At 38.0% G+C, this 1,153,433-nt stretch overlaps 2 protein-coding genes, 1 long non-coding RNA gene, 1 other non-coding gene and 1 pseudogene across 4 annotated transcripts; 4 read left to right on the forward strand and 1 right to left on the reverse strand.

The window, feature by feature from the left end:
* The first annotated feature begins 122,414 nt into the window (after window positions 1-122,414).
* On the forward strand, window positions 122,415-716,720 carry THSD7B (thrombospondin type 1 domain containing 7B). The gene is made up of 26 exons (XM_059927090.1): window positions 122,415-123,277; window positions 152,591-152,839; window positions 165,218-165,387; window positions 215,312-215,467; window positions 229,844-230,041; window positions 298,059-298,250; window positions 299,872-300,106; window positions 310,180-310,295; window positions 337,970-338,099; window positions 342,432-342,535; window positions 451,881-452,075; window positions 465,042-465,305; window positions 505,723-505,898; window positions 610,416-610,549; window positions 617,440-617,590; window positions 672,060-672,201; window positions 673,607-673,722; window positions 675,842-675,959; window positions 691,721-691,866; window positions 697,051-697,210; window positions 698,338-698,511; window positions 698,612-698,707; window positions 701,010-701,092; window positions 703,671-703,863; window positions 707,175-707,262; window positions 715,824-716,720. The coding sequence occupies exons 1-26, from the start codon at window positions 122,415-122,417 to the stop codon at window positions 715,903-715,905; spliced, it is 4,731 nt and encodes a 1,576-aa protein (XP_059783073.1). The 3' UTR covers window positions 715,906-716,720.
* TRNAG-CCC (transfer RNA glycine (anticodon CCC)) lies at window positions 392,797-392,869 on the reverse strand. Its single transcript has one exon. It is a non-coding gene; the product is annotated as a tRNA-Gly (tRNA).
* Window positions 716,721-740,947: 24,227 nt separating the features above from the next.
* Window positions 740,948-741,932, forward strand: LOC132368419 (large ribosomal subunit protein uL4-like; annotated as a pseudogene).
* A 98,837-nt stretch (window positions 741,933-840,769) lies between these two features.
* Window positions 840,770-844,954, forward strand: LOC132368470 (uncharacterized). Its single transcript, XR_009504092.1, has 3 exons — window positions 840,770-840,858; window positions 844,369-844,413; window positions 844,917-844,954. It is a non-coding gene; the product is annotated as an uncharacterized LOC132368470 (long non-coding RNA).
* Window positions 844,955-1,018,605: 173,651 nt separating this feature from the next.
* HNMT (histamine N-methyltransferase) lies at window positions 1,018,606-1,055,223 on the forward strand. Its single transcript, XM_059927121.1, has 6 exons — window positions 1,018,606-1,019,282; window positions 1,026,616-1,026,668; window positions 1,042,343-1,042,450; window positions 1,043,501-1,043,631; window positions 1,047,135-1,047,228; window positions 1,054,518-1,055,223. The coding sequence occupies exons 1-6, from the start codon at window positions 1,019,146-1,019,148 to the stop codon at window positions 1,054,871-1,054,873; spliced, it is 879 nt and encodes a 292-aa protein (XP_059783104.1). The 5' UTR covers window positions 1,018,606-1,019,145; the 3' UTR covers window positions 1,054,874-1,055,223.
* Window positions 1,055,224-1,153,433: the final 98,210 nt, after the last annotated feature.

The raw sequence follows: 1,153,433 nt of genomic DNA on the forward strand, positions 1-1,153,433 counted from the left end.
TCTATATTTCTGTTTTTGTGCCAGTACCAAACTGTCTTGATTATTGTAGCTTTGTAATATAGTCTGAAGTCAGGGAGCCTGATTCCCCCAGCTCCATTTTTCGTTCTCAAGATTGCTTTGGCTATTCGGGGTCTTTTGTGTTTCCATACAAATTGTCAAAAAATCTAGAAACAATAAATGCTGGAGAGGGTGTGGAGGAAAGGGAACGCTCTTGCACTGTTGGTGGGAATGTAAATTGATACAGCCACTATGGAGAACAGTATGGAGGTTCCTTAAAAAACTACAAATAGAACTACCATACGATCCAGCAATCCCACTACTGGGCATATACCCTGAGAAAACCATAGTTCAAAAAGAGTCATGTACCAAAATGTTCACTGCAGCTCTATTTACAATAGCCAGGACATGGAAGCAACCTAAATGTCCATCAACAGATGAATGGATAAAGAAGATGTGGCACATATATACAATGGAATATTACTCAGCCATTAAAAGAAATGAAATGGAGGTATTTGTAATGAGGTGGATGGAGTTAGAGTCTGTCATACAGAGTGAAGTAAGTCAGAAAGAGAAAAACAAATACAGTATGCTAACACATATATACGGAATCTAAGGGAAAAAAAAGCCATGAAGAACCTAGTGGCAAGACGGGAATAAAGACACAGACCTACTAGAGAATGGACTTGAGGATATGGGGAGGGGGTGGGGTGAGATGTGACAGGGTGAGAGAGTGTCATGGACATGTATACACTACCAAATGTAAAATAGATAGCTAGTGGGAAGCAGCCGCATAGCACAGGGAGATCAGCTCGATGCTTTGTGACCACCTAGAGGGGTGGGATAGGGAGGGTGGGAGGGAGGGAGATGCAAGAGGGAAGAGATATGGGAACATATGTATATGTATAACTGATTAACTTTGTTATAAAGCAGAAGCTAACACACCATTGTAAGGCAATTATACTTCAATAAAGATGTTTAAAAAAAAAACAAAAAACAAAAACCATTGTTGGTTCTTGAACTTGAAAGTTATCTGAAAAGACAGTGGTGGGAAGATGAATCTAGAAGTGGTACCCAGCTAGAAAACCACTGCAGTCATTCAGGCGGATAGAATTATTTAAGGAGTGAATAGTGAGTAATTAGTTTAAAAATGAAAGAGTATATTAATACTAGAAAATGAGGAATCCAAGATGCCAACATGGTCTCCGTATAGACCAGCATCTATGTCTGCTCAGGCGGCCCACCCAGCCTCTGTCGGCTGAGACCTCCTGCCCCTTAAGTCCTGCTCAAGCTGGTTCAATATATTAGTGCATTCCCTGGGGTAGGGTAATTTGTCTAGCCATGAATATTTAACCCATTGTGGGCCAATAAGAGTGCTTTCCCAGATTTTTTTCAGATTATTCTAGTTAGGAAAAGTCCTATTTCTCTCCGGCCATGAAACCATAAAGATATAAGACCAGATCTGTCTGCCAGTATTGTTACAGCTTCATGGGAGAGCAAATCTGAGAAAGTGAAGCCAATGCAGAAAGATGTAGTGAGAAGATCAATAATTAAGGGGTTGGAGGGAAATACGTGTGTGTGTGTTTGCGTGTATGCATGTGTATAAGTATGTGTGCACATGTACATGCAAACATTAGTACAGCCCTAGGAATATAAGCCTTACAAGCCACATTTTAAAAAAAGTTGAAGTATAGTTGATTTACAATGTTGTATTAGTTTCAGGTGCTTACAGCCACATTTTGCAGATGAGGAAATCATTGTTCAGAAAACCTAGCTGTTTGGTCAAGGTTAAATAGCTACTTACATGATAGATTGAGAATTGAAGCCTAAGTTTAGTTCCAAACCATCGCACCTTTTTCTTTATGAGACTGCCTATCGTCATGGTGGCGGAGAGTCTGTTCGAACTAAATACTAATTAATTGCACTTTCCTGGTCTTTCTTTTATGCTTCTAGGGTGTATTCACAGCAAACACAGTCAGTGTAGTTCTGCTCTGTGCTGTAGGAAGGTGATATTTTCTTCTCCACATCCACGTGATTCTCGGTGGTATGAAACATGGAAAGCTTTTCTGTCTAGAAAAAGTGTCACAAAGAGTGTTGAGTCAAACACTAGCCAATAAAAATCTATATTATTCATATCATAGTCTATAAAATATTCCATGTTAATAACAAGAAAAGCAGAGTGTGTTGCTGCCCAAAACAAAAAGCAGAAAAATTAAACTAAGGCTAGCTTTTAATGTATAACACTTATAGTATATAGGTATTTTTAGTTAAAAGGTTTTACTAGGTGCGGGAAACAGTAGTGGAGTTTTCAAATGACATTTTAGACACTTTTCAAATTATTTAATGACAGTAATAATTCTGATTTTTTTTTCAATTACACTTAATGTAGATTTACTGGTTCTAAGATGTTTAAACATTACATTTGATGTAGAGAGTACTAATTCTGATGTTTATTTCAATTACATTTGTAACTTTTTTCTTGATATAGTTATATCCCATTTATGTCTCTTTGGTATAATTTTCTAAAGTCCTACCACCAGAAGTAATACACTTATTAGTGATGATTTACCTGAACCCTAAACTCATTAATCCATTTTTAGCTCATAATGGAGATCAAAGAGTGAGAGAGAAAGAAGGGTAAGGAGAAAGGTAGAAAGTTATTTTCCTAAAGAATTTACTAAAAGTTGGAAGAGATATAGAAGGTGAAGAAATGGATACTTGGATATGTGAATGAATCTGAACATTGATTCCTTGAGGTGGAATTTCTTGGAAGATATAGAAACAGTGAAGTACAATGTGAATACTTGGAGTTGGGGGAGAAACAAGGTGGTAAGTGAGCAAGAGGGGTCAGTAGTTCCCCTTTCTGGCCACCAGGGGGTGGTAATGTCCCAGAGAAGCTTGGAGGACACCACAGGCAGTAGGGCTGACTGGGGTGTAGATAAAGCGTTGGTGGCACTGCGAATGATTAAAAGGGAAAAGTAATATTTGTGAATCTGGTTTCTGTCACTCAGGGAGTATCTTAATAGCAGATTTTATTCAGGGGGTAATTACTTCATTTATAGCTAGCCTATTTTCTTTATTTCTGTTTAGCACTCAACTACTTCATTGTTTCTTTAATACATTTTTTTTGACCAAGATAGACTTTATTTTTTTTCCCATGCCTTGTTTTTTTTAATTGAAGTATAGTTGACATACAATGTTATGTTAGCACAGTGATTCATATATATACATATATATATATATATGTATATATATTCTTTTTCAGATTTTTTTCCATTATAGATTACTACAAAATATTGAGTATAGTTCCCTGTGCTCTATGGTAGGTCCTTATTGCTTATCTATTTTATGTATAGTAGTGTGTATATGTTAATCCCAAACTCCTAATTTATCCCTCCCCCTGTTTTATACATTCTTAAATAGGTTAGACTCAGAAAACAAAAAAGCTAAATTCAGATCTATTGTGACTGCTACCTAGTAGTTGTCGTAAAAAAATTCTTAATTTGTGAAGAGACTCCTGGAATTTTTATTATTGATAGGTGTTAATTACATGAGTCTCATTTCTATAATCAATATCTTTCTCTCTGTCTCTCCCCTTTTTTCTCTGCTTCCCGTACCCATCCCCACCCCCAGTCATTTAGCATTATTATAGAAATGGAGTGTCTACTCTTCTTTCATATTCTAATGCTGAATTGTATTAACCCAATTGGTAGTGGACCTAATTGATCAAATTTTAAACCAATTCCTAATCTTTTCTACTGACCTCAAGTGGCAAGTAAATAAGAAACAGGTATAAAACTACATGGATCTTCCAAATCCATAGCTATTTAGGTTATGCTGTTAACTGAGGTTCCCAAACTAGAGGTGTATTAATTTTCCCCTCTTTGGAGATACATCAGTTCACAAATTTAGACAGTTTGTCAGGTAGCCTTTCTCTACAAGCCAGTCCATGCAAAAGGCATTAGTCTAATTAATTAGGGGCTATTAAATCCACAAATTTGCATACAAAGTTAGAAAAATCAATATCTTATTAGTTTCAAAACCTTTTATCTAGCTCCTTTGAATTTTTTTTTAGTAACTTTTTGTAGTAAAAATTTCAATTTAAAGCTTTCCAAAAATTGGTGATCAATAATTGTTTTCTAGTCACTGAGAAATTCATTAACCTCTATACTTACTGCATTGCCACATATCTGTATTGAACTCTCTTCTGATCACCACATTATTCTTGGCTGAAAACACATTAGCTATAAAATCATAAAATGAGAAACATAACATTTATAAAGACTTTGTTTAGGTATAGTAGTTAATGGATTGTGCAGAACTCTGGAACACTCTCTCATTTCCAGTAAAAATAAATTTATATCTTTCATTGTTTTACACTTAAACATGGATAACTTCACTGCTTTATCTTCGCATAAACAAATTATTGCCAAATGAACTTGTACACCCACAGAATTTTTATTTGTCTGGCAAGATGCAGGAATCTTAGCATCTTCTGTAGATGAAGATAGACAACAGTTGTATATGTACTGGGGAAAATTCATTTTTAATAAAAAGAGATTATTGGTCAGCATTAACTTTAGAAAATAAATATAGTGTAGCAAAAAGAAATTAGGCATACCTAAGCCATTTTAGTATTTTAACATGTAATTTCCCTTTTTTTTTTTCTGGGTGCATGTTAAATTATAATCATTTTAGCCTAGCTCAAAATTTCTACCAGTCCATTCTATAAAAACGCTAAATCATATGTATTTTGATTTTTATTCTTAAAGTACATGATAATTTTAGCTAGTGAATAGACAGGCTAATACTTACAATTCATTATTTCTAGAACTTTCAAGAAACTTAAAATTAAGATGAATGTAAAAGATGTTTATATTCTTTCAAGATAAAATTGCAGTATTTATGCAGACTATGAGAATAGGCTCATATGTCAAGACAATTAGGGGTTCATTTTCAGACTTATATCATCCAAAGATTTTTGAGAAGTGATTCAGATGTAAAACTACCTTCTTGTCTATGTTCTAACTTCAGCTAATGTTTGTACTTATGCACAATTTTACTCTTTCTCCCTTTGGAACTTTTCTTCATAGGCTTTGTGTCAGATGGGCCTTCTTGAACTGCCTCCTAGTGGTTGGGAAAATTATCATACTTTTCCGAGCCTCAACTTTTTCATCTACATGATGGGGGTCCTTAAACCTGTATCATGGCATCGTGGTGAGCATCTGATGAGGAGAATCTATAGAAAGTGTTTAGCACATACTAATAACGATGTAGTTAAGGTATTTTTATTGTGTCACTTTTGTTCTTTTTAATGTAGGGGATAGAGCTAGATGGAATATATTGAATATATCCTAGGATCCACCGATCACTAGCCACTTTAAGCTATTTGTATAGCAAAAGAATGAATAAATTTAGGGACACATGTTTGTAACTTGATGGAAAAATCCCATGGGCTAAAAGCAAACTATTGAGATACACTGTGAACTCAGTGTCATTTCTCCAATATGAGAAAATCAGATGTAACTAATATAATTTGCTCTTCCCAAAGCTGTGATGAATGCTAGCCAAGTCCATACTTTGGAATAAATAAGAACATGGGGAAGAGAAGGAAGGTTATACTCTGTGAAGATTGTCAGGGAGTAGAGTTAAGGAACACTGATGGTCACACATTTTTTGGTATATGCAGATATATTTGTTAGATTTTGGAATAATTATATAAGAGATAACTTTGAAGATGCTTTAATGACAGTGATTGTCAAGACCATCTTCCCTCCCCTTTTTTAAAACAGCTTTATTGAGATAGCATTCTTGTACCATAATACTTGACCATTTATAATATTTGTTATGCAATTGTATTCTAGTTTTAAAGTTTTTGTCACTCCCCAAAAGAAGCTCCATATCTATTAGCAGCCATTCCCTATACTACCCAGCCTGTTATAGGCAACCACTAATCTATTTCCTTTCTTTCCTCAGTTTTGAGCCTTTCTCTTGCATTTCCTCTGATTAGAATTTCTACTCCAGCCCCTCTGGTTTACTCCCGTTCGCCAGTAAATGGTTTTTGCTTTGCCATTTCTGTCTTTTTGTCCCATCATCTTGTTCCCGCACCTTGCTAAACCCTGTCCCTCTCTTTTCTACCTGTGGAGACCCAATTAATCCTAGTTCACATCTCATCTCCTTTGTAAAACCTTTGCTGACATCTCAGGGTGAATTGAATTATGTCCTCTCTGAGCTTGGATTGCTCCATTTGGCAGGCATATTTTATACAGTTTTGTGCCAAACCTTCTGCAGTCTTAAACTGAAATCTTATTTAATCGTTTGTATATTGGCATTATTTTCCCAAATTAATTACTGGATGCTTGATCTGTAAGTATCCAACAGAGTATTTAATGGTTCCTTGTATGGAGTTGATATTCAATAAATGTTTGTTGATTTTTATCTCAAAGCACAAATTAATGTTAACTATCATCTCTATTCACTCATCTGCTTGGCACAGTTGCCCAAATTAGTCTTTGAGTCCTCTACATTTTGTTATGACGAAAGAGATCTGCTTCTTGGACCCATGGTGGATACTTCTTGTCTAGAAAAAGCTATGACCTCACTAGCAATTGAAGAGATCTTGAGTTTAGCTATTAAAGAAATAGTTGAGTCGGGTACTCGCTTGATTTTGTGATTGAGTAAATAAAATACTTGCCATAGTTAAGAGATAGCCTTAGGTAGGTGCATCCCATATGGGTAGGGTTTGTATCAAGACATTCTCCACTCCTATCCAACTTGATGCAGTTTGAGTTGGGGTAAAGGAAAAATACAAGGGTATTGCTAGAAGTGAAAGAAGTTCCCCCAAAAGTATGAGGTACAGGAAGGGGTGAGAAGTCCAACTCCATTAGACTTGAGCTGTGCTTTGGAATCTGCATTTTGCCTCCACTGAAAGGATGCTGATGAGGATGGATGGTCTGGGGATAACCGGAGAGACAGTGCTAGGAGAGAATGAAGCACCCATCGTTTCTAAAGAGCTGCATGTGGGATTTTAAGAGGAGCCGGTCTTGAAAAGAAGGAAAATAAGCCTGAGTCACTGAATATCCAAGAATGCTAAGGCAGGATTGGAGAAGGAAGGGAAATATGCTGAACCAAGAACTGAGGAGCTGAAGGAAGATAAAGGCATAGTTCAGTTCAAGTTTATGCTTCAGTGGCGAAAGGCAGTCAGAAATGTCTTCTTTTCGTCCATTTAAAACACTTACCTAAATGAGAAGGAAATCGAAAAAAGAGGGGATATGTGTATACATTCACTTACCTTTGCTGTACAGTAGAAACTAACACAACATTGTAAAGCAACTATACTCCAATAAAAATTAATTAAAAAGAAAACAATACCTTTTCTTTCTGTTCAACTTGAAACAAACCAAAGAAAAACCCCACTTAAACCTTAATATTTGTACTGGCTTTACCCCATTTCCCCTCACATACAATATTTTAATTTATTCCATATGTATATTATACCCACACACATACATATTTTTCATGTGTTTGGCTTTTATTCAAGCACTTGTAGTGTGTAGGATCTGAAATAGATGTTCTTTTCCTTTAGTTTGGAGTCACAGATAATGTTCTCTGCTTTTGTTACAGCAGGGATTAGACTGTATTGAAACACATTTTCCCTTTCTGTTCCACGGCGCATCACTGGGAGGGTTGTTATTTGATGCTGCAATGAGTGGACAGAGCTTTTGAAAAGAAAAAATGAAAGGAAGACCCAAACTGATGAAGCCCTCATTGTGTCCGTGTCTGTAATAGAGTAATTTGATGAATAAACCAATCTGACTTTGTGTGGCATAACAGAGGTGGTTGCCAAAATAGAATTTTTGTTCTCACGCAGACTCTAATTACTAGAGAATTAATGGGAGGAAAAGGAAACTAATACAACCCACAGTGCTATAGAAATCAAGATACATCTATGTGCCTTGACCATAACAATGAAAAGGATCTTACATAACTTCTTAGCTATTCCTTGATTCACTACCGGCCACTCGTCCACCTGGCCATGCAAAACTAGATTCCCTGGCATCTTTCCTGAGTTGCTTCCTTTCAGCAGGTTTCAATAAAAATGAATTTCTTATCCCTTTCATTGGCTTCATAATTTGTCTGGTTATCTGAGCTTGCATTCCTATAGCTGCAAGTTGCCTTGACTCAGTTCCCTCGTTTGTCTCCCAAGTCCAATTCATTTCCATGTTAGTTTAAAAATTTCTTCAGATTACCTTTGCATTCCTATTGCTGCCACCCTAGCAGCAGCCTCCAGATTTTTCTCCATTGTGTGTATATGTTCTTTATCAATCAGTTCTAGCATGGAAAATATTCGATTCATCTTCCCCAGACAGTTACTCATTTGTTATCATGCTACTGGGATTTTTAACTATTCCCCCCCACCCCCATTACTTATAGTTAAGCATCCCCTTCACTTTCACCTGGCATGCTGGCCTTTACGACTTTATTACCTTTTGCCCTGTGATTTTCTAATACCATTCTTGCCAAGTTGGATCTTTCCTATTACCATGAATGTGGTGTACACTTTCCTTATCACCAGCTATTTCTTGAGCCTTAGCTCATCTCTGTCTCTTCCATGAAGCCTTCCTTTCTCTCTGACCAACAGCAATGATCTTTTTTCTTTACGGAACCATCATAGCATATTCTCTCTCTATTATAACATTAATATAATGTAGATGCCTCTCACCATCTCACATCTGGACCGTTTGTTCCCCTTCATTTTGTTTCACAGACACAAATTTTACCCCTAACTCTGTTCAGCCCTCTTGTGAAGGGGCAGCATTTATTAAAGGGATCTCCAGACAAGAGAATTTAAATTATATAGTACTACCTCCCCACTACCCCCACTGACTGCCACTGCCATCTCATCCCAGAGTACTCAATGGTGACCCAGAGCTTTTGTTTTTGTGCAAAAAGGGATTGCATATAGTAATGTGTATAGCTACTATCCTAGCCAGGAAATCCTTCCTTGTGTATAATAAATGGGGTCTGAAAAACTAACCCTGAAATAGGTCTTTTTTATATAATCTTAATATCTGTGATCGTATACAGCTGAGAGAAAGTCTTTCTTCAACCAGGGAAAATATTGGAAGCTTTTTTGTTTTCTATTTATTGTTGTGTTTTCAGCTATTACCACATTGAAAGGCAAAATTGGAGAGGTGAGAAATGGCACAGATGTGATGGGTAGTTAGAAATATTTGGTTAATTGAGACTGTTGAAGAATTATTGAGATTATTTTTCTTCTCATGATATGTAGTCTCTGATATATTAAATAATTCTTTCACCTTTAAAAAAAATTCCTTAAGCACACGGGTAAGGGAATCATATTTCAAATGATTTTTCAAATTTGTTGGAATGCCTTCATAAACAATGCTACCTTTTATAACAAAGAAAAATACATCAAATGCCCGTCAGGGGTTGTTTCCATTTAAGTTACTCTGTTATAGGTATGACTTCCTGGAGGAGAGACAGGTTAAATCTAAGGATTTGTGATAACAGCCCACCCTGATCAGAGATTATCCAATTTGCAGATTATTTTGGTTTTTCTCTTTCTCTTCTGTTTGTCTTGTCCCTGGTCCATCTCCCATTAGATGAAGGAACAAAAGAAGGGAAATCCTACTTTCATCATTGATTCTAAGATGCATATACATATGTATCAGACTGAACTATCAAACTGAACTTCTGTAATCTGTTAATTTGCATAAATCATGAAGGATTTCTATAGATCACTTTTTATACGATTGTGGCTCTGCATGTAATAATTGATTCATTTTTCTCTGTCATTTTTTATGTCTTGGAAACTTGGCACCCCAATTTAGACCATTCACAAATGTGTCTCTCCCTGCCATGTTCCAACTTGCATGGGGATGTCCTGCAGGCACGTCACACTGATGTATCCCAAATGGGCTCTTGTCACCTCTGCCCCACACCTGAGAGTCCTGCCTTTGTGAATGATGACACCATCAGCTCTCTGTTGATATGAACATCTTCCTCTTCCTTGTAAACTAAGTCTTATCAGTATTGTAGTAAAATCTAAGAAAGCACAGGTAGTAACTTCCAGAGCTACATGATAGTGTTTTACTAGAGAGGATGGTTTGATAGTGTTGGTGGGTTTTTGAATTCAAATATTTTAGATAGGGTAGTTGCCAGTATCATCATTGTTCCTTGATGGTCAGAAAAAAGAACTATCACAATTTCAACCTAAATCGTAAATCAGCTTCTCTCTGCCATTGCAATGCAGGTAACTTATCGTCAAGATTTAAAAAAAAAAAAAAAATCTAATACGTTTTAAATAAAGAGGGGCCAGGAAAAAAAAAGCACTTATAATGAACTCATTTAAATCCCATTAACTAAATATATTTCAGTGGATCATGATATGGAAATAATTTTGGGATTTAAATTGTTCTTCTTCAGATTAATTGTTTTAATGAGGTTTTCCTGCACTTGAATATGAGTAATGTACTGTAGCTTCCATTTCTCAATTTCCATAAAAAAACGTAAATGCACTGAGAGACATAGTCCGGGCAGAAGATTTTCTTATTTGAGAGTATTGTTTCCTTGTTAGTTATTGACTCTCCTTTCCTAGAAATCTCTGAGATGATTTAAATGCAGGCTTGTTCAGTGGCAAAGGATTAATCTTTGGAGGATTTTGCATCTGAGTAAGACAGTAAATCATCTAAGAGACCCAAATCCGTTTTAATATTTTTCCTCTTTGTGAATTACCATGTCAAATGCATGATTTACTGGCACCTCTAAAGAGGTTCTCAAAGAATCTAAAATTCTGCATGAATTTTATGTTGAATATAAATAACAAAAAGATGTTATTCTTTTGTTGTCTTGATCATGTTCTCTCGAATCAAATACTATGCAGACTTTGAGCCCATTTCACCTTTGACCTTGTACATCCTATGAAGTTTGACTCTCTAGAGATACCCGTGTAGAACATTAAGATAGTGGGTTACCTTCTCCCTTGTGTATATCTCAAATTTGCTATTAGTGGGAATAAAAAATTCATAAACCACTTAGAATTACAGTTTCATATGGATTCTTCCAAAGCAAATGTTTATGATAATTTATAACTTTAACCAAACCACATTAGATAAATCATATCATTTGGCTAAAGGTATACATTCCTTAGGAAAAAAAGGCCAAGGTAAATAAATTAATATGTGATATTGTGTTGGTAACATGGCAAGAGACTTTATTAATTACTGATCCAATAAGAAGTGGCAGAACATTACAAAAATAAAGGAGAAGTATATAGAGAAAAAACAGTAATATAAACATGGTTAAAATCTTTCACTTACAGTTTTTAACTTGTACTTTGAGAAAAAAGGAATGGATAGTCTAAGGCCATTTGTAAGGATGAAAATTCGCTCTTAGATTAATTTTGTAGGAAAGACAAACTTCTTTATTAGACTTAAAGGCTAAATAACTCTTTTAAAACCCTGCTGCTTAATCCGATTACTGGTTTCAAAGAACACATTAAGTTATTTTAAAGAACAACTATTTTCAGTTTTGGCAAATTCTCTCCATATTAGGTTACGGTATTTACTACCCAAGTAATAAGGGACTCAAGCAGAGAAGCAGTAAGAAAGAATTGTATATCCTTATACTTAAGCTTTTCTGGTACATGTAGAGATTATTTCTAGAGTTATTTTGTTATTATGCCACTTATGCACAAATGTATGCAATTCATTAGTGAGGGATCACATGGGTCAGGTTTAAATGGAGCATCATAGCGGAAGAGAAATGACCCCCAGAGCCACTCCACCATTTTCATGCATCAGCCAAACATCACTTTCCTCATAAATTGATCTCCTCAATCCTAAAACACAAATAAGTGTCTATTCTGAAAGCACCAATAATTCCTACTCCTTAAATAGCTTTTTTATTCTCCTCTGAGAATTTCATGGACATTACCTTGTTTACTATGCTCACTCTTTACTAAGGGACTGAGAGTTGTCAAAATTGTCCACGTTGCCAGAGCTGGAATGGAAGAGATGTAAGATATTTGCTTAGCGACAAATGTGTCAGAAATACAGCCTCACCCAGTCGTCTAAACAGTGATACATTTCAGGATTTTATTCTAGAATCGTATTGTTGGGAAGGAGAGAGTTAGATGGTTCATTCAGTTATTCACTCAAAAATTGCTTAGTGGATTATTTATTGACACAGCCAAGTAAGTGCTGGGAAAATAAGCATGATCCCTGCAGTCACTGAGTTTGCAATAGAGTAATCACGTATTTTTAAGAAATCATTACTCCATTCATTATGAAGTCTTGATTGTGAAATGTGCTCCAAAAGAGAAAAATGGGCTACTGAAGGAGTTTAATGGGTATGGGAGACGAATCTGCGCTGGGAGTCAGGAAAGTTCCCTGAAGAGGTCATATTTCAACTGAGATTTAAAGAAATCCATCAAAATGTAGCCAGGTGAAAAAAGGTAAAGTGTTTTGCAAATCTTCCTTGGTCTTCTCATCTCATAGTGATTTTCCTCTTCAGTTGAACTATTGACCAGTTAGTGTCTCTGCCTTGTTTTTAAGACATCACATAAAAGCTTTCCTATTCTTTGTCTTATATTTTTTTCTCTTGCCTCTTCTACTAGACTGTAAAGGAATGCATTTCTGGGTTCTCAGCCTTTAGCCACAGTATCCAGATTTTTTTGTTTTTCATTGAGCATTTGCATATGGTTGTCTGTAGTAATTTCTTTTTGTGTTTGAATAGGCTCTAGAGTTAAACCATTTTGTTTTTTATCAATAGATTGTAATCTTGCTTTCTTAGTTGTTATTATCCTTCAAGTCCACATATTCGTATTGATTTTTATCAGAGGGACCCTGGAAGACTATTTTGGAGAGTGAAGGGAGGACCAGTCACCCTAATGGTATGGAAATGAGGATGGCCCACTGGTGAACCTGAGTCCCAAATTGGGTAACTCTGACCTTTTTTGTAACCAAAGACTTAGTGATAGAATTGTGTGCAATTTAAGGTGAATTTCAAATAGCTAGAATAAATTGGGTCACCTTGATAGAGCTGATGTATAAAAGGAAATTTCGAAGAACTATTGTTTGCTCTGATCTTTAACTGAGTAAGTTTTAGCCTATAACAGCCAACTGTAACTTAATTTAGAAAATCACCTAGCTAAATTAGCCTCACTCCAGAAAGGAATTGGATTTGATACGACTAACATAATCTACTCTGTATAGATTCTTCCTATGTGTTAATAATAGCTTCCCATGCTCCTTAAAAAGGAAGCTCTCAGAGAAACAGATATGCCACCTCCAGAAATCCACTCACAGAATCAGTCTTCAGAGTTCCTCTAAAGCTGTAGTTGCCTGACATTTTTTTTTTTTTTTTTTGGTATCAATTAGTTTTAGGATGTGAGGTTTTTTTTTTAATCAAATTTTTTTAGATTTTAAATTCTACAGAAATTTCTTAGAGTGTTGTATATGAAGGATGTGAATATAAAAGAAGGACAAAAGTGAGGGCATTTCATCTGTAGAAAAGAAGAATATAAAAACTACATGTTTTCTTGCACATAAAAAAGTTAAGGTTCTTACTCTCAGGCAGTAGAAATTTAATAAAAAAAAAAAAAATCAGGCATGGAGTAAGATTAAATTCACCTAAATTTTTTAAATACATAAGGGGGCCAGCTGCATGAATTCTGAGCTAAACCTTTGATCTCAAAGGTACTTTGCAAAGCAGATATGACTGGTTTTTAACTGCATGTCAGCAAAATCAATCCTTTGGCATCATACACTGCCAGTTTGGCCCTGAGTGAGAATGGAACTTATGCTGGCTAAAATGGAAAATGTGGTTATATGGTTTGCAAATCTGAAAGAGATCTCTCGGCTCTTTGCGCCTGGAAACATTGCAAGTTTGCCTATTGGTCTCACTGATAGCAGTCTACCTCTGTGTTTTATCTGGCAAAGTGTTCTCCTGTGGTGAGTGTACTGTAAGATTTTAATTAGACTTAACATAGTAGCCATTTGAGGTTTAGGCCCATCCAACATCCATTGCCCCTTCCTCTGGTTACAGTAGCTCAAGTTCCCACTGCCTCCCTCAGGTTGTATTCAGGAAGGGCTTCCCTCCTGAATCCAGAGGGGAGCATGTGAGTTGGTCTGGCCAATCAGTGTCATTTAGTTCCTATGTTGGTTCATTTAGTTATTCCCAGACCTTGGGCTGGTGTTGCCACAAAGAGACATGCTTTTTCAACCAGGAATTGATTCCGAGAGGTCTTGTGAAGCCAGCATGGAGGAGAGCAGAGCTGAGAGATGGAGAGGAACTAGGTTCTTATGGTACCCTATGAACCCAGAATCCTGCTGTGGCTATTATAGACTTTTCAGTTACTTGAGCCAATACAATCTATTTTACCTTGACTGGTTCAGTTATCATTATTATTAATATTTTCTTCCGGAAGCTTTAGCAGAGTCCTGATAAATAGTTTCGTGGGTCTGACTAAAGCATTTCATTTTCTTTATTGTTATATTGCAAAGAGCCTCCTGAGTTTTGTGTTTTGTATTTGGATTAAAACACTCTACATCTGAGTTAATGTGGTCATGTACATTTCAGTATTTCACATGATGCCATAGCTCATCACCTGTGGGTAAAGTGTGAAAAACTTAAGCTGAATGATAGTTCAAAGCTAGAGGGACTCTTGACAAATTGAAAGGCTGTACTCAAATTGTGAGAATTAAAGCTGCCATATTAACCAATACTAGTTGCTAACAGTGTGCCTTAGGGCTGTTAATGGTTTAAATCTGGTCAGTATTTTTCTCAGCATCTTGAAATTAGCCATTAATAGAGATATTTATGAGTTGGACACAGAGCTGAAAGTGATGATTAATATTTTGCATACCTAAATCAGGATATGCAAAGGTCTCCAATAAGTAGAATAATTATTTTATGTAACAAGGTGAAATTTAACAGAGTTCTAATTTTTTACAATGGTACACAGTGGTAAGATTTGTCACGCTTGTTTTTCTTATTAATTACAGCATTTTTAATGCATTTACCAAAACAAATTAATATTTCTTTCCATCTGAATTAATTTACTTTGTGGAAACAAGTTCAAATGCAGAAGTAATGAATGAGGAGATGGAAGAAAGATATTTTCGAGTTTATCAAAATGCAAATACTGGAAGCTCCATTTTTAAAAACTAAAAGCAAAAGTAGCTCTAAGAATTTCTTTAGGTAAAGATCTAGAGTTATGTCCTTCAAATAAGCTGCAGACTGCATGAGCACAGGATAAAGATGTTTGGTTTATCAGCAGCACTATGAAAATAATTCAGTGGTTTTAGTTGATTGCAAGAACAATATGATTTAACAGTTTGGTGTACTGGCCAAAATAGTTAATTTGGACACCTTGATCCAGATATATATATTGGTTTCACTCAGTAGGGAGGTAATGGTCACCTTTCATTCTGGGATTGTTATCCCACATCTGAGGAATCAGGTGGCTGTTTTTGGCTTTGTGCTTGACAGAGATTGACGAAAGTGTAGGGCTCAGAGGAAACGGAGAACAAAGGAGAGAGGATCTGTCAGTATTCTGAGGAAATTGGAGATGTTTGCCTTAGAGGAATGAAGACTCAGGTGACATAATTGTCATTAAATATTCTAATGGCATTTATGTGGGAGAGTGAGTCAGTATATTCTGGGCAAGCATTGGAGAGCAAAGCTGGGCCTAATATCTTAGAGGTAGGTTTCTTAGCAGTCTCCTAGTCAGAACTGCCCCAAAGTGGGCTGAATTTCCTCCAGAGTGGTTTTCAGACAGACAAGCCTCAAGGTGGCGAGGAGGTGGTGGGGAGGGACAGTGCAGCTGACTTTTAGGATTCCCTCCATCCTGGGATTCTGGTACATTCTGTCAGACGTGGAATTGGTTTCAAGTGGTATCAGGGGCAGAGGTGCAAGGAAACCTAAGAGATTAGACACTATCTCGGCATCCTTAGCACATCTGAGAGTCAGGAGCTACTTTGATACAAGACAGTTTCAACTCATTTGCTTCAGTCATGATGACATCATCATTTCCCGCTGCTTTGTCTGATGGTCCAGCTTTCTTCCCAGACTAATAGTTGAGGTTGCTCAGGAAAGCAGAAACTGAGACAGGTAAGCTCCTACTCTCTCCTTGGAACAGCAGCTCAGCACTTTTCAGTCCAATTCACAGCATTTGTCGAAGTGAATTATTGAACTGCATTGTCATGTCCTGTCTCTTCTTGTCATGGAACTTCTCATTCTCTGGATTTACTGCATCACTTTGCTCCTAAGCACAGGTTTTGGAGAAACCCACTACTTCCCGAATCCTCTTGAAATTCCCTGGTTGTCAGAACACTCATTTCATGCACTTTTTCGAATAACACCTTTTATCTCATCAGAGGAATCATCTTGAGTTTCCTTGTTGGTGTTTCAGCAGGGTGGGCTGAACTTCAAGTCACTTAAAGCCATTACTGCTCCTCGGCCAAAGGTTTTTCGACCTGAAATCTGGGTGACCAGAAATAGAACACACATATAAAAAGAGGGAGGTGCTCCTGCTTCTATCAATCCTCCCATATATATATAGTGCGGAGATCGTCAGGGATGCTTCTGTGCTTGAAATAATTCTGACATTTATCTCCAACTGGAGTTGAGGACTGACAAGAAAAAGAAACTCTGGAGGGAGACTTCAGAGACAGGAATCAGATATTAAGTTTCTGGAAAGGACTAGGACACTGGACTGGAGTAAACATTACCTGATTCAGAATTTAAATCGCCCAGATTTAGAACTCAGAGCTGAAATGCTCACCCTTCCGAGCTAGTGAGTTCTAGGTGGTGTTTGCGGTGATACTGCAGCAGATGGATGACCCATGTCTCAGAGGCTCAGAGGAGGGAGTTCAGGGGATTGGGAGCCAGACTGGAATGGTCTCTAAGGTCTCTTTCAAATGTAAGTTTCCATGGATTGTCCATCCTTGCTGGTAACAAAAGGAAGGCTTTGGGATGGGAATGTCTTTAGTCTTTCCATGAGCTTCTTCAGCTTCTCTCCGTTCTTAGAAATGGATATTTCACTGTCCTTTCTGATAAGCGCCTTCAAAGAGCAGCTTTAGTGCACAGCCCCTAATGCCAGAGCTTCCCTAGCCAACACATCTCCTGTCTTGTTTGTATGGAGAAATTTTGGAGCTGCCACTGTTACTTACAGCCCAACAAACAAAAGAATGGAGGGTGAAACGTGGGCTTCCTGGGCAGTGGGGGACAATGACTTGCTTGAAAATATGAGTCCAGTAGTTCTGGAAAGTTCCCAGGTACAAATTAAGATTTCTGCTTCTGATGGAAAGCTGTCATATTGACTTATAGGTGTTATTGGTATTTAGGCATATATTTTTCAATGTTAATAGTTAAACTAAGAGGGAATGCCCAGAATGGATCATTCCTGGCAGGACTTGTACCGTTTACTATGGAGGCCTTCCAGCATATGTATGTCCAACTGAAACCAGGAGGCATTTATTACTGTGGATTTATTGATTCTTTAGCTTTATATTTAAGGAAGACAAATGATCACAGAGGAGGGAAGTCCACGTGGGCTATTCATGAACAGGGCATTGTGGTAAGCTCCATTTTCTATAATAATGGAAGAGCATAGAAGCCTTAGATGACTTCCAGTTACTTACTGTGTCAGCAAGGGAATTGAGAACTAAAGGAAATGAATTTGAGAACTTGAAAAGATTTCTTAGATTTTGTAATCTTTGTATCTGTGGTAGGCAGAATAATGGCCTCTTGGCCCACCTAGAACCTGGCACATGTTATGTTACGTAGCAAATGGAATTAAAGTTGTAGATGGTACTAAGGTTCCTAATCAGTTGAACTTGAGATGGAGAGATTATCCTGGGTTTTCTGGATGGGCCTGATGTAATCACCAGGGTCTTTATGTGTGAAAGAGAAGCAGAAGAGTGAGTATCAGAGTGATGCCCCATGAGAAGGGCTAGACTGGCCATTGCTGGCTTTGAAGATGGAAGGAGGCTGTGACCAAAGAACACAGGCAGCCTCTAGAAGTTGCAAAAGGCAAGGACATGGATTCTTCTCTAGAGCCTCCAGAAGGAGCATCGCGCCGAGGACACCTTGATTGTTAGCCCAGTGAGACCCATTTTAGACTTCTGGCCTCCAGAATTGTAAGATAATAAATTTGCGTTATCTTAAGCCACCAAGTTGTGATAATTTGTTACAGCAGCAATAGGAAACAAATACACCATCTATATTGTTAAAACCTATTGTGTGTTTCTTCACAGTAGATGGCAATCAAAATCCTAAAAGTTGAATAAGCCCTTGCCTTTAGAAGCAGCAGATTTGTGGAGAGTTGGGATGGCTCTACCCTACTCCACAGTGAGTCTTGAATGAAAAGGACAAGGGCAGCACCTCCAAAGTAGTGCCCGTCATGTCAGCCACTGAAGACACAGCAAAGAGGGTCTCTGGGGGTGGTTGAATAGAAGAAAGGGAGGAGATAGGGGTTGCTCTGGGCTAGAGAAACTTCCCTAAGACTTCACTATAGAAATACTCAGAAGACATTTGAGGAAAAATTCTCAGTAAAATGATGTTACGGGACTGTACATTTTTGCTGAGAAATTTAATAAAGATAAGTGGTCTATTACTTTTCTTATGGAAATAAGTTTGTGGGGGTATTTTTTGCCATTTGTGAAACATACATACATGAGAAAGAATATATAGAGAGAACTGAATCACTTTACTGTACAGCAGAAATTAACAAAACATTGTAAATCACCTATACTTCAATCAAACTAAGAAACATACATACAGTTTGAACAAAGGAACTTAAAAACTAATACTTCAATTTTGACCATAAAATGTTTATTTTGAAGCCCCGTTTTTTGTTGTTGTTGTGTTTATTTGTTGTTTGTTTCAACAACGGATCAAAGTAGAAGTTCTGATGGAATGGCAAACAGAGATTATGTTACTGCTTTTGAATATTATATTCCAGAAATGGAGGCAAGAGTTCAAAACAATGCTCTTTGGCACAAGAATTACATAATTAAAGCTATGTAACAGGGATGAATGTATGAATTTTTACCATTGCTTTCCTGTCCCTATGCTTCATGGAAAAGTTTGGATTGGCCTATATGGCCTGCATGCTCTCTTACATCTTTCCCACCCCACCCCTCCATTTATTTTGTCTATCACAATAATTAGTAGGGAAGAATAAGAGAAGGAAAGGTAGACAATTTGTTGGAAAGGCTCAGGATTTGCTCAAGAGAAGTAGAAAGGAACGAAGACAACAGAAAAGGGAAATTAAGATGAAAGAGCAGAGCTGGTGCCAACCGAGTGTCACAGAAGTTTTGGTTGGGAGAGTTGTGAATAAATTGTGGTGGAAAGTTTCAAGGGTATCCCTGGGTGAGACAGTTAGTGAACAGAATTAGGACATGGTGTTTGTATGTTATGAATTGGATCTTCTCAAGTGTTCTTTGAGAGGTCTGAATAAATTATTCCTTTTGATTACTAGACTTTATGTATGTGTGGGTTAATGTACTAAAATGGTGAGACTAGGCCACAGGGAGCTCTGCTCTTTATTTAGGTTACAACTGTATGCATCACTATGTTATCATTTGGTAGAAAACATTGCTAGTTATGGTGGTTAAACCCAACCCTTCATCCACTCTACAGTTATACCTGTGCAACTGAACATAGCTGGGAAAGAATCCACAATTTTGTTGCTCAGTGTTCTCACTTAAAATTCCATACCCCGAAATTCCCATTGGCATTCAATAATGCCTAAGAATTCTATACATCTCCTTAGTAGATTCACTTTCTCACGCTCAAGACAACTGTTTCATATCTTCTTTTTTTTTCATATCTTCTTAAATCTTCAGCAGACTCAATTCTCCTTTTACTAAGAAAGGAATCAGAAGAGAATTGCCTCATCTTTGGTCAACTTGCATCCAGGCTAGACCTCGCTGCCTTTCCCAGTGGGGTAATTGTTTCTCCTTCTGGCTAGGGTGCCGTTCCTAACTGTGTGCACCAGAATCTGCCCTCTCTTGACTTTGCAAGGGTATCACTTTATTAACTACGTCTCTTCTTTTACATTATTAAACTTTTTCTTCTTTACTTGAACATTCTCATCCTTATACAAATATTCTATAACATCTCCCATCTCCAAACAAGACAAAAACAAAAACATCTCCCTAGCTATCATCTCCTTTCTCTTCTCTATATAGCAAACCTCCTTAGGAGGGTTGTTTATACTTCCTGTGTTTACCTCCTCCCTATCCATTAATACTTTTACCCATTCCAGCCTGGTATTTTTTTACACTGCTCATTTGAAATTGCCCTTGTTTAGGTCATCTTCCAAAATCCTAGTGTCCATTCTCTGTCCTTATGTTACCTGGCCTTTCATGTAACACAGTTACTACATCTTCGTCTTGATACACTTTCTCAAGTTAGTTTTCAGGACATCCTCTGTACAGGCACTGTTCTAGGCCCGGGAGTGATAAACACTAGACATGAATCCCTGCTCTCATGGAGTTGATATCAGATGAGATGGAAATAAACAAATATAAGTAAGTAACATGCATGGTGATAAGTGCTGTGATGAAAACAGAGCATGGGGATGGAAAAGGAGTGCTGAAGGGATACAGTTTCAAATAGGAGGATTAGGGAAGGTCTCACTCAGAAGATGGCATTTGGGCAAAGATCTGAGGGAGATGAAGAAGCAGCCATGAGGGAAGTGCTCTGGGTAGCGGGGACCAGTGCAGAGCTCTCCCCTCTCAGTATGGCTTCTATCCACTTCACGTCAATGAAACTGCTTTCCTGAAGTTCACCAATGACTTTCTGATTGTCAGTGGCATTTTAAAGGTCCCTTCTCTGTCCATTTCTCCTTGACATCTCTGTTGTATTTGTCTGTATTAGTCTTCCTTCAATCACTTATTTTCCTGTCCAGTTGAGATAAGCTGTTTTTGGTTTTTTGTTTTTTTGCTTTTGACTTTTGTCTTTTATTTTCTTGGAACATATCTTAAAAATTTTTTTATTGTGATAAGAACACTTAACGTGAAATCTGCTCCCTTAATGGTTTTTTTTTTAAGATTTATTTATTATTTATTTTATTTATTTTTGGCTGTGTCAGGTCTTAGTTGTGGCACATGGGATCTTCACTGAGGCATGTGGGATCATTCATTTTGGTGCGTGGGCTTCTCTCTAGTTGTGGCGTGCGGGTTTTCTCTTCTCTAGCTGTGGCGCGCAGGCTCCAGGGCACGTAGGCTCTGTAGTTTGCAGCACGTGGGCTCTACTTGAGACGCATGAGGTCAGTAGTTGTGGAGCGCGGGCTTAGCTGCCCCGTGACATGTGAGATCTTAATTCCCCGACCAAGGATTGATCCCACATCCCCTGCATTGTAAGGTGGTTTTCTTTACCACTGGACCACCAGGGAAGTCCCCCTTAATGGGTTTTTAAGTGTAAATATAGTACTGTTAACTCTAGGCACAGTGTTGTACAGCAGATTTCTAGAAACTGTTTAGCTTGCATAATTAAAACTTTATACCTGTGGTTGCTGGGGAGTAGGACTGGGGGGAGTGAGGAGTTGCTAATCATGGTAATTTTTAAATTTTTTTTTCTTCTCACTTGTTAAATTTGTGAATTTCTTTTACTTTCTTCTTATAATGCTTTTTCTGCCTTCTTAACTCAAAGTTCCTTTTATGATATACCACATGTGGTTGGTACTTAATACATGATTTTTCAATAAGTTCATTAGAGATCTTTTTACTTCTCTAGATTCAGCTTTCACTTTTCTGTGCATACATCTTGATTCTTCTGCTGAGCTAGCTTTTTTTCCTGAGTAGATGCTTTAATTTTCCAAGACCAGATTGGGCTCTTTTTGCTTGATTAATCAGCTTCTGTCTCATTATCTTTCCAGTGCTTAAAATTGAGCTCTTGTCCCTCTCCAGAATCTCCCCATCCTGCCTACCTTCTTTTTCACAGTGGTCTCAAGGATCTTGCTGTCTAGACTTCAAACCTCAGAGGTGGCTTTAGCTTTTGTCTCTCCCCCCTCATCAGTTGTATATTAATTCTTCCTAAACAACATTTCTTGAGACAGTTCCTTCACTTTCATTTTTAGCTCCAGTCTTTATATCTTTTTGTCTTGACTACTGCAGTACCATGATCTCTGACCTGTGTCCTTTATCTTCTGTTTGTTTTCTTATCTCCTCTTCAGCTAATGAAAAAAATCTGGCTCCATTCTACCATTCTCATGTTGTCTTTGCCATTCCTCTAATTCTTCCCAGACTGGTCTGTTTAGCATCCTCTGAATATATTATTTAGTGCCATCTCTGTCTAGAAAGACTTTTTTCTTCTTTCTAAGCTCTATTCATCTTCCAAGACACAGATCAAAAAAAGACTAGTTGTAAATGATTTCCTTTCTCTCTCCTATGTATGTATGTATGTATGTATGTATCTATCTATCTATCTATCTATCCAAACATCCATACTTCCTCCTCCACTACTAAAGTCTCTATCACTCATCATCTCTGTAACTCATTTATCCTTGCCTTTTATTTAGGCGCCATTCCCATTATACATGTCCCATGTCCTTGGCTAATGTATAAGCTTCCTGGGGAAGAAAATGATGCTTATGTTTTATTTGTCCTTTGCAGTTCTCAGCATGGTACCTTGTAAGTGGGAGTTACTCAAAAAAACATTTCTTGGCTGGCTTGAAAGAAATGATTGCAATATAATTATATTCTAAATGAGTATTTCAAGCGTATTGGGTATCTCTACAGTGTCACAGAGAGGGGGCTAAACTCAAAATGTCTAAGCAGGGATTTCCCTGGTGACACAGTGGTTAAGAATCCGCCTGCCAGTGCAGGGGACGCGGGTTCAAGCCCTGGTCTGGGAGGATCCCACATGCCGCGGAGCAGCTAAGCCTGTGTGCCACAACTGCTGAGCCTGTACTCCAGAGCCCGTGAGCCACAACTATTGAGCCCACGTGCCACAACTACTGAAGCCCGCATGCCTAGAGCCCATGCTCCCCCAACAAGAGAAACCACCACAATGAGAAACCCACGTACCATGAATAAGAGTAGTCCCTGCTTACCACAACTAGAGAAAGCCCGCACACAGGAACAAAGACCCAATGCAGCCAAAAATAAATGAATGAATGAATGAATGAATTTATTTAAAAAACAAAACTGCCCAAGCAGTTCCTGTCATCTTCACCACCTTTCTCCTGTTGAGTGTACTTTCTCACCTTACTTTATTGCCTTTCTGTACTAAATGGTGTATTTATCCTACTAGTCACCTGAATAACATCTTGAAGATATCTTCATTTCTTCTATTTCTCCTTGTTATTGTATCTAATCATTCACCAAATCCTATTACTTCTACCTCTATTGTGATAACTCTCAGTCCCATTCCTTCCCCCTCTTCTGTCATTGTTCAAGACCTCAGGTCTTCTCCTTAGTTGTTACAATAACCCATCTCTCTACTTTTGATTTTTTCTTTCTCCCAGTCTTTTGCCTTATTCATGTATTCAGAATCTGTATGTATTTATTTTATTTTTTGTTGGTTGATATTCTTAGAGAAAATACATGTAAATGTAAGTTCATAGAATAATTGTGAAATGAGCCATGATACAGCAACCCAGGCCAAGAAGTAGTGTATTTCCTGTACCCCCATGTGCTCATCCTCATCCGCCAGAGGGAAGCATTTTCCCTGATGTTTGTAATAATATGTCCATTTCTCTTCTCTAGAGTTACCACTGATGGATGGATGCTTCCCTAAAGAAAATAACTCAGTTTTAAACTTATGTAAATTAGAGTACATTGTATGTGGATCTTCTGTGATTTGCTTCTTTCATTCCTCTCTGAGATTCATCCACATAGTGCCATATCGCTGCATGTTTTTATTGCTATATCATTCTATTGAATGAATATTCTACAATTTGTTTTTTCATTCTATTATTAATGAGCATTTAGGTTGTTTCCATTTTTTACCATTGCAAATAGTGCTGCTCGGAACATTTTATAAACATATCATAATACGGATGTGCATGAGTTTCTGTGGAATTTGCATTTGGGGTGGATTTGCTGGGCATGTATATCTTTTTTTGTTTTTCTTTTCCATTATGGCTTATTACAAGATATTGAATATAGTTCCCAGTGTTATATAGTAGGGTCTTGTTGTTTATCGATTTTATACATAGTAGTTTGCATCTGCTAATCCCAAACTCCTAATACATCCCCCACCCCCTTTCCCCTCTGGTCACCATAAGTTTGTTTTTCATATCTGTGAGTCTGTTTCTGTTTTTTAAATAAGTTCATTTGTATCCTCTTTTAGATTCCACATATAAGTGATATCATATGATATTTGTCTTTCTCTGACTTACTTTACTTAGTATGATAATCTCTGTGTCCATCCATGTTGCTGCAAATGGCATTATTTCATTCTTTTTTATAGCGGAGGAATATTCCATTGTGTGTGTGTGTGTGTGTATACTTCTTCTTTTTCCATTCATCTGAGAATGAACATTTAGGTTGCTTCCATGTGTTGGCTATTGTAAATAGTGCTGCTCTGAACATTGGGCTGTATGTATCTTTTTGAATTAGAGTTCTCTTTGGATACATAGGCATGTATATCTTTAATCTACTATTAATGACAAGCTTTTTTACAAAGTAAGGAAACCAGTTCACATTTGTTTTAGCATCACATAGGTATCTGTATTATTCCATACCCTAATGATATGTAGTATAATCAGGCTTTAAAAACTTTTTATTTTTATTTGTGTGTATGTATGTGTGTGAATGTATATGTGTTTAAAGTCTTCTCTTTGTAGTTTTAATTTACATTTTTGTGATTACTGGTAAAGTTGAGGATCTTTTCATGTTTATTGTCCATTTGGATTTTCTTTTTGTTAAATACCTATTCAAGTCTTTTTGCCCACTTATCTATTTTGTTTTCTGTTGATTTCTTACTGATTTGTAAGGGACTCCTTATATGTCCCCGGGTTAAGCCCTCTGTTGGCTATAGATAATGCAAATGTATTTTCCTGCTATACATTTTAATTTCTCTGTGTTGTCTTTTACAAACAGAAGTTCTTAAATTTAATGTAGACAAAGTTATCAGTCATTTATAGTTAGCACATTTAGAATCTTGTTTAAGAAATCCTTTCGTATGTTGAGCTTATGCAGATATTTCACATATTATTTTCTGGAAACTTTTAATATTCAGTTCTTTATTCCATCTTTGGTTCGTGTTTAAGCTGTTAAGTTGAAGGAAATAACCTTTTAACTCTTTTTGGTTTGCCCTCTAGTTTCTTTCTCCTGTCATCTATCTCACATTTTGTAACCAGACTTATGGTTTCTAAAACAATAGCTTGTGTGGTTTAAATATGAAAAGTACATGACATGTTACTCTACACACATGAGAATTAACTTCAAAAGTCTAGCTCATTCTCAAAACCTTTCCAGGTCCTTTGAGTGAGATATGTCTGCTCTACTCTTCCACTGCTTCATTTTGTCTCTCAGCACTGGTTAGGGAACACCTCTATTGCCGGATTTACCTCTCTGGAATACCACAAAACAGATCTTGTTTTAAAGTTAGTTATACTTCTCAAAGTCTTCCAAAATATAACAGAGGGAGGAACACTCTCAAACTCATTCTATGAGGCCACCATCACCCTAATACCAAAACCAGACAAAGATGTCACAAAGAAAGAAAACTACAGGCCAGTATCACTGATGAACATAGATGCAAAAATCCTCAACAAAATACTAGCAAACAAAATACAACAGCACATTAAAAGGATCATACACCATCATCAAGTGGGGTTTATCCCAGGAATGCAAGGATTCTTCAATATACGCAAATCAATCAATGTGATTCACCATATTAACAAGTTGAAGGAGAAAAACTGTATGATCATCTCAATAGATGCAGAAAAAGCTTTCAAAAAAATTCAACACCCATTTATGATAACCCTCCAGAAAGTAGGCATAGAGGGAAGTTATCTCAACATAATAAAGTCCATATATGACAAACCCACAGCCAACATCATTCTCAATGGTGAAAAACTGAAACCATTTCCTCTAAGATCAGGAACAAGACAAGGTTGTCCACTATCACCACTATTATTCAACATAGTTTTGGAAGTTTTAGCCACAGCAATCAGAGAAGAAAAAGAAATAAAAGGAATCCAAATTGAAAAAGAAGTAAAGCTGTCACTGTTTGCAAATGACATGATACTATACATAGAAAATCCTAAAGACTATACCAGAAAACTACTAGAGCTAATCAATGAATTTGGTTGAGTAGCAGGATACAAAATTAATGCACAGAAATCTCTGGCATTCCTATACACTAATGATGAAAAATCTGAAAGAGAAATTAAGGAAACACTCCCAATTACCATTGCAACAAAAAGAATAAAATACCTAGGAACAAACCTGCCTAAGGAGACAAAAGACCTTTATGCAGAAAACTATAAGACACTGATGAAAGAAATTAAAGGTGATACAAACAGATGGAGAGGTATACCATGTTCTTGGACTGGAAAAATCATCATTGTGAAAATGACTACACTACCCAGAGCAATCTACAGATTCAATGCAATCGCTATCAAACTACCAATGGCATTTTTCACTGAACTAGAACAAAAAATTTCACAATTTGTATGGAAACACAAAAGACCGCGAATAGCCAAAGCAATCTTGAGAAAGAAAAATGGAGCTGGAGGAATCAGGCTCCCGGACTTCAGACTATACTACCAAGCTACAGTAATCAAGACAGTATAGTACTGGCACAAAAACAGACATATAGATCAATGGAACAGGATAGAAAACCCAGAGATAAACCCATGCACATATGGTCACCTTATCTTTGATAAAGGAGGCAAGAATATACAATGGAGAAAAGACAACCTCTTCAATAAGTGGTGTTGGGAAAACTGGACAGCTACATGTAAAAGAATGAAATTAGAACTCCCTAACACCATACACAAAAATAAACTCAAATGGATTAAAGACCTAAATGTAAGGCCAGACACTTTAGTTTCCTCTAAAACTCTTAGAGGAAAACATAGGCAGAGCACTCTATGACATAAATCACAGCAAGATCCTTTTTGACTCACCTCCTAGAGAAACGGAAATAAAAACAAAACTAAACAAATGGGGCCTAATGAAACTTAAAAGCTTTTGCACAGCAAAGGAAACCATAAACAAGATGAAAAGACAATCCTCAGAATGGGAGAAAATATTTGCAAATGAAGCAGCTGACCAAGGTTTAATCTCCAAAATTTACAAGCAGCTCATGCAGCTCAATATCAAAAAAACAAACAACCCAATCCAAAAATGGGCAGAAGACCTAAATAGACATTTCTCCAAAGAAGATATACAGATTGTCACCAAACACATGAAAGGATGCTCAAAATCACTAATCATTAGAGAAGTGCAAATCAAAAATACAATGAGGTATCACCTCACACCAATCAGATGGCCATCATCAAAAAATCTACAAACAATAAATGCTGAAGAGGGTGTGGAGAGAAGGGAACCCTCTCGCACTGTCGGTGGGAATGTAAATTGATATAGCCACTATGGAGAACAGTATGGAGGTTCCTTAAAAAACTAAAAATAGAACTACCATACGACCCAGCAATCCCACTACTGGGCATATACCCTAAGAAAACCATAATTCAAAAAGAGTCATGTACCACAATGTTCACTGTAGCTCTTTTTACAATAGCCAGGACATAGAAGCAACCTAAGTGTCCATCGACAGATGAATGGATAAAGAAGATGTGGCACATATATACAATGGAATATTACTCAGCCATAAAAAGAAATGAAATTGAGATATTTATAGTGAGGTGGATAGACCTAGAGTCTGTCATACAGAGTGATGTAAGTCAGAAAGAGAAAAACAAATACCGTATGCTAACACACATGTATGGAATCTAAAAAAATATATATATATTGGTCATGAAGAAACTAGGGGAAGGACTGGAATAAAGATGTAAACCTACTAGAGAATGGATCTGAGGACATGGGGAGGGGGAAGGGTAAGCTGGGACAAATTGAGAGAGTGGCATGGACATATATACACTACCAAATGTAAAATAGATAGCTAGTGGGACGCAGCTGTATAGCACAGGGAGATCAGCTCGGTGCTTTGTGACCACCTAGAGGGGTGGGATAGGGAGGGTGGGAGGGAGGGAGACGCAAGAGGGAAGAGATATGGGGATATATGTATATGTATAGCTGATGCAATTATACTCCAATAAAGATGTTAAAATAAATAAATAAATTAATTAATTAATTAGTTAAGTTAGTTAGTTAGTTATGCTAGTGTCTCCCTCCAGTAGATTGCAAACTGTTTTGGAGCAAATGTTTAAATCTTAATAATTTTTTAATTTTAGAGCACATCAAACATTATGCTTTACATATTGTAGAATCTCAAAAATATTTTTTTGAATTTATTTCATCAATTCATCCTGTTTCTTTTTCTTTCTTAACATGAGTTTATAAAAATTATATAGTTATAAGAGTAATTTTTTGCAAAAATATTTTGTGAAAATAGTGAAAGTATAAAGGAAGGAATAAACGGAGACTTCCAAATGACTTCCTCATTTGCTGTGCTGTTGTTCCCAGAACACATCAGGCAGGACATAAAGGATTTTTCTTTATAAAAAACTGGATAAACTTATGGGAGAGTCCTAGAAATACCAATATTTGGGGAACCAAGTCCCCCCTAACAAAAAGCTACCACCTAATCTCCTTAAGTGAAGCCCACTGGTTGACAAGCTTCCAATCAGCTTTTCAGTATTTCGTGTGCAATATTATTGAATATCCAAGGATCACCATACATGTGAGGGAAATCTGCAATGTGAAAGTCATAAACTAGAACAGGAAGACAATCACACATCCACAATAGGAACTGGAAGGAAGTAGAGGCAATGCAGGACACAAAATATTTTTTTAAATTAATAACTTGAGAGAAATAGGAGAACATATTGAATCCATGACACAAGATCAGGACACTTTAAAAAAAAACTCAGAATATCAGTTTGCTTTAGGAAATTAAAAAGAAAATACAGTAAAGAAAAAAAAAATCAGATAGTGATGTCACCAACATGGCGTTCCTGACTTTGTTCCCCTCATAAGTACAACTAACAGCTATTTAAGAAGAAGATCCCACTGGGAGAATCCTAGTATACGGAGGTAGCATATTCTAGGTGCAACTGTACCACAGGGACCAAGAGAGGCTGCATTAGAAGAATAAGGGAAGCAGCTATACATTGGCCCATTGCCCCTCCCCCAGGCCAGCACAGCGCTACCTGGAGAGGTCTCCCCTGAGTTTCTGGTTCCTCCAGTGGGAAAGGAGAACCCAAAAAGGACAACCAGAGACTCCCAGCATTGTAGGTTGCTTTGTGGGAGCCCCTACTCTGATCTCGCCCCTCAGGGAAATCTGAGGAAGTCAACTACTGAGAATCTGATGATGATGGAGAAGGAAGGAAGGGCTTGCAATAGTCAGCACATGAATCTTGGCAAATGAGTTTATCCCTGCAGTACCCAAGTAGTCATCCCAACCAGTGGTTTGCTCATCTGCAGAACCAAGTGGGTGGTGCACTCTGACCAGGGATCTTGATGGGGTGTAGATTTGCCTTATTTGGATCCTCAAATGAGTTATTTTGGTGGCCCTAGGCCTGGTTTGTCCATGCCCAGGCAAGGAACAAGGAGCTGAGTCACAGCCCCATCTGCTGTGGGGAATGTCTCCTGACCACATCTAACCAGAGGGCCTGGTGGAAACACCTGAAAGCTGTGTAGCCCACTAATCCTTGAGCCGAGAAGTGAGCAGATGGAGCTGATTGCCCCCAGAGCAAAGGCAGTACTGGGCAGAGAGTTCCCCTGCTATGCATAAGCAGGGATTTATTCATAGCCACGGCTGAGGGTAGCTCCTGGCCCCTTCCAACAGCAGAACCTGTTGGGAAATTGAGAGTTACCTAGAGTGGCTCATCCCCTTCCCACCCAGGCAGGGGAGCTGAGATATAGCCCCACTCAGTGTGGCTCCTGCCCCCCCTGCCATGTGACCATAAGGGCTGGCAAGAATATCTGGAATCTCTGTGGTCAGTGCTGCTTGAGCTGAGAGAAGGGCAGGCAGAACTGATAGTTTGCAGAGCAAAGCCAATGGTCCTGTTCAGCTAGGGAACTTGGGGTGCAGGTTGGCTTGATTTAAGGCACAAACAAAGGGCTTTACCAGCTTTGGTGCTGCTTCGCTCACTGTGCCCAGACAAGAAAACTAATCCATAGCCCTGCTCATTGCTGAATACAGTCTCCAGTCTTCCCGACCAGGGGACCTAATCAGAGCACATGGGAAGCTATGTAGCCCATCTAACAGCCCTGCTTACAGTGACACTTGAACAGAAAGCACAGCTTGTGGCTTTGTGTGTCTGGAGAGGAAAACTGATGGCCTCACCTGACCAGGGAATTCAGTGCACATTTTTGCCTGAATAAGGCCCCCAAACAATGAACCATGTAGGACCTAGGTCCTATCCTGTTGCCCTGACAGGGAGGGAAGCTAATTCATAGCCCCATCTACTGCTGAATATAGTACCCAGTCCTGACCATCTAGTAAGTTTGACCAGAGAATTCTGGCAACTGTGGAGCCCATCCTCACTTTGGTAGGGAACCAGACCAGCAGTCCTATCCAACTATTCTTAACCAGTGGCACACCCCCCATCCCTGACCACAGAGCTTGAACAGTTGCCTCACCCCAAAATAGATCACAGCAGTAGGCCCCATCTGCCCATGGACATTACCAGTAGACACACCCAGAAACCCAACTGAGCTAACTGGTGAAGATCTGTCTTTGCCAAAACAAACCTGCAAAGTTTGGAAGAGGAACCTTATTATACAAATGCACAGATACAAATGTAAGGAATAAAGGAACACAAAAAAAGCAGGTTAATATGATACCACCAAAGGAAACTAATAAAGCCCTAATAACTGTTCTTAAAGAAAAAGCAATCTACCAACATTCATACAAGGGATTCAGAATAATTCTCTTGAAGTTTAGTGAACTACAAGAACACTCAGACAGACAACTAAACAAAATTAGGAAAGTAATGCATGAACAAACAAGTTCAACAAAGCAATAGAAACCATAAAAAAAGAATGCAGAAGTCCTAGAGTTGAAAATAATGGAACTGAATAATGCAATAAGAGTTTCAAAAGAAGACTTCACCATGCAGTAGAAAGAATCAGTGACCCAGAGGATAGGATATGAGAAATTTTCCAGTAAAAGAGCAAAAAGAAAAAAAGAATGAGAAAGTGAAGAAATCTTATGACACCTATGGGACACAATGAAAAGAAATAATATTCACATTTTTGGAATTCCAGAAAGAGAAGAGAAAGTGATAGATAGTATATTTAAAGCAATAATGGCTGAGAACTTCCTGAACCTGGGTAGAGAAGTGAACATACAGATCTGTGAGGCCTCAAAGACCTCAAACAGATTGAACTTGAATAGAGCTCCACTGAGAAATATAAAATTAAATTGTCAAAAGTCAAGGACAAAGAAAGAATTTTAAAAGCAGAAAGAGAAAGGAGAGAAGTTACATACAAAGGAACCCCCATGAGACTGTCAGTGAATTTCTCAACAGAAACATTTCAATCTAGGAGAGAATGGGATGACATACTCAAGATATTGAAAGACAACTACTGTCAACCAAAAATACTATACCTGACAAAGCTGTCCTTCAGAAATAGGAGGAATACAGACTCCCAAACAAGTAAAAGCTGAGGGAGCTCATTACCACTAGCTTTACAAGAAATGCTAAAGGGAGTTATTTGAATGGAAGTAAATGGATACTAATTAACATCATAAAAACATAAAAAGATAGCCTAAAACTCACTGCTAATGGTAAATACATAGTCAAAATTAGATTCTGTAATTTGATAATTGTGGTGCATAATTCACTTACAACTCTAGTTTAAAAGGTAAAAATATATTTACAAATAATATGGCCAATAAGGGATTAATATCCAACATATATAAATATCTCATATGACTCAACATCAAAAAAACAAACAACCTGATTAAAAAATGGGTAGGAGAACTGAAGAGACATTTTTCCAAAGAGGAAATGTAGATGGCCAACAGGCAGGTGAAATAACATTCAACATCACTGATCATCAGGGAAATGCAAATCAAAACCACAATGAGATATCACCTCATGACTGTCAGAATGACTATTATGAAAAAGTCTACCAATAACAAATGTCGGCAGGATGTGAAGAAAAGGGAACCCTTCTACCCTATTGGTGGGAATGTAAATTGGTACAGCCACTGTGAAAAACAGAATAGATGTTTCTCAAAAAACTAAAAATAGAACTACCATGTGACCAAACAATTCTATTCCTGGGTATATATTTTAAAAAAAAAGAAAACCAAAAACACTAATTTGAAAAGATATACATACTTCAGTGTTTATAACAGCATTATTTACAATTGCCAAGATATGGAAGCAACCAATTTACAATTGCCAAGATATGTTCATCAACAGTTGAATGGATAAAGAAGATGTGGTGTATATATATATATATATATATATATATATATATATACACACACACATACACACACCACACACACACACACACACACACACACACACACAATGGAATACTACTCAGCCATAAAAAAGAATAAAATTTTGCCATTTGCAGCAACATGAATGGACTTGGAGGGCATTATGCTAAGTGAAATAAGTCAGAGAAAGAAAAATGCTGTATGATACCGCTTATAGGTGGAATCTAAAAAAAAAAATACAACAAACTAGTGAATATAACAAAAAAGCAGATTCAGAGATATAGAGAATGAACTAGTGGTTACCAGTTGGGGGGGAAGGGCAATATAGGGGTTGGAGAGTGGGAGGCACAAACCATTGGGTATAAGATAGGCTATAAGTATGTATTGTAAAACAAGAAGAATGTAGCAAATATTTTATAATAACTCGAAATGGAGTGTAACCTTTAAAAGTTGTATTTAAAAAGTTAAAAAAAAGAACCATAGCCACAATAATCTGTTATTAGTTACACAATATCAAAATATGTAAATTATAATGGCAGTAGCCTAAATTGTGACGGGGTGGAGAAGTAAAAGTGTGAAGTTTAGGAATTATGTTGAAATTAAGCTGTTACCAGCTTAAAATAGGGTGTTATAATTTTAACATATTTTATCTAAGCTTGATGGTAACCACAAGGGAAAAACCTGTAGCAATTACACAAAAGAAAATTATAAAGAAGTTAAAGCATGCTGATACCAAAACATATAAAAAAGAGAGCAGGATAAGAAACAGGGAACAATAGATCTACCAAACAACCAGAAAACAATTAACAAAAGGGCAAGATTAAGTCTTTACCTATCAATAATTATCAATAGTTTAATTGTAAATGGATTAAATTATCTAATCAAAAGACATAGAATGGCTGAATGGATTATAAAAACTAATATCAAATGATATGCTGCCAACAAGAGACTCACTTCAGCCTTAAAGACACACATAGACTTAGATTGAAGGGATGGAGAAAGTTATTTCAAGTAAATGGTAAGCCTAAATAAGCAGGGGTAGCTATATTTATATCAGAGAAAATAGATTTTAAACTAAAAATGGTATAAAAGAGAGAATGAAGGTCATTACATAATGACAGATCTATCAAGGAGATAGAACAGTTTTACATATTTATGTGCCCAGCATTGGAGTACCTAAATATATAAAGCAAATATCAAGAGATAAAAAGAGAAATAAACAGTAGCACAATAACAGTTGAGGATTTTGATACCCCACTCTCAACAATGGATAGATTATCCAGACTGAGAATTAATAAGGAAACAGCATATTTGAACAATAATATAAACAGAATGGACCTAACTGACATGTGCAGAACATTCTATTTAATAATAGGGGAATACACACTCTTCTCTAAGTGATCTATCTTAGAAGTGATCTTCTAAGATAGATCATATGTTAGGCCACAAAACAAGTCTTAGCAAATTCAAGAAGACTGAAATCATTCCAAGTATCTTCTCTGACCACAGTGATTTAAAACTAGAGATCAATAACAGGAGGAAAACTGGAAAACTTCACAAATACATGGAAATTAAACAACACTCTCCTCAACAATGAATGGATCAAAGAAGAAATTAAATGGAAAATTAAAAAGTTTCTTGAGACAAATGAAAATGGAAGCACAAAGAGAACAGAAAAACAAAAGATTAGTCAAACTAAGAGTTGGTTCTTTGATAAGATAAACAAAATTGAAAACACCCTAGCTAGACTAACCAAGACATAAAGGAGAGTAACCCAATCAACAAAATTATAAACAAAAAAGGAGACATTATAACTGATACCATAGAAATACAAAGGATCCCAAGAGGCTACTATGAACAACTATATGCCAAAAAACTGGACAACCTAGTAGAAATGGAAAAATTCTTAGAAACATACAACTTAACAAGAATGAATCAGGAAGGAAGAAATAGAAAATCTGAATAGACCAATTACTAGTAAGGAGAGTGAATCCATAATCAAAAATCTCCCAAAAAAGAAAAGCCCAGGACTAGATGGCTTAACTAGTAAATTTTACCAAATATTTAAAGAAGAATTAACACTAATCCTTCTCAAACTCTTTCAAAAAATCAAGAGGAGGGAACAATCCCAAACTCATTTTACAAGGTTGACATTATCCTGATACCAAAACCAGAAAATGATACTACTAGAAAAGGAAACTACAAGCCACCTTCCCTGATGAATATAGAAGCAAAAGTTCTCAGTAAAATACTAGCAAACCAAATTCAGCAGCACATTGAAAGGACTGTTCACCATGATAAAGTGGGATGCAAACAATCGTTCAAACATACCCAAATTAATCAGTGTGATACATCACGCTAATAGAATGAAAGAAAAGAATCATGTTATCTCAACAGACACAGAAAAAGCACTTGACAAAATGTAACATCCATTCATGATAAAAACTCTTAACAAATTAGGCATAGAAGGAACATATCTCAACATAAGAAAGACCTAAATGACAAGCTGTTAGCTAATGTCATACTCAATGGTGAAAGGTTGAAAGCTTTTCTTCTAAGATCAGGAACAAGACAAAGGTGCCCACTCTGACCACTCCTATTCAACATTGTAGTGGAAGTCCTAGTTAGAGCCATCAGGGATGAAAAAGAAATAAAAGTATCAGAATTTGAAAGGAACAAGTAAGATTGTCTCTATTTGCAGATTACCTGATTTTATATATAGAAAATTCTAAAGACTCAACAAAAAAACTTTTTTTTAAAAATAAATCTCTTGGCTTCAATGTTACATTGTTTTTTTTAAATTTATTTATTTTATTATTTTTGGCTGTGTTGGGTCTTTGCTGCTGCACATGAGCTTTCTCTAGTTGTGGTGAGTGGGGGCTACTCTTTGTTGTGGTACACGGGCTTCTCATTGCGGTGGCTTCTCTTGTTTTGGAGCACGGGTTCTAGGCACGCAGCCTTCAGTAGTTGTGGCTTGTGGGCTCGGTCGTTGTGGCTCACAGGCTCTAGAATGCAGGCTCTGTAGTTGTGGCACATGGGCTTAGTTGCTCCATGGTATGTGGGATCTTCCTAGACCAGGGCTCAGACCCATGTCCCCTGCATTGGCAGGCAGATTCTTAACCACTGTGCCACTAGGGAAGCCCAACAAAAAAACTTTTAAAATCTATCACTGAATTCAATAAAGTTGAAGGATACAAAATTAACATATAAAATCAGTAGCATTTCTATTTACTCACAACAAATTTTCTGAAAAAGAAATAAAGGAATTAATCCCATTTACAATAGCATCAAGAACAATAAAATACTTAGAGATAAATTTAACCAAGGAGGTGAAAGTTGTCTATTTTAAAAACAATAACACTCTGATGAAAAAAATTGAAGAAGATGCAAATAAATGGAAATGTGTCCCATGTTCATGGATTAAAAGAATTGATATTGTTAAAATGTCAATACTTCCAAAAGCTGTCTGTGGACTTAATGCAATCCTTATCAAGATTCCAATGGCACTTTTTTACAGAAGTAAAAAAAAAAAAAGCAGTACTAAAATTTATATGGAACCACAAAAGACCTTGAGTAGCCAAAGAAGTCCTGAGAAAGAACAAAGCAGAAGGCATCACACTTTCTGATTTCAAGCTATACTATAAAGCTATAGTCATTAAAACAGTATGGTTCTACTTAAAAACTGACAGGAAGACCAATGGAACAGAAGCAAGAGCCCAGAAATAAACCTAAGTATATACAGTTAATGAATATTTGACAAGGGAGCCAAGAATACTCAATGGAGAAAAGACAGTCTCTTCAATAAATGGTGCTGGAATAATTGGATATTCACATGTAAAAGAATGAAATTAGACCCATATCTTATACCACTCACAAAAATTAACTCAAAATGGATTAAAGACTTAATGTAAAACATGAAAACATAAAACTCCTAGAAGAAAGCATAGGGAAAAACTCCTTGCTGAGTCTTGGTAATGATTTTTTAGATATGATACAAGCAATAAAATACAAAATAAACAAGTGGGACTACATCAAACTAAAAAGCTTCTGTACAGCAAAAGAAACCATCAACAAAGTGAAAAGACTACCTATGGAATGGGAAAAATATTTGCAAACCTTATATCTGATAAGGGGTTAATATTCAAAAAATAATAAGAACTTATATAACTCAATAGCAATAACAGCAAATAACCTGATTTTAAAAATGGGCAAGGACCTGAATAGACATTTTCCCAAAGAAGATACATGAAAGGCCAACAGGTAGATGAAAAGATGCTCAGCATCACTGCTCATTAGGGAAATGCAAATTAAAACCACAATGAGCTGTCACCTCACTCTTGTTAGAATGAGCATCGTGAAAAAGAAAGGGGATAACAAATGCTGGCATGGATGTGAGAAGATGGAACCCTTGTACACTCTTGGTGGGATTTCCATAGTGGTACAACCACTATAGAAAAGCAGTATAGAGGATCCTCAATAAATTAAAAATAGAACTATCATATGATCCAGCAATTCTAATTCTGGATATATATCCAAAGGAAATAGAAATGCTAACTCAGATTTATCTGCACCCCCATGTACATAGCAGCATTACTTTACTTTATTTATTTATTTTATTTTATTTTTGGCTGTGTTGGGTCTTCGGTTCATGCGAGGGCTTTTCTCTAGTTGAGGCAAGTGGGGGCCACTCTTCATCGCGGTGCAGGGACCGCTCTTCATCGCGGTGCGCGGGCCTTTCACTATCGCGGCCCCTCCCGTCGCGGGGCACAGGCTCCAGACGCGCAGGCTCAGTAGTTGTGGCTCACGGGCCCAGCTGCTCCGTGGCATGTGGGATCTTCCCAGGCCAGGGCTCGAACCCGTGTCCCCTGCATTAGCAGGCAGATTCTCAACCACTGCGCCACCAGGGAAGCCCCAAGCAGCATTACTTTAAATAGCCAAGACATGAAAACAACCAAAGTATCTTTCCATGGATAAATGAATAAAGAAGTTGTGGTGTATGTATATGTACATATATATATGAATATTATTCAGCTATATAAAATGAGGAAATCCTACCATTTGCAACAACATGGAAGGACCTTAAAGGCATTATGCTAACTGAAATTAGACAGAGAAATACAAATACCCTATGATCTCTCTTATATGTGAAATCCAAAAAAAAATACCAAGAACCAAAACACAGAAAAAGAGATCAGACTTGTTGTTACCAGAGGTGGAGGGGAGGGAGGGGAAATTAGAGGAAGGCAGTCAAAAGGCACAAATGTCCAGTTATAAGATAAATAAGTACTAGGGATGTAATGTACAACATGATGATTATAGTTAACACGGCTGAATGATATATTGGAAAATTGTTAAGAGAGTAAATTCCGAGGGTCCTAATCACAAGGAGAAGATTTTTTTCTTTCTTCTTTCTTTTCTTTTTATTGTATACGAGATGATAGATGTTAGCTGAACCTATCGTGGTAATCATTTCACAATATATGTAAAGCAACTCATCATCCTGTATGCCTAACTTATACAGTGATGTATGTCAGTTATTTCTCACTAAAACTGGAAAAAGACAAAAACAAACAAAAAAATCAAATAAAATCTTAGAAGATAAAGTTGAAGCATGTTCGGAACCAAATAAAACAACACAAAAAGAAAGAAAAGGAAAAGTGTAAGAAAGAGTTAAAACAAAAGGAAAATATAAAACCATTAGAAATTCAACTTTAGAGGTCTAACACTTGACACATAATAATTTCAGAAATACAGAACTTAAAAAAGAAGTGATAAAATAATGATGTAACACAAGAAATTTCCCAGAATCGAATTATATCAGTAACTAGATTGAAAGGTCCTATCAAGGTCCAGCTCAGTAAGTTAAATGAAGCAAACCTACTCCAAAGTACAAATAATGAAATACCGAATATCAGAAATAAAACATCCTAAAATTTTTTGGAGAAAAAGAATGAAAAAAAGCTTATATACTGAGAACTGAGAATAAAATTACTTTGGGTTTCAGGCTAGTAAGATTGGAAGCTATAATGTAATATATTAAAGCTTTTAAAATTCTAGCCAGATAATTATACTTAAATGTAGAATAAAGAGACTTTCATACTTCCATATTTCAAAAATTAACTTTTTTCAAGAAGCTACTTAATGATGCATTCCAACAAAACAGTGGAGTAATCCATGAAAGCAGAAACTACTGGAATATTCTCTACCTAAATGAAGAGAAAAACACAAGAACCATGTACAGAATATCTAAAACAAGAAGGAGTAAGACAGAGGGAATTTCCAGTAAGTCTGTGATGGGAAGTTACAGAACTATGGCTCGCAGGCCTAAAAAGTAGCTGGTTTAGTTTGTAGCTGGAGAAAGGAGAACACAAGGAGGGAGCTCCTTAATTAAAAATGCATTGATAGATTATTAGGTATATTTATGGAGACTGTCTTGCTTTTCTCAGTACAATCCTGATTTATACCTATTGCTCTGGCATCATTATTGATAATTCATACTTTCACCCTCAGAAGTGTCCCAGGTAGGATATTAAATTACATGGTCACACCAGACATGTTCTTTCATGGGAGAAATTATTTTGAATGACTTATGTATGGTGTAACAAGAAAAAGCTACAGGCACAAAACTAAGCAAATGAAAAATGTGACACATTTTAAATTCCAAGAAAACTATTGCATAGAAAAGCAAATGTAATCATTATTTATCACTGTACACAACAGTCCAGAAACAGAAAGAGGATCATCCCTGCTGAAATCTCTTTCTTAGGATCTAGGAAACCTTTCCCAGTAACTCCCCAGAACCTTCCCATCAAGTCACTATGACAGGATTAGTTATATGTCTGCACCTGAAACCCTATCACTGTCAAGGAGAATGGACCACCATGATGGGCTTAGAGTCTTAGACCAAGGGGAAATGTTGGATAGGTAACCAGCATAATGCTGAACTTGGCTGGGATAGGAAGTGTTCAGAAGTAGTGACAGCTATGTTTTTATCTACTATGGACGTTAGTACATGATGTCCAATTTGATGAATTAAGATATAGAAGTATAAGTATATTATTTAGAAATCTGGTGATCAGTATCAGCAGTAAAAATAATTTCAAAGCAGTTACTCTGGGAAACAGGCAGAGAGAGTAGCAACAGGGTTTTTTGGGTATTTTTTTAATACTTCATTATGTCTTTCAGTGTTATTTGGTGTTTTAAACAATGCACATGCATTTGATAAAATGCTATTTTAAAAAGTAAAGTAATAAAAGATCTAATACCATAATTTTAAGTAACAGCATAACCTTCCATTACATAGTTTCCCATAACATTAATCAGCCCCCTATTGAAAAGTATTTAGGTTGTTGAAAACTTTTGCTATTGCAAATCATGAAGGGATCATGAAGCATGAGACTTAGTTCCTTTAAAATAAAATACTTTAGACATACTTATAGACATTAAATAAACCTGGGTTTGAGGCAAGTTACTACTAGGGAGGAAGTCCTAAAGGGTTAAAATTGTGGGTCTCAAGTGCTGCAGCATATTTGAATCGCCTGCAGAGATTTTATAATATCTCACTACTTGGGCTGCACCCCAGAACAACTGCATCAGAACTTCTTTTGGGAGTGAGGCAGCTTCATAGACATGGGTTTATTTTGAAAATTCTTCCAGTGATATAGTTAATATGCAAGTGTGAAAAGCACTGAATTCAGGGAGATCATTACCCTCCCCCTCCAAAAAAATCATGATTTAAAAACATTTAATATGTCATTGGTGTAAATTTAATCAAGATTATAAATTATGTAATTTCTTACACCCATTACTTTCCTCTTCATATCTTCTCTCATCTCCAGTCTTGCCTTCCCTGTCACTCACAATCTGAACCCCATGCCTCAAGGCAAGGAATCTTAGGAAGTTCAAAAGTTATAACAGGGGCATATGGCTTCTTTCTTCTTTCCTTACTTTATATTGTAACCAGTCTTCTCATTTTTCTAGAGGAGCAGACCCTGTCCTGTCTGTACTGGCCATTCAGAATTCTATGTGCTTCCTTAAGCGACCTAACTCTTTCAAATGTGGGATTAATGTCTTGTCCATTTTTATACCCCTCACATTTGGTTTCTTTCAATATGAATGGGTCTTGCATTTCCATGTGGAATACTTAGTTTCTACTTTTACATCCTATTTTGGCAAATAGATTGAATTTAAAGATTAAATAGCTTTGTTTTTATTTATTCTTCTTTATAAACGCTTCTTTATAATGGTGTTTTTAAAAATCGGTATTTGTCATTACAGAACAAACACAATTCATCATTTTTAAAAATTATTTGTGAAAACGGATTTCCAAGTCTTCAACATATTCATTCTATTATTGTACCAGTAGAAAAGTGTTTTCAGTTTACTTTTCTGTTCAAAACCAAACTTGACGAATACAGTGTGCACTGCTATACCATCTGTAGCAAGCTGTTGTAATTGCCCATCTGTTTCAAATTGCTGGTTTTTTTAGCACATTATTGCATCTGGTGTTTTCCATAATTAGGTTCATTAGAGTAACACCCTTGAGTTTTAATATTTAGGGTAATATTTTTGAACTCTGGCATTCTGGGGGTAAAAGTTAGTATGTGGGGTTTTGATGAAAGCAGATGTTTTATTCCTTAGTGACTTGTACTGGTTAGGGAAACAATATTTTAAAATTAAAGCATTGTGAGATAATGCTCTGTATAGAGACAAATTTCAAAAGGATTTTATCTTTAATGAAAGTTAGACAAAATGGAAGTTCTTAAGTAATGATTCAGATTATGCTCTTTTTCTCATTATGGTTTATGTAAGAGTTTAATGAATGTTCATCTGAACTTATAACATTTATTTTTATCCTGCTATTGAAAATTATTTGCTCCTTGCATTGTGTATTGTTATTTCTGTAATATTTGGGTATTCTTAGGATTCAAAAATACTTTTATATGGTTTGTGTCAAAACATACCATTTTACTTTTATAAAAAGTTTTATACTTTACATTTTATATTGAAATATATATAAAAGGGTGAATTTAACTTTCTTAGGTAAAATTTAGTGATTAAGGAACTAGAGATACTGAAGTTTATTTCGAATAAAGATTTCATTGTTGATCTTAAAATAAAAGAATTAAGGGAGACCATTCTCCTGTGATGCTTTGTATAAGGGGTGATACAGGATATCATAGTTTTAGAATTATGGTTTTTTAGAAATCAATTTTATGGGTTTTTTTTCTAGGTATGTTTTGAAAATATGCACAATCACCTGGCAACACTGGGTAGAATGTTTCATTTGGTGAATAGTAATAATGATAATAATAATATAAACATCTGTTGGACGTTTTTCACATTGCCAGAAACTGTGAAGGATGAACCTGCCTCATTTCTTTTAACCTCACCAAAACAAATAATAATAATAACCTCTTAAATAGGCATTGCTATTATATTTCATTTACATGAGTGAACAGAGGCTTAGAGGTTATGGAATTTTTCCAAATCCACACAGGGTCTTGTGGCAGACATAAGTTTGAAACAAATTGTGTGCCTCATTTGGTCTTATACATTAAACAGTTGTTCTTTCAAAATACATTATATAGTATGTCAATCAGGTTCCATTCAAGAAATAGAAAATACTGTAGGCATTTAAAACAGAATGACTTTAGTATAGGTGTTGGGAAACTGAGAGAGTATCAAGCAGACAAAGCTATAACCCAGAAACTGGTAACTGTAACTGTAGAACGTAGCTATCACTCCTTTGTCTGGGATAACAAAGGGAAGAGGCAATGCTATGAGAACCTACATAGCTTAAGGAGTGGCCACCATGGAGCCAGGACTGGTAACTCTGAGAAGCACCATCCAGCAGGCTAAGACCTTTGGGAGAGTTCTGCAAGGCTGGTCTTTGTCCTTCAGGTGTGCCGTGGGGCTGCTGCTTAGATGCCAAAGGGAGGGAAAGTTAGAGCTGTCCACTGCTGCTGGAAGAGTACTGACAGGAATTGGAAACAAAACCTTAGCTCTCCTTTTCTCCTTCCCATCTTTCTCATCTTCCATCAGAGTCTCCTAGTGACAGAAGCTAAACAGAAGGCAGCTGTCAAGGGAATCTGAGAAATGTATGTAGTTCTGAGGCTTCCAGCCCCAGGATCACAAAGCAGAGCACAGAAGATGTGGGCTTGGGTAGAGATAATTGGTAAATAAATGGAACTTATATTCTGAGGTTTAAAAGACCATATTTCCAGGTTATCCCTGAGTAGACAGCTTATCACTTTATTTAGTCTTGAGATTAAAAATGTTAATTACTGAGCAGTTGATCAGATTGTTGCACGATGTGTGTGACTTGTCAGGATGGTCAAAATAACGGTATTTATACAGCTTGCTAATCAAGCAAAATGGCACAGACAGTGATCGAATTGCTTAAGAGTTGGCTACTATTGCCAAATGCCTGAATTGTTTGGGAAGTGATCGATTTGTCTGTCATAATTCAATATTTTAAAAGACTGTTTTGTTTCATATAATTTATCTATATCATTCAGATTAATTTGTTTGCATTGCCCAATATCACTATTTGTTGTATTTATGAATGTGTGTGGGTAGGTGTGCCAAAATAAAAAAATAATGTTACATAGGAATATGAGTGCATAATCTAAAAAGGTCTAATTAGTGTTAACCTACCTTTAAAAAAATACGTTCAAAGAAACAAAAGAATTTTAAATAATTGTGTATGTTTTTAAAATGTTTCCCAAACTTGTCTAAGATGGGTAATTACCTCAGCTAGTATATATGCTCTGTTGTCTTCATAGTTAGTTCCGTGAAAGATAGCTGTGTACTTTTAAACTTGGTATACTCAAAACAAGGAGAGAATGAATAAATGAATTCTAGTCCTATTAGATGTGAAGTGGATGTGATTAAGTATATTTTTCTTTAAATATTATCTTCCTACTGGGGATACATACATACTTAGAATGTTAAAGTATCTATTTAGAGAAAAATCATGGTATATTAGACCACTTTTTGGATGAAATCATAGAATGAGCTTCCAAAATAATTTTTATATTAAAACTTAAAGTATCAATTTTCTTCTTATAACCCCCAAAGGAGATTTTGTATATGGAAAAAATTAATACTAAACTGAAAAATAAACTTAGCAGATTTTATTTGCCATATCTATTACAACAAAGAAGTCTCTTTAACATAAATCCAAATTGTTGATTTTTAAATAACCTTCTCTGTAGTGCATCTTATGAAATGACTTCTAGAGACTTGATCAAGGGTCTGGGCAAAATTTCTTCCTGTGGGAGGACTGCCAGGTGTTTTTTAGTGTTGTTCAAAGACACCAGTGCACGCCAGCTCTAAACAGAAATGAGAGCAAGGTGTTTGTCTGCAAACAAGTGCTAAAACCACACAGGACAAGAAGATGCTCTACTGGTGAACTTAATCTTAAACATGGTGACAGGTGCAGGAGCTGAGGGTTCTAGTTTTACCCACCCAGCACAGGATGCTGAGAAGAAGAGAAAGAGCTGAGTATTGGGCAAGAAGAAGGCAGTGCTTTCTGTCGATATGGGTCCCGCCGTGTGTACTTACTTAGCGGTGAGGATCCACCTTACACCTTAGATATGGCATTTATAATTTAAATCATCTACATGAGTTTTTTCTTTTTGTGCAATACATTTCCTCTTCTTTGTCAACTTACCTGAAAAATCTTACCTGACTTACTCTTCCTCTGATCTTTGCCCACTCAAGTTTGCAGGCCACCTGAGCCTCACATGGCGTCTTGTGATGATGATTTGTTTACTAACTCTCTTTCTTATTGGCCAGTGAGCTCCATGACATTGAAGACTTTGTCTTACTCATTTGTTGTTGGCGCCTATCACAATGCCTGGCTCTGACGGAGCTCTCAAGAGCTGTTATGCTGGGCGCACTGGGTGAGGTTTTGGGATACCAAGATGAATGTGACTCCATTGTGTTCTCAAGGAGATCACGACCTAGTTAGGGGATAGACACACCAACCACTGAGTGTCACATAGTGTGAACTCTTTGTCTAAAAGATTTCACTTATATGTGGAATCTAAAAAAAATGATACAAAACTACAATGAGGTATCACCTCACACTGGTCAGAATGGCCATCATCAAAAAATCTACAAACAACAAATGCTGGAGAGCGTTTGGAGAAAAGGGAACCCTCTTGCACTGTTAGTGGGAATGTAAATTGATACAGCCACTATGGAGAACAGTATGGAGGTTCCTTAAAAAACTAAAAATAGAACTACCATATGATCCAGCAATCCCACTGCTGGGCATATACCCTGAGAAAACCATAATTCAAAAAGAATCATGTACCACAATGTTCATTGCAGCTCTATTTACAATAGCCAGGACATAGAAGCAACCTAAGTGTCCATCGAGAGATGAATGGATAAAGAAGATGTGGCACATATATACAATGGAATATTACTCAGCCATAAAAAGAAACAAAATTGAGTTATTTATAGTGAGGTGGATGGACCTAGAGTCTGTCATACAGAGCGAAGTAAGTCAGAAAGAGAAAGACAAATACCGTATGCTAACACATATATATGGAATCTAAAAAAGAAAAAAAAATGATCATGGAGAACCTAGGGGCAGGACAGGAATAAAGATGCAGAGGCAGAGAATGGACTTGAGGACACAGGGAGGGGGAAGGGTAAGCTGGGACAAAGTGAGGGAGTGGCATGGACATATATACACTACCAAATGTAAAATAGATAGCTAGTGGGAAGCAGCTGCATAGCACAGGGAGATCAGCTCAGTGCTTTGTGACCACCTAGAGGGGTGGGATAGGGAGGGTGGGAGGGAGACGCAAGAGGGAGAGGGTATGGAGATATATGTATACATACAGTTGATTCACTTTGTTATACAGCAGAAACTAACACACCATTGTAAAGCAATTATACTCCAATAAAGATGTTTAAAAAAATGATACAAAGGAACTTATTTACAAAACAGAAATAGACTCACAGACATAGAAAACAAATTTATGGTTACCAAAGGGGGAAGGGGAGAGGGATTAACAGATACACACTACTGTATATAAAATAGATAACCAACAAGGACCTACTGTATAGCACAGGGAGCTGTATTCAGTATCATGTAATAACCTATAATGGAAAAGTATCTGAAAAAAAATATGTATATATATAAATCACTTTGCTGTACACCTGAAACATTGTAAATCAACTATACTTCGATTTTAAAAAACAAAAGCTATGTCAAATATATGTCCTGTGTTAGATGGAAGAAATAGCATGATGCACGTGATGTGGTAAATATAACGTGATAAGTCCCTCCTTTCAGGAACCTGGTGTTTGCTAACCTGGACTTCATGAGTGTGCTTAGTACATAGTGCAGCCAAGTAGAATGGAAAGTCTCTGGACAATCCAAACACTTCACATCAATGAAGATTCATTGGGCACTGAGTGTGCAAGCTGATGTATTTTGCAAGATGCAGAGTGTAAGCATAGCTTCTGCCCTTAAGGTAGTTATCCTCAGACAGGAAAATAGGATATGAAAGCCTTGAAAGTAAGCTTTTTTTTTAAAGAAAAGACTCCATAAACACTAACAAGAAGGTCTGTGACGAATTATCAGCTGGACAATAAGTATGATGTATGAAGTCCATATTCTTCCACTTCAATAGGTATTATCTGCCCATCGCATCCTACAGAATGATCTAGCTGAAAAAGATGTGGAATGAGCAGGTATGTAGACACAAATAACACAGGCTTCTAAATGTAGAGGTAGTTGGAATGCTTCTCCTGGATTTCCTAAGGAAATGTCAGCAGCACTGGTGTTGTTCAGAGTCAGTTCAGTGTATGTTATCTGAGAACATGAATCACGGGGTAGGTAACCATTCCTGCCAACGCAACAAGAGTACCTTTGTAAACCGTCATCCCAGAAAGTTTATTTCTGTCACTTTGTCAGCTTTCACTGGTAAGAAAGTATTATTCTAAAGACTGCTTATAATTTTGGAAATAGGTCTAATGCTGTTTTGACAAACTAAAGATTCGTCTAGTGGGTTTGGGGAGTAACTTGGTGCCATCCCAGAGTCCAGAGGTATTGGTGACGGCAAAAGTGTTGACTGTGTTATTTAGCACCCCGCCCCTCACCGAATTCACCACCTACTTGTGACAGCATCATGGTGTTGTCTTACTACCTGTCATCAATACAGAAAGGTAGTTATCAATACCTCCATTTCTCCAATGAGAACATTTAGATTCACAGTGGTTCAAGTCACATTTCAGTATGAACCATATCTATAGATCTGTCCCATCTGGCATTCAGAATATATGCTAGAGAGCAATTAAATGAGAGCCCTTCTTTTGATTTTGCAAAGTCATTTAGCCAGAGCAGGTGGTTATGATTGCTACAGAATCAAAGATTGGTGTGTCCTTTTTGGGACAGTAAGCTGGTGGGAACCACCAGAGCTATTCATTTATTTATTACCTGATGAAAGGGCTACTTTTAAAAATGTAAAAAATATAGAGTGAAAACTGAATCAAAGGGTAGCTGTAAATGGATTGGGAAATAAGAAATGAGCATGTGAGGATGGCTTTAAATGAGAAATGATGACCTCATCTTCACTACATGGAGAGAAGAATGAGGCAGCCGTGGAGATTGGAAACATCAAGTTGGGAAGGGGATACCAAGAAAGGTGTGGAAGCTCATTATTTCCACCAGCCTTTCATCGCACAACGCAGGCTTCTGACTTTAACTCCAGACTGGTGTCATTTTAACTCGGTTTGGATTGTTCCCTGAACATTTCACATAATCTAGTAATTGTGTCCTTTTGGATTTGATCATGAATGTGTGCAAGATTTTACTTTCTGTTTGCCAAAAAGTGTTAAAGTAGAAATAACACATTATTTTTGGAGTGGAAACTACCTCTTCTGGCAATCTGATCAAGTGACTAATCTAAGTGGTCCTTAGATTCAGATGAGAGAAGAAACGAGAAGAAAAATCATTTTTACATGGAGTAGAAATATTGTCCCCCTTGAAACTGAAAGCCAGGGGAACTCAGCTGATTAAGACCAAAGATTTAATTTAAAAACAACAGCAACAAAACTTTATTGAGATCTAATTTACATTCCATAAAATTCACCCATTTTTAAGCATTCAATTTAATAATTCTTGGCAAATGTACTGCATTGCCCAGCTGTCATGAAAATCCAGTTTTAGAACACATCCACCACCCCAATAAGATCCCTGGTGCCCTTTTTTAGTTAATCCCCTTTTCCATTCAGTTATAGGCAACCACTAATGTACTTTAGATTTCTATAGATTTGACACAGGCTTTACTTTAAGGAGAACAAGATAGACCAGGAAGACTTTAGGTTGGATTTTGTTGTCTCTGGCCTCAGAGGTGAGGTAGGGATGCTAGCTATGAGCTCAGGTATTGCAGTCTGAATTTTGTAAGTCTTTTGATTTTTACCTGTTGTACAAGAAATGGCCTTGGGCAGTGGAAGAAACAATACTTAATCTGAATTTGTGAGGAAAAATTCACAAGCCCAAATGTGGAAATCCATGAGAGGTTTCTCAAGGTTATAGACAAGTTTCCCTGGAAAATGGAAATATTTTCAGAGTTCTCTCACCTGTAGCCACACCAAGGACATTCTTTGCTGGAAGCTTCCCACACATGGAGCCAGGTTACTCCGTGTCAGTGGAGGCCAATCTTCCCCAAAATCACCTGAGGTCACACTCTGGCCAGAGAAAGGACTAAACCATCTCAAACTACTTTTTAAAGAAGCTTCTCAACTCTCTCTGGCAGATTTGGAAACAAGGATGCCCTATGCTTTATTTTCCATTCAAAGTCTGTTCCACTCCTGCTCTATTCAAAATCAAGCCTGCCAAATCTCCAAGAAGGCTTTAATACCCCAGTAACTCTCCCTTCTCGTATTCACCCATTGAACAAGAATTTGTCATTGTGAGCATTGTTCTGTTCTGGATGATAGACAGAATAAGAATAAGAAAAAAACTTTTCCCAGAAGTTTCCCAAAAGTTTATGTTTTAGTAAGGGGAGAGAAATAATAAACAAATAAATAAGGTAAATTCAGACAGAGGTCGATGATAGAAAGTAATCAAAGCAGGGTGTTAGAGGAGGTATGATTGGTGATGCACGATGGCAGGGCTAATATAAATAGGGGATCAGGAGAAAGCTTCTACGAGGAAATGGACATTTTAGGTAAGACTGGAGTCACACAGGGAGCCAGCCAAGAGAAGCTTTGCCAGATGGGCATTCCAAGCAGAGAGCATAGTGATTGCCAGAAGTAGAAGGGCATGAGCGTGGTGTGTTTGAAAGACCAAAGCAAGATTGGTGTGGCTGCAACTTGAGAAGGGAGAGAGTGATCCAAAATGAGATCCAAGAGGCTGGGACCCATGGCATTTGGAATTTATTCTAAGTTAAATAGGAAGCCATGGGGCAGAGGGAAGAGGGGTAGTGATGTGATCTGATTAATAACACTTAATCCAGATTACACTAAGGGCTGGGTGTAAAATGGAATCTATGTCTCATGTGAGGAAGCTGGGAGATCCATTTGGAGGTGTTAATGGCAGTGACTTTTATTAGGATCATAATGCCTTCTGGTAGTTTCACATGTTGATTCTTTACATGATGCTTTCTCTCTTCATTCTTTGTGCATCCGTTAGTGACATATCTTCTGCTTTATTTCCTTTTTTTTTTTTTAAATAGTCTTCATGGAATTGGCTAACTTACAGTGAGGACGACTTTGAATCATTGAGTCAGAAATGTTCTTAGAGATAATATAGTGCAAGCTCCTTTTTCTGAAATTGAGGCAGCTGAGGTCAAGAGGAAAATCAGTGACTTGTCTGAGTTTATACATCTAAATAATGATGGAGCCAAGAGTAGAACTCAGGACTCCAGGTATGTCATTGATTGCTCCTTCCCCTAAGGTCTAGCCTGGTTTCTATGCTCAAAAAATATACTCATTTTAGTATTCTGTGATGTGAGGGTCAGATGGATGGGTCAGTGGAAAAAAGAGGCCTGAGCTAATAGGACAAGCTGGCAGAGTTGATCATTGTGCCAACCCAAGGTGATCAAAATGCCTGAGCAAGGTTGGCGGAGAGTCAGCAAATCGACAGGACTTTAAAAGGTCAGAGTGATGATGAAGACAGCAGATGGACAGAACGGTTGGGGGCAAACGCCAGGCAGGGAGCAGATAAACCTGAGCCTGTCTGAGGGCATTACAGGACAGTCAGCAGATGGGCTGCATCGGAGCGTGGGGTGCGAGGCACTGTCATTGACACTAATTACTCGTGATGGAGGTGCTTTGCAAAACATGGGGGGAATGGTCTTATTTCATAGGACATTTCCTGTGACCGTGGACAAGTTCGCAACAGCTTTTTACGGTAAATGCACTCGATTGAGGAATCAGGGAGGTATTTGCAGTTTGCCCTTCCCCTTCTCCTTCCCTGTTTGAGATGGAGAGATACCGTTTAAGGCCTGCCACAGTGCCCAGCTGATGGCATTTCTTTTGAGGATTGCGCATTTTCACAAATTAAAATTCCGTTAAAGGTAAAATACTCAGAAGTGAAACAAAGCATAACCCAACAGATGAGATGATTTTTGTAACACGAATTGGCAGGTAAAAGAGGAGATTCAGACGTGGAAAAGACACCAAAACTGTCACAGCGTCTCTGTTGGCACAGTTGGATACCAAAAAAAAATAAAAAAGAAAGATGGTTATCTGTTAAATATAATGAGTCTGAACAATTATGAGATTCAATAGAAAGGCTATACTTTTTACCTCGTCAGAAAGTACTAGATATATAATTTAGCATTTTAACTCAAGAGATTTTTTTTTTTTTGAGCAGTTCTAATGGGCCAAGTGTGGTGTTGGGTTCTGGTGAGGCAAACAAATTAAAATTTTATCCTCATTGTCTCTCTTGCCCAACACACCAATATATAATTTTATTTCAGACTTAGAAAAAATCATTTAGTTGATTGATACAGCAATAAAAATTCATTTTAGATCAACCGAGATAAAAAGCTTGACTCAAGTGTCTGTTTCACAATAATCTTCCTTCTCAAGTTACCAAGACCTTACTTAAATGACTGAAGTATGGCACATAAAATTTGTTCCCTAGCAAAACTTTCACTGACGGAAGGCTGTAACGGATCTGAAGGCATTTCCATCTTAAAGTGTCATTTTGATTCTGTGGAAATCATGGGAACCGATTTACTTGTTTCTTGGTAGTCTAGTTATTTCTGATGTACATGTTTTATTATGGGTTCTTCCAGCAGCAGATCCAGAGATCAGGATTGAGGAAATGTAATTTACTTGGGAAGTGCAGGAAAAGCCTATGGGGAGTGAGGAAGTGATGCAGGAAAAGGAAGGCAACCAATAAAGGTGAGCTATTAAACCAACGTTGCAATGGATGTCCGGAAAACGATGCAAAACATACAATACATCGAGTCTCAAGACATTGATTGAAGACTGCCCTGCCCCGGGGGTATTAACTCCTTGGCACTTCTGGCCTGCCATGAAGTAGCACATCTGGGCAACCCACCTTTCCATCATTCCAGAAACAGAGGTCAGCCACTGGCAATTGGCAGTCAGCCTACTCCCAGCACACAGAATGGTCCCAGGAAAACGCAGCGGCCATTGACAGCCCCTACTACAACTGGTTGGTCCAATTTTAGATTATCTGAAAAACTGAGGAGTAGAACAAAGTTAAATCCTAAAATATTGGCTCTCTTTTTAAGCCATTACTTCTGTCTTTTCCCCTTATCTATAGTCTAATCAAGAGATTTGAATTCCTTCATCTTTCTATTTATGCTCTCTCCCTGGAAGAAATACTCCGAGACAATCAGGCAGTGGGCAAAATGAGAAGAAACAAAGCTACTTGAATGATTCATAAACTGGAGAAGCAGACCATGCATAATCAAGGGTTGTCAGAATAGGCCTCTGCAACTAAGAGGATGCTTTAGATATTTCAGCTGAATATAAGAACAAATCAACTAGTGCTTGTGTCACTGTCATAATGTCACACATGTAGTAGGTATCTCCATTTGAATATGACACTTTTAGGCAATATAAAAAGCAAGTCAAACCAATGTGCTCCTTTCCCCCTGGAGTCTAAAATCTGAATAAGACACTTACACCCTGAAATGGATATAAAAGCATAGTCCAGGGTGCACAAAAGCAAGCGCCCATAATGGCCATGAGGGTAAAGTGAGTGAGAAAGCGAGCCAGGCATAATATGACAGATAGTAGGTAACACTTATCCTCATGGTCAAGAATATAATGTGAGTGGTGGCATCTTTTGTAAAATGAAGAACTTGAGCTCTGTCTAAAGCGGACAGGTTGCCATGTGGAGATGTGGTCCCAGTGGTTATGGATCAACTGAACTTTCCATAGTAGGTGTATGGATGCTCATGTGACATTGTTGAAAGTTTTAAATGAGTAGGTAATTCATAAACATTTAAAACACTATGTAGCTCAAATAAAACACATTTTCTGACCAAATTCAGCATGCAGGCCAAATTTAGCTGGAGGCCTCTGATGCAGAGAGAAGTATGAGTACCAGATGACTTCCACTGCTGAATGTGGAAGAGGTGTGTATGTGTGTGTGTGTGTGTGTGTGTTTGTATAAGACAGACAGAGAGAGGGAGGGAGGGCGGGAGGGAAGGGAGAGAGAATCATCTTTGTGCTCGTGATGAATATATATATATATATATATATATATATATATATATATATATATATTTCTATATGTGTATAAATATATGCATACATATTATTGAAAACAATGAACTAAGTATATTTTCTGAGAGGATGAGTAGGGAGGATATAAAGATAACTATTTTCCATATACTCCTGCCATTTCAATCATGTTTCCACTTCAAGGCCAACTCTGCCATTGCCACATCACTGACTCCTTGCCTTTATCAGAAAAGATTTTTGCAAGAGTGGTTTCTTGGTGTGTAGGCAGATTTGGAGGGAAATCCATAACTTGATAGGTCTGGCATAAGGTAAGAGGTTTATACTGCTTATTTTGTGAGAGAGAAGAAGGCATGGAGAGGTTTGTAAGGACTTTGGATTGTAGCTTGAGAATAGAAACAGCATATATTGAGAGTTCCTGGGTGCTGAGTCCTGAGATAGATATTTTCCCTTTGTTATCTCATTTGCTTCCAACAGCTATCTCGTATGGTGTTAAGGAACCATTTTGGAAAAGGGAAAATACACCCCTCTATTTATAGCTGTACACAAAGACCTAGAATTTAAACAACTTGCTCCAGATTATAGAAATAATACACATTAAGCACCAAGGCTCATATACAGATCATACTCCTTAAAGTATGTATGCAGCCCTATACATATGATTTTCTAAGCAGCCAAAATTGTTTACATTTTCCAGAAAGTAGGGAACTAGGCATTAATTTGTATTTATGTGTGATATTCCTGTTTGCAATATAGGTTGATAAACGTTGCTCGATTTGGGGACTTTCGGTAGAGCTTGTACTTTTCATGGTGCCTGACCTAACCTGACTGCATTATTCCCATGACCCATTTGCCTCTTGGAGTCTTTCCAACGGGTTAGGTAGATTTTTCAGAGCAATGTGTTAAGCTGTCAAAAGACATCTCGAGCATTTCAAAACTTGCCCCTGCAGTAGAGGGGGAGGGTCGGTTCTCCCTAACCCAGAACTTCATGGCTGAGGATGGCTGTCTCAGAGCAAACTGTGACCAGAGGTGGGAAATGGATGTTTGCCAGTGGCTGTTGAATGTGACGTGTCACCAAAGCAGCAAAAGCTGGGAGGGAGTTGGAGGTGGAGAAGGGGAGATGGATAGATTGTAAGTAGTAAAGCCAAAATCACAGAGAGAAGCAGGAACCAGCATCCCTGAGAAATGGAGAGAGTAACAATGCTTCCTCATCTCTTCCTCCTCTGAGATCAAGCTCTTCGTCTTGTGTATATTTCTGTTCTGTTTTCCTAATTCTTCCAATAAATACCTATTCTTTTAAAAGATTGATTGATTGATTGATTGATTGCTATGTTGGGTCTTCGTTTCTGTGCGAGGGCTTTCTCCAGTTACGGCAAGCGGGGGCCTCTCTTCATCGCGGTGCGCGGGCCTCTCACTATCGCGGCCTCTCTTGTTGCGGAGCACAGGCTCCAGACGCGCAGGCTCAGTAGTTGTGGCTCATGGGCCTAGTTGCTCCGCGGCATGTGGGATCTTCCCAGACCAGGGCTCGAACCCGTGTCCCCTGCATTGGCGGGCAGATTCTCAACCACTGCGCCACCAGGGAAGCCCCAATAAATACCTATTTTTAATTCATACTAGTCTTGAGTATTTTTCTGTTTCTTGAAATGGAATGACCCCATTTAAGGGGGCATTTTTTGGGGAAGTGTGGTGTGAATCAATATGGAAGCCATCGTTTTCCCCTTGCTTGGGAAAAGAAGATGATTGGCAAATAATGACTTCTCCTGACTTCATCATCTTAAGGACCCCAAATCTCAAGCATCTCACTAAGAAAGGAAGGTGGTTGTTACCTGCTTTTGTATTTCTCATTTTAGTGAGGAAATTGAAGGAAGAAAAAAACTGGTTGAAGGTAGAATTCTACAAGCCATATTGAGTCAATTTTTTTTTTTCAGCCTTCATCTTAGATCTACCAACTGATTTTTCTCCTGAAGGTTTTAAGGAATCAGCTTTGTTTGTTTTCTCCATTTCATGTAACATTTTGTATCTTTGAACAGCAACGTATAATTTTAAAATGTGATAGTGTTATTTTATGTTACACTAATTTTTAATGTATTGAAATTTTTAATGTATGAAACACCTCTGCAGAGATGCTGCTGGAGCATCTGTTTTCCCTGATCTGTCTGTGCACAAGATTAGCAGACAGGAAACAGTTACTTCATAATTCAATAGGTAATTGGAAATGACATTGAGACTATTTTAATTACTAACAAATGAATCAGGCTGTGTTTTTAACATGTGATTTAGAAACACACTAAGACCACAGATTGGTTCTTTTAGTAACGTAATTTCATCATTAATCAGTCAGTATTCATGGGCCACCTTTGGAAAGAGTGTGTCAGATGTCAAAACAAATACATCTAACAAATGTATAGAAGTGTAAATAAATGATTGAGAGAGCTGTCTTTTAACTTTACTAATGATATACTGTACTCTCTCTGATGTTAGACTGAATTGGAAACATTTATGATTAAACTTTCACAGACTAGAGTGATAGGGGAGTGGGTTATCTTTGTTGAATGCATTTTCTAAGTAGTAATGGAAATTATTTTTTCTTAAATACTTATTGTTGAAAATCTATAATAGTATTCTATTCTTCATCCTGAGAAAAATAGTCTAGTAATGTAATCGGTAACTCTGGATTCAAAATCTTCTTCCAGTACCACCAATGAGTCATAATAAGCATCAGGGATTATTATAAAGTTGAGGAGTAAAATGGATTGTGCTGAATCTGTAATAAGCTGAGAATATTCCTGGTGTGGGAGTCTGCTTCTCTTTTCTTCCTCCTCATCTCTTCTCTCTTATCTCCTCCTTATCCCACTTTTTCTCCTCTTCTTTAGTAAAAATCCTACTTACAAAATTGTTTTATTGACATTTCCTTTATTCTTGTAAAGCTAGAGTACAAATATAAGACAAAATCCCCATGCTTGAACAATTTGTTTAATTGGGGCTTAAAGGATAAAATATACAAGTTATGGGCTTGATTTTGAGTGTGTGTTGTCATATCCTAGACTCAATGGGGATAATAGTTTGAAAATATAAAACCAATGTAGTTTTTTTATTGCCTCCATCCATTGGTTTTCTGCTCCAGCCACTTTAGAAAATAGGAAGCAGGTGGCAGAGGATGTGATGAAGCCCTTGAATCTATGAGAGTAGAATACCAGAGGAGAAGTAGTAGTAGAAACAAGTGATCTGATACTATGTCCTTGTTTCCCCCTTCCACTCACAGCAAAATAAAAATGCTTAGTCACAGAGAGGGTCTGAGTTAGTGACTCCTTGCCTAACCTGGTTGCTTTATTTCCTAGAAGTAATTCGGATGTTCCCTGGTGACCTTTTGGGGATGAGGGAGGAGGCTGAGCTCAAAGCCTGGTACGTACCCTCCAGGCTGCAGGATACATAGCTTAAGCCAACAGTTGAGCTGCAGGACATGCTTAGACATAACGGGTTCCCTTGCAAGAGCAAGGGGTGAAGTGGGTGGAGAAGTGTCCTGGACTGAACTAAGAAAAAAAGCCAGGAATTCAGCAGTCACATCTTAGCAGACAACTTTGCAAGTACTCAGGGTGGAGTAGCCTAGGCGAAGACACTGACCAAAGACCCACGCAAAAATCAAGTACCTCATTTAATCACCATGGCATCACCTAAGCTTCCTGCTTCCCTTAAGATGCCATTTTGGGAAGAGGATGCATTAGAAACCCTAAAGCCCTGCAATTTATCCATAAAAGACAGAGTTCACCACCTAAAATAATCTTATAAACAGAAAGTGACTAAAAGACCTACATGGTCGCCTTTAAAACGTCATATTGGGACTTCCCTGGTGGTCCAGTGGTTAAGACTCCGCTCTTCCACTGCAGGGGGCTGGGGTTCGATCCCTGGTCAGGGAACTAAGATCCCGCATGCCTCGCGGCGCGGCCAAAAACAAAAAAAAAGTCGTATTTTCCTGCTGCCTTAACATCCCTGCAAACAGACTGTGAGCACCCCAGCCAGGTGATCAGGTGCCCCAGTGTGATAAGGTGGCCCCTTGCCACAAGTTCTTCTTCTTACCCTCCTCTGACTTTGATGTAGTGACATTCAAACACGCCAGCGTGGACCCGCCTGACTCCTGATCAAGCCACTTGCTCACAGGTCCTCACACTCTCTGCTGCCCACCACCTTGGTGCTCCCCCCGGGTGGTCCCCTCATGGCCTGATATGACTGTCTCTGTGGGACCTGTGAATATAGTAGGCTTTGTTTTTCCCTGAGCCTCTTCTCTATCTCCTCTTATGGCCGCACCTGACTGATCATCTCATAAAAAAATATAAAACAAGGCAGAAAAAGGAAAGAAAAGATGAAGACACCTTTATTAGAAAATTTAAGTTTTTTTTTTTTTTCTCCTTGCTTTTTATGGAGTAGGAATATGTTTTCCTGTAACATCTGAGTGTGACATGTATAAATTTCAACCCATGACTCCCAGTGAAATATCTAAGAATCTTTTCTCTGCATCCCATCTGTAGGAGGAAAGGGAGAAGCACTCCTAATGGCAGAGGCTGGAAGATCTTTGGAAAGCTGTGTTGAGGAATTTGACTTTAAACATAAAGCTTTTTTATGTAGCAAGTTCTGTGGAGTGTTGGATTACATGAACACCCTTTTGAGAGTGAGACAGTCTTTGCTGGCTAGAGTAGAGAATGGCCTTCTGGCATCCATGTACAAACCTGCTTTCATTTACTACATAGGAGACTTTGTGGTTCCTTTCAGGAGGATGGGACGTTTGGGTTTCAAGTTCTCAAGTTCTGAGTCTAAAGTTGTTGCGAGAAGCAAAAACATATGTGACAACTTTGAGAAGCTTAAAAGCACACTTGTTGGTGGGTAGAAAAGGAATTAGTGGCATTCCTTCTCATCATCATGTATTTTATGTTCCTTGAAATAATTCCCATTACACAAGCATATGCATGCCTGCTTTCCTTTCGTCCAGAGCTTAAGCATGGGGGAAGATTTGTTTCAAGACTCTCCTTCCTGTTGAAGTCTTAGCCACACATCCCATCCCTTCCTTCTTTTCAGTATCTGTTTTCTGCATTTTTTATTTAGGGACTCGTTATATTTTGCCTCAAGAATTGTCAGTAGTATTATGAGAGTTTACTGTTTCCTCAGGAAAGATTATAAGCCCCATAAAGACAGCACCCATGTCTTACGATGTCAGCCTACCCTTCTGGGCACAAAGGAGATTGACTAGATCTTGGTAACTAAAGCTAAAGCCACACGACTATCCCAAATAAACAACACAATCTTTTAGAAATTCCTGGTGAACCCTTTTAATCAGCTCTACTAAGTCGTGTGTAATAAAAGGCTGAGCGTGATGAACTTGTGTGTTGACTAAAAAAAGGAGAACTAGGAAGGTTCTGGCTGAAAGTGTGGAGGATGATAGATGAAGTCAGAGATTTTGTTACCTGTTGAATCGTGGTGGTTTTGATTTATCCTTTGGGCACATCATTATGAACTTGGCTGAACATACCCTAGAAATGCTAACAAATTATGACAGCAGGTAAGGGATCAGTTAATTCTCCAAGTCTAAAATCTGTTCCCCTCTCCTCCTAGCATATGATTTTGGCATCTGCCTCAGCAGCAAGCTGCTATGAATCTGCAGTGTTGTGAGGGGAAACTCACAATATTTAAGAAATATGAGCATACTGTTTAGATTACATATTTCGAATATTGCACCTCCCCCTTAATGTCTGACTAAAGCCCAGCTGGGAAGTAATTTTGGTTCAGTGGAAGTTGTATGCCAATTTGTATTTTTCAAGTTTTGCTTCAAGGCTCAGTCAAGAGAATCCATCGTGAGCTAACGTGCTCACTTTGGCACTTTTGGGGAATGGTCGGAGAACAGTTGGAGTTCCAAATCTAATTGTGTGACATATTCCAGACTTTTTAGGGTGGATTCCAATTCCATTGGAGAAATTTCATTAGAGAGTTCTATGTTAAGACAGATTCTATTGACTGTCTTTTCAGAAATTGCAACTGGAATGTCTCATTGCAGATATTTCTTTCTCTCTGGAGGGCTTTGCAACCATTTCATGAGGCAGAAAAAGGAATCTTACAGAGTTAGGATGTAATGGACAAGAGGAATACAGTTGACCCTCTTGCTCCCGAAGCTTGCAAAGCAGAAATGTTTACTAAGGTTCCATCACCTTTACTTTTTCCCTTAAGCTTAACTTTTCAAACCTTATGGAGACTGTAATTGAATTTTGTTACGTGATCTAGAAATTGTGGAACTCCTGTCTCTCAGAATTTAGCTTGGGAGCTGTGTTGACATCATAGAACCTGCAGTGTCTCAGAAAGTCTTTTAATGCTTAATCTCATTGAGAGGTAGCATATTTTAACTTGCTTCACAATTGTAGCTGCTGTCTTTAGTACTTAAGAAGGAGGCTCGATCCTGTGAGGTTTGATTATTAACTCTGTTACTATGTTCCTAGTGTACTTATTAAACTGGTAATGCACCATAATTTATTTTTATTTTTTATTTTGGAAGCATTGTTATAGGTTAATTGGCTCTATATTTTACAAGTTTGCATAACTAATACCAATAAAAAATCTGTTGATATTGTTCTTCTGGGATTCTGATTGCATTGAGGAATGACTGGTCCTAGTTAAGTTTTCTAGTCTGTGCTAATTACAAGACTTTACATAAAAATGTGAAATTGTGTAAAGTAAATGCACTTTTGATCATTAATTAGAGATCTACCAGGCGTACCTTTGCCGATGTTTTTATTTTATTTTTTAATTTTTAGTTACGAGAAGGAAACCTCAAGCCATTGCGTTTTGAGTGGTTCCCATAGTAGTTACAGAAACGATGTGGTTAATTATAAATGTGAGTGATGTTCCCTTATTTTACTCCTCATGAGAACTAAACTGTCCTCAGCTGTTTCTCATCCACCCTCCTGGTAGTAATATTATGTTTACATTACAGAATAAAAACGGGAGGCTGAAGGGTTTTTTAAAATTTATTTATTTATGGTTGTGTTAGGTCTTCGTTTCTGTGCGAGGGCTTTCTCTAGTTGAGGCAAGCGGGGGCCACTCTTCATCGCGGTGCGCGGGCCTTTCACTGTGGGGGCCTCTCTTGTTGCGGGGCACAGGCTCCAGATGCGCAGGCTCAGTAGTTGTGGCACACGGGCTTAGTTGCTCCGCGGCATGTGTGATCTTCCCAGACCAGAGCTCGAACCCGTGTCCCCTGCATTGGCAGGCAGATTCTCAACCACTGCGCCACCAGGGAAGCCCGAGGTTGGAGGTTTTAAGAGCATGTGTTCTATTAGATTGCCTCATTTAACTTTCATGCACTGCAGTCCTTTTCACGTTTGACATTTCCCTGATTTCTTTTTAATGCCGTGGTTTCATTTGGACTCTCCTGTGTGAGGTGGTAATGATACTGCTACCTGTTCTTCCCTGGTGTGGTGACAACTGATGAAGAGTACAGTTTTGCCCTCAGCACCTGACTTTTTAATAGTCTTGCTTACTAGGAGTGTTGAATTTCATATGTAAATGAGAATAGGGTAAGCAGACTAGAATCACAATTTCTGGCCACATACGTCTTTTTCTCTCCTTCCACAGGAAGCACTGAATGAGATGGTGCCTTTAAAACACAGCATGGTTCCTGGTTCATGGAAGGGTTCAATAAGTGTTAGCTAAGATAATAATTATTGTTTGGATTGCATTGCAGTTGCTATTTCTGGAAGTCCAATTTTAGACCAATGAATTGCTTTTGAGCTCAGGAGGAAGAAAGTATTTCATCAGAATTCTCCAACAATTTCACTCCCTCTTCCACACTTGTGCTGCTTGGAGATGCTTCGAGTTTGGCAGTTAAAATGTTTGCAGAAGCCAAACTCTCTTGGCTGCTTCAACGACCCTGAAATGCCCATTTTGATGCAGCACTAAAGGCTGCAATTCAGAAATAATGCTCAAATCTTTGACCATTTATCTACCTTCTAACTTGAATCCACTTTTGCTAAACTACCTGCTCATTCATTTTCTCACACCTACTTACTTTTCTCTCCTATTTATCAACCCAACAGCTATTTTTCTACTTTGCTGACTTTTAATTGCACCTCAATTTCTTTCCTCCCTTTGTTCAAACATTTTTTTTTGCCTTTAAAAATATTTTTCTTATTCGTCAGATACTCTCTTCATTATTTTATACCTATGTATTTTCTGAGGTTGCCCTGTCTTCACTCAAGCTTCTGGTCTCTAAGACCCTCCCTTTTTTCGCCCATCTCATTACTGTTATTTCTGAGTCCACATGGCAGCCAACCAGGTATGAGTTTTGCCTTTCACGTATGATTCTCATTTCTAGCTTTGGGATTTTGTACATAACTTTTCCTTTGCCTGCAATTTCCTCTTTGGCGCTTTATCAATAATCCAATCCCCCCGCACACACAACTGCCTTCTTTAAGTTTCTCCTCAGAATTGCTTTTTTTCAAGAATTTTTTACATCTCGATTATGGGGTATGCCTCCTCAGTGAACTGGAATCATAGACTATTCTAAGTATCTTTGAGATCATGCAGTCAAATCTTCTCATTTTATAGGTGAGAGAACTGTGGTCTAGAGTGGCTTACTTGGGCTGTCCCAGATCATGAGAACCATCCGTGTCAGAACAGGACCTGGGTACCTCTAAATTCCATGCCCTTTCCTTGCACCTGCTCTATCTCAGCACACACAGACCCATCATACATGTGCCTTTTCCCCCTCTCAGTTATTCTGTAAATTCTTGGAAATCAGGAACTATACCTCTTTGCTTTTTGTCTTCCATCATCCTCCATAATATCTAACCCAAATTGAATTCTCTAGAAGGGTTCACTAAATGTTGGTAAATATTCCTAAATGTTGTCTGGATCACTCTACCAGTTTTATTCTCTGTTTTCTGCCTTAATTTCCATATATTTGATTCCATATCCTTGTTCCCATTTCTTTTCATTTTTTCCCCCTCTTTTTTTTAGCCTTAGTTCCTTCCCCCCTCCCACATTCTCATTACTTTTAAAATTATAGTTATCTGATTCATACTAACTTTCTATTTTGTGCTCAGATATTTTTTCTTATATTTCTTATATCATAACTAGATTTCAGTTAGAAGATAAAAGGTAGGTAGTTAATGGCTCTTTTTTTAGCAGGTGGGCAGCAAAAACCAATAGCAGAGTGTCGAGTATTGTTGATGTCATTAAGCTTTATTTATTTATATGGAGTATGAATAAATTAACCCTCTGTGTCTAACTCAAGTCTTTTATCTAGCTGACTGCAGTTCCTTCATGAACTTTTGATGTGTTTGACATTTTTCACTGGGAAATCTATTTATTGGTTTGTGAATCAGTTAACAACTATATGGTATTGTGCCTAACGGAAGGAGTTGAACTAGATGCTGTTTTTCTGTGTTGATGAGCTGGAAGCATCCAGACATTACTTTTTATAAATGCATAACATACAAAACTCAAAGATGTAATTTGATTGTCTTGGAGTCCTGCTCTTTTAAAACAATATTGAAAAAGGAAGGTTGAAAGTTTTGCTAAGGAAAGTGGGAAGACCATTCCAGGAATGAGAAAAAGCGTGATTTACTGCTTTGGAGGTCTGGAGAGAGGGAGCAGGTTACTGTGTTTTCCTGCCTTTAACAGAAATCAAAGAGTGGATTAAAGAGAAAATAGGGTCTAAGAATAGAAGAGTTGCTCAAATTCTTGAAGCCAGTGACCCAAAATCTCCTATTTGGTATCAAAAGGAAATATAAGGCAAGACATGGCAACTGTTGGGATGCAAACTCATTAAACGAAAGTGTCTTTTCCTTTGAAGGACTGGAAAGGCTCTGACTTTCACATGAATTTCTTTAAAGTATTGGGTTAGTCAAAAAGTTCGTTTGGGTTTTTCTGTAAGATCTTATGGAAAAACCCAAAAGAACTTTCTGGCCAACCCAGTACCTTCTCTGGACGACCTTCTTCACATAGAAAGACTCCTTATAAGCCCCTGTTTAATCTGTACCTACTCTGCGTTAGGCCTTCCTTTGCGTTTATCAGCTCATCAGTCATCATGGCTAATTCAGGGTGGAGTGTTATCAGTTCCATCTTATAGACAAGGGAAAAGAGTCACAAAGAGTCAAGCAGTATGTCCATAGTTGACCAATGCATGTGGTAAAACTAAGATTCAACTCTGACATTTCTCTGACTTTACAGCATTAAATATTTTTTCTAGGCTACATTACTTCTTGATGTTAAACATATCGTATAAATTGTATGAACTCTAGTCACAAAACCCTACCTGGTCTGTTCTTTTCCACTGATGCCTAAAAAAACGCCCTTCCCCTCCCCACCCTCACCAGTGCCTCCTTAATGTAATGGTACATTTGGTGCAGTTACAACTCTGCCTTCATGTTTTGGTTGTGAAAAAATGGGAAGTCTCTGAAAAATCAACATTAATTGATAATTATGGAGGGAATTATTTTTCCATCAGTCAAAAGAAAACATGTCATCATGTTGAGGGTTCAAAGATGGCTTTGTGTAAAATTAGAAGTGTGCACGTTTACACGTTCATAGATTGGGCTGCTGACCTTCATCCACCTTTATCCTCCTTCCCCTGATCCGATACACACACACACACACACACACACACACACACACATATACTCATCATTGTAGAAGAATCGCTGTAAGGTCATGTGACTATAGCTCTTTATTCTGTAAATCACATTATTCTTAAGGGAACGATTGTTTACTGATGGTTTGTGGAGGTTACTAAAGTCTTTCAAAGTACCACCTATGATGGATTTAAAAAAAAAGACAGTGAAATACAAAGGAACAGGCTTTCCCCATGAAGGGGAAAATTGCATGTCTGACTCAGATAATTTGTCTTTCTGGAAAATTATGGCTCTGTACCAAACTATAAAGAAATCTGCTTTTAAAATCCCAACAGCCTTCTTTTGGAGAAGTATTGTGATGATGTTGATACAATTTCAAATTCTGTTTAAAATAATCAGCCAACTACATGGCCATTTTATTGAACCCAGCTATTTGAGTAAAATTTCCTATTTCCTTGTGAATACTTACTCTCAAGAGTATACAGTCTTCATTTTGTTAGGTTTTTATAATGATTTGAAATATATTCATGAATTCACTGAATTTTTTTGTAAAATGTATTCTAACTTTCTTAGATCACTTCTAAATATCTGTAAATAATTAAATCATCATATTCTTTTTTTGAGGTTGGATATAATATAAAAGTACCGTTTCCTCATGCATGAGTGCATTTTATAACTCTTCTTAACTTTTATAAAATACTTTTACAAAACAAACAGTCTTATTAAACAAATACATGTTACTGCTCAGAAAATCCTCTGAAATATGTGTATTATATATCAGAAGAAACTCTTTTGCCAATACCTTAAAGCACTATTTGATACAGACCAGGAGAGCTGGAATGTTTTCAGGCTTTTTAAATGAAAACAGGGTTTTAGTACTTGGCCAACTTATTTTACCAGTCATTTTCCTCTTGAGCCAGCAAATGTTTATGAACAAGTCAGCTGGTGGAGTTGAAAGGTTCTGAAGCCTGCCAAAGCATGTCAGTTGTTTTATGTTTGAATTCCCCAAGGGAAAGAAAAGTAGGGTATGAGCCAGAAAATATCATCTGCTATCTTCTCTCCCCAGGGCAGTAGCTCTGCTTGGCCATCAGTGAAGCTGCCCATCCTTTACTTTGTAGTCACCTTGTGACTTTTTACATCAGTTGAGCTGTGAGATGTTAGAATGCTTGGAGACCAGGCTGCGTGTGCTGGCATGATTGTAGGAAGAAATTGAGATATCTGAGCCGAAGTAATTGTACACCTGTACTGTTGGCAACTCTGTGTCTTAATGATTTCTGCAGTTGCCAAGTTTCATGAATTTCAAGTTAGCCAATTAATTTGGCTTCTAGTGTAGAGAAAAATGAACCCGTAATCTAAGCTTTTCGTTGTACAAAGAGGAAGAAATAGCTTATTTTTCTAGATTCTTTTGTATATGTTTCAAGTAGCACAGTTGTGTTATATTGTTAACTGAAGTTTGTTTCACCTTCAAAAGATTTTTTTGGTCTCTGCCTTAGAATTACACTAAATCGAATAAAGTATTGATTACATAATTTTGGGTGTTACAAGAGTGGGGAGAGAACTCATTTGAGATTTTATGTGTGTGTGTGTGTGTGTGTACACATTTACAATAAATCATAGAATTTACATCTTTTTCAAATTGTTAAGAAGAAAGACCTGAGCTAATAACAACATTGAATAGAGAACCATTTTCACACCTTTAAATACAAAAGCAATGAGAACTGTCTCAAAAAATGTGCCATGTGAGTTGTTCTAAGGAATGAATATGGGCTGTTTGTGTGAAGCATATGCATTTGACTGTGACATGGCCTGGAATTTGTGTAATGAAAGTTAAAGAACGCTTCTTGTCGTCTTCATCCTACTGGTTTGTTTGACATGTCCCTGCTATACATCCTGTCTGCCCTCTGCCGCTAATGCTGAAAGAGAAAATGTAATCAACTCTCTCAAGTCCTTTTAGACATCAGCAGGACGTAACTAAATAATTAAATTTTTATCTCAGCCCAGGTTCACCCTGTAGCAAATATGAATTAATTAAATATCATGTGTCTCATTTCATATTTATTGACCATTTTACATTTTTCAAATTCCAAGTCATCTAGTCTTCAGTGTTCTCTATAGTTCTATAGTTATCAGATATTTCTCATCATAGATTTGAATATTTTTGAACCTGCACTCACAGCCGCTATGAAACTGTGATGTCAAAGACTATAATGTAAATAATTTAAAGAGAATTTTCCATGATAAAAATGTAAATTTTACTCAAATCCATGTTGTACAAAACATTTTCTTCCTAGCTGTGTAGATGAGAAGCACTTTAATCTTAGTGTCCTCTTAGTTTTGAAGGTATTACATTTAAATCTATTAGGGTAACTTAAAAAATTTTTCTATGTCACATCATTGCATACGACTGATAGTGAAAATTTGCACGCAGACAGACATTCCTGAGTGTGAATGTGTAGGCTGTCTCAGTTCTAAGATGGTAAGCATTCCTGTTATAAAAAGGGGCAGTAGTGAAAAAAGCTGTAGTTGTCAGACATATGTCACTTAGAGGGAAAGTCACTTTGTGGGCAGCGTAAATGAGGTTTGAGAAAATTTAGACGACTAAAAGGTATACTAATTATCACAGGAATGTTTAAATTACACTATGAAGCATTTTAGCAATTAGGTTTCCTGTGGATTTGAATCACAGTAACATCCAAAAAAGACAGATGCCCGCCTAATGGAGAAATGGAAGCAGTGGCTCTCTAGCAAAGATTAGAGGTGCCTCATTTAATATGTTTCTATATCAGAGAATAAACAACTCATGAAAAAAATACAAGTTGATGGAAGATGGCTCGTAAAATTTGCATCAGTGAGAGAGAAAGGAAGTCTGTAACCTGGTCAGACCTTGAATTCTACACTCAGACCATTAATTGTTGCAGAGGTACAACCTAGTTAGATAAGAATTACAAAGACATTCTTGTGCCATTTTGGTGGTAACATAAAAAAGCAGAAATTAAGGCAAACACTGCAGTAATGTTCCTATAGGGATCATATTGCCAATGAAAAAGTTAGACAAAGAACTCTATATGATGAATTCATTAGGCCAGAAGTCTTTTTATTTAACTATGAATCACCTAAATACCACTTTAAATCCAGGTCAATTGATGTTATCACTAGTTCTTTAAATGTCTGTGAAACAGATATCCATTGTAAAATATGGAGTGATATGTGGACTACTTTTCTGAGCATAACTGATGTTAGTTGGCTTGGTTTCAGCAGTACTTACTTAGAGGATTCAGCTATCCAGGTAAGTTTTATATGATGTCAAGTCTGAGGCTTAATGGTTTCCTCTTTAATCCATTCTATTAGCAAAGGCATGAATAAGTATTGTATTATCAGAAAAAGACTGTATCCTAGATTGGACTGGATCAGGAAAATACCCTTTGGCCAAAATTTCTATTTGCAACCCAGAGTGGAAAGCCCTTTCTAAATTCTATACCTTTTGCAGGGCACTGTTAAATGATGTCATGATAGAGGAGTGGGTGGAAACGCGTCTTAATGAGAATGTCCTTTTGACAGTGAGTTGAACGTGTAGAAACACATTATTTTAAGAAGCCCATTTTGGAAAAAAAAATTTAAATAAAAAGTAAGATGGAAATCAACTTTAAGGGAAAACTATGGAACAAATTACTCAGCCCTTAGGGCACATTGCGTCTTTAGATGTCAATTTGTAAAATGTCTCTGTTAGCTGTTAATAAAACTGAATTTATGACCCATTGGAGAATCAAAAGTGCTTGGTGTATTTCTTTAGTTCATCAGATGAAGTATGGTCTCTTGGCATAAGATTAAATTTGAGTGTACTCTTTTGTTTGCTGTGATTGCTTTCTGTGTGTGTGTGTGTGTGTGTGTGTGTGTGTGTGTGTGTGTGTGTGTGTCTGTTCAAAGTAAAAAGATAGAACTCAAATCTTCTACAAAAGCTTATCTTATACAATTTGTAGAACATTTTGTTTCACTTAAATGAGGAGTGCCATAGTAAAGATATTGTTGTTTGTGAAGGTAATAGTGATAGTTCATACCTTATACCTGTTTTTAACCACTGGAGATATAAGTGACCTTAAAGTGGTCTCCTTTCATTCATTCATTTTTGAACTAAGTCCTTTGTTCCATATCATGTGAAAACTACAGTGTAATTTCTGTTATTTGAAACATCAGTGTGGTCTCTTCTTAAAGGTTGACATTAAAATGCTTCTGACAGTCTCTAAACCTGAAATGCCACATGGGGCTTTTTCATTCTGCAGACAGTGAAGGATCAGAATAAGTTAAAAATCATTGGGAGTAACTTCCTTAAGATTTGATGTGATATCTGGCACCAGAATTTAAGACCCAGATTAATTATGACATAGGAACAATGTTGAGTATCTGAGAGCAAGGGTAGAGAACCATGATTTCCTCTTGTGACTCTCAGGAGTGTGGATATAGGTACTGCTTCTCTAGTGCTTCTAAGGCATCTTAGGTATTGTCTGTTATGGGGCTTAGTGTGTTGGGTTGGCATTATTTGCATGCCTTGAGTCCTTGAGTGTGGGGATTCTTTCTTTTGATCTTTAAGGTCTACATCAGGGTTTCTCAAGCTTGGTACTGTTGGCACTTTGATCCAGATCATTCTTTGATGCAGGGCTGTTTTCATGCATTGTAGATTGTTTAGCACCATATCTGGCCTCTACTGACTAGGTGCCAGCATGCCCCGCCTACCAGTCACGACAATCAAAAATGTCTCCAGATGAGGACCAGCTCATGTGCCATGAGCTGGCACATGGTTGACATTTAGTAAATATTTTCTGAAGCAATAAGTGCAATTATTGACACATCATAAAACGATAACATCTCTACCGGTGAATGCAGAAGTTTGTTCTGGGTTTGAATGGCTCTGAAAATATTATTTAGTCATGTCAAGAGTGGAAAGGCAGCTCCAATTTTCCAACCCCAATTCTGTTATCTAACTCTCAGTAAATTTGGGTGACTTTCCCTATTGCCCCCCACTGCCCTCCCATTCCCTCAAGTCTCTGCTTGAGGACTTGTAGCTGTGCAATGCCGGCAGACTGCTGACAGCGAGTCATGTCACTGTGTAGACATCTCCAGCTCATTTTGACTTGAGAAGTAGTGGAATACATTACAATCAGATACAGAGCCATGCATACACATCCTCACAGCCAGCAGAGGTGGAAGAAGCTAGATATTGGCAGAGCGAAGATAGTGCTCCTACTTCAGTTATAGTAACACTGTATGAATCTTCATATCTAAGGGGTCAGTATATAGTTATAAGAATCTCATCTTCACCTTTCAACTACATGACTTGGGATAATTCTGCTAAGTTCTCTGACCTGCTGTTTTCTCACTGATAAAATTAAAAGAATAGTAGGATCTACCTCCTCTGACCCTGTTTTGGGTCTCTGCTATGCGATTCCCTCTTACTCTCAACATTCCGTATTGGAATACTCATCACTTGGTTATAATTATTTTTTCTTTTGCTTGCACTCTTGCTGGCCTGTAAGGTATGTAAGGGGCGGGCTCAGATCTCTCTCATTCACCAGAGTTTGGGTCACAGTGCCAGTGCATGTTTTTCCTGAAATAAAGGCATGAAAGTGCTTTGTAATAGCATATGCTATAAAAATGTTAGTAATTGTCATTTATTCATTCAATAGATGTTTAATGAGCACCTGCTTTTCAAAGCCAAGTTGGGGCACTCTCTAGATCCAGAAATACATATAGCAGGGAATAGATGAAAGTGCCTGCCTTCATGGAGCTTGCATTCTAGTGGGTCATGCAGTCAACAAGAACTGAAACCTCTGTTAATCATCTCTCTACTTACCTACCTAACTGCTTACCTATCTCCCTAACTTCTGATAGTTGTAAATGGGTAAGTGCTATGAAAAAAATATAGCAAGATGAGATGAGAGCGATGGAGGGACCTGTTTTACAGAGAATGGCAAGGGAAGGATTCTCAGGATGTAATTAACATTGTAATTTTTATCATTATCATAATTAATATTATCATCAAGGTGATGTTATTAGTCTTTCATTAGGAGAACTTGTACTTTGATTCATCTTCCTAATAGTGATGCTGAAATATTCATGTTCTCTGACCTGGTTCCCCTTGAGACCAGCAGTAGGAAATGGGGTTGGGGGTAGATCTTACCACTTTGAAATGGAGATTTTGAGCACAGAGTGAATCAAACTTGTGGCCTTAATCAGCCAGTCTGCCTAGGATGCCCTCTATACAAAGCTTTACCTCTAAATTTAGAAGTAAATTTATATACTATTTCTTTCCTAACCACTGCTCCCCCCCCCATTATTTTTCTCTCTGTTGGTATGAAGAAGGCAACTTCAGTGAGCCACTTCAAATCCTTTTTAATCTCTTCTTCTAGCAAGGTTTCTCAACCTTGGCACTCTTGACGTTTGGAGCCAGATAATTCTTTGCTGTGGGTGGCTGTTGGGTATATTCTAGGATGTTCAGCAGTATCACTGACTTGTACCCACTAGAGCCCTCTCTCTAGTTGTAACAATCAAAAATGTCTGCGGACATTGCCAAATGTCCCCTGAGGACCAGAGTCAGCCTCAGCTGAAAACTGCTCCCTTTTAGGAACCTTCTCAGTCTTTCCAACTGTTGTATATAGTGCCTCCTGTATACAACAGTTGGAGGCACTATATACAAGGGCTTTTGCTGCCCCACTTGTGTTTGCTTGTGCAGCACCACAGGCTCCTTTCTCTTCTCCCATCATTTGAATCCTGCCCATCCTTTAAGACTCAGCTAGAACTTGACCTCCTGCGTAAAGCCTCCTCTATGCACTGTAGCCTGTTCCCCCTCTTCTACTTGCGAATTCCTATTCTGAAGCTTGTTTATTTGATCATTCCCATCTTCGTCCATTAGCTGAGCCCACTGTTGTTTATTGAAAGGTTTACATCTTTTAATCTCAACTAGATTATGAATTCTTTGAAAGGACCATGGCTTAGTCACCTGTGCATCTTCATGAGCATCTAGAAAAAACCTCCACCAACAACCCCATCTTTAACCTGGAGAAGTGATAGATAACATCACTGGTATTGTCTTTATAACAATCAAGCATTTTGGAAAATTATTTTTTGTAAAACTAACATCTAATGCCAGTGGAGGTTCAGTAACTGATATTGGAGGGACTGAGCTTATAGAACTACTTGTTCTGAAGGAAGATGTTAACCCAGGGTGATCTAGAGTTTGGAGAGTCAGACACTGTAAGTAATGGTCTTCCACCTCAGCAGCAAGGCTCCACCTAATTTAGCTCTTTATGCAAAAGATGGTTACATAACCATTTAGGACCCTGAAGTAGATCATTATTGGTAACAAGGTAATAAGGTCCTTTGAGGGGAATATATGGAAAGGGTCATCCATTCAGGTAAATCGCACATGTGTCTTTCCAGAAGTTGGTGGTTTGGATTAACTTTTCAAGGGAAGGTGCATAGGTGTCACTGGAAGAAAAGCCTGCACATTCAGTTCTTTCTCTGTCTGAACACAGCTTGTTATTCAGAGTGTATCACTTTGTTCAGTAAATTCAGTACTCATGTGGCATTCAGGTAATTACTGAACATTGGCAAACCAAATTCAAGGTCTTTGTAATGACATTTGAGAGGTGTAGGACAACCACGGCTTTCTAACATCACCTGCTAGCACTTCATGTCTCCTGATGTGTTTCTTCCACTTATGTCGTGATTGATAGCCATCCCTCTGCTTTCAGGTGCACATTTCACAGACTGTGTAGGGATTTCTGAAACACAGCCCTATCTCAGACTTCTCATAAATAAATTCTTTTAAATTGTCAAGTGAATCGTATTATTTCCAAATATAACAACTGGATATAAACTGTCTGTGGTCTAGACTTACCTGTGAAATGCCCACATGGTGAAGAAGGCCATACCCACTCAGATTCATTTTAGCCATTCAGGATCCTTCTGTACAAAACAAATATTTACTAAATTCATTATGAGGGTACAGTAAGGGGCTAGGTTATAACATATGGATTATTTTATGTGCTAGCTGATCCACATGGAACAATTAAATAAATCCTAACCACAGCCTTTTGTGAGGTTTCCCTTTAGAGGATCCCCCTTTGGGGTACTTGTCATTTCACAGAACCTTCTTTAAGATCTTTCCCCAGCCCAACTCTCCACCTCCCTCTGAGAGGGCTCTGGGGGCCAGGCTGGTGTGTGTGTGACTTGCTGCCCCTAGCACAGAGCTGGGCACTCAGGTGCTCTCCTGGGAATTAGAAATTACGATTCACAGAAACTAGTCAACCTCTTCTAGTAACTATAAATGTTAACCCGGGGGTCATGGAGAGCCACAGTTCATCAGGTTCCTGTTGGGGAAGCAGAGGATGTAGAGGAGAAAGTAAAGCAGTGGTCAGGAATCAGAGCCTTTGAAAGCATAATTGCTTTCCACCAGCTTTCTGGTTTCTGCTTCCCGTCCCTGGGGAGACCTGACTGCATGTCCTGCCAGCAGGTTCCGTGTCATCATCCTCATTCTGAAAACAGTCATCTTCTTTTGCTTGGGCTGGTTGACTGGGTTTCTGCCAGCCGCAGAGCCTTGAAAGAAATTATTTCCTCTGTTTTCCTAATAAGAAAAGTGAAGCTCAAAGAACCTAGTAACTCACCCAGAGCCGTGCAGCTCGGATGTGGCTGAGGCAGGATTCAAGCCCTGTGCTCAGTATTCACGTGTCACTGCAACTACTTTCGTGGTCCTGGTTTCCATCAGCACAGGTTAGTGTGGCTGCAAATAATTTTGCAGGATAGATGTGCTGTGAGTGGTCTTGGGATCGGACAGTTGAAAGATGGTGGTCCTTACTGTGGTGCTGCTGTGCCTGCATCCAGCTGGACCCTTTGCTTAGGATATGTCTCCACTCCTGCAGGCCAGGATTGACAGCTCTCTTTGCTGTTTTTCCACAACATTTTAGAGCCATGCCTGCTTACTTAAAGCCATTCATTCCCTCAGCTTAGGGTGTTCAAGGATTTTCAGCCCTGGAGTACTTTTATTGGGTCCATAAAAATGTAAATGCCTGTCTTAGTCTGCTCAGACTGCTATAACAAAATACCCATAGACTGGGTGGCTTAAACAACAGGCATTTATTCCTTAGAGCTCTGGAGGCTGGGAAGTCTGAGATCAAGGAGCCAGTGTGTTTGAGTTCTGATGAGGGCCAGCTTCCTGGCTGGTGAATGGCTGCCTTCTGGCTATATCCTCACATGGCAGGGGGGATGGGAGGTGTGGGGAAAGGGTGAGAGAGACAGAGCCAGAGAGAGGGAGAGAGAGAGAGAAAATGCTCACTGGTCTCTTCCTTTAAGGTCACTAATCCCATCATGAAGTCCCCATCCTTATGACCTCATCTAACCCTAATTCCCTCCCCAAATCCCTCTTCCTAATATTATCACATTGAGGATTAGGGTTTCAGCATAGGAATTTTAGGGAGGTCACAAACATTCAGTTCATATCAGTACCTGGGACTGGAAATGTTCTCTATCCAGTAAAGGAGAGTATATTCCCTAATTAATTTCCATTTAACACCCTCATTAATTTACAGGAAAACATACCACACAAATACTTATACACTGCCACCACATCCAGCTCTTTGATGCTTTGCCCAGGCTTCTCTGGTCCCCCTTTACTGCTCCCCATCCAGGCTGCTTAGCATCTGCCTCTCCCTCATCTGCTCCCTCAGGGCTTTACCTGATTTTCATGGTCATGACAACAAGGGCTGCCCTGACCCAACCGGGAACTGCCCTGGTCAGTTCATCACAGTCATTCAGAGACGTTGGCCCCCCATGATCAGACCTCTGCCCCCCTCAGACCTCATCTCAAGCCATTTTCTCCTTGCTTTCTGTGCTGTAGTCTAACTAGATAGCTTCTATTTCCTTACCTACATCATGCTCTTACTTCTTGTCTCTGGAGCTTTGACCACACCGTTCTCTCAGCCTGGAGCGCTTCACCTGCCTAACTCCTCACATTTCCAGGCTCAGTTTTATCTGCACTCCCTCAGAGAGGCCTTTTCTGAGTCCTGGGCTTGATTCTGTTCCCTTGAATGCACTTTTATCTCCTACTTCATCTTTTAAAGTATCTGTTTCCCTTATTAAACTATGAACTCCCGCGGGCAGTGACCATATCTCTTGCTCACTCTTGTATACCCAGCATCTATCACAGATAGGAGTACAGCGTCATAATGGTGATAACTGAAGTAGAGGATGTCAGTCTCATTCTAAGAACCAGGTATCCAAGAAATGTGGCCTTTATTTATTGCTACGAGTCAACATTTTTTTAAAAGTATTTATTTACTTATTTATGGCTGTGTTGGGTCTTCGTTTCTGTGCGAGGGCTTTCTCTAGTTGTGGCAAACGGGGGCCACTCTACATCGCAGTGCGCGGGCCTCTCACTATCGCGGCGTCTCTTATTGCGGAGCACAGGCTCCAGACGCGCAGGCTCAGTAATTGTGGCTCACGGGTCCAGCTGCTCCGCGGCATGTGGGATCTTCCCAGACCAGGGCTCGAACCCGTGTCCCCTGCATTGGCGGGCAGATTCTCAACCACTGCGCCACCAAGGAAGCCCCAAGTCAACATATTTTTTAACTCTGATTTACTCTGGTGGACTATTAGGAAATTCAACTTGATTAGACTTGGTTGTGCCATAACACTGGAAATTTTCTAGTTATCCCTTATCTCTAATGTGTCCGCAGAGGTTACTGATGAGACATCCATTGTTTCTGCAGCTTTCTGGTGCTTTAGTGTCATGAATGGCACTGGAAATCATTGGTGAGGATGGATACCTCAAGGCTTTCCAAGCCCACCTCCCTTGACATACCACATTTCATATGAAATTCCATATGAACTTCGTTCTTCCTTTGTCATGCCATATTTCATTCCTTGAAGGTAATTTTTGCCTCCCTGGGTACAGTCAGTGTCATAATAGCTGAGCCCTTATTATTCTAGAATCCAAGACCTTTCTTGTACCATTACTCGTACTTTAAAGTTTCTTTCTAATTTCAGGAAACCTCTCTTTGCCTCCTGCTTCTCTGACTCTTTATCTCTTCCCTAACACCAGCCACTCTCTTTTTCTTTCCAAAGTAGATTTCGGTGTCCTATAAAGTTCAGAATCTAAACTAGTAGCACAACAATCAGTTCCCCTTCCCTTGAGATCAGGGAGGGCTTAATCATCAAAACCTCCTGGCAAATGAAGAGAAGTGGAAATATTTGTGTTCCTTTCTTCTAGCACAGCAGTGAATGGTGAAGCAAAGGAATTAAATCTGCATAATAAAGGAGCCCAAGTGTTCATATTCTGCTACTGTAGCGTTTGTTGAATGCTTACTATGTGTCAGACACTCTGCTAAATGCTTTACGTAGAAAATCACATGTCATCCTCACAAGAACGCTTTGAGGTAGGTAATAATCTCATATGTGAGGATACAGGCTCAGAAAGGTTGAGTCATGTCCTAAAGTCACTGAAGAGGATTCCTGCTCAGCCAGACATACCTCAGAGCCTGCAATATTACCTCTGCTGCTCTTTCCCTTCCAAAGACTGATAAGGATTTGTTGAATGAAGAATTAGATAAAAGAGACCCTTGAGAGCTTTCCTAACCAACTAATAATAAAAATGAATTTTTACCAGCAGCTTTTTGCAAGCAGGTAGCCCTATTTTTATTTTCTAAAGTAAAAGAATAACAACAAATATGAGAGTTTCAGGGTATAGAAGAATATAGTATCCAGTAGACTTTGGGAGACATTTTTGACAAATGTCACCTGTCACCATCTCTCTCAAACTACATCTTTTAGAGAGCTTCAATTTTGACCTCTGTTTTGAATGATGGTGCATATACTCTTACTCACCTCCATGCTAAGTTGGACAAACATTGACATCTGAGTGTGAAACGCTGTCACTACTCCACCCACCTTTCTGGGAAAACTGATCTGCAAGGCTCCTGGCAGGGAGAATGGCCATAGCTATTTCTCTCTTTATATCTGTTGATTCTCATGGGAATCACCAATGTTTATTTCATTAAGACAACTCTCTGTACTTACACAAGGAGACATCCTCTGAGAATATTAAGTGGTATATGAAGAGTGTCTAGACATGTTAATGTACCTTAATGTTGTCCTGCCATGTGAATTAGACCACAGTTCTATAGACAGGCTTCTTAAATTGGAAACCACTGGTGTTTCATATCAGCCTCTGTATTAATCAAAGACAGAGTGTAAATACTTTTGCAGTTGCTCCTAAATCTTGAGATTGATATGAAAGATAGTGCATGTTTACAATCCTTTCCCCAAGATGCTTGGGGCCAGATGTTTTTCAAAATACAGATGTTTTGAAAATGTAATAGAGTGCATGTACACTTTATGTTACAACCCCCTCACCCAGTGCACTGTATCAACCAACCAGCATGATGTTTCCACAGCAGAATATGACTATTCACTTCAGGTGGCACTTTCCATTATTACCGCCAAATTCGAAGATCAGGTGTGGCCCTCAAATGAGTTGCAAAATCATTTATTTTCACAGCTTTCTGTACTGTTAGCATTTGGATGAGAGATTGTGGACTTGTAGTATGTATCCACTGTTATTAACCAGAGAGAAAACCAAAAAAATGTAATAGTAACTTGAGGCAAAACTGGAGTTGAAAGAGAAGGCTCTGTGTGTTTTCTGTCTGTCTGTCTCTTTTTGTAAGAAAAAATTAATTATTAGCGGGGATGGAACCAATTTGGGGAAGAGCTTAGAAGAGAGACACATACCTTTGAGAGAACAGGAGGGCCAGGATGGCCAACTGTTATGCAGAAGGAGGAGAGTGTGGGCAAACGGCTGGCTTGTATGATGTGAACCGAGGCAGGACATGGAGGTCAGCTCTGGTACCCTCGTCCTCCGTTATCACAGGGGCCTGGTGTTATCTCAGTGTTAGAGGGGCAACCTTTGGGCTGGAAGGGGCAGATGCTGATGTGTGAAACAGACTGTCAAGTGGAAGAGCAGAGCAGAGGAGGCAGCTGAAGTGTAGATTCCTGGTTCTTAAACTTTTGACTTCAGGGCATCCCTTATGTTCTGTCAATTGTACAGGCCTTATTAGTCCCTCGGGTGTTGTGGGCCCTTCTCCACTCCATGCGATACGACGTCTTACCCCGTAAGATGCTTATGTGGCTTTTTCACTTCTAGTTTGAAAAGCTGCAGAAAACCATTTTTCACTTCTAAATATCTCATCAGAAAGGTATATCCAATTCCTTTTTCTTTAAATCCTGAGAAGTGGATTAAAAATTAATGCTGCATTTTAGCTTGCACCATTATAAATATATTTCCAAAGTTTCTGGTGTATGAGACTCAACAAGAGAAATTATTAACATCTATGAGGCCAAAGAGATTTTCTGTCTTACTTTCATCTTAACTTTCTTTGGAGTAGATTCACCCCTTTCTTCAGTCAAGAACTCTGATCTTTTTCAACATCTTTAGATGTAGATCTCTGTTGCTGTGCATTGAGAAAGTGAGTCTTCAGAGTTCTCTCTTTTTTTTAAAAACAGAAATCTGTCCTTAAACTGTAAGGAAAATGCATTATAAATGCATTTTATTTCACTTTAGAATAAAATATTATTAAAATCAAATTATAGCACACAGATAAAATTTTAAGCTTTGGAAAAATTTCAAAAAATATTTTAAAATACTGTAAAATAAGGCAACACAGTATACTTACCTCTTATTGTGTTTCCATGTAGGCAGAAGAACATTTTTAAGATTTCAAAACAATGATTTATTGGTAGGTAATGAGGTTACAAAGATGATAGCAGGTAGAACCAAAGAAACGTTATAAGAGCACAGTAGTAGTACTGAAAACAAGCTGAGTTCATCTCTGGAAATGCGTATAGCTATACTCTAAACATTGAAAAATTTTGGAAACACACAAGGATGCATAAGCACTCATTTATGCTCTTAGGGTGATGCTGTCATCAAATAAAATATAGCTTCTAGAAGACTCCATTGTATACTTAAAAGTGCAGGTTACAAAGTTGCAGGGAATTCATGTTGCACTGTGCAAGAGACTTAGCCTATAGAGCAAGAAAGCAAATAAAATAGTATTTATTATTTTAGTAAGCTCAAACATGTACTATTTGGATAAGTGAGATGGCTCAATATTTACCATTATTGCTAAATAATGCAATAATTAGTATTAAAAATTAACGTAACATAAATTAACATAAGTATGACGTTATTGTTATCTGACTTTCCATTTTTTCTTTCCAATATGTTTTTCTATTCGATTCTCTTTTTGTTTGTCCTGTTTGTGAATGATTGACAGTTTTCTCTTATTGTGTACAATACTGAATGCAGACTCTTTCCTCTGCAAACTTACTGCTTTTTCTGTTCCCAATACTTTGCCTTCCCATAAGCTCAGTGGACTAAAGATTTTAGTCACAAGCTCTATTCTTCTCTCTACTTCTGCCCTGTCCCTGCCCCCCTCCAGCAAGCAGCTAAATATTTTAATACTTTTTATGAAATAACTCTCAAATATATTCTCATTACAGTTTCAATTCCCTCACTGTATCCCCCATCGAACACCTTCCAGTCCATCCTCCAGCCACCCCCAGCGTGACATCTCCGGGGGCCATTCCCGACACTTGTCACCTCCTGCCATTCTAACCAGTGCCCAATCCTCTGTGCTGCGTGCCATCCTGCCCACACCTCTGTCCAGGAGTTACCCTGTTTTTCTCTAATTGTTGACTTATTTGATTCTTTCCACCATTGAACTGAAAACTCATCTTTATGTCTCCAATTTCAGCACAATACTTGGTACTCGATATATACTTGATGAATAAATGAAAGGGATGCCTATGTGTTCTGATCACCTTCTGCTGAAAAATCCTTTTTTGTGGCTCTGTTACCCACAGAATACCTTCCAGCTCCTGTGCGTGACAAAGCAAGCCCTTATAACCTGTCCTTGACAGTGTTTTTCTAGCATGCTGCTGAATTATTTTGTAACCCTCTGTGGACTTTTCTAATTCTTTGCCTTTGCACATGCATTTTCTCGGTGTAGACTATATTGCCCTGCATCTTCCCACCCCCATGCCATGCATTTGACCAGCTCCTTTCCACCTGGTTAACTTTCATATATCTTGCAAACCCGCCGTAAATGACATATTTCTGTGAAGCCTTATAATTCTTTGTACGTTTCTTCACCAAATGCACTTATATGATTGTATTGTGAACATCATCAATTTATTATTTGTTGTGTCCTTAGAGCCTAGCTCAGGGCCTGGTGTCTATCAGATGCTCTGTAAATATGGTTTGATTAAATGACTGTGTCCTGAGTTAATGGAATAGTACAGGGATAAAAGTATAGGTTTTTGGAGACAGAAAAACAGATTTAGTTTGAATACTGGTTCTGATTGTCACCTGCTGTGTGACCTGAGGCTAGCTACTTAATAGCTCACATCCTCAGTTTACCTGTCTGGAAAATGGTAATAATTCACACCCAGTAAGTGTATGAGGATTAAGTTGGGCAGTATGAAAATGCCAGCCACAGAACTGGGAACAGATAGTTGCCCAATGAAATGCTGCTGTTATTATTAGCAATGGAAATCTTGCAGAAGGCAAGATCATTTACAGTGAGGTTGTAGTTCTAGGAAGTGTGGTTTTACCTGGACTTTAAGGGAGGAATGAGACCCTAATAAAAGTAAATGGGTTAAAAAAAAGTAAATGGGATTTATGTCAAGTCTTACTTGAAAAGATACATGCATTTCAACGTTCATAGCAACACTCTTCACAATGACCAAGACATGGAAGCAACCTAAGTGTCCATCGATGGATGAATGAATAACAATGTGGTATATTTATACAATGGAATATTACTCAGCCATAGAAAAGAATGAAATAATGCCATTTGCAGCAACATGGATGGAACTAGAGATTATGATACTAAGTAAGTCAGACAGAGAAAGGCAAATATCATGTATCACTTACATGTGGAATCTAAAAAAAGATGCAACTGAACTCATTTACAAAATAGCAGTAGATTCACAGACACAAAAAACAAACTTATGGTTACCAAAGGGGAAAGGGCGGGGAGGGATAAAATAGGAGTTTGGGGTTAACACATACACACTACTGTATATAAAATAGATAACCAACAAGGACCTACTGTATAGCACAGGGAACTCCACTCAATATTTTGTAATAACCTATAAGGGAAAAGCATCTGAAAAAGAATAGATTTATACATATGTGTGTGTATATATATGTGTGTGTATATATATGTGTATATATATATATATATAGGAATTACTTTGCTGTATATCTGAAACTAACACAACATTGTAAATCGGAAATCAACTATACTTCAATTTAAAAAAAATAAAGACAAAAAAAAATTTTTTTTTAAAGTAAAGGGAACTGGTGTAGGCAGAGGGACAGCCTGAGCAAAGTTACAGGGGTCAACCAGGCAGGATTTTGAAGGAAGGAAGCAAGTAAACCAATATGAGTGGAGGGTAGAGGCACATAAAGCCAGCAGGCAGAAAGGTCCACATGGTGGGGGATCTTGCTCAATAGAATGAGGGTCTGTTGACTTCTTTCCGGAACTGATCAGCTGCTGCAATCCCTTTAGACCATTGTTCCTGGTGATTTTCTCGCAGTGTGATCTGTTACTATCCATTTAAAAGGCACGTGCGTCACCCAAGGCCCCACCATTGGGAACACACATAAGCAGAACAGCACATGAAGCTGTGCCAGGCTCCCCATTATTTCCTGGAGAATCTAACCACAGTGGTCGCCAAGGAGAGCAGAGCCCCTGAACCCTGCACATCCCTCTCTAGTGGTCCATTAACAGAGACCATTCCCCCTGTTTCCCATGGCCCTTCTGCGTGGTGGGCAGCCAGTGCTTGGAGGAGTCACAATTTCACTTCATCTTCCAATGTCATCTGTCAGCTTGTCAAAGACAGGGACCTTCTGAGCTGAGTGTCAGCTTCTTGTAAACGTGTGTCATTAGCGCTTATCACGCTAAACTCCATTGTTGATGCAGAAATAGGGGTTGGTGGGGAAAGCTGTAATCTAAAATAATTCACTTTTATTTATCTTATTCATTTTTTTCAAACATGTGAGTTTAAGGAGGAAAGGCACATCTTGTCTAGGAGACAACATCCTGTTAGCTGGCTGAGGAACTGTCTAGAGAACAATGCCTCTCTATAAGCAGTTTGTCACAACTGGTTAGTTTTTTAATACTATGGAGGTTTCATTATCTCTTTTGGAACTGCAGAGTATTTAGAGCAGAAATGTGTGTTTCTTTGTAGGCAGCGTGCTTTCTGGGAGTAGTATTGTGTGGCCCTTTTCCTCTCTAATGCCTAAAGTTTGGCTCTGTTTTTAGCCATTCTAGCCCAAAAAGAGGATCTAGAGTCACCCTGTGTAATACTTCGGCCACTAGCTACATGTGTGGCTATTGTGTACTTGAAATGTGGCAAGAGTGACTAAAGATTGAATTTTTTTAAGTTTAATTAATTTTTTAAATTTAAAAAATGATATTTGAGTTATTGAAAGATTTTCAGTTATTGCAGAGCCTCGGTTATGTGAATCTACTTTTATTAAATTTAAACTTTTTATTTTGTAGATTTACATGCAAGTGTAAGAAATAGGACAGAGAAATCCCGTCTCCTTTACCCAGTTTCTCCAATGATAACATCTTGCAAAATTGTAGCTCCAGATCCATAAGCAGGATATTGACAGTGATGTGGATTCAGAGCACTTCCGTCCCCACAGGGGTCCCTCATGTGTCCTTTTATACTTTTCTAGTCACACCCACATCTCTCCACACCTCCCCCAGCCCTGACCCTGGCAACCACTAATCTGTTCTTCATTTCTATAATTTTGTCATGCCAAGGATACTATAGAAATGGAATCATATACTAAGCGTCTTTTCGAGCCTGGGTTCTTTCACTTAATTCCTTTGAGAGTTACCCATATTGTTCCATGTTTCAATAGTTAGCTCCTTTTTATTGATAAGTTCATGGTTTGGTTGCGTCACTGTTTGCATAACCATTGACCTGCTGAAACACATCTGCAGTTTTTCCAGTTTCAGGCTATTATGACTAAAGCTATCACAAACATTTGCATACTGGTTTTTGTGTGAATATGTTTTTATTTAACTGGGATAAATACCCAGGAGTGCAAGGCCATATCGTGGTGTAGGTGCATGTTAGTTTTATAAGAAATTGCCAAATTGTTTTCAGGGTCACCGTACCATTTTGCATTTCTACCAGCATTGTATGAGTGAGCCAGTTTCTCTGCATCTTGGCCAGCATTTAGTGTTGTCACTATTTTTTGTTTTATCCATTCTGCTAGGGGTGTAGTGTGAATCTACTTTTTCAACTGTAAATTTTATGAAATCTCCATAGAGATCAAGTATTTGTAAGGAAAATTGAGCATCCAAAATGAAATGTGCTTAAGTATACAATCTACCCTGGATTTTGTAGACTCACTACTAAAAATAATGTAAAATATCTCAACAGTTTTTTATATTAATAACATGTTGAAACGATTATAGGATACATTGGCTTAGATAAGGTATATTTTTTGTAATTGATTTAACCTGTTTCTTTTTTGGAATGTGGCTACTAGAAAATGTAAAATTACGAGGTAGCTTACACCATGTTTTTACTGGACAATGCTGGTCTAGACTAATTGGATCACAGAGCCCACCTGGGCCTCTCGATAGAAGGCCTTGTTTTATTTATTGCAGGAGTCAGCAGACATGTTCTGTGAAAGGCCAGCAGGTAAATATTTTAGACACTGTGTGTCATGAAGTTACATAAGCTTTATGTTCTCAGAGACCACGTGGTGGGAACCAGTGCTGTATTGGGAGCTGCCGTTCAGGTTTGGGACTACAGAGAGAACGGCTGTCCTGTGGGACCAGACTCTGGAAGAAGTCCAGTAGCTGCCAGAGTTTCCCCCTGCCTTTTGCATCTCTAGTCTTCTACAGATGCCTTACAGTGGGTGGTCCTACATCGGGAAGGGAATCTGTGAAATGTGGTACCCCACAATGCACAGCAGAGCCTGGGAAGTGTGGGGAAGGCACCTCAGAGCAATGCCTTTTCAGTCCGCAGATTAAACCTAAATTTAAAGGGAAGTAAGGAGCTTTGAGCTAGCCTGGTGGCCAAGAACAGCATTTTGTGCAGCATATTTCCTTCCTCTGCGTGCGCTGTTTTTTAGTAGTTTTACTCTTTAATCCCTCAGGGAAGATGGTTAGTCAAGAAAGAATAAGATAAAAGGCCCAGGGACAAAGTCTTCAGATGGAATTATCAGTTCTGTCAGTAAATCATCAGGAGCATGGGAGATGTGACGGCAGTGATGGAATGTGAGCTGGCATTTTTTAAGCTGGAGGCAGTTTTTCCCTCTGGGTAGGAGCCACCCATGTAATATGAGATTGGAAAATAGGAAAACAGAATTTCACTCCAAATCCAACTAATGGACAAGACACTTTCTTTTTTTCTCTCTTCCAGTTTTTTTTTTTTTTTTCCTTCTTCTTTTACTACCTGAAATAAGGTAAAATCTCAATTTTGCTTCAATCTGTTCCTGAGTTCCAAGAACTGGGTTTGAAAGTGCAAAGGCAAAGGCCATTGAGGACATGTTCATTCATCTTTGAAATGACATCCATCCATTGAAAATTCCCGTCTTTTGTCCCCATTGTATCCTGTATGGATGTTTTCCAGACATCAGTAACATTCACTTATTTGTCTTTGTTTTAAGAGAGAAACTCCTTTCCCTTCTCTCTGTATTTCTGTGTAGGTAGCATTCCTGAACTCCTGATCTATTGCCTCACTCTCTTCTCAGGACAGACTTTACTGACTGGAGGTGGATTTGGGGGGATAATCTAAGTACGTGTGGCTCAGGCCCTTCTGGGCTTGTTTCTCAGAAAGCATGCATTGACGATGTGTTCCAGGTTCTGAGTTTATGGACTTCCCTACAGTGTTGGCATGCTTTTGTTCAGAGCTGCCTGTGACAGGGAAGGAAGTGGGGCTTAGAATTAGTAAGGGTACTTAGTTGAGGGTCTAAATTTGTATTCTCTAATCAGCATCATCCTTTATACAAGTGATATTTAGATCTCCATACAGTTGCTCCCTGGATTTTTTTCTCAGTCGATTTCAAATTTAGGAGAAGGGAGATGTGATATATTTATTTAAAACCTCCAAAAGTAAGCAGCCCTCTCTTATTATAATTAGGGTGACCTGAAAGCAAAAAAAGCATGTATTAGAATACTTGTATTCAAAGTTGATATTTAATACATAACCTGTGTCAGGCACTCTGATAAAAATACACACACAATTTCTAGTTTTCTCATACCTAATCAACTGAATATTCCCTCAGTTTTTCACATCTCAGTAAAGAACACCACCATCCACTTAGCTTTTCAGGTCAAAAATATAAGTATCATTGGCTTTTCATTTTTTCTTCATCCATAATATCCAATCTATAGATATTTTCTTCACCCACAATATCCATAGTCAAGCTATTTCAGCTCTAGCTTCAAGATATAGCCCAACCTGCTACATCGCACCATCAACACCACCACCCTTTCAGAAGCCACCATCCCCCCAGGCCTAGTCCTGCAGTAGCCTCCTGTCTGATCTCATCCTTCCATCTTGCCTCCCTAAAGCCATTCTCCATGCAGCCAGAAGGATGAACTACATCATTTATGTCATCCTTTAGCTTAAAACCTTCCAAAAGTTTCCTGTTAGACTTAAAATCTATCTAATCTTCTCACCAAGCCAGTAAGACCCAAATACCAGCTAGCCCTGTCTCACTCCCTTTTCTCTCTATGTGTCTTCCACACTGGCCATTTTGTTCCTCCTTAAAAACCATAAAATTGGTTTTAACCTTAAAAGTTTTATGTGGTATAATTTTTGCCCCAAATGCTTGTCCCGTAGATATTGCCAGACTATTCCTTTTTCAACTAAAATGTAACTTCTTCAGAGAGACCTTCTCTAACCTTTGTGTTTCAGTAAGTCACGCCAACTAATTGGGATATAGTTCTATCCATCATACTGTTTTGTTTTGTTTTGTTCTGTTTTGTTTTGTTTTTTCCTAGAACATCACTCTTTGGAATCTTATGTGTGGATGGTGAATTATTTAGGGTAGGCTAAGTGGTAGTAACAAAGAGATCCCCCAATAATATCCTAGTTCTAACGCTACAGAAGTTAGTTTATTGCTCGTGTAATAGTTGAAGGTAAGTATTCCTGTTTGGCTGACCATTCTCCTTCCTGTGAGGCTTCAGGGACCCAGATGCCTCTCATCTTGTAGCTCTGCTAATTCTCCCAAGCCTGAAGTCAGCAGAAGGAGAAAATGAGTGTGTGGGAAGCATGCTCACTTCCTAAAATGGTTGGCCCAGAACTGGCCCATATCACTTGTGTTCAGATTATTTTGGTGATAACTAGTCACATGGCCTTACTTGCAAGGCTGTGGAGGTGATAACTAGTCACATGGCCTTACCTACTTGCAAGGCGGTGGAGGTGATGGCATTGAGTTCCTAACTGGCAAGCTGCTCACCACCAAAAAATATACTACAGAAGGAGAGAAGCAGATTTTGTTGGCAATTTGACATGTCTGCCACATCTGCTCCTCTGAACATAAATTTCTTTGCATGGCCTTTTTTTTTTTCCTTCTTTCCACCTAGAGCATAACTCATGTCCTCTCCAAGCCAGGCAACCCAAAGCCCCCTTTCAGATACTATATCCATCTCGACATCCAGAATCTCTGAGTCATGCTCAGTTCTTTCCATCAGGTCCTGATATGGTTCCTCATGTTCTGATGACTTAATTGAAAGATGAGCTATTATTCTCCCACCCCTAAATAAATGGTAGAACAAGGACAATGTATGTACACCACAAGTCCCATTCAGTAAAGGGAAGATTGAGAAGCACACAGAGTCAATAGTCCAGAACAATGACAGAATCTTTGGGACAGGGATTTTGAAGACTCTGCTTTTCCAGTGAAGGAAGTTACCTGGTTAGAACCTAGATTGCATTTAGGAGGAACTCCCTTCTCCATTGTTCTCTGTGGTTCTTTGCTTTGCCTTCTCAGAAGCTCTTCCTTGCTCAGTTTCTTCCCTGGTCACATCTGCAGTGAGCTTTGGGAGTTGGTCTTCCTTAGAGTCGGTGCAATTTTTGCAACTTGCTTCTTGCTCATGGGTGACCTTTGGGAGACCAAGGATTGCTTTAAGGATTTGAGAGTCCAAGGCTTTTTAAAGGCCAGACTCATGGTTTCTTTGGCAATAAAGTTCCCTCAAAACTTACTAGCCTTTAAATCTGTTTGCTTTTGATCAGCGTTGTATGTCTGTTTCCCTATCCATGGTTTTTTCCTATATATGTTTTTTGAAACTGCTTTGGTTCTTTGCTTCCTCAAACCCATGCCTCTCACCCTTGGCCTTATGGCAGCCTCCTGAAACAATATGTATACGTTGGAAAGCAATACTCATAATCATATTTTTGTTTCTAGTGGAGTCTATTTGTTTAAATTAGAATTTTTAATAAGCGTTTGTCCTTGTTTTTTATTTTCATCTCCTCATATTTATGGTCATTGACCATTTGTCTCTCCATCCCAGCAAGTCCCTTAGTTTCGGTTTACTAAGCAGTCACCTTTCCCCTGAGCTTATTAGTTTTTTATAGTACATTGGAAAAAGCAGTAACTATAACCCAATACAAACTAATACTCAGAAGTAATGCTCCTAGGAGCTGTAGGCCAAGTAGATGCTTGGTCAGCCTTCCCAGCTGTCGTAGGCAACAGTGTTCTCAAGTATTTTGTAACTGTGTATTGTGGATCTTCATATTTCTAGCCTCTGATACCTGTTCCATGCCACTCAGTGCTTGGCCATTAAATCAATGCCACATATTTAGGTTATTTTCATGGCAGCACCCAAATCAAAGCACCACGTTCTATATTGTTTAGGATGGTGCTAGCTGCTTTAACAAACAGACCTCGCATTATAATGTAATGTAATGTAATAGATGGCTATTATCACTCACAGAGCAGTCCAGGATATGTCTTCCTGGTTGGCAAGCATCTTTCCTCCAAGTAGTGACTTAGAAACTCAGGCAGATTCCCTGTGAAAGCTCCTTTATTTCTCAGGACTTCATTATCATTACTGTCTTCATTCAAATCACAGAACAAAAAAGTGAAGTGGGGATTGCACCCCATACCTGATTCCTTGAAGCCTTTGTTGAAAAGGAACACAAGTCTCTTTAGCTCACATTCAATTGGCAAGAAATAGTCACACGGCCGTATCTATATGCAAGAGGAGCTGAGATGTTAATCCTGGCTGAACAACTGCTTCCCGGTGACAAACCCGTTCTATGAAAGAGGAAATAAATGTTTTGGTGGACTTTCAGCCATCTTTGCCACATACATGCCTATGCTTAAGTTTCTGTCTATCTTGATTAAAGTGTAAGCTCTAGAAGCCCAGGGACTTTCTGTTTGTTTATTGGTATATTCCCAGGATACAGAGCAATGTCTTGATTAGAGTAGGTACTCAATAAATATTTGTAGAAGGAATGACTGTGATTTACAAATTGGACTCTGGGGTTCATAATCCTGACTCTGGCATTTATTGTAAACTCAAGATAGTTGCTTCAGTTTTCCCTTCATCAAAGAGTAAAATCATACTGGCTACCTCATAAAGTGAGGGTCAGACTAGATAAGGTATATATATATATATATATCACTCAGCATCATTCCCAGCACACAGTAAGCATTTAGTAAGTATTAGGTAATATTATTATTATTCCTGTTATTATGTATACATCTATCCCAAGTACCATATCTTGAAAATTTGAGGATAACTGGACAGCATTTCACTAGAATTAAATAGAATTAAGTATTAAGTAGAATTAAAACAGAGTCCATTATTAAAATGATTGTTTTTGGACCTAAGCAGGAGTTTGATGTTAAAACAGTTCATTGTTTTGGATTCAAAAATTTCTAGTATTGTATTCTAATCTGAAGCAAATTGAGAGCCTTCAACAGGAGCATATATTAACCGTACAGTACTTAAATTGTCACGCTGATAAAATTATATAACCAGTGGCACCCATGCATGTGTCACTTTATAGTATTTAGGTAGTCATGCTGATAGAATTATAAAACAAATGGCAGGGATCCCCGTTATCCTTTAACGGGGTGTGGAGGAAATGGCTTGTAGATAAAATTTCATGGGAAATTTAAATTATTAAGTTACCCCACAAATCAGCTGCCTTAAGAAAAGATACCGTGTAAAGAGGGAAGTGATCATTTTGGTTCCAGAATACTGATATTATATTATCTTTGCCACCCTTTATGCAACATATTCAGGAAATGAGAAAACATCCAAACTTTCAATTATTCAGTAAGTGTTTAGCACTTAACATCTACATCCAATCACTGTGCTTGACATTGGGCTTACAGTGATGAGCTAAAGTGGTCTATAAACCTAGTCTAGAAGGTCTGTAAAACTTGTCATAATTTGGCAAAATCTACATCTCCTGAGGATAGCTCAAAAAGTAAAATTGAGGAAGAATGAATTTTCCCTAGTTACACGATGGCAAAACAGAATCTTCTGATATTTTTGATCTCTCCATCATCCTTCTAGAGTCATTATCATGTTCTGTTCCTCTGTGTTATGTGAACCAAGAGGTCCATCAAAATGTTACTTAGTATAAAACAGTTTATTGTGGGATTTCTTGGTGCCCTTAATATGCTAACCTGCATTGCTAATCTCCAAGAGAGGCGGTCTGTCACTATGTTGAGATTCACAAAGATATTTGATCATGGTATCCTGTTTATTTAGAACTCCTCATAGGACTAGTGTGCCATGGAGCACAGACTTGTAGAGACTGATTTATTATAACTTTTAGGCAGCCTGTTGCTGGCTGAAAGATGATATTAGCTAAGGTGGGAAGGGTTGTGCCTTAATTCAACTCATATTGGTCAAATATTTGTGCTCTGTATAAGACTGTGCTACACCCCCATGGGGCATATGTTAGCATATGAGAAGCAGATCCTGCCCTTAAGGGTTTAGTGTATCAAGATAACTGTGTATGTGTGCATGTACGTGTGTGTGTGTGTGTGTGTGTGCAGGGTGGCATGAGTGTATGCATGTAGAGAAGGGTTGGTGGTATAAACACAAATACACAAATATCTGTATTTCACCTTTTGCAATGGGACATGCAGGATACTTAGAGAAAGGAGATCTCACAGCTTGCTGAAGAGCTTAGGAAAACATATTTTAATATGCACGTGGGTGTTGGGATCATTCCTTTGGAACTCTTCATCATTAGTATTAGATTAGATATGAAATATTATATTAGGTTTAACCAGAATATGTCAAGAATATGTTATTCAAGATAGCATGGCCTACTGATTAAGAGTCTGGGCTGTGAATCAGAAAGTTGTGCATGTAAATCTGATCTCTGCAATTCAGGAGCTGGGTGACCTTGAAGAGATACTTTAACTGTGCTAGGTCCCAGCTTCCCACATGGGGATGATTGGTGTGTTGTGAACATTTAGTGATAACATATTTTAAGCACTTGACACAAAGTAAGTTTTCCATAAACACTAGGTTGTAGTTCTTGTCATTACTATTATTATATTAATTTTAAATATTCATGCCCCTACTACGGGCATACCATAAAAAACTAGCATGAAATTTTAAAGCAGCAAAAAATATTTACATACCATTACCGCTTCTCTATGGAAAGTGGTCTCAGAGTAGTCTCTTATTTTTACTGAAACCCTTGCATTTTGTCACACCTTGCCCTAGAGGCAGTATGACAGGGATGACACTAGACTGTAATCTCCGTGAGGGCAGGGACATGTAAGTTTTGTTCACCAGCATATTCCCAGTGACTAGCACAACACCTAGCTTGTAGTAGTACCTCATTTAATGTATTCACAAAGGAGAATAATACAATATATTTCTTAAATATATTTGCTTTAAAATTACCTGTCATCACATCACATTCTCTTACCCGTATATTACATTATTGACCAACCGTTGCATGTTTTTTAATGAGCTGGGATAGGGTCTCAGAAACCTTCTTAACACAGCATTCCAGGAGCACCCTGATGAGTTGAGACATGAGGATAAAAAAGTATCTTTTGTTGTGTGTTGATATTTGACTGCAGGTCTCTTGTTTGACACTTAGATCCCTGACTCAGACTTGTTGGTCTCTTTAAAGACATCACATTTCCTCAAGGACAGGAGCTGTCTTAGTCATCCCTGTATAGATTAGTGTCTAACACTGTACCAGACACATAATAGGTGCTCAGGAAGTATTTTTTGAGTCTATAAGTGTTGCCGAGTCCAAACTCATTCTGCTTGCTACACGACAGGCTAATAAATTGGGAGATGAGTTGTTGGGACAAGGAATAATGACTTCGTTCGGAAAGCCAGCAGACCGAGAAGATGGCAGACTCGTGTCCCCCAAAACTGTCTTAACCCAGTCAGAATTCAGGCTTCTTTTGTACTAAAAAAGGGGAGGAGGGTGGTTGGTTCTTGCAAACTTCTTGGTGCAGAAATCCTTTGTTCTTGCAGCTGCCCGTGTAAGTCAGGTCACCATGTTGCTCTAAACCTCCAACAAGACAAATGTTATTCTCTGTTCTGCCATTTTTTATCTCTGTATGAGTGGACTCTTAAAGGTCAGAGCCCTGAGAAAAGGTTATCTTGTATATTTCAGGCTACAGGCAACATTCTTTTACAAAAGGTGCAGAGCCAGCATGACTAAGCACAGACCACAGAGCAGAAAGGTTAAAGAAAAAGAAACAGATCCAACATGGAGTCAGATTTGCTCTTCCCTATTACATAAGGGATTGAGTAGTTCCCAGCTGGTGACTTAACTCATAATATTTTCTGTCTATCCCAGGTCTTCCCCCAAAGGAAAAAGGCATCTCCAGCAGATGCTCACCAATGGCCCACTTCTCTTAGAGTAGCCTCATGACTCCCCTAGAATATATGAGGATACTTAGTCAAATCAGCTTTTCACAAATTTGGCACAAAAGTTCCTCCAGGCAGGCCCTGGTTGGCATGGAGTCCAGATAATAAAGTGTTCTTTGTATCATATGATGTGTTTCTGAAAATTTGCTTGAAAGGTAGATTTTTCAAAAAGTTAGATTAGAGTTTAAATGCATATTGGAGCCATGTAACAGATCATTTACAAAGCATGAAAATATCATATAATATGTCTAGTACCCTCTAATTTGTCATTTTTATAATTCTGATTTTCATGTCTAGCAAAATTGAGATTATATGGCACCTCATGAATAAACCACACTGGATAATTGGAGTTATTAAGAGGTTTTGGATTTTTTCCCTTTATGTATTTTTCATGGCCATTTCAGATGGAAATATCTCTAAAATGTGTTCATGTGTCTTTGCCTTATTCAACAGAGGATCAGGGTAGAATTTAATATTTTTTCTAGTGGTTCAAGTTCATCATTATGGAACAGATAATATTTGCTGAAATTCAGTTAACATTAGCTAGTTATTACTTGGTAACAAACACCCCCAAATCCAGTGGCCTAAACCAATAATTTTATTATTTGTATCCGCAGATCAGCTAGGTGGTTCTTCTTATCTGAGTTGGACCCAGCTGATCTGGACTGGACTTGCTCTTGCCTCTCTAGTCAGTGGGAGGGTCTGCTAGAAGCTGGCTGACCTAAGATAGTCATAACTGGTACAATTCATTTCTGCTCCATGTGATGTCTCATCCACCAGCAGGCCAGTCCAGGCTTGTTTACATGGCAGTGGCAGGAGTGCTCAGGAAGCAGGGGTCCACAAGGCCTCTTGAGACCTCTGTCAGAACGGACATAATCACTGCCATTACATTCTTTTGACCAAAGTAAGTCACGAGGTTAGCTCAGTTTCAGGGGGTGAAGAAGTAAATGCCACATATTGATGGAATTGCTGCAGAGTCATATTGAATAAGGTATAGATATAGGGAGGGTTGAAAATGTGGGGGGCTTTCTTGCAAACAACCTACTATAGCATCATCAAGAAAGCGTGAACTCAAAAACTTCAGCTCCTGATGCTAATTGGCCTCAGAACAGTGTGAACTTTGAGCTCTATTATTGGCTGTTTTTGGGGAGTAGTGGGTCTCTTTTCTTATCATTAGGATATCTGTGTTATCTTTGCTGTTGATGTGCCTGCTTCTCAAAGCCATTTAAATATATTCCTCTCTTTTCTAATTTTACTTTTTTTTTTAAATCAAAGCTAGATTTATTTATTTTTAAAAATTTTTATTGCAGTATAGTTGCTTTACAATCTTGTGTTAGTTTCTACTGTACAGCAAGGTGAATCAGCTATAAATATTCATATATCCCCTCTTTTTTGGATTTCCTTCCCAATTAGGTCACCAGAGAGCACTGAGTAGAGTTCCCTGTGCTATACAGTAGGTTCTGCTTAGTTATCTATTTTATACATAGTATCAATAGTGTATATATGTCAATCCCAATCTCCCAATTCATCCCCCCCGCCTTGATATCCATACGTTTGTTCTCTACATCTGTTACTCTATTTCTGCTTTGTAAATAAGATCGTCTATACTATTTTTTCAGATTCCACATATGTGTTAATATATGATATTTGCCTGTTTTTACCTAAAAGCTCTTATCTCGTTGTTTTTTTTTTTAAACATCTTTATTGGAGTATAATTGCATCACACTGTTGTGTTAGTTTCTGCTGTATAACAAAGTGAATCAGCTATATGCATACATATATACCCATATCCCCCGCCCTTGCGTCTCCCTACCCCCCTCCATATCCCACCCCTCTAGGTGGTCACAAAGCACCGAGCTGATCTCCCTGTGCTATGCAGCTGCTTCCCACTAGCCATCTATTTTACATATGGTAGTGTATATATGTCCATGCTACTCTCTCACTTCATCCAAGCTTACAGTTCCCCCTCCCTGTATCCTCAAGTCCATTCTCTAGATCTGCATCTTTATTCCTGTCCTACCACTAGGTTCATCAGAACCATTTTTTTTTTTAGGTTCCATATATATGTGTTAGCATACAGTATTTGTTTTTCTCTTTCTGACTTACTTCACTCTGTATGTCAGACTCTAGGTCCATCCACCTCACTACAAATATCTCAATTTCATTTCTTTTTATGGCTGAGTAATATTCCATTGTATATATGTGCCACATCTTCTTTATCCATTCATTTGTCAGTGGACGCTTAGGTTGCTTCCAAGTCCTGGCTATTGTAAATAGTGCTGCAATGAACATTGTGGTACATGACTCTTTTTGAATTATGGTTTCCTCAGGGTTTATGCCCAGTAGTGGGATTGCTGGGTCGTATAGTAGTTCTATTTTTAGTTTTTTAAGGAACCTCCATACTGTTCTCCATAGTGGCTGTATCAATTTACATTCCCACCAACAGTGTAAGAGGGTGCCCTTTTCTTCACACCCTCGCCAGCATGCATTGTTTGTAGATTTTTGGACGATGGCCATTCTGACCAGTGTGAGGTGATATCTCATTGTGGTTTTGACTTGCATTTCTCTAATGATTAGTGATGTTGAGCATCCTTTCATGTGTTTGCTGGCAATCTGCATATCTTCTTTGGAGAAATGTCTATTTATGTCTTCTTCGCAATTTGGATTGGGTTGTTTGTTTTTTTTGATATTGAGCTGCATGAGCTGCTTATATATTTTGGAGATTAATCCTTTGTCAGTTGCTTCATTTGCAAATATTTTCTCCCATGCTGAGGGTTGTCTTTTTGTCTTGTTTATGGTTTCCTTTGCTGTGCAAAAGCTTTTAAGTTTCATTAGGTCCCATTTGTTTATTTTTGTTTTTATTTCCATTCCTCTAGGAGGTGGGTCAAAAAGGATCTTGCTGTGATTTATGTCATAGAATGTTCTGCCTATGTTTTACTCTAAGACTCTTACAGTGTCTGGCCTTACATTTAAGTCTTTAATCCATTTTTTATTTAAACATCTTTATTGGAGTATAACTGCTTTACAATGGTGCGTTAGCTTCCACTTTATAACAAAGTGAATCGGCTATAAATATACATACATCCCCATATCTCCTCCCTCTTGCATCTCCCGCCCACCCTCCCTATCCCACCCCTCTAGGTGGTCACAAAGCACCGAGCTGATCTCCCTGTGCTATGCAGCTGCTTCCCACTAACTACCTATTTTACATTTGTTAGTGTATATATGTCCATACCACTCTCTCACTTTGTCCCAGCTTACCCTTCCCCCTCCCGTGTCCTCAAGTCCATTCTCTACGACTGCTTCTTTATTCCTGTCCTGCTACTAGATTCTTCAGAACTTTTTCATTTTTTTAAGATTCCATATATATGTGTTAGCATACAGTATTTGTTTTTCTCTTTCTGACTTACTTCACTCTGTATGACAGACTCCAGGTCGATCCACCTCATGACAAATAACTCAATTTCATTTCATTTTATTGCTGAGTAATATTCCATTGTATATATGTACCACATCATCTTTATCCATTCATCTGTCGATGGACACTTGGGTTGTTCCCATGTCCTGCCTATTGTAAATAGAGCTGCAATGAACATTGTGGTACATGACTCTTTTTGAATTATGGGTTTCTCAGGGTATATGCCCAGTAGTGGGTTTGCTGGGTTGTATGGTAGTTCTAGTTTTAGTTTTTTAAGGAACCTCCATACTACTCTCCATAGTGACTGTATCAAATTACATTCCCACCAACAGTGCAAGAGGGTTCCCTTTTCTCCACACCCTCTCCAGCATTTGTTGTTTGTAGATTTTTTGATCATGGCCATTCTTACTGGTGTGAGGTGATATCTCATTGTGGTTTTGATTTGCATTTCTCTAATGATTAGTGATGTTGAGCATCCTTTCATGTGTTTGTTGGCAATCTGTATACCTTCTTTGGAGAAATGTCTATTTATATGTTCTGCATATTTTTGGATTGGGTTGTTTGTTTTTTTCATATTGAGCTGCATGAGCTACTTGTATATTTTGGAGATTAATTCTTTGTCAGTTGCTTCATTTGCAAATATTTTCTCCCATTCTGAGGATTGTCTTTTCGTCTTGTTTATGGTTTCCTTTGCTGTGCAAAAGCTTTTAAGTTTGATTAGGTCCCAATTGTTTATTTTTGTTTTTATTTCCATTTCTCTAGGAGGTGGGTCAAAAAGTATCTTGCTGTGATTTATGTCATAGAGTGGTCTGCCTTGTTTACCTCTAAGAGTTTTATAGTGTCCGGTCTTACATTTAGGTCTCTAATCCATTTTGAGTTTATTTTTGTGTATGGTGTTAGGGAGTGTTCTAATTTCATTCTTTTACATGTAGCTGTCCAGTTTTCTGAGCACCACTTATTGAAGAGGCTGTCTTTTCCCCATTGTATATTTTTGCCTCCTTTATCAAAGATAAGGTGACCATATGTGTATAGGTTTATTTCTGGGCTTTCTATCCTGTTCCATTGATCTATATTTCTGTTTTTGTGCCAGTACTATACTGTCTTGATTACTGTAGAGTGGTAGTATAGTCTGAGGTCAGGGAGCCTGATTCCTCCAGCTCCGTTTTTCTTTCTCAAGATTGCTTTGGCTATGCGGGGTCTTTTGTGTTTCCATACAAATTGTAAAATTTTTTGTCCTAGTTCTGTGAAAAATGCCATTGGTAGTTTGATAGGGATTGCATTGAATCTCTAGATTGCTTTGCATAGTATAGTCATCTTTATAATGATGATTTTTCCAGTCCAAGAACATGGTATATCTCTCCATCTGTTGATATCATCTTTAATTTCTTTCATCAGTGTCTTATCGTTTTCTGCATACAGGTCTTTTATCTCCTTAGGTATGTTTGTTCCTAGGTATTTTATTCTTTTTGTTGCAATTGGGAGTGTTGTAAATGGGAGTGTTCCCTTAATTTCTGTTTCAGAACTTTCATCATTAGTGTATAGGAATGCAAGAGATTTCTGTGCATTAATTTTGTATCCTGCTACTTTCCCAAATTCATTGATTAGCTCTAGTAGTTTTCTGGGAGCATCTTTAGGATTCTCTATGTATAGTATCATGTCATCTGCAAACAGTGACAGTTTTACTTCTTCTTTTCCGATTTGGATTCCTTTTGTTTCTTTTTCTTCTCTGATTGTTGTGGCTAAAACTTCCAAAACTACGTTGAATAATAGTGGTGAGAGTGGGCAACTTTGTCATGTTCCTGATCTTAGAGGAAATGGTTTCAGTTTTTCACCATTGAGGACGATGTTGGCTGTGGGTTTGTCATATATGGCCTTTATTATGTTGAGGTAGGCTCTCTCAATTCTTACTTTCTGGAGGGTTTTTATCATAAATGGGTGTTGAATTTTGTTGAAAGCTTTTTCTGCATCTTTTGAGATTATCATATGGTCTTTATCCTTCAGTTTGTTAATATGGTGTATCACATTGATTAATTTGCCTATATTGAAGAATTCTTGCATCCCTGTGATAAATCCCACTTCATCATGGTGTATGATCCTTTTAATGTGCTGTTGGATTCTGTTTGCTAGTATTTTGTTGAGGATTTTTGCATCTATGTTCATCAGAGGTTTTGGCCTATAGTTTTCTTTTTTTGTGAGTTCTTTGTCTGGTTTTAGTATCAGGATGATGGCGGCCTTGTAGAATGAGTTTGGGAGTGTTCCTCCCTCTGCTATATTTTGGAAGAGTTTGAGAAGGATAGGTGTTAGCTCTTCTGTAAGTGTTTTATAGAATTCGCCTGTGAAGCCATCTGGTCCTGGGCTTTTGTTTGTTGAAAGATTTTTAATCACAGTTTCAATTTCAGTGCTTGTGATTGGTCTGTTTATATTTTCTATTTCTTCCTTGTTCAGTCTTGGAAGGTTGTACTTTTCTAAGAGTTTGTCCATTTTTCCAGGTGGTCCATTTTATTGGCATAGAGTTGCCTGTAGTAGTCTCTCATGATCTTTTGTATTTCTGCAGTGTCGGTTGTTACTTCTCCTTTTTCATTTCTAATTCTGTTGATTTGAGTCTTCTCTTCCTTTTTCTTGATGAGTCTGTCTAATGGTTTATCAATTTTGTCTGTCTTCTCAAAGAACCAGCTTTTAGTTTTATTGATCTTTGTTATTGTTTCCTTCATTTCTTTTTCATTTATTTCTGACATGATCTTTATGATTTCTTTCCTTCTGCTAACTTTGGGGGTTTTTTTGTTCTTCTTTCTCTAATTGCTTTAACTGTAAGGTTAGGTTGTTTATTTGAGTTTTCTTGTTTCTTGAGGTAGGATTGTATTGGTATAAACTTCCCTCTTAGACCTGCTTTTCCTGCATCCCGTAGATTTTGGGTCGTCATGTTCTCATTGTCATTTGTTTCTAGGTATTTTCTGATTTTCTCTTTGATTTCTTCAGTGATCTCTTGGTTATTTAGTGGCATATTGTTTAGACTCCATGTGTTTGTATTTTTTTACAGTTTTTTTTCCTGTAATCAATATCTAGTCTCATAGCGTTGTGGTCAGAGAAGATACTTGGTATGATTTCAGTTTTCTTAAATTTACTAAGGCTTGATTTGTGACCCAAGATATGATTTATAGTGGAGACTATTCCATGAGCACTTGAGAAGAAAGTGTATTCTGTTGTTTTTGGATGGAATGTCCTATAAATATCAATTAAGTCCATCTGGTCTAACGTGTCATTTAAAGCTTGTGTTTCCGTATTTATTTTCATTTTGGATGATCTGTCCATTGGTGAAAGTGGGGTATTAAAGTCCCCTACTATTATTGTGTTACTGTCGATTTACCCTTTTATGGCTGTTAGCATTTGCCTTATGTATTGAGGTGCTCCTATGTTGGGTGCGTAAATATTTACAATTGTTATATCTTCTTCTTGGATTGATCCCTTGATCATTATGTAGTGTCCTCCTTCGTCTGTTGTAATAGTCTTTATTTTAAAGTCTATTTTGTCTGATATGAAAATTGCTACTCCAGCTTTCTTTTGATTTCCATTTGCATGGAATATCTTTTTCCATCCCCTCACTTTCAGTCTGTATGTGTCCCTAGGTCTGAAGTGGATCTCTTGTAGACAGCATATATACGGGTCTTGCTTTTGTATCCGTTCAGCCAGTCTGTGTCTTTTGGTTGGAACATTTAATTCATTTACATTTAAGGTAATTATTGATATGTATGTTCCTATTACCATTTTCTTAATTGTTTTGGGTTTATTTTTGTAGGTCTTTTCCTTCTCTTCTGTTTCCTGCCTAGAGAAGTTCCTTTAGCATTTGTTGTAAAGCTGGTTTGGTGGTGCTGAATTCTCTTAGCTTTTGCTTGTCTGTAAAGATTTTAATTTCTCCGTCAAATATGAATGAGATCCTTGCTGGGTTAGAGTAATCTTGGTTGTAGGTTTTTCCCTTTCATCACTTTAAATATGTCCTGCCACTCCATTCTGGCTTGCAGAGCTTCTGCTGAAAGATCAGCCATTAACCTTATGGGGATTCCCTTGTATGTTATTTGTTGCTTTTCTCTTGCTGCTTTTAATATTTTTTCTTTGTATTTAATTTTTGAAAATTTGATTAATATGTGTCTTAGCATGTTTCTTCTGGGATTTATCCTGTATTGTACTTTCTGTGCTTCCTGGACTTGATTGACTATTTCCTTTCCCATATTAGGGAAGTTTTCAACTATAATCTCTTCAAATATTTTCTCAGTCACTTTTTTTTTTCTTTTCTTGTTCTGGGACACCTATAATTCGAATGTTGGTGCATTTAATATTGTCCCAGAGGACTCTGAGACTTTCCTCAATTGTTTTCATTTTTTTTTCTTTATTCTGCTCTGCAGCAGTTATTTCCATTATTTTATCTTCCATGTCACTTATGCATTCTTTTGCCTCAGTTATTCTGCTATTGATTCCTTCTAGAGTATTTTTAATTTAATTTATTGTGCTTTTCATCGTTTGTTTGCTCTTTAGTTCTTCTATGTCCTTGTTAAACGTTTCTTGCATATTCTCCATTCTGTTTCCAAGATTTTGGATCATCTTTACTATCATTACTCTGAATTCTTTTTCAGGCAGACTGCATATTTCCTCTTCATTTGTTTGGTCTGGTGGGTTTTTACCTTGCTTCTTCTTCTGTTGCATATTTCTCTGTCTTCTCACTTTGTTTTACTTACTATGTTTGGGGTCTGCTTTTCTCAGGCTGCAGGCTCATAGTTCCCTTTATTTTTGGTGTCTCACCCGAGTGGGTGAGGTTGGTTCAGTGGCTTGTGTAGGCTTCCTGGTGGAGGGGACTGGTGCCTGTGTTCTGGTTGATGGGGGTGGATCTTGTCCTTCTCTTGGGCAAGGCCGCTTCCGGTGGTGTGTTTTGGGGTGTCTGTGAACTTAGTATGACTTTAGACAGCCTCTCTGCATATGGGTGGAGTAGTGTTCCTGTCTTGCTAGTTGTTTGGCATAGGGTTTCCTTCTCTGGGGCTTGCTGGCCGTTGGGTGGTGCTGGGTGTTAGTGTTGAGACAGAGATCTCTGTGATAGCTCTCACTGATTGACATTATGTGGGGCCCAGAGGTTTCTGGATGTCCAATTCCTGGACTCGGCTCTCCCACCTCAGAGGCCCAGGCCCAATACCCAGCCAGAGCACCAAGAGCCTGCCAGCCACACAGCTCTGAAGAAAAGGAAGAAAAAAAAGAACGAACAGTTAGAACCCCAAACCCAATGGTGAAAGCAAAACTAAACAGACAAAATCACAGAGTGAAACATACACATAGAGACTAATAAAAAGGGAAAAAAGAAAACAACAAAAAAACGAACAGACTGAACCCTAGGAGAAATGATAAAAGCCAAACTAAACAGACAATATCACATAATGAAACATACTCATACAAACACACAAAAAGAGATAAAAGGAAAAAAGTAATAAAATAAAAAATAGAATAAAATAAAGGAAGAGAGCAACCAAACCAATAAACAAATCCACCAGTGATAACAAGCACTAAAAACTAAACTAACGTAAACATAAAACCAAAAACAAATCAGATGCAGAAAGCAAACCCCAAGTTTACAGTTGCTCCCAAAGTCATCTGCCTCAATTTTGGGAACATTTGTTGTCTATTCAGGTATTCCCAAGATGCTGGGTTTATCAAGTTGATTGTGGGGTTTTAATCTGTTGCTCCTGAGGCTGCACGGAGAAATTTCCCTTTCTCTTCTTGGTTTGCACAACTCCTGGTGTTCAGCTTTGGATTTGGCCCTGCCTCTGCGTGTAGGCTGCCCTCAGGCATCTGTTCCCCGCCAAGATAGGAGGGTGTTAAAGCAGCAGCTGATTAACGCTCTCTTGCTCACTCGGACCGGGGAGAGGGAGGGGTACGGTCGTCATAATTGGAATGCAGGGTGAGCCTCTGGCAGCAGAGGCTGGCCTGACGTTGCAACATCCTGAGGCATGCCATGTGTTCTCCCAGGGAATTTGTCCTTGGAACACGGGACCCTGGCAGTGGTGTGCTCCACAGGCTCCTGGGGGGGTATGGGTAGTGACCTGCACTTGCACACAGGATTCTTGGTGGCAACAATTGCAGCGTTAGTGGTTCATGCCTTTTCCTGGGGTCCGACCTGATAGCTGCACCTTGCGCCCATCTCTGGAGCTCTCTTAGGCAGTGTTCTGCCTTCTGTGGGCACATGGAGCAGGAATCCCCTCTCCTCGTGCACCTCAAAGCAATGGTCTCTTGCCTCTCTGTCAAGTCCAGACTTTTTCCTGGACTCCCTCCTGGCAAGCTGTGGTGCACTAGCCCTCTTCAGGCTGTCTTCACTCAGCCAACTCCAGTCCTCTCCCTGGAGTCTGACTTCTGAAGCCCTAGCCTCAGCTCCCGGCCCACACCCGCCCTGGCGGGTGAGCAGACAAGCATCTGAGGTTGGTGGGTGCTGGTCAGCACTGATCCTCTTTGTGGGAATCTCACTGCTTTGCCCTCTGCACGCCTGTTGCTGCACTGTTCTCCATGGCTCTGAAGCTTCCCCCCTACCTACCTCCCATCCCCTCCAGTAAGGGGCTCCCCCCAGCCTACCTCCTGTCCCCGCCAGTGAAGGGGCTCCCTAGTATATGGAAACTTTTCCTCCTTCACAGCTCCCTTTCAGAGGTTCAGGTCCCATCCCTATTCTTTTGTCTTTGTTTTTTCTTTTGCCCTACCCAGGTACATTGGGATTTTCTTGCCTTCTGGGAAGTCTGAGGTCTTCTGCCAGCGTTCAGGAGTTGTTCCACATGTAGATGTGTTTTTGATGTATTTGTGGGGAGGAAGGTGATCTCCACGTCTTACTCCTCTGCCATCTTGAAGGTCTCTCTTGCTCTTATCTCGTTTACATATACTTTAAAATTTCATCATATTAAGTTATTTTTCATGCTGACAAATTTGCAACAGATATAACAAGATTTCATTTAACTTCTCTCAAACTTAGGTACAGTGAAAGTGTTATACTTAATGTTGATGACTCTAAAGACATGTCTATGTTAATTAGATCAACAAACAAATATTAATACCAGGTGTTAATTTAATACTGAATATTTCCCAGTTCACGTGAATCTGAAACTCATTTAGCTTAATTTAGCTTTGACTCACTTGCTTATAATCCCATTGACCAATGTGGGTTAGGGATACGTGTAAAGTGAATTCTCAGAAAGATTTGTGGTAGGAGGAGCACTCCTGTTTGTAATACATTTTCACTACTTGGAAGCTTAGTTCTTTGCTGCTAGAAGATGTTGTTGAGAGGTGTGTTTTCAGATTGTAAGGGTGAAATCCTAGATAAGAGAAAAGGTACTATGTTGTTTTGTTTCCCATAAATGAAAACACTTCACATATTTCACAGTAAGTTCCAAGAGGGAGCTCAGGGATGGTGTTCCTAGTTTTTCCACACCATTCTATCCCCAGGTCCTAGCACATTGTCTAAAGCTCATTGTATTAGAATGAATGAATAAAGGCATGAATGATTAAGAGTATTTCTAAACCTAGGTAGATTTGTGAAAATCCCCAGTGCTCTTTATGTTCTAAAAAAAGGTGGTGCAGGTGTACTTCCTTGCCTCTGAGGGTATTGCAAGGATTAACTAATGTCAGGAAAGGCCTTTGATATGCCTAGATGAAGGGTGTCCCATAACTATAATGTTTTATTGTTATAATACCATCAAATGCTTTTTGGGACATATAGCCTACATATTTTCCATAAAATTAGTCCATAAATCACACACAAAATGTATCAAATCCAAAAGCAAGAACTTTGACCTTAGAATTGCTGCAGCAGTGGTTTGATGATATACTACTTACTACATCAGCAGTACTCTGAAGTACATAAAATGTGCTTCCATATACTCAAAATGTACAAACACTTAAAACAAATGACTAGCTGCCTTCAGAAAAAAAAGTTAAATGATTCAGAGGTTTTTTTTCATGTGGAATTTAAGTATTTTTAAGTCTATCCAGAATGCTGCAATTTTTAGTTATTTTCACCAATTCACATGAAATACTCACTATTCACTTAAAAATGTTTGATAGAAATACCTTATGATATCTTTTTTTAAAAAGGTGATATTTATTTCCTGATGTTCCTGCTTAATAGCTGTATACAAATGTCCACAGAGTTTTTAATGAAGTGTCAGCACACATCATCTTTTGGTTACACCTTTGTTTTATGTCACCAACGTGGTAAATATTATATTTGCAATTTTTTTCAGAGAAATACTCATTTCTCCTTCTCAGTTATACTATCCAACTCATGAGACACTGTGAGTGATGGAAATGTATTATCATTACCAATGTTGCCAAAGAGTGCTTATTCACTTCATTGTACTTGAAGGAACTATTACAACTCTCTGACTATGGTTTTCACAAACATAAGAAGACATACCTGTCACGGTAGACTTTTGCTTAAATAAGGTTATTTTGAAATACCTCCAACTGCTGAATAGTGTCTGTAGAAGAACATCATTCTGTAAGTATTAAATCAGAATGGTGTGTGCATTCCATTCCCAGAGGGACTTAGCAAAGGACTGGAATATCATTGAAGGGTATCTCTATCACGGATGCAATACATTTAACTATTTGTGTAGTGTAATACCAACCAGCAGGTTTAGAGGGACAATTACTCATCCCTACTGGATTCCTCATCTGTCTCACAGTGGCTGGACTGAACTTTTCTCTCTGCTTCTCTCCACTTGATTGAAAAGGTCAAGACCCTTTAGAATGAAGTGCCCACATCATTCCCATTTTCCACATCCATCTTTGAGAAGCAAGTGTAGTTATCACACTCAACTGTCCACGAGACATCCCGTTTTCTGAGTAAAATAATTTTCTGATTCAAGGTTTCTAAAGTCTTTGTACATTAGTTGGAGCTAAGTTTTCTTTCCCTGTGGAATTCTAAGCAATCTTAGGGCAGAAATGACCTCTTATGTACCAATTTTTGATTTTTCTGGTATAATTTTGTTACCTATGTTTTCTGCATAGCATTTTCTTAATACTGAATTGAATTAAGTTTGTATATGTGAGTACTATGAATAGTACTGTCATACTACAGTAGTAACTAGTATTACAGTGCTATTTATACTACTTAAGTACTACCATAATACTATTTATAGCATATAATACTGAATTGAATATTTTATATAGGTGGGTACTGTTTCAACTCTTAAAATATTTTATGCTTATATATTAAAATAATCTAAATATAAATGGACACTAGATTCTTTTACTTGGACTATGAAGGGCCATATAAAAATGGAGCTCATGTATTTTGAACTGAATACACACATACACACACACACATATACATATAGTTGGCCCTTGTTATCTGAGGTTCTACATCTGTAGATTCAACCAACCTTGGACTGAAAATATTTGAAAAAAATTCCAGAAAGTTCCAAAAAGCAAAACTTGATTTTGCCACATGCTGGCAACCATTTACATAGCATTTACATTGTATTAGGTATTATAAATAATCTAGAGATGATTTAAAGTATACAAGAGGATGTGCATAAGTTATATGCAAATATTACACCATTTTATATAAGGGACTTGAGCATCCATAGATTTTGGTATCCACAGGGAATCTGGAACCCATCCGCTGTGGATAGCGAGGGACAATTGTATAGATATATTATATATATATGCTATGAACATTGTACTCTTGTGCTAAAGGAACGGACCTTTATGAATCTAGTTTGTTTTTCCATGTAACTATAGTCTGCTGTTTTCATTTTTCACATTCTGTGTCTAAGAGAAAGTCTTGTTTTTATTTCCCAACAAGTCTTGACCTGGGGGGCCTGAAATAAAGATTTTGCTTTTTTCCCTCCTCTCTTCATCTCTTAAGAAGATAAATATGGGTTTATCTGGCTGAAGTACTTTCTGCACTAACAAGTTTTATCTAAGGATTGCTTTTTCCTTCATGCTCACATGTTTCCAGTTGTGTGACAAGGTAGTATAAACAGTGCAATTTGTATTAGCTGCATTCTTAAAGTATGGAAAAGGGTATTCAGAGAACATTAAAAATAACTTTAGGGATGTTAAGGAGGATGTTTTAAATCAGGTATAATGTATAAAGCAGAATCCGCATTGGTCATATCACCTATGAGAAGGATAATCACAAATGTTCTTATTTATGTGTTAAGATTTTCATCTTATTTAATGCTTAAGAAAAATAAAAATGTTTTGTTGGTCTCTTCCTTTGGAGAATCACTCAGGATTTTTTTTTTTAACCTTGTAAAATTTTAACACAAGATGGAACTCTGACCCATAGTTTTTCATTTCACTCTACATTTGGGGCTCAAAATGTTTATATAGTTATCACCCAGTTTGGAATTTAAGGGGCTGTGTGTCTTTAAAAATGTCTTTTCTTAAGAATGTTTCATGAGTTTTGAAGTTCTAGGAGTGGAAGATGATTGAAATATTTGACATTTTCTCTATGAGATTTTTAAGCATCATGTTAAAACCTCCTCATTCAAAATCACTACAGGGACGGGGTTGAAAGCTAAAGGGTCAAGTTCAAGCGCACCTGATGAAAAGGAATCATTCCTCTGTGCTGGGCAGCAGGTCTTGACTCCCCGCTCATGGACAGTTCCCACTGCTGATTACCCTGGCCCCTTTCCTTGGAAAAGAGCCACCGCTGCCTTTGGCCGCTAACAGGCACTATTGCCAGGTCCATTTCCACAGTCTCTTTGTCATAGAGTAAATGGGGCAGTTGGGTTACGTTTGACTAGTATTCAATTTGTTGAGGAAGTTGGATTATTTTTAATTTGTGTGTCTCTGGGGAAGATACAATTAATCTTTTAGAGCTTGTGGATAGGCAGAGTACATTTAATGAGGGGGAAAGAATCACACCACCTGTGGCGAGGGCCCTGCAGAAGAGGGTTGAGGGCAGGGTTTCGCTCCACAACTGCAATTTTGTACCTTTTACCTATGCTCTGCATAGCAGGCCGCCCTGGAGAGCTGGCTGTCCACTCAACTGGGAAGTCTGCAAAATCTGGTGTGCTTTTTATGTAGGATACAAAGGTGAGATTAAGTTACCTGCCCTCAGTCACATAGCTAGAAAGTGGAGGAGCTGCAGTTCAGATCCAGTCTGTTTGATTCCCAAGTCCGGGTTGTTTTCTAGAGCAGAGGAGGAGGAGGGTAAAGTGGACCTTAATAAAGTAGCACTGAAGTATATGGGGAGGGTGGTTCTGAAAATTTGTTTATTGAAAGTTAATAAAAATGGAGGAGCGGTGAAATATGCGATCATATAAACATTCTGGCTTTGGGCAGCCAGAAGTTGAACTTGCAATGCTGAATACACATCAGTGGCACTTCTATTCTTCTTCTTTAAAAATACCCATTTTATAGATGTGGAAGACAGGGGTGGAGTTCAGGCTCTTGGCTCACTCTCCTGGATTGCCCCCTTAGTACTGCCCGGGTCCCGCACAGGTAATGTAGCTTCTTTGTAGAATGGACGAGTCACCCACTTCCCAGGATTTTTATTAGGAATGAATGATATAGTGTAGATCAGCAATTTTCAATCGGGGCAGTTTTGCTCCCAAGGGTACATTTGGCAACGTTTGGGGACATCTGTGACTGTCACAACTGGGGGTGGAGGGGTGCTAGTGCCATTTAATGCGTGGAGGCCAAGGATGCTTCTAACCATCTTAAAACGCACAGGACGACCCTCCACAACAAAGAATTATCTGACCCCAAGTGTCAAATGGCAAACTTGGGATCAACACTTGTGTAGGACAAGCACCTGGTAACAGACAGCACCTCCCGCAGGGACCTGTTGTTCATTCAGGGCTCACTTTGTGCCAGGCACTGCATTAGTAGCTTTACGTACTTTGTCTCTGTTCTCACGCGCCTACAGGTTGCAATGATTGAAGGTTGAGGCCAAAAGCACTGCTCAAGGTCACAGAGTGCTGAACAGCAAAATCAAGATTTGGACTAAAGTCTGTATAGCTATGAAGCACTTCCCACAAACCTGTTTCTTCCTAGTTTAAAGTAGTTGAGGTCCTTGACTCTTCACTTTAGATTTTTAGAAGAATAAATTAATGTAAGCATTTAAGCCTAGCTTGTTGGGGTGCTGTGAACAGAGCCCCGCCTACTCTACTGTGTTTCTGTCCTTTTATCAGGTCCAGGTGGTCAGGGAAGGTGCTGATTTCCTGGCCAGGCTTCCAGACCACAGACAAAATGTTCACATCTGCAGTCTGCAGTCACCCCTGTAGTAGAGCAAAAGATTTGGCCACATTGTGAGTGATGCTCTACCTTCATTGTTTTTTGTGATTGTCACAAGAAAGAAGCATGTCAAAGAGGAGTCGGGGTGTTTCACTCCCAAAGGGACTGTTCTATGAGAATTACAAAGGCTGGACAGTGCTGAAAATGTGTTCCAGTAGAAAGGCATACAGGAGCTATTGGGTCACCAGCCTCCCCCCACCCTAGACTAAGTATGAAAGCTAATTTTGATTCTTCCCTTCCCCTAAGTGAACAAAGAGGTCACGTGATCTCTTTTTGGGACCTAGTAGATCCCTTGCCCAACATATCCCATGGTTTATGTTGTCCAGCTAGAAAAAGGTAGAGGACAGGGATTCATGCTGAGACTACATCTGTCTTGAACAGAGTAAGAAAAAAAAAAAGCCTCAAATAAATCTTAATGTGGATTAGGAAGTGTGGACTTCAATTACTTCCAAGTGGTATAGGCTTTTGATAATGTGTTTCATCAGGATAGGAATTACGAGGTGCTCAGACTAATTCTCTGAAATCACAAGGGGGATAAAGAGTTCTAATAGCATATTACAGTAAGCCAGTGCCCAGGGAGTAGAATTGTATGGTCCACATTAAATTGCCCCATCTAGACCATGAATTAAGTATTGATTTTTGGAGAACAAGGATATAACAGAGTATAGTTTACTCTAAAATGACAATGAATGTAAATTAATCATTTTGGGCATGATTCAGAAATACCTATGTTTCATCAGTTTCTGTGTGGTCTCTGTATGGAGAGAGAACTAAAGTTTCTCACATGTTGAATATCAGTACTCTGATGTTTGTATTCATAAGCACAGAATTTTAACTAAGGGGGATAGTTACCCATTTGTTTGTGTAGAGGGAAGAGAAGCAGAAAAAGACTTCTTGAGGTTATTGGTGGTGGGATGGGCTTGGGAGTTATAGATAAGCAGGACTGTCTCTAATTGAGGTGATACATATTAGGGGTGGGTATTGAGATGTACTAATGAAATATACTAAGAGCTTAACAGATTAAGCGGGCAATATACATATGTGCATGTGTGTGTATGTATATATATATTTACACATACACACAAACATACATACTATATCTATGGTTATACAACATGTTATATTTATATATTTTGTATAGTACATAATATATGTAATGAAATATATAAAATATAGCATGCATAAGAAATTGAATTGGCTAAAATGTATATAATGTATTAATATATTAATATCATAAGTACTATATATTTAATATAATAAAATGCTAATATAATTATATAAATATGTATAAACCAATCCTGCTTATTGTGTATTATTGCAGAATACTGGATTCACGTAATACTCCTAGCATGGCATACAGAGTCAGTAAGTTGTGTTCTAAACTTGGAATCGATGATTACATTGCTATAATTCACTAATGCATGACCTGTAAAGTACACCTTGTCATATCCTGAAGTAAAACCCAGCATAGCACAAGCTATGTTTGAAATGATATAGAAAATCTAAACCTAGATGATGGATACTGTATGCTAGATCCTTTTATTGGGCTGTAAATTAGTGACATGTTCAATGATTGCTCTGAATTGGTTTGTGCCTTTCCAGCATTAAGCCTTGTCACTATTCCCTATGCTTTGGTCTTGTGTCTTAGACTTTTTAAATCACTCAACTAATGCCTAACAAATCTGCAGTCTCTGCTGTGTGATTTACATCTGTCTCCTTCTTTGTAGACAGGTGGCAGATCTTAGACTTCTGATGTGTTCTTTGCTATGTGTTTTTGTGTGTTCATATCCTGGGAGGGAGGTAAGTGCTAGTCTTTGAATAGGAAGTTGCATTTCAACCTTTATGTAGGATATGGATCCTGAAATTAAAATTATAAAAGTGTTTTTATTTCATGTTATCTCAACTTGTTAAGGTTATAAAATATGATCAACTACCTCATCTAACAAGAGCAAAACATCACACATACAAAATATTTTCTTTTTGTTTGTCTCGGAAAAGAGTGAGGAAGGCAAAGAAATTTGTGAACATTACACGCTAGGGATAAATTCTTGGGGATTCGCCATGTATATTAAAAGCTCTTACATACACGGGAGGAGTCCTACAAAAAAGAAAACCTTAAGTTTGGTTTAACTCTGCATTGTTCCCAAATTTATTTAATAACAGAGCCTGTCCCTGCCTACTGATCTCAGAGGATGCCGTCGTTCCACTGAAAACATTTTAGGAATCCCTGAATGATGGTGTGTGATCTTCGGTGGGAATCTGATGATACAGGAAAGGCAAGGAGGCAGCACAGTACTTACTTGTCCCCAGGAACGGTTAAAATCCAGTGTTTTTTTTTTTTTTTTTTCTCAATCATCTGTGTAAATACTAATAGTAAGTCTATCAAGTGATTATTACCTTATAATAATTATTATTTTCATTATGTGAATGTAAACTACCCCTATATCTCAAATGACATTTCTTCAATTCACTTTCAGTGTAAGTTGAATTCCCACAAAGCACTCTGGGAAATTCCAATCATGCTTGAGTGGAGAGGTGGAGGGGCTAAAAGGAGTTGACACAGGCTGCAGGCCACGGCCCTGTGCTCACCCAGTTAGAATAGGGTCATGAGGATGGATTTTCTCAGTGCGCTATTGAGCGAAGGGCTTGAATGTCCTGTGGGGCTGTCAGCCCTTGTGCTGGTGGGGGATGTATTTATTATGACTTCTCTGATTCCCTTTAATTATTATATATGGTGCTGATTATTATACTGGGTACCCATCTCAGCTAAAAACTTTGGGTGCACCACTATGTGGACCGAGTAGATCATGAACCCAGGTAGGCCTTCTTCAGTTCATGCCGATCCATGGCCACTTATAGGAATGTCTGATGCGCCCTAGCTCTTGAAAACTCAGGCTGCCAGTTTCGCCAGCAGCAACCTTCACCTCAAAGGGATGTTTTCTTGAGGTCCCACCTTCTTCCAAGGAGGACAATGTCTGTTCCAGAATTTCTTGTTTAATATTTGTGCAGCCAAGTCTTCAAGTTCTTTGTACTGATTTTATACCAGCTCAGAAATGAATCAGCTTTATCTGCTCTTTGGTGATTGATTCTCATTTTGTTCCTCAGTCTCATTTTGCCTAGAATTAAGCATTGGCCTCAGAAGGGGTAATGGGGGGGGGGGGGGGTGGGGGGTCTCCAGTTGGGCACCACCAGTGACCAGTCCTGGCGGGCATTACGCTTTACCTCTCTACCCTCCTGCTTCTGCCTTACTGACTATATGCATTTTTATGGCATTATATTTCTACTTTCTTTCAAGATTTCTCTAGAATAAATTAGTGAAACACTCCCCCAAAATTTAGGTGTGCAAGAAATATACTATTTTTCATTCATCTTTAGCTTAGTTTGATTGTTTTGAACCCTTCTACCAACAGGGTCCTTTCTCTTTTGTCTGGGAGATCAACCTATTCCTCAGCCATCACTTCATACTGGTCACCACTTAGAAGGCCCTTATTCCTGATAGGTGGGCTGGGAAATCTCTCTAGAACATCTGTGCTGCACCTGGTCCTTTGTGCTGCTTCCCCACTGTGCTGAGCCCTGGATCTCTAGGAGGTGCCCAGTGGCCTTGGCCTGCTCTGCCTGGACACCCACGGCTGCCATTTCCTTTCTGGGGAAGCAAAATACAGGCTCTCTCTATCTCTCTCTCACTAACATCAGTATCTCCATTCTTATCAGTTTTGTTCCAGGCAGGAGAAGGGTCAGGGGAAGCTTTTATTTTTGAGCCAGGAGGCACGTGCCAGGGGAAGGGAAACCTTTCTTCAGGAACATCCCAGAGAACCTTAATGGACTGGACTTCTGGCAACACAAAAGCCAGAGGCTAGTTGGGCTACGTTCATTTTCAAAGATATTTTCCTTCTAATAAATCTCTGTGTTTCTGTCGACGAAACATACCCTTTAAACGTGGTTCTCCCATCCCTCAACCCCATATGAATGTGGGTACTGGGTCTCTGACCTAAACTTTACCCTTCAGAATAATGGTACCACTCAAAGCCCCACTAGGATGTGAACATGAAGATATTCCCACAGAATCTTCAAGGTTCCAGCTGGGAACCTAATCCTGGCCGGATTCTCAGGTTTCTCTCTGCTTCTGAGGCTTCCTCTTCAGGCTGAGGAGTGGTCCAAGTTAACAGTCTTAACGCGGGCCTTCCAGACCCTTCCCTTCTTAGGTGTTTTCCTGGGCGCATGAGAATGTTATCATGTCAACAAACTCTGAAAAGGTCATATTCGCTCTCTTTTTATTCCTTCTGCCGGTTTTCCTGAAAATATCCAGGGAACTTAGGGCATCCAGAAGTTCTTCTTAAATTAGCCTATTTTGCAAGGCTGCTTTGAGGACTGTGTGACATGATTGTTATAAAGTGTTGGGCATAGCGTCTGCCACACTGCTATTGCTGTTATTTTAACAAGCCTGTGACCACCGTGATAATTCTGCCTCCTGCCGCTTTTTAGGATGTGAGTCGTAGGCTGGGATGGTAAGATCTGATATGTAATTCTTGTTTATTTGAATCCTCTAAGAAAAAAAAGACAGTAGCATCTTGTTCAGTGATGTTCCTGAAGCAATTAGTGTATTCTGACTAGAGCGATGACTAAGATCAAAGGTATTTCTGTAGACATGTGTATTTCAGTACATTTAGCATATGCCAACCACCCTAAGAAGACTGGACACTCCATCCCTGAGTGCACGGCCTTTATGGAGCCTGACAATAAGGAGTCCAGAGAGTTGCAACAAAGAGTAATGGGTATCACAAGTGGAGTTTTGTCAAAACCAGTATTTAAGAATTCCATTGGGCATTATGTTGGAAGTTTCTTCTTTTAAGCATAAGCTGAGGAAACACAGAGGAGACTGTTTAACTTTTCCCTCATTTGGGTAAAACCATCAACCCATTGGTGTGATGAGTTTTCAGCGGTGACATTACTGCTAATTATATGAAGACGTGATGTGATTCTGCTTCCTACTCTGCTGTTTGTTCTAGCTTCAATAATGTGTGGCATTGATGGGATGCTTACCATGTGCCAGGCTCTGGGTTAGTGCTGCGAATAGAGTGGTGAACAGGTCTGGCACATTTCTGCCATCACGGAGTTTAGGATCAAGTGAGAGAGACAAGTATTAAACAATGAACCATACCGTTGGATTTGCAATTGCAAGAGTGATGAATGCTATGTGTAAGAGTAAGGTACAGTCAGAGAATAGGAAAGAGTTCCCTAAGAAGGTGAAGAGTGAGTAGAAATTGAGTTGGGCTGTAGGGAGTGGAGCATGGGATTTGGCTTAAAAGACAGTACATGTGGTTGCCCAGGTTTGGGAGGGAGCTTGGAGCATCGGAGGAATTGAAAGAGGACCAACATCATGGGAGAGCAGTGAGTGAATGTGGGTGACTTAGGCGATCGGGATACTAAGGGGAAAGGATGGGGCCATATCAGGCAGGCACTTGTATGCCACATTAAGAATTTGGTTTTATTTATTCCGAGAGGAATAGGGAGCTGCCAATGGGCTTTGAGCATGGAAATGATATATAGACAACACACTGCACCAAAAGTGGTACAGATTTGAATTATTAAAAGATACATATCTGTAATAAGGAGAAAGTATTGGTGGCAGGGAGTGGGGTGAGGCACTGGATTCTGAAGGCCAGACAGGAAGCTACTCCTCTTATTCACGTAAGAAAAGATGATAACTTTGCCGAGGGTGGTAACAGTAAGGATGAAGAAACATGGACAGATTGGATTGATGTTGAGGAGATAAAGCTGATGAGTAATTGATTGGGTTTGATCTTTGTAAAGCCTTTGTAGAATCTTCAGTATAATTATTAGACTATACAGCATAAAGAGAAGTTTCCAGTTGTTTCTAGATAGAAAAAAATACTGTGATTATGCCATGGTACTGTAGTTTCTGAAATATTTTTTCAAATGCAGTTACTTGGAAATTATTTTCCAGATGACAAGGGTAGAGCTCGAATAGTCTTAAAATTACTGGTTCAAAACAGAAATAGTTATTCCTTTGAAAAAAATTAGATGCACTAGATGTTCTGTCCACCCAAATGCAGCATACGTTTTGTTCTCTCTCACTCATCAGCCAGATGAAGATCTGCTTCTAGAAAGAGAGATTATATGTTAAGAAGCAGATAGACTCCATGGAACCATTAGAACATTGAAGTTACTGAGTAAGAATATTATCTCAAGTGTGCTCTGGCGTAATTTTCATCCTAGGCAAAATTAACTCTTGAGTTGCTTAATGGTAAATAAAATGTTTGGATGCCATCCAGCCCTTTTGCTTTATGTATTTTTAAAGCCTGTGTGTATAGTGCCAACATTGCTGCCTTTCCTGTGAACCTCTAATAGACAACAGTAAGCAAGGCCTCCTTTGTCAAGCCCAACACATATTGATTATTCACTGTGGAAATAATGATTCTTGTCTTTTGGGCAGAGACACAGCCTAAAAATTTCAGCATCCCAAGCACCTGCTCCACTTTGCTGTCTTTGTGGTATAAAGCAAACAGATTTCTGGTCCCCCCTGAAGGGTCATCACTGCCTAGTGGTTAACAAGGAAAGGGAGAAAGTCCTTCAGACAAACACTGGGTGGCATTCACTCCGTGTCTGGCTTACTCTTCCCTGCCTTTCCTGCTGAACCAATAAAAAACAGCTGAATAAATGATTTTCTTCTGCTTCTCCAGGGAATCGAGAGGGCTTAGCTGGAGCGTTTGTTGTAAGTAAAGTCAAAGTTGAGTGGAGCCATATTTATAGGATGGGAACACCCCATCAATATCCCTTGACAGGTATCAGAACCCCAGGAGTTCTGGGGCCATCAGGGAGCCAGGCCATTGAGCTGGGACTGAGGCAGCGCTGAGGGGCTTTAGGCAGGAGAGGAAGGGCAGGACCCCGAGCTCCTCACACCAGCTGCACTCAGGACAGATCCCCTCCTAAATATATTTTACCCAATGGGCATTGCAAGGCTTCATTTGCTCAAGAGATATGGCTTCTAAATTGCAATTATTGTGGGAAAGATTTGGCATCGATAGAAGTGGAGAGTTCAGTGTCAGGGCACCCGAGCAGTTTACCTTGAGAAAGCTCTTTGACCCCAGGCTTTCATGATTTCATCTAGCAAAGCACAACAATATCAATAATATGCATATGGTTTGGGGAAGATAGTAGGTACTTCAAAAATGACAGCTGTTACTATTATTGCTATATTTATTCTGGGACAACCATTCTTATTGGTGCCTGAAGCTTTCTTTGTGCGCTGAACCCCTGAGCCTTGCTGGATGTACCTGAACAGTAGCTTTGTCTGTGTTCTCAAACATGCAGAGGCAGGAAGGATCCCATTTCACATAATCAATTGTGAAGGGCCCCTGGGAACAGCTGTCTGCTCCTAGGTGCTAATCTAGGAGACTAAATTCCCTCGGCGTTCACGGGCAGTTCGTTGCTTGTACAATGTGTGTTTTTATGTAATTTCCATTTGTTTGTTCTCTTTTTCCTCCCTCCCCTCCCCTACACCTTGGATTACAACCATTGACGGAGCCCTTTTTCTTCCCTTACATTTGTAGAGTGTTATAATGGAAGCCAGTGTGATATACTGGAAAGATCACTGGATTGGGCCTCTGGAAGGCAATTGTCAACTCCATTTCTGCTCCAAATGACTGTGTGACCTTGAGCAAGTCCTTGAATTTGTCGGGACTTCATTTTCCTCCTCCAAAAACTGTGGGCTGTAAGATTTCCTTCCCATTCCCACAATCTAGCTGGTTAGCAGGCTGTAGATTTGAGTAATCTGAAAAGACCCCACTATGTGTCAAGATGCAATGAGGTATATGAGGTTTGAGATGCCCTTTTAGGATTCAGAATTTTTAGAAACCAGAAATATTGATAAATAGTTTATAAAAAGTGGTTTTCTGTCTCTGTGGTGTTTGCATTAGCCATTCAGATATATTTCTAATCTGCTCTGCTGTCAGGCTTCTTTTAATGGATGTTCTAGCCACTGGCAACTAATAATTTATAATCATAAATGATAAGTGACAGAGGCATCTGTCCACAATGATGAAATAGACTTAGAACATGCTGTTAGGTGTCAAACAAAACACAATCATGCAAAAAGAGCTTGGGGTGTTAGCAGCAGTACGTATGCTTACTGGAAGTATAAATATTCAGTCCAGATACTCTGTGGTGGTCTTGAACTTGGAATCATGGACTGTCTTCAAAAGTGTATTTTTATACTTATGAAAATAATGTTTGGTATCTCGTAACTGTGGCTGTTAAATTTTTCTGAAGATAATTGTTAGAACTCTTTAGCACACTTATTTTTCAGGCCACAAATATGTATCTTGAAAATAGTTTTAGTATTAATATAGGATTTTTTTTGATTACTGTAAAAAGTGCAATGGAATTTTTTAAATGCTATTCTTTTTGATGCGATAGTAAGTGGGACAGTTTCCTTGATTTCTCTTTCTGATCTTTCATTGTTAGTGTATAGGAATGCAAGAGATTTCTGTTTATTAATTTTGTATTCTGCAACTTTACCAAATTCATTGATGAGCTCTAGTAGAGTTCTGGTAGCATCTTTAGGGTTTTCTATGTATAGTATTATGTCATCTGCAAACAGTGGCAGTTTTACTTCTTCTTTTCCAATTTTTATTCCTTTTATTTCTTTTCCTTCTCTGATTGCATGGCTAGGACTTTCACATTTATGTTGAATAATAGTGGCGAGAGCAGACATGCTTGTCTTGTTCCTGATCTTAGAGGAAATGCTTTCAGTTTTTCACCATTGACAATGATGTTTGCTGTGGGTTTGTCATATATGGCCTTTATTATGTTGAGGTAGGTTCCCTCTATGCCCACTTTCTGGAGAGTTTTCATCATAAATGGGTGTTGAATTTTGTCAAAAGCTTTTTCTGCATCTATTGAGATGATCATATGGTTTTTATTCTTCAGTTTGTTAATATGGTGTACCACATTGACTGATTTGCGTATACTGAAGAATCCTTGCATCCCTGGGATAAATCCCACTTGATCATGGTGTATAATCCTTTTAATGTGTTGTTGGATTCGGTTTGCTAGTTTTTTGTTGGGGATTTTTGCGTCTATGTTCATCAGTGACATTGGCCTGTAATTTTCTTTTTTTGTGATGTCTTTGTCTGGTTTTGGTATCAGGGTGATAGTGGCCTCATAGAATGAGCTTGGGAGTGTTCCTTCCTCTGCAATTTTTGGGAAGAGTTTCAGAAGGGTAGGTGTTAACTCTTCTCTAAATATTTGATAGAATTCACCTGTGAAGCCATCTGGTCCTGGACTTTTGTTTGTTGGAAGATTTTTAATCACAGTTTCAATTTCAGTGCTTGTGATTGGTCTGTTCATATTTTCCATTTCTTCCTGGTTCAGTCTTGGAAGGCTGTACCTTTCTAAGATTTTGTCCATTTCTTCTAGGTTGTCCATTTTATTGGCATATAGTTGCCTGTAGTAGTCTCTTATGATCCTTTGTATTTCTGTGGTGTACATTGTAACTTCTTTCTCAATTCTAATTTTATTGATTTGAGTCCTCTGCCTTTTTTTCTTGATGAGTCTGGCTACAGGATTATCGATTTTATCTTCTCTAAGAGAACCAGCTTTTAGTTTCATTGATCTTTGCTATTGTTTTCTTTCTCTATTTCATTTATTTCTGCTCTTATCTTTTTGATTTCTTTCCTTCTACTAACTTTGGGTTTTGTTTGTTCTTCGTTCTCTAGTTGCTTTAGGTGTAAGGTTAGGTTGTTTGAGATTTTTCTTGTTTCTTGAGGTAAGGTTGTATTGCTTAAACTTCCCTCTTAGAACTGCTTTTACTGCATCCCATAGGTTTCGGATCGTCATGTTTTCATTGTTATTTGTCTCTAGGTATTTTTTGATTTCCTCTTTGATTTCTTCAGTGATCCGTTGGTTATTTAGTAACATATTGTTAAGCCTCCATGTGTTTGTTGTTTTTACAACAGAGGAATTAAAGAAGATGTGGTACATTTGTACAATGGAATATTACTCAGCCATAAAAAAGAATGAAATAATGCCATTTGCAACAACATGGATGGACCTAGAGATTGTTATACTGAGTGAAGTATCTCAGACAGATAAAGACAAATATCATATGATATTGCTTATATGTGGAATCTAGAAAAAGGGTACAAATGAATTTATCTGCAAAACAGAGATAGACTTACAGATGTAGAAAACAAACTTACCAGGGGGTAAGGGGGGAAGAGGGATAAATTGGAAGATTGGGATTGACATATACACACTATTACATATAAAATAGATAACTAATAAGGACCTACCATATAGCACAGGGAACTCTGCTCAGTACTCTGTAATAGCCTATATGGGAAAAGAATCTAAAAAAGAGTGGATATATGTATTTGTATAACTGATTCACTTTGTTGTACACCTGAAACTAATACAAGATTATAAATCAACCATACTCCAATAAAATATTTTAAAAAATAAAATAAAAAAGAAATAAATGAAATGCATTAGGGTTTAAATTCCTTCCCATTAAAATTTTTTTTCTGTTTCTCCATTTTTCATGTTGTGTGTCTGTTTCTATCAGAGGCATAACTCACAAATGGATATATCTAATAAGAAGGTTTGCTCTGAGAGGTTAGAAAGTGTTGGGTGGCTTTATACATCCCCTGCTAGTGGACATTATTAATTATCATGATAGATTTTGAAACGTAGACTCAGCAACTATCATCTCTTCTGACATTCATCAGTGTACCTGCCTCCAGTGGTCCCTCTCAACTTCTGGTTTGCTGCTTTCTATCTAATGAGCTCTGGGAAACCAAATTAAGATTGTTAATAATGTGAACAAACTAAGTGTAGCTAGGTCTGAGGGAGCGGCCAGATGTCCTCTTCATGAACATGTTGGCATTATATTTAGTGCACAGTTCTCGTGACACGTGTTTAATGTCTCATTCATTTTTATATTCCCAGAGTCTAACACACTACTTATCAAGTAGCAGGTAAAAAATAATGATTGTTTCACTGAATGAATGCTCGCTGGCCGGTTTTGTTTTCATCCCTTGGGTTCTTTGATGTATTTTCGAAAGTGTGATTTCCTAGATAATTGTCCACTGTGTAATGGAGATATTACTTTAATTCCTCCATGATCAGTGTGAAAGCTTTTTGAGACGTGAAAATTATGACAGAAATTTCAAGCCATTTCTTGGAGGTGAGTCATCTTACAAGTAGATCAGCGCTGTTTTATGTCACATTTTATAATGCTGAGGCTTCTGAGTGCTTTGGCATAGTAATTATCCACCAGTAATTTGTTTAGGGCTCTAACGCTCGGGTTTGTCATTCATGTCATTCCTCAATACTCTTGCCCAAGTTAAATATAAAGCAATGTCAGGGTAATAAAAGCTGTGGTTGAAAAAAAAATGAACAATAAAACAAACATCTCTTCCTATTGCATGAATGGTATTAAATCAGGGTTGCTGCCTCAAACAGTGGCAAGTACTGTGTGAAAGCTCCTGGGAATATGTTTATTCCCCGTTCTCTGGAATACTCTTTTTTTCTTTGTGGCAGGCTTCTTACTGATTACTACACCTAAAATTCAGGCATCCAGCGAGCTGCCTTACCTGTGATGATTTAGTTCGGGTGATACATTCATCTAAACTACTCCACTTAAGGATAACTTAATTAAGAGAATACAATTTGCCAGCACTCTTCTGCTTCTAGAGGAATAGTACATTAGAGCATTCACAGATTTGCACTTTCTGCAAAAACAGAGGCAAAAAAAAGAGGAATCACACAGTTTTAAAGGTGAATATAACCTGAGAATTCACCGATGCTACCCTTCCGTGTCCAAAATATTTACTAAACCAAAATGTTAACGTGTTAATTAAAACTGATGTGACTTTAAATACTTCACAGTTTATTCCAGAGTAGCTGTGCTTATCTCATAGAAAGGATAGTGAGTTGCAGGTGGATGGTGTTTTTACATAATCTTTGTGCACATAAACAAGTATAAAATTACTATTCCTATTACACCATTGAAATGTTTTCAAGTGTTAATTTAAAGCCCCATTACGTATATAATTAAACTTTTAATCCTTTAATTGTTCTAAATTTTGTTTTTCTTTTTTTTTGTTTTAAATTTTTATTTTATATTGGAGTATAGTTGATTTACAATGTTGTGTTAGTTTCAAGTGTACAGCAAAGGGATTCAGTTATACATATACATATATCTATTCTTTTTCAGATTCTTTTCCCATATAGGTTATTACAGAGTATTGAGTAGAGTTCCCTGTGCTATACAGTAGTCCTTGTTGTTTGTGTATTTTACATATAGTTGTATATGTCAATCCCAACCTCCTAATTTATTCCTCCCCCTACCCCCCTTACCCCTTTGGTAACCATAAGTTTGCTTTCTAAGTCTGTGAGTCTGTTTCTGTTTTGTAAATAAGTTCATTTGTATCATCTTTTAGATTCCACATATAATTGATATCATATGATATTTGTCTTTCTCTGTCTGACTTACTTCACTTAGTATGATAATCTCTAGGTCCATCTGTGTTGCTGCAAATGGCATTATTTCATTCTTTCTTATGGCTGAGTAGTATTCCATTGCATATATGTACCACATCTTCTTTATCCATTCATCTGTTGATGGACATTTAGGCTGTTTCCGTATCTTGGCTATTGTAAACAGTGCTGCAATGAACATTGGGGTGCATGTATCTTTTCGAAGTATGGATTTCTCTGTATATATGCCCAGCAATGGGATTGCTGGATCATATATGGTAGCTCTGTTTTTAGTTTCTTAAGGAACCTTCAAACTCAAGATTGATTAAAGACCTAAATGTAAGACTGGATACTATAAAACTCTTAGAGGAAAACATAAGCTGAACACTTTTTAACATAAATCACAGCAATATCTTTTAGGGTCCATCTCCTAGAGTAATGAAAATTTTGTTTTATTTGTATTACTTGAGGCTTATTTCCAGTTAAGTATAAAATGATTGCTGTTTACACATAGGTTTCTTATTTGTTTCTTTAGGTTATTTATCTCAGATATATATTCTGAATATAACCATATGTTTTATATATATGTCAAACTTAAAAGTGATATTCTTTTTCTCCATGCAGCTGCTCAAAATTTTAATTGGCTCTTCTATTTCTGAACTTGGACAAGGGATTTAAGATTTTTCAAACTGCAGGTCACATTTTATTACTTCAATATGCATGTTTTTTGAAATGGCAAAATCCCTCAGGGCTATGTGATTTTCACTAGTGAGTGTGTGTGTGTGTGTGTGTGTGTGTGTGTGTTTAAAGTTCATATCCAAGCACAACTGAATAAATCCTGGAACACATTTTCTCTCCATGCCTGAGAAATGCAAATTGTTATAGGTCAGTTGCTGAGAGGTCTTGTCTGTATCTTGGACGTCTTGTTTGCAATTTGTTTTTCATTCATTGCAAGCATACCCAATTCACTTTACGTTTGCCTGTTATTCACATGTTTTTCAGTTGTCTGCAGAGTTTGCTTTAACGTGCGGAAAAACTATTCTCCCTTGACTGTGCCTTCCTAAATGCACTGACTAATATTTATAAACACACATGTGTCTTACTATGCAAGAGCTGCTGCCCTACATTTCTAGGGTCAAGAAGGGGAAATCATGGTGCACACACCACCTTGATGACTTGTTCTACTCATATCCAAAGGAATATTAACAAACAAATAGGAGAGATCATAGCTAAGCGAACAAGCGGATCTGCCTTATGATCATAGGATCACACATACCAATGCGCACCCTAGAAAAGACGCTTTTCAAATGCAGGCCAAGAGCCCATGCTTGGGGTCCCACAGATCTGGAGTCCCATTCTAGCCTAGCATGCACTAGCTGTGTAACCTTGGGTGTGCATTGTAACTTCTGAGTTTCATTTTCCACAACTGATAAAATGAGCAAACTAGCCCCACCTCATGGGATTGTTATAAGGAAGGAAGGAAGGAAGGAAGGAAGGAAGGGAGGCACCTGTGAAATCACCATTGGTGTACTATAAACCAGCTGGCTCTCTGTTTTAAAAAAAAAAAGCCCTGATGTGACTTGATTTGTAATGTGGTATAAATACTCCCACCATGGCTGATTTTAAATCATGAATGATTTAACAACCACCTGGTAAGGTTCCTGAATATTTAACAGTCCCCTGGTAGCAGCCAAGCCCAGCACACCACTGCTAGCCTTTAACAAATGGTAGTAATTATTTCTTAATAGTTATATTTTGTCTTGCATTGATCTAGAAAAAAATTTGGCTGTTTGGTGAAATTCTGTATAGATGGAGATATGAAAGCTGAGGGAAGAATAGTAATTTATACAGTTTAAAATATTAATGATTTCAAATAAAAAAGAGCTACCTTAACAATTTTGAAAGTAGGCGAAAACTTAGAAGAAGAATATTAATAATAAGAAAATGTGCTAATCAGATGTTTTAAAAGTAAGAATAAGGATCACTTTGTAAGATGTTCTAGATTGATTAAATATAATGTTAGCTTTTCAAGATTGGTTAGAAGGGGCTCCACGTTCTTGGTCTTATATTCTTTAATTTATGTGAACAAATCCTAAGTAGAGAGTTGCATGTATTTGATAGCTAAACAGAGAGAAACTGACAGCCTATATTTTAAAATGCAGTGCTTTACAAAAAAGCTTTGTTTTCATTTTAACCAATAACTGTTTTGTTTCATTCAAGACTGATTTTATTTTATTTTTTTTATTGAAGTATAGTTGATTTACAGTGTGTTAGTTTCAGGTGTACAGCAAAGTGGTTCAGTTATATATATATATATATATAAACTGAATATATATTCTTTATATACATATTCTTTTTCAGATTCTTTTCCCTTATAGATTATTATAAAATATTGAGCCCAGTGCCCCGTGCTGTACAGTCGGTCCTTACTGGTTATCTATTTTATATATACTAGTGTGTATATGTTAATCCCAAACTCCTAGATAAGTCAAGACTGATTTTAGATTTTTAAAGTTTGCTGCAGCCATGTATTTTTTGAAATAGTCCTTTACTGAGTAACCTGGTTTTGTTTTTGGTGATAATAAACATTTGCATGCGTGGTCTGAGATTCCGGACAAGGAATGGCATACTGGACCTGAAACCTGCTCCAGAACATCTAGACATGTGGAGCCTGCAAATAGCTGTCATGTAACAGTGAACATCTCATTTTGCAGAGTACTAAACTGTGGGTGATGGAAGAGGAAATCATCAGAATTAAGGATGGTTGATTGAATCATCCTGTGCTGAAAGCTGAACTTTCCATGTGTACTTACTGTACCCTGAGCAGGCAGTGCTGGGATAACTCACCTAGGGAAGAGTGTGGGCAAACCCAGCGGCATTTTGGTGACTATAGGCTGACTTAATCCAGTAAAACTCCTCTGTCCATTTCATCAAGAGGAGACTCTAGCCGTGGGCACTGAAGGGAGACAGAAATCATCGGCACTGTACCTAACATGGTATTGCCTAGAACAGCAGATTTGCACACCCAGAACAGGGCTGGGAGGAAGAACCAGGAGGACTGTGTACATTAGAACCCCAAAACTGTTGTCCTGCTAAAGTGAGAGATCCTCATTGCAGCATGTGGCCGCAAGTGCAAATACCTGTTTCTCTGGGGAGGCACGTCTCTTCCTAAATGCACGTGCCTGTGTGCACATTTATTGCTCCTAGAAATGTACTGGATGTGCATGAAAATACATTCCAGGAAGTAATTAAGTGGCATTTGGGGTTTGATCAGATTTGGGGAAGGAAAGAAAGACTGCACCTTCTTTCTCTCGCCTGTGTAAATTAAAATGTTTTTCGAGGTGTGAAATGCCTTTATGATGATCACAAACCTAGTAAAGGGGAAAACGTAACATGGTTAAGCTGGTACACTTTTTTCAGGCTCATATTACATTTTTAGGTAAAGCAAAAGAGAGGAAACTTTTTTTTTTTTTTCCATTGACACAAAATGTGATTACTTGCTGTCCTCGTGGAAAGATAGATGATCAGCCTTCTGGATGAGGCCAGCTGGTATGTCTATAGATTAGATGCAAAAAAAAAAAAAAAAAAAATCAGTGGGTAGCTCTTTCATCTGTCCATTTTTTGAACCCTCTCTCACAAAGCTAATTCATTAATGAAAAGATTTGGCATATTACAAGCTAACATTGGAAGCTTTACCCAACAGGTATATTTCAAGGATTGTCGGGGCAGAATTTCCAGAGACTATTCAGTACTGCTGCTTCTTTTATTAACTTACCTTCCCCCCCCCCATCCCCCCCCCCCCCGTATCAGATTTTTCGTTTTCACGCAATGCACTCTGCAAGCAAAAACCAGAACTGAGGAGAGCTATTTAGAAAATGAAAATATATTTAGGATGCTTAGCAAGCTATTTTTAAAAATGTATTTCTCTTCTGAGCTACTTAAGGTGTGAGCTGAAGGATTGGAAACATGAAAAATCCTAGTTTATTAAAATCCTGGATTTAGGGCTTTTCTTTTAGATGAAACTCTGCCTAACGAGAAAGTATTAATATTGAGTTAGGTATATAGGCTTTGGAACATAATAATTATAACGAGACCAATCATTTATTAAATGTGTATTGTCTACTTCCCATCACATTATGTCACTGATCCTCAGAACATCTTTACAAGTCAGTGCTTTTATTATCTTCTCCCTTATGTAGGAAACTAAGGCTTAGAAAGTTGAAGTAATTCATCCAAGTTGATACTGCTGTAAGAGACGGATTGGGATTTCAAGAAGGGCCAACTGATGTAGAATCCACATTTTTAGCCACTCAATTATATTTTCCATCATAATAATTTCACACTGGTTGTGTCCGGAGGTGTGCAGATTGACCCGTTTTTGTGTGGATGGTGGTGTGGAATCTTGGAGTAACTGACACCCTTGTCTTTCTGCCTGCAGGCCCCTGGGGAAGGTGTACAGGAGACTGTGGGCCAGGAGGAATCCAGAGTCGTGCCCTTTGGTGTTTCCATTTTGAAGGGTGGACGAGTCACCTGTCTAACTGTGATGAGAACAATAGGCCTCCGAAGGAAAGAAGCTGCTTCCGAGTCTGTGACTGGCACAGAGACCTCTTCCAGTGGGAGGTTTCTGACTGGCACCACTGTGTGCTTGTTCCTCCCGCCCTGGGGCAAGCCAGACCTCGGGCTACAGAGTGCGTGACAGCCCAGCATGGGCTGCAGCGCCGGACGGTGCGTTGTGTTCAGAAGCTGAACAGAACCGTGGCTGTGAATGAGATATGTGAACACTTTGCCCCTCAGCCCCCCACGGAACAAGCTTGTCTCATCCCTTGCCCGCGGGATTGTGTGGTCTCTGAGTTCTCACAGTGGTCCAGGTGTAGCAGGGGATGTGGGAAGCAGTTACAGCATAGAACTCGCTCAGCCATTGCCCCCCCTCTCTATGGAGGCTTGCAGTGTCCCAACCTGACTGAGTCAAGAGCCTGTGATGCTCCCATTTCCTGTCCTCTTGGGGCAGAGGAATATATGTTTAGCCTTAAAGTTGGACCGTGGAGTAAATGTCGACTGCCTCTTCTCAAAGAACTCAACCTAAGTAGAAGAACCGTTCTGGATTTTAACTCTGATTCGAAGGAGCTGGTCACCTTTAGACATCAAAGTTACAAGACACATCACCATTCCAAGTCCTGCGACATAGAGATAGGTTATCAAACCCGCCAGGTTTGGTGTACAAGAAGTGACGGAAAAAATGCTATGTTAAGGTAGGAGGCCTTCAGTGTTTATATCTTTGATTCACTTAAATATTTTACAGTGTAATTTTATAAGATTTCTTTATGATTTTCTACAACAGGAAAATTGTAATCAGGTTTGCGATTTGAGTTTTTACAAGTTTCATTTGAGAAGTTTTCAGTTTCAAGTGTATTTTAGAGTCTAGGCCAGCAATGCTCTGAACTCTGGTGTAATTAGTGTAGTAGTGCAACCATATAGGATAAGTCATCTATTTTCACATATCTATTTTATCAATATGTCAGTTAAAAAAATAGGTCTTGTGCCGTAACTATCCATCAACAAATGAATTGATAAAGAAGGTGTGGTATGTATATATATAATGGAATATAGCTCAGCCATAAAAAAGAATGAAATTCTGCCATTTGTAGCAACGTGGATGGATTCAGAGGGCATCATGCTAAATGAGATAAGTCAGACAAAAACAAATACCATATGATATCACTTATATGTGGAATCTAAAAAATACAACAAACTAGTGAATAAAGCAAAAAAGAAGCAGACACATACATATGGGAGGTAAACTAGTGGTTACCAGTGGGGGAGAAGGAAGGGGTAGGGGCAATATAGGAGTAGGGGAAAAACAGGGTTATTATGGGATTATATGAAATCATATGTGTAAAATTTTTGAAAATTGTAAAGCACTATAGAATTTAAAGAATCTTTCATTCCATAAAAAATTGATCTTTTGTTACTACAGTAATAAAAGACTAAACCATTTATTATAATGATAAAAATTCAAGTTCACTCTCAAATTTGGGATATAAATTATGTAAATATTTATTGTTCTTCATGTTTATGTTTTCTAAAATTGTTTTTGGTTTATTTACTTTGTTTCAGTGATTAAGCAGGTTCTTTTACATCTGAATTATAGATATTTTATAGTAGTGATAATACCAATAAGTTAATCCAAGAATGTTTTCTTTGGCATTGATTTGATAAAAATATTAACTTGCGCAGCAATAATTAGAATTATAAACCTATAGAGGGAATGGACTAAAACTTTTAAAAACAATAGTTTAGGCTTCAAAATTATTTGTAATTGTTTTACTTTACATGGTCGTATCTTGATGTAAATCATAGAAATATGTTAAAAGTAGTATCTGTTTACTTTTCTCCTGGAAGGTCTTAAATGAAATCACTGATATATTACCAAATTTCTTCCAAATTAAGATGCCTTTCAGTAGTACTGGAATTACCAAACAATGAAATACTCATTGCTAGAATTAATCATTAGCATCAGTTACTGTTTTCTTAGGATCCACAGCTGGCTCAAAGGACTACCTCTGCTATTTCAGAACAAAGCAATGTGATGATTGTGTTTTTTTTTTTTTTTTCCCCTTCGACTTCACAAATGAGCATATTTTATCTTTGATGCTTCTTTCTGATTTATGCGATGTAACTTGGCAAGTGCATTGAAGAGTGATTTTCTGCCTTTCATTGACTGCCTCTGTGAAGCCCCAAAGATTAAGCAGATGATTTGGGTGATTATTGTTTGAATACGTATGTGTGATTCTGTACAAACATTGTTTCTTAATATCCTATATTGGATATCACACAGAATGTTTTCAGTCTATAGTTTACTGGTTTTTTTTTTTACCATGTTCTATTTTTTATCAATAAATTAATAGACTTTATTTTTTAGAGTGATTTTAGATTTACAGAAAAATTGAACAGCAGATCTAGAGCTCCCATGTATCTCCTCATCACTCCCTCTCCACACATACACAATTTCATACACACATCTTGCATTAGTACAAGTTGTGTAATACATTTGATACAATGGATGAGCCGATACTGATACATTACTGTAGCCCATAGTTTACATTAGAGTTCATGTTTTGTGTTGTACATTCAGTGGGTTTGGACAAATGTATAATGGCATGTATCCACCTGTACTATATCATACACAATAGTTTCACTGCCCTAAGAATCTCCTGTGCTGCCTCTACTGATCCCACCTTTCCTCTCCCCAAACCCCTGGAAACCAATGATCATTTTACTGTCACTTCCAAGTTTCGGCAATTATAAATAAAGCTGCTGTAAACATTCAGGTGCAAATTTTTATGTGAATGTAATTTTCAACTGATTTGCCTAAATACCAGTGGGCACTATTCCTGGATATTATGATAAATTTATGTTCAGTTTTGTCAGAAATTCCAAAGTCTCTTCAAAAGTGGCTTTATCATGAGAATTCCTTCTGCTTCACCCCCTGGCCAACATTTGGTGTTATCAGTGTTTTGCATTTTAGCTATTTTAACAGGTGTGCAGTAGTACCTTGTTCTAATTTGCAGTTCCTTAATAACATATGATGTTTAGCATCTTTTCATAGGCTTATTTTCCATCTTTCTGTCTTCCTTGGTGAGGTGTCTATTCAGATCTTTTGTCTATTTTTTTTTTATTTTTTTTTATTATTGAATTTAGAGTTCTTTATATATTTTGGATACCAGTCCTTAATCAGATATGTATTTCAAAAATATTTTCTTCTAGTCCTTGACCTGTCTTTTCATTCTCTTAACAGTGTCTTTCACAGAGAAGTAGTTTTTTAACTACTAGAGCTAATCAATGAATTTGGTAAGGTAGCAGGATACAAAATTAATGCACAGAAATCTCTTGCATTCCTATACACTAATGATGAAAAATCTGAAAGTGAAATTAAGAAAACACTCCCATTTACCATTGCAATAAAAAGAATAATATATCTAAGAATATACCTACCTAAGGAGACAAAAGACCTGTATGCAGAAAATTATGAGACACTGATGAAAGAAATTAAAGATGATACAAATAGATGGAGAGATATACCATGTTCTTGGATTGGAAGAATCAACATTGTGAAAATGACTCTACTACCCAAAGCAATCTACAGATTCAATGCAATCCCTATCAAACTACCAATGGCATTTTTCACAGAACTAGAACAAAAAATTTCGCAATTTGTATGGAAACACAAAAGACCCCGAATAGCCAAAACAATCTTGAGAACGAAAAAAGGAGCTGGAGGAATCAGGCTCCCTGACTTCAGACTATACTACAAAGCCACAGTAATCAAGACAGTATGGTACTGGCACAAAAACAGAAATATAGATCAATGGAACAGGATAGAAAGCCCAGAGATAAACCCACGCATGTTCCAGCACCATTTGTTAAAAAGACTGTCTTTTCTTCATCGAATCGCCTTTGCTTCTTTGTTGAAGATCAGTTCACTTTATTTGTGTGGATCTACTTCTGGGCCCTGTATCTTTATTCCATTCTTCTATTTATCTATTCTTTGCCAATAACACACTGTCTTAAATACTGAAGCTTTATAGTCTTGAAGTTGAATAGTGTCAGTCCTCTGAATTTCTTTGTATTTAATATTGTCTTGAGTGGTCTGGAACTTTTGTCTTTCTATATAAACTTTAGAATCAGTTTGTGGATATTTACAGAATAATTTGCCAGGATTTTGACTGGAAATGCTTATAATGTATAAACAATTTGGGAAGAACTAACATCTTGATTATATTGAGTCTTTCTATTCAGGTACATGGAATATTTCTCCATATATTTAAAACTTCTTTGATTTATTTCATCAGAGTTTTGTACTTTTTCTCATATAGGTCTTGTATATATTTTGTTAGACTGACACTTAAGGATTTTACATATTATTGGTGCTAATATAAATGTATTGTGTTTTTATTTTCAAATTCTAATTATTCATTGTTGTTATACAAGAAAGCAGTTGAGTTTTGTATATTAACCTTGTATCCTACAACCTTGTTATAATTTCTTATTTGTTCCAGGAGGGTTTTTTTTTTTCTTTTTGGTTATTATTGCTCTTGTTGATTCTTTGGAATTATCTATGTAGACAAGCATATAATTTGCAGAAAAGACAGTTTTATATCTTTCCAGTAAGTACACCTTTTATTTCCTTTTCTTGCCTTATTGCATTATCTAGGACTTCCAGTATGCTGTCCAGTAGGAGTAGTGAGAAGGAACATTATTGCCTTACTCCTGATCTTAGCAGGACAGCATCTGGTTTCTCACCATTAAGTATGATGCTAACTGTAGGTTTCTGTAGATATTCTTTATCAAGTTGAAGAAGTCCTCCTCTATTCCCAGTTTGCTGAGAATTTTTATCAACATAGGTGTTGGTTTTTGTCAAGTGCTTTTTCTGCATACATAGGTATGATTATATTATTTTTTTTACATAGTCTAATAGGATAGATTACATTAATTGATTGTCAAATATTGAACCCTCTTTGCATACCTGGAATAAATTATACTTGGCTATATGATATGTATAGCCAAGTATACTGTTGGGTATTATTTGCTAATATTTTTTTATACATTGTTGGATATTATTTGCTAATAGTTTCTTGAGAATTTTTGCATACATGTTCCTGAGAGATATTGGACTTAGTCTTCTTTTTTCATAAGGTCTTTGTCTAGGTTTAGTGTTAGGATAATGCTGGCCTCATATACTGAGTTGGGAAATATGTCCTCTGCTTTGATTTTTAGAAATAGATTGTCAAGAATTGATATTATTTTTTCCTTGAATTTTTGGTAGAATTCAACCCATCTGGGCCTGATGTTTTCTGCTTTGGTAGGTTATTAATTATTGATTAAATTTCTTTAACAGATAATAGATCTATTCAGATTATAGATTTCTTCTTGGGTGAGTTTTAGGAGATTGTGTCTTTTAAGGACTTGGTCCATTCATCTAAGTTAACAAATTTGTGGGTATAGGCTTGTTCATAATATTATTTTATTATCCTTGGGGTCCATGGGGATCATTAGTGGTAGTGATGACCTCTCTTTCATTACTGATATTAGTGCTTTGTGTTTTCTCCCTCTCTCCCTGTCCCTCTCCCTCTCTCTCTCTCTCTCTCTCCCTCTCTCTCTATATATCTATATCTATACCTATATCTATATCTATATATATCTTTTTCTCTCTCCCACTCTCTCTCTCTCTCCTCCCTCTCCCACCTCCCTCCTTTTCCTTAGTTAACCTGTCTAGAGGCCTATCGACTTTACTGAACTTTTCAAAGAACCAGCTTTTGGTTTCAGTTATTTTCTCTATTGATTTTCTGTTTCTAATTTTATTGCTTTCAAGTCTAATTTTCATTGGGCTTACTTTGGATTTAATTCGATCTTCTTCTAGTATTCTATGGTGGAAGTTTAGGTTACTGATTTTAGATAATTCTTCTTTTCGAATATGTGAATTCAGTGCTGTAAATTTCCCTCTAAGCACTGCTTTTACTGCATCCCACAAATTTTAATAAGTTCCATTTTCATTCTGATTTAATTCAAAGTGTTTCATTTCTTTTGAGTTTTCTTCTTTGCCTATGTATTGTTTAGAAATGTTCTATTTAATCCTCTAGTATTTGGGGGTTCCCCAGCCATCTTTCTGTTTTTGATTTGTAGCTTAATTCCATTGTGTCTTGAGAGCATATTTTGTATAATTTCTGTTCTTTTAGGTTTGTTAAGGTGTGTTTTACAGCCCAGAAATGTGGTCTGTCTTGGTGAATGTTCTGTATAATCTTGAGAAGAATGTGTATTCTGCTATTGTTGGATGAAGTATTCTATAAATGTCAATGATATTCAGTTGATTGGTGCTGCTGTTCAGTTCAACTATGTTCTTACTGACTTTCTGCCTACTGTATCTGTCCATTACTGATAGAGGGGTGTTGAAGTCTCCAACTCTAATAGCAGATTCATCTATTCTTTTTTTGCAGTTCTATCAGTTTTTGCCTCACATATTTTGATGCTGTATTGATAGGTGCTTGCATATCAAGGATTGCTATGTCTTACTGGAAAATTAACCCCTTTATGGTTATGTAATGCCTCTCTTTATTCCTGATAATTTTCCTTGCTCTTACATCTGCTTTGTCTGGAATTAATATAACTATTCCAGGGTACTTTGATTACTGATAATATGATATATTTTTCTCTATGCCTTTACATTTAATCTGTCTGCATCTTTATACTTAAAGTAAGTTTCTTATACATAACAGTTGGATTGTGTTTATTTATCCACCCTGACAGTCTGACAGTCTCAGTCCTTTAATTGCTATATTTATATCATTGACATTTAAAATGATTATTGCTATATTTGGATTAATATCTACCATATTTATTATTTTTTTGTTCACTGCCCTTGTTCTTTGTTCCACTTTTTTATTTCCTCTGTTTTTCCGTTTCTCTAATTTTAATTGACCATTTCATATTATGCCATTTGTCTCCTCTTTTAGCATATCAGTTATTTTTTTTTTTTTTTTACCTTTCTCAGTAGTTGCCCTAGAGTCTGCAATGTAAATTTACAACTAATCCAAGTGACTTTCAGATAACACTATACCACGTCACACATAGTGCAAGTACCTTATAAATAGAGTATTCCCCATCCCTTTTTCCCATCCCTTAAGACACTGTTGTCATTAATTTCACTTACCCATAACCTATAACCACCAAATACATTGTTATTATAATTTTGAACAAATTATCTATTAATTATGAATAAGAAAAATAAAATATTTTATTTTACCTTCATGTATTCCTTTTCAAACAGTCCTTCTTTATGTAGATCCAAGTTTCTGAGTGTCAACACAAATAATCAGTAAACAATCTATAATAAGAAACAGAAGAGAGTTTTTTATTCAAGCCAAGCTGAGGACTATAACCCGGGAGACACATATTCAAGAAGTACTTGAAATGTGCTCCACCAGACTACAAAATGGAGGTAAAACCACAAAGTTACATAGTTGTTTGTTAAGAATTAGGATTGGAGCTGTCAAGAACTAAGGGTGCTTGATAAGCAAGGGTTATTTGGGGTCCAAAAATGGTTGCATATTTTACAAGGGGAGACCTTGAGACCATAAGGTTGCAACTGGCAGCTGCTAGCAGATGTTGTTTTGAAAATGGTTGGTGGTGTCCTTGAGTTTGATACACTTCAGAAAATTCAAGTTCTCAGTGATGCAGGAACATGTCTGAAACCATATCCGTAGTAGCCACCTGGTTCCATTTTGGATGCCTGAACCATAGTTACTCCATTTTTCTTTTTAAATGATCTTAAATATGCCATCATGAGCTATATTATTTTCTTTTCTCTGAAGAACTTCTTTTAACATTTCTTGCAAGGCAGGTCTCTTGGTGACAAATTCCCTCAGTTTTTGTTTCAGAAAGTCTTTGTTTCTCAACTTTTGAAAGATAATTCCACTAGATAGCAAATTTAGGTAGGAGGTATTTTTTTCTTTCAACACTCCACTCATTTTGCTGGAATGGTTTCTGAAAAAAAAATCTGATGATAGCACAACATTGCAAAGCAATTATACTCCAATAAAGATGTTAAAAAAAAATCTGATGTAATTTTATCCTTGTTTCTCTCTAGGTAAGATGTTTCTCCACCTTCCATCCTCACCTCCAGCTTCTTTCAAGATTTTTCTTTGTGTTTAATTCCCTGCAGTTTGAATATAGTATACCCAGTGTTGATTTTTTTTTTTTTAAATATCTTTATCCTATGCCTGGTGTTCCCTGAGTATCCTGGATGTGTGATTTGGTTGTTTGTCATTAATTTTGGAAAAGTTTCACTCATGATTACTGCAAGCAGTTCTTCTGTTCCTTTCTCTCTTTTTTTTTTTTTTTTCCTTCTGGTATTCCCATTACATGCCTGTGAAACCATTTGTAATTGTCCTTTAGTTCTTGGATATTCTGCTATATCTTTTTCATTCTTCTTTTTTCCTTATATTTTAGTTTTAGAGGTTTCTTTTGATGTTTTTTCAAGCTCAGTGATTCTTTCTTTGGCTCTGTCCAGTCTATTGAGGGACATTCTTCATTTTTGTTTCAGTGTTTTTGATTTCTATCATTTCCTTTTGATTCTCTCATAGAATTTCACTCTCTACGCTCATAATACCCATCTTTGGTTGCATATTGTCTATTTTTTACATTAGAGAGCCTTCAGCATATTAATCATAGTTGTCTTAAATTCCCAGAGTGATAATGCCAAAATTTGTGCTATATCTGAGTCTGAATTGGATGCTTCCCACGTCTTTTCAAACTCCGTATTTTGTCTTTTAGTATGCCTTGTAATCTTTTGTTGAAAGCTGGATATGTTGTATTGGGTATAAGGAATGGAGATAAATAGGCTTTTAGTGTGAGGTTTTGGTATCTAGCTAGGAGTTAGGCTATGTTTGCTACTGCTATAGGTGTTAAAGGCTAAAATTTTCCTCTGATGTCCTTGTTTTTATTTTCCTTTTCCTTCCTTTTTTGGGGGGGATTACTTAGAGAATTCTTCCTAAATAAAGTCTGGGACATACAGTTATTTCTGTTTTAATCTCCTTTTATTGTGCAAGAGACTTACTGATGATATGTCAAATTTTGAGGAGAGGGGAAGTGTTTTGTAGTCCTGTGACTAGGTCTCAATTTTTTATTGAACCTGTGCCCCTGCGATAAGGTCTTCACAAATACTTCTCAGTTCGTCCTCCCCACTTAGGTAAAACAGGAAGGCTAGAGGGGGCTGGAGTTGAGTATTTTCCTCCCCCCGAGGTCCATTAGGCTCTGGTAAAATCCCAGTTGATTAGGCTTTGTTAAAATAGTTTCCTTTGAGGGCAGACCTTTTAAAGAATTCTCTGGGTGTATTTCAAAATGGCTAGGTTTTCCTTCCCCTGCTGGAAGCACGAAGAGATGTTTGTCTTCACTGTGATAACCTGGTAGGACTTCTGGAGGTGAAACTCGTGAAAATGTGGAATCTTTAACAGGACTGCCCCCCGTCCCCCAGAGTTTTTAACTAAAAAGCTTGTCCATACTGAACCACCAGTAATTCGTCAATTTCAGTTCAAGTTTTCCTACCCTGCCACTGGCTCCAGTGGCAGTTTCTGCTCCTGGGCTGCTCCTCCAATAGTAATTTGTGATACTCTTTATCTACCTTTGTCTCTCCAATTTCTGGAGCAGTTATCTGCCCTATGACTACAATTCTCTGATGGATCTAAGAAACGTTGTTGATTTTCAGTTTGTCCAGTCTTGTTGTGAGGACTGAAGTGATACCTTCCAAGCTGCTTACATGCTGAAATGGGAGCCAGAAGTCACCCTGTTCTCTTTTGAGTACTAGGCAGCATGTCGAGCTAAAGCAACTTTTTAAAACCATTATCCCATGAAATCGATACTATTCATTCCATTCAGCCATCAAAGAATTATAAAATGACTCACCAACTAGGGAAATACGGTGTTACTAGAGTTACTAGGAAAATGTGGTGTTCAGTGGGGACATTTCTGTTCCTCTACCTTCCACTGCAATAAACAGAAACATTATCCTTGACAACTGTGTGGTTGAGTTGTTGACAATATTGTCTTATTTCTATCAAACCTGATGAACTATGTGAACATAGTCCACAGGATTTTTCTAAAAAGGCTCAAATCCAACTCTAAAAAGTATACATTTTTCTTTTTGTGGGTCTTATTCATTCAAGAAAACATTGTCATTTTTGTGTAACTGTTGACTTCTAGGATGAGCTTTGTTTCCCTTAATAGGTAAAAATTATCCTCAAGTACAGATTCCTTTTACTCTGTACTTGTATGCACCTTTAGATTGCTTTCCTTTTGGTGGACTCTGTGATACTGTAGGGACAAATGTCATTTTGCTTCCTCTGTTTTGATTATGGCAATGGCTGGTTGTCCTAGCATTTAGAATAGGAGGACCTCATCTTTATTTCCATGATGCAAGCTCCTGCTTGTGCCTTGCTGGAAAGTCACTTTCTTCATCTAGGACACCACAGAGCTTTAATTGATGCCCTGTAGTAGCTCTCTCATTGATTACTGTAACGTTTGATAATCACCTCAAGCAATTTTCCCTTCACAGTTCTATTTGCAATGTGGTAGGCAGTTTGTATTACTCTTGGTGCCACCCTGCTCCCTCATCATTGATTTGCCTCTTGGGTTTAAAGATCTATTAATTGTCTCATTGCATATCCTATTTTTTCTTTTATTTTGACAGGACTTTCTCTGAGGTTCCATTATTACATTTTAAAATAGCTGTCCTACAGCCATTCTTTTTCTCAGATAATGAGTGATGCTGTTATTGAACTTTTAACGTGCCTTAACTTAATGAAATGAAGTTTTTTGTTTTGTTTCACTGTTTCTTTTTTTTTTTTAAAGTAGGAGGACATCTGAGTTAGGAATTCTGAGCTGTAGACTAGGCAATCTGTTTATATGAGTAGGAAAATGATTCCTATTTATTGTTTGGATGAATAAAATTCAGACGAATGGACTTTACTTTTAATATAGGGGAACATGGACAATCTTTTAAGCACTGTGACCATTTGGTACATGTTAAACATACCTTAAATTCTCAGACCACTATAGTTGAATGCTCTGTGATTTCCCGTGAAAGGAAATCCTGAAAGATAGTAAATTTTAAGACCATAAAAGAAGCATCATTCCTAAAGCTCAAATATCATTATTACTTTGTTTGCTTTTTATCTCTACCGCTGTAGTAGATTTGGAAAGAAATTTTCTATTCTTATAACTCCCCAGACATAAACACATGCAGACCCCAAACAAAAACGTTATTTTCATATGTTGTTCTTTGAAAACAGTAGAGAATATTTTGTTGCTTTTGTTGTGTTGGTGGGAATGGGAATAGAGGACTTTTTGTTCTTTTTTCCAGTTTTCCTTAAGTTTTAGATTTTTTTCCCTCGTCATCTTTATTGATTTAATTAAAAAATATATTTTATATATATTTTAATTAAAAATATATATAATTTTAGCATGTTTCTAAAGCCAAATGTATACATAAAGTTAAATTCAGAGAAGTGTTACTCCGCCCTCAATACTTTCATCCTATGTCTTCTACCTCTTGTAGATAATGCACTTTCTTGTTTTCTAGTTTATCATCCTTGTGTTTCTTTATACTTTCTCTTCTTTCTTACACAAAGGAGAGCATACTATCTAATCTCTTCGGCATTTTTTTAAACTTAATATTATTTCCTGGAAATTGCTCCACATAAGTTATTAAAGGTCTTCTTCATTTTTTTACATTTGCATAGTACTTTGCTGACTCTACACCATAGCTTATTTGAACAAACTCCTATGCTTGGCCATCTTGGTAGTTTCCAGTATTTTTCAATTACAAATGATTCTTCAGTAAATAAACCCTGGATCATATATTTTGATATTGTTGCAGGTATATCTTCAGGATAAATTCCTAGAAGTGTGATTGCTGGGTAAAAAGATAAATACATACAAGTTTTGTCAGATATTGCCAAATTCTTCTTCGTGGGAGTGATGCCATCTTACATTTCTATCAACAAATTTGTAAAAAGAGTGTATTGTCAAGCTTTTGAAATTTTTAACCATCTGAAATATGAGAAATGGTATCATAATTGCATTTCTCTTAATATGTGTGAATTTGAACATTTGCCCATGTATTCAGGGGCCTATTTCTAGATCATTTTGCTAATTTCCTGTTTGTGTTGTTTGCCTATATTTCTATTGGAAGTTTTGTCTCGGCTCTCATTTCCCAGTCTTTGTAGCTAGGGATATTAGCCTTGTATCTGGGATATGTGTTCTCACATTGTCTCTTAGTTGGCAATTTGGGTTTTGACTTTGCTTATGGTAATATTTATTATGCAAAAGTTTAAAAAAAATTTCTTAATAGTCATATTGGTCTCTCTATTTAATTTGTTGCATTTGGAAATTTAGTCATGTTCTTTTACACATCCAGTTTAAATATAACATGGTTTCTCCTAGTGTGTGCCTAATTTTGTTTTTATATTTGAATCTTTGATCAATTTACACTGTGTTCTTATATATGGTGTGGGGAATGGATCTAATTTTATCTTTTCCCAAAAGTATTTCCAGTGTTCCAGTGCCATTTATTAAAAAAGCTCTCTCTTTGACCCTGTAATTGAGGTACCATCTTTATCATGTATTAGATATCTATATATAGTTGGGTCTCTTACTGGACTTCTTTTCTGTTTGTCTATTTATAAGCCAGTCCCTCACTATTGTAATTAGAGGGGCTTTGCTAACATAATTTAATACCTGATTGGGTAGTCCTTTCTTATAACTATTCTTTTTCTGTATTTCCTAGCTTACTTGAAAGATAATCATTCCTTATAAAATGTATGATCAGTTTGTCTAGCTCAATAAAACTAGCTCATTGGAATTTTTCTTGTGATTATATTACATTTATAAATTAACATAGGAAGAACTAACATTTTTTAATAATATATGTCCCTTTATTTTTTAATACTGAAATATATTTGATATATAACATTATATTAGTTTCAGGTATACAATATAATGATTCAATATCTGTGTATATTGCAAAATAATCACAATAAGTTTAGTTAACATCCATCACTGTACATTGTTACAGAAATATTTTTTCTTGTGATGGGAAGTTTTAAGATCTACTCTCTTAGCAACTTTCAAATAGTACAGTATTATTATTAACTATAATCACCATGCTGTACATTATATCCCCATTCTTATTTATTTTAAAACTGGATGTTTATACCTTCCTTCACCCATTTCTCCCCTCACTTTCCACCTCTGGTAACCACCAATCTGTTCTCTGTATCTATGAGTTTGGTTTTTTGTTTTGTTTTGTTTTAGAGTCCACATATATGTGAGATCATATGGTATTTGTCTTTCTCTGACTTATTTTACTTAGCATATTGCCTTCAAGGACCACCCATATTGTTGCAAATGGCAAGATTTCATTCTTTTTATGACTGAATAATATTCCATTATATATATGTAACATATTATATTATACATAAAATATAAAATATAGATAGATCAATACACAGAAGTAGAATTGCTGGATTATATGATAGTCCTACTTTTAATTTTTTGAGAAACCTCCCTACTGCTTTCCATAGTGACTGCACCAAATTTACATTCCCACCAAAAGTGCACAAAAGTTCACTTTTCTCCACATCCTTGACAACATTTGTTATTCTCTGTCTTTTTGATGACAGCCATTCTGACAGGTGTGAGGTGATATCTTATTGTGGTTTTGATTTGCATTTCTCTAATGATTACTGATGTTGAGTGGCTTTTCATGTACATGTTGGCATGTACCTGTTGTCCATCTATATGCCTTCTTTGGAAAAATACCTATTCAGATTTTCTGCCTATTTTTTATTTGGATTGCTTGTTTTTTTGCTATTGAGTTGCATGTGTTCTTTATATATTTTGGCTATTAACCCCTTATTAGATACATGGTTTGTAAATATTGTTTCCCATTCAGTAGGTTGCCTTTTCATTTTGTTGATGGTTTACTTTTCTGTGCAGAAGCTTTTTAGTTTGATGTAGTCCAACTTGTTTATTTTTGTTTTTGGTGTCAAATCCAAAAGTCATGGTCAAGACTTATGTCAACTCCTATGTTTTTTTTTTCCCTAGGAGTTTTATGGTTTCAAGTTTTACATTCAAATCCTTAGTTCATTTTGAGTTAATTTTTGTATATGGTGTAAGAAAGTGGTCCTTTTTCACTCTTTTGCAAGCTGCTGTCCAGTTTTCCCACCACCATTTATTGAAGAGACTGTCCTTTCCCCACTGTATATTCTTGGCTCCTTTGTTGTAAATTAATTGACCATATAGATGTAATTTTATTTCTGAGCTCTCTCTTTTTATAATATAGGTGGAGGTTTATTTCTGTGCTCTCCATTCTGTTCCATTGATCCGTGCATCGGTTTTTCTGCAAGTACCATACCGTTTTGCTTACAATATTTGGGTAATGTAGTTAGAAATCAGGAAACATGATACCTCCAACTTTGTTCTTCTTTCTCAGGATTGCTTTGGCTATTTGGAGTCCTTTGTGGTTTCATATAAATTTTAGGATAGTTTGTTCTATTTCTGTGAAAAATACAGTTGGAATTTTGATAGAGATTGAATTGAATCTATAGATTGTTTTGGGTGGTATGGACTTTTTAAAAGTATTAATTCTTCTAGTCCATGAGCATGGAATATTTTTCCATTTATTTATGTCTTCTTCAATTTCTTTTATTAATGTCTAATAGTACATTATACAGGTCTTTCACCTCCTTGGTTAAAATTTTTCCTAGGTATTTTATTCTTGTTTATGCAATTGTAAATGGGATTTGCTCTCTTAATTTAATTTCTGATAGTACAAAGAACTAACATTTGATGTTGAAAGATCATAATTAAAAGCAAGGGATATCTTTTCATTTGTATCAAATCGATTTTTTTAAAGATTTATTTTTTATTTTTTTAGTTTTATTTTTTGGCTGCATCGGGTCTTAGTTGCGGCATGAGGGATCTTCATTGAGGCATGTGGGATCTTTCGTTGTGGCACACGGGCTTCTCTCTAGTTGTGGCGTGTGGGTTTTGTCTTCTCTAGTTGTGGCGTGAGTTCCAGAGCGTGTGGACTCTGTAGTTTGCAGCATGCAGGCTCTCTAGTTGAGGCGTGTGAGCTCAATAGCTGTGGCACACGGGCTTAGTCGCCCTGTGGCATGTGGGATCTTAGTTCCCTGACCAGGGATCAAACCCGCATCCCTTCTATTGGAAGGCGGATGCTTTACCACTGGGCCACGAGGGAAGTCCCTCAAATCTATTTTTGTGTCTATTAGTGTTTTATAGTTTTGTTTATAGGGATTTTGAACAACTCTTAAGTTTTTTTTTAAGTATTTTATATTTTTGTTGCTACTGTAGATGTTTTGTCATCTGTTGAATTCACTAAGTAGTTAACAGAAAATGCTATTGATTTATATATACTAATTTTATAGTTTGTAGCTTGCTGAATTCTTTTATTATTTGAGTCTTTTTTATCATTTATTTTCTAGTCAGTTTCAAATATAATATCATGTTATAATTAAACACAGAGAGTTTTAGATCTTCTGTTCTAATATCATGACTCTCATTGTTTTCTCTAGTCTAGTGTATTGAATTCAGAAAAATATTAAATAGTAGTGAAGACAGTGAGCATTCTTCCCTTTTTCAAATCTCATTGAGAATGCCTCCAGAATTTCCCCATTAAGTAAGATTCTGGTTTTAAGATTGAGATATCTGTTAGTTTTTATTACTGCTATAACAAATTATCACAAACTTAGTGGCTTAAAACAACAGCTTTATTATTTCACAGTTCTGGAGGTCAGAAGTCTGGAATGGATCTCACTGGAATAAAATTAAGTTCTCAGCAGGCTGCTTTATTCTGGAGGCTCTAGTGGAGAATCTGGTTGCTTGCCTTTTCCAGCTTCTAGAGACTGCTTGTGTTCTCTGGCTGGCAGTGTAGTTTCTTCAGACCTTGTCTGAAAGATTTCCCTGACCCACAGTGTCTTGTACAGCTTTCTCACTTATCAGGAACCTGGAGATTACACTGGGGCCGCCAAGATAATCCAGGGTCATTTTCCCTTTTGAAGAATCTTAATTTAATCACATATGCAAAATACCTTTAGGTTCTGAGAATTAAAGTATGGACCTTTTGGGGGAGTGGTATTCTCCCTGTCCCAAGTGTGTGTGTGTGTGTGTGTGTGTGTGTGCATGCGCGTGTGTGTGTGTGTGTCTGTGTGTGTGTAATTAATCATATTCAGGCTGTATCCATCCATTCCTGTTTTTGTCAAGAGTTTGTGTTAGGAATTAATATTGAATTCTGTCAAAGGCTTTTTGAGTGTCATTGCAGATGATCATATTATATTTTTCTTTGAACCTATTGATATGGTGAATTATATCAATATATTTTTGAATACTGAACCATTTTTTCATTTGTAATATATTACTCCAGTTTGTCATTTTCTTTCTTTCTTTCTCTTTTTGCTCTTTTTAATCTCATTGAGATATTATTATACTTTCTTTATAAAAATGATGTGGAAGTTTTCCTTGATTTTCTATGTTCTAAACAATTAATATAGCTTTGGGACCATCTGGTCACTAGAAGTTTGGTAGAATTCCTTTGTGAATCCAGCTGGACCTGATGATTTGTTGTGAGGTATTTCTTTGAAAACTTTCTCTGTTTTTTTCTATGGCGACTAATCTGTTCATACTAGGAATAATTTTGATAGACTATATTCTTAAGAGAAATGACTCATTCCTCCAGATGTTCAAATTTATTTATATTGGTTGGTGTATATCCTGTACAAAGAGTTATTTATCCTGTGTCATTTTTTATTTTTATGTATGTGTACTTTCTCTCTTCAGTTTTTTTTTTAATAAATTTATTTATTTATTTATATTTTTATTTTCGGCTGTGTTGGGTCTTCGTTTCTGTGCGAGGGCTTTCTCCAGTTGCGGCGAGTGGGGGCCACTCTTCATCGTGGTGCACGGGCCTCTCACTGTCGCGGCCTCACCCCTTGTGGAGCACAGGCTCCAGACACGCAGGCTCAGTAGTTGTGGCTCACGGGCCTAGTTGCTCCATGGCATATGGGATTTTCCCAGACCAGGGCTCGAACCCGTGTCCCCTGCATTGGCAGGCAGATTCCCAACCACTGCACCACCAGGGAAGCCCCTCTCTTCAGTTTTGTTTAAAATAATGGTTTGTTTATTTGGTTGACCAAAAAAACCCCACAAAAACCAGGATTTTACTTTATTGTTTTTATGTTATCTACATTATTTACTTCTTTATGTTTACTTTGTGTTTATTTTAGTTCTTTTTCTAGGTTTTTAGATAAGGTGTTTAATTAATTTATCTTTATTCATATTGACATGCATGTTTAGGGTTATCGATTTTCCTCTGATATCTGCTTTAAATGGATCCCATCGATTCTGAACATGTAGTGTTTTTATTTATCATCATTTTATTTTAAAATTTTTATAGATACTTTTTGTTTTTCCTCTTTCACCCAAGATGTGTTTGATGCAGGATATTTTAATTTCCAGATAGGAAAGGCTTTTTGTTTTGTTTTTGTTTATTTTTAATTTCTAGTTATTTGCATTGTAAGCAGATTGCTGTTTATAATACTTCTACATTATAGAACCTACTGATGTTTTCTTTGTGTTATAATCTGTTATCAGTCTTTATGAATGCTCTATGTTCAATTAAGAAGAAGGTATATTCTCTGTTACCGGTGTGAATTGTTTGATGTATTTGTACTTACTGATTATACCTTGTAGGTTTTTTATATCTTTCCTTATATTTTGTCTGCCAAGCCTGACTTATATTGAAAATGGTTGTTAAATTCTCCTATTATTAGTGTGTTTCTTTTTCTCCTGTATCTTCTATATTTTTTCTATACATGGCTGTTGGTATAATTTGGTGCTATATCTTCATTGTAGAATATAGCTTTTTAGCATTATAAAGTATCCTTATTTGCTTCTTCTAATCTTTTTGACTAATTTTACTTTGCCTGATATTAGGATTACAACATGTGCATTATTACTGTTTTCAATTTCCTGAAAAATATTTTTCTATCCCTCTATATTTAGCCTTTTTAATCATCACACTTTAGGTATGTCTCATATTCAGCATCAGTGTGGAGTTGGGTTTTGCTTCCTGAGTCAATGTAAACATTAAATTTCTTATAATAAATGAATTAAGTTTATTCACATTTGTGGACTTGACTTATGTTTCATCTCATTTTGTCATATTATCTTAGATTGAGTTGTGGTATATATAATATCATATTTGCTGTGTTTTTGGTGTATAGCTTTTACTTTTAAATATTTTTTGGTGCATTCTAATTTTAGGGTTTATCTTTGTATTAAAACTTTTTATAGTGCTCTTCACTCCCATTTTTCTAATCTAATTTATTATAATGTGTTATATCAGTTTTAAATGACTCCCAACTAAGGGCTTTAATTTTATTTAATTTAATTTTACCTTTTTTCTCTCTCTTATCCTTTCATCTTTTAGGTGAATTCTTTCTACTTGTCAGAACATGTAGTGTTTATATATTATTCTACCCATGATCCCACTCTCATTGTAGTCTTAGCTTTACAGTTATATATATGAAATGTTTAAAGTCAGTTCTTTTGCCACAGTTTTACAAGTTGTCTTTGGTTGGATGAAGCTCAACATCCAGTAGATTCCTATGTAAAGTCACAGTGTACAGTATTTCCTGAATTTGGTAGACTAAAAACTATCTGAAGAACTGCTTAGCAGGATATAATATTCTTAGTTCACATTTTCTCTTTACTTTTCTTGAAAATTGCTACTCCAGTGTAGCCTTGATTTACATGTTGTTTTTGAGAAGTCTGTTGCCAGTTAATTTTTTGGTAGTTATAAGTTATTTCATCTTTTTGCCTGAAAACCTGATAGTTTATCTTTAAAGTTTAATGGTTTTACTAGTATGTGTCTTGGAGTTGATTGTTCTGGGTCAGATTTCCAGGGTACCTGATGGGTCCTTTAAATGTATTGATTCCAATCTTCTTTTATTTTTGGAAAGGTTTTTTGGGGGGTTATATTTGTAAACATTAGCTTTTTCCAGTGTACTGACTTCTTTTTTCCCAAGTATATCTAATATGTGTGTTGGACATCTCTGCCTATGTTCCTACTTTCTCTGACACATTTTACTTCCTTGTTTCATCTTATTTCTCTTTGTTTTTTCCCCCCTACTTTCCTTCAGTACCCTATATTATGTTTTCATTTGAATTTGTTCTTTCTTGGGCATCTTGTAATTCGGTATTCATTTTTAAATGATTTTTTTCCTTCTGTGTTCTTCCTGAGTTCAGTGAATTCTCATTTTGTGTCTTCTAGTTTTAAATCCATTGTGGTCTTAGTTTTTGTATTTCTGATTCAAGTTAGGTTGTTTTTTTTTAATATCTTTCAATGTTTATTTGAGGATATTTACTGCAGTTTCGCGTGTTGAATGACAGTATTTTTCTATCAGTACTTTGTTTCTGGTTGTTTAGAGGAAATTTCTTACCAGCAGAAAATCTTTCACACTTTCTGATTTTTTTGTTGTAGCTTTGAATGGATGTAGTCTGCTTTATTTCTGTTTTCATTCATTTCTTGAACACAGTTCCTATTTCAAAAACGTCCTCTTCTGTGAGTACTGCCATCTTTTGTGACGTGTCATTTATGGACCTTATTTCTTGTAGTGGTGGTGGGGAACGATTGGTGTGCCTTTTTTTTTTTTTTAATGTGGACCATTTTTTTAAAGTCTTTATTGAATTTGTTACAATATTGCTTGTTTTATGTATTGGTTTTCTGGCCGCAAGGCATGTGGGATCTTAGCTCCCTGACCAGGGATCAAACACACACCCTCTGCATTGGAAGGAGAAGTCTTAACCACTGGACCGCCAGGGAAGTCCCAGATGTGTCTTATTTCACCTTTGTTTGTATAGGATTCTTAATTTCCTCCACTATTTCCTTCCTTTCCTTCACTGTGTCATCTCTATAGACTACCAGCCATCCCCTCTATATATGATTATCCTCCAAAGGTATGCTTCTCCAAGACTGCCACTTCCAGTCCTGCACACTTTCAAGGCCCTCCTCTGTATGTGTGCTAGGACTACCAATTTCTGACGTGTATTGTGTGTTTTGAAGTTTGGTGAACTTACTTTTTCTGGAAAAGATTTGTCTGTGATTCATCTAAGTGTTTAACTCCTCTGTAGTCTTTTTTTTTTTTTTAATTGAAGTATAGTTGATTTACAATGTTGTGTTAGTTTTAGGTGTATGGAAAAGTGATTCAGTTATACACATGTATATATTTTTTTCAGATTCTTTTCCTTTATAGGTTATTATAAAATACTGAGTATAGTTCCCTGTGCTATATCCTTGTTGTTTATCTATTTTATATATAGTAGTGTGTACCTGTTAATCCCAAATTCCTAATTTATCCCTCCCCGCCCCTTTCCCCTTTGGTAACTATAAGTTGTTTTCTGTGCCTGTGGGTGTATTTCTGTATTGTATATAAGCTCATTTGTATCCTTTTAATTTAGATTCCACATATAAGTAATATCATATGATATTTGTCTTTCTCTGTCTGGCTTACTTCACTTAATATGATAATTTCTGTAGTAATTTTTATCAGACTCTTTTAGGATGCCTCTCCTCTACTTTCCACACCCAGTAAATTGCATCTGAAGGAGGTCAGTGGGTAGTCTGCTAGGATGTTTTTCTACTTACTTGTGATCTGAAGGGGTGTATGTGTGTGTGTGTGTGTGTGTGTGTGTGTGTGTGTGTGTGTTCTCTTTATCCAGTAATGGTGAACACAAGGGTAATGTGTGGTTTGTTTTACTCATTATTTTTAGGGAGGTAATGGTGGTAGGAGAAATTCAGAGTCAGGCAACTGTCAATGTTCTCCAAACCTGAAAGTCAAGATAGGCTTTTTTTTTTTTAATGCAACTTTCAGGTCTTATAAATTTGAGTCTCTAACAAGAAGAGCTCTCACATGGATTAACTGTATACATAATTTTGGCCTAAAAGACAGAGAAATTTAATTTTAGTCTTAGCCATTCTGTATTTTTTTTGCTGTGTGCCCATTAGAAAGTCACATAACATTTTTGAGCATCAGTGTACGTCTCTATAAATTGAAGGTAGCAGATAAGACCTTCAAATGTTTGCTGATATTGCTTTCATCTCTAAGCATTCACAAATATGTATCAACATATCATTCTTAGTACTCTAAGAAATTTGGAGAAGCTAGAATCCCTTTTATTCTGAGACTTATACTGCATTTTAAATCCCTATTGAATAATGTTTTCTGGTAACAGGAAATGAGCACAATACTAAAAGCATTCCATTTTGATATAATATCACTCTCAAGGATATTTCTTCTCAAGAATGTAATATGTCAGTATATCTGTGCTCTTATCTCTTTATCCATAGAAAAATCTCTCTATCCTACAGAAGCAATTGAACAGCATATTTAAAGTATAATTTCATATTGCTATTTTAGCTTTAGTGCATGATTTTAGTTTTATTATCTATTGAACAATTTAAAATGGTATAAATCAAAATAAGACATTAAGAGGCATTTTATTTTATTTTTTTAATATTTATTTATTTTCTTTATTTTTTTGGCTGTGTCGGGTCTTAGTTGTGGCATGTGGGATCTTTCATTGTGGTGCACGGTCTCTTTGCTGCAGCACTCGGTCTTCTCTCTAGTTATGGCATGCGGGCTCCAGAACACGTGGGCTCTATAGTTTGTGGCACGCGGGCTCTCTAGATGAGGTGCACGGGCTCAGTAGTTGCGGCATGCGGGCTTAGTTGCCCCGCGGCGTGTGGGATCCTCATTCCATGACCAGGGATTGAACCTGCATCTGCTGCATTGGAAGGCGGATATACTATTGGACCACCAGGGTAGTCCCAAGGGGCATTTTAATAGCTCAGTTTTATTTTATTGAGAATTAGAAGGAAAAAGTTTGTGTATCTCAATCAGAGGCCCCCATTAGTTATAAATTCTAACCTAATATAAATATTTTTTGTCAAATAAGACATAAATTACCTCAGGCTACTTTGTCCACGAAGGGAGTTTAGAAAAGGAAACTCATAATCCTCCAGCTAAAATTTCTCAGTAATCCTTAATATTTTTCTTGGTAATTTTAAATTATTTATTAAATTTTCAAAATTGTCTTCCAGAAAAAAATTTTAAAACTCACCTTTTTTTAAATGTCTTCACTTGCTGAATCATACATATAGTAGGCAGCTTACTTTTAGTCTTGTTTCTAAAGCAGCGAGGGATTTCACATAAACCTTGGTATGTGCATGTTTTCCTTTTTCAAGATATTATTCTTTTTTTTCTCAGATATTCCTATTAGGTTGACTTATGGCAGAAAAATGCTACCGCTTTGCAGTCAAAATCATTTAAATAAATAGCATATATTATATCTGATTTCCCAAATCTATTCTCTTTTAAGCCTATCTAGGTTCTGGTTCTTTTCTCTTCATTTCACCATTCACGTTTTATTCCCTGGTGTTATTTTCATGGTGTGATCTTGGAATCTTTCTCTAAGTTAGAATATGTAAGCTCTAGAAGCAACAGTTCCCTTGTTATTATGCTATAATTTGGGTAAGCTACTACCATATGGATAGCAGTATTTTTGCTAAATAGTTGGAATAACTGTACTTTTGAATGACCCACAGTTTTATAAAGGTTGCTAAAGTACTTTCTTAGTTAGTTGCAATTTTACTTCTATAAAAATAACTTTTTAACTGTAAAGCACATTTTGCAAGTACTAAATTCTATAAACAAATATTACATAATTTAGAACAAGTATAATGGAAATGAAAATTCTTTCACTATTCAAAACTTTACTCATCCATTTTTAATTACTTCTAACCAGTATTTTTTTTCCATGCGTAGGGCAGATTTAGCTCTGTAGGAATTTGTTTATTTATAGATTAGATCATTATGTGCTTTCACAAAGCTTTTTGTCAAAGAACTTTTTAGGTTTCTGGTTAAAGAAGGCAACTGAACATAATCATTTATTACTGCTGTATTCTGGAACCCCACTTAAATAACAGTAAAGGAATAAAAAAGGCATGAACTCTCAAGGACAAATATAATAGAAAGGACATAATAGCTAAAAAGAAATGTCAATGAATTTTGGGAGCTGGAAAGTAGATGAGTGAGTGGTAGTTTACCTAGCAGAGTAGAAAAAGCTGAATGCTCCCCTTCAGTTGGAAGATCTGCAAGAAGCAAATCAGTTTACATGACACAGCTGTACCAGACACAAACCCATTTGCCTATCACATTTTTGCCTCTTTCACAGCACATAGAAAGATATTTCACTGTCCTCTTTGCACTTATATTGGAGCCATTTGACTGAGATCTGACCGATGCAATGTGGACAGAAGTAACATAAGCCATATCTAGGGTAAAATCATAAATCACTTTGGGCCATCCTCCTGCTCTCTCTACCTTTCTACCTAATGGTGAACTTGGAAGCCATGTATTCTAGATGGTGAATTTTTAAGATGGATACAAACTGGGTCCTTAAGTCGTCAGGTAGAAAAGAGCCTTCTAAGAGGGCTGAATAACCTGCATCAAAGTCTTTGTGAAGGGAAAATGAACACTTATTTTGTTAAACCATTGAGATTTCAGGGTTTATTTGTTACCATAGTATAGCCTATTCTGTTCTAGTACAAGATTCTTGGAAGGTTTAAGAATTATAGCTAGTAGTAAGCAACTCTGATGAAAAATGTGTTCAGTGTGCCTAAAAATTACTCCCTTACCTGCAGAACATAGTGTGTGAAACATCATCCTGTGAACATGCAGTTAGTGAAAATCCGTCCATAGTTTGTGAGAGTGTCCTGACAGCTCTTTCTCCAATCAGTTTTCATAAAGCTGACAGCCAGCTCTATACACATAGTGCAAGAGATAGGAGAATTCTTATCTTAGGAAAAAGGTGAACTAAAGAATAAAGATAGATGGAGACCAACATTTGAGGGTCTCCAATAAAATGGTCTGAGTTCCGCATAATCAGCCAACAGAAATGTTTACTATTTGATGAGACCCACCTGTGATCAAAGAGCTTCCAATCTGTGCTTGTGGTACTTCATTCATTCTAATCCATAAGAGCAAAGGATCATGAAAGTTAAAAAAAGGTTACATTTAATATTGTCAAAGATATTAAATATTCATTCATGAAATAAAAGCAGGGTAATATTAAAAATAAATATGTAGGAAATAAGAAAGAAATATTGGACATTAAAAATTTGCAAAATATGTTTGCAAAATAATAAGTTTGAAGATAATTTTGAGGAAATCTCTTTGAAAGAAAAGAATACTGAAAATAGGGGGAAAAAATCAGAATTGTATAGGTTAAACAAGAAGGACAAATGTGTTTAATGTTGATGTTTCCAAAATAGGAGATCCTTCCTATAAAATGCAGTACGTGAAAATATATATCAAATTGACCGATGAGCTAAATATCAAATTGGAAATATAAAGCTTTTCTAGAAGAAAAAATATGAGAGCACAACTTATGACATTGGGATAGGGGAAAAAAATCTTGTTTGTGGTACAAAAAGCACAAACTGTAAAGGGAAAGACTGAAAAACAAACTAAAATGTTATGTACCACAAAAAGACACTATAAACAAAATTAAAAGTAAAATTATGGGAAAAGTTATTTGTAGCATATAGAGAAAACAACAGGTTACTATAAAGAATCTGTATTTCTCTCTATATATCTATTTACTGTCATCATCATCTGTTTGTGTGTACTTATGAAATTCAATATGAAAAAGGCAGCCGAGTGGAAAGATAGATGTATTAGTTTCCTACAGGTTCTGTAACAAATTACAGCAAACTAAGAGGCTTAAAATAATGCAAATGTATTATCTTATAGTTTAGGAGGTCAGAAGCCTAAAAGTTAAGAAATCTTGAAATGAAAACATTATTCTGTGTGTTTGTTTGTTTTTTTCTTTTCTTGAAGGTTCTAGGGGGGAATCCATTTTCTTGCATTTTTCAGTTTCTAGAGGCTGCCCACATTCCTTGGGTCATGTATTATCCCAGCCTCTGGTTCTGTTATCATATCTACTTCTCTGTCTGTGGCCCCTTTGCCTCCCTCTTAGACAGACCCTGATAATTACACTGGGCCCACCTGAATAATCCAGGATCATCTCTTCCTCTCAAAATCCTTAACAGTCATATCTGCAAAGTTGATGTTGGCACGTAAGGTAACATATTCACAGCTTTCAGGGATTAGGATGTGGACATTTTTGGGGCACCATTAGTCCACCTACCATAATGGATAAACAATATGAATGATTAATTCATAGGATAGGAAATCTGAGTAATCACTAACGATATGAGAAAAATATGAATAAAGCTCAGTGGTTACCTGAAAAACCAAGTGCACTTCCTCAATATTTTGGAAAAAATAAGTCTGATAAAACCAAGAATTTTGAGCATTTAGGAAAGGGAAAATACCACAATACCTATTATATTTGTTTACATGACCATTTATGGTCTAACTCCAGGCAAAAATACTCAGGAAATCTCTCACACATGTGTAACAACATAGAGACATGTAAAAGAAGGTTTAATACATAATCCTGTGGAATCATAAGAAATTAAGCACAACCAAAAGGTGTACTAATGGGAAAATGAATACATAAATTGCTCTGTATTCACACGGGGATATTACTCACTAATAAAAATGAATGTAGGGCTTCCCTGGTGGTGCAATGATTGGGAGTCTGCCTGCCAATGCAGGGGACACGGGTTCGAGCCCTGGTCTGGGAAGATCCACATGCTGTGGAGCAACTAGGCCCGTGAGCCACAACTGCTGAGCCTGCGCGTCTGGAGCCTGTGCTCCGCAACGGGAGAGGCCGTGACAGTGAGAGGCCCGCGCACCGCAATGAAGAGTGGCCCCCAATCTCCGCAACTGGAGAAAGCCCTCGCACAGAAACAAAGACCCAACACAGCCAAAAATAAATAAATAAATAAATAAATTTATTTTTTTAAAAAATGAATGTACATTATCTGCATTTATCAACGTGGATAGATCTAGAAGTCATAATATTAAGTGAGGAAAATAATTTCCACAGTAATATGTATAACAAAATAATATTTAAGTAAAACTTGTAAAAACATGCAAGACAATGAATGCTATTTGGGAAGATGTACATATTTAGTTAAAGTATAAAAATGTGGTGGAGCATAATAAAAATCAATTCCAGGATAGTGGCTGTGTCTGGGGAATTGAGATGGAACTGGGATTGCAAAAGACACAGGGAATTCACCTGAATTTATAATTTTTTATTTATTTAATGAAATCTGAAGTAAATGTTAGCCTTTGCTAGTAAAGTATGGGAGGGTTTATTACATTACTCTACTTTTCTGAATGTTTGAGATATTTAATACTATTTTAAAGTGGTAATTGAAGTGTTAATGAAATGAGGATATTTTTCTGTTGATTTTTATCTTTTAAGAGCTATGTCCTTATTTTGTATGTAAAGAGATTTCCTTACATTTCCAGAGGAAGTAACAATAACTAGAGTTATTTTTTCTTTTGCCGTGTCTCTTTTTTTTTTTTTTTAAACATCTTTATTGGAGTATAATTGCTTTACAATGGTGTGTTAGTTTCTGCTTTATAACAAAGTGAATCAGTTATACACAGAGTTATTTTTGGTTTCAAAGATTTCCTTTACAGTTGAATACTTGTGAAGTAATTTACAAATGACAACCTACTCTATAAATCTCAAGGAGATTTAATTACCATAGCTTCTCTTTTTTTTAAAGATAAATCAACACTATATGTCTGTTTTATTAAAAAGGCATACCACCTTCTGTGGAAAGATTGAGTCCCAATTCTGTGTATAGGCAGGAATGTTTGTTTTGGACTTTAGTTTATAAGGTGATTCTACTTGAACTGAAAGGTACCGTAACTCTGGGGAGCTAAGTAGATCACATTTTATTATTCTTTTTTTTTTTTTTTTCCTGCAAATAATGAAACTAAGTAGCCATGAGACTAAGATCATGCTAATGTATTGTGATGCAAATTTCAGGACACATATATCTGATTCACCATTTAGTGCTTATTCCACTATTTCGGTAAAAAGAAATCTCAGTGATCACATTAGACCAGGGCCCTATGTCATACCTTTTATTATTATTATTTTTTTAACCAAGGAGGCAAGTTAATAAAAATAACTTTAAAAATAAGTAAATATGTAGTCAGTGGAACATATGCCCTTCCTAATTCCAAGAATTAGGAGCCCTTTTCAAAATTACAAAAGCCTTGATTAATCCCTGCAACTCCATGCAAGTACTTGTACTGTTGGAGTCTTACCCCTTCTTCTGGTCCAATAGGAAAAGTCAGTTTGGGAAAGATGAGAGTGACAGCTAGGAAATGGTAAGAACCAAACCACTACTTCTGTAGACAGAGAACTGTATAGTATGGGATCTTCTTTAGGAAAGGAAGAAGAAAATCCTTCTGAGAAATTAAAACTCCTTATCTAAAAACATACACAAATTAAAAACTTTATTAAAGTTCTGTTTTCGTTTGCCAGGGCTACCTTAACAAAGTACCACAGACTGTAACTTAAACAATAGAAATTAACTTTGTCACAGTTCTGGAGGCTGGGTCAAGTGTCAGCAGGGTTGGTTTATTCTAAGGCCTCTCTTTGCTCGTAGATCATTGTCTTCTCTCCAAGTCTTCTCATACTCTTCCTCTGTGTGTGTCTGTGTCCTAATCTCTTCTTATAAGGAGACCAGTCATACTGGATTAGGAGCCACCCTAGTGACCACATTTAAAAGACTATCTTCACGTACAGATACATTCTGAAGTACTGGACGTTAGGACTTTGACATATGAATTTGAGAGGGGCATAACTCAGCCAATAATAATTTCTGAAATGTCAAAACTGAGAAACTTGTTGATTAACAGCTTTCTGTTATATCATAAACCAAAAATAGGTGGGCCTTCCCTCTTTCCTCCACATTGTACAGTGATGATACATTATGATTTATGTGGGGCATTTTCAAGAGAGGTTCTTCCTATTTTGTCTTGATCCCAGGACCCCCAAATATCTAATTGGAGTGAGTGATGGTAATGAGGTATTCATTGCTTTTTTCATTTTGAAGAGGATAATATGATCTGAATAGACCTTTTTTTTTTTTTTTTTCTGAATAGACTTTTAAAAAATATTGGACCAAAGGTTTATCTTATATCATTGTGAAATTTGAAAGCCATACTAATTTGAAAGCCATACTAATCCTACATCATCCTATTCATGATGAATATCTATATGGAAATCTCACTATATTTTACTCATCACTGTGGCCAAATATGAACATATTTCATTCTCCCCTGCACACTGTCTACTATAATCCATTTCTGCTGGTGGCTCCCTTAATCTACATACTTTCCCAAGTCAGAAATTTGGAAATATTTTAATACTTCTCTCTTTTTAAACACATACAAAGGAACTATTGCCAAACCCTGTGTATTATTCCACCAAGTTTCATAGGCTCAATTTTGGAAGTCAGTGTTTGAACACTGACCCTTTCTTTGATTTACATTCCTGTCAAAATTATCCTTTTCTTCCCCAAAGTAATGGATGCCTTTGACTGAATAAGGGAAACACTAACAACGACAAAGTGAAAAAAAGAAAAAAATGCCAATAATACTTAAAATATTGTCTCCCTACATGAGTCTGATTTTCTCCCTTTAAAATTATTTAATGCTCAATTAAATCCAAATTCCTTAGCCTTTCCAGAAATCCCTTTTGAAGAACTACATACCTAATATTTATCCACATTCCTCTTTGAACTTTATGTGTCATAAATGGATACATTTATGACAATTGACACGTTGGCTTTTACTTTCCCGCATTGGTGTGCTTGTGAATATTTGACCACCAGTTTTGGGGGTTGAAAGGGTCAGGGTAAGGTAAAGGGACTTGATTTATGGCATTTGCTAGTTTCTATAGTGTAAATACTTCCACCATGGCTAATTTTAAGCTACTTACATGAAATCAACAGGCTTGCAAAATTCCTGAAAATTTTACAGTTGGTCCTTGTTAAACAGTGAATCCTTGTGTGTCCTTGGACAAATTTTATCTCAGGGCTTCAAATATGCTACTTCCTTGAGTTAAAATAGTCTTCTTTCCGTGCCTGAGAAGTTCCCATTAATCTTTTAAAATGCAGCTCAGATGTCCTTCTGTCTTAGAACCCGCCTCACCCCTACCCCCAGCTTTCCCAGGTGGTCTGTCACTGCCTCATCAGTTTTTCTCCTCATCATTGTAAGTGCTTTTATGTTGAATTCATCACATTATCATGTTATCTTATCTTTTTTATTTATCTGTTTTCCAATTACATTGTTAGTATTTGAAAGCACTTCAGTTTTGCAGATGAGGAAATTGATGCACAGAGCCTAACAGTATGGAGAAACATAATACCACATTTATTTATTTTTTAATTGCTCAGTATTTAAAAGAATGGACAGAATAATACTCGAAAGCTTACATTTACCTTTCTTTGACCTTAGACAAATGATTTAGCCTTCCTGACCTTAAGTATTGTCATATACAAATGGACATAATAATATGTATACTCACGAGACTGTTGTAAGAAAGTACCTGTGAAGTACAGGACAGTGTGTGACACCTAGGAACCACTGAACGAAGGGTAAATATAGGCTGTGTCAGAGGTGAAAGCACATGAGAAGAACCTCCATTATTTCTGATGATGCTTTGGACAAGGTACAATGTGGACTCACCTTACACATGTGTCTTGCGAGAGTGAAATAACTTCACAGTTTCAGACGAAATAGAGCGTTCATTCTTAAAATGTATGTCCTTCAATATCTTATCATGATGCCTCTAACATTTAAAAAAAATTCTCTTACTTGAACGCTATCCCAGATTTCAGGTTTTTTCTTTTCATCCAGAATAGGCACTTCATAATGTTGGTTGTACCCATTTAGTCTACGGCCTACTGTTTTCTGTTTCTATTCCTTCAGCCTTTGCATGCAAGATTCCTTGCCTGTGACCATCCAGTCCTGCATCATGCCGAAAGACTGTGAAACCACCGAGTGGTCCTCCTGGAGCCCCTGCTCCAAGACGTGCCGTTCAGGGAGCCTCTCGCCAGGATTTAGAAGCAGGAGCCGGAACGTGAAGCACGTTGCTGTTGGAGGTGGAGAGGATTGCCCTGAACTTCTTGAGAAAGAGGCCTGCATCGTTGAAGGAGAACTTTTGCACTCATGTCCCAGGTATTGTGTATTCTTTGGCATGAGTGTTCAGTTGTTTATATAATCTCATTTTATGTGGTATAGAGATGTTAACAATAACTGTAGCTGTGACTTATTACTCAGTGCAGAGTTTCATATTAGGCAGTAAAGCCTAGGGGGGTAAGAGCATGGGCTGTGCTGATTGCCTGGGCTCCAATCCTATTTCTAATTATGTGATTGTTATGACTTTCTAACTTATGTGAATTTTGGCAAGTGACTTAAATCTAGTGCCTCAGTTTACTTTTCTACTAGCAGTACTTACTTCATCCAGCACCAGCCACATCATAAATGCTTAATAACCATTAGTTATCATTACCTGACATGTCACACCTATTTTTTGACAACCTAAGAAGCCATTCATAAGCATCTTCATTTTGCAAATAAGGCCATTGATGCTCAGAGAGATTAAATAACTTCTGAGGTTACATAGTTAATGAGTGACAGCCACCTGATTCTAAGGGTGCTCTTTCTCTGAAAGTCACTGCTGCTCTGGGCATTGTCTCTATTACAGAGTCCCTAGGGAACCAGAGAAGGGTGAGAAAAGGGTTGACATAAATTAGTAGCTGAATTTAATATCTTGATATTGGTTATATTTTGCCTGATTGTGTAGCCCTTGGTGAAGACCTCCAGTGCATTTTCCTCTGGTTGTTGGCTCACAGTGGGCTCAGTCTGATAATGACAGAAATCACTGGGGCTGGCTGCTTAGAAGTCTGTTGGGGATGAATTTGTAATAATTCCTGCTGGACAGCTGCCCTGAACTATATCTTAAATCTGTAGCTATTTTAGATAGAACTTTTCTATAGTTTCTTATAGCCTCTGAGATTTGAGATCACTCCCTCGGTGAAAAATAAAATGAGGCAAAAAATAACTTCTTGTAGAAATTAATCATCTGGGGATATGTAAAGGGTAAGTGGGTTACAAACTCAGCTGGTGTTGTTGATGGGTCTGGTTATTCCTTAAACCTGAAATAAAGCATGTATGGGTGGGGCAGAGGTTGAGGTTGGGGGTAGGTATAGAGGAGCAAATTCCTGTTTACACATTCATAGTCAAGTCACTTCCTCCACCTCACCATTGAAATCAGGGTCGATTCAACATACTCCTTACATATTGATTGTTCATTTTTTACTAAAATGACTCCTTAGATTTACATCACTTCTTGCCTGAAACGCGGAGAAAGCAGATGTAGTTCATGATCCTTGACAGATTAAACTGTTGTCACAGAATCCTCCCTAATTGTATTGAGTTTGTGTCCAATCTTTCAAGACACTAATATGGGGCAAAACATGGGATTGGAAAGAAAACCTGAGGTCTCTGTCCCTTTTGAACTTGGATAGGCTTTGGGTTAGAATTGCATCGCCATCACACTTAAAGTGTGTGTCCTTGGACAAGCTATACAACTTCTCTAAGACATTCCCCTCTTCAATAAAAGTGTCTAATTATACTGCCTGTGTTGAAGGTTGAACAGCTACAGACTAGCACTGTCCGTCCCAGCGCTCAGCACATGAGGCACTACACGAATACTGACTCGTATTGTTGCTCTTTGCAGGTGGGTTTTGGTTTCATTTCTTTCAGCGAGAGAATCTCTCCTTTCCTTGGAAGGCATACTGTAGTAATTTAATGGAGTAGAAAGTTATTTCTTCTGGGTGATTTGGAGACTTTTTTTTCCCTGTGGAGGCCTTATTTAGGAGGGTTCTCAATGTTAGGCTGCTAGGAATAGAATCTGGGTTTAATGATGACCTTGACCTTGGCGCCTTTTTTCTTCATTCCTTTCACAGAATGGCATGACCTCTTCCTGATATTTTTAATAGTTTTTTGATTTATAGACATCTCCCTATTTTTTTTTTCTTCTCTTTTCTTTGTTAATAACTATTATGATTCTCTTGGAATCATCAGAGTGGTGCCTCCTTGATGATGTTGAGAAAGTTGAGTTGGATAACCTTTTGTTAAAGAACGACTACCTTTTATTGAGATCTACTGTTGGCCAATAACTATATCAGAGATTTTATAAAGATTATTTAGAATAACATAGAATGTATTATCCAAATAGAACATTTTTGAGAGTAAAAGGGATGTAAATCGGTACTGTTCGGATTCAAATTGAAGTCCACTTGCCTTCAAGGTCAGTGCTCTTTCCAATACATCACACTGACCCTAATGATAATATGGTGAAGACACACACCCAGATAAGGTTATAGACACACATACACATGTATTCATATATATCATTTTTTTCCAACAAAATACCATGGAATGGTAATACTTCAAGATGTACCCAAGATTAATTTCTGTATTGAGTTTCATTTGATTGAACCTTAACATCTGAAAACAGAGCCTGACAAAGTTCATTGGAGATGAACCTGGGCCTCTAGTTCTGCTGTTTGGAAATGTTACTGAGTATGACATTTTCTAAAAATCTCAGATAGTGAATTTGTAGGAAATAGGAGTCTTTGAAAATTCACTGAAATACCAACCAGTGTTTCCTAGGGAGAATAATGTGTTAACTAATGATTCCACTTTGTGGTGGAAAAGAGCCTGTATAAATAATAGCAACAAAATTAACATTGGCTGACATTCTTATTTGTCTGAAATCCGAGCTGTGGCCTCTACCACAGGAAACCATAAAGGCCATGTGCTAACTTTTGTTTCTACTTGGACACCAGTGATTAAAATTCATTGTGAACAAGGGAAATGGAAACAAAATTCTCTTAGGGAAAAAAAATGTCTATTTTTCCTTTCCCAGAATTCATGAGCACTTCATATGCATCAAGCAATTTAATTCACCATCCTTCTCCCCAGCAGGGAAATGTCCTCTCTTAGAACGCGGTTTGGCTTTTACCCTTCCACCATATTTGCTATAGGAGATGTGTTCCTTTTCTCAATAGATATACTCTGAGCTCTTCCTATGGGCCAAGCAGTACGTTAAGTGTTTCCGATACCTCAGAGAACACATTAGACAAAGTTCCCTCCCCCTTGTGGGACCTAAATTTTAGTGAAGATATACCAAATAAATAAAATAAATAAAATAAACTCTACACTTTGTGTACAAGATATGGAAAAAATGAAGCATTGGAGCAGGGTAAAGATAGAGGCTTCTGGGGTGCTGTGATGGGGGGTCAGCTCAGGTTACAGAATTAAAGAGAGTGTCCTTAGAGAAGCCTCATTTGAACTAGCAGGATCTGGGGGGAGGACTTGAAGGAAGTGAGGAAATTAGCCTTTCAGGTAATTAGAGGAAGAATATTCCAAGAAGAGATAAGCTAGAGATGTGCTCTGGTTCCTGCATGTTCATAATGCTCACAACGGTTTTTAGTTGCATAGCTTGGGGGCTACTCATCTCACCAGCTGGACTCCACTGCTCAGCATTTTCACTATGAACACTATGTGTGCCAATCCCTAAGGCATGATTCCACGAAAGGAATTGTGACCATGAGGAGCCCCTTCTCGAAGAGCTCCCTGAGACTGAACACTTTGGAAACTCCTCAGGGCAGCTAGCATAAGTTAACCTGAAAGGAGACAGAGGCCAGCCTATGTTAAGCTAACTTGGGAAATTTTGGAACTACAGTTGATCCTTGAACAGCAGGGGTTTGAACTGCACAGGTACTCTTAGAGGCGGATAGTTTTGAATAGTAAATGCTACAGCACCACATGATCTGAGGTTGGTTGAATCCATAGATGCAGAACCATGGATGCAAAGGGTGACTATCAGTTATAGCAGATTTTCTGAATGCATGGAGGATTATCGCCCCTAACCCCACATTGTTCAAGGGTCAACTGTATAAGGGAGTTAGTATTGTGTAGCCATAAGCTCATCTCAAAAGTATGCTATTTTTGACCAAGATATATATAGATTCCATGAAACCCCTTTCTTCAGTGTTATACAGTCTACTTGAAATTTTGTGCTCCCCCCCTCTAACAAAACACTAAGAACTCACGCTGTACATTATGGGGTTGGGATAGAAATGAGAAAGATGGGACAAATCTGCTTGTCACTGGCTACCTTTTCTCTTGGTGTGTTTATCTCTTATCATTGTCATCATGGCTTTGGGCATTATGTTACTCTCTGCCTCAAAACACTGAAAGATATGTGTTTTATAAGATGCCTTGGCACTTGGGCTCTTTCTTTTGTCCTAATTAACATCTAAAGTATTAGATCCTACATCTCAACTAAGAGGGAGGTGAAAAGCATTCTAAGACCATAAATGATAAGGTGGCCCTGTTTACTGGATAGCATAAGGAAAGGCAGAGGACACAGATAGCTGAGACATAACCTGATGCTGGAACAGCTATGACTCCAGATCCTTCGTGCTTAAGCAGAGAGCCTGTTTTGGCTGAAGACACTGTAACACACAAGAATACTGAAAAATGTCAACATCTTTCTTGGAAGCGACATCTCAGATGACCTACCTGCAACTTCCACCACCTCACCAGGAGGCTTTCACACCAAAATGGCTGTTCTACTTCTTAAATGATCATTTAAAGTTTAAAATTGAATATAAGACAGTGCTGTTATAAAGACCAACATAGAGTAAAACTTTAAAGACAATCTCAAGGCAGAAGCTGCATGGCTGATAGTATTACATAGACTGTGTGATATTACTGTACAGAAAAGCCAATTTCCTAAACATTGCTTCAGCACTCCAGTCTGACACTGAATAGATGGGGTCTCATAATTTGTCCCTCCTTATCTCTGATATGTATGAGTTTATTATGGGTGAACTAGAGATTCTCCGCAAAAGGTCTGTCTGTGCAGACTCATACTGAGAGATCTATCGGGGTCTCCTGCATCCCACTTCGATGTGCTTCTAAAACAACCCCCTGTGACCAGCCTGTTTTTTCCTACCATCTCTTTAAGGCACTGAACCCGATTTTAGATTTTCTAAAATCTAAAATTTTCTCAAGTTTTCCTTGAGAAAACTCTGGGGATTAGTTGATGGATTTTTTAGATGAGTGTTGAAGCCAGGAATGGTGCCAGCAGAAGGGATGGTGAGTAAAACTTGGCTTGGTAGTTGGCTTCCTCTGCCCACTGGAATGAAGTGAGTGCTGGAACAGGGTTGACATGTCTTGAAGAGATGTTTGTTCAACACCTGCTTCAGACTGTCACTGTTCTAATTGCTGGAGAATTCAGGAAATTTTAGTCTGTGTTCACTTAGTTTATTCATCTTCAGAATCCTGTGTAATATACTCATTAAAAACTAGAGCATCTTGAACCTGATAACCATGTTCTTTAAGAGTGTTTCACAGTTAGTAATGTTCCCGCACATCATTCCAAACATATGTATCTGGATTTTTTGTTAATGCATTTTTCTCCTCTACTTTAGAGTGAGTAGCACCTATAGAAGTGCCTGGCTCAGAGTAAATGCTCAGCAGACAATGGATGAATCATTAACTGTGGGGCAGATCCAGAGCAATATTGTGCACAGGGTACTTTATTCCAGGCTGATACTTATTATATGATGTGTGTGAAGGATTCAAAGTCATTTCTTACAAAGAGCATCTAAAATTGGCATCATCAAGGAGATTACATAAGGATGCCTACCCAGGGAAGAAATAAACACACAGAGCTTGATGTGACTTGGTCCCCAGTGGCTGCCTTGCTTTTGCTAAGTGTGTCTGGTTTTCCAGATAAGAAGTTTCTGTCTTCATTGGTTATAAGAGTAGCTTCGAGAAGGGTTAGTAATGAGATCAATCTGAATATGTAAGTTTGCCTTCTGGAAAAGAATGGTACACACGTCACCTACCATCTCTAATGTATCTTTTCAGTTGATTGTCTACCACAGCACCTAACATCCTGCACATAATAGAAGCTCAGTAAATGGTTGTTAAATGAATTAATGGGTTCTTTAAGGAAGCTTTTTTTTAAAATTGTTTTAATTAAGCAGCTCTTTGCAGGACTTGAGGAGTAAAGGAGTCATGACCTGGAGCCCTCAGGAGAATCTGTTTCAGGAAAGAAATGACAGTTTCAAAGAATCTATAAATTGTTTCAGCAGAAGGAGACTGATGCCTTTTTACTGAGTCCAGCTTTTACGGGTGCATACTGTTTCATGAGTTCCCGTTGTGCCACTTTCAGCTCTCCTGGATGGAAGATTTGTTCCCCTGTTAGTGTAAGAAAGTTAACGTACTACTAAGTGCTGTGCATAGTGATAGAAATCTATTAATAATACATATGTGGAGTTTGGCTAGCAAAGCCATCTGCCAAAGAGCAAAGAGCTTTGCACTTCAGAATAGCTTTCCATAATCAATAGTCCCACTCTATTCAATAAAAGATTACTAGAGCATAAGATGTATAAAGCGTGATTGTCTCCCTTTATTTTGGTCATCTGTTCAGGAAAAAATGACAAGTTCATTCTTTTCTAAATGAATTTACAACTTTAAAAGGACAACAGATATTATCATAAATTAGTCTTGCTGCAGTACACTAATTTTTAACATACACGCATTTAATTTGAATACCTTGCACTAGGGTTTCAATTCCAAGAGTGTTTGCAAATCTATATGTGCTTAGTCAAAACAGGACCATTCACTAATGCAATTATTCTTTGTCTGTCATCATTAAATCACTTAAGATTCTGTTCCATGTTGTTTTGCTTTAAATCTAAGCCTTTAGAAGAAGGAGAGAAGAAATTCACATTTTGTAAGCAATTCTAAGCGTTCTGAAAGTGACAAAGCATGCATTCTAAAGGGCAGGGGTTGCTATAAAACTCTGATGGTCCTGCCATCCTAGTGCTATTAGAATCATTTTATGTCACCTTAGTAGGATGGAAGTCTTTTAAAAATAGTCACTAAATGTGCATACTTTTCTAATTTTGGCTTTGCTAATTTAGGATATCTCTATTCCTTGCTTCAGAACAATGCATTCATTCCTTATTCCTTCTGCCCTCCTCCCATCAATTTGGAGAATGGTTTGAGTACAGGATTCCTTGGGTTAGACAACATCACTCTCAGGAAGACAAGCTGGCTACTTGGGCGATTGAATTTCTGGCCCTCGAGTAGCTTTTCCTAATCCAGAATTTGTCTCCTCTGTCTCTTCATGAGAATATGTATTCCCACCATTAGAAATTTCTTTCTTTGGCTTAATCTTGGTTTCTTCTTTTAAATTGCGTATACCTTTTTAGAATGATAAAATATTTAATATTAACTTTTAATATGTATCTTGTGAATACATTTATTGATCATTTCCTAAGAATAGACTTAAATTATGGGGTACATATGAAGGAATCAGGCCAATGTGTTCCAGGTGTGGGAGAAAGCTTCAGAAAGCAGATTCTAGAAGGTAAATGAAGAAAAACTGAATTTCACAGTTATAATACATGGTTGCCCTGATGTCTGAGTTCTTGTCCCCTTTCCTGGGCTGTCTCAGGTAAGAATTCAGTGCCAAGCAATTGTGCTGCTAGTACTTGGGACAAAAGCAATTTGGAATCATTCTTCACTTCTCTCTTTATCTCCCATCCACATCTAATCCATTAGAAGGCTGTCTCCACCTTCACAGTGTATCCAGAATCTGATCACTTCTCATCACATTCACTGTGACTGCCCCAGTTAAAGCCCTACCATCATGTCTCCTGGACTGGCAAAGGCCTCCAAATTTGTCTCCCTTCTTCCACTCCCTTATAGTCTATTCTTTAATCAGTGGCCAGGATGATCCTTAAAAATTTAAATCTCATCATGATATGATTGCCTTCTTCAAAACTTGGCAGTGATTTCCTAGCACATTTGGAGTTACACTCACAGCCCTTGCTCAGCCCACCAGGCTCTCTGTAGCCTGGACCCTGACTGTCTCTCACTCCCTCTCCCTCCTGCCTTGAGCTGCCTATCCCAACCACACTGGCCCCTGTGCTTTCCTAGAAAGTGCCAAGCACTGTCCTTCCCTGGGACCTTTGAACATGCTCTTCTTTCTGCCTAGAATTCTCCTTGTCCACCTTTTCTTATGCCCACCGTTTCATTTTATTCTGGATTCTGAAGACTTTCCTGGTCATGGCACTGAAATAGCTCTCCTCCTCCATCTCTCTCTGATGGACATGTTACTGATGCCGTGTTATGTATTGGTTCATTTCTGTCTGTCTGCCCCACTAGAAGGTCATCTTCCCAAGGTCAGGGGCTTTGTCCTGCTCACTGCTATGCATTTCTATTGTTAGAAATCATACCTGGCACACAGTTGGAGCTCAAGAATTAGTTCTTGAAAGAAAGGAGGAATGAACACATGGTTGAGTAAATGATTTGCTTACTCTTGGGCAGGCTTATTTTTGTTCCTAGGGAGCTAGGGAGTCCTGCTTTTTAGTTCCTTCTGCCATCCATCTCTCATACATACCTTTACATTAACTGAGATATTCTTTCACAAGTGTTTCCCCTGTGTATTCAGTATATGAGTGGCTGACAGTATTCTCTCTCACTAATGGTGGGGACATTGGAGTCATTTTTACATGAACAGATGATGGCAGGTTTACCTAACATTCACAGTGACCAGGGAGCAAAATGGAGAATTTGACTTCAGGGCCTTGAAAAATCATTACTCTTCAAAAAAAGTGTCATTGCACCATTTGGTGGAAATTTGAATTTTTACAATTAGAGATTCCTTTATTTGGTTTATATTTTGTTTCTCTTTTTAACTTGTACTTATCTCCTTCAAGTGCTAAAATCTGACCCTATGTGACCACAGTGTTCAAATTATAAAATGATTGGCTGTATGATATTCTCAAACTGTCTTTGTGTTTGAGACTGGAAGGAATATTATACTGGCAGTGTAAAATATTACTGGTCAGTTGTCAGTGACAGTATCATTGTCATCAACTGATGATATTTTTTTTGCTTCAGCCCAGAAAGCAATTCCTCAGACCAAGACCAACATTTATTTGTCCTCATCATGGCTGGGCAGGTAGCTACCTGTCATCTACAGACTTGCTTTTTATATCCGCAGACCAAGTTTCATGAGTTTACCATTCACCATTTTAATCTACCAGAGAATCCTTTCATTAAGAAGATGTGCTTTAGAATCAGATATACTTGTCTTTGCATCTTGCTCTTTCACTTACTTAATCATGTGACCTTGGAAAATGTCTTATTCTTTATGCCAATTCTCCCATCTGTAAAAGAGGAAATGATACTTTTTTCATAGGCTTGTTGGCAGGATTACATGAAGTCATGCACCTAGATTTGTTAGTGCAGTGCCTGGTAATGAGTAAGCATGCAGAACATTTTGGATGTTATTATTACTTGGGGGATTTGTCATGATACCCTAGAAGCCTGAATAAATGAGTGCTTTGTCTATCCTGTTCAGCTGGGGTGTGTGACAAGACAAAGGGATCCTAGGTCACGTTCGTAAGGGGCTGTGAGGAAGGATCAACTAATTGTTTTCATGTCATGGCTGTTTACTTGAGGCATTTCTACAATTGGTTTCAAAATGCTGCTCACCCACAAAAGGCAGGACGCTGCCCTTTGAAATGCCCACTGTTTCTCTCCTAAGTAGAAGGACAAAGTGAGGCTGGGTTGAAAGGCATCAGAGTTGGGAGAGAGAGGGTGGAAAGGCCTGATCTTTGACGTGGACTTAGCTATTAAAGAGAATGCCCCCGGCAGTCAGGAAGCCAAGTTGTCCGGAGGCTGGGGGACTATCCCTGTAACAACTACTAAAGGAGATAGCAAGCAACGTTTAGCTGAGCGGTCTCCTTTGATTTCTTATTCTGTCAGATCCTAGAGACACTTTCCCAGGTTGGTGGAATTCAGACTGTTCAGTTTTCATGGCTTCTGGTGATTTGTGATTAAACATAGATAGTGCATTTGAAAAAAATAAAGAAAAAAAAGGCAGACTATGAAAGGACCTGCATTTTAAAAAGGAATTTAGAAGCCATTCACTGGTGTGTTTTTTCCTTTGCCTCTTTCTGGGTTAGTATTTTCTCTGAGGTAGTAAACAATAGCAGTAGTGATAAATGTCTTCTGTATCTTTAGAGAATTCATTGTTTGCCAATGAATAGAATTTGGGTGTTTGTTTTTGGTTAGTAAGCCACCAACAGGGTTTTTGTTCTATATAAGACTATCTATCTATCTATCTATCTATCTATCTCTCTCTCTCTCTCTATATATATATATATATAGTCATTAAATTTTCCTTTTCATTTTTCTCCATAATGACTTCCAAAATTCCTCCATTGCTAATGCTTATAGGGTCATGATAAATTAATTGAAAAAGCAATTTATACAGCATGGCCTATTCCTTTCAAACAAGTGAACAAATTACTGTGACTTGCTATAATTCTAAACTCTGTAAGTTTCTTTAATGCTCTTTGCTGAACTTTGGTTCTTGGAAGTTAGACCATGGCATTCCTGGATCCTTAATATTAGGACTTTGGATGAAATCAATTAAGTTCTTATAAGTACAGTGTTAGGGGTGTGTGTGTGTGTGTGTGTGTGTGTGTTTTCTGTGTCAGCAGGGGACAAAAGGCAGGTGTAGCAGGACACAAGAGAAAAGGGGATTAACATTTATTGAACATTTATTATACTCCTTGATTCACATTTGGTATTATTATCCCTATTTTACAAAATAGAACTCAGTGAAAGTCACATGACTAGTAAGTGGCAAGACTCAGATTCAAACCAGGTCGGTTTGACTCGAAAGCATGCTTGCTGTCTATACCGCACTGCCCCTTTTTGCCTACCTTATGTGCTCACTGTATCACAGGAGCCTTGGAGTCAGGGCTATATCTGACCTCCTTAATAGACAGAGAGCTCTTCTTTTACGGAATCATTGGAGGAAGAGGGTTTGAAATGAGAATGTGATAACCATCCAATAACCCACCCCTACCTCACTGTGCCTTCCCCGGGAGCCCAGAGACAAGAGAGCTACCAGTACCCTGAGACTCAGAGACACAAGAGACAAGCCTTCTGCCTGGGTCACCATGAAGCCAAGGGTGACAACTCTGTCTAGTGAGGAGAAAGGGCTTTGGAGCATCACCTCTGGAGAATGGCCGTCTCTGGGAAGACCTGGACTTTTCTCGATCTCATGTCCAGGAATTAGAAACATATTATTGTCTATATTCCCCTAGTAATAAAGAGGACCTGAACTCTACATTTCAGACTCTTGCCCAGCCCGGTGACTGATTTTCACTTGGAAAACCCTGTGAAGATCAAGTAGTGAGGCAGAGGGAGAAGAATTATTACAACAAACCCCACAGGATTGTCCAAATTCTTTTTCTACAGTGGGCTTTTCACAAGACTGATGATCCTCAGCTTTCAAGCTTTTTAAAATTATGACACTCATCATGAGAGGCTTTGCTCACTCTTAGGTTTCTTAGAGATTTGCTTCTTGATTTTGCTGTCTGTTACTTGATTTCATTTTTCCTCTGGTTTCTGTAAGTCCAGGGCCTTGGTGACACATGTTTATTTTTATTGCTACTTTTTCTTTTAAACAATCACATAACTGAGAAAACTTTCCTTAAATCTGAAATGGTACAGCGGATATGAGAATGTTCTTAGGTTTGGTTTACTGTTCAGAAGCTAATGAGTCTTCTGGTATTTATGGGAATGCTGTAGGGTTATGTTAATGCTGTGGGCTTGAGGAATGCTGTAATAAGCCACAAAAGGAAATTCTGTCTGAAATCATTCTCCAGGTATGAGTGTAGTGTTGTTATGGTTGTTGTGTTTTCTGTAAGTTATGTACAAACTTCGCTGTGTTTTTTCCTTTTATTTGTGTGTGTGCATGTGTGTGTCTATCAGTGTGTATCTCAACCAGTTGTAAACCAGGAAGACATATTCTAAATCAGTATAACCATGGCATGTCTGTATATGTAAAAAAAAAAGTACTTGTCAATTAAATATAGTGGCACATTGTGAACTCATTTTTAATATGTATACCTTTATCTTAGTGGAGTCAAACTGATAGAAATACCTATATCAAGAAAGTTGAAATATTGGAGGTAATCTCTGTCCGTTTAAACTAATATGTTCAGACATTCATACACTGGCCTACTAATTAAAAAAAAGGCCAACTTTCACACAAAGTCATCTAGAGGTTTGTAAAATGAAACCCCGTGACAAGTTTATCTGCTCTGAATTAGGCTCATTTGGTTTCCAGCTCCTTCCCTTGATTCTGTACTCTCTTAGAGCTTTAAAGCTGAGATATATCTACTGTTTATCCATATTTCCTTCCTTCTCTCCTCTGGGCCTGTGCTATAAGCAAGATAGGCTGCTGTGTTTTTTCTGTAGGAAATAAAAGGGATTTAGTATTCAAAGCTGGTAAACGTCTTTATCCATAGATAGAGACTTGGTACTAGAAAGAGAGATGATTACGTACATTTGATGTCGATGACTTAAGTTTCCTGTAGAATTTTGTATTTTCCTTACTTCTTCTTCTTCTTTTAAACAAATCAAACCAAACAGGTATTCCTGGAGGACCTCTGAATGGAAAGAATGCCAAGTCTCTCTCCTCCTCGAGCAGCAGGACCCTCACTGGCATGTGACAGGACCCGTTTGTGGAGGTGGGATCCAGACCCGGGAGGTGTACTGTGCCCAGAGCACACCAGCATCCACGGCACAGAGGGCCAAGGAAGGTAGGCAGCCAGTTCTGGGGACAGATTCTGCTGCTGATTGGAAGGGAAATCAACACCAACACCATCTTCTCATATTCTCCTTGATATAATGGACCATCAGCATTCACAAATTTAATGTTTTGTTGACTCTTTACAAGCCATCCTTAAGTTCTGTTACTTGAAGTAGTTTGGAATAGTCAAAATAGTACTGCTAATAATATCAGTCTCAAAGGATCGTTGTGAAAATTAAATGAGAAAATATACCTAAGATCTGTAGTAGAAATGACTGCTACAGGCTAAGGGGCTGGTACGCTGGAGTGAGTCAGGTGGCGAAGAGTTAGTAGCATTCTTTTTTTTTTTTTTCTATAAGAGAAGTTTTTTGTGAATTTGTGAGTGTGGAAAATTCTACAGACATATCACTTTCAGATATCAAGGATGCATTCATTTATTGCCAGGTTTTAAATAATATGAGACTAAGAAGGAGGAAAAGGAGGAGGAAAAACAACTTTCTCCATGGTATGCACTCTATTAGGCTTGTATAATACAATCCATTTGTTTCAGAGTTTAGGATAGTGATAACATATAAGTACTGAAAAACTGGCCCAGATTTATTTAAGTCAATGGATTGAAAAGCTAAGAGTGTGCAGTAATGCTTCCACTCTAGAAAAATATATGGCCTGTTCCAGGCACATTGGGGAACCCAACAGTGCCCTCTGTAGAAGTGGTCAAGGTGAGAATGTTTCCTTGAGTGTGCATGTACATTCTCTGCTGTAGGACTTGGTTAGAGAGAGAAGATGTGAGATTTCTTATTGTGGAAATAAATCCATTTCATCCTGTAAACCTTTTCATACCAGGTGCCTTTTTTGTGTGTGTGACATGGCCTCTCATCATTTCAGAGGCCATGACCATAGCCTTGGATGATTCAGCTCATGACTCATAGAAGGATCATCTTTACAGACACCTTAGCATTTGCTTCAACAATTGAAGTTACAGTGTCAAATTTATAGGGCTAGAGTTATTTAAAAATTAGTAGTTATATTTTCTTCCTTCTCTAATGTCACCTTTGGAAAGTGACAATTTACACACTTTCTCTTCCAGCATACAACATGCCTGTGCTTACTCCTCTGAATTTGGAAGAACGAATTTAGATAAAAAGCTTTAGATTATTCTTTCAGACCTTGGTGATCTTTCTATTCTACTTTCTCCTTCTTCCCTTTTACTGTTGTCTACAGTACTAGGATCTTCAGGGGTCAACACATATATAAGAATTTTGTAGAATTGATATATTATGATCTATTTTCAGCTTCAACATTTAATCTTCTATCGACATCTTCATCTTCCTAAAGTTTCTTTAGTAAAAATAGCTTTCTTATCGATCACCTATTTCTTAAGTTTCTTCAACCTTAATCTTTCCAGCTTTCTTAATGGAAACATGCTGGGCAGGAAGTTTGTAATTAGGAGGAAAGTGGAAGGATGGTGTTCTAACATTGGAAGTCGTATGCTACATGTTGGGGGATGTTAAATAGAGGAGGGGTGTTAAGTGCAGATTTAGCAGCCTATTAAGCCCTGGTACAGTGTGCTTCAAGCATCTAAAAAAGAGGAAAAAAATCTTAGGCCAAGGCATACTTCCAGATTAATACTTTGGTTCACATGGAAACAGAAAGCCCTTAGAAAGCCTAAGCCTGGTAACCCAGTTCTCGGGGGGGGCACTTAGATGTGGGGACAAGATACATACACATGGATGTGTGTAATGCAACAATGTACTCTTGTAGAAATTTGAATACAGTAGTCAAACTATTGCTGCATTGGAAAATACAGAACAGCCACATTGCGTTAAAGGCATGGTAAAGATTACTACTTATCTTTGTAATCATTACAAAGGTTTGATTTTGCTCTTGTTTGGAAGTGAACCAGAAAGGTTATATAGCCATTACTTTACTTTCTTATAAATGCTTTAATTTCCCGCTGTTATTATTTATGGATATACCTTGACAAATCTGGCAACAGGAAAATTTCTTCTTGGCTCAAGTCAAATTGTTCAAGAGAACAATTGAATTGCAATTATAAGGGACCAAAGAGTGTTTACCCAATTAAAGAGGCAGAGTTTAAATATTTCTAACCTTTCTGCTAATGCAGTAACAAAGGCCAAAATTGATGACATCTTTTGCATTTCAGTTTTTATAAAGATCTGCTTTTTTGTTTTGGGTGTTTTAAATTATTATGTTAGATTTGGAAGGGAGAGGGGATTTTAATAGCATTGATTTTGGAAACTCTTTTCTCAGTCATAATTGACTTTTCTACAAGATTAAGTGTTCCTTTGGCTCCAGGATACTCTGTTCACTCTCTGAAGTGGAATTGCTTGACTTTTCTTCCTTGAAAATCCCACCATCCACTGTGAATTAATTATTCTGCATTCCAAGAACCTCATCTTAGAGGAACCCACAATCTTAGAGAAAAAATAAGGTTCATTTCCATGGATCTCTCATGAAATAAAATGTAATAGAATATCTAGATACCAGAATAAAAACAACAACAGCAACAACAACAACAAAACAGAACAGAGTGCTAGTTCTCTCCCAAGGGCCTCAGAGTCTCCTGCTGGATGCTGAGGCTGAATTGGGACTTCCGTGCAGTTCTGTTGCCAACTTATTCTTGTTGATAGCCAGTTCTCCATTTGACCTCAATTCAGGGTGTTTGTCGGAATAGTATAATAACACCTATGGCATATTTACCTGGTTCTGCTGTTCATTGTCCATGTGGTGTTTTAACTGCAGCCAAAATAATGCTATAATCATCAATGTGAGAAGTGTTACTAGTAATAGTAGACAGGCCAATAGATTGTGAATGAAAATGTAGCAGAGTATTTATGATTTTGTTTACCGGTTATTGTTGTAGAGAGAATTGTATTTCTCTTTTATAGTTCAGAAGCACCAGCAGGAATGATGCTCACCTATAAATCTAAAAGCTTGGATTTGGTGAGACCATTTTCTTCTTGCCCTTTTGTCAGGTGAAATTAAAACCACTCAGCCTGCATTCAAGGGATATTTCTCAGATGGTAAAACATTGAAAGAAGGGATGCACTTTCAAAAATCTAATAAAGACAGGGAAAAATTTATTCCATTCATGACAATGTGGCCTAGAGATTGGCATATCAACAAATGTGGGATGAAATGGCTTAGAGATGCAGTGTATTTATAAGGTGAAGAAAACAAAACAAAACAAAAACCTAAAAACTAAATAAAAAATTGAGAAAAGATATTGGTGTGGTGGCAGTTAAACACCATGTTTTAAATTCAGTATTTGGCATTGAATGGACACAGCTACTTTAGAATGCACACAATTTAGCTTGGAATTGTTAATTGTGTTAGTTAACCACTCCATACCAGTAAGATAGTTCTTGAAAGTCCTATGTCTCTATAATGCTGGGCCCAGAGTTGGCATTAAGACAGTACATGATAAGATAAGGGAACATGTCCTAGTTTTAAATATGTTGGTTCGGTGAGTAAAAAGTGGGTGACCATCACACATGCCTTTTTTTTTTTTCAAAAATAATTTGTTATGTGCTAGCTATATTTTAGGGTCTGTCCTAGACACTGGAATTGTAAAGATGCCTCATTAATTTACAGTCTTTTAATTGTGAAAACAATTGTACTAACAATTATGCTATAATGTCTTAGGTAATGTATCTTCAGTAGTGTCTTACATTTTATATATATACATGTATATATATGTATGTTTGTAATATATAGGCCATATATATATGTATAACATAGTTAAAACCATTTAATGATGCCTGAGAGTAATCTTCATAATGGAGATAATGCTTCAAGAGAGTTTGGAGGATCAACATGAAAGCATGTTCTAAGTGGAGACAGGGAGAACATATGGAAATAAACGGAGATGTTTATATTCAGTGGTGGCATGTGAAGTGGTAAGAGAGGAGCACAGGAAATAAGGAAGTTAAATAACATTTAAAAACTAGTCTCTAAGAAGGAAATAAGGAAGTTAAATAACATTTAAAAGCTAATCTCTAAGAAGGATGTTACATAATGATTAAAGGATCAATCCAAGAAGAATATGTAACAATTATAAATGTATATGCAGGCAACATAGGACCACCTGAATACATAAAGCAAACATTAACAGACATAAAGGGAGAAATTGACAGTAACACAATAACAGTAAGGAACTTATAAACATCCCAATTACATCAATGGACAGATCATCCAGACAGAAAATCAGTAAGGGAACACAGGCCTTAAATAACACATTAGACCAATGGACTTACTAGTTATTAATAGATATACACAGCATTCAATCCAAAAGCAGCAGAATAAACATTCTTTTCAAGTGCACATGGAGCACTTTCCAGGATAGATCACATGCTAGGCCATAAAACAAGTCTCATTAAATTAAAGAACATTGAAAGCATATCAAGCATCTTTTCTGACTGCAAAGCTATGACTCTATAAATCACCAACAAGAAAAAAAATTCAAAAAACATAAACACATGGAAGCTAAACAATATGCTACTAAACAGCCACTGAAGTAATCAAAGAAGAAATTAAAAATACCTGGAAACAAATGAAAACAAACAAACAAACAAAAAACCCAATGACCCGAAATCTATGGGACACAGCAAAAGCAGTTCTTAGAGGGAAGTTTGTGACAATACAAGCCTACCTCAGGAAATAAAAATCTCAAATGAACAACCTAACCTTATACCTAAAAGAACTAGAAAAAGAAGGAAAAACAAAACCCAAAGTTAGTAGCAGGAGAGAAATTATAAATATCAGAACAGAAATAAATGAAATAGAGACTAAAAAAAGAACAATATAAAGATAAATGAAACTAAGAGCTGGTTCTTTGAAAAGATAAACAAAATTGATAAACCCTTATCCAGCTTTATCAAGACAAAAAAGGAGATGACCCAAATCAATAAATCAAAAAGGAAAAAGGAGAAAATGAAACTGACACCACAGGAATACAAAAGATCATAAGTGATTACTCTGAACAACTATGTCAATAAAATAGACAACCTAGAAGAAGTGGACAAATCCCTAGAAATGTACAATCCCCCAAGACTGAACCAGGAAGAAATAGAAGATATGAACAGATCAATTACCAGTAATGAAATTGAATCAGTAATTTAAAAAAATCCCTACAAACAAAAGTCCAGGACCAGATGGCTTCACAGGTATATTCTGCCAAACACTTAGAGAAGAGTTAACACTCATCCTTCTCAAAATACTCTAAAAAATTCAGAAGGAAGTAATGCTTCTGAACTCATTCTGTGAGACCAACATCACCCTGATACCAAAACCAAAGACACTACAAAAAAAAAAAAAAAATTATGGGCCAGTATACTGATGAACATAGATGCACATATCCTCAACAAAATTTTAGCAGTTGAATTCAACAATACATTAACCACATTTGTGTTTCAATATCCACAAATCAATTAATGTGATAAACTACATTAATAGCTCAAAGAATAAAAATCAAGATTATCTCAATAGATGCAGAAAAAGCTTTTGAAAAAATTCAGCATCCATTTATGATAAAAATTCTCCACAAAGTAGATACAGAAGGAGCATAATAAAGGCCATATATGATAAGCCCACAGCTAACATCATGCTCAGTGGTATGAAAGCATTTCATCTAAGATCAGGAACAAGACAAAGATGCCCACTCTCAACAGTTTTATTCAACATAATATTTGAAGTCCTAGCCACAGCAATCAGACAAGCAAAAGGAATAAAAGGAATCCAAATTGGAAAGGAAGAAGTAAACCTATAACTGTTTGCAGTTGATGTGATATTATACATAGAAAATCCTAAGGATAACTTAAAAAAAATCTCTGGAGTTCATCAATGAGTTCAGTAAATTTGTAGTATTCAAAATTAATATACAGAAATCTGTTGCATTTCTATAACCTAACAACAAACTATTGGAAAGAGAAATTAACCAAATAACCCCATTTACGATCACATCAAAAATAATAAAATACCTAGGAATAAACCTAACTAAGGAGGTAAAAGAACTGTACTTGCAAAATTATAAGACACTAATGAAAGAAACTGAAGACCACACAAACAGATGGAAAGATGCTTTGTGCTCATGGATTGGAAGAATTAATATTGTTGAAATGACCATACTACTCAAGGCAATCTACACATTCAGTGCAATCCCTATTAAAATACTAGTGGCATTTTTCACAGAGGTAGAACAAATAATTTAAAAATTTACATGGAAACACAAAAGAATAGCCAAATAATCTTAAGAAAGAAGAACAGAACTGGAGATATCACACTCCCTGAATTCAGACTACAAAGATACAGACTACAAAGATACAGTCATCAAAACATAGTATTGGCACAGAAACAGACACATAGATCAATGGAACAGAATTGAGAGCCCAGAAGTAAACCCACACACTTATGGTAAATTAATCTACGACAAAGGAGGCAAGAATATACATTGGAGAAAGGTCAATATCTTCAATAAGTGGTGCTGGGAAAACTGGACAGCTACATATAAAAGAATGAAATTAGAACATTCTCTAACACCATATTCAAAAATAAACTCAAAAGGGATTAAAGACCTAAATGTAAGACTGGAAACCATAAAACTCTGAGAAGAAAATATAGGCAGAACACTCTTTGACATAAATCATAGCAATATTTTTTTGGGGTCTGTCTTCTAAGGCAAAAAATTTAAAAAAGCAAAAATAAACAAATGGGATCTAATTAAAAGCTTTTGCACAGCAAAGGAAACCATCAATGAAACAAAAAGACAGTGTACTGAATGGGAGAAAATATCTGCAAATGATGTGACCAGTAAGGGGTTAATACCCAAAATATACAAACAACTCATACAACACAGTATCAAAAAAACAAACAACCCAGTTGAAAAGGCAGAAGATCTGAATAGACGTTTTTCAAAGAAGACATACAGATGGCCAACAGGCACATGGAAAGATGCTCAACATCATTAATCATCAGAGAAATGCAAATCAAAACCACAATGAGATATCACCTCATACCTGTCAGAATGAACATAGTCAAAAAGACCACAAATAACAAATATTGACTAGGATGTAGAGAAAAGGAGACCCTCGTACACTCTTGGTGGGAATGTAAATTGGTGCAGCCTCTGTGGAAAACAGTATTGAGGTTTCTCAAAAAAATAAAAATAGAACTACCATATGATCCAGCAATTTCACTCCTGGGTATATATCTGAAGAAAACAAAAACATTAATTCGAAAACATACATGAATTCCAATGTTCATAGTGCAGTATTTATAATAGTCAATGTATGGAAGCAACCAAAACATCCATCAATTACATGAGTGGATAAAGAATATGTGATATATACATATATACAATGGAATACTACTCAGCCATAAAAAAGAATGAAATTTTTCCATTTGCAATAACACAGATGGATTTGGAGGGTATTATGCTTAGTGAAATAAGTCAGACAGAGAAAGACAAATACTGCATGATGTTATACATGGAATCTAAACTATAAAACAAATGGATGAATATAACAAAACATAGGCTCACAGATATAGAGAACAAACTAGTGTTTAACAGTGGGGAGAGAGTAAGGGGGAGGGGCAATATAGGGGTAAAGGATTAAAAAGTACAAGTGTCAGTGTGCTAAGAGAATTCTCGTGAATGGTCATGTCCTATTTGCAAACTTATTTTGCAAAAACTTATACAAGAACTTTTTGAGATATGAAGTAAACTAATTTACCTTATGAACAGATGAACAGATTTCTTAAAGGGCGATTGAAGGAGGTATTCCACCATCATGTGAGGGTCTAGAAATGTCCTTTACCTGTCTTTAGAAATTGGTTTAAAAGTCAATAAACTCATTTGGGTGTGAGAATAAAGTGTCAGGAAAATAACATGCTTACAAATTCGCTTAGTGTCAACACTTAGAGGAGAAATGAGACTGCTTCAATGGGGTTACAGCATTTTCTCTTGTTTTATAGTAACAGAGAATCACAGATAACTGGATGAAGTAATCTTTGCTAATTAATAGCAGGATATTGGATGGCAGTTCACATGAGACCAAGAGATAGAAGACTATTGGCCTGTAATATTTCTACCTTGGAAACATACTCAATTATTAGGAATATATAGAGTATATATGAATATAGTTCAAACATTCTCTCCAAAAGTGTGAAAGCTGATAAAAGTTTAAAAGGAAAGGAACATTAAATACTTAGAGGGAATTAGGTCACCTGGTGTCTAAACTGAGATTAGTTTCTAGTGGTTCTGTTTTATTGCATTTGTATCTCAGTTTAGTGATTTTTTAAATCAAGTGTAACAGACTTATCTTAGTATGATATAGCAAATGTTTACTGAATTACTGTACTTAGTGAAAATATTGAAGAGTGCCTGCTTTAAGCATTCATTAGATTATCAGCCTGTTCTTGACATTAAATTTTTTTTTTTTAGTTTATTTATCTCAGGGTTTAATTCACATGATTGAAATAAGAGCGGTAGAGAGCTTCCCTTGACAAATGATAGAGGCAGGATATTTGAGGAGAAAGTCTACCATTGAGTAGAAGTTACTCCTTGGGGGGAAGAATAAGCTTGTGGAAAAATGGGCCTTTTTTACAACATGTGAGCCCTGCTTAATTTGACCTCCTAAAAAGGAAGAACACATGTTCTTTTTTGTTTAATATGTTATATATTTATTCAGAATTAGCACAACTGAATTGATAATTCAGTACAGTGTACTACTGAAACCAGAGTATGTGGCATCACAGAGGAGGGGGATCGTCAAGGACATAGAACTAGATGTGAGTTTGGATTTTTCCAGTGGTTTTACCAGTAATAGTTTAGCTTTTCTAATCCTAAAATTGTGCTAAGACCATACTCCTGTAACAGCACATCACTTTTTGCCTGATATCTGGCCATTCTTATCGTCTTTGTTACTCATTAAGCTGTAAAGCCCTTGAAAGACATGCTGGGGTCCTTCTTTATATTTCCAAGTGCCAACATCTATCATGTAAAGGGCAAATTTTTAATGCTATGGAATTCAAAATGGAAAGCTCTTCAAGTGAGAGTGAAATACTGAGTTTTGTTAATTTTTTTTTTTTTTTTTTTTTTTTTTTTTTTTGCTTTTTGGGTAACACAGAGGAAGAAATTGTTTTACTGTTGACAAAACCAAAATGATCTCCTATGTGGAGATCAGCATTCCATGCCAAGGCCAGGTGGTCCAGAGGCCCTGGAATGAAATCATATTAAATAGAAGATATGAAGATCATGAAGTGATGGAAATGGTCCATCACTTGCAGAAAGATTGAGGAGGAAGGTAAAGGAGAGAAAACAAAGACAGTCACTGGGCCAGCTTGGACTGAAACTGTGGCTTTACCAAGTGGTCTTGGCTCAATACACTAGGTAGTTGATTTTTGAATAATTTTTAGAGTTAAATATTGCCCCCTTTGTTGTTCACCAGAGAAAAGAGATCATAGAAACCATGAATGATTTCAAATTATTTATGTCTATCAGTTTTTGATCTTTAACAGTCTAGGAGGGGAGATGAGACAAACAAATAAGTACAGAAATAAGTGCCTTAAGAGAAAATAGGAATTTTAGGGAAGGGGAGGCTAAACCAGTGAGATGTGAGGGCGATAGGGTATGTTTGTTAAGAAGAAAGCTTTTACATGGGCCTTAGCAGAAGGGCATGCTTTAGACAGGGGCTCATATGAAGGGGACAGAATCCCAGGTGAAGCAAACCATGTGAGTAAAGACACAGAAGTGGAAAGTCATAGAACATATTTAGAGTAAAACCAGTAATCAAGTTGGAAATGGATATGGAATGGATGAAGGTAAGGGCCATGGATTTAGGGTAGAGACAGAATTCTAGGCTATGGTCTTTGGCCTTATAATGGTCATGAGATGCTAGAACTTGAAGTATTACCCTCTCTATCCCTGTGCAACACTCTGAGCTCCAACAATACTAAACATTTTTTTTTTTTTTTAACATTCTAGACCTTGGGAGCTAGTCTCTGTCTGACCACTGACCATGATCCTAAGGTTTCCCTCATTCCCCTTCACCCTCATGAACTTCTCCCTAGCTCTGACCTATCACCTGGATAACCTCTACTTCTTAGAAATTGTTTCCTCTGGGAATCCTTTGAGATGACATAGGCTTTCTGCTCCCCAGTCACGTTATTTCACTGCATTGTGATTGCACTGCTTGTGTGTGCTGTTAACCAGGCTACCGTGCAAGGTCTGTGATGTTGGGGACCTCATCTGTGTTGTTCACTGTTATTTTCCCAGCACTTAGCACAGTATCTGGTAAATAAAAGATGCTTGAACTGAATTCAAGCTTTGCCCCTTCTCATGTTTCTTTTACCACCTTTGTCTTTCTTTCTCTTGGCCAATGCTCTACAAGGACGTGGTACTCAGTACATTTTTAGACTTGGATAAAACAGCATATTGTAGTGCCTGGGATCTGGCTTCCTGAGTAGCAGTTGAGGGGCCGGTAGTTCAACCTGGGAGATACCACCTGAAAGGGTAGGAGACTTAGCTCCTTGAGGAGTGAAACGTCACCCAAGGGAAACGTGATTTAGGAGGGAGCCAGGCTATTCCCAGTGCACATGTATATTATTCCAATATCTTCTTTTTAATCCTTCCAGAGAAATCCGGTTTTCCAAATACACAAATCTGGCCTATATACCTTTGTGTTTTATTGTATCGGGCTGGCCAAAAAGTTCATTCGGGTATTTCCATAAGATGGTACCAAAAACCCGAACGAACTTTTTGGCCAACCCAATAAAATGGTAGCCAGCAAAACACATTGCATAGCATTGCTTCATATTTTCCTTGCTTTACTCCTGGTGTTTCGCCTCTCACTGCCTCCTTGCCTTGCAACTTGCAAAGAAAGTGTTTTTTTTTTTTTTGGCTGTGCCCTGTGGCATGCGGGATCTTAGTTCCCCGACCAGGGATTGAACCCATGCACCCTGCAGTGGAAGCACCTAGTCCTATCCACTGGACTGCCAGGGAATTCCCAGATAAAATATTAACACCTTAATTCACATCATAAGCTCTACTTTCTAGAGGGCTCAGAGACAACAAAACTCAATGAGTATGGGCTTCCTTGGTGGCGCAGTGGTTGAGAGTCTGCCTGCTAAGGCAGGGGACACGGGTTCGAGCCCTGGTCTGGGAAGATCCCACATGCCGCGGAGCAGCTGGGCCCGTGAGCCACAATTGCTGAGCCTGCGCGTCTGGAGCCTGTGCTCCGCAACAAGAAAGGCCGCGACAGTGGGAGGCCCGCGCACCGCGATGAGGAGTGGCCCCCGCTTGCCACGGCTGGAGGAAGCCCTCGCACAGAGGCGAAGACCCAACACAGCCATAAATAAATAAATAGATACTCCAGCATCTACCTTTAAAAAAAAAAAAAAACTCAATGAGTATGTATTGAAAGAAAGAATGAGAGATGCTATTTTTAAGGATTTATTATAATAATCTAGTTGAGACATAGTATGAGCCTGAAGGATGGTGGCAGCTGTAAAAGCTCTTCTTTTTCTCTTTCATTTTCCTTCTCTTTTTTTCCTCCCTCAACCTCATTTTCCTTCCTCTTCTTTTATGTATCATCCAATTTTTTTTTTCATTTCTTCCTGTTCCTCATCCTTTCCCTCTTCTTTTCATCTGGCATAAATCTTGAGAACAACAACATTTTCAGTACCTGTGGTCGACTTCACAGCAGTCAGTACATCGTCCAGCAAAAGGAGGAAGAGCTCAGTAGGTATTTCTTGAATAAATGAATACAAACCCCTGCATCTGGTCTTACCATTCAGTTTCAGGCGTTTCTTTTCACATTGGATCAGCTCTTCTCTTCTTTGCAATCGTCACATACACCTGCACTTCATTAATGAACAGTTAAGTTCTTTTCAGAGTCGAAGATTGCATTTGGAAAAAAACTGCTGAGACTAGTGCATTTACAATCTTTAGTTGGGTGTCTCACTAAACTTCATTTTGTCAGCTGGATTAGATTTTTCTCGAACACGGGGCCAAGAGGTAATGAGGTTCCTCTTGGCAGTGCAATTTCTGAAACAAAGTTATCCCTTCCAAATCTATTTCTCCAGCCTTGCTGAATATGTGAATGCAAGTAGGACCTAGAAGAAATATCCACTTATTGTCCAGCTCTTCCTGCAGGAAAGTTTCACAACTTTCTCACCAATTTATTTTAGTCATTAGCATTTTTCCATGCTCTAATTTGAACTTCACACCAGGTTCTGTCCTCAGGAGGGAAGAGTCACTTAGTAAGATCTCTGTGTGTTTAAGAATGGTTAAATTACTCTTTGTGTCTTCTGGCCATTTTCTCAATAATGGAGAGAAGAATCAATTTCCATGTCAAGGAACTTCCCTGGTGGAGCAGTAGTTAAGAATTTGCTTGCCAAGGCAGGGGACACGGATTCAATCCCTGGTCTGGGAAGATCCTACATGCCGCGGAGCAACTAAGCCTAGGCACCACAACTACTGAGCCCTCAAGCCACAACTACTGAAGCCCACATGCCTGGAGTCTGTGCTCCGCCACAAGAGAAGCCAGTGCAATGAGAAGTCTGTGCACCGCAACAAAGAGTGGCCCCCGCTCGCCGCAACTCGAGAGAGCCTGTGTGCAGCAACGAAGACCCAATGCAGCCATAAATAAATAAATAGATAAATAAATAAATAAATAAATAAATAAATAAATAAATAAAAGACCCTTTGCTTTAAAAAAAAAAATTTCCATGTCAAGAGAAAAGCTGAAAAAGCAGCTGAATTGTGATACCCCTTCTAATTTTAAGATTCTCTGTGACTCCATGTGGAATATAATTGTAGTTCATTTTATTCTTTCAAGGCCTGCTTTTCTAAGACTTTGATTTTATTTCAAACTGTTGATGAAATGTACCTGAGTTGTCCCAATTCTTTTAGGCTTGAAGCTCAGTACTGAACCCAGACATTTCTTTTTGAATAAGCTATAGCATTTTAAATGCAGTGTTCCCACATTGTACTTTTCATTGTCCTGCTCAACCCCATATCAGATTCTTTCCCAGGGTTCCAAACTTCAGGATATTGTCTCTCCTGCTGCCAAATGTTCATGCTAAAAACCTGGGCAATATCCTTGGCATTTCACTGTCATTCACCTCTTTGCCCACACTCAGTCTGTCACCAAATTTTGTTAGTTCTGTTATTGAACCAACACTTGGATCCGCTCGCCCACATGTGGTAAAGCCAATCTACTGATGCTGGGTTGTGGTGAAGGAAAGTGCAGCGTCTATTGTAAGGCGCTGTACAGGGTATCTGGGACAGCTAGCGCTCAAAAAGTCTGAACTCCTCTATGGCTTTCGGCAAAGCATTTTTAAAGACAAGGTGAGCAAGGGGAGTCCCAGGGCATGTGATCAGCTTGTGCATAATTCTCTGATTGGTTGATGGTGAGGTAACAGGGCAGTGACACAGGGGTTAACGGTATCAATCCTCAGGTGCCAGTAGGTCTGGGGACTATGTGCTCATGGTCATCAAGTAGTTAATTTCTTCCATTCAGTGGGGTTTTAGCATCTGTAAAGCAACTCAGGAAACATGCATCAGATACTGTTATCTAGATACTGCATAGAGGAGCCAAAGCAGAGGGCAAGGGGGACGGGACTGTTCTGGGAAGGCCCACAGGGTCCTGCGTGGTTACAACTCTACTATTTGTTTGTTTGTTTGTTTATTCTATTTATTTCTATCTCCCTTCTAGTGTTATTTCTCATTTGAACTACTGTAATAGTTTCCTGACTTATTTCCCTCCTTCTACTCTTAACCCCATATAGATAGAGTGGGGCGTATTTAATGTGGTTTAGCACGTGGTCTCTGCAGACACGCTACCTCTGTCCACATTCTCACTCTGTCACTTACAAGCTGTGTGGGGATGATGATCATTCCTAGCTCATAGAGTGCCTTGAGGACTAAATGAACACACGCCCTTACACATCACTTAGAACAGAGCCTTATACAATAAGCACTGAATAACTACGAGCTATTATTATTTTTCTTTTCCACACTCCAGCTGAAGCAACTTTACAAGAAAGCTTATCTGAGTCTATTGCTCCCATGCAAAATGACTTCAGTGACTCCCTCTGAATTAAAACTTCATAACATCTCTCACATAGCCATGTACGATCTGGCCCTGGCATACCTCTCCAGCCTCAATTGGCTGCACCCTCCCTTCCACTCATTCTTTTCCAGCCACATGGTGTGGCATTGAGCAAGTTAGTTGACCTTTCTGTGCTTGAGTTTCCATCTTGCGGCTAGAGGCTAGCATCGCGTAGTCACCTAGGCAGCAAAGAGCAGGAGAATCATGGACCCAGATCTTAAACATCTTGATTCAGAGATGATACTCTTGCACAGTACATTTAAGAGACTAGTCACTGTGTCCCTGTTTCAATGAAGACGAGTGAGGGAAGGGGGAATCCCCTGGCTAAGCAGCCATTTTCTAGCAATGGCTGTACACTTTGGAAGAGAAACAGATCTCTGAGGGGCAGCTCACTGTCTCTGCCACAGGTATTCTTTTCTATTAATTAATTACCCCTGTATTAATTTCCTATTGATGCTGTAATAAACGTAATGACTTAAGACAACACAAATTGATTATCTAACAGTTCTGGAGGCCGAAGTGTGAAATGGGTCTCACTGGGCTAAAATCAAGATGTGAACAGAGCTGTGTTTCTTCTGGAGACTCTAAGGGACAATCCATCCCTCACTTTTCCCAGCTTCAGGAGGACCCCTTATTTCTTGGCTCATGACTCCTTCCTCTGTCTTCAGAGCTACCTGGCAACATCTTCAGATGTCTTTCTATGACCCTTACTCCTCCCTCATCCACTTATAAGGATCCTTGTGATCTCATTGGTCCCACCTGGATAATCTAGAATAATCTCTCCATCTCAAAGTCAGTTGATGAGGAATCTCAATTCTACACCAACTTAATTCCCCTTTGCCATGTAACATAATGTATCACAGGTAGTAGGGAGTAAGATTTAGACATTATTCTGCCTACTCAAACCCTTTCTCTACTGAGAAATAAACCAATACTTGGGGTTTACTAAAATTAAACAAGAGGGTGGGTGGTCCTTGTGAATATATGGGTATATAGTATGATGTTAGGGGGTACAGAGGTCCAGTTAGCTTCTAATTAAGAATTTAGGCACTGAAGTTGGGATTGCCATGTTTGAGCACCAGCTCCCCTGTTTCCTACCTATATCATGTTGGACAGGTCACATAGCCTCTCTAAGCCTTCAGTCTTCTCCTCTGTAAGATGGAAATAATACAGGACTTCCCTGGTGGTCCGGTGGTTAAGACTCTGTGCTTCCAATGCAGGGGGTGACGGTTCGATCCCTGGTCAGGAAACTAAGACCCCACGTGCCGTGCGGTGCAGCTAAAAATAAATACATGAATAAAAATAAAATAAAATGGAGATGACAGTGGAGCTGTCAGGAGAAAATGAGATGATCCATACTTAAAGGAGAAAAAAATCATAGCCCAGTACCTGATATATACTGAGCACTCAATAAGTACAAAGTGTTATTATTACTGTCTTTTTCAGACAGTAAAAGCTTTGCTTTCTTGCGTATTCACGCATTTATCGGGGCCCTGCCGTTGGTGACACAGTGTATCAAATATTAGAGATGGAGGGATGCACAAATCAACCTTGACTATCAGGAGGTCAAAGCCAATTTGGAGAAACATAAAAATGAATTATGTAGGTATAATATAAAGAATATTATATTCCAGGTATGTAAAAAGTATTTTTCAAATGCAAGATTAAAAAGCAAGCAACCCAGAAGAGGAAAGGAGTACGTCTTTTAAAGTTTCTATTAAAATGCAAATAGTTCAGCTTCTTCATCTGTAGAATGAGGAAATTAGAATATGATCCAACAGCAAAGTTTCTTTCACTAGTAAGATTATGTGATCAGTTCTCTCTGGGAAGAGCGTGACTCAGGCACTGGCCAGATACTTCACTGCCCTGCATCTGGTATGATGTGTATAGGAAAGGTCACTCCTTAAGCTCCGTGTCAGTTAATATCTTCTTGAGATTAGTCGGTCACCAAGAACATGGCACTAATCTGTGAGTTCTCTACGAGTGCCTTCAGAATCGACTGCTAACAGATTTGGTACTTCCCTAGAAATTGGGAGTTGGGTATGTAAACATCCCATTCAAAGCAGCCCAGTTGACTTTAATGGATGAAGTCCACAGACCATGACTTAAGCATTCTGTTGCAACAGTTTGACACAGAAAAAGCAGTAGATGTGCGAGTTTTGGAATGGTATAATAAATAGAACATATAACAAAAGTTTTGACATTTTCAAAATGTTCCCCAGGGCTGTTCAGTTACTTAATTGAAATGACCAGTTGTAAAATGACTCTCCAGGATTTCTTAGTATGTAAACAGAGAATTGAAAGACAAACAGTTCTAAAGAAATTGTGCAAAGTCATTGTAGCAAGAGCTATTAGTAAGCTCAAATGTGAATAGCTGACACACACATCTCAAGAGGAGTAAAGGGTCTCAGATATTATTCTACTTGCCAGAAAACATGTTTGCCTGCAACCTTTTCATAGATAGTGGCAGAAGACATCAGACCCCTTGGTCAGAGACAAAGGGCATTTGTTACAGCCATGTCAGTTGCCAGAATGTCATCATTGGTACTGGTTTCTGGAGCCCCAGTTCCCATAGTGCAACACACGGGGGCCTGTGATGCCTGCACGCATAGTGAGTTGTGTAAGGGGAGAGAGACACTGAGCCTTAGAGACCCCAGTCCTTCATAATGGGCTGGAAGCAAACCTGTACAACCTTTGCCCTAGAGGGTGACTTTATCCTTCTCTTCCAAGGCTATTCGCTCTATAAACATACTTTAAAAAATAGTCTGGAACAAAATCTGTCATTATCTCTGATCACAAGATATGCAGAAATATGACAGATCCATGGAGAAACTCTCCCTACAAAACAACACACATGCATACACATTGGTTAATATATCTCTTACAACGAAAAATGTAACAAATTGTATATAGTGAGTGATCTGCTGGTTTTCCGATTATAATCAAGACCTAGTATCTCCACTATATGAAACCATAGAATGCCCCATGCTCTCCAAAATCTTTGATTAGCTAAAAGCAACCTCATTTTACAGTATCCTATCTTGCGGTGTTAGTTCATAAAAGGCAATTATTACAGTAAAAGAACACACACAATCAACAGATACTTCTATTTAGAAAATGTCCTCTCTATTTTGAAAATTACAGCATCCAGACTTCTGGGAAATGTGTTCTATTTCCCTGAATCAAACAGAAACTGTAAAAGTATTGGGCTATTGATGTGCACCTTTATCCAGCAAGCTCTAAGAAGAATTTATTAAGGGTAGAGAAACAAATATGTAACAGATAGATTGGCTTCTCCTGCAGAAGTTTTTGAGATGTGAAATTTTAAATGATTCTGCCAAATTGTTGGTTGGTAGAGCTAATATTTTGGAAATTCTACTCCAGACAATGAAAGGTTTGTACATATAACTTGCCACCTATTAATCTCAAGGTAACAAACTTTTAAAAAAATAAAACATTTTATTGTGGGCATTTTCAGATGTACACAAAATTGAGATAATAGTTATTACACTTCGATAAAATGGAATTATGTGGAAAGAAATACTGAACTGAGAATGAAGTAAATAGAATTCTAATTCTGTCTGTACCACTGATGATGATACTTAGCCTTAGGCAGATGGGTTACTCCATTCTGGCTTCAATTTATCCTTTTATAAATTAAAGATGATAGAATGTATTCATTCTCACCTCATAGGTATATTAAATACTAGTGGGAAATAGAAATGAAAAAAATTAGTTACATTCTGAAGAAAATTTGTTTATATGTAATTATCTTTTTCTAGTTACCTGTATAGTCTCCTTTCCCTGAAATAGAATTGATTGGAGACACTACAGGTACATCATTTCCCCAAAATTCTACACCTGCAATTTCCTTTTTTCTAGTTAGGATGTACTGTGAAATTGGTCAGACTCATTTCGTATTCTTTAGACTGGATAAAGCTTGAAACCACATTTATCATTTTTAAGACTGATAACTTCATTTAAATAAACTATGTAGTTATTTGTTGATTTAAGAGTACTTTTCCACATTTATGTGTTTAGGCTATGAGAAACTATTATTTGAAACAAGAGTTAAAGAAATGGAATCTTGGAACTAATTGAGAGGAAAATTAGGTAACATTTAAGCAGTAATTATCAACAGACCTGCTGATATGAATTGTCTATGGTACTTGTCAAATGTATATGTTTCTCGGCTCCTCCCCTGACATTCTGCTTCAGTGGGTCTAGTGTGGGTCTAGAAATTTGTAAATTTTTAAAGTGATAAAACAGGTGATTCTTTTTTTTTTTTTTAAATGATCAGGGTTTTTTTTTTTTTTTAATTATTAATTTATTTATTTATTTTTGGCTGTGTTGGGTCTTTGTCTCTGTGCGAGGGCCTTCCCCAGCTGCGGCGAGCGGGGGCCACTCTTCATCGCGGTGCGCGGGCCTCTCACTATCGCGGCCTCTCCTGTTGCGGAGCACAGGCTCCAGACGCGCAGGCTCAGTAGTTGTGGCTCACGGGCCCAGTTGCTCCGCAGCATGTGGGATCTTCCCAGACCAGGGCCCGAACCCGCGTCCCCTGCATTGGCAGGCAGACTCTCAACCACTGCGCCACCAGGGAAGCCCAAACAGGTGATTCTTATACAAGAGGAAGGTTAGGGAACATTAACACAATTTAATATTTTTATCCTAAATATGCAAATTGAGACCTGCAGTAGTTGAACTTGCCTGATCCTCAGCGTTGGTTTGTTGCAGACCTAAGGGTAAGCCCAGTGCCTTAGACTTCTATTCATTGCCCACTTTCTTCACCTATTACCCTGGCCTAAAAGTTAATGTGCTTACAAAATATGCACCATCTATACTAACTTACATTGATTTTTTTCTTCATACGCACTAGTCTAATACTTTCTTTCCAGCTAAATTTGGCAACTATTCAAGTTCTAGGGGCTGGAAAGCAGCCCCAGGAATTACAGAGCTCCTATAAAAACTTGTTCCAATGATAACTTTAGATGTCGAGGCTCAGTGTGGAGTTTGCAGCTTTAGCATCAAAGCTTTTAATGACTTGCTAACTCTAATTTTTTTTTTTTTTTTTAATTGTTTTTTAGCTAGGATTTTATGGGTTTCTGTTTCCTGGTTATTCTTACATCTTATAGAAGCTACATGGCTTTTCTTTATGACCCTGCAGAAAACTTCTATTATGATAATACTGTGTCAAAGATCCTTGAAAATCTGTAACCTGTTATAAAGACGAAGATGATTATTTTTGTACTCAGTTTCCAAATGGCTCGAGGTAGGCTTAAAGCTTAAAAGACATGCTGGCTATATACCAGGCATCAGTCTATGAATCTTAATTTAGTCAGACTTTCTCTGGCTTTCTCTTTTATCCTTAGTAGGGGGGGGGGAACCTTATACAGTATAATTTAGACCCTGTTGTCACAAGTAAATGTGTTTTTTTCTTCTTTTTATGTCAGAAAGAAGGCTTCTTTATTTTTTTTTATAGGCAGATATTCATTTTTAATTATTATTTATTTATTTATTTATTTTTGGCTGTGTTGGGTCTTCGTTTCTGAGAAAGAAGGCTTCTTAAAGGAGCTTTATTTTCTTTTTCTTCCCGTCTTATTTTGAACATTATATAATACTTTAAAACTCAGCTTTCCACAGCAGTTTCCTCATTCCATTTATAATTACAAACATTTTTTACCTATCTGTTGACCATTTTTATCATGGGATGGGGAACTTATGAAATAGATCTGTTTCTGAGTGCCTCATGATCATTTCCAAATGAGAATATGGATGAGCATTTTGGGGAAAATGTAGGACGTGAAAGAACTTTTTATTCAAGTGTACTTGATATTTGGTGTTAGAGGACATACCGGAATATGTTTTGATGTTTATCCAGAGGATTGTTGAGGCCGGGGGGTGAGGGGGGTGGAGAAAAGGAGGTCCTTCATAATTCAAGTAAGAGCCACCTTGGGAGGGGGTAGCATTGGAGAGATAGAGGAGAGAGCAAGGGGCTGGGGGATGGAACTGACAGGTGGGTGAGGCCCATAACTAACTGTGGATATGGGCAGGTGAGGTTGATTTCAAGGGCCTGGATGAGACAGTCACTGAAAAGACACATGTTGCACGGCTAATTCCTTCACGTATTTTAACAGTATATGTAGCCTTACCCTACTTGCTCAAAGGGTTGCCCTGTATCATCATTTATAATCTCCATAATTGCTAGACTCCCCACTCCTTCCTCAAACCCACCTCCGTTTTCAGAGAAGCCAGGTACACATCTGTCCTTGGAAATGTTTCCTTTTAATTGGAGAGTATTGGAATAGACCAGGAAACTTTATTACTTGTGTTCATGTAACATAGTAGCAATACATTTATTAACTGCCTAATATTAAGTGACTGTCTCTCAGCTCTAGACTAACCCTTCTCTCTTTATGTAGGTGAAGGCTAGAAGTCGAAGTATAACCTTAGCAGTGTGGTCGTGACCATTCCTGTTATCTTTACTAACTGAGATAGTGGAATCATAGTGTTTGCAGTTTGCAAGGGGCTGGATTGATTGTCTGGTGCAGACCTTTCTCTGACACGGTGATTTCCTTTTGAAGCGTCCCTCAGTGTGGTTTGAGATTGCATGCTAGTGATAACTAATTTATTACCATATAAAGTTCCAATTATTGCATAGACTTCTCTTATGTTGAATTGCTTCTTGTTAATTTCCATCTATTTCTCCCAGCTCTGCGCTTAGGAGCTACCTAAAATTGATCTATTTTACGTATGAAAACCCTTCAAAATTTAAAGCTAGCCACACTACACTCCCTACATTTTTTCTATCTATACCAAACATCCCCGTCTTCAACTTTATCTTCAAGGGTCATATTTTCATATTCTTTCATCATAAAGGATGCTTAATGAACTCTAATCATTTCATAATGAAGTATGATTTCCTTTCTGTGTGGTTACTTGTCTCTTTAAAAATAAGCCTTTGAATTTGGCCTGGGATTATTATCCCACTGAATACCCTGTGAAATCCACCCGCTTTCCCTGTTCAGAATTGGTTTGTTTTCTCCCTCCACTTCCATGTCTAAAATTTCTTATGTAGTAAGGCCCTAAATAATTTACCTTAAAGCAGCCTAAAGGGACAGAGTTCCCTGGGTGAAGGTGGGGAGTATAGGAATTTTAAAGGGTCGTCTAGTTATGTGGAGTCTGAAAAAAGAAGTTGGGCAGATGGGGCCCCAGTTTCTTTCTCTAACAGAGTAAAAAGGGATTCCCCTCCCTGCCATGCAGACAATATAGAAGGCTAACTGGTTTTCCCTCTGGAATAGTGCTTCTCAGATGTTAATGAACATGCAAATTACCTGGCGATCTTTTAAAATGCAGATCGTGAGTCAGTAGGTCTGGGCTGGGATTGGGATCCTGCGTTTCTAAGCTCCCAGGAGATGCCTATGCTTTTGCTCCATGGACCACACTTAGAACAGCACTATCCAGGAGAAATCTAATGTGAGTCACAAATATGAGTCACACAGTAATTTTTCTAGGAGTCACATTAAAAAATTCAAAAAGAAAAAAAGTCCAAAGAAATAGGTGAAATTAATTTTAGTAATATACTTTATCTAGCTTAACATATCTAAAACATTATTATTTCAACATGCAATCAGTATAACAATAACTGAGATATTTTTTAATTATTATTAAATTATTTTTTGTATTAAATGTTGTATATATTTTGTACTTATGGCACATCTCTTGGATTAGCCACATTCCAAGTGCTCATTAACTACACGTGGCTATGTGGCTTCTGGGTACCACATTGGATCGTACTGCTCAAGGTATAGAGAGTTGGATATCTCAGAACCTGGGAATAATACAAATAACTAGTATTTGTTGATGCTTGCTTTGTACATGACACTGCTATGAGACGTAAGTGCTATATAAATGCTTTAGATGAGTCATTATTATTCCCCATTATACCCATAAGAAAGAAGGCTCTACGCTGGCAGTAACTAGCCTAAAGTCACAACGGCAGGGCCAGGATTTGATCTAGAGTCTGACTCTGGAGCTTGTGTTCTTAACCACTGCTCCAGGGCAGGGGGCCCTCTGAGGGAAGCAGGTCCTCAAGGAATGGGTGCAGTGGGCCTGGCGTTTGGGAAGGAAAGGCCAGGCAAGATGGTTCCCTGTGATGGGGTGTGGCCACTATCTGACACAGAGGTGCAAATTGCTTTTTATGGATGGATGTAGTTTCCCTGTGGTATCCTTAAGCCTTTGGTGGTGTTGCTTAACTTACAGGTTAGTAACAGAGGCCGCCTGTTGACTGTGCCTGTGGGGATTAAGGTTGCTGGGGAAGTAGTGGGGAGTTTGGACCTACACCTGCAGTGGTGCAACCAAGACCACAGAGGCACCTGGGTCAACTGGCCCAGCGGTCCAGAGGGGAAATGGGATCTGCCCCAGGAAGTGATCTTGCCCTCTGGGGGAATCCTCAGACCCATTCCCAGGGCCAGGCCTTCCACAGCTATGTGGGGTGAGGACTTGGATGATTTGGTTTGCATACCAAAGGGAAACAGCAAACCTGCGGGGCCCTTCCCTCCCATCTCAGCAGTGGTTGAGGCATTGGTTATATAAGTTCCATCTATACCGGGCTGTAATTTACCTGGAGCAGGAGGTTAATTTTATTTTGAGAAGCTACAGAATCTCTTTGTCTACTTTAGATTTTTGATCCCTTCTTAACCAAGATGTTTCTACCTTTTCCACCTGGAGACAAGGATTTCAGTAATAACAGCAACAGTGCTAATTTGAAAGGTGCACTACTGCATGGTGCCTAAAAGGGCAGGCTCTGGACTCAGAATGTTGTGTTCAGACTCAGCCCGTGTCCCCTGCAAGCTGTGTGACCTAGACAAAGTCACTTATTACCCTCTAGGAACTTGTTTTCTCCAAGCCTAAAATAAGACCAATTAATAATAGCTCTGGTTACACAGGGCTGTTATAAGCATCATATAAAACAGTAAACATAAAATGCTTATTAGCTCAGTACCTGGCACTGAGAAAAGTAAATGTTAACTCTTACACTATCATTGCTGTTCTTCCCCTTATGTCTCATTATTCTATTTGCCAAGCTGAAAAGTCATCCAGTCCTTTTTTTTTTTTACCATAAAACTTTTAAAGTGCCCCTTGCCCTCTTTTGCATTCTTTAGCATTTTTACAGGCCCAATTTATTCCAAGCTTTAGCCCTTATAACATTATTATAATGCCATGCTAAAGTCACTAACATATGGTCTTGGGTGTGTTTCCTTCTTTTTTAATTTGTGCAAACCTTTACAATGTGTGCTCATCGGAGAGTTCCATGCAGCCCCACAAGCCCCCTTGGAGCTTTATTCTGTCACATCCTCTATGGTGTTCTTGTAATTTGGAGGGTCAGAATTCCTTTCAGGGTGAGTCTACACCTTAAAATGTATTCCATCTTATGAGATTTAGCCCACGGCTTTTGGAACTTGCATTTCTGAATTCTGGGTGCAAGTCTAGCTCAGCTCCTGCATCTGTCACAAACTCTTAAGGAACTTGAAGGGAAACCAGGGTGCAGCAGGACCATCCATGGCTGGTTCCCAACTGACCCATCTCCGTCTTGGAACAAGGCTCAGTCTCTGAACGCAGTCTCCAAATAGAGCTCCAATGAAACAATGATTTAATGAGAAATAGATGTTTTCCTGAAGATTCGAAGGAAGAAAAAAATGAAGAGACATATCCTACATCATACTCTTCAACTCAGTAGCATTTCTCATTGGGCCATTAGGCACAGTGTTCTGCCTCAATTTTATCCTCCAAATTCTTATTCTCTGGTGGCGTCTTTATCTTTTTTCTTCGTTAAACTCATACCCTCCTTCTCCTCCTCTTTCTCCTTCTCCTTCTTCTCCTTCTTTAGGACAACTCACTTCTTTTTATGTTAACCATACTACATTTAGCCAATCAAAAGTTTGAGGGTTAGAAAAATAGTGTCTATAGACTGCCACTAAATAGGACTGTAGGGGACAGAATCTTAGTTAATCCCATTCAGATTGCTTTCTGCCAGTGCTCTTGTCATGTCTACACTGCCAAAGATAGCCTCTCATTTGTCAGACTTTGTTCTGGGATAGCAGCTCCTTTCCCTACTTTCTTTACAACTTCCACTATGAATGTACTGTCAATAGATTTTTCTAGAAGTTCTGCTTTTGGTTGAATGAGATTTTCATAAAATATTTGCACAGTTAAAATTCTCATTTTACCTTAATATACCTCTGTGATTTTTAATTGTTTTATTTTCCATGCATACATTTTACATACAGTAAAGTGTTCAGATCATAAGTGTATGTTTTAATGAATGCATCTCTAGGTACCAGCATTTCCATTACCCCAGAAAGTTCCCTTCTGCCCCTTCCCAGTGTCAACTGAAAAAAACAAATGCACAACCTAAAAGTTGAGAGTTATGTTTTATTCCACAGACATTCTGAGGACTTCAAGCCCGGGTCACAGCATCTCAGATAACACTGAGAAACTGTTCTGAAGAGGCAAGCCAGGATATGTAGGAGTTTTTGCAACGAAAGAGTAGGTAGTCAGAACATCAAAAGATTACTGTTAATAAAAGAAAACCAGATATCTCAAGTTAAGGAATTTATCGCTTTTCCATGTATGAGAAGATACAAGAGTCTGGGCTCACTGAACTCATTCCTTTGGTATACACCTCAGCTGTATGGGGTCAGTATCCTGTGCCTTCTCATCCTGAGTCTCCTCAGGGTGCACCATAGGGGTGGCTGCAGCAGTTGACTGCTAGATGGGAGGCCTCCTGTTTCTATCCTGAGTTCCCTCAGGGCTCACCGTTGGGCCGGCTGTAATGTGGTGGCTTGATGGCTGCAGCATCCTTTGTTTACTGATACGGCAGGTGGCATTTTAGTTCATACCAGTCAGTCCCGTTTCACTTCCAAGCCCAACCACCTCCAGAAGCAACCATTCATCTGTCTATAACTTGCATTTAGTTTTGTTTATACAGTGCTACGCTTTTATATAAATGGAATCATATATCATGTACCTTTCTGTGTTGCTGTTCACTCCTCATGATATGTCTGAATTTCATCCATGTTATCCTCATACTGTAGAGTAATATTCCATTGAATGAATATAGCACAGTTTATCCGTTCTCCTGTTGATTGACATCAGGATTGTTTTTCACCATTGTTTATAAAGCCACCATAAAGATTCTTGTACAAGGCTTTTTTGTGAACAAATTCTTTCATTTCTCTTGGGTAATACCCAGGAATGGACTTGCTGGGCAATAGGGTAGGTATAATTTTATTTAAAAAAAAAAAACTCTCCAAATCGTTTTTGTTTTTTTTGTTTTTTCCAAATAGATTATACTATTTTACACCCCTGTCAGCTGTGTGTAAATACGAGGTTCTGATTGCTTTATATCTTTACCAACATTTGATGTTTTCAGTCTTTTTACTTTTGACTATTTTGATGGGTGGATATCTCCCTCTGGTTTTAATTTGCATTTCCTGGTGACTAATGATGTTGACTGATTTTTCATGTTCTCATTATATATCTTCTTTTGTAAGTTGGACTCTTTTACCGGTTGGAGAAGGGTTGTGATGGATTTTCTGTCTAGAATAACAATGTCCATGTCCTTTAGCAGACTGGCTAGGTTCCCCATCCTCTCCAAAGGTTACTTTTCTTCCTTCATCTCTTTTTTGTGCCTCCCCTGAGCTACACGCCATATGTTTAGATTCATTGATTTCCACCAGGTGAGCATAGCTGTGACATTTAGTGAGAAAATGCATGTGAAACCACTATATTCTGTCAGTTTTACAAATATGAATTATTTTCCTACCTCCTTTTTAATATAAAATTGGGGTTTTTTAGGAGATAATTGTGTGTGATTCTCTAGTTGAATGCTCTAACCTAGCAAGTCATGGTGTTACTTACCGTACCCTATTTACCTCATCTTGTTATAATTTTAGTTCATTCTGTATGGTGGTATTACTGTATTATTTTAAACTCTTCTGAGGTATTTACTCCTGTGTATTACTGAGCATATCTTCCACTGCTGTTTTTTTCTATCCTATTCAACCTTCTGTCCTCCATCTATTCCACTTTACAGCTTTACATTGTTCTTTTTCTTTCTTTCCTTTCATTTTCAGCTTGAAGCATACCCTATAATTATTCATGGAGAGTCAACCACTGTGTTAATATTCAGCGCCCACCGTATGGACATGTTGTTGTTTGAGGGTAGGGTATGTGTGTAGAATTATTTTCAAGCAATGTTAACTAGACTGCAGTTAGTCTCCTAGCAGATCATCTGAGAAATTCTGCTAATTTTTATGTTGGAAAAGCTAATAATGAGAGGATCTGCTATTCTAGATCTAAGGGAACACATTTTTGAGGCAATTTGGATATAGTATTGAACCAGTGTGATACAGAGATGAATCCACCCACAGAACAGTGCTGCAGTGGGACCCCCAGCAGAGCCAGGAGATGGCCCAATCACAGTAGGCACCTAGTATTAAGAAGGTTAAGGAACTATCTATTTGCAGGCATTTAAATTCCAGTTATGGAATCCTGAATGCTCCATGCCAAGCCCTGGAGTAGTTTGCCAGCCAATAAGCCATGATTTGGGGTGGTGAATAAAAGGAGAGATAGACATTCCTTCCTACTATCCTTTGATTGATGTAGATATTGCATTTGCCTTCATGATCCCTTGCGGGATGCTCTTGGAAGCCCTCCATAGTAGAAATATTCTTGCTGAAATTCTGCCATTAGCAATTTATTCCTTTGGCTTATGAACTGTGTTTAAACAAGTCTCTTCATTGAAAGGCTAACACATTGTGCCAAATACCGTATGACATTATTTGTCAAGCGTACTTTAATCTGAAGTAGCTTAATGAGATGACATTCCATTTAATTTTTACTTGTTCTCATCAGATTTTATTTATAAAATAAATGCATTAATACAAAAATGTATATAGGAAATATATAGCACAAAAAGTTAAAACATTTCCCTCAAGCCTGCTCCAGTAATCTTAGTGATGGTTATTGTAAATGAATTGGCACAAATACTTCCTGGTCTAATTTTGTATGTATAGAACACACCCACACAAACACACACAAACACAGGTATATCTAAATGTGCATTCAGATCTATTTTTTTCCTTATCACATAAAAGAATTATACCTGGCATAATTCTCTACAACTTGCCTTTTGTCACTTGATTTTGCCATGATAGTAAATATATAGAGATCCCTCATAGTAACAATTGCATAATATTCATGGTGCAATCTTAGTTAATTTAACCATTTTCCATTAGAAGGGCATTTAAGCCTTTTCTTGTGATAACAAATAGTGTTTAGAAAAACATCTAGCCATACATCTAGCTTTCTTGAAATGTGAAATGTCAATATTTTAATAAGATTCCTAGAAGAGGAGTTGTTGGATTTGGGGATTTCAAATTTTATAAATCCTGCCAAAATTCCTTCTAAAACTGCTGTGCCATTTAAAATTCATTAACAATGTCCAAGCATGCCAGTTTCTTCAAATTCTTGCCAGTACTAAATGTTTTCATTTGTTTTTAATTTTTGCCAACTGGATAAGAGAGAATTGCAGTCTTGCCATTTAAAGTTCATCTCCGTGATCATTAGAGAGAATTTATTTATTCAACAAATATTTATTAATTATCCACTATATGTAGGAACTGTTTTAGACACTTGGAATATAGCTGTAAACAAAGTAGTCAAAGTCCTTTTTGTGATATTTATATTCTGATGGGAAGAGAGAGATAATGGATAATTTGGCAAAAAAATACATATCAGAGGGTGATAGATGCTATGAAGAAAAATAAAGCCGACTATGAAAAAAGAAAATTATGAATACATGGGTAAGACTATGTATTTCTTTAAATAGGGATGTCAGAAAAATTCTTTCTCAAGAGGTGATATTTGAGCAGAGACTGAAGTAAAAGAAGGGAGTGAGACTAGCTCTCACGAAAAAGTGTTCCAGGCAGAAGAAAAAAGTGCAAAGCTCTATGGTAGCCATGTACTTGGAATGTTCCCTGATGTAGCAAAGAGCCTCTCACACAGAGGAGTGTGAATCAGGGGAGACAGGCAGGAGGTGAGTCTGGGCCCAGGGCCAGATGATGCAGAGACAAGCCGGCCAAGACAAGTGTCTGGGATTTAGTCACTTGAGATGAGATGCCAGGTTTCTCTGAGTGGTATCGCAGCCCAGTGGTGCGTGGTAAGCCTGCAGCAGGCAATAAATAAAACATGCATCTTCTGTAGAGAACTTATAAGCAATGATAAACCCAATCAGAAAACACAGAGAACAGATTAATAGATGCCAGGTGAGTTAGTGATAGGAGGGGGTGGGTGTGGCTATAAAGGGATCACACGGAGATCCTTGTGGCGATGGAGCCGTTCTGTATCTTGATTGTGGTGCAGGTTATGTGAATCTACACAGGTGATAAAATTACAAAGAACTACACACATACACACACCCACACACTAACTGAGTGTACATAAAACTGTAGATTGTACCAATGTCCATTTCCTGGTTTTGATATTTTATTCCAATTATGCAAGAAGTTACCATGTAGGAAACTTGGTGAAAGGTATACAGGACGTCCATGCACATTTAATTTATTATTATTTTCTGTTAACTTCCTGTGAATTTATAATTACTTCAAAATTTAAAGTAAAATAAAATGTATAACCATGAACATATGATTCTTAACCATATGAGTGATAAAATACTCTTCCCATGGGGCAGACTACTCCCCCCCACCAACTCTTGGTGCTCACTGTTTACAGCCTACAACTTATGTTTAATGTTCTTTGTTTAAACCTTTGTCTGCTAAGAGCTTGGGTAGTGGATACAGTGAACTTAGGTTTTAATATAGTTCAAGATATAGATATAGCTAGAGGTTTATTTAAACGACTATAAAGTTTCTATCATATAGTTGTTTTACATATGAGGCACCATACTTTGATAAACAATGTGCTAACAATATTTTTTATTAGCAGGGAGAGAATTGTTACAAAATGTAGTAAGTAGCTTTAAAAAATAAACATAATGGAAGACTAAGAAATTAAAGGCAGTATGTGAAACTTTGTTATGCAGTCTTATAAATTCTTAGAGTTTTTTATTTGATGTTCTTAAATTATCTAGGCAATAACCGTATATAAATGATAATGTTTATCTCTTTTCATTTAATATTTATAACACTTGTGTCTTTTAAAATTTTATTGCATTGGTTAGGAAATCTCATACAGTGGTATGTCATTGCATGTTAGCTGGTATCCCTGCCTTGTTTCTGACTTAAATATCTAGAGTTTTTCACTTCTAAATATGATTTGGTTGTGATTTATGTTAGATGGCATTTATTAAGTAAGGGAGTTTGTTTATTTTGGGGGGGGATTTGTATATTTGATTATTCATGGCTATGGAATTTATATGTAAACAAATTTATATATAAATAAATTTTTATATAAATAATATAAATAATTTATATATTATATCATATATATTATACCATATTATACCATGTATTATATCATTATATATACATATATATTTACTGAAATGAGTTTTATTTTTTTTTAACATCTTTATTGGAGTATAATTGCTTTACAATGGTGTGTTAGTTTCTGTTTTATAACAAAGTGAATCAGTTATACATATACATATGTTCCCATATCTCTTCCCTCTTGCATCTCCCTCCCTCCCGCCCTCCCTATCCCACACCTCTAGGTGGTCACAAAGCACAGAGCTGATCTCCCTGTGCTATGCGGTTGCTTCCTACTAGATATCTATTTTACTTTGGTAGTGTATATATGTCCATGCCACTCTCTCTCTTTGTCACAGCTTACCCTTCCCCCTCCCCATATCCTCAAGTCCATTCTCTAGTAGGTCTGTGTCTTTATTCCTGTCTTGCCACTAGGTTCTTCATGACCTTTTTTTTTTTTTTTCCCTTAGATTCCATATATATGTGTTAGCATACTGTATTTGTTTTTCTCTTTCTGACTTACTTCACTCTGTATGACAGACTCTAACTCCATCCACCTCACTACAAATAACTCCATTTCGTTTCTTTTTATGGCTGAGTAATATTCCATTGTATATATGTGCCACATCTTCTTTATCCATTCATCCAACGGTGGACACTTAGGTTGCTTCCATGTCCTGGCTATTGTAAATAGAGCTGCAATGAACATTTTGGTACATGACTCTTTTTGAATTATGGTTTTCTCAGGGTATATGCCCAGTAGTGGGATGCTGGGTCGTATGGTAGTTCTATTTTTAGCTTTTTAAGGAACCTCCATACTGTTCTCCATAGTGGCTGTATCCATTTACATTCCCACCAACAGTACAAGAGTGTTCCCTTTTCTCCACACCCTCTCCAGCATTTATTGTTTCTCGATTTTTTGATGATGGCCATTCTGACCGGTGTGAGATGATATCTCATTGTAGTTTTGATTTGCATTTCTCTAATGATTAGTGATGTTGAGCATTCTTTCATGTGTTTTTTGGCAATCTGTATATCTTCTTTGGAGAAATGTCTGTTTAGGTCTTCTGCCCATTTTTGGATTGGGTTGTTTGTTTTTTTGTTATTGAGCTGCATGAGCTGCTTGTAAACCTTGGAGATTAATCCTTTGCCAGTTGCTTCATTTGCAAATAGTTTCTCCCATTCTGAGGGTTGTCTTTTGGTCTTGTTTATGGTTTCCTTTGCTGTGCAAAAGCTTTTAAGTTTCATTAGGTCCCATTTGTTTATTTGTGTTCTTATTTCCATTTCTCTAGGAGGTGGGTCAAAAAGGACCTTGCTGTGATTGATGTCATAGAGTGTTCTGCCTATGTTTTCTTCTAAGAGTTTGATGGTGTCTGGCCTTACATTTAGGTCTTTAATCCATTTTGAGTTTATTTTTGTGTGTGGTGTTAAGGAGTGTTCTAATTTCATACTTTTACATGTACCTGTCCAGTTTTCCCAGCACCACTTATTGAAGAGGCTGTCTTTTCTCCACTGTATATGCTTGCCTCCTTTATCAAAGCTAAGGTGATCTTATGTGCGTGGGTTTATCTCTGGGCTTTCTATCCTGTTCCATTGATCTATATTTCTGTTTTTGTGCCAGTACCAAACTGTCTTGATTACTGTAGCTTTGTAGTATAGTCTGAAGTCAGGGAGCCTGATTCCCCCAGCTCCATTTTTCGTTCTCAAGATTGCTTTGGCTATTCGGGGTCTTTTGTGTTTCCATACAAATTGTGAAATGTTTTGTTCTAGTTCTGTGAAAAATGCCAGTGGTAGTTTGATAGGGATTGCATTGAATCTGTAGATTGCTTTGGGTAGTAGAGGTATTTTCACAAGGTTGATTCTTCCAATCCAAGAACATGGTATATCTCTCCATCTATTTGTATCATCTTTAATTTCTTTCATCAGTGTCTTATAATTTTCTGCATACAGGTCTTTTGTCTCCTTAGGTAGGTTTATTCCTAGGTATTTTATTATTTTTGTTGCAGTGGTAAATGGGAGTATTTTCTTAATTTCACTTTCAGATTTTTCATCATTAGTGTATAGGAATGCAAGAGATTTCTGTGCATTAATTTTGTATCCTGCTCCTTTCCCAAATTCATTGATTAGCTCTAGTAGTTTTCTGGGAGCATCTTTAGGATTCTCTATGTATAGTATCATGTCATCTGCAAACAGTGACAGCTTTACTTCTTCTTTTCCGATTTGGATTCCTTTTATTTCTTTTTCTTCTCTGATTGCTGTGGCTAACACTTCCAAAACTGTGTTGAATAATAGTGGTGAGAGTGGGCAACCTTGTCTTGTTCCTGATCTTAGAGGAAATGGTTTCAGTTTTTCACCATTGAGGACAATGTTGGCTGTGGGTTTGTCATATACGGCCTTTATTATGTTGAGGAAAGTTCCCTCTATGCCTACTTTCTGCAGGGCTTTTATCATAAATGGGTGTTGAATTTTGTCGAAAGCTTTCTCTGTATCTGTTGAGATGATCATATGGTTTTTCTCCTTCAATTTGTTAATATGGTGTATCACATTGATTGATTTGCATATATTGAAGAATCCTTGCATTACTGGAATAAACCCCACTTGATCATGATGTATGATCCTTTTAATGTGGTGTTGGATTCTGTTTGCTAGTATTTTGTTGAGGATTTTTGCATCTATGTTCATCAGTGATACTGGCCTGTAGTTTTCTTTCTTTGTGACATCTTTGTCTGGTTTTGGTATCAAGGTGATGGTGGCCTCGTAGGATGAGTTGGGGAGTTTTCCTCCCCCTGCAATATTTTGGAAGAGTTTGAGAAATATAGGTGTTAGCTCTTCTCTAAATGTTTGATAGAATTTGCCTGTGAAGCCATCTGGTCCTGGGCTTTTGCTTGTTGGAAGATTTTTAATCACAGTTTCAATTTCAGTGCTTGTGATTGGTCTGTTCATATTTTCTATTTCTTCCTGGTTCAGTCTCGGCAGGTTGTGCATTTCTACGAAACTGTCCATTTCTTCCAGGTTGTCCATTTTATTGGCATAGAGTTGCTTGTAGTAATCTCTCATGATCGTTTGTATTTCTGCAGTGTCAGTGGTTACTTCTCCTTTTTCATTTCTAATTCTATTGATTTGAGTCTTCTCCCTTTTTCTCTTGATGAATCTGGCTAATGGTTTATCAAGTTTGTTTATCTTCTCAAAGAACCAGCTTTTCGTTTTATTGATCTTTGCTATTTTTTCCTTCATTTCTTTTTCATTTATTTCTGACCTGATCTTTATGATTTCTTTCCTTCTGCTGGTTTTGGGGTTTTTTTGTTCTTCTTTCTCTAATTGCTTTAGGTACAAGCTTAGGTTGTTTATTCGAGATGCTTCCTGTTTCTTGAGGTAGGCTTGTATTGCTATAAACTTCCCTCTTAGAACTGCTTTTGCTGCATCCCATAGGTTTTGGGTCGTCGTGTCTCCATTGTCATTTGTTTCTAGGTATTTTTTGATTTCCCCTTTGATTTCTTCAGTGATCACTTTGTTATTAAGTAGTGTATTGTGTAGCCTCCATGTGTTTGTATTTTTTTACAGATCTTTTCCTGTAATTGATATCTAGTCTCATAGCATTGTGGTCAGAAAAGATACTTGATATGATTTCAGTTTTCTTAGATTTACCAAGGCTTGATTTGTGACCCAAGATATGATCTATCCTGGAGAATGTTCCATGAGCACTTGAGAAAAATGTGTATTCTGTTGCTTTTGGGTGGAATGTCCTATAAATATCAATTAAGTCCATCTTGTTTAATGTATCATTTAAAGCTTGTGTTTCCTTATTTATTTTCATTTACGATGATCTGTCCATTGTTGAAAGTGGAGTGTTAAAGTCCCCTAGTATGATTGTGTTACCGTCGATTTCCCCTTTTATGGCTGTTAGTATTTGCCTTATGTATTGAGGTGCTCCTATGTTGGGTGCATAAATATTTACAATTGTTTTGTTTTCTTCTTGGATTGATCCCTTGATCATTATATAGTGTCCTTCTTTGTCTCTTGTAATGGTCTTTATTTTAAAGTCTATTTTGTCTGATATGAAAATTGCTACTCCAGCTTTCTTTTGATTTCCATTTGCATGGAATATCTTTTTCCATCCCCTCACTTTCAGTCTGTACGTGTCCCTAGGTCTGAAGTGGATCTCTTGTAGACAGCATATATACAGGTCTTGTTTACGTATCCATTCAGCCAGTCTATGTCTTCTGGTTGGAGCATTTAATCCATTTACATTTAAGGTAATAATTGATATGTATGTTCCTATTCCCATTTTCTTAATTGTTTTGGGTTTGTTTTTGTAGGTCTTTTCCTTCTCTTGTGTTTCCTGCCTAGAGAAGTTCCTTTAGCATTTGTTGTAAAGCTGGTTGGGTGGTGCTGAATTCTCTTAACTTTTGCTTGTCTGTAAAGGTTTTAATTTCTCCAGTGAATCTGAAAGAGATCCTTGCTGGGTAGAGTAATCTTGGTTGTAGGTTTTTCCCTTTCATCACTTTAAATACATCCTGCCACTACCTTCTGGCTTGCAGAGTTTCTGCTGAAAGATCAGCTGTTAACCTTATGGGGATTCCTTTGTGTGTTATTTGTTGATTTTCCCTTGCTGCTTTTAATATGTTTTCTTTATATTTAATTTTTGATAGTTTGATTAGTATGTGTCTTGGCGTGTTTCTCCTTGGATTTATCCTGTATGGGACTCTCTGTGCTTCCAGGACTTGATTAACTATTTCCTTTCCCATATTAGGGAAGTTTTCAACTATAATCTCTTCAAATATTTTCTCAGTCCCTTTCTTTTTCTCTTCTTCTGGGACCCCTATAATTCGAATGTTGGTGCGTTTAATGTTGTCCCAGAGGTCTCTGAGACTGTCCTCATTTCTTTTCATTCTTTTTTCTTTATTCTGCTCTGCAATAGTTACTTCCACTATTTTATCTTCCAGGTCACTTACCCGTTCTTCTGCCAGAGTTATTCTGTTATTGATCCCTTCTAGAGTATTTTTAATTTCATTTATTTTGTTTTTCATTGTTGCTTGGTTCCTCTTTAGTTCTTCTAGGTCCTTGTTAAATGTTTCTTGCATTTTGTCTATTATATTTCCAAGATTTTGGATCATCTTTACTATCATTATTCTGAATTCTTTTTCAGGTAGATTGCCTATTTCATTCCTCTTCATTTGTTAGGTCTGGTGTGTTTTTATCTTGCTCCTTCATCTGCTGTGTGTTTTTCTGTCTTCTCATTTTGCTTATCTTACTGTGTTTGGGGTCTCCTTTTCACAGGCTGCAGGTTCGTAGTTCCTGTTGTTTTTGGTATCTGTCCCCGGTGGGTAAGGTTGATTCAGTGGGTTGTGTAGGCTTCCTGGTGGAGGGGAGTAGTGCCTGTGTTCTGGTGGTTGAGGCTGGATCTTGTCTTTCTGGTGGGCACGTCCACATCTGGTGGTGTGTTTTGGGGTGTCTGTGGCCTTATTATGATTTTACACAGCCTCCCTGCTAATGGATGGGGCTGTTGTGTTCCTCTCTTGCTAGTTGTTTGGCATAGGGTGTCCAGCACTGTAGCTTGCTGGTCATTGAGTGAAGCTGGGTCTTGGTGTTGAGATGGAGATCTCTGAGAGATTTTCACCGTTTGGTATTACGTGGAGCTGGGAGGTTTCTTGTGGACCAGTGTCCTGAAGTTGGCTCTCCCACCTCAGAGGCACAGCCCTGATGCCTGGCTGGAGCACCAAGAGCCTTTCATTCACACGGCTCAGAATAAAAGGGAGAAAAAATAGAAAAAAAGAAAGAAAGGATAAAATAAAATATAATAAAGTAAGATAAAATTAAATAAAGCTATTAAAATAAAAAATAAGAAAAAAATTATTAAGAAAAAAATTTTTTTAATTTTTTAAAATAAATTTTTTAATTTTTTAAAGTAAAAAATAAGAAAAAAATTATTAAGAAAAAACTTATTAGGGCTTCCCTGGTGGCGCAGTGGTTGAGAATCTGCCTGCCAATACAGGAGACATGGGTTCGAGCCCTGGTCTGGGAAGATCCCACATGCTGCAGAGCAACTGGGCCCGTAAGCCACAATTACTGAGCCTGCGCGTCTGGAGCCTGTGTTCCACAACAAGAGAGGCCGCAACAGTGAGAGGTCTGCGCACCGCGATGAAGAGTGGCCCCCGCTCGCCGCAGGGGAGAAAGCCCTGGCACAGAAACGAAGACCCAACACAGCCAAAAATAAATAAATTAATTAATTAATTAAAAAACAAAAACAAAAATAAAACGTACCGATGACTGAGCCGCACCCCGCAGCAATGAAATCTGAATGTCTACAGATAGGACTCAGTCCAGACAGTATACTTTAAAAAAAAAAAAAAAACAAAAACTTTTTAAGAAAAAAATTTTTTTTAATTTTTTAAAATAAAAAATAAGAAAAAAATTATTAAGAAAAAATTTATTAAGGAAAAAATTTTTTAAATTTTTTAAAATAAAAAATAAGAAAATTATTAAGAAAAAAAAATTTTAAGTAAAAAAAATAAAATAAAATAAAACGGACAGACCGAACCCTAGGACAAATGGTGAAAGCAAAGCTATACAGACAAAATCTCACCCAGAAGCATACACATACACACTCACAATAAGAGGAAAAGGGGAAAAAATAATATATCCTGCTCCCAAAGTCCACTTCCTCAATTTGGGATGATTCGTTGTGTATTCAGGTATTCAACTGATGCAGGTACATCAAGTTGTTTGTGGAGCTTTAATCTGCTGCTTCTGAGGCTGCTGGGAGAAATTTCCCTTTCTCTTCTTTGTTCTTACAGCTCCTGGGGATCAGTTTTGGATTTGGACCCGCCTCTGCGTGTAGGTCGCCTGAGGGCATCTGTTCTTCGCTCAGACAGGACGGGGTTAAAGGAGCAGCTGCTTTGGGGGCTCTGGCTCACTCAGGCTGGGGGGAGGGAGGGGTACGGAGGCGGGGCGAGCCTGCGGCAGCAGAGGCCAGCGTGACGCAGCCTGCGGCGCGCCGTGCATTCTCCTGGGGAAGTTGTTCCTGGATCACGGGATGCTGGCAGTGGCGGGCTGCACAGGCTCCCAGGAGGGGCGGTGTGGATAGTGACCTGTGCTCGCACACAGGCTTCTTGGTGGCGGCAGCAGCAGCCTTAGCGTCTCATGCCCGTCTCTGGGGGGTCCGCGCTGATAGCCGCGGCTCACGCCCATCTCTGGAGCTCGTTTAGGCGGCGCTCTGAATCCCCTCTCTTCGCGCACCAGGAAACAAAGAGGCAAGAAAAAGTCTCTTGCCTCTTCGGCAGCTCTAGACCTTTTCCCGGCCTCCCTCCCGGCTAGCTGTGGCGCACTAGCCCCTTCAGGCTGTGTTCACGCCGCCAACCCCAGTCCTCTCCCTGGGACCCTGGGATCTGACCTCCGAAGCCGGAGCCTCAGCTCCCAGCCCCGCCCGCCCCGGCGGGTGAGCAGACAAGCCTCTCGGGCTGGTGAGTGCAGGTCGGCACCGATCCTCTGTGCGGGAATCTCTCCGCTTTGCCCTCCGCACCCCTGTTGCTGTACTCTCCTCTGTGGCTCCGAAGCTTCCCCCCTCCGCCACCCGCAGTCTTTGCCCGCGAAGGGCCTTCCTAGAGTGTGGAAACCTTTCCTCCTTCACAGCTCCCTCCCACTGGTGCGGGTCCCGTCCCTATTCTTTTGTCTTTGTTATTTCTTTTTTCTTTTGTCCTACCCAGGTACGTGGGGAGTTTCTTGCCTTTTGGGAGGTCTGACGTCTTCTGCCAGCATTTAGTGGGTGTTTTATAGGAGCAGTTCCACGTGTAGATGTATTTCTGATGTATTTGTGGGGAGGAAGGTGATCTCCGTGTCTTACTCTTCCGCCATCTTCTCCTCCTTCCCCTGAAATGAGTTTTTGAGTCTCCTCCCTGAAGTGTTCATGTAGTAAGTTAAATTAACAGATATACCAATGTTGAACCATCTTTGCATTTTTAGGGAAAAACATTCACTCTTTTAATTTTCAAATTCTTTTAATGTTTTAATGTGCTGCTGAATTAAATTTGCAGCTTCTTTTAATATTTTAATGCATTGCTGGGTAAAATTCACAGTACCATGGACATAGTAGAAAAAAGAATATTTGGGGATGATTATCATTTGGATTTTTGCATATTCATTTGTAAGTACAATTTCATTTTATAAGACTTTTTTTTCCCTCTGATGTCCTCGAGCATCAGGTTACAACATGCAAAATGGGACCAGTTATATGGTGAGAGTGGAAATTTAATATGGAGTGTAGAGAGTAACTTCAGAGTGTTGAGAAGCCCAGGCTTGCATCCCACCAAGATGTGTATAATTGGCCAAAAGGCAGCAGGAGGTTCCTACATACCTGGAACCTTAAAAAATGAGACACCAGGAAAAAAAAAAAAAAAGGAGAGGGCCTGGCAGACCAACTTGACAATTGTGCTCAGGTTATTGCACCTTTTTCAGAATTTCTCATTCTGTCCCTGATTTTTTTTCTTCTGGCAATACCTACCTTATGTACAACAGGTACTAGGCACATGGATGCCTAATTACATACCTGTTTTGTAATAGTCCCTAGTTTTTCTGTGTAAATCTAGTTCATCTGCTCAAATTATAAGGTCAGTAAGATACGGGATTATGCAGTCTCTTCTCTGGCACTTTGTAGCAATGCCTAGAAAAAGGGGTAGGTGTTCATAACTGTTTTGCCTTGAAGAATCAGGCTGGGAGATGGGAAGGGGGATTTAGTGGTTCTCCATTTTATTGCAATTTCAGCTCAGTTGGCATGTCTTATTTGACAGTGATTTGTGTTAAGTAGGTACTTTCTGCTTCCAGAATATTTCCTTTTGTGATGAATATAGTCTCCTTTTAACATGACACTGCTTATTGCTAAGAGGTTACAAAAGGTGAGTGGCCTAATGTGGACACTTGCACACTGCTTCTATTTAAATTTTTGGACTTTGGAGTCATTAACAAATAAATGTAACATTCTGACTTTTGATGCTGTCTCTATTAACCTCATTCTTTGTTCCACTAGCCATGTTTCACTCCATGTCTTAGTATCTTTTTTCTAAAATCTACACTGGCTAATCTCAGACCCTAAGAATCTGTTACTGATTAGTTCTTCCATCTACTGTGTTTTTAATGGTGTGGACTCATATTTCTTTTCTTGATCAGTCACCTGAATTTATTTTTTTAAGCTATGTGTGTTTTAGGTTTTTTTTTAAAATATCTCTGATGATTTTCTATTTTTTTTCAAAGTTTTTGATTACAAAACAACTCATGGTAATTTATGAACATGAGGCTTCCTTCTAATTTGCAGGGGGAACTTTTAAACCAACCTGATTCTATAGATAACTTCTTATTCTTTAAGTTGGTACATAAGCAGGGTCATAGGCAGCATAAACTGCATTATTGTGTGAATTAGAAAAAGTCTTCCCCTCTGGGTAGAAGTATTAGAAAGAGATACCGTCTGGGCATAAACCACAGAGTGTAGTTTGGCAGGAGGAACACAGGCTGGATTTCAGCTCCTACTTGACCCCTTGGTTGACTCAACCTGTATAACCCTATATAGAACCCTGTAAATCAGGATTCTTTGGGTACCTTCATACTCTTTCAGATGTTCATCAAATATTTGCTACTAATTCCTTTTAATTTAATATCTGGGTTAGAATTGAAATTCATATAACCACATTCATTCATTGGTATATTTATTCAAAATTTGTTGCACGCCAACTGTCTGCTTGTCAGTGTTGGAAGGGCTGGAATTACAGTGGTGAGCAGATCAGATAGAATGGCTGTTCTTGTGGAATCTGTTGCTGCACTTGGCAGTCAGTGTTAAGTAGAGAGGACAAAGTTGGTTATTGTCTGGTGGCCTGGAAGATGTGGTCCTGTCTTTGTTCTCACGATAAGAAATATGTCGGAGAGCAGGAATGGTAGTGTTAGGAGTCTGTGTCCTGTTTGGATTCTGTTTGGCCAGAATGGATGCAAGATGATTCTGGATGGGTAACACTTTTGTCCTCAGTTGAGGTGACTCATTATTCTCTGTAATGCCGCATAGGAAGCTCCTGAAGGCTGACTTTCGTGTCAAGTTGCCTATTCTACTTTAAAGATCTCTAGCTGCCAAAGGTCTGAAACTTTTCTGAGCAACCATGCTTACTGTTCTTTCAGGGTCCCCTCCACCAAAAAAATAGTCATGATAAACATGTCTTACCTTTGAACTTCACCAGATTGAACAAAACAGTATTTGTTAGAGAGCCTCAATTAAGATATACAAACATTAAAAAAAAAAAATTGTTGCGTGCAGCTGTATCTCATTTTATGATATAAACAAAATCTGTATTACTTTGGAAAATTCAGTTCACCCTCCCTTTTAAAAATACGTAGGAACACTTTCAGAATTAATGTTTATTTGTATTTAAATAACCTATGAGTACATCCATACTGCTTTTAATATAAAATCATCTAACTGTGTTTTTAAATTAAATAATTGTTATCTCATTATTTTTGTTGCTTTTTCTCTCAAATTAAGACTTCATAGAAAGCAACTGTAATATTTTAAAACATAAATCACTGTCTTTTTGATATTATAACCTGTTTTGCTCTGATGATATATTTAAATGTGCAAAAAATTGGAGTATGCAACTTCTCAAGACAGCTTTTTAATAACTTGACTATTGTCTATAAACAAAAAAAAAATTTGTAAAATTCTATGGCATTTCAACTGTTTTAAATGTCTGTACTCTCTGTATGCATCAGAATTCTACCAGAGAATAGCATATTGTATTGGTTAATGTATTATCTCCTGATTATTGCAAAAAAAAAAAAAAAAATCAGCATGTAGATTCCAACTTCAAGCAAAACACAGGTATTGAGAAGCACTGTAGTCAAATTAAAAAGATAGATTCCAACCTACAGCCATGAAAATGTGCACTGAATTCAATAATTTCAGAGCCTTGAGCTGGAAGAGTCTAACATGGTGAAGAAAAGGGAAAACCAGAATCACACTGGCTGGGTTCAGGTCCTGCCTCTGCTTTTGCTAATTATGGAAGCTGGGGCAGAAGTTTAAAATTTCAATTGTCTCACTGGAAACTGGAGATACTAGTAGTACTTGTCTCATAGAATATTTTGCTAATTGAACCAGAATATACTTGTAGACTGCTTAGCCTACAAACTTAAGGTCAGTATGTGGTCTAGTCCATGCATTACCCAAGGGGATGACATTGCCCCCAAGGGGACAAAAAAAGGTTCTTGGGGTGAAAAAAATCTTACACTTTTTGCATATAAAGTGTATGTATATAAAACTTACTTACACACAGTATATTTGTGGTGTGAAAATGTTATAGGGAAAAAAGGGAAAGTAAGGGAAAAAATGTTTACAAATGCTCTTTGGGGAGGAGATAACATAACAAAGGTGAGAAGCATTGGATAGTCTCTTTATTTTACAGAAGATCAATTGCTAAACAATTTGCCCAATTTACACAGGTGGTGGTAGACTTTCAGTTTAATGGATTTTGATGATAGTATTGATATTTGGCCAATTGGCTTTTCAAAATCATACTCCATAAATTATTCAGAACATTGACTCCCTGACGTGCTAATCATAAAGATTTTCGAAGATATAAGTCCTTACTGTACTCTCTGCTACCCCCTTCCCAATCCTGACCCAGTTCTTCTGAGTTGGGTCTACCTTAGACCCCACTGGTTTATCCAAGTGGGAAGCTACTACTTTATAATATTGGCCTTGACATAGTGAAGAGCTATAGAAAGTAGGACTTGTAATGTATGAATAGACCTGGGAGGAAAAGAACTTTCATCCAGTTTTGCAATGCAGGGGTTTTGGTTTGTAATTTTTGTGTTACTTCTAAAAATGTATAATACAATTTCTCATACAAAAGAATGAACTATTCTGCATTTAAAAATGTTTTAGGTGGTGTCTCATTCCTTTCACTACTTAGGAACCTGGTGAATCCCATGAGCCTTCCTTTGAAGTCAGATTAACTTGTTCAGTCTAAAACAATTTGCAAATTTAAAGCAGTGTTTGCTAACAAGGCTATCAGGTACAGTGAGCCCTTTTCTTTCCCTTCCTTTAAAAACAAGATGGTGTGCATATTTGTTTTAGAGAGCAATAGTTCTTTCTTGGCTCTCTAAAATAATCACATATTTCCCCTTTTGTTTTATGGCCCCTTAGGAATGGCTTTAAGCTCTGGAGTTTGTGATGTTCTTGGAGGACTGTGTCACCTCAGAGAGCATGGATTTCCCCTTCTTGTTACCATTATTTAAAATTTCCATTGAGTTATTCCTGGGTTGAAACATCCACCTTCTATATCCACCTAAATCAGACCTTCTAAATCAGGTGAAGGCCTTTCTTGCCAATGGAGTAACAGGGCATCCTGTGACCAGTACTGAAGTCTGGGAGACCTAGGTCTGCTTTCTTATGCCACCTTCTGACCTTTCTTACCAGATCTTCCTGTTCCCTGTCCCTGCTCTCTGACACATTCCTATCTCAACCACGTTGTTTTTTTGTTTTTTTTTTTTTTTGTATTTTTAATATATCCTTTTTCTTTCCAATTCTTGCCCAATGGACTTAGGGACGTTTTACGGTCACCTCTGTTTTTCCTCAGTTGATGGGTTGAATATGGTTGATAAGGAAAAAGAACTGGGCTAGTGATGCTATGTGTACCCAGTGGAGGGTGAGCTTTACAGCCCTCCTTCTCCAAGTTCCAAGCTGCCTTAATGGCTTCTTTGGTCATCCTTTGCTCTTTAAGAAAATCTAGGGGTGGGCTGCTTATTGTGAACTCATTGTAATAACTTAAGAATGACTTTAATCTTAAATTTTATTTTTTATAAATGTATTTATTTATTTTTATTTTATTTTTGGCTGCATTGGGTCTTCGTTGCTGCACGCAGGCTTTCTCTAGTTGCAGTGAGTGGGGGCTACTCTTTGTTGTGGTGCACAGACTTCTCTTTGCTGTGGCTTCTCTTGTTGCGGAGCATGGGCTCTAGGTGTGCAGGCTTCAGTAGTTGTGGCACGTGGGCTCAATAGTTGTGGCTCACGGGCTCTAGAGGACAGGCTCCGTAGTTGTGGCGCATGGGCTTAGTTGCTCCCTGGCATATGGGACCTTCCCGGACCAGGGCTCAAACCCGTGTCCCCTGCATTGGCAGGCAGATTCTTAACCACTGCGCCACCAGGGAAGTCCCTCTAATCTTAAATTTTAAGATGAAAATAGTCATTATAATTTAGTTTCATTCTCTCCATCAAACCTTTAGTAATCATTTTAAGTACCTTTTAGAATCACATCAAAGACACCCACCTTGCTCCTCATTTTCCTCTAAAACACCTACCTTTCCTGAGGTTTGGCCTTTAATACTGATATTTTTAAACCTATTTTTTTCATTTTATTTCTCTTTAAGAATTTTTCAGAAGAGGACATAGTGTTCACTTATTCATTTTCCTAATTAAATAGTCTGAGAAATGATCAGAAAGAAATTCTCAAAAGAAGATGTGGTACGTATATACAATGGAATATTAGCCATAAAAAAAGAATAAAATAATGCCATTTGGAGCGACATGGATGGATCTAGTGATTGTCATACTGATTGAAGTAAGTCAGAGAAAGACAAATATCATATGATATCACTTATATGTGGAATCTAAAAAAATGGTACAAATGAACTTATTTACAAAACAGAAACAGAATCACAGATGTAGAAAGCAAACTTATGGTTACCAAGGGGGAAAGGGTGGGGGGAGGGATAAACTGGGAGATTGGGATTGACATGTACACACTACTATATATAAAATAGATAACTAATAAGAACCTACTGTATAGCACAGGGAACTCTACTCAGTACTCTGTAATGACTATATGGGAAAAGAATCTATAAAAGAGTGAAGATATATATGTGTGTGTGTTTAACTGATTCACTTTGCTGTACAGCAGAAACTAACATGACATTCTAAATCAAATATACTCCCATATAATTAATTAAAAAAGAGGAACAGAGGAGAGAATATATCATAAAGAAATATATGAATATAGGGCTGAAGGCTACTGTGTTTCTCCCCTAATTTTGTAATTGTTGGATATTGATCTAATTACTTTCTAAAACTGAACACATACTTCATTTATTTTGTCCATTTTTATTCTGAATATTGTTTTCCATCTTTACTTATCATGTTGTTACTCTGTAGCATTAGGAAAATCACTAGTTGGTAGGTATTTTCTAATTCACTATGTGAAATGGATGAAATTTGGAAAATTTTTTGACATGTGGCCAAATTTCACATAATTCCTGCAATTAGAAATAATTATTTTTAGATACTATATTTATGGTACATATATACACATCCTCCTGCCAAACTGTATTGCACAGTACTTTGCCAAGAGAGTCACAACATGGCTAAAATTAAGCTTTATTAGATATAATAGGATGAGATGTGATTTAATTCTTTAAGCTGCCTGTAAGTGCTAGAAGACATATTTGCTTTTATTCTAACCACTAAGTTAAAAGAATGATGCATTATTTTGCAAATCCCAGTGGCAAAAGGCATTTGAAATAATACATGAAGCTTCTTGAAGGAAAATAGCTTTCTGGTTAAAACTGTAATATTATTTATCTTTCCCCTTCAACTGTTTGACTCCTTCAGTTTGTAGAAGCCTATTTATTTTAGCAGTTAGGTGGATTGAATTTCTGCCAAGTCAGTATGCTCCCTAAATGAACATGTCAGAGGCAATACTGTTTCTCAAAAACCATTTAGAAAGCAGCATTTTTACGTAAGTAGGCTCTTTCATTATTTTTGAATTAACTCTGAGCAAATGCTGTTTATATTATGATTTCCTGGACACCCTGTGGAACGAGGGGGTTCTGAGTTTTGAGTGAGAATTCCCTTTGGGTTTGACAGGGCCTGCGTTTGATTTGGAAAATTGAAGTGAATATAACTTTTTGGTCTAAGTTCTTTGTGAAGGCTGATGTCTTTCTGCAAATCAAATATCTTATGTAAAATCAACTGAAGATAGAATGCAGGGGTACTCAGGTACCCCTAAGATAGAAAGCAGACAAAATCATCCGGGTTTTAAGAGTTCCCAGGAAGTAGCATCACCTTTACTTTCTTTTCATCTCTACCTCCCTGAAAGTACTGGAAAAAAATCAATATGTTTGACTAATTTCTTGCCCATGAACAAGATCTTTCTTTCTGTTCTGAGGGAAAGCTGAGTTCCATTATGCCATGGCAGAATTACCTGATACACTTGCTAAATTTTTAAAGACTCATTTGATGTTTCCTCTGATAATAGACATATTAAAAAATAAGAAAATGCCATTGGCTCCTGTGATAACATTTTTTACTCTAAGCAAACATAACTCATTTTTTAAATAAAATACAGAGGGTACCTAGTTATTAATTATAATTAACTAATGATGATGATGATGCAATTTCCATTTAATTTCTTTTTGAGGCATTAAATGGCATTGAAATTTAGATCTTACAAAATGGCCAGCAGTAGGCGTGGGGGGGTAATATACTCTTATTGAATCTTTGTCAACTTATTTCTGTGTTGATTCAAATTAGTTTGGATCAGAGCTTAATTTAGTTTCAAAGAAGGAAATGTGAAGGCGCTCATTTTTCTTTACAGTGGTGGTCACATGCTAATGATCACAACAGGCATTTTTCTTCTTAATTACAAATCATTTCGATTGAATTTGTATGTTCATCTAAAATCACTTTGTCCTTAAGGAAAATCGTGAACTATGCACATTTCTAGAATTAAGAACAGTTTTTTCTTTAACATTAAATATATCAACTCCAGCATATTCCCACCCCCTTTGTTAATTAGCATTCTGTTCATGGAGTAATTCATTATTTAAGGTGACTTTGCAATCATTAGTAGCAGACTTGCACATTTCTTGTAAGGCAGGTCAATTTAATAATTTCTTATTGCAAATGAAAAATTCCAGGTTAGGCACTGAAATATTCAAAGCATTAATGACTACTGCATATGTACAATCACTTATCAGACTGTAATATATTCCCTAGCTTTAGAAAACTACTGCTATGTAGTGATCTCAGTTGATCTGAGTTAAAAGTTACTTTGTCTCTTTAACACTTTGTGGCCATGAGAGGTCTTTATAGGGACTAACACTGTAGCCTACAAAACCTAAATAGCCTAGAAAACCTTGGGTAATTGCTTACCTAGTCAGGCAATTGGTCAACACAGGAATGGCAGAGGGTGTCAAGGCGACATGGTCTAAGGCAGCTGGAGAAAGTTGGACCAGCATAGACCTTCACTGAATAGGTACACTGATTGCAGCAGGGATCCATTGCATTAGAGCAGACAGTTATTAGCAAATAGAAATAAAGTTGTTTCAGTCAGTATATCTAGAGAAAGGATTTCAGGTGACTAGAAAAGCAGCTCCTCTTCCCACAAACATCATGGCTGGAGTTTGGTCAAGAAGAATTGAGGGCTCAGTAGAGAGTAAACTACCCAGAACATCCAATTTGAGGTGGTTCAGGTATGCTCCCCTACCCCGCCCAGCTCCCAGGATAATTTTATTACATCATGAACAGCTCCAAATAAAAGAACAGTTGTTTAAAGTGGAGCACATTTTGGTCTCACTACCTCCTGCTTCGTCAGGGAGGTGTGGGATGGAGCTTGAAGGAGTATTGAAGTGACAATAAAGTAGGAGAGGAATTTGGATTTTGTTTAAAGGGTTAAACAGCCTGTAACCTTCATGAATGTCTTGGATCTGTCATGTCACTCGTTGCCTCCATTGTGGTCACTGTGATTCATAAACAAAATATGCTTGGTACGAATGACCTCATCTGTTCTGTCTGATGCCTTCATTCCATGGAAGGAAAACCAGGAGGAACAGGTGGAGGTGAGTCAGCCACCAGGGACAAGGCTCGGGTCTTGCTCTGCCTTGGACTGGCTGAGTGAACTTGGAGAAACCACCTAAGGTCTTTGGAGTTCAGTTTTTCAGTAAAATTGGTGAATTAAACTAAATTAGCTCTAAAGCTCCCCTTCTAGCTCTAAGAGTCAATAGGCGTAGCCATATCCTGTGTTCACTTTTCTTGGGGAGTTGACTACCTAAGTGGTCTGAAGCTGGTAAGTGCTTCATGACTTACTCATGATTTATTTCTAGAACAAATGTATCCCAGGGGGCTGAAATAGAGAAAAGTTGACCCAAGCCCATTGATTCAATGCCTAAATGAAGTATCTTAGACATGTCCCTGAGACTGGAAGAATTTATTGACATGGATTAAGATCTACTGTCTTTCAAAGCAGCAGGTGCTGAAGAGGCATGAGTGCTCTGACAAATGGCCTCACTTCCACCCCTGGGCCTCCAATTATGTCGCTTAGTAGCCTCCAGGGAAATCCCCCCATTCCTCACCAGCACACCATGTCTCTCCCTTATTTCATATCTTAGTACCATTAGCCCTAATGTCCAACAGTCAATTGATTGACAGTTAAGTATTTATCAAAGGGGACCTTAGGGGACTTAACCCCTCACCTCCCAATAATCATCAACAGCTCTCCAAAAATAAACCAAATAAACATAATATCTGTAAAAACATTGTCCTTGACAAATGCAGCTTCAGGACAAGTTCCCCAGTCTCTTTCCAACTGCACTAGCAACCCTAAGGCTTAACTGCCTTCTGGACAGTTAAGCCATTCTGGCGCTTCTAACGAGATTTAGTTCAGACCTGCTGTGAGCCTAGGTATTGTGCTGGTGGATTGACCAGTTTCAACTGCAGGGTCCAACCTCAAATTCCGAGATTGTGGCAGCAAGTGTCTGCTGGGTCTTGGAGCTGAGACGTTTGGGGTACCTTCTCAGCATTGATCATCAGACACTTAAGTTCTGTCTGGTGTTACAGGGAGACAGCCATGGCAAGGGAAAGAGAAGCAGCAATTGTGGCTTTCTAGTCTTATTGTTGAGGCTCATGGACTCATGAATGCTTAGTACCAACTCACATTGAAAAAGAGGCACATTGAGGACAAGTGACCTTGTCTGTTTCACTACTAATCTAGCTTCAGCACCTAACACAGTGTTAACTCATGGTAAGTACTTAACAATGTAGGTTGAATGACCGATGATGAGGCCACATAGAGCAGTGGTTCACAGCACAGATTCTGGAACCAGACCACCTTGTTCCAAATCCTGGCTCCACTGCTTGCTAATTGGGAATGTGAGCAAGTGAGTAAACTGTGTCTCAGTTTCCCCATTTTAAAGTAGGAATAATAATAGTATATATCTCAAAGTTATGCAGGATAAATGAATAGATGTTTATAGACAGTGCCTGGCATGCACTATAAATGTTTATTAAACAGCTGGAGTAATCAGTTTACATGCCCCCACTTCCTTTTCCATCATTACTTAGGTTTTGTTTTTGGAACTAAAGTTTGAGTTTGTGAGAACACATGCTAACCAAGCATGGGCCTGGACCGAAACACACTTCTGCCTTAAGACCTCTGGCTGTGCAGCTTTCTATTATACAATGCTCTAAAGCATCTCTTTCCATCAATCTTGTTAAAATGCTACTTGACTTACCCTTCTTGACTGAGAGTTCCTTGAAAGCAGACACCATCCAATAGGGCCTGATTTAAACGGGTACTCAGTGGTTTTGGAATGAATGCATGATGTACTCAGTGAATGGCTGCTTGTGGGTCTTTTACTGACTCCTGGGGAAGGAATTGCAAACCCCTCCGCCATCTCACAGGTTCTTCTTTACCCGTGGTCCGTCAGTGTCATATGCACATCCACAGTCCTGGTCACTCCAACCTCCCCACCCAGCTGTTGCTATCTTCAGCACAATCTCTGATCATCACCTCTCCTCAGCCTTCCCAGGAAACCCCTTTACTTTCCCCCAATATCTGCTCTGTCTTCCCTTGACTGTCTCTTCCACATGGCTTGCACGCTTTGACATTTACGTTAGCAATCTTGCTTTGTTCCTGTCTTTTATTTTAAGTCAGGTCAAATCCTTTTGGTAAACTGTAAAAGAATTAGTTGCAAACAAACCATTATTATCATTTCCTTTGCAACCTTTTGTTTTTCCCATTCACCCTCATAAACACCTCAAGCCACTCCACTTCTTTCCCTGATGGTTAAAACATCTTCATGACAGTATTTTTTTCATTTTGCTCTTGCTTTGTTTTACATTCAAAGTTCTGCTGGTCACAGCCGTGATTTATTTCGATCTGCATCTGATTTAATTCACATCTTATGTAAAGAGTGAGGAAGCAAAGTAGATGGGGTGATTTACCGCCCTATTGTCTCATACCAGTCTCCATCTTTGAAGCACTTCTGATCTGCTTAATGGATGGAAGTGACATATAGGAAATATTTCGACCATAGGACAAGACAACCCATAAGATAAAACCGTCTGATCTTAAACCATTGGCTCACAAACTCTGAATTGCTCCCAAACCCGCTTAGTGTGGGATCACTCTGTGCAAGTGTAGTCAGGCATTTGGCTGTTCTTTTATTGGGTCATTTTGGGGTATTGCTATCCTAGCTCCTATTATGTTATAATCTCCATGAGAATCAGGAGCCCATCTTCTTCTTCATCTGTGTATTTTCATGATTCTCAGCATGGGTCTGCATAGAGAGGACACTTGATGAGCACCACTGATGGACAGATGATTACTGCCTCCTGCCTTGACCCAGTTCTGGGCATTCTCCGGGCACAGGTGCATACCAGGAAGAGCTGGAAGGTTCCTAGCTGGCATTTCCTGTGGCTCCGCAGACACTCCTTTTGCCTCTGGGTAGGCTTTCTAATGAAACTGACTTCCAGGGGCCAATTCTCCCACCGCAGATCCTGATTTTTCTTCTTCTTCTAAAAACCATTTTTCCTCCGTGTCTTCGAGAGGTCCACCCCTCAGGAGAGTAATAGCAGTAGATTGTTTATGCTAAACACCCCACCTCAGGGTTCAATTTTGAATTTTCCACAACAAGCCAGTCATTTGTATAGTCGAGATAGACTCATCTTGGAACTTCACAAAGCCACTTAATTTTTTTAAACTTCATAACTCTAGATAATTTGTATCTAGGTTTCCAGTCCTCTCTTGGATTCCCAGGGAATACTCTGTCAAACAGGAAACTCAAATGCATGCCCTTTGTCACTGTCTTTTCTTGCCTTTCCTCACCCCAAATGCTAATAATGTGGAGCTAAGTAGTACATATTGGAAGAGTGTTGATATTTTGTTTGCATATGATCTGTTTAACCATAAAGCTGATGTGAGCAAGGCAGGCACACAAATAAAGATGGGAAAAATTCTAAGGATGTTCAGAGAATGTGACTCAGGCCTTTTTTTTTTTTTTTCCATCCATGCAGTCTCTAGACCCGTGGAAAAGACATTATGTTTGGGACCTGCCCCTTCAGCTTCTCAGCTCTGCAATATCCCTTGCTCTACAGACTGTATAGTATCTTCCTGGTCAGCCTGGGGCTTGTGCGTCCATGAAAACTGCCACGATCCTCAGGGAAGAAAAGGTGAGTGCCTTGTTTGTGTGTGCTTCATTTCCTTCCAGTGCACACTATGTATTCTGGTCACTAAATAGCCTCTTAAGTCTGCTCAGGACAATATTTGTTTGTAAAATGTAGATAACCAGCTCAAGTCTGACAGCATTCAGTTATTAAGGAAACATTGGAGACATTTCTGTGGACAAAGAATCCTACCTTTGTTGACCTTCCAATTAGGCTCGTAGCTGGTGAAGTGACTATTACTGAAAAATGGTATAATTTAACCCTGCAAGATATTTGGTCCTGACCAAAATGTCCATAAGACATTTGTTCCACACCAAAACGTCCTTCATATTTGGTCCTGTCCAAAACATCCATGAGCATATTTATCCCATGGCACATGATTTGATTAGGACCAAATTTCAAGGAGCTTTTGCCATGCACCAAATGTCTTATGGACATTTTGGACCGGATCAAATATCTGCTAACCATAAATTAATGATTTTTTTTACATGTAATGGTTATACTGTAGAAATTAGATATGATTTCTGTAATCATATCAAGAAACAACGGTTTTGCATATCTATTTATTATTTTCAGATTCCCAAAGGCTGAATCATATGCTGAATTTGATGTTATAGTTCAAATTTTCATGAGGGGCATTTATGTGTGTTGTTTTCTTTTGATGTTGTCCTCAGGCTTAAAGCAAAATCTTCAACCTTTGTGTGCTTGTTTAAATTTGTAACACTATGACACTAGATATCAATTACAGGAAAAAAACTGTAAAAAATACAAATACATGGAGGCTAAATAATACACTACTAAATAACCAAGAGATCACTGAAGAAATCAAAGAGGAAATCAAAAAATACCTAGAAACAAATGGCAATGAAAACACGATGGCCCAAAACCTATGGGATGCAGCAAAAGCTGTTCTAAGAGGGAAGTTTATAGCAATACAATCCTACCTTAAGAAACAAGAAAAATCTCAAATAAACAACCTAACCTTACACCTAAAGCAATTAGAGAAGGAAAAACCAAAAAAAACCCCAAAGTTAGGAGAAGGAAAGAAATCATAAAAATCAGATCAGAAACAAATGAAAAAGAAATGAAGGAAACCATAGCTAAGATCAATAAAACTAAAAGCTGGTTCTTAGAGAAAATAAACAAAATTGATAAACCATTAGCCAGACTCATCAAGAAGAAAAGAGAGAAGACTCATATCAATAGAATTTGAAATGAAAAAGGAGAAGTAACCACTGACACTGCAGAAATACAAAGGATCATGAGAGATTACTATAAGCAACTATATGCCAATAAAATGGACAACCTGGAAGAAATGGACAAATTCTTAGAAAAGCACAACCTTCTGAGACTGAACCAGGAAGAAATAGAAAATATAAACAGACCAATCACAAGCACTGAAATTGAAACTGTGATTAAAAATCTTTCAACAAACAAAAGCCCAGGACCAGATGGCTTCACAGGTGAATTCTATCAAACATTTAGAGAAGAGCTAACACCTATCCTTCTCAAACTCTTCCAAAATATAGCAGAGGGAGGAACACTCCCAAACTCATTCTACAAGGCCGCCATCACCCTGATACCAAAACCAGACAAAGATGTCACAAAGAAAGAAAACTATAGGCCAATATCACTGATGAACATAGATGCAAAAATCCTCAACAAAATACTAGCAAACAGAATCCAACAGCACATTAAAAGGATCATACACCATGATCAACTGGGGTTTATCCCAGGAATGCAAGGATACTTTGATATATGCAAATCAATCAATGTGATACACCATATTAACAAACTGAAGGATAAAAACCTTATGATAATCTCAAAAGATGCAGAAAAAGCTTTCAACAAAATTCAACACCCATTTATGATAAAAACCCTCCAGAAAGTAGGCATTGAGGGAGCCTACCTCAACATAATAAAGGCCATATATGACAAACACACATCCAACATCTTTCTCAATGGTGAAAAACTGAAACCATTTCCTCTAAGATCAGGAACAAGACAAGGTTGCCCACTCTTACCACTATTATTCAACATAGTTTTGGAAGTTTTAGCCACAACAATCAGAGAAGAAAAAGAAACAAAAGGAATCCAAATCGGAAAAGAAGAAGTAAAGCTGTCACTGTTTGCAGATGACATGATACTATACATAGAGAATCCTAAAGATGCTCCCAGAAAACTACTAGAGCTAATCAATGAATTTGGTAAAGTAGCAGGATACAAAATTAATGCAGAAATCTCTTGCATTCCTATACACTAATGATGAAAGTTCTGAAACAGAAATTAAGGAAACACTTCCATTTACCATTGCAACAAAAAGAATAAAATACCTAGGAATAAACCTACCTAGGGAGACAAAAGACCTGTATGCAGAAAACTATAAGACACTGATGAAAGAAATTAAAGATGATACCAACAGATGGAGAGATATACCATGTTCTTGGATTGGAAGAATCAACATTGTGAAACTGACTATACTACCCAAAGCAATCTACAGATTCAATGCAATCCCTATCAAACTAGCAATGGCATTTTTTCCCAGAACTAGAACAAAACATTTCACAATTTGTATGGAAACACAAAAGACAAATAGCCCGAATAGCCAAAGCAATCTTGAGAAAGAAAAACGGAGCTGGAGGAATCAGACTCCCTGACTTCAGACTATACTACCAAGCTACAGTAATCAAGACAGTATGGTAGTGGCACAAAAACAGAAATATAGATCAATGGAACAGGATAGAAAGCCCAGAGATAAACCCACACACATAAGGTCACCTTATCTTTGATAAAGGAGGCAAGAATATACAAGGGGGAAAAGACAGCCTCTTCACAAAATGGTGCTGGGAAAACTGGACAGCTACATGTAAAGATGTATCCCTAACACCATTCACAAAAATAAACTCAAAATGCATTAAAGACCTAAATGTAAGGCCAGACATTATAAAACTCTTAGAGGAAAACATAGGCAGAACACTCTATGACATAAATTACAGCAAGATCCTCTTTGACCCACCTCCTAGAGAAATGGAAATAAAAACAAAAATAAACAAATGGGACCTAATGAAACTTCAAAGCTTTTGCACAGCAAGGGAAACCATAAACAAGACAAAAAGACAACCCTCAGAATGGGAGAAAATATTTGCAAATGAAGCAACTAACAAAGGATTAATCTCCAAAATATTCAAGCAGCTCGTGGAGCTCAATATCAAAACAACAAACAACCCAATCCAAAAATGGGCAGAAGACCTAAATAGACATTTCTTCAAAGAAGATATGCAGATTGCCAACAAACACATGAAAGGATGCTCAACATCACTAATCATTAGAGAAATGCAAATCAAATCTACAGTGAGGTATCACCTCACACCAGTCAGAATGGCCATGATCAAAAAATCTACCAACAATAAATGCTGGAGAGGGTGTGGAGAAAAGGGAACCCTCTTGCACTGTTGGTGGGAATGTAAATTGATACAGCCACTATGGAGAACAGCATGGACGTTCCTTAAAAAACTAAAAATACAACTACCATACTACCCAACAATCCCACTACTGGGCATATACCCTGAGGAAACCATAACCCAAAAAGAGTCATGTACCACAATGTTCATTGCAGCACTATTTACAATAACCAAGACATGGAAACCACCTAAGTGTCCATCAACAGATGAATGGATAAAGAAGATGTGGCACATATATACAATGGAATATTACTCAGCCATAGAAAGAAACAAAATGAGTTATTTGTAGTGAGGTGGATGGACCTAGAGTCTGTCATACAGAGTGAAGTAAGTCAGAAGGAGAAAAACAAATACCATATGCTAACATATATATGGAATCTAAAAAAAAAAGCTTCTGAAGAACCTAGGGGGTAGGACAGGAATAAAGATGCAGACGTAGAGAATGGACTTGAGGACATAGGGAAGGGGAAGGGTAAGCTCGGACGAAGTGAGAGAGTAGCACTGACATGTATACACTACCAAATGTAAAATAAATAGCTAGTGGGAAGCAGCCGCATAGCACAGGGAGATCATCTTGGTGCTTTGTGTACACCTAGAGGGGTGGGATAGGGAGGGTGGGAGAGAGATGTAAGAGGGAGGAGATGTGGGGATATAGGTATATGTATAGCTGATTCACTTTGTTATACCACAGAAACTAACACAACATTGTAAAGCAATTATACTCCAATAAAGATATTAATAAAAACCCCACAAAACTCTTCAGTGGCCAAGAGACAGATACGATGGATAAAATAAAGAAATTTAAATAATCCAAAAAATATATATTTAAAAAAAAGAGAAGAAAAGAAGCCCTTGATGGGAGCTGTAGTGAAAAAGAAAAAAAAAAAAAAAAAAAAAAAATATATATATATATATATGTATATATACACACTCCAGAAAAGATGTTAAAAAAAAAATCTGTAGGTCTGAGCAGTCCTGTTTTCTTTGGTTTGCTGTTATATACACATCTGCATCTTCAAATGTACATTTTTAGTGGCATCTTGACTTCTCTTTTATTGATCCTTCAGTTTTTATTGATACTGTGTTCCTTAATGGCAGTGCTAAAAGGAAATATTCATTTTACTAAGAGAAATGAGATCCAAGGATGTTCCACAAGTTAGGTTGTGTTTGCTAAGCACTAATCCCTCCAGTTATCCCACGCAAAAGAAGACCACATGGCCAAGTGCTTGATGCTACAATACTGATGCTCTCAGCTTAATTCTACCTCCATTTGAAAACTCATATTTCAGAACTCCCCAGAGAGCTCACAGGCACACATGGGCACACCCAGGTTCACACACCCATGTCCCTTGGCTTTTCTCTTTATTCTGTCTCTTTTGTTCTAAGGTAGAAGAAGAGTATGTGTATTGCGTCTAGGACAGAAAGACTAAATTTAAGTCTTTTGTCAAACAATAGAAATCTGAATCTCAGTAGAATATGGGGGTCTATTGGAAAGCTCATGCTGCTCCTGTATTAGACATGTAACCAGAATGCCCCCCAAACCTCTTCAGCTTATAGGTACAAATAATTTCCCATTAATTCTAACACTCACGATTTGTTGTCTTGTGGTCCACACGTGTATAACTGGACTATGCAAGTCTCTTGTAGTTGTATGTGAGGCTCCCCAGGGTGACTTACCTGTTATTAGAACCAGTCCTCTTATGTTTGATGTGTGTGTCTCTGTTTTAAGGTCTCTGTCTAGATCATTTGAGGCTGGACTTAGGCTCCCGCAGCCACTGTGGCCATGCCTGTCCCTGCTGGCACAATGTTACTGCATTGAGTGTTGCCTTCCTTTGCTTTCAAAGCTGGAGAACCCACACCAGGCCAAGTGGGCCCTATATTCACTGGGACACTTTTGGTTATAAGTGACAGAAGCCCAATTCCAACTGGTATAAGCCAAAATAAGGGAACTTATTAGCTCATCTAGCTAAAAATAGAAGGGAAGGTAGGGTGGCATCCCAAAGTATCAAGAGGTCAACAGAGCACAGTTTCATTCTTTATCTTCCTCTTTATAGTCTTCTGTTTCTACAATCTTCTATTCTTTTCTCTTTCTATTTATAATCTATTTCTCCATCTCTTGCTTCTACTTTTCCCTTTATTAGGTTCAGTTTAAGGCAGGTTCTCTCCATGGAGCAAAGACCACCATTAATTTTCTTTCTTTTCTTTTTTTTAACCACTAAACATTTATTGTAGATTTAGTTTTGGTTAACATATGCCTTTTAGTGTTTATTCGTGTCCTTGACAGATGGATAACAAGGCAACAACAAAATTCTGTAACTATTTGAGACACTGATTTGAAACATCTATTTCTTAGAATTTGTTAACAAAAATTCAAGTGTTAGATGTTGTTCTAAATCCCTTCAGTGATATAAATAATTGTCTTCTATTGCTTAAGAGGCAGTATTACATTCGAACCTTATTTTATGCAGTTGATGTTTGATTTAAAACAAAACAAAAAATTAGACAGCCCTATATCATCCTAATTATCTAAGCTCAATTTGTAAAATCTATTTATGATTTTACTGGGGCAGATTGTAAAAGTCTCTCAATTTCATAAAATCTTTCAGAGGTCCGTTAACATCAACATGGTCTGCAGATCACAAATTAGAGAATAAAGATAAAAATTTTGTTTCCTTGATTCTTAGATCCATTCTTTTCACACATTTTGGTTTCTAGATCTAATTGTGTCACAAAATCAATAAGCACATTTTATGTGGAGGGTTTTTTTCTCTAGAACATTGTAATAAAATCAACATAACATCTTATAAAGGGTAATATCTTATTTTTATGGTTAATTAATTTTTATCATCTTTATTGAGATATAACTGACATATAACATTGTGTAATTTTAAGGTACACAACATGATGATTTGATATATAATCATATATATATGATTACTGCAGTGAGGTTAGTTAACATATCCATCACCTCACAGAGTTACTTTTTTTTGTGGTAAGGACTTTTAATATTTTTCTCTCTCTGTACCCTTGTGTTCATTGCCACATTATTCACAATAGTCAACATATGGAACCAGACAAAATGCCCAAAGACGGATTAATGCATAAAGAAAATGTTATATATATATATATGTATATATCTCACATATATATCATATTTATATCACATATATAGAAAGTATATATATGAATATTTTTTGGCCATAAGAAAAGAAGGAAATCCTGCCATTTGTGACAATATTGAGGAAGCTTGAGGGCATTATACAAAGTGGAATAACTCAGAGAGAGACAAATACTGTATAATCTCAATTTTATGTAGATTCTAAAAAACCCAAGCTCATAGTAATAGAGAGTAGAATGGTGGTTGCCAGGGGCTAGGTGGTGGGAAGAATGGGGAGATGTTGATCAAAGTGTACAAACTTCCAGTTGCAAGGTGAATAAGTTCTTAGGATCTAATGTACAGCATCTAATGTATAGCATGGTTAACAATACTGTGTTTATACTTAAAAGTTGCTAAGAGATTAAATCTTCAAAATTCTCACCACACATACACACATAAGGTAATTTTTATTGTCGATGGTAAATAAAGTAGCAAGAAGTGTCTTCCTTAATAATTTCAGGAAGAGTCCTGGAATTGAGTCTTACTGGCTGCTTTGTGTCATGTGTTCCTCTCTGACCCAGACGCGCGGGATGTGGGGCTGAACCAGCCAGGTCCTAGGCATGCGGCCACCACTGGAGGGACAACTCCATCCAAGCCTCACAAGCTGAGAGTGGGGCAGGAGCAACTCCCTTAAGGAAATATGAGGTCCTGATCCTGCAAGAAGATAGAAGCAATGCAGGGGTCAAATGTAATAGATGTTTATTAAATGCTTTGTCCCCTTTGTTCTGGCCCATAGAGTCTCTGTAACAATTCAGAAAATGAAAATGCTCCTTTTTCCCAATTCTGTGTTGCAGTTTTGGCCACTTGAGCCAAATTTTCACAAAACCCTCTGTGAAAAACTGCACTTTCAACTTTTATTTCTGTCTTCCTCTTCCATGTAACTCAGAACAGGTCCATGGAACTCATCTGGGAAACTCACAACATTCTGACCCTTTCATTCACCCCATTTTCCCAAGATGCTTTTATGCCAAACTACTTCATCATTGGCTTCTCTCCCCCTCTTGCGTAAGTCAACTCTGACAAAGGCACCCTGGTGCATCGTTCATTAGACTTCACCTGTTGTGGGTTAAATTGTGTCCTCCAAAAAGATATGTTCAATACTAACCCCTTGGACATGTGAATATGCCCTTATTTGGAAATAGGGTTATTGTGAATGTAATCAGCTTGAGATGAGGTCATATTGGATTGGGCTAGGCCCTATTCTAATGACTGATATCCTTATCCAAAGAGGAAAATCTGCACACAGAGCTACACACAGAGGAGAGTGCCTTATGAAGATACAAAGACACAGAAGACAAGGAGTAGGCCATGTGAAGACAGAGGCAGACATTAGAGTGAGGCTTCTATAGGCCAATAACTACTAGAAGCTAGGAGACAGGCATGAAAACAGTCCTTCCCTAGAGCATTCAGAGGGCGCATGGCTCTACTGACACCTTGATTTGGGGCTTCTAGCCTCCAGAATTATGAGGCAGATTTCTGTATTTACGTTACTCAGTTTGTGGTACTTTGTTTTGGTCACCCAAGGAAACTAATATACTGCCTAACTTTGTATCAGCATTTAGTTTCAGCAAGGATCCAACACTTCCTAAAATGTCAAAACTAAAGTGTGGAGAAGTAAAGAAATTATCCTAAATCACATAGTGATTTAATAATGGCCAGGCCAGCACTAAGAACTTGCATTCCTGTCTTCTCAGTCCACTGTTCCTTCTAACACTGGCTTCCTTAATGATTTCCTCCATAAGTCTGAAGAAGTTTGGATCAAGGCACAAGTCCAACACTGAGGTTAGCAGAGAAGCCCTCTGCCCATTGGCCAGTGGGAACCATTATCCATGAGAGCGAATCACTGAGCTGATGTAGGGGATATGGCGTGAGGCGTGGGATTCACCTTAGCTCCAGTGCATCATCTTTGGAGAGAGAGCAAAATTGGATTGCAGTTGTATGAGAAGGGTAGGGTATTCCAAGAACAGCTTGAGAGCACCAGGTATCTGGGATGTGTGTTTTTTGCCTTCAACAATAAATTTTTCAAAGAAAAGCTTAGCCTTTGGGGCTTGAAGGAAAGGGTAGAGACAGTAGAACTTCTTTATCTGAAGGTGGTAGTTTTACCAGCCACCTGCTGAGTTTAGGGGCATGTTGGGATTGATGAGAATTACTGAGGCTAAGTGACCTGCCCTAGGAACTAAGTAATCACAGACGGGACAGAGTATAAGCTGCAGTGATTGTTATTCAGGTCTGGGAGTTTGCAGTTTTATAAATGTCTCCCTAGAGTAGAGAGAATTTTTATTTGTAAGGTCTTACTAAAACCTGCCAGGACCACCTGCCTATCATCCCTCTTGGGAAGAATAAAAAATAGAGTTCTCCCTCCAGGGAAATGATTCTGTGCCTACAAGGAGTCCAAGCGTGTTATGATGAGGCTAAGTCATCTTGTTATTTCCATTGACTCGTGAGCATGAGTTCCAGGATCGTCTCAATCTAGGTCTGTCCCATGGTCCTACCGCGGGTTCTGCCAGAGTCTCTGATTGGCACAAACTAAATGTAGTTGAGAATTCCACGGAGGCTGGAGTACACTGGTTAATGCATTAAACATCACACAACTCTGGGATATGACTGAACTGTTTAGTTTCATATTTGAATTGCCTACCCTAAAGAAATGCAGTGAACCTCCTAGCAGAAATCTAGGATAGTCATATTTTCCTAGATACTTTATACTCCTCTTTATGTATGGATGGTGGAGGATTTGAGGAGGAAAAACAGCAAACCACCACGGCAAGAAATAAATGTGTAAAGTTGGAGGTAATTACTTTTTCGCCTCACTCGTCTTTTTCCCAGTCACGTGTTATTGCTTTGGTATGGTCCCTTTTGTTCACATTTTTAAAAATATAGTAGAAGAGGACGGGAAAGCATGAAATGTTTTATTATCTAATAGAAGAAATTAGTTACTGTAGAAATTATCTTCATGTGGCTGTTATTTTTAGGCAGACACCCTTCAATCAGGAATCATCTGAGGTTTGTGGCCATCAGCCATTCAAAGTACATTAGAAAATCCACCGTTGTACACAGCCTTTGCTCCTTCCATCAGGTCTGTGACAGGCAGACAAGGGGATGGGTGTTCGGCAGGTCGGTACTTGTCAAGTGAAGCTAGGACACCTTTCAGAGGAATTTAAATTGGATCAGGTTTTATCATTCATTGCTTTATATTTGATACTCTCCCAGAGAGTTATAATTAGAGATATATGAAAGAGAAATAACCTGAAAAACTTGCTGATGGATGAACTCTACCCATAGATATAGTGCATTTTAAAAAATTCTTTTTGATACATAGATTTATATGACATCCTTGTCCCTTTTCAGATATATTCTAGAAAGGCAACCTTGCCTACAGAAGTTGTTCTTAAGAGAAATTTGATGGAGGCTTCCCGATATGGCATTACAATAGGTAACTGCTTGTGTGTTAGGACTTCAGGGAATCCTACCCTCCCTCAGTATAGTATCCCTTACCCCTACCCCCATTATAGCACCTAAAGGTCTAAAAATCCCCATAGGAAAAGACATTGTGAAACTGAGAAGCCATGGCCATCTATGAACATAGTCTTTTATGCTCCAAAACAAATCAGTTTAGATGACACACTAAAGTAGGAAGATACTGCCATGTTTTAGATCTTATATAACAAGGATGGGGAAAATTTCCATTTTCATCCATGCCTGCTAGAAAGATCCACCATGAATGAGAAGTCTATGAAATAATTTTGCTTTGTCACAGATCATATGTAAGGCAGGTTTTTTTCTTTTTCCTTTTTTCCATGCCTGTGTGTGCTGGGGCTGGTGTGGGCTACGCCTCCTCCTCATCCTGAGCATTGAGGGTTCTCATGTTCATGATCTTCTGCTTCTTTTTTCTGTATTCATAAGAAGGTGTCAACTTAGAACAATACTATAAGATGCTACCTTTGCAGGAATGGTTGTTGATTTCTAAAGAGCTAGAATCAAAGATTCAATCTGCTCAGGTTCTTTGACTCAGAGTTGTTAACCAGCGTCCAAGGCTGCAGAGGTGAGGAGCAAATGGAATGCTTCAAGAGAGAATAAGCTTCTGTTATCCTTGATCAACCTGCTGGATGTTTCTTCAAGCCTGTCCCAACAGTCAGTGTAGAGACAAGTGTTGGCATTGGTGGCTTTGTAGAAGCTCACGTGGACACTTTTGGGCCACTAGCATGTGAAGATATAGGTCCTTAGACCTGGATTGACCCTCCTGAGCCTCCTTTAATTTTTCTATGGCCTCAGTTAAAAAACATTGACCTCTCTTCTGCCACTGGCACTTCTTTCCTTTGCTTTCCCCAACCCACGAATCATTCTTTTTTAATTATCCTCAGTAGAATATGCACTAAAATAGTAGAATATATACTAAATCCTTGGGTTCATAGAGAAAAACCGTGCAAATATAGTTTCACTGAAGGTGAACTGAATCTGTGGTCAGGAAGTGATTATTAGAACTCCTTCTTGCTACTCAGGACCTAAAGTCCTGATGTGTAATCTGCACAGCTTTATTTTAAGGAAATGATCCACTGTACCTGTCAGATTCACTGTTCTCAGTGGGGCTAGAACACGTCATACACAAGAGCTGAATTGAATTCTTTCTTGTGAAGAGGTAACAACTCAGGAAGACCTCAGCTGAATTTCATACACATCCATTTTTGTAATTGAAGTATAGTTGATTTACAATACTTTGTTTCAGGTGTACAGCACAGTTATATGTATATATGCAGTTATATATATGTATGTATATGTATGCATATATGTATACATATGTACATATATGCATGTATATGTGTATATGTGTGTGTGTGTATATTCTTCAGATTCTGTTCCCTTATAGGTATTACAAAATATTGAGTATAGTTCCCTGTGCTATACAGTAGTTCCTTGTTGGTTATCTATTTTATATATAGTAGTGTGTATATGTTAATACCAACCTCCTAATTTATCCCTCATACATATCCATTTAATCAGTTATGTGCCTTAGGAGAAGTAATAAGTTATCATCTAGTCTTAGTTTTCACGTATGTAAAATGAGAATAGTAACTTACGAAATTGTTTAGGGGATTTATTAATTTGGGGTAATAGAAGTAAAGTGGCTATCACAGTCGTGGTATAGGGTAGATGCTTAGTTAATATATGTGCTTTTTGACTTGTTGGACTGTATGCTCTGGGAAGAATAGATTTATGTTTTCTGTTCCTCCTGTGGCTTACCACAGTATATTATAGTGATCTACATATGGCAGTTAATGTTTACTGAATGGTACTGTCTGATTAGTATGGAATTCAGTGAATGAAGGTAAATGATTGGCTGGGCCCAGCCACTGTGGACTTGGCAGTTGCGTACCTCTCAGAACAGAAGTACCCAGAGGAAGCCTGATGTCTATTGCAGCCATGAACACCAATGTGTGATTAAAGTTAAGCGCTAACAAGAGAATCCAAGGTTTTTGTTTATGCTGAGCTTGTGCTTTGATGTGATCCTAGCTAGAGTCAGGACAAGGGCAGCACAAATGAGTGACTGAAAGAATTTATTGACTGAGGAGACGTAATCTACAGATTTATGGCGAGATGGATGCAACTTGATTTATAGAGGAAAACTGCACCTGCCCCTCACTGGTGTTAAGCTCTAGGTAATAGGACACCCAGCATCCCTCCGTAAAGACTGCTAAGTTTCTGAGCCGGTTGTCAAACATTGTAAATCATGGAGACCCATGCCGTGTCTTGCTCAAAGATATAAACTAAACAAGCACAAGCATAAGACAATAAATAAGCAGCATATGGACATTACATGTAAGCATAGAGGTCATCCAAGTTGTGTGGCAATGAGGGCTCAGAGGTCATTGTAGTTTGATGGCCATCAAGTGTAGTTTAGAGCTCTGTATGTTTCCTGCCGCTCTTCTCAAGGTGGCGGGGGAAGGGAGCTGAACTTTCCTGCAGGTTTTATTTTGACTAATTAATGACATAGACTTGGAGGTATGAAGCGCAGCAGAAGCCATCTATTGTTTTAATTGCCTCTGACCTTAATATTTTCAATGCCACGAGGATATGTTCTCTGACTGGCCAAATGATGCCTTCCCACAGGTGATCAATCCATAAAGTAAGAATCTGTCTTTTAAAAGGAGCTCATGGGTTAACCCTGAACCAAAAAAAAAAAAACCCGATAAAGCCCTTACAACTTTGTATCTAAAATACTTGCCCAGCCCTGCAGCATTCTAAGGGAGCTCAGCTCCATCTTGTGGCCTAAAACCACGTGTCCATTTGTTGCATCCTTCTTGGCTACTTAAGAGGAGCCAGTCTTTTGCCAACTACACCTTGAGCCTTGTATTCTTTTTGTCTCACTACTATTTGTGGGGAAATAGGCATGGCCCTGGCAAACTGAGAGGGGTACACCTGGCTTTGTTACCTCTCATGCTCCCAAACTTATCTCTTTCCCTTCCTCTTGTGGGAAGAGTGGTGGGGTACCACAGTCTTCTGCTGTGAATTCCGTGTTCTCATGATATCTTCCTAAAAGTCTCTTATTTATTTATTTATTTTTACCTGTCCCAAGGAATAAATGGTCATTTCTTAAGATGCTATTATGTAATAAGATTGGTTTCGTTAAAAAAAAAAAAAAAAAGAATTAAAGGAATTAAATCCGTTGACTGAATTTGGAGAATTAAAGGATGGACGGTAAAATATGAGACCCATGGAAGGTAGGCCTAGTTTTTAGAAGTGATATGTCCTGAGGGCCAGAGATGGAAAACTCACAAACAAAAGGGTTGCATCTCGTTCTCAGTCACTTTTTAAAGCTTACGTGGCTTTTTAAAATGTAAATTAATTCCCATCATTTAAAAATAGAGAGATGTCATATAAAAAACAAACATAACTTGGATTTCTGGCTTCTTAGTCAAAATTGGAAGATTTGACAACATAGGGTTCACATTTCCTTGTGGTAACAGTTAATGGAAACTCAATAATAGTCAAACACTTTAAAGCAAGCACACATCTTCTGTTTTACCACAGACTGTACCACTCCCTACAGTCTTGTGGTCGACCCATATCCCTCAGTTTGTACCTGCTTGACTCCTGTGACATTGAGTTTGTGACTCTGTAGGCTTGTAGCATGTAAGACCCATTCACGTCCTTATTATGGTATGTTGGGCCTAGTCCCACGGTACATTTTTAAAAACTGAGTAATTGTCCAGGGACCCATGTCTAGCCAGGGTGGGGAGTGCAGCCCAAAGATGTCCTGTCTTCACAGAGCAGGCTGACCTGGAAATCTCAGGAGAGTGATACAGGGAGATCTCAGGGCCTGAAACAATGACCTGGGATATGTCAAAGCATAGATGTAGTTCCGCTTAATACAGAGTAACAAGAATGTCAAAAACAACAACAAAAAGAAAATGGGGATTTATCTATGTTTAGGCTAGTTCTGTGAGTCTTCATTTATTTGTTCTGGTTTACTGATACCATTGGGCATATGCTATTTATTACTCCATTTGATTATGCCTGGCCCCTCTAACTCCTAAGTTGTAAACTCTTAGAAGACAGATTTTCTGTTCCAGTTCTTTTCCCTTTTGTCTTTCCTTTCCTCTTCTCATCTCCCCATTTCCCATAAAATAAAACACATAAAAATAATACATGCTTTAGAGTTAGCTGTAGGTACACAAATAAAAGTGTCATCAGTTTCCTAGCTGCTGCTGCTTTTCCTTTGCTGGATCAGGATGGAATCCCATGAACCTTTTATTCTTTCTCATTTAGGATTTAGAATGAGACAGCGCCACGTGCTCATGGAGTCCACAGGGCCTGCAGGGTACTGCCCTCACTTGGTTGAATCTGTTCCTTGTGAGGATCCAGTGTGTTATCAGTGGCTGACATCTGAAGGGATCTGTATCCCTGATCATGGCAAGTGTGGCCCTGGACATCGCATCCTGAAGGCTGTCTGCCAGAATGAGCAAGGTATGACTCAAAGAAACACGAGGATTGTTAAGTAATATCTGCCAGATAACACGTCACCACTCTCAGGCCATCTTCCCCAGGGAGAGAAACACAGTCTCTCCTGTTCTGGAATATTCATGTTTAAGTCAAGTGACCTACTGCTGCAAAGTAAGCTGCTTTGACTTAATACAGGGCCAAGTACTCCATGACAAAAGAACACTGTCTGATTATACCTAAATGTAATACAGTGAACCCAGAGCATTCTCTGGAGTTTTTAATTCATTAAGACAAACAGAATACAGAAATTGGCTGGAGAGTCTTCAGCTTATCAGTACAAAACAAGTTTGATTTGCCTTTATTGATGTTGATATGTAACATGCTTTTATATATTATTAACAAATACTGCCTTGTAAAGATTCCAGGGCTGCAGCTCCCTCCGAGTTAAAAAGAAAACAAAAAGTACTAAGCTGTATCTTTTCAATTATATAACATTAGATTAGAATCAGTTCTAGACATAATGCTTACACTTCTAAAGAACCATTTTAAAATATAAGTTGTCAAGATTTACAAAACTATTAAGAGTGGTGTCTTTCCTTCATCACCAAGCTTCTGGTGTGATGGTTGTGTGAAATGAAGGGTGATTTAGAAAATATGTAAGTCACATGGAGATGAGAAAAGTGACATTTAAATAGAGTTAAAAAAAATTCGGTCTTTTGGAAGAGTATCGAGTATGTCTATTAATCAGTTCTGCCATGAGAAGTCATGATTTATAATGTTCTTGGTGTGTGGAGTGAAATGTTTTGACTTATGGAGTAAAGAAATCTATAGAACAGAAGGAAATTTCAAAGTGGATTCAGAATGGATATTAGCATCCACACAGGGTTGACATTCAGCAATGCATTTCCTGTTCCCTTCCTTCCTCTCTCCCCTTCTCTCTCCCCTTCTCTCTCTCTCTCTCTCCCCACCCCATCTCTCTCATTCCCCAACCCCCCATCACTTCCTTCTTTCTTTCCTTCTTCCCTCTTCTTTTTATCCCTCCCTCTCTCCCTCCATCCATTGTTCCTTCATTTTTTTCAATCACTACCTTACTTAGACAAATATACATTTTATCAGGTGATGTAATTGATTACCTCATGAAGCCAGGTAGTTGTTTAATTAAGTAGGGCCACACCAGATTGTATTAGCTACAGTCCTTTTTGACTAAAATAGTTAACACAGTGGCTTCTAATATTACTGAATAATTTTTGAATTGTGGTGACATGTGTGAAATTTATTACCAGCAGCCCATAAGATCACTTTTTGAATTCAAGAAAAGTAGTACAGATGTTTAAAACCTGGGCTCTAGTGTCAGACAGGTTGGAATTTCCAGTCTGCTACTCTTCTGCTAGATAATCTCAGGAAAATTATTTAACTGTGGAGGCATCCTTTCCTTCAGCTATAAAGTGGGGATAATAAAACCTACCTCTCACTCTCAACTTGTGAGAATTAAATTACTTACATAAAAGTGATTAGTGAAGTGTCTAGCACATAACCATTCAAAATAAGCTATGAGCTTATTTAGTTGTAATGCACATTTATTACTGTTCTCTGTCCTGGGGGATTTGTGCAAAGAGCATTCTTTAAAAAAACGAAATAAATGAAATGAAAATAATAATGAAGATTAGAATAACCATATTAGTTCGTCTTCCCAACCTCCAGCTGTGGAAACAAAATCATTTGTTTGGTTGAGACCCAATGACAAATGACTGTAAGGCTTTGTCATCTCATAGCAGGAACTGGAGACTTTACAAGGCTGTCATACTATGGCCACAGGGCCAGGAACTTCTTTCACAATGTGTACTGTCCCTTCTACAGTCTTGCAGAGTGTGAGATTCTGATTTATAGTTAGAAATATAGATTTGGTCCGTGTTCTGGCACACAGCTTCTAAAACCACTGGAATTTCCTGAGGAGTAAGAACAGTGGGAGCAGGTTTCGTTAAAATGTTTGGTCTCTGGGCCTCTGTTCCTGAAATCACTTCCATAAAGGTGAAATTGGTGTCTTGTTATTCACATCAAGCCCCTTTCTACCACAACTGGGTTTATATGAATGAGATGACTTTTGGAAAGTACCTAAAGGTGGGGCTGGTTGCACAGGAATGAACTGTGAATAGAGGGCTGGAACTTTCAATCCTACCCCCTGATATCGGGGGAGGGGGAGGGACGGGAGGCCGAATCAACCATTAATGGCTAGTGAGTTAATCAATCATGCCTACGTAATGAAGCCTCCATAAAAACCCAAAGGACATTGCTCAGAGAGCGTCCAGTTTGGTGAATGCATGGAGATTTGGGAAGAGCAGCACAGGAGGCTCCTTGCCCTTTCCCATACCTTGCCCTGTGCATGTTTTCCATCGGATTGTTCCCGAGTTTTATCCTATTATAATAAACTGGTTATCTAGTAAGCAAAGTGGATTTCCTGAGTTCTGTGAGCCTCTCTAGCAAATTAATGAAAGTCAAGAAGGGGGTCATGGGAACTTCTGATTTATAGCCAGTTGGTCAGAACTACAGGTGACAACTTGGACTTGTGACTGGCATCCTGAGTTGGAGGAGGTCATTGGAACCCCCAATTTGTAGCCAGTTGGTCAGAAGCACAGGTAACCAGGGCTGGAGATTGGTGTCTTAAGGGGAGGGCAGCCTTATGGGACTGAGCCCTTTACCTGTGGAATAGGATGCTATCTCCAGATAGATAGTGTCAGAATTGAGTTGAATAGTAGGATAATCAGCTGGTATTGGAGAATTCACTTAGTGTAGGGTGGGGAAATAACCCCCCCACACACACATACGCACACATTGTGATTGAACATAGAACACTTTTTTACAGAGCTGTCAACTCTACCATTTTATAGAAATTCTATAGTTTTATTGCTATTCATGTGAAATAACTAATTTTCAGCATTGACCTACCCTCTCAATTTTTATGGCATAAGTAGGAATTACTACTGGTTCAGATCAGTTTCATGAAGTCTTTGTGGGTTTGTGGATAACAGCCACAGCTGTGGTTACAAGAACATACTGGCCTCCTGATGCCTGAAGCAGTCTTTTGTCCAGTGAAAAATTGAAAATGTGATCTGGTTGCACTTTTTGAAATTCAGCTTCTATGAGGCTGTGGATGATTGATGATCAAAGTTTGCCAGAAAATGCTCCCGTTTGACCCTCTACATATCATCATAGCATTTCCTTAGTTATAGGAATTGACAGAACTGTTGACACATTTAAATGCTTGGTGAGAAAAAAAGGACTGAGATCTATTTAATGAATCTCCTGTGATTTTTCCTTGTAACTTTTGATACTTTGCTTTTCATCACTCTGAGTTTATTAATTGTTTCATAGGCCTTTTATTTCAGAGTTTATTCATCCGTAAATGGATGAGACCAAAAGAAATAAATGTTTTTTGATTAAAAAATCAAACAAACTCATATTAGATCTAATTGGACTTGAGGCTTGCTATAATTTCCAAGGTTACTTGCTATGTCCTTTATTTAAAGGCTTGTCCATATTGACTCACTCCAGGTATCCCTTATGCCAAAAGGAACATTATCCTTGCAAAATGTCTACAACCCATTCAGATAGCGGAGCCAAGAGATTCTCGCATAGCTGTGATCAAGATTCTGTATGACTCTTTTTTTTTTTTTCCACACACACACACTGTATTTTATTTTTACAAGAGATAAATAGACTGACACCAAGCATTGTAAATGGATGACCACAACAAAAGCAACAATGATTGCAATTACCAAACACGAAACACACTCATACTATGGAGATTCTGTATGACTCTTTTTAAAAAAAAAAAAATTATTTATTTTCTTTATTTTTTTGGCTGCGTCAGGTCTTAGTTGCAGCATGCGGGATCTTTCGTTGTGGCCCATAGGCTTCTCTCTAGTTGTGGCATGCAGGTTTTCTCCCTCTAGTTGTAACATGTGGGCTCCAAGGCACATGGGCTCTGTAGTTGTGGCACGTGGGCTCCAGAGCATGTGGGCTCTGTAGTTTGCAGCATGTGGGCTCTCTAGTTGAGGTGCGCAAGCTCAGTAGTTGTGGCATGAGGGCTTAGTTGCCCCACGGCATGTGAGATCTTGGTTCCTTGACCGGGGATCAAGCCTGCATCCCCTGAATTGCAAGGTGGATTCTTTTACCACTGGACCACCGGGGAAGTCTGAAGATTCTGTGGGACTCTTGACAGTGTCTTGTTGAGCATAACTCCTGCCACTGGAAAGATATGTTTCTCTTCCTCAGAAGCTCCTTTATACCACTAGCTTGGGAACTTAAAAATTACACAATCTATGCCACATTGAAGCTAGGAAGTAACTGGAAATAGCAGTTTTGATATACGTAAATCTTGTGGGTTAGTTTAAGAATGTGATCTACTTCGGACTACTTAAAATTCAAGTAGTCATCTATGAATTTCTACAGCTATCTCTGTAGATATATAGTACTTTGACCCATTCTCTATTTGATTTATTAGTGATACTCTTCAATCAGTCTCACTAAAGTTGCTATTTCTCACCCAGCCTGTGATTGTAGCAAATAATCTGTTAGTAATGTTTATTTTCATTAAGAAAATTGTATTATAGATTACATGAATGAGTATTCTGATTTGGAATCTGATTTCCAGTACTTTGATTGGTGAATTAGCTTTGATTCCTCTCTTCTGCACATCTAATCATTAGTATGGGTCAAAAGAAGTCTACTAAGCATAGAGTACATATAGGTTTTTCTTGTCTCATTGACAAGTAGGTTTCCTACATTTCAAAGGGGGCATTTGAGTTTCTATAGAATTTTTTTTTTTGAGGAAAAAAACTTTATTTTTAAATTTTTTTAAAACATCTTTATTAGAGTATAATTGCTTTACAATGCTATGTTAGTTTCTGCTTTATAACAAAGTCAATCAGCTATACATATACATATATCACCATATCTCCTCCCTCTAGCCTCTCCCTCCCACCCTCCCTATCCCACCCCTCTAGGTGGTCACAAATCACCGAGCTGATCTCCCCGTGCTATGTGACTGCTTCCCACTAGCCATCTATTTTACATTTGGTAGTGTATATTAGTCCATGCCACTCTCTCACTTTGTCCCAGCTTACCCTTCCCCCTCCCCGTGTCCTCAAGTCCATTCTGTACATCTGCGTCTTTATTCCTGTCCTGCCCCTAGGTTCTTCATAACCATTTTTTTTTTTTGATTCCATACATATGTGTTAGCATACGGTATTTGTTTTCCTCTTTCTGACTTACTTCGCTTTGTATGACAGACTCTAGGTCCATCCACCTCACTACAAATAACTCAATTTCATTTCTTTTTATGGCTGAGTAATATTCCATTGTATATATGTGCCACATCTTCTTTATCTATTCATCTGTTGATGGACACTTAGGTTGCTTCCATGTCCTGGCTATTGTAAATAGAGCTGCAGTGAACATTGTGGTACATGACTCTTTTTGAATTATGGTTTTCTCAGGGTATATGCCCAGTAGTGGGATTGCTGGGTCATATGGTAGTTCTATTTTTAATTTTTTAAGGAACCTCCCTACGGTTCTCCATAGTGACTGTATCAATTTACATTCCCACCAACAGTGCAAGAGTGTTCCCTTTTCTCCACACCCTCTCCAACTCTACAGAAGTTTAAAAATATTTTGTTCTAGTTCTGCAAAAACTGCCATTGGTAATTTGATAGAGATTGCATTGAATCTTTAGATTGCCTTGGGTGGTATGGTCATTTTAACAATATTGATTCTTCTAATCCTAGAGATTATCATAATAAGTGAAGTAAGTCAAACAGAGAAAGACAAATATCATATGATATCACTTATATGTGAAATCTAAAAAAAAATGATACAAAAGAACTTACTAATGAAACAGAAATAAACTCACAGACAGAGAAAACAAATTTATGGTTACTAAAGGGGAAAGGGGAGGGAGGGAGGGAGGGATAAATTAGGAGTTTGGGATTAACAGATAACACTACTATATATAAAATAGATAAACAACAAGGTCCTACTGTATAGCACATTCAGTTACATACATACATATATGTGTAACTGAATCACTTTGCTGTACACTGGAAACTAACACAACATATTAAATCAATTATACTTCAGTAAAAAGGGGGGCATTTGAAAGTAAATGGAGTGTGATCCAAACTGCATGCTGACATATTTTTCCCTTAGATTTTCAAGTTAATTCACTGTTTTCAACTTTGTTTCTCTGACATGTAAATGGTTCATTGTTGCTAGGTTTCACTGGCAATTGATGAAGGTTTAGCATCAGGTGACATCTTCCCAGAGCAGGTTGGGAAGATCCCCATAATGCCAGGGCAGTGGACAGCATTCCCAGTGGCTGGCAGGTGACCACTGTTTATCATTGTTCATGTCTCCAGGATGCAAAGTGGGTAGACACCGCAGAGTCATTGGATAAACACCAGACTGCCCACTGGTGTGGTCGGACCCTGAGTACATGCCACACATTTTGCTCCATAAGTTACCAAATAAGCTGTCTTTAAAAAGTGTCTGTATATTTCATCAAGCATCTTTATTCAGAGATAATGCAGTGTACATTCTGCACTTGTAGAAAGCTAATACCCATGCTGGAGAAGAGTCTAATACATCAGAAAGAACAAGGTTCACATGCTGACAGGTACAAGGAGTTAAGAGTTCTCTGGTACCTCTTCACCACTCCCTTGCACGCAAGGTTTATTATTTTCACAGTTCCACTGTGAAAATATTTCACAGTGCATTTAATATTATATTATTTTCACAGTTCCACTGTGAAAATATTTCACAGTGCATTTAATATTAATATTAAAAAACCAAATATTAAGGAAATATTTTCCTTAAGTGGTATATATATTTGCACCAAAAGCATGAGGAATGATTTTCCATCATTAAGGGGGACTTAGCTTTTCCTTTTAGAGGCATTTTTTTTTTGAGTTCTTGCTTTGTATCATTAACCTTGAGCAATCCAAAAATGTGATCTTTAACTTTAGCTAAAATGGCATTTGTTTGCAATCCTTAACACCATGAGTGCCTTTTCTGGGATGAATTTAATTGGTAGAAAGCATGCTAGAATAATCATTTACCTGAGCTGGATTAAAATGTTTAAACATGTTTTTAAGTCTGTGATTGGAGTTGGAAGTTTTGTTTTGTTTATTTTTATCTTTAAATCTCAAGAAATGTTCTTGGGCTGACCTGTGAGAATAAGGTCAGACTCCATTCATATGGGAAATTGTCGATTGGAATATTTAGTGATTCACCAGAACAATAAATAGAACCCCTGTTGTGTTTTCAACTCATTATTTTTTAAACCTTTTGATCATGTTGTATCTCATGTTGGTCAATGAGTACTGCTTTACTTCTCTGTATATATTTTTCTTTTTTTAACAAGACTTTCTAACTACTGTTTCAGCACAGTATTTATTTTCTTGTATTTTAGGAAGAACAAGGGATAGGTTATTCGTCAGGTATTTGATGTATTAACCATTCAAGTATATTCCTGCAATAAATCAACCTATTTAAGAGACACCACACAATGAGAGCCATGATAGAGAATACAGTGCCTCTAAATTAAATTTCAAATATGGGTCTTCTAAAAGTTTTGAACAATGGCAGCTTCGTTCAAATAAGTATACAGTTTATTAAGATGTGCATTTTGGAAGCAATAATAGTAACTGGGATTTTATTTTTAAAAAAGTAACTGTCATTTTCTTCTTAATCTCTTAATTTTTTGTTTCTATTTTTAGTTAAAAAAACACAACAAAACACTTAACCTTTGCATAAGGTTTGGGAATCTTTGCCCTATGCTGCCAGGTGTTCAGAGGAATTCAAAAGAGAGGAGAATGAACATGGACATGCATTTTATATTAGCAATGTAAATTCAGAGAAATGGCTTTTTAGAGTACTCAGACTTAGCAAGTACTACTGTGTCCTGCCCAGATCCTATTGGCAATTTACCATTTCTGTGCATGCCAGCCAGAAATTCAGCTGACACCACCTGCATCTCTTTGCCTAAGGAATTCCTCCAGTCACTGGTGCCTTCTTTGCCCATATATGCAGTCAGAAGTGCCAGGGAGTTAATAATGCCAGGGAGCAACCTTCATGCAATGATTGAGAGTTGATGTATAAATACTAACTCCCTTGCCCCTCACATGGAATAACTTTGAGGTATATATTCTATGCTGTGTCATAGAGTTCCCAGTGAGATGAAACGCCACTTACTGATGGTCTGATTTTTTAAATTATACACACTTTATCAGCCTCCTTCCCTTTCCTGTCTCATTCCCCTACTCTTGCACTGGTTCCCTGGCATTATTCCCCAATAAATACAATAAATACGTGCCCATAAATCTTTATCACAGAGTTTGGTTATGGTACATCTCAAACTAAGACAAGGATGCTTGGAAAGATACTTCGTGGATCCACTATTGTAGGAGATACAGGATTCAATTCAAATCATACCATAGTGATGATGACATTTAAAAATCACCTTACAAGGAAGAGATGATACAGTCTCTCATGAGATTTCATTCAATATTTTGAGCAACTCTATTTATCAATTGTTGGGTAATATCTGAAGGGCTTCAATATACTTCTTCTTTCCTCCCTTTGAAAGCATAAAAAAGCAAAAAACAAAACAAAACAAAAAAACACTGTTGAATCCTATTTCTTTCCCAGTTAGGCAATGCTAGTAACTTATAGCATCCTCCTGAGTCTTGTTTTCCAACAGTCGAGTCATTTTATGACTCTCAAGGGAGGACTAGGTTATTCATATTTTCATTTTGTGGTGATTCCAGAGGGTATTGGAACGTTTCTGAATAACAACGAGACAATCAGACTTTTTCGGACGTTGACAGACTTATTTGTGTTGAGGGGACATGTGGCTTTATCTCCTCTTTCCTAGATCAGTGGTTCTAAAATGATGGTGTGTATCAGAATCACTCAGAGAGGTTATAAAAGCACAAAAGTCTGCCACCCACCCCGCACTCCAGAGTTTCTGACTCAGTACATCTGAGATGGGGCTCAAGACCTGATATTTCTAACAAGTTCCCAAGGGATGCTGACGTTGCTGGTCCAGGGACCATAGTTTGCGAAACACTGTTCCAGGCAGAAGGGGGCCTATGGGCAGCCTCATCACGTTAGTACATAACGGAGGTAGGCTAGAACAGTGAGAGGCATATCTTACACTTCATCATAATCAGCAGTGGTATTGATTCTCATCTGTCGTTTCTTCTTTCCTGCCGGGGAAATTATTCTTGAAATCCATGAGATAGATTACTGTCTTTCCAGAAGGAAGCAGTGAGTAAATATTCTTTTATTTCTTTATTGTTACCTAGATGGATTACTAGAAGATCAAATAGTGGAAAGCAATAGTGTACTCTTGCAGAAACAGAAGACAAATAATGTGTGAGATGAGTTATTTAGGCTTAGAGGAGAGAATTTTCATTTTCAGCAAGCTATCTTTCTCCGACCACCAACTGATAGCAGTTTGGTGTCAGTGTCCTTACCGAAGGAAGTGTGGTGATGACAAATACGTTGTATTAAATTTTGAAATGAACCTGACATTGCAGTTGAAAGTGCCAGTAAGATCAGGCTGCTATTCACACTACAGGAATCAGACTGTAAAGGAGAGTAAATTTGAGAGTTCCTGTAGCCAAGTTCGTCATTCCCTTTCATTTAGATGTCTTGCAGTGAAATTAAAGGTGAAACTTTAATAATGGTTGGCAATGAGGGGATCCAAAAGAGAAAAATAGACTCATTCTAATCAGACTTTTCCCTTCCATGTTTGACGGGAAGGTGGGGAGTAGATGTAAGCTGGTGAATCAATTTAAATGCTAACGAGAGAGGAACTGCAATGTAGTTTTAAATATGTTTACTGTATGTTGTATGTCGATAAACAGGTATTGTATTTTAAATTATATCCTCTTTCCACTCTGTTACCTACCTAGACATGGCAAGATAGCTTTTGTCTCTTTTCTCTTTTGCTGAGATACCTAAAGAAATGACTGTATTCACATCACTACCCAGCAATATTCCACAATCAGACTAAATATAGTCTGATTTCTCCAGATTTATAATACTTAGAAATAGCTTAGAGTAAATTGCTTCCTGAGTGTGCCTAAGTCTCTCATAGAAAGACTGTCTCCTTTTTCTGTCTCTTCTGAAATTCTCACTAGGCAGTCTACTTTCTGTTCCCATTCCTTATGATTCAAACAGCAAAATAAATCTTAAATTGTACTGATACTTCAAAATGTAGTTCACATGATTAAATGGTCATCCCGACCTTTCAGTGGGAATTAGTGTGAGATTGTCACCCTTCCCATTACTTTCAACTTTCTGGACATGCTCTGAGTTTCCCTATTCCATTGTGTATTCCACTAGTATTACTAACAGGGATTAGTTATAACATTAGTTACAGGGATATAATTTTGCTTTCTCATTCTGAAATGCATTTTAAAGTGGTGTATGGCTGTTTCAGATGGCCTTTGACTGGTTACTCCTGACATACCATCTCTCTACTTTCTCCTCTATGTAGACATAGGAAAAGTAAAGAACATGGATTAAAACACACTTCTAGTATGATGGAGTAATTTCCACTGATAAGATAGCCAATATGACTCAATTAGTAAATGCAATCAGAGGATAACCTGTGCTGTACCCATTTGAGTGTTTTCAGGAAAATATAATGAAGCAAAATTCTCCTGGATAGGCTAATCCACCCCACACAAAACCAATTAGAAGAACATTTTACTTAAGAACGCTTTGTATTTCTAAATTAAAATAATTTATACATATACTTTAACTGATTGATGATTCAAAATTAAGAATTCATAGTGTATAACCCTTTGTGCTGTGTTGTTCACTCCATACTTAGTGAGTTGTATGCACTTAGTGAGTTGTATGCTATGCCCAAAGAATTACATAATTTTCCATGGAGAGATATCTAAGAAGTAGAAATTTAAAAATGTTTAGAGAAATCATACATTTTGTATCAAAGAAACATAAACTAAAGAAAAAAATAGTTTGAAAGTTAATTTAGGAATATCTTAAGACCATGATACTTCTCTTACTCCATTGGTAGATTTCAGTCAACAAGAAGCATCTAGGAAATCCATAGCTCACCGTAAGTGCTGCCTCTATCTGTAACCTCCATGGTAATTTGCCTCCACAGTCATGATCATGTTATTCCCCTGTCTGAGATGCTCATCCACTTCTTCTTCTTTTGGCTAATTCTTACTCATCCTTTAACAACTTCAATTGATGTCTTACAGGAAACCATCTCTCCACCCCCACTCCACCTCTTTAAGCTGGTCTAGAACCTCAAGTGAATATTATAGTTACCATCTACCTCAGATTCTTGTCACAGTCAATTATGATAATTCCATTTCCTTTATAGATGATTGGTTCAGAAATGTGTCAATTTAAATCTGTTTGGACCAATGAGATGTGAGAAGAGGGACATGACTAAGGCAAGGTATTTCACTTGCTGCCACGATCCATTGTATGGTCTGGCTTCAGGATGAAGGCACTGCTGCGTACAGTAGGTTAGAGATGTAAAGACACTCTGAGTCCTGGAAGACATTGTTGAGCTGCTGAATCAACAGTCTGAGCCCTGGCTGTAATGTTAGTCAATAGATTTCCTTATTATAAAGCCAGTTTCTATCAGAGTTTGTATCAGCTGTTGCAGAAATCATCCTACTTGATGGGGTGACTGTCTTCTGTGTTCTCGTTAACACTTTGTGATTCAGTTATCAATGTCTTTACTACATTATATTGAAATTATCTGCTCACTTATCTGTTTTTCCCATTTGATTCTTAACTTCTCAAGGGCAGAGACCTTGACTTGTTCCTTGTGTTATTCTTGGCATGATGCCAGAGTGTCTGGCATATTAGAATGTACTCAATAAATATTTATAGAACTTAGTTACTTCAGTTGATTTGCACAGCAGCCCAATTGGGAATTATAATTATTATTTCAATTTTATTGATAAGGATGTTTTAGCCCAGAGATGTTGATAGCCCAGTGTCACTCAACCAGTCAGTTCTAACACCAGAATTTTGAATTCCAGACCTAGGACTCCTAACCAGTAGTTGTTCTACCGTATCAGTGTCAGCAAATACATATCACATGTACCAACAACACTGATGTTGCCATGTCTCAGACCCACCCAATAATTTTCATTGGTTAAGATGTTATTTTTTGTTAAGTGAGGCTTGGGCTGAAATTCATTCTCAAGGCAGCAGTAGAGGCAACCACTGCCCGCTGACTGGTGTAGGTCCACAACATGAAACCCATTTCTATATGCACACTAAGCATATTGGCTCTCTCCCCTGGTGTGAGCTAACAGCAAGAGAGAGATCACTGGATGCAATGAAAACATAAAGCCGACACACATTTCCTGTTTTCATCTGGCACAAATTGTCTTGGAATTCGATATATAGGACTTAGTTATCTGGTTTTCCCTGGTAACTTTAGTTCTAATCCTGATTGTATTCAGACAGCTAAGCAGCGTAGAATTTATTCATCAGACTAGACTGAGAGTACAGAGAGAAACAGATTCTCTGAAAAAGGAGATATGCGAAACCATAAAGGAGAAAGTAGAAGACAGCTCTCTTCGGGGACAGCCAGCTTTTCACTGCTTCCTAGTAGAGGAATTACACAGAGAGGCAGTAACAGAACCACTAATAACATGGTGTCATGAAGTTTTAGGGAGTTTGGTAAAAAGTAAACAATTTCTACACACAAAAGTGGTTTTTCAGGTTACGTCAACATTTATTAAAATATACTTTAATCGTGATTCATTGAGAAGAGGATATAATTTCTCTATGACATATTGTTCCAAAAAGAAATAGGTAGAAATGAAAAGATGACAAATTTTGGCTAAACAGCTGAATACGTGTCCCACAGGTATCTAGCAATGGTGATTAGAATAACAGGTTCACTGTCACTGAAGACATTTACACAGAGGCTGGAGACCTCCTCTCAGGGTTACTGTGGTGGGAATCTCCACACTATTCTGCAAGAGAGGGTTGCTCTGTGGATCTTTCATTACTATCTTGGACAGGAGAGTTCTGCATTATTCTTAATTTTCCTGTACTTGAGGATAATTAGCATCTCTATTTCTCCCCATAAAATGCCAGTTGTATTCTCTAACCATTGTGTCAGCCCATATCAGGCCTCACATATTTCCAGTCACCCCCAGGAGAATTTCTCCTGATGGAAGACTACAGACAAGGAGATGCCCAGAGGCCTTCCAAAGTCACCAAGAAAAGGTTATGCTTGATTAAATAATGAATTTTAATTAATTCATCGATTATAAATACTTAACAAAAATTAAGACAAGGAATGTTGCAGTATGTTTTGAATGAATTGCAATTCAAAGCACCTGCTAAAATAAGATCATGCTGCAAGTTAAAATTTTAGATTTCAGGTAAATAGGAATTTCACTTATCTAGAAGGGCCAGTTTCCTGATATGTAAATAAGGTTCCTCATGTTATAGGATGTTCCAGGAGGGTGAGAGAATGATGTGAGGGGAAGTGTTCTTCCTGTTTAGAAGAATAGTAAGGCAAGTGGGAGTGTGTTTATCGAGAGAGGTAGAACCCTGAACTTCAGGAGCACAATCTCAGAATCATTTCCATCCAATACTTCTCACAAATGCAGCCGAGAGAAACAATATTAGTCCAGATATTCTGAAATCTTTCCCTGAATTAAGTCAGAGAAGAGGAGAGCTATGTGCCTGGAGCATATAATATTGATAACCTACAAATTGTTTTTACAGAATCGCTGACATCAGTTGCCCATAGTGTGTCAGGTTATAAGACTCTTTCCCACAAAACTCATTGTCATTTCCTCAAAAGCTATGAGAGTTAGGTCCTTTAAATTATATGTATCAGCGTCCTGTATGAGGATCCCTAGAAGAAGTGCTGGCTGGTCCTAGATACAGCATGCTTGCCATGTCCTGATCATACGGTCGGCTTTAGTTGAATGTACTCAGAAAACTGTACTGTTGACCCAACACCCATATTGCCTCCCTCCTGATTCACTTCATGTTTGCTCTCTTATTTTCTGCCTTTCTTCCCTGCCATTTGAATGTCGTCCTGTATCCTGGGTATCATCCTCATTTCCCCACTGGCTAGATATGTGACCTTGAGCAAGTTACCAATCTCCTTGGCATCTCCATTTTCTCATGTGCAGTAGAAATTACAATGGGACGTACATCATAGGGTTGATGTAGTTATTGATTTGATCTATGTCAAGTTCCAAGACAGTTTCTGGCATGTGGTTACTGCTACAAAAATGTTAGCTATCCTTTTTATTACAATTATTATCTTGTATTTTGTGTAAGCAAACTGCCTTAAATACTTTATAGAATGAATTGGTAGCGTAAGGTAATGGAAATGATAATTGACTTGAGGCAAATGATTGCTCTCTGAGGCCTAGTATCCAGACTCATGGGAATAGGATGCTATTTTGTGAGATTTTTTATTTTATTTTTTGCTTGTTATTTTGAACAAATTTTAGACTTATGGAAAAATTGAGGCGTTGCAAAAACAGTACAAAGAGTTCCCTTATATCTGTCACCCACTTCCCCCATTGTTAACATCTCACATGACCATAGTTCTATTATTAAAAACCAATAATTAACTGGTACAATATAGCTGGTTTTGGGGACTAAATAAAATAATAAAAAGGCTTAATGGAGGATCTGGCAGCTATTTTGAGTTTTCTAGAAGTGGATCTTGTCTGCAAAAGTAGGGTGTCTGGTAATCTTCAATTTAGATGTTTGAAATTAAAAATGACGATGTAAAAGATATAGAACTTTTAAACTGGAAGGTATATGCTTAGCTGAAGCTTCAGGCTTAGATCGTATTCTTGAAAAGAATTATTTTTGTTTTTTAAATTAATTAAAGAAAATGCCTTGGTAACAGCACAATTTACTATAAAATCCTGTCATATTCCTGTGGTAATAGGGAGGAAACTTAGTGGCCTCAAGCTCTGATAGTAAACTGAGCCAAGTGACGTGTGATCAGCCATAATTATACCCAGGTCAAAACAGGGGACCTAGGCATTGATGGATCTGGATCTTTACATGCAACAGGAAAGAGCATCTGTGGAAAATCAATATCTTTGTTGTTGAAAAATGACTCATTGTCATTTCTAATAGTTTACTTTGGGCTGATTTCATTTTTAGAGTTCAAATTTGTTTTTGGTATTCAATAAGGATGAAAAATGCATATGTTTTCCCGCAGTTTTGATTAAAGATAATGGCACCTTCCATTTATAGAGTACTTTGCACTTTACAAAACCCTTTCTTTCACTTACATTATTTCATTTCACCCTTCAGGACAGCCCTGTGTGGTAGTCAGGAATTAGTGGCTTACCCTCATTTTACAACAGAGGAGATTGAAGACAAGAGAGGTTAAGTAACTTGTCTGAGGTCACTAAGCATAACGCTTGTGCTGCCTTCTTACTCCTGAACTGGTATGTTTCCAAGGTCTGGCTACTGAATCCTGGGATTCTATACAGGAAAACAGTTGAGACAGCTATTACTAAATAATGAAATGTACATGAGACATTGACTAATATTTATATCCCTTATGTAATCTAGGGGAAATGTTTACAAATCCACATCTCTATATCCATCTATGTCTATATCACCTATATCTGTATCTATATCTATACTTAGCTACATCTAAAATCCTGATTCCCTAGACCATATTTTTGGGAAGAGGAGGAAAAAGAATTAGGGAGCCAGAGGTAAGGAAAAATAATAGTGTCCACTGTTCTAGAAATCTATTCATAAGGCATAGATGGGCCAAAACTAATTTGAAATATGGTTGGAGGTGATGATAGGTTTTTGGGGATATGAGGCTTCATTTCACTCACCCCAAGTGAAATTATTGGGAAGAGTTCTGTACTCTCTCTTTAATTATATATACTTATTTATAGTCACAGATGACCACCTTTTAGCTTTCTGTTTTATTTCATCATTTCCCCAATGACTAACGTACTACAACAAATAGTGTAGAATTACATTCTGGAGAACAAAAAGGACCTGCTTGATCAAATGTTAGAATATCCCCTCAAAGGAACCCCAGGAATGGCAAATGCCAACTCAGAAAAGAATAAACTCCCCATAATACAATCAACATATTAAAAATGAAACGAAACCAACGCTTGTTAAGGAAAAAAATCTGTGGGGACTTTCTAGCCACAGAGTTAGCCGTGAAGTTTTATCCCTGGTGCTTTATAAAAACTCTGCTCAGAAAAACCAAGTGGCTTAAGAGATAGGGAAGCCCAGCCGACACTCTCTTTATCCTATGCCGTAATCTGATTCTTTCACTAACGGATGACATTTGAAGGCATTTTTGTGTCTGCGAAAACGTAGTCCATTGCCTAATCTTTCATACTGAGTAGCTACTGCTCTTCCAAACTGCTTTGTGAAGAGAGAGGCAGGCATCGGGGAATGGCGGGTTGTCTTCTCAAGGGTTAGGATGGACGGTGGGTGTGTGAACCAACCAGAGTGTGGATGCATGTCAGGAAGGGATGAAGTGTCTATTGCTCAGGAGATCTGTGCACTGTACACAGTGACCCACCAAACAGACCGTGTGTGCCAGTTTTACACAAAGCTCAAGGAGAGCAGCACTACCTTTTTATGGTTTAGAGGGCAGGGAGTGTTTTGGAATCTAAATTACTTGATTTTGTCTGAAGTTCTGCTCTGAAAGGGTATCATGCAAACCATTATATATAGGACGGATAAACAACAAGGTCCTACTGTATAGCACAGGGAACTAGATTCATTATCCTGTAATAAACCATCATGGAAAATAATATGAAAAGGAGTATATATATATGAATCACTTTCCTGTACAGTAAAATCAACTATACATCAATAAAATAAATTTTTTAAAAATGAAAGGGTGTTAATAATCTTGAATAAATGTGACAGGCCAGTGCACAGCTTAGCAGGCATATTCCTCATCCCTCAGTTTTTGAGAGGCTAGAAGTCCAAGATTTGGAGATGTGTTTTGGGAGGCCTGAAATAAATGCCAGAGTAACAACCCACACTGCTACCACCCCAGACCAAGCATGAGAATCCTGAGAGAGGGGTCTGAGCTGAGAAGTATATTATTATTTATTTTGCATGAAATAATATCTTGTGCTGATCAGAGTAGAATGTTCAACCGGCATTTCCTTTGATGTATGTTTCTCTATATGGTTCAATGTTTTTCAATTTAGGTAATTGATTTTAACTATATTTAATTTTCTTTCAATGGTACCCTCCATCCACACCCTTTCCTAACAGTGTATTTATTTAAGATCTAAGGGTTTTATGCCCAATTTAAAAAAGCAATTTGTTTGCTTTCCGTGAGAATCACCACAGGATAAAGATACCAGCTCCAGACACTGCAAAGTAGGTCTTATTGCTCATCCTGTAGCTTTAAAACTTAGTACAGTACCTGACACATGTTAGGCACTCAGGATTTGTTTGACGAGTTAAAGGAATGCTAGATTGGCACATAGAGATCATAAGATTTATGAACTGAAAGACTCTAAGACATTGAACTCAATCCTGCCATTATATTGAGATCCAAAAAAGCTTGATTTTTCAAAGAGGTGGTAGAGTTGATATTGGAATCCAGTCACCTAGCAGCCTGCCAAGTCCTCTTTCTCCCACTCCATTTATCAACAAATGGATATTCCATTTCTCAAAGCAGAGCTACTTTGATGTTCCTGATTTTATGAGTTGGGGCATCGTGGGTAGATATTATATCTGGAAATCTAACTTATCCCTTTCACAGAGTATTTTCCAAATTATGTACCATGGGACATTAGTTTCAGGGTTTTCCAATGAGCGAGCTGGAAAAATAAATTTTCTGATTAAATAAAAGTGGAAAATGCTGCACAGGTTATCTGTCTTATGGACACTCATAAGGCACGTTGCCATAGAAAGGGTTCCAAGAAGAACACCTTTGAAGAAACCTACTTAATTGTGTTTCCTTGGGAGTTTCCTAAAATTGTTGGAGCATTGAACACTTTATTTGTTATGTGCATACTGACACTTTGTAGAACAGTGTTCCCAGGGATGGCATATTGGGGACTGCTGGCATCTAACTTCCAGGGCTGACCAAGTTACCCAGTGCTCTGCAGTCCTTTGGAGCAGCCTGTTTTCTGTTCTGCTGTTTTTTGCAGTGTGATAATCTGAAGGCAGAACTGAACTGTTTTCCCTGAAAGATACTAGTCACACCCAAGCATTTGGGAGTAGGAAGGACAGAAGAAGGGTTTTGCATGGAGTGACCGTCCACCCTGATTTGCTCAGTAAACCCAGTTTATTCCATTGTCCTTCCATAATCACAAATCTCACCCATTTTCAGTCTTCTAAGTGTTCTGGTTTGGACACATAGTAATATTCCCAAGCTCAGCCCCACCACATTAGTCACCGTTTCTCTTCAACTCATTCTCTCCTTTGGCAGCCTGTTCCCATCTCATCTTCCTCTTTGACCTTCCTCCACAACATGTTCAGTTCTCGCTGCTTCCCCTATTGCTACTGTATTATGCAGAGTCACCTGCTAGCCTTGTGAAATCTGGGGGCCAGCTCTCTTCACCAGAAGGGAGGTTCTCAAAATTCTTGACATGGAATCTGGTTTCTCCCCACCTAAGAATTTTCATGTTTGTTGCTAAGAACCTTTAAGGGAAGTAATCAGAAAATTAAAACCAACAAGATGACTGTACATAAATGGGCCATGTAACATAGTCTCCAGCAGAGGTCCTGTGCTGTCCTTACCCATCATGGTGTCCACTATAGGCCCTGCCCTTTCTCATGGCGCCTGCAGGTTCAAGTCTGCTCCGTCCACAGGAGCCTCCTGATTCCTCACTTAGGTCTTCTGGTCAATCGACTCCCTTTCTCTACTGGTCATGGTACCTTTCTCTGCATTGCAGGTAGAGCCTGCTCTGACTATGTTACCTTAATTGACTACTTCCTTATTTCTTCCCCTACTTCTCCTATTTCTGTGTAGTTATTACTACACAGCTTTACACTTAATTGCTCAACTGTACATTTTAATCTGAGCTTCTTTCCTATAATACATACTCCTCGAAAATAGAGACTGTCTTAATGATTCTAAATTGCCTGCCTTGCCTCGCATATGGTAAGGCTCAAATGAATCAGGGAGTTTCAACTATAGAAGGTGTTTTAGACATCATCTCATTCAGCTCTTAAACATTTCCAGCAACTTGCATGAGGACACCTATGTGTGGAAGGTCAATCCAGGTTGCCAGGAAAATTTGTTGCTTCATAAGAGGGGAGTAGCCCACAATTAAGACTGTGAAGGTCTGGATGGTTGAAGCCTTGTTCTGACTTTGGCTGACTAGGGAATTTGCCCTTTTTTGTGTCTTCAGTATTTCCCGTCATCAGTAGCATGGAGTGGTTTCATGAAATCTGCAGGCTCGAGGTGAGGGTTACGTGAGACAGTGTCCATGTCATATGTTATTCAGAATCTGTGACATATCAGGCATTTAATATATTACAGTTCATATCAATTGTTGTATTACCAGTTTCCAATTCTTCTGTGTTTAAATTGCTTAAAGAACTGGAGCAAGTTACCTGAGTTGGGGCAGCATATGATGAGGCATCAACATCAGAACATCTGCTCCCAGCTGTCTCCAAGGAGGGTGAGGAGTGTGGGGTTGCCATGGTGACAAAGATTCTGCCAGACCCTCCTGCAGCAAGGGAGCTTGCTCTTTTTCTGAACCCATTGACTTTGATGACACTTGGCAAAAGTCTCCTTGGGTGTTTGTGGCCCCGATTTGATTTTTGTACTGCATGGCTTTTCTGGTTATCCTTTCCTGGGCTTTCATGAGTCAGAGTGACAACTTCAGCACTAAATACTGGACAAGGCTCTCCAGGGCCAGTTAAAGCACGTGTGCATATCTACCACTTGAATTCATAGAGGAAAAGAGTTGCCGTTCGCAGTGTCAGGAAATCACATTTCTGAAAATGGTCGGCTTTTTTTCAGGGCTTTTAGGGGATTGCACCTTTTCCCTCCCATGGAGAGTCAATGGGCACATGCCCCATCTGCTGTCACTGGTCCTCTGGGAGACGGCTGCCCGCTGTTAGCTGGCAGTGAATTGCTATATGTCTCCTCGGGGCAGACCGCTTATCGAGGTGCTAAGCCAGGGTTGAGAGCTGCTACATTTCACAGCCGCTCCGCTCCTGAGAGGGGATCATGCAAGCCAAGCTGCCCACTGCAGTGCGCTACTGACCTTACAAAAGGTCTTGGGGACCAGGAGGGGCTACTCTCTTAATGAGGGTTTGCTCAGCCTGCAGAGATGCTGGTGATAACCTTGACAGATGAAATCAGTCTTCTCGAGAATGGGAAGCAGGTTTAAAAGCACGTATTTTGCCACCCTAGTGCCCTTCGCTACTGGCTTGGCAAGTATTTATTCAATAAAAGCCATTGTCCATTAGCAGCAGGATTTATGATTTCCTCCTCAACTTCATCCTCTCCACATTAGTTTGTTATTACAAAATATCATTGTGGTTTTTTAGAGTCCAGATATGATTAATTTTCAAATATTTACATGAGTTCTCTCATTATCACTTGTTTTTTCATTGTTCCTTTGTTGCAGCCTCAAGGCTCAGCTGGGAACTAAGTCTGCGGCTTAGGTTGGGATGAGGACTTGCCTCTGCTTTCATCCAGCCTAGCACAGAAGTAGGGAACCTTGTGCTTGTCCTACTTCTGCTGTTTTTTTACTAGGTGTCTGTGCGTGTTTAGTAAACTACGTGGGGTTCCCCAAACTTAGGCTTCTTCTTGCCTTTGGGATTTTATTCACACCACTGCATCTTCCTGGAGTGTGTTCTCTGCCACACCCCTGTCACTGCCCTCCCACCATCACTCAATCCCTCATCTCAGCTTAGGTGTTGTCTCCGGTGAGATGCTGTCTCTGGTGCCCCATTTGGTTGGGGACCCCCATTTATTCCTCCCATTGCAGCGTGGGTACAGTCTTACAGCCCTAGTTCTGCAGATATGGATTATAGTATATATACTGAATAACGTCCTGCCACTGTGTTATGAGCACTTTATGTATCATTTATATGGTTTTCTACATCATTTTTTGATAGCTTCATTGTATATGATAGGAGAAATGTACCATGATTTATTTAAGACTCACCTATTGTTGGATATTTGGGATGTTTCCATTTTGGGCTTATTATAAACAGTGCTGAGATGAATATGTGTATAACTGAATGTTTGTGCTTTCCTTAGGATGAGTTGTTAGAGGAAGAATTACTGCTGTTACCACTTGTGTTTTGTGAGTTTTTATCTCCTGTGTTGTTATTGGGATTGGAGAGTTGACCTCAGAGTGGGAGAAAATAAGGAGGTGGGGAGAGACCTGTGACTGCGTAAGTTTATTCCAGTTTGATCACAGGCACATCACAAAGAATATGCTATTATACAGCATGTGTTTATTCAACAGAACATGGTGAGGGCATGTATATGAGTTCTGGGATTTGGGAAGATTTGTAAAATAGTCACTAAGCATTTTATAGTGAAGGAGGTGAACAAGATGCATTCAGAAATGGTATAAGCAGGGAAAAACTCATAAGGGAAGAGTAGTTAAAAGTGCTGTTGGTATCAATCACAAATATCTTTTCTGACCACAGTGATTGGGGTTAGAGGAGCTTTCTGGATAAGGTGGCATTGGAAATCAGACTCAAAGCATTGGCGTGATATACTGGAAGAGAGAACTGGGAGATGGACAGAAAATTCTAAGTAGAAAGAATCGTGAAAGCAAAGCTTGGAAGCAGAAAATCAATTGGCATTTTTCCAGAATAGTGCGAGTTTCCAATTGCCATATGAATAAGAAAAATCCGTGCTTATTTTCTAAACTCCTGTCAGTTGCACACCACCTTTATGCTTCTTGCTATAACTGCATGCTTTATTCATGTCATATATATTTTGAATCTAAAAAGTCTTGTTAATTAAATAACTGTATAAAAAAGAAAACTATTTCTCCTTAAAAGGAAACCTTAACCTTGTTCACCTTAACCTTTGGAAAACCTGGGACAAAGGAAGGGGAGCCATAGGAAATGCTTAATGAGGTTTTTATATTAAGCTAAGTTATTGGACATGTTATTTTGAAGTCTGATCTTGATGTGTTTTTCCATAACCTACAAAGGAAAACGTGTCAGTGTGTGTGTATGTATGTGATTGTACGTGTGCTTATATGCGTTTGCTTGGCTGATATTCAGAGGGTGTGTACTCGTTGTGGAAACATTAAAGTAGTTTAGCACCCTTGGTAAATGGTTGCTCATCCACCTACTCCTAGATGGATGGGGTACTAAACCCCTCCACAGCCCAGCCCTTCTGCAAAGACTTACCAGACTTCTCCACAGTCCAGCAACCTGGGGAGTACCATGCCACACCAGTGGTTGTGTGTGTATGTGTGTGTGTGTGTGTGTGTGTGTGCCTGTGTACGTGCACACCCCTGAGTGTTAATGTATATGTATAAGCTGGGTTGTATGTGACTGTATGTTAGCTTATTTTGGAGAGGACTGTGAAGATGGAAACAAGAAGTGACAGGACAAATCTGATTGATAAGAAAGCCTCTCGAGGCAGTAGACCCAGATTTTGAAGGGAAAGAATGCTGCAGTTGCTTTTGGCACTAATGGGTCCTACCTTGTTGATATCCCCAATAATAAGCGTGCCATTGGACTTTCTGTAAACAGAAAGAGCAGAATCTTATAAAATTAAGGATTTGTTTTTTAAGGGATGCTAGTTATATAAACTGGGTTATGAAAGCCAGAAGCCCTAGGATAGGGGATGCACACAAAACTTCTGACCTGCATGTCTTGAAGCATCAGTCTTCTCTTAGACCTAGATGGCAAATCATAGAAATAAACTTGTGCATCCTAGATAATACTCTAGACTCTGTACTTTTTAGCTCCTTATCTCTTTAGCTCTTTGACACTGGATGAGAGTGTGAATTTTCAGTTTCAGCTTTCTTATCTGGAAATTGAGTTGACAGTCTAATCTCACAGTATTCCTGTAAATTAAATGAGGTACTAGCCAAGTCAATGCAGGCCACGTAAAAATCGATATTCCCGACCTCTCCTCCGAAAATAGTAGGGAATAGTGAGAGTAACAAATAAAACTACACACAATTCACTACGTAAGTATAACTAGAAGACAGAGAAGAACCAAACTTACAATTACATCAAGTAGGCAAATTACCACCAAATAGAGTGGGCTGTCTCCAGCACCCCTGCCTTCAGGGAGTACAAGAGTATCTGAGGTTGGGGAGAGAGGGGTGCACTGTAGGAAAGGGAGAACAGGCGAGCCAACAGCAGACCTAAAATTGACCTAAAGTCACCACAAGAAAGAAAAAAAATCACCCTACATATGAAAATATTTAAAAAATGCACTCCAGTTCAGAGCTCTCACTTTTGGGAAGAGACTTAAAAGTGCATGTCTGATCTGAGCAGGCGGTCCTGGAAAGATAATACTCCTCAGGGAGAAAGAAGTATGTTCGTATTTTTATTTGGATTGCATTAACTTTATAAATTAACCTAGGGAGAAGTTCCATCTTTAATGTTGATTCTTCCTATCAGAGAGCGAGGGTGTCTTTACCTATGCTCAAGTCAACCTTTGTGTTTTTCAGGACTGTTTTAATATTTTCCTTACATAGGTTTTGTAAATTTCATATTAAAGTGATTCCTAAATATTTCATCCTTTTGTTGCTATTGTAAATGGTGTATTTTCCTCTCTTTGTGTCTTCTAATTAAGTATTATTTGTGTAACTGAAGACTATTGATTTATGTTAATTTTATAGCTTGCTATTTATTAACTTCTTTTGCTATTTGGGTTAATTTTACCATTGATTCTCCAGGGTTTTCCAAATACATAACTATATCTGTACAAAAATATTATTTTACTTTATTTTAGTTCAGGTTTTATCCAAGTGATTAATTTCTGTTGTCTAAATTCATTGATTAATACATGATGAATAGTGATAGAGACAGTGAGAAATTTTGCTTTTACCTGATCTTAGTAGAGATATATTTAGTGTCTCCCAATTAAGAAAGATGCTGGCTTTAGGACTACAGTAAATATATTTTAAGAATGTACCCATCAGTTTCTATTTTCTTATATATTTTTTAATTGGGAATGCATGTGGAATTTTGTCAAATGGTGTGTTATATAAATTAGGAATAATGTTGAACCAACCTTGCTTTCCTTGGGTAAGTCCCGCTTGGCCATGGTATATTATTTTCTTGGTATGATATTATTAATAATAATCATATCATTATAATTGTGTTCACTAATATTTTATTTAGAATATTTACATTAACCTTTAGGCATATTTAGGCATATTTTATATTCTTTATTATTTTAAATAGTCTTTATTAGGTTAAGTTATCAATGCTCTTTTCTTTAACAGTGTATAGTATAGAGCATGAGGGCTGTCTGGTTTTTGAAGGTTGAAAGAATTCCTTTGTGAAACTCTGTGGGCCTGGTGTGGTGTGGTTCTATGATCACGTTCTCTGTTTATTCTAGGAAAATTCATCTGTTTCAGCTTTCTATATTTAATGAAGTGAATATTGGTAAATGGTGTTTCTCTAGGAAATTATCCATTTCATTTGATTTTCAAATTTATTTGCATGAAAGTTAAAGTAGAAGTAGTTTCTTGTGGTGTTTTTTAAATCTCTTCTGATTGAAGTTATTTTTTCCTTGTCATTGCTTATTTTGTATATCATAGCTAAAAGGTCAACACTCCTTCTATATAATGAATTCTTCTAAAAATGAGGGGAAAAGGTAAGAACATCAATATAAAATTTTGAAAAAGCATGATAGACAATTCACAAAAAACACATATATTAATGACCTTTATACTTATAAGAATACACCTTCACTCATGAAGGTGCAACTGAAAACTACACTGAGATGTGATATCTCATTTATCAGATTGTCATGTGTTAAAAAAATTATAACACAATCTGTTGGTAAAACTGTGGGGAAACAGGCATTTCTACATATTGCTGGTTGGAATAAAAATTAGTATTGACCCTTATGAAGTGAAATTTGGAAATACCAATTGAAATTATATATGCTTTTATATTTTGGTTTGGCATTCCCACTTACAGATAGATATTTACCCAGAAAATGCACCTCCCACAGTACCAAAAAAAAAAAAAAAAAAAAATCACAAGGTCATTCATTGTGGCATTGTTTGTGATTGAAAAATTCTGGTAAAGATCAAAATGCCCATACATAGGAGAGGTGTTGAATGGACAATGGTGAATAAACTAAGATATATCCACATACTGAAGTCATATGCAGCTGTAAACAAAGAATGAGAAAGGTTTCATGAACTGATGTAGACTAATTTCTAGGACATATTGTTAAATTAAAGATACAGAGTACAAAAAAATTACTGTACTATGCCACCTTTTGTGTAAGAAACATAGAAAAGAAACCCAGAGATTAAGATTGTTTACCTACAGTGTGTGAGTAGGAATTGAGTGGAAAGGATAGAAGGAATGGGGATGGTGGTGGTAGATACAGAATGACACTTTTGTGAATACATCTTTTTTACAGACCTGATTTTTAGAACCATGTCAATGTTTCACATATTAAAAATAGAAAAATAATAAAAAAGAAATAAAGTTCATAAGACTAAGGGGGAGGTGGCGTTAAAGCAAAAACAAATTGAAATAAATGAACTGAACTCTGTTTAAAATGAATAAACATAGTCACAATGAAGTGGAGTGGGGGGAGGGGGGAGAAGAACTAACTCAAGTAACTTTCAAACAGAGTATTTGGATCATATGCTTTTGATCAAAAGACAAAAAAAAAAAAAACAAAAAGAAAACTAAATAACTCTAAAGACATATTGAACTCTAATTGTCTAATAAAAAGTTTTCTTTGCAGAGGTATGGTTTAGCAATTCCGAAACTACTTTTTATTCATTCTGTGAACCAGGTTTTGCACTGTTGGAGAAATGAGTTTCAAACCTGGAAAGGGGAAATCATGGAATGAACCCTGGTTTTGGTTTAGAATTGACAATATCACTATGAAATTATGGCCTTCACTATGTGATAAATGATAGATAGATAGATAAGTAGATACATAGATAGGTATAGATAGATAAAAATGTGATAGAGACTTTCGGCTTCAATTCTAACATGTAAAGATCTTGAAAGTCTTTGCTTCCATATTTAAAACAAGGACAAGCTGGAAAAACTGAAAATTAACTAGTTTTTTGGACCCGTTAGAGAACTAAGGTTTCAGCAAAATGTCATTCTAACATCTGGAGAGACAGGTGCATCCACAGAAATACAGCACCTGAGATCTGTGTATATTGAGCAGAAACAGCTGGAACTGTAAACAAATAGGAACACATAAATAGTAATTTTCACTAATTATTAGAGGTGGAATGTGGGCTAATGAGCAACTCCTAGGAGCTTCAGTCTTGAGGGCTGGGCCCACACTTTTATGGGCTCTCCCTTCAGGAATCCCATCAGGTTCTTATGTTGAAGATATCAGAGGATCCCCTTCTGGCACTGGCAGGGGGAGAGGAAGAGTAACAATTGTGAAATATGCCAAGTTTCCTCCATCACAAACGCCTACTCTTCCTGAGAAAGAACTTTATCAGAGCTCAAGCCTAAAGCTTTATCCTAGCCAGGAGAAGGGAATTCTTCCCTCCTCCAGCCCTCCTCTCATTTAAGTGGGGGTGGGATAAGTCAACAGAGAGAATTCATTAAGAATGCGGGAGCCAGAGAACAGAATAGGGGCAGAAAAAGGTATAGTATCGTAGAAACACTGTTAAAGTCACAGTCCCAAGACACAGGACCACTAAAAGACTGAGGTTTAATCATGAGATTGTAGAATGCTCCTCCTTTCTTGGACCTTAGCACCCACCACCAGGGCTCCATTATAATGACAGTAGATTACAGCTGAAAATGCTGCAAAGCACAGACCCCCTCCAAGCAGGAATATATAAGCAAGCCAAAGTCAAGAGGGAAGACAAAAACAAGGTCACTAAAGAATTTGGAAGCCTTTGATGTTTATACTTAGAAGCAAAATTAAACACAGCTCACCTTTTATTCAGATTAACATAAATCCGCACAATAAAGTTCTGTTTACCTCAGTTCTTACCACCTGGTACAGCATGTCAACTTTCAACAAAAAATCACAAGACATGCCAAACGCAAGAAAAAAAAACACACTCTGAAAAGAAAATGCAATCATTAGAACCAGACTCACATAGGACACAGATGTTGGAATTATTGAGAGGGAACTTAAAATAATAATTAAAATGTTAAGGGCTCTAGTGGAACAAGTAGCAACATGCAAAAATAGATGGGTAATATAAGAAACAATCAAAGGATGTGCTAGAAATAAAAATTACTGTAACAGAAAGAATGAGTCCTTTGATGGTTCCATCCATAGACTGGACACAGTGAGGAAAGAATCAGTTAGCTGGAATACAGATCAATAGAAAGGTCCCAAAATGAAATGAAAAGAGAATGAAAAAGGTAGAATAGAACATGCAAGATCCATGGGACAATCTCAAAAGGTATAACATGATGTAATTGACAGATAGAGAAGAAGGGGAAAATGGAGCAGTTTAGGAAGCTCAAGAATAGGATAAATACCAAAAACAGCATCAAAAACACCTAGGTATATCTTACTGAAACTGCAGAAAACCAAAGATAAAGATAAAATCTTCAGGCAAGCCATAAAGAAAATTATTTTTTTAAAAAGAATTTAGGATCCTAGGATGGAATTCATACTGTGACAAAATAATCCATCTGTGTTAAACTGTATGAAATTACTTCACTGAAGAGTGTGTGCAGTTACCTAAGTAACTTTGGAAATGACTGGAAAGTATAAGAGTAAGGGCAAAAGGAACTATACATAAGCAACTCCAGGTGATTAGATTGTTTCCCACATGGAGGGGTGTACGTTAACAACTCTGAAACCATTATACATGTATACTGGAATTGAAGAATTAAATAAGTAGATGGTGGATGATGGGAGCCAGGTTTCTCACTGTTGGAATGGAAGGTTGCACATAAAGAAGAGAAAAAGGCTAGAATGATCCACGTGGTAATAGGTTTGAGACATCAGGATGAATTCAGTTTTGCTTAATGTAGCTACAGATGGATATGTACAGAAATATATAGAGATATGTCTGTCTACATGGGTTGCTCTATATAAACATACATTTCCTTACTCTGTCAGCTGAAAGGGCTTAGAAGCAATGACATCACAGGAGCAATAAGCACACCTAGAACCCAGACACTGGTTTCTAATACCATTCTCCAATAAAGGGAACCAGCGATTCTTGGAGAAAAGAAGAATAATAAGACCTAAGACTGCGGTGTAATGAGCCTGGAGCATCTTGTAATGCAAAAAAAAAAAAAAAAAAAAAAAAAAAATGAGGATGTGCTAAACATTTGTTACACACACGCATGCGTGCACATATACACACACAATGATGTGGGTATGTCAAAGGGACACAGACGTACCTGAAATGGCTCCCAGTGGCCAAAGCTGCAACAATTTGAGCAAGAAAATAAAGTAGTGTGCATTATAACCCAAAATATAAAATAAATATCCGTTAGTCTATACTGATATAAATAAAGAATTGAAGAGATCGATCAATAGACAGGGAAGAAGAAACGAATTTCACATGTAGAAGAATTCCAAATAATTTATCTAGATACTCCACCTCAAGTGGGTATAGTATAACTTCCCAACCTTTACGTGTGGCTGCACATGTGGATTTTCTTCCAGATTGTACTATGGGGGGAAAATAATAACTTTTCAGTGGAGAAGCCAGACAAACATTACTTTCAGTTCTTCCACCAAGAGGCCATGGTTAACAACAGTGTTAAATCATCTTGACAGTATATGCCCTTGGTATGAGGTAATCAGAATGAACTCTATCTCTGTCTTCTCTGCCAAGATCCATAACCTCTGTCCAACCATGAAAAAAAATCAGAAAATCCCCAACTGAAAAATATTCTATAACATACCGGACTGATACTCATCAAAACTGTCAAGGTCATCAAAAAGACAGAAAAGGTGAAAAACTGTCATAGCCAACAGGCACTAAAGGAGACATAATGACTAAATGTAATGTGGTACCTTGGATGGGATTCTGGATCACAAAAAGTCATTAGATAAAAAATAAGGAAATCTGGAAAAGTATGGAATTTACTAAATAGTAAGGTATCGATATTTGTTCATTAAGTTGTGATAAATATATCATACCAATGTAAGATGTAAATAATATGGGAAGTGGGATGTGGAATATATGGGAACTCTTTGTACTAAATATATTCACAACTTTTCTATAAATATAAAATGTTTATTTAAAAGCTGGAAAAAGCACTGTATATAAAGGAATGCATGCATGTATATATATGTGTGCATGTGTATATGTATGTGTCTCTATGTAAACAGACATTGATTTTTCAACTTTTCCTCAAGAGGGTCTAGAAGCAGTGATACCTCAGTAGCAATGAATACTCCTAGATACCAGATTTTGGTTTCTAACTGTCATTCTCCACTAAAATGACCCTGGGCTCCTTGGAAAAACAACTGATTCTGGAATTGGGTTAGGAAAAGGATAAGATGAGACTGGAACATCTTCTTGTGCAAAGGTAAGAAAATACTCAAAGAATGGTAAGGTTACTGCAAAAGAATGCAGGGGCCATTTTGAAGTGGTTCCTACTAGACAAGTCTTGGACGATTGGAACTTCAAATAAATTATAGTTAAGTATTAGAATCTATTGGATGAAGTATAAATTTGCTTTGATTGATTGAATGAATGAATGAATGAGAAAGGAAAGCTCTTCCTTGCAGAAAAGAGCTAACTAATAAATACACGATGAATGATGGAATTCGAAAATCACATTTGAAACCATCATAATAATAATTTAGTCAGGCAAGAATATCGATGGATGTTGAGACTAGTGGATGAATATTTGAGAAGGCACAGGATATTTACATAATCTGAAGGTCTATGCCCACAAAATACATTTTAATTACAAAGGGTAAAATGGTAACTTTACACATGAAAAGAACTGGCAGATATCACTTTAAACAGTCAAATATCAGCAGTAATGAGGCTAATGGGCAGCGTGCCCCTCCTGTTATGATACCCTAGGAAGAACTCAGCGTCACTTCTGTGGTATCCCTGCCTGCCAAAACTGTGTACCCTGAATCTAATCCTGAGGGATTATCTAATGGAATCAAGAAGAAACTTGGGACAAACACAAATTTAAAGCATTCTGCAAAATAACCTCAGAAAGGTTAGTAATGAAATACAGAAAAAGACTGAGGAATTCTTTCAGATTAAAGGAGAAAAAGAGTCATAATAACTGAATGCAAAATATGGTATGAATTTGGATTTGCATTATTGGTATAGGTAGCAAAATCTCAAAAAGGCCTGGAAATTAGATGAGGATATTATTTTCTGTGTTAAGTTACGTTGTTTATGAAATGCAGAAGAGAGAGAGGGAGGAAGGAAGAGGTTGGAAATGCAGAGAGAGAGAGAAGAAGAATCCAGTTTAGTGTATAGTAAAATATAACTTTCAGGCAGCCTTGTTGAATGGTTTGCAGCAATACTTTGGTTTATTTTTGTAACTTTTATGTAAGTCTGTGCCTTAGTCCATTCAGGCTGCTATAACAGAATACTACAGACAGACTGGGAAGTCCAAGATCAAGGCACCAGCAGATTGGGGGTCTGCTGAGGGCTGGCTTCCTAGTTCATAAACAGCCATTTTCTCGCTGTCTATGACATGCAAGAAGGGGCCAGGGAGCTCTTTCATAAGAGTGCTAATCCCATTCATAAGGGTTCCACCCTCATGACCTAGTCACCTCCCCAAAGCCCCACCTTCAGATACCATCACACTGGGGATTGGGCTTTAACACATGAGTTTGGGGGCACAGTCTGTAGTAGTATGAAATCATGTAAAAATTTAAAATAAAATAAAGATTAAATGAACTCAAAAAGACACATGCACCCCAATGTTAATTGCAGTACTATTTACAGTAGCCAGGTCGTGGAAGCAACCTAAATGCCCATTGACAGACAAATGGATAAAGATGTGGTACATACATATAATGAAATATTACTTACTCATAAAACGGAATGAAATTGGGTCATTTGTAGAGACGTGAATGGACCTAGAGACTGTCATACAGAGTGAAGTAAGTCAGAAAGAGAAAAATATCGTGTACTAACACATATATATGGAATCTAGAAAAATGGTACAGATGAACCTGTTTGCAAGGCAGAAATAGAGACACAGATGTAGAGAACAAACATATGGACACCAGGGGAGGGAAAGAGGGGGTGGGATGAACTGGGAGATTGGGATTGACATATATACACTAACTAATGAGAATCTGCTGTATAGCACAGGGAACTCCACTTCGCTGTACATTGGAAACTAACACAACATTGTAAAACAACTATACCCCAATTAAAAAATAAAAAAGATTAACTGACCAAAATATGTGTCAGTTAAAAAGCATTTGGCAGGGTAAACAGAGATACCAGACTATATACAGAGAGAAATTTGGACATTATGAAAAGGGGAGCTATTGAAGGTTTGAGTAGGCAATGTCCGAGTAAGTCATTTTATGAAGATGAATTGGGGATGCATAGAGCACAGTTGGCAGCTCAGAAATGCCCTAGTCAGGAGGGGCAGGAGGAATCTTTGTTCTCAGCTACAGGGTGCATAGGAACATCCCTGAAACAGCCTCAGCATTACCTTGCCATAATCTTAGGGCATTGACATTTTTTCAGAGAGTTTAGTACACACTGTTTGTAAAAGCTGAGAATGCATGATTCCCTTCAGTGTAGGAGGTTCCCATTATATTAATGAGAGTAAGATCATATCTACAGGGTCATTGATAGTCCACTGAGTCCTGTATCAAATCAAATGACCTGGGCCATTTCCTTTGCAACACACACTCAGGCAAGCGTGTAGGCACATGCATGGGGTGGGTGTGAGGGAGGAGGGGTCGGGTAGTGGGTAAGTTCAGTTTTTATGTCCAAGGACTACCACGTACATCCTTCGTGCCTCTGTTTATACTCCATCTTTCTGCTTGCCTGCTCTTCAATTATTTAGTTCCTACTTTTCCTTACTTCTTTACCAAAGGGGAAAAAGCAAAGCAGAAATACTAATGAGTCTATATGGTCATTTATCAGAAATTCTTCAGAGGCGTTATGGGTACAGAAATCAACGGGATGAGTGGATTTCTCTCATCCTCATTTGTTTTCCTCCTTCTGGGATTCCTCTCCGCTGCCTGTCGCTCTCCCCTGATTCTGAAAGGAGGATATGAGAAGTGATATTTTCTCCTTGTAATCTTTCAGTGGTGTAACCTGTATCAACATCCCTAAACCTCTGAAGGGAGGCTTGGACACTTGGAGAGGGATGACTTCCATTTAACTAAAATCTGCTCACTGAGAGTAAAGGGAAAAATTTACATTTCCTCTGCAGTTCCTCCCAAGCTTTTTAGAAGCTACACTTACAAGACCATTCTGCTGCCGTTGCTACTACTGCTACCGCTTAACCTTCTGAGGAAAAGAGACTCAGGGTCTCCTCTGCTGGCCTGCAACATTTGAGGGACGGTGTGCCCCCTTTCCCTCCACTGTGTATGTGCTCTTTGGTAAAAATGTATTTAGAAAAAGGCTGAAGGGAGGGGCTTTTGCATATAATGGGAACACATATCTTGATTAACTCCTGGTTTCCGTGGACTCTCATTAAATGGTTATATCTCTCAAAACAAACTTTTACTCTGAGATAGATTGGTAACTGAGCAGTTAGACATGAAAAATCTTTTGGAAGGCATTTTTGTTTTCTAGATGAAGAATTTAAATTACTTTACTGTTTTGTTTTACCCTTATTATTTGAATATTAGGATACCTCTGGAGGGGATATCTATGGTTTCACTTAAGAATCTTGAGTAGGGGAATTTGAATGTCCTAGGTTTGCATTATTTATTTGAAATGAGCAATGGGAAGAATGAATGATTCTAAGGCCCTTCACCATTCCAGTAGGGGGCAGAGGTGAGTTATGCAGCATCCCCAGCACAGTCTTGTGTGACCTGCAGTGTGATTGGCTGAGTAACGTCTGTACCCTGCCATTCTGCAAGTGAGCTATATTCCAGAACCTTCTATGTCTAGCTCTTCACTGGCAATGGTGAACATGCTTTAAGAACAATGCTTTTCTCAGGCTTTCATTTTCATTTCTCTTTCTGCCCTAGAAAATATATAGAAAGAGAATATGATGTGCCTAATCTTTTAGAATTTTAAGAATATGCAATATACAGATTTATGCACATTATAAATACTTTAAACATAAGACTGTATATAACATTGAAAATGCATGTTGCCCTTATCAAAGCCCCTTCCCCAATCACCCCCTCCCTCTAGTCCCAATGATTGATAAGACTTGGCATATTAACTTAATCTTTTAAAAAAATATTTCCATATACACACCTATAAACATATGTTTATATTTGTCATGGATTAAAATGCAGACTTATTGGCTAATTCCTTTTAGTTGATCTCTAAGGATCCTAAATATTTGGCTTCAGTGGTGAGCATTCCAAAAGGATTGTGAAATCTAATTCCAGTCCTCATTTCATGCAGTGAAGGAAAAAAGAATCATTCTGTGATGAATATCCCTAAAAGAATTTTGAGAATAAACATACCACATTGCATCTTTGCTTTTGATAAGTGAGGGTAATTTGTTTCCCTATCTCAGATTTTTGAAAACTCCTCTTTATGTTCTGCTTAACTAAAGGAAATATGCAAATATGAGAATCTTGCATTACACTTTTGAACCTTACTTGGAAATAGGTTTTATACAGAAAATGAGAAATATGAACCTAGTGTAAAATATTTTCCAATGACCAGGTGTCTAGAGTGCTTAATGAGAAAACAATGCTGGTGGCCATATATTTCTAGAGACATAACCGATATTTGGGAAGAAATAGCCTCAGAATCTGACCTGATTGGTGCAGAATCTTCACATAATTACCCTCTTTTACTTCTACAAGGAACATTGGAAACCTGAATATTTTTTTAATTTTTAATGATTTTCCCTTTACTCAAATCGTTACATCTGTACCACTGCATTCTCCCTTAGATATTTCAGACATTTATATCTTTTCTCTGTAATGGCTATAAAATATTCAAGATCATGGAAGTGCCTTTTTCATCTTGTATATTCCTGTATATATTCCTGTATATATTCCTGTATATATACTTTACTCAGTCCCACCCTGATTTGGGTGTGACATGTATATGTGCTTGAAGAATTAGTGAGGGAACTAAATCATCAGTTTTAATTTATATTTCCATTTGAACCTATGCTATTGTGGCATAATATACATAAAATTTTTGTAGAAACTTTAAATTGAGTGTTCAAGTTGGTTTAGACTACTCTTCACAGTTTTATTCTTTCTTGGTTTTTTAGGAACTGATTTTTTTAAATGAGTTTATCCTATTTATTTTTAAAGTAAATTTTTATAAACTATAATATATATATGGAAATCAGTATAAATTGCTCTTCCCTGTATGAAGTCTTAAAATATAATCCCATATCTACACAGTACTCATATTAAGAAACAGAACATTCCTAAGGCCCCAGAATACCTCTTTATGCCCCATCTCAGTTATATACACTCTCCAAGGTAACTAATATTTTGACTTTAACATCATACTCTAGTTTTGCCTGTTTTTGAACTTTATGCAGAAATAACATATTTTCAGTCCACATTGTGTTTGTAAGATTCATCCATGTTGAATATTACTGACAAATATACACATAGTTTATTGTCTTTCATTACTAAAAAGCATTCTATCCTTTGGCTGTGATAGATTTATTTATCCATTCTGTGTCGACAGTCATTTCTATGAGTGACTTTGTTCCATTAAAAGATCAGTGCAGAATTGTTATGTCATATGGTGTTCATATATATTCACTTTTAGTCAAAGCTGCCTGACAGTTTTCCAATGTGGCTGTACCACTTGGGACCCCAGCGTCAGTGGAGAATGCTAAGTTCTACACACCTGTGTCACTTTTGGTGCCATTGGTTTTTTCCTTTTAGCCACTTAGGTGGGAGAGTAGTTGTGTCTCATGTGTGGTTTAATTTGTATTAAATGCAAAAGATGACTTTTCATATCTTTGTCAGCCACTTGTATACCTATTCTGTGAAATTCCTTTTCAGGTCTTTGTCTATTTTCCCAGTGGTCACTCTACCTTTTTCATGTTGATCTCTAAGAGTACTTGGTTATCAACATATTCTGAATATGGGTTCTTTGTTTCACACAATCGTTTACTCCATTGTGTACTGTGCAATTTCACATTCATCACAGTGTCTTCTGAAGAGAACTTTTTCATTTCCATGTAACAAATTTATTACAATTTTCTTTTAATGATTCTGCTTTTCCGAATGAGCTCATGTATGATTTTCTTTTTATTATCTTCCTTGGGTTTATGGTAGGCCGAGCAGTGCTTCCCAGAAGGATACCTGCATCAAATCCCTGGAACCTGTGAATGTTACTTTATTTGGAAAAAAAGATGTTTTCAGATATGATTAAGTTTAAGGATCTTTAGATGAAGAGATAATCCTGGATTATCTCAGGTGAGCCCTAAATGTCATTCCAAGTATCCTTATAAGACAGAAGAGAAGACACTGGAGAAAACACAGAGAAAAGGCGAAGTAAAAAGACAGAAGCAGGTTCTTTTGTGACTGTAAGCCAGGGACTGGGAAAAGCTGCCTACCGGTCGCTAGAAAAATAAAGGAACAAATTCTCCCCTACAGCTTCTGTAGAGAGATCAGCACCACTGATACCTTGATTTTGGACTTCCAGGCTTCAGAACCACGAGAGACTAGATCTCTGTTGTCTTAAGCACCAAGTTTATAGTCACTTGTTACAGCAGCCCTAGGAAACTAATACAGGCTTCATAGGGCTTCTTATGTTTATGACTGCATGAATTTAGCCCAGGTTCACTCCAAGAATTGTCAAATGGGCTAAAGGCAGAGATTGCAGATTCTAGTCTAGTCCTTGTGCTTCCATCTTTTTGGAATCCTGACCTGCAGATTTCTCTATGACGCAGCAGTTCTATGGCAATCACTCAATGGATTGATAGACAGATAGACAAACAGTATTTTATTTGACTTTTCTAGTTTGTTCTCTGTGTGATTGTTGGTGTGTATTGAGCTATTCCATCATAGCCCAGAACAGAAGTCTTATGTAAACTTTTTTAAAAATTGGAACTCTTCCCACTTTTTTCCTGAATTTACTTTGTTCTCTAGAAAGAAAAATAGCTGTTCCTAATTCTTGAATAAGGTATTCCCTGATCTAAGGTAACAAGCAGTGAATAGAACAAGAACTCCTGTCTTCCTTATTGGTATTAGTATTTTAAATGCCTGAAATAAAGCTGTTTCTTGATTTCTTCTTGCCTGGATAGGAAAATAATAATTACATTCAATTTTCTGACATTGGTATGAGTGTAAGGGAGTAAAGACGATCATTCAAATTTTAATAAGGTACATTTCTCTGGTTCTCAGTAGTGGAATGGAAAATAAATAGTATCTAATTTTATTTGTTAATAAATAATTTAATTACTTTACAAGTGTACTGGACCTTGATCATGCTTCCCGTTATAGCCCAATACTCCATCTTTCTTTTGTATTGAGAGATGAGATGAGGGAAGAACTAAAAGATTTTTAATTAATTTGTTAGTAATTAAAAGTGTAATTTATTAGTAGGTATACATATTGCTTAAGACATTTAAGAACTGATATGGCTGATAATAACACTGGGAACTTTAATTTTTTTTTTTAAACTGGAGTATATTTGATTTACAGTGTTAGTTTCTGCTCTACAGCAAAGTGAGTCAGTTATACATAGATATATATCCACTCTTTTTAAGGTTCTTTTCCCATATAGGTCATTATAGAGAATTGAATAGAGTTCCCTGTGCTATTCAGTAGGTCTTATTAGTTATCTATTCTATATATAGTAGTGTGTATATGTCAATCCCAATCTCCCAATTCATCCCTCCCCTCCCCTTTCCCCCTTGGTAACCACAAGTTTGTTTTCTACATCTGTGACTCAACTTCTGTTTTATAAATAGGTTCATTTGTACCATTTTTTAGATTCCACATATAAGTGATATCATATGATACTTGTCTTTCTCTGTCTGACTTACTTCAGTCAGTATGACAATCTCTAGGTCCATCCATGTCACTGAAAATGGCATTATTTCATTCTTTTTTGTGGCTGTGTAATATTCCGTTGTATATATGTCCCACATCTTCTTTATCCATTCCTCTGTTGATGGGCATTTAGGTTGCTTCCTCACCCTGGCTATTGTAAATAGTGCTTCAGTGAATATTGGGGTGCATGTATCCTTTCGAATTATGGTTTTCTCAGGGTATATGCCCAGTAGTGGGATTGCTGGGTCATATGGTAGTTCTATTTTTAGTTTTTTAAGGAATCTCCATTCTGTTCTCCATAATGGCTGTACTAATTTACATTCCCACCAACAGTGTAGGAGGGTTCCCTTTTCTAAACACCCTCTCCAGCATTTATTGTTTGTAGATTTTTTTTTGATGATAGCCATTCTAACTGGTATCAAAACTACAACCAAAACTGTAATCAAAACTACAATGAGGTATCATCTAACTGGTATGAGATGATACCTCATTGTAGTTTTGATTTGCATTTCTCTAATAATTAGTGATGTTGAGCATCTTTTCATGTGCTTCTTCATCATCTGTATGCCTTCTTGACACTGGGAACTTTAAATCATATCAACAAGGAGTAAGGTGTGTGTGTGTGTGTGTGTGTGTGTGCGTGTGTTAAAAAGTAGGGTCTTTGAACTTCAGACAGTAGAGTCCAGTGGGAGCATGGAGGCCGTTAAATGAGAAATAGAAGTGTGTAAAAGAAAGATTACCATAGACAATGGTAGACAAGGGAAAAGGAACAATTTAGAGCAAGGGAATTAACATCAAATGTTTTTTCTGAGTATTGATGTGATGATAATTGGAATAGAATGACAGATAAGAGGTGTGCTGTTGAGTCCTCTGAGGTTTCTAAGTAAAAGACAGTCTGTTACATGGCACCTGGGATGGGCACCATGAAAGTAACATTCCAATCTGTTAAAGTTGCAACTTTTTTTTCAAAGAAAAGTCCATTTTTAAAAAGTTGCTTTACTGTTTCCCTAAATAAACTTAAGATATGAATACACCCAAATTCTAATGAAGAGACAAAGAGAGACATTGGCTCTCCCGCTTATTTACTTGACTTCCAGTAGAAAATGCCTGATAATGGTCAGGAGGCCCATGGTGCATCTTATTTTCCCTTGGTGCTGTGTTCTTCAGATTTCCATATTTTTTTGTGCTACAATATCAGCTGTGAATTTTTATTAGCAACCTTTTGCATGTCAGCTGCTCTAGTGTTCAGTTGTCTATGTGTGATTGAGATCTGAGGTAAAAGAGAAATTATAATTGACGTTCTACAGTTGATTTTTTTTCAAAGGAAACCATTTCAAAAATGAGACTTTCTTTTAGAAATACATATACAATTTTTATTTGTATACACATACATTTATTTAGTATAAATGTGGCTTTGTTCAGGCATATTACCTACATGAAGTATATCAGGAAATCAAGAATCAACTGAAAATCTTAAGAAATTATACTTGAAAAGTGTGTTATGATATGTAGCAGTTTTCATAGTTCATGATGTAGTGATTTTATAGAGAATTGTAGCAGATTTACTAAAAAGAAAAAAATCACTAAAACATTGGTATTTGTAAGACTGTGAAATGATTAACAAAAACTGGAGTCAAGGGGCATCGCTAATGCATGACAAAAATCATCATCATCACGGAATACTGGATCTGAATATAATGCCCAATTACTCTATAAGAAGCGAGAAGGTCAGGGTACACCACAAGTGGATGATCTAAAATAGGGTCTTTGCTCTGCTACTGTCATCAGTTTCTTTGTTGTCTCTGCGTAAACCAGGTTCAGATCCCCCTATGGTCCAAATCCCAATGGAAGGAAGATGGCAGGATGCCACAGGGTACCATTTTTCTAATGCCAGTTTTATTGCTGAATAGAGTGTTGACAGTGGAAAAACCATAAGTTTTTGAGAGAAGATTCCTGGGATTTGTAAAAGTTGTCATCAGGCATCTAAAAATCTGCCATGTAGAACATGTGTTAAACTTGTTCTATTTGGTCTCGATGGGACTCCAGAGAATCACAAAGATTCTTCTACCACAAATGAATGGAATTTGTAAGAAATCTTTTCAGTCAATATCAGGAAGATTTTAAGTTTATTGCCACTGGAAAAATTCAAGTAATGATGGACAACTTACTGAAAATTTTCTCAGGAAATTCAAGAAATTGGATAGTTAAACCCAGTCCTTTGATGCTTATTCTGTTTTTTAATTATGTAATTTTTAGATCTTGTTTGGTTATAGTACAATAGAGGCAAATGCTGTTTCTCACTGTTATCTCTGAGTTCAGTAGATATGAAACCTCTACAGCATTATGGTTTTGGATGACTTTTACCATCACTCTCAACTCCGGAAGTTCTTTATATCCAACTTTGTTCCTTTTTGCAAAAACGCAGACGGATAGAAATGGTTCCATATTTTCAGGTTCTAGGGTCCTGGAGAGCGCTACTTTTGAATTTAAATATTTTTACTTTTAACATTATGTGCATCTTAAATCCCAGGGAAGTGATTCTGCAACAGCTGTACATTTATTTTATAGTAGTTTGCATTAATTCAGACCCTATTTGCTCTTCTAATACATAATTTATCCTTGTGTTAAGAATAATGTCAGCAGCAGATTGTTGTCAGCACATTTGTCCACATTAATAGCATCTACTAACTTATTTCCTTATATTACTGAGTTCATTTACAATACAAATCTGTGCCTCTTCTTTTTTTTTTTTTAAGATGTTTTTGATGTGGACAATTTTTAAAGTCTTTATTGAATTTGTTACAATATTGCTTCTGTTTTATGTTTTGGTGTTTTGGCTGTGAGCCATCTGGGATCTTAGCTTCCTGACCAGGGATCGAACCCACACCCTCTGCATTGGAAGGCGAAGTCTTAACCACTGGACCACCAGGGAGGTCCCAAATCTGTGCCTCTTCTGACAAAGAAAGTAGTTTATATTTTCAGCAAAGAGTCTCCTATTGCTTTTTTTCCATCTGCATGTCTTTCATATTTCCTTTTTTTTAAAAGGGGGCAGATTGGGGAGGGTGATTTTGGAGGCAGGGTATTTTATTTTTAGTGGGTGATTCTTAAGGAGGTGTTGAATACTCTATATTTACCTTACAACTGCCGTCTCATTTAATTCTTGACACTCCCTGGGAGTAGGAGGCCCCATTAAGTTCTGAGAATCAGGACACTGTGGTTATGGGAGGTTAGATGACTTGCCTAAGGACATGCATCTAATACCTGGGCAAACAGGGAAATGGTCTTTGCATTCAACAATAAAATTAATGAAGGAGATAGGATAAGCATAAATGAAAGTATTTAAAGCCCCAACGACACAGTCCTATGTAGCCAGTTGCCACTCACAGGTTCTCATCCCTGGTTGCACATTTGAATTACCTGCTGAGCTTTTAAAAAATATCAGTGCGCTGCATCCTCGAACACACTGATTTACTTGAATTTGGTTTGAACCCTAGCATCAATATATATTTTAAAAATTCCCAGGTGATTCTAATATGCAAACAGGGCTGAGAATCACTGTTCTCTATTGAAGATTTGAACAGGGCTCATGTTTGGAACAAAATAAACTCTTGGAGAGTTCTGTGCAGGAGGCATTCTGGGTAGGGGGAAGAGGTATGTTTTGTGGTAATGTATCAGAGTAAGGGCAGGGATACATTTTGTTTAACTTTATAAGGCAGTCACTATTCACGGGCACATTGTTTGCAGAGACCCAGTACTTGAAGTTGAATGGGAGAAGAGTAATAGATGCAATTTCATGGTTGGAGCTGTGAATACAAATTAATATATTGAGAGAAATAAAAGCAATTAGATAAACAAGGATTTGATCTAATTAGAGCAGAAGTGTCTACTGTTCACAGCAGGGGTGGGAGTGGATCAGGTGATGCTTGAGGAAAGTTATCACTGTTTTTCTAGAAAGGAAAGTTTAGAGGGAAAGAGGATGCTGATATTAGAAAGAAAGAGATATTTAAATAGATAATTTAGGATAGTATCAGAAGGAATGAAGAGGGAAAGCAAGGTGTAAGAGAGGAGGAAGATGATGGTAATGCATCTACTAGTGGGGTACCTACTGTGTTTTGGTGCTTTCCTATGTTAACAACTAAACCAAGTAGAGTTTATAATCAACATTTTTTTTTTTTTTTTTTACTACAAATGAGGAAGTTGAGCTCAGCAAATTGAAATTATTTGCTCAAGAAGATTAGAAATGGATCATGTTATTGCTCAAATCTAGGTCTTTCTGGTCCAAAGCTTGGCTCATTTTACTCCATCACTTTTCTACCAAACCCCACTGCCCTAGAATGGATACATATTATAAAGAACCCTCAGTTAATCAAGGTCTATTGAATGAATGCATATGAGGCAGCAGGCTGTGACAAGTTTCTACACAGTGTTTGGCTCTTCATCTTTCGGCCACCAGAGCAGGAGGCAAATCATTTACAAGAAGAAAAACATCAACAAATCATGCAACGTGAAAACAGGTGGAAAGAGAAAAAAAGACAAATGAAGTGAGCAGTAGGATGGGCAGCCATTGTGGCTTTAGACGTTATGAGATGGCATTGAATTGAATATTATATAGACAGTGGTGGGTGGGGACTCAAGAAGCCGGGGATGGGACAAGCACACAAGGACAGAAAGCTGGGCTATGTGCCTTCCTCCTGGAGTTCAGTGAGCTCCTGTTCATTCAATCCTCAGTCCCTTTGCCACCACTTCGGTGAAGCCTTCTCTGACCTCGGCATGTGTGATCGATCATGACTTCCTATGTGCCATCCTTGCTGTTCTCAAATACCTCTAACACTGATCAAATAGGTCTTTACCTACATAGCTGACTCCAGTAGAGTCGGATCCTCGTGAAGGCGGGAATAAGGCTTTAATTCTTCTTGAATCCGTAACTCTGGCACAGGAAGTTTTCCCTCATAAAAAATAAATGGATAAGAAAAAATACATGTGTGAGTGAATGGACGGAGTTTAATCTCTTCACTAGTGGCTATTACTAGTTCCCACATTGTGCCTGATTTGTGGTCAGACACAGTTAAGAGGTACAGCGGTAATTAAATTATTTCTAATGCATTTGTGACTACATTGCTCACCTGGAAGTAATATAATTACTGCTATACCTTTTAACTGTTTTAAAACTCTGGTCATATCTGGAAACTTACTTGTTTAACATTTAAATGTAAGAACAGGAACTTGGTACTGCTGGATTCTGCAAATGATTAAATCCCTACAATAATGCCCCAATAATTATTTAATGTACCGGCAATTCTAACTACATGGAGGTAGAGAGCAAGTTACCAAATATTATCTGAATTTAAGAAACCTGAGAGTTACAGTTACTTGGTGTGTGTTATGGTCTGAATTGTGTCCCCTCAAAACTCATATGTTGAAGTCCGAACCCTCAGGACCTCAGAATGTGACTCTATTTGGAGCCAGGACCTTCAAAGAAGTGATTAAGTTAAAATGAGGCAGTTAGAGTTAGGGCCCTAATCTAACGTGACCAGAATCCATATATGAAGAGGAAATTCAGATGCACAGAGTGGCACCAGAGAGGTGCATACACAGAGGAAGGACCATGGGAGGACACAGCAAAGAGGCCGCCATTCTCCAGCCGAGGAGAGAGGCCTCGGAAGAAACTCAAACTGCTGACACCTTGACTTGGACTTCCAGCCTCCAGAACTGTGAGAAAATGCATTTGTGTTGTTTAAAGCCACCCAGGCTGTGCTATTTTGTTATGGCAGCCCGAGCCAACTAAGACAGCATGCTGTTTATTTTTCCTCAGTGATGCTGCGTCATCTAAGTTCCTCATAGTCGATCAAGCTTCCACTTTTTGACATTTAAGCTGTTACCACTAAGTAATCAATAAGCATAAGTAGCTCATGCCTAAGCATGTAGGCATACAATATTAACAAGTTCTGCCACATGTAGTTGGAAGGCATTTGCATAATTGGTACAGAGATATATGAGGAAATGAAGCACTCTATAAAGTGATGTTAAAATATATGCATTTATTTTAAATTACCTACTGAAGCGGATTAAACTATTTGCTGTTATAGTCAGGTAGGAACCTCTATTTTTTTCTTTTCAAGTTTAAACATTGAAAACATTCAAAGAGAAATCTCTTTCTAAAATACCTATAAGTCATTGCCAAACTTTATAAACTATGAGTGGGGGAATTTTATAAGACATTACTAGGCTGACTTAGTTTGATGCACAGCGCTACATTTACACAGCATTTAACCTAGAGATGAGAGGTATATCAAAGACTATGGTAATAAACATTAACTTCTTCTGAAAGTGTTTAATGTTTCTCTTGTACAGTTTTTATGTTCACTTTTGCATTATGTCATTTAATGAGATTATATTCTAGTTACAGTTTTAAAATAGTTATTTCAGAAGATAGAACTTAGCCTTTTAGGTACATCAGGCTTTGGGATGTCATACAGCTTTTGAACTCTTTAACTATCTTTCATTTATTTTGAAGTGTTTTTAGAATAATTCGTTTGGGAGAAAAAAGAGAATTTATTCATATTACAGTTGTTTCTTTCAAACTTTGATCCTGTTGATTGCAGGAATATTAGCTATTCTTTCTTAGCTGTATTTTTTGGCTTTTTTTTTTCTTTTTTTGTCTGGAGTCCAGCAGCTTGTGAAGGTGAACATTCACTGAGAACCTATTTTATGGCAATGGACTTCCCAGGCATTTAATGTTTCAAAGGTAGCAAGTGATCTCAAATATCCTTCACATCCACTTAGGAGGTGAGATTTGCATAAACAGAAATAGATACTGGCCATGAGAAAGTGTATTTTATGGCCCAACTGTTTGATATTTTTGTTCATAAAATTTGACATTGAACAATGGGACATAGCCCATATAAAACTATTAACCCATCTTGCCTGTCTGTGACTTCACCCAGACTCTACCCATCCTACGTTCACAACACATACAGAGACACATACACGCATACTAGGTTATGCCATAATTGTGGCCTTAATGTCTCCAACTCAAGGTTTTCTCAATAAAGCCAGCATTTTATATAAAAAATAATGCAAAACACTAAATTACTTGGGAAGCATATGTACATTATGTAATTTTTATTTCAAACCGTGTATTTTAATATTATAATTACTTATCTTAATTATTTAGATGAACTTTTAGCATAGAATTTATAAATGATATTAGTAGAAAGACGTTTGAGATATGGCTCTACCATGCGTTAGCTGACTTGGTGCAACCCAGTTAATCCTCTTTTACCTCAGATTCCTTGTGAAAATAAGACTAGTACTAAGATCTCTACTAATACCTATGGTGATGATTATATAACTCACAATGTGGGAAATTAACTAATAGACAGTTAAGTGCTCCATGAATTTATTTTTTGTTGTTATTGTTATTTTTGTCATTGAAATAATGGTTATTATTTCAAGAGTTTTTCATGGAATTTACATGAGTACCTGCCTATTATCAGATAACAAAAAGAAAATCGAGGATTGAAAAGCAGCCTTAAGGCATCCAAATTGGAAAAGAAAAAGTAAAACTGTCTCTTTTTGCAGATGACATGCTCTTATAGGTAGAAAATCCTAAAGACTCTACCAAAAAAAAAAAAAAATTCTTAGGAATAACACACAAAATCAGTAAAGTTTCAGGACACAAAATCAACGTACAAAAGTCAGTTCTATTCCTATACACTAACAATGAACTATCTGAAAAAGAAATAAAGAAAACAATTTTGTTTAGGCAACATTAAAAACAATAAAATACTTAGGAATAAATTTAACCAAGGAGGAGAAAGATCTATACACTGAAACTATAAGACATTGATGGGGACTTCCCTGGTGGTGTGGTGGTTAAGAATCTGCCTGCCAATACAGGGGGCATGGGTTTGATCCCTGGTCTGGGAAGATCCCACATGCCTCAGAGCAACTAAGCCCATGTGCCACAACTACTGAGCCCACATGCCGCAACTACTGAAGCCCACACACTCTAGGGCCTGTGCTCCACAACAAGAGAAGCCACCGCAATGAGAAGCCCCTGCACCGCAACGAAGAGTAGCCCCCACTTGCTGCAACTAGAGAAAGCCCATGCACAGCCAACGAAGATCCAATGCAGCCAAAAATAAAATGAAAATTTAAAAACAAACAAACAAACAAAAATGAAATATGTATTAAGACATTGATGAAAGAAATGTAAAGGTATCCTGTGTTTGTGTATCAGAAGAGTTAATATTATTAAAATGTCCATACTACCCAAAGCCACCTATAGATTTAATGTAATCCCTAGCAAAATTTCACTGGAAAAACGATCCTAAAATTTGTATGGAACCAAACAAGACCTCATATAGCCAAAGCAATCTTGAGAAACAACAATGATGAAGTCATCACACTTCCTGATTTCAAACTATATTACAAAGCTCTAATAATCAAAACAGTATGATAGTGGCATGAAAACAGACACATAGAACAAGGGAACAGAATTGAGAGCCAAGAAATAAGCCCATATATGGTCAACTAGTATTTGACAAGAAACCCAAGAAGGCTCAGTGAGGAAAAGAGTCTTTTCAATAAATGGTGTTGGGAAAACTGGATATTCACACATGACAGAAGGAAACAGGATCCTTATCTTATACCACTCACAAAAAGTTACCCAACGTGGATTAAGGACTTAAAAGTAAGACCTGAAACTATAAAACTAGAAGAAAACATAGGGAAGAAGCTCTTTGACATGGGTCTTAGCAGTGATTTTTTGAATATCACACAAAAAGCACAAGCAGCAAAAGCAAAAATCAACAAGTGAGAGACTACAAGAAACTAAAAAGTTTCTGCCCAGCAAAAGAAACAGTCAACAAAATGAAAAGGCAACATATGGAATGGGATAAAATATTTGCAAGCCTTATATCTGACAAGAGGTTAATATCCAAGATATATTAGAAATTCACACAACTCAATAGCAAAAACAAACAAACAAACAAAAATCAAATAGCCCAACTGAAAAATGGGTAAAGAACTTAAATAGACATTTTTCCAAAGAAGACATACAAATGGCCAACAGATACGTGAAAAGATGCTCAACTTCACTAATTATCAGGGAAATGTAAATTAAAACCACAAGGACATATCACCCCACACCTGATAAAATGGCTAACATCTAAAAGTCAAGAGATAACAAGTATCAGTGAGGATGTGGAGAAATGGGAACCCTGTCCACTGTTGGTGGGAATGTAAATTGGTACAGCCAATATTAAAAAGCAGAATGAAGACTTCTCAAAAAATTAGAAGTAGAACTACCATAAGATCCCTCTTCTGGGTATATATCCAAAAGAAATGAAACTACTATCTCAAAGAGATATCTGCACTCCCATGTTCATTGCAGCATTACTCACAATAGTTGAGACATGGAAACAACCTGTCTATTTACAGAGAAAGAAAATGTGGTATATTCATACAATGGAATATTATTTTAACCACAAAAGGAAGGAAATCCTGCCATCTGTGACAACACTGATGGATTTTGAGGTTATTATGCTAAGCAAAATAAGAGAAAGACAAATACAGTATGATTTCGCTTATATGTGGATTCTAGAAAAACCAAACACGTAGTAGCATAGAGTAGAATGGTGGTTGACAGGGGCTAGAAGGTGGGAGAAGTGAGGAGATGTTGGTCAAAGGGTACAAACTTTCAGTTATAACATGAATAAGTTCTGGTGACTTAATGTGCAGCATGGTGACTACAGTTAACAACACTCTATTGTATATTTTCAAGTTGCTAAGAGAGTCAGTCTTTATTTTGTTAATTATTTTTATTGGAGTAGAGTTGATTGACAATGCTGTGTCCGTTTCTGCTGTGCAGCACAGTGACTCAGCCATAGATTCGCATATATCCCCTCTCTTCTAGACTCCATTCCCATAGAGGTCATTACAGAGCACCGAATAGGCCTTCCTGTGCTATACAGCAAGCTCTTGTCAGTTATCTTCTGTGTGTCGTAGCGTGTATGATAGTAAGTCTTACATGTTCTTACCACCACCAAACAGAAAAAAATGGTGATTATATAAGCTGAAGGATGTGTTAACTAACCATATTGTGGTGATCGCTTTGTAGTATACATGAGTATCAAATCATCCCATTGTACACCTTAAACTAACACAATGTTTATCTCGATTATACCTCAATAAAGGTGGGGGGAAAAATAAATCAGTCTTTCCTGTTAGGCCTACATTCATTCGTTGAAGACATATTTATTAAGTTCATATTCTGTGCTAGGTTCAATGGTGGGAGTGAAGATACCATGCTGAGAAAAATAGGAATAGACTCATCTTGGAGCTTAATAAAGGAAAGGGGCATTCTAACATTAATCCAAGCATTTAAAAAACATCACACAAATGTAAAACCACAATAGTATTTGTAATGATGCTTTCTAATATGTGCTTGAAAGTCAACAATTTTGTTAAATATTTCTTTTATTACATATCTTTAAAAGCTATATTTTGTATAAAACTGCGTCACTTTTGGATTTTGGATTTACTACCCTTTGATTCTGGTCAGTTTGTACCTTTTGTTTGTTTTTGGCAGATACCATAGTTTTGTAGATGTCTTTTTCTGGATTCATTTGTCATGAACGAACTTTTGGTTTTATTTTCAAAGGCTGTGTCTCCACTAGCATTTCAGAGCCATTGAAATGGTACTGAATCAGCTATTCATGTGAGAAGTATAAAAAGCCTTCAGAAGGAAACTCTTTACCCATATTTGGAAAGATTTGAGAATGCTTGAAAATTATTCAGAGCTAATTTGATTTGTCAAGAAATTTTGTCAAACTGGGTAATTGAAAATGTGCCCAAGAGAAATAGTATGTAGTATAATTTTAAGGCAAATTAAAACATGGTCTGAATTGAGGCCAGTGGCTTTGAAAGTGGACGGTATTGAGAGCTGATACGGTAATACCAGGTGCTTTAAGGCAGACCCCATCGTTAAGTTGGCATTTTCTTTACTACACAAAGAGTGTCATTTTTGTCCTGTGACTTTTAGTTCAGAAACTATGTAGCTGAAGGCAATCTCTAGTCAGTCATGAACATAAAGCATTTTTACGATGAGTTCTGAGTATGTTTAATATGTAAAATGATACACTAAGTCTTGAGGACAGCTCCAGGGACAAAACTAAAATGCTATGAAGAGAAGGCCTGGGAAAGAAGAGCAAATTATATAAAATTATGACTTAAGAATCAAAATAAGAACTAGAATACTTTTCTTGATAGTTGGTACCTGAATAAAGTTTCAAGGACAGGAATGTAGTTCAACTTAGGCCCGGATTTATGGAATCTGCCTAAACAGAAATTGTCCTAAATTCTATAAGCTAATATCTGTATGCTAAAAGAAAGTTACAGGGAAACCTTATCAGATATGTAGTGTCTTTGAAAACTTGCATTTGAAGACGGCTGTGAGTTATTTCAAAATACACTGAGAAATATTAGCATACGTGGGGCTGACAAAGATTCTCTCCTGGACCAAACTTCAGTCAAACTCCTCTGAACCCTCCCCTCAACTAGGCCACACCTTGGGCTTTCGTCTCTGTCCTTGTAGTGTCCAGTTTTAGAAGAATCCTGCTAAGTCAGGTTAGAGAGAAGCCCCAACCTTGATATCTGATCACCCTCAATACCTGACCAAATTCCTCATCTTTTATCACCCCCAGGTGATATCTGATCATTCTGGCCAGGCTTCAGCAAGAATCCTCTTAGGTCATTTTAGCAAGGATTACACCACCCTCTTAGTAATTTTCCATCCACCAACTCACTGCTCTGCTCATTGGCTATAAATCCCCACTTTTCCTTATTGTGTTCAGAATTGAGCCCAGTTCTCTACTGAGGTCTCTTTTCCCCAGTTGCAAGATTCCTGAATAGAATCTGTTTTTACCTGTTTGACTATCGTCCATCTCTGGTTTTTCTTTGACAGAGCACATAATCTCTGTCAAAATTTTCTGTGACTACTTTTAAAATTTATATTCCAATGATATATATAGATGCAGATAGATAGGTATCAGTTATCAGATACTGTATATATCTGACACATCTTCAGTATATCTGGTATTACATAACACCAACTCTCTCCACTCAAATTTTTTTACTAAATTAGCAGATAATTATATATATATAATTATAATATAACATAGGGTATAATATATGGTACATATAATATATAATACCTTTGATCTTAGTTGATACTATTTGTCTAACCTATATAATATAAAGGTAATATATGATACAATATTTTTAGGTTATAACATTAAGTTAATATTAGCTTATATATAGTATATAATATAATATACTTTATAGTATACCATAATACAATTAATAGTATGATATGGCATATATAATAGCAGATGATCACATGTAATAGCATGGTATGGCATATATGGTAACAGATGATCTATTGATTATCTATGTGATTATCTGCCATTATATATGCCATATCATACTACTAATTATTATACATAACATATATCATTATCTACTAATGCTGAAACAAAATTCAAGTGGACAAGCGGAGAGTTGCCCCCTTCATCCCCAGTATTCTCCTTAGCCAAATTGAGCTGATAAAACCAATACCGACAAACTCATTTTGGAATCTTGATCTTGATCCTGGAAATCTCAGCCAGTCTTAGGACCTGGAATTGTTCCCATTCTCATTTAAACCACCAGCCACCAGGTGATGACAAGTGGCAGGCGGGACTGGATCACAGTCAGATCCAGGAACACCCAGCTGACTACTCAGGCTCATCCCAGGCATTCCTTTAACCTCACAAAAATGCAATTCTATATTTTATGCAATTAAAATTTTTATTGCATTAGGGTGGAGTTTTAATATACTGAAGTCATGAATTAAAGTTCTGTTTATGTTTTAATGTGTATAAAATTAAATTTTGCGCTGTTTAAAATTAAATAAGATTGCCTTTTTAACCTCTAAAAGTATGCACAAAAGTCTCCTCTTCTTTTCAAATAAAGAAGGAAAAGTTAAAGACCAAAGTTAAACCAAAGACCTCAGCCAGTTTTATTTGCTCACACTTGCCATCAAAGTATAGTGTCTCAATTAAACAAATGTTATACAAACATAGCTTTAAAAAAAAAGTCATTCTCGTTGTGTGTAGTTATTATGATTGACGTAAATGTGGATGTGTCAGATATACATGTAAGGAAACGCCTGTATATTATATATTATAATACATATGCCCTTTAGATTATGACATAAACCTTTGTTTTTAATAGGATGACTATATTTTACTTCCTAGAATATATGGAGAATCAAGTTAACATAATAGAGAAAGAGGAAAGAATACTGACAATAATCTAACAAAGAAAACTAGAAGACTTTTAAAAATGTTTCCTTTGTAGTAAAATTCAGAGTCTCATGTAAGAATAAGAATAAGAATAATGGTAATAATGTTGAACTTTATTATGAGAATTTGCATGCCAGTATGTTTCAAGTGGGAGAAAAAGAAATAAACTAGTAAGTTGAAAGCTCTGATTCTAGATGATAACCTATCCCATAGACTTTATGTATTAATGGTAGTATATGTGCTTTTCCTATATAAGCCATTTTTCTTTTTGGGAAATAAGAAACACTTAACATTGTTACTATGTCTATTTATATACTTTTTATCTGGATTTTCCTTCTGTTTACCATCTTTCCTGTGTTTAGCATATAAGGTTGCTGACATTAAGGACTAGGGAACAGATGGAAATGGACCTATTAAAATAAGAATATGAACTCTAATAAGCATCTCTAGCATGGTTTATAATGAATATTCAAGTTTTAAAAGTCATGCCTTTGGTAGAAGGTAAAGAGAGATGTAAGCATTTTAACAGAGACTGTTCTCAACTTCTTCTACAGGCACCACAGATTCTGAGGCAGGTTATACAAATTCTTAAAACCAGTAGTCAAAGTCCTTATAGAGAGAGGAGTCGTTTGGAATAAAGCGTTTGTTTTCTGTAATGTACGGAGGAGAATGGTGGCCTGGAGAGCGCCATATGCCTTCAGCAGAAGGAGATATATAGATTAGGAAATTAGGACAGTACAGTAAGTTTTAAAATGTTGACCTAATAAAGATGACCACCTAGAAGTAGTTTTAACTTTCTTGCAAGATTTTGTTTCAGTTCTAGACCTTGCAAGAGGGTAGGAGACATACTTGCTTTGGAAGGATTGTGTCAGGACATTGGCCACATTTGTTGTCTTCTTTAATCTCTTGATCTTTGTGAATTAGTTCTTCTTTTGAACAAGTGGAAATGTTATTTCTGAGTTTTGTTTGAAAAGTTCTTCTCTAAGGTGCTGAAAGTAATTTATGAGGATAAGGGTCTACGAAATCATGGCTTCCTTAACTAGGTTTTTAGATTAAGCTGTGAGATAGGCCCAGGAGTACATAAAGATAGTGAAATTCTATTTGCAGTTTCAGTATTTTATGAAATTAGCAAAGCTTTATTGTATTTTCTGCCTGGGCACTCAGTTGAATAAAAGGCATAATAAATAAGAATTCAAAGGCAGAACTTTGTTGAGGGGGAAAATAAGTTAGAAACAGTAATGCAATCATGCTCTTATATATTTTATGGATTTCATGCATTCTGTGTTTGAAAGTTTGTCAAGATATGCTTGGGTATTAAAATATAGATTAACATTGAAAGTTTTATATTTTTCTCCATTTACATACTTATTCCTTTGCACACTTAAGTATAACAACTTCTGCCAAAATCAGTTGTCAGGATATCCTCTTCCATGATAGTAACTGAATAATGAAGAGAATTGAAGAGCATTTTCTAAGTTAGAGAAACAATATTTCTTTCTCTAATTTGGGGGTTTTGTATTTTGAGGCAAATTATCACACATATTCCTCTTCCATTTACACATCTCAGTTTGGAAGAGTGGGTCAGAATTATTTCCTACAGGCTTGAGATTTCAGGTAAAGCAATTAATGAGGGAAACAGAATAGATTTCCCTTTCTATGTTGCTGAAATTTCATATGTATGACATTACTGGAACCTCTGTCAAGCCTGATGGTAAACAATGTACAATTACTTCTGAGTTGAACACAAGTGCCCCGTGGTACCCAGATGTCCAAGGATGGGTTTGATATGCCTAGCGAAGATCTCGTAAGTCAGCCAGGCTTATGCTTGCTGTATAAAACAGACTGGTGGTTAAGCTTTCACAGTTTGTGAAATTTCACCGGGAAAGAAAATGTGGTTTCCTGAACTTTGGCTGATCTGCGCAAACTAGATTGGAAAATCACAGGACGCCAGGTCTGTAAGCAGAGTAACGCATCAGGTGCTCAGGCGGCCAATGCCAGTGTTCCTATTTTAAGGATGCTCAGTAGCACTGAGGTACCTCCCCTGATTGCCTCGGAGCAAGTTTGCTCCTGTATCTTCTGAGAGGTATATATAATGGGAATTTGACTCTTTTTTGAATATTCTGCTATCTTCCCCCTTGGCACTTTCAGTTATTTTTGATTACCTAAATGCAACCCCTGTTGCAAACTTTTCCTTTTGACACGTTCCTCTTGCCAGTCAGCATTGCTTCTCAGCATCTCCCCCTGAGGAAATGTATGCTAATGGAGTATTACCCCAAACAAAATAAAAACCATGGATAGGTAAACCCACTGCCTAAGCAAGCAAACTGACAGATCAGGTGGTGCCTTGCATATCTTTGCATAAATGCCTTTTGGTGTATTCATTATTTTCTACATCCTTCCTAACTCCTCTCCTGTGCTAGAATAGTCTTTCACACGTTCGCTTATATCTACAATGAATTTACGCAAAATCTAAAGGCATTAATAAAGGTTTGTAGACATATGTCATCATCATTGTCATGATCATCACCATCACCACCAAGACATACTGAACACTTACTGTGCACCTGTTACTTTAATCGTAACTCATTTAATTATCACATAACTCTGTGATGTACTGGTAGGAATCGTTATTCGTGTATTTAGATACGGAAGCCAATATAGAGAATTGAAATAACTTACCCAGTGACGCCCCACTATTAAGGACAGGCTAGAATTCAAACCCAGGCCTTTCTGCTTCTAAATCAATGTTTTTACTCATAACAGTAGCACCTTGATCAGGTATATTTGTGTTGGTACATTCCTATGCATTTAAAAATTTCCTCAGTTTGTGCTACCCCTATGGGTGCCAGAAATGTCTCAGACTCTAAAACATCTGTTCAGCTTAATTACACTTTAGTTCAATTAGCATTTATTGAATATTTATTATGAACGAGGTACTGTTCTAGGCACTGGGCATTCAGAAATACAGAAGACACATCGTTTTCTCTGGCCAAGCAATCAGTGTAATGGGCTAAAGGCTTAAGACATTATGCAACCTTAAATTTATTAAGCAGACGTTTCTTTCCATTTATTACGTCTCAGGAAAAAGTGCCTATTTACAAATAACCTAGTAAGTGCTATGTTAACTGCCTGGAAGGATTAGAAAATTATTCTTCTAACCAGTGTCCAGTTAGAATAAGATAAATAATCTGAAATATCTAGTGTTCTTAAATTGCTTCCAAAGAAACCATGCCTTGCAGGCAGTAAATGTCAACATAATTATTAATGATGTAATTAAGGATTTGACCTCTTAAGTAAAGCAGACATCCAATAAAATAATATTTATTTCATGAAATAAGGACATATTTCTCCTTGGGCTCAGTGCAGAAGAAAAAGGAGTACACAGATTTCAAATGTCTGTATTTATCTTTTATTACTCCGAGCGTACAGCTTGAATCAAATGTTACAATTACTCTGATGAAGTATCGAGGCAAATTTGGCAATGGTATAAAAGTGAGGTTTGAAATATTTGCTTGACTTTGCACCTTGTATTTTGAAGTCTCTCAGCATACATTTTATTTTAATATTTTAAACTTTACTTAAGTTTATTTATTGATTTTTTGGGGGCTACTTGAGATTGGCTGGAAAAACGGCAGTGCCAATTGAATTATCATTATAATTGTAGATCAGTTTGGGGAAGATAGACAAATAGAGATAAGGTTTATTCTACTTTAGAATTCATTCAATTGCTGGAAGACATCAATATCAGTCTTAAGACAATACTAGTGAGGTATAGTAGGTAAAAATTATTATAGTGGAAATCGATATATTCTTGGACCTCATACCAACCATATAATTAATCTAGGTGAAAACATTTTTCTTTATTACACATACAGATTTCCACCTGACATCAGCTTGACTTGAATAAGAACTTTAATAAACCTTCAGTGTTCATTCTTTCACCATCCTGTTTTTCTAATTATTACCTACCTAATTTTCATTTGGAGATTTAATTTTTTTCATCTGTCTCGTTTATAAAAGACCAAACTAAGTTTTTAAAAGCTATTTGTTTTCTGTTTTGATCTCAAATTCTGCTGGATGATGAAACATATTCTGAGAATCAGTTTATGTGTTCTCTGGTCTGTGGTACTGTAATCCTGTATCTGAAATAAGTTTGTGAAACAAATTGTAAAAGTAGTATCCAATCATGATTTTAGAGTCTTAATTAGTTTGTAACATTTCAATAAGAAAATGATATTCGAGCATGATTCTCCACTAGTTCAACACTGCAAACCTTCAATGTAGATTTGTGGTTTGGTGTTTTTATTATACTTCTTTAATGTGGTACAAAAAGTAATCATTAGACCCCTGCCATGTTCTGCAAAATTGCATAAGAACAGTTTAATAGCCAGGGGATCAGGCATAGAAACAAGGTATCAACAACACTTTTAAAAGGAAATAGTATGGTTGTCCCCTGAGAATTACACAATCAGGGTTATCTGACTGCTTTAAAAAGTTCTGCTTTTGTAGAATTCTTCCCCAGTACAAAAATCCTTAGAAGATGCTGGTGAGCTCTACATATTCTTCGTGGATCTCAAATGGTGCAGGGTCTGAAGGGAAGAACTGGCAATATTATAGTTCCCACAGTTGCAGGCATGTGATTTAGACAGAAACGAAGAGGATGTACCAACTCAAGAAAAAAGCAAGCTTATTTTCTTGTGCTTTGTTCAAAGACAAGCTTCCCAGAGGCTTGAGCTTAAAAAATTGTTGGGATGAAAATAGTTTGCCATGGTCTGTAACTTTCAGTACCTTACTACCACAGTCATATAACTGTAATATTAACTACTATGTTGCAGACTCCCATCTTAGGACTTTACATATATCAACTGATTGTATCTTTACAATAACCCAGGAGAATAGGAGTGCTAGGAAAAAGGTACTCTTTTCAGCACAGTCCCCTATGAAATAGAACTCCTCATTGTACAGCAGTTAAGTATTAGGAAATAAGTGTCAGAGGTAGGATTGGAACCCAGGCAGTCTGACTCCAGAATCCGTTATGCTGTACTATCTCTCAGTTAATGTTGGGGTTAGAAATCTGACCTACTTCCCAGTTAGTGCCTGACATCCGCATATGGATTCATCACAGGCATCTCACTGCATACTCCACTGGAGTTGGGGTGCATACTACAAAAGCATAAGCTACAGCTCATACCTTAAATAGACTAAATATCTTTCCCTTCTCATTCATTCCTTCAGCCAAAATTTGTTGAGCTCTACTACGTACCAGACATCGTGCCAGATGTTTGATGCAGTTTTATAAAAGACAAAGTCCCATCTTCATAGATTGTGCATCATACTGCTTGGATACTACATAAGGGTTTTACCCAGAAGCTAATTATCATTGCATCACACATATTGTCAGTATGTTATAATGCTGGACTCTCAGCTGTTACATCAGTAAATAATTTCCATGGAAAAACTAGGCTTTCACACCATATTTGAAAAACTTGCGTTAGCATTAGATACTAGGATGCACTAGTTAGAGAGGTCACTATATCCAAAATTATGAAATTTTAGGTCCTAATATGTAAGTTTCAACTCATTGTTTGCAGCAGACAATCCACTTTCTGTTCCTTCCTGCAAATTTGTCTTTTAAAAAGCAAACTGGATATGGCATCAAAGCACAGCCCATAAAGAAAAAGTTGACAAATGGGACTTAAGTTAAAAGTTTAGTTAAAAATGAAAAACTTTGCTTTGCAAGAGATACTCTTAAGAAAATGAAAAGAAGAACCACAGACTGTGAGCAAATATTTGCATATCGCAAGTCTGATGGAGAACTTGTATCCAGAATATATACAGAACTCTCAAAACAATAATATGAAAACCAACAACCTGTCTTAGCTCTGGCTTCTGTAACAAAATACCATAGACTGGGTGACTTAAAAGCTGACATTTATTTCGAACAGTCCTTGAAGTCCAAAATCAAGGTTGATGTCAGACAGATTGATGGCTGGTGAGGGCCTGCTTCTTGGCTTGTAGACAGCCGCTTTCTCGCTGTGTGCCCTTTCTTCATTTTCTCATAAGGACACTAATCTTCTAATGAGAGTCCCACTCTCATGACCTCATCGAAAACTAATCACCTCCCAAAGTCCCCACCTCCAAATACCATCACATCGGGGGTTGGAGCTTCAATATATGAATTTTGGAGTGATACAAATATTCAATCCGTAACCCAATCCAATTTAAAAAATGAGTCAAAGATTTGAATAGACACTTCACCAATGAAGATGTAGAAAGGGCATATAAGGACATAAAAGGATGTTCAACATCATTAGTGATGAGGAAAATGCAAACCAAATTTACAGTGCATTACCACTATACTGCTATAAGAATGATGAAAATTAAACAAGCAATGAAGAAGTTGTCATGTCAAGTGCTGGTAAGGAGGCAGAGCAACCAGAAAGTCCATACATTGTTGATCAAATGAAAAACGGTATGGCCACTTTGGAAAACAGTTTGACGGTGTCTTATAAAATCTACACTTACATATGACCCGACAATTATCCTCCTAACCATTTACCCAAAAGAAATGGAAATTTGTATTTACACAAGACCCTGTATATCAGCTTTATTCATAATCACCAAACTGTGGAAACAACCCAAATGTCCTTCAGCTGAATAGATAAACAAAACATGCTATATCCATGCAATGGAATACTACTTAGCAACAAAAAAGAGTGAATTATTCTTCACACATGCAGCAGTGTGGATGCATCCATCTCAAATGTACTTTGCTACAAAAGCTACAGGCTGTGTGATTCCGTTTTTATGACATTCTGGGGGACAAAAGCAAAACTATAGGGACAGAGAACAGATCAGCGTTTCCTGGGCATTAAGATCGGGGGCAGGGGTTGACACCAAAGGGACATCACAAGGAAATTTTTGTGGTGATAGAATTGTTTTGTCTCTTGGTTTTGGTAGTGGATGAAAGGTTCTATGCATTTTGTCAAAACCCATAGCACTGTATAGCACAAAGAGTGAATTTTATTGTATATAAATTTTAAAACGAAGGGTGATGATAAATAATGGAAAAAAAGCAAACTGGCAGTATTTTTCATGCATGGACACTAATGACGTTCACATTCCTCGACTTCGTTTTTCCATTTCTAGAAATTTATTCTTAGGAAAGCAGTCAATGATACAGTGAAGAATGTTCTTTGCAGTATTACTTATCACAGAGAAATTGAAAACATCTTAATTGTGCAGTTAAAGTGAGGTAGTTAAATAAATCATAATATATTTCCCACTTATAGGCATTAAACTTATGTTCCTGTAGGTTAATTACAGAGAGAAATGATCATGCTTTACTGATATGTCAGTTTACTCTGTTGACTTCCCCAGTTTAACTTAAAAATATTGATTTTCAAACATTTGAAAACTTTTAGACAACTTGAAGTGCTTTCTAAAAGTATACCACATATTCAAGCTGGTCCACATCCTTTTTCTTAATATCTGGATATATAGCTAGACAAGTAGATAGATGAAATGAGTAATATTATTTCTGCCTTTATAATCGTTTCAGTTCCTCTTATTTCTCTAGCTAAGACAAAATTGGGATGGAGAAGAAAGATAGTATCTTTGACTCAAATCATTTTCCTACTTGGAATGTCCTTTAGCCCCATTTTCACCAGTAATTAAAAGCTACATTATATATAAATGGTGCTTTGCAATTTCCAAAGTATTATTTTACATTAGCCTCTTTGATCTATCATCAGACCTGATAATATAATCAAGGATGATAGCAGTGCCCCACCTCCTACTTACACAAGGCATCTGAAGCCTAAAAATGCTTAACCATTTTCTAGGGTCACATTTTGGTAAGTATTCAAGGCAGAACTGAAATCCAGATGTCACAACTCCTCATCAAATATTCTGCCCTTTATAATGTGCTGTTTATTTACTCCAAGATTTTCCCTTTTGAAGAAGCATGTCTTGCACTACTAAGGGCATTTATTCCATTACTGTCATTCTGCATTCATCTTTTAAAAAATTATACAGAGTCTCTCTATAAAATTCTCATGAGAAGCAGGGTTTCCACACTAAGCAGATGTCCTCAAATTTTGTTTTGAGATATATCAGTGTGCTTTTCTTTTGGTGTCTGCTTCTGTGCCTTCTTGGACAGGACCTCCCCACCCTATCACCACCCCACCCTGGTGCAACCTCACCAAATTTCTGAGCTACCTACTGTGTCCAAAAAAGTTAAGATTATTATATCTCAAATGCAAACAGACAGAACAAATCTGTGCCCAAAAATGAAATCTTGAAGCTCTTTTCGGAGACAATAATCCTGAAAAACAGGCTTTTGTATGCAAGAGCCAGGCATATGAAAGAAAAGTGTTTTGTAAATTCCAAAGAGCTCCCTCCAGATATCAAGATGAGAGGCCAGAAGACTCAGAATACAGATTTAGCATAAGCCAGAATCCTGCATTGGCCCGTTTTCTGGATCAGAAAGGAGGAATCCAGGGAGGATGTCGAGAAGAGGTACATGGACATGAGGGTCCTTGGCCCCATCTCATTCTGCACATGAAACGTTGGGCTGAGGAAATGAAAACTATGGACGTTTCAGATAGGTTAAAGGGAAAGCAAAAGCAGAGGGGCCGGTGCCTCATTCCCAGGCTTGAGACCGTAGGAAGCGCCTCTGCACACAGGGTTCCTTGCATCCCAACATAAAGTGATGTGTTGCTGTAGTGAAGCAGTGATGTGGTGTGTTGAGGCACAGAGTGGGTGTAAGCCAGCTGCTCATCACCCTCCCAACCTGGTCTCCCCAGTTTATTTATAACCTCGGGGTGATCTTGAAGTCATGCCCCACTGTGGGAAGTGGAGGTGTTGACTGCCCCAGGAAACTGGGACTAGCTTGGAGTCAGGCCTAGGTGAGTATAAAGTGTGTGGATTAGAAAATCAGAAGCTGTGACAGGGACCCTAGAAATTAGCAGAGGATACAGATGCACCTTCAAGGACTAGGTAATGATACACAAAGACCAAGTTGATGGAAATAGCTCAGTAGCGAACCAGCTGAATTCAAGGGAGAATGTGCAACTTTGAAACAGACATTCCTCTTACACTCAGCTGCCACCCACAGAGAAGGGACGAAAGGAGAGGGAGAAACGTTGAGAAACTGAGACTGAGTTAACTTTGAAAAGATTTAGTTTGATCATGAGGTGCTGAGTTACTTTAAATGGATATATTTCTGTTCCCCACTTCCTTCCCCAACTCCCATCTGGCCCTGGCTACCAACCAGAAATTAGGGCTTGTGAGCAAATTGATGTCATTGTTAGAAAAAAAAAATTTTTTTTTCAAGGTCCCATTTTGGTAGGTGTCAAAAACAGAACTACTTAGTTATTTTTTTGTAAACCTAAGTGTTTAATTTTCGGACCTTTCCCACACACATAAAATAGTGGTTACTTCCCCCTGGAATGTGTGACTGAGACCAAGAAAATGTGACATTTCCCCACTGAGACATTTTATTAGATTTTACCTGGATTTTTTTTTTTTTTTTGAGCAATTGTAGTTTGCTCCTAAATCATACACTGTTTCTGCTGTTTTGCATCTTCTCTCACCCTGAGTAACACACAGGATTCATGAGCTAAAGGTGTTGGGATGCTTTACACTTGACTGATTCTCTGCTAGATCGGGTTTTGTGTAGCCGGGTGTATATATTGTCCTGACAGTGAGTAGAAACAATGCATGTCAATAAAGCATTGTATTTAAGAAACGGACTCTAGAGCCACGTTGCCCAGGTCCAAATTCAAGCTCCAGCATTTCACTTGTGTTTGGCTTTGGGCAGGTAATTTTAATTTACCTAAGACTTAATATTCTCGTATGTATAATGAACATAATGGTAATTCTTACCTCATAGTTTTGTTGTGACGTCTAAATGAGTTGATACATGTAATTCACTTAGAGTAATCACTAACATCTATTATGTACAATATACATGTTTACTATTATTGATGCTTTTTTGTTTACTATTGTTGATGTTTAAATGAGTTAATAAATAGGTGTAAAATGTAAATTATGCTGGGTACATTCTAAGTGATCAAGGTGTGAGCTGCTATTATATTCTTGTATGCTGAGGAACTTCGTATAGCTGGTCAGTTAGGCTTCTGAACAAACAACTCACCTGCCATTAGGTGCAATTTCAGCTAACTTCTGGCTTTTGTAAACATCTTTACCTTGGAAATACTGTTTTCTTATTTTTAACTGTTATTATTGCTTTCCTAAAGTCTTTTCCTTTTAACGTTTGTTTGAATTTTCCACTATGTTTATTTTAGCCTTTGCACTTATGTTCTCTCTTGTTTTTCCTTTTATCAACTATTAGAGTTTTGTTGTTTTTCACTTTGTGAGCATCTTTACATCATTATATTTTTTGCTTGTGTTTGTGTCATTTATCTACTCATACATTGTACTGTTTTTGCTGAATGTCCATACCTGTTCCTATTTGGTCTTGCGTTCTATCTTAATCTTCCATCTCTCCATTCTGAACTCTTCTTCATCTGCTTATCTTTTCTATTTTTGAAAAGTATTGCCCTATTCTGCCTCATCTTATGATGCAGCTCCTAGATAATCAAGGAACTGCTCACTCCTTTCGGCCTATTTTTTCCAATACTAAATTTACTGGCTAGCTGCCAATGAATTGTATAGAATCCCTTCTTTGTGGTTTGGCATCAGCTAAAAGTAATGTAATGAGAAAGACATATGTGAGATATGAACCAGGATGCAATATAGCAAAAGAGTTAAGAATATAGCTTGTAATGTCTAACAGGTATGTTTTCTAGTTCTAGCTCAGACATGTACAAGCCATGTGACTCTTGAGCAAGTATTTTTAACCTCTCTGTACCTTAGGTGTGACCATAGTACCTAACTAATGATGTCAATATGGATATTCAGTAGACAATATGGTTTGCTCAGAGTATAGCCCACTCTGTGCTTTCCCAAACATCACATGTTGATGCCATTTTGTTATTGCAGTTGTTGTTTCTGTTATTATAAATATGATAATACTTAACATCAGATTTTTAAAATTTGCCTTCCTATATGTGCAAACTAGATAGACAAATACACTTCAAATGGTAAAATCAGCAAGCAGAAACATTAATTGAATTGTTGACATTGCATAGTTGCACATGACTTCTGTTTAGCCCTTAGCTTTCTTTCATATTTTATTGGTTTGAAATATAAACATTTCCTTAGCTGATTAGGGCCCCTAGTCCAGAAGTGGCCAGAAACTACTTGCATTTAGGGAGATATTTAAATTTAAAAAATGGAATTAAGTGCATATGAATTCCAGTAAATTTGCTATGTACCATCCGTTGACATCTTACTCAGCTGTCGGCAGGTGTTGAATCAACGTTTATTGACATTCTTTTCTGAGATTTAAATAGGACATAAAATTTTATGACATGTATTTCTGATAACTGCTTCATTATTTTCCATAGAGAGTGTAATAACACACAAGAGAAATATCGACAAAGTACCCATATTGCATTATTTTTGGAAGATAAGGTAGTTTGAAGTGTGTATAATGATAAGATGCTGGTCTACTTTAAAAATATGACTGTAGATTTGTGGGTATCTGGGTTTCTCTTTCTATTTTGTCTATAACTTTTCTAATTTTGGACACTTACAGTATAGGTTAGAAAACTAAGAATTATAGCTGTTTCTTCTATCATTACAAAAGAGAGATGGTAGCTCATAATACTAAATTCTAGTTCCTTAGGATTATAAAACAAAGAAAGCCACAGGATAAAGTATATAGCATAGGTATGGTTTAAACATTAGGTTGATGTGGAAAGCCCAAAATCTGAAAGCTACATTGGTGTTAAATTTACATGGTTGCTTGACCAGTAGCCAAAGAGAGTCTGTCATGAGCTATTTATACTTTAAGTACCGTATACATTTGAACCAGAAAAAGAAGCATTTTTTAGGGAATCCTGAGTTTATTCATATGTTCAAGAAGGTTTCTCTCAGGTGGACCTAGAGGTTATCATACTAAGTGAAGTAAGTCAGACAGAGAAAGAGAGATGTCATATGATATCAGTTATATTTGGAATCTAAAAAAAAAATGATACAAATGAACTTAGTTACAAAACAGAAATAGACTCATAGACATAGAAAACACACTTATGGTTACCAAAAGGGAAGAGGCAGAGGGAGGGATAAATTAGGAGTTTGGTATTAACAGATACACACTACTATATATAAAATAGATAACAAGGACCTACTGTTTAGTACAGGGAGCTATATTCAGTATCTTGTAATAACCTATAATGGAAAAGAATCTGGAAAAGAATATATATATATATATAATTGAATCACTTTGCTGTACCTGAAACTTCCACAACATTGTTAATAAACTATACTTAAAAAAAAAAGAAAAGAATCTTTCTTTCTCTCATCTAAGAACTGTTGTTTTTAGCCAGGAATTGGCAAGCATGAGAACAGTAGTATGAACTAGGGCCAGGCCCTAGTCTGGTCATCTATGCCAGGGTCTCCAGAATCACAGACAAACAAAACTGAGTGATGAATATGACCCTGGAATTCCATCCCTAGGTATATATATATAAATAATTGAACTCAGGGACTCAAACAAGTATGAGTTTGGATGAATGGATAAACAAATCTTGGTATATATATACAGTGGAACATTATTCCATCATAAAATGGAATGAAGTAGTGATATATACTACAACATTCATGAGCCTCCAGAATATTATGCTAAGTGAAAGAACCCAGATGCAAAAAATCACAACTTATATGATTCCACTGACATAAACTATTCAGAATAGATAAATCTGTAGAGATAGAACAGTAATTGTTGGCTGTCAGGGTCTGAGGGAGGAAGTAATGGGGAGAAACTGCTTAATGGGTAAAGGGTTTTACTTTGGAGTAATGAAACGTTTTGAAACTAGATAGAGGTGGTAGTTGCCAAAACATCGTGATTTACTAAATGCCGCTGAAGTGTTTACTCTAAAATGGTTAACTTTGGACTTCCCTGACGGTCCAGTGGTTAGGACTCCGCACTTCCACTGCGGGGGGCACGGGTTCGATCTCTGGTCGGGGAACTAAGATCCCGCATGCCTCGCGGCCAAAAAATAATAATAATAAAAATAAAAAATAAAATGTTTAATTTTATGTAATGTGGATTTCACCATATTAAATTATTAAAAAATCGTGAGTGACAAGGTTGGAGCAGCACCATATCCCATATTTTCAGAATCACAATTGGTTTAAGTAAGTCTACTCTGTGAGGAGAGAATGTGGAGTTTGTCATTATTGATCCCAGGGAGTGTGGTAAGAACTGGGAGTAATCTTAGAGTCTTCTTGAAAGATGAATTCAATTTCCCTCTTAAATATACTCAATTTTTTGTAATATTAGATTATAAGAGCTTGTGAAAATCACTTTTAATGACTAAGTTTCTGTCCCAGGTGCTGCTTTATTTTCCACACTTGCCTGAGATTTCAGTTGGTCTCATTGATCCATCCATGAAAATGAAAACAAGAAAGTATAAATGCTCTTCTTTTGAAATGAGTTCTCTCTGTGCAATAGGAAGATCATTATTACCAATGTAGATGGGCAGATGAGGTTATGCAGGCTTAAGGGCTTTATTTTTGGCTCTTAAATGGTTTAGATGAGCCACATATAAATAAAATGATCTGGATAATTATAAGCAGTCTTTATATATTATGTGAACTCGTCTGTGAAGTTGTTGGTGGTTATTTGTACCCATATATGCACAGTAAAGCAAGTGCTTTCCATGGTTATGGAATAAGTATCTAGAGTTTTTAGATCAAGAATGCTGTTGGGTTTTGGCGGTGTACATCTTTGCAAACAACATTTTTTTTTCTTTCTTTCCTTCCTTCCTTCCTTCCTTCCTTCCTTTCTTTCTTTCTCTGTGTTGGGTCTTCGTTGCTGCACGCGGGCTTTCTCTAGTTGCGGCGAGCGGGGCTGCTCTTCGTTGCGGTGCGTGGGCTCCTCATTGCAGTGACTTCTCTTGTTGTGGAACACGGGCTCTAGGTGCGCAGGCTTCAGTAGTTGCAGCACGCAGGCTCAGTGGTTGTGGCTTGCAGGCTCTAGAGCGCAGGCTCAGTAGTTGTGGCGCACGGGCTTAGTTGCTCCGCGGCATGTGGGATCTTCCCGGACCAGGGCCCGAACCCGTGTCCCCTGCATTGGCAGGTGGATTCTTAACCGCTGCGCCACCAGGGAAGCCCCAAACAACATTATTTAAAAGGTTTTAAAGGTTCCTCTATATTGAGTCCTCCCTCTGTTGTTGGACACCCTGCTGTGTTTGTTGTATAAGTGATTTATAATCCCTAGACTATCTCTGAAAAGTAGGTGTTATTATTTCATTATTGCAGATGAGATAACTGAGATTCAAAGAAGTTAAGTGTTATGCTCAAGAGGATAAGTGGTGCTGGGCTTCACCTTCAGATACTTAACTGTGTCTGGCTAGGCCACCTGTGACTAGGATCCCATCGTGCAGCTTTTCTTTGGCAAGATTTCTTATAAAATAGCTCACACAAGAATTGAAGAGCCTGCCCATGACTATTAGCTTGGCTTCGCTAAAGAATAACTTATCTGATTGCTCACATTTCCAAATTAGTCCATATCGACAAGCTATCAAAGTGTTGGTGGGAGTATGAACATTTCACTGCACTGTGGAAATGGGTATATCAGTTTATGGGAAAGCTTAGGTTTTAAAAAGCATCCCAGCACCAGAAGTGGATACTAAGGGTGCTGAATGATGGATGACTGGGGAGGAAGTTAAATTTAGGTAACGGGAAACCTGAGCGTTTGGGAATTGAAGGAAGGCGGAAATAGAACAAAATTGGTGTGTCCGTCTAAGTTATTCAGAATTTGATGTCAAACAACTCTTCCAACATGGGCTTTCTCTTCTCCTCAGGCAGCTTCAGGATTAACAGTCTTCCACATACCTTGTATTCTCCCATCACTATACCTTTGTTGACAGTTGCATTGACTGGCATGCCCTCCCTGATTGCCACCAATTCTCACCCTGTCTCTTTCTCCTTGCTGTAAGCCTTCTGTTCTCAGACTAGTTCCCCAGAGGTCCTTCTCTTCCCTAAATCACTACAGCATTCTTTATTTAAAACACACATTTGCAACTTGACATTTACTTTTGGACTAGGTTTTATCTTTATGTATTTATAGCTCATCTCTGTTACTGATCATGAGTTCTAGGCGGATAAATCGTAGTATCTTCACTTATATTTATGCCATTATATGCCTTGGACATGGTATATGCTCATCAAATAGTAGTTGATAATTTTGTAACTCTTGAAGGCAGGGTTTTCTCAAAATATGTTAATAAAAATACCATTTCTGGGAGAGGTGCTCCCTAAAAAAGGATGGCCGTTGGTCAAATAAGACTGAAAAATACTACATACCATTTCCATTGAAGGAAGTTTACATGGCAATTGGCATTTTCAACACACACTACTCTCCAGTGGTGAGACCAATTTTACTCTTTTAATCTAGGACGTCTCAGCTTCCCCCCCACTGTTTAAAGGAAGAGCTCTTCAAATATCTCTTATTCATCAAAATGTTATTTGCAAGACACTGCTTTAAAGTGTTTTTCTGTAAAAAAATTATCCTCATAATATTCACAGATGTGGAAATTGAATTTTGATTAGATGTAGTTTGTATGTTTAGTTTGACCTGCCTACTTCTGTACTTGGGAAAGCACTCCCCCTAAGCTGTATTGGGGGGGTGTGTGTGTGTGTGTGTGCGTGCGCGTGCGCATCCGTGCACATCCGTGTGCATGTTTGCATGTACTATACAGTGCGGACTCAACCTGAAAATAGATTGAGACTGAAAAGAGTGATTGGAACTGGTCTTTCAGCTCGATTATCTGCTAGAATCTCCATTACTTCTCATAATATGCTTGAAAAGTTTTATTTGTACCTCAAGGGCAGTGAGCCTGGCCTCATTTACAAATATGAGTGCAGATCTTAGGAGGGCACTAGCTTCTCCTCCAGGCAGTCTTGCTCACTGTCAGCTTGTTTTATTTACTTCCTCTGAAAAGGAATATCCATCTCTTGGAATTAGACACAATATGTCTAATGGGGAAACCAGAATTTCTGGAGTCAGAAAGTTTTCATTTGCTTCCCAACTCAGGCCTGTGTGACCCTGAGCAAGTTTTCCTTCCAGAGCCACTGACTCCTCATCTATAAAAGAAGATGAGTCAACCCTGTCTATAAGAGCATCTTATAAGGACAGTGCCTGGCACAAGGGAGATACTGCATAAATATTAGTTATTTTTTGTGTCAGACAGATTATGACAGGAGAATTCCATGGACATAAAGTCACAAAGACAAAACTACCTGTCTCCTAGAGTTGCCATTCCGCATTTCATGTTGTTGCTTCAAACCATAAATGGTTTTACTATTCTTCATGCCTTCTGTATTTATGAGGTGACTGTGAATGGGGGGGGGGCATAGTAAGAGTTGAATTGTTAGCTATAAAGAAAAACATTTGAATTCTAAAAATGGTGAATAAGTAACCTAAAAGAGAGCTTAGAAAAAATTCATTGTAATCATTTGAGATATGGAAAAGCAACTTAGAAATGAGCCCCTTTGTCTTGTCTGTTAATTGATAATTGTAAAACTCCATCCCCCATTATCATATATACATATGTGTGTGTGTGTGTGTGTGTGTGTGTGTGTGTATGTATTTTGGTTGCACTAATTCATCACATCATTCAAAGAGGGAATAGATTAGGGAAAATTTTGGACTTGCTTTCAACTTTTATCTCAACACATTATATAATTTTAGCCACAGATTCATTTCCATTGTGCACATTTACCACTGTGCACAAACAGAATAAAAGTATCACTGTGTGGTAATCTCGCTTAAGGTAACATATTTGGAGGTGAAAGCACCCAACAAAAAATTAGACTGATAATTTGCAGGGGCTGCTGAATAGATTGCTCGACATAAATTGTGTTTTTCAGGCCAAAAGACTCCTCTGACTCCCATTTTGTAGAAATACATGTACCTGTTACACATGGTTGTCCATAGCATGTCAATCCTGTCTGTCTCCAGCCATCCATGGCTAAATTGTTCCTGAAGGAAGCCCACTTGTACCTGGGAAGGATGACAAATGGCAGTTTTGATGCTGTATCTACCTTTCCAAATGCCAAATTATCTCTTGACAGTTTTTCTTGAAATAAATATTATGAATGGCTGAAAAAAAATCAGGTTTTTGCATGTTATTGGTTTAGAGACACCAGTGAAGTGAAGTCTTCTAAGCTAAACTGAAGTAATAGAGGAAGCAATGAACCTAAATGTTCCTGGGACTGGCCTCGATTTTACATTAATCGACATCTGTCTTGCTCTGGTTGACTACAGGAGAAGATGTGTCAGGGACTCTCTGCCCAGCATCTCCTCCTCCTGAGCAGATGGTGTGTGAAATTCCCTGCCGGATGGATTGTGTGCTGAGCGAGTGGACAGAGTGGTCGTCCTGCTCCCAGTCTTGTTCAAATAAAAACTCCGATGGGAAACAGACCAGGTCAAGGACTATCCTGGCGTTGGCTGGAGAAGGTGAGTAATAGGAAAGGTTTCTGTTCCCTAAATCCAAATGAACAGTTTGCTTTCCATGCACGCCTTTTCTCTCTAATCCTCTAGTTTATCTATGCTGGGTTCCCATATGTGTATGACTTGTTTTAGCCCATACTATGTACAGGCCATGGCAATCAGGTGGACGTCAGTTTTCATTATACTTTTTTAGGGAAGGAAACAAGGCTTGGTTGATACACATCCAGCTTCAGATTGCTCATGCAGTTGGGAACATAATTGGAATATGTCTGGTAAAACGAGTTCTAAATTAGGAATCAAGAGACATGGCTTCTTGACTGGGAGCTGCCACTAACATTGGCAGACTACCTGATCTGTATGTCCTCATTTCCTGCTCTGTCAGGCTGGCATGTGGTGAGAGGGGAAAAGATGAAGGCTGTGAAAACGGCTTTCAAGAAGCTAAAAGGTGCTATGGGGATATAAACGGGTGACTTCAGAACAAATTAGAGAAGCAGCTGTTCCTGTCATTTAAAGCAATGGTCTCTGTCCCCAGACACATATGTCATTTCATTTCTTTCAGGCCCTCCCTTGGCTTCGTCTGCCGACAGCTCAGCTGGGGCAGCAGAGCAATATGGCCACTGGCTTTGAGGGACTCCTTTTTAGACAAGATTCTGTCTGTGGTCCTAAGAAATGGGGCCAGGGTCAAGAGGAATGAAAATTTTCATATTCTTAAAGTGCAGTGGCCTCCCCCTCTTGTCTGTTATATTTCTGGAAGGAGAAAAAAGTCAATATAATGGGGAAAAAAATAACAAGAGTAACAAAACTAAGGTCACAAGTCTTCCCGAGCATTTGGCCCACTGAATAAAACATTGTAGTGTGGGAGAGTAGGAATAAAATCAATACTTTAGATAAATACCAGTTTTGACATGGATATAAAATTGTGAAAGAAAAGATAGTAATGAAATCTGATTGTCTGACTCACCCAAGAGTGTAAGGCTGCACATCTGTCTGGTCTCCCTGCCAGTGTATAACACATTGTCAGATATTATTTCAGAGTTTAAGGATGGGCTATCTCCTGCCAAAATTTAAGAGAGATTTCTGGATTTCTCAAACTGCAGTAAAATGCACTGCTTGAGGGAGGATGGATGTCTTAAAGTGGTTCTCTGAGAAAAATAATACTGTCTTAGGAAAGAGAGACCATATGTAGGTAATGTGTGTGTCTGAGTATTTGTGTTTGATCTTATATCACTTCACGGTCATGGGCTATTATATCTAACTGACTAATTTATGTAGGCATAATCATACTAAAATAAAAGCAGATTTCTTTGGAGTTTATCTCAGAGATACATGATGCAGAGGTGAGCGGTAGAATCAACTGATTTTTAAAATCTAATTGGCATACCGTTACCTGTTATTGAGGAGAGAAGGGTGCAATGTATTGTCCTCAGGATAAAAGAACCATGACCATAGTAGCATCAGAAGCGGGGTGCGGTGGCCCAGGCCTTTGGAAGATTGTATCAAAATGCTGTCTTTCTAGACCATTAAAACAGTAAAAACAACAAAAAATAAGAATGACAGTAACAACAGCAGCAGCAACATGGTAATAACAGCAACAACTCTGTATTCTTTTTTATTTTGATTTTTGCAGGTGGAAAACCATGCCCCCCTAGTCAGGCCCTCCAAGAATATCGTTCGTGCAATGACCATTCCTGTATGCAACTCTACTGGGAGACATCAGCTTGGGGCCCCTGTTCCGAAGACACATTGGTAACTGCCCTTAATGCAACCATTGGCTGGAATGGAGAAGCTACGTGTGGTGTGGGCATTCAGATGCGGAGGGTCTTCTGTGTCAAGAGTCACGTGGGACAAGTGATGACAAAAAGGTATTATCAATAACTAATTGTAAGTGCATAGGACTATTGCATAGTTGAGTATTTTTCGTCAGAAACATTTTTCATGCACTGAATATGTCTCAGTCTGTGCTAGAGTAAGAGATTTTTGTTTTGTTTTGTTTTATTTGACTCTTAAAGACTAAAAAAAGTGCCTCAACCAAAGGTAGACACTTTTTTGTTATGTATGCATTAATTAATGGAGAACAGTAAATATAACGCCCACAAATATTGAATCTGCTTGAGTAATCAAACTTTCTAGAGCTGATATCAATATTTTGGGCTCTTTTTCAATCACATAAAGACTAGGTCCACAACAAGGTAGGTCATGCACTTTGAAAATATGGGGCCATGTTATACTGTTCTTTAGATCTCATTGACCTTGTCTGCAGTGAGCAATAAATCCATATAGACATTTTGAATAGACTAATCCATGCCCTCAAGTAGGTTTACAATCTCATACCTGCTATACTCTGCACATGGAGATGTAAATTTTTAAAAAACTGTAGGAGAATTTGGACATGAGGACTAGTATATAGATACCTAAAAGGGTCAGGAACAATTGCAAGTGATGGAGGAAAAAGAGTAATTGACTGGTGAACTCAGCTGTGGGAGTTTCTTCTCTAGAACAAATGAGAAGACATAACTCTTCCTCGAGTCCATGCAGGAAGGCTCATGGAAAAGAAAATGTAAGGCACCTAAGTTATATACAGAGACTGGGTAACTGGCCTGTCCAGAGAGATTTCCAAGTGGCCATGTTTGAACTAGTTCCCTTCGAGTGATGAAAGACCCCTACTCCAGCCACAGTAGTAGTGGGTCACCAGGATGGGCTGGTGCAAGCTTTGGTCTAGTGTCACAAACTAGGCAACTTAGAGCTGTTTCCCAGGAATCTTTAAGTTGGGAAAATGAAACCCTCTCTTCTTTCTCTCCATGATGTTCTAAGTATATGGGTGGAGAGTTGCCATAGCCACGGTCATGCCTGGTGGAAAAAGCAGGAGGAGAGAGTAAAGCCCATGCTCAGAAAGAGGCAGAAACTGAAGCAGAACAAATCCTGGCAGCATCAAGCCCTGGTCCCAGCCCCCCTAAGTGCACTCCTGCCTTTCCTGGCAACATAGGCAACTACATTTGCTCTTCTGCCTAATTCAGTCCAATTTGTGTTGCTGTCATGGGCAACTCAAACACCTGATTAATTTCATCTTGGGGGCCCCATGATGACGGGCTCTGGGCCTTATCCACACTGCCATGGAAGCCACTTCAGCTGTGTGTAAGGAAAGTCATAGAAGCTCAGTTAAGGAAACGAACTGCTAACGGCAGATAGAGGGCAGACTGGCCAGATACTGCTGGTTTTGGAGCATGTGATGAGCAGGTGGCTATGAAAATGCAAGGGAAGATGCCTATGACTTGAAGTGAAGCACAGTCAGTATAAGACTTCCTCTTTTTCTCCTCCTGAATGTGGCTTCCAGAGGGCTGGGGCTGGATGGCCTTCATTGTTGCCACTGCAGATTTTAGAACAGTATCTGGCATGTAGCTCTTGTCCATAAACGTTTTTAGAAGTCATGAATTAATTAGACCTGTGTGTAGGAAAGTAAAAGGGTTTGACAGGGAATGGATATGAATTGCAGAAGTTTGAGAAGCTGACATTTATCCTTTGCTTTAAGAAAAAATATTTTATCTACCATGATAAAGTTTGGCAAAGGGGACTGCCTTGAAGAGTAATGAACAGATCATACATATGACCTTCTGCTCTTATTAACTCATAACTGTTATTTCTGCTTTAGCATCCAACTCTAAATTGCTTGTGATCTTTTTGGAGCATCAATTTATATCACTTGTGTGTTTCAGCTTACCTGGTATCCATAATACCATGTGGACCGATTGGGTCAATGGGTGATATAGCCAAACATGGACCATAATGTTTGCATATCACTTGGATCAGGTGATAATCTAATTCATGGGGTTATGGTACAATCCTAAAAGGCTTATAAAGATATTATGCAGACAAGAGAACTCCTTTTATCTTGAGAAGGACTGCAGCCCTGATAATGCTCATTTTTATGATGTAAATTTTTAACTGCTTAAAAAGAGATGCATGAAATATTAGCTTGAATATACAAATAGAAATAAATATAGCTTAGGTATAGGAATGAATGCTATGTGAAACGCAGCAAATTATTATTCTTTAGAATGATGAGAAAATTTAGCATTCCTGAAGTCTGATCTTCTCCCTTCCACAAAACTTTCACCTCTGAACCACAACAGGAAAAATCCACTTGATATGAATGTAATTTGTTTTTTTCTTAGTAAAGAAGCATTAGAATTGAGGCTGACAGCCACCAAATACATTATCATCACACTTTAAAGGCTATTTGGACATGAGGGGATGGGTTATGTGTTCAAATAGCCCTCTACTTCCTCGTCTAGCCTCATGATTATATTGAATGACAATTTTTTATTAAAGTCTCTGAGCCCATCAGCTTATACTAATGTTAACTTAATGATATTTTGTGACCAGAAAAACCACAGGGCCAAAAGTTTATAGTTTAAAGCATAATTCACAAATGCATATGCTTTTATTTGATAATCTACATAAGTAAGACTAAAATATTATTACAGTGAATAACCTCCAGTTTTACTCGGTTTTCCAACATAGAAAAATGAATTGCACAGATGTTTTCCCTAACACACACACACACACACACACACACACACACACACACAGAAACACATTACTGATTACTTTTTGCACTTTTAATGAGGCTGCAGACTTAACCTAGTTTGAATTCTTACTGTATGTCTCCAAACGATCCTGCTAAACAAGAGGAGCCTGCATTGACTTAAGTAAAGTTAATTAAAATTCTTGAGGTTAATGAGATTAATTGAGCTAAGAAAATAATACCTAGGGTCCAGTGAAGCACATAGTGAAATAGTGAGATTATCAGCAAGAGAAAGTATCCTTTGCCTTGCCCTTTCAGAAAAATATGCTTTTGCTCTTTTTTATGTGAAAGCTATTGCAGTGGAAAAAATTTCCCTGCCATTTGTGAAATCCTTGGGGTGAGGGTAATGGCAATAGAAAGAGGAAAGAAAAAGAAAATATCCTAAAGAAAGAGTGGCCTTCAGAGTAGAAGAAAGAAGCATGTCTCCATGGATTGGATGGGCTATTGTAATATGTTTTATCTCTAAATCCACTGCACTGGGATGCACAGAATTCCTTGCAAGTTCTGGCTTCCCAGGGTTGGTGTTCTGGTTTCCATGTAATTGTATAGGTTAGAATGTTACCATAGCATGAGTAATAGAACTGATCATATCAGAAAATAAGGACTAGCTAGGGCACAACTCAGACAGAAGTGAGAGCTTGTTGGGATATTTGAGGGATTTTGTTTGGTTTTGTTTCACTACCCAATGTTTATTTTTTCAGTTGCAATGTGCAAAAAATAATAATAAAGATTTAAATCACACAACTCAAAGCCATCCAAAGGTCCTGTAAAACACTTTCTGCCTTTCATGGGAGGACGCTGGGCATTTGGTGAGATATAGTAATGGCGAGCTCCGTTTACACATTTAATGTTTAAAAAGTTGGCAGGTTGAGATAGTCCCTCAGTCCCTGGATTGGAGGACTGCTCCCAGATATGGAGCACAGTGTCTGCCTCATGATTATGGACACATAACTGAGAAATGGCAGATCTTTGTAGCTCAGTTTGATGCATTTCAGCACAGGAACTAAAACCGACAGGGTGACCAAGAGGCAGTCGTTATGAAATACTCCAGTGAAAGTCCAGGAAAATATATATATTTAGATGAAGTGTATTCACCCTTTTACCAAGAGTACTGCCAATCTAGAATCAGAGTGTTGCATGAGAGCAGGAAGTATAAATTATGACAAAAGGCAAGAAGCCATACTGTGTTTACTCACTAAAACATGAATCCATATGTTACCCTGGTTTTAAGGCTTCAATTTTGTTTTGAAAATGGCTGGATAAATTTGCCTAATATTCCCAGAGATTTGTCTTCAGGCTCCACCAGCATAGAATACTTGTCAATCATTCACTTACCATTACTAAATACTTACACAGCATTAAGATCTGGTATTTTTAAGATATGATATGAGATGGAATTCTACCATCAAGGCATTCAAAATTAGTGTATGTATAACGCATGCCCATGTGCATGCACACACACACAAACACGCACACACACACACACACACAGAGAAAACCAGCAACGCAGAGGATATCAAAAGCTTTTTTTTTTTTTAAGTCAGTGACGATAAACAATACAGAAAATAAACATTATAGTGTTTAGAATTGGAGGACACATAAGTTGCTAATGGTCAAGGAGAGTATTTTTGGAGATTAAGAGTAAATTTATGAAAATTAGAAATGTGATGATCCGAACCAAGATGGCGGAGTAGAAGGACGTGTTCTCACTTCCTCTTCTGAGAACACCAGAATCACAACTAGCTGCTGGCCAATCATCAACAGGAAGACAGTGGAACTCACCAAAGAAGATACCCCACATCCAAAGACAAAGGAGAAGCCACAATGAGACGGTAGGAGGGGTGCAATCACAGTAAAATCAAATCCCATAACTGCTGGGTGGGTGACTCACAGACTGGAGAACACTTATACCACAGAAGTCCACCCACTGGAGTGAAGGTTCTGAGCCCCACGTCAGGCTTCCCAACCTGGGGTCCAGCAATGGGAGGAGGAATTCCCGGAGAATCAGACTTTAAAGGCTGGTGGGATTTGACTGCAGGACTTCGACAGGACTGGGGGAAACAGAGACTCCACTCTTGGAGGGCACACACAAAGTAGTGTGCACATCGGGACCCAGGGGAAGGAGCAGTGACCCGAAAGAAGACTGAACCAGACCTACTTGCTAGTGTTGGAGGGTCTCCTGCAGAGGTGGGGGTGGCTGTGGTTCACCATAGGGACAAGGACACTGGCAGCAGAAGTTCTGGGAAGTACTCCTTGACATGAGCCCTCCCAGAGTCTGCCATTAGCCCCACCAAAGAGACCAGGTAGGCTTCAGTGTTGGGTTGCCTCAGGCCAAACAACCAACAGGGAGGGAACCCAGCCCCACCCATCAGCAGTCAAGGGGATTAAAGTTTTACTGAGCTCTGCCCACCAGAGCAACACCCAGCTCTACCCACCACCAGTCCCTCCCATCAGGAAGCTTGCACAAGCCTCTTAGATAGCCTCATCCACCAGAGGGCAGACAGCAGAAGCAAGAAGAACTACAATCCAGCAGCCTGTGGAACAAAAACCACATTCACAGAAAGATAGACAAGATGAAAAGGCAGAGGGCTATGTACCAGATGAAGGAACAAGATAAAACCCCAGAAAAACAACTAAATGAAGTGGAGGTAGGCAACCTTCCAGAAAAAGAATTCAGAATAATGATAGTGAAGATGATCCAGGACCTCGGATGAACAATGGAGGCAGAGATCGAGAAGATGCAAGAAATGATTAACAAAGACCTAGAAGAATTAAAGAACAAACAAACAGAGATGAACAATAAAGTAACTGAAATGAAAACTACACTAGAAGGAATCAATGGCAGAATAGCTGAGGCAGAAGAATGGATAAGTGACCTGGAAGACAGAATGGTGGAACTCACTGCTGTGGAACAGAATAAAGAAAAAAGAATGAAAAGAAATGAAGACAGCCTAAGAGACCTCTGGGACAACAATGAGGTATCACCTCACACCAGTTAGAATGGGCATCATGAGAAAATCTACAAACAGCAAATGCTGGAGAGGGTGAGGAGAAAAGGGAACCCTCTTGCACTGTTGGTGGGAATGTAAATTGATACAGCCACTATGGAGAACAGTATGGAGGTTCCTTAAAAAACTAAAAATAGAATTACCATATGATTCAGCAATGCCACTACTGGGCATATACCCAAAGAAAACCACAATTCTAAAAGACACATGCACCCAAATGTTCATTGCAGCACTATTTACAATAGCCAGGTCATGGAAGCAACCTAAATGCCCATCGACAGACGAATGGATAAAGAAGTTGTGGTACATATATACAATGGAATATTACTCAGCCATAAAAAGGAACAAAATTGGGTCATTTGTTGAGACGTGGATGGATCTAGAGACTGTCATACAGAGTGAAGTATGTCAGAAAGAGAAAAACAAATATCGTATATTAACTCATGTATGTGAAACCTAGAAAAATGGTACAGATGAACCAGTTTGCAGGGCAGAAGTTGAGACACAGATGTAGAGAACAAACGTATGGACACCAAGGGGGGACAGCCGCAGGGGCGTGAGGATGGTGGTAGGATGAATTGGGCGATTGGGATTGACGTGTATACACTGATGTGTATACAATTAATGACTAATAAGAACCTGCTGTATAAAAAAATAAATAAAATTCAAAAATTAAAAAAAAACCCAAAAAATCTCAGATAAGAGGTTGGGGTAAATGACTTTTCAAACCAGTTTTAACCCTACAGTTCTGATTCTCATTTTTTAATTTATCTTTTATTGGTATCTACATTATCTCAAGAGTATAGATAGGACTATATACAAAAAATAAATGTAATTTTGAAAGGTTGCATGCAAATATGTTTTAATTGAATCATAAAAAAAAAAAGAAAGAAAAAAAAAAGAAATGTGATGATCCTGGGAGGGGTAGACAGCAAGTAAATAGAAGGGAGGAGGAAGTTGAACCTCTAAGGGAAAGGTCAACATTATTGGGAAAAGAAATGAACAAAAAGACAGTTTCACTCCTAAGAGAATATTTGACACCTATCAGACCAGGAATCACATTTCAGGAAAGCCCTCAGTTCATGGCCTCTATAAAAGCAGTGTAACCTGAGCTTGACCTTTGCCATTGAGGGTATGACACTGTTTCTCACTTGTGGACCTAGAAGAAGAACACAGATAGAGAAAGGGCACCATGTCACGAGGAGTTGACATTATGCCCAGTGAATATTTATTGTAAGTGCTGTTAATAAAGTATAAATTGAAAAGTAGGCAATATCAGTTCCCCGAAAGAGATTAACACCACACACACACAAAAATAAAAACAAAACCAGGAGACACAAGAACCCTTTGGGAGGTGTTGGATATGTCTGTTACCTTGATTGTGGAGATGGTATCGCAGGTGTTTGCATATGTCCAAACTCATCAAATTATGCACATTAAATAAGTGCAGTTCTTTCTGTATCAATTATACCTCAATAAAGTTATATCTAAAACATTTTTTAAAAAGAGATGAACACCTACTGCTAATTGAAGTGAACAAAGTCCCTGCAGAATAAGCCACCCTCCCAGAAAGCCTGAAGCCAAACCAGCACCACAAGAATTTCTGAGCTATTTGTGGATGTCTGAGTGAGTGTGTCCTGGCTGGGTCCCTGCACCCCCAAGCCCTGCTGCCCCGCTGAGCACACAGGAAAATGACATTCCTCATGTTGTACTTTCACTTCCAGCTAGATACCAGGAGAGATTGGAGAGGAGATAGAATAAATAGCAGTTCAATTTAATTTTAGGAGCTTTCAGGTTACGAATAAAGGACTTGGGAATGAGTTTAGTGTTTTTTGCTAGTTCTACTAAAGTATGACATAAATCTTCCTTACCAGAATATCTTGTTTAAATGATGCTATATTCTCTAAAGACACTCTTTTTTTTTTTTTTCTATTTTTAGGTTCATTGCATTGATCTGTTTGATAGACAGTTTTTTGTGTGTATTAAGGGTGATTAATAATAATGCCACTAATAATTAGTTTATTGATAATAATTTATTAACTTACTAATTTTAATTTATTTAATTAATTATAATGAATTCTTTTTCTGTGAGTATATACATTTCTGTTTTAATTTATCTTAATTAAAGTATTAATATGCTCCATAGCAGAAGTAAAGTAACACAGAGGGACTGATGGTGGAAAGCAACGAATCCCCCACCTCCTGTTCCACTTAGCGTCCCATGTCCCAAACACAACCCCTTTTTAATAGTTTCTATGTTTCTTTTCTTCCTCTCTCTCTCTCTTTATTTTGACTGGGTAAGCCTTCACATCATTCATAAGTTATAACAAAATACAAGGAGACATATAATGTACAACAACGAATAGCCTTGCATCCACCCCTGCTCCCATCCATCCCTTCCCTACCTCCCGTCCTGCCACTGGCAACCACTTTATTACTTTCTTATCTACCTCCATTGTGTCTTTATGTCAAGACATTCAAGCACCAGTCTATATCCTTGTCCTCCCTCCCTTTCTGATGTTTACCTCCTAACTCTGAACATCATTCATATATCTCTTCATTTATCAATGTCAAATGTCCATTTACACTAGCTCCTCTACTGACTTGACTCCCCTCACATTGTTGGGGTTCCGTTGGTTGGCTGCATTAACATTTTTGATTAATATACTGAGAACTGTATTTCTTATTTCATGTCTATTTATTGGCTCTCTGACCACCTGCTCTGTTGGATGAGGACGTCCAAGCCGCCACTCTCTCTCCCTCCCCTTCCAACTCCCATCCTTTGCCCACTGTGCCTTCACCTTACAGTGGCAAGAATAAGATTGTGCACTTTCTGTTCACAGTCAAATTCCATGTTTTGCTTATGTATTCCTTCTAAAGTTTTAAAACTAAGAATGGGTTTTCATTTTTGTAATTATGTAAATTGACAAGATCTGAGCTCAGTCAGATTCTCCTTTTTTATTACGTGCCCTCCTTTTCTTCCTCTCCTCCCCCAGCCATTATTAGTCTCCTCTCTTACTTTTTCTTGGTGTTTAACAATTGGGCAGTCTTTGTGTTTGCATGTTGGTCATTTTGTATACAGCTGGTAGACTTTTCACTTTGAATCGTCAGCCTTTCATCAGCTCTGTGGTATTTTAATCCATGATTTCCGTATTTATTTTATCTCCTCCATTTTCTATTCTCTTCTACCGGAAAGTCTCAATTGTGTGAACTTGCTAGGCCGGGGTTTTTTCTATCATTATTTTTCTCAAGTGTTCTGACTCCATGTGACTTCGGATCCATTACTTATTCTTTCAGCACCTCAGTTTATTGTCTGAAAATGAAGATTATAATGCCTTTCACTGCGGTCCTTAGGAATAAATGAAAGAATGTGGGAAAAGCACTTCACTCACCACTGACTATCCAATACCAAAGTTCATGCTATCAGGCTTTATACACACTGCATCTCTGTGCTTTATAAGAAATTTATAGGAAACAGAATTTAAAAATGCAAATATAAGTTGCAGAGTGCTTTCCTGTTTTTCCTCTTAGCATATCACTGTTTTATAAGATAATAAATGTAGATTTTAGCTCCCTGTACTCATAAAAATAAGCAGACAAGCATGCAAATAAAAACAAAAACTTGCTTGCCATTTTCTGAGACTTTAGTTCTTCCAAGTGATTATGAATCCATTGACTATGTTCCTCCCAAGTCTGAACATTACATTATCAGCAAAATAGCAGAATTGAAATGTTTCTCTTGTTAATGCTTGTTAGTGTGTTTGTTATTTGCAAACAAACATACTATTCTCATGTCTTGCTTATTCTAACTCATCAATTTACATGTTCTAAAAAGACACCTGCCAATTACTTCAATATTCTAAAATCATGTTAATTATCAAATATGGATAGTATTTTCAGTGGTCTTCACTGTTTTTCGTTTCCCAGTATATCCATATGTTGCCTTGTACAATATCACTGAATTGATGTATTACCCTGGATAAAACACTTTTCAAAAAATATATCAGATTTGTCCACTCTGAAAAAAATCAAATGTTATTTGAATTCATGCAGTGGGGAGAAACTCACTTAGCATTTGTCTTTCGTTGGTTTCAGCGATTGTTATTCCTTTCCTGGTCTAGTGAAAAGTATTTTGGTCTCTGGATCAAGAGAGACAAAGTCTGTTTCGTGCTCTGCCTCTGGCTCTGAGCCCTTGGGCAAGTAGCTTCTCCTCTTGGGTCTTTCTTCCCACGTCTGTAAAAGGAACAACAGGGTCTCAGTGTTTTCAGTTCTGAAATCCTATGGTTCTAGACTAAACCACTTACTTTCTCCAGGAAATATTGATCTGGTCTCTTCACGTTGGCAGATGTCCGGAATCTACTCGGCCGGAAACAGTACGCCCTTGCCTGCTCCCGTGCAAAAAAGACTGTCTTGTGACCGCCTTCAGTGAGTGGACGCCCTGCCCAAGGCTGTGCCAACCAGGTAGGTGGATGCTATTTTCTTAGTGTTTTCTTTCCTTCCTGATCTCCTGAATGCCTCTCCCACTGCTAAATAAGCGAGAGATGGTGGTACGGGGGCTCCCTTCTTTTCCATTTGCATGTCACCCCGGGAGCAAAGTTTGTAACATTTGTAAATGAAGTCTTGGATTTCCAGATCCATTAAGATTTGGCAGGGAAAACATATTCAGCTATTACATGCCATTATTTTACAGGTGTGCGTTGTAGGGGTCCTCATCTTCTATTAACCCTGTTGTGGCATTCTGAACAGCCATTCAAACGTGGTTCCTTATAAAGCATGAATACCATCACAGTTCCTTTGTGGCTCCTGTGTGCTTAAGCCTGACTCCAGGCATCTTCATTAGAATGTAGGGCCTTAAGCACTCTATGTACATCACTGATAAATATAAGCCTATGGAAGAAGAGGGGCCAGTACATTAAAAAGTGTTGAACAGGTACAGACATTGGCAATATATGATTTCTATTTCTTTACTCTTAACGGTGATGCTTTATACATCTGGCTGTATTTGGAGTGCTGTGATCCAGGATACTTAATAGCTAAGTCCTAATAAACACGCGGGAGAACCTTTGTAAAATTACTGCCTTTCTTAGAACAGGTCTTTTCCCCTACACTTATTTCAGTTCCCTGCTGGAGCTAGTCCATGTGGAGATCCAAAAACTCCTAGTCCCAAAGCTCCGTTCTGGCCTAAGACCTAAACTTAATAACTTGGTCCATTTCCCCTAGTCTGACACCCTAGCCTTGGTCCTATGGATCATACCACTGCCATAGCAAGAAAAGGCACATGCAGGAAAAGGAAGGATGGAAGAATATTGACCCTAGTGCTCAAAGTAAAATGAGTCTCATCCACACCTCCCTGGCCTTGTCTTGGCTGTCACATTCTCTCAAGCAGGGCCTGGCTCTCACTGTATCTCTGCACTAGCCTCCTGCAAGAAGGGAGAGGGAAGCATGCAGTTCTGCGAAGAGACAACCTGCCACAAAGACTGAGATTATTAACACTTTTCCTTGGAAAATTCCAGCCCTGTGCCTCTAGGATCCCCCAGTTGCTCTTTGACTCACACATCTTCGTGGTGGTGACATGACAATATAGCCAATATTGACACAGATCTGCCTGCCACTTCAAACCACCTCTCAGTGATTGGCAAGGGGGTTGTGACAGCTCTTGGAGATTATCATCATCGGTATCTTATATTTCAGTGATGGGGCACCTGCATAAGGTTTTCTAACTGTGCCATTTCAACTGTCCTTTGTCAGTGTTAACCGAGTAGCATCCCGTAAACTTTGCTTATGAATAGAATCAGAACTAAATGTGTTGAATACAAAAGAGCTTTGAAAATACAGTGGAATATTTATCTGATCTTTTGAGGGGTGGAAATAGCAATCTCTTCCAGAGACGCTCCAAAACTTATTTTCTTAAATGAAAATTCAAAGTAATTGATCTGGATAAACAGGGTTTGTAGAGTAGCCAGGGGAATGTCATTTCCAGACAGAGTAGGACAGAAAAACTATGATCTCTATTCTGAACCATTTGAAAGGTAGCATTTAGGAGGTTGGCTTTTGAAATTTTAATAGTAATGTACCTGCAAAACATTCAAGCTCTTAAAGATAAACATTGGGAAAATGCAAGAAGATAAAATAATCTATGATGATGGAGGTTTATTGAAGTTCAGCTATTTCTTTTAGTTTCGTCCTCATAAGAGGTTAGCATAATTCTTCTGTTAAATGGTTTTAAGAAAGGAAAAGGCTGAATTAAAAAGAATACCCTACTGGCAGCCAGATATTTGTGTTAGAGCTGTCAAGGTCCCCTGACACTTAAGGAGGCATATTAGTTCTGTTGAGCCCATATGCCCCAGTGGCCAGAGGTTACTTCAGCTACTGCTATTGCATGCATTCTGTATTCGAGAAAACTCTCTCTGCTGCATGAGCATCTTCTCCTAGTGCTGCCTAAGGATGGAGGAATCATAGGGCATGTGAAATAATTGCTCTTCCAGCAATTTTAGATTTTACTCCAACTTCCAGGGATTCAACTAGTTATTTAAATGGTTGGCATTGTAATGAAAATAGTTTTAAGCCTCTGTGGTCTCTTTTTACCTCCAATTTTTTAAGCCTAGATAATTCTTTTCACAGCCTGGCAGCCAGCAGACCTGGAGGACCATTGATTCAATTTTCAGATTTCTTCCAGCTTTCCGCTTCAATACTGTTTACCCTCGTGTTTAGTTTATACTTTGGGACCAATATTTTTTTAAATAACTATGGGTTAATTAGGGGAGGCGATGATAGGGAAGAGATTATAGGAGGAAATGGTACCGCTAAATCTATGGTTCTCAAACTTTATTGATTCTGAATCACCTGGAAGCATTATTAAAATGCAGATTTTCAGCTCCATAACTAGATATTCTGACTCAATAACTATGGGATGTTTCCAAAAATTTGTGTTGTAAGAAGCTGCCACTGAATGGTAATGTATTTCCTCCCTTAAGATAAAAAAGGATCATAGATCCATGAACAAGTGCTACTTGAACTCTGGGCATACAGCCTGTTTTTCAGCTTCTTGAATGCATCATATTTTTCCCGGCTCAAGCATGGTAGAGTATGATGGCTAAGAACAGAGGTGCTGGAGCCAGATGGCCAGGATTTTGAGTCCCAAGGTTTGCTCTGTGACAGTGGCTGCATTACTTAATCTCTCTGTGCCTCAGTTTCCTCATCTGTGAAACAGGGTTAATAACCACACCTACATATAAGGAAAGTACTTAGAGCCCTCAGTGCCTTGTGTCGGGTAGGCATGGGGCAGGCAATTCTATCGTCATTCCAAGCCTTTGCGCCTGCCCTGTTTGGTGCTGGAGCTGTGTTCAGCTGCGCTTCCTTCTTGGTCCTCCGACCTCTAGATCAGCAGGGACCTGCTATAGCAGCCTTTCCCCAGGAACGTTGTGTTCATCTCCTAGACCGCAGTAGACCCTCCCCATGCACCTCACTAACTAGGTCATCCCACAGCATCCTCCACATCCCCTCATGGCACTTGCATACTTATCCTTCCTTGTTAACGTTGCCTTTGCTAGAGTGTACGTCCACAAGTGCAGGGACCACTTCTGTCATCTTCACCACTAGATCCTATAAACCCAGCATAGTAAAGGGTATAGTTGTCACTCAATTAATATTTTTTGAATGGACAGATGTCCTGTGAAGAGAGAGAAGAGTGTGGTTTTGAATCCAGGCAGTAGATTCTCTGTCCTCGAGAACGTCCTTCAAAAGATACTTTGGGAAATAGTGTTTTAAAGCAGTACTTTTCAAACTTAAATGCTTATTACAAGTCCCTGGGGGATCTAATTAAAATGTAAGTTCTAATTCAGTAGACCTGGACAGGATCAGGAATTAGACCTTTCTACAAGCTCCAAGGTGATAACCTGTATGTTGATTACAGAGCTCCAGGTAGAGGTGGGGTTAGACATTTTTGAGCAAGGCAATGACATGGTCAAAGTTATAAAGTGAAAAGAGTGGACTAGGGACAGAACAACAGGTGGGGACACAGGTAGATTGGGGTCTGGGGTGGAGTGAACCTAAACTGAGAGGTCAAGAGAAGGATGGGCCTGAGTAGGTGGCAACCTCCACTAATGAGGATGGGGGAACTCTTTGGCACCTGTGGTTTCAGGTTGAGTCATCAAAGTTGAGAAGAGCTTATACTCCTAGTCCCTAAATTTGGCTGCACAATGGAATCACCTAGAGATTTCTTAAATATCCCAATGCATGGGTCCTACTCCAAGATATTACGATTTAATAGGTTTTTGGTATGACCAGGGAATCACTTGATTATGTGAATCCAAAACCAAATCCATTCTAAACCTCTCAGAAAGCCAAGGTGGTTTCCCAGGGGCAGAGTGTACCAGGAGTGATTTGTGTGTTAGTAATGGGTGAGTTGTATTAGGTTTTATTTGGTTCTGGCTGTGTTCATGATCTAAAAATCCTTACAACTTAAAAGTATTCTCAAGCCATGAACAATCTCTAGCTAGTAGCTAGCCTTGCTTCCTGTCTTCTTATTCCTGTTCATCTGAGTCTGTCCTTAAAGGATTAATGGTGGTCCCACATTCTTCGAAGCAAATCAAATAACTATCAAGCTGTGGCGCTCTTGTGGACTCTCCAAATTTTAAGTCCCAGTAAAAAAATTAGCCAAATGATCAAGAACCATTCTTTGGTGATGTTCTTACTAATTCCTCTATTCTTCCTTCAGCCTATAAAGCAAATACCTGCATAAATACTCAATACCGTTTGCCTAATAATAGCTACAGTTTGTTCATTGTAGAGGTAGCCCCATAGACTTTTTTCAATACACAGATGTCTCACCTCATCCATTAGAATCTCTTCACGTTGAAGGGACCTTTGCAGTATTAAAACTCACCATAAGTGACTCTTATATGTGGACAAGGATGAGACACACTCATTTAGTGCTTTATCCTTTCAGGGTATCTTCAAATACATTTATCAATTATCATTGATAATTGTTTGCCTGGGTAGTATTGGAAATTAATTATCTTGGCCACTGATCTCATAACTATCACATTTAATGTTTTTACTTTAAAGTCACAAATCAGTACTGATTTTCTAAGATTTCTCTCAAGCTACCTTTAAAGGAGCTCACTTTATAATTTCAACGTTTAATAATACAAATTTCAGACATCTACATAAATTAATATAATGCTAATATAAAATATTACTGATTAAAAAATGCACTCTTATGCAGCCATCACTAAGTAAAAATTACCGTCAGCTCATGGCCACCTTGTTTTGCTTGTTTTACTTGTTTTACTGTTATCCCCCTTCTTACTGCCAGTGGCTAATTTTGTAATGATTCCCAGATGTGTATATCACTTCCATGGAAGGGAAAAGTATGTAAGAGGTAAAGTTATTAGACACTTCAGTAGATAAAATGTGGCATATTCAAAATAGGTCTTTCTGTAAATTCCTAGAAACCATGGAGCTAATGATTAATTATTTGTCAGTCTTAATAATTTAAGGCTGAGGGAGCTCCTTTAACTTTGATCTCTAAGGGGCATGCTGGCGAGCAGTATCATGGTAATAGGAAGGCGGAAGGCAAACTACTGCTGGGAATTGTTAGGCAACTTTATTTGGTGGGATCCTTTGCTCCTGCATCAAACCTCCTGGAGTTACGTCTTGAGTTTCCAGTGTCAAAGACAGTAATGATTTTTTAATGTCCAGGTGGTGTACTATATAGTTGTTAAGAATATGGCACCTCAAGTTAGACTTCCTTGGTTCAAGTCTGATCTTTGCTGTACAAGTCACATTAGACTCACTTTAAACTTTGTTGTGTTTCAGTTTTCTCCTTTCTAAAATGAGATAATATTGGCACCCAATTCATAGGATTAAATGAGAATAGGACACATGGCAGAAATTTTGATGATGATGATGATGATGATGTGAGTTCCTTAAGATTTGGAAACTTGTCTTTTATTTCGTTGCTATCCTGCATTATCTAGTCGTCCATGTGCTGGTATAATGCAGTTGTTTCCATGTCTGTATTTTTCTTAGATTATAAAACCTAGAAGGCACATGATGGGTGTTTAGTAACTGTTGTTGAATGAATGATTAAATGAACTCCATATCTTTCCTACTACCAGTTCTAATTCCTAAAGATTTTGCTTCCATTGAGATGAAATCAAAGCATTAACAGATTGTTCAGTGCATCCAGGCCCATTAGGGGAAAAGGTATTGGTCATTCAGAATGTCAAATAGGTCAAAAATCACCTTTCTCCCACTCAAAGGCATACTAGCATCAGCCTCTCTCTTTACTTACTCCTTTCAAGTGCATATGGTCCCCTCCTTCCCCCCTAAGACCCATCATCTATACTTTTCTCCACCTGGGAAACAGAGGATAGAGTACTAATTTATACCCAAAGAATGAAGAGTCGGGACTTCCCTGGTGGCGTAGTGGTTAAGAATCTGCCTGCCAGTGCAGGGGACACGGATTCGAGCCCTGGTCCAGGAAGATCCCACATGCCATGGAGCAACTAAGCCCCTGCGCCACAACTATTGAGCCTGCACTCTAGAGCCCGCGAGCCACAACTACTGAGCCCGCATACCACAGCTACTGAAGCCTGCATGCCTAGAGCCTGTGCTCCGCAACAAGAGAAGCCACCGTAATGAGAAGCCCGCGCACCGCGACTAAGAGTAGCCCCTGCTCGCCACAACTAGAGAAAGCCCGCGTGCAGCAATGAAGACCCAATGCAGCCAAAAATAAATTAATTAATTTATTTTTAAAAAATCCTAGGAATTGTTTAAAAAAAAAAATGAATGAAGAGTCTATTGTGTTTGAGTAATGAAGATTTGGGGCCTGGAACACCAGCCCCCAAAGTAGTGTTGAAGGCAATATAATCATCTAATGACTTTCCTTGAGAAAGTGACTTAATCTAAATCTAAGTTAAAACCTCTATAAATTTTGGATGTTTTCTATTCCCAAGTGTTTCTGAAAAACTAAATAAAATAAGATGTGTATCTTACATATACATCCCAAGCCACAACCCAATACACAGAGTATAGGTGCCTTTGTTTTTACAGGCTCCATTGGGGAGGATGTGCCCCCCTTTAGTCTGTAATTTAAAGCCTAGAGATCACTACACAGCCCCAGTACTCAATAAATATTCCTGAAAATTTAGTAAGAGAAATGACAAACACTTGGGCTTGTAGAAATTACAGTTCTCAACCAAGGAGTTCTGCTGAATAAAATTTATAAAGGCACTTTCCCTCCATTCACACATAGGAAAAAGAGAGATAGATTAAATTCTCTTAATTTCTTTTAATTTTTTTCCTCCCATGTTTTTTTGTTTGTTTGTTTTGGTTTTATTTCCCCTTAAAATGTGACACCTTCCGCCTATCTCTTTTAAAACCCAGGGACTTCCCTGGCGGTCCAGTGGTTAGGACTCCGCGCTTCCACTGCAGGGGGCCTCGGGTTTGATCCCTGGTTGGGGAGCTAAGACCCGCATGCCACGCCGCATTGCAAGGCCAAAAAATAAAATAAAAGGAAACAGAAAACAAAACCAAAACCCCACAGTATGCAGTGGATTCGATTTGGCCAAAAAATCAGATTTGGCAAAAAAAAAAACGTTTTTAGAACAGGAGCCCTATGACCACCCGGATATGGAAGAACACCACTGGGTTATGAGGGGAGCTGCTACCCAGAGGGCGGGGCTCTTAACTGGCGTTACCTACACCCCGCACTCAGAGCGAACGTTAGTCCGCTTAATAGCTGACCGGGCCGCCTTCTCAGTCCACACTCTTCCTCCTACCCTCTAGTCCCCCTTCTTTCTGGACCAGAGATTGCTGTATATTTACAGGGACCTGGAGTTCACAGTATCGCCAGCTGGGAATTTTCGTTGCTTCCTCCGATGGCCCCAGGCGGTAGATCTAGAGCCAGGGTTGGAATCCAGATTTCTCTGACCTGAGGGACTGCCTGTTGTCATCCCACAACAAGCCCTGTTTTCACAGAGGCACAGCTCACCTTGCTTGTTTACTAGCAATTCGAGGATTCAGAGCCAGGTACCCTCACACCTGAGGCACAGGCTCTGTACAGCACGGATCTGTCACACAGAGCTTTCACGTGTGCTCTCTCATTGACCATCAGGGCAGTTTCGCCATAAAGGAACAGCTGTTCTGTTAGTCCTATTCCACAAAAGAAGCAACGCGATCTTCAAGAGAAGCCCTCCTGGCCACCTCGTCCAACAGGAGCAAAGACCAGGTCCAAATACCCAGTTTAAATTAAACTTGCTACACTGCTTTGCCTGGTGAGCCTGTAAAGTTACAGGGGAAAAAAAGCCAGGCAAGTTCAAACTCTTATTGCTAAAAGCCTGTAACTTCTACTTTGCTTCATATCACTGCCTCTTCCTATCAAAGTGATAATAGCTGTAATTTATTGACATACATTGTCCTATTTGTTACCTCATCTCTATATGGAAAGGACTATTACGACCCCATCTTACATAGGAGGACACAGAGGCTTAGCTATGGGTCCCAAGATTGCAAAATGAATAAATGGCAAAAGCACGAGGAATCCTAGGCTCTTAACCACTCATTGGGTAGCAGATATTTGCTGAACAATCACTGTGTTCTAGGCGCTGTGCTAAGTACTGTAAGTATAGGTGTAAAGTGGTGAGGAAAACACACACAGCCCTCGGCTGTGGTGAGTGCTGTCTAGTGACGGAAGATGGAGGCATTGAATATATAATTGCCTAAATGAATATGCAGTTGGAAAATATAGTATGTGCTCTGCAGAAATTCAAGGAGCTATGAGAAAAGGTAGTAAGGAAAATCAGAATTCCACTCTGCCTAGAGTATCTTTCTCCTCATCTCTACTCATTGCCTGTCTTACTAGATGTAAAGCCCTACCTTCTCCAGAGAACTTGTCCCGATCCTCCTGCTGGAAATAACCACTTCTCACTCCTGAGTCTCATAACGCTGTCTGAATGGCTTGCATTCTCGCTCTTGGTAAACATGTTTTGGGTCCCACTGAAGAAACACGAAGTCCTGGAGAGCTAAACCCTTTTCGGTTTTCATTCCCAAAATGCCTCATAATAAACTTAAAACAGAATAGAATTCAGTATATCTGTGACAAATAAATGGATGCTAGTTAGAACTTACTTGCTTAAGCAAACTTAACAGACTGCTAAAAGAAAAGGTGATCTGCCTTTACAACTGAATATCTTTTGTAACACGTGATGATGGTGGCAATAGAAGATGTGGGATTTCGGGAATCAAATCTGTCTCCGGTTTCCTGGCAAATGTAGTTAAAGTGGAAACACATTCCATCCCTTGTATTCATTCATTCATTCACTCACTCATTCATTCAGTCATTCTTTTGTGCAGTCAGTCTGTTCTTTTGGTTATTAATATTTCAGTGAAGTCGTATGAGTATCTTAAGGGAAGCAAAGGCTATTTGATTGCTAATTCCTACAAGTAATTTCCTACTGGAACTCCACATTTTAACTGAGGTCATCAACTGAGGCAGTGTGTCTATAGGAAGTGCATTAAAGTCATAGAGTCTTTTTAATATATGACTGAAGGGTATAACGTTGAAATGCAGAATTATGGTCTTGTGCAGTCTTTCAGTGGCCTAGATTGATTCAGGGGTAAAACTTAGAATAGTTTGAACAGGTTTCTAAAAGTGTGGCCCATGGAATTCTAGCTCAGAATTACCTGGGATGCTTGTTAAAACCCTAAGAGATTCTGATTTTGAAGTCAGGATTGGGGCCTCCAAATCTGCATTTTTAAACAAACTGCCTTAGTCATTCTAAGAAACATTAACCTTTGAGGACCACTGACCTATAGAAACATTTAATTTGACTATGAGCCAATGGATTCTTTAAAAAAGGTGTAACTTCCCTCTACAATATTGTTGTAATCAAGTCTATTTTGGTTTTCAAGAATCAAAGGTTTTTCTATGAAGCTTTCAAATCTACAGTAAGTGAAAAGAGGCTTATTGGGAAGTTAGAACAGGAAATCTCACAGATGTCCAAAAATAAGAAAAAGAAAATTTATGGACATATAAGAACTAGAAATGCAAACAGGAGCTGAGGGTTCTCTCTTCAGCTGTCAGAATCAGTGTGATTCTTCCATCTCTGCTTCTCTGTGTACACCTGCTGTCCTGCCCCTTCTAACAGGCTTCCTTTGAATCTCTACCCTCATAAGTAGCAGTTATAGAGCCCAAGAATGGCTCTGTAGTCCTTACTCTACAAAACACCAGGGAAGTCAAGAACCCAGCACCGTAGAAACTTCCTTCCCTTCAGGGTCTTTATTCAGCTTACCAAGTAAGAGAGTCTGATGGCCCAGTTCGTATCAGATTGGTCCTTCAATCACGCAGCAGCCCGTGGATTCATCAGCCCCCCTCAGGTCAGGAGGCATCTGGAAGGGGAAGGGGACACTGGTGCTGGAAGGCAGCAGGAACTGATAGGGACACTGATTGTTCACCGCTGAGACCAGACTCTCCAGGACACCCGTGCTCAGCCCTTTGGGAGAGAACTCAGAACCTGACTCCCTTCACTTCCTTAGGTTTCTGTCCCTCCCTCTCAGTGCTGAACTATAGACAGAGGAGTGGCAGAACCTGGCAGCCTGCTTCCACCACAAACATCATCCTCTTTTCACTTCAGAGCTTCAGCTCAGGAACAGAGCTGTCGTAAATTAAGTAGAAATCTAGAAAAGGAAAATGAAGCTCCAGGGGATATAAATGCAGTCGAATGACAGCTTCATGTAGAACAGAAACTGGGAGGAGCGAGAAGGCACTCACCCTGGGCGTGATCTGAGCCAGAAATTTTACTTCAAACAAACAAAATATGGAGTCTCCGTGGACTTGAATTCATATCAAAATACGTATGCTACTGTTCCTATCCATAGTCTATCGTAAACAGTATTGTCTTGGCTGTCTTAAAAAAAAAAGCTAACATACCAAACAAAATCAAATCAATAAAAAAGCAAACAAAAGAATCGAATGTAGATTTGATGCATGAGGTTCTGTCTTTTACACCTGGAATCCACTGTTATGCCTTCTAGTTTGCATCTAAAAGTTGCTTTCAAACACTATTTCTCTTCATTCAACAGTCAAGCTACATTACCATAAATAAATCCTGTGGCTCACATGGATGTTCATAACGATTTATTGTCAGCAAAAGTCTGTTTCCTTGAATGTGAATGCTCTTTGTTGTCAAAATGTTTTTACTTCCGGCTGGTTTCTTTCTCATATCTCTAGGATTCTCTTCAGACAGTACAATGCAACACAATGTAATCCTTATTTCCCTATAGAGGTGAATGAGTTGCCTTTCAGAAATCAAGGTACCCATTCTAATTAGAAGTTTATTTTTAGACTTTCAGTGTACGTTCTACAAAGAAATAGAATAAATTAGTTTTGCTTTAGCTGGAGTGTTACTTTCAGTTTATTAAATAGTTTTCTACAATTAAAAAGAATGAATTAATTATTTTTCACTTCCTTGGCTTTGGTCCAATTTTAATATGACTTTCAATGAAAGGGTGGTTTCAGGAGGTTTTGACTCATTGGTTTTTGACTCATGGTGGTAGATTTATGAATGATTTAATTTGTATTACTAAAACAAAGCCTAGAGTTAGAGGTAGAGTTAAATGTTGTGATCTTAATATGTCAACTTGGAACAACAGATTTTTTTTTTTTTAACTTTCCCCTCATTTCTGTCACCTCTAACGGGATCAGCTGTTGTTGTTGTTGGTTTTTTTTAATATTTATTTATTTATTTATGGCTGTGTTGGGTCTTCGTTTCTGTGCGAGGGCTTTCTCTAGTTGTGGCAAGCGGGGGCCACTCTTCATCGCGGTGCGCGGGTCCCTCACTATCGCGGCCTCTCTTGTTGCGGAGCACAGGCTCCAGACGCGCAGGCTCAGTAGTTGTGGCTCACGGGCCTAGTCGCTCCACGGCATGTGGGATCTTCCCAGACCAGGGCTCGAACCCGTGTCCCCTGCATTGGCAGGCAGATTCTCAACCACTGCGCCACCAGGGAAGCCCGGAACTACAGATTTTATAAGTCAGCTCGCTTCCTAGGGTTGTCTTATCCTATGTGAAGAGGCTACCTCAGCAATAGTTGCTCAGTTGAGAATACCCACGTTGTCCTCTGATTCATACTTTGCCTTCCTTGGGTAAGTTGTAGGATTTGTGAGTACTCAAGCTCAAGCCATAAAAATTGTTAATTTTATAAACAGAAGATACTTAGTGGTGTGTATGTGTGTGTGTGCACGTATGTGTGAGGAGAAAATGAGAGAGAGGGAGAAAGAGAGAGAGACACGCTTTCTTCTAGCAGGACAATAATAGGAGTTTAGTAAATATATATTGTATTACATTGCATGGAACATGAAATAACATTTTACGTGACCAGCAAGCTCACATGGGATGTTAGACTTTGAGGGGGGTCTATCTTTTCTCACCTATTTTCCCCCTCCCAAATTCAGTAACAATTGAGTTCGTCAAAGCAGAGGGAGATCAAAATATTAGCTCATTCTCAACCCTAGAATTAGACAGACTTAACTACCAGATCACAGCCCCTGTTGGACACCTAAAAACTTGAATGAGCCTGGCTAAAAACAGATCAGAATATGTGCATCTTCCGAGCAGATGTATCCCGAAGAAAGAGAAGGTGAGAGAAAGAAGAGCCATCATCTGTACACTTCTTTCTCCCAAAGTCATGATTTAGGGGCCACTTGTTCTTCCCAAAGGAGACATAAGTACGGGAGGTGGAGAGAGTCCAGGGACAATGAGGGCTGTAGAAGTGGATCTCCCCTCACATGGTCGAAATCATCAGGAGGCTCCACCCTCACCGTCTCTTGCTAATAAAAGACTTTGTGAACTCAGGCCCTACCTTCCACTGTTTAAATTCCTTTGGTTATACTCGCCTCCTTTCTTTTTTAAAAAAAAATTTTTTTTGGCCGTGCCGTACAGCTTGTTGGATCTTAGTTCCTCAACTAGGGATTGAACCCGGACCCTCAGCAGTGAAAGCATGGAGTCCTAACCACTGGACCACCAGGGAATTCCCTGGCCTCCTTTCTGACCAAGCTTGTTCTATCTTGTTCAGACTTTCCTTTGCTATTCCTTCTTCCTAAAGTGTTCTTCTCCCAGCCTTTAGCATGGGTGCCTTTTGATCAACGCTTTGTTTTCAGTTCAAATGCCATATCTCAGAGAGTCTTTGTCTGACTACCTTAGAAATCACCTTCTTCCCCTTCTCTTTCTTGTTCATCACCCCATGTTAGTTTCCTCACTGCACTGCCCAGTCTCCCAGCTAGAACATAAGCTCTATGTCTTGTTCACTGTTTAGAAGCACATAAGCTCTTTGTCTTGTTCACTGTTTAGAAACACTGAAATGCTGCCACAAAGTAAGTGCCTAAAGGGTTATTGAATGAGTGATAATGGATGAAGGTATCATTCATTCAGGGAAGCTTTGCATAGGGCTGACTATACCAAGTTTTGTGCCAACTGCTAGTAGCATTAAGATGAATAAGATGAGGTTACTTTAATCGGGGGGCTTTTTATTAGGGGATTCAAGTATGTAAACATATTCTTTTATAACAACAATGAGCACAGGGTATTAAGTAGCCAGGAGGGGAGTGTCTTGCTTTAGCTAAGTGGTTAGAGGAGACAAGATTTGGTAGATCAGGAGTTTCCAGGTAAACATGGACTGCAAGTATCTTAAAGATAGAAGAGGGGATGTGTGTGAAGAGGCTTGGCAGCACGAAAATCCATTTTAATTAAATGAGTTACAGGTAGCTTGTGATGCTTGAGTTGCATAGTTCATATGGAAGAATGATAAGAAATAGGGCTAGAGAGGCATGCAGGAGCCAGCTCATGAAGAGATTTGTGCCTTTCTAAGAAATATGGACATTACCTGGAATTCTGATAGACAAGTTAAATTTTAAGCATGGGTGTGATAAAATCAGACTTGTGCTTTAGGGAAAAAAAAAATAGTACAGAAAATAATGAAGTTAAACAGCATTGGAAACCATTGGGAAAAGTATGAGGCTATTCAATTATCTGGCCAAGAAATGAGGAGAATCTGTTTTCTTGAATAAAAATAAAATGTGTAAGTAAGCGTATAAATTTCCATAACTCAACATTGTTTAATAGCATGTCTTCATGACCGGGTGTGTACTGAGTTCTTCGCCCATCCTGTGGAGTTCACGTAACTGGATTATTATGTAAATCCTTTCTGGCTCAAGATATTTCAGTGCTAAGAGAGAAACACACAGTAAGCAACTGTCAACTCCAGGATGGAACCAAACCCTTCCTAGTCACCTCTCGGAGTATATACTTCCAAGGAGTAAAATGAGCCCAAAGACAAAGAGGTTCTCACTAATTCACCACATTACCATCATCTGTTCTTATCAGGGACCAGCAATATAATTTGCAGGGCCCAATGCAAAATGAAAATGTGGGTGCCTTGCTCAAAAATTACTAACGCTTTTTAGCTGCAGGAGAGCATTAAACCAAGAGCCCCACTGAGCCTGTGTGAACCCGCACAGATCATATGCCCATGATGCTGGTCCTGGTCCTCATTGGCTTCCTCTAGGGGCCAAGGATCCTAACTGACTTGGAGTTCTGATTCCTGGGAACAGTTGTCGTATCCCTAGGCTATGACATTAACCCAGATTACTGGATTACCGTTGTATTGGATTGCAATTCTTGCAGGCGGCTGAGAATGTTTAAGGAGCAGAGGGATTTGGAACAAAGTGGGGGAGGGTGACAGCAAAGCAAAGCAGGTAAGAGCACAGGCTCTGGACCCAGACTGCTTGGGTTTCACGTCTTCTCTATCACTTTACTGGCACCTTGGACAAGGTACCAAACCTCTCAGTGCCTCCATTCTCTGACCTGAAAAATGGGAATGATGAGAGTAACTGTGGTTTAGGATTGTTATGAGGATTGAGTTGATTCATGTAAAACATTTGGCAAGTGAATGAAACATGGTAAGTGCTTGGGTCTTTTTTCTTATTATTTTGGAGATTGTATTCTGGAGAGTGACACTTACTTGGTTCCGTGTAATGCAAATATTACCATTCAGGGTATGGTTTGTCATTCAGTGAGCAGAAATACTCAATTTCAACGTAGTTAAATTTACCAATCATTTACTTTATGATCTTCATTTTTGTGTTTTAAGATATTTTTTCCTATCCCAAAGACATAAAGTTTTTCCCTATCTTTACCTTTGGAAAATTTTACATATGTCTGTAATAATTCATTTTATGTATGATATTAGATAAGAATCCAATTTCTTTTTCCATGTGGAGGCACTGACCTTTTCTGTCTTCCCTTTACACCCCAGTATACCCAATGATCTAGCCACTCTTGTCTCCCTTGCTCTTTCTGGAATTTGACTCTGGGCCTTTGCAAATATTATTGACTCCGCCTAGACTTCTCTTTCCTTACAAATTATACAGATGACTCCCCCAACCTCCTTCATGTTCCAGCTCGAATATTCCCTTTTCATTGAGGCTTGTAAGTTTAAAATTACCCACAACACACACACACATCCCCTAGCACTCCCTTCTACGTTTTGCTTTGTTCTGTTTTGTTTTTGGTTTTTTGCACATCATTTAATTGCCATATGAAACACTAAATATTTGACACTTATTTTTTATTTGTCTCCCTCCACTAGAATGTAAAGTCTATGAGTACAGGAATAATGTTTTTCTTTTGCTGTATTCTCAATTTCTAGAACAGTATCTCCTCCCTAGAGGATTTCAGTATTCCTCTTCCAGAATAATCCAGAACACCTTATGAGCAGTTATGTCTTATGTATTCTTCTTCCAGATAGAATAGTGAAAATTCCAGCTCCACACGTATATTAATTGTAGGCATCTGATTAGCAAATCTCTGGGTAGCTTCTTGTTTTTCTATTCCTTCTAGAATCAAGGCCAAGACAGACAAGCACCCCACTTTTTCTCTCTGTCAAAACAGGTGATTTCCTAGTCCACACACTAAGGGATTCAGGCTTTGTGTGTGTGTGTGTGTGTGTGTGTATGTAGGGGAGAATACTCTGGCCACAGGCTTTGTCTCTTGTTCCCTGATTTATGACATCCATTAAAAACCAGGCTCTTATTATCAGCAATAGAGAAATTTTCCCAAAAGCCAGTACTCCAAAATTTTTCCTTAATGTCCAATTTTTAAACAATGCATTTATAAATTATTTTTAAATCATTTCAAAGAGAATTGCAAAGGAAACAAAAAGAAAAGGAGGAGGCTCCTATAGGACATATCAGCCAATTGTAACCCAGTTAACAACTGGACCCAAATTGCAGCTCAATGACATTTGGGTGTTTATAAGTATTTTAGGGTAATTGGTATTAATATTTCTATGTATGATAGTGTTCCTATGGTTTTATTTTAAAAAGAGCCCTTATCTTTTATAAATCTATCCTGAAATATTTACAGATGAAATTATATGATGTCAGAATGTTCTTTGAAATAATTTGGGTGTGAATGAGTGGGTAGGGGTATAGATGAAACAAGCCTGGCATGTAATTATTGCAGCTGATGGATGGATACATTGGGTGTATTTAATATGTTTGAAAATTTCCAAAATTTAAAAAGATAAACATTTTCAAATGAGTTAAAAAACAAACTTCTCCAGCAATCCATATTTTTCTACGCCAGCAGAGTTTCTCCAGACATGTTCTCTGCCTCATGGGTAGAAACTAATATCTCCAACTTCCCTTTTAAGAAAATAAATATTTGGTCGATGTTTATATGTTCATGCAGACATGACCGTCACTCATTCATCCTTTTATTTATTCAGCAATCATTCATTAGTTGTCTACCACGTTTTACATGCTACAACAAGACCTGGGGAGGCTTACTGTTTGGAGGCAGAAAGAGACAAGAAGACAATAGGATGCAACGTGGATTTTGTAGAAGCAGGGAAGGAAGCATGGCGGGGGGGCCCCTTGGCTGAGGGTTGGGTGGGAAAGACTTGAAAGAGATGATTCTCTGTTGGGTCTCAAAGGAAGCTGAGGGGTTATTTAGATGAAGAGGGAGAAGAAATGCACTTACCCTGTCCTCCACACTAACCTGTCTACCAATTAACAATTTTATGTACTTACCGGATGCCAAACGCTGAACTAATGACCTTACATCCATCCCTTTATCTAATTCTTCTTCAAAGTCCCAAAGAAGGTATTCTAATTATTTCCCTTTGAGACACCAGGAGATAAGTAATTTTCCCAAGTTCACAAACGTGGGATTCTAGATTCCCTGATTCTAAAGTTAGTGTTGTTATTCCATCAACACTAAGCCAAAAAAGGAATTTCGAAACCTAGTGACTTTAGGTTGACGCTGCAAAACAAAACAGCAAGATGGGTGATAGCATGTACCTCATGCATAAAAGGGATAATTAGTGCTAATATTTATAGTTGAATGAAAAACTTTATTTCAGTCGGTTTGCCTCCACACTAATTTTTCTTTAACTTGTCCTACCACGATTCCCAAACCAAAAAGTTTAATATCATAACTGATATTAATGTGTGATTGACTCCCCACAGGTTACATTCAGGTAAATTAGTTTTTACATGTAGACACGTCCTGGAAAGGGTGTTGCAAAAAGTTGCAGAAACCAGGATTTATGTGGTTGAGCCATCATGAGCGGTGGTGCATTTACAACATAGCAGACTCTATCCATACAGCAAATGGCCAAGTGACACATTTCACTCTTGTAAAAAGTTTGGAGGATCTGAGGCGCTGAAGTTTCTATCTCAGAAGCCTCTGAAGTTTGTGCCCCTGAGTTGTGTCCTTACTGTGCTATGAAACATGAGCTTGACCTGGAAACCCTTCTGCCCTTTAGCTGTCAGCACAATACTGGGCATGAATATCATCCTTTCATGCCCATGAAAGCGTAAAGCATTAACGGGATAGGGCAGCATGTATTTATCTAAAAGGATTTTCCTAATATGTAATTCTGGATCCATGCCTAATAATGATGACAGCATCTTGAGCTTGTATCTTAGGTGACATCTGTGCCCCCCAGAAGCCTGCCTGTATGCGGTGCAATGTGGCGTTGCAGTGGAGTTCAGTCTTAATGCTGACGGAGTGGGACACATTTGGGAGCCCTGTGGCAGGCAGCCTCTAGACATTTCATCTGCTAAAATGAAAAGGGGTCAGGTTGCGGGGAAAATAAATCCCTGTCATTCCCTCACACACTGGCAAGAAGAAAAGACAAGTGCCACCGTCATTATAGTGTTGTTAACCCTCCTCCTTTACAGCACACATTTCCAATTATACCCATTATGACATACTTAGCTAGAGGGCAGATTGCATTTTTTAAATGTGCTGAGAGCAGTAATGATTTAGCTGGTGCTCATTTGTTTTCTATTGCTTGGTTAAGCATGCTGCATTATCTTTCCTATTTTACATATTGGATGAATATGAGATGCTAGCTCTCAATGAGCTAAATCAATGGTTCTCTGCCCTGGAGATTTTTTAAATAGATGGTTGCTTGGGCTCCACCCATGAGATATTCTGATTTAAATGGTTTGGATTGAGGGGCATTAGGAGTCTATAAAAGCACCCTTTCAGATTCTAATATGCAGCCAGGGTTAAGGACCACATGGACTAAGTTGACAGCTAGATTAACTGTGTAAGAGTTAGTTTCGATATTTAGAGAGAGGAAGGGCCAGTCACTATTTGTAAGGTTAGCTCTCCAAATTGGAGATGTTTTAAGTGCATTGGTGGTTGAGGATAGGAAGTAGAGGACACTGGAGATAGTCCCTAGAAATTAGAACTATTGCCTAGGCTTCCGTGAGTGCCTGCCTTAGAAGGAAAATGTTTACTCGCCTTGACTGTCATCCTGATGGTTTATGCAGATATAAACATGAGCTGCTCTTTTTGAAATCTGTGTTAAAGGCTTGCATTAAGCTTAGTGGCCATATATACGTGTATGTGTGTGTGTGTGTGTGTGTGTGTGTGTGTGTGTATATATATATATATAATTTACAAAATGCTTTAAATCTCATTCAATTAGGCATTCCTAACCACTATCCTGTGAGTTGGCTCAACAGTATTACCCACATAGGACAAGCAAGAAAATTGAAGCTCTAAAAGGTTAAGTGCAGTGCCCAAGGTCATACAGCAATTTGGTAATGAGCTGGGCTTAGAAATCAGAGCCTTGGAGGACTTGTCTATTTCCAGAGCCATTGAATTTGGCTTCTGTTGCACAGTGAATGATGATTATGAAAATTTAAGAATATAGAATACATTTTTTCAGGCAACATTTCAAAATGAAAGATGTATATGAGTATCCTGGAGCCTTTTTTTTTTTAACATTCCTGGGAAGTTTAGCAGAAAAGCTTTGCAATTTTGTTTAATTTCATCCATATATAGACAGGCTCAGTGTTCATTTTGAAGTACTTGGAGGTCTCAGCTGGGAGGGAATTCTGGGGAAGGAGGCTGCTCTTGGTGTATTTGCTGTGTATATAGAAGACCAAGATGGATAGGAAGGAGGTAGATGAAGACTTCCTATTCATAGTTCTTCTAGGGCATTGCATTTTCACCACTTCAGCCCTCCATTCCTCCTTGAGCAAAGAGAGAACATATCAGATTGATGGCCTTTGGATAGTAAATACAAAGTTTATACTATCATTTCTGAATGTTTATAAAACTATAGAGAACTTCTACATTATTATGCATACATCATGTTTCACTTCTGCTTCACTGGGGAGATTTTTTTTTTCCACATCTTTATTGGAGTATAATTGCTTTATAATGTTGTGTTAGTTTCTGCCATACAATAAAGTGAATCAGCTATATGTATACATATATCCCCATATCCCCTCCCTCTTGCATCTCCCTCCCACCCTCCCTATCCCACCCCTCTAGGTTGTCACAAAGCATCGAGTTGCTCTCCCTGTGCTATGCGGCTGCTTCCCACCGGCCATCCATTCTACATTTGGTAGTGTATACATGTCCATGCCACTCTCTCACTTCATCCCAGCTTCCACTTACCCCCTGTGTCCTCAAGTTGGTTCTCTACGTCTGCGACTTTATTCCTGCCCTGCCACTAGGTTCATCAGTACCTCTTTTTTAGTTTCCATATATGTGCGTTAGCATACGGTATTTGTTTTTCTCTTTCTGACTTACTTCACTCTGTATGACAGACTCTAGGTCCATCCACCTCACTACAAATAACTCAATTTCATTTCTTTTTATGGCTGAGTAATATTCCATTGTATATATGTGCCACATCTTCTTTATCCATTCATCTGTAGATGGACACTTAGGTTGCTTCCATTTCCTGGCTATTGTAGATAATGCTGCAGTAATCATTGTGGTACATGACTCTTTTTGAATTATGGTTTTCTCTGGGTATATGCCCAGTAGTGGGATTGCTGGGTCGTATGGTAGTTCTATTTGTAGTTTTTTAAGGAACCTCCATACTGTTCTCCATAGTGGCTGTATCAGTTTACATTCCCACCAACACTGCAGGAGGCTTCCCCTGGGGAGATTTAATAATGCATGTATGTATATATCAGTATAACACACAGCACCGACGTGTGTCTCCTCCATATATAGCAGATACCTGATAAATATTTATCAGTGATGACAACACTGTATGTGGTAAGTGTTTCCTTCTGAGAACTCAGAAGTCACAGTATTTCTCCAAATTTAAGTGGGAGATAGTTGGGTTGGTGAATCCTAGTTTGGTACTTTTTCTAAAAAGGAAATCAGCTCTGAATCTCAAAAATGGTTGTGAATAAGCTAGAAAGGGGTATTCTCTTGTGTATAATGAATCAGTAGATAGAATCTACTTTTTAGGGGATTTGATGTTCAAGAAATTCGGGCTGCCTAACATCCTACTTTAATCTCTGTCTGTAGAATCGACTTCTTAATGACCATTTGGAATTTTTGCCAAGTGAAACTTGTTTTCCCCTCATATTCTTGCACAGTTTGATTCAATGCCAGTTCTCTTTAGTTACATAGCATCTATGTGTGATGTTTCTATCATAACAACACATATCGTAGCTCTAGTCGATGATTTTGAGGTAAGCCTTATACTCTACTTTCCCTTTAGTTTTTAATTTAATGATTCATAAGCAAGTGTGTTTGGGGCACAAAACAGTTTTCTTGGGCTGCATGAACTGCTATCTCAAGTAGAATTCTGTGGCAAGAAGCAATAAGGTCCAATGATCAGATTGAATTGATAATTTTAAGAACAGCAGTGCAGTCTGCTTTTTCCACACGTTTGAAATGCAACCCTTTGGTGCAGTGAGAAGCAAAATGTGCTTGTTCCTTGCATTCGTATGGGAGTGATGGTCTTTTTCTGAGTGATCATGTAATTTTTTATACAAAACGAGGCCTTTCTGAAAGTGAGTAGATGAGCTATTAATATTTAAGTCAGGATAACAGGCATTCACTAGGACTACCCTGAGCAACCAGGATGTTTGATCACCCTACCCGTCCCTCTCCAGTGTCATCAGAAGGTGGCTGGTGCTAACTGCCTTGCAGCTGGAGCTTAATTTACCAGAAACGCGGAAGGATTTCCAGCCACTCATGGTCTACCTTTCGATGCTCAGAACATGAATGCGACCCAGAACTGAACAGAAGACCATTTTTTCACATCTTTCTTTTAATTAGAAAGAGCCTCAACTATTGAAGCTTTTCTCCTACTATTTTTCCAAACCTTTCTTCTCACCTTCTCTCATGAACTTTTACTATGCTGGAAAAGCCTCCCTGTACCACACAGCGTGGACATGCTTTACATGCAGTATCTCATTTAATCCTCAAAGAAATCATATGAAATAAAAACTTATATTTGGCCTGTTTTATAGCCAAGGAAGCTGAGGCTTAGCGTGTTTAAAGGAATTGTCTGCAATCTAATAGGCACTAGAGTTGTAACTCCACCCCAGGAAGTATTTAACGTGTGGTTGTTTACATGATATGGATCTTAAAATATCACTGGTGCCATCCTTTTGCTTCAAGATCGATTGATTAGAGAGGAATGATCAACAGAATTTTGGTTTTGTTTGTTTAATGGTGAACAGGATGTGTAAGTGGGGAGGAGAAAAGAGGGTCAGGTGGGAATCGAGAGTTACAAGGTGATAAGCCTGGAAGGATATTGGTGCCTAGAAGCAGAATGGGTTACTGAAATCCTATTAGTAATTAGAGACAATTGTAATTAGACCTATTAGTAATTGAGACAATTGAGAAACAAGGGAAAGCCAGAGAGGTCATTTTTTATAAACGTACCATCAGAATTGTGCAGATTGGTGTTGGAATAACTTCTGTGCATTGCTGTTACCTATCCGTCCTGTATCTACTTTGCACATCCTCTTGCCTTTAGGAGAATCTCCAGCCCTGCCTTCCTGTCAGCCGGTGCCTATGCTCACTGTGCTCTGCCATGCTCTACGTGCTCCCTACTCGCACGTTTCAAATCAGTTGGAAATTTAGGGGTTCAGTTCTTTACTTCAAATCATTGACTGAAAAAAAAAAAAATCATTGACTGAATAACCCTGGTATCAGGGCTCAACACCCATGACTTTTCAATTCAGTGTAATGTGTTCCAGCTTACCTGGCTGCGAATACCCAGAGGTACGCTTTATGCACCGTTTCCTCCACCTTGGCTACCATCTTTCTGGGAAAGACTTCACAGAGAATCTATAAATATCCCTCGGTGTTTGTAGCCCACTTATATATTTCCTTTATGAAATATGGCTCTTGATCTTTAAGTTGCCATCTTTTCTAAATGTTACTTCGTTTGATTGTAATTAATAACTTAAGTTTAATTATGCCTGATGACTTATTAACGATAAAATATGCATAAATTAAAATTGAATGTAGACTAGTTGTTTATTAGCCGTAATCATGCTTGAGCGGCTGTGTATGTTTGCGAACAGGCACTTCAGTTTATTGTTATTTTTCATGATGAGGTTGAAAGCATCACTCACAAAGCCCTACAAACATTGCTTTTATTGATACTTGAAGCCTTCTGCCAACAGGGTACTGTTGAAGAATCGATTAGAAAATAAAAGGTATCCCTTGGGAGTAACAAAGAACCTGCGATGTGAACTTCTACATGGAATGCCCCTTTCTTTCTCTTCATCTTACTATAAAGTCTCTTTTATAGAAAAATCATGGGTTTTGATGTCTATTTAGCTGAGGTTTTAATCCTAGGTAGGTGATTTTGTGGAAATTATTTACCTCTTCTACCCTCCATTTTCATATCTGCAAAATGGGTATCGTGACAATAATAATGATAATAATAAAAACAACAATAGTAATAATACCAACCTCATAAAGTGTTGTAATAATAGAATGAGAGAGTATATGCAAAATGCCTAGAAGTGGATCTGATATAGATTAAGGTGATAATTCCAGGAAATTTCTAATACTTTTTAGATACACATGTAATACAAATGTTTTCCACCTGCAAAGCCACGGTCTTTGCCTCTCTGTATTACTTCCCAGAAATCATTTTCTTCTTGTGCATTCAAAGGAAAGGGAGACATTGACATCGCTTCCTGAGAGCTTTTGCTTGGCCTTTTGCTCATCCTCTCTTGTCTGCTTCAAACCATGATGTTGGGTGCTATCAGGGGCATCCACTTCCTTTCTTGCTAATTAACTCTCAGATTTCTGGAATGATTGTCCTACTTTGATACAAAACTGCTGCCCTCATGCTGGCTTCAAAATACAGGTGTGAGAAGGGACTTCCCTGGTGGTCCTGGTGGACATCCCTAGTGGTTAAGAATCCACACTTCCAATTCGCGGGGCATGGATTCGATCCCTGGTCGGGGAACTGTGATGCCACGTGCCATGCAGTGCAGCCAAAAAATTAAAACAACAATACAGATGTGAGAAGACTATATTGGCTGCTTCATCCCAAGTGTAGATGCTGTGTGCCCTTGAGTTTCCTATGACACCTGCTAAACCATGTCTGTTCTGTGTAACCAACTCTGCTATAGGTTTGGTCATAATTTGAGGCACTTTACATCATAGGGAGGGGAAAAATCCCTTTAAAACTGAATACTGAATATGACCATTCCAATGTTCAAGGCAAAAGAAACACACACACGTCCACTTAGAAGGAGAAACTCTTAACAGGTGTCTCCCAGATCCTGGTGGCATTTCCCTTACATCAGGATCCTCCCTTGTTTCTCTCTCTCTCTTCAAAGACATATAAATATTTCTTAATTTCTGTACAGTGCCAATCAGTTTTCTCTTTAAAAAACCTGAGCTCAATTCTAAAAGTTTGTTTTGCCCATAGAACCCACCCTTCTTAGCCTTCACCTGAACATCTACAGGGCATGATAATCAATGCAACTATTTTTCCCAAACTGTGAATTATTTGATCTGGAATTACACCATAAAGTAGAATACCTCTATGTGTGAGTGTTCACTGTGTGGTGTGTGTGTGTGTGTGTGTGTGTGTGTGTGTGTGTGTCTGCATGCCCTGTGAAGGGAGAGGCATTGATCCATGCTCTCTCTCAATGTGGCATAAAATCAACCCTTTAATTTTTCCTATTGTCTTCAATCTTTATTTCCGGTCTCCTAAGATAACACTTGGACAAAACACACACACACACACACATTCATGTACAGATCCTAGGGTAAACAATAATTATCAGAGTAAGTACAGTGTAATTGGAATTAATTGACAGTGGCGGAAGAGACTTTTTCTTTTTCCTAAAGGCACAGTTATTTATCTGGATTGTCCCCACCCAAATGAAGATAGCTTGTATTAATATATTATTATACAGAACTGTTTTAATTACACTTTTTTTTTCTTCTTAAGCTTGTTTTTCCATACTCCTCACTGGGCTTTAACTACATTAAAAAGGGGCCAATTATACCATTCCTCTCTGTCAAATAGTAGCAACTCTCCTTTGACTTTATAAGCATGTCCTGGCAGGAAACAAGTGGCCCACTCATATGGGGTAACTGGGGAAAATTCAATGAAGGAACTGTTTACAAAGGAGTGGACAGGGTTAATGTAAACTGACAGTACCTGGCTAGGGAAAGGTGGGAGCCTGAAAGTTGATACAGGTAGGAGCAGTTAGAAGAACTCAGAGAAAGTAGCTGCAGGAGAGCACCACTCCACAGGAACTGTGGCTTTGTGAGTTCATTCAGAGGATGAAATCTGGAGGAATAAATACCCTGATCTTTCTCTCTCTCTCTCTCTCTCTCTCTCTCTCTTTCTCTTTCTCCTTCTCCCTCCTTTTATCAACTTTTTTCCTTCCATAGTGTGCCCCAAATCACTTAGGGCCAAAGCCAACCAGAAGCCAATGCACAAGGTGGCCACTAATACATACCTTCTATAGTCAGATCTCTCGGTACAAAGCAGGTTAAAGAAGAGCCAAAAAAATGCAGTAGATGGAAAAGACCCCATGCATCTCCTTAACTCAGTTCAGGATCATGAAATGTACAATGTGTTGGTCTCCCCTTCTCATAATCTCTTAAAGTGGTAGAAATGAATTTAAAAAGCCCCAGTTCCTTGTCAAAAACAGAAGGAGAGGACCACCAGTGGGTGAGAGATCTAAACTCATTTATCAAAGATTCAGTGGACAGAGACTGAAGAGCAGAGAAACTGGCGATGCAGCACAGGAAGCCAGGACCTCACTTAGCAGGAAGTGGGTGGCAGTAGACGAGGAAGCTCGTCTACCCAGGAAGACTCTTTAGAACCCTGGTGGCTGATCTGATGGAGGACGGGAATGAGGAGTGGGATGGAAAAAAATACAGGTTATTTAAAGCCTTTAAACAACTGGGAGAGGCATAAAAATAGCGATACAATTATAAAAAATTGAAAGATGGTGCAGAGTAAATACTCATCAGTTATAGCAGAAGATCAATAGATGATGTCTAAAGTTAATAAAATGAGAAGCGATGGCATGAACATATTATTTATAGATTTGGAGGTAACTACAGAATAACTCAATACAGAAAGAGTTCAGAGTGTTCTGGGAGGAGGAAGACAGGGAATGGGTTATAGGTCAGTTGCTTCTCACTATAGTAAGTCTTTTTGTGCTACAATTTTTTAGAAACCATGTGAATATATAATATTAATAAAAGCTCCTTTTTTGTCCTTTTGTTTTGCTCCACTTAGTGTACTGGCTTTCCAGAAAGTTTCTTCTTTATATGGTTATGTCCATTATCTGTCTTTTTTTTTTTTTTTTTTTTTTTTGGTAAAAGTCTCCTAGGTTCTTTTTTTTTTTTAATTTATTTTTATTTATTTTTGGCTGCGTTGGGTCTTTGTTGCTGCGCGCGGGCTTTCTCTAGTTGCGGCGAGCAGGGGCTACTCTTCGTTCCGGTGCTCAGGCTTCTCATTGCGGTGGCTTCTCTTGTGGAGCACAGGCTCTAGGCACACGGGCTTCAGTAGTTGTGGCTCACGGGCTTAGTTGCTGCTTGGCATGTGGGATCTTCCCAGACCAGGGATCAAACCTGTGTCCCCTAGGCAGATTCTTAACCACTGTGCCACCAGGGAAGTCCCCATTATCTGTCTTAAACCTAAAAATTTATTCAGTTTTCTCCTATGCTTCCCCTTCTCTCCATTCTTTATAACCCTCTCTGTGCTTCTCCCCCAGCCCCTAGAAGCACTGGCCCTTAAGCCCTACACACATACACACACACACACACACACACACACACACACACACATCTTCCTCCTGAATGCAATTATGTGTCTTTCTCTGTAAAGTCCATGCACCCTTATAGCTTAGTGCCTTTTCTCAAACTGTTCCCTTGACCTGAAATGGCTTCAGGCTTTAAAATTTTTTTTTCTTTTTTTAATTGAAATATGGTTGTGTTAATTTCTGCTGTACCGCAAAGTGATTCGGTTGTACATATATATATACATTCTTTTTTTTTAATATATTCTTTTCCATTATGGTTTATCACAGAATATTGAATATAGTTCCCTATGCTATACAGTAGGGCCTTGTTTATCCATTCTATATATAAGAGTTTACATCTGTCAATCCCAAACTCCCAATCCTTCCCTCCCCCCAGTCCCCCCTTAGTAACCACAAATCTGTTCTCTATGTCTGTGAGTTTGTTTCTGTTTCATAGATAGGTTCATTTGTGTCATATTTTATATTCCACATAAAGTGACATCATATGGTATTTGTCTTTCTCTTCCTGAAAAATAAATTTTTTTCTACTTAGCCCTCAAGTGCCAGAATAAAATCTGCCTTCTCCAAGGAGCTGCCTTAGATTTCCAGAGTTAAAAATGAGTACATTTTCTTCTATACTCTCCTGACACTGTACCACTGGGTGAAGCTTTTTACTCTACAACGTCTCACAGCTAGTTGCGTATCTATCTGCCCCCCTCTTCTTTCTGTTTAATTGTAAGTTCAAGAATTTGTATCTGCATATCAAGTGCAATATCTTACACATGGTAATTGAAATAGCTGCTAAACAGCATCATTGATTTTGGTAGTTGCTGTTGACCAGAAGGCATCTAAAGATCATGAAATGAATGCCCTCACATGTTAAAGTGAACGTCAGCTGTCTTTTTATCAAGGCACCTCTTACCACTTCTGCAGCTCAGCAGAATCAGCAGCAAGGCATATGTCTATGTTTCGTTCTGTCATAATTTTAGTGCCTCTTCTCTAAATTCCAGTTATACACATATTATCTCAGGTTATGAGGAATAAGAAATCAAATAAACTAATACCTATAAATAAATATGCTACTAATGTATTAATTTTAATAAGAGTATTTGCAGAGTAAAAAGTAGCCTAAAGAAGGAAGTGCCCCCCCCGAGGGAGTGAATCACTAATAGTAAAATATTAGCCCCCTGAACTGTTGTTCTGTGGTTAAAGAGCATTTCTGGAGTTTCTCAGATTATGCCGTAGAACTTTTATGCCAAGCGTAATATGGATTCTGATTAATTTAAAATATATTAAGACAGCGGGAAACAGTCTTCGCATATTAGAACATATAGATTTGAAATTACAATTATTAAGTGTGATGTGTCTTCCTCATAGAAGTAAGATTGTGTATTAATCCCTGGTCTTTGCTTGTTATTCTCATTTCCCAAGTAGTCTTTCCACAGGTTCTTATTTCTTCTCTTCTTTTTTTCTTTTTTCAGTTGCTCCCTAACCCTGGACTTTTTTCTGCATCCACATTAAAGGGCACTATAATTTTATTTTTCCTTTACTTCAGGAAATGCCACAATAAAACAGTCTCGATACAGGATTATCATCCGAGAAGCAGCCAACGGAGGTCAAGAATGCCCAGATACGTTATTTGAAGAGCGAGAGTGTGAAGCTGTGTCATTGTGCCCCATGTATCGGTAATTAATTACCTTTTAAAATAATCATTAGACCTTAGAATAAGTCATGACCTATTTCCTTTCATATAATATATGATTATTGTATGAAATACTTGTAGTGAGAAATACAAAGAGGTAGCATTGTTTATCTTCAAATATCTCACTGGTTTCCCCTCTTATCTGGAATATATTTTGAAAGAGTAAAGAATATGAAAGTCTAATTAACAGGAAAAAAAAGAAACAACCCTGTTTTGATTGTAACTGAGCTGCTAGAGCTCTGCCACCCAGGCAATCAATTTTCAGGATCAGGATCCAGAGAGATTCAGGAGGAGGTCCTTACTTGGAAACACACGCACACTCACAACTTACCTCATTCTGTTGTTCTCATCCTAAAGGCTTTAATCAAGAACTAAGAACAAATGTGTACTTCTATAATAATTGTGTATTTTAGTTCAAAAATGGTTCTGGTTCGCAATTTTTGTCATATACACATTTTAAGAAATCTTAGAAAAAAGTTTAACCTATGGAGAAATTGTTTTTAGAAAAAGAAAATGAGTACCTTTTAAACTCTATATGTTACCTATATGTGCCCCTTTGGCAAGTTGGTGATTATTATTTATAAAAACAATACCTGAGGTTTGTGTGTTTAGTCATAAACTTCCATTCTTTTAACATTGGATTGAAACACTGCTTTAAAGTACTTCTGGATTAAATTCAATCACTGTTGAGTTTTACTTATTTGTGAAAACAAGACCATGGTCTTAAAAATTGTGCTGTTATCAGCACACATAAAAATGCCTTTAGCAAAAACGTCTAGTGTTTCTCCTGATTATTTGAGAAACTGTATCTTAAAGCTATGGGATTCAAGGGCTAATTTACTCAGAAAAATAGGTTTTGTTTTTGTTTTGGCCACGCGGCCTGCGGGATCCCAGTTCCCGGACCAGGGATTGAACCTGGGCCCTCGGCGGTGAGACCGCAGAGTCCTAACCGCTGGACCACCAGGGAATTCCCCTTGTTTTGTTTTTTAAGAAGACCTCCCACTCGTTAAAGTTTAGGATGTCATTGAAGAAGTCCAAATTATGATCAACTGCATCATGCTTTCCTCCCATTGTTTCCATCCGATGACCAGTTTGGGGAGGATGTGAATAAACACTGGAACAAGCCCAGACTACCAGTTTTTGCTCATCATCCACAGGGCCATTGTGGGAACACTGTCAATATCCCTCCTTTTGTGCCACGTATAAATATGGAGACTTCTGAGCTCAGCAAGAAGAGCGCTCAGGGAAGGTAGCCAATTGAAAAAATTAGCCAAATCAAATAGTTTAGACATTTTATGAACCCAGTGCTATTATGATCAGAGAAAATCCTGGAAACTGGATTTAGTGGGCTCTCCTTCCTATTGTCCACTCTCTTTACTCTCGTGTTGCACTTCAATTTAGTCACTCATGTTTGAACTAGTTTCCATCAGTGACCTCCTGCCATTTTCCCCAGAAATCAGTTCCACTGTACATGGATGGGATGATTGTATCATGTCTCCTGATGCGTCGTTTAACGTGTGTCCAAGTTACCAGCATGAGTCTATGCCCTTTAGTCAAACATCCTTGAATTTTGAGCAATATGTTTCCAATTTAGATTTTGCTTTCCCTTCATTGGTTTGTTAGGGAGGCAAGTTAATGTAGACCTTTATCATTTTCTTCTGATTCTTCTTTTTTTAATTCCATTAAGGTGAGACATTCTCACGTTTACCAAATTAAAACAGAATCAAAATGCCTATAGAAATTTTTCTGTAAGTTTGAGCATTTCCCACCATGTTAAGTTAGTAAGTGTTGGAGAGGGGAAATTTCCCCCTCTACGCTTCTTGAGTTCTTGTGGCTGGCCTAATAATACAGTTGACATGAGACAGATTAGCAGGAGAAAATGAAACAAATTTTAATTCATATGCATGGAGGTCCCATAGAAATTGTACCTTAGAAGTGGCCAAAGCGGGCAGCTTTTATACTTTTTAGACAGAGCAACAATAAATCTGTGAAGAATTGACAGGACGAAGAAACGTAGGTTTTGGGTGCTCAATCCGTGAAAGAGTTTGGGCTTGGGGTAGTAAGTTTAAATAGTAACAAGGTTTGTTTATATAGCCCCGAATTCCCTATCTCTGGTGATAAGGGTGTCCTTCCACCTCCAGATGTAGGGAGGGCACATTTCCCAGGAGAGATTTATTTCCTGCTTTCAGGGAGACAGAAAGGAGGGTCAGAGTGTCCTTCTTACATTAACCATTTTTAAAGTAACTTTAATTCAAAATAATCAATATGCAATTGAGGCACATTTTGGAGTGGCCGACAGTATAAGCAAAAGGGAAGACAGCACGGGCGATGTGCCCCCGTATAGCATTGGCAGTGGGGTGTCCCCAGGAGTCTGTGGCTGAGCATGGAGGGCTGTAGGACTGACAGCTGGCCTGCCCTGCCCTGACGAGTGCGATCGCAGACATGTCACTTAACATCTCTGAGCCCAGGCTTATCCTTCTGAAACTAAGAGTCTAGCAAGAGAGTCCTGGACATGTCTTCCTTTTACTTAGCATGCTAAGCTAGATTGAATTCCTTGGTCTCACTTTAGAAAGTCTTTTGTGAACTTGAGGGATCTGAGTGAATGACATGTCCTAGTTGAAAAGCTAAATTAAACCCCCTGCCATTTCAGTTGCTGTGTTTTGGAACTATGCTTAATGCGTCTATGCATCTACAAAGTAAATTTCTACTACTTAAAAGTAATAGGTGATTTCTTTAAATGTGACAGGTTTTTCTATTTACCTGTTTCCTGATTTCTGCCTAGCTCTTCAGTTATTCTCATTATGGAGCCCACTTGAATGAGTTCAGTGATATGTATTTTTTACTTTTACATTTTAATGTACTTTGCTTGATTCTGAAAGATGGTCTGTTATCTATCCCTTAACACCACCACTGCCTCACTTACCTCCAATTGTTCAAGACACCTGAGACTCACTTAGTCTAGATGGGGGAAGAGGTGGTGGTGAGTGCAGAGATTAAAGCCGGGCTATGTTAAGTGATCTCCGCACGCTATATGAATCTAGGTTCACATGACTAAGAGAATCCTTTGAAGTGAATTTTCCTGAGCAAAGAAATTCTGCTCCATGTTCTGATATACATTATTTTTTCTTTTGCTGAGACTTCTTTTTTATTGTGGTAAAATCACATAACATAAAACTTTACATCTTAAACTTTTTTTTTTTTTTGCTAAATTCACTTTTTTTTTATTGAAGTATAGTTGATTTATAGTGTTTTGCCAATCCATAATGGAAAAGAATATTTAAAAAAAAGAATTTCTATATGTGTAAAACTGAGTAACTTTGCTGTACAGCAGAGATTGCCATCTTAAACATTTTTAACTATACAGTGCAGTAGCATTAATTGCATGCACATTGATGTGCAACAGATCTCTGAATTGTTTCATCTTGCAAAACTGTTAATAGTTTTACTTCATGTTTCTGTTTCATTTTTTGACGTAGCATCTCTTATCAGAGGTATTGGCCCATGTGAAAAAGGGTAAAAAATATACCCAGTGAAAGAGGAGAATCTGTGGTTACATTTAGAGTTTGGGTTTTCTGGAATATTCTGAAGACACAGGTTTAAGGGCTTAAATCATAGTCTGTCCTATGGGTCATAAAAGTAGAGTTTTGATCACCTTAAAAGAAACACACACTGGAAAGCCAGAAGGATTCCTTAGATACTGTTTCCTCTGTGGAGAAGAAATATTGGTAATTCCTCAGAGACAGATCCATTCCTCTTCCCTGAGAGGAACTATCACATAAGATAAGTCCCCATGGCCCCCCACCTCCCTTTTACTCTATAACCTATGGAGACATTTGAGCTACGCCAAAGTCCTAGGAAACACCTTGTGAAAAATTTGAAGCAGAAGATCAAGTGTGAAAGCTTGCACCCAAAATTTTCAGGTGTTCAAACCTTGATTCTCTAATGCTCCAATGGGACATAGGGATTTTCTCTCTTTTATTTTCTTTTACTGTTTTTCTTTAAACAATTTTTAGTTCATAAAGAGCTAAGCTGTCTAGATTTGTTCTATGCTTCTAATGCTTTTTATGGCCACTTTGTGTGCAAAATGTCCACATTTTAAAAAGTGGAATTATTGCATTAACCATGGATCTAGGGCAGAGGGACTGTTGCCATCCCTAGTGTGTGCCAGAGCTCCCTTTTATGACATTGGTTTCAAATCCATTTTTATTGCATTACTACCTTTATGTTTTTGGATTTCAAATTCACCTATTTCAAATATTTCTTTTGTATGTTTGTCATGGTGAAATTTCTAGTCTGCTATTCTTTGTCATCACAGGTGGAGGCCACAGAAATGGAGCCCCTGTATCTTAGTGCCAGAGTCTGTCAGGCAGGGAATAATGGGCACCAGTGAAACCTGCGGAAAGGGGGTGCAAACAAGAGGTAAGGGAATTTTAAAACAGTTTTTCTATTCAAATGCAATTCAAAATTATGTTGCTCTTATAAACTCTTGCCTATTTTTATATTTGAATAAGTTGTGATCTTATTGGATTGGATTATTTATATTTATTACTGTTTGAGTTTAAGTTTGGCATTAGTTAATGCTGATATTTTAACCATAACTAGCTAGTGCACCTAAGGACTAATGCAATGTAAGCAAATATCTGTTCTCAGCCATTAGCATACGCCAGTGCTGATGTCCAAATGCATGTTGGATATTAGTCAAGGAGTGAAGGATGTGTCAAGATTGGACCCGGTAGTACATATTGTACTTTTTAGGTGCTCATTAAATATTTGTTGAATGAATTAACTAATCATAATAATCATGACTTAAACCTGGTTGTTATATACATACTTAGAGTATGTTTTATATGTAATATACATAGAAAGGAACCATTAAAATTTCTGGAAGATGCTGTGAATAGGCTTCTGGATCTGAGTAAAAGTGCCTTTTATCATCAATGTCTAGAAGGTGTGGCATTTTGAAATCTCTGAAAACCACTCAGAAACTCGTCAGATTGCTCACTGTTTTGTTTCATTCATAAGCTAGATGCCAATGATATGAGGTTTGATAAAAAGTGCTTTATTCTTTTTTTTTTTAATTCTTTTTTTTTAATTAGTAAAAGTTTACTGTGCACACACCAAAAAGACAGTTTGCAACCAGGGAGCACTTAGACCAAAGTGCGGAATGAGAAGAAGTGCTTTATTCTTAAAAATCTGACCACTCTGTTACTAAAGGGATGTATGTAGCAAAATCGGACCTTGTAGGACCAACTGCATATCGCTTGTCTCATAATTCAACTAAAAGGCATATTGAGAATTGTTTTTCTTCCTGTTGGATAGGTTATTGTATTAATCAGGATCAGTCATCCCAGGCAGCACAGTAACTCCCTTCTTTGTTGATTCACAGGCATAAGAAGCCCAATGTGGGTGGGTGGCAGTTTTAACTTCTAGTTCAATGGAATCATTGCTGTGTTTTTAGTGGAAACATTCCTCCCTTTGGAAGTAAGGGCTTATAGGGTAGCAGAGCATAAGATTGCAGAGGAAAAGAAAGCACAAATTTTACTAGTGGATCACTATGGGTAATAATAGGTTGTGCCATTCTCATTCCCACCCTTGACTCCTGGGCCTGTGAATCCTGGCTATGGGAGGGAAAACACCATATATTGGATGCTTCTGGAAAACTTTTTCCCAACCCTGCTAGGTATTGCCACCTAATTGGTACTATAAATGAGTCTTCAAAAGACCTTTTCACCATTTTATCAAGCCAGCTGCTTCAGGATGGCAGGGAACATGGTAAGACCATGAATTCAACGAGCATGGGCCCATTGCCACACGTCACTTGCTGTGAAGTGAGTTCCTTTATCAGAAGCAATGTTGTGTGGAATACCATGACCATGGACAAGGCATTATGTAAGTCCATGGATGGTAGGAAATTTTGCTAGAAGCATCGTGTGCAGGAAAGGCAAATCCTTATCCTATTTGAGTAAGTACCTTTTCTGGTAAGAACAGAACACGACACCTTCATGATGGAAGTAGCCCAATGTAATCAACCTGCCACTGTGTAGTTGGCTGATCGCCACGAGGAATGGCGCCATATTGGGGACTCAGCATTGGCCCCTGCTGCTGGCCGATTGGGCACTCAGATGTGGTTGTAGCCAGGTCTCCCTTGGTAAATGGAAGTCCACGATGCTGAGCCCATGCATAACCTTCCTTCCTACCACCATGGCCACTTTGTGCATGAGCTTATTGGACAATGGCAGGGGTAGCTGAGGACAGAGACTGACTGGTATCCACAGAATGGGTCATACTATCCACTTGATTATTAAAATCCTCCTCAATTCAGGTCACATTTTAGGGAGCATTCACATGGGACCCAAATATGTTCACATTTTTGGCCATTCAGAAAAGTCTTTCCATGTACCACTTCCCTAAATTTCCTTGTCACCAGTTTTCCAATCATGTTCCTTCTAAGCCCCTGACCATCCAGCAAAATCATTGGCCGCAGCCTGTGGGTCTGTACATAATCCCACATCTGGCCATTTCTCCTTCTAAGCAAAGTGAACAACCAGGTTTACTGCTTGAAGTTCTATGCACTGGTAAGGCTTCCCTTCCCCTCTGTGTTTCAGGGATATCTCAGAAAAGGGCTCTAGTGTTGCAGCTGTCCATTTAGGGGTTGTGCCCACATATCATGCAGAACCATCCGTACACCAGGCCCAAGTCTTCTTTTCCTCTGTCAACTGATTGTGGGAAACTCCCTAAGAGGACATATGTGCAGGCTGGGAGAGAGAAGGTAGTTTAGCAGGAGTGGGGACCATGGGCAGTTGGGCTACTTCTTCATGTAACTTATAGTGCCTTCAGGGCCTACTTGGGTTCAGTCACACATATACCACATCCATTTGATGATGGAGTGCTGCCGTGTACGCCCTACCTTGTGGCTTGATGGGTCAGATAATATCCAGTGTGCATGGTAACTCTGGTGGCCCGTGGCTAAGCATTCAGCCTCTACTAAGGCTGTAGCTGTTCCTCAAATGGAGTAAAGCTACCCGCAGAGGATGGCAGGGCTTTGCTCCACAATCCTAAGGACCTAAACTGCGATTCACCTACAGGAACCTGGAAGGGCTCCAGGCGGCATCCCTGTCTGCCACTGACGCTTCAAGCACCATTGAATCTGCTGGATTCAGTGGCCCAAGTGGCAGAGCAGTCTGGAGCTGTTACAGAGCCTTTGCTTTTCTGGATCCCACTCAAAACTAGCACCTTTTCAGATCCCCTGGCAAATGGGCTACAGTAAATACACACCCAAATGACGACGTTGCCTGGAATCCGAAGAGGCACGATAGATGTTGTGTCTTTATTTTGGTTGTAGGAGGGGCCAGACGTAACAACCTATCTTTTCCTTAGAAGGGATATCTCAACATGCCTCACACCACTGGACCTTTAGACATTTCACTGGGGTCGAAGGCTACTGAATTTTCTCAATTTTTTTATTTCCCACTCTCTGACATGAAGATGTCTTACCAATGAGTCCAGAGTAGTTGTTTCTTCTTGCTCACTAGGTCCCATCAAGATAGTCACCAATGTAAAGGCCAGTGTGATATGTTATTGAAGGAAAAGTGATCATATCCCTTCAAACTAATATATGAAATAGGGCTAGAAGTTGATAGGCCCCCAAGGAAGGACAGTGAGAGTATATTGCTGGCCTTGCCAGATTAGAGCAGACTGCTTCTGGTCATCTTTATTTTCTCCAAGTACATTAATATTTGGAATCAGGGCTCCAGCATATGAATTTTAGGGGTTAGAATTCAGTCCATAATAGTTACACCTTGGAAATGATGTCCCTGTGGGAACATTTGCAGATGTAAATTTGATTTGCAAGGTAGTTTGATTCAGGGCTGCTAGGAGGCTATACAGTGATTCTGTAATTTACAAGAAGGGGCCACTTCCTGAAAACATTTTACTTCCATATGTCAGAAAATTATAATAATATAATCTTGTTATTACAAGACTTGTGCTTGCTTTCTTCTGCAAAGTTGCTATAAAATATCTAGATCAGCAAAATCTACATAAATAGTCTTTTAAAAATGGTACCTTTGTGCAGGGCACAACTTAACTCTATATGTTGACCTGGACTTTGATGCTCTGTGATACTAGAGTATCATTATGGTTTGTTTTCACTGCAAAGCCATTTAGTACATTCTGCAGAGACATTGCTCCTAAACTATGTGGAATCTTATCCTATAACGGTAAATTATTCTATCTGTCTTAGAAGTATTTTAAATGGATTCTAGCTGGAGGCCAGATAGTCCTTTAAAGTAGGCAAGGTAGATACCTGAGTTTTCCCCAAGTTAGACTCCACCATTAGAGAATTCCTTGTGTTTACTTGTTGGGAAATTTACACTTTTAAAGCAGTAGGATGGGTCTCCAATTTTAAGACAGTGGAGCCAAGATATTTCTACTCCCATCTTTTCTCTAAAATTACTTCAAAACCAGCAAGGGAAACATGAAAGAGTAACAAAAAAGTAACCTTCAGTGAGATCCCCTTTATAAAATTGTTCCTAAAAACAAGAAGCGCAATAAGCTCACCTTCAAGTAAATTAGGGCCGTCTGTAACCTCAGTCATATTGTATGATGTAGAAAGTGGATGGAGATATAGGGAAAGTACTTTGCAGAGCAGGATTATACCTAAGTGTTGGCGCAGTTGAAGGTGTGGAGGCTGAAGAGAAACAAGATGATTTGGCCTGGACAACTCTGGAAAGGCACCACCTCTGCAAAAGGAAGTGGGCAAGGCTGTGTGTGTGCACGTGTGAGCGTACGCATGTGTAGGGGATGGGAGAAGAATCAGGAGCTTTTGAGAGTCTGACTAAAGAGCAGTGAACACTCTCCACACCCAGCCCTTCACCTTGCAGAGTCAGGAAATGCCCATAGTTCATAGCTATGTAGCTCATTTTTGTTCAAATAGTCAGCTCCGACCTATTGCTAATTTTGTGGGAGCCTGGAGGTTTATTCCCTGTGGATGTTAGAACCAGAGAGGTCGTGGACTTAGGACAACAGGCAGGGGAGGGTGGAGGCAAGGGGCTATACTGAAGTCAGGAGGATCAAAGGAAAGTCTGAAGAAGGAATTAGGAGACCCTCAGTCCCTTCCTCCCCTGCTTTGGCATTCTGGTCAGGCAGCTTTTACACCCTTCAGTCCCATGGAAGCCCGATCAAGCTGGAAACACTTTCCATTTAAATTTCTATTTCAGGATTTTTTAAATCACAGAGGGAGGCATAAATTCAGGCCAGTTTGAGATTATAAATTCTCACAAGAGATTTTGGTCCTCTCACTACCCAGTGTTAAATTGTAGATATGTAAGTGGTCTTGCCAAGACATGTTACTTGGCAAGTCTATTTCCAGTCTACCCTTATACTGAAGGCCAGCCTTTGTGGTCATCACTTCTAGTATGGGGTATTTTATGAGGTTCTCCATAACAGTTCTTGAAGTCATGAAAGTGGAAACTTTCTCCAAAAGTCATGAAAGTGGAAACTTTCTCCAAAAGTCATGAAAGTGGAAACTTTCTCCAAAAGGTTCTCCAAAATTTAATAGAACCCCTGAGGATAAAGGTTGTCCCTCTTGCTTACCTTGCATCCCAAGCTTTTACTTTGTTTTGTGCTTTATGGGTTCCTTTCCTGTGGGCCAGCCCAGCAATCCATTTAGAAGATATATATTTTATCCAGTGTTTTTTTTTTTTCTTTTTCATTAGAAAGGCCTTTTATGATTTCTAAGCCATTAAACTGCCCCAAACAGAAGTGCTCCTTGTTTTATCTCATTGTGTTTATATTGCTGACCTGGTTAATTGACTTGTAGTAAGAATACATTTATATAATACTTTAATACTTTTCTAATCAAAAAAGAAGAAAAAGAAAAGAACACAGAAGGGCAGATAGAATTACAGCTGTCACTAAGCATTTATACCATCTTCAAGGAAATGGGAATTTGGGTTCCATTGTCCTAGCTGTCCAATCCTTCAGGGAGAGCTGGGTATTCTCTCTGCACAGCTTCTTGTGCTTTATCTGAATTAAGAAGGGATGATAGCTCAGCTTCTATGGCAAATGAAAATATAAGAGGAGGAAACTTAAATATTGCAACATACTTTGATGTATCTGCCCTTCATAGGGTAGAATATCAGTACTAAAACAAGAAAAAGTGAGGATGCTGGGGGAGTGAATTTGTCTACGGATACGATCTGATTCTTGTTTGGCTACTCACAGTGACTACTTTAAAACTGGCTTAATGGACTTGCCAGTATTTTTCTTTAGGATAGTGCTTTCCTCTCATTCAAAAGTTTATGCGTATACCCTATCATAGCAGAGAGACTTGACATCTATGACACTAAAATGGATACAGAGTAGGTGCCGGAGATCAAAATTGTGTTGCCTTAGATATCCTTGACTTCCATGAAGTACCTGCATTCTTTTCTTGGTTTGTTCTCACTGAACAATGTTTATGTGGACCAAAGGAGGAAGATCTCAAATCTTCTGTCAAATCTTTTTGTTCTTCCTCAAATTGGTTTTTGTTACTGTGAGAGGCATAGGCTTCTTCCACAATAGTTTTGATGGAATCTGTGTGTTTCTTTTCATTCAAAGGATCTCTTTATTTTTTAAATTGAGTTGTAATTAACATACAATATTGTATGTCTCAGGTGTACAACATAGTGATTTGATATTTTTATTCACTATGAAGTGATCACAGCAATAAGACCAGTTACCATCCATCACCATACAAAGTTGTTACAATATTATTGACTATATTCCCTATGTGTACATTACATCCCCATGACTTATTTATTTTATAGCTGGTAGTCTGTACCTCTTAATCAAGGGATCTCTTTAAAAGGTGCTCTTCCAGAAAAAAAAAAAAATTGGGCAAAGTCATCCACTTTCAGAATAAGTTCTGGATTACTTTTATTTTTAAAAGGCAGGGAGTTAGAAATAGGAAGAAGTTAACTTTACAGGTATCCTTGCATTTTAAGAGTCTGGATGATTGGAATTTTTATTCTCCACTTGGAGGCCGTCATAGTCATTTAACCTTATAAGTTGCACAAGTTTATTTTCTATCATATTCATCTACATAGATCACAGCAAGAAGTCATTTCAGTGGATTCAGAGAGGAAAACAAACATACAGGATTCAACTATGACTGAACAATAGTCTAAGACAAAGACAGTCACTGTCATCTCCATATCTGGTGAGGGAGGGAGAGGGGAAAGGTAACTTCTTCCATTTGCTTCAAGATTTGAACAAAAATGAGCTACATAGCTATGAACTGTGGGCATTTCCAGGAGAATAAGAAGTAACTCTAGCTACCTCCAGAACTCCGTCCATAGATGTAACTGTTTCTTTCTTTTTTTAAATAATTTTTTATTTATTTATTTATTTATTTTTGGCTGCGTTGGGTGTTCATTGCAGGCCGCGGGCTTTCTCTAGTTGCAGCGAGCAGGGGCTACTCTTCGTTGCGGTGCATGGGCTTCTCACTGTGGTGGCTTCTCTTGTTGCAGAGCATGGGTTCTAGGCGTGCAGGCTTCAGTAGTTGTGGCTCGCAGTCTCTAGAGCACAGGCCCAGTAGTTGTGGCACACGGGCTTAGTTGCTCTGCGCATGTGGGATCTTCCCGGACCAGGGCTCGAACCCGTGTATGCCGCCTTGGCAGGCGGATTCTTACCCACTCTGCCACCAGGGAAGCCCTGTAACTGTTTCTTAAATGGGCAAATATATTTGGTGATATCTTTCCAGTCTATTTCAAGAAGGGAGTGCATGACACCACTTGTGACCCCAAATCAGCGTACTAGGGTTTACAATCTAGGCAATGAGAAACGCTATTTTCAGTAACTTTCATGGTTTCATTTTTGATAACTGAGTGCTCACCTCATAGGAAAAATGATCAGACCCCATTATTTGTATGAAGTATCATTCTTGGAGGGATTTCTAACCAGTTCTGACTTCAACATTAGAAGAACCAATTGGAGGACATAATGTTCTTTGCTAATTTATCTTGTTAATCAGTCCCTGATACCAAAATGATTCATTATAAATATTTTAAGGAACTTTAAAAAATCTCTTCTAAATATAATTTTTTAAAGTGTGAAAATAAAAGAAAGATCAGGTTAGAGTGTAGAAATTAAATTAACAATGTAGGGCAACTCTCTAAGTGAAAATATCCTTGGATTTTAACAAAAGAATAGGTTTTATAATACCATAGTCATTGGTTTAGAGAGTAAAGTGTGGGACTTATAGCACAGATTGCATTTTAATAAGTGAATAATGATTCTGAGAGTTATTTTTCATCTCCTTTGCATGTTTTAGGGTAGGATTAGCTTCGTGGCTTTCATGGTTGCTGCAGGTAAAATATGTACATTTTTCAAAAATTGGCAATAAATTAGAAATAAATATTAAAGGAAGTGAGTGACCTAAGGCATGATGCTTTAGTAACATAATGTGAACTAAGATTCAGAGATGTTGTCTCATGCCAGCCTCTCTGTTTTTAACATAGTAAGTTATAATGCAAAGCACAGAGTAACTCCTCTGTCCGCCTCCCCGCTACCCACATCACCAGCAGGTATTTCCCTGATGAAATGAGGAGTGGGGATGGGAAGGGGGTATTTTTGTTGTTGTTGTTGTTTGAGGAATGCAGTTATTTGCTAAACTAGGAGCAATAATTTTCTCTTCTGACTGCATGGCTCTTAGTTACAGAACTATCTTCCCCTTCAGGAATGTTAATATGAATTTCAAAGTCTACTGCAAACTGTGTAAATGTAATAAGATTATCCTTCTCTTGTTCAGAACCAGAGTTCAGTATCTTCAGATAGATGTGAATCTCCTGACTTCCCTTAGCTCTCAGGTTACTAAGGTCAAGGTATTCATTTCTGTTTGGCCCAGGGGCAATCTTAGGATTGTATCAAAAGGAGGTTATGTTTTTACATTTTAATTTGCATTTCTAAAGAAAACAGAAACTTCAACATTCCTCTAGTAGCAGCAAGAGGTGAAGGAGCCCCCCACTTTAGAGAGGCCCTAAAAATGAACAGAGGAGCATCAAAATTCAGACAAACCTTTGCTCTGGATTTTAATATAGTTGACCCTTGAACAACATGGGTTTGAACTGCATGGGGCCACTTATATGCAGATATTTTTCAGTAAGTATGCAGGTGGCCCTCCATTTCTATGAGTTTTATATCCAAGGATTCAACCAACTGCGTATCAAATTTCAGTCCATGGTTGGTTGAATACACAGATTAGGCATTGGTTTAACCAGTGGATATAGAGGGCCGATTGTACTATGCCATTTTATATAGGGGACTTGAGCATCCATGGACTTTGGTATCCGAATGGGGGTCCTGTAACCAAAGCCTTTCATACACCAAGGGCTGACTGTAGATTCAGAAGTTGCAAAACAGGTGATATTTTTAGGCCAACCATGTTTTGAAGGATTCACATAGTGGGACACAAAGCAATCCTTTAACCCAGACACATGAAGAATGAGAATTAAAAATCTATTATAGTCAATTAACCTCAGTACATTTATAAGATGATTAACCTCTTAATAAGATATTGAAAGTAGGAACTGAAAGTAGGAAGACTGGGTTGGGAGTCACCAAGGCTTTGTAATTACACTGCAAAGGGTTTTGAAAGCCTGTATCACAGTAGCGACTTTGGGAATGGATTAGAAGGAATATGCATAAAAGGCATTTTATGGAAAAATCAGAATGTTTAGCTACATTTATATACAGAGTAAAGGATAGTGAAGAATTTGAAAGGTTCAGTGGTTTTAGGTCAATGAAAATGGACAATATTGTCACAAAAAAATTGATATAATTGACATAAATAACCAACATAAAAATGGGAAGAGAGAGAGAGAGATACAATATTTGAGTATTGTTAAAAAATTCAACCTAGTAAATTTGAGAATCTAATTGGCTTTGTTAGGTGATTCATGAATCGGGTAGCATCCCATCTAGCAATTAGAAGGATGCTCCAAGGGGTTGTACAAAATGGAAGGTTTATATAGGAAGAAGGATGGGGTAAGGGAGCTATTAACAAAAGAAAAGAAAGGATTTTGAAGCCAGGACTTCCTTTATTGTGGGGAGGGTGGTGATGTTAGGGTTGATCATGCATATTTCCCCTTCTTCCTCAGGGGTTGCAGAGGGCCTATATGGCAAAGTACCTCACTGGTGCAGACCAGCAAATTCTAGACTGGTACATTTCTGGAGAAGGTTGAACTGCAATTAGGTTAGGTGTTAAATCTAGGTTTGCTATCAAGTTTGCACATGTAACACCATTTTGGGCCTGTGTTTTTCCTCTTTAACAATTACCCCCTTTTGATCAGACTATCAGCCTAACTGAGAAATATGATCAAAATTTAAGACGTTAGCATTACTCTCAGCTATTGCTTTGCAGCTTTACTGATCTTTGGTGGGATAATCATAGGTCATGATGTTTTTGCTAAACCCTGGTGATATTCACAGGCCACAACTTCAGATCCACAATTTTTTTTTTCTTTTTTTAAAAATTTTATTGGAGTATAGTTGATTTACAATGTTGTGTTAGTTTCAGGTATACAGAATAGTGATTCAGTTATACATATACATATATTCATTCTTTTTCAGATTCATTTTTCATATAGGTTATTAGGAAATATTGAGTATAGTTCCCTGTGCTATATAGTAGGTCCTTGTTGGTTATCTCTTTTATATGTGGTAGTGTGTGTATGTTAATCCTGAGCTCCTAATTTATCCCTCCCTGCCATGTTTCCCCTTTTATACCACATCTTCTTTATCCATTCATCTGTTGATGGACACTTAGATTGTTTCCATATCTGGGCTATTGTAAATAATGCTGCTATAAACATTGGGGTGCATATATCTTTTCTTTCTTTTTTTTTTGCATTCAGTCTTTTTTTTAATCGAAGTATAGTTGATTTACAATGTTGTGTTAATTTCTGTTGTACAGCACAGTGATTCAGTTATACATATATATACATTCTTTTTCATATTCTTCTCCATTATGCTTTATCACAGAATATTGAATATAGTTCCCTGTGCTATACAGTAGGACATTGTTTTTTTGTTTTTTTTGTTTTTTTTTTAATTAATTAATTTATTTATTTTTATGGCTGTGTTGGGTCTTCGTTTCTGTGTGAGGGCTTTCTCTAGTTGTGGCAAGCGGGGGCCACTCTTCATCGTGGTGCGCGGGCCTCTCACTGTCGCAGCCTCTCTTGTTGTGGAGCACAGGCTCCAGACATGCAGGCTCAGCAGCTGTGGCTCACGGGCCTAGTCGCTCCGCGGCATGTGGGATCTTCCCAGACCAGGGCTCGAACCCGTGTCCCCTGCATTGGCAGGCAGATTCTCAACCACTGCGCCACCAGGGAAGCCCCATGTTTTTTTTTTTATTAGTTATCTATTTTATATATATTAGTGTATATATGTCAATCCAAATCTCCCAATTCAAACCACTACAGCCCCCTCCCGCTTTCCCCCCTTGGTGTCCATATATTTGTTCTCTACATCTGTGACTCTATTTCTACCTTGCAAACCGGTTCATCTGTACCATTTTTCTAGATTCCACATATATGCATTAATATACGATGTTTATTTTTCTCTTTCTGACTTACTTCACTCTGTATGACAGACTCTAGGTCCATCCACCTCACTACAAATAACTCAATTTCATTCCTTTTTACGGCTGAGTAATATTCCATTGTATATATGTGCCACATCTTCTTTATCCATTCATCTGTCGATGGACACTTAGGTTGCTTCCATGTCCTGGCTATTGTAAATAGTGCTGCAATGATCATTGTGGTAAATGACTCTTTCTGAATTATGGTTTTCTCTGGGTATATGCCCAGTAGTGGGATTGCTGGGTCATGTGGTAATTCTACTTTTAGTGTTTTAAGGAATCTCCATACTGTTTTCCATAGTGGCTGTATCAATTTACATTCCCACCAACAGTGCAAGAGGGTTCCCTTTTCTCGACACCCTCTCCAGCATTTGCTGTTTGTAGATTTTCTCATGATGCCCATTCTAACCAGTGTGAGGTGATACCTCATTGTAGTTTTGATTTGCATTTCTCTAATAGTTAGTGATGTTGAGCAGCTTTTCATGTGCCTCTTGCCCATCTGTATGTCTTCTTTGGAGACATGTTTATTTAGGTCTTCTGCCCATTTTGTGATTGGGTTGTTTGTTTTTTTAATATTGAGCTGCATGAGGTGTTTATATATTTTGGAGATTAATCCTTTGTCCGTTAATTGGTTTGCAAATATTTTCTCCCATTCTGAGGGTTGTCTTTTCATCTTGTTTGTAGTTTCCTTTGCTGTGCAAAAGCTTTTGAGTTTCATTAAGTCCCATTTGTTTATTTTTGTTTTTATTTCTATTACTCTAGGAGGTGGGTCAAAAAAGATCTTGCTGTGATTTATGTTGAAGAGTGTTCTTCCTATGTTTTCCTCTAAGAGTTTTATAGTGGTGGGTCTTACTTTTGGGTCTTTAATCCATTTTGAATTTATTTTTGTGTATGGTGTTAGGGAGTGTTCTAATTTCATTCTTTTACATGTAGCTGTCCAGTTTTCCCAGCACCACTCATTGAAGAGACTGTCTTTTCTCCGTTGTATATCCTTGCCTCCTTTATTAGTTGACCATAGGTGCGTGGGTTTATCTCTGGGCTTTCTATCTTGTTCCATTGATCTATATTTCTGTTTTTGTGCCAGTACCATATAGTCTTGATGACTGTAGCCTTGTAGTGTAGTCTGAAGTCAGGGAGTCTGATTCCTCCAGCTCCATTTTTCTTTCTCAAGATTGCTTTGGCTATTCAGGGTCTTTTGTGTCTCCATACAAATTTTAAGATTTTTTGTTCTAGTTCTGTAAAAAATGCCATTGGTAATTTGATAGGGATTGCATTGAATCTGTAGATTGCTTTGGGTAGTGTAGTCATTTTCACAATATTGATTCTTCCAATCCAAGAATATGGTATTTCTCTCCATCTGTTTGTGTCATCTTTGATTTCTTTCATCAGTGTCTTATAGTTTTCTGAGTACAGTTCTTTTACCTCCTTAGGTAGGTTTATTCCTAGGTATTTTATTCTTTTTGTTGCAGTGGTGAATGGGATTGTTTCCTTAATTTCTCTTTCTGATCTTTCATTGTTAGTGTATAGGAATGCAAGAGATTTCTGTGCATTAATTTTGTATCCTGCAACTTTACCAAATTCAGAGATTAGCCCTAGTAGTTTTCTGGTGGCATCTTTAGGATTCTCTATGTATAGTATCATGTCATCTGCAAACAGTAGCATTTTACTTCATCTTTTCCAATTTGTATTCCTTTTATTTCTTTTTCTTCTCTGACTGCCGTGGCTAGGACTTCCAAAACTATGTTGAATAATAGTGGCGAGAGCGAACATCCTTGTCTTGTTCCTGATCTCAGAGGAAATGCTTTCAGTTTTTCACCATGGAGAATGATGTTTGCTGTGGGTTTGTTGTATATGGCCTTCATTATGTTGAGGTAGGTTCTCTCTATGCCCACTTTCTGGAGAGTTTTTATCATAAATTGGTGTTGAATTTTGTCCAAAGTTTTTTCTGCATCTATTGTGATGATCATATGGTTTTTATTCAGATCCACAATTTTTTTTTTTTATTAATTAATTTATTTTTGGCTGTGTTGGGTCTTCGTTTCTGTGCGAAGGCTTCCTCTAGTTGCGGCAAGCGGGAACCACTCTTCATCATGGTGCGCGGGCCTCTCACTATCACGGCCTCTCTTGTTGCGGAGCACAGGCTCCAGACGCGCAGGCTCAGTAGTTGTGGCTCATGGGCCTAGTTGCTCCGCGGCATGTGGGATCTTCCCAGACCAGGGCTCGAACCCGTGTCCCCTGCATTGGCAGGCAGATTCTCAACCACTGCGCCACCAGGGAAGCCCCTAGATCCACAGTTTTTAAGTTGGTCATTCTCGTTGCTTCTTTTCTGATGTTCTCCTCTTAGGGAGATCATTTTCCTACTGGTCAGTGGCTGCAAACCAGCATCTGAAACTTTTGAGAGGATACAATGCACCAGGGAGACTACTATGGTAATTATAAGCAGGATAATTCCCAGTGTTTGGAGTGTACTTCAGAGCCATGGTCCCCAACATCTAAATCAATCAAAGAAAGACCCTGTTGAAGGAGTCACCCTTTTAAGCCAAGTGGCTTACTCATTGATTTTACATAACTGAGTTTCAACTTCCCCAGAAGTGTCAATCCAGGTACAGCAAGTACAGTGCAGCACAGACACCTCCTTGCTCAGCCAGAAGGTAATCAAGAGCTATCCTATTATCATAAACAAGCTTGTGAGAGTCCAAGGGTTTTTGTTGAACAGCTAGTATATTTGTAAAGGATTCTGCAATGTCTCCAAGAGTTAAGGAAATGTTCCTGATCATATTCTCATTTGTATTAACTCCTAACCACGGAAGTGGGGCCCTGCCAAAGGAAGCAGTTCTTGAAGCATGAATGCCTCCTGGTAGGTCCTTTCTGGAACCATTAGGGACACAGTTAGATAGCCTAAGAGGCATAGCCCAGCTTGGAGCCAGCCATCTAGGCATTCATAGGCCCAAGGAGAATGATAGCCACCATAGACAAACACAAGACCTGTCAGGGCACAACCCATTCCTGTTAGGAGGTACGATGAATGGATTCATTCACAGGGACTGCTTTGTTTACCCATTCGAGCCAGGGGTCAGTCAGGTTTTTAGCACATATGAAAAGACAGTATCCTAGCCTGCAATAAAGAGGCATCCTAAATTCTAGAGGTTACCTCCCCCACCCCCTTAGCAATGCCTGGAAGATAGAAATGACAGCATTATCTTCCCGGGCCAAAGACAGAATGAAGGAAAGAAAGAAAAGAAGAAAGGGTTTCATGTTTAGCTAAAGGAGGATGTCTTGATCTAGCATCTTGAGTGGAAGCAATCTACCTACATTCATGTCAGCTACTTCTCTACTCCTCAGTTTGATTCAGTGGTCTCCAGCATTTGTATAGGACCAGGTGTCAGATGGAGTCTTCCTGAACTGTGAGATGTGTATCAATACTTTCTAGTTTTGCAGCAATGTCAGTGGTCAGGAGTACTTGGTGAGGTCCTTTCCTTCAAGGTACTTGGTGGGGCTCTAGGTCTGCCTTTGTTCTTAGTGATTCCAGATCAGAAGTGCAGGAGAAAATTGGAAACATTAGTTTGGTGAGTCATAGCCAGATATTTGAGGCAACTAAAAGAATTCAAGATCCAAGTTTGCAGGTATCTAACAAAACCTCACAGATAGTTAACAGGACTAGAATCTAATATCTACAAAGCTGCAAACATAATTTTTCTCTCTACAATTACCCCCAATTTTCACCAAATATAATCACATTAAAATTAATTTGTTTATATATGATTTGGCCTAGTTATTTATGTAAGTGAAGCAAGAATGATGATTGACCATATAAATTATTTTTTAAGACACCTTTGCTGAAACCTTGTAAGCAGAGTACCAGGTTCATTTTTTCCAAGCAGTTGCTTGAAGCTGTCTGGTCATATCTGAGTCTATGATCATCTCTCTCAAATATGACATTGCAGTCAAAGCCATGGTGATAGAGCCACTGTTTCCAATTGCATCCTGTTACTAGGAGAACAGATTCTTACTGAACTTATGCAGACAAATATATTGTCATGAAAAGAAGAATATTCACTGAGCGTTTCTGAATTCTGGAGGGATCAGGTAAGGAGAAAAAGAAAATGTTTCATCTTTGTTCACAAAGGTATATTTTACCAAGTTGCTGTAAGCCATAGATAGCTTAAGAGAAAAGGTCTCCTTAAATCTGGAGAAACAGAACATTAGAGCATCCTCCTTAGTTTATATAGTTCCATGTAAATAATACTTGTTCTGCTTGAATCCAGTTTTTCCATTTGTTCTCTCAATCTTGCCTGGTGATTGAGGGTGATAGGGACAGTGATAATTCCAAGAAGTTTGCAAGGTTTTCATTAAGAGGGGTATGATTTGCCCAGTGAAGGGATGTCTCGATCACTGAAGATTGTGGAAGGCGTACCTCAAGTGGGAAGCATTTTCTAACAGTTTCTTTGCCACTGTGAGGGCTCCAGCCTTGTGAGAGGGGATGGCTTCAACCCTTCTGGAAAACATGCATACAATAAGAACACACTGACAACTCATACTAAGTGGCAGTTGAAAACAGTCACACTGTAGGTGTTCCAAGGGTCCAGAGGAAGGAGGGCTAAGGCCTCTAAGGATGAAAATAGTTTTGCGTAAGTGCACTATGATGGGTGAAGAAATGCAAAGCCCTAAATTGGGGTTTGCCAGAGAGCCAGGAATAACCAAGCAGCTGTCTTGGGTTTTCTTCCCGTGGCCCCAGCTGTCTGTCTCATTTACAGCCGTTGTTTACCCATCTTGATTTCTCTGCTTCAGGAGCAGGCTGTTGCCATGTCACAAGGACATCAGGACGGCAGAAGTCTGGCAATGAGAGGTTATTTTTTGCAGAAGTGGAATGGACTTTATCCACATGTGCCACAATCTTTATAGATCCTGTTGTTGCTGCCTTTATTTGAAAGTTAGCTAGGGTACTTCCCTGATTCTCAGGTTCAGTCCTCTTAGTGTGAGCACCAATTTTGATGACTGGCAACAGTTTATGCCAGGACATATCAGATTTCCAGGAATTTCACATTTTCCTAAACGGACACAACATCACAACTTCTCATTTGACAATGTTTCCCATGTACTTTAACATATCAAGTAGACTAATTAGCTTAACACATCTTTTGGAATGTTCCAGGGATTCTCTGGAAAAATCCCAAAGTTTCTTCCAGGTCATAAAGACTTTATTTTTAGAATTTGCTTTGGGGAAGTTTGTCAAAGATATCAAAAGGTTTGGACATTTGACTAAACAGGATCACAGATAGATATGAAACAGTAGTTACCTATTTAGCAGTTGAAAGAAAATTAAGTTCTAGTTTTGCATAAGTACACTGTTGATATTAAAGCTTTTTGCATAAGTACACTGTTGTTTTGCATAAGTACACTGTTGATATTAAAGCTTAATTAAAAGCCCCTTATAATAACAATTTAATTTTTGCCTGATTACACAAGGAAAAATTCTCTTTCTCTCTTCAGCCTTTTATATACTTTTACTTTGTCCTTTATGTGCAGATGTTCTAGTTTAAACAAAATTACTCTCATTTCCCAAAACACAAATGCATCTTTATTTCTCATCCTTTTCCTTAGTTAAAAACACATCCTACTTTTCTTGCATAAGGAGATGTTTCCTTCTTTTGTTTTTAGTAGCTTTAATTACATTAGAATTCTTAACCCTTAGAAACTTTAATTTCTAGTGAGAATTTAGGAAGTAAAGAATCATGGACTTTCTCTTAAACTATCACTTTTTTATATTGACAAAATAATAAATGCTTTTTATAATCTCTAGAGACATCTAAATTTCTTACCATGGCACTAAACGTGTTTACTAATAGAACCAAATTTATCTTTAGTATTTCTGTATAAGAAGCCCAAAGTAGATAAACCTGTGCTCATTAATGTTTCAGTATTTTTTTTCTTATTTGGAAATTCCCTAGATACTCAATGAATTCTCATCATTTAACTTAGCAAAACTCTAAGTTAACAAAAAGCATTTTTTAATTACATATACTGTAAAATATAATTGTTGCTAAAAAGTTTTCCAATATCTCTTATCCCAATTACATCTGAGTCATTTGATCCCCCAAATTAGGTTTAGATTACCTACGAAAACTTCATCATACTGAGTTATTTTTCTTGCTGACAAATTTGTAAGCCTAGGTAGAATAAAAGTATTATATTTAATGCTGATAACTCTAAAGACATGTCTGTTTTAGTAAACCAACAAAGGTAAACTGGCTTTTATTTACTAAGGGTGATCTTAGATCGCATGAAGTTGAAATAATCATTTGGGTTAGTTTCTATATTTCTGATGAGAGTTTTAAAATAGTCCTTCCAAATGCTTGACTTTCAACCCGGTTAAATAGAACTTCATTACAAATTAAATTTGGTAATACCATCTAGAGGTAGAAAAATACCACCTATCTGCAACATACATATATATGGACATACAGACAGACACATAGACCCAGAGACCTTATAGTTTCTAATATCTGTTGAGAAGATTTGTGAGACTTCTCTTTGGCCCAATTTCCAAATGCTTCCTTTTTTCCCTTCTGGTGAGAAACATTTGCGTTTCAAAGAATGGTTCTTAAATCCTAGAGAAGATGGAGGTAGAAAATCTATATCCCAAAGGCACAGAGAATGTATTCAAGATTCCTCCAACACGGAGTTTTGGAGGCCATATTTGTAGGACATTTCTGTTTCTAAGGTCCCAATAGCTACAAGTATCTGGAGATAAATAGGGGAGGTTTTGGAATTGGCAAAAAGGCTGACACACTCAATTCATGTATTATTGGAATATTTCTTTCCATCTGAGTACATTTACCTTAGAAGAAGGCCAAAAAAAAAAAAAAAAAAATTCTTGGCAGGTACTGTTAATCAGCCATGATCAAAGTTCAGTCAGACTGGTGGCCTCCCAATTTATTTTTCATCTTTTTATTTATTCATGAACTTTAGGAAGTAATCCATTTACAAAAACTTTTGAGGATCCTTGCTAGGTTTAAGAAATTAACTGTGACCCTTAGATTGGCCTTTGATCTAAGAGTAAAAGGTATTGAAATAGGATCTCCTGTAGTCTCAGGTGGTCTTATTTTAAAATGTATAGTACCCAAATAAAGGAGGATAGAGGGGAGCCATTGAAATGATGTCAGTCTTACCATCTTTTGTTTTAGGCACTTTTTATTTCTTATTTTTCATTAGCCTTTTGCAGTTAATCTTTCAGTGAAGCCATTATGGAATTTTGAAAACTTTTGGAGGCTTCTGCATAATCCTTGTTTTTTTTCTTTCCCCATAATCCTTGCTTTTAAGTGCACTTTTTAAATGATTTTATCTATTTGGAATGTTCCCCCATAATGGCCATTTTAATTCTGGGTGGTTTTTTTTAATTTTAATTTTTTTTAGCTGTGTATTCTTTTCTTTATTTACTTTTTAAAATTAATTTTTGTTGGAGTATAGTTGCTTTACGATGTTCTAGGTGGTTTTTAGTAAAACTTTGCCGTTTTTAAAAATATATTCAGCTCCTGGGATTGTAGGAGTTTTTTGTTGTTTTTGTTTTGTTTTGTTTTGTTTTGCTTTTTGCCACACCACACAGCATGTGTGATCTTAGTTCCACAGTTCCCAGACCAGGGATTGATCAAACCCATGCCCCCTGCAGCGGAAGTACGGAGTCTTAACAACTGGACCGCCAGGGAAATCCCAGAACTGTAGTTCTTAAACATAAAATAAGCAGGTGTGTTGGAAAATGACATGCTCCACCCTTTGGGTAAAAAAGATCCTATTTCTTTTAGGTTTCTCAGAGCCTTTGGATTTCTCAGAGCCACACTAATCAGCTTCCAGTAACTTCCAATATTCCCATTAGTAATTATCCTTTATTTAATATCTACCTGAGGACTTCCCTGATGGCGCAGTGGTTAAAAATTCGCCTGTCAATGCAGAGGACATGGGTGCGAGCCCTGGTCTGGGAAGATCCCACATGCTGTGGAGCATCTAAGGCCGAGCACCACAACTACTGAGCCTGCGCTCCAGAGCCCACGGGCCACAACTACTGAGCCCACGTGCCACAACTACCAAGCCCACATGCCACAACTACTGAAGCCTGCACCTAGAGCCTATGCTCCGCAGTGAGAGAAGCCAACGCAATGAGAAGCCCGTGCACCGCAATGAAGAGTAGCCCCTGCTCGCCGCAACTAGAGAAAGCCTGTGCTCAGCAATGAAGACCCAACACAGCCAAAACTAAATTAAATAAATAAATAAATTTATTTTAAAAAACCCAAATCTACCTAGGCTTCCCACTGGACTTAGTCCAGCTAATGTCGGACCCAGTCTGGTTCTTAAGTCAGGCCTAGTCTGATCGCAGACACAGTCCTCTTCTTAAATTAGACTCAGTCTGACTCTAAAGTAACCATCACCAGTTCCTGTGGAACTTTGGACTGAGGAAAACCCGGCAGATCTCAAAGAATGGGGACCATGGACTGATTCCACCCAAATGGAGAACTGCAGCTGCCACCAACAGTTCCCAGCACAGAATCTGGGGAAGGATTTCAAGCAGAGAACTGCTGACTAAGCTATCAGCCATCCCCAATGTGGCATCCAGAGGCAGAGCTAAGGCCTAGGGTTTTCCACCCAGGGAATTATATTCTGAAAAGCCAATTAAATCAGGAACTTGAAAGCAAAAATGTGGAGTTCAACCAAGAGGAACTCACCAACAGCCCTTGGAAAAGGCGAGAAAGACAGTGAACTCAAAAGGATCACAGGGCACCACGCCTATGTTTCTCCTTGTCCCCAAATGCCATCAAAAGTTCACTTCGGATCCCTTTGCTGCCACCAATCTGTTAAAAAACAAAACTCAACTGAGTAAATTTGAATATTTAATTAGCTTTCTTAGATGATTCTTGAATCGAGTGGCATCCCATCTAGCAATTAGGAGGACACTCTGAAGGGTTGTACAAAATGGAAGGTTTATGTGGGAAGAAAGGTGGGGCAAGGGAGCTATACACAAAAGAAAAGAAAGAATGATTTTTAGGCCAGGCCATCTTCTTTTGTGGGGGAAGGGAATGGCAAAGGCTTCATCATGTGGATTGCCTCTTCTTCCACGAAGCAGTGGAGAGGGCCCACAGGACAGATTACCTCATGGGTGCTGACTAGAAGATACCAGACTAGCTGACTAAGATTACATTTCTGGGGAAGGTTGAAACTGCATCTAAGTTAGCTATTAAATCTAGGTTTGGTATCATGGGCTTTAGCATAAGTGATGCCATTTTGGGCCTGTGGTTCTTCTTCAATATACAAGAATAATCATTTCTAGAAAAGTAACATATATTTTGAAATCATCTGCTTAAAAGTTGTAGTTGATGCCAGCTTTTCCTGGGAGAAAGCACAGAGAAAGAGTAGAGACCAAAGACCTAGAGGCAATCTGGTGTCATGAAAACAATGTTCCTTCACTTTGGAATGTGAAGGACCCTGACTCAAATCATGGTTATGCCACTCACTATTTGTATGGGTTTGGTCAAACTACTTAACCCATCGGAGCCTCAATTTTCCCATCTACAATGCGAATAACGATTTAAGTTTCTTGCTGTTTTTACCAGTGTTTATAGTTGCTGAGGATGTGCTAATCTCCTTTCCTTTTGCAAAGCTTGGAATATAGGAATATTTAGAAACCAGGTAGAATGTAAATATTGCAAAATAGGGTTCATTAAAGTAAATAGGTGGAAATGAGTATAGAGAGCCATTGATTACATTAAAAAGAGTTCTGTGACTGATCAAATGATCTTCCTCTTGGCAATTCTCAGTGTAGAATTAACATACTGAAGGCTCTTCAAAGGACTGCAGTGAAGAGATCTATTACTTTTTTCTTTAAGCAGATAGTTTTCCCAAACCCATTTGTCCGCAGAGTCTATTTTTCACAAAGTACCAACTAACACCTTACTGTTATTGAGAAACGTGGGTATATTATCATAAAAGTCACAGAATGGAAATTTTCAAAAAATATGTATGTGGTGTTGCCAAATGTTTTAGAAATAGTTGTGTAAATAAAGATGGAAGAAATGATTCACCAATTAAGGGGTTATAGCTGAATATTCAGAGTCTAGTCTTAGCCAAGTAATTGTAGATTAAAAAAATCAGTTTCGAGACCAAGGACTGAAAGAAAACAGATACTGAGTAGGTGACTTTACAGAATATTTGCCAAGGAAAGGAAGGAAAGAAGTAACATTGTAGCTCAGGGTTCAAAGAATGAAGATAAGGCCACCTTGTAAAAATATGAAGAACAGATAGAAGTAGGTAGTGGGGGAAATATATTGAAGCTGTTAAGAGAAGGAGAAAATACTAGAGTGAGCAAGATTCTAGAGACAGCGGGGGATGTACCTGAATGCAGAGGTAAATTTAGGAGTGGAAAGAACAAAGGCCTTTCTCCTTTCTTCTAAACTCTAAAGGAAAATATCAGAACACAGATGCAGGGGCAGTGAAGAGGAAAGAGGAAAGATGAAAGAGCTTTTATAAACAGCTCAATGTCCACAGAAACCCCTTTCCCAGTAGTCACGGATAATCTTTTAATTTTAAATCCAGTAATCTTTTCTTAAAGCACAAAGGCTCTACCTTTCTTTATGAGACTCCTCACCTCTACTCTCGTGTCCCATTTTCTCCTGGAGCATCTCCACCTCTCTTGAGTACTTATATCCCAGTCTTCGAGCTTGGCTTCTCTTCCTTCACCCAAACTTTACATGGCACATTCTTCATAGTTCTCCTCTTGCTTTTATCGTCTCCGTCCATAATGTCTCCCCAGATAACCCAAATTCTTCCCAGGACTTAAGCTCTTGAGATGATCACTACATGTTTATTTCAAGTAAAATATCTCCCTTAACGAGATGAGAATTTTCACCTCCTCAGCATTCATCACCATATAGACTGTCTACTGCTATAGAAATATTTTGGAAACATTGTTTCCAAAAATGAATCTACTGTCTACCTACAGAAACTGGATTTTTCTTCCTGGTTTTCCAGTCTCAAGTAGTTGCATCTTCCACCATTCATTAATAGAGTGTCAGCCATCAAATCCCATCAGTTCCATCTTCATAAGGCCTGCATAGTCTTTTCTCTCTTTTCTAGACCACTGTTAATGTCTTCTTGGGTATCATAGTAACCTCCCATGTGTTCTCTTTGTTTCCAGGCACGTTTCTTACAAATGCATTCTCAAGTTCCAAAGCCAAGGCCATCTGTGTACAGTAACTCATCTGATCTTAACACTCACCCAAACATCCTCCTAACCTCATGTTCTGTTTCACTTGTCGCACTGTTGTCTCTCAGAGTCCCCACCACATAGCCATTGCCTAGGTACCACCATGATCCACAAGGCACTCATCAATTTCAAATTTCCCTTCCTCCACTTGTTGAGATCCTGTACTTCCTCCTGGTCCCATCTCAGATATTAGCTCCTTCTCCAGATAATTCCGTTCTTCCAGTTACAAGTAAGCACTTGTCAGTGTACACTCCCTACTTATCCATACTTTATGTTTTGTAATTATATCATACCCTGAATGTCCCCCTTATTATATCTTTTAGCTTCCAAAATGCAGAGAATGTACTGTATTCACCTTCATATCACCGATGCTCCCAAATATCCCCATACTATATACATAGTAGTTGCTCAATATATGTTTGCTCAATAATTATTACTCTGTGTACTAGAATAGGAAGTTCAGAACTCTGGCCAAATATGATGAATAAAGGTATCTGTAATGCATGTATAGTTTTATTCTATAAAGGGAGAAACAGAAATTATGACATTAAAATTACTATTATAAAATACTTTATCTATGCTAGATCAAGTAATGGAAAAAGGAACTTATGAGAGTTTAGCCTCCTAGAGAGTAGAGGCTGTATCAGCTTTACTCTATAGTGTGTATATTTTGCAAATTGCTTCGAAAGTGTATTTCTAGTGAAGGATTCCAAGGTGATGATAGAATACCATACAAGCTGATTCTCTGATGTCAGCTTCATGAACTGAACTTGTATAGTTATCAGGTAGGTGTCTTTCCATGAATGCATGTGAACGTGGGAGGGTTTTGTCCCTTACCTATAGCAGAGTGGACAAAAGATGTTGCTTCAATTTCTACAAAATAGTCGTTTTCCACCATCAGTGAATCTTCTCCCCGTGGGACATTTGCCAACATCTGGAGACATTTTTCATGGTCATGACTGGGGAGCATGAGGTACAACTGATGTATGTAGCTCTGGCATACCAGTAGTGCTGAGGTCAAGAAATCCTGCTTCTAGCACCAGAAGTGTAGTGTTACCTTCACTTCCTCATGATTAAACACATCTAATTTAAAAATACCTTTCATTTAAAGGACTAATCAGAATGCTTCACATATAAATAATATTTCTTACAACTTGAGCTCATTATTAATAATTGGTTAATTGCATGCATATCTGTAAATTCATTACAAATGCATTTTAAGCTGGAGTCGTGCAAAATTCTTTTTTTTTAAATTTTTAATTTAATTTATTTTTTTATACAGCAGGTTCTTATTAGTCATCAATTTTATACACATCAGTGTATACATGTCAACCCCAATCGCCCAATTCATCCCACCACCAACCCCCCTGCCACCTTCCCCCCTTGGTGTCCGTATGCTTGTTCTCTACATCTGTGTCTCTATTTCTGCCTTGCAAACTGGTTCATCTGTACCATTTTGCTAGGTTCCACATATATGCGTTAATATACGATATTTGTTGTTCTCTTTCTGACATACTTCACTCTGTACCACAGTCTCTAGATCCATCCACGTCTCTGCAAATGACCCAATTTCGTTCCTTTTTATGGCTGAGTAATATTCCATTGTATATATGTACCACTTCTTCTTTATCCATTCGTCTGTCGATGGGCATTTAGGTTGCTTCCATGACCTGGCTATTGTAAATAGTGCTGCAATGAACATTGGGGTGCATGTGTCTTTTTGAGTTATGGTTTTCTCTGGGCATATGCCCAGTAGTGGGATTGCTGGGTCATATGGTAATTCTATTTTTAGTTTTTTAAGGAACCTCCATACTGTTCTCCATAGTGGCTGTATCAATTTACATTCCCACCAGCAGTGCAAGAGGGTTCCCTTTTCTCCACACCCTCTCCAGCATTTGCTGTTTGTAGATTTTCTGATGATGCCCATTCTAACTGGTGGGAGGTGATACCTCATTTCAGTTTTGATTTGCATTTCTCTAATAATTAGTGATGTTGAGCAGCTTTCCATGTGCTTCTTGCCCATCTGTATGTCTTCTTTGGAGAAATGTCTGTTTAGGTCTTCCACCCATTTTTTTGATCGGGTTGTTTGTTATTTTAACACAGAATTTTCCCTGGATTGTTTGTCTACTCTCTTTTGTTTGCTCAAGCTCTTTACCTTTCTCTTCAGGATGGGAGATTCTCTTCTTCCACAGCATCCTTCTTTTAGGTTCATTTAGTGCTAGTTGTAATTGTTGGTTTATTTATCTGTCTCCTAGCAGTGGGCCAAATTGTGCTTTATTCATCTCTGTATCCCCTGTACATCATGTCTGGAACATTCTAGGTATCCAATAAATATCTAGAAAATTGATAATTTGTTGCTTATCTTTTCTTACTGTCATGGAATTCTAACTAATACTGACATTTTACTTTCTGTTATAGAAAGAGTTTCAAAACTACAGCTCATACCCATATTAACTAATTATTAATATACTACTTTCATGTTTCCTTCCCCCCCCCCCCTTCTTCTTCTCCTAGCATCACTGCTGATATTTTCTCACTCCTCTCAGTTGTAGTTTCTTAGGTGACCTTCTAATTGTCTCCATTTTCTGCACATTTTCTCATCAGAGTCACTAAAGAAAAACAACAAAGTCTGTACCAATTAAAACACTAGCACAGCCAGCAATATCATAACAACAAATGCTAAAGAAATAATGTAAATAAATGGCACAAACTGTCAATTGAATAAATACTTATGTTTCTGTTTTATTTAGTTTATAATACTGTATTAGAATGACAGATTCTTTGCCATTTTCTCTAAAATATATTTAATATACACATACAGTACACCTGTCTTCTTTTTCCCTCTGTATCTATTCCCTTTATATGATTCCCTTGGGGATTTTGAACTTTGCTATGTATCATGTTCCCACCCCTCAAACAGAGCACAAATGCCAAACAGACAATGAAAAACATTATCAGTATTAAATAGAACATCTTACCGTAGTGAAATGAAAAAGTCCTTTTAGTTTGTAGAATTTCCAGGCTTCTGCATCTTTAAATGGTCAGGTTCTTGGTGACTGATTTGTTTCCATTAATATCTGGAGTCCCAAAATACGTTAGCTTCTGTTGGCCAAACTAGATTAAGCTATGTAAATCCATGTCCTTTGTGACCTGACCTCTTTCACTCACTGAGGATTGAGTTCTTCCTTTGATTTTTTTTTTTTTTTGGTGATACATGTTTTATGGCTACCAGTAAGTCATGGTATAGCATGTTAACCCAGAACATCAAAAATCAAATACCATTATTCTCCTGTTGTAAGTGGATCAGAATTCTTTGGAGGAAAAATCCATTTGGGTTGAAAATGACTTGTTTCTTCATATACTCCATATAACAAATTTCTTCCAAACATTCTTTATTGACCCATGAGCTCCTAGACTTATGAAGGGAATTCATGCCATATTATTTGCAAATTTATTGTCATTTATGTTTAACTAGAAGTTTTTACTGATTTTCTTCAGTTTTACCCTTATTACACTTAAAGATTATCTTTCTTTCTTTCACTTATTTCTTAAAAATTATCTGGTGTTACTTTCTTGGTTGCAGGACTCAGTCTGCTACCCAGCTAACTCAGAACTTTCTATGAAATAGAGATATTCCACAATCTGAGGCTCTAACATGTGAGTTAATAAGGCAGCATTCATGGAGCTGTTGGTGCTAGGTAATTATCTCTTAGGAATGCTGTAGAAGGGATTCCTTGTCCCTTTCAGATTTTGCGATTGGGAGCAATGTAGCTGCCATAGACTCTAAACCTATGATGCCAGAGAGGATTTAAAATCATTTTGTGTAGCTCATACTTAGCAATGATTAACACCAATACTGCAATTGAATGCTAAATGACAGTTTTGACAAGCAAATACTCTGCACATACACGGACAGATAAATTGAAGGTATTTTGAAGAACCTCCCTAATTCCCTAACCATCATGATCGTTGGCAATAAATGCATAGAAGCAGGACCTGTCAGGTGCAGAATAAAGCTCCTATCCCCCGGGCCTCCTTTTGGTTTGGTTACCAAACCAAAAACTTCGCTGGGGAAACAAAACCATATAGATAGACGGAAACAGAGACAGAGAGAAAAATAGAGAGAATGAGAAAGAGAAAGAGAGAGAGAGAGAGAGAAATTGATTGGTTATAAGGAATTAACTCTCATAATTATGGAGGCTGAAAAGCCATGATCTGCAGTGGGCAACCTGGAGACCCAGAAGAAACCATGGTGTAAATTTCCATGTGAATGTCAGCAGCTTGAGACCCAGGAAGAACCAGAAAGAAACAATGTTCTAGCTCAAACAATCAGGTAGGAGAAATTCCCACTTAGTCTTTTTGTTTTATTCAGGCTTTCAACTGATGGGGTGAAGTGTATTCACACCAGGGGGGCAATCTGCTTTACTCAGTCTACCAGTACAAATGTCAGTCTCATCGAGAAACACCTTCACATACACACCCAGAGTAATGTTTGACCAAATATCGGGGCACCTGAGGCCCAGTCAAGTTGACACACAGAATTAACCTTCACCAGTAGCTGGTCCTTAGGGGCAAGCTCCTGTTATTGCCAAAATCAAGTTCGGCTGCTCACAGCTCAAAAGCCAATAATTCGAGAGGCAAGTGTCAATAGAAAAGAAATGTGCTTTAATCAGAAAAGCTGGCAATCTGGGGAGAAGGTGGACTTATGTCCTGAGACCAACTCCGAAAATTCTTCTCAGCCATGACAGTTTTTAAAGGGGAAAAAGGGGGAAGAATCTCAGTGAATCACTGAGGCATGAGGTTGGGTTCTGCATCAGTCTCCATTGCATGCAGGCTGGCTGACTCTCTCTTCAGATGTTATCTTGCCGCGTGATCTGCCTGCAGGATTACTAAGGGGGCTGTTGGGAGTAGAGAGCTAGTCATTCTTCAGCTACTTAATTCTTCATTCTTCTTTTTATCTAGGGAATCAACAGGTTAATTAGGTTCTTTCAAGGTTAGAGGGGAACAGAAATAGGCAAAGGGGCAAGGGGCAAAAGAGCTGCTTTCACAGTGACTAGGAATTCGTGGATGTTGTGACTTCCTTGCTCGTTTCCTGGGCTATTCTAATGCACTCAGCTGCTCCTGCCCCTCCCCCCCCAAACACACACACACAATCAAAAAAACAACCTATCTTCTTCAAATCTACTTCCCTATAATTGACATAGCACATTACTTGGCTCATGTTTACTGCTTTGCCTTTTCTGTTTTTGTCTCCAGTGAATGATTTTATTATTATTATTTGAATGCTGAGATTTGTGCACTTTTGTTTAGATTTGTTGTCTTTTCCAAAGAATTATAGATGTGAGCATTGGAGGGGATCTCAGAAAATACCTGGTAGGGTGACCCCACTGTTGTACCATCCTTTCCCAAGCCTTTCCACATATTTTATAGCTAAACATACTGAGTTCAACTTGGTCATATTTGAAATTCTTTGAAAGCGACAAATTCCAGAAATACTCAGATATTTAAAAGGGAATAAATTTATCACCAAAAGGTGTTTCCATAAATATGGCAATTTAAATATTTAAAGCCAAGTTCCATCATGACTCATTACATGACCTTGAAGTTGGTATTGTACATCATTTTCTCCTCTCCTACTCTTGGACTGAATCCAAAGTGCCTAACTTCTATATCGCAGACAATATTCTAGTGCAATTTTACTAAACTAATTTGTTGTAGTCTTTATTTAAACATGTATAAATATATGATGAGCTACAAGAGCTATTGATTTTATTTTGTGCTATTGAAAGGTTGCATTTAGATTTTCCGGATCAAGAAATGTCAGAAGGCAAGGTTACAAAACAGCAAAATTTTAGTGCAACTATCAGCCACTTTATTAAGATATAGAAAGATTTTGGGAAACATCTTTGATTGAAAAACAGCATTACACTCTCAATACACTTTTAGAGATATCTAAACTTCTATGCTTAACTGGCTATTAAACATAAACATTTTAGATATTTTTAACTTTGAATTGTTGCTATTATATCATGGGTTTTTCTCTATTCAGTATAGGAAATTGATTTGGCCCCAGTGAATGATAGATATGATCTTTAAACTTTCTCTATAGATTTGTTATATTGTTGAGAAATTGTCTTTACCATAAAACATGATATTATATGCGGTCTTTTATATCTGTTCTCTCAATTGGGCAATAAAGTATTAAACAATGTTCCTTACAGGAGCATTGCTATGTCTCTCTGTTATGTGCTTGATGAAAGATATTTTGTCTACTTTATGGAATGAATAGGAGTAGTTAAAGGTTGATTATGATTTCTCAGAAGTCTGTTTCATGGATGAAATTGTTCCTCTACATTTTATGTGCTAAGGGAAATCACATATGAATCTCATACTTAGTATTTATAAATTTAATTATATTTTTATTGCTTCTTTTTCCTACCCGCCCCTGCCTTCTTCATGTTTCCAAACCAAAAGAAAAAAAAAAAAAAACATTCCAGCCAAAATACCCATAATGATTATTGCAATATCATTTAAAGGATATAATGACCAACTTAACCTGGGCAAGTTATTGTGTAATTATACAAGGTTATGAATATTTAGAAGCTTGCCTTCCCTCCTTCCTTTCTTTGAATAATAATGGTATTTTATGCCATCTGCATTTCATCTATCTTTTTAGTGACACAACTTGGTCTAGAATTATAGGATAAGTAAGTTTGTGTGTGTATGTGTATGTGTGCATCCGCGTGTGTACGTGCGCATGCCTGTCCAACTGCTGTTCATTAGGACGTTTCCATGTGGAAAATGAAATTTCAAAATTTATTAACAATTCTATGTGGAACAGAAGGAATAAGTTGTCCTCAACATGTAATATATACTGCCTGAAAATCTAGAGATGGGAAATTTATAAGAATTCATGAGAGGATAGCAGTAACTGAAGGCACAATCTGGAAAAAGGAAAAGTGAAATCAGTCAAGAAAAAACATTCATACTTATGATGATGGTTGATTTGATACTGGAATATGGCAAAAGTAAGAGATGATGGAACAAATGTGTATGGGAAGAAAAATTGAAAAGGCTTTTGCAGTGACTAAGGAGAGTAGAAGACAAGCAAGCCAGTGAGGACAGAGACAGCAGAGACTATCTGGGAAAAAAGCATCGAAGCTCTACAAACCACACTGGAGGGAGTGTGGAGAATAGAGTATAGGTAGCGGTGCTAGATTTGAAGTGCTTTATTGCAATTCTCATCACTGACAAAAGAATTAAAGTCTTTTTATAATTGTAATTTATAACCTTTCTTATAATTCATAAAACAATATAAAAACTTCCCTCCCACTGGCTCTTTACAGAAATTACTACACCCGGCATTGCATCACAGCTGGCCCATTAATGTTTATTATGGGCATTAACCCAACTGCCCTCAGCTTCCTTTGGAACTGCTGCTCTTGCTTTTCCCTTCCTGACTCTCAAGTAACTGGCTCTGGACCCCAGTTGTCAATACTTAACTTGTGATTCTTTCAGACATTATTGTTTATTAATTCATTGACTTATTTATTATTTTATTTATTAATATATATTTACACCTACTGTATCATGAGCACCAGTTCTAGATGCTGGAATATAATAATAAGCAAAATAAAAATCTCTTACCTCCTGGAACTTATTTATCATGAAGAGAAATCGATTGTCAGCAAAATAAAGGAATGGTATGTGTGTTGCATGGTGATAAGTGCTGGAGAAATATGAATCAGGAAAGAGGGATAATGAACGCAGAAGAAAAATGATGTAATTTTAAATATGTTGATCAGGGAAGCTTTTGCTAAGGAAGTGGTATTTGAGCAAAGATTTGGAGGGGACGGAGTGAATGATGCTTATATCAGGGAAATACAAAAGTCCAGAGATAGTAAAGAACCTGTTGCATTCAAGGAACAGCTAAAGACAGTGAAGGTTGAGCAGAAAAGCTAGGAGGAGAAAAGGGAGTGAGGAGGCCAGAAAGTTGAAGGAGAGGGAACCAATTGTGAACAGCTTTATAAGGACTTTTGATTTTTATTCTGAGTGAAATGGGCAGCCATTGAAGGCATCATGCAGAAGACTGATATGATCTGAGTTACATGTCTGTTGAGTGGATAATAAACTATAAGTGGAAGGATCCAAGCAAGAATCCAATTAGGAGGCTACTAGAATGATATGAGGAATGGGGGTGATGATTTTGACCGAGACACAATGGTTAGAGGTATGAAATGGTCAAATGGTCAGATTTTGAATATGTTTTGAAAGCAGGGTTGTTGGGGGTTTGTAAAAAGGATTGGATAAATGTTACGAGAGAAAGGTTATCCAAGGATGACTAGAGATACAGTTTTGAGAGTCATGAGCACATAGTTGATATTTAAACCATGGGACTAGATGAGATCACCTGGGGATTCCATGTAGCTGGGGAAGAGTCCAAGGACTGAGCCAAGGCTAAGAGATTAGGGAAATGAGGAGTAACCAGTAAAGGAGACAGGAAACGAGACCAGGGGTATAGGAGAAAACCAGGAGAGTGTAGAGTCTTGAGCACGAAGAGAAGGCATATTTTAGGAGGAGGAAGGATTGACTGGCTAAATGTTGCTGAAAGAAGAAGTAAGGTGGGTTGGAGAATTGTCCATAAAATGTAGCATTGTGGAGGTCCTTGTTGATCTTGACAGGAAAAGTTACACAGAGGTGTGGAGAGGACTGCAAGAGCATGATTACAGGGGGTCAAGAGATAGCTAGAGACAGTGACCGGGAAAATAAAGTAAAATGAAAACCTTGTACCAACTTTTGATGTGCTGGAAATGAAGATGGGGCTTTGTTCATTGATTTTGTTTCTAATATTGGAAACATAATAGATGAAGGGAATGATTCAGTGGAGAGAGAAACTCAGGAGGGGCAAAGAGAAGAGAATTGCTGGAAGGATGTCCTTAAATAAAGCCAAGAAGGGATGAGTTTTACTTTTTTATTCTTTTATGTATTAAAAAATGAAGTTATGGCCATTAAAAAAGAAAAGAAAAACAATACATTATAAATGCAATCCTTACCCTTCATTCCTCCAACCACAATTTTACCTCTCAAATAAACTCAAAAGTAATTAGTGGTGTGTATCTCTCCAGAAATGTATGTGCAAATAGCCACACACACAGCGAGGCACTTTAAAAATACAAGTTCATACTGTGTAACAACCTTTGCAATTTTATTTAATTGAGAAACATTAATAAGTTGGAGTTATTGTAATCTTACTTGTGTGTTTCTTAGTGGTCATATGTTTATTTTCAGTAATAATACTTAGTCAATTGTATCCTAAAAATTAGAATGTGCCACTGATGTCTAAACAGCAAACTATATCTTCCTAAATTTTAAAAATTAATTAACTAATTCAAGAAATATCTATCAAGAACTCTGTGCTAGGCATTATTTTAGAAAATGCAAATGCAATAACTTCGATGCAGGTAGAAGGCTTGCCTCTGAAACTTACATTTATTTTAAAAACAAGAAAACATTTTCAGATATAAATCTATTTTTAGAAATAGTAATAAGGAAAGGTTAACTTAAAGGCAAAATTCTTAAAAGTGATACAAGATTTTTAAAGAAAAAGAAGTAGTACATCGTTAGAAATTATTATAATAATACTTATAAATTATATAAAATGATAAATCACATAACTTCATATTCTCAGTAGGCCCACAAATCTCTGCAGTTTCTTCACTGGTATGTGTATGATGTTTTTTTTTCTAGAAAATTCTGGTATGTGCTGTTAATTGCTTCAAGTCACACCACATTTAACTTATTTCATCTCTGAACCATGGCTCTCCTCAGGACTTTTTTTCCCCTAAAATTTCCTTTTCTGTTTGTTTACGTGTTTAAAAAAAGATGTTATGAATTTTTCTTAGCAACTGTGTATCATAACTGTGCTCTCCAGATTTTGATTATACAGTCTACTTAATGGTGAATACCGTCTTCTTGAGCACATATCTGTGGAACTTTCTGGACCTATTACATGATTATAAAACTAAAGCTTGAACTTAGATTTAGTTCTACTTCTTTTTTCTTGGATTTTTAAAAAATGTATTTATTTTTGTCTGCTTTGGGTCTTCATTGCTGTGCGTGGGCTTTCTCTAGTTGCAGCGAGCAGGGGCTACTCTTCGTTGAGGTGTGCAGGCTTCTCATTGTGGTGGCTTCTCTTGTTGCGGAGCACGGGCTCTAGGCACATGGGCTTCAGTAGTTGTGGTGTGTGGGCTCAGTAGTTGTGGCTCACGGGCTCTAGAGTGCAGACTCAGTAGTTGCAGCGCACGGGCTTAGTTGCTCTGCAGCATGTGGGATCTTCCCGGACCAGGGATCGAACCCGTGACCCCTGCATTGGCAGGCGGATTCTTAACCACTGTGCCACCAGGGAAGTCGCTTTTCTCTTGGATTTATATTTAATTTTGCTTGGCTTACTTTTTGGGAGTCCTGAGGTGGTAAATTTTCTGAGATCTTATGTGTTCAAAAATGATTTTATTTTCCCCTCAAACTGAAGTGACAGTTTGACTGAGTACAAGATTTCTGGCTTTGAAATAGTTTTTCCCATGTTGCAGGTCAGAAATCTTATGCCAATCAGACATTCACTGTATCAGTCTGGGATCAACCAGAAAAGCAGAACCAGTAGGGGATGTGGATTTATTAAGGGACTTGGTTTACAGAACTGTGGAAACTAGTTAAGCAGGTCTCTGTAGAATCTGATACTGAAGCTTGAAGTCTACAGGCTATGCACTCAGGAAGAAGAAATCACGAGTAGCCTAAACTCATCAGCACTGTTTGGAGGATGAACTGAAACTCTGGTCTGTCTCTGACCTTAGTCATGAGGGTATCCTGCAGAAGCTAGGTTTTTTTGTTTTTGTTTGTTTGTTTGTTGTCAGGGTTAAACACACAACCTAGCCCAGGAGTGGGAGAAGCTAAAAGAGGACCCAGAAAGTAGAACAGTTGTAGGATTAGCTGCTGCTTCATGCCAAGAAAGCAAGTCAGCAGATTAGCAACAATACATAAGAGGTACGAAATGGCTACAGCTTCTTTTCCTCCTTCCAAATCCCTAAAAATCTCCCTTATGGGTCAGTGTAACCTGAAATATACCAGTAAGGGTTTTCTGTGAAAAGGAACCAAGTTTCTGGGAAACTAGCCAAGTTGACATGATTCAAAACTATCACAGGCCTTTTTAGGTAGCCTGTTTTTGTGTCCTTTTATGCTTTTTTTTTTCCAAACTTTTTTTTTTTTTTTTACCCTGGACTTCTAAAATTTTACCAGAACTTGCCAATGTGTTTGTCATCACCATTATCTTTATTCTCATCCTCATCTATATTACTTATTGTTATAATAAGATATTGTTATTGTAGTCTTTCTCTATCGTTAGTAGGCAAAATTTGAAGATTTACATGTCTCTGTAGTAAAGAATTCTATTTTATGGTGTCAATCATTTCTATTCTTTTTTCTATGATATCTTTAGACTGATGAATAACTTCTATCTCTACCTTCTATAGCTTAATTTTTCTCTTATTATCTATCTCTTTCTTTTTCCCCTTGAATTAAAAAAAAAAATTATTGTCCAGATTTCTGGTATGGTTTTCAGCCATGTCTATTCTATTTTTAACATTGTTAACATTATTGTTTGTAAATATCAATCATGTTATTTTTTTTAATTCATTTTTTTCTTATTTTCTGATTGCTTCTTTTTTCAAAAAGTATAAGAAAGACGTAGCTAGATAGATTAGATAGATAGATAGATACATACATACATAGATACATAGATAGATAGATGATACATAGAACATAACAATATTTTCAAGTACCAGCCTTTTAAAATAAATGATGCAAGGTCCTTTTAAATCTTTGAGAAGAGGATTGTTTTAAATTCTCTTCTGTAATGTGCATTATCTCTGTTCGTCTTGGCCTTTAAGCCTTGGTTTTCCTCATATGTCTTGGGATTCTTCGTTGTTCATTTATATTTGCTTTGAAGGACTAGTTTGAAACATGGGCTTCTGCAGCAGCTTTACAAATTGGCATATTCCCTTGGAAGAGAAGGATTATTTGGGGATTAGCCCTTCTTTCATGTTTAACAACACATACAGTTTTTTAATGGAAGAAGAGGTCAAGTTGACTTTTTGCTACTAATAACCTTTGTTGCTGGTGCTCCCAGCAGACCTGGGAGAGGCTCCTTTTTTAGCCCTCCTAGCAGAGACCACCTTCAGTCAAGGTAACTTCCAGAACCCCACTACGACAGGGAGCATGAGGTGACCATAAGCATGTAAAGAACAAAAGAGACACTAAACTTTCCAGGAATGTGTGATAACAAGTCAGGAATAAGAGGAAGCTCTGAGTCAGTAGCAATTACTACTTCATCCTGAACTCAAAGGTGGTGTTCACTTACCTCCTGATGACATAATGTTAGAGAAATCATGAGAATGCTCTGGATAAACTGCAGTGTTATTTATCAAAGTGTGGACATGGGAAGCTCAAATGCCAAATGTGAAACGTGTCCCTAAAAATCCTATCAGCCTTCCATTCCTAGGAGACCATCCAGATATCTTTATGAAAGGTAAAAAACAATGGTCATATACCACTGAAAATTACTATTCTGTGTGCAGTTTGGACACTGTTAGGCTTCAATTGGATTTATGTTGCATAAACATCAATTAAATTCTTCTCAGAATGAATTGTAGGACTAGCATGTATTGTAGGATTTCTCATTCTTGGCTTTGGTGCCTTTGTCAGTCAGAGGACTCCAAAATCTGACCAGCAGGGATATCCCTCTCTGGGGACTTTTTCTGTTGACAGAGGAAGTCTTAGAGCTCATGCACAGAAGCAGCTATCACCTGCCAGCAGGAGGTACGAATTCTTCTGTGAGGTAGGGATGCAAGTAGGGCAATATTTCCTGTCATACAAGCTCTTTATCATTCTGTCCCGGCTGTCTCATCTCATAAGCATTTGTGATGCACCACAGGGGAAAATATGGAGGCTCCCCATTATCCTTTCCTCCAGGTGTTCAATTAACACCTTCTTGTTTCTTCCACTTACCCCTACAACGTTGCACACATCACACTCACACAAACTCAAGCCACAACTCCAGCTGTGATGGAGATGGCCCTGCTCTATTTGAGCTTCAAGCAGAAAAGATCACTGGGAGGAAAAGACCAAGCCTTTTCAAACAGTGTGTGATGATTCATTTTAATGGCTGTGAGTTTCCTGACCAGGTTCCAGAGCAGGTTATTTTCTCTTTAAGCTTCTTTCATCTGTGAATAGAGGTCCAGCAAAACCAATTTTCTACTTTGAAGTTAGGTACGGGCTTTCTAAGTGATGGAGTACCATTAGATATCACATGCCACATTTCAGAAGACCTATTTTAGATTTCATTCAGAATCATTACGTGTATTTGATGTATCCTAGCCCTAAATTGTCCATTAGCACACATTAACACATAGTTGTCAAGTTACAGGTTTCAGACAAACCACTTTTTTTTTTTTTTGGTTGTTTTATGTAGTTATATAATTTTCTTAGTTTCCAAAATAAAATTTACTTTATCATGATAAAAATGTTATATATATTTGAAAAAAACTCCCCTTGTTTCACAGAATTCTGTAGGAAAATAATATCATAAAAATCACCAGAAATCTCACCAGCCTAAGGAAACCACTATTTACATTTTAGTTAGCAACATTCCAAACAACTTTTTATACATATATATGTGGAAACATACCTGCTTTTTTCCTTCTTAATACTTCCTAATACAAATAGACCTTTCTAAGAGTCCCTTTATTATTGATACAAAGCTACTGATTACATGAATGTTCCATTTTGTGGTAACCAACCTATGACTGACAGATGTGAAGGTGTTTATTAGAAATAGAACTCACGACAACTTTGTCCACTTTTAACTTTAGAATTTACCTCTAGAAGTGCTGAGTGAGAGAACATGTATCTTTAAAATTTCACTAAATATTTCCAAATTGGCTTCTAGAAATGTTGTATCATTTTATTCTCTTCACATAGAAACATAGGACTGTGCCTGTTCTTCACTCCTTTAGCTAATGCTAGATCTAGTCAAGATTTTTAGTATTTGTCAATCAAAATGGATAAGTGATAACTTGTTTTTCTACTTTATTTCTTTGATTGCTAGTATTTCTTAGTCAATTATATTCCTTTGTAAACACTGCCTCTCAAATGTTTTCGTCTATTTTTATACTAGCTTTTTGTCTTTCCCTATGTCAACTGAAAAAATGCAAAACCCAAAGGTTGAGAATTATGTTTTATTTGGCAGATTTTTGAGGACTCAAGCCCAGGAGGCAGCCTCTCAGATAGCTATGAAAGATTATAGTTGAAAACTTCCCTAACGTGGGAAAGGAAATAGCCACCCAAATCCAGGAAGTGAAGAGACTCCCAGGCAGGATAAACCCAAGGAGAAACACACTGAGACACATAGTAATCAAATTGACAAAAATTAAAGACAAAGAAAAATTATTGAAAGCAACAAGGGAAAAATGACAAATAACATACAAGGGAACTCCCATAAGGTTAACAGCTGATTTCTCAGCAGAAACTCTACAACCCAGAAGGGGATGAAATGATATATTTAAAGTGATGAAAGGGAAGAACGTACAACCAAGATTACTCTACCCAGCAAGGATCTCATTCAGATTCAACAGAGAAATCAAAAGCTTTACAGACGAACGAAAGCTAAGAGAATTCACCACCACCAAACCAGCTCTACAACAAATGCTAAAGGAACTTCTCTAAGTGGGAAACACAAGAGAAGAAAAGGACTTACAAAAGCAACCCAAAACAATGAAGAAAATGGTAATAGGAACATACACATCGATAATTACCTTAAACGTGAATGGATTAAATGCTCCAACTGAAAGACACAGGCTTGCTGAATGGAAACAAAAACAAGACCCATATATATGCTGTCTACAAGAGACCCACTTTAGACCTAGGGACACATACAGACTGAAAGTGAGGGGATGGAAAAAGATATACCATGCAAATGGAAATCAAAAGAAAGCTGGAGTAGCAATACTCATATCAGATAAAATAGACTTTAAAATAAAGAATGTTACAAGAGACAAGGAAGGACACTACATAATGATCAAGGGATCAATCCAAGAAGAAGATATAACGGTTATAAATATATATGCACCCAACATAGGAGCACCTCAATACATAAGGCAAATGCTAACAGCTCTAAAAGAGGAAATGGACAGTAACACAATAATAGTGGGGGACTTTAACACCTCACTTACACCAATGGACAGATTATCCAAACAGAAAATTAATAAGGAAACACAAGATTTAAATGACACAATAGACCAGATAGATTTAATTGATATTTATAGGACATTCCATCCAAAAACAGCAGATTACACTTTCTTCTCAAGTGCACACAGAACATTCTCTAGGATAGATCACATCTTGGGTCACAAATCAAGGCTCAGTAAATTTAAGAAAATTGAAATCATATCAAGCATCTTTTCTGACCACAATGCTATGAGACTAGAAATCAGTTACAGGGGAAAAAACATAAAAACCACAAACACATGGAGGCTAAACAATACGTTACTAAATAACCAAGAGATCACTGAAGAAATAAAAGAGGAAATCAAAAAATACCTAGAGACAAATGACAATGAAAACACGATGGCCCAAAACCTATGGGATGCAGCAAAAGCAGTTCTAAGAGGGAAGTTTATAGCAATACAATCCTACCTCAAGAAACAAGGAAAATTCTCAAATAAACAATCTAACCTTACACATAAAGGAACTAGAGAAAGAATAACAAACAAAACCCAAAGTTAGTAGAAGGAAAGAAATCATAAAGATCAGAGCAGAAATAAATGAAATAGAAACAAAGGAAACAATAGCAAAGATCAGTAAAACTAAAAGCTGGTTCTTTGAGAAGATAAACAAAATCGATAACCCATTAGCCAGACTCATCAAGAAAAAGAGGGAGAGGACTCAACTCAGTAAAATTAGAAATGAAAAAGGAGAAGTTACAACAGACACCGCAGAAATACAGAGCATCCTAAGAGACTATGACAAGTAACTCTATGCCAAAAAAATGGACAACCTGGAAGAAATGGACAAATTCTTAGAAAGGTATAACCTTCCAAGACTGAACCAGGAAGCAATAGAAAATATGAACAGACCAATCACAAGCACTGAAATTGAAACTGTGATTAAAAATCTTCCAACAAACAAAAGTCCAAGACCAGATGGCTTCACAGGTGAATTCTATCAACCATTTAGAGAAGAGCTAACTCCCATCCTTTTCAAATTCTTGCAAGAAATTGCAGAGGAGGGAACACTCCCAAACTCATTCTATGAGGCCACCATCACCCTGTTACCAAAACCAGACAAAAATACTACCAAAAAAGAAAATTACAGACCAATATCACTGATGAATATAGATGCAAAAATCCTCAACAAAATACTAGCCAACAGAAACCAACAACACATTAAAAGGATCATACACCATGATCAAGTGGGATTTATCCCAGGGATGAAAGGATTCTTCAATATAGGCAAAACAATCAATGTGTTATACCATATTAACAAACTGAAGAATAAAAACCATATGATCATATCAGTAGATGCAGGAAAAGCTTTTGACAAAATTCAACACCCATTTATGATAAAAACTCTCCAGAAAGTGGGCATAGAGGGAACCTACCTCAACATAATAAAGGCCATATACGACAAACCCTCAGCAAACATCATTCTCAATGGTGAGAAACTGAAAGCATTTCCTCTAAGATCAGGCACAAGACAAGGTTATCCACTCTCACCACTATTATTCAACATAGTTTTGGAAGTCCTAGCCATGGCAATCAGAGAAGAAAAAGAAATAAAAGGAATCCAAATTGGAAAAGAAGAAGTAAAACTGTCACTGTTTGCAGATAACATGATACTATACATAGAGAATCCTAAGGATGCCACCAGAAAACTACTAGAGCTAATCAATGAATTTGGTAAAGTTGCAGGATACAAAATTAATGCACAGAAATCTCTTGCATTCCTATACACTAATGATGAAAAATCTGAAAGAGAAATTAAGGAAACACTCCCATTTACCACTGCAACAAAAACAGTAAAATACCTAGGAATAAACTTACCTAAGGAGAGAAAAGACCTGTTTGCAGAAAACTATAAGACACTGATGAAAGAAATTAAAGATGATACCAACAGATGGCGAGATACACCATGTTCTTCTACTGGAAGACTCAGCATTATGAAAATGACTATACTACCCAAAGCATTCCACAGATTCAAGGCAATCCCTATGAAATTTCCAATGGCATTTTTTACAGAACTAGAACAACAAATCTTAAAACTTGTATGGAGACACAAAAGACCCCGAATAGCCAAAGCAGTCTAGAGGGATAAAAACGGAGCTGGAGGAATCAGACTTCCTGACTTCAGACTATACTACAAAGCTACAGTAATCAAGACAATATGGTACTGGCACAAAAACAGAAACATAGATCAATGAAACAGGATAGAAAGCCCAGAGATAAACCCACGCACCTATGCTCAACTAATCTATGACAAAGGAGGCAAGGATATACAATGGAGAAAAGACAGTCTCTTCAATAAGTGGTGCTGGGAAAACTGGACAGCTACATGTAAAAGAAATTAGAACACTCCCTAACACCATACACAAAAATGAACTCAAAATGGATTAAAGACCTAAATGTAAGACTGGACACTATAAAAGTCTTAGAGGAAAACTTAGGAAGAACACTCTTTGACATAAATCACAGCAAGATCTTTTTTGATCCACCTCCTAGAGAAATGGAAATAAAAACAAAAATAAACAAATGGGACCTAATGAAACTTAAATGCTTTTGCAAAACAAAGGAAACTACAAACAAGACGAAAGGACAGCCCTCAGAATGGGAGAAAATATTTGCAAACGAATCAACGGACAAAGGATTAATCTCCAAAGTATATAAACAGCTCACTCAGCTCAATATTAAAGAAACAAACAACCCAATACAAAAATGGGCAGAAGACCTAAATAGACATTTCTGCAAAGAAGACATACAGATGGCCAAGAAGCATATGAAAGCTGCTCAACATCACTAATTATTAGAGAAATGCAAATCAAAACTACAATGAGGTATGACCTCACACCCGTTAGAATGGGCATCATCAGAAAATCTACAAACAATAAATGCTGGAGAGGTTGTGGAGAAAAGAGAACCCTCTTGCACTGCTGGTGGGAATGTAAATTGATACTGCCACTATGGAGAATAGTATGGAGGTTCCTTTAAAAACTAAAAATAGAATTACCATATGACCCAGCAATCCCTCTACTGGGCATATACCCACAGAAAACCGTAGTTCAAAAAGAGTCATGTACCAAAATGTTCATTGCAGCTCTATTTACAATAGCCAGGTCATGGAAGCAACCTAAATGCCCATCGACAGATGAATGAATAAAGAAGATGTGGTACATATATACAATGGAATATTACTCAACCTTAAAAAGGAACGAAATTGGGTCATTTGTAGAGATGTGGATGGATCTAGAGACTGTTATACAGAGTGAAGTAAGTCAGAAAGAGAAAAAAAATATCGTATATCAACACATATATGTGGAACCTAGAAAAATGGTACAGATGAACCGGTTTGCAGGGCAGAAATAGAGACACAGATGTAAAGAAGAAACGTATAGACACCAAGGGGGGAAAGCGGCAGGGGGGTGGGGTGGTGGTGGGATGAATTGGTAGATTGGGATTGACATGTATACACTGATGTGTATAAAATGGATGACTAATGAAAACCTGCTCTATAAGAAAATAAAAGTAAATTTAAAAAAACATAGTATCTGTGGAGCACAATAAAGTGAAATGCAATATAATGAGGTATGCCTGCCTGTAATTAAATTTCATAAATATATATGTAATAAGTTTACATATAAAATAAATTATGTGTGTATAATAGGCATGTGTGTATGTATATATAAATATATATGTGTGTATGTCTATCTATCTATCTGTCTATGTCAGGATGGGCCAGAAATGCTTAAAAAAATATTTAAAAAAATTAAAAGTATTGATCCTAGGTTACATGTAGTATTTCCTGATTAAGTTCTAAATAATCAATGTTAATTACATCCTCTAGTTATATCATATTTTTTAATCTTTTATAAACTTCATTAGTTGAGATTGTTTTACTTATCATAACAGAAAATATAGCAAACTATGCTAATTATAAAAAAGGAATTTATTGTCTCACATAGTTGAAAACTAGAATCTAGATCTTGTGTCAAGCATGAGTGAATTTGAGGAATCAAATGATGTCATCAGGACTTGAGTTTTCTCTTACGTTCTCTGGCTGCCCCAAGCCATGAGGAAGTACCTCTCTGGTTCAGACTTAATAAACATAGGACAGTGAGAACTTTGCCTTTCCAAAGAATGCAGCAAATTGAGGTTTAATGCCCTGATTTGGGGTCATGTCTTCAAACCAATCACCATTACTTTCCTATGCCAGCCCTAAGACTGGTACCCACCCCAGGAGGTGTGAGATGGGGTTGAGTATCACAAACACATTTACTAAAAGCTAGTCCCCTTCCAAGGAAAAAGCAGGCTGCTGACAGAATAGGATGGAGGGGAGTGTACACTGGGTGACAGTAACTTTGGAAAGCCATGATCCTACATCATTTCTCTATCCCTTTCTGATGGAAGCAGGATAGAATTTGGAATCTAATTATGTGAATTTGAATTTTGTCTCTACAGTTAGTAGCTGTGTAACCTTGATTTTAACCTTCTAACCCCCCTGTCCCTCAGTTTGCCCATCTCTAAAATGGGAAGAGTTTCTCTCAAAGGGTGTTATGAATATTGAATTGCATCAAATTTGGAAAGGTGTCATGTGCAGCAAACCTAGGAATAAGACTCATTAAGCAGGATTTTGGAATGGAAGTTGCCTATCTGTCTTACTCTTTCTGACCCCAAAACCTTTACTCTGTTAGAGTGTAATACCTCCTACAAGGTATCTCTCTCTACTCTATAATCAAATGAAGAACAGAGTGTTCTTAAACTTCGGGCTTTTTGAAGCAAAAAAAACAAAAACAAACAAAAAAACGCTCTGTTAAAGTGACTATTCTGTATGTGTATATTTCTTTGTTTTTTTGAATTTTTGAATTTGATTTTATTTTTTTATAAAGCTGGTTCTTATTAGTTGTGTATGTGTATATTTCTGTGAAGCACCTGTAGTGTTTCCTGAGAGCCAGCTCATTCTCACTAAGGTACTGAGCGTAGTGTGTCTCACATTGGGTTTTGGAAACGTTCCTTTCTGTACTCTTCTTCCATGTCTTTGGGAGTGCTGTTAGGTCTCCTTCATTTTATTGCAAATGACCTGTTTCGTGATGTCCGCCTCCAGCTTCAAGGTTCTTACTACTCTCTTCAGAGGGGTGCTAGTCTTGTTTTTCTCATATACAGAGTACTTATTCACTGTGCACTCGTTCAAAGCTTAGGGAATGAGTGCTCATCTGTTCATTTCCCTGGAAGGTTTTTCTTGCCTCCAGTGTTCTCTGCCGGCTGCTGACTTCCTTTTCCATATGATAATGAACACGGCTGCATGTTGCTACCTACAGCTATAACTCTCACCTGAGGACGATGTATCTATGTTCACCTGCCACTTTGTCTGTGATGGCCACAGAGGAACGCTTTAGAATGCTCTTGACTGAAAGAATTACTTCTCATTAGGAATCCCTCAGTGACACTTTCTGTATCTTAGTATCTGCATGCCCAAGTCTCTTTAATCTGGGTCATTTCTGTTTAATCGCTTCATGTTCAATATTGTGTGGACTGCAAAAGCACTTTATAAAGTATAAAGCACTACAAAGATGTCATCATTACTCTTACTTCCATTTTTTCAACTTATTTAATGGTTTGGATTTTTCATCAGACACTATGGTGGAGACTTCTAGTTGTCTACACAGTTTTAATTCTCTCCTTTTCCCCTAATAACAGATTTTGACGTTTTTAGTGGTTCCCAGCTTTAAAAAAAATCATTGCTTCCCAGGCTTCCTCAAGGAAGCTTCAAAGCTAGAGTTAGCAAGTAAATGATAAGCAGAAATTACTGGATAAGGCTTCTGGGAAATACTCTTAAATGGGGCTGACTCAGCTTGCCACTCAGCTTGTTCTGGCCTGGCTCGTGGATGAGACTGTTGGAGCTCCAGCTGCCATCTTGTGCCCTTGAGGTTGGTAGGCATGTACCAAGGATTATAGAGCACAAAGACAGAAAGAGCCTAGGGGAGCTGCTCTAGCAATCTTGGACCACTTATCACTGGATTCGTTTTATACGAGAGAATAAAATTGGAAGAGAATTTAATGTGTTCAAATCACGGTAGCTGGATTTCTGTTATTTGCAGCTGAATATAATTCCTAACTGATAGACTCCCATATAGACTTTCCCTTTTTGTTTGTTCTTGTCATATGCATATGATCTCATACAAGTCTAAAGATATCATAATTATGTTACATTGTAGCCCATCATATATTCTGATATCATATATTTTTCTATATGTATCGGTGTATTTTGTTACATAGTACAGTGCTGTTAAATATTTTTAGCTTACTGTACAATACTTACAGTAGGAAAAAATGTGCCCTTTTTCTCCAAAAAGAATCATCCAAGTTTATTGGAAAGTATAACTATTTTAAAATCACGTAACTTCAGTAGTGTTTATCAGTCTTTGATTAAGGAAAAAACATTAGATGAAGAATTTGTCCTTCATTTTGAGTTCATCTCTATATATTTAGGCCATTGGTTTAGAGCATTGTGTCTCTTAGAGGCTAAATTCTGTGCAGTGTAGAAAAGGAAAAGTTTCTTAATTGTCCTTGAGTAGCCTCGACCTAAATGGTAAGTAACACATTTATTGACGAGGATAAATCTAGAACAAGTATCTTTTGAATGAATGGATTAATTAATAATTGAGTTTGTGTTCTTTGTACTTTGTATATAAAGATACGCATACGCATTCTGAGCTATTATAGGAGAAGTATTTTGTTTGTGCTACTGAATCCATGTATTCTTATCTGATCATAAGGTGTGAGAAAGGGGTGAGATACTGAATAAAATTGACACCCCAGATGGGAAAGATACCCATATTCCTAGCTTCTTCAGTCTGGCACGTCAACAACTGAGCCAACCAAATACAGACACCTTAAGAGTGAAGCAGTATGGCAATGCATAAAGTGGATTCTTCTGGAGTGAAGTGTATGTGAAGTGGTTGGCAATAGGAAAATCCAGCCCACAAGGGCATTCAAATCTTCACTCTGGGATGGTGGACCTCACTTTCAGCAACCACCAAGAAATACAAATATACCGACCACATAGTCCAGGCTGAATTTCATGGAGTATAAATTCTTGTCCAATCTAAGCACATCTGTTCATAATAATTAACTCCTGTGCCTTTTGAGCAGAAAAGCAGGATCAGCTATACAGTGAGATGCATTGGCTTTATTTCTGTTTGTCATAATGATTCACTGAGACATTATGGAGAAGCAGATGCTTTTTCTGCACTCCAAGCTTCTGCATTTTGGCTGCCTATGCGTTGCCATTACACCTCATATGTTGAATTAAGCAGGGTTTTGAGGTTGTAGAGCATTAAGGTTGTCAAGTGTTAATACCACAGTGGAAATATAATTTTGAAACTTTAAAAAGTCATTTGCTCATTCCAAAACTCAGTTCCCTTTTCCTCCCTGGTGTGGCATCATAATTTCAACCCTAATCTTGATTTTGAGTAGATGCTTTTATAAAGTTGCAAATCACTGGACTGGGAGTTCCTGTGAAAACGTTAATTCCAGTCCCAGATCGACAACATTCTCTTGTCAAAGGCAGGTGATAGCACTTTCCCAGTAGAGATGTTATGATGATTAATATGCAATTATAGGAGGAGAGCATGTAGCAGGGAGCCTGGCATGTAGTAATAATAATAACTAATTAAAGTGACTTTTCAGCTCTAACTATATGGATTGTTGTATTTAGTACTCAGGAAATCCTATTAGGTGGGTACTATTTTTGTACCCACTCTATGTTTGAGGAAACTAAACCTCAGAGAAGTTAACTTTGCCAGGCTCATTCCTTAAGAAAGTGTGGAAGCGGGATTCAATCTCGTGCAGTTTTACTCCAGAGCTGGCATCCTGAACTGTGCTCTTTTTCACTTCATGAGTGTTAGCTGATAAATCTTTGACTAAAGCTGATAAAAAAATCACTTAGACCTTGAGTTGAGATGTCATCAGACATTACCCATAGTCTTAGGAATGGTTGTGATAAATTTAGATGGATATAAGAAATTTCCAAGAATAGCCTCTGATCCATTCTGATTTCCAGACTTGGAACATCTCTGTATGTCACAGCGCTTCACCTTGTTGTCTTGAAGGTACAAAAACCTACTCTTAACTGGTGTGGGAGTTGGACACAGAGAAGAGGATGTTTCGTTACCTCTATCACAAACACATCAATAATATTGGCTGACACTCAACTTTTGTAGAGGAGATTCATTCCAAAGCTCCTGCTGAAAGGGCAGCCCTTACACAACCACTGTTGTTACAATTTGGCTCCACGTTCCCAGCTCCTGGATAAAGCTCATTGACCTAAGCCAGTTAACGCATAATTATACATATAGTTTAGTGGAATCTCAAGGAATGTGATGATAAAGAAGCCGAAAAGGCCATGATGGCTCATGTTCAATATGAAATTTTGAATGGGAAAAACTGTGTGTGAGCAGAAACCATGGGATTAAAATAATCTACAAAATAGAAGAGCAAATCAATCAGTCAATCAATCAATAAAACAGAGCAGAGGTGACAGAGAGAGTAGACTGGAACAAATATTAAGGTAGAGGCAGAGATGTCATAATAGAAACACCGTCCAGACCATGAGCAAGGGAATAAGTGGCTTAACCTTCTAGTTGCTGTGGACCCTAGTGTCTCTCTCACACTGGGAGCTTGGTGTTCAAAGTGTCCGCTTGTCTTCCCATGAAGTCTTCCTCTTTTATTGCCTGACAGAATAACCTGCCAGCATTCTCCCACTCTCCATTGAAATACTGTAAATACCTCTCATTTTCAATCAAAACAATGAAAGCGTCTTTTCTTTACTGACTATGCTGGAAGGTAGTGTGTGGCATTAAGGAAAGAATTTTGGCTGCACAGAGCTCTGGGCTGGAATCTCTTCTCTGACACTTATTAGCTATTGAGGGAGTGAAGGAAGCTGTTTTGATGAAGTAGTAGTGACTAAGTGAGTGTTTCATCTCTTGCTTATATGAATGAATTTGACTGGAAACTTGATGACAAATTGGTCTCCAAGCCACATTGGAAACAAACTGCAGTGAATTCGTAATTTTTAAAGATATTAATTCCATAAATTTCACAGATGAATATTCATCATTTGACATAAGAAAATTTAGGAAGATGAATGAGATTCTTTTTGACAAGAATAAAGGGTCCAGTCCTGGCAAAGCAAAACGCTGCGGTATTGTCAGCAGTAATGCCTTTCATTTATTTCCATGTTTTCCCTAGGTCATAATCATTTTGCAAGTGAATTTTAAATAGGAAAATACATCACTCTCTGAGACTCACAGCAGTGAGTGATCCAAAGAGATATCATCATTTTAGACTTAGGTTATCTTTTCCCCTGTTGTCAAAACTCTTAGGGATATAATGTGTTTCAGAAGTAACAGTGAGAGGTTACACTGGGAAGTTGACACATAGTGCTATTTTTCTTTTACTTGTCACACTGTTTTGCAATTTGTAATTACTTCTTTGTGTCCTAAACACCCTAAGGCAGAGATCAAACCCTTTAACATCTATAGCCCTGAAGCCTTGAGTAGCTGGACACACAATTGGTGCTCAATAAATATTTGTACATTTAATGGACAAAAATATAAACTAATGATGTTATATCTCATCCTTAATGCGTTATGTGTGCATGGTTGTATTTACAATGCTAGAATTAATATTCCTGTGGAGAAAAATGTGGTCAGCCAATAATTAATGAAATCTATCATGTTTATTCCATTCAATGAGAAATTACTAAATATTTTAGAACCCACTCATTCATTGCTTTGAATTTTATTAGACACCTTTTGAAATGACAAAAAAAGAAAATCACCTCTATGGTTCCTACCCTCAAAATGGTTATAGTTAATAAGGAACTAAATGACATGATTTCTAACAGACATACTTTTTGGAGGGATTGCTACTTACTCATTGATTCTTAAAGCAAAGTTTTTCTCCCTTTGTTAAGAGTGGACAATTTAAGAAAACAAATGTGTATTCCTGTAGAAAAATAAAAATTCAAAAATTATTGTTTTGTATAAACCAAGGGAAATACTAATAAAATCAACAGTATGAAAACAGAAGGGGATTAGTTCAAAGAAAGAACCAAGAAGACAAATTAAAATGGAGTCAGAGCAAAATCAAAACTCCATATGACTGACCCTTTTCTGAGGAGCTTTCTGCCAGGAGGAAGAAAGCCTCAGACCTGAGTCAACTTGATCAATACAGGCCTCTTCCTTATGAAGAGAGGTCAACCAATTCCATTTCATAGTTAACTGCATCAACTGGTTGTTTGGTTTTTATTATATGATATGACAGATTTACTCAAGTTCAGTGGTTTTTATTTCTAATCCAGTCTGCAATTTTGCCATAGGTTTTGGCATTAAGTGGGGAGGTCTGTTAGGGATTTTATTGCTGTAGAAAGAAGTAGTCACTAGACAAGCAGTTGCAGGTTAATGAGAAATCATCTCTGATTTCTAGCTGTCTTCCCTACCTCCTCTTTTTTAAAAAAATGCTGGTCTTAGACAGGAAGTCCACATCTGGAGCAGGAAGAAGGAAATCTCTAAACTGAAGAGAAAGCAAGCAGTTAACCTGTACTTTGGCTTGCTTTTCATTCATGGCTTTTTTTTTTTTTTTTAATTTCTCTCTTTTTTTTTGGAAAAGAAGCAAGGACAGGAGCAAAATCAGGTTGAAAATCCCTGTGCCCAACAAAATGATTTTTCAGAAGGAAACCTGGTGATGGGGTTTACCGGACCTGCACTAGTTTTTTTTCATGCATTAGTTGCCTGATGATGGTGGAATTACATATCCTTCATCAGTTTCATGATCTTTAAAATGAGGAGACACAATTTCAGATGATTGCTTCAGAGCTTAGTGAGATTATCTGCAAAAAAAATTTAGTGCAGTGTCTGACACTGAACACATGTTAGCTAAGCTTAATATCTGTAGAATGGGAATAATACCTATTTCTTAGATTTGATAAAATGCGACGCAGTAACTGTATTTGGAAGGGTGTTTTTGGCTGCCAACTCTCTTCAAATTCTCCTACTACCCAGATGTCAAGATTTGTGTCTGCTGCATTTTTTTTCTGATTGTCTTGACTCTGTTCATTTCAGCCTTCATTTACTGGCTTCTACGTGCTATACAATTCTAGACTTAACATCTGCATGTTGCCACGACATCCAAAGGAGAGGAAACATATCTCTCCAGTGTCCTCTCTTAAGTGAGAGGGAACATTTTCCCTAGAAGCCCTTGGAAGTTTCCTCATGTATCACTGACTTGCTTTGGGTTGCAAGCCCATTCCAGAACCAATCTTATTAATAAGGGAATATCAAGAACGGATTTGCCTGAGTTCTTGATCCAATCAGTAGTTCCAGAAGTATTACATTTAGAGTCTTCAAGCCTAGCTTTGGCACTGGTGAGGGCCTTAACTTCTATTGAGGCACATGATCATAGTGGTGGGGAGTATATCCTCAAAGGAAAATTAGGGTTCCATCAGGAAGGGAAGGGGAAGAGTGAATATGTAATGCATAAACATCAAACAGCATTTCAACAATATGTGAACATGCTTCATCTTTGCCAGGCATGTAGTTGCTCAGTGTACACTTAACCAGTGAAACTTCATAGCAGATCATACAAGGCCACTTAGATTCCTAAAAGTGGTAGGCAAATGATTGACAGGGAACAGTACTCTATTATTATTTTTTTTAATCACGATATCCACCCAAAATCATGCCTGCAGGTTCTCCCATACTGCCCTTCTTAGTAAGAAAAATTGTCAGTCCAAGGCATTGATTTCAGGCCTATCAAATGCAGGCTGTTTGGAAATATCAAAATAAATAGAAGACACTGGAATGAACTTTCTTTGGAAACAAAATGCTTGATGAAACTAGATGTACACAGGTGAAAATGACTTGAGTCTTCACAAAATAGCAAGTAAACCAGCACAAATCAATATAAGGATGTCACAATAATGCACCCCCCGCCCTTGATATATGCAGTTGAAAAATAGTAGTTTCACAGGCTGTTTGTCAACTTGTTAACTTGTATGTCTATATGTGTCCTTTTTCTTTGTAAACACTAGACTTTCTGAGAGTGTAAGCTGGAGAACAGATTCCTACACACAGCAGGTATGCTGAAGTGTGTTTTGTGATAAATGTTCACGTATGAATATAACAAGTGCATAAAATCTCTCTGTGGGTCAATGCTAGAACACTTAAGTTGTTGATTCTTTCCTGGAAAACACATTTATCCACACATTTAGTGGTTTTATTTCTACTTGACTAAGTCATCCTTCCTTCCTTTAGTGGCTAGTAAGTTATTTGTCATTTCCAAATGAAAGCTGAGTGTACTTTTTGCAGGATTTGCCTGTCTCCTACTGAGGTTCCTGTTTTATTTTATGTATGTATGTATGTATTTTAATGTTTGCTCTTACTTTACCTTTCTTTCTTTGTATTTTTGGCTGCACCAGGCGGCATGTGGGACTTAGTTCCCTGACCAGGGATCGAACCTGTGCCCCCTGCATTGGGAGTGCAGAGTCTTAACCACTGGACCACCAGGGAAGTCTGAGGTCCCTGTTTTAAAGAGCGGGCAAGCATTAGAGAGAGCTGGGCAATCTAGCCAGGCAAGGGTCTGGCCAGGCCAGGCCACTGCCAAGCCTGAGACATTCAGTGACACATGCTGAATATTGCGGACCTCATTTTTTTAAAATTAATTTTATAGAAGTATAGTTGCTTTACAGTGTTGTGTTAATTTCTGCTATACAGCAAAGTGATTCAGTTATACATACTTTTTCATACTCTCTTCCAGTATGGTTTATCACAGGATATTGAATATAGTTCCCTGTGCTACACAGCAGGACCTTGTTGTGTATCCAAGTGGACCTCCTTATTGATCTTGCCCAAGAGTGTTGGTCCCTACCAACTAGCCAGTGGATTCAGGATTTAACTGGTTAGTTTTGATTTGTTAATATTAGAAGTACTTCATTACAGTGTTTTTTTTTTTTTTCTTTTTAACTTATCATATGATACCAAGGAGTGGAAACTCACATTGTCTTACTATGATTAGTTAATCTGACCTCTGGCTGATGCTTTTCCAATAATGCCTTTCTCCTCTTCCTTCTATTGACTCTCTCTCCTCCTTCTTCATTTTCTCTTCTTCTTCACAACCTCTAGTCTCCTCCATTTCTCCTTCCCTTCTACCTGCCCTCTTCTCTTCTTACGTTTCTTTACTCCCTTTGTACTTCCTCCCTCCATCCCCTTCCTTTCTCCTCTACCTTTCTTCCTCATTAAATATTTATGCAAGCTTATTGTAGATAGATCAATAAACATGAGTGAGACCATGATTTATAGCGTGTAATTTTAAGTGAGCTCTGACTTTGAAATACGTAGAGCTCAATATAGTGAAAAGATGTTTTCCAGCAACAGTTTAAGAATTGTTAGATTGAAAATAATTCGAATTTCTAGTCCTAAACATGTATTTCTTTATAGCACAATAGCTAAACGGCATTATTTATTTTAAACAAAAGCTGTCAAATTTTACAGATGTGGCCTTCGGAGTTTCCCCGATTATTCTTCAGGGACCTTTTTGTGAAAGGTAGGCTGACATTTTGAAAAGCACATAGTCCAAGTTGACATTTTTCCTCAGCTGGATGAATTTTCAAGACAACACTAAGGCAAAAAATTACAAAGTTCTTGCAATGTCTTTCCTGTATTCATACGGAGATTCTTGCTTTCTAATTAGCTATTTAGAAATAATTGGCATTTTTCACTTCTTCCTCTTTATAAGTGGGACATGCTTCTGTAAGATTTGACATCTTATTCTTAGAAAAACATGTATGGATCTAATCAATTAGATAAAGAAAACACATAATTTTAGAAAATACATTTGAAAAAATATCTAATTTTTTTCACTGAATTTATTTTACCCCATAAGAGTTTTTCTACTAAAAATTAGACAGAAAAATGTTCATGAACAAATACAGTAGGCAGTTTCCAGTAGCAACAGGTTGTCCTCTTACTCTAAGGCTTGATTGTATTGAATTTCATGGAGAACACTTCTGAAATTTCATAAAAAACAATTAAATGTTAAACAGGACACTGTTAATTATCCCATTTAAAAAAAATTATCCCATTATTTTTATTTTACTATGACAAACAAAACCAAAATCTTTTTTATTATCAATCTAAAATGTGAATCAAGAAAACAGAAAAGATACAAATGAACTTATTTACAAAACAGAAATAGACCCACAGACATAGAAAACAAACTTTTGCTTACCAAAGGGGAAAGGGGGGGGGAGGGATATATTAGGAGTTTGGGATTAACATATACACACTACTATATATAAAATAAATAACAATAAGGACCTCCTTTATAGCACAGGGAACTATACTCAATATTTTATAATAACCTATAAGGGAAAGGAATGTGAAAAAGAACATATATATATAACTGAATCACTGTGCTGTACACCTGAAACAAACACAACATTGTAAATCAAGTATACTTCAATAAGAAAAAAGAAAGAAAACGTAGTAGCAGAATATATACTAGTAGTGATTATATTTCTTCCTTTGAAAGGAGGCATTAGAAAGTTACTGCCCAGGGATGCCTGAGTAGTTTTCCTGTTCTCCAACATACCTTCCCAAATCCTCTTCACACAGAAAGGTTTAGTGAGCCGTAGAATGAGTTAGGTGTTCACATAATCATATGTATCCAAGAACTAAAAGAAACCAAGGGCATCAATTCACCATAAGTTGCCCAGAGAAATATTGGGAGGGTCTGTGCGGTTGAGGAAACAGTTACACAAGTGGAGAAGAAGGTAGAAGGAAGAAGCCCATGCTGGCAGTTCAGGGGTCATCCGGGACATCTCTCCCCCTTCACCTCCAGCCCAGCACCAAGTTCTCACACATCTACCTTCTAAGAGCTCCCTGTCTCCACCACCACTACCCTAGTTCAGAGTAGCATTTCAATCCATGCTCTCCTCTGCTGCCCAGGTGGTGTCTTAAATGATACCATATGCTTGCCTAAAACCTTTCAGTGATTTTTCCTTTACTCTTAGGACAAAGGCACAATCCTTACCCTGGTTGACAAAGGAGTGAATGTCATTGCTCTTTTCCAGGCCTGAAAACGCTTTCCTCCCTCAGACTCCGTGCCCTAGCCACACCAGTCCCCTCTCAGATCCTAGAACAGATACTGCTCTCTTCCACCTCCAGTCCTTTGCAGACCTCTCCCTTCTTCCTGAGATCCTCTCCTCAGCTGGTGAGAACTTCTCTGTCCCCTAGACTGCTAACATCTTTCTATGATGCCTCATGTCTTCTAACACTTACTACAAAGCACTTACTTTGGTCAACTTAACATAATTATTCATAGACTCAGTTTCCAACAGGGCTAATAATGTGACACATGGTGATTGTAAAGACTAAATTAGATAATGTCTCAATAAAATTATTGCCAGGAATGTTATGCCATTACTATTATGCATTGCTATTATATTTAGCTCTATGTTAATATTGCATTAATCAACATTCTAATTTCCCTTAAGGGCAATTTATAGCAAGCTAGCCAAATTGCACGGTTAGTATGATGCTAAAAATGCAGTCTTTTATTGGTATTTCTTTGAAGTTCTTTTGAGCCATCAGACATTAGGAATTGAACATTATTTCTGGATCTCTTTTCTTTAGTTGCCTATGCTATAAAAATTCTAGGTTATGGATTTTGTCTACTTTTTTCTAGTTGTCTGTGCTATAAAATTTTGGATTTTGTTTACATCTGGATCTCTTTTAACTGGCTTTCTTTCGTCATTGGAATGTCTCTGTAGTGTCTTTCTTCAGCATGTAACCACTCAGAGTATCATGAATGTTGGCATAACAAGCATGCAATGGAGAGCCAATATTGAAAGAAAAAAATAATAATGATAAAATGACAACCTTTTCAGAGTGCAATTTCCTAAAATGGATAAGAAACAAAAATCTTTAATACTAATACATTTATTTTCCAGTTGCAACTTCTTGAAATTCAGGAAAATTTAGGGAAGATATGTAAAAATAGTAGTACTTTAATCAGTACATTCTGAGAATTTTCAGGGATGCTCACCTGACTAAAATAAATCTTGTATTTTCTTGTTTCTGAGCAGTTCTACATGACTAAATAGTTTCTGTACCTAATCCATCAATCAGTCACTCTGGATTATGTTACTCAACCTGTACCTGGACTGTGCCAGACACCATGGAAGACATAAAAGACATATAGCTCTTGCACATAAAGAAGATATTGCCTAGTTGGGAAAATAAGATCTGCATGTGGATTAAAAAGAGAGCCAGAAAGAAGATGAAATCCAAAATTTTATAGCATAGACAACTAGATAACAGAGAATCCCAAGGAATCTCCTTTTAACCTTTGGTAAGAAAGGTGGCTTTCCTTGAATAGCTAAAGGTACTTCATTTCCTTCTGATTTCCCAGGTACTTTCTCTATACTTCCTCTCCTTAATTCTGCACTTTGGACCACTTATCATCCTTTATTATCCCGGGTCCCCTAGTCTCCCTGGTATCCTTCCGTATCATCCCTGGTTTCCTTCTTTTGCACGATTCCAGTGTCACAGTAGCCTGTATCAGGACATGCCTAGTGATGATGGTGTGAGGCAGCGAAGAGAGGGTAGGATGGAAAAGCTCTCTCTCAATATGATTTTTCTTAATCCATACCTCAACCCATTCTTCAGTATGGATCTGAACTAGGAGTCAGCAAACTTTTTCTGTGAAGCTCCAGAGGGTAGATATTTTTGGTTTTGTGGACCATATGATGTCTCTCATAACTACTCAACTTTGCTATTAAACAAAGAAACAACCGTAGGTGATATGTGGACATATGGGTGTGGCTGCAATCCAGTCAAACTTTATTTCTTCTTTTTTTAAAAATTTTATTGAAGCGTAGTTGATTTACAGTGTTTTGCTAATTTCTGCTTTCCAGCAAAGTGATTCAGTTATATGTATATATATATATATACTTTTTCATATTTTTTCCAGTATAGTTTATTACAAGATATTGAATATAGTTCCCTGTGCTATATAGTAGGACCTTGTTGTTTATTTACAAACAGGCAGCAGTCCAAATCTGACTCATAGTTCATTCTACACCATCCCTTTTCTACCTCAATGCTAGTGGCCAAAGAAGGAGGAGAGAAAGCCAGAAGAACATTTGATACATTTTATTCCACCATCTTTCCTTCCCTGCTCAGCTTATCCAGCCCGGCATCAGCTCCACTAGAGCTAGGATGTGGATGGGGAGAGAGAAGGGAAGTGATGGGAGGGGGAGGATAAACCCTGCCTGTCTTTTTCTCCACACTCTGATTCCACATCCAAGCCCTTCTGTCATACCCCACGTCTTGTGCCAAATTCTTCCTGACTCTTCAGCCCAGTATTAACACCTCAGCATGCCTCCGACAAATGCTTCCATACCCCCATCCCACCGGGCCCTCTCTCCTGTGACCTCTGCCCCAGCAGGACATCTGCCAAGGACTGACCCAGCAGGACATCTGCCAAGGACATGTACCCCTGGCCTCCCAAAGACATGTACTTCTGAGTGTGTTTTTCCCATATAGATTATGTTATAGAAGACAGTTGAATATGCTTAGAATTGGGTTAACTAGATTTATATAATGTATCCCAGGAAAATTTTCTTTATATAGGCAAATACAGTAGTTATTTGGAGATTCAAATTGAGTTAATCATAACATTTGAACTTTTAGAATACGACCATTCATAAATTAGAAACTACCTCTTCGTCCTATTTAAGCCAAGAATTGCTTAGTGTTGGGATTTTTTGAGTGCTCACAGATAAGGTAACCAGAGCACTGGCTGTGAGCCATAGATGGCCAAGGGCGGAGTGCTCTCCACAGGTTCTGGAAACAGTCTCTGATCTTCATCCTTCTGCTGTTTCCATAAAGTGTTCATAGAACAACACAGAACAGATTAGCAGCTGATACAGCAATTCTTGCTTATTTTCTTTCTCTCCTCTTGGAAGGAGTTTTATTTTAGCCTTTCTTTTATCCTCCCCTCTTGGAAAGAGTTTTCTCTCATCCACATTGAATTTTCCTGCCAAAGGGGGTAACCCATCCTCACAGCCTCTAAATAAATCGGCAACAGTTGGTGATAATATTAGTTTTGGAAGAGAAATAATGCTTGACATGTATGACATTGGTTGGACAGATTAGAACCAGATTAAGGACAGAGGGGGTGGTAAGGTGATTTTGAGTAGGTATTGCCCTTCAGTGCACTTTGTATAAATAGGCCAAATGCTGGTCTTGAAGATAACAAAAGCCTAAGAAAGGCCAGCATATTGATTTTAGGTGATTTTACCTGCACAGAGAATGGTGATTAGGATTCAGCTGTAACACCTTCAGAGGAAACTTTCTTGGGTTTTAAGTGAAGAATATTGCCCTGTCAAGCTTGAAATGAAGTGTTTGTTTTTCTTTTCTTTTTAACTTTTTAGTAGTTTGTTTCTTTCTGCTGCTTTATTTTTATTTATATATTTTCTTGATCTACTTGGGACTTCATTCTGGTGGTAAGATATTCCACTAGTGAACCGTTAATGAATATTATTTAATAGCCTTAATTTTCAAAGAACACAGATGCTTACTAATTAGAGGAGTATAAAAAAAGTATAAAGTATTAAGGTTTGTTGGTCATTAAAAGTTAAGTGTTGCTTTCTTGAGACAGTAGAAGAAAGTTCTCAATTATCAATACTAATGTGTCAGGGGAGCAGTTGATCATGAGGATTAGATCATCCAAAATATTCAAGGTGACTTTCAATATTTGGGGACTATTAATAACTTAATATTTATGTCTGATGTTAAGAAAACTGTCTACCAAGTCTGAAGTATAAAGAGCTGAAGCAGGAAAAGCTAGTAAGTGATCTGCCTCCTTCCCACCCTCTACTTTTATAATCTGTGGAAGCTCTTATGGAACTGGATGATGGCCTCTGTCTGACTCCACTTCAACCCACGAAAGTTTTGTTTTCATCTTTCAACTCTTGGTTCAACCTGCTATGGCCAGTGGGGCAGGGTTTTGCAGTATTCAATTGCCAGCCAAGGATCTACCCTGTGCATCAGAAAATTATTTACAAAGATGGTGTTAGAGAGCCCACACCTCCTTCCCTTCCATGTCCACCTCCAGAATGGGTTGCATATCAAACCAAAATCAAGACGTGTAAAACTGTCAGCAGATCAATTATAGTTGCGAGATGACAGCTCTTATCATGGTCTTCTTCTCTGTGCTGGGAACCTGAAATGCAGCAATGAGACCACAGGACAGGCAATTAAGTTATGAAACTGTGTTTTTGGACAGAAGTCCACACAATTGTGTTTGTCAACCTTGAGTAACAGACCAACTTTTTTTTGAACTGTTTATTAAAACATTACATACACTAAAGTTCTCCATTATTTTTTTTAAATGTCTTTTAAAATAACCATTTAAATGTTTCTTCTTCAAGGATAAAATGAAGCAACTTTGAGATCACACCCAATCTTCCTCCACTGTAATCCTGTGATGTATTGATATTTACTTTCCATTTAAGATAATTTTGACTTACAAAAAAGTTGCAAAGTAACACATGGATTTTTTGTATGCCAACTTTCCCTGCTGTTAACATCTTACATGATAACAGTAGTAATATAGTTATCTAAACCAGGAAAGTAGTCTAGATGTAATACTATTAGGAATCTTCAGACCTTACTCAAATTTCACCACTTATCCCATGACTTTCTTTTTTTTGGTTTGTTTTTGTTTTTCTGCTTTAAGAGTCAATCCCGGATTCCACATTGCATTTCGTTTTCATGAATCTTTCATTTCCCACCATCTGAGATAGTTCGCCAGTCTTTCTGGTGACACTGACAATTGTGAAGATCATCATTTATTTTTACAGTGTGTTTCCCGGATTGGGTTTGTCTGATTTTTTTCTCGTGCCTAGATTGAGGTTATACGTTTTTGTCAGGAATAGCATGAAAGGTACATGTTATCAGCATGTCTTATTATAGATTCATTTTGAGCACTTTGCTAATGTGGTATCTGGCAAGTTTCTCCACTGTAACGTAACTATTTTTTCTCTGTGATAGTGTTTTTGTGGAAAGTTACTTTGAGGCTATACAAATATCCTGTTTCTCATCATTCTTTTGCCTGTGGATTTTAGCAGCCATCAATGATTCTTATCAGCAAAAATTATAATTGTAATATTTGTCAAGTGGTAATTTTCTATCATTCTAACTATACTTATTCATTTGAATAACACTGGCAGGAAAATTGTTTCTTCTTCCCCATCAATTTAATTATTCAATTATTTATGACAGTATGGACTCAGGGATAGTTATTTTAGTCAGTGAGTTATAATCCATTACTATCATTATTTTGTTGTTCAAATCGTTCCAAATTTGGCCATTGGGAGTTCATTCAAGTTGGCTCCTCATATTAACATTTTTCTAAAGAGGAAAAAAAATATGGACACCATTCTGCTTATTTAATGCTGTGTAACAAACCCAAAACTCAGTGGCTCAAAACGACATTATATTATTGTTTTTTGTGCTTCTGGGGATAGACTGAGTTAGGTGTTTTTCACTTGGGACCCCTCAAATAGTTGCAGTCAAACAACTGCTAAGACTGCTGAAGGCCTCTGTCCTTACATGTTTGAAGCCTGGCCAAGAATTTGGAAAACATGGGGGCTTATCAGGTACTTCTTTCTCCATGTCGTTCCTTCACATGGCTAGTTAGGCTTCCTCATATTATGGCAGTCTCAAAATAGTTGGACATCTTACATGGTAGATAGTTTCTGCCAGAGCAAATGTCCCAAGGGATTCAAGTGGAAGCTACAAGACTCTGGAAAACCTAGCTTCAGAAGTCATACATCATTTACTTCTGCTGTATTCTATTGATGAGAGCAGTTATAGGCCAGTGGATTCAAGTTTGGGAAGTTGGAGGCCTGGCCTCCTCCTCGCAGTGGGGGAATGGCCTGCACAAAACGGAGAGAAGAAATTGATGATGACATCTTAGAGACTAACCGCTATACATACCTAGTTTTGATTTAAATTAGCTTAATTTTAACGTCATTTTTATGTTTAAATACATAAAACTAAGAAATATTCTTTATGCTTACAGGGCTCATGAATTGTAAAGTGATACAAGTTAAATGCAAGGAAAAATTCCCATGTATTTTTGATTAACAATATTAATTTAACATGATAGTTGATGTAATTTAACATGACAGTTGATGTTGCCTCACTGAAACCACACTTCTGCTTAGGATGTGGTCCTGAGTGCTGCAGAGACGGAGGTTTTGAATCTGACACACCAAAACCTCATCGTTTAATTAATTACAAAGCCTCTAGGTATACTGCGCATCATGAGGTCACTTACTGATGGAGAGAGATGAATGGGGTCGAGGACAGAAAAAATAGTAAAGCTCATGTCTGTGGATGTGAATTATTCTTTAGAGATTTTATTAAGGTCCCTTAGCATCAGGAATTTATTCTTTTTGTGATTCTGTAACTGACGAGTTGTATGTAGTCACAGGTAACATATATAACAAATACAGGTCTCCACTGTCAAGGAACTTACAACCTATTTCTCCGTAACGTAAGGAAGTACCAGCCTGAACTTTCTCTTAAGATCTGACAAAGAACAGACTTTTTTTTTTTTTTTTTTCTGAATAAAAATTTTTTTAAGACAAATTAAGGACTGACCTCTGGTCCTTGTCTTCCAAGAACGGTGTCATCAGTCAGAGCCCTGTGCCATTAACAATGCAGTCCTGCTGCTCAAGCAGATAAGCACAACTGTTCCTGTCACATGGCGGGCGTCCAGCGCATCCGGAAATCACTGGAGCAGGTGTGATTGTGGTAGATGCAAAAACAACTAGAGAAGAGCAAATGAGCACGAGTTCCTTAATGCTCTACTGAGTGCTGGGAAAGAAGGAAAAATAAAAATAGCCAGAGAAAGTCTTTCTTGCCGTACTTGTGAATATGGGAAGGGATAAAGCAGAGGGAAAGCACAGGGCTGTGAAGGGAGGGATTGGGAACTGGGGTTATTAAAGTGGATGCCCTCATTTCTAAACTGAATTATAAAAAGAAAGAAAGACTCTCCACTTGTGGTTTGAGGTTTGGGGGAAATTTATTAGGCAGTTATTGTTAATAAATTGGTCTCTCAGTGAGAGGAATAAAGGCAAGTGCTTTGAGCCAAGTGATTATTGTGATGTGACTCTAGGAGAAGGGGCCAAGGTGTGGAGGAAGCAGCATGTAATGTTTTCTAGGCACAGGCCACTCTGAAAATATGGAAAGATGTGCCTCAGAAAGGAGAGAAATAGTTTAGGAAAATAATGGGGCTTTTTTCTATATCAGATAGACCTGAGGCTATCCCAGTTTCTCTACTTACCAACCAGGTGGTATTTGGCAGGTCGCTGAATCTTCTGATACCCTAGTTTTCTTTTCTCTAGGGTGATGATTTAGTGATTACGTCATAGGATTCTTTTGACATGGAAAATGCAAAATGTTTAGCCTCTCTGTCCCTAGATACCAAATGCCACCTCGTCATTATGACAGCCACAATGCTCCTCAGTTTTAAATTCTACCTAGAGGAGCACTGTTAACCCCCAGTTGAAAACCTCTGGACTAGACTAGATATTTATTTCTTTCATAAGAAGGGATATATTTCCAGATGTTAAGCTGAGCACATACTATAGTGCACAACTCCCACACTTAATCCTTAGAAATGATAGAAAAAGTAATTTAACTAAAGCATAACTTCTTTCTTTTGCAATACATTGACTCGTTGGTGGACCAGAAATTGCTAAAATGGAAGATTAGATAGATGATGAAAGCAATGGTCTCAGATACACATGTTCAGCTTTGGAGGTGCCTAATAAATAGTGGTCCTCTTTGCTCCTTGAGTTCTGAATCAGTTGAGAAAAAAGTCAATGGGCTAAGACTCGAAATTAAATATTTCGCTTGTTAAGCTGATATTGGAGAATGTGTCTTAGGAACAAATGAGTTTCTGTATATGAGAATGAAACAGATGTACCAGCCAGTTGTGGCAACACTGGACTGAGGCAGACCTTCCTACACTGAGAAATGTGGTTGATGCCCTCATAGCATCCATAGTATGTCTGAGCGGAGAGGACCCCATGATTTCCACAGGCAGAGCCATTTTGGGGTGAGAAGGAAAAGGAAGGCACTGGGTTTGGTTTGCCCACATTATTCCAAATACCTCAGTCAATTTCCTCCCCTCTAGGAGAGGGATATTGAAAAGGAAGGGACAGACCAAGAGTGTTAGAGCTAGCGAAGCTTCCTTCATGTGGAGGAAAGATCACAAGTTGGGAAGAATCATTTTTCTCTAATGATTACATAAGAATTAACTGTCGCAAAGGCAAGAGGGCACCATGCCTGGAATGAGTGTATATAAAGAGCATGAGGGTGGTCCAAGGGCAAATGAAAGAATGGGTAGTTATCATTAACAGAAGAGAAACGGGTGGACCCTTGCATATCTCCCTACTCCAGCCTGGGTCGAACAGCAGTGGTGGGGAGACTTGTTATAAGATGGAGCCTGATACGTGGTAGCTTATATGGGAAAGACAAGTTGGTGATATCCAAGTGGAATAGGGAGTATCCCATGCAGAGACTGACCCCAGGGTCTTCTCTGACTACATATTCAGCCCCCCACTCCCTCCTTCTGAAAACAAACGTGAATACAAACCAAAGAAGTCATTTCTTGCCTTTCCTAACCTCCACCCTCAGATAGGCAGTATGTACTGATACATCCAGTTGTCTTATAGAAAACTATAAACTAATCCAAATAGCTATTAGTCTTCAAACATTTAAGGAGAGACACCATCACTAAAGCAAGGAAGAAAACTGAATGAATGGAAGAATCTCCTACAAAAAAAGAGTTGATTGAGGAAGCACATGTAGAATAAAGCAGATTGTGATTATTGGTTTTTTTGGTTCAGCATTCTGGCTACACAAAGATAATGGAACAACATCTTAGAGAACTAAGGGAAAACAACTTGCCACCTAGAATGTCATGCCAAGCCCCACTATTCTATTCATGTGAGAAGAGAAAATAAAACTTTTAAAAACCTCTCTGAGGAAAAGTAAAGATGGGTCTCAGAAATAAGAAAAATAATTTAGGAAAATAATGAAATATAAGAATCAATGCTACCTAAGTACTTAAGGATATGTGCAATCAAGATTAGAGATAAAAATTTAAAGGGGGGGAGAGTGAGAGAGAGAGAGAGAGAATATGAATGAATGAAGGAAGGAATGAATGAATGAATAGGGGGTCCAAGAAGTAGTGACTGTGACCAAGAAGATCAATTAAACAAAGACAAGGGAACGCAGCAGTGCATCAGGCCTAGAGAGCAGTTAACCTAGATTAGAGCAGGAGGAAGACGGGGACATGCAGATATCATGGACTTGACAGCCTGTGAGATTAGGAACTAAAACTGGGATGTAAGCAACTCAGCTGATGCAAAATAAATAAATAAATGATAAAAGGAAAAAGTAAGAAACAGTATAAGAAATCTAAACAAGATATATTCCTTTTTTTTTTTAAATTTAGTGAACACCTGTGTCCCACCCCCCTCTGATGAAGTGTCTGGGATGCTTAGCGTGGTGGGGAGAATGGGGCAGAGAACTTGCCCCTTTGTTTCTGTGTAAGGCTGAGGTCCAGTCAGCTGCTTCTCGGCCTCGTGTACCTTCCGTTACCCTTTACCTTTGTTTTGACGGCCTCTTTTTTTACTGTGGTAAAAAACACATAACATAAAATTTGCACCTTAACCATTTTTAAGTGCACAGTATAGAAGCGTTAACTATATGTATATTGTCGTACGGCTGATCTCTAGAACTTTTTCTTCCTGCCAATCTGAAACGCTATACCCATTCAAAATTCAAAAAGAACTCCTCCCATCCGCTCCCCTCAGCCCCTGGCAACCACCATTCTACTTTCTGTTCCCATATTTGACTACTTTAGAAATCTCACTGAAGTGGAATCATGTAACGTTTGTCTTTTTGTGACTGACTTATTTCACTTAGCATAATGTCCTCAAAGTTCATTCATCTTACAGCATGTGACAGGATTTCCTTCTTTTTTTAAGGCTGAATAATATTGTGTGTATATACCACATTTTCTTTGTTCATCTGCCGATGAACATTTAGGTTGTTTCTACAGCGTGGCTATTGTGAATAATTCTACAGTGAAAGTAGGTATGAAAAAATTTCTTCAAGATCCTATTTTCAATTCTTTTGGATATATATTTTCAATTCTTTGGGATTGCTGGATCATATGGTAATTCTATTTTTAACTTTCTGAGGAATCATCATACTGTTTTCCACAGTAGCTGTACCATTTTACATCCCTACCAAGAGTACACAAGGGTTCTGGTTTCTCTACAACCTCACCAACCTTGTTTTCACTTTATGTTTTTCGGCTTTTTTGTTTTGTTTTTCTGATAGTGGCCATCCTAATGGGTGTGAGGCAAATCTCTTTGTAGTTTTTTGTGTGAATTTCCCTGACCACTAGTGATGTTGAACATCTTTTGATATTCTTGTTGGCCATTTATACATCTTCTTTAGAGAAATGGCTCTTCAAGTCCTTCACCCATTTTTAATCAAGTGATTTGTTGTTGAGTTGTAGGAGATTCATTTTCAAAAAAAAAAAAAAGGTGGCATTACTTGGAGAATCTAGACCACAGTTTCACAGTAGCTGCACTTAAACTGGACCATTAATCATTTTGTTTGTGCTAATTCAGCATTGTGGAAAAGTCTAGATGGAGGCATTTGATCCATCTTAAAGGCTCTCATGTGAAGAAAGATACTGTGAAGAACCAAGTGCAACATTTCATGGATATCCAATTGCTGTAGACACTCAACAAAAGATATGATTAAAATGTCACCAATAGGCGATCTGGATTCAGGTTATACAAAGTGGTGTCAAAAGCCAAGCATGATTTAGTAGCTAAAAAGCAGTTGTTTGCCACTGAATGCCTAGTGACAATATCCATAACTGCAAGGCCAGATGTTCAGACTCATGCTTTTTCTTGACATTTTCTCTAGTTTTTGATTTCCTGAGTGCTGTTAATCATATGCCCTCGATACGCCATGTTCAATCCGTTTTGTTAGCCTTTTATCATTTTAAACAGTTACAGATTATGTATCCATGGAGTATGCTAGAAATGCCCTTATGTTGCACCAGCCTATGCTTTATGAGATAAACAAATGAGTAATTCAAGCTTTGTAGCGAGTACGTTTGTTGCATAAGAACCCAGTCATAATTTTTGAGGTGTCTGCCAATGCACATTAAATCAAAGTGTCTATCTGAAACAGTGGTCGTATTTCACGAGCTGGGTAGAATAGTTCGTTATCCTATCTCTACGAATGCCTTTTTTTTTCTTTTTTTTTCCTTTTTACCTTTCCAGTTTTACTTAGGGAGTGGTGCAGCACAAAAGTTTAACTTAAGGTCAAAGTCAAGGCACTGGAATCTAAATGCTGTGTTTTTCATTCCTATTGTCTTTAAAGTTTAGAAATTTGTGCATGTAAATAGAATATCCCTGGCTACAAAATATTGTTCTTTACTTTTCTTGAGGTTTTAAAAAGTGATAATAAATCTGAAAGTTTTGAAAAATCAATAACAGTATAAAATAATTATGAAATAATAGTTTTCTGGCCATCTAAAACGGTGATTTCCTGAATGTGAATATGTTTGCCTGTGTGTGTGTGTGTAACTATATTGCGTGTGTGTAACTATTTCCACAGTCTATTATACATTTAGATAAGGCTGGTGATACATTTTGTCCTGTGGCAAAGCCCTCTATGATCAAAATGGAAAATGGCTTCAGAAGTAGCCATTCAAATCTATTGCTTTGGGAAATCATGTATGAGCAATCACGGGAATCTTCAAATCAAACTAACTCTTGTTTCCTATGGAGACATTATTTTGTGATTTTTCTCTAACAGCATTTTTACCCATTTGTCATTTCTTTATGGAACAAAATGACCATGAAAAGGAATATTATTAATTTGTGATGCTGATTGCATTCCATTTCAGCTGATTAAACCCAGCTGGGACACTACCCCAATGCTGTTTGTAAGAATCATGCCTGGCGTGTGCAGAGTTCATGAAAATCCTTAGCAATTTGTTAAATAATGTGCCAGGTGATAGCAATAGACTTGTAATATTTTAGAGAGGTCTATCTTTAATTCATGAATCTTTCAATTGCCTTAAAAACTTATGCCATGGAGGCAACATTGTCTGACCCACTTATAGTTATTGCATACTCTGCTTCCAGATACAGTTTCAAAGTAGGCTATTGCCATTGCCTGCTGTGTTCAACATTTTATTGAGACCATTTTTCTTTGACTCTTGAATACCCAGGTAGTTACTTGTGATAGTTATTTCAAATCTCTATTCTCTCATTTTAAAAATGAGCCCATGCTTTTTCAAAATCTTGCTCACTGATCAGCCAACAAGAATTAAAATATGCTAAAGGTATAACATCAAAAAAAACACCAGAGATTAGGAGAGAGAAATGTCTTTTTAAAAGTATCTATCTTCTCTGCTAACTCTGAGATAAATCATAAGGTGTGGCAATTGTTAATTAATTTTTACTAGACTAAGTTTCTCATGCTTCTACTATGGCACACACAGTTAGGGGCTGGAAAGAGTGATATTGCTATCAAAGGTCACTAAAAAGGTCTCTTAAATATTAGATGTTTCTTATTCATTATTTACAAAAAGAAGTACTATTTGATAGCCTGCTATGTACCAAGGTACCAGGGATAGAATGGAGAACAGGACACATGCAGTGTTACCCTTGTGGGTCTTTTACTGATGTGATTATGTATTAAACAAATATATTTTTTTTTTTCCTTTTTTTAACATATTTATTTTTTAACATCTTTATTGGAGTATAATTGCTTTACAATGGTGTTAGTTTCTGCTTTATAACAAAGTGAATCAGCTATACATATACATATATCCCCATATCCCCTCCCTCTTGCGTCTCCCTCCCATCCTCCCTATCCCACCCCTCTAGGTGGTCACAAAGCACTGAGCTGATCTCCCTCTAACAAATATATTTTTAGCAATTATTATTCTGTGTTATAAATGAAACGTTCAGAGTAAAATGAGTGAGTTTAATAATGTTGAGACTGGATAAAGGGAACTTGATTGGTCGAGGAGACAGGATATTTCCAACAAAGGGAATGTTATGTATTAATTTGTATGTAAAGACGTTGCTCAGTTCATTTGGAATAATTGAAATAGAACTATGGTGACTATAGCTGGAAATAGAGTTAGAGTGTTTGAAGTAAAGCTACATCAGTGGGAAGGGAAGGGGGATCATACAGAAGCACGTAAGCCACAGTAATGTACTTAGGCTTTGTGATGAAAGCAATGAAACCAATGTAGAGTGTTGGGCTCAAGAGTGGCATGATTAGATTTCTGTTTTAAAAAGACTACTCTGGCAGCAATGTGGAGAATGAGTTGGGAGGAAGGAAGACTAGAGGGAGAGAGGCCAGGTAAGAAGCTATTTTCATAATCCAGTAAAGACAGGAGAGTGGCTTTGATTATCAAGATGCCAGGGAGATGGAGAGAAAAGGATGTGCTGAAGAGATATTTAAAAAGTAGAATACCCAAGATTAATGGAATAGGGGAGTAAAAAGGAGAGAAGGATTCAGGACAACACTCAGGTTTCCAGCTTGAGCAAGAACAGCATTGATGGTGATGGCCACTAGTGAATTAACCTTTAGAGTGGAGCAAGATGCAGAGAAGATCATTAATAGAACTTTGAACATGTCGTGTTTGCATAGCCTGAAAAAATACCCCAGAGGAGATGCCTGGTAGATAGCTAGGGCTAAATGGAAAGGTCTGAGCTGCAGATTCAAACCTGGTAGTCAGTGGTGTCACTACTGGTAATTGAATCCTTGGGATTGGATGTGATCTGCTAGTCTAAAAGAGAGAGAGAGAGAGAGAGTATATTAAGTGAGAAGAGGTGAAAGCTCAAGACCAAGCCCTGAGGAACTCCAGCATTTAAAGGGCAAGTGGCAGACATCGTATGAGTTTAGTTGCCACTTAATAACTTAAGTAACTAGCAAGGTATGCTTAACATTGAACATCAAAGTCATATATTTGATATTTTTTTGTTTTTTTTCTTTTCTGTATTGAAGTATAGTTGATTTACAATATTGTGTTAGTTTCAGGTGTACAGCACAGTGATTCAATTATATATATATTTTCAGATTATTTTCCCTTATAGGTTATTATAAAATATTGAGTAGAGTTCCTTGTGCTATACAGTAGGTCCTTGTTGCTTATCTACTTTATATATAGTCGTGTATATATGTTAATACCAAACTCGTAATTTATCCCTCCCCCCTTTCCCCTTTGGTAACCATAAGTTTGTTTTTGTGATGTATATATTTTAACTGCCATCCAGTGAAGTACTGTCTTTTCAGCAGGACACATACAATATTTCTGAGACTTCAGGCAAGTCATGGCCTCTAAAGCTTCAGTTTATTTGTTGGTAAAATTAAAGGCTACCCAGCTGTGCATAAGCAGAGTAGATTATCACTTTAGCAGACATTTTTACTAGGGATGATTTCCAGCTAAATAGAAAACAGTTCTGATAGAATGAGGCATCAAATGAGTGAGTCTTGATTGAGGTTAGGAAATAGACAAAATGTAGAAGATTAACAGCATGGGATTCTAGGTGACATGCAGCATAAGGTCACTGAACACAAGGGAGGTAGAGGGAAGACCCAGATGTAGCTAAGACAACCAGGAGATGGGAAAGAGTGGAGATAAATGTTGCCAACTGCAAGTTTATTTTAAGGATGGCCCTTTAATAATACTGATAGCTTTCTTTTAATCCTCCCTAAAAACCGCAAAGCACCAAAGAGTTGCATTATTTATTCTATCTTCAAAGCAGCACTTTACCTAAAAAGAGAGGGGAAAAAAAGCATTTTATATAATTATAAGGGAAAGATGGATTCTGAATGTTAGTCAGGACAAAACAGCCTCTGCTCTCTTTTCTCATCTGCCTGCCTGATCCAAATGAAGTTAATGGACAGATGAATCATATGAGATGAACCATAGTTGCTTCTGAAAGTCTACGTGTTTGAATGTGTCTCTTTTTAAGGAGGGACAAAAACTTTTTTCCCTTCCCACTCAAAGACAGTTTGGTTTTGTTGGGACTTCAGGAACCTGAGCTGGTTCGTGCGTTGAATAACTTAATCCTCTCAGCCTTAGAGACTCTTTTAACCAGTCTTGTTTTTAAAGTCATTGTCTCATGGTTTATGGGGTTTACCTAGAGTGGGATTGACAGGATTCAAAATTCCTGCCATGACTGCAGACCTCATTTGAGGCAAATGTCCACCAGTGGGTCCTGACATGTAAATTGCTGAGTATGTGTCATGTGTCTCTGACCCTCTGCCCACAACTCATGGAAGCAGATCTCGGCATCCTAGTCGAAGCCAACTAAAGCAGTGCTTCTCAAACTAGCCTAAAGGTTAAGCTCTTTGTGGCAATGGTTTAAAATGTTCAGAGCAGTAAAAAGTGTTCAAGACAAAAATAAGGTCTTGTCTTTAAAAGAGATTCCTTAAACAATTCAATAGAGTTAAACAGGTTTTTTTTTTTACTGTAACATTTTAGAGCCTTCAATATATAAGTCCGTATTGTGAGTTTCCAACAGGTAGACTTGGTATGAATTTTCTCTAGCTCTTTTGAAGGCAGAATAAACTCTGATTAACATCTCCTAGAATCATTGTCCCCCGGAATACAATAGAAATGTTGAGTTATCCATAAAAAGGACTAGGTACCTATTAATTGGCCTAGGTCTGGAATTCTGTCCAATTTAGATGTTCTGTGTTAGTCAGTGACTAATGTCAGACTCTCATTTCTGGAAAGACAGAGATGCAGAGTTGGAAGGAAGTCAGGAGTATGTGGAGATGCGGATAGTTAGAAGAATGGTCAGAAAAAACTGAGTGATAACAGTGGAATGCTAACTTAGGGAGACACAGACAACCTCATCTGAGAGTTTAGCAGTTCGTGTCAGTTACCCGAGTTACTGTTAGATGGTTCCTGTTGCTGTCGGCATCTGGTTGGTGGTGAAGCTTTGTCCTAATTCTCCGCAAGGCCAAGTGTTTGGCTATGAACAGTGAGTGGTCTGTGCATCTCAGCCTCCCTGTGTATCCTTCACTGCCCTAACCAACCAGACTCCTTTTCCTAGAAAGCTGGAGTGTGTCCAGAGCAGGAGGTGACTCTGTATTGTGTCCTGGACAAGGGCCTGGATTTCCCCCAAAGAATCACAGGAGTGACGAGTCTATTCTTCCAGACTTCCTAGAGCCATTGTAGATGAGGTAGTTTGTCTTCAGGCCTGGCACACTTTACCAGCGAGAATCCATCTAGATTCATCCTCTTCATTTTTCTAGATAAAGGCTTGTAAATAAATACATATGAATACATATACATATATCCATTCACAACTATAATATAAAATAAAAATTTTAAAAAAGAATCACGTGAGACTAAAAATATGAAAAAAATACATATGAATAGAAGGGATCTTATATACTTACTTCTGCCAAATAAAATAGAGGCTTCAACCACATAGAAGCCTTCCTTCAGACTTTTCAGAATCCTTATTTTACATACTGCAGGAGATTCCACATATGGTTGCAAAAGAGGTAGAGTATATTTTGGAAGAATTAGTAGGCTGTAGCTACAAGAAAAAAAATACAACATATTTAAATCAATTTCTGCGTCACTTTTTGTTAGAGAAGGGCAATCTTCTAGCCATATGGTCTGCTTTTCCAGCCCCCCAACTGGGTCTGATGTCTGATCTTTCTTCTCTGTCTCAGACTAATCGTGTTTGTAACTACATGGCTGGTCCTAAAGGCAAAGCTAGTATTTCTTTCCCTTCCACTTCCAGACAACTATGTGCATCTCTCCACTGAAATATTTCGTTACATTGTTATTATAGTTATTTGTTTATATATTTTTCTTTCCCATGAGATGATGAGCTTCTTAAGGGCTGGTGTAGTGTCTTACTTGCCTTTGCCATTCCCACGGCTTCATAGATCTTGGATGTTGAATGCATGAATATAATTAATACAGTCAGAAAAGAACTCCTTACTCTGGATATCTTAATTCTGATAAATGTGTAATGCATGGCACGTTACGTTTGAAAAATCTCTCTTTTAAGAGGAAAAGGAAATTGATTAAATACCCTATAGGTAGACTGTTGGGAAGAACCAATAACTTATAATCATATTCATAGTTTGACCAAATGGATGGATTTTTCTTTAATACTCATATATTCAAATCCTCTGCTCAGCAATATAAAAATCACATATTGTTACATTTAGATTCTTTCTGTTATAGATTTTACTATAATTAATTAGTTTTATACTTTTCTCCTTTTAAATAACATAGGGTACATCTGGCAGATAGGAAATAGCCTCAAGTTAGGAGTTTTGCATCAGGTTTTATCAACGCTTGGAACTGAGTTGTTTGGCAGTTGCCTTTATGGTTATATATTCTATTATGAAATCTATGGTAATCTTGCATATTTTTTGGTAGCTGTGAAATTTAGAATCAAGGTGGAACTATTTTTGTTCAAAAAACAGCTCATAAACTCAGTCCTATTTTGATTGATGTTTGAATTTCAGGTCCCTCTGGGTATCTGAGCAGTCATTTTTTCTGTGTCTTGATCATCTAATCAAAAGGGAATATTCTAAATGCATTTTCATTTTGCCTGAAATTAACAGTGAGGTTTCAAGCAGATGTTATGAGAGACTGGAAATAACTGTTAAATAAAAAGAATAGCAAGGGACTACTGCAGTCTAGCAAGGAAATGGTAAAGTAAACAACCAAATAAAAAAAAATTTAGTAAGCACTCACTGTAAGTATCTTTAATAGATTTATTTGGAATGATTCGAGTTTTTGATGGTTTGTGAAAGGAGTAATCATGAATGAATTTCAGACCTCAAATATTTATGTTTTTTTAAGAAGAACCACAAACTTTAAAGCTTTTTAAGTGCCTCATGTTCTTAGGGTAGGTTTTATTTTTGCTGGAGCCAAAGCAATAAAAATAAACCAGTTGCCATCAGCTCTAACATTGAAACGTGGATGGTCATTTAAATACCGCAAGGCCCAAAGATCAGAATGATCCATGAAAGTTGTGTTACAAAAAAAGTAATATTGTGTGATTGATATTTATTTTACATGAACTGAATGACACACTCATAAGCAGGAAGATTTACATAAGAATAAAGGATTTCTTTTGTAAGGATATATATATATATATATTTTTTAAAACATCTTTATTGAAGTATAATTGCCTTACAATGGTGTGTTAGCTTCTGCTTTATAACAAAGTGAATCAGTTATACACATACAATATGTTCCCATATCTCTTCCCTCTTGCATCTCCCTCCCTCCCAACCTCCCCATCCCACCCCTCTACGTGGTCACAAAGCACCGAGCTGATCTCCCTGTGCTATGTGGCTGCTTCCCACTAGCTATCTATTTTACATTTGGTAGTGTATATATGTCCATGACACTCTCTTACCCTGTCACATCTCACCCCACCCCCTCCCCATATCCTCAAGTCCATTCTCTAGTAGGTCTGTGTCTTTATTCCCGTCTTGCCACTAGGTTCTTCATGGCCTTTTTTTTTTTTTTCCTTAGACTCCGTATATATGTGTTAGCATACTGTATTTCTTTTTCTCTTTCTGACTTACTTCACTCTGTATGACAGACTCTAACTCCATCCACCTCATTACAAATACCTCCATTTCATTTCTTTTTATGGCTGAGTAATATTCCATTGTATATATGTGCCACATCTTCTTTATCCATTCATCTGTTGATGGACATTTAGGTTGCTTCCATGTCCTGGCTATTGTAAATAGAGCTGCAATGAACATTTTGGTACATGACTCTTTTTGAACTATGGTTTTCTCAGGGTATATGCCCAGTAGAGGGATTGCTGGGTCGTATGGTAGTTCTATTTGTAGTTTTTTAAGGAACCTCCATACCGTTCTCAATAGTGGCTGTATCAATTTACATTCCCACCAACAGTGCAAGAGTGTTCCCTTTCCTCCACACCCTCTCCAGCATTTATTGTTTCTCGATTTTTTGATGATGGCCATTCTGATCGGTGTGAGATGATATCTCATTGTAGTTTTGATTTGCATTTCTCTAATGATTAATGATGTTGAGCATTCTTTCATGTGTCTGTTGGCAATCTGTATATCTTCTTTGGAGAAATGTCTATTTAGGTCTTCTGCCCATTTTTGGATTGGGTTGTTCGTTTTTTTGTTATTGAGCTGCATGAGCTGCTTGTAGATCTTGGAGATTAATCCTTTGTCAGTTGCTTCATTTGCAAATATTTTCTCCCATTCTGAGGGTTGTCTTTTGGTCTTGTTTATGGTTTCCTTTGCTGTGCAAAAGCTTTTAAGTTTCATTAGGTCCCACTTGTTTATTTGTGTTCTTATTTCCATTTCTCTGGGAGCTGGGTCAAAAAGAATCTTGCTGTGATGTATGTCATAGAGTGTTCTGCCTATGTTTTCCTCTAAGTGTTTGATAGTGTCTGGCCTTACACTTAGGTCTTTAATCCATTTTGAGTTTATTTTTGTGCATGGTGTCAGGGAGTGTTCTAATTTCATACTTTTACATGTATCTGTCCAATTTTCCCAGCACCACTTATTGAAGAGGCTGTCTTTTCTCCACTGTATATGCTTGCCTCCTTTATCAAAGATAAGGTGACCATATGTGTGTGGGTTTATCTCTGGGCTTTCTTTCCTGTTCCATTGATCTATATTTCTGTTTTTGTGCCAGTACCAAACTGTCTTGATTACTGTAGCTTTGTAATATAGTCTGAAGTCAGGGAGCCTGATTCCCCCAGCTCCATTTTTCGTTCTCAAGATTGCTTTGGCTATTCGGGGTCTTTTGTGTTTCCATACAAATTGTGAAATGTTTTGTTCTAGTTCTGTGAAAAATGCCAGTGGTAGTTTGATAGGGATTGCATTGAATCTGTAGATTGCTTTGGGTAGTAGAGTCATTTTCACAATGTTGATTCTTCCAATCCAGGAACATGGTATATCTCTCCATCTATTTGTATCATCTTTAATTTCTTTCATCAGTGTCTTATAATTTTCTGCATACAGGTCTTTTGTCTCCTTAGGTAGGTTTATTCCTAGATATTTTATTCTTTTTGTTGCAGTGGTAAACGGGAGTGTTTTCTTAATTTCACTCTCAGATTTTTCGTCATTAGTGTATAGAAATGCAAGAGATTTCTGTGCATTAATTTTGTATCCTGCTACTTTACCAAATTCATTGATTAGCTCTAGGAGTTTTCTGGTAGCATCTTTAGGATTCTCTATGTATAGTATCATGTCATCTGCAAATAGTGACAGCTTTACTTCTTCTTTTCCGATTTGGATTCCTTTTATTTCTTTGTCTTCTCTGATTGCTGTGGCTAACACTTCCAAAACTATGTTGAATAATAGTGGTGAGAGTGGGCAACCTTGTCTTATTCCTGATCTTAGTGGAAATGGTTTCAGTTTTTCACCATTGAGGACAATGTTGGCTGTGGGTTTGTCATATATGGCCTTTATTATGTTGAGGAAAGTTCCCTCCATGCCTACTTTCTGCAGGGCTTTTATCATAAATGGGTGTTGAATTTTGTCGAAAGCTTTCTCTGCATCTATTGAGATGATCATATGGTTTTTCTCCTTCAATTTGTTAATATGGTGTATCACATTGATTGATTTGCGTATATTGAAGAATCCTTGCATTCCTGGGATAAACCCCACTTGATCATGGTGTATGATCCTTTTAATGTGCTGTTGGATTCTGTTTGCGAGTATTTTGTTGAGGATTTTTGCATCTATGTTCATCAGTGATATTGGCCTGTAGTTTTCTTTCTTTGTGACATCTTTGTCTGGTTTTGGTATCAGGGTGATGGTGGCCTCGTAGAATGAGTTTGGGAGTGTTCCTCCCTCTGCAATATTTTGGAAGAGTTTGAGAAGGATAGGTGTTAGCTCTTCTCTAAATGTTTGATAGAATTCACCTGTGAAGCCATCTGGTCCTGGGCTTTTGTTTGTTGGAAGGTTTTTAATCACAGTTTCAATTTCAGTGCTTGTGATTGGTCTGTTCATATTTTCTATTTCTTCCTGGTTCAGTCTTGGCAGTTTGTGCATTTCTACGAATCTGTCCATTTCTTCCAGGTTGTCCATTTTATTGGCATAGAGTTGCTTGTAGTAATCTCTCATGATTGTTTGTATTTCTGCAGTGTCAGTGGTTACTTCTCCTTTTTCATTTCTAATTCTATTGATCTGAGTCTTCTCCCTTTTTCTCTTGATGAGTCTGGCTAATGGTTTATCAATTTTGTTTATCTTCTCAAAGAACCAGCTTTTAGTTTCATTGATTTTTGCTATTGTTTCCTTCATTTCTTTTTCATTTATTTCTGACCTGATCTTTATGATTTCTTTCCTTCTTCTGGTTTTGGGGTTTTTTTGTTCTTCTTTCTCTAATTGCTTTAGGTGCAAGGTTAGGTTGTTTATTCGAGATGTTTCCTGTTTCTTGAGGTAGGCTTGTATTGCTATAAACTTCCCTCTTAGCACTGCTTTTGCTGCGTCCCATAGGTTTTGGGTCATCATATCTCCATTGTCATTTGTTTCTAGGTATTTTTTGATTTCCCCTTTGATTTCTTCAGTAATCACTTCGTTATTAAGTAGTGTATTGTGTAGCCTCCATGTGTTTGTATTTTTTACAGATATTTTCCTGTAATTGATATCTAGTCTCATAGCGTTGTGGTCGGAAAAGATACTTGATACGATTTCAATTTTCTTAAATTTACCAAGGCTTGATTTGTGACCCAAGATATGATCTATCCTGGAGAATGTTCCATGCGCACTTGAGAAAAATGTGTATTCTGTTGTTTTGGGGTGGAATGTCCTATAAATATCAATTAAGTCCATCTTGTTTAATGTATCATTTAAAGCTTGTGTTTCCTTATTTATTTTCATTTTGGATGATCTGTCCATTGGTGAAAGTGGGGTGTTAAAGTCCCCTACTATGATTGTGTTACTGTCGATTTCCCCTTTTATGGCTGTTAGTATTTGCCTTATGTATTGAGGTGCTCCTATGTTGGGTGCATAAATATTTACAATTGTTATACCTTCCTCTTGGATCGATCCCTTGATCATTATATAGTGTCCTTCTTTGTCTCTTGTAATAGTCTTTATTTTAAAGTCTATTTTGTCTGATATGAGAATTGCTACTCCAGCTTTCTTTTGATTTCCATTTGCATGGAATATCTTTTTCCATCCCCTCACTTTCAGTCTGTATGTGTCTCTAGGTCTGAAGTGGGTCTCTTGTAGACAGCATATATATGGGTCTTGTTTTTGTATCCATTCAGCCAGCCTGTGTCTTTTGGTGGGCGCATTTAATCCATTTACATTCAAGGTAATTATCGATATGTATGTTCCTATTCCCATTTTCTTAAATGCTTTGGGTTTGTTATTGTAGGTGTTTTCCTTCTCTTGTGTTTCTTGCCTAGAGAAGTTCCTTTAGCATTTGTTGTAAAGCTGGTTTGGTGGTGCTGAACTCTCTCAGCGTTTGCTTGTCTGTAAAGGTTTTAATTTCTCCATCACATCTGAATGAGATCCTTGCTGGGTAGAGTAATCTTGGTTGTAGGTTTTTCTCCTTCATCACTTTAAGTATATCCTGCCACTCCCTTCTGGCTTGCAGAGTTTCTGCTGAAAGATCAGATGTTAACCTTATGGGGATTCCCTTGTGTGTTATTTGTTTTTTTTCCCTTGCTGCCTTTAATATGTTTTCCTTATATTTAATTTTTGACAGTTTGATTAATATGTGTCTTGGCGTGTTTCTCCTTGGATTTATCCTGTATGGGACTCTCTGTGCTTCCAGGACTTGATTAACTATTTCCTTTCCCATATTAGGGAAGTTTTCAACTATAATCTCTTCAAATATTTTCTCAGTCCCTTTCTTTTTCTCTTCTTCTTCTGGGACCCCTATAATTCGAATGTTGGTGCATTTAATGTTGTCCCAGAGGTCTCTGAGACTGTCCTCAGTTCTTTTCATTCTTTTTTCTTTATCCTGCTCTGCAGTAGTTGTTTCCACCATTTTATCTTCCAGGTCACTTATCCTTTCTTCTGCCTCAGTTATTCTGCTATTGATCCCATCTAGAGTATTTTTAATTTCATTTATTGTGTTTTTCATCATTGCTTGGTTCCTCTTTAGTTCTTCTATGTCCTTGTTAAATGTTTCTTGCATTTTGTCTATTCTATTTCCCAGATTTTGGATCATCCTTACTATCATTATTCTGAATTCTTTTTCAGGTAGACTACCTATTTCCTCTTCATTTGTTAAGTCTGGTGTGTTTTGACCCTGCTCCTTCATCTGCTGTGTGTTTTTCTGTCGTCTCATTTTGCTTATCTTACTGTGTTTGGGGTCTCCTTTTCACAGGCTGCAGGTTTGTAGTCCCCGTTGTTTTTGGTATCTGTCCCCAGTGGCTAAGGTTGGTTCAGTGGGTTGCGTAGGCTTCCTGGTGGAGGGAACTAGTGCCTGAGCTCTGGTGGATGAGGCTGGATCTTGTCTTTCTGGTGGGCACGTCCACGTCTGGTGGTGTATTTTGGGGTGTCTGTGGCCTTATTATGATTTTAGGCAGCCTCTCTGCTAATGGATGGGGCTGTGTTCCTGTCTTGCTAGTTGTTTGGCATAGGGTGTCCAGCACTGTAGCTTGCTGGTCATTGAGTGAAGCTGGGTCTTGATGTTGAGATGGAGATCTCTGAGAGATTTTTGCCGTTTGGTATTACGTGGAGCTGGGAGGTCTCTTGTGGACCAGTGTCCTGAAGTTGGCTCTCCCACCTCAGAGGCACGGCCCTGATGCCTGGCTGGAGCACCAAGAGCCTTTCGTCCACACAGCTCAGAGTAAAAGGGAGAAAAAATAGAAAGAAAGAGGCTATAATATAATGAAGTAAAATAAAGCTATTATAAAGCAAAGCTATACAGACAAAATCTCACCCAGAAGCATATACATATACACTCACAAAAAAAAGGAAAAGGGGAAAAATTAATATATCCTGCTCAGAAAGTCCACCTCCTGAATTTGGGATGATTCGTTGTCTATTCAGGTATTCAACAGATGCAGGCACATCAAGTTGTTTGTGGAGTTTTAATCCGCTGCTTCTGAGGCTGCTGGGAGAGATTTCCCCTTCTCTTCTCTGTTCGCACAGCTCCTGGGGTTCAGCTTTGGATTTGGACCCGCCTCTGCGTGTAGGTCGCCTGAGGGCGTCTATTCCCCACCCAGACAGGACGGGGTTAAAGGAGCAGCTGCTTCGGGGGCTCTGGCTCACCCAGGCCGCGGGGAGGGAGGGGTACAGAGGAGGCGGGGCGAGCCTGCGGCGGCAGAGGCCGGCGTGACGTTGCACCAGCCTGAGGTGTGCAGTGCGTTCTCCCGGGGAAGTTGTCCCCGGATCACGGGACCCTGGCAGTGGCGGGCTGCACAGGCTACCGGGAGGGGCGGTGTGGAGAGTGACCTGTGCTCACACACAGGCTTTTGGAGGCGGCAGCAGCAGCCCCAGCGTCTCACGCCTGTCTCTGGGGTCCGCGCTGATAGCCGCGGCTCGCGCCCGTCTCTGGAGTTCGTTTAGGCGGCGCTCTGAATCCCCTCTCCTTGTGCGCCGTGAAACAAAGAGGCAAGAAAAAGTCTCTTGCCTCTTCGGCAGCTGCAGACCTTTTCCCGGTCTCCCTCCCAGCCAGCTGTGGTGCGCTAACCCCTTCAGGCTGTGTTCACGCCGCCAGCCCCAGTCCTTTCCCTGCGATCCGACCGAAGCCGAGCCTGGTGGGCAGACAAGCCTCTCGGGCTGCTGAGTGCTGCTCGGCGCCGATCCTCTGTGCGGGAGTCTCTCCGCCTTGCCCTCCGCACCCCTGTTGCTGCGCTCTCCTCCGTGGCTCCGAAGCTTCCCCCCTCTGCCACCCGCAGTCTCTGCCCGCGAAGGGGCTTCCTAGTGCGTGGAAATCTTTCCTCCTTCACAGCTCCCTCCCACTGGTGCAGGTCCTGTCCCTATTCTTTTGTCTCTGTTATTTCTTTTTTCTTTTGCCCTACCCAAGTACGGGGGGAGTTTCTTGCCTTTTTGGATGTCAGACGTTTTCTGCCAGCGTTCAGTGGGTGTTCTGTAGGAGCAGTTCCACGTGTAGATGTATTTCTACTGTATCTGTGGGAAGGAAGGTGATCTCCGCGTTTTACTCTTCCGCCGTCTTCTCTCCTCCCCCTGTAAGGATATATTTTAACACCAATATATTCTTCTAAAAGTAAAATCTTCTCAAGACAAGATGAAAAGTGTAAGAAATATCAGTTCACTATCAAGAAAAATAAATATATGTTTGCTCAGACACAGGTATCTGGGAAGGGAGTAGAAGTATGGTTAAGGTTAAGACATACTAATAGACAATTCCCAATTCATGAATGCTTTTTGAAAATCAGCATGGACTTTCCAAAGAGTTGCAAATATAGTCACATGATTAATTTTTTAATTAATTGGTCCCCTACAAAGGCAGAATGACCAGTGGTTCAGAGCCCAGGCTCTGGAGTCAGACTTCCAGGCCTTGAGTCCCAGCTCTGCACCATAACAGTACCTTGGAAATTTAAATAACTTTTTTGTTGCCTCTATTTTCTTCTCTATAAAATGGAAATGATAATAGAGTCCAACTGTAGTGTTTAGAATAGTACCTGGCACATGGTAAGCACTCTGTAAAATTAACGCTATGCTCTTTGCCCATCTGTTTTATCTTATTCTTTCCTGAAAATTATAGAGGTGGTAGTCTGTCATGCACATCCAAACAGGGAAAGAATGGGCATCCGTGAAGTCCACTGCACGCATGGCTTCTCAGTGATGCAGGGACTTGCTGTTGAAGACTAGTCTACTGTGGTGATCCTGTCATGTTAATCCTCACTGAGTATCGCTGGGCCACCGGGGTTCTTAGTGTGAAGACAGTTCTGCAGTCCCTAGGCTGAATTCTGACCCAAGGGAGCACTGTAGTGGGTTACCAGTTTTGCATATCTTTATGCTCAATACTTTTATTTCTCACACATATCCGCATCTGAGGGCTATATCTGGCCTACGGTGTCCATTCAGGACTGAGTACATGATCCAGCAATTCATGGTTTAAAACTTCCCCTCTTATCTCTATAGGAATCAACCTTAGAGGTTAGACACCTTACCTCCTAAATCCTCAAACAGCAATCATCTGATGACATTTCTTTATGATCCTGAACAACAAGGCTTCCCTTCCAAAGGAAAGCTATTTTCAAGTTCAAAAAGGTATCAGTAGTAGAGTATTACATTAATAGCTCCTAGTGAGTCTTATAGCCTAATAATCTATGTCCTTGGTATAGTCCCCTCCAACATTGATTCTGTGCTTATGCATGTGACTTGCTGTGGCTAATAGGATATATGTAAAGATGACAGAAGCATAGATTTTGTAAGAGCTTGCCCATTGGGACTTGCCCTCTTAGATATCTACCATCATCACTTGAGGAAGTCTTGTATTCCTTCAGGGTGCAAAATCACATGGAAAAGAAGCCCAGCTCTCCCATTTGTGACAGCTCAGCTCACCCTCTAGCTGACCCTCCAGCTGAAAGCAGTCCCATGAGTGAGCCCAGGCAAAACCAGGAGAATTCCCATGCAACCCACAGTTGTGAGCCATTGTTTTGGGGTAGTTTGTATGCAGAAATAGGTAATGGATACAGTGTCAATGCCTACTATTCAAGCTACAGTACTTTCAAATACTTCTCTCCCTAGTGAAGACACACACACACATACACACTTTTATTCTGGGGTAGCAGACATTGTTAAAATTGTCTTGCAAATATATTATGTGTTTTTAAGAAATGTGTTTTTTAATTATACTGGTCAAAACATATTATTGACATTATACGTACATGATTCACTAAACGTAATAAGATTTAGTAAATGCCCAGGAAAAGATTTTACTGAGTATTAAGAAAAGTAACCCTTAAAAAAAATGTGAAGAGAAAAAAAAAATGATATTTAAAAAATTGACACTTAAACATTGTTTAATGTGCTTATACTTCAAACATATCTATTTCCCCATTTAGAAGCAAATGACCACATGCTGTGAAGCTTGGTGGCCATAGGTATAAATCTTGGAAGTTCCATTTACTAGGTTTTGATTTGGGGGAAAATAATAGACTTTTCTGAGCTTTAGTCTGTTTGCCTACAAGCCGAACACTGTATTATCTAAAGGATTGTTGCACGTAATAGACAGCGATTTCCTAAGGCATGTAGCAAAATGTTGAGCCCTTGTCTGCTACAAACAATTATATGCCAAAATAAATGGACAACCTAGAAAAAATATGAAATTCTTAGAAATGTACAATCTCCCAAAACTGAGCCAGGAAGAAATCAAAACTATGAACAGACCAATTACCAGTAATGACATTGAATCAGTAATTAAAAAAAAAACTCCCAACAAACAAAAGTCCAAGACCAGAAGACTTCACAGATGAATCCTTCCAAACATATAGAGATGAGTTAACACCTATCCTCAAACTATTCCAAAAAAATTGCAAAGCAAAGAATGGTTCCAAACTCATTTTACAAGGTCAGTGTCACCCTGATACCCAAACCAGAATAAGATATCACACACACAGAAAAAATTAGAGGCCAATATCATTGATTAGCATAGATGCAAAAATCCTCAACAGAATATTAGCAAGCCGAATTAAACAGTACATCAAAAGACTCATACACTATGATCAAGTGGGATTTATCTCAGGAATACAAGAATTTTTCAGTAGCTGCAAATCAATCAATGTGATACACCACATTAACAAATTGAAGGATTAAAAACCATATGATCATCTCAGTAGATGAAGAAAAAGCTTTTGACACAGTTCAATATCCATCTGTGATAAAAATTCTCCAGAAATTGGGCATAGAGGGAACATACTTCAACATAAGAAAGGCCATATATGACAACCCACAGTTAACATCATACTCAACAGTGAAAAGCTGAAAGTGTTTCCTCTAAGCTCAGGAACAAGACAAGAATGCCCACTCTTGCCACTTTTATTTAAAGTAGTGTTGGAAATCCTAGCCACAGCAATCAGAGAAGAAAAAGAAATAAAAACAATCCAAATTGGAAAAGAAGAAGTAAAACTGTCACTGTTTGCAAATGACATGATACTATACATAGAAAATCCTGAAGACACCACCAGAAAACCACTGCAGCCCATCAATTAATTTGGTAAACTTGCAGGATACAAAATTAATATACAGAAATCTGATGCATTTCTATACGCTAACAACAAATTATCAGAAAGAGAAATTAAGGAAATATTCCCATTTACAATCAAAATAAAAGACCTAGGAATAAACCCACCAAAGGAAGTAAAAGACCTATAAATCCAAAAACTATAAGACATTGATGAAAGGAATTGAAGACAACACAAATGGAAAGATATAGCGTGTTCATGGATTGGAAGAATTAATATTGTTAAAATGATCATACTACCCAAGCAATCCCCAGATTCAGTGCAATCCCTATCAAAATACCCAGGGCATTTTTCACAAAACTAGAACAGATAATTTTAAAATTTGTATGGATACACAAAGGACCCCAAATAGCCAACAGAATCTTCAGAATGAAGAACAGAGCTGGGGGAATCATGCTCCCTGACTTCAGACTATACTACAAAGTTACAGTAATCAAAACAGTATGGTACTGGCACAAAAACAGACACATCTATCAATGGAACAGAATAGAGAGACCAGAAATAAACCCACACACATAGTCAATTAATCCAAACAAAGGAGGCGAGAATATACAATGGAAACAAGACAGCCTCTTCCATAAGTGGTACTGGGAAAACTGGACAGCTACATGTAAAATAATGAAATTAGAACATTCTCTAACACCATATACAAAAGTAAACTCAAAATGGATTAAAGATCTAAAGGTAAAACCAGAAACCATGAAACTCCTAGAAGAAAACATAGGCAGAACACTCTTTGACATAAATTGTAGCAATATTTTTTTTTTGGATATATGCCTCCTAAAGAAAAGGAAATAGAAGCAAAAATAAATAAATGGGACCTAATTAAACTTAAAAGCTTTTACACAGCAAAGGAAACCATTGACAAAACAAAAAGACAGTGTACTGAATGGTAGAAAATATCTGCAAATGATATGATCAATAGGGTTAATATCCAAAATATACAAACAGCTTATACAACTCAACATCAAAAAAACAAACAACATGATTGAAAAATGGGCAGAAGACTGTAATAGACATTTTTCCAAAGAAGATATACAGAAGGCCAACAGGCACATGACAAGATGCTCAACCTCATTAATCATCAAAGAAATGCAAATCATAACCACAGTGAGCTATCACCTCACACCTGTCAGAATGGCTATCATTAAAAGGACCACAAATAACAAATGTTGGCGAGGATGTAGAGAAAAGGGAACCCTTGACACTGTTGGTGGGAATGTTAATTGGTGCAGCCACTATTGAAAACAGTATGGAAGTTTCTCAAAAAACTGAAAATATAACTACCATATGACTCAGCAATTCCACTACTGGGTGTTTATCAAAAAAAAAAAAAAAAAAAAAAACCCAAAAAACAAAATACCTCAAAAACATTAATTCAAAAAGATACTTGCACCCCAATATTCATAGCAGCATTATTTACCATTTCCAAGATATGGAAGCAACCGAAGTGTTCATCAATAGATGAATGGATAAAGAAGAAGTGGTGTATATATATGGTATGTATATATATATATTACCTCTTCCACTTGTATACACACACACACACAGACACACACAATGGAATACTACTCAGTCATTACAAAGAATGAAATTTTGCATTTTCAGCAACTTTGATGGACTTGGACGTATTATGCTAAGTGAAATAGGTTAGAAAAAAAACAAATACTGTATAACATCACTTATATGTGGAATCTAAAAAAAATGAAACACACTAGTGAATATAAGAAAAAAGAAACAGAGAGTAGCACTGACATATACACACTACCAAATGTAAAATAGTTAGCTAGTGGGAAGCAGCTGCATAGCACAGGGAGATCAGCTCGGTGCTTTGTGACCACCTTGAGGGGTGGGATAGGGAGCGGGGAGGGAGACACAAGAGGGAGGAGATATGGGGATATATGTATGCATATAGCTGATTCACTTTGTTATACAGCAAAAACTAACACAGCATTGTAAAGCAATTATACTCCAATAAAGATGTTAAAAAGAAAAAGAAACAGACTCACAGATATAGAGAACAAACTAGTGGTTTCCAGTCAGGAGAGGGAATGAGGGAAGGACAAACTACTATGTAAAAAAATAATAAGCTACAAGGACATATAGTACAACACAGGAAATATAGCCAATATTTGATAACCATGAATACAGTATAAACTTTAAAAATTATGAATCACTATGTTGTACACCTGAAACTTATTTAATATTGTATATCAATTATTCCTCAAAAAAAAAAAAAATACTGGGCCTTCAATGTCTTAGTAGTTGTTTAGTAAGTTCTCTCTTCTTCCTATTTCCATTTGCTAGTGTTGAGGACATCTGGACATACTTTAAATGAAACCACTGGAAATAATTCCTGTTTGAAAACTATATTTGGAGAAAATGGATATTCTAATGTTTCTCTCTTTTGAGCACTAGTGCAGCTCCAATGCTGCTACCCCACTCTCTAATCTTTCATCTCCATATGTCAAGACATTGATCAACAGTGCTATAGGATGAGACAGATAATAGTGATGAAAGTGCAGTTGCCCCTGTAGTAACTGTTGGAAGAGCTATAATGATAATTCACTCTGCAGCTCACTCTATTCACACCTGTTAGAATATTTCAGATGGTGAGGTTTTAGCCTTTGCTTCAAATACTTCCTTAGAAGTGTGCATTTTAATCTTACCACTTTTTCACATTTCAGAGCAGAGTATTTCTCCATTTATTCTCTTGTGCCTTTGCCCTGATACTTTCTTTTTCTTAATGTTTTTTTGTTTGTTTGTTTGTTTTCCTGGCGTAAGTGAACGTTTGTGCCCTCGGGCACCAATCCTGAGATGCCGCCTATTTCAAATATCAGAGAACAAGTAAAGCAAGCTTCTTGTGCAGGGTAGAAGTCTCTTTAGTCAGTTTTTTTTAACCTAAAAGGAATTCTGAGATTCCTACTAAAATTTCCTCAAGGACATGTTCCCTGAAAAGACACATCTTTTAAATTGCTAGCCAAGATTCTAATGAGAACCTTATTTCTCTTTCTCTTATATTATGAAATGGTTCAAATAGACCTAACCTTTCAATCTCATGTAATAGCATCTGCGATAGTATTTTTGGTCACAATTAAGGTCTGATTTAATTTGCAGTCAGTAAATGATTTTGATGTAAACTTAGTACAGCTACAAAAAAAAAATGTTTATTTGAGTGGATATAACTATGCTAAATTAATTTGAAAAATATCTTAAACAGTGCCAAACATGTTATTGGTTTATGAAAGATAACATCCCAGGAAACAAAGGGAATATGTTCTGGAGAGCAGCTCTCGGATGAGCAGCCCTGCTGGCAGCTTTAGTGACTTTCAGCATTCTGCTTGTGGTGTCACTTGTCACCACATAGAGGTTTGAGGGAAGCGAGAGCCATCAGGAGTTGCTTGTAGACCCATTGAGAACAGAAGCCATATGTTATACTTTGGATACCTTCGGTGCCAAATGCAGTATCTCGAATTTAGAAGGTGCTTAGTACATATTTATTCAGCGGGTGACTATTTCAACGAGGTTTTGGTAACTTTTTTCAGACATCTTAACATGATCAGCTTTCATAAACCATTTATATCAATGTCTTTGGGTTGTAAATTCATGGATTTGTGGGTTCTCTGGGTGCCTGCAGCTATTTTCAAAGAAGGTTTTTACTTACAGACATTTATCACATATCCTAAAACACATATTCCTTTGCTGAAAGTAGACAAAACAAATTCCACGGATTCCCATTACCTGTAGAGACCAAAGCCCTTAATAGGGCATCCAGGGCCTTCCACGGTTTTGCGTGTACTTACTTTTATAGTCTTATTTCCTACACAAACTTAAGGTTTTAGTCAGAGGAGGGCTAATTAGCCATGCCATTCCTTCTCTGTAGGATCTCCTTCTTCCCCATGTTATCAGGCAAAATTGTATGCATCCTTCCTGGTCCTCGGAAGGGAATTCCTCCAGGCATTTCAGCCACAACTCTGTCCAAAGATGGGGGGACCCGCAGAGGGGGATGGGCTGGGACTTTGACAGGTTGTATTTAAAAGAGAGACCTGATGGGGCTTAGCACCAGGATAGAGAAAAAAGCTGCTTTATGTAAAAATGGCATGCGAGTTAAATGAAGGCAAAGGGGAGTCAGTGTCAAGGCATCAGAGCAGAGGAAAAAGAGGGGAAATCTAGAGGAATTACGTGGAAGTTTAAACTCTGTCACAACCAAGGAAGGCCACCAAGAGGCGGGTGGGTGCTTTCAAGATAGGTTCTCATTGAAGGTGGGCAGTAGGACAGAGGTGCAGCATGCTACAACAGGCCTCTGGCCTTTATCCGGTCTGGATTTACTCCAGACCTACCATTTAAAGAGGAATGATAACCTATGGGCTATTGTAACCTTGGACACTTGGAAGAATATTCAGTCCCCTCTGGGGATCCATGAACTCCTAGGAAAACAAGCCATATGCCAGGTACTCTTTTGAGTTGTATCTGTGATATGTCTCTCCTGCTCTACTGTAAGGTCCTGTGTAGACTGTGTTTGTTCTATATTTATCTTTCTATCCTCCCCACAACCCTCAGACTCCACAATCACAAACACATACAAGCCCCCAAGACAGTTGGCATTCAAACTATTTTTATTGAAATAATGAATAAATTAATGAATAGGTGATTCACTTGTAATATAGGACTCTTAACATGAAGTCCAGTAGGAAGTATAAAAGCAGGCTTAAAATATGTCTAGCAGGGCTACGTGAAGTGAGTAACTGCAAATATTTTAGGCTTAGATAATGCTAAAATTACCCTGCTCAACAAGGACATGTTGAATTCTGTGAACTTGTTTGAAGTTCACATGAATATAGCAATGTCCTCAGAAACATTACCTCCTAACATGTGAAACGTGGAATTGTAAGGCTGCAGAAAATGTGGATCTGTGGCTGACTCTGTTGGACATGAGGTCTAGCATTTCTGAGCCTCAGTTTCCTCTTCTCTGAATGGAGATACTTCCCTGCCTTATCTGTTTCCCAGAATTTGGGGAGGGATCGAATAAAATAATACCTGTGGACATTTCTTGGTAAACTATCACATCATACAAATGTTACATTTCACTTTTACTGATATACACATTTACAGTGAGAGTTCAAGGGCCTATTACCTAGGGAATGAGTCTTTGATTTTTTGCCTTTTTCAGGTCTTTGCAAGATTTGAAAGAAAGTCCTATCAATGCCTAGTTTTATCTTGCTGATTGTATATCAGTAGGACATTTTGAAGGGAAGAAATATCACAAGGGGATGTAGCACACAGGTTGTGTTGGAAAGGGAAACTTTTTTCACCACTAATAATAATAATTCTTTAATATTTCATGGGGAATTATATAATGTAATTAGACTAAAAAGCAGACATTTTAATAGATTTACTTACTCTATTACAATAATAGAATATAGAATTTCCATAATTATTTTTACTTTTTATGTTATTTCCTTTGATATAACCTGTATTATATTTTCCTACCAAAAGAACTTTAAATTCTTTCTGAAGTCAATAGTAACAGAACTCAAAGTAAGAATAGAGTATGAGAATTTTTGTTTTCCCTCTTTGCTACCAAAATGATGATATTTCATCTTCAAAGTTACTGTGTACTATTTCAGAATTAATCCATCTGGATGGATGAATAGATAAAATTTTGTAAAAATGACTTTTTTTTTTCCTTTTTGCTTGATATTTTTCCCTCATATCCATGCTTCAGGTAATCAGATTATTTGCTAGCCTCATATCCTTGTGCTATGGTTAACTGATATATCCCTTAGGCAGGCTGTGTAGAAAAAAAACAGATAGATTATCAAGAGATCTAGATCCTAGACCCATTTTTCGTTTTAATTACTTGTCTCAGCTTGGGCAGTCACCTTACATATCTGAACTTTATATTCCCCATGTATAAAAGAAGAAGATCAGCAGTAACCAGGGTCACAAGCGTAAATCAAGTTAACACAAATGTGTTATTAGGGCGGGACAATGCAATTGACAATGACGGGGCTTGTGTAAAATTACAGAGTTATCACCCCTAAGGTATATTTTTAGGTTTTTTTTTTTGTTTTGTTTTTTTTTTTAAGAAGAGAAAGGTAATTTTAAATTTATTTATTTATTTATTTATTTATTTATTTATTTATTTTTGGCTGTGTTGGGTCTTCGTTTCTGTGCGAGGGCTTTCTCTAGTTGTGGCAAGTGGGGGGCCACTCTTCATCGCGGTGCGCGGGCCTCTCACCATCGCGGCCTCTGTTGTTGCGGAGCACAGGCTCCAGGCGCTCAGGCTCAGTAGTTGTGGCTCACGGGCCCAGTTGCTCCGTGGCATGTGGAATCTTCCCAGACCAGGGCTCGAACCCGTGTCCCCTGCATTGGCAGGCGGACTCTCAACCACTGCGCCACCAGGGAAGCCCTAGGTATTTTTTAATTACCTAAAATTACCTTTAATTCAAAAGGCCACCAATTTTTAATCTTTGGTATGAGTCATCTCTGAATACCTTTCCAGCTTTAAAATTCTGTAATATTTATAACCTGTATTAGTCACCTCAGGCTGTCATAACAAAATGCCACAGACTGGGTGGCTTAAACAATAGAAATTTATCTTCTCACAGTTCTGGAGACTGGAAGTACAAGATCAGGATGCCAGTAGGATCAGGGTCTGGTGAGAAGTCTCTTTCTGGCGTGCCTTCTACCTGTGTCCTCACATGGTCTTTCCTGGTTGTGGACATGTAGAGAGATATCTCTCTCTTTCTTCCTTTTCTTTTAAAGCCGTTAATTCTATCATGAGAATGCATCCTTATGACCTAATCTAAACCCAGTTATCCGCCAAAGACCTCATCACCAAATACCATCATATTGGGGGTTAGGTCTTCATGTTGAATTTTAGGGAACACAAATATTCAGTCTATAACATAACCCTTTTAGTGTGTCTGCCTGAAAATATTGGAAAGGGTTGGTTATGTAGTTAAAGGTTCTAAAGGACTCAAGGCCATTTTCCTTTGATGGTGGATGATTGAGAAGGAAGAAAAGCTTTCCTATATCTGAAGATTATGCAGAGTATGTGAGCTCATTGTTTTCTTTCTCTGTTAATGAAAGAAAAAGGAACTATCTCCCAAAATTAAAGAGGGATGAATTTAGGATATATAAAATAAAAATTATCTGAAAGTTAACCAAATCTCCAGATTACAAAAAAGTTAGAAAACTTTATGTTAAGATTCCTTACCAAAAGACTAAGCTATTTTTTCTCTTTTCTCCCTCATTTTTTTTCTCTTAAAAAAAAAAAAAAAGTGTGGGTCAGTATATTTAGGCATTTATTTAACCCTTTGGGTTTCTCCTAGCCATATGAAAATTAAGTTATCAGTAAAGAGGGTATTAGGTAAATTAATACTGGATTCTTCTGCTAGCTTCCATTCAATTCTTTGTAAAAGGGTAACATACAAATTCAGTTGATTTTAGCGCAAACTCATTTTGTCAATGATGTCCTATTCAAATGTCTGGGTTTCATTCCAGACATATTTTTACTGTGCTAATTTAGACAATCAGAACTGAACATTATAGAGCCAAGAGCATTTCACAGTTAAAAAACAGATGTAATGAAAGTTTCCACCATTTGGAAAGTAACTTAAACTAAATTTTCACATCAACCCATTAGGTTGAAGACTGTGTGTTTTAGCTCTATCCTGGTTCATTAATTCCTAATTCTTACTTACTCAGAAAATGGGTTCATTATGTTATTTGCATTTGAAATCCTGACCACAAAAAGACTCCCATCGTGTAATTTTCAGAATGTTCCATTGTATTTATTTTTTTAATTTATTTGTTTATTATTGAAGTATAGTTGATTTACAATGTTGTGTTAGTTTCAGGTGTACAGCACAGTGATTCAGTTATACATACATATATATCTATTTTTCAGATTCTTTTCCCTTATAGGTTATTACAAAATGTTCAGTATAGTTCCCTGTGCTATACAGTAGGTCCTTGTTGGTTATCCATTTTATATATAGTAGTGTGTATATGTCAATCCCAAATGAATGAAATAATGCCATTTGCAGCAACATGGATGGACTAGAGATTATTGTATTAAACGAAGTAAGTCAGAGAGAGAAAGACAAATATGACATTTGGAATCTTCAATCATATTTAAATAGCAGTCTTTTAACTCTGCTTAGAATTTTTCACACTCACTCTCACTTTGATATAGATTACTGAGTCTTCTTGGTTTCTTTTACGTTGGTTCAACTTTTCCGAGAAAACAGGCTACTGGGAAACTTGAATGTTAGCAGTACCTAAACGAGTTAAAGCCAAGTACTTCAAGAATATTTTTATCATTTTTGCACCCAGACTACCAACCATTTTCTTGGATGTTTTGGGTTGCACTTGCCCACTATCCTTCCTGGTTTTTGTTTTGTTTTATTTTGAAACAACTTCAGATAATGTACATTTGCATCCCTTTTCCCCAAAAGGTTGCACAGTTTGGACAGAAGCAGATCCCTCACAGTCACTAATGAGTTTGTCTTGGCTGAGAATAAAATGAGATTATTTCGACTTGGCTTTGTTAACTGTGGTCAGCAGTCTCTCAAATTGATTTCTGGCATTATTTGCTTTAGCAAGCAGCAGGTTGGAGGAGTAGACATGCCCTCAATAATAGAATTCATGTCCAGTGTCTTGGATTTGCACTGGACTATTTCTTTGTGACTTGTGAAATCAAAGAGATACAGAAATTAAAGCTACTTTCTTAGAAATGGAGAAATAGAAACATGGAAAAAAAAACCCTGAGATTATGTGATTTTTAAGCCAGTAACCACTGGGGGTTGAATGTCCTGAAAAAGGCAGAATAGTTCTAAATAAGGAAGTGAACCAAGAACTTCTAAGAAAACAGCTACCTTTACCTTTCCTCACAGATCAGTAATAATTATTCTCTCTTGGAAGCCCTGGTGTTCCTGATAGCTCCTGTCTCATTATGAGCTGATAACCATTGCATTTCATCTTCATCAGTTTGACTTCTGTTATCAGCAGTTTCCTCTGCATCCTGTTCTAGTTTCTCCTTTGGAGGTTGAAAGTCAATTACATCACCCATCTAACCAACCTCATTTTCAGCCAACCACGTAAGCTGTCAAAAGCCAAGGACTGGATTTCTTTTTTTGTATTTTTACTTCATAATGCTAAATAGAATAACTGGCACATAGTAAGCCATTAATAAATGAAATGCAGGACTAGCTGTTTCTGCTCTTTTCACAAAGTCAGAAGAAAAAAGAAACCTGCCACTTTTTGTTCTGTTGGTTTTGTTGAGAAAGATAAGAAATAAATAGGTGGAATACTAGAGGACCAAAATATAGAATTATGCTCCCTTGTATTATATTGGCCAAAGGAGGAAAATTCAAAGGCTTTGTATGTATTTATGATACATATTCCAGTATATTATACATTTGATTCAATATACTATTATATATACTTGTGAGAGTATTTTTAAATGTTAGATTTAATCTGTTTTAATCACTCCCTCATTCATTTTAATTTTAATTTTTATCAGATGTATATGTGTCCATAATTTGAAGGGTCAAATAGTTCTACAACAAAACTAAAAAATTTTTAAAATCTATGATGTTTGCCTACGTTTGCCCCTCCCCAGAGTCAACTACTTTCATTTATTCTAGCTAATTAAGTTGCTTTTTGAACCATGTCTCCAAAAACTGTGTTTGGTTTGTGGCTTCTTCTATTTTCAAATTTAAGCATTAACTATTGCCTTCCCACTATGAATTATAAGGATGTAGCTCTCTTGTCTCACCCTGCCCTAACTAGGCAGGCACAATTCCCATTACCCCGTACAGTAATTATGTAATTTTATTAGATCAATATATTCAATGTTTATATTAGCATGACTGTATCAGTGTTTTTGAAAGCCTTAACATGTGTAAGTAAACTATGATAATCATTCCTTTCATGTAACATTTTATTATGCCTGGAGTTAATCATTTTCTAGATTTTTTTCTTTACTTTGTTTTTCATCTTCTCAGCACTGAAAAAAACCCCAAACTCTGCTGATTGAGTAAATGTCTTCTCAAGATGATCAGATCCGTCAGTTTCATATTTCAGAAAAACTCTCATGGATCTTTCTGACCTATTCAATCTCGGCTCAATTGCTATATTCATATCTGTCATTCTGGGACCTCTCTCCAACGTCATCCTCTCTTCTCATTCTGTCTTCTGCTCTTTGTTGATTTACTCTCTTCTTTTAGTGAAATTCATCCTTCTGTAGTTTCCTGAGAAAGGATTTGGAGGTAAAGTTTTCATAATCATGAATTTCTGAAAACACCTTCATTCTGTTCTCACACTTGAATGATAATTAGATGAGGTATAAAATTTTAAGCTGGAAACACAGAATTTTGTAGATATTTTCCTTCTGGATTTTAGTAAGGGTGAGACATTAGAAGCATTTGAGATCTTTGTCTACATTGTTCAAAAATTTCACTAAGATGTATCCTCAATAGATCTATATTGTGTTTATTAAGCATTCAGAACTACCTTTTTATTTGGAAATATATACCCTTTACATTCTCATGAACTATTTTTTTAATGATTTCTCCCCTTAAACTTTTTTGCTCTCTAGCTCTGGAACTCCTAAAATCCAGATGTTAGACCTCCTGGATAGATTTTCTAAATCTTTTTCTCTCCTAGTTTCCATCTGTTTGTCTTTTCACTCTGCTTTTGAAAAAGATTTTCTCAACTTAATCCTACACTCTGTTGAGTTTCTTTTTTAGTTTCTGCTACTTTGTTTTAATTTCTTAAAGGATCTTTATTTGCTCAACATTCCTCTTCCAGATTATTCAGTTCCAGTGTCATGGTTGAAATATTATATATATATATATTGTTTTAGTGTTAGTCCTTTTGTTCTCAGTTTTCTTCCCCTTACAAGATTTCAATGTGTTTCAACTTTTTATTTCATGGTTTGTATTGGTTACTCTGTCTTTTATGTCGACATTTTCCTCAGATACCTGATAATCCTTGTTTTTCTGCTTCTCTTTACAAGTCGCAAAGTCGAGTTACATGAACTTGGCTGCCCCTTACTAGCTTAAGAATAGCATGATCCAGCTGGGCTGTTCAGCTGGGAAACTTTTCATGTCAACAGAGTTAGGTCTTTCCTCTTGTACTTTGTATTTCCTAAAGAAGACTTCCACATTGGGTGCCTTGAGGAGGAAGACTTAGTTGTCAGTTTCTGGGAGCTGAGTTAGGGAAGAAGGTCAGAGGTTTCAGTCAGTGTTCAGTATGACCATGATCAAGTAATCTTAAATCTTCTCAACTAGGTCTTTGGCTGCTTCCAGTTCAGTGAGCCTATGATACGGTCATTTTAACCTCCAGTCTTTTGCAAAGGGGCTGGATGGAGGGGAGTCAACATTCTTGCGATGTGTCATGAGGAGTGAGCTGGGCATCTGATTGCTTTATAAACACTCTGGGCAATTTCTGCTCTTTTAAAAACCCCTGTTTCCCCCCCTTCAACCCCACTTCTAGAGATTCTGTGATCTCTAGGCAGCTTAATCTTTCGCTTTTGCCGTTAAGACAGCTTAATCTTTGGCTTTTGCCGTTTACATTTTAGAATTTAATATTTTCTTCAGTCTGTTTAGTCCTTTACCTCTTGTCCCCTGATTTACAGCTTCCAGAACCATGACACCATTCTGTTCTGTCCCATTCTTTTAGCGTGTTTAGGACTCACAAAATTTTAATGAAGTTTAAGCAGGAATCAGAAGTGTATGCAAGTTCCCACTCTGCCATCTTTACCTGGAAGTCTAATTAATTTATATTTGTTATCTAAAATGCCTTCTTAAAAGAAGTATGGAATTTGTTTTTACCAAAATTGTAGAATGTTTTCTATCGTATGTTAGCATGCTGTGTGTACTTAACAATATGTCACTAAGTGAAATAAAAACAGTTATGCATAAATGCTTTAGTACCAGCTGGCTGTGCTAATCTTGCATGTTCTCAGTAGAACCACGGACTGTAACAATACACAACAAAATGCTTTGTACGTGCGTGTACTCACAATACCATCAAGCAGTATTAGAGCTGGAAGAGACCCAGCTCATCCTGGTCCATCTCCTTCATTTTGCATATAAATACACTTAAGTCTCAATGAGCCTAGCCCAGTGCGTCATGCAGCTATTACAGGAAAAGCCAGAGCCAGAGTCATTCTCCTGACTGGTCATGTTGCCTCTTCAGATTGTTCTTGGGTCTGGGTTGTTGGCATGAACTCTGGCTGTAAAGCAAGTTTCACTTGGGCGCTGTGAAGATTTGAAACAAATGTGTAAAACGTGTTATTAGGAGAAGATCTGGTTACAATCATGCAGGTGGCCAGTACTTCCTCAAAGTAGTTAAATGTATGAATTGAATATTGTTAGTCACCTTAAGATTCATTATTTCTCAGTGCTTAAAAGTAAAATTAGATCAAGTTCCCATCTTCACTCATAACTAGTAAGACATTGGAAGACAGTTGTAACCTTAATTCAGCTAATTTTAGCTGGTAAAATATTACACATAAGAAAGTGGAGGGACTTCCCTGGCAGTCCAGTGGTTGGGACTAAGCCTTCGGATATGGGGGGGGCGGTGCGGGTTCGATCCCTGGTCGGGGAGCTGGGATCCCACCTGCCTCACAGCCAGAGGACCAAGACATAGAACAGAAGCAATGTTGTAACAAATTCAATGAAGACTTTGAAAAGGGTCCACATCAAAAAAAAAAAAATCTAGAAAAAAAGAAAAAGAAATTGGAGGCATTTGATTTTGAGATATATATCACTTTAAACAAATTCAATTTCACACAATAAGCACAATATTGGCTGTTTACATTGAAAAATGCACCTTTGAGGTTAAATACCATTATTCTGGATAGAAAGCCTTTCCATAGCAGGCTTCCCTGTTGCATTAAAATAGATTCATTTCCCTCATATTTCTTGCATACAACTTTTCAGGAATCCATCTACATATTATGGGAAGTGATTTGTTCTTCATTAAAAAGTCTTGAGAGAGAAACGAAATTGTATGACCAGTGAATATATATAGTGCATATGATCCTCTGAATGCACCATTATTCAGACTTTTATTATGGGGTTTTATTAAGTTTGAGATTCTAGAACAGAATTAAAAAGTGTAACAAATTCACTTATCATAAAGGATGTAGCAAATGCATGGTCTCCAGAGGACCGAAGAGGAAATGGGAATGGATAAACATAATGTCCGCAGCATCTTGCCAGAGTCTATGGAGGAGACAAGAAAATGAAAACAAATGTCTTCTTGACATGACATCAGCTTTGTACATGACAGACAATTTATTATAATGGCAGTGATTATGGTTCCATGTAAAGTGTGAGCACCCATAGTGATCTACAAAGAGGAAATCATTTGTAGAAAAAGGAGAGTTCCTTAGATGTTTTAAGTAAACAGATCCACAAGAAAATGTAGTATGCTTTAGTAAGGCCCGGGGGGCGGGGAGATAAATGTGGATATGGGGCTGATTTATTGTTTCTCTGTAGCAATGCAACAATTAATATCCTGGGTGTTTGAAGTTGCTTTTCAATAGAGAACACCAAATTATTTCTAAATTCGAGTTTTACACCTCATTGGTTACTTAGTTACTGGTACTGGAATGATTATATGACGTGAAGTTTAGCTTTCTGAGTAATCATACAACACTCATTATCAAGATAGCTTATTTCGTGGCAGATATAGTTAAAATTTCTGTTTTACAGAGGCTTTGAAGAATCTTATCTCTTACGCTCCAAGAGGAAGTACGTTTTTTTTAAAATCTATAATTATTTGCTGCAGTTATTTGGCCCAACTCTTCCCTGTGCCTTTCTGTGAAGTGCAGCAGGTAACTAAAGCACCATCCATCTGTCAAACCCAGAGCAACTGTTAAAAAATACCCAGCCCATTTTTCCTCCTGATTTAGACATTGGTTGCACAACAGCTGTTTGCAGAGATACAGGTGAATCTTATGTAAATACTGCCATATTCCTTTAAAAATGGAATAAACCACTTTCCACATGCAGTGTGTGAATTAGCATATTCATTCTTTCACACCTGCCAAATATACGTTTCCCTTATACGTGTACATAAAATAGGGACCGGAGAAGCATAAAGCTTCTAGCATATTGCATACTTTTAGAAAATATTCTGTAGAACAAAGTGTGTATGAATTTTTTCCAGACATATGAAAGAAATTTCAAAAAACTTCCATACAGTTTGACTTGAGGGCTTCATTCGACAGAAGAACACAGAATTTAGACGTGGAAGATATTTCTGAAGGAATCTCATCTGATGTGTTTTTAGTGGCTGTGAGAAAAATGACTTGGAAACACTAGAAAGCATCTCATCATTAGTTTACACCTCTAATGAGCCCATGATATAGAAGGAAGGAAAGAAAAACAACACACGTTTATAAGGGGAGTTAGGTGATTTCTTACCAGACAGATTTTTATAACATGGTGAGAAATTAACCACCATGCAATGCTCGTGTATTCTGAACACATTTAAATGCAGGTGATTCATAGATATTGATATATTTAGTGAGCCTTTTCTCCTCACCTGCTGGAAGTTGAGTATTCTGTTGTGTATTATGAGCCCTCATAGGGCAGAAATTCTGTCTTCTATTAAACTGTTACATTATATCCTCCAAATAGAGTTCTGCAGGATTCTAACTTGGTAAATATGGCACCACAGAAAGTCTAGGCAAATGTCTTTTTTTCTTAATGAAGGAAAAAAATTAAAAATAAAACCTTGCAGGTTAGAAACATGAGAAAAGAACTGCATTAATAATAAAATCTTAATTTTATTACTAATTGTTTATGAAAGTTAATATAAATGGTGTTGAGCATAAATTTTGCGAGAATAATTTCTTGGCTGGCTGGTAAAGAGTTCTAATTCCCAGGATTTCTGGAAATGCAGCATCTAATTGACAATTTTGTGACATGATTTCTGAGCTCTTTTTCTAAAATTATATTGATTTATTTGAGATTCAGAATATTTAAATGATGAAGTTTTTCTAGTAGCTTCATTGAGAGAAAATTCACTCTTTAAAGTGTACAATTTGGTAGTTTTTAGTGTATTTACAAAGTTGTGCAACCATCACCACAATCTAATTCCAGGACATTTTCATCACCCCCCAAAAGAAGCACTCTACCATGAGCAGTCATTCCCCATTGAATTATTTTTAATGAAAGAAAGTCAACTGAGATAAATGGAGCTACTCTAAGGTGTTGTAAAATCAGGGGGAGAGTCACTGATGTATAAAAAGCTTGGTTGTGGTGATGGCTCCTTCCTATTCACGGTCATGATTTAATTTAGAGTGATGGCTGCCAAATGTCTTACTGAATGTGATGATTGATATGCATTTATAAATGGTTTTCTTCCAGACAGGTTTTAATATTTCTCCATAGGAGGAAGGACTCAGAGAGGCAGTCTAAATGGAAGGAGAGGCTGAGAACTTTTAAAGCTGAGTTTGCATAGCCTGTCCTGTCTATTCTGAGTATATGTATTTTTTGGTCTGGCTTAGGGGAGGGAGTGGTTGGAGATTAATTAAGAGCCTTGTCTTGCAGCTTCGTCAACAAACAAGCTACTCTCTGTACTTAAATATTTATTTTGGATGGTTTCATTGTGGCTAATGGAGATCGCTGGGGGTCTAAAGCTACTCCAGGACCACTTGTGCGCATGCAGACATAGTTGGCAGGCTACACTGTGTCCTAGAGAAGGACAATTTAATGCTTTTTTCCCTTGGATTTAGGATTCTTAGTGACTACTCTTTCTCAACTCGAGTGTTTGAAGGTGCTCACCCTGCTTGTCTGGAAACTCTGATTTCCTGATTTTACTTGGTAGTCAGCTTGGACTTGTGTTTCCCACTCCCCAAGGCCCACAGCTGACCCTGATCACTTTGCTTCCAACCATGGCTGGGTAACTTGACCACAAGTCCTAACCTTCCTTTCTGGAATCTGCCACACCAGATTAGCTGTCAGAGTTTAAGGTCTCCCTTCCTCCTTTGTTACTCTCACCTGTATTAGCTATGCTTTTTGTTTGTTTTTTTGTTTGTTTGTTTTTGATATAATTTATGAATCATTTGTAATTTTATTTTGTTCACTTTTTTCCTGAAGTGTTTCATTCTTGCCGGTGTTTTTCAATTAGGGGAAAAATCCCTTGAAGCCAAGAGCCCTACCTGTGTATATTTCCTTGGTTAGCTGTGAACACAGAGAGATTCAGGACTTAAAAATCCCTTAGAATAAAATGAATGGGCATTTTTAACTGTTCATTTCCTGATCTTGTATTAGAACCTAAATACAATGCTTCAAGGTTACCAAGGGACTATGTTTACATTATTAACTTATTAAGCATTTCTTATTTATTTGAAAATTCTTTTTTTTTTCCCTGAGAGGGCAGCGATAACTGGGGAGTATGCTTCCAACATGCAAAGTGAGTTGTATCTTTCCATAAGCAAGCTTATAATTGGGCTCCTGCAGGCACACAGCTTCCCATATGGTACTTATGAGTCAATTAAAGCACCCTAACAAGCAATTATGGGTTTACTGTTTAATTCAATTTCCACAGCTCACACTGTTCCACTCAAAAGTTGCATGTATGTTATTTAGCATGTAATAATAAGCACACATTTTATTCAAATGTAGTTTTTGAAGAATGGGATCTCCAAATACTGTGGTTTTACCCACTGTGCTCTGCACAGAGAAAAAATACAAGGGGAAAATGAAAACCCTTGGAATATGGCAAGAACTGGCTTTTAATTCCAAATTGCCTCATTTGGATAACAGCGAGTGAAAATGTCTTCTCTACTACATACAATTGGCGCAGAAATGGAATTGCTAGGACATCCACTGGGAGAATTACAATACGTGGAATGGCTGATAACGTGGAATGGCTGGTAGATTGAGCTCAGGTGATTGACGTCTGAGGGGGAAGGGCCTGGGGTTGGTCCTTGAGTGAAGTTGGCTTGGTCAGGCCAGGGTAACCCCCGTCTCTGTCCTGGGAGATGCAATGCTAGGGGGCCTCCTTCTCAGTTCCCACTATGCTACCAGGGCTCCTGGCCGTGCCCCACACCAGCGCTGGCCACCTAGGGGAAGGATTAGAGCAGCCCTTCCCTCTCCCTGAGGCCAGAGAAACTAGGCACAGGCAAGCTGGGAAGACAATTCCACACAGCATCTGAAAGCCCGTATTGATGTCCATCCCAACCCTGGCCAGCTCTTGGCTCTCAAGCATGGGGTGGACTGGATCATTCACAGTGGACAGTTCAGAGCAGGGTCAGCAAGACACGCTTGCTGTGAATGAGAGCTTAGACGGACGTAGCCTTCTTTTCCAGGACCTAGAACTTGCTATTCTTTCTAGCTGTTCTCACTCCCTTCTCAATTTCAGTACTTCTCTGCAGAGATGATTGTCCCTTCATTCACTCTTGAAGCCAACAATCGAAGCGTTATAGTTGGATGGGACAAAGTGGCTTTGCATTTCACGTGGCTCAGACTCACCCACATCCTGGTATTTGACATTGGAATGCACTTTTGTTTGATATAGAGGTACATTCTTACTTATGCTTCATCTTGAATAAGAAATAAGTCTGCCTGTTTCTCTTCCCTGAGGATACCCAACAGAGGGCGGGGAGAGTAATTCTAAAGGTAGCCTGAGTGGCTGAGGGAAACCGGGCAGGGTGATTGAAAAACCAGAGAATTAAAACAAAACAAAACCGACCTGTTGTGAAAACAGTGACTGGGGAAGTCATGGTAAGCCTGGTTGTGTCAACTCTGTTTTTCTTCTTATTTTTGGAAGTCGATGAGGTAGGCTTGGTTCTTAATCTAGTGGATGATGCAGTGCTAGGAGGAAATACCTTCGCCCTATGTTGTAGGCTGGCTAACAGCCCCCCAAATGACCAGGCCCTAATCCCCAGAACCTGTGAATATCTTACCTTACATGGCAAAGGGGACCTTGCAGATGTGACTGATTAAGTTAAGGATCTTGTGGGGAGAACAGGCTGGATTACTCAGGTGGGTCCAATGCAATCACAAAAGACCCTGTAAGAGGGAGGCAGGAAGCGATGTGATGACGGAAGCAAAGAGACAGAGAAAAAGCGGCCGTGCTCGTGCCATAGTCTCGGCTTTGAAGTCTGAGGAAGGGGCTAGGAGTGAAGGGTGTAGGCAGCCACTGCAGCTGGGAAGGGCAAGGTACCTGTTTCTCCGCAGAGCCTCGAGGAGGAACCCGTCCTGCTGACATCTTGACTTTAGCCTGAGGAAACCGATTTTGGGCTTCTGACTCCTAGAATTGTAAGAAAAACATTTTCTGTTCTTTTAAGCGGCTAAATTTTTGGTAATTTCTTACAGTAGCAACAGAAAACAGCAATACCCTGGAAACAAATTAACATTAAAAAACATCTTTCCTGAAACTAAAGGACCAATGACGTTGAGCTGTCCAGGAGAGCATCTAAGTCCTGAGCACTGACACCTAGGTCTCCAGAGGCGGGTTGCCCAATGACCCCTGCCTCCTACCTCATGGTGGGGCTTCAGAGAATCTGTCTGCTCTATTTAAGGGCACCTTAATGTGTGTGCTCCTTTTTCAGGAGACACGTCAGTTCAGGCTCAGCTCTCCAGGGCCTTGGCAGCTGGTGGTGAAGCATGTGTAGAGGAGGCTTCACATCAATATTTTTTAAATGCTTTTAAATTTGTGTCCTTAATCCAATCAGATTTCTGTCTCTGCCTCCTGTCTGCCATTACGGCTTCAGGGAAAGGGACAGGATAAATGCCACCTCAGATGGGAGGCGGATGTGTCTCTCAAACAGGGAGAAGGAAAAGCCCTCCTCTTCTTGTCAGGGTGGGTGATTGGTAGTAAAAGAGAAGGGGGGGTGGTTGCAGGGCGGGGAAGCAGAGCAGAAGAAACGTGTGTCGTGCTTTTCCCTGACTCAGGGCTGACGTTTTAGAGGTGAGAGTTCGGCTAAGGAAACAGAAGAAAGCTGAAGGTTTTCTGCAACGTGTCTTGTTTAGAACTCTGGGAAGAACTCTGGGATGGATTGGGAGGCTGAGATTGACGTATGTACACTACTATGTATGAAGTAGATGGCTGGTGAATGCCTACCGTATAGCACAGGAAAAAAAGCTACAATCTGTTTGCAGGACATATATTGAGTTAACCTTAAAAATGCATTCCAGTACGCATTAGGTGCAGACAAATACTGTTGGATTTCACTTATACAAGGTACCTAGAATAGTCAAATTCATAGAGTCAGAAAGTACACCCGTAGATGCCAGGGGCCAAGGGGTGGGGAAAGGGAATGGGGAGTTAGTGTTTAATGGAGACAGAGTTTCAGTTTAGGAAGGTGGAAAATTCAGGAGATGGCTTATGGTGAGAGTTGCGCAACAATGTGAATGTACTTCGTTCCACTGAACTGTCAGTTAAATATGGTTAAAATAGTATATTTCATATTATGTGACTTTTACCACCATAAAAAAACAGTAACAAAAAAAGAACTCTGGGAAGAGATGCCCTACGGGGCGCCACTCCAGAAGTAGGGCCTTATTGCCGCCCCAGAAGCTCCCTGGGTTTCCCGTGCTACAGAGAGTCTGCAGAAATGCCTTCATGCCCGGGGAAGGGTGGGGTCTGCAGAAGTGCCTTCATGCCCGGGGAAGGGTGGGGTCTGCAGAAATGCCTTCATGCCCGGGGAAGGGTGGGGTCTGCAGAAATGCCTTCATGCCCGGGGAAGGGTGGGATAGGTGCTGGTGCCGGCAGGCTTCACAGGAGAACCCGCTCTGACTCTCGCAGAGCACTGATCACGGGGCCCCAGCCGGATACGCCACACCTGGAGGGAGCCAGGTGGGCTGAGCTCTCATCAGCTTAGATGACAACAGCCCCTCATCAGGCCGAGAGGGAATGGTTTGTGAGATTTTCACCCTGAGGTGAGACTTCCCTGGTGGATGTCACCAGGGTGAGCAGCCAGCCGGTGGACGAGGGCCACTCTTATTGCAGATGCTGGCAGGGCCCTTCTTCACGCAGCTCTGAGACCCTTGCTGGCTGCCAGGCACCCAGATACCTTCCTGGAGGGGGGAAAGGGAAATGGCTGGAAGGAAAACTGCACATTCACCTGAAAATAATTATTTCAAATAGGAAGGAGGCTAATTAAAATGGCCCAAACTGAGAGAGCTTTAATTGGCATTTGTACCTTTCCTGATTACCTGCTAGGAGGGGAGTTCTTAAGAATGATTGCATCAGTCTATAATGAAATCGTTGGAGTGGAGTGCATTTCTGTCCTTAGACTCGGCAAGAGCTGGCCTGCCCTGGCCTCCGTGCCTTAGAGGGCCCTTCTCCTACCTTCTCCTAGCCTGTTCCTTCCCACAGGCAAGAAGCCTCACTGGAGCCCATGCTTCCCTGTCCATCCCCTTATCTAAACCCTGCTCAGCTGTCAGGACCTTGGAATTCCCTGCCCTAATGGCCCTGAACCAGCTTCAAGAACTTACGGGGCCTCTTCTCTGAGTCTGACTCTACAGCCTAGATCTGATGGGTGGACAGGGGTGGCTGATTTGTGAATTGAGCTTTGGGGGATTGACTGTAGTGCCCACTCATAAATGTAAGACGGTCCCTCCGGGGGTAGAATCCAGCTGGGAGTGAAAGGAGAAGAGGGCTGGCCAGACACCCAGGGCTGGGCCCACAGTCCCTGTGCTGCCACATTCCAGCCTGAAACTCCAAGTCCTTCCAGAATTTTTATTGAACCCTCATGTTCCAAGTCATGAAGACATACATGTGAAGTAGGAGAATAGAACTGATCTATTACAGGTTGGTAAATTTCAAAGATAACTTCGAACTCTTTAGTCTTGTGGTTTGTGACCTCTTGTATTCCAACGCTGGTCCCCACGTGTGTTAGGGGCAACCTGGCATTGCATCACTAAATCAGGGACCTTGCTACACAGACATGGAACGTGTCATTACAAATGTTACGAGCCTTATCAAAGGAGAGGTCAAGGGTCTTAGAACGTGCATAGCAAGGGCAGGAAGCGGGCCTGTTACATTGCTTGTTCCTCTGCACAGGCATAAGGTGTGCCAGGCTCCTGTCTTCACTAGGTGCATCCAGTCATCCTTCATGCGTCCCCTCCATCCAGGAAGGCTCCTGACTGCGCAGTGCCTGAGGACCCTGAGCAGAGTGACCTTTCATTTCCATGTTTCTTTCATCTGTGTATCCCAGGCCGCCAGTGCAGGGTCTGCCCTATAGAACACGTTGTTCGAATGTCGTGTTAGCTGAGCAGTGGCCGCCCGCCCCCTCCTCTCCTCTCCTTGATGTGCATGTAAACTGGGTTCTGTACCTGATTGAAGTAGTTCACGATTGCAGGACAGCAAGCTAACAGCTCTTCTGTTTTTCTAGCATGTCACCCTCATTTCCTGGAAATCATGACCTCTTGAAACAAATTCTTCCTACCCTTTCTTGAACTCCGGTCAGGAGCAGCTTTGGGGAAGTAATGTGGGTGTCCTTGGTGAAGATGATGAACGTGAATAGATCTGGAGTAGCAGATTCCATTGCTTACTTAGTCTTTCCAGGTAGAACATTATCATTTCCTATTATAAGGCCAGCAACCCCTGCCCTCTTCATACCATAACTGAAAAGAAAACAAACTTATCCGTGTCTGACTATCAGAGTTTAGAGGTGATAGGGGGCAGAAAGACTAGCCATTTAGTAGTAGTTAATAATCTGCTGATTTCAGTCACCATTAAAGCCTAAGAAGGGTGCCTAACCGTCCCACATGGACAGCCAGCGTCTTCAAAAAATTAACTACGAGACACGCTGAGAATTCATACAGGTCCTTGCTTTATTTCTTTAGCTAAATTCTCTGATAATTTTACATTTCCTGCTAAGCCATTCCTTTTCATGTTGCTAGAATTGAAAATAATCAGATAACAGCGGAAAGCAGTTAGTAACTTTTTTCCCCTTTTTGGTGATTTTTTTTCTCCCAAGGCTCAGGCTGTGTGGTGATTAAGAGAAAGATCAAGCTGAACTCAATTCTATGTGTTATGTACATTGCTAGACACTATGAATAGGAAAATGTGACCTCAGGCATCACAGAGATGTTTGGAGGGTTCCAGGTCACCCGACCATATCCACTTACCAGGTGACTGTTCTTATCTGAGAGCTCTTGTCTCAACAGCTTAGCTCAACCACCTGCTTCTCCATCATTCCTTAATGAGAATACCCATCTGTTCCAGGCAGCTACTCTGAGAGCTTTCTGCCCAAAGCTTAAGATAGCTAAATTTCAAACAATGCACAGTGAGATTGTTCTGCAGCTATTTGAGCTAATTTTACCTGGGAGTACAATTTTCCTCCAGTAAACACAGCAGTATTTCAAGTTTAATAAAATATAATTAAGCATCAAATTGCCACTCTGCTTAAATGATTCATTCCAGGTAGAAACATATGACAGGAACGGTCAGTAGTGAATACCTCTTCCTTGCCTCATGAAAAGACCTTTCCCACTAGTATAGTACAGTAATTTAAATACTTAAAAACATCAAAAGAGACATCTTTTCTCTAGATTGTGACCTGCAAGTGATGTGCTGTGATCCAAAAGTCCCAGAACTCAGAGTTCAACTAAATAGCAGGTGTCTGACAGGTCCATTCTCTGTAATGGCCTATTTTTTTCATGCCTGCCCTGAACACATCCTTTCCATTCAAGACTGAAGTACCTACTTTTCTCTTGTTTACCAGGACTTCCCCATTGGTTATTGCCATTAGGGAAACTACATTACTGTGCTACTATTATCTGTCTACCTGCCTGTCACTGCCACTACTATAGCCTCCCAAAAGCTAGATTATTTATATGTACATGTATATCTGCATACACACACAGAAAATACTTTTATAAATTATTCATAGTTCCTTATATTTTGTGACCAAGTGATTGGATGGATGGATGAATAAATGGGTCAATTTCAGTAAGGTCTATTAGGGAAGAAGGTATAGGTAATAAAGATCCAGGTGTATAAGCAGCCTAGTGTCTAGTCTGCCATGGAGGTAGAGAAAGTGACCTTAAGAAGGTTTATTCCTGATCCCAGGGCATAAGCTATTTGTTCTGCCTTATGTTTATTCTTCTTGTGATCAGTAATGAAGCTCAAATGCTCCTAATGGTCTGAAAAGCGTTGCTACAATATATGCCCCTAATTATTGCTTAGATGTTAAAATTCTCGTGAATTCAGCATTAGCACAGAGGGGCATGGCACCTGTTTTTGTTGGATATGAGCACCTCAGTAAGTGAGGTGAAAATATGGCCAGCACTCTTGTGCAAATACTCACGCTTTTCTCATTAGACTCTTTAAGTACTAGGGATTTTGATCTTGGTGCTTCTGGAAGGAATTCCCAGCAGACCTTAGATTCCAGTTTCTGACTTCCTGGAGTTGTGGTCTTATATGGTAGCTTGTACTGTAGCCCCATTTTTATAGACACTAAGCATAATGCAAGAGCATCACTTGGAAATATAACACAATATCCTTGGGAGGGCCATGCAGTCCTTGGAAGAGCCTACTGACTTCAACATTATAATTTAAGGGAGGCTCCAGTCACATTTCTTAGGCGTCAAGAGGGTTTGGTAGGGTTTGGAAAATTCTTCCTGAGCCAAGGCAAGAGATGGTGGAATCTTCTTTGCAGTCATGTCTTACATTTCATTTCCAATAGCCTTCCTCATAATAATAGAAACTCTCCAGGCAGATGTACCAAGTGCTTAGTTCTGTGCTAAACACTTCATCTACATCAATTTATCATAAGATGTAGGTATTATCATTCCCGTTGTATGGATGAGTTAATTGTTTCAGTAGAATTTACATAAGTTGCCCAAGGTTACAGTAAAAAAAAAAAAAAGTCTCTTTAGTTCTGTTAAACACCAAGGCCCACAATTTGATAAGTACACTTTACTTACCACCTCTGATTTAGTCCTCAAAGAAATTATCTGACTTAAGGAGTCTATACACACTTAATATTGCCCACAGAACTATATTGTAGGTTAAAAATAACCTAGTTGAAAAATATCCTTTGAATAGATACATATGTATGTATAACTGAATCACTTTGCTGTACACTTGAAACTAACACAACATCGTTAATCAACTATGCTCCAATATAAGATAAAAATTTAAAAAAATATCCTTTGCCCATGAGTTGCCCAGTGGAAGGGGCCTCTGAATTGGGTTGTACCTCTAGCTACTAGTTATCCCCACTTACTCTGTCTTCCCTTTTCATTTCCTTTGTATGTATCTGTCATCTTTCCTTTGCTGGGTTTCCAGTCCTGTGTACTTCTTGCCTGCTATTTCTTCATTTTTTGCCTACCCTCTAGTATCATTCAATACCCAGTCATTTGATAAATGTTTACTAAATGATTCCTTTTATACTAGAACATTCCTGAGAAGTAAATTGTTTTATTCAACTTGTTCATGTTTTTATTTCTATTGGTTCTTTTCACACTTGAAAGTAAATTAGGATCTTGAACTTGAAGAAATCTGAAAACCATAATGCCTGACCTAAACTGATGATTGCATGCTATGTAGCATATCAATTGCCACTCACCCCTGAGTTGATCATCAGTGATAACCTAGAGCAATGGTCTTCAGTCTAATGTGGGTCAAGTTCATACTACAACTCTGAATGCATTCTGTGGCCCTTAGAATCCTCCAAAGCCTCCATTAGACTACTGGGTCACTTTATGCAGGAGTGATGGATCTGATTTATTCTATGTAGTCCTGTTAATGCATTGAATGTGTTAAGGGCATATCTAGTATATCGGTTGACTAATGGTGATTGTAAGTGTAGTGCAGAATCAGGTGAAGATTCACCCAGTTTTCTCTTCACCTTAATCTGAGGATGGCCAAGGAAGAAATGAGGTGTGGTGAGCGAGAGTGTGTACATGTATACCTGCTAGAACTATCAGCCTGCTTGATTTAAAACAAATATAAAAGATAATAATAATAGCCTTTATTTGGCTCTTGGTGGGTGGAGACACTGCTTTGAGAATTCTCACAGCCCTTTGTTTATGTGCTTTTATAATACTCATTGTAACGATGAGACCAAAGTATAAACAATGTAAATAACTCATCTCAGTTCACATAACACCCAGGTGTTTGGAGATGGAATTTGCATTCATGGCACTTAGTAACAGTGTCTGTGAATTCTGTCATATGCTAAAGCTATTCTTAGTTTCTTGTGCAAAGAGTTCAATATAGACATTCATAAATCCAGTGTATTCTAATTTAGACAGTTTGTAGAACTTAAAAATATCTTTGAATGTTTATCATAGCTTTCAAATTTTAAACTTATTGAAATGAAATATAGAAAGTGAATATTTTATAAATTTATTTATTTTAGGCTGTGTTGGGTCTTCGTTGCTGTGCATGGGCTTTCTCTAGTTGCGGCAAGCAGGGGCTACTCTTCATTGTGGGGCGCGGGCTTCTCATTGCGGTGGCTTCTCTTGCTGCAGAGCACAGGCTCTAGATGTGCGGGCTTCAGTAGTTGCAATGCGTGGGCTCAGTAGTTGTGGCTCGTGGGCTCTAGAGCGCAGGCTCAGTAGCTGTGGCACATGGGCTTAGTTGCTCCTCGGCATGTGGGATCTTCCTGGACCAGGGCTCGAACCCGTGTCCCCTGCATTGGCAGGCAGATTCTTAATCACTGTGCCATGAGGGAAGTCCTAGAAAATGAATATTTTAAAATAATATATTATCATTGGAAAAACTCTTCATTTGTATATTCATAGAGGTTTAATTTTCAAACAGCAATACTTTTTGAAAGTATTTAAAATTCCTCTTCATATTATTCAGTGCATTGTCATCTTGGAAAAAAAAAATTAACTTGGCATGATAAAAAAAAATCCCCTAAATTAACTCCAAATTAGTTATCTAAACATGAAATTCAAGTAACATTTGCTTGTACACTACTTAAGAAAGTATCTTGTTTTATTCATCATTAATGGCTATAATAGTCCCAACAAAGAAAATGCAGGTGATGTTGGTTTGATGTGTAATGGATTTTGTTCCTAGGATGTGGATAAAAACAAGAACAAAAACTATTCAAAATTAATGAATAGCCCCACCTGCTATGGAGCAGATGTACAAACTGGGAAGTATTGTGTGGGTATCCATTGTCATCTTAGCTGATTCCTTTGTCCTAAAGCATTAGCTAGGTTTGGCTTTCACCAGTAAATAGATAGATAGATGGATAGATAGATAGATAGATAGTTGGATAAATGGTGTTCAGATTGACTTATTCTCTGCTGTGCTCAGAATAAAGAAAGGAATTCAGAATATAAGAGAAATGGGCAACTGAAAGCCCCTGTGTATACTTACCCTGTGTTAAAGAAGTGTATATAAAGAGTTCTTAACAACATTGTTCCTAGGCTGTGGTCTCTTTATTTCTTGTGACTTGGTAGATTTTCAAGAGCTGTAATAAAAACGATCCTAAACCATAGTTTCTTTAGGATGATGAACGCAGCAAATATCCATTAACAAATACCATGTCCAAAGGCATCATGCCAAAAGTGGGTGGTCAGTGGGCAGGCTGGATCAGAACCACTTGGGACACTTAAAGACAAAAATATTCCTGGACTTCTCCCCCAGAGATGCTGATTTAGTAGGTCTGAAGTTATGCCATCAGAACTCTATATTCTCAGAGACGTCCGTGATTAGGAATCGGTTGAGAAGTGTAGTTTTCAACTGGGGGTGACATTTGGCAATGTGTGAAGTCATTTTGGGTTTTCAAAACTGGGAGGGTGTGTGTACTATTGGCATCTAATGGGTTGAGGCCAGGAATGCTGCTAAGTATCTTACAATGCACAGGACACACTTGTGTACCCACAAAATTATCTAATCTAAATCGTCAGTGGTGCCAAGGTTGAGACATGCCGATCTAGAAAATAAAGATATATCCTTAGAGTCCATAATTAGGGTGAATAAAAGATGCACAAAAATACCGTTCATTCTTAATAAAATAAATGGCATTAGTCCAAAGACTCAAAAAATTAAGCAAAATCTCAAAAATATTTTACCTTGAGATTATCAGTTCATGGTATGACTGGAGACATTCCAGCTGAAAAAGTATGTGAGAAACATCTGCAACTGGTAGGATATTTGTATTGGGGATTATCTGGATAGATTATGCCCGTATTTAAAAAAAATAAATAAAAATTTTAACTGATCCTGAAATGTTAGCAAGGGAAAAAATGTTTACTTGTAAAAAGCAGAAATTCCTTTTAAAATACTGACTGAAGTGAAAAATTGGGCCATTTACATAAGTGCCATTTAAACAAGTAAACAAAAATCAAATCTAGGATAAGTTCAGATGATTTTTTGGTGGTTTTGTCCTTTTTTGTCCTCCTATTACTCTTTTTTTTTTTCCAGTTGTTGATTTTTTTTTTTTTTTGGAGTATAATTGCTTTACAACGTTGTGTTAGTTTCTGCTCTACAGTGAAGTGAATCAGCTATATGTATACCTATATCCCCTCCCTCTAGGACTTCCCTCCCACCACCCCTCCCCACCATCCCGCCCATCTAGGTCGGTCGTCACAAGGCACCGAGCTGAGCTTCCTGTGCTTTATAGGATGTTCCCGCTAGCCATTTATTTTATGCACGATAGTGTATATATGTCAATCCTAATCTCCCAATTCGTTCCACCCTCTCCTTCCCCTCCTGTGTCCACATGTCCGTTCTCTATGTCTACGTCTCTATTCCTACCCTGCAAATGGGTTCATCTGTACCATTTTTCTAGATTCCACATATATGCATTAATATACGATATTTGTTTTTCTCTTTCTGGCTTACTTCACTCTGTATGACAGACTCTAGGTCCATCCAGGAATGAAATTGGGTCATTTGTAGAGATGTGGGTGGACCTCCTATTATTATTCTTTTACAGATTCTCTTTTCTAGTTTTGTATCATCTCTAGAGATCAAATGCTCACAGGCAGGACATACAGAAAATTACTGAATGTTATTTTGGTTGCTGTCAATGCTGGGTTTGGATTAATAACGAAACCAATTAAATTCTCAAATACCTCCACTGACAACAATAAATGTTTAATTTCCAGAGAGAAATAAGGTTAGCTATGTTGAACACCTTTTGCAATCACAGTGATAACCAAACTTTTCAAACATTGGGGAATACTGCTATTTTGTCCAAGAACCAGCAGCAGCTTGATTTAATTAAAATAATAACAAAAGAATCCATGTTTTTTTAGCTGTCTCATGCATCTCTGGTAATAACCAGTCGGCAGAAATGACGGAATGCCTCAAGCAGACAAATGGCATGCCTCCCCTTGTGCAAGAATGTACAGTACCCTGTCATGATGACTGCACCTTCACTGCTTGGTCCAAGTTTACACCCTGCTCCACGAATTGTGAGACAACTCGAAGTAGACGGCGACAGCTCACAGGTAGGGTGTGCTTTTCATTCTTTAGCTTCAGGCAAGTGATGCTCTCCTGAACCGATCAAGGAGAATAAAAGTTCCAGAAGGATGGGAAATTGTATCAGGTCTCTCCCCTCCCCTCCCCTCCCTGCCATTATGCATCCTCAGTGCCAGTGCTTGGCACATAATAGGTACTCAATTTATACTTGTGAAACAAATGAAAGATGTGAACCATTCCAAAGCTATGAAGTTCTTCTCTATACAGCTTTATAATCTTTGTAGTCATAAATGGCAATATATCCACCAACTTCCTGGAGTAGTTAATGGCAGAGTTTCTGGTGTTTTTCATGCCAGGATCTCAGCAAGCTTGAAAGCAGTCTCTGATTTGTAAAGAACATCAAAGGCAGATCTCACCTATGTCATTATCTTTTGCCATTAACTTTTAAGTAACTTGATATTTTAAAATTTTAGTGGTGGAAAGCAAAAATTGAATTACAGGGACTTCCCTGGTGGTGCAGTGGTTAAGAATCTGCCTGCCAATGCAGGGGACACAGGTTCAATCCCTGGTCTCGGAAGATCCCATGTGCCACGGAGCAGCTAAGCCTGCGTGCCGCAACTACTGAGCCTGCACTCTAGAGCCCACAAGCCACAACTATAGAGCCACATGCCACAACTACTGAAGCCCACATGCCCTAGAGCTCACGTGCTGCAACTACTGAAGCCCGCGCACCTAGAGCCCATGCTCTGCAAGAAGAGAAGCCACCAAAATGAGAAACCTGCGCACTGCAACGAAGAGTAGCCCCTGCTCACCACAACTAGAGAAAGCCCGTGTGCAGCAGGGAAGACCCAGCACAGCCAAAAAAAGAAAAAACACATCGAATTACATACATAGATTCTGCTTTTGTGGTATATGCTAATTATTGGTTCTATTTACATCCTTGAAATTTAGTGGAAATTAAAGCAATGAGTAGTTTAATCAAGGTCTTAGAGCAATTTTTGCCTATAATATACAAATAATTGATGTAGTAATATATCCTACTTCTTATCTAGATAAATATGGCAGAACTTCTCTTCGTTGAATGCTTTTTCATATTTGCAGAAAACTTAATTCAGGGAATGAAGAATCAAAGGAAAATGCCAAAAATAATAATTGGGTTAATAAAATTGGTGTTGACATTGAAGACTTAAGCACAGATGACCATTTTTTCTCATGAGCAATCCAAGTGCTAATTCTCTCAGTTTCAAGACCTTTGTTTGAAAGCATTGCATACAAGATTGTTTTACATTTAACTCACTCTAATGGATTGACAAAATCCATGAGAGCCCTTAACAGGATTTCTGCGCACAAATCAGGAGCCCATTTGTAAGTACAGGTGAAACGTATACTCACAAATAGAAACATCAAATTAAATGTTATACTTTGATATTTCTTCTATAAAAATTTGTTCATATATAATTTTAAGCAACATTGCTTATGTTTCTAAGATAAAACAAATTTCTTATTCTCTAACAATATAATGGGATAGAATGTATATGACAGGAATAATTCCAAGTTCAGGGGCAATTTAATAGAACTTGGTTTGCATGTTCCTACATAATCCTTCAGAAGCCATTATCCTAGCAACTCTGTCTATATCTTTGAGATGAGAGAGAATTTCCTTGAGAGGGAAAGAAAGTTTTTAATTAATGGCCAATTTTTTTTCTTTGTCTTGAAGGTTTGCTAATGATGTTTTGTACCTGTAAACTGAGAATGAAATAATTGAAAATCCTAGGATACTTATTCATTTTGCAACCAGTACAGTTTGTGTTATCAATTGTCAAAATTTTGATGAATTTGACTTTTATTTAACATATACTTTTAAGGTAAATCCTGAAGAACTGTTATATTTTTCCTTGCAAACTCTATCCTAAGAATTACATTAATATTTAGAATTTCTTTTCTAAATTATTAACTGCTATGCTTTTGCCTAGCTGATCTTTGTATGTCTCAGTATCTAGATGACACCTAAACAACTGGCTAATTTCATGAAATACATGAGTTGTTAAAATCAATCAAATGAATTATATAGTAGTGTCAACTGAAAGAAAAATGCACAGTGTGAGAGTTGTGAGTTAAGGTTTATCCAGGGGCTTACTGAGGACTGTTGCCCCGGAGACAGCCTCTTAGATAGCTCTGAGGGACTGCTCCCAAGAGGTAGGGGAGAAGGCTAGTTTATATGTGATTTTGTTGCTGTTAAAAAATATATGCAGTCACCATACATCTTGGTAGAAACTTACTGCTAGTCACAAAGAACAGCAATCTCAAGGTAATGATCATAGTGCTTTCTATGTATGGGAAGATACAAGAAGTGGGGTTTATTTAAATTCTTCCTGAAATGCATCTAACTATCTAAGGGTCTGTTTGTTCAAAGCACAGAGTATCCTTTTATTGTCTTTAATTTCCTCTGTTAGAAGCACTGAGTGTACGGTCAGTCAGTGACTGCAATGGATTAATCTTTGTAGACTTGGATGGAGAATGACATACTCTTTGCTCTTCTTTTGTTGGAAGTTCCCCCATTTTGGTCATAAATTCAACCAAAGTTTGAGAGCCGTTTCATGACCAATTTGTTCTAGGGCCCTACGTCAAGGATTTCATAGGATTTCGTTGATAGACCACTCAATGTGCTATGACTGAATTGGACCCTTCTAATGGTAACCATAAAGGTCTCTGGACCACCTGTCTTACTAGTCTCTTATGGTCCAGGAAATGGTTCTCCCTGATGGTTTCTTCCCATATCTAGAGTTACACTATTATGATCATTTTAATTCTATATAGAACTATATATTCGATCAATCATTTCAAATCTCTTAGTCATTACTACTTTTGTTGGAGACTCAGTTGTAGATTTGGTAATGCAAGAATAAACAATCTTATAAGCAGAATACAAGTTCTATAGCTAGAAGTATTAATAAGGTCATAGTGAGAATTTATGCCATGAACTTGCAGCATCAAACCAGTTCTTGAGATCACCAAGACTAGGGAGCAGATTAAGGCAGAAATCTGATTTTTTTTATGTGGGTCATTAACTGTGTTCTTTTACAAGCCCAACAGAGTCATTAAACTTAAATGACTGTTGCCTGGTATTACCCATATAAATCCATTCCATAATTGAGGAAGAGTCCCTCCTGATAAGTGGGAGGTTATGTTTTTTGAATTAAATTTAGCTCATTGTTCTGATTGAGCTGGAGTAACTTTGATAGAAAATTCATATCTATGTTAAAATAAATTTTCTAAGGGACCATCCAATCAGATCCTTGGAGAGGAGAAATCCACCAAGGTGAACCAGAAGTACTGGACATAGGTAATTGACCATAAACCAAAAAATGAGATAGATTTTAAAAAATTTGCATAGGATTGTGCCCATGATAGAAAAACATTTGGTTCACATGTAAAAATCCAAGAAATCAAGATCCAGCCTGGCATCTTGGAATAACTATCTGCTTCTGATGCCCTCATCTCTTCCTGCTATGGGTATGGTTTGTTTTCTGTTTGAGTATTGTGTCAAGGTGAGTTTGAGGTTAGCAATCCTCTCTATAGACCAGTCCAGTACAGGGCCCTTTTTAAATGGGAAATATGAATCTAAGAGTCAATTCCCTTTAGTCTTGTTGTGCATGAGCTACTTAAGAGTACCTGATAAGGGTCTTTCCATCTAAGCTGAAGAGAGTCCTTTAAATGATGTCTTTTCCAGTATATATTCTTCTGGTTGTAGTCATAGGGTATCCGATCTTTATCCAAACATAGATTACTGTGATAAACTTCAGAAACAAGCTAAAAATGTTCTTTTAACAAGTGACTTAAACTTTTGTGATAATGTAACATAACAACAGGAGCCATCTAGGAAGTGAGTTTCAGGCAGTAAATACCAAAACCTTATAGGTAATTAATAGCACAAGAACTTGATATCTATAAACATATTTTACTGAAACATATTTTTTCTCTAAAGTCATCCTCATTTCCACCAAATATAGTCAAACTAAGACTAACTTGTTTGCAAAATAAGTCTGGTTTCAATAAACTTGGCCTAATTATTTACATAAGTTTACCAAGAATAGCAGTTGATTACATAGACTCTTTTAAATTTGTTTTTTTGAAGCTTGTCTTAAACAGTCCCTGACTGAACTTTATTAAGGCTTCTCAAGGCCACGATAATTATGCCTAGGACTTGCCATCAGATTTACCTGTATAGGTTTGGGTGAATTCCTCCTTTCTCAAGGTCCCCAAAATATCTTGAGGGTCCTTTCTTATTCACCTGATAAGGGTGCTGGGAACCCTGCAAATAAGGTACTAGGCTGTTTCTCTAAGGGGCTTTATGGCTCCATAAAGTCCATCTTAGTTCTTTAAAGCTGACTTCTTATATCCGATTCTATGTATATTCTCAAATAAGGCATTCCAGTCAAAGCTATGTTAATATAACCAGTGTTGCCATTATACCCTGTCAAATGGAGAAGAGATTTTTATTGAACTTATGCAAATAACTATATTTCCATGAAAATAAGAATAAGGAGTTTCCACTTCTAGAGAGATCAGGAAGAGAGAAAAAGAAAAATGTTTCAATTCTGCTTACAAAGGTATAATTTATCAAATTGTTGTTAGTCATAGTATAAGAGGAAAGATTTCCTTATATCAAGAAAACAAAGATAAACAGTAATATTTTAGACAAAAAGTCATAAAAATTATAACCATATTCATCAGTTCATTCAGTCATATGCAATTAAGTTTTGTTGATCTTGATCTCCTGTTAACAATTTTATAAAGTCATCAGATTTTTCATTAGAATTCTTTAATTTCATACCCAGTTCAGCAGTATAATCTGAAAGCTATCAGAAACCTGTAATTGTCAAAAAAAAAAAAAAAAAAAGTCCTTCTGTGACTCTTCTTGAAGATGAAAATTTTTAATTAAAGCAACAGAGTAAAATAATAACTATCTGTACATGACAAAAGACTTAAAATGGCATGGTTAAAGATATGATTACAATTGACAAAGAAATTTGGTTATTTCTGTTACACACAACATTTTAAGATAATTCGACTATGATAACATTATAGTAGGACATCTGAATTTTAGGAATTTCCTAGAACTTCTAGAATATTTATATTGATAACATTTACTCATACAATATTACCTAAGGTTTATCATCATTTATTTAACAATGTTAATCATGTAATTTAATATACCAAATAAACCTAATTAGTTTAATATCTTTCTTTGAGATGTTTCAGGGTCCCTCGGAGACATGCCAACATTAGCTAGAGGTCATAACAGAGAGAAATTCAGATTCTAGTTTTGCACCAGCTTATTTTTAACATTAGAATTCTTTCAGCCAATTAAGTTCATTTTAATCTTTGCCAGCCCTGGTCATACATCAATTCTTTCTCAGGGTTTCTTTTCATAAGCCTGTAATTTGCCTTTTTTCTTCCAGATTGTGTCCTATGCTTTCCCTTGCTCTTTTTTTCTTTTTCTCTTAACCTCTCTTTAGGACAAAATTACTTTGTTTTCCCTTAACAGAATGCATTTCCTTTTCATTTACCCTTTTAAAAAGTTTTCTTGCATACAAAGATGTTTTATTTATTTTAGTGGTTCTAATTACACATATTAATCAGAATTCTCAACCCTTGAAAACCCCAATCTCTAGCGAAAACCAGGAAGTCAGCAGTTATGAACTATCTGTCACATGAGCATGCCTGATTGGCAAACTTATGAACATATTCCATTACCTCTAGAAACACATTTTTTCAGTGTAATTTTTCCTTAGTGTGGTATAAGACATGTGACCAATAAACCAAACATCTTTAGGTTTTTTTTTTTTTTTAAATAGGAAGACAATAGGAGATAAATTTAGACTTGCTTAGCAATTAATTTCCCAGTATTTTCTCTTATTTGGAAATGATCTAGACATTCAATGAATTCCCATCATTTAACTTAGTAAAACTCTAAAATTTCAAGTTACTGAAAGATCTGGAGAAACTATTTTTAAGTAGACATACAATAAGACATAATTGTTCTTAAAGCATTCACCTAAAAAAGTCTTAGCCCATTTGGATCTATATTTCTTTACGAAAATATCATTAGTTTTATTACTGACAAATTTTGTTAGAGATAACGTGATCTTATTTGACATTTAGTAAACAGATACAATAAAAGTTTTATATATAATATTCTTAACTCTAAAGATAGGACTCTTTTAGTTAAACCAACAAACTTGTTTTTATTGGGTAGAGATTAATCGTAGATCATGTCAACTACAAACTGGCACTTGCCATTGGCACTTGCCATCTACCTCTACAAGGATGAAATCAGGAGCTGCTGTAGCTGCTGACTTTCAACACCCCCTGAAAGGTGTTCAAGGTGGAGATCAGGAATGAGGCATTGTGTGCTCTGGGAAAAACAGGGCTTCAGATAGTTAGATATTTTCAGGAGATGATTTTATGAACCAAATTCTTGTATCTCCTCATATCTAGAAAAGCCCTAAAATCCTTCATGGTGACATCTGCTCCTTGTGACTAGCAGTAACCTTCATGAGACTAGCAGAAACCTTCTGCAAAAAAATATGCACTTGATTGCATGTAGCCCCATTCACCAAAATCATATATATATACTGACCTTCCCCATTACCTCTTTGGAGCAGTTTCTCAGAGCTCTCTGAAATGCTGTCTCCCGAGCTTTAGTCCTCATTTTGCACCAAATAAAACTTCACTCACAGCTCTCACTTTATGCATTTTTTTTTCAGTCAGCAATCGTGATCTTAAAAAAAAACATTCGGGTTAATTTGTATTGTATTTCTGAGAATGTATATAAGCATTTAATTTTCTTTAAGCCAATTAAATAGTTCTATATTACAGTTTAATTTTGATAATACCATCACCAAAGGTAGAAACATATATCTATAATGTACACACAGGCATATAAATAGGCACAACCAGAGATCGCATAGCCTCATTTTAAAACTTAAGTCATGAATCGGGTATTATGATATAAAACTTGCTAGTTTATAATAACAGTTGGAATAAGTTAACTCACTTGGGTTTTAAAAGGCTTCTTCCCCCCCCCCCCACCCCTTTTTTTTTTTCAATCTCAGAAATTGGAGATAGTCTAGATAAGTGTTTCCTGAGAGGACCTGGTAAAACATTTACATCTCAAAGACTCAGGGAGGTAATTGTAAGCTCCTCCGAGAAGGACTTCTGTTCCCTTTGGGTCAGAATTTTGAAAAGATGTTTTATAAAGCCAGCTTCCTCTAACTGCATATGGAAAAGCCAGTTTTGGAATGTCAAGAGAGTCTCATCTTGACCTTTTTCTGAATGACATTTCCTTCATTTCCCAGTTAACTACTTGCATGTATAAGCTCCTTATAAACATAAACCTCTGACTCATACCCTGCCAGGTTTATCTGGCACCACTTTCTTCTGATTTGAAGGCTTTGTTTCCCATTTTAGTGTTGGTTTGTCAGGATAAAATTACTCTTGAAGACTGGTGGGCTGGTGTGCTGTTTGTGAGCTTCACTCCTCTAGGTCTCTAGGTGGCACCCTAGAGTCATCTCAGCGCTTTCACATGTCTCAGTTTCTCCCCCTGGCTGTATAAAATCTCCATGGAGACTGGAGCACTGGTTGGCCAATGTTATGTGTGCGTCCCAAGAGCAAATTTCTTTAAATTAATGAGTGGGTTACTCACACTGAATGGTGTGAGGGCTGGCCTCTGCCACTCCCATAAATTTCCCAGTTGACTGAGAAAACTGCAACTGGTTGGAAGGAGCTGTGTCCCTAATCTTCGGAGCTGAAAGCTCTCACATGGTATCTTCACTTTTATTCAGACCAACTCTATTAAGGTATTCAAAAAAGACACCAGGCTAGCCCCCTCCCTAATCACCTAGTCCAGACCACTTGGTGTCTTTCAACTGAGCAACCTCCTGCTGTCTCTCAACGGGGGTAACCCACTCAGTATCTTTCAAGTGAGCAAACTTTTCCCAGTGTCTTTCAACTTGGTAACCCAGCTACCTCTTCTTGAACCTAAGTTCAAGGAAAACCTACTCCTCATGGCAAGGAGTTTAACAACCACCAAATAAAACTCAGAATCATCAATCAAGATGTGAGATCCAAGACCCAGGAGAGACATACCCAGTTGTCTGGACTCCCTGAGGAAGTGGAGAAGCACAAGGGGCCCATGTTGAGACCAAGGCTCCTGATACTTGTAGAGTTCAGGCAAAGGAGAGAAGTCAGCTCTTGGTCCCTTTGTGGTCACCAAAACATTCAACTGAAAGAAAAATGCACAACATGAGAGTTGTGAGTTAAGCTTTATCCAGGGTCTTACTGAGGACTCTAGCACAGGAGATGGCCTCTCAGATAGCTCTGAGGAAGTGCTCCAGAGAGGTAGGGAGGGAAGGCTAGTTTATATGTGATTTTGTTGCTGTTAGGGAATACATGCAGTCAGCATACATCTCAGTAGAAACTTACAGCTAGTCACAAAGAACAGCAATCTCAAGGTAATGATCATAATGCTTTTCTGTGTATGGGAGGATACAAGAAGTGGGGTTTATTTAAATTCTTCCTGAAATGCATCTAACTATCTAAGGGTCTGTTTGTCCAAGCACAGAACATCCTGTTATTGTCTTTAATTTCCTCTGTGTAACACTGAGGTCACTGTCAGTCAGCAACTTCAATGGGTTCATCTTTGTAGACTTAGATGGAGAGCAAAATACTCTTCACTCTTCTTTTGTTTGCAGTATCATTGGTAGAAAAACACGTAGTGAAAAATCTGCACTTCTCAAGCTTTATTTTTATTGTGATACTAATGCTTGTGTTTTGGTTTTTCCCCTGTAATTTGCTATTAAACTTAATAAGCAATTTCTAACATGAATGATAGTAAAAAGGGATGGGCTTAGACTGTAAAGCAATATGATTCTCTAACACAGACACACACAGAAGAGCGTACAGACACAAGTACAAGCATCTTCATTGTATAGGGGACCATCTACGGTGTTTATTTTTCTTTTTCCTTTTTTTTAACCAGAAACCTTAATTTAATATCTGGTGTTATGTGTGTTGTATGCAAACTAGATAATCACAGGTTTCAGATTTAGTGATAGTTAAAGCAGTTGTTTATACAATGCTGTAAATAATCTTTCAAATAGTATAATCTATCTAGATTATTCATATATATCTATATATTCAAAATAACCGGGTAACTAATACCTATTAAATATTGTAGTTTTGTGTTTCTGTGGAATCGGTTACAAATTTCCCTCTGACTTAAGAGGAAAAAAATGTCTTTAGAGTTGTAGTAGAGATTGATTTTTAAAATATTTTTTAAAGTACTGGCTGGTTCTGAATCCAAGGTTTAATACTGATTATGACTAGAATGTAATCAAAGTTAAGGACCGCTGGTAATTTGTTTCTTATTGTGAAAACCATCTCTACATTAACTAACTTGCTCAAAGCCTTCTTCAAACAGTGATGCCACGTAATTAAGAAGGATATCACAAATATAGAGACAGCATATATTTGTACAGAATATTTGTTCTGCCAGTAACTTTTGGTTACTTTGTACAGGAACATTTTATTATTTATTCCTAATCTCTCTCTCTCTCTCTCTCTCATTTCTTCCTTCCTTTTTTTTTTTTTTTTGCCTTTTTTTTAAAAACTTTGCTCAATTATTCAAGGAACAATTCTTGTTTACCATTTTTGTATGCTAGGCCTTGGGGACACTGTAAGGGAATAGGTAGACATGACCCTAATTTAAGAGCTTCCAGTCTAATGAGAGATAGAGTTTTGCTACAGACAGTTACAACACAGTATAGTACCTGCTACAATAGCTGTTATATAGGGTGCTGTATTAGTTTTTTATTATTGCTTCTTTAACAAATTGCCACAAATTTGATAGCGTAAAACAACAAATTTATTCTCTTACAGTTCTATAAGTCTGAAGTCAGACATAGATTTTACAGGGCTATAAGCAAGATGTTGGCAGGGTAGCATTTTTTTCTGGAAGGTTTAGGGGAAAATGTTTTCTTTTCCAGCTTCTAGGCGCTGCTTATATTCCTTGGCTCATGTCTCCCTTCCCCCAAAGTCTTGAAATTCAGAAACATTACATCTGTTTGATCATTCTTTCATAGTTATTTTGCCTCTGATTCTTTACTCAGCCAGGAAACGTTCTCTGAATTTAAGATCATGTGATTATGTTGAACCCAGGAAGATAATCTCCTTATCCCAAGATCCACAAGCTTAGTCACATCTACAAAGTTCATTTTGCCATCTAAAGTAGCATGTTCACATGTTCCAGGGATTAGGATGTAAAAAATTCTTGCAGAGCCATCATCCTGCCTACCACATGCTACACAAGTACATGAGAACACCTCTTCTAGAACTGAGATGAAGAGTGTATTCAAGGATGACTTTCTGGAGGGAGTGATCTATCAGTGTGGACCTAAAGGACAAATAGTCATTAGCTAGGAAATGGCGGGAAGGTAGAACTGGTGACAATTTCTGGAGTAGAACATTCAAAGGCCAGCAGTTAAATGAGTAGCTTCTAGGAACTAAAAAACGCTCAGTATTACTTATAACATGCCAGAGGCAGAGTGGTGCAACACAGTCAGAGGCAAACACAGACCCAGATCCTATGGAACCTTGATGACCAAGGTGAGGAGTCTAGACTTCATTCCATGAGCTGTGGTAAGTCACTGGAGAGTGTTAAATAGATGAGTCATGTGATCAGATTTCCAGGTTTGTAAGTTGGTCCTGGCTGCAGTGCAGGGAATAGATTGAAGGAAGTGAGTTATGGTGGCAATAAGATCTTGGAAGGTGCCATTATAGTGATTTAAGCTGGGGATTTGGAGGAGTGCTAAATATGGGTGGTATCAGTCAGAATGGATACAGCGGACTGATTCAAGAGATATTTAGGTATTTGAAATGATAGACCTTTGTCATTAAACAGATACAGGTAGCACAACAGAATGATTCAAATGTGACACTCCAGTTTTTGACTCGGTCATATTGGTAGAACTGGGAAATGCAGGAGAAAGAATGGTTGTGATGGTCAGAAGGTGAGTGTAGGTTTTGCCAGGTTGAGTGTGACTGGTTCTTTAGGTGTAGATTTCCAGTCTCTGGCTCAGAAGCTTGAATAAGAAATCTGGGCTGAAGATAATAATTAGGGATTTAAAGGTTATAGATGATTATTGAAGCTCTTTGGGTGGTGAAGGTGTAGGATCAGAAAAGAGAATCTAGGGCAGTGCCCTGAGGAAACCTATCAGTTAAGAGAGGTACAGAGGGAGAAGAATTCAACAAACAAACAAAAAAGTTGTACCCAGGGAGATGGTGAGGGTGTGGAGTAGGGGTGAAGGACATAAAGGTAAGGTGTGATGAAACTTGGAAAAGATATTTCAAGAATGATGGCATAGTCAACACTCAGAACTATTGCTGAATGATCAGGTCTGAAAGATAAGATGTAAAAGATAGTTCATGACTTTATTACTTTGGCAAGAGTAAGTACTTCTAAGGAATAGGTAGACTCAAAATCTAGGGTTAAGTGTGTTGAGAATAGAATGGAAATATAAGAGATGGAGACAACGGTACTTTGTGGACATTCGAAAAGCACCAGAGACTTGGGTTACACGTTAAATGCTGATAAGAAGGCGCCAATCCTCCTCACCCATTGATGTATCTCTCATGCAGTAAATTCTCACAGTGGTGATAGATGCTCTGCTCCTCACATTTATTCTCAGGAAGTGCCCCTAATGGTAGAGGCAAGTGAATACTTCCTCCCAGAGGGACAGTGGTGTGGCCGAAGCTTCTACAAGATCATTTCAGGTCCGACAGGAATCCTTATTTATTGTGGCCATAAGCATCACAGAAGGCATAAAGCCAATCGTCCAGGTGACAACTGTAGAATTGCTATGTGTAAAGTAGACTAACTGACAATAAGAAAGTAGTCTGTGCATCAGCTTATTGCAAGCATTTCCAAAACAGCCATAAAGACTGGAGATAAACTAATAAAGCTGCCTTTTTTTTTTTTTTTTATATAACCAGCCAAGACTCTCACTAATGACCCATTAATAAGGAAACAAAGTGGAATTATTAGATCTAGGAAAACTTTTAAAAATCTAGAGGAAGTGTGTTGGTAGCAAAGTTGAGTCAAGTTACAGGCCATCTTGGAATCCATTAAACATGATGATCAAGTACTCACAGCTTTGAAAAATGACTCTGCCTTGTCATTACTCAAAGTTGGGATTACACCTAAAAGGTCCGTCAAAGTCAACTGGTAAGGTAAGGTCATATTCTAAAATACATAACCTAAAAAGGTCTCTCAAAGTGCAAGTCATACCTTTTTCTCAGATTAAATTTTCCAAAATGAATTGAGCATTTATTTCAATCTATTGTTTCTGTCAGCATTTGTGAGCTGCCTGATAAGAGGAACCAAAATAAGTTCCAGTTTGTCCACCACACACCAAGTGACACCCAGGCTCACTCCAGGGCCATTGTCTGGGAGGATATCATTTTGTTCCTTGAATAAATAAACTGCTTTTAAACAGTTACTTGAAAAAAAGGGAAGGACTTAATACACCATTTTGTTCATTTCCCTGGTAACCATTAGTTTCATGGAAAATGGAGACAAGGTAATCTCTCTGTTTTTTATCAACAAATTATAGGGAAACCAATATTAAATACGTCAAGGACTTTTCTATCTGTTGAGCCACTGTAGCAAACATCTTCTAAGTATTTTTTGCCTCTCTCCAACATGAGACCTCTTTTTTTCAAATTAACTTAAATTTCACAGTTGCTGTGGGAATTGCTTTCATTGTCCTAGGATTTCCTTCTGTGTTTAAAAAAAAAAAAAAAAAGAGTGTAAAAAAGAAAGGCTTTATTTTATTTAAGACTTAATAGTCTAAGAGCTTTTAAATAAAATGTGAGCAACTTATAACAAAACAGCAGATGTGAAATTAATACATCAATGTCTCTCATTGGAACAGGGAAAAGCAGGAAGAAGGAGAAATGCCAGGATGCTGACCTGTACCCTCTAGTGGAAACAGAACCATGTCCTTGTGATGTGTTTACATCTCATCCTTACGGAAATTGGTCAGATTGCATTCTTCCTGAAGGCAGAAGGGAGCCTCAGAGAGGATTGCGGGTACAAGGAGACAGCAAAGAATGTGGAGAAGGCATGCGTTTTCGAGCAATAGCCTGCTCTGATAAAAATGGAAGACCTGTTGACCCCACCCACTGCAACAGCTCTGGTAAGGAGATGGGTGAGGAGTAACAGATGAGAACATTGACATACAGCCTAGGAGGGGCATCCCAGGTCTAGAATTGGTAGCCTAGTTCCTTAGTAATTACTTCAGTTCTTCTTTGTCAGAAACACACCACCTCTCATAAAATATGGACATATGGAATGCACATATCCATATCACACTGATTATCTGGAATGTGATCGTTTGGGATCTTTGACTCACCTCACTCTATACTTCACCTCTGGCCACTTGTTTCCTGGCGGTGAGCTCAGTTGCTCTTCCTCTAAGAAAACCAAAGCCCAATGCAAATGAATATATTTTACAGTGTTTATTGGTACTCTGATCATATATATAGAAGGCATCAGTCCTTGAATTTCTTATAAGGACGCTGACAAAATACCAATGAAAATGTTAATTGGAAGTCAATGAAAAAGTTAATAAACATAAATGTTTTATGGTACAATGTGTAAGTATACCCAAATTTATAGACTAAAACTGTAGAAAAGGAATTAGGCAATCTGGCAGAATTTTTGAGTTGTTAATCAAGGAGAAGACTGTCTTTTTTATTTATTTATTTTTGAACGTTGGGATAATTTAAAAGATATGGGGAACAGAGAAAGGAATGATGATTAAATACAGCTGGGGTAAACATTGATGGAAGAGGCTGAGACTAATGATTACAATGGAGCTTATGAATTTCCTGCTCTATTTTTTGGTTTTTAATTACCTTAAGAAACTGAAGTTAGGGATTTTACAGAAGGTATGGATAGAGAGAATTTATGTTGGAATGGCAAACTCTAAAAAAAAATGATAGATTTTTGTCTCTGTCATCAAGGTCTTATATTCTAATAAGCTTCCTAATAATACCAGAAATAGCAAATTGAATTCACTTTTAGCACACAAGTAAATCATAGTTCATCCTTATTCTTTATTTCCAATGTATCAGCTCGTTTTAGTTAGGATACACCTGGATCATTATAGGAATGCAATTTAAGGTTTAATGATTTCTAATTAGTGTCATCATTGCTCTGCTTCCTAGGTTAGTCTACAGAATTGCATTCAGTGATTTTACTTTCAGAAACATTAAACACATCACAAGCAAGTAATGGACCCATTTTACAGAGGCCAAAGTTGGTTTTCTCTGGTCTTTGTTTTTCACCTTTAACATACATAATGGTTTATTTTTAAATTTTTTTCTTGAAATATATTTGACATATACACCTTGAATTTATGCAATGCTGTAACATATTAGTTCAAGACATTTATAGGTTGTAATATGATTGTAATTGTAGTGATAATACCTATAACTTTATATAGTTATCATTTCTTTTTAGTGATTGGAATAATCTAGTCTCAGCAAGTTTGATTATAATACAATATTGTTGTCCGTATTCACTGTATTGTGCATTAGATCTCTAGGACTTACCTACTACTCATTCCAAGTTTGTACCATTAAGCAAACTATTCTATCCCTGTCTATCCCTCTGTTCCCATACCCTGGAAACCACCATTTTACTCTGCTTTTATGAGTTTGGCTTTTTTAGATTCCATGTATAAGGGATATAACACGGTATTTTTCTTTCTCTGTCTGACTCATCTCACTTAGTATAATATCCTCAAGGTCCATTCAGATTGTCACAAATGGAGGATGTTTTTCTCATGGCTGAATAATAGTCTATTATGTATATACGCTACAAATTCTTAATCCATTCATCTGTTTATGGTTGCATAGATTGTTTCTAAATCTCGGCTATTGTGGATAGTGCTGTAATATATGTGGGAGTGCATACATCTCTTTGATATCCTGTTTTCATTTCCTATGGGTATATACCCAGAAGTGAAATTGTTGGATCATATGGTAGTTCTATTAATTTTTTAAGGAACCTCTATATTGTTTTACATAGTAGCTGTACCAATTTACATTTTCACCAACAGTGTGCAAGTATTCCCTTTCTCTACATCCTCATTAACACTTATTATCTCTTGTCTTCTTGTTGCTATTCTAAAAGGCGTCAAGAGATAGCACATAGGGTTTTGATTTGCATTTCCCTGATGATTAGTGATGTTGAGCATCTTTTCATGTACCTCTTGGCCATTTGGTTGTTTTCTTTGGAAAAAGTCTATTTAGGTTCTCTGCCTAGTGTTTAACTGGGTTGTTTGTTTTTTGTTATTAAGTTGTATAAGATTCTTTATATATTTTTGGATATTAACCCCTTATCCAATATATGGTTTGCAAATTTCCTCCCATTCCGTAGGTTGCCTTTTCATTATGTTAGTTGTTTCTGTTTCTGTGCAAAATCTTCTAAGTTTGTTGTGATTCTATTTGTTGACTTTTACTTTTATTGTTTATGCTTTTGGTGTCATATCCAGAAAATCATTGTCAAGACCACTATTGAGGAGCTTCTTTTCTACATTTTCTCCTAGGAGTTTTATGGTATCAGGTCTTATGTTTAAGTCTTTTATCCATTTCAAGTTAATATTTGTGAGTTGTGTAAGATAAGGGTCCAATTTCATTGTTCTACATGTGTTTATCCAGATTTCCCAGCACCATTTTTTTTAACGTCTTTATTAGAGTATAATTGCTTTACAATGGTGTGTCAGTTTCTGCTTTATAACAAAGTGAATCAGTTATACATATACATATGTCCCCATATCTCTTCCCTCTTGCATCTCCCTCCCTCCCACCCTACCTATCCCACACCTCTAGGTGGTCACAAAGCACCAAGCTGATCTCCCTGTGCTATGTGCCCAGCACCATTTTTTGAAGAGACAATGACTTCTCCATCAGGTGGTCCTGGCTCCCTTACCAAATATTAGTTAACTGAATATGTGGGGGTTTACTTCTGGGCTCTCTAATCTATTCCATTTGTCTGTGTCTGTTTTTATGCTTGTATCATATTGTTTTAATTACTGTAGCTTTGTAGTATAGTTTAAAATCAGGATGTGTGATACCTCCAGTTTTGTTCTTTCTCAGGATTTATTTGGCTATTTTGGGTTCTTTGTGGTTCCTTAAAAATTTTAGGATTTTTTTTTTTTTTCTATTTCTGTGAAGAATGCCACTGGAGTTTTGATAGAGATTGTGTTGAATCTATATATGATTTTGGGTAGTATGGACATTTTAACAATATTCTTATCCATGAGTAAAGGATGTCTTTCTATTTCTTATGACTTCTTCAGTTTCTTTCAATGAAGTCATAATTTTCATTGTACAGATCTTTCACTTCCTCAGTTACATTTATTCCTAGGTATTTTATTGTTTTTGATGCTATTGTGAATGGGATAATTTTCTTTCTTTTTTAGATGTTTCATTATTAGCGAATAGAAACAACACTGATTTCTTTATTTTGATTTTTATATCCTCCAACTTTACTGAAATCGTTGATTAGTTCCAACAGTTTTTAGTTGAATCTTTGCAATTATCTATATACAAAATAATATCATCTGCACGTAGTGACAGCTATACTTCTTCCATTCTGATTTGGGTATCTTTTATTTATTTGTTTTGCCTAATTGCTCTAGCTAGACTTCTGATACTATATTGAATAAGAATGGTAAGAGTAGGCAACCATGTCTTGCTCCTAATCCTAGAGGAAAAGCTTTCAATTTTTTTTTACTGAGTATAACGTTAGCTCTGGGTTTGTCATAGATGGCTATTGTTATGTTGAGGTATGTTCCTTCTATACACAATCTTTTGAGTTTTTTTTTTAAATAAATTTATTTATTTATTTGTTTATTTTTGGCTGTGTTGGGTCTTCGCTGCTGCACGCGGGCTTTCTCTGGTTGTGGCAAGCAGGGGCTACTTTTCGTTGCGGTGCGCGGGCTTCTCATTGCAGTGGCTTCCCTTGTTGTGGAGCACGGGCTCTTGGCACACAGGCTCAGTAGTTGTGGTTCGTGGGCTCTAGAGTGCAGACTCAGTAGTTGTGGCGCACGGGCTTAGCTGCTCTGCGGCATGTGGGAGGGATCTTCCCGGAGCAGGGCTTGAACCTGTGTCCCCTGCACTGGCAGGCGGATTTTTAACCACTGCATCACCAGGGAAGTACCTCTTTTGAGGTTTTTATCATGGAAGGATGTCGTATTTTGTCAAATCCTTTTCTGTATCTATTGTGATGATCATGTGATTATTTTTTTCATTCTATTAATGTGATGTAATATGTTTATCAGTTTGAACCATCTTTACATCCCAGGCTCATGGTGTATAATCCTTTTAGTGTGCTCAATTCAGTTTGCTAATATTCTGTTGAAAAATTTTGCATCTATATTCATTAGTAATATTGGTCTATAGTTTTCTTATAGTGGCTATATCTGGCTTTGGTATTAGGGTAATACTGGCCTTGTAGAATGAGTTAGGAAGTGTTCCCTCCTCTTCAGTTTTTTAGAAGAGTTTGGGAAGGATTGGCATTAATTATTCTTTAAATGTTTGGTAGAATTCACATGTGAAACCATCTAGTACTGTGGTTTTCTGTATTGGGAGATTTTTGGTTACTGTTTCAGTCTCCTTCCTCATTATCGGTCTGTTCAGATTTTCTATTCTTCCAGATTCAGTCTTGGTAGTTTATATGTTTCTAGAAATTTATCTATTTCTTCTAGGTTATCTAATTTGTTGGCATATAGCTGGTCATAGTACTCTCTTATTTCTGTAGTATCAGTTGTAGTGTCTTCTCTTTTATTTCTAATTTTGAGTCTTCTGTTGTTTTCTTAGTCTAGCTAAAGGTTTGTCAACTTTATCTTTTTGAAAATCCAGCTCTTAATTTCATTGATTCTTTCTATTGTTTTTCTGGTCTCTATTTCATTTGTTTTCTCTCCAATCTGTATTTCCTTTCTTCTGCTAACTTTGGGCTTAATTTGTCCTTCTGGGTACTGGAGGTGTAAAGTTATTTACTTGAGATCTTTCTAATTTCTTAATACATCCATTTATTACTATAAACTTTCCTCTCAGAACTGCTTTTTTTTGCAGCATCCCCTAGGATTTGATATGTTTTCTCTCCATTTTCATTTGCTTCAAGATATTTTTTTTTCCTTTTTGATTCTTTGATCCATTGGTTTTCAGAAGTGTATTGTTTGGTTTCCACATATTTGTAGATTTTCCAGCTTTCTTCTTGTTGATTTCTAGTTTTATACCACTGTGGTCAGAAAAGATAGTATTTCAGTCTCCTCAAATTAGCTAAGATTTATCTTGGTCCTATCATGATCTAATATCCTGTATGCACGTGAGAAGAATGTACATTATGCTGCTGTTGGTTGGAATGTTCTATATATGTCTGTTAAGTCCATTTGGTCTAAAGTATGGTTCAATTCCCACATTTCCGTGTTGATATTCTGTCTGGATGATCTATCCACTGCTGACACTGAGGTATTGAAGTCTCCTACTATTACTGTATTGTTGTATATTTCTCCCTTCATATCTGTTAGTATTTGCTTAATATATTTAGGTGCTCCAATGTTGGGTGTGTATATACTCATGATTGTTATATCTTCTATGTATATTGACCCCTTTATCATTATAAAATGACCTTCTTTGTGTCTTGTTACAGTTTTTGGCTTGAAGTCAATTTTGTTTTATAAGTATGGCTATGCCCACTTTCTTTTGGTTTCCACTTGCATGGAATATCTGCTGTCTCTTCACTTTGAGCCTCTGTGTGTTTTTAGAACTGAAAGAAGTTTCTTGTAGGCAGCATATAGTTGGATCTTGTTTTTCTGTTTTGGTTTTTTTATGTTTGTGTGTTTGTTTTCTGTATGTTTGTTTTCACTGTTGTTGTTTTTTTATCTGCCCAGACACCCTTTGCCTTTTGATTGGTGACTTCAGTCCATTTACGTTTTGAGTGATTATTGATGTGTAAGGGCTTACTACTGCCATCTTATTGTCTGCCTTCTGGTTATTTTGTATGTTCATTATTTCTTCCCCCTGTTTCTCCCGACCTTTGTAAAGCAGTGGTTTTCAATAGTGGTATGCTCTGTCTCCCCCTTTTTATGTTTTGTGAATCTACTCTAGATTTTTGCTTTGTGGTTATCACCTCCTCTATGAAAGAGGTCACCACTGTCTACCTCTTCTGCCAGAGAGGTAGCCAGTGCTGCTTCCAAAAGCCCAGCCCCTTGTTGTTCATCCGTGGGGAGGGGAGGCCACCTTGGAAATTTTCTACCTCTCCTCTGCTTCCAAACTCTTCTCTTTCTCACTCCAGTGGCATTCTGGAATCTCCCTCTAGGCAGGCTGGACTTCCAATCATTCTCTTCCCCATGGTTATCGGCCCGGTTTTGCACTCTCCGTGTTCTTTCTTTTCTAATCTCAGTGAGTGGGACTGGGGCCAGTTTGCCAACTCCCTTGTATCAGCAACCCTCACTGAGATCCCCCTTGTTTATTTTTGGATGCACAGGTGGACTAGAAACCTCCACATCCCTTTGTGAAATACGCAGAGGCACTTTTTTTTGGTAATAGATGTCTAATTAGTTGTTACAAAGAGGAAAGAGAAGAGAAGAGAGAAGAGAGACACCACCATGATGCTGATGTCACCTACATATTGGTTTATTAGTCATTTGATCAAAACCTGTATACTGATCACCTGCTATGTACCTAGTCTTCTTCTATGATTTGGGTATACAGTTATGGGGAAATCAGGGACTTGTGCAGCTTATTGTCTAGTGGAGGACAGAAAAAAACAAATTAATAAAAGAAGTTTCAAGTCTTGATTAGCCCTTATGATGCTGAACAGAAAATCTTGTAGGGAGGTCCTCACTAAAGTGACATACATTTGAGATGTGAAGAGTGAGATGACAACCATGTGAAAAGTACATACAAGTTAATTTCAGTTAGTGAGATAAGCATGTCCAGAGGATATAAGGCAGAAAGGAAGTACCGGCAGAAAAACACAAAGGAAGCCCTCAGGAATGAGGAGAGTTGTTTTGAAATGCTGTGGAAGAAGTAGGCAGAATCTTGTGGGATAAAGCAAGGAGTCTGGATATAATTCAAGTGAAGTCGTCAGGTGGGAAGAGTGGTAGATGATGTGATCCAAGTTAGATGTTTAAAAAAATTACTTTTGACTAGTGTGTATAGATTGGCTTCAATGAAGCAAGGATGCCATTGGGAGACTATTGCAATAGTCAATGTAAGACATGATTTTAGGTAAGACTTAGGATGGCAGTGATAGAGCAAATATAGTGTTAAGATAAAATTCAAAGATAGAATTAAGATTATTCCAAATGCCAGTCATCTTTTTAAAAATATATTATCTATCATTCATCTCTAATTTTTCAAGGGTTTATATGTGTGTATGTGGTGTTTAATTTAGAAATAATCATTTCAGGTTAGAAAAGAACATATCCTCAAGGAAGAGGAGGCATTGAAAATGGAACCAATTTACAGAGCAATAGCAAAAGCTGTTAGAGAATCTAAAAGATTTTCACTGAATGAAAACAGTGCATTGATCAAGATTTACCAGAGACTTGCAACTTTTATGATATTTGTGTTAAGATATTTTTACATTACATTTTTCAAAAAAGAAGATTTTTAAAAACAGTAAATGAAAATACTCCCAATGGGTCACTTCTAAGGATAAGAGACATATCCATCTATCAAGGGAAAAGAAAATGTTTAATGGTCACTAATAGACATTTTTTTTTAATATCCATGAGTATTAACTCACTATTAAGAATTCTGTTTTCATCCCAGACAAACTGAAGCAGAGAGCAGTGACCTCAATCTGGCTTTCCTAATAAGAACAGTAAATGTTTTGCCCTTTTAAGCTCCAACATAGGTTTGTCTTCCATCTGCATTTGGAAGACACAAATGGGATTCCCCAACATAATATCAGAGAAATTTCCTCATAAGGATAATTATTCCTCATGCTGAGGTGTCCTAGGTGGCCCCTGCTGGTACATATAGCTGTGGGCAACACAGTTCACTAAATTCTGAATTACCTATGCTGATGGATTTCATGGAAGATTCAAACCACAGATAGTACTAGCCAGGTCTCTTTGTCTTTAGGAATATCACTGAGGAGACCAGTAGTAAAATTATGCTTCATTAAAAAAAACAAACAAACAAACAAAAAAACTTCAGAGTGGAATTTGTATCTATATCATGTCAGCAATTGTTTGCTCCTACTGCGTTCCATCACTGCCTAATGTTAAAGTGTTGCATGTAGTTCCCAACTGTGTGTGACAACAGGGCAGATGTTGACTCTGATTACCTAATTCAGTCAACAGAATAGCATGTGCCAAAATAAAGATACTTGAGGTGAATTACTTCCAACTATGTCTCTCATCCCAGTGATTTTTTTGGACAAAGAATAGGACATAAAAGCACCTCACACCTCAGCACACTTCATTCTTCTTGCTCCCTTTCCCTGCCTTCATCCCTCCCTTCACTGCAGTCTCTGCTCATAACAAGTCTTTGCCTAACTCCTCTAATATAGCAATCTACCTTATCACCTCCTATTCCCCTTACCAGTTTTCATCTTTCTTCATAGTACTTAATCACCAACTAAAATATTATGCATTTACATTTTAAAAATACTTACTGTCTCTGCTATGATTGGATAGTAAAATTCTAAGAAAGAAAGAACTGCTTTTTAGGGTTTTTTGTTCCAACTGTATCCATGGCACCTAGAATGGTACCTGAAAGTTAGTAGCTATTTAAAATGTATTTTTGAATACATGACTGTACCATCAGGTCTTAATAATTGTGCCTCCTAAGCATTTCTCAAACTTTTCCTTTTCTCTTGCAATCTACTACACCCAGTGGCAGATGTTACAATCTTGTTTTAACCCCTGATATTTATTATGCCAAGAGCCATCAGCCATCACACGAAAAGGCAAATGTGGCCATGCCAGTGCTCTGCTGGCAGTTTCTCCCGGTCTCTTCTTCACATACCAGCTCCTTGACAGGACATCAAAGGAATTCCGTGACTATGTAGTCTGGCTGGCATGCTCTTTATCCTCCTTTCGTGAGATTCCTCCTCCTTTGGGATGAGACCAAGTGATGCCTAGTCCAGGAAGCATTTTTCCTACTTCCTATCCCAGGGTGCGTGAGGGGATCATCCTTGAGGATTCCCATGAGTCCTATTCTTTTCTTTATCAATCTTTAGTTTTATTTTTTTAAATCCCCATGTATATTTCTATTTCTCTTACTAACCTGATTGTTTATTGAATCAGGCTCATTTCAGTTCAGGTGTACTGAATCGGGTTCATTTCTCCATCCCCAGTGCCTAACACAGGGTCTGGCCCATCACAGGCTCTGAGTATATGTTGGCTGAATGAATGAAAAGATGAGTTTAGATATGACAAGAGTCAACATGATCTCAGATTCAAGTGGTGGCTTGAATCGAGATCTTAGTTCTCTGCCCAGGAATTGGACCTGGGGAGTCTGGATGAAAACCAGGAATCCTAGTCACTAGACCACCAGAGGCTAGAGGCTAGAAGCAAAGTTCCCGTGGCTTTTGCCCCCACTGAAAAATGCATTTCTCAAGGAGGCAAAAACTGTAAAAACAGGAACAAAGTTTATTATTAGAAACACAGAACAAGAAGTGGGAGAGCACGGAGAGAAAGTTTATTTAAGATAGAAGCAAGGCAGAGATACACACCTGGAGAGAAAAGGGTGTGGGCATCCCCCCTAATGAGGAGGAGCGCAGTAAAGAGGCAGTTAAGTCATTTATATAGGGCGCCTCTTACAAGTCTTTGTTTACCTTTGGCCAATTATCTTGTTTCTTTTTCCACACCTGACCTGCCCTAGGATCCTCCCCAACATGTGTGCACAGCTTTTTTCCAAAATAGAGTCTAGCCCACAGGCCTATGGGAGGGTTGGCATTACCTATTATGGGGTGGTGCCCTCCCCTTTTGGACCCCCAAGAGCCCTTCTGCACATGTGTAGTTGGGGAGGTCTCCTTGACCTTAAGAATGAGAAATATGTGGTCTCTTTATCTTTTATCTGGGCAAGACTCAGCTCCTCTCTGCCCCTGCCATTACTGTTACCTTGAAGTGTTCACCAGAGGCAAAATCCAGCTATTTACAGTGTTCCTGTTGTTATTTCTTTTTTTTTTAAATTTTTTTTCTTATTAGTCATCCATTTTTATACACATCAGTGTATATATGTCAATCCCAATCTCGCAATTCATCACACCACAACCCCCACCCCCCACGGCTTTCACCACTTAGTGTCCATACGTTTGTTCTCTACATCTGTATCTCAGTTTCTACCCTGCAAACTGTTTCATCTGTACCATTTTCCAGGTTCCACATATATGCGTTAATATACGATACTTGTTTTTTCTCTTTGTGACTCACTTCACTCTGTATGACAGTCTCTAGATGCATCCACGTCTCTACAAATGACCCAATTTCATTCCTTTTTATGGCTGAGTAATATTCCATTGTATATATGTACCACTTCTTCTTTATCCATTCATCTGTCAATGGGCATTTAGGTTGTTTCCATGACCTGGCTATTGTAAATAGTGCTGCAGTGAACATTGGGGTGCATGTGTCTTTTTGAATTATGGTTCTCTCTGGGTATATGCCCAGTAGTGGGATTGCTGGGTCATATAGTAATTCTATTTTTAGTTCTTTAAGGAACCTCCATACTGTTCTCCATAGTGGCTGTATCAATTTACATTCCCACCAACAGTGCAAGAGGGTTCCATTTTCTCCACACCCTCTCCAGCATTTGTTGGTGGTAGATTTTCTGATGATGCCCATTCTAACTGGTGTGAGGTGATACCTCATTGTAGTTTTGATTTGCATTTTTCTAATACTTAGTGATGTTGAGCAGCTTTTCATGTGCTTCTTGGCCATGTGTATGTCCTCTTTGGAGAAATGTCTATTTAGGTCTTCTGCCCATTTTTGGATTGGGTTGTTTGTTTTTTTAATATTGAGCTACATGAGCTGTTTATATATTTTGGAGATTAATCCTTTGTCCGATGATTCATTTGCAAATATTTTCTCCCATTCTGAGGGTTGTCTTTTCGTCTTGTTTATGGTTTCCTTTGCTGAGCAAAAGCTTTTAAGTTTCATTAGGTCCCATTTGTTTATTTTTGTTTTTATTTTCATTACTCTAGGAGGTGGATCAAAAAAGATCTTGCTGTGATTTATGTCAAAAAGTGTTCTTCCTATGTTTTCCTCTAAGAGTTTTATAGTGTCCAGTCTTACATTTAGGTCTCTAATCCATTTTGAGTTTATTTTTGTGTATGGTGTTAGGGAGTGTTCTAATTTCATTCTTTTACATGTAGCTGTCCAGTTTTCCCAGCACCACTTATTGAAGAGATTGTCTTTTCTCCATTGTGTATCCTTGCCTCCTTTGTCATAGATTAGTTGACCATAGGTGCGTGGGTTTATCTCTGGGCTTTCTATCCTGTTCCATTAATCTATATTTCTGTTTTTGTGCCAGTACCATATTGTCTTGATTACTGTAGCTTTGTAGTATAGTCTGAAGTCAGGGAGTCTGATTCCTCCAGCTCCATTTTCTTCCCTCAAGACTGCTTTGGCTATTCGGGGTCTTTTGTGTCTCCATACAAATTTTAAGGTTTTTTTTTCTAGTTCTGTGAAAAATGCCATTGGTAATTTGATAGGGATTGCATTCAGTCTGTAGATTGCTTTGGGTAATGTAGTCATTTTCACAATGTTGATTCTTCCAATCCAAGAACATGGTATATCTCTCCATCTGTTGGTATCATCTTTAATTTCTTTCATCAGTGTCTTACAGTTTTCTGCATACAGGTCTTTTGTCTCCCTACGTAGATTTATTCCTAGGTATTTTATTCTTTTTGTTGCAATGGTAAATGGGAGTGTTTCCTTAATTTCTCTTTCAGATTTTTCATCATTAGTGTATAGGAATGCAAGACATTTCTGTGCATTAATTTTGTATCCTGCTACATTACCAAATTCATTGATTAGCTCTAGTACTTTTCTGGTAGCATCTTTAGGATTCTCTATGTATAGTATCATGTCATCTGCAAACAGTGACAGTTTTACTTCTACTTTTCCAATTGGTATTCCTTTTATTTCTTTTTCTTCTGATTGCTGTGGCTAGGACTCCCAAAACTATGTTGAATAATAGTGGTGAGAGTGGACATCCTTGTCTTGTTCCTGATCTTAGAGGAAATGCTTCCAGTTTTTCACCACTGAGAATGATGTTTGCTGTGGGTTTGTCATATATGGTCTTTATTATGTTGAGGTAGGTTCCCTCTATGCCCACTTTCTGGAGAGTTTTTATCATAAAAATGTGTTGAATTTTGTCAAAAGCTTTTTCTGCATTTATTGAGATGATCATATGCTTTTTATTCTTCAATTTGTTAATATGGTGTATCGCATTGATTGATTTGCATATATTGAAGAATCCTTGCATCTGTGGGATATATCCCAGTTGATCATGGTGTCTGATGCTTTTAATGTGTTGTTGGATTCTGTTTGCTAGTATTTTGTTGAGGATTTTTGCATCTATATTCATCAGTGATATTGGTCTTTAATTTTCTTTTTTTCTAGTATCTTTGTCTGGTTTTGGTATCAGGGTGATGGTGGCCTCATAGAATGAGTTTGGGAGTGTTCCTTCCTCTGCAATTTTTGGAAGAGTTTGAGAAGGATGGGTGTTAGCTCTTCTCTAAATGTTTGATAGAATTCACCTGTGAAGCCTCTGGTCCTGGACTTTTGTTTGTTGGAAGATTTTTAATCACAGTTTCAATTTCATTACTTATGATTGGTCTGTTCATATTTTCTATTTCTTCCTGGTTCAGTCTTGGAAAGTTATCCCTTTCTAAGAATTTGTCCATTTTATCGGCTTAGAGTTGCTTGTAGTAGTCTCTTAGGATGCTTTGTATTTCTGTGGTGTCTGCTGTAACTTCTCCTTTTTCATTTCTAATTTTACTGATTTGAGTCCTGTCCCTGTTTTTTCATTTCTAATTTTACTGATTTGAGTCCTGTCCCTGTTTTTCTTGATGAGTCTGGCTAATGGTTTATCAATTTTGTTTATCTTCTCAAAGAACCAGCTTTTAGTTTTATTGATCTTTACTATTGTTTTCTGTGTTTCTATTTCATTTATTTCTGCTCTGATCTTTATGATTTCTTTCCTTCTGCTAACATTGGGTTTTGTTTGGTCTTTCTCTAGTATCTTTAGGTGTACGGTTAGATTGTTTATTTTAGATATTTCTTGTTTCTTTAGGTAGGCTTGTATAGCTATAAACTTCCCTCTTAGAACTGCTTTTGCTGCATCCCTTAGGTTTCAGATCATCGTGTTTTCATTGTTGTTTTTCTCTAGGTATTTTTTGACTTCCTTTTTGATTTCTTCAGTGATCTCTTGGTTATTTAGTAACGTATCATTTAGCCTCCATGTGTTTGTGGTTTTTACATTTTTCTCCCTGTAATTCATTTCTAATCTCATAGTGTTGTGGTCAGAAAAGATGCTTGATATGATTTCAGTTTTCTTAAATTTACTGAGGCTTGATTTGTGACCCAAGATGTGATCTACCCTGGAGAATGTTCCCTGCACACTTGAGAAGAAAGTGTAATCTGCTGTTTTTGGATGGAATGTCCTATAAATATCAATTAAATCTATCTGGTCTATTGTGTCATTTAAATCTTGTGTTTCCTTATTAATTTTCTGTTTGGATGATCTGTCCATTGGTGTAAGTGAGGTGTTAAAGTCCCCCACTATTATTGTGTTACTGGCGATTTCCTCTTTTAGAGCTGTTAACAGTTGCCTTATGTATTGAGATGCTCCTATGTTGAGTGCATATATATTTATATTTCTTATATCTTCTTCTTGGATTGATCCCTTGATCATTATGTAGTATCCTTCCTTGTCTCTTGTAACATTCTTTATTTTAAAGTCTATTTTATCTGGTATGAGTAGTGCTACTCCAGCTTTCTTTTGATTTCCATTTGCATGGAATATCTTTTTCCATCCCCTCATTTTCAGTCTGTATGTGTCCCTAGGTCTGAAGTGGGTCTCTTGTAGACAGCATATATATGGGTCTTGTTTTTGTATCCATTCAGTGAGCCTGTGTCTTTTGGTTGGAGCATTTAATCCATTCATGTTTAAGGTAATTATCGATATGTATGTTCCTATTACCATTTTCTTAACTGTTTTGGGTTGTTTTTGTAGGTCCTCTTAGCTTTTGCTTGTCTGTAAAGCTTTTGATTTCTCCATCAAATCTGAATGAGATCCTTGCTGGGCAGAGTAATCTTGGTTGTAGGTTCTTCCCTTTCATCACTTTAAGTATATCATGCCACTCCCTTCTGGCCTGTAGAGTTTCTGCTGAGAAATCAGCTGTTAACCTTATGGGAGTTCTCTTGTATGTTATTTGTCATTTTTCCCTTGTTGCTTTCAATAATTTTTCTTTGTCTTTAATTTTTGCCAATTTGATTACACTGTGCCTTGGCATGTTTCTCCTTGCATTTATCCTGTATGGGACTCGCTGCGCTTCCTGGACTTGGGTGGCTGTTTCCTTTCCCATGTTAGGGAAGTTTTTGGCTATAATGTCTTCACATATTTTCTTGTGTCCTTTCTCTCTCTCTCCTCTTTCTGGGACCCCTATAATGTGAATATTTTTGTGTTTAATGTTGTCCCAGAGGTCTCTTAGGCTGTCTTCATTTCTTTTCATTCTTTTTTCTTTATTCTGTTCCACGGCAGTGAATTCCACCATTCTGTCTTCCAGGTCACTTATCCGTTCTTCTGCCTCAGTTATTCTGCTATTGATTCCTTCTAGTGTATTTTTTATTTCAGTTTTTTTATTGTTCATCTCTGTTTGTTTGTTCTTTAATTCTTCTAGGTGTTTGTTAAACATTTCTTGCATCTTCTCGATCTTTGCCTCCATTGTTCATCTGAGGTCCTGGATCATCTTCACTATCATTATTCTGAATTCTTTTTCTGGAAGGTTGCCTATCTCCTCCTCATTTAGTTGTTTTTCTGGGGTTTTATCCTGTTCCTTCATCTGGTACATAGCCCTCTGCCTTTTCATCTTGTCTATCTTTCTGTGAATGTAATTTTTGTTCCACAGGCTGCAGGATTGTATTTCTTCTTGCTTCTGCTGTCTGCCCTCTGATGGATGAGGCTCTCTAAGAGGCTTGTGGAAGTTTCCTGATGGGAGGGACTGCTGGTGGGTAGAGCTGACTGTTGCTCTGGTGGGCAGAGCTCAGTAAAACTTAAATCCACTTGTCTGCTGATGGGTGAGGCTGGGCTCCCTCCCTGTTGGTTGTTTGGCCTGAGCTCCAACACTGGAGCCTACCGGGGCTCTTTCATGGGGTAATGGCGGACTCTGGGAAGGCTCACGCCAAGGAGTCCTTCCCAGAACTTCTGCTGCCAGTGTCCTTGTCCCTTGGTGAGCCACAGCTGCCCCCGCCTCTACAGGAGACCCTCCAACACTAGCAGGTAGGTCTGGTTCAGTCTCCTATGGGGTCACTGCTCCTTCCCCTGGGTCCTGATGCGCACACTACTTTGTGTGTGCCCTCCAAGAATGGAGTCTCTGTTTCCCCCAGTCGTGCCGAAGTCTTGCAGTCATATCGCATTAGTCTTCAAAGTCTTATTCTCTAGGAATTCCTCCTCCTGTTGCCTGGCCCCCAGGTTGGGAAGCCTGACATGTGGCTCCAAATGTTCACTCCAGTGGGTGGACTTCTGTGGTATAAGTGTTCTCCAGTTTGTGAGTCACCCACCCAGCAGTTACGGGATTTGATTTTATTGTGATAGCGCCCCTCCTACCATCTCATTGTGGCTTCTCCTTTGTCTTTGCATGTGGGGTATCTTTTATGGTGAGTTCCAGTGTCTTCCTGTCGATGACTGTTCAGCAGTTAGTTGTGATTCTGGTGCTCTTGAAAGAGGGAGTGAGAGCATGTCCTTCTACTCTGCCATCTTGAGCCAATCTTCTCCTGTTGTTATTTCTATCTGGAAGTGTAAACAAGATGCTGGCTGTAAATGTCTAACCTGGAGCCCATCTGCCTCCTGCCTCAAACACACATGCCCAGATAAAAGTTCTGCATTTTGTGTATATGTGTGTGTGTGTGTGTGTGTGTGTGTGTGTGTGTGTTAAGAGATGTTTGGGTAGAAAAGCTATGTATAATAAACACAGAGCCATAGAGAAGTGGTCAAACATTAGACTATTTGGTTCTATTTTGCCCTTTATATACAGTTTGGGATTAGAAGAAATGAAACTGCTCTGCAACCAGTGGACAAGGAATGTTTTTGAAAGAATGAAAAAATACAGAAAAACAATTTTCCTAGGGATCCAGTGATAACTATGTGAATAAAACGTTAACTCATCAGATTATAAAGTGAAAATATAATCTATTTCATATCTGATTCTAGGTAAATTATGATTGATTTTGATAGTCAATTAATTATCATTAATATTTCATCCAGAAATAACTTGGCATTTGCAGGTTAACTCTAGTACAGCAATTTCAATAATTTGCTGTTATATATAAGGAGGTATGGATAGCAGACAAAGCAAAATAACCTAAAATATCTTTGTGATTTAAAGAATAATATTTCATGTATTTGCAGTTACTGGCAAAAATGTGAATGTAATCTTAATATCTTTAGAAAGTAGTTTAGTTTCTGTGTATGTATTGAATTTGTATTATTGAAAGATTTATCACAACTACATATGGACAAGTTTATTTCGGCCAAGATAGGAGACTGAAATTTACATCTTTATTAACTGAGTTGACTAAGAGAGCATTTTATAAAGTGTCCTGACAAAGACTTGTTTGTATCAAAGATGGGACAAACTTTTAAAACTATTGTGAGCTCTCCTTTATGAATCTACCAGGCAGAGGGACTGAATAATTATGTCTCTTGCAGCAAGAAATAGAAACTCTTTAGTCATCCGCAATTTTTGCCAAGTGACCTGTTTCCTAAATCTTCTACACCTGTATGTTTTTTGAGATGTTGAAAAGCTCTTCAAATCACCACTTGAGGAGGAATAATAGTGCCTACTCTGGGGCAAAGAAATTTAAGTTTGAGAAGATGAATATGTTTCTGTGTTTTTCATGTTGAGATTTTTGCTTCCTTTGCTTTTTCGTTTTTCATGTGAATGTTGCTATAAAAATTCATATGAAATCACTACTTTAGAGATGCTTTTCTCCTCTATCCATGTTTCTCCATCTCATTGACTCTTCCCTACTTGCTTAGACTTCTCTCACCTTTCCGTTAGATCCACTGCAGTGGGGACTCAGTCCTTCCTTCCACCACCCTTTTGTCCCATTTCAATGAGAAGAATCTTTCCCACAGGCCAATATGATGATCACTGTCACTGTCAACCAACAGCCCAGGCCCCTTAGTATGGCGTACAAGTCTCTTCATGATTTTACCCTTTGTTAACCCCTGAAACCTCATCCTTCTTCTTTCCCATGCTGAGCCTCAGCCATCTTGGAATCTTGCATATCTCAATCCATACCATTCTCTCTCATGGGACTTTTGCCTTCTTTACTTACACCCATTAATTCTTCTATGACTTTAATTTTTCCTCCTTACAGCCTAATTCTCTAGTAGACTCCTAATAACCTTTCAGGACTTAGGTTAGAAACTTAGGTTTCACCTTTTCTGGGAAACACCGGGCAATCTTGCCAGTCAGCTCTTCCCCAACCCCTAGATGCAGGTCCCCCATCCTAGTGCTTCTCATATTTTACCTACTATATAGCTAGTCTGTCCTGCCATAGATGGGTGTGGGGTTCTTGAGGGAAAGACTGTGTCTACTTCATCACTGTGTCATCACAAACATCTGGCAAAGTGTCAGCACATCATACATATTCAATAATTGTTAACAAAACAATATAAATCTATGCTCTGTGTAAAGAATTTTCATGTACATATATATATGTATTAGTTTTTTTTTTTTTATGACTGCTATAACAGAACCACAAACTTGGTGGCTTAAAATAACATGTTTACTCTTTCACACTTCTAAAGGTCAGAAGTCCAAAATCAGTTTCATTGGGTCAAAATCAAGGTGTAGTCAGAGTCTCACTCCCTTCAAAAGCTCTAGAGGGTAATCTGTTTCCTGGCCTTTGTCCAGATTCTAGAGCTGCTTTCCTTGGCTCATGGCCTCTCCCATGAGCCAGTGGCATAACCTCTTGCTTCAGTGTCTAATTACCTTCTTCGGTGTCAATTCTGTGCCAAATCTCCCCCCCTCTTATAAGGACACTTAGGATTGCCTGTCCTGCACTGATATTCCAGGATAATCTTCCTATCTCAATATCCTTAACTTAATCACAATTGCAGAGTCTCTTTTTACATATAAGGTAACATTCAGAGGTTCCAGAGATTAGAACCCGGATATTTTGGAGAGCCATTATTTAGCATACCACAATATGTTAAGGCTATTGTATTTTTGAAGCTAAACCTTTTAAAGATGTGCAAATGAAAAAGAATTGGAAACTTCTCTCAAGTGTTAGAAACACTCATGTAGTGTTATCTTCTTTATTTCTTCATGTGTGTAGTGTCTACACAAGGGGATTTATGTGAACAGTTGATACCATCATCTGGAAAATTATTAGGCAAAATATCATAATGGCTAAAATGTAATGAAGAAAGCAAAATGCGGCTTTTGGTTATTTCCTTGAACAATATATGGAATCAGTATTTCTTTTCACCTTTTTTTTTTTTTTTTTAAATAGGGTATGGGCTACACCATTGTCTCCAGGTCATATATTAGCTTTACCTTATTTGTTTCTTATATTTTGTGTTCTAATTTTGACCTATTTAATAATTACTAGAGATAAAGATTTACTGATAAGATCTCATTTGAAGAGAGGGTTGGTTCTGTTACTGAAAATGTTTCAAGAACTCACCTAATGAAAGGATACATTGGAAACAGTGGTTCATTTATTTATATATTCATTTATTCTTTTTAACATCAAAGGAACATCTGGTTTTCATCATGTTCTTTTCTACATAATAGTATATAAAGATGAGTAAGTAATACTCATTGGAGATATCTATAGTCTAATGCAGGACTGTTTTAGGGATTTCCAAATTTGAGATTGTCTTCTATCTCTGAGTCAGAGCATACTTTAGTTTTTGGAATTAAAATGAAACAAAAATTTCAGTACATCAACCAGTCAAACAGTTTCATGTACCTTATATTTCTTATCCAGAATTATGTCCAGATACGGAATAAAGGTTTCTCTCTGGGTGACTAGAGGTAGACAGTGAGAGAAGATTTGACTAGGGCCTTATAGCCTAGTATCTGTGGATTTGATTGGAATACCTTTCTAGAAAATGCAGTGTGTGTTGTAATCTTCCTCTGGAGAAACTGGGGGCCCGTGATGAAATCCTTGTACAACGTTCTTTTAACCTAATTGAGATAAAAAACAGCATAGCTTATTCTAAATCAGAAATAACCAGGACGTCTAAACTGTTTTTCTCCAAGAAATCAATATCTATTACTCTTTTTTCCTTTGAGGCAAACAACTAGATATCTTATGCAGTGCAAAGTAATTCTCTGCCTACATTGCCTTTAAAAAAAAAAAGAAAAGAAAAAAAAAACCTCCCAAAGATCAGGAATAAAACAAGGATGTCAACTTTTAACTTCTAATCAGCACTCTAATGGAGGTTCTAGTGAGGGCAATTAAGCAAGAAAAACAAATTAAAAAGCATCGAGATTAAAAAGAGAGAAGTAAAACTGTATCTATTGACAGATAACATGACCTTGTAAATAGAAAATCCTGAAGAATTTTCCTATAAAGCTATTAGAGCTTATAAAGATATTCATCAGATCTTCAGGGTACAAAATCAATACACCATCACTTATATCTCAAAGCTGGAAAAAGTAAAAGATCAATATATCAAACCAATTGTAGTTCTATACACTAGCAATAAATAATAAGAAAATGAAATTAAAACAATTTCATTTATATAATAGCACAAAAGGAGAAAAATAATTAAGAATAACTTCAACAAAATAAGTAAAAAGTATGTACTCCAAAAACTATAAAACATTGTTAAAAGAAATTGAAGAAATAAATAGAAAGATATACCATGTTCATGGGCCAGAAGACTTAATAGTGTTAAAATTCCACTACTTCTCAAATTCAACTACAGATTCAACATAATCCCTATCAAAATCCCAGCTGGCTTTTTTATAGAAATTGGCAAACTGATATTAAAATTCATATGAAAATGAAAGAGACCAAGAATAATTAAACATCTTGAAAGAAAAAAACAAAGTTGGAGGACTCACTTTCCAAAAGCTGTGGATATCAAGACAGTGGCATAAGGATAGACATATAGATCACTGGAACAGAATTGAAAGTCCATGAATAAACCCCTTACATTTATGCTCAACTGATTTTTAAGAAGTCTGCCAAGACTATTCAATGGGGAAAGAATATTCTCTTCAACAAATGATATTTGAACAACTAAATATCCACATGTAAATGAACAAAGTTTGGCCACTCCCTTATACCATGCACAAAAAATTGACACAAAGTGGTTGATAGACTTAAATGTGGTAACTAAAAGTATAAAACTCTTAGAAGAAAAACAGCAGTAAATCTTTGTGATTTGGGCTAGGCAAAGTTGTCTTAGGTACAACACTAAAAGCACTAGTGACAAAAGAAAATATAGATAAGTTGGACTTCATCAAAATTAAAAATTTATGTACTGCAAAAGACACCATCAAGAATGTATAAAGACTCACAGAATGGAAGAAAATATTTGCAAATGATATATCTGATAAGAAGAGACTTGTATCCAGAATAAAGTCTTATAAGTCAACAAAAAGAAAGACAACCTAGTTGAAAAATGATCAAAGGATTTAAATAGACTTTTCTCCAGAGAAGAGATACAAATGACTTATAAGCACCTGAAAAGATGCTCAATATCATTAGTCATTAGGGAAATGGAAATCAAAACTATAATGATATATCACTTCATATCCACTAGGATGGCTACAGTCAAAAAGACAATGTGTTGATGAAGATGTGAAAAAATTGGAATCCTCATACATGCTGGTTGGAATGTAAAATGATGGAACTGCTTTGAAAAAGTTTGGCAGTTGCTTAAAAAGATAAACATAGAGTTGCCATATGACCCAACAGAAATGAAATATACACCCAAGAGAAGTGAAAGCATGTATTCATATAAAACACACAAATATTTCACAGCATTACTCATGAAAGCCGAAATGCGGAAACATCCCATATTTTCATCTACTGATAAGTGTATAAATAAAATGTAGCATATATAATGCAAATTATCTTGACAATTAGAAGAATGAAGTATCGATACCTAGGACACTCATTGGAAGTGGATAGTCCCTACAGGCTGCCTTATAGATAAGACTGCCTGAGGGTATGAGAAACCCAGAAGTCCTTGTCCTAACTACCTTTCTCTCTCCCACTGTGATTCTTCAAATCCCAAACTGTCAAGACATTGCTGCTTTAGAAAGTAAGGCTGTTAAACAGGGCTGTGATAGGATTCTGTGTTTATTTTAGCAAGGTATTTCTGGCTTCAGGGTTGAAGTTGGGTTAGATAAAAGAGAAAGGTAGAGAAATCATCAGAAGAGGGTTGCAGTGACCCCTGTGAGAATGAAACAAGGCAGAGTCCATGGGGATAGGGAGAGAAGAAAGTATTTGAAAGTCAGGAGGGGTAACACTTATCAAAGGTAGAGAAACAGGGCAGAATTGGGAAAACTTTTGAAAACTGGGTCAGTGATGGATGGTGACATTAACAAGGGTAAGGTACACACTCAAGAGTAGAAAATAGAAAACTCAGTTTTGGACAGTTTGAGGACTGAGCAGAACAATTATTAGAGATGTAAAAAAAAACCCACACAATTGAGAATATTTGAAGTCAAGAGAGAAACTTCTGTAATTACAGATTTGGAGTAGAGATTTTAGAATAGCTTATAGGTGGCAAGGTAGATGATACAAATGATGTTGACAGTTGGAAGAGATGACCCCAGACAGAACTCTTAAGAAATATTTTTCTTTGAGATGGTAATAGAAGAGTCATCTTCCTTCAACTTAAACCTTCTCACCGACTAGAAGTTTATTACTATAACAGTCAACTGAACAGCTCTAAAATATGAAAGATCTTTATTGTTTAAATCGAAATGCAACTTCCTTCACTCATTGGTTCCAAACTAACTTTATTCAATTAAAAATAGAGCTAAAATATTATGTACCTAAGAACATTCCCAAAATCTGAAAATATATGTAATGACTTATACTAATAAATATATAAATGTTTTATTTTCCAGATTAAATATCCAGAGTGCTTTGTACTCTGATTCGTGTACAATTTCTAGTTCCTTCATTATTGTGCTTATTTTTCTCCAGTATGTTTCCATTTGGCAATAAAACCTTAAATGATAGTTAAGGGAACAAGATGTCCCAGTGTCACTTCCAACCCCATGTTTCATGTACCATATGCTGCATCCATACAGACTTCCTCCCATTGTTCCCCATACACCTTCTGTCCTTGTGTGACTTCATTCCTTTGCCCATGTTCTTTCCTTTGTCAGGTGTCTTTTTCTTTTCAAAGTGAACTCCTGCTCGTCTTTTGAGCCGGAAATCAAGTTGATTTCTTCACAGAGCCTCTTCCCTAACTTTGCTAGACCAATTCTATATTTTCACAGAAATATAGTCAACTTTCATGTAGAACATGACTTATATTAGACTTTACCTCTTTACATGTCTTTACACGCTTTACCTTCCAAACAAGTACTGTGCTGCACCTTGGTTACATAGTGTTAGACAAAATACGTGGTCATTGCCTTCAATGAGCTTGCAGTCTAGTGTTTGAGAGAGAGAGATTAAGAAAATATAGACACAGAATATGTAAGTTCAATTTGTCCTAAGTGCTATGACGAACTTGATTGGGGTACTGTGATAGAATAGTAAAAGGGAACATCATCTAAATTGGGGAATCAGAGAAGGCCACTCTAGGGAAGAAAATAGGATCTAAAATGTGAAGAATGAGTGTATAATAGGCAAAGAACACTCTTTCAGCCAGAGTACCTGCTCAAATAGTGTCTTTTGAATAAATAGAAGTGCAATTTTCCCAATATTGTATTTTTCCACATTCTTTGGACCATTTTAATAGTACTTTTGTCAGGTTTTGTTTTGTAAACCATCTCAAATACTTCTTGGTAAATGAAGTTTACATTAAAATTTAATTAAATTTTTAATTTATTGACTATTGATGTATTTTCAGTTTGCATTAAAAAAAAAATCCTGAAGTCTGTTTTTCAGGAACAACTATAAAGTTTTGAACCCCCATTCTGAGTATATGTGTTCAGTTGCCTGTTGGGTACCATAATGCAAAACCATGCTTTTCCCTGTGTTGCCATTCATAGTCTTAGTTGTGGCTCATTATTCCCACTTGTTAAGCTCTCTAAATCTTCATTCTGACATCCAACATATTAGCTATAATTCTCAGCTTTATATCACCCCCAAATTTGATAAGCATGCCATCTGTGTCTTTATCTAAGTTGTTAATCAAAATATTAACCAAAAAAGAACCAAGCATTTCCCTCTCAGCATCCAGCTACAGGGAACCATCCCTTCTGATGGCCCTGGTCCATTAATCAGCATTGGGTAACTACAGAAATTCATCCAGCTCCTTAAAATTGTTTATGAGGGTGTCAGGAGAGATTTTTTGTTGGTGTTGTTATGTTATTTTCTACCTATAGCATCTTCTTCTTTCTTCTTTACTAGTCTAGAGAAGTCTAAATCCATCAAAAATAAATTAGATCAAAAAATAATAATAATAAATTAGATCACTTTCTCTGAATTGACCTCAGTGAGCTCATTTTGATGTCCAATGCCCACTACTTCTATATTGAAGTATTGACAAGCTCTTTAATAGTAGGTTTATGGACTTTTGTCAGATTTGGGCACTGCCATAGCTTTATGTTAACCACCTATAGTTCTATCCCCTCGGGCTAGGCCTAGCCCCCTGGGCCAAGGTAATGTCTTAGTGGCTTGAAGCCCAGGCCAAGTTGCTGCATCCACTGAGTATGGGTCTCTTAACAGTTCATAGTTCCTTTCAGGTAGTGATGCTATTCAGTAGGCAGGCAAGAAATGTGGGGATGTAACTGCAGAATATATTTCTTACCTTGATTTAACCCCAGTCTTGGTTTTCCTGTATTTATTTTCCATATTCTGTGTGTTCGTCTAAAGATAGAAGTGGCTACAATTATTATTCTTCAGTTCCTACTCTGTTATTTTCTTTACAAGAACTTGGGCCTCCCCTACTCTTGACTGTAGTCTTGTTCTCAGTTTTATAATTTTTCCTGTCCATTTGTTTTTCCTCTCCTTCAAATTTGGCTTAAATCCCTATGGTTCATGTCAGTTGCAAAACATTTTTTGATTCCCCTCTTGGTACTTGTTTGCCAAGAGGTCCATTTTATTTCTTAGCCTAAAATACTTAATGATGATCTTCAGTATTATCTATACTACAAGCACTTTACTTTCTATGTCTTTCTTCCTCTTCTTTCTCAAAGGCTTCTTCTAGGAAAAAAAACTATCAATACCAGTTGTTTCTACCCCTCCCCACAAAGTTCCTTATCCTCATATCTAAGACTATTAAGTCCCAGGAACTTCATTCCAGATTTCTCATCAGTAGTCATATTCCTTTCCACTTATATCATCTATGTAAGTACCAATCAATTAATTTTACAAGCTTGACAGGTTTTTCTTGGATATTGGAGCCATACTTGGGGAAAGTTAGGGTTAAAATCTTAGCTTTTTGAATGTATGCTGTGTGTCAGGCACTCTGCCAGGGGCTTTTCTTTTATTTTTTATAACATCTGTTTAACAGCAATAAAATCTCAAGGCCCACACAGCTCACTCTCGATATGGTATCTCATTGGAAGAAACTAAAATATTTAAAATCTTTTCAGACTCTTGACATGATACAAAGGAGTGGGACAATGGGTCACCATGCACAGGGATCTTAAGTACACTGTTTTTTCCCATTGCTGTCCCACAAAATGTCCCCTGCTGGGCTTTGAGCAGGACAAAAATAACAACAGTTATCTTGAAGGTCATTGTAATAGTTTTCTATGTCCTTGTATTTTATGTCTCAAGTTGAACTAAAGCACTTTATCATGTATGTCCTAGGGAAATTTTCTCTGTGGAGTGCCCCATCAAACAGATGTAGTATTAGGCTATTTTTAATGTCGAAGAATGAGGACAGACTGAAGTAACCTCAGGTATTAGGGCCCGTTACTGGCTACATGGGGAGCTAAGGGAGCAAAAAGAACCTTCTCCATCTCGGGAGGGAACACGGTGGTTCCTGGCTCTGCTCCCCACGGTATGACTCTCTCATTCTTGTGACTGTGCCTTGGGTCTCCTGAGTCTTTCTTGACAGCCTAGACTGAGCTGCTACGTGCTCTCGTCTTCAGTCCGTGCACATCCCTCTTTTATTTTTAATTTGGTTTCATAATTTCCCCTATTACTCTATATCTCCAATCCTATTAGCTTCCCTCATATTTTATTTATAACCTTCCAATCCTCTCTGCATCTGCTTGTATTAAAGCCTTTGTATTCCTGAAGTATAAACATAATTATTTAGCTTGTGTTTTAATGTATATTCAGAGTATATATCCATCTTCTTTTTTCACCTTTATTGGAATATAATTGACAAAAGTCGTATATAGTTAAGGTATACAACTTGATGTTTTGATCTACATTGTGAAATAATCCCCATAATCGAGAGAGTTAACATGTACTTCACCTCACATAGTTACCATTTCTTGTGTGTATGGTAAGAGCAGTTGAGGTCTACCCGCTTAGCAAATTTCAAGTATATAATGCAGTATTGTTAACTACCATGCTGTATGTTAGATCTCCAGAACTTATTCATCTTGTACAAATGAAACTTTGTACCTTTTGGCCAGCATCTCCCTATTGCTCCCACACCCCCCAACCTCTGGCAACCACCGTTCTACTCTGTGGTTTTATGAGTTCAACTATTGTAGATTCCCCATAGAAGTGAAATCATGCAGTATTTTTCTTTCTGTGTCTGGCTTATTTCACTTAGCATAATGTCTTCCAAGTTCATCCATGTTATCACAAATGGCAGGATTTCCTTCATAAGGCTGAGTGATGTTTCATTGTATGTATATACCACATTTTCTTTATCTATTCATCCACGGACAGACAGATTGTTTCCATATCTCAGCTACTGTGAATAATGCTGCAGTGAACATGGGAGTATAGATAGCTCTTTGAGACATTGATTTAATTTCCTTTGAATATATACCTGGTAGTGGGATTGCTGAATCACAGGGTAGTGCTATTTTATTTCTTTGGTTTTTCCCTGATAAATAATTATAGCTAACATTTATTGAACATTTACAGCAGGCTGTACCTGTCTCTAAATGTTCTCTATTAACTCCTTTTATTCTTATATCAACAGTCTAAATTAGATATTAGTTTTATTACTATGTTACAGATAAGGAAATCAAGGAGTAGAGAGGTAAAGGAGTTTCTATAAGCTTGCTCAACTAGGAATGTCAGAGCTTGTTTTCTCATCCAGGCAATATGGTTCCAGAGTGTGTCTCTCAATTAATATATTCACTACCTCTGTTCATTCCGCTGTATGTAGATTTATTTATTCTTTTGCAGGCACTGCATAGTATTCTATCTTTTATACATATTTATCATTTTATATTTCTTTTCCAATAGTGATAAATTATCCATGCTTCATTCCAGTCTTAGCCAATCAACTAATGATGTGAACAGCCCTATCATGGCACCTGCACTACAGTATGATCATTAGGTAGCTAGTATGATAGTATAAGTATAATTTACCAGAAAAACAAAACAAGAACATTAACAAAATAAGGAGAAATATACCAAAATGATAATAGTTGAGAGTGTTTGAAATCTAAGAATGTTTTCTTCCTCCAACTCTTTCTGCTCTTTGCTTTCCATTTCTGTTTCTCTACATTTAGAATTGTACTGTTGACAACCCTCAGATTTTGAGTCTCATATATGAAATCAGAGCTAGAGCCAAATTTTTAGGTGTGTGGTCTGTATATTGTGTCCCTGAAGTTTTGCTTAATCTAGGTATGGGTTGGTTTCACCTGATTATTTCCAACAGCTCCAAAACAAAACTTCACACCTTAAAATACCTTAGCTGGTACTATCTCAATTCTCTTAAATGATAAGACTTGAGGATTTTATCTCATCTCTTTTTTGTATCATCTTTTGGGGCATTAGAAGGATGAGTGCAGTGCATTTTAACTCCAGATGGAATAATTCAGCACTTTCCTGGACCAGAGTTAGATTCTAAAGATACACAGCCATAGTCTCTGTTTATATGATGATGATTGTAAAGACATCCATATAAAGCTAAGATGGTTGTGTACAGCATGAAATAAAACAAAAGAAGCTGTTTTCCGTGTTTCCTGAACTATATCTCTACTTTTTGAAATTATTATCACATGTTGAACATTGTAAATGTACAGAGTTTCATAATGGAGAGACATGGAAGCAACAGTTTATGGAAGTCCCTCTAAGTCATTTCAAGAGGTAGGACTTTAATATAGGAGTAGGATGGGGAACTCAGAAGGAGGAACATGATTGGTTAGGACTGGGGAGGGTAATGAGTTCAATGTGTTTTTCTTTAAAGTCTTGTTAATGTTGCCTCAGTCTCTAGTGGCCTTCAAGCTCTGTTTGTTCAATATTTTAAATATGCCTATTATAATTAGCATGGGACTATTGACATGTACCAAAAGATAATCATTACCTATTCTATTTATTTGATCAACAAATAGACAAAAATTCACATGCGCACTCTCCCCATCCCTCTGTGCAATAGAGGTCTGGGTCTTGATGTGAAAGCAGCATTCTTGCAAAGACTCAAGATGTTGGATCTTCTCCTATAGGGGATTTCTCAAGCTGGGACTATCTTCCTACCGCCCATCCCCATTTGATGCCCAGAAGATGAAGTTATACCTTTTTTTTTTTGCAAATAAGAATAGCAGCAGCAATGGTTAACCCCTTGTTCCAGACCCTCTAATGCACAAAGCAATTCTTTAAAGTAGGTGTAATAATTACCACCATTTTGCAGATGAAAAAGTTGAGGCTTGAAGGGGTTCAGTGACAGCTGCAAATTAAAACCACTAATAGTAAGTGTCCTGGTTGATTTTGAAATTAATTCTTTCTCATTTTTTAAGCCCATGCCATTATCCACCATGGCACTGTTCCTATCTTATAGAAACTGAGTGCTCACTGTGTGGTCAGCACTCTTTGGTGCTCTCATTTGATCCTCATAATAATCTTATGCAGCAGGTACTATTACTATTACTATTTTATAAATCAGAGGTTGCAAACATTTTTATGAAGGTCCAGATGATAAATGTTTTCAACTTTGTGGGTCATACTATCTCTGTCACAACTAGTCACCTCTGCTGTTTCAGTGGAAAAGTCGCCGTAGACAACGCTTAAACAAATGACTGCGACTTTATTCCAACAAAACTGTATTTACAAAAAGAGGCAATTTGGGGCTTCCCTGGTGGCGCAGTGGTTGAGAATCTGCCTGCTAATGCAGGGGACACGGGTTCAAGCCCTGGTCTGGGAAGATCCCACATGCCGCGGAGCAACTAGGCCCGTGAGCCACAACTACTGAGCCTGCGCGTCTGGAGCCTGTGCTCCACAACAAGAGAGGCCGCGATAGTGAGAGGCCCGTGCACCGCGATGAAGAGTGGCCCCCACTTCCCGCAACTAGGGAAAGCCCTCGCACAGACACGAAGACCCAACACAGCCAAAAATAAATACAAAAATAAATAAATACATAAAATTAAAAGAAAAAAGATTACTAAAAAAAAAAGAAAAAAGAGGCAATTTGGATTTGACCTGCAAGCCACAGGTGTCCAATCTTTTTTATAGATGATGAAAGTGAAGCTTAGAGGATTTAGGTAGCTCTTGTTAAAATGGGGTATGAGCCTAGGAAGGCATGATATCCCATCCATATCCTCCAAATTCTCAACCATATGCTACATCATCTTCCTTATCATAGTCTTCATTCCTCTCTCTAGTAGGTTGAATTTTGTCCCCAAAAGATGTGTTAAAGTCCTCCAGTACCTGTGAATGTGACCTTATTTTCAAATAAGGTGTTTGCAGATATAATTAAGTTAGGGAACTTAGGATGAGATCGTCCTGGATTTAGGGTGGGCTCTAAATCCAATGACTGGTGTCCTTTTAAGAGAAAGGAGAGGGAGATTTGAGACACAGAGGGACACAGAGAAGACAACCTTGTGAAGAGAAGACAGCAGTTGGAGGTGCGCTCCCACAAACCAAGGAAGGTCAGGAGCCACCAGAAACTGGAAGGACAAAGAAGAATTTTCTCCCGTAGACTTCGAAGGGAACACAGCCCTACCAATACCTTAATTTCATACTTCCAACCTCCAGAACTATGAGAGAATACTTCTCGCTGTTTTAAGCCACCAAGTTTGTGACAATTTGTTATGACAGCCCCAGGAAATGAATAAACTCTCTTCTTCTGTCGCTTTTTGTTCTCTCGTCCAAGAGATACTTCTGGTCGCTCTTGAGACTTTTTCCTGGTTTAAAAGGCCCTCTCTCTTTGTGAATTGGAATTATCCACAGTTCCTTGACATGATTACTTTAGCTAGAAGATTGTTGACTATTTCAATTTCAGAAAATTAATTAAAATTAAACATCTCCCCCTCCCCTGCCTCTTCTTTTGTTCATTTAGCAGTTATATCATTAAATATAATTAAATAAAATCATAAGTTATCTGTTTGTCTACAGAAGACAAGAGAAGCCTAAATGTAAATCTCTGGATTGGCTGATGCACAATCCATTAGGAAACAAATTTATTGGTAAGTGAAACAAATTCACCATTATCAGCAGCATGCGGTATAAATCAAGGCTGGGAGTCCTATTTAATTTTACACCTTGGTGATATTTCAGAGGTTTTTTTTTTTGTTTTTTTTTTTACAGTAACTTGCAAGGAGTTAATGTGCTGTGAATTCATTCCAGTACATTGATTTCTGCATTAGCTCAGTGAAAGATACAGTTCTTTGGTGAAAGCAAACTTTTGGAGGTAAATTTGCTTGGTCTTGTAATCCATAATTCAGAATTTATAATAACAACTTATTTCGTTGTTCATGAATACAAATTATTGTCTGGATAACCCAACATTCCAGCAGATAAAAAATAATTGGAGTTTCGGAACTTCCCTGGTGGTTCAGTGGTTAAGACTCTGTGCTCCCAATGCAGGGAGCATGGGTTCAATCCCTGGTCGGGGAACTAAGATCCCGCATGCTGCATGGTGTGGCCAAAAAAACAAAATATAAATAAATAAATAAAACTGAATCACTTTGCTGTACACCTGAAGCTAACACAACATTGGTAATCAACTATACTCCAATATAAAATAAAAAGTTTAAAAAAAAGAATATGGCTTCTACATAAAAATGTAAGGTATAAGGACTAATGTACTGACCAAGAAGACAAGATTTAATATTTAAAAAAAAAAAATAATTGGAGTTTCATCGTGCAGTTTGTTCCATGCACACCTTATCACTTGATGAGCTTTGTTCTGTGCTCCAGGGCTTGGAGGAGGTTGTCTCTGAATGGAGGATGCCTTCATCTACCTCTTTCTAGGTATTCTTGCCGTTGTAGGTATTTTTGATGTCTTTTGTTGCCACCTTTAGGAATTACGTTTAAATGCTGGTGTCCGTAATATTCAGGGTACTGATGGCAATAGAACTCCATCCACACAATGAAGCTTAAACTTCAGGACCTGTCTCTTGCATGGGTGTCTTCTAAGGTGGAGCTTTCTAGATAGATTCCTCCTGGCTCCCTTCATATGATGAGTAGGGGGAGCCCTGACTGGCAGGTCTCTGTATCTTCCACCTTTTCCTACAATACAAGAGGCCTCGCTTTATATTGGAATTATGAATTGGGTTTTTGCTTTGCTTTAGTTGGGGGAGAAATACTTAGTTTAGAAATTTAAATGATCATCTAAGAGACTGCAGCGGACGGCAAAGGCATATTTTATCTGAGGAGGCCTGACTACTTGGTTCTAGCCAATGGTTGACAGGCTAGAATGAGGACCCAGTGTTCCCAGATCCTCCACTTTTTCAAGAGAAGCCAGAAATCTTTATTTTCATACAAAATCTCCCAATATTGAACTTTTGGTCTCAAAATAAATATATAAACAAGAAAGTAAATAAGCAGGTAGATAATAAATCCATTTTATTCCAATATAATGTCTGCATTCAGGTCAGAGCTTCCTCTAGGGACCTTTGAGATGGAGCAAAAGGACAAACACTTTTCTTCTAAGTGCATATATTTCTGAATCCCATGGGATACTTAGAAGTATCTATCTACTCATAAACTGGCCATTGCTGGTTGTTAGAATTAGTTATATTTAAGTTGTCTTAACAGGAAATGAAGCTGCTATTTAAAGAGCTGGTTCATTGGTCATTTTGAATAGTCCATTTTATTTAGACAGTATATTAGCCATGCATACATCAGAGCTAGTTAATTATAAGTAATATTCTATCATGTTTCATTATGTTGTTCTTTAACAATATATAATAATATATATTACATTTAATATATATTTACATATAATATTTTTATATTTTATATTTATATATATTTATAAATTATATATATATGTATATAATTACACTTAGTGGTCTTTTAGCCTAAGGTTTAGCCATTTGTTACTTCACATGTGAATTTTCCAGTCATTTCTTGAGAAGGTGCCCTGTTCTCATGCTGTCTTTTCTTCAATCCAATAGCACACCTGAATTAATGATCAGAATTCTTAACTTTCTAAGCCCTGCAGCATGACTTCCCAATGTGGCTCCACCCGACAGCCAATTTTTTACTTCTCCCCAACCTCAATTCCTGTACAGAAGATTCCTCTGTTGACTTGTGAACATTTGGGGTTCATGCTCATCTTCTTAATTTGATTTGTAGGATCTCTCCTGCCTAGATTGCCTTCTGCATGTCTATCATTTTATCATAATTCTGCCATGCTTTAGAGATTATTTATTTTAAGTTAGGCCATGATCTATTTAGAGTTGTACTTTTGAACCATTAATATGGCAGCTGATCAGACATGGAATGGATTTGAAGAGACTGGAGACCTGGAATCCAGTTAAGGGGCCATTATAATAGTCCAGGTGAGAGATAATGAGCATCTGGCCTTGGCTGGTGGCAGCAGACTTGGAAAGACAGAGATGGACTCAAAACACAACTGATTTACTGATCCAATACAGAATCACTCATTTTGTCATTGTTATCCTAGCCTTTAATTTACATGGAAATAATCTGGCATGAGAAATGGTACCCAAATTTGAAAATTATTACCCTATAATTTTTCTGCTTAAGCATCTTTACAGAATTATATTTTCTATCAATCACTAGCATGAAAAACAGACTAAGAAGAAACATTTTTACCTTGCTATATAGCTTTTAGTAGTGGTAAAATATTAGTATGCCACTTATATTGTATGTTAATTTTTCCACAAACTCCTACTTATTATAACTTTTGACCTTACAGTATTAAAGGGGGTTAAAAAGGACACGTATTATACATTTTTATTTTCACATGAGTAAACTGAACAATTGAGGTTTAATATTTTATTTCAGATCACATAAGGTCAGACCTTGATTTATAATCCATATCACTAGTTTTTTTTTTTAAATAATAAAGTATACATTTTCCTGAAATATATATCTATAGGTTCAACTTTTACAAAGTCACATTCTCATTGGATAGTGCTGCCATTCAGACTGTGCTAACTGCTTGTATAGCTTAATCTTGTTTTCTCAGGACATTATATATAGCTTCTCAAAGTACTCTAAATATTTGTTCCATGCGGCTTTTTACTTTGTCTTCTGAAGATACACTTTCCTACGCCAAGGTTGATGCATTAGGGTAAGATAGGTCGTAGTATGGGAACAAATGAAACAAACAACTTCAAAATCTCAGCGGTTGAAAGCCACCAAGATCATTCAGTATCCATGTCCATCCTGCATTGGCTGGGTTTCTTCTTCACTCCAGGATGGGGCAGCCCCTATCTGCAACATTTTTGGACCCTGTGGTACAGAGGAAGAAAGAGGGGGGCAAATTACACTCGGGCTCTTAAAGCTGCCACCTAGAAGTGACACACTTCACTTCTGCTCACATTTCATTGGCTAAAGCAAGTAAGAAGATCACACCTAATTTCCAGGGGCAGGGAAGTGTAGTCATACCACGTGTTTAGAAGCAAAACCTGAAATATTTGGAGAACAGCACTGACAACGTGAGGAGAATAGCACTGACTCAGACATGCTCTGAGATCAGCTTTCAGAACTTTGGAAGGAAATATAAAGTATAGAATGTCTGGTGTAAATTAAGTCAAGATTTTCTCAGGGCAAGAAGATATGAGAGAACTTAATACAGGCTCTTGCAGCCACAGTTCTACAAATTACCCAGTAATATTGTGTTGTCAGCAGTCTGTATCTTTGTAGTGTTTCAAATGCCAAGTTTATTATGTGGTTAAAGCGTTCAGTCACTTTAATTTTAACAGCATTTATTTGCAGTAATGCTAAAAAGTGATACATACAGTCCTAATTGAATGGTTCAAATGATTCTGTGTCTAGCATCCCATTTGTCCCTAACATCCTTAATATCTTCTAAGAGCAAAATATCTCTTTTGTCTGCCTGGAGGAACCAGACATGAGGCTGTAAATGCTGAAACTCTGTCTATATGAACAGCTGCAGATACCATCTTGATTAAATTGCCTGGACAATTCAATTTAAAAGATCAGTTCTTTATATGATTTGGTTGATTGATTAAATTGATACTGATACATTTAGTTAGAGCAAGTGAACCAGGCTGAGCAATTAGTCAAAAGCCTGTGTCTATTGCAAAAATTTGCCAATAAATATTTTCACATGAAATACTTAGAAAATTGAAGCCAGAATCCATTTGTTACCTCAGATTGTTGTATAATTTGTATATATTATTTGTATCATTTAATTTAAGTCATTTATTATATACCATTTTTTTTTTTTCTTATTTATAAGACTGCTCTCTAGCAAAATATGAATTTCTTTAAGGCCAGGGTTGATTATCTACTTTGTCACTCTAGCACTAAAGAGAACATTTTGAGGTCATAATAATGATTTTTTTCTACTTGATAGTGAGCTGTGTATCTCCATCAAGTCTGGATTCAAGTTCCCTTTCTAATTCTGACCGGTCTATAAAATGAAGCTGTTGGCCTTGATGACTTTGAATAGCTCATCATCTAAAAGTTCGCCAATAAATTATATTGTTAATTAAGAAAACTGGTTGACACTTAGATGATTTTTTCTGGTAGATGTAATAAAATTTAATACATAATTATGCTGTGAAATATTTGAGTTTTAAGGAATCCAGGAAAACTTTCTCCTTAATGTGACTATTTGAACTTTGTGTAACTTCTCATTCAGCTGTATTCAGGTATCTGATTAGGTTGTGGGTCCCAAATAAGGTATTTTGTTATCTGCAATACCCTAACCATCATTTTATAATGGTTAATATTAGAGAGTCTTTGCTGATGCGTTCTTATATATGTAGTAAAGGTATTTTTCTACGAGTAGGGAGTATTTTCAAAAATATTCTTTTAATAACTCAAAATTTTAAAGGAAGAGATAATGATAACTAAGGTGCTTTCTAGCTCTCCCCTCTCAGGCCCCACAGAAGCCTAAACAAGGTTGGACCCATATTTGAAAGACTGTATCTTTGAAAGAATGTAACTGCTGTTCATAAGCGGTATTCCCAGGCCAAAATATAAATTCACCAAAGCAAGCTGGCAACCTTATTGAGTTTGCACTACATAGCCGCACACTAATGGATTGAGATTTTAAATAAATGTTTAGCAGTTAGTGTTTCCCTTGAGAACAATGGCAAAGTATTGGTCTAATTTCTCAAATTCTTTCTTGTGACAGTATCAGAACATCTGCCCCCATACTTTCCCCACCTCTCCTAAAGGATATCTACTTTAAACCACTCTGACTTAAGTCATCGGATACTTTTAAGTATAGTACATGTTACTAGATAAATAGTAGAACTAAAATGTATAAATTCAAATAATAAATCTTTAAATATTGACAAGTGAAGACATGATATCATTTTGACTCACAAAGTTCTCCCAGATCTTCACTTTGAACTAGGGAAGAGGTGATCAGCATTTTCTTTATCTTTTCCTGATTTTATTTTTGGTGGTATGTTTTCATTATTTCAGCAAAGTGTCAGTAAATAGAACATTCACTATCTAGGAGGATGTTTGCCATTACTTTACACAGTAGGAAAATATAAGTAAATTAACCTAGGTTATTTCCTCTTAATGTCATCAATATTTCCTTTCACGTCTTCCAAAACAAGATCTTATGGGGGCAGGGGGAGGAGCAGGGGAGCAGGGGCGATGTTAGTACTTGAATGCCAGAGGAAAAAAATGTACAGCAGGTAATATCCTGGGAAGTGGTTTTATCAATGAGACCACTGTGTTAAGAGAGCAGTGTTTTCACCTACGTCTATTGGACCAACCTAGAGAGCAATATTTGAGGGTTATTTATATAGACTGAAGCCAGGTTCCTGGGCTTCAGCCCTATTGGGTGTAAGTCATTCAATAAATTCCTCCAGTTATAACATAGAGACTCTGTTAATGGATTCTATTCAGTTCATCTTCATCTATAATATCAACAGATCCTTTTTGAACACCTATGTACAATGTATATGGCTTACAAAATCACTATGTTGGATGCATTCTTTATTGATAATTCTGTAATGACTACTTCCTACTGAATTTCATATGCATACAGATAACTAAAATAGAACATGAAAGCATCCCCAGGCTAAGTAATATGATGGTCCAAGCAGTGTATTCTGCATATAAATTATAGCGTCAAATGTTTTCAGTAGAAAAACTGCTTCTTTCATTGCAACTAGGTTTAGATTTCTGAATGTTGCCAGTTCAGCTAGTCTGTGGTATATTTTATGTAAATGAGCTTTTAAAACATTAGTGAAGTTTCCATAGTCAGGAATTGGAATTCTCTTATGGGAGGTTAACCTTGTAGGTAGTCACATTTGGTCATACTCTGCTTCCAACAGTTGTTAAATATTAAGTATGTGGGTAGAACTGATCCTTTCCATTATGAGATAGGGATAAGAATATGCAGTTATTAATGGTTCTCACTATGAGCTTTCCTTTGGGGTATACTCTAGCGTGAAAATAACTTTTCTGAAAAATAATTGTCACTGTTGCTTAGACGTGTTGAATTTCAGAATTATTTTATACTCACTGAATTTATGACCTTGACTTTCATAGAGATCCTCTGGGTTTATGTCTTATCATAGGGAATAAAAAGAAAACCAGTATTGCTAAGAGGCTCTCTAATTAAAATCCATCAGTATGCAAGTATATATGAAAATGATTTAAAATCTTATTGAATTAAAAGGCCATCTGATTCAAAATCTGCTTTAAAATAGGATCTAAATAGGCACTCAGTTATTTACAAGTTATTTATATGAAGTCTCCTGAAATTTCATATTTGAAGCATTTACACCATGAGAGTTAATTCTGCTTAATTACTAGTCCTGCTATTTTCATTCAGTAGCAAATGGAATCATTTTCTGACTCAGTTTCTCTGTAAAACTAAGTAATGCCTGTTGCCTATATTTAATCCTATAGTTAGCATTTATTATATACCTAATACTGAATTAACCATCAAAGCTCCTTAGAAAGGACTGTAGAATTGTAACTATGGTAAGCAATAGAGAATTTTAACAATCTCAAATAGACCTTTTTTTTTTTTTCAACCTTAGAAAGATCCTTCCTGATGACTTAGGTGTTTGATATACTCTCTCTTGTCAATGAGTATTATTTAGATACTGTAAAGTCATTCTACTATTAATGTAAGAAAAATATACCTATAACATGAGAGAGAGTGAGAGAGCTTGGAAAGATAGCAAGTGGTGAAAATGTGCCTTATATAAGAAAATGAGTGCCTTTTGCATCGTGATATGAAGATAGAAGAAGAATATGGAAATTCATACAGATATATTCATAGGAAATGGAAGGAGTTCTTCTTACTCATTTCTTTCTATTTTTTTCTGGGAAAGAAGAGTTGAGATCTCAAAAGTGTGAAGATAGGTAGAGAAGGTTTGAAAAAGCTGTGATGTGGAATGGGAGTGAGAAGAAAGCTCAGAAGAATCACCAGGCAGTGTGTGGCATTAGCAGTGCCTTAGTCTCCACTTGATGTCCAGCATTCAGAACGGAGCAGGAAAACAGCTGGACCAGTCTAGATCTGAATTTTTGCCAGACCGGCATGGCAGAAGGAGCAACGGGGCCAGATGGTCTACTTTACCGGCAAGAGAGTAATTGTAGTAATGAAGGCTAAACTGGATAGAGAAAGGGCAGAGTTTTTCCTGAGGAAAGACATAAATATTATTGCAGAAGATGAAGTAGTCGATGTGGAAAGATTTCAAGATATAGGAGGGGGAAGGGCAGGAGGAAAACAAGTTAGGGAGGTGGTTCTTGGACTTGATTACACATTAGAATTCTCTGGGGATCTTTGAAAACTACCATTGCCTAGGTCCCATCCTCTGAGATTTGGTTAAATTAGTCCATAGTATATCCTGGGCAATGGGAACATATTTTACAGCCAAAGTTGAAAACCCTTGTTTAGAGCCTCTTATAAAGAATCTTACAGTTTTTGCAAAGTGGTTGTCACTTTATTTTCAAGGCAATGGAGAATCAGCAAAGGGTTTAAAAGGGATAGTGTAAATTATTATGTATTTTAGAAAAGTAACTTTTTCCTCAGAGTGACTAACCAATACCAAAAGAGAATGATTAGGAGAAAGGGAGACTAGTGGTGAGAATATTTCAGTGTTCTGGGCCAGAAAGAGTATGATCTTGAACCAAGGATGAACAAAAGAATTATAGAGTAGGGGACATAGTTGTGATGCTTCAGCATAAGAACTTATTACACCTATTAATATATGTGTAAAATGATGAAGGCTGGTCTAAGATAACTGTGAGATTTTTTATTTTGGATAATTTGCTAGTTTTCAATTGCTGCATAACAAATTACTGTCGACGTAGCCATTCAAAACATTTATTATCTCACTGTTTCCATGAGTCAAGAGTACAGCCATGGCCTCTCTAAATTCTCTGCTTAAGAGTCTCACCAGGCTATAACCAAGATGTGAACCAAGAGTCAAGTCTCAGCAGAGGTGTGACTAGGGAAAGCTCCTCTTCCAATCTCCCTTGGAATTGTTGGCAGAATTCCTCTTCATGCACCTGTAAGGCTGAGACCCCTGTTTTCTTACTAGCTAACAGCCAAGGGCTGCCCTCAGGCCCTAGAGGCTGCTTGCAGCCCCCTACCCTGTGGCCACACCACAGGCATTTTATAGCATGGCTGTTTGCTTCTTCAAGGCCAGCAGGAGAATTTCTTTCTCCACAAAACAGGCCTGGTCACTCTCTTAAGGGTTTTTACCTGATTAATTCAGGCCCAGCCAGGGTCATCTCCCTTTTGATTAACTCACAATCAATGATTTGGCATGTTAATAGTATCTGTGCATTCCCTTCCCCTTTGCCACATATCATAACCTAATCATGGGGCTGACTTCCTATCATATTCACAGGTCTTGCCCAAACTCAAAGGGAAGAGATTATACAGGCATATACAGCAGCGTACAGGAGTCAGATATGTTGCAGTTAATTAAGGTGAGGAATATAAGAGAATTAGAATGTTTCAGGAGGAAACTGGTGGCCTCAGTTTTAGATATGTTGAATTTGGGGGTATTTGGGCACCCAATTAGAGTGGATCAGTAGGTGGCATAGAAATTAGTAAAGAGATGGGAATTGGAAATACATGTTTGGTAGTGATCGGTGGAGGTGACAGTTCATCATCCAGAGAAAGACTGTAGCAAGAAGTGGGCTGAGGGCAGGAGCAAGAGCTAGTAAAGCCAGAACATCTGCATCTGTATTTCAAACCACACCTCTTGATTCCAGTCCAATATCTCATATACAACTTTTCACTATTCCTCTTTTTTCTTTTGATAATATCCTGCTCTTCCTAGTCTGTGGTCCACTCTTTGTCCTCCTCCCACCTCTAAGTCACACTACACAGAAGTGAGAATCAAGATCTTTCTTTGTGATATCCAAAGAAACCATACAGATGGCCAGTAGGCACATAAAAATATGCTCAACATCACTAATGATTAGAGAAATGCAAATCAAAACTATAATGAGATACCACTTCACACTGGTCAGAATGACCATCATTTAAAAGTCTACAAGTAACAAATGCTAGAGAGGGTGTAGAGAAAAGGGAAACCTCCTACACTGTTGGTGGGAATGTAAGTTGGTGCAGTCACTATGGAAAACAGTATGGAGGTTCCTCAGAAAACTAAATATAGAACTATCGTATGATCCAGCAGTCCTACTCCTGGTCATATATATGGAGAAATCCGTACTTTGAAAAGATACGTGCACCCCAGTGTTCACTGCAGCACTATTTACAATAGCCAAGACATGGAAACAACCTAAATGTCCATCAACAGATAAATGGATAAAGAAGATGTGGTACATATATACAATAGAATACTACTCAGCCATAAAAAAGAATGAAATAATGCCATTTGCAGCAACATGGATGCAACTAGAGATTTTCATACTAAGTGAAGTCAGACAGAGAAAGACAAATACCATATGGTATCACTTATATGTGGAATCTAAAATATGGCACAAATTAACCTATCTACAATAAAGAAACAGACTCACAGACATAGAGATCAGACTTGTGGTTGCCAAGGGGTGGGGGGAGAGGGATGGACAGGGAGTTTACAGTTGGTAGATGCAAACTATTACATTCAGAATGGATAAACAACAAGGTCCTACTGTATAGCACAGGAAACTGTATCCAATCTCCTGAGATAAACCATAATGGAAAAGAATATTAAAAAAAGAATGTGTATATATATATGTATAACTCAGTCACTTTGCTGTACAACATTGTAAATCAACTATACTTCAATTAAAAAAATAATAAGCTTGCTTTATTTAAAAAAAGGAATCTTTGTGAAAGGCTTGCAGATCACAGGCACTAAGATTGACTCTATTATGCTCTCTATTCCCAGACAGGGAATTGTAGGTCCAGTGGAGGGAGATGGTGTCACCATTAGCCCTGAGCTGCTTCATTTCTTCTTTTTTCATTTCTTTTTATCAGAAAGCAGGACTTGCTGTGCACTTTTCCCTGCTTCCTCAATCCCAGAATTGTCTATGAAGGAAACAGATGGCACAAATTTGGAATGCAGAAATAATCCTATGTATCTGTCTCTGAAATCTTTTGTCTGTTTATTGAAACCTCTGCAGCAGTATTGTTAGGCAGTCTGATCTGTGATAATAGAAACAGAAAGTAAGCTTGATTAGTATATTTTGATCAGACTTTCCTCCATTCTTTTAAATCTTTTTCTTTCAGGTTATATTCAAGAAGAATGTGTCATCCCCTGTCCATTTGATTGCAAGTTAAGTGATTGGTCTAGTTGGGGGTCTTGCAGTTCATCTTGTGTTGGAGTGAGAATTCGATCCAAATGGCTGAAAGAAAAACCGTACAATGGAGGTCGCCCATGTCCCAAATTGGATCTCAAGAATCAGGTAAAGTGCATGAAGCAACAAATACAAAGCTGAAAAAGTATCTCCTTTATTACTTCCTGTTGAAATTGAAGTCATCATCTTGTTATAAGTAGCTCACAGAAAGTTATTACAAGTTCAGAAGAGTGGATAAGGGGTAGAAATTAATATAATAGAATTAGGAAGAGAAGCCTTGCCCACTTCTAGGCAATGCCGAGAACGACTTGGTAATATTAGAAATAATAATGTTTACAAAAATTAAATCCAATTGGTTCTTAAATTATCTTGAAATGTCATTTGATTAATCATGATATTATGAAAGAGGGTGTGTGTGTGTGTGTGTCATAATGTTGGGAGAATGTCAGTTACTTTATGGCTATAGATACAATTAGTGGTCTCATCCACATACTCCAAAAACGGTGTTCTAATTTTCCCGCACCTAACTCTTCAAACTAATTTTCTTTGTTCTTAATCTTGTCAGTGTTTCCACAGCTCTTCATGTCTCTTCTGAGCTATTTCTCTCCCTTTTCCCCCAAGATCAAAGCTGTTTTCATAAATGGAACCCTGAAGGATACTCTTCCATGTAGATATCTAATAAAATTGCCATCCTAAGCAATCAAAGTTGATTAGAGTATTTCATTTGGCCTTACCTACATAATGGAGTCTAAGATTTAATTAAGAATTATAATAAAGAACTAAAATTTCTCCCATGATTGCATACTGTTATTATATTAGGACTGATATATACATTTTAATCAATTGAATAGGTGGAGTACAAGATGATGATTGCTAAAAGTTCTTTATTCTTAGAGACGTGAATTGTGTCTTATATGGGTCTGTAGATTCTTTGTGACTCTGAAACTTTTAAGAAAATAGCTACACAGGCTTCTGTTCCTAATTCTATTGTATTCATTTCTGCCCTCTTAACTCCATTTTGATTAGACTTTCTATACAGGTTGTTTTTTAATGGAAGGGAAATCCACGCGTCTGTTGTTAATTAATTTGAATAGTGTATCTAGTACTGCTTGTATGTAGATACCATTTGTCATTTCAAGACTGACATCTCTAGCTATTTTTTTCCTAGATTTTGATAAAAGACACATAACTCACTGAAAATGAAAAATTATCATACTGGCAAAAAATATTTATCTTCCAAGACAGGGCATAGTATTAGGCGAGTCTTGTTTTTTAAGGTTACGTGGGATAAAAGGATGACCCTGGTTTCTTCCTTCAAAGCAGATATAAAGCATATTGGGAAAATAATGATGCAGAGGATTGTAAAATCAACATAAAGGTTGCCAAAAAAAACTTCACAAGTACAGTAGTTTGGGGAAGGGAAAAGTGGGATATGATTAATGAAAACAGGAGGGAAATAATCAGAGCAGAGAGAGTCTGAGGAGAGAAGCCTCTTCAGTATGAAGAAAGGAATAATACAGGTTGATGGTCAGGAGAAGAACTTTCAAATGAATACTCATATGAAGGTATGAAGGCTATTTGACCTTCCCTAGGGGATTTTCCAGGCATTTAAAAAGGGAAATGACTACTAAGCATTTATAGTTATAAATAATGTATGAAAATTCTTCTCTCTCCTCGACACCAATGAAACCTAAGCCTTTATAGCACTAGCGTTAAACACTAATTTTAATATGCTAATTTTATGAACTAGGAAATTATCAAGTGAGTAAAAGGACTTCATTGGAGCACAGACGCTAAAACTGTATTCTCAGTGTGTATAGGCAAATGTATGGAAATCTGTCTATCAAATTTGAGAGTATGCGTAAGATAAGGGTACTTGTAAGCCTGTTATGACTTAAAGGAAACTTGTTCTAAACACTTAATTGACATATAACACTTGTAACCTTAAGAAGTAGTACATGCTGAAAATTAAGCCCAAGTTCAAGACTAATTTAGATAAGTCCCATGTGTGAAAACTAAGCGAGGGTGGGTTTGTCCGCAGGAGCTGTTTCTAGCTTTTGAGTTCGGGAAGGAAATTGTAGCATTCCAAAGACATTTGTTGTGATGCTCGGAAGTGAATCCTGGGATTTAATTATCAGAAATCAAATTTAGTGTAGCATATATTCTGATGTAAAGAGGTTTCAGGTATCTAGAATGTATGTGGCTTAAACTTGAATTGGAAAACTTCACCCCAGTCCATACTTTATATTTTAACATAAGTTAATTGATCAAGACAGTAAATCATAAGCCCTCCGTCTCACTTGTAAGTCTGTGAATGTCAAGGAAAAATGCTATTGTAAAAAAATCCTAAATTTAAAGGAAATTGTCCCCAGAGCCCTTCCTTTTCTAAAGAAAGCACACTTTTACCTGTAAGTATATTTGTGGAAAGCTATCTGTGGACTTCATTATGTATTTGCTCTTATACATGGTAGAATCCCCTTTGTGTGTGTATGTGTGTTATATATTGAAATTTGTTGAAGTTATCCATATTTTCTTAATTCATCTGAATATAAATTGGGTTGTCAGGAATCTTCATGATTTAGGAAATATTCCTCAGCTTCTATTATTTATGGCAATTCTTCTTTAGAAGAGCTCGCTATTTGTTTCCCTGAGCTGGAAATATGATCTAGTGAGAGGTACACCCACTGAGGCTGTTTTTTAAAGTTCAATTTTACTACTGGCCTTAGGTTATTGGTCTCCTTTCCAATTGGTTTTTAGGTCTAGATTTATTTTTCTATTTTTGGAACCAGATTAATCCTCTCTCATCCATTCACCCATAAGTAAGAGCTTACAAAAAATGTAACCAAATTATAGCAGTAAGAGAGGTACATATCTTTAATACCTGTGCATGAGGAAAATTCAGTATATGGCATACTGAGTCTAACATACTGTTTGTAAAAAAAAAAAAAAAAAAGAACTTTCTTATGTGTATATATATATATATTATGCATATGCTATGTAAATGTTAGTATACCTGCATGTCCTTAATCATTCTCCTCCTTTGCTTCTCTTTAGAACATGAGGTCTTTCTGAGGGCAAGGGCTGTCTTTCTACTTTTGTAACTCATTCTAGCCCCTTGTACACCATCCTGTGGATTGTCAAATTATATTCATTGGATGCTTTAGCTGAAAAGAAACCTTCTCTCTGGATGAGTGTGTGGCTAGCTCCATAGAAAGAAAAAATATTTTAGAACTCTGATCTCTTAAGCTGCGATTTGTCATTCGAATTGTCAAAAAACATGAGCTCTTTTAGAAGAAAGAAAAAAGAACCTCCACATTATTACTGCCCAAAGAGTCTTTCACGATTTGCCTGAAAAATCCTGGGTGTTTGCATCCCCACTGAAATCTAACTCAGTGATATAAATGAAAAGGTTGGTATTATCTACACAAGCTCGTAAACTGCTCTGAATCTGTTTGTGAAATCAATATTTATAATCTCTCATAAAAAAACCTCCCTTTTAAACTAAAACCTATCAACATGATAGCTCTTTCTCCAGAAGTGCCCAAGTGACAGCAGTACTTTGGTGGCTTTCTGCTAAGTAGATTTGTGATGATAAATAGCTCGAACGTGCAGCTGACCCAAAGCTTTTATTTAGTTGGAAAACTGCTAAATAGTTTATTGAATTATCAGGTCAGTTGACTGATACCCTTGACTATGCTGTGCATAATCAAATACATAATATATTTTAATTTTTTATAGTCTATAATGTGGTGAGTGGATTTAAGTGCACTTGTACTGTATCTTTTTGCTGTCTTTTTTCTTGTGGAGTTCTGCTTAATAGGAGATTAAATATGGGGACATTAAAGCTCCATTGGACTTACATTTCCCTTTATGAGTTCTTTACACAATTGAAGGCAAGGGAGTTCCAGGAAATTCTATGTTGTTTATATGTTGCACATTTGTGTGTCCCGTTGCTGGAATAAAAATCTGACAGCGAGATTCATTCTCTGTACTTTTTAAAATGCATCTAGTTAAACACAATTTTGAAAGAGTTTTGATTATGCTTGCAACTGAACGAGTGGATATAAATTAAATATATGGGTTTTCTAGAAACACCTGCTATTTTAAAGGTGTCTTCTCTCCAAAGAGAAGTGGCCTGAATTTGGAAATAATGAGTATAATGAGTTTTCTTTTCCATAGCAGGGTAATACTATTTTAGAGAATACTTTCTTTCCAAAGATAAACAGGTATATTTTCGCAAGACCATTTCTCCCTTATAAGGTGGCTTTGGATGAGAAAATTTTCTATAGAGAAGTATCTTATGCTCATTTTGATACTGCTTCATTAATTATTAATAGCATTTTAGGATGTGGAAAGAGGATAACTGTCATTCAAACTGGATGTTTGTTTACCCGGAACAATATGGCTCACTTAAAGTTTAGTTTGATTTAACCAATTTTGGCCTCTTGCTTCTTTTGGACCTGCCCGACTTCCACTCATCCTAACCTAGCCCAAATCATTCCTGGCAGAGTCCTGCTCACTTTGGACTTAGCACTTTGGCAGGAGCTCCAGACCATAATGGAGCAAGAAGTCATCGTCTTGAGCGTTAATACGGAAGGCCCACAGTTATCCATGATGAAGTACATTCAGGTGTACCGTTCTTGTGTCGGGAAGTAGGGGTTGGTGACTGCACCTTTGAGAAGAACTTGTTTTAATTATGAAATATCATATGTCATAAAATTAAGAGATGCAGAGTGATTTATTCTTCAGGGTTACTTGGGAGGATTATTTAATAAAGGCAGATACTCCTAAAACATTTTACTTCTCGCCAACATACTAATTATGATAGCAAATTATTATACTAATTATTATACACCACACCCCATCTCAGAGGCAGAGTGAAATGACTTCTAAAGGCTGGTGTTCAGCCATTCATACCCTTTATGCCTGTCTGCCAACCCAAACGCTGTGCTCTCAAGTTGTGACGTTGCACTAACTGAGCTGCGTAGAGCCTGCAGGAGAGGCAGTTTTTCTTTTTTGTTCCTGCCCTGTCACCATTTCCAAGCAAAAAAATTATGTTTTCTTCTCAAGAGATTCCTCTCCGCCACACTTGTGTCTACACATATCCTATTCTTGATCATAGGACTACCCCTCATGCTTGTTGAAATCTTTTGCAATTTTGATCATTTTTCTTGAGAACTGCCAGAATCACTCATGAGAAGCAATTTTCCTCTGTTGTCCACTCTCTTGTCTTTTACTGTGTTTTTTTAATACTGGGTATTGCTACTCTGCACATATTCAAACTCATTTTTAGTTGTTATGCAAGAGGCTCCTATGTACCTCTAGAATGTTCTCTACTAAGCTGGCTTGGCAAATTTCCCTAATGCTGTCCCTAGGCAGGGTTTCCAGGATTGGCAGGAGACAGCTATAAAATTGTGAAACAGGCAAATTCTGTCAAATTTTATCTTTGGAACCCTTTCAGTGTGCTGTCATACCTCATGTTATCCCTAACCTCTGAACTCCTGAAGTTCTGAAATATTATATTAGATAACATCAACCTCAGCAGGAAATCACATCATCTGTATTGGAAATTTTGCAAAACTATCTTCTTAACCAGGGACTTCAAGTAGAAGTGCTTACGTACTTTTCTAGAAAAAAATATTAACAGAACCTACTTTTCAGATCTTTCCTGAATAATCCTGTCTTTTAACCTTTAAATGCAAAGTGGAAACTTCCTTCCTCCTCTCATGCATTAAAAAAATATGGCCTGACTTTAACCACAAGCATTTAGAAAGTTAAACCATGTATTGATGGGAGTGTAGCACCTTCTAAAAATAACTTGCTTAAGACTCCTTTAAAAGAAAGATTCTAAATGACATGTTCATTCTCTAGATCTTTTTTTATTGAGATAAAATTGACATATAACACTGTGTAAGTTTAAGATGTACAATGTGTGGATTTTTATACATTTATATATTGTAATATGACTACCACCATAGCATTAGTTAAAACACCTCTCACATCACATAATCATCATTTCCTTTTTGTGGTGAGAATAATTAAGACCTAGTCTCTTAGCCGCTTGGAAATTTACAATACAGTATTGTTGACTATAATCACTATGCTGTGCGTTAGATCTCCAGGACTTATTTATCTACTAATTGCAAGTTTATACCCTTTAGATTTTTCAAGCTTTATCCCACTATTAAATTACCAGAAAGCAAGTTACCTAGGTCCTGACTAGGTCCTGAGATAGATCCCTGCAGAAAAGCACGTGTTGAATCATGATTTAATTTTTCTGTATGACTTAAGAGTCCATATAAAAATAGTCTCCCTGAGAAGCTTATCTAAATCTTTTGGAATATAGAGTATTGCTTCATAACCTTTACTGATCGTAAGAGTAGAAAAATCACCATATGGGTGGGGGAAAAATTGGTATAAAAACAGTTTCCCGGGCCCCTGCTCTGGAAACTGTGGTCAGCACAGAGTAAGTTCAGGAAAGTGTATTTGTTAACAAAGCTTTATCTTTGCTCCTTTTCTTGGTCAGGCAAATTGAGGAACACTGCTGATTTGAGAGTCTTGTCACTGAGGCTACCATTTTTGCTGAAGTCAGCTCTGGAAAAGAATTTCTCTGCAGTTGACTTAGCCTGCCCTTTCTAATATCAACAATGAATACAACCACTAGTTCTTTGCTACTCAAAGCAAATCTGGGAGGAACCTCCCATTTTATAGAGGAGGAGACTAAGGCTTAGAGGGGTGTAATTACTTGACCAGCTTTGCCCACTGATGTGTATAACGGGCTAAGAGTCATTCAGGTCTGAGGTCAAATGCTACCCTGCCATCTTCTAGCTGTGAGAACATGAGAAAATTATTTAACCTTATTGAGTCTCAGTTTCATGTTCTGTCAAATGGGTATAACGATAACAACTACCTTATAAGATTATTGTATTAATTAATATAAAATGAAAATAATGTTGTTTGGCATAGTTAAGTACTTGATAAATGTTAGGATTATGTTTCCTTGGTCTCTAACACATAATTTCTGTTTCCAGTTCAGTTTGTTTTCATCTGTATTACCTTTTAGACCTAAGTTATACAGATTGCTTTTCTTTGCATATTTAGCTACTGGAATATTTGAAGTCAAATATTTTAGCTGTACTCACTCAGCTTATATATATAGGAAAATCTACTGTCACTGCTTCCTGTATGGGAAGTCTGCTTTATTTTATTTCTAAATATCTTATTTGGCATTGCATTTTTTTTCCTGGTGGCAAAAAGGGATGTAACTTTGTACATGTTTATAACTAATTTTCTATCAACTTGTGATTCTTTGGATATAAATGTTTTTATTAAGGTGTGTAACAGAAAGATACACAAATCATTATGGGTAGAGCTCTATGACTTTTCACAAATCGAATCTTCCCATTCTATTACTACCCACATCAAGAGATAATACTTTATCAGTATCTCACGTGCCTCCTTTTGAGCTCCAGCTCCTTCTCTACCACCTTCCTCTCACCAAATAGAACTACTCTTCAGACTTCTAACAGGATAAATTCGTTTTATCATTTAAAAAAAACTTTACATAAATGGATTCTGCACTATACTCTTTTGTGTCTGCCTTTTTCTCCTCTGCATGATGTTTGTGAGATTTATCCATGTTGCAATGTATAGCAATATTTTGTTCATTTCCATTGCTTTATGTTGTGTCCTTGTATATATCCCATTATTAGATTATATATACCACATTTTATCTGTTCTCATTAATGGATGGACATTTGGGTTGTTTCCAATTTGGGGTTATTACAAATAACCCTGCTGCAACCATTCTTGTACGTGTCTTTGGTGCTCACGTGTGTGCATTTCTGTTGCATACAGACCTAAGAGTTGAATTCCTAGGTCATAGGCTATGCATATATTCAACTTCAGTAGATAATTGGCATTTCATTTTAACTTGTAAACTATCACAGATCTTTCTAAACATAGCTAGTACATAATTCTAGATAATGACTTGAAATGTGACCTGTCTGACACCATGAAAAGAGGTATGAAAGCCATACGGATGCATTAAATGTTTATCTCAGCACATCCCATATCACCGCACATCAGTGACTGCTGTCTCCTCCCACGTATATCTCTCTTCCCAAAGAGAACAAATGTATGAGCATCGCCTTCTTGCTGGACTCTTCTCATGTCTCTCCTAAACAACCCTCATACCCATCATGCTTCCTCTGCCTCTTTCTTGTTACCTTCAACATAAAACACAAGCTACATGATATAGTTTATAAGACGTTTCATGATCTGGTCCCAATCACATTCTGTGAGCTCAGAGTCGTGGTCAAATCAGCAAGGCCCTCAGGCCAGGGAAGCTGCTGATGAGTCAAGAGGAAAGGGTCACTTCTGTCTTTCTATCCCCTCATCAGCCCTCATACAGCCTTTCTTGTAAAGAGTGAGAATTTCACATTCTCATGATGATCCTATAAGTCAACTGATTGTTATCTAATATGATATCTTTTAACAAAAAATGCCTTTCAATTACAAATCACCATTCTTTAATGAAATTAGATACTTGGAATGACTTTATCACCCTTTCTCTAGAAGCTACTCATCAAATTCCCTCTACACTGGATTAAAATCAGGCCCATTTACCATTTAAATATAGACTGCCCAAGGCAGATTGGAGTTGTTGCTTTCTTCCCTGAAGAAAAGTCTTTCTCTTAGAGGACCAGGGAAGGGACATCTGTGCTGAAAGCAAGTATGGAACCAATTGCAGTGTCTGCCTCCACAGGGTGTCCCTAGACAGCAGAAGTATTTTCCACAGCCAGCTTCCACGCTAATAGGCACCGATCTTGTCACCCTTAGAAATGAAGGCAAATTAGTTTGAATAGCAATCTTAGGAAAGAAGTGTCAGTTGAGCTGACTCTCCAGTGCACTGGTCAGAAGGGAGCCAGCAGGGACCGCGTGTCATAAACTAGAATGGCAACAACACAGTGAAAATTGCTTTTTTCTTTTCTCTGTTTGTGGAGCAAGGGAGCACAACTATATGGAAGTCATTGTTGGTCCAAAATTTTATAGTTTGTTTATTTGAAAGGACACTTGATACTAGCATAAGTGTATTTTTGAACTTTTAAATCTTTGCTCAAATTTAGCTTCCAAATATGACCTACCCGAGCACCTGTTTCGACTTAGGATGGGGTTATGTCCAACTAAACCCATCATAAGTTGAAAGTATCTTAAGTTGAAAACACATTCGACACATTTACCCTAGCAAACATCATAGCTTAGCCTCGACTGCCTTAAAAGTGCTCGGAACACTTACATTAGCCTACAGTTGGGCAAAATCATCTAACACAAAGCTTATTTTATAATGAAGTGTTGAATATGTTATGTAATTTACTGAATTCTGTAGCAAAAGGGAGAAAACAGAATGGTTGTGAGTGTATTGGTTGTTTACCCTGGTGATCGCTTGGCTGACTGGGGGCTGCTGCCCTCTGCCGCTGTCCAGCACCACGAGAGAGTATGAACCATATATCGCTAGCCCGGGAAAAGGTCAAAATTCCAAATTCGGTATATGGTTTCTACTGAATGCATATTGCTTTTGCACCATTGTAAAGTCAAAATAATCGTTAAGTCAGGGACTATCTGTACTGTATTCTGTCTCCCTCACCACCCTCACTCCTTCCATTCACCCTTACTTAGCTCTCCTTTTCCTACTATATGATTTCCTCATTTATTCTTGGTTTTATTTTTTGGCTGTCTCTCCACACCACCCCCCAAAACAGATATACTGCCCAGTTCTCATTGAGCACCTTGAAAGCTGACAATAGTGTTGTCTTAGATTGGATTCTCCCAGAAGCAGAGCCTGAGATAGGATTCAAGAACAAGAATTGTGTTTATCAAGTGCAGGGCACACCATTAGGGTAGAATAAGAAGTGTCACAGGGAAGGGAAGAAACAATATGGTACCTGTGTTACGAAGCCAGGTACCATAGTGGCCACCGAAGCCTAAGCTTGTGGAAGCCTAAACTCTGGGAGACTGTGCAAAACACATGGTTTGATCAGACCCAAAGAGCCAGGAAACTGGGATATTTGTATGGAAATTTCTGAGAGTCCCTCGTTGAAGAGAATGTTCAGTCTATGCACTTTGGGCTAAGCATAGGCAGTCTTCTGTTTTGGAAAAAGCTCATAGGCACAGAGATCCAGATACTGGCAGCTGGAATTTAGCCAGGGCACAGTGAAAGGTTGCTACTGGTGTCATCCCTCTGTGATTTACAGTACCAAGATGCATTGAAGTTGCTTGGTTAGTATTTTTTTTTTTTTAAACTGGGGTTATATGTAGTCTGTATAATCCATGTCATAACCGGAAGTCCACTTTTTTCCAATAAAAGTATACTTTACTACAGCCTAGTGGCCAGTTGAATGTGTATTTTGAGTAGTTTGCATTTGGGGTAAAAATAGATTTATCATTATCTGGCTGTGCAGTCTCATCTGTTCTCCCTTGAAACTGGTCCCATGCCCTTTGTGGATGCTGGACCCAGGCGATGGGAAAGAGGAAATCTGGGTACGGAGACCAAACCATGTCCCGATTCATGAGCTGGAAATAAGATAATTCAACGGGCTTCAGAGCCACCCTACATATATCCTCCTTTTTTCCTTTAGGTGCTGTACAGCATATTATATCCCTTTCTCTATGGCTACTACAAAATACTGTTTTGTTGGCCTGAAAATAGATATAAGAGGAGGCAGAGCAGGCTGGGACTGGCATGTGAGACTCTTAGGCAGCATTCTCCATGCATGAGAAAAGAGTATCTGACTGAACACAGCTAAGGAGTTCCAGGACAATCATAGTTCAGGTTAGGAAGAAACCTAAAAGTATCTAGTCTCCCAGTTCTCAGTCATGGCTGCCCATTTGATTTACTAGAGAAGTGTTGCATTCCCTACCTCCCCACCCAGACCAACTAAATCAGAATTTTTGCTGGTGGTATCCAACAATCTTTTTTAAAATCCTCAGGTGATTCTGATGTGCAGCTAGGGCTGAGAACTGTTGAATGCAGCATCTTGTAAATGAGGTAACTGGAGCTCAGGGAGGTGACTTGACACCTAATTACCGCCTAGAACAGGGACCCTGCCTGTCTGTCATTCCTTTCCTATTTGAACACCTCTTCCGTCTGAATGAACACAAGTGCAATAAGAAATGTCAGTGATGTGAATGTGCTCCATCCCTGTGTTATTCACTTAGGAAAACAAGTAGGGGGCCCTCTGACCTCATCCTGCAACATCCTCCCCCCTCACCTCTCTGCCCACTAAAGGCAAATGGCCTTTACCATGAGCAAGTGACCTCTTTTGGGAGATGATTTAACTGATCATAAGGCCTCCAACAACTTCCTTTTCCTGTATAAGGGAACTTACCTGGTGGCTGTGCAAATACCCCTGAAAAGGTGGAAAAATATACTGCATGGATCCATGGTTTGGAGTGGTATGATATGGTAGTGGATGTATTTTTCTTTGTGTTATTCAACAAATCTCACATGTATGTCCTCATGCTGTATAATTAGGGACACTGGGGGGAGACATATAAAAATTTAATGTGGCAGGTACAATTGTGTAAGTGTATGATGTGGACAGGGACTTTTAAGCAACAGTAATTTATTAATGAGCTTTGGTAGCTTTCAAAAAGAGAAGAGGTAAAAATAAAATTGAATTTAGGGTAATTGTAAATGTTTTGGAAGACAACTTTAATTCTCTGCATCTGTGCCATTATTCATTCATTCAGCAAACACCTCTAAGCATGAATGATGTGCCAGGAGGAGTTACTGAAGCTCATTTCAGTGCCACCCCTCCGAGTGTCTCCATTGGGAACTTGCATTCCCGGAAACTTGAGTTGAGGGATTGGGTAGGTTGAAAGTATAAATGGTCAGACCCTAGATGCTCATAGTATCAGAAATGCTTTGCCTTTTTTAAAAATACATGAAACCAGTTTGGACTCAATCAGCAAAATTACCTGCTTCTCCTCTATATCGGGATGATTTGCAGCTAACCAAAACCTCAACCCAGACTGGCTGAAACAATAAGGAAATACGTTACCTCATATAACAAGAAACACAGTGATCATGTGGGCTCCAGGGCTGGTTGGTTCTGTGGCTCAGCAATGTCATCAAGGACATAGTTTTTTTCAGTCTCTGCTTTGCTGTCATCAGTGTTGGCGTGAAGCCAACTGAAGAATGAAGGATGAACCTCAGGATGTTAGCACAATCAGTAGTGTCAGGCAGAGCCTCCTGGTGCAGCAATGACCAAAAGAATAAGAGAGTGTCTCTCTTTTGGGAATCTTAGGAACAGTAAGGTTTTCCCAGAACTTCCCCCACTCCCGGGAAGGACTTCACCTCACACCTCAATGACTGAAGTTGGATTTTGTGTCCATTCCTAAACTGATCTCTGGAAGGAGTCATGGGATAAACTTGATTAGCTCAAACAAGTATTTTCCAACCAAAACTTCATGACACGTATAAAACTATAATATTCATCTGGCAAAGTGGAAAATGTATTCAAAGCTACTTATGTCAGGAGTGAATGGTCTGTGACCCTAGTCTCCATGGGATGGTGCTAGCAATGTCTCAGGCTCCCCTGAAATCCACATACGAGACCCTGGTATGGTAGAACCCTGCTTCTCGAACTTTCATGTGCATATGAATGACATAACAGAGCTTGCTAAAATGCAGACTCTGATTCAGTAGGTCTGCGGGGACAGACAAAGAGACTGTAATTTTAACAAGCTTCCAGGTGGTGGCAAAGTTGCTGGTATGCAGATTATACCTTGCGATGCTAGCGTGTACCAGCTGGGAGCTCTCTCCTAGACATCACCTGGGGTGGAATGCATGTTGAAGAGTGAACGAAAATATCCACTATATACTCTTTTTTTTTTAATTTTGGAAAATTTATTAATTTTATGTATGTGAAAAAAATGCATCGATAACCTCATGCTCTTCAAATAATTACAGTAAATATATGGAAATGAGTATCAAGAGTCTCAATTCTTATTTCTTTCTAATTCTTTATAATCTATGCACATACATACATATTTTCCTAATGGAAGCAGCCTAAATGCCCACTATATACTATTAATTTTAACTCTTTTTGGCACTCAATTTGATGAGTGTAATTAGTTTTAAGTAACATTTTCAGCCTTATATCAAGATGGAAAAATTAAGTAGTGTTTTTCATTGAATATCTGAAAGTCTATTGTGTTAAGAAATATGACCTAATACTTTCCCTACGAGGATATGAATTGCCTCGACTAGGGCTCTTCCATGACACTTTTTTTTTTTTTTTGATAAGGACATCGCTCCATTTTGCAAGTTATTTGGCATAACCAACCTACCAGTGCCTCACTCTAAATGATAAACAAGCAGACTTAAATATCAGATAAGTAATACATTCATACACCATGTGTCTCTCCTGTTTTCCCTACTCTATGTAGCCCATGCAACCTTTTCTTGGGTTATTTATCAGTAATTTAAGTCATATTGGAATTATGCATGTACTGGGGAGGGCTCAACAACACTAATGAAGGAAGCCAAGTCTAATATCTCCTTTGGATTTCTCCAGAGTGTTTCGATCCAAGTAAACCTTCTATAGACTATTCAGTGTTGCAATGCCATTTGGTGATGGGAGTAACAATAGCAAATGGCAGGAATAAGTAGAGCTGAATATCATTTTGTATGAAGGTGAAATAAGAGCTCATATTTATGGAAAAGAAATCTCAGTGAAATTGTTCATTTAAAGAGATTTATATAGTTAGATTTAGATATATAGCTGCTTGAAAACATTTTAACAGACCCTGAGGGATGATTCGTTCAGAGTAGGTACAGGTGGAATCTTAGAAAATACAAAACAATGAAACATCAGACACTTAGAGCGTGGTTTCATATGTACATACCCAGGTAGTTATTTGTAATGTTCTTCTTATTTGTGTGTCTGTCCTGGTTCATCCTGAGACTTTAGGCTGCTAGAAGGTAAACATCTTGTTTTCTATTGCCATCATAATTCTTCCAAGGACTGAGCACTCACAACCATGTCAGTAAATTCCACGTGCTCCCCTAACAATTAAAAAAAGAAGGAAAGAAAAATATTTTAGAGGCAAATGGATTTTTTATATGTGTGTAGAATTTCTGACATGGTGAAAGTGTAATATTCTTTGCTCTGAGGAAATTATGAGTCATTGGAGAATAGGCCGAGTGCTGTAGGCTTAATGTTTGTTTCTACCCAGCATACATATTTTGAAATCTAATTCCCAATGTGATAGCATTTGGAGATGGGGCCTTTGGAAGGTGATCATGAGGGTGGAACGCTCATGAATGGAATTAGTGCCCTTATAAAAGACACCCCAGAGAGCTCCCTAAACCCTTTCTCCAAGTGAGGAAACAGAAAAGATGGCTGTCTGTGGACCAGGAAGTAGGCTTTCACCAGACACTGAACTTGCCACCACCTTGATCTTGGACTTCCCAGCCCCCAAAACTGTGAGACATAAGTCTCTGTTGTTTATATGCCACCCAGTCTATGGTATTTCTGTTATAGCAGCCCTAACTAAACTATTTAGATACTTTATGTTCAGATTCCATTTTTAGCCTTATTATTTACTGCCCTTTTGGATTCATTACGGTGTTTGAATTTATCACTCAGAACTAACAATTAGACAAGCAGAATCAAGCCCTGGGATCTAGAGTAAGAAGCAAAGTTTAATTTAGTCATTTTGCTATATCAGAATGGTTCATTCTCCTCTTTTTGGTTAAAAGAGATTGCAGCTTTTTGTTAAAACCTGAATTGCTAACTGTGTCCACTTTTTAAAAATGGTGATTTCTCTATGTGTAATCACTGAAGCCATGTCTATATGAAGCTGAAATAAATGACAAATTCAGTAAAGTCAAGGGAAAAGAATCCATGAAAATGGAGCATTTGGTGACCTGAATATAGACCTATCTGCATTCTGGTTTTTTTTCTCCTTGGAATTATAAGCATTGGAATTAAAGCCCTCTATGTCTAGGAAATCAAACCAGAAGGATAATTGAGTTAAAATGCTGAATAATTCTGGGGAAACAATTGGTCAAGTTAGCTATTTAATGCTAAATAGGAATAGCAAAGAACTAAGAGAGAGGAACTGAAACAGCTTTGGAATGTAAAAGTGAAATATGGACATCTTGAACTCAATACATGATAGTCTTTGCATGAATTATTGCCTGTCATTTGAAATGCACATTAATCAAAACTATAGAAAAATCTGTTCTGGCTTATTACTTAATTAAAAGTAAGTTATGAGCATTTTCAATCTTTATATAATTTGTATCTTTTGCAAGTCATGAATTTCCCATAATTTTGTTGGCCTTAATCATCAAAAAAACTATTGCTGTGCTTAAGTACAATCGCTGTACATTTTTTTCTACTTTCTAGCAGATGCTACAAAAGAAGCTATAACAGCTGGTGAAAATTGATATTCAAAAGTATAAAACATGACAGTGGAAAGATTAATTTTCTGTACCCAATGCCCTTGATTCGTGAAAACTTTAAACTCTCTTCACAGTAAGGCCAGTGGTTTCATTGTGTGGTTGGCAGTGGGCAGATGAAAATGTTCTGCTCTATTTTACTTTATGATGAACCAAGGAGGACCAGTTGTTTTTCTAATGAGTTTGTAAGAGATGCTTCAATGCTGACACATTAGCTGCATCCCTTGGACTGCTATGATGGGGTAGTGAAAAGCAGTTTTAACAACTTGCTAAAATTATCACCATTAGAGTGAATGAATCACTAAAATATATATACCAGATGTTTAAAATGGTTAGATTTGGGAGAAAACATACAATTAATTTACATTTTAGTGCTAAGTACAAATTTTAATTTATTCTGGCTAACTACTTCATAGCCCATCCAGAATACCATTTGAAGGAGTTATGGAAAGGCTGTAAACAAAGTCATAATCAAGAGATGACACTTTATTGGCATAGAAGCAGAATAGTTTTTGCTCAGAAGGGTTCAGGTTTCACTTGCCCAGAATCTGTTATTGAATAACAGGCTTGGAATCGATATGGGAAGCAGGTTAATCCACTTAATTACAATTTGTGCCAAAGTTTAATCCCTCCACAGACCAAGTAAATTGTTCTAACCTATATGCACATACTTTATCCTTGCTACAGTCAAGTCACCATGCAAAAGCATAAACAGATTTTTCTTCATCGCGGTGCGCGGGCCTCTCACTATCGCGGCCTCTCTTGTCGCGGAGCACAGGTTCCAGATGCGCAGGCTCAGTAATTGTGACTCACGGGCCTAGTTGCTCCGCGGCATGTGGGATCTTCCCAGACCAGGGCTCGAACCCGTGTCCCCTGCATTGGCAGGCAGATTCTCAGCCACTGTGCCACCAGGAAAGCCCCCAGATTTCTTGATAAGACTTATTATAAGGGAGACTGGCTCGGTGAAAATTGATGGCTGAACTCCAAAACATTTTTTCATAGATGAAAAAACATTCGAAAGTATGAATGCTGTTGAGATAATATGTTCAGTGGTCCTAATATAATGCCTGGCTTTGTACTGGGCGTTCTCTAAGTAGTAGCTATTATTAGTCACATCATTATTAATCATGAGTCTGGTGAGGATTCTGGGAGAAAGTCTTTGGAAACCCCACCATATTACAAACTTTCTTCAAGCCCAGACTTTATAATCTGGTGGTCTGTTGGCAAGCTCTAGATGCCAGAGTGTTATTTGGACTGTTCAGTGTTTGCTACCAGGTGTTAATATTTTTGATTAGTTGTCAAGACTTTTAAAATAGAAAAATTTGCATTAAAATTTGGATTTCTAAAATCTTTTTTAAAATCAGAATATCTAACCACTTTCAGGTGAATCTGTGAGCTGGGGAGAGAACACAAAAAGATACCCACATTTCCTCTGTTTCCATAATTAAGTTACAAACCAAGGCAGAAAACTGTTCTATAAAATACGTTTTATCGTCCTACCTTACCAAATATACCTTCATCACAGCCCAGAAGGCTAAGTTCAAATTTGAGATTCTCAAAATTCTGTGGTGGAATGTGATACCATTGGGAGATCCAATTTTCAGCCTGTGGTTTGTGCTTCTTGTCTGGCAACCTCGACTCTGTCCAGACACCCCAGTTCCTCGGACAAGCTGCAGATAGACACCCCATGCCCAGGCCTAGGGATACTCACATGGGGATGCAGCCCCACTCCTCAGGAGGACAGATCTGGAGCATGAAGGCAGTTCAGACCCATTTGGCCGAGAATTCTGGGGTCCAGGGTTTGTGGAATGTGATCTAACAGACTCTAGAAGGAGGCAGAGGGCAGGCTGCCAGGGGCCTGTCTCCGCAGGTTCTTCACCCATCCGGAAGGGGTACAGCTGGAGGAGGGCAGAGAAGCTTTCTCTGTGCTGAGGGGAAAGCCAGAAGGCAGTACTGTCAGTGACCATTTATCATGAGACTTGCACTACTGCTTTCTTAGGGTACCTTTAAGATGACAACGTGAATTTTGGGATTCAAGTCTCTATCGAAAACAGCATAAATGATAGAAAAATAACTTAGAGAGTTTCAAGAAAATGGAAAGGGCTTAGTTTTCAGCTGGAGATTACTTTACTCATATCATATGCCTTGTATTTCCCTGCAGGCGTTTGAGTTTGAGGCCCTTGGTTTAGACATCTTCTTCCTACCTAGATTGTAGTGTCTTGCTTATGATACACAGTGGCTGCTAACGATTACTAATTGCTTGTCACGATGCCGGAGTGTGAGATTTGTGGAACACTTATTAAATTATTTCAGTTGAAATAAGAAAGAAATTAGGAGAGGTTCATCTAAAATGCCTTTTAGGAAAGTGCCCTTAAACCAGTGATTCTCAGCTTTTCTGGTTTTAGTAACCTTTAGACTCTCAAAAAGGAATGAGGATCTCAGAGCTTTTGTTTGTATGGGTTGTGTCTTCTTATGTTTACTGTTCTCTAAATTTAAAGTAAGATACTGAAAAAGTATTACTTTATTTAGAAGTAATTAAAATGAAATCCCTTACATGCTAACATTAATAATACATTTATTAAAAATAACTATATATTTCAAAGCAAAGAGTTGTAAAAAGAGGCACTGTTTTAGATTTTTGCAAATTTCTTTGATATCTGGCATCACCGAAGTTAGCTGAATTCTCACTCTGCTTCTGCATTCAGCCTTTTGTAATAGGTTGCTTTACTGAAGTATATGAAGAAATTCCAGACTTGCGCAGATATGCAGATAGAAAAAGGAAAAGTATTTTAGTAGACCTTTTTTAGGTAACTTTGTATAGCGTTTGATAATATACGCAAACTTGACAGGTGGTAGTTTTTTTCGAAGTTTAGTTGCAGTGTGAAATCTGAAATCATAACAATCCACTTTTTCTACTCTGTTACATTAAAATCCATTGGGCTACCTGGCACTTTGAATAAATCTTTAATCCATGCATGATTTTGTAACATCATGCATGGGTCATTTGGAATTTATTTGTCTATTGAGTTATTCTGAAATGTTGACCTATTTCACTACATAGTATCAAAACTTCATATTTATTAATATCGCCACATCAGAAAAGTCTTTAAGTATTGGGAAGCTCCCAAGCTTATGGTGACAGAATCAAGTTTTCCAAAATTTTAATTTTCACTTAACAGCTTGAATTTAATCATTGCAAACAAATACGCTTAGCTGTTTTACTTAAAATGACAGACTCACTCCATTTTTTGAGAAATTGTCTGCTAAATATTTAAGTCTCTCTATATAACCAGAGTTTGTCTGCAAAACATTCTTTTAAGTAAAAGTGTTATTCTGTGGTCAAAGGAACTAGTTCAGCCGGTGCCTCAGTCTCACAAGTGTGTTTTCTCGACAGAACCAGCAGACTTCAGTATGCAGTAGAAGTGTTTCATGCATTTAAAATTAGGCAGAATATTATAAAGATGTGTAATCAGTGTGTAGTGGTGAGGAATACAATGACACCTAGTACAGTTTTGTGCCACTCCTTGGTTCATTTTAGGGACCAGCATTATTTACCCACCATTGCTTTTGAATTGTTACACATGTCTTAAGAGTTTTAAAACATGACATCTGTATTATTATGAAAATAATTTTGACCTATAGACTCTCTGGAAGTGTCTCAAGCACTCCCTAGGTGTCCACAAACCACACTTTGAAAACTACTACCTTAAAAGTAGAAGGATGAGTGTAGAACCTTCTGAAAGGAAAGGGAGGAGAAAACTGCATTTTCCTCTTAGATTTCTCACTTAGTCATATTAAATCCATTATAAAACAACTTGAGGTTTTTTTTTTTAAGAATGGTGCCTAACCTCTTCTTCCAAGACATTGCAATTCTTATGCTCCTCGTTTTCAGAAAGCTATTTTCACTCATGACCAAAATCCTTCCTACTGAAGTTTTCATTGTGTTAGTACAAAGTCTTCCCACGTCATTTATGATTCCTCTCTGTAAATACTTCTCTTAAGTTGCTCCTCGATCTTCTGTTTTTTCTTCTGTTTTTGGTAACTTTCAGCTTTTTAAAAACTTTTGGAAGTCATCGATCAGTCTTTCCCCTTGGATTCTTTTCTTCTTATTCCAGGTCTCATTTAAGTCATCAGACCTGGAAGGAAGAAATGGAATGGTTTCAGGTTTACTTGTCAAAGTCTGGGGCTTTTCTCTCTTTTTTTTTTTTTTCCTGGTTTTACTGGTGGTACTTTCTTTCTCCAGCCTCCCAAGATAGAGACTACAAAGTCAACTGAACTTGACCAAGATGTATGGGACTGCCAGATATTTCTCAAGAAGTACACTTTTTTTTTTTTTTTTTTGGCTACGTTGGGTCTTCATTGCTGCACGTGGGCTTTCTCTACTTGTGGCGAGCAGGGGCTACTCTTAGTTGCGGTGCGTAGGCTTCTCATTGCGGTGGCTTCTCTTGTTGTGGAGCATGGGCTCTAGGCACATGGGTTTCAGTAGTTGCAGCACACGGGCCCTAGAGCACACAGGCTTCAGTAGTTGCAGCGTGTGGGCCCAGTAGTTGTAGCTCACAGGCTCTAGAGTGCAGGCTCAGTAGTTGTGGTGCACGGGCTTAGTTGCTCCACAGCATGTGGGATCTTCCCGGACTAGGGATCGAACCTCTGTCCCCTGCACTGGCAGGCTGATTCTTAACCACGGCGCCACCAGGGAAGTCTTGAAGTATTCCTTTATATACCCCTGTAAGCTTGGCGTTAGTTCAAAACTCTGATCAAAAGACAGACACCTTAGACAATTAAGATTTTTTTTAAATGTTAACTGTATTTTCTTGGCCCATCTTTTGATCTGCTCTAATTAGAGAACCTCTCTTTGTGTCTTAGGACACAGTTAGAAGGGCCTGGGCATTGGAGTCTGGTAAACATGTCTTAAAATTTATAGTCATTTATTTATTGTTTGATCTCCAGCAAGATTAAATTCTCAGAATCTCAATGTCCTGATTATAAATGCTGATAATAGTATTTACATTATTAGCACATAAAAATAATATAAAGATGCCACAGTCTGTGGCTATATTAATCCTCAATAAATGATAGCTGTCATTGCTAATGTTAATAAGTCATTCTAAAAGCTTATCTCCCATTTCTACTCACTTTTTCTCTTACCTCTATGTAATTCTGTCCAAGTGTAAGGCTCACCAGGACTGGGTATACTTTTTTCAGGGACTCTAAGAAAGAAAGAAACTCTTTTCAGAAAGGCCAGTGTCCTCAATGTGCTTGAGTGATGTCATTTATTTTTTTTTTTTTTTTTTTTTTTTTTTTTTTTTTTTTACTTAATGAGTGGTATTTATTGCCTTTCAGATGTCATTTATTTTTAAATATGTATTTCTATCCATCATGTTGGAGTCTTTGTTCATATGTATTTTTTTTTTTTTTTTTTAACCTCAACGAATGTTAAGGTTGTTGGACTTACCACTTTTTGAAGTACTTCTGGAATGTTCTTTAACATTTGGGATAAGAATATAGGATTAGACTACCATTTGCAATTCTAAAAAGAATATGCTCAGGATACTCTTTCATCTACAGTTTAAAATCATAACTATCATCTCCATGTTTACAAAAAGTCTGTGCCCATGCTGTCTTACAGAGTTTTCAGAAACTCATTTTGATTTATAGTATATTACACTAATTTAAAATACCAATACAAGATATTTATCATTGTACTCACATAGTTCTCATCAAATTCTGCAATTCAACAAAAAACTAGCTCTAAGTATTGGATTCTTTTATTAACTTCACATGTAGAGTGTTCTACACACTGAGTAATTACTCTGGAGTTCTCTCTTTATTGAGAAAAGATGAGAATTTTCACTTTTGATTAACCTAAATTGCATGTTTCAAGAACTTTCTAATTAATTATAATTCAAATAAAGATGTTCATTAGTGTTCAGAAGAGGCTACATTTAAGTGCATGCATTAATGAATTAACAATATTAAAATTTTAACCATGTGAAGGACTGTGGGAAACATCTAGATTTTTAAAAAGACAACTTTATAAAGTTTTAAAAGTGAAGTCAGGACTTCCCTGGTGGCTCAGTGGTTAAGAATCCGCCTGCCAGTTCAGGGGACACGGGTTTGAGCCCTGGTCCGGGAAGATGGATACATGCCGCGGAGCAACTAAGCCCGTGCGCCACAACTACTGAGCCTGTGCTCTAGAGCCCACGAGCCACAACTACTGAGCCCACATGCCACAACTACTGCAGCCCGCACTCCTACAGCCCGTGCTCTGCAACAAGAGAAGCCACTGCAATGAGAACCCTACGCACTGCAACGAAAAGTAGCCCCCACTCGCCACGACTAGAGAAAGCCTTTGTGCAGCAATGAAGACCCAATGCAGCCAAAAATAAATAAATAAATAAATTTATTTATTTAAAAAAAAAATGAAGTCAGAATTTTGGGGAAAAGATTTCTCCCAGAAGTACTCTATGTCTAACTGTTAGTTACCTCTCAAAACTCTGAGACTTTCTTCATGCCATGACTTTTGCAGCTCATACAGAAATACCAGTTTTTGATGTTTTAGTTTTACCTCTATGACACTTTTAAGGTTTTGTCCTGGCACTAGAGGAGATTATTAACTAGGCATTTTCCAGATTGAAATGTGGACAGCAAATTCTGTAAGATTATTTTTAGAAAGATGTCTAATTCTAAATCAAAAATAATCTGAGAAATCAGTGTCAGCAACCTTCTTCTATAAAGGATCAGTTAGTAAATATTTTAGGCTTTGCAGGCCATGTTATCTCTGCCAGGACCACTCAGCTCTGCTGATGTATGGCAAAGGCAGCCATAAACAATACGTAGATGAGTGAACATGTCTGGATTCCACAAAAAATTTTACACAAACAGGCAGTGGACTGGATTGGGCCTGTGGACTGTAGTTTACCAACCCTCAACCCTATAAATGAAGAGTTTTTCAGAATATCTGGAGTTAGCAACGATATTAAAAATCAGAGATCACATAAATAGCAGATCCCCTTCACACATCCAAGGACTCTCAGGCACAGTGCCTGTAAAATTAGATGCTGTGGTTCCTTTGGGCTAGTGGAAACTGCATTCTATAAATGCTTAGCCAAAGGTTCATTTTTGCATGCAGAATTGTTGGCTACTTTAGTTATTAGTATAGGGCAGCTTTTCATCTATAATCTGCATGTTCACTAAGAAATTAATACTAAGGGTAGAGATGATTATGTAAATTCTCATGTCCAAATAATTTTCAGAAACACGGAATTGAACAAAATCAAATGTGTTTATTTACATTTTTTATTTATAAAACTTTTAATATACTGTGATACACTGTAAATCTCCAGGTGACAGTGTGGAGATGATATGTTTCCCAATCTTATTTAATCATAGAACCTGCATGGAGTAATCATGGAAGATTCATGGAACATAGTTTGAGAAATGCTAGTCTAGGTAGTCCTGACTTGGGTATCTCGTCAGCCTCCATTTAGGGCTGTCTCTCCTCAGCTTGTACTCTCAGACCACCTTTTCCACTTTGTGTTCCAAACTCTCCCCTTGCTCCAGAACAGGAAGAACTGACAAGGGTGAGGAGAAAAAAAATAAGGCTGGGGTATATCCTTATGCCTGAAACAGCCTAGGTTCTCTGAAATAGAGATAAAATATACTTCAGACCTCTGGATATATAAACATGCAAAGTGCTCTGGTTCTAACAAACAGTTTAATGAGGGGGAAAGAATAGGGAGTTATCAAGTGACAGAAGCCATGGGTAAAAGCTATGAGAGTATGTTTTGTCCTACGTGGAACTGAGAAGTGTCCCCGACAAGATGCCTTGGAAGCTACCACTCCTCATGCCTTTACCCTCTTCTGCACCAGCTGTCATTTTTTTCTGGTGTTTTAGTGGCTCTCCTGCTCCATGGAATTATAAAAGTGAGAGTTCCAACTAATAAGCAGAATGTTTTACCTCTATCATCTGTTTTAGTTGTTGGATTAATCCCCTGAGGAAGGTACTACTATCATGCTGTTTTTATAGATGAGGAAAAAGCTTTAAGTTACTGCCCGAAGTTGCATAGCTAGTAAGTCGTAGATCTAGGACTGAAACCCCGGGGAACTTGTCTCCAGAGTCCTAGCTAATGCCTGTCTCTAATGACCCAGTGCATAAGGAAGCAGAAGCCCCTAATCCCAGCTGAAGCCTTTAATGATCACTGAATGTCCTGGGCACTGCGTCAGAAGCAGGACACTGAGAAGTGAATATGATCCACCATTTGCCCTGAAGGCATTGCTTCACTAGTTACTGTGTATTTGCTTTTATTTTTTTATAGATGGATTTTCAGAAGCACTGAGGGAGGAACAATTAATTCTAGTTAATGAAGTTAGGGAAGGTTCCATAGAAGTGACATGGAGCTGAGTCTGTAGGAGGATTTTAACAAACAGAAAGCAGAAGGAAGTCCTTCTGAGCAGGAGAAAACACAAATGCACACAGCCCCTGGTGTAGGCGGGGAACAGTGAGATGTCAGGTACAACTGGTTATAGCTCATGGCATCATTTCAGAGATAGAATTTATAAGACATGTTGATGGATTGGAAATTGAGGCAGAGAGGGGTAAGGAAGAATCATCTTTCAAGCTTGGATGGATGGTGAGATGCTAACAATATTAATAGGCAGAGAACACCTTGAGGGCTGGATGTGATGTGATTACTTCCAGACATGCTTAGCTTGAGGTTCCTTAAGGTAGTTAGGTGCGGATTTCCAATCAATAGATGGATATTTAGACCTGAAGTGTAAGAAAATGCTCAATACGGGACACACTGAGGTGCAACTAAAAGGGTGAAATATTTCAACTGAGAGTAACTTTTGCAATAAAATCAGAAGTAACTTCTTATACTTAAAGAATGTTATGAAATAAATACTACTTAATAACTAGGCAAGGTATTCTCACCTATGTATGTATACACATACATATTATAATGCATTTGTACCTATATATATTATATACTATATATATAAAATTCTATGAGAAAAAGCACTTTGAGTTTCAAAACATTTATCAAGAAGTAGATTTGGGGGTGTGACTGTTTTGGACTGGACCTACTCGTAATTTACAATGGGTATAATTATAATGCTAACAAAGAGAAAAGACATAGCAACTGATTATTTGGTCTTAAATATCACCTCTTCTCAAGAAAATATTAACCCATTCAATCCCATAACAGCTAGAATAGATATAATTAGGTTTTTTTCTTAATAGTGTTTACCAATTTAGTCTTAGTGACCATAAGTTGCTTTGTTTTTGCTTTAAGAAGTGCATTCATTGATTTAAAATCAAATGTATATTTGAAAAATTTTACCATAGCTTTAAAAATCATGGTTGAGTCACTCTGTAGATGATATGATCCAGATTAATCATGATTTGAATGGTTAAAAATAGGAAATCCTGACATAGGGCCTATAGTTAACAATACAGTGTTGTGCGTTTAAGAATTTAAGAGAGTAGATCTCATCTTAAGGGTTCTTCTTACAAAGAAAGGGGCACAAGGAAGCTTTTGGAGATGATATATATGTTTATTCCCTTGATTGTGCTTATGATATCATGGGTTGATAATGCACATGTCAAGCTCATAACATGCACATGCCAAACATACCAAATTGTGTATATCAAACATGTACAACTTTTACTCTGTATCAGTTATACCTCAATGAAGCTGTTAAAAAAAAAAAGGAAATCCTGTAAAGAAGATGTGGTGCGTGTATACACACACACACACACACACACACACACACACACACACGCGCAATAGAATATTACTCAGCCGTAAAAAAGAATGAAGTAATGCCATTTGCAGTAATATGGATGGACCTAGAGATTTTCATACAAGTGAAATAAGTGAGACAGAGAAAGACAAATATCATATGATATCACTTATATGTGGAATCTAAAAAAAAAAAATGGTATAAATGAACTTATTTACAAAACAGAAATAGACTCACAGACATAGAAAACAAACTTATGTTTACCAAAGGGGAAAGGGGAGAGGAGGGATAAATTAGGAATATGGGATTAACAGATACACACTACTATATATAAAATAGATAAACAACAAGAACCTACTGTATAGTACAGGGAACTATTATATTCAATATCTTGTAATAACCTATAATGGAAAAGAATTGGAAAAGGAATATATATATAACTGAATCACTTTGCTGTACATCTGAAATATTGTAAATCAACTATACTTCAATCAATCAATAATTTTTTTTAAAAAAATGAAAAAAAAATAAAAAGGAAATCCTGCATTGGAACCTAGTATTATTCCTGATGTATACACATGCACGTGCACACACACACACACACACACATTTCCTAAATACATCCTCAATATAGAATGTTTTTGTTTGTTGCCATCCTGAAATCACTGATCATATCTCAAACCACTCAGTTTGAAGAGAAAACCTCTCCTTCCTTCATTGTCTCCTTCCCCAGTTGCTACACAAACACCACTGATTGTGAAGTCCATGGAAGGGCATTTTTTTTTTTTTCTGTGTGGTTATCATGTAGAAAAAACAGTTGAGCAACTCAAGAACACAGATATTCATTAGAAAAACCCATCAAAGAAACCATGGTAATTTGAGTTTCACCAAGGAACAGAACATAAAATCAGAGTAATCACCAAGCTAGCATGGATGATGACGTTATCAAGAGTGGTAAAGTGAGTACAGCTAAAATGTGTATATTTCCTCACCATTAATTAGCATTTGTTTATGAACATTCAAAAGATACTCATTAAGTACCAACTAAGTGCAGTTGGTAACTGATAGGACGGTGACTTTTCAGAAATTTATTTTTGCTAGATGTTATAGAATTCAAAGTGTAAATTTTGATTGTTTCATGCTGATAATTCACAGTTTAAATATACACAAGACCATACTTTAAAAAATTCATTCCTAGTGATGTTAGAAATTAAAGTAAGCTAAAGATTTTAATAGGGTGCTAGAGCTTTTTAAATTAAAAAAAAAATTTTGTGGTCCCTCACAAGATTCTGACAGAAGCACTGTTGTTGAGAAAGTGAATATGCTAACCTTCTATATGAAAGTTTATCCCTTTGGGGTCCGAGTATCCCCAGAGGATAATGGACATAGTCTAGACAGCCCATAAATTGTTGGCGAGAACTGTGCATGCATGTATTTATGATTGTTTTAATTACAAAGATAATTCTTGTGAAAAGAATAAATTTATGTATTACTTATTCTGGATTATCCAAATAAATTCTTTATATGCAAACAAGTGATATGATTAGGTGAACCTTTTTTACATTTCTGGTTCTAGTCACACTAATAACAAGTAATTAATTAAATGGTTTACCTTAAATCTTAATTTGAGATCCATAGACTAGTGACAGTGACAGCTGATTCTCTTTTTTTGTTTGTTTTATTGTGGTAATAACACTTAACATGAGATCTATCCCCTTAGCAAATTTTTCAGTTTACAAGACAGTATTGTTAACTAAAGGCACAATGTAAAAGGTAATAGAGCAGATCTGTAGAACTTATTCATCTTGTGTAACTGAAACTTCATGCTTGTTGAATAGCAACTCTCCATTTCCCCCTCCCTCCAGTTGCTGGCAATGACCATTCTACTCTCTGCTTCTATGAGTTTTACTATTTTAAGGACCTCATACAAGTGGAATCATACCATATTTGTCTTTCTGTGACTGGATTATTTCACTTAGCATAATGTCCTTACGGTTCATCCATGTTGTCACGTATGGCAGGATTTCTTTCTTTTTTAAAGCTGAATAATACTCCATTGTATGTATATACTGCATTTTCTTTATCCATTTATCTGTCAATGGGCATTTAGCTTATTTCTACATCTTGTCTATTGTAAATAATGCTGCAGTCAACATAGGATTAAAGTTTTTCTGTGTGTCCCTGTATTTTTAATTTAGAGACACATTGTTCCAGATTATTACAAGGATGTATTCTCCAGCAGATAGGCTGTTTTCAATTTGCGTACTTACTATGTGCAAAAAACCCCACTGTGTAATAAAGCTAGGAACTCTCAAAACAAAGATGAACTTTTCAGTTGATCATTGAAGGAAACACACATGCAGCCCATACACACACACGAGAAATAGTGATTTTTTTTTTCACCCTTAACCAGATTTAAAGTGAAAAGAGAAGAGAGAAGGGTGAAGAGAGAGAGAAAGCACATTCATCTTGTTTTTTCCTGAATTAACTACTGAGAAAGACTGTCAGGAATTATAGGTGTGACCAACTTTTTTCCTTGCACTATCAATATTTCTGACTTTGTCCATTAATCTGGGCTTATGTAACAGCTGGGAACCAAAGGAAATGTATAAAGTCAAGTCAACTGCTCAGTTCTATTTACATAATACCAAGCAATCTATTGATTGCTGACTTGTACTCCCCTATCCTCAATATTTTTATCTAGATGGACTATTTTTTTTACTGTCAGATGAGTACAAGTTTGGATGCAGGGCTGCCAATAGGTTTAGCTGTTGACAAGCTTCATTCACCCCAGCCTGCTGGAAGCCAGCACAACTTTGAGCTGAAACCTGTTTCATGCTACACTGGTTGAAATTATATTCCAGTTCCTTTTTGAAAGATTTTGCCTTTCCTAATTTCAGTGTCAACTGAAAGAAAGCTAAACTATTTGAAAGTTACAAGTTGGGGGAAAATTCTTTGAAGGAAATGAATTACGTTGTTCCTAGAAGATTAGTGTACAACTCTATTAATTTCCAGATTGTTTCCAGTATTCTATGTGCTGTGATTATTACCTGATTTTATTAAGCAATCAGTGCTGTTTGATCTTTGCAAAATCTAAAGCTGTTCTTTTTCTTTTTTTTAAGAGTACTACTTCTAATCTGGTCTTGGTCTGAGCTAATCTTTGCATTTCAATAAGGAAGACAAGAGCAATTTCTTGATTAGCTCTATTTTCAAATGTATCCATCCTTTATAGTTTTACATTTAACCCTGAATTCCTTTTTGCTACTTCGGGATACAAGTACATACCCAGTATTGCAATGGAAGGGAAATGAGACTATCAACTGAAATAAAAATGCACAATATAAAAGTTGTGAGTTGCGTTATTGAGGACTTTCTGAGGACTATAGCCCAGGAAACAGCCTCTCAGTAGCTCTAAGGAGACTGCCTAAAGAGGCAGGAGAGGAGCCATACACACACACACACACACACACACACACACACACACACACACACACATATACACACACATATACACACACACACATATACACACACACATATACACACACACACATATACACACACACACACATATACACATATTTTTTAAAATATATTTTTATATATTCATATATATATATATATTGGCTGGGAAATACATGTTGTCAAGCATACATCATGGGAAAAGTTTACTGGTAATCACAAAGAACAGATATCTCAAGTTAATGATTTTAGTGCTTTTCTATTTATGGGAAGCTGCAAGAATTAGGGTCATTGAAATTTGTCCTTAGATATGCATCTTAACTCTAGGGGCCCATATATCCAAAGCACAGAATGCTTCATCCTGTTTTGCTCCTCCTGAATTCCCCTCAGGGTGCACTTTTTGTGGGCCACTGCAGTGGATTGTGACTTAACCGTTTGTATAACGGGATGATGAGTGACATTCTTTGTTTTGTTTGTTTAGAGCTTCTCCCTTTTAGACATAAATTTGACAGAGGTTTGGGAGGCATTTCATGACCAATTTTCCCACGGTGCTAGGAAGGCTCATGCCTAGGTCAAGTCAGGATTTCAATGATAGGCCGTTCATGTGGTATATCTGGATTAGGCCCTGTTAATAACCTCAAAATTCTCTGGATTATCTGTTTTACTAGTCTATTATGATCCGGGAAATGTATTCCCTTGTTGCTTCTTCCCATATCTAGAGTTGCACTATTCCATTTAACTTTATATAGAGCTATATATGTGATAAATTGCTTCAGGATGTTTAACAATCATTAATTTTGTTGGAGACCTGGTTACACATTGGGTAATGCAAGAAACAATCTTATAAAATAGGATATAGGTAATATAGCTAGTAACAGTAATAAGATCACAAATATGGATTTAAACCATGAGTTTCCAGAATCAAACTGGCTCTTTAAAAGATAACCAAGACTAGAAAGTGGATCACTTAAGGCAGAAATCTGATTTTTCATTTTAAAATGTGTTCTATTAGAGGATTCATCTGGTATAAAAAGACAGCATTCATTTTGAACTATGTTGCAGGCACTTCCTTGAGATGCTGTAAGGATATGGAGGGTCATGTGATTTTTTAATACCTCTGTTATCATCATAGAAGCCTCAGAATTCAGTAAGCTAAAAGCCTGATTCTATCTTTTAAGGCCCGTTAGGTGAATTTTGTTAAGGCCTCCATGTAGGCGATTACATCTTCCAATCCTACCAAGGGCACAAAAATGGCTGCTAAATGATTATACCAGTGAAATACAGATCTCTTGATCCATTGGGCTTGTACTGATGATAAATTTGCTGGAGTCATATCCAAAGTGGTATACATGTGACCTTGACTCAAGATAATCCTAGGGACCATCTTCTTATCCATCCTGATAGAAGCCAGGGCCACAGATTGGTGCTACAAACCTACTGAGTTCCATTAGGACCCAGTAAATTCCTGATTGCCTAATCCTGTCTGTTTCATACCAATTGCTCTCTTTAAGGGAAATGAGACGTTGACATTTTTCATAAGGCACCCAGCCTAATTTCCAAGTGCTATTAGGCTGATTATCTTTAGTATAATTTAATTGTTCCCAACATAGAGGGGGACTTTAAACTTAAATGACAATAGCCTGGTGTTAGTCATAAAAATCTACCCTATAACTGAGGAAAGGTTCCTCTTAATAATCAAGAATTTATATTCTTTGACTGAAGTTCAGCTCACTCAGCTCACTGATCTCATTGAGCTTGAGTAACTTTGAAAGAAAATTCATATTTAGGGCCAGGGTCAGAGCAAATATGATCGACTGGCAAAGTGAGGGGATCCCATCGAGTTATATCAGTAGTGGCCTGAAAAGAACTACCACCTTTTTCTTCTAAAATAAATTTTCTACGGGCCATCCCATCAGAGCCTTGGAGAAGAGAAATCCACCAGGGTAAACCAGAAGTACTAGATGTAGGTAATTGACCATAAACCCAACAATTGGACTGATTTATAAAATTTGCGTTAAGATTGTGCTTATGACAGTAAAACATTTGATTCCTGTGCAAAAGTCCAAGAATTCATGAAAACGCTATGAATAATCATATGGGTAAGGTCTAGCCTTTTAAGATAGTTGTCTACTTGTGATGCTGTCTTCTTGTCTTGGCATAGGTGTCATTTCTTCTCTGTTAGAGCATTGTTTTAAGGTGAGTTTGTGGTCAGCAGTCCTCTCTGTAAGTGACTCTGGTATTTTTAAGTGTGAAATATGAGTCCAAGAGTCAATTCTTTCAGTTTTGCTGCACTTGAGCTGGTTGAGTACCTGATAAGCATCCTTCCATCTAGGTTGGAGAGAGTCCTTTAAACGATGTCTTTTCCAGTATGCATAATCTCCTGGTTGTAGGACATCTGATCTTCATCCAAAGATAGTACAGTGATAAGCTCCAGAAACAAGCTTAGGATGTCCTTTTAATAATTCAATTAAACCTTACAATAATGCAAAATAGTAACAAGGAACCATCTAGGAAGTGAGTCTTAGGTAGTAAACACCAAACCTCAAATACAGTTAACAATACTAGAACTTAATATCCACTGAAACATAATTTTTCTCTCTAAAATTACCCTCATTTTTACCAAATATAGGCAAATTAAGACTAATGTGTTTGCAAAATAAGTCTGGCTTCAATAAACTTGGCCAGATTATTTACATAATTATAATTGATCAGATAAGCTCTTTTAAATTAACTTTGGTGGATCTTTTCATAAGGTATCTCAGATTGAACTATAGAAGGCCTCTCAAGACCAGGAAAGCCATGCCAAGGGCTTGTCATCACATTCTGCCTGTAATACCTACAGATTTGGGTGGATTCCTCTCTTCTTGAGGTCCTCAATATATCTTGACATTTCTGCACCTGCCAGGAAGTAGCCTTCCTTATTCACTTGATAAGGCTGCTTGGGAGACCTTTAAGCAAAGTACTAGGTTGTTTTTCCAAGGGACTTTACTGCTTCATAAAGTCTATCTTAGTTCTTTGAAGCTGTCTGGTCATATCTGATTCTATGCATAGTCTCAAATATGACATTCTAGTCAAAGCCATGGTAATATAACAACTGTGTCCTGTTATAAGGAGAACAGATTCTTGTTGAACTTATGCAAATAACTGTATTGCCATGAAAATAAGAATATTCACTAAAAGTTTCCAAATTCTGGAGGGATCAGGTAGCGAGCAAAAGTAAATGTTTCAATATGTTTACAAAGGTATAATCTACCTAATTGCTGTAAGTTATAGTTAGCCCAAGGGGGAAAGGTTTTTCTCATATCTTGAAGACAAAGATCTAAAGCCAGGAATATTTCAGACAAAAAGCCATAAAAATTATCATTCAGCCCTATGTAACTAATTTTTGTGAATCTTGATCTTCTGTTAACAGTTTTATGAAGCCATCAGGTTTTCCATTAGAATTCTCTAATTTCTTACCCAGTTCAGTGGTGTGATCTGAATGTTTCTGGAAATCTATACATGTCAAAAAGTCCTTTCTATGAAACTTCTTGAAGATGAACCATTTTTATAAAAGTATTAGAGTAAAATAATACCTGTCTAGAAATGACAAAAGACTTTAAATGGCATGGTTAAAGGTCTGATTACAATATAATTGACAAGGAATTTTGGTTATTTCTGTGACATACAACATTTTAAGATAATAACTAGAAATATGACTGATAACATACCAGGACATATGTTAGTAATATCCAAATTTTAATAATTTTTATAATAACATTTAGCTGTACAGTATAACCTGAGAAGGTTTATCATCACTTATTTGACAATGTTTACCGTGTAATTTAACATACCAAATAAGCCTAATTAGTTTAACACCTCTCTTTGAGATGTTTCATGGGCCCTCTGAAGCAGCCCAGAGTTAGCTAGAGATCAAAAGAACTTCATTTAGAATTTGATTTGTGGAAGTTTTTCAAAGCTGTCAAAAGGTTTTAAAACACTTTGTCAAATAGGATCATAGGTCACTGTGAAACAATACTTATTCACTTAACCAAAGTGACAGTAAAAGATTTTAAAAGCAAATATTTATAGTTATAACAGATTGCTTAAAAGGTAACGAAACTTTACAATCTGTTATCAGAAGCAGATCAATATTTCAAGAAAAGTTTGTCCTCTTAACAGAGAAAGAAAACCTAATTCTATTTTGTATTACCTTACCTTTAATATTAAAAATTTATCTACTCAATTAAATTTATTCTACTTTTAGCCAGTCCTGACCACCCATTAAACTCTTTCCCCAGGATTTCTTTTCCATAACCTTCTATAAATTCCTTAACTTCCTATTTTGTCCTATGACTTTCTTTTCTCTCTCTCTCTCCCCCTCCCCCTCTCCCTCCTCCTTCCTTCCCTCCCTCCCTCCCTCTCTCTCTCTTAACCTCTCTCTCTTGGACAAAAGTACTTTCTTTTCCCTTAACAAAATGCATTTCAATTCCTTATACCTTCTTTTCCCGTGTATACAAAGATGTTTTCCTTATTAATTTTAGTGGTTTTAATTATATATTTTAATTAGACACCTTAACCTTTAAAAACCTTATTTTCTAGTGAAAATTATGAAGTAAGCAATTATGAACTCTCTTTTACATTAACATTTGTATTGGGTTTGGGTTGGCCAAAAAGTTCGTTCAGGAGATGTTACGGAAAAACCTGAACAAACTTTTTGGCCAGCCCAATATATTGGCAAACTTATAAATACTGTTTATAGTTTCTAAAAACATGTGCTTTCTTATAGAAAATCTCTTAGTGTGGCACCAAACATATTTACTAATATCTTTAGTTTCTCTGCAAAAGGAAGCCTGTTTCATAATTAGTGGTTCAGTATTTTATCTTATTTGGAAATGACATAGACAGTCAATAATTGTTTATCATTTAACTTAATTTAGCAAAACTCTAAAGTTTCAAGTTACCAAAAATCTGAAGAAACTATGTTGAAGTAGAATATCATAAAGCATGATTATTCTTAAAAAATTCACTTCAAAGCTCTTACCCCATTTGTGTTTATTTACTTCACTTGTTCCCAACAATTATGTTTAGATTACCCACGAAAACTTCATGAGACGTTAGACCAAGTCAGCCATCACCCCAAGCTATTTTTCTTGCTGATATATTTTGTAACAGAGATAATATGATCTTATTTGACTTTTAGTAAACCTAAGTGCAATAGAAGTAAAACATGTCTATACTAATTAAACCAACAAACTTTAATATCACATGTTAATTTAATACTGAACATTTCCCAGATCATGTGAACTTGAAGTTCATTTGGGCTAGTTTCTACTATATTTAGAAATAGTTAATTTATAAGAACTTTTAAGTTAATTAAATAGAGTTCTTTTACAAATTAGTGTAGATAATACCATCTGAAGGTAGAGATATAACATATCTGTAATGTACACACAGACATAAAAGCAGAGCAGTCATAACCACAGACCTCATAGCTTTATGTTAAAACTTATTAGGAATCAGGTATTACAATATAAAACTCACTAGTTTATAAGTAACAGTTGGAATAAGTTAAGTTTCCTTGCTTGAGTTTAAAAAGGCCTCTTTTCCCTTTTTTCCCTTAATCTCTGGAATTGGAGATGATCTAGATAAGATAAGTGTTCCCTGACCTGGTAGAATATTTACATCTCAAAGGCACAAGGAGAGAAATGCAAGATCCTCCTAGAAAGACTTTTGTTCTCTCCAGTTTGGGAATGTCAAAAGCGCCCCATTTGGCCATTTCAGGGCAAGATTTTCTTAGTCCCCAATTAAATAAGTACTTGCAAGTATAAGTTCTATATGTACATAAACCAGGCCAGGGTGTTAGTTGGAGGTTAGTTTTCTAGCATCCGTCTTTCTTTTGTTTTGAAAGCTTTGTTTTCCATTTCAGGGTCAGTTTGTCAGGATAAAATTACTGTTGAAGACTGTGTGGTGGGCTGGTGTGCTGTTTGTGAGCTTCACTCCTCTAGGTGACACCCTAGAGTCATTTCAGCTCTTTGACGTGTCTTGGTTTCTCCCTCTAGCAGTCTAAAACCACCACGGGCACTTGGAACACTGGATGGCCAATCCTTATGTATGTGTTTCTGGATGAGCAAGTTTCTTTAAATTAATGAGTGGATTTTTCTATGGGACTGTTGCACGGTGTGACGGCTTGCCTCTACCACTCCCTTAATTTTCACAGTTGCCCAAGAAAGCCATAACCAGCCAGGAGGAGCTGTATCCCTTACCTTCAGAGCTGAGAGCTTTCATATGGTTATTTTCACTTTTATCCCAACAAACTCTGTTAAGAGTAGTCAATTCAAGGAAAAATGTCAGGCCAGCCTACAACATATTCACCAAGATGGTGAATGGGCTCAAGGGGCCCTTGCTGGTAACAAAGCTCCAGATCCTTGTGGAGTTCAAGTGAGGGAGAAAAGTCTGCTTTGGGTCCCTTCATGGTTGCCAAAACTGTTGAATGAAAGCAAAATGCACCATGTCAAAGTTATGAGTTAAGTTTTATTCAGGGACCTTACTAAGGACTGTAGCACTGGAAACAGCCTCTCAGTAGCTCCAAAGAGGTACGGGAGAAGCCAGTACATATATATATATGAACTTTTTCACTGGGAAATACATGTTGTCAAGGATACACCTTGGTGAAAGATTACTGCTAAAGGAAAAAATAACTCAAGTTAATGATTTTACTGCTTTTCTATGTATGGGAAGATGTGAGAATCTGGGATCATTAAAATTCTTCCTTAGATATGTATCTTCATTACGTAGGGGCTCATATAGCCATCATCCTGTTTTTCCCCTCCCAAATTCCCGTCAGGGTGCACTGTCATTGGACAACTTCAGTGGGTTGTAACAACCCTTTATATAACAGGATGATGAGTGACACTCTTTTTTTTTTTCTTTTAATTTTTTAATTTATTTATGGCTGTGTTGGGTCTTCGTTTCTTTGCGAGGACTTTCTCCAGTTGTGGCAAGCGGCGGCCACTCTTCATCACCGTGCGCGGGCCTCTCACTATCGCGGCCTCTCTTCTTGCGGGGCACAGGCTCCAGATGCACAGGCTCAGTAATTGTGGCTCACGGGCCCAGTTGCTCTGTGGCATGTGGGATCTTCCCAGGCCAGGGTTCGAACCTGTGTCCCCTGCATTGGCAGGCAGATTCTCAACCACTGTGCCACCAGGGAAGCCCCAAGTGACACTCTTTGTTCTTCTTATCTACAAGACTTTATCTTCCAACTTTCAGAACAGATTTCAACCCTAGTTAAGTAGGACTGGCTAACACCAAAATGATTAATTTTTAAAACTTCCTTTTCATTCCATCTTACACCTATTTTCCAGGATTCAGTGTTCCTATCTACCAAATATCCGTTGTGTCCCTGTGCCTGCTAGGAGCCTCGTATCACCTCTCTCTATTTAGGTACCTTCCTGCTCCCACTCTTACATCAACTAAACCAACTCTAGGGGGGAAATCATCTAAAATGAAACAAGTCACACTATAGTATAAGTGAGTAAGTGGCTGATAGGGATAGCATTGTCATGTGCCCAATATAATTTGCCTTGCAAAAGAAAAATTCCCCATTCAAGCTAAGTAAAGAGGTGGTAGAAGGGCTTAATGGAAAGAGTTTGAGATTTTGAGTCCAGAACACTTGAGTAGTCATTCCAGCCACATTTATTCCTCAGTTTCCTTTGTAAAAAGGTTTAACGATGGCTACTTTTCAGGAATCTTGCTATGATTAAATTAGATGATGTATCTGAAGTACCAAGCACAGTGTCTGATATAAATTTGCAGTTAATAAATAATACAAAAAACTAGCACTTAGAAATGGTGCAATTTTAAGTACTGTGACAATAAACTAAGGAAGATATTTTTGGACAGCAGCTCTTTTTCTTGTTTTCTTAATGTTATATCCATAGTATTCTTTGAATCTTTCTTGTTTTTCTGGGTAGAGATTTATAGGAAGCTAGGAACCAAATTCACAGAGGCCTTTCCTTTATAGTTTTAACAATTGCTTTCTCTAACAGCTTGTAGAATGGGTCTTATTATTTTGGCCACAAAGATGCAGGTTAAATGTCAGCAAGAGATTAACTTTATTATATGTAATCAGAGAACATTCTGAGGCTAATAAACCATGATGCAGCTACGCCTGGCTTCTGTTGTCCTAAGAGCTGCTTCCTCTTGCTCCCCACTGCTATCACCACTTCACACGCCTGAACAGTAAGATAAGTGAGGGCACTCTTGGCTCACAACTTCCACCATAAGGAAAATCCATTATCATCTTCAAATAATAGAATGGCTGGTGGTAAAGGTCAGCTCATGAGTCCAATTTTACCTTTGGTTTCTGGATCATAGAGAAACAAAGCCACACAAATGTAAGGCAAGATGCTGACAACGTTTAAAATCTGAAATTTTCTAAAAGGCAAAGAAGAGTAACATAATGGAAGTGTTATCCCCTGCTACTACTTTATTTTTTTAATTTTCATTTTGATCGGATGTATTTTAAGAAGAGTGATACGAATACTCAGGAAAATCTACCTGCCATTGGATGTTATACTCTGCATCATTTTGGAAAATGATAGTGTTAAAAGTTCAACTTAAATCTTCACACTTCCTATTACTTTACGCTTTTTTATATGGAATGATCTGCTTAGTAATTAAATTTGATGCATGATGTTTTTGACTATACATTTTTACTAGTAAGTAAGTTGAAGAATAGCATATCATTTTCCCAAGAGAAATCAATCTTCCTGCCTCTTGATTAACCAAGATGCATGAAGAGAGGACATTTATTATTATACTTTAAAGCTGTGGTTAACAGAAAGGTACTAATTTTATCTTTACTGTTGAATAGCTTAAAAATTATTATTCTACTTCATAGCCTTATTAAATAGTATTCTGGATGTAATGAATAGAATATTCTCTGATGTATGCTGGATGTAATGAATAGAATATTCTCTGATGATAGTATCCCTATATTTCCTTAATATCATCATTTTGTACCTAAGAGTACAGTAGATGATAATTCATAAGATATAGGCAAGTAAGTTGTATCAACTACAATATATTCCTTGGAATTTACTCTTTTAAAAAAAATCAATTGGTACTTATTGCTAGTTTTTCTTCATATGTCTTTATTTCTGGAAGTTAAGTACAGAAAAAAAAAAATGAGGATAGTATTTAGGTGAGATCCTATACATCTGGTTTCATTCTGTACCCTAACAAGAAATGATCATGTGATATATGGACAGGGAATACAATCTGTCTACTTATTTTCCTGCCCTTTTTAAGGATCTAGTTTAGCAGATGGAAGCAAAATAGAAATCTCATCTTCCTTAGGAAGCATATCCGTTTATTAAACAGCACTTGACCATCCCTCCTCACTATCCTTTTTACTCTTCCTGCGTATTTTTCCTACCTTGTATCTACTTTTTTCTTAAGATATATTTTGCTTCCTAAATAATTTTTGTACAAAAGAAATTGGTGAGTTGTAGTTTAAGCCATCCTTTGAAATTCTGTAAGTAGAGAGGTGTCAAAGAAAGTTAATTTGGGGTAATTCCCTGGCGGTCCAGTGGTTAGGATTCTGTGCTTCCACTGCAGGGGACCCAGGTTCCATCCCTGGTTGGGGAACTAAGATCCCTAAGATCCCACAAGCTGCATGGCATGACCAAAAAAAAAAAAAAAAGGAAAGTTAATTTTTAAAGCTACCAAAGACTTTCAAGCTCGGGTAATGAGCCCCCTCATTTTACAAGTAATGGATGGATTCCAGACCCAACGCTCTTAGGTGACTTTCTTGAGGTCTCCTTCTGTAGCCAAAGAGTGACTGATTTGTTGGTCTCCTGACAACCAAATCAGTACAATTTCCACCCTAGCTAATCTAGGTCTGTCTCCTCTTACATTTTAAAGATAAAGTTAAGTCTAGGTGTATTAATCAGGCTCCCTGTCAAAATTTTGTCCCCTCCCACCTATAGGCCCATTTCTTACCTCTTTGAGTCCTCTTTGTTTTACAATTTTTTTTCACTCCCAAAAATATGGCCAGCTTGTATTATATACAGATTTCATTCATGTAGCCAGCTCTTTTAAGTTATTACTAGTTATAATTACCATTATATCGATAACTTCTCTCTTTCAACTGTACTTTTAAACAACCATGGGCAGTATTTGATCTTTCTGGCAGCATAAATCTCTGATCCACTTATTTATAACATAAACTCTTATAATTGGAAGAATTCTAAAGTGATTAGAATTGCTTATTATTATGTTGTAAATACTCTGAGTAGGGACAGTTTTAAAAATTGGATATAATTTATAGACATAGAGTTGTGACTTCTCATTAATTTTTTTTCATAAAGATAATTTTTTAATCTAGTCACAATTTTTGAGTGTCTACAATGTACCTGACCTTAAGGATTTAAAAATTAATACACTCAGTGGTTGCCCTTGAGAGGTTCCAATTATCTGTTCTTCTGGGATCAGTGAACCACCTGAAATTGTAGGAAAAATTCTATGTGATTGTTTATTCTTTTTTGTTTGTTTGTTTTCCTGCAGAAAATAGCCATAATTTTCATTTGGTTCTTCAAAGGTTCATTTAAAAAAAAAAAAAAAAGGTTAAGAAATACTAATTCAAGCCAACCCTTGCCTAAAGATCTGTTTATTAACATTGATGATACAATTACTTTTATATAATTAGTTTTTCTTTCAACTTCCTGGCAAAAGAATCTGAGATCCTAAAAGTTTTTTCAACTTTTTGGTAAACTGTATCGATACCCATGATCAACATATTATTAACCATGGTTATTTTAGCCTTGTTTTGAGACTAGATTCATTTCCAAATGTGCCAATCGCATATAATCTTTCTGTGATAGAATATAGCAAAAAAAAAAAAAAAAAAAAAAAATTACCTGAATGAAGAATTTCCCCTGGAAATATGAGGAAAACTTGTTGACTCCTTTAAAAAATCTCTAGCAGCAGTATAACTTAATTCCAACCGCCAGAGGCTGCGGACTAAAATTACCCTTATGAAATAAAGGCATTATTAAATAGCAGGAAGGTTTCATGACTCCTTCAATGGCTCCCATTTTTAAAGTCACACATGTTCAACTTTAAGAGAGTAAACTAATATTAGTTTTCATGGAAAGCTGGTTTCATTTTAAGGATCAAAAATCTCAAGGGAATAGTTTCTACCAAGATGAGGCAAAATGTAACCTTCTTGTTGAGAGTATAGATTCGATGGTCATTTATTTTTCTTGTAATCCTGGATGCTAACTAAGCACCATAGGAGAACTCACTGTACCATAGAATACTGGCTTCACTACCACTGCAATTTGAATATCTAAGGCATAAAGAACTTAGCCAGATATAAAATGGTAGTATGATAACTAATGTTTCTTGTGATTTGTTAAATATTTTCAGGTAAATATGAAATGAAATTAATTTAGAGATTATACTACCTTCTCTGACTTCATTGAGAATGTAGTTTTTATTCTGATTTCATTCTTTTTTTAATGTATTTTAATACAATTTTTAAAGGTTACACTCCATTTACAGTTATTACAAAATATTGGCTGTATTCCCCGTGTTGTACAATATGTCCTTTTATCCTATCTTACACCCAAGAGTTTGAACCTCCCACTCCCCCACTCCTATATTGCCCCCCCCACTGGTATTTTTTGAGCCACTCCACTCCCTGTGTGCCAAGGTATTATGTTAGGCACAGGGAATAAAAAGATAATTTAAGGGACTTCCCTGGTGGTCCAATGGTTAAGACTTCGCCTTCCAATGCAGGGGGTGCAAGTTTGATCCCTGGTCAGGGAGCTAAGATCCCACATGCCTTGTGACCAAAAAACCAAAACATAAAACAGAAGCAATATTGTAAGAAATTCAATAAAGACTTTAAAAGTGGTCCACATCAAAAAAAAAAAAAAATTTAAGACTGTTGAGTTTAGTATATCACATCTCTGTAAAGGGAGAGTGAAATCTTGGTTTACATGCAGAGTTTATTATCATGATTTGGATTATTTTAATTGAGTTCATCACCAAGTAGCTCTAAGACATTGGGTATGCCTCTGAGGTCTCAGTCTCTTATCCTTAGATGAAAGCATCAGACCAGGTGATCGTATGTATCTTCTCAAGTTGAATAATCTAGAACAGATGTCCTACCAATCTCAAACTAAGCTCAGAGTTTATAAAGTTTATTGGCCAGTGACCTTCACTGGATGTATTCTATGAGGGTATTTTATTTTTGAGGAGAGAAGTCAAAGGTGGAAGAAGGAGGCTTTTAATGGTTTGTTGGGTATTTTGTAGTCACCTATAGAAATCATTCAGAGACAAAGGGAGACACAAAGGGAAAGAGTAGGAATTGGCCACCTGGATTAGATGTGAGTAAGAAGGTAGAGAGGTGAGTATTATAACCTGAAGAAAATGATCTTCATGATAGCCTTTGTGAAACTCTAGGAGAGAGCAAAACTATCCCAGGGCCCAGAGTGAGCTGTGCTATGTTGGAGAAAGGGATATACTCCCCACTTCTGCCGAGAATACAGTGGTGTTCTACCTCTGAGGGACCAAGACAGAGTGAACATTTGACGTGGATGTGAGCATGACCGTGACGACCAGTAGGGGCAGTACTGAGCCTCCCTCTGGTGGCTTCCTGGGCACAGAATATGGGCAAGGAGGTTCTGGAGCTCTTGCATATGATTGTGATTGAGAGTCTGACTCACAAGCATCTGTAGACTCTTGTTCAGAACTATAGGAAACTTGGGGTAGTTGGGGAACCTCTTCTAGGAGAGGGGTAAATGTGGAGGTATGTTGGGAGCAAATGAGGCAAGATCAGGAAATCTCAATAATTAGTGTAATGGGACCAATTATATGTATGTAATAGTAGGATCCAGAGAATATTTACTGCTTCTAACTATTCTATTCCAGGATCCAATTTCTCTTTTAGACTCAATTGTTTATTGTAAACATAAGGTAAAATAGAGATTGCAGGGACCTGTCCAACCTGCGGAATTTTGAGAAATTTTGAATATATCTTGGGGAAAAAAGCATATGGATATTTTCAGCCTGGCAAAGGCACAAGTATATTCTAATGAATGCTTGCATAAGCAACAACAAAATTTCCTCATTGCAACATTCATCATCTTCTTACAAATTCTCTAATTTTACACTCATTCCCAATTTTGCATTGGAGGATCCATCTCATCTTCTTCTTACGTTCTTTCAACATTTTGTAGCAGTGATTACCAGCCAACAGCACCGAAGGGTTTTCATATGCTCCAAATGTTATTTACATATGACAGGTATTAAATTGTTTAAGTTCTTACCAGTGTCCATCAATGGATAATAGTGTTCTCTCCAGCTGCACCATGAGCCATGACAATTGAAACTCCTTCAAGTGGCTTCATGAACAGAACACAGCGGCAATGGGGAACATGAACTGGGCCAGGAGAGGACTGACTGACTGAGAAATACCATGCGGTGATTGTAGCTGAATGACAAGAAAGTGGCTAGATGTAGCTCCACACCTTGAAGACTGTCAGATATTCTCGGAGAAAGAGTACATTGCAAGAGATCAGGCAATACAGTATGATCTAGAATCAATGAGGAGGATACTGAAACTATACAAATCCTAGGGGAAAAGATGAGGGTAAAATCTTCTAAGAAAAAAAAAAAAGGCAGCTTATGAAGAAAATTAGGATAATAAAAAATTGTAGTGGTGTCTAATCCCTGATAATATAGAGAAAAATTAACAAAAGCATGTAGATTTCAAGACACCCACTGTTTTAGCATAGAGTTGAGACAAAAACTCTCAATTCCAATTAAATTCTCCCTATTCTTTGAAAAACCCATTCTTTCATCACTCACTAGCGAAATCCTGACCTAATTAAGATATTCATTTTGAAATCTCAGAATAAAGAATTGAATGTTGAATAACAAAACTTAGGTGAGTGCGTAAGATATCATAACAACCTAACAAAAGTATAAACTTTAACTCTATGCTTAGATCTCCCGTAGGAATTATACATTAAAGCAATTATGTGGATAATAGAGAGACACATCTTTTTGACTCAATAGCAAAGATCTAGGTATTGTAGATGTGCATATGTAGGCTGATGGCTCAGTTCTCATTTCAGCCCAATATGTGCCACAGTTCTGTCAAGTTGCCAGGGCCAACAAAGCAAAGGAAGCAAATGAGAAAGATCTAAGTTTTAAGTCAGGCTCACTTCTGTTTGCTTTACAGCTCAATCACTTACTGACAGTGCAACCCTGAGAGTCACTTACACTCTCTGAAGCTATTCTTTAAATCTGTAAAATAAGCATACATGTCATGTATTTCTGAGGTTTTCCATGAGGATTAAGCAAAATGATGTTTGTACATTTTCTAACATGGAATCTGCCATTCAGCAAGCATTCAGTAATGTGTATCATTTTATTTATATACACATTCATAAAGCATATTTGGGGCATTTCTAAGTACTGTAGCACACGTGAGAAGTGGATGCTGTATATCCACTAAGTCTATCACTTGGTGCCTTGTTGCAGCCTCACCTACAGCCTAGAACATGGCAGTTACACAGGAAAGAGTTACTGAAAATGAGCATTGTAACTTTAACCTTCGGACCTTATAGATTTTATAGCTTCTCATATTATGAAGGAAAAAAAAAGTAAAGAAAAACAGGAACATCTTCCAATTTTGTTAGATTTGTAAGATTAAACATTCTAGTGCCTCACACAAGAGTAAAATCACCTGCTTGGCAGGGAGAGCTAACATTTAGAATCACCCTGAATTGTGACATTTACTTTAAAAGGGCAGTTCTTGTAGGGCTTTACCTAGCACCCTTTTCTAAAGTCACAGAACTAAGACCTCCTTCCTTTTGGAATTAGATACCATTGATATAGGGAAACAGTGTCAACTGAAAAAAAATGCACATCGTGAGAGTTGTGAGTTAAGTTTTATTTGGAGCAAAATTAGGACTCTAGCCCAGGTAATGGCATCTCAGAGAGCTCTGAGGAACTGATCCAAAGAAGCAAGGGAGGAGGTCAGTATATACGTGATTTGGGTGAAGGGGGTACGTGCAGCCAAGTACACATTTTGGCAGAGGCTGACTGCTAGTCTCAAGAAGGTTGCTGCCAGCCACGAGGAGCAGATGTCTCCATTAATGATTTTAGTGCCTTTCTAGATACGAGAAGATGCAAAAAACTGGGCTCATAAAATCTTCTTCTGAAAATATCTAACTATCTGAAGGCCTGTTCTGCCAGTTTTTCCCAGAGCACAGAGTGCCTCATTCCTGATCTCTGCCCTGAACTCCTTTCAGGGTGTGTTGAAGGTCAGCAACTGCAGTGGCTAGTGACTTCATTCGTGTAGAACCAGATGGCAAGTGACAATTTTTAGTCGGCAACAGGAATCAACATTGAAGGGTATTCATATACTGAAAAGAGATTCCACAATCTAGCAAAGGGGTGGGGGATGGATTACCTCTCCTAATAGAAATACCTCTCTTAATAGAACAGTGTCAAGGAAAGGAAGAAATTTCCTCTACCCTTCTAGGTTCTTCTGGTTGGTCTAAGAATTAAGTTGACATGAGACAGATTAACAGGAGAAAATCAAGCAAAAGTTTAATAACATATATACATGGGAGAGACCCAGGAAAACTGAGTAACTTGCCAAAATGGCTGAAACCTTCACCTTAAATACCATCTTCAGCTAAAAACAGAAGAAGATGTTGGGGGTAGTGATTTGGGACTTCAAAGGGGAAGAAGGCAATTCACATGGAGATGGAAAAGCAAATGTTTCATAAACAAATGTTTGCTGGGGCATGAAGAGATAATGGGACACAGAGAGGAATTTTGACAGACAGACTTTCCTAGGTTCCTCCCTGTCTATACACCTAGTTCATACTATCTTATCTATGGTGATAGCTCCCTTCCTGGAACAGGTCCTCTATCTACATTCTTTAGGCAGTTAGACAGAAGGTCAAAGTTTCTTCCTGAGCCTTTTTGTCCTTGATTGTTTTCAGCTCAAAATAATCAGCATGCCAAAGAGACACTTTGAGGTGGCAGAGTTTTTGTTCACCTACAATAGAATATGTGGGTATATCTCTCCCCGCAAAGTATCTAATAAAATGCTAGCCCAGTATGTGTGGAATGCTGAATGAATTTATTCCTAACATTAGGATCACGTCAGTATTACATGGAGGTGTTCTGTATCTATCTTTTAAAAGAAAATAATACATTTGATAAAGGTATTTTATCAGAGGTCAAAATAGGTAATCTCAAAAAAAAGTTTTTGGTTGGGTTTTACTCTATGACATTGTGAAAATTAATCCATTCCTCCGTTTATTTTGCTTTACTCATATTGGTTGATGCCTCTTTATATTGCTTCAGCGATGGGAAACTTACCTTAAAGTAGAATGAAAGAGACATACCATCCCTATCCTCCCCACCCTAACCGCCCCCTCCAAACACACACGAAGGGTCATCAGTGCATTAGCAATTTGATTGAATTTATAGGAATCACTCAAGTAATTTGCATTTCACTCAAGATTTCTTCAAAAAAATTGCCTATGCTTTACTCCTCTAATTGTGAGTTAGTAAGGAAATTAACATCTCTGAAACCACAGAAGAGCAGAGGTAAGTTAAAATCAGCAGCTAATTGTAAGGGAAATTGTTATAGAAATCTAAACTGGGCTCTCCCTCAATGAAGAACATTGAGTTTCCCCTGAATGCAAGTGGAAGTGTCTTGGTGACTGTGGTCTGGCTAATGAATCGAGTAATTTAAACAGGAAAGGATTAAATGGGCACTGATGATCAATGCATAAGCTAAAAGTGTTGATTTGTCAGCTCTCAGTGCTTATCCTAATCCTAAATACAAGAAACTCATAAACCAATGAATGATGCATAGTGAAACTTTTAGCATAATCTGAAAATATGTTAGCTAATAAAACCAATAATGATGAAGTCAGGTTCTGTGCATTAAGGATAGGATCCTTGTATTTATTATTCTTCCAATATTAATGTTCTTTCATCATAATGATTTTGCACTTTAGCAGTTCTTTTACTAAGTCAGAGAATAAATCAGATTAGCAGTTCACTATGCAACATAAATCCTAATGACAGAGAGCTAGATACATACATACATACATACAAACATGTATTTGTGTATATGTATTTGTGCACATACGTACATACATCTAAAGAAAGAGAGACAGAGACCCAGAGAAAGAGAGGAAACAACTCTGACATTTGAAAGGGAGTGCATTGATTCTGTTAATAAACCTTCAAGGACAAAATAATACAATCTAGCTTCTTGCTAAACTTGACCCTTGGCACTAAGTAAACACTTCCAAAGCACTACCTTTCTTGTGGATTAAGACTAAAATGTGGTGAAACCAGCTGACAGCCAAACTAAAATTTTCATCATGGCTGCAATAAATATTAGCTGGATAAATGTAAATGAATTGGGATTTTTACACCTTGGGACAACCCCACTGTATTTAATCCAGAGCTGATGCTGCCAAATGAAATTGGTGTACCCTGTGCACCGTGAGGCCGAACAAACTGAAACGTCAGCGTCTGGAGCAGAGAAAGGGTTATTCCAAGGGCCAAGCAAGGAGAACGGGTGGCTTATGCTCAAAAACCCTGAACCTCCCCAGTGGTTTATGGGGAAAAGTTTTCATAGGCGGTATCTGGGGTGAGGGCTGCAGGGTGTGTGACTTTCTTCTCATTGGTTGGTGGTGAGGTAGCAAGGCGATGCTCCAGGAGTCTTGTGCTCAGCCTGAAGTTGCCATCCTCCACCTGGGTGGGGGCCTGAGTTCTGCAGAAGAGCTCAAAGATACTGTTCTATATGTCCCTTGAGGAGGAACCAGGGCGCTGCCCCAAGGCCACACTATTGTTTCTTGACTGCTCCTCCCTTGTTTCTGCATTCCCTCCCTTCCCTGATTAGCAGCTGTTTGAACCTGCCCTTTGGAACTCAGGGAAGGTCACAGAGGCTGACGGAAGCCTATTTCCTACAAACAGGAAATGGGGGACACGGAAAGGCTTTGTACCAGGAGCCCCACAGGGTCCTGCTCGGTTTCACTGACACACCTTGTCCTCAAATTACCCTTACTTTGAAGACTACTTCTAGTGAATCTCAGCCCTGTATGATGTCTCTGACTACATTGGTCACGGTTTGGAATGTTTATTTTCAGGCTGAAGAATTTATGTTCTTAGAGTACTGAAGAAAATCATGCAAAGTGTATATGTTCATAGAATACAAGGCAATTGGAAAAAATTTTTTCCCTGTGTCATTTTTAGAAGACGATAGTCATTATTATATATTATATATTTTCCATAATAGCAGGCTGTAAACAGTAAGAAATCTTTTCAAAGTAGTAGCAGGGGAAAATGCATATTTTTAAGTAAAACTTTCATTCTATCATTGCTATTTGCAGAGAATCATGCATCCAAAAAGAACATATAATCTGTAAGCATACCATTATTGTAACCCTGGGACTTTTTTTTTTTTACTCATATTATCAACTTTAGAGATTTAATTTATATACAATGAAATTCATTCCTAAGTGTACAGTACAGCTCAATGAGTTGTGACAAACGTATACACTTGTGTAACTGCCACCCCAGTCGAAATGCAAAATATTTCTACCACCCCAATCAATATATAGTACATTCCTCCCCAAAAAGGTTTCCTCATGCCCTTTTTTCAATCACCATCACTCTTGCTTCAGTTTCTATGGTATGGTTGAAAATCAGAGATATTCCCCATTTTAAGCTTGTCTTCATATTCAGTACTAATAAACATGCTATGTGTTAGGGGACAGAGACATATGAAAGTATTTTCAAAATTGTACATGTAGACATTACAATTTTTTAATTTTATATTTATACCTTTCTCATGGGAAGAATATTAAGCAATGCAGATGGAGAGTAATAAAAACAGTACTGGGCTTCAGTGCTTTCAAATTCCAGATTACTTACTTGCTGGATGCATCATTCTTATTCAAGTTACATAACCTCTATGAAGCCTGGTTTCCTCTCCTGTTAAATGGAGATGAAATCTACTTATAGAGAATACAAAAGAGTAAATGAGATCCCATGGATGATTCACTCAGTGCAGTGATTGTCACCTTTAAGGTGCTAAGCCATACCTTATCCTCAAATTACTTTTACTCTGAAGACCACTTCTGGTCTGTCTTAACCCTGGACAATATCTCTAATTCCATGGGTTATGGTTTGTAATGTTTATGTTCAGGATGATGAATTGAATTTATAGCATTCTTAGAATACTGCAGAAATTCATCGGAAGTATATATGTTCATACATGGAATACAGTGTAATAGGAAAAAGCCTTTCCCTGTGTGTTTTTAAGAAGATGATAGTCTTTCTTACATCTGTCTAATCTAAGTATGTCCTAGCCATTCTCCCTTAACTCCTATTGTGCTGCTGAGAGATCAGGGTCTAAGGTTGGTGTTGGATTATTTCCCTCTCATCTAATCCACATAGACTGACTATTTTTTTTCTTTATGAGCTAGCCCAAAATAACAGCAGCAACTCCAACACCTGTCCTTTAATTATTTATGTATTTATTTTATTGAAGTATAGTTGATTTACAATGTTGTGTTAGTTTCAGGTGTATAGCAAAGTGATTCAGTTATGCATATACATATATCTATTTTTTTTCAGATCCTTTTCCATTATAGGTTATTACAAACTGTTGAGTATAGCTCCCTGTGCTATACAGTAGGTCCTTGTTGGTTATCTATTTTATATATAGTAGTGTGCATATGTTAATCCCAAACTCCTAATTTAATACCCCCTTCCCCTTTGGTAGCCATAAGTTTGTTTTCTATGTCTGTGAGTCTATTTATGTTTTGTGTATAAGTTCATTTGTATCATTTTTTTAGATTCCACATGTAAGTGATATCATATGATATTTGTCTTCCTCTGTCTGACTTACATCACTTAGTATGATAATCTCTAGGTCCATCCATATTACTGCAAATGGCATTATTTCATTCTTTTTTATGGCTGAATAATATTTCATTGTATAAATATTCCACATCTTCTTTATCTATTCATCTGTTGATGGACACTTAGGTAGCCTCTATGTCTTGGCTATTGTAAATAGTGCTGCAATGAATATTGAAGTGCATGTATCTTTTTGAATTATGGTTTTCTCCAGGTATATGTCTAGGCCTGGGATTGCCAGATCATATGGTAGCTCTATTTTTACTTTTTAAAGAACCTCTATACTGTTCTCCATGGTACACCTATTCTTTAAACAAGGATACTTATTACTCTCTTTACTTAAAATGGCTGTTGATGTAATACAAATACAATTGAGTCAAACAAAAATTAAATCCTCATTGCAGATTTGGTACAGTAAGTCCCCTACATACGAACCTTCAAGTTGCAAATTTTCAAAGATGCGAACGTGTGGTCCATCAACATCAGGCTTGAGTGAAATTGCAGCTTGCCCTCTGTCTCCTATTACTAATGATCCTTCAGCTCTACCATCTCCCACCTCCTCTCCTTCCTCCAGTCAGTAACTTCTTACCTGTTCACTTGATGCCAGCCCCTATGTGCCAGCTGTTGTACTGTACTACTGTACTTTTCAAGGTACAGTACTGTAAAATTAAAAATGTTTTCTTTATTTTTTGTTTGTTTTTTATTTTGTATTTTATTTTGTTTTGTATTATTTGTGTGAAAAGTATTATAAACCTATTACAGTACAGTACTGTATAGCCGATTGTGTTAGTTGGGTACCTAGGCTAACTTTGTTGGACTTACAAACAAATTGGACTTATGAACACGCTTTTGGAATGGAACTCGTTCATATGTAGGAGTCTTACTGTAGACAGTAGATGTTTTGCTCATTTCTGCATAGTCATCTTGGGTCCAACATCTATCCAATATTCAATCTTGGATCATAAACTCAGGAAGGGATATATAAGATGGTTGCATAGTTAGTGAGGCATCATTAGGGATATATATATATATCGCCTTAATCATGTAACTGCCGGTTTCTTTCTTTATGTCAGTTTTGTAACCTCTGAAGATCTGGAAAGCTGACACTTGAAATGGTATAGACCTGTGTGTTAATCCTAAAGGCAGACTCCAGGACAGAATTAAAGTCTTAAGCAATTTATTGGGGGCAATGGCAGTGAGAAGAAATAGCAGTGTGTTGAGAGAGCCGTTGGACCACCATGCAGGTCTGACCCTGGGTGAAGGATAGAGGGAAGGAAGGAAGGAAGGATGGGGCAAACATCTTAGAATGCCGTTCTAAGGAAAATTTACCAAGGCCATCAGAGTCCTTGAGCCAAATTTACCTGTCAGGGGAGGCCCACATTTCCCAAGAATGGGCCTGCATAGTATTCCTGTTGCAATCAGTCATAGATTGGGAGCAGCCCATGGGAAGCTTGGCCTCCGTGCAAACACAGTGAAGGATTTCAGAGTTCAGCAGCTTGGGGTACTGAGCGACTCATTCTCATGACTACCACACGTGGTCCTCTTCAAACTTTAATGAGCATACAAACCACTTAGGGATTTCCATTACAGTGCAGGTTCTGTTTCAGAAGGTCTTTGGAGGGAACTGAGATTCTGCAGCTCTTACTAGCCCCCAGGAACTGCTTAACCCACTGGCTCAAGGACCGCCATTGGGCTGCAGTGGTAGAGACCACTCAGTTATTGATCAGCCCGCATTTGTGGATCCATTACTCCTCTGTGGACTTGCAATCAAGGAAGCCCAGTTACGTAGAGCTTTTGTACCAGACAAGTTCCTAGGCCAATGTCCAGTCTGTAGATGGCTTCTCTGTGTCACATGATCATCCCTGGACCAATAATCTGTGACCAGCCTTCTGGGATAATGTTGTACAAAATGTGGTAACCATGCATGATAAATAGCCTGTGTTTTAAAATGCGGTGAATGAATAGAAAATTGGATGTCTAGAAGGCCTATAGATCAGAAAAATGACTGCTTTGGAAAAGATGGTTTCACTGATCCCAAAAGGAGGGGGCACATCACGCCATGGGGAACCACACTGGATAGCACGAGGGTTGGCAGGAGGTAGAGGGAAGGGGTGGGGGGACGGTGGGCAAGAGTCTTTATTGTGGTTTCCACAGGGAGCAACAGGCAAGGCAGGGTAAGCATGCTTAGGATGGACTGGCTTGAATGATTCCAGCAGGCTCTTGGACATAGGCACTGTCTATAGCTGTCTGATATCTGGCCCTAGGGTGATGAGGGCAGGTGTATAGTAGCCCAGAGTGGAGAGCCCAGTAACAGAGATGGTTGAATGTGGGCTCTGGATTGATGGGTTTGTGTTTGAAAAGGGCATCCCCAGGAAAAAGGATTCCTCCTGAGGAGTGGTTGGGCTGGATGAGGGAGTCAAGAGGCCATGGCAAGGTGGCTGTGGCGTATTGTCAGATTGTCCAGAACTAGGGATGTCCAGCATATGCATGTAGGTTAGATGTTGAAGTATCAAATTTACAGAAGCTAGAACTGTGGCTAATACAGCCAGGGGCTTTGTTTCAGAAGTGACTTGTGGGCAGAAAAAGCCCTTAGATGCCTCTTCATCCTAAGCATTTTCACTTATACCCAAGGGGGGATTTGTTCTAGAGGTTTGTTATGCCCTTGGGAGAACTACTTTCTAGTCAGAATAAGCATTTTCTACCCCTCCTCTTGATTTCTTTAATACTCCTGGATGAAAACTTAAGCAAATCCTTCCTTCTATACAAATATCAGTTAATGTCAATTAAAAGAACCCTCTAATTTCTCTAAGAAGGCTGAATCTACCTTCCTTTGACTTCCGGTAGTTCTGACTTTCAAACATTGCTTTGGGGCTTCCCTGGTGGCGCAGTGGTTGAGAATCTGCCTGCCAATGCAGGGGACACGGGTTCGAGCCCTGGTCTGGGAAGATCCCACATGCCGCGGAGCAACTGGGCCCGTGAGCCACAACTACTGAGCCTGCGCGTCTGGAGCCTGTGCTCCGCAACAGGAGAGGCCGCGATAGTGAGAGGCCCGCGCACCGCGATGAAGAGTGGCCCCCGCTTGCCACAACTAGAGAAAGCCCTCGCACAGAAACGAAGACCCAACACAGCCGTAAATTAATTAATTAATTAATAAAAAAAAAAAAAACCAAAACATTGCTTTGTGGAGAACAAAGGGGAAGTGAAAAGCAAACACTCAGGAGGGAGGGTCAGGAAGGCCCACAAGGAGACTCATACATTAGCATTTACCACAGAATAAAGCTTCAGAGTGGCATCTTTCTCTCCAGAACTATCTCTTTTACAATGTCCTTTCAAGTTTTGTGATGACCTCATGAGGAAAACCCAATTCAGTGGTAATGCACTTGAAGCCTTTGTTGTCTGGGAATGTCCTGGAAGTTATGGGGAGTTTCCTGGACTCTTGGGCTCAGGAGGCAGCAAATAGTAAAAACCTCTGCATCAGAAAGGAGTCCTGCACAGCACATTTAAAGAAAGGTGAGTTGGCAACCTTAAACTAAGCAAACACATTCATTCCCAGAGGCTTGCAAAACATAACAATCTCGTAACTGGTGTTCTCTGAAGAAAGTAGCATTTACTTTAGAATAACAATAGAAGCTCAGCTGGCAGACTTGAGGTGCTTGAAGATATTTGGGAGTGCAGCACAGTGCATAATTATATCCTTGTAAAGAAAATAGATAATCCCTCCAGGAATGGAGTATTCACATTCATCCAAAATCTGGCCTGTCTCTCAACCATCATCTTACAGTGACAGCAGTAGGAGGGAAGTTACAAATGGGTCTCACTCCAGTGCCAGCAGGTAACGTTCCTACCTTCAGGCTTCTCTTCAAACCTCTGAAATAGATCCACCTCAACACGAAGTCCAAGAATTGCCAGCCCCAGGGGAGGTCAAACAGCAATCACACATTGTGGATTTGGGATTTTCAGAATATAAATCATACCAGAAAGTCCTCAGCAACAAATTCCCCTGACTTTGGAGTTTTGTGATTTAAAAATTCTGGAGTGCCGTTTGATGGAATAAACTTGGTAGGGTCAGAATCAGATCTGCTCTGTTACTAGCTATTTTGCCACTTTGGGCAGGTGGCTTAACCTCCATGAAGTCATAAATCCCCACTTCCTCCCTCTTGACTTTAATAAAGCCCTGAAATAGGTAATAAATGGAAACCAAGCTCCTTGAAAAGTTATAATTTCTCTTCAAATAGTAGATTAATTTCAAACTTGAATCCTTCTTGCTACGTTCAGATCCATTTTCTTTTCTTTTCTCCTCCCTTCCTTCTTTCCCTCCTTTAAAAAAAAAAAATATGTTGCATGAAATAGATTTTTTTAGAAAGATGGTTTGGGCTGAAAGCATTACCCCAAACAATAGGTTTTCTGCATATATAGGCTTTAATTAACATACCATAGTAATTAAGAGCAGGTATTATGGAACCAGGCTCCTTGGGATTAAATCCTGTTCCCACTAACTGGCTGTGTAAATATGGACAGGTTACTCAACTTCTCTGTGCATCAGTTTTGTCATCTTTAAAGTGGGAAAAAAAATAGTATCTACTTCATGAGATTGTTATAATAATACCATAAGTTAATATTTGCAAAACAGTTAAAATATTGACTGGCATATGATAATCACTGTATTTGTTAAGTAAAAAGACGCCTAAAGTATTATTTGAAAAGTGACAAGCTGAGTTGACCTGAGTTTAGATTTCAGTGGTTTGAAAGAAATAATTTTGAAAGTGAATTAATTTCAGTGAATTTATGTGCATAAGTGTAGTCTCAGTACTGCCCTTAGACCTGGGAAAGCAGGGCCTCTGTACCTTCTCAAGGACTTTGAGTTTTTGGAATGCCCTCCTTGATAGAAAATTTCCTGAGCCTAGAATCATCCAGGATCAGCAGTGCTGGCTGGGTGGGGTCCTGAGCCAGAACTAGACCTGACCTACTTGGGGTTTTGTTTTGTTTTCTGCCTCAGAGAAATCTTTGACTCTCTGTTCCGTGCAGGGTTAACCAAGAATTCCCAAGACTCACCACTATCTTAGTGTATGATGGCCAAGTTCTGGTTCTTAAAGGAAAACCTGGCAAGAGAATTATTCTTGCCAACCAGAGCAATATTTCTTTTTCAGCATCATATGAGATCAGGCTTCCAGAAGAGTGCTGGCATTGATTTTGGAGGACTCATTTATGGAGACAGGAGTGCCATCTAAAATAATTGCCCAGAGACTTGCAACCCCTATGACAGCCCTATGTAGTCTAAGGTCACCTTCCTCTGTGTGTGTGTGTGTGTGTGTGTGTGTGTGTGTGTGTGTTCCATTTTTTCTTTATTTTCTTTAGCTTTCTTTATGTACAATAAAATCCAGCCATTCTAACTATACTGTGAGAAGAGTTTTGGCCACTACCAGAATCAAGTTTTAGAACATTTCCATTATCCCTTAAATTTCCCTCTTGCCCTTTTGCAATTACTCCTCTGGTTAGATACTTCTACTCTTGTAACTGTTATAGGCTTATGATTTATTATTCCTTTTATCATTAAATATGAAATTCCTTTCTCTAATACTTTCTCTAATATTTCTTCTCTTGAAGTCTGTTTTGTCTGGTATTAGTATAGCAATCCCATCTCTTTCCTATTTATTATTTATTTAGTTTAACTTTTTCTAACCCTTTATCCTATTTATGTCTTAGAATTTATAGCATGTTTCCTAGAGACATTATATAGTTAGAGTTTGGTTTTTATCCAGTCTGAAAATCTCTACCATTTGATATGTTTAGTAAATTCACATTTAATATAATAATTGATATGGTTGGATTTACATATGGTATTTGGCTACTTGTTTCGTATTTCTTTCATTTATTTTTCATTCCTCTATTTTTTTCTTTCTATCCTCATTTATATATGTTAATAATTTCACCCTCTATTGACTTTTTAGCTATATTCCTTTACTTTTTAAAGTGATTGCTCTAGGGATTATAATACCATCTTTAGCTTATTATAATCTAACATAAAATAACACTGACTTCTGATAAAATATAGGAACTTTGCCCAAGTGTAGCTCCATTTCCCCCATCCTTGCATTGTTAAGTATGCTACATCTGTATTATTATAAGCCCCCAAATATAATATAAATTCTGCTTTATACAATTCTAAGTCTTAAAGAAGTTAAGAATGATTTTGCTGCATATAGAATTCTTCATTGATTTTTTTTTTCTGTTAGCTCTTTGAATGGCATTCCAACGTCTCTAGCTTCCACTGTTTCTGAAGAAAATTCTGCCATCAATCGTATAGTTTTTCCTTTGTATGTGATTTGTCATTTTTCTCTTGCTTCTTTTAAGATAGTCTCTTTATTTTATGGTAGTCTATATCAGCAGTAGACTATCATGTATGTTGGTGCAATCTCTTGGAGTTTTGTTGAGTTTCCTGGGTGCATAAGTTAATATCTTTTACCAATTTGGGAATTTTTTGGCCATCAGTGTTAAAATATTTTTCTTCCCCTTTCCTGCTTTCACCGGCTTCTGTGGCTCCAATTATATGAGTGTTGGAATGCTTGATACTGTATTACAGATTTCTGAGACTCTAGTTCATTTCTCTTAAGCATTTTTTCTCTCTGTTCTTTTAATGAGATATTGATCTGTCCTCAGATTTATTTGTTTGATTATTATTTCCATATTTTCAAATGCTTTGAATGTATTTTCCTCTAGTTCTTTGTATGTATTTTCCTTAAGTTTGAGCAGATTTAGAATACCTACTTTGAAGTCTTTGTCTGCTAAATTCACTTCAAGTCAATTTCTGTTGACTGTCTTTTTTCCCTGGGCATTGGTAACTTTCTTGTTTCTTTACATGTCTAGTAATTTACTTTGTGAGAAACTGAACCATGTAGATGATATGTTTTCATTTCTTTTATGTCAGTGTCCTTTTATTCTGAGGGTTGTTGTGCTGTTTTAACAGGCAGTTAAATTTCCTGGATTTAAGATGAAATATCTGTATACCCTGCAGTGTATAGTTCTAATGTGTCTGCTCAGTGTCTGATAGCTTGGATCCCTTGTAGAGTTCATGGTCAACCAGTGATATATGCAGACGTTATGCTCCAGTAAGATTTCCATCCTCTGTCACCTGAACTATGTGTTGCTTGACAAATGGTCTCAAACGCTCAATTCTCCCCAGATGTTCAGTTTGTACCTGGATCCCTGGTGTCTTCTACTTGCATATATAGTTTAAGAATAAGCCAGGGGTGTGTGGAGAGTTTATTTTTCCAGGCTTTCTATATCTTCCTCACTTCCAAAGTTCCTCACTGAAATTTCTAGTTGCTTTGCCACCTGCCCTGAACTGAGTCTGCAAACACCAATTGGTAAAGCTACAGGATTGTGCCACCTGAGGTGAGGGAAAGGAAATGTGTCCAGCACTATGGCCACAAAATCACTAGTCTTACGAATGAGTTAGCAGTGTTTCACAAATAAACAATTCTCAAGTTGCTTACCTTTGGTCATATTTCAATGTCCTGAAATGATTATTTTTAATAATTTTGACCAATTTAATTTTTTTTTACTTTATTTTAAATGTTTCCATAGATTATTTAAATCATTCATAGAATCTGTATGTATATAAGTTTTATTTTCTTTTCAAAGATCATTAGAGACTTTTAAAGGTCCTTGAAAAGCCTATGATAAAAGATGTCGTGTATTTAAAGATTAACTTTTATTATTTTTTTTATTTTTTATTTATTTTTTTATTGGAGTATAGTTATTTTACAATGTCGTATTAGTTTCTACTGTATAGCGAAGTGGATTTCCCTGTGCTATACAGCAGTTTCTTATTAGTTATCTATTTTATACATATTAGTATATATATGTCAATCCCAATCTTCCTAAAGATTAACTTAATTCAGGCACAATTCTAAATTCATTACCTATAATAATTCATTTTATCTTCACAGCACTCCTATGAGGGAGTATTACTATTATCCTTATTTTCAATGAGTAAACTAAGCACAAACAGGATAAATGACTTGCCTAAGACCACCCAGCTACTAAATGACAGAGACAGAGTTCAAATTCAGGCATTCTGGGACAATCACCATTATACGCAATCTCTTCTTTCATAATATTAGAGAAACAAACCTGACATAATATCAGAAGTTCTCAAAGACTGTTATTCACCTTCTGACATTGGCTGAATTAACCAAAAAAAAAAAAAAAAAAAAAAAAAAAGCTGAAAATGTCCAAGCAACACCACTGAAAACCTCAGAAGCGTAAAAGTATAGATGTCTGATATTTCCCAGTGTTTTCCTAAAGCTTTCCCACATAGAAAAATTCAAGGTTCTTTAAGCCATTGGGACATATTCATCATATTTTTAACAATGGTGTTTATTTCTCTAATACCCCATACTTAGTACTTAGTACTTAGTCAACCAGTGAAATAATAATATGCAGTAGGTTGCATTGCCATTCTGCATGAATTTTTTGAGGTCAAGGATTTGGGGAAGATAGGAGGTTTTGCTGCAACATGTATCTGAAAGGGCATAATAAAGTGAATTGTTGAAAAATTCATGACATCTCTATAGCATTGATGTTTTAATTGGAGATGGAGGAAATGGAGAGTATAGGATTCAGCTTCACATAAAAATCTAGACTTTATCAATAGAGCAGAAAAGCTAAAATAAAATCATTTAATTTATAGGCAGAAAACTATGATCCAAATATTGTAGGTAGGCATAAATACATTGTGTGCATTGATAACTTCTAACTTTTAATAACTTATAATGTATATAGTCACATACTAAACCCAGTAAGAATCTTGTAGTATGAATTTGAGCAAAAATATTGTAATTTAACTCAAATAGGTAAATTTTTCATTAAGAATGATTTTCTTTGCCTTCTGTCTTATTCAAGGTACCCTAGGAAACAGAGACTGACACAAATCTATAGGAAGCATGGTGAGGGGTGTTCTGGAACCAAATGCTTAATCAGGGGTTGTCCAGGCAACAAGCAGAGTTTGCAGATGGGGCAGTGGTGGAAGGTGGGAGTCTTTATGGACAAAGACCGAGTACTAGGAGACACGTCATATCCAGAGGCTCTGAGAGGGCACATGAATTGTGTCAGACACAGAGCTTGACTATACCATTCCATTTACCTTTGTTAAATATAATTTTTATGTGTCTCAAAGTACTAATTCAGTTGTTTTCAACCTCTATACCTCACTGTATTTCTCTTTTTTCTCCCCCTTTCTCTGATGATGGTCTCTTTTCATTACTGACAGTGTTTTCTCACTGGACAGCAACTGAAAATTGATGAATGCCTTAAAATTGACCTTGTACCCTCCCTTACTGCTGATACATATGACAGGATATGTGAAATATACTATACTGTATATCACATCAATTAAAGGCCCGTGGGAAATGATCAGAGAGCTGCTCAGTTCATTTGGAGACTTAAAAGGCAATGTTTATTTCTTCCTTACTCCAAGTTTTTAAAATTTACCATGGACTGTTTGAAAATTAGAATAAAATACACTTAAAGTGTTCATAACCTGCTTAAATAGGTAGTACTTAACATTGAATAATGAGGGTATCTGAGCCAAGTAAAACAATAGTTCCAATTCTAATATTTTTACTTGTTAGCCAGATCACCCTGGGCACATCACTTAAATTTTCTAAGAATTATTTTTTTCATCTGTAAAGTGGAGATAAAAATATGGGCTTGAAGAGTCATTATAAATTTGTAAAAGTCATTGTAAAAATTAAGTGTATCTTAATCCAGTATCATTGTCCAGTCAGGAAATCAACACCAATCTGATATTTAAGTCAGAGAAGGATTTTTTTAATAGAAGAGCTTATGAAAGAGTCAGAAGAGCTGGAGCAGTAAAAGGAGAAGACCTTACCCAGATGTCAGGTAGACACTACCATCTGCAGGCCCATACCCATAAGAGCATTCTTGCCCCCAGAATTGTTAGAACTGTCATGTTCAGTGCTACTGCAACCACAGTCGGAAGCTGTGGGCAGGAGCTGTTGTCTCTTCATTTGATGGAGCTCCTGCTTCTAAAATGCTTCATTAGTGGAACTTGGGCTGCAGATCCTGCTGCTGTTGCTACCACTTCTGAGATTGTCCGCCAGAAACAGAATATCTGACTTCTTACTGATTTCCATTTCGGCATGAGTAATTCTAAGTGACAGAATATAACCGGAAACTTGCTAGCAAGGAAGCCTGCAAATCGCAGTTTGCAGGCTTCTAGCCCTAGCAGGTTTAAGGTCAACCTAGAAGGACAAGTTTGGGGCTGAAAAGTAATAGGTAAATGTCTCACAGATTAAAAGGAAACAAAAAATAAAGCATCTGTCATAAGGTAGGAGTTTTAGTGGTCCTATTTTTATACAGTTTGACCTTTTTATAGTGTCTTTCAAGTCTTCTTTAAAAATGGTTTCTTAGAAACAGTTTATAATACTTAAAATGTAGAAGCAATAACTTTACTTGGTCACTCAGACGTTTAAAACGAAACATACATGTCAAAGAATGAGTGAATGTTAGCAAAAGACTATAAAAAGTTTTCAATATGTGTTGCCAGTTCCTTTCTGACAGAGAGCCCTGAGGTATGGGAAGCATTGTCACAGGAACTTGGCAAAAGATATGCTAACAGATAGAGACCTCCTGTTCCAACGCCCTTAGTAACCTAAAAGCATGTCATTTAACGTTGTATGAAAAAGCTCTAGACTTGGAGTTAGGATGCATTCCTATTTTCATTTTTCTCCCTGCTTTGTTGCATGATTTTGGTGTACGATATTGGTTAACACAGTGTGCTTTCTCTTCTCTGGAAAAAAGAGAGCTTGGATTAATTAAATCTCTTAAGGTCTTGTCCAGCTTTTTTGTTCTGTTTCATCAAAGATGATGAGGAGGAGGACAAACTCTATAACTAATAGAATCTAACTGTTATGAATTCTAGCGAACCATATGCCAGACACTAGACTATACACTCTGTACATAAAATAATCATCCTAGTTAATATATTTGAAGCACCCCTATTTAACAGAGGAGCAAATTAGGTATAAGGAAGTGAACTAGTTACCCTGCTTATGTGAAGACAGCTGAATCCAGAACTGAAACTAATTTTCAGCTCTCCGATAAAAGCATTGAATGTGTAGGAGAAAGATGCCTGTAAATACTAGATGTGTTTTACATCCGAAGGCTCCTAGGTAGGCACTGTTACAGCAGGAACACCTGGAAGAATGGTAAGGTCATTTAATGCTTGATTCCTTTTTACCAGTCCAGTCATGTGCTGTTCTTTGGTATAAGATACTTTATCTTCAGCATCTTTGTGTCTTTGTACTTCAGCACACTATATGTATTGATGTTAGGAAACCAATGAATAGGGCAATGCTTCACATTAAATTGCAGTTCTATATTATTGCTTTCATAATGCTTGAGGATGATGTAATTTCTACAGAATTACATTTGATAATTTAATATGCTCGATGAGTCATGATTAGTGCTTAAGAATCATCAGCACTTGGACTTTGAACACATCTCCAAATTGTTTGAAAGTTATGTCTAGTGAACTGTTGTGGGTGAACTCTGTGGTCAGACAGAAGTAAAATATTAGCACCCCTGATTTCCAGTCATTTCTCTGACCTGGAGTGGGGTTGTGGTGGTGGTGGTTGTTTCTGCTGCCTGCAGCATAGCTGGCACAGGGGTGAAATTGCTATAGAGGCAATTAGCCATTTGGGCATAGTATGTGGAACGACATGTAATTTGTATGGATTTCTGGGTGAGAAGGAGCTGTTCCTGGGATCTCAGGTTCCCACCTTATGGAAATGTCACAGTCCTTGTTTAGTAGGAAATCTATCTCAATTCGTCACCACAGCATTATTCTTGACCAAAAAAACCCAAAACATATTTATTGAACTTTCACTCTGTGCCAGCCGTCGTGCGAGGTAGGAGCTGTGACCGCTGAGGACCGTGAGACCATCCCTGTCACCAAGAAGCTGGGACTCTGATGGGTAGGGGGGACTACTCAAGAGATAAATTAGAATGGGTCATGCAAAGTGCAACGCAGGCTTGTCCAAGGAAAAGAAGCCCAGAGGAAGGCACAGTCAGACTCACCCCTTGCCTCTCTGCCCTCTCTTTGGACCCCTTCCCTGGCCCATGCATTCATCCCTCACCAGCAGGGCTGTCCTGATACAGGGGAGTAGAGCTGTCAGTGTCTCAGCCCTGTTTGTTGTCTGTAATCAGAGCATGGTTGGAGGCGGCGGAGAGGCCAGCTGGCAAGGCTGCTGTTGGAAGATCAGGGACAGTAGAGGGATGCTGGCATCGGCCTGGCTTGTTGAGACTTCTCTGACAGTTTGGCTTCCCGTACAGCAGGAGTGCTCCTTAGCATGCGATCACTGTGTCAGACGGCGGAGCATTGGAGGGCCTGTCAGTTATAGGACATCCACCCAGCCGAGCAGTCATGTATCCCTGGCGGGTCTCCCTGGTCTGTTAAGTAACTTCAGCCCATGTCCTGTGTTACTTTTGAGCATGAGATACCCAGTGCTTGAATCCCACCCCATGACCCCCACCCTGGGGAGGTTATAAAGCACAGTCCCAGGCCTGCTTGGCCCTGCCCTCCGTAAACCTGTACAGCCTCCTACGTGGAGGTAAATGTCCCTTTCTCCTGAACTCAGCCTGAGGACTGTATAGGCTGGGCCATCTTTTTCTGAGGTTTGGACCAGCTCAGATAACCCTCTGTTGGTGCAATAACCACGGCATCCCCATGGATGCTCTGAATAAATAGCATCTAGGTGTAAAATACCTAAGCTTAATTCCTAAGTTTGTATGTGTTTCCTTTGTAACGTAGGTCAGTTTGTGTCTCAGTTTCTTCACCTCAAAAGCAGAATGATAACAACCCAGAAATTCCACAGTGTTGTGACTGCCTTTCATGCTTACTTTTCTTCTCTGTGGTTAGCATATTTCTCGCCACCTAGGAATGACTTGATGAATGTTTGTTGAATGAATTTCAGGAGAGGGAAAGGAAGCAATTCCAAGTGGCTTTTTTTTAAATAAATGAGGAAAGAATAAGGATGGGGTAACAGTGAAATTCCTTAGCAGTTAGAAACCTTAGTTGCAACTCCTTTGGCTCTGCACTTTCTATTCCTTTGTGTTATTTCATTGGCGTTAAAAACCCAGCTTCATGACGGCAAAGTTTTGTAGTAAACCCACCTGCTGCTTGAATGAGAACAAAGCAGATTTTGATTAGAAATCTCTCAGCAGAGCAGAATGGAGCACTTAGAATTATTCGTTGTGATACAATATATATTTACTCCAGATAGATCATTTCTGCATTTAAGACTCTGCCAGTTACTACCATTTGTGCTGGGTGATTGCATTCAAACTAGTTGTTGATCTGTCTGATGGCAAGGATCACATCTTATTCATCTTCAAATGTCCCTAACACATGGTGGAGGACGTTCCACATAGCGGTTACTAAACAGACATGTGTTTTGAGTGAATATGCTGGAGGATTAGTATTTGACATTGTAAATGCCACAATCTAAAAATCTGCAAGGAGTGATGTACTTTCTTTAGGCCAATGTAATGCTATAAATATCATTTCAGATTCACGGATAGAGAAATGAACTATGAGGATAGTCAGTGCTCTGATTATAGGTTGTGTTTGTTATTTTAATCGCTTTTTCTTTCATTAATTCAAAGTTCAAGTTTTGCTACATTAATTTCATTTGTCAGTGTAGTCTTCAAATGTTTTCCATGCGTCCATGTTACGTCTCCATAAGAGATCATCATATTTCAATGCCAGAAAGCCCTGGTTCTTCTCACATTTGAAATTTCCCATAGTATCTTAAATCATGGGCTTTTAGAGGTAAGAAGAAGTTTAGAAATTATTGAATCCAATCCATAGTTTCCTGAGCCACTGTCAATTACTTTGTGCCCTCACACAGAACAGGAGGGGTACTAGAAGAATTGATATGATAACTACTTTATTTTCAAACTATGCTCTGGTAAGTTTCTCATCTCACTCTGAAAATTTCTAAGAACCATTTGAGATACTTAGATTATATGACAGACACAGTCGGTTGCCCACCCAACGATTAACTGCCAATAGCCGTTCTTCTTTCCATTCCTTTCTTCATGCTCATAGAACCCAAATGTGTTCAGTCAATTATACATTCAGCTCCAATGAGTTTCTCAAGATGGTCTAAGCGAGCCATGGTTATTCCATGATGCTGCTTTAGTGAGCCCATGACCCAGTTCTTACAGTCTCTACTTATAGATCTCTTTGTAAGCTCAAGGGTGGGACTCAGGCACCATCATTTTCTCTTTTTTTAATTAACATCTTTATTAGAGTATAATTGCTTTACAAAGGTGTGTTAGTTTCTGTTGTATAACAAAGTGAATCAGCTATACATATACATATATCCCCATATCCCCTCCCTCTTGCGTCTCCCTCCCACCCTCCCTATCCCACCCCTCTAGGTGGTCACAAAGCACCGAGCGGATCTCCCTGTGCTATGCGGCTGCTTCCCACTAGCTATCTGTTTTACATTTGGTAGTGTGTATATGTCCATGCCACTCTCTCACTTCGTCCCAGCTTACCCTTCCCCCTCCCCATGTCCTCAAGTCCATTCTCTACATCTGCGTCTTTATTCCTGTCTTGCCCCTAGGTACTTCAGAAACATTTTTTTTTTTTTAGATTCCATATATATATGTGTTAACATACAGTACTGTTTTTCTCTTTCTGACTAACTTCACTCTGTATGACAGTCTCTAGGTCCATCCACCTCACGACAAATAACTCAATTTCATTTCTTTTTATGGCTGAGTAATATTCCTTTTTATATATGTGCCACATCTTCTTTATCCATTCATCTGTCAATGGACACTTAGGTTGCTTCCATGTCCTGGCTATTGTAAATAGAGCTGCAGTGACCATTGTGGTACATGACTCTTTTAGAATTATGGTTTTCTCAGGGTATATGCCCAGTAGTGGGATTGCTGGGTCGTATGGTAGTTATATTTTTAGTTTTTTAAGGACCCTCCATACTGTTCTCCACAGTGGCTGCATCAATTTACATTCACCAACAGAGCAAGAGGGTTCCCTTTTCTCCATACCCTTTCCAGCATTTATTGTTCATAGATTTTTTGATGATGGCCATTCTGACCAGTGTGAGATGATACCTCATTGTAGTTTTGATTTGCATTTCTCTAATGATTAGTGATGTTGAGCATCCTTTCATATCTTTGTTGGCAATCTGTATATCTTCTTTGGAGAAATGTCTATTTAGGTCTTCTGCCCATTTTTGGATTGGGTTGTTTGTTTTTTTGATATTGAGCTGCATGAGCTGCTTGTATATTTTGGAGATTAATCCTTTGTCAGTTGCTTCCTTTGCAAATATTTTCTCCCATTCTGAGGGTTGTCTTCTGGTCTTGTTTATAGCTTCCTTTGTTGTGCAAAAGCTTTTAAGTTTCACTAGGTCCCATTTGTTTAGTTTTGTTTTTATTTCCATTTCACTAAGGAGGTGGGTCAAAAAAGATCTTGCTGTGATTTATGTCATAGAGCATTCTGCCTATGTTTTCCTCTAAGAGTATAATAGTGTCTGGCCTTACATTTAGCTCTTTAATCCATTTTGAGTTTATTTTTGTGTATGGTGTTAGGGAGTGTTCTACTTTCATTCTTTTATATGTAGCTGTCCAGTTTTCCCAGCACCGCTTATTGAAGAGGCTGTCTTTTCTCCACTGTATATTCTTGCCTCCTTTATCAAAGATAAGATGACCATATGTGCGTGGGTTTATCTCTGGGCTTTCTATCCTGTTCCATTGATCTATATTTCTGTTTTTGTGCCAGTGCTGTACTGTCTTGATTACTGTAACTTGGTAGTGTAGTCTGAGCTCAGGGAGCCTGATTCCTCCAGCTCTGTTTTTCTTTCTCAAGATTGCTTTGGCTATTCGGGGTCATTTGTGTTTCCATACAAATTGTAAAATCTTTTGTTCTAGTTCTGTGAAGAATGCCATTGGTAGTTTGATAGGGATTGCATTGAATCTGTAGATTGCTTTGGGTAGTATAGTCATTTTCACAGTATTGATTCTTCCAATCCAAGAACATGGCATATCTCTCCATCTGTTGGTATCATCTTTAATTTCTTTCATCAGTGTCTTATAGTTTTCTGCATACAGGTCTTTTGTCTCCCTAGGTAGGTTTATTCCTAGGTATTTTATTCTTTTTGTTGCAGTGGTAAATGGGAGTGTTTCCTTAATTTCTCTTTCAGATTTTTCATCATTAGTGTATAGGAATGCAAAAGATTTCTGTGTATTAATATTGTATCCTGCTACCTTACCAGATTCATTGATTAGCTCTAGTAGTTCTCAGGTAGCATCTTTAGGATTCTCTATGTATAGTATCATGTCATCTGCAAACAGTGACAGTTTTACTTCTTCTTTTCCAATCTGGATTCCTTTTATTTCTTTTTCTTCTCTGATTGCTGTGTCTAAAACTTCCAAAACTATGTTGAATAATAGTGGTGAGAGAGGGCAACCCTGTCTTATCCCTGATCTTAGTGGAAATGGTTTCAGTTTTTCACCATTGAGAATGATGTTGGCTGTGGGTTTGTCATATATGGCCTTTATTATGTTGAGGTAAGTTCCCTCAATGCCTGCTTTGTGGAGGGTTTTTATCATAAATGGGTGTTGAATTTTGCTGAAAGCTTTTTCTGCATCTATTGAGATGATCATATGGTTTTTCTTCTTCAATTTATTAATATGGTGTATCACATTGATTGATTTGAGTATATTGAAGAATCCTTGCATTCCTGAGATAAACCCCAGTTGATCATGATGTATGATCCTTTTAATGTGCTGTTGGATTCTGTTTGCTAGTATTTTGTTGAGGATTTTTGCATCAATGTTCATCAGTGATATTGGCCTGTAGTTTTCTTTCTTTGTGACATCTTTGTCTGGTTTTGGTATCAGGGTGATGGTGGCCTCGTAGAATGAGTTTGGGAGTGTTCCTCCCTCTGCTATGTTTTGGAAGAGTTTGAGAAGGATAGGTGTTAGCTCTTCTCTAAATGTTTGATAGAATTCACCTGTGAAGCCGTCTGGTCCTGGGCTTTTGTTTGTTGGAAGATTTTTTTGTTGTTGTTGTTGTTGGAAGATTTTTAATCACAGTTTCAATTTCAGTGCTTGTGATTGGTCTGTTTATATTTTCAATTTCTTCCTGGTTCAGTCTCAGAATATTGTGCTTTTCTAAGAATTTGTCCATTTCTTCCAGGTTGTCCATTTTATTGACATATAGTTGCTTGTAGTAATCTCTCATGATCCTTTGTATTTCTGCAGTGTCAGTTGTTGCTTCTCCTTTTTCATTGCTGATTCTATTGATTTGAGTCTTCTCCCTTTTATTCTTGATGAGACTGGCTAATGGTTTATCAATTTTGTTTATCTTCTCAAAGAAACAGCTTTTAGTTTTATTGATCTTTGCTGTCATTTCTTTTATTTCTTTTTCATTTATTTCTGATCAGATCTTTATGATTTCTTTCCTTCTGCTAACTTTGGGGCATTTTTTGTTCTTCTTTCTCTAATTGCTTCAGGTGTAAGGTTAGGTTGTTTATTTGAGATTTTTCTTGTTTCTTGAGGTAGGCTTGTATAGCTATAAACTTCCCTCTTAGAACTGCTTTTGCTGCATCCCATAGGTTTTGGGTCATCGTGTTTTCATTGTCATTTGTTTCTAGGTATTTTTTTGATTTCCTCTTGGATTTCTCCAGTGATTTCTTGGTTATTTAGTAGTGTATTGTTTAGCCTCCATGTGTTTGTATTTTTTTACAGATTTTTTCCTGTATTTGTTATCTAGTCTCATAGTGCTGTGGTCGGAAAGGATACTTGATACGATTTCAATTTTCTTAAATTTACGAAGGCTTCATTTGTGACCCAAGGTGTGATGTATCCTGGAGAATGTTCCATGAGCACTTGAGAAGAAAGTGTATTCTGTTGTTTTTGGATGGAATGTCCTATAAATATCAATTAAGTCCACTTTGTTCAATGTATCATTTAAAGGTTGTGTTTCCTTATTTATTTTTATTTTGGATCATTTGTCCATTGGTGAAAGTGGGGTGTTAATGTCCCCTACTATGATTGTGTGACTGTCGATTTCCCCTTTTATGGCTGTTAGCATTTGCCTTATGTATTGAAGTGCTCCTCTTGGGTGCATAAATATTTACAATTGTTATATCTTAGTCTTGGATTGATCCCTTGATCATTATTTTAATGTCCTTCTTTGTCTCTTGTAATAGTCTTTATTTTAAAGTCTATTTTGTCTGATATGAGAATTGCTACTCTAGCTTTCTTTTGATTTCCATTTGCATGGAATATCTTTTTCCATCCCCTGACTTTCAGTCTGTGTGTGTCCCTAGGTCTGAAGTGGGTCTATTGTAGACAGCATATATATGGGTCTTGTTTTGGTATCCATTCAGCTAGTCTGTGTCTTTTGGTTGGAGCATTTACTCCATTTACATTTAAGGTAATTATTGATATGTATGTTCCTATTACCATTTTCTTAATTGTTTGTGGTTTGCTATTGTAGGTCTTGTCCTTCTCTTTTGTTTCCTGCCTAGGGAAGTTCCTTTAGCCTTTGTTGTAAATCTGGTTTAGTGGTGCTGAATTCTCTTAGCTTTTGCTTGTCTGTAAAGGTTTTAACTTCTCCATTGAATCTGAATGAGATCCTTGCTGGGTAGAGTAATCTTGGTTGTAGGTTTTTCCCTTTCATCACTTTAAATATGCCCTGCCACTCCCTTCTGGCTTGCAGAGTCATCTGAAAGATCAGCTGTTAACCTTATGGGTATTCCCTTGTATGTTATTTGTTGCTTTTAATATTTTTTCTTTGTATTTAATTTTTGATAGTTTGCTTAATATGTGTGTTGGCATGTTTCTCCTTTGATTTATCCTGTATGGTACTCTCTGCTTCCTGGACTTGACTATTTCCTTTCCCATATTAGGGAAGTTTTCAACTATAATCTCTTCAAATATTTTCTCAGTCCCTTTCTTTTTCTCTTCTTCTTCTTCTTCTATAATTCAAATGTTGGTGTGTTTAATGTTATCCCAGAGGTCTGACACTGTCCTCAATTCTTTTCATTCTTTTTTCTTTATTCTGCTCTGTGGTAGTTATTTCCACTATTTTATCTTCCACATCACTTATCCATTCTTCTGCCTCAGTTATTCTGCTATTGATTCCTTCTAGAGAATTTTTAATTTCATTTATTGTGTTGTTCATCATTGTTTGTTTGCTCTTTAGTTCTTCTAGGTCCTTGTTAAACGTTTCTTGTATTTTCTCCATTCTGTTTCCAGGATTTTGGATCATCTTTACTATCATTACTCTGAATCCTTTTTCAGGTGGACTTCCTGTTTCCTCCTCATTTGTTTGTTCTGGTGGGTTTTTACCTTGCTCCTTCATCTGCTGTGTATTTCTCTGTCTTCTCATTTTGCCTAACTTACTGTGTTTGGGGTCTCCTTTTCACAGGCTGCAGGTTCATAGTTCCTGTTGTTTTTGGTGTCTACCCCAGTGGGTAATGTTGGTTCAGTGAGTTGTGTAGGCTTCCTGGTGGAGGGGACTGGTGCCTGTGTTCTGGTGGATGAGGCTGGATCTTGTCTTTCTGGTGGGCAGGACCATGTCCGGTGGTGTGTTTTGGGGTGTCTGTGAACTTATTATGATTTTAGGCAGTCTCTCTGCTAATGGGTAGGTTGTGTTCCTGTCTTGCTAGTTGTTTGGCATAGGGTACCATCATTTTTTAAAGATATTTTATATTCTAAATGTGAAGCCATGGTGGAAAACCACTGCTGTAGCACATTTGAACAAATACATTCTCAACACATACCTCTTAGTTAAAAAATAAATTGAGGGGATTTAATTTTATATCAAGGTAGTTTCTTTATGGATTTCTTCCCCCATTAAAATAGTCTACTAATCAGTGTCTGGATTTCATCCAGCTCTATTTACAGTCTACTGAGTGAAACTGCATGTGTCTTTACTGCCTTGAAACCCAAACAACAGCAACAAATGGAAATTCCTGCTGCTTTGAGTTTTGTAGCCTGTCAAAATATCAAAAGATTTGACATCAAAAGCACATTTTAAAAGAATGCCTTGAGGTTTGGTAAGCCACTGGAAAATCCCAGCCCAGCTTGGGGAGACTGTGCAGTTAGCCTAAGAGACATTTTCCAACTCATGAAGGAGTTTGTTGTGTGGAACCCCCTCCTCCCCATCCCTGCCATTGGCTACTGGAATTTGCTGCTTGGTGGGCAGCACGATGGCGCCCATGCTTGTTAGAGCTCACGGTAGAGTTTGCTTTCTTTCCTGCTCACTACCATTTTTGGGTCCAGGGTATTCTGGAGCAAAAAGTGCCTCCTCAGCTTCCCACACAATCCAGAACAGAAGTATCTACAGTTTTAATAAGTGCCTCCAGTTTCCTTGTTTCTGTTTGCCAAACCAATGTTAGAGAGTCAACTGCCATGCATTAAATGTTGAATAAGAAACAGTGCCAATTCACAAAGAGCTTAGATTCTGCTTTTTAGGCATTGAGTGTGCAGAAAAAGGATATGCGTTCATAAGGTCATGAAATCCATGTGCAGTGGTCTGAGGTGAGCTTCCAATCTTAGGTCGTTCCTAAGTGGGGCAGCCCATCCTCTTAGGACAGACATGTTCTCTGGACACCAACTGGATATCCTATAACTAAATTCAGTTCTGATACTAACTACTCAGAGTTAGTTTCAGATCCCACAGGCTTAAGGGTTCACTATCCTCACTTCAGATGCCAGTCACAAGTATTGGGCCCTCAAGGTACCACACATCTCTGTCTGACTTGACTATAAAGTCAAGGGTTCCCACAATCCTCCCCCACTCAGGTTTGATAATTTGCTAGAACACCTCACAAAACTCAGGGAAACATTTATTTGTTTATTACATTCACTGATTTATTATGAAGGGTATTACTATAAAGGATACAGATGAACAGCCAGTTGAAGAGGTACTTAGCGTGTGGTCCTGAAGAGTCCTGTAAGAAGGAGCTTCTTCTTCTTGGAGGTGGAATGTGTCATCCTCTGGCATATGGATGTGTTCCCCAACCCAGAAGCTCTCTGAATCCCCTTTGTTTAGAGTTTATGGACGTTCGTTCCATTACATAGGCATGGTTGATTGAATCATAAGTCATTGGTGATTAACTCAATCTCTAGCCCCTCTCTCCACCTTGAAAGTCAAAGGTTGGGGCTGAAAGATCCAGGCTCCTAATCATGGCTTGGTCTCCCTGGTGATCAGTCCACAACTTGAAGCTATCTGGGAGACCATCAGGAGTTGCCTCATTAGAACAAAGGATGCTCTTATCACCCAGGAAACTCCAAGGGATTTAGGATTTAGGAGCTCTGGGTCAGGGACAGGGGACAGACTAAATATATATTTCTTCTTATGTCACACAGCCAAACAGGTTGGAGTATTTTGAATATCATCACTGCTCTAGAACTTTTATTCACTTGAATTATTGATAGTATTTTTTGGTATTTTGCTGCTTCCTCTTTTTCATGAGTGACAACAACCGGGATTGAAGACAAAGAGGAGTGTCCACTGCATGTTTTGTGGGGTCGTTTTTGGTGTGACTTTTTGTTTGTTCCTTGGCTTGAGTTTGATTTATATTTCCCATATGCTTGGCACATCCTTGGTACTTAGTATGAAATAAATATTTATGTTTGGTTAGGAGGTTCAAAGTACCAAGAGCAGTGGGATCAATCATGCCTGTTCTGTTCACTCAAGCAATACTGTTACAACGGATGGCTTTGTGGACAAGCAATGTTGCCTGCCATTCCAGTAAAGGATCGAGCCATCAGCTACCCCTCTTCACAGTGTGCCCTAGGGGAATTCAGGATAGAGGAAAACTGGACCTATTATGCGCTTTGGATACTGGCTCTAGAAAGTTAAGTTGCATATCTAAGGAATAATTTCATTGAGCTCAGATTCTTGCATTTTCCCATACATAGAAAAGTGCTAAAATCATTAACTTGAGATTAGTCTTTTTTCGTGATTAGCGGTAATCTTTTGATGTTTGACTACATGTTTTGTTTTGGTTTTTTCCAGCCAAAAACTCCTATGTATCCTGGCTCCTCCCTTACCTCTTTGGAGCAGTTCCTCACAGCATCTGAGAGGCTGTCTCCCAGGCTCTAGTCCTCTGTAAGGTCCCCTAATTAAACTTAACTGGCAGCTTTTAGGTTGTGCGTTTTTCTCCAGTTGATAGTTCCAGAACATGAAGTGCTAAAGAGACAATAAAATACACACCATGCACAATTTCTAGCACTCTCTCTGACTGACCCCAGACATCTCAGTTTGTTCTAATTCTTAACATAGCAAAAGAGAACCATTGCCCCAGATGATGGCTGGAGTGGGAACTTTCACTTCTTTGATAGCAGCAAATGTCTCCTCACTTTGCAGGCAGCTTACTGGCATGCCTTTGGAGCACACATTGCATGAGGCAAACCCTTTTGCAAGAACAGGTTACTTATTTATCCATTTCCCAGCCGTGTTACAGTTCTTCTCTCTTCTCCTGAAACTCCTCTCTGCCACTCAGGGACAGATTTTAAAATATGCTGTCATTATGCAGCCTAAGTAGTACATTTGTAATTTGTTGTGTTGATCGATGTGGGCCACACTTGGCAAAAATAATAGTGCAATTTAACTTGTTTAAATATCATTAATACCAATATTTCATGATGTGCCCTGCTTACAAATGGAAATCTTACAGTCGGAAAGGAGCAACTAATGGGAAGCAAAGCTGAAGAGTAAAGCGCTGCTGGTGAGTTCACACATTTATAAGTATCTAGTGAGTCACAGGGGGCTGGATAAGTGTCTGTAACCAAATGACTCCCTCTGTTTCTAGCTCATAATATAGTCATACATCCCGATTTAGGGATCACATAAGAGCCAGCTTCACCCAGCCTGTCACAGTTGGAGTGCCAGCCAGCCCCTTTCCTCCTTAGTCTGTAAGTATCTCCTCTCTTGCCCCTGGGTCTTTGTTTGCCAGCTCCGTCTGACACTTCAGCTCCAGATATTTGCACGGAGCCAACTCCTCCCAATCTGGCAGCTATTTGACCTGTTTTCTCTGACTCATTTCTCTCTCCTTTCCCCAGTGTCAGTACACTTACTGCCTAGAGAGAGGGAGGGATAGACCTATGTCCCCTACCAGCCTCTGCCTTGCAAGAATAGAATTCCTGGCTCCTGGGTATATTCCCTTTGTAACCTTTTTATCCTGGAGGATGGAGCAAAATCAGCCTTTTGAAATTACAAAATACTCAGTTACCATATGACTGCATATAATATCTTCATTCATTCAACCAACCATTATTATTTACAAGACACCATGCTGGAGGCTGAAAAGTCAGAGCTGTGACCTCAATGAGCTTTCAGTTGATGCAGGAATAAACTGATTTCTTTTAGTTTAATTAAATTACTTTTATTTGTGTAATTAATTTTATTATGATGGTATGAATACTTAATCATTGTGATCCACTGTGCTAAATGTTTGAAATAAGGGGCTATCAGTATAGAGGAGTGGTGTCTTAAAGGCTTGAACTGTGGTTTGAAGAATTAGCAGGTTGAAAATTAACACATACACTCAAAGGTACATAAAATATCACCAAACAGGAAAATGGCCAGGAATTTTGTACTGCTTCTCCAATCTGAAACAAACCACCAAAGAGATGGATCAGTAAAAACCTTCCACTTTCTTTGGAGAAATGAATGATTTTGGAAAGGGAGTAAAGAAATATGAATTGCTGGAAGGAAGTATTGATTAAAGAATTAAAAGAACCAATGTATTTTGACTGAGGAGTGATGGTAGCTCTGTGTGCACACAAATTAAAGTGTTTTTTTTTAAGTGCTTGAATTCGATTGATCAGTGGTTTATTTTGAAAACGAAATGACAGAATTCAGTCAGTTGTTTATAGAGTAATCTTATTTGAATGGATTCAATTCATATCAACAGTGGAGTCTTGTAGAAATCTGTGTGTGTGTGTGTGTGTGTGTGTGTGTGTGTGTAGAGACCATCTAAAACATATTCTTTGTTAAAATAAAGTTTTGTTTATTTTGGTGGTGTGTTATCCTAAGGAAATAGGGCAATCTAGGGAAGTATTATCTAATTCATCAATGAGTTTAACTGATTCTGTCATAAAGGTATAAAACCGTGGTCAGTTATCTTGCTCTTCTCTTTAGCTGAACGCGGTGGATATTTGTTAGTGTTGCCGTCCCCAGGTTGAAACCCCAACTTTACTTTGAAGAACCATTTTCCCCCACATGTAGTCTGTGATGTTTGGGTGGTACTGACTCTATGCTGGATCCACAGGTAAACGGGAGACTCCCACATGGAGAATCGGAACACTGAGTAGCCCTGGGTGTATGGGGTTGACTGAGGGATGGACATGTGACCCAGTAAGAACTGCAATTGACCTTTGACAGAGATTGCTGGGGAAAAAATGCACTCTATTCCATTAGACTTGAACTTTGGAGGATCTGAGGCTGGAGCTCTGGAGGAAGCCATCTTGCCAGGATCAGTGGTACTGGACATGGAGATAACAGAAAAAGCAGTCAAGAGATACGGAGGGAGAAACTGCTTTCTAGAGTCATTTTGTTGGTTTCCTGAATCGAGTAATACCTAGAGTCTACCATGGACTTTTCAGCCCTAAGGATCAATGCATTCCCATTTTGCTTAAACCCTTTGGGCTTAAGTTTTTGCCATTTGCAGTAAGGACAATCCTGATACAAGCTAATTGGATACCTATATTTTTTCTTTCTTTTTTCTTTTTTTTTTTTTCTTTCGGCCATGCTGCAGAGTTTGTGTGATCTTAGTTCCCTGGCCAGGGATCACACGCAGCCCCCAGCAGTGAAAGTGCTGAGTCCTAACCACTGGACCACCCGGGATACCTACATTTTTAACCTTTAGTAATATCAAATTCATGTGCAGTTTTGTCGTGCTCAAAACTGATGTCTGTTGTGTTTCATGGCATACTTTGGAAGTTACTTTGCAGTTATTTGGGAGGGCAACATGGCTAGGAAAAGGAGTCAGATAGACCTAGATTTTAATTCACATTCCTATTATGTATGTATTGTGTAACACTGAGCGTGTCATTTCAACTCCCTGAGCCCTTGTTGTCTCATCTGTCAGACACAGTAATGACTACCTCGTAGGGTTTTTATGAGGCTTCAGTGGGATAGCATATTGTATAACAAGAGAAGAGTGATAGATGCTGGCATGTTGTGAATCAAACAAAAGATATTTCAGTGCCTTTCCTTGTAGATCATTCAGGTACAATCTTGTTTTATGCAAGAATAGTAACAAGGAGTTAACTAAATAAATCTGTTTATAATCAATATCATTAAAATTGACACCTCTTGCCTGATCTAATGCCAAAGCCTCAAAGTAATGGAGAATTCAACTCCCCAGTGTAATCTGGCCTCCACATGGCCTGTTTCATAACCCCCTTCGGTTTCCTATTGCACACACATGGCCTTTCTCAAGGTGTCATCTGTGGACAACTTGTATCAGGGTCACCAGATATGTTACAAATACATATTCCTCGCCTCCACTGTAGACCTCCTGCATTAGAATCCTTAGGAGTTTCTGAAGTACACGCCGAAGTTCAAGACCTACTGGCCCACAGGGTAAAGGTCACATTGCTTGGGATGGCACACAGAGCTCTCAGCTGTCTGGCGCTTTGCAGACTCATCTTTCTACCACTTAGTTCTTCCTCCATCCTCTACATTCCAGCCACACCAAAAATTCTTGGCATTCCTTGAGCATACAATGATCTTTAGTCATTAAATTTTCATACTTGGATCATTTTCACCTGAAAAATCTTTCCCCTCACTCTTTAGCAAATTCCTACTCATCTCTAGTGAGAGAGGCTAAGTGAAATCTTTCAGGATTCCCCCACTTTGACAGAGATAGTCCTTTTTCTTTCTAAGACCCTTTTCACTTCTATGAATTATTTGTTTTTTACATGACTGTCACCTCCCCTCCCTTATTTTCTCCACTGGACTATTGAGATATGATCACTATTATATCAATTGAGATATGATCACTATTATATAATGAGGTCCTCTATAGATGTATGTTGAATAAATAAATGAAAGATAGAATGAATGATTCGTTGTAGCAGGCATTAGAAATACAATGACATACAGGCAAAGTGAGGATTTTCAGTGCAATTGGAGAATTAGCTCTTTCGCCTAAGGTTTATTTAACAAGATAAGGCCTGCATGTGCTAAGGGACTAACTATTGTTTGAAAGATAAAGGCTAAATAATTTCACTGTGCTTAGGGAGGCCTCATAAGGAAGGTGAAGTAAGAGTTGAGCCTTGAAGGAGAAGAATAAACAAGCAGTAAAAATAGGCAAGTGTAATGTAGAATGTCCAAGGAGTCTGGATATTTTAAGGAATATAGGGACTTCCCTGGTGGCGCAGTGGTTAAGAATCTGCCTGCTAATGCAGGGGACACAGGTTCGATCCCTGGTCTGGGAAGATCCCACATGCCGCAGAGCAACTAAGCCCGTGAGCCACAACTACTGAGCCTGCGCTCTAGAGCCCGTGAGCCACAACTACTGCAGCCCTCATGCCTAGAGCCCGTGCTCCACAACAAAGGAAGCCATCTCAATGAGAAGCCCATGCACCACAACGAACAGTAGCCCATGCTCGCCGCAACTAGAGAAAGCCTGTGCGCAGCAATGAAGACCCAACGCAGCCAAAAATTAAAAAAATTTTTTTTTAAAAAGGAATTTTGAATCCTCCCCACAATTTTCTTTTACTGAAGTATAGTTGATTTACAGGGATGTGCTAATTTCTGCTGTACAGCAAAGTGACTCAGTTATACACACATATACATTCACTTTTTAATATTCTTTCCTGGTATGGTTTATCCCAGGAGACTGGATATAGTTCCCTGTGCTATACGGTAGGACCTTACTGTTTATCCATTCTAAATGTAATAATTTGCATCTACTAACCCCAAACTCCCTGTGCATCCCTCTCGCTCCCCCCTCCCTTGGCAACCACAAGTCTGTTCTCATCTTCAGTGCATCTGTGCTGAGAGAAACCATAGGAGACTTAGGAAATTCAAATTGAAAGTTGAAGCTTTTAGAGAGGGATGTTTTTAACCATCAGGAGAATGACACTGTCCTTTAGATATCACACTTTTCTTGCTGTGATTGAGACGAGAGGAGAGAATAGAGACATGTGGGTTTAGAGTATGGCCGTATAACTACATGGCAGCCCTTAGAGAAGTGTCCTGCATGCAATTGAAATTTGAGTGACAACTGGATGATCAGTCAATTAACATTAAAAGGGAAGAAAGTGCCTTTTAAGTAGTGCATGGGAAAATTAAGCGGAAAGGAGCCTTTTAAAATTTTTTTACTGCTCCCTCTAAATATTGACTGTTAACTGAAAAAGTTACCGTTAGTAATGCAGCGTGTTCTGTAGTACACCTGGAAGGATTAGGACTTAAAAGTTGTGCGAATCTGTAGGAAAAAGTTAGCATCCTACCTTTGCTCTTGCAATTAGTATAGAGATGCATCTATCTCTTCTACCCTTTGCAGTAGTCAGCTGTTGACTAAATCATGAGTAAAGAAGTTCTAGGGATCCAAAATGAGTGAGCCATGTTTACAAAAGGAACTTTTGAACAGTGTTTTTCAGAGCATGTCCCAGGGATGTGATAAAGGCTATTATCAGATATTCTGCTCCCAAAAGGTCTCTGTATTAAAATAAATTTGAAAAACATGAATTTTAACAATTTTTAAACTGCTTCTCTCTGGTAGTCTCAGAACTTCTGATATATAAATATGCATTATGAAAGAAAGGTGACATACATATATAATGCAATGTCTCACAAATATTTTTGGCTGCATACCTTTTCGGAGATTGTGAATGTTTCACAGATGTACAGCTTTTTCTTTGACCACAAAGATGCTGCAATCCGATCTATTAAGCCATTTGTGAGATTTGCATGGGGGTGTTGCTGCACGTGGCTAAAAGACCTGCCAGGCCTCACCGTGTTTCTCAGTGACAAAGCGCACTGTTCATATTGTCGTCCCTGCAAATGGCGTTGTTGTTGGGGCACAACTGAAATGGGACTGAATTGTAATAGAAGGTGGTGTTTCTTGGACTTGTCAGATGATCCCTACAATGATGACAAGATAGAGCTTCAAGTCAGCTTGATCGTTGGCCTTGGTTGGTTAATGATGCTGTTTTAGCACTAGGCTCTTTCATTTACTCACACAGGAAGATGAGTTACACCGCTGCGGGCAAAATTGGAAGGTCCAAAGAGGCAAGCATTAAGGAGAGTCCTGGTGATCGATATTATAGGTCTGATTTGGGGAGCCAGGGTGCAGAAGCAGGACTCCAGGAGGCCTGCAAAGAGCAAACAGGGTTCTGTAAAGCACAGAGTAGACTGAATCATATAGGAACAAGAATAGGACCTATGATTAGAATTGTGATAAGTGATAGGGTACGGTCCCACAAGAAATATGGCAAAAGCTTAGTAGCTGGAATTAGAATACACAGGAGGAGAGGCACCATTGGTCCTTGAATTTTGCTGTATAACCAGCTAGATTTATCCATTCTCAAACCGGGTTAGATTTGGGTTAGATTTTCTATCAGTACTGAGCTTTTTTTTTTTTTTTTTTTCATTTTAACTTTATTTATTTATTTTTGTCTGTGTTGGGTCTTCATTGCTGCGTACAGGCTTTCTGTAGTTGCGGTGAGCAGGGGCTACTCTTTGTTGCGGTGTGCGGGCTTCTCATTGCGGTGGCTTCTCTCGTTGTGGAGCACAGGCTCTAGGCGCCCCAGCTTCAGTGGTTGCGGCATGTGGGCTCAGTAGTTGTGGCTCGAGGGCTTAGTTGCTCTGCGGCATGTGGGATCTTCCCGGACCAGGGGTCGAACCTGTGTCCCCTGCATTGGTGGGCGGATTCTCAACCACTGTGCCACCAGGGGAGTCCCAGTACTGAGCATTTTTGTAGCCTGGATCTTATTCTTAAAAGGTGGGTTTAAAGATTGCAACCTCATTGTTTCCACTGCCAGAAAATAAAATCACAATGAGCAAGCCCAGTCTACTAGGGGAGTATAGGCATTCTGTCTCACAGCAGTAAGGCCTGACCTGGTGAGGTACATACCCTGCTTTCCTCTGACAACAGCACTGGACTGTACAGTATTTACATTGCTTGGGTTCCGAAGATCAGTAAAGCAGTCTTATCAGAGTATAATGTTTTCTACAATGAATGATGGCATTTAGGCAAGAGCCCGTTAGGCACTGAGCCCAAGAAAATCTTCTGTCACGGATGCCCTTGCCATATCACTCTGTTGGAAAACCTATGGGTATGATTCAAGTAAACAGTGATTGACTACACAGGCAGGCCCCCAGACTAAGAACTTTTAGTGTGATACACAGGCAGGCCCCCAGACTAAGAACTTTTAGTGTGAAATTCAGTTCTTAAGCACTTCTCACTTAATGAAAAATTTTGTGAAAGCTTATGTTCATATCTGAGTTTCTGCAGTAGAGTTTTTTAAGCAATAAAATTACATGGAAATTCATATAATTACACCTATAATTAGCTAATAATTGTCATAATTAACCAAAGACTCACTTGGGAGGGTACAACTGACCAGTTACACCTGCAGTCAGCTAATTTCAGGTGCAATTATATCTGCATGCAATTTTGTACCCCTGCAGTTAAGTGTAAGGGCTAAAGGTGCACGTAAGAAAAAGAAGCCTATGTGACTATTTCCCCTCAGTGCTTGTGTGCTTTCTGCCACTACCTAGGATCTTATGCTTAATTTAGCATTATTTTAAATTCTCAGTAGGTAAAGTGTCTTCCTGGAGTGACATGGAGACTTTGGGTGAGTTGTGGTATTTTGCTCACAGAATATCAAGTAGTGCTTTCTTGAGCCCTAATCTAGGGCAAAGAAATGAGCCCTAATCTAGGGCTCAGAGCCAAATAGAGATGATTAAACTTCTATAAAGTAAACAGAGGGAGTGTATTTGACAGAGCAAGGTGTACTTGAAAGGAAGAACTCATTTTAATTGTATTTTTGGAGTTGAATTTTCAAGACGTGAGTTTAGAAGCTCTGATTTACCAAGTTAATTGTTTAGCATAATATTGAGAACACAGTAGGTGTCAATAAATGTTTGGTGAATGCAATTACTTTAGGACCATTTTGAATCTGCATCTTGGGGTATCATTAGAACCATCTTGATCAAATGTATTTTGCTAGTTTCTCTGCATATCAAATGCCAGTAAAGGATGTTTTTCTAAACAGATGAAGCTATTACTGACTTAGCGTCTAAAAGAGCAATTCTTAGATCTTTGCTATTACTAATCACTGAAGAAACTAGAGATAATCTAATTATAGAAAAGGCAAAACTTTTAGATTAAGGAAAAAATAGAATTATTCTAGATTATTCTGATTCTATTTGTTTTACAACTTAATGAATTCCTATAAAACACATTTAATTTAGATTTAATTTGATGAGATCACAGCCTTTGGGGAAAAATTAACATCTCAGAGGTAAGATTTTCTTATTAGAGAGTGCAAGAAATTAAATGCTTTGCTATAAACAATTGAACTGCTTGGTTATGGAATTTACACTAAATACATTTTTGATATCCTTCAGAGTTTGTCTCCAGATACAGAGTATGGCTGGCTTTTTCCTTGTATCCTCGTTTCTGTTTCTTATTCTGACTCTGCTCTTATCTGCAGGGTTTTATGATCTCACTTCTGGTTTCTCTTTTAATGATGAGTCATTTAGAAATTGTATAATAACTGATCATGATGAAAACAAGTCCATAAACTTGTTAGTGACTGTAGGAATAAAATCACAGTCATTAGGACAAATAAGTTTTATGACAAATAATGAATCAAAATAGTGGATAAGCCATGAGTTTGATATTAAAAATTTAATTCATACATCTTAAAATATTTGGGTTAGAAAAATGGGGCAGTAAGTATCTGACCCACACATTGTTTGCTCAGATAAGATAGATATAGGTATATGGTATAGATATCTGGTGTATCTATGGCATATATCTATATATATATACATATCTAGGTAATATTGAATATATCTTATATAATAGACACAATACATAATATTTATATATAAATACATAGTGATACAGAAATGCATAGTGAAATAGCATATTTTTAACAATGTAGCTTAGAAATATTGGATGAAGAAGACAAAATACATTTGTTTTATTTTAACTCAGGAAATTGCTCTGTATATAAATGACTCCCTATTGCTAATTTAGTTTCTTCAGAATTCATTATTCCTAACTCATTCCTTTAGTATTGGGAATGTTCCAATTCCCTATAACATGACTGTCCAAAATTTTGTCTCATAGAAAATAAGTAAAATACAGAGTAAAACCTGTTATTCCTACACTGGTTAAACCTACCTCTCCTCTCTATGTGCACATGAATAAAAACTCCTCTGTCATGTTACTTTATAGCTATCAGACTTAACTTAATCCACTAACTCTATTACCCATCCTTCATCTCAACTCCCTACTTTAAAAAAAAGATCCTTGCTATACTGATAGATAGCAAGAAGTTAAGCAAAGCTGTGGGAGCATTAGTTGTTGTTGTTATTGTTTTGGATTTTGCCTTGTTGGTTTTGGATCTCCCATTCCAACAAAGGCTTTGTTTAGTGACTTAGTCCAGTGATATGCAAAGCAGCATATTTCAAATGTTATGTAAATAGCTCTCTGCAAAAGAAGAAAGTAATGATTCCCTAGAGAGATTAATATATTTGTCTTAATGTAATCATAGCATGCATGCCCTTAGCTTTGGCTGCCACTGGGCTTTCTAGGTTATTGAGATTTCAGCAAGTTGCATCTGATTAAAGGACTCTTAGACCCAGCAATTTGCCTCTGATAATGTTGTTTGTTTGACTGCCTGATTGGTTCTCTTATTAGATGGAATCACAGTGAAAACTTTGACTAAACACTTGATTTGTCAGCTCCAATCTTAGCTTTCTCTCTCCAATATCACTCTTGTTTACTCAAATATTTTAAAAGTGTATGTTAGGGCTTCCCTGATGGCACAGTGGTTAAGAATCCGCCTGCCAATACAGGGGACACGGGTTCGAGCCCTGGGCCGGGAAGATCCCACATGTGGCGGAGCAGCTAAGCCCATGAGCCACAACTACCGAGCCTGCGCTCTAGAGCCCACGAGACACAACTGCTGAAGCCCGAGTGCCTAGAGCCCGTGCTCCACAACAAGAGAAGCCACTGCAATGAGAAGCCCGAGCACTGCAACGAAGAGTAGCCCCCGCTCGCCGCAACTAGAGAAAAGCCCGCGCGCAGCAATGAAGACCCCACGCAGCCATAAATAAATAATAAATAAGTAAATTTTTTTTAAGTGTATGTTAAATAACTCTGCCATGCACACATGTTCGCACATGTGCCCATGGGCATGTGCGTGCATGCACACACACACACACACACACACACAGTTAACAGTGTTAGCAAAGGAGCTTGTTTTGTTCCAACTTTGATTTTCCACAGAGTTTGAAACACTGATTATTTTCCTAATCCTTCCATTTCCCCTTTTGCCTTTGATCCAGGTTTATTCCTCCATTTTTAGTTTCTGTACCATCAAATAGAAATAGTCATTTCTTTTTCTGCCTTCCTACCTATTTTTGGAGGATTTCAGAGGATTAATGAGAACCAGGGTTCTAACAGTACATCTATTTTTTAGAAGTCATTGTAGGCTATTAAATAGTGTGTAACAATCCCTTTTATGTGATTGTGGGTATAGAATGGCATATTACGACCAACTAGCAGTTGTACTCTTTGAAAAATAACATTGATGAGATTCCGGGACAATGCATTTTTTTTTCTTATTTCGTCTTTGAGGAGACAGCAAAAAACAGGTGCTCTAAGGAAAGAGGAAGCATGTTTGAGTTGTGTCTGTTGTTCAAGTTTTCTATCTTTAATTGAAAAATGTATATAATACCTAATTCATTCTTACCACCATCCACTAAATACCAAATAAATGCATAACTTCTGGGGAAATTTTATGTGCATGAAGGGTGGTGTGGCTGGAGTAAAATGAGCTAGAGGGAAAAAGTCGGAGATACTTTTAGGCAAATGGCAGGGTGGGGTCACTTAAAGCTCAGTGAGCCATGAGGAAGAGAACCACAGGTATGTTTCTAAGTGTGATAAGAGCCCTGCAGTGTTTTGTTTTGTTTTGTTTTGTTTTAAATTAATAGCTACTTTATTTATTTATTTATTTATTTATTTATTTATTTATTTATAGCTGTGTTGGGTCTTCGTTTCTGTGCGAGGGCTTTCTCCAGTTGCGGCAAGCGGGGGCCACTCCTCGTCGCGGTGCGCGGGCCTCTCACTATCGCGGCCTCTCTTGTTGCGGAGCACAGGCTCCAGACACGCAGGCTCAGTAATTGTGGCTCACGGGCCCAGACGCTCCGTGGCACGTGGGATCTTCCCAGACCAGGGCTCGAACCCGTGTTCCCTGCATTAGCAGGCAGACTCTCAACCACTGCGCCACCAGGGAAGCCCCCCTGCAGTGTTTTGAGTAGTCAAGTGAATTGGTCTGAATTTGTCTAATGCATGTGCTATGGATCCCAGTCTCAAAACACACCTGGACTTCATCTAGGGAGATTGAACATATGTATAAAAAACCAAATCTGTGGAACTATCTGTTGAGCCTCAGGAAATTAGGGGAGTATGGAAGCCCAGGTTTGGGAAAATTTAAGGTAAGAGAAATTAAGACGTGAATTGATCTTAAAGAAAGAATAGTATTTAGACATGTGGAAATGGAGGCCCAGTAGGAAATGTTAAGCAGGGTCTATTTAAGCACCTATATTTATATGATAGTAGTATTTAAAGCAGAAATAGCAAAAAGCAGTTTGACTAAAGCCAAGGAGAAAAATGGAAGCTGCATATAGAAGTAAAGTGGTTGAAATATCTCAACGACTTTTGAGCCAGGAGGATAGGGGATTAATCTTTATCCAAAATTTATATATTTTAACCAGAAATTAAATAATTATGGCACCCGGATTTTTTAAGGCAGAAAAAGGAAAAGTAATAAATGTAATTTCTGGAGAGCTTAGTTCTTCAAAGTACAGTCAGATTCCCATATCCAACATGTTTACCAGTGCTTTGGAAAGCTTCTTCAGTATGTATCCCGGGGAATAAAAAAAGAGGTACTTCTGAGTGCCTTTATTTATTGCCTTGTAGAAATTTAACCATCTATATCAAGGAAATTACCTACTATTATTCATGGAGAGAATTCTTGGCCTTTAATGTTAATAATATGTTTGTTTTTTTTACACATATTTGTACATATTTGCTCTAGAAGTGCAGTGAGCTGAAATTAAATAGTTTTAGAAATCCCTGAACCATGGAGCTATATACCTAGAACCCTATACCTAGAACTCTAAGTTCTGGACAGTCCAAAATGTGTAGGAGGTCTACACAAAAACAGGAGTGAAAGAGGCAATACACCCAAGTTTCCTGGTTCATTGATTTAAATCCATCTATGGGCAATAGTCATCAAGATTTGACAGTTATATTAAAAGAGCCCATAAATCATTTCCATAAGATGTGATACTAATGTGCAATAAAATAATGCTGTGAACATTGTTCATTGAGCACTTAACTCTGAGTTAATTATATCTAGCTATTATCGTGAAAACAGACATTTTCTCAGGTCAGAGATTTTCCTGAGCTTATCTTTAAGGACTTTTAATCCTCCTAATATCTCTACCTAAAGCCAAAGATATTCTTCTTTTGATTAACCTGTATAATTTATAGCTGGCAAATGTATCAATTTTAATAATATTTTTGAAGTAGTGATAGTTAAGTCTGGCCTCCTGCTAAGTTTGTGAAGCCCTTTGGGTTCAGTGACTTCTAGGTGTAAACAATCATTAGTTATACATTGTGATGATGGTGGGTTGCTTTAAATGTGATTAGAATTCCCAAGATGCAGGTAAATGGATGTTTGATCAATTTACCCAACCTAGTTCCTGTGGAAATATTCTGTAAATTAAGATTTCCGATCTATTGCATAAAACAATAAAACTTGAATTCAAATTGAACATGAATTTTTGATTTGGTTTATAATTTTTAGATATATCTAAATATTTATAATTTATATTGCCTTGGGACTACATTCATTCATTTACCTTTCCAAAATATTTTTGAAGTATCTACTCAATGCCAAGCACTGGATAAGTATTGAGAATACACTGATGAACAACAACAACCAAATGATACTAGCCCTGCCCTCAGGGAGCATACAGTCTATTTGTAGAGATGGCAGTAATTAGATAACCACTTAAGTAAATTAAAAATTATAATTGTGGTAAGATTGAGGAGTACAAATACATGGTGGGAGTGAGTAGGCAGTAGAACCAAGTGTCATGGAATCCATATTCTAAGATTTAGTCTGGTCTGTGTGTGCTATAACCTTCAAAAATAATAAGTCTTATGTATTTTTTCTTTTCTTTTCTTTTCTTTCTTTGCCATGATTAATAAGCTGTGGCTGTGATACTTGTGCTGCTACTTAGAGAGTTTGGGATAAGCTTCAGAGCTTTATTGTATTTCCTTAAGCCTTGGTCTTAGGAGTCAGCTGTCATAACCAGAGGACAGCTGGAGGAAATCTGCCCAACCTTCTCAGATCCACGTGTTCTTTATTTTTCCACACAATCATACGTTTGATTTCCACTTAGAGGGGGTATTTTGCTTGAAAAATGGGAGGGAAACATTCACATTCAAGCTAAAGTGTAAGCCGTTAATTTTGAATAACCAGGGGAAAGAATTTCTACTTTTTTTTCTATTTTGCATTATAATAGCAGCTCAACTAATGCATATATAATTTTCTTTCCCTTTTGCTTGTCATGCACTGCCAACATGGATTTCTACAAAGGCTCAGGTTGGTGTTGCAATCTGTTTTGATCTTTACTGTTTTCATTTAGTGAAAAGAAGCTTTGATGTTTTCTTTCACAAATCAGCTTTTTTTCTCTTTGTAAATCCTGATCAAAACATTGTTCACACATGGAAGAAAAAAATCCTCCCATAGGAGAGTTAGTTACGTATATGTTGCTGTTGAATGAATTCCTTTACATCAGCAAAGTGACTATTTCAGAAATCCAGAAAATGGTTTTATATCTTCTTAAATTGGCCATGCCTGGCTTATTTTATGATATAAAGAAAACAGTGCTCTGAGATTTTAGAATCAGCAGAATATACCAGACTGAAAAGGTTTCTGATATTAACCTTCTACTTTCAGAGTAATATTAGATGGCATTGTGCATGATCTCTGTAGCTCCAGACTTAGTATTGAGAATTCCATACGTAGACTCCTATCAAGATGCTGATTCTAGGATCACCAAATTCTTAACAAATAGTCTTCAGAATATCAATAGCTTTCTCTCTCTCAATCTCTGTCTCTTCTTGTTTTTCAAAGGTGTTAATCTTTTTTGAAGATTACATCAATATCTCATATAAATCTCAGGTTCTTTACTTTTATAGTTTTAATAAATCCACATGCTATTTCTGTCCACCACAATTTTATTTGAAATATTGTTGGTCATATAATGAACAAAAACATCAGTAATAAAAAAAACAAAAATAACAAAAATAACAAAACATCAGTAATATTTTCAGAGGCTACCTGTGTAGTAGACTAAAGTGATGTTTATGATGCCTTAGGGACCAGGAGCTAAGTACAGCTAAAGTGAGTTTGTCAGTCACAGGAGAATCCAGATTTTTTTCATATGCAAAGTTTTACAAGGACTAAGGAAAAATAAAATGGCAAAGTAGTTTGGATTCCATGTATTGGGGAGGGTATAAAATGTGCAACTCCAGACCTACCCAGTCTTTTGTTGATTGGGGGCTAGGTAGCAAATCCAGACTTTTATGATGTCATAACTCCTGTTGTGGCTAAGCTTCGTCTAAATGCTCAGATGTCATGGGGATATAATATAAACCATGGGGAATATAGTCAATAATATTGTATTAACTTTGTATGGTGACTGATGGTAACTAGACTTATTGCTGTGGTTATTTAGAAATATATATAGATGTTGAATCACTATGTTGTACACCTGAAACTAGTATAATACTATATGCTAGTTATATTTCAATTTTTTAAAAATGCTCAAAAGGAAAGGCTAGGGGATGAGATGTCCATAGGGGTTTTGAAAAACTCTGATGTATTCCTGGAAAGTAAAAGGCCATGCACAAGCATGGGGCAGTGCACATATTTAGGAAAGCCCTGGCAAAACCCTCTCTCCTCAGGCTAACCTTGAGTCTCTGTGCAAGCAGAAAGTGAGGACAAAGGTGAAGCTGTAAATAGCCTAGCTGAGTGTTGAATGTGTGCCCCAACACATAGAGCCCCTCAGCAAAGACTAGAAGATTTATTGGTGCCAGCCATTAAAGGGAATTTCTGTCAGACAGAAACATCATTAGACATGACAAACAGCTCAGACTTCTCATAATTACTTCGAAAAAGTTACTAAACAAACAAACAGTAGCAGTAATAAATAGCAACGTCAACAAACACTAGAGAGAGGGGGAAATCTGGTCTCCAGAGTTGACATATTATGTTATTTTAAGTGTTCAGTTTTCAGCAAAAAATATGAGACATGAAAAGGAAAAAGTATGGTCCATACATAGCAAGCAGGCAATAGAAACTGTTTCTGAGGAAGCTGAGAAGTTGGTCTTATTAGACGAAGATTTTGAATTGGTTATTTTAATTAAACATATTTAAGGAACTAAAGGAAGGTACAAGCATGATGTCAAACTAAGTAGAGAATATCAATAACAAACTAGAAATTATAAGGAAGAATCAAATAGATAATCTGAAGGTTAAAAGTACAAAAACTGAAATTAAAAAATTAACTAGAGGGACCGAACAGTATATCTGGGCAGCCGGAAAAAAGGAATCATTTAATTGGAAGATACATCAATTGAGATTATCCAGTCTGAAGAAAAGAAAAATAAAATAATGAAGGGAAATGTATAGAGCCTCAGAAATCTGTGAGACATTAACAAGCATACAGACATATGCATGATGGGAGTCCCAGGGCAAGAGGAAAGATGAAACAGAAAGAATTTTTAAAGAAATAAGGGTCAAAACTTCCTAAACTAGATGAAAAAAAACATTAATCTACACATTCAAAAACTCAACAAACTCCAGGTAGGATGAAGTCAAAGAGATCTACACATAGATACATCATAATAAAAACTGTCAAACACAAAGAGAATCTTGAAACAACAAGAGAGAAGTGACTCATCATATTCACGTGATCATCAATATCAGGATTAACAGCTAAGTTCTCATCAGATACCATTAAGGCCAGAAGGCAGTGGGAAGACATATTCAACATTTTGGAGGGGAAGAAAAGATTCAACCAGGAATTCTATATCCAGAAAAATCATTCGTCAAAAATGAAGGAAAACTTTAAAAACTCCCAAATAAACTAAAGCAGAAAGAATTCATTGCTAGCAGACTGGCCCTACACAAAATGCTAAAGGGAGTACTTCATGTCACAATGAAAGGACACTAGACAGTAATTCAAATCTACATGAAGAAATAAAGAGTACTGGTAAAGGTAAAGGAAAACTATGTAAGTACAAAACACTGTAGCCAATCATATTGGAATATACATTTTTCTCAATTACACATGGAACATTCTTCAGGATAGGCTTATGTTAGGGCATATAACAGTCTCAGTAAATTTAAGTGGATTGAAATCATACAAAGTGTGCAAGGGGATCAGAATAGCCAAAACGATCTTTGAACAAATTTTGAGAACTCTTCACATTTTCAAAACTTACTACAAAGCTACAATAATTAACAGTATATTGTATTATACATAAGGACAGGCCTATAGATCAATGGAATAGAACCAAGAATCTGGAAATAAACCATACATTTATGATAGTTGATTTTTTTTTTTTTTTTGGTCGGGGGGAAGTCCCTAAAGTTTTATAGCTATCACTTCAGAATGTTTTATCGCAGTTACTGATATTTATATTCAGGACATATTTAAGTGTGTATATATTTTTTATCATGGATGTTATATATTTTTCTGTGACTATTTTTTCATTCAACAGTATACCTTGGACATTTTTTATGCCAGAAAATACGTATCTGTCACATCTTTTAAAATAATCATATTGTATACTAAACATGTACCATGATATGATAGTTGATTTTTGATGAAGATGTTGCATTAGTGTCCTATTGCTGCTATAAGAAATTACCACAAATTTAGTGATAAAATTTAAAACAACATAAATTATCTTACAGTGCAGGAGGCGGGAAGTCCAAAACAAGTCTCACAGGTGTCAGCAGGACTAGTTCCTTCTGGAAGCTCCAAGGGATATTCTGTTTCTTTCCTCTTCCAGTTTCTAGAGGCTGCTGGTATTCATGGCTACGTCAGTCTAACCTCTGCTTCATTTTCATATCACCCTCTGTATCGGACCATTCTGTGATTCTCTTATAAGGACCCTTTTAATTACATCTTGACCACCTCATAATCCAGGATTATCTCTCTATCACAAGATACTTAACCACATCTGCAGAGTCCCTTTTGCTATATAAAGTAACTTTCACTAGCCTCAGGGACTAGGTCATGGTGAAACTATTGTTCAGCGTAACACAGATGTCAGTGCAATTTAATGAAGAGAAAAGAGTCTTTTCAACAAATGGTGCTTCGACAACTGGATATCCACATGCAGAGAATGAATCTGTACTACTCTCACAGCATATACAAAAATTAACTCAAAATAGATCAAAGACCAAATGTAAGAGCTAAAACTATAAAACTCTTAAAACACCAGTATAAATCTTTGTAATCTTAGATCAGGCAGTGGATACCTGAAGTTCAAGCAACCTAAGGGAAAAAAAGGTAATTTGGATTTCAACAAAATTAAAAACTTGTGCAATTCAAAGGACGTAATCGAGAAAGTGCAAACACAACCCACAGAGTGGGAGAAAATATTTGGAAATCATATATTTTATAATGATATAGTATCCAGGATGTATAAAGAAATCTTATGACTCAAAAATAAGAAGGCAAACAACCTAATTAATCGATGGGCACAGGACTTGAATAGACATTTCTCCAAAGAAGATATACAGATGACCAGTAAGCAGATGAAAAGATGCTCAAATGCTGAACATCAGTATTCATTAGGGAAGTACAAAATGAAACCGCAATGAGATGGCACTTCACACCAACTAAGATGCCTATAATCAAAAAACTGATAATATTTTCTCCCATTCTGAGGGTTGTCTTTTCGTCTTGTTTATGGTTTCCTTTACTGTGCAAAAGCTTTTAAGTTTCATTAGGTCCCATTTGTTTTTTATTTTACTTCCATTACTCTAGGAGGGGGGTCAAAAAAGATCTTGCTGTGATTTATGTCATAGAGTCTTCTGCCTATGTTTTTCCCTAAGAGTTTTATAGTGTCTGGCCTTACAAAACAAAACAAAACAAAAAACTGACAATAATAAGTGTTGACAAGAATGTAGAGAGAGTAATCGTAACCCTCATTCATTGTTGGTGGAAATGTAAAATGTTGTAGCTATTTTGGAAAACTCATGGCCAGTCCCTCAGAAAGGCAAACGTAGTTTCCACATGACACAGCAGTTCCACTCCTAGGTAAATAACCAAGAGAACTGAAAATATATATCCACACAGATACTTGTACACAAATGTCCATAGCAGCATTATTCATAAGAGCCAAAAGATGGAAACAACATAAATGTTAATCAACTTGAAGAATGGATAAACAAATCTGGTATATCCATAAAATTGAATGTTATTCATTCATAAACAATAATGAAATACTTATTCATGCTATGACATGGATGAACTTTGAAAAAATTATTCTAAGTCAAAGTAAAAAGACACAAAAGTCCATGTATTATGATTTCATTTATATGAAATGTCCAAATAGGCCAATCCATATAGAGGCAAAAAGCAGATGAGTGGTTGGTGCCAGGGGGACGGGGAAGGAGAGAATGGGTAGTGACTGCTAACAGATAAAAGGTTTCTTTCTGAGGTGAATAAAATATTATAAAGTTAGAGGTAATGATGATGGTTGCACAACTTTGTAAATATATTAAAAACTGAACTGTATACTTTAAAAGAGTGAATTTTATGGGATATAAATTATATATCATTTTTTTAAACACTATTTTATTTATTTTATTTATTTATGGCTGTGTTGGGTCTTCGTTTCTGTGCGAGGGCTTTCTCTAGTTGTGGCAAGTGGGGGCCACTCTTCATCGCGGTGCGCGGGGCCTCTCATTATCGCGGCCTCTCTTGTTGCGGAGCACAGGCTCCAGACGCGCAGGCTCAGTAATTGTGGCTCATGGGCCTAGTTGCTCCGCGGCATGTGGGATCTTCCCAGACCAGGGTTCGAACCCGTGTCCCCTGCATTGGCAGGCAGATTCTCAACCACTGTGCCACCAGGGAAGCCCCATTTTTTTAATAAAGAAGGAAAGTAGTAGGTGGCAAGCCACATTTGACCCATGGACATAATTTTCCAACACCAACACAAGAGAAAATAATTTGTGTCCTCTTTGTCCAGTGTCTAAGGAGATTTTGGGTTTTACATAGTAGAAAATCAGTAAAGGTCTGGTGAATTAAAGCATTAGCAAAAAAGTAAGTACAGGAGGTCTGTTTGCAACTGTTAAAAGCTCCAACTGTTAAAGATCCTTAACTGTTGTTATCACATGACATTTATCTTTAATGAAGAATAATTTTCATGATATTCATACTCTTTTCTTTCTATTCCTAATCAATACCTTAATCTCTACATTGTATGTAGTAACTGATCCCTAAATTGTTAATAGTTTTAAATTAAAACTTTCAGCATAGGGCACTTTTTATGTCTCAGCTATAAAATTAAAGACTTTTCCTTTTTAGAAGGAATCATTTCATGCTCAAGAGAAATGTCAAAAATTGATGTGACTATGGAATTGTAAATAGTCTTTTGTATCTTTATCAGAAATAATGATATGTCTAGAATGATCCAGGTTGTTTTGCTGGCTTAGCTGTTACTGATTGGGCATCTCTTTTTCTCTTTAAGGTATTAGGTGATGTGGAGGATGAGGAAGGATAAAAATCCAAGACATTTGTCTCTTTCAATCTGTCACATCTCCCAAGTTTTGAGGGTGCAGTGTTAATAACTATTCAAAGTTAATTAGGTTAATGTAGATGAGAGTGCAGGTGTATTTTTGATGAAGAAAATAATGCAGTTGGAATAGATGATCATACAGTTTACTTCCAGCTCCAAAATTTCTTCAACTCCATGCCTCAGTGTTAATCTTACTTATAACAAACATTACTTCTTATAGTGAACTCTCTCAGACTTTCTAAAGCTCATATACCATTACTGTACTTCTCTTAAGAATAAGTATTAATGTCAGGTTATGAAGAGAAAAGCTAGACCCCAAGAGACCCTTAAGTGAGCTGCCAGGAATCAATGGCGGAACCTGAATCATAACCCCTTTCTCATGGCTCTCTTCATACTCCTCTGCTCACTAGACCACAGATAATCTTTAACACAGTATAAAGGATCACGTCACCCATCACTGAAATGAAGCCACCCCCGCAGAAGAACTCATTATCAACTCAATAGGATCCAACCAAGGAATCCAATAATGGAGGACAGGAATCCAATCCAAGTAAAGTACTTGATGCCGCCCATCTCCTAAATTACTCTACGGATGCCATGTCATCAATCCAAAGCAGTGTGGTTCCTGCTAAGGAAGACTATTTTAACAGACCTACACACACACACCAAGTGAGATGCCAGCTCAGATCTAGAACCATAAGCCCTATACTTCCTAGCATTCAGTTCAACATGCATTTATCGTGAGCCTGTTATGGGCCCTGCACATGTCAGATGCTAAGTGCAACATAAGAGATGTGCAAGAGATGGTCCCTGCCTTCAGAGAGATCCAGTGGTCACTGTGAGTCTGGCTCCCTCATGCCAGCAGGGTCTGCTTTTAGTTAGCAGACATGGTGAGTCCTGGACGCCTCGAAAATTACCTGCCTTCAGGGAAAGAAAAAGTCAGTCCTTTTAGGAGCTTGTATTTTTCATAATTAATTCAAGGCATCCATGATTGGGATGGGGAAGTGGGGTTACACTGTCCAATTACTATCATCTATATTCAGAGAAATCAAAAATGAAATCAGAGATGAGAGAATTTTGAAATAATAAAATCTAAGAAATATAAATCTCTGAATTCATTTGGATATCTGCTTTGAAATGTTGGGACCAGAGTAGAGTACAGTTACAAGCAATCAGATTTGAATAATTGATACATAATAGTAATGTCCCTGTAAAGTTAATTACAAAGAGGGCACAACTTTTAACTCCAGGTCATACCAGCATCGTGGTTTGGTCTATGTACATTTTTTAGGAACATGCTTAGGAGAATATTTCTGTAGTCATTTGTTCATATTTATACCAATATATATCTATTGAGCACAGGGTATAACCCAGTGACACAGTGTATAAGTTCTCTTATTTGGGGGGTGGAGGTGGAGGAAGGATTGTTTATAGAAAATATGGTATCTGGAAATCTTAGTTCTCAGTTAATATCTCAGAAAAGCTGTCACTGGTTGCACACATGCTATGTATTCATGTTTTAGTTCTTTATCGAGTCCAGGTTTGTAGAAAATTGCCCACTTTATGTAAATGGGTTAATTGATCATCCTGTAACACATTTTAAGAACTTCTTTGTCAAGTTTTTCAAATAACTTGTGTTTTGCAAGTACCCAGGAATAGGCTTACCATTTATGTTGTATATAGTGATATTTGCTTGTTAGACATGACTTCTACTTTACCATCAGCTGTCTTTCCTTTGGTCAAAACAAAATTTACTAAAATGGAGGTCAGGAACAGGTCTGCCTTAAACTAGCATTTTCCTTCAGCAATCATCTTCTGGTTTTATCTTGTGAAAGGCCTAAAAGGTCTGTATTAGTCTTTGTCTCTTCTTCACTTTCTGCCTCAGAGGAAGACTCTTTCCAACAAAATACTCTTTCTTCTGTAAAGAAGCAGCTTTCAATTAGTCCCTAATAAGAGTCTCCAACTGATGAAATTAGGGTGGAAATCAGAGCCAAGATCGCAATTTATCACCATGTAAGTGAATGGCAGGGATTCCATTAGCCAATCAATCTTGCCTCTCATTTCTGCAAAGGTCAGGCTGTGCCATCCTTGGTTATAAAACATCACTTGTGGCTCTGTTTCACTTTAACTTTGTCTTAGACACCTCAGGTTTGTTATGGAAGGACTCACACTAAGAGTTCATATTTTAAAAAGCCATTTTTTGCTGTGCCTGGCCTTGTATTTTAACTGGGAGAACTGTTAGGGCACAGTGCAGCCTTAGAACTGCTTCCTCATGCATTTATCTACAGAAGAAAAAGACTACTTTGTGTGTGTGTGTGACGCATAATATCTTTGTGCAAAAAGTCTCTTTATTTATAATATTTTTTATTTTCTGTCTTTTTTGCCCCAAACTATATGAAAATAATAATTATCTGTTTTTTTCTTGGGTGAAAAATACACTGTTCTCCTTTCCTGCCTTTTGTGATAGCGGGAGCATTTAGAAATTAGCCAAATTAGGAATGAAGTTTGCAGACTGCAATTCTTATCTCGTTCCTTCTACTAGGCAGAATAAAGGCCATTTTTGATGGCTTCTTCTTTTGTTCTGTTCTCTCTAACTCCCTGATAGACTTTGGAGTAAGTGATAGATGAGAACCAATGCATTTTAAAGTAGGAAAGATTTGTTTGTTGCAGTGATTAAGAGATGGTAGCCTGGTGGGCCCAGAGTTCTCACTGCATGATAGGAAACATGTGAAAAGTCGTTTCTTGCCAATTTGGGGCTTTCCTTTTGGACTTGGTCCTAGAAGCCAGTTTTATGCTTGCCTACTGTGAATATTGGGAAGTTCTGAGCAAACCTCCCAAAGACTAGATTGCTTTTCAGGTCACACGTGGTCTCCGATTTAGCCTAACTAAGCCAAGATAAGATGAAATAAGATGGTAAAAGTATTATGAAGAAGTTTTCTTGGCAAACATCCAAGTTTCTGCCACTCTGCTCATTAGCAATACCCCATGGAATTCAGGGCACTGGGGAAGCTGATGCCTTGTCTTCTTTCTTCCAATTCTGTTGGTAAAAAAGAGGAAACTTTAATGCGTCACTAGGTTCTAGAATATACTAATCTTAAATGAGTTCAAAAAGTAGCATTAAGGTTTTACTTGTCTCTTTCATTTTCACCACCAAATCTTGGTATCTCTTCTTCCCTGTCATGTTGGAAGCTTTGTGAAAATAGTAGATATAATGATTATTTTTTCATAAGCCTAACCTCATATTGGGACCACTTCACCTTTCTCAGTTCTCTCACACATTCCCATCTCATCTTCCTCACATTTAAGATGACTTACGTGTCCCAAACTTCATTTGGAATATCTCTCTTGATATAAATCTCAGAAGTTTTAGTGGCGCACGCCCATTATCTACCAATTAAATTCTACCTCATCAAATTTCCCATTTTCTTACCCCAGGTGGCTGCAGTCTTCAAGCTTCATCCTGTATGTATCAGGGCCTTGTGTATAGTTTATGAGAATTAGATGTAGATTTTGGTTTGTTTGTTTGCCTGATTGACAAATCTCTCATCTGAAGTAGGTCATAGTAGATTAATCCCAATTAGGACAACCCATCCTTGTCCATTTGTATCTGATAGTTCAGCCACACAAACATAGGATTTCTTTGCCTAAGGAATGTGCAACTTAAATCATACTGCTGCTTTACACAAATACATTTTTTATAACTCAAATTACATTGATTTCCTAGGCATGCTCCAATAGGTTTCTTACATTCGAGTGCAGAGACAGTTGCCTGTATCCTAGAGTAAGGATAGAGTGATGCTCTCAACTACTGAGAATGAGTGAGAACTATACAAGACTCTTTCCCAGCAAAGGAAGGTAACGGTTTTCCCCAAAGCCTTCACTTGTGTTGGACACTTAACATAATGAGTTGCAAGCCTCGGGCTTAAATCCCTTCTCCTCCCTTTCTTGATAAACCTCAAACAATACCATATACCTTTCTGACTTATCCTTTGGGCATCTGTTTGTGAGAACTGAGATCTGCTAATCTCTGCTTTAGCACTGCCTTATACCTATAACTTGTAAAAACTTTTGTTACCTGCCAGAAGCCAAAGTAGTCTCTGTTTCAGACTCTCTTTTGTATTGCAACAGAGGAAGAAAGTTTTCCTTTCTCACCTGACTTCTGGTGGTCATATTCTGGACCCAGACTTACTTTGTCTGTATCTGTCTCTCTATCTATCTAATCTGTGCACTAGACCCCTAGACAGCATCTTATAAATGGTAAGAGCAGAAAGGTTCTTTCACTGGTCAGGTTTCCATGGTGCAGTCCAGCCCCCTCTGAGACATGTAACTCTTTTTATGGTGGTAAGAACACGTAACATAAGATAGCCCTACCCCCTTAACAGATTTTAAGTGTATAATACAGTATTGTTATCCATAGGCAGTACTGTACAGCAGATCTCCAGAACTTTTCATGTGAAATTTTATGCCCATTGATTAGCAGTTCCCTGTTTTTCCCTCCCTGCGGCCCCGGACAACCACCATCCTATTCTTTGCTTCAGTGCTTCAGTAAGTTTGACTATCTGATATACCTCATATATGTGTATTCATACAGTATTTATCCTTATGCGATTGGCTTATTTTACATAATATCCTCAAGATTCATCCATAACCTCTTTTCTGAAGGGTTACGTGTTCAGCTCTTCCAAAGTTTTCTGGAAGTATCGATCATAGCTGGCATGGGATTGCTTTTGGTTTTTTGGGGGTTTTTTTTTTCCACTTCAGCTTGACTGATAACTGCAATCTGTTCTATGAAAATCCAAAGGGCCACCGTGACAGTAGTCCCTGATATACTGCGAGCAATCTACAAAATTCCGTCTGCTCTCATATCACAGCATGGCAGCGGGCAGCACCTCCCAGGGGACTGGAGAAGGCAATCCAGACTCTGGAGAGAGTTTCCCTCTCTCATTCTGTTGCTTATGATAGTTTACACTGCTGTGGTACAGAGAGTGGGCTTTATAGTTCAGCTTGCCCCAGGTTGCCTGTGTCAGTGTGCTCCGCCAGTTCTGTATCACATACCAGGCACAGAGGGATTCTGCTTAGTGCTCACGTGTGTGCACGCACACACACTTTACTGTAGAATATCCTGTGCTTCATGGGATCTGCGCAACGACAACTTTTGTTGCTGATGTCCCTTACCACGTAGTCCACCTTAAGACCATGGTTTATTTTTATAGTTGCTCAAATGTCACAAATAAGAAATGTAAATCTGCCAAAGGGGAAATATAATGCTATGCATTAAAAAAAACTAAGGCATTTCTGCTTATTCACCATTATAAATAATCTACATTACATCAGCACAGATTACTGAGCTTAACCATGGCCTTTTGGATGAGGGCTTTGTGGTTCTCCTCTTTTAAATACCCTCTGTAATGGGTGGCCTGTGTGTGACATCCTCGAATGGGAATGAAACATGGGGAAGGGGAAGAAGTACATGCATGGCTTGAGGCCACATTTACTCAATCTCAGTACCCAGCTCTCCCACCTCCCATCCCTCTGCCCCCTGCCATGGGGGGAGGAAAATAAGACTATGTGGATGGTAGAGACAGTCTAGCTGTGCATGGGTGTTGGTCTTGATAATGAGGACCCTGTGCTTAAAAGGCCAGCAGTGATATTCAGACCAGAGGGAAGGGGTTAAGTGTTACAGACCACTGGAAAATAAAAAGTAAAGAATCTGGAGGTTAGAACTTCTCAGGAAAATTTTATTTCAATATTCACTTTTAGAAAGAGGGCTGCTCTGTATAACATCTTTTATCAAAATATAAACAATGTAGGGCATAGCCTCCTTTTCAATTTATTCTCTTCTTTACATGTAAAGGCAGTGGTTCCCTGAGTGTTTGATACTAGGACCTTGTGCTCTTAGTCAGCCTGGGTTGAGAAAATTCCTAATGAGTGATTTCAAATTCAGCAGTTCCTTCAAATGCAATTAAAACTTTAAAATCACATTCCCTGCCTTCATTTGACAAGTGGTGGGACTAACATTTATGAGATTATATTATTCGTTGAGACTACAGACAAGGTTTGGAACGAGAATGCATTCACGGGCCCCTTGCAACAATGCGACAGTTCTCCAGGTCTGCAAGCTTGTAAACCACTATTCTTAGGAGATAGGGAATGAAACTAGCATGGTCATTATTTTAATAAACTTCCTATTGGCTTTAAAGTTCAACACTTTATTTGTCAATAAATCTTGCAAATAAAACTCATTCAGCATTATTAAGTTCATTTTTAGATTTTTTTAACATCAAAATTGAAAAGAAAATATATAATGCATGTTTAAAACCAATGGTGAGGGCTTCCCGGGTGGCGCAGTGGTTAAGAATCCGCCTGCCAATGCAGGGAACACGGGTTCGAGCCCTGGTCCGGGAAGATCCTGCATGCCGCGGAGCAACTAAGCCCGTGCGCCACAACTACTGAGCCTGTGCTCTAGAGCCCGCAAGCCACAACTACTGAGCCTGTGTGCCACAACTACTAAAGCCCATGTGCCTAGAGCCCATGCTCTGCAACAAAAGAAGCCACCACAATGAGAAGCCCCTGCTCACTGCAACGAAGGCCCAACGCAGCTAAAAAAAAAATAAAATAAATAAATCAAAAATAAATAAAACCAGTGGTGAATCTTACATACCAGGGATGATGGTAAGCTTCAGAGAATTCTCAGGAAGCTAAGGAGGTAGTGGGAAAACATCTGGGAAGAGGAGGTTAGCCAGGGCCTCAGACTTGAACGTCTGGGCTAAAACTGACAGTTACCCACACCCTATATTATGGATCACCAGACTCCAGATCTCCAGAAAATCCTGACTCCAAGTGCTGCCCTTCTGAGCAACTCATAGCACAAAATGACAGGCATAATGATTTTCCCACAGATACCAATTTAAAACCATTCGTGGAATATTGTTTTAACCCATCATCTTCACACAAAGAGTTGCAACCATTCAAAAGACACAGGCCTAATCTTGCTTTAAATTTGCAAGTTTTCTGAGACATTTTTTTGGATTTTTGAAATTGTGAAAAGAGATTCCATACCCAAACACTAGGAATGAATTGCCTAGGCAATATTTTTTTCTACATAAAGTAATATGCATCATTTACTATGTAGACATCTTTGAATATTCAGCTCTTGGTTTTCCTTTTTCAGTAATTTATAAATGTTAGCATTATCTTCATCATTGAAAAGATATTGACTGGCTCTCGAAGCATGGTGATGTGCTTGTACAAGCTAAACAGAGTCTGTGAACTCTTGGCGTCACCAGGGTGGGATTCTCAAATAATCTCAGTTTGAGCACCAGCCTCGTCATTTATAAGCCATAAATGACTAACTTAGCTTCTTCAAATTTCAGTTATTTTCACCTGTAAATAGGGATCACACCAACATTTTCTAACTCAAATGATTGTGCTGATCAAGACCTAAGACATGGAATGTCTTGTATAAGCCATAAAGATCCACAGAGTGTTATTGTGTTACCATTGATGACCAAGGACTAGTGATGGATGGGCTCATTGTAAAGCATGCGGCTGCAGTTGCATTAGGACTGAACTTTTTAGCATTGCATATACACACTACATTGTACACAAACAAATTATAAATGCATGATGAACAAAAATGGAACCAAAAGATTATTTGTGTAAATGTGATAATTTCCAACCAGTCAGACAAGTCGTAATGGAGGAGAGCATAACTTCACGGCTAATTGAATAAGAAAAGGGACAGAATTTGGTAAGTTGAAGGAAGGTGTAGCCTAGAGGACCCTTCTGAAAGGAAAGTGTAAGCCCTGGAAGAAGAAGAAAGTATAGACCAGCAGAAAAGGACTAGCAGGGAAGTTCTTTGAATTAAGGGATGAGAATCGTAGACCTAATCAGAGGCAAATTTGTGCAGTTTTGGCTGAGAACTCACAACCTTTTGCGGGAGAAGGAAGCCTGTAGTGCTTTACGGATCTTACCACTCCTAGAGACCATTTCCTCTCACATTCCAATGGGACAGACCCTGGCTCTGACTTGCAGGAATCTCTAGTCCCAATTGGACCTTTGAACTCATGTTCAAGTTCCAAGTAGCACAGTGCCCAGCATGGAGGTCTCAAGCCTGAAGTTTTCTATCTGGGTCTTGACTGGCAGCTTCACTGGAGCAAAAATTTATTCTATAGAAAATTGGAGGCCATGACTTCTCCTTTCTTTCTTTTTTTTTTTTTTAATTGTGGTTGTTGTTGGATTATTTGCTTTATTTGAGCCCTTGAACCCTAAGACTCTGATGTACAATAATGATACCTGCTGAACCCCAATGAGACCCTGCTTCCAAGTTTATACCAGTCAGTCCATAGGTGGAGAGTAATTTCAGAAAACAGTCCTTAATTAAATTGATCACTTACAGTGAGCAAAGGCTTATTAAATAAATATTAAAAGACTGACTGAATGAGTTTATGATATGACTCTGGAACTACAAAATTATAAAAACACAATTCCCTCCTTTATCAAAAATAAGGTGATATGTGCATAGGTTTATCTCTGGGCTTTCTATCCTGTTCCATTGATCTATATTTCTGTCTTTGTGCCAGTACCATACTGTCTTGATTACTGGAGCTTTGTAGTATAATCTGAAGTCAGGGAGCCTGATTCCTCCAGCTCTATTTTTCTTTCTCAAGATTGCTTTGGCTATTTGGGGTCTTTTGTGTTTCCATACAAATTGTAAAACTTTTTGTTCTATTTCTGTGAAGAATGCCATTGGTAGTTTGATAGGGATTGCATTGAATCTGTAGATTGCTTTGGGTAGTATAGTCATTTTCACAATGTTGGTTCTTCCAATCCAAGAACATGGTATATCTCTCCATCTATTTGTATCATCTTTAATTTCTTTCATCAGTGTCTTATAGTTTTCTGCATACAGGTCTTTTGTCTCCTTAGGTAGATTTATTCCTAGGTATTTTATTGGTTTTTTTTGCAATGGTAAATGGGAGTGTTTCCTTAATTTTTCTTGGAAGGTGTGGAAACCTAAGTTGATGTTATAAAATTTTATTTCCTTGGGTCTGTAGCAATACACCCCTTCCCCCATCTGGTGTCATAGGGATGTGTTGCTGGTCCAGCTGCCCACTCTCTCTAATATACATCGATCAGGATTGCACACACGTACTGCAATCCATTGGTAGTGGCTGCCTGGCCTTTAGTGTAGGAAAACACGCTGAAAAAGAACAGTATATGTGACTAGTAATGTCTGCCATGGGCACAGGCATGAAGAATGAAATTAGAACACTCCCTAACACCATACACAAAAATAAACTCAAAATGGATTAAAGAACTAAATGTAAAGCCAGACATTATGAAACTCTTAGAGGAAAACATAGGTAGAACACTCTATGACATAAATCACAGCAAGATCCTTTTTGACCCACCTCCTAGAGAAATGAAAATAAAAACAAAAATAAACAAATGGGACCTAATGAAACTTAAAAGCTTTTGCAAATCAAAACTACAATGAGGTATCACCTCACACCAGTCAGAATGGCCATCATCAAAAAATCTATGAACAATAAATGCTGGAAAGGGTATGGAGAAAAGGGAACCCTCTTGCTCTGTTGTTGAATGTAAATTGATACAGCCACTATGGAGAACAGTATGGAGGTTTCTTAAAAAATGAAAAATAGAACTACCATACGACCCAGCAATCCCACTACTGGGCATATACCCTAAGAAAACCATAATTCAAAAAGAGTCATGTACCACAATGTTCATTGCAGCTCTATTTACAATAGCCAGGACATGGAAGCAACCTAAGTGTCCATCAACAGATGAATGGATAAAGAAGATTTGGCACATATATACAATGGAATATTACTCAGCCATAAAGAGAAAGGAAATTGAGTTATTTGTAGTGAGGTGGATGGACCTAGAGTCTGTCATACAGAGTGAAGTAAGTCAGAAAGAGAAAAACAAATACTGTATGCTAACACATATATATGGAATCTAAAAAAAAAATGGTTCTGAAGAACCTAGGAGCAAGACAGGAATAAAGACGCAGATGTAGAGAATGGACTTGAGGACATTGAGGGGAGGGGGAAGGGTAAGATGGGACGAAGTGAGAGAGTGGCATGAACTTATATATACTACCAAGTGTAAAATAGATAAATAGATAGATAGTGGGAAGCAGCTGCATAGCACAAGGAGATCAGCTCAGTGCTTTGTGACCACCTAGACAGGTGGGAGGGAGACGCAAGAGGGAGGAGATATGGGGATAGATATGTATATGTATAGCTGATTCACTTTGTTATAAAGCAGAAACTAACACACCATTGTAAAGCAATTATACTCCAATAAAGATGTTAAAAACATCTTTTAAAAAACACAATTCCCCAATAAAGAAGTAATAAATAGGACTCATTACCAGGAGAATGAAATGTTACTTCTCTCAGAGGATTTAGATTTTTCAGTGGCATTTCTTAGCATCGGTGGCCCTGTTAAACCCTGTTATTTTCTTCCTAGTTTGTGCCATTTAGAAATGATTTTCATTTAACTTTCCCATGGCTCATTTCTCTCCTTCAGAACATTTCCGCATGATTCCCTGATAAAGTCCATGCTTTAACACATTTCCATTATGAAACTATAATAAGCACCAACCGAATAGCAATATGAAATAGCCAGAACATAAAGGACTGACATGAGAAGAAATTGGGCATCTGGGTAGTAAATTTTTGTTCTTGAAGGCCTGCTGCCTTTTTGCCTCTTGTGGGTGTTTTTGATCCTCTAGGTAAGATTCCTTGCCTGATGAACAAGGTCTCTAAACAAACAGCTCTCACAATTCTTTAGGGACAGCCTTTCTTTCCCATAAGAAAAATCATCAGGCAGCACCTTTTGCTAATGTAATGATGGCTATTCTTCAGCAAAGCCCCATAATGGAAAGAAAAGGATTTCATTTTTGTTCCCTCTTATTGTCCTTTGAGCTTTGTAAAACACCCCTTATACATTCCATTTATGAGCCTGTTTTCTCTAGAAAATTAAGTGAGGGTCATTTAGCAATCTGTGCCCCTTCAAAAATTAGTTTCAATTCAACAAATACTGATGGGGCATCACCCCCTCCTCCGAATGTTTTACGAAGTGCAGACATCATAGAAGCATAGTCCCTGCCTTCCTAAGACTCACAAGTTTTGTTCAGGTACTCATATAAACAGACACTGATAGTCCGGGTCTGACTTTGGTTAAAACCAGAAGCGTATTTATGAGTAGAGGGTTCAAATTGTGTTTCTCTTGGCATATTCTTTCAGTATGATTTACAGTACAAAGGAGACATTAAGACTAAAGTTAGAAAAAAAGCTCAAGTAGATGAGAGAATAGGAGACACATAGAGAGGAGTCAAGGTGATGACTTCATTGAATGTGTTTGCTCCCCAAGCTCCACACAGTGTGGCCCTAGTTGCCACCACTGGCCCAGCCTTGCACATGGCACCTGACATTATAACCTGGCTACAGATCTGCTTAAAATTGAAACTCTCACTGAGTACCAAAGACATGCCAACTGGAGTCATAGGAAAGGCCTTGTGGAAGTGGTGGGATTCACTTGGACTTTGAATGAAGGTAGGGATTTGTCAGCCAGAAGTGACAGTATAAGCAATATTAAAATGGCAGACACATTGGGGAAAAAATCAGGTAAATCCATGTGATGGAGAATCTTCTTCAAGAGGTCCCGTTTTTACACCATTATTCAAGAAGGTGGGTCAACATCTCCCTACACAGACCTGCTCCCTGCCTTCCAATAGCTTGGCGATGAGGTTAGCGACTCTGCTACAGATGTAGATCACTGGAGCATAGAGAATAAAAACAGTAAACCAATACATGACCGGGTGTTCAAATGTGTATATCAAAGGTACATGCAACTAAACAGTTTTTCATTTTCCATCTGACCTTGGGGCTTTATACGGGAGGGAGGGTGAAAGTGTAAGCTCTGCTTAGTATTGAGAGCTTTAGGAAAATAGATACATCTCAGAGTCTATCCTATCCATTTGCTCCCAGATTCATGTGAGCTGTGGGAAAAATTACTTTTCTAATTAATTTCTTCATCTCCCCCATTTGTGCAAAGTGCTTTAGCAGACTTTCTTATATCTCATAAGAAAGCCAAAAAGCTTTCTTTCAATTGTCTGATACATATTGAAGAGTTTATAGAACAAACCTGTAAATTCAGTGAAAGCTTAATTTCCATGGTGAAGCTGGGTCAGCTAAACCCTCAACTGTCATCAGCTTAGTTCCCTGGTGTCTCTTAGATTTGGGTCACATCTTTTCATTTTTATAGATTCTTTTTTTCTCTTACCTCTGTGAGTTTTAGGGGGCAGACTTTTTTCCTTTCCAAGTTATTACTTCCTTATTCTAATGTAGGCACTGCTTCCGACCCTTTCATTCCATTCTTGTCAGCATTCACAGCATGAAATGTGATTCTTTTATTACTTAATTCCTTCCTTTCCTCACACTCATTTCCACTTCTATTTTCCTATCTCCTTTCATTTTGCCCTCACATATTTTGCACTTTGCGGTTTCGCTTACTGTTGTATGCTCTACATGAGAGAGCCAAATCGAACCCCACAGTTAAAAATAGTTTCTGACATTATTTGTGATTCCTAAGATGTAGTGTCGCCAATAGCCTTTTCTCATCTGATTTCCATCTCACAAGCTGACAGTGCTGCAATCCTGTTTTCTGGTTATCCCATTACATAGTGCTTTCCCTTGCATTTAGTGGAAACTTGCAAGTAATGGTTCTGTTTGGATAGCACAGCCTAGTCATCATTTACAACTTTATGGAATTGGAAGGCAAGGGGAGGAAAGGCATGGGGCTTAAGTTCTTGTTTAAAAGGAAAAGCACTAATTAACTATTTTGGTAATAGGTTGAATCACTACTCATCAGCGTGCTACATTAGAGCCATCTTTGTGATCTAGAGTAACATATCATATGACACAACAATTTTTTTTCTTACCAAGGGAGAACACTGTGTTCACTATTGAGGAGTAATGCCTTTTAAATTCAGTCTTGAAGAAGCAAACTCAATTGACCACCCAATGGTATAAAATTTCAGGAGAAAATCATCACAAATAAATGCATAGGAAGTAACCTAAGAATTCATGGACTGTATTTATTGTTTCTACTATAAATCTATATTTATTCACAGTCAGTAATCATGCACAGCCTCTAACATGTGTGTGTTTGTCTTCTGTATGTGTGTGTCTGTGTGTTTTAGCTATGCTCTGAAAACATCCTACACATCGCTAAATTCATATAAAGCCGCAATGCCCAGAAGGCTAAATGATTGCCTATTAGCATTGATCATTTGGGGACATAAAAAGAAATTTCTAGTGCAAATAATACCACTTTCCTTTTGCATTCTAAGAACCTTATATTCAAGAGTAAATTTGCCTTACCTCTATTTGTGTCAATTGACATTGTAAAGTACATCTGAGAATACAGTATACCATATAATTGAGAGCTGGACCATCTTAATAGATGCTGTGTGAGCTCTTTGAGGAAATGAAAAGGTAACGGAATTCCTGTTCTTGGCGGTAGGTAACGACTGTCCTTTGTTCTCCTCTGCAAAGGCATGCCATCATATTCTAGTTGATTTCCCCTGTATGTTTCTTTAGGTAAGTCAGTAATTTCAGAGAAGCCAAATATATCTTGCTTTTTGGGAATGTAATTTGGCTATTGGGGCCAGAGTATAGTTCTTGGGTTCTGTTCAGCCGACTATACTAAAAGATAGGCTATTTTTCCATAACTCGGGTAGTGCCACATAATTTTCTTTTCCTTTCCTGTTCTTGACAGGTACACGAGGCAGTCCCGTGTTACAGTGAGTGCAATCAGTATTCCTGGGTTGTAGAACACTGGTCTCCATGCAAAATCCACAATGAGCTGAGGTCCCTGCGCTGTGGAGGAGGAATGCAATCTAGGAAAATCAGGTGTGTGGAAATGGAGACACTGGGGAAATGTGGCAGTGGAATTTATATATTTTTATAAAAACAACAGTGTTGCTTATCCAAGTATGCTCTGATTTTCACACAATATCCTCTTGCTTTTGGTCATCTTTAAGTATCCCTGGAAGTACATGTGCCTTGAGCTGCCGTGTATATTGTGGGATTCCGTCTGCATTGCAGCCACAATCCTTAACATTTCCTGCAAGTGATATCAGTGCAGTGGAAAAACCAACTGCATAGAGCAGTCCCGCATCCCTGCAGGGATGACCATCACTGCTAACAAATTAGGTGATTCTGACTGTGATGCCATGTCTCTCCTTTGCTCTGTGTTAGTATAATTGATGGGCATTATGTTAATTTTGGATGTCAGTACAGTGAAAGGTCAATTTAAGGCCTTTAATAATTTCCACTATTAGCCTTGGAAACTAATATGAGAATACCTATGAACAGTAGTGATATATTTTAATATAAAAAGAACACAGCTCTGAAAGAATTTAGTGAATGCTCAGTTATTTACTGAGGGAGTTTGTTTAACATTTTTGTTTGGTAAATATAACAGTGGTGCAAAGGAAACAGCTGGCCTGAGTTCATCGAAAAAGTCTATTTTTAGAAAAGGTTTTGGGAAGACAGAAGGATAATTTTATTACCAACTGAAGAAAATAGCAATAAGTGTTAGAGAATGAATAAGCAAAAGCCAAAATATTAATCATAAACAATGATTTAGTATGTAAAATCAAGAAGAAAACCCAGTGTGGTCAACTATTCAGTTGCATGAGCATAGTGTATCATTTTGCTAGATTTAGGAAGCCCCATTTCAAGTGGACACACGGTGCCCAAAGCAGGTAACTCCCTGTCAAGTTATCTATGAAGTCAGTTGCCAAGGCAGAGCTTACTTCTATGTGTTTATTGTTATTCAACACCAGTGAACTTACTTGATTCAGTAATTCAATACCCACCAATTCTGAGATTTACCTAGTCCCAGTGTTGCAAAATCACTGGTAAGCGTGTTGGAAGAAATAGCTGCTAGCACAATTATAGAGGTGCTCCTGATCACCAAGCCAGGCAAAGGGCTAGTAGACAAATTGTCTTTCCTTCCCTTTGTTCACTGCCTGTTCCCCTGGGGGCTACTTGCTCAGGCTGCCACAAACTTGGGCGTCTACCTCTTTTTCTTCAAAATCTGTGTCTCTTATGTCCTATTTTCTCATGGCTTTGAGAAATGATTGACCAGGCTAGCCTATCAAGTAATATATGTAAATGAGCTGTGACACTTCTCACTCTCATCCCAGCCCGGCCTCTTAGCAGTATTAAAGCAAAGTCTCAGGAGAGAAAGGAAAGCTTTAAGAGAATAAATTGCTAGTGGCAGAATTGTGGCAGGTTGATTGAGGAAAAACACACTTGAACAAGAGGGCCTTTAAGCCATACCTCTCAGCTCAAATGGATGAAGCCTGATATAATAAAAACAACACAACCACTAGATATGTGTTATGGGCTGAATTGTGTCCCCCCCACCCCCACCCCAGATCTATGTATTGAAGTCCTAACCTGCAGTACCTCAAAATGTGGCTGTATTTGGAGACAGAGTCTTTAAAGAGGTAATTAATGTTAAATGAGATCATTGGGACAGGCTCTAATCCAATCTGACTGATGTCCTTATAAGAAGAGGAGATAGGACATAGACACACACAGAGGAAAAAACCATGTGAAAATACAGGTAGAAGGTGGTTATCTACAAGTCCAAGGAGAGAGCCCTCAGAAGAAACCAACCCTGCCAACACCTTGATCTCAGACTTTCAGCCTCAAGCCTTACATGTATGTTATTTAAGCCACCCAGTCTGTGATATTTTGTTATGGCAGCCCTAGCTAACTAATGCAAACTCACTGTGTTACATACTTTATATATATGTGAAGCAGGTTTTCCAGACATCTTGCATTCCAAACCATTATTGGCCTTAATAAAATGGTGTTATAATGAATGAGACAGTTTATCCGTTTATCTTTCATGAAACCTCCAAACTAGAGGACATCTTCATGGTTCATACATGACAGCAATCATTTATGAATTCAAAAAATATTTATGAATATTTGCCTTCTATGTATCAGGCACTGTTCTAGGCACTGGGGATACAAAAGTGAACAAAATAAGTTACTGTCCTCAAAGAACTTAGAGCAGCAGAGAAAAAAATAAATGCATAAAATACTATATAATGGAATGTCTTTGCTATGAAATGCCAAGAAGAAAAATAAAATTGGATTGGTGTCATGGAGGCTACTATTTTGGAGAGGCTGGTCAGCAAAATATTTAAGCAGAGACCTGAAAAATGTGAGAGACTTGAATGAATGTAAAGATCTATATTAAGAGAATTCCAAGGGGAAGGAGTTCCAAAGCAGGAACCTTCTTGGCTTGTTGTAACAAGATGGATTACACCACACCCCATATGGCTGGTGCCAGTACTCAAATTGTATAGTCTTCTATAATAAGGTTAAAGTATATTTTTCTAACAGCATCATGAAGCTATGGGAGGTTTGAGACAGAGTGAATGACATGCTCTTATTTACGTTTGAAAAGGACCTTGCTAGATGGAGTATAGAGAAGGAATTTTGGGGTGTGTAAGCAGCAGCAGGGATGAAGGTTTGAATGACATCCCAGAATTCCAAGTGAGAGAGGCTGATGGTTAGACGGGCTTTGTAATAGTGAAGGTGGTGAGGTGGTCACATTTGGACTATACCTGGAAGGTACAGATGACAGGATTTGCTTATAAAGTGATTATAGAATGTGGAAGAAAGAGAAGTATCAAAGATGATTGCTAGGTTTTAGGGCCTGAGCAATCATGAGAATGGTGGCGCCATTTGTTGAGATGAGAAATATTAGAAGCAAATTTGAGAGAGAAAATCAAAAGCTAGCTTTTGAACACAATAAATTTGAGATATTAGCTTTCCAACTGAGAAGGCTTGGAGTGACAGATTGGAGTTCAGAGAGTAATGGGGGTATAAATTAGGCGTCAGCTATAAGTCTGATATATATTGATAAGAAAGAAAGAAATTGCACCCTGGGGAATGCAGATATTCATAGATTAGAGCAAAGGGAAAGATCTTACAAATGAGACTGGGAAAGAGCCAGTCAACTAGAAGGAAAACCAAGAAAATGGGAAGACGAGAGTTTTTCAAAAAAGAAAGAGTAATCAATTGTTTCAAATGGTTCTGAGAAGGTTACTAAGATAAGAATTGGCTATTGAGTTTGGCAAAGGGGAGTCTGTTGATGATCTTGATATGAGTTTTCTCTGGAATGATAATAAAAGTGTGATTAAAGTAAGTCCAAGAGGTAATAATGGAGGAAGAGGAGAGAGGGCATGGAGATAGCAAATATAGACATGCTTTAAAGCAGTTTTGTAATGAGCCTTAGTGGAAATGAAGGTGATGATCAAAGGGAGATATGGCAAGGAATTTGATGGTGCAGGATATGTAACTACAGGGGCATTTTCATTTGGGAACACCTTCAATTTCAGTCTTTACTCTTGTGCTTGTCAGGACCCCTAGAAGACTCTCTTCTTAAATCACATGTGAAATAGATAATCCTAGCAACCAGTATTTGGGAAACCCAATGAAAACAGGCTGATATGGTGGACAGAATGATGGCTCCCAAAGATATCCACATTCTAACCCCTGAAATCTGTAAATATGTTACCTTAAATAGCAAAAGATTCTTCACAGATGTGATTAAGTTAAAGATCTTGAGATGGAAAGATTGTCCTGGATCCTCTGGATGGGAACATTTTATTCACCAGCGTCCTTAAAAGTGGATGAGGAGATGGGAAAGGAAAAACAAAATGTGACTAAAGAAGCAAGACACAGAGAGATACAAGGCTGCTGACTTTGAAAACAGAGAGAGGGGCCATGGCCCCAAGGCATGTGGGTGGCTTCTAGAACATGAAAGAGGTAAGGAGACGATTCTCCTCTAGAGCCTCCAGAAAGGAATGCAGCTCTGCCAGAGCACTGACGTTAGCCTAGTGAGTTTCATGTTGGATTTCTATACTACAAAACTGAAAAATAATAAATATGCATTAAGTCACTAAGGTATTAGGCATTTTTTTCAAAATGTTAACTTCTCCTTAAACCCTGTTTTCAATATGATGTTCCCATCCTTAATGGGGCCATGTGTTCTCTAATCCAAAGACCTGTTTTGTGACCCTCTCCAGATAATAAACCTTCAATTACCTGCAGGGGCAGGGCTGGGTCCATCACCTAGCTCTGTGAATTGGGGAATTGGGATTTGAGAGCTTAGGTACTTCTTAAACACACTTTCAATAAATCCTCCAGTTTTTCTACCTCACCTTCACTCACATTTCCAAAGGTACTTGATGCCACAAATTCCTGAATTTTCCATGTGTTCTGATGTGTAAATGGAGTTACTTTCTTTCTTTTCCCTTGAAGGCTTAGGAATCAGCTTTCTTGGTGTGCTAAGTCAGTTACCACTAGCCCATCTATTTTCCATTGTTGCCTTTCTCCTCTCCCATGTTCTTTGTCCTTGTAGGATACTGCCTTACCCTCCCTCCTTTGTTTTGTTTTGTTTTGTTTTGTTAGTCTTTTTGTAACAAATTCCTTTACTATTGTCTTTGTGGCTTATTGGGAGTGAACAAAGACTAATGCATATGTTCAACTGGACACCATTGACCAGAAGTATTACCTCTTCTTTTTTAGTGAAATCATAAAAGAACATCAGCTGAGAGTGTGCAGGCAAGAAGGAAAGCAATTTTCAGCTTTTAAGTTTGCCCAGGGAAAGACATTAAAGCCATTTCGTGGTCCCTCCTTCCACTATTGACTATTACCACAAGAGAAATTAAAGTCCGTAGGTGATTCTGTACCTTGCCTCCCTATATTAGAAGGCACGACTTACATTTTCTCTCCTTTTACCATTCTCTGTTAACCTGCTTTATACAATATCTAAAGTTTTATTACTTAGCACCTCATAAAGTTTATTTTATTTTGCACCAGCTGATAGACTACTTTGCAGTTTTCCTGAATCAAAAACAAAATATTGTTTGTATAAAAGAAACTCCAAATGTATAGGATAATTCATTCCAGCATAGCATGATTTGGGGAGCACCAAAAGTTCTCCAGCTCAGCCCTCTTAAAATGCTTATTCCTTGTCTGTGGCTTTGTGTCAGAAATTACCAGATCAGTAAATGGCACCATTTATCTCATCATCATTGTCATTTTCACCTTTACTTTGATCATTATCACTGGAAGAAGAAGGGATCTTGTCCCTTTTTTTTTTTTTTTTTTTTTCCAGTTCTGTACCCCAGCACCCAAGTAAGGGCATGGTGCAGAGTAAGCCGCTCAAAATATTTATGAAATGAATCATTATTAATAAATATCTTTGTATCCCAACACCTAGCAAAAGAGGCTTATATATAGCAAGTCTTTATTAAACATTTTTGAGAAAATTATTTAAATACGAACTTCTAATTGGGATATAATATAAATGCAGAGAAATGCCCACAGCATAGGGTGCAGCTCCATGAATTTTCACAATGTAAACTCACCTGTGTAACCAACCCAGAGGCCAAGACACAAAGTATTACCAGGACTACCTAAGCCCCTATGTATCAACCAGTTCACCAAGCGTAACTGCTATTCTGTCTTCTGACACCATAGATGAGTACTGCCTATTTCTTAACTTTCTATGAATGGAACCATGCAGACTATACTCTTTTGTGTCCAGCTTCTTTTGTTCAACATTATGGTTGTGAGCTCCATTCATGCTCTTTCATGCAACAGTAGTTTATGAATTCTCATTACTTTATAGCATTTAATTCAATGAGTTTATCACAGTATATTTCTCTATTTTACTGTGGCTGAATAAATATTGTAGATATTCTACTGTTGATTCTAGTTTGGTTGATTATAAATAGTGGTGCTATGAACATTTTCAGGCAGGTTTTTTTTGGGGGGGCGGTGGTCCACATTTGTACACATTTCTCTTGTGTATATAAATAGAAGTGAAATTGTTGGGTTACATAGTATATATGTGTTTAGTTTCAGTAGATACTGCCAACTAGTTTGCCAAAGCATTTATGCTCCAACCAGCAGAGTGAGAAGAGCTACAATTGCTCCACATTCTTGCCAGCCCTTGATATTTTCCATGTTTTTGATTTAAGCCATTCTGGCGGGTATATAGTAGTATAACACTTTGGTTTTAATTTGATTGAATCAATAGCATGATCATTTATCTCATCTTCATCAGCACTTATCTCAGAGCAATTATAATATGTGCATCTATAGCATGTGCTCAATTGCTGCCTGAAAATGCTTGCTAATTGCCCTTTGGTTTATGATACGAAAATTCCTTACTGAAATGCAGAAAATACCTGAAAGAAAAATATGTTCAATTATTTTTTGCATTACTTTGCCATGACCTTAATTGTACTAAGCAAAAACTAGGGAAGCTTAGATGCTCTGAGAGAGAAGTCTAGGAAAGGTCTAAGAGAGTCACGGGAATTGTGAAAGGTCTAGTTACTACAAAGTGATAGATTTATTCAGAGGAGAGTCTTCAAGATTTGTTACAGTTAAAAAAAAAATTCTCTCTGTACTGGGACCTGAGTAAATATATTGTAGATTGTTCTATTTAGATGGAGGGTTCTTCAAAGATGACAATTGTCCCTTGTCTTCTGCTTTGCCAAATAAAGGGCTCTGCCCTGAGTTATCACTCAATAAAGCTGGCCTGGCTGAGAGAGGATGTTTTTTCCTGGTTTCTCTGCTGCTCTTATTTTATGTTTAACTATCTCTGAGGGGTAAGTAATTAAGATACATCATAGCTATTTTAAATTTACTCCCCACCGTTTTAAGCGATCAAGCTATCTTGTGATGTTGCTTTGCAGATGCGTGAATGCTGCCGATGGTGAAGGGGGAGCAGTGGATAACAGCCTTTGCAACCAGGATGAAATTCCCTCAGAAACCCAGTCCTGCTCTCTTCTGTGTCCCAGTGAATGTGTCATGTCTGAGTGGGGACCTTGGAGCAAATGCCCACAGGTAATTTCTTTTCCCTTGTCAATGGCCTAATCCTCCAGGGCTGCCATCACTTTTGTTCTCTGCACTTTCACAGTGCTGCTCTCCAAAGCATTCTTCTTGTAACATGGGAAAATAATTTTGCCTAAGAAAGAAAAAAAAAAAAATTTCAGCAAGTGAAACTGAACAATTTAAAATGCCAGTGCTTCCTTTAAGGCCTTTATCCTGGGAACAGGAACAAGGAAAATGATCCTGTAATGATCACACTAGGATTCGAATGCATGCCCATTGTTAAAGGGGCTTCTTTGGTACCAAAATGATGCTCATTATAATCTGTTGGTTCTAATCCATTTTTACCCTTGCAGAATCAATATATCTTAGTAGCTTAACTCCACTGTGTGATTTAGCTTCCGTTAGTGATGATCTGTTTTTGCCTTGTGCTATTTTCCCCAAATGAGGTGTTCTTTTGCCATGTTCTTCTTCCAAAGCTGACCCAAAAAACAAAAAAAAAAACATTTTTTTTTAAAGTCTAAAGCACTTGCCTTTTTCCTCTTTTTTTTTTTTCCAAAAAAAAAAATGGAAACATAACAGGAGTATGGCAAAATGTTCTTCAAGTAGCGTGGTTCAACTTAATAATCTCAGAAGATAACGTTGGATATTTTAGACTTACCTTTCTGCCTAAAAAGCTAAAAAAGAAAATGAGGATGAGGAACATATATATGGCTCCAAATGTTGGGAAGGAAAGAATTAGGATACTTTGATCTCAGTGGTGATACTGACAATTTATGGAAAGATTGTGGAAAATCTTTGTATGAAAATGGAAAATATTTTTTTTAATTTTATTGAAGTGTAGTTGATTTACAATGTTGTGTTAATTTCTTCTGTACAGAAAAGTGACTTAGTTATACATATATATTTTTTTTTCATATTCTTTTCCATTATGGTTTGTCACAGGATATTGAATATAGTTCCCTATGCTATATGGTAGAACCTTGTTGTTTATGCATCCTATATGTAACAGTTTGCCTCTTCTAATCCCATACTCCCAATCCATCCCTCCCCTGTCCCCCTCCCCCTTGGCAACCACAGGTCTGTTCTCTATATCTGTGAATCTGTTCTTGTTTCACAGATATGTTGATTCGTATCATATTTTAGATTCCACATATAAGTGACCACGTGGTATTTGTTTTTCTCTTTCTGACTTACTTCGCTTAGTATGATAATCTCTAGGTCCATCCATGTTGCTACAAATGGCATTATTTCATTCTTTTTGATGGCTGAGTAATATTCTATTGTATATATATACCATATCTTCTTTATCCATTCTTCTGTTGATGGACATGTAGGTTGTGTCCATGTCTTGGCTATTGTAAATAGTGCTGCTATGAACATAGGGGTGCATGTATCTTTTCAAATTATAGTTTTATCTGGGTATATGCCCAGGAGTGGGATTTTTGGATCATATGGCAACTCTATATTTTTAGTTTTTTGAGGAACCTCCATACTGTTTTCCATAGTAGCTGCACCAATTTACATTCCCACCAACAGTGTAGGTGGGTTCCCTTTTCTCCACACCCTCTCCAGTATTTGTTATTTGTAGACTTTTTAATGGTGGCCATTCTGACCGGTGTGAGGTGGTAACTCATCGTAGTTTTGATATTCATTTCTGTAATAATTAGTGGTGTTGAGCATATTTTCATGTGCCTATTTGCTGCCTGTATGTCTTCTTTGGAGAAATGTGTAGGCCTTCTGCCCATTTTTTTGATTGGGTTGTTTGTTTTATTGTTGTTGAGTTGTATGAGCCATTAGTATATTTCGGAAATTAAGCCGTTGTCAGTTGCATTGTTTGCAAATATTGTCTCCCATTCCACATTCTGTAGGTTGTCTTTTCACTTTGTTTATGGTTACCTTTGCTGTGCAAAAGCCTTGTTAAGTTTGATTGGGTCCCATTTGTTTATTTTTGTTTTTATTTCTATTGCCTTGGGAGAGTAACCTAATAAAACTTTGGCATGATTTACATCAAAGAATGTTTTGCCTGGAAAATATTTTTGAAATTAGTTAATACCCTATATTTGCAGTTTTTAGTTGTTGATTCCTTATTAATTATTGCAGATTTATCTTTGATGTTTCTATAATTCTATTCCTGAAAGAGATTTTCCTTGTTCTTTGGGGATAGGACAATACAGTATTAAGATAAAGAGGCACCAATAAAGGATAATTTGTAGGAGTGGAATGCTTGTCCTACTAAGTCATTTATTTTGTGTATAACTTGAATATAATGAAAGTTCACATTTCATGAGCACTTATTTTGTGCAAGGCATGTGTAAGAATGATTCCCTTTAGCTCTTGCAGTAATCCTACTAAGTACATACTGTTACCAGTCCCATTGGACAGCTGAAGAAACTGATTCTCAGAAAGGCTAAGTAGCTTTCACAAAGTTTCACATTTACTAAGTTTCACATTTACTAAGTGATGGAGCTGGGGATGAGCTGTATTCTGTCTGATGGAGCCAGTGCCTTTGATCTCACATTCTTGGCTCACTTATCTTAGAAGAATTAAGGTAGATTTAGACTCATTACTTCTCTTTCTTTAAGTTGCAACATTTATTTTAAGAACAAAGCTAGTTGTTTGAGCTGTCTGTATGATTATTCCATGACTGAGGACATACATTCACGCTTTAGAAAGTGTGGCAGCATATACTCTTTATTAATCAACTTGCAGAAGAATTAGCAACCTGAAGAAGTTTAATTAATTGCAGAGGTCATTATCTTCCTCACTTCTTGTTTTCTAATTTGCTCACAGAAGACGCCATCAAGCTGTAATCACTTTGCCATGAAAGCGTTGCCCCCTTAAGTCAAGGTATCTGGCCACTGAGCTAACATGTTTGTCTTGGGAGCATTTTATACAATGTTGTGATGGCCCTGGCATTCTGTGTTTGCTTCTTCAGGTTTCTTGGAGGCAATTTGCTTTAAGGTCTGCTTCTCTAAACATAATCACTTTATTTTTGGAGTGTTTAGAAATTGGAGCTAGAGAAAATATTTTAACTTCCTTTCATGTGTCTGGAAGATGACACAGACAGTTACTTGCCTGTCAGCATGAAGTGAGAAGGTTGTTTTTTAAACTGCTTATATTCCTTCTTCGTTACATAGTAATAATAATAGCTCTGACAACAACAACAGTACTGTCATTGAGCACATCTTGTGTAACTGACACCGTGCTGAAGTTTCATAACTACACTTTGCTATGATTTTAGGACACTTATCCACGGTCACTCAGGTCTATCCAACCACAATGGCCTCGTTCTTTCTCAGATGCACACTGCTCTCAAGTGTAAATAAAGACTTAAGAATGGGGAAAACAAAAAAAAGGTAATTGGGACTCATGCCTGATTGTTTTCTCTATCTCCAGATATGTTGCATCATTTTAATAAATTGCAGCATCTTGGCATAATGCCCCAACATCATGGGTACTTAAGTGGTGCTTGATGGTGATCATGGTCACGATTATAGCAAAGTTAGCAAGCAGAATCTGTGTGCTTGAAGTTTAATTAGCACTTCAATGTGCATTTCCTGAGAAAAAAGGAAACAATTACTGTATAATTGTGTGGATTCATGGATTCTAAATATTGGCCATTATTTTACTAAGTTCTCCTTGACAGTCTGCAGTGTGACATATGTTAATGAAACCAATTCACTGTGTTATTTTTTCTTCTTCTTTTTCTTCCCAGAACAGTTCTTTAGAGCCAAACACATAAACAAACAAAAAAATAAGTTCCAAAAAAACCCACCAATATTTCTGAGACAAAAATATGTTTCTGTTATATATCCACAAAATGCTCTGAAATTTATATTTTGATTTAGCTATAAAAACATTATTTATTGTGAAATAAGCTTAATAATGTTTTTAAACATGGTTAAGTAAATAGATTTGGCAGTTAATGAAAAGAAACTCAGCAAAACCAATTAACTAATTAAAACTATTTCTTGAATTCCTGTGTGAGTCCTACCCTCTGAGGCCAAACATGTCTACCAGACTATCAGTGCATCGAGGAGTTTACAGCTCTCAGTATCTTTTATAAATACGTACCGTATAGGTGCAGCAAAGGATTCAGTAGTCACACAGTGTTCCCTAATAAGATGGTAGGCACTATATAAAATAATTAAAAATAGACTTTTCTAACCTCTGGGTCAATGATTTTCACACAGATCCTCTGCCCCAGCCCGGAAATTCCGAGTCAGTATGCCTGGGGTGGTTCCCATGAATTTCCATGTGTAACAACTTTCCAGGTGATGCTGATTCTGCTATTCTGGAGACACCTTTCCACTCACAAGGCTCTTGGTCATTACCTCTAAGTCATGTTCTTTCTCAATCTCATTTGAATTACAATTTTTTGCATAATCCTACTTATTTGTTCATTTTGGGGGGAAATGGCATTTTAAAAATTTATTTTCTTCTACGTTTATTTGAGGTATAATGGACATACAACACTGTATAAGTTTAGGGTATACAGCATAATGATTTGACTTACGTACATCATGAAATGATCACCGCAGTATGTTTAGTGAACATCCATCATCTCATATACATAGAAAATTAAAGAAATGAAAAAAATTTCCTCTTGTGATGAGGACTCTTAGGATTACTCTCTTAACAACTTTCATATGTAACAGACAGCCGTGTTAATTACATGCATCATGTTGTACATTACATCCCTAGTACATACTTACCTTATAACTGGAAGTTGGTACCTCTTGACTGCCTTCCTCCAGTTCCCTCTCCCCCCACCCCCGCCTCTGCTAACCACAAAGCTGATCTCTTTCTCTATGAGTTTGTTTGTTTTTGAAGTATAATTGACCCACAACACTTTGTAAGTTCCTGTCACGCAGCATGCTTTGTTGAATACTGAATAAGCACCTAGCATTATGTGGAAACTTAGCTTATATTTATAGATGCTTTCCACCCGCCAGACAATGTACTTAGCACTTTATTATTTCAGTTAATCTGCATAATGTGAGTATGAAATAGATACTATTATCCCCACAATGTATAGATGAGGAAACTGAGTCTCAGAGAAATTAGTAACCTCTTGCTTTTAAAGAGCAGGAAGAGGCACAGTGACTATATAAGCACAGGAGACCATATACCCTCCTACCCACTGCAAAAGAAATAGAAGCCACACTTTCTGTAAATTTGTTGTCTCCTTTTCTGGTTTACTTGGTTATTATATTTGTGAAGGAAGATAGTTCTAAATTGAACAGTCTACTTCATTTGAGTAGTTTGCCAAAGAAGGAAAGGAAGGGAGTCATGACAGAGGGTGCAAGCTAATGCCCTGAAATACTTGCTGGCTATGTGATTGTGGCCAAGTTACTTACACTTCTGAGTTGTAGGTTCCTTATCAGAAAAATAAGGATAATTACAGCTGTTTTTCCAGATTGCTTAAGGATTAGAGATAATATCTATAAAATGAATAGCACAGGGTATTACCTAATACAGGTTTGTTTAAAAAAAAAAAAAAGAGGAGGAGGGAGGAGAAGGAGGAAGAAGAAGAAGAAGCAAATCACAGTTCCCCCTTACATTGTTTGTAATGTCAGGAAACAGAAGACAGCTGTACATTTTCTAAGACATATGGGAAATATCCATTCCCCCCCCACAAAATGAGTTAACACTTAGTCTTACAGAAATAAAATGTCACCTTCTTTGCTGAAAAATGACTTATGCCTAATTTAATAGTGGTCCCCAAAAGCAAGGCATCCGAACGACAACTTTGAATGGATGGGTTACTACACGTACAGTAACTGCCAATTGCCAACTATAACAAAGAGGAAACAAGACAGAGGCATTAAAAATTGTAATGGGGGGCTTCCCTGGTGGCGCAATGGTTGAGAATCTGCCTGCCAATGCGGGGGACACGGGTTCGAGACCTGGTCTGGGAAGATCCCACATGCCGCGGAGCAACTACGCCCGTGAGCCACAACTACTGAGCCTGCGCATCTGGAGCCTGTGCTCTGCAACAAAGAGAGGCCACGATAGTGAGAGGCCCGCGCACCGCGATGAAGAGTGGCCCCTGCTTGCTGCAACTGGAGAAAGCCCTCGCACAGAAACGAAGACCCAACGCAGCCATAAATAAATAAATAAATAAAGGAGTTCCTTAAAAAAAAAAATAAAAAATAAATAAATAAATAAATAAAATTAAAAAAAAAAAAATTGTAATGGGACCATTTTAACTGTCCTGGGAAGAACTGGAGACTGTAAATGGATCAAGCAGAAACAAACACAATTCAAAGCAGAATTTGAAGAAAATGGAAAACTATGTGTTTCACTTATTTTCATGTTCTGGTTTTTTTCTTGTTCCCATAAGATACACACACACACACACACACACACACATCAATATATACGTATATTTTTTGACTCCAATATGCTCACTTCTGTAGAATGCTTTAATGTGAAAGGAAGCTTGTGGAATTATACATATAAAACCTTTTGAAATAGCGTTCACTCTCTAAAGGCATGTGTGTATAAATACACATGTGTATGTATATTCATATATGTATAAGTACATATATGTATATATTTAATAGTTCATTGTTTATTACCCAATGTTCCTCTTTAATCTATCTAATGTTTTTCCAGTTTTTATTCCTTATCCTTCATACTTCAAAATTATGCTGATGAGTATTCACAGAATCTTCAGGAGAGGTTTATAAATTTCTGAATTCACAAACTGCTCGGCCCCTGGCACATCTGAAGGAATACATGGTTCTCTTTATTTATGATACCAACCCCTACAGAAAATCTCCATTGAGTAATAAAGAGTTCCTATTTATGATTCTCCTTGGAGGCTTGACAAAGAAATTTCTTGAACAATTGTATTGATAAGGAGCAGCAAGGAGGGTCTTGGAGATGAATTTCCAAGCTGCTGTATACTTGACAGAAGGAAGCCTTCACAAACCCTCTCCAGAAAGATGACATAAGTTTAGCAAACGTATTTGAACTTCAGTTGATTCACTCCCAGCTGAATGCATCAAAGCCTGGCTAGGACTGCAGCTGGGCATCCTCTCACACTGTGGAAATTGGAGACTCATTAAACAGTGGTCCGAATGCAACCTCATGATCAAACGGTGATTCAGACCTTTGCATTATCACCAGAACAACCTCTGGAGAAAGATCACAAAGGGAAACTTTGCAAAGAAACTATATAGGGCTTAAGTGTCATCAAATCTAGATTCTATCATAGTCTTAGTGTACTTCCAAAATACATATTTTTTCTATACTTTGCTCTTTTCTCTAATTCTTTATCTATGCAGCATACACTAATGAAAGCCAGTGCAGATATATACCGGCATGTACACACTGCCATTACTCCTGCAAGCAAAGACACAGACACTGCTTTAAAAGAGAAGGAGAAATGCATGCCAGTTTTCTGATAAGTGCTCCAGAATTAAGCATTTGAAGTTAAGAAAAATACCTTTTATTTTCCCATGGTGCTCCTGTGTTATTTTTGGTAAGGGCTATCAACAGTGACATTCTATTTCTGATGACTCAGCATTTTCAGCACCTTGGCATTACCTCTGAAAGTTACGTTTCCAGGAAAGCAATTTACCCCAATGTTTACGACTAGTCCTCAGCTCCAAGTGCTTCATCAGCCTTTCCTCACAGTCTGTAACATGCACATGACAACCTCTATTTGTCTCTGGAGGGCACGTCTAATGATCACAACCCTCAAGCTGCCCAGTGCTTTCCTTTGACTCACAACTGAAAGCCAGAGGAGAAAGATAATAATTTTCTATATTCTGGATTGCAAATTCTGGTTGCTTCTGTTAAATTGATACTGGCTCTTGTCAGAAACCAGTAATTCATTGCTCAGGGACTTGTGGAGTATTTCACCTTTGTGTGCAGTGAGCTTGCATATCACTCAGAACCATTCTTATTTCCACAACCACATTAGGTCCTATAACAGAAGGTATCTCATTTCATGCAGGTTAGCAGCAAATGACAATCCTATAAAAGCAGTCTTTGAGCTGCTCCAGGTTTTAAAACTTAATATGTTTGTTATCGTTCTTTTTTATGCAGTACAATTTCTGACTCTCACTAACACCAATCTGAAATACAAAATAAGGGTTCCATTGCTCTCAATGTCCCTGTCTGTCTATGCTTGTCTTTCTCTCTACCTCTCTCTCTGCCTGTCTTTATCTCTACTTTATAATATAAATTCTCAGAAAAAATTATGTAATAAGCCCCATAAATTAATCACCCAACTTCAATATTGATCTCCCAGCTTCAGTAGTTATCTACATATGACAATTTTACTCATTTCTTCTTCCCCAGTTCTTATCCCTTCTCCTATAAATGACTTTAAAGTATATCCCACACTTTGTATCATTTCATCCACAAATACTTTTATATATCTTCCTAAGAAATAAGACTAATTACAATGACAACAGAAAAAACACAGTATTTTTTACACCTTGTAGGAGGATGATTTTCAGAAAATTAAAAACATGACTCTCATACAAAGTGTCAAAAATTAATTAACTCATTTATGATTAAAGCAGCATGATTGTAAGGTTCAAGGAGAATTGGAGAGGACAGAGAACTTCTAGCAAGGATGGAATATCAGTTGTTTTATTTGGATTAGATTGAATTTATGCTCCCACTGTAAACAACTAAAAGAAGAGCAAAATATATAAAACAACAGTTTTTAGACATTGGCCAACAGGTAGCATTGAACCATGATCCTAAGGGAAGAAAACCAAATGAGGTGAGCCTTACAACCACCATGGCTTTCTGGATAGAGAATTTTCTGGATTATGGTGCCAGGAATGATACCCCAACAAGAATATAGTGAAGCGGCAGAAATCAGAGGTCTGAGAGGTAGAGGAGGCTGAAATTTGAAGGGCAAAATATTGAAGAGAGTAGAGCTAGGCAAAGAAAGAAATCTAGATATCCATATAGGGGGTCCCTTTAAGTCCTTGGTTAAAACTAATTTGCACATGCATGGAGTGAAGCTCCATGAGTTCAGACAAAGAATGACTCCTGGGAAGCTGCAAGGTGTACACATTCCGAAGGTCACATAAGTCTGGGAGATATTTCAATTCTACTGAGCCAGTTCAGAGATACCTCTTCAAGCCCTCAGGCCATTTGACAGTGACCTGACAAGGGTTATGCCCTAGAAGAAGGGCTAAATTAGCCCTAGTGTACAGTCTACTCTACAATTACCCTAATGAAATTTAGACAAACCTTAGAAGGATCAAGGAGATCCACCAGTAACTTTACTGCCTGCCAGAACAAACTTCAACACACTTAAGTGGAAGACAAAATTTTTTTTAATTAAAAAAAATAAAAATTGAACAGTGTAACATTCACAGTGTCTAAGAGTGATTTGTGACCAGAAGAAGGCATGATCTGGGCTTAGGCACTGCTGATAATATTTTGTTTCTTGAGCTCTGATCTGATGTCTAATTAAACTATTGGATGTTTATATATATATATATATATATATATATATATATATATATATATATCACATTCAGCATGTTTTCTAAATTTTCTTATTAATTCTGGTAGCTTTCTTTATTGGTTCATGTATTTAGGTTTTCCTCATCATATAATCATACAACTTATATATAATCATATAATCTGCAAATAACTATTTTTATCTAGCTTTTTGATATTTACATCATTTTTTTCTGGATATATTTTATTAGAAGGAACTTTCTAAATAATGCTAAAAATCAAATAAAAATTATTTCAGTTTTTTACTGGTTTCAGTCATAATGTGATGCTTGAGCCATTCTTTTAAATAGAAGTTTAGTTGATTTACAACATTATATTAGTTTCAGGTGTACAGCATAGTGATTCAGTATTTTTCTAGATTATACTCCATTGAAAGTTATTATAAGATAATGGCTATAATTCCCTATACTATACCATATATCCTTATTACTTATCTATTTTATACATAGTAGTTTGTCTCTCTTAATCTCATACCCCTAACGTGCCCCTCTCTACTTCCCTCTCTCCATTGGTAACCACTAGTTTGTCTTCTGTATTTGTGAGTCTTTTCTCTTTTGCTAAGTACATTCATTTGCATCATTTTTTAGATTCCATATGTAAGTGATATCTTACATTATTTGTCTTTCTCTGACCTATTTAACTAAGCATAATATTCTCTAGGTTCATCCACATTGCTACAAATGGCAGAATTTCATTGTTTTTTACGGCTGAGTAATATTTCATTGTATATATAAAATACATCTTCTTTATCCATTTGTCTGTTGATGGACACTTGGGTTGCTTCTTTATCTTGGATATTGTAAATAGTGCTGATATGAACATTGGGGTGCATGCATCTTTTTGAATTACTGTTTTAGTTGTTTTTTTTTTCTGGATATATAGCCAGGAGTGGAATTGCTGGTTCATATGGTAGTTCTATTTTTAGTTTTTTGAGGAACCTGCATACTGTTTTTGATAGTGGCTGCACTAATTTACGTTCCCACCAACAGTGTACAAGGGTTTCCTTTTCTCCATATCCTTGCCAACATTTGTTATTTGTAGACATTTTGATGATAGCCATGCTGACAGGTGTGAAGTGATATCTCATTGTGGTTTTGATTCGCATTTCTCTAATAGTGACATTGAGAATCTTTTCATGCGCCTCTTAGCCATCTGTATGTCTTCTTTGGAGAAATGTCTATTCAGTTCTTCTGCCCAGTTTTTTGATTGGGTTGTTTGTTTTGTTGATATTGTGTTCTATGAACTGTTTATATATTTTGGATATTAACCCCTTGTTGGTCATATCATTTGCATGTATTTTCTCCCATTCTCCAGATTGTCTTTTTGTTTTGTCAGTGGTTTCCCCTGTTATGTAAAAACTTTTCAGTTTGTCCCATTTGTTTATTTTTGCTTTCGTTTCTTTTGCTTTAGGAGATACATCCAAAAAATATTACTATGATTTATGTCACAGAGTGTTCTTGCCTATGTTCACTTCTATGAGTTTTATGGTTTCGGGTCTTATATTTAGATCTTTAATCCATTTTGAGTTTATTTTTGTATATGGTGTGAGGTAATGTTCCAATCTCATTGTTATACATGTAGCTGTCCAGTTTTCCCAGCACCACTTATTGAAGAGATTGTCTTTTCTCTCTTGTATATTCTGACCTCCTTTGTTGTAGATTAATTGACTGTAGGTGCATGGGTTTATTTCTGGGCTCTCTATTTTGTTCCATTGATCTATGTTTTTGTGCCAGCACCATGATGTTTTGATTACTGTAACTTTGCAGTACAATCTGAAGTCAGGGAGGGTGATACCTCCAGCCTTGTTCTTCTTTCTCAAGATTACTTTGGCAATGAGAGGTCTTTTGTGATTCCATATGAATTTTAGGATTATTTGTTCTAGTTCTGTAAAAAGTGTCATGGGTACTTTGATTGGTATTGCATTAAATCTGTAGATTGCTTTGGGCAGTATAGCCATTTTAATAATATTAATCCTTCCAATCCAAGAGCACAAGGATATCTTTCCATTTCTTTATTTAATCTTCAATTTCCTTTATCAATGTTTTATAGTTTTCAGAGTACAGGCCTTTCATTTCTTGGTTAAGTTTATTCATAGGTATTTCATTCTTTTTGATGTGATTTCAAATGGGATTTTTTTTTACTTTCTCATTCTGATAGTTCATTATTAGCATATAGAAAAGCAACAAATTTCTGTATATTAATATTGAATCCTGCAACATTGCTGAATTCATTTATTAATTTTAATAGTTTTGGGGTAGAGATTTTAGAGTTTTCTGTGTAAAGTATCATGTCATCTGCTAATAGTGACAGTTATACTTCTTTTCCAATTTGAATGCCTTTTATTTTTTATTTTTTTCTTGTATTGTTGCTGTGTCTAGGATTTCCAATACTATGTTAAATGGTGGAGAGGGAGAGGTGAGAGTGGGTATCTTTGTCTTATTCCTGAATTTAGAGGAAAGGCTTTCAGTTTTTCACTGCTGAGTATGATGTTAGCCGTGTGTTTGTCATAAATGGCTTTTATTATGTTGAGATAAATTCCCTCTATACCAACTTTGATGAGAGTTTTTATCATAAATAAATATTGAATTTTGTCACATGCTTTTCCTGCATCTGTTGAGATGATCTTGTGATATTTATCCTTCCTTTTGTTAATGTAGTGTATCACATTAGTTGATTTGTGAATCTTGATCCATCCTTATAACTCTGAAATAAATCCCACTTGATCACGTTGTATGATCCTTTTTACGTATTGTTGGATTTGGTTTGCTAATATTTTGTTGAGGATTTTTTGCATCTATATTCATCAGAATAATTGGCCTGTAATTTTATTTTTTTTGTAGTGTCTTTGTCTGGTTTTGGTATCATGGCAAGGATGGCCTTGTAGAATGAATTTGGGAATGTTCCAGCCTCTTCAAATTTTTGAAATAGTTTGAGAAGGATAGATATTAGTTCTTCTTTGTATGTTTAGTACAATTCCCCTGTGGTGCCTCTGGTCAGTCCTGGACTTTTGTTTGCTAGGAATTTTTGTATTCACTTTCATTACTAGTGATCGGTCTCTTCAAATTATCTGTTTCTTCTTGATTCAGTCTTGTCAGGTTGTAGCTTTCTCGAAATTTGTCCATTTCTTCTAGGTTGTCCAATTTGTTGACATAATAACTGTTTGTAGTATTGTCTTATGATTTTTTGTATTTCTGTGGTATCACTTTTCATTCCTTATCTTTCATTTCTTATTTTGTTTATTTGTCCCCCTCTCTTTTCTTCTTGGTGAGCCTGGCAAAAGGTTTATCAATACTGTTTATCTTTTAAAAAAAAAAATAGCTCTTGGTTTCACTGATCTTTTCTATTTTTTTAATCATTATTTTATTTCTCCTCTTATCTTTATTATTTTCTTCCTTCTGCTGACTTTGGGATTTGTTTGTTCTTTTTCTAGTTCTTTTAGGTAGTAAGTTAGGTTGTTTATTTGGGATTTTTCTTGTTTCTTGAGGAAGGCCTGCATTGCTATAAACTTCCTTCTTAGAACTGCTTATGCTGCATCCCATAGATTTTGGAGTATTGTGTTTCCATTGTCATTTGTCTCGAGGTATTTTCTGATTTCTTCTTTGGTTTTTTTCATTAACCCATTGGTTCTTTAGTAGCATGTTGTTTGGGCACCATGTTTTTGTTATTTTCCCATTTTTCTTCCTCTAATTGATTTCTAGTTTCATAACTTTGTTGTCAGAAAAAGGCTTGATATCATTTCTATCCTCTTAAATTTGGTGAGATTTGTTTTGTGCTTTAGCATGTGTTCTATCCTGTAGAGTATCCCATGTGCACTTGAAAAGAATGTGTATTCTGTTGTTTTTGGGTGTAATGTCTTGTAGATGTCTATTAAGTCCTATGGTCTAATGTGTCATTTAAGACTGCTGTTGTCCTATTACTGTTTTTTTTGTTTTGTTTTGTTTTTTCTGTCTGGATGATCTCTCCATTGATGTAAGTGTGGTGTTAAAATTCCCAACTATTTTTCTATTTTTTGTATTATTGTCAATTTCTCCTTTTATGACTATTAGTATTTGCTTTATATATTTAGGTACTCCCATACTTGGTGCATATATTTTAATGAGTGTAATACCCTCTTCTTGTATTTGTCCCTTTATCACTATATAATGCCCTTCTTTGTCTTTTGTAATAGCCTTTGTTTTAAAGTCTGTTTTGTCTGATATGAGTATTGCTACCCCTGCTTTCTTTTCTTTTCATTTTTCATCTCCTCACTTTCAGTCTGTCTGTTTCTTTAGCTCTAAAGTGAGTCTCTTGTAGGCAGCATATTGAATGGTCTTTTTTATTTATCCAGTCAGCCACCCTCTGTCTTTTGATTGGAAGATATAGTCCATTGACATTTAAAATAATTATTGATAGGTATGTACTTTTGCCATTTCATTACTTGTTTTCTGGTTGTTTTTGTAGCTCTTCCTGTTCATGTCTTCTTTTTGTTTCTTCCCTTGTGGATTGATAATTTTCTTTAGCAATATGTTTGTGTTCCTTTGTTTATAGTTTTTGTTTAAGTGTTGTAGGTTTTGAGTTGTGGTTACCATGGAATTCATATACATTGACCTCTAACTATATCTACTTGTTTCAAATTGGTAATCATTTAAGTTCAAACAGATTCTAAAAGGTCTACATTTTTTACTCCCCTCCCCCACCATTTGTGGTGTTGATGTCATGTTTTACATCTTCATGCTTATCCCTTAACTGTCTATTGTAGTTGTAGTTGCTTTTACAGCTTTTTTTGTCTTTTAATCTTCGTAATGGCTTATTTAAGTGGTTGATCCTCAATCATTACTATAAATTTGCCTTTCCTAGTGGAATTTTCCCTTTCCTATAGATTCTTACTTTTTTCCTACTTAGGGAAGACCTTTTAACATTTCTTTTAGGCTAGGTTAGGATCAATGAACTCTTAGTTTTTACTTGTCTGAGACATTCTTTATCTCTCTTTCTATTCTAAATGATAATCTTGCTGAGTAGGGTACCCTAGGTGCAGAATTTTCCGTTTCAGCACTTTGAATATATCATGCCACTCCTTTCTGGCCTCCAAAGTTTCTGTCGAGAAATCAGCTGATAACTTTATGGGGATACCCTTGTATATGACACTTTGTTTTTCTTCTTGCTACCTTTAGAATTCTCTCTTTTATCTTTAACTTTTGCCATTTTAATTATGATATGTCTCTGTGTGGGTCTGTTTTGGTTGATCTTGTTTGGGACTGTCTGTGCTCCCTGTACCCAGATATCTATTTTCTTCAGTTTTGGGAAGTTTTCAGCCATAATTTCCTCAAATACATTTTTGATCCCCTTCTTTCTCTCTTCTCCTCCTGGACCCCTATAATGTGAATTTTGGTATGCTTAATGTTATCTCATAGATCTATTAAATTGTTTTTTTTTTAATTTATTTTCCTTTAATAAATTTATTTATTTTTGGCTGCGTTGGGTCTTCGCTGCTGCGTGTGGGCTTTCTCTAGTTGCGGTGAGTGGGGGCTACTCTTCACTGCGGTGTGCGGGCTTCTCACTGTGGTGGCTTCTCTTTGTTGCAGAGTACGGGCTCTAGGCGCACGGCTTCAGTAGTTGTGGCACGCGGGCTCAGTAGTTGTGGCACACGGGCTTAGTTGCTCCGCTGCATGTGGGATTTTCCCGGACCAGGGATCAAACCCATGTCCCCTGCATTGGCAGGCAGATTCTTAACCACTGCGCTACCAGGGAAGTCCTGTTTTTATTTTTTTGATTTGTTTTCTTTTTGCTGTTCTGATTGGATGATTTCCATTATTCTGTGTTCCAGATCACTTTATGCCTTCTTCTTTATTGCTTAGTCTGCTATTCATTCCTTCCTGTGTGTTTTTTATTTCAGCTATTGAATTCTTCTTCATTTATGATTTTGTCTTTTCTATATTTTCTATTTCCTTCCTTGTTAACACATTCACTGTATACATCAGTTCTTTTCCTTAATTCAGTTAACATTTTTATTACTAATGCCTTGAATTCTTTATCTGGTAAAATGTTTATTTCTGTGTCATTATGTACTTTTCCAGGGGTTTTCTCTTGCTCTTTCAGTTGAGACTAGTTCCTCTGCCTTTTCATTTTGCTTAACTTTCTCTGCCTTTAATGAATATAGCAGTCTTGAAAGGTGCCCTTATGTGGGAGCACCCCTATACAGACTGCATGTGCCCAGTGTCATTGGTGGGAGAGCTGGATTTGATGTGGATGCAAGTCACATCTTTCCTCAGGGTTGCTGGCAGCTTTTGCCTGGTAGGGGGTAGGTGCTAGAGCTGGTGCCAGATGTTGGGCAGGACTTCCCCTCTGCTCAGTGGTCATCACTGCACTGTCAAGGGTGGGGTCTGATCCCAGGTTTCTAGAGCAGAAGCTCTGAGGGTCGGCCCCAAGCTGGTTCTGTTTCCTTTAAGTGTATGTTTTTCCCTCTCCCTGTACCAGGACCCTTACCTCAGAGGGGCAGAGTGCTGAAGCAAGAGGGTCCCATGCAGGCTCTTGGCTCATGTCAGCAGCAGACAGAGGTTAGATATACTGCCTGTACAGGTGCTCATGGCTCCATTCAGATGCAGCCTTAGGTGCAAGTCCCCTTTGTCCCTCAGAGCTAATCACTGCCCCCAGCCTCTGTTGCCCCTGGCCTTTTGTGGAACTGCTCCACAGGGTAGGCAGGGTCCCTGTAGACTCTTGGCTTATATCAGGGGGTGAGCTGTGGTGGAGCAGCTGCCATCAGAGATCTGGGCTCCTGCTGAGGCACTGCTTGTGTAAACACCAACAATGGCCACCGCCTCCCCACCCAGGCTCCTCCCTGGGATCGGGTCGCCTCTGCGTCCTATGGTCAAGTCCTTTCCCTGGTTGTGGCCACCCCAAATCCAGTGTCACAGCATGGAGTGAGTGGAGCTGGAGTGTTCATTTGGCTCAGGCTGGGGCATGTGTCAAGGCAGCCCAGGGAAACCAGCAGCTGCTAAAGCAGGCCCCTCTCCATCCTGCCTTGGGGGCTAGCCCGCCCCACACATTCCTCATGAGCAGAGTCCAGGCTTCTTACAGCCCTTCTGTTATTCCCAGTCGTCCTCCAACCAGCCAAGGGGGCTTGTCTCCACTCCATATTATCCCTTGAGTTAATTGTGAGAATATACATATACATATATTTCAATAAGTTTTAAAATTTCCCTTGGGGAGGAGACTTTCTGTATCTGTTACTGTATCTCCTTTCATTTTCATTTCATTTATTTTTTTTCTCTTCATTTATTTTGGTTAGATATGCCAGAAGTTTGTCTATTTTAGTTTTAATTTTTTTTTCTCAATTCTAGTCTTTTTATTTTCTAGTTTACTTTTGTTTGTTGAACTTAATCTATTTTGGGGAGGTTTTAAGGTGCATATTTTTCCAACTAGAATTAAGCACTTGTTAATGTGTGTTAATACTGCATTTTGTAGTAACGAAAACATTCAAGGATGTTAATATCAAGGATATTATAGGATTTATTTATAATAGAATTGGGCAGGGTGAGACCAGCTGGAATATTAAGAGTTTGGCTCTGACCTTAAGTTTGATATGAAGTATTCTCATTTTCAATGTTATCTAAAAAGCTCATCAAAATATAAATGTTCTTGTGTCTTACATATACTTTGTAAAACAACTGTTTACGTTTTTAAATTTCAAAGGCTTTCCTACTTATTTAATCTTGTTTTATTTATTTCTATTTCCATTTAAAAAAGTGGTTTGCAAATGTAAAATAGATAGCTAGTGGGAAGCAGCTGCATAGCACAGGGAGATCAGCTCGGTGCTTTGTGACCACCTAGAGGGGTGGAATAGGGAGGGTGGGAGGGAGATGCAAGAGGGAGGAGATATGGGGATATATGTATATGTATAGCTGATTCACTTTGTTATAAAGCATAAACTAACATTGTAAAGCAATTATACTCCAATAAAGATGTTAAAAAAAAATGTGGTTTGCTTAGGAGACTTGTGTGTGATCAATATTTGTTGATGTCAACAAATATTGACATATGCTTTTTTCAAGAATATGCTATGCTTGAAAAAAAATGAGTTATTGCCTTTCTTAGGATGCATGCACATATATGGAAAAATTCAACTCTATTTATTGTAGCTTTCAATATTCTTGTGTCCATATTTGTCATTAGCCATTTGAAAAGTTATAGACTGACAGTGGTCTACTAGAGCATGCTATTATGATTGTATTTTTGTCAGATTCTACTTGCTTTTATAATTGTGTTTCATTTCTATAGTTTGATACCATGGTATTTAGCACAATAAACTTCATAAATGTTTGCTTCAATGGATCTTTTTTCATCAAAACTTTGCCTTTTTATTCTATTTTGTCTTCCTTCTACTTTACTTTCTTTTTATTTGTGTTATCTTCATTCAATTTTTTCTATGCTATTTTCTTTTGAAAAAGACTTCTATTACAAGTATACATTCATTTTCTTTGGTTTTTCATAGGACAGTTTAAAATTTATTCTAATTTTTAAAACTGGAATCTGTTGTGCTTTATGTTTTAAAAGAAGGATCCTTGAAGTTTTGACTGTTTCCATTGGCTTTCATTTTTCTATGCACTTGCATAATATAACATTACTACTTTCTTTCATTTTTATAAACAATATTGAATATATATCTGTTTTAAACTTATGAAAAATATTAAATTATGAACCCTATATATCAAAGATATTTAGCTTGTTTTATTTCTTCCCAAAACTTCCTATCTTTGTCGATATAATCTGATATTATAGGTAGATGATTTTTTTGTCAGTTTCTGTATCTTACATAATCATATTACTTGTAGATTTTGACATAGGAAATGTTAATCTTTTTCTCTTTTCCTATTAGACCATTTTTGCTTTTAAGAGCATGTTACTCTTTAATTGTTGTGTTTTAATTATATCACCTCAAGTAAGTTGAAATGAAACCTCATGTTTCTCTTTACTTCATTTTAACAAAATTTCAAGTTCAAGTGTTTTAGTGTATTCTAAGCCCATAACCATTTTTCCTACACTACCTCTCATTTTCACCTATTACTAGATGCTTCTTTATCTGTGTTGCATTATTCTATTATCCACTGTTGTATGGCTTAGGTCTTTATATCTGTATTTTCCCTTTCCAATTCTAGGAAATTTTTAATAATCTTCTGATGAGGTATAAATGTAATACATTAAAATGCACAGATCTTAAGGTTACAACTTGATGCATTTTTACTTCTTATACATCTGATTAAGCACCAAACACATCAAAATATAGGCTAATTTCAGCACCCTATAGGTGCCTTAATGCCACTTTTCAGTTTATATGCATAGTTCCCTGCCCCAAGTTAGTCACTCTCTGTACTTCTTTCACACCTATTCCTTTTGCCTGCCTTGAACTTCATATAGTTGGAATAATGCAATATGTACTCTTTTATGTCTGAAATCATTAGCTTAATATTTTGTCTTTTACATTATATAAATGGAATCACACAGTATGTTTTTGTGTGTCTAGCTTATTTTGCTCAATATAATGTTTTTGAGATTTATGAGTGTTGTTGAGAAGGTCAGTAGTTTGTCCTTTTTTGTTGCTAAATCGTATTTCATTGTAGGCATCATTTATTTATGTATTCTCTTGTTAGGGGGCATTTGGGTCATTTTCAGTTTAGGGCTATTGTGAATATAGCTACTGTGAACATTCTATGAGTCATTTTGTGGATATATGCACTCATTTCTCTTCAGCACATATTTAAGAGTGAAAGAGCTAGGTCATAAAATAGGAGTATATTTATTATTAGAAACGTTCAGGCAATTTTCAAAGTTACAGAACTATTTTACACTACTTTCAGCAATATATGAAAGTTTCAGTTCTAATACAACCTCACCTCTGTTTGGAGTTTTTGGTTTTTTCTTTTTTTTTTCCTTCTTAAATTTAGACATTCCATTGGGTTTGTAGTAATATCTCATTGTTATTTTAATTTGCATTTCCCTGATGACTAATAATATTGAATAACTTTTCATAGGCTTATGGCCATTTAGGTATCTTATTTGTAAAATGCCTGTTCAAATCATTTACCTGTTTGTTTTTTAAATGCATCGATTTATTTTGGGGGGAGGGGAGGTGGTTTTCTTCTCCCCCCCATATTTATTGAGAAATAATTAACACATATCATTGTGTAAGTTTAAAGGTATATAATGTAATATTTTGATACGCATATGTATTGTGAAATGATTTTCACAATAAGGTCAGTTAACACATCCATCAACTCACATAAATATGCCTTTTGTAAAAGTTTTGTGGTGAGAACATTTAACATCTATTCTCTTAGCAAATTTCAAGTATACAGTACAGTATTGTTAACTATAGTTATCATGCTGTATGTTTGATCCCCAGAACTTATTCATCTTGTAAGTGAAAGTTTGTATCTTTGACCAACATTTCACCATTTTCCATACTCCCTAGCCCATGGCAACCACTATTCAACTGTTTTTATGAATTTGACGTTTTTGATTCCACATATAAGTGAGATCATACAGTATTTTTCTTTCTCTGTATGACTTATTTCACTTAGCATAATGCCCTCAAGGTTCATCCATGTTGTCACAAATATCAGGATTTTCTTTCTTTCTTTCTTTCTTTCTTTCTTTCTTTCTTTCTTTCTTTCTGGCTGTGTTGGATCTTCGTTTCTGTGTGAGGACTTTCTCTAGTTGTGGCAAGCGGGGGCCACTCTTCATCGTGGTGCACGGGCCTCTCACTATCGTGGCCTCTCTTGTTGCGGAGCACAGGCTCCAGACGCGCAGGCTCAGTAATTGTGGCTCACGGGCCCATTTGCTCCGCAGCATGTGGGATCTTCCCAGACCAGGTCTCGAACCCGTGTCCCCTGCATTGGCAGGCAGACTCTCAACCACTGTGCCATCAGGGAAGCCCGGCAGGATTTTCTGTTTAAAGGCTGAATAATATTACATTTATATATGTGTGTCTATATATGTACATATATATATATGCCACATTTTCTTTATCCATTCATCTGTTGACTGACACTTTGGCTGTTTCCATGTCTTGGCTATTATGAATAATGCTACAATGAAAATTGAGGTGCAGATACCTCTTCAAGATAGTGATTTCACTTCCTTTGGATATATACCTAGATATGGGATTGCTGAGTATTATGGTAGTACTATTTTTAATTGTTTGAGGTACCTCTATACTATTTTCCATAATAGCTGTACCAGTTTACATTCACAATGACAGTGCACAATGGTTTTCTCCAATGGTTTTCTCCACATCCTTGCCAACAGTTTTTATCTCCTGTATTTTTGATGATAACCTTTCTAGCAGTTAAGAAGTGATATTTCATTGTGATCTTGATTTGCACTTTCCTGATGCAACATCTCTACAGATGTTGAGCATCTTTTCCTGTACCTGTTGGCCATCTGTATGTCATCTTTGGAAAAAATGTCTAGTTGGGTCCTTTGCCCTTTTTAATTGGATTATTTGATTTTTGCTATTGAGTTGTATGAGTTTTTCTTCAAATAAACTTATCAGGTGTATGGTTTGCAAATATTTTATTCTATTCTATATGTTGCCTTTACATTTTGTTAATTGTTTCTTTTGTTGTGCTCTGTTTGGGTATCAGGGTAATGCTGGCCTTGTAAAATGAGTTTGGAAGTATTCCCTCCTCTTTTATTTTCTGGAAGAGTTTGAGAAGGATTGGAATTAATTCTTCTTTAAATATTTGGTAGGATTTCCTGGTGATGCCATCTAGTCCTGGGGTTTTCTATATTGGGAGGTTTCTGATTATTGATTCCATCTCTTTACTGATTTTTGGTCTATTCAGAGTTTCTATTTCTTCATTATTCAGTCTCGGTAGGTTGTACGTTTCTAGGAATTTATCCATTTCTTCTAAGTTGTCTAATTTGTTGACATGTAATTGTTCATAGTAGGCCTTTATGATCCTTTGTATTTCTATGGTATCAGTTGTAATGTCTTCTTTTTCATTTTTAATTTTATTTGAGTTCTCTATCTTTTTTCTTTGGTGATTCTAGCTAAAGGTTTGTAATTTTTTAAATCTTTTAAAATTACCAAGTCTTGATTTTGTTGATATTTTCTATTGTTTTCATACCCTCTTTCATTTAGTTCTGCTCTCATCTTTATTATTTCCTTCCTTTTGCTAACTTTGAGCTTAGTCTATTCTCTTTGTAGTTCTTTAAGTGTAATGTTGGGTTATTTATTTGAGATTTTTCTTTTTTTCTCTTAATGTAGCCTTTTATAGTTATAAACTTCCCTCTTAGAACTGCTTTTGTTGAACCCCATAAATTTTGGTAGGTTGTGTTTCCATTTTTACTTGTCTCAAAATATTTTTGTATTTCCCTTTTGATTTCTTCTTTGACCGATTGGTCATTCAGGAGTGTATTGTTTCATTTCCACATATTTGTGAATCTTCCAACTTTTCTACTGTTATTGATTTTTAGTTTCATACTATTGTGGTAGGAAAAGATACTTGATATAATTTGAATTTTCTTGAATTTGTTAAGACTTGTTTTATGGCCTAACATATGATCTCTCCTAAAGAATTTTCAGTGTACTCTTGAGAATAATGTGTATTCTACTGCTGCTAAATGAAATGTTCATAAATGTCTGTTAGGTCCATTTTGTGTATGGTATTGTTCAAATCCACTGTTTACATTTTGATTATCTGTCTGGATGGTCTATCCATTGTTGATAATAGGGTATTAAAGTCCCCTACTATTGTTATTTGCTATTTATTTTTCTTTTTAGTTCTGTAGGTATTTGCTTTATATATTCAGGCACTCCATTGTTGGGTGCGTACTTAACAACTGTTACATCTTCTTGTTGAATTGATCCATTTATCATTATATAATGACCTTTGTCTCTTGTGACTATTTTTAACTTAAAGTCTATTTTGCCTGCCATAAGTATAGCCACTACTGCTCTCTTTTGGTTTCCATTTGCTTGGAATCTTTTTCCCTCCTTTCACTTTCAACTTCTGTGTGTCCTTAAAGCTAAAATGACTCTCTTGCAGGCAGCATGTTGTTGGATTTTTTTTAAATCCATTAAACGATTCTGTGTTTTTTGATTAGAGAATTTAATCCACTTATGTTTCAAGTAATTATCGATATGTTGTCTTATTGCCATTTTGTTAATTGTGTTCTGTTTTGTAGTTCCTTAGTTTCCTCCTCTCTTGCTTGCCCTCTTTTGTGGCTTGATAAGTTTTTGTGGTGATATGCTTTAATTCCTTTATCTTAATCTTTTGTGTATCTACTACAGATTTTTCCTTTGTGGTTACTATGGGGCTTGCATAAAATACCTTATAGTGATAATATCTTATTTTAAGCTGATAACTTAACTTTGATAGTATAGAGAAAGTCTATAATTTTGCTTCCCCCACCTCACATTTTAGGCTATTGCTGTCACAATTGGCATCTTTTTTAATATTGTATATACAATAACAAAGTATTGTAACTATAGTTACTTTTAATACCTTTTATTTTACCTTTTAAACTAGAGTTGAAAGTGATTTTGTTACTGAAAGTTGGGATCCGGCTTCTCACCACTCTGAATCCAATAAAGAGGCAAGGTTGGTGGAAAGGAAAGTTTCCTTTATTTTGGATGCCAGCAACCTGGGTGGGAGGCGGGGAGGGCAGACTCCTGTCAAAAGGCCAACTCTCCCCCCACTGACAATCCATGGGCAAGGGCTTTTATAGACGAGGGAGGGGGTACATACAGAAATGGCACAGTGAGCTCTGACAGTCATCTTGATATTGGTCATCTGGTGGTCTGATCAGTGTCATCTTGATTGTTTTAGGTACAGTTAATCTTCAGTTCCAGGGTCAGTTTGTTCCCATTTCTTTGAGGCCAGTTCTCGGAATGGTGGCAGCTTATGTTATGGCTACAGCCTGGTCATCCTGTAGTTAACTCCTGCCACCTGGTGGGCGTTTCAGTATCTATAACACAGCTCACAGGATATGGCTCAGAATACTATCTATAGCCCTTGAGGAGGAACTAAAGGTTCTTGACTTTGCTTAATGACTAAACTATTATTATTTTGTCTTGTTTGACTGCTTTCCTTTGCTTCAGCATCTTCTTACTTCTCTGATTAAACTTATTCTTTGGCTAAAGTGTTTCCACAGGCAAAAGGCAGGCAGAGGACGTGGTGGGGGAAGGACCATAGGGTCCTGCTCCATTTCAGTTTATGCACCATCAATACATACTAGAGAATCTGACCTTGACTGTATATTTACTTGTGATTTTTATACATTCATATGTTTTTATGTATATTTTGTGTTGTGATTGCAGAATTCTTTGTATTTGACTTTTGACAATTTATTTATGTGTCTTGCTCTAACTCTTTTTAGTTTCAACCTGTTGGGGATTTGGGGCTTCACGAATCTGGATGTTCATTTTTCTCCCCACATTTGGAAAATTTTCTACCATTATTCTTTAAATAGACCTTCTATCCCTTTCTCTCCCTTTTCTTCTGGGATTCCCATAACATATATATTGTTTCTTTTGATGTTGACTCATAAGCACCAAAGGCTTTTTTTACTCTTTCATTCTTTTTTTTTCTTTTTGCTCTAACTGGTTAATTTCAAATGACTTGTCTTTGAGTTCACTGATTTTTCCTTCTGCTTTGTCACGTCTGCTGTTAAAACTCTGTTTAATTTTTTGGTGCAGTCATTGTATGTGTCAGCTCTTGGTTTGTTTGTCTGCTTGTTTGTTTGATGGTTTCTATATCTTTGTTGAACTTCTCATTTTGTTCATTCAGCTCTTGGTTTGTTTGTCTGCTTGTTTGTTTGATGGTTTCTATATCTTTGTTGAACTTCTCATTTTGTTCATGCAATGTGTACCAAACTTGTTTAGTTGTCTGTATGTTCACTGAAATTTTTAAGAAGATCATTCTGAACTCTTCACAGACAGTACATAGATCTTCATTTATTTAGAATCAGTTATTGGATCTTTATTCTTTTTTTTTTTTTTTTTTTTATTGTCATGTTTACCTTATTTTTTTGTGATCTTCGTGTCCTCGCATTGTTATCTGTGCATCTGAGGAAGCAGCCTCTTCTTCCAGGCTTTATAGTTTCCCTTCAGCAAGGAAAGACCTCACCAGTCAGCTCAGTTTGGGGTTTTGGATGGGTTATCTGGTAACGTATGCAGGCAGATGAGACTTGCTGCTGTGATCTCTAGTTGGGTCAGGCCGTTGCCCAGGCTCTGAGGACATGGGAGAGTGCTGGCTAGGCTCCACATTCAAGTGGGACCACTGGCTGGGCTCACTGGTGAAGCTGGGCTGCTGGTTGGGCTCTGGCATCAGATGGAGCCACTACCTGGGCTCAGCAACCTCCATTGGTTGGACAGGATCATAGGCTGTGTTCTATGATAGGGCAGTGCCACTTGGTAGACTCCATAATTGGGCAGTGTTGCTGGCAGTGTTCCCTGCCTGGGTGAGGCCACAAGCTGTGCTCAGCAATTGGGGAGGACCACAGGACAGGTTCTTTCGCTTGGTGGGGTGGTATACTGAGCTCCAAAGTGGGATGGTACTGTAGGCTGGGCTGCAAGCCTGCCCATGACCACTGTCAGGCTCCCTGCTTAGGCAGGGCTGGAGGTTATGCTTTGCATTTGGGCCAAGCTGCTGGCTTGGCTCTCTGCCTAAGCAGGGCTGTAGGATGACCTCCATGGTTGCCCAGGGTCTTTGGCTGGACTCCCTGGTCAAGCATGACTGGAGGCTCTCCCTAACAGTTGTGGAGGGCTGCTGGCTTGGTCCTCTGCTAAGGCTGGCCATTGGATGAACTCCATGGCTGACGATGGTCTCTGGCAAAGCTTCCTGGTTAGGTGGGACTAGAGGCTATGCTCAGTAGTTGAGCAGGGGCTGCTGATCTGCTTCATTGTCCAGGTTGGGCTATAAAATGGGGTCCATGGCCAGGATGGCCCATTTGCTGGGGACCCAAATCAGACAGATCTGCTGATCGAGATCTCTGGCCACAGAGAGCAAACAGCTCAGCTATGCACATGGGCAAAGTATATTGGGTGCCACCAGCAGCAGAAACATGATCAGCCAAGATCTTTGTGCTGGTTGCTGTGAGCCCCCTCCCACTTTTCTATCTCCAGCTTACCCACAGTGGTCTAGCTTGCCTATTCTCCTAGTGATCCCCATGAGGCAAGACCTAAGTGGGCCTTCTGGGAAGTGTCCTGCAACACTGGGGAAGCTAGATGCCCATCTTGAGCTCTCTTTTTCCCACTGGAGAAACTGTAGGCCCAGGGGGACCCTCTGGAGGCAGCAGTGTGCCAGCTTAGATGGGGCTGGGGCATTGCAGTCAAAGTGAAACCATTTGTCTTACCTTCTAATGTAGTTTGTTTTTCTCAGTTTTTGTAGTCCAAGGAGCTGCTTCAATATTAGTCCCAGGTTCTGGGATTTTTACAAAGGCATCTTGTCCATGGATAGTTGCTATTCGGCCCTTCTATGAGGGGGATTGAAGTTGGCAACCACCTGTTTCACCATCTTGCAGACATCACTCTCCTATTTTTATTATTGATTTAAAGAAGTTCTTTATATATTCTGGATATAAATCCTTTGTCAGATAGATATGTTATAAATATTTTCTCCCAATCTCTAGTTTATCTTTTTTACCTTCATTACCATAGGTTTTTTGTTTTGTTTTAGCAGAGGATTTTAGTTTGATGTCATCCAGTTTATTGTTTTATTTTATGTTTCATATCTGTTTTGTCCTAAGAAATCGTTGCCTAACCCAGGGCCATAAAAGCATTCTCCTATATTTTTTTCTAAAAAGTTAATAGGTTTCATTTTCACATTTAGATCTATGGCCCATCTCAAAATTTTTTGTATGTGTGTAGCATGGTTTAGGTGTGTATCAGGTTGGGTTCTTCCAAAGTTGGATCCTAAGCCAATAATTCAGTACAAATGATTTATTAAGGAAATATTCCAAGGAGAAACCAATAAGGTAGTGGGGAAGCAGAATTGAAAAGGTAAAGAAGCCAAGCAAGGGTGCCATTTCAAATGAAGTCCATGATTCAGCCTGATTTTGAAAGCAGATCTGGAGCATAATTACACTACAGAGTTGTCCCTTCTTGAGGCAAAAGAACTAGGTTCATGTATCCTGCTACTAGTCATTCATCCACTATAAGATGCCTTTTTGGGTTGAGTATTAAATCTTATAGGCACTTTTGATTTTCCTTAAGGTTTCAGAAAGGTAGGATAAGTGTCCAAGTGCAGTCATCTGAGAGTCTCAGTTATAAGTCCTTAGCAGCAAAGCATGCAGAAACAGAGACAAAGGGTACTCAGAACTATTAAAAATATGCAAAGTAATCTAAATCGTGCACCAAGAGTATATACTGTAGAATGAATGCTCCCCTCCTCCATACAGATAGCTCATTTCTCCAGCATCATTTGTTGAAGAGATCTTCTTTTCCTCTCTTTGTATACCATCAAGTGGACAGTTATGTATGTTTCTATTTCTAGACTGTCTATTCTATTTCATTGATCTGTGTATCCACACACCAATATCACTGTCTTAATTACTATAGATTTAAAGTAAGAATTAAAATCTGGTAATTAAAATCTTCCATTTTTAAAATTTTCAAGAGTGTCATACCGATTGTGTCTTTTGCATTTCCATATAAATTTTAAAATTGAATCAGCAATTTCTTCCAGCAACGCTGCTGTGTTTTTGATTGATATTGCATGGAATCTGTAGATCAATTTGGAGAGGATTAATATCTTAAAAATAGCCTTCCAATCCATGAATCTGGTATATCTCTCCATTTTAAGGTCTTCTTTAGTTCCTTTCAGCAATGTTTTATAGTTTTCAATATAGACGTCTTGCATATGTTAACTTATTGCTTCTGTTTTTGTATTTTTGATGTTATTCAATACTATAAATGAAATTGCTATTTTCACTTCCCCGTTGTCGATTGCTGATTGATGTTCATTAATTTTCAAAAATTGACCTTATATGTCATTACTATGCTAGAATCACTAGTGCTAAAACACTGTGTTTTCTGTAGAAAACACAGTCTTTCCAGTCTTCATGAGATGGACTCCTTTCCTTATATTTCATCACCATAGTATATATCATGGTCTCCAGAACCTAAATCCTCCTCTTTGATGCATTTCATATGCTGCTTTATCTATTCCAAATGACAATATTTAATTAAAAGGAGATATGAAAATGTCACACCTGCTCCTTTTATTTGTCAGTCTGTTCATATCTTCTCATGGAAAGTAGTATGAGAAGATTGTTGTGGTGCATTTCATAAGTCTTGGCATGCTTTATATCATATATATAGCATATAGCCAACTAAGCAGCCCTAAAGGAGACACATCCTAAAAACCAAGAGACACACACATTCTCAAAAGGCTGAGAGTGAGGTAATACATAAAAATGCTTTCTGATTCCTAACACTTTTGTTGTCTTGTTTGTATAATACATAACAAATACTTATTGATTCCTAACACTTTTGTTGTCTTGTTTGTATATTTCCAAATCAGTTTAGCTTAAAACTTTTTCAAATATTGATCCAGAACAATTTAAGTAAATATTTACTATATTGGCTTGTTTTGGGAGAACTCAACTTTCACTTTGATCAGAATGAACTATCTTTTATATATAAACTAATATCCCTTTTTGCTTATTGTCCTTTATGAGGAATCTGATTTAAAAAATACACGTACACACACACATTTACACGTACGGTAGTGAAGATAGGTATAGATCCATCATGAATGATGTATTAGTCACACAAAACTTCTTAAAATTATGTAATTTATTACAAACTCCTTTAGGGGAAGGTTATATTAGATGTCTATTTAATATTTTAATTCAAATTATTAAGTATTGAATAATGGTACAAGCAGCAAAAACAGAGAACAACACAAAATGGTCAAATATATTTCAGCCTTTAAATCTTATTGTGGGGTCATGAGATCATTGTAAACCCAAGAAGCTGAGAAAGATGATAAAGTCATCAAACACAGGCAAAAAGCAAGAATACATACTGTATGATATAGCATCCTCCATGGACAGGACAGAATGTGTCTTACCTCAAGTACGGTGTACCTATTAACAAACTGCAGGGATTCATCTAAATGGGAACAGAGAACAAAGGTCTTGCATGGCAAATTAAGGAATTATTTTTAAATTGCCAGCATATAGAATTAGTATGTGTTTTGAAAACTACACACTTCTTAAAGACTTCCATTAAAAATATTCCTTTAACTGCACTTCATTTAGCTGTCTTCAGACATCATTTTCTGATTGCTCAGATGAGCAGGTAACGCTCCTGAAACCAAAATCTTATCCTCATAGTTAAACAGACTCTGATCAGGTATCAAACAGTTCCTAGCTGTATCTCAACTTGCATTTATCTTACATTGAAATAAAATTAACTGACTTCAATCACATTAATCAAAGTGCACACAAGTTGAGTTAATGTTAGAGTTGTGCTATGAGTTTCTAACGTGTATAGTTTCTTTTATTTTTCTTCTTTTCTTCCTTCTCTTTGTTCTCTCCCCTTCCCTCCCCATCCCCCTTTTCCTCTTGTTCCTCCTCTTCTGACTTCTCCCCTCCCCCTTCTTCTTTCCCCTTCTCTTCCTTCCTTTCCTTTTTCTCTTCATATTATTCTTCTTCCTCTTTCTTTTTTTTCTTTTTAAATGTTATTGGAGTATAGTTGATTTCCAACGTTGTATTAGTTTCAGGTGTACAGCAAAATGATTCAGTTATACATATGCATACATTCATTCCTTTTCAGATTCTTTTCTCATATAGGTTATCACAGAATAATGAGTAGAGTTCCCTGTGTTATATAGTAGGTCCTTGTTGGTTATCTATCTTATATACAATGTTGTGTGTGTGTTAATCCCAAGCTCCTGATTTATCCCTCCCCACCCATGTTTCACCTTTGGTAACCATAAGTTTGTTTTCAATATCTGTAAGTCTGTTTGTGTTTTGTAAATAAGTTTATTTGTGTCTTTTTTTAAATTAGATTTCACATATGAGTGATATCCTATGATATATGTCTTTCTCTGCCTGACTCACTTCTCTTAGTATGATAATCTCTAGGTCCATCCACGTTGCTGCAAATGGCATTATTTCATCCTTTTTCATGGCTGAGTAATATTCCATTGTATATATGTACCACATCTTCTTTATCCATTCATCTGTCAATGGAAAATTAGGGTGCTTCCATGTCTTGGCTATTGTGAATAGTGCTGCTATGAACATAGGGGTACATGTATCTTTTTGAACTATGGTTTTCTCTGGATATATGCCGAGGAGTGGGATTGCTGGATCATATGGTACTTCTATTTTTAGTTTTTTAAAGAACCTTCTTCTTTATTTCTCTTCACAATTGGTAGCACTGTGTGGTATTTTCTATGGTCCAGTAACAGTGTTTTGATCAGTACATTTACTCCCCCATTACTATATATTTGACATTATTTATAAAGGTTTGAAATGAGATAATATAAAAGCATGATGAGCATGTATAAATTTCAGAGATGCTATAGAATGTGCATTGCCATAGAAACAATAGAATATAAGAATATAACGTTTGTTGCTTTCATAAATATTAAAACTGTTTTATGGTATTTCACACACAAAAATAGTTCAGAAAAGTTTGAAACTAGTATTTCTGGTAGTCCAGGTTCCAAAATCATGAGTATGAGGTAATGTGTTGTGTGGTTTTAAAATTTGGTAGAATGGAGATTAGTATATTGGAAGTACCTAATGATAGGGGTAGTTTAAGAGTAAATCTCAGCACAACTTTGAAAAAGTAAGATATATGGGAGCTATAAAAACAGGACAAATTTTATGACACAATGATATATATGTATTTTCCCTCTGATTATTCTACATGTGTACACACACACACACAGTCACCAAAGAAAAATATCAAGACAATAAAACTAGTTCTTCCGAATGTGTCAATGAGTGCTGAGGAAACCACGGTGATACATTTATTTTAATTGCATACCTTTACTTATATGATCTCACAGTCATACTATGGGGAACTTAGGACAGATATGATCATGTCCATGTCGTATATGAGGACACAAGGCTAAGTAGTTATGCCAGAGTACAACAGCTAATTATGGTCTAGTCAATTTTCAAAACTAACTTATTCTGATTCTTTCTTCTATTAAGAGGTTAGTGAAAGACTTTGAGGCAGATTTTTAATAAAATACAATATAGCACTTTCATTTTCATTAATAAATAAAGAGCTCTTTGCCCTTTTCTCTGCTCTTCCCTAACTCAGACTTTTACTTTTCCAGAGAGGTAGTAATGAGAATTACTTTGTTAATATATTTTCTTACACTTTATCCTCATTGTGAATGACCCCTGGTTTGAAAGAAATGGGCTGAAATTTTAGTTGGGCAACTTTTTGCAATAGAGCATCGCTGTAATTAACATAACAAATTACTGTTGTCGTAGACAGTTGAATGGTACAGGGAAATAGATTGTTGGATACAATCTTTGTCATAACGGCATTTAGAATACTGGAATTCTGCCTGTATTATAAAACACATGTAAAATTGAGTTATAATTCTCTGACCTTAAAACAATCTTAGACCATGGAACTCTCAGATGTCCATCAGGCCTCAGGGCATGGTCTTTTAGAGCTTGAAAACAGGTGTCTTTGTATTTGAAATGTATTAGCTGTATCAGCTATCCAAGTTATTTACTAATCCAAGAAAGTCCAGTGTGCAAAAGAAGGGGAAAACAACTGTTGTTTTATAAAAGATGGTGCTTGTTTGTAGATATCTCATGGCTGCAATAAAATTTATCTGGGAATCTGGACTTCCCTGGTGGCGCAGAGGTTAAGAATCCTCCTGCCAGTGCAGGGGACACGGGTTCGATCCCTAGTCTGGGAAGATCCCACATGCCGCAGAGCAACTAAGCCCATGCACCACATCTACTGAGCCTGCGCTCTAGAGCCTGCGAGCCACAACTACTGAGCCCTTGTGCCACAACTACTGAAGCCCACGCGCCTAGAGCCTGTGCTCTGCAACAAGAGAAGCCACTGCAATGAGAAGCATGCGCACCTCAACAAAGAGTAGCCCCCGCTCGCCGCAACTAGAGAAAGCTCGCATGCAGCAACGAAGACCCAATGCAGCCAAAAATAAATAAATAAATTTAAAAATAATAATAATAAAATAAAATATCCCGGACTCATAGGAAGAGTTGGCTTCTAGTTCACTTAATCGTTTGCATAGTTGACAAGGAATGACTTGACCAGTGGCCAAGAGACAGAAAATACATAGTTAAAGAAACTGCAAGCATCATCAAGACACAAAGACACAAAGTCAATGAAATGTATTATGTTCCAAACACACAATATAATTCCATTTTGTAAAACTTAGCTGTCTAAATTTATAAAAGAGCAATATTCTTTTCATTGAGTTTTCTCAGTTGAAACTTAAGAAGGGTACACAGTTTTGGCAGTTACAGGTTAATTACTTTAAATCAGGGCTACACTGTTTATTGGTGAGACACTGACTATTCAAATTGTAATTAAATTATCTATAGCGATACAGTCCTCACTTTTTGCATCTATAACATAGTTATTTAGGTAACTATACCTCAAGGGGTTCCTGAGAGAAAAAAATGATAGGACATATGAAAGTCCCTGGTGATGTAGCATGGGGCTTCCTTTTCCCAAGTCTCTCACTGCCTCACTGTGTGTCATCCCTGTCCCTGTCTCTTCCTCACCCACTCTTTCTTCTTTTCTCTCTTTCTTCTTCACCTAAGTCTCCAAGCTTTATCCATGTGGATATTTTTTTTATGAAGAACCCAGAAAAGCCTAAAGCTTTTTTGTCTTGGTGCAGTAGAATGCAAATTAGTCCAATGCCATAGTAGTCTGCCAGGTGGTACATTTTCAGACAGTTGCCAAATATGCTTAGAGATCTTCAGAATCTTGAAATATATCATTCTGCTACATCTGACAAATCTAGAATATAGGATCAGGAATAAAAGACGGTTTTCTTTTGCACACTTTGGCAAAATTTCAGTAAGGAAAGTAGGTTCTTTATCATTCAGTACTCAGAGAACTTCGTCAGATTACAGATGCTGCCATGCGTCCCACAGCTGTTTGCTAATTCAGAGAATAAAGTGCTTACAGGATAGCTAGTGAACATTTACATTGGCTGTACAGTAAGTTAGGTTACAAGCATTTATTAGACAGTTATAACTGTTCAAAACCCACTAGAGATGCATTCACTTTAGTTTAAGAGTTGCACATTTCCCTGTAAATGGCTTGTTGTGAATAATGTAAATGTGCCTCCCTGAGAATAAATTAAATATATTTCCTGCTATTGTTAATGTGTTAGAACAGTTGTGCCATAAATCACTTGCACAGCATTTATAGATTGCTATACTCTATCTAGGCCAAGCTTGTAAATATCTGTGTAACTCGTAATTCAATGATTTGCAACCCTCCAAAGAAAACCTTAGAGATTTTTCTCTTGTTTTTTTATTCTCCCTTCTCATATGATATCGACAAACATCTAGCTCAAAGAAATTCATTTTGAATGCTTTTATAAAGCTTTACTTTTTAATAGAAGCTAGAGGATTTAATATATAACAGGAAAGAATCCACCAGAAGCATATGGAGTGACTCACTGTTCACAACTGGGTCAATCACTCAGGTATCCTTTTGCCCTTTCCCTACGAAGCCATCCTTCTTGGAAGACTCGGGAATTCCCTGCAGGCTTGTAGTCACAGGGGGTAACCATTTTCCAATGCCTTTAAGCTTCCTTTGTGCTCTCTCTTCTCCCCTTTCTTCTTCTCTTCCTCCTCCCTCCTCCTCCTTTTTCCCCACTCCCTCCACCTCCTTCTTCCCCCTCCCTCCCCCTCCACACACATTATCATATAGGAACCAATGCAGACACATTTTGTCTCCTCTGAACGCCATCAATTTTGTTAGAATTTAGGACACATCAGAAGTAAAATGAGCATTCAGCTTTGGAAATAATATAGACCACTGATTTCAGTTATATCCTTGGAACCACTCTTGTAAATAAGGGCAAATAAAAAAGTGTTTCTCTGTGCTAGGCATTTGGTATGCATTATATCATTTAATACTCATAATATAGCCTCCTTTTATTAGGGAGGAAAGTGAGAGATACAGAAGTAGAATAAATAATTATACTCATAATACCTGAGGTTGCGGAGTCCGAATTTGAAATTGAGCCTAATTCAAAAGCCAGCATCTGTGTTCTTTCAACTTGACCTATTTGTTCATAACTATGGCAAGCTCTTCTACTCTTATGAAAATTCATCATGTCTATTCAGTAGAATGCTCTGAAACTGTGCCTCTGTTAACGTGCTTGGGTTTCCAAACGTGCAGTGATCCGCTCCCTCCCATGTTTACCTCTGTTGGTTTCCTTTGCCTCTCTCTGGTTGCACTGGGCCTCCAGGCTAAGAGAACACACCAGGCTTCTTGACGGAATACACTGCAAATTATCCTTTAAAAGTATTGCTTATTTCTGAGTCTGTGGCAATAGGGAGTAGAGAGATTCCTTGCAATGGGGCTGTTAGTGCCACACCACACGTGTGCGTCTCCCCTCCCCAAAGACTGCTTCAGCGGACATCAGCCCTTCTCATGCTCACTAACTCACATTCCAGGGTCTGTCTGACTGTCATCTGTTTTGTGCTCCACCAATTTTCAATTTGTTTCTGTTGGCACTTGATTGAGTGTCTCCAACCTTCAGGTAATTGGTGATGAGTTGGAACTTGCTAGCTCTTGGTTTTCATTTAGATGATGCTTTGCTGAACTGCTGTCTCTCGGCACAGCCCAGAATGAGCTCCCCCCTCACTTGAGTGTCCCCCAGTTGCAGTGCAGACAGCACTACTTTATTTGTAGAATGCTTTTTGTTCTTCAAAGGGCTCTCAATCTTATCTCATTTCACTGTCTAGACTTCATTGTGAATTACACAAAGGGTAAATCAATGAGTGAAGAAACGAAGACACAGGAAAATGACATTTATTTATTTCTGGAGGCAATGACTTCAGGTTTTTAAGGAAATTGACTTCTGCCAGTGCCTGCTTCATAATCACCATGTGCTAACATAGGTTCTCAAAAATCTCTTTCTTTATAGGATAGTTTTGACATAGGAGCATCCAGATCATTGAAGTATACTTGGAAGATTTTAGTCACCCATATAATTTAAAATGGGGAAATGAAGACTAATTAGCCACTGTTAGAATAATAAAATTAGTCTTCTTGGTATTGAATGAATATTGGTAAAACATTGTTCATAAAGCAAGCATATAAAGATAGTACTTGATGAAAATAATTTGTTTAATAAATGAATATGTTGGTGTTAGCAAATTAAAAAAAGAGTACTTGATGCAGTTCTTGACATTCAGGAAGGTAGCAAAGAGGGGATATTGAGATTCTGAGTTCTGTTCTGCTTTTTATGTTGTGTCACTTTGACAGGCTGCTGACACTCTTTGAAGCTCTGTTTACTAGTCTGTAAAAGTGTGTATAATAACTGCTTTCTGGAGTATCAAATATGATTTTATTGGGATTACAAGTACATCAAAAATTAGTAATATTTAAAAACATTAGTAATGTTTAAAAACATCAGAGGCGGAGCCCAAATTCACTTATAATAAATATTTGTAATTGCTCTTAGCTTTCTGAAAGTAGGTACAAAGTTTTCTTCAAAAAGTATGAAAAGAGCAACTATTTCAACTTTTTTAAATAGTGAAATATAAAATTTAATTTTCTGAAATGACTCAATTCCTCTTTGATCTATGTGAGATCTGTCTTCACTGTCAATGATATTTCATTATTATGATGGCTTTTATTAACTTTCCTATGAAACTACTATGTATTAATGGTTTTGAACTCAGGTTTGTGATCTGTATTCCATTTTACTTGTGATTTCTATTCCATCCCAAATGTATGTTTCATGTCCAAGAAGAAAAGGCCAGGTTTTCACTTTGAATTTTAAACATGTGTTTATAGAACCAGAGGGTTATCCTACAAGTCCTCCTTTGCATCGTTTCAATCCCCCAGGTTGGTTACATGGGGAAAAAAAATGTGAAAAAATAATTTCCCCTATGGCGCACTACAGCATTGATTGCCAGGGAACCTCTCCGTAAAATGGTATGCCTGATGGGTCTTAATGGACAGAGAGCTCTCTTGCTGATTTTTGTACACACTTCAGCTTTTTAAAATTTATGTGTTCCTCTCCAAGTCTTAACTTCCTTTCCATTTTGTTTACAATATACATATTACCTTGAAAAATCCCTATGAATAATTTCAAGTGAACTATGGTTTCTTAAAGAAGGATGTAATGTGTTTGACTATATTAGATTCATCATATCCTATTAGTATTCCTTAGGTTTTCATATTTGTAGGGGTTTTCTTTTAAGTTTTAAAATACTACATTCGTTACATGGTAGTAATAGAGAAAAATAATTGTACTTGCAGGTAGAAATACTATGGGTGTTTTTAACCTTGAAATTAATTTATAATTACAAATTTTATGGAGACCATAGTCCCCTCCCCCAGATTTTTCCCCCATTCCAGGAGATGCCCAGATAAAATGCAATTTGGTTGCATGTTTTATTTTTGAGATCCTCATTTCCATGTTGAAAGGCAATCATTAGATACATAGCAATGCTGAATAACAATTGTGGGAAATAAGTCTGAGATTTAGAAACATCCCCAATGCACTGTATTTTCTTTCCTCCTTGTTTCCCTTCTTAGTACTGGCACTTCAGGCAAGTTATTTAACCTCAGGAAGTTAAATAGTTGGAATAGTAGTGCACATCTCAGAAGTTAGAGTGGGGACTGATATGTGTAAATCATTTAGCACAGTGTCTAGCATATAAGTACAAAAATAAATTGTAAATATTATGTGAATACCAATATTAAGTGCCTCCTCTGTGATAAATGCTATGTTAAGCATTGGGGCTGTGGCAGTGAAGATTCCTTGTTCTCATGGAGCCTCCAGTCTAATGAGGAATGCAGAAAATTCCCAATCCATTTCAGCAGAGTAGAAGCTGTTAATAGGGAAAAAGCAAAGGGTGTAATGAGAGCATATGTTGGCACATTTTCTAACCTCTGGGAGGATCAGGGAAGTTTTTCAGGGAGAGAACATTCTTAGGAAACCTCAGAGATGGGTAAGGTTTAGTTAGGCAAAGGAGAGGAGAGGAGTGATGGGGAAGGAGGGGAAAAAAGGAAGAAAAGATTCAGTGTGAATGAGAGCCTAGAGCAATGGTAGGACTAGAAAGAATGAACCCAGATGAGAGTGCCGTGCGGGCGCCCTCTATGTTGTTAGCCCCGTGTGCAGAACTTAATAACACTTCTTCCTCTAGCAGATCAAATGACTTTGGCTACCAGAGGATAAGATTCTTCTGAGAGGAAAGGGGCCCAGTACTCTTCGGTGGGAGAGGAAAGGCAAAAGTGGAGAATGAGATCCCTGACACATTCTATTGATGCAGTGATGGACCCCTTTTCTTTGGTTTATGGTGGGGACTGGAAATGGAATGGGGCACAAAAATATCACAGAATTGACTCTCATTCAGTCTTTCTGGGGTCGAAAGAGGGGTCCGGCACTCCTACACTGCTGACAGACCAAAACTTTTATCCTGGGATTCTCATTCCAGATGGCATCCTGGGGCCTATTATAGGCCAGGAGCCCCAGTGCAGTTTATTGCTTATTTTGGCTTGTCTTTTTATTTGGTCCTTGAATGGCTGGGGTTTAGAGTAAAGAAAGGGAGGTAAGCATCACATGGAAAATTTTTAAAAAGTAAGGAGAAGGAGAGAAGGAAAGCAAGGAGAGGGAGAGTGATTGAGATTAGGAGTTTATCTGCCCTCAATTCAAATAGGAGTTGCCACCTAGGATCCTCTGGGTGCCATAGAGATGGCTATGAATTGAGCTTCATTTATGACATTCATTAGTGTCTCCTGAACATTGGTGTGCCAGTGCCATTTATAGTTCTCTCATACTGAACAAAAATTATTTAGAAATATTTCAGATTTACAAAAAATCCACAACCTCAATCTTTAAGTTGGCCACCTATGCTTTATTAACTCTCTCTGCTCCCCTACACACACACACACACACACACGAAAACATAATGGTATATGTGTACATACATACACACCCTATTATTATTTCTGAACCATTTAAGCATATGAGGAAGGCATCATGCCCCTTTACCCCATAATACTGTTAATTCAGTATGCATTTCCTAAGTACAAGGATATTTTCTAACATAATCACAGAATAGTCAAGAAATTCAGGAAATAGAACATTGACGCAATACTTATAGCTAATCTGTAGGCCATATTCCCATGTTCTCAGTGGTCAAAATAATGCCCTCTATAGCATTTACATTCCTTTCATTACAGGCTCCAAACCATACTGCATTCACTAAGCATATCTCTTTAAGTCTTTTCCATCTTTCTTTCTCTTTCATGACTTTGAAAGTATTTTGGCTTGTGTTTAGGTCATTCTCCTTTCTTCATTCCCAAGCCCCAACAATAATATAAATAGGTGACAATAGGATTCTCTGATTGGACATGCTATACATCACTCATCTGTTCCAAGGCCTCTGACTGGATTATAAATATGTACCTTTGCAACTCCTTGGTGTCATAAAATACCAGCCAAAAGAACTATGTGGGGTTGTCCCTGACCATTGTAATATTTTTACCCAAACATCTTACCTAAGCAAAAATCTGCTGATATTTATGTGTCATTCTAACTTCCTCTTTGCAATTGTCCAGCAAAGCCTTACCAGGAACATTATATCATCTTGATGATATCGTAGCTTATGCCCCTGCTCTTGTCAGTCCCATCATACTAAGACACGTGTCTCGCACTCCTTCCAATTAACTCCCTAAATCTGACGAGCCAGCCTCTAGACTGGGAACATCTTTCATGAACCGCAGTCTCCTCAAAGGCAGGCAGGAAGCCTTATTTATTGTCCTAACCTTAGCTTGACTCTCCCATTCTTCAGTCTGTGATTTACCTGGCTTTTTGGTTGGTTTATAAGCCATAGTTCCTTGTGTCTGTTCTCTCTCTCCTTTCCATCTCTCATTACCATTGTCCATACTAAATGTTTTCCAGGTTAAAATAAATAGCAGTCACAACAACCACATATCGTATAACCACAGTAATCACAGTGAAACTGTGATGCATTGTTTTACCCACTGTCCCCACCTCAACATGGTCCACAAATACTGCTACTTTTCAAGCAGAACAGTTGAAGATACTGAGGGGCAAAGGGCCCTGCCAGATATAAAACCTGATTTGAGCACCTACTATAAAGTTGTTTTATTCTTTGACCTTCAATGTCATCATCTGTAAAAACAAGGATATTCAAAATACACCTAGATCATTGGGAGGTTGAAGGGCTTTAAGGAGATAATCTCACGGAATGTTCACCACAATGCTAGGTATGTCTTCATACTATAAAATGTTGCCTTTTGCTATTATTTGGCGGATGGGGCCACATCCAGAATATAGTCTCAGTCTCTATTGTTATTATCCATTTAATCTCTCGAAAGACAAGAAGAAGCTATAAGAGGCTATTCTGCTATACATAGGTTTGCATATCTTTTGGACCCCTCAAATCTAGGGTAAAGTATCAGAAGAAACAGAGCCAATCATTGTAGGACCCAGGAATTCAACCTGTGGCCCTTCTGATTGACCGGTAATTTTAGTTTACAGTATTTTAATTTCTGATCATGTTTGCTATGATGTCATAGTAAATATTCTTTTGTTGTATGCTATCTTTTTGACCTGTGCAAAATACAGTAATAATAAGAGTACACTGCACTTGCAAAATCCAAAATTTCCAGAACTCAGAATACTTACATTCATTAATTTCATTTGACTCATTAAATATCCCAAAGTCCTGGAGAGACTAAGTGATAAACGTTTTTTTTCTGTTGGAGCCAATGAGAAGGCCAGAGTGCCCTTGCAAGGCGTGGGTTGTCACTCACTAATACACTGTTTGTGGAAATCTATTTATTGAGTACTTTTTATGGGCCTGGGCATATTCCAGGTACTGGAAATATCAGTAATCAATGAGAATATCTTGTGGTTTTGATTTGCATTTCCATGATGATTAGTGATGTTGAGCATCTTTTCATAGGCCTGTTGGCCATCTGCATTTCCTCTTTGGAAAAATGTCTATTCAGTTCTTCTGCCCATTTTTTAATTGGGTTTTTTTGGGTTTTTTTTTTTTTGATGTTAAATTGTATGAGCTGTTTACGTATGTTGGCTATTAATGCCTTATTGGTCATATCATTTGCAAATATTTTCTCCCATTCAGTAGGTTGTCTTTTCGTTTTGTCAATGGTTTCCTCTGCTGTGCAAAAGCTTTTAAGTTTAATCAGGTCCCATTTGTTTATTTTTGTTTTTATTTCCTTTATTTAAGGAGATGGGTCCAAAAAATATTACTGCAATTTATGTCAAAGAGTGTTCTGCCTATGTTTTCCTCTAGGAGTTCCAGGCCTCACAAAGCTTGCATTCTAATAGAGGGGAGAGAGATAATTAAAAACAAACAAAACACATCAAAAAACACCAAGTTAGTATATAGCATATCAGGTAGTGGTAAGTGATATGGAGAAGAAAAACTATATAGGGAAACAAAGAGTGATATGGAAGAGTTGCTGACATTTTTATATAGCCTGGTCAAAGAAAGCCTCTCAAGTAGCGGAGCAGTTGTGCAGGGGCCTGAGGAAGTAAGGGGGCAAATCATGCAGGTGTGGGAGGAAGAGCATTGCAGGCAGAGGGAACAGCAAGAACAAAAGCCCTGAGACGAAGAGTGCTTGGAGCTCTCCAGGAACACCTAGGAAGCCGGAGTGGTTTACGAAGCCATGTACGAGGAGCACAGAAGGCCATGCGCATTCACACGCAGTGCTGCACCAGACTGGGCAGGACTTTGTAGGCCCGAGAAAAGGACTTGGTTTTCAGGCTAAGTTGGGAAATCACTGAAGAGTGTGGCAGAGAGGAGTTACGTGATCTAACTTGCATTATTTTAAAAGGATAATTCTGGTGCCATAGTTCAACATAATCATCCAATGGGAAGGGCAGAATCAGATAGGAGCTTATTGTTATAAGCGAAGTGAAAGGTGATGGTGACTTTGACCAGGGTAGGATTGGTGCAGATGATGGGAAGCAGCTGGATCATGGATTTTACTTTGAAGTTAGAGCTGAAAGGATCTACTCAGGGTATGGTTATACGGTGTAAGGTAAATAAGAATCAAAGCTGACTCCAGAGGTTTTGACCTGAGCCTCTGGATGACTGGAGTTGCCATTGAAAGAGATAGGAAAGACTAGAGGAAGATGCTGGGGTATGGAAAATTAGGAGTTTGTTATCGTACATAGAAAGTTCAAACAGTGGTTCCAAGACAGTGGCTTTCAAACTACAGAGTATGTCGGAATCACCTGGAGGGCTTCTTAAAACACAGGTTGCTGAACCCCACCCCTGGTGTTGCTGGGGTTTCCCCCCCCCCCCACCAGAGTTTTTGATTCAGTGGGTCTGGGATGGGATCCATAATTTGCATTTATAACAAGTGCCCAGGTGATGTTGATGCAGCTGGTACTGGGACTACATTTGGAGAACCACTACTCTAGTACTGGGTGTATCTGCAGAAGAGGTTGGCGAAGGTTAAGAGAATGCCCAGATCGTTAGATGAGAGGAGTGAAATCACAGGTGCTGGAATGTTCTTTGTGCCTTACTGTGGGAGAACCCCCTTAGGGCTAAGATCACTGTGTATTAGTTCATGCCTAAATGGGGAACAGTGGTTTCTGAGTTCTGCTTGTTTGTTTGATTTTTGTTTTTTTCTGAGTTTTGACTCCACTTTTTATTCTGTCACAATCCTGTGAAAGGGAATAAATCTGAATGGAAGTGCTCTTCTAATACATGAAGAGTTGGCTCAGGCATCCCCTTTGCTCTCCCTCTGGTTAGGTCCAATTTATCTAGATGGACCACAGGCATCAACCTACCCCCATACCCATTTTCTATGGGAAAGGATATGTTTAATAAATTCATTGTTCTTACAGGTTTACATTTAAGAATCACATCTGTGCTTTTGATCCCATATAATTGAAAATAAATGTGGGTTTTATAGATACAAACTTAATTGTTCTATTCTGAAATTAATCCTGGTATTTAAAGAATAACAGAGTTTTTTTGATAGAAATACTGTAGAATGAAAAATAGGATGAACATCCACCTCTTAAAAAGAGTCATAGTTTATACTTGCAAAATAAAAACCACATACCTACATAATGGGAAAAGCAGTTTTGCAACAATGATCATGACAGTCTTTAATGGAAAAGTTCTTTTGATAAGCATTTTTTATTAGATTGGTGGCTTTTAAACATTTTCGACCATGACACACTGTAAGAAATACATTTTATATCACAAATGATCACATACGTCATCACTTACTTCTGGAGATATATATATTTGTGTGTGTGTGTGTGTGTGTATATATATATATATATATGTATATATATCTCTATCTCAGAAATAACAGTTTCATGAAATAATTCTCACCCTGAGTATATGACAGACATTTTCCATGCTATGCTCTATCAGTTTTACAAGTGCTGATTTTTACCCACTAAACTGAGAACACAGTCCACATGGATTTGTAGTATTGGACTGATGGGGTTGAAATCTTGGCTTTTCCCTTTTCTAGCTGTGTGATATTGATGAAATTACTTAACTATTCTGTGCTATCAGTAAAGTGGGGAAAATAATATATCTACCTTACAAGGCTGTTATGAGGATGAAATGAGTTAGAGAACTTAGAACAGTGACCAGCACATAGTAAGCACTTTAAAATTATTAGTTATTAATAGTGTGTTCACAACCCACTAATATGTCATAACTTGAAGTTTGCAAAAACCACCTCTTCAGATGATCTAGATCGATCTCACCTGCTACCTTACCTTACAACAGACACAAATTAGTAAATTAAACTTAACTTCCTCAGAGGCAAATTTAGTAAACACCTTTGTTTTATAGGGATGATGAAAAAACTGTATTTCCTTCTAAAACCTTAAAATGTTCTTTTAAAATGTAAATCTTTGGGGAAGACAAGGCATGATCTCTTGGAAATCCAAAGCATAAAAGGAAAATCTGCCCTGAGATGATGTTTTATTCATTGGTACAGTGCCTTGCATTTAATGTTTTCTCAAAAACTATTTGTTTAAAGTAAATGGAGGGAATTCCCTGGCGGTCCAGTGGTTAGGACTCTGCACTTTCACTGCCGAGGGCCCAGCTTCAATCCCTGGTCAGGGAACTAAGATCCCACAGCTGCATGGCATGGCCAAGAAAAAAAATAGTGAAAGGAAACCTTACTGGAAGAGTTCTTAAGGAGAGCAATTGATTCATATAGATAATAAATTAATAAATTTGTAATTTATGAAGAATTTCCTGTTCATTTATATCTTTAAATCTGCAAGTCCATGCTTCCCAAAATGTGTTATGTGGAATGCTAAATGGACACGTAAAAGTTTGAGACTCTGAGAGAATCACAATGTATAGTATAATAATAGATAATTTGCAAAAACAACCCCAAATTGTAACTGTTCAAATGGAGTAAAATTTTATTTATCTCCCAGCAAACAGTCCTAGGTGGGATTTCCTGGTAGGGATAGGACACTCTTCTCCACACAGTCATCCTGGGATCCAGGCTAATGGAGAGTCTGCCATCTTCAAGCTTGGCTTTCAAAGCCATTCCAGTTATCACCGTTCCAGATCCCTGGAGAGGGTGAAGAGCATGGAGGAAAGCATGTGGGAGGTTTTAGGGTGAGAGGTGGAGTGTCACACATAGCCTCCCACTTACCTTTCATTTGTCAGAACTCAGTTACCTGGTCACACCCACCTGCAAGGAAGGCTGGGCTATATGGTCTACTCCCGTGCCCTGGAAGAAAGGAGAGGATAAATTTTGATGACTTAATAGCAGACTCTGTAAAGACATAGTAAAGATCTATTACAAAGATCCTTGTTTAGCACTATTTAGCTCAATATTTCCTAAATGCATTTGACTATGAAACTCTTCTCTCTCGGCGCCTATTAACACACTGTAGAAAACGACATGCTTCGGGAAAGACTGCTATCAGGAGACTATCAAATCCCATAATGAAAAGAAACATAAATTTTCCAAGGATGATAGGAGAGATATCTTTTTTAAATGTTTTAAAATATTAATTTTAACATAAATACAGAAAACCATGTAAAACAAATTGTACAGTTTAATGATCAGGTTAACACTCTTGAAGTAGCCACCCAGGTTAGGAGATAGAAACTTGCCAGTGACGTACAAAAAGCTTCACAGGTTATAACCTCCTCACTTCCCTCAAAAGGCAACCCTGCACAGACTTCTATGATAATCTTTTTTTTTTTTTTAGTTGTTTTGTTTGTTTTTTTATACTGCAGGTTCTTATTAGGCATCAATTTTATACACATCAGTGTATACATGTCAATCCCAATCGCCCAATTCAGCACACCACCATCCCCACCTCACCGCAGTTTTCCCCCGTTGGTGTCCGTATGTCCATTCTCTACATCTGTGTCTCAACTTCTGCCCTGCAAACCGGCTCATCTGTACCATTTTTCTAGGTTCCACATACATGCATTAATATACGATATTTGTTTTTCTCTTTCTGACTTACTTCACTCTGTATGACAGTCTCTAGATCCATCCACGTCTCAACAAATGACTCAATTTCGTTCCTTTTTATGGCTGAGTAATATTCCATTGTATATTTGTACCACATCTTCTTTATCCATTCGTCTGTTGATGGGCATTTAGGTTGTTTCCATGACCTGGCTATTGTAAATAGTGCTGCAATGAACATTCGGGTGCATGTGTCTTTTTGAATTACGGTTTTCTCTGGGTATATGCCCAGTAGTGGGATTGCTGGGTCATATGGTAATTCTATTTTTAGTTTTTTAAGGAACCTCCATATTGTTCTCCATAGTGGCTGTATCAATTTACATTCCCACCAACAGTGCAAGAGGGTTCCCTTTTCTCCACACCCTCTCCAGCATTTGTGGTTTGTAGATTTTCTGATGATGCCCATTCTAACAGGAGTGAGGTGATACCTCATTGTAGTTTTGATTTGCATTTCTCTAATAATTAGTGATGTTGAGCATCTTTTCATGTGCTTCGTGGCCGTCTGTATGTCTTCTTTGGAGAAATGTCTAGTTAGGTCTTCTGCCCATTTTTGGATTGGGGTGTTTGTTTCTTTGATATTGAGCTGAATGAGCTGTTTATATATTTTGGAGATTAATCCTTTGTCCGTTGATTCATTTGCAAATATTTTCTCCCATTCTGAGGGTTGTCTTTTCGTCTTGTTTATGGTTTCCTTTGCTGTGCAAAAGCTTTGAAGTTTCATTAGGTCCCACTTGTTTATTTTTGTTTTTATTTCCATTACGCTAGGAGGTGGATCCAAAAAGATCTTGCTGTGATTTATGTCAAAGAGTGTTCTTCCTATGTTTTCCTCTAAGAGTTTTATAGTGTCCAGTCTTATATTTAGGTCTCTAATCCATTTTGAGTTTATTTTTGTGTATGGTGTTAGGGAGTATTCTAATTTCATTCTTTTACATGTAGCTGTCCAGTTTTCCCAGCACCACTTATTGAAGAGACTGTCTTTTCTCCATTGTATATCTTTGCCTCCTTTGTCATAGATTAGTTGACCATAGGTGCGTGGGTTAATCTCTGGGCTTTCTATCTTGTTCCATTGATCTATGTTTCTGTTTTTGTGCCAGTACCATATTGTCTTGATTACTGTAGCTTTGTAGTATAGTCTGAAGTCTGGGAGTCTGATTCCTCCAGCTCCATTTTTTTGCCTCAAGACTGCTTTGGCTATTCGGGGTCTTTTGTGTCTCCATACAAATTTTAAGATGATTTGTTCTAGCTCCGTAAAAAAATGCCATTGCTAGTTTGATAGGGATTGCATTGAATCTGTAGATTGCTTTGGGTAGTATAGTCAGTTTCACAATGTTGATTCTTCCAATCCAAGAACATGGTATATCTCTCCATCTGTTGGTATCATCTTTAATTTCTTTCATCAGTGTCTTATAGTTTTCTGCATACAGGTCTTTTGTCTCCCTAGGTAGGTTTATTCCTAGGTATTTTATTCTTTTTGTTGCAATGGTAAATGGGAGTGTTTCCATAATTTCTCTTTCAGATTTTTCATCATTAGTGTATAGGAATGCAAGAGATTTCTGTGCATTAATTTTGTATCCTGCAACTTTACCATATTCATTAATTAGCTCTAGCAGTTTTCTGGTGACAGTTTTAGGATTCTCTATGTATAGTATCATGTCATCCGCAAACAGTGACAGTTTTACTTCTTCCTTTCCAATTTGTATTCCTTTTATTTCTTTTTCTTCTCTGATTGCCGTGGCTAGGACTTCCAGAACTATGTTGAATAATAGTGGTGAGAGTGGACATCCTTGTCTCGTTCCTGATCTTAGAGGAAATGCTTTCAGTTTTTCACCATTGAGAATGATGTTTGCTGTGGGTTTGTCATATATGGCCTTTATTATGTTGAGGTAGGTTCCCTCTATGCCCACTTTCTGGAGAGTTTTTATCAGAAATAGGTGTTGAATTTTGTCAAAAGCTTTTTCTGCATCTATTGAGATGATCATATGGTTTTTATTCTTCAATTTGTTAATATGGTGTATCACATTGATTGATTTGCATATATTGAAGAATCCTTGCATCCCTGGGATAAATCCCACTTGATCGTGGTGTATGATCCTTTTAATGTGTTGTTGGATTCTGTTTGCTAGTATTTTGTTGAGGATTTTTGCATCTATATTCATCAGGGATATTGGTCCGTAATTTTCTTTTTTTGTAGTGTCTTTGTCTGGTTTTGGTATCAGGGTGATGGTGGCCTCATAGAATGAGTTTGGGAGTGTTCCTTCCTCTGCAATTTTTTGGAAGAGTTTGAGAAGGATGGGTGTTAGCTCTTCTCTAAATGTTTGATAGAATTCACCTGTGAAGCCATCTGGTCCTGGACTTTTGTTTGTTGGAAGATTTTTAATCACAGTTTCAATTTCATTACTTGTGATTGGTCTGTTCATATTTTCTGTTTCTTCCTGATTCAGTCTTGGAAGGTTATACCTTTCTAAGAATTTGTCCATTTCTTCCAGGTTGTCCATTTTATTGGCATAAAGTTGCTTGTAGTAGTCTCTTAGGATGCTTTGTATTTCTGCGGTGTCTGTTGTAACTTCTCCTTTTTCATTTCTGATTTTATTGATTTGAGTCCTCTCCCTCTTTTTCTTGATGAGTCTGGCTAATGGCTTATCAATTTTGTTTATCTTCTCAAAGAACCAACTTTTAGTTTTATTGATCTTTGCTATTGTTTTCTTTGTTTCTATTTCATTTATTTCTGCTCTGATCTTTATGATTTCTTTCCTTCTGCTAACTTTGGGTTTTGTTTGTTCTTCTTTCTCTAGTTTCTTTAGGTGTAAGGTTAGATTGTTTACTTGAGATTTTTCTTGTTTCTTTAGGTAGGCTTGTATAGCTATAAACTTCCCTCTTAGAACCGCTTTTGCTGCATCCCATAGGTTTTGGGTCGTTGTGTTTTCATTGTCATTTGTCTCTAGGTATTTTTTTTATTTCCTCTTTGATTTCTTCAGTGATCTCTTGGTTATTTAGTAACGTATTGTTTAGCCTCCATGTGTTTGTGTTTTTTATGTTTTTTTCCCTGTAATTCATTTCTAATCTCATAGCGTTGTGGTCAGAAAAGATGCTTGATATGATTTCAATTTTCTTAAATTTACTGAGGCTTGATTTGTGACCCAGGATGTGATCTATCCTGGAGAATGTTCCGTGCGCACTTGAGAAGAACGTGTAATCTGCTGTTTTTGGATGGAATGTCCTATATATATCAATTAAATCTATCTGGTCTATTGTGTCATTTAAAGCTTCTGTTTCCTTATTTATTTTCATTTTGGATGATCTGTCCATTGGTGTAAGTGGAGTGTTAAAGTCCCCCACTATTATTGTGTTACTGTCGATTTCCTCTTTTATAGCTGTTAGCAGTTGCCTTATGTATTGAGGTGCTCCTATGTTGGGTGCATATATATTTATAATTGTTATATCTTCTTCATGGATTGATCCCTGGATCATTATGTAGTGTCCTTCCTTGTCTCTTTTAACATTCTTTATTTTAAAGTCTATTTTATCTGATATGAGTATAGCTACTCCAGCTTTCTTTTGATTTCCATTTGCATGGAATATCTTTTTCCATCCCCTCACTTTCAGTCTGTATGTGTCCCTAGGTCTAAAGTGGGTCTCTTGTAGACGGCATATATATGGGTCTTGTTTTTGTATCCATTCAGCCAGTCTATGTCTTTTGGTTGGGGCATTTAATCCATTCACGTTTAAGGTAATTATCGATATGTATGTTCCTATGACCATTTTCTTAATTGTTTTGGGTTTGTTTTTGTAGGTCCTTTTCTTCTCTTGTGTTTCCCACTTAGAGAAATTCCTTTAGCATTTGTTGTAGAGCTGGTTTGGTGGTGCTGAATTCTCTTAGCTTTTGCTTGTCTGTAAAGCTTTTGGTTTCTCCATGAAATCTAAATGAGATCCTTGCCAGGTAGAGTAATCTTGGTTGTAGGTTCTTCCCTTTCATCACTTTAAGTATATCATGCCACTCCCTTCTGGCTTGCAGAGTTTCTGCTGAGAAATCAGCTGTTAACCTTATGGGAGTTCCCTTGTATGTTATTTGTCATTTTTCCCTTGCTGCTTTCAATAATTTTTCTTTGTCTTTAATTTTTGCCACTTTGATTACTATGTGTCTCGGCGTGTTTCTCCTTGGGTTTATTCTGTATGGGACTCTCTGCGCTTCCTGGACTTGGGTGGCTATTTCCTTTCCCATGTTAGGGAAGTTTTCGACTATAATCTCTTCAAATATTTTCTCTGGTCCTTTCTCTCTCTCTTCTCCTTCTGGGACCCCTATAATGCGAATGTTGTTGCATTTAATGTTGTCCCAGAGGTCTCTTAGGCTGTCTTCATTTCTTTTCATTCTTTTTTCTTTAGTCTGTTCCGCAGCAGTGAATTCCACCATTCTGTCTTCCAGGTCACTTATCCGTTCTTCTGCCTCAGTTATTCTGCTATTGATTCCTTCTAGTGTAGTTTTCATTTCAGTTATTGTATTGGTCATCTCTGTTTGTTTGTTCTTTAATTCTTCTAGGTCTTTGTTAATCATTTCTTGCATCTTCTCAATCTTTGCCTCCATTCTTATTCCGAGGTCCTGGATCATCTTCACTATCATTATTCTGAATTCTTTTTCTGGAAGGTTGCCTATCTCCACTTCATTTAGTTGTTTTTCTGGGGTTTTTTCTTGTTCCTTCATCTGGTACATAGCCCTCTGCCTTTTCATCTTCTCTATCTTTCTGTAACTGTGGTTTTTGGTCCACAGGCTGCAGGATTGTAGTTTTTCTTGCTTCTGCTGTCTGCCCTCTGGTGGTTGAGGCTATCTAAGAGGCTTGATGGGAGGCTCTGGTGGTGGGTAGAGCTGACTGTTGCTGTGGCGGTCAGAGCTCAGTAAAACCTTAATCCACTTGACTGTTGATGGGTGGGGCTGGGTTCCCTCCCTGTTGCTGTGGCGGTCAGAGCTCAGTAAAACCTTAATCCACTTGACTGTTGATGGGTGGGGCTGGGTTCCCTCCCTGTTGGTTGTTTTGCCTGAGGCAATCCAACACTGGAGCCTACCCGTGCTCTTTGGTGGGGTTAATGGCAGTCTCTGGGAGGGCTCACGCCAAGGAGAACTTCCCAGAACCTCTGCTGCCAGTGTCCTTATCCCCATGGTGAAACAGAGCCACCACTCGCCTCTGCAGGAGACCCCCCAACACCAGCAGGTAGGTCTGGTTCAGTCTCCCCCAGGGTCACTGCTCCTTCCCCTGGGTCCCGATGCACACATTACTTTGTGTGTGCCCTCCAAGAGTGGGGTCTCTGTTTCCCCCAGTCCTGTCAAAGTCCTGCAATCAATTCCCACTAGGCTTCAAAGTCTGATTCTCTAGGAATTCCTCCTCCCGTAGCCGGACCCCCAGGTTGGGAAGCCTGACGTGGGGCTCAGAACCTTCACTCCAGTGGGTGGACTTCTGTGGTATAAGTGTTCGCCAGTCTGTGAGCCACCCACCCAGCAGTTATGGGATTTGATTTTACTCTGATTGCGCCCCTCCTACCGTCTCACTGTGGCTTCTCCTCTGTCCTTGGACGTGGGGTATCCTCCTTGGTGAAGTCCAGGGGCTTCCTGTCAATGATTGTCCAGCAGCCAGTTGTGATTCTGGTGCTCTCGCAAGAGGGAGTGAGAGCACGTCCTTCTACTCCGCCATCTTGGTTAATCTCCCCCTATGATAATCTTTATTCTTACTTTTTCTTTAGATCTGTAATCTGTGTGGGCTAGCCATTAAGTTCAAGCCTGTTTTTATGTATGTCTTTAAATCTCTTTTAACCTAGCTTCTTCCATTTCTTTCTTTTTTTTCTTCCCAGCAATTTATTGGTAAGGAAACAGGTCACCTCTCCTATTGAATTTCCCAGTCTGTCTCTTAAATTGCATCCCTGTGGTGAAGTTTAACATGTTCCTCTGTCCTGGAATTTCCCATAAATTGGACGTTGGATGCAGAGAGTTAATCAGATTCGGGTCTTTGGCAAGACTCCTTCATAGAAGATGTGCTCTTTTTCAGGAGGCACGCAAGGTGTGGTTATCCCTTTTTATGTGCTTGGCTATCATTGATGGTCAAAGCCTAAACTCTTTATCATTTAGGAAACGTGAAATGGCAACGTTCCAATTCTTTCATCCTTTCTCACTTACTTGTGGAAGTACTACTGTAAGGAGAAACTTTGCCCAGACTGATAATCACCTACTGATCTCTCCACGGATCCCTTATATTCACCTGCTTTTGGAGAATGTAAAAATCTCCTACTCCCAGGTTTAGTCTTCCAGTTTGGTATTCTTGGGTATGTCAGATGCCCCATTTTTACCTTCTTCTTTCTCCTGCTGGATGCTGATATCACACAGGTTCTGTAACTTCAGTCATTGGTCCCCACCTGTTCATAGTTTGAGGTTTGTGGAGACAACTTGTCACTTAATTTTACTGAGCATATAGTCTGTATGGTTTTGACTTTGCTCTCTTTGCTGCATTATGATATACAAAGAACGTTTATTTTTCATGCCTGTAATGAGTTTCTCAGAATCTCTGAGAAATATTTTAAACATGAGAGGCATGAGTAATATTCTTCAGGCAATTTTTCTATCCTAGAGGTTTTCTCTTATCAACTTTTGAGAATCAGGGTTTAGTTTCATTCAAAAATTTCCTTACAAAGCATTGCAATGGTTTTTTGTTTTTTGTTTTTGTTTTTTTTTTTTGCCTCATGAAAGACAGAGAAAGCAGAACTACTGACTGACAATAGGGCTAATTGGTTAAATGAGGGAGAGACACTCTCAGAATTATCAGAGATACCCTGTAACAGAGTAAAGGCCTTGGGTTTCAGTATCTGATGGGCGCTGACAAGGCCAGGCCTTGGGGAGTCTTGCTTATCTCAAGACAAGAAATTTACAGAGTGACTTCAATTCACAGGTACCTGGATTTATGCCAGGTTTTATTAAACTGTCATTGTTAATAGTTCAGTGTTGTGAGAAAAATATCAAATTATACATTCTTAGTTGGATTTATTGAAGATAGATCATCTAAACTGTTATTTTATATGGGTAAATTAAAAACTCATTTACTGATATAATTTATTAATTTAATGATAGACTCTATTATTCTGGGAAATATTTGGATTTTATAGAAAAAGTATGGAAGGAGAGAAAATATTATATTCTCATTTTATCAGACATACAGACCTATGGGGAACCCTTACATTTAGACAGTGTGATCATAGTCGAGGGTTGACCTTTTGTCTGCTAATGGCAGCTTACAAAAATCTGGTCTTATTGCCCAGAAAGAACCAAATTATCCTACACCAACAAGTATTTATTGTTTACATACTGTATGTCAGACACAGAACAAGGCTCTCCATGTCCAAGAAAATTAAGACACATGCTCTCCAAATAGCCCATGGGAAGGAATACACACATATCAATACTAGTGCAGTGGAAACGTTTACTACACATGGTGATTCCATTTATAAGAGTACAAGGAAGTCAGTGGAGGCTCTCAGAGAGAATATCTGATTTAATTTTGACAGATGAATACAAATATTTAGGTCAGGCCCAGGAGTAAAGGCCTTGTTGCTAGAGAGAACAAAAGGTGTGAAGGCACAATGTCATAATGAAGGATTGAACTTTAAGGTAAGTGCTGGTTTTCAAAGTTCAAAAATCTAGTCTCATAAAGGGGCTTATGTACCAGATTCTACTGGTTCTTATTGGTCATCTCCTTCCCTAGCAAATAAACTTTAGCTATATAACTTTGTCCTTTATAATGAGACTGGTCCAAAGTTGACTTTCGGTTAGTTATCAACACATCAGTTTCTCACTTCCTCTATTCAGGAAGTTGACAGTATGTCTTTGTATAAATACTCTAGGGGAGAAAAGATCCCGGTTTATATTTGAAGAGTCTTGATCCAATAAAGAAATCATCTGGGTGTAAGCCTCCTCTGTCATTCTTTTTTTCTTAGCCCACTCTCATCTCCCTAGTGACCTATTCATTATTTTATGAACTTCCAATAAATAGCTAATGAAGAGAAAGGAGTGATGAGCAGACACACTAAGTCAATCTATGACTTGTTAGCAGCGCTAGGGCAATTTTAAAAGGTCGAATGTAAAAATATCACCTGAGATTAGGTTGGATTGTGTTTGTGGATTTCAGCCATCTGCGCCTCTTCTTTGCCTGTTTCTATGGATAGAGTTAGTAAGACAGTTAGCTGCAGTGTTGGTTTTCAATATATTAATTTCTAGAACGTGATAATTAAAGTCTACATGGCTATGAATGACAGGCAGAGAGAGGGTATCATCTTAAAAGCATATCCAGCGGACTTAGAGACTGATAAGCGTATGAGGTCTGAGGGAAGGTATTCTTAAAGACTATCAAATTATGCCCCTGTCTTCTTCAAACCCCTTTCTCACCCAGGTCTAGATGAAGAACTAAGATACAGAATATATAAGTGAATTGTTCAAGGTTACATAGTAATTTCAATTGTGTGTTCATGTTTGTGTGTGTGTGTGTGTGTGTGTGTGTGTGTGTGTGTGTTATTTTCTCTTTTGCTTTATTTGATGGTTTAGACTAAGCAGGTTCATAATCCTTACACATGCTCCTTTGGTTCAAACATTAATTGATTTTTATAAGGTAGAAAAGTAGTAGAACACTAATCAGGAGTATCTTTTAAGATACTTGCATTTTCTTTCATTGGTAAATCATTTAAGTTATTATTCCTTCCCACGAGAACAAACAAACTAATTGGTGAACTAATAAGAAATTATCTGTATGCATTTAGCATGGGATTCCTTTTCAGATAATTCAGAATAATTACCTGATTTCAATGGCTCTTCTTGATCATCTAGAGACAATTTGATACAATTAAAAAATAAAATGACTGTACAAGTATTGACAGATGATTCAACTATAAAGCCACATGGATAGTAAATGTGTTTCAATGGCTCTGAACATTTAAAATTAGAAGAGACTTTTGTGGCATTTTTCTGTATATTTCAGTGCCATCCAACATTATCATTTTGATTAACAGCCAAGATTAAGTTTACAGGTTGTTCTTGCTACAATATCTGAAAAGGTAAAGGAATAAAAAAATAAACAAAACATCCCAAATATGGAAATGATGATGTGATGACATCACTTCAGAGACTTTTCTTTTTCCTGTGGCTTAAACATCTATGTGCCTCGAGGTTTCTGGGTCTGGAATTACGTTGTCGTGACCATATTTAATGGTGTTTATTGAACAACCACTGTGGGTAAAATGTATACCAAGATTTTCAGGGAGTGATATGGGAAGTAGAAATCATGATCTATCATGCCTTCAAAGAGTTTATAAAGAAAAGGAGATGGAGTAATAAGGAAACAAAGAATGATCATATAAGGGCAGGTGTAACATATATGTATATGTTTAGAATCAAATCCTGTACTCTTCAGCATGGGTTGCTTAGGAAGGAAGAGAAGGATCTGTCATTCTTAAGAGAAAGACTGTCAACGATGAAGCCTTGGTTAGTGTTCTAAAGAAGAAGAAGTATAGGATTTAGGACACGTGAAAGGAGATTATTCCAGTAGGGGGGAACTTCTGAAGGTCCTCTGTGAGTAGAGCAGATGGATGACAGGTAGCAGGTAGGTTTACCTGGCTCAAGAACGTCATATGAGTTGAGGCTGTAAGAGGACATGTGAGACCCCTGGGTAGATTTTGATTTTGCAGGAGATCTTTGAAGTTCATATTTGTACATTTATTTTGCTGAAAGGGCAACAGCATGCAGTGGCTCATCTTCTGTGGATCAGAGGGCCTCCCAAATAAGAGGAAAGTTTTGGTATATCGGCAATATTGATTTCATAATTCCTTCTGTTTTTTTTTTAATGATTTTCTCATTAAAATGTTCTGTGTGATTATTTCTATTGGGCTAGACTATCTGAGGGCACAAGCGACATTATCTTCCTTTTTTTCATTCATTGAAACATCAGAATGCATTCATCTCTTGCTACATGGCAGACGAATTTTAGAATAGAGAGTGTTTAATGGATGAAAATAGTCTCATGTGCCTAACTATACATGGGAGATAGAAATGTAGGCTTCATCGTAATGTAGAACGAGAAAGAGCTGTCAGGTGAAAACCCCAAAAACTATTTACATTGAATCCCATAGTGGTTTTATTTTCTAAATATTCTGTTTCATACTCTCAACAGTCTCTGCCCTGCGGCTGCTGTACGCGTGTCTCCATGTATACAGATAAGCACATAGAATTTATCCGCAAACACGGGGTCCTTTCTAACTCTGCCTGCTCTTTGATTTTCATAGTCGTGTGATCCACACACAACGCAGAGAAGAACCCGCCATCTGCTGAGGCCCTCGCTGAGCTCAAGGACGTGCGCTGAAGACTCACAGGTGCGGCCCTGCCTCCTCAATGAAAATTGCTTCCAGTTCCAGTACAATCTAACAGGTACGGTTGAAAACCACGAAGCAGGGAACCAAGCTGTCATAGAATGGAGCTGGTCCATGGCTTTTGTTATTTCAAGAAATTCAAGCTTGTGATGTACTTGCTCTATGGGGCTCACGAAGGATGAATGGGGGGCCTGACTGGATAGGGATGTTTTAGAGGCACTGAAAATCACCACAGCCTCCTTATTCAGACACAGCTCAGGTTTCTCCTGGGTACCACCGGGCTCAGTGTCTGATACCAAAGGACTGCGTAGTCACATTGATCTGCTCCCTGCTATTCCCTGCAGCGGCAGACACACGGAATGCCACAAAATGCGGAACCGGTTGTCTCAGCATCGAATTCAGTACTGACGACCAAATGGCCACATGCCTGCAGAGGCAAAACAATAGCCTCTTCCTGAAACTAATTCCCCACTGAGGACAGAGCGGCACTACCGAGATTTCTCATGTAGAGAACCTCCTAGTGAATTCTGTGGGGCTGTCTCATTGTCTTTATAGGTGAACATTGACCTGGTGTATATTCCCTTTTTCTTTAGTTAAAGGTCCTTCAGATCATTAGTTTTCGTAATAATTTTTGAGAAATACAGTAAAATTTGTTTTACTGGAAGAGCATGTCTTTAAAATGCTGATTTTACTATACATGGCTTTGCTCTTCCTATTAAGCTCTTAGATCATCTACCAAATATGAAAAGTCTCCTTAGATAGGTTCTCACTGTATATGATCTAGGATCTTTTTTTTTTTCTACCCACAACAACAAAATAAGATTTTTTTTAAAAGAATTAGTTATGGGATGATTTATTCTAACTCCTGGTGTCCAGTTTGTAATACAATTAGCCAAATTTACAAAAGCTTCTCTCATGAGAGAATAATTTTCTTAAAATGAGAGTTCCTGAAATAGTCCATATATCTTGCCCTCTTTCCCTTCTGGGGTACCTCTCTTGGCTCCACTGTACCAAATATACCAAATGATTTAGAAAATTATATTTATTCCTTGAAAACATCTTCAAGTTTACATCAAAGACTGGCATCATTTCTGGTTGTTGTTTTTTTTTTTCCCTCTCTCAATTATCCCCAGCAAATAGATGATTCCAAACTGGTTTTCCGTTACCCTTGTGCTTAGTGTTTCTCTTTTCCTACCTCAGCCAACTATGAGATGGTTTCTAAAAATGATTTGGTTCTTGACCTCAAGAAACCAAACTTAGGAAGGTAACTCACTTTGTTATTTGGTGATCTGATTCATTGTTTTTCAATAAAAGAATTGCAGGATGCTTTTAGAAGCCACTTGAAAGTGGTTTCAGGATTCTGTGCACACTCTCCTCCACCAATGCAGAGAATCAAAGGTGTGTTGTATTTTGCTCACATGGTCATAACTTTGAAACTCAGTGTGGTGACCCTATGCCTGTAGAGTGGAGCACGTGCCAGCTGAGTGAAAATGCAACCTGTGGGCAAGGCATCAGGACCCGCCTTCTGAGCTGTGTGCGCAGTGATGGCAAGCCTGTTAGTGTGGACCAATGTGAGCAGGTGAGTTGTGTATATTTGTATCCCACACCCATGGCTCTGTTTGTTTGTTTGTTTGTTTTTTGAATATTGGTCTGCAACCTCCAAAATGCTTGATATAAATGACAGTCTGATTTCTTCTCATCACAGCTTAGGTTCAGTTAGAGTAGAGGTACTAGTATCATACAGTTACATCTCACTAGTTTGAACTCAGTTAAAATGACCAGGAAAGGTCATTTTGCATTGGGGAAATGGATTCATTAAAAATCTAGTTTTTTCCGTTATTTTAAAGAACTTATTTGCCAACAAACTATTGACATCAGGAGACTCTAATATTTAAATATGACTCTTTGTATCGGGCAAGTGATTCATTTGCCTAAATAGGAAACACTGTTCCTTGCATATAAGATGAATACTGACACTTGCTATTAGAATACTTTGCTAATTTGCTTAGCAAATGATTGCTAGGTAATTAGCACAGTTGCATTTTTCTTCTCAAAGTAAGTCAAAATGCCTGCTTACCAAGTTTCAAATTAGTGGCTTTTGAATTTTTGTAATTTTATTGTTCCCTTTTTTTCCCTATGACAAAATATGTGGAGTTTGGACAAAAACTGTAATCAAACCTGTTCCAAAAAAGTTGGCGTTTCCTTCCCAACGTATAAGTGAAATGCACGATGGGGGCAGTTTAATAGAAATAAAGATGCCCATATGCTGTCCCATTATAAGAATCACTAAAACAATCTTAGGAATAATTGGAAATAGGTGGGGCCAGTTAGCTCAGGTTTCCATGGAAACCAGCAAAATAATAGTTGTCCCATTTCTCCTTATGTAAGAAGAGTCCACAAGTGGAAATTAAAATCAGAACAAAACCCTCCTCACCGATCCTGATTTAACCTTGTTAAGTATTGCCATAACATCTCTTTAAACCAACAGTATCACCATGGACTAACACCACCCCTGAGACTAGACCATCTGAAATTGAACATCCCATTTAATGAAATGCTGAGACTGGCTAATACAGGGCAGAGTTCTGTCTACCAAGTGTCAGTGATTTATTTTAACATTTTGTTTAATTTCATCTCCCTCTCAAGATGTTGTCTGCTTCAAGAAAAATAAATCACCAATCTACAACAACTCCAAATAAGTGAAAATCTTACATTTAGTGTACATAATAAATCTTTGCTTTTGATACAATGAGCGATATAAACTATTCATTAATAGAAAAATCAGTTTCTCTGCTTCCTAAATTCCCATATATCCAGCAAATATTTAAAGAATGTTAAAGTCCCAAATTAACCTAACGAGAATACCTGTATATCTCAAATGGATCATAGATCCCATGTGGTCATTTCTATTTTGCCCACTTAGCAAGTAATCATGCTATAATCATTAATTTTACCTCAGTGTGGACATTGCTAATATTTAACTTGTATTGAGTGTTAGCATTTTCTCCAATCACACAGTGTGTGATTCCTAAAACAGAATTTTTTATTATTCTTTCTGTTTCTTGGATGATTTATTCTTTCACTAAGACCTCTTCTACCTTGGCCATTAGAAAGTGTGTAATTTTGCCTAGATGTGGATTTCAGAGAGGATAAGAGGAAAAGAAACAGTATCATCAACTTTTCCCTTGATTAAGACCATGATTACGTTTTTAGCCTAATTGGTCTTTTTTACAAACTTTAGATGGTTTGTAGATTTGAGTTTTATTCTTTTTCTATTTATTCTTTTAGCCTAGGTAGCTATTAGTTTGAGCTCTCTGTGTACTGTTGGCCCATCCAGAGGGCAAGGAGCCTAAATTTAACAGTGAGGCATCCTCCTGGTTCCTTGCTGGCTGAGTGACAGGACAGATCTCTGTGTCACATAACTGCCTGCTTTCCCGGTACCTTAACTGCCGATCTACTTCTAAAGTTGAGGACTTTATCCAAAAAAATTGGGGCTGACAAGTTTCTATTTCATGAAGTAAGGACCATCATTTTCTAGGCTTGCCATCCGTTTCTACAAGCCAGGATATTTTTCCCCACAAAAATATAGAAAAGATTATTCTCATAGAATAGAGATTATTATCCCATAAAAGGATAGTGATTTGCTTTGATGTTGCTGTGAATTCTCCAGTACAATCACATTCCCTTCCCATCTGCAGCGTAACTTGGAGAAGCCCCAGAGGATGAGCCTGCGCTGCCTGGTGGAATGCGTGGTCAACTGTCAGCTCTCGGGGTGGACGGCTTGGACAGAGTGCTCACAGACTTGTGGCCATGGAGGTATGTGGCTCCCCTGTGTTGGTTCCCACAGAACAATTTAGTTTTTAAGTATCTCTCCGTATGCCATAGCTTGATACATGGGATAAGGCACGTTGGCCAGCTGGACATCACATGAGGCTGACTCAGGAGAGCAGAGGGAACGAGCCTGGCCTCCTGTCAATCCTTTTTTCTTCTTTAATGTTTCTTTTTTGTTGTTGAAGTATAGTAGACTTACAATACTGTGCCAATCTCTGCTGTCAGCAAAGTGACTCAGTTATACACATATTAGACGTTCTTTTTTTTTAATATTCTTTTCCATTATGGTTTATCACAGGATATTGACTATGGTTCCCCGTGCTACACAGTAGGACCTTGTTGTTTATCCATCCTATATATTAGTTTACATCCGCTAACCCCAAACTCCCAGTCCTTCCCTCCCTCACACCCTTCCCCCTTGGCAACCAACCACAAGTCTGTTCTCTATGTCTGTAAGTCTGTTTCTGTTTCATAGATAGGTTCATTTGTGCCATATTTTAGATTCCAGATGGTATTTGTCTTTCTCTGTCTGACTTACTTCACTTAGCATGATAATCTCTAGTTGCATCCACGTTGCTGCAAATGGCATTATTTCATTCTTTTTTTATGGCTGAGTAGTTATCAGTCCTTTATAATGAGGCAGAGGGTGAAGAACTGGCCTCGTTAACAGTGGCAGACCCCAGAGGGGCCGCTGACCCCGTGGGACGGTGTTTAGTTTAAAGGCCCTAAGTTCAACCAATTCAAAAAATGTTGGCCTCTGTAGCTTTTAGAAGAAGATGTATCCTATAAGTAAAGTTAGTTCCTGTATCAGGTAAACACCCCCAGTCACAGTGGCTTCATATCATAGGTTAGAGACTAATTTTTCACTCACATAAAGGAAGGGGTAGTTTCTGCTTCACGAAGTCAACCAAGGACACAGCTTGATGGAGGCCCTACTGCTTAAACATAATCAAGTTTCTCTGGAGGGTGATATCCAGCTCATCCTGTGGAGGTTTTTATGGACCAGATTGGAAGTTGTGTATATCTCTACTATCTATATTCTATCGGATAAAATTTGGTTCCACTTCTCCAGCTCAGTGCAAGATAGCCCAGTAGGAAATGTAGTTTCTGGATGGCCGGTCGCTTCTTAGCAACAGTGTTATGGAGGAAACAGTTCCTGTGGAGGAAAGGGAGCATAAATCTTTGCTGAACAGATAGCTATTAATACTATAAGTTCCTGGGTAAATAATGAACAATGGCAAGGAATTCAGGAGGCAGCTGATAGTCGGGAGCTAGGCAAATGGCAACAGCAGATGGCACTCCAGCCATCAGGCTAAAGTAGGGACCAAGACATGTGTCCATGTAAAGAGAACAAGGAGAGCATAACAGGAAAGCACAGAGCTGTCGTTTAGGATAGGGTTCTTGTCCTGAAAAAGAGTTACAGTTTATCACAAGGTAAATGTCAGAAATTTGGAATAGGGACCTAGGGAAAATCCTGCTATATGGTTAGTCACTAAGTAGGGGAGGAAAAGGGAAGAAGAATTGTATGTTGGAGGAATCATGGAATCTGATGGGGAAAGGGGTTAAAAGACCTGGATCTGATCACCAAACAAAGATATTTGGAAGGAGGTTTTTAGAAGCTCTGTGACTGGACCACTGGAACTAGGATATGGGCTCATTTCTAAGCTATTCACAAATGAGCAGGCTGGGGCTATTGATAATTCTCTGCCTTAGTTGGGACTGTCTGAGGAGCAGACGCAGGATGTAGCAGGAAAAGGGGCTCACCTGTGAACTCAGCTCTAAGATCCTGGAGAGGGCAGAGCTGACAGCAGTACTCAGGATATGCCTTAGAGAAACGTAGCTGAGGAAGTTGAAATTTTTTTTTTTTTAAATGAAAACTTATTTATTTATTTATTTATTTTATTTATTTACTTATGGCTGTGTGGGGTCTTCGTTTCTGTGCGAGGGCATTCTCCAGTTGCGGCGAGCGGGGGCCAGTTTTCATTGCGGTGCGCGGACCTTTCACTGTCGCGGCGTCTCTTGTTGCGGAGCACAAGCTCTAGACGTGCAGGCTCAGTAGTTGTGGCTCCGTGGGCCTAGTTGCTCCGCGGCATTTGGGATCTTCCCAGACCAGGGCTCGAACCCGTGTCCTCTGCATTGGCAGGCAGATTCTCAACCACTGTGCCACCAGGGAAGCCCAGAAGTTGAAATTTATTTCCACAAAGAGCATCACTCAAAATGAAAATCTGGGAATCACAATGTCCAGAAATAACAGCATGCCATTTCCTGCACAATTGAGAGCCTGCAAAGCACCTCAGGAAACCAAATGGCAAATCTTAGGACCAAGATTTCAGTGATGGATTGACCTATATTAGTTTCTCAAATATTCTGATTGGCAGCATGTATAGTTTCCAGCTGGGCATCAACTTTAAAGTTGGGTAAATCGAGTTTCAAATTGCAGCTCTTTGGGCAAATGACTTACTCTATCTGAGTCTCAGCTTCTTCATCTGTAAAATGGAATTCATGCACATGTTAGAGGCTTTGTTTTGGGTTTGAGAATTAAATGCTGTGAAATATATGTAGGCATCTAGCACAGTACCTGACACAGCATGGGTGTTTATTATGTGTTAATTTCCATCTCCACCTTCCTACACACCAGCAGTAAAGAGTGTTATCAGAGACTCCCTAGGATCTTTTAAAGATTATCCCATGGACTCAGTTCCTCTCATTGTCCACTCTCACATCTCATCCTTTTACCCCACTCAAAGTCCATCCATTAAAATCACAGTCTAAGTAATATTTTGAAAATGCAAATCCGAACAGTTGTTTTCCTATTGACTTAAGAGTCATTTATCCATTAAACAAATACTAATGTGCCAGTCATAGTACAATGTGTTGGACATGAAGCAGTGAGGGGGGAAAAAGACAATTTCCCTCTTCTCATGGCACTTACAATCTAGTTGAGGGACAACACACAGTAAACAAATAGGTAACATTACATGTAGATGAGTTCATTAAGCTAGAGGTGTTATTTGCATTAGTGATGTGAATAACTGGTTGCTTCCCTGTCCAGCGTGAGCTACCCTGGTTATCCCACAGCCAGAAGAACTGCAGTCTTGTCCTCGTGGGCCTCTGCTAGGAGGTGTGACTCTCCTACGGCTATGAGAACAGCCGTAAAGGGTAGCATGGAAAAGTACAGAAAGGATGAAGTCCTGTATTGTGAGCATGGTCCACGAGGACCTGCAGGATCTCCCCCATGCCCGCCTCTGTATCCCCATCACCCTCCACTATCATGTTGGATCTCTCTGCTGTGATATAGGATATTTCGGTCACGATCTTGAGTGTATGCTTCCTTCCACCTTGGTTCCTTGCTCCCGTGGAATATCTCACCATCACCCCCACTATCACCTTCTAATACTTTAATTATGTATAAATTGAATCAATTTTTTTTACAATTTTTATTTTGTCATCATGTCAATGTAGATATACTACAATGAGCATTTACAGTGTTTCAAATGGCATTTTAAAAAAATATTTATTTATTTATTTATTTATTTATTTAGCCTGCACCGGGTCATAGTTGCGGCACATGGGATCTTTGTTGCGGCATGCATGCGGGATCTAGTTCCCCAACCAGGGATTGGGAGTGTGGAGTCTTACCCACTGGACCACCAGGGAAGTCCCTGAATCAATTTTAATATCTGTCTGTCTAAGGAATCAATGACCTTGTTTGGGTTCTTCATGGGTGAATCCTTCTAGTTCCCATGAAGCACAGTACCTGGCACATGGGGGGAATCTCAGCTAACGTTTGTCACTGCCCAGGTGGTTCTGGACTATAGGGGAAAGTTGGAAGGGGAAAAGCTTGCATACTGGATCGTAAGCCCAAAGGCAGCCAACCCCTGCCAGTGGCTATTTTCCTCTCCCTCTAATTCAACTCATAAGTTTTGAGCATCATTACTCAAGAATGTGTTCAATGCAAGGAGACAGAAGATCTGTTTATCATCATTTTTGCCCCAAATATCCTAATTCTGCCACTGTACAAAGTCAGTGAAATGTAACAGATCTCCATGTTATGCTAATACACTACATTTGAAACTAGGACCCCCAATTGTAAGTTTAGTATTATAAAATATGACTTTAATTTTTCAAGCAGTTCTGTTAGTGCTGTGGACTCATCAGACCTTGTTAGTCTACTTGAAAAACAAAAACAAACAAGGAAAAATACTTTCCAAATCTGAATCCCACTATTAGAGATTTCTAGGCAATTAGAGTTTGAACTTAAATTCACCTTTTCTAATCCTTAGAATAATAAACAAATACAAACGATCGAAAATTTCCTAAGGAAAGTCATTGTGTGACCTAAGGCACAGAAGGACTAAGGAAGGGGTGTTAACTACGAGGAGAAATCGAATTGTGTAAAGCACTTGGGAGTCATTTGATAGTTTCCACTGGCACATAAATATAGCACTAGATATAAATCACCTCTAGCTAGCTTCTAAGGGTCTGCTAGGATAAGTTCTTGAGAATCCTTTCTTGACCTTTAGATGCCTTGATATCCTGAATTAAGATGTAATAATGCCTTTTAAAAAATATTCCATAATCCTGATATTTGGCAAACCTTCCAGGAATCTAAATGTATATGTATTCCATTTTTCCTTTATTTATTCAAGCAGGATTTATAAAGTTTACATCTATTATCCTTATCCTGACACCTACTGGTGTACTCTTTCATTGTCAAAAGTGGCAGTGCAGAAAATAAATTATATGGTGATTCTGCTATTTTGACTTCTATTCTTTAAGTCAGGGCTGTAGAGAAGTTTACTCATATATTTCAAAAATACTCACTGGAAGTTTCCCCATAGCCAGGCATTCTCCCAGGAGCTGAGGATACACCATGTATAGAAAGGATAAGATCCCAGGGAAACAAAGTCCCCTGACTTCATAAGACTAATATTCTAGTGGAAAACTAGATGGTGATGACAAGACAGGGAGACGGCAAATAAACAAGTGAATATACACAAAAGTAACAGACACTGATGAGTGCTGTGTTGAAACAAAAAACAAGTTATGTGATGGAGAATAACAAGTGTCTTGCAGGGGAGTGAGGGATGCGGGAAGAGAGGCCACTGAGGAGGTGATGTTTATGTCAGAATTGAATGACAAGGTGCCGTAGTTCTTGTAACTGGTGTTTTCTTTACTAGGCTTCTCAGGGTTCAATCTCACAGGCATTTTATGACTACCTGTTGCATTCAAGGCTCTATATCAGGACTACAAACAAAAATATAAAAAGGAATATTTTAAAATTATATTTGTGCCCAATCTTAATCTTTAAAAAAATAAATGAAATGAACAGTACAAAGAATAGGACACATAGCCCTTGAATTTTTAGGCAGCTACCGTCAGGACACTGCTGAGACAGCCTTTGTGGTTCTATTCTATTCTATTCTATTTCTATTCTATTTCTATTCTATTCTATTCTATTCTATTCTATTCTATTCTATTCGCCCTCAAACTATCAATACTTCCATATTCCAGCCTTCCAGCTTCAATCTTCCAGCACCACTCTTTTCTGATCACCAGCCCCCTGGCAGATAGTACTGTTTCCAAAATGAGACAACTCTGCATTTAAATCATGCCTTAATCCTCATGCAGCACAAGCTAAAAGTAACAAACAAACAGCAAATAATCAAATGCAGCAATATATGGCACAGATGAACTTGTTTCTTAAAAGAGACCAAACTCTGGCGCTGAAAAGTTTGGAAACTACCACTGAAAAACATCTGCGCCTTGTCTCTTCTAAAACGGTGTGCCCACAGCTGTCTTTTTTTTTTTTTTTTTCAATAATCACTTTATTTTATTTTATTTTTTCCAATTCAAAATATATTCATTTAGGGCCTTTCCATAGTCAGTTTATTTTAATATAAGTTTGCCACCTTTTATTATTCTTTATTTTTTTAACATCTTTATTGGAGTATAATTGCTTTACAATGGTGTGTTAGCCTCCGCTTTACAACAAAGTGAATCAGCTATACACACACACATATCCCCATATCTCTTCCCTCTTGCGTCTCCCTCCCACCCTCCCTATCTCACCCCTCTAGGTGGTCACAGGCACCAAGTTGATCTCCCTGTGCTATGCGGCCCGCAGCTGTCTTTCGTACTAGCCGCTTTTTTTTTTCCAAGTGGTGACGGCAATGGGGCAGGGACCACAAGAGGAGACAGAGTTTATTTAGTCACATGAAAGTGCGCAAGCAAGTTGCACGGGAGTCTGACTTCAGCACCTGCGGCTCTCCGCTGACTTCTTTATCAAAAGCAAAATGCACACCGTTGTCTCCGTTTAGGAAGTCACTGGGCTGTCAGGCAAATCCTGGCGAGCTGGGTATCTTGGATGCTTCCCCCATAGCCACACTTCCCCATCGAACCCACAGAACTACATTGATCTGAGGGGAAACTTTGAAATGAGCTCTTTTTTATTTCCAAGCGTCTGGATTGTCTCTTTAATGTACACCTGATGCTCGGCATATACTTTCTAATTGTGTTAAAGATTTCAAGGTTAGAACAGCCTGAATCCAATTTATTTCACGTTAAAGAAAGACTGATTCTAGACTTCCACTAAGGGATCTTTTTAGATAGATTTCAAAGATCAAAGCATGTAATAGAAGAGCTTAATATTTGGATTAGTCATGATCTTCGTCTGTTGAATTTTCATCAGTTCAGTGGAATGTAGAACTCCCTAAATTTAGCATATCATGAATTATTCAAGCGATAACGTTCCAAGAAGGTTATTAATCCCAGATTATGATTTGTTCCTCTTTCATATTTTTTAATTCAGGGTGTATGAGTTTATAATATTTTTCTATACTATGTAATCCAGCCTGCCTCTTGTGTTTCACAGATGGCATATGATTTTTCTGTCCACTCTAGTCCATAATGAAAAAAATAATTTTGTATTAACTCCAAAGCACCACAAGTTTGTGCTTTCCAGCTTTTTTTTCTTTCTTTCTTTCTTTCTTTTTTTTTTTTTTTTTTTTAATGAAACTCTCTAGGAGTTAAGCCAGCATTTTTATTTTTATTTATTTATTTTTGGCTGTGTTGGGTCTTCGTTTCTGTGCGAGGGCTTTCTCCAGTTGCAGCAAGCGGGGCCACTCTTCATTGCAGTGCGCGGGCCTTTCACCGTCACGGCCTCTCTTGTTGCGGAGCACAGGCTCCAGTCGCGCAGGCTCAGTAGTTGTGGCTCACAGGCCTAGTTGCTCTGTGGCATGTGGGATGTGGGATCTTCCCAGACCAGGGCTCGAACCCGTGTCCCCTGCATCGGCAGGCAGATTCTCAACCACTGCGCCACCAGGGAAGCCCGTCTTTTTCTTTTTGTTTGAAGATTTTAAAAGGCAAGCCAGTAACCTTCAGTTTGTGTCTGAATAAAACATGATCAGTGTCATATCCTTGATCACACACAGTCCAATAGTTATAACAGCTCAAACTTATTGACTATATCAAGTAATTAGTTCCTATGACAAAGAACAAGCAGCTAAATTATAGAATGGGAAAAAAGAAAGACGAGAGAAGAATATCCAGTTTTAAAGCTGGCTTTTTCAATGGCCAGTTGTAAGACTGAGCCAGCCTTTGCAGAATTCACTTCCACTATTTTTTATCAGTAAAAAGACGAAATATTAGAATAATTACTTTTTAATATCTATTGGTCAAAGGCACAATTATTGGTACCAGGAGTATTTTAGCTCTTTACAAGAGTACTATGAAATTATAGGCATAACTTTACAGGTATGGTGACAGGCAATTAAGTAACCTCAAGGTCACGCAGCTTGTCTGTTGTAGAGGAAAGATTTGAACCCAAGTTCAGGTGTCTTCTAAGCCCCATTTTCTCCACTGTGCCCCTTTGCATCTGACACTGTATATGTAAATGTTCATGTTATGTACTTGGTCCTGGGTTGGGTGCTATGTCACTTTATAAAAATTCTCATAATTTATAGGTGTATTTAAGAATAAGCAGAGGAAATGGATCTCAGATTGGAACACAAAGGGCAGTGAGGGCTTTAAGTCTCTCTGAATTTTAAGCCTCCTAAATGTATACTTGTCTCATAATTAGCAGTGTTGCACATTATTATCTCTTCCATCTAATTGGGATATAGCTGCAGGGAGCCAGTCTTCCAGATAGGGAGACTGATAGAATAGCTCCAGGATTGCTAAAATCACTCTCTGTGACTTTGTCATCTTGCATCCCACGGAGAGAGCCTCATTGGGGGTATTTCTGCTGTATACTTACAGTGGTCTGTCAAGTTTTAATACCTCTTAATGGGTCTGAAATGTGATTGTTGGGAATAGAACTGAAAATAAGCAGCTAGAATGCATACGCACTATCACAGAGAAATCTGGAGCTCTATCTCCAAGCAAAGGCAACGGTGCCTAATCTTCTGCCTTTAAAAGACCTATCTCACTCCCGTGATACCATGGTCTATCTTGACCTCTAAAACTGTGGTCTTGTTACTTCCTTACTTTGCTAACCCCACCCCCAAATAGATGGTCATGGCTGGGGCTCATCTATTTTACTCTGAAAAACTTACGGACTCTTTGCCTTGCCTAACCTGAGTGTCCTCTAGGATGAAAGGTGTCTGGATGCCTGAAGCCATTTTTAGACAAGCCAAGGAGTCCCCTCTATAGGGGAAACCCATGGACCGTAGCTCTGCATGCAGAATCATTACTGCACCTTCCATCTTCAGCAATGCCAAACATATGCTGAAGATCTATCTTTAGGCTGCAGATCAAGATCGTAGTTTTTCTCCACTCTGTTATATTAGAAAATAACCTTGATCCCAAATCCACGTCAATCCATGCTGTATATTTAAAACAAACTTGGCACTTAAAAAATAAACTTGGATAAAAATTCCAGATGATGTGTGTTAAAAGAAGTAAAAAAACAGATGTCCAGCATAAAGAACTGCATGAAATTAACTGAGCATTGTATAGACAATCTAATTTCCTTCTGCTTTCAGAAATTTATGCTGACAAGTACCCAAAAGCAAATAAAGAGTTATCACAGAGTAAGGTGTTAATACCATAATTGTAAGTAGTTTCTTCTAAAGGAAAATATGAAATGTATGAATACAGGTAACCCATTTATGGCAGAGGGGAGACCTAAGTGTACTTCTCAAACTTGTTCAAGTCGCCTAATGACCTCAGCATAGCATCTGATACCTGACTTGGACCAGGTGAGATCTGTTGGAAAGCAGATGCTTTTGGAGTAAGACCAATTTTTGTTCCCATCCTTCTAGCTGTGTGACTTTGCAAAAATTATTTAATTTCTCTGGGCTTCAGTTTATCACATAGGAAATGAGACTGGGACTCTTGTTGAAGTGATAGATTTGAGGCGGGTGAGGAGAACAGGTGCTCTCCGGGGAAAGAAAGCAAAGAAAGCAGGATAAGGAAGGGAACAGAACTAAGCAAGAATAGGCTATATCGTCTCTATATCCTAGAACATTGTATTCACTCAGTTAATTTAGACCCTCCCTCCATAATGAGGAATACTTTTATAATGACAAAAGGTATTATACAATAAATTGCCTTAACCACAGAGACATATGTGATTAAAATTGATTAACAGACTGACCTGAGCAGCTATTAACGAGGTGGTTGTTAGTATCCCTTTGCTTCTTTCTTCATTTATTTTGTAATCTGCTCGTATCTTCAACTGACTAATACTAGGTAACAGCCACCAAAAGCTTAAGAATAAATTCAAAGTAGCAAATACTTAAAAGTGGAAACATTTTATTCAGTAACCTAATTTTTTGGTGCATATCCGGAAGGACCATCATCACCTTGAGGTTAGTGACTCTGAACATCGTCCTCTGTGGTGTAGGTTGGCCCGCCCTTACAGATGTCAGCTCAGGAAGACCATTCCCTGCCAGCGGTTGTGCACATGACTTGAGAATTTAACTCATTTTAAAAAAAAACAGTTCCCAGGTGGAAAGCAAACCAGTAATAGTAATATTCAAATAACATTCTATAAGCTCAAAGTGACTTCATATACTACTGTTTTTGTATTTACATGGCTACAGTACGTTGGAGTTTATAGGTATGTTCATATAAATTGCTCCGATATTTTATTTTATTTTATTTTATTTTTTTAAACTTTGTATCTTTTTTTTTTTTTTTTGAAGTATTTGTTTATTTATTTATTTATGGCTGTGTTGGGTCTTCGTTTCTGTGCGAGGGCTTTCTCTAGTTGTGGCAAGCGGGGGCCACTCTTCATCGCGGTGCGCGGGCCTCTCACCATCGCGGCCTCTCTTGTTGCGGAGCACAGGCTCCAGACGCGCAGGCTCAGTAATTGTGGCTCACGGGCCCAGCTGCTCCGCGGCATGTGGGATCTTCCCAGACCAGGGCTCGAACCCGTGTCCCCTGCACTGGCAGGCAGATTCTCAACCACTGCGCCACCAGGGAAGCCCCCGATATTTTATTTAATGAACTATTTAAGATTAAACAGGTATGTTCTTCATTGCTCTATTCTTCTATTTCCTTTTCCAATTTCCCATTCAAACGTACTTTGCATTGTGTGCCTGAGTCGTATTCAAATTGTCCAGAGCTATCAAAACCATGATTTTCAGTTAATTCAATGAGCATCTGTCAGGGCCACAGAAGAACCATTGTGAGGAGCCTATCACTGTAACCGTGTTGGTGGCTGGCTCCCTGGATCTGAAAGTATGGTCAGAACAGAGAAGCATCGTGTTTGACTGCATCTCTTTTTTATAAATGTATACATTGACAAATATGTAATGAGTTTTGAGGGGTTCTTTTACTGCTTAAAATTTCCCACATCCCCTTTGTCAGTGGAGCCTCAGATTGAAGCCTGACTGCTGCTGAGTTCAATGGGAGTGTGATCTGGTCCAATACGCTTTAAACCTGTATGCAGATACCAGTATTGGGCTTTCTTTGCGGGGGGGGGAGGGTGTGTTACAACTAGTGTGCCCCGCTATCTATTTTCTTCTGGAAGTCTTACCATGCAATCCTTTTTCCTTCATTGCCAGAAATTATTGCTAATTTAACAGTAGGCCTAGTATCACTGTTGCTTATAATGAGTTCCCAATATTCCTAAAGGGAGGGGAGGAAAAGTTTCAGAGAGAATTGCTAGCAAACTTAACCTACTGTAATCTGGGTCTTTATTCAAGTGGAAACATTTTGGAGCTAGTGCTTTTCTCTCTTTTATAGCCTGAAGTGCAGATGAATAAGAGAATCAGTTTCTTTATCTCATTGGTATTACCCATTAAACATATTGTCTATATCAACTATTGAATTCAAGTTTCAAATAGATTCATAAACCCAAACAAGAGTTGTCTGGAGATTGTCCAAGAAATTTCTCTTATTCTCAGATTGGAAGCATGAGGATGTGGATGGCAGCCGCCTTCACTCTTACTCTGAGGGCAGAAGGAGTGTAGGCTAGGGTGTAAGAGGTCGGGTGGGACCAGGCTAAATCATTATGGCCTTTGTAGCTGTGTGCATTTAATGTTAAAAAGCCCAATAGAATCCAAGTAGCATGCTTTATATACCCATTACAGGTTTGTTCCAGGGCCAGGTCTAGGAATTGATATGAAATAGTAGTTGTCAAAATAAATGATTAAAAATATTAAGATTTAGCCAGCACCTACTCTATTTTAGTTATGTTGTAAGGTAGTTCATATATGGTATTTTTAAATTCATATACAACATGAGATTAGTCAAGGAGTCCTCATCATCTCAGTATTCTTCACCTGAATCAGCATAATTGTGAGATCTGTAGGAAGCAGAACCCCTCATACTATCAAAACATTCACTGTTGAGCTGACCACTTATAAAGCCGTCCCCCAGTCAACGAGTCTCCTGGATTAACACACATGCCCTGTCATTGCATCAAGGTATTTGTTGGTCCATCTCTAGCTGCAAATGGAATGTGTACCCACAAAAAAGGGGCACAGGGGCTTCCCTGGTGGCGCAGTGGTTGAGAGTCTGCCTGCTAATGCAGGGGACACAGGTTTGTGCCCTGGTCTGGGAAGATCCCACATGCCGTGGAGCAACTAGGCCCGTGAGCCACAATTACTGAGCCTGTGCTCCGCAACAAGAGAGGCCACGATAATGAGAGGCCAGCACACCGCGATGAAGAGTGGCCCCCACTTGCCGCAACTAGAGAAAGCCCTCGCACAGAAACGAAGACCCAACACAGCCATAAATAAATAAATAAATAAATAAATAAATTAATTAATTAATTAAAAAAAAGAGATAGTGGCTACTTAGGTCTCACCCACTAAAAAAAATCTTTAAAAAAAAAAAAAAAAAAAAGGGGCACAAAATGGAGCAATCTGTACACCAAAGATTAAGGGGAGCTCTTGAGAAAATTGATGAAAAGTGACTCAAGTAACAAAGATTCTGTGATCAAACTGCGAAAGCCAGTCACAATAGAATAAAACTTTCATAGGGTCATCATAAAATTATATAAAAAATATCAATGGTTGATTTATTCTTTGTCCTAATAATAACTGCATAGTTGCAATTACCTGCATGGTAGTTGATATTAGATAAGATAAACCCACTTCCCATTTCATTATTTATTAAAAATAATTTAATTCCTATTTGAAATACATTCATTTTTAATGAATTTTTCCCCAGCATGAATTATCCTCAGATAATAAGGACTCTCCGTATACTTAATTTTATTTTACAGGAGAGGAAATTTATGCTCAGAGGAGTTAAAGTACTTTCATACAGTCACATCATTTACTAGCTGTTAATTTGAGAGAACTGTTTCCAACTAGAGAATTTTGATGCCAAGTCCAGGTTTCTTTGCACCATACATCAGCTATTTTAAAATGTTCTTTTTCTCATATTCTATCAGATCATAATTTTAAATATCTTTCATTTGGCCACACCCTCCCCTGCTTTCTCTCTCTCATGAAAAACCACTATCACAAAACAATTCCTTAAGTCTCCTGCCGTTAGAGGTCCCTTTTATAATAGAATAATTACTGCCGAGAGATAGGTGCAAGGTTGAATACTACATCCAGTGTGATGTTTAGAATTCCAGGGACCACTGGAAATGGTGGGCCTCCTTGTCTATACCATCTGTATTCCATGTAGCTAGATTTTATATTTACAACTTCAGGAATTGTGGGGAAAGTGCCTAATTTAAGGGATACTTTCTCTGATTATTTAATTTATACAACCAAATACCCCTGACTTAGAAAAAGGAACTTATTAAAAGATATCAAGTACCCCAAAGAAACTTGAGGTGCAGTAGGTACCTTTTATACTGTCGTGCCTTGATTAGCAATATTTTTCTTATGAACTTTAATATTAGCCAATTAAACATGATAATATACTTCAAAATGTAGAATTATTATATGCTTCTTGGTAGTAGTTGGCATTGTTTGAAAATCGTATCTTGGTGTTTGGATAGCAAAAGGCAGAGAAATCATATGGCTGTGCTTTCAATGAGCGGTTGTAAGACTTCATTATTTCAAAAAGTAACAGCATCATTTTTTTTTCCATTGACTTCATTAGGTTCCCCCCACCTTGATGTCCAGCAGAAAATATCTGTCACTTTAATGGAAATAAATAAAATAGTCCTAAAGTAATGGCCATGATGCATGCCATCAATTCAAGAACAAGCTTGAAGTTATTTGGTTTTAATGAAATAGAAGCTCTTTAGCTGTGATAAAGGTGATACTACATTGTCATTATTCTTACAAAGATGGATAGAGAACAGAGTGCAATGATAATGACATTAGGGTAATAGATACTTAGTTCAAGAGGATAAACATAAAGATTATCATAAAACTGAAGAGTATTTAAACAAGAATTAATGTGAAATCTTGAGCCAAATGTGTTCATCAAGCAAGGACAATGTTTCATATGAATAAGGTGATGTCCAACCTGTAAGATTTGATTTGAGTGATGCTGGGAAGGAACATCTGTCCAAAGCATTTGTTCTTCTCAGTGCCTACGGAGGCAGAATGGGTAGATTCTGTTATTCGCAAAGCCTATGTTACCTATAATATGGAAAAATAATAGAATTTCCCTCCAGGGTTGTTATGATTATTCAGTGAGTCAGTATATTTAAAGTATTTAGAAAATTGCTTAGCACACGGTATCTGCCAAATAATTACGGTGATCTATCATCACACATTTTCAGATACCAGATAATATCATATAGACAAGTTATGAAAGTATGAATTAAACAAATATTCAATTAGTGCTTAATATATATGGAGTACCATGTTAGGGACAGAATCCCAGGCCTCAAGGAATTTAGAATCCAATGATTAGAACTTCCTAGTTTTCCTCAAGGGTCTTCTCAGAGAGAATTAGTTTACCACCAAATCTATGATAATATTCTGGTGGCCACTAAGAGGTCTAGTGCACTGAAGGTGTGAGTTACCCTTACTTCTCCCTGAACTTGAGGGCATCTGGGAATTCTTAGCCAAGGTTTTCAAGTGAATCCTATGCAGAAGTGAAGTCATTACTCTCTTTCCATTTCTCTTAAGAGGTAAATGTAAAATCTTTGACATCGACTAAAAGACCCCACTTTTAATAGCTTTAACAGTATTCCCTCAACCTGTTCTCTTCGTAGCTCTTTCTGTCCGGCCACACTGGCCTGTCAGGTCCTCAAACCTGTTCTGCTCCTTCAGATTTCTGCTTAAAGCTCAACTGCTCAACTGCTTCCTTCCCAGACTGGGCGGCATCCCCATAACATGCTCTCATAGAACCTTCTGTTTTTCCTTGAACATTTATCACAAATACAATTACATAATTAACTTTATAACACCAATGGAAGGGTACGGATTCACAGATAATTCACAGATAGCTAACAGTAATGAAACTATATGCACATCAAACCTCATCAGTGAAAAAGGAGTAAGGACAAGAGGGAGTAGGAGGGAGAGCAAGAGAGAGAAACAAAGACATTTAAATTCCATCTACTCTTCCACTTAATGGGCTTATGACCTGATGCCTAGGAGTGGGTATAAGATGACATGGGAGCCCTACTCTTTCTTGAGCTATTCTTATTAACCAATTTCCTTTCATTAGGAAATGGAGTACCAGCATTTGAACATATGCGTTTCAAACAACATGGCCTCTTCACACAAGTCAACAATATTATCTTGTTCTCAGTGAAAAAAGAAATTGGTCCTAAAATCTAGGAAAATTGGCTATGTTGAATTAATGGAGAGACACTATTGGAACCCCAGGGTGGCACCTTCATAGGGAATTTTCTAGGGTAATTTGGATTATATGCAATTTTTACCTTTCTGATTTAGAACCTAACAAAGAAGATACAACTCTATTTTTGTTTAATATTTGTAATCCTAGCATAGAATATAAGGTCTGTGAAGGTAGAAGGTACATCTGGCGTTTTCATCACTATATCCCTAGCACAAGGCAGGATGCTTGGATTATTTTAAAGCTTAATAAATAAATATTTGTTAACTGAATTAACATTCAGCCAGTGTGTATGGGGATCAGTCTATTTGGCAACAATACAGAGTTTGGACTTAAGCTGGCTAAAGTAGAAGACAGACAGAATTTCAGATCCTTAAGCATTATGCAGACCTTAGATAACCTGTGTCTCCATAGAAACCTAAATTAAAATGGCAGAAAAACTGAAACCTGGACATGACAAAGTTCAGTGTGTTTTAATGAAGCCTTTTGTATGTAAGGCAACATTCTGTCCTTTAATTCCCTTTCCAAGCCAAACTCTAAGGGAAAAGCTGACATCTTCCTTATCGTTTTAGGTCGAATGAGCCGGACTCGATTTATCATTATGCCAACCCAAGGAGACGGACGGCCATGCCCCACAGAGCTTACCCAGCAGAAAACCTGCCCAGTGACCCCCTGCTACAGCTGGTTCCTCAGCAACTGGTCTGCATGTAAATTGGAGGTAGGTCATGGAATGACAGAGAAATGCTTCTCAGTATGTCCAAAGCACTTGTCTAGTCAAACCTATGTGCTGATGGAACAAATTTCACAATACCAGGGGCCTGGCATGGTGTATTTTTATGTAATGGAGAACATGGAAAAAAGAACCAAATGACTTAACCTCATACAGAGTGATATTGCTAGGAAAATAAATAGCCGTTCATTAGGCACTATTTATAATAAGCTGGGTCAGGGGACTTCCAATCTCTTTGGCATCCTCAAAAATTCTCTGTCTTCTTGGCTTGCTGGAAATATCAAAGCATTATGCAATTAGGCAAAACCCTGATGCTATGGAAATGCACGGCTTGCTGTAGACTGTATTTCTTAAAAAAGCACTTTTAGGCTTAGACAAAATCTTGCATGTGGGCAGAAAACCAAAAGTGTATGAAAGTTATATTTTAGCATTATTACACGAACCAAGGTTACTACATTTTCCTCGATGATTGCTTTTTATTGACCTGAAATATAAATGCCTAGTAACATCATAATATATCACATACCCAGAACTTTTGCTGGGTCAGTAAAGATCCTCTACAGCATTTTCTCTCTGGCTTCTTGTATAAGAAAAAGCACGTTGATTTTCTCTATTTTCTTATTTTACTAGCTTATCCTTCAGTTCATATTCCATAGCAGATTTTAATTAGGTAACAATAATTTTGATTATGCATTAAGAAATCTGCAGAGTATTCTCATGGAGATGTTTAGTGTTCCTGTCAGGATGACATTGTCATGCAGCATTATTATCTTGCGGAAGCTAAATGCCCATGTATTTTAATAAGTCCCAGAGGAACAAAAATGCGTGGTACATTTGTTCAGTCTCCTTTTTACAGAAAATAAGGTAACCATGCTAATTAATTAAATAGTAACCTAATAGCTTTAAATATGAATATTTTGTCTACTTAGCCTAAAACCCTCTTTCCTAAACCTTCAGCAATTTTTTAAGTGCTGCTTGGAATTACAATTAAGAAAATGGAAGGAAGATTTCTCCTGATAATTGTTGAGAAAGTAGAGAAAATAAATTCAAAGAATTCAGGAACCCATTGCAGGGGAAGGGAGAGAAAACACAGGAAGAAGAGGGGAAGGATGGGGGATAAACTCCACACTCCATGTCTTACCAGCCATACAACTGCTACTCTACCTCACATGTTCTTTTGCACTTTCCTTTTTACCTTCTTAGGTATCAGGAGCCTTTTTTTTTAATAGACATGTCTGCCAATTTGTCCCATAGGAACATTAAGAGGAAATGTCAAATGTAATGTTTCATTTTGCTGTCACGTATTGAGCTTTAGCCAGAACCACAGGGGCCAGAGTGGAGGGTTGTGAACATTCTCTGTAGCAGTGCTGGTGGGGATAGAGAGGGGGCGTTGTGGCATCTATTGGAGATACCTGGGCATGGAGGCCCTGGAGACCACGAGAGCAGGTGTATCTAGAAACTTGAGAAATGTCTCAGGTTTCTAGATGAGGTTATTCCCTCACTGACACTTCCAATCGGGAGGCAACTGGAGTTGGACTCAATCCAGGCAAAGCTCTCAAAAAACAAGTCTGTAGTAATTATTCCTGTGTGGGCACCTTACCCAAAGGAGGCCAATCAGCATTCTTCCCCAAGAATTTGGAATGGAATTGAAGATGTTCAAAGATACTATATTCAGGAACTCTTAGCTGCCACATTTTCCCACCTTGTAGGTAAAGTTAGTCAGTCACTTAGAAGCAAGAAGAACAAAGAAGGTGACACAAAAAAGCAGAGGCAAAAGAGAAAGTGAATCTTGATGATATTTGAGTTGAGTTTTTCCTGAGTTTGAACTGTACTCCCGCTCTTCAAAGTCTACTTGTGGATGCTTTGTGAGATAAATAACACAATATCTTTTCAGTGAGTTGCCTTTTCTTAAACATTTATGTAAGCTGAGTTTTGGGAATTACTGATTAGAATACACGTGGGCCTCCACACACAAAGGAAGCGTACTTCTCTCGCAGCTGTCCTGCTTCTCCTTGTTCTGTAATATCCTGACCTGCCAAATGCAGGTTGAAAGCTCATGCATTGGAGGTGGTAGAGATGTTGAAGCGGCTGATTGCCATCAAATGTACCAAACCCTAATAAGAGGAGCTTGCACAGGGCTCAGTGGATATGCCAGTTCTGCCTCCATCTTATGTGGAAAGGGATTTGCAAATGGAAATGTTTCTCCTCAGGCTTCACTTTTTTTCAGGGTTTCCTAACTCTTTCCAGGTTCCCCAGCTGATAACACGCATCCACACGTATGCTGCAAAACCTGTGTAGGAGCTCGGACTCTGGAGTCCAGCAGGCCTCATTTTGGTCAAGATTTTTTCCAGTTCCTCGCTCTGCAGTTTTTGTCAAGTTTTCAAACTCTCCAAACCTCTGTTTTCTTATGTATATCATGGGGGGTAGCAAGAGTAGCTGTTTTGCTAGGGGGTCTTGGTAGGGATAGACAACTTCATATGTAGTGCTTAGCACAGTACCTGACATAAATTCAGAGCTCAATAAATTGAGGTTGTTGTTACAGGTGTGATTACAGCTCTGATTATGATTATCCGCTGATTCACATCTGCCGGTGCCGATTCAGAGTATACAGAAAGTCCCTTAATGATCTGGACAGCAGAGAGTCAGTGACAGAATCCTTGCTGTTGACCATCTGGCTCTAAGAAACCTGGCTCTGTTTTCAAGCCCTAGTGTGTGAAGTCTCGTGAGTGAGACTGAATGAATGCTTGCTTTATGAATGAAGCTATCATGCTGATGCTGATTCCTCTTCATACAGTAGCTGTTGTTGTCAAGGTATGAGATTAAGGTTGATCATGGATACATACTAGGAGCATATTATTGTTTGTCTTGGTTTTTAAAGTGATCCCTGATGTAGACTTGTTTCCTGTCATTGCTGCACACTCCATCTCCTGGAATGTCAAACAAAGCTCTGATCAATTGCATCTCCTGTTACCTGAGGTTCCGGAGAGCAGTAACTTCAAATTTCAGACATGCTGCAGTATCTTCAGACGCCAAGTTCACGAACTCTGACACTCTATAGCGAAACATACACCTTAGACAATTCTTCCATGGATCCATCATCTGGAATAATAAGTGATAGAGAGAATCCTCCCCCAAACAGAAATTTAACTTCCACTAGGTATTTTCCACTTTAGGGAGTGAACATTTACCAGAACACTTGGTTTGAATGAATATACTGTGAATTCGTGTTGAACTTCTACTTCTCCAAAAAAAAGTACACTTAGGTTCAAAATTAGGGTGAGTTTGTTAAACAATTTCACAGTGACCGTAGAGATGATTAGAGCCGTTATGAGGTATTGATATATCCAGTGTGGGGCTTGCCATTGTTAGATAAACAAATCATAATTCTTGTTAAGACGGCTCTAGAAAAGGAGGTGGTGGTTCCTATTTGTTTGTCTACTCAGTTTCATCAGGCCCTACGTTGCTACAACTCAGGAGGAGGAGAGGAAAAGTCTCCTCCTAGTCTCCCCTTTTCCTTTCTGCCAGTGTGGCTTTGAATCCGAACTTGCTTCTGTAAAGAATTTTTCTCAGCAGCCACTCTGTACCATCCTGCACATCCGGCAGTCCATCCACAACCTGCCCTTGACGCTCAGCGGCCGCTGCCGCAGTGCCTTGACCTGGCTGGTGCTCAGGGGGCCCATCAACCCCTGGGTCACCTGCTGCGTGCCCAGAAGCACTGTCATGGCTGCTTTCGCTGCCCACCCTATCCCTCTTCACTCCTGCTGCTGCCACGGCCACAGAAGCTCCCAGGCCTAGCAATGCAGTTTCTGGGTTCTGTTGGGGTGGGAAATAAGAAGGAGCTGAAACTCAGTTTCCCAGTACAGAGCCCAGTTGTCTGACTGTCACCTAATAATGACTTGTAACACGGAGCATCCTTATCTGCAGCAACAGAGCCCGTGCAGAGGGTCATCTTCTCTCTCCTTCTCTCTCTCTCTCCGTCCATACCAGTAGTAGTCATGAAAGCTCTAGCTCTTCCACCAATTTCTGGACTTAGTGGGAGCTGAGTAACATACCTTGGAAGTACAGAGGAGTTAATACTCCATGGGGTGAGGGTTGATCAATGAGGACTGAGTCCAAGGAGGAGCTGGCATGTAACGCCTCACTCTTTTTCCTCTCTCCCCGCCTCATGGATGGTCCTACAGCCTGTCTAGAAGATGTTGTGCTTGACCGAGAAACCAGCTGTGTTTGCTCGGAAGTTTAGGCCAGTTGACAACACACTACCTTATATTTGCTTTTCCTCCACACCTGCGATGGCTCTTTTACCCTCACTCTTGCTATCCCGGGATTTCACCTCCTTAGTATAGAAGCTTTGTCTTAGGCTCTGTTTTCTAAGGCATTTATGCAAAAACAGAGCTACCCCTCTACAGTTATCCAAATAGCCAGTGGACTTTTTTTGAAGTATGAGCACCTGACTAAAACTGAGGAGATAATACTCATTGCATGAGTATCTGCTAAAAATGTTACGGTAGGAAGTCTTTCATCAGGCAGATGGTTGTGCTAGATAACCACTAAGTGCCTTCCAATTCTAAGCTTCTGTTTCTGTGAGACACTGCACAAGTTTTTTTCTAATCGCCAAGAATAATATAAGTGGGACTTGTATGAAATATCTTCAAAGAACAGTATTCAGCACAGAAGGCATTCTGGGAAAACAACTTCTCGTGGCAATAGAGAAAAGCAGCGTTTTACTGGATACCCAAACCTAATCCATGTGAGAAAGTACTGAATTCCCTACAAAAGAAAAACAAGCAAAGCAAAAGAGAAATGTACGCTCTGCGGCTGTACATGCTCTCTTGGGGGAGTGATTATGGATTAGGCCATTTTATCACATACACCTAGACAAATTAGGTATTGTTTTTCTTTTTCAGTCAATCCTGGCTGAGTTCCAAAATGAATCGTCATATTCTGTGTGCATAAATTCCAAGGCATAGGTTTGCATTTGTACTTTAGTTGCTCTATCAGCTCTAGGCGAATTGCTCAGGGATGCCTTATTGTCAACAATTGAAAGATAACTCTCAAGAGGAGGAAGCTGCTGAAATATGCAACTAGGGTTTTTTTGAGCAAGAGATGGCAGGAGCCAAAACTTTGCGATGATCATGATTTGGGTAATGCTGACAGCATCCTTTCCTCCGACAGGGTGGAGACTGTGGGGAAGGAGTCCAGATCCGCAGCCTGTCCTGTGTGGTCCACAATGGTTCAATGTCTCACTGGACTGTACCTGTAGACAATGCACTGTGTGGAGAGATGCCCTTTCAAGACAGCATCCTGAAGCAGCCATGTTCTGTGCCTTGCCCAGGTAGGCAATTTTATATGATCGGGAATGCCTTCCATGGTGACCTTTTTATTTCTTTCTCTTCTATTAATTTCCTGAGTTCTCTCTCGTCCAAGTTGAAGTTTTTAACTAACTTTAATTCATTTGTCATTGTGGTTTATCACTTTGGAATATACCTAACAGCTTCAACAGAGGCAAAGTAGGCCAGAGGGGGGGAAAAAAAGCACTGGACTTGGAAATGTAAGAGCTAAGTTAGAATCTTGTCAGTATCACTTCACTGGTGTTTTACCTGGGACATACAGTCTGGTCCCTTTGAGCAATGGTTGCTCCATCTAGAAAATGTGTTAATAATACCTGACCTGACAGCACCTAGCACATTGGCCAGCGCTCAAAAAATATTGACGGAATCCATGAGTGGATGAACCCCTGGGTGATGACATGGTGGGGACAAGTAAGGCTATAAGTGCACAGAAACACTCTGTTAAACAGGCAAGTTCTATGTAATCGTGAAGGTCATTATTAGTTACAGAAGATTTACGAATTTATTTTAATCCTAATAACACAGCTTAGCCTATATGACATGAGTTTAAGGTGGCTTAATATATCCTTATATATCCTTATAACATGGCATGTAACATAGATGTGTGTAAAAACACATACCTACATATGGACATATATGTATACACATAAATGTGTGTATGTTTAGATTATATTAAACATTCTTTAAGTTCAAAGATATTCCACTTCAGTAAACTGACTTATTCCCTTTACATGATTTCTGTGAACATCTATTTTATGATGTTATGCTGCTCTTTAAAAACTGAGTTGATGTAATCTTTACACTTCCTTTTAAAAACTTTATTATCACTAGTAGTCACAGTGTTCTCTAGATAAAACTGCCATGATTGGAAGCAAAACAATGGCAGTCTAGTGTTTGGTGCTCTTTTGCTCAACTAGATTAAACCATAAATTACTTCCTCATTCTTAGTATTTTCTAATTAGAATATTTATCAGTGTAGAATGCATAGTTTCTGGAACCCACCCCGTCACTGCACCACCACAGAAATCTCACTGTGAACCTGTGCATGTAAATGGTGTTAAGGGCCAGTTTTCACGTTCTTTCCTCTGCTCTGTGCTGCGCAATCCTCCAGGAGACTGCCATTTAACGGAATGGTCAGAGTGGAGCACGTGTGAACTGACCTGCATCGATGGAAGAAGCTTCGAGACTATGGGTCGCCAGTCTAGGTCAAGGACATTTATAATTCAGTCTTTTGAGAACCAAGACAGCTGCCCGCAGCAGGTTGTAGAAACACGCCCTTGTACAGGTACCAAGAGCACTTTTCAACTCTTAGCCTTGATTGATCAATGCTTATTCTGCTTTGATGTGAGGTATAATAGATCCGCTGTTATCGTATTTACTTGCAGGAGGTAAATGTTATCACTACACATGGAAAGCAAGTCTTTGGAACAATAATGAACGAACTGTATGGTGCCAACGTTCAGATGGCATTAACGTCACAGGTATTCCTGCCTAAGATTCATGTGGGCACTTCAAAAAGATCTCTGAGTGTTGCTGGTGGTGAGAAGAATTAGCGTACAAATTATAAGCAAGGGAAGACTGGGCAGTGGCCTTAGATGAGCTTCATGACAAGTTGCCATTAGACCTTTGCATCTTAGAAAGCAAACACTTCTATTTGAAGTCCCATATATCAGACAACTTAAAGAAATAAGCTGAAACACAATAAAATTTCCTTAAATATCATGATCTGAGACAAACACTGAAAGAGACAGATGTTAGTTTAAAACAATGGTCTCTAAAACTTTTAAAGATGTACCTTTTCAGTAAAAAGTATTTGAGAACAGATCTCAACATATTCTAAAATCCTTCACTACTGTGCTAATGTATCATGATATGAAACATGTACAGATAGTGAAATTAAAAGGGTTGATAAGGATATAATAAAAATTAAAATATATTAATGATGTAAAAAAACATTTTGCTGTAAATTATAGATGCTTATGTTCATGTACTGAAAGCTTCATTTTTTAACAATGTGTTAGTCATGATTCTTATTTAATATCTGACTATAGATTGAGGGAAGGGGTCTTCATTTATGACAGTGAATGCCATTTGAGTCTACAAATGGTCTTCTCAATCATTTTAAAGGGTTTTTTTTTTGATGCCTTCTTATCAAAGAAAATTAGATTGTCATTCTTTTTACTTAGTACTGTGGCCGACTAAGAGCTCATCAGAATAGGAGAATTTTGATTTTTCTCTTGGAATAGAAAGATTGTTAGCTTCACCTTTTTCTAGTTTACCTGTTTTTGCCTTAGTGGTTGTCCCTTTAATCCACAGTTTTTCCATACAATAATTTATTTTAAGCTGTTCGTCCATTTTGTAAGTTACTGTTAAAACTTAATATACTGTAAACCTACCAAACCAGGAACACAGAAAGCATCACATGCTGCAAATATGCTGAGAGTTAACGGACTGGTAAGGGTTCCACTATCAAATTCTCTGTATGGAGGACCTTGTGCCCAGTGTACATCACGGGGCCATCTGATGAATGAGTTCAGGCTACCAGTGTCACCTGCTAAGTATTATTAGAGCTTAATTTCATTCTTAAAATTTTAAATGTTAGATAAACTGTACAAATTCTAACATGTTCTTCCCGACTCCCAGGAGATCCTCTCCCCATGGGGTTCACACACTGCATGGTGGAGATCCCTGGTTTGAGTGCAAAACACCCCCTCCAAACTCTGTTGGCAGCAATGGGGCTGTGTTGGCAGGACTAACACCCACATGATCAATTTCACACCTACCTGCTCATTCCGGATCCTGGTGGTGTTTTGTTTTGTTTTGTTTTTCCTGTGAGGATTATTTGTTTTATTTTTTCAAGTAACAGGGAGAGTTTAGCTGTTTAGCTGTTTCATTCTTAGGGTAAATGTAGATCTATTCCCTACACAGATTTAAGCCCAGAGCTTTTCGCTAGTTACAAAATCATAAACTATAACTGTTTGACAATTATAGTAATGCAGAGGCTAGAATCTATGAATGCAACCAGTAGTGTATAAATATAGTTTAAATATTGCCCTTGAGTAATATGCCAACTCCTTTGCTTAGTACCTTGAATCCAGGAAGGCATGACTAATATTAAGTGATTTTCAGATTATAGAGACATTATTCCATCCATTTACTCAAAAATATTTAATAAGGACCTGCAAGTACTATGTCAGGTCTATGATTATCCCTCCTGGAGTGTATACATTTGCTGTTAAAAATAGGTGTGGGAGTATGTATGTGACTGTGTGTGTGTGTATTCTGGTTGAAATACATTTAAAATGTTACCAAAATGTTTGATATTGTGGTCCCATGAATTGATTAGCGGCATTCTTTTACCGTTTGGTTACTGGGAATTGGTCTAGTGCCTAGTTGGGGTACGCAGGAGATGGAAAAAAAATATGTACAAAGATCTTCACGCATATATATTTTCTGCTCCTGAACTTCACTTGAGATTTCATCAATTATTTTACTGATCCTGACACTCACAGGCTTTGCCCTCAAGCATGGCCATATGATAGAATCACATTGCCAATGCGCAGGTATAAAATCTCTACTGTAAACAGCTTCTGTTAGCAGAGTTTCCCACCTCAAACAGCCCTTCCTGGAGTACTGTAATCAATCATATAAAACTGGGCCACACGGTCAGCAAACAGATTTTTTAAGGATAATACCGTTACAAGGTAGCCAGTGCCAGAGAGGAAAGGAAATGAGTATTCATCATAGAAAAATCTGTAAATGATGGTGGGATTTCCTTTGTAGGAGGCTGTTCCCCTCAGGCACGCCCTGCTGCTATTCGGCAGTGTAACCCGGCCTGCAGAAAACCCTTCTCCTACTGTACACAGGTGAGTCATGTGCTGGAGGCTTGGACAAGTATTGTAATCGCTGTGTTGTATGTATGCTGTCTGATGTTTTCCAGTCTCCTGCAGCCCAAGTAGCAATTCCATGGGCCCACGATACCACAGAGAGGCATTTGCAGGAGTAATCACAGCTATTAAGAATTTCTTTCCAGGGCATGTGTTCAAGAAAGCAGTCCTTTTTTGTCTAAATCCATCTATAGCCGACCCTGTCTTTCAGATATCTAATCTATGTTAGCTCTGTTTATCCTCTATTTATCAATGTGTTCTCAGTTGATTTATTTCCTCCATTCTTAGCCTTTCATATACCTAAACTATTTTGAAAGATATTAAAAAGGGCATGTTCATATTTGCTAAATATTATCTATTAAAATTGGTTACACTATGATTACTGTACTGTGTATAAATTTTAGTTGATTTTAAATAAGTTGAATATGTGGTTATGGGTAATAATTATATGTGTGTGTGTGTGTATACATTTTTTTAAAGCAGAAAATTTTCTTCCCCTTTTTCTCCCGTAATTCCCATCAACCACTGCTCAGGAATTAATGCAAAATGTGCCATGTATTCTCAACAGTGGCACTCATTGTGTGCAGTGCGCACAGAAGAAAGGTGTGCCCTGTCTTTCAAAGAAACAAGTTTCCTCTTATAGTGTGTTCTTTCCAAAAATGATTTGGTTAAAAATGATTCAAATGCTCCATCCTGTTAATATGGCTCTTCTACTTCAAGTTAGGTTAATTCTTTACCACAGAAAAGCGAGTGAGTGATTAAGCTTCCAGTTTGGAAAAAAAGAGATCAGCAGCAACTTCATGGGCTAAGGCTGTTGCTAAATAGAAGTTGTGGCTTTCCACCAACTCTCTGGATACCCTCTTCAATAAAACATACATTACCATTTCCCTTGAACCTTTGGCATATGTGACTGGTTACAACTTTTCACTCAGACTAGAGATGCATCTTGAAAAGATGGCTTTCATAGCTGAGCATATACCAATTTTTCTTAATTAGTTCTCCCCATTGAACGCTGAATAATGTCTTCAATTAAAACCACTGGAAATACTACAATAGTTGGCATTATTATATAAGTGCTACCTAAACTGTAGGCATTTATTAATTATATGCTTTTCTGACTTTTACTTTTTTTTAAATTTATTTATGTATGTATGTATGTATGTATGGCTGCGTTGGGTCTTCGTTGCTGCACGCAGGCTTTCTCTAGTTGCGGTGAGCGGGGGCTACTCTTCGTTGCGGTGCATGGGCCTCTCATTACGGTGGCTTCTCTGGTTGCAGAGCACGGGCTCTAGGCACGTGGGCTTCAGTAGTTGCAGTGCATGGGCTCAGTACTTGTGGCACACCGGCTTAGTTGCTCCGCGGCATGTGGGATCTTCCCAGACCCGGGCTCAAAACCCGTGTCCCCTGCATTGGCAGGCAGATTCTTAACCACTGTGCCACCAGGGAAATCTCTGACTTTTACTTTTTGTGGAAGATTGTGGTACCCTATTTTTAGTTTTAGTATCTGTTGCTCCTCAAAATCATGTGTTCAAGTCAGTAGTTGATGACCTAAGTAAATCTGGCTGATGCATAAGGACTGATGTGAGTGGCTATGTAAGGCTGTTCAGAAAATTCCAGATATAGTTTTATATGAGGAGCCCTAATAGCAGTTATAGAGATTCATATTCTTATGCTTATTTTCTATTCTTTTCTATTGCTTTTATGTTTGCTGAAGGAAGGAAGAGCAGTTATTTTCAGTTTCACTTCCAGAGACAGACAGAAATCCTTGTCTGTTATACTTTATCATAATCAGTTTCTTGGAGAGGTTTATTGTACATGAAAATTACCAGGAATCCACAGACAAATATGAAGGTCATATTGTCATGATGCCAACTAGGAATGTGATGATGTGATGTGACACTCGGATTACTACAAGATATCAATATCTCTATCTATCTATCTACCTATCTCTCCTCCCTCTCTTGGACATGTGCCTTTGGTGAAGTCTTTTTTTCTCCACAGTCTTGGGCTGTCTCCTCTGAGTGAAGAACTAAGCCTTTGAGTGGAGAGGCAGATCAGACTAGTTAGTGATCAATGGTAGAAAGTGATAGAGGCAGAAATAGACCTCAAAGAGCACAAAACTCAAAGAAGATATGTACATAATTCCTGTTGCTTTGCTTCTCAGTGTCAAGGGCAGGTTGGAGTGAGTGGGCAGGAATCTGAAACAGCTGGGGGAAGAGTTGAGGCTAATTTTTAATTAGATGCTTTAAACATCTCTATAAGAGAGCAAAGGTTGTAGTTAATGCCCACTGTTGACAAAGAATTGTGATTTCATATTTGGAAGGTATAAGAATTATAAACCACTAAAAAGAACTGATGATTTATTTAAGGGTTGACTTTGGAATTCAAAAAGATGAACTATTTATTGAATTTTCATCACTTTGTCAAGTCTGGTGCTGGAAAACCCTAAATTGCCATGACATACCATGTGAATATTAAGTGCCTCCAGCAGTTAAAAGCATTCTTTTTTCATCTACACAACTCACTGTGTAACCGTAAACATTTTTTTCTGCTATAGGGTGGAGTCTGCGGCTGTGAGAAGGGCTATACAGAGATCATGAGATCCAATGGTTTCCTGGATTACTGCATGAAAGTACCTGGCTCAGAGGACAAAAAAGCTGATGTGAAAAATCTTGCTGGGAAAACCAGACCTGTGAATTCAAAAATACATGATATTTTTAAAGGATGGTCTCTTCAACCCCTTGATCCAGGTACATATCGGTTATGAGTCAGAAATGTAAATTCTCTCATGGGGGATTGGGGTTCATATTGTGACCACTGCTCATGATGGAAAGAATGGAGGGAAGAAGGAAAAGAGGAGAGAAGGAAAAAAGCAACATGGTCTAGTTCAAGGTTTCTCCGATTTGAGTGTTGTGTGGTGTAAAATGTTCTCATGGGGTGGTTGAAGATAAGTCTGTCAATCCCAGTTTAAGAGACACTGAGTTAAGGAACCAAAATATTAATCTATAAAAATATTTGAATTGTAAATTATCTCTGCCAAAGACTTTATTTTTATAACTGTGAATTTGTGTATATAATTGAAATTAAAAGCAAAAATTGGAATAGATTCTCAGGAACATGCAGGTACCTAGGGAAATGTCCAGGGACCCTATCTGGTTTGAGAAACACCAGTGAAATAGTAAAGAGCATCAAATTCAGAGGCCAACAGACCTTACTGGCATCATAGCTGAGAAGGTACCGATTTTCTGACTGACTGTAATTTCTTCACCTCTCTGGAACTGTTTCCTCATCTACCAATCAATCTAGAGGCACCTGCCCTACACGATTGTCATGAGTATTAGCACATTGTCAGGCCTGCAGGACTCAAAAATTAGTGGGCATTAAGGACAAGAATGAACATTTTTTAGATGCTTTCTGTGTACCCTGTGGTTCCATGCTGGTTGTGGTGCATGACTCATTACGTTCTTGCACATAATGAGATGCCACTATTCCCATTTTAGTGATTAGGATGCTGAAATTGGCAAACTAATTTGACCAAGGACACACCACCAGTAAGTGACAGGAAGGTTTGAAAGGCAGGCCAATAAGGTCTTTACAAAGCACTGGTCTCTACTTCCCACTCTGTGAAGTGGGCAGAAAATGAAAGCAAAATTCTCTGTGCCTACTGTACGTACCTCTTCTAGAAAACAAAATGCTGTGAATGACTGAGGGAAGGGAGCATTGAGAGGGAAGAGACACACAAATCTCAGCCAAAATATACCTTGGGAACTTTCCTCCCAGACCCTAGGCGTTGGCCATACCAAAGTGCCTTGATGACATGCTTAAATGAAGCAAAACCAGAGCCCAGGCACAAAGGACCCTACATCTAGAGGAAGAAACAAGATGTACACTCCTTAACTAACTTTTAAGGATGACCACAATATCTTAAGTTTTGATTCCCGTGTATGTCTGGGCATGCCACAGGTATTCAAAAATATCTTATTCATTTTGTGACGTTTAGTGACATTTAGCTAATTTATAGCAATAGACTTAAATTTGAGGGAAGAGTGATATGAAATGTAGCTAGGCTCACCCACTGCTCGTAGACCCTATTTCAGGAAGAGAATTAGGGTGAAGTTCCAGGGAAATGAGTTTTCAAATCCACACTTGAAGTCCTTAACCTTTGGAGGTCTAACTAACTAAAGCATCAATAGCACATATGTGAGTATACGTGTATGTGCATATGTGTGTGTGTATATATATATACGGATACACACACAAAGACACATATACACACACATATGTATATTCATATATACACTATTGCATACATAGGTATGTATATAAGTATATATGTAAAATATATATTTAGTCTGGGGAGAGTTAATAACTTTCATTAGGTTCTCATGATGAGATTGTAAACTTGAGCAGCCTCTCAGGAGGGCAATTGGGCAAAAATCTATCATACATTTTGGCCTAAAATTTTCCTCCTAGGAATTCATCATACAAATATACACACGTATACTAAGAGAAGTATGTAAATGATATTCATTATATGACTGCTTATTACATAGCAAATGAGTGGAAATAACCTATAACCTAAATGTCTATAAGTAGAATAACAGAAAAACAAAAATAGATACAACTGTGCAATATGTCTCATAGAGGTATTAAAAAGAATGAGATAGACAGACCTGTCTTTATGAACTAGCATGGAAATATTTCCAATATATATTGTGACATAGAAGTACCAAAGTGAGTGATACGCACCATTTGTGTCTTTTTTAAAAAGTGCAGGTATTTTGTGTTTGTACTCATTTGCTTGCATGTGCAGAGAAAACTATGAGATGGTTTGCAAGCAAATTGGTTACCGTGGTAGTGGCTGGGCAGGGAGCTCAGAGAGGGTGGCAGGAAGACTGACTTTTCACTACATTATCTTTTTTTAATAGTTTGAACGTTGATCCTATCCATTATGCTGTTATAAAAATCTATATTGATTGATTCTTCTTAAGTAACATGGCTTAAAGGTCATGGACCACATACCTCTGTACTAGGGATTGAAAAACACTGTACCTTCCAATACTTCAGCTCTATGAGGTTTAGGGGTAATAAGATGACAGATGCATTCTCACTCAGGAAAGATTTTTTTTCTTATTGCCAATGTAAAAAATTCAGAATAGGGGATTTCATCATTAGTGTTTCAAAGAGGTAAGAATCAAAGCTTTGTTAAAAGTTTTATAGAAATATATCATTACTAGATTGAAATCTCATTCTAAAACCTGATTGAGGCTTGAAAGTGTCTTGTAAGCAAAAATTGTAATAGGTAGTCATAATACAATTGAAAGTAATTGTGATTTTCTTCCAAACAAGTGTTGTTTACAATCGATTTTGATTGTTTTTCATCCCACGAAAGTCTTTAGCATAAGATGTTGATATGTTTTTTGGACCCACAGTTAATTACATTCACGTAGTATAATGAACCTTTTGTGTGTATATCTTTCAGAAAGGAACATATTTCCTTTGAGATGCTAAGGCATTGCTACTATCAATGCAATTCTAAGTTTAGTTAACTGTGTGCTCATGTATACAGAGCAAAAACCATGAGATTTCCAGAAACAACTCAAATTTATACACACACACGCACACCATACATACAGTCAGGGTATACCTCACACAGTAAAAATCACAAAATAGATCAGACTGTTTGGTTCTATTTTTTTAACTCCAGCAGATAAGTCCAAAATAATATATACTTGTACACATATGTATATGTTTTGTAATACTTTTGTATTAGAAGTATAAACAAATGAGAAAAAGTTCAAAATATCCTGCCAGTTGTTAGATTTTACAAAGTACTGATTTCTGGTTTTTGTTTGGTATTGTGAAAAAATGGATAGACTATCTTACATTTTATACTTTCACCTTTTTTTTTGACACTTGATAGCTGTCATATGTGGGTATTTCCACCTATGCTTCTAACTTAACGCAAATCTCAAAATTCAACTGAGAAATAAATAATACACTAATTTAGATAAGAAATAAAGCTTTTGTTGCTAAGCTTGTTATTTTCTATTTTAAACAGATGGCCGAGTGAAAATCTGGGTTTACGGCGTTTCAGGTGGTGGTTTTCTTATCATGATTTTCCTAGTATTTACTTCCTACCTTGTTTGGTAAGTACTAACTAGTAAAAAGTTAATATTCCATATTGTCATGGGTGGCATGTTATACTAAAAGAAAACTTATGATAAGATCATTGGCCATTATAACAGGACCCTTGAACTCACAAATAATCATCAACAGTAGAATTGGTGAATAGTTGAAATGGGAAATCATTATCTTTATTGTCCTTGTTTGAAATAACATTCTTTTATTTGGTTTTCAAATACTATCAGAAGGTATAAGAGGCAAGTCATTAGTCAGGGCTTTCCCATTTTAGAATATTGATTTAGATCAGTACTTTTTAGCTTTGATGGCACACTGGCATTTCCTGGCACCTCTTGGGGACTGATAGTTGAATCCTAGTCCCAGAGATTTTTTTTTTTTAATTTTGCTTATTGAAGTATAGTTGATTTACAGTGTTGTGTTAATTTTGCTTTACAGAAAAGTGATTCAGTTACACATACATATATTCTTTTTTATATTCTTTTCCATTATGGTTTATCACAGGATATTGAATATAGTTCTCTGTGCTATACAGTAGGACCTTGTTTATCCATTCTGTATATAAAAGCTCACATCTGCTCACCCCAACCCCCTCCCCCTTGGCAACCACAAGGCTGTTCTATATGTCCGTGAGTCTGTTTCTGTTTCATAGATAGGTTAATTTGCATCATATTTTAGATTCCACATATAAGAGATAGCATATGGTATTTGTCTTTCTCTTTCTGACTTACTTCACTTAGTATGATAATCTCTAGGTCCATCTATGTTGCTGCAAATGGCATTATTTCATTCTCTTTTGTGACTGAGTAGTATTCCACTGTATATATATGTACCACATCTTCTTTATCCATTCCTCTGTCGATGGACATTTAGGTTGTTTCCCTGTCTTGGCTACTATGAATAGTGTGCTGCTGTGAACATAGGGGTACATGTATCTTTTTGAATTAGAATTTTGTCTGGATATATGCCCAGGAGTGGGATTGCTGGATCATATGGTAATTCTATTTCTAGTTTTCTGAGAAAGAGTTTTCCATACTGTTTTCCATAGTGGCTGCACCAACTTACATTCCCACCAACAGTGTAAGAGGGCTCCCTTTTCCCCACACCCTCTCCAACATTTGTTATTTGTGGAGTTTTTAATGATGGCAATCCTGACTGGTGTGAGGTGGTACCTCACTGTAGTTTCAATTTGCATTTCTCCAATAATTAGCAATGTTGAGCATCTTTTCATGTGCCTATTGGCCATCTGTACATCTTCTTTAGAGAAATGTCTATTTAGGTCTTCTGCCCATTTTTTGATTGGGTTGTTTGTTTTTTTGTTGTTGAGCTGTATGAGCTGTTTGTATATTTTGGAAATTAAGCCCTTGTTGGTTGCATCATTTGCAAATATTTTCTCCCATTCCATAGGTTGTCTTTTCCTTTTGTTTATGGTTTCCTTTGCTGTGCAAAAGCTTGTAAGTTCGATTAGATCCCATTTGTTTATTTATTTCTATTGCATTGGGAGGCTGTCCTAAGAAAACATTGGTATGATTTATGTCAGAGAATGTTTTGCCTATGCTCTCTTCTAGTAGTTTTATGGTGTCATGTCTTATGTTTAAGTCTTAAGCCATTTTGAGTTTATTTTTGTGTATGGTGAGAGAGCATGTTCTAACTAACTTCATTGATTTATATGCAGCTGTCCAACGTTCCCAACAGCATTTGCTGAAGAGACTGTCCTTTTCCTATTGTATATTCTTGCCTCCTTTGTTGAAGATTAATTGACCGTAGGTGTGGGGGTTTATTTCTGGGCTCTCTATTCTGTTCCATTGATCCATATGTCTGTTTTTGTGCCAATACCATGCTGTTTTGATTACTGTAGCTTTGTAGTATTGTGTGAGGTCTGGGAGGGTTATGCCTCCTGCTTTGTTCCTTTTCTTCAGAATTGCTTTGGCAATTCTGGGTCTTCTATGGTTCCATATGAATTTTAGGATTATTCTAGTTCTGTGAAAAATGTCATGGGTAATTTGATAGGGATCACATTAAATCTGTATATTGTTTTAGGTAGTATGGCCATTTTAACAATATTAATTCTTCCCACCCAAGAGCATGGGATATCTTTCCATTTCTTTGAATCATCTTCAGTTTCCTTTATTAATGTTTTATAGTCCTCAGCATGTAAGTCTTTCACCTCCTTGATCAGGTTTATTCCTAAGTATTTTATTTTGGGGGTGCGATTTTAAAAGGTATTGTATTTTTACATTCCCTTTCTGATATTTCTAGCCCCAGGGAATCTGATTTAAGTATCCGAACAACTTGACCACATGCAGGAATAATTAAAAGTGCCCCAGGTAATTCTAATATCCAGGCAAGGCTGAGAGCCATCACTCTAGATAATTCTAGTTCTTAAATTTTCTTCTCAAACTGACCTATTTTGACCAGTTATGTTAGATTGACCAGTTGGTTCAAACAACCTATTAGTACATTTTGAATAGTAGAGCCAGCTGTTTATCTCCATTGACCAGCAATGAGAGAAAATTTAACTGACTGTCCATTCCAGGAACCCCAATTTGTAAGTGACTAGTTCCTAAAAATGTTATTCTCAGAAAATGATGATTAGCTTATTGTATAGAATATATTTTGTTTGATGAGCTGGTCTTGAAACCAGACAGAAGTAAAATACATTGAATGTTTTCAAGTGTGTTGAGAATATTTTATTAGCTTCCTAAGAAGAATTTTCAAAGGATTTTTTTTTTAATTTTCATGACATCAAAGTGTTACTTTTTTTCTCTAATTCAAGATATTTATATTCATCATCTGTCTCAAACTATTTCCTTGAGAATTTTCACCCAAGTTTTAATCTCAATTCAAATCCAGTCTTTGTATTTCTAGCTTGTACTTCCAAGGTTACACAGGTTTTTAAATCTTTGCTCTTGGTCAGTGAAAGTTAGTGAAGAAAATAAAGTGACTTTCATTTTTTCTGCCACCTATAGTGATTGAAATTGAATTTCTAGAAGTTGGATTTCTATCCAATTAATATTTCCACAGTGTTGTAGTAAAAAGGAACACCTTCAGTTAGTCATTTACCCTAAAATCAAATGATGTGACCAATTATGTTTGAATTGGTAAGTTTTGTGAGTATTGTCTAGGTCCTGTCTTAATGAACAAATGTGAAGTGGAAAGCCTTATATGAGGTTGAGAGTAATAGGAAGCATTCACCACTAAAAGAAGATTAGAAGAAGGAAAAGGTCTTAAATTGCAACAAAGAACATAAAGGGTTGACAGATGAGACACTGCTCTCAAAGCAATGGCCCAATACAGTGTAAGATAATCAGCTAGTCTATTAGTCTGTGAAAGCTTGGATGTGTACTACTTCACAGCCACATCCCCAATTCCAGATTCTATGGTTCCTTCTTCCCTAGAATATCTAAAAATTAAAATTTATTAACAGTCATAAATTTCACCCTTTTACATTTCTCCATTTCCTTCAACTTAAAATTGTGTTACCCTTAACCCATTCCTTCAACAATAAATATTTATTGTGGCCCTTTCTGTATAACTCTAGGTGCTGGGGATTAATTAGGTATCTCACTGAATTCTGATGACAAACATAATTTTCTGGAAAATCTTTATTATAAAAGATCAATGGAATTGCCCCTTACTTTTTAGTGACCAAATTATATTTATGTACAGTATTTCTCATACCTATTTTTTTCATCCTCAATGCCCAGCCTTAATAATCCCCTGTTGGAAGTAGCACAGTTACTTCCATATTTGGACTCTTTACAAATGCTCCCTTCAGCAGTCTGTAGCCAGATTAATCTTCCTAAAACTTAGCCAAGTGATCAGCCCCTTTCCTCCTCAGACAGACACCCACCCATTGACAGCAAAATGAAAGTCATGTTCTGGCTGCCTTACCAGTCAATTAAAGTCTTCCACTATTTGAGCCCAAACAACTCTTTCAACTTCATTTTCTACTGTTTCCCTATACCCTGGTGTGTTGAAAGGCCTATTTATTTAGCTGTGCCAGGTCTTAGTTGCAGCATGTAGGATCAAGCTCCCTGACCAGGGATCACACCTGGGGCCGCCAGGAAAAAAATCTAATATTCATACATCAAACAAAGTGCTTTGCGTAGATTGCCTTATTCAGTCTTCATAATAATCCAGTGAGGTGTTGCTAATATCACCTTCATTTTAAAGGCAGAGTAAGTAAGCCTCGGAAAAGTTGAATAACTTACATAAGGACATCAGCCTGGTGAAATCAACTCCAGGTTTGTCTTAACCCCCAAATGTATACTCTTTCCACTGGACTTTCCAATCTCTGTAATTTCTTTCCCTTGAGTGAGTAATCCTAAAAACTCTTTAGACTCGAGGTAGTGTCTACCTTTCACATTTTTTAGGGGCTTTTCATTTCCCAAGTAAAGTAAGCTACAGACCTGGGTACAGACCTATTGATATCAAAACACTTACTGTTATATAGGAGCTGCCTAAAGAATCCAAATAGGTATTTTCACACCATCTATTTCTATTAAATAGCTTGCAGAAGAGTTAGAGGATGACAGTTTTGGAGATTTTATATTTTCTCCCCCAAAATAAAAAGCTTAGGACAAGAGAGCCGCTCTAATAAATATGCCAGTTGTTAGGTGTACACTTTAGATGAAAGCAATTTATGATAACACTTGGACATGTTTTTGAGAAAACAGAGAAAGATAGTCTTCTCAAGGACTGCTTCGTTCAGATATGACCGTTTGCACGTCTGCCATTAGCATTTGGAGTTTTTGAAATAATACTACTGATGCCCAGCTCCCCTGGCAATAAAGACTCAGGAGGTAATTTAGTGGGGACGACCACTGGGTGAGCTTGTAGGTAATCTAGACATAGTGCCTGGAAATTACTCGGAGAACTGCAGCTATTCTACGTTGCTCAGCACAACGCAGGAAAGGGGCTCTCAAATTTGAAAGTTTGAAGGTGGTGTCGCCACTTCCGAGGCTCGGCCCTCCTGAGTAGCTGCCTCTTAATGTCTTCTGGTCTGGGGATGGGTCCCTGTGGCTTGACTTCAAGAGTGCTGAGAAGTGCCAGCACTTGCCTGCCCGTTTACAATGAGCTCACTTTTCTGGGTTAATGGGTCTATCCTTTGCTAAAACGCAAATGGTCATGGAAGAGGTGACTTTAAAACGTGTCCATCAATGATCTCTTACAGCCTGGGTTGCATACTGGTTTTCTCCCTTGGGCCAACTCTGAAAGTGATGGTGGCTGTCAAGAGTGCTCCGTTAGGAAGAGTTATGAGGCTATTCCTGGGCTCCGCAGTAAACAATAATGTGATGGATGGGAGACGTCCACCGTGGGTACAGGATGCCCTGGGGTGGCGGCGGCCCATGGGCCAGGCATTTGTGGCTCCTGCTTTAGTGTGAGTGAGGTGGTCACACCTTCCCCGATACCAGAGTTGAGGAAAGAAAGTGACTTAAAAAATGATTCCTAAATGAGTTTCCTAATAAATACCAGGGAGGGAGAAAGGAAAGGGAGCAGGGACTTCTTCGAAGGACAAGTCTCCTATTTGCTGGCTTTGCAGAGGGCAGCCTCCCACTCACCTCTTCCTCTTAGGGCTCTTTTTAACCAGCCACAGCTCTTTGTAAAGCCACAGCTCCCCAGCAAAATCACCACCTTATTCAGTGGTTGCTAACTTTTAAACTCTCTATAAGTTCTCAGATCTCACACATTCATAGATGTGACTTCAGTATCTGTCAATTGAGAGCTTACACAGTATGAAAAGATGCATATGAAACGAAGCCTTCATCACAGCCATCCCAGCACACACCACGAGCCACAAAAATCCAAGACCTATATACTAGGAGCCCCCTTTGTCTTTTTTTTTCTGTTCCTAGAGGTGAACACAATGTTCATAATAATTCCATACCTGGAAGCTGGTATAAAAATCTGTGTCATATTTGAGCAGAATTTTCCAGGCACAGTCCTAGAGGCTGGCCAAGTTTATTATTGTCTCTTTTTTTTGAATTTTATTTTTTTATTGAAGTGTACTTAGTTTACAATGTTGTATTAGTTTCAAGTGTACAGCAAAGTGATTCAGTTATACACTCACACCAGTTCTTTTTCAGATTCTTTTCCATTATAGGTTATTACAAGATACTGAAGAGAGTTACCTGTGCTATGCAGTAGGTCCTCGTTGTTTACGTATTTCATATAGAGTAGTGTGTATATATTAATCCCAAACTCCTAATTTATCTCTCATCCCCTCATTCCCTTTGGTAACCAAATATTATTGTCTCTATAAAGATCCAACCATCTCTATGCCTCCTCCCCACGCCCCAGGACTCAGCTTTCCCATTTCTCTGCCAAACAGCCCTTAGAAAATGCCAAATAGAACAAATAATGCCATTTGCAGCAAATGGTTGGACCTAGAGATTGTCTGATTTACTTTGCTCAGTATGACAGAGAAAGACAAATATCATATGATATCGCTCATATGTAGAATCTAAAAAATGGTACAAATAAACTTATTTACAAAACAGAAATAGAGTCAGTCACAAATGTAGAGAACAAGCTTACAAATGAACTTATTTACAAAAAACAGAAATGGAGTCACAAACATAGAAAACAAGCTTATGGTTACCAGGGGGGAAAGAGAGGGGGATAAATTGGGAGATTGGGATTGGCACATACACACTACTATATATAAAATAGATAACTGATAAGGAGCCTGGCAATATGACTAGAGACACTGGAATATGCATATATGTTAATATAGACAAAGTTGAATGTTATTCAGATAATTATGCAGTAACTGCTCTTGAGAAGCGGAACGGACCTGGGAAACGGGAACTCATAGGCCGAGGACGCCTCTGCAGAGAATTTACAGCATATTTCTACCTCCTTCCCCTCTGCTGAGAGGCAGGTGTTTGCCTGCAGCCAGCGCCCAGCTCATCATACACCGAGCACCTGCTACACGCTGGGTGCCGGGTAGGGACACGGTAGGATCTCTGGTTCCTTGTAGTTAGGTTTTTAAAAAAATCATTTGTAATTTACCTCTTTAGCAACTATAAATTGCTTCAAACATCCAAAAAAAAAAATTTCTCCTCAATTAGAACCTGAGTATTTTAAACTAGGAGAGTCTCCCTACAACCATGTTATCAAACATCTTTTTCTTTTGTGGTAAAAGTCAAATATCAAACAAACAATTCTCTAATTTAACCATAAAGTGAAAGACGCCAGACACAAAGGGCCACACATATAGTATGATTCCATATGAAATATCCAGAATAGGCAAATTTACAGAGGCAGAAAGTTGATATGTGGTTGCCAGGGACAGAGTAGAGAACGGAGAGAGACTGCTTAGTGGGACCAGTTTCCCTTTAGGGTGATGGTTATGCAACACTGTCACACAGTGTTCGAAATGCCAGTCAGTTGTACACATTGAAATGTTTGTTTTTAATTTACATTCACTCGAAGTATAAAAACTAATACATACAGACAAAAAAGTTGTTTCCACCACGTGCCTAATTAATGAATTGGAGGGAGAGAGGATGCACTGAAGGGTTAAAAGCACTTGTCCTGTGTGTTTTAGATGCACTTAGATTCCAGGCTGTGCCACTCACTCAGTGACTTGAGGGAAGGTAAATAACCTCTCTAGCCCTTCTCTGTCAAGTAGCAATAATCCTAATGCCTCCCTCTCAGTGCTGTCCTGGGACTTATTGAGATACCCTCTGTAAATCCTCAGCACAGGGCTTGGCACTTAGTATGCATCCAATTAATCACAGATGCTGCTGTAAAATAAATAGTACAGAAATTCGGAGACAGTGAGTGAGAGGGCTCCCCTGCTGGTGAGGACAGCTGGGCTCTGAAGTCACAGCAAAGCCGAGGCACTGAGGAGGGAAGGGAGACAGAACGGCGGGAGGTGGGGCACTGTGAGGTAGAATTCAAACTATAAATACTCATCAATTGAGAGTCACGCCTACTGAGAAATCAAAGAGCGTAATGCAGCGTGTTTTGCCCAGATCTGGGGCATCGCCGTGTGAGTTGGGAATGTAACTCAAGTTCAGCTTCTCTCTCTGTGAGAAGGAATGGCAGCCCTCCCTGATCTGGCCACGTTGTTGACCTCAAGGAGAACAGAGACCAGGGGAGAAGAGCTTTGCCTGGTGCAGAATCAGTGAAATTTCCCTGACAGGCTCTGGTGACGTGGCAGCTAGATGTCAGGATTCAGGCCAGAGCAGAAGCGTGTTTACTTGAAAACAAGAGCAGAGTAGGGCGTGGGAGTCTGGCTGTCCTCGCTACTTACCATGTTAACCATCTGTGCTGTGGAGGACGCAGTAGGTTAGGAATTAGTGAGCAACAGATGTTCGCATTACTGCGTATAAACAAAGGAAAGTAGCCTTTACCAAATTCATTGCTTCCACTAAACCAAAGGCTTCTCCTGGTTCAAGGGTCAAAGTACACCAATATTCCAAAAAGGAACCCACCAGTCCAGAGAAATCAATCTTTTGTCTAACCACTTGAATTTCTGTACCTCACAATTTTGTTTGGCAGGTGAAACAGAGCTCTGTGAACTTTCTTTATCTCAGGAATTCTTTTCCCTTTACAGCAAGAAGCCAAAACCACATCAAAGCACACCTCCCCAACAGAAGCCTCTGACCTTAGCCTACGATGGAGACTTAGACATGTAACCTGAAAAAGAAATCCAAATGTAGACATCAACTGCCTTAACTGCTTTCTCTTTTGTAGCTCTCAGAATTCTCAGTTTTTTGAGGAATCTCCTGATGCGTTATACGAGGCAGGATACAAATATTGTGAAAGTAATATTGCCTCAACTTCATTTGGACATGGAGTCAAGGATTATTCTGTCTGCCATTTTCCTTTCAAGTTGTTTGTGGGTGTGTTTAATTCTTTGATTTTCCCAAGGGACCTGAAAACCCTTCTCTTCCTGCTTGGAAATGGGAAGAAGAAAATATGATGGAATTCCCACAGACTTGAGTATAAACTTTATCCTTAGCAGCATGATGACAATCCGGAGGAAAGTCCAATCAAGGCATTTACTGTAAATGATGAGTCGCCTGACACTGCACTGTTATGCACTATGTTAGTGCAAATCCTTATTCTTCCCATACTTCAACACTGAGTTTCCTAGAGCTTACATCGGTTCAAAGACTTTCAAATTGGATTGCCTATTTTCAATGAACATAGAGAGAATGGGTTACCATTTCAGAAATTCTCTGAGTTTCTACCTTTACAAATTGTATTTTGTTTTGTAGCCAGGGGGATGATGGTACTTCATGGGTTGCATCTATTGAAAACAAATGGAATGTGTGTAATTCCTGGACTAGATGAAAGCCAGGTGGTTTTGAATGAAATGTGTATTGAATGTTAGGGTGTACAAATGAAGTAATAGGTGGTTATACTGGAGAAAGAGGTAAATTAATTATTTCATTACTAAAACTGTGTATTTTAACAAAAACTTAGCCATGTAGATATAGCATTAACCATATACAGTTGTAATTCAGTTTAATGATGAAAAACGCTGCTTTTGTAATTTCAATTTTCTTATTAAATATTTATAAATTCTTTTTTTGAATTTAATTATCTGACCTCATTTAATATATATCGAACGCCGATCCTGTTTGTAGCAAGTCTTGCTTTTATAAGGTTTCAATAATATCTAAAAGAACACATGAAAAAGCTGAAACCATTTTATGAAGATCAATGTTTGTAATTGTAGATGTTGAAAAGTAAGACGGTGCCATCTTGTGGTATTGACTTGTATTTATAACAAATAAAGTGCTCAAGAGACTGAAATGTTAACTGTTGTAGACTTCTTATTCCCTCCTGAAGAGCCCATGCTTTGACGAAAACAGCTTTAATAACAGATTCCCTGTGTCACTGTTTCAAAGGTTGACAGCTGAAATCACTGACTGACAGAGAAAAGGACTCTTACCCCACACTCTCAGCACTAATGGTTATGCTATGAAATGGAGCCAAGCATGATTACACAGAGTAGCTTTGAAGGAATATTTAAAGCTTAGCTAACATTAGAACAAACCACTGTATGCAAACACTGACTGATACGTAAATGAACTGAGAGGCCTGAGAAAATGGAACTGTTTGTTAGAAATCTGATGCAATGAGCAAGATAGAGGATGTTTTCATTTATACTAGGACTTTTGTTAACCATTTTAATGCTAATTGATTTTCTTCAGTGGCACCATGGTTTTTTTTTTTTTTTTTTTTGGCACCATGGTTTTAAATGAAAAAACTACATGCAAAGAGAATAGCTTATGTCAATACTGTGGTTGAGGAAACAGCTCCTAGAATTGTCCTTTTATTAGTTCACTTTAGCTAAAGCTTCAGTAGTCTTCATGGCAGTTCAAGAGATCCTGCTTCGGAGATCGAATCCTAGCTGTGCCCTTTACTGCCTGTATGATCCTATGCAAGGATGATAAATTCTCCCTGCCTCAGTTGTTTGACCCACAAAATGAGATAATGAAATCATTTTCCTCCTAAGGTAGACCTTAACAATAAATGTAAAAGGGGGTTTCTGGTTCAAGATGGCGACATAGAAGAATTCTGAACTCACCTCCTCCCACAGACATGCCAAATCTACAGCTACCTATGGAACAGTCCTCCAAAAGAAATCCAGAAACTAGCCGAGTGACTCCTACACATCAGGCACACAAGAAAAAACCCACATCAAAATGGGTAGGAGAGGCTGAGACACATTATCTCCGTAAGCCCCACCCCGGTGCAGTGACCCTCATCAGGAGACACAATCCCCAGCTTCTCTCTGAGAAGTAAAAGGTTTGAAGCCCACATTTGGCACCCCAGTTTTTAAGACCTGCACCTGAGAGACAGGCGTTCAAAACATCTACCTTTGAAAACCAACAGGGGTTGTGACCACAAGACCCACAAGGCCATAGTGGACAAACAAACAGTTCTTAAAAAGCTTGCATGGACTCATTGTGGGTACTTTCCAGGGCCCAACACAGAGGCACCCAACTGAAAAGTGTCCAGAATTTCTGTGAAAGAGGCCTCTTTGCATATCTTAAAGCTTTGGCCTGAAGGGCAGGCATCTAATTTAATCCACATCTAGGGGCTAACTGAAATACTCTCCAAAGGCCATGGAGGCTGGTGGGAACCATCTTTGAGCTCTCCTTCTGTCTTATCCCAGGTCTCCAGCATCTCCTGGAAAGGAGCTTGTTCACACATCTGGTGTCCTAGTTTTTACAGCTGCCACCCAGGCATCTGGGCATCCTGAACATCTAACTCTGGTAGCCAGTGGGGCTTACATTAGCCCACACATTATTAGTCCCACAGGGCTATAAGAGAAATGTTTCTTAACCAGCTTTCCCCCCCAACCAGGGCACAGCAAGGTGGCAGCAGACAGAAATGCCTAGTCATTCCATGAAAGGGGACTATTAGCTTTTCTTTATAGCTGTCGTCTGAGACACAGCCATACATTTAGGAGCCAACTGCAATCCTCTCTGGAAACCAGAAAGGCTGGTGAGTGCTATCTTTGGGCTGTCTCTCTACCTCACCCCAGATCACTGGTATCTCCAAAAAGGAGCTTGTGCACATGTCTGGCACCCCAGCTTTTGTGGCTGCTGCCTAGAGGACACATCCCTTGAGCCTGGCTCTGGCCAGCACAGCCTGTGTTCATGGGCTCAACATGATGATAGCAAACAAAAAGACAGTTCTTAACTGTCTGTTATCCCAGGGCTAGGTGCAGAAGGGACAGACAGAAATGTCCATCTCCCAGTCTTTTTCTGGAAAAAGTACACCTGCATAGTTTAAAAGCTGCTGCCTGAGGACCCAGCATCCATTCAGCCTGAATCTAGGTGTTGTTACCAGAAATCCTCTCATTTGGAACACTGACGAGTCTTGGCAAACCCTCAACTACTGGTAGCCACTAAGAACAAAGTAGGCTAATTAGACAATCAAAGAGGTTTAAGAGAGAACCAAGAAAGGTCAGGGTTGAATGCAAAGGTTCATCTCCTACAAAAAGCCACTTTTTCAAGACTGGGAGAGATGGCCGTTTTATCTACTCCATAGAAACCAACACAGAGAGTCAAAGAAAATGAAAAAACAGAGCAATGTGTTCCAAATGAAAGAACAAGAAAACCCCTCAGAAAAGACCTTAATGAAATGGGAGATAAATTATTTACCTGATAAAGAGTTCAAAATAATCATCATAAAGATGCTTATCAAGGGCAAGAGAATGCATGAACAAACAGAGTTCCAACAAGAGACAGAAAATATAAGACCATATAAACAGAAGTCACAGAGCTGATGAATAAAATAACTGCACTAGAAAATAGACTAAAGGAGTTCAACAATGGATGAGACGAAGTGGAAGAATAGATCAGCAAACCTGAAGACAACACAGACAAATTTATTCAATCAGAGCAGCAAAAAGAAAAATAATGAAAAAGAGTGAAGACAGCTTAATGGACTTACGGGACAAAATTAAGTGGAGCAATATTTTCATTATAGGATTTCCAAAAGAAGAGATGGAGAAAAGGGCAGAAAACTTATTTAAATAAATAATGGCTGAAAACTTCCCTAACCTGAGGAAGGAAACAGATGTGTAGATTCAGGAAGTCCAGAGTGTTCCAAATAAGATGAACACAGAGAGACCCAAACCAGGACACATTATACTTAAATTTTCAAAAGTTAAAGACAAGGAAGAATCTTAAAAGCAACACAAGAAAAACAATTTGTTACATACAGGAACCCCATAAGAATATTAGCAATTTTCAGCAGAAACTTTGCAGGCCAGAAGAGAATGGCATGATATATTCAAAGTACTGAAAGAAAAAAACTGCCAAGAAAGAGTACTCTACCCAGCAAAGTTGTTCTTCAGAATTAAAAGAAAGATAAAGCAAAAGCTGTCTGGAAGCAAAAAGCCACGAGACTGGCCTTACAAGAAATGTTAAGGAAATTTCTTAAGCTGAAACAAAAGGACACTAGTTAGTAACAGGAAAATGTAGGCAAATGTAAATCTTACTGGTAGAGGCAAATACATAGTAAAAGTGAGAATAATCTAATGTGGTAAAGTTGGTGAGTTAATCACTTTAAAAGGTAGTATGAAGGTTAAAAGACGAGTAGTAAAAATAACAGTTTGTTAATGGATATGCAAGATAAAAAGGATGTAAATTGTGAATTCAAAAACATAAGATGCGGGAGGAGGAGTAAATACGTAGAGCTCTAGAATGTGTTCAAACTGATGATATTATGAACTAAAATAGACTGTTATAAATATAAGTTGTTATATGTAAGCCTCATGCTAACCACAGAGCAAAAACCAACAGCAGATATACTAAAGAGAAAGAAATTTAAGCATACCACTAGAGAAATCATCCAATCACAAGGAAACAGAGCAAGAGTAGAAGAAACAAATGAATTAGAAAACAGCCAGAAAACAATTAACAAAATGGCAATAAGTCTATATCTATCAATAATTACATTAATGTCTAAGGACTAAATTCTCCAGTCAAAAGACAGAGTGGCTATATGGATTTTTTTTTTTAAAAAACCTGTCTATATGCTGCCTATGAGAGACTCACTTCAAATGTTAGGACACACAGACTGAAAGTGAAAAGATATTCCATGGAAATGAAAACCAAAGGAGATCTGGGGTAGCTTTAGTTGTATTAGACAAAATAGACTTTAAGCAAAAAACTCTAATAAGAGACAGAGAAGGTCACTGTACAATAATAAAGATGTCAATTCAACAAGAGGATACATTTGTAAATATTTATGCACCCACCATAGGAGCACCTAAATATATAAAGCAAATATTAAAGACCCAAAGTAAGAAATCAAGAAGAATACAATAATAGTAGGGGGACTTTAATACCCCACTTACATCAATATATAGGTCATCCAAATAAAAAATCAATACAGAAGCATTGGCCTTATATGACACATTAGACCAGATGAACATCACAGGCATATAAAGAACGTTGCATCCAAAAGCAACAGAATATACATTCTTCTCAAGCACACAAGGAACATTCTCCTGGATAAATCAGACATTAGGCCACAAAATAAATCTTAATAAATTTAAATAGATTGAAATCATATCAGGTGTCTTTGACAGAAACCAATTATAGAGAAAACTGGAAAAGTCACAAATATGTGGAAATTAAACAACATGATACTGAACAACCAAAGGGTCAAAGAAGAAATTGAAAGAGATCAAAAAGTATCTTGAGACAAATGAAAATGGAAATACAAAATATCAAACTTATGTGATTCAGCAAAAGCAGTTCTAAGAGGGAAGTTCATAGCAATAAACACCCACATTAGTAAACAAGAAAGAGCTCAAACAACCTAAACTTACACCTCAAGGAAACAGAAAAGAGGATCAAATAAAGCTCAAAGTTAGTAGAAGGAAGGAAATAACAAAGGTCAGAATGGAATTAAATGAAATGGAGTCTTAAAAGACAACAGTTAAGAGAAAATCTGAACAGACCAATTACTAGTAAGGAGATTGAATCAGTAATCAAAATCGTCCCAACACACTAAAGTCCAGGACCAAATGGCTTCATTTGGGGAATTCTATCAAAAATTTAAAGAACTGATGCCAATCATTCTCAAACTCTTCCAAAAAATAGAAAAGGAGAAGAAACTTCCAAACTCATTTGATGAGGCAGGATTACCCTGGTACTAAACCAAGAACACTACAAGAAAAGAAAATTACAGGTAAATATCCCTGATTAACAGCGATGCAAAAATCCTCAACAAAATATTAGCAAGCTGAATTTTCAAATACATTAAAATGGATCATACAACATGATCAAGTGGATTTATCCAAGGGATGCAAGGTTGGTTCAACATGCATAAATCAATCAATGTGATATACCACATTATCGAAACAAACAATAAAAATACATATGATCATCTCAATAGAAGCAGAAAAAGCATTTGGCAAAATTCAACCTCCATTTATGATAAAAACTATCAAAAAACTGGGTATAGAGGGATTGTACCTCAACATAATATGGACATATTTGAGAAGGCCACAGCTAACACCTTACTTAATATTAAAAGCTGAAAGCTTTTCCTCTATGATCAGGAGCAGACAAGGATGTCTACTCTGGCCACTTCTATTCAACATAGTATTGGAAGTCCTAGCCAGAGAAATTAGGCAAAAAAAGGGGAAAAAAAGGCATCCAAATTGGAAAGGAAGAAATAAAAATTCTCTATTTACAGATGACATGATATTATATATAGAAAACCCTAAAGACTACACCAAAAAACTGTTAGAATTAATAAATTAAGTTAATTTAGAGAATGCAGTATGAATATATTTTAAAAATTGGTTGTTTCCATACCATAATAACAAACTATCAGAAAGAGACATTAAGAAAATAATCCAATTTGCAATTGCAAAAAAAAAAAAAAAAACAAATAAAATACCTAGTAATAAATTTAAACAAGAAGTGAAAGATATTTACACTGAATAACGTAAGACGTTGACAAAAATTGAAGACAAGAAAAATAAATGAAAAAATATTCCATGCTCATGGATTGGAAGAATGAACATCGTTAGATTGTGCATACTACCTAAAGAAATATACAGACTCAGTGTAATTCCCATCAAAATTCCAATGGCATTTTTCACAGAAATAGAACAACAATCCTAAAATCTTTATGTAATGACAAAAGACCTCAAATAGCCAAAGGAATCTTGAGAAAGGACAATAAAGCTGTTGACATCATATTTTCTGATTTCAAACTATATTACAAAGCTTTAGTAATCAAAAAAGTATGGTATTGGTATGGAATAGAAATATACATCAATGGAAACAAATAGAGAACACAGAAAAAACCCACACATATATGGCCAATTAACTGATGATGAAGGATCCAAAAATATACAATGGGGAAAAGGATAGCTGTTCAATAAATGGTGCTGGAAAAACTGGACAACCACATACAAAAGACTTAAATTGAACCCCTATTTTATATCATACACAAAAATTAACCCAAACTGGATTAAAGACTTGGACACAGACCTGAAACTATAAGACTCCTAGCAGAAAACAAAGGTGATAAGCTTCTTGACATTGCTCTTGGTGATATTTTTGGATATCACATCAAAAGCAAAGGCCACAAAAGCAAAAAATAAACAAGTGGGACGGTATCAAATTACAAAGCTTCTGCACAGCAAAGGAAGCCATCAACAAAATGAAAAAGCAATCTCCCAAATAGGAGAAAATATTTGCAAATCATATAACTGATAAGGAATTAATTTCTAACACATTTTAGGAATTCATACAACCCACTGGCAAAAAACCAAACAATTCTATTAAAAAATGTGGAGAGGATCTGAAAATTTTTTTTCCAAAGAAGACATACAGGTACATGAAAAGTGCTCAATATCACTAATCAACAGGGAAATGAAAATCAAAACCACAATGACATATCATCTCACACCTATTAGAATGGCTTTTATTAAAAGGACAAGAAATAACAAATGTTAGTGAGGATGTGGGAAAAAAGGGAACCTTTGTGCACTGTTGGTGGGAATGTAAACTGGTGCAGGCACTATGAAAAAGAGTATGAGTTTCTTTAAAAAATTAAAAATAGAACTACCATATGATCCAGAAATTCAATTGCTGGGTATTTATCTGAAGGAAATGAGACACTAACTCAAAAAGCTATCTGCACCCCATTTTTAGTGCAGTACTATTTATAATAGCCAAGACATGGAAACAACCTACATTGTTCCCTCCATCAACAGATAAATGGATCAAGAAAATGTGATATCTATACAATGGAATATTATTCTGCCATAAAATAGAAGGAAATTCTGCCATTTATGAGAGCATGGATGGACCTTGAGGACATTTTGCTAACTGAAATAAATCAGAGAAGGAAAAATGCCATATGATATCACTTATATGTGTAATCTTAAAAAAAATCATAGAACAGCTTGGTGGTTGCCAGAGTTGGGAGGTAGGGATTGTAGGGGTGAGTAAAATGGGTAAAGACATCAAAAGTTACAAACTTCCAGTTAGAAAATAAATAAGTCCTAGAGATGTAATCCAGAGCATGGTACCCATAGTTAATAACATAGTATTATATACTTAAAATGTGTTACGAGAGTAAATTATTAAAAGTTCTCATCACGAGAGGGCAGACAGCAGAAGCAAGAAGAACTACAATCCTGCAGCCTGTGGAACAAAACCCACATTCACAGAAAGATAGACAAGATGAAAAGGCAGAGGGCTATGTACCAGGTGAAGGAACAAGATAAAACCCCAGAAAAACAACTAAATGAAGCAGAGGTAGGCAACCTTCCAGAAAAAGAATTCAGAATAATGATAGTGAAGATGATCCAGGATGTTGGAAAAAGAATGGAGGCAAAGATTGAGAAGATGCAAGAAATGTTTAACAAAGACCTAGAAGAATTAAAGAACAAACAAACAAAGATGAACAATACAATAACTGAAATGAAAACTACACTAGAAGGGATCAATAGCAGAATAACTGAGGCAGAAGAGCGGATAAGTGACCTGGACGACAGAATGGTGGAATTCACTGCTGCAGAACAGAATAAACAAAAAAGAATGAAAAGAAATGAAGACAGCCTAGGAGACCTCTGGGACAACATTGAATTCAACAACATTTGCATTATAGGGTCCCAGAAGGAGAAGAGAGAGAGAAAGGACCAGAGAAAATATTTGAAGAGATTATAGTCAAAAACTTCGCTAACATGGGAAAGGAAATAGCCACCCAAGTCCAGGAAGCACAGCGAGTCCCTTACAGGATAAACCCAAAGAGAAACACACCAAGACACACAGAAATCAAATTGAAAAAAATTAAGACAAAGAAGAATTATTGAAACCAGCAAGGGAACAATGACAAATAATATACAAGGGAACTCCCATAAGGTTAACAGCTGATTTCTCAGCAGAAATTCTACAAGCCAGAAAGGAGTGGCATGATATACTTAAAGTGATGAAAGGGAAGAACCTACAACCAAGATGACTCTACCCAGCAAGGATCTCATTCAGATTCGATGGAGAAATCAAAAGCTTTACAGACAAGCAAAAGCTAAAAGAATTCAGCACCAACAAACCAGCTCTACAACAAACGCTACAGGAACTTCTCTAAGAGGGAAACACAAGAGAAGAAAGGGACCTACAAAAACAAACCCAAAACAATTAAGAAAATGGTCACAGGAACATACATATCAATAATTACCTTAAATGTGAATGGATTAAATGCTCCAACCAAAAGACACAGGCTTGCGGAATGGATACAAAAACAAGACCCATATATATGCTGTCTACAAGAGACCCACTTCAGACCTAGGGACACATACAGACTGAAAGTGAGGGGATGGAAAAAGATATTCCACGCAAATGGAAATCAAAGGAAAGCTGGAGTAGCAATACCCATATCAGATAAAATAGACTTTAAAATAAAGAATGTTGCAAGAGACAAGGAAGGACACTACATAATGATCAAGGGATCAATCCAGAAGAAGAAGAAGAAGATATAACAATTATAAATATATATGTACCCAACATAGGAGCACTTCAATACATAAGGCAACTGCTAACAGCTATAAAAGAGGAAATCGACATTAACACAATAATAGTGGGGGATTTTAACAACTCACTTACACCAATGGACAGATCATCCAAAATGAAAATAAATAAGGAAACAGAAGCTTTAAATGACACAATAGACCAGATAGATTTAATTGATATTTATAGGACATTCCATCCAAAAACAGCAGATTATACTTTCTTCTCCAGTGCGCACAGAACATTCTCCAGGATAGATCACATCTTGAGTCACAAATCAAGCCTCAGTAAATTTAAGAAAACTGAAATCATATCAAGCATCTTTTCTGACCACAATGCTATGAGATTAGAAATGAATTACAGGGGAAAACACGTAAAAAACACAAACACATGGAGGCTAAACAATATGTTACTAAATAACCAAGAGATCACTGAAGAAATCAAAGAGGAAATCAAAAAATACCTAGAGACAAATGACAATGAAAACACGATGATCCAAAACCTATGGGATGCAGCAAAAGCAGTTCCAAGAGGGAAGTTTATACCTATACTAGCCTACCTCAAGAAACAAGAAAAATCTCAAATAAACAATCCAACCTTACACCTAAAGGAACTAGAGAAAGAAGAACAAACAAAACCCAAAGTTAGCAGAAGGAAAGAAATCATAAAGATCAGAGCAGAAATAAATGAAATAGAAACAAAGAACACAATAGCAAAGATCAATAAAACTAAAAGCTGGTTCTCTGACAAGATTAACAAAATTGATAAAACATTAGCCAGACTCAACAGGAAAAAGAGGGAGAGAACTCAAATCAATAAAATTAGAAATGAAAAAGGAGAAGTTACAACAGACACCGCAGAAATACAAAGCATCCTAAGAGACTACTATAAGCAACTCCATGCCAATAAAATGGACAACCTGGAAGAAATGGACAAATTCTTAGAAAGGTATAACCTTCTAAGACTGAGCCAGGAAGAAATAGAAAATATGAACACACCAATCACAAGTAATGAAATTGAAACTGTGATTAAAAATCTTCCAACAAACAAAAGTCCAGGATCAGATGGCTTCACAGGTGAATTCTATCTAACATTTAGAGAAGAGTTAACACCCATCCTTCTCAAACTCTTCCAAAAAATTACAGAGGAAGGAACACTCCCAAGCTCATTCTATGAGGCCACCATCACCCTGATACCAAAACCAGACAAAGATACTACAAAAAAAGAAAATTACAGACCAATATCACTGATGAATATAGATGCAAAAATCCTCAACAAAATACTAGCAAACAGAATCCAACAACACATTAAAAGGATCATACAGCATGATCAAGTGGGATTTATCCCAGGGATGCAAGGATTCTTCAATAGATGCAAATCAATCAATGTGATACACCATATTAACAAATTGAAAGAGAAAAACCATATGATCATCTCAATAGATGCAGAAAAGGCATTTGACAAAATTCAGCACCATTTATGATAAAACTCTCCAGAAAGTGGGCATAGAGGGAACCTACCTCAACATAATAAAGGCCATATACGACAAACCCACAGCAAACAACATTCTCAATGGTGAAAAACTGGAAGCATTTCATCTAAGATCAGGAACGAGACAAGCATGTCCACTCTTACCACTATTATTCAACACAGTTTTGGAAGTCCTAGCCTCGGCAATTAGAGAAGAAAAAGAAATAAAAGGACTACAAATTGGAAAAGAAGAAGTAAAACTGTCACTGTTTGCAGATGACATGATACTATACATAGAGAATCCTAAAGATGCCACCAGAAAACTACTACAGCTAATCAATGAATTTGGTAAAGTAGCAGGATACAAAATTAATGCACAGAAATCTCTTCCATTCCTATACACTGATGATGAAAAATCTGAAAGAGAAATTAAGGAAACACTCCCATTTACCACTGCAACAAAAAGAGTAAAATACCTAGGAATAAACCTACCTAGGGAGACAAAAGACCTGTATACAGAAAACTATAAGACACTGATGAAAGAAGTTAAAGATGATACCAACTGATGGAGAGATATACCATGTTCTTGGATTGGAAGAATCAACATTGTGAAAATGACTCTACTACCCAAAGCAATCTACAGATTTAATGCAATCCCTATCAAATTACTAATGGCATTTTTTATGGAACTAGAAAAAAAAATCTTAAAATTTGTATGGAGACACAAAAGACCCCGAATAGCCAAAGCAGTCTTGAGGGAAAAAAAACAGAGCTGGAGGAATCAGACTTCCTGACTTCAGACTATACTATAAAGCTACAGTAATGAAGACAATATGGTACTGGTACAAAAACAGAAACATAGATCAATGGAACAAGATAGAAAGCCCAGGGGTAAACCCATACACCTATGGTCAACTAATCTATGACAAAGGAGACAAGGATATGCAATGGAGAAAAGACAGTCTCTTCAATAAGTGGTACTGGGAAAACTGGACAGCTACATGGAAAAGAATGAAATTAGAACACTCCCTAACACAATACACAAAAATAAACTCAAAATGGATTCGAGACCCAAATGTAAGACTGGACACTATAAAACTCTTAGAGGAAAACATAGGAAGAACACTCTTTGACATAAATCACAGCAAGATCTTTTTTGATCCACCTCCTAGAGTAATGGAAATAAAAACAAAAATAAACAAATGGGACCTAATGAAACTTCAAAGCTTTTGCACAGCAAAGGAAACCATAAACAAGACGAAAAGTCAACCCTCAGAATGGGAGAAAATATTTGCAAACGCATCAACCGACAAAGGATTAATCTCCAAAATATATAAACAGCTCAGGCAGCTCAATATCAAAAAAACAAACAACCCAATCCAAAAATCGGCAGAAGACCTAAATAGACATTTCTCCAAAGAAGACATACAGATGCCAAGAAGCACATGAAAAGCTGCTCAACATCACTAATTATTAGAGAAATGCAAATCAGAACTACAATGAGGTATCACCTCACACCAGTTAGAATGGGCATCATCAGAAAATCTACAAACAACACATGTTGGAGAGGGTGTGGAGAAAAGGGAACCCTCTTGCACTGTTGGTGGGAATTTAAATTGATACAGCCACTATGCAGAACAGTATGGAGGTTCCTTAAAAAACTAAAAGTAGAATTACCATATGATCCAGCAATCCCACTCCTGGGCATATACCCAGAGAAAACTACAATTCAAAAAGACACATGTACCCCAATGTTCATTGCAGCACTATTTACAATAGCCAGGTCATGGAAGCAACCTAAATGCCCATCGACAGATGAATGGATAAAGAAGATGTGGTACACATATACAATGGAATATTACTCAACCATAAAAAGGAACGAAATTGGGTCATTTGTTGAGACGTGGATGGATCTAGAGACTGTCATACAGAGTGAGGTAAGTCAGAAAGAGAAAAACAAATATCATATATTAACGCATATATGTGGAACCTAGAAAAATGGTACAGATGAACCGGTTTGCAGGGCAGAAATTGAGACAGATGTAGAGAACAAACGTATGGACACCAAGGGGGGAAAGCCGCGGGGGGGTGGGGTGGTGGTGGGATGAATTGGGCGATTGGGATTGACATGTATACACTGATGTGTATAAAATTGATGACTAATAAGAACCTGCTGTATAAAAAAAAAAAGTTCTCATCACAAGAAAATAACTTGTAAGTATATATGGTAGTGGATAATAACTAAACTTATTGCAGTGATCACTTCACAATATATACATATATTGAATCATTATGTTGTATACCTGAAGTTAACTAATGTTATCTGTGAATTTTATCTCAATTAAGAAAAAAAAGAAAAATGTAGGAAAAACTAAAATTACCAGTATGTACTAATAGTTCTGTTACCATTTACTAAGTATAAGGTTAATAATGTGATTTTAGGGGGCAGAGTCAAGATGGTGGAATAGGACGACATCGAGTTTGCCTCTCCCCACAGTTACATCAAGAATACATCTACAAATTGAACAATTCTCACAGAGCACCTGCTGAACACTAGCAGAGGACCCTGGACACCTAAAAGGACATGAAAAATCCCCACACAACCTGCTAGGATGAAAGGAAGAAAAGAAGAAAAAAGGAAATGGGACAGGACCTGCACCCCTGGTGTGGGGAGCTGAAGGAGAGGAGAGGTTCCCCCTCTCAGGGAAGCCCCCTCAGTGGCAGGGAGATCAACTGGGACAGAAGAAGCTTTGGGGGCTCAAAGAAGAGAGCAGCATCTGGTCTGTGGCAGGCAGGACAGAGTAAGACCTACACAGATGGTACATGCTGCAACCCTGCATGCCCCAGCCTGAGTCATGTGTCTGCTGGTGCAGAGGGGGGCTGGGTGCTGGAACATGGGGTTTGGAGAACGGACCCAGAAAGGGGACAGCTGTTGGCTGTTTAGAGATATAGTGAAGGAATGGGAGTAAGGAGCTCCACAACTGCGAATGTTAGTGGAAGAAGCCCAGGCCGCCATAGAAGCAGAGTGTCATTGTTGAGTGGTGCATAAGAGGCGGGGCTGCCACTGCAGTCCCCTTCCCCACGCACCAGCTCCTGTCCCCTTGGGCACTAGGAGGGACATATGCCTGAGCAGGTTCACCTGCCCTGCCCACCAATGCCTCCTCTGGACCCACCAGGCCCAGTAGGCTCATGCGCCTCGCCCATCATCACCTCCACCCCCACCCATCACCGCCGCCACCCCCGCCTGCCTGGGCAGGTGTGTGTGCTCTAGGGCAGCCTGGAGAAGCAGATGCTCTAGGGTAGCAGCTACTCTAGAGAAGCAGATGCTCATGGGAGGAACACAGGCAGAGGTGGGGCTGAAACCACAGCTGAAACCCAGGGGCCATGTAATGAAGGAAGAAGAGCTGAAATCTCTCCTCATGGCTGCAGAAACCACGAATATACATCCTTGATGCTGCTTTGTAAACTCAGTGCTTGTGGAGCATCTGAATGGACGAGTGCTCCCGCAGCTGAGATGGGTCTAGCTTTAGCAGCTGTGGGCTTTATGGGCACGTACATGCAGGGATTGGACCAGGCCAGAATCTGAGTTGCCTCCATAGCTCCCACGGCAGATCCACATATACAATTCTTGCAGTTCTGGGACCTGACTTTGGTGGATCTGTGCTGGTGGCCTGGTGAAAACAATGCCTGAGAGACACCAGGGCCAATTCATCAATTCATACCCATGATTAAGGTGGGGCTGAGAGCAGTTCCAACAACAGTGTAATTTGTGAGCCAGCACAATGAGTGAAAAGTGACACAACAGAGTCCACTCACAGGTGAACACCTCCAGAGGAGGAAAACTCAGTGGCTTCTCTCCCAGTGGGAGTGCTCCAATCTCACTAGCTCACACCACAGATCAGAAACACAGCTCAGAAACAGATCTGGGGGCTTCTACTCCACCAACTAGGGAGTAGACCCCTGCCCCTGACAGAGCAGTAACAGCCACCGAGCAAAGGGGAGGCCCCGCTTAATATCCACTGCAGGCTTAGGTCACCACAACAACTGTCACACCTCCTATCAAGGGGATAATGGCCAGCATACACTGAGGAAAGAGGTAGCAGACATCCATTCTAAAAACAGCCCTTGCATCAAAAAATATTAAACACACAGAGACTATACAGGGATGTTTCCACATTAAAATAGCCCTCCAAGACAGTCTGAGGGTCAGGCATCAGGAGGAAGAACCCCCAGAGCATTTGGCTTTGAAGGCCAGTGGGGCCTGAGTGCAGGAGCTCCACACTCAGGGAGAAACAGAGACTCCACCCTTAGAGTGTGCACACAAGACCTCACGTGCACTGGGACCCAGCACAAAGCAAGACGTCCATATGAACCGGGGCTAGACCTGACTAGGAGTCTGGGAGGGTCTGCTGGGGAGGCAGGAGTTGGCCATAACTCACTGTGGGGGCAAGGACACTGGTGGCAGAGGCCCCAGAGAATATTGATCAGCGTGAACTCTCCTGGAGGTCCCCATTTTGGACCAAGACCAGGCCACACCCAACAGCCTACAGGTTCCAGAGCTGGAACGCCCAGGCCAGCAAGACAGGAACACAGCCCCACCTATCAGCAGACAGACTGCCTAAAGTCATACTGAGCTCACAGCTACCTCAAAAAACACCCCTTGACACAGCCCCACCCATCAGAGGGGCAAGACACAGCTCCACCCACGAGAGGGCAGGGGCCAGTCCCTCCCACTAGGAAGACTGCATAAGCCCCTGGGCCAACCTCACCCACCAGGGGGCAGACACCAGAAGCAAGAAGAACTACGATCCTGCAGCCTGTGGAAAGGAGAACACAAACACAGAAAGTTAGACAAAATGAGATGAGAGAGAAATATGCTGCAAATGAAGGAACAAGATAAAAACCCACAAGAACAACTAAATGAAGAGGAGATAGGCAATCTACCTGAAAAAGAATTCACAGTAATGATAGTAAAGACAATCCAAAATCTCAGAAAAAGAATGGAGGCACAGATCGAAAAGATACAAGAAATGTTTGACAAGGAGCTAGAAGATTTAAAGAACAGAGATGAACAATACAATAACTGAAGTGAAAAATACACTAGAAGGAATCAATAGCAGAAAAACTGAGGCAGAAGAATGAATAAGTGAGCTGGAAGATGGAGTGGTGCAAATCACTGCCACAGAACAGAATAAAGAAAAAAGAATGAAAAAGAAATGAGGACAATCTCAGAGACCTCTGAGACAATATTAAGTGCACCAACATCCACATTATAGGGGTCCCAGAAGGAGAAGAGAAAGAGAAAGGGCCTGAGAAAATATTTGAAGATATTACAGCCGAAAACTTCCCTAACATGGGACAGGAAACACTCGCTCAAATCCAGGAAGCACAGAGTCCCATACAGGATGAACCCAAGGAGGAACATGCCAAGATACATATTAATCTAACTGACAAAAATTAAAGACAAAGGAAAAATATTAAAAGCAACAAATAATGTTCAAGGGAATCACCATAAGGTTGTCAGTTGATTTTTCAGCAGAAACTCTGCAGGTCAGAAGGGAGTGGCATGATATATTTAAAATGATGAAAGGGAAAAACCTACAAACAAGAATACTCTACCCAGCAAGGCTCTCATTCAGATTCAACCAAGAAATTAAAAGCTCTACAGACAAGCAAAAGCTAAGAGAATTCAGCACCACTAAGCCAGGTTTGCAACAAATGCTAAAGGAACTTCTCTAGGTGGGAAAGTGACTAGCAGCTTAAAACAACCTTGTACATATATAGACTGCTATATCAAAATCTCAAGGGAATAGCAAACCAAAAAACTACAAGAGATACACACACAAAAAAGAAAAAGCAACCCAAACACAACACCAAAGATAGTCAGCAAATCACAGGAGAAGATAACAAAAGAGGAAGGGAAGAAAAAAGACCTACAAAAACGAACCCAAAACTGTTAAGAAAATGTCAGTAGGAACATACATATCAATAATTACCTTAAATGTAAATGGATTAAAATGCTCCAACCAAAAGACATAGACTGGCTGAATGGATACAAAAACAAGACCCGTATATATGCTGCCTACAAAAGACCTACTTCAGACCTAGGGACACATACAGACTGAAAGTGAGGGGATGGAAAAAGATATTCTATGCAAATGGAAATCAAAAGAAAGCTGGAGTAGCAATACTCATATCAGAAAAAAAGACTTTAAAATAGAGACAGTTACAAGAGACAAGGAAGGACACTTCATAATGATCTAGGGATCAATCCAAGAAGATATAACAACTGTAAATATATATGCACCCCACACAGGAGCACCTCAACATATAAGCCAAATACTAACAGCTATAAAAGGGGAAAATGACAGTAACACAATACTGGTGGGGGATTTTAACACCCCACTTACAAATGGACAGATCATCCAGACAGAAAATCAATAAGGAAACACAGGCCTTAAATGACACATTAGACCAGATGGACTTAACTGATATTTACAGGGAATTCCATCTGAAAGCAGCAGCATACACTTTCTTCTCAAGTGCACATGCAATATTCTCCAGGACAGATCATATATTGGGCCACAAATCAAGCCTCAGTAAATTTAAGAAAATTGAAATTATATCAAGCATCTTTTCCGACCGCAATGCTGTGAGATTAGAAATAAATTACAGGAAAAAATAAAACTGTAAAAACACAAATGTGGAGATTAAACAATATGTTACTAAACAACCAATGGATCACTGAAGAAATCAAAGAGGAAATTAAAAAATACCTAGAGACAAATGACAAGGAATACACAACAACCCAAAATCTATGGGATTTTAACATGTGCAGTTCTTACCGGCAGAGAATAGATTTGGTAGGAAGTCGTAAGAAGTGAGTGCAATTTATACTGCTACTAACTACCCATTGACCTAAACAAGTCACTTAAATCACCTTTCATACCACACAGTGTAGAAAAGATACTCAAGTAAAAACACCAACTGATTCACCCCATAAATGAATATAGAAGAAGTCCTGGATAACTGGCTTGCATAAATATTTAGTTTGACATGCAAATATTATTATATTTTCTATTAGTTGCAGTCATTTGAAATTGAGAGATTTTACATATAAATTTGGATCTCTAGCATCTCTTGCAAACTCAGAAGATCTAGTAACAAACACCTCAATCTATCATGATTATAATTTGCTGGAACTAAATATAGGCTGCTCTCTTTAGAATGACATTCACTCTGCACTCATCCACTTAACAAATATTTGTTGACTATCTACTATGTGCCATCACTCTTCTAGGTGCTGAGCAAAAAGGAAATCAGCTCACTGCTCTCATGGCACTTACATACTCATTAGGAGAGACAGAAACAAAGCTTGCCAACAAACATCCTAGTAAAACATGTTAACGTGATGATAAATGCTGTGATTAAAATTATATAGGACAATGGGACAGAAAGTAACTTTGCCCAAATCCTACCTTCTCAATGATGCATTCCTGAGTGATGATTTAATACTGTAATCTAGGAGTCTTCAAATTACAGCCCATCAGTTTAATCAGGCCAACTGCTTGTTTTTGTAAAGCTTTATTGGAGCATAGCCATGCCCATTCATTGACATATTATCTGTAGCTGTCTTTGTGTTATAAGCAGAGACCCTACAATCTGCAAGGTCTAAGATATTATCTGGCCCTTTACACACACAAAAAATTGCTGACCCCATTCCTGTTGGTACTCTCAATCCCCGATAACTTCCCCAGCTATTTTTCCCATAGCCGTATCACCTCTAAAATTCTATTCACATGTTTATTTTATGGCTTATTGTCTGTTTTTTCTTTACATTCAGATATTAACACCATGAGAGCAAAGATCTTAATTTTGTTTACAAACATATCCCACGTGATTGGAATATGGTAGGTACTCAATGACTATTTGTAGAATGATTGAAAGGCTAGAGAAATAAGCAGTGTACAGCATACAACCATGGAAATCATAGTGAAGAATTTGGATTATATTCTAAATTTTGGGACAGTCACTGTAAGGTTTTAAACAGTGGAGTTACATGATGGATCCAGACTCCTATGGTCTTATGACTTTTTACATTCCTTACCCTGCACTGACTCAGGTCTATTCATCTGTGTTACTTCCCTGACCTATACTCCAGATCTTAGTCCAGCAAATACTCCATGAATGAGAAATGATTACAGTAATGGAATCTCAAAAGACTAGCGTTCAGTGACTCTACCCCAGAACAACCCTCTGTGGGCAGAAGCCCCCAGGAGAGATGGGTTTACTGGCAAGCTCTGCACAGTTCTTCAATAACAACGTTAAATAGCAAAATCAATGATTTTGGAACAGAGAGATTTTATGGGAGTTTCGTAAGTTTTACACATTACATTTGTTATAATGTTTATAAGTTGTCTTCTGAGAATACACAAAGATGTTATTGTAACCAAAGTACAATAAAACCCAGCTTACCGATCAATATATCAGAGTGCACTGGTGTGCCACCCATGGGTTACAGGTGCGCTGAGATATCAATGCCTCACAACAGTGGGGGTGACCGGAGCCTTCCCTCTCAGTCAGTCATGTCCTTATCCATTTATCTTGATATGTTATAGAATTATTATCATTTTATATGAGTGTCAGAAGGTTAAGAAGTCTTGCAATGGACAACAATAATAATTTGTTAGTGACACTTGTTTTCCAAAAGACAAAAAAAGTCACTGAGTCTGTGGCTACTGCTGAGATTATGAAGCTCATTAGGACAACTGGACAAAGATTTCCTAAGTACATTTCTATTTTTCATGAATTTACAAACTAGGGGAAGCACATATAAACAATAAGGAACACTGATATAAATGAGTACCCAAGGAAGCCTTGGACTAACTTCATTTGGGGGATTAAGGCAAGGCTCAGGAAGAAAATGGAATTTGAGCTAAACACTGAAGAGTGAAGACTTTTTGATGAGGTAGAGGAAAGCTGACTGCTAATTGGCTCCCTATTGCTGCCCTGGAGATTTAAGATAATTTTCACATCCTTTGGAATGAGGACCAAGGTGAGAATAATTTTCACTTTCTCAGGTTGGTCCAAGAATGAATCCCAAACCTGGATGTAACAATTCCTTCATCAAGCAGTGTGAAATGGTTTTCCATTTACACCTCCTTATGGCTGGGCTCCTCAGAACCAAATCACTAGGAGTGCCCCTAGTAAAGAACTTCTACGTCTACCGTGGAGCAGCCTCACCGGTCTCACACCAGAAGTGAGAGTTGTGGAAAGTAGAACAGGCTACTAAACTACCTAAATAAGAAAACGCCACTTCAATTCATTGTAAGTTAGAGACTGGTGATCTGGGGAATATTTAGCCATAGTCTAGAAATCATACACACCCCCCCCCAAAAAAACTTCCTAGAGTATCACTTGGCATTTGTTGATTATTTTCAAAGAAAAAGAACAGATCCAAAGTTTTCAAGTGGCAAACAACAAAACTGTGTAACTCAGAGGTTCCCAGATTCCCTTGGTTTACAGGACACTTAGGGTCTCAGTAATATTTCCATGACGTTTGATAGGCCAAAAGCAACACCTAATCATTCTGTTTATGAAGTAGTTAGGTTCAGACAACTTAATAATTTATGTCTTAACAACTTAGTAACTTTTGAATAAACAATACATGTAAATTAAAAGAAAAATATAATATGTTTCATTTTTAAATAGCCACAATTATACACTAAATGGATTTGTGCTCCTGGAACTTTTGTTTTTTTTAATAAATTTATTTATTTATTTATTTTTGGCTGCATTGGGTCTTCGTTGCTGCACGCGGGCTCTTCTCTAGTTGTGGTGAGCGGGGGCTACTCTTCGTTGTGGTGTGTGGGCTTCTCATTGTAGTGGCTTCTCTTTGTTGCAGAGTACAGGCTCTAGGCACGCAGTCTTCAGTAGTTGTGGCATGTGGACTCAGTAGTTGTGGCTCGCAGGCTCTAAAGCACAGGCTCAGTAGTTGTGGTGCACAGGCTTAGTTGCTCCACAGCATGTGGGATCTTCCCAGACCAGGGATCAGACCCATGTCCCTTGCACTGGCAGGCAGATTCTTAACCACTGCACCACCAGGGAAGTCCCCAACTCTTGGAACTTCTTATTAGATCAAGGCTTCAGATTGGATGATGCCACCCTCCTTTCCCATTCCAGGTTGATTTTTGTTCAGTTGATTTTTGTTCAGTATTTATTTTTTGCCAGAACAATCAGTGAAAACCCAGCTTCTTAAAGATATGACATCATCGAAAGAAATGGAGTGCAAACTAATGTAGAAATATTAACTGCCTTAAGCTAGTAGTTCACATCATATCTGACAGATGCTGTGTTTTATAGTGTTTTCCTTATAAATTTAAAATCTGGAGAATGTAATCCAAAGAGATTTTGATACACAGCCAATCAGAATTGTGTTTCTGAAGGGCCATGAATACATTAGGGTTTTAGATATCCATGTTTATTTTCCATGGGCTTGTTTTTCATTTCAGGGATAAATAACCACTTGACCTCATTTTTTGTTGTTGTTTTGGATACTAAAAATACAGCTTCAATTTATTTCTCAAATCTCCCAAGTATCTTTCTATCAAACACTATTGATTTGCTGCATATTTAAAAGCACAAGGGGAGTAGTCAAAGGACTTTTTGTGTGTGATCACTCACCTCTAGTAAATATGTTCAGTACAGACATTATTTTTATAGAGGGTGTCCTTAAAATGGAGTAATATGCACTTTCCCCCAAGTTTTCAGTTATCAGACCCTTTACCCAAACATCTCTGATTAACACCTAGCTAACATCATCGTACTTACATACAACAAAAAAAGTTACCACGAAACATGCAATTGGAACACAGGTAGGAGATAGCGAAAAGTGGCAGAGATATTGAAAAAAAAGAGGTAAAAATGTACAGAAATCTTCAATCACTAATTATTACATCATAAATTGAAAGGATCCAAAGCCACTGCCACAAAAAACAACTTATGAAAGTTTGTTCATAACTAAAATTGTCTGAGAATACATATAGAGATGTACATACAGAGATACACATGTATGTATATACATATATACACACACACATATACATAGGTGTGTACGCATTTCCTCGGGGGACCCAAATTTAAGACCAACAAGAGGAGATCTGAGACCATTCAAGAGTTAATATATTAATACATTGTAGAGTTACTACATTAGGCAAGAAAGAATTATCCTCATTTTACAGATGAGGTAGGTACTTTGAAACACGATTCCATCAATGAGTTGTAACGAATCCACTAGAATAGGCCTGCAAGTACTTAGGGTATTAATCTTTTAAGCAAGACAGGCTATGATCTGCAATCTCCTAGCCTAACCAATGTTAAGAATGGCTGAGAATCACGTTGCAAACTAAGATCTTCATACAGATTTGCCTGTGATGTCAAGCGAGAACGTGTGGCTGTGCTCTACACAGGGTCACTGAAGAATCCTGGTTTATTGTTCCCATTCTTTTATCTTTAACAGAAAAAGAAGCTAGTACTCTCTTAAGGGCTCTGTATTGCATCTCCCTTGGACACAATAACAGGACAAGCCAATGAGGCTAATCATCTCCAGGGGAATGGAGAAGATACTCAGGTAATTTAAAGAGCTGTCAATAGTGGGGGAGAGACAGAGAGTGGAAAACTAGTGAAGAGTTTCAAGTCCTCCTCTTTATGTATTTGATACAAAAGATGAGAAACATTCACAGCCCTCATGGAGGCTGCAGGGCATTGCTCAGTACCGGCGAGCTCCATTCACAAGTAGTTGCACAGTGGGGCTGCCATTTTCTATATGAACAATTCCAACTGCAGCTGTGCAATGCTGCAGCTCTGGTGGTCTTCATAATGTGGAATAATTGCCTCTAATTTTAGTATTTCTAAAAGAAATTTATCATATTTTATATTTTAACTGAAGAATAAGATACAATGTTTCACACAGAGCGCCAAATAAACAGAGATTTGAAGTAAAAGGAAAAAAGAAATCCTATAAATTTATTTTTAACCTGAAAAACTGTGTTTTGTTGAATTTATTCTTTAAACAGATCTTAAATTTGTCATCTTTTCATCTGCATTGTATCTTTGAAATATTATAACACTACACCAGCATCTTGCCTCATCCTAAGATTCAGAATAGATGAAAAATAATTTTTAAGTACTAAATAGTAATCCCAATTCCTTAGCTTCCTAGATTTCCTTTAAAAGACCAATTTCCTATCAATTTTCAGAAACATACATGTACACATGACTTAATATTTGGTATGCTTTCTTCACTACCATTGATTAATCTGACTCTAGGCATTGTATACCATCTATTCACTTAGTCCATCTCCCAAACAAAATGAATACATTTATAATTAAAGTTTAAAATTTTAATAATTATACCAAGGTAGAAATTGAAAAATAGCATGTCAACATTAACCACTCTTAAGGACACAAAATATTTCCACAACTCTGTAAGGACAAACCTTTCAGTTTTGTCTCTTTTCAAACAAGTTTAAGATTTTGATTGCAAATAATTTGTAGAAACCCTAGTAGGGATATGCTGGGTGCAGATACATGGTGCTGGATTTACTTGAATTCAATTCAAATACAGAATTGATTTTCCTTCCTGGCAGTTTTCTGAAATGTACATTATGGCTTTGTTTAGTTAAACCAGTTATGACACTTGAGCCTCTGAAATGCTAATATACCTGTACCTAGCCTTTGAGTGTGTTGATTTTGCTTCTTTGGTGGAATAAATTTCAATCCCTTTCATGCAGAAAACGAAGATGAGCAGATATTTGTATAATGTATATGTTAATTAAAATATATTGTTCCCTGGGGGCTGGGGAGCAAAGAACGTGTTACTGTGAGAATTTTAAGGCAGACATTCACTCATATCAAATTCAAGAGCAATAGGGCAGGATGGTATATTGCTAGATGCTCAAAAGTGACGTGTTATCATAATACAGTTTAAAAAATAACAGAAAGTCATGCTTTAAAAGATCAACTTGGATGCCTTAATGTAACAGAAATGTGGTTTCTGTCAAATATTGTGTCACCAAGATGCTATAATCACTTAACCTGACAAATTTTCTTCACAGCTATGCTCAGCTCATGGTTAATGGATTTATATTACCATAAAGAATTAGCTTTTTCATATGAGCTGAAAATCATCATCACACTGTCACCATTCTGCCCACTAGAAAACCATGGGCTTACAGATTAAGAGACAAAAGCCAGTGTGTCCCAGTTGCTGCTATACTTTCAGGCCAGCTCAATACACATAGCAAGCATTGCCTGTCTATAAAGACAATGCATCAGAAATTCTCTGGGCTTCAGGAAGCCATCCCAGAACATGTGCACATCCAGCTTGCTTTTCATCTGGTCATTGGTCCAGTTCCCAAATTTTGAGGAATCTCTGTTTGTTTTTGTTCTAGTGCTGGTACCTGTCCCCCAGATAGCCATCAAGAATTCTGTGTTGGAATTGCCAACAAATTCACTCTTCTTTAGGCTAGCATGACCTTGCTGGTACCTCCATAATCTGCACCCAGTAAGTCCATTCCTTGCTTTGAAGAGTGAGATGTCCAATAAGCGTGTGTGTCTTAGAAAGAAAACACAAGGGATACCACAAAGTATCAAAGTGACCTACAGTTTTATTTACGAGGTAGTGAGTATTTAGCCCATGATTATGGCCAGGGTGCTTTTGGAAATACGTATTGTGGGCTGCATGTTGGCATCAACCAAAAACACTGGCACAGCTGGCACCCACAGAATGAACACAACACAGAAGTGATGTGCCATTTGCTGTGCCCTGTCTCAGCCTTGCCAGTGCTGGTCCTGTCTAAAGGTCATCATATTGAGGAAGTTTCTGAACTTCCTTTGGTGGTTGAAGATAAAGCTGAAGGCTACCAGAAGACCAAGGAGGTTATCTTGCTTCTTAAGAAGCTTAGGGCCTGGAATGATATCAGAAAGGTCTATGCCTCTCAGCAAATGAGAGCTGGCAAAGCAAAATAAGAAGCTATAACTGTATCCAGCACAGGGGGCTCTGCATTATCAAGGACATCAGAAACATTCCTACAATCACTCTGCTTAAAATAAGCAAAGTGAACATGTTGAAACTTGCTCCTGGTGGGCATGCGGGACGTTTCTGCATTTGGACTGAAAGTGCTCTCCACAAAAGGATGTGATGTGCATGGCACTTGGTGCGAAGCTGCCTCCCTCAAGAATGACTGCAACCTTCCCATGCATAAAATGCTCAATACAGACCTTAGCAGAATCTTGAAAAGCCCAGAGATGCAAAGATCCTTCCAAGAACCACGCAAGAAGATTCATCACAGACTCCTACAGAAGAATCCACTTAAAAACCTGAGAATCATGTTGAAGCTAAACCCATATGCAAAAACCATGCACTGGAACATCATTCCTCACCAGGCCAAGTATCCCAAAGTCCAGGTAGATAAGGCAGCACTAGAAGCCAAATCAGATGAGAAGGGGGTTCCAGGAAAGAAGCCAGTGGTAGTGTAGAAAGAAAAGAAGACTGTTGGTGTTTAAAAGGTTTAGAGGGAGAGAAAAAAAAGGCTGTTGCTACCAAGAAACCACCAGCTGAAAAGCCAGCAGAAAAGAAATCCACAGAAGAAGGCTGCTGTATAAACTTAAATTTATTTATTCCATAAAGGGCAAATCATTTTGGACAGCTCATTTTGATAAAGATCTGATCAAAGAGGCAGTGAGAAACAAACCAAAAAAGATGGGAGGAAAAGTTACAAAGATGGTGAAATCAGAAAAAAAAATTATTTACAGATAAAAAGCTGTCTCAGTAGATGATGCAAAGGAATGTACACACACACTTAAAATTGTAAGTAAGAGAATTTAGTAAGTTAGACAGATAGGAAATCAAAATAGTGATGTCATTGGTTCAAGATGGCAACAGAGAAAGATCCTGAACTCACCTCCTCTCACAGACACACTGGATCTACAGCTATATATGGAACAATTTCCTCCGAGAAAAACATAAAAACTAGCTAAACAATGACTACACATCAAGTGAACTACAAAAAAACCCACATCAAAGTGGGTAGGAGAAGCTGAGACACAATCTTGCCGTAAAGCCCACCCCTGGAGTAATGACCCCCATCAGGAGCTTCTCCCTGTGGAGTGAAGGGTTTGAGCCCCACATTGGGCATCCCAACTTTTAAGACCTGCACCTGAGATATGAGCCTCCAAACATCTAGCTTTGAAAACCACTGGGGGTCATGACCACGAGACCCACAAGGCAATAGCAATCTGAGAAATGGCTTTTAAAGGGCTTACACACTCGGAATCACTTGCCCCAGGGAAACACCTGATCTTGCCCAGACTTTATATGAAAGAAGCTCATTTGCTACTCTTAAAGCATCAGCCTGAGGGGCAGGCATCTAAATTACCACATACCTAGAAGTCTGCTGGGATCATCTCTGGGGTCAGGGGCTGGTGGGCACCATCTTCACTTACCATCTTTTTTTCTTTTCTAAAACCCTACCTAGGCTTTTCCCCTCACTCCCTGGAGGGTGCCATCTTTTTGCTCCCCTCTCCCTCTTCCTCTCTCCAGCCCTAAAACACCACTCTTTTTTTTCTTTCCAGCGGCACTATCCTAATGCGCCCCCTCTGCCTCACTCCAGCCAGCAGTTACCATCTGCACACTCTCCCTCTGCCACACACCAGTGCGCCAGTATCTCTCAGAGGGGAAGTTTTACAGGTGTCTGGGGCTCTGGGTTTCTTCTCTGGTTCTCTGGGTTTTGTGGGTGCCACCCTGGGCATGCGCCTTGATCACCTGGCTCTGGAGGTCAGGGGGACAGTCCTGTGGGACTTTAACAACCGGAGGGACGGCTCTTGGCAGCTTACCACCCCCAGGGCACTGCACAGACAGCAGAATGAAACACACGCCCAATCTTTCTGAGAAAGAGGCCTATTTGCTTATCCTGGAGCTTTGGTCTGAGGGTCAGGCTTTTGGTTTGGCACACATCTAGGGGCATGCATAGGGGCTATCAGAAAACAGAGGCCAGTAGACACAATCTTTGCACTCTCCCTCTGCCTTACTCCAGCTTGCCAGTATTCCCTAGAAAGGAACTTATACCCTTGTCTGGTGCCCCAATTTTAGTGGCTGCTACCAGGGGACAGCTTTACATCACCTGGCCCTGGCGGCCAGCGGGGTTGATGCTCACAGGTCCCACAGGACTATAAGCAAGTGACAAATAATTCTTAAAGAGCGACCACTCCTAGGGCTCAGCAAAAGGCAATAGACCCAGGAGCTCAATCTTTCTGTGAAAGAGGCCTATTAGTTTCTCATCATAGCTTCAGCCTGAGGAGCAGAATTCTAATTAAACACACATATAAGGGCTGACTATAACGCTTTCCAGAGACCTTGGAGGGTCAGCATTATATTTGTGCTCTCCCTCTGCAGTGCTCTTGAGTGCCAGTGTCTCTCAGAGGGGAGCTCTGACACACATCTGGCACCCCAGTTTCTATGACTGCCACCCAGGGGACACCCCTTGAGCCCCTGGCTCTGGTGGTCAAGTGGCTTGCATTACTGGGTCCCAGGGACTGCAACAACCCCTGCAGGTCTCGGCAGGCTACACCCCCAGGGCACTGCACAGATAGCAGACTGAAACACACCCCAAGCCTTTCTATGAAAGAGGCCTATTTGCTTGTTCTGGAGTTTCAGCCCAAGGGCCAGGCTTCAGGTTTGGGCACACATTGAGAGGCCTATGGAGGTGTTCTCAGGGAATGTAGGCCAATGGATGCTATGTTTGCACTCTCCCTCTGCCTTGCTACAGTTTGCCAGTTATCACCCAGAAAGGAGTTTATACACCTGCTTGGAGCATGGATTTTTGCAACTGACACCCAGGTGATGACTCCAGATGGCCTGGCTCTGGTGACCAGTAGGTCATACACTTGTGGTCCCACAGGACTATATATATTTGATCATTTAAAAAGCTGCTGCCTTAGGATCTGGCTTGCATCAGCCTGAATCTAGGTGCTGACTGAGATCCTCCCCTGTGGGATACTGACAGGCCCTGGCAAATAATCAACTACTGGAGGCTATTAGAAATAAAATAGGCTGCTGGGACAATCATAAAGGTTTGAAAGATAACCAAGAGCTAGGGAAGAGTTGAACAATAAGGTTAATCTCCTACACAAGGCCACTTCTTCAAGGCTGGGAGAGTTGACTGTTTCATCTAATACATAGAAACTAACACAAAGAGTCAAGTAAAATGAAGAAACAAAGGAAATGTTCCAAACAAAACAACAAGATAAAACTCAGAAAGAAACAAAACAAAACAAAACAAAAGAATGTAATGAGACACAGATAAGTAATTTACCAGATAAAGAGTTAAAAGTAATGGTCATAAGGATGCTCACTGAACTCAGGAGAAGAATAGATAAATATGGTGAGAACTTCAACAAAGAGACAGAAAATATAAGAAAGTCAAATAGAAGTCACAGAGCTGACGAATATAATTACCGAACTAAAATTACACCAAAGGGGTTCAACAACAGACTGGATGAAGCAGAAGAATCAGTGAACTTGAAGACGTGGCATTTGAACTCATCTCATCAGAGCAGAAAAAATAAAAAAGATTAAAAATAAAGGTAAAGATAGGTTAAGAGACAAATGAGAAAATGTCAAGCAGGCTAACATTCACATTATAGGGATCCCAAAAGGAGAGAGGGAGGGAGGGAGGGAGGGAGGGAGAGGTGGGGGGAGAGAGAGAGAAGGAGCAAGAGAGAGAGAACTGCAAAGGTCCATTTTTATGTTGATTTTTTCAAAAAATACTATAGTACTCCACAATCCATGGTTGAATTCACAGATGTGGAACCATCTATACAAGGGGCTGACTATAAAGTTATATGCAAATTTCTGATTTCATGGGATGTCAACACCACTAACCCCTGCATTGTTCAAGGATCAACTGTATAACATTTGCCAATATTTGTTCACCCAGCACAGGAGCACCTAAATATATAAAGCAAAATTTACCAAACCTAAAGAGAGAAACAGACAGCAATACAATAATAGTAAAGGACTTTAATGTGCCGCTTACATCAATGGCTAGATCATCCAAACAGAAAATCAATAAGGAAACACTGTCCTTAAATAACAGGTTAGACCAGATGGACTTGACGTATACAGAACATTCCATCAAAAGCACATTCTTTTCAAGTGCACATGGAACATTCTCCAGGATAGATCATATATTAGGCCACAAGAGAAGACTTAATGAACTTAAGAAGACTGAAATCATATAAAACATCTGTTCCAACCACAATGGCATGAAACTAGATATCAATTACAAGAAGCAAACTGAAAAAATTCACAAATTGTGAAGATCAAACAACATGCTACTAAACAACCAATGGGTCAAAGTAGAAATCAAAAGACAAATAAAAAAAATACCTTGAGAGAAATGATAATGGAAATACAACATACCAAAACAGGGAATGCAAAAGCAGTTCTAAGAGGGAAGTTTATAGGAAAACATGCTTACAACAGTAAACATGAAAAACCTCAAATAATCAACCTAACATGACACCTCAGGGAAACAGAAGAACAAAGACCAAAGTTTGTAGAAGAAAGAAAATAATAAAGATCAGAGCATAAATAAATAAAGTTGAGATTAAAAAAATAGAAAAGATCAATGAAACTAAGAGCTGGTTCTTTGAAAAGATAAGCAAAATCAACAAAGCTCTGTCCAGACTCACGAAGAAAAAAAGAGGGCCCAAATAAATAAAATCAGAAATGAAACAGATGTTATCACCGATGCCACAGAAATATAAAGGATAAGAGACTACTATGAACAATTATACGTCAATAAATTCAACCATCTAGAAGAAATGGATCAGTTTCTAGAAACATATACAACCCACCAAGACTGATTCATGAAGAAATAGAAAATTTGAACAGACTGATGACTAGTAAGGAGGTTAAATCAGTAAACAAATACCTCCCAACAAAGAAAAGTCCAGGACAAGATGGCTTCACTGGTGAATTTTACCAAGCATTCAAAGAATTAATACCACCCCTTCTCAAAGTCTCCAAAAAATTAGAAGAGAAGGGAACACTTCCTAACTCATTTTACAAGGCCAGCATTACCCTCATATCAAATCAGATAAGGAATTCAAAAGAAAAAAAATTACCATCCAATATCCCTGATTAACATAGATACAAAAATCCTCAACAAAATATTAGCAACCCAAATTCACAGTATGATCAAGTGGGATTTATTCCAGAGATGCAAGGATGATTCAACATCTACAAAATCAATAAATGTGATGCACCACATTAGCAAAATGAAGGATAAAAAAATTATATCATCATCTCAATAGAGGGAGGGAAAGCATTTGTCAAAATTCAATATCCATTTATGACAAAAACTCTCAACAAACTGGGTATTGAGGGAACGTAACTCAACATAATAAAGGCCATATATAACAAAGACTACAGCTAGCATCATTTCATTATCAGCAGTGAAAAGCTGAAAGCTTTTCCTTTAAGATCAGGAACAAGACAAGGATGCCCACTCTCATCAGTTTTATTCAACATAATATTGGAAGTTCTATCCAAAATAATTAGACAAGAAAAAGAAATAAAAGTCATCCAAATTGGAAAGAGAAGTAAAACTTCCATTATTTGCAGACGACATATTATATATAAAAAACCCTGAAGTCTCCACCAAAATAACTGTTAGAATAAAATAATTCAGTAAAGTTACAGGACACAAAATCAATACACAAAAAGTAGCTGCATTTCAATACACTAACAAGGAATAATCAGAAAGACAAATTAAGAAAACAATCCCATTTACAACTGCATCAAAAAGAATAAAATACCTAGGAATAGCTAGTGGGAAGCAGCCACATAGCACAGGGAGATCAGCTCAGTGCTTTGTGACCACCTAGAGGGATGGAATAGGGAGGGTGGGAGGGAGACGCAAGAGGGAGGGGATATGGGGATATATGTATATGTATAGCTGATTCACTTTGTTATACAGCAGAAACTAACACAACATTGTAAAGCAATTATACTCCAATAAAGATGTTAAAAAAAAAATGATGGCCAAACATATGTCCCACAAATCAATCGAAAAAAAAACACAACAACTTAGGAATAAATTGAATTAAGGAGGTAAAAGACCTGTACACTGAAATCTATAAAACATTAATGAAAGAAATTGAAGAAGACACAAGCAAGTGGAAAGATATTCTGTGCTCACAGATGGGAAAAATTAGTATTGTTAAATTGCCCATACTACTCAAAGCAATCTACAGATTCAACGCAATTCCTACCAAAATTCCAACGGCATTTCTCACAGAAACAGAACAATCTCAAAATTTGTATGGAACCAAAAAAGACCCTAAAAACCAAAGCAATCTTGATAAAGAAGAACAAAGCTGGAGGCATCATGCTCCCTGATTTCAAACTATATTACAAAGTTATAGTAATCACAACAGTATGATATTGGCATAAAAACGTACACATAGATCAATGGGACCAGAAGTAAACCCATGCATATATGGCAAATTAATTTATGACAAAGGAGCCAAGAATATACAATGGGGAAAGTCTCTTCAATAAGTGGGTTGGGAAAACCAGATAGCTACATGAAAAATGATGAAACTGGATCCCTATCTTACACCTTACACAAAAATCAACTCAAAATGGATTAAAGACTTGAATGTAGCCATGGAACTCTAAAACCATGAAACTCCTAGAAGAAAATATAGGTGGTAAGCTCCTTGACATTGGTCTTGCTGATGATTTTTTTGGATATCTCATCAAAGCAAAAGAAATAGAAGCAAAAATAAACAAGGGGGACCACATCAAACTAAAAAGCTTCTGAACAACAAAGGAAGCCATCAACAAAGTGTAAAGACAACCTACCAAATGGGACAAAATATTTGCAAATCATATAACTGATAATGAGCTAACATCCAAATACATAAAGAATAGATATAACTAAATAACAAACAAAAAACAAAATCCAATTAAAAATTAGGCAGGGAGGAGCTTCAAGATGGTGGAAGAGTAAGACGCGGAGATCACCTTCCTCCTCACAGATACATCAGAAATACATCTACATGTGGAACAACTCCTACAGAACACCCACTGAACGCTGGCAGAAGACCTCAAACCTCCCAAAAGGCAAGACTCCCCACGTACCTGGGTAGGGCAAAAGAAAAAAGAAAAAACAGAGACAAAGAATAGGGACGGGACCTGCACCAGTGGGAGGGAGCCGTGAAGGAGGAAAGGTTTCCACACACTAGAAGCCCCTTCGCAGGCGGAGACTGTGGGTGGCGTACGGGGGGAGCTTCGGAGCCACGGAGGAGAGCGCAGCCACACGGGTGCGGAGGGCAAAGCGGAGAGATTCCCGCACAGAGGAGCGGTGCCCACCAGCACTCACCAGCCCGAGAGGCTTGTCTGCTCACCCGCCGGGGCAGGCGGGGGCTGGGAGCTGAGGCTCAGGCTTCAGTCGGATCCCAGGGAGAGGACAGGGGATGGCGGCGTGAACACAGCCTGAAGGGGCTAGTGCGCCACAGCTAGCCGGGAGGGAGTCCGGGAAAGGCTGGAGCTGCTGAAGAGGCAAGAGACTTTTTCTTCCCTCTTTGTTTCCTGGTGTGCGAGGAGAGGGGATTCAGAGCGCCGCTTAAAGGAGCTCCAGAGATGGGCGCGAGTCGTGGCTATCAGCGCAGACCCCAGAGACGGGCATGAGACGCTAAGGCTGCTGCTGCCGCCACCAAGAAACCTGTGTGCGACCACAGGTCACTATCCACATGGCCCCTCCCGGGAGCCTGTGCAGCCCGCCACTGCCAGGATCCCATGATCCAGGGACAACTTCCCCAGGAGAACACACGGCATGCCTCAGGCTGCTGCAACATCACACCAGCCGCTGACGCCGCAGGCTCGCCCCGCATCCGTACCCCTCCTTCCCCCCGGCCTGAGTGAGCCAGAGCCCCCAAACCAGCTGCTCCCTTAACCCCGTCCTGTCTGAGCGAAGAACAGATGCCCTCAGGCGACCTACATGCAGAGGCGGGGCCAAATCCAAAGCTGAACCCCAGGAGCTGTACAAACAAAGAAGAGACAGGGAATTTTCTCCCAGCAGCCTCAGGAGCAGCGGATGAAATCTCCACAGTCAACTTGATGTACCTGCATCTGTGGAATACCTGAATAGGCAATGAATCATCCCAAATTGAGGATGTGGACTTTGGGAGCAAGATATATTATTTTTTCCCCTTTTTCTCTTTTTGTGAGTGTGTATGTGTATGCTTCTGTGTGTGATTTTGTCTGTATAGCTTTGCTTTCACCATTTGTCCTAGGGGTCTGTCCATCTGTTTTTTTGTTGTTGTTGTTTTCTTTTTTTACTTTTAAAAATTTTTTTCTTAATAATTATTTTTTATTTTAATAACTTTATTTTACTTTATTTTATCCTTTCTTTCTTTCTTTCGTTCTATTTCTTTCTCCCTTTTATTCTGAGCCGTGTGGATGAAAGGCTCTTGGTGCTCCAGCCAGGAGTCAGTGCTGTGCCTCTGAGGTGGGAGAGCCAACTTCAGGACACTGGCTCACAAGAGACCTCCCAGCTACACATAATATCAAATGGCAAAAATCTCCCAGAGATCTCCATCTCAATGCTAAGACCCAGCTTCACTCAACGACCAGCAAGCTACAGTGCTGGACACCCTATGCCAAACAACTAGCAAGACAGGAACACAGCCCCATCCATTAGCAGAGAGGCTGCCTAAAATCATAATAAGGCCACAGACACCCCAAAACACACCACCAGACGTGGACGTGCCCACCAGAAAGACAAGATCCAGCCTCATCCACCAGAACACAGGCACTAGTCCCCTCCACCAGGAAGCCTACACAACCCACTGAAACAACCTTAGCCACTGGGGACAGACACCAAAACAACAGGAACTACAAACCTGCAGCCTGCGAAAAGGAGACCCCAAACACAGTAAGTTAAGCAAAATGAGAAGACAGAAAAACACACAGCAGATGAAGGAGCAAGGTAAAAACCCACCAGACCTAACAAATGAAGAGAAAATAGGCAGTCTACCTGAAAAAGAATTCAGAATAATGATAGTAAAAATGATCCAAACTCTTGGAAATAGAGTAGACCAAATACAAGAAATGTTTAACAAGGACCTAGAACAACTAAAGAGCAAACAAACAATGATGAACAGCACAATAAATGAAATTAAAAATTCTCTAGAAAGGATGAATAGCAGAATAACTGAGGCAGAAGAACGGATAAGTGACCTGGAAGATAAAATAGTGGAAATAACTACTGCAGAGCAGAATAAAGAAAAAAGAATGAAAAGAACTGAGAATAGTCTCAGCGACCTCTGGGACAACATTAAACGCACCAACATTCGAATTATAGGGGTCCCAGAAGAAGAAGAGAAAAAGAAAGGGACTGAGAAAATATTTGGAGATAATAGTTGAAAACTTCCCTAATATGGGAAAGGAAATAGTTAATCAAGTCCAGGAAGCACAGAGAGTCCCATACAGGATAAACCCAAGGAGAAACACGCCAAGACACATATTAATCAAACTGTCAAAAATTAAATATAAAGAAAACATATTAAAAGCAGCAAGGGAAAAACAACAAATAACACACAAGGGAATCCCCATAAGGTTAACATCTGATCTTTCAGCAGAAACTCTGCAAGCCAGAAGGGAGTGGCAGGATATACATAAAGTGATGAAGGAGAAAAACCAACAACCAAGATTGCTCTACCCAGCAAGGATCTCATTCAGATTTGATGGAGAAATTAAAACCTTTACAGACAAGCAAAAGCTGAGAGAGTTCAGCACCACCAAACCAGCTTTACAACAAATGCTAAAGGAACTTTTCTAGGCAGGAAACACAAGAGAAGGAAAAGACCTACAATAACAAACCCAAAACAATTAAGAAAATGGGAATAGGAACATACATATCAATAATTACCTTAAAAGTTAATGGATTAAATGCTCCCACCAAAAGACACAGACTCGCTGAATGGATACAAAAACAAGACCCATATATATGCTGTCTACAATAGACCCACTTCAGACCTAGGGACACATACAGACTGAAAGTGAGGGGATGGAAAAAGATATTTCATGCAAATGGAAATCAAAAGAAAGCTGGAATAGCAATTCTCATATCAGACAAAATAGACTTTAAAATAAAGACTATTACAAGAGACAAAGAAGGACACTATATAATGATCAAGGGTTCAATCCAAGAAGAAGATACAACAATTGTAAATATTTACGCACCCAACATAGGAGCACCTCAATACATAAGGCAAATACTAACAGCCATAAAAGGGGAAATCGACAGTAACACAATCATAGTAGGGGACTTTAGCACCCCACCTTCACCAATGGACAGATCATCCAAAATGAAAATAAATAAGGAAACAAAAGCTTTAAATGATACATTAAAAGAGATGGACTTAATTGATATTTATAGGACATTCCATCTAAAAACAACAGAATACACATTCTTCTCAAGTGCTCATGGAACATTCTCCAGGATAGATCATATCTTGGGTCACAAATCAAGCCTTGGTAAATTTAAGAAAATTGAAATCGTATCAAGTATCTTTTCTGACCACAATGCTATGAGACTACATATCAATTACAAGAAAAGTCTGTAAAAAATACAAACACATGGAGGCTAAACAGTACACTACTTAATAACCAAATGATCACTGAAGAAATCAAAGAGGAAATCAAAAAATACCTAGAAACAAATGACAATGGAGACACAACGACCCAAAACCTATGGGAGGCAGCAAAAGCAGTGCTAAGAGGGAAGTTTATAGCAATACAATCCTACCTTAAGAAACAGGAAACATCTCAAATAAACAACCTAACCTTGCACCTGAAGCAATTAGAGAAAGAAGAACAAAAAGACCCCAAAGTTAGCAGAAGGAAAGAAATCATAAAGATCAGATCAGAAATAAATGAAAAAGAAATGAAGGAAACAATAGCAAAAATCAATAAAACTAAAAGGTGGTTCTTTAAGAAGATAAACAAAATTGATAAACCATTAGCAAGACTCATCAAGAAAAAAGGGAGAAGACTCAAATCAATAGAATTAGAAATGAAAAAGGAGAAGTAACAATTGACACTGCAGAAATACAAACCATCATGAGAGATTACTACAAGCAACTCTGTGCCAATAAAAGGGACAACCTGGAAGAAATGGACCAATTCTTAGAAATGCACAACCTACCAGGACTGAACCAGGAAGAAATAGAAAATATGAACAGACCAATCAGAAGCACTGAAAATGAAAGTGTGATTTAAAATCTTCCAACAAACAAAAGCCCAGGACCAGATGACTTCACAGGAGAATTCAAACATTTAGAGAAGAGCTAACACCTATCCTTCTCAAACTCTTCCAAAATATTGCAGAGGGAGGAACACTCCCCAATTCATTCTACGAGACCACCATCACCCTGATACCAAAACCAGACAAAGATGTCACAAAGAAAGAAAACTACAGGCCAATATCACTGATGAATGCAAAAATCCTCAACAAAATACTAGCAAACAGAATCCAACAGCACATTAAAAGGATCATACACCATGACCAAGTGGGGTTTATTCCAGGAATGCAAGGATTCTTCAATATACACAAATCAATCAATGTGATACACCATAATAACAAATTGAAGGAGAAAAACCATATGATCATCTCAATAGATGCAGAGAAAGCTTTCGACAAAATTCAACACCCATTTATGATAAAAACCCTGCAGAAAGTAGGCATAGAGGGAACTTTCCTCAACATAATAAAGGCCATATATGACAAACCCACAGCCAACATTGTTCTCAATGGTGAAAAACTGAAATCATTTCCACTAAGATCAGGAACAAGACAAGGTTGCCCACTCTCACAACTATTATTCAACATAGTTTTGGAAGTTTTAGCCACAGCAATCAGAGAAGAAAAAGAAATAAAAGGAATCCAGATTGGAAAAGAAGAAGTAAAGCTGTCACTGTTTGCAGATGACATGATACTATACATAGAGAATCCTAAAGATGCTACCGGAAAACTACTAGAGCTAATCAATGAATTTGGTAAAGTAGCAGGATACAAAATTAATGCACAGAAATCTCTGGCATTCCTATAAACTAATGATGAAATATCTGAAAGTGAATTTAAGAAAACACTCCCGTTTACCACTGCAACAAAAAGAATAAAGTATCTAGGAATAAATCTACCTAAGGAGACAAAAGACCTGTATGCAGAAAATTATAAGACATTGATGAAAGAAATTAAAGATGATACAAATAGAACTCAGGTCATGAAGAACCTAGAGGCAAGACGGGAATAAAGATGCAGACCTACTAGAGAATGGACTTGAGGATATGGGGAGGGGGAAGGGTAAGCTGTGACAAAGTGAGAGAGTGGCATGGACATATATACACTACCAAACGTAAAATAGATAGCTAGTGGGAAGCAGCCACATAGCACAGGGAGATCATCTTGGTGCTTTGTGATCACCTAGAGGTGTGGGATAGGGAGGGTGGTAGGGAGGGAGACACAAGAGGGAAGTGATATGAGAACATATGTATGTGTATAACTGATTCACTTTGTTATAAAGCAGAAACTAACACACCATTGTAAAGCAATTATACTCCAATAAAGATGTTTAAAAAAAAATTAGGCAGAACATCTGAATAGATCGTTTTTCCCAAAGATCACCTACAGATGGCCAACAGGTATGTGAAAAGATGCTCAACCTCACTAATCATCTGGGAAATGCAAATCAAAACCACAATGAGATATCACCTCATACCCACTAGAAAAACCATTTTCAATAAAACAATAATAACAAGTGTTTTCAAGGACATGGATAAAAGGGAACACTTGTGCGCTGTTGGTGGGAATGTAAATTGATGCAGCCACTATGGAAAAAAGTATGGAGGTTCCTCAAAAAATTTAAAATAAAACTACCATATTCCAGCAATTCACTACTGGGCATTTATTCAAAGAAAAGGAAACCACTAACTTGAAAACATATCTGCACCCCCATGTTCACTGTAGCATTATTTATAATAGCCAAGAAATGGAAACAACCTAGATGTCCATATGAATGAATGGGTAAAGAAATCATGGTATATCTATGTAATGGAATATTATTTGGCCATAAAAAAGAATAAAACCTTGCCATTTGCAATAACATGGGTGGACCTTGAGGGCATTAGGCTAAGTGAAATAAGTCAGACAGAGGACAAATACCAATGATCTCTCTTATATATGGAATCTTAAAAACAAAATAAAATATAAACAAGCTCATAGAATCTGAGAATAGTTTGGTGGTTGTCAGAGGTAGGGTTTTGGGGGTGTGTAAAATGCGTGAAGGAGGTCAAAAGGTAAAAACTTACAGTTATAAAATAAATAAGATCTGGGGATGTAATGTACAGCATGGTGACTATAGTTAATAATACATTATTGTATATTTAAAAGTTACTAATAGAGTAAATCTAAAATTCCCATCATAAGAAAAAAATTTGTAACTATGTATGGTGGCAGATGTCAAGTAGACTTATTGTGGTGATTATCTTATAATATGTACAAATATCAAATCATTATGTTGTATACCTGAAACCAAAAATATACTGACGTCCACTGCAGTTCCTTATACCAACAAAAATATAGTTAGAAATGCAATTTTTAAAATGCCATTTTAAATAGTAACCCCCTCCAAAATCACTAGGAATAAATTCAACAAAGGATATGTAAGACCTTTCTGTAGGATAATAGTTTATTTAGAGGCAATAAAGAAAACTCAAATAAATGGGAGTCTATCTTAGATGTTTTCCATGATTTCTCCAGACCTACTCTCAATTCTTCTCCAATTCTGAAAGACTGAATTTATGGACTACATTATGGGCTCCCTTGAACTCTGGATTCTGTTAGACATCAGCCAATAAGAGGTAATTGCAGGAGATCAGAGAGCAAATAGAGAGTATTTATTCATCCAACCACCTCCCTGCTGGATTGCAATGGATTGATTACATCCCTCTAGTGAAGGTCACAGCTTCTGTCAAGTGACTCTCTCATAAGACTAGAGATTCTCCCTCCTGGTTCTGGTTCCCACTCACTCTGTCTCCTGTCCTTCGCCCCTTCAGACATAAGAGAGATACTTGCCCATGACTGTTGGTTTCCCTTAATCCTGCTCACTTACTTTAAAATATTTTTATTAAACTCAAATTAATCAACTGAGTAAGCTACTTCTTTTCTGCTTAAATTCTGAGGGATCAAGTAATTTGTACAAGTGACCCTAGGAAATGGGACTCTAGTATTGCATTGCTCATATGTTTAAGAACACAAATTACTTTCTTCTAGTAATTGATGACAATGTAATGGATTCACAAATACCCAGATTAACACTTGTGGTAAAGTGTCATGGAATGAAAATAAAATGTAAGACATTGAGAGATCATGTATGACTCTTCATTGTTATGATGACAAAAGTGATTAAAAAGATGCAGGAGAGCGCAAACAAGGAAAAGAAAGAAATCAAAGGCCCTGAATGCCAATTTAGAACTCAGGTGAAAAATTAGAACACCTATATGCCAGCTGGTGAATCCAGACAATTATGGCTGAGACTTAAGCCCAAGTCTTGACTATACGCATGGGACTCTGAGATATGGGGACAGGGCATTTAAGCAGACACAAATAATCTTGTGAACTTTAAACCAGGGGTCCCCAACCCCCACCACACAGCAGGAGGTGAGTAGCAGGGGAGAGAGCGAAGCTTCCTCTGCCGCTCCCCATTGCTCACATTACCACCTGAACCATCCCCCCAATCCATGGAAAAACTGTCTTCCATGAAACCGGTCCCTGGTGCCAAAAAGGTTGGGGACCGCTGCTTTAAACCATCAAATACCCCTAGGACTCCTTTACCAAACAGACACCTCCTCTCCCCATTTTTTTTTTTGTTTGTTTGTTTAATGGAACTAGCTTTCTCCCTGCATAGAAACATTTGAAAGTTGTTATCACAGAAGATGCCAACTCTTCTCAGGACCAATTACCATCACTACTTATTTCCTAGAGGCTCATAGGAGAATTAGATCACAATATCAAGTATAGACCTGGTGAGAAAAATGAAAATATTCACCAAATTTATTTAGGCAGGAATCTGAGGAGTATTCATGTGAGTAGATTCTAGGGATGTTAGACCAAAAATGCAAAACCATATAAGACTTTATTAACCTGAGTTTATATTGTCACCTAGAATTCATGATTTAATGTGTTACCTTGAGCATCTAGGAGTCATATTAATAGACATCTAGGTTGGCTAATTTAAGCTTGGATTCAATGGTGGATTAACCTTGCTCTAGAAGAAGAGGACAAAAGCTCAAGGAGACGGAGATGTCTGAATGGAACCACTTTGAAGCCGCTCAGCCACCCACTAAGTTTATCTTCATGGAAGGCTCAGAAATGCATTAAGAAATACATTGGCAAATTGGGAGAGTGATGTCACCAACATGGTGTCAGAGGTTGTTCCTGACCTCACTTCCCCTTCCAGGAACAACTAAGAACTATTTATGGACACACTGAAAATCCTAGCACATGGGGGTGTGGCTGAAGCGCACCCTGCACCTCAGAGACAGAGATGGACGGCATTAGAAGGGTAACAGTAATGGCTACACACTGACCACCTTGCCCTTCCCCCAGGCTGGCACAGCACCAAACCTAGAGGACTCCCCTGAGCCTACAGGTAGTTCCTCTGGTGGGATAAAGAGAACCCGGGGTGGACATCTGGCTCCCGCAGCTGGCTGTTAACTAAACTTATTGTGGTAATCGTTTCTTCACAATATATGTAAGTCAAGTCATTATACTGTACACCTTAACCTTGTACAGTGTTCTATGTCAATTATATCTCAATAAAACTGAAAGAAAAATTAAAAAGGAAATACACTGACAAAAGAGCACCAGCTTCCAAAACAAGTTCTGTGGTAGCTACCTTCTGCAGGTCAGAGATAATGCTGGAGGATGCTGCAATGGAATTGAGATCCCTATTTTTAAAGAGAATAATAAGACTCTACATGGGAAGGGTCAGGTTGTTATACTGAAAAGTCAGCAACAAAAATTTGGCACAATTTTCACCAAAATTCACAGGAACAGTGTGGTAATCAGAATATTCTGACCCATAGAGGTCTGTGGTGATTGTTAATTGATCACAAGTTCCCTAGAAATAAAATAGATTGAGAAGTCGGACCAAGATGGTGGAGTGGGAGGACATGGAGCACACCTTTCCCCACAAACTCATCAAAAATACATCTACATGTAAAACAATTCTTACAGAAAACTAACTGGAAACCAGCAGAACTCCTACATAATCAAGAGATTTCCACATAACCAGGTAGATGGAAAAGGGGTATCAGGTTGGGACCAGTGACCCTGGGAGGGATCTGAAAGGAAAAGAAGGGCAGCAAGGTCAGATTCTCACCCTGGGGAGTCATCAGGTTGAGCCTCAAACTGGGAGTCCCAGTCCTGGGGTCCCCTGCCGAGGAGACAAGCCCCCTTGGTTGCTGGGAAAACCACTAGGATAGATAAAAGGGGTGGAGAAGCCTAGACTCCACTTGCAAGGAGTGTGTGGGTGCCATCTAGCAAATAGACAGGGCAGAAAGAGTTCTTCACTGGCAGCTGCCACCTTGCTGCACTCCCCAGTCCAAGCTGGGTGAACAGCCCTGCTCTACTCACTCCACACCACTGCTTGGTGCGGGATCTGGGGCAGACAGGTCCTGGGAGAATACTTGATCCAGGGATGCAGAGGAGGCTCAGGGGCCTGGGGTGTGGTCCAGGAGGGCCAGCAGCAGCCAGTGTTGATACTCAATCAGCACCACAGAAGCAACACAAACTTCTGATAGCAGTGCCACCCCTTCAATTCCTGCAGCCACGATGGCCCGAACCCCAGCCCCAGCCTAGCGAATGTGTCAGCCCCACGTACCCCATGCCACAGTCTGGTACTAGATCTGGGACAACCACAACAGAGGAAGGGACACAACCTTGGGCTTCATCAAAGCAGAGCAGTGAACACCTGCACAGGCAGCATGTTGAACCTTAGTGAGTGCACAACCCTCACTTATTTCAGCACTCCCCTCCTTTGGGGCAAAACATGCACTCTAAGGGAACAGAACCTGGTCAAGCTTGACCCTCAGGGCTTCCGCTGCAGCACCTGGGGAACAGACCCTGCCCCTGACAGCCCTGGTGCAGAGAGGAAGTCCTGCCTTAAGCCCTGCACAGGCTTTAGCACTCCAAACCAGGAGCAAGGATACCCATTCCTGCTGCTTCTATTTAACATATTTTTGGAAGTCCTAGCCACAGAAATCAGGCAAGAAAAAGAAACAGACTGTATCCAAATTGAAAAGGAAGAGGTAAAACAGTCACTTTTTGTAGATGACATGATACTGTGTATAGAGAACCCTAAAATCTCCGCCTAAAAACTATTAGAATTAATAAATGAATTCAGCAAAGTTACAGCATATAAGATTAACATACAAAAATCTGTTGCATTTCTATACACTAATAATGAACTACAGGAAAGAGAAAGTTTTTTAAAATCCTGTTTAAAATCACATCAAAAAGAATAAAAAAGCCTAGGAATAAACTTAACTAGGGTGGTGAAAGACCTATACTCTGAAAACTATAAAACACTGATGAAGGAAAATGAAGACGATTCAAAGAAATGGAAAGATACCCCATGCTCTTGGATTGGAAGAATCAATATTATTATCAATAAAATGGTCAACCTACCCACAACAGTCTACAGATTTAGTGTAATCCCTATCAAAATACCCAGAACATTTTTCACAGAATTAGAACAAATAATCCTAAAATGTATATGGATCCATGAAAGATCCTGGATTGCCAAAGTAATCTGAGAAAAAAGAAAAAAGCTGGAGGTTTAACCCTCCCAGACTTCAGACTATATTACAAAGCTACAGTAATCAAAACAGCATGATATTGGCTAAAAGCAGACACACAGATCAATGGAACAGAATAGGGCCCAGAAATATACCTGTGCACCTAAGGTCAATTAATTTATGACAAAGGAAGCAAGATTATACAATGGAGAAAAGACAGTCCCTTCAACAAGTGGTTCTGGGAAAGCTAGACAGCCACTTGTAAACCAATGAGATTAGAATATTCCCTCACACCATAAACAAAAATAAACTCAAAGTGGATTAAAGACCTAAATGTAAGACCTGAAACCATAAAACTCCTAGAAGAGAACACAGGAGGAACACTCTTTGACATAAATCATAGTAATATTTTCTTGGATCAGTCTCCTAAGACAAAAGAAATAAAAGCAAAAATAAACTAATGAGAACTAATTAAACTTAAAACCTTTTGCACAGCAAAGGAAACCATCAACAAAATAAAAAGACAACCTATGGAATGAGAGAAAATACTTGCAAACAATGCAATCAACATATACATACAACACAGTATCAAAAAAATAACCCAATCAGAAAATGGGCAGAAGACCTGAATAGACATCTCTCCAGAGAAGACATACAGACGACTAACAGGCACACACAAAAAAAATGCTCAACATTGCTATTTATTAGAGAAATGCAAATCAAAACCACAATGAGATATCACCTTACACCTGTCAGAATCAAAGTCTACAAATAACAAATGTTGGAGAGGATGTGGAGAAAAGTGAACCTCATACACTGTTGGTGGGAATGTAAATTGGTGCAGCCACTGCGGAAAAGAGTATGGAGGTTCTTCAAAAAAACTAAAAATAGAACTACCATATGATCCAGCAATTCCACTCCTGGGTGTATATCCTGGAAAAATGAAAACACTAATTCAAAAAGATACATGCACCTCAATGTTCATAGCAGCACTATTTACAATAGCCAAGACATGGAAGCAACAAGTTATTGGCTTAAGAAGATGTGGAGATTTTATATATATATATATATATATATATAAAATCTCCATAAATTATTAGTCATAAAAAAGAATGAAATATTGCCAATTTCAGCAATGTGTATGGATCTAGAGAATATTATGCTTAGTGAAATAAGTCAGATACAGACAAATACTATATGATATAATTTATGTGTGGAAACTAAAAAACAATACAAATGAATGTATATACAAATCAAACAGACTCATATAGAAAACAAACTTGTGGTTACCAAAGGGCGGGGTGGACAAAGTATGGCTATGGGAGCAACAGATACAAACTACTATACATAAAATAGATTAGCAACAAGGATTTACTGTATAGCACAGAGAATTATACCCAATATCTTGTAATAACCTATAATGGAATATAATCTGTAAAAATACTGAATCACTCTGCTGTATACCTGGAACTAACACATATTGTAAATCAACTATACTTCAATTAAAAAATAGATTAAAGTTTATTAAGGCAGTGCTTTACATATACAGGGAGAAAGAGTCTATGTCTGGTGGCACAGATCTGACTAACTACAGTAGAGAATTGTGGCCTCTTATAAAATACCCAGACTTAAACTAATTTAAGGGACCTAGAATCCCTTGATAGAAAAGCAGACCTTACAATGTAACCAGAGCAGTATACTAAAAATCATAGATCGAGCCTTACCCAGAGATGCCGGTGGCCATTTCCCAGCATTTCTGTTCATTACACAAGTGGAAATGCACAGACCTTCTGTATATAATTAGGTACTGGCTAGTCACTAATGCTAATCCCTAGGTACTGAAAATATTAATATGTTTCACAAATCACAGAGGGGACTTACAGAGGTCAGGCGATAGGTAGACTGATGACTCCAATCCATCTCAAAAGCTCAAAGACATCCTGTGATGATTTACTCTGTCCAAGAATTAAGACTTGGTATAGATTTAAGAAGTAGAGAAGAGTAGTTTTCAAATCTTATCATATACCAGAGTCACCTGGAGGATTTGTTAAAACAGATTGCTGGGTACCACCTCCAAAGTCTCTGCCTCAGTAGGGCTTTGATGGAGCCCATCAATCTGCATGTCTAAGTTTCTAAGTGATAGCAATGCTTCTAGTCTGGGCATCACATTTTGAGAACCCTACCTATCATAATAGCCCTTGTTCTTTGGTTCAGGTAACCAACTGGTGTTCTAAGTCAGCAGTCCTCAAAAAATGATCTTCTGACCCTCGTAATGAGAGCCATTCATTCCCTTTTATCTTGTCTGAACAGTGCAAAAGCCATCATGTTTTCTAGTATACATCAGCACAAACTTAATAAGGCAATGATGTCATAACAGTGGTCTTCGTGAATGTGGTAGTTTTCAGGAACAAAACAACACATTCCTTGGCACCTAGTATACAGATATTAACCTGACGATTTCTTCCCTTATTACTATGTGCAAAGTTAGTTAGAAGCTGTTTGTCCTCACATCTTTGGGACAACAGTATGCTATTATTATCTTGTCATTGAACTATACTAACCCTCCTATTCTCTGTCCATAATATATTCCAAAGGGAGCTTGATTTTCCTGATAGCCAAAAAAATATTATTCTGGCTCCTTATATTGATAACATTTTCCTTTGAACCTAATGAGTAAGAACTAACATATGTGTGCCAGAGGTGGGCACCAAATACCCATGAACATTTAGAGGCCTGCCACATTGAGGCTTCTGGGCCCACTGATCTGTAACACACTGGGGTATCTTCTATAAAGTAAACAAACAAAAAACAACACCACAAAACAATAACAACAAAAACCCAACCACCACCACCACCAAAAAAACCCTGCTACACAGTCATCCATCGGTATGGGTGGGGGATTGGTTCCAGGATCCCCACAGATACCGAGATCTGTGGATGCTCAAGTCCCTTATATAAAATGGTGTAGTGCAGTCAGCCCTCCATATCCATGGGTTCTGCATGGGTTCTCACAGAGGATTCTGTGAGAGCAGAGCCCGTGGATAGGGATGGCTGACTGTACTTTGCTGGCTCACCAATGAAGGAGACCCAATGGTAGTGGTACTCTAAATTTGGGGGTAACTATCATTTATTCCAGAACACTGTTTCAAGGTGTTTACTGTGTTAACTGAAAGCCTCCTGATTTTGAGTGGGGCCTTGAAGCAAAAGGGCTCTGCAGCAACTATAGAGTGCAGTGCATGCTGACCTGTCATTTGGGACTTGGGACTTGTAGAAATACTGTTTTGGTAATATCTGTGCTAGAGAGATGCTGAATAAAACATCTAGCAAGCTCCCATAGAAGAACCACAGTGCAGACCCTGAGCACTCTGGAGCTGGGTTATGTCCTGCTGGCCTTCTTTATCTGACAACTATACTCCAGTTGGAAAGCAGCCTCTGCTTTGCTGACTGGGCACTAGGAGAAACTGAATACATGACTACAGGGTACCAAGTATCTATGCAATCTAAATCACTTATTATGTACTTGGTGTTGCACATTTACCAATCATAAAATTGGGACATTTTCAGCAGTCATTGCATTGTAAAGTGGAAATTGCACACAATCCAACACTAGCAATCCAGAGTGTGTGGGTAAAATGCACAAAGTGGTTCAGATTTCAGTGCCTACTCCTTCTGCTTCACTGTCTCTTCCTCATCCGACTTACAGCCTCACGGAAAATACCGTAAGACCCGTTAATGGAAAAGGAAAAAAGGAAAGTTCTGCGTTATTAAGTGTATCTACACAGTGTTCTGTCCTAGGTGGAAATGGAGAAAAGAGAAAGAGAGTGGTGATGGGGTATCTTCCCAGTGGGTTGGTTTTCCACTTTACATAAAATGGAGATGGCTCATGGTAAAGACTGACACCAATTCCTAGGTGACACCATATGTTGGCTGATAAATTACAGACTTGAAAAAAGCTGACAATGAGGTCTGAGACTGAAGTAAGTTGATGTATATCTTGGCACAGAGTATAAAGATGTTCTACATAAATACCCACCAGAGGTTATGCACAACATCAGACACTCTCAATAATTAGATGCACAACATTCATTCTCTGAAGTCAGCCTCTCTCTCCAGGCACTCTGATGTTTGCTCAATGAGCTCATGTGCAATGAGCCCCTGATAGAGGGGTAGAGGCGATACAGAGCTCAGTAGCCTGAAATTTCTCTCACCAAAGCTCAAAATTATTGTGTGCAAAACCTGTTAATAACAGAGACCAACACTGAGATCCAAATGACACCATTTCCAAGGAAAGCAGCTAGGCACTAGATGGCTGACTGCTTCTAACAGACCTCTCATCAGAAGGGGAACAAAGAACTAACTGCTGAACAGGCATCAACTGGAAGACACTGGAACTCACCAGAAAAGATACCCCACATCCAAAGACAAAGGAGAAGCCACAATGAGATGGTAGAAGGGGCACAATCACAATAAAATCAAATCCCATAACTACTGGGTGGGTGACTCACAAACTGGAGAACACTTATACCACAGAAGTCCACACACTGGAGTGAAGGTTCTGAGCCCCACGTCAGGCTTCCCAACCTGGGGGTCTGGCAATGGGAGGAGGAATACCCAGAGAATCAGACTTTGAAGCCTAGAGGGATTTGATTACAGGACTTCGACAGGACTGGAGGAAACAGAGACTCCACTCTTGGAGGGCACACACAAAGTAGTGTGTGCATCAGGACCCAGGGCAAAGAGCAGTCACCCCATAGGAGACTGAACCAGACCTATCTGCTAGTGCTGGAGGGTCTCCTGCAGAGGCGGCGGTGGTGGCTGTGGCTCACCCTGAGGACAAAGACACTGGAAACAGAAGTTCTGGGAAGTACTCCTTGGCATGAGCCCTCCCAGAGTCCGCCATTAGCCCCACTAAAGAGAACAGGTACTCTCCAGTCTTGGGTTGCCTCAGGCCAAACAACCAACAGGGAGGGAACCCAGCCCCACCCATCAGCAGACAAGTGGATTAAAGTTTTACTGAGCTCTGCCCAACAGAGCAAAAGCCAGCTCTACCCACCACGAGTCCCTCCCATCAGGAAGCTTGCACAAGCCTCTTAGATAGCCTCATCCACCAGAAGGCAGACAGCAGAAGCAAGAAGAATTACAATCCTGCAGCCTGTGGAACAAAAACCACATTCAAGAAAGATAGACAAGATGAAAAGGCAGAGGGCTATGTACCAGATGAAGGAACAAGATAAAGCCCCAGAAAGACAACTAAATGAAGTGGAGATAGGCAACCTTCCAGAAAAAGAATTCAGAATAATGATAGGGAAGATGATCCAGGACCTCAGAAAGAGAATGGAGGCAAAGATCGAGAAGATGCAAGAAATGTTTAACAAAGACCTAAAACAATTAAATAACAAACAGTTAGAAGAATTAAAGAACAAACAAACAGAGATGAACAATACAATAACTGAAATGAAAAATACACTAGAAGGAATCAGTAGCAGAATAACTGAGGCAGAAGAACGGATAAGTGACCTGGAAGACAGAATGGTGGAATTCACTGTCACGGAACAGAATAAAGAAAAAAGAATGAAGAGAAATGAAGACAGCCTAAGAGACCTCTAGGACAACATTAAGTGCAACAACATTCGCAATATAGGGGTCTCAGAAGGAGAAGAGAGAGAGAAAGGACCTGAGAAAATATTTGAAGAGATTATAGTTGAAAACTTTCTTAACATGGGAAAGGAAATAGCCGCCCAGTCCAGGAAGCACAGAGACTCCTAGGCAGGATAAATCCAAGGAGAAACATGCTGAGACACATAGTAATCAAACTGACAAAACTTAAAGACAAAGAAAATTTATTGAAAGAAACAAAGGACAAACAACAAATAACATACAAGGGAACTCCCATAAGGTTAACAGCTGATTTCTCAGAAGAAACTCTACAAGCCAGAAGGGAGTGGCATGACATATTTAAAGTGATGAAGGGGAAGAACCTACAACCAAGATTACTCTACCCGGCAAGGATCTCATTCAGATTTGATGGAGAAATCAAAAGCTTTACAGTCAAGCAAAAAGTAAGAGAATTCAGCACCAGCAAACCAGCACTACAGCAAATGCTAAAGGAACTTCTCTAAGTGGGAAACACAAGAGAAGAAAAGGACCTACAAACACAAACCCAAAACAATTAAGAAAATGGTCATAGGAACATACATATCGATAATTACCTTAATCATGAATGGATTAAATGCTCCAACCAAAAGACACAGGCTCACTGAGTGGATACAAAACCAAGACCCATATATATACTGTCTACAAGAGACCCACTTCAGACCTAGGCACACATACAGACTGTAAGTGAGGGGATGGCAAAAGATATTCCATGCAAATGGAAATCAAAAGAAAGCTGGAGTAGCAATACTCATATCAGATAAAATAGACTTTAAAACAAAGAATGTTACAAGAGACAAGGAAGGACACTATGTAATGATCAAGGGTTCAATCCAAGAAGAAGATATAACAATTATAAATATATAGGCACCCAACATAGGAGCACCTCAATACATAAGGCAACTGCGAAGAGCTCTAAAAGAGGAAATCGACAGTAACACAAGAATAGTGGGGGACTTTAACACCTCACTTACACCAATGGACAGATCATCCAAACAGAAAATTAATAAGGAAACACAAGATTTAAATGACACAATAGACCAGATAGATTTAATTGATATTTATTGGACATTCCATCCAAATCAGCAGATTACACTTTCTTCTCAAGTATGCACGGAAGATTCTCCAGGATAGATCACATCTTGGGTCACAAATCAAGCCTCAGTAAATATAAGAAAACTGAAATCATATCAAGTATCTTTTCTGACCACAATGCTATGATATTAGAGATCAATTACATGGGAAAAAACGTAAAAAACACAAACACATAGAGGCTAAACAATACATTATTAAATAACGAAGAGATCACTGAAGAAATCAAAGAGGAAATCAAAAAAATACCTAGAGATAAATGACAATGAAAACACGACAATCCAAAACCTATGGGATGCAGCAAAAGCAGTTCTAAGAGGGAAGTTTATAGCAATACAATCCTACCTCAAGAAACAAGAAAAATCTCAAATAAACAATCTAACCTTACATCTAAAGGAACTAGAGAAAGAAGAACAAACAAAACCCAAAGTTAGTGGAAGGAAAGAATTCATAAAGATCAGAGCAGAAATAAATGAAACAGGGGCTTCCCTGGTGGTGCAGTGGATGAGAGTCCGCCTGCCAATGCGGGGGGCACGGGTTCGAGCCCTGGTCTGGGAAGATCCCACATGCCACGGAGCAACTGGGCCCATGAGCCACAACTACTGAGCCTGCGCGTCTGGAGCCTGTGCTCCGCAACAAGAGAGGCCACGATAGTGAGAGGCCCACGCACCGCGATGAAGAGTGGCCCCCGCTCGCTGCAACTAGAGGAAGCCCACACACAGAAACAAAGACCCAACACAGCCATAAATAAATGAATAAATAAATAAATTTATAAAGAAATAAATGAAACAGAAACAAAGAAAACAATAGCAAAGATCAGTAAAACTAACAGCTGGTTCTTTGAGAAAATAAAATTGATAAACATTTAGCCCAACTCAACAAGAAAAAGAGGGAGAGGATTCAAATCAATAAAATTAGAAATGGAAAAGGAGAACTTATAACAGACACTGCAGAAATACAAAGCATTGTAAGAGACTACTACAAGCAACTCTATGCCAATAAAATGGACAACCTGGAAGAAACTGACAAATACTTAGAAGGGTATAACCTTCCAAGACTGAACCAGAAAGAAACAGAAAATACGAACAGACAAATCATAAGTAATGAAATTGAAACTGTGATTAAAAATCTTCCAACAAACAAAAGACCAGGACAAGATGGCTTCACACCAGTCAGAATGGCCATCATAAAAAAATCTACAAACAATAAATGCTGGAGAGGGTGTGGAGAAAGGGCACCCTCTTGCCCTGTTGGTGGGAATGTAAATTGATACAGCCACTATGGAGAAGAGTATGGAGGTTCCTTTTAAAACTAAAAATAGAACTACCATACGACCCAGCAATCCCACTACTGGGCATATAACCTGAGAAAACCATAATTCAAAAAGACACATGCACCTCAATGTTCATTGCAGCACTATTTACAATAGCCAGGTCATGGAAGCAACCTAAATGCCCATCAACAGATGAATGGATAAAGAAGTTGTGGTACATATATACAATGGAATATTACTCAGCCATAAAAAGGAATGAAATTGGGTCATTTGTAGGGACATGGATGTATCTAGAGACTGTCTTACAGAGTGAAGTAAGTCAGAAAGAGAAAAAGAAACATCGTATATTAACACATATATGTGGAACCTAGAAAAATGGTACAGATGAACCAGTTTTCAGGGCAGAAATAGAGACACAAATGTAGAGAACAAACATATGGACACCAAGAGGGGAAAGTGGCATTGGCAGGTGGTGGTGTGATGAATTGGGAGATTGGGATTGACATATATAGACTTATATATATTAAATGGATAACTAATAAGAACCTGCTGTATAAAAAAATAAAAAAATAAAATTCAAAAAAAAAAAAAAGAAGGGGAACAAAAAGTTGATCTTACAGAGACTAACATACATTCTGGGGTCAGATTTAGTATCCCTTTCCTCTTTCAGCACCTCCATTAAAGGACTTACAGAATGTATTCTTATTTGCCAATGTTCCAAAAAATATCACCTTGAACTATGGAACTCATTTTATGACACATGAGATGTGACAATAGGCTCACTAAATTCAGTAGTCTTACCACATGCTTCCATAAAGCATAAGAAGCTGGCTCAAATGGTGGAATTGCTTATGGATGGTAACAATTAGGAGACTGTGGATACAGTAAGTCCCTTTAAGTTGTCTTACACCAGCAATGGTCTCCCCCATGAACAGGTTGTAAAATCAAAATGGGGGATGTGTGTTAGTTCGTTTGGGCTTCTATAACATAATATCATAGACTGCATGGCTCATAAACAACAGAAATTTATTTCTTACAGTTCGGAAGTATAAGAACTTATAGTTCTAGGAATTCCAAGATAAAGGCACTAGCAGAGTCAATGTATGGTGAGAGCCCACTTCCTAGACATCAGTCTTTTTACTTTAACCTCAACATGATGGGAATAGGGAGCTCTCTGGGGTGTTTCTTATAAGGGCACTAATCCCATTTCTGAGGGCTCCACTCTCATGACCTAATCACCTCCCAGAGACCATCACACTGGGGATTAGGCTTCAATATATGAATGTGGGATTCGGGCATATATTCAGTCCATTGCAGGATAGGAGCGATTCCTCTTAGGATTCCACCAAATCATCCAACAAAGAAATTTTGCCTCCTTATTCATAGCAGCTGGGGATTTAATGTGTTTGGAGGTCCTGGAGCCCTCAATTTATTTAGCCAATCTATTATTGCTTAAAATTTGGGTTGTTTCTAGTTATGAGCTTTCATAAGTTGAATTTTAATGAACATCCTTGTGCAAGTCAGTCTTAGAGCGGAAATGCTTGTTATGTGATCAAAGTTTGGTAATCTTTCTGAAAGACTAGCAGATAGTTTTCCAAAGTGGTTGTACAATGTTAGACTCTCAACACAAGAGTTTAAGTTGCTCTACATTCTCACAAATCCTTGGAGTTTTCACTCTTCCTAAGGTTAGCTGATCGGCTAGGTGTAGTTTTTGTTTTTGCTTGTTTTTATTCTAAAATCTCACTGTGAGTGTGATTTGCATTAGCCATGGCATTGAGAAACTTTTCATATGCTTCGTGGTCATACAGTGTCTCATTTTCTTAAGTGTTCATGCAAATCTTTTGCTAATTTGAAGAAATAGAGTTGCTTGTCGTTTTATTATTGATTTGTAGGATTTATCTGTTCTGGATATGAATCCTTTGCCAGATATATGTTTTATGAATATACTTTCCGAGTCTGTGGTTTGTCTCTTTACTTGCTTTTCTTTATCTTTGGTGTTTAGAAGATTTCAATTTTAAGCCCGATTTTTAAAAAATCTTATGGGTAGTGCCTTTTTTCATTCTAATTAAGAAATACTGATATTTGCCTAGACCAGGAAATTTGTCTATGTTTCCTTCAAGAAGCTTTCAAATGTTAGCTTTGACATTTAGGTTTATGATCCATTTTTGAATTAATTTTGGTGTAAGGAGTAAGAATGGGGGGGGCCAATAGTAACTGATTTTGTAAACGCTCTTCCATTTGGATATCCAGCAATATTTGTGGTGATGATTAACCTAATGTATCAATTTGACTGGGCTTAGAGAGACCCAGATAGCTGATAAAACACTATTTCTGGGTGTATCTATGAGCATGTTTCTGGAAGAGATTAGCATTTGTTTCAGTAGATTGAGTAAAAACATCAACCCTCCCCAAAGAGGGCGGGCATCATCCAATCCACTGAGGGCCAGAATAGAACAAAAGAGGGAAGGAAGAGTGGATTTCCCCCACCCCCACCCCTCCTCTCTCTCTCTCCTAGAGCTCGGACATCCATCTTTTCCTGTCCTCTGACCTTGGAGCTCCTGGTTCTGGGGCTTTGGGACCTAGGGACATACACAAGTCCTGCCCAGCCCCAGGCCCCAGACTCAGACTGAATTATATCACTGGCTTTCCTGGTCCTCCAGCTTGCAGATGGAGCAGATTATGGGACACAGCCTCCATAACTGTGTGAAAGTTCCTATTATAATTCTTTCTTCCTATCTTCCTATCTATCTAGCTAGCTAGCTAGCTATCATCTCTCCTATTGGTTCTACTCTGAAGAACCCTAATAATTTTTTTAATTCAATAACCCTTCCTTAAGCTATTGAATCACACTGATACCTTTGTCAAAATCAAGTAATTGTATATAGAGGTTTATTTATAGACTCTCTTTTTGGTTTCATTGATCTATTTGTCTGTCTCTACTACTATCTCATTGGCTCAATTAATGTAGTTTTATTCTAAGTCTTGAAACATGGTCAGTCAGTCCTCCATCTTTATTTTTCTTTTTCAAGATTGCCTTGGCTCTTCTTTCTTTGCATTTATGTATACATTATATACTCACATATGTATTATGTTTTATAATTATATAATGTATAACATATTATACATTACAATTATTACATTAATTATATATTAATGTATAATTATATATTATAATTTTACAATTCTTTTATTAAAAATAAACTTTCCAGTTCTAAAAAAGAATTTGAATAGGAATGGGATGGGATAAATATGAATCTATAGATCACCTTCAGGAGAAATGGCATCTTAATACTCAGACTTGTAATCTATGACCACAGTATATCTATTTATTTAGATCTTTAATTTCTTTTAACAATTTTCAATGTATAGGTGTTACACATAGGTCTTTAAAATTATTAAGTATTTCATGTTTTGGAGGGCTACAATTGTATCATTTTACAATTGTACTTTTTAATTATTTGTTAATAAACTATGTAAGAACATTTTACAGTCACTTAATGAGCTCCTATCCCGTTTATAAATTATTATTTCTTTTTCTGTGGTTCACTTTAGACAATTCCAAATGACCTTCTTTGAAGTTAATAATCCTTTTTTCTTGTGTCCAGCCTACTTTTAAGCCAATGAAATGAATTAATCATTTCAAATATAACATTTTTCAGTTCTAGAATTTACAATTTTTTAGTTTTCTTTTTTTCTGCTGAAATTCTTCATCTTTACACCATTTCATCCACCTTTTTCTTATTTTTTAGACTACTACTTCCTGCATTTGTGTCATCTATGGTCTGCTTCTTTTAACTTTTTGACTTTTTATTTTGAGTCACACTGTTCTGCTACTTTTCATGTCTTCTAGATTTTTGTGTATGCACTGTACTTTGGGTATAAAATAGCAGTAGAGACTCACGTGGATAATAAATTCTTCCAGAAAGGACTTGCTCTGTTCCTTTGTTATGCAGCTAGGTGCTTATAACTTCAATTTAATTAGTAGTTTATGTGATTTGTGTTCTGGTTCTCCACAGTGAGATCAAGCCCTGGCTTCCAGCAGGGCTTTGAAATTTAATCAAAGAGAAATTAAGCAACTTCTCTTTATTTTCCAACCAGCCTGCAATTTTCTAGGACCACTAGAAATTCTTTAAGTGGAGAATTGGTAAGCAGCCAGGTAAGCCATTTTCTAGTGGTAAAATCTCAGCGAATCTCTTCTACTTAACGTAAGACCATTATAGAACAGTCTATTTTCCCATCCAGTTGTTTATATACACTCGGCAACAGCATTGGGAAATAAAGAATGCTGCTGGACTTTGCTAATTTCTGAAGGGCTACCATCATTATAAATTATTTTATTTAGACTTCTTTGTGCCCATGGCTCTCTGATGACTTTAAACAGTATATATATATATATATATATATATATATAATATTTAACATCTTTATTGGAGTATAATTGCTTTACAGTGGTGTGTTACTTTCTACTTTATAACAAAGTGAATCAGCTATACATATACATATATCCCCATATCTCCTCCCTCTTGCGTCTCCCTCCCACCCTATCCCACCCCTCTAGATGGTCACAAAGCACCGAGCTGATCTCCCTGTGCAATGTGGCTGCTTCCCACTAGCTATCTATTTTACATTTGGTAGTGTATATATGTCCATGCCACTCTCTCACTCCATCCCAGCTTACCCTTCCCCCTCCCCGTGTCCTCAAGTCCATTCTCTACATCTGCATCTTGTCCTGCCCCTAGGTTTTTCAGAACCTTTTTTTTTTTTAGACTGCATATATATGTGTTAGCATATGGTATTTATTTTTCTCTTTCTGACTTCACTCTGTATGACTCTAGGTCTATCCACCTCACTACACTACAAATAACTCAATTTCATTTCTTTTTATGGCTGAGTAATATTCCAATGTATATATGTGCCACATCTTCTTTATCCATTCATCTGTCGATGGACGCTTAGGTTGCTTCCATGTCCTGGCCATTATAAATAGAGCTGCAATGAATATTGTGGTACATAACTCTTTTTGAATTATGGTTTTTGTAGGGTATATGCCCAGTAGTGGGATTGCTGGGTCATACGGTAGTTCTATTTTTAGTTTTTTAAGGAACCTCCATACTGTTCTCCATAGTGGCTGTATCAATTTACATTCCCACCAACAGTGCAAGAGGGTTCCCTTTTCTCCACACCCTCTCCAGCATTTGTTGTTTGTAGATTTTCTGAAGATGCCCATTCTAACAGGAGTGAGGTGATACCTCATTGTAGTTCTGATTTGCATTTCTCTAATGATTAGTGATGCTGAGCATCCTTTCATGTGTCTGTTGGCAATCTGTATATCTTCTTTGCAGAAACGTCTATTTAGGTCTTCTGCCCATTTTTGGATTGGGTTGTTTTTTTGATATTGAGCTGCATGTATATTTTGGAGATTAATCCTTTGTCAGTTGCTTCATTTGCAAATATTTTCTCCCATTCTGAGGGTTGTCTTTTCGTCTTGTTTATGGTTTCCTTTGCTGTGCAAAAGCTTTGAAGTTTCATTAGGTCCCATTTGTTTATTTTTGTTTTTATTTCCATTTCTCTAGGGGGTCAACAAGGCTCTTGCTGTGATTTATGTCAAAGAGTGTTCTTCCTATGTTTTCCTCTAAGAGTTTTATAGTGTCTGGCCTTACATTTAGGTCTTTAATCCATTTTGAGTTTATTTTTGTGTATGGTGTTAGGGAGTGTTCTAATTTCATTCTTTTACATGTAGCTGTCCAGTTTTCCCAGCACCACTTATTGAAGAGGCTGTCTTTTCTCCACTGTATATTCTTGCCTCCTTTATCAAAAATAAGGTGACCATATGTGCGTGGGTTTATCTCTGGGGTTTCTATCCTGTTCCATTGATCTATATTTCTGTTTTTGTGCCAGTACCATACTGTCTTGATTACTGTAGCATAAAAAGTATATATTTTTAAAGTCCATCTGTTTTTTCTTAATGTTACAGAGTGATCAATTGATTTTGTGACTATCTATGACTTAACTGATATCAAAACTGCAATGTCCATTTTTTCTTGCTATCTCAGTTAAGTCATAGATAGTCACATAAAAAAGAGCAAAGAGCAGTGTTTTAGATTTCAGAAAGAAGTATGACTGAATTGCTATCTGTTGGGACTTTGTATGGGGACAAAAGAGGAAAGTTAATTCCGATGAAGAAAAAGGATGCATGTTTACCTTATGTCCTTGAAGATTTAACCTTCACCTTTCTCCACTATGCTCTGGGCTCAAAAAAATGATTTATAAATTTCTTCAATGAGCCTCCTTATACACTTAACACCAGTTGGGTTCAGTCACTAGGCAGGAGGCACTGGTAGGAATAGGAGGGGGGGCACACCTGACCTTTCTGAGATACCTGCAGTGTTCAGTGATGGTTTATCCAGTAGTGGTTCGAAAAGTATATACATATGTAAACCGTAATTAGGCTGAATACTTAATATTTGTACACTTCATTGTATATAAGCTCTATCTCAATTAAAAAGATATAAAAATGTATCTATAACATTCTACCTAATAGTTAACTACTGAGCTTTCCTCATGAGATCGAAAACAAAACAAAGATGTCCACTTTCTCTGCCTCTACCCAACATTTTACAACACTGCAGAAAGTCCTCTGTTCTACAATATGGCAAGGGAAAAAAAAGAAAATGCATAAGGTTTAGGAAAAAAAAATAACAAAATGGTCATAATTCATGTATGACATTATGTATATAGAAATCCAAAATTTTATTTAAAAAGAAATAAAAAATGAATTTAACAAGGTCTCTAGATACAAGGTCAATATATAAATAAATATATATTACTATGTAGTGACAGATAAAATTATAAACCCATGTTTTCTTAAAAATGACACCATTTGCATTAGCATCAAGAACCATCATATATCAAAGAGTAAAACTGAAACTTGTCTGAGACATACAAAGAAAAATTACAAAACATTTTTGAGATAAATTAAAGGTGGCCTGCCTAAGTAAATGGAGCTTTATTAAATGCAATCTTGAGATGTAAAGATACCAATTCTCTCCAAATTGATCCATAAATTAAGTGAAATCTCAGAATGCGTGTGTGTGTGTGTGTGTGTGTGTGTGTGTGTGTGTGTGTGTATGTGTGGAGAATCATGAGCTGGTTCTTAAACATATGTGAGAATGCAATGGGCCAAGAATAAATAAGACAAATCTGTAGGAGAAAAACAAAGTTGGAGGAATTTTATTACCAGATATCAAAATATATTGTAAAGCTACCCCAATTAAGGCTATGTGGTGTTGGTGTAAGACAGACTAATAAATCAAAGGAATAAAATAAAATATTAAAAACTACATATATATATAATATATTATATATATATATATATATATATATATATAGTCACTTGATTTATATCAAAGTTGACTCTGTAATACAGTGTGGAAAGAACTGTCTTTTCAATAATTGATGCTCAGTCAATTGGATATACATATAGAAAAATATTTAATTTTGACACGTACCTCACATCATATGCAAAAATCAATTCCAGAAGGTCTATAAAATGTAATAGATAAAGCAATAAAACTTCTGGAAGAAGATATGTTAGAATATCTTAATAAGCTTGGGATTAGGAAAGATTTCTTAAACTGGACATAAAAACATAAACCATGAAATGAAAGATTGGTAGATGAACTACATAAAAATCTAAAATATCTATTCATCAAAAGACACCATTACAGAGAGTGAAAATGTAAAACAAGAAGTAGAAGATATATATGTAGCCAGAATATATGAAAAACTATTATGAGTCCATAAAAGGAAGACAACACAACAGGAAAATAAACAAAAGACCTGAAAAACCAATTTATAGAAGAGAATATCTAAATGGCCAATTAATGAAAAAGTGCTAAATTTCATTAGTCCTCAACACATTGAAATTAAAACCACAAATAGATATCACTACACATTTGCCAAATGGCTAAAATAAAAATAAAAATTAAAAAAAAATAAGATAGTACCAGATGTTGGTTAAAATGTAGCGCAATAAAAACCCTCATATACTATTAATACAATTGGGAGTGTACATTGGTACAGCAAGTTGAGATACACTTCTACGAAGTGGAATAAAGGCACATCCTGTGATGCGTTGATTCCATTTGTATGTATGTGTGGAACTATGTGCACCAAAAGATATGTAGAGGAATATATAACCTCACTGTTATTAATAACCCTAAACTAGAAACAACTCAAATGTTAAACTGTAAATTGGATAAAATGTGGTAATACAATCAATACCATACAATGAGAAGGATGCAAACATTTTTACTTGCAACAAGGATTAATATCACACACAGATGAAGCAAAAGCAGTTATACACAAGAGAGTGTAGAGATTGATTCAAGATGGCAGAGTAGAAGGACATGCGCTCACTCCCTCTTGCGAGAGCACTGGAATCACAACTAACTGCTGAACAGTCACTGACAGGAAGACACTGGACCTCACCAAAAAATATACCCCACGTCCAAAGACAAAGGAGAAGCCACAATGAGACAGTAGGAGGGGCATGATCACAATAAAATCAAATCCCATAACCACTGGGTGGGTAACACACAAACTGTAGAAAAGTTATACCACAGAAGTCCACCAACTAGAGTGAAGGTTCTGAGCCCCATGTCAGGCTTCCCAACCTAGGGGTCTGGCAATGGTAGGAGGAATTCCCAGAAAATCAGACTCCGAAGGTTAGTGGGATTTGATTGCAGGACTTCGACAGGACTGGAGGAAACAGAGACTCCACTCTTGAAGACCACACACAAAGCAATGTGTGCATCAGGACCCAGGGGGGAAGGAACAGTGACCCCACAGGAGACTGAACCAGACCTGCCTGCTAGTGTTGGAGGGTCTCCTGCAGAGGCGGAGGCCAGCTGTGGCTCACTGCAGGGACAAGGACACTAGCAGCAGAAGTCCTGGGAAGTACTCCTTGGCATGAGCCCTCCTGGAGTCTGCCATTAGCCCCACCAAAGAGCCCATGGGCTCCAGTACTGGGTTGCCTCAGGCCCGACAACCAACAGGGAGGGAACTCAGCCCCATCTATCAGCAGACAAGCAGATTAAAGTTTTACTGAGCTCTGCCCAACAGAGCAAGATGCAGCTCTACCCACCACCAGTCTCTCCCATCAGAAAGCTTGCACAAGCCAATTAGATAGCTTCATCCACCAGAGGGCACATAGCAGAAGCAAGAAGAGCTACAATCCTGCAGCCTGTGGAACAAAAACCACATTCACAGAAAGACAGACAAGATGAAAATGCAGAGGACTATGTACCAGATGAAGGAACAAGATAAAACCCCAGAAAAACAATTAAATGAAGTGGAGATAGGCAACCTTCCAGAAAAAGAACTCAGAATAATGACAGTGAAGATGATCCAGGACATCAGAAAAAGAATGGAGGCAAAGATCGAGAAGATGCAAGAAATGTTTAACAAACACCTAGAACAATTAAAGAACAAACACCTTGAAGAATTAAAGAACAAACAGAGATGAACAATACAATAACTGAAATGAAAAATACATTAGAATGAATCAGTAGCAGAATAACTGAGGCAGAAGAACAGATAAGTGACCTGGACCACAGAATGGTGGACTTCGCTGCCATGGAACAGAATAAAGAAAAAAGAATGAAATGAAATGAAGACAGTTTAAGAGACCTCTGGGACAAAATTAAATGCAACAACATTTGCATTATAGGGGTCACAGAAGGAGAAGAGAGAGAGAAAAAGGACCTGAGAAAATATTTCAAGAATTATAGTTGAAAACTTCCCTAACATGGGGAAGGAATTAGACACCCAAGTCCAGGAGGTGAAGAGAGTCCCAGGCAGGATAAACCCAAGGAGAAACATGCCAAGACACATGGTAATCAAACTGACAAAAATTAAAGACAAAGAAAAATTATTAAAAGCAACAAGGGAAAAATGACAAATAACATACAAGGGAACTCCCATAAGGTTAACAGCTGATTTCTCAGCAGAAACTCTACAAGCCAGACAACAGTGGCACGATATATTTAAAGTGATGAAAGGGAAGAACCTACAACCAAGATTATTCCACCTGGCAAGGATCTCATTCAGATTCGACGGTGAAATCAAAAGCTTTACAGTCAAGCAAAAGCTAAGAGAATTCAGCACCACCAAACGAGCTCTACAGCAAATGCTAAAGGAACTTCTCTAAGTGGGAAACACAAGAGAAGAAAAGGACCTACAAACACAAACCCAAAACAATTAAGAAAATGGTAATAGGAACATACATATCGATAATTACCTTAAATGTGAATGGATTAAATGCTCCAAGCAAAGACACAGGCTCGCTGAATGGATACAAAACCAAGACCAATATATATATACTGTCTACAAGAGACCCACTTCAGATCTAGGCACAAATACAGATTGAAAGTGAGGGAATGGAAAAAGATATTCCATGCAAATGGAAATCAAAAGAAAGCTGGAGTAGCAATACTCATATCAGATAAAATAGACTTTAAAATGAAGAATGTTATAAGAGACAAGGAAGGACACTACATAATGATCAAGGGATCAATCCAAGAAAAAGATATAACAATTTTATAAATATATATCAACCCAACATAGGAGCACCTCAATACATAAGGCAAATGCTAACAGCTGTAAAAGAGAAAATTGACAGTAACACAATAATAGTGGGGGACTTTAACACCTCACTTACACCAATGGACAAATCAACCAGGCAGAAAATTAATACGGAAACAAGGCTTTAAATGACACAATAGACCAGATAGATTTGATATTTATGGGACATTCCATCCGAAAACAGCAGATTACACATTCTTCTCAAGTGCACATAGAACAGTCTCCAGGATAGATCCCATCTTGTGTCACAAATCAAGCCTCAGTAAATTTAAGAAAATTAAACTCATACCAACCACAATGCTATGAGATTAGAAATAAGTTATATGGGAAAAAATGTAAAAAACAGAGACACATAGAGGCTAGACAATATGTTACTACATAAGCAAGACATCACTGAAGAAATCAAAGAGGAAATGAAAAAATACCTAGAGACAAATGACAACAAAAACACGACAATCCAAAAGCTATGATATGCAGTAAAAGCAATTCTAAGAGGGAAATTTACAGGAATACAATCCTACCTCAAGACAACAAGAAAAATCTCAAACAAACAATCTAACCTTACACCTAAAGGAACCAGAGAAAAAGGAACAAACAAAACCCAAAGTTAGTAAAAGGAAAGAAATCATAAAGATGAGAGCAGAAATAAATGAAATAGAAACAAAGAAAACAATAGCAAAGATCAGTAAAATTAACAGTTGGTTCTTTGAGAAGATAAAATTGATAAACATTTAGCCCGACTCAACAAGAAAAAAGGGAGAGGACGCAAATCAATAAAATTAGAAAAGAAAAAGGAGAACTTACAACAGACACTGCAGAAATACAAAGCATCCTAAGAGACTACTACAAGCAACTCTATGCCAATAAAATGGACAACCTGGAAGAAACTGACAAATACTTAGAAGGGTATAACCTTCCAAGACTGAACCAGGAAGAAACAGAAAATATGAACAGACCAATCACAAGTAATGAAATTGAAACTCTGATTTAAAATCTTCCGACAAACAAAAGTCCAGGACCAGATGGCTTCACAGGTGAATTCCATCAAACATTTAGAGAAGAGCTAACACCCATCCTTTTCAAACTCTTCCAAAAAATTGCAGAGGAAGGAACGCTCCCAAACTCATTCTATGAGGCCACTACCACCCTGATACCAAAACCAGACAAAGATACTACAAAAAAAGAAAATTACAGACCAATATCACTGATTAATATAGGTACAAAAATCCTCAACAAAATACTAGCAAACAGAATCCAACAAAACATTAAAAGGATCATACACCATGATCAAGTGGGATGTATCCCAGGGATGCAAGGATTCTTCAAAATATGCAAATCAATCAGTGTGATACAGCATATTAACAAACTGAAGAATAAAAACCATATGATCATCTCAATAGATGCAGAAAAAGCGTTTGACAAAATTCAAAACGCATTTATGATAAAAACTCTCCAGAAAGTGGGCACAGGGGGAACCTACCTCAACATAATAAAGGCCATATATGACAAGCCCACAGTAAACATCATTCTCAAGGGTGAAAAACTGAAAGCATTTCCTCTAAGATCAGGAACAAGACAAGGATGTCCACTCTCACCATAATTATTCAACATAGTTTTGGAAATGTTAGCGATGGCAATCAGAGATGAAAAAGAAATAAAAGGAATACAAATTGGAAAGAAAAAGTAAAACTGTAACTGTTTGCAGGTGACATGATACTATATACAGAGAATCCTAAAGATGCCAGCAGGAAATTACTAGAGCTAATCAATGAATTTGGTAAAGTTGCAGGATACAAAATTAATGCTCAGAAATCTCTTGAATTCCTATACACTAACAATGAAAGATCAGAAAGAGAAATTATGGAAACACTCCCATTCACCACTGCCACAAAAGAATAAAATACCTATGAATAAACCTACCTAAGGAGGCAAAAGACCTGTACCCAGAAAACTATAAGACACTGATGAAAGAAGTCAAAGATGACACAAACAGATGGAAAGTTTTAAGATGTTCTTGGATTGGAAGAATCAATATTGTCAAAATGACTATACTACCCAAAGAAATCTACAGATTCGATGCAATCCCTATCAAATTACCAATGGCATTTTTTACAGAACCAGAAAAAAAAAATCTTAAAATTTGTATGGAGACACAAAAGACCCCCAATAGCCAAAGCAATCTTGAGCAAGAAAAACGGAGCTGGAGGAATCAGACTCCTTGACTTCAGACTATACTAAAAAGTTACACTCATCAAAACAACATAGTACTGGCATAAAAACAGAAATATAGATCATGGAATACGATAGAAAGCTCAGAAATATACCCACGCACCTGTGGTCAACTAATCTATGACAAAGGAAGCAAGACTATACAATGGAGAAAAGACAGTCTCTTCAATAAGTAGTGCTGGGAAAACTGGACAGCTACATGTAAAAGAATGAAATTAGAACATTTTTAAACACCATACACAAAAATAAACTCAAACTGGGTTCAAGATCTAAATGTAAAATGGAATATTATAAAACTCTTAGAGGAAAACATAGGCAGAACACTCTTTGACATAAATTGCAACAATATCTTTTTGGATCCACTTCCTGGAGTAATGAATATAAAAACAAAAATAAACAAATGGGACCTAATTAAACTCAAAAGCTTTTGCACACCAAAGGAAACCATAAACAAAATGAAAAGACAACCCACAGAATGGGAGGAAATATTTGCAAACGGTGCGACCGACAAAAGATTAATCTCCAAAATCTACAAACAGTTCTTGCAGCTCAATATCAAAAAACAACCCAATCAAAAACTGTGCAGAAGACCTAAAAAGACATTTCTTCAAAGAAGACATACAGATGGCCAAGAGCACATGGAAAGATGCTTAACATCACTAATTATTAGAGAAATGCAAATCAAAAGTACAATGAGATATCACTTCACACCAGTCAGAAAGGCCATCATAAAAGTCTACAAACAATAAATACTGACAAGAGTGTGGAGAAAAGGGAACCCTCCTACACTGTTGGTGGGAATGTACATTGGTACAGCTACTATGGAGAACAGTATGGAGGTTCCTTAAGAAACTAAAAGTAGAACTACCATATGACCCTGCAATCCAACTCTTGGGCATATATCTGGAGAAAACCATGGTTCAAAAGGTACATGCACCCAATGTTCATTGCAGCACTGTTTACAACAGCCAAGACAGAGAAGCAACCTAAATGTCCATCAACAGATGAATGAATAAAGAAGATATGATACATACATATGATGGACTATTACTCAGCCATTAAAAAGAATGAAATAATGCCATTTGTAGCAACATGGATGGACCTGGAGAATATCATACTAAGTGAAGTAAGTCAGAAAGAGAAAGACAAATATCGTATGATACTGCTTATATGCAGTATCTGAAAAAAATGATACAAATGAACTTATTTACAAAACAGAAACAGACTCACAGACTTTGAAAACAAACTTATGGTTACCAAAGGGGAAAGGTGGGGGGGGGGGGATGGATAAATTGGGAGTTTGGGATTGACATATACACACTACTATATTTTAAAAATTAACCATCAAGGACCTACTGTATAGGACAGGGAACTCCGCTCAATATTCTGTAATAACCTAAATGGAAAAGAATTTGGAAAAGAATAGATACATGTATATGTATAACTGAATCACTTGGCTGTACACCTGAAACTAACACAACATTGTTCATCAACTATACTCCAATACAAAATAAAATTTTTTTTTAAATGTCATGACTCTATCAGTTTTTCCCAAGAACACAATGATGGTGAACATTTAAAAATGAATTTATAGGTGTAACTTTCTACATTTAGAAATTAAAGAGAAATAATCTATTATCTCAAAATTATGAAAAGCATTTGATTAAATTCAATACTCATTAATGATAACAACTTCTAGCAAACTAACAATAAATGGGAACTCCCGTAGCCTAATGTGAGTCATCTACATGACGTATCATTGCTAATGGAGATGTCAGAGGTATTCTTCTGAAAATCAGGAGTAACTCAAGGTGCACAGTATGACTGCTACTATTCAATATTATTTTAAATGTCCTATCGCGTGTGGTAAGATAAGACAAATAATGGAAAGGCACTGTCATTATTCAAAATGATGCGATTGTTAACATATAAAGGCCAAAATACATAAGCAAATTATAACTAAAAAGAGAGAAGAAATATTTTTTCTGATATAAACTTATGTCAAAATATATACCTTTGAGAGAGCCATGGGAGTTCTCTTTGCTACCTGCTTTGACAGTCCTGACTTCAGAAAGATAATAAAATCTCACAAGTCATTACAATCCAGAATGTCTTTGTCTTTCTAGTTTATCTAGGACATTGTGTAGCCACAACTGCTAGGATACTAGTATGTAACCACATCTACTCAACACTAGGGGTTGGGGGACAGAAGGATGAAATAGATACGCATGTTATGCTCAAGAAACTTATGGTTTATTATGGGGAAGAAAAACTCATGAATGGTATGGTACAATAAAACATTTAGCAATAAAATATTTAGCACTATAAAAAGCATGTTCAGAATATATTAGAGGCGCGAAGATGCTAAATTTGCCTGGAATGATCAGGAGATGTCTTCTCAAAGGATTTAGAACTAAGTTTTGAGATAGATTGGGGAATGGCATTCCAGGCAAATGAAACAGAGGCAGGATATCATGGAGGTATAGGATACCTGAAATATTTAGAAACTATAATTAGACCAGAATTACAGGAGCATAGATATAAGTGGGAATATGGAATGAATTTCTTGAGAAGTAGAGGAGTTGAATTCTAGAGAGTTATCCATAGCCTAATAAGCAGCATGCAAATTATCCAAAGGCCTGGAGATCCATTCAATATACTTAAGCAGAACACAACTCTGATCTGTATTTTAGTAACATGGAATAGGGGCAGGGTAATAGAGGCAAGGAGGAAGTTGCTATGGAAATGAAAAGGAAATGAACTGAAAAGTTATGTGGGTCTTGTTTGAGGAAAAACATGATGAGATGATTTGGGGACACATCTAACCTGAGGTACCTGTAGGATCAGCTGGCCTAGATTTTAGACCTGCAATACGGGAAAAGGGGGAATCCACCTCCTTTTTAGGCTGAAAAAATAGGGCTGTTTTTTCCTATTTCCAGCTTCCTAAGGGTTAAAAACCTCTTTATGTTCACTTTATTCATTAAAAATAAATGTACTTTTCATACTATTTGTTTACCCAAGACTTTTAATACATTTATAAAAATAACATTTTCATGATAGAATTTTTATAATCAAAACATTTACCTACTAATTTAATGAAATTGTATTTTCTTTTTTTTTTCCCCCAAAGTTTAGTTTTTATTTATTTATTTATTTATTTATTTATTTATTTATTTATTTATTTATTTTTGGCTGTGTTGAGTCTTCGTTTCTGTGCGAGGGCTCTCTCCAGTTGCGGCGAGTGGGGGCCATGCTTCATCGCGGTGCACGGGCCTCTCACTACCGCGGCCTCTCTTGTTGCGGAACACAGGCTCCAGAGGCGCAGCCTCAGTAGTTGTGGCTCACGGGCCCAGCTGCTCCGCGGCATGTGGGACCCTCCCAGACCAGGGCTCGAACCCGTGTCCCCTGCATTGGCAGGCAGACTCTCAACCACTGTGCCACCAGGGAAGCCCCGAAATTGTATTTTCTATTCAGCTACTTTGCATCTGAAATACTCAATATATGTTTATTTGAATACTTAATACTTACATAGAGGATTCCACCCTTCTCTTTTCTAACCCTGATTTTTTCTTCCTTATGAAAATATTTTTATTCTTCTTCCTCTTTTTATGGCAAATATTTCACAACAAGAATTGCTGTTTTATAGGATTTAAGTATATTTAATCTACTTTTCAACCTACTTTTACGTTTATATAAAAGAATAATTGGCCTCTTCCACCCTTCAGTTTATTTATTACATTTTCTTGGATATTCATTTAAAACATTGAGATACATCACAGTTTTTCCATAGCAAATTCTAGTTTATCATATTATTTTCCTGGATCAAGATAATTTACCATACACACACACATACACAAACACACACAAACACACATACAAATTTATCTTTTTTTATTATCTTTTTAAAATTTTTTTGGATTTTTGAAATTTATTTAATTTTTTATACAGCAGGTACTTATTACTTACCCATTTTATACATATTAGTGTATATATGTAAATCCCAATCTCCCAATTCATTCCACCACCATGCCCTGCCCACCACTTCCCCCCTTGGTGTGCATATGTTTGTTCCCTACATCTGTGTCTCTATTTCCGCCCTGCAAACCAGTTCATCTATACCATTTTTCTAGGTTCCTCATATATACATTAATATATGATATTTGTTTTTCTCTTTCTGACTTACTTCACTCTGTATGACAGTCTCTAGATCCACCCACATCTCTGCAAATGACCCAATTTTGTTCCTTTTTATGGCTGAGTAATATTCCATTGTATATATGTACCACATCTTCTTTATCCATTCGTCTGTCGATGGGCATTTAGGTTGCTTCCATGACCTGGCTATTGTAAATAGTGCTTCAGTGAACAATGGGGTGCATGTGTCTCTCTGAATTATGGTTTTCTCTGGATATATGCCCAGTAGTGGGATTGCTGAGTCGTATGGTAATTCTATTTTTAGTTTCTTAAGGAAACTCCATACTGTTCTCCATAGTGGCTGTATCAATTTACATTCCCACCAACAGTACAAGAGGGTTCCCTTTTCTCCACACCCTCTCCAGCATTTGTTGATTGCACATTTTCTGATGATGCCCATTCTAACTGGTGTGAGGTGATACCTCATTGTAGTTTTGATTTGCATTTCTCTAATAATTAGTGATGTTGAGCAGCTTTTCCTGTGCCTCTTGGCCATCTGTATGTCTTCTTTGGGGATGTCTATTTAGGTCTTCTGCCCAGTTTTGGATTGGGTTGTTTGTTTTCTTAATATTGAGCTGCATGAGCTGTTTATATATTTTGGAGATTAATCGTTTGTCCAGATTCATTTGCAAATATTTTCTCCCATTCTGAGGGTTGTCTTTTTGTCTTGTTTATGGTTTCCTTTGTTGTGCAAAAGCTTATAAGTTTCATTAGGTCCCATTTGTTTTTGTTTTAATTTCCATTTCTCTAGGAGGTGGATCAAAAAAGATCTTGCTGTGATTTATGTCAAAGAGTGTTCTTCCTATGTTTTCCTCTAAGAGTTTTATAGTGTCCGGTCTTACATTTCGGTCTCTAATCCATTTTGAGTTTATTTTTGTGTATGGCAATACAGAGTGTTCTACTTTCATGCTTTTACATGTAGCTGTCCAGTTTTCCCAGCACCACTTATGGAAGAGACTGTCTTATCTCCATTATATATCCTTGCCTCCTCTGTCATAGATTAGTTGACCATAGGTGCTTCGGTTTATCTCTGGGCTCTCTATCCTGTTCCATTGATCTGTATTTCTGTTTTTGTGCCAGTACCATACTGGCTTGATTATTGTACCTTTGTAGTATAGTCTGAAGTGAGGGAGTCTGATTCCTCCAGCTCCGTTTTTTTCTCTCAAGACTGCTTTGGCTATTGGAGGTCTTTTGTGTCTCTATACAAATTTTAAGATTTTTTTTTTCTGGTTCTGTAAAAAATGCCATTGCTAATTTGATAGGGATTGCATTGAACCTCTAGATTTCTTTGGGTAGTATAGTCATTTTCACAATATTGATTCTTCCAATCCAAGAACATTGTATATCTCTCCAACTGTTTGTATCATCTTTAATTTCTTTCATCAATGTCTTACAGTTTTCTACATACAGGTATTTTGTCTCCCTAGGTAGGTTTATTCCTAGGTATTTTATTCTTTTTATTGTAATGGTAAATGGGAGTGTTTCCTAAACCTCTCTTTCAGATTTTTCATCATTAGTGTATAGAAATGCAAAAGATTTCTGTGCATTAACTTTGTATCCTGCAACTTTACTGAATTCATTGATTAGCTCTAATAGTTTTCTGGTGGCATCTTTAGGATTCTCTATGTATAGTATCATGTCACCTGCAAACAGTGACAACTGTAATCTTCTTTTCCAATTTGTATTCCTTTTATTTTTTCTTCTCTTATTGCTGTGGCTAGGACTTCCAAAACTATGTTGGATAACAGTGGCAAGAGTGGATATCCTTGTCTTGTTTCTGATCTTAGAGGAAATACTTTCAGTTTTTCACCACTGAGAATGATGTTTGCTGTGGGTTTGTCGTATATGGCCTTTATTATGTTGAGGTAGGTTCCCTCTATGCCCACTTTCTGGAGAGTTTTTATCAGAAATGGGTGCTGAATATTGTCAAAAGATTTTTCTGCATCTATTGAGATGATCATATGGTTTTTATTCTTCAGTTTGTTAATATGGTGTATCACATTGATTGATTTGCGTATATCGAAGAATCCTTGCATCCCTGGGATAAATCCCACTTGATCATGGTGTATGATCCTTTTAATGTGTTGTTGGATTCTGTTTGCTAGTATTTTGTTGAGGATATTTGCATCTATATTCATCAGTGATATTGGTCTGTAATTTTCTTTTTTTGTAGTATCTTTGTCTGGTTTTGGTATCAGGGTGATGGTGGCCTTATAGAATGAGTTTGGGAGTGTTCCATCCTCTGCAATTTTATGGAAGAGTTTGAGAAGGATGGGTGTTAACTCTTCTCTAAATGTTTGATAGAATTCACCTGTGAAGCCATGTGATCTTGGACTTTTGTTTGTTGGAAGATTTTTAATCACAGTTTCATTACTTGTGATTGGTCTGTTCATATTTTGTATTTCTTCCTGGCTCAATCTTGGAAGGCTATACCTTTCTAAGAATTTGTCCATTTCTTCCAGGTTGTCCATCTTATTGGCATAGAGTTGCTTGTAGTAGTCTCTTAGGATGCTTTGTATTTCTGCGGTGTCTGTTGTAACTTCTCCTTTTTCATTTCTAATTTTATTGATTTGAGTCCTCTCCCTCTTTTTCCTGATGAGTCTGGCTAAGGGTTATCAATTTTGTTTATCTTCTCAAAGAACCAGCTTTTAGTTTTATTGATCTTTGCTATTGTTTTCTTTGTTTCTATTTCATTTATTTCTGCTCTGATCTTTATGAATTCTTTCCTTCTACTAACTTTGGGTTTTGTTTGTTATTCTTTCTCTAGTTCCTTTAGGTGTAAGGTCAGATTGTTTTTGAGATTTTTCTTGTTTCTTGAAGTAGGCTTTATTGCTATAAACTTCCCTCTTAGAACTGCTTTTGCTGCATCCAATAGGTTTTGGATAGTCGTGTTTTCATTGTCATTTGTCTCTAGGTATTTTTTAATTTCCTCTTTGATTTCTTCAGTGATCTCTTGGTTATTTAGTAACGTATTGTTTAGCCTCCATGTTTTGGTCTTTTTTATGTTTTTTTCCTTCTAATTGATTTCTAATCTCATAGCACTGTGGTCAGAAAACATGCTTGATATGATTTCAATTTTCTTAAATTTACTGAGGCTTGATTTATGACCCAAGATGTGATCTATCCTGGAGAATGTTCCATGTGCACTTGAGAAGAAACTGTAATTAGCTGTTTTTGGATGGAATGTCCTATAAATATCAATTAAATCTTTCTGGTCTATTGTGTCATTTAAAGCTTGTGTTTCTTTTTTTTTTTAATTTTTATTTATTTGTGGCTGTGTTGGGTCTTCGTTTCTGTGCGAGGGCTCTCTCTAATTGTGGCAAGCGGGGGCCACTCTTCATCGCGGTGCACGGGCCTCTCACTATCGTGTCCTGTCTTGTTGCGGAGCACAGACTCCAGACGCGCAGGCTCAGTAATTGTGGCTCACAGGCCCAGCCGCTCCTTGGCATGTGGGATCCTCCCAGACAAGGGCCCGTGTGCCCTGCTTTGGCAGGCAGATTCTCAACCACTGCGCCACCAGGAAGGCCCCTAAAGCTTGTGTTTCTTTATTAATTTTCTGTTTGGATGATCTGTCCATTGGTGTAGGTGAGGTGTTAAAGTCCCCCACTATTTCTGTGTTACTGTCGATTTCCTCTTTTAGAGCTGTTAGCAGTTTCCTTATGTATTGAGGTGTTCCTATGTTGGGTGCATATATATTTATAATCGTTATATCTTCTTCTTGGATTGATCCCTTGATTATTATGTAGTGTCCTTATCTCTTGTAACATCTTTATTTTAAAGTCTATTTTATCTGATATGAGTATTGCTACTCCAGCTTTCTTCTGATGTCCATTTGCATGGAATATCTTTTTCCATCCCCTCACTTTCAGTCTGTATGTGTCCCTAGGTCTGAAGTGGGTCTCTTTTGATAGCACATATATAGATCTTGTTTTTGTATCCATTCAGCGAGCCTGTGTCTTTTGGCTGGAGCATTTAATCCATTCACGTTTAAGGTAATTATCGATATGTATGTTCCTATTACCATTTTCTTTATTGTTTTGGGTTTGTGTTTGTAGGTCCTTTTCTTCTCATGTGTTTCCCACTTAGAGAAGTTCGTTTAGCATTTGTTGTAGAGCTGGTTTGGTGGTGCTGAATCCTCTTACCTTTTGCTTGTTTGTAAATCTTTTGATTTCTCCGTCGAATCTGAATGAGATCCTTGCCCAGTAGAGTAATCTTGGTTTTAGCTTCTTCCCTTTCATCACTTTAAATATATCATGCCACTCCCTTCAGGGTTTTACAGTTTCTGCTGAGAAATCAGCTGTTAATCTTATGGGAGTTCCCTTTTAGATTATTCATCATTTTTCCCTTGTTTCTTTCAATAATTTTTCTTTGTCTTTAATTTTTGCCAATTTGATTACTATGTGTCTCGGCGTGTTTCTCCTTGGGTTTATCCTGCCTGGGACTCTCTGCACTTCCTGGACTTGGGTGGCTATTTCCTTCCTCATGTTAGGGAAGTTTTTGACTATAATCTCTTCAAGTATTTTCTCGGGTCCTTTCTCTCTCTCTTCTTCTTCTTGGACCCCTATAATGCAAATGTTGTTGCGTTTAATGTGTCCCAGAGGTCTCTTAGTCTGTCTTCATTTCTCTTCTTTTTTGTTTATTCTGTTCCGTGGCAGTGAATTCCACCATTCTGTCTTCCAGTTCACTTATCCGTTCTTCTGCCTCACTTATTCTGCTATCGATTCCTTCTTGTGTATTTTTCGTTTCAGTTATTGTATTGTTCACCTCTGTTTGTTTGTTCTTTAATTCTTCTAGGTTATTGTTCTTTAATTCTTCTAGGTCTTTGTTAAACATTTCTTGCATCTTCTCGATCTTTGCCTCCATTCTTTTTCCAAGGTCCTGGATCATCTTCCGTATTATTCTGAATTCTTTTTCTGGAACGTTGCCTATCTCCACTTCATTTCGTTGTTTTTCTGGGGTTTTATCTTGTTCCTTCATCTGGTACCTAGCCTGCCTTTGCATTTTGTCTATCTTTCTTGAATGTGGTTTTTGCTCCACAGGCTGCAGGACTGTAGTTCTTCTTGCTTCTGCTATCTGCCCTCTGGTGGATGAAGCTATCTAAGAGGCTTGTGCAAGTTTCCTGATGGGAGGGACTGCACAAATTTATCTTTTTAAATAACATTTATTTCCCCATCTCATCTTGGATGTTGTGTTTTATCACAATGATAACCCTGCATTGTCTTATGGTACTTAAAATGACTTGATATTTATAACTGTTATGGTCAAGATATATTCTAATGTCCAAAGCAGCAGTATTCATTAATGTGTGGATACTAAAATATCCATAAGTTGTTCTTCTCTCTCTTAATTTTAAAATTATAAAATATTGTAATTTCAGTAAGAAAGAATTCAGCATGACAATTATTCTACCCCTATTTTAATACAGAGTAATTGATTTTTCTCTGTCAGGTAGAACATATTTACATAACTGGATCAAAATGAGAACAAGATTAATAATATGCTATATCTGTGGTCATATCCTAACTGCACATTCTAAAAATTAATTTTCCATTTGTAGTTGTCTTAAAAAAAATAAAGCTCTTCCTGCCATTTGGATGATTAAATCCTTCAGTGATTGCAGTTAGAATAGCTCTCATATATTTACTCTCCAGCTCACAATGATCCCCCTTTTTGAGGGAATTGCTCTCTCATCCACAGGCATGAGAGCCTAGGAGTTATGTCACATAATCTCTGGCTCCACAGCCAAGTTACATAAGTTTTCATACCAGCTCTTCTACTTAAGTGTTATATAATCTTGAACAGAGATCTTAACCTTACTGGTCTTAGTTCCCTTTCTCCAAATTGAGGATGATAATTATAATACTTCCTCACTGAATTGCTGGGTGGACTAAATAATAAATACAATACTGATTCTCTAATGTAACTAAATAATACTGATACAAGTACTGCTTTTAAGAGAGTATCTGACATATGATTATTACTTTACAGAAATCCATGGGTCCACTTCCCCATCTTCATCCCAGGATGGAATTAATTTGACTGTTTCATGCTGAGTTAAGCAGATGATCTCCTGGGAATATGGAATTTATACTGAGAGAACAGGTTAGTGTCTGTTCATAACTTGAATTGGAACAAGTGAACTTGGGAGTTGTAGTTGTGGCTATGCTTAATTTTGCTGCTGTTATTGAGGCCCAGCTGTAGTTATTTCTTGACTTTGAGTTTTAGGGAATACTTATGGGTTTTTATATTTAGTGTTTACATTTTTCCTTGACCTGATTTCTTTTTCTTTCGATGAAAGAGACTTTACTAACACAATATGTATGAGTTACATCTCTTGATTGTAAAGAACATTTTCACTATTTTCAGAATGCTAAGGTGAGTAGATTGATCTGTTCAACATTAATCTTCTATCAACAACATTTTAGTTTTGAATTGTGGGCAGCAGAGAACAAAATCAGATAGAATGCTGAGTAGTTCACTCAAGGCAGACCCACCTCAAAGCTACCTCCTTCCTGAAGACATCCTTAAATACAGGCACAGAATGGTTCCTCTTCAGCTCTCGAAACAGTGGATCTCAGATATTTAGCTGTTCTATCCATTAAAGGAAAGAGATTGAGTCCATCACAGAATTTCCCATGTTACCATCTATATCACCATCTTTTTTCTTTCATAATAAAGAATTATGTTCACCTCAAAAAAATCAGGAAGGAAATTTACCTTAGAATTAAGTCCTTTCAATTAAATATTTAACTTTATGAAAAATTTCTATATATTTTCCTTATTTCATGATCAACTGGCACCAAAGTCCTGGTCTGATGGCATGTTTCATTCTTCACTTTTAGTACCCGTCATTTCACAGTATTATATTTATTAATGTATCTTTCTCTGTCTTCCATTAAGTGTTATTCTCCTGAGGAAAAAAACTGTTGCTCTTATTTATCTTTATCTTCCCCATTATACCCAGGCAGCCCCTAGTACATGTCTGATATACAGTCAGTGCTCAGTAATAAGTTGCTAGGTTGTGCCATGCATGTGACCCAGGAGCAACTGATTAAAAAAAAAAAGAATTCAGTGCATGGTTGAGTGAGAAATAGGTGAAAATAAAGTTTGGGCAAACCAAGATTTCTTTTACCTACAATGTCCCAATCTTTAGTGTAGAGACTACCAACTAGTTCCACAGTGATACACACTTAAAACAAAGTCTTATTTCACCAATTATCTTTGCTTTATGGATCCAGTGATTACCCAGGGGATATTTTGAGGGCCATCCCTAATTACCTAGTTTTCATTTTTAAAGGCATCTCTATTTTTCTAGCTTAAACAATTTCAACAGCTCTGGGGTAGACAATAATAAGTGTCTTAGAAATAAATTATAAGCTAAAGGCATTGTTGAGCCATTTGCATTTAAGACTCATTTGCTGAAATTACCAGGCTGTGTTATAACAGATTGTGGCTGAGGCACCTGCTGCTTAAGACTTTCAAAATCTATTTTGACTTAGAAATGATTTCTAAAGTAAGCAGGAGTATTTCTCTACTAACAGTGTGAACTGAGTATAAACTTACTAGCTCTGTTGACCTGTCATAAAAGATAATGTTCTTGTATCTAAGACTAAGTGAGGCATTTAATGCAGCAGAAGGAACCACACACTTCTGCCTTCCTGCTGGAGACACAGCGTATGGCAGAAAGGTGGAGTTCTGGTCCTAGCAGTATCAATTCTCAGAGTCTGGGCAACTCTCTGGTTTGGCAAAGAATTAGCCTCAGAGGTCTTCAGGCAGCTGACTTCTGGGGCTGCCACAAACTAAGAGACAACCCCATTCTTTTCTGGGCAAGCAGAGACTCTTATCAAGAGTCAGAGTTTTTACATACTGTGAAGTCTCTAGCTCTGTCTCCAACACCTTAAATGCTTCCCACAGGCATATATTTCAAGCAACAGATCCAACACAGGTAGTCTCTGCACCAGCTCCAAAGAAATACTCTCACATAACGAAATCAATTGAATTAATCTCACTTGACCACTCAGTTACTGCCAATACACATGTTAAATCATCACTTCAAGGTAATTTGTTTTATGATTACTTGGCATAGTAAAATTAATCACCTGGAAGCATTACAAAGTAGATTTCACTTTTTGCCAGACACAAAAAGTGGTTTCCAAGATATCATGTCACATGGGCTCTCCCCATCCTCCTCTAGTGTGTATTCTTACCAGTCTTTTCTCCCACTGCCAACCCAGCCCCGTTGAGTATGCTCACTATGGTCTAGCATATGGGTATTCGGTTGCCTGGGTTCCCCCAGCTCTGTGCTTCCACAGGTCTTCATTAATTCTCTTCATTGGTTAACTCTTCAAGTAGCTGACCCCTATTCATCATTCTGGACTCAGCCTTAAAGGTGCTTCTTCAGAGAAAACTTCCCCAACTTCCAAGATTAGGTACTTCAGTTACATGAAAATGCTCTCATTTTAATTACAAGATAACTTACTTAATTGCTGCTTCTCTCACAATATTACAAGCTTCATGTGACTAGGGGCTTTGCCCCTGCTGCTCTTAAATCTGTGCCCTAAAAATACCACAGAGGTGGTAGCAGCAGCCCCATTCACTTCTGTAGAAATGACATCTAGAATATCATGGCAGCAATGAAATTTCCAGGATAATCCTTCAGGAACAGTAGCATTTATGTCAGATTTTATATGATTATCTTTGTGGAGCAATGGACAAGATGGTAGTAGTCCAAATTTTCCTGGGTAACATCATTAAATCAAAGGTTTGTAGAATCCTCTCTTGACAGGCACACATGCATTGCTATTCTACTGGGAAAGAATAGCAAGTCTCACTAAAATCTCAGTTGTGGATAAAAACATATGCATTCCTAGGGAATTTTGGAGATGTTTGAAGAGGCAGAATCTTTCAAAGTCCGTATGTTCCTGTAAGTCTAAGAGATGGTAGCAGTGAGCATAGGACTTTTGGGAAATTCAGGCAAAGGTGACCTTCTTTGGTGTATTTGTCTGCTATGACTGCCAAAACAAAATATCACAATCACAAACTGAGTGTCTTAAACAACACAATTTACTTTTCTCACATTTCTGGAGGCTGTAAGTCCAAGATCAAGATGTCAAAAGATTAAGTTTCTCCTGAGGCCTCTCTTCCCATCTTCCAGATGGCAACTTCTTACTGTGTGCTCACATGGCCATTTCTCTGAGCATGTGCATCCCTGATGTCTCTTCCTCTTATAAGGACACTAATTATATTGAATTAGGGCATCACCCTTAGGACATCATTTAACCTTAATTAATACCTTATAGGCCCTATATCCAAATACAGTCACAGTGGGGCATTAGGGCTTCTTCTATACATGAATTTGGAAGGGACACAATCCAGCCCATAAGATCTAATAAAACTCAGGATTCTTGGATATCATGGGTATCTGCCCTGTCAAAGGAATAATCTTTAATGTTGCTGCATTTTGACATAAAATAAATCATATAAAGATTCTTATATAATACATATTTATGCATATATGAGTATTACACTTACAATTCTGAAAAGAATCTCAAAATAAAGTCTGCATTTTGCTGTTAAGATTACATGGTCAGGGCTTCCCTGGTGGCGCAGTGGTTGAGAGTCTGCCTGCCAATGCAGGGGACACGGGTTCGAGCCCTGGTCTGGGAAGATCCCACATGCTGCGGAGCAACTAGGCCCGTGAGCCACAATTACTGAGCCTGCGCGTCTGGAGCCTGTGCTCCGCAACAAGAGAGGCCGCGATAGTGAGAGGCCCGCACACCGCGATGAAGAATGGCCCCCGCTTGCCACAACTGGAGAAAGCCCTTGCACAGAAACGAAGACCCAACACAGCCATAAGTAAATAAATAAATAAATAAAAATTAAAAAAAAAATTACATGGTCAAGAGATGGTATCAAGACAGTGAGATAGCATGAAAAGATCTTGAACATTGCTAATTATTAGAAAAAGACAAATCAAAACTACAATGAGGTATCATCTCACACTAGTCAGAATGGCCATCATCAAAAAGTCTATAAACCATAAATGCTGGAGAGGGTGTGGAGAAAAGGGAACCCTCCTACAATGTTGGTTGGAATGTAAACTGGTACCACCACTATGGAGAAAAGTATGGAGGTTTCTTAAAAAACTAAAAATAGAACTATCAATGCGACCCAGCAATCCTACTCCTGGGCATATATCCAGAGAAAACTATAATTCGAAAAGATACATGCACCTCTATGCTCATCCCAGCACTATTCCCAAGAGCCAAGACATAGAAGCAACCTAAATGTCCATCAACAGAGGAATGGATAAAGATGTGGTACATATATACAATGTCTTCAGTCGGCCAAAAAGTTTGTTCAGTTAGTGAATACACTGTTCAATAAAGTTCTTTGTGAAAATGAAAAATGTGTCTTTTATTGTTACTTAAAACCAAAAGAGGGCTTCCCTGGTGGCGCAGAGGTTGAGAGTCTGCCTGCCAATGCAGGGGACACGGGTTCGAGCCCTGGTCTGGGAAGATCCCACATGCCGCGGAGCAACTAGGCCCGTGAGCCACAACTACTGAGCCTGCGCGTCTGGAGTGTGTGCTCCGCAACAAGAGACACTGCAATAGTGAGAGGCCCGCGCATCGCGATGAAGAGTGGCCCCCACTTGCCACAACTAGAGAAAGCCCTCGCAAAGAAACAAAGACCCAACACAGCCAAAAATAATAAATAAATAATAAATTAAAACAAAAAAATTTCACTATTAAAAAAAAAAAAACAAAAGAATTTTTTTGTCAATCCAATAATATTACTCAGCCATAAAGAAAGTGAAATAATGCCATTTGCAGCAACATGAATGGATCTAGAGATTATCATACTAAGTGAAGTGAGTTACACAGAGAAAGACAGATATCATATGATATCACCTATATGTGGAATCTAAAAAAATGATACAAATGAACTTATTTACAAAACAGAAACAGACTCACAGACTTTAAAAACAAACTTATGGTTACCAAAGGGGAAATGTTGAGGCAGGGGATAAAATAGGAGTTTGGAATTAACATATACACACTACTACATATAAAATAAATATTCAACAAGGACTTACTGTATAGCACAGGGAACTCTACTCAGTATTCTATATATGGGAAAAGAATCTAAAAAAGAATTGATATATGTATATGTATAACTGAATCACTGCCGTACACTTGAAACAAATACAATATTGTAAATCAACTATACTCCAATAAAAAATAAAAATTAAATTTAAAAAAAAGATGGTGAAGTAGGAAGATCCTAAGCTCACCTCCTGCCACGAACACACAAAAGCCACAACAATATATAGAGCAACTCACTCTGAGAAGAACCTAAAGAGTAGCCAAACGTCTCCTCTACAATTAAGGATATAAAGGAAAACAACACATTGAGATGGATAAAGGGAGCAGAGACACCATCTAGTCAGGACCCAAACCCCAGTGTGGTGACCTACAAACAGGAGGGGACATCACAACCATCGAGGTCCTCCCCAAGGACCAAGGGGTTTGAACCCCCACATCAAACACCCCAGGTCTGAGGATAGGCACATGGAAGATAAGTTCCCATAACTGGCTTTGAAATCCAATGGGGCTTCAGTCTGGGAGAACCAGAGGGCTGTACTAAATTGAGACTCTGCTCTTAAAGGGCTCATGCACAAACTCACTCCAAGTCCAAGTGTAGAGGCAGCAATTAGAAAGCTGGAAACAAAAAAAACCCGATTCAAAAATGAACAGAAGACCTATATAGACACTTCTCCAAAGAAGAAATACAGATGGCCAATAGGCACATGAAAAGATGCTCAACATCACTAATTATTAGAGAAATGCAAATCAAAAGTACCCATGAGGTACCACCTCAAACCAGTCAGAATGACCACTATTAAAAAGCCTACAAATAACAAATGCTGGAGAGGGTGTGGAGAAGTGGGAACCCTCCTATACCTACAAATAACAAATACTGGAGAGGGTGTGAAGAAATGGGAACCCTCCTATACTCTTGGTGGGAATGTAAGTTGGTACAGCCACTGTGGAAAACAGTATGGTGGTTCCTCAGAAAACTAAAAATAGAATTACCATATGATCCAGCAATCCCACTCCTGGACAAAACTAAAATTCAAAAAGATACATGCACCCATATGTTCACAGCAGCACTATTCACAATGGCCAAGACATGGTAACAACCTAAATGTCCATCAACAGATGAATGGATAAAGAAGATGTGGTACATATACACAATGGAATACTACTCAGCCATAAAAAAGAATGAAATAATGCCATATGCAGCAACATGGATGCAACTAGAGATTATCATACTAATTGAAGTCAGTCAGAAAGAGAAAGATAAATATGATATCACTTATATGTGAAACCTAAAATATGACAAAAATGAACCTATCTACAAAACAGAAACAGAGTTCCAGACATAGAGAAAGGACTTGTGGTTGCCAAGTGGGGGGTGGCGGTGGGATGGACTGGGAGTTTGGGGTTAGTAGATGCAAACTATTACATATAGAACAAATAAATAACAAGGTCCTATTGTGTAGAACAGGGAACTCTATTCAATATCCTGAGATAAACCACAATGGAAAAGAATATAAAAGAGAATGTATCTATATGTATAACTGAATCACTTTGCTGTACAGCAGAAGTTAACACAACATTGTAAATCAACTGTACTTCAATTAAAATATATATACACACACACACTCATATATACATACACGTATGGTAGCTGAATGGATTTTAAAAATGAGACCCTTGTATAGGCCTCCTACAAGAGACTCACTTCTGATCTAAAAACACACCAAGACTAAAAGTGAAAGGATGGGAAAAGATATTTCATGCAAATGGAAACAAACAAACAAAAATACTGGGGTAGCAATATAAATATCAGACAAAATAGACTTTAAAACAAAGACTATAAAAAAGAAGAGCATTACATAATGATAAAAGAGCCAATCGAAGACGATGACATAATATTTGTAAGTATATATACACTCAACATAGAAGCACCTAAATATATAAAGCAAATATTAACAGACTTCAAGAGAGAAACAGACACCAATACAATGATCGTAGGGGGTTTTAATACTCCATTTACATGAATAGATAGATCATCCAGACAGAAAATCAATAAGGAAACACTGGCCTTAAATGACACCATTAAACTAGATGACCTAATAGACATCTACAAAACATTCTACCCCAAAACTGTGAATACACATTTTTATCAAGTGCACATAGAACATTCTGCAGGGTAGATCACGTGCTAGGCCACAAAACAAGTCTTAGTAAATTTAAGAAGATTGAAGTCATATTAATCATCTTTTCTGGCTACAAAAGTATGCTAGAAATGAATTATAGGAAGAAACTGGAAAAAATATTAGCATGTGGAGACTAAACAACATGTGACTGAAAACCAATGTGTCAACAAATAAATCAAAGAGAAAATCCAAAAATACATGGAAACATAATGTTCCAAAATCAGTGGGATGCAGGAACAGCAGTTCTAAGAGGGAAGTTTACAGAAATACAGGCCTACCTCAAGAAACAAGAAAAATCTCAATAAACAACCTAACTTTATATCTAAAGGTATTAAAAAAAGAAGACAACAAAGCTTAAAATTAGTAAAAGAAAGAAAAAAAATTAGAGCAGAAAAAATGAAATAAAGTCTAAAAAAAAATAGAAAAGATCAATGAAACTAAGGGCTGATTCTCTGTAAAGACAAAATTGACAAACTTTTAGTCAGACTCATCAAGAAAAACATAGAGAGGGCTCAAATAAATAAAATCAGAAATGAAAGAATTTACAATCAATACCACAAAAATAAAAATACAAATTATACATCAAAAAACTGGATAGCTCTTGTAGAAGAAATGAATAAATTCCTAGAAACATACAATCTTCCAAGACTGAATCAGGAAGAAATAAAAAAATCTGAACAGACCAATTTTCAGTAAAATTGATTCAGTAATCAAAAAACTCCCCCCAAAATAAAAGCCCATGACCAGAAAGTTTCACTGGTGAATTCTACCAAACATTTAAAGAAAAGTTAATATCTGTTTCTCTCAAATTATTCCAAAAAATTGAAGAGGAAGGAAAGCTTCTGAACTTATTCTACAAGACCTGCCTTAACCTAATACCAAAACCAGACAAAGACACTACAAAAGAAGAAAATTACAGTCCAATATCTTTAATGAACATGGATGCAAAAATTCTCAACAAAATATTAGCAAACTGAATGCAACAATACATTAAAAGGAACATATACCATGATCATGTGGGATTGATTCCAGGGATACATGGATGGTTCAATATCCACAAATCAATCAATATGATATACCACATTAACAAAATGAAGGATAAAAATCACATGATCAGTCATCTCAATAGATGCAAAATAAGCATTTGACAGAATTCAACATCCATTTATGGTTTAAAAAAAAAGAACTCTCAACAAAGTGGGTATAGAGGGAACATACCTCAATATAATAAAGGCCATATATGACAAGCCAACAGTTAACATCATACTCAGCAGTAAAAACTGAACGTTTTACCTCTAAGATCAGAAACAAGACAAGAATGCCCACTCTTATCACTTTTATTCAATGTACAATAGTATTAGAAGTCCAGTCACAGCAATCAGACAAGAAAAAGAAATAAAAGGCGTTTAAATTGGAGGGGAAGAAGTAAAACTGTCAACCATTTTCAGATGACATGATACTATATCTAGAAAACCCTAAAGATTCCACCCCAAAACTATTAGAAAAAATGAGTTCAGTGAAGTTGCAGGATACAAAATAAATGTGAAGAAATCTTTTTCATTTCTATAGACTAATAATGAACTATAAGAATAAGAAATTAAGAAAACAATCCCATTTACAACTGCATCAAAAAGAATAAAATACATAAGAATAAATTTAACCAGGTAGGGGAAAGACATGTACTCTGAAAACTACAAGATGCTAAAGAAACTAAAGATGACACAAATAAATGGAAAGATGTAACGTGTTCATGGATTAGAAGAATTAATATTGTTAAAATGTCCATACTATCCAAAGCAAAATACAGTTTCAGTGCAACTCCTATCAAAATACCCGTAGGATTTTTCACAGAATGAAAACAGATAGTCTTAAAATTTGTACTGAACTATGAAAGACCCTGAAAAGTTAACACAATCTTGAGAAAGAAGAACACAACTGGAGGTATCATGCTTCCTGATTTCAAACTATGCTACCAAGATATAGTAATCAAAGCAGTATGGTACTGGCAGAAAAATAGACACATAGATCAATGAAACAGAATAGAGAGCCCAGAAAGAAACCCATGCTTATATGGTCAATTAATCTATGGCAAAGGTGGCAGGAATATACCATGGGGAAAAGACAGTCTTTTATAAATGTTTTTGGGAAAACTGGACATGTAAAAAAATGGCCACTGGACCACTTTCTTACACTGTATGCAAAAACAAACTCAAAATGGATTAAAGACTCAAATGTAAGATCTGAAACCATTAACTCCTAGAAGAAAACATAAGCAGTATGCTCTTTGACATCAGTCTTAGCAGTAATTTTTGGATCTGTCTCCTCAGACAAGGGCAACTAAAGCAAAAATAAACAAATGGAACCACATCCAACTAAAAACTTTTACACAGCAAAGGAAACCATCAACAAAATGAAAAGGCCACCTACTGAATGGGAGAAGATATTTGAAAATATGTCCAATAAGGGACGGATGGACTTATAGGGCATTATGCTAATGAAATAAGTCAGACAGAGAAAGACAAATACTGTATGATATCACTTATATGTGGAATCCACAAAACAATTGAACAAACATAATAAAACATAAACAGACTCATAAATAGAGGGAACAAACTAGGGGGTGCTAAAGGGGAGAGGGGCAGAGGGATAAGTGAAATAGGTTAAGGAGATTAAGAGAAACAAACCTCCAGTTACAAAATAAATAAGTCACTGTGATATAATGTACAGCATAGGCAATGTAGTCAATAATAATGTAATAACTTTGCTGCTAGGTGGTGACTAGACTCAGAGTAACTAAATCACTAGTGATTATTTTGTAATGTATAAAAATATCAAATCACTATGTTGTACACCTGAAACTAATATAATATTGTAAGTCAACTACAGTTAATTTTAAAAAAGAATAGTAAATCATGCTGTCACATATTTTAAATTGTATTAACCTAAAATAAACTCCTTAAACTTTCCCCACAAAAAAAAAAAAAAAAAAAAAAAAAAAAAAGAATATACAGTCCTCCCTCTGTATCCACAGAGGATTGGTTCCAGGAGTCCCTCTGGATACCAAAATCTCCTGATGCTCAAGTTCCTTACATAAAATGGTATAGTGCAAGGAATACCCTTGACCCTCAGCCCTCTGTATCCGCTGGTTTTGCATCCACAAGTTCAATTAACCATGTTTGGATCTGCCGTTGGTTGAATCAGCAGATGAGAAACCCACAAATATGGAAGATGGACTCTCTAGCCAGTAGATAGCCATATATTGCTGTTTTAGGAAAGCTCTTCAGGGGAAATAATATTTCTCATGAAATAGCCTTACAAACCTACATTTATAGACAGATAAATTCTGCTCTGCATCATCCACTGCATTTGAGGGAGTAAAAAGAAATTGCCAACTTCTGCACAAGACAGTTTTATGTTCTCTGCATATGAGAATTGAGACCCCTGTGAACTATTGATATGGCCCTGTATCGTGCATTTTAATATTTTTTGATATGAAAAATATAAAATCCACTATTGTTCTACATAGACATCAAAAATTGTTTACATACTGACTAGAATTATTTTCTTTCTTGTTCTGTCTTTTTTTTTTTTTTTTTTATAGCTACTTTATTTATTTATTTTATTTTATTTTTGGCTGCGTTGGGTCTTCGGTTCATGCGAGGGCTTTCTCTAGTTGAGGCAAGTGGGGGCCACTCTTCATCGCGGTGCAGGGACCGCTCTTCATCGCGGTGCGCGGGCCTTTCACTATCGCGGCCCCTCCCGTCGCGGGGCACAGACTCCAGACGCGCAGGCTCAGTAGTTGTGGCTCACGGGCCCAGCTGCTCCGCGGCATGTGGGATCTTCCCAGACCAGGGCTCGAACCCGTGTCCCCTGCATTAGCAGGCAGATTCTCAACCACTGCGCCACCAGGGAAGCCCCTCTTGTTCTGTCTTAATCTGTTATTTCAGATGGATCAGGAATAGGCCGAGAATCTAAGATACTTGCTTTGAAGACCATATAATGGAGCCCATTTTATCCACAAAAAGGTAAAAATGCTCAACCTGAACAAAGTTGCTATGTGACAAGCCTACTGTCTTTTTTGACAGTAGAAGCTCCAATCCCCTATTTAATACCATCAGAAGTCTATGAACTGTTTGAATTGAAATGAAAAACCATAATGATGACATTTATAACATCTGTCACATTAGATTTGCTTGGTCTATATATCTCTCTCTGGAAAAATTGTGATTTATACAAATTGCTTCTCACTGTAATTTATATCAGTATAAAGATGCCACCAGATATGTGGAGGATTTTATTTGCTTCAAACTGAATGTCTGTTTAATTGTATTTGCCACTAAATGAAAATACTACCCTCTGGCATATCTGTTTAGATATAATAATTTATTTTGTGGTTTTATAACTTCAACCTCTTCCTCTCCATGGTCGAAAGTGTAACTTTCTCTTTGCAAATATATGAATATGTATATGTATATGTCTATGTCTATGTCATATACATAAAGATCTTGATGTCACAAATATGGTAACTATAATTTTATTACTCCAAGAACTTCATTGCCTAGGTATGTTTTCTCTCCCCTTGCAGAAGGAAAGAAAGAAAAACAAAAACTTTCCTTGGCTACTGCTACACCATAGCAGTGCTTCCCAATGCAGGGGAAAGAGGGCAATCTTGCCCTCCAAAGGATATTTGGCTACTGAAGAAATTTTGGGTTGTCACAACTGTTAAGAGGTGCTTCTAGCATCTAGTGGGCAGAGGCTAGGGATACTGCTAAACATCCTACAAGTCCCAGGACAGTCCTACACCACAAAATATCCAGTCCAGAATGTCACTAGTGCCAAGTTTGATAAATCTTGAACTATAGAATTATTACCTTAGTGCTATGGAGTTTCGTTATCAAGATATGTCTACATAGAACCAGACATTTCCATTAAAAGTAAGCAACTTTATAAAATCTAAATAAGTTTAATTTAATAGGCATATATCACATAGATGAATTTCCAATAAGTCCAATTGCAATTTTAGTTATAATTTGGAATACTATGGACTTCTGCAGAGTTGGCTGAGCTCAGGGGTCCCTTATCCTTTTTCCACAGGTCCTCTTTTCTTTGAGGGAAAAGAGTGGAGGTGCCCCAGGAACTCACCTCCAAGCATGATTTTGGCTCTCTGCTGCCCAGCACTCTGGCATCTTTGTTTTCCATAACAGGGCCCTGTCTCAGCTTTTCCTCCACCTCAATGACCCTTCTTCTCTGTCCTTTTCACTAAGTTTTCTTCTTCTTCCCATTCCTTCCATGTGGGTATCACCCAAGGCTCTAACACAGAATCTCTTTTTTTCTGAATATGCTCCTTTGAAAATCTCATTTACTTTCTGCTTTCAACAATGCTTTCTAGGTGATTATTAAATTTGCAATTTAAATCCCATTCTCTTTCCTGAATTACAGATGTTCTTCTGGGCACCAGCTGCTTTGCAGAATTTTGCTGCTTTTCTTAAAGGCATATCTAATCTCCTCCTCCAAGTACCCTCATATAGTACAAAATCATGCAGATTGTACCTCATGTACTTGCCTCATCTGTCTACTCAGTCCCATAGACAAATGGCCATGTTTCAAAAGCAGAGATTCCTTGTATTATTGCATTGCCAAAATGCACAGTGCAAACTCCTCACCTTATACAGGGGAAGTCCTCATCCTGACAGTAGAACCCTCTTTAATATGCCCCTAACCAATCTTTCCTGCTTCAACAATGTGTACACACACCCAAAAGATTCCACATTCCAGCCAAACTAACCTGATTCTTGATCCCCAACCAACGTACCTATATATTCCCCCGTGTGTCTTTTCTCAAGCTTACTTTCTTCCCTCCAGATTCTGCACCGCATTGTCACACATCCCATAGGAAGACTTAGTCCCCCACGCTCCTCCATCTCCAACTTACTTTATCCTTCTCTCCTGTGAACACTCAGAGCACTTGTGGCCGCCATTTGTTCAGCGTTTACTGCTGGAATGGCCATGTGTGTCCTTGTCTAATTTGCCATGTTAAATAAAATGCATATTGTTTGATGAAGGGCTTAGATTGCATTTCACATATCTGGTTTTCTTCTAAAGCACTGAACACAAGGTGCTGCACATCATTCCCTTTTCAGTAAATGTGTCGTGTCTAAAGTGCAATCTATCTTGCTCTACACAACTGCTGACAGCACATTATATATATTTTATCTTGAATTCTACTCACATCTCAAGTTGAACTCATCTTCCCATGATCGTAAGATTCCTCCTTTACAAGTCCTTATATTTGTCAAGGTAGGACATTTTTCTTATTAGCCATGTTTTTTAAAATGTAAAAACAGTCTTTACTTTTACACTTTCATTTCTTTCTCTATGGCCATAAATGACTTTCTTTCATCGAACCATTTACACCTGCAATTTATAGCAACCTCTTAACTAATGTTCCCACTGCTCACTTCCTTTATTTGAACACTGACAATAACAGCTAAGTTTGTTTTGAATGCTTCCTATGTGTTAGGCACTGCCTCAACACTTCAGAACCAGTAATTCATTTAATCTTCACAACAGTCTTATTACTGTGAGACCCAGAGGGATAAAATATCTTCCCCACTTGTAGCAGAACTATAAAGTGCTAAGCCAGATATAAACTTGGCACCAAGTTTGGCACCAAGGATGAGGCTCTGAAAACACAGGTTCTGCTTCCCATTCTTGAATTCATCTCCAACTACTATCAGATTAATTATATCACTTTCCACGACAAAAAATATTCTCCATTTTTTAATGGAAGAAAAACCCTATTTCTTGGACTACTAGATAGACGAGGCTCAATTTCTCCCAAACGTACTGGTCTAAGCTTGTCTACGCAACAGCGCTTCTCTCCAGCATGGCAGGCTCCCTACTCTGTCTGGAGTAGGCCCCTCCCTTCGTCATTCCTGCCTCTCTGCCTGGTTCAGGCTTCTCTCTCCACTTTTTCTACTACCCAAGTCCTCCTTATCCATTAATTCACAAGCTGCAAACTGGTAGCTGATCTGTCAGATCTGGCTTACAGAGTACTGGTTTTATAGTGTCTTAAAAGAAGATGTTTAAAAATTAGGAGGTTTCACCAAAAGATTGATTCCTGGTTCTTCAGCGAAATGGAAAGATTGAGCCTGCATGTTGTCTCATAGTAGTTTTTTTTAAAATTAATTTATTTTATTTTTGGCTGTGTTGGGTCTTCATTGCTGCGCGTGGGCTTCCTCTAGCTGCGGTGAGTGGGGGGCTACTCTTCATTGTGGTGCACGGGCTTCTCATTGCGGTGGCTTCTCTTGCTGTGGAGCACGGGCTCTAGGCGCGTGGGCTTCAGCAGCTGCGGCATGAGGGCTCAGTAGTTGTGGCTCACAGGCTCTAGAGCGCAGGCTCAGTAGTTGTGGTACACAGGCTTAGTTGCTCCGCGGCATGTAGGATCTTCCTGGACCAGGGCTTGAACCCGTGTCCCCTGCACTGGCAGGCGGATTCTTAACCACTGCGCCACCAGGGAAGCCCCTGTCTCATAGTATTGAATAATTGGCAGGATCTGAGTATTTGCTGCTTTATTTAGATGGAGCAAACCCCACTACTCCCTACTGAGACCAAGGTAATAGTCACTATTTAACCTGTGCTAGTTTTGTGTGTTGTTTTGTTTGTTGTTTGCTTAATAGTAGCATTAGAGGAAAGTAAAATATTTCTTACATTAGCATCTCTTTGAAAAGTTGGAAAATAAAAGGTAAAATAAGATTTCATATGATTAAGAAAACAAAAATATTTCATAAAGCCAGTAAATATTATTCTTTTATTTTTAGTAATCACTTAGTGCTTGTCAATGAAATGAGTGAAGAGAAATAAGTGTTAGTATATAGGCAACTAAATATACTTGACACTCACCCTGTATCAGGCAATTTCCATATGTTATTACATTAAAAACTCACCAAATCTCCTGAGGTAGGCGGTGTTACCTCCATGTAAGAGATAAAGCAATTGAAGCTCCAAGAGGGTGAGTGAATTGCCCACAATCACATGGGCACGTAGCTATTTGGTAGTGTGGCCAGGATTCAATTCTGACTGACTTGGCTAAACCGTCTAAGCCTTTGCCACACAACATACTGCCTCTGTTAGTTCACAGATTGGTTAATGATCTAACTAATTGTTAATGCAGAACACAGATATTGTTACTAATGATCATAGATCAGTGACATGTGGGCTCACACTGGCTAACAAGAGCCTCTTGTGTACATCTTTTCCCAGCCCCTCTTTGGATGTTGTCACCTTGGTTGCTTGAAATCAGCCAGGAGAGGGGTATTTATGGCACAGAAATTGGTAAATGCTAAAAATTGGGGCTGGTTTTCTTTCTTTGACAGCCAGTCATTAAACATTTACCAGAATATTCTTTTTAATGAGTAATCTGGTCATTCAAGGTTTGACCCCCAAAAGTTTAATTCTTTCTTTGTGGGAAAGCCTCCCCCTAATATTAAGAACCTAAAAAACTGAATAGCATAATGATTAAGAGAATGAACTTTCCGGTGGTTGGTCAGTTCTTGCTTTAAATCCCTCTCCTGCTACTAGTTACATAACCTTGGGCAAGTTATTTAATGTCTCTAGGCTTCAGCTTCTTCACCTATACTTCACAGATATGTTAATTATCTTAGGTAAGGTATATGTGGTCCAGGCACAGAGAACAGAGACAGGTACCTTGCTCTCAACCTCCAAAATGCAGGCCAGGGATCACTAGGTAGGAAATATCTTAATCATTGAGATCATAATAAAACCGTCAAAAGTAGAAAACAACATCCATATCAATTATGAAACACAATTTATAGTTTTTTCTGTATTGGTGAAAACACTACCAAATCTTAGTCAAGACCCCTGTCTCCCTCAAGTATTTTAGTTATGCTCTGCTTAAAATACTTAGCTCAATGTACTGTTTAGAGGATGAAATGAAATTATGTCTGTAAGGTACCTAGCACTGTGCTTTGCACACATTAAAGTATAATAAATATAGCTATGTTTATTAGCCCTGTGGGCAGCACACCTTCTGCTACTGTTACAAATAAATCAAATTTCTCTAATGTTAATTACAAAAGCAACCAGAAAAATGTGAGCAAAAATGACTCCAGAATAACGTTCATTGAAAGAAGCCATCAAGGAGAGAATACTTAGCTGCAGAAAAGGTATGTTGGGCCCCATTAGAAATAAAGGCTTGTTCACGATTTTTCTCACTGATGCTCATAGCACTCACTGGTCACCAAGCAGAGCAAGTCTTTGTCCTCATGGAACTGACATTCTACATTGTACCAAAGTTCAAACTTCTGGAGCCCTGGGACCATGCTTTATACACATTTGTACTCTGCTAAGAATCCAGAACCTTGTCATATCTATTAGCTAACAACTGTTTAATAAGTAATTAGATTAAATAAGGGACACTGGTCCTCGTTTGAAGGACTTCGGGGCTGTTGGTGTTACCATAAATGAGATATGAAGGCTTTGGGAATTTGAGTAAGAGTTTGGCCTGGACAGAAGGCAGGAGAAACTTCTGAAGAAAGGATTGGAAGAGAGGGGAGATGTGGCTACCAGACGGAAGCACCCATGAAGGAAGGCCAAGTGGTTTAAAGTGTCATCCAGGGACATTTCCTGCATGATGTGCAGTGATCAACATCTCTTTCCCCACACAAAGCTTCCTTGATATCTTTATTATTTAGCAAAGCTTTCAAGGTTGGATATTTGGGATTTGGGGGTTTGGCTATCAAAAGCTAAGCCTAGCCTGAACATGAGCACAAGTAGGGCAGAGGCTGCAAAGGTACACATGTTACAGTTAGCAACCAAAACCTTTTTGCTTTGCTGTAATTGTTGCATTATGTATGCCATGAAGTTGCTATTTCTAAGCATGCATTGCGCTGGGTGGCCACTGCCCTATTTACTGAGGTACACAGTGTGTCAAGAACCCTGCTCGCTGCTGGAAGTAGAGATGCTGATAATTGCCACCCAATATCCATTCTCTACTTCTTCCATAAAAACAGAACTCAATATTTATTTCGAGTGACAGTATAATCAACCTTCTACTACTTTTTCCAGCCTTCTTTTCCACAAGGTGTGGGCATGAGACTACATTAAGCCCATAAGACATATACAGGGGTGCGGTATGGGACATCCACGAATGTTACTTAGGGGGGAGGTGACTCAGCTCCACAGCCTCTCTGTCCTTCCTTCTACTTGTGTATTGTCTGTATTGAAGATAAAGATGTGTATTTACTTGTGTATTGTCTACTACTACTTCTACTTGTGTATTGTCTGTATTGAAGATAAAGATGTGTATTTACTTGTGTATTGTCTACTACTACTTCTACTTGTGTATTGTCTGTATTGAAGATAAAGATGACTTAACCCTAGAAGTCATCTTTGTCCATGAAGCAAACTTGAAAATAGAAGCCCTGTAGTGAAGATATTTGAGCAGAAAACTAGGAGTGAGGTGGCTGAGTCATTCATCAAATCATCAGATGAGACTGGATTAGCTACCTTGTATGTGTTTTTATCTCATTGTTATTTTTTTTCTTTCATGCAGCCAAACTAATCCTAACTTATTTTATCATAAAACCCCATTAGAAACTGCCAAACATGCTTGTTATTATTTTTAAAATAAGGAATCTTGCTTACAAACGATTCCCAAGTGTTTCCAGAGATTTGTGGACATCCATGTCACGGACACAAGTACTTTCATATTTTTTATTCCTGTTGATTTCATTCATGTAGATAGTTCATTCCTTTACATTTATTTAAGTCAATTTTTCAACTTTACCCAGTGATTATCTGGAGTATATTAAAAAGGAAAGAATACGCAGCCACTGGTAAACATTTAGTTCTGTTTTAGGACAAATTATTTTTTCTAAGACATAAGGAGTCACTGAAATATACAATACTTTTACATCATCAGCAACGAAATGGTAAGGCCAGTCCCATCTATTATTTTAACATCAGTATATTTAATGTACGTAGTTTGAAAAGAGCTGTCTACCTAGCTTTCATTCCTTCCTTCTTTACTGGCATCCCAATTTTAAGGGCAGCAACAAAGGGCTAAGCTTAAACAACCAACCAAAACCCCTGCTTTAGCTTGCCCCTCTCTCAAACAGTGATGGCCGAGTGAGCAATTCCGACCAACTAGATCTAAGTACAAGTAATTAACAGATCTTCCTTAAAAGCTTCTTTAAAGGGAATAGTCTCAATGGATTCACACCCTTTTACCCTTTGCCATCACCTTCCCTCCTGCCTGGTGCTAGAATGAGAGCTGGTGCTGCAATAGTCATCTTAAAACTATTCATGAAAAGTCAAGGGAGACACAGAAACCTGGTGTGGATACCTTTTAGCAGCAGGACCAATGTCTGCAAGTACCTGGCTTCAGACTTCTTGTGTGAGTGGACTATAAATCCCCAATCTGTTTAAATGACAGGAAGCCAGGCAGACAAATTCAACCCCTAATAGTTACAGGGCTCAGGGAAAAAAATAATAAAAAGGGAGCGAATTATGTGTATTTGAGGAGGTGGAGTATAAGAGATGATGATTTTTCAAAACAGTTTTCAGGTCTGCTTTCTGTCCTTTTAGTAGACGGTTGGCAAGATTTCCTTTTCCCATTATCTCTTCAATCATGAGAGAGGAAGTAGTCATTTCCTTCTTGTCTTTTTCTCCCATTCTTTAATAAAGATGTTCTTCCCTCAAGGAACTATTTCTGAGCCTCTTACTTGAGGATAATTGAGAGACTGTGTCTCCTCATTCTTTCTTTTTCACTTCCTTTCCCTGATTTCCAGTTCTTTTTCTTCAATATCCCATTACTCTCCTTCTTGTTCTACCTTTCTCCTTTGCCTTTTTTCTCTTATCTTTTCTTCCTCACCTCCATTTCTTTTCTTCTTTAATCTATTTTTCCATTTTATGCATTTTAAAATATACAACTCTGAAAAATCCGTTAATATTTGATTCTCTCTCTCTCTCTCACCATCCCAAATGCCTGCGGTACTGAAATTTTGGAAAATAAAAAGAGGAGATAGTTTAGCAGGCAAACACAATGACTAACAGTGCCAGTAAACCAGCTACACACGCACACACACACACACATGTGTTATACACACACTTGGTCAGTGTTCTTTGGAGAGAGCTTTTGTTATAAAATGATAAGAACACATATTACTGGCAAAAAAAAAAATAGAAAAATAGAAGTCCTCTTGGTACTTATTTGATCCTACCAATTTTCATAGCATGACATACCAGTTGCTGTCATAAAATGTCAATGTGTATGCATATACACGAACATTTAAAATTTTATTCCATACCAGATTCAAAGCAACTTCCCCCATTTCTTATACTTACATTAAACATGATGTGAGACCTTAAAAGTGCTTACTCACTTTAAAATTATTTCTCTAATTCTTCAGTGAGCCTGATACTTCCACCCGCAGCTCTCTCCCAGTTTGAAAGCAAAGTAAATGAAAATCGGAATAGCCATTAACCAGCGTTACAACGATTTGTATAATAAATCGATCTTGCCACAAAATAGTCTCTTTAGGGAAATCTGGCAGGGAAATAACAGTGCCTGCAAATTATTTTATTACTTGTTTATAACTTCAAAATCCTTTACCAGGTTTTAAAGATAATTCATGGTTTATTACGTTAGGGTCATTTCATGACAGCAAATGTGGTCTTCCTGACAGAAAAATGCCACACAGTAACTAAATGAATATAAAAAGTGCCTCCACAAAAAGAAATGAAGCTCAGTTCCGACAGCATTGCATTCTGAAGGGAAAATGGGCAAGAAGGTAAATTGAACTGACAAGGTGATGTAAGCCGTGGGTGAAAGACTGTTATTTCATTAACTGAGCAAAAGGTTTTGGCTCCTCACAGTATGTGATGTAGTTTAGCTGGGTAAGGTGCTTGGCCTCTTTCTTTCAAAAGCTGTTTTCCAACAGATTTTTGGAAATAGCTTAGCACCACCAAGCTATCGCACTGTGAAACCAGGGACCAGCTAAAGGCATGTGATGAAAATGCCAAGAATGGACATGAAGAAGCTTTGTTGCTTCAGTTAAATATGGAAAGAAAAGAAGACAAAAACAGCAATAATCCCCCAATCCTGTCTGTGTGTGGGAGCCTGGCACTCTCCTCTGAGCAGACTTCTGAGGGAGACCCCCATTCCCTGGAGGTCTCTTTCTCAGCTTCCTTCCTTTAATCACCACCCAAATCCCTCCCTTAAAAAGGCACACAGGAAGGGACCATGCCACCATGCACATTCTCATTCTCAAGAGAAAGCATGGAATTCTATTTTTTTTTTTCCATTATGGTTTATCATAGGATATTGAATATAGTTCTCTGTGCTATACAGTAGGACCTTGTTTATCCATTCTATATAAAAAGGCTTATATCTGCTAACCCCAGCCTCCTACTCTATCCCTCCCCCAACACCTTCCCCCTTGGCAACCACCAGTCTGTTCTCTATGACCATGATTCTGTTTCTGTTTCATAGATAGGCATAGAATTCTAAAGGCTTTCTTTCAGCCGAGGCACATACAGGATGTGGGCTCCAAGAGAAATCACAGCGAACATTGGTTGATCAATCCTCTTGTGCCAAGTACCTCGAAGCCCTCCGTACCCATCATCCCTTTTATCCTCCTAACAACATTAGTCTCCTCATTTTACAGGTTGAGTAAACCAAGGCAGAGAAATTAAGTAAGTGACTCAGGGTCGCAGAGCAGGTGGCAGAGCTCTTAGAATGTGAATCCATATGACTCCAGAACTTTTCTTCTGAACAGTTACCAATACTGCTTTAAGGAAAAACAAAACAAAACAAAACAAAAGCAGCCTTAACCCTGGCTTCCAAAATGCTGACCTGGAAATTCAGCCTGCTATATGCCCATTTGTTCAGGGTGGCTTTAACACCAGCTGAACGCTGCAAGGCTGAGTGCTCCTTTAAATGAGAGATACGGAAAGGGCACGCAGATTTCTAAGCAGCCTGAAAGGCCTGAGGTTTCTGCCTGGTATTTTTAGAAGTGCATTCCTTAGAAGGCTGAGCCTTTCCCAGCCCTACAGGACAATTAGAACTTGTCAGTTGAAGACATGGTGCATTATCCCCCTACTTTAACCCTGTCACATTTGCATTTCCTTATCGCAGTGCACAGGCAGCTATTGATCTGATGATTAAATAGGCACTTCAGGGCTTCCCTGGTGGCGCAGTGGTTGAGAATCTGCCTGCCAATGCAGGAGACACGGGTTCGAGCCCTGGTCTGGGAGGGTCCCACATGCCGCGGAGCAACTGGGCCCGTGAGCCACAACTACTGAGCCTGCGCGTCTGGAGCCTGTGCTCCGCAATGAGAGAAGCCACGACAGTGAGAGGCCCGCGCATCGCGATGAAGAGTGGCCCCCGCTTACCACAATGAGGGAAAGCCCTCGCACAGAAACGAAGACCCAACACAGCCAAAAAAAAATAATAATAATAATAGGCACTTCACTCTGCTGCCCCAGCCCGTGCAGGTGCTCTAATCCCTCCCAACCAGTTCAGCTGTGTCACTTTTCGGGGTGACTGGGGTGATGCCCAGTCACCCCAGGTCATTACGTTCTTTGCCTTCTGCACTGTACTTCTTCCCTGTCACCCACATAAGCTTCCACTATGCTCTTCTTTTTCTTCCCTGGAAATCTTGCTTCAAGATACTTTTTCTACCTGAGACCCAAAGGCAGTCTGAAGCTGCAGCCCTGTACCCTCCCATACCCTCCAGGCATTCAGGTCCATGGAGTAAAACTAAAACTTGCCAAAATAAAACTATCTGACATTCGTAGTCTCTAGCAGCCTCTCTGGACTTTACAGGGGCTTCCAAAATCACTCTGGAGATGGGAAGGAGGATGCAAGAGCAAAATTAATCATAAAATCACTGTTTCCTCTCCCACTGGTTGTCTCAACGAATTTAGAAAGTCCTGTAACAATCCATCCAATCAGGCCACAGAGATTGCTAGTAGTTTCTAACATACTAGAAGGGATCCCACTTAATTAACTTGATATTTCCAGGTTACTTATTTTAACTAAACAGGCTGCTAAATTCAATCAATTAACAGGGAAACTCAGTCAAATAACTCACTGGCCTATTGCTTTTAGCTAATTGGCCTGTTATTAAGGAATTGTGAAAACTATTTTTGCACATTAGTTGGCTGAACCTGGGGACCAGGCCCGATGCCTCCATTTCAGATTGTATCCAAGTGAAACGGCCCACATTTTACCCCCAATAATAAGCTGTGAGCTTCATTAAGGAGTAAGTTGTTATTATACCGAAAAACCCAAAATGGAGCTGAAGCTTTCCTGATGGCCTGATGAGACTCGAGAAGGATCCAGGAGAAAGGAACCAACTGTTTCCCCAGAAGCACTCAGGTTAGATGCAGAAGTTCCCTCAGTGTGTTGCTCTCTTGTGTTGAGTACCAAATTGATGGGAGAGACATTTTATTTGATATCGCCTTTGGCTTGATATTTCCACATATTTTTCATATATGTGGAATTTAAATTGGTCACTGCACGTGAGGCTGAAAACCAGCACAGTTAGCAGGGTTAGCTAGTGGTTACCGATAATTGGTGCGTTGGTGGCATTGCTAAGCTGAGTCAACACTGGAAGGTGACCAGCAATGGTTATGTTAAAGTACAAAGGTTATTATCAAAAGAGAAGAGGTTGGGCTTCCCTGGTGGTGCAGTGGTTGAGGGTCTGCCTGCCAATGCAGGGTACACGGGTTCGAGCCCTGGTCTGGGAAGATCCCACATGCTGCGGAGCAACTAAGCCCGTGCGCCACAACTACTGAGCCTGCGCGTCTGGAGCCTGTGCTCCGCAACAAGAGAGGCCGCGATGGTGAGAGGCCCGTGCACCGCGATGAAGAGTGGCCCCCGCTTGCCGCAACTAGAGAAAGCCCTCGCACAGAAACGAAGACCCAACACAGCCAAAAATAAATAAATAAATAAATAAATAATAAAAAATAAAGGAATTCCTTAAAAAAAGAAAACAAGAGAAGACGTTTTAGTCCCCAGATCATCCATCTATATGCCAGGGTTTCACCGGGGGGCAGTGAGCACCAGCCCCATGTCCTAAGGTATTCTTTTTTTAAAACACTGTAAAAAGACAGAGAAGTATATATTATTTTCTTACTCCAAGGAAATGAATATGAATATGAAGGGAAGTGTGTAGGAACTGGAATCATTTTAAAGAAAGAGCTATCCAACTGAGAGGCTGGGATAATATGGAATGAATATCTGTTTTGTGTCTGTGAATTCACATATTCAAAAGAACCCAGAAGCCATGCAATTTGCTTCCACGAAATGCTGCAAGATGCATTTATACTTGGGCAATGAAATGGCCTATCTTCAGAAAACCCTGTGCACTAAGATTCTGAATACAAGCCTGTGAGAATGTGTCACATTAAGACACCTGTCTCTAAATGCTCTTAAAAGCTGATACGAGAGCCTGAATCTGAAGATTTGGTCTTGTACGAAATATGAAATGCTATATTTCTCACAAAGCCCCATAATATAGGATGTAGAATAAAACAGGAAGGGCTCAAGTTACGCTGCTGAGAGGAAACTACTAGCTTATGTAGAAAGGGTTCTGCTGCCCATGTACCGGCAACAGGGAGCCTGTTTTGTTATATTGTCTGTACTTACTTTTAAAATACCTCAGTACAGACAATATATGTGTGTGTGTTACTTTTAATCTATAACTTAGGGGCACTGAGTGAATATTTAAAGTGCCTTGACTGGGAATACACCAGCCTATAATGCTGTATTCTCCTGTCCAGAGGCTTTAGCTGTCTTTATCTCCAATCACCATCAGGGCCCTTCAAAGTTAACATACTGGGTGATACAATGTGTTTTCATCAGTGAACTGAGTGGCATTTAATGTGAGTGTGGAGGAGAGTTATTGCTCATGGCAGCAGGACCCACTCCAGCACCTTTGTAAGAACAGAGGGTAAGAGACAGCAAACCCAGTCCTACAGAATGTTGCGTTAGGTTTAGGATTCTGTAATGAGACCTGTATTTTATCACTATATTAGCATTCTCCAGAGAGACAGAACCAGTAGGAGATTATGTTGTTATGAGGAACAGGCTAAAGCAATTACAGAGATTGACAAGATCCAAGATTTGCAGGAGGCAAGCTGGACGTAGGAGAGCTGATGGTGAAAGCTCCAGTTTGAAGGCAGGCAGGTCGGAGACCCAGGAAGAGCTATGTTTCAGTCAGAGTCCGAAGTCAAGATAAAACCCATGTCTCAGGCTCAGAGGCATTTAGGCAGAAGGAATTCCCCTCTTATTTGGGGGAACTTCAGCTGTTTTGTTCTATCAGGCCTTCAACTGATTGGTCAAGGCCAACCCATATTAGGGAGAGCAATCTGCTTAACTCAGTCTATTGACTTAAGTGTTAAACACATGCAAAAACACCCTCACAGAGACACTCAGAATAATGTTTGACCAAATATCTGGGCACCCCATGGCCCAGTCAAATTGACATACAAAATTAACCATCATAATCACCTATCAGAGAATTTGACATCTGCCCCAACTATAACATTCAGTCAGTGCTGCCTCTAGAATGATGTCACATCTGCCTTTAGTCATCACATACGGTGATGTTGGAACAGTGAAATGGACAGAGACCTGGGACCACATCAGTATTACCGAACATGTTCCATGATTATTTTTGTGCACACTTGCTAACAAATCCTGATATGCATAACAGAATCTGCTTTCACTGTAACCTACTACCTCATAGTGAGTCTGTAAGGGAAATACCTATAGCTCTCAACCACCTCCAAGGTACTGGAGACTTCCCAGTATCAACCAAAAGAGAGTCTCACAATTTTGAAACATCATATTACATTGGCTTAAACTAGAGTGCAGTGCCTTTTCTATAAAGTCTCTGGGCAGAAAATGACTTCCTCCACTGAAGAGGTTGTGAAATGCCCCTCCCATCTCAACAGCACCCAGGATAATACTGACCTCACAGAGAGGACAGAGATGACAGAGAGCACAGCCACAGGCTTCAGGGAGAGGGGAGGAGCTTGCAAGAGCCCACAGCTATTTTTGATAATATGAAAAATTGGAAGCTAGCCTTGAGCAGAACACACGGGAGTAAAATACAGCTTCTATGGAAATCAACTGCTAAAGGCTGTCCCATGAGGAAAAGTGAAAACAAAATAAGGCATTAGAACCTAAAGAAAGAAGCAGACTTCTCTTTTTGAGCATACCCAAAAAGAGAACACAGAGAAGAGCAGAACTAGACCCTTATTACATGGTTAGAAATTATTATCAGCTCCTTGGTAATTAGAACAGCAAATAAACACCAAAAGCCATTGAATTACTTCAGAGTTCATTATATGTGGGCACATGAAATGTTATATAGTTCTTATTGTCCTTTTTTGTCCTCTCATACACTACCAAATTAAAGAGCCCTCCCTGTTTTGATACAGGATTGAATGGAAACCATCTTATAAAATTAGAGTCAAAACTCTGGTGCCCTGAGTGGATGGAACAGGTAAGCAGTTGTGTGTATAGAACACAGTCCTAATATGGCTTAATTCTGTCCTTGTACACTCCACACAAAATAATATAGCCCAAGACAAAAAATAAGTATTCCAAAAATATATATTTTATCCAAGACTGTACTTTTTAACACTCCGGAAACAGATTTACATTCCAAAATATTTTCTATTTACCATTGAATGCAAAGTCTCCTTGCTTTAGCTGATGACATCTCAGCAGGATTGGCAAGGGAAGAAAACGGTAGAATTACTTTATATGGTACTCTCTCAACTGACTTTGTAATGCAATATATGTTTTAAGACTTAGGGTATGTGCTTTTGGAAAATACAGGAACTCTTATCAGCCTTGCAATGCTTGCTCTAGTAAATCACTACATCAGTGTCCAACACTGTTTGTATTCAAATGGAGAATATTAGGTAGTTTCCTTCCTAGAATAGTCTTTTGTGTACCTGATGTCTCTTGTTCAATCTACATTCAGCCTTCTACTGATTTCTTCATATCTTATCTCTTCAGGACAGTGGGTTTATTTGGATTATTAATGTCTCTTTTTCAGGGATATTCTCCCCATGAGTCTATTTTTTATCCTGCTGTGAGCTTATAAAACTAATCTGAACATAGGGGCACCACTGACATTAAAAAAAAATCTGTTCAGAAAACATCTCCATGAGACTTGGCCAAAAAATAACAAATATAAAGGGTAATGAACACAACATTCTCTCCAATCAATTCAACCCTCCAGGCGGGTTCCTAGAATGATTATAGGATGAATCCTATAATAGGATCATAAATAGGATCAAAAATAGGATTCATCCTATAGGATGAATCCTATGTTTGCTTCATTGAAAAACCAAAGCAGATTTGATTTTAGGTATCATTTATTCAAAAGGTAGAGATACTGAAGTTGAATAGGTTTGTACGTGTGCAATTCACTTCGGATTCTCATAATGTGATAACGTGCATGTCTCTGTATATTGAGTTGAGATGGCAAACACGCTATGGATTCTTTGTACTATGACTAAATTATGTACCTGGAGTTTTACTTCCTGGGGAAGATAAGCTTTTCCATTACATGTAAGATCATATGTAAGAATTAGTAAGGAGAAAAAGATAGCTGAGCATTTTGACAGTACTAGAAGGGGAAATTTAACTGAGGAATAGGAGGAAAAAAAAACACCTTTATGAACAAAATTGGTAGAAACTTAATTTCTCTTCTCTCATGAATTGCTTGAATTCTGCCATTTCTTACAATTTAAGGCTCTGGACGGTAGCTTCTCCCCATTCTGGAACATATTTGTCACTAATTGAGGCCAAAAGGGGGGGAAAGAGGGAGAAGAAATCAAATGCACAAAACGATATTTACTCTCTTTATGCTAACCACTAAAATCACTGGGCAAAAAAACGCTGCTCAACGTTAATTTCAAAATGCCTCTGGAATAAGTCCTAAGTCATTTCTCACACTTTCATCCCATTTTGTATCCAATTTGTCACCCATTCCAGTTTTTTCTTCTTCTTTCAGATTTTCGTGTTTTTCTCTGTAGGACTTAGGACTGCTCTCTTGTGATAATAACAATAATAAATTCCATTCTGACTCAATCTCTACACTTTTTACCTATATATTTGCAAACTGTAGACTTAAGTTTAGCTAAGATAGTGTGACTACTGTCAATGAGAATATCAAGTACAAATTACTCTATATTTAAAATGCATCTCTGTGAGAAGAGTTGCGTCTTGCTTTTTATCCAGTCTGATTTCTGCCTTTTTTTTTTTAAAGTTCTTTTACATTTTTTAAAAATTTTATTTTTTTAACATCTTTATTGGAGTATAATTGCTTTACAATGGTGTGTTAGTTTCTGCTGTATAACAAAGTGAATCAGCTATACGTATACATATATCCCCATATCTCCTCCCTCTTGCGTCTCCCTCCCACCCTCCCTATCCCACTCCTCTAGGTGGTCACACAGCACCGAGCTGATGCCCACCTATATATTAATATGCATGTGTTAAATCTGCCATTTAATATTTTTCTATTTGGATCATCAGTTTGCCACTCTTTTCCTTTCCAGTTTTAGGTTAAACAAATATACTTTCAGTATTCCATTTTGAGTCATCTTTTGGCTTTTTTGCTGTACTTCCTTGCATTGCTTTCTTTAGTGGTTGCTCTAGGGGTTACAGTATGAATCATTAAGTTGTCACAATCTACTTAAAATATTTATTTTGTGTAAAGTATAAGAATTTTGTAACAATATTTTCATTTAACACCCTGCCTTTTGTGCTATCATATATTCATATCCATATATATTAACATATACAGTGTTAAATTTTTGTCTTAAATATATGTTTTTTTTAATTAAGAGAAGAAATTGATATATATATAGTATTCTGTATTTACCATTTCCCATGATCTTTGTTTCTGGAGATTCAAGTTATCATCTGGTATCATTTTCCTTTAGACTGAAGGATTTTTTCTAGCATTTCTTACAACACAAGGTGCTTGAGATAAAATCTCTACTTTTTTTTTTTTTAATCTAAAAATGTTTTTATTTTGCCCTCTGGTTTGAAGGATAGTTTTTCTAGATAAAGAATTTTTTTTCTTTCAGCAATTTAAAGATGCCCTTCCATTTTCTGCTGACCTTTTTCTGACAAGAAGTTGGCTATTATGGTTATTATTCTTTATGTAATGCATCACTTTTTCTCTTCTTTAAAGAATTTCTTTTTAATCCCTAGATTTCAGCAGGTTGGCTATGTTTGTGCCTGGGTATAGCTTTCATTATATTCATCTTGCTTGGATTTCTCTAATGACCCTTTAAGCTACAAATCTCTGTAACTGATGATTCTGTCGATTGGATCCCCTTGCAAAGAGAGACAGCCTCCATCTGCAAGCATTCTTTTGGACTTGCCACTTCTTCCCATGGCTACCAGGAACATTCTTAAGGAAAAAGCAGCTACTGGCTTGCTATCGGGTTCTTGTTGATACTGAACGTTGGCCCTATGGCGGCTTTAATGACTCTCCAGCCTGATAGTCCCATCTTGGCATGGGTCAGTTTAGACTCAATGGCTAACAGGTTGTGAAAGGGCCCATCAAGTCTCACTTGCCAAATGGAATCGGTAAGCCTGTCCCGGGCAGCAACTTGGCGTTACATTAACCTGACAACTATCACTTTGGGGGAATCTTTATCCTTTACTCCACTGTCTGAAGCAAATCTGCTGGTGCAGTTGCACTCTCAATACGCTGCCTGGGCTGTGTGTCTTTGGTGTGATGGCACGCCTAAGCTGAAACCCAATGGTGCTGTTCAACCTCAGCACCAGCTATGAAGAACCAAAATGGATGTGATCGCTCTCTTTGGCGGGTAATACTTGCCTTGGTGAACCTTCTTATTTTTTACTGGCCATTGGGCTCTTACCAATGGCCTGTTTGGTCTACCACTTGGTACATTACATACTGGTAGACTAAAGTAAACCCTCTTTGGGGCCACAAACTGTGAAGACAAATCATGGCTGTTAATGGAGCCATCTTGGTTACTCATGTAGATGACCATGGTCAAGGTCCGTTCTTTGATAAGACTGACTGCTAGAGCTTGTGCTATTCAGATTGCCATCACTGCTGCCTGAATTCAGCATCATACCAGATAGGGCAACACAGCCACCATCATAGGCTGGGCACAATTTCAAGGACTCCATTTTTTATGTACCACTTTTTTTATATATAAATTTATTTATTTATTTATTTTTGGCTGCGCTGGGTCTTCGTTGCTGGACACGGGCTTTCTCTAGTTGCAGCGAGTGGGGGCTACTCTTCGTTGCAGTGTGTGGGCTTCTCATTGCAGTGGCTTCTCTTGTTGCGGAGCACGGGCTCTAGGCACGTGGGCTCAGTAGTTGTGCCTCACAGGCTCTAGAGTGCAGGCTCAGTAGTTGAGGCTCACGGGCTTAGTTGTTCCTCAGCATGTGCGATCTCCCCGGACCAGGGCTCGAACCCACGACCCCTGCATTAGCAGGTGGATTCTTAACCACTGCACCACTAGGGAAGTCCCATGTACCATTTCTGTTACCACCACTTGCCAGATTTGTTACCCATGACAAAAGTTGACCCATTTGTCTTACAGCGTGGGAAACCACACTGGACAAGGCATAGCTCTTACCCACTCATGTAGCTTGACTAGATCAAAGCTTTGACTCCTTCTGAAGGCTAACAGTGATGTTTCACTACTCCTTACACTTTTTGTTATGATGTTCCTGTATGATCAGCTGTATCTGGCCACAGCTGTGTCCTTTGAAACCAATCCTTGTCATGTATTTGGCCTTCCAAATCATTTGCAGTCTAATACGTGTTTTTTATCACAAAAAAATCACTTAATGAGTTGATTATCAAGATATTTGATGAGGGCTTCCCTGGTGGCGCAGTGGTTGAGAGTCTGCCTGCCAATGCAGGGGACACGGGTTCGAGCCCTGGTCTGGGAGGATCCCACATGCCGCGGAGCAACTGGGCCCGTGAGCCACGATTACTGAGCCTGCGCGTCTGGAGCCTGTGCTCCGCAACAAGAGGCCACGATAGTGAGAGGCCCGCACACCGCGATGAGGAGTGGCCCCCGCTTGCCGCAACTAGAGAAAGCCCTCGCACAGAAACGAAGACCCAACACAGCCATAAATTAATTAATTAATTAATTTAAAAAAAAAAGATATTTGATGAAATTTCCATGTTTCCTTCCATCCACATATATCTGATATTGTGCATTGCAAAATCATTCCCTGAAATTGTTTGTTAGCTTTTAATTCTACCTTTCTCATTTCTTCCTGCTCCAACCTACCTTAGAGTAAGGCAGTTTGGACACTGAATGCAACTATCCCCAGAAAGGTATCATCTCCTTTCAGCTGTTTCTTGGGTAATGATCAAAATCAATGGGGTAGAAGGTTATACAGACCTATTTTAAAAATTCAGGATGCCTCCCTTACCATTCCTGGGCATGAAGCTTTTTACCTTCCCCTAAGGGAAAGCCCAGGCCAGCTTGGTTGGTATACTCTTTGGATTGCAGCCCAGCCAAAAGGGGGTATAAAGGACATAAGCTTAATTCTGGTTCAGCCACTTGAGTTCTCTTGTTGGACTGACATTGTCCTTTATCAGGATGATGGCTGACTACATTGCTCACTGAGTTCCCCCACAGTGGCCCATCCAGGCCAAACTGGGGAACATAATAGGTTTCTGTAATTTTGTAAAAATGCCCTTTTTTCTCATACATGGCCTTTCTCAATGAGAAGTCTAGCTGTGAGTAGGGGATGATCGTTAAAAAAAAAAAAAAAAAAAAAAAATTGAAGTTACTGATAATGAAATGGGGCACATTGATTTTGCGGCAGTGGAGAGAGAACAACATCCTGGCACCAGAGCGAGAAACGGCTCGGACACCAGAAGGGAGGAATGTTAACAATCTTTGTTTTTCAGAACTACCTCTAGAGCCTTTTCACAAAGGAAAATTTCCTGATTTTGTCCTCCCAAAATGCTGTAAGAGCTTTAAATTGAACTGACCACTTGACGTACCACCCTCCATCCCCCACCAGGTATCTGTGACCATGATTTGATCACCATCTTTCTTAGCCTCACTGAGAAGTCTACTGGAAAAAGCATCTCCTATATCTCCCATTTAGTACATCTGTCAACACATCTGGATCTTTTTCCCACCTCCATTCTTAAAGCCCTTTCTCAGTCCCATGAGGTTAATTCCTCCCAACTGGTAGCACAGACAAACGGGACAGGCTTTTCTCAAGCAGTTCCTCCAAATATAATCAAGACAAGTCCTCATTTAACTGAGCTGGGGATCCTAAGATCTATCGACTAAACAAATGACCATGTTGGATGCCCTGTTAACCTGTGACCCTGACCAATGGAGGTTTTACTTTGGGGGCACCAACAATTGTAAATAGCACTTTATTCCCAAGGGTACCATGTCCATTTGCTTCTTGTGTGTAAGTCAGGCTTTAACTTGACTTCCTCCTGAAAGCACGATGACTTGACCTCAGAAGACCTTCAAGTATTTAAGAAAACACTATCAGTAGACCATATAACCCTCAGATGACTGTGGAAATCTCCCCCAAATTTGGTCACCCTTACTTACTCAGGAGACTTCTTGAGAGATAAATGGCTCATTATTTATACACACCTTGTGGGCAGTTATTCTTATAATGGGAGATATACAGTTAGGAAAGATTGTATGAAATTGGCTCTTACCTTGGCTGACATGATCAATAATACCATCTCAGCTCTAAAATTCATTCAGGTAAGCAACAACTCAATGGCCAGAGCTGTGATATGGGATAGAATTGCCACAGACTTCCTCTTTGTGGGACAAGATGAAACTTGAAATCACTGATGCCCCTTACTGTACCTGGATTACGATTTTGGACCAAGTAGAAAGGTCAATGCATATTTTTAAGAAAATCACTTGTATTTCTATAACAGACCCTGAAGATTTACGGAATTCATTCAGCTGGCTGAGTCCAGCTGTGGGGAATGGTCAATATTGCAGATGGGCTGCCTCCTGCTAGTTGGGGTCCTGGTGATGCATTCTTTTTCTTTCATTGAAGTATAGTTGACTTACAACATTACTTTAATTTCAGATATACAACATAGTGATATTTTTATATATTACACACCATACAAAGCTATTATAATATTATTGACTATTTTCCCAGAGCTGTACATTACATCCCTGTGACTTATTTTATAATTTTATAACTGGTAGTTTGTACCTCCTAATCCTCTTGACCTAGTTCATCCAACTCTCCCACCTCCTTCATTCAGTGTGATAACATTTAAAGTGCTGAAAGGAAAAAAGCTACAATCTAGGATACTCAACCTGGTCAGGTTATCATTGAGAATTGGAGAGAGAGAATTCCAAGACAAGCAAAACCTAAAGGAGTTCATCACCACTAAACCAGCCTTACAAGAAATATTAAAAGGGCTTCTTTAAGCGAAAAAAGGCCATAACTAGAAATAAGAAAATATATGAAAGAAAAAAAATCTTACTACTAAAGGCAAATATATGGTAAGCACAGTGGATCGATCACTTAAAAAGCTAGTATGAAGGTTAAAAGACAAAAAAACGTAAAATCAACTATAACTACAGTAAATAGCTAAGGCATATAAAGCAAATCAATGGACTTGGTCCCAGCCTACATTGTTCAGATCAATAAGCATGAAAAGGGGGCTTCCCTGGTGGCGCAGTGGTTGAGAGTCCACCTGCCAGTGTGGGGGATGCAGGTTCGAGCCCTGGTCTGGGAGGATCCCACGTGCCGCGGAGCAACTAGGCCCGTGAGCCACAACTACTGAGCCTGCGCATCTGGAGCTTGTGCTCCGCAACAAGAGAGGCCGCGACAGTGAGAGGCCCGCGCACCGTGATGAAGAGTGGCCCCCGCTCGCCACAACTAGAGAAAGCCCTCACACAGAAATAAAGACCCAACACAGCCAAAATAAATAAATAAATAAATAGCGAAAAATAAATAAATAAGCACGAAAAACAGTGGCGTACTCATGGGGAAATTCACCAGAAGCCAAGATGAGTGCCAATGAGGAGCAGATACTGTTGGGAAAGAATTCTCCAGGGACCTCTCCTATTTTTGCATGTCTTATAAAAGGAGGAATTTACAGTCATTTATTCTGATCCTTTTAAAGATGTTTGCAGAGAGAACAGCGTTGAAGATACAGTGTTACCCCCTCCACCAGAACTAAGAGAAAACATGCTTACTCTCAAATATAATGACAGTAACATTTCCCACTGGAGCAAAGGACAGGCATGCTTAGTTCCTATTACAAAATATTAGGGTTCTAATCACAGTTTCTCTCCTGTAAAACATGTGCAAGTGCTTTCTGTTCCTCTTCACGTAACCACATAGGAATTGGGATTTGGACTCACAGTACAAAAAGAAAAAAATAAAAGGGAACTACTCTAGCTATCACTAATACTATGAGTAATAAACAGTCCTTTTCTGAACCAGGAGTCTCTATAATCTACCAGCATCCATAAAATTGTGGCAGGTTAACTTGTTAATCTGCAAGAAGAGTAAAATCTCAGAACCTTCAGAATTCATGACAATAAGGCAAGGTGAAACATTATACATAGGTAGCTAGTCAAGTTTCTAATACAGTGAGTAACCTTAATACTGGAAGCTGTTAGAGATCACTCCCATGCATATCACAATGCTTAGCACACAGGAAAGCTTAATATATACTGACAGAGCGATTGGTCAAATTTTTCAATAAACTATTACTGTGAAATAGTGAGGTTTTTTTTGGCCATAGCTACTATCATAATACCATAAAAGAGTGACTTCCAAGTGTAATTGGATGGGTCCCCCCCCAAAATTAATAGCCAATTCTAGAATTTTTTTTAATGCAACACATGCCAATCAGAACAACAGTTCTCCTAAGCTGACTCAATTTTTTGCTTAATTTTCTATCCAGTAGATGTCAGCGATGAACTTGCTGAACTAACAAGGCTAGTTTTCTCTATTTCCTTCTAAAGTTTTTTTTTTTTTTCCCTAACTCTTACATGTTTTAGACTTCAGAAATTTTCCTTAGAATTGGGTTTCAATAGTTTTCCAAATATTTTGGTAGTATAACAATTCATGTCAGCTAAAGATAATATTTTGATAGCATGATAAAGGCCAGTGTTCAACCCTTTATATATCTTGAGATCATCACCAGACACTTGAGAGAATTCTTGTTTGTTTAGGATATACCTGACATACAGTGAAAGGATACTGCATTCTACTGCTAACGAAAAGCAAAGTATCAAATTACGTCCATAGCAGTATTTAAGCACTTATCTAATCCATAAGATTTTTTTTTGGAAGAGGAGAAAGGGATGGAGCCTCTTTTAGATTATTATATTACTACACAACATATTCTCTACTTTTCCTGTGGGAAGACTAAATTTCCCAAATTATTAACTTCGGTCTTATCCATAACTTGTTTCGCCCAATAAATGTGAGCAGAAGTGATGGGTAATTATTGATGAGTAGAAGCTTTTGGAACTATCATGTCCTTCTGTCATTGTTCCCTTCTTCCTCTGCCATAAGATTGGAAATGCCCCCAATGGGGGTCGTTCCTTCATCCTGTGTCCCAGAATGAAGAAAAGGAGTTAAATTTAACTCCAAATGAACATATAACGAGCAAAAATGAAATTTCTGTTGAAGTCACTGAGATTTAGGGAGTTATTTGACACTTAGTCTAAGTTATCTGACATAGGGGCAGTAAGAAAGGTTATTTATCACCACAGAACGTAGATAAAATTATCAAAGAGCATTTTGTTATTTGTAAAGCACCACAGATTCTGTATATTTGAAGAAGAATACAGCTTCTGGAAATAGAAAACTATTAGCTTTTCCTCTTGTTTTCCATTTGCTGTTTTTAAGATTGTCTATTCCATACCTTTGTTGATGTCTCCTACTATTAATCATAAAATTCTCTCTATTCATTCTCATTCTCTCCCCTCCCCCTTCTTAAGCAAGGATTCATTCACTATCCTTTATGTTCAGCCATGTGTCAGCATTTCTCTGTTCATTCCTTCTCATATAAGAAAAACTTATAAGTGTAACCATTTATGAAACAACCGCTATGTGTGAGGTTCTGCCTTAATGTTTTCATTATCAATTTATTTCATAACAAATCATTTATACATCATTTTTCTACTATATGTGACTCAAATGAGATCACCGTGGTTAAGGAAATTGAAGACAATTATATGCCTGCTAAAAGAGCAGAATTAAGATTTGAATTCAGTTTGTCTAGTCCTAAAGCCAACGATCCTTCTACTGCACCATTTTTATAAATGGTAGCATGAGAAAACTATATGGATTATTAAATCTAATTTCCTCATGAAGCCAGCAATGAATATTAACAATGAGAAACTGATAAATTGCAATTAATATTTTTACTCCTAATATGTATATCTTTAAAGTCATTTACTTTCTTGATTTAATGCTATAGAATTGTTGAATTTGACAGTATGTGGCAAATAATTAAGGTTCAAGAATTTCTTTGGACAAATCTAGGTAACTGAGATAAAATTAATTGCCTCATAATGTAACTTTTAAAAAATTAATTTCACATGACCTACCTAGTAATTATTTGAGAGCTAAACTGGGCTTACTCAATGTAAGCCTAGAACTGATTTTTAATTTAATGATATAAGACTCATAGAGAAACAATGTGAAAAGTCTCATTTTTAGTTTATTATTTAATTGATCTAGATGATTCTTCAAATAAATGTTTTAAGAAAACTGTTATCACCATTAGAACAACTGGAGAAAAATGACTTGCATGGAACTAGATAAATCCTGTCTGGCTTTTTCTGAGATACATGCAAGAAGGTAATTTCAACAAAAGAAATAACAAATGTTCTAAATTGGGAATAAAAGATGGAGAATAATAAAAGAAAATTGGACGTTTGATGTAGTATGCATACCTTGGTGTGTCTTCCCAGCTCAAAACTATTTCCTCTTCTCTGAGAATACTGGAGAGGGTGCTACTAGCCCAGGTCTGCTTAATATCACCCTCTCTTCCTGTCCACAGCCAAATATCCTAATCCAAGATGGGCCCATTAGCGTTTTCCTTCAGGGAATATGTAACTTGTAATAGAAGCATATAGAGATTGGGAGTTTGGAGCCGAGTCATACTGATGATGGCAAAGCTCTTAGAATATTCACATATACTTATGTTGCTGAGTTTAGCAGAAATTCTTTAGTTTCTGCCAGTTCCAAGCTTATTTCAAATACATGATATATTCCTGTAACCTTGTTGTTGGTACCTCGGCTTTCTGGGGATTTTTTTTCTACCTTTGTTTCACTACTTTATTTAAATATTCATTTTTCGTATACAGTAAGTCCCCTACATACGAACCTTCAAGTTCCACACTTTCAAAGATGTGAACGTGCTTTCTGTCAACGTAAGGCGTGAGTGAAATTGCAGCTTGCCCTCCATCTCCTATTGCTGACGATTCTTCAGTTCTACCATCTCCCATCTCCTCTCCCTCCTCCAGTCAGTAACTCTTCTTGCCTGTTCACTCAATGCCAGCCCCTGTATGCCAGCTGTTGTACTGTACTACTGTACTTTAAGGTACTGTACTGTAAGATTTAAAATGTTTTCTTTATTTTTTGTTTGTTTTTTATGTATTATTTGTGTGAAAAGTATTATAAACCTATTACAGCACAGTACTATATAGCTGATTGTGTTAGTTGGGTACCTAGGCTAATTTTGTTGGACTTGCGAACAAATTGGACTTACGAACGCTCTCTCGTTAACAGAACTTGTTCGTATGTAGGTACATGAAAAACCTCTATAGACTCTAAGGCATGCCTTTCATCATTGAGCCTGACGATGAGTTTGAGCATGGTACTTCAACATAAATGCATCCTTGGGCTACCTCATCACATTTACAGTTATTTCATACATGTATAGAAAAATAATTATTTTGAAAATTTTGACCAGAAAGTATTTTACTTGTATATCTATAAGCATCTAGTTGACATCTGTAGCAAAAATTTACCTACAATAGCTAGAATGTCATTTATATAAAAGCTGATGAAATTAAAGTGTTTAATGTTCTCTTCCCACTTCTGATCCTAATATGCACATGATATTTTCATGATCAAACTTAAAAATTTATGTTCTATACCATGACCATAATTTCTACAATCATTTAATTTTAATTCTATATTTTAAAAAATTCAATTTTTTAAACCATGACTTCATCCATTGTGTCTTAGCTTCAATTTCTGATTTGAGATTTCATCTTTAATTTTCTTTTTCAAGAATTAAAAAGTAATGTATTAAATTTTTTTGATTTTGATTCCATTTTTCATTATGATTTCAGTGTGCATTTTCCTGACAACTAATAAAATTGAACAATATGTGCCTATAAGCCATTCTTATATTTTGAAAAGTGCCTGTTCAAGACTTTTATCATTTTAAATTTATTTTCTTCTTAAAATTGATTCATAATAGTTTTGATATGCTGGACAAAAGTCCTTTGTCATGATAGATATAAAAATATGCTATATTTATCTATGCTCATTTTTTTCTATATGGATAACCAGCTTTTCAAGTCACATTTGTCAACAAGGCCATCCTTTTCTCATTGAGTTATCCTGGCATCATCAGCTACCTATTGAACTGTATATGTCTTGGTCATTTCTGACTGTAATATTTGTCTATCCTTACACCAAGACCATACTTGATTTTATACTGTAGCAGTTTAGTTGTCTGTTCAATTCTGCTTCTTTCACTTTTTTAAAGTTGCTTACAAAAGTAGTCTTCATTACATTTTTGTGCACTAACATCTGTCTGAGTCTGTTTCTCAGGAAACCTAACCTTAGAAAAATCCAAGTGTTACTCAGATCTTCTGTACACTTAATCATTTATTGGATTTTGCTATCAATTAGCAAGAAGTGTTAAAATATCCAAAGGTATTTGTGGACTTGCTTATTTTCTTTTTAGTTCTAACTTTTATTTTTTTGGCTTTATATATTCTGAAATTCTATTAAATGCATACATGTTTATATAAAGGATTTTCCCTCTTTTATAATTATAACACTGTCTTATTTTGCCATGGTTATATCCCTTGTCTTGAAGTTTGTTTGTCTGATATTAATGCAGTCATACTGGCTGTATTATGCTTGATATTTGCATAATATATATTTTTTGTTCTTTACTTTTAATGTCTTTATATTTAATGATACCTACAGTATGTATATTTATAGTACCTAATATCAACATCATAAAGTTGTATCTTGCTTTTTATCTAATCTGATAGTCTCTGCTTTTTAATTGAAGTGTTTTGTTGATTTATATTTAATGTAATTATTGCTATGATTGGGTGTAAGTCTAACATGTCACTATTTGACTACTGATGTCTTTTAGTTAATAGGATATTTTCAGTATTTCATCCCATCTTGTCTATTGGTTTTGTGGTAAAATATGCATAATTTAGAAATAACAGAAAGGAAACTGGATCAATCAAAAATATGTGGAAATTTAAAAACACACTCCTAAACAACCAGCGGGTTGCAGGAATACAAAGAAGTTAGAAGATACTTTGAGATTAATGAAAGTGAAGACACAACATACCAACACTTATGGGATGCAGCTAAAGCAAACTTTAGGGGAAATTCTATTTTAAAAAATAAGAAACATCTCAGCCTAATAGCATAACCCGTCACTTTAGCAACTGATCAAAAAAAAAAAGAGAGAGAGAGAAATCTAACCCTAAACCAAGCTGAAAGAAGTAAATACTAAAGATTAGAGTAGGTGTTAATGAAGTAGAAAATAGCAAAATATAAAAAAATCGATGAAACCAACAGCAGATTCTTTGAAAAGATCAATAGAATTCACAAACCTTTAGCTAGATTAACTAAGGAAAATACCCCAGAAGACTCAAATTACTAGAATTAGAAATGAAAGAGGGAATATTATGACTGATCTTACAGAAACACAAAAAAATTAAATACTATGAAAAGTTGTATAGTTATTTTTAAATAACTAAGATGAAATGAACACATTTCCTAAAAAGTCACAAACTCCTCAAACTGATGCAAGAAAAAAGAGACAATCTAAGTAAATCTACAGTAATTAAATAGATTCAATTAGTAATCGAAAAATTATCAACAAATTAAAGCCCAGGAACAGATGGCTTCATGGCTGAATTTTACCAAACATTTAAAGAATTAATACCAATTCTTCATGAAGTATACCAAAATATAGAAAGGAACACTCTTCAATTTGTTTTATGTGGTTGATATTACCCTGATTCCAAAAACAGATAAAGAATATTACAAATAAATTTCTCATGAATATGGACATCAAAATCCTCAACAAAATACAAGCAAACCAAATTGCAACATATGAAAAGAATTATACACCATGACTAAGTGGGATTTGTCCCAGAAATGCAAGGTTGATTTATCATTTGAAAATTAACACACTATTATCAATAAAAAAGCATAAACAAACAAACAAAAAACCCCACATGATCATCTCTATCAATACAGAAGAAGAATTTGACAAAACCCAACCCTCTTTCATGATTAAAGAAACATTCAGAAAAGTAGGAACAGAAGGGAACTTCAACCTGATCCACTGCATCTATGAAAAATATATAGCTGTCATCATATGAAATACTGAAAGACTGGTTTCTTCCCCCTAAGACCAGGAACTAGACAAGGATGTCCACTCTTGCCTCCATTGTGATGGAGGTTCAAGCCAGGAAAATTAGGCACGAAATAAATGGCATCTAAATTGGAAAGGAAGAAGTAAAGTTGTATCTACTTGTAGATGACATGACTATATACACAGAAATTCTTAAGGAATCCACTTGAAAACTATTAGAACTAATAAGTGAGTTTGACTAGATTGCAGGATACAAGATCAATATACAAAAAAGCAACTGGATTTTTATATACTTGCAATGAACAATCAAATAAAACAATTTACAACAGCATTACAAAGAATACTCAGGTATAAGTTTAACAAAAGAAGTGCACAATATATACTCACAATATATACAAAATAATGTTGATAGAAATTAAAGATCTAAATAAAAAGGAAAAAACATCTCATGTTCATGGATTGGAAGACTTAATATTATTAAGATGACAATATTCCTCAAATTGATCTAGAAATTCAAAGTAATCCCTATTAGAATCTTAGATGATTTCTTGAAGAAACTGTCAAGCTGATTTTAACATTCATATGGAATTGGAAGTGATTCAGAGTAGCCAAAATAATCTTTAAAAAGAACAAAATCGGAAGACTCACTCTTCCCTATTTCAAAACTTACTACAAAGCTGGAGTAATCAAGACAGTGTGATACTGGCATAAGGACATAAAGATTAGTGGAATAGAAGCAAGAGTCCAGAAATAAACCCATGTGTCTGTGGTCAACTTATTTTCAGCAAGAGTGCCATGAACTTTCAGTGGGGGAAATAAGTCTTTTCAATACATGTTGCTGGGACAATTGGAAAGCTTCTCATTGTCAAAAAAATTCCTCACACTCCTAGTCTTCACTCAAAGGTTAATTCTTGTTAACAGTTGAATTTATATGCTTCAGAAATGGTTTTATATGTGCATTTACTGACATATATGAATATATATAGTTTTTACATTATTGTGCTCAGACTGTGTGTTTCATTTATGAAATGACGTTATCTCGAGTAATAATAGCTTTTACTTATATACCACTTTTTACGGGCCAGGCAACAGTCTAAGTTCTTTAGGTATCTTAACTTGATGTAATTCCCACACAAACCCTCTAAGTGCTATTACTGTTCAAATTTCAGGATGATGAGGTATGTGGAATTAAATAATTTAGCCAAGTTCGCCCAGCTGGAACGAAGCAGAGCTGGCATGCAAACACAGGTGATCACACTCTTCTCCCTCTGCTGGCTGGCCCTAGAAAAGCTGGAAGAACTTCAAGTCTTTACATATAATAGCATGTTTCCTGCTTAACTATTTTTATCTGTTCCCACCATTCAAAAGGTGAGGCATAAACATTTAAGCTGAGTCTTTCTGTATGCATTTTAAGCAATGCCACACGAATATTTTGGATTTATTTTACTTCACAGAATGAGGTAGGGATCAAACTATGTGTCTTTTCCTGATATCCAGCCAGAATTTTACTGCACTTACTTATCTGTTCATATGTCTGCCTGTGCACAACATGGTCTGGATGTGTATTTTTCTCCTGTGCTTAGAAAGCAACTCTACACTGATCTGCTGAATGAATAAATAAATGAATGGACAACATATCTCTTTTATGAATTATTAGCTCATTGAGTATAAGTCAAATAATTCACAAACTTGTGATGATCAGATGAATAAACTTTGAAGTGTTGAGAAATGAAAACTGTCATATTGTTCTCCTTCTTTGTACTCTTACAGGTAACTTTGCAGAGTCGGTATTTTAAAAATACCTGACCATGTATTCAAAACCCTAAACATTCTTTGATTTCAAAGTTGCTATTTCCTGACTCTTCTAAAAGAGAAATGTCTCAAACTTTTTTGGTTTCTCTGATTCTTCAGCTTAATGAAAACTTTCCCCTTTCATTAAATATTCAGTTGGTCTTTGAAAAACACACCCAAGCTTTGTGACTGTGCTTTACTTTGCATCCTGTCTGCTACTCTAGGCTTGAAAGAAGGAAGCCCTGGGCCACTCCACTCCTCATTGGCTATGGTACTCCTCCCTGGTTCTGTGCTGACACAGCTGGTAGTGTTGAGATGATTAAAGGATTTGGGGTATCTGAAGAGCAGAGCACAGAATTGTGAATGTGTGAACTACTTGTTAAAATTTTATAGTAATTAGGAGCTGAGCTAAGAAAAAAAGAATGTGGCTGCTTAGAACTTGGTAGAATTTCAATGTGATGTATATTTCTTTTGAGATTTTTAAATGGACTGAATTCATTAAGAAGACTCAAAAACTTCAAGTTCCATTCGGAGAAAAAAAAGTTAATTTGTGTAGTATCTTAGGTAGTGTCCTTTAGATAGGTACCTCTATTTGGAAGTGGTGTCTTGGAATTGATTACATTGAGCACCTATCACTTGATCTGCCTTTTCTTGCAGGAAAGTACAGTTGACCTTGAACATGGGTTTGAACTACATGGATCTGCTTATATGTGGATTTTTTTCAATAAATATGTACTGTACCCTATGGAGGAACCCATGTGTCAAGGAATTAAAGGTATCTCTGGCCAATAGCCAGTGAGGAACTGAGGCCCTCAGTTCAACAACAATCTGGAAGGAATTGAATCCTACCAAGAACATGAGTGAGCTTAGAAATGAATCTTTCACCAGTGAAGTCTTCAGATAAGACCTCCAGCCCAGCTGACAGTGTGTCTGCAACCCCTTAAGAGACCTTGAGTCAGAGACACATGCTAAACTATGCCCAGGTTCCTGACCCACAGAAAGTGTGTGATAATAAATTTTACCTCGAAGTTCTGGGGAAATTTGTTACACAGAAAAAGTTAACACAATACACAAAAGCAAATCCAAAACAGAAACAAAAACAAACAAACAAACAAAAAAACGTATTGTAGTGCTACATGATCTGTGGGTGGTTGAATCTGCAGAGGTGGAACCTTGGATATGGGGGGCTGACTCTAAGTTATATGCAGATTTTTAACTGTGCGGGGGTCAGCGCCCCAGCCCCCACGTGTTCAAGGGTCAACTATAGTCAGATCTGACCTTTCATTTATTTGCTCCTCCAGTCCATTTATACAGCCAGACACTGTAATAGGCATAGGGATAAAATGGTGAAGAGCAGACATTGTATCTGACTTTGCAGACTTGACAACTTGGTATGACATTTTATCACAGTTTTTGCTATGTCATTTACAACTATTTAAGCATTTTTAGGCATCACAATCCTTCCATGATTGAGAACTACAATTGTTTACATAATTGTTTCTCTATTTGGGAATATAAAAGTTGTTTCTTTTTTTTTTTCATTAATAAATCTAAATTGACTATAAATGTCTTATCCTTAAATATATTATTTATGTTGCCAAAAGGAGAGTTCTGAGGTAGAAACCCTCACTTAACGCCAGGCTAGATCCAATTTATCCAAGGCAATCTTTTCTTTAGGGGAGCCTTAAGTTTTCTGTGTGGCTTTGGCAAAAGGAAGTAATTCAAAAGCCTAATTAGAGGCAATAAGATTTAGGAATCACTTTTCCTTTATTAGAGATGTAGGTAGAACATTTATTTTTACAGTAAGGTGGCTTCTTATCTATCAGGAATCTATTATTTGTTGCCCTGTTTGTAGTCAGGGGACATGAGGTGACATGTTTATTTTGCTTTATGTGACTGTATGGTAATGGATATTTACTCTAGCTTCTAAGGATCCAGAGGAACTGAACAACTTGCATACTTGAGAACACTTTGGAAATTCTGGATTATAATGGCAAGAATACTGGAAAGAAGACTGTAAATCTCTATAATAGGTAATTGAAAAAAGTGAAGAAGGGAACTAACCTTCTTGTAGAGATGGAAAGGCCTGAGGGCTATATAAAGGTGTGTTGCCAAGGAAATAGTGCATTCCTCCCTCCCCCACCTAGATTAAGTGCAGTGAAGCCTGGAAAACCAATCTCTCTGGTCTATTCCCATCAGAATGGTGTAACCAGTTCACCCTAGCCACAGTAATAAATGTTACTACTTCATTATTTCCATTATGAAAGTCTCAGGAGAGAGAACAGATTAAAGCTATTCCAACTAAGAATACACAGCACCTCAGCTAAGTTTTACCCATTTCTTTGCCATTTCCTCAGGCTGCAGAAAAATGGAAATAATACAAAGTATTCATCTCTCACTATAGCTCATGATGAAAAATAAAAATAAAATAATAAAGCAAAGATATACTTCTATGGGGCATGTCTAAAAGTTAACCACAATTTATCAGAAGAAATAGAATGTGTAGATACAGACTCCCAAAAAGGAGCAAAATAGAAAATAAAGCAAACTTGGCTACTAGGCTAGCTTAAAGAAAAAATAAAAGGGAAAGAAAGGATGAAGGAAGAAAGAAAGAAAGAGAAGGGAGAGTGAAAGGAAGAAGGAAGAAACAACTGGCCCATTCAAAAATTCCACATTAGATACAATACGGTTGCTTGCATTTTACCAGCTTGATACAGACAAATATGTTGACTCTGAAAATTATGTGTTGAAAATGGTAAAGCCACAACAGAGAAAGAGCTTGGGTTCTTGGGAAGAAACCTGTCAGAGCTGCCTACTCAGGAATGCCCATATAAGAGATAAACTTATATTGCATATGAAACATTATAGATATTTTTTATTTCTTTGTTATGGCAGCTAGCATTACCTTAACAAATGCACTGTGTAAGCAAATAATAGAAAACAAGTCCATGATAGATGAAAATATAATTCAAAGATTAGAAGTAAATGTCTCATTGTTTCAAATTATAAAATCTTAGTGCAAAAAGAACTCAAAAGACAACATATTAAAACAAAATGATGCATAAAAAGGGAACTAGTACAAAAACCATTATTATGAGAAAGAAAACCAAAAACATTATGCATTTAAATAAATTAGAAAGTAACAGAATATTTGTTATTCAAATTACTGACATAGATGTAAAACATAATATAAACACAGAAAATAAAAAAGACAAAGATAGTAAAAATAAGTTAAAGAAAGTCAACAGACAACAGTATACCACAATGTTAACTGGTAGAGAATACTACAAGAAATAGGAAAAATATAATGCAAGAATACTTTAATTTCTAAAGACAAAAATTTGTATATCAAAAAATTTCTATTTCATTTTTAAGAAAAATGTATCCTAAAAGCTTTTTACAAAGACATACACTAGGCAATCTGTAAAAGGTCAGGAACAGAAAAGTTATTTTTAGATACCTAAGCTAGGTACCTAAGCAGAAAACTCAAATCCATTGTCAAGGTGAGATTGAGATTTCTCCCAGCATTATTCAATGTCAGAGACAACAGCAATGACTTCAAAGTTCTGAGAAAAAAGACAGTCAAAAAAATTTTGCCTAGCTAAAATATCTTTCAAAAACAAAGAACAAAAATCCCATTTCTGGCACTGCTGGACAAACAATTCAGACCAATTCTCCTTCAGTAAATTAAAAAATGAATATATTATTAAATATATTTAAATTCACTACTGGAGATTAAAAAAAAAACAAAGCAAAAAGTTAGTCCAGGGCTAAAAGCATAGAGTGAGGGGAATCCCAGAGAGGGGAAACTCATATTTGTGCCACATTTTCACTTTAGACTTTGCTAGTTCAAAGTTGTGGCACAGAGTTTGAGAATGTGAGCAGAGGGTAGAGAAACTGAGAATCTGAGCAGGGATTTGGGCTATTTCACAGGAATGAACAACAAAACTTAGAGCTCAGGAACCACTAGGGAGAAAGAGCCTTGTTAAGTATTTCAGATTTCCAGTTGTAACCAACCTTAAAGGACCACACAATAGGCGGGCCACACACTAGAAATAAAGGTAAACTGGAAATAGGGAGTTTTCAAAGACAGAAACCCAATTTCAAATTAGCTCAATTCTTGACTGGATTAAATTAATCTGCCCTAGCCTAACCTCATAACAGAAGCAAAGTCAATCTTTGGGAGGGGTGGGGTGAAGATTAAATCAGTCAGAGAGAAATTGACTGTAAAAGTATCAATTCCAAAAAATATATAATATATGGAAGTCAGTAACATTACATGATCATATCAACAGATGCAGAAAAAAGCCTTTGACAAAATCCACTCATTCATAATAAAAACTCTTAGCAAACTTGGAATAGATAGGAACTTCCTCAATTTGATAAAGAACATCTTCAAAAACCCTATAGTTAACATCATATTTAGTGGTGAGAAACTAGATGTTTTCCCACTAAGATCAGGAAGAAGACAAGGATGTCCCCACTCACCACTCCTTTTCAATATCATACTGGAAGTCATAGTCAATACAGTAAGACAAGAAAGGGAAATAAAAGAGATACAGATTAGGAAGGAAGAACTAAAGCTGTCTTTATTTATGGATATCATGATCATCTAGGCAGAAAACCTGAAAGAACTGACCAAAAATCTTCTGGAACTAATAAGTGATTATACCAAGGTTGCAGGATACAAAGCTTGAGTACAGAAGTCAATTGCTTTCCTAGCAATGAAAAAGTTGAATTTGAAATTAAAAACACAGTACCATTTACATTAGTACCTCCCCTCAAAATGAAATACTTAGATATAAATCAAACAAAACACATACAAGATCTATATGAAGAAAACTATAAAATTCTAATGAACAAAATCAAAGAACTAAAAAAGAGAGAGATATTCCATGTTCATGAATAGGAAGACTCAATATTGTCAAGATGTCAGTTCTTCCCAGCTTGAGCTATAGATTCAATGCAATCCCAGTCAAATTAACAGCGAGTTATTTTATAGCTATCTCAAACTGGTTCTAAAGTATATATGGAGAGGCAAAAGACCCAGAATAGTCAATACCTTGTTATTAAAATAGCATGTACTCTATAATTTTATACAAGTACTTATATTTATCTTATCCATCTAGTTATAAATCATCTATCTTGATTGATATCTAGAAAATAACATCCAACTATGTTGATTAAAAAAAAGTTCTCATTATATTTTTGTTAACACTTCATCTTTGTGTGTATTTTTAATAATATTTTAGAGCAGTTCTAGATTCACAGCATAATGGAGTGGAAAGTACAGGGAGTTCTCATATATGCCCCATCTGCCCTGTCCCCCTCTCCACACACACGAAGCTCCCCTGCTCTCACCATTCCACCCCAGAGTGGCACATTTGTTACAACTGATGAATTTTCATTGCCCCATCATTATCACCTCAAATCCATAGTTACAATAGGGTTTACTCTTGGAGTTGTATATTCTATGAGTATTGACACGTATTTAATGACATATATCCACCATTATAGTATCATACAGATAGTTTCACTGCCCTAAAAATCCTCTGTGCTCCACCTATATACTCTTCTCTTCCCTCATACCCTGGCAACCACTGATCATTTTACTGTCTCCATATTTTTGCCTTTTCTAGAATGCCATATAGTTGGAATTGTACAGTATGTAGCCTTTTTGGGTTGTCACCACTGAACAGCTGAAGCCACAGAGGGGCATGAGTCCTGAGAGGTTTCCAGTTTCTCAGCATTAACACTTTATGATAAGGCTGGGGGAAAAAAAAAAACAAGCAAACCCCCTCTGCTTTAAGCCTTGAACACTTGAGAAGCAAAAACAAAGGAAAGAAAAAGAGATGGGGGGAAAAAAAATCACAGCCACAATGGCCTTTGGTTCATGCGGGTGCTAACAGAGGGAACAAACCAGAAAGCTGGCTGCCCTTTGGTGCCCTGGGCCCTGGGCAGGGGGAGGGGAGAAACTCAGCCCTCTCCTTCCTCTGTATTTCACTGTTTAATCCCTAGGATGAGCCTTTTGTGGGCGACTTTTATTAAACTTTTCAGACATAGCTTATATCTTAGTGCTTGTTCGCTGGCATTCTAGCAGCTTTGCTTGATAATTTGTATTGTTTTCTATGCTAAACTGAAGAAATCACTCTAGCAAGACAGAACAAACATCCTGTGATTAAAGGCCTAGGCCCCAGGCATTATCCACCACTCAGCGGTAATTGCTGTGTGAAAGAGTGCTAAAGCTAAACTCCAAATTAAATGCCTCATCAAAAGGCCCACCTAATCCCAGGTCTTCATGAAATCCTGTAAGGTCTGCCATCCTAGCTCAGCTCTGCGGACTGTGACATCAGGAGGGGGCCTGGTGCGTTCCTGGGACTCCTCACAATTGAGGAGAAAGTTTCCACAGGAAATGAAAAAGCATCCAGTTAGACACGCAATTTGGAGTCTGGACAAGACTGAAAAGATCAGCTTTCCTCAGAAATGCTATGGAATTAGACATATCTGAATCAACCAGAAAATCTATCCTTTTTTCTTGTTTCTTAATCTACCCAAGGACACAAATAATGTGAATGTCTATGTTAAATAACCAAATAAATGCTTTTTTCATACTTTAGGAATTCACTGAAAATGATAGTGATTTGAAGCACAAAATGGAGCAGATAGAAAAATATCTAAGTTGTAGGGTTTATAAGCCACTACTTATACCTGAGTGACTTTTGCTGCCCACCTGAACCTGAGTCTCAGTTTCCTCGTTTGTAACATGGGTATGTATAAGCTGGAGAACTTTTGTAATGATAAGAGGTAATAAATGCAATAAACTTGGCACAGTGTCTAGCACACAGTAAGTAATGATTTAAATATTATTTAGAGATTATTTTTTCAGGCCAACCCTAATAGTTAGCCATTGTTGAAAAAAAAACAGAAGCAATTTCGGCCATGTAAAATCAGTGTTTAAAAGTACTTTAAAAAATCATAAATTCTAAAAAAAAAAAAAAAAAAAATCATAAATTCTCAAGAAGGTATGTGTTCTTGATATGGGTCCAAATTTGTCTATTGCCCTAATATATTTTGAAATAAGGGCTAAATGTCACAACACAAGTGAAAAGACAAACCAGCAAGAAAAGAAGGGAGACTCTATGACCTGGAAAAAGAGAACTTATGTTCCTTTTTAAACCAATCCGCATCAGCCCACAGAGAGGGCAACCTGAGAGGCAAGATTCAGGAGAGAAGGGGATCCCTGAGCAATCCTGTAGCCATTACCGCTTAATCACCTTGTCGGTCAGCATCACAGCTGATGGTATTTAGGAGTTTCCAACAGCACCACATTTTTTCTCTCTCATATCCTGTTCTCCCATAGCCACCGTAAGTTCTGAAATTATTATAGAGAATTTTAGGTTCCAAGAAATGATTGCCCAGACACAACAGTATCTGCTCTTAACACTTCCTGCTTGGCGCACTGGGTAATGTTTCCCCAGCACAGCAAAGAAATCCATGTTGGAGGCAGATCAGAGCCTGCATATATAGGACAGAAATTCAGACCATCTCATTCCTCACTAATTGTCATTTGAGTCCAAAGCCTTCCTGAGACTGGCTCCGCTTCACTTACCGGGACTCCCTGCTATGCTATGCCTCTGGAATTCACAATCAGAATAAAACAAGGAACATGCAGCAGTTTTAGAAGAGCCCTGTTAATAAAGGATGCACGCTGTTTCCACTTAATGTGGCAATCATTCGTCCCCGGCAGACACCATGTTCTGAGGGAAGAACATTTATTATTTATTGCATTTTTAAAAATTCTTTTCCTCAAAGGATATATCCCAAATTCCAAACTCTTAAGAGTGTGGAGTGCAGGATTGAGAAAAGTGTACGTGGAAGAATTGTCCTGTCACTTTATTGTTTTTGTGTGTTTAGCTATGTTCATGTGTTACCTAGAAAATAAATTAAAATACATATACCCAAGAACGAATGGTTTTGCTCAGCTATCCTGCAGAGGTGCTGCTAATTCACAGCACTTTGCTCGTAAAGGCAGGTTGCTTAATTAGGTCTTTAATTTCAGTCACAGGGACCTCTGAGAAGAATAAACGCCTTAACTTACTTAAAATTCAACAAACTTTTTTTGAGTGTCTTCTCTCTGTCAGCTACTAGAGATGCATGCAGAGGTGCACCAGATTTGGCCCATGCTTGCCAGAGGCGTACTATGCATGTAACGATACTAATAATCTGATTAAGGATAATATCAATACTACCAGTTGAATTCTTCCCACAAGCCTGGCTCTGTACTGAGCCTTTCATGCACATTTTCATATAGAAACCCGTGAGCAACAATTTCATACAAAAAGAAAAAAGTTGAGGCTCAAAGAGGCTAAATGAATTTCCCAAGGTGTTTCAACACGTAGATTTCATTAACTTTCAGGTATGGAAAAGCCAACAGATCAGGAAATGACTGTAATTAAAAAAAAAGAGCTTGTTACAGTTACCGAGAGGAGGAGATGCCACACCACGCTGATGATGCCACGCCACGGAAGGCCACACAGAGAAGCACCAGGCTCGGTCAGGAGGCAGAAAGAGCAGGAGGAAGACATGCGCAGAGCCTTTATTCTCCTTCCGGGACAAGGAATGGGCGAGGCTGGGTAAACAGGCTTAGGATTGGCTAGTTTGAACAATTTCAGCTGGCTCTAGGGTGTAAGGGCCGCCCCTAGCTGCCTGGTAGGGGTGATTAAGGCAGGCGGAGAGTGGCCTGGTGTGTAGGAGTCCCATATGGAGGCTGTTGAGGATACAGGCTCTGGATTGGTCGGTTTGCAGGGAAAAGGTGAACTTCCAGGTGAGTCCTTTAATATTTCTAGAAATAGGCTAAGCCTGGGAGAGGCTTAAGCCTCTCCAGGGGTCTCAGATGTTAGAACATCAGAAACACATGGTAACACTCAAGGTCACAAAGCTAGTAACACAGAAGCATAATTTGAACCCTGGCTACGGCACTATCAGTCCCTTAATGACTCTGCTATACTTTGTCAGAGGAAGGACATGATATTGCTTCATCTCTTGCATTTTCTGTCCAGTTTACTCCACTTAGCAGTTGATAAAAGAAATTTTCACATATTGAGGTATGGGGAAATCATTCCGGCTTATACATGAGTTAACTTGAATTTTATGCTAATGAAAACAGCCTGTTTGTGGTCTATCGAACATTGGAGATCTGCTTTAATTATTAAAGGGCACACTGACCAGAAGTAAAGAATATCGTGTTAAAAATAAAGATTAAATGCCTCCCTTCCTGGGACGCCAGTGCTGGTCCTCCTTCAATGATAAGACTCCCTTCCCAGGTGCCAAGGCCATACTGACTCGCTGTGTACGTGCTGACCTGTTGTGTTTTTTCTGAAACCTTGAAGGAATATATCCCTGACTCGTTTGATGCTGTTCTTTGTTCTGACAAGACATAAAACTGTGCTGAAAACCATGCTTCTCTGGATCAGTTTCTCAGAGTAATCTGGGAAGCTAGCTTCTGGGCTATAGTCCTCAGTTTGACTCCAATAAAAATCTTCTCTATTCCTATTTTAGATTGTTTATTACTTTCATCGACACAGTAATACAGAAAGGATACTAATTTTCTGTTCATACCTATGATAAGAAGCAGAATCTGGTTCTTTAGAGTTAAATCTTACTGCATCTACCAACTAGCTTTTTTTAACCTTAGGTAAGTTACAAATTTCACTGAGCTTTAGTCTTCTTACCTGCAAAGAGGGAGTAATAATGCTTACCCTGAAGAGTTATTTTAAAGATTAGAACATGTATTAGCACAGTTTTTGGAGCACAGCAAGTGCTTAATAAGCACTATTTAAGAATTACCCAGGAAAGTTCCCTGTCTGTGGAATTCTTGTGGGCACAGAAACATTAGCAGACACTTAAATACTTTTTAATGAGTATAATGATAATAATGTTTAGACAGAAAGTACTGTTATGGACTAAATGTGTGTTCCCCCCCCCCAAAATTTATATGTTGAAGCCCTGATGCCAGTGTGAAGGTATCTGGAAATGAGGATTTTAGGGGATAATTAGGGTTAGATTAGGCCATGAGAATGGGGCCTTTATGATGGGAGTGATGCCTTTATAAAAAGAAGAGACACTAGACCTACCCCCTTTGCACAGCCTCCATGAGGTCCTAACAAGAACACAGCCAGCTGCAAACCAGAGACACGGTCTCCCCCAGTCCCACCACAGCATTCTGTTACAGCAGCCTGAACTGAGTCAAGTACTCAGATGCTTCTAGGTAAAAAGATTCCTCTTACTAGATTATATAGAATCATAAAAGCATAGCAATCTGGACAAAGTTCTAGAGAATTTCTACAATTCTGTAATCAGTCTTAAAGGGATTAAAAGGCTTTTTTTCCCCCCAAATCCCCCCCCTTTTGAGTGGCAGCCAATATAATAACGGGGGTCTCTGGATTCAGTTCCCAGTACAGGCTCTTTCCTTCAACCTTGCTAAGGTTGGCTTTGGATAAACATGAAATGGCATCCACATGTGAAAGTATGACTTGAGGTATGAAAAAAATACCAGTTCTCCTTATATAACTGTCCGTACTCATCACTTGGGATTGGGGACTCACTCTCCTGGGTTTAAGGTCACTCCTTATTGTCCTTGTTAAAGAGCGCACAGTTAATCTGAGAGGTAACACCACGCGCAAAACTGATCAGAGAGTTAAACAAGTTGTGAGTCCTCAGCCAGATGGCTGTGGTTTATTGTTCACCCTAACACGCACCCCTAACAACCCCACAGCCATAGGTGATTAGTCATCTGACCAATCCATCAGGATTGGTGGTCTGAACAGCTGAGTAAGTGGTGGGGGGTCAGGCTGGGAATTTGGGGGCATCAGGAAAAATGAATACCAGCCCCTATATGAGTTTTACCTCCAAAATATATGCCTGGATGGTTCTTTAATTGTATCCTGAAGAAGAGTAGTTTTTAAATGAACTAGTTGGTGGATCATCCTGGACTGGAAATAAAAGGGGGTACAGAGAAGAGCAGCAGGACTGAGAATACAGGACCCAGGAGGTGGTGTTTGATGAGGGGGTCTCATCCCTTTCTGCCACCCAAGAGCCACCCAAGATTCTCCACATAATAAGAGCTGCAGTGCCCATTCCAGGCAGGGGAATTCTGCTGGGACCTTCAGGTGCCAAACAGGGAAGGAAGTGCTAGGTCAGGCCCTGAGATGAGAGCCCTGAGCATCAGAGCACAGGGAAAAGCTCTGCGTCCCACAGTTATGACAGATTCCCTGAGAGCATATCAGGCCCAAGGTGATTATTTTCCTGAAAAGAATCTTAGAGGTCATCTACTTACATGATTTTGATGAGTAGCCAGTGTGTGAAAAAAGATGGTTTCGAACATTGTTAAAAGATTTTTTTAAAGCTTTTCTGACCTTGCTTTCATACTTATTTCGCAACCTAGAGATGCAGTATGGTGCAGTGGTAAATGGCATGGATTTTGAAACTGAATAGATTTGTGTTAAAACCCCAGCTCTGCCACTGAGCAAGTTTCATTACAAATCCTGCAACCCCGGGCTCCTGATCTGTCAAATGTGAAAATAAAACTTACCTCATGTAATTGTTGCAAATGTTAAATAAGCTAATACAAGTATTTAGAGCCTACATCATTGAAAGTGCTGTTGTTGTCATGGTTATGATTGTTTTCTTCCTCATTATGTCAACTTGGTGGTGCTGGATCATTCTTTACCAACTAGGGTCCTTGGACTCTTTAATCAATAGAAATTGATAGGAGACCACAGGAGGAATTCAGGCAAGGCTTTATTGGGGCTTGTGCGGCAGCAGGAGGGAGCAAAAACAAGAAACTGGTGCCCTCATCCTTAAATGGGGTGAGGGTAGGCGGGCTGGTGGGTCGGGCTGGAGAGTGGCTTAGGTGGTCTGCCCACCTCCTTGGTGGTACTACGTGTGCAGAGTACCCTGCTTTTGCTCCCAGCACTTCAGAAGTGGCAGTTAGTTTGTGCCTTTTTGTATCTTGTTGTTCATAATTGCTACCCCCATCCCCCCGCCCATGCCTGTAGTTATAATATTTGTGTAGTTACTTTTAGTCCCTTCTAGTTTCTTTGTATTCTGTTGCTGGAGGAGACATCTGTCCAGGTGCAAGTGCAAGCACTCTGGGAAAGGGTTCCAGGTACCAGCCTATCTCAATTCTTGAAACATGGATGGACTGAACAGGATGACTTGTTCAGTCATCATTAACTGACTCCAATTATTATTCCTTAACTGAATCCAATTATTGATTTCATTACTACATCTTACTATTTTGTCTGAAGTGACCTCTTGTTTTGGTTTCATCTAGACGGAGTGTCCGTAAGTGACAGGGGCTAATCTTCATCCGAATGAGGTAATAAATCCATTTAAGCAGGCATTCTCTTGGCTCTTTCCCTGTCTACATTCTCAATTCTTTGTACTTTGTCTTCAGAGGGACGTTTGTAAGCACAGTGAGAAGATCGGTAGTTAAAATAAAGGTTCATTTAACCTTAATATACAATTTGTGTGAGGTGATTAAAGAAAACTATGGATCTACTGTAACAGGAAACGAAATGGAACCAGTTGCATTTTTCTTCCTGAAATGACAGCAAAGCAGGTAACACTGGTGTGATAAAACTAAGTCTAAGATTAGGTGTTTACTTTATGTATTTAAAGCCAATGAAACAAGATTTTTCTTCTTTTTAAGCCCTCTATTAGGTTACCTTCCTGATCGTCTGTAAAATCCAAGTTGTCAGCTCTTCTTGTCACAAGGAACCCTCTGGCTCCAACACTACAAAAACACCTTTTTCATTGCTTTATCAGTAAGCTGTGTGTGATGGAGGTCAATTTCTGTGTAATCTCTGTGTTCCTTCCCAGATTATCTTTCTCTTCAAAGAACCCAGTGGGAAAAGGCATGTTTTATACAATATTGGCTAATTTGCATTCTTAGAAAAAAGTGAAGCTGCAAATGTTTGCTGATCCTCCTGAAGTTAGTGTTGATGAGTCAGGAGCTAATCTCAATGAACCCCAGGTAAGCACTACTAAGCTGAATGCCAAGATTAGTTCCTTAGTTCCAGGGAATGCCTGGTACCTCTTATTTTAAGGGGTTTGGGATGAATAAGGTTGGGAGTAGAATAAACAGGGGCTTTATAACCAGGTAGCCATGAGATAATATCCTGTCAAGATCTGTGATATGTGTATGATTTGGGGGCTTGTTATGAAATTTCTCTGGGCTAAAATACTTTCATGTGAAAAATGTAAATAATAGGATCTCTGTAGTGGACCTCTGCTGTTTCTGCTTATTTAGGGTTGCCAGACTTAGCAAATAAAAGTAGAGGACATCCATTTAAATTTGAATCTCAAGGAAACATGAATAATTTCTTAGTGTAAGAATGTCTCAAATATGGCATGGGACTTATTTATACTAAAATTTATGCAACATTTGGGACATACCTATACTAAAAACATTCGTTGTTTGTCTGAAATTCAAATTTAAATGAGAATCCTGTCATTTTATCCAGCAACCCTATGCTTCGCCCATCCCCCTATTCTCTGAGAATTCCTGATTTTCCCTGGGAAACTACCCAACCCTCAAAGTAAGCCCATGTGTTTCTGGTAGAGAGTTTCTTGCCTCAGCACTAAACAGGCAATAGAACACAGGTCTGGCTAATCAGGCACTAAAGTCTCCTTGTCACTGTTTCTTGCTCAAAGTTGGTCATGTGACCCAAAGAGGTCCAGCTGGACTCAATCCCGGGACACAATGAAGTAACTCCGAAAGATGAATTTGGTTTCTCTTGGGGCTGATGAGATACAGATAAGAGCCAGAAGCTGCTGGCAGCCGTTTTGCTAATATGATTTGAGATTGCTGGACAAGTGAGCCAAGATGACACTGCTTAGACTTCAGAGTTGGAGAGTATTAATGCATTTTGATGATATTATATGAGCCCCTGGATTCGCTTGTGACTGCATCCAGGCTGCCCCTGAATTTGTGGTTATATAAGCCTGTTTTATAAACCATTTTTTTTGCTCAAGCCATGTTGAGTTGTATTTCTGTCACTTGTAAGTTCTGAAAAATATAGAGCATCATCAAATTTTGTGACTATGAAATGAAAAACAAGGTAAAGAACTGAACAGGAGATCACATGTAATAAGATGTTTAACAGATTGCCACCCTCCCCCCATACACACTTCCTGTTCTAACACAAATAGTGATACATGTATGAGAATAGATGGAGTAATTCAAATGTATCCTCCAAATCAGAAAGGAACAACTTAGAAAAATATATCTTAATAACTGTGGGGTCAGGCACATGTGTTCTTCGTAAAGGAGAGCGTTATTTTTTTCACTTTCTGTAAACACTAGATATAGCGGCTCCTCTTCAAATACGTGAAAAGCAAATGCAAATGAAAATTTTCCTATTGATAAATAAGGCTCATAATGCTAAAATATGAGGAACTTTAATCTTCTTGAACCCATGCAACATTGCTGTGATTACCAGTTGGCTGAGATATTTGCTTTGCTAAAAGTTTATAGGGAAGCTGATTATTTGCAAGGTTATACTAACCCAGAAAGCACTGAGGAAGCAAGATGATCTTTAATTCTGCGTATTGAGATGAGAAAAACATGTTTCTGTTTGAGTCTGTGTTCCAGTGTAGTTGAGTGTTTCTACTGGGAAACCCAGTGAAAATACATCCAATAAAGAGAGTCTAGTGATCTGGTTTTGTAACCGAGCAGGACCTATGAGACCTACCCAGAATAGATCCCCACCCATGTCCTCTGCCTGCCTTCTGTCTGTAGAAAAACTTTAGTCAAAGAATAAATTTAATCAGAGAAGTGAGAAAATGCAGAAAGAAAGGAAAACAGTCAAGGAAGACAAAATAATAATACTCTAGCCATTAAACAAAGCCAAGGACCTTTAGTTCCTCCTCAAGGGCTATAGATAATATTCTGAGCCACGACCTTTGAGCTGTTTTGCAGATACCGAAACCCCCAGCAGGTGGGAGAAGTTAACTGTACGTGGCCCACAAGCACGCAGACCCCAGACCGGCTGGAAGCAGAAGGTTGATGATGCTGACTCCCAATTACCTCACCTCCAACCAATCAGAAGAGTGTCCACGAGCTGATCAGGCCCTGCTCCTTGAACACTCTAAGTCTCCTCACTACCCCCTTCAGGGTGGACACACAATTCTGAGGGCATTAGCCTGCTGTGGCCCCCTTTGCCTGGCAAAGCAATAAAGCTATTCTTTTCTACTTCACCCAAAACTCTGCCTCCGCATTTCTATTCAGCACCAGTGAACAGAGGCCGAAGTGTCAGCAACAGTTTTAGGGTGAGATGCTTAAATATTTCACAAGTCATAAGGCTAACCACAATATATTCTAATGGATTATAACATCATTCTGGCTTCTTTAATTATGGTAGTGTTTGTTTGTTTACATTTTACAATCATGTAACACAAACAGTGGTTTATACTGAAGGCTTTGGAGTTTGATGAAGTTGGCTTAAAATGTAGGTTCTGACACCTGTTAGCTTTATGGGTGCAAACAATTACTCCAATCACTCTGATACTTTGTAATATCATCTGTAAAACAGGTTGCAGTGAAAATTAGAGATAATCTGTGATGGATATCTAGCAAAATATCTGGAACAAGGTCAATAACACTCACAAAATGGTGAGCTCCAGAGATTGCTGAATCATGGCTATGCTGAGCTTCTATAGGTTAGTCTCTGAGGAGATGGTTGCCAGATCCATAAACTGGCAATTTTTCTTCTGTTCTCCTCAAATCCCCTGATGTTAGAACATGTTCCCACACACAGTTTCTTCTAGCTACACTTGAAATAACTGTTGGTAAATAATCCCAGATGGAGAAATTTATAATGCTCCTTATAATTCCAAAACTCAACCTAGGAAAACATAAAGTGCAATGGGATTTCAATAACACAATTAATAAAGCACAGCACATCTCAAAGATTAAAAAAAAAAGTCTACAAAAAAATAATAATTCCAAAACTCTTCCCCCATCCCAGTTACTTTCTGGAATTTTACCATGATCTCCTCCATTTCTTTCAGTCACCATGAAGTTGGCATTTTAGCTTCTAGTGAGATATTCTCTTTTGTCCCTTTGATCCATGCCTATCCCTTGTACACATTTAATCAGACACTTATAGGTCTAAATTCTTTACTAGAACACAAAGAGGTGATAAGAAGAGAGACTATCAGAGAAGACAACACTGCAATACTCAGTTCAAGAGAATATGGCAGATCATTGATTAGCAAAGAGTGAAGAACACAATTTGCAACTAGGGCTGGAACCAAGGTGAGGCCAGTGAAACTCCTAGGGTGCAAAATTTAAGAAGGTGTTCACTCAGAGAGTCGTGTAAATACAGTGTCAGCTCTGAGAGTGTCTCCTGAATTTCACCCTGGTCCTGGCCCTGAACTGTGACAGTATCGTCACATTTGGCTATAAACGTATAATAGCATTTGAAGCTTGGAAAAAATATCAGCTTTAACTTGTCGTGAACTGTACTATAAGTCAGTGCTAAACTGTGTACACCATACACAAATATATTTCAGTAACAAACTATTTTATAATTAATCAACACCATGTAGGACATGCCTTTATTATCTTTGGTTCCAGGAACCACTGTGGTTCAGTACAATAGAAAGAAAATCATAGGTATGGTGAAGGAGTGGTTTTCAAAGAGGCATAAGCATAAAATGTTTTCTAACTTGCTTTAGTTGTCAAGTATAGCCTCAATTATTTTTCTGAGATATTCAGAACATAAAAGATACCTGGTGTTTTCTCTCCTGTGTGAATTAATTTTTATAAATTGGCACATTTGAGAAATCCAACTTTGTGAACGCATTTGGAAAGAGAAAGAAATGTGAGAGAGGATTTTAAGGCAGCTCTGATAGCTTCCTAGCCCAGCAGAGAGAAAAAGATATTAGTCCAAAATAAGTTTAAAAATCAAGAAGTTGATTAGCGGCACTTCAAGTTTTCAAGCCTAGGACTAATTATTTGGCCAACATTTTCCCCTAAGATTAAGGCTCAGCTATTTTGCTCAGGATTCAAGGGAAATGTATACTGATTGTTAGTTTCACAGAGCGCTCTGTAAATCCCCATCGTTGCTACTTTCAAGCAGCTTATATTCTTATGCTCAATGTGCACTGTCCCTATAAAACTCCATCAGGCTAATCTTTGTTTTCAGGTTTTCAGAAACCCAACTAATGTACATTTTTTGGCAGCTCACACCTGTGTCTGAAGGCTGGCAGCTGCCACATACTTGTCTGTGGGTAAGGTTTGGGATGGGGGTCAGGTAGTATAATCTCTGCAAGAGAGAGACCTGTCTGGTGTTTTCTGTCACCTTTGCTTTTTGTCTGCCCTTTTCCTTCCTTCTCTTACTGCATGTTTGGTCCTTTTTGTTTGGAAGAAAGTTCATATGCTGCTGGGCAAATGCTGAGTGATCTATAGCTGGAAGGGACAGGCGGGGGTTGGATGAAGTCTTAAGTTCGAGCTAGACCTTTTCCACTTGTCACTTGTCACCAAATTCAGACTTCCTAACTGCTAGAGAAGACAGAAAGAAGCTCTCATAGTCATGTAGATGATTTACTTTAAATGATATTAACTCTCCTTCTTGCTGATTACTAGATAGAACCAAAAAGCACAGACAGTGGTGAGAAAAGCCAAAGCTCTCTGCTCCAACCAAAACGGATTAAATGTTCTTTCAGTGAAAACTCTTCAGTTTGCCAACTTTGAAAAATGCTCCCCCCACAAAAGAAGTGGTGGGTTCCGATCCCTGTGTTTTGGAGAATGCCCCTAAGCATTTCCAGGTCTTTAAAGTCATTAAATTTGTCCCAATACATATCAGATGTTGGAGGCTATCTGGTATAAAAGAAAAAGCATTAGACTTGGGTCAGAATTTTATACCCAAGTTTTGACACTCTTACTCTTTAAAAGACATTGGAAAAGTATTTTTCCTTTTATGAGTCTCAGTTGCCTTATCCTTAAATACAGAACTTTAACTTAAATCTATTTCAGCTCAAACAGTCCATGAATCCATGTTGTTCTATGTTCAGTGCTATGGGTATACAAAAGAAGTATAAATCACAGTCATGACTCAAGGAACCTACAGTCTAGTTGGAGATATAAGGCTAGTCACATAAAGTAATAGCAAGCATTATAGAACAGACTGTATTTTAGTCATGAATTGGGTAGAACAGATCATGAGTGTCAACATATTTCAGAAGAGGGAGAGATCAGGGTGGACTCAAAGGATAAAGAAAATCTTCCTAGAGAGGGTCAGACTTTTGTTGGGCCTTTAAGGTAGGTAGTTCCATCATTTAGGTAGATGAAAGGGCAAAGATAATGGGTAACAGTAATTCAATTAATGGGGACTACATGACCAGGAGCCCAGATTTGAGAGTGAGCATGGTAAGGTCAAACAAGCAAACAGCTCAATATATCATTATTCTCGAAAGGTAGAAATTTGTTCATTTTTAACCCCTATTTCCAACTTACATAACACCTATTTCCAGCTTTCTAACTGGTTTGGATAAGAAGCAAACTCAGGGCCTGGAGTATAATCAACAAAGCTATCCATATACATGTGTGTGTTATTCACTTCTTAGGAGAACTTCCCTACATTATAGCTCATCCTCCCTTGCTTCATCTCTGATTCTTTTCCACCTAGATTCCTCAGAAACTTTTCTAATAATTTTTATTTTTAGAACTAAAGAGTTTATTCCATTCTCTGAGACTTCCCCAAGTTTCAGATAAAAGAAAAACTATAGAAAAGTCTAAAGAACAGATCATCTTCTCATTCTTGTATTATGGTGCATAGTCACTGCATCTTGATTTACTACCTAATCCCACAATATCTCATCTTCAATCAGTCCCCTGCATGTTGAAGTTCCCTAGGTTATGCCCCTGATACCCTGTCCTTCAGGACCATAGAGAAACTCAAAACTTGTGTTTCTATGACTATTTGGAAGTACTAATACTAATGTGCTTTAGCTGTGGATGTATACCTGCTTTCCCAAGTCATGGAGTAACAACTGGCTCATTCATTTTCATGATCCAGCCACATGGAATGATATGGCTTGCTTTATTCCTCTTTTTACCTATTTGTAGTTTCTCAAAACTGTTCTTCCTACCTAGTGGGAAAGAAGGAAAATTGCTCAGATCGCAGAATTCTGTATTAGAAATAGATGGGTGGCAGGAAAGTGCAGTGTCTCATATCTGGGTATCAGAGAAGCCAAGGCATGCATTTAGGTTTCCTCCAAAGTATGTAAAAATGTATCTAAGGGCCTTTTTTGATCCAAGACTAAGGGAGGAGAAAACTTTCCAAGATCTGCCTCATTTAACTCTGAGAAAACACCTCCTGATGGATGTGGTCCTGTCGCGCATATTCCATCTGGTGTTCATTAATTACTAAGAACATTAATGATGATTCAAAAGCCATTTTGCAAAACAATAAAGTGGAAGTTGCTCAGAATATTTAATACTCTACACACTCATTTTATCCCACCAATCTGAACAGGTGGGTCTATTATGCTTTTTGCTATTCGTCTCATATGACTCTCACATTTTCAACTTTCACAACTTCATGCTAAGTGACTAAAAAGGTGCTTAATTAAATGTGTGCTTGATAATTAGAGAATTTTCACAAGCAAGTACAGATGGAGCAAACGTAATTGAATGAATAAACACAGCAATGCAAGCCACTGAGTTTTTATATAGTTGTGGGTTGTATGAGCAAGACATCAGGAGAGGATCTTAGTGGAAATCTAATAATGGAAGATTTGCCTCCCCCAAATTTAATTGTTTTGAACTCTAGATTCATATTCAGCTCAAGGAGGGAAAGATAAACATATTCCTAATATATGAGGCCAACAGTAGGGAGGCCATATGTCCCAGTTTGCCTGGGACAATCTCAGTTAACATCTTATAGACGATGCTATTGGTTTTCACCTATAACACCTTGGCGTCACATTCAAGTCCATGTCTAAGGTGTCCCAGTGTAGGCACCTGGGACTCTCCTCTATAAGGGCTTTCTCTTGGCTCAAAATAGAGGCGGGCCAGAGTGTATAGTTGTTTATGCTTCTGAGATTGAGCCTCAGACAATGAAAGATGGAAGATGAAGAATAAACACTTTTTACCTTGGGGGATAACTCTGAGGTATATTCTAAAGTGATTTTTCAGAGCTTCTCAGAGGGATTGGGCCCCTGATGACTATAATGGTAATTGGCTTGATGTGTATCTATTACTGGCCTCCCTCCTGTCCTTGTCTTAGTTCCTCTGTCCCACTGCTGCTCCCTGGAACCTCCCAAATAAGTGGCGTATTTTCAAATACTTGTCTCCAATTCTGCATCTGGTGGAAGAAACCCTGAGACATGCTTGCTGTCCTTGGGTAATTTTGAAAAGAGCCTTCTTTGTCTCAGGTTTCTCAGCTTATGTGTGGATAGATAGATGGCTGATAGACAGTCATCCTTGTCATTATATATCAGGATATATCATTGTTGGACTCAACTGCAGAAAATATTACCTTTATTTCAAGATTTAGTTTGGAGCCAACAGTTCTAAATAGTCCTTCACTTCCTCTTCTTGCAATCTTCTAGGAGACGGACAACTGGAGTATTCTAGTCACTCTAGAAGTGACTTCAGGGTTTTCAACTCATCTTTCTGTGTTTCCACAACATTCTATTTGTATATCTTTCACAGAACATAGCATATTAAATCACAATGACAATTGACATATCTGTCTCTTTCACTTGATTGTAAGCTCCTCCAGATCTAAGGACATTGGTTTATTTATCTTTCAATTTCCAGAGTGTAACAGGACCTGCGATGTTTAAGTGATATTCATTCAGTGAGTGAAAGAAGGAGTGAATTTCATGCATAAATTCTTGAGTCTATTCCCTTTGGAAATTAGGTCTGAATTTCTAGATTAGGGAAAGGATGTTCACCAGACAATGAAGCCTCATGTTCCTGCCAAAAGCCCAGCTACTTTTGCAGAAAAGAAGTTGCAGGAATAACCATGGTTCGTGTATTGTATAATCGCAAACTTTTTCTCTTAGTCTTAACTCATTAGGTCATGGATTAGCGCTTGAAGGAAAGGCAGCCTGTAAAATATATTGGGGCAAAATTCTACCTAGTAGGGTTTCTGTTTTGTATGGTAGCCAAAGAGCCTATCAGTTCCACTCTTGTGGAAATAAAATCATAGGTGCAAAGACGAGGCAATACATATGCCTATGGTGTGATCCCTGAAGAATTCTGCGACATTTCTGTAGTTTTCCATAGGACCTGCCTACCTCCCAGTCTTAGAAATACTGGAAGCCTGAAAAATTATCTGGATGAAGCACTGAAGTTCTTTGCTGCCCTTCATATCTCTGTATCTTTGAAAGAGCTGTGTTACCAAATGAAACATGTTTACACCTCCTGCTTGCAACCTTAAAAAAAAAACAAAGAAATTCAGATACAGATGTGGATAAATGGATTGAGTTCAAAGCGAGATATCATTGTGTCAGAACAAGTGAGGAACAGGAGCAGGAAGGTCATGTCCTAAAATATATTCTCTCAACCTCCTTGGCTGTCTGGTTTGACACCTGAGTGATGTGACCCTGAACTTTCAGTTTGTGTCATCTTGTATCTGTAGGTGTCTTGGTGCACTTGCTTTGTGGAATAATGACTGCTATCCCTAGTCTGATTTGGGGATATGCTCTAGCCTCCAGGATGCAGGGCATCTCTCAGATTTAAGATAGAGTAACTTACAAAGCAGCCACCAGGCAGCAGACTATCGAGCCAAGGCAGGTGAACACATCTGCAGCCCTCTCCTGGGACATGCAGAGAGTGACAATCCTCCAGGACTACTTGGGGCTTAATGCATCTATGATACAACTTTGTTACAACAACATAGCAGAAATTGTCCTATTTTGAAACTCAAATTGGTCAGATGTGAAATGGCCCCAGAAGTCATCTAAGCCAGGATTTGCCATGGTAAAGAGGAAAAAAAAAAAAATGACGACCATCAAAAGCTAAAAGTTATCACACAAAATTTGGAAGATGTCAACCCCCTAATTACGTACAGCATTCTAAAAAGCTTTCAAATAGTTTGTTATGTCCTTGCACTCATAATGCAATAAATCTATTGGGTGGGATGGAAAAAGAGAACACTGAGACACGGAACATAAGCCACTCAGCTAGTTATTGGCTGAGTCAGTCCATGAGTTCTTTACTATCACAGGATTCTTACAGCACATCAGCAGATGTGCCCAGTGTAGGTCTCTCCCACTCCCTCCAGAGAACCACACTTCCTTAATCTACTTTCCTTAGGATATAGGAATGGACACATGTTCTAAGTCTGGCCAATTTTTATATACCTTCTAACTGAACAAGTATTTGGTCCAAGAGATAGACATTCCTTTTTTGTTTCTTGACTTATAGCTTTTGTTTTTTTTTTTTGCATATGCAGATGCTGAGAAAATGAAGCCATCCTTGCACAGGAGTTAATAAACTGGTGGTATGAATCTGGAGCTGTTGGAAGGTGTCTTCCATCCATTTAGAGGGATATTTTCAAAGTGAAGGTTAAAAACAAAAACCAGAAATGGGATTTGAATCCCAGGGTTATTCTGTGGGGTGAGGCCTTGGTTCTTCCAGCTCTTCCTCAAATCTTGGTATCCTTTCTAGCTTCCTAAGCCAATAAATGCCTTCTATTTTATTAGTTTGTTTAAGTTGCTTCAGATTGTGTTGTTCTCCCTTGCAATATCTGATGTCTTAAAATATAATACGGTAAAATGATAAATCATCTTTTACTCAGAGTACAAAAGGAAATAAAAGCAAAAATAAACAAATGGGACCTAATTAAACTTAAAAGCTTTTGCACAGCAAAGGAAACCATCGACAAAATGAAAAGACAACCTACTGAATGGGAGAAAATATTTGCAAATGTTAAGACCGATAAGGCATTAATATCTAACATATGTAAACAGCCCATACAACTCAACATCAAAAAACCAACCCAATTTAAAAAATGGGCAGAAAAACTGAATAGACATTTTTCCAAAGAGGAAATGCAGATGGTCAACAGGCACATGAAAAGATGCTCAACATAGCTAATCATCAGGGAAATGCAAATCAAAACCACAATGAAATATCACCTCACGCCTGTGAGAATGGCTATCATCAAAAAGAACACATATGGGGCGTCCCTGGTGGCACAGTGGTTAAGAATCCACCTGCCAATGCAGGGGACACGGGTTCGAGCCCTGGTCTGGGAAGATACCACATGTCGTGGAGCAACTAAGCCTGGGCGCCACAACTACTGAGCCCACGTGCCACAACTACTGAAGCCTGCGTGCCTAGAGCCCGTGCTCCGCAACAGAAGCCACCTCAATGAGAAGCCTGTGCACCGCAACGAAGAGTAACCCCCGCTCTCCGCAACGAGAGAAAGCTGGCGCGTAGCAACAAAGACCCAATGCAGCCAAAAATAAATAAATTAATAAATTAATTAATTTTTTAAAAAAAGAACACACATAACAAATGTTAGCGAGGATGTGGAGAAAAGGGAACCTTCCTACACTGTTGGTGGGAATGTAAATTTGTGCAGCCACTGTGGAAAAAAGTATGGAGGTTTCTCAAAAAACTAAAATTAGAACTACCATATGACCCAGCAATTCCACTCTTGGGTATATACCCAAAATAAACAAAACCACTAATTCGAAAAGATACATGCACCCTAATGTTCATAGCAGCATTATTTACAGTTTCCAAGATGTGAAAACAACCTAAGTGTCCATCAACAGATGAAATGGATAAAGAAGATGTGGTACTACCAATCGTAAAGTAGCTAGCTAGTGGGAAGCAGCCGCATCGCACAGGGAGATCAGCTCGGTGCTTTGTGACCACCTAGAGCGGTGGGATAGGGAGGGTGGGAGGGAGATGCAAAAGGGAGGGGATATGGGGATATATGTATGCATATAGCTGATTCACTTTGTTATAAAGCAGAAACTAACACACCATTGTAAAGCAATTATACTCCAATAAAGATGTTAAAAAAAAAGATGTGACATATATATACATACATATATATATACACACACACACACACACAATGGAATACTACTCAGTCATAAAAAGAATTAAAGTTTGCATTTGCAGCAACGTGGATGGACTTGGAGGGCATTAAGCTAAGTGAAATAAGTCAGACAGAGTAAGATAAATCCTGTATGATATCGCTTATATGTGGAATCTAAAGAAAAAAACAAACTGTTGAATATAACCAAAAAGAAGCAGACTCACAGATATAGAGAACTAGTGGTTACCAGTGTCAGGGAGAGGGGCAATATAGGGGTCAGGGCGTGGGAGGTACAAACTATTGGGTGTGAGACAGACTCAAAACATCCTCTACAAATATAGACAATATTTTGTAATAACTGTAAATGGAAAGTAACCTTTAAAATTGTACAAAAATTAAAATAAAAAACAGGGACTAAAAGAGTGGAATCAGCTAGGAGGTGAAGAAAGCAGCATTGCTAGAGGGTAATCAAGGTTCTGTGTCAAAGAAGAGAGCCTGAAGGACGTGTGGGACAGGTAGAGGAAACGAGCAGAGGAAGATAAGGCTGGCATGGAACATGAGACATGTGGCAGCATCAACGATTTGAGGACAGGTCACAGGTCAAGAAACAGTCTGAGGCACACAACTTGGTCCACTCACCCAATGCATCCAGTGAATCAGTGGATGTCTTGCAGGGTGTACTAGTCCACACGTCCCCAGTAACCAAGGTCTCTGCCTCTTGATCTTATACTCCTGCATGTTGTTCTCCACCAACCAGCCTCAGTGAACCAATGCAGTGCTTGGTTTGCTAGTAAAATGTCCGTCTTTGGACAAGGGTACCAACCAGTCTTCTTTAACACTGCAATCATATGTGAAAATCCAGAGCCAGCAGAAGCCTGCTTTCTCCAGGAAGCACTGGGCTTATTTAAATCCTATTTAAGGAGCCAAGAAATTAAAACACGGAGAAAAATGGGGATTATTCCATTTTGTGCTCATTTAAGCATTCACAAAATCTCTTGGTTGCTGAAGGATCACTGCCTCTGAAGTAGAACTGTTACCGAACCAGGTTCGTTTTGCCTGACACACAGCAAGCCAAAATGCTGAGACACTGAGGTTGGTAGCAGAGAGGATTTATTTGCAAGGCAGCCAAGTGAGGAGACAAAAGAGCAAGCCTCAGATCTACCTCCCCAAAGGCAAGGGGATTGGGGTATTTATGGGATAAAGAATAAAGGAGCAGGGTGGTCTGAGGCGTGGGGAGCATGGGGAAATGTGATTGGAAAAACATGCGATAATCATTGTTCTGCGCAGGTGTAACTAAGCTACAGGCCTCCGCACATTCAAAAGGTCACCAAGCAGACACTCGCGCATGCCCAGTTAAAGGGTCACTGGTCCTATCCAGTCTTAACAAGCTCAGCTTGAACTACACACAGCTGACTCCAAGTTCCTGGAAAACAACTCAGGCAACGTCTTATTGTTTAGGCTACGAGTGGTCAGAAGACATGCAAATCTTTTGTGGCAACAATTAAAACGACCTTGAAGGGTAAGCTGGGACAAAGTGAGACAGTGGCATGGACATATATACACTACCAAACGTAAAATAGATAGCTAGTGGGAAGCAACCGCATAGCACAGGGAGATCAGCTCTGTGCTTTGTGACCACCTAGAGGGGTGGGATAGGGAGGGTGGGAGGGAGGGAGATGCAAGAGGGAAGAGATATGGGAACATATGTATAACTGATTCACTTTGTTATAAAGCAGAAATTAACACACCATTTTAAAGCAATTATACTCTAATAAAGATGTTAAAAAAAAAACAAAAAAACGACCTTGATTATTAAAGGCGGGTGAAATGGGTTTGACTGATTATCCACGGTTTCAGAACCATTGACTTAAGAAGGACTGAATGAAGGGTAGAGAGTCAAGTACCTTGGTACAAAGCCTGCCCCGTCACAAAACATTGTGACACATTGTTTAAAGGCAGAGTTGTATAACCTGTTAGTTCTGAAGTTAATTTGGTAAGTAGGGTCTTCATATTAACAACCACCAGTTGATGGATGGTTGATCCAGAAAGCCTAGAGTTGGAATCTAACTTTGCTAACTTAGAGAACACCAAGCTAATCCCACAGAAAGTTTTTGCTAGTCACTGTGCTACCTCCTAGAGGCTGGCAGGGCACAAGAGTGTGTCCTAGCCCATTATATGTCATAGAGCTGTTGGTCTAAGGGGAGGGCAGACAGTTAAGACAAGTAATAATGACATTGTGAGAAGAGAGTTATGGAAAAGTTCAAGGGGTTGGGGAAAGTTAGAGCAGGAGGCCTGACTAATCTAGGAGCCTTCCTTTCAAAATTGATGTTTAAGCTGTTGATGAGAATAATTAATAAATAATCAATAATAAGAATAGAAAAGAGTTTTATTTGAGCCAAACTGAGGACTAGCCTGGAAGCCTGCTTTCCAGATAACTCTTAGAAACTGCTCCAGAGAAGCAGAGTTTTCAGCACAGTTTTATATATTTTCAGAACAAAGAATATCAAACAAGTCAGGGATACATTCCTTGAAGATTTCAAAAAAAAAAAAAACCCCACCAGATCAGCACATATACACCAAGTCAGTACGGCCTTGGCATCCGGAAAGGGAGTCTTATCATTGAAGGAGGACCAGCATTGGTGTCCCAAGAAGAGGGGCATTTCGTCTTTATTTTTAACATGGACATTCTTTACTTCTGGTGTGCCCTTTTCTTTAATAATTAAAGCAGATGTACAATGTATGCGTGATAGGCCACGAACAGGCTGTTTTAGTTAGCATAAAATTCAAGTTAACTCAGGTATAAGCCAGAATGACTTCCCTATATCTCAATATGTGAAATTTTCTTTTATCAAAGCCAAAACCACAGGGATGAATAGGATGATCCAGGTGAAAGTGGCTGTAGAAAGTGTGTCAGGCAGCAAGAATAGTATGTGTGAAGGGTAAGCAAGAGAAAGGGAGCATTGACCCTGGTGGAAATACAATGAGTTCATTATGATTTGCGCATAAGAGTAGGGTAAAGGGAGAGTGGGGAGAGATGGAGCTAGCATAGTAACTAGCATAAACAATTATTCAAAAAATATTGATCAGTGAATATATCCATGGATCAGATCAGTGTCCTCTCAGGAGAGTCCAATTCCAACACCAAGGCTTTCTTGTTCAGCCACTCATTGACTAGTCACTAGGAGCCAGGTTGTGGAGAGTCTTATAAATTATTTTAAAGAATTTAGATTTTGTGTTTGAAATTTAAGATAGCTCTCCACCCATTCATCTATCCTATATATGCTTAAACAAGCATATATATATATACTTATTTAACAAATACTTATTAAGTGTCTATTATGTGGCAGGCACTGTAGCAGGAACTAGCTTTGTATGAGGGAAGAGACACACTTCCTGTCTTTGTGAAATTTACAAAGAAGGTTGAGAAATGGACAATAAATAAGTAAAGAAACAAATATGTGATTCAGCTATCAGTATAATGAAGAAACAAACCTTCTTATAGTGGTAGAGATTAATAACAGGTAACCCACCTAGATAAGGTGGTGTAGGAGATTTCTCTGAGGAATTATAACTTATGCTAATAAGTGAAGGATAAGAAGGAAGGCAGCTACATGAAGAGTGGGATGAAGAAGATTCTAGGTAAAGGAACAATATATGTAAAGGCCAGAGGAGCAAAATATGTTGAGAAATATGAGGAAATGAAAGACAGCCACTGTGGTTGGAGTGTAAAAGAAAGGGAGAGTGATTGGAGGTGAAGTTGAAGGTTTACCAGGTCATAGATGACTTTCAGGCAACAGTAAGGCTTTAGATTTCATTTGAAGAGCAATGAGAAGCTATTGAACATTTAAACAGAAAGTAACATGACCTGCTATATTACCTTTATGCTTTAGGTTTTTAAAGATTGTTCTAATTGCTGTATGGGGAACTGATTTCCAATAGATAGCTCAGGCTGCTATAACAAGATACCACAGACTGGGGGGCTTAAACAACAGACATTTATTTTCTCATAGTTCTGGAGGCTGGAAGTCCAAGACCAAGGTGTCAGAAGGTTTGGGTTCTGGTGAGGCCTCTCTTTCTAGCTTGCAGATGGCCACCTTCTTGCTGTGTCCTCTCATTTCTTTCCTTCTGCATGTGCAGAGAGGGAGAAATTTGGTATCGCTTCCCCTTATAACAACACTAGTCTTGTTGGATTAGGACCTCAGTTTTCTGACCTCATTTAACCTTAATTATCTCCTTAAAGGCCTCATGTCCAAATACAGTCACGTTGGGGGTTGGGACTCCAACATAGGAATTTTGGGGACACAATTCAGCCCATAACAAGATTAGAGATCAAGAACAGAAATGGAAAGACACAAGTATGCTAGGAGCACGACTGTGCCTTGGAGCAATTAATGCTAGCGTGTTAGAGAAAAGTAGATGAACTCAAGAAATGCTTAGAGGTAGAAACATTAGAACTTGTAAATGGTTTGGATGTGGGAGGTGATGCCACTGCTAAGGTGGGAAAGCCGAGGAGAGGAAAGACTTGGAAGAGGAAAGCAACTGCACAGTGTTGGAATCGTTGTATTTGAGAAATCCGTGAGCCACTAAAGTGGAGATGTTTGACAGTTAGATATAAAGACTGGAACTCAGAAGAGAGACTTGGAGAGACGATACAAATTTGGGAATCATTGGCCTAAAAACTGTCACTGATGGTGCTGTAGTGAATGAAGTATCACCAAAAGAGAAAGCCCACTGCACAGTAATATTTAATGGATTGGGAGAGAAAGGGGCATCTAAAAAGTGAATTAAGAAAGAGACAGGGCTTCCCTGGTGGCGCAGTGGTTGAGAGTCTGCCTACTAATGCAGGGGACACGGGTTCGAGCCCTGGTCTGGGAAGATCCCACATGCCGCGGAGCAACTGGGCCCGTGAGCCATAATTACTGAGCCTGCGCGTCTGGAGCCTGTGCTCTGCAACAAGAGAGGCCGCGATGGTGAGAGGCCCACGCACCACGATGAAGAGTGGCCCCCACTTGCCGCAACTAGAGAAAGCCATTGCACAGAAACGAAGACCCAACACAGCCAAAAATAAATAAATTAAAAAAAAAAAAAAAACACCTCTCATCTAAAAAAAAAAAAAAAAAAAAAGAGACAGAGAGGCAGGAATAAAACCAGAAAAGTGTGTTTCCAGAGGTGGAGAGAGTTTTTAAAAGGGGTATGTATCTGTGTTGGAGTCCCCAAGACCATCCCCAGGTTTAATAATTCTCTAGAAGGACTCACAGGACTCAGCATATAGCTGTACTCATGACCATGACTTATTACAGTGAAAGGACACGAAACAAAATCAGCAAAGGGAAAAGGCACGTGAATGAAATTCAAAGGAAACTAGGCACAAGCCTCCCAGTGTTCTCTCCTGGGAGCAGTCACACAGGACATGCCTAATTCCCCCAGAAGCTGTGACAACATTAGTGAAATGCAGTCAACCAGGGTAGCTCATTAGAGACTCCACGGCCAGAGGTTTTATTAGCGGCTGGTTAGGTAGGCGCCCTCTGCATGGTACATATCAAAATGCCAGGGTCCCTGAAGGAAAGCAGGTGTTCAGCGTAAATCCTGTTGTCTGTACAGACAGCTTAGGTATAGAGAGCCACTTGTATTAGTTCTGGGAGTGGCAGGAACCCTCCTGAAATCCAAGCTCCCCAGATGCTTCCCAAGGGCCAACCTTGCAAACAGGCCTTCCTAAGGATAAGCAGTCAGACCTGTTTTGTTAACTCTTTTCTGCACAGCGTCAAAGGGTAAGATGTTGTTTATGAGGGTTAAAGCTAGAGGGAGCTGAAGAGCCTGATTAAATAATGTGACAAGGCTCTTATTGGTGATGTAAAGTGGTCTCTGCATAGGGTAGGGTAAGCTAGTTTGCCATGGGTTGAGGCATAAGCAAGGGTTACATAATTGAAAATAGTCAGTGTAGGAAACTCTTTCAAAAAGATTTGGTTGTGAAGGGGAGCCCAGAGAGCGTAGTAGCTAGGAGTGAAAGTTGGGTAAGTGTGTTTGTTTTAAACAAGGACGTCTGAAGCATATTGCAAACATAGTATGTACAAGTTGGTAGAGAAGGAGAGGTTAAAGGTACCAAAAAGAAAGAAGATAATCAAACGAATGACAGTTCTGAGGAGGCATCAGTGTACCAGAGGGAAGACTGGCCTTAACCTGGAGGAGGGACTTTGCTTTCATTTTGACAAAAGGCAAGGCAGAGCAGGTGGGTTTAGGGGCAGGGAGATTTGAGGTTTTCATAAGAAGCTGAAATAGTTTGCTTCTGTTAGCATTTGTTTACTCAAAGAAACAGAAGACTAGATTTTCTGCCGTGAGTCCCACAGAGGTAAATGCTGGAAGATTAAAGAAAATGGGACAGAGTTGAGTACAGAAACACAGTAGAAGTGACAGTCTGGTTAAGGTTGGTGACCACAAATTTATAACTGCAGTGACTGCCTAGTTGGAGGACTTCTTCAGAGAAAATTGAGAAGGAAGAGGTCTGTAGTGGGGATAGGCTATAATTCCACTTAGGAAACCGCATGAAGGTGATGTGGCACTTGGAAAAGTTAACAGATGTGGACCCAAAGCAGTTCTGAAAAGGTTAAGGTGGGAAGCAGGGAGGTAAATCTTTTAAAAAATTTAAAAAAGGATTTATTCTGACTTGGTTTTCTTGTCTTTCATCTCAGAAAAAGGTGGTGGAGGGAGGGGAGGATTGGGAGTTTGGGATTAGCAGATGCAAACTATCATATAGAGGATGGATAAACAGCAAGGTCCTACTGTACAGCACAGGGAACTCTATTCAATATTTTGTGATAAACCATAATGGAAAAGAATATGAAAAACAATATATAGGTATAACTGAATCACTTTGCTGTACAGCAGCAATTAATACAACATTGTAAGTCAACTATACTTCAGTAAAACTTTTTTTAAATACACAGAAAAAGATGGGGGATCTGGGAGTTCAATTCGGTCCAACGAACATTTACCGAGCACTTGTTATGTAACCTAGTTTTATTTCTTTATTATAATCACATTTATCTCCTCACAGGCCCTAAAGGAAACCATACTGCTTTTGACTATCTTGTCTTTTGTTCCCTTTTCTGAAATGATTGACAAGTTGATGTCCCATTTAACTAGAATATTCTTCTATGGTCTGGACAGTAGAGATGCAGTCGTAGAGGAAGATTATTTTGTATTATAAGATAAACAATAGTTTCATTTATGTATAAAAAATAAAATAAAATTCAAAAATTCAAAAAAAAAAACCCATAGTTTCATTTACCATGGCATAAAAAGAGATAATTAAATCAAAAGTAAAAGGGATAGCTTTGATTATCTGCTCTCCCATAGGGATAATAATAATAATAATAATAATAATAATAATAATAATGTTTTACATTATTTGGAAATAGTATGATATTTTCCTAGAGTTCCCTTGTGATTATATACGAAACATTCTGGCTTTATATTATTCAGGTTGTATATTCTAACTTCTCATAGTTCATTATAATGCATCTCACTAATCAGTTATTTCTTTACTCTACAGCCATTCAAGTTTTATTTGTTGGGCTTGTTATAGATAGTGCACATTATAGAAGCAATGCTAGGAGTTGCTATTTCCTCTATTTTAGTAAAGCTGGGCTTTAATGAGGTGTCTGGCTGATACATTGCCCAGAATTTAGATGACAAAATCAAGCTCTCATTTGAAAATGAGGATCTAGACTTTGCTAAAAATGCCACAATACTATGGCAGTCTGGACTGACAAGAGGACAAAAAGCTATTTTTAACATTCATTTTATGATGATGTTATTCTTGAATATGTAGACATATTCTGATGAGAGCATTTCCATTTTAAACTTAGGGAAAGTCTTGAGTGTAGAAGTAAATTGAGAAAATAGTGTAGCATTTCATTTGTATTTCTCATTCAATCTCAGCAACCCAAAAAAGAGAAATATTCTAAAATCAGATGTGCCAAAATTCATGTGGAAGAAATAAAAACATCTATGATGACACTGTGTTTATCTGTTTAGCTGACATCCTAAGAAGCAGACTGTCACAGATCGATCACACTGTATTTAATAAATATGTTCCTAAACATTTTAATGCAACAACTATGTAGTTAGGGCCACTGTATACCAAGAACAATACTAACATCGATAGAAGATACAAATGAAGCACGGTCTATGCCTCCTGGAATATAATCGTGCAGAGGAAAAGTGCAATGCATGACATTTTTGATGAGTGCAAGACAAGCTGAATAAAAGCCTGAATAAGTGGCAGAGAAAGGCTTGAGTAGGGAGTGATTACTCTGGCCTGTAAGATCCAGTTATTATTCCAGGAAGCAGCGGCTCCAGAATAATGCTCCAGAATAAACTCTGCCATGATTGAGCCATTGCCATCTCTGGCTTAATCCTCATCCATTCCCTCATATGAAACTTCTGGATTAGGCTACAGACTACTTAATGTTACCCCCAAACCCCATTTGGTTTGATGCCTCCATGATTTGCACTTGCTACTCCTTCTGCCTAGAAAGCTGTACCCAACTCTTCACCCCATATTGACCGCAAATTTCTAGCCGTTCAAAAGCAACTCAAATATCATTTACTCTGGGATGCTTCTCAGACCCCACTTGGCTGGATCAGGAAACCCCTTTTTTGTGTTGCTAAGATATCTTCCTTTACCTCTGTCCTAGAAGTTACCACAGTGTCCTGAAATTGCCTTCTCCTTGACGGTCTGTAAGCTCATCAAAGGCAGAATATCCTTGGTATATAAATGGGCTCCATCACCAGCCCCTAGAATGATGCCTGGCACCTCAAGGGTACTCCAAAAAATTATCACGTGGTTGAATGATAAGAAGAATATTCTCGTTAAATGGGACATCAACTTGTCAATCGTTTCAGAAAAGTGAACAAAAGACATGATAGTCAAAAGCAGTATGGTTTCCTTTAGGGCCTGTGAGGAGATAAATGTGATTATAATAAATAAATAAAACTAGGTTCTATGGAAAAACTAGGATGACACACATAAATTGTGCAAAAACGACATACAACATAATTTTTTGGATGTGTAGCTACTATCTGCTAATCATTCCTGAATTCAGTAACCCATTTACTCCTCAAATAACTTTGCCGTGTAAGTATTATGATCGCTTACAGGCACTTTCTACTTTAAAATTGTCTAAATTCTATCATATTTGGTCGAATTTGATCAATATTTTCATTATAAAACAATACGTACACATAATGGTATAAAATGCAGTGAAAAAAGCCATGGCATGATTGCCATTCTCACTTACCTCACAGCTAACCTCACACTTTTAACTATTTGCATTTTTAGATTTCTAGTGGTTAACCATATTTTAATAATATGGATGTGAGTCCATTGCTTGATTTACCATCTTAAGATAGTGATCTTTTATTCAGCTATTGAAGACTAAAAATTCAGTTCACCACCCACCAAGTCTTTCCCTTTATTCTAAGTTTTGAGAGAGATTATTTTAGTTCTTCTACACATTTCCTTAAAGTATAAATAAGATACCTGGGCCAGTATTTTTGTTCCAACAACTTTAAGCCTAAAAAAGAGAAGAAAATTCATACACCAATCTACTCTACTCTCTCCACACCCTCTTTCCTCCTGTACCATTACTGGAGTTTCAAGACTTATGAAATTTACTTTATAGTATAAAACCAAAATTCAGATACCTCACAGTTTGAGATTCTAAAAATCAGAATGCCAATAAACAGTATTAATATTTTGACTAAATACTACTCCTTTTAGAACCAAGTAGTGTGCTTGAACCCACAGAAAGAAATATAATTCAACATCATGTAGAATACGTTGATGAAAAGAGAATGTGCCTCGCATTAATCAAAATAATTATCTTTTACAATTTTCTATCAATTGTTCAAAGCATGCCACATTTTGCTTTGCTGTATATTTCAAGCATGACCTTCTTGTACAGATCTTTGTCTGATGGTTTGCAATCACGTCTCTTCTCTTTTTTTTTAAGATTTATCTATTATTTTATTCATGTTATTTTTGGCTGCGTCAGGTCTTAGTTGCAGCACGCAGGATCTTTGTTGAGGCATGCGGGACCTTTTGTTGTGGTGCGTGGGTTTCTCTCTAGTTGTGGCGGGCGGGTTTTCTCTTCTCTAGTTGTGGCGCACAGGCTCCAGGGCACGTGGGCCCTGTAGTTTGTGGCACGCGGGCTCTCCAGTTGAGGTGTGCGAGCTCACTAGTTGTGGCACATGGGCTCAGTAGTTATGGCACGCGGGCTTAGTTGCCCTGCGGCATGTGGGATGTTAGTTCCTTGACCAGGGATTGAACCCGCGTCCCCTGCATTGTAAGGTGGATTCTTTACCACTGGACCACCAGGGAAAAGTCCCATGTCTCTTCTCTTGATTAAAAGAAATCATGTTTTCTTTATAACATCACTGAAATCTTCCAACTTTTAAGTAGTAATATTTGATGAATAAGGCCACTTCCATCTTTTAGTCAGTCTTCTTTGTACTGGCTTTACCTCTCCCCAGAACAGCCATAACCCAGAAAAAGGCCTGGATCCTGGGGTGAAGACATTGTGGAACAGTCATAGCTCTTTAACCTGTAACTTAAGCAAGTGGCATCATTTGTTATCTCAGCATTATGTAGCCTATTCTGACTGATATGGGCTTGATCTGCATGGCTGAAATTTTTTTAAAGTAATTTTGAATTACTATTCCAGCATCTAATACTTTTGAGGAAAGGTTTGATACCAATTTAACTATCATTTATTTGCTATTGAGATATTTTCTCAAGAAAATTTAAGATCTTGTCTTTATCTTTGGTGTTCTGAACTTTCACAAGGATGTGTCTAGGTATCAACCTTGTTTCATTCATACTTCAATTAAACATTTCTGATTCCCGCTAGTTCCAATAAATTTTCTTATCTTCCTCCTTCTTCATTAATTAGTTTTCCTCCTTAATTTCCCCCTTCTATCTTCTTTTTTTTTCTTTTTTAAATTGAAGTGTAACTGATGTACAAAATCATGTAAGTTACACGTATACAATATAGTGATTCACAATTTTAAAAGTCATATTCCATTTATAGCTATTATAAAATATTGGCTGTATTCCCTGTGTTGTACAATATATCCTTGTACCTTATTTTATACAAAACAGTTTGTACCTCTTAATCCTATACCTCTATATTGCCCCTCCCCTCTTCCTTCTCCGCACTGGTAACCACTAGTTTGTTCTCTATAACTGTGAGTCTGCTTCTTTTGTGTTATATTCAGTGGTTTATTTTTTTAGATTCCACATATAAGTGATATCAGACAGTATTTGTCTTTCTCTGTCTGACTTATTTTAGTTGGTGTAATACCATCCAAGTCCATCCATGTTGTTGCAAATGGCAAAATTTCTTTTTTATGGCTGAATAGTATTCCATTGTGTGTGTGTGTGTGTGTGTGTGTGTGTGTGTGTGTGTGTATACACACATCTTCTTTATCCATTCATCTATTGATGGACACCTAGGTTGCTTCCATATACTGGCAATTATAAATAATATTGCTACGAAGATTGGGGTGTATGTATCTTTTTGAATTAGTGTTTTTGGTTTTTTCAGATATATACCCAGGAGTGGAATTTCTGGATCATATGGTAGTTCAATTTTTAGTTTTTTGAGACGCCTCCATACTGTTTTCCACAGGGGCTGCACCAATTTACATTCTCACCAACAGTATATGAGGGTTCCCTTTTCTCCACATCCTTGCCAACATGTTATTTGTGTTCTTTTTGATGACGGCCATTCTGATAGGTGTGAAGTGATAGCTCATTATGGTTTTGACTTGCATTTCCCTGATGACTAGTGATGCTGAGCATCTTTTCATGTGCCTATTGGCCATCTGCATGTCCATTTTGGAAAAATGTCTATTCAAGTCTTCTGCCCATTTTTTTAAATCAGATTTTTTTTGATGTAGAGTTGTATGAACTGTTTATATTTGTTGGATATTAACCCCTTATTGGTCAAATCATTTGCAAATATTTTCTCCCATTCTGTAGGTTGTCTTTTTGTTTTGTCGAAGGTTTCCTTTGCTGTGCAAAAACTTTTAAGTGTAATTAGGTCCCATTAGTTCATTTTTGCTTTTATTTCCTTTGCTTTAGGAGATAGATCCAAAAAGATACTGATGCGATTTATGTCAGAGTGTTCTACCTGTTTTTCTCTAGGATGTTTATGGTATGTGGTCTTACACTTAGGTCTTTAATCCATTTTGAGTCTATTTTTGTATATAGTGTTAGAGAATATTCTATTTTCATTCTTTTACATGTAGCTGTCCAGTTTTCCCAGCACCACTTATTGAAGAGACTGTCTTTTATCCACTGTATATTCTTGCCTCATTTGTCATAGATTAACTGACCATAGGTGTGTGGGTTTATTTCTGCTCTCTGTTCTGTTCCATTGGTCTATGTATCTCTTTTTGTGCCAGTACCATACTGTTTTGATTACTGTAGCTTTGTAGTGTATTCTGAAGTCAGGGAGTGTGATACTCCAGATTCATTCTTCTTTCTCAAGATTGTTTTGGCTATTCGGTGTCTTTTGTGTTTCCATACAAATTTTAAAATTATTTGTTCTAGTTCTGTGAAAAAAGCCATTGGTAATCATAAGGATTGCAATGAATCTGTAGATTGCATTAGGTAGTATAGTCATTTTAACAATGGTAATTCTTCCAATCCAAGAACATGGTATATCTTTCCATCTGTTTGTGTTGTCTTCAATTTCTTTCATCCATGTCTTATAGTTTTCTGAGTACAGGTCTTTTACCTCCTTGGGTAGATTTATTCCTAGGTATCTTACTGTGTTAGCAAATGGGATTGTTTCCTGAATTTCTCTTTCTGATAGTTTGTTGTTGGTGTATAGAAATGCAACAGATTTCTCTATATTAATTTTGTATCCTGCAACATTACCAAATTTGTTGATGAGCTCTAGTAGTTTTCTGGTGGCATCTTTAGGATTGTCTATGTATAGTATCATGTCATCTGCAAACAGTGACACTTTTACTTCTTCCTCTCTGTTTTTGATTCCTTTTAATTTCTTTTTCTTTTCTGATTGCTGTGTCCCTGTATCTCAGGCTGCTCTCTTGCTTAGGAAGCTACCAAATTAGTTTTTCTGAATACTGAATAAAACTATGAATCTGTTCATTACTAGATGAAAATTTTTAATTATACTAAGATATTTAGACAAGAATGATATAAGAAGGGAAGGAAAGAGGACTAACATTTGGTGATCAACTACTGAGTGCCAAGAACTGAGTGAGAGAGATTCTTTATTTGCATAACCTCATTTAACCTGTACAATAGCTCTGTTAGGTGTCACTATCTCCAATTAATAAAGGTATATATTGGGGCTCAGGGAGTTTAAATAAATTGTCCATGTCATAGGAATAATAAGTTGTAGAACCAACTCTGGATGTGTCTGGCTTCAAATCATCTGCTAGTTCCTTCACAGCACGCTGAATGATTTTAAATGGTTCAGACTGGATGCTGTAACATTGTAGTTTGTTTGTATCTTGTTGTTTCTCAAAATAAGAGAATAACACAATAAATAGATCTTATTTATTTGCAATTTCCAAACTCAGAGAAATTCTATATAAAGGAGACATTTTTAAAATGCATTTTATCAGCGGCATAAATAGTGGGTATACTGTTTCCCTGTTGTTCACTGAAATCCAAGCAGTTATATATTCTTTTCCTCTCTGTAGATTATTCAGAGATAGTGACAAAGATGCCAATATTAGCATTGTTCAATGTCAAATCAAGGCTAAAACAACAGATGCTGTGCATTGGTTCCCACAAACTATGAGACAGAGGGTAAAGGAGGTTAAACCTAATTCAGTCCTCCCCCACCATATCCTCTTCACCAATCAAACATTAGCAAAGGATAGCTCAAGTGCCATTCACTTCAAGCAGTATGTTTCTTCCTTCCCCAGGGAGTTAGGGTATACATGATATTATCAGTGCATGCCAGACATTGTGAATTTTATGTTGGTGGGTCTGACTTTTTTTTTTCCAATTTCTTTAAATATTTTGGAGCTTTGTTCTGGGATGCAGTTAAATCACTTGTTTTATCTTTTTGAGACTTGCTTTTAAATGTGTTAGTTGGGGATAAAATAGCTTTTGATCGGGGGCTTTTGAAGACCCCACTTGAGGCACATATATTAGGAGATATTTTCACTTTGGCTGCTTGGAAACGAACTATTTCTGGACTTCTATGTGCTCTGAGTATTACACTTCCTGCTGCTTTTTGATAATTCTTTGCTTGGTATTGGCAGTTCCTTCACATGTACTGATCAGTACTTAGTTAAAGACCTAAGGAAAACCCTCTGAAGAACTTTAGAACTAACTCTCTCTGAAGCTATTTTGTCTCTAGTATTCTGCCCCATAAATTCTAGTTGTCTTGGTCTACCTGAAATTCAAATGTGTTTGCCTCAACTCAGAAAGACTGCCAGGCTCCATTTTGGTTCCCCTCCCTACATCATTGCCTGAAAATTCTCTCCTGTCTGTGGGCTGGGACAATCATAGGACTCATATTTTTTGGTACCTTTTCTCTGGAGGATCATTGTTCTGCACTCTCTTAGTATGATAATCTCTAGGTCCATCCATGTTGCTGCAAATGGCATTATTTCATTCTTTTTTGTGGCTGAGTAATATTCCATTGTATATATGTAACACATCTTTATCTTTATTTAGGTTGCTTCCATGTCTTGGCTATTGTAAATAGTGCTGCAGTGAACACTGGGGTGCATGTATCTTTTTAAATTATGGTCTTCTTCAGATATATGCCCAGGAGTGAGATTGCAGGATCATGTGGTAGCTCTATTTTTAGCTTTTTAAGGAACTTCCATACTGTTCTCCATAGTGGCTGTACCAATTTACATTCCCACCAACAGTGGAAGAGAGTTCCCTTTTCTCCACATCCTCTCCAGAATTTATTATTTGTAGACTTTTTGATGATGGCCATTCTGACTGGTGTGAGGTGATACCTCATTGTAGTTTTGATTTGCATTTCTCTAATAATTAGAAATGTTGAGCATCTTCTCATGTGCCTATTGTCCATCTGTATGTATTCTTTGGAGAAATGTCTATTTAGATCTTCTGCCCGTTTTTTGATTGGGTTGTTTGTTTTTTATTAAGCTGTATGAGCTGCTTGTATATTTTGGAGCTTAATCCCTTGTCAGTCCCATTGTTTGCAAATATTTTCTCCCACTCTGTAGGTTGTATTTTCATTTTGTTTAGTTTCCTTTGCTGTGCAAAAGCCTTTAATTTAATTAATTTAAGTTAGGTCCCATTAGTTTATTTATTTATAAATTTATTTATTTATTTATTTATGGCTGCGTTGGGTCTTTGTTGCTGCATGTGGGCTTTCTCTAGTTGTGACGAGTGTGGGCTACTCTTCACTGCAGTGTGTGGGCTTCTCACTGTGGTGGTTTCTCTTGTTGTGGAGCATGGGTTCTAGGCACGTGGGGTCAGTAAGTGTGGCTCGCAGGCTCTAGAGTGCAGGCTCAGTAGTTGTGGCGCACAGGCTTAGTTGCTCTGTGGCATGTGGGATCTTCCCAGACCAGGGATCGAACCCATGTCCCCTGCGTTGACAGGCAGATTCTTAACCACTGCACCACCAGGGAAGTCCCCCATTCGTTTATTTTGCTTTTATTTCCTTTGCTTTGGAGAAAGATCCAAAAAGCTACTGCTGCAATTTATGTCAAAGAGTGTTCTTCCTATGTTTTCCTCTAGAAGTTTTACAGTGTCTGGTCTTACATTTAGGTCTTTAATCCATTTTGAGTTTATTTTTGTGTATGGTTTTAGAGAATGTTCTAATTTCATTCTTTTACATGTAGCTGTCCAGTTTTCTCAGCACCACTTATTTAAGAGACTGTCTTTTCTACATTGTATATTCTTGCCTCCTTTGTCACAGATTAATTGACCATAGGTGGGTGGGTTTATTTCTGGGCTTTCTATCCTGTTCCATTGATCTATGTGTCTGTTTTTGTGCCAGTGCCATACTGATTTGATGACTGTAGCTTTGTAGTATAGTCTGAAGTCAGGGCACCTGATTCCACTAGCTCCATTTTTCTTTCTCAAGATTGCTTTGGCTATTCAGGGTCTTTTGTGGTCTGCACTCTCTATTGTTCAATATCTGAAAAGTATCACTTCACATATTTTGTCTTTTTTAGTTGTTTAATACAGGAGAGTGTCTTAGCTCTGTACCATAAATTGGATGGCTTCAAAAAGAGACATTTATTTCTCACAGTTCAGGAGGATGGGTAGTTTAACATCAAGAGGGCAAGAGATTTAGTTTTTTTTTTTCTTTTGGCTGTGCCGTGCAACTTGCAGGATCTTAGTTCCCTGACCAGGGATGGAACCCAGGCCCCAGCAGTGAGAGCACCAAGTCCTAACCACTGGACCACCAGGGAATTCCCTGTATTTAGTTCTTGGTGAGGACTCTCTTCCTGGCTTGCAGACAGCTGCCTCCTTGCTTTGTTCTCACATAGTGGGGATAGAGAGAGTATGCAAGTTCTGGTCATTCTTCCTTTTCCTATAAGGACATTGTGTGGCTGAATCTCACTGACTCCATTTTGTCAGCTCCGTCTTAGGTCCCACAGCCCTATCCCCTGCCATTTCTGCATGACTGAGCTACTCACAAGGAATGAGCCTTCAGTTGATATGAAAGCTGGAAGAATGCCTTTTGCTGATGCAGATGGTTACCTCGGGGGAGGAAAAACCCCTGGTTCCCATTGGTGTGAACATGATTCTCCCTTAGTAGTCAGATCCTGTCTTTAGCTTTGGCCCTTTTAAATTCCCTTGTACCCCCCCCCTTTTGGTGGTGTAGAATACAGCTGTAAATGCTTCTAGATTGCAGTCCAACTGATCCTGCCTGTATGTGAGTTACCCACAATAAGCTTCAGAATTGCATTTTACAGAGTTGTCTGTTTTGTTTTTTCAGTCTTAAAGTTCCTTCTCAGTTTGGAAAATATTATTCAATATCTCTGCCCTACAACAGACATTAATCCCATCAGGGGGTTTCTATTCTTATGACCTCATTTTAAAAGGTCCCACCTCCTAATACCATCACATTAAGGGTTAGGGCTTAAACATATGAATTTTAGTGAAACACATACATTCAGTCCATAGAAATTCAATCTTGCTACTCTTGATTGGGAGTGGAAGTTGTTCCTCTGCAATTTTTAGTTACGTTATGTCCACTTGGTTTTGGTCAAAAACTAGCTGTTAGTCAGAACATAAGTATAGATAGCTTTGCTTTCCACTCATCCCTATTTTAGGCCACAGTAAATCAGTCCAAAGATCACAAATTTTAAAAATTTATTTTAAAGGATCCTGAACATCTTGTGGAAGAAAAAAGCCAATACGTAGAGGATGTAGGGCTTATGTCAAACACCTATATTGTTTTGACATCACACCCAGAAGTTTTACACCCTTTTGATAAAGCCTTACTTAAATAAGATGAAAGATATTTTATCATGCAGATTTCTTCTTGAGTATTCACTCATATTTGAAATATATTTGAATAAAAAAGACAGTCACACAGTAAAATAGGTGTGGTGGTCTATATACAGAAAACAGCTGGCTTACTGATAAGCAGGCTGGTTAGGAAATGAGGTCCCATGTCCAGCCAAATTGCTTGAGAGTAATTTAAAGGCCAAACACAATCAAATAAAAATATCAGGGCTAATCACTGTGTACAGCTAAGAAAGACAACAAATAAAAATTAATTTCAGAGTACTTATCAGGCATTCAGACCTGGAAGACATATCTCTAGTGAGTCAGAATAGCAGGGAAAGAGGGTAGTTGTAGTTTGCATTCAGTAAATCAGTGGCTTGTGCAGCCTTTACAATTCAAGAAAACCTGTGTTAGTTTTGAAAGCCCCTAACATTTCAAAGGCCCATCTTTTTCTTCATGTATGCTATGACACAGAAGTCCTGTTTTACCACACATTTACTGAATACTTCAAGCAAAGCAGTGTGTGCTGATTATGGGATGTACAATGAGGAGAAACAGTGGTCCTATATCTATCTGATGGATAAGGAGATTTAAACAAGTATGTCCAAATATTTACAACCCAAGGCACTGTGGGTTATATCCCGCAAGGATGGTCTGAAAAAGAATGTATAAGGGAAGACAGCTTACCTGAACTAGTCTCTAAGGGAAGCTTTCGTAGAGAAAGTAGCCTTTAAATCAGATGGTGGAAGGTGGGCCTCCTCCTTTCTGTAGGAGGAGTTAGGAGTGGGGTGGGAACTTACTAAGGGTAGAGGCAGCAAACCATAAGGTGGTGATTTAAAAGGGTAAGTCCCTCAGAGTACACAGAAGGTCAACCAGAAGGACTAATGGCGGAAACATCTGGAGAGAAAAGCTGGTCACAGGGTTATAATGAACTCTACGTGACAGACTAAAAGGTCGCTGTGGCAAGCTAGGTCACCTATGCGTTCCCACCTCTAATACATCCGGGTTCAGGACCAAGTTCACAGCTTCACGTGGTATGGATTAAGGAACAGGAGTCATTGGGAAGCTACAATAAGCCAAAGGTAAGCAAGGGAAAAGAAGCCAGGGAGTCCCTGGTACTCCCTTCATGCGGCAGAGAAGTGTATTGGGGTCAAGGCAGTGCTGAACTTGCCCAGTTTCTATTCACCAGTCATCAGATTACTTTCCTCTGTTACTCTCACTTCTTACAGGATAAATATGGGTAATTAGCCCATCAGTGGATGTAATAGTCAGGGTTCTCCAGAGAAACAGAATCCATAGGGTATACATATAAAGATTCAGTATGAAGAATTGACTCATGTGATTATGGAGGCTGAGAAGTCCCATTATCTGCCATCTGCAAGCTGGAGACCCAGTGGTGTAATCAGTGGTGTAATCCCGGTCCAAGGGCAGGAGAAGGCTGATGTCCCAGCTCAAGCAGTCAGGCAGGAAGCAAAAAGGATGGATTCCTACTTTCTCTGCCTTTTTGTTCTCTCCAGGCCCTTGACAGAATGGGTGATGCCTCCATATTGGGGAGGGCCATTTGCTTTACTGAGTCCACTGACTCGAATGTTCTTCTCCGTCGGAAGCACCCTCACAGACACACCCAGAAATAATTTTCATCTGGGTACCTCATGGCCCAGTCAAGCTGACACATGAAATTAAGCATCACAGTGGGTAAGTGCTCAGATTACCTAGTCATATTGAGTGTGAATTTGTGGTGCCAGCTATTTATAGGAAGCGTCTGGGGAAGGCAGATAGCTGGGATTTGGAGCCCTTGGGACCCATGAGATGTTGCTGTATCCTCTGTGGGAAGAGGAAACCATATGGGAGGCTGAGTTTCGATGGAGGTTGCAAGTCCCAGCTAGCTGCCAGGGTCACTTTGGGGCAATTCTGCTTATTATATCATCAAAGGATTGGAATTAAGTGGGTTAACAGATGTTACAAGTCCAAAAATCTTCAAGCGCCAAACAGAATAAAAAAGTAAAGGAAGTAGTGGGGTTTGTGACATAACGGAAAGAGAAAGAACATTCAGTGTTAAAACTGTAAACACACACACACACACACACACATGCGCGCGCACACACACACACACATGCGCGCGCACATATTCATCCTTTTCAGGCATTTAATACTCGGTGTCTTGATTTTGCCAGTAGCAATTGCTGATACTAATATAGGTAGTGGGGCTCTGAAATCAAAGAGGTAATTGAGGAGACTATTGAATTACACCAAACAAGATATAGGACAGTGACAATGAAAATGGGGGAGGGAGTGTAGATATTAGCAAGAACCTGAATAGCGAAGGTCAGCAGAATTTGCTGACCCATCAGAGGAGTGAAAAAGAAAGAAGAGTCAAGGGTGACTCAACTCATGAAAACAGGTGACTAAGAACCTGACAGTATCATTAACAGTATTAAGAAATTTAGAAGAAGAGCTGGTTTTGTGAAAAGTGGGCAATAATCTGGGTTTTAGACACGTGAGATTTGAGGAGTCAACCAGAATACCTAGAACACATTCTGTACACCAGGCACTCTACCAAGCAATTGCTTTAAAGTATCCATTTAGGGGCTTCCCTGGTGGCGCTGTGGTTGAGAATCTGCCTGCCAATGCAGGGGACACGGGTTCGAGCCCTGGTCTGGCAGGATTCCGCATGCCGCGGAGCGGCTGGGCCCGTGAGCCACGATTACTAAGCCTGCGCGTCTGGAGCCTGTGCTTCGCAACAGGAGAGGCCGCGATAGTGAGAGGCCCGCACACCGCGATGAAGAGTGGCCCCCGCTTGCCACAACTGGAGAAAGCCCTCGCGCAGAAACGAAGACCCAACACAGCCATAAATAAATAAATAAATTTAAAAAATAATCTGTAAAAAAAAAAAAGAATTTGGCCAGTGAATTAAGATTCACTTTTTAAAAAAAAATCCATTTAGTGCTTACAATTATTCTATGCACTAGAAACTATTATTATTACCTCCTGTTTTATTGGGAGAAAAATGAAGACTTAGAGAAATTAAGTGATTTGCTAATTATACCGTTCATCTATCAAAGCCCAAACAACAACAACAAAGTCTTTCTGATGCCAAAGCTAATCAACCATTAAATAAATAAATACACAAGTTCCAAACAAAAGGCCAGACCTCAAGCTCCATCTGAAGGCAGGAACAGAGAGAAACCTTGCCTATCCTATCATGAGAGAAACTACAGGGAGAAAGTAAAATTGTTTGAAGGGAACATATAGCAATCAAGAGAAAGATGGCCATGAACAAAATGTTGAGATAGTCGAATTTGGGTGGATAGTGGGAAGTAGGAAAGAGTAAGAACATGGAGAAGGAGAGGAAACCAGAAGACAGAAGTGGGTCTGAGTCACAGAAATAAATTTCAAGAAAAGTCCATAATTCACAGTGTAAATTCTTGCCAGGGAGAAAAACAAGTGGAAGGGTATTGGAAACTTTGGGATAACAATGACAAATACTTAAAGGTGCTTATTATATGTCAGGAACTGTTTTAACTACTTTATACATATTAATTGTATAATAATCACAAGCTTTTTATCCCATTTTACGGATCGAAAGCTGATGCAGAGAGAAGCAATCACCAAAGTCAGCCAACTAGTAAGTAGTGGAGCTGCAATGCCACCCACAGAGTCTGGTACAAGCACGTACATCCTTCTCCATCATGCCACAGTTTCAGGAGAATGGCACTTGCGCGGACCAGACTATAGCATGTTTAAAAAAAAATGGTTAAGTAAGTGATAGCTTTTCCCATCTGGGTATGTAGTGGCGGTTTACAGAATAACCTGGCTTGCATTCTTCCTTTTCTGCATTTTTTCCTTTCCAATCCTAAAAAAATACTTCCAGGAGTCCAGGAAAGGTCAGTGTACTCGCGTTGCCATGGCAACATGCAGCTTCTGTGGCCCTGGGGCTGCTGGATCTTGACAAATGGGCTGAGACCTCAAAGGCCAGGACCATCACTACTGTGAGGGTTTCTTTGACTATTTGCCACTTTCTTTTTGGCATATTCTCCCCAAAAGAGCAGAGAAGCCAAGTGGAGCCATATGTTTGATAAGAAGGAGCAGAGAGGACACTGGAGAAGAACAAGGGGTCTGAGTCAGTGCTGAACAAGAGGAGGTCCTGACATCAAACCTCTTTCATTAGGTGTCAGGCCCTTGCTCCTTGTTTTGCTTGGGCTACATAGCTCATGCTACATACATGTTGAACCTTACTTGTGCAGAATGGCAGAAAGGCACCAAAGGAAAGGAGAGATTGTAAACAACACTCACCAATCCTCTGTCTTGCCAAAGACCCTCCTTGACCAAATACCAGCCGGCCCCTCCGAGCTGTCTTCTCCACGAGACCTCAACCTTGGCCTATAAAGACTTGAACAAGCACTAACATGGTTGTCATAGCTCAAGGCCACATCCCTAGTGTGACCCTAGTTCCCATCAAAGTGCCTGTCTAAGAAAACTCAAGGCTGCTAAAAGAATTTACTGTTCGTTCCAGCCAACACCTGAAGATATGGCCCCTGCCTCCCGGGCTCTGTGGGACTGCAGGAATCCAACTTCAAGAAGCTCCAGTTAGCAAACCCAGTTGGGTTTCACGTGGACCAGCCCCTTCTAGCTTGCTGTCATTTTCCACTGACTCTACTGAGCCCCCCCTCACCCCCTGCTAATCCTTCATCCTCCCCTTCAAACACCCAGTCACAAGTCAGAAGCTGAGTTTGGTTCATGCTGGACTCTGCTTTTGCAACAGTTACTACAGATTAAAAGCTATCCCTACACTTCTAACTAGTATCTGGGCTTTCTCTTTGACAATCTCCACAGAAATATCCTCTCTAGAGCCTTTAATTTCCCTATTCATTAGTTCCTCTGCATTTTTCCATTTTAGCCCATTAGCAGGAGCAGAAGTGGGAGTGAAATTATCCTGGGGGCACTGAAAGGGCTCTGGCTCCAGAGAGGGACAGACTAGGATTTAAATAACTGCTCTTATCATCTTGGAGCCCCAAAGCCCTAAATTCCTCGTCTGTTATTTTGCTGAACTTGTGGCCTCCACACCTCCCCACCGGCTTTTTGTTTAATATGTCACATTCTTCTGCCATCACCATTTTACTGAAGAAGGCTCAGCAATGGTTCCATTGATGGAGGACATGTACGGAGGGGAAGAAGTCAGACCAGAGCAGGGGAGCCGGGGTCACTGCCCTTTCTTGCTGGGCCATGGAGGTGAGCATGGAGAGACATTGGTCCTTGAAATTGGTGTTGGAAGAACTGAAAGCAACTCTGTCTACATCAGTGGTTCCCAAACTTTGCTGCAGATTGGAATCACCTGTGCATGTTTGAAAACTATGGATGCCTAGTTCCCTTATCCAGACATTCTGATTAAACCAGGGTGAGGTGGGCATCTGAATTTTGAAAAGTTCCCCAGGTGATTCTAATACGCAGCCAAGTTTGGGGACCACTGGTCTACGTCACACTTAGCTCCTTAGGCAGCTATAGTAACATTACGAACAGGCCATAAATTTTCAAGAATTTTATGCCTGTCACTCTCAGGGATCAAAGTAATAGCAGCGGTAGCAGCCTCACGGAGTGCTTCATAGGTAACAAGTGTTTCACACTCATTCATTCATGTAACAACCCTGAGGTAGATATTATTCCTCAATTTTATAAATGGGGAATCTGAGTCGCAAATATCTTAAAAAACATGATTCAAACTTACAAGGTAGGTAAAGAACGGGGGCAGGATCTGAACACAAGTTTCACCCCAAAGCTGTTAGTCTTAACCACTATATCATACTGCCCCTACCCAGGACTCCTTGCTCTAGATGCTTGAAAAGTAGCTTTGAACATGCAGCCTAGAGACTGCCCAGAAAAGGGTTTGGCCCAGGGAAGACTGGGTCCAACAAACACATTTATTCAAGTTGGCATGGTGGTCTTTTTCTATCTGGATCTACTATGATGTCATGCTGTTTGAGTGGTCTTTCTGACCCCTAAATCTCTTAGCAACAGTGGTCAACAATCTGGCTTGGTCAACTGGGGACTGAGCTTACAGGAGACACAGCAGGTGTCAGGGTCAAAACTGATGAGTTCTAAAGGTCAACAGAAATCCTGGGAAACAGATAGTAAAGAATATGGGAGGAAAGGAAGAGGAAAATAAAAATGTGTTAATTCAGCAAGTCTTGGTACATGAGAAATAGCAACAATGATGGGGATACTGCTTGATTCCAGAGCCAAGGCTGTCCATGTGGAAGATAATTTCAAGCAGATGACCTGGGCTTGAAGCAGGGACTTTAGTGGTCATGGGGGGGGTGGGGGTGGGGGGGAATGTTTGACACAGATTTTCTAATCTTCATTCTATTTATTTTGTATGAATGTGTGAATGATATGTGTCCAGAACAAAGAGATCTTCATAAATGAACACTGTGAAGCACCGAAAGTGGGAATATGTATTTGGGCAGTGTCATCTGCTAGATGACAGTCCTGAAAGAGCCTGGCCCAACACTTGCTAGTTGTGTGATGTTGGGCAAGTGACCTAAATGTTCTGAGCCTTTGTTTTCTTGTCTGTAAAGTGAGGACATGATTTGCTCTCATTAATCTGTTGTTGGATTAAGTAAGATAATGGCATAAACACCTTGCCCATTTCCTGGCACACAGCATGAGTTCAACACGTGCTGCTTTCCTCACCTTCCTGTATCATCCTGTTCTTTTATCTCTGGAATAGAAACATATTCAAACATTTTTGTAATATGTAGCAGGTTCCAAATCACTTACATTTAAAAACATTGCAGGTGATTAAATGTAATGGTATATATAAAAGTGTTTTGAAAATTATCAAATACTAAATGACTCTAAGGTATCATTATTTTAATTACATAATTATACACGAGCAGATTCTATCTCAAGGCTCTGACTACTACCTCCTGCTGCTGACTCTCAAATCTGCATTTCTAGGGCAAATCCCTAAAGGCCCCTTTTCCTTGGGGACATTCACCAATCTCCATTTTACATTTCCAAAAATGGACTGATCATCTTCCCTCCAAGTGCTTCTTCCTCTTCCTACCACTCTTATTGATTCTTGGGACAGATTTATCCTCTCTGTCTTTAGGTGAATGAAGAACAGGGTGACGGAATGAGCTGAAGAAGGATGGCTGTGGAATCAGAAGTCACAGTTTGAAATCGTGGGAGAGGCAGAATAGCACATGGTGAATATCATATGTTCCAGAACCTAAAGCATTTATTCAAATCCCAGCCTCACCTCTCATAAGCTGGTGGCCTCAGACAAGCTACCTGACATCACTATGCCTCAGTTGCCTCACCTGTGGAAAGGGGATAGTAATAACAGCATCACCTCAGAGGGTTGTGGTGATGATTAACTGAGCTAACACAGCATAACTACTTACAATTATTATTAGCTTGGTGCTGTCTTTGTAGCTACATAGTCTCGGATAAAGTAGCTGACCTTGGAGCCTGTTAGGTCATCTGTGAAGTAGAATAACAATGCTTGCCTGTTAGTGAATGTGATGATTAAATGAAAAAATAAACTTGCTGCCAAGGAGTTGGAATCATTCTCTAGGTTAATCATTGTCCAGGAAGATGGCAAATTGAGTCCAGCTGCCGACTAGAGACAGAACTTGGATGTGGTCCCCTTCTTGCTTCTCCTTTCCATGGCTGGAGTGGTCATCTCACTTGGGTTTGGCCAGCTACCCCCTCTTAATTTGGATGCTCACTCTTCATCTCACCTGGAAGCCAGGTGGGGCTAGTACCCAGGCTCCTGCACGGGCTAGCTCAGCAGAGGCACTAGGGGCCAACGCTTTTTCTCTTGCTGTCTATCAGCTTCCACCCCCATCATGGCTGGGATTGGGATTCAGGATCGGACTTAAGGAGAAGGCTTCTAACCTGAGCAAAAGGAGTTCTGCACATGGTGGATGCCAGTTTCTACGGTTCTCTTTCAGTGACTGGCAAAGAATACCCACAGTAACCAAGAATACCATACCTTCTATTTGCTATGAGTAGTTTCCTTTGCGATCTTCTAAAAACCAGGTCTCGGTTATGTTGGGTATCCCTAGACTCTGGAAATAGTACTGCCATAGGAGAACGGCATACTCTTCCTGATTGCTAACCACCATAAGAACGGGAATGACTAGTCATGTTATTTCCATGTTTGATGTGGTCATTCAGGCCAGAAAAGGGGCATTTTTTTCTTCTTCTTCAACCACTGGATGTTCTTACCTCCTGAGGTCCATGGCCAATATAAAGTGGACAGACTTTCTTACAAGCAATAGCTGTTTCCTTGCTAAACCCTCTAGTGTATATTCTCTCGGTCATGTGAGCTCAACCTTCCTGTCACTTTGGGCTCCTTCTTCTCTGTCACTGTCTGTATCTTGTCAGACACCTAGTAAGTGTTGATATTCTCTCTGATGTCTCTCACTTTTTGACTTCTAAGTGTTGCTCTCTCCATACTCAGTTGCTTTTCTAGCTATGACAACACTAGATTCATCTTCCTTAAATGATAATCCTGATGACTCACTCCAGTGGTTTTCCCATTGTCCTCAGGCAGAGGTGAATTTGCCACAAAGTTAATGAGGCTTAACGCTGAGGGTACTCCCTGGCAGGGAATCCAGCACCATGTTCACGTGGTCATATGCTATTGTAAAATTAGCAAAAGTAAGATATTTTAATCCAAATCCACTAAGACTGCCATGTCTTTCTGCTTTGGCTTCCCCTTGTTGACACACCCCCTTTTGTCAGGAGGTGATGGAGTAGTGGGACAATTTTGGATCTGTATAACAGGAATTTTAGTTAGAGAATACACTTCAATCCAATTTACTGCTATATATCCTTTTTGGTTCACAATCACATTATGTTATTTTCCTAAATTTTGTAATGTTTTTGAAATCTGTCAGCCTTTAAAAATTTGTTATATGTTGTGATTTATTTCCCCACTTGAAATACACATTCATTTTGTACCTAATTTTGTATGAAAATTCTTATGAGGGTACCCAATTATATAAGCTTCAAGATTAAAAAAAAAAAAGATCCACTCCTGCTTATATTATGTATATTTTTTAAATACAACTAGTTTGGGATTCAATGCCCTCTCTTCTGGGATGCTCATATTTGTTCCAAATTTTCCCAACCCCATGACTGTCAGCATAGAACTTCTACTCCTGTTGTTTACTCCTTTCCCCCTCAAACCTTTGGGTATCTGTCTGAATTCTACCTATCCTTTGGCACCCTAGCCACACTGCATGTCAAAGATAAAGATACCAAACTCATAGTTATTGGTTATTTTCATGTGATAGGCATCGTCCATACATTGTCTTTAGTTCCTTTTTTTTAATTGAAGTATAGTTGATTTACAATTTTGTGTTAGTTTCTGGTGTACAGCAAAGTGATTCAAATGTGTATGTGTATCATATATACAATCATATATATATTCTTTTTCATATTCTTTTCCATTATGGTTTATTACAAAATATTGAATATAGTTTCCTGTGCTATACAGTAGGACCTTGTTGTTTATCTATTTTGTATATAGTAGTTTGTATCTGCTAATCCCATTCTCCTAACTTATCCCTCCACCACCCCCTTTTCCCCTTTGGTAACCATAAGTTTGTTCTGTATGTCTGTGAGTCTGTTTCTGTTTCATAAATAAGTTCATTTGTGTCATATTTTAGATTCCACATATAAGAGATAGTATATGGTATTTGTCTTTCTCTATCTGGCTTACTTCACTTAGTATGATAATCTCTAGGTCCATCCGTGTTGCTGCAAATGGCATTATTTCATTCTTTTTTTATGGCTGAGTAGTATTCCTGTGTGTGTGTGTGTGTGTGTGTGTGTGTGTGTGTGTGTGTGTGTAGTGTATATGTATATTATCTTTAGTTCTTACACCACCAGAAGAGGGAGACATCATTATGCTCATTCCGTAGATGAAGCAGTGGAAGCTTTGGGGGGTTATTTTGCCCAATATCACAGAGCACAGATGTCAGGAGCCAGCATTTTCTCTTGCCCTGCAGAAGCACCTCTTAAAAATGATAACTCCTCCCCACATCTGCCCAGCGATAACTCTGAACCCCAAAGTACTGACAGTGCCCACCTTGTAAACAGCCAACTGCTTGTGCTATTACTTAACTATTTTGTAGACACACTTCTTATTTCCTCCCCCTTGCTCCACCCCAGCTGGAGTATATTAAACTAGAATCTGGGATCAGATCTTACACTCCCTTTGTCAACTGAAAGCAGCTGGAGGAAGAGCTCAATTGCAATTCATAGGAGCTTGCAACCCATGAAAATGGGTGTTTCTATTCTAATTTTTTAAAACCAGAATAGAGGAGCTAAGTTAAAAGATAGAAATATCTTTAAATCCACAATGACAAAAACTATATACTAAATGAAGCACAATTCACATGTGTCTTGATACTGACAGTTCAGTATAAGTGATTAAACTGAGAAGGAATTCAGTTTTTAGAATAAAACTGAAAAATTATGTTGGAATTTTAAAATCAGTTTCCATCCTTCAGCCTAAAATATGCATATTTTGCAAACCCAATAAAAATACACTGATAATGAGAAAAAACAAATACCTTGCATATCAGAAAGATTATGATACCAGTGCAGTTTTTAAAATCTCTCTTTTGGTACCAATTTGTCCATATATTGTTTCATGGAATATTGGGAATAAGGATTATAGTCTTCGAGTTTTCATTTTCTTTCTTTCTTCCTCTCCCTCGTTCATTCATATTCTCTCTCTCTCCCTCTCTTCCTCTTTCATCATTCATGTATTGGATGGAATGATGGAATGTTTTGTTTCTATACGCAAGTTATAGGCATCTGCCTCCACAGAGTATGCCGGGAAAATTCCTGTTATCTGGCCATTGGTGAGTCATTTAATCACAGAATCTCAGGTTTATAAGAAATGTTAGATATTATATACTGCAAAACATTTCATCAAACTAATAACCATAGCTGTTCAGTGTGTTAAGAATTATGTTAATCATACATCACTTCTTTTTCAAAAGAAATCTATGAGATAAATATTATCCTTATTTTTACCAACGAGAAAACATAGGTTTAAGTAGTTAAATAATAATCATTATTAACATTTATTAAGTGCTTATTATATGCCAGATGATATTCCAAGAGTTTTACATTATGTTGACTTTTTAGTCCTCACACAACACTGAGCACAGTCCTTGGGAAGGAGGTACTCTTGTCTACATTTTATAGATGAGATAACTGAGACCAGGAGAGTTCTAATGACCTGCCAAGGTCACACAGCTAGTAAGTGGCAGACCTGTATTGAAAAGAGGCCAACGAGCTCTAGAAACCACCACTCTGCCCCAAATAACGCATCTATTTAGAGACAGCCTTTGAACTTTTTTATTCCAAAGTCTATTTTCTTAATTACACTGTTTCAATCCCCTTTCCAATTACCTTACAAAAGGTTATTAAGCCTCAGCTGGAACCCCTGTTACTGGCCGGGGACGGTGGCGGGGGGGGGGGGGGGTGGGGGGGTTGGCAGCTTCTGGAGAAAGTTCATTCTATTTTTGGACAGCTCTGTTGTTAGAAAATTCTTCCTTATATTGAGCTAAAATCTACCTCCCCCATTACCTGTGTGAAGGGACTGGGATTGGGAGAAAAGGTCATTAGATATGAGGCTGACGGGAAGGTAAAGACCAGAGCGTGTAGTGCTTTAAAGACCACACCAGCTTCTAATGCTGACGGGGAGACTGAAATGCCGGTAAACACCCAGCTGTGAAGACACATCTCCCCATCCTGCACCTGGATGGCAGGTTTTTAATCTCAGTGCAGGAATTTACACGTATCCATCCTGCATTTGACATTCTTGGTTTCCACTCATCATTCCAACATCAAGATATTTTTGTCTCCTGATTCTGACTTTTTGTGTATTAGCTACCTTTTCCAGCTTTCCACATTTAACAATATCCTTAATCAAGCTATTGACAAGCTCCTAAGAAAGATCTTACTGGATCGTGCCTAAAAATTAGAATTGAAATCATCGATCACCACTAAGTTACAGTATTCATGCCTAGTGACAGAACATTGGCTAGTCTCTTCTTTTTCTCATTCTGCACTATCCTGGGTGCTTCAGCAGCCAAATGGCCACTGGGTAATAAATAATAAACATCATAAAATTTGGACTACTATAGCCAGGGAGGACATTTAATGGTGTTAACAAAGGAAATAAAGTGGTATTTATGTTTCTGCTTAGTGGAGAATCAATATTTAGTAATGATCTCATTGGAAAGTTCCTCTTGCATACCAAAAGAAAACGTTTCATGGATCTTAAAAGCCTACCCACTGCCACAGCTTTAAGAACAACATGGAGTCAACTGGGCAGAACACAGAGCAAATACATGAGGCCAGGACAGAATGCGGACACTGACCCGAGAAAGCAGAAAAAGAGGCCATTCACTCCTGGCCATTGAATAACCCACAGCAGGCAGGCTGGCTTTTTGCAGACTCTAGCGGAGAAAGAGTCCCCCTTAGAAACACCTGGTGAAGGCTTTGTTAATTAAAATCTTTCACTGGTTGTAGCTATAGAGAGGAGATAACTCGGAAATTACAACAAACATTGTGATACAAGGAAGCCATCATCCCAGCCGCCTGGGACCCAAAGGGATGCAACCCACAAAGGAAATTAAGTTCTGCTCAGAGAAGGAAGGAAGGAACTCTGAGCTAAACCAAGCCAGAAGACATGCCCATCAGCATTCCCAGCTGACCAAAGATTCACCAGATATGACTAAAGAGAGAATGAAATGTAAGAGTGTGCCATTTATAATTTTTAGTTTACCATATGTAATTATGCTCAAGTTACTTTTTAATAACCTACATATCGTTTTCATTTTGCAATAGCCCATCTATTTTCTCATAAAGTACCCTATTATTAAAAATTAACAATAATTACTCTCCCTGTCTCATGTCAGACAGAGATCTGATCTGAGCTAACCCAAGCTGAAAATCACATTTAAGACTCACACTTATGACTCTGGGGCTTACAACGAGCAGAGCAGATAAGCAATCCCTTTTGCAATGTTGTCTCATGCAGCTGACTTTCACAATACATAGGTTGATGTCCATATAAAACTCAATTGTGGATAGCAGAGTTTGCCTCATATATGATGTTTGGAGCAGGGTGTCCCTTCTAGTTCTGCGTCGCGTGCCAAGTCTCATCCTACCAAGCCCCAGTGATATCATGAGAGAAATCATCAATATCATAAGGATAGTTACGATTTATATGGCACTCAGTATGTGTCCTCAATTAAAGCAATGACTTTCGTTTATTCCTTTCTGAATTCTCATAGAAACTTTCTGGCATAGGTCTAATCATCCCAATTTTATATTTGAAGAAACTGCAGTTCAAAGCCTTTAAGAACCTTTAATAAAGTCAAATACCTGAGAGACGGGGGAGGCTCTATCTGCTTCCTACCATGGAGTTATTTGCATGCCTGGTACAATTCTTAGGTTTTACTACCGATTCCTTTCCTTTTTCGTTTTGTTTTGTTTTTCCTTGGGGCACTTCCAGCACCGTGATTCTGTTTTTAATGCCCTGCCTTTTATGGACTGCTGATAGCTGCCTACTCCGCCTTCCCAGAGCGCTCTTAAAGCCTGCCTATCTCAGAGTCAGGGCCACCCCTGGCTTCTGCTGGCACGGGGAAGAGTATCAATGCAGGCCCACATTCCATGTGTTGAAATATTTAATTTACAGACCAAGATAACAAACTGTTTAATAAAACATGTTCAGTCCTTCTACCTTGACAAGCGTACCTTTACAATAACCAGGAAGGCTATGTTTGAGTTTAGAATTATCAGATTCCTTGATAATGTGGTGATGCCAAAAGAGACAGGCCCTGGGCCCCAGTAAGCCTCTTCTCTCCACTTCTGGCTCCATTCTGTGCTGAGAAGGGCCTCTCATGTTCACCACCCTGGGCCTAGGACTGTGCATGCCTGTGGTGTGGTCCACCCTAGGGAGAGCAGACCTAGAGACGAAGGCTGTGTGGGCCTTGGAAAAGGGCTTGGGGGCCATTTGGGCAATGAATTCTGAGATTCTGGGCACCTGGAAGATGGTCTGGGAGGGGCAGGTGCCAGTTCTGAGGGCATGTTGCACTGGCCTCACGGAGGCCTTATCTTGCAGCAAAGGGCACACTGCAATTAGTACAGAGTGGGATCTTCTTACATGGCAATATTGCTTGAGATTTCTCCAAATCCTGGCTTCTCTCATTCAGAACCACTGAAATAATGAGGAATCACTGGGCCAAATGCCAGAGAAGTGGCTTTGCATGTCAAGCTGGTCTTTTAAAGCCAATTCCCTTCACCTCTTTAGAATCACTTCCTTCCAAGTACTCACGGCTTTTCTGCAGAGCCAAGCTTTCCATTCACGGAGGACATAATGTGAAAATTCATTCTCTGAAATATGTTACTTTTCCTAAGGGACCTTATGAATTTTGTTTTAAAAGAGGCTGCTATTTAAACCAAAGGAATAAATTTGCTAATAGATTTTTTTAACAGGGGAAATGTATTTGCAGACAGGAATTTTCTTGCTATAAATCTGTGTTCATTTCCTAGGGTTGCCATATGAATTAACACAAACTTGGTGGCTTCCAACGACAGAAATTAATTTGCTCACTGTTGTGGAGACCAGAAGTCTGAAATCAAGGTGTCAGTAGAACCGTGCTTCCTCTGAAGAGTCTAGGGAAGATTCCTTCCCTACCTCGTCCAGCCTCTGGTGACTCCAGCTGTTCCTTGGTTTGTGGCTGCATCACCCCAATCTCTGCCTCCATCTTGTAACTGAGCAGGACCCTATGGGGCCTTCCTGGGACAGATCCCTCCCTCCATGTCCTCTGCCTGCCTCTTGTTTGGGGAAAAGCTGTAGTTTCCCAGGCCTCCCCTGAGTCACAAAAGCCTGGCTCAAGAATTAATGATTGAAAGGATGTGAACATGTAGTGACAAAAATGGCAGTTGGGCCAGGAGAACTGGCAACAATTTAAGCAGTAAATTAGCCATATGGCAGTCCCAGAATCTTTAGTTCCTCCCTGAATTACAGAGATAACAATATCTGATGTACATTTCCTGAGTTGTTTTACAGATGCTAAAACCCCCACCAAATGGAAGAAATTAACTACTTGATAACCATGAGCACGTAGCCCCCAGACCTACTAGAGCCTGAGGAATGATAATGTTAACTCCCTCCCCCAGGATCGATCATGTTAATTGAGAATGTTAACGACTGACACCACCCTGTTACTTCATCATCAACCGATCAGAGAATTTCGCACGAGCTGATCACATACCCCGCGACTCCCCTCCCTCCCCTGGCCTTTAAAAATGCTTTCCTGAAACCCGAGTGGACCAACTTTGGTTCGGTAACAATCTCACTAGGCCTTCTCCTCTCTGTCTCTCTCTCTCTCATACATCTCCCTCTGCCTTTTTGAGGGCACTTATCATTGGATTTAGGGCCCACCTGGATAATCCATCTCAGGATCCTTAACTTGATTACATCTGCAAAGATCCTGTTTCTAATTAAGGTCACATTCCCAGGTTTCAGGTAGACATATCTTTTGGGAGTCACCATTCAACTCACTACACCATCAAATTCTGCCATATGGACATCATTCTTGCAGCCCCACACACTAAAGGCCAACCTGCTACAGGCATAGGAAGAAGGAAATGTTAGTCCAGCCTTGAAGACCTCAGGGAAAGTTGACAGACCCTCTCACAGGAGATGAACCTCAACTGTAACGGAGAGATGAGATAGAGCTACAGCACTTGAGAGCATGAAGCAAAGGTTATGGCATTGATTTTTGGAAAGTTTTCGCCAAACTGAAGCAGAGTAAAGAATAAATCATCTCTCCTTATTTTACAAGACCCTTCATCTTCTCACAACCATACCTGGAGATTATATGAGCTTACGATCCAAAATTTAAATGCTATTTATTTTTTTCCCCTAAGCAGGTGAGAGAAAGAACTATTAGTAATTGACTGCCTATTATGTCCTAAGATTTTTAACTATATTACTTCATTTTCTCTTTATAATAGCCCTACAAGGAAGATATTAATATTCACACCCATTGTACAAATGTGGAAACTGAGGCCATGAGATGTTAAGTAATCTGCCGGGATCCTACAGCTAGGAATTACAGGTGCTGAGACCCACAAAGTCCATGCTCTTTCTAGGACTCCACTGCCCTGGAATCAGTCTAGATTAGCCCTACGCTTCTACGTTGATTGCCTTGACCTGGCTGATTTTCCTCTTCTCCTGAAACAGCAATTAAGCATCGCTACCAGTAATAAGAAAAGCCAAGGGTAAGGAGCCTGGTTTTCTTTTTGCTTACACTACACTGCCATCTAGTGGGACAAAGATTAATGGCAGGACAGGCCATTTCTGGCATCTTCGTTTTTTGGTAATGGTAATTAATTTGTATTTAAATTTTGCTTTTGAAATTGTGACCCAATCACAATCCACATCAAATTCCTGCCCCTGCCTCTACACATACACGCACACTTTTCCTGTACACCAGTCTCACATAAATGTACCCCACCTGTAACAGAGAGAGAAAGAATTAGGCTCACCTTCAACAGACTACAACTGCAGTTGTGCAATAGTTAAAATCACAAACAAAAAATCTATGCTCTCCTGATGTCCCATTAACTAAATTGTGACTCTCTGACACTAATTTGACAACAATTTTAGGTAGGAGTTCAGACAAAAATGACTAACAGATTTGCTTTTAATCATTTTTCATACCTGAAAACACAATTTCTGTCCATCAAAAATAGCTTCTATGCTAAGCTGACGGCAGAGCTGATTCTGGTACTAATAGTGCCCAGGACACATGGATGTGAGTTGGCCCCTGGAGTAAGACAACCGTTAGCTGTAGGTGAACAAAATCCTGCCACCTCGAAGTGTCTCTTTGGCATGTTGATTATTTCGAGCTGAAAACAATCAAGGCCCAAAAGACTCAGGAAGAAAACTTTGACCTTCCCCCTAACTGCTTATATGAACCTGTCAATAGATAGAGGACCTATTCCAGGAAGCGAGCTATCACCATATATAATTATGGTACGAACTAAGTGAGTAGGCAGGGAGAAACCTAGCAAAGTCTGTTAAAATTCCTCTCTCTGTCCCTTTGTCTCTGCCCAACCCAGCAAACATTTATTTACCAAACATTTGCTTTTCCATCTCCATGTGAATTACCTTCTTGCCCATTTGAAGTCCCAAACCACTACTCCCAACATCCTCTTTTGTCTTTAGCTGAAGATGATATTTAAGGTGAGGGTTTCAGCCATTTGGGGGAGTTACTCAGTTTTTCTGAGTCTCTCTCATGTATACATGTTATTAGACTTTGGTTTGATTTTCTCCTGTTAATCTGTCTCACGTCAATTTAATTCTTAGACCAGCCAGAAGAACCAAGAAGGGTAGAGAAGAATTTCTTCCTCCTCGACATAGGTAATGCAATGATGAATGCCTCTGTGTAAATGTAGAATAGGAAGGTGCAGCTCTGATCACCCCACTATAAAATATACATTCTAAGGCCCCTAAGACGTCTTTTAGTATTAGCATTAGTCTCCTGCTGCTGCTGTAACAAATTACCACAAATTTACTAGCTCAAAACCATACATGTTTATTATCTTACAGTTCAGGAGGTCAACAAACTGAAATGGGTGTCAATGGGCTAAAATCAAGATGTCAGCAGGTCTGTATTCCTTCTGCAGGCTCCAAGAGAGAATCCGATCCCTAGCCTATTACAGCCTCTACAGACTACCTGCAGGCTTGGGTCTCTTCTTCTGTCTATAAAATCAGCAACATGGGTCCCAGACCTACTCACACTTCCACCTCTCTGGCTCTCACTGTTTTGTCTCCTTCTTCCACCTTAAAGGACTCTATGATTACACTGGACCCACTACAATAATACAGGATAATAGCCAATATCCCCATTTCAAGGGCAACTGATTAGCAACCTTAATTCCATCTGCTACTTAATTCTCCTTTGCCATATAATGTAATATATTCTCAGGTTCCAAGAATTAAGGTATGGACATCTTTGGCATTGGCAAGGGGTGGGGTGGGGGGATTCTTCCCCTCCAACATCCAAGAGAAGAGAAATCTTGACTGGAATGTTTCATACTGGGTCATGGTGGCAGTGGGTGAGCCAGTCACCATCTAGAGTCCTTTCTTTCCCCTCCCACCCCCTCCCCACTTTCACAAACTGCAAGGAGCCGTGCAGGCATGCATGAGGACATATCCACCCTGAAATTCTACCTTCACTTTTTCCAAGTCACCTTTAGTAGTAGGTAAGAGCATAGATTCAGATAGACTTAAGTTTAAGATTCATCCCCACACGTGAAAGCTTGAGTACATTATTTAGTATTTCCCTTAGCATTTCTAAGCTCAGTTTCTTCATCCTTAAAATGGGCATTATATCTTCCTCATAGTATCATTGTAAGGCTTAAATAAAAGAACCTCCAAAGAGCACTTAGCAGAGCACATGGCACTATGTGATGATCTCAGATTGTCCTAAGGAACAATTTCTGAGAATGAGGATTTTTCCATTCAATCTTCAAAGGGAGGTTAACTAAACACCTAACTAACCACTGCACTGGATGCTTGGGGAACAAGGAAAGGACGGTGCCTATCCTCACTGAGTTAACTTCCAGTGGATGGGATGAGATTTCATATGTGAAACTGGAGACCAAAACTTGTGGTACCGTGAGGTTCTTCTTCTGAAATGGGTAAATGAAGGCTTCTGTTGTACCTTATGTATAGGTATAGCATTTGCCCAATCAGACACCTTTACGTGGGTGCATTTGAAGACGTCATAGAAGAGAAACACAATGTTTCCTTCATTCTTGCCTAGTCTTCATTTTCTAGAACATGCATACCTATGTCAAGACCTCAGTGACTATTTATATATTGCATAAGGGCACACACAGAAAGATGGTCATCCTGACTTGTTCCCTAAAGCTAACTGAGGGCAACAACATCATATATATGTATGTATGTTTATAGCTACCATACACGTATATATGCCATCAAATTATACCAAAATCTCTTTTAACCCTAATAAGAAATATTGGGCAATGAAGTTAAAATGTTAAAAAACAAAAACAAAAAATTTCTTAGGATACTAAAATTTATTTTCAAGTGGAAGTTCTGAATAATGAATGAAGAAGTTCATTGGTTATAAGCCATCCATATACAATGTACTCAAATTATGAAAAAAATTATGCTTTTACATAGGCTAAATCTATGTGTTTCCTATAATGCTATTTCAATAGTAAGTTTATTTAGGAACATGTTCATTCGAGAAGGTAATTTCTGAAAGTATTGTAAAAATTTCTGAATTTGTAGCATACACTGTTTTTAATGCATATTTTATTTTAGGATTTTCTATAATTCTTTCACGGCTATAGTGTATGAATTTTTTGAATATAGAAACTTACGAAGTTAAAAGTTATTTTGCACATTAGAAATATAAAAAAAAGACGTCAAAACTTTAAGCTTTTCTTTTATCCCTATGGCCTTTTTGATTCCCCCAAGAGGATCAGAAAACAGAACACTTCCCTCCAGGCCTATTAGAGCTTCCTGGAACAAAAAGGGAGAATTTGGCCATGACCAGTCCTTCCTGACTTTCTGTCAACCCTCTCACTTAGGTGGCAGCGTTGAGAAGGGTCTCTGCATTTTGGATGTGGCTACAGTTCTACTCCTGATGGCATCTCCAAACCTCAGGAAATGGAGGACTACGTGGCAACTAGAAAACCTAGAACCTAGAGCAAGATCATATTTCTCGGGTTTGCATAAGCTTAATGTTTGTTAAATCCCAGGGACTTCAGCATGAGGATATCGCATGCGGCTGAACAAACCAGACCTCTATCTTGACTTTACATGGCTGAGGCTGAGGCTGCCTTTGGGGGGAGGTGGTCATGGCTTGGGTAACGAGGCTACCGCAGAGTATGGAGGCAGCTGTACCTTGGAAAGAACATCCCATGGTGTTGCTGTGAATATGCCAAGCACCTTTCTCCCTCAGAGAAAGTCACAGAGCTTTATATTTGAGAAGTCTCCAACCCTCAGCTCAATGTAAATGCCAGGCAGCACACTAATTCAGTGTGGCAAGACTGCCAGTTCAGTTCAGTAGGTGGTAGCTAAGGCCACATTGCAGCAGACCTGGGAGTTGGTGAGCTCTGTTAGAGGCATGCTGGAAAGGGTTCACCCAAAAATCCAACATATTTTGTTCCTCTCTGCCTCACTGGGAATTTTTTGAACCCTGAAGTTGTATGGAGCGTAGCTTTTAGAAAGAAGCAGCTAGTTCAATTCAGAACTTAGATCAGACTGGCTGATAATATCTATTTAGTTCCTTATAAATGGTGAGCACTTTACTAAACATACATACATACGTGCATTATTTATTAACCACACTATTAGGTGGGCAGAATTAATCACTGAAGAAACTGAGGTCTAAAGAAGTCAAATGATTTTCCCAAGTTCACACTGAGAGTAAAGATGAATGTTGATATTTCCCTCACATCTTTAACCCCTTTGATATCCTCTATGTTGCCTAAGAACACAGCAGCTAATATATATATATATAAACCGACAAACTAATCAGTCTTAAACATATTTAATTGACTTTCCTAATTTTTATTTAACTGATTGGTCTCCTCAGACACATTTATCTTTGTCCCCTCTTCAACTTTGGTCGCCTCTATACCCTCCCTGCTACATCGTAGAAAGTGAGTCCCAGAGGGGTCTGTCTCATTTGGATTGTTTATGGGATGGATTTTCATTGAGAGCATTCATAATGGGTTAAGAACTATCATTTTCCCTTTGGACAAACGATAATCCAGGCGATAACAGGATTATTAAATTAAAACAATAAATAATAAAAATAATAAAATAAATATATCTTAATTATTTTAAATTATTTACTTTAAAATAAAAAAATTAAATAATAAAAATAATTTTTAAACAAATAAAATCATATAAGAATAGATGAGCAGATTGGTACAATAATTACTAAGAGTAACCGGTGGGAGAAAGTGGAAGTCAATAGAATGTTTTATCCCATCTACAAGATGAAGGAAGAACAGTTGTGTGATAAGATACATTACATGGCATATATTAAATATGACAAAACTGCTTGGTTTCCTCTATCAGCACATTGAATTAAAATTTCATTTCTGCTCTATGATTCTTTATTTCTACAATCAGCAGAAAGGGTCAATAGGTATTTGTGTCAAGCTTCTGTGAATAAGTCCAGTAAGCGAAAAGGACTGTTCTGAAGTAGATACTTAACGTTTCCCCTTCATTGGCCTGAATTAAAGGTGAAACTCAACTGTCTCATTACAATGCACTTCTTTGGTGAATTAAAGTTTTACTGAGCTCTGCCCACCACAGCAACAGTCAGCTCTACCCACCATGAGAGCCTCCCATCAAGCCTCTTAGATAGCCTCAACCACCAGAGGGCAGACAGCAGAAGCAAGAAAAACTACAATCCTGCAGCCTGTGGAACAAAAACCACATTCACAGAAAGACAGACAAGATGAAAAGGCAGAGGGCTATATACCAGATGAAGGAACAAGATAAAACCCCAGAAAAACAACGAAATGAAGTGGAGATAGGCAACTTTCCAGAAAAAGACTTCAGGATAATGATAGTGAAGATGATCCAGGACCTCAGAAAAAGAATGGAGGCAAAGATTGAGAAGATACAAGAAATGTTTAACAAATACCTAGAAGAATTAAACAACAAACACCTAGAAGAATTAAAGAACAAACAAACAGAGATGAACAACAGAATAACTGAAATGAAAACTACACTAGAAGGAATCAATAGCAGAATAACTGAGGCAGAAGAACAGATAAGTGACCTGGAAGACAGAATGGTGGAATTCACTGCTGTAGAACAGACTAAAGAAACAAGAATGAAAAGAAATGAAGACAGCCTAAGAGACCTCTGGGACAACATTAAACACAACAACATTCGCATTATAGGGGTCCCAGAAGGAGAAGAGAGAGAGAAAGGACCAGAGAAAATATTTGAAGAGATTATAGTCGAAAACTTCCCTAACATGGGAAAAGAAAGAGCCACCCAAGTCCAGGAAGCGCAGAGAGTCCCATACAGGATAAAACCAAAGAGAAACATGCTGAGACACATAGTAATCAAATTGGCAAAAATTAAAGACAAAGAAAAATTATTGAAAGCAGCAAGGGAAAAATGACAAATAACATACAAGGGAACTCCCATAAGGTTAACAGCTGATTTCTCAGAAGAAACTCTACAAGCCAGAAGGAAGTGGCATGATATACTTAAAGTGATGAAAGGGAAGAACCTACAACCAAGATAACTCTACGTGGCAAGGATCTCATTTAGATTCGATGGAGAAATAAAAAGCTTTACAGACAAGCAAAAGCTAAGACAATTCAGCACCACCAAACCAGCTCTACAACAAATGCTAAAGGAACTTCTCTAACTGGGAAACAACAGAACAAAAGGACCTACAAAAACAAACCCAAAACAATTAAGAAAATGGTCATAGGAATATACATATCAATAATTACCTTAAATGTGAATGGATTAAATGCTCCAACCAAAAGACACAGGCTAGGGCTTCCCTGGTGGCGCAGTGGTTGAGAATCTGCCTGCCAATGCAGGGGACACAGGTTTGAGCCCTGGTCTGGGAAGATCCCACATGCCGTGGAGCAACTAAGCCCGTGCGCCACAACTACTGAGCCTGCGCGTCTGGAGCCTGTGCTCCGCAACAAGAGAGGCCGCAATAGTGAGAGGCCCGCGCACCGCGATGAAGAGTGGCCCCCACTTGCCGCAACTGGAGAGAGCCCTCGCACAGAAACAAAGACCCAACACAGCCAAAAATAAATAAATAAATAAATAAAAGTGAAATTCTTTAAAAAAAAAAAAAAAGACACAGGCTTGCTGAATGGATACAAAAACAAGACCCATATATATGCTGTCTACAAGAGACCCACTTCAGACCTAGGGACTCATACAGACTGAAAGTGAGGGGATGGAAAAAGATATTCCATGCAAATGGAAATCAAAAGAAAGCCGGAGTAGCAATACTCATATCAGATAAAATAGACTTTAAAATAAAGAATGTTACAAGAGACAAGGAAGGACACTACATAATGAACAAGGGATCAATCCAAGAAGAAGATATAACAATTATAAATATATATACACCCAACATAGGAGCACCTCAATACATAAGGCAAGTGCTAACAGCTATAAAAGAGGAAATCGACAGTAACACAATAATAGTGGGGGACTTTAACACCTCAACTACACCAGTGGACAGATCACCCAAAATGAAAATAAATAAGGAAACAGAAGCTTTAAATGACACAATAGACCAGATAGATTTAATTGATATTTACAGGACATTCCATCCAAAAACAGCAGATTACACTTTCTTCGCAAGTGTGCACGGAACATTCTCCAGGATAGATCACATCTTGGGTCACAAATCAAGCCTCAGTAAATTTAAGAAAACTGAAATCATATCAAGCATCTTTTCTGACCACAACGCTATGAGATTAGAAATGAATTACAGGGAAAAAAACGTAAAAAACACAAGCACATGGAGGCTAAACAATACATTACTAAATAACCAAGAGATCACTGAAGAAATCAAAGAGGAAATCAAAAAATACCTAGAGACAAATGACAATGAAAACACGATGATCCAAAACCTATGGGATGCAGCAAAAGCAGTTCTAAGAGGGAAGTTTATAGCTATACAAGCCTACCTAAAGAAACAAGAAATATCTCAAGTAAACAATCTAATCTTACACCTAAAGGAACTAGAGAAAGAAGAACAAACAAAACCCAAAGTTAGCAGAAGGAAAGAAATCATAAAGATCAGAACAGAAATAAATGAAATAGTAACAAAGAAAACAATAGCAAAGATCAATAAAACTAAAAGCTGGTTCTTTGAGAAGATAAACAGAATTGATAAGCCATTTGCCAGACTCATCAAGAAAAAGAGGGAGAGGACTCAAATCAATAAAATCAGAAATGAAAAAGGAGAAGCTACAACAGACACTGCAGAAATACAAAGCATCCTAAGAGACTACTACAAGCAACTCTATGCCAATAAAATGGACAACCTGGAAGAAATGGACAAATTCTTAGAAAGGTAGAACCTTCCAAGACTGAACCAGGAAGAAATAGAAAATATGAACAGACCAATCACGAGTAATGAAATTGAAACTGTGATTAAAAATCTTCCAACAAACAAAAGTCCAGGACCAGATGGCTTCACAGGTGAATTCTATCAAACATTTAGAGAGGAGCTAACACCCATCCTTCTCAAACTCTTCCAAAAAATTGCAGAGGAAGGAACACTCCCAAACTCATTCTATGAGGCCACCATCACCCTGATACCAAAACCAGACAAAGACACTACAAAAAAAGAAAATTACAGACCAATATCACTGATGAATATAGATGCAAAAATCCTCAACAAAATACTAGCAAACAGAATCCAACAACACATTAAAAGGATCATACAGCATGATCAAGTGGGATTTATCTCAGGGATGCAAGGATTCTTCAATATACGCAAATCAATCAATGTGATACACCATATTAACAAATTGAAGAATAAAAACCATATGATCATCTCAATAGATGCAGAAAAAGCTTTTGACAAAATTCAACACTCATTTATGATAAAAACTCTCCAGAAAGTGCGCATAGAGGGAACCTACCTCAACATAATAAAGGCCATATATGACAAACCCACAGCAAACATCATTCTCAATGGTGAAAAACTGAAAGCATTTCCTCTAAGATCAGGAACAAGACAAGGTTGCTCACTCTCACCACTATTATTCAGCATAGTTTTGGAAGTCCTAGCCACGGCAATCAGAGAAGAAAAAGAAATAAAAGGAATACAGATTAGAAAAGAAGAAGTAAAACTGTCACTGTTTGCAGATGACATGATACTATACATAGAGAATCGTAAAAATGCCACCAGAAAACTATTAGAGCTAATCAATGAATTTGGTAAAGTTGCAGGATACAAAATTAATGCACAGAAATCTCTTGCACTCCTATACACTAATGATGAAAAATCTGAAAAAGAAATTATGGAAACACTCCCATTTACCATTGCAACAAAAACAATAAAATACCTAGGAATAAACCTACCTAGGGAGACAAAAGACCTGTATGCAGAAAACTATAAGACAGTGATGAAAGAAATTAAAGATGATACCAACAGATGGAGAGATATACCATGTTCTTGGATTGGAAGAATCAATATTGTGAAAATGACTATACTACCCAAAGCAATCTACAGATTCAATGCAATCCCTATCAAATTACCAATGCCATTTTTTATGGAACTAGAACAAATCATCTTAAAATTTGTATGGAGACACAAAAGACCCCGAATAGCCAAAGCAGTCTTGAGGGAAAAAAACGGAGCTGGAGGAATCAGACTCCCTGACTTCAGACTATACTACAAAGCTACAGTAATCAAGACAATATGGTACTGGCACAAAAACAGAAACACAGATCAATGGAACAGGATAGAAAGCCCAGAGATAAACCCACACACCTATGGTCAACTAATCTATGACAAAGGAGGCAAAGATATACAATGGAGAAAAGACAAGTCTCTTCAGTAAGTGGTGCTGGGGAAACTGGACAGCTACATGTAAAAGAATGAAATTAGAATACTCCCTAACACCATACACAAAAATAAACTCAAAATGGATTCAAGACCTAAATGTAAGATTAGACACTACTTTCTTAGAGGAAAACATAGGAAGAACACTCTTTGACATAAATCACAGCAAGATCTTTTATGATCCACCTCCTAGAGTAATGGAAATAAAAACAAAAATAAACAAATGGGACCTAATGAAACTTAAAAGCTTTTGCACAGCAAAGGAAACCATAAACAAGACGAAAAGACAACCCTCAGAATGGGAGAAAATATTTGCAAACGAATCAACAGACAAAGGATTAATCTCCAAAATATATAAACACCTCATGCAGCTCAATATTAAAGAAACAAACAACCCAATCCAAAAATGGGCAGAAGACCTAAATAGACATTTCTCCAAAGAAGACATACAGATGGCCAAGAAGCACATGGAAAGATGCTCAACATCACTAATTATTAGAGAAATGCAAATCAAAACTACAATGAGGTATCACCTCACACCAGTTAGAATGGGCATCATCAGAAAATCTACAAACAACAAATCCTGGAGAGGGTGTGGAGAAAAGGGAACCCTCTTGCACTTTTGGTGGGAATGTAAATTGATACAGCCACTATGGAGAACAATATGGAGGTTCCTTAAAAAACTAAAAATAGAATTACCATATGATCCAGCAATCCCACTACTGGGCATATACCCAGAGAAAACTGTAATTCAAAAAGACACATGCACCCCAATGTTCATTGCAGTACTATTTACAATAGCCAGGTCATGGAAGCAACCTAAATGTCCATCGACAGATGAATGGATAAAGAAGATGTGGTACATATATACAATGGAGTATTACTCAGCCATAAAAAGGAACAAAATTGAGTCATTTGTTGGGACGTGGATGGATCTAGAGACTGTCATACAGAGTGAAGTAAGTCAGGAAGAGAAAAACAAATATCGTATATTAACGCATGTATGTGCAACCTAGAAAAATGGTACAGATGAACCAGTTTGCAGGGCAGAAGTTGAGACACAGATGTAGAGAACAAACGTATGGACACCAAGGGGGGAAAACCGCGGTGGGGTGGGGATGGTGGTGTGCCGAATTGGGCAATTAGGATTGACATGTATACACTGATGTGTATAAAACTGATGACTGATAAGAACCTGCAGTACAAACAAAGAAACAAACAAACAAAAACAACTAATAAAAAAAAAAAAAGAACAAACTACATTGCCTGGCAATGCAGCCCTTCTACAATACGCCCAGCCTGGCTTTCCAGTCTTTCCCCTCTGCTCATGCTCAGTGCCTTAGCCACCCAGGATACTTGCTATTTCCTGAATACTTCCTGAATATTTTGCTATGTCTTCTTTTTCGTCAGGTTTTGAATTGGTACTTTCAGTGTTTAAAATTTCTGTAAATGTTTGAGGTATCTACTTGAGCTAAAACAAGAAAACAATAATAAGTAATCATTTTAAATCTTAAAAAAAAAAAAAATAAAAGAAGTTGGTTCCTTTATCTTATCATGCCAGCTCAGGAGGAACTGGTGTTAGCTGTAGTCTATGCTTTTACTTTCTAGGACAAAAAACAGAACATGTGACATAGGGGCAGGCCCTACTTTCTGGAGGATGATCATTAGTATTAATTTATTTAGTTAACCAATGTTTACTGAACACCTACCATGTGCTGGTTGGGAAGAGAGGCAGTTAACCAAATCAGAATAGATGAGGTTTCTGAGATGGATAGCTGAGCAGTAGGAAGATAAGTAAATAAATAGAAGCAGGGAGCTAAAAAAACAAAAAACAAAAAAAAAAACAAAGAAAAACAATGCACTTCTTTATCTTATAATGAAAAGGTGATGATAAATAGAAATGCATTAACACATAATAAGGCCCAGAATGTATCATAAAATATTAGCTAATGCTTTCCTTTTCCTGGTAATTGATGTTTGGGATAGCTTCTTATCTATTTAAGAAATAGGCTGTATTAGTCCCAAGGTCATGTGACTCAATGTTCTATAATTTACATAGACCCAGTTCTAAGCTAAGGTGCTTACTGCTGTTAAAGCCATTAATTTTTTGGATGATTAAAAATAAGAGCTATGGATTAACAATAATTAAGTGTCTCTTAGAAAGGTCAGTGGTTCAAGGAAATAGTTAATTACACTGAAAGAATAAGAAGAAGAACGTCGAAGAGAATGTATTTTTTCAACTACAAAACTGAGTAAAAGCAATCCAAGCTGGGAGATTTACTAATTCATAGCAATTAAGTAGTTAATTAGAAGTCTGTAATTATCTTTGCCACATCATTAAGAACTCTGTACAGATTTCCCAGTATAACTTTTTGGAAACTCTACGTATTTTGGTTATTGCCATTTCATGAGGAAACTGCTTTCAATGTGTTAGAGGAGCATCTCATTAAAACTTTGCTCAGCCGTCTGTGGAAGCACAAGTTGATTCCTACGAGTCTGACGGTTTTGGGTTTGCTGGTGAAGTGTGACTGAAAGGGCACAGGATAGCATAAGTAACTCTCTAATTTCTGATCACCAGGGCAGATATTCACCCAGTATGCACAGATATAGTCTTATTGCTTACTTGTGCTGGTATACATTCTCATTGGCTGTGGCACTGTTCTGATTGGTCAGTGTCCGTGCTGTTTTAGTTTGTAAACATTATGAAGATCATCTGTTCTACAAATGGATGACTACGCTTAGAGGAAGCTAGAACCCATAACAAGATAATGAATCCAGGTCAACTATCTTGGCAATGATATGGAAGCTCAACCTTACTTCTATCTATGACTATAACAGCCTAAACCCATGAAGACAAGACCCTCCAAAAATGATCAAAATGCAAAATGGTGGTAGAGCTCTACTTTTCCATATTTTGTTTGATAGACAGGTCCTGTGATTATTATGAATATTGTCAGCAAGCTTTCCAGAGTATTTGCAAATGTAGTGGCTACAGTGCTATAAATAGGTAAATAGCAAAAGAGTAGTAATACCAACCTCATCAGGTGATACAGGGAGAAGGAAATTAATGGATGTATAACCTCTTAACCCAACTCTGGCATAGGGTAAGTATTCAATAAGTGGTAAAGAATATGAGAAGTATTTCCCTGTTTTTCAGACAGATTGCTACTTAATTTTTAAGAATATATATTAATATTTCTTCACCAAATGAATGCACTGGGATGTTTTTAATGGCTTAATTATAGTTAGACATTTAGGTTATTTTGAAATTTTTGCAATTGTAAACAAACTCATCATGAACAGCTGTATGCATAAAACTGTTTCTGCATTTTGGGTCATTCTTCATTCTAGATTTTGCCAACTGGATTGGCTGCATTTAAGGGGTGTACTTTTTAAACACTCTATTACAAATAGCCTTCCTCTCCTTATTTACCATCTACTTACTGATAATAGTGAACTATATCTGGTACCTGATTTTATGTTTAGAGATTTGTCATATTTGTAAAAAAGATTAATAAAAGTACTACATGGCATGTCAAAAATGTGAAAAAACTATGATGCAGAAACTAAGGACCAAAATTTCAGACTTAAAGTAGGAACTGAATCTGGAACTGTGAATTCAAGGAATAATTTAGATCATTTCATCAGAAAAAAAGATAGGAATATATAATAGTATACTTGCATATAATAAACAAATGAATTTTGCTGGAATGAATGGTTCATTCCTATACAGAAATAACAGGGTATCAAAAGTAGGTAGAGACCAGATAGGAAAGCACCTTGAATATCAGCTAAGACATCTTAGCTTTATTATCCAGGCAATTTGAAGAAAAGTCAAGATTCCTCAGTATGAGGTGGACATGCAACAAGTCATTATAGGAATCTGTGATTTTTAGATTGCAAGTAAGGTATAGATTGTAAGGGGTTTAAAAAAGCAAAATGCCAGAAGTCATTGATTTGTGATTAAGAATCTAGAAGGGGTTTGCTATAGAAAAGAGAAAGTACTTGAAAGAAATAACTATAGTTCTTCTTTTATGTGTTAAGAATGTTGGATTAAATATAATATTTAAATTTTGACAGATAATAAAATTAAAAATAACCATACATAACATTTTTAGTGCTTGTTATGTGTCAGGCACTGAATGAAGTATTTTATGTTCTTTATCTTGTTTAATCTTCCCCAAAACCTTTTATGGTAGGAATTATGATTATCTCAACTTCATAAAAGAGGAAATAGCAGTTTACAGAGGATAAGTTCCTTATTTCATGCAGATAATGAGTGACAAAACCAGGATTTGAACCCAGTTCTACCTGGCTCTAGAGTATATACACTATCTTCCTTCAAGTGTGGACACATTCATGATGAGTATGATTTATTTATTAAAAGAACTTTATAGAAGTCCAGGCAAAGGGTGGCTCCAGGAGAAATAGAGATGACGAACGGATGCAAGCTAAATCATTAAATTGAATTCTAGAAGAGAGATGAGGATCCAAGGACAACTTCAAGTGTTTGAATATGGGATAGAGTAGGGCCACTAATGGAAATAGTATTATAAAAACTAGAGAACAAGCTGGTTTCCAGTAATAAAATAAGTTTAGGTTTAACAACAAGAAAACAGTATGGACTCATTTTAGGCCAAATCCAAGTTTTAGAATTATATCCTTTGAGCCTAGCAATTCCCAAAATAATGTTAATAGGTGTTACATAAATTGTTCCTAGATGGTGGCTTGATCATAGTGCTTATCTTCTCTTCTTCCTAAGATAAGAATACAAAGCAATAACTAAACATACCGTTTGATGAAGTAGTTCAACTACTGTGGGGATTGGTGCCCTGACTCAAAGATAACTGGCTTCAGTCATTTAAAATTTCCCCAACTAATGGGATAGTTTATCTACTTCTCCCTTAGTTATTCCTGCCAATTAACAATGCCCATTCATGTAAACCAAAGCCTCCATCAACTTTTCAACTGCCTTGTTCTTAAATATGAATAGAAACCCAAGAATCTATAGGCATACAAGAAAAGTCAACAATATGAATACAAAAAAAAAAAAAAATACAAAGGAAGGAAGGTCAAAAGGGTGAACAGAGAAAGTAGTTAATTCAAAGACTAGGAAATAAAATAATAATAAAGAAAAAATAATATTGATTACTACCTACAGAGAGTCCAGAATATATTGAATTTATAAAAGCAGCATTATACACCTTAGAAGTCATCACTTCTAATGTCTTTTGTTGATATTGTTTGTTAAAAAGAAAAACGTTTGGATGAATCCTACAGGCCTGAGAGCTTTTGACATGAAAATGTCAGTATTAATTGTCAGTACCTTTTTAGAAAATATCATTGAATAACCATAGCTGTGACACAACAATGCAAGACAGTTTTGATTTAAAGCATTTTTCTTTATCACAAATTACATATCCTTCAACTAAGGTTGCAATTAAAGTAAAGTTACCCCTATGAACCCTTTGAGAAGGTCTAAAATATATTCCGTGATCCTAGCAGTTATCCCTTAGAAACACCACATCTCACCAAAGTTCTTCCTAGGCAACCTGTAGCAGTATAATAAGGTTTAAATAATATTCTCCTGAAGCATTCACAGTTCACTGAAAGTCACCTGTCATGGGTAATTAATCCAGAAAGTGAATTTCCTTTATATCTTCAAATCTTTGTAGCTGTGATATAAAAATCTACATACAGAATTAGGAGAAGGGGATTAAAATTACAGCTGCTTACCATTTGACTTTTAAAAAATCAATTACCACTCTCAGTATTTGGTTTCTACCTAAAACATCAATACAATAATATATTTGTAGCATAACTTGCTAAAAAATTAATTAATTAAATATTTTAAAGTACTTATTATGGTGATTAGCATATAGAAACTATTATATTGAACATAACTTTTTTACATAGACATAAACTAAAATTTCCACATAAAATTACATATAATGATTTTTAACCTTTATCAGTGTCAAGAAGTCATTCACTATGTACAAATAGTATTTTATTTAACACCAAACAAGTCAGGCTTTATTGAAAAATCTCTGTCTACTCCAAACCATCTAGAGAGAGATGGATATTAATTCTGAGCAAACAACCCCCAAACAAACAAAAACAAATATACAACATAATATCATATGACCCTCACAATAAAAAATGGGGTTTTAATAATGTAAAACCCAAGTTTCATCCCCAATTCTGTCATATGTGAACAATAATTACTTTTTCCTCTAATATAAAATTTTAAAATCTGAAATAATGACTTCTAAGATCTATAATGCTCTTGAATTCAAACTCTAAACATATCTAATAATCATTCAACCTAGACCATAATCTAAATTGAATTGGTTCAAAACATAGAATTTATTTTTTTAGTTTTCTCTTTATAGTTTCTACGAGTATTTTTGGAGCAGCAAATCTAATTTTGAGCAAAATTATAATATCTCTTGATTAATTATACAGACAAAATATTTATGATCTTCATAAAACTTTATCTTATAGACACAGTGATACTATTGCAAATGTCACCAAGAGAATTACAACCAAATGTATTGTTGAATATTCTTAGCAAAGTTCCTTAAAATGTTAAACGTTAGAGTTACCATATGACCCAGCATGTCCAGTCTTATATACCCAAGAGAAGTATAAACATATGTCTACACAAAAACTTGTACATGGATGGCCACAGCAGCATTATTCATAATAGTCAAAAAGCAGAAACTACCTACATTTCTACCAACTGATGAATAAATAAAAATGTAGTATATCCATATAATGAAATATTATTTGGCAAAAAAAAGGAATGAAATACTGACACATGCTATACGATGAACCTTAAAAACATTAGGCTATGTGTATGATTCCATTCATATGAAACATCCAGAATAGGCAAATCTACAGAGACAGAGAGTAGATTAGTGGTTGTCCAGAGCTGAGGGAGAATGGGGAGTGACTGCTAATGGGTATGGCAATTTGAGAGTATCTATCAAAAATTTTACAGAACTTAATTTTTGAGTCAGCAATCTACTTTCAGAGATCTAAAGTGTACAAAGAAAGTGAACAATTATACATGTTATGAGAAAGTTGTTTATTAACACATTGTTTGCAACAGTGAGAAAATATATTAATTCTGTGGAATATTATGCAGCATTTACAAATTATAATGATATGTACAGACTTGGAAAGAGACCAAAGCCATATATAGATAGACTATACAGACAGATTGAGATATAGAGATATGCCTTTTATATGATAATATGTATATGGCATATAGCAATATACATGTCAAGATATGCATTTATATAACATACATATATCGTATATAAGATATATCATATATATATAATGCATATGCCACATAATTATACATATAATATGATTCCACTGATGTTAAGGACAAAAATAAGTTATGCACATCAGTACATAGACACAGACTGAAAGGAGGCTTAACTGACTGTCAAAGAGCAGTTATTTCTGGGGACTGAAGATTGGGAGGTAACCAAGAGGGCTTTTTATATGCTACTCTGTATGCTTTATATTGATATTTGAAATACCACTTTCGTATTATAATATATTCATGTATTACTCATGTCATTAGAAAGAAGGACTAATATTTTTAAATAAACACAGCAAAAATCTTTTTCCTACACAAAAGGATTCTTTTAAGTGAATAAATTATCCCAATATACTAAAAAAATCCAAGTAATCAGGTAAACCACCTGGTTTCCCTCAACAGACATCAGGTCCCAACAGGTTTGGGGAGTCAAAGTATTTGGGACCTAGACTGAGGAAGAGGATTAGCAAACTAAAGTCAACCCAGTTGTCAAAAGAACATGTCAAAAGAAATCTACTAGAAAGAGAGGCTAGATTCATTGATTCTCATTTTTATGATTTTAAAAAGACCTGCCAGTTGGAAAACTATAACTTATTCTCATCCTTACCATTTTTGTAGGATGCAGTACATAATAGATGACTGTATGAATCATGGACCTGGACAGGAAACAAATGGTGTAGAGAGCATGGCTATTGAAAGAGTTTAATGAGGGGACTATTTAGAAAGCAGGAGGCCAGGTGAAGGGAACCAACAAGGAAACATGAAGCATAAAGGAATACAACAGTATAAAGCCATTACCGCTGCAAGGCCTGAAGCGAAGAGGGTAAGTGGTTGCCAGAACCTGTGAGAGCTACAGCTGTAACAGAGGGGTTGCCCAACAGGAGCCTTGGGTGTAGATGCAGCAGCACAACTACTGTTAACTGGTGAGAGGCAATCTGAGGAATATATAACTTTTTCTCCTCCTGCCCTCTGACCATCTGCCAATGCCCTCTTTAGTCATATCCAAAGGGCAAATGACACAGGAACAGGATGAAAAAGGGTTGAAAGGGGATTAATAACCAGTGCTGTTGCCTACTTTAACTATAAGGTACTTGTTCTTTTAAAATGAACTGATATTGGGACATCACTGTGCTATTCTGGTCCTATCTTACTTTGCCATTGTCATGTAAATATCACAGGAATAAAAATGCAAAATGAAGTGCACTTAATTATTCAACCACAATGGAAATGTGTTTAAAAGATGCAAGCATAGGCTCTGCAAAAGCTAGAATATTACAGGGACAATTCACATGTTTGTTCTAGCTAGTATAATTAGAAACCATAAAGTAATTCTCCCATCTTTGTCATGAGGCTGAGACAATTTTCAGCTGTCCCATCATTCCTTATCGTAAAGAAGACAATATGTAAGCCATGGTTATATTTTGCAAGGTTTTTGTTGTTGTTGCTGTTGTTTGGGCTTTTTCATTTTGCTTTGTTTTTTGTAGCAAGACAGTGATAGATTTGAATTCAAATGACGTCTCTAGAATAAACCAATAGCTGCTCTTTACGAATCCTAAATATTAGTTAGGAAGATACTATATACATGTAATTTCCTTTGAATATGAGTAAGGTAAAAATTTGAACAGTAATGCATTTTATTGATTAATCAAAAAAGCACCCATTCCATTGTAAATCCAAATATCATCCTATGGGACTTTAAATAAACATGTAAGTGTATTGTAATGTGCACAAAGTGAAATGTAAAGAAATATTGTAATGTACAGGAGTGACCATAATGGCAGAGTAGGAAGAAACTGAGCTCACCTCCTCCCATGGGTACTCCAAAATTACAACTATTTGCAGAGCAACTATTGATGAGGAAGACTTGAAGACTAGCAGAAAAGATCTTCTACAACTAAGGATATAAAGAAGAAAGTACGACAAGATGGGTAGGAGGGGCAGAGATAGAAGATCATCAAGACTCACACCCACAGGTGAGTAATCCACAAATTGGAGGATAGTTACAATTGCACAGCTTCTCCCCAAGTCTCAAGAAATCTGAGCTCCACATTGGGCTCCCCAGCCTGGAGGTCATGTACTGGGAAGATAAGCCCTCAGAACATTTGATTCTGAAGGCCAGTGGGGCTTACTTTCAGGAGAGCCAGAGGGCTGTAGGAAATAGACTCTGTTCTTAAAGGGTGCACACAAAATTTCACACACTCTGAGACCCAAGGCAGAAGCAGTAATTTGAAAGGAACCTGGGTGAGACCCACCCGCTGATCTTGGAGAGCCTCTCAGAGAGGCAGGAGGCAAGTGAAGCTCACCCTGAGGATAAGACACTGGCAGCAGCCATTTTTGGGAGCTCATTCTGCCATGAGAACACTAGTGTTGGTAAACGCCATTTTGGAACCCTCCAAAGCTTATTAGTGCTGGGACTGCACCCACCTGCCCAGCAGCATGCTGCTGCCTTTATACCCACTGAGCCCCTAGGAGCCCTGGCACATGGCCCCACCCCACCAGAGGGCCCATGACCCAGACTCACCAACCAGGAACTAGAAAAAGCAGAACAAACAAAACCTAATGTTAGTAGAAGTAAAGAGATCATAAAAATCAGAGCAAAAATAAGTGAAATAGAGACTAGAAAAGATCAATGAAACTAAAAGATAGTTTTTGGAAAAGATAAACAAAACAGATAAACCTTTAGCCATACTCATCAAGAAAAAAAAGAGTGAGGGCACAAATAAATAAAAGAAAAAGTACAAGTTACAACTGACACCACAGAAATACAAAGGATTGTAAGAGATTACTATGAACAATGATAATCCAATAAAATGAGCAACTGACAAGAAATGAACAAATTCCTAGAAACGTAAAATTTCCCAAGACTGAGTGAGGAAGAAATAAAAAATATGAACAGACCAATTGCCAGTAATGAAATTGCATTAGTTAAGAAAAAAATCTCCCAGAAAACAAAATGTCCAAAATCAGACAAAGATCACAAAAAAGTAAAATTACAGACCAATGTCACTGATGAACACAGATTCAAAAATCCTCAACAAAATATTAGCAAACCTAATTCAACAATACATGAAAAGGTTAATACACCAAGATCAAATGGGATTTGTCTCAAGGATGCAAGTTCAGTTCAATATCTGCAAACCAATCAATGTGATTAACAAGTTAAAGAATAAAAATTATATGATCATCTCAATAGATGCAGAGAAAGGTTTGACAGAATTCAACATTCATTTATGATAAAAACTCCCCACAAAATGTGTATAAAGGAAACATACCTCAACATAGTAAAGGCCAATATATAATAATTCCACTGCTAACATCATGCTCAATGATGAAAAGCTGAAAGCATTTCCTCTAATATTAGGAACATGACAAGGACGCAAAATCTCACCACTTTTATTCAACATAGTATTGAAAGTCAAAGCCACAGTAACCAGACAAGAAAAAGAAATAAAAGGAATCCAAATAGGAAAGGAAGAAGTAAAACTGTCACTGTTTGCAGATGACATGATTCTCTACATAGAAAATCCGAGAGACACCACCAAAAAATTACTAGAACCCATCAATGAATTCGGTAAAGTTGCAGGATACAAAATTAATATACATAAATCTATTGCATTTCTATGGACTAACAATTAACTATCAAAAAGAGAAATTAAGAAAATAATCCCATTTACAATCACATCAAGAATAAAATACTTAAAATAAACCTACCTAAGAAGGTAAAAACTTACACTCCAAAAACTGTAAGACACCGATGAAAGAAAATGAAGATGACACAAACAGATCAAAAGATATTCTGGGCACATGGACTGGAAGAATTAATATTGTTAAAATGACAATACTACCCAAAGCAATCTACAGATTCAATACAACCCCTAACAAAATATTAATGCCATTTTTCACAGAACTAGAACAAATCATTTAAAAATTTACATGGAAACTCAAAAGACCCCAAATACCCAAGATAATCTTGATGAAGAAAAAACTGCAGGTATCATGCTCCCTGATTTCAAACTATACTACAAAGCTACAGTAATCAAAGCAGTATGGTACTGACACAAAAACAGACACAAAAGCCCCAAAATGAACACACTTATATGGTCAACTAATCCATGACAAAGGAGGCAAGAATATACAATGGGGAAAAGACAGTCTCTCCAATAAATGGTACTCGGAAAACTGGACATCTACATGCATAGGAATGAAATTAGAACATTTTCTCACACCATATACAAAAATAAACTCAAAATGGATTAGAGACAAATCCAAATTGCAGGACACTCTATAATACATCTGAACAGTATTCCTCAAAACTGTCAAGGTCATCAAAAGCAAGCAAAGTCTGAAGGACTTTCTCAGTCAAGAGGAGCCAAAGGATATATAACATCTAAATATAATGTAGTGTCCTGGACAGGATCCTGGGACAGGAAAAGGAAATTACATAAAAATCAAAGAACATCTGAAAAAACTATGGTCTTTAGTTAGTAGTAATATATTAATTGAAATAAATGTGTCATACTAATGTAAGGTGTTACAGTAAGGGATATTAGGTTTAGGACACATGGGAACTCTCTACTATCTTTGGGCTTTTTCTCATAAATCTAAAACTGTTTTAATATTAAAATTTTATTTTATAAAAGTGAGAGTGGGGAGTTCATAGTATGGGGGATTGAAGTGAGAATGTGGAGTCTGCCATTTTATATTAATTTTGGCTTCTGAATCATGTAATGTTTTACATAGTGAAAACAAATTAAACAAATTAAAAGGACCAAAAACTGTCTAATTATAAAAAAAGTGCAAAGATATTTGAAATTTCATTTAGTGTTGTTATTGCTAACAGAAATAATGATACTGTAATTTTAAAACCATTTTTAACATTTGAAAATCCTGTGTTGTAGGATAAAGTAAATGAGTGAATTTGTAAATGCTGTTAGAAATAGTGTTATTCAGTGAATAAAAATATAAACATAAACATCATGTTAAAATTGAATTGAAAATATCAGAACTAATTTATGATATTTAAATATGTATGTGTGTATGAGTATACTTCTAGCTCAGTTCACTGAACATTTCAGGGAGCAATCTCATGCTAGTGGCAATGGGTATAACTGGCACCCTTATTTGGTTTCTATATATCACTCTTCACTAAAAACAATCAGAGCTACTGGCTAATTCCATGCTTGAGGCAGGGAAAATATAAGGTGAGTCTGGATATCTTAAGTTGTGTTTAAAAAAATGAATTGGACATCTTAAAAGGATATAGGAGATACCCTGAAAGATTCCCACTCATCAGTTTTGTATAATTTGGGCATCCAGCAGCAGCAGCAGCATTACCATGATTGTAATAATTATATTTGATTGCAAGATATTACATAAATATTTTTTAGACTTTACATATAAGTCATATAATTGTATACACATTCCTATACATATATTTCACAATGAAACAAAGTCAAATGATTTATTCAACATTTTTCCACTGGTAAACTAGATTGATTTTCAGGGAAGTTTCTATTAAATATTGATCTAACTGCATTATTTTGGAACTTTTTCAAACAACAAAGCATACCAATCACTGTTAGGTCACATTCATATTAAATGCAAATTAGAAAAATGACTAGATAGCTAAATACTGCAGTGGTAGAATGCATAGTTTAGTTCCAAATAGCATTCTCAAATATGAAAACTGAAAAATGCTTACAATATAGGATTATCCTTTTGAGCAACCTTGTGTTTTTCATAAGTCTATAAAAGACAATTCCCAAAATGTTACCTGAAGTCTCAAACACAAGAACAGCCCCTCAGAATATTTGGCTATTAGAATCCTCCTGTAATAGTTGATGTTTGGCCTTCCTATTTTAATGTGACTTTTCAAACTGACACAGCTGTGCTCACAGATGTGTCTAAGAGCTTCAGTGTATGACTGAAGCTTTTTCATCTAGGGATGGTTTTCTATTGGCAAACATAGCCTCTGCTATTTTTATAACCTACTTCTTGTTTGTCTTGGACATGCTCTGGAGACTTTGCTTAAAATGGGCCCGCTCTTTTTGTTTGGGGTACATAAACTGGTTGGTTGGTTGCTATTGTCTGTGCCATGAGATTACCTACAGCTGAATCCAGGATAGGCTGATGCACTCTTGCTTGCCTCAGAAATTCATTACCTTTGTGATGGATTTTGCTAAAAAAAAAATCCAAAATCATTGGACATATATTATTAAAACATTTCTCATAATTCATACTAAAAACGTATCCTTCATTGTGCAAAGCATATGTAGTTTATTATTATAAAATACTTTTCATTAAAACAGACACACAATTATCAATTACATTCGGGAGATTTTTTTCAGGGGTGGTGGCAATAAAAACAACAGAGTAAGGACCTTCAAAAATTCCCATTTCTATAAAAGCAATGAGAAAACTGGCAAAGATTATAAAAATCAATGTTTTCAGAACTCTGAAAATTAAATAAGATTTGCAGCTATGCAAAGAAATGGCAGAACATCAATAAAAACATTTAGTTTTGTGACTCTTTTACCTGCTCTATTCCGATTCCACCCCTCCAAATTTGCTATGGCTTTCAAAACAGCCTGCAATCTCAGTGAAAAACAGCAGCCTGGTAGCCACTGTAAAGGGCATAATGGGTTAAAGCTCCTTGAAATTACTTTGCTCAGAGAATTGTCATTATTTTATTCATCTGGTGGGTCCCTGGAAGACCCCACACATAGGCTGTCTTTATTTTACCTGACTCAGAGCTCACACAATATGAACAGCCTTTCTCCCACAGGTGATGAAAATATTTAGAGACAATTACTTAACTTCAAACTGCATGAGGTGGTAGATAACAGAGGTACAAACAAGAGGCTAACCAAAAAGCTACAAAGGAAAAGTGGGGGAATAAGATGTCCATAGGGACTTTGAAAAGCCCTGACATTTTCCTTGGAATGTAACAGGACATGCCTGTGTCCAGCCTCTCACTTCTGGCTGAACCTGAGGCTCTGTAAAAGCAGGAAGTGAATGCTAAGGTAGAGTTGTCACCTACCTGGTTTGGTGTTGAAGGCATACCTGAACACACACACAGAACCCCTTGACAAAGACAGGGAGACATATTGGTTCCAGGCATTTAAGAAAATTTCTATCCAATCATTAGCTGACCACTAAGCTAACTGAGCAGAGACTTGAGTGGCCATACACAACAAAGAATGCGTACATTACAAAATTAGTTTAGAAAAAAAATCACTAAACAAATAACAACAAAAAGCAACTAGAGTAAGCCTGGGGAATAGGAGAGAATCTGATTTCCAGAGTTGCCATATTATATTATTTGACATGTCCAGTTTTCAACAAAAAGTTATGAGATATGCAAAGAAACAAGAAAGTATTACCCATACACAGGGAAAAAAAATAAAGAAATAAAACTATCTCTGAAGAAGCCAGACATGGGATTTAACAAAGATTTTTAAATCAACCTGTTTAAATATGTTCAAAGAACTAAAAGAAACCATGTCTAAAGAATTAAAGAAAGTGAAAATAATGTCTCACTAAATAGAGAACAGCAGTATGTAGAAATTATGAAAAAGAACCAAATAGAAATTCTGGAGTTGGAAAGTATAACAAATAAAATGGAAAATTCACTACAGGAACTCAACAGCAGATTTAAGCAGGCAGAAGAAAAAAAATGCATGAAATTGAAAATAGATCAATTGAGATGATTCAGTCTGAAGACAGGAATGAAAAATGAGTGAAGTCAAATGAACAGAGCCTCAGAAACCTTGGGACACAATCAAGCATACCAACATATGCATAGTGGGACTCCAGAAAGGAGTGGAGAGAAAAAGAGGTAGAAAGAATATTTGATGAGCTAACATCCAAACATGTCCCAGATTTGATGAAAAAGATAAATTTAGACATCTAAGAAGCTTAACAAACACCAAATAGGATAAAACTATCGATACCCACATCTAGACACATCATAATCAAATTATCAAAAGCTAGCGACAGAGAATGTTAAAAGCAGCAGTAAAGAAGCAACTCATCTTGTATGAGAGATCCTCAATAACATAAGCATCTAATTTCTCAACAGAAACTAATGGAAGATAGAAGGCAGTGGGATAACATATTCAAAGTGCTGAAAAAGACTGTCAATCAAGAATTATAAATCGAGTAAAACTATCTCTCATAATGGAGTAGAAATTAAGAGTTTCCCAGATAAGAAAAATCTTAGAGAACTTATCACTAGCAAACCCTGGCATATAATAAATACAAAAGGGAGTTCTTCAGGCTGACATCAAAGGGCACTAGACAGTAACTGAAGCTCCTTGAAAATAAAGAGCACCAGTAAACTTAACTACATAAGTAAGTATAAAAGAGAGAAGAGATGTAGTTTTTATTTGTAATCTTTTTTCCTCCTATTTAAAAGGCAACTGCATAAAGTGCTTATTATAAATCTGTGTTAATTAGCACACAGTATATAAAGATGTAAAAACTGTATGACAGTAATGGCATAAAGATGCAGAGGGAAGGGAACTAATATAGAAGCAAAATTTTTATATACTATTGAAATTAAGTGGATACTAACCCAAAATAGATGATTAGAAATTAAAATGTCAATTATAATCCCAAGGGTCACTGTTAAGAAAATTAAAATATATATGTGTGTGTGTGTGTGTGTGTATACACACACACACACACATATATATCTCAAAATAAATAAAAAGGGAATTAAAATGGTACACTAGATCATGTCTATTTAACAAAGAAGGAAGTAATAGAGAAAAAGAAAGACATCAGTGATACAGAAAACAAACCAACAAATGTAAACCTTACCTTATTAATTATATAATACTTAAATACTTTAATTAAAAGACAGATATTAATATAATGGACAAAAAATATGATCCAACTATAAGCTACCTACATGAGATACACTTTAGATTCAAAGACAGAAGCAGTTTGAAAGAAAAAGCATGGAAAAAGATATACCACATAAAGAGTAAAAAAAAGAGAGCTGGAGTGCTGTACTAATATCAGACAAAATAGAGTTTAAGACAAAATTGTTATTAGACACAAAGAAGGATATTTTATAATGCTAAAAGGGCAAATCCGTTAAGAAGATATAACAATTATAAATATATATGCACCTAATAAATGAGCCCTAATATTTATGAAGCAAAATTGTCCAACTTGAAGGGGGAAATAGATAGTTCAACAATAGTTTGAGACTTCAATGCCCCACTTTTCATAATGGATAGAACCACCAGGACAGACTGGGAGTTTGGGATTGACATGTACACACTGCTATATTTAAAACAGATAACCAACAAGGACCTACTGTATAGCACCAAGAAGTCTGCTCAATATTCTGTAATAACTTAAGTGGGAAAAGAATTTGAAAAAGAATAGAAAAAAAAGACTTAGTGTAGCTATAAGGAAGCTCCTCAATTTATTAAACATGTGATCTCATCTACCTTATTTTCTGAGTTCTGGTACCTTAGCTTTGAATGCTGGTGCTGTCGTGTCCACCCAACAGAGTTTTGGTGAGCATCAAATAAAGCACTTAGATGAATGTTAAAAGAAAAAAAAAAGAACAACCAGGCAGAAGATCAGATCAAAAGGAAATAGAACATTTAAACAGCACTGTTATCTAGCTAGAACTAACAGACATCTATAGAACACTCCACCCACAATACATGTTATACATTCTACTCAAGTGCACATGGACCATTCTTCACAATATATTATATGTTTGAAGATAAAACAAGTATCAATAAACTACTGACAGGATTGAAATCATACAAAGTATGCTTTCAGACCAAAGTGAAATAAAATTAGAATTCAATAAAAGAAGGAAATTTGGGAAATTCACAAATATGTGGAAATTAACAACATACTGCTAAATAACCAATGCATCAAAGAAGAAATCACAAGGAAAATTAGAAAATATTTTGAGATGAATGAGAATGAAGACACAATATACCAAATTTATGAGAGGTGATGAAAGCAGTGCCTAAAGGAAAATTTATATCAGTAAACACCTTTATTAAAAAAGTAGAAAGTTTCAAACAAATACATTTTTATTTAAAAAAGTAAAAACAAAGAGCAAATTAAACTCAAAGCAAACAGAAGGACGTAATAAATATTAGTGTGTGAGAAAAATAGAGAACTAAAAACAATATAGAAAATCAACAAAACCAAATGTTAGTTCTTCACAAACATCAACAAAGTTTACAAACCTTAATTAGACTGACAAAGGGGGAAAAAAGAAAGTTCAAATTACTAAAGTGAGGAATAGAGAGGAAACATTATTTCCAATCATATAGAAAAAAAAAAGATTATAAGGAAATACTATGAACACTTGTATGAAAACAAATTAGATTACCTAGATTAAATGGACAAATTCCTAGAAAGATGCAAACTATTGAAACTGACTCAAGAAAAAAAATGGAAAACCTGAATAGACCTAAAACAAGAAATTAAATTACCAATCAAAAACTTCCCACAAGAAAAGGACCAGATGACTTCACTTGTGAATTCTACCAAATATTTAATGAAGAATTAACAACAATACTTTAAAACATTTCCAAAAATAGGAGGAGAGAAAGTGTAATTTATTTTATGAGGTCAGTATTACCCTGATGCCATGACCAGCCAAAGACATCACAAGAAAATAAACCCTGAAGACTAATGTCTCTTATGAATGTAGATACAAAAACCCTCTACAAAATACTAGCAAATGAATCCAGCAATACACACAAAAAAACGAGGTATACCACGTCCAAGTGGGATTTGTTCCAAATATGCAAAATTTATTCAGAGCTATGAAAAATCAATGTTTATTAACCCCCTAGTAAAAAAGTCAACAACCTAGAGATAAAAGGGGACTACTTCAATCTGATAGAGGGCATCTATGAAAAACCACAGCCAGCATTATGTTTAATGGTGAAAGATTGAAAGCTTTCCTCTGAGATCAGGAACATGACAAGGATGTCCCTTACTACCATTTCTACTTAACATTATAGGTTCTAGACACACACACACAAACACACACACACACACACACATTCAGATTGAAAAGAAGAAGTAAAATAATCTATATTTATAGATGACATAACCTAAGGAAGCCTCACAAACGAATAAACAAACAAAAAATATTAGCGTTAACAAGCAAGTTCAGCAAGGTTGCATGATACAAGATCAATATACCAAAACAATTATATTTTATACACTAGCAATAAAAAAATCTGAAAATGGAATTAAGAAAAAATTTCATTTATTGTAGTATCCAAAAGAATGAAATAGGAACCAATTTAACCAAACTAGTGCAAAATTTGTACTCTGAAAAGTATAAAACATTGTTGAAAAAAAATTAAAGAAGACCTAAAAAAAAGGAAAGCCTTTCTTGTTCATGAATTGGAAGATTTGATATTTTTAAGATGGTAGTACTTCCCCAAAATATTTACAGATTCAATGTAATCCCTATCAAAATCCCAGCTGACATTTTTTTGCAGAAATTGAGAAGCTGATCCTAAAATTCATACAGATATTTAAAAGACACAATTGTGAAAAAAATCTTGGAACAGAAGAACAATGTTGTAAGACTCACACTTCCCATTTCCAAAACTTACTACAAAGTTACAGTAATCAAGACAATGTGTTACTTGTGTAAGGACAGACATATAGATCAATGGAATAGAATTGAGAATGAAGACAAATGGACCCATATATTTATGGTCAACTGATTTTAACCAAGGTGCCTAGACAGCTAAATGGAGAAAGAATAGTCAACGAATAGTACTCAAACAATTAAATATCCACATGCAAAAGAACGAGGTTGTATTACCCTTACCTCACACCTTATCAAAAATTAACTCAAAATTAAAAATCTAATGTAAGAGTTAAAACTATTTAATTCTTCGAGGAAAATATAGGTGTAAATCTTCATGACCTTGGATTACGCAGTGGTTTCTCAAATATGACACTGAAAGCACAGAAAACCAAAAAACAAAAAGTGATAAAATGGACTTCATCAAAATCAAACAAAACAAAATGAAACAAAAAACATTTGTGCTTCAAAACACACTATCAAGAAAATAAAAACACAACCCACAAAATGGGTTAAAATATTTTAAAACCATATATCTGATGTCCAGAATATATAAAGAACATGTAAAACTCAACAATAAAAACACATATAACCCAATTTTAAAAAGAGCAAAGGATTTAGTTAGATGTTTCTTCAAGTAAGATACATGAATGACCAATAAGCATATAAAATGATACTCAACATCATTAGGGAAATGCAAATTAAAACCACAATAAGGTACCAATTCACATCCACTAGGTTGGCTAAAACCAAAAAGAAAGACAATAACAAGTATTGAAAAGCATGTGAGAAAAATTGGAACACTTATTCATTGCTTATGGAAAAATAAAATGGTCAGGCACCTTGGAAAAGTTTGTCAGTTCATCAAATGGTTAAACACAGTGTTACATATGACCCAGCAACTCCATTACTAGATATATACCCAAGGGAAATGAAAACATACATCCACATAAAAATTTATATATGAATGTTCATAGCAGCATTACTCACAATAGCCAAAAAGTGAAAACAACCCAAATGTCCATCAACTGATGAACTACTAAACAGAATGTGGTATATTCAGAGAATGGAGTTTTATTTGGTAATAAAAAGGAACGAATCACTGATATCTGCCATAGAATAGATGAACCTTGAAAACATTATGCTAAATGAAGGAAACCAGTCACAAAAGACCACATATTATGTGATTTCTTCATATGAAAATTTCAGATAGAAAATTTTCTATAGGGACAAAAAGTATATTAGTGGACATCTGGGGCTGGTGGCAGGGGTGGTGGAGGTGATGGGGGATTGTGAGGTTATGGCTAAAGGGGGCAAGGCTCCTTCTGGGACAATGAAAATGTTCTAAAATTGATTTGGTGATGATACTCAACTCTGTGAATATGCTAAAAACCACTGGATTTTTAAAAAATCTTTATTGGAGTATAATTGCTTCACATTATTGTGTTAGTTTCTGCTGTATAACAAAGTGAATCAGCTATACGCATACATATATGCCCATATCCCCTCCCACTTGCGTCTCCCTCCCACCCTCCCTATCCCACCTCTCTAGGTGGTCACAAGTACCGAGCTGGTCTCCCTGTGCTATGAGGTTGCTTTCCACTAGCTATCTTACATTTGGTAGTGTATATATGTCAGTGCCACCCTCTCACTTCATCCCTGCTTAACCTTCCCCCTCTCCATGTCCTCAAATCCATTCTCTACATCTGCGTCTTTATTCCTGTCCTGACCCTAGGTTCTTAAGAACAATTTTTCTTTTTTAGATTCTATAATATATGTGTTAGCATACAGTATTTGTTTTCCTCTTTCTGACTTACTTCACTCTGTATGACAGACTCTAGGTACATCCACCTCACTACAAATAACTCAATTTTGTTTCTTTTTATGGCTCAGTAATATTCCATTGTATATATGTACCACATCTTCTTTATCCATTCACCTGTCAATGGACAATTAGGTTGCTTCTGTGTCTGGGCTATTGTAAATAGTGCTGCAATGAACATTGTGCTACATGACTCTTTGAATTATGGTTTTCTCAGGGTATATGCCCAATAGTGGGATTGCTGGGTCATATGGTAGTTCTATTTTTAGTATTTTAAGGAACCTCCATACTGTTCTCCATAGTGGCTGTATCAATTTACATTCCCACCAACAGTGAAAGAGGGTGCCCTTTTCTCCACACCTTCTCCAGCATTTATTGTTTGTAGATATTTTGATGATGGCCATTCTGGCCAGTGAGAGGTGATACCTCATTGTAGTTTTGACTTGCATTTCTCTAATAATTAGTGATGTTGAGCATCCTTTCATGTGTTTGTTGGCAATCTGTATATCTTCTTTGGAGAAATGTCTATTTAGGTCTTCTGCCCACTTTTGGATTGGGTTGTTTGTTTTTTTTGACATTGAGCTGCATGGGCTGCTTGCATATTTTGGACATTAATCCTTTGTCAGTTGCTTCATTTGCAAATATTTTCTCCCATTCTGAGGGTTGTCTTTTCATCTTGTTTATGGTTTCCTTTGCTGTGCAAAAGCTTTTAAGTTTCATGAGGTCCCATTCGTTTATTTTTGTTTCTATTTCCATTTCTCTAGGAGGTAGGTCAAAAAGAATCTTGCTGTGATTTATGTCATAGAGTGTTCTGCCTATGTTTTCCTCTAAGAGTTTTATAGTGCCTGGCCTTACATTTAGGTCTTTAATCCATTTCTAGCTTATTTTTGTGTATGGTGTTAGGGAGTGCTCTAATTTCATTCTTTTACATGTAGCTGTCCAGTTTTCCCAGCCCCACTTATTGAAGAGGCTGTCTTTTTTCCACTGTATATTCTTGCCTCCTTTATCAAAAATAAGGTGACCATATGTGCATGGGTTTATCTCTGGGTTTTCAATCCTGTTTCATTGATATATATTTCTGTTTCTGTGGCAGTACCATACTCTCTTGATTACTGTAGCTTTGTAGTATAGTCTGAAATCTGGGAGCCTGATTACTCCAGCTCCGTTTTTCTTTCTCAAGATTACTTTGGCTATTTGGGGTCTTTTTTGTTTCCACACAAATTGTGAAATTTTTTGTTCTAGTTCTGTGAAAAACACCATTGGTAGTTTGATAGGGATTGCATTGAATCTGTAGATTGCTTTGGGTAGTAGAATCATTTTCACAATGTTGATTCTTCCAATCCAAGAACATGGTACATCTCTCCAGCTGTTTGTATCATCTTTAATTTCTTTCATCACTGTCTTATAGTTTTCTGCATACAGGTCTTTTGTCTCCTTAGGTAGGTTTATTCCTAGGTATTTTATTCTTTTTGTTGCAATGGTAAATGAGAGTGTTTCCTTAATTTCTTTTTCAGATTTTTCATCATTAGTGTATAGGAATGCAAGAGATTTCTGTGCATTAATTCTGCATCCTGCAAGTTTAACAAGTTCATTGATTAGCTCTAGTAGTTTTCTGGTAGCTTCTTTAGGATCCTCTATGTATAGTAGTATCATGTCATCTGCAAACAGTGACAGTTTCACTTCTTCTTGTCCGATTTGAATTCCTTTTATTTTATTTTTTCTTCTCTGATTGCTGTGGCTAACACTTCCAAAACTATGTTGAGTAACAGTCCTGAGAGTGGACAACCTTGTCTTGTTCCTGATCTTAGAGGAAATGATTTCAGTTTTTCACCACTGAGAATCATGTTGCCTGTGGGTATGTCATATATGGCCTTTATTATGTTGAGGTAAGTTCCCTCTATGCCTACTTTATGGAGGGTTTTTATCATAAATAGGTGTTGAATTTTGTCAAAAGCTTTTCCTGCATCTATTGAGATGATCATACGGTTTTATCCTTCAGTTTGTTAATATGGTGTATCACATTGATTGATTAGCGTATATTGAAAAATCCTTGCATTCCTGGGATAAACCCCACGTGATCATGGTGTATGATCCTTTTAATGTGCTGTTGGATTCGGTTTGCTAGTATTCTGTGGAGGATTTTTGCATCTGTGTTCATCAGTGATATTGGCCTGTAGTTTTCTTTTTTTGTGACATCTTTGTCTGGTTTTGGTATCAGGGTGATGGTGGCCTCATAGAATGAGTTTGGGAGTGTTCCTCCCTCTGCTATATTTTGGAAGAGTTTGAGAAGGATAGGTGTCAGCTCTTCTCTAAATGTTTGATAGAATTCTCCTGTGAAGTCATCTGGTCCTGGGCTTTTGTTTGTTGGAAGATTTTTAATCACAGTCTCAATTTCAGTGCTTGTGATTGGTCTGTTTATATTTTCTATTTCTTCCTGGTTCAGTCTCGGAAGGTTGTGCTTTTCTAAGAATTTTTCCATTTCTTCCAGATTGTCCATTTTATTGGCATATAGTTGCTTGTAGTAGTCTCTCATGATCCTTTGTATTTCTGCAGTGTCAGTGGTTACTTCTCCTTTTTCATTTCTAATTCTATTGATTTGAGTCTTCTCCCTTTTTCTCTTGATGAGTCTGGCTAATGGTTTATCAATTTTGTTTATCTTCTCAAAGAACCAGCTTTTAATTTTATTGATCTTTGCTATTGCTTCCTTCATTTCTTTTTCATTTATTTCTGATCTGATCTTTATGATTTCTTTCCTTCTGCTAACTTTGGGGTTTCTTTGTTCTTCTTTCTCTAATTGCTTTAGGTGTAAGGTTAGGTTTTTTATTTGAGATGTTTCTTGTTTCCTGAGGTAGGATTGTATTGCTATAATCTTCCCTCTTAGAACTGCTTTTGCTGCATCCCATAGGTTTTGGGTCATCGTGTTTTCACTGTCATTTGTTTCTAGGTATTTTTTGGATTTCCTCTTGGATTTCTCCAGTGATCTCTTGGTTATTTAGTAGTGTATTGTTTAGCCTTCATGTGTTTGTATTTTTTACAGATATTTTCCTGTATTTGTTATCTAGTCTCATAGCATTGTGGTTGGAAAAGATACTTGATATGATTACAATTTTCTTAAATTTACCAAGGTTTGATTTATGACCCAAGTTATGATCTATCCTGGAGAATGTTCCATGAGCACTTGAGAAGAAAGTGTATTCTGTTGCTTTTGGATGGAATGTCCTATAACTATCAATTAAGTCCATCTTGTTTAATGTATCATTTAAAGCTTTTGTTTCCTTATTTATTTTCATTTTGGATGATCTTTCCATTAGTGGAAGTGGGGTGTTAAAGTCCCCTACTATGATTGTGTTACTGTCAATTTCCCCTTTTATGGCTGTTAGCATTTGCCTTATGTATTGATGTGCTCCTATGTTGGGTGCATAAATATTTACAATTGTTATATCTTCATCTTGGATTGATCCCTTGATCACTATGTAGTGTCCTTCTTTGTCTCCTGTAATTGTCTTTATTTTAAAATCTATTTTGTCTGATATGAGAATTGCTACTCTAGCTTTCTTTTGATTTCCATTTGCATGGAATATCTTTTTCCATCCCCTCACCTTCAGTCTGTATGTGTCCCTAGGTCTGAAGTGGGTCTCTTGTAAATAACATATATATGGGTCTTGTTTTTGTATCCATTCAGCCAGTCTACGTCCTTTGGTTGAAGCATTTAATCCATTTACATTTAAGCTACTTATCAATATGTATGTTCTTATTACCATTTTCTTAATTGTTCTGGGTTTGTTATTGTAGGTCTTTTCCTTCTCTTGTGTTTCCTGCCTAGAGAAGTTCCTTTAGCATTTGTTGTAAAGCTGGTTTTGTGGTGCTGAATTCTCTTAGCTTTTGCTTGTCTGTGAAGGTTTTAATTACTCTGTCGAATCTTAATGAGATCCTTGCTGGGTAGAGTAAACTTGGCTGTAGGTTTTTCCCTTTCATCACTTTAAATATGTCCTACCACTCCCTTCTGGCTTGCAGAGTTTCTGCTGAAAGATCAGCTGTTAACCTTATGGGGATTCCCTTGTATGTTATTTGTTGGTTTTCCCTTGCTGCTTTTAATACTTTTTCTTTGTATTTAATTTTTGATAGTTTGATTAATATATGTCTTGGCGTGTTTCTCCTTGGATTTATCCTGTATGGGACTCTCTGTGCTTCCTGGACTTGAGTGACTATTTCCTTTCCCATATTAGGGAAGTTTTCAACTATAATCTCTTCAAATATTTTCTCAGTCCCTTTCTTTTTCTCTGCTTCTTCTGGGAACCCTATAATTCAAATGTTGGTGTGTTTAATGTTGTCCCAGAGGTCTCTGAGACTGTCCTCAATTCTTTTCATTCTTTTTTCTTTATTCTGCTCTGCAGTAGTTATTTCCACTGTTTTATCTTCCAGGTCACTTATCCTTCCTTCTGCCTCAGTTATTCTGCTATTGATCCCTTCTATAGAATTTTTAATTTCATTTATTGTGTTGTTCATCATTGTGTGCTCTTTAGTCCTTCTAGGTCCTTGTTAAACGTTTCTGCTATTTTCTCCATTCTATTTCCAAGATTTTGGATCATCTTTACTATCATTACTCTGAATTCTTTTTCAGGTAGACTGCCTATTTACTCTTCATTTGTTTGATCTGATGGGTCTTTACCTTGCTCCTTCATCTGCTGTGTGTTTCTCTGTCTTCTCATTTTCCTTCACTTATTGTGCTTGGGGTCTCCTTTTTGCAGGCTGCAGGTTCGTAGTTCCCATTGTTTTTGGTGTCTGCCCCCAGTGGCTAAGATTGTTTCAGTGGGTTGTGTAGGCTTCCTGGTGGAGGGGACTGGTGCCTGTGTTCTGGTGGATGAGGCTGGATCTTGTCTTTCTGGTGGGCAGGACCGCATCCGGTGGTGGTTTTTGGGGTGTCTGTGACCTTATTATGATTTTAGGCAGCCTCTCTGCTGATGGGTGGGGTTGTGTTCCTGTCTTGCTAGTTGTTTGTCATAGGGTGTCCAGCACTGTAGCTTGCTGGTCATTGAGTGGAGCTGGGTCTTAGCATTGAGAGGCAGATCTCTGGGAGAGCTTTTGCCATTTGATATTACGTGGAGCCAGAAGGTCTCTGGTGGACCAGTATCCTGAACTCGGCTCTCCCACCTCAGAGGCACAGGCCTGACAGCCAGCCAGAGCACCAAGACCGTGTCAGCTGCACGGCCAGGTATGTGGGGAGCTTCTTGCCTTTTGGGAAGTCTGAGGTCCTCTGCCAGCATTCAGTAGGTGCTCTGTAGAAGTTGTTCCACGTGTAGATGTATTTCTGATGTATTTGTGGGGAGGAAGGTGATCTCCACGTCTTACCCCTCCGCCATCTTGAAGGTCCTGTGTCTCCAAACTCTGGAACTCCACACTCCAGAGGCCCTCCTTTCCACGTGCTCTGATTTTTTTCCTAATTCAAGCTACTTTAGATGTAACCAATGAAAGGAAATTTTTACAAAGAAAAAGACTATAGATGGGCTTCCATAGAACATTCTTATTTTCTGCTTCCATATTTTCTTTTTCTCAACAGTACCCTCAATGGCAGCATATATATGAAGCAAGAGCTGTTAATTTTGGCATTGTCTTTAGAAACTCTCAGAGCAAACTCAAATGGGGTCTGGTGTCTACTATGGCCTTTTCCCTTCTCATGGAAAGTGTATGGGTCTAGGAAACTATTGCTTCATTGTTTTCAACACAAGTTATTTTCAAATTTTCTGTGTCTCTTGCAAATCTGTGCTAAGGAAGAACACATGACTTACTGATCCTTTTGTTTAAAATCTTGTTTGGTGGATTTTTTGGTGTAGGTATATTATATATACATATCTATATATGAAGCGTTACCTACAGATATTTCTTTATATCCCAAACAATAAAAAATAAATTGTTATACACCCATTGTTCTGCAGTTACTCCTAAAGAAGACAGTAAGAGGGTTTAGAACACCAACCTCACTTCTTTGCAGGAATAATAACATGATTATATTCAATGGCTTGGCTACAGCATGCAAGCAAAGTAATATGTTCCATCAACATTATCCATTAGGAAATAAATAACTGCTTTTGTGACTGCAGTTAACTCTCAAAGTGGAGGCATCTGAAATACATGATACATGTATTTTCTAGTTCCCTTTATAGCATTTTCCATTCAGGGGTCTCAACTAACAATGATTTATTGGTGTCTATACTTTATGATTAGATAAATTTGGTTGTATGGGAGTAGTTGTTCGGTTAGTGTTAAAGTGAATCATGTTTAAACAAAGTACCAAATGAATGTATTTTGGAACTACAGGTATCAAACAAATAATATATGTCCTCTTAAGTTTTACTAAAAAAATCATTCTTCAACTATTTATTCAGTGAGGTTGTCAGTCTACACGTTTGTGGCCAACTAAGAGCAAGAAAAGTATGATCGAGCTGCCAGAGCCAATAGAGCATCTTGACACAATAATAGAGCTGTTGTTAATGAGACAGATGTTAAATAGAAATTCAAGAACATGGGGATGGAGGGTAAAATTTTTTCTACCAAAATCATCATTAAAACTTAATGATCTTGGGCTTCCCTGGTGGCGCAGTGGTTGAGAATCTGCCTGTCAGTGCAGGGGACACGGGTTCGAGCCCTGGTCTGGGAAGATCCCACATGCTGCGGAGCAACTAGGCCCGTGAGCCACAACTACTGAGCCTGCGCGTCTGGAGCCTGTGCTCCGCAACAAGAGAGGCCGCGATAGTGAGAGGCCTGCGCACCGCGATGAAGAGTGGCCCCCACTTGCTGCAACTAGAGAAAGCCCTCACACAGAAATGAAGACCCAACACAGTCATAAATAAATAAATTAAATTAATTTTTAAAAAAACCACAAAACGTAATGATCTAAACTAATGATCTAAACTTAAATGATTAAAACTTAAAAGATCTAAATATTAAGAAACCTAACTAAACTCATAGATACAGATTGGTGCTTATCATAGGCGGGGGTGGGAAGTGAGCAAAATTAATATTTTACATTAAATTTGGGGTGATGTCTGAAAAATATCCCTGGAATAACTGAGTTACCCTGCCTCTTCTGTCCTTAACATTACAGGACAATATGTATTTACCAGAATTCACTCTCAAAATTACTCAAGATAACATACTGAGAGTTTTGAAGTCCAAATGTTCTGTGATGCTCCTTGGTATTTATAACTATTTTTGTAGTTTATTTAAAGTAGGTTTAATTGGTGAATCCTGAAGTCCACTGGAATAGTAAATGGAGATAACCTCAATACTTTTTCCCAGGGCTACTTAAAGAAGTGTCTTTGTTTCTTATAAACATATTTAAAATTATTCAGTTCTAAAATTACAGTGCTGTATTTCTAATCACCATATCATTATTATTTGAGCATCAATTAAAACGATTTTTATAACGATTCACATTTTAAATACACATATACAAGAAGTCCTTTTTAAATGTCCATTTCACTGCTGGAGCTGCTTGCCATTTGTACTGTTTACTATCACTTTATAGGATTGTTTCAAAAGTGGAGAATCCCCCTTCCCTATGCAAAAGCGAAGGTTCTTTTTCCATAGCTGATATTCAGCAGAGGCCTAAGAGTTGGAGAAGTGAATATTGAATCTCTTTCTTCTACTCACTAATTATGACTTTGAATAAGTCCTTTGGATGAATCTCAGTCTCCTCATACTTAATGAAGTCAGGGTAACAATACACATTAAACTACTATTGAAACGGCACTCTCAATTATTATAAACAAGGTCTGTAATTATTATTCTATTAAGTACGGTACAGGTGTAAGCAATATTATATCTTAAGCACTGTACAAATATATTGTTAATATTAATAATTTGAGAAGTGGGAAGGTTCAAACACAGATAAGGTTATTCGATACAAAGTTATTTCCCAAAACTTGTATGCAAAGATTTGAACTACTGACCATATATTGAAATGGACAGTTCATTTGTCCATGTTACTCCTAGCCAGTAAATTCTCTGAGGGCTGCTGCACTTTTTACCTTAATCATTGTTTTATTCTAGTATCTGGCATGGTGCCTAATATGTAGTAGGCACTAAATACACAAACACACACCTTATATACACAATAGTTGACTTGTCAGATGACTACATGTATGAATGAAAGAGGAAAACCTTTCCTTTCTCTATGCAGATATAGGGGTGGAGGAAAAGGTTGGGGTTAAGGGTATAGGTGAAAAATTAGGACCAACTGGTAGAGCTAAGAGAAAATTAGTAAACCTAAATTTTTGAAAACTTGTCCAAAAATAGAAATATCTATGATAAACCATAATGGAAAAAATATTTTAAAAAGAATGTATATATGTGTGTAAATGAATCCCTTTTCTGTATAGCAGAAATTAACACAACATTGTAAATCAACTATATACTTCGATTAAAAATACAAAATATCTATATTCGTAATAGAAATTTCTTTGGAATGAGACATGTTCAACAAAGGTTAGATGGCCCCCACCACAGCGATGGCAGTATTAGAAGGACTCACTGCACTGGCTGGGAGGGTGTTCAAGGTGACATCTATGATCCTTCTAATAGTCAAATGTATTTCAAACCACAATTTTTAGAAACCTCTTTGGATAATGAATAATTAAGATGTTTGAAAAAATTATCTGGCCAATTTAGTTAATATAATTGATTCTGTCATCTTGTATTCCAATTCAAATGAACATTTTCTGCATCTGACATTTCTGCATAACTTACCATGGCATAAAGCAATGAATTAACTACACTGTTAGGAAAGCATAAGTGCTACATCCCTTTTACAGGCAATAGTCTTGCTTGCTATTTCCTTATTGAAATGGAGTTCCCAGTAGGCATTTGCCTTCCTATCAGCTGACACGTGACAATATTTTCTTGAAGAATTGATAGGGATCAAGGACGTCATGAGCATGAGCTTTCTGGACCTTAAAATCTTTCAAAAGATCTCAGAAGATGCCCTTTGCCATCATAAGTGTTCTGGAGAGAAAAGTGGGAGCTGGCTGACAACAAGCTGAGAATAACAGTCATTAGTTCTAAACGCTGAGTAACGGAGCATAACATGTTTCATCAAGAACATCCAGGAGAAATGGTCCTTAAAATATCTACAGTATCAAGTATTGTAAATGAACAATTACTATGTGACAAATAAGCCAAGTGTGAGCACACAGGTTGTTATTATTGTGATCTGCTCAAAATTTAAACAGAATTACACTCCTTTTTATGAAGGAATAGATTTTTATATACATGTGAGGGTTACCTCATAACAATCAAACTGCAGTGAATTATAGTCCTGGTGGAATGCTTTAGTTAAATGCACTGTTAAAAACATGAGAGTCATAAAAATAAGACAGGTGAGAGGAATTTTAGAGATCAACCTTTTAATTTTGTATTTCAGGTAAGAAACCTAAAGCCCAGATTGATTAAGTGGCTTGCCTAAGGTCATGTAGTAAGTTATTAACAGGCCTGTTTGCCCTTAATCTCAGGCCCATACACCTGCAACTATTACATAGAAATTCATTAAAATGTTGATATGGTTAATTAAACCGTCTAAATTAACTAAATGACATATTTCAGTATAACATTGCAAATTGGCCTTGCACATTTAACTCCTTTCCCTGCTACCTTTCTAACTCCCCCAATCCATAGAGAAATATTTATACCACGTTGGAAATAGAGGAAGGGTGCCAGCCACATGCCAGAAATTTTGTGGAATCTTTGCAAGATATAGTACAGGTGAGAACAGAACAAGGGAAGGCTGACCAACAGTTAAGACACAAGGGGTAAAGTCAAAGTCGAAGCCAGCAGAACCAAATGCCACCAAATTCAAAGGTAAGTGCTAGGGCAAAGGCAGTAGATGAGAAGTAAACATTAATCTTTCCAGTTCTTCTGAGAGGAGCATTTCAGAACTGGTACACACAATGTCATCCAAAGTACTCAGTTCTAGCTTGCCTTTCCTGTGGGGTGCAGGGCTCTCTGTGAATATGGGGGTGTGTATAACTGGCTGGAGTTGGGGGCCAGCCACTGTCATCCATAGTCTTGTAGTAGAAAAGCAGTACTCCAGCTAATTTGGTTTGTAACAACTGACATGGACAGGGCAACTTCAGCACAGTGCCACAACGCTTCCTCCAACCAAGTCTCATTCTTTACTGATAATTAAAAAATGGATTTGTCATCTGACATCATAATACTATAATCCAAATGTTTCCATTCTCTTACTTCCTGGGACCCAAGTGTTTGAACAGACATCCAGAACAACCTGACAGAAACCATGTCATAACCATAAACATGAAGATACTGTATCATTCAAAGTAAGAAACTTACACTCTGTGTAGCTATCACCTATTTTGGAATAATTACAGAATAATAATTATTAAAGTAAAAAATTTTAAGTCTATATTTCAAGAAAAAGAATGTGAATGTCCCCAGTTGGAACATGCAATGAGGTCTGTTTTATTTTATGGCCAATGGAAATTGGAACCCAGTCTTGTAATTCAGGTGGTCAATCCTCAGGACACGGAACAAGAGTCTACCGTCTACCCCACGAGAATCTATTTTGTATTGAGTCAGAAACTTATAGTATGTTATTTTTAAGACTCAAACTTTTAAAATGATAAAAAGAGAAAATTAAATACAAAGGGGTAAAAAAAAGAAACTTAAGCCTATAATTTTAAAGATTCTCCCTTTTTCAGAGTCATTAAATATAAAGATGGATATATTGCTTCTCTTAATAGAATACTAAATGACCAGTTATTAACTATTATTAACTAGAATAATTAGATGATCAGTTAGGTATCTGGTCACTTAATTAATTCCCCTTACTTGACTCCATACTCACAATCAAACCTCTCATCACAACTGTAGCTTTGTTTGTAGTGAAAAAAGTAGCCCACTCACATCCATACAAGTGTTTAGTTTTACATTTGGTTACAAAGCTGTAACATGGCTTTCTGATTTTATGGGCTGGTGTGAGGAGAAAGGGATGAGCGTCATACTTACAAACATGCATCAATAAAGAATGAATAAGCATCAGTATTTCTGTATGATAAAGAAGACTTAAAGCCAAAATAAATAGGATAAAAAGGTTTCTTATGGATTATCGTATTGTTTATAAACATGTATATAATAACATAGCATTGCAATATGTAAAGCAAAAAGACAAACTAGGAAATGTCATTAACACACATCCTTCAGTCATTTAAACAAGTTAAACAAAAAGAAAATACAGATATAGCATATGTGATTGTATTGGGCTGGCCAAAAAGTTCCTTCGGTTAGTGAATACGTTGTTCAATAAAGTTCTTTGCCAAAATGAAAAATGTCTTTTATTTTTATTTAAAACCAAACGAACTTTTTGGCCAACCCAATATAATCAATAATACATATCTTATATGAAACTTCACAAAAAATGTACAGATATTCTTTTCTAATATCCATGGCACTTTTATACAAATCGAACATACTTAGGCTATAGAGAAAAACCTAATCATGAAATTTCAGTGCCAATATCCTCTGGACACATTGCAATAAATTGAGAAATAATAACAAATGGAGAGTAAGTTCCCCAAACTATCTTACTGGAAAATTTAAAATCTCAAATAACTCACATCAAATAAGAAATAAAAACTACAATGGCACACTACTTTGAAAATAAAAACAGTAACAAAATTATTCTTATCAAAACTTGTGAACAGCCAAATTAAACTCAGAATAATACTCTATAAATTTAAACGACTCTATTCTTTGAAGAAAGATCTAAAACTTTATTCCCCTGAGTTGCACAAGACCCAGAATCCTTTACCAAGGGAATTTAAACTAAAGAACAAATTCTACGCTATTTAAACATTTCCAGTGTATATATTAAAAAATAAATTAAAAGCTAACAAATTCCTTCTGAGCTCATATTAACAAAAAGGAAAATTAAAAAATAAAACATCGCTGAAAAACAAACAAAAAAAATTGTACATAACTATTAGCAATTGAATTGAGTATGATGCCAAAAGGAATATGAAGGATCAAGCAGTTTACTCTAGAACTATAAGCATAATTCAATATTAAGTCATATTTTTCATCATATCAGTAAGTCAGAGGCCCCACAAAAAGTGTTTAATTAAATTTAAATCCATTCTTGATATGAAATAACACAAAAATAAACCTTTTTAATAAAGAGAATATTTCCCTAAAATAGCAAAGAATGCATGACTCAAACCAGCCAATATTGTACACATTGGAGAAAAACAAGAGGCTTTCACATATCTGCTCTTACTTTTCTGAGAAAAGAAATAAGAAGGCATAGGAGGAAGAGAAGGAAGAGTAGTATATTTGACAGTGTCTTAGATTTGATAAAATACTATTTATAACTTGTTAAAATCTTGTCCATGAATACAATGCTTTTCTCAGTTAATCACAGAAAGTTTATAACCATTTGCAAAAGAAATACCTCCAGAATGTGTGTGTGTGTGCGTGTGTGTGTGTGTGTATATATATATATATATAATTTCTGAACCTCCTTCTGCATTCAAATATGAAAGTGGCCTGAGGAGGTAGAAATTACTGAAGGTGAAATTTCCGTCCATACCTTTTCTTCTTAACAAGAGAAGATGTCCTTTACCAACATTTTAAACTAAAAAATCAATATTTCCAAGAAATGCATAAGTTCGTAATAATCAAACTGATTGTTTTATTAATACCTGTTGCAAAATGGATAATCACTAATCTACCTATAAGAGTGAGTTACAGCATTCTACAGCCCCTGTCCAATCATTGGAAACTGAATGAGAAATCTGTCAGGTTTTGACTTAATTGTAAAATATATTGTCCAACATGTGTGACATATATGAGCAAATTAAAATTAGGTCATAAAACAGGAAAAGTAAAGGTGTCAAATCTAAACATGTTTCAAGAAATCAAATGTTTCTGTTCAAGGGAGAAAAATTTTATCTCCAATGTTAAAAGAAAACATAAATCTTAAAATATTTACCATCCTCCTCTCAAACTTTTATTCAATGATGTATAAAATCATATTTTTACCTGTGCCTTTGAAATGTCATTTGACCATGTATTTTCTAACAGGGATATTTTGTATCAGCGATCAATGACTATTTTAGATTTAAACTTTTGTTGGAAAAAAAAAACATAGATCTGAACACTTGAAATTCTTATCTACAGAATTGATATCAGCTATTTATATCATATAGACTATCCAGAAGATAACCTGATAACTGACAAATAAACAGGTTTTTAGTCTTTGTGATGTCATATATTGGGACATGTTTGGACATGTTATGATATGGGGTATTTTCCAAATTGCTGGATTTTTTGTGGTATGTGGAGCTTTTGATCTTTTTTCTCAGGTTAAGCCCTCCTTATGACCCCACTGACAAAACTGAAAGAAGACACAGAACCTATTTTCCTTGGTATTTGTTGAGCCTATTTTTTTTTTTAAAAAGAAATCTTAAAGTAAAAAAAAACAACCCCCCCAAAAAAGCAACAAAAACAAACAAACAAACAAACAAAAATACAACCAAACCCCAAACCTTTCACTCGAGAAATCAAGTATAGGATCAAGTGACTCTGAGGTGTGACTGGAAAATGCTGAGTTAACTGAACTTGAAAGAAATGAATTAGGTCTGTATGTATCAATGAAGGATACAGTTCAAAAATATTAATATAATGTTGTGAGTGAAGACTGCTGCCATATCCTGACTGCCATGTGCTGCACACAGTGGGGTGTAGCTCCAGGACCTTGTTAAAATGACCATATTACCAAAGGCAGTCTACAGATTCAATGCAATCCCTATCAAATTACCAATGGCACTTTTCACAGAACTAGAACAAATAATTTTAAAATTCGTATGGAAACACAAAAGGCCCCAAATAGCCAAAGCAATCTTGAGAAAGAAGAACAGCCCTGGAAGAATCATGCTTCCTGACTTCAGACTATACTACAAAGCTACAGTAATCAAAACAGTATGGTACTGCCACGAAAACAGACACATAGATCAACATAACAGGATAGAACACCCAGAAATACACCTATGTACTTATGGTCAATTATTATATGACAAAGGAGGCAATAATATACAATGGAGAAAAGACAGTCTCTTCAACCAGGGGTGCTGGGAAAACTAGGCAGCTACATGTAAAAAAAAAATGAAATTAGAACATTCTCTAATATCATATACAAAAATAAACTCAAAATGCATTAAAGACCTAAATGTAAGATCAGATACTATAAAACTCCTAGAGGAAAACATAGGCAGGATAGTCTTTGACATAAATTGCAGTGATATTTTTTTGTATCTGTGTCCTAGAGTAATGGAAACAAAAGCCAAAATAAATAAATGGAACCTAATCAAACTTAAAAGCTTTTGCATGGGAAAGGAAACCATAAATAAAACAAAAAGACAATTGACAGAATGGGAAAAAATATTTGCAAATGATACAACTGACAGGGCGTAATTTCCAAAATATACAAACAGCTCATATAACTCAATACTAAAAAAAACAACCAACCCAATCAAAAAATGGGCAGAAGACCTAAATAGACATTTTTCCAAAGAAGACATACAGATGGCCAACAAGCATATGAAAAGATGCTCAACATCACTAATCAGAGAAATGCAAATCAAACTACAATGAGGTATCACCTCATACTGGTCAGAATGGCCATCATCAAAATGTCTACAAATAATAAATGCTGGAGAGGGTGTGGAGAAAAGGAAACCCTCCCACACTGTGGAATGTAAATTGGTGCAGTCACTATAGATAACAGGATGGAGGTCCTTAAAAAACAGAAAACAGAATTACCATATGATCCTGCAACTCCACTCCTGGGTGTGTATCCAGAAAAGATGAAAACTCTAATTCAGAAAGATACATGCACCCCAATGTTCATTGCAGCACTATTTACAATAGCCAAGACATGGAAGCAACCTAAATGTCCACTGACAGATGAATGGATAAAGACGTGATACACACACACACACACACACACACACACACACACACACACATATATATATAATGGAATATTACTCAGCCATAAAAAAGAATGAAATAATGTCATGTGCAGCATTATGGATGGACCTAGAGATTATCATACTGAGTGACAGAGAAAGACAAATATATGATGTCACTTAAATGTGGAATCTAAAAAAATGATATAAATGAACTTATTTACAAAACAGAAATAGACTCACAGACATTGAAAACTAACTTATGGTTACCAAAGGGGAAAACGGGGGAGAGATTGATAAATACACACACACACATATATATACACATATATATGTATATATTTGAGTAAAAAAAACAAGTGGCAAAAATATTTATCATTCATGAAGCACAAAACAATATTTTATTTTTTATGGATAACTTTACTATGAAAGTATGCAGAACAAGACTGTAAGCACACGCACCAAGTTCATAATACTCAGACAACACGGAATCCCAATGAAGACAGAAATGTAGAAAAGGTTTATAACATTATAAAAGGTTACAACATTTTATAATATTCTAAATTTAAAAGGGGCATATATCATACATGTATGTATATCAATACATATGTGTGTTCTGGTATATACTATATAGAATTAATGTAGTAATTATCTAGTACGTTTCAGGTAGATATAGAGAGGTAGATAGATATGATTAAGGTTATTGTCTCTGCATGAAACTTGTTGAGTTTGAATCCTTCTTTTTTTAGCTGTGTGGTTTTGAGCAAGGGACCTTACTGCTCTAAACTATTTCCTCATTTTAAAACTCTGATGATATTAATACTAACCTCACAGGTTTATTGTGAGTATTAAATTAATTTATATATTTAAATGTTTAGAACAGTGAAGGCAATATAGCAATCCATAGATATGAAATATCATAATCATTTTATAAACAGAAGAAAAAGCACTGAAGGCAAATATAGTAAATGTGAATAATGGTTAATTCTAGTTTGTGAAACATGATTTATGCTAGCTTGAATTACTGTTCACAAATATTCATTGCCCTTCTCTAGGGAAGAATTGGACTCCTCCATCTCATTGACATGTATCTTCACCTTGCAATTTGCTTTGGTCCATGAAATGCGAGGGAAATTAACATGAGTCTTCTGAGCAAAATCTTGAAAAACTCATACCTGATTCACATTTTTTCCCTTTTCCCCTATATCTGTGATCATGAAAACACGAGGAGATGGAGCCCCCATCAGCCTGGGGCCCTGAGCCACTACGATGTGAAAAACCTCCTTGTAAATCTGCAATGGATATGTAGCATGAGTGAGAAATAAGACTTTTATGTTTAAGTCACTGAGACTTTTGTTTTATTTACTCTTGTAGCATAACCCAGCTTGTTCTGACAGATGCAAAGGTACTGAGATTGCACTTTTATAAATGTTTAAATTGTAATAAATGTGAGACTGGTGTGTGTTCCTAAACAAACACAACTCTCACGTAAACCTGGTTAAGTATCAAGCCATGTCAAGTGTGAGTTAGGCACTTTGGATACAAAGAAATACATTCCACCTCTGTTCTCAATGTGTGGATAATGCATGTGTGTGTGTGTGTGTGTGTGTGTGTGTGTGTGTTGGGGTTGAGGAGGAGTAGTTCTGTGCACAAATTAGTAAATCAAAAATATATTGTGTAACAGGATATTAATTGCATTTTCCCCAAAGGCCTCGGATATTTTCCTGAGATTCAGCAGTAAGAACAATGGCTGTTAGGTAAAGAGGATAGGTCATCTACAGGGCTTCTCTGTTGGGCCGTCCCCAAGCTGGCTCTGCAGTTGTCAGCCCATCACACACCTCTAAAAAAGAGTATGTGTAAAGAGAGGCCAAAAAATTGGGGAGAAGAGATTGGTGAGGCTTTTCCCTCAAACCCCTCCCCTATCACCTCAAGAAACGTGAAGCCTGCCCCCAAAGACCACTTTAAAGGAAGGAAACCCTGGAGTCTGAAGGGATAGCAACCATTGCTTGACTCTTTCCAGAAAACCTCTCTGTGAGAAGCTGGCCAAAGTGTCTTGTGTTGTGGAGGGAGGAGAAAACAATATAAATTCTACTAAATTCTGTAGTTCTAGAATATAGAAAGATAAGAAAAGTGAGATTTTCAGGTGGGAAAAGTTCATTTCATGGGAGGTGGCAGAACTGTAGTCATCTTAAAAGACCCCGGTGCCAGAGGGGGGCCTTCCAGGATGATGTGACTCAGAGTCTGCCAGGGGACGCACTGATCCTGCAAACCAATGGTGCCATGGGGGGTGCCCGCTGAAGTGGGCCCTCCCCAAAAACAGACAGTAGCACCTGAAAGGGTTCCGAATATGCCCCCCATCTCAAACACGTCACTTTGGTATAAAGATTATTTTAAGTTGAAGTCATCTGAGAGTCAACAGATGCCAAAAAAAACACCCCAAAACAAAAACACCAACCAGCCTTCTAAGGGCTTCCACTACCTGACGAAAAGCAGCCACGTCTGGGAAATAGGGCTGCCATAAATTCCTCTTCAGGGCAGATCTACTCCCAGAAGGGAGAACACAAATAAACCTACCAGAATTTTATGGCCTCGAAGGAGACAGAAAGATCACTCCGACCTGCAGACCTGTATAGACAAACATTATCACAAACTTTCTAATTTCCTGTTTTGTTCTCCTGAAAATTCATTTATCTTTCCAAAGAGTCATTTGTTTTCCCATAAGTGCCCTTTCTTCCCTCCCCATCATCTACTAACTAGGTATATAAACCCCAAGCTCTCTCCATCCTTGGAAGTTACTCATCACTGAGTTTCTCTCGTGGATGTACACATTACACATGTAAATAAACTGTTTTCTTTTCTCCTGCTAATCTGTGTCTTGTCAGTTTTGTTTGTAGGGCCCCAAACACTGAATTTAGGAGGGTAGAGGAAAACTTTTTTTTTCTCCCTACATATCCAAAAGATTAAAGAGGCAGACCTTGGACACCTGTCATCAAGCCCCAGACCAGAAAGACTGGGCCCCAAGGACAACTCCTATATAAGGCCATCTCTCCAAGACTGTGGAATGTAACCGACCTACCTAATACATAGAAATAAACACAGAATTAGGCAAAATGAGGAGACAAAGGAATACGTTCCCATAAAGGAATAAGACAAAATCCCAGAAGAACTAAGTGAAGTGGAGATAAGCGATCTACCTAATAAAGAGTTCAAGGTAATAATCATAAAGATGCTCAACAAACGGGAGAAGAATGGATGAACACAGTAAGAAATTTAACAAAGGGTTAGAAAATAAAAAGAAGAACCAAACAGAGATGAAGAATATAATAACTGAAATAAAAAGTACACTAGAAGGAATCAACAATGGATTAGATAATAAAGAGGAACAGTTAAACAACCTAAAAGATAGAATAGTGGAAATAACCCAAGCTGAATAGAAAAAAAAAAAAAAAGAATTAAAAAATGAGGATAGTTTAACAGACCCCTGGGAAAATATCAAACGTACTACCACTCGCATTATAGGAGTCCCAGAAGGTTAAGAGAGAGAGAAAAGAGAGAAAAAAGCAAAGAACTTATTTGAAGAAATAATAGCTGAAAAGTTCACTAACCTGATTTGAAGAAATAATATCTGAAAACTTCCCTAACCTGGGAAAGAAACAGACATTCAGGTCCAGGAAGCACAGAGAGTCTCAAACAGGATCAACTCAAAGAGGTCCACCCCAAGACATATTATAGTTAAAATGGCAAAAATTAAAGATAGAGACTCTTAAAAGCAACAAGAGAAAAGCAACAAGTTAGGTACAATGGAACTCCCGTGAGGCTATCAGCTGACTTTTTAGCAGACTTTCCTGCAGTCCAGAAAGGAGTGGCACAATATATTCAAAGTGATGACAGAAAAAAAAAAAAAAAACCCCAAACAAGAAAACTCTACCCAACAAGGGTATTATTCAGATTTGCAGGAAAGATAAAGATTTTTACAGACAAGCAAAAGCTAAAAGAGTTCAGCACCACTAAACTGGCTTCACAAGGAATGTTAATGGAACTTCTCTAAGTGGAAAAGTACACAACTAGAAATATAAAAATTACAAAAGAAAAAATCTTATTGGTAAAGGCAAACTACTGGTAAAGGCAACTACTATCCACAATAAGTAGTCGAGGGATACATAAAAGATGTAAAATACGATGTCAAAAACATTAAATGTGTGTGGAAGGGAGTAAAAATGCAGGGTTGTTAGAATTTGTTCAAACTTAAGAGGTCATCAACTTAAAATAACTACATATATATGATTATATACGTCATTATATATGACTTTATGGTAATTAGAAACCAAAAATCTATTACAGATACACACAAGAAAGAGAAAGGAATAGAAACATGACACTAAATATAGTCATCAAATCACAAGGGAAGAGAGCAAAAGAAAGAGAAAGGTAAAAAAAAGAACTGCAAAAACAAACCCAAAACAATTAACAAAATGGCCATAAGTACATACCTACCAATAATTACTTTAAATGTAAGTGGACTAAATGCTCCAATCAAAAGACACAGTGTGTCTGAATGAATACAAAAACAAGACCCATATATATGCTGCCTACAAGAGACTCACTTCAGATCTAAAGACACACACAGATTGAAAGTGAGGGGATGGAAAAAGGTATTCCATGCAAATGTAAATAAAAAGAAAGCTGGAGTAGCAATTCTCATATCAGACAAAATAGACTTTAAAATAAAGACTATTACAAGAGACAAAGAAGGATATTTCATAATAATAAAGGAATTAATCCAACTAGAAGAGATAACAATTGTAAATATATATGCACCCAACATAGGAGTACCTAAATATATAAAGCAAATATTAACAAACATAAAGGGAGAAATTGACAGCAACACCATAATAGTAGGGCACTTTAACATCCCTCTTATATCAATGGACAGATCATGCAGACAGAAAATCAATGAGGAAACACTGGCCTTAAATGACACATTATATCAAATGGACTTAATACATATATCTAGGATATTCCATCCAAAAGCAGCAGAATACACATTCTTTTCAAGTGTACATGGAACATTCTTCAGGATAGATCGCATGCTATGCCACAAATCTCAATAAACTTAAGAAGACTGTAATCATCAAGCATCTTTTCCGACTACAATGCTATGAGACTAGAAATCAACTATAAGAAAAAAAATCTGCAAAAAACACAAACATGTGGAGGCTAAACAATATGCTACTAAACAACCAATGGGTCACTGAAGAAATCTAAGAGGAAATAAAAAAGTACCTGGAGACAAATGAAAATGGAAACACAATGATCCAATGTCTATGGGGTGCAGAAAAACAGTTCTAAGGGGGAAGTTTATAGCAATACAAACCTCCCTCAGGAAACAAGAAAAATCTCAAATAAACAATCTAACTTTACAGCTAAAGGAACTAGAAAAGAAGAACAAACACAACCCAATGTTGGTAGATGTGAAGAGATAATAACAATCATAAACAGCAGAAAGATCATAAAGATAATAAAGAGCAGAAATAAATGAAATAGGGACTGAAAAAAAAATCATGGAACTAAGAGCTGGTTCTTTAAAAAGAAAAAAAACTTTGATACACCTTTAGCCAGACTCATCAAGGAAAAAGAGAGGGCCAAATATATAAAATCAGAAATGAAAGAGGAAAACTTACAACAAACAACACAGAAATACAAAGGATCATAAGAAATACAAAGGATCATAAGAGATTACTACAAACAATTATATTCCAATAAAATGGACAACCTAGAAGAAATGGATAAATTCCTAGAAACATACAATCTCCCAACAACGAATCAGGAATAGAAAATATGAATAGATCAATTACCAGTAATGAAATTGGCTTGTAATCCTTTATTAGACCTTGCAGTTCCATCTATGTGAGAAAGAAGAGAGTGATTCAAATTCTCACTCCACAAGATTTGTGACCACAAGCAAGCTACTTAATGGATTTGAGCCTCAGTTTTCTTATCTGATGGAAAGTGGTTAATGACACCACAATGTATGCAATGTAGAATTACTTCACAAAGAGGAAGCTTGACAGTTATAATCTATTAGATTCTTTCTAGCTCCAAATGTCCCTGACTCTAATAATGAGTAAGATGTCTACCACCTAGTAAAGAGCCCCTGCTGAAAGGTAGTCAGGCAAAAAATATGGAGGGAAACTTTTCCTTTTGTCTTTTTCTTTTCCTCCATTGAGAGGGAGATGAAGTCAACAGCTGTTGAAACAAACAAGCTCACTTAGTGAGTTGAATAATATCAAACTATTGCTCAAATGAAAAGAGCAGCTGGCTTTTTACCAAGGCATCATTGTCATACACACCCTCACATTTGGGATCATTAGACATTTACATGGGGTGAATAGCACTGGAAAACTATATTTACTTTTCCATAAATCATCAGAAAAATGCTAGCATATTCTCAGTGAGATATGCACAAAAAAGAAAACACACACTCACACAAGCAGATGTGTATTTTTCATGTGAATGTGAGGGAAACTGCTAGAAATAAATTTAAGCTTTCCAGAGACAAAGAAGTGGCAGGCATTCAAAGGAAGATAGATGCTGAGAGGAAAATGGGGAAGTGTAACAGAGAAAAATGTGATCAATTTAAAAGCATAAATTACTTCAAATGTTTTAGATAGAACTAATTATTCCTAGGCCTGTTAAGTAAGGAGTTCTACCTCAGGATGACAGCATTTCAGACCTAGCAGTATCTAAGCACACACTTCCAAATTTTACTAAGTTTACTCTTATCTGATTATAAAAATTCAATACAGAAAAATTATAAAGTGTAAATGATAAGAAAAATTCATAAGTCATATTCTAGTAAAAATTAACTCATGGTACAGGATAACTCTTTTTAGTATATTTTTCATATATGTTAACACAGAGGATATCAAATAGTATATAAAGTTTTGAATCCTGCCTTTGTTATTTGATATTATTTCATAATGTTTTTCAATGTCATTCAAAACACTTTATAAACATTTTTAATGATTGTAAAATGTTCCCTTTATGAATGTTCACAATTACTAACAATTCCTTAATAATGGGAATTTTATTTTATTTTTAGGTATCTTATAACTATAAAGTTATGCAGTAATCAAAATTTAATTTTCTTTAATAGATTATAAAATTAATACATGTTATTGTGGAAAACATGGAGAATAAAGAAAATTATAGCAAATTATAGACAAATTTTATCTCCATTTCTTTCCTTACTAAGGCAATCACTTATAACACTTGTTTTCTAGCTTCCAGAAGTCTTCTGCCATCTTTGACCTTTTCCAGATCTATCTTCCCCATGCTCCATTGCTTCAGTTCTCCTGAACAAAACTGTATCTTAAGTTCAATAAATACCTATAATTATATTTCAAGTTCTGTGAAAAACCCCTAAAGGAGATACTTTCTGTCATTATGTTCCAAATATACATATAAAACAGATTTCTGGTGCTGCATTACAAATTTAGATATAAAATGGGTTGCCAAATTCCTTCACCTGTTGGACTGGTCTCATGTTACCTATTAGTGTGAAGCCCTCATTTCCTTTCTAATCTTACCCAAATATTTCTGAGGGATCCCTAATGAGTACTGCACGGCTGTTGGTTTAAGATGAAATCTGTATATAGTAGTCTGTTCCATGAAGAACCCTGATCATATTCTGGTTATTGTTATTTTATTATAAAGCTCTTTGTTACCATGTTTCTTAGGTCAGATTCTCCTCAACATGACCTTGAGATGAGGATTCAGGTGGAAGTGATTTATTAAGAAAGTGATTTCAGAGGAAATCAGGAAAGGGATGGAGGAAGAAGGGTAGGGAAGAGAGAGAGCCAAGCAAGATTGGATATCCCATTGGATAGGCTTCTCTGTTACTGCTTAATTGGAAACACTTCTGATCAAAATGAGACATAAGAATAAAGAGAGATGATCCTAGGAGGCAGAGCTGATATGACTTACCCATCAAAACTCAGGCAGAAAAGTTGCAAAATGTTGTAGCTTCCCCCCTAGTGGCTTGCAACATGGGACCAGAAGTTTAAACATCTGCTACGACCTGCTGTGTCTGAGTCCAGACAGAGCAAAGGAAAGAAACTAGATTTAAAAACCTGGGAGAAGTTATTTTATTTTGGGGCCAGTTACCTTATCTACAAATAATATGACAGAGTATTTTTCAGGCGCACAAACACCAGCCTCACAAAATAGGTAACTATTCAGTGTGGAGATAAAAAGAGACTAAAATAGTTCTCTTCACACTTCCTGAATTGGAAGAGAAGCAAAAATTGACTTGTCTATAAGCTAAAGCAGAAATATTGGGAGAAGAAAAGTAATATTACATTTCCATCCCCATCCCCATTTTTCATGTTTTTTTGTTGGTAGCTGACCTAGGGTGTTCAAGTTCCATCAAGAAATCTAATACCAGCTCAGAAATTTATGCAACCACAGTAATTTACAAATAACAGTTCCACCATCTATTATAAATCATTTACTACCAAAATGAGTTCAGTACAGTAAATGGCTATTTATATAAGGCTCCCCAATTAACCTCATGATGCTCCTTTGATGTTTATAACTATACAACACTCCCCCTGACATAGGGCATTGGTTTGTCATCCACACTGAAATAAATTTTTTTACGGATCAAATTTTATGCAGTGTATTTAAAGTTAATCTACAGAAGATTTTAGATGCCCATTAAGCACTGTGTTTCCCTAATATGTACTCACATGCCTGAGTTTTTAAAATTTCTCACCTTACACAACACTAGGCAAATAAATGTGAGAAGCCAACTAGAGATACCTATAAATTTGAGAAGAATATCTTTGTGATATGAGTTTGGACAACATAGTTCAGGGGAGGGTGAAGTTGAATGTTTGCCAAAGACAGGCAAGTTGAAAGATTCAGTGGAAGCATGTGAAGTATGTTATAAGTGATATGCTATCCTACCACTAAAGGGAATGTGGCATCCTACATACAACTAGCTTTCTCTTCACCCCAGCAGGAAGGGAACAGGCTCACCTGAGCCTCTGGTCAGGCTTCAACAGAAAACACTGATGTGGAGATTTCTCCCTCATGGGTAGGCAAGGGACCAAAGGACAAGAGAGGAGCATCAGAGCCTAGGTACGAACACTGACAAGAAAGTGGCCTATCCAGGGAAGAGCTTGGCTTTCAAAGATCTGAGGGCACATCTGGGAGAATGGCAACATGGGTCTCCCACAAGGTGCTAGATTTCCTGATTCCCCCAAAAGTAAAGAAGCCAAGTGGTAATTGGAGGATTCTGTGCATTTGTACTAAAGAGTATTTGGAGTATAAAGAGCCAAGAGACTTTCTCCAGGTACCTTGGAAGAAACCTGCAAGAGCAGGCCTACAGGAACAAAGTCCCTTTCTTGCATCATCTGTATTTTTCCAATAATCAGAAACGGGTCCCTATGAGATGACAAAGAAAAGTAGGGCAAAAAGCAAGAGCGAGGAAGATCAGGCAGAGCAATTTTAATATACACCCAATAAAATAAAACTGCTAGAGGAAAAGAAGGAAACCTATAACGAAAAAGCATATAAGGAGATTCAAGTGCAACACCAAAAACCTACGAAAAGAGAATATGGAACTCTATAGGAATATATTTGAAAACCTAGAGTAAATTCATGAATTCCTAACAAAGTACCCATTACCAAATTAAGCGGGAGACTTGGGTGGACCAAACCCAATAGAAGAGAGTTTAAGTTTATTAAAGATACATTATTGGAAAAGGCTCCAAGAAAACTACAAAATATTTAGGAATAAATCTGACATTAATGGCACAAGATCTATATTTATGATTCTCAACCTTGGCTTTACATAAACTTACCTTGGGGAGCTTTAAAATATCCTGATGTTCTCAGACAAAACAAATCATAATTTCTAGGTGTGAACCCCATGCATCGACATTTTTTAAAGCTTGTAAGTAATTCCAGTGTGCTATTGAGTTCAAGAGTCACTGGTCTACATGAAGAAAACTGTAAAATTGTATTAAAAGATATCAGGCAAAGTCTGAAAGGAACACACAATCTTTTTGATGAGAAAGCTTAATTTCGTGGCATTGTTCATTCTCCTGAATTAATATATAAATTTAATGAAACTCCAATCAGAAACTCAGCAACTCTTTTCAACTCTTTTAAATTTAATGTTTACATTAAAGATGATAACCATTACCAAGGAAAAGCCAAGAAAAAGACCATGATGATTTTACCAGTTATTAGAAAATACTATGAATAATTAATTCATGATTGTTATTTGTATAAGACAGGACAAACAGATCAGTGGCACAGAACACAGAATCCAGAAATGGTATCCAATACGTAAGAGAAGTATCAGAAGATCTATGTGGTAGTTCAATTACATGAGTTAATGATGGATTATTTAATAAATAGTACTGATACAACTAGATGTACACCTGGAAAAGTCCTCCATCTTTTAATGTTTACCAGTAAACCCATAATTACTTATCATTTTAAATGTGCAATAAAATAATTAATAAATGTATACATACATACATACATATGTAGACTTTCTAGGGGACTTCATGTTAAAAATAGGGATGGTGGGACCTTCTTAACCAGGACGGCTTCCCTTCTCTATTTTTCTCTAGCAGTCATCTCAATTTTTTCCCTTCTCCTTTATCCTTTTCAGGCACACAAACCTATATCTCCAACAGCATCCTGCTCCATTCAATTATTTAGAAATTCTTACCATTTCCATCTCCTCTTCTACCAGAGACTTTATGTACACAGTAAAAGGTAAATAGAGCCTAGAATGGTCATTCATATGCAGCACCTTTCCAGATACCCTCCCCACACCCTGAAGCATCAGGGCATGAAGACCACTTTGAGTCTAGAATTTATCACATGACTAGCTTCATCGCGACTAGAAGAAAAAGGGTTACTTTGTCTTTCATTTTTCCTACTTCTAGAAATAGATTTTCTCTTTGACTTTTCAATGGAAAGAAAAGCATTTGCTATCTTAAGCTGTTTAGTTGGTCTAGAAATTAATTTGGCTAAATTAGGAAATCTCTATGGTAAATTGGCTTCAGTATATTGGCTAACCCCGCAGAACAGCCTGTGGGAAATTATACTGACCTTGATTACACAGTGCATCCATATTGGATACCCATGCATGCTTTGGGTCTAATTTCTTCTCATACCTAAACACTTATAAACATTTTACAATGGTGTAAATGTAGATGCTCAGAATTATGTTATTAAGGAATTTTTTTCTTTATGAAACACACCAGAATTTATATACTCAAGTAAGTGCTGCCTTTCCAAAGTATCCCATGACATTGCCATTGTTGTTACTAATAATAGGTTTGTTGCTCTTTTCTCAGAATTTTCCTTAGATCCTGTCAAAGATTCTTTAAATCTCTTAAGTGAGACTTTGAAGCTAAATGTGCAATCTGAAAACAGCCAAACTCATACAGAGTAATACCTGCATAGTCATATATAGGCTAAGATGGGAAAAGTATATATAGTTATAGAGAATAGAGTTGGGGAAACTCCCTGAATAATACTCTGTGTGCACCCACATGTACCTGTAACAAAGTAATAAGTTCAGGTTTCTTAGGTGTCTCAAATTTATTTTCAACATAATTCTAAATATTTAATGTTTCTAGGTAATTACATTGAAGCTCACCACTCACTTGGGATACAACTGTCATTTTGGAGGGATTACACTTGCTACCTTATGGTCACACCTTTTAATGCTGCACAGACACATAAATATCTTTATTCTTTTAGACTCATATGGTCCCTTCACTGAAGCCAACCCAATCTGCTCAGCAATTCTCCAAGGGTCTTGATATCTCCAACTTCAGGGTACTTTTTATGTCACAAATAATCCTGGGGCCAAATGACCCCCCTCAACACTTTGTCAATCCCTGTCTAGCATTGCTTTTGAGACCTGACTCTGGATGCCCCCTCCAGGTATTCTTTTCTATAAAATGAATTTTTTTCACTTGCATCAGCACTTGCCTAAGAGATAACAAAATCAAGTGTCATGTTTCATTACAACGGGTTCTAATCAGCTGAAGCTGATTAACAACTAGGGGCTTTGAGTGACCCTCATACACCTTGCAGTAGGAGCACCACCTGGGAATTTTTTAGAAATGCACATTCTCAAGCCCCAGCTCAGACCTGCTGGATTCGAAACTCTGGGGGTGGCGCCCAGAAGTCTGTTTAAACAAGCCCTCCAGGTGTTTCTGACCACATACTCAAATTTGACAACCAGTTACCTGGGGTATTGCCCCGGGGTAGTATCTCAGTAAATGTCTGTAAGGTTGACCCTGCCAATCCTTCTTCTCGAGCTAAAGTTAAAATTAAGGGAACAGGGACTTCCCTGGCAGCACAGTGGTTAAGAATCCACCTGCCAATGCAGGGGACACAGGTTCAAGCCCTGGTCTGGGAAGATCCCACATACCAGGGAGCAACTAAGCCCGTGTGCCACAACTACTAGCCTGCGCTCTAGAGCCCACTAGCCACAACTACTGAGCCCATGTACCACAACTACTGAAGCCCGCGTGTCTAGAGCCCGTACTCTGCAACAAGAGAAGCCACCACAATGAGAAGCCCATGCACCGCAACAAAGACTAGCTCCCGCTCACTGCAACTAGAGAAAGCCCGCACACAGCAACGAAGACCCAACGCAGCCAAAAAAAAAAAAAAAAAATTAAGGGAACCCCACAATTCTAGGCAAAAAATTGGAAAAAGACCAAAGAATGCAGTCAGAACTTTAGGCTCAGAGAGGGAGCTGAGTCTTCAAAAAGAAACAGACACTTGACAATGCTATTAAAACTACAGGGCTTCCCTGGTGGCGCAGTGGTTGGGAATCTCCCTGCTGGTGCAGGGGGCACGGGTTCGAGCCCTGGTCTGGGAGGATCCCACATGCCGCGGAGCGACTAAGCCCGTGAGCCACAACTGCTGAGCTTGCGCGTCTGGAGCCTGTGCTCCGCAACGGGAGAGGCCGCGACAGTGAGAGGCCCGCGCACCGCGATGAGGAGAGGCCCCCGCTCGCCGCAACTGGAGAGGGCCCTCGCACAGAGGCGAAGACCCAACACAGCCAAATATAAATAAATAAATAAATTTATTTAAAAAACAAAAAACAAAAAAAAAAACTACGAACATATAGATCTTAAAAGTTCTCATCCCAAGAAAAAAATTCTCTAACTTTGTATGGTGAGAGATGCTAATTAGACGGATTGTGGTGATCATTTTGCAACATATACAAATATTGAATCATTATGTTGTATATAACATACCTATTTCTTATCTCCTGTTTGATTTCCTACCTTGTCTCATCCAGGCTATGTGATTCCACATACCTCTCTGACTCTCCTGGTTGCCTTCTGCAAGGTTACATACAGGTCCTGAAAAAAAAAAAATCATCTTTAACTTTCCATCCTTTATTTGTATTTCAGTTTATCTCTCCACAGAACACCAACTATAAGCACAATTTACAGGGAATCTTGTATCATTCACAGAGTTCTCCAGCAAAACCTGCTTCTCTTTGCACCTCTTCACTAAAGGTGGGGCTTTCTGATATCTCACATTTCTATTACTACCATAGTCTTTATCCAGCCAGTGGAACAGTCCCTTAACTGCTAGCTCCTTGCAGCAGCAGGAGGTATAAGTTACCGGGGGTGGGGGGGGTGGGGAATGGGAGTTGGAAGTAAGGAAAAGTATGGATTTTGAATTGGATGCTGATTGTCAAAGTAGAAGAATACTGAATTTTTCTAATCTTTTCTTTGTGCTAGGCCTTCCTAAATCATAAATCCTGTGGGCATATGATAAATCAGCTCTTTGGAGCAGTGAATCTTCACCTTGACTAGGATGCCAGAATCATTGGGAGATTTTTTTTTTTAATATCTGGGCATGGTACCCAGGTATCAGTGACTCTTAAATTTCCCAGGTGGTACCAATGAGTAGCTAAGGTTGAGAACCACTGTTTTGGATTTCCTAGTTAAGGATTGTTAACTATCAGGTATTTTTGCCTATTTCTCAATGTTCTTCTTCTTACAGTCAGCTCCCAAAGGTCAGAGCACAGCTGGATCAAGAACCACACAAAAAAGGGAAACTGAGTCATCCGTCAATAGCTCTAGGACCAAAACAAGACACAATTACAAGATCAATAAGCTCTGATGCTATCTCCTTTTGTTTACACCTGTTTTTTTTGGTCCTATCTACCCAGGATCCCCACTCTGCCTTTGTGACAAAGTATCCACTACTGTTGAAGAAAACTATGGGACGACCTGCTAATATTGAAGTTTCAGTGACCCAAAAGGGGACCACTGTTCTCTTTGACGGACATTTGTATTTTCAAAAGTTATCTGAACAGGAAAACACCTAACTCAATGAGCTGAAATGCTAATGTCTATGATTCAGGCTAGGGAGATTTCTTTGATCCAAGAGATAGTCCCACGATGCTCTGTGTGTTGGCTCTGGGAAAGATAGGTTGCAGATTTCCAGGCCCAGCATCTCAGGAAAAGATATGAAGTAAGGGCTTGGAGCTGAGAGATGATACATTAATAACTGACACGTACAGACATGATACAAGAGAATATCTAGCTCATGTCCTGGCACAGAGTAGACATTCAACAAATGTCCTCACTTTCATAAACGTTTTCCTCCTTTCCCAATTATGATTTTTTAGAATCCTTGAAAACATTTTACAAATTTTTCAACTATTCAGGGAATTTAAAACAATGTCTGATTTAGAGGACAAATATTGACTTTGGCTAATTTCTGGAATTATAGTTTTTCATATGATTGGGGAATCTCTTCAGTTTTTAGAGCAACATGGAAACATATCAGGTCCAAACCTTGCTAAATCACCCCCTCTACTTCCTATGGCACTAAAGTTCATTGTCTTGATTAGTTTGAGGACATTCCAAACCCATAAGTGCCAATAGCAAAGTATAGCTTCTACACATTTGTATCTATAACAAACAATTTGCAATGCCATACTAAATAATTTCAAAGTAAAAAATTCAAAGCTCAGTAACTTTTCATACATATTTAACATTTTGATTATCAGCTTACTTTTAAAGAGTACCTGAATAGAAAAGAGCTACTAAGTACAATGGCATAAAAGAGGCCTTTCACAATTTGCCAAGTTACACATCAATTATTTAAAATAAAACAAGATGTTTGTTGAAAAATATGGAGAATGGTAGGAAGGAAGCTTCTTCGCGGGTGTTGTCTCTAAGTATTGTCTAAAGACAGATACTAACAGATGATTATAGAATCACTGCAAAAACACTATTCACTGAGGTCACTTCCTCCGGGGGTAAGAGCCAACCTTGTGGTCAATTGTGGTGGGTCAATAGCTCAAGATGGGGGTGTGGCTGGCAATTTAAGTATGAAATTAGATTTCCAGTATAATCAGTCATCTAACTGCACATCCAAATGTATTCTGCATTTGCACATTTAAATTAATTATGTCTTAATTGAAAGCATTCTGCTCATAATGACTTGTTCTAATTTTCTTTTAAATCAAATTACCAAGAGAAAAATTTAGTTTGGGAATTCATTTATAGAGGAGTTTTTATATATACTGAAAAAGAGTAAAAATAATGAATTTTCAAAATGCTTCTTAAAAGGAAAAGTCTTTCAGTTTCTTTATAGGTGCAAAGGAAAACATGAAAGACAATCCAGATAAATTGGATTTCATTTGAATGAGCATCTAACTTTGAAGATGGAGAGACTATTCCTTTTACTGTTGTAGATGTGCCCATTATAATATTGGTATAATTAGTCTTTCAGCTACAACTCAGATTCCTGGGTCAGCACAAAAGGCCTTGTTTATTTAGAAGAGACAATTCTTTGAAAAAGTGTCTCATTAATCTTAGACTTCAGGCACACATAGTCTGGTCTACAAATTAAAGCAGTCATTTAAATTCCCTTTATGAAAATTGTGCCTTGTAGCGCACTTCCACATGCAATGAGGTCTTTATTTCCACATCTAAGGGGTTCCAGAAAACCAGAAAAGGTGGGTTTTGTATCTTTAGATATGCTACAGTTGATAAATCCTAAGACTCAGATATTAACAATTGGGTAGGCTCTTGCATTTCCCATGATTTTAGCTTTAAAGCCATCCATCAACTTAGTACTATGGAAGAAATGTCAGGAAATGCAGAAAAGAAAGCATTCCCAGTTATGTTTTTTGGGCATATAATTGGAAAGAAGTCAGATTGGGCTTTTAAAATTAATGCCATATAATGTTACGCAAACTATGTCCTACGGCATGCTCAAAGAGGTCAGTTTGTGATTCACTTGGGAGGCATAGTTCTGAAATTACTGACTTGTGCATGTAACAGTTTAGCTTCAACTTAGGCATTTAATTTAGCATCCATTATAGCTTCTCTACTATATTGATCCTTGCCCTGAACAAGATGTCATTTCATAAACCTAATTAAACATGGTACTTACTGTGGCTTAAATACCAAGACAGATTTAATGTACTGTCTAATTTCACAGATCAGCAATGTTTCTCTTCCTGCATCGCTTGCTCATGACAGTAACATAAGTGAACAGCCTGTACCAGTGGCTGGGCCAGAATGAAAATGGTAAAAATATTGCTGTCCTTAAGGTAAGACCAGTTGGGAGTTTCTCACCCAATGTGTCAGAGAGTTGTTGGATATAATGTGAAATTAAAACTCAAAATATAGATTTCAGCCTTTTTGAAATAAGGCAGAATGGCTTCTGGAAGACAGAGAGTCTCTTTCCAAATTGTTGAATTAAAATGCTTAATCAATAAATAAACCACTGATATTTTCACCAATATTTGAGTTGCTTTTCCATCTTGGTGCATTTTCCCTCTTCTGTTACATGCAACCAAATCACTCAACTAATACTATACATTTCTAACAATATGCCAAGAAACACAGACCACATACACACAGAAATTTTTATTAAAGTAACATACTACATAAATTGTACTATTTTTCATTTAAAAGTGTAAAAGGATATTCTTATACTATACACCTATATACTGTAAGACCAACACCTGTTTCATTTTTTAAAAACAGCTGCCTAGTATTCTATGCATGAGTATACTATGCCTTTGTATGGAATTAGTAATCTAGAAGATCAACCTCAGTGACCTATTATTCCAAAATATATTTTAAAATATGTAACAAGATAAAAAAATATTAAAGAACAGTTAAATGACATGGAAATTAAATCCATAAATTATATACCCACCTAAAGGAGTCACCAAGGGATAGAACAAGGAAAATGAAGAGAAAGAAACACTCAAAGAAGTAACAGAGGAAAACTTTAAAAGGTAGAATAATAAAGAAATACACCCTATAACAATAAAGAAACAATGAGTCACTACCAACTCAGTACTAAGTAAAATGACCCTAAAAACAGGTATAGCTTTGGAGTACATGTGTGTGCACATGTATGTGTGTGTGTACATATAACATTTTAAAAATTACTTTTATTGAAATATCACATATATACATATAAGGACAAATTTTAAGCTTGATAATTTTTTACTAAGTGAACATAGCCCTTTAACTATCTGTCAAGTCAGGAAATAACACTTAACCGGCAACTCTTACACTATTTCACGTTTCATGTTCACTATCAATTATTAGTCCTCTCTTCCCCAAAGGCAACTATTATCCTGACTTCTCACACAAAAGATTCATTTTGCCTGGGTACTGAACTTTATATAAATGGAATTCTCTCTCTCTCTCTCTATCTATCTACATATATTTTTTTCTTTCAGATATCTTCACTTAGTACATTATTTTTGATATCCATCTATGCTGTTTTACATAGCAGTAATGCATATTTATTCATTGTTCTATAGTATTTCATGTGCAAACCAACAATTTATTGTTTTTCTTTCTAATGGATATTTGTATTGGTTTCAATTTTTGGTTTTTATGAATATGATGCTTTAACTATTCTAATCCTTTATTTTTATGTGAAAATATGAATGGATTTACAGCTGAACCAGAAAAGCTCTGTCTTTATCTCTGGGGGAAACTGGATATCTGGATTTTCAACTCTTAGCCAAGATAACAAAAATGAGATTTATAATGTGCAATTTAAAGTCAATAAGCATCCTTTGGTGACCTGCAGAGTCAGGTATTTTTGTTTATTTGGTTTTGGTTTTGGTTTTACTGATGGTTTATAACTGGTCTAATTGGTTTAACAACCTAGCTTGATTACAAGGTCATCTAAATGGCTTGCTGAGTGTTTCTCCTTTGAGTTCCCCAGAAAGCAGGATTCCTAGCTCAGATCCTGGTGGTTCAAGCTGGTGATAGAGTACAGTCTGTGTGTGTGAATAAAGACAGCCCTGGAAAGCTTGCCTGTGGGATGTCTTTCAGACCCTCAGTGCTTGCCTGCACTATCTTTCACTTGCTACACTATATTCTCTGCATTTAAATGAACACCTTATATAAGTAGGTTCTGTGGAATGTGATGGCTCCTTTCAAGTATCCAAACTTTGGGAAACTTTGCAATGTATATACTTCCCTATGTATATATTTAGGAATGAATTTACTGGTTCATAATGTACACATATATTGAGTTTTAGAAGATACAGCATAGGTTTCCAAATGTTGTACTAATTTACCCTCCTATCAACAATGCGTTAATGTTCCAATTTCTCCACATTCTTGTCATTACTTGGTATAGTCTCTGTGTGTGTGTCTCTCTCTCTCTTTTTCATTATCCAGTGGTAGCTCTTTAAATTTTTTTAATTTAGAAATAATTTCAAACTTAGACAAAAGTAAGTGGCAAGTAAAATATAAAGAAATCTTTTCTTCAGCCATTTGAGAGTAAGTTGCTGACCTGAAGCCCAATAGCCCCTAAATACTCTGGGGTATACTTCTTACAAGAAAAAGAGTTCTCCTACATATCCACAACAAACAGTCAGCATAGGTTGTATTGTCATTAATACCCCACTACTATCTAACCCTCAGACCCCATTCAAGACCCTGGCATTCTACACTAAGCTGCCCCTGTATACAGTCACCCTTCTTACACTACTGTGACTCCAACACCGCTTGACTGTCCTACTCAGGCTCTGATCTGCTCTGTCAGTCACTACCTCGTGCAGTGATGTGTTGTAATACTCTTCTCGTCCTTCCTGAGCTAAACTCACGTGGGGGCCTGTTCCAGCCTGCTCCAGCTTTGACGCTCCACAGTATGCCACACTGTGGTGGCAATGCCCTTTTCATCTTGCTTCGGCCCCGGCATCCCTCGCTGGCCTGCCTCCACTTCTACATGGACCCCTTCCTTCTCCCTTTCCTTGGTTTCAGTACCCTGCACCATGTATAGCCCTCCAATACCGATGCCCTCCTCACCCTGCTTGGACCCTGAAATGCCACAATGAACTTCTTCTTCCACAGGGACACCTTTTTTATTCCCGTTTCTCTTTCTGAAGCTCCACTCTGTGCCACTGCCCTGAATGGGGCTCTTCTCCTACTAGCCCCTGGGACTTAGAAACAAATGCTAGAAAATACTTCTATCTGGATGGTCTCCTCCCCTGTTTGGATTCTGACACCCCATATGGGGTCACCTACAGGCACTGAAGCCCTTACCTAGCTCCGGCTTCAACCCACACTAGACATCCTTCATACGTGGATACCATGCATTCCTTATTCTGTCCCACCTAATGATTTTAGGACTGAATTGTGCAAGAAGGGAAGGGAAAAAAAGGGAAGGGAAGGGAAAGAAAAAGCAGGAAAGGGAAGGCATGGAGAAGGGGAAGAGGAAGAGGAAGAGGAAGAGGAAAAGCTCGTTTTGGTTTTAACTCGCAATTTCCTGATTACTCATTAGGTCAAGCACATATCCTGAGTTCATTGACCACTTGGTATCTGTTTCAGTGCAGTGCCTGTTAAAAGTCTTTTGCCCAATTGTCAAAATTTTTTGATTGATCTGTAGGAATTCTTTATATATTCTGGATATGAGACTTTTACAGTTATACGTATTGCATATATCTTCTTCCAATATGTGGCTTGACTTTTCAGGTACCTAATCATATATTTTTTTAAAAGAGTCTCTTTATTTTTTTTTAACTTTATTGGAGTATAATTGCTTTACAATGGTGTGTTAGTTTCTGCTTTATAACAAAGTGAATTAGCTATACATATACATATATCCCCATATCTCTTCCCTCTTAATTTTAATGTAGTCCAAATTATATCTTTGCCTTTGTGGTCAGTGTTTTCTTTGTTGTTTTTATTTGTTTGTTTGCTTGGTTTTAGATATCTTATTTATATAAAAATCACAAAGATATTCTCATATATTACATTCTAAAATAATATTTCCCTTTCATATTTAGATCTAGAATTCACCTCAAATTAATTGTTGCATATGTGAGATACCAGTCAATTTTCTTTTTTTTTCTCCACATACGATTAAGTATTTCACCCAAAACTATTTTTTAAATAAAATACCTTCATTTTCCACTGCTCTACAGTGTCCACTTGGTTATAAATTACATATTCATATATGCATTGATCTCTGCTTAGTTCTGTTCCTTTGGCTATTTTCCTATTGTCCAGTACCATACTGTCTTTACCCCTGGAGCTTTTCATGAGGGAAGGAGGGATTGAACTTTAATTCTGAACTAAGTTTAGACTTATAGAAAAGTTGTGAAAATTTCTATATACCCCGGAAATTTCTGTATGCCCCACACCAAGCTTTCCTGAATGTTTTTATCTTATATAACCATAGTACAATCATCCAGACTAGGAAACCAGCGTTGGTAAAATACTGTTAACTAAGCTGCAGATCTTACTCAAATTTCAACTGTTTCTCTACTAACAACCTTTCCATGTTCCAGGATTCTATTCAGGATCCCACCTTTCATTTAGTTGTCATGTCTCCTTAGTCTCCTCTAACCTATGACATTTCCTTAATCTTTCTTTGTCTTTTAGAACCTTGCCACCTTTGAAGACTATTAGTTAGTTATTTTGTAGGCTGTCCCTCAATTTGGGTTTGTCTGATGTTTCCTCATGATTGGATTGAGGATATGCATTTCACGCAAGAATAATCAAAAGTGATGTCCCGTTCTCAGCACATCATAGCAGGGATTATGATGGTGATGGTATGTCTTATTATTGATGTCATTTACCTTGATCACTTGGCTAAGGTTGTGTCTGCTAGATTTGCCGACTGTTTAAAGGTACTATCTTTCCCATTGTAGCTAATAAATCTCTTGAGATATTTCAAGACAGTGCAAATGTCCTTTTACCTCCAACTTCTGTCCACTAATTTGAGCATCCATTGGTAGATCTTGTCACTAATGACTATTATTGTAGGGATTGCCTAATGGGGATTATCCATCTCCTTTCTGTCTACATTTATTATTCAGAATTTTTCTTAAGCAAGAGCTCTCTTACCCCCCTCCATTTATTTATTTATTCAATTATTTATATGGGTATAGACTCACAAATATTCCATGCTATGGAACAAAATCCAATAATATCATTATTTATTTTGTTGCTCAAACTGCTTGAGCTTTGGCCTTTAGGAGCCCCTTCGGGGTGTCCACTGTGTTCTTTCAACAAGTACCTATCTTTTTCTTTTATTTTTTATTTAATTATTTTTAGCACTCCCTTATTTTCTGGGACCATGAGATGTTCCAGGGTCATCTTGTGTTTTCCCTACCCAGTCCAGGAATCATCATTTTTCAAATGAGCACTGACACCTTTTATTGAAAAATAGTGTTTAGACACCAAGGTGTAGTGCTAGATGTTCTACTTGAGTGTCATTGCTCTTAGGCTCTCTCACTGGACAGAGGTAGGAAACATCAATGTATATACCTCCCAGTGCATACTATAAGGCTAAAATGATGAAACTTTGAGGAGGAGCTGGCTATCTCCTCACACTCTGCTCCTTGAAATCTTAATATGCCCAATAAGATGCCTAAATTTTACAGTGCAAGTCTGGGGACATTCTCATCTTGGAACTATAAATACACACCTCCAAAATTAACTCAGGAGACTTTCACAAGGAGACTATCACCAGGTGTAGCCCTTTGCCTTTTCAGGAAATTAAATAAGTTATTCTTGCTTCTACTTTGCTAAATAAATTATGTGAAAATCTGTCCAGACTTTTTAGTCACTTTTTCTGCTACCTTACATTCATGTAAATCTGATAATGCTTACTTAGTAATAAACTGTCCACTCTTCTATATCAGTTCAGAGGGGTCTTTTGTTGGCAGGATTATTTTACTTCCCTCAACACACACACATATACACACACACACACACACACACACACACACACCCCTGTGTCTCTGAATCTTTGCTTTAAAGACAGGGATGACTTTGGATTGTTAAACATTGGTGGAAAGGCACTAGTAAAAGAAGAATACAGCAAAAAACAGACTTACAGCTTTGGTGGCCAAAAATGGAGGAATTTTTCATTTGAGGCACCAATTATCTCTAAAAAGTGGAAGATACGTCATTTATGGAAAGTAACAATAGAACTGGTAGGAGTGAAGGTTTACAAAATTAAAATAGTTATTGCAAATAATGGAAAATAGAGTTGATTAAAAAACAGAGCACGCATGGTTGCTGAGTAGTTTTTTGAATGAGTTTACATTAATAACTCGCCATAATCTATTCTGGCATAACAACTCACTCCAAAGCAGGCTGTGCTCTGATGCTTTCCAGCTCTCTCCTATACACCTTGGCCCATGGTTGATTACTGACTGCACATTAGATTCACCCAGGCATCTCTGAAGAAATGCTGATTGCTGGGCCCCACTCCCAGAGATTCTGCTGTAATTGTTCTGGAGTATGATGTCAGCCTCCAGAGTTTCAAAGCGCCCTAAGTGATTCTAAAGGCTGAGAAACACAGACCCAGATGTACTACTCATTCCCCTCACTGTTTTCCACAAAAAGCTGTGCAGGCAAGGCATTTGTGAGCTTCGAAGAGTTTACTGAAAGCTGGAAATTGGGAGTTGAAGAGGCAAACAAATTCAGTCAAATCAAATTTCATCCCTAGCTCTAAAAATTTCCTGCGGCCACCCCAAGAGCAAGAAACATTCACTGGGTCTTCAGCCCATATTATTATCTCCAACTTCAAACCATTTCACTAACTCCACTTTCCCCTTGACTTAATCGCTTCTTCTTACCCACTTCTTCCTAGTCTCCCTGACTCTAGGAACTGAAACTTCTCATTCTATTATGCACTGTGAATTAGCTCCCAATAACGATCTGGTGTCCTCCCATTTTCCTCCAGTGTGGACTATAGCTGTTTATCACCTTTGAGAGTTTTCAAGAGGCAACATTCTTGCATATTATCTGGTCTGTAGAATCAGGACAAAAGGTTGATCTGACTCCACAGCTTCCAGGGTCCAGAAGCTTCTAAGAATACATGACAGATACAGACTTGCAGGATAGGGATAATATCTTTATTCTTTTTTCATTCACTCAATAGATAGTAAGAGCCTGCCATATGTTAGGCCAATGAAGGAAAAAAGACAGAAGTTACAAGATAGTGGGGACTTCCCTGTTGGTCCAGCGGTTAAGACTTTGCACACCCAATGCAGGGGGCCCAGGTTCCATCCTTGGTCAGGGAACTAGATCCCACATGCCGCAACTAAGAGCCTGCATGCCGCAACTAAAAGATCCCGCATGCCGCAACTAAAAGATCCTGCTTGTTGCAACTAAAGACCCCACACGCTGCAACTAAAGATCTCGCACGCGGCAACTAAAGATCCTGCGTGCCGAAACTAAGACCCGGCACAGCCAAAGAAAGAAAGAAAGAAAGAAAAAAACAAGTTACAAGATAGTGTAATCAGTACAACGGTTTAGTGAACATAGGAAGTATACAGCAGAAACATCGAAACAAACTAGAGGGTGGGAGGAGAGAGGGGTGAGGAAGCACTGCAGGCAGTAAAGAACCCAAGGTTCTAAGCTGGTTTCCTGAGTCCAGATTTATAGAACTACAGAATTAGAGCACCACAAGGGATGCTAGTGATCCTAGTCTAATCACCCCGTTACAGATTAGGAAATAGAAGTCTAGCAGTCTAAGAGTTGAACCGAGTTGTAGAAGGTCTCATACCAAGTCAGTGGCAGCGCCAGTATTAAATCAGAATCTGGTCCATTGGCTACAAGTCCAGTTATACTCCTCCAATAAGTGAGTTTCTAGGATCTTGTGAGCATTCCTACAGAAGAAAGTAAGGCAGCAACAGAATTGCTGGTGGCGACTGAAGCCTGAACTTGCATGGTGTAGCCCAGGTATATGGTAGAGCTTTGGAAAATTACAGAATGAACAAGAGCAAATAAGACTAGAAAAGGATGACTTTGGGACCTTGTGTTTGAAACAAGTAGAGAGGTATTTTGGGGCATAGCAAGCAATGAATACACATCTACCATCTGAGGACAAACCTAGACAAATTCACGACAGGTCTGAAACATAAAATCCAGTTTATATGGAGTCAAGTGAGGGAGAGTAGATCACTTCTCAATTCGCTGTGTTTACAGTTGCTTAAAAACTGACTGAATCAGGCAAAAACATCATGTAATGGGGCTGTTCTAGTGTTAGTAGTTCTCTCTTTTTCTTTTTACTTACCTACCACAGGGGGCTAACACAGAGAAATTCTCCCCATTCAGTTAGTTAGTTTTACATTCCCCAGTTTCCACATTTGTAATTATAACTCAGCAAACTTCTTTGCTTGGACAAAGATGAAGAAACATTAAAACATAAAGCTTTCCCAAGTGTCCACTAGTTCATCCAGTAAGCAATTTCTTCACTACACACCAGAGGTCAGTATTGGCTTATTAATTTACATGAGCTATTAATTTTGATTTTCTGTTAATAACAATAAGAAACAAAATACTAAGGACCATTGTTATATTGGAACTTTGGTACTTTTAAAACATCCCTTAAGCAAGCATCGTATGGGTGGATATGCATAGATCATGAATGGCTTAAGAAAAAGAAGAAAAAGAAAAAAGGGACAGGGGGAAAGCCATGCAATGAAAGTGGCCTTTGTTCTTTAGGAAAATGTTCATAACTCATTCCAGGCATATTAATTAAGTACCCTTCACATGATAGTTACCCTTATGTGTGAGAAATGTTCGTAACTAACGATATTAACTTACATACTGAAAGGGTATTGGAAAGGTAGAGTCTAAACACTTAACCCTCTAGTGTTTAGAGCCAGCAAGTAAGAATCTTATTTAACTCTGTATACCTACAATAGCATATCAATTTTAGGTGGCAAAAGTTACAGATACTGTGGACAAATAAGACAGAGGTCCAGCAGTATAATAATGACTGTGGTACCTAAAGAAGTTAAAAGATTTAATGGAAAGAAGAAAAGACTAAAGACAGATCCGATAGCAGTCTACAGATGTATTCAAGGCTTTCCACAAGAAGAGAAAATAGATTTGTGTTATGTTGCTTCAGTCAGCAAGGGGTGGAATTATAGAGATAGAGACTGCAACTTCATTTGAGCTAGACTTTTCTAAAAACTATAGCTGTTCCAACACTTTTGCCCAGGGTGCCATAGAAACAGTTCCAGCATGGTCTATCAGGATAATCTAGATGCCAAAATCTTTACATTTTTGAAGGTTATATGAGTATATAATTGTGATGCCAAAGAGTAAACATTCTTGGAGATTCCACAAATTCTAAGCCTCCTTCCAGGCATATATAATTCTAGGGGCCACCTGCTTTAAAAAGTCTCCCCATATCCTCCAGAACACAGTTTACTCACCATAAATACTTCTCATATTTTAACCATATATTGCTTTTTGTCATCTTTTGAAACATATTGTACATTTTTATATTATTCAGCTTTGTGTTTCTATGTCCTATCTACAAAATAGATTCCTCTTTTAGGAATACATGTTATTTTATCCTCTATAATACTTACTGCAATACAATGGAGTTAGTAGATACTCAGTATTTGTGCAGTGAATAGATTTATCTACAAAGTAACAGAGTAACAAACACCCACTTTCCCTGCCTCTCTGTGCTGCTTTGAGGATCAAATGAGATAATGTGTCTGAAAGCACTTTGAAAAGCATAAACCGTTATACAAATGGAAGGCATTATTATTTCCAAGGGGGTTCTCTCAGTTATAACCTTCCATGTCAGCTTGAACATAATGGCAAACTAAGGAACATTTTTATTTTATTTCCCTTTTTTTTTTTTTAAACATCTTTATTGGAGTATAATTGCTTTACTATGGTGTGTTAGTTTCTGCTGTATAACAAAGTGAATCAGCTCTACATATACATATATCCCCATATCTCCTCCCTCTTGCGTCTCCCTCCCACCCTCCCTATCCCACCCCTCTAGGTGGTCACAAAGCACCGAGCTGATCTCCCTGTGCTATGAGGCTGCTTCCCACTAGCTAGTTATTTTACATTTGGTAGTGTATATATGTCCGTGCCACTCTCTCACTTCATCTCAGCTTACTCTTCCCCCCTCCCCGTGTCCTCAAGTCCATTCTCTACGTCTTCGTCTTTAAAAAACTTCATCTGAAAAGGAACTTGTCCCTTCTGGGTGCACATTATGAGACTCCTGAAAAAAGTGTTTGTGCATATTTTTTGTTTTCTTCTAAATAGCATAAGGAACTATGGTCTTTCAGGGAAAATATTGCTCTCATAGAAGTAATTCCCAATGTAGAAAACTGCCCTTGTGTGCTTTCGGGAAGGAACTGCAAACAAGTGAGATATTTTGTTTTCTCAAGCAAAGGGACTTACCGAGCATGGGTGGCAGCTGTTCAAGTCCATCTGGTCAAGAATGCACTAAGATCATAATGCGAAAGTAGCTCAAATACAGATTTGCACGACAGCCTGCAAATGTTCCTTTGGAGACAAAATGGTTTCTCAGGCCAATAATCTGCATTTTTAAAAGTCTCTAAGATGGGTATCTGGAATAATTCATAACAGCTTTAAGGAACTATTATGGTACGCTGGGAAAGTCACCCACGTTGCACGACCTACTTGTTCTGTTAGCTTGTGAGCATTTGTTTAGAGTTGGCTTTGATCACATCACAATTTTATGAACAAACCTATTATTTTTTTTTAAGAATAACTTTTCCAGACAAAATATTGTAAGCAAATAAAGGACATGGCTAGATTTTTGAAACACCTTACTAACTTTAAAATGATATTTCAAAACTTAAATAAGACATGCATGCTCATATATAAGTGGGGGAGGAAAAATAATTAACTGAAAGTTCATAAAAGCTTCTCAGGGACTATGCAGATAGGAAAGAGAGAAATGATAGAAGTATAATCTATAATCTACCCTATAGTATGTTATATTTACATAACCCCTTCAAATATTTCCAGCACTTTAACAGGCTTTTTCTTTTTTTAAATTTTATTGAAGTATAGTTGATTTACAATGTTGTGTTAATTTCTACTGCACAGCAAAGTGAATCAGTTATACATATATATACATTCTTTTCCATATTCTTTTCCATTATGATCTGTCACAGGATACTGAATATAGTTCCCTGTGCTATACAGTAGGATCTTGTTTTGTTTTGTTTTACTTTTTGGCCACGCCTCCGTGGCGTGTGGGATCTTAGTTCCCCGACCAGGGATCGAACTGCGCCCCCTGCATTGGAAGCGTGGAGTCTTAACCACTGGACTCCATGGAAGTCCCAGGAACCTGTTGTTTAACATGCTTTTTCTTATTAGATTATGTGAAGAATGTTGTGAGGTAGAAGATATATGTTTTACAGGTGAGTAAACTGATGTGAAAGGGGTTAAATAACTGATCTTGTATTTCCACAGCTGAAGTAACTACGTTGGATTGTCCTTTGTGTCTGGGGCCATTCATTGCTTTAGTCCTATTTGCTGCAAGTCTCCAGGGTACCCAACACTGATCACACCACCCCTAAGCCCTCTCCTCACCTTGGCCTTCCTACCTTCTCTAAGCCAAACACCTGTCTCCTCTCTTCAGAATCCTCAGGAAACTTCAGGACATTGATAGGTAGGGAAGTTATTTTGAGGCTTGTTTCAGAATTATCCTGCAGTGAGCTAGGGATGCTTTAGAACTGGGGGAGAGGAGCAAAAGGGCACGGGAGAGTGAATATCAGTTCCAGAGTTTGGGTTAGAGGCACCGGGGCAATCTCACCTTTCCCTAGGATGTCCTAAAACCCCTGATATATCCATCTCAGGCCCAAATATCATTCCATCAGCCAAAGGCCATGGCCATTCTTAACCACTCGGAGTAAGGAATATTTTAGAAGCCCTTGGGCAGTCAGGGAGTTCCAGGGATTTCTCGGTTGTTTCCTCAAGAAGTTAGGAGGTAGCAGGGACATCCTGGCGGGCATTTCCACTGGAAACACAACATCAGCCGCCTGCTACTCAGAGGTTAATGCTGACTTTTGAAAGTTACAGTAGGTTTATCACCAGGGTCTCCTTCTACCTGCTCCAACAAGCACTGCCATCAGATTGGAAAACTTTCATCCCTTCAAGATATCCAGCTCCAGCTAATCCAGAAGGGTGAAACGAAACAAGGTGGCACTCGATTCGGAGGTTTGGGGGAAGAAAGTAGATTTGCCAACAGAGTGACTGAATTTACAATTCCCCATCCTATAGTCATCAGGTTCAAGGTAGATCACCTGCAGATTGAGGGAGCAGGAGTCAGGTTCACAGATTATCTGTCATAAAGGGCTCCTATTGACTTTTTAGGGCCAGAAGATGCATAATATTTGTCTCTCGGAGGTGAAAGGTCTGGGCACTCCAGGTCAGGGTGAATGTCTAGGTTTGACTCACAATTCTCAGAAGGGACCTCTGGCTCCAGTCCCAATGTGTTAACAAAATACCTGGCATAGCATAGGTTTTTAGCAAATATTAGTAGAATCAATGTTTATGGAAGGACAACTGTCTGACCTATGATACCTTGTTGAGAAAGGTTCTTAGAACTTACTATTAAAACATATTTCAATCGTTTGCTTATTTATTCTGTCAATCAGAATGAGCTGTTCAAAAAGTAAACTAGGTCTTGCTCAGGTCCATCTCCCAGTGGCCAATATCATTCCAGGCATCCAATAAGCACTCAATGTTTTCAGAATGAACAAACCAGGTAAATCTAGTTACTCAGTGTCCTATATAGCTCAGGTGAGGAAGGGCCAGGATTTGGAAAAAGACTCAATCACTACATTGGATCTGGGTGAATGGATCCCATAACAGATGTAAACAGAGACCAAAGCAGCATGTCCAACAGAATAGCATGATAGCAGGTAATAATCCTGGTAAGTAAATATCAACAAAGGGTTACAAATGAAATGTTGGCCTATCCAAACAGATGAGTGGCTTATGAGACGATTCATTCTTACAGGAAGTACAAGCAAATCAGAATGAGGGGCATCTGTCATTACAGAGGAGGGTCCAAGCCAAAGGTCTAGGATCTAGGACTGCATTACCCCTTCCTGAGATGGGTGAGAGCAGACAACAAAAGAGAGCTTCGGAACAGGGATCTAGCTGAAGCTTAGTCACCAAACTTAAACGTCTAGAGAATAGGCAAATAAGACTTAGTATGAGACTGAGATCCATTTAGCAAAACTAAGTTATGACTTTAGAGCAGAGGCAAAGGAAACAGGATCAAAACACAGCTTCCAGATATGCAGCCATGTAAATCTCCCCGGCAACATTTCAGGATTAGTGTTGAAAGTCTAGGCAGTGGTAAAACTGCAGGAGGGCTTTATGCAGCCGCAGCTCAGGAAGGATGAGTCTTAGAGAGAATAGAAACCAGGCCTGAGCCAACATTTGCAATAGTGGATTTGATTTGGGATGTTTGTTCTAACAAACACCAATCTAATTTCCTGATTTTCCAGGATGTTTACAAAACCTAATTTCCTTGGAAGTGATTTTTAAACATTAATTATAGAAAGTTATTTCACTGTGCACACTTTAGAAAAACGTGTATTACTTACACAAAGTTGGGGCTTTCTCTGTTAGAGAAAGCAGGAGGAAATGTCTTCACCAAGTGCCTTCTCCAGCTACTCCTTACATATGTATTCTTAAAATGATTACTTGACATATTTATATGTACATCTTTAGCTTAATATCTTACCTAATTGTCCAACAAACTAATTCAGTGTTGTTGGTATGCATTAAATGAACAAAAGATAAACTGGGTAATAGAGAATGCAGAGAGCCTAGCGGCCCATGAAATCACTGGATTTGCAAAGTGATTTTCTTTTCAGTGCTGTGCACTATCTGAGAATAAATTCTGTTGGCAAAGCACTTTAGTAGCATTCAACGAATTAGAATATAGAGACATTAGGAATGCTGCACGGGGTCAAACCAATGGTCCATCCAGGTCAGCCTATTACAGAGGTCACCGTAAGATGTTTTTTGGAGATCAAGGCTGTCTGGTGCAGTATCAGTTTATAATGACGGAAGTATTTAATGTATCTTCCTAAAATCTCTTTGTGAACCAGCCTGTAACTCTAATCTACCATTTTATGCAAACACCTGAATTTTATTTTTATTTCTATTTTCCTCCTTTGTGTTGCAAGTTTCATTCCCCTTTTTCTACTTTCAGAATTCTAGACATTTCCACTATTTCCTAAAACCCCAAATTCTTACTGATATTTCAAACTGTCCCCAACCCGCTTTGCTCTGCAGTAGTAGTTCTCGATGTATGGTTCCCAGAGCAGCAGAATCGGCTGGAAAATTATTAGAAATGCAAATTCTCAGGTCCCACTCTGGACCTACTGCATCAGAACATTTGGGGTGGGGCGCAGCAACCTGTATTTTAACAAGCCCTCCAGATGATTCCGAGGTATGTTCCAGGTTGAAAGCTGCTGCTATACAGCAAGTTTATCCATCCATGCTCTGGCAAAAACACATCACTGCATTTACTCTTTATACGAATCTTGGTAACTTTTGATCTTTCAGTCGGCAACAGAAACATTTAGAATTTGATACACTGAAATACAAAATGGGAGTGAAGAAGGAGACAATACTGGTACTAAAATTAACAACTATAAAGGAGTTGCAGTCATTAAGTTCAGGGGTAGGCAGGCATTATACCTGAAGATGTGGCACACATATACAATGGAATATTAGCCATAAAAAGAAACAAAATTGAGTTATTTGCAGTGAGGTGGATGGACCTAGAGTCTGTCATACAGAGTAAAGTAAGTCAGAAAGAGAAAAACAAATACCGTATGCTAACACATATATATGGACTCTAAAAAAAAAAAAGTTCTGATGAAGAGTAGCGCTGACATATATACACTACCAAATGTAAAACAGATAGCTAGTGGGAAGCAGCTGCATAGCACAGGGAGATCAGCTCGGGACTTTGTGACCACCTAGAGCGGTGGGATAGGGAGGGTGGGAGGGAGACAGAAGAGGGAGGGGATATGGGGATATATGTATACATATAGCTGATTTACTTTGTTATACAGCAGAAACTAACATAACATTGTAAAGCACTTATACTCCAATAAAGATTTTTTAAAATGCAACAAGAAAAAAAAAAAGCATGAGCATCACCCACAAAACTGATGATTGCCAGTGATGATCCTTAGTCACAAAGAGAGGATTAACTCACATTCATTACATCCAAATTCCTCTGATCAAAGAATAAATTATTAAGGCATTTTGGAGATATTTTCATCAAAATGAAAATAATAAATGTTTCAAAAATAATAAAGCAAACTGAGATATATATGAACTATTTACTCCTTTGAATATCTGAAGTTGCTAGAAACGTGTCATAGTAGTCTATTTGTCCTCTTTAAAACATAATGTGCATTATTTTTTTAAAAAAATTATTGTGGTAAATATATATAACATAAAATTTACTTTCTTTTTTTTTTAAAATATTTCAGCTTACTTTTTTTTTTCTTTTAAACTTTGGGTTTATTTTATTTATTTATTTATTTATTTATTTATGGCTGTATTGGGTCTTCCTTTCTGTGTGAGGGCTTTCTCCAGTTGTGGCAAGTGGGGGCCACTCTTCATCGCGGTGCGCGGGCCTCTCACTGTCGCGGCCTCTCTTGTTGCGGGGCACAGGCTCCAGACGCGCAGGCTCAGTAATTGTGGCTCACGGGCCTAGTTGCTCCGCGGCATGTGGGATCTTCCCAGACCAGAGCTCGAACCCGTCTCCCCTGCACTGGCAGGCAGATTCTCAACCACTGCGCCACCAGGGAAACCCTAAAACTTACTTTCTTAATCATTCTTAAATGCATAGTTCAGTGGTATTAGACACATTCATAATGTTGTGCAACCATCACCACCATATTATCTCCATACTTTTCCATCTCATAAAACTTAAACTCTGTATCCATTAAACAATAACTCCACATCCCCCCAAACTCCAGCCCCTGGCAACCACCATTCTACTTTCTGTCTCCATGATTTTGAATACTCTAAGTGGAATCATACAGTATGTGCCTTTCTGTGAACAGATTATTTCACTTAACATAATGTCCTTTATGTTCATCCATTGCATAGCATATTGAAGAATTTCCTTCCTTTTTAAGGCTGAATAATATTCCATTATATATATAAACATTTTGCTTATTCATTCATTCATCAGTGAATCCTTATTTTACTTTCACATTTTAGCTGTTGTGAAAAAGGCTGCTATGAACATGGGTGTACAGATATGTCCTAGAGACCCTGCTTTTAATTTGTGGGGTATATACCTAGAAGTAGAATAGCTGGATCACATGGTAATTCTATTTTTAATTATTTGAGGAACTGCCATACTGTTTTCCCCCAATGGCTGTACCATTTTACATTTCTACCAATAATGTACAAGGGTTCCTATTTCTCTACATCCTTACCAATGCTTGTTGTTATCTGATTTTTTGATAGTAGCCATCCTAATAGGTGTGAGGTAGTATCTCATTGTAGTTTTGATTTGCATTTCCCTAATGATTAGTGATGTTGAGCATCTTTTCATGAGAGTCATGTGCTTACTGGTCATTTGGATATCTTCTTTGGAGAAATGTCTATTCAAATCCTTGGACCATTTCTGAATTGGGTTGTTCATTTTTTGTTGGTGAGTTTTAAGGAGTTCTCTATGTATTGGATACTAACCCCCTATCAGATATATGATTTGCAAATATTTTCTCCCATTCTAGGGTTTGTGTTTTTACTCTTGTTAATGGTGTATTTTGATGCACAAAATTTTTTAATTTTCATGGAGTCCAATTTGTCTATATTTTCTTTTGTTATTTGCCTTTGGTGTCATATCCAAGAAATTGCCAAATCAAATGTTACAAATCTTTTCTCCTATGTCTTCTTCAAACAATTTTATTGTTTTAGGTTTTACACTTATGTTTTTAATCTATTTTGACTTAATTTTTGTATATAATGTTAGGTAAAGATCAAACTTCATTCTTTTGCATGGGGATATTCAGCTTTTCCAGCACTATTTCTTAAAAACACTGTCCTTCCCCACTGAATGGGGACCTCAAGGTCTTCACACCCTTGTCAAAAATTATTTGACCATATATGTGAGGGTTTATTTCTGAGCTCTCTGTTCTATCTCATCGGTCTACATGTCTGCCTTTGTGCCAGTACCACATTCTTTTGATTACTGTAGCTTTGTACTAATTGTTGAAATCAGGAAGTATGAGTTTTCCAGTTTTGTTTTTTTTTGTTCAAAATTGTTTTGGCTATTCAAGGTCCACTAATATTCCATATTAATTTTAGGATCATTTTTTCTATTTCTGCAAAAAAAAGTCATTTGGATTTTGAAAGGGTTTACAATGATTCTGTAGATTGCTTTGGATAGTACTGACATTTTAACAATATTAAGTCTGCTAGTTGATGAACATGGGATGTGCTTCCATTTATTTATGTCTTCTTTAATTTCATTCAGCAATGTTTTATAGTTTTTATTATACGAATCTTTCATTTCCTTAAGCTGATTCCTAAGTATTTTATTCTTTTTGATGCTATCATAAATGAAACTGTGTTTATAATTTCTTTTTCAGATTGTTCATTGTTAGTATATAAAAATGCAACTGATTTTTATGTGTTGACTGTATCCTGCTACTTTACTGAATTCATTTATTAGCTCTAATAGTTTTTTGTGAAATTTTTAGGGTTTTCTATTGGGCTGGCCAAGAAGTTCGTTTGGGTCTTCCATAACATCTTACAAAGAACTCGAATGAACTTTTTGGCCAACCCCATATGTATACGATCATATCATCTGTAAACAGAGATAATTTTACGTCTTACTCTCCAAGTTGGATGCCTTTTATTTCTTTTTCATACCTGGCTAGAATTTCCAGTACTGTGTCAAATAGAAGAGATCATCTTGGCCTTGTTCCTCTTCCGATAGGAAAAGCTTTCTTTCAGTCTTTCACCAGAGTATGATGTTCACTGTGGGTTTTCCATATATGGCTTTTATTATATTGAGGTAATTTCCTTCTATTCCTAGCTTATTCATGTTTTTATCACGAAAGGGTATTGAATTTTATTAAATGCTTTTTCTGCATCAATTGAGATGATCATGTGGTGTTTTTCCTCTATTCTGTTAATGTGGTGTATTACATTGATTGATATCCATATGTTGAACCATCCTTGTATTCAGGGATCATCCGACTTGGTCATGATGTAATAATCCTTTTAAAATGCTGCTGAATTTGGTTTGCTAGTATTTTGTTGAGGATTTTTGCATCAATGTTCATAAAGGGTATTGATCTATAGTTTTCCTTTCTTGTAGTGTCTTTGGCTTTGGTATCAGGGTAATACTTGCCTCATAGGATGAGTTAGGAAGTGTTTCCTCCTATCCAATTTTTGGGAAAAGTTTGAGAAGGCTTGGTATTAGTTCTTCTTTAACTGGTAGATTTTACCAGCAAAGTCATCAGGTACAGGGCTTTTCTTTGTTGGGAGGTTTTTGATTACTGATTCAATTTCCTTACTAGTTTTAGGTCTATTCAGATTTTTTATTTTTTTATTTTATTTGTATTTTTTTAATAATTTTTATTGGAGTATAGCTGATTTACAATGTTGTGTTAGTTTCAGGTGTACAGCAAAGTGAATCAGTTATACATATACATATATCTACTCTTTTTTTAGATTCTTTTCCCATATAGGTCATTACAGAGTATTGAGCAGAGTTCCCTGTACTATAGAGTAGGTTCTTATTAGTTATCTATTTTATATATAGTAGTGTGTATATCTCAATCCCAATCTCCCAATTTATCTCTCCCCCCTCATTCCCCCGGTAACCATAAGTTTGTTTTCTACATCTGTGACTATTTCTGTTCTGTAAATAAGTCCATTTGTACCAATTTTTTTAGATTCCACATATAAGTGATATCATATGATATTTGTCTTTCTCTGTCTGACTTACTTCACTCAGTATGACAATCTCTAGGTCCATCCATGTTGCTACAATTGGCATTATCTCATTCTTTTTTATGGCTGAGTAATATTCCATTGTGTATATGTACCACATCTTCTTTATCCACTCCTTTGTTGATGGACATTTAGGTTGCTTCCATGTCTTGACTATTGTAAATAGTGTTGCAATTAACGTTGGGGTGCATGTATCTTTTCGAATTAAGGTTTTCTCCAGATATTTGCCCAGGAGTGAGACTGCTGAATCATAGGGTAGTTCTATATTTAGGTTTTTTTTTTTTTTTTTTTTTTTTTTTTAGAGAAGATAGTGTTTTTTGTTTGTTTGTTTGTTTGTTTGTTTATTTATGGCTGTGTTGGGTCTTCGTTTCTGTGTGAGGGCTTTCTCCAGTTGCGGCAAGTGGGGGCCATTCTTCATCGCGGTGCGCGGGCCTCTCACTATCGCGGCCTCTCTTGTTGCGGAGCACAGGCTCCAGACGCGCAGGCTCAGTAATTGTGGCTCACGGGCCCAGTGGCTCCGCGGCATGTGGGATCTTCCCAGACCAGGGCGCGAACCCGTGTCCCCTGCATTGGCAGGCAGATTCTCAACCACTGCGCCACCAGGGAAGCCCTATATTTAGTTTTTTAAGGAACCTCCTGTTTTAGTTTTTTAAGGAACCTACTGTTCTCCATAATGGTTGTACCAATGTACATTCCCACCAACAGTGTAGGAGGGTTCCCTTTTCTCCACACCCTCTCCAGCAATTATTGTTTGTAGATTTGTTTATGATGGCCTGTTTCTTCATGATTTAGTCTTTGTAGATTTTGTATTTCTAGGAATTTGTCCATTTCATCTAGGTTATCCAATTTGTTAGTGTACAATTATTCATAGTACTCTCTTATAATCCTTTTTATTTCTGTAGAATCGGGAGTAATGTCCCCACTTTCATTTCTGATTTTAGTAATTTGAATCTTCTCCCTTTTTTTCTTAGTCCATCTAGCTGAAGATTTGTCAATTTTACTGATTGCTTTGAAGAACGAACTTTAGGTTTTATTGGTTTTCACTACTATTTTATTGTTCTCTATTTCATTTATCTTGGCTCTAAACTTTATTATTTCCTTCTTTCTGCAAGCTTTGGGTTTAGTTTATGCTTCTTCTTCTAGCTCCTTAAGTTGTAAATTTAGGTTGTTGATTTAAGATTTTGTTTTTTAATGTAAGCATTTACTGCTATAAATTTTTCCTTTAGCTCTGCTTTTGCTGCATCCTCTAAGTTTTGGTATGTTGTGTGTTCATTTTTATTGTCTATAAGTATATTTCATGATATTCCTTGTGATTTCTGCTTTGATCCATTGGTTAAGAGGGTGTTGTTTAATTTCTACAATTTTGTGAAAATTCCAGTTTTTCTTTTAACTTTAAAAAATTTATAACTCCATTCCATCGCGGTTAGAGAAGATATTTTGTATGACAGCAATCTTTTAAAATCAATTGAGACTAAACTTGTGGCCTAACATATAGTCTATCCTGGAATAAGTCCCATGTGTATTTGAGAAGAATGTGTGCTATGTTGAATAGAGTATCCTGTATATGTCTGTTAGATTTAGTTGGTTTATTGTATTGTTAAAATCCTCTAATTCCTTATTTACCCTGTTTGATTGTCCTATCCATTATTGTGAGTGTGGTAGTGAAGTGTCCATCAGTTTGAATGGGGTATTATTATAGAACTATTTCTCCTTTCAATTCTGTCAGTTTTTACATTATATATTTTGATGGTCTGTCATTAGTGCGTAAATTTTTATAATTGTTATACCTTCTTGCTCTATTGAACCCTTTAATAATATGTAATGTGCTTGTCTCTTATTATTTTTTTGACTTAAAGTCTATTTTGTCTGATATTAGTATAGCCACACCCACTCTCTTTTGGCTACTGTTTGCATGGAATATCTTTTTCTACTCTTTTACTTTCAATCTGTTTATGTCTTTGGATCTAAAATGAGCCTTTTGTATACAGCATATAGTTGGATCATGTGTTTTTATCCACTCTGCAAATCTCTATCTTTTGATTGGAAAGTTTAATTCATTTACATTTAAAGTATTTACTAATAAGGATGGACTTACTTTTGTCATTTTGCTATTTGTTTTCTATATGCCTTATAGCTTTTTAAGCCCTCATTTCCTGCATTACTGTCTTTTTTCATGTTTAGTTGATTTTTTATAGTGATATTTTTAAATTCCTTTGTCATTTTCTTTTATGTGCATTCTATAGGTATTTTCCTTGGGATTACCATGGAGATTACATATAGCATCTTAAACTTATAACACTATAATGTGACTTTATACCAGTTTAATTTCAGTAACATACACTGTTTCTTTACAGCTCTGTCTCCATTCCTTTCAGATGCTGATGTCCCCAAAATTATATTTTTATTTATTGTGTGTCCACAAACATAAACTAATAATTCTTTTAAATGCATTAGTCTCAAATTATTAGGAAACAAAATTAGAGTTACAAAGCAAAATTACAATAATACTAGCTTTCAGACTAATACTTTTTTTGTTTTCAGTGTATAGATCTCTTAAATCATGTAGAAAACAAACAGTCCAGTTACAAACCAATGTTACAATAATAAAATTTTTAATTATAAAATGTGTTTTTACAATATTATTATATTACATATATAATATAATTATATGATAAAGCTTTTATAATCACCCACGTATTTACTATTGTTGAGATCTTTATTTCTCAATGCAACATTGAGTTTCTGTCTACTGTCCTTTCATTTCACCTTGCAGTACTCCTTGAGCAGGGCATGTCAAGTGGTAAGGAACTCCTTCAACTTCTGTTTATCTGTGAGTGTCTTAATTTCTTCCTTGCTTTTGAAGGACAGTTTAGCTGGATATAGACAGTTAAAAAACCTGTCTTGGTTGACAGGTTTCTTTCCTTTTATATTGGCTCACTGCCTTCTGGTCTCCAAAGTTTCTGATGAGAAATCTGCTGATAATCTTATTGAGGATCCCATGCATGTGATGATTTGCTTCTCTCTTCCTGCTTTCAAGACTTGCTTTTTGTCTTGGTCTTTCAAAAGTTTGATTATAATGTGTCTCCATATGGGTCTCTCTGAGTTCATCTTACTTAGAGTTCATTGATCTTCTTGTATGTTTATATTCATGTTTTTCATCAAATTTGGGAAGTTTTTAGGCATTACTTCTTCACACATTCTCTGTTTTCCTTTTTCTCTCTCCTCTCCTCTGGAACTCCCACAATGCATATATTAGGCTCTGTTTACCTTTCTTCAATACTTTTTTTTCTGTTCCTCAGACTTAATAATTTTCATTGTCCTAGTTTCAAATTCACTGATTCTTTCTTCTGCCTGCTCAAATCTACCTTTGAATCTCCCTAGTAAATTTTTCATTTTAGTCAGTGTGCTTTTCAGTCCCAGAATTTCTTTTTGTTTTATTTTAGATTTTCTATCTCTTCCTTGATATTCCCATTTTACTCATACTTTTTTTTTTTACCCCTTTTATAACTTTCCATTTAACCACAATAACATTATCACAACTGGTAATATTAGGAGGAATCTTACCATTGGGCAGAGTTGATAAATCAACTGTACAGAATGGGACATAAAGCAAAGAATGTGTTTCTTTGTTTAATGACTGTAACCATGACTGCTACATGACTTTCATACTTTTCTGCCGGGAGGATGCATATTTATCTCATACATTGTTTTTCATTTGTCTGTTTGCTTTTTGTTTGTTTCTTTTGTTTTTACTTTCTCCACATCTGCCTTTAGTTCTTAGAGTGTTTTAAAGACAGTTATTTTAAAGTCTTTGTCTAGTATATCGTCATCAGGTCTTTCTCAGCAACAGTTTCTGTTTATTTTTTCATTGAAAGGGACATATTTTCCTGTTTCTTTATATGCTTTGTGATGTTTTTGCTGAAAACTGACCATTTGACTCTAACAACATGGTAACTCTGGAAATCAGATTCTCCCCCTTCCAGGGTTTGTTGTTTTATGTTTTTGTTTATTGTTTTTATTTTTTGATTGTTTAGGTAGTCTCTGTGCTGAGGATAAGGTATGAACTTAAAGTCTTTTCTGAGCCATTTCTTGGGCATGTGTGGTCACTTTCTAATTTTCCCAGTATGTGCAGTTGTTTTTGAATATCTTTTTCTTTAATGTCTGGCTCCCAAAACAGGGGGGGTGGTGCAGGAGGAAAAATGAAGGGAAGCATAAAATGGCATTAGCCCTTTAAATACCTTGGAAGTAACTTCAACAGAGAGGGAGGGGCTTGAAACAAAGGAGTGGGTGCAAAATCAATGGCTGCTCACCCCTTTGTATACACTGAGGGATCAGAAGCAGCAATCAGTGATCAGAGTACAGATCTTTGATATTTGGAAGACAGGGTCCTCTTTGTCTACCCTGCCTCCAACCAGCTGTGTACAAGGTACTGTGCACTGTTGCCTGCCATGTGGCTGTGGCGGGGATGGGTAGGTGCTACTGTCCTAAGTGCTGATAACTGTAATTAACTGCAATTGACTATCCAGGTATTCTCCTGGAAGTTGTCTTCAATAGACTCCAGAGTTCCAAAATAGTTACATCAGACAGATTCTGCCAGTACAAATGCTGTCTAGGTAGGGAGACAGATTCCTGGTGTTTCTCATTCTGCCATCTTCCGCTTCGTTAGCTTTTAAACATGTTCCAACTGAGGCACAGGACAATACTGAAGAAGCTGATGATTTTGAATCAGATTTCACAATGACATTATCTCATGTGTTTGATCATCAGGGTGGCAATTTTTACACACAAAAGCTTTTACTTTTTAAACTTAAATGCAAACTTCATAATCTTTGACTTATTCTGAATTGTACTCTCACTACCAGGAGAAGTCTGATTTCATGTTCAATTGGTATTTGTTGAAAGAGAGAATATGTGCCTGTGTTCTGATGAGCATTTCTGGAGTCACGCTGACCAGTACAGCATTCAAATCCCAGACCAGCTGCATCACAGATTGAAATAATAGCAGAAAGAATATCTCCCTGAGTCCATATCCTTGCAGAGCCAAAGTACTCAGCCAAGCAAGTGAGGGATCTGGGACAAAACATTATTAAATTTAGTGGGGAAAAAATTCTATAATTTTCTCACATTCTTTGTCACCTACTGTCTGACATGTTTTTATACACTCAGTTGTTCTCCAGATTTCAAATAAGATTTCTAATAATAAATGTGAACCAATTCCATCATCAAGTTGTTCATGTTCTTTACATGTCTGTTCTTAATAATTATATGCTAGCCTTTGAATATGAAGATAATACTTCTGATCCAGTATTCATAGTGCATATGCCTTGAGTTGTTGTGTTTTGCTAGAGGAATAGTTTGTATTGATCCCTATCACTACAGTTTATTTTTCAGTCTTTGTGTGACCAATAGCACCATCTGCATGATGTGAGTGTGGCTTGCAACTTATACCAAATATAGGACTGATCAACCAAGCTGATGTGGGAATTCAGCAAAGGCCCTTTGGCCTCACTAGCAACAGGAACCAGCAAAATGGGTGATCACCCATCATCCATTTAAATAGATACTTTATCTTCAGAAAAATCCAAAGGACAAAAATAAAGACTATAAACTACCGTAAGTCTGCTGCTCTGGATACTTGAATGATAAAAGATAAAATTGACAAGGCTGGAAGCTTTGCAATGGTCAGACTATCAGGAAGAATTAACAGTGTGTTCCGACAATAAGAGAACAGGAGAAAAGAATGTCCTGGTGATACATGAACTTGAAATACCGTGGAGCATTCTGAAGAAGACAGATCAACCTATGGGCATGGGAACAAAGGGAGGCAGTTCTGAGTGAACTGGAGGTACCGGACTTGAGATCCAAGTTGATTAACTCAATGTTCTTCTCACAGATACGTTTTAAGTATGGAAAAATTAATTTTATTATGATTACTAGTGTATGTTTACTATTTAAATAAACTTACAAAAATGTATAATCAAGAAAATAAAGTCCCTTAAATTAAGGTGGTTATATACCCTGTCTCTTCTAGATACTCCTGTATCATAATATCAGGTTCAGATATAAATATTAACAGTTCCCCCTTTAGTTCACAAAAGTGGAAAGTGTCCTGATGTGTGTGTGTGCGTGCATGCATATGTATATATACATAAAGCTTTTGTTTTTATTCTTTTTTGTTTGTTTTGCAAAGATGGAATGAAAGTATACATGTGGTCCTATATAAGGCTTTTGTTTTTATTTTTTTTGTTTCGTTTTGCAAAGATGGAATGATAGTATACATGTGGTCCTAAACTTTTTTCAATGAATATGTATCTTAGAATCTTTATTTTTTAGTTATTCAAAATAATCCTTTTTTTTAACCTACTACATACTCTCCATTAAATACAGTTATCTAATCCTCCATTAAAACCATTTGCATTGTTTCAAATTTTGCATGACTGCAAATAATTTTGCCACGCATGTTTTTTTTTGCTATAACTTTGTGCACGTTTCAGTGTTTCTGTAGGATAAATTTTTGGAAATGGTATTGTTAGATCCAAGGACATGAATATTAAAACCATAATTAATATTCTCAGGTATAGGAACAATTTGGAATCTTCAATTTAATAACTCATAAACTTCAACTTTTTCCCTTAATAATATTTCTATTTTAAACTTAAGAGTTTTTGATTCTTTAAGTCCACAAAGATTTCAATGATGGCTGGGTTTCTTTATATATAAAACTACAATAACCTATCAAACTAAGCTGTTCCATGTAACTGTAAAATTTATGAATCCTTAGCTTTTATGACTCTGTGAAGTCAGTGAAATAACAGGCAATAGTCTCACTTGTTAAACTAGGGCAAATGGTGGGAAGAAGTAGGATACCCCAGGATCAATCAGCTATGTGGCTACATTGTTGCGTGTGAGGATTGTGCTAGTCCTGACTCAGAGATACCTGCTCCATCATCTTCCTGTTGCTCTGGGGCCTAAGCCTGTATCAGTCCATGGAGACATGTGTAAAAGGCACACAGGTGCAAACTCCTTCCCTTCCTTCCTTCCTTGCAGCCTTGATCATGTGCTTCCTTCTTTTCTGCTTTCCTTATTTTCCACTTATTCATTCCCCTTTCCTTCCACCTCTGTTCAACCCCCAAATTTTTCCCACATTATCAAATGTGTACCAACCAAATGACAACTATAGGTCTTGAAGATGACTAAGATGGAGCTCTTGCCCTTGAAAACCCCCCAGTTTAGTCAGGGAGACAGACATGTAAATAAAGAATTAGACAGCCTGATGAGTGCTGTAATTATGTATCTAATATCATTAGCAGGATAAAGAAAACTGAGCAACTAATTTTGCTAGGAGAAATCAAGACAGCTCTACAGAGGAGACAGTACTTATGATATGCCTGGAAGGTCATTCCTTTTGAGTGTGGGAGAAGGTTATTGGGGCACATGGACAGATGGGCCCTGGGTTCTGACTGCATCAAACACAGGCTGCAACCTGGAGGGCAGGTGATGTCGTTCTGCCCTCAGTGTCTATCCCGCTTAACACAGACAGTAGTAATAAAGTTGTAATAAAGTGGTTTTCACTTGTACCTAAATATGTCACTGCTGGCTGAGGGGAAGAAAATGCCCCTGAAATAATGGAATAAAAAAGAATGAAGTAATGCCATTTGCAGCAACATGGATGGACCCAGAGATTATCATACTAAGTGAAGTCAGAAAGAGAAAGACAAATACCATATGATATCACTTATACGTGGAATCTAAAATATGACACAAATGAACTTATCTACAAAACAGAAATGGACTCAGACATAGAGAACAGACTGGTGGTTGCCAAGGTGGGAGGGGGTGGAAGGGAGAGATGGATTGGGAGTTTGGGGTTAGCAGATGCAAACTAGTATATATAGGATGGATAAACAACAAGATGCTACTATATAGCACAGGGAACTATATTCACTATCCTCTAATAAACCATAATGGAAAAGAATGTGTATATATATATATATATATATATATATATATATATATATATATATATATATATATAAAATAAATATTATATATATATTATATATATAATAAATATGTATATATACAAAACTGAAGCACTTTGTTGTATAGCAGAAATTAACACAACATAAATCAACTATACTTCAATAAAATAAATTTTTTAAAAAGAAAGAAACAATGCATCTAGCTTCTATTAGTTCCCTGCCTTTGTAAAAAATAATCTCAGAATTTTGATTTCCTCTCTTTAGGAGAAGCATAATCTTTAAATATATTTTAAAAAATTACTCCATTATTTTTGACATTTGTAACGATTTCTTCATAAATTAGACCAAATGCTTGGATACCCCCATTTTATACACACTACCCTTCACTCTGGCTTATACTCAAAGGTCAATACTTGGCGAATAGATAGGTACTGATCACGCTGCCAGGAAGGAACAAGCACGATGAGGCTCATACAGGTAGGTGTGTAACTACAGACATCATTAGAATTGTCCAGGCAAAACCACCAGACTATTTGCTGCATCTAGAATGAAGCTTCTGAGGCCTATCAGGAGTGTGTGTGTGCATGTGTGTGTTTCCCTCTAAGGAACTGAAAGCGTGTTTCTCAAACTTTGGGTATTTCACAAGAAGTTTAGAGAGCTTTTTTTTTTATTGATTCTATTTTATATAATTTGTTATTTAATCAGATTGCCTTCAAGCATGAGGTAACCTGGTTATATTAATCTGGACAGGTTATGCTATGCTATGGTAACAAATCCTCAAATCTCAGTGGCTTTAAAGCACCAAGGGTTATTCCTAGATCATACTATATGGAAATTGCATGTCTGGGGGCTTTGCTCTGTATCATCCTTATTCTAGGGCTCAGGCTAATGGAAGTTGTACCATCTGGAGCATCTCCAATTGTGGCAGTAGGGGAAGAAGGTTCTAGAACATCTCAACTGACAAATGTGGGCCAGAAATGGCACACATCATATCCAGCTATAATCCACTGCCTAGAATGAGTCACATAACCATGCCTAATTTCAAGGGGAAGGAGAAGCAAATCTTACAAATGCCTGGAGGAAAGTGGGTCAGAAATAGATTTTGAGGGGTTGGGGACGCTCATGGGCTGTGGCCAGGGTCTGGTCCGGCTGGATAGAGTGTGGGGTTTGTCAGGAAGGCAAAAGGCACAGTTGGAGCCCACAGCGTGTGCTGTGTGACTTTGGCTGTGTGGCAGAGTAAGTGCAGGTCCTGACGGAGGGGCAGGAAGAGGATGGGATGGGATATACTGAATATGGCGGGGGGCAGGGGCTCAGAGAATGGTGGAATCAGTTCCGAGGAGCTGCAGCCACGACCACTCTTCCCAGAGGAAGCTCAGTTTCTAGGGATCTTAGGACTCACAGGGGAGTCCTGGGATGGACCTGGGTTGCCTTGGTGCTGGAGCCCCTCATTTCAAACTCGTGGGTAAGGAAGCTGGCTCATACCACCTATCATGCAAACCCCAGTACTTGTGGATACCTCACCTCCACCTCCACTTGCCTCAAAGGGCTCCAGGTGGAGGGAGGGTGGAGGCCCTGGCCCAAAGGCTGTGCAGGGGAGGGACTGCCTACCCCCCCCCCCCGCCCCCGATGCCAGAACAGGGGAGAGAACTGCACATGTGCGAGCGGCAAATCTATAGCCTTTCAGGACCCCAAAGGACCTAGAGGCAGCACACAGGCTTCAAGTGTGGAAACCTGGGGCCCTAATCCTACGTCTGCCAAGGTCCAAGGCCACAGCAACCCAAACACACTGTTCCACTGCACACCTTGGGGCCAGCTATTCCTTCCAGCAGTTGAGAGCTGTCTAACATTCACCCCCAGAGATCATCGCTGCCTGTTCCTCAAGCCTTTCCCTTGAAGTGTAGAATTAGGGCATTCCTCTCTCTTTCTGATGGCAAAGCCAACAGGATTTCCTCACAGATGGGACATGGATGTCAGAGAAACGGAGGCATAAAGGATGATGCTGAGGTTTTTTGGCTTGAGCAGGTGAAAGCAGGGTGGGACCAGGGTGAGGCGAGTGAGGTATTGAGAACATAAAATTTCAGGAGGCCCACTTTCAGGATCATGCAAAAGCAGTGTTGGCACTTGCATAATACTCTGTCTTAAATTTCGTGCCTAAGCAACTCACTTGCTTCACCTTGGTCCCAGTCCTGATCGGAAGAATGGTGTCACCATGAACTGAGTTGGGGTAGGCTGTGCAGAAGCAGGTTTGGTGAGAGTGCAGTGAAGAGAAGAAGTCTGGTTCTAGACATGTTGACTTCAAGATGGCTCTTGAACATTCAAGTAGAGGTAGCAAGTGGTCAGCGGGATCACTGATTCTATATCTCATGGGAGAGGTCTAGACGAAAGTTATACATCAGGGTGGTAACACAAGACTAGATGAATTCATGAAGGCAGTGAGTATAGATAGACAGATAAGAGGTTCAATGAGTGAGCCAGGAAATACTTTAATTTGTAGGAGAGAAGAGGACCCAGCAAAGGACCTAGAAAAAGAGGAGCCAGTGAGAGAAGGAAAACTAGGAGTGCAGAGTCCTGGGAGCCAAGTGAAGAAAATGCTTCAAGGAGTAGGGAATAACCAATCGTGTTTCATGTTGCTGTATCAGGTTAGATAAGGATTGAGACTGGAACACTGGCATCCAGAGCATGGGGGTCATTGATGACACTGACTAAAAACAGTTTTGGTGGAGAGATGGGAACAAAAGCGTGAACAGAGTACATTGATCCGAGAGAGGAGAAGGAGAAGGGGAATTGAATTGAGCAAGTATAGACAACTGTTTCAAGGAAGAGGGACAGGAGAATCCAGAGTGGAAATAGAGCACAGAGTTTAGTGCTCACCCAGTTTCTCAAACTGCCCAGTCTCTCGAGTCTGGGTTTTCCAACAGGTCCTCTGAGATCCTGAGTTTTCAGCAGGTAGGGATTCGAAATAACAAACACTATTCTGATGGGTGAGAAAAGTTCTACGAGAGATTTTTTTCCAGCAAGACACATGTAACAGGAAGCCGCAACATGTGGCAATTCAACTAGGATCAGCAACTTTTTCTCTGAATTTGTTGATTTGGAAATCATTTGTCTGGCTCTGCAACTGAATCAACATTTACCAGTTTTTTTTAAAGTCTCACATGCTGATGCTAGTTAAGACTAATACATTTTATTCTGCCAACTTCTGCTTGCCACTGAGCATCTGAAAGTGTGTTCAGAGGTAATTTGAACAGACTCTTTGAAGATAGTGCATCTTTCAGTAGAACCACAGAACAGTAAATATAACTTGATAATCATGCCAAACATTTCTTTGCATTGTAAAATTGAATCGGCAGCTTTGCATAATAACGGGCTAAAATTATGAACCACATACGATTCGCCTGAAACTTGATTGTTCAGGCTCAAAATTCTCTGCCGAATACTCTGATGCTTGCTTTTGTATTTATCCATTTTCATGTGACTGTTTACAGTGGACATTTTGGTTTTTTATCAATTCCATAAAAAATACATTTTAATAAATGTGCCAAAGCCACTCCAATACCATCCATCTTATCACATGTATTATATAGATACATATTTTACCATCATAATTGACATACTAGCATTTATAAACTTGGTTCTTTATGGATGCATTAGGAGTAGTATTCCTTTAGTAGTATATCCCCTATAGAATGTAACATTTTATAATCTTTTATTGCTTTATTTCTTGTTATGCTTTACAAAGTGTTTATGAAATGAGGTGCTTTTTTGGTGCAAAATGGGCAATCGCCAGGGTAGAGGCGTAAGAGAAGAGAAAGTCGAGTGAGGATCATGGGGTACTTCCACTTACTTTTAAAGTGTGGGTAGACTTTAGCCCCATGGAAACTCTTCAGAATGAACACAGAAGGAGTGAGATCGTGGAATGGTAGCTTTCCTCAAGTAAAAATTCTGGAACAGAATTATAAAATTGCTGCTTACAAATTTAATTATCTACCTTCTGATTGAAATGAGGGAATTACGGAAGGGCCAGGAGGGACCTCTGATTTCATGTCATCTGATCTCACTGTGCAGATAAGAAAGCTGAGCAGTGTTATTCTGCAGGTCACCCTAATGTGACATAGAAAATAATGGAACCTAGGTTTCTGATACGGTTCCAGTATCAATCTGGAGGGATACTGATCCATCCAACAAGTGTTCCAGGTGTCCACCTACTACAACATATATTTATCAAGCACTTAGCAGGTACAAGAGTCATTCAAACCTTCTCTGAAGGATACAAACTTGGGGAAAACACCCTTTGCCCTTGGAGAACTCATAGCCCATTATCAAAGGATAAGATAGAAATTTCAATATCTAAAATACACGATTCATTTTGTTAAGTGCCATGAGAGTGATATAAAGGTTAAAGAAGGGAAAGATAAAATGAAGTTCCCTTCAAAGAATAGCACCTAACTTGTAATGTGAAGCTAAGTTTTCATCAAAGAGAGATGGGGAAGAGGTTGGTGAGCCTGGCAGAGGGATTATCATTAGCAAGGACGGGAAAGTACACAGTGATGAAGAGCAAGTCACCTAATGTGACTGGATTATCATCTACCTTCACATTTTCCTGTCACGTTATTTCATGCCCATAAATTATGACCATATTTTAAAGGAACTTAAATATCAGACCAAATAGCCTTGTCTTACACAGTAACTCACTGAAGTCTCTAAGCTGCAAATAACTTGATCACCATACCCTGGGCTTGGAGAACAAAAACAAGTTGTGCATGCTTTATCTAAGTTTACAATGCATCCTGAAAGGAAAGAGGAAAAGAGAACTGGTGTACCCCAACCACTGGTCATTTGTTTGTTGGCTCTCAAAGTCACCCCCTCCCCCTCTCCTGCTCTGCTGTGAATTGAAGAGTCTTACCTCCACAGATGCCCCAGGCTCCCTTTATTAAATGGTTACCAGTTAGGTTCAGTTAATGGGGGCAGGAGAGGGCACTCGCGTCAAAGGGTGGAAGGAGAAGAAAAGTCAGGAAATTTCCTATCACCCTGTGCTTAAGGCAGTAGCTCCATAGGGGTCACATCTCTCCTTTGGTTTCAGCTCTTGTGCCATCGCTGCCGTGGTTCCAGTTCGAACCTAGCAGACTCAGCACTTTCCAGGCAGCTCCTTCTCCATGGTCCCACGTCCTGCTGGGCACCCCTATAGCTCTTGGAATCTGGTAGGTACCAAAGCCTTCCTTTGGGTCCTGATTCCAGCACAAGACAGATTCCCCGATGACGTTCACCTCTGGATGCTTCACAGCTCCTTGTTTTGCCCTTTCAACTCTTCCAGCACAGGAAATGAAAGATTCACATCACTGGAATATTCAAAACTGAAACTGTCTTGAGATATAATTAGAAACAGGGCTTCCAACAAAGTCACCATGGATGTGTCTCTTTCTCCCCATCTCTGGACCCTGCTGTGCTCTCTCTGCATTGTCTTCACCGTCAGGCTAGGTCTTTCTACACAGCCGGAAAGCTGATTGTTGGCTGACCTAAGTCTACACCCTTGAAGTTCATAATCCAAATGAAAAAGAGACTCCCTTTCCCAAAAACTCTGTATTAAATTTCAAGGTTGAGTCTGACTGATTTCCTGGAGTTCAAGAGAATTCAATTCTCTGATTGGTCTTGGTCATGGGGTGTAGAGGGTTGCTATTCCAGCCTCATCAGAGGTTCACTGAATGAGGAGTACTGGTAACTCAAAAGAAGGCATTCTAGACAAACAACAAGCACTTAATGTTGGGGGATGCTGAATATTCTCCATTTGCCCTTCTGTATCCATTCTTCATCCTTTCTGACCCAAATTTATGTCCAGGAACGGGATCTCTTTGACCTCTACCCCCCGTCTTCCTTTGTCCTCTGGCTTTTTGTTGACTGCTGCCAATGGAGCACATTGCCAGGTGATGGGAAAGCAAACGGAAAGAGCCTTCAGGGTGTATTTCACCCCACCCTGCCAGGCAGTGATCTGGAGGTGGCCCCATCCCTCACTATAACAGCTCTTTATTGGGCAGTCTCTCCTACTCACACGTTCTACAGTGTTCTCCCAAGAGCTGCCACTGTCCTGCCTTCATTAGGGTGGTAATGGCTTTTACCACTGTTAGTCCCTGGGTGCCTCACTACTGTTGGTGGGTTCCCTTAACTCTGTCCACACACTAAGTGGCCTCTTCTTTCTTTAAACTCCCTTCAATTACTCTTTAAAAAAAGACTTTTTTAAAGAGCAGTTTTATATTCACAGCAAAATAAAGAGGGAGGTACAAAGACTTCTCGTATATCCCCTGTCCGCACACATGCATAGACCCCCCCATTATCAACATCACCCCAGAGTAGTACATTTGTTACAGTTGATGAACCTACATTGACACATCATCATCACCCAAAGTCCACAGTGTACATTAGGGTTCACTCTTGGTGCTGTACATTCTATGGGTTTGGACAAATATATAATGACAGGTATCTACAACTGTATTATCATACAGACTATCTTCACTGCCCTAAAATCCTCTGGGCCCTGCCTATTCATCCTTCTATCCAACCCTCACCCCTGGAAACAGCTGATCTTTCTACTATCTAAATAGTTTGCCTTTTCCAGAATGCCATATATTCAGAATCATACAATGCGTAGTCTATTCATATTGATTTCTTTCACTTACCAACATGCACTTAAGTTTCTTCCATGTCTTTTCATAGCTTGATAGCTCATTTCTTTTCAGCACTGAATAGTATTCCTTTGTTGAGATATACCATAGTCTATTTACCCATTCACCTACTGAAGGACATCTTGGTTGCTTCCAAGTTTAGGCAATTATGAATAGGCTGCTATAAACGTCCGTTTGCAGGTTTTTGTGTGGACACACATTTTCAGCTCCATTGAGTTAATACCAAGAAATGTGATTGCTGGATCATATGGTAAGAGTATGTTCAGTTTCGTAAGAAACTGCCAAACTGTCTTCCAAAGTCGCTGTACCATTTTTCATTCCCACTGGCAATGAGTGAGGGTTCTGTCACTCCACTTTCTCACCAGCATTTGGTGTTGTCAAGGTTTCAGTGTCTAATAGGTGTGTAGTCATATCTTCTTATTGTTTTAATTTGCATTTCCCTGATAACATAGGAGGTAGAACATCTTTTCATATGCTTATATGCTATCTGTATACATACCTTCTTTGGTGAGGTGTCTGTTAAGGTCTATGGCCCATGTGTTGTTTTCTTACTGTTGAATTTTAAGCAGTTACTCTTTCTAGCATGCCAACTGCCCCCAGCAGGGATCTGGTACTTGCTGGTGAAATTATTATTCCTACATCATAGCTGAGGAATCCAAAGCTTCAATATTTTCAGAAACTTGCTGAAGATCACACAGATAGGAGGGGCCGGGATTAAAACTGAAACTCCAGTTTTAATCACGGTAGACTCTGTCTACCTTCAAAGTCTGGATTCTAAAATAACAATTTCTCTCCTTTTGACAGATACATAAACCCTAGAGCACATACCTCATTGTCATTTACCTGTTCTGACTATACAAATATGATGGACCTGGCAGACAGAGCTTTTGGCTCCTACAGTCAAAATGGCTCTTATGTTAAAGGGCAAAAGGGAATACAATGGAGAGTACCACCCCACCTCCCACTCATGCTGGTTGATGAATCCAGTTTGGCTTTTTTATTTTGGTTGTACACATGCTCAATTTCTCATCGTCTGTGGAGATCTGGGACCTTTATAAGTCTGTACAAAGAGTTAGTTTTGCAGTTATAATTTCCCCCCTCTCCTTATACATTTCTGAGAGTAAATTGCGAATTAACTCATGAAAGAGTAAAATTCTCGGTCTTATTTTTGGGGAAGTACGTAGCTTTGTGTGGAGGAAAACAGGGGTCCGTTGGAAACTTGGTCTCAATGAACCTTAGTCCTTTGAGGAAGGTCGGCAACGGGTACAGGAGTCATGAGAGGCACCCTCAGTGACCCTCAGCTATAAATGTAAACAGTTTTTTTTAAGTTACATGATTACTTTTAATTCTTTACCATAAAACTTGCTCCAGCACCAGATTCATGGAAATATAATTCAGCAATGTAAGTGCACAAGCCCTGGCTTGCTGTCCAGGGCTTCCAGACATACAGTGTTTGGAAGGCACAAAAACAAACGTGTAAGGGTAAACAAACACACCTGATGCAGGGTGCTAAAGTTCCTTCCCTTCTCACTTCCTTTCCATGATATCTCCTTACCCAAATGATGCACAAAAATGCATTATGAAATTAAGAAGCTTAAGAAATTAAATGGAAAATCATAGCAGGAGTAAACTGCAATTAAAGGCATAGGCAGGAAAGACAAATGCATCTGAGATTTGACACACTGGGATCCAGCTCAGCAAAGCAAGAAGGAAAACTGGGCCAGCCAAGTCCTGCTGAGAGAGAGAGCTGCTTTCAGTTCTGCATTGTCCATTTATGTGAAGAATCACAGAAGATCCGATAGGCAGGAGAAATGAGCAGTGTGGTTTGTGGGAAGAATCTAACACAACGAAGCATTTGCATGCAGGCTAAACACTGACTTGGAACGGCCAAGGAAGACAGAAGCTTTATTTAATGACAGGGTAACAAAAAGGAAAGAATATATACAAAATTATAAAAATCTTATTTCTTACAAACAGACATGCCCCCAAGTTGGGGAGACTTCTTTCCAAAAGCACAAATTCACAAAGGAAATTTTGAGGAAAGTTTAGAGCAGAGAAGGATGGACAGAGGCTCTTTGTGGTCAGAGTCTGCTTTGAGAGGGGACCCTTGTCTCTCAGGGTGCTAGGAAGTCATGGTAACCCACAGATGCAGCAGCAACGATCTTGCACTTTCTCCTACAAAATTCCAGTCACCTCCCAGAGCCTTCACAGGTGGTGAAGATGGAAGACCTCTGAAGGTTTGTGTTTATTTGTTCTGCTGCAAGGGTGCAGGCTCCTTCGTAGCCTATGAGCACCCTGAGAGCAGGGGAAGCCTTTACTCATCATTGTTCTTTATTCCTTAGCTTTGTACCTGGACACACGGTAGGCATTTAATAAAGTCAGTTCTGTTGACCTAATTTTTTTCTCTCTCTCTTATTCCTTTTCTTAAATTGAAATATAGTTGGTTTACAATGTCTCTGGTGTACAGCAAAGTATTCAGTTATACATATGCATATATATCTATTCTTTTTCAGATTCTTTTTCATTATAGGTTATTACAAGATATTGAATATAGTTCTCTGTGCTATACAGTAGGTGCTTGTTTATCTATTTAATATATAGGAGTGTGTATCTGTTAATCCCAAATTCCTTATTCCTAATTTATCCCCCTAATTATGACCTAATTTTTAAATGTCAATATTTTTCCTCCTTAGGAAAAAGACTTATACACACACACACACACACACACACATACACACACACACCAGTTTTTGTAAAAAAAAAAATTAATAATAATGGTAAATCAAAGGCAATAAAAATTCATTTATGCTAAAATTTAAAAAAGAAAGCTCAAAGTAAAAGATTAAAATATATAGAAGCTACAGAAAAACATAGACCCACAAAGCATATTTCATGTCTGCATGTCTTGATTTTTTTTTCTCTTTAACATGGAGAATGAGGTAGGATTTCTATGGCCCGCATTTTCTGTTGGCTGCTGAGGACCATACTTCCTTTTCTAATCAGAAACTCAGCAATTAACCATAGATGTTCTTGTCACTAAATAAACCTTCCTTATCATTAATCAAATATAAATTATAAAAAGGAAGGCGGGGGGCTTCCCTGGTGGCGCAGTGGTTGAGAATCTGCTTGCCAATGCAGGGGACACAGGTTCGAGCCCTGGTCTGGGAAGATCCCACATGCTGCGGAGCTACTAGGCCCGTGAGCCACAACTACTGAGCCTGCGCGTCTGGAGCCTGTGCTCCGCAACAAGAGAGGCCGCAACAGTGAGAGGCCCGCACACCGCGATGAAGAGTGGCCCCCGCTTGCCGCAACTAGAGAAAGCCCTCACACAGAAATGAAGACCCAACACAGCCAAAAATAAAATAAATAAATAAATAGTCAAGATTAATTAATTAAAAAAAAAAAAAAAGGAAGGTGGTGTAGTGGGATAAATAGTGTCCTCCCAAAATGTATGTGCACCCTGAACATCAGAAATGTGACCTTATTTAAAAATAGAGTCTTTGTAGATGTAATTAGGAAGTAAAAAAGAATCTTGAGATGAAATCGCCCTGGATTTTTTTTTTTTTTTTTTGGCGTGGTTACAAAGACTTTATCAAACTATTTCAAATGTTGGCATTTATGTATTCGCATGTATACATAAAACAAGTACATAGAATCTTCAGGTCACTGGGGTGCTAATGTGGTACACACATGAGCCTGGCAGGGACTCAAGTGAGACCAGGCTTGGAGGCACAGCGCTTTGAAAAACTGGACGTGCTTCTAAGGACCTGAGAGGAGTAGGGTGAAGAGGAAAGGGCATTTCAGGGGTTTGGCTTAAGTCCACTGCTCAGAGCTCCACCTCAAGCTCCTTTTCCATCTTCAGGGGGAGGAGACTCATTTTCAGACTGTAACCCCACTACACAACAAGCCCAGTCCCTAAAGTCTTCACGTGGCAAACACACCCAAGAATCCGCTGGACCTGGTCCTTACAAATATATTTATATCAGAGAAAACAAGGCACTTTGGGAGCATGCCGGCTCACTCTCCTACACATACATCATTCTAAACAGAAAGTAAAAATTGCTTAGTTTCTCAAGTGAGTTAAGCGAGTAAAGTTAGTACAATAACAAAATTGCTCCCTAGCCCTTCCTGAGGCACAGGATGAGGTGCATCTCTGGGCGACCCCTGGTCCCAGGTCAGCTGAACCCCGGTAGAGCTCAAAGCCCCCAAGAAGCCTGACCTCTCTCCTGAGCAAAAGCCCCTGGCCTCGGGGTCACTGGCCCCCTCCTCAAGCCCCGAGGTCAGGTGAGAGGGGTTGCAGTGGGCGGCAGGCTGAGAGCAGAGCTGGGACACGGTGGGAATGCTTAAGCAGCGTCACCAAAGCCGCAGAGACCTCAGTCTGTCCGAGCTGGTGCTGCCAAGCCGGGGGATCGGCTCCACGGGAAGAGATTTCACATTAGCCCTGAAGACACCGCCTCAGCTCTGCGGTGACATTGGCCAGGGTCGTTTCTGAGGACGCTCGAGCTTCCGTTGGAGGCGAGGTTACCTGGATTTTAATCCTAAATCCAAGACAAGTGTCCTTAAAAAGCAAGGGAAGGGCACAGAGACATAAGAGAGAAGGCCATGTGAAGACAGAGGCGAGACAGGAGTTGAGAAAGTGTGACTTCATGGTTTATCTCTACATAAATACTTCCTGCCCAAGAAATGCCCCATCACCCTCCTCTACTGCCACCAATATCCTTTAATTTTTATTCAGACTTTTCAATCCTTTAGAAGTGTTAGATGAAATTCCAGACTTTGTTCTTGTTTTGAATTGAGTTATATGCTAGGTAGTATCAGTGTCCCAGGGAGGAAAAGGAGAGCTGAAGTAGATGCCCCCTTCCAAATCTGTACCACCCAGAGAATAATGTTCTGGATCTTTCTGACATGCTTCTCGAGGGTGATGATGCTAAATGTCCCTCACAGTGTCATTTCTCATTCCTAAATTAACCCACTTTATTATGTCTCAGGAATCAAATTTTCTGCTTAAGTCTTCCCTTTGCTCCTGTTGAATTGTAATGACTTTAGAATGACTGCCCTTCTTAGGTATGATTTGATTCCCACTGTGGTGGTGGAGGCTTTAGGTTGGGAGGACTACATACATGTGTTGTGTCTTACTCCTCCAGGAGATAAAACTAATGTTCAGAAAATGTGGCCTTTCAAGGGACATGGCTGTCAACTATAGTTAATCTTATGAGCTGATTCTTTTTTTTTTTTTTAATTACAAGGTGAATACAAAAAGTGTTTCTAGTTAAGTACTGTTATTTTTGAGACATAAGATCTAGGCTTTGGAAACTGGAGACAAAACTGTCCTAAGACCTGAATTACCTGATGAGATGGGCTAGTTGTCACGAAAACAAAATATTTTATTTTCTTTGTTTTATCACATTTATACCACAACTGAGAAACCTCGACATTTGCAAATATATGTTCTTGCTCATAAGCACACATACACATATCTTACACATAATTATTTCAATATATCTTCACTTAACAGATGAGCAAACTGAAGCTCAGGTGGGTTATGGGACTTATCCAAGCCTACACAGCTCATTAATGCCTTTAGCATTAATGAAGACCTTAACAAAATACCTTAAGCTCTTGTTTCTCAGGCTTTTAAAACTAATACTCCCTTCGGATAAACATAAAAGTTTTGTGAAGTTGCATGGAGTTTATTATAGACAGCTTCTCTCCCTTCCCCCATACTTCAGCTCCTTTACAGTCACTGGTATACTTAGAAGATGGCTTATTTTCTGTGTACACTAGTCAGATTGAGCTTTTATTTTTCTGTGGTTGAAAAATAATTTATTTTCAAATTTATATATTCTACCCTGATCCTTCCTCCATTACCCTCAAAACACAAGTTAAGAATGGTATCATTTTGGGACTTCCCTGGCAGTCCAGTGGTTAAGACTCTGCACTTCCAGTGCAGCAGGTGCAGGTTCGATCCCTGGTCGGGGAACAAAGATCCCACAGTCCATGCAGCATGGCCAAAAAAAAAAAAAAAAAAAGGAATGGTATCATTTTAATTACAAAGTTCTTTGGTAACACTTAAAACATGCTTTTTATTTATAAGTGTTGAGGTGAGGCTCCAACTTGTACAGACAACCTCTGAAGAATGTTACAAACATGTGTGAACTTTTTAAATACCTTAGCTCCACTTTTTGGTTCTTCATTTACATCTGTCCCTAATCCAGCCCTGTGCTGGAAGCCTCTTCAGAGTAAGCCAAGTTAACATTAGGCCTTTAAAATAGTTGTTCAGAAGTGTGTTGTTTAATTTCCACATATTTTAAAATTTTCCAATTTTCCTCCTGCTATTGATTTCTAGTTTTATACCATTATGGTGGTAAAAGATACTTGATATGATTTCAATCTTCTTAGATTTGATAAGACTTGTTTTGTGACCTATCAGATGATCTGTCCTGGAGAACGTTCCATGTGCACTTGAGAAAAATGTGTATTTTGCTACCATTGAATGGAATCTCTGTATATGTCTGTTAGGGCTATTTGGTATATATTGTTATTTAATACCAATATTTCCATATTGGTTTTTTGTCTGGATGATCTACCCATTGTTGAAAGTGTGGTACCAAAGCCCTTTACTATTATTTTACTGCTATCTGTGTCTCCCTACAGTTCTGTTAATATTTGCTTTTTATATTTAGGTGCTCCAATGTCAAGTGCATATATATTTACTATTTTTACATCCTCTTGATGAACTGACCCCTTTATCATTATGTAGTGACTTTCTTTGTCTCTTGACTTCCTGATTTCATATTATATTACAAAACTATAGTAGTGAAAACAGTATGAATACTGGCATAAAAACGGACACATAGACCAATGGAACAGAATAGAAAGTCCAGAAATAAACCCTCACATATATGGCCAACTAATATTTGGCAAGGGCATGAGGAATACACAATGGAGACAGGGTAGTATCTTCAACAAATGGTATTGGGACAACTGGATAGCCACATACAAAAAAAAAAAGAAAAGAAACTGGACCTTTATCTTACACTATACACACACACACACAAAAGCTCAAAATGGATTAAAGACTTACTTAAATGAAGAACTGGAACTGTAAAACTCCTATTAAAATAAATAGAGAAAACCTCCTTGACATTGACCTTGGCAATGGTGATTTTGAATATGACACCAACAGCACAGGCAATAAAAGCAAAAATAAACAAGTGGAATTACATCGGACTATAGCAAAGAAGCTATATCAAAGCTTATATATAGTAAAGGAAACAATCAACACAGTGAAACGGCAACCTATGGAATGGGAGAAAATATCTGCAAACCATGTATTTGATAAGGTGTTAATATCCAAAAGTATATAAGAAACTCATACAACTCTAGAAAAAAAACCCAATTAAAGATTAGGCAAAGGACTTGAATAGACCCTTTTCTAAAGAAGACTTACAAATAGCCAACAAGTATATCAAAAGGCACTCAGCATCATTAATCACCAGGGAAATACAAGTCAAAACCACAATATCACCATCTCACACTTGTTAGAATGGCTATTAACAAAAAAAGGAAGAGATCACAAGTACTGGCAAGGGTGTGGAGAAAAGGGAACCCTTGTGCACTGCTGGTGGGACTGTAACTGGTATAGTCATTGCAGGAAATAGTATTGAGGTTCCTCATAAAATTAAAAATAGAACTACCAGATTATCTACCAATCCCACCTCTGAGTATATATCCAAAGGAAGTGAAATCAATTTCTCAAAGAAATATCTGTCCTTCCATATTCATTGCAGCATTATTCACAATAGCTAAGATATGGAAAAGACTTGAGTTTCTATCAACAACTAAATGGATTAAGAAAATGTGGTATATGTATGTACATACACACACACACACAATGTTACTTAACCTTAAAAAGAAGGAAATCCTGCCATTTGTGACAAAATGGATAAACCTGGAGGGCATTATACTAAGTGAAATAAGCCAGACATAGAAAAACAAGTACTGTATGATCTTACTTATATGTGGAATCTAAAAAAGTCAAACCCATAGAACTAGAGAGTAGAATGGTGGTTGTCAGGTGGTGGGAACATGGGGAGATGTTGACAAAATGGTACACATTTTCATTCATAAGATGAAAGTTTCTTGGGATCTCTCCCATCACCAACACAACAACAACAAAAAAGGTAACTGTGACATAACAGATGTGTTAATTAACTTGACTGTGGTAATCATTTCACAATGTGTATGTATATTAAATCATCATGTTGTACACTGTAAACAAAGCAAAACAAAACTAAATAAAGAGGTGTTAGCTTTTCTTTCTTTGTTTAAAAAATAATCTGTGGAGTTGACCCCAAGGAACCTTTTGCACTGAGGTAAAGTTTGCATAAATTCCAACCTATACACTATGAGAAAAGGGATATCACAAACTTGATTAGCTCTGCTTGGTCTTTGCATTAGAAAAAAAAAAAACACCAGCTGTTTTCAGAGATAAAGCCTGAAATCTCAGTGGATTAACAAAAAAAAAGAGGTTTATTTTTCATCATGCAAAATCCAATATGCAACAGGGGTGGGGATGGGAGTGGGATCTATGTTGGATTTATCAGCTCAGGCCACCATAACAAAACACCACAGACTGAGTGGCTTGAACAACAGCAATTTATTGTCTCCTAGTTCTGGAGGCTGGAAGTACAAGATCTACGTGTCCACAGGGTTGGTTTCTGGTGTGACCTCTCTCTTTGGTTTGCAGATGGCCGCCTTCTGGCTCTGTCCTCACATGGCCTTTTCTCTGTGTGTGCACAAAAAGACAAAGCACGAGCTCTGGTGTCCCTCTTCTTATGAGGACCAGTCCTACTGAATTAGAGCCCTACCCATATGACTTCATTTAACCTTAATTACCTCCTTAAAGGACCTATGTCCAAATAAAGTCACACTAAGAGTTAAGCCTTCAAAATATAAAATATTTTTTTGAGGGGAGAGGTCACAATTCAGTCCATAACAGTGATGTACACAGTCTCTCAGAGATTCAGGCTGAAAGAGAATCCAACATCTTCAGTGCAGAGCTTCCAAGGTCTCCCTGAGTGTCAATATCCAACAGTAACAAGCGAAGAGAAAGGACAGAGCACAGGAGGGTAAGGGGCTAACAGTAGTCATCACTTTTGCCTGCATCCCACTGGCCAGATGCAGTCATAGGTCACCTAACTGCAAGGGAGATTGAGAAATGTTGTCTAGTGTGTGCCTAGGGTAAAAGAAATCTCTACTCCAGCCCTTGGTACTCCTAGACATGGTTAAAAAGAAAAGAGAAGAAAGGGTACTTTTTATTAGCTCTCCCAGAGTGTTCTCTAGCTCATGTTACTTTCAAGTTCTTTTCCCCAAATTTTCCACCTGCTTTTGTCTACAGAGCCATGTGACTCAGGAAGTGCATGGGCAATGTGTTCATGTAGGGAAAAGGGAGTGTAAGACCACATACAGCTTATGTTTTAGATCTAGAGAATGACAAAAGATGTCAGTCTGAGGATGTATGTGCAATTGTGGTGAAAAGCTTCATCCACTTCCTTTTTTTTTCTTTTTTTTTAATTGAAGTATAGTTGATTTACAATGTTGTGTTAATTTCTGCTGTACAGAAAAGTGATTCAGTTATACATATATACACACTTTTTTTTAATATTCTTTTCCATTATGGTTTAGCATAGGATATTGAATATAGTTCCCTGTGTTATACAGTAGGACATTGTTGTGCTTCATCCGCTTTCAACCTGAGAAGTCTTGAAGCCCTCACATTGCACATGCAGAGACACCAGATTTGTGTACAGTATCTCCGTGTACACAAGAAAAGAGAAGCAAGCCCCTGCGTGCACTCCATGTTTTCTGTCATGGTGGGAAGCGGTAGGAGAGAGCTAGAATAAGACCCTAGAAAAAGAGGCAGCGGCAGAGCACAGATACCTTCTGTCATCCCTTCTACTATCTTTCCAAGAAATCCCATGTAAACCTTAAGCACACTGCAAAGCCCTGGCTTAGACACGTTTATCTCCCCAGTATCAAAGCCCAAGCCCTTCCCCAATGCCACTGGGGCCCTTTCAGGGCACCACTCTCAGCATAAGCTATTGGTTGGGTCGAGTATGTAGGGGACCTCCTAGTGCCACTGAGATGAGGTGATGATCCTGGTCTCCCAGCCGAGGAAGCAGGCTGGTCCAGCTGGCAGGGAGGGCTGGGTGTGCCATTCGTTCCCTTGTGAGAAATTCCTAAGAACACACTTCCCCTTCCAGTTAATTCTCCTAGTAAAATCAAACTCAGTATTTTTTGCTATTCTTTAAAGGATACAAATGAAGACCCAATTTTTTTCCCCAGCAATCTGGGTATAACAGTCTAAACTTTTTAATGTTTTGTTTCCTGAAAACAGTAAAATTTCATTGCCATCCATTTTTCCCCCCATACAATCCTCTTTACTGTACTTTCAAAGTAAGCCTTTTTCATCACCCTGAAATGCTTTTGTCTTTAGGTTGTCAGTAAAAACAAGTCGGCCTCTTTGACTCAGTTCATTGAGATATGAGTGTACTGAAATGTGTCCAAAGGGCATTGCCAAAGTTGCTGTATTTCAATTCATGTTTGAGACAGAAGAGTCCAAGGAGAATTCCACTTGTGTAGGTTGCATAAGAGCTGACAAACAAAGCTGAACGGGATAAGAGTATAAAGAAAATAAAAGCAGCATAATATGTGATAGAGGCCACAGATACTGCGAGGAGGGAGAGCAAGATTGTGACAAGGTGAAAAGAAGCTGCGAATTTATTACGTGGCTCAGTCCTTCCTGAGAGATCTCTGCCATATCTCCTTTGCACAGGTGCAGATTTTGCCTTTAGTTTTACAAAGATTAGAGCAAGAAAGAAGCTGCTTTAAAAACAGAAGGAAAACATCAGTTTCAGTGCACTGGCTTGTAGTATATCCTGGAGTACCCTGTGATGGTCCATGCATCATCTTATTCTCACATTATGCCATGTATATAGTATGAGCTTAATAAATGTCTGTTGCACTGAATTGCCCAATTTTCTATGAATTCATAGAAGTAGAAATAACCCATACTATACGTCATTTCTGTGCATAATTCAAGTATTACACTTTAAATTTATCAACCCAAAACATTTTATACATTTTATAAGCCAATCACCAGATTCATTTGGCCCACTCCACCATCTCTCGGCAGAACTCTGTCAAACCTACCTTGATTAAATAAAGACATTTACAAATGACTTTATGATGGTTGTACCACAAATCTCTCTAAGTAATTAATCCCAGTATTAATCAGCAGCTACTTTTAGGAAAGTTCTCCATGGTAACTTGGATTCCAAACACCTAATGCAAAAGAGTGTGTGCTTCTCTCTTCCTGTTTATTTGGCTTTTAGAGATTAGGAAAAGAACCAACCATACATGCAGCTTGTCGACCACAACAATGTGCCTTTTCAACTTTTGGCTGATCGAGACATGAAAAGGTAATAATTTGACTACTTTTTATACAAATATACATGCATATTTTCACAGCTTTGCTTCAAGACTTAAACTTCTCTAGCTGATTACTAACTGCCAGGAAATGTCTGCCCGGTCTATCACAGTGTCTTATTTAAGCAAATGCACAGAAATTACATGGGGGCAGAGGGCCATGGAATTCACCAGGTGTAAAGAATTCTGAAGAAGCAGTAGCTATAGATTTCCCAGGGTGTGCTAATAATGCACACAAGTTAGGGGACAACAGAATTAAGAAATCTTTTTTTCCCTCCTTTCTACCAATCTCCTCCCTAACTCTTCAGTCTTTAACTCTCCATGTAGGTGCCTCTTCTCTCCCGAGAATTTCTCAGTCTTCCTTTTCTGCCCTCTTTTAGGCTACATTAAGTGACCCTCCTCTGCATCCGTACCGGTAAACAGCACTGCCATCGTTCTAACCACGATCCGCTCTAATGACCTCGTTAGGCGTTTGTCTCCCCCAGTAAGTCTATGGTCTTGCCCATGCCTTATTCATCAAAGTATTACCAGAATTATATAAAATGCCCAGGCTACAGTTCTCTCTCCAAAAACTGACTGGTGAAATGAAATGTAAAATATCACCATTTTGAGCTACCCAGAGCACTTTAGAAAACAGAGGAGCAGAAGGGGTTATTTATTGTTAACTTTTAAATATTATGCTTATTTTGTTGAGATGTGGATGGATCTAGAGACTGTCATACAGAGTGAAGTTAAGTCAGAAAGAGAAAAACAAATATCGCATGTTAACGCATGGATGTGGAACCTAGGAAAATGGTACAGATGAACCGGTTTGCAGGGCAGAAGTTGAGACACAGATGTAGAGAACAAACGTGTGGACACCAAGGGGGGAAAACCACGGTGAGGTGGGGATGGTGGTGTGCTGAATTGGGTGATTGGGATTGACGTGTATACACTGATGTGTATAAAATTGATGACTAATAAGAACCTGCAGTATAAAACAAACAAACAAACAAAAAAAACAACTAATACTAAACTTTCTTTGGGTTATTTGTATGGAAATATGTTAATAAAAATGTTTCAGACATTACATGAAATTTCTAAAAATCTTATATGTTCTGGTATAATGTTATAAGTCATAATTCTAGTTATTACTTTAAAATGTATATCTCAGAAATAACTAAATTTCCTTGTCAATTGCATTATTATGAACTTGCATCAAATCTTTAACCATGGTCATTTTTAAGTCTTTTGTCATTTACAGACAGTTCTGGGTGTACTCTGATGCTTTTGCAAAAATGTTCCTATAAAAGTGTTTCATCTTCAAAGAATTCATGGAAAAGACTCTGACAAGTACAGGTTTCTGGTAACTGACTATACTGCTGAACTGAATGAATAAGCATTTTCAGAACTCTAATGGCAAACTGACGAATTCATAAAAGTGCTAACAAAAGATCAAGATAAAAAAAAATTAATTACATGGGACTGAGTGAACTGATGAGGATGATTATAATTTTTGTGACTTTCTGTTTGAATATAAATAAATAAATAAATAAATAAATAAATAAATAAATAAATAAATAAATAAATAAATATTATGCTTATGAACAGAGCCTGCAGTGGGCAAACCTTCAGTTAATTCCCTACCTATTTTTTGCCAAGCTGGGAACTAAAACATTTTAGATTATATTCCCTGTAGGCTGCTGTGTCTTCCATAAGTCACTCCTCAGAGGACTTTACCAAGGGCCTGGGGGTGGAGAGGGGTCCACTGGTGAAGAGCAGATGCCCAGCAGACCTAAGGCATGTCTGACATATGCATGATGGAGAAGATGGGGAAAGGGCGCAGCAGTTCCTGCCGTGACATATTTAAGAGACTGAGGAGGTGTATTGCTTTAAAATGACTGATCCTAAGAAACAGTTGCTGCAAATGGTGTGTGGGATGTACCCTTCTGTCCACACCAATGCAGTTGGTAAACACAGAGAAACAGAATCTTTCCTGAGTACTTGAAGCTCAGAGAAATGTCAAGAGGAAGAGGGGTGATGCAGTTGGAATCCCTGAATAGTCTGCAGCTCAAGCCTGAAGGTGAGAGAGGATGAAGGAGCTAAGAGAGAACAGGCTGGGGCATCAAGCAGCAATGATACGTGACTCGGTGCTTGTCTAAGGGAAGGGAGATAAAATGTTCACTGCTTTAGGAAAAGTCAAGTGCTCGCCTTTCTGAGGACCTGGCCTTCCAAGAAGAGATATGTGAGCTGCACTAGATGAGCACGTTCTCCAAGAAGCTGAGGGTTTGGCTTCCTTAATCTTGCAAAAGAAAAAGAAAAAGAAAATGCATCCACTGATGTTCAAAGAGGGGGAGGGAAGCCAGAAATGACCACATCAACGACTGCAGAGTTGTTCACAGGATTTGCAGGGGTACATGGGATTTGCATCCCAAGGAAGGGCACTGGCCCTGTTCAAGGAAGATTAATTTGGGTAACACTGGTTGAATTTCCACTCCCTTTGGCATTTGAAACAACAAAATCTATTACTCATGCATTGTTAGCAGGGTAGTAAGGGAGTACAAGAAGCAAGAGACATTCTCTGTCCCAAAGGACCGTCAGGACTTTTGAGAAGATTGTATAGATAGATGAAAGTCAGCAAACCATGGTGTATACATTTGGCATAGAATGGGCAATAGGTGAATGCTCATAGGGACTTTTGCTTAGTGATAAAGCGTGCGGTCTAGCTGCTAGATCGTACTAGATGTTAGGTACATGGTATCATCTAAACTATGCTCAGCCTAGATGAAGAGCGAGGCCTGGACTTGGCACTGCCTCTTCCTCAGGTCTGCACATGGAGTCCCTGTGGTTCGTTGTCCTCAGGGACACCTGCCCTTTAGATTCATGAGGCCTCTTTCAGGACATGACTCCTCGGCCCCAACCTACACTTGTAGCCTGCCAGTTGCTGCAATTCCAGTTTATCTGCCAAAGGAAACAAATCTGTGTGATTGTGAAAGTCTGTAGTAATAGACAAGACTGGGCTCATGTGTGAGGGCTCCGCCTTTCGACAAGAGATTGATCAGCTCTAACGCAGGAGAAGATACTGCACTTGGAGTTGGAGTGCAAAGTACAGTCCGTCCGGGTCTGTCTTTTACAAGCGTGTGCCCTCACACAACTCACTGACTCAGAGCCCAAATGTCCTCATCTCTGCAGAGCAGGGATCCCAAAAGTAGTGCAGGCTTTGCTAGGCCAGTGGTGGGAGCCGACCAGGAGTGGACAGGCTTGAGTTCATTTTGCATGAACGATGCTTTGTTCGACTCAAAACACACATGTTCCTGGAAGTCCTTCATTGGTGAATGTTGGCAAAAATCAAGTAAAACTTAGGTTACAGCCAATGATTTGACCTCATCTGTGCCAGTTTCACAGAAACTTGGGAAATGCAGCTTACATATAATGGGAAAGTATATCATTTTCCTCATTAAGGTTATTATGAGCATCCAACAGAATCTAATCTCAGTGCCTAAACCTTTCTCTTCTTTTCACTTTTTGCAGGTTTATTGAGATATAATTGACGATAAGGTGCACATATTTAAAATATACAGTGCCTAAACTTTTCTTAAATCTATTTTACAACTAAAATTATTAAGAAAAAATTGTTGTTGATAGTAAAAATAGAAGGCTTAGGGTACAGGGAAGTAATCTGGGCTTTGTATTCTTACTCCAAGGTGGTGGCCACACCCTCTATGTTTCTTCCGGGGGTCAGCCCAGCTGCCAGCTTTCAGTACCTTGAGGCATTGATTCCGTCTTATTTATCTCTATAGCCTCCACAACAGCTCATAAACTGGCTTATTACACTAGAAGTTCAACACTAATGTGCGAAATGAAAAAGGAATAAAATTATAATTAGAAGTCCATAACATCAAGGAGCGGCGATACTAATGCAGGAAACACAGTGTTTGCTGAGGAACTGCTTAGCAACCCACGGTTTGGAAACGCTATGCCCGTGAGTGTGCCGTTAATTAATGAACAGCCAAGTGCTGAGTTCAGGAATAAGAGAAGACAATTATAGCTCAGCTGCTGGTGAGGCAGCTCTTTCATCGACATGTGAGCCCTGCATAAAGCCTTGGATATTTCCATTTTAATAAAAACAACCTTGGAGAATCACAGGCGACAGGAGAATCTGTTCTCTGTCCCTGACAGTTTGGTTGTTTCTTACAATGAGGTTCTGCTAGCCTGATGCGAAATCCTGGCTGCTAGTTCTGTTCACATTTGCAGGCCCCCTCTTAGCCCTCTATAAAAGAGACGGGAGAGAGGTTGTGGGTATTCAACTCCCACCAGACCTCTTTCATGCTGACTATAATTAGATTTTAGTCTGAGGTCAGAAGGAAAACGGTAATTGGGGCAAAATGTTATCAAGCCAGGCACTTGGCGTATGACTTAGGTTCTGAACTCAAATGAGCTCGGCCTGTCTTGAAGATTTCTGCTTCTCTGGGATCTCTCCTGCCACTCCTGGTGGCTCCCCCACTACTAATGGCCCTTTGCACTAAGCAGTCCTCTTTGGGATCTCTCAGTCATTATTTATTTTCTTGATAGGCCCACTGACTCTTTTCCCCTTAGATCTCTGGCTAAGATTCCCAGGTTTCAGCAGTCTTTGCAATCCTTTGCAACTCTAAAAGAAACACTCAACTTAATAACTATTTGTGGATTGCCAAGAGCTAGATCCCAGTAGGATAGTTTTTCTGACTGACATGAAGGATTCAGTCAGAGATGAGCTGGGAGTCAGAGATGAGCTGGGTAATTAAAGACATTTTTGCTTAAAAACCATGCATGGAGAGTTCAATCAAGACAACTAAGACTCATCCATGTGTTGAAAGCAGTCATATAAGTGCATTTGAGCCCTGAGAGGGGAAAAGAAGACACAGGATGGAACCCTCTTTGTCCATGTGATGATGCCAAAGAATCCCAGGGGGTTTGTTATCCTTGTCGATGCTCTTCTCATTAGGGGCTTAAGGTGGGCGTGAGTGAGGACAGCCAGAGTCTGAGCTAACTCAGTGACACTCTGCAGTACTGGGTTTCAAAGCCAACGAGGAGTTAGGACTGGTCCAAGTGCAGTGAGTACAGGTTGCTGGGTGTTCTAGCAAAACAGAGACCATATCCTGTGGGAAGGATGGACTTCTGGGCATCAAGGATTATGGACAAGGACAGCAGGACTGGGGGTCAGTGTCCTAAAGCAACCAAGGAAGGGAATAAATAACAAATGCAATATGGTCCTTTTTAGTTTTCTATTGCTGCTATAACAAACTACTACAAACTTGGGGGCTTAAAACAACATGGATTTTTTTATCTTCTAGCTTTGGAGGCCAGAAGTCCAAAATGCATCTCACTGGGCTAAAATCAAGGTGTTGACCAGGCTGCCTTGTTTTCTGGAGGACCTAGGGGAGAGTGCATCTTCTTGCCTTCTCCAGCTTCTGGAGGCTGCCTGCATTCCTTGGCTCATGGCCCCCTTCCATCAAATCTTTCTCATGATGTTATTTCTCTGGTTCTACCTCTTCTGCCTCCTTCTTCTACTTCTTTTTCCCTTTTTGCTCTATTTTTGAGGAGATATCCTTAATTTTATCTTCTAACCTTTCTATTGCATTTATCTTGGCTATTGTATATTTCATTTTTCATAGCACCTTAGTCTTATGGATATATTAGCTTCTCTTATCCATTTGAGATTGTTAATGATAGCATTATTTTGCTTTTTAATCTTGTTTCTTCTCTCTGATGATCTCTGTTTCCTCCGTGTTCTACATATTTAACGTTAGGTTTCCTGGACATTCTCTCTTGTCTTGCTTCCAGAGCACTGACTGGCAGTCAGGAGCTATACCCCTGGGCAAAGGCAGAGGGGTCCTCTCTAGAGAAACGGAAGAGCCCCAGAAACTATGTCTACATATTGTCAGTAAAAGGACCTTTGGTTTAAAAAAAAAAAAGCCAAAATTTGGTAAACCTCCATGATAAAATCTACTTGCTGGCAAACTCTCCCTATGCATCCTGAGTGAGGTCTTAAAAAACTATTTAGAAGCTCAGGTCCATGGGTGCAAGCATGTAGATGTTTACATAAACTGTCTTCATTCCCTAACCCTCATAGAAAGTGGTATCTAGGTCTATCACAGGCTTATCAAATTTCTCCCCAGAATTATCCTCCTGGGATGTGAGAGAGGGGTGTTATCTATTCTAGCAGCTGTCAACCAAAAGAATATGTGGAATATAGAACTGAAAGACAAAGTGTCTGATCTGAAGAAGGCCAAAGTACGGTGACACTGATATGCATTTAAACTGATCTAATATACATTGCTCTGATAGAAGTATAATGAGGAGTTGATAAGAGCATAGTAAGATGAAAACAAAATGCAATCAGTGATGTCACAGAGGGAAGAAGTGTTGTCTCTGCTTGGGGAAAGTTTTAGAAGGCTTTCCAGGATGAGGAAAGCCTTTTGAACAAGAAGTTTCTGAAAGAAATGTGTAGACAGTAGGGTGGAATTTCCAAGCAGCAGGAGGCATTAAGAAAGGTACCAAGAAATCTTAAAATGGCCTATTATTTTTGGAAAATGATAAGGAGTTATGGGTGATGGAATGTTGGCCCTGAGAGTAAATATTCACTCTCAGAAATCAAGATTATCAGCAGCTATGCACCTATACTATGATATTACTTCAGTAAAATTCAATTGTTAACTTATTCCTTGAAATGTTTTGTGCTGCTCATTTTCACTGTCTTTCTCACTGTGACTTTGTCCACATATTACTTCTTTCCTAAACTACTGGGGTTCTTATGTCTTCTATTACTCAGTAATTAAAGAGAGATCTGAGGCTTACTGAATCAAAAGGAAACAGAAGGGAGTAATTCGAACATATGTGATGGGATTTGCAGTTTTAATTCACATCTACTGCTATCAGAAACCTTGCTGGATTCCAGCTCTGGCTGTGAGTTTCATAAGAAATCATTAAAGTATAGATATTTATGGCTGGAGGAACTTTACAGACTAGACATGTTATAATGTTGCACAAGGTGACATGGCTCTTAATCCTAACGCTCCAGAAACTTAGATCTCTGGTATACCAGCTCAGCGTTCTTTCTATTCTGCGTCAACCCTGCCTAGGTCCACAGGATCAAGAATCAACAAGATTTCTTCTTTCAGTGGAAACAGGGTTACAAGCCACCAGGTGGCAGTGGTTGTTAAAAGTGGATGCAAATCAAGAATACTCTGTACTCATTGTTCTTCTTTTCATTCTGGCCATATTTAAAGACTTTTACACATTCTAAAGGTTCATCTAAAACACCGAGCCAGATATTTCTTTTCTAGGGGCAATGTCATGCTCTCAATTTCTCCAGTTAGGAAATCTGAATTATATTTCACCCTTCTAATGCCTTAATCATTATCCAATTAATCTTTACTTCTTACTAAAACAGTGCTGTTGTCGTCTGAATCTTCTCACATACTTCCAATAGCTTCTTAACTACTGAGCAGAATCCAAGCACTTCAGACTAATAACCAGAGTTCTAACAACCCTTGCCTTTATATAACCTTGCCTTTATTTCTTTTTGAATTTTTGAATTTTATTTTATTTATTTTTTATACAGCAGGTTCTTATTAGTTATCCATTTTATACACATCAGTGTATACATGTCAATCCCAATCGACCAATTCATCACACCACCACCCCACCCCCCTGCCGCTATCCCCCCTTGGTGTCCATACGTTTGTTCTCTACATCTGTGTCTCAGTTTCTGCCCTGCAAACCGGTTCATCTGTACCATTTTTCTAGATTCCACATATATGCGTTAATATACGATATTTGGTTTTCTCTTTCTGACTTACTTCACTCTGTATGACAGTCTCTAGATTCATCCACGTCTCTACAAATGACCCAGTTTCATTCCTAACCTTGCCTTTTTATAACCATAGAATCACACTGTGTTATACTTTGAAGGTGCTTAATAAAATTTGTTCTTTGATTGACATTTGTATATAATTATAAATATACAAATTTATATAAATGAAAATATAAGGGATACTGTCTTTCAACCATTTGTATTACTGCTAGCTCTCTCTGCAAATAATATACCAAAAGCAAATAAGTCATTCAGAGCCTATAGGCCCTTGAAGTATAAAGATTGTATATTGTAAATGTCAGTGTCACCTCAGAATTTAACCACAGACCCACAGTAGAACACTATACATCTTTCTGTGACAAGAACCAGCTTTTTCTTCCATTTGGGTTAACTAGTTTAGTTCACTCATATCCAGGAAATAAACTCCCCAACTGATTTAAGATTTCATGCTGACAGTAATGATAATAATAATTTCATCTTGCATGCATAGAATAGTTTATAAGTGCATAAGATATCTTTACTTATTATATCATTTGAAGTTATTATATCATTTGAGCCACACAGGTCTCATATGAAGTTGACAGAAGAGTGTTAGTTGTTCTATTTTACCGAAAGGGGGATGTAATTTTAGTGGAAATAAGGTATTTTTCCATGGTGACATGGCTAAGAAATATGATCTCCACGGGGTCTCCAGACCCCCAGTTAAAATATAAGCTGGACAAACTTTGAATGTTGGAAAAGGAACAGGTGGCCACTTTGGCTTACTTCACTACGAGACTCTTTCACCCAAGACTGGAAGAACAGCTCTGTCTTGGTATTCAGGGAAAGTCCAGAAAAATTAATGGAATTTGGTAGAGACTAAAGAACGTCTTCCCTGCTACCCAAATGTGGGTTCCAAACTTTTTTCTTGGCAGTAGAAACCCGTTTTCATAAGAAAACATTAAATGGAACGGCTCTGGTTGAAGGGGACGGTGAACCCAGAGAAATGCAGGCTTGGCTTGCTTTGTCTTCTCTACATTGCTCCTGGGGTACCCACAGAACCACAAGATTCCAAGAAATATAGCCAGGAAAAAAAAAAAAAAAAAAAACATTTGCAGTATTCAAGATCCCCCTTTACAAGCAACAGAACCTGAGTCTAGCTGATCTGGGCAGAAAAGGCATTTATTTACTTGAATATTCTGAAGGGTTTTGATTCTCTCCCAGGGAGGCCTAGAGAAGTGGATCTGAGGGCTGCTTGCCAGGAACAAGCCAGAATTGATGCGATAAGGATACTGCTGCTGTTGCAACTGATGCTGGGATGGACCTGCTTCCACTGTTGCCCAAGAAATTCATTCTTGGTGTCACAGCCACTGCCAGCAGAGAGACCTGCTGTGACCTTAGTGTCCTGGGATCTCCAATTCCCATTCCAATTCCCAAAATCCAAGGCTGGTGCGTCTGATTGAAAGGGTTTCACTCTCAGGCCCTCATGACCTTCTAGCTGCAAGGGAGGCTGGGGACCTGGGAAAAGGTGCTGCCACCACCACAACTCACGAGGTGGGGAATTCCCTGAACACAGAGCCCGGGATCAGATGCTACTGGGCAGCCAAAGCAGGTGACCAGAGTGTCTCAAATCTTTGGTTCACAGGCGTCATTCTCAAACCTGGCTGCACAGCCAGATCACCTGGCGGGAGGGTAGCGGGGGTGGGCAGGGCTTTGAGGACGAATTAAATGACAAAATACCAAGGAGACCAAATGAATCTGAATCCCTAAACATGGGGCCCAGGCATCCATACATTTATTTCTGTCTCTACTGGGGACTCTGAAACCAAGTGGGGCCCTGTGTGTCTCCCAGGCACGGAAGCACTTTTGTCCACCATTTCTTGCAGGCAACACTCCAGCCTCCATGACCTTCCCTGAGTTCCAGAGGGCAGATTATCAAACAGTTGCTAATCAAGGGAAGAGCAGCCAAGGACCACCTGAGGCAAGATTAAAGGGACCAGAGAAGCTCATCAAGATGAGATGAAGGGAGTGTAAGCCCTACATAGACCCTAATCTTGTCAGAGACCCTACCCTGAACCACTGTTATGAACCCATCATCAAATCCTCTGGTGTTGGGACACATCGTTTTTCGAGGCAGAAGCGCAGTGTGTCCCCGTTTGCCTGGCAAAGCAATAAAGCTATCCTTTTCTACTTCACCCAAAACTCTGTTTCTAGGATTTGATTCAGCACCTGTGTACAGAGAGGCCAAGCTTTCGGTAACAATTCTAACACACGGTGAGGGTTGAAAACCAACAGCCATGATGGTGTCTAAAGTAGTTCCAGCTCTATTTTTAGGATTTCAATACAGCAAGTCCAGTGCTTGTTCCACAAGTGTTTGCACATTTTACATTTTAAGAAACTGAGTTTCTCACACAAAAATGGAGCAAACCCCAGCAATAATCATCCTAATGTTTGCCTTCTAGCCTGTCCAACCTTCACAAGAAGAGATCTTGAAGGTAGAAGAGTGGCTTTATATTCTCTCACGGTTGCATACACCCCTGGGGGGCTGCCCATGTATCCAGAATCGTCTGACACGAGAGACATTTTTCCTACCATGTAAAGGGAGGCATGAAAGGGAGGGAGGAAAAGGCTTCCTCTGCTTACAAAGGGAAGGCAGCCCAGCTTTTCTGGCCCATAGTTATGGGCACTCCATAGCAGTCTGCTCCATTTATTATTGTAATCTATCTCATGTGCCAAGGACTGTGAGAGGCCCTAGTAATACACAGAGATCCACCTATGGCTCAAACACACAGTTCCTGGCCCTCCTGGTATTTCAGCCTAATGAAGATCTAAGGGATCTTCGATCTTTTCCCTTGAAAGGAAAGATCTAAGTTACATTGGAGAATAACAGGTTGGAGGAGGCCAGGAAGGGGATTGGAAAGGGGGATGGGGAGGGTCAGGGATTGTCCGTCTGATGAAATGACTTTCAGGTATGAGTTAATGTGGCCAGATCAGATTTGAAATAGAGCCACCAACTCTCTTCCAAGTTTTTAAGTCAGAGGCAAATTTCTTTTCCTCTATCTAAAAAGAGGAAATTAGACAATCAGATAGGCATTTGCTCAACTGGTTTCCTATTTATACTGTGAAACATAATGAGAAATACTGAATCCATTACAGAGAGCAAAACACACAACATTTGGCCAAACCAAAGTCTCCTGAGGAAATTTCTCAGGAAGTGCTGGGGCCCGTCTTCCTTGAACTATGTTTGCTTAACAGGACTAGATCTGGGATTTCCTAGCTAGCCTTCTCAAATCATTTGTGGAACAAGGCACAGCATAAACAAAGATATTAATCTCTAGTTAATTACTTCCTGCCTCATGAGGGAAAACGTGCCTGACACACTTTTTGAATTGGTCAAATCCCTCTCCTACACCACATGGGAGATGAGATCTCAGGCACTCTTTTCTGGGTTTGGATTTTCAAATTGATGCTGCCTGTTGTGCAGATGGCCTTTGACTGAGAGAACACTGCCCCAGCCTGAGCTACCTACTTCTATGGCTTTTCTAGACCAAATTAAAATAGTAAGAGAAAACCCATCAACACAGCATTGGCTGCAACATCATCACTAAAAGATGTACCCAAAGTGGAGACTGCAGACTCATTCTCACCCACACCCTGTCCACAAGGATTTCACTGGGGTGACATCCCTGTCAGTGGCTCTGGACTCATAGCATTTGGGCAGAGGCTACATGGGGTTCTAGATTGAAGCCAGTGCTTAGAACCAGGCATAAAGCAAAGAATGTTGCCCACCATCCAGTCCTACATGAATCAAGTCATTAGCCACTGCAGTCACTGATCTACAATATACCCTGAAAGGAATCCAGGGTGAAGATCAGGATGAGGCAGTCTGTGCTCTGGGAAAACAGGCAAAACAAGCCCTTAGACAGTTAGAAATATTTCAGGAGAAATTTTTTATGAACCTAGGTTCTTGCATCTTCCCATACTTAGAAAAGCACTAAAATCATTTAACTGAGATATGTGACTAGCAGTGATCTTCTACCAAGATGTCTGCTTGATTGCACATACCCCTTCGCCAAAATCACATATAGATTTTGGTCTCTCCCCCTACCTCTTCATAGCAGTTCCTCAGAGCTACCTGAGAAATAGTCTCCTGGGACTGCAGTATCCAAATAAAACTGAAACTCACAACTCTCATGTTGTATGTTTTCATTTCATTCTGCACAGGAATCCTAGCTCACATACAAGCTTTTTCATATGCTAGCCCTGTTTTCTCATCTGTAAAATGGGGGGTCAATGACCCCTACCTACACGAGCAGATGGATGGAATATTACAGGAGCTCATTTAAGATTATCATAAACTATAACACACTTTACAAAAAGGTAGGATTATTCTATCCTTCTCGTCATTCCTTCCCTAGTCCCCCACTTTCAGGGGTCCTGCAGAAAAAGGAACCCCTTGCCTCCCCACCAACTTTCCGTGCAAAGCTTTTCCATCAGCACATTTTCTCCCCTGATGCTCTATCCCAGGTCTGAATTCTTTTCATCGTTAATTTCATGCCTTGATTCTCAAAGGTTTTTTGCAAAAGAAGAGAAATCAGGAAATCATAGCAAGCCCTGAGGAAGAAGGGAAACTGAGGAGAGGTGGGAGGGAGGGGGCCTTTGAAATCGTAATTAGGGAGGCGGAGAAGTACCAGTAAGATGTCAAGTCTATTGATGGACTTAGGTAACAGAAAGCTAAACTGACACACTTTTTTAAAATGTCAAAGTTGCTAATGTTTGCTTGTTTATTTATTTTTAAATTTACATATGGTAAAATGTCCTCATTTTGGGCGTACAGTTCTAGAAGTCTTGACAAATGCCATGACCACGCTCAGACTACGGAATAGTCCCATTAACTCCAAAAATTCTCTCTCTTGTTTTTTCTTCATAGTCCAAACCCTCTCCCCGACCTTTAACCCCTGGCCATCACCCATCTGTTCTCTGGCTCTACCAGAATTTTAAAAGTGGAAATGAAAATTTCTCGTCTGGATGGTAAATGTGGTTTCCTTTTTATCTTGGCATTGCCCTTGGTCTGGATTTTTGGTTGTACTGTAGCTCACAGTAATAAGGTTCAGAGAAGAGCTATTATCTTCCAAGCATTCCTATGGTTTTGGCAAATGCTCTCCTGTCTGGGTGCCAGAGGAAGGTCCTGGGGGTGGCAATATACTGTTTTTGCAAAAATGAACAAGATCTCATAGAAAGGCCATTTTCAGCATAGAATTGCAAGCCTGGTATAAAATTAGAATTGCTTCTCAACGAGAAACAGCCTTTATTATAGAAAGTACAAATTCTTTCAGGAGAATCCCAGGTTTGATACAACTTTTAATTAAGTTTCTCAAAAGCTAGAGCTCATTTATTCTTCCCTCTGCCTGCCATCTAGCAGCAGTGTGCAAGGCCCCATATTCAGCAAGACCTTGCTTTGAATTCTAATTCCAATTTGAGTCTTTATACATAATTTTGGTTCGTTCCACGGGTTTTCTAAAATTATTTGTTTGAATATCATTAATATCTATCTCCCCCTCTCCCTCCATTTTCACTATGAAAATCTCTCTGGATAAGGCTATTAAGGAGTGTAAGCTATCTCTTCTCAATACTGGATTACAGCTAGTATTTTAAAACCAAATTAAACAAAATGAATTCCCTACACAAATTAAATTCCAGTATGCATTCATTTCTTATCCTGACTGGAGATAAAAAGGTGATAAAATGAACCTTAAGAAAATGATTCTAACAGCAGTATTATGAAAAACAGATGAGCTTCTCAGTGTTTATCTGGCCAGTGAAAGACCAAGTACTGTGAAAAGTTTTAATCAACTTTGGAATTCCAACCAGTGTTTCCTCTGGCATCCAAACTAAAGGCAGACTATAAACTAGAGCGGGCATTTGTGGAAGGCAAAAATCACTCTGTGATCTTTTTGGGGGGGTAGGAGGGAGTGATATGATGTTTCAGAGGCAAGGAAGCCCACACGTGTATTCAGAATTCCCCAAAGCAAATTTTCAAAATTAACTGAGTTAATTCCACATACTCTCACCATCTTTGACCCAATATGCATTTCACTGCTGCTAGAACTGTCCCAGGTGGAAGCATTTCTTTGGACTAGCAGAATAGAGAGATTTCATATGCACTTTGTACACACGATGCCGCTTCCTTAAATCATGTGTTTATTGACTGCAAATTTCACTTGACTGCACAAAATGCATTCAGAATTGATAACTCTGAAATGTAACAGCAATTGTGTTTATGGGAGGCCATCTTCTAGCTACTGAAACTGGCTAACACTCCATGTCTAATGTCTGATTACAGAACATCCTGGGAAAAGAGTTAGTTCTCCGGGTCCTGCAGGTATCAACAACTCTTAGAGGCCTATATAAGAAATAATAAAAACAGACTTTGAGGGGCTTCCCTGGTGGCGCAGTGGTTGAGAATCTGCCTGCTAATGCAGGGGACACGGGTTCGAGCCCTGGTCTGGGAAGATCCCACATGCCACGGAGCAGCTGGGCCCGTGAGCCACAACTACTGAGCCTGCGCGTCTGGAGCCTGTGCCCCGTGACGGGAGGGGCCGCGATAGTGAAAGGCCCGCGCACCGCGATGAAGAGCGGTCCCCGCACCGCGGTGAAGAGTGGCCCCCACTTGCCTCAACTAGAGAAAGCCCTCGCATGAACCGAAGACCCAACACATCCAAAAATAAAATAAATAAATAAATAAATAAAGTAGCTATAAAAAAGAAAAGTGCTTTTAAAAAAAAAAAAAAAAGATTGCCATCATCTTAAAAAAAAAAAAAAAAAACAGACTTTGATATATATACATGCTTTTTGCTTTTAAGTAGCCATATTGATAAACAGATCTTAATTATTTTCTACTGCCTGAGAGCATATGGGTAATTACTATACTCTCCTTATGTTTACCAAATAATTAGTGCATTATGATGATATCACTTATACTTAAAAATGGAAAATAGCTTTGAATTTAGTGAAGGAGGAACACCAAAGAGTCAGAGAACGAGGCATACCTTTCTGAGAAGTGGCATCCTGTTTTCCTACCTGAAATCCTAGCCACTGGCTCTGAGTAACAGGTTTATACCCAAGTAATCTTAGAATTTTAGAACCGGAAATGGATGATGGAATCTAGTGCTTTACATTTGAAGAAACTCAAGGCCAGATGATTTAAATACCTGCTCAAAGTCACACATGGAGTTAGTAAGCAGAGTGGCAAGAAGTAGAGCCAGAAGTCACAGGCTGCTCTGCTTACTAACCCCACGTGCATAGAGAAGAGGGGACTTACCCGACCCTGCTCCTGGCCGGCTCTGAAACGTTCAGAGGTTAGAGGGGCCCCCGGTGCCCAACGATGGCTCTTTGTGATGAGCTTACTGAACCCTGACAGATTCCCAAGAAACACCAACCAAATACCCCCCTCCTAAAACAAAGCCAATCTTCCTGATGACCTGAGGGAATTAATGATCATATCTCAGCTCCTCATTTTTAAGATTTTATAAATGTCAGCCTTCCTTTGACCCTGCAGCTATCATAATAACTATAATAACATCATAATATAGAACATATATGATAATACCATAATAGCTACTAAAATAGCATCATACAATGAAAACAGCTTTTATTTTCACTATTTTACTGTGATTATCTGGCATTCATTGAGCATTTAAAAAAATATTTTATTGAAGTATAGTTGATTTTCATTGAGCATTTAACATGTTCTAGGTGTTTCGCTTTATACATTTTTAAAAAATTTAACTCTCACAGCAAATTAATCCAGTAGGCACTTGTGCTGGTTTTTGCCTATTTTCTGTCAGAGTCGCTTCTGGTTTTTCCCCTGCTCTGTGCCATACTGAAGGGGGCTGAACCCTGCAAGTTACGTCACCCGACCTTTCTTGCCAACTGGTTTTCAGTTAGTTTTAGTAAAGAGGGAAAGTAACAAAGACGAGAAGGTAGGAAGAGGAGAGACACTGGACATTTCTGCCCACTTCCTTCCGTTTCAGGGAGCATCTCCAAGAGCGGCTGAGTCCCCTCCATTGTTCTGGCTCTGACTGCGTAGCCCAGGCTCCAGGGGTTTGGTAACAGCCCTACAGGTGGTAGGAGCTTCCTGGTGGGTTGCCTTACCGTCTCGGTTGGCCCGTTCAGCTCTCCCAGTACCTTTACAATTAGTTCGCACTATGAAAAATGCCCTCTGGACCACTTGACGTGGATTCTGCCATTTGGACTTGAATCTCATGATTGTCCTCATCCTATAAATGAAGGCCATGAAGGTTAGAGAGGCCTGTCTCACACCAGAGAGAGTACTGTGTGTTAGACACTATGCCGAACACTTTTACACGGTATTTCATTTAATCCTCACAAAAATATTATGAGGTAGATGTGATTATTCCTATTTCACAGACAAGAAAATAAGGCTTAGGGAACATAAATAACCTACCTAACGTCATAATAGTGGCAGACCTAGGAGCTATGCTTATAACCAAGCACGACCCTATGGGGGTCTGCCTGGGACAGACCCCCTCCCCCATATCCTCTGCTGTAGCTCCTCTCTGAAGTGCCCAAATAATAGTTATCTCAGGCATGTTTCCTGAGGTTTTCAGATGCTAAAAAACCACCACCAAATGAAAGGAATTAACTACTTGATGGTCACGAGCCTGACCACATAGCCACCAGACCTACTGGCGCCTAAGGATTGATAATGTTAACTGCCCTGTTACCTCACCATCAACCAACCGGAGAATTGTGCATGAGCTGCTCACAAACCCTGCAACCCTTCTCCCTCACCTGGCCTTTAAAAATGCTTTGCTGAAACCCTTCAGGGAGTTCGGGGTCTTTTGTGCCTGAGCCACCCGTCTCCTTGCACGGCCCTGTAATAAACCTTTCTCTGCTCCAAACTCTGACGTTTTGGTATTATTTGGCCTCCCTGTGCATAGGGCACACAAATTTGCATTCGGTAACATTCTAGACATTCTAGATCACAGTGAGGGTACAACCAATTAATTAAGAGATGCTGGAAGATGGTACCACCTCTTCCGGAGTTTGATTGGTCAAGCTCTTCAGGAAGTGCATGCTAGAGACTGGCAAAGGAGGCCTCTGCTGCATTACCACGCTCAGGCAGTTTACCAGAAGGCTCTCCACAGCTGCTGTGCAAATAATCACAGGCCTAAAAGCAGTGAGGTGCTGTTAATGGTTTAACAATCTGCCCTCCAGGAAAAAGAAAGTCTTGATTCCTTTCTTTTGCCAATTTCCATGGTGTAAATAGTCCCACTATGGGTGATTTTAAGCTACTAATGTGATATCAACCAGCTCATGAGATTCCTGAAACTCTAACAATCAGCTCCATCACACCAATGGCTAAAGGTATAAAAGGCACGAGGGTAGTTTTAGTTGACTTGGTTCTATTAAACACATATATTTCCAGATTAAGTCGGGATTTAAAAAGGACAAGTTGATGAATTTCTATTCTTCAAAAAACATCAGCAAAAAATGAACAGCACACCACAGACTGGGAGAAGACATTTCATACATACACAGACATTTACATATATATAACAGGATATCTAGAATATAAAAATTAATCTTACATAAATCAATAAGAAAAGAGGCAAATGATACAGTTTAAAAAACGGACAAAAGATTTTAACAGGCCCTTCATAAAACACTACATAACTTTTATGGCCCACAAGTATTGGAAAAAATCATTACTCAAATGCAAACCACAAAGAGATACTGCTATATAAGCCCAGAAGAGTTAAAGCAAAGGTGACTGGCAATACCAGAATTGGTGAGGATATGGAGAAACTAATATTCTTATATTTTGCTGGTGATTGTGGACATTTGCAAAACATTTTTGCGATGCCTTCTACCGTTAAACATTTGCTTATCCTATGACATTTTACTCACGGTAACAAAAATAAGTGCCTATATCCAATGAAAGATATGTACAAAAGTGTTTCTACCAGTTTTATTCATAATAGCCCAAATATCCATTAAGAGAAAAATGGTTTAAAAACTATGAAATATTTATAAAATATAATGTCTAGCAATAAAAAAGAATGAACTGCCGATGCCTCCCCCCCAAAAAAAATATGGGTGAATCTCAAAAATATGATGATGAGCAAAAGTAGTCAGACACAAAAGAATGTATTCTGTGTGGAGCTTTCACATGAAGTTCGAGAACAGGAAAAACTAATCTATGGGGATAAAAGTCAGAATGGTGGCTCTCTGGAGTAGGGGGCGGGCAGTATTACTGATTACAGACATGAGTTAATCTTCTAGGATGTATACATGTGCAAGCTTTCCTCAACCTGTACACTTGAGATTTATGTATTTTATTGTATGTAAATTATGCTTTCATTTTTTAATAAAAGTAATTTTGGGACCTCTTGGGCATGTGTATCCTTTCATTCTCTGGATCATTCACAAGCAAGGTCCCAGGTGGAAGGATGTTTTAGCCTGGCACATTCTTGAGCACATGCCCCTGTACCAAATGCCAGAGAAGTTTATTTACCATGACCACTCTCTTTATAAAAGTTTCTCTTACATGAACCCTTAACCTTCACCAGATCCCTAATTCAACATGAGACCTACTCCTTAGGGTCACTGAGTCAGTAACCGAGGTGATCTGTATCACAGACTCAGGCAAAGGTTGTTTGATGAATTGTATTATTTTATGTTTTTCTTTTCTTTTTTTCTTTCTTTCTTTCTTTTTTTTTTTGACAATTGTCCAGTTCCTGATAATTTACCAGGTTCTAAATACTTACCAACCTCTATCTTTGCAAGGGATTCTAGAGTTTTGCAGGTGACTTTTTAAATTTTTGGCTTATTAAATAGGAACTAAGTTCTTAGACTATTTCTTCTTTGTCTTGTCTCATAATCACCCTTGAACATTTCATATAAGCTTTACATCTCTAGAATATCACTGTTTTCTACAGCTTTTAACATTATTCATCTACCCATCCACCCCTCTCCCTCTTAACTAATGATTCCACAAATATTTCTTTGGCATTATTTTGTTTGGTTTGTTTCCTCTCTGGGTATTTTGGGCCTTTTTTTTCTGTTATAAGTTAATTAAAACAAAACCATTATAAACTGCATGTCAATAAAGTGCAATTGAAACAACTATGCCATTAAAAACAAGACATATGGCATATCATCACCTATGTGAGCTTAAGCAATTTACATTGATAAAATATGGCCAATGACATTTCATATAAAGTCAAGGGGCTGCCTATCCAGAGACTATCTTTAGGTTATCAATTATCGGCAGTCTTTGGAATACAGTGGCTCTCCTAGGTATGAATCTATCCATTTTCAGTTTCACAAGCTCACAGTAATTTATTTTTTAAAAAGATGAAGACTAATCAGAACTTCAAGGAACGTTAAAGATCATCTAGTCTACCTTCTTTCCCCATATTTACATATAACATGGATGCGGGGGAAGGAAGCTTAGAGTACTTACGTTGTTTATCCAATGTTGTTTGGTTAGTAAGAGGCTAAGCTTGTATAGCATTCAGGTCTCTTGCTTCTTGGCTTGTTTCTACACTCATGAGAAACTTAGCCAAATGTCCTGTTGAAACTAAGATTCCTGATACCTATTATACTTGCCTGAAATTGCCAGTCTAATTGAGCTCTAAAATCTTAATGTACTATGATTTGAAACCTCCCTTCGAGACTACTGTGGTCACCTACTTACTAAATTTCAAACAAACCAACATACCAAGTGAGCCAATCAATTTGTATAAAAACATCTTCCTTCTCTTTTCTTGTTAAGAGAAAATAAAATGGAACTCTTCTAACTATTTGATTATGATAATTTAACAATATTACCATTGTCATATACATATATGCTATGCTATGGGGCATATTACTAAGGATAAGAAGCCAGTCCAATAAGAACTGTATTCAGAAGACTATATACCAGGGTGAATGAGAGAGCCAAAAAATGCTATGTACAATAAAAATGGGTCCTTAGAATTCTGCTAAAGTATATTTTTCTCTTTGGTTCATTTGTTTGTTTTTTTGGAATAGCACATAGCCTAATAAGAATAAAGCAATGGAATAAGAATATAAGAGCAATAAGAATAAACAAGGGAAACCCTTTGCTTTTTGACCTAGCACAGGTAGTATTATATTCATAGGTGATTGGATCAATACAGAACTACTGCACTTTTGCTTTGTTCTAGTCTTCTCTACCATGGAAAATAATCCTTATGTTGGAAAGCTACAAAGTGGTGAGAGGTAATAGGATGTAATTTTTAAAAAATGGTCCATGGAGTTCAACAACATGAATTTGGATCCAGACTCTTCTCTCATGAGTTATATGATCTTGTACAACTTATTTGCTCTGAATCTTGCTTGATGATATCAATAGTTTCATCCCCGGAGAGCTAGGAGTATTAAAGGAGATAATTCATGGAAGGCACTTTGACACAGTAACAGCCTAATAAGTGATAGGTAACAGGGAACAGAAGCCCAAAGTAAGTAAGAGAATACCTAAGAATTCTAAACTTGACAATCCTTCAAGGCCTAGAAGAATCGTATCCCAATGTACTAAAATAATTTATAAAAGCAATAATGATGCTATGGCCAGTAACCTTTGAGAAGTCATGGCAAATGATAGATGTGCTGGACTGTTTGCCCCAATTTTCAAAAAAGAGGGGAAAACTTCATCATTCCAACCAGCCAGCTAGATGTTTTAATCTCCAGGGACATTCCAGATGCGTTATGGATTATGAAATGGATATTCTAAATGCAATTTTAAAAGGTAGTTGTGATTGCTAAAACCAGCATTTAGTCAAGTGCAAGTCATGCTGAAAGTGTGATTCCTAATGCAGGAAAGTGGGTGAAAAAAAAAAAAAAAAAGAGAATCTCAGTATCATGGAAGCAACAAGAATGGAGAGGAAATCCTTAACGAGTCACACATAAAGAGCAGATTGTTGGGAAAGACATGCGAACAAGTGAGGCAGGTGAGGGCCTCGGGTGAAGATTGAGTTTTAGTTAAAGGTAGTTTTTAGTAGGAAGACAGAGGTTAAGGTTATTTCTTCTCAGCAGAATGGCACACAGTACACCCTTACTAAATATTTGTTCAGTAGATGAATACATGAATGAATGATTTGGATTAAGTTCTAAAGAGAAGGGTGGAAAATGGTAATATAAGAATTAAAAGCTTGTGAGAGTCAGCATGAAGAAGGCGAGGCTCTTTGCATAGAGATGGGCGTTAAGTAGCACATGTATAGAGGCCTAGGGGTCGACCAACCACGGCCATTGGGCCAAATCCAGGCCAGCACTTGATTTTGTGCAGCCCATGAGCTAAGAATAACTTTTACATTTTTAAATGATTGAAAAAAATCCAAAGAAGAGTAATGTTTTGTGACATGTGAAAATAATATAAAACTAAAATTTCAGTGTCCATACATAAAACCACTGCTTTTTTGTTGTTTTACTGTTGCAGAAGGAGCCAGTTATTAAGCACTAATAATATGCTAAGCACTTTAAAAATGTTATTTATATAATTCTCACTACAACCTATGAGATATAATTCACTGTTCCCATTTTACTGATGAGCAAACTGAAACTTACGTTTCAGCCAAGTTCACACAGTTTATTAGTGGCAGAGTCAGAAACTATCAATACATCCACAGTAATCTGCCTTTCCAGAGTTTCCATTTCCTCCTAGGATGAAAGCACTGGCTCTAAGAGTAGTGAGACCATGAGATGTTTATTAAAGAGGGTTAAGGAGTATGCTGAATGCTTAGAGGGCAGCTTTGGACCTGAATCAGAGGAAGAGAATGGTTTAGGCAGACACATTTCTAAGAGAGGTATATGAATTTAATTCTCCTAACTCCTTCATGATTTGGATACTATTATTAACATCCCATGTTGGATAAGGGGTGGATTTCTTAAAGACCATTTCCCAGGTAAAAGGCCCAGCATGTGGATACTCAAATGCGTTGGCTCTTTTGATGGGTGACACCACTGGGCCTCCAAAGGCTCATCCAATCCTACATTTCTAGGATCCCACTTTCAGAAGCACTTAGGGAAGGCTTCCTATGGATTGAAGGATTCCAGTGTCCTGCATTCTTCCCTGAGACTTCTTTCTCTGCCCCCTCCTCCTCTCCCCCATCTTCACCTCCCAACTAGGCTTCTCAGACCTTTCAGTTAATAGCTCTGTTCCTGAATCACAACAAATCAATCAGCATATGAAGAAACGCAGCAGAGTTTAAAGTTCAAGTGTTTAGGGATGTGAAGGCATGAAACTCTCCTAACAGAAAGCCCGGAGGCAGATGACAATCTTCTGTCAAAGATTCAGCAGCTGTCGATTTCTGGAAGCGGTCTGTAACCTTGGAGCTGGCCTGTTTATTCCTGCCTTTGCCGCCTTTGGCCCTGAAAGCAGCCACTTTCCCACTGGGAACTTACTGGCTGGCCCCTGCTGCCAAAACAGGAAGTGATTTGAATGTCGTCTGTTTTTAGGACTTTCTGAACTTTTCTGAGTTTTAAAACAAGTTTCAGCAGTGGATTTACTGCTTTGCTTTACGACTTCATTTCTTCCAAAACGCCCGTGTTGGGGTTAAAGTCTCAGGGGCAAAGTCCTGTACAAATAGTCACTTAGTAACGATCTTTGCAAACCCAGCCTCTCCAGCACGTTAAATTCCAAGCAGGGCTTTTTTGTGTTTGTTTTTTTTTTTTTTTTTTTTTTTTTTTTGGATATAAACTGGTGCGGGTGAAGAGAGAAAGAAGGAACTGGGAAGAGAAGAGGGAAGTTAGACCTCCCTTCCCTCCTTGTCTTTCTCAGAAAACCAAACATGGCATCTTCCATGAAGAGCTTGGTTTCTGACCACAGCAGATATGTTGAATCTTTCCGGAGGTTTCTCGACAATTCCACGGAGCATCAGTGCATGCAGCAATTCATGGACGAGAAGCTGCCGGGCATAATAGCAAGGTAACCAAAAAAAAAAAAAAAAAAAAAGGCCGTTTTTGTCCCAGGGACAAGCCTCGGTCTCGTTCTGTGCAGTGATAGATGGGTCAAGGCCATCCCGGGAGGCTGGGCGCGGGGATAAGAACGAGGTACTGACAGCCGCCCCGCTCGACCCTCCGCGCCGCCCTGGGCCCCTTCTCCTGCAGCGTTTCAGTTAGACGCTCGCTTGAAACGTTCAAAGGCTCTGATTTGTGCTGGATTTCCAGCTGCTCGGAGATAAGCGTTAACCATCGGAAGGCACAAATCCACGTTCCTTTGGGAAAAGATAAGATCCCAATCTTTGAGCTCAGATTTTTCAGCCCTCCTCCAAATTTTACCTTCCGGAAAAAAAAAAAAAAAATCCCCAACGGAGTCTAGTATTTTTGCATTAGAATCAAATAATTACCAAATACTATTTACCCCTGAGGATTGAGTGGGTGCCTCTCAATTCTCTTAATACCCATTTAAATTCATTTTCCTTATCCATTATTATAGTTACCACTCTCCAGAAAAAAAAATAATAATAATAATTGTCTTTTACTTTCAACTTAATATTAGCAATGTGGCCCTAAAAAAGCATTTTCCCATTATCAGTGAAACTCACTAGTGCCTATCCTTCTCGCAGACTCCTTTTTTTTTTTTTTTTTTTTTGGTGATTAATGTGTTCAATTTGTGCCAGAGCTGATAAGTATTATGAGAGTAACAGATTTCACATGGCAATGATAATCAAATCACCTATCTGGGGGTGGATTGCTGGAACTTACTCTGCGCTTCAGGAAATAATGATGGAAAACTGGGGGAAATGGCTGGGGATCCAATTTGCAACTGGAAAGGAAAGTGTCCTATCAGCAAAGGAAACTGATATTTTTATCTTTTGCTGGATTTTTCTATTGTAGGCCTGTAATTCTTTCACCAGGATAGTTAACTCCACCTGACCAGAGAAGGCATTGTTGGATGTATATGGAATTTTATTTCCCTTTCTATCTTCTATTTTTCATGGTTCAGTTTTTAAATGTTTTTTTTTAATTAAGTATCATATATTAATAAGTAATAAGTAATAGGATAACAATGCAAAAGTCAAAGCAGACAGCAAATACAATTTCTTATCTAGGAACTAATTATAGTTTACTTCTTTGAGTCTTTTTGTTCATTTCTAAAATTAAAGGTAATGAGTTAATTTCTGAGTTCTTTCGCAATACTAAGCATCTGGGTTCATGTCTGTGGCTTATGCAGATCCTTGGTTTACTTCAGCCATCCGTTTGGTTTGAAGACATACTATGGATGCTTAGAGTAACAACAAAAATAGTGGTTCCTTGCCTTACCCACTTCCATTCCTGATTTGGGCTCTCCAGAGACAACCACTTTCAACACTCTGAAATCATTTAGTTGTTGCTTATGGAATTTTCTTTCCTAATTCTAAATAACATGTTATTCTCTTTCTTAATTTTGATGTATTAAAGTAGCTAAATAAACATGCACATCCCTCTCCCCATTATGTCAATACAACATATATATATATAGTGGGTATATATAATATATACGTATATGTATATATATATATAAATATATACATATATATGTCTAAATTTTGGTTAATTTGTTTATATCATATCATTTTGCCTGTGTAAATATTTTTCATAATTGAACAATGCATTTATACTATCATTACTACTATCATTATATTTCCTTTCATGTACAGGCTTTTGTTTTTCCTAGAGTTAACTATTGTCTTGATTTTAGTTTATTTTCTTAGCTTCCTATGTACCTATCACTACTTATACCCCAAGCAGAAGTATTAATCTCCTCTCAATATATTCCAACAGATCAAGTAACCTGCTGATTTTTCCTCATGGGAACATCTTTTCTGGAGTTCTCTGTTCTTTTTTTCCAGTCTGGGCTGATTTGCTTTTGGCCTGCTATACAAGTATTGATGAGGAATTTATTTCATCTTCTAGAAATTCCCTTCTCTTTCCAGTACTGAATTCCTGGCTTCTGGATCTCATGATGTTTTTTTCTTGGTTTCTTTAGTCTTTTTTTTTTTTTTTTTTCTTCCCTGCTAATCCTTTAAGAACTTTCTAAGAAAGAGTACATGGGAGGTAAATTTTTTGAGACTTTGTGTGTTTAAAAATGCTTTCACTCCTTGCTCATCTTTGTTAGATTGTTAGATAGTTTAGGTATAAAGCTCTACAATGAAAATGATTTTATAACAGAAATTTAAAGATATTTTTCCATGGTCTGGTAGTTACTGTTGAGAAATCTAATGCCATTCAAATTCCTCATCTTTGGTTTGTGAACTTTTTGTTGTTTTTTGCTTTTTACGATCTTCTCTTATATCTAGTATTCTGAAATTTTAAGATGATGAGTTATGGTGTGGGTCTTTCTCACCCATTTTTGTGAGTAGTCCCTGGGCCATTTCAATTAAGATTCAGATCCTTCAGTTTAGGGACGCTTTGGTATTATTTAATCATTCCTGCCCTCTATTTTTTTTTTTTTTTCTTTCTTTCTGGAACTTCTATTCATCAAACAGAAGACTTTCTCAGTTGATTCTCTAATTTTCTTATATTCCCAGTTTTCACAATTTTATCTTTCAGCCCTCTATTGTTTGCTATTGTATTTTTTTTTTAATTAATTAATTTATTTATTTATGGCTGTGTTGGGTCTTCCTTTCTGTGCGAGGGCTTTCTCCAGTTGCGGCAAGCGGGGGCCACTCTTCATCGCGGTGCGCGGGCGTCTCACTGTCGTGGCCTCTCTTGTTGCGGAGCACAGGCTCCAGATGCGCAGGCTCAGTAATTGTGGCTCACGGGCCCAGTTGCTCCGCGGCATGTGGGATCTTCCCAGACCAGGGCTCGAACCCGTGTCCCCTGCATTGGCAGGCAGAGTCTCAACCACTGCGCCACCAGGGAAGCCCTGCTATTGTATTTTTAATTTCCAAGAATGTTCCTTTTTTATAGCATCCTGTTTATCTTTCATAGATATAATACCATCTTTTATCTATTATAAAATTTTCCTCTGCTCTCTGCATGTTTCTTCTGAATTCTCCTCTTCTGTTTCTTTTGGTCTCTCTCATGTTAGGGGAGCTCCCCAACTACTGATGAGTCTTGGTTGTCCATCCAATCAAATAATAAGGCACTAAAAATTAGTTTAGGTCCTCTTTGTGTATGTACAGGAACAGTCTGTTGAGCAGTTGGCTCACTGTAGTAATTCGATGTAGATTTTGCACTTGATGGGAGATTCTCAGATGCCAATATAGATAAGTTTATTTAGTGAAATGGGTTATTTTTTCATGGAGGAATTATTCAATCCCCTATCTGGAGGTGGTAAGCAGGGTGAGGATGGTTATAGCATACAGCTGTAAATAGTAAAGTTTGTTGTTGTCACATATAATGCATTTAGATCCTTGCCCGGAAAATGCAAGTTTTCAATAATTCTTAGTTATCATCATAATATATGAAATGGGATGATAATAGTATCTAACTCATAGAGGAGTTGTAAGAATTCAAAGAGTTAATTCACTACAGATGACCAACAGGCACATAAAAAGATGCCCAACATTGCTAATTCTTAGAGAAATGCAAATCAAAACTACAATGAGGTACCACCTCACACTGGTCAGAATGACCATCATTAAAAGTCTACAAATAACAAATGCTGGAGAAGGTGTGGAGAAAAGGGAATCCTCCTACACTGTTGGTGGGAATGTAAGTAGGTGCAGCCACTATGGAAAACAGTACGGAGGTTCCTCAGAACACTAAAAATAGAACTACCATATGATCCAGCAATCCCACTCCTGGGCATATATTCAGGCAAAACTATAATTCAAAAATATGCATGCATCCCTATGTTCATAGCAGCACTATTCACAATAGCCAAGACACAGAAACAACCTAAATGTCCATCAACAAATGAATGGATAAAGAAGATGTAGTACATATACACAATGGAATACTACTTAGCCATGCCATTTGTGGGACTTCCCTGGTGGCACAGTGGTTAAGAATCTGCCTGCCAATGCAGGGGACATGAGTTTGATCCCTGGTCCAGAAGATCCCACATGCCGTGGAGCAACTATGCCTGTGCACCACAACTACTGAGCCTGTGCTCTAGAGCCCGCAAGCCACAACTGCTGAAGCCTGCACACTCTAGGGCCCACGTGCCGCAACTACTGAGCCCATGTGCTGCAGCTACTGAAGTCTGCGCTCCTAGAGCCCATGCTCAGCGACGAGAAGCCACTGCAGTGAGAAGCTGTGCACTGCAACAAAGAGTAATTAGAGAAAATCTGCACACAGCAACGGAGACCCAGTGCAGCCAAAAAAAAAAAAAAAAAAGAAATAACGCCATTTGCAGCAACATAGATGCAACTAGAGATTATCAAACTAAGTGAAATAAATCAGAAAGAGAAAGACAAATGCCATATGATATCACTTATATGTGGAATCTACAATGTGACACAAATGAACCTACCTAGGAAACAGAAACGGAATCATGGACACAGAGAACAGACTGGTGGTTGCCAAGGAGGAGGGGGTTGGGGGAGGGATGGAGTGGGAGGTTGGGGTTAGCAGATGTGAGCTTTTTTTTTTTTAATAAATTTACTTATTTATCTATTTATTTATTTTTGGCTGCCGTGGGTCTTCGTTGCTGCATGCGGGCTTTCTCTAGTTGAGGCGAGCAGGGGCTACCCTTCATTGCGGTGCACAGGCTTCTCATCGCGGTGGCCTCTCCCACTGTGGAGCACAGGCTCTAGGCATGCAGCCTCAGCAGTTGTGGCACGCGGGCTCAGTACTTGTGGCTCGTGGGCTCTAGAGTGCAGGCTCAGTAGTTGTGGCGCACAGGCCCAGCTGCTCCACGGCACGTGGGATCCTCCTGGACCAGGGATTGAACCTGTGTCCTCTGCATCGGCAGGCGGACCCTCAACCAATGCGCCACCAGGGAAGTCCCAGATGTGAGCTTTTATATACAGAGTGAATAAACAACAAGGTCCTACTGTATAGCACAGAGAACTATATTCAATATCCTACGATAAACCATAATGGAAAAGAATATTAAAAAAATGTATATATATGTATAATTGAGTCACTTTGCTGTACAGCAGTAATTAACACAACATTGTAAATCAACTATACTTCAATAAAAAAATTTTTTTAAAAAAGAGTTAAGTCATATAAGTCACTTAGCTGTGCCTGGAATAATAATAATAAGTTGAGTGCTTGTCACGTGCAGACACATTTCTAAAAGATTCACATCAGTTATATCATTTAATCCTCACAACTCCTCCATAAGGCAGATACTATAATTACAACCCTATAAGGTAGGTGGTATTATTATCCTATTTCTTAGAATCAATAATAAAGGCACAGAGAAGTTAAATAACTTGCTCAAGGTTACATATTAGTAAGCTAGGATTTCAACCTAGGTGCTCTGCTCCGTAACCTCACTATGCTAGCTAATGATAGAAGCATTTTTAAGAATTAACCAAGGGCTTCCCTGGTGGCGCAGTGGTTGAGAATCTGCCTGCCAATGCAGGGGACACGGGTTCGAGCCCTGGTCTGGGAAGATCCCACGTGCCACGGAGCAACTAGGCCCGTGAGCCACAACTGCTGAGCCTGCACGTCTGGAGCCTGTGCTCCGCAACAAGAGAGGCCGCGATAGTGAGAGGCCCGCGCACCGCGATGAAGAGTGGCCCCCGCTCGCCGCAACTAGAGAAAGCTCTCGCACAGAAACGAAGACCCAACACAGCCATAAATAAAATAAAAACCAAAAAAAAAACTAAATCTTTAAAAAAAAAAGAGAGAGAGAATTAACCAAGAGCACAGACAAGGATGGGTGTATTAGGACTCATGATTATGAATTGGAAGATAATTAGAACTGAGGAAGGCAACTCATTCATAGGTGTCCTTGACTCTGTGTTTCCCAGTGTCCTTAAGAACTCTGCTTCAATCTGTCTTTTTCCTATTACTCTGGGCAGGCTCCTCACTTTAGCCAAAAAGTAGGCTTGTTTACCATCCTGAAGCACAAACAAACAAGCACCATTCTTTCAGTTCATGTTTCCTCTCTAGCAGTCTCCCTTTTTCGTTCTCACTCTTTCATCCTTTTTCAAAAATCTCTAGATCTTCTTCTTCTTTATTGAGTTCACTTTTAATCCCACTGCCATCTGACTCCTGCCCTCAACCACCTTTTAAAGCTGCTATTATCAAAGATATTCATATTGCCAAATTCAATGGAGAGTTGTCCTTTTTTTATGTTTTAGTAATACAGTCAGACACGTACAATGGCCTTTTCCTTCTCTAATTCTCTTAGCATCTCTCTGAGCTTTACTGCTTTCCTCTCTGTCTTCTTTGTGTGTTCCCCATTATCCCATGACTTTTCAAAGTTGGTATCGTGTCATAATCCCACTGCTCTTCTCTTTGCAATACCCTTGGGTGATAGAATCTATTCTCCTAGTTTCGACCATTACTATATGATAATTCTCCAGAACACATCATCAATCCTGATCTCTCTCCTACCCAGCTTCAATCTTGCATATCCAAATGTCTGTTGAATTCAGATTTATCAAAAACCAAAAAAAACAAAAAACAAAAAACTGACAAAACATAAACTTGCCATAAAATCACATTGTCCAGCTTCCTTTTCGATTCCACGCTTCACCCAGTCATCCAAATTCACAACGTGGCAGTCATCGTGCACCTCGTCCTTTTTCTGACCCCTTATTTTTTTTTTTACATCAGTTTAAAGAAAGTCCTACTGTTGCATCCCAGCCCATCAATTCCACTCTATTTCTGTATAGAGCCATAATACTGGGCTTTATTGTCTCACATTTCAACTTGAGAGCAAAGTGGTCTTTTCATTTTTATGTATCAGTGCTTAGGATAGGCACATAATAAATGTTTAATAAACATTTGTTTATTGAAAGGAAGTTAGCAAGAAGAAGGAAAGAAGGCAAATATCAGAGATAGTATGAATCACCTTAGCTTTTCTCCCATCTACAATGAATGGCTTATTATATTACCAGACTCAAAGGCCCACATTTTCTGTTTTTGTTCTCCAAACTATCTTCAAACAAATGCTATTTCCTACCTCTGAGATGTTTATAGTGCTGTTTCTAAAAGTCTCCCAGTTCAAGATTGGTAATAAATGGAACCTTTACTTCTAAAGATTTCTGAAGACAACAATATAACCACTGAAACGATCGAGGCCTTTCTTGTTGGCCTAGTTTTTGTTCACTGTAATTTTAGTCTGTTCTCTTCAACTAGACTTGATAATCAGATTTTACAAACCACCTGGCACATTTTTCTTAAACTACATAATTTTTTTTTTTCAGGATTGGAGACACAAAATCTGAAATTAAGATTCTAAGCATTGGTGGAGGTGCAGGTATGAATAACACATTTTAAAATTTGTATTTCACTCCAAACATCATGTTGTCTGACAGCAATATTGTTCATTCTTTAGGAAAGCCATTTTCCTTTGCTTTTGGTAGAGTTTAGTTTACTAAAACTAGTAAGAGACATACCACTTCAACTAAGATTAATGTCCACATAGATTTATAGGGTTTAGGACATCGGCCTTCATTATTATCTGTGATACGGATACGTGTGGCTTTCTTATTTTTTTTAATATAAATGGAAAAAATATAGGATAACTTTAAGGATAACTTTGATCCAAAATGATTTAACTGTTCACAGAAAAGGGAAATTTCATAAGACATTCCTTAAGCTTGTGCCACTTAAAGCAAGGTCCATAGACTGGTTAATGGTTCACAAACTATTGCTGGTGCATGAGAAGATAAGTGTGCACTGGAATGTAAATCAATGCACAGCTCCTTTCATTGAGAAAGCATTGCTATGGGGAAAAATATGCTTAATGACATAGTTAATTTATACTCTTGTAACCCCACTCTTTTTGAGTTGCACTGGCCTAAACCATTCCCTTCCTCTGGCTCAGTTCTAAAGCTGCCCTCTAAGAATTCAGCACACTCCCCAACTCCCTTTCGTAAGCGGTTCATGTTCTCATTACTTAGAGCCAGTGCTTTTATCCTAGGGGAAGTGGGAAGTCTGGAAAGACAGGTTAATGTGGGTGTAGTTTCTGACTCTGCCACTAATGAACTGTGTGAACTTGGCTGAAACATAAGCTTCGGTTTGCTCATCACTAAAATGGGAGCAATGAATTATGTCTCATAGGGTTGTAGTGAGATTTATATAGATTAGTTTATAAAGTGCTTCTATAAGGTGGAGGTAGGTCCTTTCTGCAAAAATAAAACAAGAAAATTCATCTCCAGACTTTGCCTCATATCAAACTCCTGAGTAGTGTTTGCTTTACTTTTAAGTTGCTAGTCATCTGGAGGTCCGAGTTAACATAATAATAATATATATATTATATATACTATATAATATATATGATATGTTAATACTATAATAATATAATATAGTCATATATTTATATTATATAATATATCCATATATAATAATATATAGTCATATATAATATTTAAACATATTATTCATATGTTTATATCCTTATTATTGTTTTCATTTGAAGTAACCACGGAGTGATGGTTAGTATAGGTTACAACTTGGTAACAAGTGGACACTACATTACCACTTGTCACATAGTGCCAAATGGTAATCTCTTCTGTCTTCTAAGTGTAAGTGTTCTAATCCTACATGAATGAGTTGAATTGTGCCCATCTTAACACAAAGATAACCAAGAACCCTCTAATGGAATAGGATAGCTAGTTTTTCATGTCATCATTTGCTCATTTTTCATAAAATACACTGTAATATAATGTAATAAGGACTGACTCTTAAAATAATTTTACATTATTATCTTTCACCAAGAAAACAGAAACCATCAAGGACAGGTAATGAAAGATACTGTCATGAATGATCTAATACAGTGTGTTTAAGCTAAAATACTCTATTATTGCTTGTGATATTTTATGTCCTAAGGTTTATAAGAGTGATGAATTGCCCAAAGAGTGTCCTATTAATTCATTTCACCAAGACAGTCATTTCCAGTGTGTTTTGCAAATGAATTTCAGGCAACCACAGGCAATGAGACTATCATTTGATAGCGTCACTTGTGCTTGGACAAGAAAAGAAGCCCTACAAGGAAAAGTAATTAAAAACAATCTCTACCGTGGCCAAGTTAATTGACCTTTTAATATAAAGTTAATTGAATTTCTAATGTAAATTTATCAAGATGCTTATAAGCTATCTAGAGAAAGGACCATTTGCCCCACACAGTGATTCCTTACATAAAGGTGCACAGAGGGGCTAATATAGAGAACTTTTCCAAACACAGGGAGCAGCATTTGGTGTTCTTCTGACTGAGCCCTAACATTGTATTAATAACAAGCTCTGCCTTGGGGAGAATATGGGTGCCCTTTAAGCTCATTCTTCATAAGAAACTGATCAGAAACATAAGAATTACAAGAGAAATTCAAGCTGTAAATACTTAGTCTTCACTGCTCAAGTAAGTTACATGAAATCAAAAGCAAGGCACTTAAAACCCCTAGGTCTAGAGGTCCTTGGCATGAAAGAGTAGTGTTTTGGGTGAAAGGACACCTCACTCAGTTAGTCTGAGTGCTTATATACCAACTGGGAGATGCTTATCTAATAATCTGTCATTGCCTAACTGCAAGGACTGCGTGCACAGAAGAAAAATATATTATTATATAGTGAGGAATTTCCTGTACTTGCCTTAGAGAAATGGGTTCGCCAAATGTTTCACAATCTACAGCGTGCCTGAGACTTTTGCATTATCCTGTGGCTTAGGTATCCTTCCAAATCAGTGTTTGAACTCCAGTCCCTGGCAAATGAGGCCATTGGCCCCGTCTGACACCTTGTGCTCGGCTCCCATAATGCATCTTACAGGGTTCTACTCTGGTCTTAGCTTATGGGCCTCTCTGGTTTCACTTCCTAGATGTTTTCTTTTGGATGTCCATATACCTACAGATCCTATTCTGCATATCTTTGGTGCAAATACTATCTTTGTATTTGTAATGGTGATACCATTCTCACCATCATGATGAAAAAACACACCAAAAGCAAACAAACTGAAAACTTCCCTAAATCAAATTGCTGCATTTATGTCACTTAATGTTCATATTCTTTGGGGGCCTGTTTGATTTTCTTCTCAGAAGCATGAGCAGGGGCTGCTATGTACCCTATCTGTCTTCTGTCTCTTCTATAGAGGTTGGTATTTGGGTGGAGAGGGATTTCATAATTTAAGAGAGAATGTAAGGTTTTAGAAAAAGGTGTTTGGCAATTCAGTTCAGAAGCCAAGCAATTATTAGGGCTCTGAGCAGTTCAAAAGAAAGGAAACTGATGGAAAACTTTTCCAGGTCTTCTGTAAGTGATCTACTACATCAGTGGAATACAATTGATAAGCAGCATTGTTATTCATAGATTATATATTTAATGTTAGGAGAATGTTTGAAATAAATATTATGTGTATCCACAAAAGAAAGAGAGGAAATCAGGAGAAAAACAAATCATGTACAGAAATATAGACCATATAGTTTTTACAAAGGCCAAATAGAGAAGTGTAAAGCTGTATGTGTATGTGCATAAGTTTGTATGCTTTCATGAAACAAAGTGAGCAACGGGAATGCTTTATTCGAGGTCTCAGAGTATTCATATCATGCTTATTTCAACAATTTTTTTTTTTTTTTTTTTTTTTGGCTGTGTGGCTTGCGGGATCTTAGTTCCCTGACCAGGGATGGAACCCAGGCCCTCGGCAGTAAAAGCACTGGACCGCTGGGGAATTCCCAATTGTTTTTAGCTATTGAGAGCAACTGCATTGTATTCTAAGTCTCAGAGAACATGCTTTTTTGGTCCATCTTCAATACTGATGCTTCCTAAAATTAAACCACCCAATGGAGCTTCTTCATTATTCAACTTTTAATGAGTGTTGTCTTTATGTTTGATGGTACATGAAGAAAAAGAAACCCATACTCTTTTTGGTAAGGGAGAATGCTGTTAATTTACAGTGTACATTTATACATGGAAAAAGGTTCCAGAAGGCAGTAATGGGCAATGTTTTCTCCTTGCTCTGGGCTTTGCTTCGAGGAGAATCATTTATCTGCTGCGTTGTTCAGTTCTTATGTTCAAATGCCAGAAAATTTTATAAGGTTTCGACAGGACTCAAATAATCTCATTTTATCCAGCTCTCTACTTTTATTTTTATTAACCTATTATGTACCAACTCAGGTGTCATAACTTATATAATAGTGTATATATTTATAGATAAATTTTTAATCCACTGAAGCAATTCACATATGAAACACAGGTGGTATAAACCCTTTTATAACATTTTTTGGAAAATAATTATGCTGACATATGTTGAGTTAGGTTGTTTTCTTATTCTGTAACATATAGACACCAACATTACTACAGAGATTAAAAAATAGAAGAGAATTTTAGAGACCATCAATACCCTCATTCTACAAACAAAAAGCCTGAGAACCATCAGGCAGAATAAAACCCAGGTCTCTTGATTGTAGTCCAGTCCAACAAACTGTACTAAACAGATAGAAAAGTTAATTATCGACCTGGCAAAAGAGAGATTCAGTATTTAGTAATGACCAGCTATTTGAAAATCTAATTTTATCAGATTATGAATCTCGTTTCCTTTCATAAATGACATGTTAAGGTGACCCTGAAGTTTAAACTAGGTGGATAGAAGTAGAAACATGTAATTAAGGCAAGAACTGGAAGAGCCAGTGTATCCAGTTGAGAAGCAGGAGCTGGTAGGAAGCAAAGGTTAATGTTTCCAATGGTCTAGAGTAAGCCAAGAGTCTGTATCAGCAACTAAGGAATGACTGGGGAAATACAGGGAATTGGGGGATTTTTTTTGCCTAGAAAAAAAGAATCTGAATGTGCTTATTGCCATCTGCAGATATTTCCTATTGAGCAAACCACAGAATATTTGCCCCTAAAGGGCCAGTGGTTAAAAGAGAGAGATTTCTTTGTTCCGTATTAGCATTTACTGATGATCAAACCTGTTCAGAAATGAAAGCACACATCTTGGGATATAAAGAGCAGTCACTCTAGGAGTACTAGCTTAGGGTGGAAAAACACTTTGCACATATGCTATGGAAAGGACTCAGGCAATGATTTCTTGGGTGTTTGGGCCATTAAAGGTGCTTTCAGTCCAGAAAATCTATGATCTTATGAGTAACCTTCTAGAAAGAGGTAGGCATTTCTTCAGAGTGGTGTGGCTAACACCACGTTTGGTTACATTGAAGAAGCAGAGTTTCAACAGGACTTGTAGACATGCAGACGATTTTTGTCTGGATCCTAATTGCTTTATAACTTGACGTGAGTAAGAACTGTTCAACTTATGTGCAGCATGCTAGCACTTACTCCATAACTGGAAGGATATGGACCCTAGCCAATTATTAACCTGTAGGATTTAGGACTGTCTACTTCAGATACTTTGGGGCCTCAGATATAAAGGATTGTTAAAGGCATTCATAACTATGTTATTTTGAAAAAAATTATTCTCCATATATAAGTTTACCAAAATAGTTTACCTCGTTGTATTGTATTTAAAACTTTCAGTGAACATGAAAGTACTGTTAAAGACAGATACAGTACAGAATGGAGAGACGTGAACATAATGCTACAATACTGGAGCCACCGTCATTAAAACCAAAATAAACAAGATTGTTTTGGCTAATTCAATAAGGCCTGAAACAGGAAAATGGGGATAAAGAGCAGAGTGAAGACAAAGCTATCATTATCTGCAGATTAAATGACTGTATACTTAGAAAAGCAAATAAACTCAGTTGTATAGCCTTAAAATTAATAAGAATGCAGTAATGGCCTGATAAAGGTAAAATAGGAAGAAAGCAATACGGTAGATCCACATTTCTTTTTTGGTCAACATCTGAGTGTTTTTCATTTACAGTTTTGATTATTTTACAATGTACTAGAAAGTCTGTGGCATGTGGTTATGTGTAATTTTGCTGAAGGACAAGTTTGTATCTTCCCAGTTCTTGTGCCAGTTTGGGACACAGTCTCTTAGTCGGTGAATATGCTTCTACTTGACATACACTATTGAATACAACTTTGCAATTTAATACACACAGTCACGTAACCCTGGTGTAGGGTGTCTGCTGTCATCTTCATTTTATACATGGTGAACCTAATCATATATGCCACAAGGGGATTGGGGGTCCTAGAGATTGGGGTCAATGCCCAGGGTCTTCTGAGGCTTTGTCTCTATTAACAATAACAAACTGATAGAAATGGTAAAAAAATACTGGATGGCTGAGCTACTAATATATTCAGTACAAAATATAAGAAAACTATTTGAAGAAAAGTTCAAATTTTTACTGAGAACAATTTGAGAAGATTTAAAAAGCAAATATGCAATAGTGATGAGGTTACAGTGACATGAAAGCTTTCATGTACAAAAGGTAAGAGTTTGAAATGAAACGAAGTTTTCCTGAAAGTAGCGTGGCATTATATATCAAGAACAGTTCTGATATTCATCTATCGCACAAGGCCCTTGTGATGCTGGTTGTTAAAATACTGACATACTTGGTAAATAGCCAATTCCTGATGTCCCAACACAGCCCCTGCTGCTGCTTCAGCCTCTCCTCATAGATTCTGTATATCCTCCCCACCCACCCTGTACCTCAGCCCCCCATCTCCAAGGGTCCCAACAATTGGACTGGTCTTGCCTGCTCAGAAGGCCTCTAAGAATGTTCTTTAGTTCTTTAGCCTGCATCCTTTCTCAGCAGCTAGTGTCTGACACCTGTTTTTTTGTTTGTTTTGTTTTGTTTTATATCACCAAAGATCAAGGATCTCATTCTAATCATTAATTCTGGTTCTTGGAATTAATCTGCAAAAAGATTTTTGCCCAAAAATTCACGGTTCATTGTCAGATGCCTCAGAATAGCAAAAAAACTTAAAGCTAAGTATAACTATACATAAAAAACTATATATAAAAATGTATTTCTATGTATAAATACATATTCATATATATTTCCACATATAAATGCACACATTTATATATTTTTTTAGATATATACTTTTATTTATATTATATATAAAAGGTTAATAATGAAATTGATTATTCCACATATCCGTTTTTGAGAATACGAATAGCACTTTCAAATAAATTTTGATATATTCATGGTTTAACTCTCAAGTGGGAAAGTCAAAATAATTCATATACATAATAATCTCTCCTGGGTAAACTAAAGAAAATTATTTTCTCAAAGGGGAAAAAAACAACTTAGGAGAAAATAAACCAAAACATTATACCTTTGCTTTCTCCAGTAATGAGATATTTATTTTATTTTTACTTTACACTTCTATGTCTTGAGTTTTCTATAGTATTAATTTTACAGCCAGGGACAGGAAACATAAACCCAATTTAAATTATAATTTTATAGTTGATGAGAGATGATGGTAAAGAATAGACTCACTGACTTCTGACAGTTCCTTCAGCTGTTTGGCTGACGCCCAAAGCACTGTTCTGACACACGTTTTCATGACAATTTTCCTTTGGCTATTTCTGACTCACCAATAATAGTATTGCACCCATATGAATACTTTAAGAACAATCTCGCTTGCGTTGTAGCTTAGCAGAGCTTTTCTTCAGAGTCCGTCTGTTCTCCCATGGCTGCTGCGAGGACATGGTGGCCATGGTGATGAGAGTGAGGGTGATGTGGATCAAGAGGATGGTGGTTGTCGGCTCTCTGGTCCTTCAGGTCCTTGATGTTTTCTGTTGATTATTTCTTGCTTTTTTTTCCTACAAGGGCAACAGGCTCTCAGACTCTGCTCACACTAGGGCTGATAATTTTCCTCGGCAACATTTGTGTTTTAACCACTATTAATGTGGCGGGCCAATGGTGTAAGGGTCAGATGAGAGATTGTGAAGGTTAGGAGTGCGTAAGAACACGCATGCACGCTGATATTGATGAAATCACACCAACTACATGATTATCTTGGACTACCTTTGCCAGCTCAAGTAGCTTCATCTTATAAATCCTGTCTTTGGGCATGAAGAAGGTAGAAGAAAGTTGGTACTTTATTAAGGGTAATTCAATATGACTTATAAACATCATAATATGGTAGGTATAGAATTTACCTCTCTATGTATGTGCTGAAGTAGCAAATATCTTTATGTTTAAAATGTATAAATTGAAAGGTAAGGCAAAACGCAGTCTTTTTTGAGTTGTTTATCAAATATCTCTACACTTCAGTGCTCAGCACCCTTTGGGACATTTTCTCTATGTTTGTGTTTCATAGAACATTTTGGTAGCATGGCTTTTCTTCTGAAGTTGCAAAGCAATCAGGCAGTATTGTTCCTGGGCCAACAGCCAGGAGACACACGAGAGTAAATGGCAATGCCCTTCTGGCTCAGAATTTATATTTATAATCCCCTTCCTGTGACTCTCCAGCTATTTTAATATTCTACTCTTGTCTTTCCATACTGACAGAACTGCCTCCATACTGAGGCTCCCGGGGGGGGAGAGGGGGAGGGGGAGGGGGAGAGAGAGAGAGAGAGAGAGAGAGAGAGAGAGAGAGAGAGAGAGAGAGAGAGAGAGATTGAGAGAGAAAGGAAAGAGAAGGGATCTCGTCAAGAATCTTTTATCTTTTACACTACAGCTCAGAATCAGATTGTTCTTGTTCTGGTTGCAAACCCATAGCTGAAATTATTTTTCATCACTAAGCAGAGAGTTATCTGGGCAATTTTTCTCCCTAGAAACAATTTTTTTGTGCCTGATATTCTAGTAGAGGGAAAAAGGAAGATCGTAATCTTAATGCAACTGTAATATAATAAAATTTTTCCTGCTGATAATCTGAAGAATTCACATATATTTTTATATTAGAAATGAAGCAAGAATAGACGGAAATCAAATGGCTGGAGATAACTTGACCAGTCTTTAATCCTCCATTTTCTTGGCCTGGAGGATGTTCTTCTTTGGGGCAGCCCCAGGGTTCTCAAGCTGGGCTTTGTGTTTCATTGAATGTAGCTCAGTCAGAAAGACAAGCCATCATGAATACATGATGAGTGCTCTTTCACAGTGTCATTTTATTATGGAGCTGCCCATTTAGAAAGGCAAATCCTCATTTCCTTCTTTCCCAGTCTCCTTCAGCCTTCTCTTAAATGTCACCTTTTCCTGGAGGCTTACATGACAACCCAACTGAAAATCACAGAGCTTCCCCTCATGGCTTCCCCTAGCTAGTTTTTGCCTTGGTTTTCTCCATGGGACTTATCATCATCCATAACGGTTGGATGTTTTTGTCTATTTTATTCATTGCTGTATCTCCAATGATTAGAACCTAGCATTTAGTAGGTGCTTAAAAATATTTGTTGACTTAATGTATAATAACTTCAATTTATGTAATTATTACTATATATCATGAACTGTGGTAAATTATCTCCATATAATGCCTTTAACATTCAGCGTGACCCTGAAGAGTAGACCATATTATCCCTAATTTACAGATATGCAATTTAAAGGGCAGAGATATTAACAAATTTGCATAAGATATTTCTAGTGAATACAAAATTTGAGTTCAATTTTCTCTATAGCCTCTAACTTTTCCTTTTCATATATTTTTTTTTCCTTTTTAATCAAATGACCTCGGGTTTTAAGCAAAAAGGCAACATTCCTCTGCTATCTCATGAAATATATCCTTGAAGTTCAGGGAGTGGAGAAAAGTTGTCTGGAAGAGAATATCCCCACCTTTTCCCTGTTTTTGAACTTTTTAAGTTCCACTGTCAGAGGTTTCAATTATATGTCGCTCTTCAAATATAGGTATGATGCATTTAAAATATGGCCCATATGAAAGCAAGATATTATAACCACAAAAATATCTGACTGTGAAATTAAGTAAAACACTCAACTTAGGTCAGAAAGGAGACATGGGAAGTCATTCTATAGTTGCAGCTGATTTGAGGGATGGAGTAGTACAAAGGAAAGAGATTTGCAAGGAAGGAGATTTTAAAAATTTAGTTTTCATTTAACTTCCCAAATCAAAAAGTCAGGATAGAAAATAACACAGGAGTGAACAGAACAGAAAAAAAAAAACAAACACCCACAACCCAGCCTAATAGAAAAAAAACACAAAAAAACAACCCACAACCCAGCCTAATAGAAAATAATTTTTGATTCATGCTGACACATGTTTGGATTTTCCTAACTTTGCTCAAGCTCCACATATTGATCAACTGAGAAAATCAGTTACATCATCATAAAATGCCCAGACTCCAAAATCATTAATTTGGTTTGCTAGTCACAAAAGGGGGTGCGGGAGGGAAGGAAAGAAAAGAAAAAAAAAAAGAAGGATGGTATATTGGAAAGAGTTTGCTTAATCCCTATAATTTTTCCATTTGTCACAGGAAATTTTGCAGATTTTGTTCCAAAGCTTTAGGGGGAAACATGTAATAATAAGGCTTTAGTTAACTCAAACAACTGCTGGCCTAAAGGCTTCGGATGTCATCAGTAAGTAGTCTACAATTGCCAGAATTATGATCAAGCAATGCCTAAGGAGAGATCATATATGAAAGGAGACTGACTATAAAATGAATAAGTACTGCCTTATTCCTCTTAAATGTTGTTTTCTGGACCTGAAAGTTAAGATTTCCAGAAGGCTCTGCGATGCACAATAAAAGCAGCAGACTGCTGGCTTCCACGTTTCTTTTGTTTACCCCCGAATTTGTAGAGAATTTCTGAATTATTTGACTGATTCATTTCTAGTTTACTTTCCCCCATTCTTTTGGCATATTAGTTTGGCTTGGGTGCTCTTTAAAAGCCTTTACAGGGCACTTAATGTCTGATACTGGAACACATTCATAATGTTATGGCTCCTATTCAGAAGGATTCAGCCGAGAAAGAACAAATGATCTTCTTTCTTTCTTTTTTTTTTTCACTGTTTGAATCTCTTTACTGCTGGCTCATGGTACTATAGGGTCTGATAACCCCTCACATGCTTTTCAGTGATTAACGATCAACCTGCTCAGTTGCTTAATCTAGCATTTTAGAGTCCTTGATACTTTTTAACAAACTCATTGGAATCAAGCCTTTGCTAGTGAATAAAATAAGTGAATTAAAGCACTAATTCAGGATCAGGGAACACAAGGTTTTATCTGTGTTGCCAACTCCAGTCAAATAACTGGCAGCTTCTGTCTGATGGGTTCTGATGCTACTGCTAGGCTCTGTGAGAAAGACTACGAAGGTAGTTAGTGATGTGTGGAAGAGTTCATGCCTAAGAGTCAGTCAGATGAAGTGAGGCAGTGAGGGGAGAGACTTCCTGGCAGAGGAGAGAGCGCAGGCAAAATGTATGGAAGAGTCATGATGTCAATGGGGGGGCGAGGGGGAGAGCGCAGCCTAGAAATACAAGAAATTCAGGGTTCCTAGAGACAAGAGTTTCAAAATATGAAGTTGTGAGAGATGAGAATAAGAAAGCAGACAAGGTGGTCTGTGCTCAGTTAAGGAGTTTGGACTTAATCCAGTTGATTAGTCATTAGAAGGTTTTAACCTCAGAAATATTGGGCTTGCTTATTAGCTCAGGGTTTTAAATGGTTGTTGTAGTGATGGCTTTGAGGGAGACCAAGTTCAGCAGAGACAGGCTGAATTTTTAGGTTATTATTTTAGTATTCCAAGAGATAGGTAATTTGGGCCTAAACAAGGACATTGCTAGTATGGATGGAAAAGAGAAAGTAATGAAACATATAGCAGGAAAACTTACAGGTGGCCAGGGAGGGAAGATGAAGAAAAGAGCAAAGCTTGGATGTCTGGATGGAAAGTAAACAGTATAGGTGATGTATCAAGAAAATATTTGTAACTAAATTTATTTAGAACTGAATGCTAAATGTTTAGACTGTAATACTACAGAACATCCGAACTACCTCTCTACTGCCTCTCTTTTTTGGGGGAAAGAGGCTCATATAAATCATTTTTTAAAATGCATTTCTCTTATTTCTGAGTGATACAAGAATGCAAACTACATATGGTATGAGATCAAGGAATATATTGTCTTATGGGAGATCTCTCTCTCTCTCTCTCTCTCTCTCTATATATATATATATATATATATATATAATCTCACAATAAGAAATAATAGAGTCTGTTATAAATAACAAACATAACACAGAAAATAAGTGCCTTATGAGCATGGTGACATTGTTTATTGTCAAACCCAGGATACTTTTAAGAGTGAGAGTGGGAGGGAGTGAGTAAAAGGAGTAAAATTATTACAGTTTTTTAAAATATTTATTTATTGAACAAATTGTTTTTATTATATCAGTCAATTTATAAAACAGTTCTTTTATGTCATCAAAAAGTTTACAAATAACAAATGTTGGCAAGGATGTGGAGAAAAGGGAACCCTAGTACACTGTTGGTAGGAATGTAAATTGGTGCAGCCGCTATGGAAAACAGTATGGAGATTCCTCAAAAAACTAAAACTAGAACTATCAAATGATCCAGAAATTCTACTCCTGGGTATATAGCCAAAGAAAACAAAAACAATAATTCAAAAAGATACATGCACCCCAATGTTCACAGCAGTATTATTTACAATAGCCAAGATACGGAAGCAACCTAAGTGTTCATCAACAGTTGAATGGATAAATAAGATGTGATACATATATCACCATGGAATATTACTCAGCCATAAAAAAAGAATGAACTTCTGCCATTTGCAACAACATGGATGGACCTAGAGGGTATTTGTGCTAAGTGAAATAAGTCAGACAGAGAGAGACAAATATTTGGTTATCACCTATACGTGCAATCTAAAAAATAAAATGAAAGAATGAATATAACAAAACAGAAACAGACTCAAAGAGAACAAACTAGTGGTTACCAGTGGGGAGAGGAAAGGGGGGAGGAGCAAGATAGGCACAGGGGATTAAGAAGTACAAACTACTATGTATGAAGTAAATAAGCTATATTGTACAACAGCACAGGGAATATAGCCAATATTTTATAATAACTACATATGAAGTATAATCTATAAAAATTTTGATTCTGTTGTACACCTGAAAACTAATATAATATTGTAAATCAACTATATCTCAATACAAAAAACTTTAAAATATAGTTATTTTTAAAAAAGTATTTTCAAAAATAAAATTGCAGTGATAATATTTTGTTAAAAATTAAAGAAACTTAGGAAACAAAACCAGATGGGACATTAGCACCAGGAGCAAGTGCAACTGTCCCTGGCAAACAAGAAGTGTGGTCACCTGACTTATGGAGTCAGAACTGCATTTTATGTGCTACCCCCTGAGGAAATAATTTCATTATCTCCTCTTGTTGTTCATTCATTTCTGCTAGGGACCCAGCAGTGAATGCACAGAAGGTTCGTGTCCACACGTGCGCTCACGCTCTATAGAGGTTGTTACGTGAACCTATGGGTTCCGAGTCTCCACTGCAATTCTAGCACTGTGTCCTCTGTCATTGCCATAGGAGGCGGGACTGGGTGGCTCTATGGTAGAACATTCTGCAGGTTGGGAAAGGGACAAGATTGGAACGAGCCCTGGGGATGTGCTAGATACATTCTTCCATTTGGGTAGATCCCACTATCTGAATTTTAAATGTTGGATTTGGGAGCCTCAGAATTAATGATTTTTTTAATCTAAAATATAAGGCTAGGCGCATAGCACAGGGAGATCAGCTCGGTGCTTTGTGACCACCTAGAGGGGTGGGATAGGGAGGGTGGGAGGGAGGGAGACGCAAGAGGGAAGAGATATGGGGATATATGTATATATATAAAACTGATTCACTTTGATATAAAGCAGAAACTAACACACCATTGTAAAGCAGTTATACTCCAATGAAGATGTTAAAAAAATAATAATAGTAAAATCATTGCATGTTAATAGAAAAAATAAAATAAAATAAAATATATGGCTAGGCTGATAGAGGCAAGAACAAAACTTTTGGCCTCTGGGCCTTTGGGGCAAGCTGGAATCTATTTCTCATTAGCCCACAGATTTTCCTATCAACCTTTTGCCTTAGTTATCTTTTGTACCCTCCAAAAATAATTACTGTAGAGATAAACTTCCTATGTCCTTTTAGTATTTGGTGTTTTCCTATTTCTTAGTATGAAATTGTTAGAAAAACAAACACTTCAGAGTCAGACAAGTATGCCTTAAACTTTAGGCACATTAATGTCCCCTCAGTGTCAAATTACTCAAATCACCTTATCTAGTTGGGAACAATACTGTGGCGTTTGTGATAGCATTGTGGTCAGGATTAAGTGAGATGTTTCAAGTCAAGTGCCTAGCACAGTGTTTGACAAATAATAGGTGGCCAATAAATGACGGCTAGAATAATGATTAAGGAAGGACTAAAAGGTGTCAGGTTGGTGGGGCCGGCTTTGGAGAAAACTGTCACATAGGCTTCTTCATCCTCTGTTTCAGCTTCCTTCCCATATCTTCTCCCCCCTAATCCCCACTGTCTCCCATTACCAGTACTTGGGACTCTCATTATACCATTAGACGGCCCTCTTTCCCTAGCCCAGCATCTTTTGTTCCTGATTTATCTTCCTCATCTCCTTCTTTTCAGACCTCTCAGTCTTATGACCTATGCTTTTTTCGCCCGCCATATCTAACCTTGGAAAGGTTCTGTTAATGCCATTTATGCCAAAATGTTAAAGACTAATGTCATTTTCATATGCTAGTCTTGCCAGCACATAAGTCTGTTTTAGTGAAGGTCAACATCATAACTAAGAGAATAAAAGTGCAAACTTAATTTGGAGGCATCAGTAATAGGGAAAGAAGAGAGATTTTTAAAGAGAGGGACTCAATGATAACAATAAAAATAATGAACGGCTAACATTTATTAGGTGCCAACTCTATTTTGCACTGTGCTTTATATGCATTGCCTCATTTAATCCTCTCACCCAATAAATTATGTACTATTAATACTGCTGTTTTTCTGATGAGGAAAATGCACCTTGGAGAGATAAAGCAAATTTCCAAAGGTCATAATACCAAGTAAGCGAATCAGACAGGTTTGGAACTCAAGTCTATCCAACTTACCATCATCTTATCTCTCTTACATAGTCACCTGCAGACTAAATTTTCATCAGGGCAGGTATCTATTTGCTCCTCTTACCATCATTTGCTAGAGCCTAGTGTAGTGCCTGGTACATAGTAAGTAATCAATTAATCATTGGTGCATGAATTAATGCATAAATATCTATTCTGCCATAACTTCCTCTCCATTTACCTCTCTGGGATCACCTCTTGCATGGAGGCACTGCCTTGCCTAACATTGCAAAACTCTGAATTGCCAGTAGTCCCACATATACGATTCTGTTTCCTGACTTCCTGTCCTCTCTACCTGCAATTCCCACTTCCCCAGAAGGCCCTGGGCTAACTTCCACTTACCCTGTAACAAAGAGCTCAGGAGTGATCTGCCATGAAGCTTTCCCTCTCTCTGGCCTCTCCTCCTATCCTCCCCCTCGCTGTCTCCTTTCTCCTTCCCACCTTGGTCCAACCCAGCCAGGGTTCTTTCCATGTCTGTCTATACCACTAGACCATGGTGTTTTTGACGGCACATGTCTGATATACCTTTTTATCCTTTTTTATACCTGACATATTTTGTATTTGACATATTTTTTGTATGCATCTGGCCTAGCCTAATTTATCAATTCTTTGGCGTGTTTTTTTCATACTTAACATCTCTGAAATTGATATACATCTTCCCGTTGATGAAATCTTAAAATTATAATTGACGGTGTTTTTTCTGATTTAGGGATATAAAAAGAAGGGCTGTTTGCATCCTATAATGAAGGGCATCTTAGACTTACTGTAATATAATAATAGATATTAAATAAAGGCTATATGAATGAATGAATGAATAGCAATCATAGCCCTCCTCAAATCACATTATTATTCCTACTTACAACTTAGCTGTTCTGCATCGTAGACATTGTGGCAGGGCAACAGCTGAGTAGTATTCTTTATTTACGCTGGGCTTTCCTAGAGATAATAAACTCGTTCAGATTATTCTTAATCATTTCTTTCTGGACTGAGGTGATCTGTTCCCTATGCTTTTCTTCCAGGTGAAATTGATCTTCATATCCTCTCCAAAGTGCAGGCTCAATACCCAGGAGTTAGTATCAACAATGAAGTTGTTGAACCAAGTGCTGAACAAATCACCAAGTACAAAGGTACTTGTAATCCATGGTGCTGTATATCAAATTCTATTCTGAAAGGCCTGTCATCCCAAATGCATCCCTTCAATCATTAACAACATAGCTGCTGTGGTATGTTCTTTGTAAGCCTATTGAGAGAAGAACCTGATTAATTTGTTTTCTTGGCAGGAATGACTAAACATCTCAGAATATAAATAGTGATTAGAATCCCCCCCCCCTTTTTTTTTTTTTTTACTGACTCTCCATCCCTCCCCTGGTCATCAACTATTATTTTTGATATTTATTCTTAGAGACAGAGTCATTAATTCATTCAGAGGTATTTAAACAGAATCCCTGCCCTTAAAGAGCTTACGTTTCATTGCTTACAGCAGGAATCAGGAAACTTTTCTTTAAAAAGGGCCAAATAGTAAGTATTTTAGACTTAGAAGGCCACATGGTCTCTGTCACAACTAATCAGCTCTGCCACTGAAGCCCAAAAGCAGCCATAGACAATACATACACTAATGAGTGTGGGTATGTTGCAATAAAACTTTATAAACACTAAAATTTGAATTTTATATCATTTTTACCTATCATGAAGTATTATTCTTCTTTTGATTTTGTTCACCCATTTAAAAGTGTAATGGCACAAGATATGAAAGAAGCATGAAATCAGAAAGTAGTGTACATTTTTAGCTTGCAGTCTATTTAAAAATAGGTGGTGGGAAGATACGGCCCATGCCATGGTTTGCTGATTCCTGAGTTACAGAATCATATCACCTGTCTTACATCAATTTTCCATTGATAAAATTCACCAGTTGATTTCCCATTAACACTGAGATAATAGTACCTATGTCTGATCAGGATTCTCATAATTATTTCTTATTGACTCCATTCTCTAATTTTATTTAACACTAATGGAAAAACTAGGATGAACTCCTTGGTCTTCTGGAGATTTATAAAGAAGAAAAATGTGCTTTATATCTGTTATGTATATAACACTGATTGCATTACAATTCTAAATGGAAATGGGTTCCGAATTTGCAGTTAAAACTGATGGTGTGCCACCTTTTCTCCGTATTTTAGAGCTTGTAGCCAAGACATCAAACCTCGAGAACATAAAGTTTACTTGGCATAAGGAGACATCATCTGAATATCAAAATAGAATGATGGAGAAAAAAGAACTTCAGAAGTGGGACTTTATTCATATGATTCAGGTAAGAAATATTTATTGTTATATACTCTCAGAAGAAAGATTTTTCAGAAATATTTCAGAGTACCTAATATTTTAACTTTAAAAAGAAAAATGAAAATCTGATTTCTGATTTTACAAGTGACCATTATCTGTCCAAATTGAAGTTAAAGATGTTGACAATACTAAGAGATTCTCTGTAACATTTAAAAAGCCAGTTTTCTCTATGCAAAATACCCCCATAGTTACTGATTTTTTTTCAATGCTGGCTTAACTTTTGTGGGATTGAAAGTTCATAGATAGTAGAGTGTAACACATCCTAACACAATTCTCCAGTAACTCTAATGGTCTGGATGGACCAACATCCCAGAGTTTTTCTGAATCCTCTTGCTTTTGCCTTCTTTTGATGACCTGGCTCGTGTGCACATGACAGAAGGGCAGGCTAGGTGATTTCTCAGGTCAACAAAGTGTTACTGACATTAGTCAGTCATTAAATAGGAATTTATTTCCATGGTCCAGCACTGATAGTGTATTTCCTAGAAATACGATAGTGTATTTCTTGGAAAGGGGGAGACAATTCAGTAGGTGGTATGGGGACATACTTCCAGAGGTCACTAACGTATCTGGATAGCATATAGGTGTATAGGCTTTGGGTGTTGGCTACCATTAGAAGATGTGTATATTTTAGAAATACCATGATAAACAACAAGATGCTTTTTGCTTTCTATAGTCCACAAGCACAGTCATCCCACAGGAATAAAGTTTTTAAAATCATAGGAAGAAATGACTCCAAGATCAGCATACCCAGGCAATCCTACATCTTTGCTTTCTTAGCGGACAAAATCTTTTACCTATAAGGGAGTGCTTAACATTGCTCAGCAAACCAATGTTTCTCTACTAGACTTACTTTCCCACCTTCTCATACAGCTGGCCCTTGAACAACACAGGTTCGAACTGCGTGGGTCCACTTATATGTGGATTTTTTCAATAATAAATGCTACATGACTGGATGCAGAACCCCAGAAACAGAGAAACTGCATATAGGGAGGGCCAACTCTATGTTACGTGTGAATATTTGCGCACAGAGTGTTGATGCCCCTAACCCCTGCCTTGTTCAAGGGTCACCTGTATAACTATTTCATACCTCCCTCTGTCTCCTTACACCTCCTGTAATCCCTCCCCCACCACTCATTTCCAACTGATGACCTCACTTCCCATTCTGTGGCAGAAAGAGAAACCATCAGGTAGAAAATCATCTTTCACTCTCCAAATTTACAAACATAGCTGCACCTGTATGCGCCATGTCTTTCTTTCCTCTTATTACAAAAGCCTCCCTTTATCAAAAGCCAATCCCTCCACATATGCTCCAGATCCCATTCTTATAAAATTCTTATATAATGTTGCAGCTTCAGAGATCATTCTCCAGTTTCTCTCAAAAGCTCCACGTTTGTTCTTTCTTTCTTTTATTTATTTATTTATTTTAACCCATTTCTTTAAATATCTCAGTGTTTGAAGAGTGTTGGCTTTTAAAACACAGTAATTAGGAATGGATTAGTGCTTATATTTAGCGACAGTTAATAGACACTATCATTTTTTTTATTATTATTTATTTATTTATTTTATTTTTTTTAATCTGTGTTGGGTCTTCATTGCTGTGCGAGGGCTTTCTCCAGTTGCGGCGAGCGGGGGCCACTCTTCATCGCGGTGCGCAGGCCTCTCACTATCGCGGCCTCTCTTGTTGCGGAGCACAGGCTCCAGACGCGCAGGCTCAGTAGTTGTGGCTCACGGGCCCAGTCGCTCCGCGGCATGTGGGATCCTCCCAGACCAGGGCTCGAACCCGTGTCCCCCGCATTGGCAGGCAGACTCTCAACCACTGCGCCACCAGGGAAGCCCTGTTCTTTCTTTCTTATAGCAACTCTGCTTCCTTTGCATTACTGCTCTGTTCCTCTCCATCTACTCTGCATTTTTCTGTGCTATTTCTCTTTTCATTGCTCCTAACAGTCCTAGCGTTCTCATGACATCCTTCAACTTAATATTCATAATCAACTGCAGAGATTCTATGTCTATTAGATCAAATTTCAGAGCACCTGCTATGACCCACCTCCTCTTTTCAGCCAGGTCATGTCACGGACTGTTAGCCATCCTGTGGATTAGCTGCATCTGGGTGCCTGTCTATGCATGGTCCCTGTGATGAACAGCATGGAGTGACACGATACTAAATATGGCCCGTGATACTGCACAAGCCGTGTGCAGCTCCGTTGTATTGCGTTCATTTGTGTGAGAGGGGCATAGCTTAGGTTGCTTTTGCTTTATGCAATAAATTCTATCATGGCATCTACATAAAACATTGAATTCTTGTTTAAGAGAGCTGAAGATGAGACGTTAAGAAGTGTCTCTGGGGGTAGATTCCAGGGATGTAAGTCCTTAGGGAAAACTTTCTACTGCCAATGTTTAATTCCAAGCTCTATCTGTGTTGGGTGGAAAGACCTCTCCCTGCACTTCACCAGAGATGGTTCAGTTATTAAAAACGGGTGGGCTTACTTCACTCTGGGTCAGAAAGAGAAAAACAGATACTGTATGCTAACACATATATATGGAATCTAAAAAAAAAAAAAAAAAAGCTACTGATGAACCTAGTTGCAGGGCAGGAATAAAGAGGTAGACATAGAGAATGGTGTTGAGGACACGGGGTGGGAGGGCAAAGCTGGGGCGAAGTGAGAGTAGCATCGACATACATACACTACCGAATGTAAAATAGTTGGCTGGTGGGAAGCAGCCGCATAGCACAGGGAGATCGGCTGGGTGCTTTGTGACCACCTAGAGGGGTGGGATAGGGAGGATGGGAGGGAGGGGATATGGGGACATATGTATGCGTATGGCTGATTCGCTTTGTTGTGCAACAGAAACTAACACGGTATTGTGAAGCAATTATACTTCAATTTAAAAAAAAAAAAAAGGGTGGGCTGACTCCTAGCACCCTGGGACCATGCATGTAACTTTAGGCTTTATCCAGTCCATTTCCCTAGAGAATCTGTCAACATCAAAGCCTGTCACATTTTCCATGATTTTAAAAAAAGCATCTGTGAGCCTATGGTGAAGCTAGTGCAAAGGGCTTAATTTTAAAGCAACGCTCCATGAAATGGAATGTTTTTACGGTTCCAGCACCATTTTTGCCCAGAACTACTAAAACTCACAAAATATAGAGTGAGCATTAGAATTCACTGCCCCCATGTGGAATGCAGACTGTCTCGAGCTATAAATGTCTGTGTTAATGAAGCCAGAAAGAGTAAAGTTTAAGCTGTTTGACTCTAGTTGAGTAAATACCATAGTTTCCCCTCTCCCCAAATATTTTCTCACACTATTATTCTATCTCTATATGTAACATCGTTAATTTTTAAATTTCTTAAGTGTTTTGTTGAATAAAAATCCACTCAACTTGAACATCAAACCTTCTAGTGAGTATTCAGTCCAAGCAACAAAGACGTTGACATAGTAAAGCATCTCGTTTCTCTCTTCCTTCATTTCTAGATGCTGTATTATGTAAAAGACATCCCAGCCACCCTGAAATTCTTCCATAGTCTCTTAGCTACCAGTGCTAAGATTCTCATTGCTGTTGTGTCCGGTAAGTTATTTTCCTTCAGCCTGAATTTTAAAACAGTGATAGCGCATGGATGGATGTGTTTGAAGGCAGCTGGTATATTTCATCTTCATTATGAAATTCTTGATTTGGCTTCTGATCAGGGTCAATTAATTAACACAGTATTAGGAAAGTCCTTCACAACAGCTTTCAATTTAGGAGTTCCAGTGGAATTAAATGTCTGTTTACTTCTTTCTCTCGGGAAAATATATCCTTGTTGTCTCTATATAAAAAATATTCATTTAACATACAGCAGATACAACTGATAGGAATGTTTTTAACGAGACTAAAAATAGTAAATATATCTATTTACCTCCTTTTTGTCCCTGGAATGTCTCTTTCTCTTCTGTGATGTTTATTAATAAATATCAATAAAATAAAGGTTTAAATATTTGGGACACTATCATATTTGATTAATTTGCATTTCTAGAGCCATTATCAATGTTGTTCATTTAGGTTTTCTCAAATAACTATCAAAAATAGTTCACTTGTTTTGTTTTGTCGTGTTATTTTCCAAAGAAGGCATTTGATCATGTCATGTTGTTTCCAGTGATACAATAAGTACCACACGGAGAACATAAGTAAACAGATCAGCAAATGAAACACTGACATTGCTGCATTCATTAATTCATTACTTCTTTCATTCAGCAGCCTTTGTGGATTGTCCACACACTGCTAGGCAGGTTCACTCCCCGTACACAGCAGCCTCTATCTGCCTCAGCTTATACCAGACCCTGTACTCAGAAACCATAGGTCACAAAATTCATTTATTTTTTTTTTCTTTATAAATGTATTTATTTATTTATTTTTGGCTGCATTGGGTCTTCGTTGCTGGCCGTGGGCTTTCTCTAATTGCTACGAGCGGGGGCTACTCTTCGCTGTGGTGCGCGGGCTTCAGTAGTTGTGGCGCCGGAGCTCAGTAGTTGTGGCTCACGGGCTCTAGAGCGCAGGCTCAGTAGTTGTGGTGCATGGGCTTAGTTGCTCCCCAGCATGTAGGATCTTCCCGAACCAGGGCTCGAACCCGTGTCCCCTGCATTGGCAGGCGGATTCTCAACCACTGTGCCACCAGGGAAGTCCCCAAGTATTCTTAAATATGAGGAATGGCTTTAAGGATGGCAAACACAGCTGTTGCCTATAATCCTGGGTTTGAACTCTTGTGGGAGTTTGGCAAATGAGAGTTCCTGTACACAACCTCTTCTCTAAGGGAACATTTGATATACTATTTTTATCTCAGTTTAGTGAAAAATACTCATTTGTGTGGGAGAGTTCTATCTTACCATTTAGAAGGGCTTCTGTAAACTGGATGTTTCCCACCAACCTCTCTCTAAATTAGGACACTTGGGTAAAGCACTCTGTACTGCATTTAGGAATGCAGAAGTAAATTTAGTTATCAACACTGAGGGCAGTCTATTCTTGATAATCTGTATCAATAATAAAGAAACAGTGTTGCAGGCAGAAATAGCAATTCATCCAGTAGTCATATATGTTTGATTTAAGGATATATTTCATATCAAATGCAGATCCACTGTTATATATATTTCGTTTATGCTTAAATATTTTCAGAAGTCAAGTATTTGAGTGTCAGAAGGCAGCTCTCTATGAGTATATGCCTACCAATAAGAAAAAGCCAGCCTAAGGTTTAGAAAGTGGCATGAGCAGTCTACAAGCAACTGAGAATGGACTAAGTGCCCTTATGGATACAGTATTCTGCTGGCTACATCATGAATACGTTAATAGAATCCATGGTTTATTGGCATCAGGATATGTGCAAACCACAACAGGCCCAGTGAAATGCAGGAAGATACATAAAATCAAGAATGCTCAGGCACTTCCTAGCTGTGTGAACTTGGTCTGTGAGTCTTAGTTCATGCAAGGCCTATTTCCAGATAATCATACCTACATAATATGGCAACTATGCATACATGTAGTTCACATGTACTATGTCTATATACATTCATGGGGGAAAAAATCAAAGAAAGGGAGTAAAAGCTCAAAAACCAGTTAGCTTCCATAAAAAAAGGTATTTTGAGTCAAAACTTATTCCTTCTGTAGTTTGACGGTGGAGATGTTTTACTAACTTTTTCAGCACACAGCTTACAATTTTTCATTACTGCGCACAGCGTGGGAGGCAGGTATCCCAAAGAGGAAAACACTGGTAACACACAACCCTCTTAACTCCCGTGCTTTTCCTAAGATACCAGCTCCTCACTTCCCCCTTCTACCCCTCTTATTTGTTACCTAGAGCAGTTTAACTCCCTTTTGCTCTGCCTCTCTGACCTAGATAAACCTGTGCACCTATAAACCCATCTTAACAACAGTATATTTCTCTGAGATAAATTCTGTTGGGCCCTCGGTGTACGGAAGTGCCTATGGGCTTCTTTTGTAAAAATAGCAAGAACTGCTTTGTCGCATTCATAAAACGGATACAAATATATGGGTCAACTTTCAGGAAAATAGAGCATGGTCAATTTCCAACAGTGAAAACAAAGTTAATCACAAGAACTTTCTAATCAGATTTGTTTTATATCGTTGTCAATTAACACGTATTGAATTGATCCACATTTTTATTAGTCACTTTTTCATTTGATGATATCACTGCAAATCCCTATCTGCCAGACCAGTCGGTGGATAGCAGGCAAGTTTGGGAAAGCTCCCCAGGTCATCTGAGGTGCCTGATCAACTTCCTACCTTACCGCTGTAGAAAAACCATTACCCTAAACTACTTTCTCAGCCCCAACTATAATTCTTGAAACCCCATTCTTCATACTTGCCCAAAGAAAACATTCCTTAAACTTGAATATTACCCTAAAACTTGAAACACCTGCACCAAAATGGTTCACACTAGGCTCTGTTTTTATCACATTTGTTGCAGTCACTTTCTAAATGGAATTTGCTTCATAATTACCCAGAAGTGAAGAAGCCTGTTTGTGTATTTCCTTTCTTTCGGGGCAATATTGTCATCCATAGCCTCACTGCAACACAGCAAACTGAGTACTTGATGCCGACAGAGTCGGGCAAGCTTAGAACTAGTCACTAAGTTAAATTCCTAAGAACACTCATCAAGCCAGTATCTCACCTAAGCACATAATGGTATGTCTGGATTAACATCTTGCTCTAAAAGGTCATCTTAAATATGCCCCACAGCTAAGGCTCCTGCCCGTCCATCCGAGTCAGACACTGACCTGTTACTGAACTGATGCGCTCTCTCTCTGCATAAACTAAATTATTCAGTTATTTGAGCACCATATGGACACCCATTTTTTTTGCAATTTATTAGATTCTAAGATAATGAAATACGGGGTCAGTTTCTAGATTTAATTATGCAGGGCACCTAGCTTGGTTAAGGTGACAGATGTATTCAGCATATTCAAACAGAGCCTACACTCTTGGTCCCAAGTTGGCTGCATAGGATAGTCGTGTAGATTTGGTTCATTCAGCTTTTGTTGAGCTCCTCTAGTTGGTCACTGCTAGGCTCTGGGGTTGCAAAGATGACTGTTACTCCTCTACCTTTGAAAGGCTCCTAATCTAATGGAGGATTCAGACATGTACATACTTTCAAAAAGGTGCTAATTTCTGATCAGAGGCAGATAGGGAGTTTAAGGAGAGTTCCTGGAGAGCAGAAGGCTCTGCCTCTTATCTCTAGTTCCAGATCTTTGCAAAACCCTTGGCACCTAGAAGAAGACACCCAGTGAATGTGTTTGAATTGAACTGAATAATTGTTTATTATTTCTGCCTTATACGATCCCAACTACAACTAGTTCTGAATGTCCATTCAGAAAAAGATACCATGTTTTAGCTAACATGATAGGCATGGAATCAGAAAATACAGAAAGTTCTGGAGATTTGAAGATGGATTTAATGAACAGGAATAAAAGACTCAATAAAGAAGATACACATACTCACAGGCACACAGTGCACACCAATAGGCAGACAAAAGCAATGAAGGGTAGGCAAGTGAAACTAATTAGGAAAAGGAAGAGAAATTGAAATCAGAATTAAATGACAGTATTTTTCTGGTCAGCCCGTTTGAATACATGCTGCTGGAGGGAACAGAGGCTTTCCTCTGGTTCCCAAGTATCCATTAAAGAGTTAGCCCAGCTCAGTAAATATTTATTTATTTATAACAAACAGAAGTTCCTGATTATAATGATAAACGATTTGATTTGGGGATGAAAAAAAAGAGAAATAAGAAGAGGTGGATTTTTGAAATGAGGAGTATCCCACACTAAAATAATGTTAGTGGCATGTTTTTCTCCAAATGTAGTAGCCAGGCTTTCGTTGAGAGAGTTGCTAATTAAAATGCAACTTATCTGGTTACAGGAGATTAGCCAGGAGATCAGTGACATTTTCTGTCCTGCCCTCTCCTTATCTAAGGAAGGAGGCAAATCATGGTGTGTTATTTTTAATACGGGGTGGGGGGGTGAGGGACCTGGTTTATATCATGTTGAAAACAAAAGTAACACCATATGTTGTGCCCACCGGGAGCCATTATGATAATGTATCAGTCAGAAAGTTTCTAATTGCTCAGCTCAGAAATGGCACTGAGTCACAGAACACTGACACCAGCAAATTCTCCGCAATTAGTGTTTGGTTCTTTTTTCTCTGCCAGGGTGAATGATAACAGAGCCTTTCCTCAACCACTGAAATATTTATTTTCTTGTAGTCTTGTTTGCAGGCAAATTCTTATTTAGACAGTCACTGTCTTTGAAATGAAAGATTTTTGTAGTACATGCTCATGACTCTCTTTTTTTTTTTCACTGAACTGAGGTTTTATTTTTTTCTGCTTCATTCCAATTCCACCTTCTTCTAGAGCTTATCCTGTAGTTATCATTCCCTCTTCTGAAATGTTAGTGGAACATCAATTATCTAGGCTATTTATTTATTTATTATTTACCATTTTCTGCCTTGGTTATTCTCTTTTGTTGAGTTAAATCAGGAGACTTTAGCCAAGCCCATGCATGAGGCCAACGCCCTATAATTATATGCAGAATTGTGTGGCTATATAGTGTTTGTATAGTTTTCTGGAGAGTCCGATTACTTTCATTACATCATAAAGGAGCTTTCGGAACCAAAATAGTTCACGCCTTTGAAATCTTAACTTTTAATCCTGGAAACTCATTGAGTTGTAAGTTCTCTCTTATATTGCTTTGGCCAAGTCCAACTTAATTTCATAAAACTTCAGCAGTGTTTACTATGTGCCAGTCATGGTTCTAAGTGCCTTACTTTATTAACTTGGTGAATCCTTGGAACAATCCTATGAAGATATTCTATTATTATCCCTGATTTATAGATGACAAAACTGAGGCACAGGTTCATAAAGCTAGTAAGAGGAAAAGCCAGGCTTCACACTCAGAAAGTCAGGCTTTAGAGACCACTCTTAATTGCTGCACATATCCACTATCTCTGTAATAGCCCAGTATTAGATGCGTATGTTAGAAAGTCCATAAATAGCTGTTCTTTTGTTTTGATTTATTAGTATTATTACAGATTTCTGAACAGCAAATTTGTCTTTTCACATTCTCAAGATTACAACCAGTGGAAATACATTATCAAAGTAATTCCATATAATATTCATTTATTTTGTAAGTACTTATTACACATCTGCCATGTGCTTACCACTGAGCAATGATTCACTTCAAATATCTCATTTAATACTTGCAGTTGCATTTGAGGTAATCTCTATCTTATAGATGAGAAAACTGAGCTTCTGAGAAACTAAATACCAAACCTCATCTCATTCATGAAGTGTCAGAACGGTCCAACCTATCTCTCCCACAGATGCTGTATCTCTTAGCTTCTACACTGGGCCAGGTTTTCAATTAAATACAACATACACTGCTAATATATCTTCTAAAGCTGGGGGCAAAATTTTTAGGACTCAACCGAGCTGTTGCAGTGCAAGGCAGCATCCTGTAATTGTACAGACATGAGAGGCTACCCCATCTTTGGTTGGGGTAAACTATCATTGTATTTGCTGTGCTCTTTCTTTCTATTTCAATTTTTACTCTTAGACCCTTTCCTCTGAACCAGACTAACATAAACAACTGCCTTCCTCCTATCACCACATGAATGTCCAACGGGTATCTCAACCTTATGTTTCCAAAACCAGATGCCTGATAACACATTTAAAAATGTTCCTCCCTCATTCTTCCCATTTCCAATTATGGCAATTCTCTCTTTTCAGATGCTTGGGCCAAACCGACTGGGGTCATCACTGATTCTTTTCTTTCTTTCACTATCCAAATTATTATTGTTAACAATATCCAAATCATTGGCAAATGGCACTGGATCTAGGAGTGTAATATATAAAAAATTCAACCACTTCTCATCACCTCCAATCTTGCTGGTGCAACGTAACATCATCTAGCACCCAGATTATTGCAGTAGCTTTCTTACTGTCCTTCCTGCTCTGTCCTTACGCCCCTATAGTCTATTCTCAATAGAGAATAGCCCATCTGTGTGGCCAGAGTGACCTTATGAAAATGCAAATCAGGTTAAGTCACTCTAATATTGTGTTGTCCAATATGGAAGCCACAGTTGGCTACTGAAAGTGAAATGAATTAAGATGAAGTAACACTTAAAATTCACTTCCTTAGTCACACTAGCCACAGTTCACATGTTCCATAACCATAAAGTGGTTAGTGGCTACGATACTGGGCAATGCAAATATGGAACATGTCCAAGAGTCCAGAAAGTTCTATTAGACCACACTACAACAGCTTCTCATCTTTTTCCATACGATTTAGCACCCAATCTACTCCTCACCATCGCCCATACAACCTCCTCTCCTTCCATGCTCCCCTCTGTTCACTCAATTCCAATCTCACTGGCTTCCTGGCTAGTTCTTAACATGCCAAGCCTGTTCCTGCTTCAGGTCCTTTGCAGTTGCTCTTCTCTCTACCTGGAGTAATCTCCTCTCTGATATCTGTGTGGCTTGCTGTCATGTCTCTGCTCAAATGTCACATTATTAGAGAGACTGTCTGCGACCACCTGATATAAAACAGCAACCCATCCAACTCTTCGATCCCCCTTATTCCTTGCTCTGATTTGTTTTTCATTAGCACTCTGCACCATCTGATATATGATTTATTTACTTATTTATTTAACTTTCTCTCCTCCCACCCCCTTCACTCCTTGAACTGAGCTACACAAAGGCAAGAATTTCTTTTTTTTTAAATTGACTGCTCTAGTCCAAGCATCTAGTGTACTGGTTGGCAGAGTAGGTAAAGGAAACGAAGAATAACTGAAAGCATGAATTTTGTTCTGTTGCACAGGAACCAGTAGCTGGAACAAGCTGTGGAAAAAGTACGGATCTCACTTACACCGGGATGAGCTCTGCCAGTATGTCACGTCATCTGACCTCATGCAGATGCTGGACAAGATGGGGATTAAGTATGAGTGTTATGACCTTCTGTCCACCATGGACATATCTGACTGTTTTATTGACGGCAATGAAAATGGAGACCTGCTTTGGGATTTTTTGACAGAAACCCGCAACTTTAGTACAACAGCACCACCTGATCTCAAAGCAGAAATTATGAAAGATCTGCAAGAGCCTGAATTCAGTGTAAAGAAAGAGGGAAAGGTCCTTTTCAATAACAGTCTGAGTTTCATAGTGGTTGAGGCATAAATATCCACCATGAGAATGTATTCAAAAGCTATAGTTTGAACAATTTTGATCATTCACTTATTTGTGTATTAAAATTATAAATATATCTCATAACATAAACAGAGCATTTTCTCTGATATGTAAAATCTAGAAAATCCCAAGATATTCTTGGACTTCCATGTGGAATCATATATGACACTGCTGGTCTTATCCCATCCCTTCTATCGGTAAAGAGACTACATGCTGTCTACATACCACATAATCTGGAAAAATGAGACAACTAAGTTTCACGGGCTTTACTGACAATAAAATCCTTTCCATTTGTTGATTATAATGGAATTTCTGGGAATACTAATAAAATATGTGCTATGGATTTTTTTTTTTAAATTTATTTATTTATTTATTTATGGCTGTGTTGGGTCTTCGTTTCTGTGTGAGGGCTTTCTCTAGCTGCGGCAAGCGGGGGCCACTCTTCATCGCGGTGCGCGGGCCTCTCACTATCGCGGCTTCTCTTGTTGCGGAGCACAGGCTCCAGACGTGCAGGCTCAGCAATTGTGGCTCACGGGCCCAGTTGCTCCGCGGCATGTGGGATCTTCCCAGACCAGGGCTCGAACCCGTGTCCCCCGCATTGGCAGGCAGACTCCCAACCACTGCGCCACCAGGGAAGCCCTGTGCTATGGATTTTTAAAATACTAGTAAAGTATATGCTTATTGATACCTTGGACATTAAGAAAGCATATGTTTATTGATTTTTCCCCTTCTGTGAAGAAGTATTTCTCTATGTGCATTTGTTTATTGTAGTTTCTTATTTTTATTGATTACTCTAATTAACTTAGTCATGTGTTGTCAATTCCTCCCACTTTGCCTTCTCTTTTAATTTTGTCTATGATTTTGTAGTGTTTTGTTTGTTTTCTGCCATACTGAAGTTTTTCTACTTTATTCAGTCAAACTTAGTTTTTTCCTTTTTTAATTCTGGACTTCTGACACATTTTAAAAGGCCTCCTAAAACCAAGGTTTTAGAATATTAACATATTTAATCATAATAATTTTATAATTTCACTGTAAAAAAATCTTTGATATGTTTGAAGTTTACATAAGTATCAAGAGTGAGTTGAGAACAAGCTGATTTTCTTCAAAAAGAAAACCATCTATATCAACACAATTGACAAAAAAAAAAAAAAAAAAACCCACTGACTTAAAATACACCTTTTATCATTCACTAAATTTCTAGAAAACACTTGAGTCTATTTCAGTACTCCATCATCCCTATGCCCCTCTTTCTAAGATCTCCTCTAAGATCAAGAATCATCCTTAGGGCTTCCCTGGTGGCACAGTGGTTAAGAATCCACCTGCCAATGCAGGTGACACGGGTTCGAGCCCTGGTCTGGGAGGATCCCACATGCCACGGAGAAGCTGGGCCCGTGTGCTACAGCTGCTGAGCCTGCACTCTGGAGCCTGTGAGCCACAACTACTGAAGCCCGCGCGCCTGGAGCCTGTGCTCTGCAGCAGGAGAAGCCACCGCAACGAAGAGTAGGCCCCGCTCGCCACAACTAGAGAAAGCCCGCTCGCAGCAACAAAGACCCATCACAGCCAAAAATAAAATAAAATAAATATATTTTTAAAAAAATTATCTTTAACAGTAGTATTTCAGAGGATTTTTGAAAAGTTTTTGATAATCTTTACATTATCTTTAATAATAAACAGCTGTCATTCTTAAAAAAACAGCACACCTCTTAAGTAGTTAAGCAATTTTATAATTAATAAATACATATATTTTAAAAAGTAAGTAAATAATTACTACTCCCTGTTAGAAACAGAACAAAAGTAAGGTTTTACTAAAGAGGTCACGGACCCTGATTCACCAGTGATGAAGCCTTCAACATAGTATGATATTCACTCTTTCACATCACAGAGCTACCACTTAATGCTGTGGTACAGTCACTTAAAAAGGGTTAATGCCTTCCCTCAGGTCCAGGAAATACACTGACGTATAGAGCCTATTTATACCAACAAATTACTAAGCTTTACTGTTCATAATAAGTAAAACTGACTTGCATTACTCTCTTTTCTTGGATAACTTTATCAATGTTTTTTGAATTGTCAGTTCCAACAAATGAAATGACAGTTATCCAGTCAGATTCCTGACTATGAACCCTGAACCATTAATCATACTGATATGTACTACTGACAAAGGAAATCTGTGAAGCAGGCATGATTGATGGATATGGACCATGACGACCTTGAACAACTTCACCAAAAAAATGGAAATCAAGACTACAGAGCAAATTACGGTCTTTTCTAAAAAGCACATGTGCAAAACAAAACAAGAATAGAACTAACATGCTGCTTAAAGATGAAGAAGACTAGCAGTCTATAGACGGATGTTTGTAAATATGGCCTTTTTCTCATACAGCCCTTACTATAAAATACGAGGATAAATAAATTCTCACCTGCTTCAATTTAATGTAATGTGAACAGTCAAGCCTTTTTTAAGAGAAAATCCTTAGGAGTTACCTACCAGTCAGTGGTGGAAAGATACAAGGGTACAACAGGTGCAAGGGATGGAACTATTGGCTTCTGCCTGCACTTCATGGTATTACAAAGGACTTGAGGCAGTCACATATTGAATATTCAAGTCTTTTTTTGTGGTTCAGAAAAAAAGCCCACAACATGAATTTGGAATGTTGTTTTATACATCATTGTACATCTCCCAGTGCTTAACATGGGGCCATGCGTATAGAAGATGCTAAGTAATGGATTACTTTCTTTCTCAAGCACCTATCTTATACCTATGTGTTTATATTCTTGTTGTAACCACAGCTCAAGAAACCCAACAAAACTGTTTGTTGCCCTTAGTATAAACCTTAACTTATTTAAAGTGTTTCTGACACTTTTCTGCAGTTGTTAGAGAGTCCTGCCAAATCCAAAGACAAAGTATTAAGTGGAGCAAAGTATTTTAGGGCCTTGATCCTTGCTTATTGTAAAAATTGGCAACTTTCTTAATTGAAAACTCTGCCAAGAATATAAAATGGAGAAAAGACAGTCTCTTCAGGGAGTGGTGTTGGGAAAGCTGGACTGCCTCATGTAAATCAATGAAGTTAGAACACTCCCTCACGCCATACACAAAAGTAAACTCAAAAGGGCTTAAAGACAAATATAAGACATGACACATAAAACTCCTAGAAGAGAACATAGACAAAACATTCTCTGACATAATTCATAGATAGCAATGTTTTCTTAGGTCAGTCTCCCAAGGCAATAGAAATAAAAGCAAAAATAAACAAATGAGACCTAATCAAACTTACAAGCTTTTGCACAGCAAAGGAAACCATAAACAGAATGAAAAGACAACCTACGGAATGAGAGCAAATACTTGCAAACGAAGCGACCGACAATGGCTTAATTTCCAAAATATACAAACAGCTAATACAACTCAGTAACAACAACAACCAAAAACCCAATCAAGAAATGGGCAGTAGACCTAAATAGACATTTCTCCAAAGATAACACAAAGATTGCCAACAGGCACAAGAAAAGATGCTCAACATCGCTAATTATTAGAGAAATGCAAATCGAAACTACAGTGAGGTACCAACCTCACAACAGTCAGAATGGTCACCATTAAAAGTCTACAAATAACAAATGCTAGGGAGGGTGTGGAGAAAAGGGAACCCTCCTACACTGTTGGTGGGAATGTAAGTTGGTGCAGCCACTATGGAAGACAATATGGAGGTTCCTCAGAAAAATAAAAACAGAGCTACCATATGATCCAGCAATCCCACTCCTGGGCATGTATCTGGACACAACTATTATTCAAAAAGATACATGCACCCCTATGTTCATAGCAGCAATATTTACAATAGCCAGGACAGGGAGGCAACCAAAACGTCCACTGACAGATAAATGGATAAAGAAGATGTGGTACATATATACAATGGACTACTCAGCCATAAAAAAAGAACGAAATAATGCCATTTGCAGCTACATGGATGGACCTAGAGATTACCATACTAAGTGAAGTCAGAAAGAAAATAACAAATACCATATGATATCACTTATTTGTGGAACCATAAAATGACACAAATGAACTTATCTACGAAACAGAAACAGACTCACAGACATAGAGAACAGACTTGTGGTTGCAAAGGGGGAGAGGGAGGGGGAGGGGTGGATTGGGAGATTGGGATTAGCAAATACAAACTATTATGTATATAATAGGTAAACAACAAGGTCCTACTGTATAGCACAGGGAACTATATTCAATATCCTGTAATAAACCATAATGGAAAAGAATATGAAAAAATATATATATATATATAACTGAATCACTTTCCTGTTCACCAGAAACTACCACAGCATTATAAATCAACTATACTTCAATAAAAAATTAAAACAAAAAATAAAACAAAATAAAAAAAGAAAACTCTGCCAATCTGGGCAAAAGAAAAAATTTAAATTTCTGGTGAGCATCCATAAAAAACAGATGCAAAGGTCACAGAAAATACTAGATCTTAAGTCTGTGACATTGCACAGACCCAAATGTATATTTAATGTATTTAAAATGTTTGCTTAATAAAAATAGCTTACACAGAGTATTTTGTCATTTTAAAAGCATATTTACATATATTTACCCCATCAGCATGTTATTTCTAAGCAAATAAGGACTTCTTGATAAGCCCCACAAGGGACTGATTACCTAAAATAGTCTTGTTAGATGGACAGCTTGAACCAGATTTCCTGGGTTCAAATCCTGGTTCTATTAATTACTCACTGAGAGATCTCAGGCAATTCATTTTCTCTATTATCAGATTTCTTCATCTTCAAAATGAAGATGATAATCACAGTACCGACCTTAGAGGATGGTCATGAGGATTCTAGGAGTTAAGGTACAGAAATATGCTCATAAAGTGACAGGCTCATAGGGAATTTCAAAAATATTAACTATAATTATTATTAACTGCTCATAAAAATTCAGTATAAAATGCAGAACACATTTTAAAAAAATTAAAATTAAGGAAAATTATGACTGAGGCCAGAGAGAGAGATAGTACCTGGTAGAAGCAACCTATTTCCTGACCTTGACATTTCTAGCCACAGGTAGATGGCCTCTCTGTTATTGCTGAACTGGTGCTTCACGAAGCCCAAGTGCCACCAGGGCTGAGCCACTCAAATCCCACCTGAGGGCATCTGCCTGCCTGATGCTATAAGTACCAGCGCTCCATACTATGAAAAGTGGCCCCATCTCAACCCTGAGTAGACCAAAGAAAGGGTGGGCAGCTGACACAAGGATGGCAGTACACAGGCTGGCCAGAGATTGACTGGAGTGGTTTCTCTTCACAAATATAAAAGGGATCCCTTTAATTCTCTTATTAATTTAGAATTCCAAACCTGGGGAAATTAGGCATTCATCTTTTCATTCATTCATGAAATATACATTCCACCACTACTGATTGTGTGAGACATTGTTCTAAGCAAAGGTGATAATGTAGTAAAGAAAACAAAGTTCCCAACATCAGTGACCTGATTTCTAGTGGGAGGGTGGACCGAAAAATCAATAATTGTCAGATAATGATAGGCATGATTAAGAAAACAAAAGTAGATAAGGAGAAAAGAGTACTAGAGGGGATAATAAGAGTAGTTGGAATGGTCAAGGAAGGCTTTTTTTTTTTTTTTTTTTTAAAAGGGTGAAATTCGAACAGAGATTTAAATGAAGTGAAGGGGCAGCCATGCAAAGAGTTGGGAGAAGAGCATTTCAGAAAGGAGGAAGTGCAAGTACAAAGTCCCTGATGTGGGAATGAGCTTGACACACTTGAAGGACAGTCAGGAGGTTAGGTGGCTTTCTACAGTAGGTGGGCTGAAAAGTCATGAGATGAATTCTAGTCCAGAGTAGCCACCACAGTGGCCATACGTGGGAGGACCTCACTAGGATGCCACAGTTAGAAAGGGAGGAATGGAGCAGACCTACAGAGAGAATAAGACCACATGGCCTTGGAACAGGAGATGTGCTTTGGTTGTCTTGAGTAATGTTCCTTACCATTTCCAATTCCTGTCTATGTTTAGCCGGACAACAAGTACCACTTTCCCCAAGGTGTCTGTGTGGGTGTCTGCCTCTTGCCTCCCAAATGTCATTGTTAGAATAGCGTGTACGATCTCACTTGATTCTTACTTAATGAATTTGAAAGACTGATTATTATTATCCCATTTTGGAGGTGATGAAGCTGAGATACTAAGTTAACTGACTTGCTCCGCTCTCAAAATAAGTTTGTAAAAGAAGGTAAGCTAGCCCTTACACATTCTGACTTCACACTGTGCCTCTTATACATTGGGAAAATTAAGTTTATGATCCTCTGTCATCATAGATGTAGGTTATCTTAACGAGTAAGACTTCATCAGACTAAATTGCCTTTGCCCCCAAATGTCCATCTGCAAACTGAAGGGATCTGATTGCAGAAAAGAAAAAGCAATAGGATGGTCAAAGGGTAGTAAAAAAAAAAAAAAAATCACCTCACTGAATGGTGAAATGGCACTCTTTCTGAACACTATGCTTCAGTAATAAGGTAGTTTTAATCTATTGCCAAATACCTGGGTTCTCTCATCCATTTGCCTTGACTTTTGCTTTTATTTCTCTACCTCTATTCCTACCAGGTCCCAAGCATCACCCATTTCATGTTTCAATTATCTGTCACCCCTATCCTAGCTCCCCCGTGATTCATACACTGTGCAATATGCATTCATAGTATGCGATCAACAAATGCAGGGTAGTTAAAGCTGTGGATCATGTAATCCATTTCTCAACGTGATATACACCGTAAAAAGGCAACTGCAGTAAAATGGGGGTTGATTTAAGAGGCTCCCTGGGCAACAACAGTCACAATTTCCAAATGTGCCAAAAATTCATTAGGATTCCATGTCAGATTGCTGTAATCTCTGCAGCGATAGCTTAATAAATACAGTGATGTGCTGTCCTGGAGGCTACCCTATATAAGCAGTGTCTTCCCATGATCATATTCTTCTCCTGAAGAATTATCTGTGTTTCCTGATTTGTCTTAATGATACTTGAAGGACTTTGCAAACAACCTGCCTACGGTAGAAAATGTTGAAATAAATCACAGGGGCTATCAACTACAGTCCAAGCTTCGTGAATTCTCCAAAGACATTTGATACAGAAGAGGCAGGAAAATGTCAGTACCTCTATTTATGTCCTACAGCTAACTAATTTTATGCTAATTTCATTTCTATACTGTGATTCCTTATTCTACATGTTGATGGATGGATTTCATGAGTTAATTCTCTAGTCCCCGATGCAGGCGGACTGGACATAAATCCCAGGGTTTTGTAGAAGAGGCAGTTGTTCCATGCTACCTATTATCAGCACAAGCACATTGCAACCGTGGCTTATTTATCAAGAGATTGCTACCATTCTGCACATTTTCCAAGTGGCTTCATCTACCCCACAATAGCTTTTAATGGGAGAAGTGTAACAGTCTTTGTGGTTTATTATTATCTATTAGGTTTTTTATTTCTCCAGGTCTGACTGGGAGAAGAGTTTGGACTTCTTTCTCATTTTATAAAAGACACCTAGAAAATGGGACAAGGAAATTAGCTAGGGCTTACTGCTTCAGGAGACACCTCACGGGATGGATTTATCTGGGCAAGGTTGGCGACCCATGGGTCTCCCATCTGTGTGTCCTCAGAACGGGGGAGTAAATATTAGCTTCCAGGCTTAGCTGTTTTCCCTGTGTTTTCTTTGGTCTCTCTAGTTTATAGATTTCCAGCCTGAAAAATAGTTGATCATGGAGATTCTTTGCTAAATAACAGACATTAAGGAATTTTAAGGACTCAACTTTAATCATAGTTCATATTTATTGAGTGTTTATGATGTGCTAGGTATTGTGTCACATTATTTAATCTAATCCTTGTAACAAGCTTATGGGATAGTTATTATTTTTATCCCAATTTCACAAAGAAGGAAATTGAGGTTTAAGTTGCTTATGTAACTTTCCCCACATTCTCACAGTGAATGCCAAGCCATAGCGATAAACCACAGACACCATTTTCTTAACCATCACATCTTGCTGCCTAAGGGTGATCCTTGTTGATTCTGTTCCTTTCTATCCTAACTATCCAAGCTTCCTTATAGGAATTATCTCCTAGCTTCGAATTTTCTTTCTATTTCCTGGGGACTGATCTCAACTGCTGACTCTGGTAAAAAAAGAACACCTGTTTGACTTAATCAACTTTGATCCAACAATGTATTATCCTCAAATGGCAGCTCCTGTATGACTGGCCTGCCCTCTTGGGCAGAGAAGGACAATCCCAGTGAATTGATTTATTATTTTAATCTTGTGTACACATATTTTCACTTAGTGAGTATCCATAACACAAGAGACTTTGAAATGGCAAATCATAAGGCCTGTGTAGCTCCAGCTGGCCAGAGAGTTGAAGGTAATATGGCAGAGACTGTTTCCTAGTAGCAATTCTCCCCTTCTTCTGTGACAACGTAATATCTAATTTTTAATTAGGTATACGGCTGCCCAGATGAAGACTACATTTCCCATACTCCCTTTGTGCCAGATATAGTCACACGACTAAGTTCTAGCCAATGGGATGTGAGAAGTAACATTGTGGGATATGCCAACAAAGGAAGACGTATGTTCTCTTCATCTGCTTTTCTTCCTTTTAGATGGCTGGAATGTGGATGTGACAGTGAGTTAATCTCAGACCAGGCAGACAAGTGTGGCAATGCCCTAGGAAATGCAGAGCAACAGGAGTTGGGTCCCTAGACCTGGTGAAGCAGAGTTGCCACATTAGGGGTGGACTGCTTACCTTCAGATTGTTACAAAAGACAGAAATAACTTTCTACCTTCCATGTACAATGTTGACTTATTTGAAGTAGCAGTGGCTGAATCCATGCCCTACCTACCACAAGTAGGTTAATCTTAACCAAGTCTTTCCCACCTTTTTCAGAATCTTTTTTTCTTCTTCTAATCTATAAAGCAGGCCAAAAGGAACACTGAGAAAATAAGAAAAAACTTTGAAAAATACAACACATGTTATACTGGGTCTAGGAGAGTAGGTGACTATTTTTGAGAAAAAAACTTCTTTTCCCCAAATAATGCTAAAATATCAAGATAAGTGTACCTATTTTATCAATCACCTGAATTCTAGATGTTTAATCTGCATGATGTCAAATATCCACCTAGCAGATTAGTCATTCATCATAGTATTTAATTCTGTTTCAACAAGTTATGGAGACATGAACCTCAACAAATTCTGTAAATCATAGTCGCTCACTACTTTTAAAATTTCAGTGGGCAGACGAATCACCTGGGCACCTTATTAGACATCCAAATTTCTTGGTTCCACCCTAGGTCTGAACCATGCGTGAGGCCCAGGATTCTGTCTTTGTATGAATCAACCAGTTGATTCTCTGGCTCACCAGATATGGAAACTTGTATGGAATATTGGTAATAATAATAGGAATAATTATAGAAATATTACATCATTCACTGACATATCTGAACCAGTATCCTCTGAACGTTGCATTTGCATTATTATTTAATAATATCTAAATGAAGTGAGAACTAATTATGTATCAGGCACCATATACAATTTCTGACATGTTATTTCATTTAATTTTCAAAATAAAAAGGCATTTTTTACTAATTTTTCTCATTTTATTGATGAAGACAATGACGTTTGATAAGTTTAGATAGACTTGCACAGTATCTAAGCTAAGACATGGCAGAGCTGGGTCTCTGCTCCAAAGTCCAAGAGTGTAACTCTGAGATGCTAAGGCCTTTCCTCATTCTTAGCACTATCATCGATCGGGGAGAAAAAACCATGTTTCAAAGGTTATTCAAGTAAGGACAGTAGTAGGTGCATCGGTGTTCATTAGTCTACAACGCTATTTGCAAGATATCATAAAGGACTCGTGAAAAGAATGAATTCAGGAATTAAAAGAAAAGGAAGAGCATTAAAACATATTGTGCTAATTTTAAACACCAAGCTTTTTTTTTTTTTTTTAGAAATTCACGTTCTTTTATTTATTTATTTATGACTGTTTTGAGTCTTCGTTTCTGTGCGAGGGCTTTCTCTAGTTGCGGCAAGTGGGGACCACTCTTCATCGCGGTGCGCGGGCCTCTCACCATCGCGGCCTCTCTTGTTGCGGAGCACAGGCTCCAGACGCGCAGGCTCAGTAATTGTGGCTCACGGGCCCAGTTGCTCCGTGGCATGTGGGATCTTCCCAGACCAGGGCTCGAACCCGTGTCCCCTGCATTGGCAGGCAGATTCTCAACCACTGCGCCACCAGGGAAGCCCTCAACACCAAGCTTTTTATAAACCATCTTAGCTGTTAACACACTTACATGCACATTTGATAGATATAAAAATGCTTTCAGTGATTTCCCAAGATTGTGCTTGCTCTATTTTCATAATTTTAAATTCACTATCATTTAATTCAAAATCTTTTAGTGAATTGTTTCATTTTTTGTAATTTAATTATATATATATATATTTTGGTCTATACTTGACTAAGCTGTGGTTAGAATTTTTCAGTTTTGTCAGTTTTTGTCACAGTGTATATACATGTATATAAACTGTATGTGTGTGTGTGTTTGTGTGTATGCCACCCCGCCCATATACACACAAACATAAATCATTTACATATGCACGTCTACATATTACAGCTATCAATCTCTGTAGAAAGAGGAATCATGATGTGGATTAAAAATTCATGTTAATTTAACATGTATGCTTGTGGGTTTTCTTAATTTAAAATAATACTTACATAAGTAAGACACCAGAATATATCAAATCTTAAGTGGGTCTCTAATTACAGCAGGAAGTTAAAAAAAGAAATTAACATACAAAATGTTACATTTAACTCTAAGACATCAATAAATCTCATGCTTCTGTTTTATAGGAAGAATTTTTAACCAACGGTACTTCTCAGGAAAGAAAAAAGTCTCCATTTTCAACAAAGATAAAAATGCTAAAATTAAATAGATTAATATCTAATTTTATACCTTCATTTATATTGTGTGCAAAATTATCTTAAATATTTGTTATGGATGTAGTGGCTTTCTACCAAATTGGGCCTTTTCATAGTAGAAAATGTTAACATAAATTGTTGCATAAATCATTGCCTTGTAGCATACCAGAAGGCGCATATAAAAACCCATATCTTTACCGCACATATTTCCCATTAACCATAATCTATTAGTAATTGAAGTTCATTACAAATTCTTGTAGACTTTATTGCTATCGCGCTGCATGACATACCGAACCTGGCTTGCATAACAAGAAGTCCTTGCTGGGAAATATCCTATTAACAATGACAGTGCATTTGTCATTGTAATAATAAACCTGTAGATTATAAATTATCAAGGCGCCATTTGTGCTGCCCTGGCTTGAAGGTTTGTCAGTGCCTCCATTTTAAAACCCTGATTTTCAGTGAGTTGTAACTCAACTATCAGAATCTGCAGTGAGCTGCAACTCTGCATCCAAGGACTCAGCTCAAGAGTCTTTTTGGAACAATTCTTAAGTATGATTTACATTTTCCAATCAAAAAGAACAGTGGTCTGCTGGCCTGTGCACAACAGTATTGAAGGGACCTGTGAGACATAATCATTTCCCACCAAGAAAAATATGTTTATACCTGGCCCAGATACCTAAGACTATTTAAGATCAGACTTTATAGCAGTCCCAATTTTGTGCCTTAAAAAGACATTATTTAATTTTTAGGAGGGTAACAACTAAACTCAAATGTCAGGCATTCACGTTAACGACATATACCAAGTGATTTTTCCTTTCATGCAAGAGCCGCCACTCCTGCCCCTTTCATATTAATAACTTGAAAAATAGAAGAATTTATATGGAGCAGTGAGAAAACATTACTGAGAAGGGAGAGGAGCATGGGAGAAGCAAATGTAATATTGAAACAGAAATAGCTACAACTGTGTAAACAGATGTGCCTTTGGCTTGGAGGTGAACTTTACCAGTCTGTGATATTTCTCAGCCAAGGAGATGGAAGCCCGCAGGACCAGAATAGGGCTTTCTGCATTACAAGGGCAACTGGTTCCACAAACTTCGATCTTTCTTACCTTAAAATGGGGTATTAGATAATTACGGTTACTTGAAAAATCTCCCCAATTCCCAAATTAAGAACATGCATTTCCATGACTACGATCACAGTAACCAAGAAACTCACGTCTTAGGGTTCTGCAGAGAGGGAGTGATTGATAGGGGCTGACTTTGGACACTTGCGCGCAAGACCGGAAGTTAGGTAGGATGGGAAAGTGACGGCGAAGAAGGTCAGCCTGGCCCTGACAGCGGTTACTGACTGCTCCGGTGAACTGACAAGTAAGAAAAATATAATACATGATAAAGTGAGACAGAAATGCAAAATTGAGGTGTAGAAACTCTCAGTACTTGGGGGAATGTAACACAATTAATTCTCACTAGAGGATTAAAGAAACAGATTTCATGGACAGGACCCTTTTGAGAAGGATTTTTTTTTTTTTTTTTTTTAATTGGCTGATTGATTGCTATGTTGGGTCTTCGTTTCTGTGCTAGGGCTTTCTCTAGTTGCGGCAAACGGGGCCCACTCTTCATCGCGGCGTGTGGGCCTCTCACTATCGCGGCCTCTCTTGTTGCGGAGCACAGGTTCCAGACGCGCAGGCTCAGTAGTTGTGGCTCACGGGCCTAGTTGCTCCACGGCATGTGGGATCTTCCCAGACCAGGGCTCAAACCCATGTCCCCTGCATTAGCAGGCAGATTCTCAACCACTGTGCAACCAGGGAAGCCCTGAGAAGGATCTTAAAGAATTACATCTTTTTTTTTTCCCTCCTTTTCTTTAGAGACTCCTCCCCTACCCCATCCCCCAGTGCAATGTCCTTTTCTGGGGTAAGTCACAACAAGGGGAGAATAATAGATTCCTATTTCCGGAATGACCATTAGCTTGGGGTGGGGCGGACTAATTTATGCTTGTCCAACTTGGAGCCAGAATGTACCAATTGCTTGGTGGGGGGGGGGGCAGGTGAGCAACTAAACTGTAGCCAGAAGGAATAAATCTTTATTATTTCAAGGAAACGCTAATATCTAGGTCCTTCTAGCCTCTTTCAATGGGACATTGGGCCTTCAGTTTTAGTCAGTCATTAAGTGGGAAAAAGCAGAGCAAATGGGCTCTTTTATTGAACTTATTCCTAAATGTTTTCGAAAGAAAAGTCAAACAGTTCAGACGGTATCAGTGCAGTCTTCTGCATAGCAAATGCACTAAGAAGGACTAGATGCAAAATCCTAAACCCATGTCCCAGATACTATGCTAAGCAATCAATGTATTTCACTGCGTTCCTGCAAATCATGAAGTACGTTTTAATGTTTCCATTTTACAGAGGGAAAAACTGATACTTTGGCAAGTTGTGGAAACTAAGGCAGGTTAAGATTTGCCTAATATCCAGCTATTAAGTGGTACAGTGGGAATTCAGATTAAGGCCTATCTGATAGCATAAACTCTGCCACATGCTAGCTCTATACCACCCATATTGTTGTTTTTAAAATTAATCTCATGAAATAAACTAGAGAGAGCTCAACAGAGAGCCAGTTTCCACCTGCCAAACCTTAATTCATGTTACTTAATAACTATGCTTTTCTCTTCCTTCCTTCCTTCTTGCCTCCCTCTCTCCCTTCCTTCCTTTCTTTCTCTCTCCCTCTCTCTTTCTTTCCTTCTTTCCTCCCTCTCTCTTAATTTGATTGATGCTCTCAGTCATGGTATCATTCTGCTCTACTTTCATTCTCAAGAGCTATTCCAAAATATAGTGATTTCATGTTTAACTAAAGGCAATAAATAAATAAATAATGTTATTCCCTCAATAAAAATGATTGGTTCTATCAAAATTACACAATATTCTCTTTGACTTTTTTAGAAAATCCACAATTCAAGATCTACTTTTCATTTGAAAATACTTTTGGTCTCTATCACAATGAAGCACAGAGTTTGCCCCACCCCTAGAGAAAAGTTCTGCCATCTTAACTTCAAATTTCTCCATGTGCTCAGACTCTTTACTTCCTCTGTTAGCATCTTTGTCATTCGGTGACAGATACCTGTTCTTTCACTTGCTTCCTTTTCAAACTCCATCCTAGTGTTCTAATAAATCACATTTTTTTCCCTAGCAAGTTTTATGTCCTTTTATAATGGTGAACATGACTTACATAGTACACAGAGTACTGAAATATTCTGAACAAATGGAGTAGGGTCATTTCAATTCCAAATATTTGCCCAGGCAATAGTTTGCCATTTGGAACCAACCTGGAAGCCAATGAAAGCACGATGAGCCACTGGCTCTTTCTCTCTTTACCATCCCCAAGAATCTGAAACAATTATTCCCATTCCTATAGCACCTTTCTTGCAAAGAGTCTGCCAGTTTCCAGGTATATTATTTCATTTATCAACCCAAGCTTCTCACTAAAATAAAAATGGATATTTCAGGAGAATGTAAAAACCTACTATGTGTCATATCCAATGATATGCCCAAAGTTTTCTCTTCGTGGGGAACCAAAGAACAAGGACATCAAATGTCTTACTCCAAGGATAAAGCATATGACTTCAGTAAGGAATGATTTCCTCTCTGCCCTGACCAAATTCCCATGTCTTCATAAGCTAAAGACGGTTTAAACCCAGAATAGCAAATATGGTTATTGGAAAAAAAGGAATGATAGACATAAGAGAGAATTCTTGTTATTGGGGGATGGAGAAGAAACATATATGCCCGACTCTATGTCAAATATGTGAGGTAACACAAAAAATACATTTTAAATTTGGAGATCTGATAGTGTAGTGTATCTGGGTCTTCCATCCTGGGTCACGGCAAGGGAGACAGCAAACCTCATAGAGCAATCTTTCTTTAATCATGAGGAGCTACTGCAAAATAAAACTGTCACTTCTAGCATAGCATGGCTAAACCTGTAAGGGCACGAGAGGGAAACAGAGGACACCATACTCCAGGATGAGTTCTCATAAGCTCCAGAGTGGCACAAAAAAGCATTCCTGAGATCCCTATTCACTCTGCCCTCTAATACCCAAATGAGTGTGCAAGGGTCAAGAAATGGCCACTGGTCCTCATCAGATATTTGAGACATGATGAGGAGATGCAATCAGAGAGGATTTCTTGGGCAGGGGGGCTGGAAGACACTGAGAGCACAGTGGATGCCAGTGGTCACATAGCGTTCATTGCTGACAGGCCACGGCACCATGTTTGTTCACTTTACTCTCACTATACAGACCAAATGTAAGTGCTGGCTCTCCCTTAGAGTGACAGCCAAACTCTCCCTACCCGAAACTTACAGAGAAGGATGGGTAGAGAAAGACTTTCTGAATTTGAACTTTTACTCAAAATGGCTAAGTAATCCATTATTTGTCTGAATTTACCTAAAAGTACTTCGATTATATTTTCCACCATTGGGTGGAAATGAAATTGAAAGCAACAAAAACAAAGTCCAATTTGTGAAAAAATAAAGTTCTGCTTTTGTAACTTTCGAAATATGTAATCTATCACTCATGTAAGGACTCAAAATCTATGTAAGTCAGTTTCTTCCTCCTTCCACCTTTGAAATCTATATTACCGATACCAGGGCATGACATACTGTTGACAGTGGAAGGAACGTTCCCATAACAATAAGATAGGCTTGATTTCAGATATGTTGTTTTACACTCTAATAACCCCTTCTTCCCACTGCCATGCAAATGTCTCCTAATCTGTAGAGATCTTGCTATCCTGAGCCAAACTCTGCTTTCCGCCCAATTTCCATACGTTATCTCTTAGGCACAGTGCATCACAGCACAGGGAAAATTATCTCTTAAACACAGCCCAGTACATATGTATTCATGCCTGTGCATCTTGCCCCATGAGAAGAAATTAGTCCCTCCATAATTAGACAAAACTATCAGTCAGTAGTTAAAGAAACTCAAAGTTTCAACAAAAGAAAGCCACCCCAAAAGTCCTGGTCTCCATCGTTAAAGAGATCACATAGAACTTTTCATTCTCTATACTCCACAGGCTAAACCCCATGAAATCATTTTCTGATCACATCTTCTAACTGTACCCAATTCCTAAAACTTTTCCGCTATGACTTATAGGACTCCTGGTCTATTATAATTAAAGACCCCTTATGTTTCAGACCCTGACTCTCTCTTGAGAAAGCCCTTTCAGATGATCTCTGTTAGCCCTTCTGCAGTCTCCTACACTGGGCTTGCAGGAGGGATGGGTGTCCTCTTACCCCCTCGTTGCTCCTTCCTTTGTATTTTCTCTTCCTTCTCCACAAAAACACTTTGAATCTCAGAGGATCAGGTGCTTCCACACGCCAGTCCTCCTTGTACTAGTCGTCAGCTCAGACCCAGGCTACTTCTGAATTTTGGAAGATTTTTGATCCTGGCTCATTGTCACTTTCTTTTGCACCACTCCTGCTTCTTGGTAATATCAACGCCCTTCTAGTCCAACACGATCCTTCTAATACCCGGCTTCTCAGTCCCAGAGCTCCTCTCTTCCTAGGATCTGGTCCTCTGTGTTCCTCAGCCATTTGCTCTCATGAATATATCACAGACCTTGTCATTATCTGAACTACGTCCCCTCCATATTCTCTGTTTCCAGCATCGCACTCTCTGATGACTACCTGCTATCTTTCCAGCCCACTCCTTCCAGTATCTTCTCTCCAACCTCCCTTTGAACCCATCAGAACCTAAAATCTATCAATGATAGCAATGTTTCACTTTTCCTGACCATTCTGGATTCACTCCCTTTCTCATCCAGCCTTAATTCTGTGACCAAGAATTATAAGCCTTCCCTTGCAGGTATTCATGATTTCTTTGCCCCTCTTCTAGCTTCATCATAGGGAAAAGCACAGTCCTAGTTAAATTCAATTGTCTACTCCATGCCTGCAACTGTGCAACTCAACATGATTAAAGAAAAGCATAAACTATGATAAATGGCCTCACTTTCAATTCATGATCACTCATCTCAAATGGGCTCTTCATGCTAACTGGAAATTATATTTCCATATCTGTTTCTCTCCCACTCTAACAGTGGACTATTTCATACTTGAAATCTCCAATTACCTGTTCCCCCATCCTCCTTTCTTAGTTGATGACTTGGTTCATCCTTCTCAACTTCATATTTTACTGAGAAAGTACAAGCAACCAAAAGAACTTCTGCAAAAGTTCTTCAAAAAAGTTCTGCAAAAGAACTTCTGACCTACCTGCATCTGTCCCTGTACACTCCACCTTCTCTCCTGGTACTCTGGATGCACTGTCCACGCTCTTAGCTAACGCCAGTGTCTCTCATTGTGCCCTGGGTGCCAATTCCTCCAGTCTGCTCAAAGATATTGCAATTATCCCCTCTTTTTCCTGAACCATGATTTTCCTTTCTCTGTTAGATCTTTCTCATCAACATCATAATTTACTGTTTATTCTCCTACATAAAAAATTTCTTAACTAATTCTACTTCCTCCTCCAGCTACCAGTAATTTCTGTCTTTCCCTCTACAGAAACTCTCCTCAAAAGTGTTCTCTATACTCACTTCATTCATTTTCATGTTATTTCATTCTCACTGGAGCCCATTCTGTTTACTTCATGCTACTCCACTGATCCTGCTCTTTTCAGCATCTCCAGTGATCTCCAGATGACTGGATCCAATGGTACACCCTTAGCCCTCACCTTATTCCGTCTATTAGCAGCATTTGTCACATTCTATCTTGAAACACAGTCCTGTGACTTTCAGGACACCCCCTCTCAGGTTTTGCCTCACACCTCATTTGCCACTACTTCTAAGGCTTTTTTTTTAATAGGAAGTATAAGCCTTTTAAAAATATTTATTTATTTGTTTGTTTGTTTATTTATGGCTGTGTTGGGTCTTCGTTGCTGCGCATGGGCTTTCTCTAGTTGTGGCGAGCAGGGGCTACTCTTCACTGCGGTGTGCCGGCTTCTCATTGCGGTGGCTTCTCTTGTTGCGGAGCACGGGCTCTAGGCGAGCAGGCTTCAGTAGTTGTGTCATGTGGGCTCAGTAGTTGTGGTTCGTGGGCTCTAGAGCACAGGCTCAGTAGTTGTGGCGCCCGGGCTTAGATGCTCTGTGGCACGTGGGATCTTCCTGGACCAGAGCTCAGACCTGTGTCCCCTGCACTGGCAGGCAGATTCTTAACCACTGCGCCACCAAGGAAGTCCTTCTAAGGCTTTTGTGATGGTTAGTTTTACATGTCAACTGACTGAGGGATTCACAGATAGATGGGCTAAGGGATTCACAGATAGATGGCAAAGCTTTATTTCTATGAGGTTGTTTTTGGAAGAGATTAGCATGTGAATTGGTAGACTGAGTAAAGAAGATCATCACCTCACCAATGTAGGTGGACATCATCCAATCTATTGAGTGCCTGAATAGAACAAAAAGGCAGATGAAGGGCAAATTTGCTGTCTGCTTGAGCGGGGACATCCATCTTCTCCTGCCCTGAGACATCCGTGCTCCTGGTCTTCAGACTCAGACTAGGACTTGCACCATTGGCTCTCCTGGTTTCTCAGGCCTTCGGGTTTGGACTGGAACTACACCACCAGCTTTCCTGGGCCTCCAGCTTACAGATGGCAGATCATGGGACTTCTTAGCCACGATAATTATGTGAGCCAGTTCCTCATAATATATCTCTTTCTATATATCTCTATATTGCTACATAAATCCTGTTGGTTTTGTTTCTCTGGGGAACCCTGACTAATACAGCTTCTTTTTGAGGTCCTCCTCATCTCCCTGACCTCTTACTTTTGGAGTGGCAAAGACTCAATCTTGGGTCTTTTATCTATGCTTACTCTTATTACCTTGGGGCATTTAATTTAATTTATTTAAGTACTCTTGATAGGCTGACAACTCTTAGATTTCTCTCTCTCTGAGTTCTAGACTTATAGACATAACTGCCTTTGTGGAATCTCTTCTGAAACGTGTAATAGGCTTTACACAAATTTAATACACCTAAACATTAAGCTCCTAATCTCCCCAAACTCACTCCCAAGCAAACCTTCTCCATCTCATCTTCGCTGCATTTCAATGAATAAGAATGCCATCCTTCTAGAATCTCTGGCCAGAAACTTTATATTCCTTCTTGAGTCCCTCTTTAATCACCCCGATGTAATGCTATTAGTCCTTTACATCTCTCTGCCTGAATGTTCTTTACTCAGAAGACCCATGACTCTTTTACCTCCTTCAGGTCTTTACTTAAAGTCCATTCTACATTAGGCCTTCCCTGACTTTCCTGTTTAAAATTGCAACTCTCTGCTCTCAACACTTACCATTCACTTTCACGGCATTTTCACCTGCACTGACCCTGCAAAATCATTACCTGACACACAAGGAGCCCCTTAGGGAGCTAGATGCCCTCTCATTATACAACTGACCTTCCAGGGTGGAATCCTCAGGTCTCCTTGACAGACACCCCTTCCTTTTGAACATTGTTTTGCAGAATTTATTGCTCACTCTGACCATGAAAATGCACACTGGTTTGCTTAATTAGCTGCAGAAACAATGCATGTTGACAAAGGAAAGTGGTGATGAAAGGAAGTTCATTACTTTCACTACATAAAGGACTCTGGCAGGATGACTTACTAACATATCATGATAATAATGATGTGATAATTATTACAATAACTCTGATTTGTTGATCACCCAATGATAGAGAAAATTTTCCAGGTAACTCTTTTTCCTGCCTCATATAAAGACAGAGGGCTCTCACTGTGGATCTCTGAACTCTTGGGAAGGAGGCAGGAGCAGCTGAAGTGGGACAGGGTTGGTGAGATCGATGCCTCCGTGGCAGGAGAAAGGGCCTCTTACCTTGCAAAACTACACAGACTGTTGTTGAAGAGCTCTTCTAGGGAGAACAGGTGTGGAGATGAGTGATGCGAAGAATTTACCAAGAACTAGGGTAGGAAAACAGTAGTAAACAGTTTAAATACCACATTTTAAACAAAAGACCCCTGGGGAATCTGTCGGGGGTTGTAAATCCCTGATACTGACTTCTGGGACCCTTCAAATCCTAAATAAAGTTTATAATCTGAACATCAGTGCCCTACTTTTTCTCTGTGTGCTGCATAATTTTTTCTCTTGTCTCTTTTTTTCCTGAGAGTTAAGTTTTAAACAGATTTTACAGATAAAGGAACTAAGAAAAAAAAGGTTTATATATACAGCACTGTTAGTTTACTCACCAAATATTTACTGGGCACAAACTATGTGCCAGGAACTGAGCTAGGTGGTGAGGAATCATCAGAGTACCAGATGGACAGGATACCAGCTTTCATAGTATATATATTCTAGTGAGAGTTACAGACAAAAGGGAAAAAAATAACAGGGTGTTAAATGGGGCTTTCCCTATCTTGGAGTTTTTAACTGAGGCCTTAGAGCTGAGAAAAGCAGGCATAATGTACTCCAAACTCTAAATGTAGGGTTAGATCTTCTATGTTGGCTATACAAGAAGATTGGATAGAATCACTTCTGCCAACTGTTTTAACACTCACCTCCTGGCTATAAAGAACAGGAAATAAGAGAAGCCTTGGAGTAAGGAGTGATGAACAGGGTGTTGTCAGAGTACAGCCCAGGGTAGGGGAGCAGATTCCTTCATCCTCAGAAAGTTTAAGCCTCAGAAAGCAGAAGTCTGGAAGATATAGGTTCTGATATCTTACTACTCATAGCTGAATGCCTCTAGCCAGCCCTGTGTAACCTTTGGTAGCAGGTTTCATTGGAAAGTCTTTGCGATGAACTCAACGTGTCCCCACAAAATTCATATGTTGAAACCTAATCCTCAGTGCGGTGGTATTTGGAAATGGAACCTTTATGAGGTGACTAGGTCATGAGGGTGGAGCCCTCATGAATGGGATTAGTGCCCTCATAAAAGAGTTTCCAGAGAGATTCCTCATCCCTTCTGCCACATAAGGTTACAGTGAGAAGATGGCCATCAGTGAGGAAGTGGGCTCTCATCAGACACAGGATCTGCCAGCCCCATGATCTTGGACTTCCCAGCTTCTAAAACTGAGAAATAAATGTTTGTTTTTCATAAGATACCCAGTTTATGGTACTTTTGTTGTAGCAGCCTGATATAGGGAGCCTGTAGCTCCCTGAGGTGGGCCGCACAAAGCTGAATTATTTCCTCTGCTCCAGATATGGTCTCTGCAAAAGGGAACTGTACTTGGGTTATCTCAAAAGTGGATTGGTCAAAGGAGTGAGGAGACACCAACATGGCTGTTTGGGGGAATAGGCCACAGGAAGCCAGGAGTTGAAGGAGGTGTAATCAACCAGCACCTAAGGCATTTACTATATCAGAAAATTGCAGAGGGGGAGTCTCAGCTGGAGAATCAGCAGTCAGGCCTACAACTCATAGACAGCCCTGATGCCAGGTTACAATTATCCAAGTGAAGTAAGTCCTTTTACGCCCCACCTGGCTCTGCCCTTGCTTCAAACCTGAAGAAGACACAGGAAGCCTACACCCTTCAGTGAGGGTGGGAGGGGCATGCAAACTAAGGGAAATAGTAAAGAGGCTGATCTTGCCCTCTTTGTCCAATGCAGTCTCTCCAGCCTGAGGCAGGCCCAAGTTGGGGAAGCTAAAAAGCTTTAAATAGTATAAGTCTAAGGAATTAAAGTGTAGATGTCTCCCTCAATTAGAATTTTAATACCTGAGAGGAATAGGAGATGCTATGGGATTATCTATTGTGGAGGATAATGAGTTAAGAGATCAAGGCTAATAGAAAGTTGTTTTCTGCTTCCATACACCAGTCTGGCTCATTCAATAGTCAGGTTTGTAGAGAACAAATAAATAACCCCGCAGACTGTGATTAGTGCTGTGAATGAGCTAACAGGTCAGGAGAGTCCTCTCTCAGACAAGTGTCCTCGAACACTTGAGAGACCTGAATGATGAGAAGCCAAGCAAATGAAGAGATGAGGAAAGAGCTTTCTCACCAGAGGAAACAACAAAAGGGAAGGCCACAAGGCAGAAGAAGCTTTTAACGATCGAGGAGTTGACCAAAGGGCAGCATCAGAAGCAGCAGAGGGAGAGAGGTCGCTGCTGAGGTTGGCATTGGGGGCAGAGGCCTGACTCTCTGGTGAATTTGGATCTTGACCCTGAGTTCAAGATTAATTACAAAGGCAATAAGAATCCATTAAAGGATTTGAAGGTGATCAGACTGGTGTTTTAAACAAACACACAAACAAAGAAAACAACTCTGGCTTCTATGAGGACAACGTATTGCTGGTGAATAAGAGTAGACCCAGGGGTGCCAGATATGTGAGACATGATAGTAGTGTGGCCTAGGTATTAGACGTAGAGTTGAAGAGAAGTGGGTGGATTTCAGATAAAAGCTGTAGGTAGAATTTGAGCCACATATTGAGGGGTCCATTAAGAATCTTTAGTGGATGCTACTGCTACCCTGTTCTTCCCCTCTCCACTGGCAGATACACCCATTCCCCAGCTGCCATGAGTGCTGGATGCTAATTGCTCACAGCTGCCACCTTTTCTGGAGAATTTTCCCAGTAAAACGGCGCTTGGGAACTTATGTCCTCCAACCTCCCACTCCTAGGGAGCCAGAAACCTGACACATGGTTATAAAAGGCCAGCCTCCTTGCCTCAAGGTGAGACCAACGTAGCACACACTTTGCACTCCAGAGCTTCCCTGTGGGATGATACTGAAGCTAGTCTCACTTAGCTCTTTTCTCCAGCCCTCTCCTATTCCCCCCCATGCCCCGTTCTCCTGAGAACACTAACCAAATAAATCACCTGAATATCACTAAATCAATATCAATATAATAAATCACTTGAGAATTCCTGCCTGAGGCTCTGCTTCTAAGGAACCCAACCTGAGAGAGAATTTAATTTTGAACATGTTACATCTGACATGACTATGAGGCATCCAAGTGGTGATGTTAAGTAGGCAGGTTGATATATGACTCAACCTCAGAGAGATGGAGTATCTGGGCATCAGTAGCATACGAATGGTATTCATAGCCAGAGGAATGGATGAAATCTCCAAGCAGGTATGTAATTAGATAACACGGTCTGGAACTGAGCCCTGAAACTGCCAACATTTAGAGGGAGAAGGTACGGATTCCACAAAAGAAAGAGTATGGTATCTGGGAATCTGAAGAAACCCTATCTTTAGGCCTAGATTTGGGGACATAATAGGGCTCTACTATATAATATTATGGAGAGTATTAGACTCTCGAGTGACCGGTGATTGTCTCTTTTAATATACAACACAGAGAAAATTCAGGAAATGCCATTTCCCGTTAAAGAATCTTTTAATCATTGACACCTGCAAACTGATGCTTTTAAAATCTTTGTAATGCTAGGTAAGGTTATTTCATGTTAACTGCACAATTAACTCATGTCATCAGTGAAGCTTTTTTCATTTGAATGAAGTCCCCAGTCCCTATAAAATTAGAATTTTCCTCATTTGCTGAAGTCTTCCAATTACTAAGTTGAATTAGTAGTGCACTAAACTTTTATTTCCAGAGAAATGAATTCAAGTAGAGGTCATCCATGCAAATCAGCTGAGTGAGCTCAAACTAGCATTTAAGTGTGCCAGAAAGTTCTATCTATATTAGTTTTTTTTAAATAAATTTATTAAGTAATTAAGTTATTTATTTTTGGTTGGGTCTTTGTTGCTGTGTGCAGGCTTTCTCTAGTTGTGGCGAGCAGGGGCTACTCTTTGTTGCAGTGTGAGGGCTTTTCATTGCGGTGGCTTCTCGTTGCAGAGCACAAGTTCTTCGCATGAGGGCTCACTAGTTGTGGCTCGCGGGCACTAGAGCACAGGCTCAGTAGTTGTGGCGCATGGGCTCAGTTGCTCTGCGGCATGTGGGATCTTCCCAGACCAGGGCTTGAACCTGCATCCCCTGCATTGGCAGGCGGATTCTTGAGCACTGCGCCACCAGGGAAGTCCCTATATTAGTTTATTTTTAAAGGCAAATGAAAGATAAGAATACGAATTTCATGTATTTATTTAAGGAGAGATTTCTGAAAATGACAGTACTTTCATCTAAATCTTCAGCACCCATCAATTAACTTATCAGGGAGCAAAGTTTATGGCAGGGCTGAGAATCTGAAGATGAAAAGATAACAAGCCAAAGAGGTTGGTCCAGCAGCAAAGATGCTCTGAGTTAAAGGCACCATGGACAGTTAATCTGTAAATTACTAAAGCTTATACAAATTATAAAGTAATGGATTCTTGTGATGACAAAGCTCAAAGCTCTCAATTCTCATTTAATCTCCCCTGCAGTGCTTTAAGTTAGGTGGTATTTTCTTCGACTTAATCACGGTACAAATGATTAAGAGAGCTAAACAACTTGTTTGAGAAAGCAAAGCTAGTAAGTGGTAGATTAGGATTCTTATCCAAGTTCCTCTGATTCCAAGGTTTGTAAGTTTCCCCTCTATACTAACAACAATCACAGAGACCCAGCTTCTTCAGTATTGCCACAGAAAAGGTCTCCAGAAGGTAACATTTAGGGGAGAAGTGATGGCTGTGTGCCTAGTCTCTGACTCTCCCCCTGAGTACACCTCCCCACCGGCTCCTCACCCACTGATCCTTGTACTCCTTTTTGTCCCTATAAAAGTTGTGTGGGGGGCATGTGGTCGGGAGAATGACATTAAGGGAAGGTATAAACCCCTTGCTCCAAAATTCAGGTGTAAAATCCTAATAACATGTCTGGGTCATGTCTGGAACTTGGATAATACTGGTGGGTAGACATGGGCATTTAACTTTTCTATGTCTATTTGTATCCTCTTTTTGCATAAGGGGTGAGAAAGATTTGGTCAAAAGGGAATCAGGGGGCTTCCCTGGTGGCGCAGTGGTTGAGAATCTGCCTGCTAATGCAGGGGACATGGGTTCGAGCCCTGGTCTGGGAAGATCCCACATGCCGCGGAGAGACTAGGCCCGTGAGCCACAATTACTTAGCCTGCACATCTGGAGCCTGTGCTCCACAACGAGAGAGGCTGCGATAGTGAGAGGCCCGCGCACTGTGATGAAGGGTGGCCCCCACTTGCCGCAACTAGAGAAAGACCTCGCACAGAAATGAAGACCCAACACAGCCAAAAATAAATAAAATAAACAAATAAATAAAAATTAAAAAAAAAAAAGAAACAGTAGCTATCATTTAAAAAAAAAAAAAAAAAAAAGGGAATCAGATCGCCAGAGCTCTATATCGAGAGATGTAACAGATTGTCTGAGTACAGGAATTGTGTTTTAGCAACTTCCCCAAGGAACTATAATGGAGGCCAATATTTATGAAGTTCAGCTGCTAGTTGCTTGGGACTCTCTCTATGAAAATGAGTCTCAAGAGGTTCTGATTTCCTGCTTAACTAGCAGTTCTTTATTTTTTTATAAATTTCTCTGTCTCTTTTAAGATCCGAACAGTTTATTTATTTATTTATTTGGGCCACGCAGCATATGGGATCTTAGTGCCCCAACCAGGGATCAAACCCCTGATTCCAGCAGTGGAAGCAAGGAGTCTTAACCATTGGACCACCAGGGAAATTCCCTAGCAGTTCTTTAAAAAGTGTAAGACTGATTCCCTGTGTTAGTTAACTCACTGCCATGGCCCTACTCCTACTCTGGGATTTCAGAAATATTTGAGCCAGGGAGATTCTAGAAAGACCGAGCTTACTGCAGGTGAGTTAGAGAGTCATTCGGAGTAGTCAGACTTGCCTTTTCACAACTGGGACCGTCTCACCTAAATTCATTCTCTTCTGTTTTCCTGCCTAACTTTTCAGTATTATCATCTCGTCACATCCATTACGTTTCATGGGTCCACTCAGGTTGTAGTTCACTTCAAGGCTTTGTTCCACCCTCTTATGCAACTAAGGGAATTTACCTTTTAAGTTGCCTCACTGTAGTTACACAGTATCCTAGTGTAGTGGGCTGAGTGGTGGTCCCTACAAAGATACATCCGTGCCTTAATCTCCAGAACCTGTGAATGGGACCTTATTTTGAAAAAAGGTCTTTGCATCTCAAGAAGATGTTATCCTGGATTATCTGGGTACACCTTAAATCCAAGGACAAGTGTCCTTATAGCAGTCAAAATAGGAGGAGACAAAGAGAAGAAGGCCATATGAAGACAGATGGAGACTGGAGTTATGCAGCCATAAGCCAAGGAACACACGGAGCTGGCAGAATTTGGAGGAGGCAAGGAAGGCTTTTCCCCTCGAGCCTTAAGAGAGCACAGCCCTGCCAACATCTTGATTTGACACTTCTGGCCTCCAGAACTGTGAGACAATCATTTTTTATTGTTATAAACCACCCAGTTTGTTGTAGTCTGTGACAGTAGCCATAGGAAACAAAAGCAATTGGTAATGGCACTGAAACTACACAATAGCTCTAACACAAGTACAGTAAAAGATGGAATACATACTCCAAGAATATGGTTATTGAACAAGAGTAAGCTTACTGAACACCTACTAATATTTTTGGAGCTTTTCGTACTCAGAATTCTCCCATATTTCTTTGTCATTGAAAACTTACAGAAACATGCAGGTGGGCAAGACCAGCCCCATAATACAGCTGATGAAACTTAATAGGTGAGAGAGTGAGAGAGTAGGTGAGAGAGTGGGGATTTGTGTCTAGGTCTGTCTAACGTCAAAACCTTTGTCTTGGGACTTCCCTGGTGGTGCAGTGGATAAGACTACACGTTCCCAATGCGGGGGGCCCGGGTTCAATCCCTGGTCAGGGAACTCGATCCCACATGCATGCCGCAACTAAGACCTGGCACAAACAGATACATAAATAAATAAAATTTACAAAAAAAAAAAACCAAAAAAAACAAAAAACCTTTGTCTTTCCAAGACAAAGTAGGTGAGAGAGTGGGGATTTGTGTCCAGGTCTGTCTAACGTCAAAACCTTTGTCTTTCCAATATGTCATTCAGCCTATTCCACAGGGGGCTCATTTCTTTTAAACTATTTCAAAATTACAGTAAACTGGTGGTGTAGCTGGAGATAGTCTAACACAAACACTGGCTGCCAGAGATGCAGTGTCATTAAAAACACTGTAATTTTCATCTCTCTGTTTTCAAACATTTCTTCCGGAATCTTCTCTTCCTAGAAAAAAGGCTAAAAACTAGCTATCAGTGAGTCAGATTTGCATCCCCCTTTGCTTAATGGCTTCAGAAAGATTTTTAGAAAAGTGAAAGTGACTCACGAAACAGATCCATCTTAAGTAGTTATCCAAAAAACTGATAAAAATTGACAAAATTATATTTGTCAAAGATGAACAATGAGGGTAGACTGGTTAGTAAGTTTGGCAAAGTCTGACCTAAACTCTTGGCATATTTTGGGGAGAATTCCAAAAGTTTCCATGTCTATCATGGCCAGAAGAAGGTTGTGCCTGGCATGAGAAATTATGCCAAAACAGAAACTTCTTGGAATAATAACATTAAGGAAAATAAAAGCATTTGTAACCATACCCCAAAAGTTGTTCTCAAATTGTTATTAATATACTCCTGGTTCTTTCCTTGGACAAAGTGAACAAACCGCTGAGACTGTGAGCATTTGTTATTGTCAAAGCAGAAGGTAAACTATTTTCATAAACATGCACATATCTCCTACTGGGCTTCTATAATATTTCCAGCAACCCTACTGCAGTGTATGTCTATTTCAAATCTGATGATATTAAAAAGGAGGAGAAAGTGCAGAGCACGCAGCTTGGAAATATTTCTGCCCAGGAAAGCTAGCAATTAGAGCAGGGGATAGGCAGGCAGGCAGGCGGGCGGGCAGGCAGGCAGGCAGGCCTGGGATAATGAACATCACCAAGATAACCTGCTTAATCTGGTCTGCCTGTAAGCCTCAGGATGTTGTACAGAAATGGGCTTCATTTCTATAGGGGGAAAGGATTGAAACGAGGTCAATCTCTTTATGATCTCACTGCTTATGTACTCAGAGTTTTATATTCTTTAGAAGAAAAGTACTACGTATATCCCAGACAAGAGCCCTTATCAGACAGGATTGTATTTGTCCATCTATTTGTTGCAGTTTTGGGGACTTTCTCTCCACCATTCTATGAGCTCATGGAAGTCTAGGCCCTTGAGGATGAGGACAGCCGCTCAGCATATCCACATATCCAGCCACACTGTTGAAGCAAAGGGGGCTCTCCTTAAGTGTGAGTTAAATGAATGAATGAATGATGAATGAGAGGGCGAGACAGATATAATGATAAGAGCAAAGCTTTTGGAATCAAACAAGACTGGGATTAAGTCACTCCTCCATCACTCCCGAGTTACTTGATCTTGGACAAGTTCACAAGTTTCCTCATCTGAAACTCACCAGGCACTGGGCCTGGCTTATATTCAGCATTAGATTCACACTGGCTGTTATTAAGTTCTCAAGCTGGTGAACTCCATAGCTGACCTTGGGAGAACAAGCCTAGCAAGAAATTTATTTTTTTCACAGAAAAAATATTTTTGAGCACCTATGGTGTGACAGATGCTGTGCCCGGCTCTTGAGATACACAGATGACACCATATGGTCCCTACTCTTACCACATAATGAAGCGATGTATCCCCAAAATGACCGTAATAAATATAAAATGTGTTATCTATTATTACCAAAATAAATGCTATTAGTGTTAAAATAATAATGATGAATGTTATAACAGAGCCATGTGCAAGAATCAATGGGAACATCGAAAAAGGAATGTCAGGAAGACAGGGAGATAGGGAGCCATGTATAGTTTTATAAGGGAGATGGTAATTGAACTTATTATAATTGAACTTATAAGAATTTTTGGAAATGGGCTGAGTTGAAGATCACAGGGCATTTCAGGGGTAATGACTAACCATTGCTAAGACACGGAAGCGGTTACCAGTGTTCCTAGGAGGGCTGTAAAATCTCCTTGTCCCCAAATATATCCTGGCAGATGCTTGCCTTTCTGTTTAACACTGCCCTGTCCCCTGCAGACGTCCCTGGGAGGCAGGGCACCAGGTGTCTGAGGCCACAGCACACACGGGTGATTAGACAGTTTTCTTTGGAAGAGACCAAGTCCCTCCAGGCAATGCTGGGTGAGCACAGGGCAAGGAGTGCCAGGTTCCATAACACATTTCCGTTTTTCATAAATTTGTCGAGGAGTAGCCCTACTGAATTTGCAAGGTTTACAGCAATCCATGTTTGAGGGGAATATAAATCACTTCCTATACCATTTCCACACACCAAAGGTTTGGATCTTTAGCTCTTTGAAAAAAAAGCTGGTGCCTCTTCACTTTCTATGTCCACATTTGGATTTGGGGCGAGCTGGGACAGGACCTGGGACTTCCCAAGGCAGATCTTTGTTACTGTGAACTCCCCAATCCCAGCTTTCCCCTCTGATTCTGTAAATATTCAAAAGGCCCTTTTTTTATGTAAAGATTTTGAATAGCTCACCCTAAGACAGCACTTCAGGGATTATAGAAAATCTGAGCATAAATGGTAATGGGGCAGTACCCTAAAGTGATGAGAATTGGGGTGGATGTAACATAGCATCTCTCCAATCTTTCTCTGTCTGAATTGTGACTCGTGGGGTCCTAGAGCTTCCTTAGAAATGTTCTCAAGCGCTGTCATGTGTCTTCAGGAACAAGCGGGTTTCTGGGCTCCTTGCCTCCACTTCAAGCAAAGTAAGTTGCCCTTATCGGTATTTATCAATATACTGAGCTCCTACGCACTATTCTATTTTTAAAAATGTTTCTGCCATTTCAAAAATTTGGAAAACACTGATCCAAAGCGGTGGTTCTCAAACTTGGGCAGGCATCCAAGCCACCTAAAGGACTTTGTTAGTCCAACCCCCAAAGTTTCTGATTCAGTAGATCTGGAAAGGGTCTGGAGAATTTTCATTACTAACAAGTGCCAGATGATGCTAGTACCACTGGTCCAGCAATCACACTTTGAGAATCCATGGTCCAGGGAGATAAAACTAACTTGGAAAGAAGGGGCCCTAGATTCTAGACCTAACTATATCCCTAACTAGGAGTAACAAAATTGAGAAAATCATTCTCCCTCTCTGAGCTTCAGGTTCTACAACTATAAAATTGGTGGGGATGGGGAAAGCATACTTTTTCTGGTGCTAGTGATAGAAAAATGACTCAGACTGGCTTAATAACAAAATGGAATTAACTGGTTCATGAACTTGGAAAGTCCATGTGTAGATGTTTGACTTCATGCATGGCTGGACATGGGTTCTCAAACAATGTCATCGGGGATTCTGAGCCTTTCCATCTCTGGGTCTGGCTTCTTTTCAGGCAGGCTCTCCCTCTTGATGACAAGAGGACCATGAGCAACGCCAGGTATGTATCCTACCGGCTTAGAGGGTATCACTTTCTCAATAGTTCCAGCGGAAAAGTGTGAGGACTGGAGCTCCTTTCCTGGAGTGAGTCTCATGAATCAATCTGGGACCCTGTTGACCAGCCAAGGACCTGTGCAAACTCATGAAACTAAAGGGCAGGGTAAACACAGCTCAGGCCACATGGACTGAAAATGGAGGAGAGCGGACTCTAAGAAGTTACACCAAGGTGTTGCTATCAGAAGAAGGGGGAACTGGCGAGGCAAAATCAGAAGGTTGTATGTCTGGGGTGGATAAATCAGATCAGCGCTTCTCAACTTTGTTTTTTAACCCGTGGACCAGCAGCCAAGAGAACTGTGCAAAACTTCCTCTACAGGGGTCCACGTTTTGAAAGTTACTGGAAGGTTTTTTTTGGTTCTATTTTGTAATATCAAATCACACTGACTATTTCACATGCTTTTCAAATATTGCCCCCTCCCCCAGAGCTGTGATTCCCCGGATGGGGTCAGGGCAGCTGTTGCCCGTGAGAGAGAAGGGATTTTGGAGTCACTCAGACCTGAGTCTGAATCCCAGCTGCACCAACATCTATTTGCCTTGTTCGATCTGTTTCTGTGGGATGTGAGACTATCAATACCTATCTTTTAGGGGGATGGTGGGCATCAAATTAGATGATGTAATGTAAACCACCTGCCCAACTACAGACAGTCAACAGATCACAGCTATTTTTACTATTATTGCCAAACTTGGTGGGCCCATTTGGTTACAGTGGTCTAGAAACCAGCTAGAAGCTTAGGGTTAGTCTAGGGACAATCAGACCCAGATAGCCAATTTGAGTAAAGTCATTGATTTGACAGACTTGCACTTTCTTCTTCTGATCAACTCACAGAAAATCCTGGCATCTTGTAAATAAGGAATCTGGAGCATTTCTAGGAGTTTATAAGCTAAAGCGGAAAGCAGCCTGGTTGAGACGAACGTAAAAAATAGAGGGAAAACAAAGCGAACCTGGAAGCAGTGGGAAACTTCATTTTCTTTAATTAGCATATTTAAGTGAAGCTTAGAAGCTGCTCCTTCCCTGAAACACTGCATTTTATTAAAAGCTGTTTAGAGCTCATAACCATTCTGACTTTCTCAAAACACATTCTCCTTATAGGCCAGTGCTAAACTGTGCACATGAAATGAGCTCGGCTTAATGTTGTTAAAAGAATTTGGTCTCCAGAGCTGCCTCTCTTCTTAATAATACGTAATCATACTCCATCTATTTAGTTTTCATTTAACTTGCCCCATGCAGGCAGTGAATCCAGTTTAATTAAATGTGCCTTTAAATAGTCAAATGGCACTCATTTGCACCTAGCAAGCCTCCCTTTCATCCTATTAGGACCCCCTCAAGATATAAAAACCCAATAAAGAGGCCATGTAATATGTGTCTGATAACGCAAAGGAAGTCTGACACTTGCTCCGTAATTTAGTGAAACCTGCGGTAGCTTTGGGGCACACTGTCATAGCTGAATGGAGCCAGCATGGGGCCTCCTGGGTTCTGGAGGGCAGTATCTGGATCAATCCTCATAAACAGCACATTTGGAGATGAGGTGGTGATCCTCTGGATTGGAGCCACGCCCAAAGTGAGGCCCATTGAGACGCCAGACGGCTGCCTGTGGAGGGTCTCAGAGGGCCTCTGAAGAGGGCATGGTCCAGGCCTCTGGTCATATTCCTGGCAACACTGGGTGGCCGGGCTGCAGTTTCTCCTATTATGAGATTTGGTAAAAGAGCAAAAAAAGCCAGTCTTGGAAATTGAGAGCAGAGAAGCAGGTGGTATTTTCCAGTCAAGAAAGGATAATATTAGAGCATTGTTAAAATGATGATCCTAATCCCTGAGTCCCTTAGTTAAAGAATGGACTCTATTCAACCTAGTGCCTCAATTTTCATGCATTTAACACGTTATTTATTCAGTGACGGCCAATTGCGAGCCCCGTTACTGACCAGGGACACAACAGCAAACGAAACACAAGTCTCTGCTTTCTTCAAGCTTACATTTTAGTTGGGGGAGACAGAATAAACAAAAGAAGCGGACAACAAGCAAATAAATATATGGTGTCGGGTGGTGAGAAGAAAGAAAATAGATCATGTTAAAGGGGAGCCAGGTTAAAGGGGTGGGGAGTTGCAGGGCTGGGTGGACACGGTGTCAGAGAGAACCTCTTTTGTTAGATACTATTTTGCAGGATCAGATGTAACACATTCTTGTGGCTTATGTATGCTGGGCTAAGTCCAGTGCTGGGGACTTTCACACAGGACACTGGAGATCTGGCTATAATTGATGACACTCCTTTGGTTCACTCAGTAGATTAGGTTGACTGGGCGGGGGCCCTTTATTTGTATCCTTCCTCAACAGAATGCAAAAGAGGACTTGCCCCAGTTATTCTCCCCAGCATTTATTAGCGTCATATTATACTGTTCTCTATGAGTTCTACTATATGTAAGCCTTGCCTGCCTAGTGAGGAGATAAGCTCCTTAAAGGTGGGGACTCAGCCTTTTCGTTATTTATTTTCCACTCAGCAGGAATGCCTGTGTAATACAGGGTAACCCAAACTTCCAAAGTGTACCATGATTTTTTTAAATTTACATTTTAGTACTTTATGCTTTTCAAAAAATTAACACGTATATCATTCCAACAACCCTGCGTGGTAGAGAAGCTATGCAATGTTTAGAAATGTGGTCTTGGGCAAATTCATTCATTCATTCATTCAATAAATATGATTTCAGTGCCAGGATCAATTACCCTGGAATTCAACTAAAAATTCCTTTCTCATCTAAAAATTAATGACATTAATGTTCATCTGCATGAAAGATGTGATAGGATATAATATAGGTTACATTACTACCATAATACACATAATAGGTGCCCTAAGAAAAGGCATTCGTGAGCACTGCTGTGTGTAGGCAGAGACGGAGGATGAAGGAGAGATGTAAGATATCATGCAAAAGAAACAGCTACAGACCAGATCGTGATGGACTTTATAACCTAACTGTGCTGAAGACTGCTTGAAGTGTTCTAAGCCAGGAAGTGGCACGATTATACTAGAGAGTGTGTAGTGGACAGATGGAAAGGAGACCACAGCAGAGGTGGAAGGACCATTTAGATGACCGTCGCAGTGCTGCAGGTGGGAAGTGATGGTGGTTTAGGTATGACAAAGGATGAAGAGAAGGCAGCAGACACAAGGTATGGTGCAACAGCAGCATGGACAGGACTTGGCGGGGAACAGAACGTAGGAAATAAGGGAAAGGGAAGAGACTCTGAGTTTTCTGAGTTAGGCAATGACACCATTTTCTGAGGGAAGCAACTCTCAAGGATAATAAGTTTGGCCTTTAGTTTTTCATACATCATACTGAGATTCTTAATGATTCTTAGTGAAGCTCAGAAGATAATGCTGGGCAGGAAAATAAGTTTGAGACCAGTAATAATAGATGGTATTTATAAAGCCATGGGAGGAAATGAGATCACCGGGAAAGAAAGTGCAGCGTGAGAAGAGAGGTCTCTGAAGAATTCCACAGCATAAGGGCTGCATAAAAGTCAGCAGGGATGCGAATGAGGACCAGGGACCCAGAAGGAAAATCACAAAAGCCATGAGGAATGATTCAAGAGGAAGGGAGTTACCTATTCTATCAAAACCTGCTGTGAGGTAACGTTAGACGAGGATTTAGCAAAGGAGGTCACTGCAGACCTTAATAAGAACAAATATAGAAGTCAAAGAAGCAGACCAGTTTGGAATGACCATGAGAAAAAGTGGAAATAATAAGATGGGACATTTTCAGGAAATGATTATTGAGACCCCACTACCTGCCAGGTTCTGTTCTAGATGCTGGAGCTAGAGTAGTAAATGTAAATCAAAAACAAAAACAAAATAACATGCCTGAAGGCACTTTTGTTATAGAGGAGAGACAGACAATAAGCATACAAATAATTAAATATGCAATATGTCAGGTGGAAAGAATAAAGTGCTATTAAGGGGGAGAGGAACTACCGAGTGGAGGTGGCGGTGTTTTATCTAGGGGAGTCCTCTCTCTAGGGTAATACTGCAGCCCAGACCCACCGGAAGTAAGAGAGAGAGCCTGTGTCATGGGAATTTCTACGGAAGCACATTCCAGGCAGAAGAAGCATCACATACAAAACACCTGAGGCAGCTGCACACAGGGCATTTTTTTTTTTACCAGGTTGGCAAAGGTCAACTTTACTTCTCATATACATTCTCTTTCAAAGAATATCTTCCTGCTTTATAATCTTAATACACAGTGTTAAATATTCCAAGGTCTCTTCAAAATAAAGAAGGGTCATTACCTGGTCTGGTGGGTAGGAGAGAGAAGCCTGCTCTAAGTGCCCTTTTTCATTATTATTACAAAGAAAAAAAAAATCCCCTTTATTGAGGACCTTGGGATAAATGCCTTTATGTTCTTAAAAGCAGGAACTTTTTTTTTTTTCAGTTATACATGCCTCTATTCTTTTTCAAATTCTTTTCCACATTAGGATGTTACAGAATACTGAGCAGAGCACAGGGCATCTTTGAGAAATAACAGCGAAGCCGGGTTGGCTGAAGTAAGTACATAAAGCGAAAAAGGGTTGGAGGTGAGGTCAGAGTGGGGACGGGGCGGGGGCTGGAGCAGATCGTGTCAGGCCTTGAAAGTCTGTTTTCAAGACTCAGGCTTTTCCTCGGAGATGGGAAGCCACTGGGGGGTTCTCAGCACAGGCCACTGCAGGAGGCAAGGTAGAGGAAGCAGGGAGAGCACACAGCTGGCTACTGGAGTGAACAGGTGAGGGATGAGAGCAGCTGGGGCCAGGTGCTAGTGGTTGACATGATGAGAAAAGGCAGATTTATGGAAATATTCTGAAGCTACAACGGATTTAATTTGCTATTAAATTGGATGCTACGGATGAGTGAGAGAGAGACGTTAAGGATGCCCAGGAAGATGATTTAAGAAGTTAACGGTGAAGACCAGTGGAAAATATTGGGCAGCGGCTGCATGGGGATGGGGATCAAGCTGGTGGTTCAAGAACATGTCTGAATACTAAGGAGAAGAATCCACTAAGGGAGAATACTTCAAATTTACGAGAAAAAAGATAGAACTGATATAGAGAGGTCTCTGGGAAGGCGAGAGAAGACCAGGATATCTGGAGCCTTAATATCTGTAAAGGATATTTTTTTCCTTAAAGTAAGAGGGAAAAGAGGAGGATGGGTTTTATGTAGGAAAATTGATCTGGATGAAATGGAGGTCCCATCTCATCGTTTCTGTTTTGTGGTATGAGGCAAAGTCTTCAATAGTTAGTGAAACTGAGTAGAGGGGAACTTTAGGTGTTATGAAGAAGGTGAAGAATATACAAATGATATTTTAAAGCATGTAGTAGAATCTGCGTAATAGTAGCATAGTCAAGTTAGAATGTTAAGCACTTTTGAAAGCTCAGTTGAAATTTACAGGTCATAGATTTACAATCACACTTTCACACAGGTATGTGGAAATGGGTGGCTGAAGTTAAATGGAGGTGAAGGCCATTTGAAATGAAGAGTTAATTCAAGGAAATGAGAGACCCGTGGGCTGAACAAATTGTAGACATTGTCTTTGAAGTTTTCTGGAAGAGGGGTCAACGTTGAGCTGGACGTAAGAGAGTGAACAAGGGATATAATATTCAGTGAGTGAGAGGCGATGTCTCAGTGTTGGTAAAGGATCAGTAGGATGATATAGAAGGAGTCTGTCCTTCTCAAAGGCGTGTGGAATGGTCTGGAATTCGCCCCAAGGAGAAAGGGAGACAACCCCACCTACTATTCCTATTACTAGATAAACCCTCCTTTTCCGTAGGCTACAGGAAATGGAGTTCGGATAAAACAAAGGGATAGAGGGACCTCTGTAAGATAGGCTGAGGCTTAGGGGAATTTGCCCATCATGTTTCCAGAGGACCGGTGGAAGGGTTTGGGGAAAGGCAGTGTGCAAAGGAAGCCTCCGTGTTGGGGAGTGAAGCGGGTGTGAAAGCTGAGTGTGACTGGTGACTGGTGACGCTTATACTTCAGCGTACGATGGCATATGCGCTCCTGCTGACAGAGGACGGTGCTCATTAGGCCTAAAAGGATCTGCCTGTGGCCGGGAGGTAAGGCCCAGACTGCTCCTCCCTTACTTCCCAGCCTGCTGGTATTGGAAGCTTCGGTGAGTGTAATTATGGCTAGCAGCAAGGGGAGAGCTCAACACAGGTGGTTCTTTACTAGGGGCGCGTTTGACTCCTGGTCACAGCTAGAGCTGCAGCTTCCTCTTCCTAGGCCGGTTGGGCTGATGTACATGGAAAATGAGGTCCTCAGATAAAAATTATCACGAAATCACTCTAACTTCAAGAAATATTGTTAGGCTAACAGCACAGAGGCTGCTATGAGTAGTAAAGTGGCAAAAAGGAGCTTCTTCTCTTTGGAACTGCTTTCTGCCACAGAGGTCACAGCCTAGGCCCTCTTGATGATGATGGATGTTCCAGTAACTTGTAATGTACCCTTCTCTGCAGTCTCCTGCTGCTGCCACATTCCCTCTCCTTGCTCGTCAAGAGCACCTTCCTTAGGAAAACTCACGAGGAACAGAACGTAGCTCCGTAGGAAAACCTGTTCTCCTGAAAACAGTTGCATTTTGTACTTCCCGGATCAAAGATCATAAGAAAGACGAAATTGTGTTCATCACTGGGAGAGGCAGACTGATGTATGCATTTTAACCAGGGTTGCCCACTCCAGTAACTGCAAGAGGGAAAGCACCTCCTCTACCCTCTCCACCCTGCACAGTCCAGTGCCAGCAATACAGCAGCCTCTAGGCAGGACAGGAAACGCTCAGCATAAGATCTACGTATTCTCTACCTCAGCTGCCAGCTCCTCACGGGCCCATTTAACGGGAGCCCTACAGAATGGGTAACATTTAGATTTAGACTTCACAGCAGTGGGGAAAGATGAGAAAAGAAACGAAAAGGAAACTTCTCGTCCCCTTGCGTTCACAGACTGAAATATCATCTAAGTTTTGAATTTGGAATGACTGGTATAGTAGTCAAGGGAGAGAGAGCGAATGCCTGGAAGCGGGGCCTCTGGATTGTTCCCGGAGTTAAAGGGTGAACAGGACAGAAAAGAACAGTTTTCGGATACGTTTGCAAGATTGGTATGGAGACCATGTATGCTTTCTTGGAATCAGGTTCTAGAAATCGAGTTCCACGGATTTTAAACTTACTATCTGTACTGCACACAAATTTTTTTTTTTTAAGGAAAAAATATTTATTCAGAAAGCCCAGTAAAATATACCCTATAAATCTTAGGATTAATAACTACAATAAAATATAATACAATACAATAAAAAACAAGACAAATAAACATGATTCAATTGTTTTCCAGACAAAAGATCAACAATAACATATCAACAAAACACACACACAAAAAAACTATTTTGGAAAAATCTTGATTAGAATGTTGGGGTGTCAATGTCAAGAAAATTAAATTTTCTTGAGAAATATAAGACCTATTCGTGTAACCAGACTGGACACTGCAAATATTTTCATTCATAGCTCTGTTAATTGGGTTCTTCTCATCCTATTCTAGTCATACCATGATAATACCTAGCAGACATATCGTGGGGTGGGATCCTGACTAAGGGAGGTACCACAAGCCCACAGTCATGGAAAGGTGGCTGCTCTCTGAGATTTAAACTACACAGTTGACTACCAGTACCATTTTTATCAAACTAGAGATCACAGGAACTTGCCAGAGACTGGCACACAATTTTCTAAACTGAGTCTCAGAGACAGAAGGAGTGACCAGGAAACAGAGATGATTAAGTGAATTAAAGTGCAATATTGACCTGAGGACCTTCAGCCGAACAACAGTTCACTCAAATATTCCTCACTTTCAATAAAGAAAATGAAGTGAGAGAAGGCAGGTGACTACTGGTCTACTATCACCTCATTAATGCCTCATTAAGACAGATTTTAGTGGGCCATAAACTTACTATAATGTAGTACTGTATTTTTTAAAAGTCAAAATAAATCAATAAAGGGTTAAAAGGCCAACGAGTAAATAATGAAATGGATTAATAAAAATGTAATACTCCCCTCATATTCTTGGGCTGAGCATTTTAAAGACATTTCTCACTTACGCTTATGAATGCAGCGCACTGGCTCTGGCTTTAGCCTGCCAGAGTTCAAATGCTGACCCCAACACTTACCGTGTGACTTTAGGCAAGTTACTGAAGCTAAATTTCAATTGCCTCCTCTGTAAAATGGGACTACTGAGAACAGTGGTCCCAGAGAGGCGCCATGGTGATTACATGGATAAGGTGAGTTAAGTGAATGGCACAGAGTAAGTACTTAAAAAATAGTTTAAATCATTGTTAGGAAAAACGAGATAAAGTGAACCTTAGTCATTGAGGTGATATAGGTGTGTGGGTACAATGTAAGCCAGGACAGAAGGTGACAGGGCCCTGTGGAAATATAAGTGGCCAAGGTGAAGTGTGGACTCTGCGATATATGCCACTCTCACTCAGAAGAGAAATGAAAATGAGATTCCTTGCTCAAAAATCAGGGAAAAAAGTACCATCAAAAGTACCGAAATAAAAGGTAATTACCTTTCTTCTGCGTATGTCCTTTGCTCAAGTATATGCTCCATTGTCCTATGAGGCTTCACTTACCAAAGACACATTCAAAGATTAAATTATTGAGTTTCAAGACAGCAATAGTAGAGCATTAAACTAAGTGTGGGGTTCTTCTGAGGGCCTGCTCTCACTGTTCCATAATAAGCAGTGAATGGCTGGAAATGGAGACCGTTAAGTAGAATGAATTAACTGGGACTTTTCAGATTTATCTGAATGAGAATCTCAGATGTCTTTCCATTGGTCAAACCACGGGCGTGCTTTCCATTTAGGTGACTACAGCTAGGTTGTCAACCAGTCTCACCTTGTTATGGTGTGCAAAACTTAATCACACACAGAGGTTTCCAGAGAAAACTATATACCAGGTTGTTTAGTAAACTTCCCCCAAATGAAGCTGCCAAATACAACCTTAAAACTAGATACAACTTCTCAAGAAGCACCCTGGGTCTAAACTGTGCCCCAAATTGGATTAATAGGATTAACTCATAGGATTTGTCTGCCTAAACCACATGGACTCCTGATGGGTCATTTGGGAACTTTATTAACTAACAGATTTCAAAAGGAATGCTAGGGGGATGGCTAGTGATAATTTGGTCAAAAGAGACAATTAATCTTGGACAAGGTTATCTACTGGGTCTGAGTGGGGTTGTTTCAGTTATCCCACAGCCCATCTCATTATCAGTAGGGCAGAGAAAACAAGTCCACACAGACTAAATGGCCAAGAACAGATGAAGAGTGAGCTAATAGCATAGTAATTAGGAACAAAGCCAAAACAGGACCCACAGATGCCCAGTGTTAAAGAGAGGCAAAGAGAAGTGTTGATAGTCTGAAAAATGGACCAGCTGGAATAGATTTTTCATCAGCAAATATTTTTAGACTGGTATTGGGGAGGAAGGTCACAAAGAAAAGATCAGCCTCATAGCTGGGTTTGCTGATGGGTGGGGTAAAATATTTGCAAAGTCCCCCTCCCCTTTCAAAGAGCAATTAACATTGGAATTCTGTTGTTTTCCAACATGGTTGTTAAAATTTACAAAGTAATCATTTTGAAAATGAGAGCTAGAAACAAAGTCTGCCTGACGCCTGGGGAAAAGTAAAGGATGCTGTCTTTGAGTATTTCTTAGATAGTTTTTGATCAGGGCCAGGTGGTACCAAAAGAGATCTGATTCCACTTCTGCTGTTTACTGTGTGTGACCTTTATTAGGTCTCACTTCCTCACCAGCCTTCGGGGTACTTCTTTGTCAGATGAAATGACTAGACAATTTCCAAGTTTCTTCTACATTCTGTAATCCTTCCCTCAAAAGGACTTCACTAGGCAGCAGAAGAATAAACAGCAACTAGAACTTACTCTGAAGAAAAGCTATTATCTGTGATCACATTAAATCACCTATACTTGTATTTTATACTGTCATACATTTCCCATCCAGCTTCCCAGTCTTCCCCATGTCCTTTCCAACTATAGCAGTAAAAACATAATTTTGGTTGCAAGTACTGTAAGTCAGCCTATAAGTTTGATGACAATTTATTTCTCCAAATTAAAATAAAACCAGATCAAACTCCCAGAGAAACTTTAGAAAAGAGTTGCCCACCCTCTTCTTTGACTTCCATGTCCAAAGAAGGAGAGGCTGGTTTTTTGTTCAGTCTGTGGCAGCTTCTGACCCCATTGTTTTTTACTACCAGAAAGTGTCACTTAAGAATTTGGCTGATAACATCCAGCACTGCAGGTTTTCACTTGACTAGCTTCCATCAATGATTTTTCAAGGGAAGAAGAGATTGAAAGTGACTCTACTTTTTGGTGCTGAATTCAACCCACACATACCCTGTTTGGTTCCTGAAGTCAGCTCTCTCAGTTTACTGTCACTCTTTCTCTGAAGGATCAGGAAAGTTTCCTTTTTTCCCTGTGAAATACAGGGGGTTATTCTGGATATACCTCTCCTCTGGATCATGAGGTTTTACTTTACCTTTCCCAAGGGTAGTTACCTGTATTCTTTTTAGGGAACCCCTACACCTAAGAAGTTTTCAAAGTGGTTCCAGAAGGTCCTTATAAAAATAAATGAGTTACTTAAAAAAAAAAAAAAACTAAAAATAGAGCTACCATATGATCCAGCAATCCCACTCCTGGGCATATATCCGGAAAAGATGAAAACTCTTATTCGAAAAGATACATGCACCCCAATGTTCACTATTTACAATAGCCAAGACATGGAAGCAGCCTAAATGTCCATCGACAGATGAATGGATAAAGAAGATGTGGTACATATATACACAATGGAATACTACTCAGCTATCAAAAAACAATGAAATAGTGCCATTTGCAGTAACATGGATGGACCTAGAGCATATCATAGTAAGTGAAGTCAGAGAAAGACAAATATTATATTATATTATATTATACAGATGATCTAGTTACAAAACAGAAACAGACTCATAGACATTGCAAACAAACTGATGGTTACCAAAGGGGAAAGGGAGTGGGGAGGGATAAATTTGGAGTATGGCATTAACAGATACACACTACCATATATAAAATAGATAAGCAACAAGGATTTACTGTATAACACAGGGAAAAATATCCAATATCTTGTAATAGCCTATAGTGGAAAATAATAATATATATATAACAATCACTTTGCTGTACACCTGCAACTAACATAATATTGTAAATCAACTCTACGTCAATAAAAATGAATTAAAATTTTAAAAAATTTAAAATGAGTTATATGAAGGGATAACTCAGTGTCCTATTAAAATACTTTATACTCTATGCCTAATTAACAAAAGGCAGGGGGTATGAGACAAAATAAGAATTAATATTTAGCTCAATCCAACAAATATTTGCTGAAATTCTGCTCTATATGAGCAACTTACCTATGTATGGGAGAACCCAAGATGAAGCCAATTCCGGCTTCTAGAAAGGTCACAAAGGAGGTGATGGCAGTGGCAAAAGACAATATATGACTCAAATAAAAGTCAGTCTTTGAAACTGTGATGAGTTATAAAAGAAGAGCAAAGCACGGTTGTGTTTGAGGGGAGAGAGGTGGTGGGATGGGGTCCTTTAGGAACGTCTGTATTTCACTCTGACTTGGAGGCTGGGTAGAACCTCAACAGCGAGAGAAATAAAGGAAAAATGAATAATAATAATAATGGCTAATATTGAAAAGAAAAAGAAAACCTTTCCATTCCTTTGAAAAAGAAAGAAAAAAAACCGTATAAGATACTTACTGGCATCAATCATTATTCAATCAAGTCTTTAAAGGGTCTCATTCCTCCTCCAAGGTTCTCGGTAGTATACTAGACATTTGTCATGTTTTCTGGCTGTCTAATACTTTCCCAACACCACCCCAAGGGAGAAGCCAGAAAACTGGCTTTGCCAGCTGCCTTGCCACTGGAATTCAGGCATAGGACCTGGTCTCTACCAACTGGATGCACCTTTGCAAAACTGGTAGAAAGTAAGCAGTGGCAAAAGCAAGAACTGCACAGAATTCACAGTCCTGTTGTCGTTGTCACTGTTGTTGTTTTGCAAGATTTAAGAAAGTGTCCATCATTTGGGATCTGTGGTGGCTGCAGAAGCAGTGAAGTTGCTTTGTACAGAAGAGGCACCATGCAGGCAGCAACAGTGGCTGCAGGAGCAGAGGTCCTGATGCACTAGTGACAGTGGTACACATTTTGTCATCTCGTGTACAGTGGCCTCAGCTACAGTGTCCTCCCCAGACCAGTATTACAATGTGGTTTTAAAGCACTGCCATGAACATAATAGTCTCCAGCTTGCTTTCAATGGTTCTGTGATCCGCTAAATATCTTTTAAATAAATTCCTTGTCTGCTCAATCTTTCTGAGCTAGCTTCTGTTGCTTAGAACTATAATCCTCATCTGGTACCCAATTTCCTTTCCTTTCTGATAAACTCAGTTTTCTCTGTCTTGTTACATATCCAGTGATGTTTTCAACCCTCAACTGATGGTTTGGCAGCTAATATGGATGGGTGCCTCAGGCAGCCGTTGTCCCAATGTGCGACTGAGTCTGCAACTGAATATTAGAGGGAGCAACTCCAGGAGGGCAGCCAGGCAGTGGTGAGAGAGCATAGATGATGGCGTGGCAGAAAAATGGGGACAGAAGGCACTAAAATGAAGGTGTAACTCTGGGGCTGAAAAATATGAGGCTCCAATTCACAATCTGCCTTGGACTAGTGTTGAGTACAGTCGCAGTAACATTTAAATTGTCAGTTGGTCCCATCTCCAAATTCCCATGGCACAGAGCACAGGTCTTTATTATAACATGTCACATGCTATACTACAATTATTGATTCACTTGTCTGTTTCTACCCCAAGACTGAAGCCAGGACCATGACATTGTTTTTTGTGTACCTAGTACATATTGTTGGACTGCATGGGAAACCCAATAAAATGCATCTCTCATTCCCACTCCTCAAATTCTGTACAAATTGGTAGATAAGATAACATAGTAAGATAACAGAGTAATAGCAAACACTGATATAGCATTTTCCTAAGCACTTGCCACTAACTCTTTCCATCTATAACAATCCTGCAAAAGTAGGTAGAGGTATTATCTCATTTTACACATGGGGAAACTGAGAAATAGGTTAAATAGTTAGAGAAAGATCATCTAGCTTATAAAATAGAAGTCTTTCCAGTGTCTACAACAAGGCAGTGAGAGTTAAAATGTTAACTTGCCACTATACAGCTGAAAGAGATTGTAGTTTAAGTGAAAAGCAACAGTGTACTTCATAACACACAATCTCAAATAGCATAAGAAAACTATAGGTCTCCCCAAAGGAAGCCTCAAGCACAAAGTTAGCACAAGGCCAAGAGCAGGCAAGAATACATGTTCTCTGAAGGCAGAGAGAGCACAAAAAGACAGCAAGGGACTGAGAATCCCCGGTCCCTCTCCCTATCACACCAATCTGATAATTTATTCTATCTGCCTTAGAGAGGAAAAAATAAGATAGGAGGAGAGAAGCCAAGAGGTTACTGATTGATGTCTCTTCCCTTGGAAACAGGAACCAGGATAAAGGATGCTTTCCAATCAACATTCCCAAGACTTTGGTTCTCTTAACTCCTTTGGCTTAACCCTAAATATATAGTCAACACCAGAATGATTATCTCATTGGAGGAGGAAAGTGGCAGCCCATTAGGGTGGTTTGATTCTGTCTTCATAAAGCTCTCCTCCATACCAATCACTCCTTCATTAAGGACCCTCCTGAGGTTGCAGAAGACAGTGTAGATTGTTCCCCACTGAAATGGGTCATTAATTAAACTAATTCTAAAACCACGGCAGCCAAGTGAAATTTGTCTGCCTATTTTCACCCAGTTCTAAATTACGTTCAAGTACACTGCCTAATATAACTCATTGGGAAACTTAAAGTTAATTCAATAGTAAAATTCCCAATACCTGAATATAAACTCCCTTCCAGGATCAAATTCCTTGAGAGAAAATAAATCCATAGATTAGAGTCCCTTGACAGTTCAAGTTCAAATACATCAAAGTTGAAAGTAATTAAAGTGCAAAATCAGATATTGTTCTTGGGTATGAAAAGCCCAAAGAAAGTGAAGTCTTTTTTGTATGCTGCTTTGTCTTAGTTGAAGGTGTTCTCTCAGTGATCAAATGGAGCTGGGTTCCTTTAGAAGCCACAGCCTGTGTTGTCCATCACTAGAATACAGGCAGTTCCTTTGGACCTCAAGAGTTGAATTAGTTCCACATAAAATCTTTAATGTACCTTACTCTTTAAAGAGTTCAAAGGTATATTAGAATACAAGATATTATTTCAGAACTGCTGCAAACCTAGCAAACATAGAAACAAAGGTAATTTTCAGTCCTCAAGTCCTCATCTCAGGCAAAGAAACCCAGAATTTAGGGCTGCCAAAGAATATAGCAAAGATTTGATGGTATTTGAAAGAAGTGGTATTTGAAAGAAGTGTGGAAATTTTTTATTTTCGCCCCAGAGAATGTCAATTAGGCCATGCCTGTTTAAGAAGACCAAGACCTTTAAATTTAAACTCAGTTGGGAGATCTTTTAAAAGAAAGCTTCTTTGGGCATGGTGCCTTTATCGTATCTGAGAGGATTCTGCCTGGGGTTCTGTCACCCAGAGTGCCATTTGATATAGTGTAGCTTCGGGGGTTTAGAAATTTGCAACGTAGCAGTCCAATCAACAAGTCTTTTTTGAGGTATCATTCTTCCCCATTCAGTGTATTTAAATTTTACTAATTTCCATTTCTCCCTTAATCCCTGAGTCCCTGGCACCCCAGTTTTCTATTGAGTAGAGCTTGTTCTAGAAGCATATTTTTACGGTAAGAGTGCTGGTAGGCATTCTTACTCCTATGCCTCAGTGTCTATTAACAAAGTCTCTTGTTATGGAATTGATTAGGCCTAGGAAATTGCCTTCTAGAGAGCTTCTCACTTTCTTTACCTGGGTTTTAGCAGGACCAGTACCCTGGAGCTGAAGCCTTTATTGCTTCTGAAACTTGTACGTAGGGGTCCTGTGAGGACCAAAATCTCTGACATGTGCTCTTCAAATACAGAAAAACGCAGAAAGAGCTTAGTTATTAACTGGTCCTGAATCACTCCGAAGCGAATTTGTATGTTTGGGAGGGGGTGGGGGTAGTGATACACCAGGCTTTCGAAAAGCCTCAGGAATACAGAATCCCTTCCGTAGTCCTGAATATGGAATGTAATTTGGGGGTAGCAAATCCAGATCAATCTAACATTTTACTGCTAGAGTCTTACCAGTGCTCTGTACGCAGGTCCCAGCCACCTTAAGGTTTAGACGTGGCAAATATTCTATCCACTAATGACTAAAATGATCTTGCAATACCAGGCCAAGGTCATCTTGAGTAGCTTAAGATTAAGCCACACAGCCCATGCTCTAAGTCCCCACTGTTGAACTAAGAACCTTGGCAGGACTGGCTACAGAATTTGTAAGGCCAAGTAAAAAAATAAAAATGTGGGCCCCTCATTCAAAAATTCAGAATTTCAAGACAATGACAGCATAGCATTAAGCCTAGTGTGGGCCCTTCAAGTAGAGGACCCTGTATGACTGCACTGGTCGTACACCCATGACCGCAGCCCTGCACTGTAGTGGCCCAAATGCTGTTTGTAGACCTAGCACCCCTTTGCCTGACTTCAACCAACTTTATTACTAGTAAAGCTGATGGAATACTTCACATAAGTGTGAGGCAAATTTGGTTTCATAAAACTGAGGCTTTGTATTAGATAAATTGACAGCTCCTGTCATAAGCATGGAGGGGAAACCACGGATTCATCCCCATTAGAAGAGAACTTTTACTGTTACGCTGAACACACGACCAAGAGCTGACCAGACAGATTCCCAAGAGAAAGAGAATAAAAGGGGGCTGAGTCACGCCAGGTTCCTCTTTGAAACTCTTCAATAAGGTAGGTCACCGTCCACCTCTACTACCTAACTGGGGAAGATGTGTGTGGTGTAGGGGAGGAGGCGGGGGAGTTAGAGACATCAAGTGATGTCTCTTCTCATAGACCCCTGAAGCTGGGGATAGGAGATGCCTACCCCAGCCCCCGAGATCACTAGACAACATTTACCACAATGTCTGGTGTGCAGAGGTATTTAATAAATATTTGTTTAAAGAACAAACGTCCATGACTTCTGCACATGTAACTTGGCCTATGTTAGAATTCCAGGGAGACCTCTTTATTCTCCACAGAACCAACGTCACCTCCTAGCAGCATAGTAACAGACAGCAACACAATTCACCATATATGTTACAAAGTCCTTCCTCTCACTCTTGCATGAATTTTCCTCTCTTGGCTTGCTGGACAGCAGCTGCTTCTAAACCCTGTTCTCAGTCAATGTGCAGGATAAAGTGCTGGACAGAGAATGAAGGAAACTCAGCGTGAGTCTAGGTTTGCATCTGATTTGCCCTTGACTTTGGACTATCGGCTAACCTCTTAGCTTTCTGCTTCAAAGTGAGGGGGTTGAATCAGATACATAGCTTTCAACATTTCACCTTCCCCAGCAGTCCCTCTATCTAAAGCCCAGGATCTCCAATGAAAAAGAAAAGCAGCTCTCTTTATCTGCAAAAGATATATGTATACAGCATTCTGTATTAGGCTGAATATTTAAAATAGATCCTCAGAGACCTATTAAAAATGTTTGCTATTAGATAAAGGAGAGAGAGGATTTACTATGATAATACATGACAAGATAATTCCTCATGCTGCAAAAGGTCATGGATAAATTATCCCTGGTAAGTAATATTTTTAATATATAGCACATCATGCTTAATGGAGGTTGAATGAAGATTAGTTCTTGGTAATTGTTATAAAATCCCACCAATCCCCATAGACAACCTCTGCATCCTAACAGCAGCATTCACACTGCTGATGGAGAGTGAGTACCTAGAGTGATGGTTTTCTACTGTCCCAGAGTCCTGAATGGTGGGATTATGATGGAGAGAGGCCACTCCCATACTGCTGTTAGGACTCTTCCCTGAACTCAGGGCTCACTCAGGGTAAAATTATGAGCTAGGTCAAGTTTTATCTTTGGAAGTGTATCACATGTCCCATGAATAATTCTTCTTGACCACTTTTCATGTGACAGTACTTTCTTCATCTATGAGTATAAGGAACTGATAATACTGTCCCTAGAACAGCACGGTGCACTCCAGTGCACGATTTACAACAAGGGAATGGAAGTGAACGTAGCATGTTCTTTGAGCTTTGTATCTTATATATCACAAGAATTCTGCCTGCTTGTTACTTTGTAAAAGCCAGGTAGCAGAAAAGAGCCTACCTCTTACATTCAACTGAGAAAGGGAATGATGTAACAGGTAATTATGTCTGTTATTGGTCTCGGTGTAACAGAGGATAGGTCCCCAAAGAGGGGAGAAGCACCGTCCACAAGCTTGACGGCAGAAGAATCTCTTTTTGTTTCCTCCCCCTAAAACAGAAGAGATCTTGAATCTGTACTCTGGCATTTGAAAAATTAAAGGCAAAAGAACACATTCACACCAAGCTGAGAAACCAATGTGGGTAATATTTAATTATTAATGTCATTTTGAGTAGAAAATAAAAGGAGTTTCCTGAAAACCTTTCTGTCTAAAGTTTCCCTTATATTTTCTGAATTCTCCTTATTGTCTTATAAGAAAAACCAATTAATTCGGAGCCTGAGAAGGAGTTGGGAATCTCCCATAATATGTGCACAAAAAATTCCCTAAAATAGAAACACACCTACAATTTCTCCCTGGGATGGTTTTGTTACTGGATTTCTCATCTACAGTGGCTTCCTCCGCCCTGTCACAGGGTCACAAAATAGGCCAAGGATTTCAATAACCTTAATACTAAACTTGTTAGACTTGACAACATTTATCATGTTTTTTTACATCAGTTGATGGGAGCAAAGTTACACCCCAGGTAACTAGACCCAAGATATTCAGGCAAATAGACAAATGATTCAGGCAAATGCTTATATGTCTACACTCTCTCTCTAATTCATCTTTCCCTGCCACCCGACTGCACCGTCCTGGTTACAAACCCTGGTTCCTCTATTTTTTGTTCCCAGTCTCAGCTTGGGCATTTAGCTGATTTTTAGTGTGTCTTAACTTACAAAAATTAATTCCAGCTCTTCTTGCGAGTGCAGTCTCTTCCCTCCTTCTTTCAAGATCTTTTTCAGAAATCCTTTTCTAATCTCTTTCACCTAAGACCAAGCTACTCCTTACCTACTCCAATGTTCAAAGCAGTCGGTAGCTCTATATTTAAAATAATGTCTTAGGCAATCCCATACATAATGCAAAGCAATGGGGCAAACGTGGGAATAAATCAGGTATTCTGCTAATACGTGGAGGTGTGGCATCCTTGGAAGGCCAGAATCTCTGCTATACCTTTTTAACCCTGACCCTCTGCCACTGTTCCTCTTAAAGTGTCCAGCATATTCAGGCTTTCCATCTGCTTTACTCAAGGAGGACAGAGATCCAATAACACTGAACACACTACATGGCCTTGGCAGAGCCTTCCTATCAGGAGTCTTTGCTTCATTAGAAAATGATTTAGTAAGAAATGCTGGAGACGGTGTGGAAAAACAGGAACCTTCCTATGCTGTCGGTGGGAATGTAAGTTGGTACAGCCACTGTGGAAAACAGTATAGAGGCTCCACAAAAAACTAAAAATAGAATTACCACATGATCCAGCAATCCCACTCCTGGGCATATATCCAGACAAAACTTTAATCAAAAAAGATACAAAAAAAAAAAAAAAAAAGATACATGCACCCGTATGTTCATAGCAGCACTATTCACAATAGCCAAGACGTGTAAACAACCTAAATGTCCATCAACAGATCAATGGATAAAGAAGATGTGGTACATATATACAATGGGATACTACTCAGCCATAAAAATGAATGAAATAGTGCCATTTGCAGCAACATGAATGCAACTATAGATTATCATGTTAAGTGAAGTAAGTCAGAAAGAGAAAGACAAATATCATATGATATCACTTATATGTGGAATCTAAAATATGACACAAATGAACCTAGCTATGAAACAGACTCACGGACATAGAGAACAGACTTGTGGTTGCCAAGAGGGAGGGGCTGGGGAAGGGATGGAGTGGGAGGTTGGGGTTAGCAGATGTAAGCTATTATACATGGAATGGATTAACAACAAGGTCCTACTGCATAGCACAGAGAACTATATTCAGTATCCTATGATAAATCATAATGGAAAAGAATATTAAAAAAAAGAATGCATATATATTTATAACTAAACCACTCTGCTATACAGCAGAAATTAACACAACGTTGTAAATCAACTATACTTCAATAAAAAAAATTTTTTTTAAAGAATACTGAAAAAAAAAGATTTAGGAAGCTATGCTTAATTAAAAAGGAATAAGTCCTTAATATAACAATGCAGATAAAATATCATTGGGGAAGGCAACTTATTTCCTCTATTTATCAAATCAAATCTGCTTTTTTATGAAGCCACCTGATGGTCACCTGGGCTCCCTTTACAGGGAAGCATTCAAGAAACTAGCAGAGGGTGCAGGATGGAGTAGAGGTTTTGAAGGATACATTTGCCAGCCTTTTTATCCTACTTGAAGCCTTTCCCATTTCTGGGTCTTTTAAAATCAAAACTCCAGGGTAAATTATCAATACAATGCAGAACTAAGCAGCCTCAAGTGGAAGCCCAGGTAGTGAATTTTGGAGGCAGTGGCAAAACGCTGTAAAGTGGTGACAAGATTCAAAGAAGAGAAATGGTTTGGAAGGTGGGTTGTATTGTTTGGTTTTGAGATTAAAGAAATATTCTCGTTGACAATCTCACTTAGTCTTTTTTCTTCCTTTTCTGTTTCTTTAACAAAGGAGTAATGGCTAAGAACTTATTTGATCTTGGATTCAAGTGGTCTTGATCAGCTAGATGGGTTGGCAACTTTAGCACGGGGAAAGAGAGGAAGTTCCTTATCTCTGTTTATTGCCGCCTACATGCAGAGTGTTCTGGGAATGGAAAAGCCCATCGCCAGTTTGCACGGTCTACTGAAAGAAATCTGACCTGTTGTATGTAAGGAGCAGCTGATCTTCAGGTAATGACATCAAACTTCAGGCTGGAAGTCAGGAAGGAGGAGCACATATGGGATGGAGGATAAGTAAATTCCTAATTAGGATAAAATGGCCAACAGTGTAGGCTACATACATAGGCATATGGGTGATAAGCATAGAAAATCGGCTTAGGAAACTTTTACATGTGGTTTTTTTTTTTTAAGATTTATTGATTGATTGATTGATTGATTGATTGCTATGTTGGATCTTCGTTTCTGTGCTAGGGCTTTCTCTAGTTGCGGCAAGCGGGGGCCACTCTTCATCGCGGTGCGTGGGCCTCTCACTATCATGGCCTCTCTTGTTGCGGAGCACAGGCTCCAGACGCGCAGGCTCAGTAGTTGTGGCTCACGGGCCTAGTTGCTCCGCGGCATGTGGGATCCTCCCAGACCAGGGCTCGAACCCGTGTCCCCTGCATTAGCAGGCAGATTCTCAACCACTGCGCCACCAGGGAAGCCCTACATATGATTTTTAATAAGGGAACGATGATGAATCTTTTAGAAGCCTGTTGCACAACTCTAGAATTCCATTCCATCACCTGTACCACTGTCATGGTACAAGTCTTTACCATCTTTCTCTGGACCTATAGCTACTTTAACACTGTCCCCAACTCCAGAGTCCTTACCTTCACGTCCATGCTGTCACCAGAAGGATGTGCATGAAACGCAAACCTGCTTAACTTCCTCAATGGCCTGTTGTCACCGACACCCAAACTCCTCCGGAAGGACTCGGCCAACCTCACCTCCCACAAATATCCAACACGAAGATTCTATCAATGTGCTCATTCTCCCATGTGTACATTCTGTTCTCTTAAACTTGAGTGTCTCTTAAAAATTTGTTAAATTCTGAACTGTAGACTTACAAAAAAAATGGAAAAGTAGTGCAGAGACTTTCCATATATCCTTCACTCCCCCTAATGTCTTACATAACAGCAGTCCATTTATCAAGTAAAAGAAACTCACATTGGGACAATATCATTAACTAAGCTAACAGCCTTATTCAAATTTCACCAGTTTTTTTCCCTAACTTTGTTCCTGTTCCATATCCTAACCAGGATCCCACCTTGCATTCAGTTCTTACTTCTCCTTAGTCTCCTACAGTCTGTAACAGTTTCTCAGTCTTTCCTTATCTTTCATGACCTTGACACCTTTGAAGAGCATTGATCAGTTGTTTTGTTGAATGCCCCTCAGTTTTCTTTTGTCTGATGTCTTCTCATGATTGGACTGAAGTTATGCATTTTGGGCAAGAACAATACAGAAATGCTGTGTTCTTCTCAGTGCATCGTATCACTGGGTTCATAACGCTCACGGCTTTTCACTGGTGATGTTGATCTCTGGCTACTAGAAGTTGGTTTCTGCTGAATTTTTCTACTGTAAAATTACTATCTTTGCCTTCGTAGTTAATACATACCTTGGGGGAGATACTTTGAGACTGTGTAAATTTTGTTTATTCAAAAGCTTTTACCCACTAATTTTAGCACCCAACAGTGAGTCTTATGTGCAGCAATTATCACTGGTGCATGATCTGTTTCTCTTCTTTTTCTCTTTGCCTGAAACATCTATCCTGCTTTTTCCTCTTGGCCAATTTCTTTTCATCCTGCACATCCTAACTCAAGAGAGTTTTTCCTCTGGGATGCCTTTCCTGACTGCCCCAGCCAGATGAAGAATTTCTTTCTCCACACTTCCTTAGCAGCTAGCTCATACCTAGCTTCACAATACACACCGCCATGTTTATTGTTTTTCTGTTTTTGTCTTTCTGTGAGTCACCCTGCATGAACTTCTTGAGGGAGGCCTGTCTCGGCCTTTTTTCCTACCAATGCCTCACAGAGTGTCTGTTCTATAAAAGCCATTCAATGTATGTTTGCAGAATAAATGAATGAATGAATACATCTATTATATTCTTTCCAAATTCATTTCCAGGCTGAATACTTTAGAGTTTTTGTTGGTATAGTTAAAGAATAATGCTCATTTCTAAATACATGATTCTGATTTTCTGCCAAAATCTTACCCCTTTGGGAAATTTACTTCAGCATGTTCCTGGCATCCGCCTTATTTAATCCTCTAAAAAACGAACTAAAATCCTACTTGCTGCTTTTTTTTTCCTTCCTCCTCTCATCATACAATGGCCTACCTTTTTCCTCCTCTGCTTGTGATTCAGTTTGCAAGTATATTTTCAGGGGCAGAAGAAAAGAAACTGCTCTTTCATTCCTTTTGCTAAGCTTCTGTGTGTCTCCTACTCTGATTCTAACGTGAGCTTCCTTAATCCTTGGTGATGCTTTTCCTCCTGTGTGTTTGCTTTATTCTGTTAATTCACGGGAGCCTTTCTAAAACTGCCTTTATTCGCCTGAGAAGCAAAACAAACAGTGAAAATTGACTCTTTGGCTAGCAATTCTCATTATTATTATTACATAATCAGTGATTTGAATCATTAATGCAGGAGACCAGGCATGCATGTGGAAGAATAGCCTTCCTGGTCATATGCCCACAGGCATGTCACTAGTAACTACAGTGTCATATAATTACAGATGTTAAAAGGAACTTGTCCTCCACCATCATCATCATTATCATCACCATCATCATCACCTTCATCATCGAAACCTACACCACATTGCGTGAAGTCTGCACAAAACCACACCTACCATTCCAAATACCTAACATCACCCCTTTGAATCTTCTTAGCACTTTGAACCCTCATAATACTTCATTTTGGTAGTAGCTTTAGACTGTATTGTTGCCATTTGGAGTTGTTATCCTTCTTGATTTCCTTTTCCCTACCGACTCTAGACCAGGAATTTCATAAAGGCTGAAAATTGAGGATTATTCTCTCTTTATCATTATTGACTACTGCTATGCTGAGAATGTAATAGGAGCTCAATAACTATTTGTGGAGTTAAATTGTTTATCTTCCATCTAAAACAGAAAACAAACTGAAATGTTGGGGAACAGCACGCAAGGAACAATTACAGAAATCTTAACTTGGTTTTTTTCATTGACAGAATATTATTGTTGAGTACATTTTAAGTAGAACGAGGCTGCCAGAAGTTCTGAGAAGTTAGAGAAAGAAATCAACACCTGACATTTTAACAAGAAACGCAGACTCTAGAAGAAGACCTGAAAATACCAAAAATTCATTTGGACTTGATTTATGTAATACTTTTCTAATAGTGGGTGACATTCAGCAAAAGAAACAGTCTAAATGTCATCGTTTTGTCTCCACAGCCACATTAATTTTAAAAATCTACCTCCTCTTAATACCCACTGACAATGTTTTAGTTCTGATCCTCATTATTTTTCATCTGGATAATTGCAATGCCTTTAAATGATTTTCCTGGTCCAGTTTCTTTCCCTTCAATTCATAAGAAATGGCTCCCCACTGATCATACACCAAGTTCTAATTCCTTTTCATGGTAGAGTAGATGCTTCAATTTTGGCCACCAAACTTTTTTCCTTTTTTTAAAAATTTCTCTCTTACCATTCTCCTCATATGAGTTGTAATCTAGCCACACTGAACTTCACAAATCTCCAGGAAAAAGTGGTACACCATGCTTTTTAGCTTTCCACACATTTCCTCATGCTGTTTCTACAACCTGAAATGCCCATCATTTTGATCTGATCTTCCAAGGACAAGGTAAAAAAATATTATTCCCTCAGTGAGATATTCCTTAAGTTTACAAGGCAGAACTGATCTGTCTCCATCATTTGCCATAGAACTTAATTTGTACCTTTATTATAACATTTGTCATGTGTTAGAATTCTTTATTTACCTAATTGAAGTTCTCAAAGTCCATCATCTCCACATCACCAATATCTAGAGAGAGACATAGGTGACTGGGCTTCTATAACAAACTTTGACATCTCTGTGGTCTATCATGATGACTCATGATAGACCAGTGTGGTGGGGGTAGGGGAGGAGTTTCTGTTCCACACAGTCACTCAGGGACCCAGCCTCCTTATAGCTCAAGGTGCCACCATCTTCAACGTGTAGGCAGCAAGTGGAAGACTGCGTGTGGGAGATTTTTATAGGTGAAACCTGGAAGTGGTATACACAATATTAAATCACATTCTGTTGCTGTAACTTGGTCACAGACCCTACCCAACTTCAAGGGGCCTGGGAAAGGTAATTTAGCTGTGTGCCCAGAGAAAAGAAGAGAAACTTGGATATTAGCACACTATCCTCTGCCATCATGAGCAGTAAAAATGGGTGCAAAATGAATACAATGAAAGACCGCTTTCTAATTTGAAGCCACTGTAGTGGATTGGAAGGAACAATGGAAACACTTTTCAAATGAGAAAGTCTTGGTTTTAGTCTATAGCAATGCAAGCCACTCACTAGCTCTATGTCCATTGCAAATACTTAAAGCTCTCTGGGCTTCAAGTTCCTCATCGGTAGGTAAGTGGATTTGCTGTGGGGATTAACTGAGGTAATACACAAAGAGCATCTGACACATACGAGGAGCTATTTAATAATTATCCCTTTTTGTTCAAACTAATGTTTTTTAGAATCTTCAGTGGGCTAGTGCAGTGTGCTAAGTATCAGGAAAAGAAAGGTCTACATTCCTTACCTTCAGGGAATTCACAGACCAGTTGTTAGAACATAATTATAGACAAGCAAATAGACATTTACGATACACTGTGATAGGCAGGCTCTTCATAATGTAAGACATCAAAACACCCAATAAACATATGAAAAAAGGTTCACATCATTACTCACCAGAAAAATGCAAATTAAAACCAAAAAGAGTTGTCATTACATACCAGGATGAGTAAAATTAAAATATGAACAATACTAAATGTTAGCAAGTATATGGAGCAACTGTGAATTTCTTACTTAGCGGGATGAGTGTAAATTGGTCCAGTCACATAGAAAAAGTGTTTTAAGGTACTTACTAAATCTCAACATACACATACCCCATAACCAAGCAACCTCACTCCTGGACATATGCCCAACAGAAATGAGTGTATCTACTATAATGGACAAGAACATTCATAGTATCCTTATTCACAAAAGCCCTAAACTGGAAAGAAACCAAATGGTCTGGTAAGAAGCCTAACAGAACTTTCTGTAGTGATAGAAATGTTCTATACCTTCATATAGATGCAGATTATACAGGTTATATGGATTTGTTAAAAGTGATAGAACTGTACACTTAAAATCTGTACATTCAATGTATGTAAATTATGCCTTAATCATAATAACAATAATAAAACAATAAAGTCTAAAGCAGTTACAAGAGTCTCTTATCATACCTCAGTTTTAGTTGCTTTTGAGGATGACTCCTATATCTTTTAAGATATGCCACAGCCCCTTATGCATCCAAAGATATTTTATTAATGACACAGATTATCTCAATAATTCTCTCCACATTGTTAAAATGATGATTATTAAAAAGTCATCCTCAGTTTTAGCTTCTACACAATCTAGCTCTGGAATAACCATTGTAAGTTCTACGTGCTACCTAGACTATATTTTAAGGCAGACCACTCAAACACACCCTCCATTTTGGGTAAGAATCCAGGCAACCATTTTGAATTTCTTATATATACATATAAACAAGTCTTGTTCATAAAAAAGATAATCTTTCTCACTTTGGCAATAAAAAATACCAAGTAGGAAAGAAAATATTTTGTTGCAAATGTGACTTGAAATAAGAGGCAATAAAACCAATGTTCTCAGAGTCCTCTATAGTATTGTCTTTTAAAAACTATATTCTATTCTATAATTATATATAACATATGAATATAGTAAAAAATATTTGGAAATATAATAAAATAGAAGGACAAAATCATCACCCAAACTTCCAATCCCCAAAACAACCACTTCACTTTTGAGATTATCTTCGCTGATAGATACTCTCTTCTTAAAGCTATTCAGATTTTAAAAATTAGAAAGTAAGAAATAAATATTGGCAAATATATCAAAATCACTCACAATTCCACCACTCAAATAAGGTAAACATCATACCTGACATCATAGAAGAACTGCTTATTTCCTTAATCGTCCAGGTCTTGGAATAGAAGAATGGAATATGGAGCATCTTCCCACCTGGCTCCATCTGCAATAGAAATAATTACAATTTTTCTTTGATTTTGGCATTAGGTTATTTTCCAATTTTCGTTTCTTTATTCTGAGTTTTCATCTTTTGCTGTTTCCATATATTTTGCTTCATATATTTACAATCATATTTTAATGAGAACTTTAGAGGCCATCATGGATATTGCCAGCCACTTGCCCTTTGAAATCAGAAATCTAATAGTTGTAGGATGAGGAAGTCCAATGAATTAGATGGCGAGTAATATCCAGTATCAAACATCACAAGGGTTTCTGTAAAGACTGAGTTACTAAGGAAACCAGAGATGAATTTTGGAAAAAGACTTCTAAAGGCAAAGAAAAACATGGAGAAAACTGTCCTATTGGTATTTCACAATAACAAATTCCTTTGTTGGCCTCCTTGCAGATTCCTGAGTGAGGAGAGAAGATAGATTTGGCATGCCCATATAGTCTCGTTAGAATTACTCCTCTTTTCTACTTGGTGACATTTGCTTCAGATCATTAGTAACTGACAAAGCAGTGTATAAGCTGGCAGGATAATTGAAGCGGAGATCCTTGGTGTGCTGTTTCCCAATAAAGATCAAAGTTCAAATACTCAGGGATTCTCAAATACAGGAAAAAGGAGTCACCTATGGGAAAAATACTGTAAGCTTTATCCCAATCATGTAACTTCATTTGGTAAAGAAATAATTTTCTTCATTTCCAAGAGAGAAACTTTGAAAATAATTTACTTGACTTCTGTAGCTCTAAGTGATGTTTCCTCATGGAGAGACTTGCAGGTTGGTTGCTGTCAAATGTGCCACCTTTTCAAAAAAATTTATTTATTTATTTATTTATTTATTTATGGCTGTATTGGGTCTTCGTTGCTGCGTGCAGGCTTTCTCTAGTTGCAGCGAGCGGGGGCTACCCTTCACTGCAGTGCATGGGCTTCTCATTGCAGTGGCTTCTCTTGTTGCAGAGCATGGGCTCTAGGTGCACGGGCTTCAGTACTTGTGGCTTGTGGGCTCTAGAGCGCACAGGCTTCAGTAGTTGTGGCGTGTGGGCTTCAGTAGCTGTGGCGCACAGGCTTAGTTGCTCTGCAGCATGGCATGTGGGATCTTCCCAGACCAGGGATCAAACCCGTGTCCCCAGAAGTCCCAAATGTACCATGTTTAAGACATCATCAATGGTGCTTTTCTTGGAGAAGAAGACTAATTTAATCATAAATGGAATTCCAACTTTCTAAACAATCTGAAGGGCCTCTACAAAGTTCCACTTTGTGAAATCTCACATAGCTCATAGAAACTAGAAAAATGCTTAGGATTTCAGATAAAAAATAAAACAATGTGAAAGCAGACATCTTCAAACTTGGAAGATTAAGACCACCTGGCAATAGCGCACTGGACAAAATACCCTCTCATACACATCTAGTCTAACTGTGGTAAAATCTAATTTTCTGCCTACTCCACACCTTCTTCCTAGCAACTCAGCAGTTGAACATGGATGGAGGAAAAAAACCACAGCCGTACTACGTGGCATCATTTCATTTTTAGACCATAAACCTTAAGTTTTCCCACAGTCAGGCTATCCTCACAATAACAACTGACACAACATGGTGTCAGGCTGTTTTAATCCCCCAAACAACCCTATAATGCAGGTACTATTATTACTACAATTTTACAGATCAGGAAACTGAGGCCCTTAGCTGCTAAGTAAGTTACCCGAGTCCATAGTTATAAGTGACACAGCCATTGCTGGATTCCAAACAGTTTGCCTCCAAGATCTATGCAGAGTAACTAGTACACTATGCTACCTCTACCATCTTATCTTGTTTTCCTAGTAAACTTGTTTTCCACTGTTAGAGACCATTACTGACAGTCTCTTGAAATCTGCAGAAATCACTTCCCTTCCTTCATTCTTAATGGATGACCTTGTTTTTTATTTCCCCAGGAAAATAAAGTATTCAGAAGACAATGCCCTCATCCTTCCGTCATCAAGTCTCCCAGTCTCCATGACTCAGTATCCATATACTCAACTTTCTTTCCTGATACAGTGGGTAAAACATCCTCACTCAGATAGGGCTGCTAAAACTAGTCTCTCCAGAAGTACACTGATTTCCATGCCCTTTGGTCTGCTCAGGAAGTTGGTTCTTACATCCAACGTATTTTCCCTATGGCATCCTTCTTATTGGCTGATGTGGTAGAGGCAGTGATGACCACTAAAGCTTTCATTAGCTCTCCTACATTTTCCACCTCCTTTGCAGTTAGGCGGGCCATGTGACTACTTCTGACCATTAAACGTGCATCAGTTCAGGCTAAGAGAATGAAAATCTCGTTCATTCTTTTCTCATCTTTCTCTTCTACTGTAGCTATTGAAGAGTCTGCATATTTAAGATCAATGGAGTCTAAGCAGAGCCTCCAGCTGACTCTCCTAGAACATGTGGCATGAGTGAGAAATAAACCTTTGTTGTAGTAAACCACTGGGATTTGGGGCCTAATTTGTTACTGCAGCATAATCTAGCTAATCTTGACTAATAGAGCATACAAACACATTGTAAAAAACAAACAAGCAAACAAAAAAACCTCTTGATCCTACATCCCCTTTTAGCTACTGTCAATTTATTTTGCTATTTTTAGGGGGAAAAATCACTGAATGGGTCATCTACATTCAGTCTCCACTTCCTTAGCTTCCATTTCCTTTTCAACTTTACAGCAGAGATTTTCCTCACTAATCACTCATCAATGTCACCAACACCTTTATCTCACTAAATCCATCAGTAAGTTCAATGTCTTTACCTTAACTCCTCCATTCAGTGAGATTTCTAATATATACCTTCTTCACTTTATTCTCCATGAAATTTATTTCACAGACCACTTCTCTTCAGTTTTAGTTGCCAGTTTCTTTTCCTCTATCCTTTCCTGATTATTGCCCTTCTCCCGTTCTTCATCCTTGGCCCTGTTCTCTCTCTACCTCCCTCAGAGATCTTCCAATCCCATCGTCTTATGTAGTATCTACATGCTGATGATACCCAATTTGTATTCCCCATCCAGACCTCTCCCTGACTCCAGACTCATCCTTAACTAAGTAGTTAGTACTAACAGTAGTAAAGGTATCTAAAACATAACATGTTCAAATCAAAACTGTATATTCCCACCACAACCCCCCCGCCCAAGTCTGCTTTTTCACTCTCTTCCTCATTGCAGCCACGAGCATTCATTCACTTGCTAAAGCTTCACCTGTACACAGATGAAGGTTGTGCACTGCACAAATCTAGATGGCTCCATTATTTCAAATCTTTCTCTGGCCTAAACTTCCCCCATATCTAATCCATCAGAAAGCTCTGTTGGGTTCACTCTCAAAATATATCTAAGTCCCATTTCTGCTGTTCACTTCTGCAAACATCATACTCTGAGATACCATCTCCTTCATGGACAGTAGAAATTGACTCACAACTGGTCCCCTTGTGTCTACTCTTGCAACACTCCAGTTTCTGCTCTACACAGCCATCAGAGAGCTCTTTAAATCACACGTCAGATTCTGTCACTTCCTCTGCAGTACTCGTCCACTGCCTCACATCACATTTAGAATAACAGCCTCGCTCCTTACCAGGGGCTCCCCTGGCCTATGCAACTTGGCCTCTGCTACTCTCCAGCCTTACCTCCTACTTTATTCCTCCTCACACTCTCCCCTTCAGTCACACTGGCCTCCCTGAGGTTTTTACAACACTCCAAGCTCTTCTCTTGAGAACTTTACACCCAGTATTCCCTCTCTGTGGAACATTTTCATCAGATCTTCGCACAGCCTGTCCCTACATATCTTCAGATCTCTGCTCAAATATCACCTCCTCGGAAACACCCACCCTGATATCCATTCTAAAGTAGCCTTTCCAGGCTTCCCTGGTGGCGTAGTGGTTAAGAATCCGCCTGTCAATGCAGGGGACACAGGCTCAAGCCCTGGTCCAGGAAGATCCCACATGCCGGGGAGAAACTAAGCCCATGCGCCACAACTACTGAGCCTGCACTCTAGAGCCCATGAGCCACAACTACTGAGCTCGGACACCACAACTACTGAAGCCCGCGCGCCTAGAGCCCGTGCTCCGCAACAAGAGAAGCCACCACAATGAGAAGCCCGCGCACCATAACAAAGAGTAGCCCCCGCTCGCCGCAACTAGAGAAAGCCTGCGCGCAGCAATGAAGACCCAACACAGCCAAAAATAAATAAATAAAGATAAATTCTAAAAAATTGTTTAAAAAAAAATAGCTTTTCCATTTCCTATGCTCTCTCCCCTTTAATTTCTTGGCAACAGTTACCACAATCTGAAAGTACATCCGTGTATATACTTGTTTAACTATCGCATTTCTGTCTCTCCTAGTGTAACTTAAGCACAGGCAATTTGTCTCATGTGTCACTGGATTTCCAGTGCTCAGAACAGAGCCACGCATCTAGTGGGTGCTCCATGCAGGGTTACTGTATTCATGAACAAATTAATAAGTCACACACATCTGCAAGAGAAGGAGACCAAAAGTAAAATGTACCATCATGGCCAAGAATGTTCCTGTTATTGTCAAAGTACTATAGGGATTACTCAGTATTAGCATTCCCTTACAGCCTAAAAATATTAATGTTTTGGTTTAATATTAATGTTTCATAGTTTTAAAAATTTCTTAGTATGAGTTCACATTGACATTTTAGGCAGATTTTCTCAGATCAGCTTTTGAAGCACTAAAGAACTGTAATGCTGAAAATTTACTGTTTTTTAATGCTTTGGGCCACACATTTATTTAATTACTGTTATTAAATATCTGCTTTTGTGAAGGTTCCCTAATGAGAAGTCTTTGTTCTTGCCCTCTGAGAACTCAATCCAAATTTGGAGAAACAATATATGAATGTCAGTCACGGCTGGAGAAAAACTGAACAAACTTGACGCAGATCCTGTGTCTGAACGCTCTGGAAAGAAACTACTAGACATACCCGAATATTCTGGATAATAAAAAACGGATAATGGACCCAGCATCTTCTCAGGACTGTCAGTAGCAACAATCCTGGTAATTTTTTAATTTTATACTTTTAGAGTGATTTCAATATCTCGAAGTTTCTCGTCTCACGGTAACCCGATTCTGTGAAGGAAGCAGGCTTGTTTTTCAACATCATTCGTTAGAAGTGGCAACAAGAAGTTCAATAACCTGTTTTTACGGTCTACCTTTCTAGGAGTAATACATATTATTTTCTTCTGTGTAATCTTCCTCCTGATAAGTGTCTTTGACCTCTTGAAGGCTTGATAGAAGTACATGAGGAAATGGAAAAGATTCTGACTTCTGAACGTGAAAAGATGACTAAATATTTACTGTGTATTTTGATCCAGTTGCTCTTCCGCAGCCTTAGGACGCCCCACAGAGGGAAGTGGTGCTCCGGAAGGATGTGCTCTGTCTCTAGTCCCAGCAGCCACAGCAACAAAGCACACATTGTGTGTGCCTCTATTTGGCGTGTGACATACTTTCCTCGTTCTAAATTTAGTGGTTACGTTTTTGCTAAAATGAATGTGAAGTTTGTGAAGGGATATGAGGCATGCTGAGGCTCTTTAAAAGCAGTCATTGTGCCCCCATTTCATTGCAGCATTCTTTACAAAGGTCAAGACATGGTGGCATCCTAAGCGTTCGTCACTGGATGAATAGATAGAGAACACATAATATATATATGAGTTATTATCTAGCATTATAAAAAAGAAGGAAATCTTGCTATTTGCGACAAATGAGTGGACCTTAAGGGCATCGTGGTAAGTGAAATAAGTCAGACAGAGAAAAACAAATACTGTACGATCTTACATGCACGTAGAATCTAAACAAAAACAAAGTGAGCTTACAGACATAAAGAACAGATTCTGTGGTTGCCAGAAGCAGGGGGCGGCAGTAGGGGGTGGGCAAAGTGGGTGAAGGAGGTCAAAAGGTAAAAACTCCCATTTATAAAATAAATAAGACATGAGGATGTAACGTACAGCATGGTGACTATAGTTAATAATACTGTATTATGTATTTAAAAGTTGTTGAGAATAAGAACCTACTATATAGCACAGGGAACTCTATTCAATACTCTGTAATGACCGATATGGGAACAGAATCTGAAAAAAGAGTGTATATATATTAACTGACTCACTTTGTTGTACAGCAGAAACACAACATTGTAAATCAACTACACTCCAATAAAAAAGAATTAATTAAAAGAAACATTGCTGAGAGAGTAGATCTTAAAAGTGCTCATCCCAAGAAAAAAACATTGTAACTATGTATGGTGATGGCTGTTAACTATACCTTTTGTGGTGATCATTTTGCAATACATACAAATATCAAATCATTATGTTTTATACCTGAAAGTAATATAGTGTTATATGTCAATTACATCTCAATTTCAAAAAAAAAAATTAAAAATCATTGTAGAGTGCCGTGAATCAGCAAAGAAATCAAGAAACACATGCATCTTAGCCTAGGCCTCCACTTGCTTGAAGACAGTATTCATGTATATTAGAGACTTGGTAACTCTCCACCTGAAGAATAGAAGTCTGGAAGACCAAGAGTGGAAATGTAGAAGAGGGAATGTTTCACATTGTGCACTTTCAGAGTCAGAGCTAGAACTGATGAGTGGAAGGTACTGGGAGACAGGTCTAGTTTAATATGTGGAATAATTTTCTAAAAAATGTTATTGTTTTCATGCCAATAGTTCTTCTAGGTGTGTTTATACATTAATAACTCTGTGTCTTTGTATGTCTCAATGAATTTAATCTTTACAGAAATCTACTTTCCACACCACAGATCTGAAGTACAGGGATGTGATGAAATGTACTTAGCTTCCCAGTAAGGAGATAGTAGAAATGGTATTTGAACACACAATCTGGCTCTATAGGCTATAGGCTTAACCACGAGGATGTGATACTTCTCTGATGCTTTGAACTGTAATGGGAGTCCCTGTTAGCAAGTGATTGTCTTTTTTTTAATTGTTGCCTTGTGTAAATAAAAAAATAACTATCCCCTATCTGGTACATAGCAGAGGAGATTTCTGCCTTAGTTAGAAGTTGTACTAGATCATTGATGTCTCTTTTAACTCTTAGATTCTATAATCAAACAATCTGGATTTTATGGGTTTTCTTCATCTATTGAACTATGGATATTATTGTACTGCTGCTCACTTGAGTTTGCCTATAGTATAAACGATGATGCAGCAAATCAAGTTTAAACCTGCTGCTGGGATCCACATTTATAAAGAATATAGATTGATTTCATAATATGGAAAATGATATGGCAGCTCCAGTCTTTACAATGGCTCTAGTCTATCCAAGTTGTCATGTATAATCAGAGAAACAGCATTAGGGAAACCGAAAATCATATTTATAACTAAATTACTTTGTATAATGGAGTCTGGTACCGTCAAACACAATTTGACCAACAATGGAGCGATTTAAAAAGTGTAAGTGGAATAGATTTGTCAATTAGATATAGCACTTAATAAATGTGGATAACTGATCCTGAGGAACCAATAAGTATCTGGAGAACTCAATAATCACTTTAAAAAGTAATCAAGCCATGTAATTCCATCTGAGTTATCATATCATGAAGAAAATTGTCTGAATCAAGAGGAAGAACACAGAGATTTCAATTTGTCTTTGATATTACTTAATTAAGTTGGTTACCATGTTGCTATAAATATCGTACCATTTTCTATAGCCTGTTGATTATCATCATTTTGAAATGTAATCCAGGATTAGGTAAGAGATATATGAATAATTTATAGCTTTTTCTTTTAATATAATGCAATTTAAGAAAATAACTGCAAATAAGATGGGGAAGTTAAACTTCTTTGCTGTTCTATATTAGGAGTATGGGAGGAGATGATGTGAGTTTGCATGGTCTTTTGTTAGTAACCTTCATCATTACTCGAGAAATCCATCCATAATCCCAACCACAATGACGTTCCTTCTGTAAGGAACGCTACACCAGTGCAAACTAATTAAAACTAAAACTGTCTATGAAAGTAGGCGTTTATGGCGAATATTTAACAAAGTGTCAAGCAGTGCTAGTAATATGTCTTGGGGCTAATTCTAGAGTGAAGGGGGGGGCCACACTTTCAATCCAAATGACTCACAAAATTCACATAGAATTCAACTTATGAAAACTCATTGATTTTTTGTATTCCTTCACATATATCTTCTCTAAAGTCAGAATTACCTCACAATTCCCCCCCAGCCCCCACCACCAGGGCAAATATTTGTATGTTACTACCACCTTTGAGAGAACTGAATATGAAAATAGGGGTCCTGAAAGAATCCATAGGGACTCATCAGAAAATCATTAAGAGATCCTGTGTGCCTATGTTTATCTTGAAATCATATCTACTCAAGACTTCTTAAGTCCTTAAATATCAACCTGAAAACAGAAAAATCAGTTTACAGCCAATAATATAATAGTTATTGTCAGTTTTTTGATCTTTTAACAAGTAGCATTTTGCAATATGCAAAAGATACAAAGTGGTTTTATAAAAGCTGAAAACAGGCAAAGTTAGGTGCATAAAAACTGGGAAAAATAAATTATCATACACATATATGACCATATCTTCCCAAATCTGCAGCTATTCGTTTTTAGGATTTTTTTTTTTTCTGAAGTGCATGCTGTGGAACACTAGTCCTTGGAGACGCTACAGTATAAAAGAAATTTTGTGTTAAAATAGGTTCGGAAAGGACAGCAACATATACACTTCTCCTTTACATAAGTATGCATATTAAAGTTCAGAGGAAAAAGGTCATGAAGAACCTAGGGGTAAGACAGGAATAAAGACACAGACCTACTAGAGAATGGACTTGAGGATATGGGGAGGGGGAGGGGTAAGATGTGATGAAGTGAGAGAGTGGCATGGACATATATACACTACCAATGTAAAACAGATAGCTAGTGGGAAGCAGCCGCATAGCACAGGGAGATCAGCTCGGTGCTTTGTGACCACCTAGAGGGGTGGGATAGGGAGGGTGGGAGGGAGGGAGACGCAAGAGGGAAGAGATATGGGAACATATGTATATGTATAACTGATTCACTTTGTTATAAAGCAGAAACTGTCACACCATTGTAAAGCAATTATACTCCAATAAAGATGTTAAAAAAATAAATAAATAAAGTTCAGAGGAAACCTGTCCAGAAAGTGTTTATTACAGCATTTGCAAAATTTATTTGACCACAAACCACACTCCTTTTTCCTTTCACATCTATTGTCATTCTGTGGAACAAGATTAAGAAGGTTTTTAGTTAAAATAATCATTTTCATCAGTTGTTAATACTTTAATTATATTTTGATAAGTAAGCAGTTTTATTCCAAGGTGGCGTGTTATATTGGAGAATTGGAAAATTTCAAATTTAGCTTCTAGAAATGATGTTAGGCTAGGTTATTTGAAGAATTCCTCCTTCAAAATCTAACTAAAAACCCTGCATAAAATATTTTTATATGCATAGAAGAGACATAAGGGAACACCAAACTTGCCTCTGACCTATATTTACATATCTCCTAAATTGAGTTTGATAGCTTTGGGGGACAACTGGGAGAAAGCTTAAAGCCCAGGTCTGGCAGTAGTTGGGGAGCCTTAGAGGAAACACACCTTCCTTAGGGAGTGGTGGGAGAGTTGTCCCTAAATTCAATCCTGTTGACTCTTGAACAATGTGAGGATTAGGGGCTCAGATCCTTGGAGCAGTCGAAAATCCACCTACGACTTGACAATCCTCCCACAGTACTCGTGGTTCTGCATCCAGGGGTTCAACCAACAACGGATCATGTACTACCACAGTACATATTTATTGGAAAAACTCCATGTATAAGTGGACCCAAGCAGTTCGAACCCATATTGTTCAAGGGTCAACTGCACAAGAGAAGGGGACCTCATGGGTCAATTCCAGGACCTCAGTTTCTGCCCCTGAAAGCTTAGAGGGTGAAGGAGACTGGAAGTTAGTACAGCATTTTGTGCAGGATCCCAGTTTATCAGGGTCTTGATGCCTGTGTATTTACCAAGACCCATGCCTGAGACTCCTGTGAAAGAGAGAACATGAGTGCCTGGAAGAATGGGGCGACCCACATAAAGATGAGGGACCAGCTTGTTCCTAGGAGCTGAGAAAGAGATACCAGTGTGAAGTCAGAGGCAAGACGTTTATGTACTTGTGTCAAGGGAAGACAAGTGAGACATTCCAAGATGGGGGTGGGATGTGTCTATAAAAGCGGACAAAAACATCCCTTGAGAGAAAGGTCACCTTTAAATTTCTTTGAAGCCCAGAGAGTGCTAATAGCAAGCAGCTCATGACAGCATCAGTGACTCTTGCTCATTTTGATATCAACCCTGGAAGAACCAGAGGCTGCCTAGTGCATGAGGGAGGAAAAATCGAGGTGCTAGGCTAGGACCTGTCGAAGCAGACACTCCCTCTCCCACCACTAATACAGGCAGCCCGCCCAAAGCAGACTCGAGCTGATTGAGGGATGAAGCCTTAACCTTATATGGACCTGGATGTTTAGACTATTTGAAATCTTGAATTGAGACTGTTTTGTGGCTTGAAATGACTTGAGAACTGTTCATTTTCTAGGAGGATGCAGAGAATCATAATTACTACTCTTATTTTCATCCAAGGGACTGGGGGAGAATTACCTACTGTGATAGCTAATTTTATGTGTCAACTTGGCTAGGCTATGGTGCCCAGTCGTTTGGCCAAACACAAGTCTGGATATTGCTGTGAAGGTATTTTCTGATGCGACTAACACTGAAATCAGTGGACTCTGAGTCAAGCAGACTCTCCTTCATCATGTGGGTGGGCCTCATCCAATCAGTTAAAGGCCTTAAGAGCAAAGACAGGTTATCTAAAGAAGGAATTTGGCTCCAATGTTACAACACAGAAATCCTGCCTGTATTTTGAGCCTGTCTGGCCTGTCTAAAGGATTTCAGACTCAGGAGTCTTACCTGAATTCCAGCCTGCTGGCTTGTTCTCTGGATCTTGGACTTGCCAGCCTGCACAATCATGTGAGTCAGTGCCTTAAAATAAATCCATCTCCCCACCTCCCCCTCCTCCTCCTACTCTTCCTTCTCTCTCTATATATTTTTTTTCCCTTTTTTTCATTCACATACAGAAGGGGTTTAAATGGACAGTGGGAGGGAAAAAAATTAGGTTGCTTTATGATCATACTCTTCATCTTTTTAAATATTTCCATTTTAATATCTTTTTACCCTAATAAGTGCTTTTGACTATGTGAGTACATTTGGAATCCAGGGGCCATTAGTTTTTGCCTGAAATTTCATGTTTGTTACTCCCCCTGGTTCCCTGTTCTCTCTCTGAAATGAGTCCTGGTCACCAACTCTGCATGTGTTCTAGCACTCACACATTTACTGACTCATTCGGAGGTCACCTGACACCTGATTCTTTGGAGCTGCCTGGCTCTGAGTTCAGTCTATGTTGGCTCAGGGGAAATAATCTCAGTTGCCTACTATTTAGATTCTTGGTTTTAGTTCACTGGGTGTGTGTGTGTGTGTGTGTGTGTTTGCTTCCGAGATAAAGTTTAATTTTGACCTGCCTCCCAGGGGTGATATGAAGCAGAACTAACCTTGGTAAAATACACGTTCCAACAGGGATCATTCTGTAGGCTTACACATGCAAACTTTTTTACAGCCTGGTTGCCAAAAGAATAATGAAGCATGCAAACCTCAGATACATTCAAAGGCAATTGCATATTAAACTAGGTTAAGTATTCTGTGATTTGAAGTTATTACAGCCAAAGGTCTTTGCTCCCCATAATTTTAGGAAAGAGAGAGAAGTTAGAGGGTAATTTTACAAACACTTGAGCTTCTGTTGGAGGTGGAACATAATTTCCACTCTGGTTTCTGCCTCTGACTCTTGGTCTCTGGCAGGGAGTGGTCTACTGTTCTTCCCGCACAGTGCCTAGCGCAGTGCGACGTTCAAGTTAGTGTAAGTAACAGCTTCCTGATTGGCAGTTCATTATCACGATGGATAGTCTCAGATGGGAAGAATTATATACTCCTAGAGCCAAAGGAAACCTTAAAAGACCACACAGTTTAGTCTCTGACTTTAGAATTACAAGGCTCTCCAGATGGCAGCTCTTTACTTACTTCATAAAACATCTGCACAAGTGAAGTCTCATTCCTGTTCCTTGGTGGCTTATTCCAGCGTCTCATTCTTTTATTATTAAACAGACAATGTATTTACACCTACAGTTCTGGGCTCTGTGAAATAAAATGATGATGAAAACAGAATCTCTGATCTCACGAAGTTACAGAGTAGTGAAACACTAAAGAATCAAGTGAAAAGGAGCCTTCGAGATCATTTCATCTTCTCCGACTCCTTCATTTCATAGGTCAGGAAACTTGACTCAGAAAAGTTCAATATTTGCTCAAGATCTACAAAGGGGAATTTCTAGTTTCAACTGTTCTTTGTAGTATATGAAAATGCATTAATTTTTCTACATGGGCACTGTTCCTGTGACCTTACATAATTCATTATTTCTAATAGTTTTTTTCGTGTGTAGATTCATTAGAATTTATATGATAACGTCATATGCAAATAAAGATAGTTTTACCTATTCCTTCCCAATCTAAATACCTTGTATTTTCTTCCCCTTGCCATATTGCCCTGGCTAGAGCCTCCAGTACAATGTTGAATAGAAGTGGCAAGGATAGACATCTTGTCTTACTCCTGATCTTAAGGGCAAAGTCTTCAAAAATTTTCAGTTCTAGTAAGTATTTTTTCATTCTTTTTGTATTATATTTCCATAATATGTTTATTGCATCTTACCTGTCCTCTGCTAAGTATCTCATTTCATTAACTCTGAGATGAACTTTTATTTCACATTTTAAGATTTCAAAAATTAAAATGTTTCTCATAATTGTTGGCATCTGACAATTAGTTGGCAATTTTTTATTAATTGCATAATAAATAATGGTATGACACAAAATGATTGTGTCTTAGATTAGATGAAATATGATCTTTCATTCTGATGTTTTTCCTGAAATAAATGACAAATAGGAATTATAGTGGATTAAAAAATGAGAAGAAGGTTGCTAGGTTTCTTTTTAGACCTCCAAATAAAAATTTAAAACATTTAACAAAAAAAGGTCAAAGTCTTCAGTCTTTCATCCTAGTCTTCAGTGTTAGCTGTAGGTTTTTGGGGTAGATATCCTTTATCAGATTGAGGTAATTCTTTTTTTTTTTTTAAATTTTATTTATTTATTTATTTATTTATTTTTGGCTGTGTTGGGTCTTCGTTTCTGTGTGAGGGCTTTCTCTAGTTGCAGCAAGCGGAGGCCACTCTTCATCGCGGTGCACGGGCCTCTCACTATCGCAGCCTCTCCTTGCGGAGCACAGGCTCCAGACGCGCAGGTTCAGTAGTTGTGGCTCACGGGACTAGTTGCTCCGCGGCATGTGGGATCTTCCTGGACCAGGGCTCGAACCCATGTCCCCTGCATTAGCAGGCAGATTCTCAACCACTGCGCCACCAGGGAAGCCCGAGGTAATTCTCTTATATTCCTAGTTTCCTCAGGTTTCTATAATGTTTGCGTGTTACATTTTATCAAATTCATTTTCTGCATCTATAATTCTCCTTTTTTTGTTGTTGTTAACATGGCCACATAACATTTTTTTGAATGTTAAACTAACTTTGCACTCCTGAGATAAACCCACTTGGTCCTGATGTGATGATTTTTATACACTAGAATTGTTTGAAAGTTTAATATTTAGCATCTCCAGGGGTACGACTGATTGACCCAGTTCTATCTCAGGTATTCTGATAGCAGTTTCTGCCGATGTCCTCGGTTCTTCTTATAAATGGGCACCCCTTGGCTCTTGCTGACTGCAGGCCCTTCTGAGTCTCTATAATGTTGATCATATTGCCTATGGTACAGGCAGCCTGTTTCTTTTTTTCTTCCTTGTTATTCTTTATTTTAGATATTTAAAACATTACACATAGAAAACCTATATTTCCCACAACTCAGAATCATCAACTATTAATTTTGTCATATTTATTTCAAGCATTTAAAAATTTTTATTGGACTATAGCTGATTTACAATGTTGTGTTAGTTTCAGGTGTACAGCAAAGTGATTCAGTTATACACGTGGATATAGTCATTCTTTTTCAGATTCTTTACCCATATAGGTTATTACAGAATACTGAGTAGAGTTCCCTGCGTAGGCAGTCTGTTTCTTGACTTCAGTGTGAATATCTGCCAGCCTCTCAACTCAGATTTCACACCAAAGGAAACCAATTATCCAGAACCGGAAGACTTTCTTCTTACTTATAAATTAAACAGTGCAAGTTCTCTTTTTATATACTCCTTCATCAATTCTACACAATCCCATAACCAGAGTAGACATCTCCTGTTAAGGGTTTGATAACCTATCTTTCCAGACTTTTGTCAATTTTTAAACATATCTATCTAGCCATTTATCCATCTATCCATCCATCTGTCTTTCTATTTATAGTTGCATATATTTGAAGTTATTCTTTGAAATCAGAAATGAGATGGCAAATACACTGTTTAGCAAATTGTTTATTTGTATAATGATCTTTAGTGTAAAATATGCTTTGATTACCTTTCCAAGTGAACTCATAATTTGTTGTTTGTTTTTAGTCTCTCCAATATATCCACTGCCTAGCAATAATTGCCTGGGTACCTCAATATTTATTAAGCCCATGTTTTTACTTGTATCAATAGTTTGTTTCTTCTTATTGTCAAGCATTATTTCATTCTACGAATGTACAACAAATGGCTTATCCATTCAGCAGTTGATAGACATTTGGGTTCTTTGCGTGTTTTGGCTAATATGAATAAAGTTGAAATGAACATTCACATATGTCTTTTTTTGGTGGACATATATTTATGTTTCACTTAGGTAATTGCCTTGGCAAATAATTACTCAGCTGTATAGTAAGCGTATATTAACTTTACAATAAATTGTTAAGCATTTCACCAAAGCAATTATACTATCGTATACAAGTAATCCACGAGAGTTCTTGTTACTCTCCATTTTCATCAGTACTTGGTATTGTCAATCTCTTAAATTTTAGCCATGTTAGTGAGTGTGGAGTATGTTACTGTGACTTTAATTTATTGATACATTCCCCTGATGACTCACTGTTTTATGGCCATAGACTGTGAATGTATATACTGTTTCGAATTTTATCTGAGAGAATTATTGGACACCTTTGGTTTCTTCTTTTTTTTCAAAACAGATTTTCATTTGCTTCTGTCAGTTAGCTTGGGGCCCTATTGACTTCAACCACTTTTAATTTTCCACTTGACGCCTCTCAGATGAAACAGGTATTGTGAATTTAAGCCATAAAATGATGTGAGCAAATAAAACATTTCAGGGAAGATGTTTTTCTTTTTCCATTAGTACCAATGTCAACTCAGGCAAGTTTTCTTGCCTCTCTTTCTGTGAGGTAAGTTGATTTCTTGATCCCAAGCGATCCATTTAGATTTTCAGCTTTATACAGAGGCCTGTTGCATTCCCCACCTTTCATAAGTCTTAGGCACCAAATGCCTTCTTCAGTATCTTGTTTGACCATCAAAACAGAAGCTCAGGGTAACGAGTGTTTAACAGTTTCCCTTGGAGCAAAAGCTATGTTCAGTACTACCAAATTCTATTTTCAGTCTGTTTTGAAGTCTTTCTTCTGATCATTTTTTAAAAACCAGGTTATTCATTTAAAAGCAAATTTTTAGAAAAAATGTTTTAAACAAGATAATCAATCTGATCTACCATATTGCCATAAATGGAAATCTTTTCCCATTTATTAAAGTATATATTGATATCCCTCACTATAATTTGAAGTATTTCTTCAATATATAATTTCTGTACATTAAATGCTGATCTTTTGTCAATGCATTTCAACTACTTTTTTGCTTTAATAATGAATACTTTTCTTTATTATATATATTTTATATGTAGGAAACCTATTGGCATTTTGGGAAATTAGTGATTATCTTGATGTTATATGTAATGAACTGTATAATCTTAAAATATTCTTATTTTCTCACTCACCCTTTCAAGCATTTACACTTCTCATTTCTGTGTATCATCTAATCACTTTGGATAGAATTTCCAGAATATTTTGATGACTTTAGTGGGAATGACTCCACTATCGTATCATAAGGCATGATGTTACTATTACCATTTACTTCTACTTTGAAAGTTTAAAATTATGGTAGGATGTTAACATTTGATAAACACAGTTTTGGCTTCAATTGAGGTACTCAGTATTTTATTTTATCCTTTGAACTAGTAATAGTGCTTTCTTGTATTTGCTTGTATTGAAACATTCTACTATTAAAACAATTTGGGCAAGGACTCTTTTTATACATGTCCTACTTTTATAGTCTCTAAAATTTTCATAAGCATTTATAAAATTATATCATTGTCCTTTCTATTATTACTTTAATGTTAGACTATTTTTATTATAATAATTAAAAATATTTCTTCTAGCTCTACCAAATTTTACTATCACGTAATTCAGTTGTGGAATTAGTATCCCCTGAAGGTCTAAAAATTTTAAATGTAAACTTTTCTGAACCCAACATCATGGCAAGAGGCACAGGGAGTGGGCACGTTTCTTCCATGGCTGCTGCTCTGCTAATGTTTTCAAATTTATCTCAATTGTCAAAACTGCAAGCTTTGTTGTACCTACATGAGACGATGCAATCATTTCATGATGTATGTAAGTCAAATCATTATGTTGTACACCTTAAACTTATACATGTGCTGTATGTCAATTATACCTCAATAAAACTGGAAATAAATAAATAAAATAAAATAAAAAATACAAGCTTTGCATTTGGGTGTAAAATGAATCTGTTAGAATGACTCATTTCTTTTTCTCAAATAGACCTCTACTAGGAAATCCAAGACAAAATATTTTAAACCTTTCTCTTAAGGAAGTAAATTTATACCACACCTATCGTGGAGAGTTACAAATAAAATGAACTGACAGATACCAAGATAATCATTACAGTATTAGTGTGAACATTACAACAGGGGTGATGTATTAGTTCCCAAGGGCTGCCGTAACAAATCACTACAAAATTAGTGGCTTGGAAAAAAAAAAAAAACAATAATTCTCTCACAATCCTGGAGCTCAGAAGTCCAAAATTAAGGTATTGACAAGGTTGTGCTGCCTCTGAAAGCTGTAGGAGAAAAACCTTCCCTATTCCTACAGCTTCTTGTAAGGACACTTGTCACTGAATTTAGGGCCCAGGCAGATAAGCCAGGATGATCTCACCTCAGAATCTTCAATTTCACTGCACCTGTAAAGACCCTTTTTCCAACTAAGGTCACATAGACAGGTTCTGGGTGTCACAATGAGAACACGTCTTTCAGGGGGACTCCATTCAACCCTACACTACAGGTGATAACATTAAATTTCCTACAATCATCATCTTCAAAAAAAATACAATTTATTCTAACAAGAAGGAAAAGGATTACAGTAATGACAGCCCCTCAGTTAAGGATCACATACTAAAGTCATGGCAATAAATTACTTTGAGTTAAAGAGCAGAGTATCAAGGCCTTGCTCTTATAATAAACTAAGCTACACAGGAACTCAATCTTTTATTGCCAAGATACAGACTATGTAGAAATATAACTTAAGTAGAATGTTCCCTTTTCTTTTTCAAATGCACACTCATTTTTCTCTGTGATTACTGTTGATTTTATGTGTTTATTATATTTATAATAAAAAATAAAGACTATCCTAGACTTCATATTCTATGAAGCAACTGGGTTAGCTATCTCTTTTCCTTCCTAAGGTTTTTTACTGAATAAAATTGTGACTTCTGTCCTACGGTTTCAATTAATATTTTAATCAAGCTTGAGCACAATTTTAAGCTTTTACATTTTCTATTTCCATATAAGATCGTTTCTGGTAATTTAAATTCTACTAGACAGCTCCTCTATTTGACCCACACATTCAAGCTTACTTGTAAAAAAAAAAAAAAAAAAAAAAAAGAACAAAGTTGTAATCTGTGATTCCTTTATTTTCCTCTGTATTTGTGGATATTTTTCCATTATCATTTCTATGGTGAGGTATTTGTGTTGTTTTTTTTCTTTTTTGCTTTGAATTGGTTAGCTAATAATTTATCTAATTCATTACTTTTCACAAACAACCAGTTTGTTAATTGATGTTATTATTGTCTTTTTCTTAACTATTTATTTGTTAATTGATGTAATTATTGTCTTTTTCTTAACTATTTATTCCTGATTTTGCTTTAATTAATCTTATTTTCTGAGTTTATCTGGTTTTTCGTTCTATTTAATTTAAATTGAAATAGCTCTGTGTGACTAGTGGCTACTATTGTTGCCAGTGCAGCTTAGATGAAAGCAACATTGCTGAGCCATTGATGGCTTGAGTTTGGGGGCCTCGAGGGAGTAAGGGCATAATAAACAAATCCATGGTGCTGGAAGGAATGAGGATGGTTATTCTGTTGTGGATCCGTAGTGACTAGAAGGTGGCAGGAAGTTTCTGGTGTTTTGTAATTTTTGTTTCTTGATAGGTATACTGTTACATGAATGTTTACTTTGTGAAAACTCAATCAGCTGTGCCTAATAAATTGTTCGCTTTTCAATAAAAATTATATTTAAATAGAAAGAATATACCATGACTAAGTGGAAATATTTTTCGGCATGCAAGAGTAGTTCAGTATTAGTAATACACTGTCTGATTTTGACACCTGGCATTTGACAAACTGCAACACCCATCTTTGACAAAAACATATTGTAAATAGTAAATGATGGATCCTTTCTTAATACGTACCTCATTTTGAAAGCCAACTAATAGGGAAATAGTAAAGACAGTCCCACTAAATAACAAGTCAAATTTACCCGTTATCTGCACTACTATGTAATAATGCAGTGAAGATATTAGCTAATGTAATTAGACAAAATAAAATGTTTGGAAATTTGAATTGCAATAGAAGAGTAAAAAAAATCTCTATTATGACTGAATATCTGGAAAAGTCCTAAGAGTCAAAGGAAAACCACTGCAAATAATAAGTGAATTTAGTAAAATGGCAATATATTAAACTAACATTGAAAAATTGGAAACTTCATATATGTAAATAAAAGTTAGAAGATACAAAGGAAGAGAAAATTCCATTAAAATGGAAAAAGATAAAATAAATAATTTAAGCATAAATATACAAAAGTAGACTCGAGCAAATTGTAAGACTGACTAAAATCCAAAGTCTTACCATATGCTGTGTTGTGGGAATAGGAAAATAGGCACTCATACATTTCAACAGCTATGGAGTAGAATTTGGCAACATTTAGTAAAATTTCACATGTATTTACCCTTTCACCCAGCAATCGTTACCTCTAGAAAACCATCCCCAAAGAACTGGTAAATGTATTAAATGACCTATGTGTATAGGTCACCATCTTTTCATAATCCCCCAAAGTGTCTTATTTTCTAACAAAACCAGAATTCTTTCTTGGAGTCAGATCCTTTCTGCGAGTTCATACTAAGCATTTTACCTCAATTTGGTATCAGAGGGCCTTAAACAATTTCACCAACTGAAACGAGCCCATATAATACTACAGTCCGTAAGGTGTAGATTGCTCTGTTCAGGTCCTGATATAGATCCGTAACAGTACCTGCAGGAGCTTTTTAACTTGTTTTTTTATGAAACAACAAAAAGGATTTATTAGAAATGACTGATAATTCATAATGGAAGTAAAATTAAATTACCTTAATATGCAAAAATTGTAGATATTCAATGTTCTTATACTAATTTTAATTTTCTTATCCTTAAGGAAATGGTAGCAACTTTTAGTTTACAGAGCTCTCTGCTCCTGTGTGCTCTATAATCCTCATCTTTTTTTTTTTTTTTTCATTTTAACATCTGTTGATTTACTTCTTTGTGTACCACGCTGTCCTTATGCTAGGCTGCTGTTACTTGGACACTAATTCTTTGTGTCAGAGCCCTATGACTATTTCAAATAGTCTCTGTGTGTGACTGCTCAGTTTACTTAAAATATCCAGAGTATTTCTACAAAGGTTTGCCATCTCCAATGCTCTGCAAAATGCCTGCTGCTAATAATATGAGAAGTTGTTAAATTATCTTTCAGCTGATGCACCAGCACACGATAGACTGAGAATTCTCCAGTAAGGTACTCAACCAAAGTGAGTCAAGAAATCCAGAGAATGAGTTGCACAATCTCTTAAAACCTATCACCCACTCTTAGAGGATAAAAACACTGGAGAGTGATATGGAAGGGAAAGATTTGAGAAGAGGTTTCTTGGGTGTAGGGTGGTCAGAATTAGCAAGTGAAAATACAGGTTACTCAGTTACCTTTGAATTTCAGATAAACAACAAATAACTTTTTCATATAAATATGTCTGAAATACTTCATGGGACATACCTGTACTAAAAAATTATTTGTTGTTTATCTGAAGTTCAAATGTAACTGGGCATCCTGCATTTTATCTGGCAATTCCACTTGGGAGAGAGCACGCCCTGTGCTTTTTAAGTTCTGCCACCTACCCACCCAAAGGGAAGGGAGGTGCCACCTACTATATTTCAAGTTTAAAAAGCAGAGCTTCTGCAGGGCCAAATGGAAAACTTGTTAGAAGAATGGCAGACAGAGTGGACTGGTTGACAAGTGCCCAGGAAATCTAGGGGTCCAGAGAAACCAGAAAGCTGCTTTGGCAGCAAAGCAGCAGTTGTTTCGAGATCTGTCTCCACTTCCAGAACTTATCAAGCGAAAGGACAAGAGAGTATTTCTGTGAACCTGATGTGGGCCAAATGGGGGAGAAACAGCCCAGAGAGGTTTTGATTTTTATCCAAGGGATTCACTTGGAAGGTCAATGGGAATCCAACAGAGCAAGTCTTAGAGGGGCTGGGCTACGGAGGATCAAGACCAAAGGGAAAGAAAGCACTGCCAAGTGACTGAAAGCCCCGGTCAGAGAGGGGTCACACGGGTGCCCCCAACAAATCGAGAAAAGCACCCACAGCACAAAGAGGATAAAACAAATATGTATATACTTTGTTCTTTGCTTCTTTTTTAAATTGCTGGTGTTATTTTTTTATTGTGGTAAAATATATGTAACAAAATGTATCATTTTAACCATTTTTAAATGTACAGGTCAGCGATATAAATACATTCATATTGCTGTGCAACTGTCACCACCACCATCCATCTCCAGAGCTCCTTCCATCTTGCAAAACTGGAACTCTATGCCCATTAAATAATAACTCCCCATTTCTCTTTTCCTCCGATTCCTGGAAACCACTCTTCCTTTCTTTTCAACGTGCAATACTTCACAAATCTGCACGCCCTGCTTGTGTGGGGCCCATGCTAACCTGCTCCGCGCTGCTCCGATTTCAGTATATGTGCTGCCCAAGCGAGAACTGTTGTTTTTAACTTCTTCTTTTTCTCTTTTGACCCCCTTCCCCCATTTCTCTCACCCCCAACCCCACCTGGGGGCAACCACCAATCTGTTCTCTGTATATGTAAGCTTGGTATTTATTTTGTTTTGTTTTTTAATTTAAGAGAGATCATATGGTATTGGTTTTTCTCTGTCTTAACTTGTTTCACTTAGCATAATGCCCTCGAGGTCCATCCATGTGGTCTCAAATGGCAAGATTTTACTCTTTTCATGGCTGAATAATATTCCTGTATGTGTGTGTGTGTGTGTGTGTGTGTGTGTGTGCATGTGTGTGTGCGTGTGTGTATACCACATCTTCTTTAACCATTCATCCATTGATGGACACTTACATTGCTTCCATGTCTTGGCGATTATAAATAATGCTGCAGTGAACATAGGGATGCCTATATTTTTTTGAATTAGTGTCTTCATTTTCTTTGGATAAATACATAGAAGTGAAATTGATGGATCATGTCGTAGTTCTATTTTTAATTTGGGGGGAATTGCCATACTGTTTTCCATCGTGACTGTATCAATTTAGATTCCCACCAACAGTGCAGGAGGGTTCCCTTTTCTCCACATCCTTGCCAATACTTGCCAATAAAGACAGTAAATACTGTCTTTTTGATGCCATTCATTGTGATTTTGATTTGGATTTCCCTGATGATTAGTGATGTTAAGCATCTTTTCACGTACCTGTTGGTCATCTGCATGTCTTCTTGCGGGGGGGGGGGACGGGTACCTATTCAGGTCCTGTGCCCATTTTTTAATGGGGTTGCTTCATTTTTTGATACTGAGCTGTATGAGTTCTTTGATACTTCGGATATTGACCACTTCTCAGATATATCATTTGCAAATTACTGAATTGTGACTGTGTCTAATACTTCTACTATTAAAGAGTGATCAGAAAAGGCATGAGGCTTTCCAGAGTCTTCCAGTTGCAGAGGTTAAATCTTACCCAACTGCATAAACTGTCAATGGAACATTACAGTCAACAGTAAAAGTATTTTGATTACACACTATGAGTTGTGGTTGCTCAAAATACCAGTTATTACTGTTACTGTTCTTAATCTATAATTAGCTTTTGTTAATGTTTTCCTGACTATGCAGCCTTGTTCTTTCATCAGAGTGCCCACTGTTTTGCATTATGTGGTACTCCAAGATGATGTAGTGGGGAGAATTTATCCGACTCTGTTTTTGATAGGGAGGTTAGAAAACTTCCTGATTTGGCTTTGGGTCTACAATTATTCTACTTTCTTCCCACTTACTTCTGACAAAGACTTATTCCTTGATCTGCCAGGCTCCTCTGAGCCCTCTCCCCCACTAGGCCTCAAACTTGGCCTTGAACAAACACTTGAATAAACACAAACACTTGAACAAATACTAACTTAATTTCTAACAGCTCGTGACTGTATCCCTAGGATGATCTTAGCCCTCCTTGAAATGCCTACCTGAGAAAACTCAAGGCTACTAAACTAATTTACTTTTTGTTCCAGACAACACCTGAAGATAGGGTCCCTGTCTCCCAGTCTCTGTGGGGGGTGGGAGCCCAACTTCAATAAGCACCAGGTAGCAAACCCAGATGGGCTTCTCATGGACCAGCCCCTCCCAGCATTTTGTAATTCTTCACTTCTAAACTTCACTGACTGCACGCCCACCCCCTTACTCCCTCATCTTCCCTTTAAAATGCTTGGTCACAGGACTTCCCTGGTGGTCCAGTAGTAAAGAATCACCCTTACAATAAAGGGGACACGGGTTCGATCCCTGATTGGGGACCTAAGATCCCACATGCCACAGGGCAACTAAGCCCACACACCACAACTAGAGAGAAGCCCGCATGCCTCAATGAAGATCCCGTGGGTGGCAACTAAGACCACGATGAAGCCAAAAATAATAGCTTAAATAAATAAATAAATAAATAAATAATAAGTCTTAAACAAAAATGCTCAGTCACCTCTGTACAAATCAAAGTTGAATTCTGTTCCTGCTGGATCCTTTTTCCTACTGCAAAACTATGTTACTGATTAAAATCTGTCCTTACCACTATAACTAGTGTCCAGCTTTCCTTATCTTTGACACTGTCCAACACCAAAAAATATTTTTTCTATTTCTAACAGAACAGAATAGAATTTTACAGTTCGACACAGCCTGTTCCAAACAAGTGTGATTGAAAAACTCTTCTGGAGAAATGTTACTAAATTTTATAGAGGAAAAAAAAAAAAAAATTCCCTTGTAAAAAAGTTTGTTTAACTATTAAGTAAGATCTAAACCTTGTTTTTAAATTGCGAATTTTCTCAGGGGATTTTAGTGTTTTAATGGACTTTGTGAATCAAATTTCAAAAGGGAAGATTTAAAATGCAGCATTTTCTTAACATATTTGACCATGGAACCCTTTGTTTTTAGAGCACCAATCCCAGGACATTCCAGAACTAATATTCCAAGAAAAATATTTTTTTGAAAATCCTGGCTTAAGCATTTCGAACCCACCATCTACTACATCTAATTACACTTACATCTTATTTCTGTGACCTATGGAAACATCAGATGATGGCCAGTTTTTCTCAAAGTGTAGACTTTTTACCATCTTATCAGAACCATCTCAGTATATTTGTTAAAAATGCAAATTACTGGGCCATGCCCCAGACTTGCTGAATTGGTATACCTTGCAACTCTAATGGGAGGTGGGACCTGGAATCAGAACTTTGATACTGTCCAAAGTTGGATTCTTACCTACACTAAAGCCCAAGAACTCAGATGAGGAATCTTACCCGTGGCTGCCCTTTCAGGATCCATTGCTGAAATCATTCCCCAAGGTTTGCAGGTATTTTTGGAGTCTACATTTTCCTTTCCAAGCAATAAGCTGAAGGAAGAAGCAGAAAGCTACTTAGGGTCTTTCTACAGAGAAAGAAAAAAACAAACAAAAAAAGTTCAGTGATTAACTTTTCCCACTCAGCAGGTGCTAACTTTCCATTGTGCTCTTAAAAGAGGTAGCATTCCTTCCTCCCAAGTGATATTTCCAGGGGTGTTTGCTGGCTGTGTGTTACTTGAAAATTAAAGTGATTCTCTCCAGCCACGTCTCAAAAATTTGTAACAGTTACAAACTGACTCTGTAACCTGTACTAGTAAAAAGTTACTTCTAAAAGAATATTTGTAAAAAAAATCTCATTTGATCATGCTTTTGAAATCTAGATTTAAATTTATTTTATTCAATTTCTCCAGATTTAGAGAAAAAGCAATCGAACCATTTTAATTTTTAAAATCTAGAGTAAATATTCTGATTCCTTCAATCTTTCCAAGTAAGATGGAGGTGTTTCTCTTTTAATACCTCTTCCTCTTCTTCCTCTTCTCCTTCTTCTCTACCTCCTCTTTCTCCTTCCCCTTCCTCTTTCATTTCTTCTCCTTCTTCTTTTTTGAAGCCTCTCAAGTTTAATTTTCTGTTCAAAACAGAAAATGAGATATGTATTGTTAACTATGCATATTGTTATGAGGCCTGCTTAAATGTCCTTTGAAATCTTTTATTTCTATACTTTGCAAAATGTTCTCCTCATTAGGGATATAGGCTATTCAAGAAAATGACTCGAGGTTCTAGAACAGAGGCACTTAGGGGCTGAGGCTGAATGAACAATCAATTTGAGGAGAATGGTTTTATGTGTAGCTCTGGGACTTTTAATAATTGTTAAAAGAAGAAGGACTTCCCTGGTGGTGCAGTGGTTAAGAATCCCCCTGCCAATGCAGGGGACACGGGTTCGAGCCCTGGTCCGGGAAGATCCCACGTGCCGCGGAGCAACTAAGCCCGTGTGCCACAACTACTGAGCCCGTGTGCCACAACTACTGAAGCCTGTGCGCCTAGAGCCCATGCTCCAGATCAAGAGAAGCCACTGCAATGAGAAGCCCGCGCACCGCAACTAGAGGAAGCCCACACGCAGCAATAAAGACCCAATGCAGCCCCCACAAAACTTAATTAACTAATTTAAAATAAAAAAATAAAAAATGAAGAAGAAGAAAAAAATGAAGATGAGTAGAGAAGTACCATCTTTAAGAAAAGAAGCTAAGCATGGAATATAATTCAGCGGTTCTCAAACTCCAGTGTGTATCAAAATCCCCTGAAAAGCTTGATAACTCAGATTGCTGGGGCCACCCCCAAGGTTTTCAGCAGGTCTGGGGTGGGGCCTGAGGACTGACATTTCTAATACGTTTCCAGGTATGCTGTTGGTCCAGGGACCACATACTCTACTTCCAAACGCACACATGCTTTCTATCTCTTCTAATTTACCTGGAAGGAAAGAACATCTTTAAATGAAAGAAGATAAAACCCAAGGGGAAGCATGTAATCAGCATCTTGCAAAAGTTGGCAGTCACACACATAATTTCTAGGAGGTATTACTTATGGTGGCTCATTAAGTGCCAAGTAGCTGCTCCCAATGTAGGACACAGTCTACAAGGATGCATTTTTTAAAATTATAAGTAGGATGCTATAACAAAGTAATAGTTAAGGATTGGTGAGGAAAGTAACAGAGGTTATTTAAAAGTTGCTCTGAAATATGATTTTTAAATGAATTGGTAACATGTTCTTTAATCTTAAATAATTGTTTATATTAATAAGGAATGGGAAATACATGTTAGAAGATCTGTGGAATGTTGAATAAAAATACTTACCTGAATTTTATTTCATGTCTTGCAGGACAGTCTCAGGATTAATTTTTTAGAGGATATATCCTATAAATTTTATGAGTTATAACTCTAAGTCCCAAATTACTAAGCAATAATAAACATCAACAAACTATTCAAAAATGTTTTATTACAAGATAATCCATATTTCTTCTAAAATCTTTCCAAAAATTCAATGTAAGTGATAAAGCCCCTCTTATTCCCCTCAACCCAAATGCTATGGTCTTTCCCAATGATAACTACTGTAGCAGTTTTCTGTAAGAAAGGGCTTATCTTACTGACTTCCTCAGTTTGTGGCTAATATAGCACCCTTTTCTTTTCATCTTGTATGTGGGTCTAAGCATTTGAATTATTCATCTTTGAATCTGAAAAATTTATCTAGGACTTTCAAACTAAAAGAGTTAAATTCTGAACAGTAAAGTATAATGAAAGAGCCTTCAGGATAATTTAAATACATCATTAGCTGGCTAATATGACAAGAAATTCCAATCAACCTTTATCAGTTGCATCTCTCTTCAATGACCCTTCAACCCACTTTCCTTTAAACTACTTTGAGCTGCAGAACTACTTTGCAAATTCTCCTGAGGACTGTAAATGACTTGCATTTTCAGTCACCCCCTGACAATTTTCATTCACTATTTAACAGGTAATTATCTGACCATCCAGAGTTACATATAACTCTCCAGGAGAATGGAGTGTCCTTTGAGTTCAGTGAAGAGGTGAGAGTCCATATGCCAATAATAGTCACAATTTTAGTCCTGTAACTTCTCTTTTCTCCTTCAAGTCTCTTCACCCAACTTTTTCTCCTGATCTTCTGAGTGTGATAAATCTATTAATAACACATCTCCCAAGAATTGGTAAATCATAAATTGTTTAAGAAATGTATTAAATACTGTGTATCTCAATGTTATCACTTAATAAAATTATATATGCTGCACCTTATAACAGTAGAATAAATTTCTTATGCTCTGAAGGATAGCATATTCAGGGTATAAATTACTTTCTAGAAATTTAAGTCAATTAACCAAACATTTACTATGCACCTTTACTTTTCCAGCTCTGTTTTAGAAGCAAGCACCCTACAGAGGTAAATAAGATGGAGATTTTAAATGCATTCAATTAAAAGGGAAAATGAGAATATTAATAGCACAATGGTGACAAGATTATAATTGTCATGATGATAGTCTAACAGACGTTTGGACAATGTACATGGGAGAATAGAGGAGGGGGTTCCAGAAAGAAATAATTTCTGAATAGCTTCCTTGTGTTCAATTTAGCTATGGTCAGCCTCTACTAAATCTATACATTTTGGCTTATTCTTTCAATTGAAAGTTTTTCTAATGTTGGAGTAAGAATGAAAGAAGAAAAACATGTCAAGTAATCACTAACTTAATTCATCTTCAGTCATATATAGTTATATACATACAGATATATAATCTCTTGAATCCTCAAGAGTTCTACAGAATATTTATCATTTCTCTCAACTCCTGCATTTTCTCTATGCCCTCACTTGTCCTATTTTTCCTTCTCTGATTTATTTAAGTGATAAGGATTATAACCTTGCTCTTGTATCCCTATGATACCTACATACCTGTAAACCTATAATAGGAAAGAATCTGGGAACCTAGGGAGAGATTAGTAGATGACAGAGCAATAAGGATACACAAGAACAGAAATTATGTGGAAGGAAGCCTGCTCATTTCTGTTCTTTGTGGTTGTACTTCCAGGAGTCATCTGTTTCTCCTTTCTTTCTTAGCCCATGAATCAGTCAGTCAGTCAATGCTAATCTCCTCTTTTTCTGGTGTGCATACACACATAAACACACACCACCACCATCACTACAACACCACCTATAGCCCCACCCCCCATAGATTGAATCACCACACCTATTTAAAACTGTTAAGAAATGTTTTCTTCAAAATTTGAGCTCTAAAACTGGAATGCAGGGACTTCCCTGGTGGTCCAGTGGTTAAGACTTCGCCTTCCAACACAGGGGCTGCGGGTTCGATCCCTGGTCAGGGAGCTAAGATCCCACATGCCTTTCGGCCAAAAAACCAAAACATAAAACAGAAGCAATATTGTAACAAATTCAATAAAGACGTTAAAAATAGTCCACATCAAAAAAATATCTTAAAAAAGAAATAAAATTGGAATGTAATTACAAATCTTCCTCAATTTACAATGGGATTATATCCTGATAAACCAATCGTTAAGTTGAAAATATCGTAAATCAAAAATGCATTTAAGGGACTTCCCTGGTGGCGCGGTGGTTAAGAATCCGCCTGCCAATGCAGGGGACACAGGTTTGAGCCCTGGTCCGGGAAGATCCCACATGCCGCGGAGCAACTAAGCCCGTGTGCCACAACTACTGAGCCTGCGCTCTAGAGCCCGCGAGCCACAACTACTGAGCCTGCATGCCACAACTACTGAAGCCCGTGCGCTTAGCGCCCGTGCTCCGAAACAAGAGAAGCCACCACAATGAGAAGCCCACGCAGCGCAACAAAGAGTAACCCCCGCTCGCCGCAACTAGAGAAAGTCCATGCACAGCAACGAAGACCCAATGTAGCCAAAAATAAAAATAAATAAGATAAATAAATTTTTTAAAAATGCATTTAATACACCTACCCTACCAAACATGATAGTTTAGCCTCACCTATCTTAAACTTGCTTGGAACACTCAGGTTAGCCTACAGTTGGGCAAAATCAACTAACACAAAGCCTATTTTATAACAAAGTGTTGAATATGTTATGAAATTTATTGAATACTGTACTGAAGGTGAGAAACAGGAAGGCTGTCTGGAAACAGAATGGTCATAAGTGTATGGGTTGTAAGGGTTGTTTACCCTCCTGATCCTGCGGCTGACTGGGAGCTGCAGCCCCGGCATCGGGTCAGAGTATCATACCATATACCCCTGGCCCAGAAAATATTAAAATTCAAAATCTGCAGTACGATTTCTACTGAATGCATATGGCTTTTGTACCATCATAAAGCAGAAAAATCTTAAGTTGAACCATCATACATTGGAGACCATCTATCTGTATTTGGTCTAAGAAATACAGAGACTCTTTTATGTGAGCATGAAATAAAAATAGTTGAACCTGAATGGAATTTTATAATTTCCCCTTAATCTACACAAACATAACAGAGATGTCTTTTTAACACTCGCCTCAATCCTTGAATTTAGTTGGTGATATTTCGTGTGTTAACCCAGTTCCTTATTTTGCATCAGATTACTTTTGCCATCCAATTAATTTCTCATCCTACTTTTTACCTTCCTTTTCTCCATGGAGACTGAAATATACTTTTTCTTGCTCCTTGGGGGTATTCTGAATAAGTTAAATTTAACTCCCCATAACGATTCCATGATTTGCCCAATGAAAATAAATTACCATTAATTCTCTTTTATTCTTATCATTTTGTTGAGTTGTTATTTTTTAAGCCTCCCTGTACTAACCATATAAAATATATGGAGGGCTTTTTATCAATGTGACTGTCATCAGAGATATTGGGAAATTCTACAAGAAATAACAAACGGACAGACTACTGGGGGAAAAAAGATGTTTCTACTTTTAACTCCTATAGCTCATCTGTTGTGATCTAATTAGGTATCCGAGAATTTGAGGTACAATATCACAATTTAAATGACAAAGGATATGTGTTTTTTTTTTTTTTTCACTCAAAATTATTTAATTACAAGGTTGGATAACTGAAAAAGAATTTTCCATTAAAAACAGTTTCAGAGCTAGAAAGTATCAATAATATACTGGCTAACAGGTTACGACTCTAGGGCAGTGACATGATTAAACAGAAATGGCTTGAATCTTATGGATGCATTAATCTAGATTCGATGTTGGCTCAGAAATCTATTTACAAATGCAATTTCAAAATTAAAAAAATAATCTGTCTTGAGTTTTGTTTTCTTTCCATGTCCATAAAAGGAAGAGCTTTTCCTGATCACCAGTTTTTCATACAACAGACAAGTAAATCTCGTGGCACTAGCCAGACATGTTTACACCTTAGGAACTTCATGGCAAACTGGCCTCTTTCAATAGGCAGACAGCGACCCCTGTCATTTCAAATGAAGCTGTTCATCATCAATCGGTGACGGTCATAGCTTCATTAGTATTCATCGACCTGCAGGATGCTCCTGGTAAGATTGTCAGGTTTTAACCAAGTCATTTTCCAGCAAACCTTCTCCCATACGTTTTGGAACTTTCCTTTGTATCTAGCACCACACGGCTGCTCCCAAGTCCTGACGTAAAAGCGATATGTGGTTTTATAAGTCTCTAAAAGCCCTACAAATTCTTCCCCAAACTGTTTCCTAGTTGATACAGCCTACTATATTTCATTAATGTATCGCATCCTGATGTTAATGGGACAGTTGATTAGATGCCCTATTCCCAAACAGGGCTGCATTATGCCTTAGGTACTTTGTTCTGTGGGTCCCTCACTCTAACAAAAAACAAACAAACGAACAACAACAAAAATATATATATATAAACATATACATGTGCATAAATATATAACATATATACATATTACACACATATGTAAAACTAATACATATTTAATATATTTTAAAAAGTATATTTTACAGGTTTTTTTGATATAAAGATGGACATAATCCAGTCTGTGTTAAAAATTTAAACATTTTCTTCAGCGCTAAGAGTTTATTTTTTCTTTTGACTTTAAAAAAAGATAAAATATTTTTGTAGGCCTCCCAAAATCTAGTGGGCCCTTGGCCCTGTGTCTGCTGTGCCCTCTGGACAAGTCAGCCCTGCTCCCTAAAATCTTCATGGCTCCCTCCTCGTGTCCTCAAGTGTTTGCTCACTGACCACCCTATCTAAAATTACACCTTCTCCTTGCCCCTACACTTCCAATCTTTCGTATGTTGCTTTGTATACTTTTCATATAATATGTCACCTTTTGATGTATTCTACACTAAGATTGACTTGTTACTTACGTTTGTTTCCCCCAATTAGAATGTGAGCTCCATGAGGTCACTGATGTATCCCCACATCCCTGAGCAGTGCATGGTATTGAGTAAGGACTCGATAATTCTCTCTTGAATGAAATAGGAAGGAAATAAGTCTTTGACAATTTTTATTCTTCGTGTTTTTTAAAATTCTATTTTATTTTTTTGATGGTCCCAGAAACTAAGGGGTAGTTTGGAGGAATGTTTTCACCTACCAGCAGACAAATGTGTAATACGGGGTGATTTTACAGAATGCATTAAAAATGAGCTTTGTGCTTTAAAGACTCAAAAAATAATAAAAATTTTTGTATCAGTTATCAGTCTTGCTGCATCTCTCGAAGGTCTGCATTATTTATGTCTTAAACTTTCTCTGAAAAGTCACAGTTATATTTGAATGTACCAGGTCCTTTTCAGAATGTAAGCACAGTTTTAGGCAAATCCAAGCCATAATCACATCACAATCTTTAGAAAGCAGAAGCAAGAATGAATATCCTCACTTAATGTTATATCAATGAGAGGGAGGAAAAAGAAAAAAGAAAAGGAAAGCTACAGTTTTTCAGACCTATTATGTGCTGGGAGCTGTTAGGCTCTTTATACATAATCTCTTGAATCCTCAGAACAGTTCTATGAAATAGGTACTAGTATTCCTAACTTAAAAACAGGGAAGTGCATTCAGATTCTAATCTACGTTAACAGAATTTGCCTGAGAGCACATGACCGGCGAAGATGAACTAGGATTTAAACCAATATTTACTGGGCTTTACAGCTTGAGCACTATCAATTACATTTTGTCACAAAGAGCATTGTAAGTCCTGTTAGAAAAAAAACTAGGATCCTGGGGTCAATGAGAGGCTACAAAAGGACTGCTAAGTCTGGAACATCATTATATATGATAGGGACTTGTATCACTCATTCCTTTAATGAAGAATAACATAGCAAATGGTTATGGGCTAATGTGATAACTTGATTGGGTATTGTCAGTGACTTTATTTTATTTTAAAAAGTCTCTATTCACTGATTTTACCATAAAAGTCTCTGTCCACCGATTTTACCATGAAACTTCCTTTATCATTCCTATTGATGAGATACGGCCAAAATTGGGTATGACTGATACTGGCTTCAACTTATTGAGACAAATCTACTGCTATAAATTTATTTCTCTTAAAAACATTTGTATCACCAACCCCTGTTTAAATAATCAGTCATCATGTAAAGAAGGAAAGTGGGTTATCTAAAATCATCATGTCTTACTTGGTTACAATTATTTCCATTAGGGCCAACTTCAAAGCCAAAAGACAAAACTTGTTCAGAGAAAACATCAACAAGACATAAAAACTTTCCATACTCTTGAGGGTAATTGTTTCTGCAAAACTCCCAATGTAAAATTTTTAAAAAAACCAGATCACTCATTTCAATCAACATTAAGAAAATAAGCAAATTCTGTTTTCTTCAGATATAAGCATAATGGTATATATAAAATAAGTACTGTGGAGTTGAGTACACATTTCTTGTCTCTTTATCAGTCAGCAAAAATTTATTGGTTGTCTACTGTACGTAAGGATCTGTGTTTTACAGCACTCATAATTATATCAAGATATAAAATATTATTAGATACTAGTCTTGACCTAAAAAAATGTTTGCCCTTGAGTTGGAATAACAAGACAAAAGGTATAGCTTACAGAGGTTAATCACCATATGGTAAATCCATGTTGTCTGACGCCCAAGACTACCCCATTCTTCATGGTACCAACTCCTGGACAGTCTCACAAGCCAGCAACCAAAAGTTTTATGTCTGGCTCAACAGGGACCATCCCGTGTGATAGTCAGCTTACCAGTTTAGTGACACTGTGACAGCTGAATGATAGCAAGGTATTTAACTCTCTGAGCTTCAGTATACTCATACAATAGAGATCATTTCTATCATAGAGAGTTGCTGTTAGGATCACAGAAGATGTATTTTAAATGCCTGGCATAATAACAGGTGTGAGGTGATATCTCATTGTGGTTTTTCTTTGCATTTCCCTAACAATTGGTAAGGTACCAATGCATACCCTTTAGAATAGCTATTATCAAAACTGCAAGAAATAACAAGCATTGGAAAAGGGAACACTTTTACATTGTTGATGGGAATATAAATTGGTACAGCCTCTATGGAAAATAGTATGGTGATTCCTCAAAAAAATTAAGAATAGAGCTACCATATTATCCAGCTATTCCACTTCCGGGTATTTATCTGAAGAATATGAAAACACTAATTTGAAAAGATATATGTACTCCTTTCATCACAGCATTGTTTGCAATAGCCAAGACATAGAAACAACCTAAGTGTCCATTGATGGATGAGTAGATAAAGAAGATGTTTTATATATATAGACAATGGAATACTACTCAGCCATAAAAAGATGAAATCTTGCCATTTGTGATGACATGGATGGACCTTGAGGGTATTATGCTAAGTGAAACAAGTCACATGAAGAAAGACAAATACTATATGATTTTACTCATATGTGGAGTATTAAAAAAAAAGTAAATGAACAAACCAAACAAAAACAAACACATAGATACAGAGAACAGAGTAGTGGTTACCAGAAAGAAAGAGGTTGGGGGGAGGGCAAATGGGGTCAACTGTATGGTGACAGATAAAAACTAAACTTTTGGTGATGGGCACACTGTACTGTACACAGAAGCTGAAATACAATTTTGCACACATGAAACTTTTACAATGTTATAAACCAATGTTACATCAATAAAACTAACTTAATTAATTAATTTGAAAAGTGTTTGGCATATTATTAGTACTTAAAGAGTAGTAGTAGATTTTAGCTCTAAAAAGTGTATATGTCTAGGAAAACAACAATAGAGAAGAAAAAAATGAAAAAAACATTTCCCTGTATTTTGGTAGTGTGCACACAGCTTCAAATGTGCCATAGGGGAAAACCAAAGGTAAATGTTTTCATAGAGCTTTGGCAGTCGGAAAAGAAGATATTCAACATTAATTTGATATGTAATACAGAACGTATTAATCGGTAGATGACTCCATTTGGTTACACAATGCTTCCTCTTCACATAAGACATTTTAAAACCAGAAAAGACCTCTGCATTTTAGGTAAAGTTTTTTGTATTTGTTTCATAACATGCCATCATGCCACCAATTTATGTTTCCTTTATAACAATCTTCTTACTTAATCGCTCATTAACTGTCATTCTTTCCTCCTAGACCACAAGCTCCATGAGGCCAGAGTTATGCTTCTCTTTTCTGTCACTACATCTTCAATGTCAAGCAGAGTTCCTGGTATGAAGTACTAGGCTCAATAAATGTCAGTTGATTAAATTATTGAACTAATGGTGGTTTGTGAAGGGAGAGGGAATTCATTTTTATTGAATATGTTCCAGGCATTTTATCCCATTTAATCTTTGAAAAAAGTTTTGAAGTAGTTTTCTTATGCCCATTTTATAGTTTAGAAAATTGAGGCTCAGAGAGGTTAATTAACATGTCCAAGGTCATATGGCATCAAGAGAATTTAATCCCAAGTCTTGATTCAAAACCTATGTCATTTCCCCTCTACCAATCAAACTATGGCCTTGCTTGTTTTTGATGAATCAAATTGAGCTTTACTATCTGAGGGAAATTAGCAATTATCTGTGTCTGCTGAGAAGTTGTACTTTCTGAAAATTTTCAACATTAAGTGAGGAAGTAATAAAATTTGTCTTTACAGGTATTCCTGCAACGGACATGACAGAATGAAAGAATGTCAGGATAGTCTGTTTAACCCTCCCCGCACCCCTCCAACATCCAAAGTTAGCTATTTTGGAAAAACAACTCGACTTCAAAGACAGCTGGTGGGAAGGCATATCAAATATGCAAAATACTCCAGGAGAAAAATGACATAAAGGAAGGAACACAACATGAAATAAACAAAATCCTAGCCTAGAAGAAAATATCCAAAGGAACAGAAGAAAATTCCCCACACGAATTTCAATCTATAGATCATCTTACTATGGATGTGGGTCCAATTTATAAAAAAACAAACAACATGAGATTATTAAGGGGGATTGCAGTCAGAAAGAACAAATACTGATATAGAAAAATTCAGTAAAAGAGAGATAGCAAGGAACAAAATAGATGGCAATAAAAGTGAAAATAAACAAGCTCCTCTTTTTAGTATTCTTTTTTTTTCATTGCTTTTCTTATTCTCAGAGCCTTATTCCATCATCTAAACTTTAAAATAATTTAATCTAGTTCCCCAAACAAAATGCATTAAGATTCACAGTGGAATTGCATTCCACTTAATATTACCTTATTTTGTATTTGTTTATATTTAATAATTTCCCTTATATAGGTTCTATTAAATGTATTTCTAAACAATGAAAGGGCTAGCAATTGTTATTGAGCTGCCCATTTTTCCATTTCTGAGTACTAGTAATAAAGAGAAAAGCTATGGAATTTTCTATATTTATGATATATTAGTAAAATCACGTTTTTTTTTTTTTTTTTTTTTTTTTTTAAACAATGGTTTCATGAGCAGTGATGGGGGGCCTCTGTGTTTTGTTTTGTTTTGTTTTTAAAATTTATTTATTTTTATTTATTTATGGCTGTGTTGGGTCTTCGTTTCTGTGCGAGGGCTTTCTCTAGTTGCGGCAAGCGGGGGCCACTCTTCATCGTGGTGCGCGGGCCTCTCACTGTCGCGGCCTCTCTTGTTGCGGAGCACAGGCTCCAGAGGCGCAGACTCAGTAGTTGTGGCTCACGGGCTTAGTTGCTCCGCGGCATGTGGGATCTTCCCAGACCAGGGCTCGAACCCGTGTCCCCTGCATTGGCAGGCAGATTCTCAACCACTGCGCCACCAGGGAAGCCCTAAAATCACGTTTTTAAATCCTTATTTTATACCATATTAATGTGAATTTAAAGCATAATAAGTACCATTTCTCATTCATAAGATTGATAAAAGCCTTAAGTAATGGTAACATTCAGTTCTAGAGAGTATTTAAGGAAACAGGCACTATTATATATCGTTGGAAGCATTATGAATTACTCAAGATTGCTCTGGCTTTAGTTATCAAAATTAAAAATTAAATTAGGGGGTGTTACTCTTATTATTGTGTTGAAAGTCCAAGCCAGTTCAATAAAGCAAGAAAAAAATGGCATAAAAGTTGAAATGAAAAAAATAATCTTCATTTATAGACAGCATTTTTTTACATAGAAAATCTTAAAGAATTTATAAAAATATACTAAAACTAGTAAGTATATTCAGCAAGATCACGACATACAGAATACACAGAATATTAACTAGCAATTAAGCACTGAAAATGAAATTTGAATTGTTAAACGGCAATACTACCCAAAGCCATCTATAGATTTCATGCAATCCCTACCCATGACATTTTTCACAGAACTAGAACAAATAATCCTAAAATTTATATGGAACCATAAAAGAGCCAGGATTGCCAAAGCAATCCTGAGGAAAAAGAACAAAGCAGGAGGTATAACCCTCCCACACTTCAGATAATGCTACAATAATCAAAACGGCATGGTACTGGCACAAAAAACAGACATATGGATCAGTGGAACAGAGTAGACAGCCCAGAAATAAACCCACACACCTATGGTCAATTAATCTTCTTTTTATTCCCCCACCATTATATATGATATATATATTTTTTGGCCTCTCCACATGGCTTGTGGGATCTTAGTTCCTGACCCAGGATTGAACATGTGCCCTCGGCCATGAGAGTGTGGAGTCCTAACCACTGGACCACCAGGGATTTTCCCCCATTAATCTTCAACAAAGGAGGCAAGAATATACAATAGGAAAAAATATACAATAGGAAAAAGATAGTCTCTTCAGCAAGTGGTGCTGGGAAAGTTGGACAGCCACATATAAATCAATGAAGTTAGAACACACCCTCTCACCATACACAAAAATAAACTAAAAATGGTTTAAAGACTTAAACATAAGACATGACACCATAAAACTCCTAGAAGAGATGATAGGCAAAACAGTCTCTGACATAAATAGTACCAATGTTTTCTTAGGTCAGTCTCCCAAGGCGATAGAAATAAAGACAAAGATAAACAAATGGGACCTGATCAAACTCTCAAGCTTTTACACAGCAAAGGACACCATAAACAAAACAAAAAGACAACCTATAGAATGGGAGAAAAAATTTGCAAATGATGTGATTGATAAGGGCTTAATTTCCAAAACATACAAATAGCTCATACAAGTCAATAACAAGAAAACAAACAACACAATCAAAAAATGGGCAGAAGATCTAAATAGACATTTCCCCAAAGAAGAGAAGACATACAGATGGCCAACAGGCACATGAAAAGATGCTCAACATCACTGGATGTTGAGAAATGCAAATCAAAACTACAATGAGGTACCACCTCACACCAGTCAGAATGGCCATCATCAAAAAATCTACAAACAATAAATGCTGGAGAGGGTGTGGAGAAAACAGAACTCTCCCACACTGTTGGTGAGAACGTAAGTTGGTGCAGCCACTGTGGAAAACAGTATGGAGGTTCTTCAGAAAGCTAAAAATAGAATTACCATATGATCTAGCAATCCTACCCCTGTGCCTATATCTGGACAAAACTATAATTCAAAAAGATATGTGCACTGTGTTCATAGCAGCACTATTCACAACAGCCAAGACATGGAAGCAACCTAAATGCCCATCGACAGATGAACGGATAAAGACGATGTGGTATCTATATACAATGGAATACTACTCAGCCATAAAAAAGAACAAAATAATGCCATTTGCAGCAACAAAGATGCAACGAGAGATTATCATACTAAGTGAAGTAAGTCGGAAAGAAAAATACCATATATGATATCACTTATATGTGGAATCTAAAATGTGACACAAATGAACCTAGCTACAAAACAGAAACAGACTCAAGGACATTGAGAACAGACTGGTGGCTGCCAAGGGGGAGGGGGTTGGGGGAGGGATGGAATGGGAGGTTGGGGTTAGCAGATGTGAGCTTTTACATACAGAATGGATAAACAACAAGGTCCTACTGTATAGCACAGAGAACTATATTCAATATCCTATGATAAACCATAATGGAAAAGAATATTTTTAAAATGTATATATATATATATATGTATAACTGAATCACTTTGCTGTACAGCAGAAATTAACACAACACTGTAAATCAACTATACTTCAATTTAAAAAATAAGTAAATAAAGGAAAAGGAAATTTTAAAACTTTTTTATTAGGATAAAAATATTTCAGACGTCAAAGAATGAATCTAGTATGTGACTGCAAGAACTCTACACAGAAAACTACCAAATATTGCCTAGGAAAGTGTAATAGACTTAAATAAATGAAGAGATACGGCCACTTGTGAACTGGAAAATTCACTATTTTTAAGGTGTCCATTCTCCCCAAATTGATCCATAGATTCAAATGTGGTCCTAGTCAAAACTCAGCAGGCTATTTATAGAAACACACAAATTGATTATGAAATTCATATGGAAATACAAAGGACCTGGAATAGACAAAACAACTCGAAAAAGAGCAACAAAGTTGGAGACCTTACATTAGCTGATTCTGAGACTCATAAACCTAAGCTGATCAAGCTAGGGCGGTATTGTGGTAAAGGTCAACAAATAATGGAACTAGAGAGTTCACAGGTATACCCATACGTATATAATCAACTGATGTTTGACAAAGGCATAAAGATAATTCAATGTGCAAAGGAGAGGCTTTTCAGTAAATGGTTCTTGAACAACTTGGTATTGATATGGAAAAAAAAAAATAAACCTCAACCCTTACCCCACATGATACACAAAATTTACTTGGAGGGGGTCATAGAAGCAAATATAAAGATACTCTAGAACATCTGGAGGAGAACACAGGAACAGTCTTCATGGCCTTGTGATAGGTGAAGATTTCTTAAATTGGACATAAGAATCATGAAACAGAAAAGAAAACCTGAAGTCCCCAAATTTGGACATTATCAAAAGTAAACATTTTTTTGAAAGCCACCATTACAAAAATAAATACCTAAGCCACAAACTGGGAGAAAATAATTGCAATACATGTATGTGACAAAGGACTTATATCCAGAATATATAAAGTATACACACACATACACAATGCCGGGGGTGGGGGGAGGATTAAATCAAAAGAGCATAATAGAGCTTTCTAGAATAATGTAATGTAAATGTCCTATATCTTGATTTGGGTGGTATTGTTATATGGCCGTAAAAACTGTCAAAACATAAAAAACTGAAACTTACAAGCTATATACTTTAGATCTGTGCCTTTATTGCATAAGTTATACCTTAATTAAAAATGACAAAAATAACAGGAATAAAAGGAAATTTGTGTTCCATCTGCACATAAATTTGGAATGTAAGGTTTCTTACTGTCATTTTCACCTTTGATAGAGAGCTTAGAACTGTGTGATATAGAAATAAGCTTTGCATGCCATCTCAGAGCTGTCTGCAAGGCTCAAACTTTTTTGATTGATCATTTTATTTTATTTGCCCTGACTGTGCTTTACCCTTGGTTTCACATTCTGTTAGTTGACCTTGGATTGTAGCAAAGCTCCCAGGTTGAATTAAGTTGAGACATTTTAAAAACTATTACGGCAGAAATTATGAGGTCTTGATAATTACACTGTTGTAATTTTTTATTGAACAAACTCTAATGAATAGTTGAGCTTAATCTGCAAACACTGTTGGCTTTACAATTCTCTGCTCACAGGACTCAAGAAATTTTATCTGACCTCTTGGGCAGGGGTTAAGAGAGGAGAATTGGGAAGGTTTGAACCAAATCTATTCCTGAATGAGGGTAGTAGGTGGACTTCAGAGGAAGATAAACAGCTAGACTCTGTTTAATCCGTTCCTTTGCTCCTTGATTTCTTCAAAACAACAATCACGTTACTTTGGGGGAAAAGTTTGTGGCTATAAACTACAAAGCTGGATTTACTTTCTTCTCTTAAAAAAGATGGACCATTCTGTAAATCATGATTCAATATATAGAATTCCAAAGTGAAGTTGTTTGTCAGTTCATTTCTGGAATCCCATAGATTATCATCTGGAGGAACATTCAGAGCAGTAAAAGTGGCTCCTCCTGATTTAGAAATGTAAAGCCTTTAAAATTTATTTGCTATAACCAGTGTTTCATCACATTGGCTTTCCACTCAGTTGCAGTGTCCTGCCGAGCAGTGACTTAACACAGCCCTGGAGCTGGATTAGGTCATACATTTAGATTCATCACAGCACAATTCTTATGTACTTTTCCCGAATGAAACATGGGGGAAAATCAGTTCAGAAATGAACTGGATAAATCTCTTGAATTGAGATTGATGCCCCAGATCTCAAATTATCCCGATAACAAACATCTGGTATTCAGCAGTTTGAAATCAGGGGTTTCTAAGATAGTTGATGGATTTAGGATATTGCTATAAGACTGAATTGTCAGTTTATGCTGGATTACAAATAGTCATGATCAATATAATTGTTTAGGAACACTGATGTAAAGAGCAAAAAATCCCAATATTCTACAATTCCTAACTCTTCAGATGCTCATGTTAATTGAGATGCATTCTGCAGTGTGTATCCAACAAAACCCATCTGGACCTTATGTCTGGCTCTTTCTTGGCAGTTGTAGGTGTTACAGCTCCCCTTTAATAGGGCTAAACAGACATTAACACCAACAAAATAGAAATGCTTTACAACATCACACTGAGTTCACCAAATCTCCTTTCCTAAGTGAGTACCTGACACAAGAAAATGCACATAGGATTCTCTAGATATAACTGAATAAGTAACTGAAGCAATTAATTCACACTAGATAATTTAGTAGTTAATTGATACTACATTTTATGATTTTCTAATGATTTCTTATACATTGATTTCATTTGCCAAGGAGAGTTTTAATCTCCTAGAGGTCGATTATTTTTCATCCATATTTTTTCTGTGGATAGTATAATGCTATGACCATAGTAGGTGCTTAAGAGATGATGGCTGATGAATTACACATTGTCGTCAGCATCAAAACATCTTTGAGTAGTTTCACAGCTTCCTTAATCCTTTAGTTGAGCTGCATCGCTAAACATTTAGTTTGTCCTGAACTTAAACTGTGTCATTACCGTTTTTAAATATTCCTTTATCTCTGCTAATGGACTTCCACCATCCCTATTCCTCCCTCTTGAACATTCCATCCTGCATTTTAATGTGTTTGGTTTCTTCCTAAGCCTTATTCATGGGTTTATCTCTCCCACACCCAGCCTCTCCCTCACCCACCTTGTAGAACAGAGAGGTAAATTTTATTTCAGTTCAGAGAACTTTTCATCACACACCATCAATATGCCAGGCACTGTGCAAAGCACAGGTGACCCAAAGAAGACACAGCTCCTCTACTCAGAGATTCTGTGGTCTGGTGGAAGACAAACACGATTTTCACAGAGAAATTATAGAAGCCTGTGCAGGCTATTATAAGAACACAGGCTACCTACTCCAGCCTAGTGCGAGGATACGTTCTATGGCAGGAAACCTGGAGCAGCATGTGAGTTCAGCAGCTCTGCAAGAGTAAGGCTAATGGAGTCTCTTCCTCAAAGCTAGAGAAACTGTTCGGATCTACAAATTTGCAGAGGTGAGGGGTAATGATGGGTGCACAGGACAGAGGAAAAGGACTGAAAGATTCGTAGGCCAGAGGAAAAGGTCTGAAAAAGCTGGCGAAGTGAGGAGGAGAATCAGAAGCAGACATAAGATGTACAAATTGAGTCACAGGCAAGATCTTGGAGCAAAAAAATCGAATGCTTACATGTTAGAGAAGTTACTGGGCAAGTTCAAGGTACAGAGACTATGGCCATTGCTGGCTTTCCAAGATGTGAGTGGAAAGGCCAGGAGAGCAGAAAGAACAATGGATAAGATTAGGGTTAGGGTTAGGGTTCTAGGGCTGGGAACTACCTTTAAGAACAGGACTTTGTAACTT

Source organism: Balaenoptera ricei, chromosome 7 (assembly GCF_028023285.1).
Source record: "Balaenoptera ricei isolate mBalRic1 chromosome 7, mBalRic1.hap2, whole genome shotgun sequence".
NCBI classification, from domain to species: Eukaryota; Metazoa; Chordata; class Mammalia; order Artiodactyla; family Balaenopteridae; genus Balaenoptera; species Balaenoptera ricei.

Coding starts and splice junctions, on each gene's coding strand:
- THSD7B (XM_059927090.1), top strand. CDS start 122,415: ATGGTGGTGTGGAATCTTGGAGTAACTGACACCCTTGTCTTTCTGCCT. Junction 465,306..505,722: donor CACCCACTGCAACAGCTCTG/GTAAGGAGATGG, acceptor TTTTTCTTTCAG/GTTATATTCAAGAAGAATGT. Junction 698,708..701,009: donor AGATGGCATTAACGTCACAG/GTATTCCTGCCT, acceptor TTTCCTTTGTAG/GAGGCTGTTCCCCTCAGGCA.
- HNMT (XM_059927121.1), top strand. CDS start 1,019,146: ATGGCATCTTCCATGAAGAGCTTGGTTTCTGACCACAGCAGATATGTT. Junction 1,042,451..1,043,500: donor ACAAATCACCAAGTACAAAG/GTACTTGTAATC, acceptor TCCGTATTTTAG/AGCTTGTAGCCAAGACATCA. Junction 1,043,632..1,047,134: donor ACTTTATTCATATGATTCAG/GTAAGAAATATT, acceptor CTTCATTTCTAG/ATGCTGTATTATGTAAAAGA.